At 37.9% G+C, this 1,153,433-nt stretch overlaps 10 protein-coding genes and 1 long non-coding RNA gene across 26 annotated transcripts in view; 5 read left to right on the plus strand and 6 right to left on the minus strand.

Moving 5' to 3' along the window:
• The window catches only part of arfgef1 (ADP-ribosylation factor guanine nucleotide-exchange factor 1 (brefeldin A-inhibited)), a 101,889-nt gene extending 78,494 nt beyond the window's left edge, over nt 1-23,395 (minus strand). For all 6 annotated transcript variants that reach the window (XM_049485713.1, XM_049485707.1, XM_049485699.1 and 3 more), the window contains exon 1: nt 23,146-23,395. In XM_049485713.1, coding sequence (XP_049341670.1) covers nt 23,146-23,269 — 124 coding nt within the window. In that variant the 5' untranslated portion in view covers nt 23,270-23,395. The remainder of the gene's footprint in view (nt 1-23,145) is intronic.
• Nucleotides 23,396-27,848: 4,453 nt separating this feature from the next.
• On the minus strand, nt 27,849-82,665 carry cpa6 (carboxypeptidase A6). Its single transcript, XM_007253565.4, has 11 exons — nt 82,461-82,665; nt 70,217-70,292; nt 54,351-54,475; nt 51,406-51,520; nt 46,493-46,594; nt 46,305-46,409; nt 41,330-41,440; nt 40,645-40,735; nt 35,565-35,767; nt 33,153-33,237; nt 27,849-31,496 (listed from the first exon to the last, which is right to left on the minus strand). The coding sequence occupies exons 1-11, from the start codon at nt 82,547-82,549 to the stop codon at nt 31,306-31,308; spliced, it is 1,293 nt and encodes a 430-aa protein (XP_007253627.4). The 5' UTR covers nt 82,550-82,665; the 3' UTR covers nt 27,849-31,305.
• An 18,167-nt stretch (nt 82,666-100,832) lies between these two features.
• prex2 (phosphatidylinositol-3,4,5-trisphosphate-dependent Rac exchange factor 2) lies at nt 100,833-325,735 on the plus strand. 2 transcript variants are annotated; one of them, XM_022685605.2, is made up of 40 exons: nt 100,834-101,317; nt 142,090-142,161; nt 146,955-147,077; nt 152,158-152,262; nt 156,001-156,102; nt 158,407-158,568; nt 164,044-164,177; nt 164,920-165,023; nt 173,405-173,554; nt 175,713-175,857; nt 186,666-186,766; nt 191,700-191,803; nt 192,207-192,256; nt 203,931-204,006; nt 204,786-204,858; nt 206,438-206,580; nt 207,430-207,522; nt 212,456-212,604; nt 213,522-213,607; nt 219,324-219,460; nt 221,737-221,854; nt 223,064-223,248; nt 227,443-227,604; nt 234,968-235,190; nt 235,781-235,988; nt 246,680-246,850; nt 248,289-248,383; nt 250,164-250,246; nt 251,304-251,394; nt 256,519-256,647; nt 256,972-257,013; nt 259,808-260,013; nt 262,380-262,482; nt 263,518-263,661; nt 265,134-265,248; nt 295,468-295,534; nt 295,692-295,867; nt 310,588-310,690; nt 319,787-319,854; nt 322,265-325,735. In XM_022685605.2, the coding sequence occupies exons 1-40, from the start codon at nt 101,189-101,191 to the stop codon at nt 322,308-322,310; spliced, it is 4,773 nt and encodes a 1,590-aa protein (XP_022541326.2). In that variant the 5' UTR covers nt 100,834-101,188; the 3' UTR covers nt 322,311-325,735. The 2 variants fall into 2 exon arrangements, with proteins under 2 accessions (XP_049341771.1, XP_022541326.2); XM_049485814.1 differs by lacking the exon at nt 152,158-152,262 and having other exon boundaries at nt 100,833-101,317.
• A 2,719-nt stretch (nt 325,736-328,454) lies between these two features.
• c1h8orf34 (chromosome 1 C8orf34 homolog) lies at nt 328,455-495,199 on the plus strand. Of its 2 annotated transcripts, none has more exons than XM_015606949.3 (15): nt 328,455-328,682; nt 363,600-363,747; nt 364,689-364,820; nt 373,276-373,398; nt 375,023-375,051; nt 378,180-378,346; nt 398,041-398,207; nt 433,292-433,427; nt 446,640-446,728; nt 448,243-448,319; nt 469,906-470,035; nt 485,150-485,643; nt 490,585-490,681; nt 493,783-493,830; nt 494,514-495,199. In XM_015606949.3, exons 1-15 carry the CDS (start codon nt 328,614-328,616, stop codon nt 494,519-494,521), a joined length of 1,914 nt encoding a protein of 637 aa, XP_015462435.1. In that variant the 5' UTR covers nt 328,455-328,613; the 3' UTR covers nt 494,522-495,199. The 2 variants fall into 2 exon arrangements, with proteins under 2 accessions (XP_015462435.1, XP_049341787.1); XM_049485830.1 differs by having other exon boundaries at nt 433,292-433,418.
• A 3,247-nt stretch (nt 495,200-498,446) lies between these two features.
• Nucleotides 498,447-503,609, minus strand: LOC125806101 (uncharacterized). The gene is made up of 3 exons (XR_007441417.1): nt 503,382-503,609; nt 499,522-499,681; nt 498,447-498,661 (listed from the first exon to the last, which is right to left on the minus strand). It is a non-coding gene; the product is annotated as an uncharacterized LOC125806101 (long non-coding RNA).
• Nucleotides 503,610-503,783: 174 nt separating this feature from the next.
• On the plus strand, nt 503,784-686,329 carry sulf1 (sulfatase 1). 6 transcript variants are annotated; one of them, XM_049485844.1, is made up of 23 exons: nt 503,784-503,936; nt 570,250-570,483; nt 614,852-615,307; nt 644,087-644,335; nt 646,689-646,928; nt 651,132-651,283; nt 656,285-656,454; nt 661,390-661,540; nt 661,967-662,142; nt 662,515-662,643; nt 662,968-663,024; nt 666,894-667,029; nt 671,294-671,504; nt 672,778-673,033; nt 673,225-673,321; nt 673,976-674,070; nt 675,604-675,678; nt 676,637-676,809; nt 677,706-677,848; nt 679,351-679,474; nt 682,365-682,398; nt 683,480-683,530; nt 684,246-684,418. In XM_049485844.1, exons 4-23 carry the CDS (start codon nt 644,167-644,169, stop codon nt 684,277-684,279), a joined length of 2,673 nt encoding a protein of 890 aa, XP_049341801.1. In that variant the 5' UTR covers nt 503,784-503,936; nt 570,250-570,483; nt 614,852-615,307; nt 644,087-644,166; the 3' UTR covers nt 684,280-684,418. The 6 variants fall into 6 exon arrangements, with proteins under 6 accessions (XP_049341801.1, XP_022541360.2, XP_022541371.2 ...); XM_022685639.2 differs by lacking the exons at nt 682,365-682,398; nt 683,480-683,530 and adding an exon at nt 633,593-633,645 and having other exon boundaries at nt 684,246-686,329; XM_022685650.2 differs by lacking the exon at nt 683,480-683,530.
• A 7,934-nt stretch (nt 686,330-694,263) lies between these two features.
• Nucleotides 694,264-788,839, plus strand: LOC103042093 (solute carrier organic anion transporter family member 5A1). Its single transcript, XM_007253551.4, has 10 exons — nt 694,264-694,321; nt 696,051-697,476; nt 751,628-751,760; nt 752,735-752,949; nt 757,159-757,323; nt 774,177-774,375; nt 780,249-780,408; nt 781,584-781,825; nt 782,783-782,847; nt 785,216-788,839. Exons 2-10 carry the CDS (start codon nt 696,522-696,524, stop codon nt 785,674-785,676), a joined length of 2,595 nt encoding a protein of 864 aa, XP_007253613.3. The 5' UTR covers nt 694,264-694,321; nt 696,051-696,521; the 3' UTR covers nt 785,677-788,839.
• A 6,390-nt stretch (nt 788,840-795,229) lies between these two features.
• On the minus strand, nt 795,230-814,095 carry csrnp1b (cysteine-serine-rich nuclear protein 1b). The gene is made up of 5 exons (XM_007253552.4): nt 813,895-814,095; nt 802,168-802,368; nt 797,338-797,597; nt 796,810-797,106; nt 795,230-796,669 (listed from the first exon to the last, which is right to left on the minus strand). The coding sequence occupies exons 2-5, from the start codon at nt 802,349-802,351 to the stop codon at nt 795,668-795,670; spliced, it is 1,743 nt and encodes a 580-aa protein (XP_007253614.2). The 5' UTR covers nt 802,352-802,368; nt 813,895-814,095; the 3' UTR covers nt 795,230-795,667.
• Nucleotides 814,096-1,024,298: 210,203 nt separating this feature from the next.
• LOC103047820 (xin actin-binding repeat-containing protein 1) lies at nt 1,024,299-1,041,506 on the plus strand. Of its 2 annotated transcripts, XM_049485855.1 has the most exons (8): nt 1,024,299-1,024,434; nt 1,024,868-1,024,997; nt 1,025,877-1,025,937; nt 1,026,168-1,026,602; nt 1,028,145-1,028,220; nt 1,034,685-1,034,830; nt 1,035,184-1,035,225; nt 1,036,657-1,041,506. In XM_049485855.1, the coding sequence occupies exons 2-8, from the start codon at nt 1,024,873-1,024,875 to the stop codon at nt 1,041,145-1,041,147; spliced, it is 5,376 nt and encodes a 1,791-aa protein (XP_049341812.1). In that variant the 5' UTR covers nt 1,024,299-1,024,434; nt 1,024,868-1,024,872; the 3' UTR covers nt 1,041,148-1,041,506. The 2 variants fall into 2 exon arrangements, with proteins under 2 accessions (XP_049341812.1, XP_049341816.1); XM_049485859.1 differs by lacking the exons at nt 1,024,299-1,024,434; nt 1,024,868-1,024,997; nt 1,025,877-1,025,937; nt 1,026,168-1,026,602; nt 1,028,145-1,028,220 and adding an exon at nt 1,031,040-1,031,320.
• Nucleotides 1,041,507-1,045,588: 4,082 nt separating this feature from the next.
• slc22a13b (solute carrier family 22 member 13b) lies at nt 1,045,589-1,059,214 on the minus strand. Its single transcript, XM_049485862.1, has 10 exons — nt 1,058,430-1,059,214; nt 1,055,776-1,055,879; nt 1,054,068-1,054,222; nt 1,053,520-1,053,688; nt 1,052,070-1,052,190; nt 1,051,878-1,051,972; nt 1,050,458-1,050,672; nt 1,049,325-1,049,433; nt 1,047,708-1,047,917; nt 1,045,589-1,046,428 (listed from the first exon to the last, which is right to left on the minus strand). The coding sequence occupies exons 1-10, from the start codon at nt 1,058,802-1,058,804 to the stop codon at nt 1,046,344-1,046,346; spliced, it is 1,638 nt and encodes a 545-aa protein (XP_049341819.1). The 5' UTR covers nt 1,058,805-1,059,214; the 3' UTR covers nt 1,045,589-1,046,343.
• A 5,862-nt stretch (nt 1,059,215-1,065,076) lies between these two features.
• On the minus strand, nt 1,065,077-1,151,140 carry oxsr1b (oxidative stress responsive kinase 1b). Of its 3 annotated transcripts, none has more exons than XM_022683073.2 (18): nt 1,150,829-1,151,139; nt 1,130,501-1,130,613; nt 1,117,029-1,117,137; nt 1,102,058-1,102,199; nt 1,085,975-1,086,030; nt 1,082,396-1,082,505; nt 1,080,967-1,081,068; nt 1,080,632-1,080,765; nt 1,079,531-1,079,579; nt 1,078,809-1,078,874; nt 1,077,212-1,077,334; nt 1,074,008-1,074,043; nt 1,073,781-1,073,912; nt 1,072,583-1,072,641; nt 1,071,509-1,071,561; nt 1,071,263-1,071,331; nt 1,070,877-1,070,941; nt 1,065,077-1,069,177 (listed from the first exon to the last, which is right to left on the minus strand). In XM_022683073.2, exons 1-18 carry the CDS (start codon nt 1,150,896-1,150,898, stop codon nt 1,069,103-1,069,105), a joined length of 1,563 nt encoding a protein of 520 aa, XP_022538794.1. In that variant the 5' UTR covers nt 1,150,899-1,151,139; the 3' UTR covers nt 1,065,077-1,069,102. The 3 variants fall into 3 exon arrangements, with proteins under 3 accessions (XP_022538794.1, XP_022538797.1, XP_049341826.1); XM_022683076.2 differs by having other exon boundaries at nt 1,073,781-1,073,903; nt 1,150,829-1,151,138; XM_049485869.1 differs by lacking the exons at nt 1,065,077-1,069,177; nt 1,070,877-1,070,941 and adding an exon at nt 1,070,948-1,071,227 and having other exon boundaries at nt 1,071,273-1,071,331; nt 1,150,829-1,151,140.
• Between the last annotated feature and the right edge of the window lie 2,293 nt (nt 1,151,141-1,153,433).

Below are 1,153,433 nucleotides of genomic sequence, written 5' to 3' on the forward strand. Positions count from 1 at the left end.
TACATGCAGTTATGAAAAAAAAAAGAAAATCTGTGAAAATAAAACATGTTCATTACTTGGTATTTTGCCTTTGGACATGTTTTATTTACTTTGGACATTTTATTTATTTTATCCCTAACCTAAACAATCTGTTCTGACAGAGTTAAAAAAAACTGATTTAAAACATCAATGAAATCTAAACGTATGTTGACCAATGCATTTTTAATTTATTCTATCTGAAGATGGAGATTAACTTGTGATAAAGTGAAAAATATAGAATATTAAAAAATATATAAATTCAGTAAAAAAAAAAAAAAAAAAAGCAAAATCTAGGATGAACTGTAATGACCTGAACGAAATTCTTCGGTTTGGAGATTTGGAGATCTGAATACAAGCCCTGCCAATATATATAGATAGCAGATAGCATTTGGTAGCACTGGCATTAAAAGGCATTGAAAAGGAACTGAGATTTGTGGTGCTTTTTGAGATTCGTGGTGTTTTTTGTCCAGCATTTTATTGGTGGGGGGGGGGGGGGGTTGGGGGGGGGTTGTGGGGAGTCCCAAACCTCTCTCTGTCCACAGTCAGGCCAATCAGATCCACCGTGCCGGCTCTGCTTAGCCAGAAGAGAGTAGTGGAGACGTCTCCCACACTGCTATTACCATTTCAAAGAGTGGGTAATGCAGGCCTCCCCCTCACCACGGCGGCACAGACCTGACACAGACCCAAAACACTGAACTGCAGCTTCAGTTTCCACAGAACTGCCTCATCTGCCAGCAAACTACAGGAAACACAAATTTCAAATTGATTTTATTTTGTAGAATACATTTTAGAAATGTTAGTGTCAGCATATGAAGATCTGTGCATTAAAAAGTCCCATATCTGCACATCCCTTATAACCTCTGCTATATGAATATATATGAATGATTTGATCATTATCTTGCTTAAAGCATCAGAGCTCCAGTGCACGCAATCTGGGCCATCTTTGAGCAAAGCGAGTAAAAGGAAATGCTGAGTCAGTCTCCCACAACCATTCCCCATCATTCTTTAGACATTTTCACATTACGTTTATTTCATTTAGCAGAATTTATCATTAAACAGGTCTGATATTTGGGATTTCCATGCTCTAATAACCCCACATACACCTGTTCCAACTCATAAAGCTAGGTGATAGGTGACTGGCAGCAGGTGTGTTTGAGCAGGATAAACAGTCAACACTGCAGAGCTGAGGGCCTTTAGGACCAGACACCCGGGTAACCAAACAGGGGGAAAAGGGAGTTCAGCTCAGCTGGCAGAGTAACATCAGTTTCATGATATGATGTGCATTATAATACAAGTGTGTTTCTGCATGTAAACCCGTTAGAACATTCAAATAAATCCAAAGGTATAAAACAAATAGTCAGATTTAGGACCATCACAATTATTTATTTTGGCAATATACTAGGGGTGGGAATCGTTTACTATCTCACGATTCGATTCGATTCCGATTTTGGGGGCCACGATTCGATTCAAAATCGATTTTTGATTCAAAACGATTTGAATTATAAAAATTTCTGCTTCTGGCTTATGAATCTTATTGAAAAAAAACCCTCCATAATATACACTGGTCCTGGAGCAGGTAATGTGTTACAAAAACAATAAAATGTGCAGGAATGTGGGTCCTCAGTGACAGAGGAATCACTGGGATATCACAATGACGTTAATGAACAATAAATAAATAATAAATAACACTGCTTTATTACCAGGCTACTAGCGGTGGTGTGTAGGTGACGCTGCTGGGCTGATGTGATGATAGCAGTGGAGCGCTAAAGTTCAGGAGCAGCTGCTGATTAACTAGTTAATTTAAGGTCGTTGTATTTCTTCAGAAAGGGGGCAGGAGGTGGAGAAATTAATTCATATGGTCCATTCCTTAATTCCTCTGTGATGAGGAGCTGAAATTAGCTCTGATTAGCTTATTGTATTTTTCCGTTCCGCCTTAAATGCTGCAGCCCGCTGCCACCTGTAGCGTTATTTAAGGTGGAACTGGAAAGTTAGCTAGTTAGCTAGCTAACAGTTACTGAAACTAACTACTAGCGATCTTTTTTATGCTTGTTATGAAGCATTCTGCCATAAAACATTAAAACTACACGTTAATCTAATGTAATATAGTGCTTGTTCTGCCATCTTACCGGTGATTCTCAAACACCTACGCTCTGTGTGTGTCTGGAAGATCTCCGTTTGAAAGGACAAGCGCTATCCCCAGGGTTGCCAGGTCCAACAAAAATACCCAGCCCAAAATCAGTCTAAAACCCGCCCCTCAGAATCGATTTTGGGACATTTTAAATCGATTCTGAATCGTAGTAAATGAGAATCAAGATTCTTATGTGAATCGATTTTTTGGCACACCTCTACAATATACAGTCCCAGAATTAGTTCCAATTAATTATATAATTTTTAAAACTCTTTTATGCCACACATATACAGCAATGCCTAGATTATAATGCAATCACACTTTTTTTAAAAGGCAGTGAATTTGAGAATATTTGAATTGGAACATAAAAATGTTATAATATGCCTAATAAATAAAACATAAGTAAAACAAAAAAAAGGCATTACATTTGAAAATATTTGAATTGGAACATAAAAATGTTATAATATGCCTAATAAATAAAACATAAGTAAAACAAACAAAAAAAAAAAAACACTGACACTGTTAATGTTAAAGGCCTCAGGTTTAATTTGTTCCACATTATCGATATATGGCGTCAATTATCGATATTTAATCATTATTATAATAAATACATAAATCCTGGTATTTGCTTATTTAGTAGTGTTAAGATATTGTAGAAAATGATCCTGTTGTATACAGAGTACCACAGAATCACGAAGCTTGTAATATCATGTTTATTATGAGCAGCATATTTTGATAATATCGTATCGTAACAACTTATGGGCAATATGGAGGTCAGCAACAATTGCTCGGCCTAGTCAGAATGTGCTGCTGGTTAGTGAAATTACTGATATGTTAATGGTTTATACTTTACGCATCATTAAAAGCTGCAGCCTTCCGCACAAGTCCTTATATTACGTAAAATATCTCAGAATTTTTATAACAATGTGGGTGTGTGGTTGTGGCCACTAGGCAAGACAAAAAACTTTTGGGGGCAGAAATCAGGAAGTAAAGGCACTTTAGATTCGTGCCACAAATGAGCACAAACGAATGTCTTCACACAGAACTTGATGTGAACAGTATAAACCATCCTTTTACACGTGACTTGCATTGCTGTGTGTTCTTAAATAATAGGCCTATGCTTCTTCAGTGTTGCACTGTTCATTAACATCACTCTGAACATATTTTAGTCATTAAAAGCTCAGTTTTAACTCTTTATTTACTAAAATGTCGTTTTTGAAATCAGGCTCAGGCTCATAAAGATGTTTATGAGGCGGACCAGGTCGTGTTTGTACAGACTGCAAACGATTTTTGGGCGTGATCTAAGCCCTATTGTGCATACAGGCACCAAACTGGACAGGATATACAAGTGTGTTACACTCCACAGAATTCCTTAAACCTCAGGGAAAGCAACACAATGACATAAGGTAAAATCATGACATGTCTGATGAAAATACACTGTATTAGGTGGGGCAGGAACTGAACATGTTGAAATCATTGCCTACAAATTTCAGGGCCTTTCCAGCAACCTCAAGGTTTATTCCCACAAGGCCATGCAGCTGTTCTGGTCAGAGAGAGGGGTTACTCTGTGTTAAATCATAATTTGTTGCAGTAAACATGTTTTGAGCTAATATAGTATGGTATATATATATATGGAAAAATAATTATATAATATCTTAAAATTTTATGTTTGATGCAACACGTTTTTTTGAAACTGTTTTAAACTTATAATTTGTTTCATTACGTGTTTCAAGTGGGGTTGTTTTTGTTTTGTTATTAATAAGTTTAGCTGATCCCGATGGATCTGGACATGCTTTATATTACATGACATATTAGACTAGTGAAAAATGACCATAATCATACACTTGTTTGAGCATGAATGGGGTGGGTTAGCTCAGTTATCTTTAACAGACTTGTCCATATTCTTTCTCACACTATAATCCAGAATAAACTAAATCTGGCAAAAGTCAGGTTTCAAGTGTTTTTCTACAAAGTGAAAGATTTACACATAACATTAGAGAGCAGTCAGTTGTCAATTTAACTGTCTAGACATCAATCAGTCTTTTTTTATCATACTATTAGAACTCAACTAAATATGTTCAACCACTGACCACTGGTTCCTGTTGAGTCAGTTCTGAGCAGTACACGGAAGTGCAGGAAAATGTGGAAACTGATAGTGACACACAGATGCATCAGACAGAGATTAGGTGTAAAAGCGCTGAAATCTTCCTTTAAGGATGTCTGGACCTGTTGAGCCAGACAGAAACCTGCAGGTATTTCAACACTCCTCCAATCTTCCCCTTACAGAGGGATATATCTCCTTCACTCCAAGGCTTATTCACCACAACAGCACTAACTGCAAAACCACCTGCCCCCAAACTGCAGAACTGCACAAGAAAAAACATATGAGTAACAAACCATTGTGTTAGTGCTTCATCAAACCACAAGAGACAGTAATCTGTCTAATACAGGTTCTAATAATGTGGCCAGTACCATATTTTTCACATTATAAGAAAATGCAATAAAATCCAACATATAGTTCGGTGCACCTAATGTATGAAAATAGACCAAAAAATAGACATTTATTGATATTGCGCCTTATAATCCAGTGCGCATTATAGAGCTAAAAATATGGTGAGTATTTAAAGTATCATTCAACAAGCATTGCTAATGCTGGAACTGAATACTGTGGTTAAACATGGCCTAAAGTATAAGGTGGTGTTTCAAATAAAGGGGCCAGTAAGTGGAAGTAGAAGGTAGGTGTTTCTAAGTGTTCAGAATGTGCAAGTATGAGAAGAATGAAATTCATCGTCAGGATGCACCCTGTCTGCCAATCCATTGCAGGACAGACAGACAGACACTCCCACACCTAGGGACAATTACAAACACCTCCAATTCACCTGAACAGCTGTGGGAGGAAACCAGAGCACCCAAAGGAAACCCACGCAGATACGAGGAGAACCTGCAAACTCCATACAGGCCCCAGTCACCCAAGCTGTGGAACTGAACCCAGGTCTTCTTGCTGTGAAGCGACAGCACTAGCCACCGAACTGAAACGCACAACCTGGTCGTCCCCAGGCTTCATGGTCCAGGGGTGCTTTGCAGTTTTGCCCACCACAGCAAAACATTTCAACAAGTCACCTGCAGATAGTGTTGACTTGTTGTCTCTCATTAACTTGTGGTGAAATGATGATTAATTAATCACCTGCTGGAGTTGGAATGAAATACGGTCACCCAGCGATGATGCATTATTTATCACGACCTGCCACCAACAAAGTATCTCCCAGTGTGAACACTGGCAGGACGGAATATTCTCCATACTTATACAGACTCTCTCAGAAAAAAGTGCACATATTAAACGTTATTTAATAAATTCATTTAGGATCAATGACAGAAAGAGAAAGGTGGTAAGAGAATGAAAGAAGAACGAACTGGCAGAAGGAAAAGACCAACAGAAATGAAAAAGGTGTCAAACAAAGAACAGAAAATGTGGAAAGAGAAATACAAAGAAAGAAAAACCCAAAAAAGAGTTACATATGTAACAACCAAAATTATTTTTACATTCAGTTGAATACATAAAAAAACTGAACAATTATGATGTTAAAATTGTCAGTGTTCAATCAATGAATTTTTAAAATGGTAGTTTTAAAACATAAAACACATTTAGCCTATATAATTTGAGCATAGAAAATTGTGAAAAGTGATAACATTAATGAACATAAAGGTAAAATATATAATAGATGGTTTTGTTTTGGGCAAAAATGTTTTCCAAAAGAAAGTGCAGGTAAGAAGGAAACAATAGCTTTGTTCCAAAGCCTAGGCAGCTAGGCTGCTAGGCTGATTTCTGCACAATCACTGAATTCACTGAAGGCTGTTCCAAAATAAAAAAGACCCTTCATATACAACTGAGAAATGCAAGCAGACATTCAGAGCAAATTGGGGGATGCTACTAATGTATCCCTTACTGTCATTTGTTACTCACAATTCTCGGCTCATTAGAAAGAAAATAGAAATGGAAAATTGAGCCTCCAGAGCTCCGAGTTTGTTTTATCCATTCATTTATTGTCAACCGATTAATCCATTTCAGTAAATCCTGGCAAGAAACACCCCCTCTCACGGCAGACAGACACACTTACATCTACAGACAATTTCGAATACTTCAAACTCACCTGAACCAATTTACCTGTCTTTGGACTGTGGGAGGAAACCAGAGCACCCAGTGCAAACTCCACACAGAAAGACCCCTGATGAACCAAGGCCTTTTTGCTGTGATGTGACAACACTAGTTACTATGAGTTGGTTTTAATATGTTTTAAAAAATGATTTCTGTAAAGAAAGAGAACCCACACAACTTGTACCCTGCAGTCTCATCACAAAGACTCATTAGGCTGTTTTATATGTGTGACTAAAAAGGCTACTGTAAAGGAGTATTTATTCATAAGAAAGTCCTACAGAGGACCCGCCCAATATCAGCAACACTAGGCTTCGAAATGCAGCTAGTGAGAGAGGGGAGGGCTAAAGCATGAGGAAGAGTGAGATAGAGACTACACAAGCGCAGGAGGAAGACAGAGAGAGAGAGAGAGAGAGAGAGAGAGAGAGCGAGAGAGAGCGAGAGAAAGGGAATTAGCACAAGAGACAAGAGAGAGAGTGCATAAGACCAAGAGAGAGAGAGATTGCGAGAGACTGTAAGAGAGACCAAGAGAGCAAGTGCCAAGGAGAGCAAGCTCTCCTGTAATCTAAACCATTATAAGAAGAACCTGTGCTCATGGCAGCCCCTCAGTGTCAACAATAAACCCACCACCATCAAATTCAATTAATTTCACACACATTCACTGTGTGGTAGCGACAATTCACACTATACACACGTCCGCCCATGCTTTCCTTCACACACACATACACCCAAACCCCCCTACCCCCCCCCCCCACCCCCCCCCAGCCTCTCCACTGACTGTGCTGATGTGCGTCCCACTGTAATATACTTTACAAAAGCCTACCACGGCTGTTTAAAGGCCTGTTTATAGGCTGTTCTTACACAGTGGAATTCTCCTCTGTCTGAAACATCTCTCAGAAAAGCAGCAGAAACAGCCTGGAGGAGCCCAGAGATTGGAAGAGAGTGCACTTGAAGCCAGGAGACAGACAGGAACATCAGAAAATAATAGCAGCCCATTCGAAACACAGTTTGGCAGCTTCAGAAGATCAAACCCAGTGTCTCTTAAAGACATGCCTTACTATGCTTGATAAGATACAGCAAAAAACAGAACCCGATGACATAATATACACTGCTATGATATTCTGTTATTAAGTTGGCATACAGTAAACACCAGATGCCACTACACCCATGTCAAAGATGTATGGATACTTACTGCATCAATTAATGTACAAATGAGGTGGAGATTAATCACAGCCAGAACAAGGTGGTGATTAGGGCCTACAGCAGAGAGGGAGAAGTTTCAAAACCAGCAAGCTGGTGATTTGACCAGTCTGGGGAGGTCTCAGTGAGTAGGACCAAACAAACTCACGGGGAGGTCTCAGAACAAAGCGTAGAAAGGACCAATCACAGTCAAAAGCAGGTCTCAGAACAAGCAAGGCCATGATTAGGACCAATCACAATCAGAGAAGGTCTCCAAGCAAATGGGTGGGTGATCTAACCAATCACAGTCTGGGGAGGACTTAGAACAAACAAGGTGGTGATCTAGTGACTAGTTAACTAGAGTCAAGAAGATCTCAATAATGAGGTCCAATCAGCATAAAGGAGGAGGTTAAAAGAACCCATTCAATGATGATAAGTGCTGACTAAGCCTGAAACAATAAAATATTTAAGACAATTTCACTATTATACTCTATTAAAATAATGATAATATAATAAAATAATACACTTAAAGATTAAATAATATTCGGAATATCTGTCCTAAACTGTCATAAATAAACAAAAACTAAGTAAAATCAAAATACTATACATAAAGACAAAATACGGTCTCTCTAACATTAACTGCCTCTACTTGGTATTAAAAAAAAAAACTTAATAGGCAATATTGAGGACATAAGATAAAAACACTAAGATCATGTCTATATACAATAAGTCAAAAAAATAATCATCACACCAGGACTTGTGCTGACATCACAACAAATGAATGTAATAAATGGAAACAGGGTATATTCTTAAAACAGGGCCTTTTGTCAGAGGTTCCTTTAGTCAAAGGAAAATAGCAATATATAAAAAAAACCCTCTATTTAATATGTTAAGTAAATGCACGGCAAGAAGGAAAGCCATTTATTAAAAACTTTGAACTTTTGACAGGTTGTGCAAGTTGAGCTATTTGCCAGGAGAGTGAGATTTGTCTCCCCCCTGTCTTCATAGTTGAGGAACTTTCTTGTGATGAATAAGGAATAGTAATACCTGCGGTGACAGAATGAAAGAGGAATTAGGCAATCAGCCTGACCGCTAAATAATAAATGAGAACAGGCCTCCTGGTTATTCTCAGCTTCTGGTTTCTAAAGTTTGCTGGATTTAAATAACAAAAACTCTGAATATAAAACAGCGGGTATTGTTTGTGTTTTAGTAGCATTTAAAGGTACTCGTCATTCCTTACATCATATATCTGAAAATATCCAGATTTCCCCTTTTTCTTATAAGTGAACTCTGCTAGTCCACATCCAAAGCAAATCCACTCTTATGCATGATATATATGTTTAACCGAATTGAGACAGAGTGCATCGCAAAGTGCATACAGTAGCATACAGACAAGACTGTCTTGTATAAAATCGACTAACCTTTACAATAAGAAATCAGTGAATACAATTCTACTATCCACATGCTCTTATTAACAGTAAAACAAATAGCTTCATTAACTAGCTAAATGTTTTTTTTAGCAATTGTATACATTTTTATTTATTAATTCTTAGAGAGGGAATAAATTTACTTTTCAATTTCCTGGACACCAAACATTAGCTCAACATATAGTTGTGAATACTTTCAAAATCATATTGAGTCACTGTGGCTATAAATCCCTCCAGTCTCTGGCTTACATTTATTGCCCAGTTTTACATTTTTAAATCATGGTAAACTTTAAATCAGACAGTTATAGACATTTCAAATAATATTCACAGAAAAGCAGAAGCCACTACACACAAGGTCACCATGCCCAATGGCAGGCAGCAACCCTCCAGCATTGGGCTGTGGACTTCTCTGGAGTAATAGAGCTCCATACATAATATTTGATAAAAAGATGAACAGGTGATCATCCAATAACAGCAAGTACATGACCACACTAATGTTCTTGCTTGGATGAAGAAAATCAAGCCCTTAGCAGAGAAATGGCCTAGCATTTGCTGTAAAGCCTTCCCAGTACAGTAAAGCAAAAGAGCAGAGGCTGTTAATGCAAAAAAAAGGTGGGATAAGCCTCTTATTAATACCCTTGATTTCAGGAAGAAAAGAAAAAAAAAGATGCCGGTGTTTTCACCAGTTAGCCGGGTGTAATGTTAATTTGGTGGGCGTTCACATGCATTCACAGCATTGACAAAATTCATTATCACAATCCATAACTAGGACAAGTTCGGAGCTTGTTTATGGGAGGGCCTCATTATTGTTTGGCAATTACCAACAAGCTCCTACATTTACTATTGTGATGTCCCATGGGTAGACCACAGACTCTCAAACAGTAATAAACATCAGAGCTGTTCTCACTCTGTTCCTGCATTATACGGTACAAGATGTTTGTTTTAAATGATCATCTCAGAGCAGGCTTTTAGAAGTCTTTCTTTTCCTTTCTCGCTATTACGCAACAGGGAGTAATTCAACGAAATGAGCCAATCACAGTACTCAGCAACGAGAACTTCATGTTGATTGCACTTCTAAGACCAAAAAAGCCTTTAGACTTGGCCAAACACTCCAAAATCTTCAAGAGCAAACAGACCAGTGTGACTAAAAACGTGAAAAAACACCCTTAGGCTGTACCGTAAATGATATTTTTAGCACAGTTACAGAAGTGGTTGTCGTTTCTTAGAAGCCTTTTGGTAGGTACTGCCCACCGCATACAGGAAACACTCCACAAGACCAACTGCTTCTGCAATGTTCTGACCCAGTTGAGTACCCAACACAATTTTGCGCATGTCAATCATTTAGGTTCTAATCCATTCCTATTTTCTGGCTTTCAACACATCACCTTCAAAAAATGACTGTTCACATGCTGCTTAATACACAGACGTGGCAAAAGTCATGGGAAAGGAACTAGTATTGTGTCTCATGACTTTTCTTATGTCCAATGGAAGCTAAAGAATGCTGCACAGACCTGTGGAATATGCATTTTGAGCCTTCTGTATTTGAACATGGATGTGATTTCTACAATAGTTGCTTGTCTGTCACACTCTTAATTCTAGCCAGCAACATTCAACCTCATTCACAAGAGAACATCTTACAAGCCATACAGACGTGGCTTCCCTGAGGCAACACAATTTATGATCAATTGCCTACTGATATCTAATGAATTAGCAGTCAGTGTACATATCCCGAGCCTATATAGGAGCCATTGAAACCAGATAATCATTATTAATCACTTAAATTTTTGGTGGTCTTTCGCTAAAATCCACTTTTTCTTGTTCTTTGTGAAATACTATAGATCTCTCCAAGTTGTATATGCTGCTGCACATGAAACCTCTATTGTCTGCAGTAATTAGTAAAAGAAAATGTTCAGAAAAACAAGTCGATCAGTAAAGGCACTGTGTGTTTGTCAACCTGTTTCTGCAAATAACACATCAGTGTTCTAAGCTCAGTAATGGTTAGACTTTGTCTACAAAACATCACCAGCGAAGTACAACTGAGATAGGTAGGAGTATTTTTAAAACAGTTCTGTTTACACTTAGCTAGCTAGCTATCTTGTTCAGTGCAGCTCAACCAACAAAACTTTCTGGAGCTGGACTAACCACCTTTGTGTGTAACTATAGGTTTACATAGGATCTCCGGTGGATTTTGCATTTTACAGAGACTCTAAGACCAGGTTAGTGGCTGAACTGCACTTAGCAGGGCATTACACGTTGTAAAGTAACATATGACATTGCAAAGACTGTTATTAGTGTAAAAATGTCTTATTTTAAAGCATTAACTGTTGTCCATCTCACTGCCTCGCAGATACTATCGTTTCTCCCCACCCACTCTTTCATCATTATACCGGATCACCAGAGCACTTTTTTCCCCACAAAAAACAGCTTACATGGCATTCATTCAAACAATGGAATGAGACCTTTAATGTTATAGATAATAAGTGTACAAACTAAAGTCAAAGTTTTCTATCAATATCAGAACTATTGTACAGTGGCAATATTATTATACATAATGCAATCAATAGTAAAAAAAAATCAATTATTTACTCTTTTCAGCTACAAAATCTATCCAGTAAGATGTCAAGGTTGGATTTACTGAGTCACATTTTCTTTGCACAACTGCCTTTTCACTTTCATATGTACCAAAACAGTCCCAGACCTGCTGGTGGAACTGCTGAGACCTTACATATATACACACATACAATAATACTGGAATATCAGACAGATAAGCCATAAAAGAGTTGCTTTAATAAGCTTCCAGATGGGCACAAACACTTGGGACCTTTTGAAACTCCTGGTAAAAAGAGATCTGCGTCACACAGGCAAAACTAATTTATTTTCGCAGCCAAAGCATTTAAGCCATTTAATTCATCTATTAAACTATGATTCATACTGAATAAACCCAAATTACAGTCTATCCAGCTAACGGAGTCACAGAAACACACATTATATCAGTAAATCATGTATAAGCTGCCTAATACAAAAATACACAAAGAAATACACATATATACTGTATTAATCCATTTTGTGTTTTGAGCTAACATATCAAACATTAAGTTGTCTAATACATTAAAGCAGTCAAAGAAACACAAGATAACATTTAGATTATCATTAATATTTTCAGTATATATTTAATTTCCACACAATAATATCATAATAAAAAAATAATTAAGCAGCAGGCCTGAGGAAGCTTTGGAAAAGCCACCTCCTGTGACCCTGCTCTCCGTTACACGAGTCAAAAGCAGCAATTAAATCGCAGGCAGGCTACAGTAGATTCCAGAAATACAATAGCTCCCCTTGTTTCCACCAGCATACATTGTTATGCATTGAGTTCAAAAAGATAACAGAGAAGGACACAAACCCGACTGTACCCATCACACGGCTGACCGGACAGTAGCCCTTTAGGAAGGACTCAAAGCATGGCTGTCAAAATTAAACTTTATGGGAAAATGTACCCACTACATTAATATCAGCTTACCATTTTAAATTAGTAATTTTTATTTTTTAATAAGATTGTATAAACAAATATTTGAACTCCCTAGATTTATGATTTTCTTAGTGAAAAAATGAACAGACCCAAAATAAAACCATTTTGTCTAAATACAACAAGCTATTTTTTTTTTAATGTTAGGTACATATTCATTTAAGACACTAAAGGAAATAAACTCTAGTTTGGCTATAGGTGAGCTAATATTTTTTGTTGTACTGGTGTAAATATAATGTGCGACTATTTGACTCATCTTTTGAATGGATTCATCTGGATACAGATATGTTTAGGTTTTTAGGTTGAAAATTTCATCTGGTTTAAATAACAGACCTGCACTGGATGGATAGAAGGACGGATGGACAGAAGGACGAATGGACAGAAGGATGGACGGTAGGACGGATGTATATTTTATTGATCCCAGAGGAAAATTCTGGACATCCAGCAGAAGGTATATGTAGTACACAGACTTAGAATAAGATAGAATGACACAGATAAAATTACAATAAAAAATATAGTATAAAGTCTTTTTTAGTGTATGTTTGTAATGGAGGTAGTGTAGTTAAACACAGCAGACAACAATGAACACCAGTTGTTGTGCATATTAAGAGCCATACAGAAAGTGCAAGAATAGTTTTATAATAATTTAGCAGTGCAAATTTGTAACAATGTAAACAATGGACAGTAAATAAACTAGTAGTGCAGAACAGGGTTAAACTACACAAATTATTATAATAGGGCATCTCGGAGGGTGTGGCCAATGACTGACCAGAGTTGCCAGAATGAAAAAGTATACATTATACATTATATATTATATACATTGTACATCAGCAGTTTAGCACACTATTAGCAACAACTGCACTTGAACTGCTTTCATGTGAACTGTTCGTAAAAAGTGCTAGCTCTAAAGAAAATATACCTGTCTATGTGCAGGTCACTTGCATTAGAAGGTCATAAATCAAATCATATTACTCAAATACTATTTTAGAATTATTCAGCAAAGGTTATGTGCCCCCAAATATTTTTCTTTACTCACACACTCGGTTAAAATCTCATTTCTAAAGAACTCCTCCACATGCTTCAACAATAAGCCCATTCCTGATTCTGAAATGCTAATATTTAGCTAAGCGAAGAAGACCAGACCTACATGCTCAATAAATATTCACACGTCCATGTGAAGCCAAAGAGCAGGGAGCTGAGGAATGATCAAAATACAGAGCTACTGTATCTACAGGCCTCTCTCCTCTCCTCTCTTCAGACGCAGATCTCCAACCATGTTTAAAGGAACAGGCAAAAAAAAAAAAACTGTATCCCATGTGTAGTCAATCAGCTAATACATGTCTAAAGCATTCCTCTTTAGTTTATTAGAGCAAGGTTCAGCAAAACAGTGCGCTGGTTGGAATATGAATATGCTTAATATGTCAGCTGTATTACATTATTTATAAAAAATGGTGCTCTGATTGACAAAAGGTGATTTATGCGGTTGCACAATGAAAGTGCATTGTATAAATCTCTAAAAAAAGTAAACAAATCAAGTGAAAGAAAACAATTGAAATGTGTTGCATCAGTACAATCTTGTGAAACAACTTGACACATTTAAAACAATAAAACCATGGTTTAGGCCTGTGCATCTCAGAGGTGAGTGTGTTTTTACCATAAAGCTCAAAAGTACATTATATTAAACCCCCATCATCATTATGTGCAATACTCACATTGCAGGACCTGCGATGTCACTTAAGGCAATTAAACACATTGTGTTCCAATGTTTTGATTCTTGACACAAGAGGTATATACACTGTGTTGTAATTTTCGAATTAAACAGTGCTGTTTTTGTGTCTGTGTCAGTGACGGGCTGCTACTGCCTGAGAAGCGAGAGGGGGGGAACGGGCGTAAACACAGGGTAACCGCATGGCCTCCACATGGCTGGGCACATGCTTGTAAATGCAGCTGCTGACAGCCTGTCGAAAGCTGTGCACCTCAGTCCAGCACAGCTTTGCACAGATATTCCCAGTTACAGCAGAAATCACGCTTTTAATCCTAGAAAAAAAATCTTATTTACTTGTTGTTTTACTGTTTTCCTCTGGTTTTGAGTGACCGGCTGTTTCTAAATAGCTGACAGGGTTGCATTGTCTAATATTGCAATATAAATAATTTTTGCAACATCGTGCAGGCCTTATATATTTTGCTGAATTTATAACCATATGAAACACCATGAAGTTGCCATTCAAAACTTAAAAAAGCTTTTCATTTAAAATGAGGAATGCAGGAAGTGTGACAAGCGGAACAGATAAATAAGGAACAATGAGAGAAGAAAGTACAAGATAAAATTGTTTAGAAAAAGTTAGATAGAGGTTTTAAAGTTTCACAAAGAACATTTAAAATGTAATGTAAAGGCTTTTAGTCACTTGCAGGGCTGTTTGTTTTATTTAGCTCAAAAACAGACAATTTGTGAAGAGGTAGATAACTAAATAAACATAAAACGTGTAACAAATGTTGCTGAACACTTTATTTCATTTAATAATGAAAGTAGAGTGTAAAAATAAACTTCAGCTTGGTGTTCATCAGCTCTCTCTGCCAGCAGTTTAAAAGGCAGTGCACTACACACACAATGCAATGCTGCGCTGTTGATATTTATCTGTTTGGGGAGAAGCCTGGGGAAAAAACCTAGAGGAAACACAGTTCGATGTTGTAAGGGAACTGGAAATACTGGCCTTCCTCCTGTAGGGGACTGAAAATGCTTAAGCCTAACTCATTCACAACAACCTCCAAAATGGTTAGTTATTTGTGGAGGCATTTACCACCCAGATAAACAGTGTTAGATTTCATTCATTCTGGGACAAAAAAAACTGAGACAAAAATACAACTTCTAAAATACATGAGTGCTTTTCGTCAGATTTCACCAGCGATTAGGCTGGCTGCCGGATTGGCATTTTTAGGTCTCTTCTCATTCAAGCAGAAAGGAGCCTGGTTTTAAATGACTGGACATGACTGCTCGAGAGATCCCCATCACACTTTCTAAAGGCTGTTACACATGATAACATTTGCCCATTAACTTTTTCATTCGGAAAAGCAAAAACAGAGTGGAAAGTCTTTTTCAGGGGCACAAACTCAAAATGTTTTCACTCAAAATTTGGACACTCAAGATAAACTCTGTTAAAATGTTGCAATTGTTGGTACCCAGCAACACTCGCTAAATAATTCTTAAATAGTATTTGAGTAATATGATTTAATTTATGACTGTCTAATGCAAGCAACATGCATATCTCTGCTTCACATAGAATTTTAAATATTCTTTACAGCTTGTACTGTTTACAAACAGAAAAGCAGTTTAGCTGCAGCTCACTTTTCACAGTTATGGGTAATTAGCACACTTTTAGCAACTGCTATAGTCGTTTTAATTAGATGCACAATGCATATAATACAGATCTATGTTATTTAAAACAGATGCGCTTTTTAACCTGAATAATTTAAAAAAAATATTCCACCAAATAAATAGTTGCACATTATATTTACACCATTAGCCCACTTAAAGCCAACAAGTGTTTATTTCCTTCAATGTCCTAAATGAAGCTGTTCCCAACATTTTCCAACAAACGTTTCTGAGCTTCTCATTTTGTCTTCTACCTTGGAGGTCTTGGTCTCTTGGTTTTTGCCACATCAATGCCAGACAACATTCAATTCAATCGCCAGGTGAGTTTATAACTAGGGAAAAAGTATTGCCTTTAAATAAATAAAAAGAAAACATGCATGTTATGTTTTGCCAGTGGAACACACAATATAAACAAGAGATGCACATGAACTGCTATGTCTAAATGCCTAAATGCTCAATGCTATTACCTATAGAAATGGACAGAAAATAAGGCATATAATAAACACTGTAAGCTGTAATAGCCATAAAAAGTACATTATAGATAACAGTGTAATACAAACTAATCACACACACCTCAACAAAAGATGGATTTAACAACTGAAATACATCCCAATAGAACCCAAACCCCTTCTAGTAACAGTTAATGCATATGATTAAACTCTTACCAGGACACACTCCAGATACTAGTTACATAAAAGTCTAAAAAGGCTCATATTTTCAGCCTTCAGAGACAAATCATGTTAACTACATTTAGCAAAAAATAAAAAATGGGCATAATAAGTATTTGTTAAACTTTTTATTTAAGGCAGGGATCCAGCAGACACAAACTGCAGCCCCTGCTCTAATTCTGAGCACAAGGCCAACTTAGCTTGACCCAATATAAGCATGTTTAGTAGATAATACATTACACATCTGCGTGTACAATAAAGCACCCACACCATTTAAAGTCTCTAAGCAGCCATGCTACGAAATCAGATAATCAATCAGCTAAACCACAACATGTAGGCTAATCACTGTGAACTTTTCTTAAATGTGGTAACCTTTTAGGCCCACATGAACATGCTGTGATCAAAAATCACATCTTTCAGAAAAGTACATTTGATTTTATTTCACTGATTTATGAATAACCAAAAATATCTGGCACCAAGATTTTTTTATTTTGCTTTGTGTATTATGGGATACAAATGAAATAATTTTAATAGCAACATCGAATGGCAAATTTTAGGGCCTCATGTTTTAATGGGAAGAAAAGCTTAACTTACACATGGCTGAAAATGCAGCTGCTAGAGTGCCCAACTAAATGCTTCAGACACTATAAATCTGGTTTTGAGTTAAAGGCAAGTTATTCTGGGAAAACAGTAAAGACAAAAAATGCTTCTATTGCTATAACTGTTGTAAGCATGCCTACTCACCTCCTACGGAGGTGCTATAATAATCTCTAGAGTGAGACTGTAAAGTCTAGAAAACCACCCTTCTGAGGTTGCATCTTGAAAACGGGAAGAACTTCACAATTTAAGTCTGCACTACTATCCAGTTTCTCATATCATCTTGCAGAGCAGGATTACACCACATGTCAGGAAGTCTAAAGAAAAAGATTTTAATTACACATTACTTAACAGAACCATTTTTATTAAGGACAATAAAAAAACAGCTAAATAATTATTAAAAACATAATACCAGTACATTCATGCTAAATATTTGCAAAAGAAACCAATCACATAAACAACAACACAACACTGTGGGGTACTGTGCTCCAGAACTTATCCAGAAGCTATTTACCTTTTAATATCCTGTCTGCAGTAAATCACAGCATATCAAAATAAACCTTCAACAATTTAATTCTTGCTTTGAATTTAATAAAAATAAACAATCTGGGTATCAATACAATTAATGTGCCAGTATTCTGTCATACAATGACCATATCTATTATGGTCTATTATCTACAATATCCACATAACATTTTATATATTATAATATAATATAGATAGTATAAAAATAATAATATAGATAATATAATAAACATGCATCACTGTATCACCCACTAGGGGTGTGCCATATCGTATCATACGCAATAATATTGCCAACATTTTTCTTGAATTACCTTTCCCTAATTATCACATCAGGGTACTACTTTTTAGCTGTTTTTAGTAAAAGACAAATTCACACTGTTCTCATTTCCCATTATATATCTATTACTATATATCTAATGTGTCCAGTATCATTCATTTTACTTTAATTCTGGATACATGGAGATATCTGGAGTGCATTAGTAGTATCATGACATTTTGAATCATTGACTTTTGTTACAAACCTGAAAAAAATGTGCCATATCGTATGCAATAATAAAATGTAATTTTCATTTTGTTGCCGTGGTGTATTGTTGATTTTTTAAATTCAGTGTTTTGTCATATCACCAATAGTATCGTTATCGCAAAAATGAAATATCATGATATTATTTTAGGGCGATATCGCCCACCCCTATCACCCACTGCTTTGCATCTTTCACTGTGGTGCTTTCACCTGGACCAGAACTTCTGAACTTGAAATCAGAGAGCTTTGCATGGAACACCAACATGGACGGACATAAGTTGTAAATGGAATCAAATCTGTAACCTTGTGTTATATTTCAGGAACTACTAAAGAGGAACTGTCGCTTTTGTCTATTTATTTGTAAAGGATGGTGCCAGAGGTGAGCAATATTGTGAGAACATGTCACAATATGCTTTTCTGAACATAAAGTCAGTATATCTACAACACCAATCAACTGTTTTTCTCATTATGAAAAAGAGCTGAGTTTGTCTGAATTTGAGCTGAATAAAAATAATTTGGTCTCAAAGTGTTTGAATGTGTTTTTAAAAGCTACCACCACAGATTCCTTTTTGTCCACCTCTTTTTTGTACAAAGAGCACAAGATTGCTTCCAAAAGTGCAGAAAGGCCAGACGTCAAATTGAAGATATCCAGCTATGGCTGAAGTGGAAAAGCCAAGCAAAGCTTCAGCCATCGCCCGCCAAAGCCAGCTGTGTACACCATAAAAATGTAACCAAGTTTCTGGTCCCACAGAGGCGCAAAAAACATGCCTTATTGTAATCAAGGCCTCTCATTCATTCACTTCTCTCCATTCTGTAAAAACGCAAGGTGCATATGCACATGCAGTGTGTGCTCCTGGGGTTTTCTTAAGGAAAGTAGCTCTTTCAGCAGGACAATTATAGACTCCATCAAAGACTAAACTGAACCCAATCAGGGACTACAACTATTTAAGTTCCTATTCATTAGAAAAAAACTGCAAATCAATAATTAACTCAAGTGTAGGTTGTAGAAAGATATGTTATCATTATTCACTAGTGGAAAAAAAAGAAAGAAGCAGGACACTGATCTTAGCTGTTACAGAAACTACTTGGCCCTCGGCTACATGAGTATCAGTGTTGCCTGAATGTGAAACCGAGTCTGGCTATCACTGGCAGAATGAAAAAGTCTCTGTCCTTGTGTTCCAAATGGCACACATGCAGCCTACGTAGCGTACTTTAAAGGGAGATTGCTTCCTGTATTTATGTTGTTGTGTTCCAAACCTTTTAAATCTAATTCAAAAGGCTCTTGTGAAACTCAAGGGACTAAGAAAGATACACTTTTCTCTCAATATTCCTTGTTTTAGTCAAAAATAATAATCCACAGCCAACCAAATTGAAGAAAACCCTTGCCTTCACCCTTAATGTGGTTACATTTTAAAGCAGTGCTGGGAACTGATGCCATGTTCCATTTGAATTTCAAAATTTCCAAGTTTTATGCAGGAAATTTTAACTGTAACATGTTAAAATCCTTTTCAGAAAGTCAGTAGAGACCCATCAACCCCAAATTCAGCATCCAAGATGGCTGCACTGCACATCAACAGCAGTAAAAAGAAGTAGTATTATACCATTTATTAGCAATTAGCAGTTCTATTTACGTTTAATTAAATCAGTCATTCATACAGAACTTCTGCCTGTGAACATAGTTTTATAGTGTTTGGATGTGCAAAACACTGCCCAAAAAAATAATTATCAACTAATACAACCTTGGAAAAAAGCAAGGTTGCTTTTAACAGCAAACCTTTATTTTTTAGTTTTATATTTTAGTTTTGTCACCTTGCGTTTAATAAAACAGTTATTTGTCCACTGCCACACACCAAAATTACACTTTGGGCACATGTTTCCACAGAGATCCACATAAACACAACAGCGAGGGGAAATGAAGGAGCTCCTGAACGTGATGTCATGTGACCGTGAAAGCCAAAATTCCAAATATGCAATATATGCAAGAGTTTTATCACTGAGTAGAAGTGTGAAATATTTTTCACAGATGTCACCCTGAGAAACTAATCCCATCCAGATAAGGCTTAAGACATGTTTTAGGAAGTCAGTGCTGAGTGGGTTCAGGTGTGTTTAAGCAGAGACATCACCAAAAGGTGCAGGAATCCAGCCCTCCAGAAATAGAGGTGCCCACCCCTGCTTTTCAGCTTTCACTATGTAGGAGCAGAACTGAACAGAACATGTAACCAGAGAGCTTAAATGACAAAACAATATGGACAGAAACAGAAACAGTAAAAACTGTTCTATATTGCTAACAATATAGCACAGTTACTGTTCAACTGTTCAACAGGAATTCAATATGCAATACTGTGGTTTGTATTTCAGTGAACGTTAAAGGGGAACTGCCACATTTGGAAATTTATTAACAAGGAAAAGTGCCAGGGTTGGGTGAAAATAAGCTTTTCTGTACATCTTCAACTGAACTACTAGAACATCAATCAACCGCTGGTTGTGTATCGTATTTTTGAAAGGTGCCACCACAGATTTTATTTGTGATTCCAACAATGTATCAGTAAATACTTTGTATCACAGAGCAAAATACTCTGTTGTTCATCTCTAAAAAGTGCTACATGACACTAATGCTTTCTGAAAAAGTAATAAAAAGTGCTTTCCTACATCCAATCTTAAACAGAGGGAAGAGCCTAATTCCAAGAATAAGCATAGTGCTGTGAAATATGTGGCATATTTGCACCCACCCAATAGCCCATCCCCTTCAAACCTCCAAAGTAACAGCAGCTTTACAAGCTGGGAGTAAACAACTCTGGATTTCTTCTGTAGCAAAAATGTTTTGCTTACACATCAGCTATTAAAACTGGGAAAGTAAATAATATTGATTTTCTAGTTACAATGGTAATACAAGCCAGCAAATGAGCAGTAAGTGGGAAAGTGTAAGAATCTGAGCCACTCCATCCACAGAAAACCATAATGGCTCCTCGCCAAAGCAGCAATGCTAACTAACTCACATCAGGTAGACAAGAAGCTAATAAACACTTCCTACAAGACACTGTGGGTCAACTGTGGGCGTGGCCATATCTGCAGCACATAAACATGGCCACACCCACACTTGACCCACAACAACATGAAGGGGCCAGGAGGACCAACTAAAACAGCACACAGAGTTCTTTTTGAGAGAGTTGTTATGCTTTAGTTCCGGTCTCTAATATTGAAAACTGAACCAAACAGTGAAAACAAATGTGTACTACTTGGACAGATTTAAATACTCACAGTACGCGACACTGACTTTGATAATATCCACTGGACCTGGTATTAGGGTGGCTTAATAGAACTTAAAGATCTTAGGAGGCAGCAGGGCATAGAGTGTCTGGAACTAACATGTATGTATTTCTCTCAGACGTCCTCTGAGAAAATTACAGACTGTAATATTTTTCAAAAATAGCTATTTGTCCACTGCTATGCACAGTAATACAGTAATACACTTTTGGTGTATGTTTCCATGGAGATCTATGTAAACACAACAGCGTGGAAATGGAGGAGCTACTGAACGTGATGTCATGGGACCATGAAACCTTAAAAACTCACTGGTCCTCCTTTTTCCTATTGCAAGAGTTTTATCACTGAGTAGAAGTGTAAAATATTTTTCACAGACATCCCCCTGAGAAACAAAACCTGTCCGGATAGGGCTTAAGACACAACACATCTAGCTAAGTTAGGTAGTTAAGTTAGCTAGCTTAGTTAACCTAGCAACAGCTATAAGAAGTAGAGCATATAGGCTACAAATTAGGGTCTAGAAATGATCAGGTTTTAAATGGGCTAGCTAGTTAGTTAGCTAGCTAACTTACAAGATAGGGCATAGGGGACAGGCAACATATAGTTATTTTTTTTACGAAACGCACATAGCTACATCCTACAGCGGCCACCCGTTTACGTTGTTACGGGGGTTGGACGTCTACAAACAGGTGTTCCGTCGAGTTATGCTACCCATCGATACCTGCTTCCTAAAGGCACTGCGCATGCGCTGACCTACACTTTTTAATTATTTCTCGTGTTTTTTTTTTTATAATAAATCTGTTTTTGTGTTTTTTTGTGCTTTAAATAACACACATCTACATCTACTGGGACTTCTACTGGGAACATGCTCTAATATGATGTTTCTTTTGTATGTTTACAGTTAAACATACACTATGGTAGCACGGTTTGACACGGCAGCACAACTCGACACCGGCTTAGCCCCTACTGATGCCCCCTCCTTCCTACTACTACTGTTGACCAGCACCACCAGCTCAGTTTCATTTATTTTTTACCTTTTGTAAGCAAAAAAATACGATATATATGAACCAGCTAGCTAATAGATTTAAACAGACACACAGTGAACCAAAGCTGTCGTTCACTCATTAGCATTCTAAACTCATATTCCTTAATACAGCTGACCTAACCTAGCAACCCATTCGTTAGTCGGGTAGTAAACGTTTACCTAACATTTATCCAACAAAACAGGCATTCCCTCCTCTTAAAGACTGCTATAAATGTTTCCACACACACCCACCAGCATTAAATAAACTCCAAACACAAGGAATATGTATTTAAAGACGCAAAACAGGGCGTATTTTGTTGTTCCCACCGGCCACAGCCTCTATAACAACACGGTTAACGTTAGCTATAGCTCCGCTAACCTAGGTTATAACCAGCTAGCTGTGACTGTGCTGTCAACGAACTTAGCCACGAAAACACTCCAGAAAACACCAAATTCCGGCTCGTTTCAGACACAGTACGACGTATATGAATATGTGTGATGTAAAGGAAGGTACACAGCACTTCCCCAACCCAAACCGAGCGCTGTTAAGCCGAGTAAAGCCGACTCCAGCTGGCTAAACTAGAGTTAGCTAACCCAGCGCTGAGAGCAGTGCAGCAGCGGCAGCAGCAGCAGCAGCAGCAGCGGTGGTTGTATTATAGCTATAAGCCGTATCTCTGAGGTGGTACATGAAGGGAGTGAACGGAGCTCTGATTGAAGTGAAGGTGAAACAGCCCAGCTAATAAAACCAGACTCACCCAGCGCCACCTCGCAGGCTTTGCGCAGTTGCGAATGGTGAGCCTTCTTCACCTCCTTGTCGGCCAGGATCTTCTCCAGAGCTCGGGTTAGGAACATGTTTTTGGTCTTTTTGCCCTCATACATGTCTCGGGCGGCGGCGGTAGAGTCCAGCTGACGGGCCTGCGGGAGGAGGAGCACTCAGCAGCACTCAGCTCAGCCATGAGCAACCTGCCCCTGCGCCATGTTGGAAGGAAACGACGTCAGGAGAGAGAGAGAGAGAGAGAGAGAGAGAGAGAGAGAGAGAGAGAACGTGTGTGTGTGTGTGTAAGGGAGAAAGGGAGACTAAGTGTGTGTGCAGCATGAGGGCGTACTAGTGCATCTAAAAAAATAAGAATATAACGTTAATTGAAAAAACTTTAAAAAGTTAATTTCTTTCAGTATCAAAAGCATCATTGACCATCAGTAAATTTTGCATTTCATTTTGGAAATCAAAATACCAGTTTCTGAACGTTTTAAGCTAAATTCAAAATAAAAAAAGGGTGAAAAACAAGATTTTACTCAACTTGTGCACACCAATGCAAATAAACACAGCAACATTTACATGCACTCACCCACACAGCAATGCACACTAGTGATTGTGTGTGTGTATAATATATGTATGACACTGAGGGATTTAAAGGTTAGTGGGATCTATGTAAGTCATACTAATGAGAATGATATTGATTTGCTATAATAGGCATACAGTTTCATTAATGACAGTTAAGAGACAATGAACCTATAAGATTAACACAGTGAAGTCATTGCCCAGAGTAATATGAGTATTTATATATTAATATAAAAAAATCTTTACTCCTTATAGTATGCTGTACAACCGTTATGACTAATATTTTACTTGGCAGGCCTCATATTTTTAACGCCTGTGTATTGGGTTGATATGTGTGTAGTGACAGTTAGATGCAATGTAGAAATACAATACAAATTGCAAACTTCTGCTTATAAATTGCAATATATATATATATATATATATCTTTTTTTGCTTGTTGTATAATGTTTCCAGAAAACATGATTATGTGTGGGTTTTGTGTGGATTTAAATAATAAAACATATAGTACAAATCTTTATTTCCTTTAAGTCCAGTTGTACTGTAAATGTGTGTTATTGTGATTGGCTGGCATATGTTGTAGCTCATTAGGTAGGGCTTAAAATGCAGTAAATTAGGTAGGCAGATATGTAAACATGCTTATTTTTGTGACATGGCAAAAACATTGAAATCAGAATGCACCGTTCTGGCTTCTTACTTTTCAAATATGCTCTGTAATATATCCTAAAAATAGGAGATCACTTAAAAATGATGAGTTTCTTTGATTTTACCAAATTGAAAACCTCTGGAATATAATTTAGAGAAAGATGGATGATCACAAGCCATCAAAACAAGCTGAACTGCTTGATTTTTTGCACTAGGTGTGGCATAAAGTTATCCAAAAGCAGTGTGTAAGACTGGTGGAGGAGAACATGCCAAGATGCATGAAAACTGTGATTAAAAACCAGGGTTATTCCACCAAACATGGATTTCTGAACTTTATGAATATGTACTTGTTTTGTTTGCATTATTTGAGGTCTGAAAGCTCTGCATCTTTTTTGATATTTTAGCTATTTCTCGTTTTCTGCAAATAAATGCTCTAAATGAAAATATTTTTATTTGTAGTTTGGGAGAAATGTTGTCCGTAGTTTATAGAATAAAACAACAATGTTCGTTTTACTCAAACATAAAAAACCTATACATAGCAAAATCAGAGAAATTCATTCAGAAACTCAAGTGGCATGTATATATAACATGTTCCTATAAGAAGTAAAGAACATGCACAATATAGAGCCTTTACTGTGTCAGCATGAATCGTGTGAATGGTTTTAACATCATCTCTTTGTTGTGACAAATACAGGTTTATGTGCTAATGACCCAGATGTCTTTGCACCCACTTTGTGCAGCCTAGAACATAATTTGTCAACAGACGGAAGTGAGCAAGTGCACTTTTTGGTTTTGCGCTTTGGCTATGAGTCACCTGCTTAAGCGGCATTAGTGAGGGGGAAAGATGACACACAAGTGTCAGAGATTCAGCCTTTTTTCTCAGTAAGATCTTCATATAACATTTGTTTTGCATTAAATTCATATTATTTCATACATTATCATTACCTTTATTTAAGCTTTCGATTTATAGACATATTAGTTCATTATTACGGTAATAATAAATCACATATTATGCTTTATAGACTTAGTCATTAGTCATTAATTGAATGGGAAAGGAATAGTGAGTAACCTGCTCTGTTATTTGATGTAAGAACATGGGTAAAACTCTTTTCCATCAGTCTGACATTGCATTATACATTATAGCTGTGTTCCAAAGTCTACACAGTAGAGGTAGGGCAGGTCCTTTGTAGGACTGTCTTATGAAGTAGCCTATTGATCACACAATGAAACAGTGGTGGTCCTGCATCTTGCCATTAAGGCTCAAACCCTATGCACTATTTTATTTCTTTATAGGAAATAATTATTTATAAAAAATCTCACAAACTTTGGAGGCATGTTTTCCACCATTTTGCCCAATTTTTATGCTTCTTTTTTTCTTTTTGCTCATAGCTTGGTATGTTCACAGAGAATTGTGGGTAATCGAGGGCCATGCAGGATACATCATTAGTGTCCTCTAAACCATTATGAATGTCGGCTGCATTTCTCGGCTGTCTACAAAGGGTCTTTCACATCGGAACAGCCGAGAAATGCAGCCCATCTCAGCTGCAGCTTAGACTTTGAAATATGATGTACAAAAGTATCCAGACACTCCTTTTAATGAGGGAGTTTAGTTACTTTATGGTGCACCCATAACTGACAAGGGCATTTAGCTGCAAATGCACAGCTTGTTTAATCAGCATAGAAAAGCATTGGCAATATAAGAGGATGCTCTGGAGTAACCATGCATGAGTCTGGAGCCACTGTGCACAATGCTATATAAATGTATAAATAAATCAATGCTATTAAACTGATTTTATTATAATTATTTACCAGTATTATCAGCAAATGACAAAAATGCTCCCATGCTTTCTTTAAAGGCATCAAATCTTAAAAGTAATGTAGAAAAATCTAGTGTAAGGCCTCTGCAGAGGAACCAAGGCTGTTACAGCAGCAAAGGGAAAACAGGAAAGCTTTATTTTATCACCCTTGATTTTATAAAAGCATCTCTGGAAGAGCAGGTATCTACAAACATTTGGACAATCAAAAGGTCCTAGAGCTCCATACAGTACATCTGAGATTAGTTGGAGTGGCAGAACTAATCACGAAACATCAGAACCTGTCCTTACTTACTCTGTTCGGATTTCCAGAAATGTTGTTTAAGGAGGAATCTACACACATTTGATGGCAAACGCATGATGGCAAAGCAGGTGTCTACAAACAACGGTCTATGACAACTGAAGAACTAGAGGATGACCATCGCAAACTGTGAAGCAACATGTGAGCTGCTGTCTCAGACTTTACATCTACATCAGTGAGTGGATATAGTGTTTAAAAACTCCAGCAGCACTGCTGTGTCTGATCTACCGAGCATCACACATTTGCACACCACTACAATGTCATTGTCACAGGAAATGGCCTACAAACTAAATATTAAAAAATGTATAAGGATAAAAGTATGCAGAGATGTAGAAAGAACACAGTCTGTAATAACAGAACTACAAAGTGCTACTATATGCTCGTAGAAATATAAGGTGGGATGCTGTTCCACCTCATAGTAGCACCTCATATTTCATATTACAACTGTATATGATAAGATAAAGAGCAGATTCCATTTATGATGGCTCAGAAATAGTATTTGCAGTCCATGTAGGGACTGTTTTCCTTTGTCAGCCCTTTTGCAGACAGCTAAATTCTCCTCGTCCTGTCGTTAGAGATGGAACAGACACACAGACTGCTGGAGGATTCTCGGCTGCATCCCAAAGACTCAACAATCTTTTTCTTGTGAAATGAATTATTAAAAGCAGATTGGGGTTTCAAAGGAGTGGGGCTAGTCTTTTATTTCTGAGCGCCTACAATGGGCCTGCCTGAATAAAAACGAAAGAAGAGGAGCCTTCATTATGGAAAGATTACAGCACATGCATCTCTGAGGGTGTGCTGTTTGAATTATGAAACCCCTGTTGCAGGATTTGGATGTGCTGTACATTCCAAAATACAATAATCTAGAAGGTTCTAAAGTGAAAAATGCAGTACTAGAGTAGCATACTAAAAGTCTGAAATCTGAAAATGCATACAGTATGTACAAATACAGCACCTATTCATCTCATATTCTACACATTATATTTATCAGTCTGAAAATGTAATGAAAGAGCTGAAAGAAAACATAGAACACAGTACACAATGTCTTTACCATTTTAATACATGTTATGACCATGTTATAGCTTAATATCCACATATACAGATACATGATATATGGCTGTGTTCACATAACAGTTAACACAAATGCTTTATATGTGGGAGTGTGAACAGCAAAAACAGTGAATCTAAAGGTTTTAGTTCTGACTGGGATCAATTTGACATGTAATACTGAAGTCCTATACACATCCAATACGTGACAATGCGACTCAGTCTGAACAGTCAGATTAAAATGAATGTGAATCCAATCCAATAGCAATCATAAGGATATGCTCAGGAGAAGAGACAATAATTATTATTATCCCCCAATCTTTGCCCCTAAAAAAGATAGAAACCTTAAAAAAAACTAGATTAATGAGCAACTTAGATTTTGCTCACTTTACCTGCTGTGGGAACATGGCCTTTGGATTTCAATTAACAGGAAGACAATCAAGATGTGTAGACTTTCAGCTTTAATAGAAGAGGTAATATAGTATAGTAATAACAATATTTGTTTAAAATTACAGCATTTTTTTTTTTACAATTCCTCTTTTTTGTAATTGAAACCATTTAATTGCAAATTAAAGATATACAAAAAAGCATTTGCATTTGCTAACTGTTTATAGAAACTTTCATAAAGTCCAAAGATATGTAAATGCAAATAAGGCAGAATAGAAAATTGTCATTGGTGAAAAAAAATCCTTCACAAAAGTCAATTAAAATCTCTTAATAACATCCAGTCAGCCGACTAAGACGCTGACACTATAATCAGGAGATATCCAGTTTGAATCCTGTTCATGTAGCTTGCCATCAGCTACCGGAGTCCTGAGAGAGCACAAGTGGCCTTGCTCACTTTGGGTAGGTTGATGGCACTCTCTCCCCACATAACTCCAAAGGGTGATGTCGATCAGGAATCTGTGAGCTGATTTTTCATAACCGAGTCACGCTTTTCTTTGAGTGTGCTGTGATTCTACTCAGCAATGCTGCATCAGCAACAGTTCAAAAAGAGGCAGTGGCTGACTACACATGTATCGAAGGAGACATGAGCTAGTCTTTACCCTCCTGGTGTGTTGGGGCATTACTAGTGATAGGGGGAGTCCTAATAAGTAGGTTGGGTAACTGGCCTTGAATTTTGGTCTGATTTGACTGATCTAACATCTTAAAAAGCCTACCAAATTCTGTAACTATTGTATATGTTTGCACAGTTAAAAACAAGATTAGCTTGAAAAGATAATGATCTGAAGCATTCCACACCATCTGTCAAACATGGTGGAGGCAGTTTATGATTGTAAATGGAACATAGGTGCATGTATTGCTGTGAAAGAACTGCATCATCAGTATTTATTGATCAAAGTAGCAGCATAAATTCTGAATTGTATAGAATCATACCTTCTGATTATATTCAGTCAATTATCCAAAACATATTATAAAAGCATTAATTTCACTAATGTCTGTAATTCCAGACCTATAAAGCTGAAAATCTATACTTAAATCATGTTTAGATTGTTGCATTGATGTAATACAATATTTGTGTTCATTGTGCAAATACTACTCGACTGTGTGTATGTGTGTGTGTGTGTATACAGTTATACAGTAACATTTTAAACATAATTTTATATGAATACGCTTATAAATCAATACATACCATTATTGCTCTATAAATATGGTAGCACATTAAAAATATCAAAATACCAGTGCCATTGGAAGGCACTACAAATGTCATTATTACAAAGTTTTTGTAGCTTATAATCATACAAAAAAAGTCCACAAGGCACAATAACGCACCCATAATGTTTCCAATATTGTGTCCACTATAGTTTGAATATACTTCAGTGGTTAATTTCACCGTAATCTTAGATGTAAAGCACCTTCAGTTTTGTTTTCGAAGCTCTAGTTTCAAAACAGTACCAAAAATACATTTCCATTACAAAATAAAAGTACTCATCATTATTTACATTCTTTGGTCTTTGCTCTTCTTTTGGACCATAGTTACATTGAGGTGTTTTAGCAAGTGCTTTAAAGTAGCAGAGCAGATCAGGGTGAAAGGTCTTGTGGGTTCTGTTTTCTTGTAGAAGTGCATCTCCATAAGGCAACAAGTCTTTTCTCTATGATAAAGAATGAGGCACAACAAAGACACTACAAAGAGTTTGACGGGTATGAAGGTAACTGAAGTAGAGGTAGGTGATATGAAAATGAAATACTGTGATAAAGGATAAACAGTAATATGGGAATCAAATCAGTTACAGTGTTACTGATAAAAAAACATAATGTAGCCTAGACTGCTGTAAAACTTGTTGTAAAAGTACTTCCTCTGCTGCCCTATAAGAAAGCTCTTAGAGGCTACTTTTTGGTAGTGTACCTCTCGGTGAGAGACTGTTGTCTGCAAGACTTGACTCTATAGCACACTATAAGACATTTTGCCCAGCTGACAGACCTTGAGATTTGGCAAATCACTGGACTGAGAAAAGCAGAATGGTCATTTTGACGAACTGCCCACAATCTACGTCCTCCGTCAGTCACCTTCATTAGCAGTGGTGTCCTTGACTAGAACCATATGGTCCTTGGAAACCAATAAGAGTAGGTTTGTGTGTTGTAATCCTGGCAATGCAGCTGGCCATGGGATAGTATTAGTGTGTTTAAGGCAAGCTCTTAAGATAGCAGCACTATGTAATGATCATTGTCCTGTTGGAATGTGCACCAGAATGTGCGTTCAGAGCATTAGGACAACTAGCTGCATTACTATCTTCTTAACAAAACTAAAGGCTGTCAAAATGGCTGTAACGAAGAAGATATCTTGTCTTGAGCCCTTTTTTTTTTTCAAACAGCATTGCAATCTGCGACTTCGTTTTGGGTACAACAGTGTTTTTTTTATCATGAGTCTATATTAAATAAATTCATATTATTTCAAAAACTCCTCCTTAAGCCCTATTCAGATGGGATTGGTTCCTCAGGGGGTCCTGGGGTAATTTTATTATTATTTTTTTTTTCTGTTATTTTATTATCGTGCGGAATACCTTTGTATGTGTTTTTGTCAGACGTCCTCTGAGAAAATTACAGGCTGAATTACCTACTGTTTTTCACTGAACTTCGTGGTCCTCTGGTAATTTTAGTCTCGTCCGGACTCAAATCTCTGAGTTTCGTCTCCTCGCGTTTAATAAAATAGCTATTTGCCACTGCTACGCACCTTAATTACACTTTGGGCGCACGTTTCCACGGAGATCTATGTCAATACAACAGCGAGTGGAAATGGAGGAGCTACTGAACTCGATGTCATGTGATTGAGACAGCCTAAAAACTCACTGGTCCTCCTGTTTTTTCAATTTCAGTCCAGATGCAAGAGTTTTATCACTGAGTAGAAGTGTAAAATATATTTTTCACAGACGTCCCCCTGAGAAACGAATCCCTTCCGAATAGGGATTTAGTGTATTATTTTTTGTCAATGTGTGAGTGTGAGCCAATGTAATTGACCTATATTTTAAACTGTTATTAGAATATAAACCCATTTTAGACATTAGCTCAACATTTCAGTATCACAATTGTGCCTTATCTTCCACCACTAGCGTGAGGAAGTTTTCAGCCCCAAAGCTAGAATGCACTCACAGTTCACAGTGTCAGCTTTCCTGGATGCCCGCATGACATGCAATTTTGAGATATCAGCATTGACACTTGGTAAGAATAGCCAGTGGGGACACGTTAGCTTTTAAAGCTGGACAAAGGGATGGCTGGAGTAGTGGAGAGAGAGAGAGAGAAAGAGAGCAGGAGAAAGAAAGTAGTGTCCTCGGGATCAGCTGGTGCATTTCTTCAGCAAGCCTGAGGCAATGGCCCTGACTGCCCTCATGGTCTCGGTGCAGGTGGGGCTAATCAGAGCTTCAGGCAGGAGGAAGCCGTAATAGCCGGTGTCTCGCAGCTCGAAGGCGAAAGCGTAGGGGATGCCATTCTTGTAGGCCCAGTCTATAGAGCTCCCAGAACTGACATCTGCAAAAATAAACAAACACATTGTCTCATTCTTTTACCCATATTTTAACCAGACCTGTGCTAATAAAAAATAATCTGCTTTAAAATGAACCTCCTAGCAACACCCAAGCAAAGCCCAAGTAACGTCCTAGCAACCACTAAGCAATTACAAAGCAACTTCTAAGCAGCTGCATATCAAACCTATAGCAATCAGGTAGCAATTACTAAGCAACTCTGTGGAAACCAAAAAGTGACTCCAAAGTAACCAACAAGCACTTTTATAGCAACCATATAGCAATCACTAAGCAACAGCATAGCAGCAACCTTGCAACACCAAAGCAACCAGCTTAGAAATACTTTGCAACAGCACAGCAACCACTTAGCAACGCCACAGAAATCATCTAGTAATCAGTAAACAACCATATAGCAACCGTCTAGCAACTACTTAACACCATCATAGTAGCCAGCTAGAATCCACTTAGCAACACCACAGAAATCACCTAGCAATCCGTTAACAACCATATAGCAACCATCTTGCAGCTACTTAGCCACATCACAGCAATCAGATAAGAACCACTTTGCAACAAGACAGCAACCACTTAGCAACACCACAGTAATCACCTAGAAATCAGATAAAAACCATCTAGCAACTACTTTGCAGCACCATAGCAACCAGCTAGAAACCACTTTGCAACAAGACAGCAGAAAAATTAGCAACACCAGAAAAATCACCTCACAATCACTCAACAACATAGCAACCACCTAGCAACTACTTAGCAACATCATAGCAACCAACTAGGAACCACTTTGCAACAACACAGCAACCACTTAGCAACACCACAGAAATCACCTAGCAATCAGTTAACAACCATATCGCAACCATCTAGCAACTACTTAGCAGCACTTAACCATAACATCATCTCACAATTGCTTAAAAACACCATATTAACCACCTAGCAAAAGTGGCCAGTTTCATCCTACCAAAGCCTACCAACTTCCTATCTCCTATATTTCAATCCAGTCAGTCACATGTAAATATATATTTAATGTATACTTAAGCAATAATACACGAGAGGGAGTGATATATCGTGTAATATTGGCACTACAGGCCAAATAATACATTATAGTACAAAGATGACAAGAAAATACGATCTGTTTGGTTATAAAAACACTGTGAGTTAAAATAGTTCCATTGCTGCTCTGTTTGTAGCTGTCCTGATTGGCTTGTAAACACTGCAGTGTTGCTAGGTTACCAGTATGAGGCGGAGTAATACATGGAGAGCTTCTGTTACAGTGCATTACTGGCTGATAATGGCACTCACAGGACGCCCTTTCAGCCAATCACATCACAGGGTCAGAACTAACTGTGGTATAATAACAAATAATTGTGAATTGTACTAAAATAATTGAATCAAACCGTGATTTAATGTTGAGCTGAACTGATTCATAAAGAAGTGTACTGGAATGTCTGTGGTGTCTCTCCTGGCTACATTTCCTTTATTATTGAAATGCAGCTGATGCTGTGCTACAGCTAACACTGACACTGTTATTAGGAGGGCTTTGCCCGGCGGCCTGCTGAGAGGCTAACAGAGGGAGAGTGACTCACACAGTTATGAGATGAGATGCAAGTCGACATGAGTAATGCTATCTGAGGCAAATCCCTCACGTAATACTCACACAGCGTGGTGGAGGCAGGTCCGTATCTATACTTCACTCCATAAGCAGAATAAAGGGCACTCACAGCATTCTGAGCTGCTGTTTCCTGAAGACAATGATGAACAAAAAATATTTAATTTGAATCTATGGATGTCACATGGATATTATGAAAATAAATAGACACTAGAAATCAGAAACACCTCTTTTTTAGATTCACAATACTGCTACAAAGTTAAAGAATGAAGACTATCATAAATGAATGTGGTGAGTAGGTGGGTGGGCTAAAAAACTGTGCAGAAACAGATAGGCTATAGTCTTTATCTATAGACTTTTTTGAATGCATAAGGCAGGTGGGTTTAATTATTTGGTATACAAAGCAGAATTTCCTGTATTTCAAGCATGCAACAAATATCCCAAAAAAGTTAGGACAAGGGAAATTCAGAGTAATTTCCAACATAATTTTAGGTTATTGTCTCATTGTCTCATTTCAGATGATTGTTTCATTAGGTGCATTTTACAACAAATGCATGTAAAAATTACTGTAATGTTTAAAAGCAATGTTACTCAAAGAAAGATTGGAATTGATTCCCAATTTATCTTGCTACAGTATATACTATATATACAAACTGAATCTGATCATCTGAAGGTCTAAAGCCTCAGTTGAAGACAAGGGATTTCCTATCCCTTAGATGTCACTGAATCAAGAACCATCATTAAACAATAAATGATAGAACCACACGGGAAATGAATTACTTTGCTGAATCTTTGTCAAGCACTACAGGGTTGCATTTTCTGGGCTCAAAGGCAAAGATAAAATGAACCATCTAGAATGTTACTGGCAAAAAGTCCAATGATGCAGCATTAATGCATAAAATAAGGTAACATATTGTCATCTCCCTAAAATAATCCCCTAAGTGATTTTTTGGGCCTAAATCAGCTCCTCATTGTTCAGCATTGCAACCTGTGATAAAATTAGCTACACCCTCAGTTAATCAGATTATTTGATTCTACCCCTTAACCCTTGTGTGGTGTTCGGGGCTGTGGGACCCGTTTTCATTTTTCATCAAATGATACTAAAAAAATATTTTTTCTAACTCATTCCTGCCTATTCTAACTCATTGGCATTGACTCATTTTTTGTAAGAAACATATATCAAAACACATTTTCGCTAAACACACACCACCACACATTTATATTACATACAGTATGTTTGGCCAAGGGCTAATAAACATTGGTTCATTTGTAAATTTGAAACTTAACAAATTTTCTACTCATATCTTGAGTTTAATTCATTTTCTTTGACATTTTATTAAAAAAACTAATAAAAAAGAGTAGCACTTTTTAAAAGAAATGTAACATAAGAAAGGTAAAGGGCAAATTTTAACCATGTTAGATGTTTATATTGCTTGCAATTTAGGTGAAGCAAGCATGTGTAAAGCATTTTAATGTAAAATTGCTTAATTTTGCTGAATTAAATACAAAGTAACAAAGTAAACAAGTAACAAAAATATGAACACCACACAAGGGTTAAGGATAAGGGCCTGTCAAAATCTAAATAAAATGTCTATCTAAATCTAAATAAAATGTGACTTAGGCAATTTTAATAGATTTTCAAGATGGTGGATACTCTCACTGGATTAATTTCCACAATTTCCACAGGCTCCCCAATTGGTAAGTAATGAGATTTTTAGTATAATATAAACTTCCTCTACTTCTTATTAATAAGGGCTATAGGCTATACATATTGCATATATGTTTGGGTTTTTATATAATTGGGTTATAGTTGTTTCATTGAGTTTCTTTATTCTGCATTTTAGTCAGCAAAATATCCATAAAGCATAAAGTCCATAAAGCTAACTAGAAATGCTCTACAGTTTGTCGCCGTTAAAATTCTGATCTTTTCCAGAGATAGTCATGTATTTCTCAACAAGACGTGCTGCACACATTACAAAGGCGTTGATGTAAAAAAGAGGATACAGGTACTGGCTTGCCTGCACTCCTGACCTTTCCCCGAAAGAGAATATTGAAAAATTTTGCAACAGAAAATGCAACAACAACAACAACAACCTCATACTGTTGCATATCTTAAAACATGTCCTCAGAAAAAAAGTACGAAATAAAAGATGTAACACTTAATGGATTGGTATCCTCAGTGACAAACCATTGTTTAAATGTTTTTAGAAGGAATGGCAACATTACCATTAAATTAAATTGTAATTGTTAACCACCCCTTTTTTTGGAATGTGTTGCATGCCTGAAATGCAGGAGTTAATCTATATTAACAAATGAAATAAAGCTGATAAGACAAAACATAAAATATTGTGGGTTCATACCGTCTGCTATAAATAACCATAAAAAACAGCATTTTTTTATAAGCCTTTACAGTAATGTCCCATCGTTTTGTAAATGGGGTTGAACACAGACAGAACTCACCACACAGTCAAAGTTGGGGATGGTGGAGTATTTGTAGGAGTAGGGATACAGGAGCATTTGAGCGTAGGCATGAATAGATATGTAGGCCTTGACATGCTTTCTGTGCTTGCGTAGGAACCTGGCTACGGCCTTCACTTCAGGCTCAGACTCGGGGAACGGGCCGCAGTACGTGTCGTCACACGGGTGTAAAGAAGCTCCCGCATCTATAAAGAGGAAAAAGAAAGCACAACGTCAGTGAGGCATTAAATATTTCCTCCTTTTCTGCCTCTGTATTGACATTCGCAGACCAAAGCCATTTTGCTTTCAGATGCTTTTGCTGACTCATTGCTGGGCTTCGTGCAGCCTCTGTTTCAGCATCAGTTATATCCAAGAAAGCATTCACACAAACCATCTCTGCTGCTGCTAATATAACTGTGTCCTTCAGAAAAACAAAGTGAGAGGTGGGAAATAGAATTTGAATTCTCTCTCTCCCTTTCACACAAACACGTACAAACAAACAGAAGGACTTCATTTAATTACATCTTTACATTAACAATTTTAGATAATCCCATTCATTTCTCTTACACAGAAATGCAGCTTAGATCAAAGTTCTTTAAATGGGAATCAAGCTAACAACAGAATGGCACACAACTTCAGATATCTGCAGCATAAAATAACCCCAGAGTACAGGAGTATAGCCTTTGCTTTTGCCACATTTTAAAGATAATAGTCTAAAAGGGTAATTTTCCAAATACTGTGCCTTTTGGTTTTCCCAAATCTGTCAAAAGTCTTAATTTCTTTATTCTTTTGACTAGTCATCTACTTTATGAGCCTTTACTGTTGTCTTATAAATATTGCATGTATGGCAAGTGTGGCACATTGAACTTTTCACATGTTGCATTTGCACTTTTACACGTAACTATCCATCCCTGTTTTCACTGTTTATTTTTGTCTGTTCATAATTTTGTGACTTAAATATCTCTGTATATATCTAATATATATGTTATCTGACATCTTTGTTTCAGGCTATATTTTATATAATATATCTACTATATACATTTTAGCTTTTAAGTTTTTTTAGTGTAACATATTCAATTAAGGTTTACGTCCATTTGACTGTGTAGTGATTATCTATGTAACAAATAATCTCTGAACTTTAGATTGCTGGTCTCCATTAATTAATTAAGTGATTTCTGAAGACAGTTAATTGCACTGGATTTTATTTAGGCATTTTAGAGTAAAGGGGGTTGAATACACTTTTCAGGTGTGTATGTTAAAAAGTGTATGTCACACTTTTCAGATTTTTATTTGATAATTGTGTTTGTTTTCGATTCACTTTGGTCTATCACTTAAAATATTGCTAAAATGCATTTTTTGTTGTTTGTGGTTGTAAGGTGACAACATGTTAAAACGTTTAAGAGGTATGACTATGTTTGCAAGCCAAAAAAAAATAAAAAATTTAATATTAGATAAATTCAATAATTTGGTTAACCTTGAGGCAAAACTGTCACTGCGGCTGAATGAAGAGTCACTTGGGAGCGTGTAAGTCCTTCAGTCCAGTTTCAAGGACAAAAGCTTGTCTGGTCCTGGGTGTTCTACATCGGCATACGTTTAAAAGATTCAGTTCAAATTAGAATATACTGTATATAAATAGTTAACGGAAAATCCATTCTGGCTCACAGATACATATATATATATATGTACAGATCTGGATAAAAATAAGAGACGACTTAAAAATGATGAGTTCCTTAGATTTTACCAAATTGAAAACCTCTGGAATATAATCAAGATTAAGATGAATGAGCACAAGCCACCAAACCAAGCTGAACTGCTTTAAATTATGCACCAGGAGTGCAGCAATAAAGTTATCCAAAAGCAGTGTGTAAGACTAGTGGAGGAAAACATGCCAAGATGCATGAAAACTGTGTTTAAGCGGTCTCTTGTTTTTTCCAGAGCTGTATATATGTTTGTGTGTGTGTGTGTGTGTCTGTATGTGTGTAAATAAGCACAGTTTTGAAAGAGCATTAACTGAAGACTCTTATTAAGAAACTGTGCATTTAAAATGTTTATGCGAGAGGGTCCACAGGGGCATGATCCAGCACAGAGTGATAAACAACGTCTTATAGCAGAGTGAATAAATATAGACACTCATTATGCATTATTATCTACTCGTTAGGACTTCAGCCTGTATCAGAACGAGATTTAACCTCCAGTATCAACAGACAAGTTGAGATAATTGATACACTCACTGAGCTGTTTTCAACCAGGGTCCCAACCTCTGTGGGTGAGTCTGAGTTTGATTGGCCTGCTGTATCATTAGCCCAGGCAGAACTAATGATGGGCTCTGGCAGTAATTAACGCAGTGCTGTGTAAAGCTAGTCCAAGTGTTTTGCAGTGTGTGTGTGTGTGTGTATGTGAGAATGTGAGTGTGTGAGGTCCCTTAGGTGTCCCTGAAAGCAGATCCCAGGTCCATATTACAGTCTATATTGGTGGAGCGAGCTGTTCTAATTTGTGGACGGTAATAATTTTGCCATGACCTCTTTTCACTAATCGTGTTTATTTTGATGGCTATATTTGTATGTATTTAGGTTGCAAATCTCAAACGACATGGAACTGCACTGAATGAACTGAGTTCGCATAAATTTACCACACTTTTCTAGCGAACATTACAAGCAGCCCCTCAGTCTGTTATTAATAATCTCAGCACTCACACAAGCTTTTTAGCAGAAATGTTCACAAACAATTAGTGCTGGGAACAAAGTTTATGTTTTCATTTGTAGCACAGATGTGCAGGCTGTTTATGGAAAACTATTCTGCACAATCTGTACGATCATTTTTTAAAACGATTTATTACAAAGCAAATTGCATTTTGCCCTTCCTTGCAACACCACAAATATACAGGCGACAAAATATACTGAGAGTTTTTTCTACCAATCTAACTACATACCTGCTTATTAAAGCCTTGTTCCTACAGATTTAAGGCCAATTTACACCGAGTAAGAGTGGAAAAAACAGGCAGATGGGATTTTCAACATGGTGAAATCTTGATGCTTTGGAAGCAAGATATTGGTTTAATCTGCAAACATGGCAATAGAGCACTGAATTTTATGCATCCATCCAAACATGCAGAAAACAGAGCAGGCTCTGATTATAAAAATTATGAAGGGTTGCAGTCTATCATTTTCGTACACATTGTAAAAGGCACTGATAATATACAGTGGCATGAAAAAGAAGTATGTGTCCCCTTACAGATTTCTTTTGTTTTTGCTTTTTTGTCATACTTACCTTTTTCAGATTATCAAACAAATGTTAAAATCAGACAAATATAACCTGAGCAAATAAAAAAGCACTTTATAAATGATTTCATTTATTATGGGAAATCATCACTCTCCCAAAACCAATCTAGCCCATTGTGAAAAAGTGTTTGCCCCTCCATAAATTAACTGTGATTAATCAAACTGTCTGGAAAGCTGAGTTGAATTTTCCTACTGGCCACAATCAGGCCTGATAACTGCCAGACCTGTAGAATCAAGAAATCACTTAAATAGAATCTGACAACATGAAGCAGCTAAAATGCCTTAAAAAGCAACACAATATTCTGCACTCTGAATAAATTTAAAAACAGATGAGAAAACAAAGTCATTGATCATCCATCAGTCTGGAAAAGGTTACAAACTCATTTCTAAAGCTTTGGGACTTCAGCAAACCACAGTAAAAGCTATTAATCACAAATTGAGAAAACATGGAACAGTGGTGAACCTTCCCAGGAGTGGCTGGCCGACAGAAATAATTTCAAAAGGGCATGGTCAACTCATCCAGGAGATCACAACAGAACCCAGAACATCAACAACATCAATAGGAGGATACTAGCATTTAAGTAGCAAAAGGTAGAGCCATGAGAACACACCAGTAGGACCTCACCGGTGCATGTACTGTAGGCTTTCAGTCAAAAAATGTGTGCATAAGTGATTCCTACTCTTATTTCATAATTACTTTTTGGTTGGAAACAGAAGTTTAATTGTCCAATTTCGATTTATCATCTCTGTGGTAAATAAATTATTGGGTGGGACCTTGCTGGAGGACCTGAAATGTAATGTATCAAACTAGCCATCAACTCAATAAGGAGCTTACACAGGAATCAAACTACACTGATTTCCAGTGGGACCAATTACATCCAAAAAAATCCTAAATATCTCGTTGTTTTTAATGCGACCAGCTTGGCTTCAGCTACTACAAATTATTCCTTTATTATCATAAAGGTTTCAAAAAGTTTTTTTTGTCTTTTTTTTTATCTTTGCGAGGATACTTTTTTTTAGACTGACTGACCTTGAATTCTTTAAGTATTTTTTATTCAATTAGTTGAGCAGTTCTTACCATAATATGGATTAGAACATTTCTCAAATAGGGTTATTCACTGTACACCAACTCTTCAAAGCTGTTAACTGAAAGCCATTCCAGGTGACTCTAACGCATAAAGCTTACTAAGAAAATGCCAATATGTGCAAAGCTGTCATCTAAGCAAGAGGTGTCTGCTTTGAAAAATCTAAAATATTAAACATATTCTGGTTTGTTTAACACTTTTTGTTGTTTAACACAATGTTTTTCTTCATAGTTTGGATGACTTTAGTATTAATCTACAATGTGGAAAATGTTAAAATAATGAAAAAACACTGAATTTAAGCTATGTCCAAACTTTTGACTGGTGCTGTATATCGAGTATCGCAAAATCAATGTACGTAATATTGAATAATATTGTGTAATATTATCATGAACAACATATTGTGATTATATTGAGAAGTCATGTTATTTCTGCCCCTAGTTTTCGGCCAATTTATTGAGGCCTTTTGACAACACAGATACTAAATAAAATTTTGTATTTGCAGTTTCTACACTGTCCCAATATGTAATTTGGGTTTGTATAACAATCACACTATGTGTGTCATAAAATTGCTACATAGACTGCCTAAAATAATTTTGCAAGAAATCGGATCATTGAACACAGGAGTAAAATAGTTTACTTCTGATTATAGCTGAATATGATAATGCACTCTTATATACATTCTTTAATAAATGAAAAGATTTGAAATGAAGAAAAGCTTACCACACCACTTCACTTTCCAGTTACGGTTGGCATCTACACCACGGCAGTGATACTTGGCATTCTTTGACCGTGTTTTCCGCCAGAAACGGTCCTGGAAAAGAAAAGCATATTCCATAAATACAGTCAGCTTCATAAGTATTTACACTCAATTAAAATATACGAAGCAATCAAGATGTGGCTGAAATGTATATTTAGCTTTAATTAAAGGTTTTTGACAAGGGACATCTGCTGATAAGCAATTTCATGGCCAGGTATTTCATAACTAATTAAACAAAGAAAAAAGCTCTTTGTCTGTAAGTTTTTTGCTATATCTGTCTTATGATTTCTTCTAGGTTTTCTACCCCCCTTTTGTATATAGGAGAATAGGTTTGATAGGTCTATTTATAGAATTTGTATTTATAATTGACTATATTGAGTATTATCTGTCTACCTTCTTCCTGGCTGTTCTTGGCATTCTATATATAGTTTAGTAACAATATATGATTAACTTTCTGAAAAAAAACAAAACTCTGGATTCTGGAATTCAAACTGAGTGGTAACTATTCAAATTGACGAAATTAAAAGATAATTAGTTAAAACATTAAAAAAAAGCAAAAAATTATTCCTTTTTCTGAAATATGGTTATCAAGATTATCAACATGAACCAGCAAACAAAAATGAGCCCCTTTAAAAGTAAGACACTTACAGTTTTCCAGCTGTAGTGATATCCGTCTACGTTAAAGACAGGCATAATGTAGAAGTTCAGCTGATTCATCAGTCGACTCATGCTGGAGTCGTGTTGATAGGAGTTCACGGCCTGCAATCAGAAGCAAGGAAGTCGTGACACACGCGAAAAACAGATAAAAAGAAGCCTCATCTCTCCCAGAAATGAGCCACAGTGCTGCAAATAAACCACACAAGGTCAAACACTGCTGCCGCCACTGGGGAAATAAATGCTCTGGAGAAAGTGAAAGTGAGGGCAGCAGTCTTTCTATTTTCCAGTTAGTCTAGTCCAGTATAATTTTAGATTTGTTTGCCGCTTCTTTTCCATGAAAATGTACGAGGTAATTAAACCACACAGCTCACTGGGATTTAGGTTCATTTGCTTTTGTTTTGTAACTACAGCTATCAGTCATTTAATCAGCAAAACCTCCCCTGTAGAGCCTCTATATGCACTGTCACAAGTTCACATACACTCCTCAGTTAAAAAAAGCAAGGCCAGCTCAAGATGTTTGATTTGTATAATTTAGTTTGATTAGTGTGGTAGTTTGAGACTTAAAGACAGAAACACAAACCTTCTGTCTTTAATATAATAAAATGGGGCTTATGTTAGAATTTAATGAAGCAAACCTGTGCAAGGCAGAGCTGATTAGCACAAGATTGTTTGGAGACTTCTGGCTGCAAACATATCAGAAATATAAGATAAGATACACTGAGCTCATTGTGTTAGTTAAGAAACAGCCTGGCACTGGTAATGGTCAGTTTTTTTTTAAAAAAAAGGAAAACTAGCAGTATTGGTCACAATCATAGACTGTGTATAGCTGGACAAAGCATCGTCCCTCAAAAGTGAAGCCCCCACAGGTCGGGCTCCCCCTGCTGTTCGGTTGCAGAAAGCTGTGTAACCCCACCCATCCCCATAGGTTTCAATGGCAAAACAGAGAACTTTCAATCATGTTTTTTTAATACACTGTAATTCTACCTTTATTATTTAAATGCAACAGTTAGTGTAACCTCTGCTTATATTGTCAAATTTTATATCCCCAAAGAATTTGTTTTTTAAAACGTTATTCAGCTCTATTCAAAAAGGTGTGGTTATTGTAAAAGGGCTGGGTTACACCTAGCCGGGGTGGGACCAATGACTGTATGTGTGGGACCATAGACTGAGTATAGCTTTGTGGAGGCAGCCCTCAGGGGCGGGGTTATTTAAATGAGTAGGCTGTCTCTCCACAGTCTTTCTCCCTCCTCTGGTCTCTACTGTGCAGACTCGGGTTTCAGGATCGCCAACATGGCGCAAGATTTTAGCTTTATTTTCATTTAATGAATGAGAACGGCGACACGGCATCCATCTTTTTTACAGTCTCTGGTCACAATTAAATCCAAATTAAGAAAAGATGACCTAATAAAAAGCAGGAGCTGGGAAACCCCATATAATAAGGGCAAGTCTCCCTAATTCATCAATTAAATCAATTTAATACCTTTCCCTTCCCACAAGGTATGTTATTGGTTCATTTAATGTATAAAAATGAATGTACGTTTGACTGTTGGTCAGAATTTTTTTCTATGGATTAATTTGTGAACATCTTCTAATAAACCTGCCAGGATCTTAGGAAGCTTGGATTTCAGCTGTACTTTATTCTTTACTTTGTTATTTTACAACACTTTAAACTTTATGGTAATAGAGGTAAAAACTTGGCCCAAGTCCCTGGAGGGGTGAGTCGACAGCACCACTGAGCGCCTACATTAGTTTGATGAATCAGTATGACTATTAGACCAACCCAGCTAATAGAGAACGTTATAAACCGTTTAGCAACATTTTGGCCAGGAAGGTTAGCATGAGCCTGAAAACATCACAGAAAATAATATTCCAAAAACTTTCAGGAAACATGTAACATACTAATGGTTATAAATATTGTCAAAACTAAAAATGAAAACGCTGAAATAAGTGACATCGCAGAGATGTTACCAGGACATTTAAAACATTCTAAGAACATACAGTAAACTTGACATTTTGAACAATCTAAGAATGTTAATTGTAATGTTTTGAAAATGTTCTACTAACCAAAATTGTTAGCTTGGTAGCTGTTTAACCATCATGACCAGCATGACCAAACTGGTCTACCAACATGACCAGCATTACCAAGATGCTATTACCAGCTTGTCTACATTTGCTTGACCAGATAGTTTGACTATTTGTCAACCAGCATGACCAGTAAGACCAAGCTGGTCAAACAGCATGACCAGTATAACCCCAGCATGACCAGCATATCCATGCAGGTTGACCAGAATGACAAACTTAACCATATTTGCATAACTAGACTGATATCATGAATGGGATATATACTTTTCTTAAGAACAAATTAAAGATAAAAAACAACACTATTTTACCATCATTATCATTACATGCAAACCCCAGACGAAGACACATATAGGATCCCTGGATAATTAGGGTAGTAAGTAAAAGGTCATCCCTTTAAAAATCTCCTTTCAATCATTTTTTAACCCAAAATAGAGATAAATCATTGTCTTTGTGCCCATGATGACTGACGGTGAGTGAGAGTTCTGTACTGAACAACAGGCTCCACTGGTGTAAAGTAGCTTTACGTGTTGAGGTGGAGGGGCAGTTTACCAGAACTGTAATCAGGCTGACATCAGGGTCAGAAGCATGTCAGCGCATGTCAGCGCTCTGCCACTCTGTGGCCTAAAGAAGGTACTGAAACATACACTTACTTAAAGAAGTATGTCTGATATATGTCTGCTCTATACCCGCTTACCCTTTTATACACCAGTAGTTTACATTTCTGGTTAATCCTACAGAATAAGATCAATGTAGCTATTTTAAGTTCATTTCTACTGTATTCCTTCCCTCCCAAAATGGCTTTAATCAGATAATAATGAAAAGAAATAGCATAACTTCACAAGCCAAAAGTGTACTGTTAGAGGTCTATGGTTATTCCAGATAATTTATTGCACATTTGATTATGTTATGTAATTATTCTGTATCTAACACTTTTTGAATAATACATTTTAATAAATTAGCAATATAATGAATTCAGCACTGACAGGTCCTGACAGGTGACTGTTTTGTGTCAAAAATGACAATAACATGGTAATAACAAATGTAAAATGAAATACCATTACTGTTCTATGAAAAAAACATGAACTTTACTTTCAATGGAAGTCAATGTAAAAAGAGTTTTTAGGGTAATTTTAGAAAATTTATATTGGTCCATTCATCAAGAAATTGTTTCACAGTGTAAGGGGACAGTTTGTGTGTTTAAATATGTAGCAAAAATGGAGATACAAGTTTTTCATTGGACAGCAAATATATATATGTTTTCTCTCTCTGCAAAGCAGCATTACACACACAGCAATGGCTTTTCATTAAATTCAAATTACAATCATTTTCTCCTCCTCTAAAACAAACATGCATGGTGTAGACTGACAGTTTAGAATCTGTGGTCTCCACACAACCACTCCTCCTGTTTCAGTGAACTACCAAGGCAGAAATAATTAAAGGTAATATAAGAAGTGGTGTGTAATTGTATAAGCCATGGGAGACCAAGGAGGCTTAAATAGAGGCAATTAAATTTTTGATGTACCACAAAACATGTTTTGAGGAGTCGCTGGTTCCAGATTAGCATCACAAAAGCCACTCTAACCCCTTGTTGCTAGATTCCTCTGTGAAGCTGGAGATGCTACGGCTCTGTGGTTTTAGCAGCCTGGCATTTCAGGCCTGTCTAAACTGATGTGAAGTGACCGGCTCTAATGGTGTAGACTGGATTTACTTTATAGTGTTGCACTCTCTTCGGCCTCCAGTGGGTTCACATCGGGAGAAGAGCTCTCGTCATGTCCTTACATTTACTGTTTCAGCCAGTAGGGGCCATATTAAAGTAATAGTTCAGCAACAATTCAGATTTAGGCAGCTTTCTCTTCCAAATGTATCGTATTAAACCAACTATCTAAGATGCACTGGATTTTAAGGCACATTTTAAATGACAATAGTAAGGAAAAGGGGTGCCGCCATATTTTCCTTCTAATTCAGCGGGTCTCGCTGCTGGGAGCGCCTAAGCACACAAAACTGTAATTTCTTTAAAAAAATTTAATTAATTCTTAAAAAACAATTCAAACGAGTGATGGATGTTAATCTACAAAAACTTCTAATGTAGCTAATAAGTAATAAGAGTTAAAGTAAGTAATAAGAGTTAAAGTACACTAATTTGAATTGTGCAAGTTGCATGCCAGAGTCTTTACACACTTATATTAAGCAGTTTTAAAGGGACACTACAACCTAATGCTGAATGTGTTGTAATCACGTATACTTGATTCATACAGCTTCATACATATCGATAAATAAAAAAAAATCTATATTCTCCAAGCTTCTCACTGAGGCACACAGCATGTTGGCATGGCTCATTCTTTTCTTAGGATAAAAACGATTTATGGGAACATTTCAGCTCTGCTACCATGGAAAACAAAACTCAGTGCAAAATACGTAGCATTAAAATCTGATGAAAAAACACAGCAAACATTATGAGGCATATGTCTCATAACCAAAACATATAGAAAAATTTAAGATAATAATATGTTCTGGTTTATGGCAGGATGTGCACACAACTTTGTTTTGTTAGTTAGCTAGCTAGTTCGATATGTTTCTTGTTAAGTTGTAGCGTTTTTTGTTACAATGTCTAATAGAAGTTTGTGCAATCAAGGATCATTAGCTAAAATGTTTTGGCATATATTGCACACAAACGCCATAAGACACAATTCATACATCTTCATTGAATTTCACACTTTTTTTTTCACTATTACCCTAAGTATTAACTTAAGGGCAAAGCACATTAGCTTTCACTATTAATAAAGTTGTTAAGTAATGAAAGTGTAGGCTACTACAGTAAAAGAATAAATATGTTTTGTAGTAGCAGTGTATAATAGAACAAAACTTATTATAATACAACACTTACTTCTTTTACAAACCACTGGCAGAAGGCGGGGCCGATCCATTCCCGGGCATGAACTCCACAGTCTATCCACATGGCCTTCTTATGGAGCCGCTTTCTGTTTCCTAACTGACAGAAGAGGCGATTAGTGAGACAAAAAAAAAAGAGTTGTACCTGGACAGTCAGTGTTCATTTTGACACCTCTTACTTACCTTTAGAACATACAGGGGCCGTCCCTCATAGGAATATCCAATAGAAAACAAGTCCACCAGGTGTGGGTGTGTCCGATTCATTTCAAACATCCACTCCTGGATCTGCAACCGAAAGAGGGAAATGCAGTGTGTTGGATCTTATTGTCATTGTTGTGCAAAGTAACACTACCTATATTACTTATTTAGATTGTTTATGGTGTATATATTATTAATATTGTTTATAATGTTTATAGCACTTTTAACTTAAAAAATCAGTTTTAGTTTGTCTGATTTCATTTTGTCTATTTCAAAGGTGACATCATGTAAAAAAGAAAAGAAAATAATGCGTGGACACACTTTATTAATATGTGGGAACAAGATCCTAAGGCATGTGAACGAGATCCTAAGGCGTGGGAACGAGATAATTAAGGTGTGGGAACGAGATCCTAAGACATAGGAACAAGAACATTAAGGCGTGAGAATGAGATCCTAATACATGGGAATAAGATAATTAAGATGTAGGAATGAGATCATTAAAGCATGGCCACAACTTATTATGGTGGGGGAACGAGTTAATTCAGTCTAACTGGAGAATAATAAAGCTTGCTTTTCTGTAAATTAATGCTCATGAAGAAACAGAATATTACATCAAAGCTCCAAATCGAAGAAAAATCTTCTGTAAGAAAATGGAGAGTGAATTGGTTTCTTTTTATTTTAATCTTTGAATGAATGATGGTGATATTTTGGAGTCTCTTGCAGTGAGACATGTTATAATTCTAAGTACAAGACACTTAATTCTCATACTAAATGCTGACGGGTTCAGACACAGACAGTGTGCACACGTTTACCTTCCTTAAGCACTCACAACCCCTGAGAGCTGCTCGCTTTGTTAGCTGCACGTGAAATAAAAGGACCTTTTGGCCACGCCTTAATGGCTAAGTTTTAAATAACTCGTTCCCATGCCTTAATGAGTCGTGGCCACATGATGTCACCTAAGGGGCTCCGTAGTCTATAGTTTTAAACTTCTGTTGGTCCTTTTTCTGCTTATGTCTATAACATGAGACATAATTTAGCCTTTGCAATTAAATATACAGTGTAGCTGTACACTAAGCATTACTGAGTATAATATTTAAAATATTTCTATATCTTTCTAAAATATTTAGTCCTTTGAAATCTTTGAAACTGTTATATTCCAAGTAATTTTGGAGCATTCCCATTGGTCCATTCAAAACAAAACATGATTCGATAAAGAAAAAACTAGTGAAATTTTGTGACAGCAACAACATAGTGCCATAAAATGAATAGTTCTAGTTCTGATATCTGATTGGATGAGCACTCTGTTTCTTGGCAGCCACAACCTACTGATAAAATGCTACAGTGTCTGTAGGAAGCATTGTTTATTATATATTATGTTTTTAAAAACCCCTTCTGAAGCCACTGTAACAAACTACATATTTCTTAAACACTCGATAAGCTTAGGAAAAGCTCAAGAACATTTAGTCTAGTTTAATATTTCTTTAACAAATGATTAATTCAGCACACTCACGAGTCGTGGCGTGGCTGCTGTCGAAACAAGACCAGAATGTTTAAGACATTAAATGGCTGAAGTTTACTATTATCTTGTCCTTGTGAAAGAAGGGTGTCCAGATTGCCAGGTTCAGTCCAGTGCTGCTCCTACAATCCTCATAGCCAGACTATTGAACTTAACAAAGTTGAACCCCTGATTAATTAGCCTACTCATGCTTTAGCAGAAAGGTATTTTTTTAGGTCCAGCTAATGAGAGTGTTAAGCTGGACACCCTTTTTATTGTTCATAAAAGGGTTTGAGAAAAAATATTTCATGGTATTTCGTTTGAAGACATTTAATATTTCTTTATCCAGTGTTATGTGCACATGTACGCATGACTGGAACACAGGCAAAAGAAAAGGTATGTGAATCCTTTGGGATTACTTGGGTTTCTGCATAAACTGGTCATTAAATGTGTTCTGATCTTCATCTAAGTCACAACAATAGACAAACACAGCCTGCTTAAACTAATACCACACAAAAATATGATATGTTTGCATGGTTTTATTGAACACAACATGTTAACATTCACAGTAAGGGGAGGAAAGTATGTGAAGAGCTAATTGAAGCCACACACCAGAATTGAGTTTGCTGTTCTTAAAAAGCATTGCTTAATGTGAATCATGCCTCGCACAAAACAGCGACCAGATCAAAAGACCTATGTTCAAAAATTATTGACTTGCATGAAGCTGAAAAGGGTCACAAAAGTATCTCTAACAGCCTTGATGTTCATGTGTCCACTGTAAGACAGACAGTCTACAAATGGAGAAAGTTCAGCACTGTTGCTACTCTCCCTAGATGTGGTCGTCCTGTAAAGATGACTGCAAGAGCACAGCACAGAATGATCAATGAGGTGAGGAAGAATCCTAGAATGTCAGCTGAAGACTTACAGAAATCTCTGGCACATGCAAACATTTTTGTTGAAAAATCTACAGTAAGGAAAACATTAAACAAGAATGGAGTTCATGGGAGGACACCACGGAGGAAGCCACTGCTGTCCAAAAAAACATTGCTGCACGTTTGAAGTTTTATAAAGGTCACCTGGATGTTCCACAGCACTACTGGCTAAATATACTGTGGATAGATGAACCAAAATTGAGTTGTTTGGAAGGAACACACAAAGCTTTGTGTGGAGAAAAAAAGGCACAGCTTGCCATCATTCAAACCTCATCACAACTGTGAAACATGGTGGAGGGGGCATGTGTTTTGCTTTCTGGATTTTGACTCTTTGCCTGTTTTTTTCTACTCTGATTTTTGCCTCGTGATTTTGTTATTAACGATTCTTTTTAATTGCATTTACATCCCACTACCTGTGTTACAGCTCTAGTGTATGTAAGGAAACAAACTTTAAAGACCAAGCATGCCCTGTTTTGAGTCACTTTTGAGTGTATGTAAAGAAACAAACTTTAAAGACCAAGCATGCCCTGTCTGAGCCCCCTTTTGATGAAGAGAAATTTAGCACATTTTATTTTACTTTCATCACTTTAAAACCAACCTGTTTATTAAAACAAGCTGGTCTTTATGATGATTTATTCAGTGCCTTTAAAACCATGTCATGGCTGCTGTCAAAATGATACCAGAACGTTTAAGATATTAAACACTTTAAATTGGGCTTTTATCCACTCCATGTCAAAGCTTGGTGGCTGCTCATTCATCAACATAGCATATAATCTAAAGCAGTGTGGTGTGATAGTTTGTTTTTAGCTGAAGCCACACTGCAGTGAGAGTGTAATGACGGGTTAGCATTGCTTATGATGATGAAAACCTCTACATGTTCAGTTGTCTAGAGTACACAGAGAAGAGGCTCACAGAAAAAACTACAGCCTAAGGGATCGGTCTTTGCTGCTGAACCAAAAGAGAGAGACAGAGAGAGAGAGAGAGAGAGAGAGAGAGAGAGATGACTTGAAGCTACACTGACATGACTGATTTACCATGCTTCTAACCCAGCTTGAAGTTTGCCTCAGTTTGAAGATGACACTCTTTTTCTCTAGCTCTGTATGTCTCACTATGGCTTCATTCACATTAAAAGTCAGATTGCTCAAATCTGATTTTTTACTCAGATCAGAATGGGTTATCTTGACCGGTCACATTCACAAATGTAAGTGATCTGTATCTGTGTATAATGTGAACGAACCTGTACCTAAAACGCCTCATGTTCGCACATTGATACATGTATAAACGTTACCTACTTCACCAACAATAAAAAAACGTCATATTTGAGAGACGGCTTGTAGCTTTATAAAGGTGAAATGGATGAGTTAGCAGCTCATATGTGGAGCATCTTTTGCACAGCTGCACCAAGAGATATGTGGGTACGAGAGAGATGCATTTAAAAGAAAAAGGATGCATGAATTTGACCGTTCACATTCATGTCGCATGCCAATGAATTGGATATGTATCCGGTTAAGGACCACATATGAAAGTGACTCAAATCTGATTTGAAAAAATAAAAAATAAAAAAATAAACCGATTTGGCACGTTCACACAGCCATGAAAAAATCTGATCTGAGCCACATTGAGCAAAAGATCAGATTTGAGTCACTTCAGCCTGGTAATGTAAACATAACCTATGTCTCTCTCTCTCTCTATCTCAATATCAAAATTATTTGAGTGGTGGGTCGTTCTCAGCAGTGCAGTGACACTAACATGATGTTGGTGTGTTAGTGTGTCAGCAGTGCTGCTGGAGGTTTTAAACACTGACTGAGTGTAGAAACGAGGAGGTGGTCCTAATATTCTGACTTGACTCAGCTTATAATGCCCCTCCACCCCATCAATGGAGATGTACCACCATAGGACCACTGAAAACATCATAGTGATGACACTATGTAATAGAGGTGTGTGATTTGTGTAAAAACCCTACCAACACTGATGTACCTGATATCCTCATTCAACCCCCACAAATATTAATGCCAAAAAATCCATTAACCAAATGATAGCCTGTCTAATGGTGGTCACCCACCCCTACCCCTTGATTGTAGTAGCTATCGAGATGTACTACTATTATTTTTAATGAAAAATTCACCACATACACTAAAACTACATTCAGCTAAGATTATACAATAGTTTTCACAATTTTTATTTGTGGGTTTATTTGGCTGCCATCTTGCCGGGGATTTCTCATAAGCTTTTGTTTGGAGTGTCTCTCTAAATAAATCTTAGTTTCTTAGACTATGTAGATCTTACACTTTACCCTACCCATCTACCCCAACAAAAATCAGGACACCCTACACCAAAGCATGAATGCTTCATGGAAGAGTAAGGAGAGTAATAGGGTTGTTTCTGATATAATGGTCAGCATGTGTAAGCTCAGAATAAATGTGTGTGTGTAGTGAACTGTCCACAGTCAATACGTTCATGGCTGTACCCACCTCCACCAGTGGATGATACACTTCATAATCGTACTGGAATTCCGACCGGCGCTTTCTGGAGGGCCGATGCCCTGCCTGTTTCTCCATTTCCTTCTGGACATTGGAAATGAGCACCCTGTGGGGAACAGCAGGGGGCAGGGCAGAGAGGAAATTTATACACCCGGCTGCTTCACAGCTAGTTCACAGTAAAATCAGCAGCGTTAGATTTCCTGTAAAATACAGTCAAATGCAAGGTATGAGAGAGTGAAGAGCTAGAGGATGGAAATTGGGATGTGGCAGGTCTATGACAGAAACACTAATAGCAAAAGCCTATAGGGGACCACACAGCTTACTCTCCAATTGAATGCAAAGGTTCAAGCTAATCTTCAATATCTTCTGTATTCATTCATATCCTCCTAATTAGAAGGTTCTCTGCTTTGTATGTTTCTACAGTAGTTAGTGGCAGCATCAAAGTTTGGAAGACTGCTATGTAATATTGAAATATTAGTATATTATATAAATCCTTACTAAAATCCTTACTATTTCATAATTTCTCGGGGGTCTGGAACAAAAATAGGATAATTTTTTGGAATAAATTATCTCTATAAGCTCTACAAGAAATATATGAGTGAAAATATGTATGTAGATAAAAATATACAGTATATGGAAAATGTATGTAGCTGAAAAAATCTGACCAACAATTAGCATGATGCTAACTGCATAATCAACATACACTCACCTCAAAACACTAGAAATAGACTTCCCTGTGACATTAATGGCATTGGAAATGTACACCGACATGTAAAGAATTATGGGATAGCAGAATGTAAATTGATCATGAAGGTGTTACCACACTTCGGCTTGGGAGTGACCACGTCTGTAGAAATTGTAAGGTGTTATCTTGTGATAGCAGGTTAAATACTGGCCAGCATGGCAAGGCCACATGAATTATCGTTAAAATAATGACTATGACATCTAGTGACTGTGATGCCATCTGGCTAAAATAGGCTATGCTAAAAGACAATCCCACCCACATTCAATGCAGGAGACCCCACATGCATTATACTATACATTATACTATAAGGTGGTTTTGACCAATCAAGGTTTTTAGCACCTAGTAAATAAATTGATGGTATATCTTACACTATTTTTACATTATTTTTTTCTGCATTTGCCTCTGTTTAGGATTATTTGTTCATTCTAAATAATGTATTAGTTTTCAGTTACATTCCTAATGTATACAAAATGAATAAAACATACGCATTAAAGCTAGAAAACCCATACACACCTCTCTCGGCTCTGACACGTTTACCCACATTTCCTCGGCTCCAGGCATCAAAGGCTTCTCCTAAATTTGCTGAAATGCATCAGCCCGCGACGTCTGTTTGGATTGGTGTTCTGGGTGAGAGGAATGAAAGGAGGGAGCGAGCGAGGGAGGGACAGCAGGAGCCTCTGTGGCTGCAGCCGGATGATAAAAGTGCCGCCGCCCTGTTGATTCGGCTGAGTGATTGATGGGCGAAGCGGATAAAAGGCTGCTTTGAGAAAAAGGTCGGATCATGGGCTTGGGAAGCTACCTCTCTCCTTTGGTTCAGAGACTGATGTTTGCGCTCCGGGGGTTGCCAGTTCTGCTCCCGGAGTAGCCCTGTCCAGGGTATGTTGCTGTTTTTCCCTGCTCTAACACAGCTAATCTGTATGCTAATTCCCCCTTAATCTCTGAGGGCCACTGAATGGGCCTGCACTGCTGTTAATCACTCTTAAGGCTGTGTAACACTCACTGCCCACTTCATTCAAACCCCTAATGTGTAGCTTCACCTTGCTGGTGTACAGCATCATTGCTGTGCTGTGCTGAGAATAATCCACTACCACAATAATATATGAAAAACATGCTTCTGTGGCCAGAACAGCTGTTATTAATGAGGTGTGGGGGATAGTACTGTGATATACACTGACAATAAATGAGAAGCCAAGGAAAAGGAACTACTTTTGTGTCCCATGACTTTTGCCATGTCCAACTGAAAGCTAAGGTATGCTACACTGACCTGTGGGATATGGATATGAGAACTCCTGCATTAAATGTGATGGATGTGATTTCTGCCAGAGGAATGTTAAAAGTCCTTTTTTATTGTTGTTTCATTAATTTTGCTGTGAGCCTGTGTTTGTGAGATAGTGCTCCAGTGCTCCTGTTTCCGGCTATTCATGATTTGCAAATGCATCATGTCTGATTGGCTAGCAGCAATGTGACGCTCCCTCCATGGCTCTGCTGTAGGTGATTGCAAGACAAGATGGGTTGCGGCATTAAACCTAATATACAGGTTGGCATTGTTTATTTTCTGTCTATTTTCTTTTATTGGCTTATCCAGGCAATAGATGTAGAGGGACAGTTCCACATACAGCATACGTATGCAACTCAGAGTGACCTATTGTATTTTAAAAAGAGCAAAATTACGAATTTGAATGGACACAATTGGAACATCCCATAAGTCTGGCACCCATTGTTAGTCCTCTGTCGAACTTTACTTGAAATTTACTTACAAAATACATCTTATAACTTATTCAGATATAGCTGTTTCAAAATACACACTGTTGCGGTGCAGTGGATAACACCACCGCTTGCCAGTGAGCTACCATGTGGGAGACTGGGGTTCAATTCCAGATCTGGGTAACTAAGCTGTGCAACACCGATAAGAGTCTTGGGGCAGACTCCTAACCCTACATTGGCCCACCTCTGTAATAGGAATAACCTTGTAAGTCGCTCTGGATTAGAGCGTTAGCTCTCGTAAATGTCGTAAATATAAATATAAATGTAATGTATCCCCTGATTTTTGGCATGTCAGCATAGTGCAGCATATATAAGAGGTATAAGGGTAAGGTTTGTTTGTTAGTAAAGGAAAAGCGCTAAAATTCCAGAATCATAGAATTAGTGTGTAACAGAAGAAATCGCAGGACAGATATGAGCATAGTCTTACTCATGGTGGATGTGGGCCTGCTGGAGATGGGCTTTGAGACTCTCTGTCCTGCTGTGACCCACGTGGACATCCACTGAGCTGCCAATGTTGATATAGGAAGTGCTGCTGGGCTGCCAAAGGTCCACCTGCACAACAACGTAAAGCCAGTCTGTCAATGATTTTAAATTGTAGCATTTTGCAAAAAAAAATCAGTTTATTACTTTTATTACTTTTTTAGAAAATGGTTCAAAACATTGGGGTTTTCTTCAGTACCTTTCCTTAAAGACCATATCTGTAATAAATTCTTTTGTAGTAGTTTTTGGCCTGAAAGATCATGTTAGAACACCTTGGTATGTTTAGTCTAACAGTGTTGTTATTTATAATTTTTCAGTCACATTATCCTACATCAACAAATATGAGTGCATTTTTTTATTGGATTACAGCTTACTGGCTACAGTATTAGAACTTCCTACCTTGTATTTTCTCTCACTGCCTTGTACTTGTACTCACGGGCCACTTTATTAGAAACACCTACCCTGTTTTTTTTTTTCAGTCACTGGCCACTTTTAGAAACTCCGGTACCACTTTAAAATAAGACTACCTTTATAAAGGATTTATAAATGGTTTACAATTAGTTTATTAATGGTTAGTTTTTAGGTTGTAAATGCCTTAAAAATCATTATTAATCAGTTATAACTAGGGGTGTGACGAGACACTAATCTCACGAGACGAGACACGATATTGGGTTCACGAGAACGAGACGAGATTTAAAAATAAAATTTTAAAGAAAATGTCAAAAATGAAAAATTTATAAAACTAGAGTTTTATTTGACAAAATCATATAGCGCACAATTAACAGACTGGTTTCTCTCACACATTGATTTTATTGGAAAAAGAAATAAAAATAAGATTAAAAAATAAAAATAAAACTTTTCTAGGTCTTATATAGAGCAAACAATAAGTGCAAACTACAACCAGTCATATTAAGCCTAGGGTTTGTGTTTTTTTTTCCTAAATCTCTTGTAATTTAACAATGCACAACCATAACCAGTCATATTAAGACTAGGGTTTATGTTTTTTCTCCTAAATCTCTTGTAATTGAACTATGCATAACCATAACCAGTCATATTAAGACTATGCTTGAAGTGCAAACAGAGACAGAACATTTTTTTTAAATACAGTACAGAGCTAAGGGATTAGTACACCTGCCTATGAAACAGTCACGTGTGGGATTTACTTACAGTATTTACATATGCTTTGTGTCTTGTTGGTCACTCTGTTACTGTTTATTGTTTCCACTGGAGCCAAAATGCAGCCAGACATACAACTTAAAAGTAGTAGGAGCATCTTCTATGCCAGGATTAAGTTATTTAATTAGAATTTAGTATGGTCCAGTTCTCGTTTTTTCCGCCAGTTTTCGGGCTCCCTATCTCCTTATAAAGGCGTTTTTTCACGACCGCGACCCAATTCAACAGCCGGAGCAGCGGGACCGCGACCCTGACAACACGGGTTCGATCCCGCGTGAGGAGCGGTGTGTTTGTTTATTTACTTATTTTTTCCTTACCGCGTCTGCACAGATCTGATTGACTGAAGAGAGCGTTTGGTGATCTTACCCCACACGTGATTGGTCTGTGATTTTTACTGCACCGCAAGCGTGTATACAAGTAAATCCTTCTCAGGTTTGGGTCCGCATTGGACAACGTTTGTGTCCGGACCCGGACCGCGGTCCGCCCATTAGTGACCTCTACTCTATGCATATACCCGAATTTTCCTCTTTTGCTGAGAGCTGCTCTCTGCTCAGTATTATTTATATTATTTATATTTATTTTATAATGAAAAGTAGCTCCTCAGCTACCCGCTGTATCGCTACTGGGTTGCCAGATCCCTCTTAAAAAGTCCACACTAAACTATTTTTTTCTTCCCGCGAGACAGGTTTAAGCGTGATGAGAAATATTGTCACGTTTAATCTCGTGAGATATCGTGCCACGGGATCTCGTCACACCCTTAGTTATAACACATACGTAGAAAGGGCAACAATAAAGATGGCTGTGGGTTCACTATTTGGCAAACAACAGGTCATTGTTGCCTTTTCTACGTATGTGTTATAACTGATTATTTAAATGATTTTTAAGGGATTTACAATCTAATTAGTAACCATTAATAAACTAATTGTAAACCCTTTATAACCCCTTTATAAAGGGTAGTCTTATTTTAAAGTGGTATCGAAAGTGGTACCTTGTATTTCCACTTGCTTGCCTCTTTATTGGATTTACGTAACATAAACGTTCTAACCTATTTATCATTGGTCAGTTTCTGACCACAGCACCACCTTTATCCACCACCTTTTTTATATGGTAGTCCACTTCCAGTATGGCAGTGGCACTGACATGATCACTGTATGTGGCCCTGGTCTGAGTATATCACACAGTGATGTAGCTGAGTTCCTACACATGTCTCTGTGGTCAGAAACTGACCTCTGATAAGGGCTAGAATATGTCGAACACACTCTGAGCATCAATTTTCACATTTACAACAAACCCAGCAAGATACACCCACTCAAACCAAGACAGATACATGCTTGGCCTACATTTGAGTGTAAGTTGTTTATGCTTTTGGACATGATTCTGCAGTGTCAGCATGCTCTGATCAGAAACGATGATCAGTTGCTTCTTTACACTCAACCATCTCCAGCAGAACTTTAAGTCAGCCAGCAGGCCTTTCAGAGACTTCAGCCTAGATTAGATTACACTTGGGCATTCAGGATCAATACTTTGAGCTTAAGTGAGGCTTCTGAGTCAGACTGCTACCAGTATATATGAACTGTATGTGTGTGTGCTTGAGTATATGTGTGTGTGTATGTGTGTGTAGACTCTGTTAATGAACCACCAAACCACATCAGATTGACAGAACATGCTGAAAGCCCCACAGTAGCCCACATCTCGCTCTCTGGAGTAGAACTCCAGCATCAGCAGCCTGTAATCTCCTGCCAACTCACTGCCCTGTCGGGTTTGGCTGCTATAGCTAACCAAAAAGTGAAGTAAACAAAACGCAGAGCTCTTAAACAACTCTATACTGCTCCACCAACAACCAGCACTGGCGCCAAGACTGAGACATAAGCTGATTAAAAAGATGCATTGATATTTGACTTGATGCACATCATAGTGATGCACTTCATTTCCAGATTAATTAAATGCATCATGTCACTGAGAAAAGTAAGTACATTAATTTTAAACACATATGCTTTATTACATGACACAGTTATATACATTATATACTGTCACTGGAAATACGTTTTAGAAGGCATTACCATCTGTGTGCCTAAAAAGTTGTCTGTGTACTAGGGTTGCAACGGTATGAGATTTTCACGGTATGATAACCGTCTCGGATAATACCGCGGTATCACGGTTATCACGGTATCACAGTTTGTTACATATATTATTAAACTGACCCTTAAAGAAATTACAACAAAGTTTTTTTGTTCAATTAACTATTTATTGTAGAAACTACACCATCAGGTGAAGGAAACCATGTTTTTCCACTACTCTTAAGGGCATTAAGAGTGTATATATATATAAAAAAAGTTGGTATATAACCAGATACTGCAGAAAGAGGGGATTTATTTCTGACATGATCCTCACAATAGAGATTTCTATTTTAAGGCTTTCACACCTTAAAACCTTCAACATATGAAAAACAGGCACGTCAGAATTTGAAAATTAACGCATGTAAATGAATGGCGTCTTTCACATCCAGTCCGGCCAGGACCTTTACACGGACACGTGAATCCATCGTAGCACGCACTTCACGCCTGTACCTGCGTGCCCAAATTTCGGATAACTCAGCGCTTTTGCGGGCGCTTACCGCATGGGTTGTGCACGACTACAAAGAAGTTTTATTTAGGTTATTAAGGTAAAATTATAAACTGAACACATACTTTGCGCTGCACAGCGGGGTGGTGTTCTCGGAGATGGGAGAACAGGTTTGATGTATTTCCTCCTTTAGCTGTGACTACGGCCACATTGATTACAAGCTTGTTGATTACAAGATTACAAGTCTGTTTTCAGGCTGTTTGAATGAGCGAAATATGATCAGAATTATGTTAATTAACACTAACATAGAAGCATAGAACTATTATTTAATAAAAATGATTTTTAAGAACAGCTAAACACAGTGCGGAGAAGTTCACGTGCGAGAGAGAGAGACACAGAGAGAGAGAGAGATTTGCGTGTTCTGATGAGAGCTACTCACAGGTAAAGGTTCTCTTTTATCTCCTCGTGCTCATTTTAGTCCAATTCATAATTCTGCAGTTTCTCAGTGTTTTCTGTCGTATTTTGCGGCTAGCGCGAGCGCTTACAACTAACACCGCGGACCGCGAGGTGCAGCCGCGCTGCCGCTGTTATGCCGAATCCGACTCCCTGCTCAATCCGACTCCCGCTTCGCGGACAGAATCGGCACAACACCTCCCGCTGTAGAACTGCGGGAGTGAAAACAGCGCTTATAAATAAGTTAGTTAAGTTTCACTTTCAGTTTTCGTTATTTGGTTCGTTTTCATTAACAATAATAATTGGTTACTTAGCATTAACATTGTGATTATCACACCAGAGCTTTATTTAAAAATAAAATATATAATTAAAAAACAGATGCCTACATCTCAGACTATTTTCTGGAGCCCAACCCGACCCGGCCCGAGGAATGTGGTGGGAAATCTCGGCCCGAACGGACCCGATTTCGGGTCGGTCCTCGGGTCAGGTCTGGTTCGGGCAGAGAATCTAGGCTCTGATGCACTTTCTGCCATTCTCACCGCTGTGTGCTGAGTAGCTGAAGCGGAGCAGAGTTGCGCATGCGCGGGTGACTTTCTCCGCTGGCTTGCGTTTTACCGGTAATAAGCAAACACACACGGTATGATAACCGTGCATTTTAATACCACGGTATACCGTGAAACCGGTTACCGCTGCAACCCTACTGTGTACCTTAAAGGATTTTTTACACAACCACATTCAAACCTCTTATTTGACTAAACATGCTGTGTTTATTTCAGTGTCTTTAGGACTGCTATACTGGGGCAGCTTGCCATCAGCTGCTGGAGACCTGAGAGAACACAATTGGCCTTGCTCTCTCTGGGTTGGTAGATGGCGCTCTTCCACTCATCACTCCAAAGGGTGATGTTGATCAGCACAGGGCATCTGTGAGCTGATGTATCAAAACCAAGTGGCTGCGCTTTCCTTCGAGTGCACTGTGATGCTACTCTGCAATGCCACATCAGCTATATTTGGAAAAGAGGCAATGGCTGACTTCACATATCGGAGGAGGCATGTGCTAGTCTTCACCCTCCTTGTGTTGTGGCATCACTAGTGATAGGGGATATACAGCTAACTAGCAGCTGTATGGGTGGGACAATAAGCCTAGCTAAACTGGGGAGAAAATGGGAAAAAAGCTTTTAAAAAACTGCTATACTGTATGTAAATTAGATCTACTTCCACTGTTTTCCTGAACAACTAAATTGAAAACATATTTTTGAAAAACTTTGTTGTTGATAGGTGGAGCTAAACTGTTGTGGGCTAAATAGGTGGACATATGTGTGTGTCTTCGTTTTTATGACATTATAAGAACAGAAAATTAGAAACAAGCTCATTAGATGCAGATGGCATTGTGGGCACTATAAAACACCCCAAACACAAAATCTATCCCTCTTCTTTTTCATACAGATCCTATAAAATGTCCAGACTGCATTTTCAAGGGCATATCCTGAGCAATAATGCAGAGTGTTCTCAATATTTTAAAAGCCTCATTATTGGACCTTGCAGCTACATTTATATTACACTTTAGACAGCTCAATACTGGGGACTTTATACACCTCGAGCTCATGTCTGGCATTAGGGGTTTCCACAAACATTTAGACATAGTGTATGTAGTTATTCTTTATCTCATCTTAAAGGGCTCATATCCAAACATTTTCTAGTTTTGTATGTTTCTCTAAGATCCACACAAACCCACAAAAACCCAATTTAATACATCACTATTGTAATGTATATTTCATTGAACTGGCTGTTTTTGTTCATGTGCATTTAAGAATGAAATATGTACATAAATGTTTAAAGCTAAAAACACTCCTTCACGAAACACTAACTTTACTGTGATTGATTAGGGCTAAACTGCTGTAGACTGAATAGTGTGATTAATTGGCAATTTATTGGCCAATTTATCAAAAACACCTACCATACTGATGAACTATACAAACTATAGCCCTTCTTTACTGCACAATTTATTTTCCCCCCTTATTATTGGAAACAGCCCACCATAGAACCACCAAACTGACCACTGATATAGGGCTAGACTATGATGGTGTACACAGTGTTGGGCTCAGGCTGTATGAAGGGCATATACAGCTCTGGAATGATTCAGTTTCTGAATCGATTTTTCTGATTTTGCTATTTATAGTTATATAGTAAAATTAACATTGTTGTTTTATTCTATAAACTACAGACACATTTCTCCCAAATTCCAAATACAAATATTGTCATTTACATCATTTAATGGCAGAAAATGAGAAATGGCTGAAATAACAAAAAAGATGCACAGCTTCAGAAATCAATATTTGGTGGAATAACCCTGGTTTTTAATCACAGTTTTCATGCATCTTGGCATGTCTTCTCCACCAGTCTTATACACTGCTTTTGGATAACTTTATGCCCTTCCTGGTGCCAAAATCCAAGTAGTGGCTTGGTATGTGATTGGGTGGTTTGTGATTATCCATCTTCATCTTATATATATTCCAGAGGTTTTAAATTTGGTAAAATCAAAGAAACTCATAATTTTAAGTGGTCTCTTTTTTTTTACAGAGCCGTATCTAAGAGGTGGGAGTAGCTTAAACTGAAAACATGGAATGGAATAGATGCAAGTTTGAGAATAGAAAGTAGTTTTTCAAACTTTGTGTCATCACTGAAAATGGACTCTGTCTTTTATCACCAAATATAGTTGATCCCATTTTGTGGGCACCTATAAAGGCAACACATTACATTCAAGCCACTTTTCCTTTATAAGGGCACCTGTTGGAGAACCCTATACAGGACTTTATGCAATGTACTCTACAGGAAAGGGCACCTTTTGGTTTTCTATTTGAAGGGTAACCATATATGGGCTCTTATTAAGACAGATTATCCAATTATTCATCATAATGTACTATAAAAAGGACCAATGAGCACTTAACCAATTTTTCCCTTTCAAGAATGCAGCCAGTGGCACTTTGACTCTTTTAAGACACTAAAATGGGGACTTTAGAGTCACTAGGCCATCGAGTCCTCCAGTGGGTGTACACAAATGGTGCATTCACAGACGGAGTACAGTCTTTAACTGTACACCAACAAGATGAAGGACAGAACCGGCCCACCACCCCCATAAACTCTTCTTAGTGGTGGTCCAAAGGTGGTCCAATTCCGCTAATAAATGGAAAGTAAAGTAAAGTAAAAAAAGCTATGGCCAGTGTGTCTCACACAGGGACTGTGTGTCAGCAGCAGACATGTGTCCAGCAATGTGCAAACACACTGCAGACAGGCGCTCACTCTCTCAGATGTGGCAGCTGTCCAGTTTAAGAAGATGTTTCAGTCTCAGATGTCTCAGTCATCCAGACGGCCAGTGTCAGGGTCAGGACAGCGTGGGCGGAAGGCATAAGGCACTGTAATACAAAGTCCCAGCTGATCAAAGCTATACTAATTTAAAGGTACAGTCAGTATGGACATGGGAACAGTTATACAAAATATAAAAATTATTTTCATTCTTTCCAAGGGGAAAAAAAACAACACACCCAACCATGGGTAAATTGATAAAACTTGATGGTAATATGCTAGGATGAAGTATGTGATACAGCTCTGGAAAAAAATAAATATATTTATAATAAAAAAAAAAAAATGTTATTTATAGGTTTTTGTTTGAGTAAAAAGAACGTTGTTGTTTTATTATATAAACTACGGCCAACATTTCTCCCAAATTCCAATTTAAAATATTGTCATTTAGAGCATTTATTTGCAGAAAATGAAAAATGGCTGAAATAACAAAAAGATGCAGAGCTTTTAAACCTCAAATAATGCAAAGAAAACAGGTTTGTATTCATAAAGTGTTAAGAGTTCAGAAATCAATATTTGGTGGAATAACTCTGTTTTTAATCACAGTTTTCATGCATCTTGGCATGTTCTCATATATTCATATATTCATAATACTTATTCAGCACTGTTTTTTGAAAGTGTTTTCAGAAGAAACTACTATCCCACTACGAATGCAATATAAAACCAAATATGACAAAACAGAACAAATGGCAGATAACGATGCAAGTGCAGAAGTAAAGGCGGCTGGGGATCTTGCAATGATGTTTGTTGGCATAGCAACACTTCATCACTTCCAGGTTAATACATTAATATGAACTAGCATACTAAACCTGAAACTAATAAGTTTAGTATATAGAATACATATTATATAGTGCTAGTGTGTAGTACACAATTGGGACACAACCCTATTAAAGATCTTAAGGTTTTGTTTAAGACTGCTTTAATTGAACATGACCCAATCAACAGCCAATCAAAATGTTACATAACATGAAAATTAGGTCATACATATTAATGTCCAAAATTCCAGGTCCGTCTCCTGGCTGTATCAGTAATTGTTTATTGCACTGAGTTTACCCTCAATACTGTGTGTGTCTGAAAACATTTTAGAAAAGAGCATAATATATATATAATTGTTTTTTAAGATTTTTTTTATAATTTCTTTCATTCACAAGGTTGAAATGTTCTCTTTTAAACTCCCAACCTACCAATGCACTTGCAAATCCTAATGTGAGATAACCATGCCATTAGTTCTTGTTTCTGAAGAAGTAAAGGTGTTAAAGCAATGGTTTCTGAATGTAACAAACTTTTTAAAATGCAGGAATCGGACTTATTGTTTTCCTTTTCATCAGATTAATAACTGATTAATCTAAAAAATAATCAACCGATTAATCAATTATTAAAATTATCATTAGTTGCCTATAATAATATGTACAAATAGATATATGGTGTTAATTCAGAGACTAGAATCTGTGCTTTAAATAAAATCATCTGTTTATTTCAATGAATTCTGAGTCAGAAATAATACAACTAAATGTATGAAGAATGCTCTTAAAGTCTTATACACCATAGGAAACAAACAAGGGTTCTTCTTTTTCAGTATAAATATTTTTTTCTCTAAGGCTAAATAAACCCAGACGGACAGTTATAAGGCTAAGCTTTAGCACAGAGAAACAGCATCAACCAATTTGTCTCTATTGTAGTTGATATTAGTGTGTGTGTGTGAGGGTGTGTTGCAAACTTGGCCTCACTTAGCCCACAGCTCCAGCTGCATCCCATTTCAGTTGGAGCCAAATTGCTGGCACACTCGCCGGGTAATGGCTAAATCGCTTTAACAGTTTGCAGAGGCTCCTGTGTGACTGCTGTGCTGGAATCTACTATAACAAGAGCTAAAAGCTCATTCTACTGTAAGTGTGGCCCAATCCAGTCAACAAGGCTAAAGTGGCTGTGGTTTATGTCATATGGCTCAGCTCACAGTGAGATCACACTGAGCTACACTTACAGCACGAGGGGAAAAAAGCTCCTAATTCTGCTGCATGCATGTTACCCTGCCTTTAGGGCAGAAATGTAAATGATCTGGCTGGCCTGCGTCACATTATAAGGGATAGACTGTATACTGTAGCTTAGTTTCCATATATGGTCTTTGTAGCCTGGAACTTTTACAATGTTGCTACATAAGTTTATTTAAAAATAGGTTTTCTTTTTAGTTTAATGTTAGTTATCTGTTTTTGAATTATGTGTCCCAATACACACCCCAGAAAAATGAAGAAAATGAGTAAGTACTGGGAATATTAATATCAAATAAAAAATGTATTCATAATTTATTTATATAGCACTTTGTACAATTTATGTCAGATTTAGAGAAATGTGATCACAGGACAAAGAATCAGGCAAAACATTATAAATCTAGATACCAATGTAAACTAAAATAAGCTGTCTGAGAGGGAGTTTGGACACATAGAAACAAGGACATGCACAACAACAAATGTCTGTTGATGTGACTGCAATGTAACGTTAGCTGTCAAAAATTATTAATGTCATTTATCATAATTCAGCTAGCTGTTACCAGAGTTGCAAGGTTTGCGGATTTCCCGCCAAATTTGGCTTGTTTGAAAATCCAGTCGGGGGTGAAAATTCAAGGGTGGCAGGGTACATTTTTTTGGGCTACTTTTAAAAATTACAGTACAACAATTAGAACAATTACAACAATAAGAACCAGGAGAACATAACGACATAAAGGACAGCATAAAAAGGAGATACACAGAGAGAGAAATCACAATGTAGCCAGAAATCCCAAGACAAAAAAAGAGAGGAGAAGAGAGTTCAGGAGGGCAAGAACAGAAAAGAGTAAGTAAAAGACAGTTTTTTGCTAATTATGTTACTATTATTTTTTTATCACTATGTTCTTGACTGGGATAAAAAAAAATCATAAAAGAACTACTGAAACACGAATTTTACAATATTATTAAGATAAATAGCAATATTGATAATAAATCCCTTATAAACAAAATACTTTGTTGTACACATTATAGTTGTTTTGTGTTTGTTTCAAACGTGTGTCAGACATATATTTTGGGCTAGTTTAAACTTCTGAAGGGCGGGTTTTAGACTGACTTTGGGCTGGATATTTTTGTTGGACCTGGCAACCCTGGCTGTTACTGTTAAAAGGACTCATAGTGAAATATAATGAATCATCCGCAATTTCTTTTTTCTTTAGCTTTAAGCTGGAGCACTAAATATTAATTAAATATTATGTGAATAATGTTTATCACATGCTTCTTCAAACCATGTAGAACTGTTCAGTAATTTCTAATAGCCTTGCTAAAGTGGTTTCGGTAGCATTTTAAAATAAGACTTCCATTATAAAGGGTTTGCAAATGGTTTATAAAGGAATTTGTTAATGTTATTAAACAGGTTATAAATGGTTTAAACATCATCAATAACCAGTTAAATCATTACTGTTATATCTCCATTATCACTGTTACCATTATAAGTACTGATTTAATAATTAATTAGTGTAGTTGATTAATTATTAATGATTAAACCTATTAACAAATATGGAAGGTTTGCTGATAGAATAGACAAAGTAAGCTCAGTATCCAGGAAGATTTAGAAGGTTTAACAGTATAAATTAACATGGGATCAATATTTGCAAATGACAGGACACTGTTGCCCTTTCTATTTTTATGTTTGATTTGACCGGTTATTAAAGATTTTTAAAGTCTCCATAATCTAATTAATAACTTTATAAATAAAACCACTAATAGGGGTAGCAGTATCGTGGTTTATGACACTGTATGACTCATTATTGGACAGGGACAAAGATTGGGGTAATTACAATTACTATTTTTATGTAATCTTTACATACAGATGCCGGTCGGTTTCTCAGTAGATAGGCTTGGGTTTTTGCTAAGAAAACTTTATTTTCATACTTTTTCTTAATCGAATTTTAAGAAGGTTATTTTTGTACCTTATTCAATAAAAAACAAATGTGTATCAGGTTGAAAAATATTCTTATAAAGAGCTACATTCACAAATTTAGAATTGGTTTATATGTTATATTGTTTTAGTGTTAAACGAGCTTACTGAACAACTCCACACAGTTAAACTAACTTCAGACACCAAATAACACGTCTTAAATGACTTAATGTTTGTGAAGTAAGGAGGGAAATGTGTGTAAAAGACATTTATTCTTTCTCATCAGAATTCCATTTTAACAGGGTCACTCCTGTTTAACTTGTGTGGCTCAAGCAAAGTGTAATTGGTTGGTCATCCATGTCCAACTACATCCTAGCAAACACTGAGTGTCCTGGCTCGGTAAACACAGTGTGTACAGTGAAATAAAACACGGCGGACATATCTAAATGACCCAGCTCTCTCCCAGACAGCGCATTGTTAGCGCAGCTCCAAGGGCATCATGCCTGAGTAAATTGAAAGGAGCCGGGGGCAGCTGTGTAAACACTCCCGCTCCGGTCCCTGGAGCTGTCCTTCTGCTGTGACTCTCAGCAACTTCATATCCAACCACAGCAACACAGCAAATCACTCACACCAGCCTGAACCCAGGACTTAACACAGCAAAAAAGCATCATTCTTACTCTCATTTGGATTTTTTTTTGGTAAATAATTCTGTCCATAACTTTCAGTACATCCTATTAAACAATTAAATAGTGCCTAAAAATTAGGACAATAATGGCTATATGATACATATAAAAATAAAATTCACTATTTCACAGTATATTGTGATACTGTAATTAAGACAATATGTTGTAATTGTTTAAATCAAATCAAATAACTACAACAAACTACATATTATTGATAAACTCTAAATAACGCAAATGTTTGCTTTTTTATGCAGTCATAACTAATGGTATTTAATGACAGACACTGCTCTATAGTGGGAGGAGTTTAAGACAGCACGAAACTACTTCTTGAGACGAATCTTTACATGTAAACTAATAATATAATAATAAAAATTAATACTGCGTTTTTTTTTAATCAATGCAGCATAGCTAAACAAAACTTCAAAATACAATACTGTTAGTCATATTTTAAAATGAGATTTTATATTATTAACGTCAATTACATACCAGCTACTGCTTGTACAACCAACATAGAAAATCACTGACCAATACAATAGAATAGACACTCTGCAGCCGCTTAACATGAGCCTAAAATCATCATGGTCAATGCCAAAGGTCAACAAGAAGGGGTATAAGCTACTACAGCCCCAAGTTATGCCATACACGCAGTTTCAAACTGGCAGGCTGCCAGGTGATTAAATGCATCTCCTGTTCACTTTTGTAGAACAGTCCTCCGCAGTGGATGAGTGTACTTTAAACAAAGGGGATTTACTGAAGTGATAGTGTCTCTCTCTGCCTCTCTCTTCCCCAAACACACTCAATGCAAACAAACTGGAAAGTAAACACAAACAGAAGAAACACAAAACAAGAGAAACTAAACTGACAGACAATCTGACAGCAAACATCAATTAATTTGTAACAGGCACAAGACCAGACATGAAACATTTAAACAGCATATATGATGTACAGCTCTAGAAACAAATTAAGAGACGCTTCAGTTTCTGTGATTTTGCTATTAATCGGTTTATGTTTGAATAAAATGAACATTGTAGTTTATTCTATAAACTACGAACAACATTTCTCCCAAATTACAAATTAATTTTTTGTAATTTAGGACATTTATTTGCAGAAAATGAGAAATGTCTGAAATAACAAAAAGAGATGCAGAACTCTAAGACTTCAAATAATGTAAAGAAAACAAGTTCATATTTATAAAGTTTAAGAGTACAGAAGTCAATATTTGGTGGAATAACCCTTTTAATCACAGTTTTCATGCATCTTGGCATGTTCCCCTCCACCAGTCTTACACACTGCTTTTGGATAACGTTATGCCACTCCTGGTGCAAAAACTCAAGCAGTTCAGCTTGGTTTGATGGCTTGTGATCATCCATTTTCCTCTTGATTATATTCCAGAGGTTTTCAATTTGTTAAAATCAAAGAAACTCATAATTTTTAGGTGAAGATGCACGTTTTCTAGCTGGAATATACAGCCAATATTTTGAGTGTGTATCAGTTAAAGATGATGAATATCTAGGTGGGTTGTTTAATCAGTGCTATATAAATATTTTGAGTGTGTATCGGTGACAAAGTGCTACCTAGCTTCAAAAACACAACGTCAAATTTGAAGAAACGTTTAAAGTCCTAAAAATGGAGCAAAGCTTCCAGTAAAGTGAGTTCTGGCAAAACTGTTATGCTGAGGTAGCAGTAACTTAAAAGTAACCTAAAAGTAACTTAAGTTAAGTTATTATTAACATAAAGAAATCCACAAAGTAACTAAGTAACTTTTTAAAGGTGTAATCAGTAATCAGATTATTTTTTTTATTTTTTTCAAAGTAACTATGCCATCACTGCTTGTTTTACGTCTTATTGAATCAGAGCTATTTGCAAAATATCAGTGAAAAAGGCACAGTAATAAAAACAACCTGTTTTAATTCTGACTGATAAAGCAAGGTTGAAAAATGCTGGTGTAGAAATGAATTATGCCTTTTTTTTGCAATAACAACAAAACTAAAAAATACACCATGGACTTTAGGGGAAGAAAACATGCCTCTATCCCTTTCCTTCCTTTTTTCACTAAGGTTACGCATCACTCCTCTTAAGATGCTTGACTGGTATCAGAGTGGAACAGGAGCTGGACACGCATCCTTACCATCCCCGTCTCTGTGGATTCCCTGAACCCTTTACACTTCCTTTCTTCAATATCTGAGTAAATGCTTACAGACAGCACCTCATTCAGCCTCTCCCCTGAAAGAAATCTACACTGTGAACAGTACGTTTGAATCACTTTGTTGCAATAACAGCCTCTCTTCTTCTACGAAGTTTTTACACTAGGTGCTGAAACATTGCTGTTAGCATTTGAGTGCATTAACCATATATTAGAACATCAGTGATGGCATACTGATGTTAAAGGGCCACTCCAACTCATCCTAAAGGTACTAGATGGAGCTCAGTCACTCAAGAGAACACAATTCCACTGTTAACCATCTCAGTGCTGGGAGGATTCACACCACTCCAGCCCACACTTGGCACTGGGGTATTGCAATCCTAAGACCTTAATTTATCATCAAAAATGAAATTAAACTCTTTACAACCGGGGGCCATAAGGAACATCTCATAATTTAAGGCCACCTCAACTTCTTTTGTAGACAAAACTGGAAAAGACATATTACTTCAAATATTACTTCATAAAAAATAAGCTGAACATAATCGAACAATAATTAACTACAAAACGGGAGAAACAAAAGGCAAAACAAATTGTTTATATGAATAAAATAAACTAATTCTCTAAATGAATGTAACTTTAATTCATTTTATTCAGAGTATGTAAATTTGTGTATCTTTTCCACTTTCAGTTATCTTCACAAGTGTATTTTTACAATGGTGCTATTTCAGGATTTGCAAGTTGTCATTTACACTGTGCCAAAACTGACACACGGACCAATAAAAATACTTCGAAATTACCTGAAATTAACTCTTTTTACTTATTCTATTAAAAGGTTAGACGTTTATGTCTCTTTGGCGATATACACTATTAGTTAAAAGTTTTAAAACACCCTAGATTTTTCACATTTTTAGGAAGTTTCAGGTCAGTAAATAACCTGAAATTTTACAAGTACTCCAGTGGCCTCAAAATGTGCAAAAAAACAGACTGTGTGACCGCACACTGCTGTAGTATTTCGGATTGCTGTTATAATGACTCAAAATTACACTTAATAAAAAAGGATTGTTTAGTTCTTCCCAATTTCTTATAAATTAAATATAAAGGCAGTGTGTGCAGACATAACTACAGTTTCCTACACCATCAAAAGACTCTTGAAAACTAAAGGAAAGGTCTTGAACAGGAGGTCTGATGAATCCACACCAGCATCAGAAGACACGTTTCTGAGAGTTAACAGCTTATGTGATGTGGCACCTCACATTACAACACCTTGTAGCAAAGCTGAACACTGGACACTAGTCTCAGTTTCAGTTGTGAGGAAAATCTAGAGCTAGAGCTAGAGGTGTGACAGGTGGCGTAAGACAGTCATGGCAAAAAATCATAATGCAGAAAACACAAGTTTCATTGGCTACTAAAAAATTAGGAGGATTTTTACACAAACACACACACACCTTTACAGTACATATGTGTGTGAAGACAGATTATATGCATCAAAATACAACTGACTGAGTGTTGCATTTAGAGCAATAGTGGCAGTAATGAAAAATGACTTACCGTCATGTTCTGGAAAAGCTGCTTGAGTAACTGGATCTCCACATGGCTGCTGGGGATTATTCTCAAGACCTGATCACTGTGGGAAAACAAACAGGGCATACTGTATATAACTACTGGAAATTGAATATTACTACATTGTCTAGCAGTTTGAGAAGAGCTATGTCACACTTTATTTGTGCTTTCAGTTTTACCCAAAATTTAGAGGATGGGAAATCCTATAAAACAACAGGTTTTCATATATTTGATACATTAAAGGGCTTTCAAAAAGTTAAAAATGGTCCAACAATGAATGGCTTCCATTATAAACAGATGGGGAAATTCAAACCAAGCATGACTGACGTTGCTTCCTCAAACATCCACATCACATTTAAGACTTTTAGTACATGTTTAAAACTGTAGAGAGGGGTGTGTGTGATTGATGTAGTCACTGTTAGAGGAATCCTTTGAGAAATGTTGTATAGAGATGTAAAGAATGTGAGCTTTGGCCTCTTTCACAGATTTCACACTGCTGAGGTGTTTCATCTAAAGGTTCAGCTGGCTTTTTATAGCCTTTTTATGAAGGCTGTTCTCTTTCAAAGCCTGCGCTAAACCCGGGGATCTCCCCACACAGACTTCATGAACAGCTCACACAAAACTGTAATCTCAGTCACACCCTGTGCTGCACCATATTTAGAGCTTGTTAAAATTCAGCTCAGATAAGTTAAGAACAGTTCAATTACATTTAAATCATTTACATCCAGTGCCATTCAATTTATTTCACTTCAGTTCTGTTTAATTCAATTTAGGTCACTACCGTTTTGTTTAATTTGATTTAGTTCATTTCAGTTCTGTTTAATTCAAATTAGTTAATTTCAGTTCTGTTTAATTTGATTTAGTTCAATTCAGTTGTATTTAATTTGATTTAGTTAAATTAAATTCTGTTTATTTCAATTTAGGTCACTTCAGTTTAATCCAGTTTTAATCTGATCTGTTCAATTCAGTTTAGTTTCTGTTTCAGTTTGATCAGTCAAGACATGATATATAGTACTAATAATGCAGAGTTGTTCAGTAATCTCTAATTTACCTGCTTAGGTGGTTTCTGTCACTCCACATGGACAAAAATCAAGCTTATACAGTTTCAGGAATGCATGTATATATTTTTCACTAACTCGTCCCAAACCTCCTGGGTTGGGTTTTTATGTCAGGTGTTTGTAAAGGCCAAACACGTTTTTGTTTACTACCAAATTTCATACGTGTTCCTTTACAGTTTTAAGTCTTTAATTTTCTTATCTACAATGTATTAAATAATATAGATAAAGAACAATTTTGACTGGTGCTGTACATGTTTGTACAGTATATTGTTAAGAACTTAATTTTTGTGAAATGCCTAGGAATAACAAAAAAAAAATCGATGTACGTATGTATCCTGTTCCTGCTTTATGTATCCTGAGGTTCTTTCTCTTCTGCTCACCCAATAAACATAATGGTCAGAAAAGAAGCACACATCAGATACTGATTGCATTTGAACAGAGAATAATAGTGTAAGATTTATGTTCACCATATCACCATATTAATTACAGAATTTCGGGGACAGTTCTGTTGTAAACTGAGGTTTAAGCAGTGATTTTAGCTGTATGTTAGAGGACAAAGCGCTCCTTTCCATGTGATGAGTCATTTAGCACTTGCCTTCAAGAAAACATCTCATTAACTCCCCAGAATCCTCTTTTATCTGGCTGCATTATTAGCCCTTAATGTGCTTCCAGGAGAGCAGGAGATAAAAGCTGGCCTTTTTTTTGTTTGGCTGACACCTAGAGGCTCCCAGACAAAGGTCATAGGTCGGTTCAACAACCGCCAACAATGGAAGCATTAGCATCAGTGAACAGAAGCCCTATTTTAAGGCTGGGTGTGATATGAGGGCTCCAGCTAAGGGCTGCACTTTTTACTGGGAGACAGAATCAGATTCTCCTTTTTAATCTGCACCTTAATCACCAGACAAACGGACAGACTGGTCACAGATCAGCAGTAAAAAGGGCAGCGTCTCCCCGCAGTGGAGATTACCCCTGACGTCAGGCCTGTAGCGCTCCCTTTGTGCAGCGCTGACGTGGGTGTTATTGTTTGGCCTGCGTGGTATTTTTAGAGAACCTGTAGGGTGTGATGTTAGCTAATATCTGTATCCAGTGAATGGAGGGCGCCTCAAGTTCCAAATGAGAAGATTAGAGGAATACGCCAACGCCTTTCTCTCAAGAGACGTGAAATCTTTTACAGAGAACATCAGGTCACTGGTTTTCTGGTATGTTAAGCATGTATTTACAAAAAACGGTATTAAAACTATTTTAACAGTCTATGAAAATAGGCCAATTAGCACAAGGGGTAAAAAGAAAGAATAGTTGTACAGAAATTACAAAAAAATACAAAAAGGCCAGAATTTATATTATAATATACAGTACCAGTCAAAAGTTTAGGCAAATCTTCTCATTCAATGTTTTTTCTGTATGTCTCTATTTTATTTATTTTCATTAGGTCTCTAATTTATTTTCTACAATGTAGATTAATATTGAAGACATGAAAACATAAAAAAAAATCTCTAAACAGTGTTGGACGACACAGCAAAAAAATATATCACAATATACAGTACCAGTCAAAAGTTTGGACACAACTTTTCATTCAATGTTTTTCTTTTTCTTTTTTTCTACATTGTAGATTAATATTAAAGACATCAAACAATTAAGGGATACATATGGAAAAAAAGTTTTTGTCCTCCACAATCCCCTGACCTAAACCTGATCAACTGAGATGGTGATCTGAGGTGAAATGGTAGGAGCTGAAGCTTCACAGCATGAAGGAAAAGCAGCAACTATTGTTCAGCACCTCCAGAAACTCCTTCAAGACGCTGAGAAAACTATTCAGAGGTGACTCTACCTTATGAAGATACTGAGATTAAAAGTTTGCAGATCTGTCCCCAAAGATAAAGGTGACAAAGATTATACTGTTAGCAATGTGATTTATTGTGGTGCTGTACCACATCCCTGCCACAATCCGAATCTCTTCAAGTGCATGTGTGTTACTCAGCAGAAAGAGCGTAACTTTTATTTCTGTTCATAAATAAGGATTAATCTACAGTTAGAGTCAATACTGGAACAGGCTGCATAATATGTTAATCCCATACTGCTGCATGACAAAATGTGAAAGGGAGTAGGTCCTTTTTCTTCTTCTATTGTCTAATAGGTGGATAATAGCCTAGATTTCCTGCAAATTAATCGGAACGTGGTTCAGTTGATCCAGAGCAAGACCACCTGACCAAATGTTGGTTCTTTGGTCTAGACTGTGGTCCACAGCCAGTTTCACAACCATTATCTTGGTTTGAAACCAAACTAAAAATCCTGAATGGCCAGGCCAAACAAGGTGTGTGTGAAAGCAAACTTAGTCACTTCCAAAGCACAATTACAGCACTTACAGTTGAGTGGGGCAGCTCTAGCAGGGCAAAAAAAATCTGACTTGAGGAAAAGGCGATATGTACTATGACCCATTCGACTGCCAGTGTTGGTCTATAGCAACTGCATGGTGATATACAGTAGAGTATACAGAGTTTTAAACACATGTTAGTGATAAGAGTCCACATACTGTATATTAGACTGAATATATTGTTGAAAAAAGGTATTTACATGCTCATAATAAATGTGGCTCAACTTGTTATTACAAACAGATGCTTACAGTGTGTGTAATTAATACAATACACAGGGTATAAAACAAACATTGCATGTATGTGTGAGTGCACCAGCCAGTCTAATTTACTCTGTTTCACCCCTCTGCGAGGTAAAAAGGTGTTGATGGTTGCGTTTTATTGCCTCATTAGTGTTACAGCAGGGTGCTACAACACCTAGCACTAAAGACGACTGGAATTTACTACAGTATTCAGTGAACAAATCACCAAACACACACGTGCACACACACACGGCCTCTTAAAAACTAAATCAACTGCAAATACAAACAGTCATGACATGAAAAGAGCTCGGAGTGAGAGCGTACGTGTCCATACCTGCCTCTTTACCTTCACTGGTAGTGGAGAACAATCTGTATAGGTTTCTGCAGCTGGTGATTGGAGATTATTGATCTAGACCTTTATTTCAGAACTACATCAATGAGAGATATCACTGGTTGGTACAGTAATGAGAAGCACTTCCTCTCTCTTTCTCTCAGCTGTTGGATTTTATTGCTTACGACTCCGCTGGGTATTCACACCTTGGTGTGATTTACAGCAGGTATTACAGTTTTACTCTTATGGCCTATTGCTCTTTTCCTCGTTTTGTTTGCTCTCCAGTGCCTTCACTCTGCAACACAAGAATTTAGAACAAAACTGGAAGTAGCTCTACTAGAAACTCAACAAAAATCAGTGCCAACTGAGCAATGCTGAAATACACATCTGAAGCTACATTTATTTGAACTAGTGGTAAACTTTTACACACAATCCTATAGAGAATCCTGTTTAAATAATTTACTAATTTATTTTTTGACACACTTCACATTCCCTGCCTTTGTTTGCTTTCGAAATCTCACCTTTTTGTGGATACTGCTTTTGTACCAAATCCGGATTACAATCCCTTGTTGACATCCTCATTTTGTAATCACATTATTACTAAGTTTTGTTTTATCTCATTACTAGCCCTAAATTGTTCCAGCCTTAAATGCAGGAATGGATGCATATAAACAATTGAAAGGAGGTTGATCAATATATATATATATATATATATTATTATTTTTTTAATTATTGTTTAATTATTCTATTGTAATTTGGGTAACACTTTACTTGGATGGTCCATTTGATGGCCTCTTTGATGCTCAACTGACATTTAACTAACATTCAACTACATGTCTATTAAATGAAAATGAACTAAAAGGTGAAAGTAAATGATTCTCTATTGAATATAACCCTACATTCAACTCTAACCCAAACGCTTATCTTAATATTTTAGGATTGAGTTTAGGGTTAGATTTTAAGTTTAGGTTAAGGGTTAAGGTTAGGGTAAGGGTTAGGTGTAGGGTTAGATTTTAGGGTTGATTAAGGGTTTAAGGTTAGGGTTAGGTGTATGGTTAGGTTCTATTTTGAATAATTTACATTCAACATAGGGTTAAATTAAATTTAATGGACATTTAATTCAGTGTTAGTTGAATGTCAGTTGAGCATCAACAAGGCCATAAAATGGACCATCCAAGTAAAGTGTTACCGTAATTTGTTGTTGTTGTTATTGTTGTAATGCTTTGGCAATACTGTTGTCATTACAGTCATGTTAATAAAGCTACTTGAATCTTGAATCTATCTTGGGTTCATACTGTATGCAATTAAATAAAATAAATCTGTTTAGGCTGATAGGGACACCGAATTAGTATTTTAAGAAGTGGCAGAAATTCCTGGATTATATTATAAACAGTAAAGCCTGCTTTATAGCGTACTCCTGTGCAAATGATCAAATCATTTTTGCTGTGTATCTTAGATATAATTATTGTACTATTGTTATAAATACTTGTTGGAATTGTTACAATTATAACATACTGTAATTTTCTTTTCCCCGTTCTTTACTCTGATATGTACTACTGTGCAGGCTTTGTAACTTACTTATTATGAAATGTTAAATAAAATGCTGATAATCAAAAATAATTGAATTTGTATATAAAATATTCAAATCATCTATTTTTGTTCTATAAAAAACACTTCTTTTCTTAGTATAGAGCCCTACTTATCTTCAACACTATAACACCTTAAGATGATTAAAATGATTAATTTTATTGAGGCTTTTAACACATTAAGTAGTCTACAGCTATTGTTGCACAATTATTATATTCGTAATGCATCAATCATTCTGGGTCACTGCCAATATTAAATATTGTTCACATACATATTTACTGAAAGTCAAACTTAAATTGGGACTACAGTTACCTGGATTAAAAATTAGGCATTTATTTGTGGATGGAGTGAATAAAATGGAGACCAGGGTTGCCCAAATGTTGTGTCCTTTCAAAATGTGCACGTGAAACTGTTCTTTGCATTAGCCAATAAAACAAAATATAAAAAAAAAAACGAGTGAATCAGGAAAAGCCCCCAGACTGACGTCAACCCATAAATTAGCATTCGTGGCCTCGACCACCTTTCCTTGCGACCACCCACTGCAGAGCCATGGAGGCAGAGTCACAGTGCTGTTAGCCAAATAGATAAGTTTGCATGTTGCGAATATTTATAAGTAATCTGAAATCCCTGCCCACTTTTCCACCAAATATATATTTAACTTAATGAAAAAACTATGAAATGTTACCCTTAATGCACAATCTTATCTTGAATTGAATAATCAGTTAGATCTAATCATCCAGAGAGTATTGCTCCCAAGTGCAAATTACAATTTTTCAATGGTCTTGTGCACATTACTATTTATTAGTCTCTAGTTATTAGCTTATTATCAGTATTGGTCTCCATCAGTTAATATTAAGATGCTTTTGGGAAAAGCTGTCCTGTTGGGTGGGAACAATTGTTGCAATTACTTACCATCTCTTATGTTTGCTGTTGTATTTAAAGCTGTTCTCTCAGAAGAAGACTAGGCCTCACAGAAAACAGTCTAAAACTCATCTGACATCTGCACGTTACCTCATCACACATCTGAATCGTATAATTACAGCGTTGTTGTTCTCCCAGGGGGTGACACTAGTGGTCTGGTGTATCCGTTTCAGGGGTGTGTCTAAAACAGCACTTCAGATTTGGTGTGTGTGTGTGTGTGTGTGTGTGTTTGTGTGTGTGTTTATGCTGTCAGTGAGACAATTTCCTCCAGCAGCTCTCACTCCTGCTTTAGGCACTTCAATTGCTTCCTGACAACAGGAAACAGGAGGATTTTTTATTATTCTGAAATTCTTCAGATCCATTCTCTTGCTCAAAAACCACTAGCATAGCTTGTGGAACCTTAAGCGTCGAATTAACTTCAGAAGTCTGTTGGAAATGAAACAGAACAGAAGATGCAGGGTGCTAACAAGGGGTTGGAGGATTAATGGTTTTCAATCAAACCTAGCATTTAGCAGGTGTTATTTTGCCTTTACTGTTGGTTCACTGTGATAGTTTCTGATGCCACTGATATGTATATATGTAGGTAGGTAGATAGATACTATGATAGGATGCCATCTGTGCAACAAGTCCAGTCATGAAATTTCCTCACTACTAAATATTCCACAGTCAACTGTCAGTGATATTATAACAAAGTGTAAGCACATGGAAACGACAGCAACTTGCTCTGTCAACATAAAATGACAGAGTGGGTCAGCGAATTATCACAGAGCCTTCAGACTAACTCAATAACAGTGCATATAGAGCTTCAGGGAACATGTTGCAAAGATGATAGATAGATAGGCAGGTAGGTAGGTAGGTAGGTAGGTAGGTAGGTAGGTAGGTAGGTAGATAGAATTTTTCAAATTCTACTGTGCACTCAAATTATTGTACAGACACACATTTATCTGAAAGCCTAGCAGATCAATCCTCATATTCACTGTAATAATGGCCACCTGCTGCTCTCATTAGCAAATAGAGGGAAGCAAAACCCATGACAGATCAAAGAGCCTTTCAGTGTCATCTGTTCTGCAACACTCAGGACACAGTTTCTCATTATCTCTTCTCCACACTCTAGAAGGTTCATCAGTGAAGCCGTCACCAGATGGACACTAATATTCCAAAAGCAAAGCAGCCTTTTCACACCATAAATGAAGCTAATGCTCATCTAAATTGCATCCGTTGTGACAACCCACAGATGTCCCATGTGCCTTCTATTTCAGTGTGTACTGCATTATCCAAGACAGTGCTTTCCTTTCACCTCACAGATGATAACTTCACATGTGGTTAGCATCTAGGAGCATTTACGTACAATTTTGATGGATCTGTGCTTGTCTCACTGGGTGCAAATGACACATTCTGGGACTTAAATTAGTTGAATAAAGGTATTCTTCAGCAACTATGCTGGATATACTGTTTTAATGTTTTTATTTTATTTGTTTGCACTGGATTTTTTTTTTTACTTAACACTACGTTACAGTATTTACAGTAGTGTGTTTCAGCTACGCTATTTGGAGCAATGTAACAGATTAACTACTTCTATACATCAACTACTTCATACAAAAACATGTTTTTTTTATTTATTAAGAACGTTAATGTTCTTAATTATTAAGAACATTTCTAACATTTAAATAGAAACAAAAAAATAACTCCCAGAATTAGATAGACATACATAAACATTTCCTATAGTGCTGGATTATATAGCCAAAATCTATATCATGATATATTACTTCATTGTGGTTAGTTTAATATAATTCTGATAATTATATTACCAGTATAACAGCCACCCCATGGTGTACATAATAACATATTGACAGAGCTGTGCTATACCGTAAAAATATTGTATCACAATATTAAAAGACATCAGCATTAGCAGATTCTTACATGATTTTTATTGAAATTGTGCTGTAAATCATGCAATTTAACAAGATTTGTCTCTGTTATAAAAACTATACATTTGGGTCAGCACTGATGATATCCTGGATACACTATATTGCTAAAAGTATTCATATGGTCTTCAGATTAGAACAGTAGAGCATAGAAAAAACTTCAGGAAATGGGTTTTCTTGGCCAACAGGTGCATCCAAGTCTTACATCACCAAACGCAAGGCAGGCAATATAGTGTGTGCTTATTAAACCATATTATACCACAGTTAGTTCTGACCCTGCAATGTGATTGGCTAAGAGGCATTCTATGAGTACTGTTTTCAACCGGTAATGCACTGTAACCGAAGCTCTCCATGTATTATTCTGACACATACAAGTAACTAGCAATGATGCAGCGCTTACAAGCCAAAGAGTGCAGCTACAAACAGAGCAGCAATGGAACTATTTTCACAGAGTTTTCACAGAGTTTTTAGAACCAAACAGATTGTGTTTAACTCGTCCTCTTTAACTGAAAATATTTCAATAACCAATGATGATAAAAAACCTACGACCGCAGCACAGCAGTGCCAATATTACACGTTATAGCAGGAACCTCAAGTGTAATGTTGGTTAATCGTGAATACAATAAGCAAATATATCACAATACAATATCATCATATTGCTTAGCTTTTCTTTACTGGATTGTATTCAAGAGAATGCTCTACTCATCTCAGGAAAGTTTTTATTTTACCTATAGCTCCTATAGACCTGTTTACAACTGCACTGTGGATCTAAAGCCCCACCATCACCCATGTGCTGTAAATGTAAATGCATTTATTCACAGCCTCAGGACGCATTACATATTCATTCATTCCAACACTCAAAAAAGAGGCAACACAAGAAAGACAGAAATAATGGCGCTCCCCACTCACACTAAAAGGAGTGAACAGTTCCAACAAACTGAAGGTGCAGAGCTGAACATTTCTGAATAAAGAAAAAATACTAACTTAGTGAGTTATTTGCTCTTTTAATCAATATGGACTCAGGTTCTCAGAAGAACCTTAGTGTTAAACAAGTAGAGGGAGTGATCAGAACAACAGGTTTTGAACAGAACCATCTGTGGTTCTGGCTTTTTTTTTTCTTGTTGGTATAAAATAGGAACAATTCAGCTATGATGCATTGCTTTGCATGTAGTTACTGAAAAATAATCCTTAGGCTGTAATGAAAGTCACAGGTTAGACTTTATTAGGATAAGAAATCTTTGTGCCAAGATGCTTTTGAGAAACCTGGAGCCCAGGATCTGCCATCTGTTATCTAATGTAAACACTATATAAGTGTTACAGTTTCATTTAAATATTAACACATCTTCAGATTCAAGTTTTTCTACATTTATAAACTGAAGGAGTCAAATTTGAAACTTTTAAATATATATTTTTTACGACAAATCCTTCTTTAAACTATGGTGAAACAAAGTCTCTTACCACTTGATGTGTGTGTTTTCAGAGGCACTAAGCTCTTACTTTACATGTTTTGTGCCATTTAACACTACTGTGAACAATTCTGACTCCCTAGTGTAGATCATTTCACATCAATCCACTCAAATTACTGCCTACATGAATGACTGAATGATGCAGGAATTTAGAAAACAATAGAGGAATTCCACTTTGGGACATTTATCCCTCTAAATCACAACAACACCTCTGTTTGCAGGTATAGGCTGCTTCCCTTCTTAACTGATGAGTACCTTTCTTTATGAAGGCGTATTTTCGGTTGCAGCTCAACAACATTCTTTTTCCCCCTTTTGTGAACCACAAACACATTTCATAAATGATGTTTCATGATTATGTTAATAATAGCATTGGCTGGATTTAGTTTTCAAACTATCAGTAAAAATGAACATATCACTAGTGAATCACTGGTAAACTAAATGGCTTCCTAGTTGACACTCACTGTCAAAACTAACTGACCATAAATGCCCATAAACTTACCATGAAATACTGGAAATGAGTAAATGAGAGCTGTCCAGAGTTGAAGGTTACAGGAGATAAAAAATGCAACACTTCAACTTCACCTGAGTCACCTTAAATTATTTGATTATGTTATAATTATTCACAGATTATGTTTTAAGAGCATTAGATCTTTAATTGTTTAAAAAATACTGAGAGAATTTCTTATTGGGATATAAGAAATGTTTAAGCATCTGAAACAAATAAATCATAAATAAAATAAAATCACTGTTATTACGAAAAACAGGAAACTGTCTCACTGACATTTATTGTCTGTTCTTTCTATGTAAACACTGAGGTTAGCAAAAATGATACTCCAAATTCCTATACTGCACAAAATGTCGACAATTAGGGAAAGAAAAACAAGTTCATATTCATAAAGTTTTTAAAGTTCAGAAATCAATATTTGGTGGAATAACCCTGTTTTTTAATCACAGTTTTATGCATCTTGGCATGTTCTCCTCCACCAATCTTACACACTGCTTTTGGACAACTTTATGCCACTCCTGGTGTACAAATTCAAGCAGTTAAGCTTGGTTTGATGGCTTGTGATCATCCATCTTCCTCTTGATTATATTCCAGAGGATTTCAGTTTGGTAAAATGAAAGAAACTCTTTTTTTTCCAGAGCTGTAAATTATCCCACCCCTATTGATAATGTAATAATCGTGATAGGCCTAACATCCTAGAAACTAAGTAATGTGGGGCTAGTAGCCTAGCAATAAGCAAAGGGTGCCAGCAACCGGAAGGTTGTTGGTTCCAATCCCACTACTGACTTACTAACCCCCTGCTGCTCTCAAGACTCTCAGAATAGTTAGGCAGGAAAACGACCAAGAGACATTTTAAATGAATCTTAAAGGAAGTTTATGCAGTAACTAATCTACCAAAGTTTTTGGGTGGTTGTATTTTTATTTGGAAATTTAGTTAACACATTTGCTGCATCTATCAGTGGTTTGAGAAACGATATATTTTAGTTTACCTCTGGGAAGCTTTAGCTCAGGTTGTTTTTTATTTATTTAATAGTTTATTTAACAGGGACAGTGTACATTAGGGGTGTGCCATATCGTATCGTACACGATAATATCACCAAAATCTTTCAATATGGTGTACAATATTATACCCTGAAATATTGTGCCATATCACCCACCCCTAATTATCACATCAGGGTGCTACCTTTTTGCTGTTTTTAGCAAAAGAAAAATTCACACTGTTCTCATTTCCCATTTTATATCTACTAGAGACAGATTATATACTTACAGTATCAATTATTTTACTTTAATATATGTAGAGCGCATTATTAGTACAATGACATTCTGGATCATTGACTTCTGTTACAAATCTGATTAATTCAGTTTTTCGTCATATCGCCAAAAGTATCGTTATCGCGAAAATACCATAAAATATTGTGATATTATTTAAGCGCCATATCGCCCACACCTAGTGTACATTAATTAACATTACTGTAAATTCACCAAAATTAGCCTAAAGGCTATTTTTCATCCCTGTTTAGTACATAACATTTACTTCAGTACCACTTGATATTTTATTGGTCTGGGATACTCTACACTATAGTTAGCTGAATCACACAGACACACACACTTCAGTAACAGAAGTTCACAGCAGTTGAGAGCAGTTATTAGCAGTCATTACTGCAGTGAATTAACAGCACTTAGACTGGAGTGTGGGATTTAGCACAGGAGCTCCACTCTGGAGAGCCCTGCTCAGTAATCACTGTACACTGCAGCCTTTAGAGGGAGAGAACAGGATAAATGAATGAACGGATAAATGAAAGGATGAATGGATGGAGGTCTCACTCACCCCTGGTATCTGTTGGAGTAGAGGTGGACGTCCGCAGGCTGGAGCCCCCTGCAGCAAAGAGCCAGAAGCAGCAGCAGCAGCGCCGCCATCCTCCACCAAACTCTATAAATCCACCCGCGAGCCGCTCCGCGCACCCAGCCCGCTGCCGCCGGGCATGCTGGTCCTGCACGAGCCACAGGGGAAACTACAAGCGGGCAGGTGGGACCCCACCGCCATCGAGGGGCTTTTAAACCCCGCGTGTAGAGAGGAGGAGCTTTAACACACCCGCATTCAGACAGACCACGCCCCTTCTCACACGCCCATGGGGTTGGTTATAGTTCAAACTTTCCACCAGTAAATACCTACCCATGCAATTATAATATAGTTACATTTATAGAAATAGATCACAACTGTACAATTTGCTCCAACCATCCAAAAAAAAACTAGAACATTCATTTTTTATTATTTTCTAGTATAAAGTGAATTTCAGGGTAGATATAAAATGTAAAGATGTTATTTTTGGTTTTAACTGTAATATCTCTAATGTCAACTTTACTTTGAATCTGATGAACCTCTTTGGGAAACACTATCTGCACAAAAAATAAACTTTGCTGTGTTTGCCTCTGGGAAGTTTTAGCTCAGGTTGTTTTTTAGAAGGTGCCATTTCTGTCCCCAGGAAATTACATGTATAAATGTGTACACAAAATAACTTTAAAATACATTTTATTATTACGCATAGTGTCTTGTACATTGACCTAATTGCAAAGGAAGATATGTAATTAAAAAAATGAATATAAACTATACTTAGAAAACTGACAAAATAACATTTGTTATCTGTCCCCACTCTCTAACTGTAAACTTTACCATGAAGTATAATTCTTAACCTCTTTACATTTTAATTTTACACAATTGCAACTAATTAATTAGCTTATTTTAATATAATGGAAAAAAAGAAAAAAGGCATTGCTTGTTTTATTATTTGTTTTATTAGTAATAAAATATACAATTGCAATGTCTTCAAAAAAGTAAAATAATTCATATTGATACATATTCATACAACAATTGGACATTGCAATCATTTGCTAATAATATCTGTGATAATCTAATATTTAGTTGGACCACCTTTACGTTCACCTTCACGCATTCACTGTGGCATTGTTTCAATAAACTTCTGCAATGTCACAAGAATTATTTTAATCCAGTGTTCCATTAATTTTTCACCAAGATCTTGCAGCAGCATTGATGTTGGTAGAGTCTGACCACTGCACAAAGTCTTCTCCAGCTCATCCCAAAGATTCTCAATGAGGTTAAGATCTGGACTACATGTGTGAAAATGAGGATCTCAAGCTCCCTGAATCACTCTTTCACAATTCCAACCCCATGAATCCTGACATTGTCATATTGTAAACAGGAAATAACAAAATCCATTAATGGAATAACCTGGTCTTGCAAGTAGAAAGCCACTGCTCTCCAAAAGGACATTGCTGCTCATCTGCAGTTTACTAAAGATCAGAAGGCTATTGAAAGAATGTTTTGTGGATGGATGAGACCAAAATAGAACTTTCTGTTTTAAATGAAGAGCCTTATGTTTGGAGAAAGGAAAACACTGCATTGCAGAATTGGTTTTGGTCTGTTCGGCTGCATGCTAACAATACATTTTGCAAGTTAAGAATCAGAATAAAAATGTAAGGATTCCAAAAACAGCCTTTCTCCATATTCACAATAACTGTCCATTAACTTTTGGGAAATTTAAACCTACATTTTTTTATTTTATTAATACTACTAAAACATTTTTCATTGTAACTGTGCATATTTTTATTTTAGAGTAAACAACACAACAGTGATATAATCTGATCTTCAAAAAAATCCTTCCAAAAGCTTCCAAAACATAAACTTAAGAAACTTCAGGATTGTTCATTTGCTGTCTAATGTGCTGTAGATCCCGTCCACTGACAGGTGTCATTTAAATGCTATAACTGATTAATGCACCTTCACTTTTGACATAATTCAAATGACATACTATTGTTTTTAAAAAAGATGCAAATCTATGTAAATTTGATCACTGGGAAAACTTCATCTGCATAAAAATGTGATTGTAGGAATAACTATAAAGAATATTAGTATTTGAGATTTACTGTCATATCTATACTTTTACAGAATGACCCTGTTCACCCAGAGCATTTCAGCTTAACTGCAAGATTGTACACCACTGGTTTGTGATGGCTCTCTTTGCGCCCTGTCATTGTGTGCGTGTGTGTTTGGATCCTGTACTTATCAGACAGAAGTGTGATTAAAGGTCTAAGTAAACCAGCAGCCTGCCGGCTTTGTTGCAGCGCATTTTTCAAATGCTTTTCTCTGTGTCAACACTGCACCACCTGTTTTACACCCAATTACTGTGCAGCAGAGGAAATACTGAAAACAGAAATAGTATTTTCATAAAGGTCAGGTCTGCTCCACCCTGCTTGAAGTACGTATTAACGGTATCAATCTGTAAACAGGTTGATGCTTTCGAAATAGGAGGGATGTTAACCAATATTTGACATCAGATCTACATTTAAAATTACAGCTTCTTTGTCTTTGTAAAAAATACATTTGTGGCTGAATAATATTCTAATTTGCACTAAGATTGTAATGGAAATGGAACAAACTATTGAGGTTTGACTGCCGCAACAACACCGCAAATCCTAAACCCTTACTCATTTTTTTCTCTTGGTTGAACCTATTCATTCTACCTGCTAGTAGGGATGCCCAAATACTTAACAACATGAATTATTCACCCTACATCAAAAGTGTTTTGTATAATATTCAGTTGAGGAATACTGGGTGCATCCCTACTACCAAGTGGAATGGGTTCAATAAGTGTGAAAAGACCAAATAATGTATATTAAACAATGATGTTTTTGACGACACAATCAAATCACTGGATCCATTAAATTTTTAAATGGTAGTTTGTATTAGCTTTTATATTTTAAAGTAAGACAAATATACATTTAAGTTTACTTCATTTAGGCTATGGTAAAAAAAGGGAAAAATAAGTGAAAACTGGTGAGACACTGTGTTCAGTATTTGGAACCCAGCCTTTACCCAAATGTTACATTTTATTATTTTTTGGATTTTAATAAAAATAGTTAATTTTGCTGCATCTCTACCTGATAATTAGTGAATATACATTCAATATTAATGTGTAAAAATATAAAAGACGTAAAAATAGTTTCCAAAAAACACCAACAGGAAAATTTTATTAAAACTATGCTGTTTCAGATCACACAGCAGTTTGTTTTAACATCACAGTCTGATGGTTTGTTCTACTACCCCTGTTGTTACACTATATGGATAAAAGTGCTGGGACACATGCTCATTTATTTGTTTCTTACAAAATCAAGTGTATAAAATGTTTATACTGCTTTAGTTAAAATACCAGTGACTGCCGTCTAACGAAAGCTTTCTACTAGAGTTTGAAATATTTCTATGAGGATTTTTATTGCACTTCAACAAGATTGTTAGCAAGGTAAGGATTCATTACCTTCAACTCCACAACTGATCCCAAAAGTACTGAATAAAGCACCATAATTCCAGAGAACACAGTTTTACTGCTCCACAGCTCAAATCTGGGGGGCTTTATACCGTTCTAGCCCACTCCTGACAATATACCTTGCTAATAGACCAATGGGAACAGTATAAAAATGTGCAGGACACGTTTAATTGAGTCCCATGTTGTTTAGTACTCAGATCTGCTCTTAAAGCAACAGATGAATAAGAATTTTGTATATTTCCTGAACCCATTCTACCTTTTGCTGCTCAGACAACAGCAGAAACAGTCTGCTGCTAACAGCTATAAGCTAATTGCTAATGTGTCTCAGAACTGCAGTACCCCTAAGCTAAACAAGCCTACCTGAGGTGATTTTGAGGCTTTTTAGACAGCGTGAAACACAGAAGTGTATTCAGCAGACTTGCGCAAATCATGTTCACGGTTTGTGTAGGGTGAAAAAAAATGAACTGCTTATATAAATACAGCAGCGTGCCCTGGGCATACCGGTAGCGGACAGTGCTGAACTGAAGCAGGACTTTGTTGAGCAGCTCAGCTTTCATGAAGGGCCACCTAAAGCGCTCTCAGAGCTGAGGTGGTCAAAGTAAATACAGCTACACATCTTCTCTGGGCTTGGTGGTCATACACACTGTTTTTACACACGTCAGCTCGGGCACACGCTTGAATTGCTCGCATTGGCTGCCAGGTTTAGCACGTCTTACGTTTCCCAAAGAGCTGATGTGAATAAGCCTTTTGATTTGTACTTTATGGGCAAACGATGTCTTGGGAATTGGTTCTGCCGTTGGTTCTGTGGACACACAGTGAACTAAAGCTGCATGATATGATGTGCAAAATGGTATGGATTCCAATATTTTATAACACACATCCTTACGGTTAACTGCTTTATTAAACCACTCATTTTCTGAGTTTTCCAAATTAAACTAGTTTAAAGAACCTTTGACTTGTGAGGACATGCAATTCATATATTAAATCTAAACCCCAAAATCAGCATGTTTTGAATTCATTATATTTGTGATGTTAAAATTTAGTTTTTCATCTCTTTAGCCCACACCAGTTTAGCTCTGCTCATTCACACTAAAGACCTGCTTTCTGAAAGAGGTTGCCAAGCAGAGCTGAACGTATTTACACATTTACATCTGTCTTAAAGGGGATATAACAAAAATAGCCTGTTTAACTGAGAAATGACCATTAATTAAATTAATTTAATTTAAATAAAATTTAATAAAACATTTTTACAAATGTATGATTTAAGTTTTTAAAATGTATGCTTTTTTTAACCCCTTAAAATGCATTGTCACATATACAGGCTACAGTTGTAGGTGATGCAAAATCCTTTTTCTCTAAGGACTTTCAAGACTCCTACAGGTTACTTGGAGAAGCCGCCTCCGTAACAAAACAAAAGGTTTGGATGACATGAACTGTTTGATTTGTATTCAGAAAAATATTGAATTTGAAACAAAGTTCAGGAAAGTGCCAATTTTATGATTTTATTCATTATATTTTTTAAATTGTTTATTTACATTTAATTTTTTTTAAAATTACAATTACAACTAGAATTTGCAGTAATGTTTATTATCAAACATGAAATATCAGACAGAAAATTAACAAAAAATGCTGGCCTGTTAAGGGGTTAAAGTCATTATTTTAATATGTTCTTCTTCTTCTTTTTATTATTATTGTTACTATTATTATTATTATTATTATTATTATTATTATTATTATTATTATTATTGTATGGTTAATCAAATCTGATGTCTTCTTTAATCTAGAAACAGTGTATCACAACAATAAATATAAATATGACAAAGATCAATATCACAATAACAAAAAACATATAATATATTGTTCAACCCCAGTTTTAATACAGATCCTCTCTTACATACTTCTCATCAAACCTTCCTTACTTAGATGTTCAAAAGGATGCAGTGCAGTATCTTTAAAACCTTCCTCCTGAAGCTGTGGTTTGCTTTGTTCTTGTTTCTGTAAGGCGGAAAAGCCAGTCCTTGCAGCCATTTAATTTGGTGAGACGTGCAGTCTTTTTACACTTTTACTGCCTGACATATCAGAGCCACAATGGAGCACTGCAGAAAGTCACTCCCAAATGGAAACCAGCAGGGGAAGCCCTGCAGTAAACAGATAAAAGAGCCCTTTTCTTAAAATGTGGGAAAGTCGTGTAAAAGAATGGAACGATTTCAACGGCAGGATCGCATTTAGAATTCGCAATCAATTTCAGGCCGTGCCGGGCGATGTAACGTCACCAGGCGATTTGTCATAATGAATGTGCAGTTGTCACATCTTTCAGCAGATTTACAGCCTTTGTTTCATCTGTGAATGTGCTCGTAACTTGGACTGTATTAAGTGAGACGAGGTTACTATGGAGTATGGAGTTCAAATTCGTACAATAGCTTATCAGAAAAGAGCAGAGAATGTAACTAATATAAATCTGACAAAATAAAAGTGTATTAATGTACCCAGTCTCTAAAAATCCCCGTGCTGTTCACATGAAACACTTTGATAGCTGTCCATTTAATTTTCAACCGTTTCAACTGTTTCTTTAAGCATGAAGGTAGTGGCAAGGAATGGCACAAAGAGGGTATGTACAGTTCAGTCTTACTCACAGGTTGTTACAAGTACAATCACGTCCTTTTCTGTCATTATCTGGTGCCCCAATGCAAGTTAAAAGCCTTGTGCTCAGAGCAGCAGAAACACTCACTGGGCCTATTAATTTTAGCGTTTTAATGGCATCCAAAGCAACATGTTTCAACGCTCTCTCAGTTTGCAGAACTAGCTCACCCAGAAGTGAGTAAACACTGGTAGAGTAGCTATTGCATTACAGCACTGAACTCCTGACTGACCACATTTTGCTATGGTATGTATTCAATCATGCAGCTCTTAGACACATCAAAGCTCATTTCCTCTGATCTCAGACACTAGTCTTAAGCTTTTTAATGTGCTGTAGATGGATGGATCAGATTCTTTTACTTGAGGCCCACTTTCTTTTATTCTTTTTGTGGTGTATAAAATCTGATCCTGTCCAGTTTGCTGTGTTGTGTTAAAATGTCCCTTCTAACGAATTTACTTAGCATGCAAAACATGCTGATTGTAAAACTGCAACAATACAAAATTAGGACGCACCCCACAAAAACCATTGTCTTTTTAAACATATAATCATATGGGCATTAAATATTCACAAGATTCACAAAACATTAAAATAAAGGAATTACTTCTAACTATAAGTTGTAAAATGCAATGGACAAAAGTTTACATTCGTTGTAAGAAAAAGTTAAGACGTTCTATACTACGTTCTATACTACCCAAAATATGTTCAATTAGGATCATCCAATTCAGCTAAGTTCTAATAAGACCAGAGTTTTATTAGACCAAAGTTCATCTTGGACTCATTAAAAGGTTGTCTCCTCCAGGTTGTGTACTCCATCCAGGCTTCCTTTTGGCCTGCAGCACTTCCTGTGGAGAAGAGATGGACAAAAAATTGCATGTAACAATTTAAACCATATAGCATTAGTGTATTTTGTAGCTTTATCTTGATTATGTGTGAATGGATCACCATGATCAGACCCAAACAGCTCTCTGGACCTTTCAGAAAGAAGTATGTAGATGCAGATGAGTCTAGGGAGGGATTAAAAAGATCTAGAACAATTAGAAACCAGTAATTTCACAAACATTTGAGGAAAAGTACCCATTTCTAATGTGAAGCATGAAGCTGAAAATGTTATGGTTTGGGGCTGCAGCACTGATTCAACAAAACAGATCACTTAAACTAAAGAAAGCTAGGAAGCTAGCAGTAACAAGAAAACAGACTACCAAACTACAAACTGGACAAAAACACAACAGGGCTTAACAGAGCTAGAATTGTCAAGAGTTTTGGCAGAGCAAAGGCACATGGAGGGTGCAATGCTGCGCAGAGAGCTGAACAGGAGTGAGGTTTATATAGGCGGAGCTAATGAGGAGGGAACGAGATCCAGGTGTCAGTACTCAGGAGAGGCGGAGCGTTGAATTGTCACTGAAGAGGGAGTCATGGGGACAGGCTGATTGGTGGAAGGAATGTGAGACATTACAGTTATGGAATCCACATATGTTTGAATTTGTTTAAAAAGACAAAGATTTTCACAGGTTTATTTTTCAATATGATTGTATTTTTCTCACGTCGATCATCTCAATTTTGGTCAAAAGTCCACACACAATGTCCGTGTCACTACAGTGCTAATAATGATCCTTCACCCAATTTATAGCTGCTTTGTGATGATCATGTGGGGTCCAGTTGAAGAAAAGGCTCAAATCAGGATAATAAAGTAGGCAAAAAAACAGAAAGACTACAGTCTGTAATTTTAGAACTACAAAGCGCTCTTATATGTTATTATGAGCTATTAAGATGGACAGTGAGTGTGGAAACAAGATGGTCATAATATTGAGACTTGACTGTGTATAACTTAGATATAACATAAATAGTGGAGCTATGCTGACTGCACTGGACAGAGTTCAAAGAAGATCTTAAGTATTATTATTAGCTAAACAAGCATAGTAGTCATTTTAGATGATTACATATAGATCACAGATCACCACTCCAGCTCCTTCAGAAGATATTCTCCATAACGCCATAGTAATTATTATCACTGCTCCTCAGCCCAATCTCTGGGGGACTGGATAGCTCAGGCTGGTACCCATTGCCATTGGAAGTGTTTCCTAGAAATGTCTAGATATGTTTAGGCCAAAAACTGGTTTAATAGTGTACAGGAAAGTATGTGACACTAACTAAAAACACATCACAGAATTCAATGACGCATCTCCTCACTCTGTCAGTGAGACAGTGGTTTGTCTCACTGACGAGAATAAATGCTACATCACATCTGCTTTGCGATTGGCGATAGGCGTTTCATTGTAATTCATATCCAGTGTTAGCGCTCGTCTGCAGATGTGATAAGGCTCGCAGCAGGAGGACAATCTGCTCTGGTGTTTTCTCTTGATGTGTGTGCATGCATCCGCAGACAGATGTTCATAGAGATGTTCATTCAAATCACAGTTATCCTGGTGTAAATATATGCATGCACATTTGTTTGTGTTTTGTTTGTTTGTTAGTTTGCAAAATGCTTTTTTACAAAGGCTACTGTAGATCTTTACAGTGGCAGCTGAGATCCTACAGTGATGTATTATTCAGATTCAGCAGCCTGCTGTAGAATGGTGCATTCTGGGAGCTTAGAATAAAAATATTTAATTTGTGTTAACATTTTGTGGCTGTCTCTGTGTGCTTTTTTGGGGGGCGGTTTTCTCCTTTTTTTAAACATATATAATCCAACAGACTAAGGAGCTGCCACTATGATCGGAAGATCCCGGTCATGCAGCTTGTCATCAGCTACCAGAGTCCTGAGAGAGCACAATTGGCCATGCTCTCTCTGAGTGGGTAGATGGCACTCTTTTCCCACATCACTCCAAAGGGTGATGTCGATCAGCACAAGACATCTGTGAGCTGATGTATCGGAACCAAGTCACTGCGTTTTCCTTTGAGTGCACTGTGATGCTACTCGGCAATGCTGCCTCAGCAGCAGTTTGAAAAGAGGCGGTGGCTGACTTCACATGTATCGGAGGGGGCATGTACTAGTTTTCACCCTCCTGATGTTGAGGCGGCATCGCTAGTGATAAAGGGAGTCCTAATAAAGGGGTTGAGTAATTTCCGTGTAAATTGGGGAGAAAGTGGGATTACATTTTTTAATCAATTAAAATAAAATTAAAACTTATACAAACAGTAATGTTGCAGTTAACATTGGACATAGCATGTCCATACTGATGAATTTAAAAAGCTGTAAAAACAATGAAATTCTTCAGTGGGTAACATTTATTGTGCCTTTTGGTTCATCTGGTTGGAAATCACTGTAAAACAGTAAAACAATATAATTCACTTCTTTACTATTTGAATCTTTCTTTTTTGGGCGTTAAAGAGCACAGTTTTACTCACAAATCACAGTGACAGCTAGCTAGGCTAACGTACTGCAATCTTTACATATATTGTAAAGATTAAGAACTCCAAAGTAAACAATGAGAAAATCAATTTCCTGTAAAACATATTGTGGTGACCGCCTCTAGAGAAGTCCTGTAGGTATGTGTGTGTGGAGAGCATGGGGAGAAAGGGCAGCAGGGCACAGTGTCTTCCCAATCCCAGCATGCACTGTTGCTCTTTCTCTTCTGGCTAAACTGTAAAGGATTTGCTTTTTCACAGTTCAAAATTAAAAAGTGTGTTAGCCACAAAATATTTATGTTACGTTGTGCCTGTTGTGCAGGTTTGGATGTATGTGAAGTTATTGTACTAATCTAATATAGACTGAATTTCTGGCCATTTTGGCTTTACTTACAGTATACTTTCAAGTGCAGTAAGAATGTGATAAACCCAATAAAGAGCTTTTTTTTAAAAGACCATGCTTGTTGGTAAGGAACTTTGCTTTCACATTCCACAATATAATTAAGTATAGCCAAATTGTTGGATATTTTTAACAAGGTAATTAGACTGCATACATAAATTGTAAATAGAATAAAGTCGTATTATTTAATGGTAACATTATTTTGTTTACTTTTACCAAACAAGAATCTACGGATAGGTATCTATGCATTTTACATAGATGTTCTAGTAACAGTGTCACATTCTCATCCTGTTCAGTGATTCTCCTGTCTGTCTCTGTGTGTGTTTCCTTCCCTCCTGTTTGTTTATTTGCTTTTCTCATCCGTGACTGTGTGTTCCTTCCCCACATGCTCCCCTGCACGTGTCCTTGTGTGTTCCTCTTGTGTCTCCACCTTAGTGTTTTCACGTCTTCATTTGTTGTTCCGCCCCATTGTTACCTGTCCACAGGTGTTTCCTGTTTTCTATGTTCTTCTGTGTGTGTATATTAGGGGTGTCAACTTTAAAGCATTAATGCGTGCTGTTAATTTGAAATCAGTAACGCGTTACAATTTTTTTTTTTTTACGCAAGTTAATTAAGGCACCAAGTTTGACCGCTACTTCTGCTGTAATCTGCCCCACCCCTGCCCAACATACTGATTCATTTTCTGGCTGAACGATTGAATGACTCGCTCTTACGGTGTCCAGCAGTAACACTCTGGTTTAGACTTCCAGCTCCTACCCGGTCAGAGAGAATTTTCCATCTCTCTCTCTCTCTCTCTCTCTCTCTCTCTCTCTCTCTCTCTCTTTTCCGTGCACACGCACTCACTCACATGCACACACACAGACCTGCGCTTTCCCTGCTCCTCATTCCTGAGATTTTTATTCTCATCAAATTAAGTTTGAATTCAGAAATTCTTCAATACCAAGCTGAGACATTTGCAATTCAATTTATCATGCATTCTTTATTCCAGCACCCTACGTTGATTTTATCTCCCCTCAAACATGCAAGTATATACAATAATTTTAATTGACACCACTAATATACAGTAATTGCATTTTACATTTCTTACATTCATTATTTTTTTTACATTTAAATATTCACTAGACAAATTTACGTCTGAAGAAAAACAAATGTGATTGATCACAGTTAACCACAGAATTTTGTTGTGATTAATTGGATGTGTGTGATTAATGGAAATGTGTATTTGAACAAACATACCTGCATAACAGCTGTATGCTATCTGACACACGATCACATTATGAAAGGCTGAATTTTATTATGCTCTCTATGATTTTCTTTAATACTGGATCACTTTCATTGTAAATAATGGCCTTACTCCAAACTACGCTTTCATGTATAAATCAAGTGCCAAGAGCATCAACACAAAAATGGATTTACACTGTGGGCCATGTGGGTGTAAAAGTTTGCAATGGCTACATTTTGGCGTTTAGAAGTAAAAACATCTCAAAAGATGACATAATATGAAGCTATTCCACAAGATAGCAGATTTACCTCTGGTCCAAATGGGTTAAGATATCTGTGATACGCTTTGGTTAAAATGCCCCAAGGATCCAGAACCACAACAGCTGTAGCAACTCAGACTTTAAAGCAGGATGCGAGAGCAAGTTGGTTCTAATTGAAGCCATAGAAAAGTCAAACAAAGAGACAAATACTAAGACAATAAAACAAAACAACAAAGGAAAAGCAAGGACTAAAACAAACAGAAGTAAACCAACAAACAATGAAACTAATAAACATAAACCATAACAAACCAGTAACAGAGAGAACAAACAAAGCACAACTGTGGGTCAAAAAACCATGACCAATAACAAAGAAAAACATTTGGTACATACAGTACTGTAAAAAATGTTGGCCCAATTCATGATTTCTTTTTTTTTTGCGCGCCACAATGTTTTAGATCATCAAACAAAACACCCGAAAGGTAAAGGAGTAGGGCTTAAGTAGTCGGAACAAGCAGTGAACTAGGATTGGGCCACTATTTATTCACATTTATCCAGCAGACAGTTCATCATATGTAGTGCATCAAAGTTTTTTTAAAAGCTGATTGGGTGCCATGTTGTTTTATTTTTAGTGTCCTTCAAACTGCCTGAGGCCACTAGTTTCCCATCTTTACCTTTATTCAGTGAAGACGTTTCTGCACCTCAACACCTCCCCAGCTCTTTCCTTTAGGGAAAGTCTCTGTTCTAGCTCCACTTATCAAAGGAAAGGGTTTAGGCTTTAGATGCACTACATTATCCTCATGGCATGGTTCAAACTTGCGAAAAGTACTTTTGAAAATGTATGAACATTTCTAGACAAAGTTTAAACTAGCATCAACACACAAAAAATCATAAACATATTATATTTCCCAATGTTTAAAACATTATAATTTTCATTTATATATATACACATTAGGGGTGTCATGATTCTCTAAATTATTTCCGATTTTAGGGTCACGATTCGATTTGATTCTTGATTTTCTTTTTCTTTTTACAGCAGAGAGGCCTATGCCAGTTTTAGAATAGTCAGTCATTGATTTGATTCATCAAATTTACAATATCTTATTTCAAAAGGTGGGCTTGATATAAGTGATGCAAAGTGATACAAGTGATCTGTAATACACCACATTAGGCACTAATGGTCAAATTTAAATAATTTAACTAAGATATACATAATGTCATCTGGTGGCTTTGTTTGGTAGCAGCAGTGTGCACTATTAAAACAGCAATGTGCAACATAACATAAATAATAAAAAAAATACAGGAACAGTGATGTACAATATAATAGAACAAATAGAGCCTTAACAAACTGAACTCTATTCTACTACAACAGTTAAACATGAAAAATCAGACTCGGTCCCTGAGAATGACAAGTTTGTTTCTGTAACAGAGACATATCAGTAACTTTATCTGAGAGAAAGATGATCCTTAAGGTTCCAAAACTATTAACATACATAGGCTAGACAAAACAACTGTTATTTTTATATTTTCAAGTTTTTCTTTAAGAAGATGAGAATGTCCACATTCTCTGGAGAAAGAGCTGCTCTTTGAGCAGTTACAATGTCCGCGGCATCGGCTACAGTGTGCTGCGCCATTTGTTTGGACACACCTGCTTATTTAGTGTATTTATTTTATGTTTTTCCCATACATTGTAAATGAATACTGAAGTCATCCACACTATGAAGAAACACAAGCAATTATGTAGGGAACTCCTCAACTTCCTTTCCTGAGGCAGTTGTGATGAGAGCCAGTTTTATCATAATGTTATAGATAGATGTTATAGATGTTATCTTTGTTTTTTTACTTAGTTGGATATGAATTAGAACATTACTTAAATAGAGCTATTTACAGTCTACCAACTCTACCTCTTCACAATTTCACAACTAATGCTCTCAAACACATTAAGAGACAAGAAATTCAAGTAATGTAACTCTTTACAAGTTCAGCACAGCTGTTAACTGAAAGCCATTCCAGGTGACTCTACCTCATAAAGCTCACTGGGAAAATCCAGCCAAGATGTGTAAAGGTAAACAAGATGTTCTACTTTAAAGAATCTAAAATATTAATCATATTCTGGTTTGTTAACACATTTTGTTTACTAAAAATTTATAGAAAGTTACATAGTGCAGTTAGCAGCATCTAGGCCAGTCTGGAGTAGCGATGATGGAGGCTCCATTCTGGAGGGAAATGGAAGAGAACTTTTTAGGAGCATGTGCAGTAAGTATTCCTAGAAATGTGATTGTCATCATTGAGACACAAAAATGTGAAAAGCAAATATGAAAAGCAGATTTTGCACCTGAGAGTGATTACTTATTTTACAGCTTTGGTTCTTGTACTTTGTTATCTGGCATGTCAATCACTGAGCTGTCTTCTGTTCTGGGCGTAAGACTGCCTTAATGATCATATGGGTTCTTTTCTGATTGCATGCTGTCGGAGTTGACTGAATTTGCATATAAATGGGCTTGAAATCAGATTCAGATTTGACTGAACAGTGTTTACATGTGTGAGGAGAAAGATAAAAACTGTTTGCTTGTCCCAATGAAGCTAAAGCCTTAGAGCCTCTCACAGACCTGTCAATTTCATTGTTTTGACATAGACTACAGCTCCTCCTAGTGGCCACAATCTGATTTTCATTTTAACTCTATTTGAGCTAACTTTAAAAGTGCTCATATGATAGTACCTGAACTATAAAGTCTGCAAAATAATTAAAATAATTAATACAAAAACTGTTACAATACAATAGAATCTATAATAAATACTAAAATATAAATAATTCAAAATTAAGACAATATTAAACATTAAAAATAATATTGAACATTTATGTCTTGCACATTATGAGGTATATTAGAATTTTAGGGTAAAGTGTGTAGTGCGTGGGACATATAAACTGTATTTTTTTTACTAAAGCTATAATGAGTTTTGTTTGTTTGTTTTTAACCTGAACAAACGTGGATGTATTTTTTATCATTTGTTTTGTGAATAAAGGTATATGGATACCTGGGCATTTATGGTTTCTTTTGAAATCAAAGGATTTTAAAATGTTTATCCTGTTTTTATCCTGTCTCTACTGTCGATGTAGACTTTCTACTAAATTTGAAAACCACTCCAAATGATGCAGAATGCAGCAGCACGTCTGGTCTTCAACCAGCCAAAACGGGCACATGTCACCCCGCTGCTCATTGAGCTCCACTGGCTACCAGTTGATGCTCGCATCAAATTCAAAACTCTTACAATCGCCTACAAGGTGATGACAGAACAGCTCCTTCCTACCTGCATTCACTCCTGAAGGCTTATGCTACCTCCCGGCCGCTGCGCTCCTCCAATGAACGTCGCCTCGCTTTACCAAACACTCACACAAAGCAATCCAGACTGTTCTCATACAGAGTTCCCCAATGGTGGAACAAACTACCTTCCACTACAAGATCAGGAGAATCTCTCACTATCTTTAATAAACTCCTGAAGACAGAGCTCTTCAAAGAGCACTTACTCTCCTAACACCTCTAACACACTAACTACTTCTAACCTCATTTCCTTCTTCCCCTCCTTCACTCCTCTATCCCATTATTTCCCTTTGACCTCCTTTAACCCCTATCTAAAAATGGGTTATCTTAATTCCTATTACTTTTGTACTTCATTATTGTAAGTTGCTTTGGACAAAAGCGTCTGCCAAATGTAATGTAATGTAATGTAATGTAAAAATTTTGGAACATTGCAGTGAGGATTTGATTGCGTTCAGTGACAAAAGCATTTGTGAGGTCAGAATGTTAGATGATCAATTTTTCACCAACTCCTAAATCCCAACTTATCCCAAAAATGTGGATGGAGTACCAGCATTCCAGCGAACACAGGTTTCATTAATGCTTTTTACATTATAGAAATATTTGATATATAATGTGCTACAAATAGGTATTTCTCAATAAACAGAGTCACCTACAGCTTTGATCAACCTTTATTTATAGTTTTATGCAGGTCTACATAGTTCTACTAGTACTGACACTGGTTTCTTTGATTGACAGTGAAATCTTTTTGTGCTAAGTGTTTGAAAATGTTCTTTAAAGAACTGTGTGCAATAAATGTAATAAGGTAGAACAATTTTATGTGGCAAATAGTGGGGAAAAAAGGTTGTCCCTCATTTCTTACCAATATTTGTTAACAGCATAATTATTTATTCTTTAATTTTTGTTAAAACAATTCACTTGTTCATCTCCCATGCACATATGTGTTTGTGTTGAGGTGAGTAACCAGTAGAGGGCAGTGTCTATTAAATAATTAGACTGAGGTTTCAGTACTCAATTCAGCACGTGCTGCTGTTCTCTCTGTTGGTCACTCAAGCTTATAAAATACATGTATCTATACTGAGAGTGCAGATTATACAATAACTCTTATTATATCTTATTATGTGTAAAATCATCGTGTGACATAAGCATTTGTGTATATGTGTGTGTGTTTTCATCAGTGTATATCCATGCAGAATGACTTTTTGAGTCATAACTCCAGCAGGTCAATGGCCTTGTTGTCCGCTGATCTAATGATCGAGCCCTTAATAGGCCAGAGACTGGCCTGCAGTAATGGCTGTTTGACTGTGCTGATATATTGGCTTATTTTCTTTTGGCAGGCCTTAAGAGGACAAATCCTGGAGTCGGTGCGGTCGAGTCAGTCGGCTGATGTCACTGTTCATCAGATCTGGGTTTCAATCTATACAGTCAGTTCTACAAACTCATGGGAAAGTAATCCAGGTCACTTTAATGACTTTTTTTTTACAGTGATTCAAAGTGCAAGTATGAATGCCACTGTGTAATCAAATTAGCCTGTACTGTTCACAATCATAAAGGCCTAATTACGTTTCATCACACAGTCTGAGAGGATTACCGCTTATGTCAAACATCATTATGGCCTGCTTGCGGTTCTGGCAGCCAGTAATTCGCTCCATTGAACCACATTGAGTGTACAGTTCGGACACAGTCGCTTACTTCAGAGTCCCCAAGTCTCTGTCCGTCTTACACAAGAAAAAGCCTGATATGACTCTGGAGACTGCTTATTGAAGGGGAACAGGGCAATGTTAGACACAGTGTGAGGTCTGTTAAAGTCGAATGAAAGGTTGTTTTACTTTTTGGTGTTATTGTCCTACAAAGTATAGCTTTATTCCCTGTTTTGATCACACTTATGTTCCTTTTAGTGACCAGCAAAGCAGAATTTCCCAGTGGGAAACTTTCAGAGCATAGCAGTGGGAGGTTTGCCACAAATTTTTAAAGGACCCATATAATGAGAAACTGAATGCCTCTTAAACTTTTTATATATGGTGACTGTTACAACATTGTTAAAGATTCACATTCTCTACAGTTTAGCCTTTCAAACGAATAACCAAATTATTGTGTTTAAATTCTGTTTTGTTATGTTTTTTTCATCTTAATTTTTTTTACCTCAAACTACACACAAACTATAATTTACTTTAGTTAGTCTAATATTTTGTTATTTATAAAGACACTTAAAATAAAATAATTTATGATAGTAAAGAAAATAATTGATTTCTCCCAAAAAGGAGAAATGCTCGACATATATGGTTATTTGTTGAAAGAGCTCAGTTAATTTATGGAAACTCACAATAGACTGGCTGTGTCCTAATTGCATATTACACACTTATACACTAAATAATAATAATAATCTTAACAGTGCAGGATTTGTAGGTTAGTACACAAAATATTAATGTACTATTTATTAATTTTGTACTAACATGAAGTAATGGAACATTGCTCAGTCACACATGTCCCTGCAAAAACGGTTTGTTGTTGTTTTGGGAGGTGGGTGTAAATGTTCTCTTCACACTAGTGGTCTAGAATGACGTCTGTATATACTTAGAGCTTTTTCAGAGCCCACTACTACATGGCCTAATTATAAAAATGCTTTGTAGAAATGGGGTTGCTTTACATGGAAATAATTGAAGAACTCGTGACATAAAAACATGAATAACAAAAAAATACAGATCTGTTGACAGTTCACTCTTCTTTGCTTTATCTCACTCTACAATGTTTTACCTCACTCTAAGTTACCCTGCCACAGTCTACCTTACTCTACCTTGCTCTGCTGTGCTCTACCTCACTCAGCTGTGCTCTACCTCACACTAATTCGCCCTGCCACAGTCTACCTCACTCTACATCACTGTACTTTACTGTACTGTGCTCTGCCTCACTCTAATTCGCTCTACATCACTCTACCTTGCTCTACTGTGCTCTACCTCACTCTTCTTTACTCTACTTTGCTGTTACTGTGCTCTACCTCATTCTACCATGCTGTACCTCACTGTAATGCCCTCTACCTCACTCTGCTGTGCTCTACCTCACTCTACCATGCTCTACCTCCCTCTTTCTCATTCTACTTCACGCTACCTCCCTGTGACATCCTCTACCTCACTTCCTCGCTCTGCCTCTTCCGTGTTCTGCGTTCAGTTTAATTACGTAATGTGTGCAAAGTGTTTAGCGTAAAGCGCTCCTGCTGTTGCTGCATGCAGGTATTGAAGTTTGAATTTGTTGTGATTTAGATTGCTATTACAGCTCTTTTAGTGTGCTTTTTGTGAAAACTGATATCGTGAAAACCCAAAAATTGCATTGTCAAATAATTAGTCAAAAAAGAGCTTATTTTTACTTTAAAAAATAAATCAAAACAAAAAGTGAATGGGATTGTCTGAGGAGTGAACATTTTAACATTTAACAGTTTTTGTAATGTTTAATACTCAAATAATAATAATAATCAAACTCAAAGTCTTCAAAATAAAGATGGGGGATTTAATTTAGCATGTTAAGTAAAGTACTTGGGCAGTGAGGAATATGAGGAGTGTATTGTGTTGATGTTTGTTTGGGTGAGTGTGTGCAGGAGTGCTGTGTGTGTGTGAGAGTGTGGGAAAGTGCTGGACTGTGCTCCCTCCCATTGGCAGAAGTGTTCCCCCTCAACTCCTCTGTGGTGGGCTGGATGTGGAGGGAGGATGGAGGGCTGGAGGGAGTCACATGGACCAAAACTTTCTGACTGATGTCCACAAGACACTGTTGCTCGGGTTTTGCCCGTCTTACGTCCTGCTGCTGACCTTGGAGCTCGCAGTCAGTTAGCTAGTTCTCTAACTAGTTAACCTGGTTAGTTTGCTGGTCTGGAGTTTATCTGTAGTTAGAGCTGTGTGTTTATGGTGTTGCGTGTTGGAGAAGTTCAGCGTGTTTTCAGCATGTTTATAACTTTAAACTCAGCACGGACGGTTTAAAGCTGTGGTTTTCGAGCACGGGAAGGATTCGCGGGACTGACTGGACGCTTTTACAGGCTGTAAGAGGAGTTATAATGACGGAGGAGGGTAAAGGAGAGCAGCGGGCTGAGAGCACGGAGAAGCAGCTGCGGCTGCGCGGCTGCGTGCTGGGGGAGCTGCTGAAGACTGAGCGGGACTATGTGAACACACTGGAGTTTCTCTCGGTATGTCATATATATATACACACGCTGTCTGTACACTAATACACACACTGTACACTCTTACACACTCTGACAGACTGGGGCATTCAGCTACATTTACTGTATTATATAAGCTCTTTAATGAATGGGTCAGTCCAGTAAAGCTACTGCTAGTGTCTGAACTCCAGCATCCATCCATCAGCATTCATACAATCAACAAGTGCACTAGAAGTAGCCTGACTTGAGTTTCAAGGTCAGATTTAAATATGCTACACTACTGTATACAGTACCAGTCAAACGTTTGGACAATCTTCTCATTAAATATGTTTTCTTCCTTTTTTCATTATAAATTTATTTTTAAATAAATTAAAAAAGCTATACAGGAACAGATGGGAAAATTATGTTGTAAACAAAAAGTGTTGAACAAACCAGAATATGTTTTATAATTTAGATTTTTCTAAGTAGCCACATATTTTAGTCTTTATAACTCAGTGTCTTCATGAGGGAGAGTGACCTGGAATAGTTTTCTCAGTGTTCTGAAGGAGTTCCTGAAGGTGCTGAACACTAGTTGCTGCTTTTTTCCTTCACGCTGAGATTCAGCTCTTCCCAAATCAACATCTCAGTTGATCAGATCTAGATCAGGGGATTGTGGAGGCCAAACACTTGTTTGTTACGTAATTCTATATGTGTTTCTAATTGGCATTAATTGTTTACATGCCTTCAATATCAATCTTAAATGTAGAAAACAAATTAAAGAAAGAAATAAAGAAAAACATTGCGTGAGAAGGTGTGTTCAAACTTTTAACTGGTACCGTCCAGAGGTGTAGATACCTTGTTCGTATTTATTTTTCTTAAAACTAGACTATTTACAAGGAATTTTCCCCAGTGTTTGTTCCAATTCAGCCCTAACTATTCTGTGAAGCCTTTACACAAGATTTTGGAAGATTGCTGTAAGGATTGTTTTGCATTCAACCACATTCAGCAGCATTAGTGAGGCAAGGTACTGGATGATTTGTACTGGATCTTAAATGGCACTTCAACTCATCCCAAAGATTTTGTGTAAACCCTTCATTAGCACAGCTAGCTAACAGTGCCTGGGCAGGACCCCAGCATCCATCTATCATCATTACAAATTGCAAACGTACACTAGAAGAAGACGTCTATTTTGATTTCCAGGTAACAGTTAGACATACTAGCCTACATGTGACCAAAAACCTTCTTATTTAATATATATTCTAAAAACTGGGCTTCTAAGAGGATGTTTCACCTCCTGTTGCTGCAATAATTTACAGTCTTGGGATGGCTTTACACTTCATTTTAAAACATTGATGTGAGAATTTTATTGCAGTGAACTTTAAGAAGATTTCTATGGTTAGGTACTAATATGGTTTGGTTTGGATCTTAAATATAACTCTCACTCATCCCAAAGGAATTGGCATGCCAACACTCCAAGTCCAGTTAGTTATTTAAGCTATTTTAAATTAGGGTGTACTCACACTAGGCAATCCGAACCGTGCCCGGGCACGGTTACCTCCCAAAGCACGGTTCGTTTGGCTAGTGTGATCGCTCCGAACCGTGCCCGGGCACGGTACGCTGAACCGTGCCCGGGCCCGCTTGGAGAGGTACACGGGGCACGGATCAAGATGACGTCAGTGATGCGACGCTACTGTAAACGGAGGACGTGTTATACACAATTCTGCATATAATATTTTTGAAAAGGGTTCTAAAGAGCACCATAATGGTTAGTGTTACCCATAATAAATTAGGACTACTATCTACAAGTCCTAAACAACAAACACATTTTATTATTACTTGAGTTTTATGTTTCGCTCCTTTGGTCACTATTTATGTATATAGCAAGTACGTCTCTTACCTTACTGATGAACGTGAATTGTAGTCCGCGAGTAAAGCTGCAAATTTCTCCCTGGACGTCTGCTGCTTGTGTAAAAACCTTCTTACACATGCAGCACGATTAGCAGTAAATTGCTGTGTTGCACAATCAATGAATCTCTGGTTCAGTTGCGTATTTGCACGCCCAAAACGACTCCAGAGAAACAAAAACAACAGTACAATCCTGAACTCCATTGTTTTGCGCACGCATACTGTTCTTCAAAACAAAAGTCACCTGTTGATGACTAAAGCGTGCTCGGGCACGGATCGTTTAGTGCAGTGTGAGTGCAGGCCTGCGGGGGAGTGGGGAGGGGGCCGAACCGTGCTCCGGCACGATTCAACCAAACCGGGCCTACACCCTTAGATTCAATAACCAATTAGGAATGATGTCTGTAAAAATGGTATCAAAATAACAAGGTACAAGGTACCTTAAGACTTAAATTGTCTATGTAGTAAAAGCATTGTAAACTGTATGCTATCATAAGATTTAAAAAATATTTAATCCATTGCTTCATAATCCTGTGCAAATAAAATATGCACTAGTATCTTCAAACCTAGCTCCTTCATTGCCTCATCTGTGCTTCCTCTAAACCCTGATTTCCAGTGATTTCCGGATTTAGACAGGTTTCTTGCAGGGAAAGAAGAGCAGTTGGATTCCTGTTGAGAGTCTAATGCAAATACGCAGTGTGAAGGTGTAATTACCTCACATCAGATTCGGCAGCAGTGGTGTTCAATTTAAGACTGTGGATTTTTTTTGTGAGTGGCTGTAGTGAGTGAGAGGAAATTGGCTTCAGTCTCATGAACCTTTAATACATGTGTGCATATGCGTGGCTTTAAATAACTTTATATGTATGTTGTGTTGATGGTTTTACTTTTTGGTGATTTCTGTTTGGGGCAAAAAACATCACTGATAGCACAGCATCTTCATTAATCTCTGTGATCCTCTGTGAAGCGTGTCTTCTCCTACATTTCAAACTGTGACAGGACCCCTGGTGATCTATCTAACACATTTGGTGTGAAAAGACATCACTGGCACCTTTACTGTGAGCTATGGAGGTGCTTAGACCAACAAAACACTAAAACAGCTGTACAAACATCTGTCAAATTGGGTGTACTCCTGGTCTGCTAATGGAAAGAAGGTATGGCAGAGTTCACTGAACTGCATGTGTGTGGTTCTCTCAACTGAATTTGTAAGGAGCCTTTGGAAAATCATGGATTATCATAATTTCATTTTTGGTAAATGTCCATCTTGCAATTGTAGCAAATACCTGGGAGGAATAACATGATGTTTCTGAATTAAATAAATGATAACAAAAAGGACTATTCTGAATTACAGACAATCGGCTTGGCACAGGTTCTGCTTTACAGCTGTACAGTCATTACAGTCTATTGTATAGACCTCAGGCTGTAATCCTCTCCAGCGCTGGGTTGAATGGTGGAAGATTAATGGCATTATAGAATAAACAGAGACTCAAAGGCAGGAAGGAGAGGAAATTGTCTTAAAAATGCAACCATGCAGCCGTGTATCTGAGACAAAGGAGCTGTTTCCATGCCTCAGATAAGCAAATCAATTGTATATGGTGGTCATGTTATGCCAGGTATACACTGATCATCAGTGAATTGGAGCTGCTTCGAGGAATGAAAACGAAAACCAAGAAGCAATTATATTTTGCTCAGACTGTTAGTGAAAGCAAAAACCTTCTTATATGTTACTGTTCCAGAAAAGTTTGCTTCATCACTAGAAGATGCAGAAAAGATACAGGGCCCTATTTTAGCAGCGCTGTCAACTGTGCATCACGCAGATGGATTTAGTGCATGCTGTGTGTCTTTGGTATCGTGAGGACACAAAAAGTTCACCTTGTGAGGCTCAAAATGCACATGAGGCATGTACTAAATCTCTTAATTAATCATATGTGTGTTGGGTGTAATATAAATAAACCAATCAGCATTTCACTTCTCATTTGTTTTAAGAGCCAGGTGCGCTCTGACTTTGCCGTGTTAGTATCTTAACATCACAGCACTTTGCGCAGCTCAGCAAAGGAACTGACACATTCACGCTGTGAATTTATGTGTAGGTAGCAGGTAATTTACGGGAAGAGCAATGTCATTTTATTTTATATTCTGTTTTATTGTTAATGTAAGATTTGGATTAGCGTCCTGCAGTTTGTCTGTGTGTGTGTAAAAGCAGAGCTGTATGCGCTTTGATTTTGTTACTTGCCAAAGGTGCACTTGCGTAGCTAAAATAGGAATGGAAGTTGACCATTGACTGTTGTCAATTTTTAAATCATTCAGCGGCGCACCTGTGTTTTCCAGCACCTAGATAGAAACACGCCAGAAATTGACTTGAACACACCTCACTTTCATACTACCACACCCATCAGTGTAGATTTATTCCTAAACTCTGATGCTTTTTTAATGGCATGGGTGCAAGAAGAGAAAATAGACTGTTGACGGTGTGTAGGATAGCAAAGAGTATTGCAACATGCTTTGCGTCGGGTTTACGAGAGGGCCCTCAGTCTAACACTGCAGTTACATGGCAGGTTAACGTTTGAACAGTATTTTATTTTATGTATTTAGCTGAGGCTCTTGTCCAGAGCGACCTAGATGGGTATTTCTATTACAGAGGCAATGTAGTGTATTCGGAGTCTTACCCAAGGACTCTTATTGGTGTAGCACAGCACTTAGTCAACCAGACTGGGATTTGAACCCTAGTCTCCTACACAATGTGGTAGCTCACTGGCAGAGAGAGGTGTTATCCGCTGTGCCACACAAACTATGTAATATCTGATGTTTGCTGATATTTGCACGCAAGTATTTATTTTAGGGATGTTAATTATTTAAATTATTTTAACACTACATACATTTCAGCCAAATTCAGCCAAAACAGCTTTAGGTTTTAGAAAAAAACACTAAAACATTAAGAACCTAAATTGATCCCTGTGGAACATTTAATTGTACCACAACTAAAGCTTTCTTTTGTGAACTGCATGGATATTATGTTCGTGAATCACCTTGTTTCCCTTTCTGTGGTGTTACCTGTTGTTAGCTCTTATAATTTCTCAGGTATTATTTTAGTCGGAATCATTAGTTAGTTGGAATCCACCTTTTTTGGATATGGTGTATTATAGTTTTTACAATTTATCTGACCAAAAATAAATGTCCAGTTATCTGTTAGATCATGAAAACAATCTCCAGGAATCATGACACTATATTTTTGTCCAGCTCTAAATGCTGGTGCCATGTATGTGCTGGAAGCACAGCAGGATTCAGGCTTGTTCTCGAGCTGCTTTCCAAGTATTTTGCAAAACTGCTTGTACACCCCCTCCCACCCCTCCATTATTTTCCCACCCAGTTAGCTTCCTAAGCACTATGGGAACCTTTTGCAGTAGAGCAGGGCTAAGGGCACTGTGGTGTGTGTCATTAAGGAGGTTATTTCCCACACCATGTGTAAATGTGTGTGTACATGTGTGTTTGTGTGTGTGTGTGCATGTATGTGTGTGACCACATTCCTCTGTTGGAGCCTGTGCCACAGATGGTTCCAATGTAGGTACAGAGGATTGTTTTTGCTCTGACGAAACTGCCGCTTTTCCTAGAAACATGTCATCTGGTCCCATCCAGAGTTATATTATCAGCCTTCAGAGAGAGCCTGGCTTTATTTTAAGAAACGGGCCCCCTGAGTGATGAAATATTTATACATTAGAGCACCACCCTGGGCAATGCTTGCATTTTATTTAGAATGTTCCCTTGCCTTTTTTTTTGGTTTTATAGAAAAGCAATATTTTTTCAAAGCAGCTTTCCTTATTTGCCTAGACTGAGTGCTTTATAATTTGCTATTTCAGCTCTAAATGTTTTAGCACAGCGTCTTCCTCCACCACTTACAAAGTTAACAATTTTAAATTTGATTTAGCAGCTCTGACTAACACATCAAGGTGGGTTTTTGGTGGTTTCTAGACCGCTAGCTACATGTCTTGCTGCTTCTATTGATGATTAAAGCCCTGCGTTATGCACTCCTACGCACAGTGGAGAGACCTGGGGAAGAACGTCTTTCTTCTGAAAAACGTCACTCATGGCACTGAGGATCAAAGTCTCTTCTGGCTTCATTGGAGGTCTAGGCCTGATCACTCTCATTTGATCACGTCAGCAGTCACACCCTCGCAAATGTAATGAGTTTTGACAGAGTTTGTGAACACTGAAACAACAGGGGAGTGTGAAACTGCAAAATGAATGTGCCATTTGAGCTGTATTAAATATTTGAATTAAACATGCTATAAATATTTAGACGGTAGAAAATCTTATGTAATTTAAAGCATTTTGTCACAGGTTTGCTGCTTTTAGTAAGGCCTTATTTTGAATATTAGAACACTGCAATGAGGATTTGATTATTGATGTATTTATAATCAAATGATGAATAAACTAAAGTATAACTGATGTCAGGTGCTGATGTTGGATGATTGGTTCTAACACTTCAGTTCATCCCAAAGGTATCGAATGGAGCTCTATCAATGTAATTAATTTCATTGCTCCACAGCTCAATGCTGGGTGAATTAATCCCTTAGCCCACACTTGGCACTTAGCATGGTGATCTCCAGATCAACAGACATTTGGACAAGCAGTGTATCATACATCTCAATTATAATCTTGGTGAAAAATGAAAAAAAAGGTTCTTAGGCTAACATAGAAAGCCCTAGAATTAAGAACTGAATTTACTCCCACATAATGGTAGTTCAACTGACTCATTATGAGGTTAGAAATTTACACCCGACGGCCAGTCAGCAGTCTGGAGGCTTGGGGCCGTAACGAAGCCATTGGCGCTTGCCTTGTTGAAAACAATGGCTGAGTGCAGGGCTGTGTTTTGTTGCCTGGAGGAGGCAGGGAATCTGTGCCATGCTGAACACAGGGCAATCTGTATGCCCTAGCTTTGGGTGGAGGGCTTCTGTGCCAGACAATATGGCTCCCTGGTGGGACAGGCTGAGAGATATTGCCAGCAGGGGTTCTGAAGCTGGAGCCTGGGCTTGGTGCCTTCACTTGTAAGCCATATTTCCTGGTGGAGGAATTCCTGAGAGGTTAAAAAGTACAGCGAACAATGGTGGACGCGTATGCTGACTCGAACCAGACCATTGCTTGATGTTTGTTGATGGCATGCACAATGCCTGGAGAGTTGACCTAACTGTGCTACACCCCCCCTTGGAATGTTTGGCATAGTTCTTTTACAGATCCAATTAGCATGAAGTCTTGCTTATTAATATTCACCTTCCAGCCAAGCCATAACTATAAATGCAGTGACATGCAAACAGTAAATAACATTGATTTGACTTGAAAAGAAAGAATCACTCATTTAACAACATTTAACCTATGCATTAATGGACACACATACTAGAAAACAATGAGCACACATTCCCAAAGTGGTGGATGGCCCTTCAAACTGTGCCTGGGGAGTAGTAGGTGGTTAGGTGCCTTGCTTAAGGGTACTTTAGTTGCATCCTGTGGGTTCAGCAGATCGAACTGATGACCTTCTCTTCACATGGCCTCACAACTAACCTTTAGGCCATGGCTGCCCCACAATGGTTATGTTACACCTCAGCCCATGTCTGTCCTGTGTTTTTCCCTCTTTTGGTTTTCTGTGCTCCTGCCCTGTTTTCCTGTCTTGTGTTTCCAGCCATGTGCTTTTTTGAGCACATGGCATTGTTTTGTTATTGTTCTGTCTCCGCCCTAGCCCCGCCCTAGCCCTGCCCAAGCCATTAGTGTTGTCACCTTGTGTCTCATTTGTAACTCCGCCCCCTCATTACTTCCACAGGTGTCCCTAGTGTGTGCCTGTGTATAAATACCTCATGTGATCCATTGTTCTCTGTCGCGCTTTTTGTTTGACCGTGTCCTGTTAATCTTTCCAGATCGTGTTTTAATGTTTTGTTTAGCCTCAGACCTGTTGTGTTTTTTGTCTTCAGTTTTCCAGGTTTGCTTTATGTAGTTAGTTTCTTTGTTATTTTGGCCTGTTTGTTTCAGTCTTTTAGTTTATCTTCTGGTGTATAGTGTTTGTTTCAGTAACCTTTTTCTTTATAGTTCTTCCTTAGTGTTTTGTTAGTTTATTTTGTAAATATGGAGAATAAACCTGACTTGCGCTTACATCCTGCCTCCTCCATGTTACAGGTTACAGTATGGGGCAATCAGGTTACTATGACTCCTGTCAACCATATACATATTAGGCTACAGGTTAACTGTCAGTTCTTGTAGTTGATATGTTAGAAGCAGAAAAAATTTATAAACATAAGAATCTGAGCGATTTTATCTATTTTATCTATCTGTGGACTGGGTTAGGGTGGTGTGGGTGTTCTGCATACAAGTATACACTGGTCAGTACCTACCAAAAAAGGACCAAAGGGTCTTGGGTGCCCAAGACTTAATGAATCTTTTAATGCAGCTTAGAGGACTAAAAGTATCCTTTGCTGTTAAAGTATCGGAGTGGCAGACACTACAAGACATCTTTTGAGGTTTTATAGTTCAGTGGTCAGAACCTTAGTAAGATTTAGCAGCATGATAGGACCTATATACTAATAGGTTTTAATGTTATGGCAGGTCAGCTTACAGGCTAACATAGCTCAGGCTATGACTGAGCTCACAAAATCTGTGTAATTTAAAAAATGCCCTCAACTTCTCTTATAGGTGGAAATACCAGGAAACCTTGCAATACAATATTATCACAATAGTTTGCCTACGATAATGATTTTATCAGAAATACTATAATTTTGCAATACAATATATTAAACATATATTATATAATATAATATTAGACAGTAAAAGTAAATGCCATACTGCCATAAATTAGAACAGTTTTGCTGCTGTTAAAATGTAGAAGTAGAACACAACTATGCTACTATAAAATATTTTCAAACTTGGTAAAATAAGCTTACAGAAATAAAACAGTTAATTTATTCATTAAACTAGAAGAATATCACATATCAATTATATTGGATGCCATATACAGATAACAAACCCAAAATGTCAACAATGTGATATATTGTGGTATCAATATTTTATCCCACCCCTAAATCAAAATGATCCAAAACACACATTCCATAGACTTTCTTAGAGAGTTTGCTCAGAGTTAAGGAACAGATCTCCCTGTAAAGGTTGCACAATTGTGTCCCAGTCAACGATGAGCCAAGAACAGTCGCTGGCTCTGGTCCTGAGACAGAGGAAGCGTCCTTAAGGACTGTCTCTGAGGACTCAGATTAGAATGGCTTATGCAACTGCTCATTACAGGTCCTGATAGTGGGAGCTTTTTAGATAGTTATGTTTATCTTAGATAGCTGCAAGCCAGAAAAGTGACAGCTTCCCTTCAGAAAGGACTCGGAGGGAAATGAACATAGACAATTTAAAGTGTGGATAGAGTTGATGTTCTTTGCTTCGTTTTTGTACATTGTACTCCAGGGAACAGCGTGTCTCGACCGCTGAGCTTGATACATTTGTTTAGAGCATCTGACATTTAATTGTCCAACAAATTCCATGATGAGCACATGTGAGACAAATTTGGTACAGAGAGTTCGAGGGGATTCCTTTCATGTCCTAGTTTCAGTAGGAAAACAGAACCGCTGCTTGGCCTAATATGTTCCCCGGAGCCTCGGTGCTGTACTAAGTGGTCCCTCTGCAGCTTTTTCCTTTTGCAATGGTTTGTGGGTTAGAAGCATTGACCACCCAAAGTCGTGTTTTTAAACCTTGACAATAAAACTTGTAAAGAAAAAGAATTGTGACAACATAAAAGCTTAGCGGAATTTATTTTCCTTTCGGGGATTCGCACTCCTTTATGTCTATGTTCGCTATTTTATATGATCCCCAGTGAGTCATCTTCCTTTTCAGAGGAAATCATTTCTCATACAAGCAGATTAATCACTGCTGTGCTCTATGATCTATAAACAATATTGTAAAACAAAATAACAGGGATGCATCTTCTGAAGCGGTGCTGGAGATCAGGGCCTGTATTCTGGAATTAAAGCATTAAATGAAGCCTTAATGTTGGATGATATGTTACCTGTATACAGTGATATTGATATTGATGTGATGCATAACCATACAGTGCTGTGAAAAAGGTTTGTCACATATTTCAGATCATTCTGATCGCTAGTTTAAATTTAGATAATGAAAATCAGAGTAAACATACGAGGCGGATTTCTAATACATTATTTTAAATTATGAGATTGAATGTATCAATTCATTATTATTTACAACATTCTTAAGCATTTATAATTTAGTAATGTTTGATAATTTCGTAACTAGTGCCAAGTAGTAGTTATCTGAGACGTTACTTAACCATTTAACAATGTTTATTACAGTTAATAGTACTTATTATTATATGTTATGCGTGACCCTTATATACAGCATGTACAAGTGGCTTATATCTAGTCTCTTACATTATAAAAGACAGAATTGTTACTTTCGTGGCAGTATGAACAGTAAAAACTCCCTTTCTTTTTATATACACGTTTATCCCGCTTTTTTCCCCCTAATTTAGCTATGCCAATTATCCCACCCACACAACTGCTCAGCTGTATACCCCTATCACTAGTGATGCCCTAACACCAGGAGGGTAAAAACACACGGACATGCCTCCTCTCATACATGTGAAGTCAGCCACTGCCTCTTTTTGAACTGCCGAGAAGCATCACAGCGCAAATGGAGGAAAGCGCATTAACTTGGTTCTGAAACATCAGCTCAGAGACGCCATCTACTTACCCAGAGAGAGCAAGACCAGTTTTGCTCTCACGGGGCTCTGGCAGCTGATGGCGAGCTGCATGAATGGGATTCGAACCAGCAATCTCCTCAACATTGTGTCAGTTCCTTAGCCCACTGGACCACTTGGAGCTTTATGAATGGGCCACTTTCATATGTTGTACTGAAATCTGATATGTATCCAGTATGAACCAGCATGACCTCTGTCTTAACAGCCAGATTGGAATTCCGGTCATGACATTTACTACATTCCTATTCAATTTCATCATAATTGTGACATAATTCTGCTTGCGTGGGAATAGGCAACTTATGGAAACTTCGTCAGAGTGCCTGTTTCTATGGATGCACTTAGTGGTTTTCATTAGCAGGACGAGCACAAGACTGCAGACAGTATAAACAAAGAAGCATAGCATCCTCTAACAGGAAAAAACATAGGAACAGTTCTTCAACATCAGGGTCACTTCAAGGATAGTTTGAAAAAAGAAAAGGTTTAAGGAGCTTGCTCATGCAGACTCAGACTGCTTATCCAGTGTCGTTATATCAATACACTCTGATTTGTGCATCTTGGTTATTTTAACAGCAGTGTTCTCTGAGTTATTAAAGACAAAAATTTACCACGGTCACTCTTACCTGTTTGCTGGATGCTGGATTGAGTAAAGTTTTTTTTTTTTTTTTGACAGTTTTTAAAGACAGTGAACAGCTGTGTGTTGGGTTAATGTGCAGAGTGGAGTGTTGTAGTTTTACACACGCTGATCATTTTAATATAGTGATCTTTTCAGATAGATGTCTAATTAGGGACACATTGAGAAGACAATATGAACAACCAGCCAAATAATCAGATTTGGGCCATTTTCACATGTTGTGTTAATGTAGCCAAAGCAAACACCCAGCTATAGTTGTATTATTAGATTATGTAACATCCTGGATACAGTCAAGTATTGTTTAAAATATTGTGATAGGTGTATTGATAGATTGTTACATCATAATAACTCCACTTAACTTGATAAAGTAACTAATAACAATGTTATTTTGTTACAGTGTAGGGGTGTTTTCACACCTGGAACTCTGAACCAAAGTTTAAATTAAGGCCCATCTTTGCTGATATGTCCTGTAATTATTACCTTTTTAAGCTCAATCTCTCTATACACTGTAAAAAAAAAAACTGTAGTTTTTACAGGAAAACGCTGGCAGCTGTGGTTACCAGTTAAAATTACAGACGATAAGTAAATAACTCTACTGAAAAAAAATGTAAATTAATTTACAGTGATTGAAATCACTGCTAAATTACAAAAATCTGTCAAGTTTACACAAATTAAATGTTAATTTTGCCTAGCAGTGTTCTACATAAAAATACCCTTTCCTGTATTTTTTACCTCTAACAAATGTCTTGTATTTGTCTTATAGCTGTGTCTGACATTGGTTTGCTGTCAAATGGTTGTCTGACAATTGGTTTGCACCCTCTTTCCAACACCTGGAAAGGCAACTTGTTTTGGCAAATTCTGCCTTCCTGCATTAATCCTCCTCAAGTGCCAATGCAACACACAATGTTCCTTTTATTTATGTTTAAAAATAAGGGTTAATCTACAGTTATAATACAGAAATTACCAGTGTATTAATAAATTACAGAAATTATTGTTACAGTTTATGAAAGCACAGAAATTACCAGTGTAATCTACTGTGCCCGTACTGCTCCATGACACATTAGTGAAGGGTTTTTTTATTTCGGTATTAAACTGGTTCTTTTTTGCTTCTATTGTTTAATGAATGATCATAGCATTTATAAAGGATAAATTCAGCAAAAAAAGGACTTGGGTGTAGTGAAACATGATAACGAGTACAAACGTTTATCAAATAACCCACCTCCATTTTCTTCCCGCATTCTAAAATACAATGCTTTTAGCCGATGCTTACAACAGGCTTAAAATGCTAGTGATACTGGCATAGAATTGCCCATTTAAAGAAATCAAATCTATTTTTAAACCACGGAAATGGAGTTAGGGTTTTAATCAAAAGTTTGTAACCTTTCTTATGTTTTCCTATATTCTAAGTCCATTTCACAGTGGATTTGTCCTTTAACTTTTCATCATTTTTATAAACTCCAAACCTTCTACAAAAGTGATTTCACACTGCAAACTAAATTACCCATGGCTGCTATTTTGGTTCGGATCAAACCCAATAGGTCAAAAGGTCTGGGTCAAACAAAGCGAGTGTGAAAACACCCTAAATCTGTGTGCCCTCTTCTTCAATTTGTTTTCTGTTTATACCTATTTGTAGGTCAGACCTTGCCCCATCACATGTTGAGCATAGGGCACTGTGCTCTACTACTCTAACACTCAACTGGCCCACAGGAAGAAAGACACAGCTAACATCACCAAGAGAGTATGTGCTGTTTTAAGACAGCACATTTTTTGTAATGTGAAATGAATCATTTCGACTAAAACAACAATTTTCATTGTCCAGTTTTAATGCTCCACTGATCACATTGTTTCACCCTGTTCTTCAATGGCCAGAGCCTCATAAAAACCCCCATTAAGAATGGTGAATAAGTCCTGGATCTTAATACTGTGGGTATATACTGTTTAATACACAGGTCTCACAAGGTTGTGCCCCGCTGCTCATAATTTCAGTGCCCCAAAACATGCAGGGAAGCTGAAATGTGAGACCACAGACTTCCTGCCTGAAGGTTTCAGGGATCAGAGAAATGTCATTTACTGACATGCACTCTGGCTTATGTTTAAGCATCACAAAGCCCGGTGGCGTCAGACACGTCCTGATTAGACAGCAGAGTGTCCCTGAGGTGCGGTTTTGCAGCTAGTCTTTAAGTTTTCTCTCTACAATGATGGTGACTATTTTATATGCAGTCTGGAGCCGAGCTAAATGACCTTGTTAGAGATGACGCTACATAGGAAAGCGTCTTTAGTCCAGAGCTGCAGTTCATGAGTGTCTGGAATGCTGGCCCTGGTCATGCCCTCTGCTTTTATTGGCGTTTGTTTACTAGCATATCAGGCCAGGCCTGGATATTAGTGTTGTTCTATGACATGCATGACCACTACTGAGGCTGAATGAGACGCATATCCTCCGGACAGACAGACACAAACCCCGGCTCTCCCCCGCAGTGTCATGGCACCATGTCCTCGACCCCTTTCCTGCCTGTTAATCTCCAGCCTTCACCCTGGCTGCTCTGGAAAGCAGTGGTCTTTTCCAGTCAAACTTTGAACACACATGACTTTGCCTAAATGTCTTTATTGATGAAACAGTTTGAACAAGCAGATTTGAGTGGATTGCCACGGCTGTTCAGATGCTCTTTATAAGTGGGAAAAAACATGTCAGGTTATTACATAATCATATCCTGTGGAAAAGGTGCTCGTCTTGTTTTTCTCACATATGGAGACACTTAAGGAGTGAGGAATGCATTTTGTTTAATTATACATGGCACGTTTTTTCATTGGGTCACTCTAGTCTGGAGGACACTAGCACTCAAATACAGAAGATAAGCCTTAGAGATAAGATTCCTTGGAAGCACAAAGCTTTTTGAATCTTTATGCAAGTTTTGTACATGTTTTCAAATTTTCATAAAAATATTATTCATCATTGTCATCAATGTTTAAATTGAGTAACCACTCTGATCTCAGTAATTTAGACTTAGATTTGTTGTACCATGTGGTTCGCTTATATATATTATAAACATCCTGTAGTGAAATAATATTACTTCAGCTTCCCAGAGAAAAACAAATATGTAGGGTAGGGACACTTAAATGTATCTCTGAGTTAAAGGTCTATATTAGGGATAAACAAGCAATATAAAATGTGCATTTCAAAAAAGTAATAAACAAGGCTCATGAGCTAAGGTTAGTCCTCAAAAAGTAAAACTACATAATATGAACAAAAACTATTAGTATCTAGTGCAAATAAGCAGACCAGCTTTGTATTCAGAATAAGCACGTATTTTTCAGTCCACTCCTCCAGAAACAACAGGTTTTCACTGTCAAATTAGGTATAAACATTATGTGATGCGCACAATACTGAAAAGCTAAGACTAGAAAGCAAAAGAAATGGCTAGCTAGACAAAATACAGAAGTATAACAAACATAACAACGAATAAACAACTATACTAAGACTAGAAAACAAAACAACAAAAGGTAAGCTAGGCCTAACACTAACAAAAACAAAACTAAATCAAAGAGACTAAAGACTATCAAACAATATTAAACCAGTAACACTAACCAAACAAGAGCAGGGAAAACAAGAAACAACTGGAGATAAGAACGAGGGGGTGGATTAACAAACTACACATAGTTGGAAACACTGAAGACAGGGCGGGGCTAGGACAGAGACAAGACAGCAACAAAACACAGCCATGTGCTAAAGAGCACATTGGGAGGAAAACAGGCTGGGGAAGATGAGGAAACAAACAGGCAAGAAAACAAGAAACAGGAACAAAAAGGACCGAGAACAGAGGAAACAAGACAACGTGGGCTAAGGTGTAACAGCAAGTCTCTGTTGTTTTCTCTGTTTTTGATTGGACCATGGGAAACATGCAATGTATGCTATTGATGCTTTAAATACTTGGATCTCTATAATGTAACGTGAATGACAGAGATCTGACAGTTTTAAATCTTTTCTAATTAAACAGCACCCCTCCCCCTTTCAACTTTAACCCATACAGGCTTCTCCTCCTGCATAATGTTCCGTCCATTATTTCCCAATACTTTGTTGACGAGAAGTGGTGTTTTTCCACTTTGCTACATGGAGGATCGTTAAGATTCTAATCTCGCTAATACGCTGCATTGCCTTGCTTTTGCTTTTTCCATTCTCAGGCCTAAAGGAGCTCTTCGCTGGTCTAAAATGTTAATCAGCAGTGCCCTGCTGGCCGTCTCTCTGTCTTGTTCTCATTGCCTTTCTCTGGAAAAGGCTTAACTACCTCCCTGAGGTTCAGAGCAGGCAGACGGCCTATTCTAAACCTCTGCATTTCTGACACTACATGACAGCGTTTCCCTTTTCCTCAGACTTTAAGATTCTTCTCATAAAGCAGGACTTCTGGAGAGACCGCAGAGGTACAGAGCCTCATAGACAGTCAGGCCTTGTATCGCAGGTGTCCAAGCAAATTGGAAGCTGATTGTTCTGCAGAGAGAGCCACTAGCCCCTTTTGTTTGAGACTTGGCAGCTTTTGTGTGTCCCACCAAAGCCCATGGTTGATATGGGAGACGTTTCTGATGGCTCTGATGGTGCTCGAGGCGCCTGAGCTTGTGATGAGTTTTCATCATTCAGGTTTTAACTAGCTCTCAACTAAAGGCAGCGGGAACGTTTGAAGTGTATCCAGTTTTTTTTTTTTTTGTACAAAAACAAGATTTGCTTTGATACCTGACCTCATTCCTGTGGTGGAACACAGAAACATACAGGAGAGGCATTTCAGATCTTAAAAAAATGCTGATATTAATAGTCAGTTCATATTCCTATTATGGGACAAAGACAAATACATGATTATCTATCTGTAACTATGTCATTCAGATATACACAAAATGAGTTTAATTAAGGGTATAGCTACAGATGTACTGCATTATTATCAACATATATTTTATGCAATGGGAAAGGAGCAGAAGCAATGGAGAAATAACACAAATTAAGCTTGTGGTTAACAAACCACAAAGTGAAAAGGTGAAAATGTCTTAAGTATGTTTTGCAACACCATGCATTTATCATAGGTTGGATAGGTAATGCACCAGGGTTTCTTGTTGATTGTAATCCAATCTGAATATGCCTATCAGCCATTTTTACATTTTACCTTTTATCTTCTGTAAACAAGCCCTAAACAACCTCAGGTCAGAGTAATCTTGTGAAAAACACTTACTTATAACAGGCAGATGGAGCAGCTACACACAATCGGATGTGTGTGTCTCAATGTGGCTGCATTAAGGACTCTATATATTTAAATATTGCAAATATATACTTTATATATTTTTAAGTAGGAGTAGAATTACACAAGTAGAAGAGTGGAGAAAAATGACTTTTTACATCAACTGGACTTTTATGTTTATCTTTGGGTCAGTCCTGTGCACAGTTTTCTCAATTAGATTGAGTATGGAAGTGCATATATTGGTCACGTCAAAACACAATTAAACTATCTGAGCGAGAGTTTTGAAATGTTCTGCTACCATTTTCTGTTGCATTTTGAATTCTCTGACTTGTCTGCAAACAAAATATTGTGAGCCATATTGTGTATTATGAAATTGAGGTCTTGTGTGTGGAAGCAGGAATTTACTGAACAGAAGGACAGAGCAGCGTATTTACTCTTAAAGCATTCATATTGTAGGTTAATTACAGCAGAGCAGCACTGATATTGCTCACTTTGACTCATGCTGCTTCTCTCAGTCCTCAGATTGCAGCATATAGGTGCTGTATTTGTGAATGTGGCGGGCTAGCGAGGGCTTTCAGAGCGCTTTAGCCAGTGAGTTCCTTTTGCTTTTGTTTCAAAGCGAGCAGGATTTCCTTCCTTCCTGGCCCTCCCCTGCTTTACATTGTGCTGTGGGCTTCCTGTGCCGTCGCTCCATTCCACAGCTTTGGCAAAGGAGCTGTACAAGCTACTCCACAAGGCTCTATCTGAGGACTGAATGAATTAGAACACATCTGTATCCTTAACCCGTTCTGAATCTATTAAACTGCATGTCTGCACAGTATAGATGAAACAATAGTAGTGCAGTTATATTGTTATGTACAGCTCTGGAAAAAAATAAAAATTATGAATTTCTTTGATTTTACCAAATTGAAAACCTCTGGAATATAATCAAGAGGAAGATGGATGATCAAACCAAGCTAAACTGTTTGAATTTGTGCACCAGGAGTGGCATAAAGTTATCCAAAAGCAGTGTGTAAGACTGGTGGAGGAAAACATGCCAAGATTCATGAAAACTGTGACTAAAAACCAGGGTTATTCCACCAAATATTGATTTTTGAACTCATAAAACTTAATAAATATGAACTCGTTTTTACTTTACATTATTTGAGATCTGAAAGCTCTGCATCTTTTTTTGTAATTTCAGCCATTTCTCATTTTCTACAAATAAATGCTTTAAATCACAATATTTTTATTTGGAATTTGGGAGAAATTTTGTCCGTGGTTTATAGAATAAAGCAACAACTCAAACATATACCTATAAATAGCAAAATCAGAGAAACTTATTCAGAAACTGAACTGGTCTCTTAATTTTATCTTGAGCTGTATTACAGTTGTGATAAATCTGGACGTTTATATTAAAAACATGGTTAAAAACTGGCATGCATCATTTGGACCAATTTGAAGCCTTCTTTAATATCAATATTAAAAAAGACAGTATTGTGATAAATATACAATGTTTAGTAAGTGTCACTAATATTAAGGAGGGCCTTATTTTAATATGAACTTTTAATATCTTGTGACCTTTTACTTGAATATTTTCTTATTTTCTTTAACTAAAAAGATATTGATTTTTGGGTACTACCTAGTAGTACTAATTAAAAGTAAAAAAATAGCCTTATTCAAACAAACACGTACTTCCATTATTTCTCAATATAATATTGTTTACATGATGTCTAATTATAAATTATTATGGATACCAGTGTCTCCTGAAAATGTAAACATATTGTTTACAGCCGTATCTGTTTGTTTACTGTACTGCCCATGCCCATGCTCTTACGCAAGGCTGAACGTCATTAAGGGTAGCTACTGGCACCACTGCTTCAGTGCTGGGTGGGTAATCTGATCCTACGGAATCTTTTTTGAATCGGTACTGATGTAAGATGGAAAAATGCAGATTTATAATGGAAAAAGTGATGTGGTGTATTATATAAATATGACTGTGAGAGCTGAAGTGAAGAGCGTAAGCAGCTACAAAACAACGAGTTATACTGAGAATGTTGTTAATATAGTTATTTAAGAATTAGCCATTAGGTCCAGGATAACCAGGGCAGTTGTGTAATATATGTCAATCAGTATTTACTGTGCTTATAAATTATGTATGATTTATTGTATGTTTTTAAAAAACAGAACAATATTCAATTACTGCAGCTTAAAAGTTTAGAAACCATAAACTTCTCTCTTGTTTGATCTCACAAGTCTCTTCAGACCTTTAAACTGTTATCAGAATTATGAGGGTTCAGGTATTCTACTGGCAACCCCCTAAGGGTTCTATACAGATTTGGCAACCTATGACCAAACCTCAGTGCTTTGACTCCATGTGTGTTGTGCTGCAGATTAAACTTTGAAGGAGCAAAGGTGTGGGTGGGAAAATGAGGCTTGGTTATCAACCAATTTAAGGTACATACACAACTTGTTAACGTTTTAGGCCTCAGCCTACATACATATCATTAATTCATTAATATCATTAATTGTCATCAATTTCAGAGATGTAAACATATATTTAAGGCTGTAATAACCAATGTAATAATGTTTCGTAATGAAATAATGGTGGATCTTTGTGAATATTATGCATTCTCTTCCCTGTAGTCTTCCAGTCTGGCAGATGAATAGGGTGTCTTTGATTCCTTGTGTGCCAGCTGCCCTTCTGAGTGAGTGTACGTGTGACGAGTGCCCACGTAGAGGGGCATCGGGTATCAATGGCCACTTGTAAGGTGCACATGCCATGCTATGTAAAATGGGCACTGACACAAGAACCCTGTGTTGAGGTTGGCATGCACCACACCCCCAGGCCTCCTGGCTTTGCTCAAGGAGATTCCTTGTCTGTCATCCAAGTCGCCCCATCCCCACCTGAAAATGACTCTCCAACCTCTGATCTACCAGCATATACATTTACTGATACCTTCATTGCAAACAGATTCATTTGGCCAAATTTACCTATTACTTTCTATTAGGATATGATACATACTGAAAATCATGAGAAATTAGTGTGTTTTGGATGCTGTGGAAATAAAAGCAGGAAGGAGAATATGAGGGCTAGGTTCTGCAGTAATGTTGGATTCTAAGTTCTATGTAGAATCTTTATCTTGTTAAATGTTTCTTAATATGCATGAAACACCTTGTATAAACTGTTTTATATTCTGTAGTCCTTGTATGACCATATTTGGAGTTCTATGTCTAAGCTGATTTTCTCTGTGTTCACACCAAACCTTAAACAACTTTTAAAAAATCTCATAATTCTGAGGATCCAGTATGATGTTCAGAAGGAATATGTACATAGAATAAAATGTAAAGGGTTCTGAACATGTAATTATTATTTTAAATATTAGTTTTGAAAAAGCCTATTTATTCTGGCCATATAGAAATGCACCTTAGACAGGGAACTCCAAAATATGGGCATAAACAACATGGCGCCAACTACAAAATGACAACACGACTACATGGGTCTAAAAAGCACCTTAAATGATTTCATTATCATTTACTGTAGAGTTAAAGAACCCTTTTCTAGTAAATTTGTATATGACTTGCACATATTTAATGCTACTCAAGCTTTAAACACGACAGCTACAACAATTCTGCCTATTTACCATTGGTGAACCATTGGTAAACCATTGGTTAACCATTGATTGGCACATAAATGCAGCCAATTCAAAGTGTGAGTGTCAGTTAGGTGGGCACTGTGAGCTGCCAAATATCTTTCAACAGAAATAAGCACCTATTGAGGTTACATAACACACTTTTAAGTAGTAAGTTCCATCTTCACTCTTCCTACTGGCTTAATGGCCAGTGGCCCTGAGTGCCCTGGACTGATACAGGAGGAAGCAGTTTGAAAGCCCATTGAGGTTTCTCCTCTGCTTAGTGTAGACCTCGCAGGGTGCCGTCCACATGCAGCCATGGTCTCTGTCAGCCAGAGAGTTCAGCGAGGGCCACTGTTCATTCCCTCACACAAAGATGGCATTGATCCCAGAGCCCTCCGAATGGGGCACTCCTGGCCAGCCCTTTTCATTCATTCAAGCCTGTCTCTAAGGACTTCCAAAAAAAAAAGAGAAAAACACAGAAAAGACAAAGTTGTTGGGGTTCTTTTTCCACTGCCAGCGTCCAGTTTCGCAATGAAGATTTGGGGGGTAAAGAAGCAGGGATTTCAAAGAGCTGTCCAGGAAACGTTGGCCAGCACTGAAAGTTACTAAGATTCTAATCAGTGGTAAAATCTTGAGCGATAGCTATGATGGTAACGACTGACTAAGGATTAGAAGGGAAAATTCAGCTTAGTCACCGCGCTCAGCATCCAGGCGCCAGGCAGTCATGGGATATTAGCATACTGTTGCGTAATTAGCGATGTAGAAAATTTGAAGAAAAGACAGTACACATTTAAACGTTTTAAAACTAATGTTTTTGATTAAAGAACTCACATTTAATTGCATGTAAAGCTATATACAAATGTGTATGAGATAAATGTATATACAGGTTGCTGTTTCTGTGTACCTTCATATTTAGAAACTTTCCTATTATTGAAAAAATAAGTTTCAGAAGTTTCAAAGCAGAAATCGTAGCATAAATGACTATGAACAGAGAAATAAAGTATGATATATATATATATATATATATATATATATATATATATATATATATATATATATTACTTAAAGCAGAATTCCATATTTTCTTTAGAATATCTGTATAATTACATGATACATATAGAAAAACTGAATAAAAAGTTATTCAGAGTGGTTTTGGTGTAAAACTCATTGTTTTAAAGTAAATTGTAAATTTCCCAGTGAGAAATGTTAACAGTGGTGGTGACAACTGAACAGTTCAAGGCTTCAACAAGCTCAGTCACAAAATGTTATTAAATCATGAAAAAGCTTTAATGCCGTATTCAGTAAAATGTCATTGTATTAATAATATCCTGTGTCTTAAAGATTAGAGAAACTTAAAATAATAATAATCAGACATAATCTCTGGTAGATCTTTAAAGGAAAATGAGAACAGAGGGATAATTCCTTTGTATTAAGTTGAAGCAAGATCTTCATGAATTAATTTACCTTATGTGACACTGTACGACCACCGATGTGACTATTGTGCATGTTCACATAGTGATGCCGATGCTGAAACAATATATTGAGCAGCCCTAGTTGTGGTTGTTAATAAAAGGAAAAGTGATTTCCTAAACAACATTGTCACGCTATGTTTTGCTGCTTTTTAATAAAAGAAAGTGATTTCACAGTGCTTTCCGATGTTAGGGTGTCGTGCCTAGCTAAACCCTTTAACCGTGGTGAAATATTATGTTTGGCCTTGAGTGGCTTTTTGCCTCACTGTTGCATTTTTAGTATTCACAGACCTTGACCAATTTGAATAATTGGTTTAGTGCTGTTCTGAATTCTATTACGCTGCACATTTGCTGGTCATTAATGGTGCTTTAAAAAAGGGTAATTGGAGCCACGCAATGTTAGGAAATGATCATGCCCCTAAATCCAACATTCTGCCTGTCTCTTTCCACTGTCGCAGCTTTGGGAAGGGCAAACGAGCAGGTCATGTAATGGACAGGGTGACACTGAGCTGAAAATGAAGGCCAAACCATCCAATCTGCAGGCAGTGAAATAGGACTGCTGTGATCATCAAAAAACTGTAGCATTACTCCGATTAGCATGTTAAACGTATTACTACACTTCTCGCCACTATAATCATATGTATAAATTCACAGGCCTATCTAAATTATGTAAGCAATTTTCTTTAGCTAAGCAATAATACACTCAAGGTTCGTGCTATAACATGTAATATTGGCACTGCTGTGCTGCAATCAATTATTGCGATTATACCACAGTTCTATTATCGCTGTTTCTTGAAAGATTTTAAGTTAAAGAGGACGAGAAAATATGATCTGTTTGGTTATAAACTCTCCACGGGTTAAAATAGTTCAATTGCTGCTCTGTTTGTAGCTGTGCTATTTGGTTTGTAAGTGCTGCATTGTTGCTAGTTTACCTGTATGTGGAGGAGTAATACATGGAGAGCTTCAGTTACTGTGTATTACCAGCTGATAACGGCACTTACAGAACACCTCTTACTTACTGTGTTATAATTAAAAATGGTGCTATAATTACACTGTTATGCCACACATCATGGCACAGCAACTAAATTGTGTCCCATGACTTTTGCCTATGTTTCATGGAAGCGAAGAAATGCATTCTGCACTATATGTGAAGTCGCTTGTCTGTTTATACGGACAATTCTAGCCAGAATCTGCCTTTCACAATAATACCATTCTGGGCTGGTAATGCTGTCTATTATGTATTTATGGATCAATTTTGCAAGTGGCTGCATCATCCAAATTAACAGGACTAACTAAAACTTTAAGTAACAAAAACATACATTTGGAAAATGTTATTAAAGTGTTGTTTAAATACCTACATAAGCCAAAATACTTTCATGAAAAGGACACACAGTATACAAGGATTTTCAGACATGCGATAATATAAAAATGGTACAAAATCCCCTGTAAACACCATTAACAGAGCTGAAGGGAAAAATGAATAAAATGACACAAAAACACAGATACTGAGGTCATGATATGAATAAATACTATTGGTGTAGGAACAAATTAGGTTTTGAATGTTTTTATAATAATTTAAATGAAGGTAGAGTATTTTTAAAAAGCATTACACATTTATCTTAGAGTGGACTGTGAAAACACCATTACTTTTATATAGTGCATTCCCACTATAGAGCAGCACGTCTTTCTGCATCTGCTGATGGGTTTTTAGCAGCTCCCTGGACAGCATGAGCACATTTAGCGCTGTGTTTAAAGAGTGTTTCCTGTGGACGTTTCCCAGCGCTGGAGCTGAGCTGTGCGGAGGCTGCTGCTGCTGTCATTAGATGCTGAAAAAAAAAAAAAAAGCTTTTTTATCCATGTCTGTGTATACTTACTATAAAATAGTATCACTGCTAACCTGATATAGACGCTCCCTTCCTGTCCCTGTCCCTGTCTTTTTTATCTCTCTTTATGCTCAGTGTTTGTAAAAAAGCTATGTGTGTGTGTGTGTTGTTGATGTAGTGCAGAAATAGGGCTGATAAATAGAGTTTTTCCTCTGCAGGAAGAATATCATCAACCATTTCCTCTCTATTGTGGGCGTGTAAGGACTGAGAGATTGCACAATTGGAAATATATGTGAATGTAGGTATAGATGAATTTACAAAAAATGTAAATGAGTGGGAGAGTCTCAGGCTAGTATAGTGTTTGTAACATTTTTGCACAGTTCTTGCTTTGATTTCTTCGATTTTTTGGTGATTTGTAGGAATTTTATATAGACTTTATTGCCCTTTCATTTTTGAAGTTTGTTCGCTTTTTAAACAGTTTTACACAAATCATGGCCACAGTGATGACATCCAAATCTGCGTGTCTAAACAAAGCTCCAGCCAGTTGCAGTTGGGCTGGTTTTGGCCCAAAGTTAAAAAGCTTTACAAATATTTTGAATGTGGCTGAAGGTGGTATGTGGTATGGCTTTGGATATACTCCTAAAGCAGTTAACTGGCTGGTATAGAAATTAAATGCCATGGTGCATGGAAACTTAGGGACGTTGCACTGACATACAGGATGTTAATTGCCATGCCATGAGCACGTTGACATAAGTTCAACCTTACTCACAAGCAAGTATGAGCTTTTACAAGTCATGCCCTGAGGTAAGCAACAGCTATTTCATGACTTTTGAATTATCAGTTTATAAATCTTGTGTTTTCAACAAGAAAAAAAAACGTATTTATTAAAAGTCAGTGGAAAAAGATTGTATTGCAAGTCATTTTGTATATTTGTATATTGGGCTGTTCATCATAAAAGTAAAAAAAATGGCAAAGCAGAGTTTTTTGTGACTACAACGATATGTAACTTTTATTCTGAATCTTTTCCAGACTGGTGAAACTGCTGTAGACCAAATTGGCATGTGTATGTATGGAAATTACATCGTTGTCATATAAATATTTTAAATACTGGATCCATATCAGCCATTATTAGCTTTGTATCAGTTTATTGATGGGGTGTTAGCAATGTGGCTTTGTTAAAATATTTACACTCTACATCAAAATCCTTGGTTTAAAAAAAGTGAGGACACTTTAGTTTTCTTTAATAGATAAAACAAAGACAGAGAGTGCTTATAGTTCATATTCCACTGATGCCCCCATCACACACACACACACACACACACACACACACACATAAACACATAGGGCTCATATTGTGCCCCTGATCGACCCCACTTGCACCGTGTGGTCAAGGTTTAGAAAAAGGCATGTGAATGGTCACCTGCCGTCTGTTTCTCCAGACGAAGTCGCAAACATTTTGGTTCTAGTGTTGTTTTGTCTAGGAGAGACAGATGGCTTTTGTTTTGGGGGGAAAGTAGTGTTTTTTTAGTATGTGAGCAATAAGCAGGCAGAATAATCAGATTTCTCTTGTACCTCACAATAACTAATAACATTCTGATGGGTGAATATCATTGATTTCATGTTACAATGTGGAATTAATAGAGTATTAGGCTTCAGGTGTTTGGAAATGGGAAAAATGGGAAAGCATAAGAATCTGAGCATCTTTGACAAGGACCAAACTGTGATGACTAGATGACATTATTGCATTATTGAGGCAAATCATCTCCAAATCAGCAGGTCCTGCACTGTGTTACCGATATGCATTAATCAATACCAAAAATAATAAAAGTGCTCCAACAAAAGACAACCGGTGAACAGGCAACAGAGTCATATATGGTTTTAAAGTCACATCATAATGTACACGACTTAAAGCATCTGCTGCTAAAGTCTCTGTGCTAAATCTGACAACACTTCTTCAAAGATCTTGTGATGGACATGCTTAAAACTATTGACTTTATTTAAAGAGAAAAAAAAAACTTTTTTTTTTTTTTAAATAAAACTCCTTTTATACCTACTTTGTTTGGTTCTGACTTTCAGACAGTTTTTTTTAGCTTTATGAACCAAAGTAGCAGATGGGAAAGAGCCAAAAACCATAGTCTAGACCAAAGAACCAGAGTTTGGTCCAAACAAAAGGGATGCTCTTTGTCCGGATCTACTATACCAGGGTCCGGTTTGTCTGCAGTGTGAAAGCACTTTTCTGGAAGGTTCAGAATTTCAGACCAATTAAAGGACGTGAAGGCAGTCTTTAAGCGAAGAAAAACTGTAACAGTAGATTAACCCTAATTTATAAACATAAATAAAAGGAATCTGAGGATAATCTTGTACACTTGTTCTGCTGAGGGGCGCTTGTGTACGCGAAGACGAGAAATATTCTGACAGCAAGCTAAAATTCGTCACAACACCTGGCAAAGCACATCGCTGAACTCATAACTACCATTCTACAGACCAGTTAATGTGAAGTATATAGAGATTGTGCCCACATAGCTGCTGACAACAGAATGTAGTACAATTCTTTATTCCACTTAATAAACTTCAGTGTGAAACCAAAACTAACTGGATCAAATGTTCACAATATAACAAAGACATGTACCTTGTTTTTGACTCTGGTGCAGATATTCAAGTGTGAGAATGAGGTCTCTGTAGGTCAGATTAGCGGGCTAGGTGTGTTGAAAGGACATTAACACTAAAAGGACACTGAGGCTCTGCTCTGGATGATTGATGTTATGCCGTTCCATCAGTTGCTCCAAACATCAGATGCATTTCTTGGCTGTATACTATCTTGTTGGGCATTGATTTAACAAGATGAAGGAGAAGAACCACTTATTCACCATTCCTGTTGAAAACTTAAGATTGCTCTACATTTTTACCCATCTGTGCATTGAACACACAAACACATAGTAAGCACTAACAGAGACAGGGGAGCAATTGGGGGTTAGGTGCCTATTTAAGGCACTCCATCTGTATCCTGTTGGTTCAGGGGAACGGACTGGCTGTTCTGCTGGTTACATGGCTGCTTCTCTAGTCTTTGAAATGGTTGGAATAAGCTTCTATAGCCCCCCTCTCACACACACACACACACACACACACACAGCAGTGTGTTCCCAGCCTCATTTTCTGGCCTGTTTTACAGTCTGTTGGTTTAGTAAGCAGTGTGGACGCAGAGCGTTCTTGTTATCAACTCGCTACTCAAAGCACTCTGAGCTTTGATAAGTCACGAGTGTGTGAAGCCGTTATCTCTCTAGACATTCCAATCACCAAAAACATCTTTATCCCGTAAATGCTTTCTTCATCAAGCATAACGGACTCATTTCGAGTCGAAGCACTTTTGTATCCAAACTTAGCGAAAGCCTCAGAGATTCTGAAAACGGTGCTATCTGACATTAGATCAAAGCCTGGGCTAATTGCAAAAACAACGAAATTGAGTGAATCTTCCTATAGATTTTTGGGATGAACCACCTTTTTTCCTGTGTCTGCAGCCAAAAAAACAAAAAAATGTGCTAAAGTACCTGCATACGAATTCTACAGCACTTTCATTATAAAGCCAATTAAAACTTCTTCAACACCTCGACCTATTTGGCGCAGTTTGGTGGAGCGAGTTCTGTGGAATATCTTCTAGTGTTGCTAGTGTTTGTGATGAATGGAAAACCACATACATAAATGCTAAATTAAAGTGGCAGTCTGTATTATTTTGTTTTTACACTGAAAGTAGAAGCATTTCTAAGTGGAGAAGGGATAAAATATTGTGTTTAATGGTACCAGTGTGCTGAAACGATCATCTCTGCTTAGCCTAATATATTCATTCTAAAAACTGGGGTGCCGAGTCTCTTTTCATGGGAATTCTTCAGGCCACGCTACGCGTCTTTACTTACTTATGTCACATGTACAGCCTCTAAAAGAGGATCTGGCTTAGTTTTACAGGGGAATGTGAGCAGCTGGTGGAGCAATGGAGACTTCAGAAGGGGAAACTCACACCTCAGTAGCTCATTCACCCAGAGTAAAACCAAAGAAACAAAAGAGAGAAGTTTCTGACTGAGCGTGCTCTCTTTCTCTCTTACTAAACACATAACCTGGAATCGGATTCATCCACTCTGAAAGACCGCATCACACCTGCCCAGTTTAAAATGATTTTTCTGCATGCTCTGTGCAATTACCCATTCTCACCAGAGAGGGCCCTAAATCCCAAAACTTACAGACATCAGCTTTAAGCATAAATATAATATTTTTTAATGTGTCGTGCATTATCTCTTCAGATAAATCCTCCTGTTCCAGCCTGAACCAGCTGGGTGGATGTTGTTGCATCAGGAAGGGAACACATCGTGTTTTTGAATGGAATCTTGTGTGTGAATTCCATTCAGGCTTGCTTTTGTTTTGTGGAGGAGAGACACAGATAACGACTGAAGGAACTCAAGGCCTTCCGTCTATTCTAATGTTTTGATGTAAGCGTCGATGGGACCTGTTTCAAACTTTGGTATTGCATAACATACACAGTTATGACTGATTATGTCCATTTGTTATGGTGAGTTATGCAGGGTCTGGCATGTGCAGTCTTCAAGTAAACACTTCTGAGCGCTAGCATTGTGACGTAGATAACCAAACAACAAACTGTGCGCTTTTTCCTCACTGTGCTGCGTAGTATACAGGGCTTTGCAAAATTAGTCATACTTCTTGAACTTTTTTACATTTTGTCACTTTAAAACCACAAATTTGAATGAATTTTATTGAGATTTGAAGTGATAGATCAACGCAAAGTAGCACATGATTGTGGAGTTGAACAAAAATGATACGTTTTTTTTTTTTTTTAATTAACAAAAAATCTGTAAAGAGTGATGTAAAAAGGTATCCCCCCTATAGCAATACTTAGTGGTTCCACCTTTGTCTCTACCAGCTTTGACTGGCCAATTTTAGCACATGAATATTCTAATGATGTAAATCATCATTTTCACAAAACAATTATGTGATACGTTGTGGTATATCATGTTTTTCTAATGTTCTCAATTATGTTCATTCTAACTAGATTAATTATGCTTTTTTGCCAAATTAAAGACTTTTTTAATGTGTAAAAATGACACAGATAATGAGAGAGAGAGGTTATCTTTAGCAAAGATCCTCAGCTCTGCGAATGGCATGATTTTAGCATTGTATCTAGTGACTTCAGTTTCAATATGTATGCTGTTTGTTTGCTGTTGTGTCTGCCTCATAGATTAGGGCTTTTGCAAGTTAAGATCTTTGTGGAAATTAAAAATACAAGGTAAAAAAAAGTTAAAATAGCTAGAATTGCAGGATCACTGCCTACTGGGTGATTGTTCATGCGGTTAACCAGTGTTTTTTTTCCAGCACTGACCCACTCACATTATCGATTCACTAATGGGTTTCTACCCCCTAGAACCACAAATCTGTGGTTTGCTGAGCTTTATTGCAGGTTTCAGAAAACAGGAATGGTTTAACCTGATAAAGAAATAGGACTTGCTCTATCTAACAAGCTGTAATAAAACATCAGAGAGTATTTGTGTTTAGGAAGCTCTGAAACACACGGATCCTGATGTTACGTCCCAGTGTTCATTCATACTGCACGCTCTCTAGTTGTTTGTCTTTATCCTCTTTTTTTCTGTCTGATTCAACAAAGCGTTTAGAACAAAGGGAACTTTTCATCATCTGTTTTTAAAAAACAGGGTTATTCCACCACATATTGATTTCTGAACTCTTAAAACTTTATAAATATGAACTTGTTTTCTTTGCATTATTTAAGGTCTGAAAGCTCTGCGTCTTTTTTTATTTTATCCATTTCTAATGTTCTGAAAATAAATGCTCTAAATGATAATATTTTTATGTGGAAATTGGGAAAATGTTGTCTGTAGTTTATAGAATAAAACAGCAATGTTCATTTTACTCAAACATATACCTATAAATAGCAAAATCAAAGAAACTGATTCAGAAAGTGGTCTCTTAATTTTTTCCAGAGCCATAGATTTATCCAAACTGGCAGCTGTTTTGTTAGCTTGTGTTGTTTATTAAATAGCTGCCAGTTCAGATATCTAAAAAAGGATATGTTAACATAAACACTACTTCACCATTTACATCATATCCATATCTTTCATTACTATTTCAAGTCTTGGTCCGTAACACTGTCCATATTCATGCATACATGTTTTGTAGCATGTTCAGATACACATTTATATATTGATCATTCTCAGGAAATCTGCAAGATTCCATAACCTCCAACCTCTGGACTGCACACACGCACACAAACACACACACATCTTGAAATTAAACACCTGCTGAGAGGTCTAATGGTGTTTTAATGTGTTTGCAGGTAAATAGGACTTGGCGCCCACACTGCTTTACCCTCATCACTCTACCAACACAGACAGGGACAGAATATTAATGTGTGGAGATAAAAGAATGAACTACATATTCCCTCTGTCATTTTTAGAATAACAATATTCTGTATGTGCTGTTTAAAATGGAATTTGCTTTATTATATTCCTTAATAGTCCCATTTTACTTCAATGAGTTTAGAGTTCTTTTCAATTTATGGACTATTTGAACATTTTTAGCATTTGAAAATTGATCTCTGGGTCTTTAAAGAACCTTTAAACTCTCTACAAACATTTTTAGACAAAAACACCATCTGGTATTTTGGAACAATATAAATGACACTTTTCCAAACCTGAACCACAAGTTCATCAAATCAAAATTCAGTTCTGCTGCGTCTGTAACTCAATTAATGATAAAACGTAGAGGAATTTTCCCTCTATTTTGTAGCAGTGGGCAGTGACCTTTTCTGAATGTTAACACTCCCACTGGTCAATGTGATGACATCTTATTCAGAAATGCTTCTGATTGGCTGCCACCTCCTCATGCTTGTTCTCAACCCCCTAATGTGCATGTTTAACTTTTTATGCTTAAAGGGCAATTTTTTGCAGATATTGAGTGTGCAGGTACTCTTTAAAGCTACAATATGTAGTATTTTACCTGAAAATCGCAGCTCCAAAACTATGGTGATGCTCTATATAGGGAGAATAGATTCTCTATCATTGCTACTCCAGGCTCTTTGTATATAGCCTTGCAATATTACTCTACCTCATTAATCCAAATGCTTATTTCACTTTCAATTACAGTTTTGTAATTCTCAGCATGTGTGCCACAAGATAAGAAGCTTAAACCCTGACTTGCCTGCACTGCAGTGAATTACACTCTTTACCTGTAGATGGAGCACATGAATAAAACAGACCAATTCCCACATATTGCTGCTTTAAAAAAAGTCAGCCTTTTTTTTGTTTACAAACATTTTTACACAAAAACACCATCTGGTATTTTGGTAACACATCAATTAAACATACTAATTCTCCCTTATTGCTGTTTTAAAGAAAGTCAGACTTTTTTTTGTGTTTACAAACATTTCACACAAAAACACCATCTGGTATTTTGGTAACACATCAATTAAACATACTAATTCTCCCTTATTGCTGTTTTAAAGAAAGTCAGACTTTTTTTTGTGTTTACAAACATTTCACACAAAAACACCATCTGGTATTTTGGTACAAGATAAATTAAATTTTTGCTGTTTCAAACCTGAACCCCAAGAGGTTTACAATTCAGTTCTGCTGTGTCTGTAACTCAATTAATTTTGTAGCAATGGGCATCTCAGTGTAGCTTTTTGTAGCATTTGTAGCATCTCAGTGATGTCAGTAACACATTACTAATCCGACCGTTTTTCACCCGGCCTTCCCTACACTCTCCCCCAATTACGCACATTTTTAACAGTCAGTAAACACAGAACATTACTGCAGATTCAATACAGTATATTTTTACTTTCTACTTTTGTCTCGGGGAGTGACGTCTGGCCTATGTGAAACACATGTAACACCACGCAGTGACACAAACATTGAAGGGAGGAGAGAGATGCGCATTTTCTAGCCCTATTTGGAGATGGTATCAGCTAAAGATGACAATGTCAAGATGGTTGTACACTTTGCTGGTGACAAAGTGCTACCTAGCTTTAAAAACACAACGTCAAATTCAAAGAAACACTTACAGAACAAGCCCCAAAGGTAGAGCGAAGCTTCCTAAAAAGTGAATTTTGGCAAAACTGTTATGTGGAGCTTAACCTAAAACTTAAAAAACGAGTTACATTTAAAATCAAGTGATCCATAAACTAACTAAGTAACTTTTTAAAGTGGTAATCAGTAATCAGATTACTTTTTCAAAGTAACCATTCCATCACTGGTCAGGCTGTTCATATTAAACTGAAGACAGTAAGCACCTATTTGCATTGTGATAGTAAACATTATAGCAATGTTAAATATAACCTTTCATTCATTGTTAGCTAGCAATGTTAGCAGAACTCATTTAAAAAAAAAAAAACAGACAGGTTGTGCCTGATGAATGCTCTTGGCCATTTTTTCAGACATGGTGAGAATATTGTTTTGAGACCTGAGACTCTGGTCTGAAGAGAAAAGCTTCTGAGTTTTGGGAAGATCTGTCATGTTCCCTCAGTCTAATAAAGCCTGGATTTCCTGCTGCAATCCTGCATCAGCTTGAGAAGATAGAGGGCACTGGTCAAGAGCTGTGTGTGTGTGTGTGTGTGTATCAGGGCTTGAGTATTTGCACTGTCTGCCTGCACAGGCTGCCTGTAAGGTGCTGTCTGAGGCTTGTTAATGTCAAACAGTGCAGGTAGTTTGTTTTTCTTTCCATCTACTTGGTTCATCTCTTCATTGTTCTAACCTGAGCCCTATTTTTCATTTGCCTCCACATTCAGGAACATTTGTGTGTCAAACATAAAGAACCTTTTGAAACATAACCATTGATTTCTATGTTACAAACTTCATTCTTTAATATCAAGATGATGCAGAAATGTTGCCAGTCTTTGTATGTGTGGAATATTTAATGAATTGTCTTTAATGAAGACACTAAATTTAGTTTCATGTTACGTTTATAATGGTTATAATACAAGTATAGTTGTGCAGTATAGTAAAAAAAATATATCATGATATATAAAGACATTTTTTTAAAGATTTAATTTTTTTTTTTTTGTATTTATCAAAATTATTTTTGTAATGTTTTGACAGGCAGACAAAAGGTGTCAACATTGGTAGATTTTTAAAAACTGGTATTTATTTACTGTTTCTTGCATACGGCACCGGGGTGAGTTTCCCAAAAGGTTTTAAGCAATAAGATGATACTAAGATGGTTGAGCAAGCTTCACACTCTCTCTTCATGTTAAGATGTTCTTAATGCTGAGATGCTTTTTTGAAACTCACTGTAATGGAATATACTGCTGGACTAGTGTTATTTAAGCACTGATGATATCCTTAATATGCTAAAAAAAAGCATTTTGTTTATATAAAGTGTATCATTGCCCAGCTCTAATTACAAGGCATATGATTAAATTTAGTATTTTTGCTCAGATTAGATTTGAAATTATTATGAATTATTGTTAATTATTCACATTTATAAATGTAAGTGACTTATTTCTGTGCCTGGTACACCTGCACACATTGTGTGTGCATTGTGTGTGTGAGTTACAAGGGTGAGAAGGATGAGATATAAACGCCTAAGCAATGATTGATGTCTTAGCTGTCGTGCACTCTATTCATCTGGCTTATGAAACACGCTCTAAGAAGGTGGGGGGGGGGGGGGGGGGTGGAGGTTACGGGGGCGAGTAACACAAAAGTAACTCAGTAGTTACTTTTACTGGTAACTAGTTACTTTTATAGTGGAGTAACTCAGTTAGTACTAACTTAGTTACTTTTTTGGAGAAGTAACTAGTTACTATAACTAATTACTTTTTTTTAAGTAACATGCCCAACACAAAAATATATTTGACAACATAACCTCAAACTTAATAAATATCTGATCTTGGACCATATACCATATGAGATAACTCATGTCTGATTTTAAAAAAAAATCTGATTTAACATGTGCACACAGCAGTGAAAAAATCAGATCTGTGTCACAATTAAAAATCCCAAAATCCAAATGTTTTTTTTTCTGATCCAGAAACTCTTGGTCTGGGAATTTGTTATTTTTAGTCAAGTTAAGCCTAGGTGCAATCAATCCATGTCTACTACTAATGTCTACTAACTATCTAATCTAGTTCACTGCTCTGTAGCTTTAGGAAGACATCAGTCTGAGAGAAGTCCATTATCATATGTACACTAGTCAGACATTTCCAGCACTCTCTTCAGAACCTCTGTCACTTCCTTCCCTGCCCCACATTCCAAGACTGTGACTTACCCTGGCAAGTGATGTCTGTTAGGCCTGCTCCTGATTGTGCCAGGCTCAAACATCTGCAGCTTCCTGCACAAAGCGCATCCGGTCATGAAAATCAGCTCGGAACTGACCAGAGTTAAAGCAAAGCCGTTTTCTAGCATGTGTTTCTTATCGCTGCTCAGATGTTCATGATTCCTCCTTGGATCTTCATAGACAGGCAGGAAACTGACGATGATTCCACCACAGTCCCCATATTGTGGCTGAAGTTGCTGCACTGATTACAGTGTGGTTCCTCACAAACCTGACACAGCTGCTTCCTCTTCCTTTTTAATTGACATCATTCGAGCAGTTCTGAACCAAAAGCACTGATTATTGGTCACAAACTGCATTCTTTAATGGCATGTTGACATATATAAGTCATTTAATTAGTAAGCTTCCACTTGTACATGAGTGAACTTTATCTAACCATCATAGAGACCAAAAGAGTGGGTCTTTTTTCAAGGCTACTCTGGGGTGAGTTGTAGGCCAAACAGCATGATGTTGGAGCACCATTACCTTTAGGGCCCAGTAGTCTTATCTGATGTTCGACCACATCGATGTAAGTGTACTCGATCAGACAAGGCATTTTTTTGAGGGGTTGAAAATTGCTTTTTGTAGTTTTGTACTGTAGGTTAAGATAGCTAAAAAGTAATGGAACAAAGCAAAGAGCACATCTTAGGTTACATTCACACAGCAAGTGGCCAATATCTTGTGTTATCAGCAAATTACATTGTTTATTTAGTCCATTCTCACTTATATTTTTAATGTGGCTTATGTACAACATTCGATGCTCCTAACTGATGTTCTTGTGCAACAGGACAGCGCTTCACGGGAAGTTTTGGTTTCAATGAACACCAGTGGCTGACAGCTGGACTTATTACTAGGATTGTGTTCAAGCTTCCTGTCGAAAAAGCACTTTATTCAGCCTTAGCCTTTTCCCTGTGCATTTTAGATAATAAAATAAAAAAAGAAATAGATTTTGTGTAAATTTAAAATTGGCGCTCTGATTGTATTTAATCTCTTTTGAACCTAAAACTAAAAAAGCAACACTAACGAGGGACAATGTCATATTATATTTTTGCTTTTTTGGCAAGTAACATGATGTTGGCCTTAATTGAATGAAAAGTTCACACAGTGTGGCAGCATAGTTCATTGTTATATAACTAAAATGTAATGAAGAAAAGTTGTTTGGTGTAATTTGCAGTGTAAAGAAAGTGAGTGATGAAAATTACACTGATAGAAACTGGTTTATTGGTAAAATGAGACTTAGATTGCATTTACACTTTGATACTTTAAGTGTAAAAACACCCAATACTTTTTTTTTTACAACAGATACAAATGTGATCACTGAAACCACTACAGGAGGTAAATTGAGCCGCATTTGAGACTTATGATATAGCAGTGTATTATATCAATCTCTCCAAGGCGCATTAAACAACCAGAACAACCCTCCCAGTACAACTAAAACACATGCAACAAGCTGATTGTCCTATTTTGTCCATTGGATTTTAGTCTTATTAACTGGAGATGCATTTGTCTATCAAATGTAATTGCATTCGGTTAAAATCTTTTTAGGATACAATGACAATACAAATGATACAATGATGCTTTGGGATTGTTTTGCTGTTTTTAGTGTCAGTAGTGCATTGTACAAAGTGTATGGAATAATAAAGAAAATGTTGTGACTGATTCTGCACCAGAAAAAGAAGAAACAATTGAAATCATAAAAGCTTAATATAGCTGTGACATTCATGTCTATATTTGATGTACTGTATGTTAAATTCCGACCACAAGTGTATCAAACCAGACCACTCAGACTGATCTTATGAGTTTAATTAAACAAAACCTTTTAAAAAGGTGTGGAAATGTACCTCAGCTCCAGAGCTATTAAAGCTTCTGATGCATTAGCTTTGCAGTTGAGCTGAATCTTGAGCAGAATTTTGATGGCAGGAAACTGCAATGACATAAAAAGCTACATTCAGTCAGCTGCTGATTCTGGATGCGCCGTGTGTAGGAATTAGACTTGCTAATCAGATCCCACTTAACCACACAGCACCGTTACAAAAGGGCAATCAGCACCAGGGCTTTGCCACGGAGGCACATATTACTCAGTCAAGTTGTTTTAATCAGAAGCTGAAGCTCCAACTATTCTATTATTGTCTGCCTGGCTTGGATTAGGGTTTGGAGTACATTCTGAAATTGATGAAATATGTAAGTGACTAAGACTCGCCCTTGTAATCAGTGTAATCGGCGCTGTGTAATTAGCGTGCTAGCTGAGAGGCTCTCCCTGCTAATTTGGCCCCGTGCTGTAGCCGCTTGCTCGGATTCAGCTGCTGGGATGGGTCCCACTCCCTGAAGCCTGGATGAGCTGTTTACGATGCTGCCATAATAACCAGCCCTTATCCTGACATGCTAACAGGAAATGCCTCGTTTACCACAGTATTAGTATAGTGGACTGTATGGGATGGACCAGAGATGCGTTTTTACTGAATTTGACTTGAAATGAATAATATTCAAAATAATACTTCATTTAATATGAGTGTGGTTTGATTGGCTGCCCAGTGTTGTATTTAACTCATATTTAAAATGTAGTCCGGGTTAAAACTCAAATAGTTTGTAGCTAAATATGAATATGTAGGCTGAAAAAGGCGTATAAGTATTTGAACACCTACACAATTTTGTTATATTTAGCTACCATATTTTTTCTCACTATAAGACACAAATCCTCACAAATCCTTTAATTTCCCCCAAACCATCAGTGCATCTTATAATCCAGTGCGCATTATGAATTAATTTTACCAGTCAGGTTATAAGGAGCAGTAAAGTCACTCTGTTGAAGTGCAGCGTTATACAGGAGTTTCAGTTTAGTTCTCCAGCAGTATTAGCATTAACCGATAGCTCTTTTGCCATTCGGAGTTGAGTATTATTGACCTGTAGCCTGCTTCTAACCCCGACTAGCACTGCTGGAGCAGTATTAGCCTTATCCGCTAACTGCATTAAGCGGCCTCTTTTTTAAATATGTATAAAGTAAATCAAATTGTTATATCTACTGTAATAGTGTTGAACTAGTGATGATATTAATTAAGTGCAGAATTTCTGCTTTGATTCAAAACTTTATCAGAAATACTACATTAAATGCAACCTATTTTTTTACAAAGTAAATAAAGTAAATGAAATAAATATTTGGGCAAATATTGTAAACATTATAAATACACAAAACAAACGCACCAAGTTTTTGATATTGTTGTTGATATTCAGTCAAACGATATGTGTATAAATGTAATGATGAAATATGTAAGTGTTTACAATATTAGAGTATGAGGACATGTTTTTTAGGGAAACTGTACAACTAAATGGAGGTTCTAGTGTTATGTTGAGCTGCCTCTAGCCTGTGAACAAGACGAAATGTGGTTGTGAATGGGGGCATACAGTTGCTGGCTGATGGATGTCCTGGATAGTGGGCAGTTGATCGAAACGTCCAGTCTACTTCTATTGGTCCAATAATGCCCAACCTCACAATCTGTCACAATCTGGTAGAAGGTCTATAAATGTGTCTTTGAGGCAAGACAAGCAGTCAAAGATCTCTAAAAGTAACCTCTAAAAGCAGTGTTTTTGTCCTTTATCTGTAGTTTCCGGTGACAATGATCAACCTGCTGCATTAAGCAGTCATTTTCCTGCATGTAGAAATCGCTCAATCAATCATACTGTAACATACTTTAAGTAGAGGTCAAGAGGCAGGTGCTGGTTATGGCAACTTTGTTTTGGTTCTTTTTCAATGAACTAGAGAGGACTGGAAAACATACAGAGACACTTCTTATAAGGTTGTAAGAACATGCTCTGAAATCCAAGATGTATTAGCACCGGTAGCAACCATCAGTCTTAGCAGTGACTCAGCAGTGTTTCATTGGTGGTCCAGAGAGTTTAATTAGCATACGCTTGGTGCCTATTTATATTACAGTGCACGTACATCATGTGAAGATGTTTAAAATGGAGATTCTTCCTGAGGCTGATGGACGTGCTGGCTGAGATTAGGCCCTGTTATCTGGAGTGATGTGCTAAAGGAGGCGTGACATGTTCCAGCTTCGCTACGATGCGTCTCAGCTCATTAGACCTCTAGCTGCTAGAGGTCCAGGCTGCTTAACCATTCGTCCATTAAAACAGTGGTTTCTCACACACCAAGGATCTGAAAAAAGCAGCTATGGGTTCCATTCCTTAATCATGCTACTACATAACGTACAGAGAGGTTTTATAGAGTTACTGATTCATATACTTTAAAGATGTAAATGTAAGAGAATTAACCCTGTAAATACCCTGTTTAATTTAATTTTCTATGTTAACAATAAATCTGTGCCAAGTTTCCCAAAAGCATCTTAGCATTAAGAATATCTTTACATGGAGAGAGAGAGAGAGTGCTCAGTGGGAAGCTCACTCAACCATCTAAGAATAATCTTTTTGGAAACCCACCCCAGTGACATTTTAGGGGGTTGAAAAATGCTTTATAGCCAACCAAAATGTCTTATGTTTTTACTGTTAACATTTTTAAGGATATTAGTTGATAATAATGCATTATGTAGTACTTTGCTGATCCAAACACCCTGAAAACATGTCCATAGATGAAAGTTGGACAGTACTGTACAGTATTGTGTGTTTGACTGATTTAATGACACACATATAAATAGAATTGATAATAAATTGTATAATACTATTGCTTTTGAAACTGTATTTGTGCAATATAGCCATCTTGAATTCAGATCTTGAGCATGGAGATGCTTTCTTGATCTTCCCAGTAGGAATTCTGGTTTGTGGGGGTGTTTTAGTTAAAATGTCCTACTTGGAAATGAATGCCAGTCACTGTATGCACATCGCACATCTTTCCAGATCTTTTTGCAGCCTTTGTACATCATGTTATTCTTTTTTTTATTTTATTTAAATTTTTTCCCATTTTCTCCGCATTTTACACGCCCAATTACCCATCCCATTCATTAGGACTCCCCCTATCACTAGTGATGCCCCAACACACCAGGAGGGTGAAGACTAACACATGCCTCCTCCGATACATGTGAAGCCAGCCACCGCGTCTTTTCTGATGCAGCATTGCCGAGCAGCCAGCGCGTTTGAAGGAAAGCGCAGCAGCTCAGCTCCGGTACATCAGCTCACAGACGCCTGTGCTGCAGACATCACTCTCTAGTGATGTGGAGAGAGAGCGCCATCTACCCCCCCGGAGGTAGCAGAGCCAATTTTGCTCCCTCTGAACGCCGGAAGCTTGATGGCAAAGCTGCATGAGCTGGGTTTCGAACCTACGACCTCCTGCTCATAGTGGCAGCGCTTTAGACCGCTGAACCACTCAGCGCCATGTTATTCTTGATTTTTGTGGTTGTTCACTTAAACATAACACTCCTCATGACTGTATTATTCAGTTTCATTGTTGCTGGTATTTATAAAAGTTCACCAAAATCTTTATTTCAACCTTTGAAGTTTTTTTATATTCTGAAAGCTATGATATGGATGAGCCTGTCAGTTCATTATAAAACAACAGATCTGATGCTCTGTGAGCTGTGCAGTTGTGAATGGAGCAGATAAAATATTAATAGATTACACTTCACTCGTCCTGTCAGCGTTCTCCTTTGGATAAGGAGATTTTCTCTGAGATTTGTTTTATTCTAGCATGCTTTAATGAGTTGTGTCTGGTGTCCTGCTCTTGAGGACAAATCCATTTGTTTGAGTGAAGCAGTATTTTGCCAGTCCTTTGATTATTTGGTGTCAGTGGATGATTTTACATATCCTTTCTCTGTGTCTGACATTGGCCAAAATAAACCTATTCTGTTCCAGCTTATCTTTTTATGCTCCTGCTGTTTTTCATCGTCCTTTCTCTTTTTTTCATGTGCATTATATTTGTGAACTATATTTTGGCTGTATTGCTGCTCTATTACTCAGGATGACTTGATGGGTTTTTACAAACTTTACTTCTTCTTTTTTTTATCCTTTGGGATATTTTTTAACCTACTATATTAGTGGTTTTCTTAATACCTTATGCTCTGTGATTTTAATTACACCTTAAGGGTTAGAGTTCTGTAACTACATGGAAAGCAGTGATGGTTCTGCAAAAGTAATAAACAGTCCCTGTCTTTAAATACTACAAAAAAATATATAACTGCTTTACTATCCAGTGCCTCAATCTGTGGAATGTTGGATCACAAATTAAATGAAATGTAAACGAAACACTGGCAGTTTGGATTAAATGGAAATGACAAACTACTTAAATTAGCCTTTTTACTATATCTAACATTAGCACTCTTGGTTTGTTAGCTCATTTGTGCAGTTAATTTATTAGCTAGACTATTAAGAAGTTAATAGAAGTTAAGAAGCTGCTAACTAACAGAAGCTTAACACTACACCAACTAGCTAGCATGACTAGCAAACTTGTTAGCATATTGATAGCATAGTGAACTGCTGATAGTGACTGAACATTTTTCCTGAAAGGCTAAACATTTAGCTAAAAATGAATTTATTATGGATTTATTATTATTATTTATAAAATATTTTTAAAGCATAACTTGAATTTGGAGTCACACAACAATGTAAAAAAATACATCTCTGGAGGATTTTAATAAATATATTTTATTATAAAGTTTATAGTTTATAGAGAGTGGGGAACAGATAACAAATGCTATTTTTCAGTGTTCTAAGTAGTTTTTATTAATGTTTTTTAATTACATATCTTACTTTTGCAATCACAAGGAACATTACACTATACTGTGCTTAATAAAAACGTTTATTTTAAAGTTATTTTGTGTGCACATTTATACATGTCATTTCCTGGGGAAAGAAATGGCACAGATTTGGTGGAATATGCCATAACACAGACATCCATCCTTCTTAAATGACAGTTATGGTTTGGAGACATTAATATAATGATGTGCAAAAATATAGTTTTGTTAAACTTCTTCTGACACTGTTATTTACACTGGAACTCAGTTTTTAAATTGAGAGGCAGATGAAGAACACGTTTGATTCACTGTAATAAGCTAGGAACACCGTATACTGTAAGAATGCCTACTGAGAAGTGAGAACAACTTTCAAGAATTCCTTGATTTAACCTGCTTAACCTTTTTTCTTCTGTTTCGTTTTCTACCAGGTGTTTCTTCATCGCCTCAACCAGTATGCTGCAACGAAGATCGATAAGAACATCACAGAAGAGACTGTTAAGGTGAGTTTATAAAACGAAATATTCCACTGCTGCACTCAGGAAATGGGACTATTTAAATCTGTGCATTAAAGAGAGGCTTCTTTTAGCTTAGGCTCAAGACACAAATGGTGTTTTCACAGCCTAATCCAATAAAAGACAGGAAATTACGGTCAAGAGCAAATCTAGCTGTGCTCATTCGACAGACTCTTTCAGTCAGAAATCGTCAAAATTTAGCATGAAGAGAGAAAAAAGGCCAATACAGGAAGCAGCTGTAAACATGCTCTATTTATAGCTTTTTCCGGCCAGGAGGCGGGGGTGGGAGATGAAGAATGCAGCACAAGGCTGGGACTGAGGGCTGGTGACAGTTAGTGAGCACTTGTTTACTTTAGGGAATAACCAGGAGGATGGATATCAGCAGGCCTATATCAGCTGTAAATGGTTACAGTATTAATATTAATATCTGAATATCTGAATCATAACCAACATTTAGAACCTCTAACTGACGTGATCTTAGCGATGTTTTGTTTTGTTTTTAATTGTTAAAACTTGATAATACTATGTATGTCACACATTATCCTGTGTCTGTCCTGTGTTTTTCCTCTTTTGGTTTTCTGTGCTCCTGCCCTCTGTTTTTTCTGTCTTGTGTTCCCAGCCATGTGCTTTTTTGAGCACATGGCATTGTTTGGTTATTGTCCAGTCTCCACCCTAGCCCTGCCCTAGCCCTGCCCTAGTCATTAGTGTTATCACCTTGTGTCTCATTTGTGACTCCACCCCCTCATTACCTCCACAGGTGTCCCTAGTGTGTGCCTGTATATAAATACCCCATGTGCTCCTTTGTTCTCTGTCGTGCTTTTTGTTTGACCTCGTCTTGTTACTCCGTCTGGATCTTGTTTATCTGTTTTGTTTAGCCTCAAACAGCCTTTGCTTTATGTAGTTTGTTTCTTTATTTGTTATTTTTGCATGTTTGTTTCAGTCTTTAAGTTTTGTTTTAGTTACCTTTTCTTTATATTATTTCATTTTGTTCTTTGTTTATTTTCATTGGAAAATAAAGGCTTGTGTTTGCATCCTGCCTCCTCTTCCGTGTTACAATGTACTGTCACTATGTACTGTTAACACTATGTACTGTCACTGTCGCTTTATATAGTCACGTGACTCTGTCCCGTCCAGTCTGCGACAAAGAAGCAACATTCAGGAGAACTCAAACATGAAGCCAGCCGAGCAACTCAAGCAGATTATATCAAATAAAAATGCCGTATCTGTCGTTTATTTTGTTAATTATTTATCGTGACCAAAGAGGTAAATTATCAGTTAATTAATTGTTACTTTATTTAAGGTAATTTCACCCAGCACTATATATCAGAATAGAAAAAAGTGGTATACAGCTCTGGAAACCACTAAAAATGATGAGTTTCTTTGGTTTTTCCAAATTGAAAACCTCTGGAATATAATCAAGAGGAATATGGATGATCACAAGACATCAAACCAAGTTGAACTGATTGAGTTTTTGCACCAGGAGTGGAATAAAGTTATCCAAAAGCAGCCAAGATGCATGAAAACTGTGATTAAAAAACAGGGTTATTCCACCAAATATTGGTTTCTGAACTCTTAAAACTTTAAGAATATGAACTTGTTTTCTTTGCATTATATGAGGTCTGAAAGCTCTGCATCTTTTTTGTTATTTCATTTTCCATTTTCCATTTTCTGCAAATAAATGCTCTAAATGACAAATATTTTATTAGGGAGAAATGTTGTCCATAGTTTATAGAATAAAACAACAATGTTCATTTTACTTAAACATATACCTATTAGTGCCAACGTTTTAGGATAATTGGACAGGTCTGCTGCAGCATACGTTTCAGTACATTGTAAACACATTGACCAATGCCTGCTGCGCGTAGTGTGCATTCATTTTTTTTCCTAAAATGGTTTATGCTTGTTGAAGAGTTTGACTGTTTTCATCAGAATGCTTACAAATAATTTGGGGCTATGATTGGTGAGGAGGCTCACTGCACACAGTAAAAACAAATCATTTATTTGATGGTTCATTTGTATTTTACAATCTTGGGCAGTATCAGTACTGCACAAACCAATTGCAATTTGATGATTTTTTAATCATAGCGAACAAAAAATCTGCAAGCAGACGGTTGCAAAGGTATGTCTAACACATGCTAAGATGAGTCTGTGGGTGGCTCACATTTTTCTCCATCTTAAATGCACTCCTGACAAATTCACCATTTTTCCAAACGTTTTGGACACCCCTTCTTATCAGCTGGATTATTGTGTATGCATTACTGACACGTGTGCAATTCTCCTTTTAATACCCTTGATTTTTATAAGAAACATGGGATGGGTAAGTTAATTTAAAAAGTTGCTAGGTAAGAAGGTAGGTGTGGGTGTACATCTCTGAAAAAAAATAAGAGAGCACTTTAGTTTCTGAATCAGTTTTTCTGATTTTGCTATTTATAGGTATATATTTGAGCAAAATAAACATTGTTGTTTTATTCTATAAACTACAAACAACATTTCTACCACAATCCAAAGATTTAGAGCATTTATTTGCAGAAAATGAGAAATGGTTGAAATAACAAAAAATATGCAGAGCTTTCAGATCTCAAATAATGTTAAGAAAACAAGTTCATATTCATTAAGTTTTAAGAGTTCAGAAATCAATATTTGGTGGAATAACCCTGTTTTTTAATCACAGTTTTCATGTAGCTTGGCATGTTCTCCTCCACCAGTCTTACACACTGCTTTTGGACAACTTTATGCCAATACTGGTGCAAAAATGTAAGCAGTTCAGTTTGATTTGATGACTTGGGATCATGCATCTTCCTCTTGATTATATTCCAGAGGTTTTCAATTTGGTAAAATCAAAGAAACTCATCATTTTAAGTTGTGTATGTCTCCATAGGAAAGTGTAATGGTCCTGGGTCAGACCGAAGAGAGCGAGTTTTTCTCCAGTTTGTCTTCAGTGCTCTGAAGAGCTCTGAGAGTAAAGAGCTGAAGTGCCAGACTCTTCCTCCCACTCTTTCTCCATTTTAGTTCACAGTGTGGAATTCAAACCAGATCTTCAGCCTACATCAACTGTAACATCGCCTTTCTGTATGACTGGGCTTTATAAACCTCCCCCTTAACTGCCATACATTAAAAACCTCTAACGCCTAAAACAGCTTCTGAAAAAGACTGGGGAACCCCCCACACCAGCTGCCTGTACAGTGTACTGTGCTCATTTCTTAGTTCTTTTGGAGCTTAATTGAACATTTGACATTAGCAATTGGGCAGTGATTTGTATCCTGTATGGATCTGAAGTTTGTAAGCTATTGTATAATATAAGCTATTGTAGAATGTTTTTATGTGTATGAATCCGGCACTGGGCGCTCGTTCAAGGTGTTGTGGCAAGGAGAGCTGTCCTCAGCCCACTCCTTATCCACTGGGGTTCCCCAGGGTTCGGTACTGGGCCCCCTTCTCTTCTCAATATACACCGCCTCTCTTGTTCAGGTTATCCGCTCACATGGATTTTCCTACCATTGCTTTGCTGATGACACCCAGCTATACCTGTCGTTCTCACATGAAGATCACTCAATCTCTGCACGGATATCGCAGTGTCTCTCTGACATATCCTCATGGATGAAGGAGCATCACCTTCAACTAAATCTCTTAAAGACTTCTCTATAACCATCGACTCTCTCTTTCTCTCACCGACAAAGGTAGCTAGGAACCTGGGTGTTATGGTTGATGACCAGCTTTCCTTCACGCACCATGTGCCCTCAGTTGCTCGATCCTGCCGCTTCGCGCTTTATAACATCAGGACAATTAGATCGTTTCTGACGCAACAGGCCACCCAACTCCTGGTACAAGCAGTTGTCATCTCACGCTTCGACTACTGCAATGCCCTACTAACTGGCCTCCCGGCCTGTGTAGTAAAACCACTCCAGATGATCCAGAATGCAGCAGCATGTCTGGTCTTCAACCAGCCAAAACGGGCACATGTCACTCCACTGCTCATTGAGCTCCATTGGCTACCAGCATCAAATTCGCATCAAATTCAAAGCTCTTACAATCGCCTACAAGGTGATGACAGAACAGCTCCTTCCTACCTGCACTCGCTCCTGAAGGCTTACGCTACCTCCCGGCTGCTGCGCTCCTCCAATGAACGTCGCCTCGCTTTACCAAACACTCACACAAAGCAATCCAGACTGTTCTCATACAGAGTTCCCCAATGGTGGAACAAACTACCTTCCACTACCAGATCAGGAGAATCTCTCGCTATCTTTAACAAAACTCCTGAAGACAGAGCTCTTCAAAGAGCACTTACTCTCCTAACACCTCTAACACACTAACTACTTCTAACCTCATTTCCTTCTTCCCCTCCTTTACTCCTCTATCCCTTTATTTCCCTTCGCCCTCCTTTAAGCCCTATCTAAAAATGTTTTTTATCTTTAAACTTCTATTACTTTTGTACTTGACTATTGTAAGTCGCTTTTGACAAAAGCATCTGCCGTAATGTAATGTAATGTAATGAATCCCCTTTTTTTATTCCAAGCATAGTTGATCAGCCAAATAAATATTTTTGTCAGTTTGCTTCTTTAGCAGCTTCATGTTACTAATGTATATCTACTGTATATTCCACCAATTAGCCTCATGCAAACTGCAAACCTAAAATACAGACATTCTAATATACTTAATGTTGTGGTTTATTACACTGTGCATCACCTTGTAAGCTATATCCACAGACTTAAGTACAGATAATACAGCATTAGGATGCTGCTTCTGCTGTTCTAGCCACTTAATACATTTTATCTGTTTTGTTGTAGGTGCTGTTCTCTAATTTGGAGGAGATCCTCTGTGTGCACAGGGATTTTCTGGCCATGGTGGAAGAGCTGCTCCAGCCGGACCCCCATCCACACCATGAAGTGGGATACTGCTTTCTGCACTTTGTGAGTCCTCATATCTCCCTCACTCACATGCCCTTATGCCCCTATGTTTCTCTTTTTTTCTCTCTAGTTTTATCTCTCTATCATCTCTCTACCTTACTCTTACTCCATTTCATATCTTTATTTCTTACTTACTGTCTTCCATCTCTCTATATCTGTCACTTTCTTTTTTCCATTTTCTTCCATTCCATCTATTTCTCTCTCTCTCTCTCTCTCTCACTCTCTCTCTTTCATTCCATTCGGGGATCAATAAAGTATCTATCTATCTATCTATTACATCTCCCTCTCTGTGTCTCTCCCTCTCTCTTTTCTCTCCCTGATTATGGTTCTTTGTTTCTGTTTCTAATTCTGCTGTTTTGTGTATTTGTATTAATTCAATGACAGATTATATTCAGTTACAATCATACAGTGTTTTATTATAGTTTCTGTGTCTATGTTTATTTAATGACAGATTATGTTTAATTACTGTCATACTGTGCTTTTTTAATTTCTGTATTTGTATTTATTCAAATTATTATTTATTATTTTCAATTACAATAAAACTATGCTATTTATATATATATATATATATATATATATATATATATATATATATATATATATATATATATATATATATATAAGAAACTATATTTAGTTTCTTTATTTGTATTCATTAAATGGCAGATTATATTTAACTACAGTCACACTGTGCTTTTTGGTTTTGTGTATTTTTATTATTTAATGACAGATTAAATTCAATTGCAGTCATATTGTGTTTTTTTTTGTTTCTGTATTTGTATTCCTTTAATGAATACAAATACAGAAACAAAAAAAAATCACAGTATGACTGTAATTGAATTTAATCTGTCATTAAATAATAAAAATACACACACACACACACACATATATATATATATATATATATATATATATATATATATATATATATATATATATATATATATATATATATATATATAATTAATATATATATAATTATAATAATAATATTAATTACAATCATACTAAGCTTTTGGTTTCTACAGTTAATTTTCTGTTGGACGATTGTTGTTGTAAACTTGACAATTTATGTAATAGCTTTCACCTGAAAACGTTGAAGCTATTTTTTTCAGTTTTGTTTCACACTTTTGGTGTTACTTAATACAGATGGTAACAAAAGCACAATTACTTTTCCTAATAACTGCAGAAAATGTTGATTTGCTAAAAGAAAATAAAATAAATTGTACCTAAGCTGCATGACATGTAACGTCCGGGTCTGCTGGCATTTAAAAGTTGTAAACAGAAAGTTAAAAATAAAAAGTTTTTGATTTATTCTTTGTTTCTAAAATACAAGATCTGCGGTTTTCTTACTACAGCAAGATTTTTTTGTTTTATCCAAATCTGCAGTGTGTGTGTTTTTAATGCATGCTTGTCGTATGAAAGCGCACTGCTCTGTAGTGCTTTCAGTGTGTAAAAGATAGTGTGTGTTCTGCCCATTGCTGACCTCTGCTTCTGGTTTATCAGTGAGTAATGGTGTGGCTGAAAATCTAGTGCAATAGCTGCATGTTTTATTACCCAGCGTGTGTAAGCAGAGTGGATTTGTGGGTGCAGCTGTCCGGTTCTTGTCCCTCTACTGGGCCTCATTTCTCTTATCCTGCTCTCTTTGTGGCCTCTCTTGGGACAGCTTGTAGTCTTTTGTTGATAAATGTGGACAGTATGTTTCACATGTATGTAGTCGTGATCTCAGGGGCTGTATGACAGTAACACTGTATTCTGAATTACACTGATAACAGTGGTTCTCTGAAGTGTGCAGTGGTGAATGGAGCTCTAAAATGTTGGTGCACATGAAAAAAAAAAGTGTTATTACACCTTTGTGAGTTCAGTCTCTGCTGATAATATTCTTAACCCGAGTGGAGCAGCTGTCTAACCGCTGGCTTTGTCATTGATAGATTGATGCCCAACCAAGTCTCAACCACAAGGGTTATATAGAGGTCTGGGCCAATACTGTATTACCATAATGTAATCTACAATACTGTACTTACACCGTTTTTGTGCAAAAAGTCCCGCTTATAGGCGTCCTTGAAAAGCCACAGGCATGATAATAACAACGTATAGCCAAAAGTAAATGTATATTTCTGCTGCAGAAGGTCTGTGAAAAGTTATGACAGCTTCACTCTATTAATGCCCACTGTTATTTCAGGCCTAGTTTGGCAAGCGTGATCCCAAATGGCACCTATTTTTGTGAGGAACCATTGTGATTAAAGCAGACCCGCAGACAATGCCCACTACTTGTAAAACTGTCAGTTTCCTCAGTAAGTGTTACGCTGTAAAAAAAAAAAAAAAAAAAAGATATGTTGTTTTAAATTGAAGAAACTGAGGAAAGCAGCCTGACTGGTTCAAAATTCAGAACAGAGATCACTAAATCTCTAACAGCAATAAAATATCAATATGTTATGTTAAAAGCATATTACCTAATGACATACAGTGTCAAAGTCAAAAGTGTGGACACACCTTAAATTCACTGTACTTTTTGTTATTTAAAATGTTCTGCGTTGTAGTTTAATAGTTTAAAGTCCTTTAAAGTAGCACTTCTTGCTTAGATCACAGTTTTGCACATCTTAGCTGGATTTTCTCAGTCCGCTTTATGAAGTAGAGTCACCTGCAGTGACTTTCAGTTAACAGCTGTGCTGAATTTATCAAGAGTTAATAAATTAAATTTCTTTGAGAGCATCAGTTGTAAAGTTATGAAGAGGTATACAGTGAATATCCCTATTTGAGTAATGTTATAATCCATATTATGGCGACAACTACGTAATTAATAAAGAAAAAGTTATTTTACGAAATGAAACTCAGTCCACACGAAACATTTAAAGAATTTTGAAATTCAGGAAAGGTAAACCAAGAGTTGCCTCTGTGGCACAGGATAAGTTTATCAGAGTTACCAGCCTCAGAAACTGCACGTTAACAGCACCACAGAGTCACGTAAATGCTTCACAGAGTATTTTGGTTTGCTTAACACTTTTAAGTTTAGTGTTTAATTCCTTACATGTTACGTCTTGGTCTGGATGATTTCAGTATTAATTTACAATGTAGGAAAAAAAGTGTAAAAAATAAACAAATTGAATTAGAAGGTGTCTCAACTTTTTGTCTGGTACTATACAATATCAGTTATTTTGTCAAGGAATGGCAAAATAACATATGGGTAGCAATAATAGATGAATAGATCTCTCAATTAAATTTGTAATGAAATACACTATATGGCCAAAAGTGTGTGGACATCCACACTATACACACGCTATATGAGCTCATTGGACCCATTTAAAATATACATGTTCAGATCAGATCATTTTGTGGATAGGCAAAAAAGAGAAAAGGAAAACAAATTAATTGTTTTAGTATGAACGTTTTATGTTTTAGTGTTTAGTTTGTCTTAGTAACTTTTATTTTGTTGTTGGTTTAGTGAATGTTAGATGGACTTGGTCTGTTTCTTTGTCAAGGGACTTTTATAGTGACCTGCTTTGTTTGGGATGCAGTAGTTTTGTAGAGCGATTGCCTCTTTATATATAATTCCATATTAAAAGGTTATAAAGGGGTCTGAATGGATGATGGATTATTTATTATACCACTCGCGTTATTGTGAATTTGGCCCTTATTTGAGGTTCTAACAGCCACCACTTCTATGGAGTTCAGTTAAAAGGCCATATGTAAGGCCAGGTGCTGCTATAATATAAAAATTGCATTAAAGACATTTTCACAATACACAATATTTATCACAATTTTATAAGCAGACGCATTGCAAAAGTGGAGTAGAGAAACACACAATATGGACAAAAATGCAATGTGATAACCACAATATGCTCAGAAAAAATATGTATTGCCCAGCTATGTCTCCAATCAGCAATCTACTCCATCCCAGAGGTGCTCAGTGAAGTCCAGGCTCATTAAACCTCATCTTTATAAACCTCACTTTAAGCACATGGGCATAGAGCCTTCCTTAAAGTGTTAACAAGGAGATAGAAGCATATAATTGTGTACCCTTTCACTTTAACTAAGAGCACAAACCCAAATCATAAAAAAAGGAGAGCCCCAGACCATCTTTCCTACTACACGCTGCTGTTGGCCCTGTCAGGTCTGGTAGGTGTTCTCCTTGTGTCTGCCAAATCCAGGTTCAACCTTCAGCCTGTCAGAAAGTTGAGTGTGATTCATTACTCAAGAGAATACATTTCCACTGCTGCAGAGTCCAGAGAGCTTCAGCCGACACTCTGAACTGAGCTTATGATCTTAGGCATGTGTGCAGCTGCTCAGCCATGAAAACCCATTTTAGGAAGCTCTTGATGCTCAGTTCTTCTGCTGATGTTGCTTCCAGATGCAGTCTGGAAGTCTCCAGTGAGCGATGCATCAGAGGATTAGAACAGCGATTTTATGCGCTACACACTTCATAACTTGCCTGGGTCCGTGTGTTTTTGAAGTCTTAAACTGCTTAGTGGTTGATTTATTGTTGCTTCTAGACACTTCCATTTTAAAACACCAGCACTTACAGTTGACCAGGGCAGCTTTAGCAGCCCTAAAATGAAGCATGCTATAACCGAACTGTGTGAGTCTTAGAATATGGTACATTAAAGTGTCACATTGGTTAGTTATGCCCGTAGAACAGTTGTCCACAAACTTTTGGCCATATATAGATTAAATGGATGTAGATTAAAAGTCCAACATTTACAATATACACTTTTAATTTCAATGTTAACGTGTTACCAGGCTAAATCGAGTGTGCATTTAGTATAACTGTTGATTCCTGACCTCCAAGGGATGTTTCACATTGAAATCTGAAATATAGCACTGATCCCACTTGATTTGAGGATTTCTTCCTGTAATTCTGGGTGAGGAAGCTGATCAAAATCCTCGCCATTTGATCAAGAACGTTTCCTCATTTCTTGGACACAGACGTCCAGACAGTAAGCACGTGAGGGGACTGTGAAGTCGTGGTCAAAGTGTTTGGTCATAGTGCAGCTTCAAAGGAGCTTACTGATGTGTGGGTGTGTGTGTGTGTGTGTGTGTGTGTGTGTGTGTGTGTGTGTGTATGTGTGTGCACTTGTGTCCTCAGAGAGACAGGTTTCAGATTTATGATGAGTACTGTGGAAACCACGAGAAGGCCCAGAGGCTGCTGCTGGAGCTCAATAAGATCAGGAGCGTTCGCACATGTCTTCTGGTAAGAATCACTTCAATGCCTTCAATCTCTCTCTCTCACACACACACACACACACACAATTTATATATGTATATATATATATATATATATATATATATATATATATATATATATATATATATATACACATATATAAACTGCCTGGCCCAAAAAAAAAGTTTCCACCTGGATTTAAGTAAGTAAATGTGGGGTTGATGCTGCAGTTGGTCTGCAGGTTTAGGTTCAGCAACAGTATGCGCTGAAAGAATGAGGCCAGCTGACTCCCTGAATATACTGAATATAGACCAGGTTATTCCATCAATAGATTTTTTCTTCCTTGATGACACTGGAATATTCCAAGATGATAATATCAGGATTCATGGGGCTGGAATTGTGAAAGAGTGATTCAGTGAGCATGAGATCATCATTTTCACACATGGATTGTTCACCACAGAGTCCAGATCTTAACCTCATTGAGAATCTTTGGGATGTGCTGGAGAAGAGCTTTATGCAGTGGTCAGACTCAACCATCATCAATGCTGCTGCAGGATCTTAGTGAAAAATTAATGCAATGTTTTTTTTTTTTTTGGCCAGGCAATCAATGTATTAACCTACTACTGAACAGTAATCCACCAATATAGAAAAAGTTTTATGAATAAAGCAGAATTGTTTGTTTTCTCCGGTTTCACTCTTGTGTTATTGATTTTCTTGTTAAAATAACACATAATGAGCAAATAGTTTAAGATAAACTATTAAGATATAACTGAATTATCGGTGTATTTAGGAACAGGCAGTAGCCTCAGCCAATAATTACAATTTGACCAGAAATTGCTAAATCCTTCTATTTATGCTGTTACATTAATAGAAATGAAAGTATGAAAATGATCTACTGTGGCTTTCAGTGGGAAAATGTGACAATTAGAATTAAGTCTGCTTCAGATTAATCCATAGATATCAGTAAACCTCTATGATAATATTTTTTTTAAACTTAAACATCTGAAGCTCGGTCACCTGTCCTGAAGGCTTAACCAATAGGAGAGTTCACTTGGCTGTATCTACCTAGAAACAGAGGCAAAAAAAAAACATCTAACCAAATTAGAGTATAACTAGAACACCAATGTAGAGTTTATCCACAAGTATTGATTATACAACTTTTTTTTTGTTTCAGATTTTTCCTGAAATTACACTCCTGAATACATAAAACCTTTATGGAAGTATAAAAGACTTTTTAAATTTTAATTTAAAAGCCGTTTGACCAGTGTTAGGATGGTCCCCCCTCAAATGTGAGTCTTGGTCCTCCCAAGGTTTCTTCCTCCTCCTGCAGCTCTGAGGGAGTTTTTCTTGCCTCCGCGCTCACTGGGGGTTCTGTATTCTGTATTTTCTATGTTTAAGGTTTTGCCTGATTCTTTGTCCTGTGATCATGTTTCTGTAAAGCTGCTTTGTGCCAACACCTGTTGTAAAAAGCGCTATACAAATACATTTGATTTGATTTGATTTGAAATCATTAGGTTTTCTCTTACGAATTAAGGGTGAAAAGATACACTAATGCTACTGGCAGTTAATACTAGTATTTTAGTGGAGGCTATTTTTTATAGTACAGCTTTACTCTAATAGTAATTACAATTGTGTCGTTGTGTATAATTTTAAATACAGTAAAAGTATTGTTTGTAAAGTTCATATGAACATGTTGAGCAGTGCGTGTATGAGTCATATCAGAAATGATATAGCAGAATTTGAACAAGGTTAAGCTCAGTGCTGTGGGGCCAGTGGTGTGTGTATGAATATAACACTACATCTCCTGACCTTCTGAGGACTGGTGAAAGCTCCTTCAAGGGTGTATCATGAAACTGCTGCTTTGTAATGTAATGCCTGCAGCCGTTGACCCTGCCATTACCCAACTACACACTCACACACACTCATACCCACACACACATGCACATGCACATAAATGAGTGCAGCAGTCACTCACTGATATTTTAAAGGCTCTGTAAAATCAGTATTCGTTTCATTGCTGACCTCCTCTGTGATTTAATCACATAGGCAAACGTACATGTTTTCAGCCTGGATTAATCTTTGGTATGCTTTACAAATGAAAGAGGAGGGGCAGGGAAAGGCGAGCGGTATAGCTGGAGGATAGGGATAGTAATGGAAATCTATATGCTGTGTGATTTAGTGCTGCTGTGTGGCTCTGAGCTGTGGGCTGGGAACGCTGTGTCTTAATTGAATTTGATTTAATGGACATTTTATGGCCTTGACCTTAAGTACGCTGTGACGTCTAGAGAAGCTGCTGGAGTTTGAGTTCCCCCTGGACGGCCTTAGCAGCGCCTACGGCTTTGCGGCTGGTCATTCCCACTGAGAATTGACTGTAAAATGTAGGCTATTTGTGTCACCAATACTGAATTTACAGAATTAAAAAGTAAGATATGGTGTAGTTGATCAATTGTCAGAATTTTGGAATATCATCAAAAATAAATGGACCTTAATCAAAATCATATTATTGGCCAGAATTGTTTTTTTTTTATCTAGAATTGCACATTGTCTGTAGTGTGTAGCAAATACAGCTCTGGAAAAAAAATAAGAGACCACTTAAAATGATGAGTTTCTTTGATTTTACCAGACTGAAAACCTCTGGAATAAAAATAATAAGAAGATGAATGATCACAAGCCATCAAATCAAGCTGAACTGCTTGAATTTTTACACCAAAAGTGGCAAAAGCAGTGTGTAAGACTGGTGGAAGAGAACATGCAAAGATGCATGAAAACTGTGATTAAAAAACATTTTTTTTCCTGGCAAATATTGTTTTCTGAATATGAATATGTTTTCTTTGCATTGTTTGAGGTCTGAAAGCTCTGCATCTTTTTTGTAATTTCAGCCATTTCTCATTTTCTGCCAATTCATGCTCTCAGTGACAATATTTTTATTTGGAATTTAGGAGAAATGTTGTTCATAGTTTATAGAATAAAACAACAATGTTTATTTTATTCAAACATATACCTATAAATAGCAACATCAGAGAAACTGATTCAGAAACTGAAGTGTTCTCTTCATTTTTTCCAAAGCTGTATATGTACTATGTGACAATATAAACATTATGATGCAGTTTTTAAATTATTAACTTTCTTTCCCTTTACATTTGATTACTTTTACTTAAAAATTGTTACCAAAATGTAAAATTCTGTGTCAAAATGTATCATTCTGCTAAATACTACATGTACACTGACATGCCAAAGGCATGGTGTAGTAGTATGTAAAAAAAAAAGGGTTTAAAAAGTGATATGGCTTGGGAGCATACCACACCTGTATAAATTGTGAGTTGTTATCGCGTGAGTAACGTTGGCCAGTGTACTTAATACTGAGTTTAAGAGTGGCCTAATAGTGTATGCCATATGGATAGGAGATTCAAAATTAACATTATTTTACCAATAGTGTCACATGTGTACGAGGAATATATCACAGAAAGCATTATCACCCACAGTGGACAGCACAGTAGCTGGTAATGATTGCGACTGGCGGTGTCTGGCTAGAATTGTCTCTCTGTATCCATGAAACAAAATATATCAGCACCATTTATCACATTAAAATAAACTGAAGAATAAAGTTATCAGTGTGGATTTGGTGCATTATGTTGAATTTAGGTACATATCTATAATGACTAAAATTCACCTTTTCACCTTTTCAGTAAGCTTTACATTTTAAGCAGTAAACTTTCTTTTTCACTTTTTAAACTTTGTATTTTTATTTTTTTTTTGCCTTGTTAGAACTGCATGCTGCTGGGCGGACGGAAGAACACGGAGGTGCCGCTGGAGGGATACCTGGTGGCTCCCATCCAGAGGATCTGCAAGTACCCCCTGCTGCTCAGAGTGAGAAAATATCATTTAATTTCCACAATTGCAGCCCATTAATAGTCATTTATCTGAGACTGTATTGAAAAGTAGCTGTGTATTGACATGCAAAGTGGCCCATGTGAAAGGTACTTCTAGAAAAACAGTCAGTGTGAAGAAGTCTTTAAATAAGAATTCATTCTGAATTAATTTATTGACATTATTGACTTTATCTAATCTCATATTTTTCTCAACTTTGCTTCCTGGTCCTCCCCTTTCTTATTTTTTTGTTATTCCCTTTACCAGTGTTTTGTCCCTAGCCCTTTTAATATTTTAGCACAATTAGCCAGTTCAATCTCTACCATAACATTATAAATGTCAGATAAAATAGTTGTGGGCATCACTCATCCACTCAGTCTCACGTTTGGTGCACAGCATTTAGTGACACTGTGTGTACGTGCAGCAACATGATTTTAAAGCTGGTATTTTAAGGTCAGATAATGCCTACTGTTTATTACTGTTTAAAATGAATCTTATTATACTGCGGTAACTCACATACTAAGACCCAAAAGGAGGCAGTCATCTCTATTGTTTAGCCTCATAGCATAAGTGCAAAGCAAACCTATGCAAACACACACCAGGCATGTCTTGGCTGATATATAATATTGATATTTTCTCAGATTTGTGTTCTAGACACAGTCAGATAATAGTTGTGTGAAAATGAAAGGAAGAACAAATCTGTCAGACTGACTACATTCAGGTCCTTCAGTCTCGTTAAATAAACAGAAAAAGTTGTATTAACTCCATGCTTATTTCTGAAGCAGAAACTTTTGTGAAATGGTTCGTTCTGCTTCATGGTAAATACCCACCAGGGCTAGTTCACACAACACGGCTGCAGTCTCTTGCTCTGTCTCGTCGTTAAAGCTTTCCTGAGATCCCACAGCTGGAGCTGCCAAGGCCGTTCTCACTAAACGCCAGTGATAGCCATCTGCACTCTCTCACATTGCTCCCCAATGTAAGCTGGAGAGTTCGGAGCTAAGCTGACATGCTACGGCTCTGATGTTTATTTGAAGTTTGGAGATTAGGATCTTCTCCAGCAGACCATGCTGTGCAGTAGCTGGGTTATTAAACATGCTGTGTAAATGAAGAAAAAATAAGAAAACTTCTCTTTCTTTGGCATTAGTATAGAAGTATCAGATTGTTTTTGGACTTGTAGTTCCACCTTGTTGAGTACAGTTAGGCCCAATCCAATTTCACCCCTTGGCCCTACCCATTACCCCTACCCCTGTTTTGCGCATTTACACCAAGGGGTAGTGGGTGTCCTGATTCTAGTTAGTCTGGAGGGGTGGAAGGTAGAAGGGATAGGGCTTGTTAGCCCCTCAAACGGCACTCTTCAAACCGAGGGGTATGAAAATCACTGGTAAGATGTCAGCACAAGCAACCAAAGAAACCCACAAATGTACATATTTTCCTTGTTAAAAGTGAGAATTAGCACTATATTACCAGAATTTAATGTGTAGTTTCAATGTTTTATGGCCGAATTCTTCATAACAAGCATAAAAATGATCGCTAGTAGTTTGTCTTAGTAGCTAGCTAGCTAACGTTCCTGTTCCGCCTTAAATGGTGCAAAAGATGGCAGGGGCTGCAACATTTAAGGCGGAACGTAAAAATAAAATAAAATGAAAGCTAATCAAAGCTAGTTTCAGCTTCCCATCACAGAGGAATTAAGGAATAGACAATAATAATTAGTTTCTGCACAACCTGCCCCCTTTCTAGACATATAATGCCCTAAAGTTAACTTTATAACTAGCAGCTAGCTATTTACTGAACTTCCTGGTGATCCTGGTGACATATTAGGTGTTTGAAGGGTTGTCCCAATTCTTAGGGGGAGGATTTCACCCCTTCCTTTTCCCACTCTGTAATGTGTGAGATGGGATTAATTGGGCTTAGTCTTCTGATACACAGTTTGTGTTAGCCGTTCCATAATCAGTCATCAGTAGTCGTTTTCTGACCACAGGGCCGGTAGCATGTTTTTTAAGGTTGACTATCAACCTTGTAGTAACAGTGGTGTGTGTAAAAATCTACTTTTTAGGCATAATGCACTGTGTACACATATCCTACTATGCCAGTTTCATATGGTCTTATGGTGGTCCATTTACTATTGATATTACCTGTTGAATTATACAGCAACAGATGTATGGATTACTGTCTGTACCTGTAAACCTACAGAAGTTAACTTATCTAGACATATTTCTGATGATTGGCCAATTAATGTAGGTACAAAGTACAAAGGTCTCTCATAATCTGGCTAACAGCAAAGTGTGCATACTTGTGTTCATTTAGGAACTGCTGAAGAGAACACCAAAGAAGCACAATGACTTCCCCCAGGTGCAGGAGGCCCTACAGGTGATGAAGGCTGTGTGTTCCAGCATCAATGAAGCCAAGAGACAGATGGAGAAACTGGAGGTGCTGGAGGAGTGGCAGTCTCACATTGAGGGATGGGAGGTATGAATGTTTTTCATCTGTATCAGATGCACTCGTTTTTTTTTCTTCAATAAAATGTTATACGAAAAACTGTAAACTCTATAAACGCTATGCTTAATATAGAAGATAGACTAATCATTGTTTTTGAGGTGGATACCAATCAAAAGTGGGACTAGATGCTATGTTAACCTTTCCAGGCCAACCTTTCGCCTGATACTGTTGCATAGCTGATTGATTTTTCCATACCTAGTTCTAATTCAGTAATTACTGTGCAGTTACTATGTAAGTTTTGTGGTTATGAGAGGGAGATACCTCTGTGGATGAGATCTGTGATTATGAGTTTATAAGGAAATAGTAAGTGTAACCTGTATGAATCTATGAATACCAGTCATTCTTAATTCTTGGTTTAATTCCTGAGGGCATTCAGACTTATCAATCATGCTTAACTTGCTGTCCGTTGCTCTGTTTAATATATCTCATCTTAGGGTACTTAGAGTACTTAGTACTTAAGTTCAGTTTCCTGAAACCCTTAGTAACTGACATAGTACTTAACATTTTCCATAAGTTTCAGACTGTTTCATATTTCATATTTCAAAGCAAAAGAGGCCACTTATTTCCTATTAAAAATCACTGGCCATGATTGTAATTTTGAACACTAAGAAAGATCTTCGAAGATATTCTTAAAGTATTTCCTAAAGTTGTTTGTAACTTGCTAAGATTAATTGTAATTAGTAAACACATCCCTGAACCCGACTAGTATATTAAAATTACATTGGTACAAACTTTTAAACTGTTGTTTATGTGAGTAGTGTCCTACATTTCATCTCCTCTGTCTGTTTCTCATCTCATCTTCATTCTATTCTCACCTGAATGAATGCATTTTCTTTTTTGTATTAGAACATCCAGAAAAGGAACTCCATCTAAATGTGCTGAATCACATTTAGTCTAGCTTTTGCTGGACCAGTCTGTTCTTGTCATTATTTGCTTTGTTCCTGGTCTGAGCAGTAGCAGAGGCCATCTGACTGCAGAGTGAGATAAACCCTGCTGTAATAGCCTGGTCTGAGCAAATAAAGCCTTCTGGTTTTGTTGTAGAATTGGCATATTTAAATTCCTTGCACGCAGACTATTCGTCAAATTTCTCTCTGCCCGACTGAAGAAATTGTAGAAAATGAGCTGACGTGAGAAAACGTGACCCGCCAGATTGCAGCAGGTACAGCTGACCACAGCTCTGTATCCGAGGCTGTAATATTCCCCAGTTATGCTCTTCTCTGTCCAACCTTCCCGCTTAATAACGGGTGACCGGGCGTGGGGCTAACAATGGCGGTGATTGTGCTGGCTGGGTGCAGTGTGGACTGTGGGGAAGTTATATAACGGCCTTTTAGGGCTGTGGGACAAGCTGTCTGGGGCACTGTGGAGAATTCCGAAAAATAGAGACACTAAAGCAGACTGGGGATGGGTTTGTTTATTTGCAGTGGGGTTATTGGAGGATTCTGACATTATGGATTCCTTATGCATACCGTATATTTCTTTATTACTTTTTATTTGGCAATTTTCTTTTTAATTTAAACCAAAACTGTGGAGTTTTTTGCAGGTGGAGGCTTGGATCATGTTAGAATGATGCCATAGAGGAATCTCAAGCAAATTATAAGTATGTTTCTTTAGGAAACCAGAAGTACCATATAAGGCACACTTTCAATATACATCTGTTTTCATAAGGTGCACCGGATTATAAAGCGTGTTTTATGCAACACTAGTAACTAGTAGTAGGAACAGGGGTGTCGCCAAGTTTTCCTCCTGTAAAGCTAAGCTAAGTTAAATAAACAAAACTGTAATTGTAAAAACATTGTAAAAACATTTCAGATGAGCACTGAATAGTAATCTACACAGATTTCTCTCCTGGAAGCTGTTTGTGTGAGTAAAGCGCTTCCGTTTATTTATAGTAAGCTTAGATTTACAGATTTCCACTAAAGCTGGAGGGTTAGCATTATCGGCTAACCGCTAGCAGCCGATAATACTCACATTTGAACAGCAAAAGATGAAGCGCTTAATGCGGTTTAGCGGCTAATTCTGTTCCAGCAATGATGGCCGTAGTTAACAGCAGGCTACAGGCCGATAATACTCACCTCTGGACGGCTAAAGAGCTAGTACTTCGAACAGTTAGCGGCTACTGCTAATACTGCTCGAGAACTAAACTGAAACTCCTGCACCTCAGCAGAGTGCCATTACTGCTCCTTTCAACCTGACTGGCAAAATTCATACATAAAGTGCGCTGGATTATAATAGAAGATTTTAAGTGCACCTTATATTGTGAAAAATATGGTCGTTTTTCTACGGCATTGCTTAAAAAACCCTTTGTAGCACAAGAAAATATAACAAGGTCATCTTTTTTGCTGTACTGTTACTTTAATCTCTACAGCGCGATTAGTCTAGGGTCCTTGTCTTGCTGACCGCAGCTATTTGTAAATATGGGCTGAAAATAGATGCTTTTTCTCTGCATATTACCATCTGTGAGGTGGAAAACAAAGGCCCATGTTATGTTAGCGCATGTTGAAACAATCTCAGTAATGTCTGCATCAGCCATTGTAAAAACATACCACAGAATCAAAAACAGCCTGTCACGTTTTAACAAGCGGTGGAGGATATGGTTTTGAAAATGAGCTTGGCTGTGTTTCATTTTAAGTTATAAAATTTCTGTGGAAGATGGTTTTCCTTCCAGAATATCTACGCCTTTGCAGCAGTAACACGCCCTTTCTTGTAGGCGAGAAATTATAAACATTTGATTTGTACGGCCCACGTGAATTTCTCCGCGGAGTGAAGCGAATGTTCTGGGGAACTTGTTTTTTTGTCATCAATTAGTTGTACATGCTGTTCTGCATGCAGTCATTTTCCTGAAATAACTTTTATAAAGTACCGAATGGCCCTTTGGAAGCAGATGCAGCATCTGTTTAAGCCTTTGGTGGTTCATTAATGGCAATTTGCCTGAATGTTATTTCAGACTGAATGAAAATACATGTGTGAATGTGCACTGTGGGTGTGGTAAGGTTTGTGTTGATGCGTTTATTTTTCACACTTTTAGCTCTTTCTGCAGCTAAAAACTACACACTAGGAGATATTTTAGCATCTGGATGCAGAGACTGTGCGTGGAGGTATAGAGTGGCATGGGATATATGAGTTAGAGAGGGAGAGGGGGAAGAGAGAGAGAGAGTGAAGGAGAGTGAAAGAGTCATTATTTCCATCCTTGCAGCCAGAGCTGCAGGCTGTGGCACAGCTATGTGTCCTTCAGCCTGAGGGCTGTCTGATCTCTCAGAGCCGTTCTGGTCAACAACTTCTGGTCAGTCTCTCTGATTGACTTTTACATTCAGAACTGCACCCCAACAAGTCCCAATCTGACTGCAGCCTGGCAAGGTTCTGTCCCAAATCAACTGCAACCCAGCTCGACCTTGTCCCAATCGAACTGAAGCCTGACAAAGTTCTATCCCAAATCAACTGCATCCCAGCTCAAATTTGTCCTAATCCCACTGTAGTCTGACAAGGTTTTGTCCCAAATCAACTGCACCCCAACAATAATCTCTTCCAATTATTGTCAAGATTATGTCTCAATTAAACTGTATCCTGACAAGATTTTGTCTCAAGTTTAACGTAGCTTGACAAGGTTTTGTCCCAAATTAACTGAATCTATACACAATTCAGTCCAAATCTAACTGTAGCCTAACAAGTTTCTGTCCCAAATCAACTGCAACCCAAGAAGATTCTGTCCCAATCTCACTGTAGTCTGACAAGGTTCTGTCCCAAATAAACTGCATCCCAACCCGACTCTGTCCCAATATAACTGTAGCCTGACAAAGTTTTTTTCCCAAATCAACTACATTCCAAACCAACTCTGTCCAAATCTGACTGTACTCTAAATAATTTTGTCCCAAACTGAGTGTAATATAACCAAAAAGTCTTCCCCAATTCTGAGATTCAGAGACAGAATCTTGTTGGTTTCTAGTGAAATTGAGACTGAATCTTGTTAAACTACAAACACACTGGAACTCTTTGGGGCTGACCTTCCCTGCAGGCTACAGTAAGATCAAGATAGAATTGACACTGCCTGTAGCCAGATAGGATTCAGTCTAAACCTGATTGCTTCTTACTTTAATAATTTCTATGACTTCTTCTACTTCTAAGTTTTTTAAGCCCATTTGAAAACCAGCTGTCCTTAATGTGTGAATTTACCAATCCAAAGAACAATTGAAAGGACCACCCCTTTAGTTATTGTTCACTTACATTAAAGTGCATTTTCATGAATGTTTGTGAAAGTAGTGCTGTTCAGTGTGCACTTGTTCTTCCTCCAGGTAAGTTCCTTAATTTGGTTCTGTCTGCAATTTAAAGGCTGAAAGTTGAAAGGCTTAAGAACATTTATCTGAAAAAGACACAGAGACCGTGCTCTACTCAACTTACTGAACTATTCGAGAGAGAGGCATATAAGAATATGTGTCCTGTGGATTGGGATTGGGGCTGATCCAGGCATATTTTAATAGATTGTGTATTGGCTATTTAAATTATAACACTAGTTATTCAGTGTTCAGCATGCCATCTGGTTTCCTCTAGCGACACAACTAATGGACATTATTGTCCAAACTCTACATACAATTAAACTGTGCACTACCGGCAGGGTTAATGTATGCTTTCCTTTGCTTTAAAACCACCACTGAACAGGATGTTCATAACTCATAACTCATAATCCACTGTTTTAGACATATACTGTAAAAATGTCCCAATTACTTATAATAACTTTCCATCAGTGACCTTTAAACTTTTCAGACATCCTACTCTGTTCACCACCACAATGAGTTTCTCTAGAGAGGGTTTCACATCAAACCACTCTGAATAACTTTGAGTTTGCTTACATTTAAATATTTCTTCCAAAAATATGCAGTTTACCTTTAATTGGATGTAGTGTCATTAACCCCCCATGTGTAAAAGAGAGGAAGAGAAAGAGAAGCAGACGGAAATGTAATGCTCAGCGCTTTTGCCGGCTCTTTGATTGGGTTCTATTTTTATCTTTGATGACTGATTCACAAAAAAAAGAGGAAAAAAAAGAATAGACATAGATTTGTTTGGCAAGGCGAGCAGGGAGTAGGCATTCTGTTCACAGTCATGTGGTGTCCATCCAGTCCACCACATGTGCTATCAGCACTTTGTGTGTTATCTTTGGCATGACAGTGTTGCTTTTGTGCGTTAAGGTCCAAAAGCAATGTCTGCTCGGGAAACAATGTTCTGCAGGGAGCGCACGGTCAGTGATAAAGACAGCTAGGGCCTGGATCAGCCCCAGAGCAAGCTTTGTAAAGTCATGATTCATGAATCCATCTCAGTGAGCTTGCTGAATATCTCTCTATTTCACTGGAGAATGTTTCATTTCATTTCCGAGCCAAATCCCCCTTTTACTGAGGTCTGAGAATCAGTGTTGGCGGGTTTATTGCAGCTCACACTTTTCCTGTTCTCTTCGCTCAGGGCTCTAACATCACGGACAGCTGCACAGAGATGCTGATGCAAGGCGTGCTGCTGAAGATCTCTGCCGGAAACATCCAGGAGCGGGTTTTCTTCCTTTTCGATAACCTGCTGGTGTACTGCAAGAAGAAGAACAGGTGAGAGGTCTCTCTGTGTGAGCTCTTTTTATACTAAGGAAAGAAGATTGGCTTTTCTACATTGCTAAAAGTATATGTTTCTTAAGGAACATTTGGGCCTTTAGTTCTCAAGGAGCTTATATGTTTAACTGCGGGCTACTTTTGGTTCCTAAAAAAATCTTTCAATTCAGAGTTCCATAAGAACCTTAATTATGGTCCTTTAAAGACCCATAAGTTGTTATTGTAAGGCACTGCACTAAAGAGTTGCAGCCAAGATGCAGTTTTATTTTATTTGAAGTTGCAGCATATGAAAAAAATATATATATTTCTTAAAAAAATCTTTTAACAAGAAGTTTTTTTTTAAATATCAGTGCACATTTAAATTACTGAACTAAAAGGTTGTTTTGGGACTGAAAAAGGTCTTTCTATGACCTTACCCCAATGGAACATTTTGGTTACCTAGAGAACAAAATAGTTTCTCTAGGAAATCTTTTAAAAGAAGACTTAGACAAGAGAGTGTAAGATTGTTTAGCATTTTTTTTTATTACACAAAAGAATTATTTGCAATATCAAAAGTTCCCTAAAGAAATAAAAAAAAGTTTTTTAAAGGTTTAAGCGGAATTCACACAGATTACGGGTTCTGTAGGGAATCTAAAAACACAAACCTTTTTTAACACATCTGATTCAGCTGTGGATGTTGTTTGTTCTGGTTCCTGTATGTATAATATCTGTATAATATCTGTATAATTTTGTTTTGTTGCAGGCGCTTGAAGAACAGTAAGGCCTCCACTGAAGGGCCTCGGTATCAGTTCCGGGGCCGAATCAACACTGAGGTGATGGAGGTGGAAAATGTGGATGATGGTACAGGTAAGCCTAGTGTGTGTTAGGATGCACTTTATGTTTGGAAATGAGGTTAGAGGGAAGCTCCAGCTAAAATAGACTTGACTGGGTTCAGTTGCATTTGCATTAATGGCAAACCTAATAGTCCTTTTAGTACTTTCAGTCCCAGTACCCAGAAAGAAATAACATTAGCTTGCTGATATTGAATATGTTATTATCATCAAGGTTCGCTTCTTATATTTGGATAAAGATGTATGCACCAAAAACAATGATAATTAATGTATGCATTACCAATTCCTTTTTTTGCCCTTTTAACTTAGTCTTAAATGTGTCTTTAAGATGAATTCATGTAAATTAGCTCTGTTTTAATGCAATATCCTGTACTACAGCACATTCAACAAGGAGTCTGGATTGAAACACACTATTATAACTTGAACCGGTATGTCAAAATGGGCTGATTTTGTACACTGTGCCCTTTACTATAACACATAAAGCCCCTAAATGACTTGAACATTGAACTGAACACTCTGAGATCATCATTGCAGGACAGCTTGTGAATCTGTGTTTGTTTATCTGTTCTTATTTACAGAATGTAGGTATGTTGGGTTAGTGCTGGAGCTAAAACCTGCTCCTTTTTAAATTGTATAACTTGCTTCTACTGTTCCATTTAACCATTCAAACACTTAAATTAATATTTTACATTACAATAACTAGTTCTTACATGATTTCTAGAACTTGAAATCTTGAATCTTGAAAATGCAAGTTTGTATTTGCTGTTGTATTGCATAAAAATTTTAAACTTAAAGCAGTGCTGGGCGGGTATGACCAAAAATGCATAGTGTGTATTAAAATGATCCTTTAAGCTACAACATTTTTATATATTTAAAGAGGGCTACAGTTAATTCCTCGTATCCATAGTTTTAGGGATTTTTATGTCTTGTGAAAAATAAATGATGTCCCACTCATGGCCGATTCTGGGCTCGTCTGGAGGAATGTTTGTCTGAGCTGTGGATTGACTGTGCAATTATGTTCCTCTGACCCCAGTCACTCCAGTGAATTAGCTTGTTATGCTAACTGGCTAGTGTTATCTAGCGAGCTGTACCTGCTTCTTTGGCGGTGCTGTTTTAAACTGTGCTCTGCAGTGCCTCTAGTGGTATGGCGGTATGTGTAAAATACATACCTGTTTGAATTTCCCATCTGGTATACCGTAAGAAAGTCATATATCTTCTTTCTTACAATAGGAAAAAGAAAAAACGTGAATCAGAGACTCAGTTAATGTAACTGATTCAGATTAGACTGTTTCTTATGAGTTAAGTACAATGTTTATTGTTTTTTACAGACTACATCTATACAATACTTATTTCAAAAAAACAAGAGAAATATCTTTTTTCCTGATATGGTCTTTTTAAAGCGGGCCCACATTTGGGCACATAATACTGTCACTGTGTTCTTGTTCTTATGATGTCAGGATCTGTTCACATGGATCAAAGGCCATTCCTGCCATGTGTGGTGACTAAACCTGTCTGCTGAGCTAATGGCTTATGATGGAGTTTCATCTCCCAAGTGAATTTCAGAGGGGTGAAAAATGATGTTTTCATGCTCTCTACTGCGCTGCTGCGGCGGCAGCCTCGAGCGCTTATTTCTGGAACGGCTCCTGTGCTAGCTGGGTGGGGTGGCGTCTAAGCGCTTCGGCAGGGAAAGGTTAGAGAAATGCCATTTTCTGGGCGAGATGACAGGGCCTTTTTCTGAACTCTGAGTGGAGTGTATCTTGGCTGAGGAGGAGCTCTGATTATCAGTTATACTTGCAGAAGCAATCATTTGGTCCCCGGCAGACTTAATATCAGGCTTTTTAAGAGACGTATGTGTTTCAGGCTGCGGAGCGAAAACAGCGGATCGTGGGTGTTCTGCTCAAATCCCGTCCATATCTCTGGCTGAAATACAGAGCCACATTATTGCTGAGGCTTATCTGGCTTATAATGAAAAAGTATTTGGGTTGATGGAAGCGTCCCATGAACGGCTGTAAAAAAGGCTAGCTGAGCAATACAGAGGGTTATATTGCTCTCATTATTTTAGATTCAAGTTATCAGTTAGAAGTATAGGAATCTACCAAGGCTTTATATGTGATGTGCTCCACTTTTACTCAAAAAGTCCAACTTTCTTAGTGAATTAGACCTGAGAACTCAAGAGCCGTGAACATTTAAGAAACTAGTTCCTGTGGTCTGTTCTGGTGCACTCTGAGACTAAAATAAAGAAATAATTGCTGTGGAATTACAGCTATACCAAGTCATACCAAAAAGTCTCTGTTAGTGACCCCACATTTATTATAATAAGAGGTTTTTAAACACATTGCACACCACTGTCTGCTTGTGGTGCTTGGACCCCAATAATTGCCACTTGCAATTTATAGACAAATGTTCAACTTTGGCCCAAAGAAATAAACCCACCTACATCAAGGTCAGTTAAAAACCAAATATTAGCTGGTTTTCTGGTTGCTAGTGATGATTATTGGCACAAATGTATAATTTTTGCTTACTTTTAAAGAAATCCAAATATGGGGTCTGTGACATCTACTAATAATGTAAAATAATAATTTTAAATAGCACTTTACAACATAACCAGTTTAATAATAACAGGATGAATAAGCCTACCTATACATTGTGTGAACACTTCATTTATTTGTATGTAGAATTGAGATGTATAGTGGCAGCCTTTTTTATGTACAATTCTGCACTCAAAATGTATAAATCAGCAATTTAATGCTGCTTTCATTTTATTAAATCATTTGTTTCACTTGTATATGTAGTTTTTAAAGTTTTGAAACAGATAAGTTAAAATATTGGTCCTGAGCTGATGGATGTCAGTGTGTATGTATTGAGCGAACTGGGGATGGTCAGTATTCAGTCTGTGTGTGTTTTGTTCAGGTTGTGTTTGGTGTTGCTGGTGTCACCAGTTTTACAGCTTGTGTAAAAAGCTGTTCTTAAGTCTGGTGGTTCTGGCTCTGATGTTCCTGTACCTACGTCTGAATGGTAGGGGTTGGAAAAGAAAGGGAAGGGGTGGGCGTGGTCTGAGGAGAAGCAGACATCTCTTGGTGGTGTATGGGTGGTATGTAAGAGATTGTGATGTACTGAGAACAGTTTTCAGCACTCTCTGCAGGGCATATAGCAAACATGTACTGACTGGTGGACTGCAGCTGAGGTCAGTAATGATTCATGTTTATTAGATTTCAGCTTAGTTTTTACTTAAGATTACATAAAATGCATAGACATTGTAGCTTGACCTGAATTGAGTAATTATGGTTTACAGCAGGAGTGGGCAATTAAGTTTTAGATATTTTCAGATATTTTCCAAGCCAATATTTGGCGGGCCACAAAACAAAATATCTGTTTTAGAAAATATAGTGTAATAGGATGCAGTGTTACAGACTAGTAGCTCTCCAGCCCAGAGGGTTGTTGAACCCAATTGCAGAACAGTTGATCTCAAAGCAGGTAAACCCAAGAAGAAAGGAAAAAAAAAAATAAACACACCGCTCCTCACATCAGGGTCGCGATTCAATACATTACCACTGCCCCTGCTCGAGAATTGGGACACGGTTGGGAAAAACAGCTTATAAGTATATAGGGAGCCAAAGAAATAGCGGAAAACGAGAACCGGTGGAAACTAAAGTCAAACAGAGCGCTACAGAGAGACAGGGGAGGGATATAAACAAAAGCTTGCCAGAGAAACATGATTTTTTTTTTTCTTTATCATTTTTTATAATTCAAACAACCTTATGAGCCAGATGTTTCACGCTTGCTGCCCACATCTAGCCCGCAGGCCACCTATTGCCAACCCCTAGTTTACAATGTAGCTTTGGTAAATAGTTGAGAACAAGTGCGATCATTAGAAACCTAAAAAAAAAGTCAATTAAGACTTCACTGTGTTCATGTGCTTGTCATATGACCCGCCCACTAAGCATGTGGATTTGTACAATATTAAAAAATTGGTAATTGATTGGAAACATTGGAAAATAAAATTAAATGATTTCATTATAGCCAGGATGAAATATTATTTAAAAACGGTTGTGTTATACATCACATCTTATACTTGAACTTGAATATAATCTAGAATTCTGAGTTTCTCACCTATAAATATCACTTTATTGGTTGTTCAAGTGCAGCTTACAATAGTAAAAATGGTATTTCCCAGTTTCTGACACTCAAAACTCAAATTAGTGGCAGGGGTGTAAGATAGCAACAAGCATCGTGACGCTCCTTACGCAGGGTGTACAATAGGGCCCTTAGTATCTCAAAATATTGACTTAGCATCTCAAAATGACAATTTAGTATCTCAAAATATTGACATGCAAAAGGCATGTTATAAATTATTATATCTACAACATCCACAATAAATGTTATTACACTGAACTAAAATATTGTACATCATTAAAACCCCATATCAGTTAATAATTAAATACTCATTGTTTGTAAGATGAGGTGGAGGCTAAATCCAGCGCTCTAAAAATACCATGCAGACGACTGTATCAGACGATGCATAATAGGTTTAAAGTCTCTCGACACATAATAGGTTTAAAGTTTCTTTCGAGCTGAATCAATGACAGGTACAAGCTGGTGGAGTATTCTGTCTGACTGCAGCTAGACAACAGATCGATGGCTGTCTCTGCTGTAATTTGTCTGATTTTATCACTCAGATATGGAGAGACGTAATCAATACAATGTGCAGGCCCAGCAAAGAACAGAAGCACATACAGTAGCAGTGTAAAGATTGGGCGCACATACTCCACATTTTCCACAACTTTTATACTCAGAGCCAGAATTTAGCAAGAGAAAAAAGAAAATGCACCCACATTCAGAATGTCTTTCATTGTGTTCTGTTCAACACAACAGAAACTGATTGTTAGATATGTGATACATCTGTTTGGATGGCCTCCTTAATGTTATAAATCTGGATAAACAAAAGTTACGGAGGGCATATTATGCAAAACCCATTTTTTGCATGGTGTTGTTTTTCCACTTGGGTTTCAAATGCTTCTATAAACACAAGCATCTCTTTTTCTGTGAATCAGTTTAAAGAGTTTTTCTAAGAGCCATTTGATTGGCACCTTTATTCTGACGTTAGAATAAGGAAATTTACATAGAACCACTTTGGCAACACCCCTCACCCCGGCAACCCCCACCAGAGCCCCACCACCACTAGATAAGTTATAGATCTGCCGTTTTGTTCTGCTGGTTTTACGAGCGCCGTGCAGTGCGCGGTCAGCCACAGCTTATTTGAATAAAAGTGACAGAGCCCTTAAACGGCTCATTCTGAAAGGGACTGAAACTGGCAAGAAGAATAGATCAGGTGAGATCTCTTTATGTGAGAGTGATTTTGTGCGAAGAACCTCATGGACATGTTTGGTATAGCCCATAGACCTATTCTGACTTGTGTCAAAAGAGGTATGATATGCCCTTTATGTACTAATTTAGAATTAGTTCTTTAAGAAAGTGAAAGAGCATGGTCCATATATTTGGTTCTGCATTATATAAATTGTATTATATAAATTGCACTTATAAGGCTTATATTGCCTCAGTATTTGAGTCCACTTATCAGTAGCAACATGCATTCCCTAATGCAACAATATGGCCTAATATCTGAACACAACACAAGTGAAACATGTTAAATGCAAAACTTTATTTATAGAGATCTAATGAAAAATACAAGCTCATCTAAACAGGAATTAATACTAATAACACACACATAACAGATACAGCTACACTAGTGTGTGCTGATTTAAATCTGGTTCGAGTAACTGAAATTAGTTTGTGATTGTCCAAATGCTAAGATTTCTTGCTGAAATACCAGAATATAATTTTTTAACAATTTTGTGTTTTATTGACTGTGTCCTCAAGAGACATTTGTGTACAGTTTACTTTGACCTACCAACACTTTTGACAGTGTTTTCTTACAGTCTGTTTAGTGAGACCTGGTTTATGACTTAAAAATGTTATATATTTGTATTCAATGCTATTAAATGTGATTGACTGTATATTGAATAAAAAAAAACATAACATACATGACAAATCCATCACTAGTAGGTAGCAAATGCTTAGGTTGGGCTCATTCTCAGGCCTGTGGGAAGAAGTAAATTAGTAAAGTGGTCCTCTGGGGAGATGACCTGCTGTAGCTAAAGCTGGGAAGGCTAAATGATGTGGTATTTAAGCTAAATTGGATATTTAGTTCACTGTTCTTCTGTCAGAGAGAACAGAGAGAATGAGAGAGAGAGAATAGTCAGAGAGACCAGTCATTTGATGTAGTATCCTATCAGTGGAGATTTTTTTATTCTTAATAATAAAAGTATCTGAAGTGTTTTGCTTGGTTTACACATCATATTTAATATATTTGTACATCTACAGCACATTGAGGCATAACATCTTCATCGTGTTAACAGCTCCTTTCACATGACAAGAGTGAACAAATAGTGGCACCTTGCTTATCTTCTAGATGTTTGCTCTCATAAAATGCAGAAAGTAATCCCTCAGATTTCATTAGGCTGAATGACTGGGTGGTTTGAAGGGCGCTGCATATAGGCGGAACAGCCTTTGAGCCTTTGTAGACATTTCACAAAAAAGGATTTATCTCTAAAAAAACAACTGAGAGCCATTTGTGAAAGCACCACACACACACACACACACACATGCACACACTCTTCAAAGTCCTGAGCTTGAAAGAGATTTGAAAGCTTTGTATTATATTGTTTTATGTTCTTAACCACACGGTTCGCCGATGCAATCAGTTCATTTTGTGATCTTTCACGAACTCTGGGCGTTTTTTACTCTAGGCAGCCATTTCGTGTCAATGCTCCATCATGCCGTAATTAGGGCAATCAATGAGGCCCCTGGCTTTTCCATTTTTCCATTGTTTTTGAAAGGGTGCTTTGTTTATTGCCCGTTTCACACTGGAATGTTTTCATTTGCACTTAGCTTGAGAGCTCGGGCCAGTAATATCCATTTCCACGCCTGTGCTGCTTCACGAGACTAGCATACAAATGTTGAGAGTGTGCTGGAATGTTCTGTTATTTAACACACGGTTTCTCCTCCTTACGCTTAATCTACTCAATCAACTAGACAGGTTGTCTAAAGCGTCTAAAGTCTGTGTCTTCAGTTTTGTGCTGGAGCTATAAGACTAATGTAGTTAATGAGTAATAGATGCTTGTGTACAGAATTTAGCATTGTGCTAACTGCAACCTCAACACACATGTATCATCTTAAACAAACTTAATCGACAATGGGTGCCACTGTTATCTGTAAATATATACATCTTAATAAGTAAAGCTCTTTGTTAAATGACTACAATTTGGTTTACAGATAACAGTCATTTAGTATCAGAAACATTACATTACATTACATTACATTTGGCAGACGCTTTTGTCCAAAGCGATTTACAATAGTGAAGTACAAAAGTAATAGAAGTTAACGGTAAAACATCTTTAGACAGGGCCTAAAGGAGGTCAAACGGAAATAATGGGATAGAGGAGTGAAGGAGGGGAAGAAGGAAATGAGATTAGAAGTAGTTAGTGTGTTAGAGGTGTTCGGAGAGTAAGTGCACTTTGAAGAGCTCTGTCTTCAGGAGTTTCTTAAAGATAGCGAGAGATTCTCCTGATCTGGTAGTGGAAGGGAGTTTTTTTTCCACCAAACTACATCAGCGAGTCTGTTAGAGATTACTGAACAACTCCACATGATTTAGGGCATGTGTGTGATATTTATGAAGGCATACAAGCATAAAGGTTACCAGGGGAAATACCATACATTGTGTTTTCAATCATATACAGCTCTATTAAGAGATCACTTCAGTTTCTGAATCAGTTTCTTTGATGTTGCTATTTATAGGTATATGTTTGATTAAAATTACCTTTGTTGTTTTATTCAATGAACTACGGACAACATTTCTCCCAAATTCCAAATAAAAAATTGTAATTTAGAGCATTTATTTGCAGAAAATGAGAAATGGCTGAAACAACAAAAAAAGATGCAGAGCTTTCAGACCTCAAATAATGCAAAGAAAACAAGTTCATATTCATAAAGTTTTAAGAGTTCAGAAATCAATATTTGGTGGAATAACCCTGGTTTTTAGTCACAGTTTTCATGCATCTTGGCGTGTTTTCCTCCACCAGTCTTACACACTGCTTTTGGATAACTTTATGCCACTCCTGGTGCAAAAATTCAAGCAGTTCAGTTTGGTCTGATGGCTTGTGATCATCCATCTTCCTCTTGATTATATTCCAAAGGTTTTCAAGAAATTCATAATTTTTATAGAACTGTATATTTTATACATCTACTAGTATTATAGTAGTATTATAGTATTTGACACTGTATACAGCTATTTACTAGTACACACGTTGCGCTGACTTTTCTCTCCTATTGGTTTCTCAGCGGACTACCACAGCAGTGGTAACATCGTCAACAACGGCTGGAAAATTCACAACACGGCAAAGAACAAGTGGTTTGTGTGCATGGCCAAGACACCTGAGGAGAAGCAGGAGTGGCTGGAGGCCATTCTGAAGGAGCGTGAGAGGAGGAAAAGTAAGTAAAAAGAAAAAGGAGTTGATGGCAGGTGGCGAACCATAAAAGGGTTTACACTGGGTCTAATTAAGCGTGTCAGGAGCAGTTAGTGTAAAGTTGAAGTGGTAATTAGTCTGCCGGCGAGACGCCGTTAGCCTTTCCAACTTCTGGTCTGTGCTGCAGCTACCTGCCTCTATATATAATCCACATTCAAAAAACTGCTTACAGCTCAGCTCTGTGATTAATCTGAACCCTCAGAGATCTCATTAATCACTGGGCTATAATATGAGCATGTTGTCATTTTATAGTAATTGTTTCTTAATCAGAGCTTATTGAAACAAATGAAGGTATTGTGTGCGCAGTCTGGCTGTGTAGGAAAATGAAAATCATTCCATTTCTATCTCTTAATTCCTTCTTAGTTCTTTCTTCTCTGTGAGAAACTGTCTGTCCCTCTAGCTCAGATGGACACAAGGCTTACAGTGCGGTCGGTGGACGTGTGTAGGGGGACGATAACTTATGGTCACTTTGAATTGGTTGTTTGAAGCAGCTCTTGGTGTAAAGAATAACAGTTAGGTAAGATTAAAGAGAGACCATCTGTGTTTGATGGAGAGAGAGAATGTCTGGGAAAGTGAGAGTGGAGTAGAGAGGGGTCTGTAGGATCCGCTGTCTTTCTGTCCGTCTGTGTTCTTATATTGTGTTCGCATTATTTACAGTATCCTGTTTGTGGAATAACATCATTATAAGGGGGGCAATATGTGATGAGGTAGGGCTGGGTGAAATAGTAAAAAATACACAAAGTCTGAGTCAAAAGTTCCAATTAATATTTTTGTTTATTTGTATTGTTTAATACATTGTAAAAAAAAAACTATTGTAGCATGCAGTTAGGCATTAGACAAATTTGTTTGCTCTTTAAAAACACCTGACATAAAAACCCAACCCAGGTGTTTTGGGGATGAGTTGAAACTCAGAGTAAAAGAAAAGCAGTTAACAAGAGCTCAGCACCACTAGAACTTCTTAAAGACAATTAGTGAACCATTCTAGATTCTACCCCATGAAGTGGACTGAGAGAATAATGCCAAGAGTGGGCAATGTTGCCATCAAAGCAAAAGATGCTACATTGCAGAATCTAAAGTTTAAAACACATTTTGGCTTGTCTAACACTTTTTTTAATTTCCGTTATACTTACATATGCATTTATTATTTTGATTTTTTGTCTTTAATATTAATCTACAATGTAGAAATAGTAAATGAAAATTGACTGGTTATGTATATGGACACCAATTTAAATCCAGATTGTTGAGTGAGATTTTGGCAGATTTGGCTTTTTGATTGAAAGCAAGTTTCTACTATAATGTATTTTATACATTATAACATAATAGCTATGTTTGGAAAACACCAGACAACATTATAGCAACCATCTGGGATACCATCACAATCACTTAGCAACAGAAAGGGGGAACCGTTTTAGTCTGCCCATCCATTCTGTGCCTTGACTTATCTAGTTATTTTCGTATCATTATAATATTCACAATTTTATATAAATATAATAAATTAGGCCCAAATAATTATACAATATAAACCAAACCTAAATGGACAGTAGCAAGACTTCTAGACCTTAAATGGTTGTGTTTTGAGTGTTTTGGGATTCTGTGGCGTTGTTATGCTGGTATGGTTTCTTGTATGTTTGACACAATTCTTGCTGCTCTTTTGCCTGTTGAGAAAGAGCAGATTGCGGTAAAGACCATTAATATAATGTTTCAGTGTTATTGAAATACATCATATTAAATTAAACCAAATGATTACTGATTTAATTACATTTATATTGGGTTTGCAGTCTCAGATTGGCCTTTTACATTTGTATATCTTCTTTCCACAAAACACTTCAGACCATAACAAAATTTCTTTAACTTGTGAACAGAAATGTGGCATGAAATTAATGTTTCAGTGAGCTATGATTGAAAAATTATTAATAATTGCATTTTTAATATGAAATTGGCTATCAATCATGCTTTGTTATTTCTGCTGGGATTGCTCATTTCTGAGTGTTAGCTTACTTTGTGAACAGCAGGACGTGTACTTTTACTTTGTTTAGCAGCTCTAAAACTTTACATTCTATTTTTTTCCATCCCTCTCTCTCTTCCTCTCTCTTTTTTCTCTCTTTTCTTTGTCTGTCCTGTAGCTCTGCGGCTGGGGATGGAGCAGGACACCTGGGTGATGATTTCGGAAAAGGGAGAGAAGCTCTATAACCTCATGAGCAAACAGGGCCACCTCATTAAAGACCGCAAGCGCAAACTCACCACCTTCCCCAAGTGCTTCCTGGGCAGGTAGGACGAGAACCTGGAAATGCATTTATTCCCATTGTACAACTGTGGCAGTGGTGGGTTAATAATGTAAGGAATCACATGCACGTCCATCATGCAGACTGTCAGCCAAAAAAAAGCCTATTCACTTATGCATTACACTGATGTGTTTATCCTCCCTGTTCACTTAAAAGAATAAAAGCAAAACACAAGTTATGACCAGTCTTTCAAAAAGACGCCCCGCAGTTCAACAGAAATTCAGGGACAAATTAAATTAAAGCTCATCGAGAAGCCAGTTGAAATCTTGTGGTGCTGTGTTGGGAAATGTACAGAGAATAAAAATCTTCTCTAGCTACTTGAGATGCTCTGTGGACAGCAGTGAAGAGTGTGGGAAGCAGTTTATTTGAAGCTGTGGTTCCCAAAGTGAAAGGGTCTGGGGTCCTCAAGGGTCCCTAAATTTGAAGCAAGTGGTCTGGTCTGTGGACCAATATAAACTTTTATATGTGCCAAATTAAATATCATATGAGATATAACACAACAACACTATGGTCATCACTCTGTAAATCATATAAAGTCAACCATATTTCAAGTACATTGGTGTCTACACTAGGTTTAGTGTTGCTGAGAAAAGACAGAAATCTGAATCATGGTTTTAGCAAACAAAGCCAGAAAACAGGTCCCAGTTTCCCAAAGGCATCTTAGCATTACACACATGTAGACATGGAGAACAGGAGCTTAGTGTAAAGCTTGCTTGACCATCTAGGAATAATTTTTGTACTAAGAAGCTTTTGGGAAACCCAGCCCAGTTTAAAAAGGGCAGTAATCACGCCAAGAAATAAAAAATAATATATCTTTTTTATGCAAGACATTAATGACTTCAAAATCTTAAAAAAGCCTGAGAAAAGCCAAAAGCCACAAAGTGCTAGCGAAAATCTTGTCCCAAACAACAAACTTACATAATTTGCACATTTTTACCTATTGTGCCATTAAAACAGATTAGTTGTACTCCTAAAATCAATCTATGGAGGTCTATGGATTACTTTTGTCACTAACCTTTAAGAATCATTTTAAAATCTTTAGAAAAGAATGACAAAGCAACATAAAATAGTCTTCAGGACTAGAAAAGCTGCAGTGTGCTGCTAAACACAACACTGTCGAAAACAAATGTTCAAACTTTCTCATACTTTCTTAAAGTTTTATTTTAAAGTAACTGCTGCCCAAACCCCAAGTAACAGGTATCTGGCATGTCTTGTTGTTTTTCTCATTTAAGTGAATAGATAAACACATCATAAGCACAGTTACTAAAGTTTACTGTGTGGATATTCTAGACTAACTGGTCAGTGAAACTTGAGATCCACATTGCTGCAGCTTTTGTTAGTTTGCTGCTGGTTCATTTATCCACAGTTCTTTCAAAACATAGTTTAGTGTCTGCCAAAGAATTTGAATAGGACAACCTACACAGTTTAATCAGCTAGGTTTAAAACTGTGGAATGCTGAAAATAACAAGCAAATAAAACATTAATAAAGCATTTTTTGTTTATATTCTTTGTAGACATATATATTGTCTCTGTCTTGCAAAAAATACTCCGGATGAGGTATAGACTACACAAATCGACTATTATTTGCTCTCCACTCATTAAATCAGATCTATCAAAACTTTCAAATGTAGTTGTATAATACAGTTTGCAGCTGTTTACAAAGGTAGTCGTAGGGCTAGAGTTTTACATCAATCCAGTAATAGAAAAATGTTCTGTAAAAGTCTCGCATGGATTTTTGGACTACACGATGTGAACATTGTCAGAATGTGGCTATAGATGCATGTGTAACAGTCTAACTTAAAAAAGAAAGCCAGAAGGTAACACAGATGTGGTGACACCATGAAACAATGGCTTACATACAATCTACCGTCCAAAACCTGAGTGATAGGGATGCATGGTTTAAATCATTAAAAAGTACATTTAAACAAGTTAATTGATTCTAAATAGGATTTTCTAATATACATTTTAAGATTTTAAGGTATATACAGTATAATGCCAACTTTGCAAAAGAAGGAAACAACTTAGTGTGGAAGTCAATGTAAATAAAGTTTTTTTTTCAAGTCATCTAGGAGCATTTCTATTGGTCCATTTATCATTGAATTCTGCCACAGTATGAAGAAGAACTGACAGATTGATTTGTTGTTGCCAGAAAGACAGTCCTGTATGTCCATAAGGCTGTTGTATGTTCATGCTTTATGGTCAGTACTTTTACATAGATAGAGAGAGACTGGAAATCATAGATACTAGAGGATGAGAAAGAGTGAGAGTGAGCACAATATTGGAAGAGAGATTTCATTTCAGCACCTCTGGCCAAACTTAAATGGCTGATCTGTGCTGGGTAATGGGAGCGGAGAGCAGTGCTTGCTGTTTCCTGACCTTGTAGTGTGTTTTAGACACACAGTGCTGTTGCTGCTGCTGGTTGACTTTTCTTCCTGAAACACAGCTCAAACACAGAGGACACATTATTAATAGCACGCTTTTCAAGTCTTCATCATCCCTGTCCTTCCCCTGCACTTCAGCATGCCCCCAAATCGCCTTTTGAAGAAGAGCAAAAATCCATCTGTCTTTTTCTTTCTGTATATCTCTCTCAGGAGTGGGGATTACGTATCTCGGGCTTTTTAGTCACAGCGAAATCAAATCCAGGCTCATCTGCTCATGAATCTTGTTCAAGGATTATTGCTGGTCTATCTGTGAGCATGGTTCTTGTTGAGTTTTGGGTGTAAATCAAATCTTCGATTCCACCGCTGCCACCCAAAGCCCCTATCCGTACACCCTGCTGTCTGAGTCAGAAGTTTGGGCACACCTTACAGCAGGGCTCAATTTGAGGGGAATTTAAAGAGCATTTTCACACTAATGGCATTGAGCTTTATCCAGGCTGATCTAAATTTGTGTCACGTCACACAGTTAAGTAAATTAAACATATATGTAGTTGTATTGGATTTGTGTGGCATGTGGTGTAGAGTGTTAGAGAGTCGAGAAGTCGATAGCCGGGCTTGGCATGCTGCCGCTGTTGGGCCCCTGAGAAAGACCTTTCACACTCATTGCTCTGTGGGTGGCACATGTTTTTCACTGCATCACTGTGTGTGGTCACTTATGCGCATTTGTATGTGTGGTGCAGTGGATAACACCACTACCTGATTCTGAGCTACTACAGTACATGGGAGACTGCGGTTAGATTTCCGATTTGGGTAACCATGTTGCACTACACTAATAAGTGTCCTTGGGCCAGTCTCATAACTCAATTACAATTACCCTTGGTGCTCAGGATAAGTGCTGTAAATGTATCTTTATTTATTAACATTAATACTCTTTTATAAGCATTAAAAACACTAGGGGTGTTTTATATCATATTGTACGCAATGATATCGCCAACATTTTTGAATATGATATTATACCCTGAAATATTGTGCCATCCCTAATTATCACATCAGGGTGCTACTTTTTTACTGTTTTTAGCAAAAAAAAATCACACTGTTCTTATTTCCCATTATATATCTACTAGAGACATATTATATCTGTCCAGCATCATTTATTTTACTTTAGTCCTGTATATAGGGAGATACTTGGAGTGCATTATTAGTATCATGAAATTCTGTATCATTGACTTCTGTTAAAAATCTGATAAAATTCTTGTATTTTTTTAATATCTCAGTTAGGAGTGTGCCATATTATATTGTATGCAGTATTGACATTTAATTTTCATTTGGTTGCTGTAGTGTATTCTTGAAATTATTTTTTAAATATTTCAGTGTTTTGTCATATTGGTAAGAGTATCATTATTGGGAAAATACCATGACATATCTAGATGTTATTTTGGGCCATGTTGCCCATCCTTAAAAAAAAATATTTCAGTTTTGAAAACGTGGTCTTCTTTTTGGTTTTAAAGTTTAACATTTTTCAAATAGTTTGAAATGTTATTTGGTTTATTTTTTTTTTAGAAATCTAATGTTTTTTTTACACATGTCTTAGAGAGAAAACGCTGAAATAGGACTAGAAATAATTATTCTGTCTTTTCACTAATTCGGCCAAAAAAAAGTGCTTTTTGCCATTTCCTGACACATATTTGTGGTTGCATCCATAATTATAACTTCTGTTTCTAACTATATTTCACATGTTCTTTCATAAGTTAAACATCTTCAAAGGATAAATCTGGAAATTAGAATAATAATAAAAAAAACAGGACAGCTGTGATTTGTTATGTCCCACCCACTGATGGGTTCTTTAAAGTCTTTGCAGAGAGAACTTCCATAGCAAAGTCATTTCTCTGTTTCTCTCAGTTCAGGGTGTGACAACTCCCTCCACCACTCTTGTTCAGTAACGGAGTCCCTTAATGCAGATTTAATGGCTGTGACATGTTCATCTGTTCCTAAACAGCTGCAGCTCTGGAAGATCTCTGCTTTGCAGTGTTTAAAATGCTGCTGAAAGGACATTTTGAACATTATTCCATTATGTAAGATACAGTGAAAGGGCTTTTATTCAGGCAGGCAGGACACTTTACTGAGCTTTAAGCATGTGGAACAGCAGCACTGTGATGTCAGCGGCTGTAGACATAACCACAGAGCTCTCTGTCTTAGTGATCAAAGCAAAGCCACCACAAATTCCAGACTGTTTTTTTTGTTCAGGCGAAACCTGAGTATGTGCTTTACAGTTATTAAGGAATAACACCTGAGCTTGAAATTTGTCCCTTAAATCCCTGTTAAGAACATCTGCTTTGTACATTTTAACACCGTGCCCAGACTTCAGTAGTGCAGAGTGGCAACATTTTTGTGTATATACATATATACTTTTTTTTTTTTTTACATTTGTATTTATATGAACATAATGATCTGACCAAAATCAGATTTCTGCAGTTATTTGGTTATACAAGAAATCAGATAAATCTGATTAAGATATTCAATAAAAAGAGGGATGGATGTTTGCTCAGTAATCAATTAAAGTAAAAAATTGCTAATTTATAGAAACTACAAATTTATGACAAAAAAATGATATCAAAGCCATACAAAATGACTCAGCAGGAAGTTACTTCTGTGAGATAATCTGCTAGAAATCTGTTTATTTGTTTGACTTTTGAAAGCCTGGAGTATTCCCATTATCTGATTCCCCAAGTGCATATTAATGTGTTGATTGAAACCTTTTCAAAATCTGATTTTCTACGGATCTATGATTATTGAGTGCATGTATATGAAGTTTTTTTTATATATATTTTGTATATTTTACTGAGCAGGCCTTTTTATATAAATTTCCTGTTTATAGTTTTATCTTTTTGCAATTAATGGATTGTTGGAAAGCCACATTCTTGTATTCTTTGATAGGTTTGTCATTGTTTACGTAAATCAATTTTCCATTTTCCATATTTTTTTCACCTTTTCTAAAAACTGTAGTCACTTTACACTCAGTAGATTACTGGATCATTACTGCAGATAGCTCTTGTTACAGGGAATCCTCCTCAGGCATGAACTGTATTAGCCTGGGTCAGTGGACAGTCCAGTTCAGGAGTCTCCGCCAGTCGGGTTTTATAGCCTTTTAGATGCCAATGAGCCTTCCTAGATGTGCCGAGACGACAGCCGTATGCCGCACTAAATTACAGCGAGTCCTGCCCAGCTCCTCCATCTGACTGCCAGACATCTTCACAGAGAAAGCCTAACGCAGTTATTGCTCACAATGTCATATTAGTGAAGCTGCTGAGTTCAAAAGCCGGCGAGAAAAAAGCGCCCTCAAAAGCCTCCTTCATACTTGTGGCTGGCTTAGATTGTAAATGGATTTTGGAGTGGGGAACACTTTCTCCTTTGGTGTCTCCAGACAATGAAGAAAAAGTTCTGGAACATCTGTGGGAAGCCAGATGGAGCCCTGTTTTATACAATGTGAAAACCTGTGGGAGCATTTGTATTCAGACAAAGTGTTAGCGGATGCTAACTCTCCTCGTAGTGTTCCTTTTAAAAAGCAGATAGTTTAGCTAAAAATCTCATTTCTAAAATGTCTTCTAATTGTAGCTTCATTAGTCAAGACAGGTTTGGTGTCTGAGGTTTGTTTTTGTAGTTCTATAGCTATGATGCTAATGTAGCTAGCTAACTAATGCCTGAAGCATTACAAGTACATTACTTAATTACTGTACTTTTAAATATTTCAGGCAATACAGTACTAGTGAAAAGTCTGGACATACCTCTTCTCAATCAATTTGTTATCTTTCATTTTATTATTTTGTTAATGTAAATTTAATATTAAAGGCTATAATTAAAGCTATACTTCTAGATTCTTCTAAATACCACATTTAGCTTTGAGGACAGATTTGCACACTCTTAGTATTTTTATCTCAGTGTCTTTCCTGACGGAGAGTCACCTGGAATAGTTTTCTCAGCATCTTGAAGGAGTTGCTGGAGGTGCTGAACAATTGTTGCTGATTTTCCTTCACACTGTGATGCTCCAGCTCATCCCAAACCACCATCTCAGTTAATCAGGTTTATGTCATACATCTCCCTTTAATTTTTTTGATATCTTCTATATTGTTTACAAAGAAGAAAATAAATTAAGTAAGAGATAAAGAAAAACATTAATTGATAATATGTTTCCAAAATTTTGATTGTATGCGTCTCTGAGGTGAGACTCAAATGATTCAACCTAGTCACAGATATGTGGATTTTGTGGGAAGTAAAAAAAGAAATAAAAACTTCAGATGCAATTGAATTATACATTATTATTTGATATCTTTCCATTGATTACCAGTTGCCATGTTGGAAATTGCATATATGCCACAAGTCAGTCAGTTTGTACTGCTTTGAAAATTTAAAGTGTCCGACCTCAGAGGGTCCCAAAGAGGGTCTTGCTTTGATACTTCTTGGTGGAAAACTATTTTTTCTAATAAAACCAACACCAACTAAATGCTTATTTTTTATGTATAAAAGTGTGTGCATGTCTATAAGATTAAATCTAGAGCATACATGCACAATGAACCAAGCTAACGTATACTAACTGACATCCAATCACAGCAAAAAATGTAAAAAGCCAACTTCAGACACCTCAAACTCACTGACTAAGTGCTGACTAAACTTGGAGTAAGGGATTTATGGCTGAGCTATCACCTTTAAACATAGCCCTCGGCCAGCAGTATTTGCGTGTGTTTTTGGAGATTGCATTCTAACCCAATGTCCTTCTGATTAAAAGCAGGTTGCCTTTGGTTCCAAGTTGTCCCTTTCCGCTCTGCGGAGTAGCTCACTTTTATACCCTCTGCCTCACGCTCTGAACCTTTGAAGTGGAGGGCTATTTTTAAGTCATGAACTTTATGGCTGTAGACAATGTCTGTTGTTGGCTTTGAGAGCTCAGCAAAATGTGGGTTCATTAAAAAGAACAACACTTTGGAAGCTAAGTTATTACAGCTGAATGGGAGATTGGGTAACTTCAGAAAAAAACATCAGTAAGCATTGTTCTTTTTAAAGTGCAATCTAGAGTATCATATGGTGTGCTGCTGCAGTCTAACTCTAAAATTGTTGTAATGTCTAAAGAGAAAATGCTATCCTTGCTGATTTTTAAAGATTTTGTACCAAATCATTGTTTAATAATTCTATTAATACGTTAATCAAAAATATTTGACACAACAGCTGCCAGATTCACATTGGGTAAAAAAGTAAGGTGCTCATTTTATGGTTTACCTGTAGATGTACATGGTGAGTCAAAAGTTTCAGGACACCCTTTTACTTCAGAACAACAAATGGAGGATTTCAAGATGGCGGCCATGTTCCGGGCACCCATCCCTCACCCATTACTTACTGGAGTATTCTCATTCGTCATTTTAACTTTCGTTTAGTTTCCTTTTCATTTCTGATATAAAAGAATATTCTGTGACTTTTGACTTACACTATACTTATACTACAATATACTGCAGGTTTATAGTAAAGGTCTATAGCCCGTCTGTACCTCTGCACCGTTCATCAATGACCATAGAACCATAGAACCATAGAACCTTCATAGAACCACTGCTGACCAGATATATATCTGGTTGATGAATCACTTTTTTCAGCACATTTGGGCTGCTCAAATAGTAGTGGCATCAGAACCCATCAGTGGTAGTGTATGGAGTCTCTTTGTACTAGATTAGCTGGGGTCACATTGTCTGATTTACAGTAATTTCTGATTTAATTATTCTTTTTATTTTATTATTAGACACTGTTTTACTGTATGATGTGAGTATCAGGTGTCCGGCATCGAAATGCTTAAACTATTGCAATAATTGCAAAATTCTCTTTGCTATAATACTATTAATACCACTATTATTCTCCTTAATATAATAAATCTTACTAATCAGTAACATAATGCAAAACAATGCAAACTGTTTAAGTTATTCCTAAGTAAGAGCAGTGAGTTAAAAATGCTGGAGCCACTGGTGGTTCTGTAGAGTTTAAAAGGTTAGGCCTGTTGGTGTGGTTTGGTTAAAGCCAAAGAGCCTTATATCTGTTTTGTGTGCCAGGTTTTGCTCATAAATAGAGTTTGAATCCCATTGATGCTGGAGCCAATGACAGTCAGTAAATCTTTTTTTGTTGTTGTTTTTTTGCTGATACTGATAAAATTATTGGTGGTGACTATAAGCCATTGCTGTTGCTGATATTGTCTGTTACTTTTCTACACAGTAGATGGGGGTTGGTGATAAACTGTGCAGTAGCAGATGGCTCTGTAATTGTAATTTATTCTGAATATTTTTTTCCAGTGATTAGATTCCTTTCAGTTCTTTATTTGTTACCTTCATAACTCTCATTGCTTTTCCTGTTCAGTATGGACCGGAAGAGGATGGGTTTCCTTTTTGAGTCTTGGTTCCTCTGTCTGGTTCTTCCTCATGCTCTTAGGAAGTCTTTCCTGCTGCTCTTAAGCGTGACCGTCTCATTAGGGGACCTAATAACAGGCCTGCGTTTCTACAGCCGATCTGCAGTAGTATTTCTGATCAAATGGCCAGTTGCACTGGTTTTACTTACAGAGTGGGGACATTGGGGACATTGCATATGTTAAGGATGTTCATAGTGTAGAGAGAGAAACATATGTTGTGTTGGTGTGTTGCATAAGTGATCTATTAGTCAGAAGGCCATGCGGGATTTGCAGCCTGAACATTTGTTGCGTTGTTTCTATCCCCGGATGGAGGGCAGAGGTTTAAAACATGCCTGCCAACACACACACACACATACAGACACACACACCACACACAGGGTTGAGAGATGTGTTTAGTTTGGCTGGGCTGATTTGCATTGCCACAGGGCTCCACAAACCCCAGCTCCAACCTCAGGCTAGTCCTGCTCGAGCTGACCATGTTTGTTTTGGTTTTGTCTGCAGCTGAATGGAGGAAAGAAGGGGTTAGGACCGGGGTGGTGTAATATATCCTTCTTTAGACTCTGCTTTTCCCTCCTGGCACAGCAGAATTATAGTTTCATCTGTTTACTCCTGGCTGAAGGGAGGAAACATTGCACTTGTTGTTTTAATGCAGTGTTAGTTCGACCCGCGTGTTTTGATGACAAGGATCGAGTTTTGAAAGGACATTAAAGTATCATTAGGAAAGGCGACCCGACTAACTCTCTGCAGTGCGATGCTGTTGGCATCCGCTGCTCATTGTGTGTATCCCCTGCAGTGAGTTTCCAAAGCTTTATTGGATTATTCTTGACATACTCTAAGGGAGGCGTTATCTGTAAAGTGAGTGTTAGTTTTGCTCTCTGTGGTGTGTCGTCTTGTCAGTAAATGCTGTTTGAAGACTGAGTTTGCGTTTATACTGGCTGATGCAATGATCTTCCCAACTGTTAGGTTTTTAAGAAGCTAAAATTTCAGAAAAAAAAAACACTTGGGGTGAAAGAAAACATTGATTCTTAAGAAACAGTTTACATACAAAAGTTGTGGCAGAGGATTTTTTTTTGCTGCTGTTGTTGTGTTTTAACTCCCACCAATAGATAACAGTGCTATACTCTACCTTCAGTCATTAGACTCTTCCACTCCACATAATATAATTTTTTTATTATTCCATGACAGTGTGTCTAAAATATTGTTTTTTAATATTAAATTAAGAGTAAAAAGCACTGAATCTCATAAACCAAAATAATAAGGCTGAATTATATTTGCATATCAGTAAACATGTGTTGGCTTAAGGAATGTGTGCGTTAGATACTCTCTAGGACTTTTATCTCAGCAGAAGCAGCACTTAATTTTATCATCTTCTCTTTGTCTTTCTTATTTCTCTCTTTTACATCTCTATAGGATGTACTAAGTTGGGTGTCATTACATCTTCAATTCCTGTATCTGTCCTTTCACAAAACATGTGATTGCAATTTCATTACATTTCATAAAAATCTAAAGTAGCCATAGCATTCATTTAATAATAATAAAAAAAAAAAACATTATATATTTTAGAAACGCTGTACTCACTTAAAACCTGCTAAACTATCCAGAACCTAAAAAACTCAATGAATGTTTTGGAAAGTTAAATAGTCATTTGACTAGTTTACATAGGTGGAAAACATTGTGCATATGCTTGTATCTATGTTAAACTTCTTTCAATAAAAAAAAGCAAAAAAACCCATTTGTGCTATAACGTGTAATATTGGTACTGCTGTGCTGCGGTTGTAGGCACCAGGCCGTAGGCCTCTGCATGCCTCTGAGTTAAAATAGGAGAGCTTCGGTTACAGTGCATTACTGGCTGATAACGGCACTTATAGAAAGCCTCTTAGCCAATCACATTGCAGGGTCAGAACTAACTGTGGTAAAATTAATCGTAATTGACCTAAATATGTTTAAATGTGTTTAAACATAAATCTGGTGTGTGTGTGTCTACAGTGAATTTGTGGCCTGGCTGATGGAGATCGGAGAGACCGATAATCCAGAAGAAGGAGTTCATCTGGGTCAGGCTCTGCTGGAGAACGGCATCATCCACCACGGTCAGTTCCTCAACCCTGTCCTTCAGTGCTGTCTTTATTCATTACGCTAAAGTGATTTGACCTTCACTGGCTGTGGCCTTTGCTGTTTGATCAATTAGGTTGACTGTCCACTTTATTAGAAACACTGACCTTGTCCTTTCTCTCACTGGACATTGTAGGAGCTCCACCTACCCTAATACTCCATTATACAGTGCCCTCCATAATTATTGGCACCCCTGGTTAAGATGTGTTCTTTAGCTTCTCATAAATTGAGTTTTGTTCAAAATAATATAGGACCACGATGGAAAAAAAGAGTAAAATACAACCTTTAACTCAAGTGAATTTATTCAGTAGGAAAAAAATCCCACATTAAGAAATAATTATTTAACATCAAATCATGTGTGCCACAATTATTAGCACCCCTGATGTTAATACTTTGTACAACCCCCTTTTGCCAACAAAACAGCACCTAATCTTCTCCTGTAATGTTTCACAAGATGGGAGAATACAGAAAGAGGGATCTTTGACCATTCCTCTTTGCACATTCTCTCTAAATCATCCAACGACCTGGGTCCTCTCCTCTGCACTCTCCTCTTCAGCTCACCCCACAGGTTTTCAATGGGGTTGAGGTCTGGGGACTGAGATGGCCATGGGAGGAGCTTGATTCTGTGTGCGGTGAACCATTTCTGTGTAGATTTGGCCACATGTTTAGGGTCATTATCTTGCTGAAAGACCCAGTGACGACCCATCTTCAGCTTTCGGGCAGAAGCCACCAGATTTTGTTTTAAAATGTCCTGGTATTTTAGAGCATTCATGATGCCATGCACCCTAACAAGGTTCCCAGGGCCTTTAGAAGAGAAACAGGCCCACAGCATCACTGATCCCCCGCCGTATTTCACAGTGGGCATGAGGTGCTTTTCTGCATACTCAGCTCTTGTGTTACGCCAGACCCACTTAGAGCATTTGTTGCCAAAAAGCTCTATCTTTGTTTCATCTTACCAAAGCACACGGTCCCAGTTGAAGTCCCAGTACCGCTTAGCAAACTCCAAACGTTTGCGTTTATGATTGTGAGTGAGAAATGGTTTCTTCCGTGCATGCCTCCCAAACAGCTTGTTGGCATGTAGATAGCGCCTGATGGTTGTTTTGGAGACTTTGTGACCCCAAGAAGCTACCATTTGTTGCAATTTTGTAACAGTGAGCTTTGGAGATCTTTTTATTTCTCTTATCTTCCTCCTCACTGTGCGTGGTGGCAAAATAAACTTGCGTCCTCGTCCAGGCTTGTTTACCACTGTTCCAGTTGTTTTAAACTTCTTAATAATTCCTCTGACAGTAGATATGGACAGGTGTAGGCGAGTAGCGATTTTCTTGTAGCCATTGCCTGACTTGTGAAGGTCAACACACATCTGCCTCACTTGAATGGTATGTTCCTTTGTCTTTCCCATGTTGAAGATAAATGGCCTCTGTGTCACGTCATATTTATACCCCAGGGAAACAGGAAGTTGTGAATTACTAATTAAATGTTCCTACATACTCTGATCAACTTCGTAAACTACTGTAGAAGTGACAGAAATACTTTTATTAAATTTATTTCCTAAGAATTGTTAGGGGTGCCAATAATTGTGGAACAGGTGATTTTATGAAGAATAATTATTTCTTAGTCAGGGATTTTATTTCCCCCTTAAAATTTACTTGAGTTAAAGGTTGGACTTTACTTTTTTTCCCATCGTGGTCCTATATTATTTTGAACAAAACTCAATTTATGAGAAGCTAAAGAACACATCTTAACCAGGGGTGCCAATAATTATGGAGGGCACTGTATATATAGTAGGTGTACAATTACAGGCTGTAGCTGTATCTGTTTCTGCACAATTTATCAGCCACCTCTTCCTCATTAGTATTTGGTCAGTTTCTCACCATGGGACCTTGGGGGTGGACCATTCTCAGCACAGCAGTAACACAGATAGTGATACACATGATAGGCTGTGTGTGTGTGTGTGGCACTGGTCTAATTAAATCAGCCACAGCAGGGTTGCTGGTGTTTTTAAACACACCAGTATTACTGCAAGGTGTAAGAAACCCAAAGCACAAATTCTGTCGTGAACTCTGTGGTTAAAAACTGACCACAGATGAAGGACCAGAGGATGGATAAAACACACCATCCATTAGCAGATGGTGCAACAAGGTAGGGGGTTCTAATAAAGTGGCCAATGAATACTGTATATACACCCTCATCTAGTCTTGTTTGCAGATTTAGCTTATTTTCACCATATAGAATTGGTCAGTTACTTATTTGTTCTTGTCCATAGCTGTTTATTCAGCAGTTTCTGCTTTATACAAATCTCAGCACAACCAAATTGCACTATTATGATGTGATCCGAATGGTATCACTCTTGAGCCCAAAAGCAGATGTCTCTTTGATTTTCCTGTTTACTTAAATCAGAGTAAATATTCAGTGCTTCTTTATTATTGGCGAGTTAATGGCTACCCAGAGGCCTTCCATTACTTTGTCATGTGTGTGTGCAGCTCAGTCAGCCTCTGCTAAATCTATTCACATGCCGTTTTTTCCCGCCTGGCTGGCCCAGGGCCAAAACTTTACTAAATCACCTCCCACTTTGCAGCTTCCTAACTGAGAAATGAATTTCTCCCTGTGCACTCACTCCCTCACTCACAGCAGTTCGTCTTAGTGACTGTTCACAGAGGAAGGTCGGATCTGCTGAGTGAGAAACTGTGGGATTATTCTTTATAAACGTGTTCATATGAGTTGCATATGGAGCTGCAGAGCACTTAAAGCCATTGGGTTCTATTAAAGCTCTACTTTAGCTCCTGAAATGTATTTGCACAAGGCTTTTGTCACAACTGTTGCTGTCATGTTCTGTGATGAATAAATAATAATAAATAATAAAATAAGATTTATTTAAATAAACAAGAGCAAACAAAAATGAGGCGCTCCGTCAGACAAAGGCTCTGCAACTATGATCGGAAGATCGCTGGTTCGAATGCCGGTCATGCAGCTTGCCATCAGCAGCCGGAACCCTGAGAGAGCACAATTGGCCTTGCTCTCTCTGGGTAGGCAGATGGCAAACTTTTCCTCCATTACTCCTAGGGTGATGTCAATCAGCACAAGGCATCTGTGAGCTAATGTATTGGAACCAGCATCAGTAGCTATCCAAAAAGAGGCAGTGGCAAACTTTGCATGTGTCGGAGGAGTAGGGGCATTACTAGTGACAGGGAGAGTCCTTAATAAGTGGGTTGGGTAATTAGTCTTGTAAATTGGGGAGGAAATGGGATAAAATGAAAAAAAAATTAAACTGAAATCAAATGGGTATATGCAAAATAAATAAACAGGACTAGAAAAACTAAATTTCAAAGTCAAGACCAAAGAAAACTAGACTAAGAAAACTTGACTAAATGAACATGGCTTAAGAAAACAAATAATAAACAGAAAAGAAGCACGGAAACATAAAAGACCTGAAATCACGAAACGACTCGAGAAGGAACACTCATAAAGGGACTTATATACGCGCTAAGGGGAAGGAACACCTGGGACCGATAACAAGGGGGTGTGGTAACTAACCAGACATGAGGGAAAACAAATGACAGGGCGGGGCTAAGGAGTGGACAAGGCAGTAACACAGGGCCATGTGCTTCAAGAGCACATGAGGTAGGAAAACAAAAAAAGCTGAAAAGCAGGACAGGAATTGTTCAACCAAAAAATAAATTTACACTGTTTTAAGATCTGACTTGACATTCCTTGGGTCTGGCTTGACAGGTTTGCCGCTTTAGTTTTGCACTAGAGCTGCAAGGCTGCAAGATACACCATGGTGCAGGTTCCCAGACAGGGATTAATTCTAGACTTGGACTAAACAACATTTTACATAGATATTTTCCATTAAAAGGAAATTGTAATATGTTACTAGAATTAATGCCAGTCCAGGAAGCAAAACGCTAGGTTATAATGTTTGTTGACACCCCTTCTAATGAATGCATTATTCAGCTAATTCAAGTTGCTGACACAGATGTGCACCTATTTACAATATGCCTAATGCCAGGCATGGACTAGAGGGGTTAAAGCCCCCCAGGGGCACTGTTCTCTGGAATAATGCTGCTCCATCCAATACATTTTGGATTGAGGTTAGGTGGTGATCATCCAACATCCTGATCTCACTAATTCTATTGTTGCTGAATGTAGTCAAATCGTCAGACCTCGATGCTGGAGGATTTATACCCCTCTAGCTCATGTCTGGCATTACTCATGGTACTTATAATTTCAGGTTTATCTTTTGCTCAAGAGAGTCCTGTCTGTGTACGTTTGCAAATCTGTGTCAGCAATGGATGGAATGCAAGCATTAGGATTTATTGTTCTCTTCACAATTTTATATACAGTATTTTACCTATGGATCAAAGAGGTTAAGGGTCTTGCTCAGGGGCCAAGCAGTGGCAGCTTAATAGAAAATGGAACGGGACCCGTAACTCAGTGCTCTTAGCCATAAAACCCTCACAATCCAATTTAAGATAACTTAAATTAAGATTAGCCTTTGTGCAAGAAGGTCAGGTCATGTGTTTTGTTTTGTGTTTCTCTAGAGCCTTCTACACAATCTTATGGCACTTGAATGCATAATGCAATTAAAAACCACCACTAAATTCAGCAAAGTCCAAATAATAATACATTCTGAAATTACATTAAAAGACTTTAAGAGGTCTACTGAATTTTTTTTACTAAAATTGTTGTTTTGATATCATAATTTGAACCTGTTTGGGTGCATTAGATAATATAATTTGACATAGATTGCACCTGACATTGCATGTCCTACGATGTGACGCTTGTGCATGTGCATATATTGTGGTGGTGATACTTTAAGGAAAAAGACATTTGAGATTCAACCGTATATATCCTATGTGTATCATTTGATGCTCATCCTCATTCTCTTGTCTTGCTCTTCCTCTCTCTCCGCAGTCACAGATAAGCACCAGTTTAAGCCTGAGCCGGTGCTGTACCGGTTCCGCTTTGACGACGGCACGTACCATCCTCGCAGCGACATGCAGGATGTCATCTCCAAGGTAACTAAAGCACCTCACAAATCCTTTCTCCTCAAGTGTTTATGATCTTCCATCCAGAACATAATTTATCGGCCCCTCTGCCCCATCTATCATTGGTCAGTTTCTGTCTGCAGAGCTGTTACTGACCAGATATCATGTGGGTGGTGGGCCGTGCTTTGCGCAGCAGAAAGCTGACATGGTTCTGGGTTGGGAGTGTGTGTGGGGTGAGTGCTGTGAGTGCACTGGGCACAGCAGTGTTTCTGGGGTTTTTACAGAGTTGAAAGCAAGTCCTACTATTCACAAACTTTCCTGTCAAGTGCAGTTCTGTGGTCAGAAACTGACCCCTGATGAAGGATTAGGGCACAGCTAACACAAGCACATCCTAACCTTTCTCTCTCTGTTTCTCCAACTCTCTATCCCTCAGGGTGTTAGGCTGTTCTGTCGGCTCCACAGCCTCTTCACGCCAGTGATCAGGTAAAGCTCCAGTGTTTCAGTTCTGCCTCATTAAAGCTGTCTGTCTGTGCATCAGCTCGGGGAACTGCAGCAGAGCTCCTGCTGCTTTCCTTCCTCTCTAAATACACCTGATAAGTGCCCCCCTTACCCCCGATGTAGCCAGTCAAGCAAGACATGTTTTGGTGTCTGAAGGTTGCTTCTTTGCTTTAGCACACAGACTGTAAGGCTATTAGGCTCACAGAATAAGACTTTTTCTCATCCCCACGTTTAAGCACCTTATGCAGTCATGTGGTCACCATGTCATCCATATGTAAAATGTGCTTGTGCTTGCTTTATGTTGAACATTTATGAAAAGAATGCACTTATTTTCCAAAAGATGTTTATAAATAGGGACTGAAGATATTTGCAAGGATTATCTAATGAAACATACGCCTGTAGGACATGCCTACACACAAGATTTGTGAACATGTTACACATTGTCATTATAAACTACAAAATGACTTGCAAATTCTGAAAGGGACTATTATCCTTGCATGACTATTTCTGTCTTTATATAGATGCTGAAAACACTACAGTAACCTACAGAATATGTATGTAGTGTCTTCTGTATTGAATGAGCATTTAGTAGGAACTGAGAGTGAGCGTGTGAAATAGCTACAGCAGTCCAATTTCAAAACCCGAGCTCACTCGGTTTGCCAAGTTGAGGAGGCTGAATCTACGCATTCCACTGCAAGACGAATTCCGTAACTTTTACCATGGAAAGCAACAAAGCTAATGAATACGTTTGGAGTGTTTTTATTGTTTGCACGTTATGAACCGGCTCATGTGAGCTTTATGCGTAGTTAGTGAACCCAGTTTTATGCACCGCTAGCTGCATTAGCCTAAGCCAAGACTATTATACCTAAGAAATCCCACTGCTCCAAAAACACACACCCCAGAGATAGAGTTATTTCTTTACAGGTCCTAGTAATGTAGTGCTTAGTTCAGCAGATGACAGTAGCTACTCAAAACATAAAAAGTAACAGTAATGAGTGCCACTGATATTTGTAATCATAAATATCAATTATTTTAACATGCAGTCAACCAGTTCTTTCAAATAAAGACTTTCTTGAGAGAAAATAAATGGAATTAGAGGACTTGCTTTTAAACATGCTTTTGAATATCACATACGTTTTGAAACCATTTTTGGCTTAGAAACATTGTAAAAAATTAAGTAAAGCTGCCTGAGTTTGACCAATACATGTTTTGATTAGTTTAATGTATGTGTTATTAGATTATGATTTGAAAAAAGTAAAAAAAAAAGTTTAATTAGTAGAGTTACAAGCAAATGGCATCCATTTGGTGGAAAGACACACAAACTGCATAAGCAAGTTCATTAAAGATTATGTACATTTGGAATAAGGGGAAACATTTATGTAAATTAGCTTCTTTTTTCCTTTTTTGCCAATCGAACACTTTAAAACAGACTCTGTTGTGTTTTCCTCTCTGTGTGACTTATGTTATGCGATGTTTACAGACCCTTTCACTGACAGCTATTCCTCACAGGGGACAAAGGCGTGTTTCCTGTGCCTGAGAAAGCCTTTCACAGGGGGCTAGCAGAATGGTCAAAGTGCCATTTGGCCTGGTTAGGAACAGATGGTTAGCGTATGGTGCTAATGGTCTTTTCCAGTCACTTGGCCACTGTTTTCTGGCTTGTTTTGGAAACCTGGGCATGTTTAGATTCACAGTGTGTTTCCAGACGCCACAGATTGTGTTTCAGCAGAAAAACAACAGAGCTGTTGGACAGAATGTAAAGGCAATTAGTAAAAGCTTGAAGCCCATACATTACCAGTGTTTTTCTTTCACTGACAGCATTAGCATTAGCTAGCATTACTGTTGTTTTGCACTAAAATCCACCAGTGTCAGATGTGCACCAGAAACGTGCCCCAAATCTGTTTTGGAAAATGAAGTGTAATGAGATGGAGTGCTACAGACTAGTAGCATTCCAGCCCACAGGATTATTGAACCCAATTGCAGAACAGTTGATCTCAAAGCAGGTAAACCCAAGAAAAAGGGAAAAAAATAAATAAATAAACACACTGCTCCTTACGCGGGATCAAACCCGGGTCATCAGGGTCAGGGTCCAATACACTATCGCTGCCCCGGCTAGAGAATTGGAACACAGCCGGTAAAACGCCATTATAAGAAGATAGGGAGCCCAAGAACAGGTGGAAACTAAAGTCAGGCCGAGTGCGACAGAGAGGCAGGGGAGGAATATAAACAAAAGCTCTCCAGAGAAGCATTTTATTTATTATTTTCATTATCGTTCATTATAGTTCAAACAACCTCACTGGCCAGATGTTTCATGCTTAAAGGCCTATTGCCGACCCCTAGTACATAGTAATATACAGCTTTAAAAGGCTCTTCAAGTGCTCTTTGGGGAAGGTAATCGTTGTCTAAAGACACATGATTGCTTAAAGAAAACCTTTAAATGTTAAATTGGTTCTTATCTTTAGCTTGACTAAACCACTAAAACCACAAAAAAAGTTTTCACTATTGTTATGAATCAAATACCAGTTAATCATTGCAATAGAGAACAAATGGCCAAAGCTGTCTGATGTATGATGTTTTATGCCTTCTCTAGTATGTGTGTGAATGCGTGACTATGAGTACACAAGGATAATGAGTACTGACTGTGGTGACTGACTGACTGACTGAGAGTGTGTGCGTACTACAGAACATTTTTATAGAAATCACTTTCTTCTCTCAGGTCTTGCTCTAAGCTTCCTGAATAGGATTGTAATTATCTTAGAAATCCTTGTGGAAGTGGAGCTCAGACAGGACTGCTCACCCTCCACCCTCCCCACAACACAGCCCATAAATCTCCCCACTGCGTCTCAGCCCCCTGTCCCCTCCAGCCCACAAAAGACACTCAGCTTCCAGTCTGACCCCAGGAATTGTTTATCCATAAACAAATGTCAACATAGCTAAAAAAAATATCTCCGTTAAGATCAATATTTCTTTGTCTCAACAGAGGTAAAGCAGATCTTTGTAGTGAATTGATGAAGAATCAAAGAGGTCTGAATAGTTTCTTAGGAGAGAAAAGGAATTTAACAAAAAGTGATTCATTGTAAAATACTCTGGAGATGGAGTGTGGAGCAACAGTGTTAATCCTTCTATGCCGATTCGATGCTGGAGGATTTCTGAGAAAGGCAATTAGATCATTTTACAATTGGGTATTATTCAGTTCAGACAGGGGTGAGACAAGTCAGACGCAAAAAATGTAAACGTCTGCGAGACAGTATTTTAATCAAAGTGAGAAAATCTTAGGAGAATTGCATGAATTTCATGAATAAATATATGAAAATTATCAGACTGTTCTAAGTGTTCTATTTTTTCTCAAATTGCAACAAATGCAATAAGTTGTAAAATGTAAAAAATGTATATAAACTGCTGCTAAACTGAACAAGAATGCTGGTAAACATTATCGTCACTCTTTGGCAAAGAAATCCTATCTCCATTTCTGGCAGCTGTTCTTTACGTAGTGTCAAAATAAACCAATTAATGGACCAATATGATTGCTTGAAATTAAATCATTCTAAGTTGATTTCCACTGAAAGTTTTTTTCCCCTTCTCTTTTGAACCTGCTATTTTGGAGATACAGTGCAAGGCATTTGCATAAAAGTGGCAATGGATTGGCAAAAATGGATTTAGAGTTGCTATATAGTTTCCAGTTTAAAACACTGCATTACAAAGCTGAACAGTGTTTATATAAACAGGGGAAAAATAATTATATACTGAACATTTCCATATTTGCATGATTGCTAGCTTGCTAACAATTTTATGTATTCCTGTTTGTCCAGTTTGGTGCACAGGAAAGGCCTGTAGACTGCTGTAGTTAATGTCTGCCAGTTTTATCATAAAACAAAGAAAAAAGAGTTTGTTCTGTTCTCTGCACTCATCATATACAGCTCTGAAAATACATATAAAATATATATGAAAGGTTTATGTTTGAGTAAAATGAACACTCTTGCTTTATTCTATAAACTATGCATAACATTTCTCCCAAATTCCCCAAAAAATATATTCTCATTTAGAGCATTTATTTGCAGTAAATTAGAAATGGCAGAGCTTTCAGACCTCAAATAATGCAAAGAAAACAAGTTCATATTCATAAAGTTTTAAGAGTTCAGAAATCAATATTTGATTGAATAACCCTGGTTTTCCACACAGTCTTACACACTGCTTTGGATAATTTTACGTCACTCCTGGTGAAAAAATTCAAGCAGTTCAACTTGGTTTGATGGCTTGTGATCATCCATCTTCCTCTTAATTATATTCCAGAGGTTTTTAATTTGGTAAAGATGGCAAAATCGAATGCTTTAAAACTCATAATTATTGATAGTTATTGATGTCCTGTTCATGTATCGTATGATAAGTCAATAATGTACAGGAATTATCACAACATGCATAACCATGAAAAATGTGTTGAGAATAGGACTTCTGTTCAAACACAACCCTGTAAAAAATATGTATAAAAAATCCCAGAAAGAAAAAAAAAATCTGGAGCCATTTTTACACACAGCAGCAGTCAATGAGACTTGTCACAAATGTCACACAGCGTTTGACCAGCAGCCAAATCTCCTTAGTGTCTGTTACCTGAGCGGCTAAAATGCAGCTAAAGGATCAGAGTGACCTTTAGTCGCCGGTGATTCTGCAGATTGCTGTGCACGTGTGCCAGCGCTACGGCTGCCCGCTGCTCGCTGCTTAAACCTCATTAATCAGAGTGACAGGTTTGGGCTTTAGTTGGTGGTTAGAGTGTGGCACCCAGCTCGAAACCTCAGAGATGCTTCAGTAACATAGAGGGAAAAAAGCTTCCTTCTGTAATTCAAGCATATAATGCATACTTTAATGAGAGCTAGGGGTGTAAACATGCATTTATACATCATGATGCATCAGTCTGCTGACAGCTATTGTAGTAGATGAATTATTCATGGTAAAATAAAACGATCTGGTTATTTTTGAATGCACAAGAGCACACCGTGTATTGGCCTTACATTGTCAGTATTCTACTGCTGTGTAAATAGTTCCTTCAGTCAATTCTGAATTGAATTGTGGTGAAATTTGGGATGTCATGCTGCAGCAAATCCCATTCTAAAGAAGCAAATTACCTCATTTTGGATTCAGGGTTCATATCAGCATTCTGTGCTGTGGTAGGTGTAGTTACACAGTGTGCTTAAGTGGGGTTTCTTTTATTATAGGAACAGACAGATCAGCACTTTGGGGATACTGGAGACTCGCTACCATGAAAATGTAGTCTATTCAGTATCCATTATGCAGCTACTTGCTGTCCAAACACTTGCTAATTAAATCAATAAAACCATGCTAAAGCATTGTGTTTACATTGTGTCTGTTTTAAGATACAGTTCAACCCTTTTCTTATTACTTCTTAAATTGTTCTTATTAATAAGAGAGTAAAGTCTGTGTACTACCTATAAACAAGTTATAAGGACAAGAAAGGTTCATAAATAATAAAAAAAATCTAAATAAGATTCATAAATAAAAAAAAAAGTGTTTGCAATAAATATGTAAGTTCTTATTCCTTAGCAGCAATGACATATGACATAACTGAAAATGATGTGGAACTTAGTCTAAGCCATTGATTACAACTGGTCACTTCATGTGACTTGTATCTGTACTGTATAATGATCAAATTGAAACAATTTGCACTTATACTATATAGACAAATGCGCTTCTGCTTAGTCTGGAGTTTGAAGTTTGAATGCTGGGTAGAACAGAATATGCAAATCCGTATATCTGTCACAGTGCAACCAGTTGTTTATCCATTCAGCCTCTTTCTGTGCTGTGTTGCCACCTCACAATTCACAATTTCTCATGCTGCTGTGCCTATTTTCTAACTTTACAGGAAGGCAAGAGCATCAGCTGCTAAATCCACTGATTAACTTAAAAGTAAGATCATACTGCATGGGAAGGAGTTTCAGTTGTTGAATGCATCTTGGAGAGATGGATGTGTTTACACTTCTTTAACGTGGCTCAAATGTAGCTCAAATGAACGGATTTTTATCTGTTTTAGTGTATTTTGCGTCTGTTTACACTTGGAGCTTTAAATAGCTTTAAATAGGCCTTATCCAGATATAACCCTGATAATCAAGATGCATGAAGAGCCCAGGTATGAACAGGATCAGAAAGTTAGCTGCTTTTAACTGTACATGTACCGTATTTTTCGGACTATAAGGCGCACCGTATTATAAGGCGCACGATGAGTGAACGGTCTATTTTTAGTGTTAGTCCATACACAAGGCGCACTGGATTATAATAAGCATGTCTCTTAACTGGAGCCATTTCACGGTCCTTACACACACACCGTAAGACTATGTTGAAGCACAGTTAGTATTACTCCGCTACGCTCCTGACAACGGTAGCCGTAACGCTCCGACAGACCATAATATTACTATGTTGAAGCACAGCAAGTACCGTATTACTCCGCGACGCTCCTGACAACGGTAGCCGCAACGCTCCGACAGACCATAATATTATGTTGAAGCACAGCAAGTACGTATTACTCCGCAACGCTCCTGACAACGGTAGCCGCAACGCTCCGACAGACCATAATATTATGTTGAAACACAGCAAGTACGTATTACTCCGCGACGCTCCTGACAACGGTAGCCGCAACGCTCCGACAGACCATAATATTATGTTGAAGCACAGCAAGTACCGCATTACTCCGCGAGGCTTCTGACTATAATAGCGTGTTGTGCCGAATTCGGTGAATAAAACGGTTTTAAAACAGAGATAAAGATTGGATAAGTTTCATTTCTGGATGAAGTGATTTCCAGCGCTGTTTGGATATAACTGTGGATTACAGGAGACTGGATTGATGGATTCTCTTTAGTCTGGACGCGTTTTGAAGGTAGGACCTGTGGCTGAGCGCGGGTGTGTGTTCGGGGGGTGGCGGCAGTGACCGGAGGTTACCCCAGGACAAAAGGAGAGCCTTTTATTACTGGAAACATGCGCTCTGACGCAGCTCTAATTCATGAAACATACATCCTACAGTAAAAGCACAGTTCTGGAATCCGGAGAGCCAGACGGTTCGAATGGTGTATGACATGACTGCATTCGATGAAATATGGACGAACGATAAACGCAAATATGAGAGTTATGAATTATTAAAATCATAACCAAGGCATATTTCGCCCTAAATGTTTATTTTCTGAAAGGATATTCCGCTAAATAGGCTAAATAGCTCAAAAGCAGAGATTCTAAGTTTTAAAATGGTATATTGGATGTCTATATTGAACCTGTAACTGTTCATAACTATTCAGAAACACAGCCAGTTATGAAATATTAAATATTTCTGGCCCGCCGGTGGGCCAGCGCGTGTTAAGAGGTTAACTTTACTTAGAAGTGGGCGCTAAAAAGAAACAGTTTGTGCTATTACCCCAGAACGGGTGGAAAGGAAAGTTTACCGGCACCTTGTTCTGGCCACGGAGCTACAGTGGAAACTAGCTACCCTGAGCCACAGCCGAGAGGCAGTACGGCAGTCAAAGGTAACCGCGCGCTAGCCCAAGAGGGGGATCTTTTTCTGGCGTGGGTGAGGAATTCTGCACAACAGAGCGCCGTGTACCACATAAAATCGAGGTCAGTAAACACAAGCAAAATCCATACACAAGGCGCACTGCATTATAAGGCGCAATGACGATTTTTGGGAAAAAATAAGTATTTTAAGTGCGCCTTATAGCCCGAAAAATACGGTAATCACATTCAAGCATGTTGAGGTCTGGACTATTGGCATGCTTTTTAAGATCAGCTCTGAATGGTTGAATAGATGAATGGAAGAATATGCAGTGGTAGTGGCTGCATTCACATTACCAATGTGGAGTGACTCAATTCAGATTTTTTTCCTCTTAATGTGGAACAGATCAGTTTTTTTTAGGGTAGTGAGGTCATGTCAAATTAACTCTTTTCACTTTTATATGTGGTCCCAGAATGGCTATTTATTATGCAACACAAGTTTGAATTACGTTACAGACAGACTGAAGTCAACAACATTTCTGCATGTGATCCAGATCAAGATAACTAGATCCAGTCTAAGCAAAAAATCTGAATTGAATACCGTATTTTTCGGACTATAAGGCGCACTTAAAAACTTTAAATTTTCACAAAAATTGACAGTGCGTCTTATAATACGGTGCTCCTTTTGTATGGATTTTACAGGTTGTAAGGAGCAGTAAACACACACTCCGTGCAGCGTTATAGAGAGTTTCAGTGCTATACAGAGTCCAGAGCCGTGCAGCTCCGAGGCTGAGCAGCAATAGCATTAGCTAGATGCTAACCGCTAAGCTAGCTAGCTTATTCACTGAGATCAGTATTATCTAAATTTTACTCGTCAGGTTGTAAGGAGCAGTAAACACACACTCCGTGCAGCATTATACAGAGTTTCAGTGCTATACAGAGTCCAGAGCCGTGCAGCTCCGAGGCTGGAGCAGCAAATAGCATTAGCTAGCTTATTCACTGTTCAGAGATCAGTATTATCTAAATTTTACCCGTCAGGTGTAAGGAGCAGTAAACACACACTCCGTGCAGAGCCGTGCCGCTCCGAGGCTGGAGCAGGCAATAGCATTAGCTAGCTTATTCACTGTTCAGAGATCAGTATTATCTAAATTTTACCCGTCAGGTGTAAGGAGCAGTAAACACACACTCCGTGCAGAGCCGTGCAGCTCCGAGGCTGGAGCAGCAATAGCATTAGCTAGCTTATTCACTGTTCAGAAATCAGTATTATCTAAATTATCTAAAGTAAACACACACTCCGTGCAGAGCCGTGCAGCTCCGTGGCTGGAGCAGCAATAGCATTAGCTAGATGCTAACCGCTAAGCTAGCTAGCTTTTTCACTGTTCAGAGATCAGTATTTTCTAAATTTAGCACTTTTAATACTGCTGGAGCAGTATTATTAGAGTTAGATGCTAATCGCTAAGCGTTCACCGTTCAGAGGTGAGTTATCGGCCTGTAAGTCTGTGCTGCTTTGCCTGGCTAGCATTAGCTAGATGCTAAGCGCTAACTCTCTCAGAGGTGAGTTTTATCAGCCTGTAATCTGCTTGTTTACCGTGTTAAAACAAGCTACGGGGGACGAATCGCTAGCTAATATCTCACTGTCTTACCAGAACACGCAGGATTACTCAGTGTAACGCTGTCGTTTAAGTTTGGGTTAACTTTACTAGTTTAGGTGACTAGCTAGCGTGCTAGCGGATAGCTATGCTAACGCTGGTGCAGCAAGCCTTAGTGGACATCTGGAAATCTAAGCTTACTGTAAATAAACTGAAGCACGTTACTCACCCAAATAAACAGTTTTCAGGAGAGGAATCTGTGTAGATTAATATCCAGCACTCGTTTGACTTTGAAAGAGCTAACGTTAGATTTGTATACTGAGACGCTCCACCGGCAAGCGACCACCCCCGGTGGGGGAAGGGAAACATGGCGCCACCCCTGTTCACTTTGATATAGGCACCCTTTCTAGTGTCACTTAACGCGCCTTATAATGCGATGCGCCCTATGTATGGAAAAATAGCAGAAAATAGGCTAAGCGCCCGGCGACGGAGGTATTAACTCCGTCTGTGGACTGTTTAGCTTAGGCGGCCTGTAGAAGAGAGAGTGTGTGTGTGGAGGCTTCTGTAGTGAAGCGAGAAGAAGGTTTTGAATGAGGAGGTGACGCTGTGCCACCGTATTATATACGGGGGGTGGGAGCACGAGCGTCACAGCTGTCAGCCAGCCTCATTGGCTGGCGTAGTGGAATAGAGCTTCTGAGGCATACGCGGAAGGGGCGTATCCCATAGTGAGACACCGAAACGAATGCTATCAGAGAACCGGGGTTACGCAAGTAACCTAAAGTTCTTTGATAGTGCGTCTTATAATACGGTGCGCCTTATAGTCCGAAAAATACGGTAATGAGCCTTGTAATATGAAATAGAAAAAATCCTTTTGTATTTAAGTGGATTTTTTGGTCTCCTTAAAAATGAAGAACTTGTGAATGCAGTGGCTGTTCAGGGTAGTGATCAAATAAAGGGGGCTCTTTATATTACAGTATTGTACTATATTGCACATTACAGTATATATTGAGATTGTACAGTAAGTATCATAAGCAGTTAGCAAAGCTATAGTCTCATCACATTCCCCACAGCACTTTTCCACAGACTGAGTTACATCAGGGGATACAGGGCATATTATTTTTGTCGTTTAAAACTTAAACCGGAGGGCACATATTTGGATCCACCCTCTGTCCTAGAGACTGTAGACATCTAAGATTGGACTTGTCTGGGTTTGATTGTGTGTGTGTGTGTGCTGTGCTGAGGACAGGGTGTGTGCTAAAGCTAAAACAGGCTGGACGTTTCCGTGGCCTAGTGCAGTAAGTGTCCCTCAGGAGACCCTCAGCTTCATGGGAAAATCTCCGCTCTGCGTCAGAGAGAATTCCCAGGGTCTGACTGCAGCCGCAGAGCATTTAATCTGAACCCTGCAGTCGCTCGACCGCTGGGCTGAGACCGACCTCCTGACCCCCACTGGAGAAAGATACACTAGTCAGCTTAATGGCTGACCTGAAACTAGAAAGGCTTAGGTCCAGTGCAATGTGCCTCTTTAATGTACTCCAGTCCTTTCTGATTAACCCCTTAAATGACCGAGAATAGCTCAGCAAGTTTGTTTTGTCTGTGATGTAAGAGTAAAATAAAATGTTTGCAAATGTGAAACCCTCAGTTAGGTTTAACATAAAGGAGTAGGTAAGTTACAGTTGTACACAGTGGACACAAGCACACAATTGCTAAAGTTAACACAGCAATTGACACAGGCACAAAAATTAATTCAAAACCAACATTAAACAGTCTGGTGACCAAAACCAAAACAAAAAGTGAGGACATACAATATGGATAATAAAACATTAATACAAAGGACAAATCAGCAACAGAGAAAGCATGCAGAAAACCGCTCATGTGCAATGAAAATGCTGGCAATACTTGGCAAAGAATGAGAGGGCTAAATAATGAGGAACAGGGGAGAAGCATTAGCACTCAGGTGATGGTGAGTAAAGCACACTTATATTCTAATACTCTGCAAGTTCTATGCAAGTCCGTTGCATTATCATTAACTTAACACTTACTGTACAGTAGAATCCAAGTAGCAATGAAACAGTAAATTTAAGACATGTATGATATTTGTAAATAGGACAAAAGGTGTCCAATATTGTGCTTCATTTGAAAACCATTCCACCCTCAAAAACATCAGTGTTAATTGTGTGTCCTGAATGCTCTGTTTTGTAATTTAGTTGTTATAAATAGACAACATGAACCAGGGTGTAAGAGGTACATAATAAAAATATTTTTTTAGCATTTAAACCACAAACCACACTAAGCTCTTTGAATTTTTTTTTTAAAGCTATACGGGCCTTTTAAAGCTCAGGATTTGTTCAGCACTAACTGCTTTTAGATCATTGCAAAAAGCCTGGGCTACCAGGGGAGAAGTCAGGATGAGCTTGCGTCTTGATGGATTGTAAGGAAACAGTTGTCGTGACGCGAAAGGCAAGTTTAATTTCTCTCAGGAGTCTTATCAAAAGGCTCTTGCTCAGCACCAAAGGTCAGCAGTCAGGTTAGAATAACTTCCTTTAAGTTCCTAATCCGTTTAAGTGACCGTTCTCTTTTCTGTGCTCATTCAGGGATAAAGACTACCACTTAAGAACATACAAATCTGTGGTGATGGCCAACAAATTGATCGACTGGCTCATAGCACAGGTAAGAGCACTGGACCCACATGCCATGACAGGTCTGCAAAGTGGTAATAAAATGACTAGAGAACTGGAGAGGGTACTTTAATTATGTAATTATCTGAAGATATTAGCAGGGCCTGATTGATGTAAATATTATATGACAGATAATAATCGAGGGGGCTAAAAAGTCTAGGTAACTGATGTAATCAGCCAATATAAAGCTTTAATTCTATGGCTTTAGGCTGAATTAGCCTAAATGTGCAGTTGAAATTGGCTGCAATTTGAGTTTTAGGAGGACAGAAACTGTTTTAATTCCATAGCAAATAACCTTCTATAATTTAATTTACTTCTTTAATTTTCTTTCTTTAATACTGTTGATTCTGTTAGCTTCTAATTATTAATATAGTAACCAAGCAATATGTAAGACAAGCTCTAATATTAGTTTTGTAGTGTATCATACAGGGGTTAGTACTGAAACAACACAAATCTCAAATCTTAACCTTAAAGAGTGTTTTCGCAAAGCTCCCTTTTTACTGACAAGAAGTAATAGGAACGGATCTTATCCAGTTTGATGCAATAATAATATAATTATTGGTATTGTTGGTATTAATGGTATTACATACCTATTTATTAAGTCATTGAATCATTGAAGCATTTTTTTGGTAAAACCTAAAGCTAAAGCTTCCACTTAAGCTCTGTTTTGAACTGTATATTACAAGTGGTGTTTAAATTTCACATGTTGAGAGTTTAGCAGTTCTTGTAACAAAACAAAAGCCACACTCCTCTTTCTCTCTTCTGTTTCAGGGTGACTGTAGAACGAGAGAGGAGGCGCTGATTTTGGGGGTGGAGCTCTGCGACAATGGATTCATGCATCATGGTATGATTGGCATTTCTCTTTTATCTGTCTTTCTATGAAAAAAACATTTTTCTGTTTCTTCCCATCTCTTTTTCACACCTTGCTTCCTTTATCTATTTCTGACTTCCTTCACATCCACTTTTTCTTTCTTTCTTTCTTTCATTCTTTCTTTCTTTCTTTCTTTCTTTCTTTCTTTCTTTCTCTACTTTGTTTCTATTTTTTAAATTATATTCTCTTTCTTCTCTCATCTCTCTTTCTCTTTCTATGTTTAACTCGTACTTCTCACTATATCATCTTCTTTATCGCTCACTTTTCATCTGTCTTTATTCCCTTTTTTCTTCCCAACATATCTCAGCAGTTAATTTTTACTTCTTAATCTCTCGCCCTCTTTTTTTACTCTTTGCTCTATATCACACTTTCTTATCGTCTTTATTCCTTCTTTTCTTCTCAATGTATCTCTCTTTTCCTCATTGCACTCACTCTTTCTTTCTTTCTTTCTTTCTTTCTTTCTTTCTTTCTTTCTTTCTTTCTTTCTTTCTCTCTCTCTCTCTCTCTCTCTCTGTTTGTGTGGGTGTTTTATTGTGACTGCTGGGCCTCCTTCGAGCAACTCAACAAACAGAGTCAATCACTGTGAATCTTTTCTGATTAATTTGAGCTGAAACAGATTCCTGCTCACTCTTGCTCCGCCCTGGACCCTGGCCTTCAGGAGGCTGAGAGCATGAACAGCCCGTCGCCACGGGCAACCCGTTATTTACAGGGTGCAGAGGCCTCTATGCTTTTAAAGAGCTGAGTCTGGCGGTGCCAAAGTCCACATCATACTTCTGTGACTCACACATCCTCCGCTGTTACACACTGGATGGACGTGCTCCCAAATTGGCCACAATTACGTTTGATATGCAACAAATTACAGACAAATGTATGGATGTCACGACCCTGACGGATTTATTTTCACTGGCTGGTGCCAGTTTTGATTGCGGCCGTTCGTGCCGGTGAGTCGTTCCGTGTGTTTATGTGGCCATTAAGGCTATAGACGCTATATCTGATCTCGCCAGTTAAACTGAGGGAAATAAGGAGCAAAATGCTGCCCTCGTTTTTCTCGCTGGGGGTGTCTCGTGGAGGGGCTGAGGTTAGGCCCTTGGTTTCTGTGGATACAGGTTTAATTCCATGCGTGGGCTCTTTTTTTAAAGAATGAAAACCCCCACCACCAGCCTGGCAGCGCAGACCCTTCAGAGAGGCCCAAATTCACCCTTTCATTCCCCGTTCTGCACTTTTGTTCTTTTCTTCCAAACTAATCTGTGCTTTTCATAGGAGGCCCTTTCATTCAATCTGCTGGTGGTTTAGTTTTGTTTTTTTTCTGTTCTGTGCCAAAACTTACTGTTTATATCTATATAAGAGATAAGCACAGATTTGTTAGAATAATGCTTCAGTTTTTCATCAATGTTAGTGTTTTTAAACCAGCCTTATATGCAGAATTGTAAGCCCAGAAAACATATGCCGTCTAAATAGTGCCCAACGTGGACCGTCTGGGCCATTTCTTGACCCATTAACAGTCTGGATGCTGAATGTGGTTAAATTCCACTGTCTCTGGTTTCGTCTGCAGTGCTTGAGAAGAGCGAGTTCAAGGACGAGCCGCTTTTGTTCCGCTTCTTCGCTGATGAGGAGATGGAGGGATCCAACACCAAGCACAAGCCCATGAAGCACGATCTGAAAATAGTGGAGAACGTCATCGCAAAATCTCTGCTGGTGAGAGACGTAGGCTGTAATTGCCCGCAGCTGATAGCACTTACGACGGGGGGGTGTAATGCTGTTGAACATTGTTGACATCCAGCATTCCCTCATCCTGATCCAGTGTCAACTGTGAGTCAGTAATTATGAATGAACACTCTGAAACAAGTCTTTCATTACTCCCATGTTAGAAGTTGGCCGGATTGAGTGATTTGGCCTGAAAGGGATGTGAACTAGAGTGAGCTAGTGGAGAAGTGTAGCAGTGATATTCCAAAGCTTCTCTTAAAGGAATAGTTCAGCCGAAAGATCTGATTTGCTACATTATCTTACACATGTAGTCAATCAGCCAAGATATGTTTTGTCTGAAATTATATTAGATTTGTGGCGCTATGAGGCTAATTAAGCTATCAATTTTCCTAAGTACAGTAGTGTGTAAAAGACAAAAACTGCCCTTTAATTATTTTCCTGTTGAATCCAAAGTTTAGTAATCAGTTATTAATCAGTTATTGTTCACATTTCAGAAACTGTTGTAAATGATTAGGTAGATGATTTAGCATAGTTTGTGGAATCCCACAGGGCTCTGTGTTAGGGCCTGATCTGATTTAGTCTCATCTGATCTGATAAACTGTTTTGCTTTTGATGCTGAAAAAGAAATAACTTCAAGTTTAAAAACAAAATTTTGACTGGGTATCAGTTCTGGAAATGAAGGTTATTTTCTGTTGAGCAGAAACAGGAGAATGTGTTGTTGTTTTTTATACCTTATATTGTAGTTTAAATTGTGTTTTTTTAGAGCAGCGTATGCAACTGACTCATTTGCACCTTCCTTGTACCCGGTCTTCAACAGTGCTGTGTACTTTTTTCCTACAGATAAGGCCCAGTGATGGTGGATATGGTTTCACCCTGGAAGATCGCAACAGAGTTCCCATCATCAAATCAGTGGAGAAAGGCTCCCATGCAGAGGTACTATAATAATGTTGTTAGTAAAAGACAACATTGCATGAAGTGTATTTGGGGCCAAAAAGATGTGATGAGTTATTTTTATATCAATTTTAATCATAGGTTTATATGCTCCATAGAGTTCCATTTTATATTGCTCTAATCCAAAACTCATTAAGATTTGCTAATTAACATAGCGTATATACATTCACACAAAATTACAGTAGGAAGGTTTGGAGCCTAAGTGGTTTCCCTTTTCTAGGCGACTGCTACAGTGTTGCTAAGAGTTTGCTAGGATCCTGCCAGGTAGATTGTTTTCAGGCACTTTCTATGGTATCCCAGGTTTGCAACATTACTGTAATTTTCTTAAAGGATTATTACATATGTTACAGTATTGAAGGTGATTACTATTGCACTTCAGGTAGTTGCTATGATGTTATTTATTGGTTGCTAAGGTCAGGAGGTTGCTGTGAAATGCCACATAGTTTCTGTGGCGTCCCAAAGAATTGTTTTAGTGGCTATTACGCTATACAATGCATTTGCTAGTATTGACCCACGCCCTTGACTGGGCAGAGAAGAAGAATAGAGAATAAAATTAAAGAAGGAAGAAGATGGGGAGGAGGTGGGTGCGAGGTTTGTTCAATGAGCAGGTAGAGAGGAAGTGACGGTTTAAATAGTGAAGGAAGTGGGAGGAGTGAGGGCGTGGATCACTCCCAAAACTTAGTTACGATATATAACTCCACTTTGCTTGATGTTAATAGTGTATTTTGATCATTGTAACATTTGAAGGGTGCACAAGAATTTGCACCATATTGATTTCTATGGGAAAAGGTCTGCGAAAATCTGGTACTACACAAGACAATCAAAAAGCTGGATTGAAATAGTGTAGAATGTATGTATAACTGCAGGATGAGTAGTGCACTAAACACCTGGAAAGAAAAATAAGAATAAAATGGGAGAATAACTGATATTAATTGAATAGAAGTGTAATGGCGTATTGTTTGCTCAAAATAGTCACAACCATCATCAACTTGTTTTAGAGGGGAACTTCTTTGTCGTATACTAGGCATCAAATTGTTGGGTGATACAGCGATTTAAAGAGTTGTTTGTAGTTTAATTTAGGCTCCTTTCTGTCGTCAGTGCGACCCTGAGAGTTGATGTACGTTCCTGTTGCTCTCGGTTCAAACTGGTTTTGTGGTGGAAGCCAGTTTGAAGTTTTCACTGTTGTGGTCTCATGGAAATACAAGCCGTTAAAAGCTCTGAGGCATTTTTGAGGTTCTGCTTTACTGTTTCCGTATCTTTGATCCATTAGGGTATTAGACTGCAGTGTCTGTGGTCAGGGAAACTTGATCAGTCCTGAGGGGGGGTGATAATGGCTGAAATGGAGGCGTGTGTTAGAAGACGCTCAGTGTATGTTTCTAATATAGGGCTGTTAAAGAGGGCAGCGTGATCTAGCTGTGCACTCACTTGTATAAAAAGCTACTTCATAAAAATGCCCTACATCTGAATCATACACTATAATACACCTGAAATAGATTAAATAGCCATTTTAGGCTGTGTGTTTTCTTTTACTTAGAGGTTTATTAAGTGGTGTTGGTAAAATACCAAGAAAGGGTACAGTAACTGAGTCACAGCCGCTATTGACATATAGCTGTTGTTAAATTGCATTAAAAAGCAGAACATAGTGGGATAACACACAAACTCTTCGGAAAGTTGGATGCTGCTAAACAATTTACATGTTTTGTTGATTTTCTGAATTAAAAATATGCAGGTTCACTTTTTAAAAAATAATATCTTGCAGTTTTACACATAAAATTGTCATGTAATGACAAAATATATTTATTTCACAGGTAAAAAGCATGTTCATGTGTTATTATACAAGATGTTTGACATTTTTGACATTTCTTGTTCAAACATACATTTTCTGTGAAGAAATGCACTCCAATATGCAAAAAGTATAGTTAAAAAAGTAGATAAGATTAAAAGACCCTGAACTTTTGATAAACTCCATTATTATGAGCTCTGCACAGGAAAAGGAAAAAAAATACAGAAAGAGACAGAGAGAATAAGAGTGATAAAAGAGAATGAGTGAAGTAGGCTTCCTCTTCTTATTATAGAATAGTGAGAATTAGCACAATATGGAAACATTTGGGTCTCCTATGGTCTCCTACTCAGGAATTGAATGGAGATGCGTTTAATGCAGAAGAAGGACGGTGGTGTGGACAACATGTGTGTGCTTCATTCATTTAAACAGAGGCCAGTGAATGAGCTCCACAGGAAGTGGCATGTGGAGATGAAAGATTTGGCTCCATATGTGCAGAATGGCAGAATTTTAACTCTTCAGGGTCACAGTTATTGTTAAAGACCAGATGAATTCTGAGGAAAGAGCAAATTTAATCGTTTAAGTAGTATATTCAATTAGAGATTAGTAAGGGTTAAAGTCAGGTGTAACGCTGTGTGAAGGACGGGACGAGGAGAGCGGACGCTAATGCAAGTATCATTTATTATAGAACAGAAAACAAAACATAAATCAAACAGAAACAAGAGACTAATTAACAGGCAGGATTAAACACAGCCGTGACAGACGTATACACGCACAAGAACCGACAAAAACACTAATGACAGAGACGCTTAAATACACACACAAGGCGGGAAAGAGAACAGGTAACACCTGGGGACTGACTAATGAGGGGCGGAGCTACAAATGGACACAGGTGAGTGGAAAAACACTGGCAGAACACAGGGGCACGGGTAACGTGGGACAACACAGGCACGAGGACAGACAGGAAACAGGGCCAGGCGTGACAGAAACCTCCCCCTAAACGCGCAACTCCCGAGGCGCGTAAAAACAAACCCCGGGGGCTGGCGGCAGGGAGAGGCCGGGGAAAACAGGAGACCGAACGGGAGACTGGACAGGGAACTGGACAGGTGACGGAGACTGGACAGGGAACTGGACAGGTGACGGAGACTGGACGGGGAACTGGACAGGAGCTCCGAAACTCACTCGGCGGACACGCCCATCTCCGAGGTATCTTCGGCTGCTGAGCCACGCCCCCGGACTCCTGCCGTGTCTGCAGAAGCTGTTCAAGTCTCTGTCTCTGCTGAAGCTGTTCAAGCCTCCGTGTCTGCTGACAATGCTCAATTCTCAGTGTCTGCTCCAGCTGCCCAAGTCTCCGTACCGGTGCCAGCAGTTCCAGTCTCCGTACCAGTGCCAGCTGCCCAAGTCTCCGTACCAGTGCCAGCGGTGCCCACCGCCAATGTTCCTGTGTCAGCGGTGCCCACCGCCTATGTTCCTGTGCCAGCGGTGCCCACCGCCAGTGTTCCTGTGCCAGTGGTGCCTATCGCTCCAGCTCCGACGCCAGCTGCACCCGCCGCCGCGCCTGCCCAAGCTGCACCCGCCGCCGCGCCTGCCCAAGCTGCACCCGCCGCCGCGCCTGCCCAAGCTGCACCCGCCGCCGCGCCTGCCCAAGCTGCACCCGCCGCCGCGCCTGCCCAAGCTGCACCCGCCGCCGCGCCTGCCCAAGCTGCACCCGCCGCCGCGCCTGCCCAAGCTGCACCCGCCGCCGCGCCTGTCCAAGCTGCACCCGTCACCACACCCACGCCAGTTCCAGCTCCTAGAACTATGTTTGGGCCCAGGCCCCATATTTCCAGGCCTGCTCCTAGGCCTCCTGACTTTGCCCCCAGTTATGTGCCCAGGCTATCCCCACAGACTTTTGCCAGTCCTGGGCACCCACCTATGTTTTTTGTTCCCTTGTCTCTCCCTGTCCTGGTCCCCATATCTGTGTTCGTTCCTGTTCCTGTCCCCTGTGGTTTAACTGTTCCTGTCCCAGTCACCGTGTTTGTGTCCGTCCCCGTCAATGTCCTCGTCCCTGTTCCCATGTCCGGTCCCGTCCAGTCTCTGTCTCCTGTCCATTTCCCCGTCCAGTCTCTGTCTCATGTCCAGTTCCCCGTCCAGTCTCCGTCTCATGTCCAGTCTCAGTCTCCTGTCCAGTTCCCCGTCCAGTCTCAGTCTCCTGTCCAGTTCCCCGTCCAGTCTCAGTCTCCTGTCCAGTTCCCCGTCCAGTCTCCGTCACCTGTCCAGTCTCTGTCTCCTGTCCAGTTCCCCGTCCAGTCTCCGTCTCCTGTCCAGTTCCCCGTCCAGTCTCCGTCTCCTGTCCAGTTCCCCGTCCAGTCTCCGTCTCCTGTCCAGTTCCCCGTCCAGTCTCCGTCACCTGTCCAGTTCCCTGTCCAGTCTCCGTCACCTGTCCAGTTCCCTGTCCAGTCTCCCGTTCGGTCTCCTGTTTTCCCCGGCCTCTCCCTGCCGCCAGCCCCCGGGGTTTGTTTTTACGCGCCTCGGGAGTTGCGCGTTTAGGGGGAGGTTTCTGTCACGCCTGGCCCTGTTTCCTGTCTGTCCTCGTGCCTGTGTTGTCCCACGTTACCCGTGCCCCTGTGTTCTGCCAGTGTTTTTCCACTCACCTGTGTCCATTTGTAGCTCCGCCCCTCATTAGTCAGTCCCCAGGTGTTACCTGTTCTCTTTCCCGCCTTGTGTGTGTATTTAAGCGTCGCTGTCATTAGTGTTTTTGTCGGTTCTTGTGCGTGTATACGTCTGTCACGGCTGTGTTTAATCCTGCCTGTTAATTAGTCTCTTGTTTCTGTTTGATTTATGTTTTGTTTTCTGTTCTATAATAAATGATACTTGCATTAGCGTCCGCTCTCCTCGTCCCGTCCTTCACACAGCGTTACATCAGGACATTCTAATGATGGTATTATATACTCTAGAACTGTGCTATTGGGTTACTAAATAGTTTCTGTAGTACTGATATTACACATTATTTGACCTTTGTTTAATTGTTTAACTGTATATGTTCACTTCAGTTCATTAGAACATATGTGATTATTCATGGATTCTGTCAGGACCTAAAGATAAGATGTTGCTAGAATGACAAAGAATGACAAATGTTTGTGTTTCTGTCCACAGATGGCCGGAATTGAGGTTGGGAAAAAAGTATTCGCCATTAATGGTGACCTGGTGTTTCTGAGGCCGTTCCATGAAGTGGAGAGTTTTCTCAAGCAGTGTTTCAACAGCAAGGGACCACTCAGAGTGCTGGTCAGCACCAAACCCAGAGAGTGAGTGAAAGCACAGGGTCTTTAGTCTAAAACACATCTTGGTGTAATCCTAACTATTCGGAATTGGGGTAAATTAAATGTTTTAGTGTACTTTGTTTTGTGTAGACTTGAATTTTCTGATTGCTATGAATTAAATTAGCAAAACCAAAAGACAAAATAAACAAAAGTTGGTCTGACCGAAAGAGGTGGTCTCGGTTCAGATCTACTAAACCATGATCTGGTTGATTTTGAGGTGTTTTCTAGATGGATTGAACTTGCGGATCAATTATAGGAAGTTGAGGCAGGTTATTGTCACCCATTAAACAATACAGAAGGTACACATCACTGTTGTGATGATATCTGATTCTCATTCTGAATTCTGGCAGAGAGAAATAATTCAGCTAAACACTTGATAAGGCAAATCACCACACTGGCAATATTGTACGAACCAGTCAGTGTAAATAGTCATTTTGATGACAGGATGTAGCATCGTTCTTTACTCTGCTCACTAAACTGCATTGTGAAACCAAAACCAACCGCACTAAATGCGTACAATGTAATGAAGACGTGGACCTTGTTGTGGATGCAGGTCTAGATGTCAAGTGTGAAATTGGTCATAAAATGTAATTAATTGTTCAGAATTTCGAAACAAGACCACCTATAAACCAGTGTTTTGTACATAACCACATTTAGCAGTTGAGAAATGTAGCACAAAAGAAATTAATTGTTGGAGATTATCATATGTCTCATGATAGGATAATCTCCAACCTATAAACTAAACACTTGTGGCACTTGTTGATGGAGAACAGAATCCCTAGTCTTAGAATACAATACAGTAGAATACTAATGATCTGATATTGTTGTTTTGTTGTGTTGTTAATGTGTTTCTCTGTGTGTATGTGTGGTGTCTGTGTGTGTGTGTGTGTGTGTGTTTGTAGGACAGTGAAGATTCTGGACTCAGCAGATGGTTTAGGTTTCCAGATCCGTGGCTTTGGACCATCTGTGGTACACGCAGTGGGCAGAGGTGAGGAAAAAAAGAGAGAGAGAGAGAGAGAGAAAAAGATCAATTCTAGTCTAGTGTTCAGTTCAAGTGTTTATTTCTTGATAAAGTTCTTCAATGTTTTGCCTCCACTTTTTGAGTAGTAATCTTTCTTCCAAATTGTAAGAAATTTACATGATGAATGGGCCAATAGAAACGCTCTAAAATGACTTTATCCTGTGAATTTTTTGTGGTACAGCGATGATATACTATCATACAGATGAATGATGACTGCACTTACACTTCAAACACTTCTGATGATTTATTGTCTGTGAATTTTTACTTATGATTTCTTTTAGAATAAGAAGAACTCCTGAATGGCAGAGGCAGATTGAAAGAGGAAAAAAATATATAAAATAAAAGAGTGAGATATAGCATAGAGAGAGAGGGAGAGAGAGAGAGAAAGAGATAGAGAGAGAGAGAAAGAAGGAGAGGTAGAGGGAAAAACAGACAGAGACATAAATCATTGGGGTACAGAAAAAAGAGAGATAGTGAGAGACAGAAATAGATAGAGAGATGGATACAGGAAGCTGCTCTTTTTTTCTTTGTTTCTGAGGGCTTGAGTGCTGCAGCTGCGGCACAGCTGGATTTGTCTGAATGTATAGGACTGGACACAACACACACACACACACACACACACACACACACACTGTTCACACTTTTGACCACTTCTGAGCAGCTTTCCCATCAAACACCATGGCGGACGAGTGGGTCTTGATGAAAACAGTCCATTCTGCACAGACACTGCCTGGCAGAGAAAGAGAGATTGAGAGAGAGAGAACAAATATGAGCGGGAGATGAGAGGCCCATTTGGAAAGAAGAGATGGAGGGACAAAAGAAAAAAAAGAGATAGAACAGATAAGACATTTCTCTCAGTCATCTACACTGACCATGACGGGTGATGAGATAGAGTCCAATTTTCATTTTTTTCTCAGCCCAGACAGAGACCCCCTCAGCAGCAATATAACATGATGAGGGTGGGTAGCAGAGTTCATATACTCTACTGTCCAAAACATTGAGACAACTTGGGCAGCAAGTGTTAATTTATACAGTGCAACACTAATATTACGCTGACATGCCAAGTATCGCGTCCCATCACTTTTGCCATGTCCTGTGTAAGCTAAGGAATGTTATACTGACCTGTGGGAAATGCCTGTGGGACCTCCTGTGTGATGTGCAGTGCTGCACCACTGGCCACCAGCAGGAGAGCTGGGCGATAGAGAGGAAGAATCAGTGGAATTGGGTCCCAAAGCTCCAATTCCCAGAATCCCTGGCAGTGATAAGTGCCAACCAGCTACACCTGTGCAGCATGATATAAAATCACAGCCCAAAGACTTATACTCTGTCGCACCTTTGTAAAGTGTTGACCGGTAACATAGGTTATCAAAAAAGAAAAGAAAAGAAAATACAACAAGAAAAAAAAAATAAAGAAAATACAAGGAAATTAAAGAAAAGAAAATACAATAAGAAAAGTAAATACAATAAGAAAAGAAAATACAACAACAAAAGAAAGGAAAACCAAGAAACCCGAGACGAGGATATATCCAAGGCGGTTGTTTATCAGAAAATAAATAACATCTAATTATAAATATACCCAAGTAAAAATATATCATTAAAATAAAACCTTTCATTCTGCTCTGCACTTGGATCCACCACCTCCCTCTCCTGTATGTAGATGTGATTCCTGCTGGTCTATACACACAAACATTCTAACCAGATGCTGCCGGTCACAATCATTACTACCCAATATACTGTCTACTGCAGATTGTCATGCCTTCTATGATGTACTCCCTGTACATACATTTTCTCCAACTCCAGTAATTTACGTTACCTTGGCATTAGCATTCGTGTTCATCCTCACTTAAAAGATAACACTTTACAACTTATATGGATGTGGTCATTCTCAAACCATCCGCTCAAGTAACACTTGACATTACATATTAAAGGTTTTAATGGTTTATTAATGGTTTTAATGGTGTCCTTCAAATGAAGTGTGGAATGGATGAATCCACTGGCCGCTTTCTCTCTCTCTCTGCCACCCCACAGTCTTTCACCTCCTTCTACTCTTTCTCTCTCATTCTCACACACTGCTCTCTGTCTGAGTGTTTGTGGTTTTGAATCTCAGCAGGTGATGGAAGAATGAGTGTTATGTCTGAGTGTGAGGGGCAGAAATAGAGAGATGTCATCACACACACACACACACACACACACACACACACACACACACACACACACACACACACACACACAGAGACACACCCTGCTGTGGTTGCTCAGTCTCCCCTGCTGGCCGCTGCTGGATGGCTATCATAAGAAATGTTGTAGCAGATAGACAGTCCTGAACATGCACACAGACACACACACACCCTAGTACAGTTTCAACATTGAGTAGTTCTCATCTCACCTCAGAATCTGCAGCAAATATAATCAGAAATTTACATTTTTTGATCCAGATTTAACTTAAAATAAAATACTTAAATATTTTGTATACAATATTAGATTGCTGTTAATGTTTGTATTGCATTGAACTTTATTGTATACAGTTATTATGACATGTGTTGATTATACATTTAATGGTTATTCGAAAACATAAATAGCTGCTGTGATATCTCAAGTGTTTCTGGGCCTTTGATTTGGTATCCCAGGTGGTGGTTATGGTGTTGCTACATGGTTGCATGGTGTTGTTTGCATATTAGAAGTTCAATGGAAGATTGCTATAATGTTGTTATTTTGTGACAAGATAGTCTCTAACTCTAGATAGGCAGCTACTCTTGTGTTTTACTCTGTGATTACAATGGTGTTGTTTACAATGTTTTATGATGTGATGATATATTTTTATATTTTATGAACAAAAAAATATTTTAACTTAAAAACTGTAGGAGTATTGATGCCATATAACATAAAATAATAATGCAGATCACTATCAGCTAAAAAAAAAGTTTTCTTTAGGCTATTCTTTCATTCTGATCCCTTGACACCTATGTTTGTTATTTTGTTATTATTCCTAATGCATAAGTACAAAAAGGTTTTAAGTCATGCTGATGTTAATTATGATTGTAATGTAGTTTTGAGACAGTGGACACCATGTATTTCCTTTTTCTTAAGGTTTTGTTGCACATAACACTAATTAAGACTGTTGTCCATCAGAATAGACCAGTGAAGCAGCCAGTGAAAGGGTTTACAAGCCAATGAAACAGTAGCTGAGTGCCACCCAATGCACTGGAAAAAGACAAGAAAAGCAACTCAGATATTAGGACGTGGGAGAACTCGTGCCAACGAAGCAAAGTAAAGGCTCATTTTTACAAATTTAATATTATTTAAAACTCTTTTATCATGACTGTTTAAGAATGGCTCGTGAAATAAAATGGGCAATATTAAAATTAATTTAAAAATATATTTTAAAATAAAAAAGCCATTTAATATTTTAATTTAATTGAATTTAAATGTTGTATAGATTTTATAATAGAATATTAGATGTCTCCTTTGTGCCTTCTTTAATCACAACAGCAGTAAAATATCATAGTATTACTTAGCCCCTGTTCTTGTCTTGTGTAAACCCTGAGGAGCATTCTTTCTTTTTGTGCCTTTTGGACGCTGCTTCTCAGTCCGCCCACCATTTAGCAGTAAAGCGGGCAGGTGTTTTCCCTGCAGAATTTCAGCTATAGACACGATTATCCAGCCTGGGCTTAAGAAGCCGTTTAGAAACTGTAGCCGTCTCTGCGGAGGAGTGAGAAAGTTTTATAGGAAAAGTGCCGAGTCAGAGTTTCAGGCTGTGAAACGTGATCAGGACTGCATGGACACTCCCAACACAGACGTCGCAGTTTAATGCTGAAAGACAGCCAGTAGCTGCTGAGCATGTACTTAACAGATTAGGAAAACAAACTGGGAATATTTAGTCTGTGAGTCACTTCCACATTCTGTTCTTTCAGTCTCGAAACAAACTCTGATGATGGCGTTTACACAGAATCACAGAGTGGAACTGCATGTAATCACAATGCTGGTTTCAGATTGGAATTGATATTTAAACAGCTTTATTTGCATGAATTGCTGTAACAGCTGTCTCCAATGCAATAAAATAAATCACTGATAATGAATAATAGCTTAATCTGTTCATTTATAATAGTCCTGACATTACTTTTGACAGTGGATTGGAAATCCTTGCTGCATTTTATATCATACTGATTGTGTTTGCTTACTAAATACTTGTTAATCATTACAGTTATGATTATGAGTATCATTATAATCATATTAGTAGATAAAGAAATATGCATTTATGTATTTTATTATATGCATTTTAGTAAACAGTGTTTCTGACCTTGTTGGACTTTGTTTGGACATTATGCACTGTATGTTGTTTACACTAAAATTTAGACTCACTTTATATATGTATATATATATATTGGGATTTACAGTCCGTTTAAACAACCCCGGTTCTAAACTTCTGCAGTCTGATGGTTTTATATGACTCAACGAGCCAATCAGAAATTAGCAAGGATTGTTTTTTTTGTACAGGCTGCACAGCAAAATGCATTTTTGTGATTGTTGTTTTTAAAAAACTTTTTGTTTTTGAGCTTGGTAAGGGGAAAAGGCAAAATCTGGGTGGACTTGCCCCCCTTAGACCCCCCATAGAGCCAGCCCTAGATAGATACTTTATTGATCCCTGAGGGGAAATTCAATACCACTATGAGACAGTGAAAACAGAATTTTATAGCTTGCATGGACTTAAGCTTTCAGACCCTTGGTTATAACACTTGAAATTTAGTTCTGGGCACCTCTCTTTTCTCTTTATCATCTTTAAGATGTTTCTACAACATAAAAAAAAGTCCAGCTGTGGTAGATTTTGTTGATTATACTTGATTGGTAAAGATACAGCGACTTTTTTTTCCAATGCATTGGATTGGATTTGGTATTGTTTTACAAATAAATTACATTTCCAATTACATTTATCATCTAATGTACAGACAGTGTAATGGGTATCTGGTGTTATAAAAAGCAAAATTGGGGTCCAGAGGTCTGAGACATATTGAGAATTATGTATTATGTAGTATTATGTAGAATTATGTAGTATTATAATTCATTTGAACCTGGTAATAACTAACAGAAATGTTTTGAATTGTGAAAACAAAAATCATATTCATTAATCAAATATTAAAATGTAGTCAGATTTGTGGCACTGAGCTCCAATGTATTTTGAGTCTGATCTGTTCCACTAAACCTTCAGTAGACCCTCTGGTTTAAGAGAATATTACACAAACGAGTGAATGCCCTCATTAAAGCAAATTGTTTATCCTGCTACCGGACGTCCTGAGCTGGGATGTACAGAAGGAGTGACTGTTCTGAGAGTGACTCATGATGTGTGGATTGGAGGCGAGTGACTGTCCCTGTTTGTGCCACTGTATGTAAACATGCTAATGGAAAATGTGTTTAATTCAATTCAATTCAATTCAATTTTATTTATATAGCGCTTTTTACAACAAAGGTTGTCACAAAGCAGCTTTACAGGAAAAACAGGTCCACGCCTCTTATGAGCAGCACCACAGAGATGCCAATTTTATGGTGACACAGTGGCAAGGAAAAACTCCCTTTAGTGTTGCTCTTTCCAGTCAGTCAGTCTGTGTCCGTAGGTCTGTCTGGTTCTCTCTTTGTTTGTCAGTGTTTGGTCTAGTCTCGTGAACTCACGTTGTCTGTCCGTGTTTTGCAGGCACAGTTGCGGCCGTGGCCGGACTGCACCCGGGTCAGTGCATCATCAAGGTCAACGGCATCAATGTGAGCAAGGAGAGTCATGCCAGCGTGATCGCCCATGTCACCGCCTGCAGGAAATACCGCAGACCCACTCAGGTACTGCAGTGACCTCAGCTGGATCTCAGCTAATTTCAGTTGCACTTATTGCTGACACAGATGTTCAGTTTCAAACCCACAGCTTAGGACTCTCTGGAGCAGATGGACACTTTATTTTACTGTACATCCTGTACATTTGCACTCCTGGACACTACACTACGCACTTAACTTAAATACAATACATGCACAGATCACGTTTAGTTTTTGTCATATCTGCTGATACCTGTTATCTCCTATACTTCATTTAATTTATTATGTTACTGCGCTACCTCATATCTATGACTGATTACTTCCACACTTTCTATAGTTTTTGTATTTATATATTTATGTATATATTTTCAAATCGCTTTTTAGATTTTATAGTCTAGAGTCTTTTTTTTTTTCTTACTTTGCTCTCTTATTATACTACCCCTATTGTTTGTTTCTACTGTGTTGTGTAATTGCTACTGGCTGCTTAATCTATCTAGATAAACAAGAACTTATTGACAACATGCCTAATGTTAGGTATGGGCTACTGGAATGGTGTGTTATGGTCATCCAACATCCTACCTTCACTAACTCTCTTGTCTCAGGATTTTTTTAAGTATTTATGTACATACTGTATGAACAAAACCCAAAGTTAGGTTCAAACTCCGACCTTTTCAGAGTTTCCTCTTACAGATTTGTATTGTGTTCTGTTCTGTTGTATTCGGATCTTGTGTTCTGCATTTGACCTGCTCTGTTGGAGAAAGCCCAGCACACTACAGCCCAGGGTTGAGGTCTGCTTACTGCAGAGCAAAGCAGAGCTCCAGGAGCCTGGGGTTATTGTTGAAGGGGGGCAAATGGGGGGTTTATGGCCTTGGTTAATGGGTGAGAGCACTTGCTGGAGTATGAAGAGAGCAAGTCTTACATATCAGTTAGTGAGACAGCCAGAGCCAGGCCTAGACGCCATTGAAAAGCACTGTGTTCAGCTTCCTGGTCTTTAATTCTTATTAGCTCTGGGAGTGGAAGAAGAGTGTGTTTGTGTTTATATTTATATTTAGGCTTATATTACATTGGTATTTATATTTAGCAGCTTCTTTTATGTGATATTATGGATATGCTTTGTTGTCTTTGTTATACTTCAAAAAGAATGACTTATAGGAGACATATAGGGTGAATAAGTGTTGTTAAGTTTTAACAAAATTTTGGGATATGGACCATGCCTTAATTACCTGAGCTCCTCCCCCTTAGTCCTCCCAGTCGCACCTCACCTTTGTCGCGCCACAAACCATACTGAACTGTGCCCAAAGCATTATAATGAGTTCACGTCCCCAAAGCATTATGCTAAGCTCTAACTGTGAAACTACAAATTCAAAAGTAACATTTTCAGCTATAAAGAAAGCTAAAAACTGCCCCTGTCCTGTTTAATTTAATTTAATTAACTCATTGCAGTCCATCAGAATAGTCTAAAGTCTAAATTTACAGTGTTTTTGTTTGAGTACAGCAAGTGATCACAGTAGGTTTCAATACATGTGTAAAATTGCAATACCCAGCATGTTTTTAATCTTTAAAAATCACAACTGAAACATTTTGTGTCCTGATAATATCATTATATACTGGCTGAGGTGATTCCCAGCATCAGAAATTATACAATTATTCACAATCATTGTTTCATTTATATTTTGTATCTACAGGTTTGCGTCTGCTCCTCTGACTTATTACAAAAGCATGCTTTTTCCTTCTGCAAAAAAATGGTAACTATTGTTTTTAATGTAGGGGCACAAATTGGTGTCAACAATGCACATTGTCGTGCAATGGCACTCAGGGTCTCTGAACAGTTCCCAAGGGCACCACAATGATTCATTAAATATTTTTATTTTTTATAACTTTTATATTAAATTATGAACAAAACAATACCGTACAAATTCCTAGTACATGACATGTGGCTTGACATTTACATGAAATGCAAGAATTCCAATATTATAAAAGAATTCACATTGACATTGTGTTTTTATTTGGAGAATCTCCCTTATGTGTCACGGGTCTGCAGATTGAATTATTCGATAAGAAATAATCTTTTATCTCCATGAAATGTTGCCACCTTGCTTTACATTAGTAACCTGTTATGCCGCTATAATTTCAGCATTTCATTACAGTTTAGTGTCACATAGCAATGAATTTAAGGGTTAAGTCTAGTAAGTATCCTCTGTTATGGTTATAAATTCTCTATAGAGCACTGACCATATTCACCAGATTAACCAAATCCATGATGCCAGTCTGAAAGGTTTTCTCTTCTTCTTAATTTCTAATTTCAGCAAGACTCCATAAAGTGGGTCTATAATAACAATGAGAGCGCCCAAGAGGAGCACCAGAAGGCCAACCAAAAGCCCAGCTCAGAGGAAAACGGGGAAGTGTTTGACTGTAAAGTGGAAGGTAGTTAATCTACACACACACAAATACACTAATTAGCCATAACATTAATACCACACTGATGTAAAGTTCATTCCAGTAATAAGAACTGGAGTTCATGTCTCTCATAACATTTTAGATTTTGCTTCAAACAATTGTGTTTCTTCTGTTGCCTAGTAGAAGGGGTAATATTTCACATCATCCACCTCAGTAAATGTTAAGTTGTTTTATTGCTTTAGCTTCCAAAAGTGTTTAAGGTTCATTCCCTGTGCAAAAAAGAAAGAAATATATGGCTTTACTAAGTAATTTTTCCAAAATGCCTGTTTTTTCTTTCAAAATTTTCTCCCATTTTCTCCCCAATTTACAAGGCCAATTACTCAACCCACTCATTAGGACTCCCTCTGTCATTAATAATGCCCCAACACCAGAAGGGTAAAGACTATCACATACCTCCTTTGATACATGTTCAATACAAGTCAGCCATTGCCTATTTTTGAGCTGTTCCTGATGTTGATTCTGAAACATCAGCTCACAGACGCAGCCTTGTGCTGATTGACATCACCCTTTGCAGTGATGTGGGGAGAGCGAGCCATCTACCCACCCAGAGAGAGCAAGACCAATTGTGCTCTCTCAGGGCTCCAGCTGCTGATGGCAAGCTGCATGAATGAGATTCGAACCAGCGCTTAGCCCACTGGACCAGTAGGATCAGTTAATAATATATGAACTGTAGTCTAGATGGTCCTTTCGTCTTTGGTTCAGAGCAGGAAGTTCTGAGTTCAGAGATGTTAATGCTACTTCTGGACATGGTTAAAATATGGTTTTACACAGTAACGTATTAAGTAGTATTAGTAAATGTAACTCTGTATTGTAGTTTTTGACAAAGGTTCACTGTGTTAATCCCTTGCCCATGTATATTTATCAGCTATTGGTAACTGATGGTTCTGGATGCATAATTTTGTTTTTTTTTTTAAATGTGTTGGAGGCCTAAAATACAGGAATGGGTATATATTAACAATGAAATACATAGTCTCAGAAACCACATAAGCAAGCCAATTAGAGATTACTGAACAACTTCACACAGTTTAATGCATGTATGGGAGATTTTAGGCCAGTCTATCTATGATAGAGGTTTCAAATAGCAGCATTAGTCTTATAGCGATTGGCCAGGGCTAAACTAATGAAACACCAAGCCAGCCATTATTGATTAACAGCATTATTGTGTTTTCTATACAGAGGTGATGGACAAGTTTAACACGATAGCTATGATTGATGGGAAGAAGGATCACGTGAGCCTGACAGTGGATAACGTGCATCTGGAGTACGGCGTGGCGTACGAGTATGACAGCACTGCTGGTATCAAGTGCCACGTGCTGGAGAAAATGGTGGAGCCCAAAGGCTTCTTCAGTCTCACAGCCAAGGTACAATGACACGCACACACACACACACTCACACACAGACACATCACATGACTGCCTTTTTTGCCTGTCATAGGGATAACACAAGAAGGCAGTTACTTTGTGATTCGTCAAAGAACGTTCGCTATGCTCAAACACCCAATGTTACTAGAAGATCAAAGGTGACACCCGGCATAGTATCAGAATAGTACAAAAACAAAGCAACACAAACAGGTGTGGGAAATAGGAGGAGAGCACAAACTTTAGAAGCCTGAATTTTATATTGTAAGTTTGCTACACTATTAAAGCGTTTTCTGTTATTAAGATAATATAAAAAAAATCTCTTTTTATGCTTACAAACTTAAACATAATTATGGATTAAAAGTTGGATCCATGGATTGAAAAGTATTTAATACGACCCTTAGGATTATAATTATCATAGTTGTCATAGCTAAAGCAATGATGATGCAAAAATGTTTAAAGCTCATGTCCGAACATTTTGGGATTTGGGGGATTTAGCTCCTTCTCAGGTGAGAATGGGTATTTGCACTGAGCATGCGGAAGAATCATTTTAAACTGGGCGGGTGTGATGTGGTCTCCTTTCAGAGCGGATGAATCTCATTCCAGGTTATGTTCAGTCAGAGAGAGAGAGAGAGCCGTCAGTCAGAAGCTTCACTTCAACTACACACTTTTTTTTAACTTTTTTACTCCTCCCTTCTGAAGTCTCCATTGCTCCACCAGCTGCTCGCGTTCCGTAAAACTGAGCCGGATCCTCTTTTTAGAGGCTGTACGTGTGAAGAAAGTACGTAAAGACGCGTGATGTGGCCAGAAGAACTCCTGTGAAAAAAGACACAACACCCCAGTTTTTAGAATGAATATATTAGTCTTAGCAGGGATGGTTGTTCCAGCACACTGATACCATTAAACACAATATTTTATCCTTTCTCCACTCAGAAATGCTTCTGCTTTCAACTATTAACATTATTAAGACATTTTTTTACTTTTGATTTGTTTTGTTTTATCCACATACCCTACGCTGTACAGAAGCTGTGATTGGTTGACCGAGCCTTGTATTCCCACCTACATATTCCTGTTTCTGCTTGGAGATCCCCAAATACACATGAACACACAATATAAATGTGTGCAGCAGCATAGGCCACTTGTGCAAGCTACTCCGTGCACAAATTGACTCGCAGTGACACAGTGTTCAACTGTAGCTCGTCTTATTCACATTTAGGTTTTAATGGACTCTAAATCAGTTTAAGTTTATATTACTTTTTTAATTGAATATAATCTGTACAGTCTTTATTTGTAACATGCAGTCACTGCTGTTCTCACTGGACACTGGATTTTCATGTACAGGTACAGGCTGATCTTTATTGCATTGAATTAAATACAGTATCTATAACACATTGCTCTGCTTACTCTATAAAATAAAAAAACAAGTTATGTTATTACTGTTGAATGAGTCTTTTTGTAGGGTTTAAAACCTTTCCAGGAGTAGCTGCTGCCTTTAAGTGGAAAGCAGCGTTAAGGGCCTGCCTGTAATGTTGGAGTAAATTAACTTCAAATTACACAGCTGGGAAAGCAGGTAGCTGAATGAGACAAGGGTGACTAAGACGCAAATATTAGCATAATCATATGCACTCTTGCAGCCTGTTAGCATTCCTGGTTTGAATTGTTGGCACTGTGTTGATTCACAAAACCGTAAATGTATAAAGAATGGCTTTTACATGCAGATCATGTAAGTGCACCCAGATGAGATCAGGTTGAATGGAGTGTGCATGTTTAAGCTCATGCTGTGCTAATGGAAGCTTTATATGCAATCTGCTGTAGATTAATACTCAGTAAACACATTGTAAACAGTGTGCAGCCTGCTGTGGCAAAGGCTGTTTCAGTTTAAAATTTCATATAATGAGGCTATATATATACAGTGCAGTCTATTAAAGAACTGAGCAGTAATATAGTTTATGTTGTTTCACTCTGTATTCCAACATTTTCTGGAGTTATTCAACTGAAATTCAGCACTTTGTATTTAAAATGGGTATTTAATGTTTTTCTGCCCCATTTTTTTTTCTCACAGCTCTAATTTGTCTGTGCATAATTTTGTTCATGTATATGGGCATGTCTTCAAATGTTTGTTTTTAAAGCTGTAATTTACTTTAATATATACAACTCTGTAAAAAAAATAAGAGATTACTTCAGTTTCTGAATCAGTTTCTCTGATTCTCTGATGTTTTATTCTATAAACTACAGACAACATTTCTCCCAAATTCTAAATAAAAATATTGTTATTTAGAGCATTTATTTGCAGAAAATGAGAAATGGCTGAAATAACAACTTTGCGTCAGATAATGCAAAGAAAACAAGTTCATATTCATAAAGTTTTAAGAGTTCAGAAATCTATATTTGGTGGAATAACCCTGGTTTTTAATCACAGTTTTCATGGCATGTTTTTTTCCACCAGTCTTACACACTGCTTTTGGATAACTTTATGCCACTCCTGGTGCAAAAATTTAAGCAGTCAGCTTGGTTTGATGGTTTGTGTTCATCAATCCTTCTCTTGATTATATTCCAGATGTTTTTAATTTGGGAAAAATTAAAGAAACTCATAATTTTTAAGTGGTCTCTTATTTTTTTCAGAGCTGTATTAATTTAGATTTCAGTAGCTATAATATAAATAACAGTCATAATATAAAAATACACTTTTAGTTTAATTACATAAACATTTAGTTAGTAAGTTAATTCTTTTCATTTTTATCAACAGGATCAAGTCCAAAAAGCCAAAAAATTAAAGAATTATTAAAAATATGAGGGCATTTTAGTATTCCTTCAAAACAAGCATGAACCACTCACAATGTTTAGTTTTCTTTAAATTCAGATATTAATAGAAAATCTGTCTTTTGCTTATAAACAACCGTGAATATGGATTGAAAGTTGGATTCATGGATTAAGAAACAATTCATAAAGCACTTAGGGTTGTCAGAGTTGATTATTGATAAACAAAATGGTGAACTATAAACAGTATTAAGACATTTTTAATGCCTCTTCACCGAATGTATGCATAGCCACATACCCTAAGCTGTAGCTTTTTGGCATAGACTGTTATGTACCTGCACAAAAATGTAACTATATGCACGTGTCACAGTAGCAGCTGTGATTGGTCCGCCTGTGAAGTGTGTTGCAGTAAATACATGCTACTGTTAAAACATTTTCACTGTTTTTAGAGTGTATAGGGCAAACAGCATTACATGTTTTGTTAAATCTAGTTAATTTCAGTGTCTATTCTTAAGTTTCTTGTTTGGATGTGGACTTCTATTCTATTCTATTCTATTCTATTGCCACTGTGTTGTATTTTCTACAGTTTTTTCGAGTTTTAGAAGTGGTTTCAGGAATGCTCTCTAGAGAGGTCCTGATTTATTTTATTTTTTGGATATTAAGCAAATCCGTTTTATGCTAGGTCCCTAAACTGCCAGCACTTTCTACCATATTGCAGACATCTGCCTGAGACAGGTTTCCTCAGGGAAGCTTCACTCCAGAAGTTTAATATTGTCAGTGCTGCTGGCTAGATTATTAGCTAAGGCTCAGGAGCCAGATTGCTCTTAAATTTCCCTCACTTCTCTTATTCAGCCTGTGAGAAATTCCCTTTCATTCTCTGAAGGCTTATATCTCCTACACTGAGCATTAGCCTTTAACACATCTGAAGGATTCTACTCACTATAGAGAGTCTTAATCTATACCGCAGTTCATACTGATGACTTTACATGATGTTGCTGATGTTTAGAGTTTGGAGGTTCTTTTAAACAGCTCTTTACACTTGCATCTCATTTACAAATACATGTATTAAAGATTAAACTGTTGGCATGTTTTTAACAACCAAAACTGCCTTTTTTGTCATATCTGCAAATAACTTTTGTTTGTATAGTGTAAGATTTTTTTGCATTTCATTTATAGGTCAACTTTCCAGCTGAATAGTACAAGTACATATTTAAATAAATGGATACCTTTAAATAAATTACATGAATTGTTAATTCTGAGATATATTTGGTCCTTGTTGAGGTACATCTTGTTCATAAACTCATAAGCTTGATGACATAAATACCACATACAATTTGTCTGGCCATTACTGCAGAGTTTTAGGGATCTGTTCTACTCTTATAGCCACAGAAAACAGCAGTGGTTCACTGTGTTCTTCACTTCCTCTCTCTTTTCTCTCAGATTCTGGAAGCCCTGGCGAGGAACGATGAGGCTTTGGTGCAGACGTGTAGCCGGATAAACTCCAGTACGGAGCTTATCCCAGAGGACCTGCAGGTCAGGTTCAGCTCCATGTGCAGCGAGAGGTTGGAGCACATCAACCGCCGCATCACCAACTACAGGAAGGTATGAATATTACTGTGTATTACCGTTACAGAATATAGGGCGCACCATATTATAAGGCGCACTATCAATACATTTTCTGGATTTTTTTTTTTAAGAGACAATAGTAAGGGACAAGGGTGTTGCCATGGTTTCCCTTCTAAATCAGCAGTGAACAAACAACAGTAATTCTTTAAAAAAAACATTTTCTTTCAAAGTCAAACGAGTGCTGGATTAGATTTCCAGTATTTTTGCACAGTTTTAGTGTTTTTTGAGTGCATTTTTCAGCCCAGTTTTTAAGGGCTTCTCAAACTGGCTTTAGTTTTCATAATACAGCAACAGGAGCTTAGACGTCATCTTTTGTTAGGTTCATAAGTGCTGGCCCTGTCAACACAAGTTTGAGTCCCGGGTGATGCCACAGCTATAGGTGACTAGATGTTCTGTAGAGAATAACTAATGCTGTGGCATCATGTGACAGAGTGAGTCCTAGATAGTGGGAGGGAATTAAAACAAGTTAAAGAAACTTTCCTGTATCTGTGTTCCTTGAGATACTTTGACCTGACCCAAACCCATTAGATCATTAGATCATGCATTGCTGGTGGAGTTTCTGGCAGTGTCATGGGCAACAATGCACTTTTCTCAAAAGAACCATATGATAGAAGTACAAAAGCATCTTCTGTTGTTTTAGTTAATAGTAGACACAGAGCACATGCAGTCCATATTGGACTGTACATTTGTTCCTGCTGATTGCAGTAAAGTAGAGTAGAGCATAAGAATGTTGTGCTGCTTCAACCTTGCAGAAAGCAAATTTCAGAGTTTCCAAGGATCCAGCCATGCAAAAAAAAGTAGATTAAAATGATTGTCTTGTCGAAACAGTACCTGTCAAGGGTTGGGAGCTACATATAAGGCAGCAAGTGAACAGTCAATTGTTGAAGTTGATATGCTGGAAGCAGGTGTAAAAGTTTCAAGTGTAAATGGGCAGGTGTAAGAGTTTGAGACACTTAAACTTTTAAGTCAAAAATTGTGAACACTGGACAACAGTGTCAGAATATCTATAAAACAAAACATTGGGCAGTTCCTGTGAGGTGTTTCTGGTGTACAGTGGTCAGTACCTACCACAAGTGATCCAAGGAATGACAATTGGTGAACTGTAGGAAGGGCCATGCGTACCCAATCTGTGGGTCCAATCCATGTGAGCTCCACTTTCAGCACTTAAAGGATCTGCTGTTAACTTATGGATGCATTTAGAGGTCATGTGGAGTCCATTCCTTGATGAGTCAGAATTGTTTTAGTGGCAGAACAGGGGCCCACACAATAATAGCAGGTTGATTTATTGTTAGAGCTGATTGAAGAAAATATGAAAAAGACAGCTTGTTTATTTGAAAGCGATCAGAACAGGCTGTTTTTAGTAAGCCCACATACTTCTTTTTATAATGCAAATCCTGGAAGAACATACTAGCATTGTATTGGCTTGTTAGTGTTGGACATTTTCTGCTGTGTTATGTTCAGTCTACTACCAACAACTTTACCTCTCAGTACTGGCAGTACACTACTGCCACTTTCCAAACCCCAGCAGAGCCTGACTGGTTCAGTTCTTGCGGAAATCGTCTCGTGCAAACCGCCCTCGCCTTTTCCTGCCAGCTGTTTGTGTTTGGAGCCAGAGCGAGGAGATATTGCGCGCATTCTGCAACTGTTTCTGTTTTCTCTTTGCTTTTCTCCATGTAATCTGCCTCGACATTCCTCCTCTGCATTGGATTAATTAGCTGATGCTTCATCAGTTATAAATAGTGTCGAACATCCGATGCCCTTACGTAACTTCCCTCCTCCAGCGTTCCGGGACCGGGACGAGGTGAGGTTTTTCCGTGTGTCAAGGCCAGACGCTGATGATGGAGGTCAGTGTTGGGGCAGTGCTAACGTCCAGAACAGCTGTAGCTCATCTAGCGGCAGACTTTAGCGCTGGTTAACCGCAGCCTTATAGAGTGAGTGGGTTAAACGACATGGCTGGGCCGGGCCAGAGAATAAAATCCGTATATGGAGTGGAATATGCTATAACTTTATTGGAGGGGATATACCGTATTTTTCGGACTATAAGGCACACCGTATTATAAGACGCACTATCAAAGAACGCCTATTTTCTGCTATTTTTCCATACATAGGGCGCATCGCATTATAAGGCGCGTTAAGTGACACTAGAAAGGGTGCCTATATCAAAGTAAACAGGGGTGGCGCCATGTTTCCCTTCCCCCACCGGGGGTGGTCGTTTTTAAGTGCGCCTTATAGTCCGAAAAATACGGTATATATATATATATATATATATATATATATATATATATATATATATATATATATATATATATACATACATATGCTTTCAAACTTTTCTGCATTAAAAGTTCATACCCCCACAGTCCACGCCTGGCCTTAAGCATGCTGCCAATTGATTCATGTTTATCTGCTCCTGAGAGTTTTTTTTTTGGCAGTACTTCTCTGCAGGGACTAGACAAACAGCATGCATGCATTTACAAAAAACAAGTGTTATGTTAAAATGAATTACAACTGTTTCTGATATGCAACTCCAGAGGATCTCAAGGGAATAATGAAATATGGTATAGACTCTAAAGTAAGTAAAAAAAAAAGGATGTGCCAATGTTTTACTATCATAAAGCAGCTGTGTGATAATCCTTAGGGTATACTTAGTTTCAGCACTCAACCTCTTTTTAATTAAAATGTCGTCCTCGGTAGGAAGAGCAGGTTTTTGCTTAAATCAACGTTTAACAGTTTTCTTTTCGGAACTGCTGTTTAGGAAAATTCACAGATTGAAGCTCTTTCAGCTCAAATGTTGTTTAAACCAAAAGCTGGAAGCTCTGCGTACTAATGAGCTGACATACCAACAAGAGAATACAGTGAAGGATGTCCCAGTGTGAAAAAGTGGATCAATATGGAGTCCAATCCAGGCATATTTTATTTTTAATTGTATTTTGTAGTGAATATCAGTGGCTATTTATGCCTAATCCATTTTTTACTGCTGTCTTCTAGTGTTCTCTATACCAGCTAGACCATCAAACTTAAATGAAAACATACCATATGTTGGTCAAGAGCTAAGCTGGTCAAACTGCATAACCAACACAGGCTGTTTTGTTCAGCATTTATCTCTGAAATGAAATGTATGTAGATCCAGTATGACCAAGCTTGACCAGGGTATGGTTTTATCTGGATTAACCACGTTAAACATCAAAGACCAGATTAGAACCTCTAACACAAGGTACGAGCTCATTTTGAGCTAGTCTTGAGCCTAATTATTCTGCAGCAGGGTATAACACATCTTACCTAAATTAATTTAGTTTTTTATATGTGTGTTATACTGTATGTTATATTCTAAACTGTGTGGCTGTATTTACAGAAACTGATAAATATGGGCTGAAACACAGCAATAAGGTACTCAGATCATATTAGGGGCCAGAAAGCTGGATTGGGATTTTCTAGAATACAATATATCGCCGCTGTCAAATAAAAAAAAAAGAAGTATTTCCGTTTTTGTAGTTTTTTAGTTTACTACATAATTTAAACAAACAAACTGTCCTTACACTGTGTCAACATTTCTTGTTGAAAGGACCAATAGAAATTTTTCAAAATTACCAAAAACAAACTCTTTTTATGTTGACATCCATTCAAGGTTAGGACGGTTTTATCTTTCTCCTGTAAAGTTGTATTTTTGGAAATACATATTTTACATTGCACACTGGCGATAATGATATTGGCTTTATTGCTATATATCATTGTTTTTTATAAATTACAAAAGCTAAATAGCTTAGCTATTGCACAGCAAAAAAAGACAGTACTCTCACTTATGTTTTGTTAATGTTTGAACTTCTGAAAACAGATAAAAGAACTAAGCATATCTTAACACAGAGGATACAGTACTACAGTGCCCTCCATAATTATTGGCACCCCTGGTTAAGATGTGTTCTTTAGCTTCTCATAAATTGAGTTTTGTTCAAAATAATATAGGACCACAATGGAAAAAAAGAGTAAAATACAACCTTTAACTCAAGTGAATTTATTCAGTAGGAAAAAATCCCACATTAAGAAATAATTATTTAACATCAAATCATGTGTGCCACAATTATTAGCACCCCTGATGTTAATACTTTGTACAACCCCCTTTTGCCAACAAAACAGCACCTAATCTTCTCCTGTAATGTTTCACAAGATGGGAGAATACAGAAAGAGGGATCTTTGACCATTCCTCTTTGCACATTCTCTCTAAATCATCCAACGACCTGGGTCCTCTCCTCTGCACTCTCCTCTTCAGCTCACCCCACAGGTTTTCAATGGGGTTGAGGTCTGGGGACTGAGATGGCCATGGGAGGAGCTTGATTCTGTGTGCGGTGAACCATTTCTGTGTAGATTTGGCCACATGTTTAGGGTCATTATCTTGCTGAAAGACCCAGTGACGACCCATCTTCAGCTTTCGGGCAGAAGCCACCAGATTTTGTTTTAAAATGTCCTGGTATTTTAGAGCATTCATGATGCCATGCACCCTAACAAGGTTCCCAGGGCCTTTAGAAGAGAAACAGGCCCACAGCATCACTGATCCCCCCCGCCGTATTTCACAGTGGGCATGAGGTGCTTTTCTGCATACTCAGCTCTTGTGTTACGCCAGACCCACTTAGAGCATTTGTTGCCAAAAAGCTCTATCTTTGTTTCATCTGACCAAAGCACACGGTCCCAGTTGAAGTCATAGTACCGCTTAGCAAACTCCAAACGTTTGCGTTTATGATTGTGAGTGAGAAATGGTTTCTTCCGTGCATGCCTCCCAAACAGCTTGTTGGCATGTAGATAGCGCCTGATGGTTGTTTTGGAGACTTTGTGACCCCAAGAAGCTACCATTTGTTGCAATTCTGTAACAGTGAGCTTTGGAGAACTTTTTATTTCTCTTTATCATCCTCCTCACTGTGCGTGGTGGCAAAATAAACTTGCGTCCTCGTCCAGGCTTGTTTACCACTGTTCCAGTTGTTTTAAACTTCTTAATAATTCCTCTGACAGTAGATATGGACAGGTGTAGGCGAGTAGCGATTTTCTTGTAGCCATTGCCTGACTTGTGAAGGTCAACACACATCTGCCTCACTTGAATGGTATGTTCCTTTGTCTTTCCCATGTTGAAGATAAATGGCCTCTGTGTCACGTCATATTTATACCCCAGGGAAACAGGAAGTTGTGAATTACTAATTAAATGTTCCTACATACTCTGATCAACTTCGTAAACTACTGTAGAAGTGACAGAAATACTTTTATTAAATTTATTTCCTAAGAATTGTTAGGGGTGCCAATAATTGTGGAACAGGTGATTTTATGAAGAATAATTATTTCTTAGTCAGGGATTTTTTTCCTACTGAATAAATTTACTTGAGTTAAAGGTTGGACTTTACTTTTTTTTCCCATCGTGGTCCTATATTATTTTGAACAAAACTCAATTTATGAGAAGCTAAAGAACACATCTTAACCAGGGGTGCCAATAATTATGGAGGGCACTGTATCTAATATGATGTGTGTCTACACTGTTGCCTGAGGGCTGCAGTTCTGCCACTCAGAAAGTTCAAAGCACTCTCTGTGTTTCGGGCCACGGTGGAAGTCTGGTTTCGTTTGCTTGCATCAAAAATAAACACCTCATCAAAGAGTCATTTTCTCTGATGCAGCTTATCCAAGTGCGCTCTGTGAAGTAAACACAATATCATGCATGAGGGAAAAGACCGTGATCAGTAATTCTGCTGTACAGCTGAAGAACGTCCTTCTGAGGCACCAAAAGCAAGCGTTCTCATGTTTGGAAGGGGTGTTATAATAAGGTAATAGGAGTGACTGACAGTCTGCTGTGCTGAGAGTTGAGTGCATTTGTTCCTCGTGTTTTCTAGGCACACCAGTGCTGACTCTTGTCTAAAGGCTGTGGTTGGAGGCGCGGGGTGAAGTCCAGTAGGGGCTATTCTATTGTGCTGTTCAGTGTAAATGAGCGTGCAATCTCCCAGCTGGTGTGCTGGTGATGGAGGAAATGTGTGTCTTATCAGCAGTAATCTCTGCCCAGAGTCAGCAACACTGCATGCAGGTGTTGCCTCCACACCTGCACTGGACACGTAGCGGAAAATCACACAGGACTAGCAGTGGTGCTAAATGTTAAAGCTAACGCCACTAGAAAATGCACCCCTGCTGCTGCTTATTGTGGTGTTCTTCCACGAGTTTTAAGGTGTTTTCATATCTGCTCTTTTCGTCTGGTTAACTCAGGTTCTGGTTTATTTCCACCTTTGATTTGGTGTAAATATATGAAAAGCTCATTTGGGCAGACTAACACTGCACCAAGACACTTAAGAGGAGGTAGTCTTAGTCCCATTTCGGTCTAACCCAACTATCAGGTGTATCTCTGCATGTTTGAGCTCCTGTGATCATGTTTAGTTGCTTTTGCTCCATGTTAAATTGTCCAGAACACAGGCTTTTTCCTGTATTTACTTTCTTGCTCTCTTTGATGCAGATCTGACCAATAAGCACAAAGAATGTTCTAATATGGATTGTTGTGACAATGACACATATCACTGTCTAGGAAAAAGATTTTAATTCCATTTTTGCCTTTTGCCTTTTTTATGACATCCTTTTTTAATACAATTTTTAAATTATTTTGACAAATAGTAATACTTCAAAATGACTTGGAATAAAATTTGACTTCCATTCAAAGTTAAGATACCTGTCAGGCCCTGGCCCTGTTCTGTGTCTGTCCTGTTCTGTCTCCGGCTTTTTACTGCTCTCTCTGTATTTGTTTACCTTTTCTTCTCTGTGCCTCCCGTATCCCTGCCTCAAGTGTTTTCACGTGTGTTTCATTTGTAGCTCCACCCCCTCATTATCTGTCCTTAGGTGTTCCAAGTTTTATATCCCGCCTTGTGTCTGTATTTATAGCCCTGTGTTTCCTGTTTCTTTTGTCGGTTCTTGTACGTTTTTCGTCTGTAAGGTTGTAGTTTTTTTTTTGTTTTCCCAGTTCCTATGTACTCTGTGTTTCTTTGATTTTGTTTAGTTATTTGTTTGTTCATTTGGTATTTTCAATAAATTACTTGCATTTGCATCCGCTCTCTGCATCCTCTCTCTGCTCCTGCATTGCCTGACAACACTTTATTCTTTCTGCTGTAAATGTGACATTTTGGAGATACAAGGTTTTGGATAAGGTTTAAAACATGGCAGCCACATAAAACTAAGGTCATTTACTTGTATTAATCTTAAAGCACAGTAACAACAACCTGAATCAACCATCTGTTCATTTTTTTGGGTGAAAAAAAGGCATGTAATGTTTCTTTAAGGCACGGGTTTGAGGAATAGTGATTTAAGCCGAGTTCCTTTTGTTTAATGTCCTCAGTTTTCGAGAGTGCTGAAGAACCGGGCCTGGCCCACGTTTAAACAGGCAAAGACCAAGGTGTCTCCCCTCCACAGCAGTGATTTCTGCCCCACCAACTGCCACATTAACATGATGGAGGTGTCCTACCCAAAGACCACCACATCTCTGGGCAGCGCCTTTGGTGTCCAGCTAGACAACAGGAAGAACTCCACTCTGGAGAACGGAAGCCGCAGCACAGAGCAGGGTGAGAAACACAGGGGTTGTCTGGGATTCATGAGAATCAGGGGGATTAGGGGTTATCCAGTGAACCCCTATAAATCAGTAATTATGCTTATTTTACAATGTACTCTTCATATTTTAAATCTGTACAAACAAAAATGACTTCCATGTTGTGATATATATGTAATTGAATGTATTACATTTAATTGCAGTTCTTGTGTACAAAAACAAATGTGGAATGGGTTGAATGTTAAGAACGTGCACTGTCCAGACAGAGTGTCCAGACAATATATATATATATATATATATATATTATACAATATATATATATAAATGGAAAAAAGGTCCAGGCGTTAACATTGTTGAATGATGAGGTCAGTCAATATGCTGAAAGACTGAACTGCTGCAGCTTGCTCTCTAAAGAAAAACTCAAAATTAGTGTCTTGTGAAAAAGTGAAAGCAGCAATAAATAAAAGGATGCAGTTTAACTGTTCCAAAATATTTTAACAGTTTTATTACACTAATGGCATTTTGTAATGGTATTTTGAAATGAAATGAACTAAAGTACTACAGGTATTCATGTTCACATGTGCTCTGACCTGCTGTCTGCTGCAGGTAAGCTAAACCCCATGGTGTACGTTCAGCACTGTATCGGCAGTATGGCAGCTCCTTCGGGTCACAGCCTGGGCCGGACAGAGGGACACGGCCTTCGCTTCCTGCTGCGGGAGGATGATCTGCTCACAGTGGACGCCTACCATAAACTCCTCACCAAACTGAGCACTGTGGTAAAGGAGATGGAGTGCTACACATCTCAGATTCACGAGTAAGTAGGATTTGCCAATAATTCAGTTAGTTTCAGTTTATTTAAAATAGTTTACCGTTTTCTTTCTATTTTAAAGCATGATCACATCTACGTTATGCTTGTATGTTTTCTTCAAAGCTGAAATGAAACTGAAAAAAAAAAAATCGTCCATAGGCTCCAGAGGGTTTGGTGGAGTAATGAGCATCCAACACCCAGGACTCACAGGTGTCCCAGTGTTTTTTCCATGTTGTGTTCTTACAAAAAATATTTGGGCAACTGTTAAAAATGTGGGGGATTTTTGTTTGTTAGCGATGTCGCTATAGTTAAAAAAAACTGTTATTGCATTCCACTTATCTTGGTAGCTGTGAATCACGTCATGTCAGAGTTAATGATGTTGATGTTAAACACTGCAAAATATGTCCCAGGCTAGTATTAGGGATACTTAAGCAATAATGCACTTGAAGTTCGTGCTATAAGGTTTAATATTTGCACTGCTGTGCTGCGGTTGTAGGCACGAGGCTGAAGGCTGTAGATCAACATCGAGTGTATTATGCTCTGTTTGTAGCTGTGCTGTTTTGCAAAACCACACTTTAATCCTTTGAATCTCTTTTTCCTTTTATTTCATGTTTACACATAGTTTTATAAACAGGATGCATCTTTCTCACCAGTGCTAGTGGCATTTCAAGCATCAGAATAATGAAATAATTAATCCTAAAACTTAAAAAAAAAAAGAAAAAAAAAAAAGTCCTCCAGCTTGGTGGTCCTGTGTGTTACTGCAGTGTGTTTTATTGGAGTCCTTTGACTAGGAGATTTAGTAATATAGCATTTGTACATCAAAAACTCATTAGTTTTTAATTTAAGCCTAAGATTGCTGCATTGTGCTGTAATTGCACAGTTCTTCTTACTCTTGCACTAGAAAGCATGCAGCCCTGAACTCATTACACTATAAATGTGTTACTGGTGTTGTTCAGTGCTTTTATTGCCATTAGTAAACTTTGTCTAATAGCTGGGACATTTTAGCCCTTTTATGGGACTGCATATGGTGCCCCTCAGCAATACGAGTTGCTGTGTTTATTCTAATACCAGCATGAGAATCACACCACAGGAAAGCTTTATGTGTTGTCAAATTCTTTTAAAACTTTACAAGTCTGTTGCTTAACTTTATTTACTTTTCAGCAAGTCCCACCGAGTAGAAAAGGATTCTGGTGGATGTGAATAGATTTTAATTGTTTTTATAGGGCTTTACTTTAATAAAAGAAAATAAAAAAAACCTATTTATAATAAAGAATACAGTAATACTGTATATACTCCACTTGTATTTTCCACCACCATAAATAAGAAAGATCATTATTGTATGTATAATTTTGTAATTAAACCTTAGGTATAACAATCTCGATGATTAAACCATACACAAAGACGTTGACGTGGAAGATGACATAATGAGTAACTTTCTCTTAATGAATGACCTCCAAGGGTATTAATTCATTATCGGCATAACATTACTCGCATATAGTCTTTTAAAGCACAATTAATTTGAGGTGAAATAAGGACTTAAGCCTTTTCTGTTATTATGACAATGTAGAATAATCCTTCAAAGTAGATATTAGTTAACCTTTGTTCAACATTTATCCACTTATTATTCAATTAAATATAAGTAATGATAAACAACTTTTTCCTCTATACTGTAAAACGTTTGGGGTGATATTTATGGTTGCTACACTGACATCAAAAGTCAATGTGATAAAGTAGGTAAATTGATAGTCCCACCTGAGACACCATAGCATCCACCTGGAATACCGTACCAACTGCCTAGCAACCACCTAGCAACACCCTTCCAAATATTGTACAACATGATGGGAATTGCATAAAAGCTACATAATATGTACAAACAGTATCAAGGAATAAAGGCATTTTATGGTTAGAAAATGTTAAATGACAAAAAAAGTCAAGAAAAGCATTAATGCCATTGGACAACGCCTTGGAAAAAAGGGTTAAACCATTAAAACAGGGGTGTCCAAACTTTTTTTGTTGGGGCCAGAAGGAGAAATATATTTGATGTCTGAGACTGAGCACTCTCTCCGCTTTTAGACCCTTTGGCCCGTTTTTCTGCGCTACAACTTCACTCTCGCCGCTTTTAGACTCTTTGGCCTGTTTCCGAAGCCTAAGGTTCAAACTTTCAAACCGCTCCAAAAAAGGAAACGGGCCGCATATGGCCCGCGGGCCATAGTTTGGACACCCCTGCTTTAAAATAAGTACATTAAGATGAAGTTTATTTTGTGTACATAGCCTGTGTACAAGTTTATTGTCTTTAGAGTGTAATTAAACATGCATTATATTGATTAAACAGTAGATTATCATTTATCAGGTGTTTTAAAGTAAGCTAACTAGCAACTTGCTAATTCAGAACATGCTACAAACTTTTTGATTATTGGCAGGAGACTGAAAAAATATCAGAACTGGAATTTCGTCAGCTTCTGCTTGTATTGTGAAAGCAATCACTCCCAGTCATGATGAAGTGGAGAGATGGCAGAGTTAAAGGGAAGAGATGGGGTGAGGAAGACTCGTCATGAACGAGATGTGATGAGTGATGTAAGGATCATATTTTATAGGATTTAAAGGCATGTTCCTTTTTCCAACATTAGGCTATTTTCATAACACCACGTAACATTTGTTTTGGGTTTTTATTTTAACAGTGTAGATGTATGTACAGTATGTGATGGGGCTTCCTGGTCACGGCAAGGCAATTGCCGTGCCATTAATGGCTTGATTGTTGGGGAACATGTTAACAATTAACACAGGAAATGGGACACTCTAAGGTCACCCTGTTTTTTTTTTTTCTAAACGGAAATGGCAATAAAACACAGGTGGAGATGAACTGAATGGAATGCAACTGTAAATGTCATTTAGAACAAACTAATTTATAGCTTAGTGCTACTGACCATCGAGATAGACCCTGATGGTAACTCACCCCCCTCTGTCTTCCCTTCCCTGTCTTCCTCTCTCCTTTCCTGCACATACCCAACTCGTTAAGAAATGTCCATTGTGCTGCAGAAGTCTTAGTAATTCATTGTTAAAGTTCACCAAGACCCTCTGTTTGCAGACTTGACAATTGCAGTGTGTCTTTATCGGTTGCAGAGGTGACACAGCTGTCTGCTTCTAGTCTCTGCCAATTAGCACTTGCTTCTGCTCTCAGAGTGTGCTGGTTATCTTGGACAGTAAAGGCTAACAAGCCTCTCTACAGCTCCACGCAGGAGAACACAGTTATGCTAATCTCAGAACAGTGGCCTGGTAATAGAGGTCTGCGCGGGACTGTTTTTTTAAACCCGCTCCCGCCCGCTCCCGCGTCTTTTTGTCCCGCTCCCGCCCGCTCCCGCAAAAAAATCACTTCTTTTAATCCCGCTCCCGCCCGCCACATACACATTCCCGCCGCTCCCGTCCCGCAGTCCTAATATGAATTGAATTAATTACATTTAGTGCTTCAAATTTACATATGTATTTATTAAAACAGCAATTCAGTTCACAGTCCAAACACATGCCATCAGGTGCATCAAGAATCCTAGAAGTGGATTAGAAGTGGATCTATATTATATAAAATAATAAATGTAAAAATATATAAAATTAAATTCAATTAGTTTAATTAATATTTGTATTATTATTATTAATAATAATAATAATAATAACAATAATAATAATAACAATAACAATAACAATGTTATTGTTATTGTTATTATTATTATTGTTATTATTATTATTATTATTATTATTTTGCACCAGTATAGTAAATGTCGTCCTTTAAATTACACACCCCCCTCCCCCCCCCCCCCCTCCTCTGCACACGCCTGCTGGAGATGCTGAAAATGTGTGTGTGTGTGTCCATCCTCCGAGAGATTTTTCTTGTGTTTTTTTGTTGCTTGCATGGGAATCATAGCGTGATTATTATAATTTTCTTAACTATTTATCAATTTGCGGGAGCGGGACCACATGTTAATGTGGTCCCGCTCCCGCATGGCCTGTATTGATTAAATTACCGCTCCCGCCAATAACAATTCAGTTTTGTCCCGCGCCGCAACATATTCTGACGGGTCCCGCGGGTCCCGCGGGACTCCCGCGGGAGTGCAGACCTCTACCTGGTAATGCCAACACTGATGGGGTTCATACTAATACAGCACTTCATTTGTGTTTATTAATGTTCTCAGTTAAACTCTCAGGGTCTGTTTCCTGGACAGGGATTAAGACTGTGGACCCTATTGTACACCCTTGTGTAAGGAGTGTTGCGCTGTTCTTTGCTATCTTACACCCCGTCAAAGGTCTGTTTAGGAATATATTAACGCCGATGGGGGTGGTGGTCTGGAAGTGAGGTGTGCTGCGTGATTCATCATTGACCGGTGCACTATAGATCACTAAAATAGGGCCCTTTATGTTCCTTTTTTATTGATCCAACATGATCATTTCCTGTAAAACATAACTGTGCTGCACTTTAGATCCCTTAATTAATCCCTTGGTTAAGGCAAACTACCTCAATAAAGAAATAAAGAATAATTGAGATACACACTTGAGATACTGTATAAGTGAGTAAAATCTTTAGAGTGTGCCTAGTTTTTGAGCAGTTCTACCATGACAAGTTAAATTCACACCTTTCTAAGTGCACCCCCTCTCTCCCTCCACCATCAGTGTGTAGTCATTCCCCATATATGTGTTCATTTTAATCTATTTACTTTTCAATTATACTGTATTATTTACTTTAAAAGTGCATTGCATTATTATAATGTTTAAACTTAAATGGTTTAATGTTTTTTTTTAGCTGTTGAAGTTTATCAGGTTTTACAGTGGTCCAACACCATGAGTAAAGAAGGTCACATAAAGTTAGAGCTTTTTCCTGAACAAATGGCTGCCATAATAAGATTAAACATTTAAGTGATATAAAGAACCCTCTAAGAAATTCATCAGTTCCTGGGATGACACTACTTGCGTTTAATCTCCAAGAGAGTTGGTTAAACTAAGGATAATTGATGGCTTGAGCCTTTTCCATCATCTTAAGTAAGGCAGATTGTCACTGTATTATACTAAAAAGTAAATTAAAATGTCTAAAGCATTAATCACCCTTTAACAGGGGTAACAGTGCTATCAATTAACATTCAATCAAGTAAGTTGATTAAGTCTCACATTTAGAAATTTTACATAAATCTGTCCCTTAAGCATATAGCATACTTAGATATAGTGAAGATCTAAGGTGTCTAAAATGTATTTTGAATGATTGATCCTAATTAATCATTATCTTAAATATTAAATGCCTGTACAACTTTTAATTGTTGCAATGCAGGCATATTTAAATATTTTTTTAATTAAAATACTTTTCAAATACTAACAACAGAGCACATGTAAGCATGTGCTCACAAAAAAAAGACGTCAGATGAAAGTAACAGATTGTAGCCCATTAAAGGCCTTAATAAAGAATAAATAAGGATAATTCTGAGGTTAAGTTTTTTTTACTGTTATTAAAACACGCTGCAGAATGTTCACTGCTCTGGGAGAAAGAAAAATTCTCTCTGTTAGTCCATTCTGTTTAAAAAAGGGGAGTCCTTTTGCTCAGGAGAATGCATCCTGCGTTCAGAAAGCTGAGTGTTGCTTATATAAGCTCTCTCTGAGAATTCCTGCAGGCCCGTGTTTTAAAAGCAGGACATTTGAACTTTCTGTCCCAGGACAGGGAGCACATGGCTGACGTGAACAGCTTCCCTCATGTGCCAAGATTTTTCCTGCTCGCTCACTAATGCATCCTGTCGAGCATCAAACTGCAGTATGCTTCCGTTCGGAAGCTCTTTTTGGATTCCCAATAACTCATTTCTCTAGCATTTATCAACAGAGAACTAAACTGAATCAAAATGTGGATGAAAGCAGGAATGCAGCAGGAATTAATTCCACAATCTGCTCTGCTCCTGACTTTGCTTATCAGTTATTTAGATGTATTTTTTTAACAAAGATAAACATGCTTTGAGATCATTTGGAACATTAAATGATGTTGCTTTAAAAGGTACCAGTGACTTATTTAAGCTTTACCTTGTGATAGATCAGTATCTTGTGCAGGGTGTATGCCTCTCACTTAGTGTTACAGGTTATGCTATGTACCAACCACAAACCCGAACAGGGCAATTGCATTGATAAGAAAAAAGCTGTCAAAAACACAGCTTTCAAACTTTTTAATTAGTTTTTTATAGTACCAAATCTCTAAACAACAGACGTTTTAGGTAAAGTCAGCAAGAAAACATTTAGGGAAATTTGGGGAAAGTGTTGTTGTGCAATATATATATTTTTACACTTGTTAGTTATATTAATAAATACAGATCTGGAAAAAAATTAAGAGAGCACTTTGGTTTTTAAATCAGTTTTCATGCATCTTGGCATGTTCCCTCCACCAGTCTTACACACTGTTTTTGGATAACTTTATGCCACTCCTGCTGCACAAATTCAAGCAGTCCAGACTATCTTCCTCTAGTAATATGTTAATCACTCATGAACGTTAACCTCAGGGGGGCACTTGAGAATGCCCACACCTGTATATTAAGTTGTGAGGTGTTATCCTGTGAATGAGACCAAACACTGGCCAGTGTGCTCATGGCAAGGCATGACATGAATTGTTGGGAGCTGGGAGGAAGGCTTATAGTGGGTGCCAGATAGATGGGACATGCCATTTTCAAAGTGAAATCTTTAACTAAAAGTGGTTACATTGGTGTCAAAAAAGAAATGACAGTTTTTCTTTATCTGTAGCTCCAGTTAATGTATATATCACCATAACCCATAAAGAGAAAAACGTGTTTCTGCCTATATAACAATGGAATTGTTAGTACTAACACACCGGCAGACTAATGAATTCACTAAAAGCTCTACAGAACGTGTGATGAGGAGGATTGTTACTTGTGAGTTTGTGAGTTTCAGACAATAATTCTCACCAAACCCTCTAGTTCTGTTTTTAGTTCAGTCCTCCAATGATGATATGGCCCTCTTTCTCTAAAATGTCCCATCAATAAAATAAAGTGTAAGATTTTTGATGTCATAAAACACCAATGAGAGGTAAAAGCAAAGACTCTACAGCAGCATATAGGTCAGTATGATTCCCTCTGGATGTGTGAGATTGGGGTCAGCAGTGTGTAGACGGCCGTGCGCTGAGCTTTTCTGAAAGAGAAGCTCAAATCCCCTCATCTTTATTCCCTCTTTGCTGGCTTTGATGGCCTCCAGCCACAAGCTGGGCAAACTTTTACTTTAAAGAACTGAGTCTTTATTAGGAACAACTGAGCTTTAAATAAAGGTTTGCTGCATTAAGACTTTCATCATTTTCTTTTCTTTCAGTGTCTCTCAATGTATCAAAACGAACTGTACAAAACACAACGTCTCCACAAGACATAGCCGGCATTAACTTTTTAAGAGCTTAGTGCTACAGTAGCTCTTCTGAGGGATTAGACCAGGTGGGCTAGCTTTTCCTCCTCTCACGCATCAGTGATTTGTGGGAGTACATCACCCTGTTGCCGGTTCACCGGTTGTTCTTTCTCAGAGCACTTTTTGTAGGTATGGGCCGCTGCATGTCAGGAATACTCTACAAGACCTTTGTGAAGTTTTGGAGATGTTCTGACCCAGTTCTTTATCTTTCACAGTCTGGAACTCGTTAATGTGGCTTAGAATCTGGCTTAGAACCAGTTTTCAACACATCAACTTCAAGATCTGATTGTTCATTTACTTACTTATATGTGTAAATCACAACCCTTGACATGTTCTATTGTAACAGTGGTCAGTGTTTTTAATGTTATGGCCGATTGTTACCTGCAGGACTAGTAATTTTGTAATCTGTGTGAAATAAGAAAAACAGTTTATCCTTATGGGGAAAATATAGTATTTTTAAGTGCAACGGAGAGCAGTATGTAAATTGATCATGTGATTGATCTAGTATTAGTTTAAGGCATGGCTTGAATACAACAATACCTAAGTTGTGAGGTGTTATCTTGTGAGTGAGGCTGAACAATGTCCAGTGTGTTTTTAGACAGGGTGACATGATTACAAGGTTTGAGGGAGGCCTACACTGCACAATACTGAAACTTAGCAAAGTGAAATTTTTTCATTTTAAGGCAATTAATCGTATTTTTTTCTCTGATAAGACTTTTTGTCTTAATAAGCATTGTTATTGTGTTAGATTATTTAACTTATTTTTGGAAGAATTTTCTTAATCAGTCTTATTTATTAGAACTCAAAATAAGCAAAAAAAAAAGGCAATCAAAGGGCAATCATTTTATTCTGATCCTTTTGTCCAGATTTAAAGTAGAAAATCTAATTTGATTTTGCTTGATTTAAGTCCTAGTTTAATCATTTTGAGACTTTGCAATTCCTTTTTTGTGAATTCTTAAAAAAATATTTTAGATTTTTTTAATTAATATATTAATTATGTAAAAATTACAGATTTTTTAATTAATATAAACCTATGTGTTTTCATTTACTTATATTTTGTCTAGTTTCTGCTAATGGATTTTTTGCACAGTGTTGTTGTGGGTCCCAGATGGATTTGGAATTCCATTTTGAGTGTAGTGCAGGCATTTAACATTCCTCAATCCACATTGTCAGTTTTGGACCAGAATTATGCCACCCAGTGGGTTGTAATATATATTTTTGCTGAGATTAGGTCAGCAAGCCATACCTTCTTGTCTTTTCTGTTAGATTTAAATTAGGTTTAAATTAGATCTTGTTCTAACAGGGAAAAGAGTAGTTGTAACATTCATCCAAAAGTCATAAACATCACTACTTGCCAACACCATACGCATATGCAGTTGTGGAAAATAACTACAGTTGTGATCTTTTGAAGCTTTAATAAGAAAACAAATCCCCTACAATCTATGACAGTATTTAGTATTAATCAGTTGGTGATTGGGCTTTTTTGAAGCTTAAAAAAGTTTCTTGTAAGGCGATGAGATTAAATAATTGATATAATTTAGACCAACATTGTTTACTCTTATAATTCATTTGGACAATGTATAAAGTCTTGCACTCCAAACACTCATGTATTTGTTTTTTCTTAACAAGTGTTTTTTTATTATAAGTTTTTTTTTGCCACATAATTTAACGTTTGCCAAAACGTAACACTACAAAACTACAAAAATTGCAGTATTACAAATATGCATTACAGATGTTTTAAAGCTTTTGTATAAAAAAAATTAATCGCTGGTGTCTAGTACAGTCTATAAATTAATCAGATTGGGGTTTTTGAAAGCTAAAAAAGTATAGCCCCACACTACACTGCTTCCCAGTCTATTGTGCAGATAACTCTTTTCCAGATAGATTGAAATGTAAGTTTTTTGTAAAGAGATGAGAGCATAAAATCTTGTATTATTAGACAAAATTATTAGACTCTTATGATTTATGTGGGGTGGGGTTGGGTTGGGTAGTCGAGTTTAACGCCACATCAGCTCGTCGGCTATTTCGCGGCAGGAAAGGTACTATCTAATCACAAGGTTCTACGATCTAAGCCATCGCAAGGCAGACAGACACAGACAGACACACAGACACATTCACTCACACACTCACACCTAAGGGGCAATTTCAATCAAGTTCCAATTAGCCTGAACGTGCCATCTTTGGACTGTGGGAGGAAACCGGAGAACCCGGAGGAAACCCACGTAGACACGGGGAGAACGTGCAAACTCCACACAGAAAGACCCGGGACGCCCCAGCCGGGAATCGAACTCAGGCCGTCTTGCTGTGAGGCGGAAGTGCTACCCACCGCGCCACCGTGCCGCCCCTATGATTTATGTGGAAATCTTATGATGTCTTGCACTCAACGAACACTTAAAAAATCCCCTTTTTTTTAAATCCGCAAGCATGGGATTCTGTTCTGTTGTTGTGAACATTCTCGGGCGAGATGAATGAGGGCACCAGAGTTCCTCCTCATCTGTGTTTAGAATGCTTGCCTAGACACAAGCTTTTCTGTTTACCCCCCAGATGGACTTAGTTACAGCTGATCGGAGATTGTTTGGACCATTACACAATGGAAAAAGCGAGCCTGAGCAATTAGAGGCGAAAAAAGTTGAACAAGATGTGACAACTTGGTGCGTGTGTAGAGGTATGCGCTCCCAGTTCAGAAGTGTTGAGTCATTAAAAACACGGCATAAATGTCCCCATGTGTTCCTGTGCTGAAATAAAACCCCTGCATGATGGTCTTCATGCTCAGAAGCCTTGTGAAAACCTTGTTTCTCAGCGAGAGGGATTTTTGAGTTTGGACCTGAATTCTGCACTGTTGACTCAGCTGCTGGTGTGTGTGTGTGTGTGTGTGTTTGAAGTTATTAATATTTTGACGACCTCCAGCCTCCTGAAGTCGGTCCGGAAGCCAAACACAAACAGGTTCTGGTTTTGTTTGGCGTGTGCTTGGCTCCGCACACACATCTTGATGACATTAGGGCACCAGCCCCTCTTACACAAACAGCAGAGACAGGGTTTTTATAGAGTAAAAACTTTACAGAGCGAGTGGAGGTGCTGGGGGAAATGCGGATGTTGTGTGAGAGACTGTTTAATGTCTCTGCGTGTCATTAGAGACAGTAACTCTGATGCAATGACAGTGTTTACATAGCAATGTTCTCTCTCTCTCTCTCTCTCTCTCTCTCTCTACCTCTCTCTCTTGATTTTTTACTCTCTCAATCTTTCTGTCTTCTCTGTGTTTTCTTCTCTCTCTCTCTACCTCTCAGTTTTCTTGCCTCTATCACTCACCCCAGCAGCAGTAGTGAGTTGAAGGCGGAGGGTGTGATCAGTGCAGAGTGTGATGGGGAGAAGCCAGAGAGGAGGAGAGTGTGTTTCAACATGGGAGAGGAGCAAGACGATTCAGGACACGACACCATCAGCAATCGAGATTCATACAGGTCACACAGCACTTAAAACATCACAACTATTTACTTATGCCACATTTCAACAAAAAGCACTGTAGAAAAAGAGAGCCTTCTATTCAGCTTGTGAATGAAAAATAAATACAGTACTTGTTACCAGTGACTGTAACACACCGCTGATTGTGTTAGCAATGTACATTATCTGTAACAGTGACTGTAACACACTGCGGATTGTGTTAGCAATGTAACATTATCTGTAACAGTGACTGTAACACACCGCTGATTGTGTTAGCAATGTAATATTATCTGTAACAGTGACTGTAACACACCGCTGATTGTGTTAGCAATGTAATATTATCTGTAACAGTGACTGTAACACACTGCGGATTGTGTTAGCAATGTAAAATTATCTGTAACAGTGACTGTAACAGTCACAGTTAACAGTGACTGTAACACACTGCGGATTGTGTTAGCAATGTAAATTAAATGTAACAGTGACTGTAACACACTGCGGATTGTGTTAGCAATGTAACATTATCTGTAAAAGTAACTGTAACAGTCACAGTTAACAGTGACCACTTGTGACATTGACTGTATTAGAAACTGTAACACTGCTGATTGTTTTAGCAATGTAACATTATCTGTATATGTATACCTGTAACAGCCAAAGTCACAATTAGCAGTCGCTGCTTATCATGTGTTACAGTTACTGTAACAGAAATAATTAGGCAGCTGTGTGTTTACAGTGACTTAAGTCACAAATTGAGTTTAATCCACTGATGATCATGTTAACTGCCCATAACAGAGTAATACACTGCCTGGCCAAAAAAAAAGTCTCCACCTGGGTTTAAGTAAGTAAATGATGTGGGGTTGATGCTGCAGTTGTTTTGCAGGTTTAGGTTCAGCAACACTATGTGCTGAAAGAATGAGGTCAGCTGACTATCTGAATATACTGAATATAGACCAGGTTATTCCATCAATGGATTTTTTCTTGCCTGATGATCACGGGAATATTCCAAGATGATAATATCAGGATTCATGGTGCTGGAATTGTGAAAGAGTGATTCGGGGAGCATGAGATGATCATTTTCACACATGGATTGTTCACCACAGAGTCCAGGTCTTAACCTCATTTAGAATATTTGGGATGTGCTGGAGAAGACTTTGTGCAGCGGTTAGACTCTACCATCATCAAGATCTTGGTGAAAAAACAATGCAACACTGGATTGAAATACATTATTGAAACAATGCCACAGTGAAGGCTTGCTGCAATCAAAGCTTAAGGCAGTTCAAAAAGTATTAAACCTTTTTTTTTGCCATTGTTTTTTTGGCCAGGCAGCGTAGCATTATTAGCTGTAACACACCACTGAAGACGGTAGTAATGACTCTAACAGTAACTGTAATATACTGCTGTGTAACAGTAACTGTAACACACTGGTTCTGAAGCTGTGTTTTGTTGTGGTTGTGTTTGCAGTGACTGTAACAGTAACAGAAACTCCATAGCCTCCTTCACCAGCATCTGCAGCAGCCACTGCAGCTCTTACGTCCACAGTGACGAGATGGACTCAGGTAATACACACACTATTACATACACATATACTATACATAGCGTGTACTATATCTGTATATGTAAACTAAGCAAAGCACATGCACACATACTTATATACACTCTTGGTCAAAAGTTTTAGAACACCCCCTTTTTCCAGTAGTCCAGCAGCAGTGCTGTATGGCCCAGACAAGCTGCTTTTTTATTTTCTCATCTTATCAGTGACTTTATTACTGTTTATTACTTCACCTGTCGGACCTCTTATTCTTCTCCTTAATGCTGAAACTGAGACTTAGTCCAGTGATAAGCTGAGCTAAAGGTGTTGCCATGTGGGTCAGCCAGACGTGACTTTTCCTGAACCAGTTTTCGCCAGCCTTCAAGAGTCTTTTGAAGGTGTAGGAAATAGTACTCATAGCACTCTGGCTTCATCTGTAATTTATATAAAGACTTATTCATTTAATAGTTACAGAGTTCTTTGTGTTTCTGTGTCTTTTTCTAGTCATTATGATGAAAGTGTGAATGTACTGTGTGTTACATAAATCCTGCAATATCCCCCCTTTTTTAAACAATACGGCTCTAGAAAAAAAAGAAACCACTTAAAAACGATGTTTTTCTTTGATCTTACCAAATTGAAAACCTCTGTAATATAATCAAGAGGAAGATGGATGATCACAAGCCATCAAACCAAGCTGAACTGCTTGAATTTTTACACCAGGAGTGGTATAATGTTTACTCAAAAGCAGTGTGTAAGACTGGTGGAGGAGAACATGCCAAGATGCATGAAAACTGTGATTAAAAACCAGGGTTATTCCACCAAATATTGATTTCTAAAAATCTCTAAACTTTATAATTATGAGGTCTGAAAGCTCTGCATCTTTTTTTTAATTCTGCCATTTCTCATTTTGTGCAAATAAATGCTCTAAATGACGATATTTTTATTTTGAATTTGGGAGAAATGTTTATAGAATAAAACAGCAATGTTTATTTCACTCAAACATATACCTATAAATAGCAAAATCAGAGAAACTGATTCAGAAACTGAAGTTTTGAATTTTAGTTTTAGTTTTTAGTTAATTTGTTTACCTTAAAGGCCCTGGCAGTTTATTGCTAAATTTTCTACACTGGATTTTGTTCCATTTCCAATTATTGGCTGGACCTAAAGTGCTTAAATGTCAAAAATAAAGGGGGAAATTGGTGTTCTAAAACTTTTGTACATACATACACATACATACATATATTGTACAATTTATATATATATATATATATATATATATATATATATATATATATATATATATATATATATATATATATATATATATATATACACTTTTATAGTATAGAAAACATGCACATACATACAGACACTGCCCACACTGTCTGAGTTTGTTGCATTACTGCATTATTCATCACATTCACCACATATGAGAGCAGTGTGTACTGTAGTTTTAACCGGTAATTGAATACATCAGGCTCTTTTGGGTTTAATCTGTGTGATCCTCTGTGCTTCAGCCCTGTCATCCTGTCTGAATTACAGAGCCGCCAAAACGCGCCTGATGTCAAATTGATAGCCATTACATGCTAATTGCTAAGCAGCGGGTGCACTGGAGGCAGTGGGGCTGAGAGCACAGAGTCTGTGCACAGGGAGTGTGTGTGTGTGTGTGTGAAGTGTCGCTGCTGTAACCTCGCCGTTCTGCTTCATTAGGGTAATGAAGCACCGCCGTCTGCCTTTTTGTCCTAATCGAGCCCTCTGATGTTCTCCGCTCTTTCTGTATCTTTACACACACGCACACACACTTTCAGGAGATGAGATGCCAGCGAGCATGTGGATATCTCACGACAAGCAGAAGAAGCTCCACAGCTTCCTGGAGCATCTGTTCAGCCAGGTGTGTATGATGTAGGGTCAAACACACACACAACAACACACTTGAACCTTGTTTGAACCTTCATATGTTATACATTGCTCTTTGCTACCATGTGCAGTTTGTATATTTGCACTTTATGGCACATTGAATTAAGGGAATTCTAGGTTTATTATTTTCTGATATATTTAATCAGTTATTAGAGTTATTATGTGGTATTTATACTGACCAAAATTCATGAGATAGCAGTATGTAAAATGAACATGATTATGAACAGCTTGGGATGGCTTAAACCTGTATAAATTTTAGGGCCTTATTTTAGCGGTCTATAGGGCACTGGTCATGACTGATTTAGGGGCGTGTCCTGTGTTTTTAGTATTATGAGGGCGCCAAAAAATATGTCTTTCGCAGCTCCAAACACGCAAAAGGCGTGTACTAATTCTCTTAATTATTCATAGGTGTGTTTTGGGAGTAACATGAAATAAACCAATCAGTGTGCCAGTAGTCATTTACTTTAAGATACAGCTGAGCTCTGACTTTTGCGCTTTTGGATCTTAAGAGCGCTGCGCTTTGTGCGTTTCAGCAGAGGATACTGACCTGCACTTTCACATTGTTTAGGAATGCCAGCAGCTTATTTAAGGGAACAGCAATGTTATTTTATCCTTTATTCTGTTTGTTGTTTATTTAAAAGCTGGGTTTGCAACACTAACTAATATTAGTTTTACTTTCAAATCATGGAAACAGCAAACCAAAACCTCAACCTATCCTTTATATTTGATAGTATTTGATTAACGTCCTTAGTCATCTTAAGTTTTTTTAACTGAACTGAGTTTTATCTTTAGACTTGTGGGTAAGTAAAGTAAGTGAACTTGTGTACACAGCTACATTTAATTTAGATGGCATTGATAGGTTGTAGACATCTGGCAGATGCATTTTGCTACGTATGCAGCTAATTTATAATGAGCGAAAAATAACTCTGTGATGTCCATCTTGATAAAATCACAGAGAACATGAGAGCTTATTCAGAGGAACAAGGGCTCGTTTCAGGATGTTTCAGTATTAATTTGTATGTTTTTTGCAGGTGGAGTCCATCACAAGCCTTCTAAAGGGGGTGTCGGTAGCTCGGGCCTTTGAACAGACAAAGTGTTTTACTCCAGGACGAGGACTGCAAGGTACGGAACAACCTTCAATAGTTACTTTTATGAAACAAAACAACAAAATGTATCCGACACTGTAAGCCCGGATAAGTTGAATTTACTTCCTCAAAATAATTGAGGAAACCGGTTGCCTTAAAAAATTAAGGAATGGGTAATGAAAACTTAGCATAACTTAGAACATCAAGTTATTACAACAAAAGGAAAAGTCGATTTAACTTTTTTTAATTTTTATTACACTGTAAGACCGGATAAGTTGAGTTTATTTAGCTTTTTTAAGGCAGCCGTTTTGCTCAATTTTTTAAAGTAATGGGTAATGAAAACTTGAGTTAGCAGAAATTAAAACATCAAGTTATTACAACTAAAGGGGAAGTTGATTTATTTGTAAGGTAGCCCAGGGGGAATCACTACACACTGATGGTGAGTGTCAGAAACTGTTGGACACACCCAGTATGCAAATAGATTGTGACAGAAACCAATGGAAAATAAGCTGTTAATGGCAACAGACTAAAGTCAGTTATTATAAGTTGGTTCAACTCAAAGATCTCAGTTTGAATGTACATGTGCTCACAAATGTTCAGCTAACTCAAAATAGTTGAGTATTGTTTAGAAATATCCAATTTGATGTAAAACAGACTTAAATCATTTGAGTTCAAACAACACATGGGTTTACAGTGTACATTTTCTTACTCAGAAACTCAGGATTTACAGTGTTTCCTACAAGACGGTACACAGGAAGCTCTGATTCTACACGTATCTGAGTCTGAAGATAACAGTCCTATTCTTTTTTTACTAATTGAGTGTTTGACAGTTTGTCCAGTTTTGTGAGGAAAAGAGTAAAATGTGAGTGGGAATGTTAGCGTGGGACCTGCTGATGTGTTCATTGGTGTATTGTTCCATTTTCCTCATTCTCCCACTCTTTTCTCATGTGAAAAGAAAGAAAGGGAATTTACTACTCAGCAGTGAAGAAGTTGTCTGGCCCTGGCTCTGTTTTATGCTTAATACACTTCACCTCTTGGCATGCACATTCTCTGCCTGTGAAGTAAAGTGTGTGTATATATGTGTGTGAGTGTGAGAGAGAGAGAAGGAGGTGTTTTATTTAGTTAAATTTGAACTGTGTCCAGATTCGGCTCCCCCCTCCAGCGGATCACTGCAGGAATCCTGCACTTCCTGTGTAAAGGAGCTTCCTCCAGCTGTATATGTGTGTGTGTTTGTATGTGTGAGTGTGTGAGTTAGAGAGGGTTAGGTAGGAGGAGAATTTGGTCAGAGAGCTCAACTTCTCTGTTCTACTGTGGATCAGTAATTTTAGACATTTGGGGACTTTGTATCTGTCTCCAACCTAAGCATTTTAAGTCCTATTCAATTAATTTCAAGTCATATTTTTATCTCAAAAGACTTGATCAGCTTAGACTTAGTTTGTTTCTTTTGTTTTATATTGGAGCTATAAGGTAAATGTAGCTAACAAGATTTTAAAGCTTAAAGCTCCACTAGGTAGGATTGAGATTTTGTGCTCGTGGGCTCCCCCTACAGTTGCAGAGTGTAATAAATGTTTCATTAGAACTAAAGGGCGGAAAGCAGGTCGCAGTTCTCACGAGCGTTGGTCGCGGCCGCCTCGGAAAACTTACAGAGTTTGGTTTGAGCTTAGAGGAGCTCCGGCACAGACACGAGAGCACCGCTATTCGTCCTATTACACCTCAATGCAGCGCTGCAGTGAGTTTTTAAGCTGTAATTTTACTTCTTTAAAAAGATCAAAAATCAAGGAAATCCTACCTAGTGGGGCTTTAAGATTAACAAATAGCATAATGCTAACTAGATTAATACCGATAATGTACTATACTCATACTCATCAACTAGGCCTGATACCAACATTCGATACCTAGTGCACATTGCTGTTCTAGTTAGTACTGTCATTTACAGTTTACTAAAATCTAATGACATTACTGCACACAAGCCAAAACATTGTAACATATTGCTAATCTGCTGCTGGTTAACCTCTTAGGCCAGGATTTTTATCAATCATAAAATTGTCTCTTTCTTGAACTTTTAAAATCAATATGTTCCTGAATACAAATCAAACAGTTCTTGTCCTCTAAACCTTTAGTTTTGTTATGTTTGTCTAGTTTCAACGTCTTTTTTCCAACATGAAGAATTTGGGTTGATTTCTGTTACTGATCTGGAATTATTAATTTGAGCAGTGATTGGCAGCTTCTCCAAGTGATTTACAATATCTAATTTTAAAAGATGATCTATAATACACCACATTAGGCACTAATGGTCAAATTTAAATAATTTAATTAGGATATATATGTAATGCAATCTAGTGGCTTTTTTTGGTAGCAGCAGTGTGCACTATTAGAACAGCAATGTGCAACATAACAAAATAAATAATAAAAAATACAGGAACAGTGATGTACAAAATAATAGAACAATAAGAGCCTTAACAAACTGAACACTATCCTACTATAACAATTAAACATGAAAAATAATACTCTGTCCCTGAAAATGACATTTTTTTTTTCTTTAACAGAGATATATTATTAACTTTATCTGAGAGAAAGATGCTCTTTAAGGTACTAAAACTATTAACATATATGAGGCTAGACAAAACAACTGTTATTTTTATATTTTCAAGTTTTTCTTTAAGAAGATGAGAATGTCCACATTCTCTGGAGGAAGAGCTGCTCTTTGAGCAGTCACAATGTCTGCGGCTACAGTGTGCTGCACCATTTGTGTAGCATGCGTGCTAGCATAGCTTAGAGGGAGGGATCGCCTATCATCTTTTTTACTTCGAGGCTCGAGATTATGACACAATTTCGATCGGTTTCGATGAAATATCGAAATCATGACACCCCTAGTAAAAACTACACCATGCTGTACTTGTTCATAGGAGTTGTGTGCTCTCAGCTGCGTTTGCTGAGAGTATGGAGTTCAGGTATGAGGTAGTAAAAGCCTGTACATGTGTGTGATTTGTGTTTCTGTGTGCGTGTGTTTGTGTGTATTTGTGGTTGGATGTGTGTGGTCCACCTAGATCTCCAGGACTTGTGTAATCCGTGCTGCTTCTGCTAACTTTTCCTCAGTCAGTGGCCCTGCTCTGAGGAGTAATGGATTAGTGTGTAATCCCCATTGTTTAAATGTCCTAATCCCCCTTCACACACTCGCACACTGGGGCGCTGTCACGCCTGTGTTTCAGGCTGCTGGTCCGTGTGGCATGTTTCTCTGTGTGACTGTGAATTTGAGTAGATGAAGGAATGGCGTTTTGTGTGTGTCTGTCCGTGTTCCAGAGGAGCCAACATAACTCTCGCCTGGAGTGTGTTATGATGTGTTGCTGATAGGATTAAAACCATGCCACTTTATTTCCATCTGTACTGTAGGACTCAGTCAGAATGTTGGACATTTGTTCAAGCATTTTTTAACAGACTGTTCAGTTTTTATAGCATTAAAATCATTGTTTTTATAGCGATGTTTGGATTGGATAGTCTTTCAGGGCCAGAATAATGGCCAGTTTCTAGTTTGGAAATAAGCGAAGATAGTAACGTTAGGATTGTGAAATAACGCAAATACTCTCCTCTCCTGCTCAGAGGAGTCATCTTCAGGTGAACGCTGCGCATTTTTGAGCATTTCTGCTTGTTTTGCTGGGTCGTGTTGGTTTTAACATGCCAGCTGGACTGTGGTTAGGTTAGCGTAGCTTTCTTTAGCTCAGCATTAACTTAGCCTAGCCTGGCTGGTTAGCCTTCTGGCTGTCAGACGGCATTAGCCGAGCGATTTTCTTTCCCTTTTTTCCACAAAAGACAGCCAGCGCTGCGGGCGAGCGTGCCGCTGCTGAGCACTAGTCTGTGCTAAGCTAACGCTGCTGGGGGTGTTCTGTGTATATACGCCATTACTCGGCAAAGTGTGGGCGGAGTGATACAGGTTTAGTGTGAGAAGGCCGTGATGTTATCACAAATATCATCACGGCTAGAACACTTCTCAACCAATCAGATTGTGAGGTCGGAACTAACTGTTGTATAAATCAGAGTATATCACTAGCGTAACAGCATGGATAGCAAAAAATAAAACAGACCTGTAGACAGTTTCTACCTGGAAAATTATGGCAGTGTTTTTTTTTGCATGAGATTTTTTGAAAAGCAGAAGATTATTTAACCTGTAAAGAAAAAATTCAAACATGTCCAATCCTGTTAGAATAAAATGAAATGAATAAAGAGTGCAGCACCTGTACATGAGGACCATCTATCCACTGTTCCCTATTTTTTAAAACGTGTAGCTCCACCCAACTGGCTCACAGTTACAGGTGGTTCCCATCACCAGTGCTCAGTTTCTGACCACTAGCTGACCACAGTGCAGGGGATCGCTCTTAATCTAATATTAATAGTGTACATCGTGGTCCATATAGAGTGAACAGCTAGATGGACGTCATTAAGTGTCCTCTGAGAGACTGAACGAGGCTGAGGTTTCTACTTATAAGGGCGAGACTGTATTCCCGTGAGACTATATTCCAGACTAATCCTGAAATAAAGACTCGATAAATGTGTCTCTTGTGGCATCGCTTGTGCTGAGTTAGTCTTTCTGCAGTAGAGGATTTAATTTACTGCCTTCCTCAGAAAAAAAAAAAAAAAGACATGACAGAAATCATTACATAATCCGGGCCATGAATCAAAGCCTTATTCATCAGTATCCATCCCATTCCCTGAACTGTAAAGGAAACGGATAGGCGTGTGTGTGTGTGTGTCTGCATGTGTGTGTGTGTGTCTGTGTGTGTGTGACTTTATCCTCTCTCATCACAGCAGTGTCACACCTTTTTATCCGTGTGAAGAACTGTTGATGCCTTGTGCTGCCTGTGCCATCTGCCATGAGGAAAGAGGGCCAAAGGAAATCACCCTAAGATTACGTCTGTGTGTGTGTGCGTGTGTGTGTGTGTGTGTGTTTACCTTTTAAAAACATGGGGTCACACATTTGTTATTCAATTGTAAGTATCTGTATAATTAATTTAGTTGTACACCATATGTACAAAAGCATTGGGACACCGGATTATTCATTTTTAGAGGAATGGATTATTATCATTGGTATTATTAAATGTTGGATTGAGCTCCATCATTCCTTCTGTTCCACAGCTCAGTAGTGTTTTTGTGTGTGTTTTTTGAACAGAGTTTCTATTGGACCTGGAGCCGAAGCTGAACTGCACAAAGAAGCTGCGTCTTCACATCAAACACGATCCCTGGAACCTGCCGAGCAGCGTACACACACTGATGCATACACTCAGCAAGGCTGTGGAAGGTCAGGACAACATAAAAAACACACACACACACATTTATATGCAAAAACCTTGTACCTCTAAGAGTACATCTTTATAAGTAAAAAAAAAAAACACTTTTATTGGAAGTCAATATAAAACAAGTCTTTTTTTTATAATTTGACACCTGTCAGATTCTCATTATGTCAAAAAGTGACAAGCAACTAGTAACTAGAAGCGCATATGTTTTAATGTTTTCAAGTCGAAGAACATTTAGAATCTGTACTTTTTTCTAACTCAAACTATTTTCTAAAACTTGCATCAGAAAATGCCTTACTTATTCATATGTATGTGTCTGTTTATTTCAGAGGTGAAGACGAGGTTGCTCTTGGTTTTACTCCAGTATGCAGGTATGTTTTTTTTACTTGTTTACATTTTCCTTCAGTGTTTATAATGTCTAATGTCATCATATGTCTAGAGTCCTCTTCCTTCACTTATATAAATATGGTTAAATTCATTGTTAAACAGTTACTTAATGAACTACAAGCACATTCAGGTTACATTATTTTAATGATCAGCCTACACTCTACACTACTTTTTCCTCTTTTTGTTTTTCAAATTGAAAAACTATGGCACAAAAAAGAGGGTGTTCCCTTCACTGTAAACACACACACAGAAAAATGTAATCATATCAAACATATACCCATCCACACCTACACTCACATTAATGCTGCACTTCCAGCAGATTTCCTCTGCTTGTTTTAAATGATGTACTAGTGAGAAATGATTAAATGCAATGTAAGAAGGGCCGTGTCGTGATGTAAACCCCATAGTGGACACTGACCATAAGGAGCATCATTTAAAATCAATTTCCGGAGCATCGTTCAGTTTTAAGCTTCATAAACAGAGGGATTAATTAACTGGAAGTCAGTCGACGGGGACAATAAATTGAATCCTTCTAACTTGCACTTACTGCATCTGAAAAATCAGCCGAGCGTTTCTAATTTTAAAGCTCTGTTTAATAGTCTCGGCCGTTTCCCAGAGGTTGCGAAAAAAAAAGAGAAAAAAAGGATAAATTGAGGCAGTTCATGAACTCATTTTGAAGCGAGCTGATTTGCCTAATGTTTGTATGGGCCATTTTTTCTCTGGTGCTTGGTTATTGCTTCTGGATGTGTGTGTGTGTTTATGCTATTTTTAGTCGTTTATGTTTTGGAGCGGCTGCTGAATGGTTTGCAGGTTCAGGATTTTGACCTTTCTATTGTTTGTGAATTACAGACTAAGAGAGATCTAAAATTAATTACAGATTTTTTTTATGAATTATGCATAGATTTGGCAGTACAATGTGAATATACTTGTATTATATATATATATATATATATATATATATATATATATATATATATATATATATATATATATATATATATATATATAGTCTTTTTTCATCTGTATCTCTATTTTATTTAATCTCTCTTTCTGTGTATGTGTCTAAATGTACACTATATAGACAAAAATATTGGGAAAGGAGCTTATAAGTATTTTTCTTCTGAAATCTGGATGAAATCTAGAGAGTTTTATTCTCTTTGTAGTATTATTTTAAAGTCACTAGACAATAATTTTTATTAGCTATAGGTAGAAATTAACTGAATGCATACATTAGAACGGATGTCCGAAAACATTTGGCCATGTAGTGTGTCTACGTTTCTGTATGTTCATAATCTCTCTCTCTCTCTCTCTCTCTCTCTCTCTCTCTCTCTCTCTATCTCTCTATCTCTCTATCTCTCTATCTCATGCACACACACACACACACATTTAATTTAATTTAATTTGAGTTTAATTCAGTTAGTTGTATTACTGTGACCATATTCCATTATAAAGCAGCACTGCAATAACAGGAACATTAGGAGGTTGAAGTTAAGTCTCAGTTTCAGTTATACAGACATTCAGAGATGTAAGAAGAAGATTGCAATTATCAAGAGCATGTCAATTTCAATTACAGTGACATTTAGATTCAATTTCAATTCAATATTATATTAGGGGTGTGAGAAGAGCAAGGGGAGACATTAAGGGGAGAAATGACGTTTCAGTTTCAATCGCAAAAAAAGATTGGGATGATCAAAGAGCGTCATTAAGCACAAAGAAATGAAACCAGAGAGAGACAAAAATGAAATACAGGGTTAGACACAAGGCTTAAAGGTACAGTGAGAAAAATTATATGTTTAATTCTAAGGAATGATGAGACGTGAAGTGGTGATGTAAGAAATTGCTTTAGTGAACAATGTGTTTTTCATGCTTTATGGATATTTTAAGCAGTTCTGAGAGCATGACAAATAAAGCATCCTGGTTGGCCTTTCCTCATGCTTAGTTGACCAATAAGGTTTGTGTGGCGGTGAAATTTGCAGTGTGTGAGAGAGAGGGAGAGAAAGATGAACACACAGTGTCATGTAGCGCTTTAATCCAAAAAAACATATTTAACTCCACACTACACTACAGTCTGTCTTTTTTGCACACTGTTTTATTAATGGAGGGAGTGTTGCATGGCGGTGTTTGCGACTCACAGTGTTATAGGTTTACTGTTTGTGCAAATTAGAGCACTATAACAAACTTTATATTTGAAGTTTTACAGACACAATTTTTTAGCCAAATCTGTCACATTTATTTTTTTACAATTATTTTTTTACCACATTCTATCTAATGCTATCTTATGTTATCTTTATAAGTTAATTTGTTTTATTTATTTGTGTTATTTATCTTTTTGTATTAATTTTTTATCTTGTCTACTATAAAGTATGACTTTCCCTCTGGGACTTATAAAGTGACTTATCAATATCCATTCTTTCATTCATCCATCCATCCTTCCATCCATCCACCTATTTACTCATCCATCAATTATCCACCTACTCATCCATCCACACATCCATTTATTCACCCTTCCATCAACACATCCATTTACTTATCTACCTACACATCCATAAATCCATCCATCCATCCATACATCATCCATCTACTCATCTATCCACGCTTCATCTGTCAATCATCTATCCAGACATTCATCCATAGATTAACCTGCTCTTTCATAGACCTACCATTCCATCAATCCATCTGTTCATATGTTCAAAGAGTTTGACCAGAAGTATAATCTCTCTTTCTTTCTCTCTCTCTCTCTCTCTCTCTCTCTCTCTGTCTTTTTTGTCTCTCTCTCAGACTCAGAGTTGCAGTTGCGGAGGGACATGGTGTTCACTCAGAGTCTGGTTGGAGCAGTGTGTTGTTTTTCGGAGCAGTTTCTGGCTGTGCTGAATCAGACTCTGAGTGGAGAGAGTGAAGGACAGGAGAGCGCTCGCCGCTGGCTCGACCAGATCTCCTCCACCGGCCTCCTCCTACACTTCCAGTCCCTACTCTCACCCAACCTGGTGAGTGTGTGTGTGTGTTTCAGTGTGCTTCAGTGTGTTTCAAGTTTGATGTTTCTAATTAAGTGGCCAGAGAGCGGAGGTAGAAGGATAGTGTTTCTAATGAAATGGTCAGTCGGTGGAGGTACAAGGTAGGGGTTTCTAATAAGGTGGCCAGTGAGTGAAAGTACATCAGTTTGTTGTGTTCATAAGGTGTCAGACATCAGTTTCTTCCATTTTTCAGAGTCATTGCTTCTTTCAATTATATTGAGGTCAGCACTGTGTGTGTGTGTGTGTGTTTGTGTGTGTGTGTTATTGCCTTATTGAACTGGTTGCATGCTCTGTGTGTTTGTAATTTGCGCTGGCTGTGCTTGTGTGGGCCAGGCCGGGATCACGGGGGATTAGCGTCTTTGTGTAAAGTGTTTGTGTTTCGGGTTCTGCTCAGTTTTTACCTGACCGTGATTGGGGCCAGGGGATCAGTGGTGTTTGTGTGTGGTCAAAGTTTATCCTCCCCCCCAGAGATTTAGTTAAACTCTGTGGGTCATGTCTGTAAGATCTTTTACCAGTGTCAAAACGTTTGCAGACTCCTGCTCATCCAGAGTTTCTTCTGAAACCAAGGCTTGGCTGCAGTAATAGCCTCTACACTTCTGCAAAGACTTTACACTGCATGCTTTATGATTCGTTTTGCCAGTCCGGTTCATTCATGGACAGAGTAACATCCCAGTGCTCTAGGCTTCCATGCTCCTCTTTTGGGCATAGAGGTCTTAGGGTAATGCTTCAGAGCTTCCTATGCCTTTGTCAGTTGGACACTTTTAGAAATACAGGACCAGTCCAACTTAAATTCAATGTTTTTTCATTCTTTTTAAATGTTTTGTATCATAGATTAATACTAAAATAATCCAAACTATGAAGAAACACATATGGAATTATTTAGTGAACAAAAAAATGCTAAACAAACCAGAATATGTTTTATATTTTAGTTTCTTCAGAGTAAGCACTTCTTGCTAAGATGATATTCAGCTTTATGAGGTATCGTCACCTGGAATTCAGGCTTTCAGTTAACAGCTGTGCTGAACTGTGCTGAAGAGTTCATTACTTGAATTTCTTGCCTCTTAATGTGTTTGAGAGCATCAGTTTTAAAGTTGTGAAGAGGTAGAGTTGGTATTTAGTGAATAGTCCTATTTGAATAATGTTCTAATTCATATTATGAATATACTCAAAAACTAAGTAAAGAAAAAATGACTTTAAGAAATAAGGGTCAGTCAAACAGAACATTTTCTCTAACTTTGAAAGTATCCTCAAGTGCAGTTGCAAGAACCATCAAAAACGTTATGATGAAACTGGCTCTCATTAGGACAGTCCCAGGAAAGGAAGACCAAGAGTTATATTTTTATTACACAGGATAAGTTCATCAGAGTTACCAGAATCAGAAACCGGAAGTTAACAGCACCCCAGATAAGAGCCAAGTAAGAGTATTTTGGTTTGTTTAACACCTTTAAGTTCAGCGACTATTGAACTAAGTTCAGTCGATTATTACATAAAATTTTCCCCACCCTAAAACACATAGACATATAGACATGAACAGGGAGACAATCAAACATCACAGCATAATTAATCAAAATGTCATCAGAATTTCATCACCAACCATAATCTTCCTCTTTGGAGAGGGGCAGAACAACAGGGAGCCAGACCAAGTAGAAAATATATTTCTACACCTTTTAGAAAAAAACATAATTCAATTGCGAAGATAGCGGAGCAGCAGTTTGCTACAAACATTTAACACCGAGGCCGAACGTGATAATTAAGCAGTGTGTCAGAAGAGTGTAGAAAAGAGCCCTCGCAGCCGTTCTCTCTGTAATGTGTGTCTTCACACCAGCAGAAGCTTTTTTCTCTTATCTCCTCGGCGCTGGTGTCTCCCCTCCACCTCTCCGCTCGGCCTGTAGAGTAGAGGAGGTTACACTGCTTAACCCGCGGGGTATTTCTCGGGCTCCGTGGGCCGCCACATGAAAGGATGGTAGGACAGGGTGAATTAAATGCTGAGAGGAGCCTCCAAATGAGCCCGGGGTGACTGTCAGCAATCTTTGAAATGTTTGGGAAGCAGAAGAGTCGGCATTCAGCGTCAGACTGAGTGAGATTTAACTGAGAAGAGCTGTGATCCTGAGCCATGACCGGCTTTATTTAGACAGAAACAGAGACAGATTCGTTTTTAGTATTCTGTGTGTATATAGGAATATATCAGTACTTTTTTGCTTGTTTATTACTATTCTTTTAGTAAGATTACATAAATAAATCTTACTGAGACACACATACATACCCAGACTTCTCCACCAGGGCAGGTTGAAAGCGTGTTAGGGTGTGTGCAGTGATGTATGGCTGTTTTGTCTTTACAGACAGATGAGCAGGCCATGTTGGAGGACACTCAGGTGGCTCTGCTGGACCTGGAGAAAGTCACCTTCTACTTCAGACAGTTCGACGGGGAGCCTCTTGTTGCAAGTGAGTGAAGGACGTCACGTCTGCATCGTCAGACAGACAGAGTCGTCACGCAGTGAACTCAGTACACTGAGGGAATTAGTACTGTTCATTATATCAGTGTTTCCCTCTTGCCTTTTCTTTTATTATTTTAATTATCAGTAATATTAGTTTTTAAATTTGTCTCATTTTATTATTTTTCTAGAAAGAATACAAACAGCAACTAGAATTAAATGCAAAAATGAAAGTAAAAAATGAAAAGATACTTATAGGTAATATTTCAAGTGTTACAAACAGGGGTTAGTACACACTTATTCTGTCAAGTGAAATTTTGAGAATAGTGAGACTTCTTTAACATTCACTATCTCCCTGCGCAAGGCGTGTCATGATTTTCATTGCTATCTTACACCCTGCCAACAGTCATTTTTCATGGCTTCAGCCTGTGCCGCTTAAATAGCAAATATATCTACACCAATGGGTTTAGTGAAATATTTCTGGCCTATTGCTATCTTGGCAATGGAAAACACAGGTGCGTGACTGTTTATTTGGAACCCTAACTACAGTCAACCATAAGACATTCATTGCATTCATCTTGGCAATGCAGGCTTGCTGTGCGCCCATGTGCACCCATTTGTTACACACACAAACCACCTCACTTTTACATCAAAAATAAAGATTATGACATTGCTGTTCCCATAAATGTCCTGCTTGTGCACCTTCACAGCACGAACATGCAGGTCAGTTTCCTCTGCTGAGAGGTGCAGAAGCGCTGCACCGTTAAAATACCAATTCGCCAAAGTCTGAGCGCTCCTGGCTAGTAAAGGAAATAGAAAGTGACCCTAAATTAAGCTGCGTGGTGTACCTATAGATCACAAAAATAGGGCCCTTTGTGTTTATTAAGGTGTTTAAAACATTCAGTTTAAACATATAGTGCATATAATAATAAAGTATATGAGTATACTTTTAATCATTGTAATACTAAGTGCTTAATCTTTTGTGTGTGTGTGTGTGTGTGTGTGTGTGTGTGTGTGTGTGTGTGTGTCTGTGTGTGTTGTGCAGACATGCCTGTTTCCTACCAGGTGGAGGGTACGAGGCAAGCACTGAAGGTGTTTTTCTATCTGGAGAGCTTCTACTTCCAGCAGCTGCCGCAGAGACTGAGACATGGAGGAGGCTTCAAGATTTACCCCGTCCTTTTCACTCAAGGTCTGTGTGTGTGTGTGTGTGTGTTATGTTTAAAACTAGCTTTGCCGTTGCTCCTAGCACAATTCAGCCCAATTAGTCAAACACAGCAGCAGCACGAAAGGGTTATTTGAGCAGTGTCATAGAAAAAAGCTGTCCTTGCTTCCATAATGAACCATTTTTGTAAAATAGATGTGAGTTAGAAACTTGGTTGGAGAACCTTAAATTTTATTTTAAACATTTCATTATTTTAACATTTAAATGGTTCTTTAAAGATTTTTCTTTTTCTAAAACATGATTCTTCTAAAGCATCACTCAAAGAACCCTATTTTTAACATTTTTCTTAAAGTACAAAACTTACTCTAAATAGTGTGTTTTATGATCAATTACTGATGGGATGGGACTTTGGAAATGTTTTATGTTGATGAACAGTTATTTATTTAGAAAACATAACACAAAATTTTTACTACGGGTATCTTCAGAATCAAAGGTATATTCTGTACAAATTACATTTGTATTTAAAATGTTATATATTAGCATTTGGAAAACAGCTCACGTCCTGACACTGTGTGAAATCAAGCCAGTATTGGTGTGTGACAGGAAAGCAGAAAAGGTATGATGTTATGGGAGTAAAAAGATTTTTTTTTACATAAAAGCAGTTCTCAGATGAAAAGAACTAGATGATAGATGATTTGCTTCCTGAGGTGAAGGGTGAAGGTTGGGGATCTAGCCATAGTGAGCTGGAACAGCAAGACCTGAAAGAAAAAAGAGCAGCACTTCACAGCTGTTACTGTGAATACATGAATACATGTTATAATGCAGTAGTTTATATGTGTGACTGGAGCAGATTTTAGTGGGCACACATTCAATAAGCAAAAATAAAAAATAGATCAAGTATAATTTAGGCATAGAACACCAAGGTGAAAACAGTATGGAGCAATTGGTGCACAGATATAGAAAGAGATAGAGAAAGACTGAGTAGGAAAGAATGAGAAAAAGAGAGAAAGCAGAACAAAGAAAAGAAAAAAGAGAGAGGAAATTGAGGAGGGTTCAGACAAAAGGAAAAAACGATGAGAGAACCAGGAAAGAGGAAGGAATAGAGCTAATAAAAATTATAAGAAAGAATCAATGAATCAGTAAAGTAAAAAAGAAGGAAATAAAAAAGCAATAAGAAGAGAAAAAGATATAAACAATAGACAAAACAAGTGAAATGAAGAGAGATATAACATATTTAATGAAAGAAAGTTGAAATGATAATGATGGAGAAAAGATGTTGAAAAGGAAAAAGAAGGAATTCCCCATCATGAAAGTAAGAGAACAGAAAGGTAGAAAGTAAAACAAGAGAAAAGAGTGCAGAAGTAAAGAGGAAATAAAAAAAGATAGAGATACATCAGGAGTTTTTGATCATAACTGTAAAATTCCAGTTACTGGTTGAGAGTGAATGCAGATGGTAGATGTTTTTCAGTCCATGCTGACTGCTCTGTTTCTTTCCTCAGCTCTGGAGAGCATGGAGGGCTATTACTACAGAGACAGTGTTTCTGTGGAGGAACACCAGGCTCAGATTAATGCAGCCTCCCTGGAGAAGGTCAAACAGTACTACAAAAGACTCAGGTAGGATTATAACTCACACCCGGTCCTTTCACTCCAAAAAAACTTCACTACCGCCTCATTCGACCTTCAGCTATGAGTGGCTCAGTTATCGCAGTGTGACTAAGCATTGTGGGGAAAAATCAGGGGCGAAAAAGAACAGCATCGGAAAATAAAACGGCAGCGTCTGACCTGGAATGCTGTCTGAATATCAATGCTGTTTATATTAAAAAGTAAATTTTAGGAGACAAGAATCAGAGCCCAAGCTTCACAGTCTGTCACTTGCCCCCGTAATTGGCGGTCTAGCACAGTTCAGCCTAGATCTCTGGCTTTGGACGACTCTCAAAGATGAGCACATTTTAATCAAGCAGTCTGCCAAAGCCGATTGTGTGCGCTAACAATGATAGACGCTTCAAATGCCTCCTATCACAGCTTCATCAGAAAACTCAACGAGCAGCATATCGGCATCCCGCTCACACGGTGGAAGACAGTCTGATGTATTTCTGAACAAACTGCTTCTGAGCTTCATGCTATTAAAAGTGATCTGACGATAAGTTCTGCCAGTTTTCAAGTCTTCAGGCTGAAATTCTGTTGAATTGCAAAAAGAGCTGAATGAAGACTGTATGATTGCTATCATGATATAAGGCTCAGTAATAGACAGATCGTTAAAGGCTGCAGAATAGATCTGACACAGTGCAGGATTATAGTGTTCAGAGCCCAAGCTATCACCTGAGTACTGAGTACTGACACCTATAGCTCATTCCTTTTCATTGAGGACTATAATATACTCTGACATGCCATGTGTCATAGAACAGGAACGAGTATTTTGCTTTATGTCCCATGGCAGCTAAAAGTAACTCATATGGGTTTGATTTCTTGACTATTTGCATGAACGGGGTAATTGCTTAATTGATGTGTTTTATTAAACATGTGATCCTTTGGCTTGAGGAAAGTTAAATGCTCACACAACTTTAGAAATGGGATGTCCTTTACACCTAACATCCACTATCAGACCGCAGCCTTCCATAATTCTTGTCACCTTGCCATTAGCATGCTAGCCATAGGTCAACCACACTCACAATAGCTAGTCTAGGATAGCCCTAGCACAGTCCTTTGCTGAGTATTAGCTGTAGCCACTAGCCACTGGAAAATTGACGTGTGAAAGTGTATTATGACTGTTGGTACTTATTTACACATACAGTGTAGTAAAGGGTGGGTTTTAAGAATATGTAACATATGTGTCCTTTGGTATGATTACAGTAGGCAGCAGATATGTACAAATGAATGATCAATAGTGGTGATGGTGAAAAATCAACTCTAAAAAGCCATGATTAAACATATTAAAAGTCTAGTGCTATGTGGCCTAATTGAGTTATTTTTTAATATTTCCACCTATTAACAGTAACAGTTGAAGGCTTCTGCTGATTCAATTCATTGTAGTTTAAACTACAAATTGTGTGATTTAATGAAAGATAAATATTTACATAAAAAAATAAAAATATACTTTTACTAATAAAGAAACTTTGAAAAAAACTAGAAGATTGATTACCAATAAAATAGTAGGAAAAAGTAGGGAACTCTAATAATAACTCTACACATAAAGGTGCAAACATAATTATATGAATAAATCCTCAGTTTGAAGTTGTGTCTGAATGTCAAACAATGACAACTTATTTTTACATTATAAATCATAAAATATATGTTCATCTTTCATATACTAATATGATATGAACTAAATTTACATTCTGTATGTCCAAATAAATCCAATATTCCAATAAGCTTCAAGTCTAAAAAGGTATTTGCATGTATCTGCATTGCTAAAACACAGCGTTCTTTCAGCTCCACTGTAAAAGAAGCAACAACTCGCAGTAATTAGTTACGACATGCTGAGCCCAGTTCCTTTTAGTTGTTGGTATTCATAAAGAAATATCTGTCATGCTGACATATGGTGTGTATGGGCATAAGCTGGCCATATGCTTGTTCAACTCACCAAGAGCAAATCTGGCCTGGCGAATAAAAACATTTGAATATGATGAATAGGAACAAAGTTAGCTTTCTTTTTTTTATTCTTTTTTTTTATAAAAGAAAAGCTTGGCTCGCTTTGGTTTCTGCTTTCCAGCAGACGGTGGGCCGTGCTGAGTCATTATTATATTTTCTGCTGAGTCGTGGCATCTGGGGGAAAAGTCACCTTGTTCTCCTGTAATAACTCAGTCTCTGTGCTCCGCAGCTCGGAGACTTGCGGTGTAAATGCTGCTTATTTTGCAGAGTGATGATTGTGGCATTTAAAGAAAGCTCTAGATTCAGGTATTGACTGCATGTTGAGTGAGAATGGCGGAGAGAAGCACAAGATTCTCAGCTTTCAAAATGTCAGCGGCCCAATTAAGAGCTGACACGGACATAGATCAGGTATATTCCAGCTGCCGCGTCTGTCGACACTCACTCTTTGTTTTTGTATGGCTTTGACGGGGCCTTTGATTCTGTCCTTTGAATGTTATAGAAGCTGTCAGGTACGTACCATTGTCTGGAGCAACGTCTGTATATGGATAGAATGTCTTATGGTAATTAGGCTGCTGCATATGGATGGATATGAACTTAAATTTGAGCCTGTCAAACCATTACTTTACTTTGTTTACTTTGTAGTTAATTACAGTTATTCCATTTGTCTTATTAACACAAACGTGGTGTCTGTCACTACCATTTGTGAAAGTTGTGTGTTTCCCACACGGTCTGACCTGCATGTATGGTTTACCCGAGTGTGTTTGAGTTTTTGCAGAAGTCAGGTTGGGTAGTGCCGTGATTCAGCCAAATCGTGAAGGCTGAGGCTTGGCAGCGAGGGAGTGACCTGAGCAGATTCAGTACCATCAGAATTAATGGAATTGACAGAAGAGCCTCCTGCTGTAATGAGCAGCAGATGTGAGGGGAGAACTCATGCTGGCCCAGTGAAGGACAAATGAGGAGGAGAGAAGGAGAGGGAGATACAGGATACACAGAAGTTTAGTCAGGACTCAGGAAAAACTTTGTTATGCCATCCGGTGCTGTGGTGACATGTTGGAATGAGCGATTGCCCTTGATGTATCTGGTGCAACCCAACTGCAAAAAGAGGAAGCTTGTTAAGACCTTCTTGATGGTCTGAACTGTGGCAGTCTCTGACTACACATTAGACGTCAACCTGAGAGCACTGTTTTCATACATTATGTGGGTCAGTGAACATTGTGTCTTTCGAATGCTTAAGGAACATGTCATATTATATGTCAAACTGGGTGAAAAGTACCAAAAAATCTTTTCATGCAGCATCGAAGATGTCAAATTGCTGTTATTCAACTATTTACTTGTTCTGTTTGATGTTCACAACTTTTGTATTCAGGCCAAACACTGGAAATTTATTACATCCGACCAAAACTTAAGATTTATCTTTAGAACTAGTTTAGACTAAGACTTACCTAAATAAATAATGCATAGCTAAAACTTTAAACTACTTTAATGACTGTAACTTTCACTTCAAATGCCATCTTTGTTGATTTGCCAAAATAGCAAATAGCAATATAGTATACAAGTATAAGTACACAAATAAACAACCAAACCATCCATCACCATTATCTTCCCAATTCTTTTCTGTTATGAATAGGGAAATGTATTGGCAGGAACTTTGCGATACAATACATATCATGACAAAGGGGTTATGATTCAATATATCACAATATATTGCGATACTGTAACCAATGTCTAATTTTACGAAATCTGTCATGGAATGAAAAACACATTAATATTCATTTATAAAATCAGAGTAAAAGAAAAGTTCACTTTTATTTAATAAGATCAGTGGGATTTAAAAGCAGGAAGATTTCAAAACAACACTAAATAAACCATTGGCTGACTCCAACCTTACATGTACACCAATAATGAAATATTGATACTGTGTTTATGAAAATCGATACAGTATTGCAGAAAAGGCATTCCAATACTTCACATCAGTATTTTCTTACACACCAAATTATGACTGTAATTGTTGATTTAGGGAGTTCCACTGATTTTTCTAAACTTAATAATTGAGTTGTTGGTTTGTAAAGAAAGTAATTGACAGTTTTCCAGATTTGTACAAAGTTTTACCCATTGGGGGTCCTAACAATCCATTTACCTACAGTAATGCTGTAACATTAAACTGTTACTTGAAATAGAAGTGCCTGCTAAATACCATAAATATATAGTACGTTGTTCCTCCAGTTTGCTTGGCCTCCACTAGAGCATGTATAAATATATACATTGTGGAGGAAATACGTTGCTTTTGGGATCAGTAAATCTGCCCACAGACATCTGAGCTCTAACCACAAACCCTCTCTGTATCGGCTGTACAAGAGTAACTTTGAAGTCTGTGCCAGGATGTATTCCTGCTGGTGTTATAAATTCTGATAAAGTCATATAGGAATGCAGAGGAATACTCTGTGTGTATATGAGTGTGTTTTTCAGGATTACAATGTATTTATTTTGTAGAAAAGGCAGATAACCAGGCTAATATATATATATATATATATATATATATATATATATATATATATATATATATATATATATATATATATATATATGAATATATTGCTATTGTCAGAACAGTTTTTAAAAGTTTATATTTTTTGTTAACGTTTTGACATTATTCAAATCTAACAGTTATTATTTACTTTATGCCAAAATCTGAATCTGAATGAACAAATAGAAAATCTCCAGAATTATCTTTTTACACTGACTTATTTTGGACGTTTAAAAGTTTATTCTTTCTTTTGTAACACAGTACCAACCAAACGTTTGGACACCTTTTTAAATATTTTTTTTAGCTTTTATTTTTTAGTTTCATTATAAAAGTTTTGATGTATTTTTGTGACTGCACTTAAAGATGGTTTCAAAGTTTTTTAAATGTTTCACATTGACAAACCTTCTTAAATATTTTTTTTTCTTTATTTAGTTGTGTAGTTCTTGCCATAAAATGGATTAGAACATTCTAAAATCCAATAGAGCTATTCACTGTATACCAACTCTACCTCTTCACAACTTTACAACTGATGCTCTCAAACACATTAAGAGACAAGAAATTCCAGTATTTAACTCTTGACAAGTTCAACACAGCTGTTAACTAAAAGCCATTCCAGGTGACTCTACTTCATAAAGCTGACTAAGAAAATCCAGCCAAGATGTTCAAAGCTGCCCTCTAAGCAAGGTACCTCATCTAGAATCTAAATTATGAAACCTATTGTTTTTTTACTAAATCATTCCATATGCCTTTCTTTATAGTTTAGATGACTTTAGCATTAATCTACAATGCAGAAAATCATTAAATAATAAAAAAACACAGAATTTAGGGTGTGTACACACGTTTAAATGGTACTATATACAGTATATTATTGGAACAAATGACACTCTATTTTGACAAGCCTATATATATGTGTGTATATGTGGAGGCAGTGGGTTTGATTGAAATCCCCTGATCCTCATTGTCTCCCACTCTCCAGATGTACTTTGACTTCAACTATTATTCCTGATGAAGTAATGTCAGTCCAGTCTGCAAATCACACACATGTGTGAAGCCCCCTATGAGTCTATTTAAACCATACAGCTTAAAGCTGATGTGCACACCCAGAGTGACGTCAGGTAACACATCTACTCAAGCCAAGGGACACATTTATTGCAAATAGAAATCATTATATGTTTAAACTCATATTAAGAAGTTTGCATTTAGTTCACACTTCTCTTTCAAAAGGAGGGTGAGAGCACAACACTAGAGAGAACACTTTATGTCCAAAAATGTGAGGGTTAAAACATTTAGTGTTTTTAATGATATCAAGAAAATTAACAGCCAGCTTGTGCCGCTCTTAGGGAAAGGGTTTACAGTAGATTTTGAATCATTGTTGTGAGAGCACTAGTGAGGTCATGCTGATTAGTAAATACATATACATCCCTGGAAAAAATAGGAGACCACTTAAAAATGATAAAATTATATTTTAAAACCTCTGGAATATAATCAAGAGGAAGATGGATGAACACAAGCCATCAAACCAAACTGAACCGCTTGAATTTGTGCACCAGGAGTGGCATAAAGTTATTCAAAAGCAGTGTGTATGACTGGGGGAGGGGAACATGCCAAGATGCATGAAAATTGTGATTAAAAACCAGCATTATTCCATCAAATATTGATTTCTAAACTCTCATCAAACTCTCTCAAACAACTCTCATCAAACACTCTCTCTCATCAAAAATAGGAGACCACTTAAAAATGATGAAATGATAATTGAAAACCTCTGAAATATAATCAGGAGAAGGATGGATGATCACAAGCCATCTAACCAAGCTGAACTGCTTCAATTTTTGTTATCCAAAAGCAAAAAGCAGTGTGTAAGACTGGTGGAGGAGAACATGCCAAGGTGCATGAAAATTGTGATTAAAAACCAGGGTTATTCCACCAAATATTGATTTCTAAGCTCTCATCAGTGTCAATCTGGACAGGTGAGAAGTTATTCAGATTTGTTTGGATTTAGGAAGTATAAAGAACGTGAACAGATTATCAAGATTATTATTATGGCTTGTAACTCCAGCAGATCTGACTATAATAGCTAACTAAAAGATGAATGCCAGAAGGTAGCATAGACACGAGGGCACCCTGAAACACTGGCATCCATTCATTCCACCAATCTTAAGATTGATTTTTCTATGAAAAAGCTGACTTTACTAATTAGACATTATGTCTAGATACATTTATAATTGTAGTTGTGTAATGTTTAGCTTTATTTAAATGCAGTAATGTTGAAAACACTCAGGTGTCAAAGTGAAAGTTTGTAGAAATGCATAAGTTCATCTGTCATGTATTGTTTTCCTACAGACAGCAGAAGCCAGAGTGTAACAGTTCAGGCTGTCGCAGTGTACTGGCTCGTCCCGTCCTGAATGAAATGCTCCTGCATAAACACACACTGTGCCAGTCTTTCAGTAAGAGCCAGACAGTGTGTGTAATGTGAATGTGGTCACACAGGTACAAAGCTGCTTGCTACACGGGGGTAGATCCAATTACATTTAACTGTCAGAGAGCACAACGAGCTGTAATAATACATCAGTGTATGAAGGCTCAATGCATTCATGTATTCAGTTTTGCCACCCATTTTTTGCAGTCAAACAAACCTTATAATGTGTTCCATTGGAACTGGGATGTCAGAATGTCTAGCTTTAAAGTAGGAAATGTGAACTGGAAGTCAGATTTCCTACTGGGAAAGTTTAGAATCCAAGATGGCTGACCCATATATCAACAGTAGTACAAGTAATAATATTGTACAGTTTATTAGCACTTCTATCTATTGCATATTCTTGGCTAATATAAAATTGGCCATAAAACCCCAGTAAAAATATGCTTTTCCCTGGCAGGGCCAAACGGCTCTAAGCACAGAGGGTAACCAAGGTTTCAGCAGGGCCCAGGTTTCTTAGCATGGTTAGTTAGCCGTATTTGGAGCCACAGACTGGTTCAGTAAGGGGCTTAAAGACAGAGGTATCTGCCTTTTGGCTCGGTGGGCCAGTCCTCTGCCATAACAATGTTGTATGCAGTGTTAGCGTGCTGGATAAGAACATTGCTAATCCAGTAATGTGTAGTTATTTGTGAACACACAGTTCTCCAGTTTGCCTTCAGTTACCTACTATGCTCTGTTCTGTGCACTTTCTGGTCTAAATTAAGCAGTTCTGAGAATGTAGACAGACACCATAACCAAATGAATAGGTGTGTATCAGCAGAATGGTAGGACATAGGCATAATAACCCTTTGGTCCTGCAGTTGAAACAAGACCAAAAGCTGTCAAACCTATTGTGGTGATCTTAGGTAAAGTCTTAGCTACGTGTTTTTGGAAATGTTTTTAAATTTATATATACAGTACCAGTCAAACTTTTTTTTACATTGTAAATTTAATATTGAAGACTATATTAAAGCTTAATAGGAACACGTGCAGAATTATTTTGTAAACAGAACTGAAGGAGTTTCTGGAGGTGCTGAACAATAGTAGATGCTTTCCCTTCACACTGTGAAGCTCCAGCTCCTCCCAAATCACCTCAAATCACCATCTCAGTTGGGTTTAGGTCAGGGGATTCTGGTGGCCCAACACTTTACTTGCTAAATAAAGAAAACTATTGAATGAGAACCAAACTTTTGACTGTTACTGTACATAATAATGGTTGTTTGTATAAGTTGCACTGGAATGCCTCAAATTGGGTATGATGTCATTTTTTTTGTCTCGTAAGTCGCAGTGTTTTTGTACGTCTTTGTCGTGCGTTCACGTCCTGAAACGCACCTACAGCCGTGAGTTTCTGCTTGGAGTCGGCAGAAACTCACTTTTGGAGTTAAACCGCGGACTCCGAGAAGAACTGCGAGTCTGCGGCGTGCTCCGGACACCCGCACCCCCACCGACCCCCACCGCTGCAGCTCGCCCACAATGGAAGCGCCACAGGCGGCAGGCGAGAAGGCAGAAACGGGGTAAGCGCGGGGGTATCCGAGCGAGGCTAGCGGCTAGCCCACACAAGCCAGCTATCCCCACCGTACTTTTGGCCAATGTACGCTCTCTGGACAATAAACTGGATTACATCCGCTTTCTTCAGTCAACTCAGAAGACCGTGAGAGACTGTTGTGTTTATGTTTTCACCGAAACCTGGCTCAACAACAGCGTCCCGGACCACGCCGTTCAGCTGGAGCGGCTAACATGCTATCGGGCGGACCGCACGCTAGCTGACGGAGGTAAGAGCCGCGGCGGCGGGCTCTGTGTTTACATCAGCGATGCTTGGTGTCGGAACGTTGTTGTGGTCTGTAAACACTGCTCACCGGTAGTGGAACTGATGATTATCAAATGCCGTCCGTTCTATCTACCGAGAGATTTCTCCGCCGTGCTGATCGCTGCTGTTTACATCCCTCCGACCTCCAACAACAGCGTGAGGAGTGAAGCACTGAATGAACTGTACCAGTACATCAGTGAACAGCAGACAGCGCACCCAGATGCTTTTCTCATTCTGGCTGGAGATTTCAACCATGCAGACCCAAAGAGTGTGTTTTCTGGACTTTTTAAACACATAGACTTTCCAACCAGGGGAAACAACATATTGGACCAGGTCTTTACTACACACAGAGGAGCCTACCGAGCCTCCCCCCTCCCACACCTGGGAGCCTCTGATCACCTCACCATTATGCTAATGCCAGCTTACAGACCACTGGTTAAAGTCACCAAACCAGTTCTTAAGCAGGTACGAGTATGGCCAGAGGGTTCCTCAGAGGCACTTCAGGACTGTTTCAGCACAACAGACTGGAATATGTTCAGAGAGGCTGCCACCCACAACAACTCCACAGACATTCAGGAGTACACAGAAACTGTCTCTGCCTACATCACCAAGTGCACTGATGATGTAACCGACCTCAAGACCGTCACTGTTCGAGCGAATCAGAAACCATGGCTGACAGGAGAGGTCCACAAGCTCCTGAAGGCTAGAAATGCAGCCTTCAGAACAGGTGACCAGGCAGGCCTGAGGTCAGCCAGGGCCAACCTGTCCCGCGGGATCAGGAAAGCTAAGAGGCTGTACTCAAAGAAGATTTCCCAACACTTCAGTGACAGCAGAGACACACAGAACCTGTGGCAGGGTATCCAGTCTATCACAGGCTATAAACCACATCCACAGACCTGCGACAGTGACACATCTCTGCTGAACGACCTGAATGGGTTCTTCGCAAGGTTCGAGCCACTCAACAACACACCCGCCCAGAAATCCATCCTTCCTCCTGGTGACCAGGTGCTGACGCTGTCCCCAGACAGTGTGAGGAGAGCATTCAGCAGGATCAATGCTCGGAAAGCTCCTGGGCCTGACAACATTCCTGGCCGTGTGCTGAGAGACTGTGCCTGGGAACTCGCAGAGGTTTATACTGACATTTATAACACCTCTCTGAGTCAGGCGGTGGTTCCCACATGCTTCAAAGCCACCACCATCATCCCTGTCCCAAAGAAGGCATCGCCATCCTGTTTCAATGACTATCGTCCAGTTGCACTCACCCCCATCCTCATGAAGTGCTTCGAACGACTAGTCATGCATCACATCAAGTCTTTGCTCCCCCCCTCCCTGGACCCCTACCAGTTTGCTTATCGGTCAAATCGCTCGACCGATGATGCCATCTCCACTGTTCTCCACTCAGCCCTCACACACCTAGACAAGAAGAACACTTACGTCAGAATGCTGTTTGTTGACTTCAGCTCAGCATTCAACACAATCGTCCCCCAACAGCTCATACACAAACTGGACAGTCTGGAGCTGAGCACTTCACTGTGCAACTGGCTGTTAGACTTCCTGACTGGAAGACCACAGGCAGTGCGGGTTGGCAGCAGCACATCCAGCATCACCACACTGAACACAGGGGCTCCCCAAGGATGTGTGCCCCCTTCTGTTCACTCTGCTGACCCATGATTGCACACCAGCACACACCTCCAACCTCTTCGTCAAGTTTGCGGATGACACGACGGTGGTGGGTCTCATCAGCAACAACGATGAGTCACACTACAGGAGCGAGGTGAGCCGCCTGGCCTCCTGGTGCAAACACAACAATCTCTCTCTGAACACAGAGAAGACCAAGGAGATTGTTGTGGACTTCAGGAGAACTCACACACTGCACACCCCTCTGTTCATCAACGGAACTGCTGTGGAGAGGGTGAGCAGCACCAAGTTCCTGGGTGTGCACGTCACAGAGGACCTCTCCTGGAGCACCAACTCAGCGTCACTGGCCAGGAAGGCAAATCAGCGTCTCTACTTTCTCCGCAAGCTGAGAAGAGCTGGAGCCCCCACCCCCATCATGACCACCTTCTACAGAGGGGCCATCGAGAGCATACTGACCAGCTGTTTCACCGTGTGGTACGGGGCCTGCACAGCATCCTGCCGCAGGACCCTCCAGCGCATCGTGAGAGCAGCTGAGAAGATTGTTGGCACCTCTCTCCCCTCCCTTCAGGACTTGTACAGCTCCCGCCTCACACGGAAAGCCCTCTGTCTGGCAGGAGATCCCTCTCACCCACTACACAGCTTCTTCAGCCTGCTGCCATCAGGGATGAGACTGTGGAGTCTCGGGGCGAGGACCAGCAGACTGCGAGACAGCCCCATCCATCAGGCTGTGAGGATGCTGAACTCTCTTCCTGCTCTACCCCCCATCCCAATCCTGCCCCCAGCACACACTCACTCAGCATCCTGACTCCCCCACTAATAAAGTACTGAAACTCAATGCACTACAATGCACAAAGTACTGGTCCCTTCCAAACGGACTTGCACTACACAACACCTGCACTACTGATATACTTGCACTGTCAATACGCACTTTAATTCCACTTAATTAAACTGTGAACTTTAAGGACTTACGCACCCATTCACTTTACCAGCCTTAAGCTATATACCATATACCGTATTTGCACTACTGTTATTTACTATTTTTACTGTCATTCCATCTCAATCACCATCAATATTGCACTATTGTCTTACGTATGTTTATTGTGTCTTGCTGTATTGAACATATAGTGTCTCCCACTCTTTTATATTATAATTATATATCTATTTTTACTTATTTACTTATATTTATATATCTATTCCTCCCCCACACCACTGCACCTTGTTTTTGTCTCATGTATGTCTATTTGTGTCCCTGCTGTATTGTACACATAGTGTCTCCCATTCTCCTTTATTATATCTATTATCTGTACTTGCTGTAAAATTGGGAAGGAGAGTAACATAATTTCAATTCTCTGTATGTCCTGTACATATGCAGTATTGACAATAAAACTACTTGACTTGACTTGACTTGACTTGATTCCCATGTCTGACATTCGACTTCTGAGGGAGATGCATCAAACTGAAAACGTAACAAGGGCAGATTCAGACTTGTGTACACAATACAATTCATTAAAATGATACATTTTTGGTTGAAATCACTTAACACTGATCTCAGACCTTCTGGTGAAATGCTGCTTGCCACACTTTGGCAACTTTAGTTGATAAATTAAGCTTTTCGGAATTTCAGAAGAAGCCCTATGCTGCCTTTATTGTTGGATTAATTGCAGTAGTCTCTAAATGAGCATACACACACACACACACATTCAGAACAAAATTCACTATGTATTTGCTATATAAACAAATGAACAATAACAGAATTCAGGCATTATAACTAAATAACAAGAGCCTATTAGCATTTTCCCTTTGTTAGATGTGAAGGCTTATTTTAAAGACCTGCTCTAAAGTTTCTCTCTCATTGATCTGTTTGTATTTTCCAACATTCTTAATTGGTCAGCTTGTCATCCGTAAGACTATGGGTTTGGGCACAGATGGATGTGTCCTGGCTTTGGTGATCTTGTGTTGTGTGTGTGTGTGTGTGTGTGCATGTAGGAATACACACAATACACAAAAAACACAGGTTGATTAATGGCAGTGTGTCGCTCAGGTTGTGCTTGGTTAATCAGACAGATGAATGCTGCAGTAGGTGTGACTGTGTTTCCTCTCACTCACAGTGACACTGCGGTGGTAGTCAGGACACAGAGGCTGTGTTTCAAATATAATTGATAAAGTATGATTCTATCAAATACATGGAGATCTGCACTCTAAGAAATATAAGTACAGATTTGTACTTAAAAGAGTACAAAGCTTGTCGCTGCGGCTGTACCTTATATTGAGGCACAAAAAAGTACCTTTTAGTGAAAGTCCTTTTTTGTACCCATGTTTTTTGTGGCAGTAAAGATCATAAAGATTATAAACATTATCATCAACTAAATATGGCTCAAAAACTTGATGATACAAAATTGTCTGGCTTTCAAATAAAAAATGTGCAATTTAAATATATATTGTTCATTAGTACAGTGATGCAGAATACTGAATGTACCCTTTGGCTGGTTAAATGGTACAAATTTGTACTTATTGCTGTTAGAAATGACTTTGTACTTCAGAGGGAACAAATCTGACCCTGTAAAGACCAATATTGTACCTTTGAGGGTACAATTATAAAGAGTGTACCTTCGAGTACAAAAAAGTACTCATATCGTACCTCTGTTTTTTAGAGTGTGAGGTGAGGTGGCACTAATGTCCTTCTACCTTCATGTTCAGGTTGTATTTAGAGTCACTTTACTCAGAATGGAGACATTCTTTTTGTAAATTGACCCATACATGCTCTGTCCTCAAACACATTCTGTCATAGCATCTGTTGCCAACTTAGACAAGGTGTGTAGAATGTTGCCAGAATTCCATGTTAAAATGCTGCACTACTAAGCTGGCCTGTGTTGTAGCTAATCAAAAACAGTACTTTATTAGAATGACGAGACCAGCCACTGGTTAAAATATAATTAACATTTCTCGTAACACCAGCATGGCATCTGTTGACGGGTAAAATCCCATATCAGATTGCTGCTATCACACCTTAACCATTGTATGTATTGTTATATTCTCATGAACAGAAACAAACACAAAACACAGGGAAGAAAAGAAACAAAACAAAACCTGAGGATGAACCAAGACAAGAGGGAAGAACACCGGACAAAACCCGGTGACTGGACAAAAGACTGGACATTGGACAATTACTGGGACTGGACAGGGGGCAGAAAGGGATATTAGACAGGGCACTTGACAAAAGACTGGACACTGGACAAATACTGGGACTGGACAGGGGCTAGAACAGGAAAATGGACAGGCGACTGGACATGGGACAAATACTGGGACTGGGCAAGGGACTGGTCATAGGACGAATACTGGGACTAGACAGGGGCTAGAACAGGAGACTGGACAGGCGACTGGACATAGGACAAATACTGGGACTGGCCAAGGGACTGGTCATAGGACAAATACTGGACAGGGGCTAGAACAGGAGACTGGACAGGGGACTGGACATTGGACAAATACTGGGACTGGACAGGGGGCAGAAAGAGAGACTGGGCAGGGGACTGTACAAATGACTGGACACTGGACATGAACAGAGACTGGACATTAGTCAATAACAGAGACTGAACAGGTGACTGCAATGGAAAATATGATGAAGACAAACAAGAACAAAACAAGCACAGAAAGGACCAAGAAAAGAAGAAAATAAGACAGACACATGCTAGTCTAGGGTCAGGCCGTAACAGAAAGTGAAAGTGGGCTCTCTCCCCAGACCCTCTGCCAGACCAAACACCAGACACTGAAAATGAATTAAATCCAAACGATTTTATTGATAAAAATAAGGTAATATGACTTCAGGAGTGAGCATAGGCCAAAATAACAAATAAAACCAACTAACAAACAAAGACAAATAACCGAACCTGCAAAAAAAAAGAAAACAAAATACATAAACTACCCTGACTGCCTGTCACCAAAACAGGAGGAAAAAGGAAGCAAAACCAAATAGCACTCACCCCATACTTTACCCAAAGAATAAGGTAAACTGTAACAAAAACTAAAGCAACGCAGAATACAAAGAAAGAAAGGGGAGGAGCCCTGAACGTCTCTCTCAGGTCAGGATTTCTCTTGTCCTTTTATAGAGTGTGCCCCTGGTGGCCAATCACGGTCCGGCAACTAAAAACTAAACCCAAACAACACAGAGGGCACACAGGAAAAAAAAAAACAACAAGACCAGGGGTCGTAACAAGGTATGACAGTTGCTTACGCTGCAAGCAAAAGAGTTTAAGCAATCTAGAGTTTCTGGTGCGTCATTGAGCCAAATGCTGTAAACTGTTCACAAGGTTATAAGTTTTTATCAGTGATTTAAAGTGTGTAATTGAATTTGACCTTCAGTTTCCAGTATTTTGTTTTCTCATCATCTAAAGAGATGAGAAGCTTGTCACATATGACTGGAGATAATTTGCCAACCAGCATTACAAATTTGGCTACTGAGTGATCAGACTTTCTTATAAGGAATTTTAAAAACTAGTGAAGATGGAAACAGCAAAGTTGAATCTTCTACAATGCTATTTTTAGCTTAATTTTACAGTGTGAACAATCTTTTATAAACTGTGTTAACCCTATTTGTGTGTGGAATATGGCTAGGTCACTTGGAAATGGCAGGGATCTTCAAATTTAATGCTGTGTTGTTCACACTACTGTTGAAAAAAATGCAGCTGCATAGCAGAACAGAACACAATGAAGGTAAATTAGGAGATTGAATGGTCTGTTAAATGCATGGCTGGCTGTCATCCACCGCTGGCTTATGGTCATAATAGCTACCACACACTGGATGTGCCAATGCAGAGCGCAGTAAATATTAGTGGCCTCAGTCTGGATTTAATACATTTAATACAGTAATGGCAAAATTATGAGTGATGAACAGTGACAACTGATCAATGGTAAAAGTCATCAAGCAGTTTAGAAGAAAAAGAAAAAAAATGGATGACACATGTCTTGTGTCTGGTAAATGGTATCTGTAATCTCTTTTCACAGGCACTCTAGTAGATATCATGCATACAGAATGAACATTTACTTACTATGTGTTACTTACTGGTTTGTATTCATCACCAGAGAGGTTACAGCACTGGACGTACTGTAGTAGAACAGGGCAGCATGTTGAAGCAGTGTATAAAATACAGCTCTGGAAAAAGAGACTACTTCAGTTTCTGAATCATTTTCTCTGATTTTGCTATTTATAGGAAAAGTTTAAGTAAAGTTTTTTTCTATAAACTACAGACAACATTTCTTACAAATTCCAAATAAAATGTTGTAATTTAGAGCATTTATTTGCAGAAAATGAGAAATGGCTGAAATAGCAAAAAAGTTGCAGAGCTTTCAGACCTCAAATAATACAAAGAAAACAAGTTCATATTCATAAAGTTTTAAGAGTTCAGAAATCAATATTTGGTGGAATAACTCTGGTTTTTAATCACAGTTTTAAGCATCTTGGCATGTTCTCCTCCACCAGTCTTACACACTGCTTTTGGATAACTTTATGCCACTCCTGGTGCAAAAATTCAAGCAGTTCAGCTTGGTTTGATGGCTTGTGATCATCCATCTTCCTCTTGATTATATTCTAAAGGTTTTCAATTGGATGCATTGTGTTTTTGTCCCTTATGTGTTTCTGCTAACAGGACAGCAATGTAAATGTTATTTAACATAATTTTATCATCTAAAAAGCTAGTAGGATAATGGCTAGTTTATTTAGCTATGGAATGTGTGATTCTGATTATAAACTTGCCATTTTACAAAGTGATCTACTGCACTGTCAGATTACATTTTTGTTACACCAGTATAAATAGTGTAAATGTTCCTCTTTATAAAGGAACTTAACAAGTACTCTTTACAAAGAAAAGAGTGGTACCATTTCAGTGACAGTTTGGTGCCTTTTTTTCTAAAAGCCTATATCTGATGAAACCACCTAATTGTATTGATAAGATCCTAAACCATTTGCTTTTAGTTAAAGCTTGTAAATTCATAATACAGTGTGTTCAGAAACTGAAAAAAGAATCTGAAAAGAGGAATGGAGGTTAAGCCTTAGCATGACCTCCCTCTCCCGGCCACAGAAGCAGCAGGAGCTCACTAAGTGATCAGGCCCAGGCCAGCATTTAACCACCATTTGCTAATATCTCCTGTATGAGAGACAGTGTTCCACTATGACTTCATGTTTGGGTGTCTTTTGAGGGAGAGTGAAAGCTGCTTTGAGGTCATAGGTTGGTCATGCCAGTGGTAAACACCAAAGGCTATTTTCAGATTTGTGTGTTCTCTTAAGGGCATGGGCACTTTGGCCAGGCAGCCGGACCACAACCATGATGCAATGGTTTGGCTGAGAGCAGCTGAATGAAAAACAAACTAAATCGCCCGAAGCCGAGAAGTTACCCAGTATGCAATATCTGAGGAACGATAGATGCTTTATAAAAAAGACTGCCAAAATGAAAAACGCAGACTGAAGCATCGCCAGCAGTTTTATTTTGCCCTGAATTGCTTTCCTCGTTGGTTTGAATTGGTTTCTCAGTGACAGACAGTTGAACTCTTATTCATATTTAAACTGTGGCTGGATGTTGGAACAGGTTGGTCTGAACAGTTCTCTGGATTTAAAGCTAAAATCGCTGCGTTTCTTCTGGAGGCATTCCTGCAACACACTGACTTTTAGAAGCAAAAATACACACTGAAATTATTCTCACCACAGTTATGCAAATAGCGCTGTAAATGAGTTGTCCTGGTGTGTGTTTTGCAGAGAGACTGTAGCAGCAGAGTTCTTGTCCTCTGTGGACTTTTTAAAAGGGTACATGATAATAGTATAGTATATGAATATTGGAATTAGTATTAATAATTTAGAAAGTGTGTTTGCCAGAGGCTTTATACTATGGTGTATAATTAAATTAGAGACTGTCCTGCCTGTGCTGCATTAGAAGATCAGAAGATCCTGCATCCAGGCTTTCATTAGGCCTTTGTCTTCTTTGTTCATATAAAAAAATATTTAAAAATAATTTATAATTGTATTTTTATGTTTAATAGTAGTGTACATAATGTAATCCTAAATATTGGACAGATACGATAATTTAGTACAATATATTATCAAGTGTAAACAATAATACGTTTTTGTTATGATCTAATCGTATTATGATATTTTCTTTATTTATCATCTTTTTACAATATTGCTATTAAATTAGCTGTACCGCTTAAGCCAATTCAGGGTTGTATACTTTTAAAATATGTTAATTTAAGACATTTTGTCTTGACCACCAGCCTCTGTAGCACACACACACATTTATTGTGTTGTAGAATGTTCCTAGTATGTTTTGCTATTTCTTAATATATCTGGACTTAAAATGGCACAGAATGAAATGTACACTAGCAGGCAAAAAAAAATTTGAATATCCCCATTTTTGCAATTTAAGCTCTTTAGGTCCAGTCTGTAACTGGCAATGGTACGAAATCCACTGTACAACATATTGCAGTAAACTGAAAGGGCCTTTAAGTAAAACAAATGAACTAAAAACTGGAAAAAGTGTCAAGTGAAAAATGTGCAATGTAAAAAATATGTATAAACATATATTTGTAAAAGTGTTATTGTTTATATTGTAAAATATATTATACATTCAGATTTTAAAGAAAAACTGAATATTGATTAAATAAACAGTTGAGTAGTTCACAGCTTATAACAGGTTAGTAGCAGTGGGGTAGAAAAGCAGTCTGTAACAGATTGTGTTACTTCAGCATTTACACACTTATACACCACACATTCACTCTTTCATCATAATAACTACAGAAAGACACAGAGAACTCTGTAACCATTTAAACTAAAAGTATTTCCTTTAGAGAAATTACTGATGAAGCCAGACAGCAGTATGTACTGTTTCCAACACCTTTAAAAGACTCTGGAAAACAGGAAAAAAAAAACTGCTACAGGAAAAGTCACGTCTGGCTGACCCACATGGCAACAGCTTTAGCTCAGCTTAACACTGAACCAAGTCTCAGTTTCAGCAGAAGATAGAGAAAAGGTCTGAAAGGTGAAGTGATACAGAACAGAACAGTAATTAAGTCATTGCTAAGATGAGAAAATAAAAAGCAGCATGTATGGGCCATACAGCACTTCTAGTAAACAAATAAAAAATAGGGGTGATCCCCCATTCATCTGCTGTGTATATTATATTATATTCATAGTTTACCTTAATTTGCAATCACACAGTAAAGTAGATGGCTAAAACCCCTTAAAGCACATTTTATATTTTTCAATAGACTCCATTCTCAGGATGCACTCATTCTGCCACAGATGAAAAATAGTAAAGAATATAATTTCCCCCATTCTGAATGGAATCTTTATTTAAATGAGATTCATTTTCATGACAAGACATCTATCTAGTTTGAATTCTATTACAGTAGGACAACAATGCGCACTATTAGTATGTCACATGATATATACACTCATTTCCACCCATTGCAGAGGAGGAGCTCTGCATGCACAGCAGCTCAGTCGCTCTGAGTGGTGAAATATGGCCAAATATCCCAAATGGAAGTCTGACTCTCTTCCTGTTTTGACAGCCAACACATCACTGTGCATACACTTTTGAGTGTGTGTGGAGTGCTGTAGTGTATTATAAATAAATGACCTAACTCTGCTACTGAAGCCTTTACAACCGGACTGCTAACTGGTCTAAATAGATGTACCTCACCCTCATTAGCAAAAGCTAGGCTTGGCTGCATCAAGAATAAAAAAGAAACAAATAACTGTAGAAGTGTAGGTCTGAAAACACCCTAATTGTTGCTTATATATATATATATAGCTAATATAGCTAATAAGTAATGAAGGTCAGTATCACACAAATTAGCATTAGGCAAACTACAGATCTGGAAAAAATTAAGAGAGCACTTCAGTTTCTGAATCAGTTTCTCTGATTTTGCTATTTATAGGTTTTATATGGTTGAGTAAAATGAACATTGTTGTTTTATTCTATAAACTACCAACATAATTTCTCCCAAATTCCAAATAAAAATATTGTTATTTAGAGCATTTATTTGCAGAAAATGAGAAATTGCTGAAATAACAAAAAAGATGCAGAGCTTTTAGACCTCAAATAATGCAGAGAAAACAAGTTCATATTCATAACGTTTTAAGAGTTCAGAAATCAATATTTGCATCTTATGCATCTTGGTATGTTTTCCTCCACCAGTCCTACACACTGCTTTTGGATAACTTTATGCCTTTACTCCTGGTGCAGAAATTCAAGCAGTTCAGCTTGTTTTGATGGCTTATGATCATCCATCTTCCTCAACTATATTCCAGAGGTTTTTCAATTCGGTAAAATCAAAGAAAAAATCACCACTCACTACCCTCAGACTATTCAAGATAATTTATTACACATAGATAAAGTAATGTATCTAATAGACTGTCTTATGTGGTTTCTGATGAGGTGTAAAGCATATTTTCTATTAGAAAGGTCTTAAATATTTGTGTAAGAATGCCTGCTATACTGTTTTTGACAGGTATCTGTAAAAAAACACAAGAGTAGAAAAACATGCTGATCAATGTCTCTCCAGATTCTTCATCTGACAAACACTTCACACTCACTGCCATTCCATATCCTCCCTTTTTTTCTTGGGTTCGGTTTAAAGCTCCTACAAGAAAGCCATCCCAAAATGATATACTCTCCTGAAAATTGCAAAGAAAATACATTATTCATTTAAAATAAGTAAAAAGACAGAAAAAGTGTATCCTCAACAATGATTTTGAAACATTTGACATTGTTTCCTCTAAAGTTAAGATTTCTTATAGGCAGCAGCAGCAGGCCCACATGTAGTAGTGTTTAATAAATATTTTTTAATGGTAGTTTGTAATTGTATGTTTTTTTGAAAAGCAAGGCAAAATACATGTATTGATGTTATAATGGTGAAAAAAGTGCCAAATTGAATGAAAACCTTATTACATGAGCTTATCATATTAACTAATATAAATTATTCTAGAACATTCCATCATTGCTTGGTGACAGATGCAGGACATATTCACTAAACAACACAACTATAACATAAATCTGCTTTTACAAGCTGAAGGAGTTCCTTCCATACTTTTAATTGTCACTTTTTTAATATTCATGCTCTCTTTTTTCTGATTGGCTGATCCAGGTTCCCTCCTCATGTTTATTCACGTTTGAAGAGCACAGTCAGTCATGGTTGGTTTTTAATGTGTTGTTAGCTGAGTTGGATCAAATGGAAGGGACTGCGATCCACTTTTGATTCCACTCTCGATGCTCTTGAGCCGTTCACCCTTGGCAAACATCCAGAGCTTCCATTAAAGCCTTGTGTAAAAATTGATCGGGGGAAAACCTTGGTTTATAGTGCAGCTCGCTTTAAGAAAAAGGCTGCTCTTCCATTATTGCTCCAGAGGGGCTTCCCAAACCCCACCATAGCCTGACCAGCTCAGAAATACATGCAGGTTCATGAAAGTAAAATGTGCCTGATAGCCAGCCAAGGAATTTTCAAAAAGTTTCTCTGATTTGACTATTTATAAGTTTATGTTTGAGTAAAATAAACCCTGTTATTTTATTGTATAAACTACTGGCATTTCTCCAATATTCCAGATAAATATATTGTCATTTAGAGCATTTACTTGCAGAATAAAAATGAGAAATGGTTAAAATAAAGACAAAGCAGTGCTTTTAGACCTCAAATAATGCAAAGAAAACAAGTTCATATTCATTTAGAAACAACAATACTATTTCCTATATCAATATTTGGTGGAATAACCTTTTATGTGCCTTGGCTTGCTCTCCACCAGTCTTTCACACTGCTTTTGGGTGACCTTAATCCATTCATGGTGCAAATATTTAAGCAGTTCCGCTTTGTTTGATGGTTTGAGACCCTCCATCTTCCTCCTGATTACATTCCAAATGTTTTTAATGTTTTGTATAAACAACAAACTGTATGGCTCCCAAACAAGACATATAGTCAACATCACTTAAAGCACAGTGGTGACTTCAGCACAGAGAAATCACTTCAGAAGTGGCCTTTGATTCTGCGCTTAAAATAGCATCACAGCCCAAATCTGCTTTAGTTTAATAGTTTGTAAAATGTTCATGTTCATCAGTAAATCTGAAATTCTTTGTAAGAAATTGTCTGTGCATGCCTAATAGGGTTAACTTTACTTTTAGTGTTAACTGTACGACTGCAGCCATGTTTTAATGAACGCTGTGTAAGGTTCTTTACAGCAGAATTGCTGCTTTAATTCATTCTGCCACACAATGTTCATCCTTTAACATGCTCTGCTTTGCTAGCACCCTCCAGTGCATCTGAGACATGATGTCCTGTTCTGTTTATAAATAAGGAATAATCTACACTTACAGTAGATACAGGACACGCAAGCATACGCATTTGCGCTCATACTGTTGCGAGACATGCGTTCATGTAAAAGGGAGTTGGATTTTATTGTTGAATAGATGATGATAGCCCAGCTCATCTTCCTGTAATTGGTCCAAAAGACTAAACCATGCCACCAAGCTGATCAGGACCGAGACCACCCCTTTTAAAGTCACAAAGTCCAGACCAAATAGAAAGGTGTTAAAGCACCCTGATAATATGTTCTGCACATTTTTTTCTTATCTTAAACCCAGCTGATTAGCCAAGAAATTCCCACGTTTGAAGTTTTGCCCTGAAACAACAAAGCTAGCTAGAGTAGCTAGCTAACCAGAAGTGGATGCTAATGCTCAACCAATTAGCATCAGACAGATTGTTTTCAAAATGTTCTGCACTGGAGTTGAGAGAGAGTCATTTATCTCAAAACTTATGTCACTCAATACCTGTCCATTTAAATCAGCAAATTTTGAGGATTTGATGATCTTAATGTGGCTAAACCTGCAGTTGATACCTAGCTTTTGTAATACAATATCTGAGTGCTTAAATTGGATGTATAAATGATGGTGGCCCATCTTGTTCAGCATAGCATTACACCTCTGAATTGCTTTGTGTCTCACTTTTGACCATTTTTGACCATCTATTTTTCTATATTACTTCCATTCCCTTTAGAGACAGACATACAGTTAGTAACATATGTTTATTGTCTAAAAATCAACTCTGACTTTCTTAGAAACTGTTGCCGCTGGCAATATTAAAGTTAACCCTTTTGTGGTGTTCGGGTCTGTTGGACCCGTTTTCATTTTTCATCAAATGATACTAAAAAAATATTTGCTTCATTTGTAAATTTTAAACTAAACAAATTTTCTACTCATATCTTGAGTTTAATTCATTTTCTTTTACATTTTATTAAAAAACTAATAAAAAAAAAGAGTAGCACTTTTTAAAAGAAATGTAACATAAGAAAGGTAAAGGGCAAATATTAACCATGTAAGCTGTTTATATTGCTTGCAATTTAGGTGAAGCAAGCATGTGTAAAGCATTTTAATGTAAAATTGCTTAATTTTGCTGAATTAAATACAAGTAACAATGTAAACGAGTAACAAAAATATGAACACCACACAAGGGTTAATAGAAATGGACATTAGTTAATTGATCCTTTATTTTTTCCAGACACAGTGAGTTTGCATGCATTCCATTAGTAGTAGAAGCATGCAGTTGTTTCCCTGAGTGTGTGAGGCGGGTCAACGGCCTGGGAAACAGAGCGCTCGCCTCCTGATGCTGCTGGGACCAGTCTGCCACTGCCAGGCTTCGGTGCAGTGGTGTGTGTTGGTGCAGTGGTGTTAATGAGTGGTTTGGGCCATCTGCTGGAGCTTTCGCAGTGTAAAATGCTGTTGAAGCAAACAAAAGTTTAACAAAACTTTCTGGATAAAACATAATACAGAGATTGCATTTACACATTGGGCCCTTAGAATGTACAGTATACTGTAGAATGTATTATCTCAACAAAGGGCCAAAATGTAATATTTATATGTACAGTACATGCAGGGAAATAAGGAATTTAATAAAAGCAATTGAATTAGTCATTAACAATAAAGCATTACACAGTTTCTAGTTCCCACCATCAGTTATTGCTCTCTTATAAGATGTCATAAGCACTGGGAAGGTAAAGGCATCTTTTCATTTTGCTGCTGGCACAACATTATTGGATGCTAACTGCCAATTCTGTTACATCAGCTAACAGATGCCCTTGTGGACTAGTGGGAGATAGAGATCTGCCCTCAATTACAGGGCAGTCTTGAACTCCTGACCACAGAAAGCTTTGGATCATTTATAACGATAGCACTAACGTTTCTGCTTATCTGCTTACGTTTTTCTGCATTTAGTTTTGCTAAATAAATGACTGCACATTATCTGGTGGCTTTCTAACTGTTATATTTTTTATTATTTTAAATATTAACATCTTAGATGTTGCAGATTACATTTTGAGGAATTGCCATTTCAGAAATGAAACACTCAGGGTCTTATAGTTTTTTATAATGTATAATGCTTTGTGAAACTACACAATCAGTCAGAAGTTTTTTTTTCATCCAGACGCCAGTTAAATAACACACAAAGAATTTTGTAGTAAACTAAAAAAGGTGATACAAACCAAACTACACTTTACATTTATGTGGTTTCTTAACAAAGTTTGTGGTTGTGACTGCACTTAAGGATACTTCCATGTTTTTAAAATAAGTTTCAGATTGACTGTTTTTTTTTTTTCGTTACTCAGTTGAGTAGTTCTTGCCATAATATGGATTAGAACATTACTCAAATAGAGCTATTCACTGTTTACCAACTCTACCTCTTCACAACTTACAACTGATGCTCTTAAACACCTTAAGAGACAAGAAATTCAAGTAATTAACTCTTGACAGGTTCAGCACAGCTGTTAACTGAAAGCCATTTTCCTCATAAAACTGACTGAGAAAATCCAGACAAGATGTATAGAGTTGTTATCTAAGCAAGAGGTGCCTGCTGTGAAGTTTTTATAATATAAACCATATTTTGGATTGTTTTTTTCCTTACAGTTTGTATGGTATTTATCTTTTAATCTATTTTTTGGAAACCCCTTTTTCTTTTCCTTACTCTTCTTTTGAAGGCGATTTTTTTTTATTCTCAACACTAAATACCAGTAAGGATAGGAATGCTACCATACTTTGTCCATATTTAGCATTCATTTTTTTCCATATTTGTGCATGTGCTTTCAATACATACAGATCTCTAGATAACATAGTAATACCATTTAAAGTTGTGAAGTTGTGAGGCAATGTGGATAATAGTTTAAGCTAGAATGATGAAGCATAAACTGTGTTAGAAAAGAAAACAATATTGGAACTGATGACTGAATTGTCATTCATGTCAGCGTAAAGGGCACATGGAAGTACAGTATTTAAGCAGTGATAGGAGAATAATTAAGCCATTACACTGTGTCTAAGTGATCTGCTGCCCTGTTTTGTGCCTCGTTGGAAAAGTAGTCAAATTTATAAGAGCGTCAATGAGCTGGATTGGACTACTATAGGCTGGAAAAGCTGTTTGTTTTATTGTACAAACTACATAGACTGGTGCTGGATGTTCTGAAGCTTGTGAAACAGTTTTGAATCCTATATCACACTCATGTTTCTTGTGATATGGACACTTTAATATTTTCTATGGCACCAGCGTACTATAAGTGTATGCTTGTTGGTCTGTCAGTAGTGAATGAGCTCTTAATGAGAGTGTACATACTGGCAAAGACGTGACTCACACATCTATTCACACACACACATACACACACACACACACACACACACATACTCAACCATAAGGATGTTCATGCTGAAGGTGACTCACATACTCATCATAAAGGCTGAAATGGAGAACCCTCAGAACTAACTGCCCTGCAGAATATTAATGGCTTTGTCAGTAAGCCAGCAAAATCACTTCTCAAACGCACATGCATGCACGTGCACGCACACCAACACACACTTATACACTTGTAGGGTCACAAGGGAGTCAGTTGTGGCCTTAACCCAACAATAAAATATTAAAGTATTAAAGCATCACTATTAAATATTTAATGGGCGTTTTGTTCATCTGCTACAAACACAGTTCTACATTTCCGAGCAGTTTATGAGAGAAACATAAAGGAAGCGCCCACTGACTTTATTTTCTTTTCTTTAGTGTCTCAGTAATGATGAGGAGCTCCTGAGCTGATTACACAGGCTGTTAACTCAGCTCAAACCCGTAAACCCAACTGTCCCTGTGGGAGGGAAAGCATGCAGGGTTGTAAAGTTCTGATTAAAAGACACTTGGAGAGTGCAGAGAGAACGGAAGAAGGATGTTCATGAAAATGCTTTTAGAAGCCATTGTCCAAGCATGTGCTGTGCAGTGCAGTTAGAAAACAAACATTAACCCCTTATTGTCTGCATCAGGAAAAAAAATAAAAACAGTTATTATTTGTTTCCTTTGTAAAGACCTCTCTAACAAATGTTTGAGATGTCATCTTGTGCTAAAATCAAAAAGCAAAGCTTGAATACACAAGACTACACTACAATACAATACAATATAATGCAATGCATGTCAGAAATTGCAGCAGAGAGACGCAGAGGCCTTATTATTTATACTGAGAAACCAAAATATACACAAAACCAGAGAGACAAACAAACAGGACTAACTAACAAAACAAGAAATAAACTGAGACTAAGCACATGAAACAAGCAACCCGACAGACGTGGAACACTCTCAAGAAACAACAACCACACGCTGAAAAAAACGGGCTATATATGCATAAAGAAACAGAAAACAGGAAACTCCTGGGACAGGTAATGAGGGGGCGGACCTACAATCAACACAGGTGGAAACCCTAAAGGCAAATGCAGAGAAAAGGAGAACAACACAGAGAGCCATGTGCTAAGGAGCAAGACATAAAACAAACAGGGAAGACACGGAACAGGACGGGAACTTGACAATAGTATACACTAAATAGTGGGTTATACAATTAAATAATTCCTTTCAGTAAAACCTGGGAAACTTTTACACGCTAAAAATAATATGCATACATTAGAAATTTCCAGCAAAAACAATCCATACATGTGTAGAGATTAATAGATAATAAAAAGACAGTGACCTATAAGCATTTTTTACTCTAATATAATTTGGCTGATTGGTAGAGAGGGCACAATCAGGATGAGTTTAGTAAAAATGTTCTTTAATAAGATACAGTAAATAAAAATGAGTTCTACCAAAAAGCTGAGATAATCGCTAAAAGGTTAAGCCATTAGAAGTCAAATTTGTGGGTTTGTGTTGTATAGTATTTTTAATATAATTAGATTAGATTGTATAATGCATGTAAGTTTGCAAAAAATTTAATAACATTGACATTAAAAAATTAAAGAAATATTTTTTTTTATCATCCACTTCAGAACAAACTTTAAGAAGCATTCAGGGAGATACACAATTCACTTCATACATATTTTATTTTAGATTATATACAAAATTAAACTGAAGACATCAACAGGCCTTATAACTACAAATTACCTCATTTTCTTAGATGTGTTTGTAGATATGCTTGCCTCTTAAACGAAATCTCATTAATCTTATTCTCTCCATGTGTACCATTTTCAGTTTTGTTAAACAAAGTGAAGGTAGGTTCCTGTTTTTTCCATGTATAATTGAAGTAAAAATACAAAAGCTACATCATTACATAGCTATGTTTTATGAACCAAACTTGAGAAATATTGTAATGAAATTACAATATTGTAATGTTGTCTAAAATTGAAGTTAGGTAACATTTTACAATAAGGATTACAATTAACATTAGTTATGACAGTACTAAACATGGTTAAATGTTTAAGTGAAGCTAATTATGAATTGACAGTAATTCATTAACAGTAGATTATTAAACATTACTAACTTGTGATGCTTAAGAAAGTTAAACATGATAATAAATTCACACTTTGGTTAACATACTTATTTATTTTAATAACCTCTTCACTACTGTCAATTGATAAATAGTTGAGACATTCGGTTGTAGGTACTGTTAATTAATGTACCCTGATTGTAATTACCCTAATTGTAAAGTGTTATCAGAAATTAAAACTAAAGGTTCAGCTAGACTTGGATAAACTATTAATTTTTATAAGGATGTATGTAAGAATGGCAAAGCTATAGAGTACATAGCCCAGAGTACTTTACCTGACCATGCACTCATTGTAGTAAAACAAAAAAACATTCCTACCTTCAGGTTTTTTTTTTGTGATGTTGTGTTTTCTCTCCTGTTCTTCCTATAATCACAGTTGTGGTATGGATTATAGATTGTGATGTGAATAATACAATTTTAAGAGATCACAACAGGCATTCCTTACTAATGTTGTCCACAACTGACATCATTAAAGCTGGTAATTTGGGTATTCTTACACAGGGCTGGGACCAGAATTAAGCCTAATTACTGTGTAATTACTGTGTAAGTGGTCTCAGTGCAGATATTAGCTCTAGATGTGTGTGAGAAACATCATTGAGGTCCTCATTGTAGAATGTTTGTCTCAGATTTGAATTGATAAATATTTAATCCTCTTAAGCTAACCAGTTTATTTTGCTCTGCGTTGTTGTACACTGAGTTTAATAAAGGCAGTTAAACTGCTTGACATCACTTTAAATATGTCTGGGGGTTTGACTGACAAACTGTTTAGTGTACAATTAAACAGTATAAGTGGTGCTGATTTATTTACTCAGCTTAATATTTGATCTAGTGCTGTGTGTGTATAGGTGCGCTTGTGATCGACAGCCTGGGCTTTGTTTTTGTTTTTTTTTCATGCATAATTAAAGTCTTTATAACAGCTTTTTGATTTTCTGATGCTCTGTTTCATATAATATTCAGTATTTGCTAATTGCTGTCCAGTACAGTGGAGAGTGAGCAGGGGTTTAATGAGGAATAGTGCCTCCACAGTGGCTATCTGTTCTTTAAATCTACCCTTTACCTTTATTTAGGTGAGGACACATTTTCCGTTTTATGATTCCTTTTATGAAGTCAAATGACCTTTTCAAAGCAGAATACCCATATATAGAAATATATTTCACACTTCCACAGACCTTGTTTCATTAGTAATAAGCAGAGCCACCGAAACATGAACTGCGTTTTGAATGTGTGCCTGCTTAACTAGAAACTAGAAGCACCCAATAATACAGGTAGCATAGGTCTTTTTAATACAGTTATCCAGTTAGATAAGGGTAATATTGAATTTTAGGTGTTTTATGATGTGCTGTGAGCTTTATATTTATATTCTGTGAGTGTTTAATAAGCTACTTTGCAAGACATTGTAAGATTACAGCAGTTAGCAAGACAGTCAATATATGATCTGGGAGTGTATGATATTAGGATAGATGATTGGTTGTGAGATTAAACGATGGTATGCTCGCATATGGAACGATGACATGAAATATTGGAGTTTAAGGGAGGACTGATGGTGGGTGACAGATGGATGAGACATTCCAACTTCTGAAGAAATCATTTAACATTCCTCGATCCACAGTGTTATGTCTGTACTGGGAATACATCATAAAAAGTAGTATCATGTACTGTTCTATTTTTAGCACTTTTTAGCAAATTAAAATTTATACTGTTCTCATTTTCCATTATATATCTACTAGAGACAGATTATATCTGTCCAGTATCATTTATTTTACTTTAATCCTGGATATAGGGAGATATTTAAAGTGCATTGTAAGTATCATGACATTCTGAATCATTGACTTCTATTACAAATCTGATTCAATTCTTGCATTTTTTAATATCTCGGGTAGGGGTGTGACATAAATCATATGCAATAATAAAATAACATTTTCATTTTGTTGCAGTAGTGTATTCTTGAAAAAAAAAAAAAGATTATATCGCCAAGAGTATCGTTATCGCGAAAATACCATGAAATATCGTGATAATATTTTAGGGCCATATCGCCCACCCCTAATATGTTGTGTCATACATGTTTACATGTGGCATATACATTTAAATATATATGCTAATCCATGGACTGAAGTAGCTGCCACTTCTATTTGGCTTTTGTTCAGCCAGACACAATTTGAATAGGAATCCAGGAGGCTTTGAGGGCTGCCTGTGTTGGTGTGGAGACTGATGCTAAAGCGTGAGTTTATGGATCAATCACACTTGGAATATTTCCCAGTGTAAATAAGCTCACTTACTTTTGGAACAGAACCAAGCAGCACAGTTTCTTTCTCACGTCTTGACAGACACTAAACAATCGATCCACGGAGGATCTGTAGCGCTGCCACGGGAGTTCAGAGAAACTGTACTGCAAGTCTTAGTGATGGCCAAGTGACCTCATTGCCTATATATATATATATATATATATATATATATATATATATATATATATATATAGTTCTCACTTCTAAACATGGCTTTTTTTTATAATATTATTTCTAATTTTTCCCATTTCTCCCCAATTTACACGGCCAATTACCCACTCCACTCGTTAGATCTTCCCCTGTCATGCCCCAACACACCAGGAGGGTGAAGACTAACACATGCTTCCTCCGATACATGTGAAGTCAGCCACCGCTTCTTTTTGAGCTGCTGCTGATGCAGCATTGCAGAGTAGCATCACAGTGCGCTCGGAGAAAAGCGCAGCGACTCGGTTCTGATACATCAGCTCACAGACGCCCTGTGCTGTGGATATCACCCTAGACATGATGTAGGGAGAGAGCGCCATCTACCCACCCAGAGGGAGCAGGGCCAATTGTGCTCCCTCTGAACTCCGGCAGCTTGATGGCAAAGCTGCATGAGCTGGGGTTCGAACCTGCAACCTCCCGCTCATAGTGGCAGCGCTTTAGACCGCTGGACCACTCGGCTTTTAACACAGTTTCTGACTCTCTTATATTCCTTACTACATATAATGAAATAAGAATGTGTGTTCTGTGTTTTTTTATCCACAGGGCCTTTTATCTGGACAAGTCCAACCTGAACCCGAGTCCTGCTCCAAAGGCTGCTTTCATAGACAAGGTGTGTGTTTACCCTACCTGCAACTGGACAGAAACAACAAGAGAGGTTTTAAATATTGCTGTGCCATGTTACTCTTCAGCCTCTTGTGTGTTTAATTTGATCTCTCTGTTTCTCTCTCTCTCTCTCTCTCTCTCTCTCTCTCTCTCTTTCTCTGCAGCTCCTGCGTCCTCTGAACGCTGTAGATGAGCTCTACAGGTTGATGGAGGGTTTTGTGTGCTCTGGGCGGACAGCTACGTGTGGAGCGTCTGGGGTGGGTCTGATTTCTGTAGCCTCAGAGCTCTGCAGCCGCCTGGGGGCCGTACACATCGTCCTGTGTAACAGCGGAGTGCACCGGTCAGTATGATTAATGCACATTAAAACACACACACACACACACACACACACATACACATCTTCAGACTCGCTTTATCCCATTGGCTAAAGAGCATTTTGCATTTCAACCTTAAAAGCCCTGTGTCTCTGAATAATGCATATAAGTTACTTAGCGAGGTCTTAAAATAGACAAAAAAATAATGTACAAATTTCCTTTAAATGTAGTGTGTGAACCATAGTGTGTCATTTTTTTTTGTTTTATTTATTATTTTTTTTTTGAGGGAAGTGGATAGAATCCTCATGTAAACTTCGCGCTTTAATGATTGCACACTTATTTATGGACATGCTCTATTACACTATATAACATATTATTATTAATATTGTTACTATATATTAAAGGTGTAATTTCTGTTTGAGACAAGATATAATACAAGGGGTCCTTGTATTACACCTTACATCTTGCCAACAGTCTATTTTCATGCCTTGCGCCCAGGCCATTTAAATCGTATCGTCGTTTGTGAATATATCTATGCAGATGGGCGTGGTGGTATTGCTATATTGGCAACAGAAAACACAGATGCGCCACTGACTGAAATGAACCCTGACAACAGTCAACTGCTATCCTTGCTATCTTGGCAACGGGCATGCTTGGTAATGTAATATTGCATTGGCTGCAGTTCAAAAGAGACAGGGAGTGATTTCATATTTAGTGCTGGAGGCATGTGCTTGTCTCAATCTCTAAGGTTACGAGCAGGTCATTTACAGAAACAGTAATGTTATTTTATTGCATGTTCTGTTTATTGTTGACTTAAAAGTTGCAGGTTAGTCACTGTGTGTGTAAAGAGGATGGGTGTACATGCATCTGCATAGGCAATGGATGTTTGATGGGTAACTGTGGTCAGGGTTCAAATCAGTCAATGGCGCACCTGTGTTTTCCGCTGCCAAGATAGCAATATGCCAGAGATTGAACACACATAGTTTCCATACCACCACGACCATCGTCGATAATATATATTCCTTTTGCAGGGTAATAGATATTGCCCTTAGTGTTACTTCTTCTTTGACAGATCTGCTGCATACTTCTATTTAGCCTCTCTCTATCTCTTCTATTTTCTCATGTTTTATGTTTTTCTCCTAAATCTCATTTCTATTTTTCTCTTTATTTCCACCATCTTTCTAACACATGCCCTGTATTATAAATGTTCTTTTCTAATATGAACATTAACCCTCTTGACTTATTAATGTGACATACTAAAAATACCCATCCTGTAATTACTGCTCTAATAGGCTTATTAATATTCAGTCTCATGAGTCTGGATTTGGTGAGGTGGGCATTTTTTACACATGACCAGAGAGCTCTGTTTTATCTTTAGTCTGTTCAAGTTCAGAGCTTCATTTATCTCATGCATCCTGAAATATCCACCCATTTGGCTCATTATCCGTCCTCTTTAATATACCCCTCTTTTTATTTACTCTTTCTATTTTCCTTTTTTTATACTTTAAATATCTTTCTCTCTGCTTCTCTCTGAATCACATTTACTTTCTTTCTTTATCATTTCTCTCTATATTCAGTAAAATATATATTTTACCGAAAATAGGGTAGTTTAATCCATATCACATGAAGAGTATAGCATAGTGTGTTCATTACAGGTGCAGTATGTAGCAGTAGAATCACAGCACAGCAATTTGTTCATAATGTGTTAATGCTGGGGGCTGTAGAATTGTCTCCAGGCTATTTAAAAGGGACAAAAATATGTTAATATAATAATGTTAATATATAATATATAAAAAGAGAATTATTAAGATTATGGCACACCATACCTTCAGCTGTTACATATTTGTATATATATACAGTTACAGATTACAACCAAATAATGAATAGAGTTAAGGTATACCACATACTATATATCATTAAATACAACATATGAATAACATCTGAATCCGAGTATAAAAGCACCACTAATATATTTACTGGTACAGAGATTAGAGAGACAGAGTAAGAACGGACCTATGATAGAAAGAGACATAGCGAAAGAAATAAAGAAAACAGGATCCATCTTTTCTCTGACCAATTTGTTATATGTTGAAACAAGAGCCAATCCAAAATAACCAAGTTAACATGGCCCAACTACCCCCTCCTGCTTATTAACGTGTATCCTACTTGTGTCCATTTGAGGGGAGGTCAAGCAGAAGTTTTAAAATTTAAGTTAAGTCTTATAATTTGAGCCATGCCTGAAGCACACACTGTATACATGCATTTCTGGACAAGCTGAGATATGCAGAACCCTTACTGAAAGCGAAAGAAGCAGCATTACAAAGTTACTGGCAGTTCAGGGTTATGTCCTACTTGCTTTACCTACCTGCAAAGTTACAGACTGCAGTTAGTAGCTTGTTGAGCCTAGACTTACAGCAGTAGGTAAAAAATACTACTGTTTTTTATACTCGGTCCATGTGAGAGATACACTCTCATACACACACATGGCACTCTATGTTTGCCATTTATCTAAGGGATATTGGCTGGAGCAGGCTGAGGTGAGTATGAGACCGTACCCTTGTTTTGGTTGGGCAGCTGTGTGTCAGTGTGATTACACCTCGCTCCCCTTTGGTCGGGCCTCAGGTGCTGAGGCCCGTCACGGACACGGCGATTTACTGCCCTGTCTCTTCATTTAAACAGCTTTCACTCTCACACACATTGGCTGCGGCACCCACACACAACCTCCACTTAGCCTGTGTGTGCTACACTATGTTATAAAAATCTGATAGAGCTTATATTACTCTCACACTTCTAGCAGATTGACTGCGAGACAACAGGATGTGTTTATGTGTGACAGTTTATCTTTCATTCAGTTTGTTAAAAAGAAAAAAAAACACAATTTCCTTTCTTACAACAGATATATTTGATCAGCTAAAAATAGTTCACTGCTACTGTAAATTACTGGAGACTGATTGCAGTACTTTATTGTTCCGTATTAACAGGAAATAACTGTAGCTTTACAGCTGCACTGTGAATTACACATCAGGCTTACTGTGGTTTAGCTGTGTTATCCTGTAAAGGCTTACAAAATAAAGAAGAGGTCATTGTTATACTACTGTAATTAATACTGTACTTTAGCATAACAGCTGTAATAGTAATATAGTACAGTTGGTATTAAAGTAACATGATGTGATACTTAAGCAATAGAACACGAGAGGGAGTGTGTTATCACGAATAACGGCGAGTGCCGTAGATCATCACAGCCGTGATGTTATTCGTGAAAACACACGGCCTCGAGTGTTTTTTTTTTTTTTTACAAAATGAAGAAAGAAAATAAATCAAGGAGCTTTAAAAATTCAATTTGAATATGCTTTAATATGGACTGTGCCTTCCACCAAAAAGTAGTTCCACAAAAACTGTAACAGAACTGAAACTTAACTACAAAACGGTGTATGGTTCATACACACCAGCACCACAAGTTAGCTTGAAATCAAAATTGGGAATAATTGAAGATGGTAACGTTAGGAGCGTGAAATAACGCTAATACTCTCCTCTCCTGCTCCGTGGAATCGTCTTCAGGTGAACACTGCGCATTTTTTGAGCATTTCTGCTTGTTTTGCTGGGTGGTGTTGGTTTTAGCTAGCTGGCTGGACTGTGGTTAGGTTAGCGTAGCTTGCTTTAGCTCAGCATTAGCTTAGCTTAGCCTAGCCTGGCTGGTTAGTGTTCTTGCTCTCAGACGGCATTAACCGAGCGATTTTCTTTCCCGTTTTCCACAAAAGAATCAGCGCTGCGGGCGAGCGTGCCGCGGCGGAGCGCTAGCCTGTGCTAAGCTAAGTGTGAGTGATAAGTTTGGTGTGAGAAGGCCGTGATGTTATCACATATATCAGCACGGCTAGAATATTTCTCATGGGAAAGAAATATATAAACAGAGGTGTCAAGTAGCAAAGTACAAATACTTTGTTATCCTACTTAAGTAGAACTATTGGTTATCAATATTTTACTGGAGTAATTATTTTGAGATGACTTTTTATTTCTACTCCTTACATTTTCACATAATTATCTGTACTTTCTACTCCTTATATTTTAAAAACAGCCTCATCACTCCTATTTCATTTCAGCTTGTTTTCATTTCGCCTTCTCATAGTAAAAGAAATATATCCAGATAAATCTCTCCATCCAGAGTGGAGTGAATCTAATTTGTGGTTGGATGAGAAGTATAAACTTATACCATTCAAACACCCTATTGGTTTATACGATCCAGCACACCTGCACACGTCACGCCCACACTCCAGCAAGAACAAAGCAGATATATGTAGTCTATTATGAATTTTCTATTATGATTTTTTTAATGGGCATATATGCAGCTGAAACAGGGAGCCAGATGCATTCTATTTTTTTAACTTTGTAAATAAATGAGACTTGGATATAACTCACTGAGTATTCAGTGTACAACTTATATAGCAGTATATATTTTCTGTCTTCTAAAAATAACTCTAAATATCTAAATGGCTGCCAACACAACTGAGTACTTTTGCTGGATACCACGTGCAAAAAAGCATGCTGAGAAATAAACACTGCTCTTTATTGGCTCACTCATTCTAGCACTGCCAACTTTGGTGTTTGTTAATTGCCCAGAGAGCCAAATCCTCTGTGATAAACCAGCAGGGGGATAATAAAGTCAATTAACTTTCACATTAACGTTAAACTAATACCAGCCACATATCCCCAGCTAGTTCACACACCCTATATACAAAACTGTATTACATTACAAAGCTAATTACAAGCTAATCACTGAGATGCAATTGAGCCCTAAATCTAACTCTGGTGTATTTGCAGATTCTCAGCAAGCATTAGGTGGTTGAATCAGAGTTATAATTTTGCTTGTATAGGCAATTTCGACTTTAGGTAAATGGTAATTATACCACAGTTAGTTCCGACCCTGCAATGTGACTGGCTGAGAGGCATTTTATGTGTGAAATTATTAGCTGGTAATGGACTGTAACCAAAGTTCTCTATGTATTACTCCGCCCCATACAGGTAACCTACCAACGATGCAGCACTTACAAACCAAATACAAGCCAAATGCGATGCCATTATACTCCAATGGGAGCCGCTGGATCACATAGAGGCACAGTCAACAAACGACATGTCTCCATGAGATTCGAAAATACACATTTTTACACACATTATCAGCCACCAATATCAGGTTAAGAGCTGTTATTATTAAAATAAAAGCTTAAGTGTATTTTCCAGTTAATATAGGGTATTTTAAATCTAATTGTTAGATGGACTCTTGTTATTCCGCAGGACTCCCAAAGTAAACAAAACTTCTTGAAATTTTAATTCTTAAAAAAAATATTTTTTTATTATACTTTTAGTCAAACAAGTAGTGGACTTTATTCTACACAGATTTCTCTGTTGAAAAAAGTAAAGCACTTCTGTTTATTTACAGTACGCCTAGATTTCCACATTTTTTACTTAAATGGCCGATAATGCAGAGCTTATAGCGCAGCTACAAGCAGAGCAGCGCTATGGAAGTATTTTAACTCGCAGAGTTTTTATAACCAAACCGATTGCATTTTCTCATCCTGTTCAACTCAAACTCTTTTAATAAACAGTGATAATGGAACTGTGGTATATTCGCAATAATACACTCGAGGTTCATGCTATAACATGTAACATTGGCACTGCTGTGCTGATCTTCCGCACTCGGCTCCCTCTTATGTATTATTGCTTAATTGTTTGCTGGGGAATCAAGACGAGACAAGACAACCACATTCATTATTTGTGTTGGATACCCATGGAGTATGGCTTCTACTTTAATCCATTCGTAAAGTGAACACATACATAAAAACACAAGTGAGCACACAAACACACATGCACCCGGATTGGTGGGCAGCCTCTGCAATGACATTCTAGAGAGTGAAGAGGGATGAGGGCCTTTCTAAAAGAGCAAAGAGCAACAGTGGCAGCTTGACCAACCTGTGTATCGAACCTACAACCCTGTCATCAATAACCTAGTGCCCCAACCACTGAACCACCACTGCCTCCTACTATTAGGATGTTACTATGTAATGTAATTGAGGCATACATCACATCCTAACAGCAAACAAGCGCTTAAACAAAGAAACACATCACATAGCAAACCCTACAGAATATCAAACATCCATTAACTGTGAATCTCTTTTAGCATTTATATTTTAAAATGAGTATGTTTTAGCTATAGTGTATTAGTTGCTTACTAGGGGTGTGACGAGACACTAATCTCACGAGACGAGATGAGACATGATACTGGGTTCACGAGAACGAGACGAGACTAGATTTAAAAATAACATTTTAAAGAAAACCTCAAAAATGAAAAATGAAAACTAGAGTTTTATTTGACAAAATAATATAACGCAAATTTAACAGATTGGTTTCTCTCAAGTATTGATTTTATAAGAAATAGAAATAAGAATAAGAATAAAAAATTAAAATAAAACTTTTCTAGGTCTTATATAGTGCAAACAATAAGTGCAAACTACAACCAGTCATATTAAGCCTAGGGTTTGTGTTTTTTCTCCTAAATCTCTTGTAATTGAACTATGCATAACCATATTCAGTCACATTAAGACTATGCTTGAAGTGCAAACAGAGACAGAACATGTTTTTTTAAATACAGTACAGAGCTAAGGGATTAGTACAACTGCCTATGAAACAGTCACGTGTAGGATTTACTTTACAGTATTTACATATGCTTTGTGTCTTGTTGGTCACTCTGTTACTGTTTATTGTTTCCACTGGAGCCAAAATGCAGCCAGACATACATCTTAAAAAGGGGGTATGAGACCTATGACCTGAAACCAAATGAAAGCCCCAAATACATTTTTTCTCAGGAGAAACAGCCAATCAGCTTGCTGGTTTTGCGGAGTGTGGTGGGCTAGTAATGACAGAACGTATCTCCTCCACCCCCTCCACCCCGGGGGCGCTGATACTATGTTTGCATACACCACAAACAGAAAGTAGTTTCACTCCTACTGTGTTGCCAGATCCCGCTTAAAAAAAGTCCACACTAAACTATTTTTTTTCCCGCAAGACAGGTTAAAGCTTGACGAGAAATATCGTCACACTCCTATTGCTTACGGCAAGAGCCAACAAAATACTGTTATTAATACCTGAAAAAAAAACATTCCAATAGTCCAGTATCCATATTAAACATTAGAGGACTGATTATGTTGCTCTGGTGTCTCCAACACTTGGTTTCACTCTGTAATGTGTAGCTTTTTAATCTGCGTTTTAATTAAGAAAAGTATTAAAAATTTAAGTACAGTATTGAGTGCATCAGAACATCAGTGCAGTGCAACACAACTCATCAAAAATAGAAATGAGTCCATCAGAAATGGGGCATCCATCAAAAATGGGACGAGTGTCAAAAACGGCAGTCTGCAGTGGTCTTATGGCTTGCAGCGGGTGCGGACAGCTTCACTGATTACAGTGCGCTTGCTCACATCACTTGTTTTTAGGAGAGTTACAGTAGATGTCTGTGTATTACAGAGAATGCCTTAGGATGAGGAGATGTCACTAAAAATGATGAATAGAGTAATTTACTGTGGGAACATTAGGTTAAATATATTGTGTCCTGGCAGTGATTAACAGTATCTTTTAGCCCAACATTTAGAACTGTAAAAACTGCATAATCTGCCTGAATCATCGAATGCTCAAGTCTAATAGACTTGAGCCCAATCCCATTTCTTTTTTGTAACCCTACTTCATGTTTTCGAGTGTAACCCTTGCCCCTAGAACAGAGTTACAACTGGAACACACCTCTAACAAACTAACTACTTTAACCTCATTTCCTTCTTCCCCTTCTTTACTCCTCTATTCCATTATTTCCCTTTGACCTCCTTTAGGCCCTGTCTAAAACTGTTTTACCTTTAAAGTTCTATTACTTTTGTACCTCACTATTCTAAGTCGCTTTGGACAAAAGCGTCTGCCAAATGTAATGTAATGTAAATAAAAAATAATAATAAATAAAAAAAATCCTCATCCAAAATACACACGAGGATTACAATCAGAGAATTTATTAAAGACAGTAACAGTACCACAGTGAAAAACAAGCACAGGTGTAGCTAACAACAGTAAGGCAGCATAAACAAAAAACATACCAGAGTGATTGAAGCAGAAGGTCATAAACAGAAGATTATTAACACAAACCATGGGTAAGGCAGAGAGCAAGGTCCAAAAACAGGCAAGGGTCCAACGAGAACACAATCTTTAACAGAAGGGCAAACCTAAAGCAGTAGTCATCAAACAACAGGCAGAGGTCATACATGAAATACAGAGAAAATAGAGAGAATGTGAGGTAGAGGAGCTAGGAAACTAGATTTAATACCGGGCACTGGGGAACAGAAAACAGGGACTTTTATACACACTGGGACAGGTGTGAGCAATTAACACTAATTAGTAGGATGGGGAATCAGAGCGAGTGGCACAATCTGAGTGGCATATGACCAAATGAGTCCGGGGGAGAGAACACAGGTGAATTCTGGGAAATGTCCATGGAAGGCAGGCAGGAAGTGGCTGGGCTCACACCAAATATTTGGGATAGCCTTACAAGAACCAGATAAATATATATATATACAGTGTATCTGTGTAAATATCTGTGGGTTTCTTTGGTGGATTTTACTGCCATCTTGCCAGTGATTCTCAGCACCATGTTATTTAAGTGTGCTTCTAAAAATACCTCTTTAAAGGTTATTGTAATGCCTAGACGTGCACACACAAAACAAAGAGGTAAGGCTAAGTTGAAGAGCCAAGGGGCGAAACATATTTGGGCCTTAAAATAGGCTTATGTGGTTTCTTGCACATTCTTATATGACACACTGTTATCTATTAAGCATTTGTTTAAAGTACATTACACAACTAAGACCACTAATTACTAATTAAACTTCCATTATGTTCATATGTTTATATACAGTATTTTGTCCTTTTTACGAAGTTTGACTTCTTACTTGTTTAATTTCCAGAGCAAAACTGTGGAACATTTTATTCATATATATAGTTTTATGCTCATTTAATAAATATTTTGTGAAATGAGGTTGAATCGTACATACAGTCAGTGTGTTATGAAATATTGTAATTGCATTACTGAGTAGATGTACTGTTATAGGAATAGACCCACTCTATTGTGTTTGAGGCTGTGTGGTATTAATAGAAGCTACATGGCTCCTCTCCAGCAGATTAGTCACATAAAAAAATACTGCTTGGTCAGAGAAATTGCCCCATGTTTGCTTTATTGATTAGATTTCCCAGCCCGATGGGTGAAGTGTAATAAGGGTGAAATGACGATACTCTATGATTCAGCACTGCACGCTGCACTCTCTGCCTCTTCAAACCTCATTTCTGTTTACTGTGGATGATAAGTATAGGCCAGCAGAGCATGGGTGCATGCAGAAATGCTAGGCGCTCTCTTTGATTTTAATGAATGTGCTGATTGCAGGAGAGAGAAGAGCCACACTAGCGGCACAGTCTGAGGAACTGATGCTGTTACTGTGTGGAGATTGTTCTTGGTGGCTCGTTGTTCTTTAAAGGTTTCTACTAGTGCTAATGTTAATACTAAATTAAGCAGCGCCTATCTCTATAAAACACTGTACTGACTTTTAATTCATCTAAAGTAGGTTTTTTATAACAGTATCTGGATGTAAACTGCATGGGTGGCCAGAAGTATCACAAATTTTGTAAATTAGGTTTGTGTTGGACCATTTCTTTTAGTATTTTTATGGAGGATTTATACTAATATATGACTTTCCACTTTAAATCACTATGTACACACACCTTAAACACCATAGAAATCCTCTTGTCTGCACTGTTAAGCCCTGTCTGGACGGGATTATTTTCTCAGGGGAACGTCTGTGAAAAATATTTCACACTTTTACTCAGTGATAAAACTCTTGCATCCGGAATGCAATTGAAAAAACAGGAGGACCAGTGAGTTTTTAAGCTTTCTCGGTCACATGACATCGCGTTCAGTAGCTCCTCCATTTCCACTCTCTGTTGTGTTTACATGGATCTCCGTGGACATGTGCACCCAAAGTGTAATTACGGTGCGTAGCGGTGGACAAAAAGCTATTTTATTTAAAGCGGGGTGACGAAACTCACAGATGTGCGTCTGGACTGGACTAAAATTACCGTAGGACCACGGAGTTCAGCAAAAAACAGTAGATAATTCAGTCTGACAAAAACACATACATGGTCATTCTGGATGGAAAAAAAAACACAGAGGGCCCCCATAAAAGAGAAAATTACCCCAGGACCCCCTAAAAAACTAATTCAAACCGGATACGGCTTTGGAGAATAAAATAAGCTGTAGTGGGACCTTTTTATTCCAAAGGCACAAATAAAAAAAAAATACCATTAAAAGTATAGTGTTGGGTAAACTGTTATTAAATGTAACTCTACAATAAATAAATTAGGCAAGATTGTATGAAGGAATATGAATTGGAAGAACCAACCTAGTAAGTAAAATCCTTGTGTCTGTAAGGCTCGAAATCTTGTGTATTTGATTCATTTTTATTTACACCAAATTAAAATGAATAAACCACTACAATAAATTATCTTAAAATCAGTGAGAGCTAGTACTAACCATTATTTACGGCATCACACACCGCAACATTTCACTTGGCCAACTAGCATGTGGTAACAGGTTATAATGGGTTTCATGGCTAAATTGGAGCAGCCTGGTGGCCAATCTTCATTAGTTGCACATTGCACCAGTAAGAGCAGAGTGTGAAGGTTCAATTAGCAGGGTAAGAGCACAATTTTGCTCAAAATATTTCAATGCACACAACATTATGGGTGACACACCAGAGTTCAAAAGAGGAGAAATTGTTGGTGCACGTCTTGCTGCCGCATCTTTGACCAAGACAGCAAGTCTTTGTGATGTATCAAGAGCCACGGTATCCAGGGTAATGTCAGCATACCACCAAGAAGGACGAACCACATCCAACAGGATTAACTGTGGATGCAAGAGGAAGCTGTCTAAAAGGGATGTTCGGGTCCAAAAAACATAAAACCACGGCTGCCCAAATCATGGCAGAATTCAGTGTGCACATCAACTCTTCTGATTCCACCAGAACTGTTTGTCGGGACAATAAATTATTGTGGTCTAAATCCAGGTGTTTCAGTTTCATTGTCCAACCCCTGTATTGGTATGGTATTATACTGATATGACTATAGGAATCTAAAAACAAATCTAAAACCAACCACAAGCTTAAAATTGAAGCTTAAAATTGGCCAATAACACAAAATCTGGTGATAATAAACTAAGTGTTGGATTTAATGACTGACAGTATATTTTATTGTTGTTCAAAATGGCCTCACACTCACTTGTGCATTAACATTTTGTGGAAACTCTGTCTACACCATTTATTTCTGTGGGTTTCTTTTGTAAAGTGAGGTTCTGTGCCTGCTATCTTCGTTTCCTCCTTCCAGTATTGGAGCGCAGGAAAGAAGCTAGTAAATCAGAGGGTTGTATAAAAAACAGAAGCTCATTCTGCATAAATCACAGCACTGCTACCATCGCCCAAACCAGAGTGAAAACCGTCACACTTCATACAGACACCACCACATCCTCCTACTGCAAAACACACACACACAGACAGACAAACACTCTCCCCCGACTCTTCATCTTCTCTTTTTCGCTTCTGCCATGTTGTAGAGCCCATACATTATAGAGCAGTATTAAACGCTGCAGCCTGCAGCCTCTTGGCTCAGTATTAATTCAGCTTTAATTATCCTGGGCTGATGATGTGCAGCAGAGCTGATATACTGCTGGTAATGGAGGTAAAACTGAGTCCATAGAAAACTGTGTAGACCTGTACGACTGTCAGTTCCCATAACTGTCTACTAGTATAATTTAATTACATACAGCTCTGGAAAAAAAAAGGAGCCCACTTCAGTTTCTGAATCAGTTTCTCAGATTTGGTTATTTATAGGTATATGTTTGAGCAAAATGAACATTGTTGTTTTATTCTATAAACTACAAACAACATTTTTCTCAAATTCCTAATAAAAATATTGTCATTTAGAGCATTTATTTGTGAAAAATAAGAAATGGCTGAAATAACAAAAAAGATGCAGAGCTTTCAGACCTTCAGAGTTCAGAAATCAATCAATATTTGGTGGAATAACCCTGGTTTTTAATCACAGTTTTCATGCATCTTGGCATGTTCTCCTCCACCAGTCTTACACACTGCTTTTGCATAACTTTATGCCACTCCTGGTGCAAAAATTCAAGCAGTTTAGCTTGATTTCATGGTCTCTTTTTTCAGAGCTGTATGTTACCAATTTACGAAGGTCTACCCCAATGTAGAGTTAGTTGATGGATTGCTTTAATTACGTTTATTTAATGCCACTAATTAGGTCTGATGCACCTTAAAATTGTCAGGTAGCAGCTTTAGCACACTAATAAAGAGGCAAATTGAGCTGAACTAAAGTATCTTCTAGTTGTCCTGCCCTGAACTCTAGCTGTAGTGTACGTATATAACTGTAGAAAGTTATAGTCCAGTTCAGTCTCTGGACACAGATAAATGGCACAGTGATTGATTGCTTAAGGGAATTACCATAGAATTATAGACCTGATATCCACTGTTATGGGATTTTCCCTGTTCAGGAGCTCCAATCTGCTCAACTTTTAAATGCTAGATTCAGAAACACATGGCCATCAGCTATATTATGTTTATTACCTGACTAAGATGTGCTGGAGGCTGAAATGGGAGGAGCAGGGCACAAATTATTTTTTATTTACACAGATACTTCTCTACATCTCAGCTGTTTCTAGATTTTTAAGTGTGTTTATATAGTGATTAGTGTTAGTGATTTAAATTAAATGGGTTTCAATAGTGATTTGAAACTTCTGTATGTTTCAGATCTCCCTCTTAGCTTTAAGAAAACATTATTTAAGGCAGATCAACAACTCACAGTGAGGGTTCGCCAGGCTAAAGTACAACTTAGTTTATTGCACAAGAGGACCATTAAAGTAGACTATAGCAAAACTTCATATTACTATTATTGTAATGCTTTGTCATTTTTAGCCATATGAACTCCAGTATGCCTGTTTTTTTTTATTCTAGCTCCAAAAACTCATGGCTAACAGCTGTATAGAGTTTGTTACTTGACTAAGATGTACTGGAGGCTGCAATGGGAAAAGCATGGCACAAACTAACAAAAATATATACGATATTCTCACCTGTGGTCATCTTTGATGTTTGGCAAGCTTCAGACAAATACTTCTCCACATTCACTCCTCTGCAGGCTGTCCTGTACACTAAACGTAGCTGTTTTTAAGTTTGTTTAAATAGTGATTTTAATTTAAAAGTCCACTTCTGTATGTTTAAAATCTGCAAACAACTTACAGTGAGGGCTCCCCAGACTACAGCCTCCACACCATGGAGTTAGTTTAATGCACAGTTACAAAAGGAGCATTGAAGTACATAAGGGCAGAACTCCATATTACTATTATTGTAATGCTCTGTTATTTTAAAGACATTTTCTATTATAACAATGTAAATGCACCAATCAGACAAATCATCATGAGCGCAGGTTGTTTTTCCACGTGCCAGTATAAATGCTTCCTCTACAAGACATCTAAAGAGAGTATTATTTGGTTTTGGCACCAATTTTAGCAGATCCTTTAAGTCTTAGTCTAAGTTCTGAGGTGGAGCCACTGTAGTTTAGGTTTCTTCTTCCAACCAGTGCACATCTGCATATACAGCTCTAAAAAAACACTTAAAAATGATGAGTTTCTTTGATTTTACCAAAAGCTCTAAAAAACTGAAAACCTCTGGAATATAAACAAGAGGAAGATGAATGATCACAAGCCATCAAACCAAACTGAACTGCTTGAATTTTTGCACCAGGAGTGGCATAAAGTTATCCAAAAGCAGTGTGTAAGACTGGTGGAGGAGAACATGCCTAGATGCATGAAAACTGTGATGAAATGCCAGGGTTATTCAACCAAATATTGATTTCTGAACTCTTAGAACTTTATGAATATGAACTTGTTTTCTTTGCATTATTTGAGGTCTGAAAGCTCTGTATATTTTTTTGTTATTTCAGTAATTTCTCATTTTCTGCAAATGAATGCTCTAAATGACAATATTTATACTTGTCTGTAGTTTATATAATAAAACAAAAATATTCATTTTACTCAAACATATACCTATAAATAGCAAAACCAGAGAAACTGATTCAGAAACGGTCTTAAATATTGGACATAGTGTGCGTGGCAGTAAGTGTGTATTCACTCTGCTGCTTTCCGTCAGCTGTCCATCTTAGAGATGGATGTTTGCAGGGGGTCTCAGGGGCTCGTTGGTGTGTTTTAGAGTGGTGGACGGTATGGTTTGAAACAGCAGTGCTCTGAAAGCTCTTGTTTGTCCTTCAGTCACTCTGTAAGATATTAATGGGAACACAGAGGCAGACATGCCTTCTCTAAATCAGAAATGACATTTTAGTGCTAGCTTTATTCAGAGAGGAGCGAAGTGCTGAAAGTTACTGAGAGCAGCTGCCATCAGTTTAGCATAAAAACACCAATGTACTGAAAGTAGTCTTAACCTTTAGCTTTGATGACAGTGATCTGAGGTGTACCTTTCTTTTTATTTGTGTTTTTATCTCTCTCTATTTTCCTTTCTCTTTTTCCCTGCTTCAGTACATCTTTTCAAAGTACAGTATGTGTGTGTTTCTATGCACGCATAATATATGTTAATGTCCTGTTCTTTTTCTGGTCCTGTAGGTGTACTCTGAGTGTGACGCTAGAGCAGGCCCTTCTCCTCGCCCGCAGTCACGGCCTGCCGCCCCGCTGCATCATGCAGGCCACTGACGTCATGAGGAAACAGGTACAGATCCAGATGTTTCACACTCCTCATCTCACTCCCAGATTTAACCTTTACAACCCACAGTTAACCTTAATGAGGTACACATGGAGTCCTGCTGTGTCTGGTGAGCCCACTGCATTTTAAGGCTTTTAAATCAAAATAATCAAACTTTCATCCCTAATGCAAGTTAAATAAACCACACATCTTAAATTAGTTTCCTTTACCTTTAGTTAAATCACATATATGAATAGAAATGCCACTTGTTTTTGTTTATTTTATAAACAACATAATCAGCAAATGTAAAAGTGAAACAATTATCTTTTTTCATCTTTTTGTTTATTATTTATTATAAAACAGTTAGTTCCGTCCCTGCAATGTGATTGGCTGAGAGGTGTTTTATGAGTGCAGTTATCAGCCGGTAATGCAGTGTAACTAAAGCTCTCCACGTATTACTCCGCCACATACAGGTTACCTAGCAACAGTGCAGCGCTTACAAGCCAAACAGCGCAGCTACAAACAGAGCAGCAGTGGAACTATTTTAACTTGTGGAATTTTCATAACCAAACAGATCATATTTCTCGTTTTCTTTAACTCAAAATCTTTCAATAAACAGTGATCATGGAACTGTGGTATAATCACAATAATACACTCGAGCTTTATGCTATAACATGTAACATTGGCTTAATTTAAATTTCATTAGAAATGTAATCTACTCAGGTCAGTTTACACATAACATCTGTTTGAACAATGCATTAGCCCCATTGAATATGGCCATTAATACCAGACTAAACCACACCATGCAGGGCAAAGTTTCATTGTGTGGATTTTGCATATGTAATTCTCCTCTTTAAACTCAGTGTCAGACACTGGATCTTCAGAAATATGATCCTCACATTCTGAAACTTTTTTCCTCTGCATCACCATCAGATTCATATTTCTCTTCCATTATTAGCTGTTAACTGTCTGAACAGAGAATCACTTTGCCATCTTGATCAGTTGTGGTATGGAACCACGCAAAGCTATTTATAGTGTCAGGTCCCCAAGTTTTTGGTTAATTGAAAATATTTTCTGATTTATGTTCCTTACAGAAAAATTGCCAAGGCCAATGAATCATACTTTGAAAAAATATTTTTTTGTATCATTTTATTAGGCTTAAAACTGAAAATAGGTCCAACAGACCCAAACTTTCTACAAGGACTAGACAAGCTGTGTGTGTATCAGCAATGGATGCATCTTAAACTAGCTGAGTGTGTTTATTTGAATGGACATATAGTGTAGGTGGAGTTGCCCTTTAAGGATGGAGTAAAATGAAGCACTGTGCTTTATCTTCAGGAAGCTGTGCAGCTCAGATAATCACAGGCCACTAATCAGTCCTCTGTGTTTGTTTTGCTGACCCAGTTAGCTTAGCATGCGTTACCTTTACAGAAATATCACCCGCTGCTGTTGGTTTTAATGGTGGATTATTTTTATCAGAGGCGTGTTTATTAATCAGGGTGGAACAGGCTTAACAGCTTCTCCTCCGTTCCTCCGTTTCTTCACAGCTGTTAGTGGAAGCTTTCTGTCTGTCAGTTTGTCTGTGTCTTTTTCTCTCTTATTTCTCTCTTAATTCTTTTCTCTTTTTCTTTTTCTTGAAAATTCTGTCTTCCTCACTCTCTCACCATTGTTTTGTTTTCTATCCATCTCAATGTTGTTCCCTGTCCCTAAGTGTGACTATCAATAACACTCTTTTTATTTTCTTTTTCTTTTTCCCATTCCAGCTTCTATCTTTTTTCCACTGCTCTCTCTTTTTTACCTACTTTCTCCCTTTTTGTATTTTGTCTTTCTATTCTGCTTTTTATTACCTCTTTTTCTTCGTTCTTGCCAAGACAATCTATATTTCTCTGTTGAGGTTTAGCTCTGTCTAATTCTCTCTCTCTCCATCTCTCTCTATCTCTCTCTCTCTGTCTCTCTCTGTCTCTATCTCTCTCTATCTATCTCTTCTCTAATCCATTCTCTCGTCTTATTATTCTATTTATCTTTCCTTTTCCTATATACCCCTTTCTCTAACTTCCCATTACTCTCTTCTGTTCTCTTTTTTTTCTGTTTTTCTATCTTGTCTCTCCACTTCTCTTTTTCTCTCTCTCCCCTTCTTTCTCTAGTTTCTTTTTTTCTGTTCTCTCTCTACCTTCTCTCTGTTTCCTCTTCTCTTCTCTTCTCTCTTCTTTTTCTGTTCTGTTCATTCTACCGTCTTTCTCTCTCTCCTCATCTCTCTCTAATATTCTCTCTTTTTCTCCTCTTTTTTTTCTTTCGCTCTCCTCTCACTTTTCTGTCTCTTATCTTTCCTTCTTCACTCTATGTCCTGTTCATTCTCTTTCTCTCTCTCTCTCTCTCTTTCTCTCTTCTCGCTGTTGGTGGTGGTGGTGGCGGTGGTGTTTGTGACGGGGCTGTGTAATTTTCTGTGCTTCATTATGAACTCTCAGGCTCCTGTAATGCAGGGCAGGAGAGTCTGGGTGGAGCTGGAGGTCACACTGCCGACTCACTGGCCCTGAGCCAAAAGAGGAGGGATCCAGGGAGTGGACTGTCCTTCAAAACAACTTCATATTCATACAGAGCCCTCAGCATTGCAGTGCAGCAGCCTGTCATACTGCCAGGAGACATGGACGTTTATGAATGATAAAGAAGTAGTCTGGCCAAAAATCACACGTACACAACCCCCCCCCCCCCCCCCCCCCCCTCCACCACCACCAGCACCAGCACCCACCCTTACCTCAGATGCATTCAATCAGACAAGAAAAGATTTGGGTATCGACAGTTGCTTTTGATGAATGTAGCTGATGTGCAACACTGACTTTGGTGCAGACGGCATGCCTAACTTTCCTGTGCTTGTTAATGTGTGATTATGTATGTATTTATGTATTGCCTGTTTGAGGCGCGTGATTATTTAGTCATACTGCATGAAGCTAATTGGTGTAAATAAGCTTTAATTACTCATTAGTTACAAAAGCCTCTAAGCTTCAGTACAAAATTTTGAAAAAAGAGCTAAACTTCTGACTCTAATCATGTTTTCACTGATCAACTACATTTGGCATATGGAGGACATTATGAAAATTAGATTTAGGCTAAATTACTATTAATTTTAAACTGATTCATATACTGTATTTTAGTATACCGACCCAGGATGCCAAATTCATATGAAATTAGAAATGTTTGACACTGCAGTGAAGCCCAGGCATGTCACCTTCAGACCACAGTGTTTAATATCCTGTTCCATATCCACATGGGTGGCTGAGATGGGCATAAATCCATATAATTCATTTTTATTAAAACTGATTTAGCCTTTATGGCCTAATGAACTTTACCTCAAAATCAAATGTTTACTGCCTTAAAACAACCCTTGGAGCACCCAGAAAACTTCTTCTGTTCACTACTGTCCAAGATAAACTAAGAGTTTATGCATTCATGCCCACCACAAAAGCCAAAATGATTCCAGTAATTAATAGTAAAATTTAGCAAGGTGAATAAAAGTACTTTGAATGGAGGTAGGACAAACATTAATGTCTCCTTTCTTTTGAAGTCGTTTAGGCTTGGGGTGCACAAGCTTGCATAACTCATAATTATCCAGGCTCAAAAATAAAAAAACACATATAGGCTGAGGAGAGATAATTCTCCTCTAACTATTCAGTTTTGCATTGTCATGATTAAAAATTAGTCACTCAGAGACGTACTGTATGGACCTAAGGATTGGGACAACTGGGACAGTTGGGACAATGTTCACCACCCTCTGCACAGGAGCTCATTCAGCGGCAGACTGCTGTCCCAGTCCTGCTCCACAAACAGACTCCGAAAGTCTTTTGTCCCTCAGGCCATAAGACTGTTCAACTCCTCTCAGCACAGCAAACTGAAGACTCTGTGACACTTTTTCATTCCGACAATTCTGGCCACACCATGGACACACCCCTATCTATGTACACACTCTCAGGCTTGCTGATGCCTATAACACTATTTTTACAGTTCTACCCTATTTTGCACTAGTAGTTCATTAGGTTAAATGATCAGCAGCAAGTATTGGATGGAACACCATCATTCCAGAGAGCACAGTTCTGAAACTGCTCCACAGCTCAGCTCAATACTCAGGAGATATGTGTTCTCTTTTATTGGCAATTCCTCTTTTCTTAGGGACTAGACAAGCTGTGTATGTGTGTGTACATTTGTCCACCTGTGTCAGCAGTTTAAGTACTTTAAGTGCAACTTAAAGTAGATGAATGAATTAATTTAAATGGGAGTCCACAAGCATTTGGACATATAAAGTGTATATATATGGAGTGTAATGTGCTTAGAAAAACCATCATACGTTTATGAATAGATTAGAAATACTTTAAAAAAACTTTTTTCACTGTTGACTAATATGATATTTTATTGTAGCTGAAATGATGTACATTTAAACATGATGAGTCCTGAACTGCTCATTTAAGATTGGTACCTTACCTTATCTGAAAATTGGCACAGGTCAAAGGCCTTGTTCCCGCCTATATCATTTACATATGTCTATCTTTAGGTTAAAAGAAGTTGAGCACGGTTGATTGGGAGGCTGCAGGTTCATGCTGGTACCCTCAGCAGCCCGTGATAGCTCGATTTGTTGCAGTTGGCAGTTTAATGAAGTATGCAGCCGTCTACGGCGCCTGGGGAGACGAGCCTCTGCCCCCACCGGTCCCCTCAGACGTCAGATTAATGTGGATATAAATGAGCGTCTCTACAGCTCCCTCTGGCTGGCTGTTTATTCATTCACCAAATGTTCAGCACCTCAAACAGCTGTGGGAAAGTTTCATCCGTCCGAAACGTCCAGCGGTGACTGATAGTGCTGCAGTAGTTTCAGTTTCTGAGCACTTCTCATAAAAGGGTGAACTTTGTTCAGAGCTGAGTTATGAAAATGAATTAGTACGGTACTTTTGTTAAGGACAATTAAGTCGGGTAATCCAGGAGCAGCTGGTGTGAGGAGAATGTTCCTTTGTGTCTGTAATTTGTAGATGTTAAAAAAGTAGAGAGGGAGGATTGAGTGTCTAATGAAGGCTTTTTATGGATGTGGGTTCAAAATGTGATAAAATGAATTTCCAGCACAAAAATTTTATATGTAATTGGCCAACCCAACATATTCCAGAATGACTCGTGAAGTGGATTTTTTTATATCAGAGAAAATACATACCATATATGATTATTTAATAATGTACAATAGCTTACTAATTGGATATGTCAATCAAATTGAGTGAAAGAAGAAATATTTGCCTTTTTGAAATCCCATGTATTTTTTGTATTTTTGTATTTTTTCAGAGTTGGTAGTAAAGCAGAAACAGTCTGTACTTTCAGAAACTGTTTGTTGAAATCCATTCTCTCCATTCAGTCTGTTCTGTTTCTTATCTCTTTTGCTTTATGCTGAGATATCCCTCACTGCACTGCTGTATAGAGGTGCTTTAAACACCTGACAAGGTGGTTGGACATTCTGTCAGTGTGTCTGGTTGTATTGGTGGTTATTTGGACGGACAGATGGATGGATGGATGGATGGGTGGATGGGCCTGCTGCTCTGTGTGTAATTGCTGATGTTATCCTCAGACACGATAAGGGAACTGAACAGCACATAAAGGGCCTGCTTATACCTGCCCACCCTAATGCACTGCCTGACTGCCTGGTCAGTTCTCCCCAGACTAAGGGAAATCTAACGCTTTCATTTAGTAACTACCACCACCAAGCTTAATAGTTGGTCCTATGTTCTTGGGGATGATTGTCTCATGTTTACTACTCCCAACAAACCACTAATGATACCGCTGCAGACTTTAGTTAAGCGTGAAGTTGTTGATTTTGAAGTAGGGTTCTTTGGCTCAGGTGGTGATGTAAAACTGACTCTACTATGGGCAGGTTCTTGGGTTTCTGACCATTCACAATAAAATGAGAAAGACAGTTTGACAGTTTGAGACCCAGGCAAAGTGGTCATAATACAGTAGAATTGACATTTGACTTTTTTATGTGATGGTTAAGAATTTAATGTTGCTTAGAAATCATTTCAAGTGACTTTCGTGGCATGGTGTAGATCTACAGTTGACAGGTTTCCCATTGGACTTCCCATTGGACTGTGTGTTGGTCTATCCAAAGACCTCTCAAACAAACCTTCTCATGAACCACAGACAAGCTTCCAGCTAGAGTCAATCATGATCACTAACATGAACTTAAAAGATCCTGCTTCAGACAATTTAGTACCACTGAATTAATAAAATAAGTAAACGTCTGTACAGTTGTGACAGTGTGTTGATTTCAGTCATGCTTCCCCAGAAAAAAGAAACTGTGAAATACTTCAATAATTATTATTGAAAACTGAATATAGCCATTAGATTCATGTCCATAATTAGTGTATATAAGCTTTCCACTGCAACTGCAAAGAATACATACAGGCCAATTTACATATATAAGTCACTTATACACGTTCTGCATAAAATGAAAATGCAATGTTATTAAACCTATATACTGTATATATATGAATCAATGCTTTAATGAACATAATGCATGTGTAACATATTTATTACTTATTTATTACACGCTTCCATGACCTGACAGGGTATACATTTAAGCGTGTGCATTTCTATATGCAAAGGATGACTGATTTTTGCCTTTATTGCACCATGCTTGCGTCGCACTCCCTCTCACAGCTGTGTTCCTGCAGCTGTGCTTTAGCAGCACTTCATTTTCCCCCTGCTGATTCTCCACCTGCGAAGCCCCCAACTGACCTGCCATGCTCAGGCAAATTGTGTGCTATTTGCGGAAACTGCTAATGTCTGGAAAACGGCAAAGATTTACGTTTTCATTCCCTCTGCGTCAGAGTGCAGGTGGGCACTCGTCTTTCTGACATGATGGAGCTCCACCTGCCTGGATTTAAAGGAACCTGTGTGTTACCCCTTGGAGATCTGCTATTTGATCAAATTATGGATTTAGGTAGTAATATAAATAGCTGCGTGTGGAATGTACATTTTTATTTCCTCTCTATATGCAGTTATCAACAGGTTTGTGTGGCTGTTGAGACTCTTTTAAGGGTTTTTGTATCAGAAAATTAAATATGTGTGTAAATGATTAATTTGTATATTTCCTCATGATAAAGATGGACACAACACAATGCTTTTACAATACCTATATCTATTCTTCAATGTACAATCACAACATTGCTGTGTGGAAACTCAGTGAAAGTTCATTTCACCACATTAGTGCAAGGACAAAGACAAGTCTGGTTTACTGCCTTCCATGGGTCTTGGATGATGGTGGGTCAAGCTGAGCTAGAAAAGCTCTTACTACAGATCTTGCTTTTGATTATTGACCATCAAGGATGGAGGGTCTGGTCTACTTTTGGCTTTGTAGGCCAGAGTCTGGGTTTTGAATCTGATGTAGTTGATGACAGAAAGCCAGTGAAGGGAACGCAACAGAGGTGTTACATGGCTGAACTTCAGAAGATTAAAGACGAGTCGTGCTGCTGAATTCTGAATCAGTTGCAGGAGCCTGATGCCTCGCAAAGGAAGAGTAGCGAGAAAGGAGTTGCAGTAGTCAATTCTTAAAATGACGAGAGACTGTGCAAGCCCCTGGTGGGTTCTGTAGTGAGATATGGTCAAATTCTCTGGATGTTGTAAAGGAGAAATCTTCATATTTTCTATATTTAAGAATAGAAAATAAGTTTACCTAAAAATGGTATTACCTAAAAACTGTCCTGAAGTGTAATCATTCAGTTTGGGACCACAAAGTTATTCTGTATATAATGATCAGGAATTCTATGGGCATTTGTGTTTTATATAGTAATTTACAACCAAAAACAAGTCCATCAAACCACTCTGATCAGGCCAGTGCTCCTGGACTCCAGAGAGTTATATATGAAGCACATAAAGTCATGAGTTCAAGGTTTTGGCAGTGCTTTTTCTTTTCATCTGAGTTATGAGATCACAGCATCTGTGCAAATTGCTTGTTCATGCTTCTTTCTGCTTTGAAAGGGTTCCAATTAAAAAACAACAGCTATGACCAACACACATTGCTCTTAACACTGAGTCATGAAACAGTAGCGCATGTTTTGATCCAGCCGTTGGCGGCAGACTTCCACAGAAAAGGGATCTGCAATTGTGATCCCGCTGCTGGCTGCAGTGTTTAATGAAAGCACAATTAGATTCATCCTCCCATTTGTCTCTAATCTAATTCTGAGCAGATAATCCAGGCTTAGCTTTATGTTGACACTCTTTTGAAAGCAGTGGTTCTTACTTTTCACAGGGAAAATCTGTGTAATCCGCCTACTGTCTCTGATCCCTGCTCAAGTGCTGCTTCAGTTTCACAGCTTTCCTTCTGGTCCTTACAAAAAGTGTTTCAATTGGACTGAGAATCCAGTCCAGTTTAGAATGGGCTGCAATGCCAAAATGTAAAGTAGCTACAAAGTATCCAGAAGTTTGAGGACAATGACAAATCTGGAACAATGTCTCCCCTGGACAGCAGGACAAACTTTTATTTGAATACCTTTAATTTCAGAAGAAATTACAGTATATGAGCTGGTCATGGACATGTTTAGTGGGTCATATTAAATTTAGTTTTTATAAGCTTTGTGAGAAATCAAATAACATGAATAATTAAATAAGATGTTATAATGGACAGGATTTCTGTAATTGGCCTCATTTTTTTATTTTGAATGATTTGTGGATTTGTGCAGGTGTTCAATGATCTAGTACTTCAGGAACCCATGATGATGTACATTAAAACATTAATATTGTGATGTGATTAATATTAATAATTAATAGTAATAGAATAGAAGATTTGCATTGCCATATTGTCCTATATACACACGCGACAAATGTAATGGGATAGCAAAATGTAAAGTTTTCATTTACATTGCATTGGTATTCCCACACCTGCATATGTTGCAAAATGTTAACTTCTAATAACTGGCCAGCGTGCTCATGGCAAATTGATGGCAAAAATCATGGGACACAGTAACTAATTCCAGAATAATGACCTTTGAAATGTCAGCATATATACTGTATATATGCTGCTTATATGGTGCTTATTTAAAGTATAGCTGTATTCATGGCTGCTCTGACAGACCTGTGTCTTTGTCTTCTTCTGTCTTCTTTCAGGGGGCCAGAGTGCAGAACTCTGCTAAAAACCTTGGTGTGAGAGACCGCACCCCATCTTCAGTGCCAAGGTACCCAGAACACACACACACACACACACACAAACATACATGTACACACACAGCTATGAAGATATGTTCCATAAGAACTTCCATATGTATTAATTTCTAAAGCTCCAGAGCTCCATCAAACTACCATCAAAGTAATACAAGAAGAAAGAGCAGAGCTAGTCATTAATAGTTAATAGGATTAAATACACACTGGTTTAATCAAACCCTGAAGATTCTAGAAAAGCACATTTCCTCTAGCTGAGGAGTAAGCAGTGTTTTTACACTGTACGTTTCGACAGCCGTCACATTATTCTGCGGATGCTTGCAGGCCTGTTTCTGGGAGAACTTGGTGCTAGGGTGTTGTATTTGACAGTAGGAGAGTGAGAGAGAATAGTATGCAGCAGAACGCCTCCTAAGAAGCTGGGGTTTTGTAAAACGAAACAGAAATGCATATTTTCACATTACAGTGACTAAGGGCTCGCCCACCCTGTGCTGAAGACAGCTGTTACAGTAGAGTCAGTGTGAAACCTGGGCTGCTCGTCAGCCTGCACCCAGTGAACAAACCTGGAACGTTTGATTTAAAAACTGACAATAAATCAGGACTAATTGCAAATTAAGAGTTATCAGCTGTGGCTCTCTGCAAACTGCCGGGATCATGAAGTCCTCACTTGAGGGAAGACTTAAAAACTCTGGAATAACATCTCAGAGAACATTAGGGATGTCTTGATGGCACTTAAAACTGTTTAGGTGAATACATGCCTAAAACGATTGAGATATTTTTCTAAATGCAATGTAAATCAAGTCAAGAGGCTTTTATTGATATTCCATCTGAGTACAAGTACACACTGCAACAACATTAAGTTCCTTTGGAACCATGGTAGAACACTGGTACAAGACTAAAATATAGATAGCAAAAATAATAGCACATTTAGTTCTTACCCTGCAAAGTGATTGGCTAAGATTTGTTCTAGAAGTGCCGGTATAGCAAGATAATGGCACTCTGACCCACCCTGGAATATCTTAATATAACCTGTAGTTTTGCCTATAATATTTTGGCTTTTGCTTATAATCATGAATACACTAAATTGTTCCTTAACTATTATGACTATAAAGGTCGTATTCGGAAGATAATTTTTGCAGTGGGGTATCTATCTATTGAAGCATATTATGTCCACCTTAACTTAAAATATAAAAACGGACAGAGATAACAGAGCAGTGGTATAATAACAGTAAAGCACTTGATGTTTGTGCTATAACATGTCAGTACACCAGTGGCAGTATCTCATGTTGTTGCATGGTCCTTTGATGTAATATCACTTAAAATGTGGGCAGTGTACCAGGTGAGTTTAGTTTAGTTGAAAATGTAAGCGCAGGTACAGTAAAAAAACATGCTATCATGAGCATGTTGAGCTGAATAGCTGAGTTAGGGGGAAGGAAACTGCAGCTGTGCCTCGATCAGCTCCCTAGGTTGTCCAGTTTGTTGTCAAGGTCTCTTGAGGTTAGCTTTTAGCCTGGTAGGAACAAAAGCCTGCTTGCTACGCTTCTTTTTCTTCTCCCAATTCTTGCAGTGGGTGCATTAGACAACACTGCAGTCTCAGGGCTTGCAACCAAATTCCAGCAGTTGTAGATGCACACTCGGAGATGGACGCAGAAATATAAGGGACACTGTATGAGACATATAAGATATGTCGTAATGTTTGTGGACACCCCTTATTATAAATGCATTTACCTACTTACAGTTACAACTTATAATCCATTGCTGAAACAGATTCTCTCACACACACAGCTTTCTAGTTTAGTCCGTGTAAAAAAGTTTTAAGGATTATTTGAATCAGAAAAACATAGACCTGTTGCCAGGTGTAGTTTAGATATTTAGGTAACACTTTATAATAATTTTCATTAAAATATTTTTAGCTAATGATCAGTAGATGCAAACAAAGCATTAGTTAATCAGAATTTGAATATTAACCCATGCTCACACATGACATTTATTTATCAGCATGGATAGTCATATTAAACATGTTAGCAAATCAATAGCTTATCAGAATTTGAACATTAATAAATTGCTAGTAAATACCAATTTTAAACCGGGCAAATGTTTATCAATTGCAGTTTATGTTTCCAATATGTTCGCTAGTATTTACAAATGTGATAGCAACTTTTTAGTTTCTAAAAATGTGAAAAATAACAGTTATTAATGATTAGTTAATGGTATATTAAAGAAGGTTATTATAAAGTGTTAGCGATATTTATCAGAGTCTCACAACAATACTTCAAAATCTTGTAGAGAGCCTCTCCTGGACAGTAGAGATAGTAGAGATACTTCAGCACAATACAGATGAACTCCTTTTAATGTCCATTTTGTTTATAGGGTTTAAATATTGACTTTATGCTCTAAACTGAATTTACTATTTTTTTTTTGTACTTTCAGATTGTATAAACTGTGCCAGCCTCCACCCCCGGATGGAGACCCATGAACCCGATCAACCTGAATAATTTACACACAAACACATACACACACACACACACACACACACACCTCCTAAGGGGACCGTCTGGAAGTCCACCCACTCTCACAGTTCGCAGGACCTGCCGTGCCATGTTTCAGTGCGAAAGAGTTTTTAGTGTATATATATATTGAATTTTACATTGTTCTCATTATAGCTTCATAAAGCCTGTGTTTTATTCTCATTTCTGTTTTGTTGTTGATGTTGTTGCTTTGTTGCTTTGTATTCACTTATTACAAATGTGCATCTCATTTTGGACTGAAACTCAAAAGAAACAGGTCGTCTCTGTCTCTAGGCTGCTGTCAGAACCTCACAGTCCGTCAGACTACAGTGAACAGAATAATGCATTTCATTTACTTGATTCATGTGTGTGTTCATATATTTCATATAAGAGAAATGAGAAATACCCGTATATTTTCCTTTAGATGTTTTAAGCACTTCAAGAGTTTTATTTTCTATGTCTATTCAGTAAAATATGTGCATTTTATACAGTAGTTTTTTATATATTAGTGTCAAATGTAAAAAAAAAAAAAGTGTATGGACCACCACTGTCTTTTAGCCACACCACACACAGAGTTTGTTGAAGAAGGTTAAGAAATTAGTCTAGGCTAACAGGCTAACAGTACGTGTCCACTAGCACTTAATCCTCAATGCAATATATTCATTTTAAGGCTTGGTTGCGTTGCATTGGACGCAGCCTTGCCGTTCAGCAGAGCTCAACTTTACTCAAATGAATATGGCTGCTGCTCTGAGTCCAGCCTGAGTAGACTATGACCATAATGTCACACACACAGAACAGGCGCCTTTCTACCACACAAGCAAAGTTGAAAACAGCAGAATATAGATTAATAGACCTGTATATAACAATTAGGTTGATTAAAAAGCTTCAACTTAGGATTGTCTACACTGTAAACCCGGATAAGTTGAATTTACTTTAAAAATTTGAGGAAACCGGTTGCCATAAAAATGTTAAGTAATGGGTTAAGAAAACTTAAGTTAGCATAACTTAGAACATCAAGTTATTACAACTAAAGGAGACGTTGATTTAACTTTTTTATTTTTGTTATACTGTAAGACTGCACCGTAAAACCCGATAAGTTGACTAAACTCAAAACTTTTGTTGTAACTGATTACCTAATCAATTTTAAGTTCATGTAATATAATTTTTAAGTACAGTGAACTTAACAAATACATATACATTTAAAATGAATATTTTCCTGAACTTCTTTTTAGTCTTCTTTCTGGTTTCATTCAACTATTTTTTTAAATACTCATAGAAAAGTAGATGAAATAAAACAGTAAAGTATTAAAAGTACTGAGAGCACAGTGAGAACACAGAGTTACTGCAGCTCAGTAAATGATGCTTGTTCTACAGCCCACAACACAGAGACCAAGTATTTAATTATAATATATGATCTACAAGTTTACCTAAGGAAGCCCCGGGTGAATCACTACACACTGATGGTGAGTGTTTGTCAGAAACTGTTGGACACACCCAGTATGCAAATCAATTGTGACAGAAGCCAATGGAAAAGAAGCTGTTAATGGCAACATACTATTGTTTAGAAATCTCTAATTTTATGTAAAACAGACTTAATTTATTTGAGTTCAAACAATTTCTGGGTTTACAGTGTACTTAATTTGCGTCATTTGAATTCAGAAATGTCACAGACTGATCTGGCATGGCAAAACGAGTTGAAGAAAAGTGCTAGAGGACAAATAGTGTAAACTAATTACACATTGTATTTAATAACACATTGTACCTGCATTCCAAAGCCTAGGCAGCAGTCTAGGTAGCATGCTCCAATGCTCCAAAAGGACATGGGATACGTAAGGCAGCCATAATGCATACGATCACTTGCAAACAACACATAGTGACCTTAATTTTAATTTCTTTACAAAAATAAATACATTGTCTGCTATCTTCTTCTTTTTTATCTTCACGTTGCACATGTACAGAGAATAGTTTGCATCCTCCAAAACACTCTTATGTCAGCTGCATTTCTCAGCTGTATACAAAAAAGGTCCTTCTATGATTTAGAGGCCAAGAATTGTAGCCCAACTTGGCTGAAGCCTAAGCTTTGGAATGCAGCTAATATGGCCAAAAATACCATATTACAATACCTTAAATTAAGTAAAAAAATCTTATAATTTCTACATATTCACACCTGATTCCCACATACAGCCTTAGAATGGGCTTCTTAAAGGTTTCCATGATTGATAATGATAGAAACTGTGGCAACTCAAAATAGCACTTGAATGCGTAAATGTGTGTTTGCATAGTTAAATGGTTCTTCTCAACAGAACCAGATAGAGAGCACATGTTTTATGGGGTGCCTGAATGGTTTTATATAGCGCCAAAAAGGGTTTCCATGTTGTTACGGATCAGTCCGTGCACACGATTTCGTACTATAGCGTTAAATGTGTGTGGTTATATATGTTATTCATGTGGAAAAGAGTGGATCAAGTCAGTTCAGTGCATTGTGTTTTTTTTTCATGTGTACAATTTTAAATTCCCCTTTTTAATGTAAAACAAAAAAGTAAGTTTTTATGAGTTTCTGTAGATTTTTCTTTCTTTTTTGTACATGATATGTTGTTGTACATGAAAAGTATATAAATAAGAATATGAACAGGTTTAAAGCCTTTATAGCCTTACTATATAGCCTTTATAGCCTTGCCTTCTACAGTCATATGTTATGTTCTGAAAGTAAGTCTGTATAGTGTAATCGTTTTCTCTAGCTCGTCTAGAAGTGTTTAAATGTTGAATAGAGCTGATTAACTCATTCCTGCATTAAGCTAAATACAGTACGCTCTCAGTGAATGGATGATAATGTGCTGGAAAAATGTGTGTCTATAATAAAATACGATGCCATCAGTGTTACTGTTCTAAACAGGCCTCACGTATGTAGCGCTTATGAATTATGAATCGGCTTAAATATTCAGTACTCAGGAGTAATTCTATATGATGTTATGTCTTAATGTTGCTTAGCACAACAGAGTAAATCGAGTGATTACTATGCAAATGAAGGGAGCAGAAAAAGAGTTGTACCAGCTGTCTTCGTGCCTGTAAATGTCGTTTATTAATAAAACTCAGCGGTCGAGACAGTTTATTACAGTACAGTGCCTCTACGTCGTGTCTTATCCTTTGTGTTTAATCACAGTGTCAGAAGTGTTAAACCATTCGTACTGTACAGGAATACTAACAGCAGCGTTGTTTTAATGGAAACAGCACTAATTTATTATGATTAAACTGACTCAATATGATATATATCATAAACATGTCACATTTTGGGTGAATCTCCCTGTTGAAGTTGAAGTATTCTGTATTATGAATTGTGTACTATGTCAAATTGTAGTTATCGGTTACTATTAAATAAAAGTTTTGGAAGTATGTCTATTGTTTTAAGAGTGGCTCTTGTAAAACCATAGATGGGGTCCATCTATCTACCTACCAACCTACCTACCTACCCCGCCACCTAGCTATCTACAGTATCTACACTGATGTGACAGAAGTCGTGGGACAGGAACCAGTCTTGTGTTGGACCACATCTTGCCTCACAAAGTGTAGCAATTCGATGGAAGATGTCTGGTGGGATGTTGAGCCATGCTGTTTTGATCTTAGGTGTGAATGAACCTCTTCACCACATCCGGTAAACGCTGGATTGGGGCAGCAAATGCTCACCAAGCACTTCTTCTTAATGAGCACCAGTCAATTATGTGATTAAATGGACACATTATTGACAAAAAAACTGGAACAGAACAGATTCAGATTTTTTTTTGTTTGTTTATGTCAAATATTGATTTTCTTAATCCAAACTATTCCGAAGTATTTGATCTGAATAATATAATCTGAGGCAAGAATTAGAATATATAATTTTTCATTGGTTCATAGTACCTGCAGTGTATGGCCATTAGCCAATGGTGGACAGCAGATTTATTTGTCTGAGACAAATATTACACTTCAGGCTTTACCTCTAGAACTTTTCAAATTCAAATGTAACCGTTTAGGAAAATCCATTAATAAAACATTTAGAATTTTTATAGATAGATTGATACACTAAATGTGATTCCAAAGGACAGAAAATATACCAGTGTACCAAAACCATGACAATAGAAGGCCCTCCACCACATCCTACACAGTGTTTTGTTGACAGCTGGGGCCATGGCCAGTTATGCTGTCTAGGTATCAAAGATGACTGTGGCATCTCTGGAGGTTGATCCTGATAGTCTGTAGCCCAAATTTAATATATTGCCACAGTGAAAGACGAGCAGAATTGGAGCTGGATAGAGAAAAAGAAATGTAGCATATGAACTTTTAAGTTGAAGCAAAAGTAGCTATGAAAAACAGACTAGAGTAAAATAGTTTCTGATCCACAATCTCCAGCTGTGCTGACAAGCTTCCAGAACTGCAGTTGAGTATCTCAGTATGTTTAGCACCTCTCAGCACAGGAGCTGAAGTCTGCTAGAGTCAGTTCTTTTCTTTTCTGTTCTTCTCTTTTTCACTGCTGCTCCACAGTGAGAGGTGTGAGTAACAGTAAAGCAGTCCAGGAGCTTCACCATCAAAACCGTAAGAAAATGTACCAACAAAAAGTCCACAAGAAACTAAGCTTAAAGGACTAAATTCAAAGATTTAAGAAATTTTTGATTCCACCCAAATATTCTCAATGTCTTTTTCATATTTCATAATATTGTTTTGGAAATGCATCAAACCTTGAATTGATCTGAGCAGAATTTACATATTTTTATACGTTCAGCAACTTTAAGCAGTCCCAGGGATGGTCTGGGTATACGATGTACCAAGACAATTCCCGGTGGGAATTGTGTGTGGGCCACTTAAAGAGCTAATACTATCTGATTTAAATATTCCAATCTTACATTGTGCAATACCCACAAGGCATGGCCATTGGCCAATCATGGACAGCATATTTTTTTGTCATAGAAAAATATTACAGTTTAGACTTCTAGAACGTTATTGACACTCGATGGGGGAGCTCCAATTTAGCTGTTTAAGAAAATCCATTTAGCTAAAGTGTGGCTACCACTGGATAGAAAGCTCAGCCGCCCCTCCTACCTATGCCCAGCACACTTACACACAGGCTGCAGGCTTTACTTATACTTACTAAAAGTCCATAGCAATGGTCATAACAGTATGATCATTTAGTTACTTATGTTTTATTTGTTCCAGAATAGAGTCATGGTTAGGTGAACATGCACATGAGTGGGTGATAGGGAGACTGGGTGTCATTGCTGTGGTTGTAGTGGGCTGGTCTAGAAAACGTCCAGTGCTGAATTTACATTATTACGTAATTCATAGTCCAGCTCTAAACAGTCCATATACAATACCAGTCAAAAGTTTAGACACACCTTTACATTCAATGTTTGTAAATGAATACTGAAGTCATCCAGACTATGAAGGAACAACAGAGGTAACTCTTGCTCTTCCTTTACTGTGGGGGTCCTGATGCGAGCCAGTTTCATCAAAATGTTTTTGAAGGTCTTTGCAAAGTTTTAGATTTTTTTTATTGAGTTTCATTTCTTAAAGTATTTTCTTCTTTACCTAGTGGAGTAGTTCTTCCCATAATATGTAAACTCATTTTTTGACATTACTGGTAAAAAAAAAGGCAAACATATGTTCATGTTCTGTTGTACTGAAGCTGCTCATTTTGATTTGACTTTTATCATTTTATCACGAATTTACTCAACAGTTTAATCAGCTATTAATGATGAAATTAACTAAAAACAAATGGAAGAAAATAGAATGAGATTTGCTGTGTTTGATATTAAATATTGATTTTGTTAATCCAAACTTTTCCAAAATATTTGATCTTCAAACTGAACTGATAAAGCATTTATACAATGCTTTCAGTCAGTTCACCTGTTTTATCACAGATCAGCTGGATGCATTGCTTTGCTTTAGTATATAAGCCATACTACTGTGTTGGGCGGGGCTTAGGATATAAACATAAAAAAAGAGAGCAGCCAATCAGGATGGGCGTTAGGAATGCTGGGTTTGGATTGGTTTGAGAGGGGAGCTGGTCCAGTGAGGGGTTTGTGGGCGGGGTGTGTGGTGGTGGTGGTTATAGTAAGCAGGAGGAGCAGGGCTGTGTGGGACTGTGCAGTCAGTAGTGATGAGCTGCTGGATGGAGGAGCTGAGCTGAGCGGTTTGCCGCAGTGTGGAGGAGCCAGGAGTCAGTCCGGAGGAGCATGGAGGCTGAGGAGTGAGCGCAGCCTGTTCTCACCAGGGTTCTTCTGTCCTACAGACTCTCTCCCTCCATGGCGTCTGAGCAGCAGTCCCGCATTCAGTCCTACCTGGAGAAGAACCGGATCGGACCCCTGTTCGAGGTGGGTTCCTGCACGTCCTGTAACTTTAGGGGGGGCGTCAGTTAGAGCTGTAGAGAGAGAGGGGGGGGGGATGTCTGTGTGGAGATGCTGATGCTGGTGGGGCTTTGTTCTTTACACAAACTCAGGTAAAGAGAGATATGAGTGGAGATAACCAGGCTGAGGAGACTGAGCTGAAAAAAGTCAGACACCTGTTCAGATCAGGGGGATCAGACAGTCAGATACAGTATGTTCATGTGTTTTAATAGAGAAATCATCAGACAGATGTTTGAGGTTGAGGGAGAAGCAGCTCAGATCTTAGTTAGTCCAGTTAGTCCTTCATAGTTTAATCAGATCTGCTTGGTGTGTTCTGCTCTCTGCTCTGTGAGTTTGGAGGTTTGGAGGTGATCTGAGGTGATGTGTTGTATTGTGGCTGCTGTTTTTTAATGTTGAAAAAGCAGCATTAAGACTATATTTTGCATTACTTATTAAAACATTTTTATTCTTGATCTTCATAATGTGCTGTGCAAATATCAATCTAATGATATGTCACATGATTTTTCTAATTTTTCCTAATTGCCAATTATTCAATCTGCAGGGTATATTTATTAATCTTTGGGTATGCAACTCATCTACACGATTATATATAGATCATTTTAATACTAAAGACTTAGTACTTACATTTTTTTTTACACGGTTAAGCTATATTGTACAGCTCTGGAAAAAAAAAATATCACTTCAAAATGATGAGTTTCTTTGATTTTACCAAATTGAAAACCTCTGGAATATAATCAAGAGGAAGATGATTGATCACAAGTCATCAAACCAAGCTGAACTGCTTGAATTTTTGCACCGGGAGTGCAGGCATAAAGTTATCCAAAATCAGTGTGTAAGACTGGTGGAGGAGAACATGCCAAGATGCATGAAAACTGTGATTTAAAACCAGGGTTATTCCACCAAATATTGATATTGATATTCTAAACTCTTAAAACTTTATAAATATTAACTTTTTTTTTATAGCTCTGCATATTTTTTGTTATTTCAGCCATTTCTCATTTTCTGTAAATAAATGCTCTAAATTAAAAATTTTTAACCGGAATTTGGGAGAAATGTTGTCCATAGTTTATAGAATAAAACAACAATGTTCATTTTAATCAAATATATACCTATAAATAGCAAAATCAGAGAAACTGATTCAGAAACTGAAGTGGTCTCTTATTTTTTCCAGAGCTGTAGATATATCCTATACAATTAAGTATCTGAATACTGCTTTGTAGGTTAATGCTATTATCTCCTAGATTGTATATTGGATAGGTTAACATTTTTATCACATTAATTAAACATATTTGATGTAATGATTTGTAATGAAAAAACATGTAGATTAATTGCAGTCACTTGGTCATTTGTAATTAATTTTATATTACGTTGTGTGATCATATCATAGAAATGAGTCATAGGCAAGAAAATATAGGTTAATTGTGTAATTATGTAGATTAGTCACATTATCATTATTTAGTATGAAATTATTCCACACAGAGCAATCTTAAAATCATGTTATTGTATATATTATTCCAATTATAATCTAGATTCTTCTTAATCTATATATATATATATATATATATATATATATATATATATATATATATATATATATATATATATATATATATATATATATATATATATATATATATATTATTTATAATATAGAGTAATATACAGTAGAATCATTGACACACAGTTTTGAAGATCCTATACATGTCACTGTAATTTATACTGTCAAGACAAGACAAGACAAGACAAATGTAAGTTTATTAAACCCCTGTGCTAAGGACAGGGATGGTTTGTATTGTAGCCAGTTAGCAGAGAGGATGTAACATACAGTTAAATATAAAACAAGAATTTCAACATGATCAGTTATATCCTATGACAAAATCAGCAAAAATGTTGATGAGAAATCATTGTTTCAGTGTGTTACATTAAAACTCTGAAGAAAATGAGTGGGGACAAAATCTGGCATTGTGGTGATGTCTACATTACATCTCCCATGACTAAACAAAGTCATTCAAACTAATGTTACATAAATACATTTTCAATATATGTTTTTTGTATTTAAAATCTCCCAAAACACTTCAGGTCTTCCCTGTAGTGCGCATGTCTTTTTAGAAACTTGTTCTCACACTTGATCAATCACTTCATGCGTATTTTACAGTCAGGCTGGAGTAAAAATACTGCTAAGCACATTTAAAGTTTCATCATTGCTGCTCGACTCCGCCTGCAGCAGCGTGTGTTCTGTGTGTTCCTGCATTTACAGCTCTGAAACACTTTAATCAGCCACTATTACTTTGTTCCTCTCAGAGTGGTGTGGTGCCACCCACCGCTCTCCTCTCCGTGCCGTCTGTGGCTGGAGGGGAAGCTCTGTCTACATGAGACAAACTGCTGATATATCAGCTCTCCTGTAGCACTGACTGTGTGCATGGGTGGAATATCAAACAGCAATAAAGCTAAAAGCAGTGCGAGTGAGGTTCAGCACCGCGGACAGCGCCGACTCTCCTCTGTGTAGTATCCTGCTCTAACAAGCCCTGCCTCCCCAGCTCACACTGCCTGATACTGCCTCATCCTTATCCCACCACTGTACCTGCTGCACTACTACTTACATATTAGCATAGTAATTAATGCTGCTGCTTTACGACTGGTTGGTACTTCATACTGTTTTTTGAGACTGGCAGGTAATTCATATTTTTAATTAAATTAATAGGGACTGATTAGTAAGCCAGAATAGTATTTTAGTCATTTTAGTGAATCATATAGCTGCATTAATATTGGCTAGAAATTCATACTGTATTAAGTTTGGCCAGTAATCCATACAGCTGAGCTTGGGTTGCCAAGTAATTCATACTGATTTTTAGGATTGGTAAGTAATTCAAACTGGTTTTTAGGATTGTCAAGTAATTTTAATGGGTTTTTAAGATCGGTGAGTAATTCATACTGGTTTTTGTCATTGGCAGTTAATTAATATTTTTTAGGGACTGATTAGTAAGCCACTATAGTATTTTAATAATTTTTTGTGATTTATGTAGCTGCATTAGGTCGTACTGAATTAAGATTGGCCAGTAATTAATACAGCTATGTTCAGATTGCCAAGTAATTCATAATATTTTTTTTGAATAGTAGTTTATGTTGCTACATTAGGATTGGCCAATAATTCATACAACTGCATTCGAATTGGAAGTACTTCATACTGTTTTTAGGATTTGCTAGTAATTCATACTGCTTTTGGAATTGGCAATTAATTAATACAGGTGCATTTGGATTGGTCATAGAAGTAGCTAGTAATCCATACTGGATTTTAGGTTTAGCTAACAGTTTATGCTTCTGCATTAAGAGTGGCCAGTAATTTATTAGCAAATAATTAATACTGGTTTTAGAGATTGATTGGTAAGTTGTTAAAGTCTTTTATGACTGTTTAGTAACTCACAATGATGCATTAGGATTAACAAGTAATCAATATAGTTGCATTAGGATTGGCTAGTAATTCATACTGATATTTGGCTTTTAAACAGTAATTCCTGCTGCTGTATTAGCTGGTAGTTCATACTGCCCCTTAAGGGATTGGCTAGTAAGTCATACAGTTACATTTAGGATTGGCTAATAATTCATATATATACTGTATGTTAGGATAGGCTAGTAAGTCCTGATATATAGATTTTTAATAGAATTGGACAAGTACAGATTCTTATCTGCATGTATCACTATACGTGTTTTACTGCTTTTTAGTAGCATTATAGAGTTTTTAAAGGGTTACCTGGATGTTTTATATGCTAAGCAGCAGGTGTAGACTGCCAGGTTGTGAGTCTGCTTGTGTTTTGTTAGCTCAGTCTGTGTGTTAGTATAGCAGCCAGTGTGATAGTGATGTTTGCAGTCATAACTGATCTTCTTATCATCTCCAGCTGTGTTTATCTGCACACTGTTTCAGTTACACACCTTGTGACTCTGAAACCTGACTGTGGCTTTGTGCACCAGTACCTGCCCGAAAGCAGAGTGAACAGTGTGGAGAATAGGTTCATTATTTAGTTTAACACTGTGTGCATATGTTTCACTGGATTCTTCTTTTGATTACTACTCTTATACAGTATGCTCCTACCTGCTTTTACATAGCATGGACATACTGTATATAACCAAGTTTCTGAAGGGTATTATTATTGGATATATGGATTAAAGTCTTTAACTGATTTTTCATCTAATTATACACAGTCATATTAAATTATCATGATCACCTCCTTTTTTCTACACTATTGTCCCTCTTATCATCTTATCATATCTTATCATATAATAGCACTTTTATAATTACACATTTATATATTTATTGCTTTGTTACCCTTTTTTGCCCTATTCTTTAGTGGTCAGGACCCCACAGGACCGCCGGAGTGTGTGTTGTGCAGCCTTGTTTAATACTCCTAACTGCATAAAATGATCTTATATCATTATATCATTTACTTTGTGTTATGACTGTATATAGTCAGTCACCAAAATGGAGTTTTATTTACTGTATGTCCAAAGTTTCACCCATTTTGCAATCACAGTGAACTGCAGATGAACTGCAGATGTTTCTTAAGGCCATAACTCTGACTATTTCCTCAGCATCACACAGGTCCTCCATCTTCAACAGCAGAGCTCTGTTACATAATATGAGGAGTTTACAGAGCTGGAGATATACAGTACTGTACTTGCTGTTTGACCATGTGTTTATATAGAAAAGAAGATGCACATTAATGTAATGTACTTGCTACATGCTACGTGTGTATAGACTGTTGTTTCATTGATCCCAAAGGAAATTTAGGTATTCTGTGGCTTATAAGAACATAATAGGAGAAATACACTCAGAAAACACACAGGAAGTACATGCATAGCTCTGAAAAAAAAGAGACCATTTAAAATGATGAGTTTCTTCGATTTTACCAAATTGAAAACCTCTGGAATATAATCAAGAGGAAAACGGATGATCACAAGCCATCAAACCAATCTGAACTGTTTGAATTTTTGCATCAGGAGTGTCATAAAATTATCCAAAAGCAGTGTGTAAGACTGGTGGAGGAGAAGATGCCAAGATGCATGAAAACTGATTAAAAAACAGGGTTATTCCACCAAATATTGATTTCTGAACTCTTAAAACTTTATAAATATTAAGTTGTTTTAATTGCATTATTAAGGTCATCATTTTTGTTATTTCAGCCATTTCTCATTTTCTGCAAATAAATGCTCTAAATGACAATATTTTAATTTGGAATTTTGGAGAAATGTTGTCTGTAGTTTATAGAATAAAATAATAATGTTCATTTTACTCAAACATTTACCTATAAATAGCAAAATCTGAGAAACTGATTTTTTCTAGAACTGTAGAACAGTGGAGTAGATCTACAGAGCAAAAGTGCAAGATGCAAATGTAATTTACAACATTATTAATATACTGTATATACACATTTTTGCATACACATTTGCATATATTTGCATACTCCATACACTTGTGGATGAGTAAGTGTCCATATAAATTAATATTTGGTGGAATTACCCGGATTTTTAATTTTAATGTATCCTCCCCCAGTCTTACACACTGCTTTTGGGTCCTTTGCTTTGTTGCATGTAAGCTACAGAGCACTGCACTGACCTTTTTGTCCTGTGGATTTCTGATGACTGTGTGCACAGATAGCCAGATGTTGCAGAAAAATTCAGTTTGTATCCTAAAAATTGTTTTGCCATTTAAAATGTTCAAATTGTTTTATTTGAGTAAAAAAACAGCTGCAGGTTGCAGAGTAGATGAGCATGTGTTTAAAGACTTTGTCTGTGCATACAGAAGCACAAGCACTGTCCTCTCACTCTCGCTTTGTTCTTGTGATCCATATTTGCTGTAAACAGACGTTGTGTATTCACTGAGAGAGCTCTCTGCCTCGAGTCCACATCTGGACTCCTGCCAACTTTTAATCAGAGTGCTCTGCTTAGGTCGCAAGGACTTTGCTCTTTGCCTCATTAGCTGAATGCTGGGAATGACACACAAGGAAGCAGGAACTGCAGCAGCAGAAGAACACATGTAAATTCATACCTCTCTCTGTTACGCCTTTACATCCCTGTCCTGTTCCTGTCCCCTCTTTTGCCATTGTTTAATTGTGTATGTTAATGTCTCGGTCACCATCCTGTCCCTGTTACTGTGATCATTACTGTTCACCTGTCACTGTCTATCAAGTACCCTGTCAACGTACTGGCCTCATAACCTGTCCCATCTCTAATCTGGTCTTTTGTTTAACTCACAAACCAGTGTTTTTTTGTCCCTTTCTATAGTGCATTAGTTCTTTAGTTCAATAATACACTCGAGGTTTGTGCTATAACAGGTAATATTGGCACTGCTGTGCTGATCTACAGTACTCGGCCTACAGCCTCGTGCCTAAAACCGCAGCACAGTAGTGCCAATGTTACACATTATAGCACTCCCCCTCATGTATTATTGCTTAATTATACAACGCCCTGCATGTTCAATAACCTGAAGTGCATGCTTTTTTTTAAACCTGTGGTGTTGCTTGTTGGGTTGCTTAAAAGCCCTTTTTCTATGCCCTGTGCAATTACACATTCTCGACAAAAACATACAGACTGTCACTTTAATTTTATCCTGTTAAAAATGCACTTTTTGCATGCTCTGTGCAATTACACATTATCGCCAAAAACATACAGACTGTCACTTTAATTTTATCCTGTTAAAAATGTACTTTTTGCATGCTCTGTGCAATTATACATTATCGCCAAAAACCTACAGACTGTCACTTTAATTTTATCCTGTTAAAAATGCACTTTTTGCATGCTCTGTACAATTGCACATTCTTGCCAAAAACATACAGACTGTCACTTTAATTTTATCCTGTTAAAAATGCACTTTTTGCATGCTCTGTGCAATTACACATTATCGCCAAAAACATACAGACTGTCACTCTAATTTTATTCTGTTAAAAATGCAGAATTTTGAGGAAAATTGAGGTGAATATGTTCGACCAGCCCTCCAAAACAGTCCTAGTGTATTATGTGGCCCCTTGGGAAAATAAATTGTCCACCCCTGGTTTAAGCTGTGGTCTCTGTTTCTAGTCTGATAGGCTTTATCATGTCTTTCATGTTACAGATTATGAAAATCATACCATATGTGATCTGTGTGGGTTAGTAAATGAATTTTGTGACAGAAGTTTTTAGTTTTTCTTGTTTTTGTCCCTTTATCCCTGTATAACATGAAAGCTGGAAAGTTGTAGGTGTTGCTTCTCTAACACCTAGCCCAGCCCCTGATCCTGTCTTTCTCACTATTTCTTTGTTTACTTTGTCCATTTACTTCGGTCCCTTGTGCTTGTGGTGCAGTTGCTCTTTATTTGTTTTCAGTCCCAGTCTCTGCATTAGCCCCGCCCGGTCTTCAGTGTTCTCATCTGAGACTGCTCTAGACTGTGATCTGCCTGTGAACTCCCTGGGTCCAGCCTGTTGTTTGTCTTCTGTTTCGACTTTGTTTCATCATGAAGCAGAAGCAAGGTAGAAACATGTTAATAAACCAGTGCTGACCTGGACTATTCTCCTGCTATCTTTCCACTGTTCATAAGTTTATAAGGACCATCTAAATGCACCACATTCTTGTGTAAGCCAGACCTGGGCACTTCACATATCCACCCAGAAACCGAACAGGACTTTACTGTACTTGTTTTGCAGCCCAAAATAGATTTCTCTCTCTAAACAAGAAAAAAATACTGAAAAACTGTAAATGGGGTAATTAGACTACAAACCAAATAGCAACAGTACTTAGTATTAAGTGAATTTAATGCTGTTTTTTTTTTACAACACACACATTTTGTTCACAATTGTTTACGTGAATTTGGATTGATATGATATTGGTGTTATTTGCAGTACTATGCCTGCTTTGCATTTTTATTTCCTAATTAAATGTCTACTCTTACCTGTAAAACCATATCAAAATAATAATAAAATATAAGTAGTGCATTTTCAACAGGATAAAATTAAAGTGACAGTCTGTATGTTTTTGGTGAGAATGTGTAATTGCACAGAGCATGCAAAAAGTGCATTTTTAACAGGATAAAATTAAAGTGACAGTCTGTATGTTTTTGGTGAGAATATGTAGTTGCACAGAGCATAGAAAAAGGGCTTTTAATCGTGGTTGCTCACATAATAAATAAATGCTTTCATAACCATAAAAAGGTCCCAGGACTTACCAGATTCATGAATACCTCGATCTGGAACACTGCTACTTTCAATTTTAAGAAAAAAAATCTTAAGAACTGCTGCTTTAACACTGAGCAAAATTGAGGCGAATATGTTCGACCGGCCCTCCAAAACAGTCCTAGTGTATTATGTGGCCCCTTGGGAAAATAAATTGCCCACCCCTGGTTTAAGCTGCGGTCTCTCTTTCTAGTTTAAAATGCTTTATCGTGCCTTTAATGTTACAGATTATTAAAAAAAAACATACCATATGCGATCTGTGTGTGTTAGGAAATGAATTTCGTGACAGTAGTTTTTACTTTTTCTTGTTTTTGTCCCTTTATCCCTGTATAACATGAAAGCTAGAAAGTCAAGACATGCACAAATTAGTGCACACGTTAAAGGTGGAGTCCACAACATTGACAATGATTTATAACAATTAATAACTGACAGGGCATAGACAATAAATGACATCAGGTGGAAGCAATGGTCAATATACAGACTTATGTGGGAATAAAAGTATGCAGAGTGGCTTATGAATTCTTCTGCAGATAGATATGAATGAGGCCAATTTGCTCTGCTTCAGATTATTCTGCATTGTCAGCATTTTCTTTGCAGATCAGGCCTGCAGGCCTGAGCCCACAGAATAATGGGGGCAAACTTGCGCAGTGACGATGGAGGGGTTAATGATCTCATGCATTAAATCAGTTATAAAATATATATTTTTTGTTTTTGTGCAATACTCATTCTATAAAAAAAAAATAAAGCCCACATTAGTTTAATTCTATCTTCACTGCAAAACACAACCTTTTGTGGTTTGTTGCTTTCTTACAAATTTCTCATCATTTCCATTGGAGAAGGAGTCTGTTATGGTTAGAATCATGCAGTCCAAATCAAGATAAAGCACCTAGGTTTATGTATGCACCAGTAGCACCATTATCTGTTAGCTTGTTATTGCAGTCTGAATAGCTAATAGTTTACATCACACGATTTTAGCCATGTTTTCCAGTTTACGATTATTTTTTGTTGATAGCCAACAAAAACCTCTGCTTGGAGGAAAATCACAGATCACTAAGTGCTCATTCAGTCGTGTAATGTGAACTACAACACCAATTAATCATAGATACCTTGTAATAGTCTAGCAGGTCTAATATGTAGACCAGTCAGTAACTATGAGTCAAGAGCTGCCTACAAGCGATAAAATCACATAGAAAGAGAATTATGTGTCCAACAAACATTTCTTCTGCATGGCATCACAAGATCTTGTGTGTTCTATACTAAAAATGTGATTTGGGAGACTAGCCAGGTGAGTCGCAAAATTTGTCCCTGATTAGTCATGTAGTCTAAATATCACAATAACTGATAGACTCACAATTATAGCACAACCACACAGCTGGATTTAGGGCATGTTAGTGTTTCTTAGATATTGAGAGGAAGCACAAATATGCCTTGCATGGCTCAAAATGCGCAAAAGCCATGTTCTAATTTTCTTAAATAATCATGGGTGTGTTTTGGGTGTAACCTGAAACAAACCAATCAGCGTGTCACTTACTCTTCCCTTTGGCAGATTACTAATTTAATGGCGTATCACTTCTGTGCTTCTAAGCAAAGGAAACTGATCTACGAGAACAGTAATGTTATTTTATTGTGTATTCTGTTTATTGTTAATTTAAAAGTTGGGTTTGCGTGCTGTGTTTGCAACAAGCAGGAGTTTACTCATGCTGAGAGCATGTTGCCAAAGAAGGAATTCATTTCTAATAGTTGACTGTTGTCTAGGCTTATTTTAGTCAATGGTGCACTTGTGTTTTCGGTTGCCAAGATAGCAATTAGCAAGAAATGTATCTGAACACACCTTATTTCCAGAAAAAATGGGTAGGTTCAGAGAGAAGGTGCTATCTTCTAAAGTGTGCATCAGATTCAGATGTAAATAACCTGAAATAAAAAAATTAAATGTTGATCTTTTGTCTTAATTAATTTTTAGATTCAAATTCAAATGTTTTTTCAGTCTACAGCAGAAACAAATGGTTTAACCTCACTGTTCCAATATGTTATTCGTATATTAACACATATATTCGTAAGCCTTGTGCTGTGGGTAAGTAGAGTCCAGATGGTAAATGCTGTAGTTTTGCGGTTATTATTAATACACATCCTTGAGACACACTATATTGTGTTTGTATTTGCACTTTGAGCACCTTTAGTTGGAGCATCAAGGAATCATGTTAATGCCAGGTGTGAACAGGGCCTTAAAGTATTAACAACCTCCACTGTAGTAAAGAAGCTCATTGTTCACCTAAAACCGATTAGCATGTGGAATTTTCTGTGGTACCATGTGTTAAATAGAAGCTCTATGCTGCCTTTATTGTTGGATGAACATTTAAACACAATTCACAATCACGCTACTAAGACAAATCCATGACTTTTTCCAGCTTTGTTAGATCTTAGTCTTAGTTCCATATCATTGTGAATCAGAGTGATGGGGGGAGAATTGGGAAAAGTGAATTAAAAAGCAGAAGCAGAGACTTTTCTCCTCTGCACTGAAGAGTTAATGTCCTGCTCTATTGCTGCTGACTGCCTTCAGAGGGGTTTCATTAGCAGGGCTGGAGGTTAGCTCAGGCTGCGTATGATTTGCAGGAGGAAGTCTGTCACACACAGTGCTTTCACTTTATGCACTCGTATAAAACTCAGACACAAGACCTTACAGTTTTATAGAAGCTGTGCTATATTTAGAGCTGTGAGAGCATGATGTACAGTATACTGCTCACGTTTATAGCCACTGATTGCTCTACTGATGGGTCTGATGAGTTCCTGTTGAGTTGTGTGAGTCGAGATTGAAAACTGACACAGATTTAAATGTAAAATTCTCTTTTTTCTTTTTAGCCTCATAAAAATTGTGAAAAAAATCATCATATTAAAAGCAACAAAAGCATTATTGTAGCTCTAATATCATAAATAAAAAGTCACTGAAAAAAGTCATGATTCAAATGTCATTTCCACATAAATACAAATACAACATTCCACGTCATGTTACTGGAGCTGGTATTGTGTCTCATGACTTTCGCCATGTCCCATGGTAGCTAAAAAAAACACTGCACAGACCTGGGGGATATGCGTGTGTGGCCTCCTGCACTGACTATTACTGTGGTTTGTCTGTTGCTTGACTGTTTACCGTATTTTTTACACGATAAGGCGCACTTTAAATCCTTACATTTTCCCAAAAATCGACAGTGTGCCTTATAATCCTGTGCATCTTATGTATGAATCTTATGTATGAAAATAGACCAGGAAATAGACATTCACTGATAGTGTGACTAATAATCCGGTGCATCTTTGGACGGTTCTTGCCAGATGCTGCAGGTCACAATCATTAAAACACAAGTGTGGGCATTCCCAAACCATCTCTTGAAGTAACACTTCCTGATCAGTTCACATACTGCTATTCCATGCCTTTTAAATTTCTACAGGAATATGACTTGATGACTATGCTTTTTCTCTCCCATTTCACCAGAGTTACACAGTGCAGTTAGAAGCATGAAGAGTCCAGAGAAGCACAGACTGAGACAATGTTCTCTCTGTAATGGATATTAACTCTGTTCATCAGCATAATTTTGAACTTGCTATTTTAAGATAAAAAGCTACATAATGGTGTTTTAAACAATGCTTTACTGTTTTAAGATAACATTTGAACCAAACTTTACACTGTAAGAAAGTGGGGGTGCTGAATGTTTGCATTGCCGATGTTGTGTTACAATTTTCATAATCAGTAGCTGGAAACTGTGGGACATAGTAACAATTATTTGTTTTGTACATTCATATCTGCTGATTTTGATACTAATACATTAACATGTTATAATGTACATATTGTCACTGTTCAATGAAAACAAGTATCTTCATTTTTGTTTATTTTTAGTTTACTACATCATTTGACACACAAACCGAACCTTAAACTGTGACAAAAGTTCTCAATGAATGGGCCAATATAAATTATCCAATTACCTGAAATAAATTCTTTTTACATTGACTTCCATTGAAAGTAAAGAAGGTTTTTTTCTCTCTCCTGTTGATGTTTTGGAGAAAGTTGTTTTGCATTGGATAGCGACAATAAGTAGAGATCAGCATTACAAAAAGGAACATTTAGTTGTACAGTAATAGACAAAAAAAAAGCAAAAAGTATCTTTTATAGCACTGAAAAGGGGTTCTATGATGATAATGAAACCCTTTTTTGCTACTACATAGAACCAGATAAAAGAGGTTATTCACCATTGAGAAGAATGATTTAATCAGACATGGTTCTTTGAGCTGTAGTGGTTCCATACAAAACACCACCTTTAGTAAAGATATGCAATAATATAGTTTTAATAATGTTCACACATTTTTCTTTTTTGTAATTGTGAGCATATTTGAGCTCAATAAATAACCATATATAAATGAGTTATTCCTTTTAAGAGAATTTAGCTGTTTTTATGTGATTTTATTTGAAGTAACTTATATTATAAACCTAAATAAAGCACATTTTAGTGCTTTTTAAATAAAGCACATTTTAGATAGATAGATAGATAGATAGATAGATAGATAGATAGATAGATAGATAGATAGATAGATAGATAGATAGATAGATAGATAGATAGATAGATAGATAGATAGATAGATAGATAGATAGATAGATAGATAGATAGATAGATAGATAGATAGATAGATACTTTATTTATCCCGAAGGAAATTTAGGCATCCAGCAGCAACAACACAATACAATAAGAAACATACTCAGACAAATCAAAACACAGAAGAATAGAAAATATATAAGGCTATAAAAAAAAAAAAAACTAACTATACAATGTAAGGATCTATCTGTAAACGGAGCAGTGCAGTAGATGTTGCTAATGGTCATAAATAATTAAATAATTAACAGAGTAAAGTGACATCGATTACGAAAGTGACTGATGTGACATAGAAATATAATATAATATAAGTATGCATACGTTACAAGACAGTTACGTTACAAGGAGTTAAAGAGTCTGATGGCTCTCGGAATGAAGGATTTTCTGAGTCTGTCTGTTGTGCAGCTCTGTGACAGCAGTCTGCCACTGAACACACTCCTCTGCTTCATGATGGTGGTGTGAAGTGGGTGACTATCATTGTTCATGATAGAAAGCAGTTTATCCAAAGTCCTTCTCTCAGCTATTGTAACCAGAGAGTCCAGCTCCATTCCAACCACTGCCCCGGCCCTCCTGACCAGCTTGTCCAGCCGTGATGCATCTCTCCTCTTCATGTTGCCTCCCCAGCACACCACAGCGTAGAAGAGAATGCTGGCCACGATTGATTGGTAGAACATCTGCAGAAGCTTCTTACAGATGTTAAAGGACCGCAGACTCCTCAAGAAATAGAGCCGGCTCTGTCCCTTCCTGTACAGGGTGTCTGTATTTGTTGACCAATCCAGTTTGTTGTCCAGCTGCAGACCAAGGTACTTGTAGGTCTTTACTGTCTCCACATCAACCCCCTCGATGGAGACTGGCTGCAAGGGTGGTCCAGACCTACGGAAGTCCACCACCATCTCCTTGGTCTTGGATATGTTCAACTGCAGTTGGTTCAGTCGGCACCAAGCAACAAAGTCATCCACCTGTCTCTTGTACTCCTCCTCCTGACCACCCTTCACACACCCAACGATGGCAGTGTCATCCGAGAATTTCTGCAGGTGGCACATCTCAGAGTTTTAGTGAGGGTTTCTAATGTTGCCCTAGTAATAAAAAAAGAAAGAATATGTTTGATTGCTGGTTTGATGATTGATTAAATTCAGTTCCTAAAATGAGCAATGCTCTGAATGGCATAATTCAAAAATGTACATTTGTTTTCTCATAAATGAACTATTTTAGCTCAGCTACTGCCAAAAGTAAGCATTGTGAGGGTGTATTGTATGTTCTTTATGTGGAAATGATGTTTACATTAGAAGATTTAGAATAGTAAAGCTGTAGTGGTTGAGTACAGTAATAGCAGAAGCACAGACTGAAGGAAAATAATAGCAGGTGAATTCCTGAGCTGGCACACACATCTGCTGACCTCGTATGTGTTCAGTGACGGAGTTGTGGATTTTTGCGCTCCTGGGAGTTTTAGTGGAAATGATATATGACCTATAGTGTGAGCCACTCAATCATAATCTTACACACAGCTCTCAGAAGTGCAGCGGTGTGCAGAGAGTATTATGGGACATACTATATACGGTGGAGCTTATATACAGTGTCTTACCTTAAAGGCAGAGTAATTAAAATAGCTTGTTTAATCAAAGGAAACTGAGCACGTAATTACGTTTTTTTTTACACCCACATAAACCTACATACATGTTCTATGCATTTCTTCCTACTTCAGACCACCAGATTCTTTCATTTTCATGATTGAAGATCAAATAAGCTGCAAAAAAATGTATTTGCATTTCTTTCATGCATAACGGCAGTACATTTACCCTATACACCACACATGTCAATGCAGTGTATACACTCGTACTGTTACATAATAATGAACGCAAATATATATATTTATATAAATACATAATACTGAATGATAAATTCATGACTGGCAGGAAACCGATGTGCATTTTTCTGCCTTTATAACAAATCATGCATAAAACAGGAGTTAGCATCATGAAAAATTCATACAGTGTAAAACACAGCTTTTCAAATTGTGCAAAAATATACAATTGAGGAAAAATATATGTAAAATCTATTAAATAGGAAATCCACCAAGCGATTAAAGGGCTGACCAATCAGCTCCTTCACATATGTGAGAACAAACCTGACAACCCTTCAGCCCAGATTTAATTAAAACAAATTAAAAAGTGAACCTCAAACTACATTTTTATTGACCTTTTCATTTAAGTAACACATTTACATCCAAAACACTTTTTTTATTAGTCCTTGTCTTTACAAATAAATATAATGTAATACAAAATGTTTAGTAATATTTCTTATTTTATTTTACAAAATGCCACAGAGAGGCTAGATCTAGATAAATAAGTTTTCAGATGCTGGGGCTCCAAGTATGAGAGATATCAGATCTTGTTCTGTGAGGATCTAGTGCGAATGATGCACTACATACTCATTCCATTCGCCACCAATGGGAGCAATTCTGATATGCTCTGCAGTGGATCGTTTTACATCAAACACTCTAAATAACTTTTCAGAAAATGTTTACTTTGAAATTTTAGATTTTTGTAACTCCATTACGTGGGTAGATGATGCTGTCTGCCCTGATCATCATTTTTACAGTGATGAAAAGAGCACAGGCATCTTTTAGCTGGTGTTTGAATGCTGGAGATTTGATGCTTTCCTCTGAACGTGTTGGCTGCCAAGCAATGCTATGATGTTGGCAGTTGAAAAAAGGGCCGTACGCAGTCTTCTAGTTTCAGGACCATTGCAAGTGATATGAATTTGGGGAGAAATTTTGGTAAAGTTGTGAAGGGTACTGATTGTGGATTAAAGCTTTTTAATCCAAATTTGCCTGTAACTACTACTAGTATAGGTGTAAAATGCATTGCCAGGAATATGTATATTGTTTTTCTTTCAGTTCCTCCAGTTGCATTTGGAATGTTTATTGTATCTTTACAAATAAAATGATGCATGATCCATTTTGTGATGTCATAGATATTTTCTTAGTCAGCACTGTGCTTAAATAAGTGAATGAATCAGTTGCCTTGATGCTGTGGTAGCTAGATAATCTACACAATAAAAGCCTCAGCTAAGCATTACTAGGATATGATACATTTCACACTTGACCTTCATGAAGAGAACAGGTTGAACGTTGAGTGAATGTGGTGCATCTGTGACAACGGTGAAAGTGCTTTTCTGGACGGAGGCTTTTTAAAATGTGTGTTAGAGTCTCTTTGGCCCAGAGTGTAAAGGGGTCAGCGCCGAGTCCGTTCTGAAATAGCATCAGTCCACCTCCATCGATTGGCTGCTTAAGTGGATAATTTATATCAGTCGATAGCATGGCGATCAGGGCAAGTGGCTGTAGGCCTGAAGCATACACTGCAGACGAGCATGCTGATGTATGGCTGTTTCTGTGTGTGTGGGTGCTGTAAACTGCAGCAAGCATAATGCTACAGAGGTCAGACGGACTGTTTCGTCAAATCCTATCATATCATATCGTCATCAAATCATTCAACACATTACTATATAATTCAACAGACATATACACTATTGAGCCATAACATTAAAACCAACAACTGCAGGGAAGTGAATAACAGTGGCATCTGTCTGGAGGTGGGATATATTTTGGAAGTTGATGTGTTGGATACAGGAAAAATGGTAAAGCATAAAAATCTCAGAAAGTGTACAAGACTGGGTCGGGTAATTGGTGCCATAGACTGCATAGATTAATGTAAAGGACCTGTTCATGGCATTTTTTTCTAAAAGCAGATGTTAGAGGCAAAAAAAGATGTCAGGAACAGATGTAAGACAATATTGTACATATTGTTTGAACTATTGCAAAAATAAGCTTTGTAGATGGCCTGTTTTCCTTTGCAAATATGTTATATAATAAATAGTATATAGTATTATATTATACCACAGTTAGTTCCGACCCTGCAGTGTGATTGGCTGAGAGGTGTTCTATGAGTGTCGTTATCAGCCGGTAATGCACCGTAACGGAAGCTCTTCATGTATTACTCCGCCACATACAGGTAACCTAGCAATGATACAGCACTTACAAACCAAACAGCACAGCTATTTTAACTCACAGATTTTTTTATAACCAAACAGATCGTATTTTCTTGTTCTCTGTAACTCAAAATCGTTTAATAAACAGTGATAATGGATCTTTGGTATAATCACAATAATACACTCAAGGTTTGTGCTATAACATGTAATATTGGCACTGCTGTGATGATGTGCCTTCTTGTGCATTATTGCTTAACTATTTATAACATGCTTGTATGATACACAAGTTTTATTTATATTTCAGACAGGGGGAAGGTTTGAGTTAAGGCTAGGAGTGTTTAGTAACGTCTGCTTACACTATTAAAAAAAATCCTCCATCTGCTTTGTGTGGTATTTACAATATAAAATAAAAGTGATGGTTCAGGGTCATCATCGCTGTTGGTCTTTTTTCCTCAATCTGTAAACTTGTTCTAAATATTAGTCATTACATAAATACTACATTAATGAAGCTTCATTAATCTCTCCATAATACAAAAAAAGAACATTTAAATGAAGACAAGATACTTGATTATGACAGAATTTTTATACCCTACCAGTGTCAGTGTGACTGCTATACTGAAGATGGTCCACCACCCAAATAATATCTGGCCACTTGTGGACCAGCTTATCAGTGAAGGGGAAGCAATTTAATAAGTAGTCTATCTACAATATAAACCTGGAAAGTTCACATTTATATACAACATATACAGTACATAGTGTTTCTAATGAAATGATAATACCGTAATCTGGTCACTCTGTTTATCTCATATAGTGTAAATTGTAACATGAGACATGACAGTTTATTGATCTGTAAGTAATGAATATGTTAGTGTATCCCACCGCATTTTGTTTAAATAGCTTTCGTTTTTTCGACACTCAGCCCTCAGACGCTCGCGTTTTTTCAGGTCTGTCATAATAGTGTTCCTCAGAGTTCCACGACTGACAAATTGGATGCTGCTCGAGCCTAGAGAATGTCAATAAAATCAATTTGTCTGAGAATCGTCGCGTTTCCCTGTTGTAATTGAAGCCGACAAAAAGAAGAAATTGAAACCCCAAACCTGAGCGTGGCTCGCTGGGAGAAACAAGGGACCTTTGTCACACTCAGAAGGAGTGGGGTTATTTATGGCTATAGGTGTAAGTCAAACACAGTGTCACAGTACAGCTGTTGAAGTGCTAACTAACAGACATGCACTGGCTAGCTCATGCTGACTGATGTCTGTAATGGATGGGCCATTTAATTATACCAATAGCAGGGCCAACGTGTAGACGAATACACCACACAGTAGTGCTGAAGTTGACTTAGCTAAACTTTGCTGGCTCCAACAGCTCCAAACACCAGAGAACATGTTCCATGTTTTGGTTTGTTAACTAAGCTAAGCTAACGAAATTTGACTAAGTCAACCCAACCTTGATTGTCTATTGTTTAATCAGTAACTGCAACCATCGGTTGAGATTAAACTGTGATGGTTGATGATGCAGCTGGGAAAATAATTAAGTCTATGTATATCACATTTTTCATGTGATGAGTGCATCACATAGACATTAAGAGGGGCCCATATTCAAAAATCTAAAATGTCGAACAATTTCTAGCAAAGGAGTCCAGCTGCTTTCACAACTACCTTAAAACACCCAAGCTAATGTTTATGTTTAAAATACAGACTTATTAGGAGGCTCCGAGTGTTCCAGCAGGCTAAGCGCTGCCACTATGGTCAGAGATCGCTGGTTTGAATCCTGTTCGTGTAGCCAGCCATCGGCTACTGGAGTCCTGAGAGAGCACAATTGGCCTTGCTCTCTCTCTGGGTGGGTAGATGGCACTGTCTCCCCACATCACAGCAAAGGGTGATGTCGCTCACCTAAAGGTGTCTGTGAGCTGATGTATCAGAACCGAATCGCTGCGCTTTCCTCCGAGTGCACTGTGATGCTACTCAGCAGTGCTGCATCAGCAAAAGTTCAAGAAGAAGTGGTGGCTGACTTTACATGTATTGGAGGAGGCATGTGCTAGTCTTCACCCTCCTGGTGTGTTGGGCTAGTAATAGAGGGGATAGAGTCCTAATGAGTGGGTATTGTAATTGGCCGTCTAAATTGGTGAGAAAATTTGATGAAAAAATAAATTGAAATAAAATATAAAAAAAACACAGAGTTATTATCATAGGTTGTCTTAACCCCCATTTGGTAGATAGCTAGATTATAACGGCTGAATAGCTAGTATAGCAGAGAAGCTATGCCACCTTCCTCTAAACCGTTAGGAAGTTAGGAACATTTTCCTCATCCTATTAATTTAACATATTACAGTTTGTAGATATATTATCAGCTATTTGACAAAAGCTGCCACCTTGACCACCATGCAGGTAGCTAACATAAACCTTAGCCATAAATTTTGTTGCTAGCCTACCTGCTGCTTTGTTACACATCATTATTACACCATTTGTACAAGACATGTAGGACTAAACTATCCAGTGTAAATTAAAGTACTGCTATCTTGTTTTTTTTTTTCCTTTCTCTCTTTTCTTTTCTGGCTTTCTGGAGGATACCTCCAAGTTATATTTTGCCAGCTGCAGGAATCACAAACCTACCTGGCTGGCTACTGTCAACAAATTGATTTGCTTGCCTTGTTGCAACGGGCGTGACTGTGGTAATTGTAGCACTAACTGGATTTAGCATAAGATAACATTAGCATATAGGCAGCTGTCTAAAGATGCTGTACCTAAAATAGAACTTTCAGCTTTCGGTTTCTCCAGTACCACTCACTCTTAAGCAGTCATGGCCTAGTTGTGGTCCAGTTGTGGTCCAGCATTTGACCATCTTAGGGTATGTTTATGTTTAATAGTTTGAGTTTAATGGTTTAGCTAAGTACAGTACAGTCATCAAGTGAACCAGTTTAGTCATATAGTTTATGTTGGTGGAAGAGTTTGGTCATACTGGTTATGCTGATCAACATGCAAAATTGCAAAAAAAGTTCAGAGAGGGTGGGGCTAAACTGCTGTGAACACAAGTAATAAGTAAATCACAGGTAAAATATAGTAAATAAGTAAAATCACTGTTTATATGACTTTGCAAGGGTAATTTTAAGATTAGCTGTTTTAACAGTTATCAACATACTTGGATTTTACTGACTTAAAAAAATTATTAAAATATTAATTCATAACAACTACTAAATTATTACACGTTCATTAAACTTACTGGATATTTAGCCCCTGCAAGGTATTAAAAACACACACACTAGCACACACTGAGCCTGAGGCTTGCTGATGCTGAGGAATCAGAGTGTGAAGGACTCCCTCTCTCTCTCTCTCTCTCTCTCTCTCTCTCTCTCTCTCTCATGTCTTTACTTACAGTTCAATTGTGGAAGTGTGTCTTTTAATTACCTTTAAATACAAATTTCATGATTTTATTCAGGCTGTAGCAGCACAGCTGTAATAACTCTGCACATCCTGGGGTTAAAGAGTGCTCTATTTCTTCCAGCGGGTTGCAGCTGGTTGTTGAGTAATGTAGTCTACTCAAGCTGCCAGTCCTTGGAGCTTGTAGTCTTTACTGAGTCGATATCCTTTGAAAGCTGGGCTGGACTTGGCAGGCGGTCAGATCGTCTATTAGCAGGACAGTGATCGCCCCCAACCCCCCCTCCTCCACACGGTCCGTCACTGTCAGCCTGAAGAGTGTCCTTTTTTTTTCCGCCCTCCTGGAAAGGAAACCCAAAGAAACGATGTTAAGTCTGCTCTTATGCTCAGACGCTGACCTGAATTTGCATGCCCTGGACGTCCTAACGCGCTGTCCTCAGAGAAAGCAGTGGATTAAAGAACAGACACCAGCCCCCAGCCATCAAATGTGTCCTTCATATTTATTATGGTTTATAGTGTAAGGTTTGTATCTGGACTTGTCTTTAAGAGGTTGTTTAAAAAATCTACTTTAAATTTATTTTTAACCTTTTTCCAAAAGATAGAGGCTCATCATTGCCTGAGGGTTGATTGTTCTGCACTGTAGCTATGAGACTAAGGAATGAATGAAGTTATATTTATCAGGATGTATCAGGATGTACAGATATTTACATCTTTACATACTACATACTCACACACACACAAGGCAAGGCCATTTCACAGAAATCAATTAAACTGAACTCCATGTTTTTGGATAGGAACCCACATGAACATAGAGGACATGAAAACTTCACATTAATTCTCTGTACTGTTTTGTTCTGTTATTTGTTTGTTGCTTGTTTGTACTGAGCGGGTCAACCCGAGTAGGATGGGTTCCTCGGACTGAGTCTTGGTTCCTTCCAAGGTTTCTTCCTCTTAAAGGGAGTTTTTCCTTGCCACTGTGTCACCATAAAATTGGCATCTCTGTGGTGCTGCTCATAAGAGACGTGGACCTGTTTTTCCTGTAAAGCGGCTTTGTGACAACCTTTGTTGTAAAAAGCGCTATATAAATAAAATTGAATTGAATTGAATTGAATAGGGACTTGAACCCAAGACCCCAGCACTAAAAGTCAAACATGCTCAACACCAAGCCACAGTGTCATTATTTATTACCTATAGTAATGGTTCTAATATGTAATGAGAGCATATACTTCTTATTTAATTACATACATCTGGACTATAAAAATAGATCAAATCAAGTGTTTACATTTAAGTGCCTTTACAGGTATTGTTTAGGCATTTTGGGTATTGTTTACACATCCCTAAAATATTTTGGCATCCTTAGCGTGCATTTCCACCAACTTCATTATTTCTAAATCATAGAAAAATATTGTGCAAAAGATTCCATTAACACCTGGTAACTTCACGTGATGTTTTGAGTGTTAAATAAGGCAAAACCACTTAAAAATGCAAATATAAACACATCTAATCACTCAAATCACTTCAATAGGTGGCCTGAGATATGTAATACCGCATGTAATACCGGTGTAAAAGTATCTTCAAGACACAATTTTTTTAATAACAGAAATCATTCCCAGTACCACCAAAAACACCAGTACCAGTAATAACTGATGCACAACAAGTGTTTTTGCATGTTCTGTACAAAACAATGCTCAGATTTCATTCTGGAATAACACAATGTATATTTCAAATCACACAATTAAATTGCTTTTAAATGAGTATGACCTAAACAGAGCAGAAAATGATCTTCATAAAGATCTATATTGTTAAATATGTATTTTTGTTCATAATGATGTCACTGTGTATAAAACACTCATGGTATATGTAGTTCATACTGTCTGTATCTTCAGACTCAGCCCCACATTTCTAAAATTCAAGACCAACCATGACTGTTAGACTGTAAATGTTTTGGGCAGAGTTTAATCTCTGTTGATGTTTCTGGGATTCAAATGCCCAGACATTCCATTGATGGGTAAAAGCTAATATCACTTACTGCTCTTAGGTAAACTGGTCATAGTTAAACTATGATAAATGACCAATCGTATTAAGATTATATAATAAAACGTCGTGTAAGATCTAATAACCTATTAACCCAAAGCCAATTTGTTTTCAATGTATATTTAAGACGAGAGGGAATCTGAAAGGCCCATTGGTATAAGTATATCCGAACTGATCTCAGATCAGATTAGTATATATATATTTTTATTTACGTGTCTAAATAAAAAATAACCCTTGCTAGCTTTCTTTAAGTGTGGCCCACTCTGCACTTTCCTGTTTACCCCTAAAAGCAATTACACCCTCTTGAGCGTGGAATAGTTAACACAGCCCTGCTCACTTTCCTTCCTCTAAAACCCACAAATTACTGCTCTCGTTTACATGCCCCCTGTTGCTGGGTTCGTTTAATTACCCAGCAGCCCTTAGGGGAATCTAATTGCTGCGTTTACATCTTTGCATCTTAAGTGATTTATAATAGTGCACCACGTTAGCACAAAGCTGCACTTTTGCTGCGTGGAGTATCAGAGGAATCGTGTATTACATGAATCATACAATCAAGGAGTTTTAAAAAGTGCTTTAACTAATAAAATGTTAAGTACCCTGAATTATTTAATAACTATGCAAAGGCCCAAAAAGCCTGAAAATGCTTTAACGTCTGAGAGTTTTAAATACAGAGATGATTGAGTTAAACATTTTTGGATTAAATGTAAAAACAGTTTCATAAACATTAAAAGTGTTGAAAACTATGCAAAAGGAATGCTGAATATTCTGCTCTTGTTTTAGGTTAACATTCAAATTAAATTAAATTTCTAAAAAAAAAGAAATTTGTAGCATTAGTATATTAAATGTAATATATAACATCAATTCAACCTGGATTTTTTTTTTAAATGATCTAAGAGAATCAGTATACTGGGTCTACTTAATATAATATAACACTTTGCAGATGTATTGGTGATTTATATTTATCACAGATGTGTCTCCTAAATTTGCTGAGGAGACATGCCATGGACAAGGAACCCACAACCTTGTCATTGATGTCCCAGTGCTCTAACCACATAGCCATCACTGTCCAAAAGCTAGAAACATCATTCAGAAGTTAATATCTAAAGCTTTTTTAACCACATTCAGTTATACACATTCAGTTCAATCCAACACAAACACCTGTCCAATCAGTTTTACCTTTTATTCTTTTAACAAAAAAGAATCTTATTGCAAAAATAACATCTGAATGGAATCACATGTCTGATTAAAACAGAAAAACCAAGAGGAGACACGTGAGATCACTGAGCTCATTTTTTAAAGTCTCCATTGTCCTTCTATTGTCTTTGTGAGTCTTTACCCTCCTTGTGTTGTGCCATTACTTGTGATGGGGGGGTCTAGCAACATTGGCAGAAAAATAGTAGAAAATTAATGTTTATAATGTCTAGTCCAGCAAACCTGCACACATACACCCAGTGGAAGGATCACAGGGCCCAAACCCTCAGTGGTTGCTTCAAATTTCATGGTAAAGGTCCTTAATACTGCCTCCCCAACCATACAAAACACCACATAGAAGGGGAAGCATGCCAACTGCTACTGCAAACAACAAGAACCTCCATCTCCCAAGGAAGCAGGTCTTCACTTTTGTGTAATCTGGCAAGCAGGCTCCCCATCCTCAGTCTAGAACACCATCTGGCTCCCTCCCTATTGCATTAGACTGGGAGTTAAAGGAGAACTCCGGTGTAAAATGGTGTAGTAAAACATGATAAAAAGTACTTATCTTTGATGAATATCACACCTCCAAGTAGCTAGAATCCAGAGAGCCCTATTTAAAATTAGGCATTAATAACTTAAAAAAGTGCATAAAAACCTCTGTTTACGTCCTATAACACAATCTACAGCTCTGGGCACCGCCATTATTCCTGGCGCCGGCTGTTACTCTATGCGGATTCTATGTATATATACACGGACTCCGCATAGTGACCTATAAGCTTGAATTATTGGATATAAACAGTGTTTTTTAATAAGCTTCTTGTGCACTTTTTAAGTTATTAATGCCTTGTTTTAAAAGTTAGGGCTCTCCGGATTCTAGAAAGGAGGTGTGGAGCTACTTTGAGCTGGAAAACGGTGGAAAAAGCGATTTATCGGGGAAAATTATGCCCAGTGTCACCCAGTCTGAAGGGTGTTTGGATAAACTGTCAAAATTTCTGGATCTCAGAACACTGTAGGAGAACGGAGGTGGGCTATTCATCAAAGTATTTTTTATTATGTTTTACTACAAAAAAGTCCATTTTACACCGGAGTTCTCCTTTAAGAGCTGACTAGGAAAGCAGTAGCCCACATTGCTACAACATCCAACATCAAGCAAGCCTGACGCTGTCTTAACATCAGAAGCCTCAAAGCTAGCAGCCAGTCTTACTAGAACTGACTGTTTCCTGGAAAAGGTGAGCAAAAGGAAATGTGACATGTACCAGGAGCATGTGAGCACTGCTTAGGATGGGGATGGTGGGCTCTCTGCCAGCCCATCAGTGCTCGGGTGTCGAGGCTTTGCTGGTCATTCACTGTGCAGAGCGTATACCCTGCTCGACATGTTCTACCTGGGGAGAGTAAAAGAAGAGCTGTCTGGATCACCACTGAGGTGTCTGAGAGCCTCCAGATGGCTTTGGATCAAGAGAGCTGAGCCATGGATGACTGCTGTTGAGACAGGAGTCATCAGGCTTCATCATCTGGCTCGCCTCCATGAAGGGGTCTGATGTTACATCACTGTTACATTACATCACTGATGATGTGTCCCAGCACATCCTGGGATATACAGTATCTTAACATTTAAAGCTGTCCTTCCCATAAAATCGGCCACGGCGATGTTGAGAGTCTCACGTTAAGTGTTCTGCCTTCACTGTGCGTTTGCGTACACAGCTATGCATACAGCTTAACACTCTTCCTTAAGTAACCAAGACACGTGGAGCCTTTTAGTGTTTTTAATAGAAGCGGTGTAAAACTGGGAAAACAGAAAAAAAAAGAAAACATGGCTTTCAGTTCCATTATATAACTAAAAGAACAATTTATATACAATAAGTAGAATAACAGCCACATTGGCTGAGAGGTTACTACACCATACTACAGGCCAGTTGAAGCCATCACAAACACCACAATAGGAAAGCTAACATCCACTGACTAGCATGACTCCACAGATAAAATAATGCTATAAAACAAATCATCCACCAAAAATAAGATACAAACAGTCTTCAAAATAGGTTCAATAAACAAATTACTCACAGATAATGCTTGAACAAGGGGAAATAAAGATCAGATTTGGATAGATGCTTGCATGATCCTCCATGCTTCCAGCAGGCTGCTCAGTGTCTCTGCAGGAACTGCACCACTAGGGGGAGCTAACGTAAAGACTAAGCATGAGTCAGAATACTCCCCACCTGGCATCTTCTAAGATGCCAAACTGTCACAACAAATATGGTACGCATGTCATTTATTCACGTCTTCAGCCAACAGAAGGATGACCTCGGTGATAGGCCTCAAGAATTTTTTGTGTGTTCCACCCCTACTGATCTTCACTTCAACTTTCCTGACCTTCTTATCAGCACTGGGAAAGGTTTTCACGATCAAGCCAACTGGCCAGTCATGTCTCTTAGCTTGATTGTCCTTTAGCAGGACAATGTCTCCTTCTTTTAGGTCACGTTTGTCATTTTTCCATTTGCAGCGATCTTGGAGAACACTGGCGTATTCCTTTCTCCATCGTTCCCAAAAGGTATTGGCCAAATACTGTACTTGCCGCCACTGACGTCTGAACAGATCACTGTTGTCAAAGTTGCCTGGAGGTACGGGGGGTGTGCCAACCTTCTGGGTAAGAAGCATGGCTGGGGTTAGAATGAGTGGCTGATCTGGATCTGTAGACACTGAGGTGAGTGGTCTAGAATTAACTATGGCAGTGACCTCAGCCATGAATGTCACCAAAACTTCGAAAGTAAGCCTTGATGAACCAAGTTGGAGGAGCATTGCATCGAGAATACGACGTGCTATGCCGATCATTCGTTCCCAGCTGCCACCCATATGTGAAGAATGTGGAGGGTTAAAGATCCATGTGCACCCCTGATCTGTCAGATAGCTCTCAACTTCCTTGCTGTCGCAGCCTTTGGCTGTGATTTGGAGTTCTTTGCAGGCTCCCACAAAATTTGTTCCACAGTCAGATCTTAATTGCTTTGCTGCTCCTCGGATAGCAAAGAGACGTCTGAGAGCGTTGATGAAACTGGAAGCCTCCATAGTTTCAACAACCTCAATGTGGATGGCTCTTGTGCTCATACAAGTGAAAATGACGGCCCAGCATTTTTTGTTTGCATAGCTTCCACGTGTTCTCCTGGAAATAATGGACCATGGGCCAAATATATCCAGTCCTACATAGGTGAAAGGAGGTTCTGTGCTTAAACGGTCAACAGGCAGGTCTCCCATCTTTTGCTCTTGGGTTTTGCCACGTAGCCTGCGACAGATTACACAGTTATGTATTACATTACTGATGGCTCGTTTACCACCAACAATCCAAAATCCAGCTGTTCGTATGGATCCCTCAGTGAAATGCCTGCCTTGATGGTGTACTTGTTGGTGGTAGTGTCTGATCAACAACTTCGTTACGTGGTGTCTGCCTGGAACTATAACTGGGTGCATCTCATCTTGTGTGAACTGTGATTTGCGCAGTCTTCCTCCAACTCTTAGAACTCCTTGTGCATCAACAAAAGGGCATAAGTTTGCAAGGGAACTGTGTTTCTGAATGAGGTTTCCTCTGTAGATACATTCAATCTCATCTGCAAACACATCTTTCTGAACTGTGCACATGATACTTGCTTTTGCTTGTTCAAGTTCTTTGAGGAGGGGCTTGTTGCACACATGCCAGCCGTGGCAGGAGCTGTCTTTTGCTGCTGCGGTGAAGGACTGTGTGATGTGCAAGAGGTGAGCAAAAGCTCTTGTGACTGATTTCCAACTTGAAAAACGTCCAAACCGGGCACTTCCAAGCTGACTGTCTGACATTCGTGTAGCCTTTACTGTGACCTCTGGACGTATCTCTGTATCTAATGTGGGATCAACAAGAGGAAAGGTAGGCTTCCTTGATGTACTCTGTTGTACTTCACTCAGAAAAGCAGGGCCAATGAGCCAGGAAGAAAGAGCAAGCTGGTTTGGAGAAAGTGGTCTTGTGGCATGGTCAGCTGGATTCAAGCTGGTGGGCACATAGTTCCATTGGCTTGGTTGTGTTGACTGCCTGATTCTATGCATTCGGTTGTGAACATAAACATAGAATCGCCTGGATTCATTAAAAATGTAGCCAAGCACCACCTTACTATCAGTGAAGAACTTCATGTCATCTATTGGAGTGTCTAGTTCCTCTGTGATGATTTCAGCAATCTCCACTGCAAGCACGGCCGCACATAGTTCAAGTCGTGGTATAGTAAGTTCAGGTTTGGGAGCTAACTTGGCTTTACCAAAGATGAATCCCACATGGCTTTTTCCCTCAGTATCAGTGACTTTAAGATATGCAACAGCACCAATAGCTGTGTTTGATGCATCGCAGAAGACACAAACTTCCTTCTTCTGAGCTGCAGAGACTGGCAATGTTGTGTAGAGCCTAGGAATTTTCAACTCTTCTAGGTCTTTGAGGGATTTGGTCCACTGCTGCCATTCTGCGTACTTCTCTGAGGGTAGTGGTGCATCCCATTCTTGAGTGTCAGATGTGAGCTGTCTTAGGATGAATCGACCTTGGACACTGACAGGGGCCGCAAAGCCAAGAGGATCGAACAGGCTGTTAATTGTTGACAATACCCCACGACGTGTGAATGGCTTATTATCAACAGTCACTTTAAATGTGAACGTGTCTTTAGAGATGTCCCACCTAAGACCTAGACTCCGCTGCATGGGAGGCAGGTCATGCCCAACATCAAGGTCCTGTAGGCCTTTAGCCAAGTCTTCACCCGAAAATGCTTTCATGACTTCAAGGTTATTGGACACAATTTTGTGAAGTCTGATGTTGGACTGAGCCAGCATGTCTTTTGCTTTGCTGAGTACATTGATGGCTTCCTCTGCACAGGGGAAAGATTTCAAACCATCATCTACATAGAAGTGTTTCTTTATGAAATGTCTCACTTCAGCTCCAAAGGTCTTTTCTCCCTCTACAGCTGACCGCTTAAGGCCATACATGGCCACTGCTGGGGAGGGACAATTTCCGAAAACATGAACCTTCATGCGGTACTCTACCACATCACTGTCAAGGTCATGACCACGGAACCACAGGAAACGGAGGAAGTTGCGATGATCTTCTCTGACCAGGAAGCTGTAATACATCTGTTCAACATCAGCCATCACAGCAACAGGTTCCTTCCGAAAACGAATAAGAACCCCAAGCAAAGTGTTGTTCATATCAGGGCCCTGTAAAAGCATATCATTGAGTGAGACGCCACCATATTTTGCACTTGAGTCAAACACAATTCTGATTTGACCCGGTTTCTGGGGGTGATAAACCCCAAAGCTAGGCAGATACCAGCACTCTGTGTTGCTTTCCAATGGAGGGGCAGGTTCAGCATGCCCGTTGATGAAGATCTTTTCCATGAAAGCTACAAAATGATCTTTCATTTCTTGTTTCTTTTGCAGGGTGCGACGAAGTGACATAAGCCGGGTAAGAGCTTGAGCCCTGTTGTTTGGTAAGCGTTGTCTGGGAACTCGAAATGGTAGGGGTGCCACCCAACTGTTTGTCTCGTCTTTAACAAACTCCTTGTTCATGATGTGGAGGAATTTTTCATCCTCAATGGAAAGAGCAATTTTGTTGCTGTCCTCTGCATAGTTAAAGAACGGTCTGTCTGGATCCCCTTTCAAAGGTGTGTGAGCAGGCAAGACCTTGGAGCATGTGTGCTGCTCATGTGCTAATTTCTCTCTCACAGAGATGCTGTTCTCACAAGGAGTAAGATAGCTGTGACGTCCATTCTCCAAGACATTGGTTTTGAAGACATTCACAACAGGTCTATGAGCACCACCTAAGCAAACATCACCGATAATGACCCATCCTAAATCCAGGTGCTGGGCATATGGAGCATTGTGCTTCCCATTACGTTGGCTTCGAACTTTGTGTACGCGGATGATGTCTCTACCCAGTAACATAAGGATTTCAGCAGAAGGATCAAGAGGAGGGATCTTGTTGGAAATCTCCCTGAGATGAGGGTGACTGTGTGCAGCTTCTGGTGTAGGAATTTCCTCTCTGTTATTTGGAATTTGATTGCACTCAATGAGAGTTGGAAGTCGCAGGTGAACATCTCCATCAGCTGACTCTACCATAAAGCCCACAGCGCGCCTCCCAGCTGTTTCTACTGTGCCAGAGCACGTTCTGAGAGTATAGGGAAAACTGTCGCTGAGTACATTAAAAATGTCAAAGAATGCAGACCTTGCCATTGAAACATTGCTCTGGTCATCCAATACCACATACATCTTGACCTTCTTTTCTGGATGCCCTTCTGGATAAACATGCACTAGGCATATTTTAGAACAAGATTTGCCTTGAAACCCTTGTCCACAGACTTCTGTGCATGTAGAAGTTAGAACAGCTGAATCATGTTCTTGATGCTCCCCACCATGGTCTACAGGGTTTTTTTCAGATTCCTTTTTAACCCAAGGTGCAGGGCTTGCATGGAGAGCAGAAACATGACGATTGCTATCGCACTCTGAACAGTTAATGACTGCTTTGCACTCTTTCGCTTGATGTGCAGTAGAAGCACAACATCTGAAACAAACAAAGTGCTCCTTCAGGAAAGTCATACGTTCCTCAATTGGCTTTTCCCTGAAACCCCTGCACTTCCTGAGGGAATGAGATTTCTTGTGTATAGGACATTCCTTTTCAGGATCTATTACAGGTCTCTTAGTCATAGAGGAGGATGACTGCTGTTCAACCTTTGTTTTGCTAACTGTGACAGGGTCTCTCCAGCGTTTTGAAGGGACTTTATCAGTGCGAAGGGACAATGAGTTGGGTGTAGGAAGGCTGAAGCTTGGGTCAGTCCTCATTTCTGCATTGGAACGCACAAAATCAACAAAGAAGGAAAATGGTGGATACGGTACATCATACTCTCTTTTGTACTTAAACCCCTGACTCATCCATTGCTCTTGGAGGTTGTAAGGTAGTTTCTCAACAATGGAGTTAATTCCTCTGGCTGTGTCTAGAAAGCTGAGCCCTGGTAAGTAACCCTCGCATTTTGCTGCTTCAATTTCAAGGAGCAGATCTGCCAGCTCTTGAAGCTGTACATAGCTCTTATGAGCAACTCTTGGAAACATTTCCAGTCTTGAAAAAAGAGATGCTTCAATGGCTTCTGGAGAGCCATAACAGCGGTCAAGTCTCTGCCAAACCATATCTAGGCCTGTGTCAGGTTGGTTGATATGAACTGCTCTAATTCTTTTAGCATGTTGCAGTGCCTCACCGCTTAACCACTTAATAAGAAGATCAAGCTGCTCACTTGGTTTAAGGTCAAGCCCTTCAGTAGCATTGAGAAAGCTAGATTTCCATGACAAATAATTTGCAGGCTGATTGTCAAATGTTTTCAATCCTGCTGTGACTAGATCTCGACGAGCCAGGTAAATAGCTAAATCTGACACATTGGAAGACTTGGGCTGGAGATTGGGAACAGACTGTCTCCTTTTACATACCTCATCGTGAAACTTTGGAGGACTAAGATCAGTGTAGCTGACATTTGGCTGGGTGGTAAATCGTGGCCTTTGCTTCTGTTGAGGTTGAGAGTGAGAAACTATGCTCCCTGGAGTTGACAAGCCTTTATTGGCACTCTGATCTTCAGGGTTTGTAGTGTTAACATGCTGTGGCTCTGATGTGGCAGCCTCCTCCTTTACAGTACTTGGCTGAGTAGGGTGGTCAACTTGCTGAGGAGCAAAATGAGTCTGGATGTATTCACTAGTGCGACCAAGTGACTGACGATGCGATGTACACTGGCTGACTTTACTACAATGATCACTAATTTCTACATCTATAGCTGCTTCAAGCACTTGAGCTTCTGCTGATGCTGCCTCAGCTTCACATTCCTCCTTAAGAGCAATCAGTGTTGCGTCTATACGGGCTTTCTCTACAGATGCATTTGCATCAATCTGTGCTTTTTCCACTTTCATGGCTATTTCTTGCTTTGCATATACAGCTCGCATGCGTGCTGCTTCAGCCTTTGCTCTGGCACGAGCTGCAGCATTACTGACTGAGGACTTACTTGAGCGTCGTGAAGAGGAGGAAGATGAAGAGCATTCAGACCGTACTTCCAGGCCGTGAAGATCAGGTTTGCTAGCTTTTTTCTCTGACATTGTTGTTTTCAATGATGCAAGCAGTTGTGTCTCCAGTCCAATCTTTAGATGAAGCTATCTTTTTACTGTTCTGCCTTCACTGTGCGTTTGCGTACACAGCTATGCATACAGCTTAACACTCTTCCTTAAGTAACCAAGACATGTGGAGCCTTTTAGTGTTTTTAATAGAAGCGGTGTAAAACTGGGAAAACAGAAAAAAAAGAAAACATGGCTTTCAGTTCCATTATATAACTAAAAGAACAATTTATATACAATAAGTAGAATAACAGCCACATTGGCTGAGAGGTTACTACACCATACTACAGGCCAGTTGAAGCCATCACAAACAGCACAATAGGAAAGCTAACATCCACTGACTAGCATGACTCCACAGATAAAATAATGCTATAAAACAAATCATCCACCAAAAATAAGATACAAACAGTCTTCAAAATAGGTTCAATAAACAAATTACTCACAGATAATGCTTGAACAAGGGGAAATAAAGATCAGATTTGGATAGATGCTTGCATGATCCTCCATGCTTCCAGCAGGCTGCTCAGTGTCTCTGCAGGAACTGCACCACTAGGGGGAGCTAACGTAAAGACTAAGCATGAGTCAGAATATTAAGCGAAGTTTAAGGGTTAACTTTACCCAGCACTCAGTGCTGTATCTTTATAACTAAGGCTGTATCTCTGAAAACATTTTGTCGTTTGAGTTATAGAGCTGTAAAATTGACTGTGGGACGAAGACAGGTAGGCATTCTCTGCTGCAGTGCTGTTAACCAATCAGAGGCAATATGTTTGCATGTATGAATATTCATGAGCAAGAGCCGAAATCCTGTCTTTCTTCAGAGACCAATAATCCAGTGAACTAAAGCAGGACTAAACAGAAACACTGTAGCACTTTTTCCACAAAAAACAGCTTACATGGCATTCATTCATACTAGAGACCACAACTAGACATTTTACAATTCATTTAAAAATGATGGAATGATGGAATTAAAGAAATGTAAGGCTTTCCATGGTTTATCTGTATTGTACAGCAATGTGATGGAATTTAGACTCCACATTCAACCCCTGGCAGTGGCAGGGTACACACACTCACACATTGGTAAAGTATGAAGACAGCAATATTAGCAACCAGGAAGTAAATGGGGGTTGCCTAAAGGGGTTGACTTGCTTTGCTCAAGGGCACCACAGCAATGAATATTGAGGTTAGATTGCTGTTCCTTCATTTTCACCACCTTTCACCCCCATACAGCAGTGGTGTGAAACCTGTGGGTAACGCAACATGCCATCACCTCAGCATGGTGTCGTAGAGGTTCCTAATGGTGTCCTGCGATAATCCATCCTATGTAGCTTGTAAGTTTTCACAGTTTTTCACAGTTTTGTGTAGATTTTGCAGACGGGGTGGGGTTTTCATAGTGTCCCCAATAACATCACATACATTTTCAATTAGGGACGATAGATCTGGAGATGCAGCTGGCCATGGCATAAATAGCATCAATGTTTTTAAGACAAACTCTTGAGATGGCAGCAGTGTGTGGATGAGCATTGTCCTGTTGGAATGGAAATAAAGATTGTTTAGAAAAGATAAAACCACTGGTTGGAGAGCTTACAGATATGTTGATCTTCTCCACATTCAACCTCACTCACAAGATAATACCTCACAACCTCACAACTCAGAACAATACAGCTGTTCCCAAAAGCCATCCCCTAAAGTAACCTCTCATGATCAAATCATATACTGCTGTTCAATTCTTTTTGGCCTGTTTTTGATTATTTATTGCAGAGAATGAATAAGGTACATTTCAAATTTATTAGATGAACAAATTAGATGTTTGCTGCTGTGTTAATGTTTAAAATGTTAGATTTATCTATGTATATTTAAAGGAGCAATCAGTAGGAAATGAGAATGACCATGTAAGTGTCTACAGCAGTCTGATTCTACTTCACAGTTCTAGTTAGAAAACGCTGGCTAAAGCTCTGCTGGCAAGAGTTGCCAGTGCTTGAACTATGTATGTTTCCTTAAAATCTGATGATACATTCTGCTCATTTTATCATTTACTACTGAAATGAATAATGTAAAGTAAATAAATGTTATGACAGAGGTTTTATACTGCTCCACACTGAGGCGCTGCGATCCCAGCTGTCTCTTCTCAAACATGTACTGTGTATCTGAAGTTGAGAGCAGATAGGGTGGCATGTTGTTTATAAATATTCTTTCAGCTTTGGTTAGAGGCTCACGCTTCTGTCTAGCTGTTGTATCTGCTGTCATCATTAAAGGAGGTCGCTTCCAGTGAGAAGCATCTGTTGATTTTCACCTGGGTTTTAAAAAAGACGAAACAGGAATGTGATCAAACGTTAATAAATCACGTGTAAAATACTGTATAATCAGCTGGACTTCCAGCATCCATTCTTATTTTCTGTGCCAGCCTGCCACATTTCACACAGTGCTCCTACAGATGGATCTGCATGAGGGAGAGAAGCGTATTTTGTTTATTTCCATGCATGTGGCCCATAAACTGTGTTTATCCTCGTGCTGTCAGTGTGAACTTCCAGTGAGCAGCAGATCTTTCGTTTTCAGCAGATGCAGCTCCAGAGTCACGCAGAGTTCAGTTCCTCTCAGCATGGACTTTTGTCTTTTACTTTTCTCAGCATGTACAAGGCTCTCCTTTTGACTATTTCATATTTGCGTGCATGTTCACATTAATTTTGTAAAAAATAAAACTAATCTCAGGAAAAACTCAGCAAAGCTCAGCCTCTGTTCATTTTTAATATAATCTTCAGTTTTTTCTGCTAGACATCCAGCAGCAGGTATAGTACACAAACTTACAAAATAAAATATTTAAAATATAAAGATAAGGATACATATAAATACAATCAAATAATATTATATTAGTATATTCTTAGTATATACTAATATAATAGTATATTCTTAAGTAATTGCTACAAGTACAGCCATAATCACATGATTAATAAACTGTTACTTTGCACAATTTTTCAGTCTTTTCTGTGAGCACTGTCTGTTGTACAATACTGACATACTGTATGGTACTGTTCCACTGAGTTGGCTGCAGTTATACTTTGTTGTATCAGGGCACAGTTGTAATGCGGTGGCTACCTCATCTGTCTCTTAGGTCTCTATACATTATAATTTTCTTATTACGCTTTGTGTTTCTGGTTCTGGTATTTTGTTTTGGTAGCTGAGTAACCCGTTCTGTTATCTTTCATGTACAACATGTTCTGGAGTTACAACAAACCCATTGTAGTCTATTTTGTTTCATTTCCTCCTCGTGTGCACCATGTCTTTTCTCAGTGTGTCTCTTTCTCTGGTTTCTCTGACGGATCTTGGTGTTCTTGCTGTGTTAGGAGATGATGACCAAGCTGATCACAGAGACTCCAGACCACCCCATTCCGTTCCTGATTGGTCACCTGCAGACGAAGCAGGAGAGCCCCGGCCGGCTGCAGAGAACACTGTCCGGCTCAGCGGCGCTGTGGGCAGACAGCGGCAATCCAGGTCACAAATAATTAACATCTCATACAGCTCTCTATCCTGCTCTTACTTTTCTTTAAGACTTGTTCTGATGTTCTTTGAGGATCTGCAATATTTTGTTAAAGCTGAACTGATTACTCTATTTTTATGGATGAAACTGACATGTTGTACCTATAATTTTGAAATGTTATTTTATGGAAATTTCTTAAACCTCTACATTCAAGTAATTTTAGCACATGTGAAGCGTAATAAAAAAAAACTAAATACACTCATATTGATTACTTAGATTTGAAAATAGATTTTTTTATCACTCAGTCTCTCTGTTATAAACATACATCTCCCTTTCTTTTAAGATAATTTCTGTTCAGTTGCTGTTAGATGATTATAACATGAATGTTGACTCATTATTGCTCCCCTCTATTAAACAATTCCATTCATAGCTATAGGACTAGGAATAGTTGAACCCCCTCCTTTTTAAATAAAATTCTTTCTAATTTTCTCCCTAATTGGGAAAACCAATTGCCCAATCCCTGTTTACTTCACTGGGGATTCAAACCAGTGATCCAAGTTCGCTATTGTTAGGTTTTGCTTTGTAAAGCTCTTTGGGAAATTCTGTCTCAATCTTTATTCGCTAAGATTGATCACTTTTGGAAAACACACCCCTGAACTCTCAGATCACCGTTTTAACAAATAGTTTTTCTCCAAGATGCTGAACTATTTTACCATAAAAGAAAGAGTGAATCATCCCTATTTTTCTATTATTGTTTGAGCAAAGTAAAGAAAAGAGATTATGAGAAGTTCCTGTTCTTAAACGATTCAGTTCAAACAATGAAAGAATGAGTAATTAAAAGCAGATCTTTTCACTTTCATAACAAAACAGCAGATCTGATCAATTTTTAATTCTATTTGTAATGTTGTTTTGCTCTTGTTCTCAGAGTTTTGTTCTGTGCTGTTTTTGTCCTCAGAGAGCAAAAGCAATCGACGGGATTTCAGGAGTTATGATAAAGCCTGGCAGATTCACCCCAAAAAACCCAAGAAATCAAAGAGTGACCTGGCAGTGTCCAATATATCTCCACCCTCGCCTGAGTCTAAATCATGTGAGTAATGTCTTACATATAAATCCTTACAGGAAAAGAAAACGTGTAAAATAAAAAGGTGATCATGTGAAGTGTACATAAATTCAGTGAGCAGCTCATTCATTTTTGTTTCTTATTGCGGAAACATGACTGTAAATGTTTAAAGGTTAAAATCATGATGTAACATAGACGCCACAACATTTTGTTATAGAAATCGTAACAGAAAGACGTTTCTGGAACTTAAAACTTTTAATTACAGCATTTGGATTGTTATAATGGCTAGAAGAGAGATGCAAAAATGAAAAGTACACTTTTAAAATTAGATACTTAATTAGATCTCAAGGACTAAACCAGCTCACCTACATTCTGTAAATAAGTTGAGATTAACAAACACAGATCCACACAATTATCCTGTGATGATCTGAGGATGTTCAGTATATGTCCTTTAGATACTTCATGAGTTAAAATTAATTTACACATCTTTTAAAGGGTCTGTGACACATACATCACTCTGGGTTCTTTTGGGTAAAGAAAGCAGAAACAGTCTTATGCAATACTTTTGACACTTTTTGTGGGTTTTCTATGTTCAACTTATTGGTCTTGAATAAGGTCTTGAAACAAAACTGACTGTGTTTAATGTGCTATTATGTTTTCACACAGTGCATTTAGTGTTGAAATTAACTTATTTACACTTATTCACAAATCAAAAATATGTAAGTTGATCAGGGGTACCCTAACCTTTGCAAAAGACTGCTTTCGACTTCATTGTGTATAAGATGAAGCCAAGTATCAACACATATGATGCATCATTCTCAACTATTAGGCTATTAGGCTATTGCTACTGTTTCTTTGTGACTAACCTAAAATCAGATGACTTGGCTTCTCTTGTCATATTTAGTCTCGGGCAGATTCGGGCAGAGGAAGCTCATCCTACATCAGCATAAAATACTATAAAAGCTTTATCTGGAGACAGCCTGCAGACGTATCTGTACTGGTGAGGGCTGAATGATACATAGCTGCAGTGAAATATGTCATACTGAGGCAGAGAGAAAGACGTAAATAATTTAATATCATGCTCTGTCACTCTGCCAGTAGCTTCTATTTCAGACTGGAAGGAGGACGTTGTCTACTTTTAGAGAGAATGGCAGTGAGGTGCAGAGGATCCGTCTCATTCGGGAAGCTTGTGGGCAGCTTTCTGTCGGCCGTGCCGGTAGATTCCTCTGTGTAGGTGGCTCTCACTCAGACGCGAGGGTCTTTTTTTTCTGCTTCTGTATCTCATTACATCCCCCCCACCCAATATATCAGGTTCCCACCACAGTAATTGGCTGACTGTTGCAGTTTCTGTGCAGTTTTTTCTCAGGTAAAAGATCAATTACTAGCGTGGTGGTTTTCCAGAGAAGTATAAGTAGAACGGAGCAGCGCATGACATGACAGTAGAGTGTTAATGACGCTTGAATAACGCAGCTAAGCAGATGGCAGCAAATAAAATATTCCTTAATACATTTTTGACATTAAAGACATGTAATAAAAGATCAGCAAACCAGACTGATCTTTTGCTGGAACAGTATTTTACGTCAAAACTGAATATGATACTACTGGCTAGTTTGGAACATGCACTACGTATGTGATTAATAAGAACTAGAGGGGAGAGAACTCAAAGAACTGGGCTGGGTTTCGGGCAGCTTCTACTTGCAGTAGATAATTCAGCAAGAAATGAGAGATAATAGATTTAAAGGGAGAAGACATGGTAGTAGAGGGGTGTAAATATGAGTTGTGAAAATGTGATTGAAGCATATATCATATTTATAGAATATTAGATTGAGTTAAGAGGCTTTAGGCAAGTTTCTCCTCTCAAATTTTGGATTTATTTTATCACACCATGTATGAAGCTTTTAAGCTATTAGTTTGTGACTTGTGCATCAGCTTTTGACAGACATAAAACCTTATACATTTTGGGTTAGGTGCCATTTTGGAGGTATTTTGTGATCTATTAATATTATATAATATTTATACCACAATAATGATACCATTTATTAATATACATAATTGTATAGGTAAAATGATAAATCTAGGTATTTTTTTAAAAAAACTAGTTCATTTATATAAAGCTTTTTGCAACTGATGTCACAATGCTCCTTTACAGAAATGTGGTAGCAGGACAGAGAATCACACAAAACACTGAACATACAGCTCAGAATCCTGTGAGCAACAGAGGCAAAGAAAAACTCCCTCAGAGCTGAAGGAGGAAGAAAAGTAGGTTCACATGTACCTTGTGCTATCACACATACTATCAAGGCTAATATATAAGAGGGGGCCCATCCTCCTCTGGTCAGACAAATAATAAAAGAATGGTAAAAAAAATATATATATTATTATATATTTTCATAGGTCTATTAGATTCAGGTGAATATCTACTCCAGCAATAGAAGCAGTTAGAAAAAGCATTTAGCCGACACTCTAATCCAGAGCGATTTACAAGGTGATTTCTATTACAGAGGTGCACCAAAGTAGTGTTAGGAGTCTGCCCCAAGACTCTTATTTGTGTAGCGCAGCATTTAGTCACCCAGACCTGGAATTGAACCCACATGGTTCCCACATCGGTAGCTCACTGGTAGGTGGTGGTGTTATCCACGACACCACACCAACCACTAGTTAGAGTTCATAAAACGTCTGTGTAATCTGTATTGGAAAGTAAACAAGTCGTCTGAGGCAGGTGGAATAAACTGGGCGGAGAGCAGCTGATCTGTGGTACATGTTGAGACTTGCAGAGACTTTCATCAGTCTATCCAAACAGCTGACAGGAGAACCTGAGGGGCAAACATCCAATCGGAATAAGGCTGGACAGGTTGGCAGTCAATAACTCAGAGGGAGGCAGAAAGATGGAATATAGTTTTGATGTGGCAAAGTGTGGCAAATGAGGCAGATCTGAATATGATATTTATATCATAACAGCTAGCTAATGGGAAAGAGCCAGAAGGTAACATAGACATGGAGGCACCCAAAATCCTGAAAGGTTGCTATGATGTTGCTAAGTGGATGCTGTAGTATCCAGGTGGTTGCTGTGGTTTTCCTAAATGGTTGTTGTGGTATTATAGGCGGTTGCTTAGGGTTTTTTTTTTTTAAGTGGATGCTAGATCGGTGACACATTGTGGCAAGATTATGATTGCTATGGTATTTCAGGAAGTTGCTGTGGTGTCTCAGGTGTTGTAGAATGGGACCAAAACCTAAAAAAATCTGCTGCCACTAAGAAGCCATGCTTGAACAAAAAGATGTACAGTATACAAGCACATTTGGAACAGTGTCGATATGTTGAAAGCTGCAGAATGAGATATGCAGTGAAACCCCTAACTAATCAAAAAAGCAAAACAAATAAAAGAAGAAAAGGAAGAAGAAAATTGCTTTGCGATGCACATTCATAATAAAACCTGTTAAAAGTTTGGGTAACACTTTACTTGGATGGTCCACTTTATGGCCCTGTTGATGCTCAACTGACATTCAACTAACACTGAATTGAATGTCCATTAAATGTAAGTTAATCCTATGTTGAATGTAAATTATTCAAAATAAGAACCTAAACCTATACCCAACCCTAACCTTAACCCTTAATCAACCCTAAAATCTAACCCTACACCTAACCCTAACCTTAACCCTTAATCAACTCTAAAATCTAACCCTACACCTAACCCTAACCTTAACCTAATCTTAAAACCAAACCCTACACCTCACCCTAACCTTAACCTAATCTTAAAGTCTAACCCTACACCTCACCCTAACCCTAACCTTAACCTAATCTTAAAATCTAACCCTAAACCCAATCCTAAAATATTAAGATAAGCGTTTGGATTAGAGTTGAATGTAGGGTTATACTCAATAGAGAATCATTTACTTTCACCTTTCAGTTCAGTTACATTTAATAGACATGTAGTTGAATATTAGTTGAGTGCCAACAAGGCCATCAAGTGGACCATCCAAGTAAAGTGTTACCAAAGTTTGTCTAGGTGGTGGTGTATGACTCTGTAGTATATTAGTTTGTGAGTTGTGTAATAGATTTGGGATATATATTAGTTTTTGACTTTTGACTTGACGTGTATTACTTTGTGAGTAGTGTAATAGTTTGTGGCTTGTATCTGGCATATTGCCTGGTGACGTGTGACGTGTGTATTAGCTTGTGGCTAGAATTTTAGAAAAAGGAAATGGCATTCCTCCCTCTAGGCTGGATTTATTCAATGACATGCCCATCCTAGACTTCATTAAAAAAAAAAAAAAAAAAAAAAAAAACATGCTCCCGGCTTTATGATGCACAATGCTAGTCATATGTAATTGTAATATTTCAGTAGGAGCTCACGACTGCACCTAAAATTACTGTATTACAGTCGAATTGCAGCTTTCCTGATGAATAGGGGAATTCAATTAATTTGGCTTAATGATTGCATTAAAAGTAAGTAAATACATAAATTAAAATGCAACTATCTAATAATTATCTAATAAAGGAAAGCTAAAATAACATAGAAGAGGTTTTATCCAGTAAGATTTAACTGTTACTTTTTATGTGAGGCCATTAAAAATTCTGTAAAAAAATGATTTATTAAAGCTACAACTTTTACCAAGAATGGGCAGAAATAAGCAAGAAAAGTAAGTGTATTATAAAAATAAGTGTTGTATTGGAGATAAGAAAATTCACAGTCTGTAGGTTTTTATATTTTCAGTTCAAAATTAAAAGCATTTAATTTTTTTTTAATTTTTTTTAATTTTTTAATTTATTTTTTTTCAAAAATATTTCTGTATTTTTAGTAGACCATAATACTGCAAATGTCACCAGAGACCCAAAGAGCTTTGGAACTTCTCAGGCTCTGCTTGTCCTGAATAAAAATTATGGGAAAATCAATTTTCCTCACGCTGATGCATTAGCATCAAGCTAATGTCAAACCAGCTAAATTATGGATTTTCTTTAAGAACCAAATTCCAGCCTTTTCAAATCCTCACTGCATCCACTATAACAGAAACTAGTGTCAGATCAGCATGAATCTTCTAGTTTGTTTTATTATTAATCAGTTTGAGTGAGTTAGCATGCATAATGGCGTGCAGGCTGTAGTGCTACAGAGCATGCACACTGAAGTTAATTGATGTAGGCCTTCCATTAGACGGCCAGTGGGCCTGGTGTTCTGACATGCAGCTGTAAAACTGCCCCCAGCAGCCTTTTTCTGTGTGAAATTCAAAGCAGTGTAAGTGGGAAAGGCAATGAGAAATGCTAGCCGCGGTGTTCTTGACAGCTTATGCCTGTGTGTGCTGTTGTTGCTGTGTTGATATGTGACATTCAGGGCAATTGGAAAGGCTGGGTGAATGTGAGGCATTGTTTGTGAAAGGCCTTGTCAAGAGAAGCTAGGAAGGTTTGTAAGGATGTTTTCACACTTTAAAGTCAAGAGCAGAGACCAGAGTGTAAGATTGTATATATTTGATGCAGTAAGTTTAGGTTTTACTGCAGGTTAATGAGCAGGATAAAGAATGTTCTGCTGTCATCACCTACATGGGCACCGACTCTTTATACTTGACACTGATTGGTTTGTATAATTGTAACATTTCGGCAATTTGCCTTTCCAGCTGTTATGTTAAATTCTGTCTCTCTGCCAGAATTCAACTCCCCATCACACAGCTTATATTTCTCTTTATAAATAGGTTCATTTACATTCAGTAAAGTAGATCAATGAATCTCAAGCATACGCACTTACATCCACACATCTGTATGATGTGGGGAATTATAGGGAATCAGATTTTGGCACAACACCAGTTTTTTCTTATTTTATTATTTAAAAGCTGGTGATAGTCTGCCTCAACTTCCTCTCATTGGTCTGAAAATTTAACCAAACTAGCTTAGTGTTTTTATACTACCAAAAAAGGTGGTCTCAGTCCCAATCTACTGAATCATGCTCCTGTTTGTCTGCAGTGTGAAAGGGTTGCAGCTGTATGGATGCAAATGCTTATGATTATGACCCCTGTATCTACTGTAACTGTAGATTAACCCTTAATTTTAAACTACAATTAAAGGAACAAAGAAAACAGAGGACTATTTATACAGGTGCAAACAGTTGTGAGCCATTAGCAATCAGAAGGAAGGCGAGGTCGAACGTTGCAGAGTCCCGTGTTTAGCTGAGTCATTATAGTCCATTGACAGGGATTGCTTTAGAGGAAACATTGGCCTGAGCAGGCAGACTGACAGCGTCAGGGCTGAAAGTCCAAACCAAACAAAGCTGCCTAAAACTTAAATATATCTGAACCTGTCTTCTAATTAAAGCATTAGGAAGCACATTTTCGCTCGACATCCTGCGCGCGCCTGAATTATTCAAATCCTAGCCGGTTATGTATTTCCACATGAAGTGTTCGCTCTCTGAGATATTGCTCGTGACAGATGTCCTGCGTTAAGCTTTATATTCCCCTTGGACTCGCATGTGGGCCAAAAGTAAAGGCAGGAAAGGTAAAGTGGGCACTTACCCAGCAGAGTGCATGAGTGATGGCCGCTAAAGCTGGACCGCTTCCACTGCTTAATTACGCTGAATCACAGGCACCCTGAGCCAAGTCACATCTCCCAACTCCAGAATAAGAGAGAGGCGAGGACTTCCCTCGAAGCTGTGTGCTCAGCGAGGCAGGAGAAATGTGCCCAATACACGCTTGCTGATTAGTAAGAAAGAGTTTTTATTCATGTAGGTCATGTCAAGACAGCAGATGTTGAGAATGTTCAAGTAGTTGTTCTTTGAATTTATTAGTATTGCTTTTCATTGTTCTGTAGAATAAAAAAAATACATCATAAAAAGTATCTCCAATTTCTCCAGGTTGTTTCTAATATTAGTCAAGATTGACCATTTCCCAGCAACACTGAGCCATATTTATAAAATGCACCGCCTTAAAATTTACAATAACAGAAGCAAACAGCACTGCATTATCACCCGTCATCATTCATAAACGAGGAATTCATTGTGTGCTGTTTGCTTTTCTCCTCATTTGCTTGTGCTGTTACTGATTCATAACTAAACATCATTGCAATCTGCAACAATACATCAGCTCATATTGGTGCAGAGCATTGAGCAAAATGACTAAGCATTAGAGCTGCATAATATTTAAATAACTGCCATTGTACATAGGTGAATTTTGACATGATTTCACCAGAAGTCAATGATCCTACAAGATCTGAAACTAACAATTCACTCCTTATACCCATATTTTATGTATCTGTTAGATATGTTGTGGAACCCGAGTACAGTGCATATTTTCCTGTTGTATAAACAATGAAAAGTTGTTGCGTGACATATTGAAATATATATTGACATTGTATATCCTGCAGTGTTTCTGTTGTCAGTGTTACATTGAATTTGTCACGCTGAAACAATATAGTGTCCGAATATGCATCAGCTCATTAGCTGATTGATTGGTTTGATTGGTTTGATTGGTAATATGTAAAATACTATGGTGGAATAAATATCACTGCAATAAACAAAGTAAATGTATGAATTGAAAACATGATTTAACACTGTGGAAAATCTTGCTGTGTTTTCTGGCTTATTAAACTAATCATCAATATGCTCAATATACATTTTTACTTCAAAAAAATGGAAACAAAATATTTTTATATCATAACAATAATGTAATGCAAACCTATTCCCTAATACAGATAGAAACCTGCTATAAACTTGCTTGTCCAGTAGTAAGAGAATTATTCTTAATGACTTATGGGAATGAGAAAAATCCATGTATATTTCTCTGTATTTCAGTATTTTTTTCTAAGCAATCATGTTTTTAAAAGCTCTGCAAGTATTAAATTACCATATTCACTGGCAGAAATGAAAGGTGATGCATTAAAATAAACGGCAACACGTTAAGTGAAATGATTCCACGGTTTGGGTAAATTTAACTCAACTGGATGTTGTTTAAAAGTAAAAGTTATTAATTAAGTTTAATGAATTAAGTGGCTAGGCCAAACTGATATAATTGTTTATTATCACAGTAATATTATTATTTTTTTTAGCTCTGTTTATGTACCTGAGCACAAACTATGCTTTTGGATATCAGACGATAACTTGGTCTGTTTGGACAATAAGTAAAAAAGCATTGCACTCGACATGTAGAAGCTGAAATGTCCTGCGCTACTGTGCTTTTTTTGTTGCTTTTGTTTCTACTGTTAGTTCTTAAAGCACTTAAGATTTCTCTTATCCCTGATTCCTCTTGGGCCCTCCTTTATTCCATTCAGTCTGCCTTTTATCACTGACTGAACGTCAAGCACTGCGCAAAAAGAACCCTTATACCTATTAGACTTTGATGAACTACACAGCAGTGCAGGGAAGTAAAATCACTAACAATAATCTTCTAAAACATCTTTAAAAACTTAGTTTAGTAAGATATTAAGACTGTACATTTAGCTGTGCAGTAGTATTGGTATTGGTGTAAAGTAGGAAGTAACTGTGTTTAACTGTGTCTGATTTCTCTGCAGTGCCTCGTTCAATAGAGCGCCCCTCCTGGGACTGGAGGTCTGAGAGCCGAGAGTTTGACGAGCTCAACCACATCCTGCTGGAGAGCAAGAAGCTGGGCAAAGCACTGGAGAACCTGTCTCGAAGTCAGTGGTCCAAATCAGACTGTTCCTATAATGTTTTTTTTTTTTTTTTTTTCTAATTTCTAATATCTTCATTTACAGTCTAATGTTTGGACATGCTTGCTTCTTTAATACTAATATTAATATGAAGTGAAATCAGCTAATTAAATTAATGGTAAAAAAAAAAAAAAAACATATGCAATGATGCAGTGATCCCAAGTACTTAACAATTTTTACATATTCTCAAAATAATAATAAACCAAATATTAATGAGGAGATATTAATGACTGTTATCCAGTGGCTACAGAAACTGATAGAGCAGTGTTTTCTTTCATTCTGGTCTTGGTGACCCTATTCCTTCCACATTTTAGAGGATTGCCTGCTTTAACACACCCACTTCAACTCTGAATGGCTTGTTAAAGGAGAAACCCAGTGTGAAATGGACTTGGAATGTAGTGAAACAAGATAGTAAGTATGATGTTTTTTTTTTTAATAACCCACTTTCATTCACCCCTAGCATTCTGAAAAACAGTGCTTTTAGCTGATGCTCCCAACAGGCTTGCAATGCTAGTGATAGGTGGGGGGGGTGTATAAGTAGGTTAGAGAAACAGATTGCTAAATTAATTTTGTTGAAATTAATATTATAGAGATATTTCTATCAACATCTGGATATTATGCATTCCTAACTATGCACTTTTAAATTTCTCAGTGCCTTGTTTTAAATGTTAAGTTTTTCAGAATTTTACCAATGAAGTGTGGAGTTACTTTGAGCTTGTTAATGGTGTAAAAATAGTGATTTCTTTGCATGGGAAACACTATGCCCCTATCACTAGCATTGTAAGCCTGTCGGGAGCATCAGCTAAATGTGATGCATTTTGGAAAGCTGGGGGTGAACAGAGGTGGGATATGCTACAAAAGTTTGTACTCATTATAAAGTTTCACTACATCCCAAGTCCATTTTACACCAGATTTCTCCTTTAATGAGCTGATAAGTTGAATCAGGTGTGTTGGGAGAAGGAAAGGAAGGTAAAAAAAAAAAACAAGGAATAAAGGACCCTCTACTAGAGAGACAAGACTTGACTGGTGTTCTAATTTGCTCAGTACCTAGCCAGAGAGTGAGGCAAATTACTAACTGTTTCGAACAGACAAACTGTCCCTTACACTGTGCCAAAATTTCTTGATGAACGGACCAATAGAAATAATTCAAAATGACCTGAAGTAAACTTTTACGTTCACTTCCATTGAAAGTTTTCAAGGGTTTTTTCTCTCTCTTGTAAAGTTGCTGTTTTTTTTAAATGAACAACAATGATATACTATAGTCATTTTTGCCACAGATTTTGAGAACCTACGAACTTCTGACCAAAGACCAATGTTAAAATAGTGGAGAAATGAATGTAGTTGCATTAAATCAGATAAAAGGTGGCCTTTTTAATGATGCAGTGTCAGATGTCTTTATAGGGATATCACATGGTTTTGATACACCACTGCTGTGCACTAGTCCAGGCTAGAAACTACCGTATTTGTTTAGGCAAACATGAAAAAATACAACACTAAATGAGGATTATTAAATCTTAAAAAAGCTATTTAAATGTGTGTGAATATTTGTCTTGTTCTGAATTCTGCATAACAAAATTAATTTTCTTTACAGGTATTGCCTTATCTGACGAGCTTGACCAGGTAATTCTTCCACTTCTAAATTCCTGAACCACATTATACGAAAAAAAACCAAACTTATATTTATTGAACAAATCTGTTAAATCATAGCTAATCCCATCATCACGCGTCCTTACTCTCTAAGGCATCATAACTCAAAGCTCTCTTACTGAAATGAGATGTAGACATGTTGAAAAAGAGCGAGGGCTCAAAGTCGTAGTCGCATTACCATCTTACGATGAGCTTTGTGTTGTGCTGGCTTTGGGGAATCATGCTCCGAATCTTTATGAGCGCGGCATGTCTGGGTGTAGTGCGGATTAGGGTTTGAAATCAGCATCAGTATGTGTTCTTCCGTGAATGCAGCAGAGACTTGTGTACGAGAGCTCTGAGCCAATTGGGCTACGTGCCCAGTCTGCAGTGTGGCCTCTCCAGAGAGTACTAAAGAATTTCTGTCTTTGAAGCAAATGAATTGTCATTCAGTTCATTTCAGCAACTGTTAGCCTCTTCTGTGTTTATCCCGGGTGGTGCATTGTGGAGTCATAGATATATGACTAAAGGCATGAACCTCCACAGGCAGCATGTTCTTTAGAGGCGGTATTAAAGTGTGCTTAGAGCAGGCTAGCGGCGCAGGGAGTGAAATGCGCCCAGACACTAAAACAATGCTGTGATGCTGCGATTTTTTTGTACTTTAAATGAGGCCTGATTCTCTGTGTTTTGTCTGCAGTGTGTTTTGATTGTGTTTTATACAGTAATGTACAAAAGTTTTAAGGCCGCTTCAGAGCATTACTTACAACCGATAAACACTTTTGCATTTTTATACATACAAAAACATATAGAAAGAAGAAACACTAATAAATATTCATATAGACCAAAACACTAATAAATGTTAATATACTAGAAACTAGGAGGATTTTTCACACAATTGAAATATCACTGGAATTATGGATTAATTTACTTAGTTCAGGGTTCTTGACAGAGTTGCATATAACTGTAAAGAAATATGTAATTTTTAATCAAATCATTAAAAATTACTTTATATATACATTTCTATAGAGTAATATGAAACTCAGTCACTTAAAACAACACTTGATTATCCTAGTTATGTTTTTTCACAGTTGACATTTGACAAAACAAATGACAAATGATGATCATAATATTTATTTCTTTTCTTTTGGAAAAGTAGTCATTAAATAACATTCAAGCAATTGATCTCATATCTACATATACTGTATGTTTACATGTTCACAATAACACGTCACTTTGCTGTTACATGCATGCTTTGGTAACTTTTTACAAATAAATAAAATACAGATAAATACAGTGCTCTTGCCATTATCATGCTTTATCAATTTTAAATTCAGAATTAATTTAATGTCTTTAAAAACAATATTTTATTTCCCCTAAATATATGGACCTGTAAGCACCTTACTAAACACAATAAAAATGGCACTTTTAGAATCCAAATAACTTTTACTACTATTCATCAGTGATACTGTGTGTCTTAGTTCCTGGTTGTTCTTCAAACATCATGAAAGGGAGTTAAATATTTGCTGTTGCAACCTGAAAATGAGTAGAAGATACATATTTATAAGAAAGTTGGCCCTGATTGATCAGAATCTTGGCCCTGAGTAAAAAATTCTAAAAACTTTTTTAAACCTGGTAAAAGGTGATTCACTGTAATAAGACAGTAAGAAACCACGTCACTTTCAACTTTCACGGTGTATTGGTTGATGCTAAAAACCGAAGACAGAGTGCAGGTTTGGAAATGGATAATACAGTGACAGGCAAAAATTTGCTATGTAATAACTGTATTAACCCTTGTGTGGTGTTCGGGTCTGTGGGACCTGTTTACATTTTTTATCAAAGGAAAAATTATACAATTAAATATTATTTCTAACTCAAATTTATTGGCTTTGGGTCATTTTCTGTGAAGAACATATATCAGAACACATTTTTGATGAACACACACTGTACACCCCCTACACATTTATATTACATACAGGATGTTCGGGTATACTGGACCTGAGGCTAATAAAGGTGTGTACTCTGTTCTCCTCCTGTCTGGGTGTGTAGTTTGTGTGTGTGTTTTGTTTCTGCCCCTGTCGTTCCTGTACCAGGTTGTAATATTGTTGTAAAATTCAATGGATACCTGTCAGACATTGAATGCTCTTTTGCCCAAAAAATGAGCCACGCACCATGCTGCCCAGTGTGAAAAGAATGCGACTAGGGTTGGCGGATGGCAGTTTCTCCGGTCTTTTTTTTTAGCTTTTTATCCAAGATTCCATCCAAAACATTATTCTGAATTGCACTTATTTAGAGGGAAGGCCTGTTTTTAGAGAAAAATGGAATGAAGATGGACCTATTCCATAATTTTGCAGAATTTAAAACATTAAAATGCAGCGGGTCCACCAGACCCATGAACACTGTCTGAGTAACAGTAATATGAACACCATACAAGGGTTAATGTTCGTTTCTCCTTACTATGATAAAACTGTTTTTAGAGCAGATATGTTAACAGTATCTAGTATCTAGTCGCATTCATGCAGACTGTCAAAGTAAAGATAAATGATGTAAACTGATGTTAAATTCAGAAGGGTTAAGGTGAGCCACTTTCCCAACCATATAAGCAACTTATTGTAGCTAGATTATACACTGTGATATCAGTTAGTAGCTATAGCAGAGCTAACTTCTGATCCTGGAGGTCTGGTGTACAGCACAGTTTGGGGATTGTTCTGCTCAGACACATTTGATTGAACTTGTAAGTTAACCAACAAGTTTAGTGAATATTTTGCCTTTGGAGCAGAGTTTCACCCACTTCAACCACAATTCAATTCCCATTTCGATTTTCTAGCAGAATTATTTTAATGTTAATCGTACTGTATATGATATTATAGCTTTACATGTAAGCATGTTCAATACTTATTACCTCATATTAAAGCTTCAATCAGCCTTGAACATTATCTCTGGGGTTGTGGTTAGATATCACCCAAATAAACACTTTCTGTCAGACAAATAGCTTTTAAAATGAACTGTTTAAATGTCCTAAGACCTTTGTACACTGCTGTGCATTTCTTGCTACATTTACCATCATTGCGTTTGACTCTGTTTATCTCTCTTTATGTTTCTGTGGCCTGTGGGTGGCGCTCCGTCAGGACCCGCGAGTCTATAACTCTGTGCTGAGACCCCGTGTGGTGGGGGAGTGGGTTGGGCGTGATGAAGTTGATTCAGACCCTCTGGCAGCAGAGATGCTGCAGCCCCCAGTCCCTCGCGCCAAAACTGACGGGTGTTGGGGCAGCGGAGAGAACAGCCCTGCTGGGAGGTGAGTGTGTGCCGGTGAATGAAGAGAATATTGCAAAGCGTCTCATCTTTTCTAGTATGAAAGGGAATTTCATCATATTGTTGAGCCTGTTTTGATTCATTTATTTGCTTTTGATGTAGGTTGAAGTATAAGGTAGGGGTTTCTAATAAATTGGCCACTGGGTGGAGGTACAAGGTACGGTTTCAGATATGTTGTCCAGTGAGGGAAAGCACAAGGTAGGTGTTTCTAATAAAGTGGCCAGTGAGTGTAAGCAGAAGGTAGAGGTGTTTCTAATAAAGTGGCCAGTGAGTAGAAGCACAAGGTAGGTGTTTCTAATAAAGTGTCCACTGGGTGGAAATGCAAGGTAGCTGTTTCTAATAAAGTGGCCAGTGAGTGGAAGCACAAGGTAGGGGTTTCTAATTAAGTGGCCAGTGAGTGGAGATACAAAATAGGTGTTTCTAATAAAGTGGCCAGTGAGTGGAAGCACAAGGAAGGTGTTCCTAAAAAAGTGGCCGGTGAGTGGAAGCACAAAGTAGGGGTTTCTAATATAGTGGCCAGTGAGTGGAAGTAAATTGTAGGTGTTTCTAATAAAGTGGCCAGTGAGTGGAAGTAAATTGTAGGTGTTTCTAATAAAGTGGCCAGTGAGTGGAAGCCCAAGGTACAGGTTTCTAATAAAGTGGCCAGTGAGTGAATGCACAAGGTTGTAGTTGTTTCTAATAAAGTGGCCAGTGAGTGAAAGTACAAGGTAAGTGTTTCTGATATAATAAACACTTACCTTGTGCTTCCACTCACTGGCCACTTTATTAGAAACACTTACCTTGTGCTTCCACTCACTGGCCACTTTATTAGAAACACATACCTTGTGCTTCCACTCACTGGCCACTTTATTAGAAACACATACCTTGTGCTTCCACTCACTGGCCACTTTATTAGAAACACTTACCTTGTGCTTCCACTCACTGGCCACTTTATTAGAAACACATGCCTTGTGCTTCCACTCACTGGCCACTTTAAACTACAAAATCTGTGTTTCTAATAAAATGTCCAATAAATGTAAGCTCTGGGTAGGTGTTTCTAATAAAGTGGCCATTTAGTTAATGCACTGATAAAATCACACAGTGCTTGTGAGAATCCCACCTTCATGACTGCAGCTTTAAGAAAAGCATGGTAAGCCCCTGTGACCTCCTCCAGATGCTGTCTAGGTGATTTTGTAAGCACACGGGCTGTCTGCTGAGAATGCAGCTAATTAGAGTGGATCAGATATTAAATCATAAATCATACGCCAGCAAACTGTGGTGTCTCCATTAAATTAGCTTATTTGCTTGCTTGATTACAGAGGAATTTCGTAGCCTGAGGGGTGGATGTTGCGGACGTCCCGGGACACACATCACAGCAGGCCAGGCTTCACACTTTCATTAGTCAGAGAAGAAGTTCCAGTCGGCTGTAATTCATTTGGTTAGGTGTTTATCACTCATGCAGGGTAGCAGACGTAGCATCAGCTTAGACCAGTATAAAGATGCTCTACAGGCATTGTGTTCATAGGTATATGATCATTGGGGCTTGTAGATTTGTGGAAGTAAGCAGGAGATAATATGTTAGTGCAGAAGTATTATTACTATATGTATTATTACTACAGGGAAAATGTTTGAGAGTGTTCACATTTACCTTGCTTACTGTAAATGTTTATTCCACACTTGCACATGTTCATTTTTTGGTATATTTGCTTCTGTAAGTGGCCCAAATTTTGTATGAGATATCAATATCAAAAGTAAAGAATTTGACAAAAAGGCAATAATTTTATATATATTTGGCCATTTTTGATATTTATATCTGAAAGCAAAGATGCCAATAGAATTCAGTTTGAACAGCCAGATGATAATTTATGTGACATTTATGTCATTATAACTCAACATCTTTTATAAATGTGAATATCAGATGGTTATCATATATAGGTCATATTAAGGGATAGTGTGAACAGCTTCAAAATCAGATTTAGTGAGAGAAAATCAAATTTGGGCCACTTTAATTTCTGTGTAAACCTAGTTCAAGGCCTCATTCTCCAACATTCAGGTACGTTGAGATCTGGACTTTGAGTCACTGTTCTGAGAACAGCAGCAGTCTCAGTAGTTTGATTCGTCATAGTGTGGAATTGTCTTTTTACACTGCATGGATGGATAAACTCAAACACCCCTGAATTGTTTCAGATCTGAGGCAAAAACATAACTTGATGCTGTAATTCTGTTCTGTTTACCTAATTTATCTTATTGAATAAACCTGCACTCATTACAAAAGCTGCAAAATCTTATGGGCAGACTCATTTTAGTAACATCACTGCTTCAAGAGAGATGCTTTGTTTTTTAAAGATCTATACAACAGTAAAGCTTCAAAGTGAGAATGTGGACAATTATGGCCAGAATGTGGACAGTAACAGTAAACATGCTGAAGAAACAGAGCACTGAAATTTAACAGAAACTAAAATGAAGATTTCATCACTGCTGAAAAAAAAGTACCACTTTAAAATAAGACTACCTTTATAATGGGTTTATTAATATGTATAAATTAGGATGCAAATATTTTAAAACCCATTAATAAGCAGTTAATAAGTATATAACAACACAAATAAAAATGGCAACAGTGAGCTGATTTGCACACTAATTTATACTGTCAAATCTCGAGATCTAGAAATCTTTCTAGATCCTGATCTTACTTTGTGTTTTCCATCAATCAGCATTTAAACCCATTATATTAATATATTTGTAATTATGTTTAACTATTTACTATAAATTAAATTACTAAGTTGATTTAGATGAGTAAGTTAACAACGGATCACTGATGCCTTTTCAATTGATGTGTTGTAACTGCTTATCAAAGGTTTTTAAGGCATTTACAACCTAATCATTAATAATTAATACTCTAATTATAAACATACTTTTATTTTCTTTTATTTTCTTTTAAGTACTTTTATTTTCAGCCAAATATTTTGCCAAAAAAATTGTTACATCCCTTTAATGTACTAATTGATTTAAATATTTTAGTAGAATTGGTCTTATTATGTAAAAATTCATATATTTCATGTACTCCTGATTTTCCTGAAGTACATAAACAGCGTAAACGCAGCCAGATAGCTAAGTATTGTGTCTGTGTAGTTAGAATATTAACGAAGACTGTGAATATGTCTACATCGATGGGTGTGAACGAGCAGGTCACTTTCTTCTGCTGAGAAGATTTGGACTCGTACTACTTGCACTACTGCATTTTTGACACACTAAAAGGGTGACCAGTAGATTTACTATGTTTATATACCTAACATTAATGACACCGCGGTTTTAAACTGCTGTCTAAGTTTTAAAACTCCATTGTCTTGTCTCATTGGATGAGTGTGGACTGGATTAATGGCCTCCCAGCGAGGTTCTTCTTGGCTGTCAGTCTTTGAATGGAGCTAGCAGAAGCCTGAGGACACCTGAGGGATAGTGCACTGAGGCTGCTGGGAAATTAGGAGGAGGTAGAGGTGTATACCGGTGACAGATTACAAGCATGATGAAATTCATGTGGGAGTGTTTGAACAGGCCTTTAAGACTCTACATAATAGAACATGTTTCATTTTGTTCTCTTTACTCCACATGATTCCGCAGTGTCTTCTTTTTTCAGACAGATACATAAAACAACTTCATCAGTCAGAAAACAGAAAACAGCTCCAAAAATGTCCACAGCTTACAACAAGAATAAATGAATTAATAATTCTTACAATAGATGATTTAAATAATATCTCAAATCAGTATTGTTTACAGGATTCTTAGGCATTAAAAGATAATAATGTTTATTAATGTCAATTAATAATTAGTTGAGACATTATTTAACCATTAAACAATGTCTATTACTCTCACACGTACTGTTATTTGTGACCCGTAAGTGTTACCCAAAAAAAAGGTAATCAAAAAGATCACATACATCCAGTTATAGAACTGCTGGCACCACCCAAACATCTTGATAAAAATCTGTGTATATTTCCACTGTTCAAAAAATAAAACACAAATAAAAAGTAGGCCTGTTCTGATCATTATGTTATTATTTTATCTTATCCAATTATGGCCATTTTCTCAGTATTTTTTTTTTTTTGCAGAGAGCCTTTTAATAATGGACAAAGAGAGCCCATTGAAATAGACAGGTTGGTATTTTTTAAAACAATGTTTTAGATTAGTTATGTTATATATTGTTTTATGTTATATATTTGTTTTTAATACATATTTAAATATTTTTATGTTCCAATAACTTAAATTATAATTTTAGAATCAATTTATCACAATCATATCCTTAAAAGAATGTAATTGTGTTAATATGCTATTTTATAATCATACAAATTACAATAATACAAGTTTAAGCTAAATATGTATTGCAAAATACATTGTCCAATAAACTGTAGTTTTTGTTACAGCCATAATTTAGTTCAATGTGAAAAGGTTTTTATTTCAGGTGATTATATTTAAATTGTTTTTGTTCTTTTATTGTAAAATGATAAACATTACAGCTGCAGTGTTTAACTCATGTTGGTGCACCTAAAACATATTTAAAAAAAACCAAGTAACTTAATTTATATTTTTCCTCATTTCCTTGAACACACTGTTATCTATGACTGTTTCCCTGTGCTATGTTATTATACATAAACATGGATAAAGCCCATTCCTATAAAATCATACATAAGTTTTTCTTTGCTCAATTTTAAAATCCACTGTCAGAAGAAACCTTCATTAGCAGTTACATGAAAAAGCCTGTCGTAGGATCAACTCGCAATATGCAGCACCAGTGAACTGTGCAGAAAGTCATTGAAACTACAAATGGAATAGTGTGAGGTGGTCATATAAGACTGAGACTTTGAGGCAGTTTTATTGATAGTGCTAGTGCGCTCTAGTGAAAATCAATGCCATAATAAATTTCACTAAATACCAAGAGATTTTAGACCAAAGCCTGTCAGCCTCTGCCAGGAATGCTGAAACTAGGCCATGAGTGGAACTTTCAGTGAAACAGTGACACCAATTACACAGAAATGGTTCTGAGAACACAAAATTAAAACTTTTCAATGATCAGATTTAAACCCAGTTGGGTTTTTGTTTGGTGTTTATTGTGCTGTTGATAGTCCACAAATGAAGACCAGAGAAGAGTTGTCCCAGATCCTATAACAAGTGTATTTCAACCTAATCAAGCTTTTTTTTTAAGTGGCTCATTGCTGTTATACTTGCTGGGGGATGACTTAGCAAATGCTTTTTATTAATGCATGATCCCATGTTTTTTATTTATTTGTTTTTTTTATATGTTAAAAAAGAGCCAGCACAAAAGCAATAATGATTATTAATTATTATTTATTAAAGGCAGTTTTATATTATGTATATTGAACTCCCTAATCAATACAAATTCACACAATGTAAAGAAGGGCAGCTGGCAGCTTTTCCAGCTATGATTAAATTAGTAAGATATAAAAGACTTTCACTAAAATGTACCAGATGCTTTCTTAAAGCTCCACTAGGTAGGATTGAGATTTTGTGCTCGTGGGCTCCCCCTAAAGTTGCAGAGTGTAATAAATGTTTCAGGCGGATTAGTTTCTCTTTCTTTTTTTTTTTGGCTTTCACAGACATATTCGGTCTCTTTTCGGTTTCTGCCAGAGTGTCTGTATGTTAGTTTGTAAAGAATGAACCAGTAGTCCTTGTAGAACTGTTAATACTAAAGGTCGGAAAGCAGGTCGCAGTTCTCAGAGCACTGCTATTCCTCCTGTTACACCTCAATGCAGCGCTGCAGTGAGTTTCAAGCTATAATTTTACTTCTTTAAAAAGATCAAAAATCGAGGAAATCCTACCTAGTGCTGCTTTAAGCTATACACATAAGCATTACTATGAATGAATAAATGTGTGATAAATGGTAAAATGCATGTAAATATTTACACATACATTTAATATACCTTGAATCTCACCAATTGCAAAAGTGGGTCATGCATGCCATATAAAAACTTGGCAACCCCATGTGTGATTGCCACTTGTGACCATATTAGTAATGCTATAATTGCTTACATACTTCCAAACCACAGAAAAATCTGTTTTTGCATATGATATAATTTGATGTAAATTAGATGCCGTACTTTACTACTCCTTCTTATTATCTCTCACCATTTTAACTACCTTTCCTTCTCTCATTTACACTCTTCCACTCCCAAGCCTATCCACTTATACAGGCTTATACATCATAATCGACCCACTTTCTGTGCCGTTTTCCAGCCAAAGATATTCTACACCCTTGACTGTTCATTAAACAAGGAATATACCAGCATATATGATGCTCCACTTATCTCTTTATCTCCCGATTTTCTTATGCTGTGACAGTTTGAGGTCTTTTTTTAATTTTATGGTACTTACAATCATCCCCCGCTGTGTGTAATTAAGTACTGGTTGAGTAGGGCCCCTATCTTACACCTTGTGCATGAAACGTTCTCATTGCTATTGTACACCCTGCCAACAGTCTATTTTCATGCCTTGTTCGTTAAATATCAAAGGTGCTTGAGAATATATCTACGCCGATAGGTGTGGTGGTTTTGAAATAAGGTTTGTTCAGATACATTTCTGGCGTATTGCTATCTTGGCAACAGAAAACACAGGTGTGCCACTAAGTGAAATCAACCCAGACAGACGTCAACTATCAGATGTTCATTGCTATCTTGGTCATAAATTGTCAACACAGGCGCATCCCCAAAACACATACATTCCCACTTGTTACACACACATGGACTCGCAACAGTGCACAAGCCCATTTTGTGTGCCTTTTTTATGACAATAAACATAATGAATGAGCGTGAACGAGCAGGTAATTTTTCTCTGCTGAGAGGCATTGGACACATCCAGGTAGCTGCACTGATGAAATAGCAATCCCAAAAAAATACACCCAAAACTCACCCATGATTAATGAAGAGCGTTAGTACATGCCTTTTGTGTGTTTGGGGCTGCACACTGCATACTTTTCCCATCACTAAGCTGACCAAATGCTGCAGGAATAAGAGATGAAGTATCCTTTGGCTCACAAAGGCCACTGCTTTGCATAGCTTTGTATTTTTTAAAGAAGTAAGCCAAAAGCCAGACAATGGTGTGTGTATGAGTGCATGCAGGCACAAGACCGCAGACTGCTGAAGGGCTTCCTGTCCACAGGGCATTAGGTATGCAAACAAAGTGCTGTGTAGGGGCCATGAGTTCAGCGCTAATGAGTGTCTCTTATCACTCCCATCTGCGTGTGCTCCACCTCCACTCTCCAGACTGCCCTCTGATCACTGAGCATGTCCTCCACTTTCCACCACCCCCTCAATTACACTACACAGCACTAATGGCGCTCATTCAGAAGCGCAGGTGCTTCCAGTGTTGCAAATTAAATACAAAATCAAACTGAAAATGAATGTTATTTTTCTAGGAACAAAAATGGGAACTGAAAACAATCATTCCTAGTGGTTGTGGAGGAGAGACGTTAATGTGAAAACCCTGTTAGTGTTTAAATATGTTATTTTGTGGAGCCAACTAGGTTACTATTTATGTCCTGCCTCTAACATCTCTGATGTTTTTGGGTCAACATCACGTCTCAAATCCATCATTTTAGCAGACCTATTTTGTGTGTAAACAGTATTTTTGTATATTATTCAGGGATCATGATCTGTAAGTTGACAGTAGCTCTAAATGTCCATTGTGTTTTTCTCTTTATTTTAAAATACCCAGCTGGAACACAACGACCTTTAATGTTGGATTGTGGTTGAAATATGATTGATGTAATGTCTGTTGTTGTTTTAACATTGAAACAACATTTAATGGTTGTGCAAACATTTAACGTTGAATCAACATAATGTTCTCAACCTTCTGCCTTTTGAATGAGCATTTTACATTTCATTACTAAACCATTTCTAAAAATGGTTGAATAGTGAGATGAACAAGTGGTTTTACTTTCATTTTCAGTAATTGTTTTAATTTAGCACAATTTCTTCACACTCTGTGTTCATGTTCTATTTGTTTTACTGTTGTGTTTTTGAGATCAGATGTTAAATCAGATTGGTAGTGGTGGGTAACTTTTGTTATACTCAGCTTTACAACAGTGATGTTAGTCTATTGTTAACACTTTGTTAACCATAGGATTTTATAGTTTTAGCTACTCGTAGTAATTGCTTTTTGTTTGTAGTTGTACAGTTCATGCTTCTCAGATATATATATATATATATATATATAGGGAGAGAGAATTTTTAATTTTTTGTAATTTTTTTCATCATGGCATACAGTTATTTTCCCTCTTCCACAAAATATTGAGCATCCTAAAGCTGAGTTATGGTTTATTAAATGTTGAATCTACGTTGCCATATTCACTTTTATTCACTTTTCAAAATAAACACCAAATCCAACGTGGAATTAACAATAACCACCAGCGTTGATTTAATCATGCCAGCAGGGTATGTTAGCTGTGTCTCAAAGCTTGTGCTAAAGCTGAGGTTGGCTGCATTTATTGGCCTTTATGTCATAGAAGAATGTTCCAAAGAAAATCCCTCACACACAGCTGAGAAGACAGCCCATGTTTTGAATGATTTCAAAGATGCAGTTATGGGACATGTAATTGATGTCTTTCTGGCTCTCAGTTACCTACAATTCTCTGTGTGCTTAGAAGCAAAAACAGCACTAAACAATTGTCAAAAATGTGTAAAACAATGATTTCAGAGTTATTTTATATGATCATTAATCATTTCTGTAAATATTATTAAAAAAAAAAAACAACAACCACGTTTTGTAAGGGCCCAGGATACGGCTGGCCAACCTGCTAGGCCACCCCAGGCCACCAGATGGAGATGTAAAGTAACTATAGCCTAATTTGGATTAATTAGCAACACTGGTCTTCTCCTATTTAAGGGAAGCCAACTCTCACCACTGTGCTCAGTCTTAGGTTTTCTCTTGTGAATTCCACATGCAAGTTTAATGTAAAATGTAATGTAATGTAAAATTTCCTTTTCTGTTTTCTAACCTCTCTGGTACCTTTTCCTTTCTTCCTGTCTGAAAAAAACAGACAAAAGGAAATAAAAGGGAACAACATAATACTTTATCTAGTATTTGGAATTCTATTTACCTCTGTGGTTATTTTTTGGCATTCCTGCCTCCGTTGTTCCTTTTCCTGCCTTTTTATTGCTTTGGGAAGCTTTTTGGAAAGTTTTTTTTTTCTTTTGCTCTGTGATTATAAGTTGTCCAGTCTTACCCCGGAAGCCTAAGTTTAACTCTTTTAGACTGTAACATGACACACAGCTGGTGGTGCAGCAAGTTTTTACTGGTCTTATAACTAACTATACGTTGCACAGTGCTGACATCAGCAGCTGCGATTGGTCCACACAATCCCGCCTTAGCGGTTTAAACAGCAGAGAGCAGCTGCATAGGGCGCTCGCACAGGCTACATCGTAGACAATGCTTTCACTCAGCACAGAAGTATAAACCAGTCTTAAGTGTCATTCTCTGTCCCAGTTCCTGTCAGTAATTCCAGATTGCCTTTGGTTGTTTTTAGTTTTTTCTTTGTTTCCTTTTAACCCTACACTTGGGTTCCTGTCCTTACAAGTCACTTAGTTTACACTGGTTGCCCAACCCAGAGGTTGATGGTGCATATCCACCTCTGGGTGAGTTATCACATAACATTCATGCCACAATTGCAAAAATATGCCATCAGACAGCCTTGATACATTGCTCCATCTGTTTCACCAATAGGTTATTAAGAAGTAGTCTTTATAGGACAGTCTTACAGAGGACCCACCCTACCTCAGTTGCAGCCTAGGCTTTGGAATGCAGCTATATTGCAGTTGTAGTTTATATTGTAAGATACAAATCACAATCTGACCAGCTAGCATGTTAAAGCATTTATTAAAGATAGTGTTTAAAAACAGCCGACAATGTGTTCCATCGCACTTGGACTTATTTTAATCCTAACCAGCTGTTATAAATGAATGCAAACTGTTTTACAGCTGTGTGTTGGAGCAGTTTATTGATTTCCAATTTATTGAATCCCACAGCCTGTGCATGCATGTGTGTGTGTCTAATGGCTTCTATTAAAGCAGAATTATGGAGCGATTCTACCCAGCAATGAGCTGTGGAGCAGTGAAAGTGTGATTTCTGGAATTACGGTGCTTCATCCAGTACTATTGGAATGGGGTGAGGAGTTGAGGATGAGGTGAGGTGGTGATCACCCAACTAAAACTCAATCAAATCCACATATCCTCACAGTAATGCTGCACAATTTGGTAGAAAGATTTTCATGGATAGGAAAGACACTGCAATTCAAGCAGGATAAAGTCTTTTCAAAGGCATTGATTGAGCAGTGTCCAAATGCTATTAGTATTATAGATTATTATAGATTATAGATTATAGTAGTGCATAACATATGATCTACCCTTCTATACTACTTATTCATTGAATTGCCAAATAAAAATGAAAACAAGCTTGAGCTGTGTGAAACTAAAGCACCCTTGCAGTAATATGGAACTGTTTGTGTAGAAATTGTGTGGTTTTCTCACCTGTTTCAAATACGGAAACAGTCAAAAGTTTGGACACACCTTTAATTTAGTGTAATTTAAAAGTGTCTGCTTTGTAGATTAATACCAAAGTCATCCAAATTATAAAGACAAAACATATGGAATGGTTCGGTAAACAAAACAGTGTTAAAGAAACCCGAGTATGTTTTATATGTTGGATTCTTCAAAGTATATCTTGCTAAGGTGACAGTTTTGTCCATGTTGGCATTTTTTTCAGTCAGCTTTATGTAAGTAGAGTCACCAATGAATGGCTTTCAGTTAACAGCTGTGCTGAACCTGTCAAGAGTTAATTACTTGAATTTCTTGTCTTCCTAATGTGTTTGAGAGCATCAGTTGTAAAGTTGTGAAGAGGCAGAGTTGGTGTAGAGTGAATTTGAGTATTCAGGTAATTTTATAATCCATTTTAATGCAAGAACTACTGAACTAAATAAAGAAAAAAATGACTGTAGACAAAAAAGAAAGCCAGCCAATCTGAAACATTTCAAGAACATTTCATGAAATTATCATTTCACAAACTGGCAAGATAAACATAGGGGTGCGTATGAGACAGGTAATGAGAGTTCCCAAAAGGCTTTAGGTGTGTAAGACTGGTGTAAGTGGGTGAAGGTCAGGAGAAAGGCTGGAAGAGTGGGTCTCCTCAGTGGGGGGAGGTAGAGTAGGTTCACAGATTCATGACTTGTAGTTGGTCTAGCTATAATCTCACAGGATGAATCTGTGCGAGTACACATTCTCATTATTATATGCTGGTTTCAGACCAGTAAACTGTAGCATTAGCATTCCATTCCATCTCAGGCTGGACCCCCTCGTGACTGCAGCTCACGCACCACTACTTCCCTCCTCCCCATCTAGTTGTGGATATGTGCTGGTGCATTAAATCTGCAGGAGTGTGTTTCAGCAAAGCTGCATTTTCCCAGGTGGTGTAAGACAGTATGTGCTAGAGTGTGAGGTATCCCTTCAGGACAAAATCTACTGAGACGGCTTAGCGCCATACTCTAATCAACACGAGCCCACTCTGCTTCAGCATATATAGCTTAACTCCTCTCTCACACACTGCTCTCTCACATCACACTGTTCCCCAATGATTTCTGCTGAAATTTGTCTGCAAGAAAGGCATCGATTTTCATTATTTCACAGGTTCTGTGGTTCTGTGTTGCACTGAATGCTGTGGGTATTAGTAACATAGTAGCATAGGTTTGAGATTAGACAGTGCTCAGTTTCAGTGTGGGGGTAGTTATCAAATATTATCAGAGGTTAAAAAGTATTGGTAACACTTTGCTGTAGGGAACCTACATAAGTGCTTCATAACAACTGACATAAACCTACATAAGGATTTATAAAAGCTTATTCCAAAGGCTGCTTATGTCAGTATTGATGGCAAGTTGACATGTTTATGTGAAGTGACATAGATTTGTGGTGATATTATGTTGTCATGACACTTTCACAGATAAAATGACATAGCATGTTATGACAACTGCCTTAATTGGTAGCTGTGTCACATCCTTATTAACCAAAAACAAGAAAAAAACTACTTTCTGCTACTTTGCTCCATGATAACCTAATGTAACCAAAAATCTCTGTGTCACTTGACATACAACTCTGGAACAAAATAAGATACCACTTGAAAATGATGATTTTCTTGATTTTACCAAATTAAAAACCTCTGGAATTTAATCAAGAGGAAGACGGATGATCACAAGCCATCAAACCAAGCTGAACTGCTTGAAATTTTGCACCAGGGGTGGCATAAAGTTATCCAAAAGCAGTATGTAAGACATATAACTGTAAATAGCTAAATCAGAGAAACTGATTCAGAAATTGAAGTGGTTTCTTAACTTTTTTTTTCAGAGCTGTAGTTCTTACATCAACACTGACGTGAACAGCCTTTATGACAGTTGGCGCCTTTTGAAATAAGCATTCATAAATGAAGTTTACTTGCGGTAACTTATAAGTTCTAACCTTTATCCATATCTTTATCTGCTTTTGCAAATTAAATCTCCAAATTGTCATATAGCACTTATGTGCAGTATGTGTCGTGAAGCCTTCTTAACAGTACCATACAATACAGTGTTACCAAATTATCAATGTCAGATACTAATGGACAGATCAGATAAAGCTAGACTTATTTAATATTCAGTGATGGTAGCAGGCAAAGAACAATGAGCAGATTTACACATTAGTAGGCAGAAACTAACAAAGCAGACACAGACTAGGATAAAGCAAAACCATAATACACGAGCAGTAGTCCAAAAAACAGAGTAATAACCCAAACAGGACAACCAGATCTAAAAGGCCAAAACCAGGAAGAGAAAACCATTAAACAGACACAGAATGACAAACTGACAAGATAACACTCAATATGCAACAACAGAGAAGTGTTGGCAATACTTCGCGAAGTAAAGCTGTCATCAGAGTGGTATATATGAGGGTAAAAAGTGAACTGGATTTTAGTAATTAGGTGACTGGGAACATAAGAACTGTATGGTGGGGGCTGAGTACGTGACAGAGAGAGGTGCAGTATGGGAAATTGAGCTTCTTGGAATCAGTGAAGGTAAAGGTGAGTAGGAAAGTGTGACTATTTATTACAAATTAAGAATCATTTCTCAAACTGTTATGGAATTACATTCCTAATTGTATATTGGATAAAGTAACCACATTACTTAGTAATTACCCACACTGTAAGGCCGGATAATTTGAATTTATTTTTTAAAAAATTAAGGAAACCGGTTGCCTTAAAAAAGTTAAGTAACGGGTAACGAAAACTTAAGTTAGCATAACTTAGAACATCAAGTTATTACAACTAAAGGGGAAGTTGATTTAACTTTTTAATTTTTATTACACTGTAAGACCGGATAAGATGAGTTTACTTAACTTTTTTAAGGCAGCCGGTTTGCTCAATTTTTTTAAAGTAATGGGGAATGAAAAGTTGAGTTAGCATAAATTAAAACGTCAGGGTATTACAACTGAAGGGGAAGTTGATTTATTTCTAAGGTAGCCCAGGGGGAATCACTACACACTGATGGTGAGTGTCTGTCAGAACCTGCTGGACACAACCATTATGCAAATAGATAATGGCAACAGACTAAACTCAGTTATTATAAGTTGGTTCAACTCAAAGATCTCAGTTTGAATGTATATTTGCACACAAATGTTCAACTAACTCAAAATAGTTCAGTATTGTTTAGAAATATCCAATTTTATGTAAAACAGACTTAAGCCATTTGAGTTCAAACTATTTCTGGGTTTACCGAGCACATCATTTGTTTTACAAACTATATGAATTGCTTGTACATTACTGTAATATCTGTACCAACTGCAATGTGAAAAATAACCCCAACAGCTGTTAATTAAAAATTAATTATTTTCTTAATACCTATCCTGGATATTTTAGGAGCCCATTAGGCTGAAATCTGACCAGATGTGGCCTTTAACTTTTACTGACAACCTATACTGACAACCTAAAGCAACTACCCAACAGATTATTTTACAGTATATGTGAGTTTTGAGTCACATAGACTTTGTGTTTCTTTTGTTAAGGCAGAAAAACCTGTCAAAATTATTGCTCCTGGCAATCGTCAGCACACTGTAGATGCAATAGAAGAAGATAAGGTATGAACACTCCATGCTATTCCTTTCATCATTCAGATCCCGCTCAGAGCTGATCATCTGAAATCAGAGCGTCTCTCCAGATCACTCACACTTCACTCAACCTTCACCCCTCACTGCACGCGCACCCAGCCCGTCAGCACCCAACACAACCAGTCTGCTCCCTCCTCCAACCGCCGCGTGTGTGAATCACTCCCTCTGACAGTCTGCGGGCTTCTGCTCTTAATGAGCTGATGGGATAAATCAGGTCACAAATTCCAGCTCTGCACAATTAAGCGTAAAACTGGGGATCCATAGCTGTCACCGTGGAAACCTTTGTGCTGCTGCACGGTGCTGTCAGTGCCCAGTAGGTGTTGATTAATCGGGAGTGCTGTGCTTATTCCCTGCTGAATTATGATGTCTAAACTATTACATCTTTCTCACTTTTTTTTATTTTGTCAAACAGGGAATAGGTGATGTTAGGGATGCATGATGTGAAGTAAAATATCGATATGAAACACCATAGATTAAGATCTAAATTGATTTAAGCTCCTTGAATGTGTTTTTTTCTCAGCCTACGAGGTAGATACCTTGCTGTGAAAAAGTTTTTGCCCCCTTCAAATTTATTTTGTTTTTTCTTTTTTATCATACTTACATTTTTCAGATTAACACACACCTTTTACTATCAGACAAATATATAGCCTGAGTAAATACAAAAATCAGTTTTTTTAAATGATAATTTCAATTATTAATAGAAAATAAATATATTCAAGTCAACCTGGCCCTATGTAAAAAAGTATTTGCCCCCTAAAACTGGTTGACAAAGGCTGGTTGACTGGATGACAAAAACAGCAAGCAAGCATTGCTGATAACTGGTAATGAGTCTTTCATCTCTGTGGAGGAATTTTGGCCCACTCTTCTTTGCAGAATTGTTTTAATTAACCCCCACTTTTGAGGGTTTTTGAGCATGATCCACCTGTTTAATATCATGCCACAGCATCTCAAACAGACTTTGACTAGGCCAAAACCTTCATTGTGTGTTTTTGAAGCCATTCCAGGGTGGACTTGCTGATGTGCTTTGGATCATTGTCCTGCTGCAGAACCCAAGTAACCTGAGCTTGAGGTCACAAACAGATGGCCGGACATTCTCCTTTACAATTTTCTTTTAGAGAGCAAAAATTTTTACTTTCAGTATGATGTTGTTTCAGTGTGAAATTATGTATTAGTTTTACACCACGTTTAACAGGACAACTACTTTTCGAAAAGTTCCACTTTTGTCTGATCAGTCAACAGAATATTTTCCCACATAATACTCCACAGGTGCTAATCTTATTTTTTTCCTTTACAATCTACTGTATGTGCACAGAGATTTGTGGGTAAAAAAGGCTATGGAGGATACATCAGTTGTGGGCTTCAGCTCATTCTTAACGGTGGCTGCATTTCCTCAGCTGTATGCAAAGGGTCCTTCACTTCGGAACATCCTTCTGGGTCCAACGGCTAAGTAACACAGTCTATCTAGGCTGCAGTCCAGGCTCTGGAATGCAGCTTGTGAAGTCTCTGGTGTGGTAGTACCTTTGGATTCCTTGGAATTTTTCTTTTTTTTTTTTATCTCTTGTCTGTCTACTAGTTATTGATTTTTGCATGTCCTCTGAGTTTTTGGTGTTGTTGACTGTTTTTGGCGACTCGGTTTGACTCGGTGGCTGCTTGGATCAATAAAGCTTGCATCTGTGTCCATTAAACACTGTGTAAATCATTACACAAGGTGCTGATGGCTTGTCTTTTTGTCCAAAAAGGTGTTGTTTTACTTCCAAACATTTTAGTTTGAAGTGTATCACTGGTTTAATAGTCTGACCCTTTAAAATAAAACCATGCAACAGTAATAAAAGAAAGCATTAGTGGATCTATAAGTTCAATTCTTATTCTATAATAGCACAAAACTGACTGCCAACATTAGAATATCATTGCTGACTGGTGTGCTTTGGGCTTTAGGAGAGTAATGATTGTGGAAGGCACTGTACACTAATGCGCAGTAAAGTAATCCTGGCACGCTCGTTTTAGCAGCTCTGTTTTTCTACTTTTTCCCAGTCATGACAGTGTTTCAGCCTTTTCCCTCCTCAGCTGTTCTGTTTTGCTGCATCAGCAGAGCAAAGAAAAGCAGACGCTGAGCTCATAAACAGCTACATACACACCCTGACTCTCGGGAGAACGTTCTGCATCAAGGACTCACTACTGTTTGTTGATTCACCAAAGCAGAGGAAGACGAAACAAGTGTTGGGTAAATTAGATACAAGAGACGCAGACATGGGAAGGCATCTTAAGTTGTAAGCTGCTAAAATTCTAATCAGCTGTGTGGTTTTATTTGCATTCAGGCCCATAAGAGCAGAAGTGAGGTCAGGTACTAATGCAGAACGATTAGATCTAGATTAGAATCACCACTCCAATTTATTCCAAGGATATTGGATGGATCAAGCCTGTTGATTGGTCTGGTGTAGTACAGACACGTGACAGGCCAAGCTAGCTAGTAGATTAACAGGTTAGCTACGTTATTAGTCTGAGTCTGAGTGAAGCGAATGGCCCAAAAAGCACAATAAAGGTTTTGGTCTAGTCAAAGTCTTTTTGAGATGCTGTGGCCTGCCTTTTACATATCAGGTTAAAAACAGAACCAAGAAGTTGAGGTTATGGTGTATTTCATTTTAAAAACTGCAAATATATTTTTCCTAAGGTCGTGAAAAGTTGAGTGGATGAATTAAGTGGACTGTCAGATCTTTTTAGTGCTTTAGCTGATGTTTGGCACTGCACATTCGCTATGTTCAAACTGCCAGCCCACATCTAATTGTTGGAATATCTAGATTGTATACAGATTATAATTTTTGATAGTCTGGACAGCCTTTATCTTTTACTGCTCTAATTAAAATTTCAGTACCAGTACAAGCATCAGTACTACTACTAATGAAAGAAAAAAGCAGCATCAGGGCCTTAATCATAACATTAGGTCTAACAGAGGTCATCTGAAAATAAAGAAATTTAATATCCATTATTGTTGTGAGATTAAAAGCATAGCCTCTTGTGACTTGGAGATTTGCTTGGTGTGCACTTTTAATTTCTTCATTTTAAATTTTTACTGCCCTTCTGTGTCTCTGCCCCATCTAGTGCCTTCACCTGTGATTCATTTGTAGCCCCACCCCCGTCTTTAGTGTTAGGTAGTCAGTTCTTGTACGTTTTGAATGTTTCTTGGTTTCAGTTTACTTCTTGTTTCCTTGTTTTTTTTTTGGTTTATTGTTTGTTTTCTTAATTTGTAAACAAATTACTTGCATTTGCATCCACTCTCTGCTGCAAACCTGACAATAAAAGCAACATTTTGCTTATGTACAGGAAGTCCTTTTATCAAAAAAAGAATGTCGTCATATGGGGACAGTAGTTTCTTTATATTTAAAATGTAAAAAAAATCCTTGCCATTTGGTATCAGAAGGACCCAAATAGTCCAAATATTGTTTTCTACAGTAAGTAAATAAACTGGTTTAAACATAAACTTGGATGAGATTTTTTACCTGACCCGTGTCTCTCTGTCTGACATCCTCAGTATGAGCATGCAGGCTTTCAAGAGGATAGACATGTACAAGACACAACAAAGTCTGGCTGTGTAGCATTTCAAAATGTCAGCTCAGTGTTTCTAAAAGTGTCTCTCAAAGATCTGATGAATGTCAGACGTTGGATTAGAGAGCTGTGATAGGCTTATTTTTAGTTTTTCTCTTAATGTGGCCTCTCTGAAAGGTTAGATATCTCTTATTGTCAGTATAAGATCAACCCTAAAATTACCAAAACATCTCAGAATCTTTTCTCTTCTGTATAATTGAGGAGGACTCTAGCTATTCTCACAGTCATGTTCAGTGTGAGTATGTAAAGTAGCACTGCCCTCGTCTGGCCCAGTCTGTGAACGCTGGTGAGATAGGGATCAAATTAAACATTGCAGGCCGATTTTAATTCATCTTCTGTGACAGAATACTGAAATCATTTGTCCAGTATATGGGGTATGAGGTGAAGCAGATGCCTGTAATTCATTATTTTTATCTGTCAGGATTAAATTGGATGAGTTATTAAGCCGTACTACTGGAGCTGCTGGTTGACGAGGTCATTGTAACACCTTTCACTGCAGAGCGGATGTGTGAGAATAGATCCCAGTTTAGCTGCAGGAATTCACACATTCACTTTCACAACTTCATATCTGACCATCTATTTAAGTCTTTAACTCGCCAGTGCCTTTTCAGTGTGTTCAACAACTTTCAGTGTGTTAAAACTTCCCTCACTCTACAGATGTGTAACAGTACAGCTGTGGTGTGCATTACTTCACACTGACTGTACTGTAGTGTTCAGTGTTTTTGGGGTTTTGTGCTGTTATAAAGTGATTAGTATTGTTCATTTTGTTATAGAAAATTAGTATTTTCTTGGAATGAGATAAAAAAAAATATTGACATTTTCAATTGCAATATATATAGTTTAAAACTTCTTTCGTCTTAAAACTAGCTTCAGAAAAGTTGTGATTTTAAAATGCTCTTAAGGTTACAAGTGTCAGTCCTGAGCCAGTCAGTCTGCCTGTTCTGGATGCTAAACTTAACAACAAAGACTCCAATTCCCAGCATGATCTTTCACCGGACTTCCCTGACTCTGTTGATCACGTGACCCAATGGCGTTCACGCTCTCCGGGCTTCTGATTGCACACACCTGGTCTGTCTTGAATAAATACCACCCTGTTTCTGTTGTTCCTTTGCCTGGTATTGAATATAGTTCACTAGCTCTTCTACTAAGCGTTTCTTTTGTTTGTTTCCTATTGTTACCGAACAGTTTTTGTGTTTTTTTGACTACTCTTTTGCCTTGCCCTTTCCATTGTTTGTTTACCGATACCAAACCTGTTTTTGTATTTTAGACTACTCTATTTGCCTAGCCCTATACCTGTTTTGATTCACAGTGAATGACCCTTTTACCTGCTCACTCTGGTATGTTGTTTAGTCATGTGTTGTAAGTCATGTGGGCACAACCACTTGCTTAATAAACTTTATGCTAAGTATCTGCGTGTGTCTACCTCACGTCTGGCCTGCGTGACACCAAGAGCCTGACTTTTAAATTCAGACAAAGTTTTTGAAACTGCAATAACTCTTAAAACAGTCAAAACAGAATAGTATTTAGAACTGAAATTTGTAAATGACACAATATCTCAAACTTTATTTAACATTTTAAGATCTAATGGATTCAAATAATCGACCTGATGAGCACTTATTAAAATGTAATTTGTAACTTGTCATTGTTTAAGCTTGACAAAAGAGCATATTTGTGTCTTTTTCAATGATTAAAGCATACAATGTCAATATCATAAACATCACAATGAATACATTCTTTAAATAATTTGTCAAAAATGTTATTAAAATGTTTTTTAATAAACATAAATTAACTTACAAGAACCTTTGTGAATGTTCTTTTTGATTCAATATTATATTATTCTGACATTTGTTGATTGCTAAAGATCTCTCTCTCTCTCTCTCTCTCTCTCTCTCTCTCTCTCTCTCTGTCTCTGCAGTCTGAAGATGGAGGTAAAGAATAAAGGACTAAAGCAGCAGCAGCAGCACCATAAGAAGCTCCTGGCGGCCATGTTGTCCCAGGACTCTTTAGACTCCATGACCAGTTCTGCTCCTTCTGTAACAGAGGACGAGATGGAGGACGAGGACGATGCCATGGAGCTGCTCGGTAGGAATATAATGTTCAGATTCTGATGATCTGGTTGCTTATCACGAGGGTTAGAGCAAATTTAGTGTCAGTTTTTTTTTTTAGATGTAAATGCAATCAAATGTACACATCTGATTCAGTTTAGTTGGACCAAAATGAAGTACTCATGCTTCCACTTAAATCACTGGTTACAATAATACATATTAACAAACTTGCTGTAGATTAGATAATAAAATTGATGTAATGTGATGAAAGCACTCTACAGTAATAGAGTATATATATTTATTTTTTATTTTGTTTCCATTTTCTCCCCAATTTACACGGCCAAAACTCAACCCACTCATTAGGACTCTGCTAATCTATATCTGCTGATACATTATTGCAGAGTAGCATCACAGCGCGCTCTTGTACTCTTTTCTGATACATCAGCTCACAGACGCCTTGTGCTGACTAACATCACCCTTTAGAGTGATGTAAGGAGAGAGCGCCATCTACCCATCCAGAGAGAGAGCAAGGCCAATTGTGCTCTCCCAGGGCTCTGGTAGCCGATGGCAAGCTACATAAACAGGATTCAAACCGGCAATCTCCTGATCCTAGTGGCAGTGCTATGATCACTGGACCACTCGGAGGCTGCAACTTATTTAGGGTGCAAATTGCTCAGATGCTTAGATCAACCATACAGCTCATCCTCTTTGAGAATGTCTTACTAATACTTGCCATCCACAAGCCTATGATCACACACACTCGTACACACACATTCGTACACACACAGAGGCACGGGGTGTCTCTGTTTGTCACCCTCTCACTGCCCCATAAAATTTAAACAGCTCAGCGGCAATCACACACTCTTGTACAAAAGTAATTCAAACCCACTCCAGTCGTAAGTGTGTTTGTGCAGCCCGTCGCTGATTATCAAGCAGCACTTGGACTCTGAATGTCATTTGATTTTCTGCAATATGTGTTGCTGCAAGCTAAGAGGGAGACCAAGCGTATGATCATCTCCATTCACGATCAGACTGCTAACACACACACAAACACAGACACACAAATATTTAAAAAAATAGGTGGTGAAGACTGCACTTAATTTCTGTATGATTGCTAGTTAATAATGGTACATCCACACCTAAAGCCTAACCCTAACTTTAACTCCATTAACCCTAATTTTAGCCCACTAACTATACCCTGAACTCCACTACCCATAACCAAACATTACCCTTACCTTAACCCTACTAACTATATCTATACTAACCTTAAGCTTAACCCTAACCTTAACTCTATTAACTCTTTTCCTCCTAACCATAACCCATACCTTATATCTTTACAAACAACCATACTAACCATAAACCTAACCTTAAGCTTAACTTCTTTAACCCTAACCTTAGCCCACTAACTATAACCTTAACCCTATTACATATAACCTTATTAACATACTCATACTGACCCTAAACATAGCCCTTATATCATAACCCTAATAACTATAAATATACTACCCTTAAGCCTAACAATAACCTTAACTTCATTAACTCTAACCTTTCTCTTCTAACTATAACCCATACCTTATATCATTACAAACAAAACTATACTTTGCCCTAAACTAGGGATGCAAATTATCGATGAATTCATTAATCATTAGTTGATTGATCTTATCGATTGACTTTAGATTAATTGATAAGCGGCGTTTTTCACCTGAATTTAAGTGTTTCAATAGGGCCTTTAGAAATACCTGCTAAATAGTTAAAACACTGAGTTCAAAAAGTATATATTATATTATGATAATTATATTGTATTATATTATATATTCCTCAAGTAATTATGCATTAGGAAAAGAAAACATACATGTTTTTTTATAGTATAACAAAATACATTCTTTAATAATAAAAAAGGAAATAAATTAAGGACTGTCTCAGTTATTGCATTTGAAACATTAGACATATATATATAAAAAAAAAAGAATAGAAAAAACCAAACAGAATATTATTGAGCCTATCATTTATTAAGAAACTGCATCTAGGCTATTAATTAGGAAATCCTCAACAATCCTGGCTCTAGAAAAGCAATGAGATCCTAAAATCCTGTACCGTCAACTGTGTTGATTGGCATACCATAACCCTACTAACTATAACTATACTAACCTTAAGCCTAACAATAACCTTAACTCTATTAACTCTAATAACTATAACCATTCCCTCCTAACTATAACCCATACCTTATATCCTTACAAACAACAATACTGACCCTAACCTTAAGCTTAACTCCTTTAACCCTAACCTTAGCCCACTAACTGTAACATTAACCCTAATACATATAATCTGACTGACATAATCATACTGACCCTAAACATAACCCTAAACTTAACCCCATTAACCCTAACCTTAGCCCACTAACTGTAACCTTAACCCTAATACATATAATCTTACTAAACATAACCCTAAACTTAACCCCATCACCCCTAACCTTACCCACTAACTCTAACCATAAACCTATTATGTATAACCTTACTCGCATAACCATAGTGACCTGAAAAACTACCCCTACCTTAACCCCGTGGTGTGCAGTGAGTGACAGTAAATGCATGTAAATAATTACATCATTTTTAATCAGGAAATATATATCATAGCTATTGTAAGAATTTATTTTATAAATTAACTAAAATAAAAAACAGCGGTTTTAACCAATCAAAGCTTTTTAAAATGGCTTCTGCCCAGGCGTGTCTGCGTGACCCTTCTCCTGATTTTGAGAAGGGTGTAGTAATGAACCTATTAGCAAAGTCGAAGGACAGTCTAACCAATCAGATTCATGATTTTCACTACGGGGGCAGGGCCATGGCTGTCTAACCCCTTCTCAGCGCTCTGCTGAAGGTGTTACGCGTTGTTTAGTCATAAATGTTGCGCATGCTGGATTAGTTTAATAGTTAGCGAACTATCATGGAATTGCGGCTGCAAATGAGACAGATATTGTGTCATATTACATTAAAAAGCCTTTTTAAAGGCTGTCCTTCAATGTGCAACTAAATCACAATAATAGGCCTCCTGACTGGTGAGTTTTTATGTGTACTTAATGATTTGGCTGCTCTGGCATACTGTAACCATACAAATGAGTGATCATTGTTGAACGGTTGTGCTTGTAGGCAAGTTAAGCATTTATTGTTGTGGTCTATTGTATACTTTTGTAGTTTGTAGCTGTATTTGTGGGCTGTTGATGTGTATAAGGTTAATATAACTATAAGTCTATAGTATATATAACTATTATATATAAATATAAGTCAAGACAGAGAATATGTAGTTATTGTAATATTTATCTATGTGTCGGTCGGCCGGTGGCAGGGTGGGGGGGAGGGGATGGGGGGGATTGCAGAAGGAGTACCCACTATATTCACTGCACGCCACTGCCTTAACCCTACTAACATAACCATACTGACCCTAAAACTAATCTTAAACCTTAACTTTATTACAGCTATCTATCTTAACCTTGAGCATAACCCTAAACCCATCACCCTAACCCTAGCCACCTAATTGTAACCTTAACCCTATTACATATATCCTTACTAACATAATCATAGTAACTATACTAACCTTAAGCTTAACCATAACTTGAACTCTATTACGTAACTCTAATACCTCTAACCATTCCCTCCTAACTATAACCCATACCTTATTAGCCTTACAAACAACAATACTGACCCTAAACCTAACCCTTACCTTAACCTTATTACCGCTAACCTTAGTTCACTGTAACCCTACTCATACTCACTATATTAACCTTGAGCCTAACCCTAAGCTCTGTTATCTCTAACCTCACCCTACAAACTATCGACCTACTAACATTACCATACTGACCCTAAACCTAACCATAACCATAACTCCTCAGGCCACTAACTGCAACTTTAATCCTATTACATTTAACCTTACTAACATAACCATACTGGCCATAAACCTAACCATAAACCACATTTTTCCAATACTACCAATAATACCAATGTTTCCCATAGTACCAATACTGATGATGTATTATTGACTTATAACCATACTCACTATAAACTCTAGCTTTATCTCTACTAACTTTAGCCTTAACCATGCTTACTGTAACTGAGCTAATCATAACATCTAACATTACCCTACTAACTCTATTAAACCTACTAAACCTTTCTATACTATGTAATATACATATACCTAACAAGCTTAATCCTCAACTTTGAACTATAAACTTTAGCTTAACTATAACTGTACTAACCCTACACTTAACCATTCACTTAACCTTACTAACTCTTAACCTACTAACCATACCAATACTCTTTACTTTCACAATGCATTATTGAGATTGTTACGTGCGAAACTGAATTGTTTACAGTGGTGGTGAATGGAACCATTTTTCTTTAACTTGACACTATATTACTATCAACATCACTTATAAAACTCAGAAAAAACATAGAAAGCATGTCCAGGGTCACCGATGGATTTGGACAGGTAATAAAATGCCCATGTTTCTGTTTCTGCAGTAATGGCGACCCCACTGTAAAAAAAAAAATAAAATAAAATAATTTGTAGGACTCTCTATAGTGAACAATTCCATACCAAACCCCACTCCAAATGACTATTTACATCTCACACACTGATATATGCAGAACCTTTTTATTGGATGAATTATTCGTAAAACACTGCAGGGCACTTTGAAAGTTTTAATTTGGGGGAAATCTGCATTTTAATTACTTTTGGGCCCACACCACAGCACACAGTAAACTCTACGGAATCCTCTGCAGACTGCAATTTCCGAGCGCATCTTGTCAGTTCTTTTCTCCTCCAGCTCGATCTCTGTTCATCCATGTAAAATTCAATCTGTTTACCCACCTGAACTAGAGATCTAACAATCCCGTCACCTTTCCACTGTCTGAGTAGAAGCTCTGAGGAACTTTGACTCTCTGAAAGGAACTGAAGATACAGTCAATAGCGTTTTTCCGAAGGGCGTGACTAAGTCGACTTAGCATCAGCACACTGCTCTTTCCTCCTGTGTGGCGCAGCAGAGTTCAGGCAGTGAAGTGGATTCGGGTTAAACTGGAACGGCTCTGTTGTGTATCTGTCTGCAGAGTGTGAGTGGAAGTCTGCAGGATAAAGCTGGTGAACTGAAGATGGCTCCTGCAGAGGATGTTAGGAAATTAAGAGATTATTGCAATTCTTTGCCAGTCAGAGTGTGGTGTGGTGTTGGGTTGCTGTAGGACAAGATGGAGAGAAGAGAAAGAGGAGGCATCTCCCAACTTATTAAAAGCCAAAGTTATATTAATCAAATTGATTGTGTTGCACATTAAATTAAATTACATTTATGTTTAGCGGGTGCTTTTACAACTTATTATACAAATAATGATGTATAATAGTAATAAAGGACAGAGATAGAGGTGTAAAGAAGGGGAAGAAGGAAATGAGGTTAGAATAGTTAGTTTGTTAGGGGTGTTAGGAGAGTAAGTGCTCTTTGAAGAGCTCCAGCTTCAGGAGTTTCTTAAAGATAGTGAGTGACACTCCTGATCTGGTAGAAGCTTAATAATAGAATAATCATACCTGTCAAGTTTTGGACTTAAAAATAAGGGAAATATAAGGGAACCTTTAACAAACTACAATTAGATTATCAGAATCTGACAGGTCTATCTTTGTTGACACTGAAATATTGTGGACATTCTATATATGTAATTCTTATACTACAGCCTAAGTAAAACCCTTTTCTAGACATTTACATGAAATCATCAGCTTTTACAAAAAGGACAAGGACCAGATATATTGCATAAGTAAATATTAGTCCAAAGGGGCCTAAACAATTAATAATTTTATGAATACTTCTTTCTATTGATCAATTCAGTTAATTTCAGCCCTCTTCACATTTTCTCTCTCTCCAGATCAACCATCTCTTCTGCCCCTTCTAAATAATAAATGACACCACAATACTCTAAAACTAGCCCCGAACTAATAAAATAAATACAGTTTCGTTCATTATAGCTTACAGTAGGCCTGCAATCCTAAATTAATAAACACAGTTTGAAAATGAAATAGTTATTGGCTGATCAGGGCAGGTTGAACATCTAATTGTAAAGTTAAGCTAACTGAGTCACAAGCTGTATTTTCTTAAGCACACATTCGGTTTGATTTGTCTGTTTCAGAAACAGCGTCATCATAGTTTACATGTTTAGCTCCGTTACCTCGCTGTTTATCCAGATATGCTTTAACGTCAGCTGCTCCGACTAGCTCTCACAGCAAGGAGGGCGGGGCTTTCCTACAATGCGCACCGCAAAACCAGGAACCTGATTGGCTGTTTCACCTGAAAGGCGGGACTTTCTCCTTGAACCGGCACTACCATTGGTTAAGAGACACAGTGACCAGTGCCCTGTCGCCTCAATAATAAAGTTTTTTTATATATATATATATATATATATAATACGGGAAATTTACGTGAAAATACTAATACGGGAGGACGGCGGGAAAGAGGAGTAAAATACGGTAGTTTCCCGGCCAAAACGGGAGACTTGACAGGTATGAGAATAATAGAAGCTTATATTCCACCAATTATTAGTTATACAACACTATTTTCAAGCTGATTCTGGCATTATTGACTCAGTATGGAGCCCCATAATCAGAATATCAGAGGTTGAATCAATGGTGATGCCATAGTCATCTATGCTGGGGAGTCTCAGAAAGCCTCATGCTGGTGGAAGTTTGAAAAAGGCTTGCTACATGTAAATCAGAGGAAGCAAATGCTAAGTATGCTTCACATTCCCAGTGTTGGAACTACAGTGGTAAGGCAATTAAAAAAAACCTTCTAAGTAGTGCAACAATCCAAGTGTTAACTTAGCATTAAGTTATATTTATTAGCACAGGGGGTACCGCTTTAAAATAAGGCTAATTTAAAAAGGGTCTTTAAATGTGTCATAAAGGAATTTATTAATGGTTATAAATTAAGTTAGAAAAAAACGTAATAAGTACTTACAACACATAAATAGAAAGAGCAACAGTGACAATTACTTTTTCTAACATATGTAATAAAATAATATAGAAAGTTATTAACAGAAATGTTAATGAGGACTGATGGAAAAGATAAAGTAAGAAAGGAGTCTAGTAAGATCTGAGGTTTAACAGTATAAAGGAATGTGGAATCACTACTGCTGCCCTTACTATTTATGTTACAATGGCTTATTATTGGTTTATAATAACCTAATTAATAGGTTATAACCTAATTAATAACATTGATAAACTTTTTAAAAACTATTTATAAACCCTTTATAAAGAAGCCTTATTTTAAGTGGTACCCATAGGGGGTTAGAAAGAAATTAATGTCCTCCCCCAATCATGTTGAGATGTTCAATGATGCTGCAATTTATTGGCATTTAAGAAATATAAAGTCGCACTTCATGCTTTTACTAATGGTAACATTGTGGTAACATCTGCCTGAACTGTATAAACTTGTTTTGGTACACTTAATTATGGGGTTTCTGACCCTTTATGACTGTTATCTAGAAACATTCAGACTTCACAATGACTGCTACTGTTTCTGGCTATGCAACATGCTTAAGTCCATGTTTATGTCTCATAGTGTATATTAGAAACTGCATTAGAGATTGCGAGAGATGATGATGGTAATTAATGTACATAGGCTTTGTTTTTTTTTGCTACATTATCCTGCATTACCTACATTAGCCTACATTAGAAACAGACGTCAAACACCAAACATCTCCTGCTTGATTAATTACATGTGGAGTAGGCAGGATGTTTTCATGTGTAACCTGAGACACACAGTCTGTTACAGTCATCTTTTGTGTCATGGTCGTAGCCTGGCCTGTGTTGAGCTTTTACCTAGAGCCAAGGACATGCCATGAAAGTGGTGAAAACTTCTGGCAGTGTTTAAAAGGAGCCACCCTCTGTCCCCCACCCTCAGATTTTCATTTCAGTCTCTCTCTCTCTCTCTCTCTCTCTCTCTCTCTCTCTCTCTCCTGCTGAGTGCTCACGGTGAAGCCCCTGTTTCTCTCAGCAGGGAAAGAGCCTGGAGTCCAATTACCCAGAGACAGCCACTCTCATCCTCACCTTCATCACCCCACCCCAGGGACGATCAGCCTGGCAGGAAATCCATGCAGCCCCCCTGCCAAACCCTCCCACCCACAATTCCATTCTGCTGCAGTGGGAGGCTTTATCTGTGCTTCGTTATCACTGTCCTGCTGTAATGATCATACTGTAGAGGGGTGATTCCCAGACAGGATTCCTTGCTCTTAGACCCCCAGTTGGCTTTTAAAACGATCCCCTTATCACGATTCCCTAATTTGGAACACTACATGAACGCTACTGTAGGGAATAGAAATGTCCCCTGGTGTCTATTCCCTATGTTAGAGTGCAATATAGACACTACTGTACTACTAACTACTGGAGCACTATATAGAAATTACTGTAGGGGAAAGTAATCACCCTGGTCACTATTCCCTATAACTGAGCACTATATAGACACTACTGTTGTAAATAGAAATGTCCCCTGGTCTCTAATCCCTATACCGGAGCACTATATAGATACTACCTTAGGGAACAGAAATGTCTCCTGTTAACTATTCCCTAAAGCACTATATAGACACTACAATAGTGGATTGAAATAGTCCCTGTTAACTATTCTCTGTTCTAGAGCACTATATTGAACACTACAGTAGTGAATAGAAATGTCCCAAGTGAACTATCCCCTATACTAGAGCACTATATAGACACTACTGTAGTGAATAGAAATGTCTCCTGTTATCTATTCTCTACAGCACCATATTGAACACTACTGTAGAGGAAAGAAATCTTCCCTTATCACTATTCTCTATAATAAAGCACAAATCTTCCCTGATCAACATTCTCTATACTGGAGCACTATATTGAACACTACTGTAGAGGAAAGAAATGTTCCCTAATCACTATTCCCTACACTGGAACACTATATAGACACTGCTGTAGGTAAAAAGAAATTGTCCCTGATCACTATTCCCTATAATGGAGCACTATATAGACACTACTGTAGTAAAGAAAAATATTCTCTCATCACTATTCTCTATACTGAAGCACTATATATTAAACACCACTAAAGAGAAAGGTCCCCTACTAATTATTCCCTATATTGGAGCACTATATTGAACGCTGCTGAGGGAAATAGAAATGTCTCAGGCTAACTAGTCTCTATGCACTTGAGCGCATTATAGACACTGCTGTAGTGAATATAAATGTCCCCTTATCACCATTCCTTATACTGGAACACAATATTGAACACTACTACTACTACTGTAGAGAACAGGAGTGCCATGTTATTGAGCCACTATACAGAACACTTCTGTGGGGACCACAAACCCTCTTATCACTATACCCTATATTATGGAATGAGGAGCTCTGTAATAAACACTGTTATAGGGAATAAAATAGTGCCTTATTGATCACTATTGCCAACAATGGTGCTCCGCAGTGGAGAACTATATATAGAACACCGCTGTAGGGAACCATCGCCATGCTGTAGATATGAATACTACATGAAACTCTATAGGGAACAAAATCACTTTGCATCACATTGCATTTATAAAAAAAAAGATAAATATGTCTTTTGATTTATTATTATTATTATTAATAACAATCCCAGTAAACAATTTACCAACCAAATCAATCGTTTGAGATTCTGTAATTTGAGCCTGTAGATCCAGACTGATGGAGTTCTCAGACACTGATTGAAAGTTTCATCACAAATATCGATCAATCTGTCAGATTAACCAAGAACTAGAGGGATGGATGGGAGTGATAGAGAGAGAGACGCTAAAAGAAAAGATAAAGAGCGAGAGACTAAGATGGAGAGACACAAAGAACGAATAAGAATGTGGATAGAGACAGAACAGAAGTATAAAAAAGAGAGAGTGTGAGCAGTAAGGAAGAAAAAAGAGGAACTAAGAAAGAGACACAATGAAACATGAGAAAAAGGAGAAAGAGGATAGGGGAGACAGAAAAGTACAAACAGAGGAGAAGGAGAAAATAATGAGAGAGGGAAGGACACAGAAAAGGAAAAGGAAAGGTTTACAGGACTGTAGGCTGTGAGCCAGCAGAGTTTCACTGTCTGTGAGTCTCGTTAGTGTTCACCTCATAATCCTCCTGAGGAGGAGAGCAGTGCTGAAACACATACCCCACACCCGCTCTGAGCTGCAGACTGAATACTTGGTTGTGTTCTGCCCTCTGCTGGTGGAACTCAAGTGTTACATGGATAATGTGGATTTTTAGTAATGTGAATTTTAGGACTCTTACAGCTTCATTCACATCACCAGGCTGAAGTGACTCAAAACTGATTTTTTGCTCAATGTGATAGGTATCCGATCCATGGAAATGAGACATGCATGTGAACAGTCAAAAAAGAATCCGTGCATCTTTTTGCTTTTGTGCTACGTGCTTTTTTCACCTGCTTAACCTGAGCATGTACTTTAGACGAGCTGTCTGCTCTCCACTCCATATGCTTTACATATGAGCTGCACATCAAATTATTTTTGTAAAGCTACGAGCCTTCTCTCAAATATGACGTTTTTTATTTGTTGGGGAAGAAGGCGACATTCATATGCACCATCAGTGTGCGCATGTGAGACGTTTCAGGGACAGATTCGTTACTTATATTTGTGAATGTGAACCGTCAAGATAGCCAAATCCGAGCAAATTTGATCAATGTGGCTCGTAATGTGAACGTAGCCTTAGACTCTATGCCCAATCCCATTTATTGTTTGTACCCCTACTCCTCATGTTCGAGTGTAACCTTTCCCTTTAAAACAGAGTTACAAGTGGAAGGGGAGAAATCTTCAAGCATCCGATACAGGTATAAGGCATTGTACGTGTTATTGGTGCAGCAATTAATTAATTTGATATGTCCATTTCTTAGTTCCTCTATGATGGGGAGCCAAAATGAGCTTTTATTCATTTTTATTTTCTTTTTTCTTTCCATTCCACCATACGTGCTGTAGCCACCTGTGAAGGTGAAACAGAAAAGTTAGCTAGCTAGCTACTGAAACAAACTATTAAAGCTTGTTTATGCTTGTTATGAAGAAAATGGCCATAAAATTATGAACTTGTACTGTACTGCCAAGAGGACATCCAGGTATGTCCAGTGAGGCCTCAGTTGTAGGTGTGTTGCCGACAATGCACAAGGGCTTTCTTTTCACATCAGGTGCCGTCACAACTTTTTACGGCCTACGGCAAAAAGAAGGGCAAGTGATCAATTGTTGGCAGATGTTTATGTTGCTAATAATCAATATGTTTCTTCTCAATGAGATTCCTACTTCAGTTTTAGAAGGTTTCAGAAATGGGACAATAAAATTAACCTAGAAAGTTTTTCTGGTCATTGTTTTTTTGGTCATTGCAAACAACCAGATTTTAGGAAAGATTTTAGATCACACAGACCAACAATGCTTATCTCTGGAGAAAGCCTTTAAATCTTCAAATTTATTTTCTTAATCTTACAGTTATATTTGTTAGTTTTTTTACGAATTCCATATTACCCCTATTTACTAACACCAAGCAATATCCTATGTTTACTACTAGGGAACATATTATAAACAGTAAAAAGAGCATGCTTTCTTTAACCCCAAGGCAGATTTTTGGTATTTTTTTGTAAATTGCCAAATTTTTTGTAAATTCTGTAATTTACAAAAAAGTTTTTTTTTAACTCTCATGAGGAAACAGGATAATTTCTGAAAGGTTCTTTATAGAGGCATCTTCAAAACATTTTCCATCAAACTAAAGACCCCTGTGAGCTGTCAGAGAACATTTCCAGTCCTGTGAGTTATCATGGTAGTATATAGAACCTTTGTGTTTACTAAAAAATCTTGAAGAAACCATTATTCCTAAAATAGTGTATATTATTGACCTAACTGTTATTGTGCCAGAAAGCAAATGAATAAATACATAAATAAATAAATAAATACATAAATAAATAAAAGTTTAAATGCTTTAGAAGAAGCACAGCACCCAAAGCTATTTATCTCAGTGAGAAGAGTCTTTAAAAAACATCACATAATATTTGAACAAATTGAGCTAAAAATACAGTAAAATTAAAAATAATTTCTGTTTTTAAAGAAAGCAGTTTATATCCAGTGATCTAGTCTAAAATCAAAGTTTAGTTCCAATTTATCTTGGCCCTGCCAGCATATGGATGTGTTTAATTCCATAAGCAGCTCACCTGATTTATTTCAAATTATTTGTATTTATTCTAAAATAGTATTCTAAAAACCACATACTGCCTAGAAAAGCTTTATAATGGTCATGTTTTGAGGTTCATGTTCATAAAGTAAATCTGTAGTTGTAGTTCTGCTTTGTTGTCTTTTGGTTGGCTAATAAAGCAAGAACTGCAGAACCATTTTCCCGAGTCAGCACTTTCCCACACTACAGAAACATTTATGACTGAGCTATACTCCTCTTTACTCCATACATCTAAAAGCTCTTCAGACTGTACGTTACACAGGATACACATGTGCTAAAGCCCCTCTGTGTGTCCTTCTGAAGTGGCTTACAGGGAGCAGGGATGATTTTAAGCAACTGCTGTGCTTTAACTCTGATAGTAAACTGATAGTGAGTGTGAGTGGTCAGAGTGGGCTTTTGAAAGCTTTATTTGAGGGGGGAGACCACCCAGCCAGCTACAGAGTGATATTAGTGATGCAGTGAAATGGATCGCTCTGTACAGTGTTAATCTGGCAGGTGTTTGAGCCTCAGAGAGGAAAAGTCAGGTTGGAGCTTGTGGTAGAGTGGCTCACCTGGGGAGCTTTAGCTGAGCTTAAAGAAATGAGTATGTGTGTGTGTGTGTGTGTGTGTGTGTATAATCAAAGTAAACTGCATGTACAGTGCTTTGCAAAAGTATGATGTCTTCATCAGCCAAGTCATCAGATTCATCGGCTAATATTTGGTTGCAATTTTTTTTTTTTCAGTTAAAACTAAATAAATGTTAAGTAAATTAAAAAAGTAAATACATGAATAAATAAATAGAAATAAAATAAAAATATCCAGGATGTTTAGTTGTGTTGGATGATGTTTGTGAACCACATTTTTTTTATAATAAAAAAAATAATAATACTAAATGATTGAATTATAATATCAAAATAAAATAATATGGCAATTTAAATGTTTTAAAGTATATATATATATATATATATATATATATATATATATATATATATATATACATAAAGGATATGAACAAAAATTATTAATGTCTGATTAAAATCACTTTACATTGAAATTCTGACATTTATTAAAAATAATTTTGTAAGACCATTTTACCTTCTAAGATTTGAAGATACATACTGATGTTAAAAACACAGTTTAGTGTATTTTTACAAGCCTTCTAATGTAAATATATATATATATATATATATATATATATATATATATATATATATATATATATATATATATATATATATACAAACATTCAAACTGTATATATATATTTCTTAAGCTTTTCAAATATGTCCAAATGCATCCTTATGTTGTTATAGACCAAAAAACAACATAAATGAATTGAATCATTGTGGTGTGAATGATTTACACGTGTAGTGTATATAGATGGTTTGTGTGTGCACATATGTGTGAATGTGTGTCTATGTGTGGGAACAGTCTGTGAATGGCTCCTCTGTCTTATGTACCCTCTGAGCAGTAAATCTCAGGGCATGTGTGATTAATGCCACTGGGGAATTTGGCATGGGAACTGTCCTTTCTCTCTGTGGGGCTGATGGGGTGGAGAGATGCCACCAGCATAGAGAACACCACCGAAGACATGTGCTCCAGAAACAAACTCCTGAAGGACTGATAACTGCATGAACCGCAGTGGTGCTTAGTAGAACATGATGCATCTATTAGCACTGTATTACTCTCTGTTTAAACCATTTGGATGCAAAACAAACTGCCAAAGCTATAAGGTGTGAGGTGTGAGCAACAGATTATTAGTCGAGCTAAGTAAACAAGATGTCGCCATGCTTTTTTTCTGATGTAATCAAAGTATGGATGCCCACGCAGGACAAATGCGATGTCATTATACACCACTCGGAGCTGCTGGATCCCATAGAAATGCCATGTCTGCAATAGGCGGCGCAGGCAAAGACACTGTCTCACAAATAAATAAGCCTAGTGATTAGAAAATACGCATTATTACACACATTATTAGCCACCAATATCAGGTTAAGACTTATTGTTAAAATAAAAGCTTAAGTGTATATATTTTCCAGTTAATATAGGGCATTTTAAGCTGAATGTAAGGTGGCCAAAAATAAGGGACTCTTGTAATTTTGCAGGTCAGTTTTAAAGATTTACTCACCAAAACAATATGGGGAATAAATCAGGCTCTGTCTCACATGCTTGGGCTGAGTGGAATTTCTTGGCCCGATCTAAGCTCTTATAATGTATGTTTGTATAAAGTGAAGTGCTGTGAAAAAGTATTTGCCCCTTCTGGATGTTTTCAGTTATCATAAAATTGTCAGTGAATTATTTTACATCTTCCAATAAAATGTTTTATTCTGTAAAGAAAACCTCATTAAACACAAAACACACTTTTATTATTACATTTCATTACAGGGTAAAGTCATGTAAGATTTCATGAAGCTTCAACCCCTCACATCTTAGTGCTTTCTCTGATTTAACACAACAAACATGATATCCAACCTAAAAAGCTGATAATATTATACTTGTTTCCTTAAACGAGTTTTTAGAAGCTGGACACTGTTGTAACATAACTACTCACACCTTAATTGGTGCAGTACCTACAGGGAGAACTTCTATTTCATTTCTCAAGTTAGACACTTCTATTTTTGCTTAATACCCCCTTTAAAATTCTGCTACCTCTATAATGCTGTTGGAAACCATTTAAACTGTATTTGTCAATGAGGCAGTTGGGATGTTAATAATGTATTTATCATTACAGTCAAGAAGTCACATTAAATGCTAAATATGCTATGCTATATAACCCTTATAAACTGTATATGATTGTGATAGTTGTGACATATTTGCTAAATTGTTTCTATATCAATATTTTCTAGTTATCAAGTAAATAAATTAATAAAAAAAAGTGAATATATGAAATCATCTCTATGTCTGCAGTTGTGGCATCAGCCGCATGTGGTCAGACTGTGGCGTCTCTTTTCTTTGGCGTTGGTTCCCTCTGACGCCAGTTAACATACGCCTGGGTGAGATGCAACTGTCTCCCCAGCAACAGGCTAAACAAACAGCCAAGTGTCGTCTCCCCCCAACGTCGACTGCGCTATTTTCCCAGGGTGCTGGTGCCCATAATACAGCATCTACACAGGCCTGCTGCTGCTCAAATCTTAAAGCTACAGTTTAAAATTATATGTACTCACTTTTATGAATATATATTTTTTCTTTCCAGTTTGGCACTGAAGCTAACTACTAGGCTAATGTTGCTAATTCATTATCTTACTCACCAATTATCCAACAAAACTCTGTAGAGGGTATGCATTGACGTCACATTTTTACATTACATTACATTACATTACATTACATTACATTACATTTGGCAGACGCTTTTGTCCAAAGCGACTTACAATAGTCAAGTACAATGTAAAATAAGTTTAAAGGTAAAAACAACTTTGGATAGGGATAAAAGGAGGTCAAAGGGGAATAATAGGATAGAGGAGTGAAGGAGGGGAAGAAGGAAATGAGGTTAGAAGTAGTTAGTGTGTTAGAGGTGTTAGGAGAGTAAGTGCTCTTTGAAGAGCTCTGTCTTCAGGAGTTTCTTAAAGATAGTGAGAGATTCTCCTGATCTGGTAGTGGAAGGTAGTTTGTTCCACCATTGGGGAACTCTGTTTGAGAACAGTCTGGATTGCTTTGTGTGAGTGTTTGGTAAAGCGAGGCGACGTTCATTGGAGGAGCACAGCGGCCGGGAGGTAGCGTAAGCCTTCAAGAGTGAGTGCAGGTAGGAAGGAGCTGTTCTGTCATCACCTTGTAGGCGATTGTAAGCACTTTGAATTTGATGCGAGCATCAACTGGTAGCCAATGGAGCTCAATGAGCAGCGGGGTGACATGTGCCCGTTTTGGCTGGTTGAAGACCAGACGTGCTGCTGCATTCTGGATCATCTGGAGTGGTTTTACTACACAGGCCGGGAGGCCAGTTAGTAGGGCATTGCAGTAGTCGAGGCGTGAGATGACGACCGCTTGCACCAGGAGTTGGGTGGCCTGTTGCGTCAAGAACGGTCGAATTTTTCGGATGTTATAGAGCGCAAAGCAGCAGGACCGAGCAACTAAGGCCACATGGTGCGTGAAGGAGAGCTGGTCATCAACCAGAACACCCAGGTTCCTAGCTACCTTTGTCAGTGAGAGAGAAAGAGAGAGAGTCGATACTTATAGAGAAGTTGTGTTGAAAAGATGGTTTTGCTGGTATAACCAGAAGTTCAGTCTTTGAGAGATTTAATTGAAGGTGATGCTCCTTCATCCATGAGGATATGTCAGAGAGACACTGCAATATCCGTGCAGAGATTGAGTTATCTTCAGGTGAGAACGACAGGTATAGCTGGGTGTCATCAGCAAAGCAATGGTAGGAAAATCCGTGTGAGCGGACAACCTGACCAAGAGAGGTGGTGTATATGGAGAAGAAACATTTACATTGGAACATGCCTCTTTACATGGACTGAGGTACAAAACATTCTACAAGGAAGATGGATGATCACAAGCCATCAAACCAAGCTGAACTGCTTGAAGTTTTGCACCAGGAGTGGCATAAATTTATCCAAAAGCAGTGTGTAAGACTGGTGGAGGAGAACATGCCAAGATGCATGAAAACTGTGATTAAAAACCAGGGTTATTACACCAAATATTGATTTTTGAATTCTTATTGAATATCTGAAAGCTCTGCATCTTTTTTCAGTAATTTCTCATTTTCTGCAAATAAATGCTCTAAATGACATATTTTTATTTGGAATTTGGTAGGAATCTTGTCCATAGTTTATAGAATCAAACAACAATGTTAATTTTAGTCAAACATAAACCTATAAATAGCAAAATCAGTGACTTCATTTTTTCCAGAGCTGTATAACCTGACAACTTTACTGTAAGTAGCATTTTGTTTAGTATAGTGTCATAAACTAAGACAAGTGTTCAATGATTCAGCTAATCAGTTGCACTATGTTAATTTGTTGTTAGAAGCATCTATAGCTTGTTAGCTACATTAGCCTTGTAGCCCCAAAGCAAACTTCAGACTGCATTTTTAGGTTAAAAGCTGAAGTTTTTTTTTTTTTTTCACTTTAAATCTCCTCCATAAAGCAGCTCTGGCAGGCTGATGTGGGATTCTGATACTCTGACAGGAGAAAATGTTCCCTGTAAAATACTGCAGCTCCATTACACCCCTTAAAAGGGAGCATTCATGGACGAGTGACTTCATCAGGAAGAGAATCGCAGTATTGATGCACCTGCAAGTCACCTCATGCTTTTAGCCTCACTGACCTCCAGTCTGATTAAGTGGTGAAGCAGTTGCTGTCATAATTTTGTTTTAAAAAAAAGCGGTACGATGCCTTAGATCACAGCGTGACTATGTAGTGTCAACTCATATACAACTCATTAAACATTTACCTACAATTCTCAAAATCCTGCAGTTGATTTTATACCACTGACGACTCTGCTCTTCTGTGCAAATTAAGCATAGATGATAAAAAGTTCACAAGACATTTTAACTATACAGGTTTTGCAATAAACTAAATAATAACAGTGAAAAGTATTACTAATTCATAAGGTATGGTAATGTTTTTATGGGGTGTCCATTCATAAACTTTAAAGTATGGTTTGTACATTTACTACAAGGTTACTATGCAGTTACATTTGTGCAATAATACACAATACACAAAAGTGAGGGCTATAACATGTAATATTGGCACTGCTGTGATTATATTATTGTGATTATAACACAGTTCCATTATCAATGTTTACTGAAAGATTTTGAGTTAAAGAGGACAAGGAAAATATGATCTGTTAAAATAGTTCCATTGCTGCTCTGTTTGTAGCTGCGCTGTTTGGCTTGTAAGCGCTGCACTGTTGCTTGGTTACCTGTATGTCGTAAAATAATACATTGCAGGCTCAGAACTAACTTTGGTATAATAGTTGTTATTGTTCATTAACTTTGTTCTAGTTCAGAATGTTTTGTTTATGTTACATGCAGCTGTGAAGTGATCTAGATCAGTAGCTCCTATCCCTGGTTCAAGAGGACCACTTACCCTGCATATATGAACATTTATTTATGGAAAACATTGCAAACATATAGTTTAATCCCAATATGTATTTGAAACAGTTTTCTCTCTGCCTCTGTTCAGTCACTACATTTCCCAGAATGCTCCACACCATAAAATTACTAAGAAAGTTATTGCCACTTACAGTCAGAAATGTATTTTGCGGCCAGTTTCTCCTGATTACTGATTTGCAACACCCGTGTCTTTAGCTTTGTGTATATTTTTATCTGTTCTTTTCACACAGGATTTTGCAAATTATTGCCAACGTTATTAATCACATACTTATCGGGTTTTGTCTTTTTGTTTGGCCTGGATTTTTATTTTATTTATATTTTTTATCTATTTTGACTACTAGAGTTAGTTCCCTTTGATTTGTTTGTCTTTTTTTACTTTTACTTTGTTACCATGCTTTTACCAGTTAATACAAAACCAATCGGTTTATTATCATTATGATACGTTTTTTTTTTATTTAATTATTAGAGTAAGTTTTTTTTTATCTGCGAGTTTCTGATTTATTTGCAATGCATGCCTACTTTTTGTACAAACAGTGCAAATGTTAAAGATATAAAAGATACAACACAATCTTAGGTCTATCCTGTGTCCTCTAAAATAGGAAAAACATCTACAAAGCAATTTAGTACAAATATGTCCCTTAACAAAAATGCCAAAGATGTACCCAGTGACAAGAGAAGTACCATTTTTGTTTTTTTTTTTGAGAGTGAGAAACTTGTGGCCAGGGTTCCTCCAGGACCAAGGTTTGGAATCTGTGTTCTTGAGGTACTAACTCTGTACCTGATGACATGAGGGCATGAAGTAAGACCATCAATCTTAAAGCATGTTTGTTTGTGCTGTTATTGCTCTCACTGAAAGACTGTACTACATCTGCTCAGACAAAAGCCCTCAGTCAGCCTAATCTGAGCGTGTATTTATGTGTGGGCTGTTGGTACGATAAGCTATCACACCATAATGTCAGCTCACAAGTATTTGTTACAGAAACAGCATAACTGCTGCGTGAGAGATGATGAAGACGTAGCTGACAAATAAATAGAGGGTTTGCTGAATGAGTTATTGGTATTATGAGCCAGTAACTGTGTAATCAGAGTGCAGCTTGATGTATTTATTATCTAAAATGTGTGTAAATCACGGTGGGTGTGATGTCACTGGGCAGGGACATTTGTATTAACTCATGATGTTAGGCAGATGGATGGATGATTACAGTGTTTCAGTGCTGTAGGGAGTGTTGTTTTTTGTAATAGTGTTTTATCCATACATTTTTTTTTTTGTGTATGAGATCTACTCTAGAGCTCTATAGTGTTTTGTGTAATATTAATATGACCGCTAGATGGCAGTGTTGCATTTGTGAGAGTATGAGACTCACATTCAGACTAAAAATAATAATAAAACAAAGATATTAATACAAAAATTATGATTTTTTTGTCAGTATACATAAAGAAAGGGTTTACTGTAAGCCTTGGCTTTGCTGGATAGGCTTTTTGTCTCCTCTCATTGAAGTTTATTAATTGCCTGTGCGGTGGAGACGTCTAGCTTTTGCGCCGTTTAGATGTGTGTCATGCTTCGCTCACGCCCGGTCCCATCTTTCATGTCTGTCTGCATATGATCTCAATCATACTTTTACAGCCATATGCTGCAGGCGCGAGGCTCCGGGGCGGCATACTTCTGCAGTCGGGCACCATGCATTCAAATCTGAGGCGCAATTATAGCAATAGACCGAAATATTGTTTTTATTACAAAGCCAAACAAAATGCACTTTTATATTTCCCACTTCACATCAAAGGGGCATGTACAGGGACTAACCGCAGCGCTCCAGTGTAGCGCTTTTTACCCTTTAATGAAAACCAAATGTGGAGTATGAGGGAGGCAGAACATGTAAAGCCTTCATATCACTTACATTTTAACACTTTTAAACTTTAACTAATGAAGTGAAACAAAACCTGGTCAACTTTGGCTTTTTTTCTGGACATAATGGAAAAAAAGCTCCTGTTGTTACACAGTTTGTGTTAGCCATCCTTTAGCGCTTGATCAGTGGTCACCCAACAGGGCCACTCTTGGCTGGATTAGGTATGGTCAACCACCAATTAATTGATTCTGCGGTCAGAAACTGACCAATGATGAATGGGGTAGAGGTAGACTGATTAAACTGTTAATCAGTCTGTTAAACAGCAACAGATACAGGGCTACGTTTATAAATTGTCTGACCTGAGGAGGATGGGTCCCCACTTATATATTCAAGTCAAAAGCCAGGTCAACTCAGGACATAAGTTGTAAAAAGTTCTATACAAATACATTTGATTTAATTACACAAGCATATGTAAGGACCTATATAAGATAGGTGAACCCAAGGAGGAGAGTTTCATACAACGTAAATTGATCAAGTTATACATCAATGTTAGGTTAGCAAACATTATGTTGGAAAGATCCATACCTGTTTAAGTTGTGAGGTGTTCTCTTGTAAATGAAGCTGAACACTTGTCAGTATCAGCATATATGCTAATAGCATGGCAACATGTCATATCAGCGGACATTACATCTCTTAATTTGTGCAGGTATTCAACATTCCTCAACCCACTGTGTCACATGTGTACCAGGAATAATATGTCTTAGAAGGCATTACCACCCACAGTGGACAGCGCAGGTCATATGGCAAAAGTCAAAGCACATGATATTATGAAAAAGATGCAGTGCTTTCACACCTCAAATAGTGCAGAGAAACCCTTTCTAGAAATTTTTAATTATAGCATTAATGTGTCTTGGCATGCTCTCCACCAGTCTTTCAGATTACTTTTGGGTGACCGTATGCAACTCCTGGCACAAACATTTGAACAGTTCAGATCTTTTTAATCTGTTTAATCTAATTTTTGCAGTGGCCTCTTAATTTTTCCAGATAGAAAACTGTTAAACTGGACGTGTTTGTACTATATTCCTTTACATAAGTTTTTCTTTACTTTTAAGAGACACAGTTGGCACTGCAGGATCAGACATTTGCATTTTTTGTAGCTTGGTGAACAAAAATAAATACTTTTACAGTATTTTCTTACAGTATGAAACACAGTTGCTTTGCATATCTTGCCATAAATGGCATTGTGTCCATTATGTCCAAAGACAAAAAGGAAACATTAAAAATAAATATCTGGCATTATGTTACAATATCAGTGTATTTACTGTTTTTTTGTTGTTGTTTTTTTGCTTTTATTGATTACACTCCCTATGATTGGTCTAAATGATGCCAGTATTTAACATATTTGATAATATGATGTAATTTCTCACAATTTATTACAAATCATCATATCGTCTACCTCTAGCTAAGTGACGTTTGATCTGTCAGTTTCAGCATTTTCCCCTTCAGCACGTTCATAACTGATTATGTCTCTCCATGGCTTCATGCTTGTGTAGTTAGTGTGTATTCAGTGTGTGTTCAGTGTGTATTCAGTGCTGGCTGAATGAATGTTCCTCGCAGTGTGCCGTCTCCATAAGGCAGTTACAGGACGGCCTGTCTGTCTGCCTGACTCTCATTAAGGAACATGGAAAGTTTGGTGTGATCTCACACGGCTGGTGGAGAGTGTGTGTGTTTCGGGTGGTGTGTGTGATTACATGCTGGAATCCTCCCCGTCTCTCTGGGCTTTGTTAGAACAGAATCGCTCACATAGTTTCCACCTCTGACTGGAAGCACCACTGCTCATTTCATTCAATCAGACTGAATACAATAAGAGTAATATACACACGCACACACACACACCTGAATGCAGGACACTGAAAGCATGGATCTGTTCGCTTACAGTACCATTCACAATACTTTCTTTTTTCCAGTCAGCTTTATGAGTAGAATCACCTGAAATGGCTTTAAGTTAACCGCTGTGCTGAACTTATCAACAGTTAATTACTTGAATTTCTTGTCTCCTAATGTGTTTGAGAGCATCAGTTGTAAAGTTGTGAAGAGGTAGAGTTGGTGTACAGTGAATAGCCCTATTCGGGTTAAGTTTTAATCCATATTATGGTAAGAACTAAAGAAGAAAATACTTAAAGAAATGAAGCTGTCAATTAAAAAAAAAAAAAAAGAACTTTTCTCAAGTGCAGTTGCAAAGACCTTCAAAAACACAATGATGAAACTGGATCTCATCAGATAAGGAAGATTAAGAGTTATCTCTGTTGCATCAGAGTTAGCAGCTGGATGACTTCAATATTTATTCACAATGTAGAAAACAAAAGAAAATAATTGATTGAGAAGATGCATTTACACACAGTGGTATATCTAATGTGCAGCATATTTCACTACATTTCATACAAGCACTGTGTAATAATAGTTTTTTTTTCATTATTTACACTGAATTAACACATTATTACAAATATAGATGAATGTTTACCTTTACTTCACAATTCAAGCAATTCTTGTAGATTTTATACAGTTTTCTTTAATGCGGGGATTTTAAATTACATTTATTTAACTATTTTAAATCTTAAATTATTTAACAATCTTAATGTTCTTTTTCATATTATGTATACATTTAAACTATTTATTTAGCTATGTTTAATAAGAATATTAAGCTATTTACACATGCAAGAACTTTTCACCCTGTTGTCTTATGAAAACTCCACCCCTTATTGAAAGTAATTAAAATGAAAGGAACTAAACATTTTCTGCATGTTTAGCAATTATTATGTTATGTTAATTTCAGCTTGTCACCTTAGTGTAAATGTATGCATGACGGAAAATATGTTAAAAGTAAAGCTGGGTAAATATGATATTTGTGTTGTCTGAATTTGAAATATAAATATGATCAATCAAAAGAGTCTTTGGTTTTTGAGGACCAAAGAAGCAGTGTTCAGATTATTCTCAACATACAAATACACACTTACATAAAATAAAAACACAATCATAAACACATACACTACACAGATCCACACAGGTACAGTCGTGTTGCCTTGTTTCGGCTGTGCACTGCAGTGTAAAGCCGGCTGCTCTGTGTCTTTGCAGTTCAGAGGAATTCTCTGTGGGCTGCTGGTTGCTAAAGCAGAGATACGGACAATGTGGGTAAACAAACAAACTGGTTCTCAATGGGTCGTGTAGGAGGAGAGCAGTGTGTCTTTTTATTCACAGTGTACACCTGGATCTGACAACAAGGTCGTGCTGTATCTGTTTCCATACTATTTGTTTTTGTTTTGTTTATTTTATGACGCTCGGTATCAGTTTGTTGTGCAGGCACCTGCGGCCCCAGGCCTTGATAATACGACCTTAGAGATTTATTGATTGCATGATTTCACCTTGTGCAACTGTGCAAAATCTCCTCCAGAGCTTGGATGACTTTGCACAGTTTCCTCCAGAGCATTGAAAGTAGTTAAATGAACATGTGCACATATACACCTACACACTGTACAATTATCTAATCAGGCAAACATGTGGGAGCAGAGTAATGCATGAAATCAAGCAGATACTGGCCAGCAACTTATGCAACTTAACAGACTGTGTTCACATCAAACTCTATACAAAAGAGTCACAAGTTTACTTACAGTAATGAATAAAAACCTGCAGTGATCAGTGCAGTCTGGATGTGAGAGATCAGTGAAGAATGGCTTGAATGGTTAGAGCTGTACAGTATCTCACAATGTGCAACACACCCAACCTTGAGATAATACTCTATGATAGATGTGAAGAGAATAAAGATGATAAAATACTCCTACATAAGCAAATACCAGCAATTATGGATTAATTGTGTCGGTTTCATCATGTGGAGTAATGGAGCCGTACCCTCAGTAAACCAAATTCAATCAAAATATACAAATTTATTGCACTGTTACCATAAATGATCTGCCCACACACCTTCACAGCGTAAATGCGCAGGACATTTTCCTCTGATTAGAAGTGCGGAAGTGCTGCGCTGTTAAAATACCAATCTGCCAAAGTCAGTGCGCACCAGGCCCTTAAAGGTAATAGCAAGTGACACGCTGACTGGTTTATTTCATGTTACAATCCGAACAAACCCATGATTAATTAAGAGAATTAGTATCCACCTTTTTGCATGTTTCAAGCTGCGCAAGGCATGTTTTTAGGGTCTTCACGATACTAAAGACACACAGACACGGCCTAAATCTAACTGCATGGTGCTCGGTAGATCACTATAATAGGGACCGAAATCAGTGATCAATAGCCAGTGTTTTTTTAAAAGAAACACATATTAACAATTTCTCCCTTCGTTGTTTTAAGTGCTTACATGAACAATTACATGCAGGTCTGAACCTACTCTGAATCTGACTGTATATAGCTGGACAGAGCATCGTCTCTCAAAAGTGAAGCCACCACAGGTCGGGCGCCCCCTGCTGTATGGTTGCAGAAAGCTGTGTAACCCCACCCACCCCCATAGGTTTCAATGGCAAAAGAGACAAATATTAATCACGTTTTTTTCCAGTATACTGTAATTCCACCTCCATTATTTAAATGCAACAGCTAGTTAGGGCTGCACGATTTGGGCAAAATATCTAATTGCGATTTTTCCACAGAATATTGCGATTGCGATTTAAATTGCGATTATTTTTAATCCATCAAAAACCTAAACCTGTATTAGTGGTTACCATACCTATCAAATAAATTTATAAACTTCTTCCACATAAAATATTCACAGGTATCTCAGATTAAATGCAGTTTTCAGTTTTATTTTTAAATTGCAAGTAACAACAAAATAAATAACAAGGTTTAACTGCAACATCAGTAACTGTAAAGTCTGAGTTTTGAGATGCATTTTTACAATATAAATTAACTTAAAAGTAAATCAGTTTTTTTGCACATTAAATGCAAAAGTAGCATCATTAATGCTTGCATGCACAAAAGGTATAACTGCAACATCAGTAACTGACTGGTCCGCTGTGGACAGTAATGCCTTAGCAGAAAAGCTAAAAAAAAAGCAAAATATCGGTTTTATCCTAAACTCTTTGAGTTTTGAGATGCATTTTTACAAATAAATGAACTTAAAAGTAAATCAGTTTTTAGCTGTTAGCTTCATACTGGTAGCTACCAGTGTTGGGCACGTTACTTTGAAAAAGTAATTAGTTATAGTTATTCATTACTTCTCCAAAAAAGTAACTGAGTTACTAACAGAGTTACTCCACTATAAAAGTAATTAGTTACCAGTAAAAGTAACTAATCGCGTTACTTTTTAATATTCGCCCATCAAAAAAGGAAATCAATTATACATTTACTATTAGAAAAATAACAAACGAAAATAAACCCAAAATGTTGACAAAAATATAATCTAACGAATTTAAAAAAAATAAAACGAAATTCTCCACACAACCAAAGAAAATTACTAAAACTTGTAATACTGAAAAAAACAGAAAAAACGGAAAAACGCGTCTGGGGATGAAATTAAACATACCAAGCCACCCTCAAAGGAAATATGTATATATAAACAAAAAAAATAATGGACAAAAACAACAATCTAATGACCGTTAAAATGGTATTAATATAACAACAGCCTTGCCAAAAGAGAATAGAGCTTAGATCAGGCCCAAAACGTGCACGTTTTGCAAGAGAGAAAGAAAGAGAGAGAGAGATTTCTGGTGTGAGTTACTACTCACAGGTAAATATTCTCACGCTGTATCTGCTGTTTCTCTTTCATCTGCCTGGCGCTCATATTGTAATCCCATAGATAGTTCTGCAGTTTCTCAGTGTTTTCTGTCGTATTTTGCGGCTAGCGCGAGCGCTTTACACAAGAACTAACGCCACGGACCAGGTGCCACGCGCTCGGCACAACACCGCCCGCTGTACAACTCCGCTGTACAACAGCGCTTTTAAATTAATTTAACACGAAAATGAGGGTATTCTATCAGTAATTTCAGTTAGTTGTAGTTAGTTTTATAAACACAAAATACAGTTCGAGATAGTTATGTTATTTTCTTTTAATTGCCGTTTTTATCAGATTCAGTTAACACAAATGTTTTTCACTTTCAGTTTTCGCTATTTCGTTCGCTTTAGTGAACAATAATAATTGGTTACTTAGCAACATTATGATTAGCACACCAAAGCTTTATATAAAATAAAAATAGGAGCCCGATTTCGGGTCGGTCCTCGGGTCAGGTCAGGTTCGGGCAGAAAATCTAAGCTCTAAAAGAGAAAGCAGCAGCACCACAAACATCGGAGCAGCTAAAAAGAGCTTAACGTCCTTAATTCGGAACTTGGCTTGTCCACGGCAATCACTGAATTGATTAGAGCAGCAAATCGTCACAATTGTGCCTCACTTCACCACGCCAAACCACAGGCACAGCGGCCAGAAGCTGTTTTAACGCCGTTACTCCCAACACTGGTACAAACTGATATTTATTTATACTGTTTATATATTACTTTTATATTTTATTTAATAATCCCCAAATACTAATAAAATTACAATATAACGAATTCCAAAAGATATAAACGAAAAACGGCACGCAATAGCAGAAATAAAATAAAGAAATATTATTTCTGCCCCAAAAAGACGCGTCGTCACCCCGGCGATGTGTGCGGCGCAAACCGATTAACCCACGCGCGGAGCTTTAAACAGGCAGAGCTGCAGCTGCTGACACGCGTGCAGCACTGTGTGATTATAACAGTGTAACTTGTGGTACATCATAAAGATCATAGTGTGATTTGTTGTATTAAAACAGATCTACCTCACAGACCATTTTCTGGAGCACCATCTGACAGAGCGCAAAGGAAAGCGGAGGGAATTCTCTGCTGACCCGGCGCGAGTTCGGGCATCAAGTCAGGTTCGGGTTCGCAGACAATCTGAACTCTACAACGCATTTAAACAATTGCACAGTGTCCGCCTGGCTTTAAATTATTTTATCCAAGTCTTCCACTCATGTCCAAGCGCCACTTTAAATTTAATTCACCCTGATGTAGCTGCAATGGAGAGAGCGGCAGTGCATGCTGGCTTCGTTGCGTTGAACGCAGCCCCGCCCTCCAGTGAAAAAAATATTCAAATGAATCCAGCCCCTGCTGCATCAGGCCAATCGGAGAAGAGCAGGCGGTGTGCTCACACACACACACAAGCCTCTCAGACACAGAACAGGCGCTTTTAACCACATAAGTTGGAAACACTTGCAGGCTATTGGCTAATTCAAATCGCAGCTCCTGCGATTGAAAAATCGCGTCCATTCAAATCGCGATTTCGATTAAAAAACGATTAATCGTTCAGCCCTACAGCTAGTGTAACCTCTGCTTATATTGTTACATTTTTATATCCCCACAGAATTCGTTTTTAAAACGTTATTCAGCTCTATTCAAAAAGGTGTGGTTATTGTAAAAGGGCTGGGTTACACCTAGCCGGGGTGGGACCAATGACTGTATGGGTGGGACCATAGTCTCTCTATGGCTCTGTGTGGAGGCAGCCCTCAGGGGCGGGGTTATTTAAATGAGTAGGCTGTCTCTCCACAGTCTTTCTCCCTCCTCTGGTCTCTACTGCGCAGACTCGGGTTTCAGGATCACAAACATGGCGGAAGATTTTGGCTTCATTTTCATTGAATGAATGGGAATGGCGACCAGTGACCATCTTTTTTTACAGTCTCTGGTCTAAATAATGCACGCTTTAGTTTTTATGTACAAAATGTTGTCCAATTTAACAAGAAAGATTAACTGATTTTTCCCAAAAAGGAGAAATGGAAGTATTTAAAGTGTTTTACATACAATTACATCATAAGCTGACTAATATGTTTGCACAGTGCTGTACATGTTACTGTGAGTTAATCTTAATCTCAGCAACCAAAACATAAGCTTTGGCATGTTTGACTATTTCTTATAAAAACTGCATTTTTTGAGTAAAAGCATTTTTCCTCATGGAGATCAGCTTAACCTCACCACAACCACAAATGTTCATGTTTGGGGACTTTTGGTCCCTTTAAGACCATAAACACACACACAGAAAGTACATTTTCAGCACATACATAACTGAGGCCCTGTTGGAAAACGTCATATCAGCAGCTCCACAGTTTCATCTGTGGGTAAAAGAATCATTGTTAGCAACTAAAACCAAACCAGTAAATTACTTTGCAAGTGGCAACCATTGGGGTCCAAGCATTACGAGCTGTGCTGTGCTGCCAGTAGAACATAAATGCTGTGCAGTTTTTATTTATTTTATATATGTATTTACAATAGATTTGGGCACTCAGAAATATAGGAATTAACAAAATAATCACACAGAGTACACCAGAAATGTCATATTAAAAGCTTATTCTTAGAAACAATACCACTGGACCCCACTACAGGGGTTGGGTTTCTAGGCTTCATAACTATTCTAGTGCCCAGGAGAGCAGAATATACTCCCTACAATCCCTACATTTAGCAGTGTGCTTATACAGTATTTAAATCACAGCAATAATAGCTTCAGTCTCTACTTGTGAGTGGAGCATCTGATATCTAAGCTAAGCTGCTACAGCTATTAAGATTGTATAAGCTCTGTTCAGATCGCCTGTCTGCACGTTCGTGTGAGTGCGGCTCCGTGTCTGGCTGACAGGAAACAGACTTTTGTGAGCAGTTGCTGCTCTGGGTGACGTGAGCTCTTTGAAGCGATATAGATCCTGCACTGAAAAAAAGGTTGTAAAATTCACAGCATAACATCCTTAAAAGTTAGTCAGGCATTTTATGTGAAAAACTAAGTGGCTTCAAAGTGAGATATTAGTGTGTTGTTGAGAACTGGCTTTGGTATTACAATAAAATACTTGCTCACTTGTTGATTAAAACAGTTACAAATATGTTTTTGAGACTTTAAATGACTTTAAATGTGTTAAGTGTTTGAGGAACACTTTAATTTCATCTTCATTTTTAACAGCTACTAACTGGGTGACAGTTAAAGCTGTAGTTCAAATCATTTTTTTTTTCTTTTTGAAATGGGATGCAAAAATTTCTGATCAATGTGTAAGTTCCCTTCTGTACCTGTGTTGCTCTCTGTGTTTGTTTACTTTTCCTCCTCCATGACCGTGTCATTCCCTATGTGGTCCTGTGTGTTCCTCCCATGTCTCCACCTTTAGTGTTTTCACCTGTGCTCATTTGTAGCTCCACCCCCTCGTTACCTGTCTCCAGGTGTTTCCTGTTTCATGCATGTGTATTTAAAGTTTCCTGTTTAATTTGTCGGTTCTTGTATGTTTATCGTCAGTCAGGTTTTGTGGTTCCTTTGTTATAATTTTCTCCATATACTTAGTGTTTCCCTGTTTCTTGGTTTGTTTCTTGGTCTGTTTTTGGTTTGTTTGTTTGTTTATTTGCTTGTTTAGCAGAGTGGTCTCTAAATCCTCAAATAAACAAAACTTACAGACTGAATTTCCAATTCATGATCTTAATAAATGTATGTATTAATATATGTATTTTAAAATACTGCCATTATTTAGAGTAATGGGCTTCAATTAGAGTGTGCACTACACAGCTCCTTGTGTTGATCCTTGCTCTATCCTGGTGTACAAGAAGTTTGGTGGGTTGGCTTTAGAGACCCCATTTTTTGATCTAGCCTCCCAAAAACAAGCTGATAGGTGAAATGGCCATGGTAAATTTCCACTATGGGTGAATGAATGGTTCATGTGCAGTAACCTGTGATGAACTGACCCTTTGTTCAGGGCTTATTTCTCTCTTACCCCAAATTATTCCAGGAACAAACACAACCCTGAGCAGTAGCTGGGATAGGAAATAGATAATATAAGATAATAAACAAATAAATACCAGTTTTCTCAAAAGTTTTGAGAAATCAAGATAAGAAATGCAACAGTGGAATTGTTAAGTATAGTTGATATGGAATTTCCTATAGGGCCTCTTTCCACACAATCCACTCAGACAGAGAGACGGGGCAAGTGAGGGAAGAGTGGAGAGTTTCTCAGTGGATGGATGTCTCCAGTTAATCCCGCCGTTTGTCACGCTTTATTCTTCTCTAAGGTGCACGTCCATCTCTCCCTTCACACACTATGAGGGTAACACAATAGCAGCATGAGAATTACTGCAGTGGGTTTAGTGTAACGTGTAAGCCTTCGGGCAGGGACCTGGCTACTTGCTTGTTTTAGTTCTCGTCTTGTTTGTCCCTCATTGTCAGATTCAATACTTTTAGCAGTGACCTTGACGTGGTAGTGTGTGTGGTGCTGGTATGTGTGTATCCGGCACTTCAGGCTTGCTGAGATGTTTACATGTTAGTGTCATCTCTAGGTTGGGAATGGGCCAGAATTTAAAGATATCCTGCCAAGGGTGGTCTTGTTATTAGAAACTGATCACTGATTAAGATCTAAAGGATGATTAACACAGAGTAGGTAATAGTTTTTAACTGTAGAACAGCAAGGTGGAGTTACAACTGAAGTGTTTCTGATATAATAAAATGGCAATTTTGTAGTTTTAATTTATGCAGAAAAGTCAGAAACAATTTACAGTTACTTTTCAAAAACTGACATCCACCCATACACTCCATATCTGCACTACTGCTTATACTTGCACTATCATACCCACTTTAATTCCCTCTACAACTGTGACATTTAAAGAACTGTATCCACACATTCAGTTTACCAGCCTTAAAGCTTTTCTACCACTATATTTGCACTAATGTTACAATGGTACTCTTATTCCCTCTTTAATTCTCCCATCAATATGATCTTGTTGTCTTGTACTTTTAGTGTCTCTCATTCTTTTATTATTTTTTATTATAATACTTTATTATTTTGCTATACTTGTTGTACATTTTGGGAAAGAAAGTAACGTATTAACAATAAAACTACGTGGTTTTAATCACAATACACCTTCAGTACTGATATAAAACAAGCCAACATGGGTCTTCAACTTCTCACTTTGCATTACAAGTGCATATGAGTCATTAAAAAATGTTACACTCTACAAACTTTCCCTTTTTTATTTGGTCATTTTTACTGCTGTCAAGTAAGAGCATTGTCACTGAGGAGACATGTAAAACTGTATCACACATTACACATCCTCCAGATAAGCTGATCCAATCCCAGCAGGTCTCTTATGTTGTCTCCTTTGGCTTCTTCTGTGTGGTTTGTTCTTTGCTGGCTCTCTGCAGCAATTCACAAATATCTTAATCACAGTTTGTCTTCAGTTCTGGTATAAAACAAGCCAACATTGGTTTTTAATCTACCTGATCACACACGTCTGTGCAGAGGCCCAGAGTTTAAACCCAGAAGAAGAGCAGCTGTGAGGTGAAGAGCAGCAGTCTTCAGTTTTATTCCCTCCTCTCGGTTTTGTACTTGAACACTGTAATTGCTGCCAGAGCTGCACTGTTTCAGCACCTGCTGACAGTGAACAGAAGAAACCGTGCTGTCATGTTATGAAAATATGTCCTTTGTCAAGAGCATGATATGGTTTTCCTCATAGTCTCCATGTATGCCTTATCAAACTCGACAATATGGGAGAAAAAAAAAATGTATTCCTCTCTGGAACGACCATGTATGTGTTTTTCTAAGACATCCTCTGAGAAAATTACAGGCTGAATTACCTACTGTTTTTTGCTTTTTTGCTAATTTTAGTCCCGTCTGGATCTATATGTATGAGTTTTGTCTCCTCTCGTTTAATAAAATAGCTGTTTGTCCGTAATGAGTGCCTTTTAAGCGAATGGAAATGGAGGAGCTATTGAACCAATTCCTCACAACGCAATGTCATGTGACAGAGAAAGCCTAAAAAAAACTCCTGTTTTTTCAATTGCAGTCCGGATGCAAGAATTTTATAACAGAGTAAACTAATCGTGTCCGGATAGGGTCTTCGATTAAATTCTTTTATTAGTGTATCCTGGTGTGGTTGCCTGTCCAGTAAGCTGAACCAAGTCCCTCGAGTAAAAGGCGGGGTTTTTACAGACTACACTACACCACCTGTAATTTCATAGCTACTTTAAAGCAACAAGCCTACTTATACTCACTTTGTATTACAAGAGCACGTGAGCCATAGAACAGAATATAACCCACTAGAAACTTGCTTTGCCCTGCAGACATTTTTATTGCTGTCCAGTGAGAGCTTTGTGACTGAGGAGACGTGTACAACTGTATCACACAGAGGGGGGATTCTAGGATCAGAGATTTAGGGGAGTTGAGCACCACCCTTCCCTTAAAAAAAAACATATTGAATGTAAAGGAAATTGAGGAGAGTTCTCAGGAGGGGTGAGTGGGTCATATTAGAAGAAATAATTTAGATTCAAATCAGAAACACTGAGCATCACTGCTCACACTGAGCAATGAAATCCCATCATTTATTTTCACCTTATCCTTTCACCTGAACCTGTTCTTTGTTTCTTTAAAAGCAACCCAATATCCATGACTGAATGGCTGGCCACACACACACACAGTGTATCAGGAGTGTGACATCACATCAGATAACAACAGAATAAAGAGTTCTGTTTAAGTTTTTTGAGAGTGCAGTGAGGGAGACTGATGCAGATTCATTCTTAAAATTCAGTTTAATGATTTACAATCTAAGATTTTATTTGTTTAGCCTATTCAAGATAAAACTTTTGTTTAAAAAGACACTTTTATGGATTGTGGGACTCGTTTTAGGGGCGCTTAAACCTAGCAACACCCGTGATCACACATGTCCTCCAGATAAGCTGATGCTATCCCAGCAGGCCTCTTATGTTGTCTTCTTTGTCTGTTTCTGTGTTCTTTGCTCTTTGTTGGCTTTCTGGATCTTTCCTCTTTGCTGTGGTCAGGATGTAGCCTCTTTTCTCCATCTGCACTCTTCCTGGCCATGTTGTCATCTCCGTAACCATACAGCTGTGGGCTAATCTCTATCTCACTTCTAATTTCAGCATGAGAGCAGGGTTGTGTGTGTGTGTGTCTGGGCGTTGCTGTGTGTATATGAATGTGTGCATATGAGAGTGTATGTGTGAGTGTGTGTAGTAGCTGTTGAGGAGGTGGGTCAGGATGTGTGCTGTGGCTCACCTCATCTCTTCCTCTACACATATACACACACACACACACACACACACACACACACACACACACACAAACAGCTGAGAACTCTTATCCCATGCACTCCTCCCGCGGACAGCGAGCAATTACTAACCTTCTGGATGTTTTCAGTCTGAGTTGATCTTGCTCGCACTGATCTGTCACCGATCCCGGATCAGCTTCAGTTCCCCAGGCCTCGCATTAATCACTGTAAAGCAGGTGCTGAAACTGAAATCTGATCAGTGACATCTGCCAACACCTGCCCTGCCTTTTGTTTCCGCTTTGTCTCCTCTGAGACTGTATTTACCTGGCTTGACCTTCTGACTGCCCCAAAGCATGCTGTCAAAACAGGTGTGTTAAAAACAACACACAGTGTGGGTACATTAAATAAGTGTAATAACTTACTCAGCTCTTTCACAGGCACTGTAACCACACAGGTGGTCTTTTTAGCGATCATGTTTCTGTAATTCAAACTTGCCAAAACCCATCTTCAGTTGTTTGTCCTTAGTCACCTCAATGAATAGTACATAATGTACTGGTGTCATGGGCATAGCTATCCTTTTATGGGGTGCTCAATCATCAATTTAAGGTATGTTTGTCGCTTCAAGCATATAATTATCAAGTACAGTACCAGTCATACCTTTAGACACATTATTTAAAAATGTTCTGCACTGTAAATTAATACTAAAGTCATCCAAACTATGTAGAAGAATATATAGAATTATTCAGTAGACAAAAAATGTGTTACACAAACCAGAATATGTTTTATATTTTTGATTCTTCAATATATGCACCTCTTGCTTAGATGACAGATTTGCTCATCTTGGCTGGATTTTCTCAGTCAGATTTATAAGGTAGTCTCCTGGATTTCAGGCTTTCAGTTAACTTGTCAAGAGTTAATTACTTTAATGTATTGCCTCTTAATGTGTTTGAGAGCATCAGTTGTAAAGTTGTGAAGATATAAAGTTGGCATACAGTAAATAGTGATTAGAATAATGTTTTAATCCATATTATGACAATATTCTCAACTAAGCAAAGAAAAAAAAATACTTTTAGAAATGAAGGTCAGTCATTGTGAAAAATTTCAAGAACTTTAAAATTATGTTCAAATGTAGTTGCAAAGACCATTAAAAATGTTATGATGATGAAACTGGCTCTCATCAGGACCACTCCTGGAAAGGAAGAGCAAGAGTTACCTCTGTTGCACAGGATAAGTTAATCCGGGCTACCAGTTAACAGTACCCCAGATAAGAGCACCTAAATGCTTCACGGTATTTTGGTTTGTTTAACACTTTTCAGTTGCAACATAATTCCTGTGTTCTTGTATAGTCTGGGTGATTTCAGTATTCATACATTATAGGAAAAAATAAGAACATTAAATAAATGAGAAGGTGTGTGTACTGTATATCATAAACAGAAATATAAGAATGAGGCCTGTGTTAATTGGCTGCTTAGCACGCATAAAACTGATTCTAGAATCTCCTCATGACTTCTGTGATGTGTGAATGGCAGAAATGTAACAATAAAATGTATCTCTTTGTTGCCCAGAAAAGCATGTGTGACTGCTTTTAACAAAATTAGATGCTAAAGTTAGCTCAGCTTAAACACGGCACAAGATTATGTCACCAATTTCCATGATAATGTACAGTATTTCTACACGTGTTAAAAGAAAAATGATAAAATGCCAGTGATGCACATTATAATTAGAAGCACAGCTTTCTACACTCTACATTTGAGACCTGAGACAAATGTGTTAATTTAATCATTGTCAGCAGTTACTGTCAGTAATTTGATACACTGCAATAATTTCTCCACATGGGCTGAAACAGCATTTGCAACAAAACTATTTCTACATTTGATTCCAAGCTTTTGAACAGTAGTGTAAATTCTCTCACTTTCACCCGCAGTTTACCACCACCATTCTGACCTTTTACCAAAGCAGTTAACCGGTTTGGATCTGTGTCTGTCTCTCTCCCTGTGTCTCTCTCAGAGGATCTGGACGATCTGCGGATGGAAGGGGTCACTGGCCTGGTGCCGTCCGGCAGTAAGTTCAGCCAGGGCCGCAGCTCATACTGCCCAGAGCCTCAGGCCAAAGTCACACTCAACATCTGCTCAAGGTGTGCAAGGTAAATATTTACCCACAAACCCACTGACCTGTCCAAACAGACCTGCTACTTCAGCCAAGCCTCATCTATCACCACTGGAGCCCGCTGGTGTGTGTGTATAAGTGTGTATTGGTTACATGTGTTTGTGTGCATATGGAAATTATACAGCTACTTTATCCCATATGAATCAGTAAGTCAGATCCTAAGGAATGTAATTACACATCATACCCGGTAAAACTGTTTGAGTTTCTAGAGTCCTTAACCCTTTAGACCCCAACATAATTCTTAAACATGATTTTTTTAGATTTATGACTTGTTTTTCAAACTGAACATCATAATTTACACAGTGAGGAACAAGTTTATTTAGAACAAAAATACTTAATAACCTTCTACATTAAAAGACTGAGTGTGTCTTTCAGCTTCCAGTTTAGCTGAGGAAAAAACAGAAATAACAGGCCAGATGTTGAGATGATTTATGCAGGTTATAGAGAGCCCCTATAGATTAATACACAAGCTATAGATTATTACCAAGTTATACGTAATTAATAAAGGATAAGAGGGTGGGTGCAAGTAATCTTTAGTAAAAACAAACTCAAAACAAATCAGAAACTGAAAACAAACAATAAACAAGAGAAACAAACTGACAGAGAAACATTAAACAAACAGGAATGAACTGAGAACAGAGAACAAACTGAACTGACATGAAACGCACAAGACCAGACAAAGAATTACTGAAACAAAGGGGCTATATATATATATACATACACAGACACAGACAAGGAACACATGGAGAAGGTAACTAAAGACAAGAGGGCTTGGTTACAAATTAGACACAGGTGGGAATACAAATGGCAAGGCATGGCTATGGAAGAGACAGAGCCACATGCTAAAGAGCACATGGTGAGGAAAACAAGGAGACTAAGGAAGACAAGCAAGAAGACAAGACAGGAAAAGAAAGGGCTGAGAAAAGAAGAACACAAGACAGACATGGGCATGGATGTCACAAATACTTACCTGGCAAAGGTTTTGCATTTGTTTTGAAACTGGACATGGCCATGCATTTACCAGCTAAAATCACATAAGCATAAAATTGTAAAAGAAAATAATCTTTTTGGTGAAACTCTGTCCAATTAAATGACTATAGTCCATGGCTGCTTACAAGCTGGTTATAGGTTACTAGTAAAATGATTCCATGAAAACAAAATCAATTTAATGTGGAATAAATACATAGAATGATCATATAACACATAATATACAATAAAATATTTATTTTATTATTGTTAAGATTTTTCATTCTTTATTTCTAATTTATTAAATTATAGTCCCATACTTTAAACAAACTGTACATTTCTGTACAGTACTGAAGAAGGCTTTTTTAAAACATAACAATAGTGGGATTGTTTTTGTGCAATAAAGAGCCTCTTTTCAAATGGTTTTAGCATAAAGAACCATCTTTACAAGATTTTCTGATGAAGGACTTTTTATGCACCCATTTTTTTTGCCTTTTTAGTTTTTTTTTTTGCTGGCTTAGTTACCGTATATCAGGTTATTATTAATGAGCTTGTCCTGTGGCTCAGTGCTGACGATAATATCCAAGTATGTCGGTTTGATCCAAACTACCAGTGGGACTTTGGGGGAAATTACAAAGATATGCTATTCCAAACCATGGAATCATGTCATTAAAAAGCCTTTTTTTGGTAAATCTAGTTACATTGGTACTTTAGAAATGCCTCAATCATACTCTGTTTGCTAATGTGATAATACACATTAATAGTAATTTAAGATGCGTTTTAACATTTTAAAAAAAATGGAGGTAGAGTGAGATAAACATTTAGAATTAAACGATGAAAAGTGCAGTGGTTTATGAATTTCTGGAATTGATACCAAATTCTATTAATCTATACAGTTCTTTGGACATACACTATATGGACAAAAGTATTACCTACTCTAATATCTTGTTTCTTCTAAAATTCCTGAATTCCTTTGAGAATTTGATTGTATTTAGTAACAAGCTAGAGAGTAAGTGAGGTCACGATTTTGGATGAACACCAACTTCACAATACTGTATTTTTCACACTATAGAGTGAACCGGATTACAAGTCGTATCATCAATGACCATTCATTTTCTGGTCTATTTTCATACATAAGGTGCACTGGATTATAAGGCACATTATGCAACACTAGTAAGGAACCACTAGGTGGTGGTGGTGGGGAGGTAACTAAATTAAGTAAAGCTAAGTAAGCAAAAGTGTAATTCTTAAAAAATATATATATATATATTTTTAAGTCAAATGAGCACTGGATGTTAATCTACACAGATTTCTCTCCTGTTTATTTGGGTGAGTAAAACTCTTCTGTTTATTTACAGTAAACTCAGATTTTCAGATTTCCGCTAAGGCCATCTGACAGCACTACACTAAGGAATCTTGAGTGTTCTGGTAAGCCAGGGTGATATTAGGTGATATAAGGGTAGCGCTCCGTCGCTCGTAGCTTGTTTTAACATTGTAAACACACAGACTAGAGTCTGATATACTCACGCTCTTTGTGCGGTTAACGAGTAATGCTAATGCTGCTCCAGCAATGCTAGCTGGGGTTAGCAGCAGGCAACAGGTCGATAATACTCACCTCTGAAATGCGAAACAGCTAGTGCTTAGCATGGTTAGCGTCTAATGCTAATACTGCTCCAGTGTCAGTGCTGGAGAACTAAACTGAAACTCCTTTATAATGCTGCACTCTAACAATATAACACTTCAGCAGAGTGGCTTTACTGCTCCTTAAAAATCTGACTGGTAAAATTTATAAATGAGGTGCACCGGATTAACCCTTGTGTGGTATTCATATTTTTGTTACTCGTTTACATTGTTACTTGTATATAATTCAGCAAAATTAAGCAATTTTACATGCTTTACACTTGTTTGCTTCACCTAAATTGCAAGCAATATAAACAGCTAACATGGTTAATATTTGCCCTTTACCTTTCTTATGTTACATTTCTTTTAAAAAGTGCTACTCTTTTTTTATTAGTTTTTTAATAAAATGTAAAAGAAAATGAATTAAACTCCAGATATGAGTAGAAAATTTGTTTAGTTTCAAATTTACAAATGAAGCAATGTTTATTAGCCCTTGGCCAAACATACTGTGTGTAATATAAATGTGTGTGTGTGTGTGTGTGTGGGGGGGGGGGGGGTGTACAGTGTGTGTTTATCAAAAATGTGTTTTGATATATGTTTTTCACAAAAAATGAGCCAATAAGTTTGAGTTAGAAAAAATATATTTTTTGTATCATTTGATGAAAAATGAAAACGGGTCCCACAGACCCGAACACCACACAAGGGTTAAAAGGTGCACTGATGATTTTTGGGAAGTCTAAAGGATTTTAGGTGCACCTTATAGTGCACAAAATCTCAAAAATATTGAATGAAGCAGAATTGTTTCAGCAAAACTCTCTCTCTTTCTCATTGAACTCTGTGAACAAAGTCCTTGTAGTGTGTGTGTGTGTGTGTGTGTGTGTATCAGCACATCACAGATCTGAATAACTGTCTCCAGCCTGAGGTAACGGAGTGCATTCTGGCCTTTATCTCCAGACTGAGCAGCTTTTAGACAGGAACGCCTATCTAAAGTGCATTCCAGATCTACTCCTGTTGGGAAGAACGGCACACGCGCTGACGAAGTCTCTCACTGACCCAGATAGGCATTCAGCACGGACCGTGACAAACCCGGATACAAGCTGCTGAACTTAAATGTGATAATCTGTGTGCGACTGCATTCAGCATCCTGCCGAGAGTGTGGAGGACGACATGCGCGTCTCGTAGAGCAGATAACAGCCAGTGTGTGACTGGATAACAGCAGAGCTATGAACTGTGGTGATATACTCAGTGCTTAAACAGTGTAATATATAACACAATCTACACACACAATTACACTGCTGTGAGCTCTAAATATGTACCATTTACACCGAACAACTATAGGGTTATCAATTATTATCGGTAATATTCAACACACAGGAGAGCAATATGACTATATTGAGGATGTTCAGAATATCATTTTTTGCAAAAGATAATGTCAGTGCTTTGGACAGGCATGCCAAAAGTCACGGGATAGCAGCATATAAAGTTATCTTGAGACGAGATTTAAACACTGACTAGGATTTAAGCAAGTACTGGTAATTGGTGCTGGATGGTTGGGACGTTCCGTGTCTAAAGTTGTATAGACGTTTGGCATTCCTCACTTGTATACCAGAAATGTGTCATATAAGGCATTACCACCCACAGTGGACATGACCATGACCATGACTGGCAGTGTCTGGCTAGAATTGTCCATGTGAACAGAAAAGCAGGCAAAAATCACATGTACATTCGATGCAGGTGACCCAGAACAGCTCTGGAAAAAAATAAGAGACCACTTAAAAATTAAGTTTCTATGATTTTTTGCACCAGGTGTGGTGTAAAGTTATCCAAAAGCAGTGTGTAAGAATGGTGGAGGAGAGCATGCCAAGATGCGTCAAAACTGTAATTAAAAACCAGAGTTATTCCACCAAATATTGATTTCTGAACTCTTAAAACTTTATGAATATGAACTTGTTTTCTTTTCATTATTTGAGGTCTGAAAGCTCTGCATCTTTTTTGCAATTTCAGTCATTTCTCATTTTTTTCTGCAAATAAATGCTTTAAATGACTGTTTTTTTTATTTGGAATTTGGGAGAAATGTTGTCTGTAGTTCATAGAATAAAACGAAAATGTTCATTTTACTTAAATATTTACTTATAAATAGCAAAATCAGAGAAACTGATTCAGAAACTGAAGATTTTTTTTCCAGAGCTGTATCTTGTTATTTAGGTTATTAGGTTATTGTTATTTATATTCGGTGGTACATAGGAAAAAATCAAGGGTCTCAAAAAGCGAATTCTTGTCATATGACAAGGTAGGCCGTGCTCTTTTGGACTCATGGCTATTGATATGTCACCTAAGGTTAAGTCATGGATAATCATGATCAGAAATCTCCCAAAAGATCATTTATTTTTTAAAGCTGGATGCAAAAGGTTTTTACAAGTTGTGTAACCTGCTGAGGATTGTTACTAAGTATGAATCATGCAGCCTGCTTAAAATGTTGCATGCAGCTGAATATGCTGCACAGATTAAATCAAAACTACTTATTTTATTAAAAAAAACAATAAATCTATTAGTAATTCTATTACCATGTTTTCACATATTTCACAAATGATAGAAACTTGCAGGAGGAAGTTTTACTGAAATATATTATACTGAAATATGTTACACTCTTACTTGAAGGATACCAATAGGACAATGAGACCAATTATATATATTTTTAGCCTTATGCATTGGTACCTTATATAGACAGTGTTTTACACACCTCCATCCCTGTTGGCTGTAATGGGAATACAGCATATGTAACATTGCTCTGGCTTTAGGAGTCTGACAAGAACGTAACAAATTCAGCCAAATGCCAGTCAGAGTATCCGAGCTGAAACTGATAGATAGTGAGACAGCAGGTCTTCCTCATTTCTTCCAGCACATCCTGACACACGCAGACAAGAGCAGACATGAGCAGCAGTCGGCCTCGCAAAGAAAAACGCCAGAAAGCCTTTACAGTGTATACTTCAGATCTGTTTACTGATTCACACTAGAACTTATACAGATGACTGGATCACTCTCTAGCTCTCTTTCTTTCTCTTCCCTTTTCTCTTTATCTATCTCTCTCTCTCATTCACAAACACACAGACACACTCTCGTTCTCTCTCTCTCTCTCTCTCTGGGCATGTGAATACTTGGTGGACGCTAGCAGCATTCCTCACATTCTCCCCCACACACACTGAGACCCTTTTGTCTGCCTGAGGAAGGACGGGTGTCATCCAGTGTGGGCTGCAGGCTTACTCATGTACATGTTTTTAGCTGTAATGATGTCACTTACTGCGCTAATCCTCGGGGCTCCCACATCTAAACGGTTTTGGTCTCTGATCACAGAATGAATAGATGGTAACTTGTTATTTTATAGTGTTCTTATTAATTAATTTCTGAATAGTAAGCAATTATGTGGTTCTGGATATGGGAATATAGTCGATTACATAATGTAATTAATTTGTACAAATAAATATCGGAATTTTACACTTCAAATTCAGTAAATTACATATTAGACTTCCACAACTTGTTATATTTCTGTAATTAGAATACTGGTTACTTTTTGTAATTACAGAATTGCACAACTTGTTGGAAGCATAAATTAATAGCACATTTCACAATTCCAAACTTTTGGAAATTACAGATTACAAATTAATAGCTCTGAGCTCTTCACAATGCTGAAACTTGTTTTTAATGTAATATTTTTTTTGCAATCAAAGTTTGGAATACATGTTGGAATTCAATAACCTGATACATTTGAGAAATTACAACTGGAATTTCTTTAGGACGTATCAGTGTGTCTGTGCTATCGTAACAACAGGACTAATTCTCTTCATTAATTATGGGTGTGATTTAAGCGTGCAATAAACCAGTCAGTGTTTCACTTGCCATTCCCTTTAAGAGCCAGGTCTGATTTTGGCGTATTGCTATTTCGGGGGCACAGCTACGTAGACATGTCCAACACCTCTCAGCAGAGATCATGTCCAATTCTGTTTATTATTGTTGTAAAAGTTTGCATAGCATGCCGCTAAGTGTTTATATTGGGCACTGCTGCGTGTCCAAGCAAGCGGCACACGGGTGTTGACAAATCACTGCCAAGATAGCAATTAATGTCTGACTGTTGGTGTCTGCCTAGGTTGCTTTCATCAGTGGTGCGCCTGGGTTTTAAGCTGTTAAGATAGCAATATGCCAGAAATGTACCTGAACACACCCCAAATCCAGACTACTATGCCTATTGGCGTAGATATATTCACAAGCGTTTTTGCTAGATAGATTGTTGGTGGGGTGTAAGAGAGCTATGGACATCACAGTATACCCTGCACATGGTGTAAGATATGTACAATAGACCATATATGGAAGGTAAGCTACAAAAACAGCTGGTTTTCATTTACTGTACACAGGTACAGTAATAGTAGTGTGTTACAGGTAGTAGAACTGCAGCTTTCCACATATCATTTGATATCTGGTATCCAATCTGGAATCCAATCTTTTAGCTACTAAATACGGGTTAGTGTATGTCTCGTTCCTAATTCTGTCTTTTTTATTCCAGTATTTTTGTTGCATCCTAAATTGAACAAAAGTAATATGTCAAACATGTGCCCTTCAAACATAATCAGAGCTAGGATATGTTTCATTGACTCAGTAGAGTAGAAGCTGTTTTTGTGAACCCGGAGGCCATAATCAGTGGTTCCAGTAGATCATAATGTGCTGTCCTGTTGGAGAACGGACTGAAGAAGTGCTGCCAGAGCTTTAGTGCACCCTCCTATTAGACAAGACTGCTTGATTTATTGTTTGTACTTGATCACTGTATCCGAAATGTCACCTCAAGATGATAAAGGACGTAACTAACTACAGCTCACATGCTCCTGAAAATAGTTAGCCTGAAAATAGAGCCCAATCTCCTGTTTCCTCTCGAAAATCAGCACCAGACACTATTTCCCACATGGTACTGGGTAGAAATGACTGCAATGAATACAAATGGCTGGCAGGAGCATATGCAAGAGCTTATGGGCCTGAAGTGCAGAATGTTGAATGAATGCAGCTTTGCAGCATTATAGCTGGGATTGGCTGTTTAAATGCGCTGTATAACGTTAGTAGCTTTCATGCATATAAATCCTGCATGAAGTCATGTCTGAATGTAGACAGACTGGCTGTCCATTCATCATATTCTTGTCCACTTTTGACTCACAATGATTGTACTATTGTACAGTTGTACAGACTGTAGAATACCTGGTAATGTACATAAAGGCAAAATACTTAAAAAAGGGTTAAATTATTGTTAAAAATGATACAAAAATGTTTAAAATAACGTGTAGTTTGTGGCGTTTTGGCTTAGTAATGTACAAAAAACATGAGGCTTACGATCTAGCATGCTAACCTTCCTCCTCTTTCGGCACAACCAGCAAGCGGATTGACAGGACTTTATTTGTAAACAGATGCCATATCAAGCATTTCAAAAACTCTCATTCATATTCCAGTCAGTAGCTGGTCTCCTCATTAATAATTAATAATAATCTCAGGTCTAGCCCCTTTCAAAGGCCTGGTTTCCAATGCAGGGTCAAACGATTTTAAGCACAGTGGCTATTTGTTCCAGTGTCTTTCCCACATGGAAACGCAGGGAACAGTATGAGTCTGGATTTCAGTTCAGTGAAGGACTTAATAAAGTAGGGATCCACTGATCAGCTCCACTTTGTCCAGGATTTTTATATTTTCTTCTAGAAAATGGTGGTGGAGGCCATATCTTGTTTTGTTGGAGGATGCACTAGCTCATTTCATAGTCTTTGTTTCATATTAGAGATAGAAGGATCACCAAAAACCCTTGTGCAGTACAAGTATAAAATAGGGGTGTTCCAAAAACTTTTGACCAGTAGTGTATGTTGTTTAGGAATTTTGGCTTATTCTTCCATACACAACTTAACTCAAATTTAACTCAGTGAAAGTGTTTTTAGGTTTACTTACTCATAAACCTTCACTGTTATTTGGTGGATGGAACCTTAGTTACATCATATACAGAAAAAACAGCACGAACTGCCTCAACCATGTTTCACTTTTTGTTATTTAGCTTATGCAATAAAATCTTTTCTTATCTTTCTACTAGGGATAAACTGAATGTTTGGCAACCAAAAATGCTCGAAAAAGGCAAAATAAGTAAAAAGACCAAATGAATTTCAAACAACAATGCCTAATTTAGTCATATTTCAGTGTAGCAGAATAATAATATAAAAAACAAAACAAAAAAAAAAAAAACTTTTTACATTTCACACTGGTGAACTCAAGGTGAGGCAGGAGGGGCAACTGCCCCGTCAGGTGCCCCATGGTTAAAAAAGCATCACTAAAGTGCCCACTAGAGAGGCAAAAAAGAGACAGCAGTGGCCTATCGGTTGCCCATATGTGGGGGGAAAGTCATCAAGTGCCCTCTATGTGCCCCTTCTTGCAGTAACTTATAATGAAATGCCCTCTAAGTACAACAGTAATGCCACTGTGTCTGGTACACACCTTGTACTAACCCCACACACTAATAAAGTGAATGGAATTCCAGTGAGTGGAAGTACTGTGTAGAGGTTTCTAATACAGTGGCCAGTGAGTGGAAGTTTCGTGTGGAGGTTTTTTAGAACAGTGGTCAGTGAGTAAAAGTATAGGGGAATCCTGTAGCGCTGTCTGCTCTGCGTCTGTGGTCTCTTAACGTGAGCCTGAGCCTCTTAGTGTGGTTAGAGTCTTAAACCCAGCCTTGCTTAGTGATAGCTGCTAGCAACAAACGCTAATCCCTCTCCACAACGCTCCAGAGGCCATACTGGCTAAACACTAGCTCTCCCAGTTAGACGCATCATTAAATAAATGACTCTGGTCACTGCAAGTGAGGTTTATTTGAAGCAGGCCTGCTCTAGGCTTTTTAGTGGTTTTCAAGCAAATCATGCAGTTAAGACTCGGAGAGAGAGAGAGAGAGAGAGAGAGAGAGAGTATAGACGTAGAAATGGAACAGCCTGTGTGTTTTGACTTTGTCACAGAAGATCATGGCAGAACAGAGGGCCCGGAGCTTAATGGCTATAAAAGTGGTGGGTTGAGCTGTAAAATGCGAGGAGCTTTGCTTTTGTCCTTGTTCTTAATAGCTTGCCGTGATTGCATAAAGGGAGAAGCATGCAATGGTGGCATGGAGATATGCGAGAGGAACGAGGCCTATCATTAGCTAAGTGTGGCGTCTAGTGATTTACTGAAGCGAACTGCGTCCAAGGAACTGTTTAAGAGCACTGCATTGTTGAGGAGTAAAGTATGCAGATATCCCTGCTGTAGGTCCATTTTCCAAGATCAGTCTTCTCTGGAGATTTACTACATAATTTACAGGGTTATAATTGGCCTTTTCTTGTAAAGACAACCTGGTATGATTTAGCATCTATAACATGCTCTTAAACTACACTTTTAATGCCTTGTTGATGACACACTATGTCACCCTGAGGGAAAGCAATGCTGTCTGTAAGATTATCTTACCTACCATGCCATCTGCATATGTTTATACCTTTTTTTCCCGCTTATATAACTAGTTAAAAATGTTCCCTTTAAGTTTTAATAAGTGTGTGTAGTGTGTGAGCTGTATGTCCATGTTGGTCACTGAAGAATCTGAGTTTTCTATGTGCTACAATGTTTTGGTCTTTTCCTCCATACACAACTGATTTAACACAGTTAAGGGTGTACATATATTGTTTGTTGGAGGATGCAATGATCTGTTTTTCACTGTCTTTGTATGATATTAGAGATATTGCTAAGGCGAGAAAATGAAAAGGCACCTAAAAAAGGGGTGTTCTAAAACTTTTGACCAGTAGTGTGTGTTGTGTAGGAATTTGGGCGTATTCTTCTGTACACAACTAATGTAACTCAGTGAAGGTGTGTGTGTAGGTTTTCTTGCATAAACTTTCACTGTTGTTTGGTAGATGGAACGTAAATACCATCAAACACAGCAAAACACTATGTACTACCACCACCATGTTTCACAGTTGGAATGAGGTTCTTAAATCATTTCCGTAAAGTTCTATAGTAAAATTGCTTAACTTTCTGCTGGAAATAAACTGAATATAACTTAAACTGAAATAAACTGAAATTTGGCAAGCAAAAATATTTATAAAAAAGACAAAAAAATAAGTCTTGGTGTTTAGCCAAATAAGTAAAAAAAAAATATATTAAATTATAACCAACCATGCATCATTTATTCCAAGGCCTATTGCAGTGTAACCAGTTCACTAGCACTAGCACTATACACATGCCAGTTTGTGTATCAGAGCACTGTTTTATTGAATGCTGTCAAGGAGCTGGAAAACAGGCGATACACGGCAGGTTTAAGTTCATTTTTATGCTATTACCATTAGATAAATTATATAAAGCATTCAGCATCACTTATTAAGCTTTTAATCAGTTTATTACAACTTCACAAACTATCTGCTTTTCAGTTGAAGGGCACTGAGAGCTGCACATACCTAAGAACAGTAACGATTGGTGGCCTCTTATGAGTTATAAAAAAAAAGTGTGCAGTGATCTTTCCTCCCTGCTTTTAATGAATTCACACATTTTTGTTCACCAGTTGCTTTACAGTGGATTTATTTAAACATACATTAACCAATGTAGGTGTGGCCTGCAAAACCATGAGATGTTACCCTGAGGTTCCTTGCGATTGCCCAGCGTATTAAATAACTTGGTCTTGAGTCATTTTTGTTGGACAGCCACTCCTGGGGAAGCTAACATTGGTGTCAGATTGCCTGTCTGACAGTGAATTGGGGAAGTCCAGACTCTTTTGAGAGACTGATTTTGTAACCATGTCCAGCCTGGAAGACATTTAAAGATATGTTGAAATACTCTGTTCAATTAAAGAGTGAAAACTCTATATCTGTTTACTCTAGAGTTTCACAATCTCTGTCAAGTCCAAAAATGTCTGTTAACCCATTTAAAGTAAAATCATCCAAGTTTCCATTTGTTTATGGAATAAAAACTGTGTTTCTTAGAACCTGGTATATGGAGTTAATATAGTCCTTTAGCTGAATGGAAGGGGCAGCAAATTTTAGAAACTGTTCCAATTTACAGTAAAAGCAGCAGTATTGCTAAATATTAGAATTAATGCTATCATTAGCACAACTTTCCTTGCAATATCGAATTTATTCATTCTAAAAACAGAGTGGTATCTATATTAATTTAGACAGTATTTCAGACATTAACAAAATGAACAAAACAATATTTCACACAGCAGTTAGTTTACATTTACCTGCATTAAAATTACTCTTCATCATGCTCTATGCAACTGCACATTCTCACCAAGGTCAAAAGTTTGGATACACCTTAAATTCAGTGTTTTTTCATCAGCTTTGCACATATTGGTATTTTCTCAGTCAGTTTTATGGGGTAGAGTCAGTTAACAGCTTTCAGTTAACAGCTGTGCTGAAATTGTCAAGAGTTAATTACTTGAATTTCTTGCCACTCAATGTGTTTGAGAGCATCAGAGTTGGTATGCAGTGAATAGTCCTATTTGAGTCATGCTCTAATTCATATTATGGCAAGAACTACACAACTAAATAAAGAAAAAATACTTTAAGAAATGAAGGTCAGTCAACCCAAAATATTTCAAGAACTTTAAAAGCAAACCTATCCTTAAGTGCAGTCACAAAGACCATCAAAAGCGCTTTGATGAAACTGGCTCTTATCAGAACTGCCCCAGGAAAGTAAGAGCAAGAGTTTCCTCTGTTGCACAGGATAAATTCATCAGAGTTACCAGCATCAGTAACTGCAAATTAACAGAACCCCCAATATGAACCACCTAAATGCTTCACAAAGTATTTTGGTCAGTTTAACTCTTATGACATAAATAACACTTGCTACATAAATAAGATCTGTCTATGACATTTAATTAAATATATTTGAAAATAAATAAAAATAACTGATTTAAACTGTTTAGTTTTTAAGCATGCATTTGGCATGTTTTATCAAGATTAATGACAGTTAAGGAAGTCCATTGTTAATTAGCAACATTAGTCTAGCATCTTCTGCCTTAAACTAAACATTTACACATTTTAGTTGATCATCTACAGTGCAGCAAACCATGTTAATTGTTTATCAAACAATTTCTTTAAAAGCTTGTGTAAAAAATCAGCAATGCGGCTTCTAGACAACCTCACAATCTGTGAATCGTGTCAGATACGGGAACAAGAACTTTAAAGGCTGTGAAACTGGTGTCAATTGTATGTAGTGGGTTTTGGATGTGGTTAGTTATCACATCTTTACCACCCCTGTGTGTTCCCCTCATTCTTCCCACACCCTGTTGGCCATATCTCTATTCACAGGCATCATGATGATGATGATGATGATGATGATGGATGATAAGAAAAATGGCCTACCTGGGCTGTGTCTCAACACCCTTTATGAATGGAGACACACTGTCTCCACTCTTTCATCCAGGCGAGGTATTGGGGTGGAAAATCGAGATGTGATTTCACACTGGTTGACTCAGCACGGCAAATATGATATTATTAGCACTGTTATCTTCTCCGTGCATCAGAACTTTTGGGTGTAATAGAAGCCTTTGGTTGGTGCCATCTTTTGAGCCTGTTTTGTTTGGGTTTTGCAGGCTGCAGGGGAACAGTCTCACGCCAGGAGGAGGCGATGAGGAGCCAGCACCTAAAAAAGTTCCCGAGCAAGCCGTGCCCGAAGTAACGTGTAAGCGTAGAGCTTCTATTCTACCTCCTCTTCTCCCTGACAGCTCCTTATTAGAGAGGAATGCATTAAACGGGGTACAGTGTCACATTCTGTAGCCTTCTGAAAGGCGATGGATGCTTGGTAATTTGTTTTTGTGTAGCAGTCACTCAATGCCATTGAAGAGACACTCCAACCCAAAGGGTGCTCAACTTGATCTGACTGCAGACGCTGGAGGTGTTTGTTCAAGCCACACAACCAGCCAGATCATTTCTTTAGAGACTGCTCGTCCTTAAAGTGATAGTCCGACCCTGTATTTTTTTAAATGTACTGTAGTGGATCATCAGTGTCGTCTCTGTTAGTTTTGGAGCTAATGTAACTAAAACATGCTTGCAGGATAATTAGCATACTTTATAATTGTACAAACAGCATGACTGAATCATACCCTGACCACAAAGCACTTTGAGCTGTCATGCAAGCTGTAATAAATGTGCTTGTGTGGTTTCTAATGCTATATGATACCTGTTATTTGTTACACTGATACCTATAAATATGGAGAAAAATACAGACACATTTCAGGCTTTAAAATGCCTGCTAGACCAGGTTGCGCAAGAAAGCAAACTTACATAATTCCATGTTTATGGATCAAACACAGCAGTGCTGCTGGAGTTTTTAAACACTGTGTCCACTTACTGTCCTCCACTCTATTAGACACTCCTATCTATCTTAACTAGTTGACCCACCTTGTAGATGTAATGTCAGGGCATTGTCCACATGATGCTACCCATAAAATACTGCTGGCTAGATATTTCTAGTTGGTGGTCTATTTGTTTGTCCAGTAGTGACACTAAGGGCCTGTGCATTTTGTGCAAAAAATGTGCAAAAGGCATGTATTAGTTCTCTTAATTAATTATGGGTGTGTTTTAGGCGTAACATAAAATAATGAATCTGTGTGTCACTTGCTATTGCCTTTAAGAGTTTAAGAGTGTTTGCAGGGTATAAGATAGGGCTAAGTTGTTTAAAACCTCCAGCAGCACTGCTGTGTCTAATCCACTCATTCCAACACAACCGGGAATAAAACACCACCCAACTAATACCCAATTGCCAGACACTATATTTTTAATACAACCTGACCAGCACCAGATGTTCATGCTGGTTATGCTGGTGTACCAGCTTAGTGCTGTTGACCAGTATAGTGTTTCTGATTAATGCTTAATCTGACAAAGCTAGACAGAGAGCATGACCATCATGCTGGTCAAAGCTGATTAAATAGATATTTATCCAGCAAAGGCTATGTTTTTGCCTGGAAGCCCAGATTTCAAACACCTTGACCATCAAAAACCAGCTTAGACCATCTGAAACAAGCTGCCAGCTAAATCTGGTCGTGAGCTGGATATGAAAAGTGTATAAATATTAGATTAATGTAGAAATGAAGTACATAAATCATGTAAATTCAGTGAAATACATGACTTTGCTCAGTGTAGATGGTAAAAATGTGCTCTATGTGTGTGTGTGTGTGTGTTTTGTCTCTGGAACAGGTCCATTGCCTGCAGTGGCAGAGTCTCTGACTGCAGCTGAGCTGGAGCTCCAGAGCGTTTCTCAAGTTTCAGCGCAGGTAAGCCATCCCGCCCCAGTCCAAACTATCACTTTCCTGCCTTCGCTCATTTCTCCTCCGTCTTCTCCATTGTGCGTGCTGTCAGAAAGACAGTTAAAACCACTTATATCACACTCTCTCATACAGATACCTCTGCCCTGAGTGGGCTGTTTATCTCCCAGCTTGTCAGCCTTGCGGATAGCTTACCTCTCTAAACAATGCATAAAGACTCTCATGGTGTGAGAGCAGTGAGGGCTTTGTTTTTGGGGAAACATCAGGTAGAGTAATGCGGTTAGATGTAGCCTCGGCCAGACAGGAGCCGTGATTTGTGACTTTTGCCGCGAGTATCGTTTTGTGGAAGAAAAAGAGTGTATAGTTACAAATGTACACACTGTAATGAAGTTGACATGGAGGTCATAGCGGATAACAGCAAGTCAATCAAAACTGCACACAACTCAGCTAATTCCCACACCACATATTTTTCCCTTTAAAATCTACTGATATTCAGTTTCTAACTCTTAAAAACTACATATTAGTTTTATAATATTGTCTAAAAAGAGATATGAGTTCCATAAACTGCACCACTACAAAAGGGTTAATTGACTTTTCAGTAAGCAGTAACTCCATATGCAAACTACTGGTAAAAGAAAGAATCAGTAATAAATGGGAGTATGTGAAATGGAGTCAGGAGTCCAATTTTGTAACGCTCACACGGGTTGCCAGATTGACACACAGTGGCAAGCGATGACAAGTCTTACTCTGTAGCTGATCAGTGAATATATACGTTTGTAATGTCCAAAAAACCTGTCTCTACTACTCTATTGGTGGTGTGAATAGTTAGTGAACCTAACTGAAGCTCAGTGATTACCTGTTCAGCAGAAAAACAGCCAGGTCACCCATTTCTGTGGCTGCAGCACACTGTTTGCGTGCTGTTGTCTATACCTGGGCTGTGGAAATGGAACTGGGGGAATGGCGAAGAGCAGATTTAGAGGATTTCTATGACACACCATAGAATACTGTACAAAGCTCTGCTGACAACAGCTGTCAGTGCTTAAACTCAGCATGTTTTTGTAAAATCTGATGATACATCCTGATTATGTTACGAGTTGCTACAAAAAATTATAATCCTTAATGGTGCTTTAAAAAAAATTTGTATTAGTTTACTTGTTTAAATCAGCCATGTTTTTATTGCTGTACAGAGGGTCTAGAAAGCTTTCGCTCTTGTTGGATGCATTATGTTTTTTACCAATTGTGCAAGCTTATTCACAGTGCTATTTGGGTTATTAAGTGCTTATTAATGTATTGCCTTATATGTGTCTTATATTCCTATACAAAATATTCTGACACTAATACAAATAAAAATCATAAACACTGACTTTTAGGTTGACTGTTATTAACATGTCATATCAACTAAATGCAGCAACATCAGAGAAATATATCTCATTATTTATGGAAAAAAAAGAAAATTAAACATCAAAAATTCCACTCAAGGTTAACAGTGCAGAATGTGGATAAACTTTAAAAGAAACACAGAGATGGAAAAGTGTATATTGGGTGTGATTAGGACTGTGCGAGACTGACATGGTAACAGCACCCAGTGATGGTAAAAACATATTTTTTGCCCATTTAAAAAGTATTCACATAAACCACAGCAAAGCTGAAACGTGTCTCTGGCATGATGTACATTGTATAACATTCTCAGAACAGAATGTCAGGTTTCACACATTGAACAGCTGAAAAAAACAGTCATGTCTCTCTTCTCTCAAACAAGCTGGCTGAGCTAAGCGGCAGTAGAGCACTGGGTACATTACAATTCATGTACTGTTCAGAATTCTGTTCTTTGATACTGTTTTAATTACACAACAATGGCCAAATCAAATATGATGGTGTACAGTTGCATAGGTTTGTAAATCTGTGGTCAAATGTAATACTTAGAATTAGACTTAGACTTATAATTTACAAATATTTTGCAGGAAGCCAACGTAAACATTTTAGATTTTCCGGATTTATATTTTTTGCTGATGTTTTTTTTTTGTTGCAAGAAATAAAAAATAACATATCTAATGCTATTAAATTTAGCAAAATCTTCCACTCCTCAAATATATTACTGTTTGCTCTACTTATATATTTTACAAACTGCAAATTAAGCTTGTAAAATGTTACTAAAATACCAGAAGATTGAATGTTACTGGTATCTTTAGTACTAGCAGTAGCAGCATCTCTGTTAGCACATCTGCTAATGCATCTGGAAGCCTAGCACTTTCCACCTAGCGCTGTTTTAATAAGAGGATTGTGTTGCAGGCACAGGCCCAGATGTGACAATATAAATTATTTATTAATATCTGTACAGGATGTGATACTCTCCACCCAAGAAGAAATCCTGTTTTTATAGTGCTATAGATGAATGATATGAATACTTTTATTGACAATTCTTGTCATCTTATACTAATACATTTCTACTGAGTCATTGCTACCGACAGTTTGTCACAGTGTACTGCATAATTGAACAAAGTGTACCCTGAATAAAGTGCTCAGCCATTTTTTTTTCAAGAGTAAAAAATATTCTTCTTTTGCTACAGACATTTTGACACTATTTTGTGGACTCAACCAGAGCAGTATTAAAGAGCTTAGGCAACAAATGTTTTGATGATGCGTGCATATATTTAAGCAATAATACACAAGAGGGAGTGCTATAACGTGTAATATTGGCACTGCTGGGCTGCAGTCGTATATGCCTGAGTGGCTGATAATGTGTGTAATAATGCGTATTTTCGAATCGCTGGGCTTATCTGCGTTTTTGCCTGCGCTGCCTATTAGAAACATGGCATTTCTTCACTGTGCGTCTATGGGATCCAGCAGCTCCCAGTGGTGTATAATGACATCACATTTGGTTTGTATTTGGTTTGTAAGCGCTTCATGGTTGCTAGGTTACCTGTATGTGGCGGATATAAAAATACATAGAGATCTTCGGTTACAGTACATTACCGGCTGCTAATGTCACTCATAGAACGCCCCTCAGCCAATCGCACTGCTGGGTCGGAACTAACCGTGGTATAATATCTTTTACTTGTGTGAAAAAAGTTAATCAATGGACATTGCCTTTTCTATAAGCTACAATTATTCCACACCCATTTTCTGTCTCATAATGTCTCCTCACATTAAAGGCAAAAATCAAAGTTTCAAGGGTTTAAATGAGAGGGTTTTGACAGGAAAGCACCAACATGAATTTTAAAGGAACATGACTTGGAAACTTAACGCTGATCTTGACCACAGCTTTCTAATTGCTGGGATATAGGACTGTGTGATGGTAATGCAGTTTTATATATGCCTTTGTTGCCATGGATTCTATACTCAATACTGCGCTCCCTCTCTCTCCCCTCATCATTAAGCTCTTATTTTCCTATCAGCAGTGACACCGAGGCGAGGCTGTGCTGTAATTACAGCAGGCTGGTGTTGGAAAAGTCTTTTAAGAGCATATATTGGCTGGTGTGGTGTGCTGAGCAGATGGGGGAGGGCTCCAGACATGCTGGCATCGTGCTCTGTCGCGGCGGGGCAACCCCCCTCTCAGTCTCTCGCCGACAGAGCCGGTACCCCCTGAGAAATAAATTAAAATATGTAACAGAGCAGATCAGGCTGTACAAGTATTCAAGGATTCAAGGATTCAAGGAGATTTTACTGTCATTCGCATCTTATGTGGTACATGAGGTGGAACGAAATTGTGAAATAAAAAATTGTTCATCCTCAGCCGCAGCAGGTCCAGTTTGTTATCCAAAGCGCGGACATTAGACAGGAAAAGCGACGGAATCGGGGGCCAGTTAGCATTAGCCTTTAGCCTGGCTAGCACACCACCGCGTTTACCTCGCTTCTGACGCCGCTGGCACCGCCTCCTCCTGCCCTTTGTCTGCAGCGATCCGCTCCCCCACGCCGGAGCGCGGAGGAGCTGTAGCTCGCCCAGCGTAGCTCGGATATTATTGTCCAAAGTTGCTGTTTTACTGACCAAACTGTCCTTAATCCTCAAAAGTTCGGTCCTGCTATAACTCACACGCGTGGGGTGCGTGAAGTTGGGTTCAGAACCGACGGAAAAACAGCTCAAAAAAGGGTGTTCGCTAGGAGCGTGAGTAGCCGCTGCACTACTGCGCGCCGCCATCAGTAGTACTTACAGGGGGATTCCACCAAGTTGCCCAAAAAAATCTGCATAGTTCAGAAGTTGCTGTAAACAGTCATTTAGAGTGGGGTTTGGTGTGAAATGCTTCATGGTAGAGAAAACATTACCACAGGTTTCTTTGCAGTGGTGATGCTTGGAGCCATTATGCCATAATTATAACACAAATATAGCATTTTATTTACTAAAAAAAAAACACTGCATTGAAGCTAAATGTGTCTTTTGAGTTTTTGTTATGTTATTTTTGATAATGGTAAAATAAATATAAATGTTATTTTTGAAGGAAAATATATTTTTGTGGGATACCACCATTCTTAACAACATTCTGCATATCTCTCTACCATGAAAGAATTACATAAAAAACACATTATGAGAAAGTCATATTGTAAATATGGTATGACACAATGTGCCAGACATTCATGAGACGGTTTCAAAAACAATACAGCAGGTTCAATAACTTTCTGTTTTATAGATTTTAAAAGCAAATATTTCTTTAGAATGATGCAATTTACATCATTACACTCTAAATTATTAATGTGGAATTGTTACAAAAAATAGGATACTTTTCATTTATGGCTTAGCAGCAATTGTTGCTTTGCTATTCTATTTAAATTGTGTCACACTATTAAATTTTTTGAGTATTATATGTGATTTTTATGATATATTATGGTATATATTTTTGGTACTGCCATACTTTACAAGACTACACATATATCTCTGCGATGAACAGATTTTAAAAATGCACGCTAAGCAAAAATCATATTGTAACATTAGTATAAAACAATGCCTCAGATATCATAATGTGCTTTTAATTTAATGAACTTACGAAGAACTTACTGTCATATAGCTTAACAAATGCATTAAAGGTTTCCGTAGATGGACACTTTCACACCAATTCACTTATTTATTATTATTATTTTTTTTACATTTACATTTTTAACAATGTAATAGTGGGGGGCTGTTTAAAAAACTGTGAAATTTCTCTTTATTCCTTGTCACGTCTTGGCCTCGTCTCGTGTCTCTGTGTGTCTTCCCCACGTGACCTGTGCTCCCCTGTGTCTCCCGTCTCAGTACTTTTCCACCTGTGTCTCATTTGTAGCTCCGCCCCTTCCCCAGGTGTTTCTAATTATAGTGTGTTTCCTGTTTCTTTAAATAGCCCTCCTCTGCCACTTTGTCTCCGTCGGTCTTTGCACCTTCCACTGTTGTCTGTCTCTCCGCGTTTCTGTGTTGCTAAAGCCCTAGTTCCGTGTTTATTCCTAGTTTGTTTCCCTTGCTCCTTATTCTGTGTTTTTCTGTTTATTTCTAGTTTCCTGTTTTTATCCATTGTTTTTCCTCCCTTGCCCTGCTTAGTTTAGTTTTACCTAGTTTAGCTTCTTGTTTATTTCCTTGTTTTATTCTAGTCCTTCCCTTGTATATATATATCCCTAGCCCTGTTAGTCTATTTCTTGTATCTCTTGTTTGTTTAGGTTTATGTTATTTTGTTTCACTGTTTATTTTGGTTATTGGTTTTTGGTTATTCTTTGTTTATTTACTCCCTGTTTATATATATATTTAGTACTTCTTGTTTGTTTAGTTTATGTTCACTAGTTCCTCTCGTTTGTTTTGGTTTATTATCTTTGATACGTGTTTACTTGTTTCTTTGTTATTTATTTAATAAATTATTTATTTATTTCGCCCTACCTGCACTTGTGTCCGCCTCCTCGTCTCCCTGCCTGGGTAAACGCGACATTCCTTGTCAGTAACTTTTGGTTTGCTGTTATTTACATTGAATTACACAATTACATATTAAGATAATTAACCCTCTGCGGTTTATGAAAGCAGAAGTCATGCGTTTTTATTAGTATCTTATTAAGAAACTCCTCTTTTCTCCTCTTTTCATCGCCATGACTAACTGGTAGATTCATGTGTCTTTCATCTACCTATCATATCATAATTGGTGGATTTGTTTGTCAGTCTCTGTTTCATGTGAAACTTACCAATGAACACCAATTGTACAGCTCCATTCAAAGTCGTTCCATAATTAGTGTTATTATGACAATAACCAACATTTTGGGAGAAGGAACATGCCTGAACCGCCTCTCAAATCTGCTATCCTTTTCATCCTTTCAAGTGTCAATGTCAAGTCTCCTCCCTTTAACTCTCTCCTCTCTCTGTCCAGTTCTTTCCATTGTCTTTAGTCTCATGTTGAATAATCACATTACTGACTGTACACATTTATAAAAGTCCAGGGATTTTTATGTGTTTAAAGGTTAGTTTTACACAAAACAAAAACTCAATACCCATCAATAACCAAAACCAGGTTAGTGGCATTGAAGAATGTGATGCACTGGCATGTTTATCAGCCACAGTAGAATAAGTAGTACGTTATAGCAGCAATCAGTTACTTAAATTCAACTCTAAATAAATCTAATTTTAATACAAATGAAACTGGGTATGGTGTCTAAATGGCTAAAATGCTGATTACTATTCACCATAATATTATTATCATTATTATTATTATTATTATTATAGATAAAATATTATTATATATAATATAGCTTCTCTTTGGCTTGAGCAATGAGTCACAAACAGTTGATAGTAAATTACATCAGTTTTATTATTCTTGATAACAGCAGCTTAAAGAGTTAGCACAGAGCCACACACACACACACACACACACACACATCGTCTTTCATATTCACACAAACGCAAGCTGTCTTTACTTTGGCTTGGCGTTTTTTGAACAAGGGAGGAGAAAAGTGAGAGAAAAGACCCCGGCGTCTGCAGGTTAAACGGTGCCAAAGTGACGAGGCTAATCTGTTCCATATGGAAAGACGAAGTGCGAACGGCTCAGCTCACCTACCAACGCTGTTTAAAGCCTAATGTGGTTGTTTTCCGTTTAATTGCTTATTTTGGGCACTGTTTGAAAGGCAAACGCAATTTGTCTTCCTAATGGCTTATTAGTTTAACTGGTCCTCCAGGGCTTTCTCTGCTAGTCGCTCCGAACGGCACGGAAAACAAAACGTAATGCTTTTACGGGGTGACTCACTTCTTGGGATAACAATAGTTGAAGCGATGGGTGCCGTATCTCCGCCACCTCCCTTTGGGGTGGAGGTTGTGTGAGCGGGGGGTGAGCAGCTGTCTGCCGCAGTTAACACCGCTGATGATCACCAGCCTTACGTTGCAGCCGCTGGATTATATACAGCCCGCAGGGGAGCGCTCAGAGCTGTTGGGTTTGGATCAGGCACTCGTCCAAATCAACTGCTGTACAGAGATCCATTCTGCACTCCAGCAGGTTTCACTTCTGTCATTACGGACATTATCTTAATATACTCTTTAAAACTTTGGGTACATTTTTGTAATTGCTATAATTCTGGATTTTTTTGTATGGCATAAACTTCAGGCAGGTACCAGAGGTAACCTGTTCTGCACTGTTCTTCTGCGCAGCAACACCTGCACAAATAAGATCTTACTGAAAATCAACAGGAGAAAACCTTTCCTGCATTCTCATCACAAAGTACAAACTCAAAATTAGAATAGTAACAGTCATAAATGGTTATAACATTCATAATAACAATAATAAGCAATCATGTTTATTGTACTATTACTAATACTGCTACTACTCACATGGTAATTATATGAAATGTATGTGTCACATACCCTCTAAAATATAATGCAGAAAGCTCCCTACAGCACTCCAATATTTTAACTCCTGAGAGATATACTGAGAGAGATATACTGAACATCCTGAGAGCGTCATCACACGATAGTGTGTCAATCTGTGGTCATTAATCTGACCTTATTTTAAAAATGTATGTGTGGTGGGTTGGTTCTTACTTTAAAAGTGGATTTTAGCTTTTATAGCACCTCGATTCCAACCATTTAAATTATTTAAATTAAGGTTTTATGTTGTATACAACTAGTTCTGACCTAATTTCTAAAATAACATATTACAATACAGATTATACAATTTTTGTTATTTGTGTTACTTCAGGATTTTACCCTTAAAATATTTACAGTCATGTTTCCACAACAAGAAACAAACACGAGTGAGTTGCTCACTGAATTAATCTTATTCAGTTTTGAATTAGGTATTTCAGATGTGGGTCTGGGCTTTTATGAGAAACTAAAAACGACATGCTTCTGGTGACTCTATTGGTCATCTTTCCACTTTTATATTTTATCATAATAAAGTTAAAGACAAGGTTGGTCATGTGATTTCAGTAATGATGCACTGGCTAAATGTTCACTAAATAAAAGGTCTGTTATTCACTAAAAGGCCTCAGATTTCTGTTTATCAAAGTGTCTTCCTCTGTATGAAGAGCAGTATCTATCTACCTATATATATATATATATATATATATATATATATATATATATATATATATATATATATATATATATATATAACATGACTAACAATAAATAGTCACCAATTCATTACTTTTGTTTAATTCATATGAATTATTATGTTATTATCAAGGTTTTCTGATTAGCACTGTACACTGTTTATAGTGACGTACACATGAAAGTGGGACCTGAAATATAGAGGCAGACTGATCCTAAATCACGACCACAGATCTCTGATCTTACGCTCTTCATTCAGCAGAGAACTGAGAGGGAAAGTCAGGAACTGTTAATGTCCGTCATTAGTCTGACAGTTGTTTGCTCCTGCCATTCACTCTGTGTGATAATTGCCTCATAAAGCTCAGATATGTTCTCCGAGCAGCTCTTTGAGTCATTTCCATGGAATTTCAGCTGTGTTTCCTTAAAAGCACTGAATGATACGTTTTAATTAAGCCCCCTGAGCCTGCGCTTGGGCGTTACTACAGTAAAGTAAGTGAGAGGAGAATAATTCTTTTTTATCTGAAAGCAATAATTATGGTACTGTAACTCAATGAGCACGGTGCAGACTGGTTTATTTATGCAGTCTGGGAGATATGAGGATATGGAACAGTTGGCTGGTTCCTGAGGCCTCATTCGTCTGGTCTGAAAGCTTCGTTACTCTACAGATATAAGTTCTTTTCCTCTTCAGTATGGATTTCTCTACCGGAGACTGCCTCATTATGACTGCTGTTTTATCAGTTGGTCCTATTTGGCTTGGTTGTCCTCATCTTAGAAGGTCAGTTTAGTGATGGTTTGCAGTTGTCTCCTTATTTCAAATTTAGTCAGATAAAAAAATGTTTTAGAAACAGTAGCAGTATTATTAAAGACAATAATGGTAATGCTTTTACTTGTAAAGCACCTCATTGACACTCACACATTCATTTACTAATTCATTCTCTCTTTCCCTCACTTTTTCCTGTTTAGCAGGCTAAAGGTTCTTCACAAAAAGTCACTATTAGGGCGCAAATAGCATTTTCTTCCTTTTTTACACGGCCAATTAACCAACTCCTATCACTAGTGATGCCCCAACGCCAGGAGGGTGAAGACTAGCACATACCTCCTCTTATTCATGTGAAGTCAGCCACCACCTCTTGTCAAACTGCTGCATCATTGTAGAGTAGCATCACAGCTCACTCGGAGGAAAGCGCAGCGACTCGGTTCCAATACATCAACTTACAGACGCCTTGTACTGAGCAACATCACCCTTTGAAGTGATGTGGAGATAGAGCACTATCTACCCACTCAGAGAAAGCAAGGCCAATTGTGCTCTCTCAGGGCTTTGGTAGCCGATGGCAAGCTGCATGAACGAGATTCGAACCGGCGATCTCCTGATCATAGTGGCAGCGCTTAGCCCACCCTATGAGCCATTGTGTCATAGTTTTTAAAGCAAAATTATGTCGAATTTAAGGATACACTGACTTGTAAAAAAACGGCATCTCTGTCATTGCTACTGTCTAACAGGCAGTATAGTGAAGCAGGCAGTATAGTGTGTGTGATAACAGCATAATGCTGCATAACTGCATAAATAATTTCATTTTCCTGTAAAATCATGTAAGACACATTTTACACTACACACTAAACACAACTACATTACACACTAGTGAGCAGACACACAGTTTACAGTGTGGCATGGTGAGTGTGGTGGTGGGAATAGTGGCTTCTGCTGCCACGCCAAGGGAGCATAGAGGTTAAAGGGCTTTGCTCAATGACCTAACAGAGGCAGCTTGGTTTAACTTGGGTATTGAACCTATAACTCTGTCATCAGAACATATCACATCTTGCATAATGCTGCTATAAATAATGGTGGAAGTGTGAATCTTTCAGCAGCCAGCAGAGAAATTTTATTTGCTTTTTTAATTCAATTAAAAAGTATATATTTTAAAGAGAATTTACCTCTGTTAACTGTTAAGCATGGGGGTGGATGGATCAAGCTTTAGGGATGTGCTACAGTCTGCAGCCCAGAGAACATTTCACTAAAGATTCTTTTGTTGTGAAATTATGATCCCAAATATGCCATAACATTCACAATGGACTACCTCAAAAGCACTTTACTTTTTTGAAACTAGTTTGAATATTCTTTGCACTTTTGCTTTTAACCCTTCTTGTCTTTCTTTTGAGGTAAGTACTACAGTCTAAATGTAGGTCAGTAACTGGAGTCTACTATATGAACAATTCTTGCTAAGAGCCCGTATGATTCTACTAAACACCTTTCATGCATGGAGCAGTACTGTTACTTTATTCACTCTGCTCTGCACTATTACTTTAAATGACCTTTAAAAGTGCAGTGCAGCGCTAAGGCTCGCTGGCCTGCTTAGCATCGTCTGACATTTAGAGAAAACTAACACCAGCATCTGGATAAACAATGTCTGGGAGAGAGAGCGCTGTTCTCTGGCTCTCATGGTGCTCTTCTCCAACACTCCCAATCACACACAGATTATCCCTTTTTTTACTCTCACATTTGTCCATTTAAACATGGCTAACCCTAGCGTGAACTCTAAGCGGCTAATGCTGTAGTCCTTTCTCTGATTGCCACGACCACACGAACATGCGTGACCGCCGGAGACCACAGCCCCTCGTTAAGAAGGAGGACCACAGACGTATCATGCGTGTAAACCCTGTTTAATAACCAGCCGTTCCTCCTCGATCAGGACAAAGACGCTGCTCTATTGTGGCATCGGCAGGCAAACAAAAGCGAATTGCTCACCTTCAATGGACCCAGAAAGCAAGAGGCTGGAGGAACAAATTGTGCTGGTGTGGTTCAGCCAGCTGCCCCTAAATATAGCCTGTAATTCCCTTTTAAGAGAAACAATCTGCTCAGTGGTAATTGATTGTTCGTGAATGTGTTTTTCGAACAGCCTCTCTTTCTTTCTCTCGCTGTGTGTTTGAAGCGCTCTTTGTACTTTGCAGAGGCTTTCTTCACCAACGACCCTTCCAAACCCTGAACTGGAAATAAATACAAGGCCTGCCCTACATGTCTGAATGAATAGGAACATGCCATTGATTTCTGTTTGCTAAACTGTCACGAGAAAAGAAGATGTTAACATTCTCTGCTGCTAAAAAAAATGAGAAAAAAGAAAAACCCTACTGAAGAGCAACAGGAGTAAGACAGCAGTTTGTAATCATTTCTGTAAATTATTAAAGTAGCTTTATGGATTTTAAGCATTTCACATTAAAAGAACAGCTTCATTATAATGCTCAACAAAATCATTAATATGCTCAACTGACTGGAATAAGTAAAATAGCTTCTCTAGTTGCCTCTCCAGTCTCTGGAGAAAAACACTGCTAATGGTGCCCGTGAAAATGTTGGAACATGCATATAACCAATCAAGTAATCAAGTAAAAACCTGTTATCTTACTCTAGCAGAGTCATGTAACTCTGTCTTGTCAGTCCACATGCTTCTTTCACTCTCTGTGCCAGTTCTGTATCCCTTAGCTTGTTCAGGAAAGCATGTGTAAAGCGTGTCCTGGTTAAGGGGTGGCTCAAAAACACAAATTCCACTTCTTGACTGTAGGGATGTTGAGAAGCAAAAATCTGTATTTTCATATAATGAAAATTAACTCTAAAGACTACAATTCCCACAATGGACCTGCACTTAATCCCCCGGACACATCTGATCACATGACTCATCGACGTTCTCGTTCCCCCTCCTACTGATTACACACCTGGACTCTGGAATATAAAGAACAAACACTTCGCCTGGTATTTAACATATTTTAGTATAGCTCTTCAACTCTGTGTTTCTTTTGTATTTTTTATCTTTTGTTGCTGACACTTTTTGCCCTTTGTTTGTTAGCTTCTTTTGGTTCTGACCCTGCTTAGTTTATTGTATATACCCTCTGGCCTTGTCCTTTTGCTCACTTTGGTATGTTGTGTTTTTACGCTGCCATTTTGCTCTTTGCCCTGTCTGGCTAATTAATGAATCTGTTTTATTGTATCCACACTTGTCTGTTCTGTGTTTGACTCCCGTGACATTGAAAGTGTGGGTAGTAGCATTTGTTGGTAAAGTATAACTTTTATTAATTCACCTGGATCTTTATTATTAGGAAATAAATAAAATAGTACTGGTAGTATTTCCTTTTGGTAACTTTGTCCACAAAAATCTACGATTGCATATTTTCATAATCCATACAGTTAACTCATATAACTCATACTGTCATACAGTTTCCTGCCCTGAACAGCTTTTTCTAAAGCTTCCAAAACGTCATCATCTTCCCCTCATTGCATTTATCACCATATCTCTGTTCTGTTATCTGCTGCAGAATAAGGATTAGGTTTTCCTGCTCTTATCTGTGTAGCTTTGAGGGTGCAAGTTGTTTACTGTGGTGCACAATGCAGTTGCAGACACTATGTCATGCTGCAGGAGCCTCCTCGCCGGATTCAAGAGGCTCAGAGTTGGATCAGATAGTCGTGATGGTATTGTCCGTATCTTGCTTGCTTTGGCGGCTCAGACTCGAGCCAGTGCCTGAGTGCTTCCATTTAGGAGTGAGCATGCCAAGCCAAGTTTAATCAGCAGACGTGTTAGACTTCATTTCCTCCTGGAGCGCTTCGTCGGAGGAACTTGGACGGGCAGAGCTCTGCGAAGGCGATGGGCTGCGTTTTCAGTGTAATTATTCTGGGATGAAATCAGTTAGAGCTGGAAGTGTTTCTGCGCTCGCTAATGAGAACAGCGCGAAAGTCAGAGCAGGATGTTTGACGGATGTTTAAATTATGTTAAACTCCTTTTTATGATTGGCGAACACATGGCAAAGAATCGCAGGGCGCACACAAGTGTCTGTTGGGAGATGCACTTTGGGAATGGCATTTTCTGTAAATGGGAATAATATGTGATTTTCTGCATTGAATTCAATTACTGCGGCCTGCGTCAAAACTGAAATGAAATCTTTTAATTAAACAAGACACGAGAGCATGCGTCTGCTGCTTTAAACATCAGGCGGTGATAAATCAGCCATTTGTTTGCAGTGAAAATCTGGAACCTAAAAGACGGGCCACCGCAGCGAATAAAGAGGAATGGTAATGAAGTGCTTTTTAATCCTCTTCCTCCTCAAATCCGCCAGCCCTCCCTCCAGCTCACATCCTGCAAACAAAGAGAGAGAACTCTTCTAAACTGCTTTTAGGAGGCCACGCCTGTGGGATTGTGGCAGTGTGGTCACTGGTGTTTGCCTCATTGAGCCAGGGTGGCCGGTGGAGCCTCACTGGGACCCCCTCTCTATATTTCTATCTCTCTTTTTCATGCTGTGATGGGATGTAAGAGCAACAGTGTTTCATGTTCCTGTACAATATATCAGAGGCTCAGGCCTAAAGCCTTTTACGTGGCCGTTGAGAAGTGGCACAAAGTCGCTAAATGTGTGAAAGACGCCTCATCTTGTTCAAACATTTTTACAGTAATTTGTTTTTTATTCACTGAAACGTTTTGGAGTATATGGAGATATATATTTGGAGATATGGAGAAAGAAAGGCTAGTCACAATTTTTGTTAATAGTCCCCACACTGTTCTCATTTCCCATTATATATCTACTAGAGACAGATTAGATCTGTCCAGTACCATTCATTTTACTTTAATCCTGGATATATGGAGATATATTTGTAGTGTATTATTAGTAGCATGACATTCTGGATCATTGATTTCTGTTATAAATCTGATAAAATTCTTGTATTCTTTAATATCTCAGTTAGGTGTGTGCAATACGTATGCAATACAAAAAAATATATTTTCATTTTGTTGCAGGGGTGTATTGTTGAAAATATATCATTTTTAATTCAGTGTTTTGTTATATCGCCAAGAGTATCGTTATCGCAAAATTCCAAGAAATATTGTGATATTATTTTAGGGGTATATTGCCCACCCCTACTCCACACAGTCATCTGCTGTCAATCATCAGGTAGTACTTCTGTTTTATTTACATAATAAAACAAGTTATTCATGGAAAAAGTATTATTTTTTTTTTTTTACTTATTTCTTTAAGTCACAATAATATTCATGATGACAGATTCACTCAGATGCCACTGGGTTACAGAGACCTATGACTGTGGATATGTAAAATAAATCTCTGTTGGATAATACATTTATTGAAGGGTGTGTCCACACGTGTGTAAATTGTGCAGCACATTGTTTGGGGTGTACAAGTCATAATATCAGTATCTACATAGTGCACTACATACATTTTAGAGTTTACTACATTCCTAAAAATGCTTTAAATAATTATTTGGGAAAAAAGGCCACATAATAACCATTTGTAGCACTTTTATTTAGATTATTAAGAGTGTATGTACCATAGCTTCACAAAGTAAATAAGGCAGCAACATATTAAAATAGTCAAAGAGACAGCAAGGAGAAAGCATGGCCTGCTTTTACTGTTCTCTGCAGCAGCACATTAAGCGCACTAGCTTTAGCATGTGGTGTTTGAACCTGTTTCCAATGAATCCGACCACATTCGAGTGTTCTCGTGGCTATTATGGCTGAAGCTGTGTGGGGTTTGACTGGTTTTGGGTTTTAAAGCGTCACTCGCTTCCAGCACTGTGCACCCTCTGCTCCTGAGATGATGGAGGTGAGGAGAGGTGGAGGAAGGTAATTTAAGGCAATTGCTGGTTACTGACCACACGCAGACAAACGTACATGTATTTTAATACTTGTTTTTGTAGTCTATGGAGTCCTACATATTTTAGAAGCATTATATAGTATGTAAAAGTGCCTCAACTGAACATATTATATATACATACAGTATGAGTCAAGAGATTAGACATACTTTGAATTCAGTGGATTTTCATTCTTTAAAATGTGCTCTGCAGATTAATACTAAAGTGATCCACACATATGAAATTATTTAGTAAACAAAATGACAGCTTTGCACATATTGCCATTTTCACAGTCAGTTTTATGAGGTAGAGTCTCCTGGAAATCAGGCTTTCAGTTAACAGCTGTGCTGAACTAGTCAAGAGTTCATTACATCAATTTCTTGCCCCTTAATGTGTTTACGAGCATCAGTTGTGTTGTGAAGAGGTAGTTGTGAAGAGTTGGTGTACAGTAAATAGCCCTGTTTGAGTATTTGAGTATCGAACATTATGATGAAACTGGCTCTCATCAGGACTGCCCCAGGAAGGAAGACAAAGAGTTACCTCTGTTGCACAGGATAAGTTCAGAGTCAGCGTTACCAACCTCAAGAACCACACCAAAAAGTCTTCACAGAGTTTGTTGCTTTGTTTAACACTTTTAGGTTTACTTATCATAGTCAGGATGACTCCAGTATTCATTTACAATGTAGGAAACAATAATAAAAACACTGAATGAGAAACTTTTGACTGCTACTGTATATATAGCTGCCAAATTAACTTTGTCAAAAAAAAATAAAAACATTAAAAGTGATACAGTGGCAGTGACAATAGATAAGTATATGTAAGTCAAAACATTTTCCACATACACATGATATAAATGAACATACTCTACACCATCCAGTTTTTTCCCCCAATTTAGTGTTTTTAATGGCCACCCAGCTAGCAAAGACTCCTCTTCATGTGATGCAAGCAGCTCATCTTCTAATAGTAACCTCCAGTATAATGATGCTTTAAACTGGTTTCATGTTAATGAGTTCAGTGTTCATCAAATGTTGACACAGCATAAAGAACAGCAGCAAAAATGGAGATACAAGGTTTCTTCATGACAGCAGCAATATACAGTTACACACACACACACACACACACACATATATATATATACACACACACAGCCACACATGCACAGGCTCTCCCACCCACATGCACGCTCTTTAGATGTGGAGGCTTACAGAGTGTTCTCATATTTACTCCTCAACATGGATTTCATTTCTGGAGAAATGAGATCCATGTTTCTGAGAGCCGGACAGAAACCTCTCCAAAACGTCTTGGTTAGGACCTCACCGTGGCAGTGGTTTGGGTCGAAATCTCCAGCTTTAGTGCGGGTCATCATTACCCCGATCATAAGCGGAAAGCAGTTTTTTTTATTGTGGCCAGTAAACAACAACCCCGCAGACCAGATCACACGAGCTCCAGCAGGAAAATGAATGTGAACTTTCCCTCGTGTGTATCAAACGAGTTTGACTCATTGAGGTCTGTATTGCAGGCATGCATCATGATCAATAAAACCAATTGGCTTTGGAGGCCGCAGTCGTGCTACAGCGAGGATTGCCGGATTCACCCGGCGTTTCCAAACATTGTGTCACTTTGCAAATATCTTCACTGGGTTTGAAAGCCTGATGATGCCACTATATGTCGAGCAGCGAACCGCAAGAGAAAACAGCAGAGAAGAAGAAGACAATGAATCTGAACTGACACATCCGCAAACATCAACATGGACATGCACCACTTGTAGTAGATCTATTTGAGCGATTTACTCAGCGAATTCTGCGAACTGTCTTTCAGATGTATTTCTGGTTACTGAGAGAGCAGGCACTTGTCTACTTGGGTGCCAGATCACTTGAGGGAAGCAAATTTTTCCACATGTTTACACAAACTCCATTCAGAGGGGCTGTAAGTTTTGTTTAGGTTGGGCTTGGTGGTCTCTGAGGTGTTCCGTATGTGTTTGAGTGTGTGTATGTGTGTGTGCTTTGTCTTGTTTTTTTTTTGTGGTTTCACATATCCCCATGATGATAGAAAAATATAAATATTCTGATGTTGTGGGATGTTTTGTTGGTTTCCATTACTAATATTCCGGTTTGGGTCAGTAGAAAGCATCCAAAACGATGGTAATATGAGGGTGTGGGCCCACGTCTGAGCATGAAAGAGAGAGAGATAGAGTGTGTGTGTGTGTGTGTGTGTGTGTGTGTGTGTGTGTGTGTGTCTGTGTGAGCGATTACAGGTCACAATAATGGTCACATCATCTGCCACATGTGCTGTTTTCATGGTAAGTCTAATGTTTGCATTAAATGAGCTATATTCTCTAATTGGTTGTTTAAGAGACAGTTGTTAATACTGTAAAGTTTTGGCTGGACAGTACTCTGGTCAGTTTTGTTTTCTGGTCTGGCAGAGGCCAAAAACCTTCTTGCAGCAGCTCCACAGATCAAACTGGACCATAGTACTAGCTTTGGTTCATCTCAGTTTAGAAATGATGATGAATGAATGATGATGAATAGGAACTAAGCACTGATTCTGTAATTTAATGGAAATGTAAATTGTTTTAATTGTTTCAACTTTAGGTAACACTTTACTTGGATGGTCCATTTTATGGCCTTGTTGATGCTCAACTGACATTCAACTAACACTGAATTAAATGTCCATTAAATTTAATTTAACCCTATGTTGAATGTAAATTATTCAAAATAGAACCTAACCGTACACCTAACCCTAACCTTAAACCCTTAATTAACCATGAAATCGAACCCTACACCTAACCCTAACCTTAACCCTTAATCAACCATAAAATCGAACCCTACACCTAACCCTTACCCTAACCTAACCTAAGCTTAAAATCTAACCCCAAACCCAATCCTAAAATATTAAGATAAGCGTTTGGGTTAGCGTTGAATTTAGGGTTATATTCAATAGAGAATCATTTACATTCACCTTTTAGTTCATTTGCATTTAATAGACATGTAGTTGAATGTTAGTTGAATGTCAGTTAAACATAAAAGAGGCCATCAAATGGACCATCCAAGTAAAGTGTTACCCAACATTACAGTATACTTACTGGACAAACTGAGAATCCAGTGGGAAAAAGATTACACTGCTGGTCCTTTAAGCTGCCCAGCAAACTCAATAAAGGCAGTCTGAGACACTTGTACACTTGGTAAGATCAGATTAGGCTGGAATCTGACTGCAAATTTCACAACAAGACGGAAATTTTTGGCTTTATTTCTTCATTACAGAAGTAAAGGAACCATGGTATCTATATTTTTATACATTCATTGGTTCTGTCAGCTAACAGAGGGCCCACCCAGAGAGAGCAAGGCCAGTTACGTTCTAAAGCTGTGGTACTCTGATGATCAAGCCTGTGATCTCCTGACGTTCGCCAACACTTAGACGGCTGCACCACTCAGGAGCCAAATCATGCTAATATTTGAGATTTCATGATGGTAATGGTACATAATGGTTGTGAGGATCATTATTTGCACCCCGAGCACACACACGACCTGACACCACTCATTAGCTCTTATATAGTCTGTCCTCCACATGTTCTCCACAACACACTTGGACTAACTGCTCCTGTTGAACATCTAGCCAGGTTGCTGTTTGTGCCCCCGTGGCCTCGTATATCACACTGTACGGAGTGACAACAGGAATCAAAGAGCTGTGCTGCGAGTTACTAGATAAAGCGCGTGCTGTGCATTCTTTGTGGTTTGACTGTAGTATGTTAAGCAGCTTTGGAAAGCGAGTGCAGATATGCTCTTCATTAGCCTGTGTGAAGCCGAGGGCTGCAGGTTTACAGATGTTCGCAGCGTCTCTGATAAGAGGATCACTGAAAGCTGTTTTCTTTCTCCTGCCTAGAGGAGTGATGGAGTAGACATGCTGGATGATGTCATGGAGAACAAGCAGGCCACCAAAAACAGCTCTGCTAATGCTCCCCCTGCAGGGTTTGGCTATGGGGCTGCTAATTACAGATTGGTTGTGGTCTCTGTGGTGTTTCAGAGTGAACTCTAGGGTTCCTGTGTCTCTTTTTGTTTTGGAGCTTCAGGCCGGTAGTCTTGTTTTGCTCAGTTTATCAAGGGGCCTGTTTCCTGTAGATGGAAAATCAGCACCATTAATCTGGAGCAGTATATTTGTGAATTAGCACTTTCCTTTACATTCTGCCTCAGCAATATTTTCACCACGTCGTTCATTTTTTGTGGTTAATTTTAAATTAATTGTATCCATTATACAGTACAGAACGTTTTTTAGGCAAATTAAAGTATTTATTTATTAAAATATGCAGCAAAATTCAACTAAAAAAATTAATGACAGTGATTTGTTTTGTGACCTTGTTATTTTAATCATTTTAATTCATTCTTTTCAGTTTCCACAGAAAATCTGTGACAGAATCTGTTCTCTACTAACTGAGTTGGTCTAACTGTGATCCTTTAACTGTGTTCTTCAAACTATGTTCTTTATCAGAGTTGGTCTAACTGGGCTAATCACAACAAACAATATTTGGTTAGAAGAACGTTTTCTAAACATTACAAAACATTTTCAAACATTTTTTAATTCTTAAAATGTTCATTCTGTCAGGTTTTCTGGATGTTCTTAGAATGATTTTAAACATTCTGGTAACATCACTGCATAATTTTATTTTTTTTATTTTTTTTTATTCGTCTACCTGTGAAAATGATGTAAAAAAGGTTTTAATTATGTTGTGATGCCAATCATTATTATGTCACATGTTTTCTGAAGGTTCCTGGTACATTATATCTGTATTATAACAGGCTAACCTTCCTGGAACATTTTCAAAATGTTGCTAAACATTCATAAAGCATTTTATATTAGCTGGGATCTAACTGGGGTCTTCCAACTGAGCTCTTCTTACTGTACTCTTTTAACTTAGTTGGTCTAACTGAGCTAAATGAGCTAATCTAACTGTGTTTTTCTAACTGGGCTAATATATCTGTGTTTTTCTAACTGAGTTCTTGTAGTTATTCACTTCCAGCTGTGTTCTTCTAACTGTGTTCCTGAACCATATTAGTAATTCTACAGACCAGCTGCACAGTCTGACCACTAAACACAGACTTTATATTTATTTGGGTTTATTTAAATGTTGTGCACACGTACTTACTTTTGACCATAGTTAATATGAATAGAATGTTAAAAAAATAACTACATTTTAAAGAAAAATAACCATTTTATTGCAAGAGCAATCTAGCATTGTTTGTTGGCTCTTTTATGTTGCAACATCTGCTAATTTGTTGTCATCCTATGCTCAAAACTGTTCAACTGAATACACTATCCCAATAGTAACCTATAACTGGGCACTGAATGAATCTGACTGTACAATTTCCAGAAAGGAGCCACCTTTACTTACCATTTTTCATTTGTTGGTTCTGTTTTTGTTTTGGTTTTTGATGTACTTCTGATGAATCTAGCCTGTTTTACTGTTTCTGTAGCCAAACAGGTGATGAACCTTGGTCTTTTAATATGTATGCGCTCATTAACATGGAATTTGATTGACTTTTGCCAAAGACAAAGTCACAGTAATAATAAGACTTTATAACCTTGCCACAGATTTTGTGTAAGGTTTATATATCTTGGCCCTTTGCTTAAATGGCAGATGAGAGCCTTCCCGTGTCCTGTTTTATGCTTTAAATATGGTAAGAAATCCATCAATCTATGTAATTCTTCTGAAGGGTTTAGGTAGAAAGCTTTTTTTCAGTAAAAATATGGCGCATTGCTGAACAGCTGCTGTTTTCATTCTGCATAATTACTGTTATTTCAATTGCGTGCTGCAGACGACAGCATTAGTTCACTGTGCTGATACTGTATGTTCCCTCCTCTGAGAGCTAGTGAGTATGGAGGCTTTTCAGCAGAAAGAGGCTGCTAAACATCTTAGGTGTTTTTCATTAGATTTGGACAGAGAAAGCACGAGCATGCTGACTCCAGGCAGGTCCAGTGCTTCTTTGCCTTGGTGGGAATGCTAATATGAAAGCTAATAAGCGGCGACTCCGAATCATTAAACTGAATGTGGTTTGGTCGCGTCACCCTTGATCTAGATTTATATCACGCTTCCCTTTTGTTTTTCTATCATTAATATTTTTTCGTTTGAAGCTCTGAACCTACATGTATGGGATTCCACCAAAGCCTGTCTTGGGTTTAGCGTTCGTTAAGGGCGGTGGTAGTGGGGTTGCTGCGGGGTGTACTGCCAGCCATCATGCACTCTGAGAACCCATGGATTTATTGATTGTTATTTCTAAATCTGCTCAACCACTACTGACAGTGTAATGCAGTGTTCATAAACACAGAGTTTGTTCCTCGCTGCCACGATCACTTTCATCTGCAGACTGTGCGGTTTTTAGTGTTTTTCTAATGCCCATTAAAATAATAATTGCTCCTCATTATAACAGATATGGCTTCTCTTATTCTCTTTCTTCTAAAGTCTCTGTTGTTGTTTTTTTCTCTGTCTGTGTGTGTGTGTGTGTGTGTGTCTGCAGCGCTACCCGGTCTGGCCGTCGGATCTGAAACCGGTTCGAGGCACGAGTCCGCAGGCCCAGAGACGAGCTCTACAGCTGCAGGAGTTACTCTTCTCTAAAGAACTGGAGAACATGGGCAAACATCTCGCTGGTGGGTAATATACAAACACAGAATTTTGTTTTTATACCGTATCAAGAAGATGTAAGGTTGTGTCCAGTATGTATTATAAGCATAAATCTGTAAAAAAAAAAAGGAAAAAAAAAAAAGAAAAGGTACATTTAAAGATTTTTGTTGTATAAAATTAATATTATAGGTCCTCTTAGGTCCTCTTATCACAGTGATGCCATACACTTACATGTTACCAGTTTACTAAAAAACACTACCTTTTGCACCTACACTCAATGGTCATTTTATCTCATTCAATGTTTTTCTTTTTTTTTATGTTTTTTTACATTGTCAAATTAATATTGAAGACTATATTAAAGCTCTACAGGAAAACATGCAAAATTCTATTGCAAACAAAAAGAGTTAAACAAGCCAGAATATGTTTTATATTTTAGATTCTTCTAAGTACCACATTTATCTTTGAGGACAGATCTGCACACTCTTAGTATTTCAATCTCAGTGTCTTCATGAGAAATACAGTCACCTGGATTAGTTTTCTCAGCTTCTTGAAGGAGTTCCTGGAGGTGCTGAACAATAGTTGCTGCTTTTTTCTTCACGCTGTGAAGCTCCAGCTCATCCCAAATCACCTCAAATCAAAGGATTGTGGAGGACAAACAATTTTTTTGTTTACTACGTAATTACAAATGAGTTCCTTAATTGTTTTCATGTCTTTAACATTAAATATTAAATAAATAAATAAAATAAAGAAAAACAATAAATGAGAAAGTGTATCCACACTTTTGACTGGTACTGCTGCACAATTTTTCTGCTCCCCTCGTCAGTAAACACCAGCCCCATTCATAATTGGAAAAACATAAAATCAGTACTGGCCACAGGCCATTTGAGCACATCTGTTGGCAGTTTTGCACACTCCTCAATTTTTGTCATTTGCTTTTAAGAATTATTATTTCCTTTTAACCTGTTAAAACCTTAAACCCAAACATGATATTGAATCTTCTATACTGGTCCAGCAGACCAAGAAACAAGGTGCTTGTTTTTTATGATTTGAGGAATCCCGGATCATGATGCGACTTGCCATCAGCAGCCGGAGTCTGAGAGAGCACAATTGGCCCTGCTCTTTCTGGGTGGGTAGATGGGGCTCTCTCCACTCGTTATGCATAATCTGATGTTGAGCAGCTGTCTTATCTGAACTGTCTCATCTGAACTGTCTCAGAGCTGGGGATCTGGCACCTTCCTCCAAGGATGTGTTGGGAACATTGCTAGTGATTCCTAGGAACGGTAATATGAATGGGAATTGGGTAATTGGCCTTCTGAACTGGAAAGAAAATGGGGTGAATTTAGAAATAAATAGAGAAAAAACAACAAATAGGGAACAAATATTAAAAAACAACAGCCTGTAGCTAAGAGGTCCTTTGACAGTACCAGTATAATTTTTTGACATTGTAGATTAATACTGAAGACATTAAAACTATGAAGGAATGCATATTCAATTATGAAGTAAACGAAACAGTGTTAAACAAGCCAAAATATGTTTCAGACATTAGAGTCTTCACAGTAGCTTTTTTTTTTTTTTTTTGCTTTAATGCCAACATTGCCCACTCTTTGCATTATTTTCTCAGTCAGCTTTATAAGGTAGAACCTGGAATGGTTCTTAAAGGAGTTCTAGAGGAGCTGAGCTCTTGTTAACTGCTTTTTCTTCACTCTGCGCTCCAACTCCTTCCAAACCCCTCAGTTGTGTTTTTATGTCAAGTGTATGTTAATCTAAACACTCCTAATGCAACAATATCTAATGCCCAATTGCTGTTTCCAATGTGTTTCTTTTCAGTCTTTAATAATAATCTACAATTAATTAAATAATATAGAACAAATATTAATGAGAATGTGTGTCTAAACATGTGACTGGTACTTTACCTCATATAGCAGAGAGAAACAGCTTTAAAAGACTGTAAGAGTGTTGGAGCATTATGAGCAGGGTGTGAGTGTGTGTGTGGCGTGTGTATGAGTGTAGCAGACATAGCACTTTTGGCAAGCTTTTACACACACACACACACAATAATACATGTACCTGCTAGATTTGATTGGGTCCAGTGCCCAAAAATATGCAGCCAGAAGCTGCTCACACACACACACACAGACTCATACATCAAACAGTCTGCTTCTCAGTCTCTGCCTCTGTCTGCTACAGTCAAAGTCTCCCCTGTCCCTTTACTGGCCCACGAACATGGTGACAAAAACCTGTGATAGGCTAATTAAACGTCTGCCACCATTTATTTTAAAAAGAAAAAAGAAAAAAAAAATAACATCATGTCCATCTTTGATTAATTTAATGGCGGCCCACCGCAGTGTGGTTGACGTGTGGCGGTGACGTGACTGATTTCTGCGGTTTATCAGGTTTGATCTTACTTCTCTTTGGGTGAGAGTGTGAGACCCTCCAGAAGAGTGATAGATGAGAAATCACCCCTTTATTAAAAGCATGAAGGCCTCTAGGCGAGACCAAAGGCAAAGCCCCGCCCACCCCGGAGCCGCAAAACTCCACCATGTGTTCAACAGTTGTTTGTTTGTGCACACGGCTCTCTTTTGTTTTGCTTAGCCGCGGTACATAGCTTAAAATTTCAGAGCCTGGTAGGTGTATAAACGCACTGACTTTAGGAGTGTGTAGCATCTGAGTCACTTGGGCTGCAGCTGTGCGTGTTGTTTTAATTTGTCTTCACTGCTCAACCACACCTACCAACTCCCATCAAACTCTGTGCTACATTTATGTGTTTATGTAATGTACTTTAAAGTGTGTGTTTCTGGATTATCTTGCATTCCAGTGCATTAAATACACTCTTCTTTCTGCATAATTCAGTGATGTAGAGTGGGGTTGGTGTAAAATGCTTGCAGATTTAATATCTTAAAACTGGTGGTGGCAGGAAACAGAGCAAAAAATGTTTAAAAAAAAAGTTTACATACACTTATCGTTGAAAGGATTGTCCTGGTAATAATGAACAATATTGAACTTAATACTGCAATATTGTCACGGATGACCCAGGCAGAGAGACGAGGAGGCGGACACAAGTGCAGGTAGGGTGAAAATAAATAATAATTTAATAAATAAATAACAAGAAAACAAGGAACAAATAACATGAAACAAAGATACACAAATAATCAATAACTAAAACAAATAAGGGGTTAACGATAACAAAACAGGGAGACTAAAGAAACAAACGAGTAACTGAAACAAGACTAAAATAACTAAACAGAACAAGGATAACCAAATAATAAAATAAACCAAATACTAACAAACAAGGAAGTAAAACAAGACAGGATTAACTAAACTGGGCAAGGGAGAAAAGAAGCAAAATAAACAAGGAGCTAGAAGTTGATGAGGCGTTGTTAAAATCATCGCATGCACGTGTTAGTACTGAAGTTTCCCAGGTTTGATCACACCACTAGTGTTTGACCTTGACTGTCTCCAATCGGACAGTGTGGCATTGTCTTCAGGACTGGACCGAGTCTGGTAAAAACAGTGTGGTATTGTTTTAATAATTACAAAGTGTCGTCCTCCCCATGTGCGTGCTCCCATCCCGCTTTGGGAGATGCAAAACAACGCACACACAGAGTGAAAGGCTGCACTGTTCGTACCCGAGTCTCTTTTGTATCAATTCAGTTCGTACAAAGTGCACTTGGCTGATGATTGATTGTCAGTCAGAAACATGCAGTAAACTAAAAATGCTTCAGGCATAAGCTGTATGTGCCCAACAATGGGTTCTATATGCTATATGTTACTGTGTTAGCAGCGCGTGGTTAGTCCGCCATATAATAGATCCTATGTGTTAATATACGCCTTATGTATCATGTGGGTTAATTTCTCATAATAAGGGTAGTGTTAATCACATGCTTGATCAAACAGTGTTTTACTATGTGTGTAAAGGATATATTGTGATTATTGATTAATCTTTTATATAAATGCGTGTAAAATCCACTGTGAGTAATAAAAATGATCAGATACAATGTGAGTATTGGTTATGCATATTGAATACAAGGTTTCACACAATGATTATGTAAATACAGATACTAAGATAAGTAATCATAATTGAAAGATATTTGTCAATCAACCCAAATTATAATTAACTGAAAGATATTTGTCAATCAACCCAAAGTATAATAAACAGTTACTCTTTAAAGTAAAACGGGATAAACACTGAACTAGGAAACGGGATATGAAAACACAGAGAAACGCTGAGAGACAAAACGACATGGGAAAGTGCAAAGACCGACGGAGGACAAGGTGGCAGAGGAGGGCTATTTATAGTAACATAAAACACACTAGAATTGAAAACACCTGGGGAAGGGGCGGAGCTACAAATGAGAAACACATGGTGGAAATCTACTGACAGGAGACACAGAGAGGCACAGGTCACGTGGGGAAGACACACAGAGACATGAGACAGGGCTAAGACGTGACAGAAGCCTCCCCCTAAACGCGCAGCTCCCGAGGCGCGTAAAAACGAACCCCGGGGGCTGGCGGCAGGGAGAGGCCGGGGAAAACAGGAGTCGAGACCGGGGACTGAAACAGAGACAGGACAGAGGACAGAGACTGGATGGGAGACCGGACCGGGCTTGGAAACTGAACAGGAGACGGAGACTGGACGGAGAACTGGACAGGAGACGGAGACTGGACGGGAAACTGGACAGGAGACGGAGACTGGACGGGACTAGACATGGGAACAGGGACGAGGACATTAACAGGGACAGAAACTAACACTGTAACTGGGATGGGAACAGAGACAGAGACAGACACGTGTACAGGGACATAGACAGAGACAGGGACCAAAACGGGGAGAGACACAGGGACCAGAAACACGGGAGGGTGCCCAGGACTGGCAAATGTCTGAGGGGAAGTCCAAGGAGCCAGCCTGGGCACAGTACTGGGGACAAAGTCCGGGGACCTCGGTGCCTGCCTGTGTACATGGGACCTGGGATGAAACAAAGTTCCGGGAGCAGGAACCGGTGGGGTGGCGATTCGGGCAGTGGGAGCTGGTGCTGGCGGCGCGGCGACTCTGGCAGCGGGAGCTGGTGCTGGCGGCGCGGCGACTCTGGCAGCGGGAGCTGGTGCTGGCGGCGCGGCGACTCTGGCAGCGGGAGCCGGTGCTGGCGGCGCGGCGACTCTGGCAGCGGGAGCTGGTGCTGGCGGCGCGGCGACTCTGGCAGCGGGAGCTGGTGCTGGCGGCGCGGCGACTCTGGCAGGGGGAGCTGGTGCTGGCGGCGCGGCGACTCTGGCAGCAGGAGCTGGTGCTGGCGGCGCGGCGACTCTGGCAGCGGGAGCTGACACGGAGGCTTGAACAGCTGGAGCTGACACGGAGGCTTGAACAGCTGGAGCAGACACGGAGGCTTGAACAGCTGGAGCAGACACGGAGGCTTGAACAGCTGGAGCAGACACGGAGGCTTGAACAGCTGGAGCAGACACGGAGGCTTGAACAGCTGGAGCAGAGACGGAGGCTTGAACAGCTTCAGCAGAGACGGAGGCTTGAGCAGCTTCTGCAGACACGGAGGCTGGAGCAGCTTCTGCAGACACGGAGGCTGGAGCAGCTTCTGCAGACACGGAGGCTTGTGCAGCTTCTGCAGACACGGAGGCTTGTGCAGCTTCTGCAGACACAGAGGCATGTGCAGCTTCTGCAGACACGGCAGGAGTCCGGGGGCGTGGCTCAGCAGCCGAAGACACCTCGGAGATGGGCGTGGCCGGCGAGAGAATTTCGGAGCTGGGTGTGTGCAGATCCAGCGGAGCAGCAGCAGGGCTTGAGACTGCGGGTGGAACAAAAACCCGGACCGGAGCTGCAGCTTCGCCGGCAGAGTCCACAGTAGGCAGCGCGGGGCCGCTGGTAGAGACCGCTGCGGGAAAAGTCACTGACCGCGGCTGGTTCGCCGCGGTAATAATCCCGGAGCACGGCTGAGTCGCCGCGGAGAGAGTCACAGAGCGAGACTGGATTGCAGCGGCGGAATCCAGCTCTGCAGCCGCCATGAAAGCCGGCTCCTCCGCCTGAGGAGCTTGCGCTGCAGCTGCCGCAAAAACCCGAACCGGATTTTTACTCTCTCCGGCTGAGTCTAGCGCGGGGAAAGTCTCTGCTCGCGGCTGGCTCGCCGGGTTGGAGGTCCTGTAGCGCGGTTCGGCAGCAACCGCGGGGAACACGGGGCGCGGTTCGACTGCCATCGCGGAAGTCACGGAGCGCGGCGTCCCGGCCGCGAGCTAACCTAACAGTACACTTATAAAAGCAGACATACCATATTATTAGTTGGTATATAGTTGGTACACGGGATTTAAAAAATGAAAAAAGATTTTAAAAAATGAGCATCCCCACTTCACACTCTGGGAAGACCACCCCCCCCTCCCCCCTCTCCCCTCTCCAGCCTGTCAGATGGCATTGATTTCAGTCGTTTCTGCATTGAGTTCTGTCCAAATGGTGAGTTACCCACTAAGCAGAGAATTAGAGCCATAGAGGAGCCCAATTTAGCCCTTTCATGCTTTTATTAGCTGTTAATGTCTTCATGCTGAAAGCTAGAGCTCACGCTTTAATCAAAAATTTCACCCCAATTATGTGGTCAAACTCAATCCCCAGACTGCTTCTTATTTATGATAAGACAGTAATGAATCCTCATCATATTCTGAAGACATTAAGACTGTTGTCTCTTGTGCAATAGCTGAGGGTCTCTTCGGCCCAATCTGAATAAATAATGCACGCTTTTCAAAGTAACTCTCAGTCTCCTTCCAGTGTAGTGTTCCACATGACTTATCTCCTGATCATCCTGCTTAGGCTGTTGCCACATCCTCGTCCCACAACATGCAGCTCCAATTCCGACAAGAGATGAGTTGTTAACACTTTCATTATTTGAGGAGACAGTGGTCCGGATCCAATAAAGCCTGCATATGTTATAAATAACTGAATTGCGTGCGTTGCTACTCTGCCCACACGGGGAGAAAATTTGCTTTTTTCTGATCAAAGACTGTTTATAATAGATTAGATCTGCTCTTTTTTTACTCCCTTGCTTACTTTCTTCTGCTCTGTTCTCTTTGGAGCTCTCTTTGGAGTGGTTGTCTGATTTTTAAATCACAATTAAGACTCTGCTCTAACCTTATTTAAACTAGTGGAGCCAATGCATACACCTAATTATCTGTAACCAAGTCTATAACCAATGTATGTTTAAGTATGTCGCACCTCATTTACGTGGAATGTCAGTACAATTATATAAATATCGAAAAGAATAACTATGAGTGTACAATTATCAGAGAAATGCATTAAAACAGCTCTGCTTGTCCTGGCTGTGCAGATCTCTGGGCATGCACAGATGCAGATAAAAATGTATTTATTAATAGAAGTATCAGGCAATGGGATAGTCAAACAGAAAAGGGTCAACAATGGCAAACAGCAGTAACAAATAGATATCATACCAGGGTAGATAAACAGTTCAGAGGTCAACAAATGGCAAAGCAATATCAAAGCACAGGCAAGAATCATGGTCGGTGAATAAAATGGGGTCAAACGAGAGAAAAACACAGGCAGTTGGATAAGGCATTGTATATTCCCTTATATAGTGCTAAACCATGTGACTAATACTCAGGTGATCTGCTTCCTAAAAGTGTCATGTGTTGTGTCATGTGATTGGAACTGGGTGTAATATCGATGTGTGGTGCATCCTGGGCATTGTAGTCCGGAGGATCTGAGTGTGGGAAAGATAGGAGCGCTTTCAGTGACAGGTGTGACACAGTTGTTGGGGCAAAACTAGTGATGAGGGGTTATACAGCTGACTAGCAGCTAAATGGATGGGGAAATTGGCCTAGCTAAATTGAGGAGAAAAATGGGAGAAAATTAGAGACAAAGTTTATATGAAAAAAGAAAGGCTGTGTTTGCTCTAACTTAAAGGTACAATTAGTATTTTTTTTTAATTAGTATTTAGACTCCTGTCTAAAGAATGGCTCTTAAATTTACTATTATTGTAAAATGCCTTTCTTTCTTAACCAGCCGTCTGCAGGGTCTGCAGCATGTCAGTAAAAGGTAACTTAAAGTAAACAGACTAGTAGGAAAATTCTACATATTGCACCTTTAAGTCAGTTATTAATACGTGCAGTGTATTCAAGTGAAAAAACAGAGTAGTAGTACGATCATTTCCAATACTCCTTCCACCTCTAATAATATAATACACACCAGAGAAAGATCTCCAAGTCCAAACCTGTTTTATGAGGTCAAATGAATTAATAATACAATAAATAATAATATTAAGGCACATGAAAATTATGAGTGCATGACGCTATAATTTAGCAGAATTATAAAATAACTGTTGCCACACAGACACTCTCCTGGAAACTGTGATTGTGGATGCTCCTGGCTAGATTTGTTACACTGTACATTTTCCAAGTGTTGAAAATGGAATTTACACTCTGTAATGTGATGCTTGGATGAGCTCTGGATGTTTATAGAGTATCTCTTGGCCTGATTCAATTTGGTGAGGATATTTGTAGCTGTGCTCTGTAGAAAGAGGATGAAATTGTATTGATTTATTCTGTCCTGATTTTGTTTATACAGAGTTCACAGTTGTAATTTAATTAAAATCCTCGAGGTGTGTTGATATAAAGCCTGTGTGATGAATAGAGGTGGAGTAAGTCCAGTCAGAAGTGGTTACTGAAAGGAGAAAGTCAGGAGGTTGGTAGTGCTGTGTGAGATGTGAAGCTTTTTAATTACCTCTTAAATAAGCTGTGCTTGGCCCGTTCTGGTGCATAAAACACTGTAGGATACACCACAGCCTAAAATAAATCTGAGACTAAGCTTAGAACCCGGGTTTGGTTCCAGATTTCAACTCCGAGTCCTTAGCCATCACTAATGATCATAAATTCACATAAAAAATGTGATCCACATAAAAATTAAGCTACAGAATTCCCATTCATATCCTGATATAACAGCATTGCTGTTATAATTCTTTGGATATGCAATAAATACAATATAATACAATTAAAGAAATATCTGCAATTTGTAATGTGTTAATGTCCTAAACTGCTGCTGTGTAAAATACAACAGTAAATGTTTCAAACATCAGCCACTGATTCATTAGACTTTTAATTACTTCAATTTCAAAGAACATAAAAAATGGTTTATTGATCAGAATGGTTCACTGCCAATCCATAAGTCATGCTGCTGAATCAGTTATACTCTATATCCATTAAAAAAAAAAAAAAAAACACCTCTCATTATCCACATTTTTTACTATTGTTCCATAGAGAGCAACAGGTTAATACAACATTAAATTAATAATCCAGGTACTGGAAACAATTGCAATAATCTTAAAAATAAAAATATTTACATTGTAATAATTAACACATTAACATTTTTGTTAATTATATTTATTTTAATTTATAATTTTTTCTGTTTTTAAAATTAATTAATTTTTTTAAAGTATTTTATTGCAAATGACCATTTACTACAAACAAATCATATAATTTTCAATAATCAATATTAAAATAACATGAATATAAGCTGCATTGTTTGGTCATTGTTTGGAAGGATGTATATACATCTGATGCCTAAAGCACTAGTTCAGACGCTCGTCCGTCTGTAAAGAATTGAGATTTGTAAGATATCACAAAACAACACACACTACAGTATAACAACAAAAGCACTGGTGCATCTAATTCTATTTTTTGTGTTTCTATTGATATCTTTGCATTAATACAGTAAGATTGTATGTGGTTCATATTTGGAGTTATGAGGTTATAAATAAAGGCCTAGACAAAAAGTAGACAGGCTTATTTGAGAGACTGCATTTAAAGTTAATCTCCAATTAAACAATTAATTATGTCCTTAGTGATTTCCTGAGTGTCCATAGGTCTGTTTCACACAATATTTAGACAGCTGCACAAATACAACATTTACAAATGACAGGCAGATGAGGGACACACACATTCACCAGATACCATTAGACACTGCCAGAGGCAGAACATGAACTGTGCTAAACTATCACAAAAATATTAATAAAAACAACGAGAAACATTACATTTAAAGTTGGAGTGTAATTACTTGGAAACTGAGTTTTACACACGTATTGAAAAGGTAAAAGGATGCGGCATACGTCACATCTCATAAACTGGAGATTCCTGAGTAGGACAAATGGTATTTCCCAGTTTCCGACACCTCAACACGGCATAAGAGCCTTCTGGGAAACTCCAGAACTCCAGATTATATCTACAGCCCAGCATCTAAACATAACCTTCAGTCTCACACATTTGATTATTTACATATAAACACTGCCGAATCTTACATACTGTACTTTTTTATTTTACATTAATAACCTAATAATAACCAGTTTTATTTTATGTAAGAACATTTCTGTAGTTTTTGGAAGCCTCGGTGTGTAATAAAGAATGGAAAGATCCACACTGACATAAGGAATTATAGGAATAGGAAATTGAGAGAGTACAGAATTACTTGGAAGCACAGTTCTGAAGTGAGTCAGAGTGGTTTGTTGTGATGAAGTGATGAGTGTGTCCTGTTTACTTGTGCGAAAGTGTAGATGCAGCGTGGGGCGGCTATAAACAAGATCACGTGAGATATCTAGCAGCAGAAAAACTGAAAAAAACAAAAAAACAACACAGCTTCCCTCATAGCAGAAATCACAAAATCACAGTAAATCTTTCAGCAAATATAAATCTATTACTGCTTATTTCTAACTGCTGTATATAAGCCTCTATAGCCACCTGCTTTTTACATTAGCATCAAACATTTCATGACTAATTTGAACAATATGTACATTTGACATAACTGAGCACTACAATAAATAATCATATATCAACCATTTCTCCTTTTGAAATAATTTGTCTCTTTTTTTTAAATGTGTACAACTTTTATTTTTAGCACTTGAAATAAAAATATTTCAATAGTAAAACAAATTAAAACAGATTACTCCTAAAAGATAGCAATGGTTCATATATAGTTAATCGTTAGAAGAGCTCAAATGTAGACATCATTTTAAAGCTCTGGCTATCGTGTAAAATGCAGGAATATTTTATAATGGATAAAACAATATAAATTGTTGTTAGTAACATGAAAATAATTATAAAAATGAATATAATGCAAAACTCAATTTTTGGCGCACGTTTGTATTTCTACTTGGGAATACTTATTTTTACCTTTACTTATTTTTCTCAGTGAATCGTTTGAAAAAGTTTATTGTCAGAAATTATGAGCTTCTATGAGCCATTTGGATGGCTCCCTTATTGTAACATCAAAAAAAGGAAACCTGTATAGAACCACCCTGGCACCATCCCTAACCCATCAACCCCCACCAGAGACCCACCCACTAGATCACAGTTAAAGAAACGACATGTTGGTCCTGCTGGTTGAGAACCTTGGATAGTACACAACAGGATTAGCTAAACAGACTTTGTCTGACGGAGGGATCTGTACCCACTAGGGGTGTGACGAGATCTCGTGGCACGAGATCTTGCGAGATTAAAACGTGACGATATTTCTCGTCAAGCTTTAACCTGTCTCACGGGGGAAAAAAATAGGTCAGCGTGGACTTTTTAAGCGGGATCTGGCAACACAGCAGAAGTGCAAGTCCGGGGGGGAGGGGGTGGAGGAGATACGTTCTGTCATTACTAGGCCACCGCGCTCCGCAAAACCAGCAAGCTGATTGGCTGTTTTCTCCTGAGAGAAAATTGATTTGGAGCTTTCATTTGGCGCCCCCTGTAGTGCAGTACCCCTATGCGTCACATAGGCTGCATACCCCCTTTTTAAGTTGTAAATCTGGCTGCATTTTGGCTCCAGTGGAAACAATAAACGGTAACAGAGTGACCAACAAGACACAAACAATATGTAAATACTGTAAGTAAATTCTACACGTGACTGTTTCATAGGCAGGTGTACTAATCCCTGTCTGTACTGTATTAAAAAAATGTTCTTTCTCTTTGCAGTTCAAGCATAATCTTAATACGACTGGTTACGTTTATGCATAGTTTAATTACAAGAGATACAAGAGTTAAAAAACACAAACCATAGTCTTAATATGACTGGTTGTGGTTTGCACTTATTGTTTGCACTATACAAGACTATTTTTTATTTTTATTCTTATTTCTATTTCTTATAAAATCAATGTGTGAGAGAAACCAGTCTGTTAAGTGTGCGTTATAAGATTTTGTCAAATAAAACTCTAGTTTTCAAGCCATTTTTCATTTTTGAAGTTTTCTTTAAATTTTTATTTTTAAATCTCGTCTCGTCTCGTCTCGTTCTCGTGAACCCAGTATCGTGTCTCGTCACACCCTAGTACCTACTGTCTGTGGCAAGTCAGCAGATGGGGGAGATGTAAGAACATTCAAATAATGATTTTTGTGCTTTTATCGCAGTTAAGTGTGAACTAGTTGGTTCATGTTTTGCCATTTAGCACAAGCTAACACTAACATGGCGTGGCCAGCAAAAGCTTATTTGCATTAAAGTGACAAAGCCCTAAAATATTTCTTTCTGAAAGGATCTGAAACTGGTAAGAATTGAGCTGGAGAGATCTTTTTATGTAAGAGTGATATTATTCAAAGAACTTGATGAACATGTTTTGTATAGAACATAGACTATTCTATTCTAACGTGTAAAAAGAGGTATAATATGTCTACTTGAAGATTATTTTACCTTCTTCTGTTTTTATTTCATTTTTATCTCCTAACAATTTTAAGAAAAGGTTTCATTCCTTCAGAGATAATATTTGTATACAGACATAGATAGCAACTGTAGTGGTCAGGATAACAGCTGTATATAAACAGATGTTTATATACATATACACACACAGATATAGCAACTGTAAGCCAAGGCTGCATACAAAAGGACTTAAAACATGCATATGCAATGAATAACATACTTAAAAAGCAATACAGCAGTGTTTATAAACAGGTTGTGTAAATATTTACAGGCTGAATTAAGCTGTTTTATGTTGTATTGACATAAGGGCCCCTTAAATGAAAGTGTTTAGCCTGTTGTATAAGTTCAATTACTTTGAATGAACGCTTCATAAGAGTGTTATTTATGGAACAAAGCCTCGTCAGGTTAGTTGAGGTCCCCTTATTGTCATTACAAAGTCATTTAATTCACAAAACATCTTCTAGCCTCTTGCCAATAATGACATATGTTGTAGGTTTATAAAAAACACATCGTGCATACACTTTGCATTTCATACTCGTCACACATGTGCGGCAGTAAACCAGAGTCATATTTTTAAGAACAGAGTCCTCGCGTGGATGAGAACTGAAAACAGAGAGCGCATCCAATTACATAAAACACCACCACCAGAGCAGCCCAGATGTTCCTGCAGAAAAAAAAAAAACTGGTGGGAAATAGACGGGACGGGGCAAACAAAAACATTTGAACACCTACCAAAGCAAACAAATATATTTCAGAGATGCAGCGGACCTCTCCACACATGGCTCTATTAAGTGTGTTTTGAACGAGGTTGAAGGAAGCAGCCTCTCGTACAATTTACACAGCCTGTAAATACTTCTCCCCATTACTATTAAAAGCTCTCTGTGACAAACATCAGGAAATGATCCTCTCCAATCACTAACTCTGAAATATGTGAGGGATTAGATAAACTCCAGGCATGTCAGCAGCGTTCCTGCATCACCACATTCCCAGCATTAGCAGATGTGGGTGATTACAGCTCATAGAGTTCATAATCAGACGCTCACTGTGGTCACCTTGCTTAGTCCATATACATACTTCAGCACATAATATCACTTTAATATGTTCTTTATCTCAAACCGATTATATACACTAAAATTCCACTCACTGGCCACTTTATTAGAAACACATAGTTTATATTTGAACTTACTGGCCACTTTATCAGAAACCCCTACCTTGTGCTTCCATTCACTGGCCACTTCATTAGAAACACTGATCTTAGTTTAACTCGCTGGACACTTTATTAAAAATACCTACCTTATACTTAAACTCACTGGTTACTTTAATAGAAACCCCTGACTTGTCCTTCCAATGGCCACATTATTAGGACACCCTACTTTTCAACTAACAAGTAGGATGTTACAGTTAACGTTCTTAGAATGTTCCATTTGTCAGGTTTTCTGGATGTCCTTTTTTTATTTAACATGTTTAAACGTTCTAGTAACATCGCTGCAATGTAACTTGTGAAAGTGTTTTATTTGTAAGTTTTGGGAATGTTTCTTTTAACATTTCCTTACATTTACTAAAATAGCTATTTGTCCACTGCCATGCACCGTGATTACACTTTGGGCGCGCGTTTCCATGGAGATCCAGGTAAACACAACAGCGGGTGGAAATGGAGGAGCTACTGAACAAGATATGACCAAGAAAGACAAAAAAAAAACTCATTGGTCTTCCTGTTTTTTTCAATGGCAGTCCAGATGTTTTATCACTGAGTAGATGTGTGAACTATTTTTCACAAGACGTCCCCCTGAGAAACTAATCCCCTCCGGATAGGGCTATAGATGTATTATTTCATTATATTCTATAATGTTACAGAATAGCCTTTCTGGAACCTTTTTAAACCGTTGCTAAACATTCTTATAGCGTTCTCTGTTAGCTGAGTTTGTACTTCCACTTACTGGCCACTTTATTAGAACCCCCTACCTTTTATATACATGCAATGGTCACTTTATTATAAACCCTACCATATGTTTGAACACAATGGCCATTATATTAGAAACCCCCATCTTGTATTTTCACTTACTGGTCACTTTTTTTTTTTTAACACTGACTTTGTGCTTCCACTCACTGGCCACTTTATTAGAAACAACTACCCTGTACTTTCACTTACCTAACCACTATGTTAGAAACTCCAACCTGGTATTTTCACCCACGGAACACTTCATTAAAAACACCATTATTTTACTACTATTTGGCCATCCAGATCCCCATCTATAATAAACATCTGCCATATTTGCATACAGTTATAGAATGCAACCCATATTTCCAATAAAAAAGCAATGAAAAAAATGCATTCCCTTTTAATTAGAAACAAATACTACGCCACCTAAGGTGTGCTAAAGCATTAAACACAAAATAATGGCTGATTCTCAGAACTGCAGGTTAACATCTACTCTCATACTTTTACTTCCCACTGCTAATCCATCTTTCATGCTTTCTATCATTACAGAGGTAGAAAAGGACCTGGCCAAGCTGGCTGAACAGGGGAAACTGAGCCGAAGTCCCAACAGCCCCCACAACCGTCCACTGCTGTCCTCCAACCTGCACACCTCCAGCAGCAGCCTGCCAGTACCTGGCCTCAGCTCAAGACCACAATCACCCAGCAAAACCACCGGCCTTCCGCTCCTCAGCACCAAACCCACCTCCCTGACCATGAGCCGCTCTCAGTCTCCTAGCAACCCCAGCAGCCGAGCCCAGACCCCCGGCAGCCGAGCCCAGACCCCCAGCGGCGCACGGACCCCCAGCAGGCCTCTAACCCCAAACAGCCTAATGATGCGGTCCCTGCCCACCACCAGCCACGGCAACACGGAGCGCGTGTACGGACGCTCCAGGAGCAGACCCGTTACCCCAACCGGACAGAAATACACTCGACCTCTGCTGACCCCTCCTGGCCTCAGCAGCACAGACAGCTTCAGTTTCAGTCTGCGCAGCACACTGTCAGAGGTATTACACTTACACACACACACACACACACAAGTTAACAACTCTACATATTTGGCCCTATGTTTATTTATTTATTTATTTATTTTATTGAGTCTGTTTGTGTACTCAATACTTTTAAATCAATAAATACATACTGATGGGGCTCCGAGTGGTCCAGCAGACTAAGGCGCTGCCACTATGATAGAGAGATCGCTGGTTCGAATCCCATTCATTTACCTTGCCATCAGCTGCCGGAGCCCTGCCACTCGCCAATGCTGCATCAGCAGCAGTTCGAAAAGAGGTGGTGGCTGACCTTATGTATCGAAGCATGTGCTACTCTTGGTGTTGGGGCACCACTAGTGATGGGGGGGGGGGTCCTAATGAGTTGATCTGTAAATACGAATTGGCTTATAACAGGCCACACAAGAATGGTCAAGCCAACCACTAACAGGAGTGTTTGTAATATCACTAACAGGATACCCATGTCAAGAGAGCATAATCCATTCAGTAGCTAATGACACTCTAAGCTCCACATTGCAGTTCTCTATGGGGACTCATATACTTTTATAACTGTTGCCTGTGTTCCACAGCACTTTAAATGTAGTTAATTCCAAAAAGTACAGTATTTTATATGGAGACACATGGAGAAATTTTATTAAAGAGGCCCTGCATGATGAGGCATTACCAAATTTGCCTGGTAAAATTAATATAGCATCCAGTCCTGTCCTCCAACAGTGTCAGTCTTAGACCATTTTTACTGAAAGATGATTGGCAAATACACTGATCGGAACATGAACTCCTTAATGTTAAAAAAATTTATTTGTTGGGTCCACACACAAAAAAACATGTAAAGCTCTGTTTTCCAGTGTAGAGCAAATCCAGAGCTTCAGCAGGGATTTCTTTTCAAATGCCAAGTGAAAACACAGACCATCAGGTGGAGAACGTTAAAAACTTGGCTGTGGAAACCCCATAAAACTCAGGTCACTGATGTGAAAATCACCGTGCTCGTTGTTATTCTGTTGGCTGGTTTGTAAAACTGCTCAACTAGCTGGAACATGAGCTGCTGTATCCATAGGAGTCTGGGAGAAGATCCAGAGCAGTGGCTATAGGTGGAAATTTAAAGTGTCTAGGGAAGATTAGAGTAAAAATCCAATATTATTATTGCATCTCCTTTCTTAGCATTATTTTTCTGGTCTAAACCTTATAACTGGATTTTCACAGTTTTATTTTCTTAAACTGTTTAAAAATAACCCAGTACCTCCTTACATTGCAAGAACATTTCATGATAAATGAACCAATTACGTCCAAAATGACTTTGAATAATAGCAAAATGTTACATTAAGATACCCAGGGATTAATATGTGCCAGAACAAGCCAGACTCAGGTCTGGCACCTCCTAGATTGGAACCAGCAGCTTATTCACCTGGTGAATGCATTTATTAGATGGTCTGTAGAGATGTACTAGGAAACGATTATAATATTTTAAACAAAGCAAAACATCTAGGAAAGAATGTTTAATGCTTAGGAACCTCATTAGCACACTTATTAATCATAGGATCTGACATTATAGGGAAACTTCACACTGGGATATGTGTGTGATGAACCTCTTAAATGATCATGTAATCATTTTTTTTGTAATCCAGAACCTCCTGTTTAATCCACTGACCCAACAAATCCATCAGTTTCTGTTGTTATAGGCACTCGCAATAGGTGAGAAAATGTGCTGTTTTTAAGTGTTATTTAGAGAAGAACTACACTGGCATGCTAAATGTTATGTGACATAAAAAAGGTATTGTGTCCCATGACTTTTGCCAGGGTGTTCTGCATTGAATGTGGATGTGCTTTAAGGACGTCTGCAACAATGCTACTGCACTGCATTATGGTACGCAATGTAAATTCTAGTGTACATTGTCTGTACACTGCATTTTGTGATGCGTCATGGGTGTTTACATAAAATGTAAAATGTACCAATGTGCTGTTGAAATTTATAACAGCACTACAAAATGGCTGACTACATATAGTGCACTATTTCTGAAGTAGGGAGTGATTCCAAATGCAGCTTTAGGGTGTTTTCACACCAGCACGATTCACTTGTGGTAAGAACGTAATCCAGTTTCAATCAGACCCAGCTATCAAATATACATCTTTTACTTGAGCTAAACTGCGGATACGGCTCAGTTTAATCTGATTTATTAGCCAGATATAGCTAATTACCACAGCTAGGAACAAAGACTGTCTCTGCTACTCCATACTAAGCAGTTTCACACTGAACGCTGCATGTGCTGCGTTCACTACTCACGGCACCTCAGTTTACTATGTGGACATTTGCGCTGCACTCCGTGTTTAAAATACTATGTTTGAAAGCACAGAAGAAAATATTCAGCATTCTTCACTCTTAGATACACGTGCTGGAACACAGAACCTTCTTGCTTCATTTACTTTACTGCTCCTGAGCCAGGCTGCCAGGCAGCCAGATCTGACCAATCAAAGAAGATATGTGCTTGCTTAATGCGTGATAATGTGCTTTACTGGTGAGCATTTTTGTGCGTTTAGGCTTATGCCTGTGTGAAACCAAACCAAACAAAGGGAGAAAATGCTCCAATAAACTCAACAACTGATCCAGACCATAGAAACCAACTACAGGTGTGAAAGCCCCCTTAGACTATATATTTTCCTTTCAGTGGAACATTTCTCTTCAGAATGCTGTGTAATTCAAGACTAGGCTTAAAGGGTTCCCTTGGGGTTTTAAAAAGTTATAAAATGTCTAAAATTCAGTTATTCAGTTTAATTTAGTCAAGTCTTAAATGTTTCTGTTTAATTGCAAGTAGGTTCTGTGTTCTCTGTGTTTCTGGGAGTCACTAATGTTGATACATGGCAATTAAACTACAAATCCCATGATAACTACAAGCCAAATACATCATCTGATATCTACTACGTTACTACCAAAGTAATGCCTCTGTTGCTAATTCAGCTGCTTCTGGTGACAAAAATGGAAAGTGTGTTTTCGGTAAGACTTGGGATGACAACAGTGATTTTCACAGTTGGTTTTAAGCGGTCCCCAGTAATCAATATTAAGCTCACTGCAAACTATGCAGGAAGACCATCCAGTTAGGGAACTTGATTGTAAACACACTTGAGTCTCACAGCAAGGCAAAGCAACACCAGTTTGCCATGAAAAGCCTCAGCAGGTTCAAGCCATCATGCAATTTGACACAAGCATCCTATTAAGTGCCACACTCGAACTCAGTGAACTTCTCAGAACCACTCGTTCCACTATATATTCTTGGGTAAGTTCTTATATGTGGTTTTAAAAAAAAGCAATTATATATAAAACCAAATAAGGTTCCACTATTGTTAAGATTCAAACAACCCCTTCTTTTTGCTTTGATTGTACCTTTAACTGTACCCAAGTTACAGTTATCAGATATCATTTTTGCTTACCACACTAAAGATATCTTGCATTACGTGTCTTTAGAGACTCTTTCACAGCAGCTCTGTGAAATCTGAAGCTCTTTATTCAGCACTTTATCCTTCGCAAGCAGCAGTTTCACTGTTTAGCTACATTTTTTTTTAACTCCCCTTAATGGCTCCCACAGTTAGTGCCTGTTAAGAGAAACATCATATCGTTGAACATTTTTTGATGTGAACCACCTGGTCTCACTGCTGCTGAATTAAGAATGGTTTCAGTGAGAACGGGACAGAATTATCCACTGGTGTGCTTCACAAATCGGATGTGTAGAGACCCAAGAGAACGGCAGACAATTTGTCCTTCTTTTCTGCTTTCCTGTAATTTAGGCCTGAAATGCATCAAAAGATGCATGACTGCTTCCTCTGCCCGGTAGGCCTCAGACCTCCATCACCTCACAGTGCTGAAAAATGAGAACGCATAAAAGCTCCTTAGAAGGGAATGTGGGGCAATTTATTTATTAGCGTTTGGCCCGGAGGATCCGACTCCGAGGTGCACTTAACTCAAATGAAAATAAAAACATCTGTAGAAGTAATGGGCCCGACATGCTCACTCGCCAGCGCTCTACATCTTTGGTTTGGACCTCCGGAGAGCCCCAGAGATGAAGATGGTGCTGTAATGTGTAATGTGTGCAAGTTTTGATCAATCGCTCTTTTCCACAGGCCAGCACATCGTCCCACGCAACACCACGGCTCTGATTCAGCGCTGCAGAAATAGAGCATTAGCTATTTTTAGTGCCTCTATGTCTTCATGTTTTAATGGACAAACTGTATTTAAATAAAAGTTCCTCACAGTCAATGAGCAGCCCAACAAAAAATATGTTTCATTATTTTTTTTTTGTATAAGCAAAGCACTTGTACAGTACGCCAAAGCAATGCCACAACAGTTATTTTGAACATAAATTTAAGTAGTGCTGTTTCTGTTATTTTGTCTCACTGTCATTTTACAGTTTTCTCATCGTTTGTGTGTGGGCAGGATATAACCACCACTATCGGGTTTATGTTGAGTGTCATACAAAAGTTTTGGCAGCCCTAAATAAATATCATATTTTCTGAATTTTCTGAAGAAATAATATATATATATATATATATATATATATATATAATCATGGAGATTCACTTACTTCAACAATCAAGATCAAACTTCAGAAAGGTCTTAAATAAATATTTAAATAAGGCAGATTCTTCTCTCTTACCCACTATATATAGACTATTAGACTGTTTATAAATAGTATTAAATGTGGGAGTGTCATAATTTTCCTCCCAGAAGTATATATTAATTAAATTGTACGAAAAAAAAGAACTTTTTTCTGTTTTATTTGTGTCAAATTATTATCTCTGTATCTCAATGTTGTTCAAATAAAGATCAAATTATATTCAAAATATGTTTAAAAAATCAAGCGATTTAAAAGAGATTTTTCGTACTGTCACTGGGCAGTTCCGTGCATATACTGTATGTATTTTTTTTTTTCTGTGTTTGTGTGTTCGTTTGTGTAGGATGAGTTCTACCAGCAGCTGCAGGCGGTCAGACAGCCATGGCTCATCCCCAGTGACACGGACAGTGACTGTCTGGAGCCTCCAGAGCAGGACAAATGTGAGAATCATACAAATTCACCAACACAGTTTATATTCTACTGTAAACTTATTCATCACCAATGACCGCCACTTTCTCTCCGTCTCCGTCTCTCTCTCTCTCTCTCATTTTTTTCAGTTGCTATGGCTCATCATTTGCATTTACATCGTTTTCTTTTCACTCTGTTGCATTCTGTCAATTTTTCAATTTTCTTAAGTTTTATTTTGCTTCCTCTCCTCTTCTCACTCTTGATTTGATCCTCTTTCTATCTTTTTACGTTGCACTCCTTGTATTTCTGACACTCTTTTTGTTTCTCTCCCTCACTTTCACACTTTCTCTCTTTTTTCTGTTTTTATCTTACAACCTCAGTCTGCAACTTCTCTTTATCTTTTTCTCCTTCTCACCCTAAATATTTTTTTCTTTTTCCTTTTACACTCGTCTGTCGTCTCCTCTGTCAGAAACGCTCTCTATCTCTTATATCCTCTATCTGCCTCAATATCTCTCTGCAGAAGAAGAATGCTCGAGAGATCTGAGGACGGGTTTATCCTCGTGCTATTACTCACAATGCCGTTTAGGATTTGGCAAAGCAGGCGATTCAGAAGAGACTTATTAATATCAATATTTAATCACCCTCCTCTTTACAATAATAATAATAATACCGCTTGTGTGGAGCTGATATTAACTGCCTCCACCACAGCCTGCCAGAACTTTTTATAGCTCCTCTGTCTCCATGTCTGCGTGAGCACGGGCCGCACCTTGTGTGGTTTGGAGGCTGAGACGTAGCAGACACTTTGATTGTGTTGATACTGTCTGCTGGATTATGTCTTAAGTTTCACTTCGAGTGGATATTTTGAAAGATTTAAGCGTGCAGAGAGTCATTCTCTGTCCAAATTATCGTTCGTCATCACTAATAAATACCGCGGGCTTCCAGTTTTTTTCTCTGCGTGAACGCACCAGGGCTGGAGCTGTGCATCCTTCAGGAGCCGTTAGTCTTTTAACGATGTTAATATTGGTTTAAATCAAAAGCTCTGGCCCAGGACAAGTGGCTTTAGGTTTGTGCCTTACGTAAGAGAGATGCATACTTCTTGCTCCATTTGCCTGCGTGTGTGTCTGTGTGTGTGTGTGTGTGTGAGTCTGTGCGGACAGTGGGTCGTTTCTTAATCTCCATACATGCTGCATTATTGTGGGTTGCTCAAGTTTACAGCATTGCTAGAATAAATGATCCTAGAACTTCTTGTTTAGAGCCAAGCCTGAGCACCCCCCCCCAACACACACACACACACACACACCTCAAAAATCCACTTAATTTATTATTAAATATCATAACAGCATCTTGTTTACCTCGACTGACCCTTCTTTTCCACTAAAATGTGGAAACATTCTCAAATCATTGTTGAGTCATTTCACCCAGTAAACAAATGGTCCAGATCTGCTTCTCGATCAGCGTACTGGGACATCACTTAGGCCAACTTTTAATAGAAGTCATGGAGCAAAAAAAAATCCAATTCAAACAAAACATTGTGCGAGCAACGCAAGCCTTGCAACCAAATGAAACGTAACCGCACATGACAGTCTGTCCAAGGGACCAGGCGTTTGCTCTGCCAGAAGTCAAATCTCACAGAAATGAGCAAGTATATTTTCCTAATAACCTCTAGAGTCCAGACAACTGGTGCAATCCTTCCAGTGCAGTGTTTTAAAGGGACATGAGCCATGTGCTACAAAGCCACGTTGGCTGGCACTGCCAACCACAAGACAATGTGCACAACCTGACAAAAGGAGGTTAGGACATTTTCACATTTATAGTTTGTTTGCTCTGGTCTGAATACTGAGCCCATTTATTCCAAATAATCATTGTCTTCAGAAATGCTCAATTGGCTAAATGGGGTTGGAGTTCAAACTTGCAGAAATGTAGTTCTTTAGGAAGACTACAATTCTAGAGCAGTGTTTCACCAGCCTGGCAATTGAGGCATACTGCACTGCACATTTTTGTGTATTCCCTGCTTTAATACTTCGTTGAATCAGTTGTGCTGGGTGCAGGCACTAAAATCTGCAGGGTTATTCCCACCATGCCCATAACATGAATCTGAAAAGGAGAATGCACAAGTATGTAAGTGTGCCAACATGAACTCAATAATCCAATCATAATCAGATTTCTGTTTATTTGATTATTAAGGCCAAGAAATCTGATTGTGAATTTGATAGAGAGCTGGATTTTACTCAGTAATAAGATAATTCAGGATTCTCAGCGCATGTATATGCATACTCTGAATTATTTTGGTATTCAGTCTGTGCATGCATGCAAGCAAGCATAATTCATAAATAGTCTTTAGCATAAATTGTCTTTGCAGAAATATAATAAAGCTGTAGCAAGAGCAGCATAGAAACCATAAGAAATATTTGCTAGAAAACCTAGGGCAGGAAAGTTAAAATTTATGTAAAGCTGGAGTGGTCTTATTATTTCACTAATGATGACTTTCACTTTGGACATGTTACTGATACTTTCTCTACTTTCCCTACTCCTTTATATTTTGTGTAGGTATCTTGATATCTATTTTATTTTATTGTTTTTTATTTTTATATTTATCTATTTTAACAATTGCTCTTTGGGTGTAACTGGACTCTGGGTATACAATTGCGTTCCACCTCATGTGCCACATATGATGTGAAATGACAATAAATTCTTCTTAAATCCTTGAATGACATTCAGCAGACGCCATTTTCCTTGTTGTTTTCTTTGAAAATATCCGTAGCTAGTTTTTAAAGAGGCTAGAACCTAAATATACATCAAGCTTAGATACTGCTTCATGAAGTCAGTATGGATACCAACAAGAAAAGTGCTAATTTAGGAATTCTTTGAATTCCAAGACAGCAAGTGATTCTGCTGTTCAGACACTCAGCCATGAATGACACGTTATAACTTTACCTGTAACTTTTACAACTCTAAAACTCAATGTTGTTTATTTTCCGATTTAAAAATGAAAATCAGATTTAAACCAGAATACTCTAGCAGTCTTAGGCTATTGAAACCCACTGTAAACACTACAAAAATAGTGAATCATTTTGCAATTCAACGTCATGAGCCATCAATTTCTTTTAATCTCTTCATCTGTATATGTCTGCAGGTAATCCGAGTGCAATGAGGGACGCCAATAAGAGATCAGTGTTTTCAGGTGAGAATTCATTGCATTTTTGCTACAAATGACTACTTTTTCATTAGATGTGTGTGTGGCAGACTTGCATGAGAAGTGTCAAGCCATTTAAAGGATTGTCTGTGTTCAGTGTAATGGTCCCTGGCTGTCCGTCACTGACCTCATCTCAGAGAAAACACTTTAACGCTTCACTCGGAATTAGGCATGAGTGAGTCAGACGCCTTAGCCTGGGTTTATAGAGCTGCCTATTATTACCACAGTTATAGATACAGCTCAGCCAGTCAGTCTATGGCACTGCAGGCTTTAGCATGGTGCCATGTTGTGGAGAGAAGCCGTTTGATGCCTGTTTCCATTGACTCAGGCTGGTGCCGCTACAGAACGCGGCGGCGTGGCGAAGAGTTGTGCGGCCTGTCTGCGGCAGGCGGCTGAGATTTCACTGCACTAGATGGCAGGCTGTGACCTCATCTACACTCACTAACACACACACAGGCAGACAGAGTCACATATGCTATAAAATACTGCGTTTGGACGGATATTTCATACACCAGTTCATTTTTCCACTTTCATGTTTATCTTTGACATGTTCAAATATTAAAGGGTGTTTTCATGGTAATTACTGCTGCCATTATTCTTATTAGTGGTGGAACTAGTCTGAAGGCCGTCGCCAAGAAACTGATGTTTTTTTCTTTCCTTATATTTAACAGGCTTATAATGACCGGCGACCGAAGATGTGGACCCAATCAAACACTTATGCAATCTCACGGGGCATTTTGAATATTGTGAATAAACCAGAGACGCACTATTTTTATAATTCCTATAAAATAAAATAAAGATTGTGTACTTTTTTCCACAGAGGATAATATTTCTTAGACCCTGGCACATTTGTATGCTATAAGTACGAATACTTGAAACTAGCGAATGTAAAACGTTGATGAGAATGACATGTATCTGCTTTTGATTTGCCTTTTAGCATGCTTCCCATTGCAGATTTACGAAGAAAAAAAAAAACAATCACATGGCCTTGCATTAATGGACACGTTGTGTATATGATTTCATGTGCCAAATGGCTGGAATTGGAGGAAAAATAGCTATTTTGATATTAATTACAATAACAATAATATCAGCCTGTATGGCACTGAAGGGAAAAATGAATGTTACACTGTCGTTGTCTTTAGTCAAGACTAGAGAAGCATCCTTACTGCAAATCACTGCCCTGGATGTCTTCAACACAGCACTCTTCAATTTCCTACAGCAATGTATGTCAAAGCAAATGTCTATAACTCTACAGAATTGTATAGATTTATTTGATTTTTATACACACAAAATATACATTAAATAAATATAGCCTGCTGCAACTTATTGTATGATGCAAATTAAAATGATTTATACACGTCAGTGTCCATTTTTTCCGTTTTGTTTTCCTTCGCCTCTCCGTCGGTCCCTGAAAAGCAGTTCTGCAAATGTATTTAATACGTAAAGCAATTCAACTCTCTGATATATTAGAGCACAGTGGCAGATTCCAGCTATTTTGTTCCTGGGTAGGAAATTGAGAGAAAAAGATTCTCGATTCTCATCTGAACAGCTTCCAAATCACATTGGTTTTTAACCAAGGCTCCAGCACCGTTGAGCTGTTGCTCCGTGGTGGCATATTTTACCACAATCACACGTTTGTGTGACATTCGCTGTGTATTCTGGACGACTTACTCCTCTTAGAGTCCATTAGCTCTCTCAGTTTCTCCATCAGTATGACAGATGTTGTGTTCGGAGAAACTGTAGAAATCAGAAAGCCCTTGTTTTGTGGTTCACGCTGCAAGTTCAGTGCTGGCTGGTGTGAAAGTTCAGTGTTGCTCAGTTATATTTATTTAGCTACTTTATGAAGATTATAATTGCAGGCTTACTAAATCTTAAAAAAAGGTTCCACAACGGTCACAAATAAATGAGCTAGTGTAAGTCTGTTTTACTTTTATTAAGCTTATTACAATAGATAGCGGCCCAAAGCAACTTGTTGAAAAATGCTGGTCTTGCCCTGTAATGAGTGTCAATGAGCGGGAGGTATAATGTAAAACTCCCTGAGAGCATTACGAAAAAACACTGTGAAGAACCAAGATTTAAAAAAGAAAACACCATGAGAAAATGAGAAAGAACCACCATGTCTGAACCCAAGATTCCCAGGTCCCCAGGTCACTGACATGGGGGTAAAAAAATACACTGTTAGAAAAAGTGTAAAAGTGTCCATGTACATTTTTGTGCCTGAAGATTTTAACAGTGTAAATGTACCCTCAAAGGTTGCTTGCAAAACCAAGCATTCTAATGAGAAATGGAGAATTGTGAGTTAAGCCCTACCATAGATCAGTTACCCTCCGCCCAGAACCATTTGGCCCTGTTATGTACTTTAACAATTAGAATTGTGATTATAGTCAAAGAAGGAGTAATAATAAAACTTCCTTGGAGTATAAGGAAGAACCAAAGGAAGGAAGCAATCAACACTCAAATGTAAAAATCCACAGAAGATGGGAAAGAACCATTGAGTAGAACAAAGGCTGGAAAAAGAAAAATCCAGGAGTATGTAAAAGAACTACTAATGTGAAAGAACACTTAAACGGGAAACTCCTTTAGAATTCGCCAAAGAATCATTGAGAAGAACCAAGATTTAAGAAAGAAAGAAAACTTCCCCAGAAGCAGAAGGAATAACCAAAGAGAATGACCAAGGAAAAGGAAAACTCTACTGCTGGCCAACATCAATAGATGTTAATTTCAGGTTAATTTCAATTGTTGGTCATGACGTCTAACACTGTTAAGTGCCTGGAAGGAAGGAACTCAACAGGAAGAAAAAGACTGAACACGAAATTGTTTTAAGAGATTAAGGAACCAAAACTCAATAAAGTCCATCATATTATGTGAAAGAACCATCAGAAAAAACAAGACACCCCATGAGTACCACTACCACCTGACTAGTCCAACAGTTAATGTGGTGGATTTACTGATAGTATGTATGAGTACAGTATGAGTATTAACTTTGAAGCACCACATGGCTCGCATACTTTAGGCAGGTCACTGACATTCAGCACTATAGACAGACTTTCTTAAAGCCTAAACACCTTTTTTTTCCTAGTGTGTAATCACTCTTTTATGGATGTCATCAAGTTGTGTGAATGTGATCTAATGGTGGCTGACTGATGGAAGTTAGCCTTGCAGACGCACTCATTCACACCACAGCCACGCAACCACGCCTAGACCCAGTGTCTGATCACCAGCCCACACCCGCAGTCTACCAACCAGGCTATCCCTCGCCAAACCCCGACGCAGCCTTCACACTCCTGCCTTCAAACAGGATGTGGGCTTTGCGAAGGCTCACCGCATCTGATTCTACAACAGAGCGAGTCCTGTAAAATTCTGATTGAACATTCATCAGTCTCGTTAAAAAAACAGCAAAATTGCATTAACTGTGGTATGTGTGCCATCTCATTCAGGTATTTCCCCTATAATGTTTAGACTGGTGTTCGGAACAGGGGATGTGGTCGGAAAGGAAATGTGTCTCACACTTTTTAAGACTTTCAGAGAACATATTTCAGTTTGGATCGTCGTTGAGTAATTCTAACCGTTCGCATGTGTGCCATTCTAACAAGTTACTGATTTACTGCCCCGGCCTCCCATTTTCTAAACATCATATTCTCTTTGAGTTTTAAGTGAACGGAAATCTGCTGGATGTGAATTTTCAGCGTATGTTTCATCTGCATGGGAAGTTAATACATTTATTGTTTTCTTCCATATCAGATGTTTCCCCTTTGCCTTCACTTATCTTGTCAGCAAACCAGATCAGAGATGTGTAGGAGGCCAAAATGCAAATATGGGGCATTTTAGTAACTGTAATACAGATGACTGAAGAAAACAATTTAATCTTTCTATTTTCTCCATGCATATAAATATGATCTAACTGATCAACCCAGGAATGGAACTGAACTGCAAATGATTTCCAGAATAGCACAACATGAATCAATGAAATAGTCTAACAAAGTTTGGGGACAATTTGCATCTTTATACCTTTTTCCTTTTCTTGAGAAACTTCGTGCTCATCAATGGGTCTTACTTGGTATAAAGAGCACGCTGGGACTAAATATTTGCATTTGCTACCTAACTACAAGGAAATGCCACATGTCATGGGATAGGATTTTGTCCCTTAACTTTTGCCATGTCCAACAGAAAATAAAAATACTGGCATATGTGTGTAGTCTTTCCTGCATGGGATGTGTATGTGACTGCCAAAAACGAAATAAAAACACCCAAATATCGCAAAAAGGGTTTTTATGGTATTGCGAGGAGGAAATGTTACAATATTTCTAAAGCCAAAATTTTAAAACGAGTAATTGAGATGTATTTTTATAAATAAACTATGAATCAAATTAAGTATATCAATGTACCATTTTATTATTCCTTTTGTTGCTGAACATACAGCATGTACAATATGATAAACTGCTGTTACACCTACATCAAGTGTCCAGCTTGTATTAAGTAATGACGTTTCTCAGTTGGAACAGGTGTTGCATAACTGTATTGTGAATTTAAACATGTTAAATGCTCACAAAACTTTAGAAATGAAAGGTGCCATCCATCTGGCACCCATTACAAGTGCATGGTGATTGGTGTAACCCAGGTGTGCTCTGGATCCACCAGGATTCTCTCTAGGATGAAGGGAGCTGATAAGAAGATGGATGGACGGATGGAAAGAAGAGTTCAGAGCTGCTTCAGACAGAAAGTGAAGTCGAGCCCCACCATTGATAACTGGAAATCATTGAAGGAGGTGATTGAGGAGATGGGTGGAGGTGGGTGCAATGTTGTTCAAAATGCAGATGAGCTGAGGGTATATATAGAGAGGGGAGGGGGAGTTAAGAATGAAAGTTTTTATTGATAACTCCACTTACTGTGATCAACAAATTATTAAAAACATTATTTTTTAGTAAGAAACTGAGCAGCTTGACTATTGACTATTTTTTTGCATTCCTCTCATTAATGATGTAGCACTACACTGAGGGTTATCTCTGTAGAAAAGAGGCCAACCACTTCCACATCCTCTGTTTACTACTACTCCCTCTCCACTAAACTTATGGGAATGCTTTCAAAGTCCCAGGGCCACCCAAGAACACAGCAGAGCCTTATGCATCTCGAGATCTGGACCACCATCAGTGGTCAGCTGACCAACCTCTAGTCTTTATTTATTGCTGAACTAAGTCGTATTAATCCTGACATAATGCACAAATAAATCTATGGCTAGGGACAAGTATGCTTTGAAGGAGTGTACATGACAGGCTGTCCCATGCTCACCACTCCCATGTGGTGTAAGAATTTGATTGCTTTAAAGCTTGGCTGTGGCGTTCTCTTCCAGCTGGTTTTGAGCGTGGCTCTTATGACAGCGTGGGGAAATATCCGTTTCACCTGATTTGTGGAACTCCTTTTCAATCAAGGCTTTTAGGCAGCAGCGCTTGGCTGACATGGTGATATGGAAGAACATCCAACTCTCAAACAGATGTTTCAGACCAAGCTTCTTGAGCCCATCTACAGGGCTGAAACCCAAGCCTCGCCTCTGGAAATCTCTGAATAACCTTGGAAAAGTACATTTTGGATCGTTTCACATTTCCAGTCCAACTCTTTCCAATGTGAAACCTTTTCCCAAAAAGGATTGGCTGCTCTTAAATCAGATAAAATCTCAATACTTACCTTAAAGTACAACTAAGTTCTCCTGAGAATCTTTGGCCTTGAATGACTACACATGTGTGGTCAGAGGATCATGCTGGGCTTTCTTGATCATTTTAATTCTGTGGGTTAGATACTGTTCCAAGCAGCAGATCAGTCCTGGGGGGTTCAGTCCTACTGGAAGCTGGAATAGAGCAAAGTTTGCATTATTTTATTGAAACATAAAGGTGTCAAAAAGGGCGTAGACTTTGGAGGGATGTCATAGCATAGAAATATGTTTGGCTTTATAAGGAACCTTTAAATAGGTGGTTTGGCAAAGCAATGCACACTATGACATTTGTGACATTCTTCCCAGAAATAATTTGATTCAAATAAGGTTTGGTGCAGTGTGTTATTTGTTTGTATTGCTAACCTTCTAACTTGCACTGCAAAAATAATTAAGTTAATGTAACTAAAAAATGAAATTTCTTAAGCTGATTAAGCCAAATTAACTCCTAAAGACTAACTCAGATTCACAATCAATATTTTTTTGTCAGATCAACTTTTTGGCATTTTGAATTTAGGTGAATTGATTTAGTTGAGTTATACTGACTAAGTTAGCTTAGTTCTTAGTTCTTTCATTGAAACATTCAGGGACATTCAATGTATGCAGTATGTTTGGGTGGTACAATTTCAATGAATAAAAATCACACTCAATTTTAATTAATTAATTGAATTTGATTTACTATTTTTATTAAGTTTATTGAGCAAAAAGCCTTATATATAAGTCCGCAAGAAAACATTAGGGGAAATATGGTACCAATTTTTTTGTTTGTCTTGTGAAAGAGATTTCTTTACTGTTCCAGCTATAATTAATTTGCATTTCAGACATATTACATCTTACTTACATCAGTGTTTAGGTGCTCCCACCAGGCTACCTCATCTTATGTAATCGTACAATGAAATGTGAATAACCATACATAAATCATTCTTTTCATATTAAGAGTATCATTTTATCTTCTCTTGGTAGTTACTGTTTAGTCAATTAATTTTAGCTTAATAAAGGAATGAGAATATAGTAGAGTTTTAATACCATTTGAGATTTGAGTCAACCTGAATTTTAAAGTATTAAGATTCTGTTTTTTAGTTTTTCAGACATAATGCATAATTTTAAACTCATGTTTGATTCCTTAAATACAATGTTCTTAAAGTAGTGAATTTGTTCAATAATTCTTAACTTTACTTAACTTTAGATTTTGCCCCTTAATGGGGATTAAGCCTTTAGGTAAACACTGACTTTTCTCTTTTAAAGCAGTACATTTTGTAATCACTTCTCAGCTATTTCTTCACCTAATATCCATTTAACTATCCAGAGCATTTATAATCAAATAAAACAGCTGCCTGAAAAAACATGATCACACCTTTGAAACCAACTATGTCTTAAAACAAGGGTCTTCAAAAACAGACATTAGTCATCTTCCTTGTCTCTGGATGTTACCTCTCAGCTACAAGAATATGAAGCTTCTCAATTCCTCAGTAGGAACTCTTATTTTCAAGATTGTGAGCCATAAACAAATATTTGTATGACCAAGAAAAGTCATCCTCTTTGACTCTATGGAATCACTGCTACCGCAATGACTAGAGGCCAAGAGCTCTTCCAGTTCCACTAAACATCTCCCCGTTCTACAGTTACTGGTACTGATATACTGATATAGTTCTTGGAAATGATTTGATTTGAAGCCACACATTTGATTTAATAAGTGGTATTATAAAATAACTGCGTTTTGGGAGAAGCCTGGAGCCCCATTCTACTCCCAATCTAACTGCCTATAAATTCCCATCACTACCTTTTATGTCCCATGACAAAGTTTCCACACCCCACTCTCCTCCCTTTACCTGGGTCACGTCTCTTGGTTCTAATTCCATTCATCAGAGGGGTCAATCCGGCTATCCAGCTCTGGCAAATGCCGCCAGCACTAAAGCCCAATTTCCCAACTTCCATTTGTTTCATGTGAGTCTGCTGCACTATCAAATGCTGCAAAATGTCTTATGCTTTTCGGTAAAAATCATATTTGTGTTTATAAATGGAAAAAATAATGTTTTAAGAAACAGTTTAGTGATTTCACTAAAAAGTTACACAAAAATTACGCGCAAAATGTGTATTGTGGCCTAAACCACACTGAACTGTGCAACCTCTTTACTGGATTGAGAAAAGTGTGTGTATTAACAGAAAGGACACCAAACATTTTTCGTTGGAGACAGTTTAAACCCAAGATATTTCATTGTGTGAACTTAAATTTACTTGTTAATAAACAACCATTCCTCAATTTCATTCCTGTAATAAACTGTTCATTGTTGTTTACTTCAAACCTCTTTGTACTATAACATTTAGTTTGACACATTAAAAGCATACTATATATAAAAAAAATCTGATTGAGAACGACACGAAAAATATAGCCCAGGCTTTTATTTTGGCTACAATTGTATAATTTTTGTTATACAACACTGTAGTGGTGTCGCATCAATAAATTAGCCCTGACGCTCTTAGAAATTTGATCCCTGCTACATGCAACGATGTGGGTTCATGCCGAACTAATTACCCAGTTACGAAGCCTACAGCCCAACAAAGACAATAGCGGATGTTTGCATGGATGCCTTTAGTTTGTTTCATTAAAGCATAACGATGTTTTTTTTGGAGAGAGGTTTCCTCCCTCTTTGCACATGCAGTTGTTTTCTTCATATGTTCACTGTTCTATCGTGTAGTATTTCATTTTCTAAAAAACTTTTTTTTTTCAGAATCACAACAATATTCTATTAATATATCATGAATAAAATCATGTTTTTTATTTTTTTAAACGCTGGTACTCAGCTGTATTTTTAGGAAGGGGACAGTAATAATAGTATAGTGTTGTTTTGTTGTTTTACTCCTGGCAGACTAGATCTTTTTTTTTTCTGTATTATAATATATCAGGGTAGTTTTGATGCTTTTTGCTGAAGTGTTAAAATACTGAAGTGTTCTAAGTTAAAATGTTTGACATGACAACTACATGTATAAATGTTACTTCAATAAAATTAAATATCACAACAAATAAATAAGATATTTCACTTCTCTGCATCAGATATCCAGCTCTGGCAAATGCCTCCAGCACTAATGCCCAATTTTCCGAGTTCCATTATTTGAATTTTAAATCCTGCGCTATTAAATGCTGCCAAATATCTTTATGATTCTGGGTAAAAATCATATTTGCGTTTATAAATAAAAAAAAATGTAGACCATATTTTCAATTGACATTAACTGACTTTTCAAACACCCTCAATGTTTTATATTAATAAAAAATAAACTCTCTGCATACAGAGTAAATTAGTAAGAAACTCTCTTTGTCTTTTTCCCCCATAATAAAAGAAGAGTACATTAGATGAGCATTAAATATTTTTAATGTTTAAGTTTTTTAATGTATTATTTTTTACAAGCTATTCAAGACCAGCCCAGAACGTGTCTGTGACCCACTTTTGGGTCCCAACCCACCACTTGAGACCATGTTCTAAAGCACATCAATAATACAATGCTAACCTCTCCTTTATACCATTAGAGAGAAAATGTTTAGCAAGGGAGGAAGAACAAAAACATTTTGTTATTTGGACTTAACTTAAGAAGATGTTGGAAATGCATCATAAAGGAAAATGTGTCCAGATACATGCTACTGACACTTTTACTGTATAAAAAGAATCACTTAACTAATGCTCTTACTTTGGTTTTTGGTTTTGTTTGCAGTAATTGTAGATATATTTTATATCTGCTGGAAATATATAAACTGAAATAAACAACAACATTTTTAAAGCATTTTCCAGTGTGTTTATGTTGTTTTTGACTAAAACCACTTGAACAGAAATCTCAACATACTTACAAGCTCCAAATTCAAATTCCAAATTCAAGTGTGAATTTCTGGGGGTTTTACTTCACTCTGTGATCTCTTTACCAACCATGAGTGCACTTTTACACACTAGTAGTCACTGTTTGAAATTGACTAGCTCTAACTAAAACTGTAATTTAATATAAAAAGCACCCAGGAACACTAAGGTCACAGAACAGAAACGCAGCTCTGGTCTGGGGTGGAGAAATGCAATAATTGTGAGCAGGCAGTTAGATAGGTCACTACCTCCATTTACCAATTTACCTTCAACCAACCCACAGGAACCAATCAGCACCGCCAGCAGCAGCCCGGAGTAGACCCAGCAGCTCCGGGACGAAGTTCAGAGGATTTTTCCCCTCACACTGTTCACCACAGAGCCTGTTAATGAAGGCTAACTAGCACAGAGATGTGTTAAAAACGCTCCCGTGTGTCTCCTTCAGTGAAGCTGTTCAGGTTTGTCTGTTTTGCTTGGTGTAAATCCTCCTGCGCCGAGGCTGAAGTCTCCTATTTCACTACTGGATCAACATCACAAGAGCTTTAGCAGGCCTGGTGAGTCCTAGCTTTACTCACTATTATCACTACTATCACACACTTACCCCAACACTACTCTACAGTGACTCTAATTTACTCTCTTGCACATATAAATACAAGAAAATCACTGTAAGAGCTGAAGATACATCAGAATTAAATTGAATGTGCCCCAGAAAATTAGCATTAGGGGTATTTCATTTTGTAGTGGGGGAGGCTAGTTAGTTAGTTAGCTAATTAGCTAAGCTAGCTAACTAGCTTTAGCTAGTTAAAACAGTTAGTTAGTTAGTTAGTTAGTTAGCTAAGCTAGTTAACTACCTTCTTGTTTTCTTTGAGGTTTGACTCATTATCTCAAAATCACAACTTATGAAGTCAAACCTGAGGAGAATGTTCCGCAATTTAGACTTATTATTCTCAGGTTTTACTCAGTACCCCAAAAAGATGCAATATTTTCCTCAGGTTTGACTAAATACTCCAAAAAGATGCAATATTTTCCTCAGGTTTGACTCAGTACCCCAAAAAGATGCAGTATTTTTTATCAGGTTTGACTCAATATGTTAAAAATACAGTATTTTCCCCAGGTTTGACTCAGTACCCCCCAAAAATGCAATATTTTCCTCAGGTTTGACTCAATACCCCAAAAAGATGCAATATTTTCCTCAGGTTTTACTCAATACCCAAAAAAAATGTAATATTTTCCTCAGGTTTGACTCATTATGCTAAAAAGATGCATTATTTTCCTCAGGTTTCATTCAGTATCCCAAAAAGATGCAATATTTTCTTCAGATTTGATTCAGTATGCCAAAAAGATGCAATATTTTCCTCAGGTTTGACTCAGTACCCCAAAAAGATGCAGTATTTTTTATCAGGTTTGACTCAATATGTTAAAAATACAGTTTTTTCCCCAGGTTTGACTCAGTACCCCAAAAAAATGCAATATTTTCCTCAGGTTTGACTCAATACCCCAAAAAGATGCAATATTTTCCTCAGGTTTTACTCAATACCCCCCAAAAATGTAATATTTTCCTCAGGTTTGACTCATTATGCTAAAAAGATGCATTATTTTCCTCAGGTTTCATTCAGTATCCCAAAAAGATGCAATATTTTCTTCAGGTTTGACTCAGAATACGGAATAGGTGCAATATTTTCCTCAGGACTGACCTAGTTCAAAATGATAGGTTAACTAATATTTCTCAAGTAGACAAGGTTCTGTGGCTAAAAAATATTTACTTAATTTTCTTAAGGTTAACTTCATACATAGTTACCTTAGCTAGCCTTGCGTTCTGAGGTAACTATATACTCAGTTATGCTCTCAGCTCTCTCACGTTTAATTAGCTCATAAAGATGACATTTTTTCAGGGTTGACTCTAACTTTTAGAAGATCACTTATTTTCCTCTGGATTACCTTAGTAACTCAGAATTGATTGCTCAGTGTTGACACAGTAACCAAAACTATGATGTAGGTTAGTTATTTTCATCAGGGTTTACCTAGTTGCTTAAAGCACTTAGTTAGCTAACTAACCTATTTATTTTTCACAAGTTTGTCTCAGAAGCTCAAATAACTATTTTTTGCAGCTGTAACACAATATAATATTTCAGGATAACTCATTGTTTCACATAAATCATTAAACGTTTTGACATGCTGCTGCTAGAAAGATTTATTTGTCCTGTACCTGGTAATAATGTTTCCATGGAAAGCCAGTACAGATGTGAATATCATAAAATGACATCTTGTTTGAATGTCTTTGTACTAAAATTAAGTAATCTAACTAATCTAAATACTGCTTCCTATCTCTAGTAAATGCCTTTTTAAATATGTCTATGATGTTTTGGCTGAATATAGTTTCACATTTAATCTCATATGTTCTTTGTAGAACAAGTGTGTCATTTATTAAGCTGAAGCATATCTAGAAACTATTTTCTATTTAAAGATTAAAACCAGGTTTCTCAACAGTGTTTTCCATATTTTTGCATCTCTGTGATCTATGTGTTACCGAGCAGTTGACCATAAAGGGGAAAAATGACTGAGGTTGGGAACACTGCAGTTTGCTGTTAGTGGCATTGTTCTTCTCTTGGCGATGATGAGTGCTTTCTGCTTCACTTGGAAGCTCAGAGATGGATTTTCTTTTGATTCAATCTGGGCGTATCGAGGCACTTTTAAACTCAAACATTTGGTGAGCTTGTTAAATACACTTTGCATAACGCTTCCACAAACTTGCGCTGCATGACATCTTTCAAGTCGCGATTTACCAGAAGTTCTTAGTCATGGGGTGTTTGATCCTGCAGTGAGGAAATTGGGAAAGGCTTCAGTGTTGTCTTTTTGGTATTGTCCTGAGAAACTGTGAGGGCTGTGATTTTGTTTTAATGGTCAGAGCTCTTATGAGAAATGAAAAAATACAGAGTTTGTCATATTAACATTCCTCATGGGAGTGATGCCTTTAGAGTTCATCAGATAAGCTGCTTTAATCATCTGCAGGCCTATTCGGTTTCTGCCACGTACTGTATTAGTTTTGTTTTTGGATGTTGGAGAAGTCTATTTTTTAAAGGGCCCACATCATGCTTTTTCCCTTTTCTACAGTCTGTTCATTATATTTTTATGGGTTTCCAGTATGTCTGTATCCAGTCCTAATTCCAGTAATAACTCTATTTTGTGAAACCATATCCCAACACTTTTTTTCCCTAGGAATTAAACAGGATATTTATTACACTGGGTCCAAATTGCATACTAATGAATAATTCTGACAACTTTTTGAGTGCGTAATGTGTGCTATATGAGTGTAAAAAATGCCAAAAAATGTAAAGCAGTGTGCTTACGATGGACACAATTACTTCATAATACAATGCAAAACAAAAAAAGGGCTTATAATATTTCTCACATTTTTAATATAATGTGCTGGAAGCATGTTGATATAGCCTTAATGGGTTTGAGAAAATGCTACTTATTGTCCCAGCTATTTACCTCTGGAAGAACAAAAAAAAAAAAAAAAAAAGTAGTTCAGCAGCCACTGTGTAAGAAAAGATCGAAGTATCACATGACTTAATGACTATTTTGTTTAGTTAATACACAAAGATTTGTCTAACGGTGTTTTATTTAGTGTTTTGTTTAAACCCTGACTAATACATTTTGGTGCTGTTCAATCTGAAGACCGAACACTTCAGCTTAGATAGAAAGTTCAAATTTATTGTATTTCATAAATATTATATAGTTTTTTTAGATTTAAACAATCACAGTTTTTCTTGAACAATGAATGGTATATTATGGTATATATTATATTGATACGTTTCCACGTTTTCCTGGAAAAGGTTAATATAATATCCAGCCCCACCCTTGCTATCAGTAATTGGCAAACTCTTCTGCAAGACTAACAGCGATTGATATTAGGCCATCTGTCTAAAACTACTACTACTACTTTTTGTTTGGCTACCATGTATAGTGTGCTTCATTAAGTTCGCATCCCAGTCCAGTGTAAATAGGTAAGGGGAAACTGCTGAAGGGTGAATTGGGAAGTGTATGTACAGGTAATGTTTTCTGTGACCTCAAAAACAACACATTTAAAACCAGTTGTTTGTGCAGCCTCATTTCCATTTATGGACAGAGTGAATGGTACATTTTTAGAAAGTGTGCGGTTTACCTACTGTGTGAATCTCTCTCTCTCTTTTTTTTATATAAATGAGATTCATTTTTCCATGAAAGAGGCTTTTTAAACAGAAGTCTTTTGAAGCAGTTTATCATCTGATGAGCTTTAAGAGATCATTCTCTCATTTTTTTAAAGTGCATGAACCTGCTCAGATTGAGTCCCTTTGTTCCAGGAAGCGTATGTCTAAAGCCAAGTTTTGTCAAAGTGAGAAAAGGTCAAAATCCGTACAATAACATCCCGGATCATTCTTCTTCTTCACAGACTCGTGTTAGACCAGGGATTCTTTGGCCTTTCGCTGTGTGTGAATGTGTGTATGGCGAGCCCACAGGGTGAACCCTGTGGTGGCTATGAGACCGATGGGTTTATAGCCGTAGTGGCTGACCGCCATGTGGTCAGAGCAAACTTTTAAGGGGTGCTGTACATGGCTGGGTGTGTGTGGTGAGAACCAAGCTACAAATGTTGCTGTCCAGTGCTATAAGTGCGCAGCGGACTGACGGGCGGCTAAGAGGCTGCAGCAGAGCAGCTGCCTAGAGCTTTGTTTGAATGACGCATCAGCCTCAGTGAATGATTTTGCTATTTTGCTGGGAAAGTTTTAACATTGTTCATCAGGGTGCCGTTTTTCATTGTAATCTGGATTTACTTTGCTTTAAATTTCCAACTAATGTAGTGTAATCTTGTAAAATGTAGGGATCACATGAAGCATTGTGTTCCCGTCTTTCTCTTTAAAAGCCCTTAAGCCGGTAGATTGTGATTTTTAAGCAGTAATAAATATGGCTACATTTTCTTGTCCAGAACTGTGCACGCCATCTTACAGTGCAGGTCAGAAAAGTGTGAAACACTGGGCTGAATAAATTCTCTGGAGCCTGCCTGTCGAATGTAAAGGGCCTGTCTTTAGGGGTTTTAACAGTTCCCTTGTAGGTCAATATGTGAAAATTAAGCATTTACATCCTGGTCTCTTTCACCTTGCTGATAAGAGGCTTGAGCTCAGATCTCTATAAAGCTCTATAAAATAGTTTATATTGGGTTGAATTGAGTTGGTGACGTGGTAGACCAGCTGCAGATTATACAGGTGGTTATATTATTGTGGCTTACTTAGGAATATAAACAGCTTGTTTCATTCTAAAATAAAAAAAAATCTGTAAATATTCAATTCAGTTGTGTTTTTGTGCAGCAATTCCCACAGACATTACAAATGAAGTTTGGAGAATAAAGCAGCTTTCATAAACTTGAGCCCCATAAGTTAATACTGATTGATGGACAGTCTGGCTTGTTGTTGGGTACCACATCAGTTTTGTAATGTGTGCTAGCGGTAACCATGAAATAATGTTTATACTATTGTGTGCACTCTCAATCCTCCTAATCCATCTACACTAAATCAGGCAGGCCAGATTTATGATGGGACAAGGGGTTTGGAAACCTGAGATAAGTGTTTGCCAGTCCACGTGGCCTCGCATCTCCATCCAGATGTTCCTCAAAACAAGCACATCCCAATGCAGATGTTTCTCCAAGCAAGATCTTTTTGTTCCCTGTAGTGATTGAATGAGCAACAAGATCAGACACAAGCAATGAACTCCAATAAATAGTTGTGACATAATGCTAATTAGAATCAATAAAGAGCCTTCATCATCCATCATCCCCCTGGGCTCCTATAACCCTATTGGGTTTCTGATGCTGAAGTCATGATTAGATAATATATGAGGCATGAGCAGTGAAAGTAAATCCCTTTTAAAATGCAGTTATTTTCACAGTGGCCGTTAATTTGCCAGGGACATGGTCAGTATTAGAAAAAGATGCAGTTTTCTCCAAGCCAGATTGTCTTGGGATTGAGCATTTTTTTTCATCTATGAGCTCTATGAATAAATCAATGCAATTGCCTGAGGTCACCAAGGCAATATAATGTGCTGAAAGCAGGTTGATTTATACTCATTTTGTTTGGGAAAATTCTACTGATTGTCCTAGAGATCGTAGTTCAGAACAGGGGTAGGCAGTTATGGTGATTTTATCATTACAAATGAAGTCATAATATGCTTTTCTAAGGTTATTCGTAGAACACTGAGCAACTGAATGTGTCACATCTAAACTAAAAGGAGCCTATAAACAACTGAGGTGTTTATAAATGAATAAACCAGCACAGTCATTGGTGATTGGCACATTTGCTCTCAGTACTGGGATATTTGGTTCACGTCCCTATCTCAGTTTCTTCAAGAAACCTGTTTTCTTCCAAAGTTCAAATACACGGAGTTTATGTAAATTAGTTATTCTAAAATTGTGTTGCTATCTGACACAGTTCTTCAAATGGACAGTTGTTTCTGGTTAAGAGTACTCTGTGGGCAATTGGCTGCCACTTCTCTCCATTGTATGTTACTTAAATGCTCAGTGTAGTGTGTGTTTTTGTATAGCATCCTTGGGTTCTTGATATGTGCTGTATACGTGTAACTTTTAAGTTATTTACAAACTAGTAGCAGGTGATTTCAATGCAGAAACTGATGCGATCTGATCTGTGATTTTGTTATTTTAGATTTTACCCCCACCCACTCCCTTGGAGGGATATTTCCTTGCCTCTGTCACCTTCGGCTTGCTCACAGGGGGGTTTTATGTTTTATCTTTGCTGATTTTATCTTGTACCGTGATGGTTTTGTAAAGACGCTTTGCAATATCAGCTATGAAAGTTCTGTACAATTTACTGTAATTTGATGTAGTGCTGCATTTCATACTGTAAAAGTACCACTTTTATTAACCCTGAAGAAGCTTTCAATTGATGGTCAAGGAATGTGTAGACCCATTTATTTTTAAGATTGTCCGTGTAGTTGTAAATATTCTGTTCTTATTTCAGATTTCTATTCATTATTATTTCAGGATACATCTAGGAGCTATTTATAACACATGTGCTGGACTCCTATCCTCACCATCCCATGGAGCAACAGATGTCTGCTTTCTGTTTTATTTAATTAGACTTATCCTGTAGCTAGTTAGCAAGGCCTTCTTGAACTGAATTTAACACACATCTCTGTAGAGCTGTGATCTGGAAGGAACCCAGTTTGATTTGAATAATTTACAGTATAGAAAAATATTCACAGTAAGAATGCCGTGAGGAATCCTGTGTTGTGATTAGGTCTCAAGTAAGGAATGTGACGTTGATGGGTCAGTACAGTCCACATGAGTTTCTTGTTGGTCTCCAAAGTCCTATCAGCCAGAGTTCTGCACTATATGACCACTGATGGTGGGTGTGAAGCTGGGAACACCCCGTTGTCTAACCCCCACTGGGAGGAAATGGGATGGGACATGCACTTTGTGAACCTGCCGGTTTACTGACCAAAGCAGTTTCTAATGACTTAATTTATTATAGCTCAGCACAGAGGAAAGGTGTATCTGACAGTCTCTTTCTACTGAAAGTGCTTTCTGCTGACCTGCACCTGACCAGTAGGCCTCTGACCAGTTTGAAATATTGTGAAAGACTGGAGTAAAGCAAAGTATAAGTGTTGACTCCCACAGATTAGCTGGATACTACTGACTTTCCTCCTGTCAACTGTGGCATGCCAAAGGTCTTCTCCCAAAACTGTTGGAAGCTGGATGTTTCCCAGTCAAGTGCATTAGTTTCACTCCATGCTATGCGTAGTTGTTAAGACAGTGTGGTTTGAATTATTGTGATATTTGTCACAGTTTATATATTTAAAATGAGATTTTAAAAAATCAGCTAATTATTAGTATTAAGATTTTTTAGACAGAATATCTGATTGGCAGTCACACTAAATTTCACACGCTTCATGAAGAAAGCAGAGGAAAGATCGCCCCCCCCTCCCATGTTAAGAGACAGTTTATTACAAAAGCACTACACGATGGTGCATTACTACGTTTGTCTGGAAATGTTATGGAAATCCAGCCATGCCCTCCATAGGTATCTGTGATATGACCAATCATACAAAAGACGAACTGCTCCTCATATTCAAGTTTTTTTTGGTAAAGTGTTTCAATATAGGACCAGAATGACTTAAATTACTATTAAAATGCCTTTATTAACTGCATGACCCACATGTTAACAGTGCATATTTAGATAGCAGGCCATAATGACCTATTTTTTTTTTTTCTCTTCTCTTTTTAAACTCTTAAGTTTTAAGATCTCTTGTGGGTTTCTTTTATCTTAGTACTGCTTTTTTGTTAGTGTATGTTGTCCATTCCATTTTTTCAAAATCTAAAACTGAATACTGTAATATATACTGTGTATTGTACAATATTGTGATGTTACCTTTTTCTAATATTGAATGCCCTTGCTTTGAACTGATCCCTGCTGTGTGGGACATTCCAGAATGTTACGGCTAATGGGCATATCACCATAAATGATGTCAAGACAAGTTTGGTTTTTATTGCATCTCACTTTGGTGTGAGTGACAGTGTAACCCTGCTTGGGTGTGTTATTGTCTGCTTTCCCACAGCTTGCACAGATTGTCAAAATGAGTCATAAAAAGTGGTTGTTCGTTGGCTGTGCTGAGGCTTTCCGGCTTTTTATTTTATTTCCTCCCAAATGAGAACTGACTAGATGTTAAAAACAGCTGTCCTGAAGGACTCCTCTTCCTGGAGCCACTCGGCCGAGCGCTTTGTCCTCAGCGTTGATTGATTCGCACGTGGATAACCAAGTCTGTTATGTTTATTCTCTGTTTGACCTCCACAAATCCTTCACGATATTCGAGCCTTGAGAGCTGCTGATGTCCAAAACCTCAGTAGAAAGACAAAGAGAGGGAGATTGAGAGAAGATAGGCCAGAGGGAAGCTTCACAAGAGATGACCTAAGATCTCTAAGAGGGTGAAAACCTTCATGAATCAAATGGTTCCTTCTCAGGGTGGACTCCTCAACATTTAAATCCAACAGTTCTCCAAATGAAAAAAGGTCATGTTGTAGAGCGTTGTGTGTGTGCGTCGACTTAAAATAACTGTATAAAAAACTAATTTGCACAGTTTCCCTCTAAAGTTGATGAGCCAAGACATGTCTGGTGTCTGAAGATCGGTTTATTCTTTGTGTTCACATATAATGAAAACAAATTAACAAAATGTATGTTATCACTTGCCATGAGTTAAGTAATGAAAATATGACTGACCATGATCTTGCCCAAATGTATTGAGCCATTCAAGTTTGAATAAAAGCTTGTTCTTTATTGAACACTATAAAATGTTATTAAACATTGAGTTGACTGCAGCAGTAAAACTTTTTTGGGTAGCAGGCTAGCATGCTAGTTTGCCTCTAATTTGTGCTTACAGTGTTACTTTAGGTTAGCCATTTTCCCGGCCAGGGTATCTAGATGCGTAATTAGTCTTTAATAATAAGTAGAAATTGATCACTCACTGTTTTTGGGGTCGGTACTGATTGTCTTTCAGCTTAAATAGCTGGTAGCTGACACAGTTTGAGAGAAGCCTCATTAAATTTTACAGGCAAACTTGGTATTGCATTATTGTGCACGACTTTTGTAATGTTCTGTACATTTTGGGAAATTTCTGTGCAGAACTGTACTACTGTGTACTACGCTTTCTGTACTGAATTGAGGAACCGCTCTTTTATATTAAAAAAGGTTCACAGTTTTGGGAATTGTTACACCCTATATTTTCGAGCCATAAAATGTCTTTTCGTCTCTGTTTGTAGGTAAGTGAACACCAAACACGTCTTGGATGATGTACTATATTTGGAGCTAGGGAGAAAACAATGAAAAATGAGTTCATAAAGCTGTCTGAGCATTATAGAGGTGTGTAACCGAATGAGTCTGCATGATCTCACATTCAGGACAAGCAAGAACATGAGAGCAATTGATACATATGTGGAGCTCGTATGGTTTGGCAGTTGAATAGTGCTGTGTCTTTGTTTGGAGCTTGGGTGCGACTCAGTCTTGTTAACATGCTGTTGCTGTGATAACTCATTCATCCTCTTTATTCCCTCCGTTCAGTTATGTATGGAAGACGTAATGTGTTCTCCTGGCAGTCTGGACCACTTCTCCACCCAAGGTGTTGCTAACGAGACCTTTTGTGTTGGTAGACGGTAATGTTTTGTGCTGTCTAACCTGAGCCAAGTGTTGTCTAAATTACACTGCATGTAAATCACAGAGCCATAGTGATTTATTGAGTAAAGTTACTGCTTGCTGCATGTGCTTGCAGTCTTCAAAAGAAGAACGTTTTTTAAAGTTCTGTGAAAGTTAGGTCCTGTTTCTGTTCTCCGTGATCAAATGTCCTTTCTGATTCTGGATGTTGCTTTGTTTTGTCAATATCTCATTCCCCTTCAAAGAGCAGGATAAAATCTCAGTTCCAAGTTTTTCAGCGCAACATGTGAGCAATAAACTATTTTATGAAAGATTGAGGCTGATGACTTCTGTGCATTGACTTCTCTCACAGTAGTGACTGGTTCTTATTATGATTGAGTTTCAGATTCCGTTGTGTCACTGTAGACCCTCTGTTCCAGTTTAATGGTAGAAAATCAGGCCATGTAAAGTTTTCTTTGAATGCAAGTGATTGGCATCTATATCCATATATTCGTTTTTTTTTCTTCTGTTATCATTATATCAATCATGAATTGCTTTACAATCATAAAGTATGATCTATAATTGTGTGTTTTGGATATATAATCACAAGCCCACTGTTTAAAATGTAAAACAAAGTGTAAGGTACAACAGATCGACTGTGTAGGGTTAACTTTTCTTCTTTTTTTTTTTTTTTTCCTCAGTATGTTCAAGCTTATTTTAAATTATTGTATGGCTACAAAGCATAAGGAGAGACCAAATAAGATGCTCTTTTTCTCATTGTGTGCATGTATGTTGTCCTCACTCACCCCCTTTTTTTTTCTCGCACATGCACTCTCTTGCTCGCTCTATCACACATTAACGATGCATCGTCAATTCAATTCTGCGTCAACAATTTTTTTATAGAATCAACAACGTAGACTGAAAAAAAATGTTGACGTGGAACTAAATTGACGATGCGTCGTTAATGTGTAATGGAGCCAGCATGCAAGAGAGTGCGCATGCAAGAAAAAAGGTGTGAATGAGGACAACATATATGCACACAATGAGAAATAGAGCATCCTGATTGGTCAGTGAGGTGAAAGCATGATAAGGTGAGTTGAAAGAGGGTTAACTCCTTCATTAACATTGCTAACATTAGTTAAATTAGATGGTTAAGTGTTAGGGAAATACTATATTTTAATATATCTGTGTCAAACTTTTAAATTGCGTTGCACAATTGCCTGGTATCAGAACCCTCACCAGAAGGAAGCACAAATAAAGGGCTTGACAAATAATTGTGACTAATCTAAAAAATAATCGTCAGATTAGTCGACTACTAAAATAGCCATTAGTTGCAGCCTTTAATCCTTAATAAATAAACCAGGTAAGGAATCACTCTATCATCTGTGATCACTAGAGTAGTGTGCACACTGCTGCATCAGACTGGTCAAAGTGATGAATGGTGTGTAATGTGAGTAGTGCAGATTTTGAAAGTTGTCTAGACTCCACAAGGTATTAGTTGATTTTTAGCCAGCTGTGACATTGCATCATAAATAATAAAAACTACAATATATTCTAGAGTTAGCATTTGGTTCTTCAGCCTGTTGCCAAGTAAGTGTCAGTGCCAGAAACGCAGGCAATCAAGAGTCTGAAAAAAATCTGAATAAATTGTTCAGACATCCAAAAACAGGCAGACAGTCAACTGTTGGCACATTGTTTAGGAGGAGAAACGTATGGAACACCACAGCAGTGGAGGACTAGTTAGAATGTTTCTGATTAATTCACATATGATCCTGTCACAAACAAGCCTTATAGGTGCTTATGGAATGAATGCATTTAGTGGTACAAAGAATGTGCCAAGAATGAGAATTATAGTATTTTATATTGTTATGACCTGGTTTATGGTCAAACTCGCCCACTACCTGTTCTCAAACACAAATGAGAAACTGTAACAAAACTAAAGCACCAAACGGACTGCAAAACGGAGGTGCCGGGTTGGTTTGAGGAGGATCTAGTTTTCAGGTCAGAAAAGGGGAGGAGCCCAAAACATCTCTCTGGTCAGGCTTGTCCAAACTCTTTTATAGTGAGTGCCCATAGTGGCCAATCTCTGAACTGCACACTGCAAAACAGACAGTAACACACAGAAGCAGCATGCAGACACTAAGCAAGTTTTAACACAAAACTATAACAGTGTCTGGTGGTTCTGAACTGTTCTCCCCTATCAACAACACCATATTGTCCCATCTGTCTTTTTTTCATTAATACTAATTAATTATTCAGCTTTGACTAGGGCTTTAGCTAAAATATACATTTTGTAGGTGTAACTATTACTAGAAAAGCCTTTTTTATTTTACTTTAAAGACTGACATATCAGAGAGAGATATATCAATGTTTGAGATTCATGGTGTGCCAGTTCTATGTACTAAACTCTTAGTATTCTATTCCTCCATGGATAATACAGTTTAAAAATACAGTTAGTTTCTAAGTCTTGTAATTTAAACACATATTTGTATGCTTTTTATTTTTTATTGTCATTTTCAGATTATGTTAGCTGTTCTGGTGCAGCTGAACAACACACAGCAATTGCACATTTCATTACAAATATTGTAATTAGTCCTGTTTAACTGGTTGATGTGCAGCACATTTTGAATATAAAATCAATTTATGTAAATATTTATTTTCCTTTTTGTTGAATGTGCAGCTACTAATGCATTTTGTTTTCATGTGAAAATAATACATATTGTATATCGTAGGAATTTATTTTATGATATCGTCCAACCCTACACTGTATTATTCCAAAGCTCTCAATGAGAGTGAAATTATCTTAAATTTAAATGGGTTTAATTGGGCAGATCAGTTTTAAGAAGAAAACAAATATCAGCAATGCAGTGATTATAAAAAAAAAACAGTGCATTTTAATATGTGCTAAAATGGCTTTGTAAAACCACTGTGTCAACACCACTGTACACAGCACATGGTGCGTTCCATTAGACTGAATCTCATCTTTTTTCCATTTCAGTCATCCTCTATTCCATAAACAGTGGTCACTGTCTTACCACAGGGACAGTGTAAACTGAATCATTTTTTGTTCTTTGCTGCTTTTAACAGTGATTAGGAGTGATACTGTGTATTTAAAAACCTCCGGAATGTGTCAATCACTACACTGCACAAATATCTGCTCCTTAACACACTGATAAATGAGACTGATGAACTAATAGTATATAACTGTAACCCAGTTAGATGCACCTGTGGGACCCATGGGCTTAATGGGCTGTGCTTTGCCTTATGCTGCTCTAAAATAAACCTTATATGTTTGATGTCTGTGTGGTTGTTCATGGATGAGTGTTGCAGTGGAGCTCAGTTGTGCCAGCCTTCCACAAGAGGGCACAGATGATATGACTAACCACTAAGCCCCTCGTGGATTCGGTGCGTTCTGGGATGACACACATGTTGGAATTTTCCCACTGTAGTGAACTGTGTGTTCAAAAGGCCTTACTGGAAAAGGCATTAATAATTAGCCCCTGTGCCAGTAATGCCTCAGCATCCTCTAATACTGTTTATGGCTGATGATCCTGAGCATGGAGGCTGTGTCTAATCACCATGTCTCTCTGGTTTGGCTCTGGACTAGAAGCTTTTCTAGTGCATCATTCTTAGGGTTTTTACTGTTTCTGTGACTTCTGTGTGTTGCTAAATATTTTCCCTTTTTTTGCAATCTTATAATGTTTCATCATTCTTGCCATCATTTACTGGCAAGAATCTTAAGTGGCTGAAGCTTTTTTGGAAGTCAACTCACAGATGGACGGTATCACTTTAAATCTAGATACATTGTACTTAGAGTTTGAGGCAAGTGATTGGAATGCATTGCATAAATATTTAGGACCAGAGAACACATGTCTTTTGTAAAAAAAAAAACAACTTAATCGAGATTTTAGTTAACTCAGCTCTGACAATAAAATTCTATAGTAGCACAAGAGTGAAGACCAAGGCACAGAGTTTCACCAACACAGAAAATGGTGACTTGCTCTTACAACCTACAACACTAAGGCCAGGCCTTTAATTAAATATCTAAATGTTAAAGAACAACAACAAGAGATGGTGTATACACTGCTGTTGAGTTGAGTGAGGCGAAAGACTGTGCCCAGTACGCACATACAGAGTGCCTGGGGCCAATTGGAAAGATCTTCTGATCCTCAATGTTCTGATGTATTGAACTAAAAATATCAAATCAAATCAAATTTATTTGTATAGCGCTTTTTACAACTGGTGTTTGCACAAAACAGCTTTACAGAAACATGATCACAGGACAAAGAGTCTGGCAAAAGATTAAATATAGAAAATACAGAATACAGAACTCCCAGTGAGCGCGGAGGCAAGGAAAAAACTCCCTCAGAGCTGCAGGAGGAGGAAGAAACCTTGGGAGGACCAAGACTCACATTTAAGGGGTGACCATCCTACCACTGGTCAAACGGCTCTTAAATTAATAAAAAAAAAGTCTTTTATACTTCCGCATAGGTTTTATATATTCAGGAGTATAATAGCGTGCCACTAATGGCTTGGATGTAATCCGTAGTGGAGAGTGAGATGGATGATGAGCAGCTGATCTGTGGTGGGTGGTGGATAGAGAAGAGCTGACTTCAGAAACTTCCAGTTTGGCCAGACAGGGGACATGAGAGCCTGAGGGTCCAACATCCCTCGGTATCGGGTCAGACAGGTGGGCAGTCAGTAACTCGGAGGAAAGCAGAGAGATGGAATTAGTTTTGACTGGATTTATGTAAAACAGAGAATATAAAACATTATCAGAGTGTGGCTAATGACTCCAGCAGATCTAAATGAAACAGCCTAACTAAAGGGAGAGAGCCAGAAGGTAACATAGACATCTATTAGATCATTCTAAATAATAAAAGAGCAATATTGCAAACTCTAGAACAATAGAGTGGGCTTGTGAATGAATCATTTAGACTGGTTTCTTAGCAGCATAGAAACACTGAACATCACAACTGTGCTTTATAATGTTGGGATTAAAATAAATTCAAACAAAAAAGATGTGGTGTGAGAATGAGAGGGAAACGCAGGAAATATAAGTTTTACAACCACCGCACTGAACTGATTAACTGATCCTCTGACTGACAGAGAAGTTCACCACAAGCAGCTTTAATTTGCTCCAGTCTGTTGCACGTATTGTTCAGAGTGTATTTAATTTAATCAAGAGCATTGCCTGTAATTATGATAATACAATATGCCTTTTGAGGTTTGAGAGGTTTTTTTTTTTTTTTTTACTGTTGCTTAGCAGCACCTAGGAATCATTGTGGGTTTTAATTTTAGCTATGCTAAAATAAATACTCTCAAAAACTGTGACATTTGTTAAGTATTACTTTGCAGTGTTGATGGTAGAGAAGACAACAATGTGCAAGTGTATGTGTTAGTCAGTGGATCAATGTAATCATTTCAAAGTGATGCAGACCCATCTTGCCAGTATGAAGGATTACCAAGTAGTAGGGGTGTGATGAGACACTAATATTATGAGATGAGACGAGACACAATACTGGGTTCACGAGAACGAGACGCGATTTAGAAATTACATTTTAAAGAAAACGTCAAAAATGAAAAATGGCTTGAAAACTAGAGTTTTATTTGACAATCATATAACACACACTTAACAGACTGGTTTCTCTCACACATTGATTCTATAAGAAATAGAAATAAGAATAAGAATAAAAATTAAACTTTTCTAGGTCTTATATAGTGCAAACAATAAGTGCAAACCACAACCAGTCATATTAAGCCTATGGTTTGTATTTTTTTCACCTAAATATCTTGTAATTTAACTATGCATAACCATAACCAGTCAGATTAAGACTATGGATTGTGTTTTTTCTCCTTAATTTCTTGTAATTTAGCTATGCATATCCATAACCAGTCATATTAAGACTATGCTTGAAGTGCAAACAGAAACAGAACATGTTTTAAATACAGTACAGAGCTTAGGGATTAGTATAACTGCCTATAAAACAGTCACGTGTACGATTTACTAGGGCTGTGAATCTTTGGGACAGCAAGAGCACTGTCAAGTGGAGCTTTTTAACTGTATCGCAGAGCTCACCTACTGTCACACGGAGCTCACCTACTGTCGTGCGGAGCTTTTTAACTGTACCGCATAGCTCACCTGCGAGAAAGGTTTAACTTGACGAGAAATATCATCACGTTTTAATCTCTCGAGATCTCGTGCCACCCCTACCAAGTAGGCAAAATTGCTAATCACAGTAGCTATGTATGAAATCCCCATACATTTGAAGGTATCTCTACTAAGTACTATTATAGGAAACAGGATTTGACATGGTAGTGAGTTCATGAAAGTTCATGAAATAAACTAAATTAAAAGTAGCATTGTATATTAGTTGTACATTGTATATCCTGTGAAACATACAATTCTACAATTATTTTCTCCTTATGTATTTTTAATACACCAGTCAGTCTTAACCACCTTCATAATATTGTCCTAATAAGTCTCTCCTGTGCCACCAAAATGAACCAAGACACACACAACATTCCTGATGTTTTGCAGATGCCGTTACCCAATCATCTTACCATCACAAGTATCTCAGGTTCTTACATGATCCATTTTCTCTGCCTTCACCCCACCAACCTCACTAATTGACCGTTCACTTGCTGCCTAATCTGTAGATCCCTCCCCTTGACAGATGCTCCTGTTACAGCACCACTTGTATTCACTTGTATTCATAACATACAAACCACTCTGTTATCTGTGCTTCATTATTCTGTTCATTTCATTCTGTGTAAAAGGCTAAACTTCTAGACCTATTGCAGCTTGAAACAGTCATTGTGGAGCCTAATTTAGTTTTCTCCTTATTGTAAGGCCACAAAACAAATGTCTTTAATTCTCACATTTAGCATTAGAGGGTATTAATTTGGGAGGAGAGTGCTGCTGATTGCACTCTCCCTGCTGCCAGACTAATTGATACCCAGGCCCTCAGGAAGGCAGAGTAAACACCGGACAGCTGCACTGCTGCTTTTGCAGGGACCAGCCTACCCATAATGCCCTGGCTGTCAAGGCGCAAGATGGCCAAACAAAAGCAATATTTGCCCAATCCATCCAAGCAGGGGTCTCAGTAGGGGTAAGTTGAACTTTCCCATCGCTTTGCGTCGCTCCCCTGTTACTGGGGGATGTGTGGAGGAGACGAGTGATGCTTTTGAGCTGTTCTGGAAAAGTGCCATTTGGGGAAATCTGCATTCGTTTACTTCCCTTTTCTTTATTTTAACCTAACAATAAAGGCTTAGTTAGTGTTTCAGTCATAAAGTCCTTTACACGTATGCTACACAACTTTAATCTTTTTCATTTTGTTAATTGATTATTTATCTATTTATTTATTTACTCTGTAAGATCTGCTGTTTTTTTTTAAGGAAATTATTACCATATGCTTACTGTAAACAGACTGTGCTGTTGCATTTCTGAGCATAGCATGCCAGCCATTCTAATTTAGATGCTCATAACAGTGTCTTCAAGGCAGAATTACCCTTTTATCAGGAAGCCCAATCTGCTGCTTGGTCGTTTACAGCCAGTATGTGGTCAGACTAAACGCAACATTGACGTTTTGAATTCATTGCTATTCCTGATTAGCCCAGTTTTACTGGTGCACCAGTAAGGCCAAAGTGTTGCCAGGCTATGAGTGTGGATTGTTTGCTTGTGTTGCACTGCTTAGGATGGATGAGGGCAGCAGTGGGCAGATGGATCGGCCTGGCTTTTCCTTTCCTCATTCTATCCATGTTTGAAGAGACGTAGAACCCCCCGGAGATGTTTAAACAGAATTGTATTTGAAGGGGTGATTCTCTGACCACTGCCTAAATGAAACAGATGGAGGTTTATTGACGGGAATGAGGTCAGCTGTCTGGTGTGAAATGTCCTCGGAGTGCCTATGAGTTCTGTTCATTGGTGACCTCACCTGGGCAGGGGCCAAAGTAAACTCCCTTCCCTTCTTTTCCTTTGCTTTGCAGTATTTTTAAAAATGTAACCAAGCACTTGTAGGCAATAATTTGGAGAAATATAATATTGAATTTATTTCCCCTTATCCTAAGACCCTGTTTACATGTATCTGTTTACTTTTAAAAACAAAGGTTTCTTTTCTCTGTTTTTATGAAATTTTCCATACACTTAGTCAAAAAAAATATGCTGGGGCTCTGGGTGGTCCAGCGGACTTTGCTGCTTTGAATCTCGTTTATGCAGCTTGCCATCAGCTGCCGGAGCCCTGAGAGAGCACAGTTGGCCTTGCTCTTTCTGGGTGGGTAGATGGCGCTCTCTCCCCACATCACTCCAAAAGGGTGATGTTGATCAGCACAGGGCGTCTGTGAGCTGATGTATCAGAACCGAGTCGCTGCGCTTTCCTCCAAGTGCTCTGACTACGTGACTATAATACATCAGCAGCTTTTTGAAAAAAGGCTTCACACGTGTTGGAGAAGGCATGTGCTAGTCTTCACCCTCCTTGTGTTGTGGCATTACTATTAATGGGGGATATACCCCTGGCTAGCATCTCAATGTGTGGGACAGTTGGCCTGGTTAAATTGAGAGAAAAAAGGAAAAAAAAAAAAAAAAAAAACATATGCTGGCCCTGTATGGGGCTAAAGTACCTCTAGAGTTTAATTCCAAAGTACACTAAGTAGTGTATTATGCAAGTCACAAAATTGGAGTATTTTTTATTCACTATTGAACAATATTTAAGTTGATTTATAAGATGGTAGACATCGTAGTTTTTGGAGGATTCAGCCAGAAATGTGTATGCAGGCAGTGAAGCTTATATTTTGCCCATCCACCTGACAACACTGTAAACAGAGCTTTAAAAAATGTCCACCTTGGAGTATCTGGATATGTTTGGACGTGGCCTAGGTGTAGCTGATCAGTTGTCTCGTGTCTTTAGTTTATACTGGAGCTGCAGGGCTGATGTAGTTTACAAGTAAATGGACCTTGCTAACCTTGCTACCATACTGCATCATGCAAACTACATGCCTAAATGATGAAATATGGCTCGGACTGGGTCAGGTTGTTGAGCAATTGTTAAGTAATTAATAAAATACTTGCTTTAGTGGTTTCTGACACTGCAAGATTAAGTATTTTATCAAAAAGTATGAAAGTATAATGCACATCTTAAAACACCATAAAGCTTGGAATGGCAAAATATGGTATTGTGATCCATCTGTGATAAATGAAGCATTTGACCGAATTTTTTTAAATAATGGGATACATTAAAAAGTGCCTTTATTTACATTTATCATTTAATCTTTTACTTATTTGATCATTTAATTTATCATTGCTTGTTTTACACCCCACACACTACTGTGCACTAACCCAGTCAAGTTGCATTAGTAAAGAATTATTTTTAACAAAAGTTTAGTTCAGCATTTTGATGCTATACACAGTCTGCTCAGAATGTGTAATGCTGTTTTATATAATCGTGATAACATAGTTATATTGCATAGCCCTGCCTAATGCTTGAGTTTTGTTCTGAATTTGTCTATTTATAGATATAGCGTTGCTGAAGTGTTTATGTTTGTGTTTTAGATGTGCCATGGAGAGAAAGTGAGTCCACAGCCTTCTGAAACTAAACCTCTGTGGATCTGGAGAACTGTAAAACTTCAAAGCTTTGGGTAAAATTAGCCAGGCATTTCTTCTGCTGATGCTGAATACCTTTCACTGAGGGAGCACAGGAGATTAACGCACAGTGTAGGGAGGAAATGAAGAGCAGCTGATGTTAAAAGCCTGTAAAAACTGTACTGAGTAATCACAGTATTGAGTAAATTTACCCAGGAAAGGCTAGATCTGTCTTTATTCTTTCAAATGCCGGCTGATTTTTGCAGTCTGGCTGATGTGGTGGGACTGCTGAATCATCTTTAGTAGCTGCAGCAGAAGCAACATATGTCTCTAACCTATGTAATCTTGCAGTACTGAGGTCAAGCTATTACATCTGATGGTGCTTCAACCAAATAAAGAAATTTTCAGATAACATTTGCAGAAATGAGAACAGTGTGATTTTACAGTGCGATATTAATGCGTACGATATGATATGCCACACCCCTGCGTGGGTGGTTAAAAAGTGTGATTTAAAGTTTTTTTTTTTTTTTTTTCGCTGTATTTATTTAAATGGGATTGGGTGGGGTTAAAAGTTGTAGGTTACTGCTGTCAGCCACCAGGGGGTGTATGATTCATTTTGGCTTTTCTCCTAAACTGCTGTCATCCTGTCTGATCTACACTATGTACAGTGTATGGATTAAACAGGGGCCTGGCTAATGAGAGCAAAGAGGTCATGACTCTGAGGGGGCAGTTGGACCCTTCAGACAGGTGCAGGGTCAGAAAGCTGCATCTGGTCAGGAGTTCAGGCCTGTGATCTTCTCATACTGAGAACTAATTAAGCTGCTCAACCCGTTCTGCATCTCCTTCAGGAAAATAGCTTTTCTAGTTAAAAGTGAACTCTACATAACATATTGCATGTACAGTATATACAAATAAAATGAAACTATGCACACATGCTCTGTATGTGTGTCAGAAAAAGTCATCTATATGACCTTGTCTGGTTAAAGCTGTAAATTTTGTGATTTGGGGAATTTAGGGCCCTCTCTGGTGAGAATGGGTAATTGCACTGAGCATGCAGAAGAATCATTCTTAAACTGGGCGGGTGTGATACGGTCTCCTTTCAGAGCGGATAAATCTGATTTCAGGTTATTTTAAGTCGGAGAGATAGAGAGAGCGGTCATGGAGCTCTCTCCACCGTTCAAACACCAATCAGATATTAATCCTGTTTTAGCGCGGGCTCCATCACGTTCCTTTTTGGCTTTAGAGCTTCTGAGCTTCCTTCGTTTCTTTGTTTTTATTATGGGTGAATGAGCTATTAAGATCTGAGTTTTCCCTTCTGAAGTCTCCATTGCTCCACCAGCTGCTCGCTTTCAGTAAAACTGAGCCGAATCCTCTTTCAGAGGCTGTACGTGTAACGTGAACACGTAAAGACGTGCAACATGGCCAGAAGAACTCCTGCAAAAAGTGACCAGACACCCCAGTTTTTAGAATGAATATATTAGGCTTAGCAGGGATGATCATTCCAGCACACTGGTACCATTATACACAATATTCCGTCCCTTCTCTTCTCAGAAATGCTTCTGCTATCTGATTAGAAACAAAATAATGCGGACTGCCACTTGAAGAAAATTGGTTTTGCTTTTGGTGTTTCAGTGCTCTGTCCAAAATATAGTTATTATTTAAAAATTATGCATTAATATTAGAAGAAATTGGGAGAAATGTGAGTTTGTTTTGGTGTGTAGTTCTGCAGATAGTTGACTGTATAGCGTGTTCACTCAGTTTATTCAGTGAGTAACTCTGGTTTAGAGCGGAGTGTAGCTGCTGATTTTTGAGTGCAGTATAAGTCAGCTGCTCTCAGTTGGTCTGCAGGTTAATTCTGTGGTGAAGTGAAGTGTTAAAGTGTGCCTGCCTGGGGCAGAGGCCCTTTAAAGGAGCGCTGAGGGGCTGTAGAAACATGGGGTTAAACTAACGGAGGGGGTAGGGAGGGCGGCTGTGACTGACGGGCTGTGTTTGTGTGTAAAGCCTTGTGTCCAACCCGCTCTGACTCAGCTCATTACCTCCGACATGCTGTCACTCAGACAGGCCAGAGTTCAGCTGTCAATAAGTAGAACTCAGAAGCTGTGTTAGTGCCCTGCCAGCAAGATTCCTGCACTTTTTATTTTCTTTTACCCTCTTCTAGAATGACACTGAGTTTTGTTAAAATGTAATGAACAAATATGACCTTACAAATATTTAGTTTATTAAAGAAAGCACAAACAGATTTATTTCTACCCATCTGTATATTATGAGCAGATGTTTTGTCTGGAAAGTAAATCCAAAGATCTGTTCTTCTTTTGGTGTAATATCTGCCCTCATGAACACTCATGTTTGGGCCTGTAGTTTTAATCTAGTTAATGGTTTGGATTAACAAAACTATTAAATCATTATCTAGGTTAAACTGGCTTCATACAAAGGAAGATACTTGATGGACATGTTTTAGCTCTATACCTGCCAGTATTGCTATATAGTGATCCTTATTTCTCTTTTGTACTAATCACAGATGGGTAATATTGCTCTAAAATAATAGAAAATAATCATTTGAAATGTTTATTATGTAATTTGATTTGTAATTTACCAAGAATGATTTTGTATAAAATAATAATAATAATGTAAAAATGTAATTTGAAATAACAAAAAATGTACCACCAACTAAACTAAAGGGAATAATATTTAGTATATAAACTGCATATTCTCACTGTCTAATAAAAAACAGCAAATTTACAGGAGAGAGATAAAACCTTTCTAATTGGTCATTTTTGACTGGGAATTTGAACAGGCATGGAGTTAATGTAAACGTTTCTTTTCTTTAGAGATTTCTTTGAGAAGATTCACTGAAGAGACTTGTGAACAGACTTGTAATGAGTCAGTCAAACGTACGTGCAGCTAGTGCTTAGTCACTGAGGAACAGAGCATGATTATTAGCATCCGGTGGCATGTAACTCTAACCACAAGTTCTCTCCTTCATTTACTCCTTTTCCAACTCTTTGTTTTCTTTTTTTGACTTGTCTTTCCTGTCTCTTTACACTTATTGTTTGTCTCTCTGGTCAGTGCCATCTATCTTTCTGTCTGACTTTATACAGATGTATATATTTGATTAACTTTCTAAGCAGAGTTAGTATTTTTTTAGTATTTTATATAGGGATGCACCAATAACGCTTTTTCCTTACCGATACCGATACCAGCTTTTCTGGTATCTGCCGATACCGAGTACTTATACCGATACCAACTGTCTTATCCTGAATAAGATATAATATATCTTATTATATAATAATATATTATTATATAATAACCTGATTGGCCTTTTTTAAGATCTGTTGCAGTAGATAATGATAAAAAATTTAAATCAAATGATAACTTAAAATTGTTTAGTTGAACAAAATTATTCAGTAATGATCAAAATCAAAATGAATGAAAATCAAAAATGCTCAAAACCAGACATTTTTAGGTGCTTTTCAGATTTTCTATTTTTATTTTTTATTACAAGATATATGTGCAGTGTTCCTTTAAGACCCCCCTCAACACCCCCTCAAACGGCGATTCTAAGCTTTAAAATGGCAGATTGGTTGTCTATATTGAGCCTAAAATTATTCATAAACACAGCCAGATATTAATTATTAGGGGTGTCACGATCTCGATATTTTATCGAAATCGAATCGAAATGAGGTCATGGTCTCGAGTATCGAAGTCAAAAAGAGGATCGACGATCCCTCCCGCGCGCGCTACGCAAATAGCGCGGCACCAACACAGCGCATCCTATTCATTTAAATAGAGAGCCGCTGCATGAGCGCAGCCCCGCCCTCAGTTCTGCTGTGTGAGAGACAGCTGCCTTTCAACCACGGAGGAGAAACTGAAAACGGATTTATAGAAATATAGACTCTCAAGTTTTGAGTGTCGGCGGGAGTGTGATCACTGTTTTTATCTGTCAAACGGGGGAGGGGGGTCGGGGGTTGGGCGCGCAGGTTTTGTATCTGTATCTAACGGAGGGGTGGGTGCGCGCAGGTGAGAGCGTGTGAACTCGCTGAAATGCGTGTGTCAGTGTGTGAGAACACTGACTATAGATCACAGTGAGGTGGATTAAAAATCTTAAACTTATAATTGACTACACCTGTTGCTTTCCATTGAATTAAAAAAACATCTTTCTCTCAGATAAAGTAAACACAAGCGTGTTTCTGACTAAAATAAAAGCTTTTCAGGAGAGATATAAGTTATGTGTAAATATTTATAAGACAATACCTGACAACATCTGTTTTAATGACGTTAATAAACATCACTGTGACAGCGCTAGTCACAGTTTCACCACATCACTTATCTAACCAGCCTGTACTGATTTCTGCCCCCCAATAATGCTTTCAATAACCTCTAATAGCCTTTAATAGTCTTCAGTAGCCTTTAAAAGACTTACCTGGCGGCCGTGGTGTGTCCACTAAACTCCGTAGTTATAAACATCCTGAGGTTAGCAGCGCGCTAACTGACCTGTTTATAATGTAATCCGAGCAGTGCCTCCGTGTCGGCTGTTCTAACCTGCTGCTGTTAGCTGCTTGGGCTGAAAGATGAACTGTAGTGAGCTGTATTATCCGGTTAGTGGGGTTAAAACCTTTATTTGTTTACAGAAACAGTAAAAACGGACTGGCTGAGCCCTGTAGCCCGTGGCTGGGCTGTAGTGAAGTAGTGACTGAGTGAAGAGAGCGGGGCTTGTGCTGCTGCAGCTCCGACTAGTGGTTGGATGAAGAACTGCAGCTTCATGTAAGTGAGCAGTTTCACCAGCCATCCACACACAGCTCTGATAAACTGCTTGTTTTAATAGCGCACACTGTTGCTACCAAAAAAAGTCACTAGATGGCATTACCATATATATCTTAATAAATAATAATAATAATATTTATAATATTTATAATAATAATAATAATAAATATATTATTTAAATTTTATGAGGCATAAAATAATAACAAGAAAAAAAAAAAACAAGAAAATCGAGAATCGAATCGAATCGTGACCCTCAAATCGAAAATGAAATTGAATCGAAGATTTAGAGAATCGTGACACCCCTATTAATTATGATATTTTTCTGGCCCGCCGGTGGGCCAGGGCACGTTAAGAGGTTAAGACTAGTATTAGTTATTCAGATGGTTATTTAGGTAGCTGGCTTGTGTATTTAGATCTGTATTGTGTAAATTAATATAGGAGTTGTAAAGGAGATGGTGGACGGCAGTAATCCTGCTCCATAGCATTAGCGTGCGGCTGGGTTAGCGTTAGTGTTGGGCTCGGTTAACAGATTACTCAGGTTTGGTTGTTTACCGTTTTATGTTTGAGCTAAAAGGCACGCTGCCTTGCTATGCTGCTCCATTTTATCTGTACATTCTACCTGTTTACCCTGCATTCCAAACCCGGAAATGTTATTGGCCGATACCCATTGCTGGTACCGATACTGTATGTAAGTGCCAGTATCTGCGCTCATACCGATACGGTATCGGTGCAACCCTAGTCTTATGTCTGTTTTATGGATTTTTTTACGTGTATTTTTACATCATCTTTCTACAATAGATTTATATAATTCATATGGGTTTAATTCCAGTTCTTGTGTTTTCATATTACTGCTAGGAATCTTTAATTCTAATATTACAGGCAAAGCAGATTTGTTTCTCAAGTCAGATCTGTTGTCCGCACTGTTTATCTGCAAGTGATGAGATTTGGATTTGCATGTCTGGATATTACCATGGCATCTACATGGGTTGCGTTGGTAGCAGGGTTTGTGTCAGTAACTAAACTTTGGTGTTCTTCTTGGATCCCTTCACGTTTTGATAATTTCTTGTAGTTTCTGGTTACATGGAAACTGGATTTGGTCTGACAATCCTTCAGCCATACAACTAATTTGGCAACTTACTCTAGACAAATGGTAGTCAGAAGAGTTTAACAAAAGCTTTAATAGATACTTTGATTGTTGCTCAACTGGTTAAATTATCACTGATCTGCATCAATTCTGGGAACTTTGTCTGGGAACTATTTGTTTGAAAATCTCCATATTGTTTGGGTCATAGAGGCTATTGCGTATTAGTAATTCCAGTAGGATTTGACTCTTCTGCCCGGTGGTGTGTGTGAGGGAGTGTGTGTGAAGTGTTTGGCAGGGCCAGACCCAGAGCACTTGGGTTTATTTTCTAAATGAGTGGAAACTACATTATTGAAGAAAGGCAGGACAGCAAGTGTGTGTGAAGAGGATGCAGGCGGTGTGTGGAACGGGTTCAGCTGGCCAGGTTAGCCTGCGGGTCTGGCCGCTATCTGTGACGCCGGGGTTAGCAGATAGAAGAACTCTCCGCTCCAAATGGCTGGAATGTGTCTTATTTGTCTGAAAGCTCCTCCAGAGAGGAAGAGGAGAGGATCAGCCCGAGGTACTATTTTTAAAATCCAGACCACGGAAGTTCAGCCGAGGAAGTCACAGCTGAGACGTCTCCCTATATGGCAACGGGCAGTTAAATAGTTCCACAACACTTTCCTCACCGAAGCCCTGACTCATCTGCCCTGATCTTCACTGTTTAGACTGTGGCTTCTCGATTTTCAGTAATTACTCCCCAAGATTAGCACATGATGGATTATTCCAGGATGAAGCCTCGTTCATCATGCCTGGAAAAGTCAGAGCTCCCGTTGTTTTAGAATCAGACAGTTCACTCCGAGAAACAGGAAGGACACCTCCGTGCTGTGACATCATCCGTGGGTGGGTGAAATGGTGAGCTGTCCAACGTCTAAATATTTAGGAAGTTATGGAATTATGGTTTCTCAGACGCTGTGCTGACGTGTGTTACTGTGCTTTATTACACATCAGGGCTGAGCAACATGTGTAAACGAGTTTTAGATAAATAATCTTAGCAGTAGCTCAACATTTACATAGGTGAATTATGTGTGTGTAGTAGGTTTATCTGCTTCTTCTGGAGCTCCTGTTTGCAAAGGTTCTTCTTTATCCTGCAGGTAGATTTTGGATGTTTGTGCCAAGAAAAAGTAAAAAGGATGTTTTTTTAGATCTATTTTATTTATAAATACGTTGCCTATAAAAAAAGTTTAAACCCATTTTAGTGTTAAGCCATTTTATTGAATTTATAAAGGGAGTTATAGTCTTTTTAAAAACAAAAATAAACAATTTACCATGTTAAAGTAATGTTAAAAATATACAGCTCTGGAAAAAAATAAGAGACCACTTAAAAAGGATGAGTTTCTTTGATTTTACCGAATTGAAAACCTCTGAAGTATAATCAAGAGGAAGATGGATGACCACAAGCCATCAAACCAAACTGAACTGCTTAAGTTTTTGCACCAGGAGTGGCATAAAGTTATCCAAAATCAGTGTGTGAGACTGGTGGAGGAGAACATGAAAATATGCATGAAAACTGTGATTAAAAACCAGGGTTATTCCACCAAATATTGATTTCTGAACTCTTATGAATATGAACTTGTTTTCTTGGCATTATTTGAGGTCTGAAAGCTTTGCATCTTTTTTTTGTTATTTCCACCATTTCTCATTGAACAATGTTCATTTTATTCAAACATATACCTATAAATAGCAAAATCAGAGAAACTGATTCGGAAACTGTAGTGGTCTCTTATTTGTTTTCCAGAGCTGTTTGTGGTTAACTATTTCTTATTAATGTGGTGTTGCAATTGCTTTGTCTTATAGAGTACTTGCTAAGACACAAGTACTTACTTTGACATTGCCCTTCGTTTACAGCCACAGATACATGTGAAAACCTCTATAATCATTATACTGTGTTCTTGATTATTTTATATTTAATGTAAAACCATGAACAAAATAGCACATGCTGTGTAACCTTTTTATAGCCAATGATTAGCACTGTTAAGATGTCCATGTCCTCTCACTTCCTCTCTTCCCTCTATACCTGCTTGCAATTACCTTGCCCTCCCCTTCGAGTCAGTGGCTGTAAAATGCTAATGCTAACTAATTATGTGCTGCATTTCATTCACATGAAAGAGGATCAGTCCTGTTCTGATATACATGAGGGACAGCTGTTCTCAAACCACCTCCTGTTTGGCTCAATGACTTAATTATCAGTATAGAAGTCCTCTACCACAGGAAGCTGGGTTTAACACCCCACCCAGCACACACACACACACACATGCTGGCTCTCTGCTAGTCTTTGTTAATGTGCTCGTGCTACAGTTTCCTATGTAACTGAATAGAGGCCGCCCTTGTAAATCCTGAGCTGCCGCAGCTTGCCTAAGTCCTTTCACTGTAAAGCAACGTTGTGCTAAATTGTGACACCCTTGAGATTTTTGGCGAAGTGTTAGTCTGCCCCTCTCAGACAACAATGTGCGATTCGAAGTCTGGAGGGTTAATTTGCGCTCGTAGAGTAGTGCTAACAAATGAAGGCTTATGACACCCCATCAAGGTGATTTACCTGCTTATTCACCTTGCCTAAATCTACTGTGTGGCTTTTTGATGAACTAAATTTAAAAAAGCCCATAAAGTCCAGTTGCCACGAGCATCTGGTGAGAGTGGGTCTCTCGAGGGTCGCCAAAAATAAAATGTTGCTTCTAGATATAGGCCCTGTGGGACAGTCTGTGTAAACCCCAATCCGAGTCTGAACTGAAATTTCCTTATGCCGTGTGTTACTGCTTCATCCTACCTTTGAGATCATGAAGGAAATGTGATGTTTTTATGAAAAGTAACAGACCAGTTTGTTTGGGTTAAGTCTGAGGGGTTTTTATTTTAATTACAGTGCGTCCAACCAAGCATGTGGTGTGAAGATTTATGCCACTGTGTTTAGCGATAATCCAAACATTTAGCCACGTGTCCTTCATAATTTGTAATGTCTGGCCAAGTGTGCGGTGCTGGAACGGCTAATATGAGCTTTTTTTGTCTGTTGGTATGATTTATTTTAGTGGTCACTTAACAAAAACCGAAATGGTTTAATAATGGTAAACTCTGGGGCTGGAGTGAGACCTGTTCGGACTATAGAAATGACACATTGCAGTCCAGCCCTGCTGCATGTAACAGTATTCTATTATTTTCAAGCTTAATTTTTTGTTTAATTTGTAATTTGATCGTATAGTGTAAGAGTGTCTTCACACCTACCTTGTTTGGTCCAGACTTTGACCAAAGTTGCAGATGTTAAAGGGCCGTGAACCACCTTTCCAAGTTGGTTCATAATTTTAGACCAATTGGCAGAAGATGTGGCAGACTGTTGTCAATCATTGAAAAACAGCAACAAAGGAAGAAAAAGAATTTGTGTTTTGTTTAACTGCTCTTCAGTTCCATTACGTAGCAGCAGCAGCATGGGTCCAACAGATTATGCTGGTGACGTCTGTATCTCCTGTAACTGTAGATTCTGGGTCCAACAGAAATAAAAGCAGGATTGGCGTTACAGTTTTCCTTCAGATTTCTGTGTTAGGCATATGAATGCAAATTGAAGTCCGGTAAAACGAAGGCAGGGTTTGGCATAACACCTGGAAAGTCAGCTTGCTGAACTGACAATATTCTGCAAACCAATAATTTAAAAAAAAAGAACAAAAAGAGTCAATGTTATGCTGATATCCAGCTTCCCTTCATATGCCCACACATCATGCAGCAGGATGAGTACAATAAATTGCGCTGGTGATTCTTCTGTTTACTGTGACTTTAGATTAACCCTTATTCATAAGCAGAAATAAGACTTCTGAAATGAATCTTTTAAGCTCAGGGAGTCTAATTCTGGTAGGGCGGCAGATTTCGGTGCAACACCTGGAGACACCTGTCTGAACTGACACCATTCTACAAACCAATCAGTGTCAAAGACAGGGAAATGCAGGTTTTTAGTCAACTTACTAAAATGATGTGTGAAACAAAATTAACTAGACAAAATATATGCAATGTAACAAACACATGAACCATTGGTTTGGATATGCATTGGAAACATAATATTTTTGTTATGCTTCCTAAAATTAAAGAACATTTACTTTATATTATATTACATTGTATTGCATTGTACGGTTATATATATTATTTCATATTATATTGAACTGTAGAGATAAAGATGGGGTGTTAAAGACCAAGAAAGCTCTTGGAGATAACTAATTGTGTGTTGTCTATATTTGTGTGATTACTCACAAGCTTTTAAGAAATTTAAATCATATTTTTAATGATTAATCTTAATCCACTCTATTAAACCAGGCACTGAAAAATGTATTTGTAGATTGGAGGGAGAATGCTTTTAGAGCTGCAGTGGTCTATTTGAGGGACAAAAGCCAGAACCTGTGAGGACTTGGCTGAGTTTTCTGGTGCAGGGCCAAGGGTGTTCTCAAGGTGTTTGCAGAACTTTTCCCTTTTGGATTTATCTGAGGCCAGGTTTGCTGTTTAAAGCTGCTCTTAACATTTATTATACAGTTTGGGTACATAAGTGAGTCGTGATTTAAAGTGAGTGAGAGAGTGTAAGCGAATAACCGTCTTACAGTGGTGTCTCTCTCCTTTCCCCCCCTCTCTCTCTCTCTCTCTCTCTCTCTCAAGTCTATAAACGCCTGCTCTTTTTGTGCCAGTTGAGCTGTTACTGGCAGTGCCATCTTGCTGATGAGGGGAAGAGATGCCAACTGTTATGAGAGTCATTCCTCACCAGCATTCATTTCCTCTTTTAAACGTCTGCGTTTAAACACATGCTAACATAACATTTATTAGTCTTCTAGCACTCGTTGTGCCAGTCTCCACTTCCCTTAATGGAGCTGGTGGGGCAGGTGTTCTTGAATCGCTTTCAGTTGGAAAAATCTCTTAAAACACGCTTTAAATGTGGATTGCCGGGAAATGGTCATTAAGCTGAGGTTTCCAAATTCATCTACGTTTGCTTGGACCCCTGGCGTTAAATGGTGTCGCGAGGGGATAAAGCACACTGCATTGTGTACGTGCCCAAACATAAATTACTGTTTTGTGACTTCTGTTTTTTTGGCTGTTTGTTTTTCTTTAAGTTTTTATAATAATATAATATGAGCACTTTACTTCTTCTACATGCCATACAGTCCATATACACTGACATGCCAACTAGTTATTGTGTTCCATGACTTTTGTCATGTCCTCTGGAAGCCAAACAATATTGCACTGACCTACAGGATATGTGTGTTTAGGGTCTCTTGCATTGGCTGTGGATATGATTTATGTTGTTTTAATCAGAGAGAATTCTAGACACACACGTCTGTTCATTATAAATATCAATACCGCCAACGGCGCTGTCCACTGTGGATGGTATTGTCTTCTATGGAAGATTTCCCATACTTTTCCACATTGTAGATTAATATTAAAAACATACCGTCATACAATCTTTACCGTCCATAAGGATACCATTGGAATTACATGGTTAACAAGTAGTATTTTTCCTGCACAATCTCCTGACCTAAACCTGATCAGCTGAGATGGTGATTTAAGGTGATTTAGAATGAGCTGGAGCTTCACAGTATGAAGGAAAAACAGTAACTATTGTTCAGCGCTTTTAGAATCTCCTTCAAGACGCTGAGAAAACTAGTACAGGTGACTCTCCCTCATGAAGACACTGAGATTAAAATACCATGAGTGTGCAGATCTGTCCTCAAAAATAAATGTGTCTCTTAGGAGAATCTAAAATATAAAACATATATTCTGTTCTGTTTAAAATGGTTTCCTATATTGCTTGAATATCTTCAATATTAAATTTACAATGTAAAAAATCAATCCACGGTGTAAATCTTGCATCCCCAATAATAAATACATCATGAGCGGCTGATTGGCTGAAATGTTGTAAGTCCTGTTTTCAACACTGCTCTAATGTTTATATGGGCTCGTCTCTCCCCTGCCTCAGGGTTTTGATGGATCTGTCTGTCTCTGGAGTCAGCAACTCTCCCACCATCTTGTCCAGAAAGTGGAGATGTGAGACCATAAGGATCTGCTTGGAGGAGTCTACAAAGCGCAGTGCTCGTGAAATGGCAGTGCCATAACAAACACTAAACAATAGTGGGTTGCTAACGGTGTGTCTTAGCCAGGGGCAAGGGGCTGCTGGGAGCCATCAAAGCCCTGGCATTCCCACAGTGTTGGAAAAAACAGGCAGCATTACAGCCCGGAGCCACTCCGGGGGCTTCGGTTCGGACTATTTCAACACCCGCTCAAGCGTCATGTCACGCAGAGACTGAGAATGGCCTTACCAGAAAGAAAGCAGTGCAGTAAAACCACTTCTGATGAGCTGTCTGCAGTCTTAAATATAGAGCTTCCTATTTGGAGAGGGCATAGCGATTTTCAGTACAGTGCATTATAGAATTGGAAACAATTTATTTCCATTTTTTTTTGTTGTCATTCGTTTCCCTCTTTATTAAATGGCATTTTATCTGCAGTTTCTAAACTGTTAAATGTACAGGTGCATAAAAAAAAGTAGTAACTTTATTAAAAAGTTAATTTATTTCGGTAATTCAGTTCAAAATGTGAAACTCGTATATTATATAGATGTATTACTAGGCCTGTCACGATAACAAAATTTTCAGGGCGATATATTGTCCCAGAAATTATTGCGATAAACGCTAATATTGTCATTTTAAAGCGCCACAATAGAAAATGCTTCTGGGCTCCCAAGGGTGCTTTAAGACAATGTGCCACAGTAAAAAAAATACTATAAAAAATACACCATTTTACAGTTAAACTAACTTTATATTATTAAGAGCAGACATTGGGCACCCAATATAGAAATATTTTAATATCCTAAATAACTAAAACAAATAAAGTACAACCACCCTGGGTTCTGAAAAACTGCACTAAATATTCAAAAAATAAAGTAACAACAAATAGATTAAAGTAATTTTTACATTAATTATTTTTTTTTTAAATCTCAACACAAAGAGAGCCGACGAGAGAGCAGTGGGACTTGCTCTCTCATGTAAACAAATCCACGCGGCTGTTATCAACGTTGGCAAAATTATCGCGATAAAAAAAATTATCGTACGATAAGTCTATAACATGGTTTTCTCGACAGGCCTGTGTATTACTGATAGAGTGATCTATTTTAAGAGTTTATTTATTTCATTGTTGTATGTTGATTATGGCTTACAGCCAATGAAAACCTAAAACTCAGTATCTCAGAAAGTTATAATATTATATAAGACCAATTGGTACTTTTGGCAGTGTGCCAAGTCTTGCTGGAAAATGAAATCTGCATCTCTATAATCGTTGTGAGCAGAGGGAAGCATAAAGTGCTCTGCACTGATTTTAGACTTGATATATAACGGTGGATTGACAGCAGCAGATGCCATGTCTCTGTAAGTTATATGTTGTATGTATATCAGCATCCGCAGATATATACATGTCTAATGTTTGATTTTGGCCCACAATCACCACATTGGTGCATACTTTGTTACTCTGTGCTGTAAAATTGTTTTGCATCTCAGTTTAGCCTCTGTAATCTTGTAGGGAGGCACTCTGTAAACTTGGTAAGATTAATCCCAAAGTATTCCACCTTAACTCTTAAATTGAGGGAAAACTGAGGCTAAACGAGCTGCAACAAATGTTACTTGGCATCTTAACAGAAGGATTACTGTTGTAAGACTGATAAATGCACACGCATCTTCCCATTGCTGTCCCGGAGGATGCTTTAGAGCACGCACCTGTGCACCTTTTCAAAATAAACCCTCATGTTTATACCACCCAACAGACGATGGAATGCAGTAAATGTAGCCGTGTTCAGATCTGATCCAGCTACCCATTATAATTATCAGGCTGATTTTAGATTTTCTGCATTTATTTCTTAATAGTTTTTTTTAACTGTAGGAAACATGAGACAGCAGCCCAAGTACATAATGGTGTACCTGAATGTGTATGGAATTGAGTGTACATGTAGGATGGGGAAAATGCAGAAAGAAGGGAAAAAAGGATTTTTTCCATATGCCCAAAAATGTCAGTATTCTCAATTTGTAAATAATTGGGCAATAAATGTAGTCCACTTTTGCCAGTATCTTATTCCTTTTCCTTTCTGTAATCTTAAAGACAAGGTCATTGTTTTCTTTTGGTGTACGCAGTTAACAATCCCAAATTCTGAGATTATCTCTCTTACCTTTTCCCAATAAAAATGAATGAAAGGGAACAACCAAATATATATGTATGTTCTGCTTCAACCCCACATTCTCTCTGGAGTTTTGCACCTAAGTAATGAAAAAGTGTCTTGATTCTTCCAGCAGAAGTCCCCCAATCAAAGGAATTAGTGGAGCTGGACTGACTCTTCCAGGCACGTGTCTCCTCTAGACCTAGTTCTCAGATTTTCCACTTTTTGATCAGCTATAAACCTCAGGATAAAACGGGCACTTTTTGCTGCTTGTATTTATTTTGAGGCAGAGATTCATGTTTTTGACAACAGGTGACAATTATTTCCTATGGAAGGACACGATTTGTAGCCACAATTTGGCGACAAGCAACGTAAGCGACAAACATCCACCGGTGTGAATGGTTCTGAACATGAAACAGAGACTTACAAATTGTTTCTGCATTTTCTACATACAGGGCAAACTGGAGAAAAATGAAGCACAGAAGAATGAATACATAATATTACATAATATACATAATATATCTGGATAGGTAGCTGGCTAACATGCTAACAGGCCACATTGACACATTCACAAGAGAAACATGTGTGACTTGTCCCCTTCCAGTGTGAATGCAGGGTTAGGTGTACTCTTCAGCAAGTCTAAACGTAACATCTCTGCAGACGTAATGTAAGCTGGTATATTGGTCAGATCATCATAACTGAACAGTCAGTTCTAACCAATCAGCGGAAAAAAAAACAGGAAAAAGCTCCAAGTTTACAAATTGTTACAAACTTGATATGGATCAGAGCAAACCAACAATAGGTGTAGAAACTTGCTAAGTTTATTTAACTCTGCACACACACAGGGCCCAACATAAATTCCGTACTGATGAATCCCTAACCGATTCTTTTATTCTTTAAAAGTAAGATTTGGAGCCGTTGCCTCTTTTAGCATCATAGACACAGAACTGGAAGGCTCTTTATCTTGCGTAGTGTGCAGAGGGTTTCATGGTAAAGCAAAGTGTGTGTGTGTCAGTGGCGATTGCTCTAAGACTGCAAGGGAAGCTCAGCTTCCCCTAAAACGTAAAAAAATAAGTGATTAAATATATACTGTTGTGTGTACATGTCACTGATTAAATATGCGCTACAACGCACTGAACTTAGTTCAGAATCAGCCTCTTATCACTGGTAACGACGCGGCTTTCCTCTCACTCATTCCCGCAGCTTCACAGCGCTGCTTTAAACAGTGCGGACGCTGAGCGTCCACAGACTTCACTAACGGAGGAAAGTGCCATTGGATAAATGCTGGGCTTTGTCGGACGCTCTGCGTCTCTGGGGGTCTATGGGGCAGTGGGCTGCCCTCGGCCAGCCCGGACGCTCAGCTTCTGCATGATGATCTGTCTGAGGCGGAGTCCCTTTTTGATTAACAGCGAAATAAGCGAATCAGCGATCTTTTAGTTCCGTGATGTGAGCATTTTCATTCTGTTCTGAGTTGAACCTGAGACTTTCCTAATCCTTATAGCGGCATTTTCTTTATTAAAAACTACTAGAGACAAATCCAGCTTCTATTTCTGGTGCGTTTCTGATTAATTTGGAGTAAAAGGTGGGGAAAAGTAACAGGTATTTTCAGCTGTTCTGGTATGATAAAGTGAGCTGACTGACTGGAAGTGCTGTAACAAATAAAATGTACTGTTGGCCATTCCTCAGGACATAAATGAACAGGGGCAAGTAGTAAGTATTGTGTTATCATTCAAAATAATTAAAATAATTTTAAGTAATAAAGGGATTATTCAAGGAAATTAAAACTGTCCAAAAAGGAACTAAATTTAACTGCATTTTTTCCTTTACCAACTTTAAAGGTTTTGCGAAATGTTTTTTTTTTTTTTTTTTTTTTTTTTTTTTTTACTGATCATTTTATGTTTATTCATGTCATAGCGTCTTTTTTTATGTAATTGTTCAAGGTAAAGAATGGGTATCTTTTTGTGTAGTGAAAACTTGAAAATAATGCCTTTTGTTTACAAAAAAAAAAAAAAAAACATCTCAGGGAAGGTAGAATTTTTATATAAATAAAACTACATATGTTAAGATGTAGGCCGAAATTGAGCTTCCCCAACTTGAAAGACCAGCATCCGCCACTGGTGTGTGTGTGTGTGTTGGGGTGCAGTGTAGGCTAGAGTTGGAGGCTGTTATTACTCTGTGGGAGCTTTCTCGCAGACCCTGCAGAGGAAAGCCCATCACTTTCCCTCTTTACTGTCTTTCCACCCTTCTTCCAAAGCTTTTAAACAAAAACTCTGGCTCAAAGAGTTCCTCAGGAACTGCCAGGGGAGTGGATGTTTGTACGTTAGGTCTTACTTTAGGATTTTTTTCCGTCTGTCTAACTGCACCCTGTGGCGTACTTGCCCTGAAGTAAATTCTGCTTTATATGTGTCTTTTCTGGCCCCTGTCAGATTTTACCCTTTAACCCATTAGAAGAACAGTTTTTTTTAACACTTCAGAGCATTAATGTGAGTTTGAATGTTTTTGATCAGGTTTATAGAAATGTATAAATTATATTTGTATTTATATCTCAAATTAAGCATATCTGAGTAATCTTGGATTTTCTTTTACATTATACTGTATTCTAATGTCCAATATTTAGTTATTACTTAGAAAACTGTGCAACCTAGCCTTACTCTTTAGCTAAAATACACAAGTTAAATAAGTGAGAGAGATAACCTAGTAGTGAGCTTGTTGGCATTTTAGGTATTCAGTAATATCTAATTTGATCTGCTTGCGTGATTTTTGACACTTTAGGACTGTCAAAAAAGCTGCCATCTATATACATGTATGTTTCTTAGATAAACACTCTTCTCTGAGGTTCCAGTAAGTAGCAAGGTGGCCTGGTCAGGAATGGTGTGATATACTGCTTTTTTTGTTGTTTTTTTCTTTTCTTACTTTCCCCAGGCTGTCTTGAATGCCCCCTTCCCCCCAATGAAAAATGGCCACAGAGCTCTCTCTGTCCATGCTGTTCCCCATCGGCTGGGAGCTCCCCTAATTTATGACTCATTTCCTAAACAAAATATAGGGTTGCAGGCTAAGTGCTCGTATCAGCAGAGCCGGGCGAGCGGGCCTGTAGGTTGCTGTGCTTGGGGTGTTGTGGTGAGCAAGCTGACAGGACTAAAGGCTGACAGGCTGGGTCAGATTAATAGAGGCCCTGTGACAGGAGCTCCCATCTGGACGGTGATGGAGGGAGCAGAGTGCGGCCGGACGGCTGGCCACAGCTTTGTCCAGTGCACTCTGAGGCCGGGAGTGAGGTCATGGAGTTTTCTCACAAGAAATACCCGTCTCTGTTAGACTGGACCCCCGTAATCTTTGAGATGATCGCTCGATCTCTGATAAGTAAAGGGTGGAGATGGATGTCAATTCAAATTACCAGGCAAACTTGGTTGTGCATCATCGTGCCAGTCTTCTACAATGTTCTGTACATTGTCACTTATGAAGAAATGCTATTTTTTTCTTTTTTTTTGATATCAAAACCCTCTCAAGCTCCAAGCACCAGCTGAGAGAGTCTGTGAATTCCTTTGATTAACTGCACAATGGAGCTCAGAATCTTGTTAGTAATGATGTACCAAAACGAAAAATTTTGGGCCAAAATTGTACAAAATAAGTCATTTGGCCGAATACCAAATGATGGGTTTGAGGGTTTTTGTTTTCATTTCATTTTCCCATTTTTTTTTTACTATTGTGTAAAGTTTTGCCGATATGTGTAGTTTGAAAATCAAGACAGAAATACTTTAAAAATACTTATAAAACATATTAAACACATTAAAAAGATATGTCAACAAAGCACAATACAGTGTTTACTACTTAATGTTTAGCTCTTATCATTGGTAGCTCAGCTGTGCCTGATACTCACTGTACTGTACTGAGTAGTGTACCATTGTGAGGGGTATCTGGTTAGTGGCGTTAAAAAAGCTTTTTGTGACCTTTCACAATGCTGATATCGCTCATGAAATATAGATCATATAATTGAACCAACTCTTGTATTGGTCAAATAAGCAATGTATTTGTGTCTGACCCTTCCTTCTCTGTGTGTGTACAGTGGATAAGAGTTAGCATGGGCACTCTGATCTGTTCTGATCTGATCTGATCCCCTCTGCTGCAGGGTGCGATTCCCAGCGTGTTTACACATTCGGCCCAGGTGGGATAGGCTTGGTTGGCATTTTGTCTTGATAAACTTGGGAGACTGGCACTCTGTCACCTGCCCATGGTTTTGTCTAGATACAGACCACAGTATAAAGGTACACACCATTACTGACCACAAGCACTGTACAAGTCATAGCATTTCTCAGATGCTTATCTGGTTATATTGATGTAGCACTTTAAAAGTAGCTTAGGTCCTCACGCCTGACTGTTTCCTCCATATCTGACTGTTTAGACACAATCAAACATTTTTATTGTAATCTATATTTCTCATTTTTGAGTACTCATGAAGTTCTGCCATCTGTGTGTTTGTGATACTATGTATAAAGAACACCTGGCCACACATTTTAATGCTGAGTGAATGTGTATTTGCCTAATTTAACATGTTAAATGTGGCAGGTACAAAGCTTATTAAATATTAATGTACATTTAATGTTTTAAAAACGCCATATGCTTGACCCCACATCCTGACCACATATATTAAAAGTGTCAGCAGAGTGAAAATGCTGAGGCTGAGCTTTTGTCTGTAGTACCTGTTCAGAGGCGTGTGTGTGTGTGTGTGTGTTTGTGTGTGTGCGCGCGCAAGTGTGTGTTCTGAGACAGGCTCATGCCATGGTGAATTTATGATTAGTGGAAAACTCGGAGGTGCTCTCGAATTTAACAAGGTTCACCAAAATAAAATGCTGTATACACAGGTGTAAATTTCAGCTCGCTCAGAGGGGCTTTTTTTGGGTGTGACATGAGGAATGCATGCTATCATTTCAGGTCTTTCAGCCGCTGAGTTTACTGTGATACAACAAAAATAAATCTGGGCCGAGTGTACAAAGGTCTGTTTGAAAGTGCATGTATGTCTGAATGTGAGGGATTGGGTTTTATGGGAATGTGCTGCTTGATTACAGTGTGTTCTGCTGTGTGGCTATAGCTGGCCTGCAGCTCCAGTGTGAAATGTCATGTCAGTGTACATGAAAGTTATGGGCTGTTATTTCAACACCTGGCACTGAAATGTTCAACAAGTGTTATATGGTTTCAGCTAGCTTCAGATTAGTGCTGAGCAGCTTTCCATCTGGCACCAGGTCGCCTCTCTGGAGCTCCTCCAGCTTTCTGTTTAGATTGCTCAGTTGACAGCTTTTTTCATCATCTCCGATAGAATAATTAATTATACTTAATGTTTAGGGCTCCAAATGCGTTTATCAACTTCAGTTGTATTGATTCTAGAATTTGAGTTAATTAAAGGGCCGATTTGGGCCAAAGTTAAGTTAGGGGCTATTTTTAAACAAAAAATAAAACTGCTGTACATTTCAGACTAATTTTGTTATTTGAGTTTGTAATTTGATTGTTTAATGGTTAATTTAATAATTTCCTAAAAAAATATTTAAGTCTAATTTTTGTAGCCATATTAATTAAATTTTCTGCAAGTGACCATTTTAAAGCATTTTTTAAAGTAGTGTTATAGAGCTGCATTGTCAGGTTGCAGCTTTACAAAAATCATACATTTTCCGTCATGGTAATGTCAACAAGAGGTTTCAAAAGCATGCTTAATTTAAACACATGCCATATTTTAACGAAGTCCTCAAAACATCTTTATTTGTATTGTTGTAAAATACAAAATAAAGCTGTGTAATAAAGGGAGTGTTATGATTTAATATATGCTACATTTAAAGCTCCACTAGGTAGGATTGAGATTTTGTGCTTGTGGGCTCCCCCTACAGTTGTAGAGTTTAATAAATGTTTCAGGCGGATTAGTTTCTCTTTCTCGTTTTCTGGCTTTCACAGACATATTTGGTCTCTTTCCAGCTTCTGCCAGAGTGTCTGTATGTTAGTTTGTAAATAATGAACCAGTAGTCCTTGTAGAACGGTTAGAACTAAAGGTCGGAAAGCAGGTCGCAGTTCTCGTGAGCGTTGGTCGCGGCCGCCTCGGAAAACTTACAGAGTCTGGTTTGAACTCAGAGGAGCTCCGGCACAGAAAGCTAATCCTCCTATTACACCTCAATGCAGCACTGCAGTGAGTTTCAAGCTGTAATTTTACTGCTTAAAAAAGATAAAAAATCAAGGAATTCCTACCTAGTGGGGCTTTAAACAAAGCTTAAACCAAATTCTCCAAAAAATTAGTCCTTTGCAGTAGGTATGGAGAGCTGGCATACTGAAAAACACTGTGATGGATTATAAACACATCTACTATTAACTAACGTGTGTGTGTGCCTAGAGTTTACATACTGCTTCACACAAAAATATGTAAATGTGTTATGGCAGTGTTTAAGAATTAAATGAATATCTGATCACATTTTAGTTCTAATTTCTGCAGAAATACAATAGCAAATGTAAAGGGTTTACAGCATTTTTTGAGTCTTTATTTCTATATCCACTATATATCGGCATCTGTATTTGCAGATGTGTGCATTAAACAATTTACCAAGCCATTGTTGTATTATGTGTCATTTGAAATAGACTTGTGTTTGTTAAATTGTCTGCATTTGACTTTTTACCATACTTTTCAGCTGCTGATAATGTCCAGATTTAATATCCATCTTTCCTGAAGTTTAATCTTCATTCTTGCTTGCTTCGAGTCGAGTTTCCGGCGCTGACGAGAGCGGCAGCCTTCCAGCAGATCCGTGTAGCGTTTCACCTTAAGTGAACTTTTTTCACTGTTTACTTTCTTTTTTCGTCTCTTACTACGCTGTAATGTGTGTTAATATGTATCCCATGGATACGGATCGCCAAACTCTGCACATGGGCTGCAGAAACTTTGTTTACTCAAGGGAAGAACTTCTCGCGCTGAGAACAAAGAGCCGCGCTGGCGCGAGGCTCCCCATTCCGACGGAGCTTAAGCGACGCTCCAGGGGCTGTAAAGCCGGAGCTAAGCTAAAGGCTAAACAACGGGAAAACCACTGGAGATACAAGCCCTGTATTCCAGCAGTGGTGATGGGGAACGTGAACTCGCTGGCCAACAAGACAGACGAGCTCGCAGCGTTAGTGAGAAACCAGAGGACCTACCGGGAGTGCAGTCTCTTCTGCTTCACTGAGACTTGGCTAACCGCTAGCATCCCCGACGCTAATGTAAACATCCCCGGATTCGTCACTGTGAGAGCGGACAGAGACAGCGCGCGGAGCGGCAAATCTAAGGGCGGTGGGCTCGCTATCCTCATTAACAACAGATGGTGTAATCCTGGCCATGTGACTGTTAAAGAGACTATCTGCTGCCGGGATGTTGAACTGCTCGCGGTGAGTTTAAGACCATATTACGTCCCGCGGGAGTTCTCACACGCCATTGTTGTTTGTGTGTACGTGCCCCCCCGAGCGGACGCAGAGGCTGCGTGTGACGTCATAAACGCGACCATCGCTAGGCTCCAGACACAACACCCGGATGCTTTTGTCGCTCTCTCTGGTGACTTCAACCACATCACGCTGGACTCCACACTGACTTCTTTTACCCAGTATGTGGACTGTCCCACCAGAAAAAAACAGGACAATTGACCTCCTGTATGCTAACATCAGTGATGCGTACACCGCCATCCCACTGCCCCCACTTGGAAAATCTGATCACAACCTGGTTTTCCTGAAGCCTCATTACAAACCCTGTGTGATGAGGCAACCAACCACAACACGCTCCTTCAGGAAGTGGTCTCAGGAGGCAGAGGAGACCCTGAAGGACTGCTTTGCATCCACAGACTGGAGTGTGCTTCAGGACTCTCAAGGTGAGGACATTGAGGGGGTAGCAGACTGCACAACTGACTATCTGAACTTTTGCATGGACATTGTGGTTCCTGTAAGAACTGTTCGCTGCTTTGCCAACAACAAGCCCTGGATTACAAGCGACGTAAAGGACCTCTTAAACAAAAAGAAGAAGGCCTTTAAAGACAAGAACCAGGAGGAGTTGAAGAATATTCAGCGTGAACTCAAGTCCTGCTTAAAGGAGGCTAAGGAGACCTACAGGAAGAAGGTTGAGCAGAAGTTACAAGTTAACAACATGAAGGTAGTTTGGGACGGTATGAGGACAATCACAGGGTGCAAGACAAAGAGTGATAGTGCAACAGCTGGTGGTGTGGAGAGAGCGAACAAACTCAATCTCTTCTATAACCGGTTTGATTGCCCTGTTTCATCCTCACCTGCTTCTGTCTGTCCTGCTATCTCAGCAACCTCAGCCTCTGCCCCACTGGACACCTCCCTACCTCTTCTGAGTGCTGCTCAGGTCTCCCTCTCACAGACTGTCAGCCCATCCAGTCCGCCCCCCCTCACCTCCCCCCTCCACCTCTCTGCAGACCAGGTCACAGGGGCGCTGAGGAGACTCCGCTCAGGGAAATCAGCTGGACCTGACGAGGTGAGCCCGAGACTTCTTAAGGCTTGCGCCTTTGAACTTGGGTTACACTTGTCGAATATCTTCAACATGAGCCTGCAGTTGGGGAGGGTTCCTACGCTGTGGAAAACGTCATGCCTGGTCCCTGTTCCCAAGAAACCTCGCCCCAGTGAGCTCAATGACTTCAGGCCGGTAGCTTTGACTTCGCACATTATGAAGACCATGGAACGACTGCTTCTCCCACTCCTCAGACCCCAGGTACAGCATGCACTGGACCCTCTCCAGTTTGCATATCGGGAGAAGATTGGTGTTGAGGATGCAGTCATCTACCTCCTCCACCGAACCTACTCTCATCTTGACAAGGGGAGTAGTGCTGTGAGAATCATGTTTTTTTATTTCTCCAGTGCTTTTAACACCATCCAGCCTCCACTTCTCAGAGACAAGCTGGTGAAGATGAATGTGGATCCTCACCTGGTGTCCTGGATCACAGACTACCTCACCTGCAGACCACAGTACGTGAGGCTCACTGACGGCACATCGGAGACTGTGGTCAGTAGCACTGGAGCACCACAGGGGACTGTGCTCTCCCCCTTCCTCTTCAGTCTCTACACATCAGACTTCCAGTACAACTCTGAGATGTGCCACCTGCAGAAATTCTCGGATGACACTGCCATCGTTGGGTGTGTGAAGGGTGGTCAGGAGGAGGAGTACAAGAGACAGGTGGATGACTTTGTTGCTTGGTGCCGACTGAACCAACTGCAGTTGAACATATCCAAGACCAAGGAGATGGTGGTGGACTTCCGTAGGTCTGGACCACCCTTGCAGCCAGTCTCCATCGAGGGGGTTGATGTGGAGACAGTAAAGACCTACAAGTACCTTGGTCTGCAGCTGGACAACAAACTGGATTGGTCAACAAATACAGACACCCTGTACAGGAAGGGACAGAGCCGGCTCTATTTCTTGAGGAGTCTGCGGTCCTTTAACATCTGTAAGAAGCTTCTGCAGATGTTCTACCAATCAATCGTGGCCAGCATTCTCTTCTACGCTGTGGTGTGCTGGGGAGGCAACATGAAGAGGAGAGATGCATCACGGCTGGACAAGCTGGTCAGGAGGGCCGGGGCAGTGGTTGGAATGGAGCTGGACTCTCTGGTTACAATAGCTGAGAGAAGGACTTTGGATAAACTGCTTTCTATCATGAACAATGATAGTCACCCACTTCACACCACCATCATGAAGCAGAGGAGTGTGTTCAGTGGCAGACTGCTGTCACAAAGCTGCACAACAGACAGACTCAGAAAATCCTTCATTCCGAGAGCCATCAGACTCTTTAACTCCTCCCATCGGGGACGGGATGCTGCTGACGACTGAGTTTAATCCAGGCACACCACTTGGACATTATTCAACAACTTAATTATTTATATTAACACTTCCCCAACCTCGCTTACATTTAAGTATACCTTCCTCATGATTGGGTATTCACATTTTCACATTCTCTTTTCAGAACTGTCTTGTAACGTATGCATACTTATATTGTATTATATTTCTATGTCACATCAGTCACTTTCGTAATCGATGTCATTGCACTTTACTCTGTTAATTATTTAATTATTTATGACCATTAGCAACATCTACTGCACTGGTCCGTTTACAGATAGATCCTTACCTTGTATAGTTAGGTTTTTTTTTTATAGCCTTATATATTTTCTATTCTTCTGTGTTTTGATTTGTCTGAGAATGTTTCTTATTGTATTGTGTTGTTGCTGCTGGATGCCTAAATTTCCTTCGGGATAAATAAAGTATCTATCCATCTATCCATCTATCCATCTATCCATCTATCCATCTATCCATCTATCCATCTATCTATCTATCTATCTATCTATCTATCTTTGTTGCTGGTGTAACAGCCATGCTTTATTTCCATGAGCTTGTTTGTTGGTTTGTTGACATTATAAATGACTGCAGAGCAAAACTTATTCATTTTAGTTTATTTAGAGAACTGGTTGTAGTGCTGTGCTTAAATTTCAGTGGTGTTCCTGATGACTCATATCAGACTATAGATCACAAATTTTTTGACGTCCCCGGATGACCATTTCTTTTCAGAATCTGTTACATTAGCCAGGCTCTTCAGTCACCTTAATCCAAGTGATCAATTAATCTGAAGTTATAGTAAAAACTCAGTGAAGGTGATGGAGAATACAGCATGCAGGATAAAGTGATGAAACTGGACCTGCTAACGTTAGCGGCTGCTCCCTCTATAGCAGCAATTAAGCTCAGGATATTTAAGACTTAAGTGTAATTAAGAGTTGAAGTGAAGCCAGATGTGGAAGGTTGTTGTTGGTGTTTTCTTAATTTGGTTTATTTTATTTTTTTAGATAAATTCTCAGGACTCAATAGTTTTTGAGGTCAAAGGTCGAGGACTAGTAGAAATTGCATGCTTACAAGTCTATGAATAATTGTGTATTTTGACATTTTATTTGCTATTTGTTGTATTTTTTTTTATATATATATTTTTGGGGTTTTTTTTCTTGTTAAAAGTGCCTGTCCTGTAAAAGAGGTTGTATTTAAGTTGGCCACTCATCGGTGCTTTGTCATTTTAAATGACAAGTTACACTGATATTTGATTGAACCGGTTTTAACATACATTGAAATGGTTTTAAAGTTGAAAAAGATGTTGTAATTGAACTTTGTTCAAATGTTTTGTAAGGGATTTTGAGGAATACTGCCCAGAGTGCTCCTGTCAAGGCAACATGTATTATTGGAGTTTGAGTGAAGCCTGATAGTGGATGCCTGATGAATGGCACATTCCATTTCAATAGTTTGGACATTTACAGTTAACATTCTTTTATTCCATACTATAATGCATGTATCCATGATCAAACACAGTTTCATCTAGGATTTGTTTCAGCAGTGAAAACAAAATTAGCACATATAATTGATCACAAATGACTACACATGCACTGGATATAAATGTACTGGATATAAATGTGTTGTTAAAAGTGTATTCGGTTTTTCTGAGCTGGATTTCTTGTTGATAGTTGTTGACAGGCTGAGGGAACTGCACTGGCTTAGAGTAAGTTATAGCTGGCTTGGCATGTGAACTGCAATGCTATACAATATTACAACGTTTATTTTTTTTCTCCAGAACTGAATTGACAAACCTGAGTTTATTTTTATTTATTCACCAAATTATTTCTGCAATTCATGCACAGTAGCTAGAACAGCCTTTTTTTTTAGTTCTAATGGTTGAAGAGAGGTTGGACAGTGGTCATATTGAACTGAGTTATGACTGATTATGGGCCATAAACTCACACAATTGTCATGTAAGGGGGTCAAGTAAGGGGACAATGATATGCAGATTAAACTGCAAGAAAAATTAATGATACAGGCTGTATTATAGTGTTTTTTTTTTAAGCCGACTTTGAGTCGAAAGTCCTGCAGTCCAAGATGGGAAGTGTAATGTACTCTTTTCCTGTCACATTGTGATCAAAGCCCAGTCACACCAATTCTCCTCATACCCTCCAATTTTCCTCTCGTGAACCACAAATCCCGGGAGGCTGGTGTGGGTTTCTGGAGAGGTTAAATAGAATTTGCTAGGTTTGGATGATGTTTCTGACCTGCATCTGGAACTAAGCAGAGTTCTCCACTGTTTCTGAATGTGTAGCGCTTTCTCAGGTAACAGAGTGCAGGAGATCAGAGCACAGGAATACACACACACACACACACACACACACACACACACACACAGTTCTTCACCACGTTAAAACCACAAACCAGCAGTGGCCCTCTGATTAATCCATTTATTGGATAATTATCTCCACACGTCCAGGGGATAATCCCCTGTACTCTCACAGAGATTACCACATGACCCGATGTCACAAAGCAGAGACAGAAAAAAGTCTCTCTTTTTCCAATTGAACTGTATTTCTGGACAGTCAGTAAATACACATAGAGTCAGAGATACTGTAACTCCTCAGAGACCGGTCTCTTCAGCAGCATCATAACTTTATACTGTCTGTTTTTAAACTGTCCTCCAGCTCACGCAGCTGTCTTCTCCTTCACTGACCACTCTTACGACCACAATAACAGGTGCACACACATACACACATACACACAGCTACTCATGTCTTTCTGCAATTTTTTTATTTTTATTTTTTTCCAACCCAGTCTTTATTTATTTGACGATTTCAGGCTTTTTTTTTTTGGTTTTATTGTCTTTTATTTATTTGTTATTCAGTCTCTGTCTTGATTTTCCTTTCTTTTCCTTTGTCTTTCTTTTTTTTTATATTTTCTGTCTTTCTCTTTTTCGTTACGTTTTCTGTCTTCCTTTTTCTTTTAGAATTTTTTTTGAGTCATTGTTTATTTTCTCAGTCTCTGACTTTTAGCCTGATTTTCCTTCATTCTTCTTTCTTTTTTCATTTTAATCTTTACTACGTCTGTCAGTCCTACATCCTTTAATACGTTATTTTTAGTATTTTTTTTATTCTGCTTTCTTTTTTCAGTCTTTCGTTTGTCTTTGTTTCAGTTTGTCTTCTTTTTGCTTTTTGCCTTTTAGTCTTCCTTTTTTTCACTGTTTCTTCGTCATTTTCTTTTGATAGTGTTTTAGACGTTTCTTATTTATTTTCCTTTGTCTTTTAAACTAATGTGTTTTTTCATTTTTTCTTTTATACCATTGGTTTTCTTTGTCTTTTTTCTTTTGCATTTACACTTTTTTCAGGCTGTATTTTAGCCTTTCTTTGTCTTTCCAGCTTTTCATTCCATCTCTCTCTCTGGTCTCTGGTGCTTGTCTTTGTATGTGTGTGAGTGTATGATAGTGGAGAGGGAATGGGTATTTACTGCAAGTCGTAAAATAAATGCTGTGCTTTTTCCTGTTTGAGTCCCACAGAGATGCTGTTACATGTCTGTTTTAATGGAGGCAGCAGAACTGCTCCTGAAAGCTTTCTCTCAGTGTGATGATGATGATCAGGTGCAAGAATGATGAAGATCTTTTAAAAGGCTGCAGGCGTGTAAGCAGGGGATTGAGGGCATGAGATCAGTATGGCGGTTCTTTGAGAACTTTTTATTTGTTTTATTTTTATAACCCAGTGGGTTCCTGTTATATGCTTATGCTTTTCTGCCCAAGTCAATAGTGTGGGGACCCTATGTTCTGTACCTTTCGTCTGAATAGAGTTAATAGTGAGCCCTCCTGAGTTTAAAGGCTGGGGCAGAAAAAGGCTTTGTAAAAGAGTCTGGAGACTGTTGGAAGGCAGCACAAAGTCGGAAGAACAGACCAGCAGCGTGCTCGCCAGTATAAAGCAGCGTGGGGTCGTATACACAAACACTGCCCAGTGCTGGCATTGCTTGCTTATTGGGAAATGCAACCCCTGCCCCCTCCTCAGTGCAGTGTTTTACACACTGTTTTTCTGGGACGGCTTTTCATTCGAGCATTAAGAGGACACCAGGCCAGCCCTCGGAGTTAGTGTGTGTATGTGTGTGTTTGTTTTTCCTCCATTAAGTAGTTTATCAGATAATGCTGAAGCAGGGAGCTTTCATGTCAGAACACTTTTTCGATTGAGAATAAGTTTTTGGGTGTCATGATGACGAATCACCAGCAGTGCTAATAAAACGACATTAAGCTCTAGCGTTTCAGGAAAAGACTTTGGCTCCTCATCATTCACACTCTGACACATGCAGATGGAGATTGATGGCTCCTCCAGCAATGCTCAGGAACCTGCTTTTACCATTAGGCCATAGAGAAACCATGTGTTGGAGTTTGTTTCTGTTGTGTATGTTGGGTTGGCTTTACATGTTAAAACCTAGTCATACTAAAAACTTTATTTGCTCGAAACATCCATGAAAATAAATCTTACTTGAGTTGTATAATCCAAAACAACGAGCAGCTCACTTGTTCAAAACCACAGAATGGTTATGATCAACAGTCTGTAAATTAGATATTGTGATAGCCAATCAAAAGCTGATCATATATCATATACTGTACGTGACCGTAAAAAAACATGAGCGCCATTGTTTTGATTATTTTCTGCTTTATTGATAGGAGGAATGAATTGTACTCCATAGTGTCAAGTGTGCATCCAGTGTAATAGAGTGCAACAGAGATCAGAGAGGCCCACCCCTCAATATAACCCCACATTTTTACTATATAACAGGATAATGTGGCAAAATTAGCAGATATAAAACTAACTGGAGAGAGAGATGGAAAGAGAAGAAAGAGAGAGATGGTAAAAGGACAAAAAAGAGAGATGAAACGAAGAGTAAGTGAGATATAGAAAAGGGAGAAAGAAATAGAAAGAGCAGAAAGTGAGAGATGGAAAGATGAGAAAGCAAGAAATTGAAAGATGAGAAAGATGAGAGAGTAATGGAAATAGGAGAGAGACTGATGGAAAAAGCAGAAAGAGAGAGATGAAAAGAGGAGAAAGATGAAAAAAGCAGAAAGAAATGGAAAGAGCAGGAAGAGAGAAGGAAAAAGGATAAAAAGAGAGATGAAAAAAGAAAGATAGATGGAAAGAGGAGAAAGTGAGAAATGGAAATAGGATGAAAAAGAGAGATGGAAAGGGGAAAGAGGAGAAAGAAGGAAAGAGGAAAAAGCGAGAGATGGAAAGAGGGGAAAGTGAGATGAAATAAGAAAGAGAGAGAAGGAAAGAGAAGAAAGAGAGATGGAAAGACGAGAAAGAGAAGGAAAGAGGAGTAGGTGAGGCATGGAAAGAAGAGAAAGTGATAGATGAAAAGAGAAGAAAAAGAGATGGAAGTTGGAGGAAGAGAGATGGAAAGAAAAGAAAGCGAGAGATGAAAAGAGAAGAAAGAGAGATGAAAAGAGAAGAAAGAGAGATGAAAAGAGAAGTAAGAGAGATGAAAAGAGAAGTAAGAGAGATGAAAAGAGAAGAAAGAGAGATGGAAAGAGAAGAAAGAGATGGAAAGAGAAGAAAGAGAGATGGCAAGAGGAGAAAAATAAAAGATGGGTTATACTTCAGAACATGTCTGCTGTAAAGTGAGGGAATAAAGCAGTAAACGAGTCACAAAATTGCTTTTAAAGAAGCTTTGAAGGAACTCTTCTTATTGAGTGTTTTCTACAGTGGATTAATCACAGATCCTCACTGCAAATGGATGATGCTGCAATTTTTTAAAACTATAGATTTCTTTCTGGCTCTTCTTAGAGATGCATATGGTTTATGCAGATGTGTTGAGACATTCTTGAGTTAAAAAGCTGAGAAGATGAAAAGGTGATTTTTGTGTTAAACGTGGGACCAGGTGCAGTGTGGGTTAAATTACCGGTTCTAAATAATTGGAGTATTTTAGTGTTTTTTGGTAACAAAGTGTAAAGAAACTTTTCAAATATTGGCGTACCATGCAAAACTAGTAAATACATGTGCACATTGTACTTTGTTACTATTATACAAGGCAAACTTCCAGACGTTGCACAAAGTAACCCCAGCTGTTCACCTTCCTGTTGTATAATGAAGTTTACTGGCCAAATAGTTCTTCTAGAAGCAGTGGGAAAATTGAGATTTTTCTCCCAAAATGTAGTGAACCCTTCCCCACCACAAATCCACCACATAAAGCTCACACCTACTTCATCATTGGTTTAATTCAGGCAGGGACGCAAGGTTGCATCAGTGATTACATTCCTAGCTTTTGGCTCTTCAGTTTGATTAAGATTTTTCTGGATTTGCTGTTGTAACTAATGTGCTGTTTTGAGGTCAGGAAAGGTGAGCAGATGTGCCGGCGTGTGACGTGACGCTCATCGTTCTGGCAGGACACGGGCCTGCTTGTGCAAGATCCCAGCCCACAGCCTCTCTTGTGGCGTGTTCTGCGAGAGTGAGCGTTATTTGTTCTGGAGGATGAATGTGCAGAGGCAGAAAGGAGCAGTTGACCAGCTAATAAAGTTAGTGGTGAGAGGCTGCTCTGTTGTAATACGTCCCATATTTGCCTGGTGGTGTCCTCGCTAGTGGGCCAAAGCTGTTTCCGCTCAGGCTCAATAACATGGATACAATTTTCTGTCCTCGTTCGTTTATTTGATCGCTCCAGCCACAAGGATTAATTCTTTAAGACTCGGATCTTTTCATCTCGCTGTTTTTAACATTTTTGTTTTGCAAAAACAAGTAGATTTACAGTTCCGCTCCGCGATTTTATGCTCGGCTGCACGAGTGTCATAATCTGCAACTCATCAAATGTGATTTTATTAGTAGGAACACACATGCCTGTGCTTGCCAGTCGTGTCCCTGGAGAAGTGCTGGTCTAATTATTTTGGTGTTTCCACTCTTCTGAATCTCTTAATCTGTGTGATCAGCTAATTATCTAAATTCAGCCTGATCACAGTCATCTTAAGACAGACAGTAGCTCTGTAAGCTAACTGAGGTAAGAGAGACACATTTCATTTAAGCTGTGAGCATGTCATGTACTTCTTTCCCTAGTACAAGTCAAGTAGTTTTATTGTCAGTTCATACAGAGAACTGAAATTACATTACTCTCCGTCCCAAAGTTACAGCAAAAAAAATAAAAAAATCGATAGTTGACTAAAGTACACCTAAACAGACTGTGTATAGCTAGACAGAGCACTGTCGCTGTAAAGTGAAGCCACCACAGGTCGGGCGCCCCCTGCTGTTCGGTTGCAGAAAGCTGTGCAACCCCACCCATCCCCATAGGTTTCAATGGCAAAACAGACAACTTTCAATCACGTTTTTTTTTCCCAATATACTGTAATTCTACCTCCAATATTTAAATTCAGCAGCTAGTGTAACCTCTGCTTATATTGTCAAATTTTTATATCTTTACAGAATTAATTTTTTAAAGCGTTATTCAGCTCTATTCAAAAAGGTGTGGTTATTGTAAAAGGGCTGGGTTACACCTAGCCGTGTGGGATCAATGACTGTATGTGTGGGACCATAGACTGTGTATAGCTCTGTGGAGGCAGCCCTCAGGGGCGGGGTTATTTAAATGAGTAGGATGTCTCTCCACAGTCTTTCTCCCTCCTCTGTTCTCTACTGCGCAGACTCGGGTTTCAGGATCACAAACATGGCGGAAGATTTTGGCTTCATTTTCATTGAATGAATGGAAACAGCGACACGGCTTCCATCTTTTTTATTACATTCTCTGGCCCACCTAAATAAAATGATAGACAAAATAAGATTGAAATGGACACTAAACAAGCTCACAGATATAGACCTACGTGAGTCAAGAGGCACAAGACAATAGTGCAATATAAGAGTGTACCAGTTAGGGATGATGGAAAGGGGACAGGATTAAAGAGGGAAAGACAGTACCAGTATAAACAGAATCCAAATATTCACTAGTGCAAATATAGATTTATAGAAGCTTGGCTGGTAAAAAGTGGTAAAAGTGAATGAGTGCATACAGTTATTTTAAACGTCACAGTTAAAGTAGGGAGAGTTAAAGTGGGTGTGATGGTGCAAGTATAAGCAGTACTGCAGGGGTATTTGAGTGTGTCAGTTCTAGAAAAGTTCCATACTCTATTGATTGGATGGGTTTCCATTAGTGTATTGATTTAGAATCAATCGAAAAGATTGCTTCACTGAACATTAGTTAGTAAAAACAGTCAGTCTTAAGCCCTATTTGGACAGGATTAGATTTTTTTTCACCTAGGTAAGTGGATATTCTATCAAATGCTGTGGAAAAGGAGTTGCGCGAGTTACGTAGTTTAATTTTTAATGGCACAGTTTCTCCAAATTTAAATTGTTTAGCACAGCATGTATAATATATATATAGCCTACATATTTGTAATAAACATGTAGCTGCTAAGAATGTGGGGTTATACTGGAATACAGTCCTAGATATCCCTTACTAAAACAATCTGTCTGCAGGACTTTCGATTGTATGGCATAATTAAACTTAAATGAACTGCTGTTTTACTGTTGGATCACTAAACCCTAAACAATATTTTTCCTTAATAGGTTAATAGGAATGTGTATCTTTTGAAGAAATGAAAAATGCTTAAAATTGCTTAAAATTGTTATAAACATTTCCTAAGCTTTAAAAAAACGTTTTTGCTGTGGTCTTTTCATTGCGCTCTTAGGTTCAACTGTGCTGTATGTACTGTGTTTATTTGTGCTGTATTGAAAAATGTACCATGTTTTCAATTAAATCATAGATTGTGATTTAATGAATTAAGTCAAGACAGTCAAGTGTTCCAGTAAAGAAGTTGACTAGCTGTGTGTGTAGTGTGTGTGTTTGTTGCATTACTTCGACACCAGCTGGTTTGAAATGGTTCTGATCTTTAACTGTGTGGAGCCTCTTATCAGTTTCTATTAAGTGTGAAGTGATAAAAAGCTTATTGTGTTCTCTGATCTGATTCAAAGACACATCAGAGAGCCCGTCGCCCTGGGTGATTTATTCCTGAAGCAGCCAGTAAACAGCCATTGTTTGTCCTCTGAGCTCCGAAGCGCTGCTGCGTTTGAGACAACTGTTATCTACAGATCTGCTGCGCGTTTCCATTATGCAGCAAATTTGTCCCGACCGCATCACACATCAGAGATAATCACTATCACGTGATGATGTCATATGTAGAACAATGCGGTTCTTTGTGGCTGCAGCGTTGTGGTCGCGATGTTACGCTGGCGTATCTCTTTGCTGAAAGTGTTTGATTAATGATCTGGGCAGCCTATAAATGGCATCTGGTATGTTGAGCTGTGTCTGTATTACCGAGCAGCAGAGAGCTGAGGCTCTATTCCAGGCAGTGAAAGCTCCGAACTGTCATTACAGTCCCTGAATGCCTTCAGTGTAATCGGAATCCACTGGCTCCTCGCTGCCTCCAGACAAATGTGGTATACATCCCAGGCGGCTATAAGGACTCGCCTGCCTGAGGCCCGTAATGGGTGGGCAACTTTCTTTGATAATGACCCCCCTGGCCCCCCGTCTCCATACATGCCACAAAGAAAGTTAAGAAAAGGAGTAATAGTCTCCAGGGAGATCTTCGAGAACATAATTCTACCCCCCAAGAACCTATGCTTCATCGTTGTGACAGACTGTCTGCTATCGCTTATGCAGAAATATGGCCAAACAATGTGGGTAATGTCTTTGCTGTGGTCACGTCCGATGTGGCTTGGTTTGACGTCTTCTATAAGTCAAAAACATTATTTACCATGCATTTGATTGGCCGTGGATGTTCATAGCAACCTTTTATATAAATTACATCTGCATGACATTAGGATTTAACGTTCAGTTTGTGCTCTACTCTTCTACATAAACCAATTTCGAGATCTAAAGTAGTGTCATTAATAAGTTACTTATAACTATACTTTAACCGTAAGTTATTTACTTTCCAGACAAGACAATGCAATAGTGAATATTTTTCAATGTAAGGAAAAACTAAAACGTACAGAAAATGACACAAATGTTGAATCAAAAGTGTTCAGTGGGTCTAACTTTACCTTAATTTCAGCTTTCATTATTTCCAGTGATTTCCAGTGTTGGTGTTTTCACACCAACACTATTTTCTCAGGTTAAAACTGACTCTGGTTCATTTGTACCTTCAGTGTGGTTTGATTTAGCAGGTGTAAAATCAGTAATCTAAAGCAACCATTCTGAGACTGAGGTGCCTTTCGCTTGTGGTGAGAGTCTGATCTGATCTGATCGATCTAAACCAAATACCAAATTTACTCCTCATGTTTGAGCTAAACGGCTGTTTAGGTGCAGTTAAACCTGGTTTATTCCCTGTCTCTGTTTCTGCTCTATGCTAACCTCTCTTCATACTGAGCGCCGTATGTGAAGCTCACGCATACTCACCATGCTTACTCTGTGGACATCCCATTGAATACACTGTGTTTTGAAGCATTTTGAAGCATGTAAGTGAATTTTATGCATTCAGTGTTAAAGGAGCTTTGCATGCACGTAAATATACTTGATGGTCTGAAACACAGAAACTTCTTGCTATATTTACCTTCTTGCTCCCACAACAGACATCTCTGGCCAATCAGAGGAGACAACTTGCTTCTATGGTTTATTGGTACACATTTCAGGTTTTGTGTTGCTGCCATGAAATGCCCTGAATCACCCCACTTCTCTATACACTACTCGAACACTGGTGTTGCGTCTTGCATCATCTTCTTGCCAAATCGGGTCACTGTTTGTGGTTCTCATAAAAAAAAATGAAACTGATACTTCAGACACATCCAGCACAGCTGCTGAACATCAGTCTGTGACACATGTATATCATCTGAGCGGTTGTGTGTGACTGATATTCCTATAAGTATGAACTTAACTTTAAACCATATCCCTCTTACTGAACAGTAATACTGGTTGAATTAAGTGAATTAACTATTGTAAGGTATTTTGACAGTCATTTAATCTGTTTAATAAATACCTTCATCATTGTGTACATACAGAGTCCTCTGTGCTTTGTTTTTTTTTTTATTCATTTTGACTGGACGGTGCTTGTCTGTCTTCAGGAGCAGATGCAGTTAATTTAGATGATGAAAGGCTGTAGAAGTTACCATGGCACAAAAGAGCTTCTCCTTGTCTACATCTGGACAGGGACTGTCAGTCTTCTTTTGCTCCTCGTCACAGATAACTTTGTTTTCTTTTCTCTGTTTATTACCAGAAAAGGTTCCTGCGTATCTTCAGATGTGCATGCAAATTGTTTCTTTCCTCTCTTTTCTTTGACCTCTGGCAATTTTGCCTTTGATCATAATTTTTGTAGCTTTCAAGCTGTTTTGATCTGAAGTAGTATGAAAATCTGTCCTGAAAAGCAGAAGGAGTGTACTGTTGTGTGTGTAAGTAGGACCCTGTGATTTGAGGAGCACAGACAGAATTGCGGAATTGAGACATAAAAACCGATTTTGGATATGAAGACGGAAATACATGAAATTAATGTAAAACACTAGGGCTGCAACATTTTGGTAATGGGTTAATCTGACTATTATTCATAAAAAGAAAAAAAAGCTCGTTTGATTTCCAGTATTTTTTATTTAATTCACCAAACTGTCTTTGTACTGATAAAATTGTACTACAAACTTACTGTCAGTCTCCTTCCCAGATTCCTCCAACATGAATCCAGCTTTACAGTCCTTTACTGCCACAGCTGGGGTGGCAACTGTACTTAATGTGTGTGATAATGTAGACCAAACTAATAGATTATTTTAATGATCAGTTCAATTCATTATTTGTTTCAGTCCTATAAAATACTTTCATTCATTGAATGTGTTCCTGTGTTACCTGTGTTGAAGTGTGAAAATGAAATAGAAATAACCTCTGGCATGTGTGACTGTCTTCTTAGGTTCTATAGAGATATACAGTATTTACAGCATCTGTTACTGACTAATGCTCATTATAGGGAGTTTTTTTTTTTTTTTTTAAGATTAATATCAGAAAAATACAAAAATCTATATTGTTGTACCTCTGTGTTGCTTGTATTAAAGAAATTGTGTAGGTTTTTCCTTCGGGACATGGCTGCTGCTTCTCCTGCTCTGTAAAGCTGCAGTATGACTGGAAGGCAGTGTATAAAGAACATGAACTATATTGATGTTGAAAGCGCATGAACCTTATCTTATAGGGTCAGAGAATTCATCCAGCCCCAATATAGTCATTAGTTTATAAGATCCAGCTGCTGTCCACTTCACTCTAGTGTCTTTTATCTCATGGTGCCCTCTCTCCTAGTATCTGAAGAAGATGGGCAATCTGAAGTTGATTTGTCTGTGATTAGGAAATAATGAAGTTAAGGTCAGGAACCGTTTTAGTAAAAACAAAGCTTTTCTCTCTAGTGCAGTTTCTCTGCAGCTCTGACTTAAAGCAAAAGGGTAAACAGGGGTCAAAACCAAGACAAACTCTTGTGCTTTAATATTGCGCTAATATTATTTTTTTGTTACTAATATTTTATGTAAGTAACATTTAATGTAACTTATGTTTTTTGTAGCTAATATTTTGTTAAAAGCAAAGAAATGTGAGGTTAATGTCCATTCTACTAGTGAAATTTTCTCAGGGCCAGCGAATGCATCACAAGCCCAAAATATCACTGATTCACCCCCATGCTTGACAGTAGGAGAAGTGTGCTTGCAGTGAAAGTCCATACCCTTAAATGCATCAGATCAAGTTCTCATTTTCACTGAAACAATTATTGACAGTTACACAAATTTTGCTTGGTGTGCTAGAACAGTTGCATGCCTCCAGTGATGATGAAAATTCCCTTAGTTCAGTTTCTTAAATGGGCCTTTATGGTGTACATTCTAGCTCACTCTGTATGCACAAAAGTATTGGGACACCTACATGTTACACCTACAGGACCTCCCATTCAAAATCCATAGACATTAATATTTGCAGCTAAACAGCTTCTACTGTTCTGGAAAGATTTTCTACAAGACTATAGGCTGTCTTTTAGAAGCCTTGTCTGCTTATTCAGATGAGCATTTGTGAGGTCAGATGATATCACCACTAATGTTGGATGAAAGGATCAGGCTTGCAAACTTCAGTCTAGTTCAGACGTTGGAGGTCATTGCTGTTCTGGGGGAAGTCAGTTCATTAAGCTCTCTAGAATCACCATTTCTTTCATCAATGTTTGTAAAGGCAAGACAGCACATACTCCATCAGGACTGAAATGTTCATCTCCAGCTAAAAAGCTTACTACATGATATTTTAATAAAGAAATCAATAAAACGGGTGTTAAAATTTATAAAGTGATTTAAAAACGCTAAACATAACGTGAACTTCAGTTAATTCAGCATTTCCTCTGAAATAAAGTTGGCTCCAAAAAAAGGTCATGCACACTAATATTTCATTGGAATGTCTTTAGCTTTGATTGCGGCACATATTCACTGTGGCATTGTTTCAATAAGCTTCTGAAACATCACAAGATTTATTTCAGTCCATCTTGCGTTAATGATGGTAGAGTCCGACCACTACACAAAGTCTTTTCCAGCACATCCCAAAGATTCTCAATGAGGTTAAGATCTGGACTCTGTGGTGAACAATCCATGTGTGAAAATGATGATCTCATGCTCCCTGAATCACTCTTTCACAATTCCTGCCCCCTGAATCCTGACATTGTAATTTTGGAATATGCTCGTGATCATCAGTGAAGAAATATCCATTGATGGAATAACCTGGTCTATATTCAGTATATTCAGGGAGTCAGCTGACCTCATTCTTTCAGCACATAGTGTAGCTGAACCTAGACCTGACCAACTGCAGCATCAACCCCACATCATTTACTTCATTAATCCATCATTAATCCAGGTAGAGACTTTTTAGAGGCAGGCAGTGTATTTGGATTATTATCAGTAAAGACTGTCAACAGTGTGTATTTCTACATTAATCTACCCACCAATTGTGGCTGAGTGGGGAACACAACACCTTTTTTTTTCTTCGCCAGATCAAAGCTCAGTAAGCGTTTTTTCATTTTTCCATACAGCAGTAAACAGTGCTGGATCACACACATTCAATAACCCTGCTACTCAGAGCTGGATGTGATGACACAGTGACTGTGGAAAAAGGTCTGCTTATTAATTAAGGTGTTTTATAATACTACAAAAAACATAGATTTTCTTAAAGAACCATGTTTACAAATTTGTTTACAGATCAGAGATGTTTTTACAGCCATTTTTTCTTACATTTTTAAGAGTTTAGGGGTGTTTAAGAGTTGAACTAAGTGGTAATAATTATCAGCAGGGTCGGTCTGCAATGTAGAGACCGACCGATATGGGTTTTTCTAAGGCCGATGCCGATACCGATCATTAGTGGTCAGAGTCAGCCGATGGCCGATGTGACCTGCTTTTTAGGGCCGATATGCTATCGTATTATATTTATTTGGCATGCTTAAAATCATACTAGTAAGAGGAGGAACAACAGTTGTAAACTTCACACAATTTATTGAACATAAGGTTAGCACTTTATAGTGACTTTAATGTTACTATATCACTATATGTTAATAAAAAAAATATTAATTTTATTTAGATTGTATTATCCATAACATTTTATTTTATTCATTATATAACATATGTTCTATATACACTATATATTCATGTTTATAGTAGAAATATTATGTTGGCTATTATATAAAATTTACTGTAGGGGCCTACTAATTAACAAATGTATGACTTGTTGCAGTCTGTTAGTCTATTAATTATTCATTTTAATATGTTTAACAGAGTGCAAGAAGACTTCCATAATGTGACAACTTTAGATAGTTACTCCAAAACGGCAAAGCTCATTTCTTCTTCAACTCCATGCAGTTGAAAACGAATGGACATGGGAGGACAATGTTATAAAATGTTCACATTAGGGCTGCAGCTATTATTTTACAAAAATGGGTGACGTTTAAATTAAGAATAAAATTATAAATAATGCAAAAACAGACAGGTGCTGTAATTTAATTATAGCTTTATCTGTTTTTTGTTTCTTCTTCAAATGAGCTCCTCAGCCAGAGAAACGCGTCTCATCAGCTGTACTGGAGGTTCGGTGCGTGAGCGGAAAATGAGTTGAGAAAGCTGAAGAGCGCGGACTTTATAGGTTCAGGATAAAATGAGCTTTTATCAGAAAAGTCTGGAGGGGGTACTAAAGTAGAACCCGACAAAACAGAAAATTCTGCTCATCGTTTCATTTAATATCTAACAGCGCAAACCGCTTTAAACGGGTGAGTTTTACAGCAGAACAGCAGGAGGCGGCATGATTTAATGTCTGTTTGTAGTGAAGGAAAAAGAGATGTTTTATTTTAACTCCATTATTTTAGAAACTATTTGTTTTATTAATTCGTTTACAATAAAGCTTATTTATATATAAGGAGAAGTACAGTCCTCTAATAATCCTGACTAACCAGTAATTATTATTTCAGCGCAGCTGATGCTGCGAATATCCTTAAACAGTTTTAGTCCTGCCCTTTTTCATTTCGTCTAAAAATAATTTAAATACTGAAAATATCAAGTGTTAATTTGATTTTATTTACTTAGATTTTCGTTTCAGAAGAAGAGACGTCAGTTATTTTATACTAGAGCTTATAGATAGGGCTTGCCTTGCATAGTCAGGGCGCATTCCAAATGCACTCCTGCCATCAACGCTAAGCATAGTTTCGTTTGGAGAGAAATGCTACAACACCGATGCAGTTGAAATTCTATTCTTTTTCAGTAAATGAAGCAACATCACAGATTACTAATCATGAGAGAAAATATAGACTTTGGGACACTGGATTGTAAAAATGGATGCCTTACCCGTTGAAAGTCTTGCTCACTCTTGAAACCTTGCGCTGCGTTCCAAGTAGCTGCCCGCAGATGTGCCGGATTAAAATCGGCGCGGCCAAATAAGAAAATCGATTTTTTTATCGATTGATAAAAAAATAACAAAAATCGGCCGATTAAATCGGCTGGCCGATCGATCGGTCGGCCTCTACTGCAATGTACATATATGATGGGAAGAGACTAAGTGCTTTACTCTGAGTACAGGACTCTCAGGTTGCCGGGCCCAGATGGCCTGATCATCTGCAGGACTTCCTTAGAGCAGTCTTAGCCTAGCCAGGTAATACGAGAATACTGGGAAGCTTCAGAAAATACACACCAATTCGTCCAGCAAAAAGCATTTACTGTCAGTCTTTGCTGATGTGAAAGTGGATCAGTAAATAACTGCACAATAGGGATTTCACATGTGCATGCATTTTTTTCTTTATTTATTTTTTGTGACAGTGAAAAATGAAGGGCTTGAACGTAATTGTGGTTTTGACTGAAGGTTGCTCTGACTTTAGCGCACTGTAAGTCTGCAGTGGAAGTAACAGCAGACTTCTGTGGGAAAATCTCGGTGTACTAAACGTCTGGGGTTTGATCACTCTTTAGATATGAAACCACTTTCACCTCCTGACCCCGTGATCGTTTTTCTTTGACGTGTTTTAGCCAGGGGTGAAGGCTGTTCCCATAGACTTGTCCGTTCTTTTACAGTCCCCTATGTCCAAATCTGAGAAGGGTCCTGTACTCTCTAAGCTCATGTATCTATTGACATTGTTTAGCTAATGCTAGTGTAAAATGCATGGTTAACATACCATTGGTGTTTGCTTATTACCAGTAGATTCAGATATCCAAATAGCGATTCACAAACTAAGATAAAGACAAACTACAGTACTAAAGGCTTGCTTTATAATTGTAATGATAGTCTAATTAAATAACTAGGGCTGTCAACATTAAAGTGTTGAAATTAAAACACATTTATGGTGTTACTTTTAAAGGGACAGTGTTCACATGACTGAATGCTGGCCGTTACATATTTTCCCCAGGCCAAACATGCAAATTAATATGCTTTAGATATATACTTTAGACATCATTGAGTTATATGTAATTTTACATTTAAAATTCTTTTTATTATTATAGTCATTCATTTACTCTGAAACCATGATAACTTTAGTACTAAGACTGTTATTGTACTATGAAAATTCATACCTTTGCAACCTTAGCCAATGCTTTAGTGCTTTAGTACTGAACTGCTTTTTAATAGTTTTAGATCATATAAAGTGCAAGGTAAAACCATTTCAATGCAGTTTAGAATATTTAATAAAGTCAAACAATATGTGTTGCTACATATACACAAATCAGAGATGCAGTTTTGTAAAATGAATAATTATTAATAGTTATTTGGAGCCAGTAGTTTGTTTGTAACCGAAACACTACTGCCACTACACTACACACTTTTTTGGTTTGTGTTCCTTTTTCTTCTTCTGTGATTGGTCCACTGAGCTTTATGGAACACCTACACACTCCCAGCTTCATGCTACTCATGCAGGCTATGCCGTAGACAAAACATTGACTCAATTCAGAAGTACAAACCTGCCTTAATCCTCCTGTGGCCTCGGACAGACTTCTGAATTAAGCGGTCTAATTTACACATCGCTACTATAATGCGATGTATTGAACCCTAAAATGTGCATCATTACATTCCAAAATGTTTGTTGTGTGTGTTGTGTGCAGAACACTCAATCATGATCAACTTATCATTATTAAAACATGCAAAAGGTGAAATTGTAGTTTAGCCACTTAACAAAGTGTTTATGCTTTCACGTGAAGGGTTCTTGCAGGCTTTTCTAATTAGCATTGGAAAGACAGCCGTCGCTTTTTCTAAATCCAGAAAATGTTCCCAGTCATCGCTCTCCCAAAGCGCTGAGCGCTGACCTTTCGTGCAGATTCTGAAAGACTTTTGGTTTAAGACTTCACGGTGGATAACCTTTAGGGGGAATGCTGTAAAGCATTTTATTATGGAAGACATTTTAATGGTCTGATATACAAGGAGGTGAGGACATTGCTGCCTGTCAGAGATTTCTCTCTGCATCAAACGATTTCAGAGCTCTGTTAATGAAGCCCATTTTCATACAGGTATGAAAGACCCTTTTGCTGCGGGTCCAGAGGAATACAGCGAATGACATTACGGGACCGGCCCCTGCACAGAACGCTGTGCTTTGCTTTGATGTTGCCGCTGGTTATTTTTCTGGTTGACAGATCAGAGCTGAATCAGGAGGGAAGTGCTTTGATGGCAGTGGGTAAACTGCAATTTTCAGGACTCAGCTTCAGATTTTTTTTTGTTTTTGTTTTTTGGGTTGACTGGCTGAAATAGAGAGCATGTAATATATATATATTTTTTATCTTTTCCCAGAAGCCACAGTGTTGCCACAGATTGTCTTGGGCTTTAAAACTTGATCATGCATTGAATATCATAGAAACATCAACACAACAGTTGAGGGTGCTGATATTCACCATGATAAATGCAATGTTGGGACAGCATTGGTTTTCATGGGCTAGTGGTGCTGACAAGGTAATTTGTAATGTTCCTGGTTTCGGCCTCGGGGCAAACGTGTCTAAAGCTCTTCTCCACAGACAATATACCCTAACAACACACGGGCAACAAAAGAGAGGCTATTACAACACGATTTATTGCGATAATTTCACCTAATAAATCAGAGCGAATAAAGGATAGGCTGCATACTATAGGAAAGAAACATAAGGAAAGGCCCCTGGCATTCCAGGACCGTGAAAGCTGAGCGCCTTCTTTTGTTGCTCCATAAACAGAAACCATTGAAGGATGCTCCACGGTCAATTTAGCCCAGTGCACCACTGCCAGCCCCCTGCACCCTCTTTCAGGAAGAGCTTCACTCATTACGGTGCCACTCCTTCACCCATCCTATCAAACGCCACTTAGCAAGGTCTGCCCGGAGGCTCTGAAATCAAACAACAAATTGCTGAAAGCCGTCACACTCCAACTGCAGTCTGGTTCTGGTTTCATGCGGGTATTGGGAAAAGGCCACGCCAACTCAAAGAGGCTCAGGGATACAAACAATCAATTAATACCACATTTGGTTGGTTTGCCTGGGAGAATACATACTGGGCCCACCAAGCAGGAACTTAGTGGTGTAGCAGTGCAACATGTGTTGACTCATGCACTGCCATTGTTCCAAGTCATGTTCAGCATCTGATTCGTTTCAGTAGTGGTGCTTATACATCTCGCTGAGTGTTGTTGTTGTTGTTGTTTTTTTTTTTTTTTTTTTTTTTTAGCTATCTGGATGTTTTCAGGTTGTCTTCTGTGTGCCGTTCTGTTAGGCAGCATTAGTTATTTAAGCTGCAGGATTCTGATGCATGTATACTACTAAGTGTAACATTATAGTGTCACTAAAATAATCCATCAAAAGTCCACATTATTGTAACCACCAGCATCACATGAGCTATGAAGGAGCTCCAGCTATAGGACTTATTTCTGAGAATGTATTCAACCTCACTGTAAATAGGACTCGTTATTTGGCCACAGCCTTTTTTTCTGGCCTGTGTCCTTGGTTTCTCTAAACTTATTTTTTAAGCATGTTTCAAGTTTTTCCTTTGACTCTGCAGCCATGTAATCCTGTGGCCAAAGGTCACACATCACATAAACAACATCCCAAATAGTTGAGGTCTGTTACCTCACTATCCCACCTCTGAAAACCTCACTCACTGCTTTTGTTCATTTTGTTTTTGCATGTATTTGAATCTAGCTGTTGAGACTGAATCTCATTGGTGTGAATCAGATATATATATATCTGATTGATCTAGAGAAAGACGGAAATGGAATCAATTTTACCTGCTGAGTGAATGTAGCCTAAATGGCAGATTAAATAACAGCTAAAGTTTTGGCAATGCACCAAGCTGAACTGCTTAAAGTTTTGCACCAGGAGTGGCATAAAGTTATCCAAAAGCAGTGTGTAAGACTGGTGGAGGAGAACAAGCCACGATGCATGAAAACTGTGATTAAAATCCAGGGTTATTCCACCAAATATTGATTTCTGAACTCTTAAAACTTTATGAATATGAACTTGTTTTCTTTGCATTATTTGAGGTCTGAAAGATCTGCATCATCTTTGTTATTTCAGACATTTCTAATTTTCTGCAAATAAATGCTCTAAATGAAAATAGAAAACGTGCTTTGATGGCGGTGGGTAAACTGCAAATTTCAGGACTCAGCTTCAACTTTTTTTGGTTTTGTTTTTTGTGTTGACTGGCTGAAATGTAGAGCATGTAATATTTTCATTTTTTCCCAGCAGCCACAGTGTTGCCACAGATTTGGGAGAAATGTTGTCCGTAGTTTATAGAATAAAACAACAATGTTAATTTTACCCAAACATATACCTATAAATAGCAAAATCAGGGGAACTGATTCAGAAACTGAAGTGGTCTCCATAGCTGTTATTGGTGAGGTGAAAGCTTAATTTATTTATTTTTATACTGCAAAAGTTTTGTGGTCTTCCAATTGCTCAAAATCGTCTCAATCTGTTTAGCTTTCCTAAAAGACAATGCAAAGCTCTGTTTTTTAACTGCCTTCCAAACGAAATCGAACTTCCTTTCATGGTTTTGTTCCTTAGTTTTCCATGCTTTTTAGTCTATGCACTCAATTAATATTAGCAGAGCAGACTGACATGTGGATTCACACAGCTCACAGATCAGACAGAGTCGAGCAAAGCAGCCTGATCCATCACTTTTCAGATTCCTGATTTTAGATCTGCTATCTGCTTAATTGTTCAGGTGTTTCTCCCAGACAGCCACTTGTAACATGAAGCTCCTGCTAACCAGTGGCAGGAGCCTGCTTTTGTACACTCGTCTCAGTCAGCACTGCTGTGAGGTACTGTGAGGTAAGAAAAGTCTCATTGTTGTCTCTGGGGACTGAATGCTGATGGTCTTGGAGATAACACCACTGCCCATTAGCAACACAACACAGATGCCTGGGGAGCAGGAGTCCCAAAGGGAAGAGTGAAAGGTGCTGTCCGCTGCTTAAACGTAATACATCATCCGCTGTCTCACCTCTGTAGGGGTGCTGAAGGATGGTGGAGTTACCATGGATGTTTGGTAACATTTTGATGTTAGTTAACACCTCACTCAGTTGCACAATTGCTCTATATATTAGCTGCTAGAGTGACGTTTTTAGTGTGCAGTGGTTCTTTACAGGGCAAATACTGCAACAGGTTTCAAGCAGTACTCACCATCCCCCAATCACATACAAAGAATCCACCTTAAGAATAGCCATGTATAGAATTGCAATGTCGGGTATGGCAGACAGTATGGCAGAGGCTATGTTAGCTTAGCATAGGGATAACTGCCGATCACCTTTAATTAATATATAAACTTGCATTAAGTTCTCCAAATTAGGTAACTAATTAGCTAAAAGAAATTTTCAAAAAGAGGACACTGGGGATAAATGTTTATGGATTAATGTTCGAGATATTTATCAGTGAACTAAGAAGACTAAGAAATAGATCTAAAAGCCTATAGTATCTTGAAAAACTGAGTACATCTCTTAAAATATTCGAAATGTTTTATTTTATTTTAAAGAATAGCAGTCTCCACTCACCATAAATAAACGATAATTTATTTTATTGTACATTCCTCTTCTTGTGCTGTTGCTACAGCCAAAGGAATTGTGAGTGCCCTAAACATTTGAAATAATCTGAACAATACAGTATTCAAACTTCTGACTTCTTTCTGTAATAACTACATAACACAGAACTGTACTTCTACTTCCATTGAAGGATGCTCCACGGTCAATTTAGCCCAGTGCACCACTGCCGGCCCCCTGCACCCTCTTTCAGGAAGAGCTTCACTCATTACGGTGCCACTCCTTCACCCATCCTATCAAACGCCACTTAGCAAGGTCTGCTCAGGATTTCCACGCCTGCTTCGATTCTGTTCATCTGATGCCCGGAGGCTCTGAAATCAAACAACAAATTGCTGAAAGCCGTCACACTCCAACTGCAGTCTGGTTCTGGTTTCATGCGGGTATTGGGAAAAGGCCACGCCAACTCAAAGAGGCTCAGGGATGCAAACAATCAATTAATACCACATTTGGTAGGTTTGCCTGGGAGAATACATACTGGGCCCACCAAGCAGGAACTTAGTGGTGTAGCAGTGCAACATGTGTTGACTCATGCACTGCCATTGTTCCAAGTCATGTTCAGCATCTGATTCGTTTCAGTAGTGGTGCTTATACATCTCGCTGAGTGTTGTTGTTGTTGTTGTTGTTTTTTTTTTTTAGCTATCTGGATGTTTTCAGGTTGTCTTCTGTGTGCCGTTCTGTTAGGCAGCATTAGTTATTTAAGCTGCAGGTTTCTGATGCATGTATACTACTATATAAGTGTAACATTATAGTGTCACTAAAATAATCCATCAAAAGTCCACATTATGGCAATAACTACATAACACAGAACTGTACTTCTACTTCCAGTGCTTGAGTAGTACATAAAAAAAAACTACTTTTAGTACTTATATTACTTAAGTAAATGTTGAACACTGTAGGATTTCAACTGTCTGGATCTCTAGTACTTTATACAGGTCTGGAAAATCTCACTTTTTAGCACTTCATGCTTCCCTCTGCTGCCAACTTTTATAGAGAAGTGGATTTTATTTTCCAGCAGGACTTGACACACTGCAACCTTGTCAAAAGTACCAGTTGCTCTTGTAAAATGTTCTAATTTTTTAATGGACACTGATTTCTGGGTTTTCATTGGCTGTAAATATATCACTGTGTGTGTAATACAACTATATAATATGAGTTTCACATTCTGAACTGAATAACTGAAATAAAGTAACTTTTCAATGATATTCTATTTTTTTGAGATGCACTAGTATAAGTGACAATGTTTAAAGAATCTAAATAAATCTGTACTTGCTGCATGAATTTAGCCTTTTATTATTTTTTTTTTTACCTCATATGTTCTTGGTTAATGTTGTGGTCTTCTTTTTGTAATTGTGTTCAATTTTTTTTTTAGATATTTTTTGTCATTTTGTCTTTACTGTTAAATCTTCAACCAATATACCCTGAGAACCTTTGTAATTATAGACATTGGTCTCATACTAATACATGTCAGAGGCCAGGCAGATTTTATCAATAACTCACTCTGTAATCTACACAGAAACTGCCCTGCAGACTTTGGGTTAAAGGGTCGGTTCCCTGCCCAGACAGAAACGGCGCCCCTATACTAATACTTCTCTTCAGGAAAGTCTTCCTGTAACTCTATATTTACCTAGCAGCTCCTGTGATTTGGACAAGAGGATCTGTTAAACACATAAATATAAGTGTGAGGGGCTGTACAGTCTGTAACGGGGTGATCACTGAAAAGAATCGCCTGCGTTCTGAAAGTGACAGACTTTATCAGCACTATTGTAAATACTGCAGTCTGCCGTGTTTTCTTAACACTGATACACGGTTCTATATATCCCGCAGAGCCGTGTGATGCTGAGTGTTAAATGCAAGGCTTATCTGGACCTGTGAGAGTCCTCAGAGTGTTCAGCCCATTCAGAGCTCCCTGCAGAAGCCCAAAGCAAACATTCCAGCCAAAACGTTAGTCTGCAGTCTGCCGGAGATTACTCACTGCCCCAGTCTTCACAAGTCACCTCTGTTCTACCTGCCGGCCTCTGTTTGCTTATTGTAAATCATAAGTGGCACTCTTCCCTTCAGGTAAGAAATCACAGCGTTTTAATGCTCTCTAAATGAGCCTCTTTACCCCACTGTTCACCCACAGCTACAGCAGCACCCACAAACACACACACACACACACACACACACACACACACTCCTCCCCAAATACTGTGTGTATAACTTTTCCTCTCTGGAGCTTACACTCTTTCTTTCTTTCTTTCCTTCGTTTTGACTTACTTTTCCTTCACTGTGTTTTAAATGCTTTCTTCTTATTTTTTTTATTTATTGCTTTTTCTTCTTTCTTTGTCTTAATTTATTTATTTATATATTCATTGTTTGTGATTTCCTCCACTTTAATTGTTTTCCAATGCTTTCTTCTTTTTATTTTTTCTCTTTTTTTCTCCTCTTTAACTGTTTTTTTCATGCTTGTTTCCTTTCTTCCTTTTTGTTTCTTTATTTATTGATTTCCTTTTTCTTTCTATCTGTTCTGTTTTTCTCTCTTATTATTTTTCTGTATTCCTTCCCTTTTACTTTATTTAATGCCTTTTTTTCTTTTAGTTTTTTTCTTTATTTTTCCTCCTCTTTTAGTGTTTCTTTCTTTCTTTCTTTTTCCTTCTTTCTTTCCTTCTGTCTTTGCTGTTTTTTCTGTATTTATCTACTTTTTTGTCTTTTTTTTTTCTTTTTGTCTTTTTTAACAGCTTTTTTTGTCTTTTTTCTTTTTACTGTTTGCTTTTTGGTTGCTCCTGTTTTCTTTCTATATTGCTTTCTTTGCTGCTTTTTTCTGTATTGTTCCATATTTTCTATATATTTTATATATTGGTACTAGCATCAGCCAATCTACTACAATTGGCAGACACTGAGTGTGTTACTTTACAGTTCACTTATTTAAGCTATTTTTATCTATTTTTATTCGTTTTAAAGCTCTTAAGTTATACCTGGGGTGTGTAGTCTCTCCTAAGTTATAAATGTATTTGTCGACATTGTCATCACCATCAGCAACTTCTTTTTTTTAACTGCTTTAAGCTTTCTTTCGCGTTTTTCTTTTTAAGGCTTTCCTTTTTTTTCCCCATCACTTCTCTTCTTTCTATTTCTTAAAGGTACACCCATGTTAGTCAGTAGAAATGTGTTTATTTCATGTTTTCTTCTTAATAATTAGTTATTTGGATTTGTGTAATCAGTTCTGTGCTCACTGCTCTTGTTGGTTCTTGTGTAAAACACATCCCCCAACATGTAGTCAACAAAAGTGTTTACAACTTTTCGTAGCACCGGATCTGACCAGCATCTCCCTGTAACAACAGCATGTGTCACTGTACTATTGTTTCAGAAAGACAGATTGAGAGCTGTGTGTGAAGGACTGCAGAACAGTGCTGGTTTACCATGCATCATTTACCATTTATCAGCAAGCCCCCAGACAGGCCTTGAGGAGGGTTTGATTTATGAGCATCCCCCCTCTGCTCCTCCCGTGCTTAAACCCCGGCCTGCAGCAGCCACGGAGCGCTGTGTGTCCCCCAGGCCGCAGGCACTGAGAGACTAATGTGGGAAACGACCGCAGAGCACTGTGGCGCTCAGTTCTTCGCACAAACCACCTGAACCTCCGGGGCATTCCTGACATGCTGCCTGAAAGCCTTTGGCTACCTCTCTGCCCGCGCTGGCTCGAAATGCCAATTTGAAACCAGCATTTATGACTCTGTTTACCCAAAGTCCACATGTCGAGCAAAAAAGCACATCTGTGTACCAACTGAAGAGTGTTGTGTGATTAAGTGGCACTGTGTTGGGGAGGAGATGTACTGAGTGATGGAGAGTGCTGATGCTATACAGAGAGCAGCAGTTAACACTACATAAAACGAACCGAACGCGGGCCAAGACCTTTCTTGGGTTTTTAATGCGCTTTAAAGGATTTGCTTTTATTTATTTATTTATTAATTTTTTTTTAAAAGGAATAGTTCACTGAACATCCAATTTACATGTTTTTTCCTCCTTCTGTGTTTGATCTGGAGCTACTAGGCTAATGTGGTTAGGTTAAATTAGGTTAAAAGGGACATTCCGGCCTAAAAGTCACATTAAATGTTATTGGTCAAGTTCCAACATAAAATACATAAATATCCCTGCATGTAAAGGCTAATGGATGAACACATTCCACCTCTTAGCATAATTTATATGGCTATTTCTCAAATATTTGCCTCAAATCACTTTTTACAAGGCTTTGAAAAAGAGTTTTACTAGGCTTTAAGTATCCCCAGCTCTAATACATTGGCCAACAGATGCCTGTGCCAGTCAGTACAACCATATACCCACCCAAAGAAAGGGGGTGGCCAGTTGTGCTCTCTCAGACTCTGGCTGCTAATGGCAAAGCAGTTCATAACCCTGGATTTGAGTTCAGTATCCTTGGGCCATAGTTTAAGAACCTTTAAACGGGAAGCAAACTTTAATTTACATTAACTGAAGGACTATACTAACTTTATGTGCCAAAGTTTGAGTTATTTTTTGTAGATATGTACGTAATCTATAAATCATAAAGTGTTTAAAACGCATAACACGCTCTTGTTGAGATTGCTGAACTACTTTGCCCAGTTTTAGGCAGGTGTCCCGGGTGCTGCTGGTTGGGCTAGCTGTTGTTTCTTTCTTGATGCAGTTTAATCATGGAACGATTAGGGATTGCGACTTGCGATCAGAATTAATGGGCTTAGCTACTTGTTGGCTACATTTGCCATGTTTAGCGTCAGCAAAAAACTTAAGAAGCGAACTTCTGCAACACAGCATGTCTTGATTGCTCAACCACATTTGGCCTAAATGTGGTTTAACCCACATTTACTGTTGTCCCTGGAGTTATTTTAATGCTGAGCTGGACCTCTGTCAACTACAGACCTGATAACTCTCCCACAGACAAAGACTGGCCAGAACAAACTTGCAAATTATGACTGGTATGTATTTATTTCTTTGTAGCCCCTGAAGTTCTGTGTCAATGCGGTCCAGGAATTCTTCTGGAGCCGCACGTGGTGTTTGTAGAGATTAGGATTTATACCCTCGCTCGGTTATTAAAAAACTTGCTGACCTCCACATGGCAAATCGATGGAGCTCTAAACGCCTTGTCTGATTTAATTTCCAGGGTAAACTCAGAAAAAAATGAAAATAAATGAACGTTGTTTGGGCTCTCTGCAGGAAAGGTGTTGGGGTGTAAATGCTGTAAAGTCTTGCCTGGATATGCAGGAGTAGACTTTATCAGGCCTTCTATAAACTTAAACGTGTTTGCAGATGTACTTAACTGCTGGCCTGCTTGCTCAGGACTACTGCTGTGTGGGGTGGGAGGGGGTGCGGTTCACAGCCCACTGAAAAGCCTCTTTGTCATGCTTTGGCTATGAGGAGATTCTCTGCCCATATTTGCCATTGGCTTTGCTCAGAAAACGTGTTTTTGCTGCTGCAGCTGTCTGTCTTCAGACTCATCCTTTAGAGGCCTGCTTGTGGTTGACCCCAGCCAAAGCAGGTATGAAGTAGAGTCGCTGTAGACCACCGTGGTGCTGCTTGACTAGAAGCCATATCATGTCTTCACTTAGATTTTTTAGTATTCGTTTTATTTATTTATTTTATTTTTTTACAATTTAATTTAAAAAATATATATAAAATGTCCTTTTTACATAGTCCACACAGTGTTTGGTTAAGTGGGTGGTGTTTTTCGTTGCATCCCAATCACAGTGTAGCCCCGCCCACTCCAATCACATTGAAGTTATAAGAAGTGTTTCAGCCTGGCATGGCAGATGGCACAGTACAAACCAGCTTCAGAGCTTACACTGCTAATTCTACGGGATAAATGGAGGATGGAAAGGGTTCATGTGAAGATGAATTATGTCCATTTCATGATACATAAATTGTAAACCCACAAAACTGTAACCAATGGAAAATAAGAAAACACATCAACTACAACACAAATGTTATATATGGGTCCTTTAAATCAGCCTGCAGCCCTCTGCCCAAACACTCCCTCAGAGGGGGTCCATCCTCCAGCATGTGTGTAATTATGGTCTTTTCATACCCTCTATTTGGGCACATTTTGAATCGGGTGCAGGGAAGCTCATACATTTTAATACGTCTCATGGCGTCAAGCAAGAAGGAGCAAATACAAAACCTTTGGGCGGCTGTTTGGTTTGAGGAGTGAACTCCACACATTGGAGGGGAAGGAAGGAGGATCTGGCCAAGTATTATCACAATAAAAGAGGACATAACATGATTTTTCCTTATTTACTTAATTATATACCTTGATACCTTTGGTATGAAATGGAGATTTAAAGACTTAGGATGGCCATCTAAATTAATAGCATCAAAACTCAATCATTTATTTAAACAGTGTTTTCTGTTTCTTCCCACACTAACACTCAACTATGTTCATATGCACTTTTACTGCAGCTTGAGTTGTGCAAGTTTATCTGTGTATATATATATTTTTTTTCCTATTAATATTACTTTTTAAAACTGGTTTAAGTTTTTTTTTTTTTTTTTGTGAAATTTCCAGGTCAACTTTACTTGGGTTTCTACTATTTCCACTTGAACCCAGCGTAATATACTGTAACTTCCTGAATTAAGTGCCTTTTAGATCCTGTTTAAACCTGGTTACTTCATCTGAAGTGGTTTGTGAGATTGGGTTTGTATCTGATTTAAATGAGTATTGGTTGTGTTTACACTTGCAATTATATGTGGCTTGGCTTTATGCAGATTTAATCTTAATATTCAAGAACAGTGAAGTGTCCAAAATAGGGTTTTAGACTAATTGCTAGTTACCACAAAGTCTACAAGTCATTCTACTAGTTTTTTCTTTGTTGTTTTGTTAGTATCACCTAAATACTGATACTGTATAGCAGATTGGTACCTAATCTAATAATACACAATCTAATATACTTTATGTTGTTTATTTTTATGATTAAGCAGCTTTCTATTCCCTTCACCTCAATGCAAACTTTTCTCCAGCCATTTTTCATGATATATTTTGTCTTCATTGTACACCTCACTTATCAGGTTATGAAGAGATTTATGCTGAACCCTTTCAACAGTGAGGGCAGAGATGGATAGCGGTGCTCATTTAGACTTATGGGCTGAAGTGTGGAACTTGAGCTGAGTGCGTGGGAAGCTTGAGACCGAACCTGAAGCTCTTCCCTAATCTCTGAGCCTCCCTGACCCCTCAAAGTGAGGTCAAGGGTCATTGGCACTTCCCACAGCTCTGGTGGTGTGCAACGTCTGTAGCATCGTGATACGAGAAAAACCCACAGACCTTTTATTAGGAGACTTCAAACCAAGGAGAATGACGCCATCTCTTTGTTTAAAAACACCTAGTGGAGGATTTGCACCGTTGCGAGGCTACATACAGCTCTATTTATAGGCCTATTAATGATCATTATACTGTTTTCCAGATGTTCTCGTGTGCGATGTTGCATGTCCACGACAATTGACTCCACCAGGCGCTCCAGACGCATGCGTTCGCCTCTACGCTTTTCTTCTTGCACGAGTTAAATATGGCTCTCTGCCTGTGAGTGATTTTGAGTACATTGGATTCGTCAGTCCAAGCCAACACAACGTGTGTCCCTGCTCGAGAGGTTCATGCTCTGGCATAAATCTGCAGGGTCTCGAGATGGGGGATCTGCAGCTCAACGCAAGCTCCCATACGTGTGGAAAGAGCTTTGGTTAACTTAACTTTACAAAGACTGGCTTGATGCAGGTGGTATTGAGTCTAGGGTTGTCACAGTAGATTACAAATGAGTTAGTCTACTGAGTATTTTAACCAATTAGGAATTATTCAGCATTAAAAAATCAAATAGTGTGAAAATACTTTAAAATGCAGAAAATGGATGGTTGCTTGAGACAGTTGCCAGTGTTTTACAGCTAATTAAGAAAGCAGTGCACTTGTCAACCTCCTGATTCAGGCTAGTATATTATTATTAAAATATATTATATATCACTCAGCCCATGGCTTCACTTCAAAGTTTTTATCTTACACAATAAAGGCCAATTTATACTTCTGTGTCTATGCCTACTCTGTGCCTACGCCACAGCACAATATGTACCCCCCCCCCCCCCCCCCTATAATAACAGCAGCTGTGATTGGTCCACTGAGCCACCTACACTTCCCCGCCTTTGCGGTTTAAACTAAAGAGCATCGTAGAGACGTGAACACACAAACGCAGAAGTTTAAACCTGGGCAACTGCATAATATATTTAAAACTGGGGTGCCGGGTCGCTTTTTGCAGGAGTTCTTCTGGACACATCACGCATCTTTACGTAATTACATCACATGAACAACCTCTAAAAGAAGATCTGGCTCAGTTTTACTGAACGCAAGCAGCTGTTGGAGCAATGAAAACTTCAGAAGGGGAAACTCAGAGCTCAGTAGCTCAATAACTCATAGTAAAAACAAAGAAACGAAGAAGTGAAGTTTCTGACTGAACAGGCTCTCTCTTTCTCTCTTACTAAACATAACCTGGAATCGGATTCATCTGCTCTGAAAGAAGACCACATCACACCCGCCCAGTTTAAAAAGATTCTTCCTCATGCTCGGTGCAATTACCCATTCTCACCAGAGAGGGCCCGCAATTCCTCAAATTCCAAAATGTAGACATCAGCGTTAATAACAAATTACTTAAGATAAGATACAAAATTGGCACAGATTATTATCATTATTCCTAAATAAGCAAAATACTCTTACACTTACAGTGCTTATTAATACAAAAATCAGAGAAAAATAATAAGATTTAAACCCTTGTAATTAGGCAGTTTTACTTTTTACTGTTTGATTAAAAAAATGTACAGTGTAAACAATGTATTGACTCAACACAGAAGTATAAATAGGCCTTAACAGCATTATTTTGCATTGTATGAACTCTTCTGAATGAGGGTAAATTCAAAGAGCGAGTAGTACTTAACCAATAATTCTGCATTCTATCTGAACTTGCACTGCTGATTTTGGTCAATGCTGACAGAGATAACCTGGAATATATTTGTTGGATTCTCCATAAAACGCTAGTAAAGCATTCATTTTTGTAAATGTTTGAAATAGTGTTTCTTCTTTGTCATTTCTACAAAGCACTGATTTTGTTGTATTTGTATTGAATGTCAAGCCTCTAAACAATAGAAAAACTGAAGCAGCATTACATGTAGCTTTTTTTACATTAAAATAATAGCTGCAGAAATTGTGTGATTCTCTGCTGATGTATAATAGGGGAAAATTCCTTTCGATCGTTGCTACCCCAGAATGCTGCTTTAACTGCACAGTGTAGCTTGACTTGTGCACAGTTCCACATTTATCTCTATGGTCAGAATTGTGTAAATTCCTGTAATTTTACTCTACTGCTTATGTCTATATGCTTTTATCACTAGTATTAGTGCGTGATGTGTATCTCTAAACATGTCCAAAAAAGCCCATGTCTAAGGTGTTGTTTAAGCTTACTGACTGTAGGCAAGCAATGGAGTAGACAATGCTAATTATTGCATAATACTGCTTTGAAGCTGAAGGAACGCTGTACTAAACTGAAATGAAATATAGTTGCTGTTCAAATGCTTATAGACCTGACTCCAGTACTAGCTCCTGATGATCATACTGGGATTGATGATGATGTGGTGCTGCGGTTAGAGGCGATGCTGGCTGGTGTGGGGAGCGTATTGTATCGTTGCTGTGTAGATAGCAGTGGAAGAAACAGGAAAACAGCTTTGAACTTGTCCTGCTGTCGATGCCATAAGGGCTTGGCAGTGTGGTGATGTGTGACCAGCTGGTCTTGCATTAGGCCCTAATGGTGGGAGCAGAATGGGTCCTCTAAGGACACACACTTACACACACACACAAAGCCCCCCACAAATAGTGCCGTCTATACAGGAGAAACGCACCTAAAGTCTGGGTGGTCGTCTGTCCTCCTTTTTGATATGTCTATTCTGCTTTGATTCCAGTCTTTCGGACACAGCGAGCTCGCATGCCACCGCGGCTGGATTATTATTCCCTTTTCCATGAGCAATCATGATCCAATGGCTTCAGAGCTGTTCAACTGGAAAGACTTTACTCCAGCCGTGTCCAAAAAGTGTGGCACGGCAGAGCGGATTACACGGGCGCTTTGGAAAACGCTTGGCGTAGTGGAGCACTTTTAGGCTTTTATGTACATAACCTGAATATTCAGACCCTTCAGAAAGCTCTGTTCTCATAACATACTCGATCATCTCTGCCAGGATGGGTTATTAAAGCAGTATGGTCATGATTTTTGGTTTATGTGGGGGGAAATAATGAGGCTGATTTGTTTATGAAATCTCGCCACAGCGCACCTGTTGAAAGCAAGAAGGTTTGGGAAACCCGTTAAGCACTAAATTGTGTTATTTTACAACAAACCAAGTCTTGATTGATTGTGAAATAAATCCTCTCTTACTGTGAACTCGATCTGCTGTTGAGTTGCTCTCATTTCACCAAGAATGTTAAAGGTGGCAGCGTTTCAGTGGGACAGTCAACAACATCTGTGTCTAGAGTTAATGACTCCAGCTTCATCACCAGTCCTGAGATCATTAATCTTGCAGTAAAACAGTGTTTTTCTGTGCTTAGGTGTATCTTTATTTTAGGTGTACCCTTATTTGCCTCGAGTTAACTGTGAGTGTTTGGTGACAGGAATGTAAATGTTGGAATTGCATAGAATAAATATGATTGGAATCAATGTCTCCAAATGCGTTAAATTTATTATACTCATGATTTAATGCACTTTTTATGCAAGGAATCTTGCATATACTTCCAGGCAATCCAGTTTTAGCTTTAACAAAAATCTTAAAATCCAGAACGAGGATTTTTGTAATATGAGGGTCTTGTAATATGTGCACATACTGTAGACATTTAGCACTATTTGTTGTTTGAATAATCGATGTATCAGGACACACCTGGGCAACAAAATACCCCTGACGGTTAGATGTTCCAAAACTTTTGCTCCCAAGAAAAATTAGGTTCTATCTTCTGAAGTATCTCTCAAATATTTTCTTATATTTTTTAGTAATGTTTTCAGTCTACATCAGAAATAATGGGATTGGCCTCACCGTTCCATACCTTTGGAGAGAAGAGTGTATAAATACCTTTTGTGAAGAAGTGTGTAGACTAATTTCATATTAGTAGACATATTAGTGCAAAGAGAGACATTAGTGCGAGACAAAACACACAAGTATGTACATGTGTGATTGAGGTGCAGTGGGTACTAACTGTAGAGAGCTTTAGGGATCTAATGATAATGATATGATTGGGTGATAGATAGATAGATAGATAGATAGATAGATAGATAGATACTCACCTCTGCTGCTCATCCCACAAAAAAAGAAAAATTAACAGGCTTTCCAACAGTATAAGAAATGTTACAACAATAAAATAATCTACCAAACACAAATTTCCTTATTTTTTGTGCTATGTTTATATAGGTGTAGACTATTGTTTCCTTTCAATGAAAATATCACTTCAAACTGCTCTCTACTGCTAGACTAGGCTTAATCCCTGTTTGGGAAACTGCCCACTTTTATTGCTGTACTAAAAGTAAACAGTTTTAGCATAGCCTGGCATATTAAAAATGTGCAGATCAGATCTGTATCAGTATAAACTTAATTGAAAGACTCAAAGATGTGCAACAGGCCAGTTCTTTCATTGACCTTTTGCTGTGAGGGCTTCACTTTGATAAGTCACGTATATGGAGGGGATAGCTCGGCCATCTGTAGGCTGCCCCAAACAGGATATGAGGTATGAGCAAATCTCAGGTGCGTTATTCCAGGATTGGGAAAGGCTGAAAATAGCTTTGGGTTGTGTTTTCCCTGCTCAGAATGGAGATTTGAGTTTTGGAGCCTGCAGAATCCCCCACACAGACTGGGCTAATCTTCTCCCCCTGTGGCTCTCCTAGTGGATTTTTCTTTTGTGAAATGACCAAAGGAAGACTATATCTATTTTGAAGAGGCCAAAAAAGTTCAGGTCCTCTGTGCTGTTGCTATTTTTGGATGATGCATCGTTAGCTGTAGTTGCACTCGATTTTGAGGGCAGTCAATAGACTCATGTAAGGTTTAACAGTTGTGTTTTTGTTTTTTGTTTTTTTTTGTGCCTTTTTGGTTTCGCTGCTACTCCAGGCAGTGGCACAGAGGAGCACGAAGAGTGTACTCTTATTCAGGTGCTTCAAGAAGAAGCGGAAAGCAGCTTTTTTTTCCTCTCCATTGAGAAAAGACAGAACCTCTCCACCCTTTCAGACTACTACAGTACATAGCCACGGGCCTGCATGTCTGAGCGATGATGCCCCTGTGTAGTGCACTCAGTAGTGCACCGTGCTGTAATCACGGCTCAGAAGATAAGCCAGAACTGAACGAATGCTCCGAATTCCTGGCTTTCTGAATGCTAAAGGACGGGACTGTCCAGACAAGATAATAGTGCTGTGATGTTTTTTTTTTGTATATATTGCAATAGCAATAGATCTTTTAGGGCAGTATGAAATTAGCCTTTTTTTTTTCCTAAATTTTTTTTTTTTTTTTTTTTCCCTTTTTTGATTTATTGTGAGATGTCTTTTTGAATGCTGAAGGACTGGACTGCACAGTCTAGACAATATAATAGTGTGAAGATAATCTTTTATTATTATATAACAGATTTTCCTTTATGCGTCATTAACTATTTTGCCCATTATAAGGTTTATTATGAAAGTCTGTTTTCATACGTAAGGCCCACCCGAATATAAGGCACCTTATGCAACACTATTAAGGAACAAGGGTGTCGCCATGTTTTGCTTCTATTTTAGCAGGTCTCGCTGAGTGGCGAAACCTGTAAAACTAAGCTAAGTTGAGTAAACAAAACTGTAATTCTTAAAAGAAACCTTTTATTTTAAAGTCAAACAAGAGCTGAATGTTAAGCTACACAGATTCCTCTCCTGGAAACTGTTTATTTAGGTGAGTAAAGTACTGTAAGCTTAGAATCCCTGTTTTCCACTAGGGCTGGGTGCAGCAGCATTAGCATTAGCTAATGCCACCAGACAGCACTACACTGAGGAACCCTGAGTGTTTAGTTGAGGCACTATTAGCTAGTGGTTCATCCCACATAGCTTGTTTTAACACAGTAAACACACAGTCCGATATACTCACCTCTGAACAGCAAAAGAGCTAGTGCTTAGTGTGGTTAGTGACTTATGCTAATGCTGCTCCAGCAGTGCTGGCCAAGGTTAGCAGCAGACTACAGGCTGGTAATACTCACCTCTGAATGGCGAAAGAGTTAGAGGCTAATGCTAATACTGCTGCAGAACAAAAAAACTAAAACTGAAACTCCTGTATAACTCAGAATTCATACATTAAGACACACTGGATTATAAGCCACACTGGCTATTTTTGGGAAAATTAAAAGGATTTAAGTGCACCTTGTAGTACTTTTTAGGTGAATTTTGAATTTTGGTTAAAGGTTCACATCACTCACAGTTCGTATTGGACCACATTTCGGTCGTAGGATTGAGCTGTGAAGCAATGGAACTGTGCTTACTAATGCTCTAGTCACTAAATGCAATCAAATCCTCACATCAGTGGTCTTCCTTAGACAACAGAGACTGTTGTTCCAATAAAAGGGATGCAGGATAAAGAGAACCTCTCTTTTTTAATACATTTGATAATGCAAGAAACAATTAATGAGCAAATGCTCCAATGCTTTTAAGCTGTCATATTGTGCAGAGGACTTCAAATCTTCAAATTGTTGCTTCCTGGACTTTGTGATCTTTTGTGGGTTTTACTCTACACGGCCAATTATTTATATTGCATGTTCCCTTCATTTCCAGAAATGAAAAATCCAGGACTTTAAGCTTTCATATATGGTACCCTGGTTCTAATATAAAGGCAAGCATTATCAACATGAATTAGAAACTTTATATTGTTATATTGTACTGAACACAGGCGTGCTCAGTACAGCAGGCAGTGTGTGTACTCTGAGTGTACAGTGAGTGTATTCTAGCCAGATTGAGTTAGTTTATCTGTTCCTATTCGGCTTCAGGCCTCATGTCCTCACATGCCAAATCTGAATCAGTGTCCCTCCTGCACTACAAGAGATTGCAGAGAAAGTATTCCAGCAGAATGATATGCAGAGATTGAAGTGACAAGCAATGCGAGGCTGGTAGCGGACAGGAGAGGAAGTGAAGGTCCTTTATCTGTCCATCACTGTGTCCACTGTATCAACTCCGGAATCAAGATGTCTATTGAAGAGGAGGGTCTGCTCAAACTGTTTTTCTGATATCGCTGTATCTCTGCCTCTGATCTAAAGGGAATGTGTAGCAGAGTGTAAATCTCGTTTTTGTGTAAAATTCCCCATATTTCGTAAACTTTCAGTGATATAAAATTATTTTTAAAACTACACTCAACACATACTGTAAATATGACTTGTGAAACTGTTTACACAGTAAATAAACAAGGCCTAGCAAGCATTCATTTTTACATTGATTATTATGAAGTAAGAGCAGTTGTTCATGATCTTATACATTTTACAAATAATATAAACATAACTTAATAGGAAATTTGTATTTAACAGAAAATGAGATTGAAGCATCAACTACAGGTGTGCCAGAAGTTATGGAATAGTAGTACTAGTACTGTACATAAATGGTGAAGTGTTGCTTCAAAGGAAAGCTTAGGGGCACCTCTGTCACTTGAGGTCTTGTGAGTTAGGTTAAACACTAGCTAGTGTGCTCATAGATATAGGCAATGTAAGTTACTGTATCACTGTGTTAGTAAGGTCTGATAGGTGGTACTAGATGTATGGCATTTTTCGCTGACACTCTTATCCAGAGCAACGAACAAGGTTATTCCTATTACACAGGTGGGCCAATGTAGTGTTAGGAGTCTAGCCAAAGGACTCTTATTGGTGTAGCACAGTATAGTCACCCAGACCAGGAATTGATCCCCAGTCTCCCACATGATGTGTTAGCTCAATGGTGGTGATGTTATCAACTGCATTACACCAAGATGGATGAGACAATCCACTTCTAAAGTTGTCTGTGCATTTAGTGTGTGGTAATGATCTAGAACTGTCTGTCCTAGAGCTGGGCGATATGGCCCTAAAAAAAAAAATCTTCGATTTAAAAAAAATAAAAATAAATAAAAAAATAGATTTAAATTTTAAGATTTTTTCCCCTACTAAAAATCTAATGATGATAAAGAAATGTTTAAAACTAGTTTTTATTTATTTAGTTTTCACTTAAATGTCCCCTTTGTGGTTAAAGTGCAACCAGAAACAAGCAAAAATACAATTGTAAACAGTGAGAACATCTAGTTACTTTTAGAAAGCTAAACATAGTTGAGGTACTGACACAATGCACCCTTAAACTGAAAAAAATATATAAATAAACCCACCCTCACAAAACAAATAGAAAGAAATAAAATGGTGCCCTTTTTGATGAAACTTACAAAATAGAAAACAAGTACAATTTAATATGCTATTAAGTAAAGAATTTTCCCCATTGGGCTTAAATTGCAAAACAAAGCTTTTAAATAATTGCCAGTGTTCTATAAAATGAGATGATCTTTTCTCATTAATATGCAAAACAACCATAAACTGTAGTGCATACAGAACCTGGTACACGGTTGGAAGATGTGTCAATTTTCATAAAAACACATAGTCCTTAACTGTAAATTCGAATTAATCGATAATATCGATTAATTGCCCATCTCTAGTCTGTCTCTTAACATTTGGCATGTCAGTGTAATTCCAAAATGTTCCAGTGTTTACTGCTTCTATCTTTACCTTTATCAGAGCTTTCATTCTCTTCAGGAGACGTACTTTAATAGTTTTTATAGAAATATGCATGAGATTTTCTTTTTTTTTCTTTTTTCACCTCAAATTCAGTCTAAGGAGATTGCAAGTAGAAAGTATTCCAGCAGAGATTGAAGAGACATGTGAGGAAGGAAGTGTCCTTTATCTGTCCATCACTGTGTCCACTGTATCAACTCTGGGATCAAGATGTCTTTTGAAGAAGAGGGTCTGTTTTTCTGATACCTCTGTCCATTCCTTCATTCCAAAGGGGGATGTGTAGCAGAGTGTAAATTTCCCATCTGTGTGTTAAAGTTGAGAAACTGTTTACACGGTAAATAAACAATGCACAGTTTCATAGTTTACACAGTTTTACTGTCTTTTCAGGTTTATTTTATTTCTTTACATAACTCTATTAAAAGTGCTGCAATCAGTAATGTGCAAACAAAAATCACAGCAACCTTCACTGCAGGAGGCCTCACATGCATATGCCACAGGTGCAGTGAGCTGTGTTCATGGGACACACCTAAGCCACACCTAAGCCTAAGTTAGATCAGTCTTACAAGTCTAAGCATTTTCTGCCTCTTTTACCATCCAATTCCCACCAAACAAACCAAATTTAATAACATTGAGGTCTGGATCTGGGGTTATTAGCCTGTTGTTCTGTGAACAGCATCAGCTTCAGCAGTTTTTGCTTTGTCTTTTCTATTTTCTATTTGATTCATAGGATCTTCTTGATCAGCTCAATCAGAGATGTCTTCTTCTCACAGTAGGGGGGAGCAACAAACTCTTTTGGATGCTTTCAAATGTAAAGCAAAAGTAGAGCCTGATTTTCTTCTCTCTCCAAGACAAAAGTGCCGTTTCCTCCAAAACGACCTGCTTAAGAAGGTTCCCTGTGATTTGTGTAATTTGAAGAACATGGAATTGAGCCTTAATATGGATTTCAGATATAATAAATGCAATAAAAATCCTTAAAATCTGAATGCTGAAAGAAACCGAAAAAAAAAAAATGAAACCACGAAGATTGGGGAAAATGGAAAATAATTTCATATCCTTCTATACCAGACCTTTTTTTTTTTAGACACAAGTTTTGGACATTTCTGATTTGTGCGTTGTATTGCAACAGTCTTTTAAGAAATATTTTCTGAAAAATTAACCTAATCCTCATTTAGACTGAAAATAAACTTAATAAAAGTTAGTCTCTGATATTTGCCAGAGGTATTTACTACAATTTGCGTAATGGCCGTGCATTTCTTGATTTGAGGACATTCAAAGGAGTATTGCATCATTTCAGGGGCAACCTTTTTCCTAATTAGAGTGGAGGATTCTGCCTCCGCCTCTTCTGGAGCTTTGGTGCAGTGCAGTAGGGAGCGAACAGTATTTCCTTCATACATATGCAAGCACATCCTGAGAAAGAAGTCTGGCCGAGTGTCACGGGAGCGCCACAAAAGATCGGAGCTTGACAAGAGCCTGAGCTCCCTGCCAGCCGCGAGGGTTACCGAGTGGAACTGAGGGGCCCTGCCATGTTTGTGGAGATCTAAAGCAGCCCTCTAAAAGCTCTGTTTGCATTTTATTCACTAGCCTGGCTGAAAGGTACACAGAGGGACCCCCCACCCCCTTCCTCTTCCACTACCCTTCCTCTTTTCTTTTCCTTTTGACCATACAGGTTGTATTCTGCCATTCAGTCAAAGAATGTGTACCAGAGGAAATTATGTGGCTTAATTGGATTATTAGTAGGTTTGTTCCAATGCCTTTTTGTGTGTGTGTGTGTGCCCCAGAGACCCATTCTCTCACTCAGTCAGGCCTTTATTAGGACAGCGAGATCTCGCGCCATAACAGTAGCACTAGTTGTGAAGGAGTGTGTGAAGCTGTACGTTGATACGATTCTTCCCACATCTCTGTGCTTTATCTAAAAATGACACTGCTTGCCCAAAACAAAATTGACACACTCTAATATTTTATTGGACCACCTTTAGCTTTGTTTGCTGCACGCATTCGCTGTGGCATTGTTTCAACAAAAAATTCTGCAATGTCACAAGATTTATTTAAATCCAGTGTTGCATTAATTTTTCACCAAGATCTTGTTGCATTGATGATGGTAGAGTCTGACCACTGCACAAGGCCTTCTCCATTCAGCACATCCCAAAGATTCTCAATGAGGTTAAGATCTGGACTCTGTGGTGAACAATCTATGTGTGAAAATGATGATCTCATGCTCCCCGAATCACTCTTTCACAATTCCAGCACCATGAATCCTGATATTATCATCCTGAAATATGGCCGTATCATCAGGAAGAAAAAATCCATTAATGGAATAACCTGGTCTATATTCAGTATATACAGGTAGTCAGCTGACCTCATTCTTTCAGCACATAGTGTAGCTGAACCCAGACCTGACCAACTGCAGCATCAACCCCACATCATTTACTTACTTAAATCCAGGTGGAGACTTTTTTTTGGCCAGACAGTGTATTCTAATTTTGAGATCTGGTGGAATTCATAATGTCTGTGCCCTTAGTTCTTAGTTAGCTTGGCTTTGAGGGACTGCCAGCTAATGTGGCTCTTCTAATATTGGCTCTTAGAAATATTTTACAACTGTATTTTATTGCATTTTGATGAATTTTCTGATTGCTTAAAGATCGCTAGTATATCAAGTTTAATTGTAGGATGGGCAACAAAAATGTACTAAATAAAAAAATAATAATAATCTGCCACTTCATGTTAAAATAATGTAGTAAATATTGTGTATCGTAAAAAAAAAAGATCATATTTGATCAAATCAGGTTTTCTGAACTTTAAACTTTTCCCCAGCTTTTTCTTTTGTTTGTTCTTTTTCCAATTTTCAGTCAAGGATCAGTGCAGTGCCTTCATCTGTTTTTCTGTCTACATTGTTGTGGTCAGATGTATACATACACTCATTAGGGACATGAATTACATGTAAATTTTGAGTTCAGTAATTTATTTAAACTTCTTTTTCTAAAACAGAATGAATGCATCATGCATCTCATTTTGATTGAGGATATGGCTGGTGGAGGACACATTGACACTTGTAGGCAAACTTGGTAACACGTTATCATAAAGGACTTTGGTAATGTTCTGCATTATCTCTTAAGATTAAATGTACTTTAAACCATAAACTTTCTCGAAATTTGTTCAGTAATGATAAAAAGCCAAAGCTACTTAGAGGTTCAAAATATACATCACACCTAACATTGAGTGCTTTTGGTAGATATGGAACTATTCTTTTGGTTTTACAAAACCAAATCTTTCTGGAAAGTGTGGACTTGAAATACAGCAATATTGTAGGCAAAACCTAACCCAGATCAAGCCTTCAGGAGGATCCTAAATGCAGTATACTTTCAGATCTTTTGTGGGAGATAGCAGGCTGACAGTGGAAGAGGTGGTGGGGGGTGGATGCATTTCTATTGCTGTCAAGAGGTTGAGGGTTCATATCCTCTTTTGCCATTGTTTACTGCCTTTGTTTATATGGGAAGCTAATTAGCACAGAGATGACAGAAGAGCTGCTCCACTGTCTTTACAGGATACAGTGGGTTTACAACTCACACCAACACACAAAGCCCAGTACAGAATGATCCTGAAATGGCCTTTATAGCTTAAGAGGTAAAAGTGATCAAACTGAACCTTAAGTGAGGGTTTCTGTGGTAAAACACCGATGGACTATTCCTGTAGATTAAGGATTGAGCTGCAGGATCTGGAGAAATATCAACAGTATCTTATGGCAGATAATACTGCAGTCAGTTTTAACTTGTAGTGTGATTGACAGAGAGGCGTTATATGAAACCAATATCTTTCTATTACAACACTCTGATTACATCTCTAAGTATGGTGTTACTATATTGTTATCCAGTTAATTCTCCATATTGTTCAGTCTAAATGTGGTTATATACAGCTTCTTCAGATGCATGGTTTCTGCATAGTAATGGAAATTTGTGGAAATATTTTCAATGTAATGTTTTGACACTCATATGTCACAATGATACAAATATAAGATATAAGTAATGGCAGGTTTGCTCTACCTAACTCTGAAATTTACAGGTCTACCATATTTTTCACACTATACGGCACATTTAAAATCCTCTAATTTTCCCAAAAATCTTCAGTGCGCCTTATGGATTAATTTTACCAGTCAGGGTGTAAGGTAGCCACTCTGCTGAAGTACAAAGTTATACAGGAGTTCCAGTTTTCCAGCACCGAGACTGTAGCAGTATTAGCATTAGCCACTAAGCACTAGCTCTTTTGCAGTTCAGAGGCGAGTATACAGTAACCTGCATGTTTACCCTGTTACAACAAGCTACTTTGGACGAACTGGCTAATATTTCCATGGATTACCAGATTACTCAGTGTAGCTCTGTCAGGTGGCATTAGCTGCTAGCCCCTGCTAGTGGTTAACTTCTAATGCTAATGCTGCTGCTCCCAGCCTTAGTGGAAATCTGGAAATCTAAGTTTGCTGTAAATAAACAAAAGTGCTTTACTCACCCAAATCAAGTTTTCAGGAGAGGAATTTGTGTAGATTAACATCCAGCCCTCGTTTGACTTTAAAGAAAATGTTAGCATTCATCAGTTCACCCATAGCAACAAGCCTGTGCAGAGGTAATGCCCATTTTCCTCCGATGTGAAGGTTATTTTCTGAAAATATGCCCAAAATTGTTCAGTGTAAACCTCAAATACAAAAAAAAGCACTTGAGCAATTTGAGAATCACTTGAGACACCATAGCTGTGACGGAAAAGGTTGACACATTGCTACACTGGCATTAAGGTAAAACCTGCTTTAAATCTTCCAAAATGCAGAGCAGTACACCCCAAAATAAAACTGAATGTTTAGCATTGTTTCGGGGTTTATGGCCTTAAAATAAAACATGGCCTTAAAATAAAATGCTAATTCTGCAAAGTTTTAGCGTTTGGTAGTTTTGTCCAACTGTCAAAGTGTGTTTTCCAGGCAGATTCAGCCACAGCCAGACCAATTGGGCATTAAATCACCCAATCTGGCAACACTGTGAGCAGCTGGACACTGTTTATTTAATGTGAGGTTTATGTTTCTAAATATCGCAACGTAACAGTCAGAGATTTGGGTAGGGAATCATTTCAGTCACAGTCCATATTAATCATTCAAAATACCATTGCAACTACAAAACATCCACCTAAACACACCCTAGTATTTACTAAAGTACCATTCAAATCAATTTTTAAGAGTGCAACATCCATCTAGAAAACATTGGCAACTTCATAGCTAACAACTCCCTGGGATTCCATAGCAATCATCAAACAACAGCACCTGAGATACACGTGAAATGTGCTTTTTAACAGTTTCGGTCCTAATTATTTGCCCAACAATTCATTTAAAAGTAACAAAATAATCTGCCAGTTGTCTGCAATGGTTCTTTCATGGCATCACTTAAAGATCTTTCTGAAGCACCTTTAATATGTTCTCAAGTATCGTGCTATTTATGCCATATTTCCCACCCCCAGTCAGAACGCTCTGAAACATGGAGGCATTACTGGAATTTGCACCTGTTTGCAGAGCCGTGTGATCTCTCTCTCGCTTCTCAAAGATGACCACTCCCGGCCGCCACAGCTTGATTTGCATTCCACAATAAAACCATAATCTGTGAGAACGTCTGACCTCCTGAAAGATTAAAGATCATTTTCCATTCTGGAGTAATCTCCACTCTTTCTTCAGCTCGTTTGCCCGTTTGATATGGACAGACACTAATAATGTCTGTTGCCATTTCCACACCATTAACTTCTGAAGAACAGCACACACATATCAAAGAACGACGTTCAGACAAGTCAGGGTGAGCTGCACCGCCGCCGCTGCAGAATAAGCAGCCTGTAGAACAGCATGAAGTTACATGTAATGGTTGTTTTTTTAAGAAAGTTAACACTTTTTTTTTCATAATGACGATATGGTGCAATGAATTTGCATGAGTTCAGTCTGTGAAATAATAATATTATAAGCCTACCATTACAGAATGACCACAGCGGTGAGACTTGGTGGTTGCTAGTAAAAACAAGAGTTTGCGTTGTTCCCAGTGTTGCCATAAATGACTTAAAAAGGCCTTAAAAGTGAGTTTTTAAGGTCCTCACGTGTTATCAGACCAGAAACACTTCATCCTGAATCGCACACAAGTGTAGTTGTGAAATTGCACAGAATTGTGCACAAACTTGGCAATGAAAATGTTTTGGATAGTTTGTTCACTTTATTTGGTATTTTAAAAAAAAGCAGAAAGTGAAAACATACATTTTATTTATGTGGGATTAAAAAGGGTCTCCAGTCCACCAGGCCCTGTATTTGACATCAGTAATTAATTAAATTTAATTGAAATGAAAATTCAAAATTTTGAGTTAGGGCTGACCAATTAATCAAAATTGAAAAGCGAAACCCACCTTACCCATGTACTATTACTCATGCTATTTGTATTGTCAATTATAAGGTATTCTCTATATACTAATATAAATATATTGACAGGTTGGCACACAGAATATTATATGTACTAACAATTTGTTTTTTAGTAACAGGAAGTGGTGAACTCTTATTTCTGAAACAGTTTTCCTTCATAGGATAATGATAATATTCTTAAATACTCTTCTTAGTACAATTTCAATGGTTGTGAAAATTCTTTTGAAAAGTCTTTTTCAGTACAAAATGCCTTTTTTTGTGTGAAGCATAGTTATAATAAATGGCATCAGTGAGCTTCTGCTACACTTTCTGTATTTTCCTGCTCTGTAAACACGCAGACTACAGTCAAATATACTTACCTCTAAACTACAAAAGAGCTAGCACTGTGCTTTGCGGCTAACGCTAATACTGCTTCAGCCTCAGTGCTAAAGATACCTCACTGAAACTCCTTTATAAATTTAAAGGAAGTGGCTTTACTGCTTCTTAATACCTGAATCATTCTTAGAAACAGAGTGTCTGGTAGGCTATAACAGATTTTGCTGGTCATCTGAGCAACTGCAGCACTGCTAATGCTGCTGATATAAGAACTCCTGCGAACATGAAGATATCAGAACAGCTCTCTCTTCTTCTCTTCTTCTGCTCATTTATAAACAGAAAAACAGATTTAGAACAAATTAGGAGAGCTGGCAGATTAAATGAGAGTGAGACAAACAAGAGAGATATTGCTAAAATCTCCAGATTTATGTGCTCTGAAAAGAAAAATGCACCATGATGCACGTTTTGTTTGTAGGTTTGTACATGTTATGTGCACTTCCACATCTCTCTCACTAGAGAGATCCTTACTGACTTTATTATGCTTAATGTTTTTTTTTTTTTTAAGTTTGAGATGAAAAGTCAGTGTTTTGATGATGACCCATCCAATATAAGTGATAAATGCATTTTTAAAATTGAGCAAAAAGCACAGAAATGGTACTTTGACGATATATTTGTCTAAAGGTATTGTGCTTGTAAAGAGTTTTATGGGTTCATGCAGTTTGGGTCACGTTGGCTTGTATGAATGCTGTTCTTTGTTTTTTTTTGGATTCCTTTTCTCCATAAGTAAACCTACAGACACCCCTTCCCCCCACCGAGTGACAAGGGTTCTTAAACATGGCTTTTCCCAGCACACCAGCTGCCGCCATCCAGCCCGTGAGCTCGTGAGTGGCCCAGACACACTCCATCATAGCATGGGGCCAAAACGCCCTTGTTCAACTGCCCCTTCATAAACAGCCAGGTGCGTGCTCTGAGAGCAGGGAGCTGCTCCACACCTACAGTAAACGAGCCGTCGCTGTAATCCTGTAGATCCTGTAGATTCAGTAGAAACGAAGCAAAATTGCATCTCTGTACATTTAGCATATGGTTTTCCTTTCTCCTGTAAATCGCACCAAAAAGGTGCCCTCATAAATGTTATTAATAACCGGTGGAGGCGATAAAGCGGTGGCGCTCGTGGCATTGTTTAGTGGTTACGCCTCGTGGTAATTATTTCCGTGAACAGTAAGTGAACAGAGCCAGATTAAAGCACTTCTCACCCTGAGTGCCAATCATGAATCGCCAGCCACGTGCTGCTTCCTCTGCTGGAGAAGCCCAAAATTACCCATTAAAAAAAATCCACAGCCGGTCAGACCTCTCCACATCTCCCGTGCTTGGTGGAGCTGTGTGGGCCTGGGAGTTTACTGTGGCCGTGCATTGCCTTTAATCACACTTTTATTTCAGCTGGTGGAGAGTGCTGCCCGTTGTTCCCCATGACATTTATTACATTCAAACCTACACTAGACTGTTTTCTGTTCACATTGTGCTTTTTCACTTCACTTCAGTTTAGCACTGGAAGCTACTGTTGCTAAACAAACACTAGAAGTCAGTGGTGACCTAAAATCTTTTAAAATAAATAGATCTATGCCCACAATCTTCTCTTAACCTACTTAAAGCACATCCAGGTCTTCAACTAAGTTGTCTGTGTGACTTGGGACCCAGTATGCTTTACTGTAAAATGTAAATCTTAACAGAACTCACTGTCTAACTGAACACTGTGGGCAACCATTTAAAAAAAAATATATATTGAATGGTAAAGGTAAAGATTTGTTTTTATAAATATCTAAAACAATCCTAAAATTCATATGTCCAAAAAGTGTAGTCTTAAACAATATTAAACCAAATATTAAACCAAAATTAAATTGATTTGCAGAATTTACCAAGTTGTGCAATAAATCAGCTAAGCAAGAGCCACTAAAAAAGCTCTACACAAGTAATATAACAAATAATTCTTTTAAATTTAACAAAAAATCCCAACCTTCATTAAATAAGTCTTTATTAATACTTCAAAATGGCAGACTCTGAATTATGCAAACCCTTGAGTAGAGTCACTCACAGATTGGCCAGGTATTTGGGCAAAAAGGGTTTCATTAGTTGCATCAAATGAGAAAACACCATCAAATCTTAAATGGGCTGGCGTTTGTTGACTGTGATTTGTTTAGAAATATGGCTAAAGATAGTAAAAAAAACTTACGTGGTTTTAGAGATACAATTGGGAGCATAGTACACATTTAAAGTTTAAAGTAACACTTGGATGTAGTTTCATTTCTATCCAAAGTGGCTTTAGCATTAGTAGTGGCCTTGATAATGAGAGAAATCCTGATGATAAAGTGACTATAGAAGACCTGCAGCAAATATTTGGTGGCAGCAGATGCCAGTGTGTTCAAAACCATATAAATAAACCACTGAATTTTGGGATTGTGTTCTGTGCACTGAAGAAACTAAACGAAAGGCCTTTGGGAGAAAGCTTGAAGCATATGCTAAAAGAAAGATTCTGTCTAGATTGAAGCATGGCTGTTGCTCAGTAATGCTCTGGAGCTGCTTTGCTTGCTCTGGAAATGGAAATCTGCAGCATTTACAGGGCTATATGGATTAAATCACAATTCAGTAAATCCTATGAGATAGCTTCATTCCATCTGTGAGGAAACTGAAGCTTTTTTCATTTTCGCAAGTTCTAAGAGGACATTCATCCCAGTCATACTTTAAGGTCCACCAAGGCTTGGTTTGAGAGGAAGTCCTAAAAGATTCTAAAGTGACCTTTACATTCACTTGTCTTGAACACTGTAGAATATCTGTGATGTGATTCAAAGAAGATAGGATGTAGCACACAAACCTGAAATATTGTTGTGTAGGTCACTGCCTATGGAGCATCAAGTTTGATTTGATTATTTATATATTTATTTTAAAATGTAGATAAATTACTTGTTATAAGACTGTTATATGTAACTGTAAATTAGGTTCAATAACATTTTTGTAATATTAAGTACAAGCCATTGAAACTCAGAAATGCAAAGTAGTGCTAAATTGATGCTAAAAGGTGACCGCTCAGGTTCTATTGCTTTACATCTCTAAATGAACTACCTTTAGACTCATAGCCCAAGTGCTAAAATTTAAAAAGTAAACTTCCGATACCTAACTATCTTCGGGAATAGGTGGAGAAACCTCACCATGTTTAAGGCCTGCAGCGCCTTTATATACATAACCCATATCCTTTCCTTATTGTTCCCCTCCGCTCTATCAGGGCCTGGCGGGATTATGGAGTCGAGACTCTACCCCACGCAGCGGAGGTGAAGTCGCTCTCTCTCACTGGCCGGCCTGGTGGCGGTGGCGGCGGCATGCTTTTAAGGATTATATTCATCCAGGCATTTAGGATGTCATAGAGCGGATAGGGCCTCTGCGCTCCGGGATTTGTCCTTTCTCCCTCGTTCTTGCCTTTCACCTCAGGGCCTGAGAGGATTAGACCATGCTTCCGGATACACAGCATTGTTCCTGCCGGAGGAGACTGAGGGCCTTTCGGAGGCCTGAGGGGGTTAACATGGTGACCCAGCAACTCCAGCCGAAGACTCCTGACAGTACAGGCTCACGATTACATCTGCAAATATTTGCATAGTTCATAAAATAGATCATTTGATTGCACATTTACTTTTTGTGTTCTGCTGAAATTTTACAAATTTCCTATTTAATCTTGGGTAGTGTCTGGAAGTCTTTAACATTTTTTAAATATGAATTTACTGCCTAGTACCTGTAGCTCATATAAAGAGTTTGTGGGAAAGGGAACTTTGAAAACAAATATGCCAAGTGACCATTTTAAAACTCTTAATCAGCTATCCTCAACTGGTGGGTTGGGACCCAGAAATGGGTCTCAAAATCACCTTGTATAAAATAAGTATATTAAAAATTAAAATAACGAATGCTCAACTGATTTTGTACTAGTCTTTTATGTCAAGAAAGAAAAAAAAAGACACATATAGTTGAGAATCCCTGCCCTAAAAAATGCTCAGTATCTACTTCTGAAATTAACTTTAAGATGATTAGAAGGATGTATCTTACACCAATCTGTCTCCAAATGTTCTTCACAGATTGTTCTTGTCTTTTTCCAAATGTAAAGGTATTATTTACATTGTTTTGATCATGTAATTGGATACAGTTCTTTTTGGAATTGGGTTACATTGAGAACTTGAGAAAATAATAAAGGTCCCCTTAGCCTTTTTTCTGCCCTTTTTTCTGTAGAATTTTCATAGAGAATGATAGAGAAGAACATGATTTAATTAGTAACTGATATGGTTATTTTCTTCACACTTGACTGGAATTGATTGTATTAAAGGTATTTTGGTCACAGTAACCATCGTATAGAGCAGCTGAATAGCTCTGTGAAGTAACGGACAGTGGGTGCATCTAACCAGATGCTTTAACTAAGTGAAAGCTGGGGTCAGTGAAGCTGCTGACAGCAGGATATTTCTGAACAGAAGCCTTAATAAAGTGAAAGAAACACCCGGAGACAGCAATGCAGTGGCTTTCCTGCCAGTTACTGAGTTAGGGCAATCTACCCATTTCTGATTGGGTGGGACACCCCATCCCCCCCAGTCCATTTACCGTAAAAAGTAAGTACATTTTTTACACGCTTTGAACACTGCGTCTTATATAGCGGTGTAGCTAATATATGGTATTTGTTTGTTTGTAGGCTAGCAAGCTTCAAAAGTGCTTTTCACACCCAAATAAACTGTTTTCAGAAGAGACAAGTGTGTAGATTAATCCAGGGCTTGTCAGGACAACAAATTATCTGTTGATACTTCACTTCAGTGTGAATAGTTTATTTAAAGTGGCGCTCCCAGCTTACTGCATCCCGGGTCGGCAGAGTGTGCGGTGCTTTGAGGAGGTATTTCTCTGTTACCTGCTGAGCTTTTATTTTCTTTGTAACTGATTTTGAAGAAATTTATATTTTGACTTTACAATCATGACTTTACATATACACTACTATGCGCCTGAGCACCCAAAGAAGTTTGTTTTTGCAAATAAAAAAACATATGTAAATTACAAACAAAAATAGTTTATAATATAGTAGATTTTTGGTGCTGACGAGGAAGCTTTTGATACCTTATTGGTTAAAAAGAAGGCAGCTGGTGGTGTTTTTTTTTTTGTTTGCTCTGAATATAATGTTGATTTTGGACGAGCAGGTGGCAGCAGTGGTGTTTGAAAGGTCATGTCCTTCATATTTATGGTTCAGTACATGTATATCACTATTCCCTGAGCAGTATTTCCACTCCTGGTTCCCTCTCAGTGAAAACCACATTAAAGGCTGGTCTGCTGGTATACACAAGCCTCTTGGCTAAAGATGGGAAAATGAGAACTCAGCCGCTCCCATATTATGATTAGCTACGGTTCACGCATTCTCTAGGCCCAGGCTTATCAGCACTCCTGTCTTGGGACCCACTACCCTCAACAGCTTTCAGCTCCTGCCCCGGCACAGCTGATCCAAATCACCTGCTAATTATCAGCTCCTTAATGAGCTGGGTCAGAGGTTGGGGCCAGACTGGTGGTGTTTTGTTAGGAGGTGCTTGACTTTTTCGGTGCACTTTTAATCCCTGTTTACACCTGTTTACTTTGTGTGACTAGTATCTGGATTGTATACTAATAAGAATTTAACCACATGCATTTATACTTGGTAGTATTGGGAGGAGTTAAATGCTCGTTGGAGAGGCTGGTGTGTTTACACTGCTGAATTTGATTTGCATCGGATTTGCATGTTTGGTGCATTTACACTTTGCACTTTTTTTGCGGCTTGGCCTAATCCAGATATTATCCTAATAATCAAGATGTAAAAAAGTGGCCAGGTATAATCAGTATCTTAAAAAAAGTGTTTTTGGGTGCTTTCACTTTGAGTGCTTACTTGTTGGGTGTACTGCAATTAAAGCATGGATGGATGTGAATTATCCAACAATAATCAAAAAGTGGGCCACCAAACTCTTTACTCTACAGTTTGCTGTATGTTTATGATGTCCTGCTCAAAACGAGGAAAGGTTATCAGCTGATCAGGGCTGTTTAACTGGTTGCTACTAATTACGGCAGACAAGCTGTAAAATCCTGGTGTTTAAAATCATACTAACTGGTAGAGAGAGTGTTTATGCACGGTGTCTATAAAACATTCACCTCTTGCATGTTTTCCCCTGTAATTGCATTTATAAATGGAATTGTGGTCAAGTAAGCTCAAAACTACACAAATTATATGCAAAGTATAATGTCAGTTAAATGAATGCATATAATGTAAAAATGAATGATTGCATTAATATTCACTACCTTCAAAGTTTAGAGTCCAGGCAGTTAGTGGCTAGTAGTGTAATAATTAGTGAAATAGAGATCAGCTGAAGGGCTGTGAAAGTGTTTAAGGGACTATACTATAAAGACACTGGTCTGGAAACCCCAGTCACTGGTTAATCTGTATTTCCGACAAAGAAAGAAATAATCAAAGTATTTAAGGCATACAGGCATGTGGTATTCTGTATAGAGTTGGTTGTTTTTAAAAACTGAGTCTCTGTGACAAAAAAAGAGGCTAGACCTGTTATGATTAGAATTTTTGTGGACGATATATTGTCCCAGAAATTATTGCGATAAACAATAGTATTGTCATTTGAAAACAATTAAATTCTACTGATATAATGATAATCGAATAACAAAGCATTATTACCCTTTTAAAATGAACAAAATTTAACTAATCATACTTTACGAAATGTATGCTTTTTGCTTCTTCTACTGCAGTCCATAATGTAATTATTGTGATAGACCTAGAAGAGACAAAGTGGGAAAATTATTGTGATAGACCTAGAAGAGACAAAGTGGGAAAAGATGACTGTCTACCATAAGTTAAATTTCTGTAAAGTGTCTAAAACTAAAACTTACATTTCTCTATGCTGCTGTTGATTTTATCTAAATCTCTAGTCCACGACCTCTCCTAATATACCAAATCCTCATAATTTAGAGCTGACGTTAAGATCTGCACAATATTGATATCTGCACGATATAAAAAAAAGAAAAATTTGACATTGTTTTTGTTTTTTTTGTTCGCCGATATATATTGCAATATTAAACAATGCAGGACTTTTCAGCAGTAATTAAGAGTGGAGAGGTCTGTGTGAGGCTTGTGTGAGCTCTCTCTGCCCCTCCCCTCCAGAAAACAGCTTAAAAAAAGTGACGTCAAGAGCCCCGCCCCCACCCGTGTGCTGTCTCGCGTCAGGGATCTGGACCGACCGAGAGTCGAGTCAGCGCTTTAGAGTCAGCCAAGCACTGAAAACCCGAGGAAAACAGCAAAACAATAATAATCAAGTATTTAAATGGCCTTTTAAAAGGTAAATAAGAGTATTTTTCTGGGAATAAAAGAGTAATTTCAGCTGTAACTGGAAATATCTGCGCAAAACTGTGCAGAACTGAGGCGCACAGCTTTTGATAGGCTGTCTGCCGCTGTGGTTCCAAGCATGTGCCCAGCCATGTGGAGACCAGGCAGTTACCTCGTGTTTACTCCCACTCCCCCTATCCCTCGTGCTTATCAGGCAGCAGCAGCATTAGCCTGTCACTCACACAAACACAGAGACAGTGCTGTTCACTCAGAAAATTACAGCACTGTGTATCTACTTCAGCAAAACATTGCTACATGACCTGTTTGATTTTAATTGCCACAAGGGATGTTGCACGTCTTGCGATGTTACTGTTGCGCATTCGCACATCCCAATGACGATGCTTAAACGATATATCGTGCAGCCCTATTCTGTGGATCCATGTGGCCTCCAGATCTGCCAGCATCAGGACAAACAGATAGGAAAGAGCGATTCCTCTAACTCTGTGGATGCAGACTTGTTTAGAGCTGGCAGTTCACTCATGTATGACTGATTAAGTGAAAGACCCAGGAAAGAACACTTCTCAGACGTATCTCTCTCTTTTTCTCTCTTTTAATTGAGTGCTGTGAGCAGATCCAGAGATCAGGTGGTGGGAGACTTTGAACTTGTCTCCTCCCGTTAAAGCGCACATGTCTGTGTGTGTGTAAACTTGGGTTTAAACCCTGCGTTGGATGGATCTCAGAGAGCGCTCAGTCTGTATTTACTCTACAGCAGAACAGGCTTTATTTGTTTGCCAGCGCTGCCATTCACATGCCTGGGCTTTTCTATTATACAGTAGTTCAGTTCAGTTCAGTTCAGGAGATTAGATTAAGAATGCCTGGTTGGTTTGATTTGACTGCTGAGGAAGAGAGGAAGAAAACAGAGTGACAGTAGACTGAATAAAAATTGATAGTCAGTTCTGCATGTATTATAAATCTCAGTGTGGTGATGTTCTTTTCATTAGTTTTTCCTTTCTATTTTTCATGCTTTCTTTTCTTTTCTGTTCAATTCTTGTACTTTTCCATGCTTTTACATTCTCTCGCTCTCTCTTTCTCTTTTATTACACTTGCAGACTCGCTCTCTCGTTCCCTCTCTCCAGTTTGCAGCTGCTCTCCATCTGCTGGAAGCGTAGCATTAGCAGTGCTTTATTCTAGCGTGTGGGGCTCCTGCTGTTTAATAATTTTCTCATGCTGTCATTCTCACGGCCGTGTAGGGCATTTAGTTGCTGGGTGGTGAAAGTGTCTGAGTGGAGGACACCCGTCCCGCCGGCACACGGCACGTTTAAAAAAAATAAATTTTTCATTATGTCATGGAAAAACTGGTGTCTCCAAAAAGCAACTTCACAGAAGAAAGAAATAATAAAAAAAAATCATTCACTTTCAATGGAACTTAATGGAAAAAGATTAATTGTTAAGAATTTCTGTTGGACTACTGTTGGAGGGTGGATGAGACCTAAATCTGTCGATATAAAAGTTTTAAAAAATATGTGGACATTTGTTTTTACTGTATTATTACAAAATATATATAATAGAGTGTATAAAAAGGAAACACTAACAACACTGAAACATATCACTTGTAAATACAGTATGTCTACTCACCACCTACTGCAATGCCACAGTGCCTCTAGAATGCGGTTTGCTGGTTTAAAGTCTATGAACAGTAAATAATCATGATCCTTAATTGTTGCTCCAGGGCAAGACTTAGGAATGCACACGCCTGTATAAATTGTGATGTTTTATCTTGTGAGTGGGGTTAAACTCTGTCCAGTGTACTCATGGCTAGACGACACGAATTATCAGAGTTTGAGTGAGGTCTGGTAGTGGGTGACACTTACCACAGACAGGTGGTACAGATCCCTCCCTCAGACAAAGTCTGCTGGCTAATCCTGCTATGTATTGTCCGAGGATCTCAACATAAATGACCAAAATGGCTGATCTTCAACTGATTTAGTGGGTGGGGCTCTGTTTGGGGTTGACCGGTGAGGCCAGGTGCCAGGATGTTTCGATGCATTTTTGCTTATTGTGACGTCAAAAAAGGGAGCCATCTAAATATGCTTCCTGACACCAAACAGTTTCAAATGATTAACAGAACCCAAAAGACATGCAAAAAAAAAATCATATTAACAGTAAATCATCATGATAAATGTTACCTTAGAGGACCGCTTAGGGAATGAATGTGCAGGCCTGAATAAGTTGTGAGGTGTTATCTTGTGAGTGAGGCTGAACACTGGCCAGTGTGCTCATGGCAAGTCGACATGAATTATCGCAATTATAGTAAGGTCTGATGGTGGGTGCCAGGGAATATGCTAAAGAAGAGGCATTACTGCCCACAGTGGACAGGGCAGTGGGTGGTAATGGTCGTGACCGGTGGAATCTGGCTAGATTTGTCCAGGAGAACAAAAAAAAAAAAAGACTCACGTCGATATTCAGTACAGCAGGTGGTCTTGCATCATGTCTCACAGGTCAGTGCAGCTGTTTTTAGCTTTTACGGGACATGGCAAAAGTCATGGGACAGGATACTAGCTTTTGCACTATTATGCTTGGCATAATATAACCAGTGCCAGGAATATAACATTACAAAATGCATCAAATGCTGGTCATATTATTATTCCTGTTTAAATACTTATGTAAGCTTTAGATATGACAGGTTTGGGTATCCAGGGGTTGAGAAAACAGCAGGATCTGAAGGGTATTTTGAAAGAAAAAGTCAGTAATGGAGGGATTCTTGGCATTAAAATGCTATATCTTCCCCAAATGTGATCTTCTCCAGCTGAGCTAAGGGTTTTGAGGCGGGCCGAGATGTCCGTGATTGTGTGTTCAGCAGGGTTTCTGGCTCTGGCCGATGGAGGGCCCATATAGCCGCTGTGATGAACAGGGGTGATAAAGCAGGCCAGACTGGGCACGTGGCAGATGCACAGGAAATGACTTCTGCTTTCTGTTTCAGCCTCTACTGAAGATACGGGCTGCTGGAACCAATACTGGCCATTGAGCAACACTTCAAACACACTCCTCGTTGACCGCTCTGGTAGCTCGCCACTAAAGAATCACACGCTCTTAGCAGGTGTTTCAAGTTCAGAGAGCAAACAGTTATTGTTTTGTGATCTGGGGGCGATTTCACTTGTGTTTGTGTATGTGTCAAATATTTTGCATGGATGGATTCCTTTGCTGTGCAGAGTGTTCCTGATTAGATGTCAGTGAAGGCAGCCCTGATTTATGATTTGTCCTTGATTTGCTCAACACAACACAAGTTGTTTTTAGAACAGATAGAATAAAGGCTGCACGATATGTATAAACTGTGCCTTGTGTTAGTCATAAAACTAGGTCTCTCACAATCATGACTGTAGGGCTGGTCGGTATAATTATAAAAGTATCAGGTTTATTTTTTAATTTTTTTAATTCTGAAGGTTTAATTATTATTTTAGATTTTTATTTTTTTTTTTTTTTTATTACTGAGCTTTAAGTTTAATACCAATTTAAATTATGTGAAGATTACTAAAAGTGCATTTTCATTTTAATTTACTTTATTAAAATACACATTGAATATACTTTCTCTGTGTTTCCATAAAATGTATTTTTAAGCAATATGCTTCAAATTATACGTTTTGTTGATAGAAAAAAATATATATAGTGCCAATAAGTACTGCTTAAAGTGCACTTTAGTGTGTTTTTTTTCCCAGTAGCATTTAAGGTGTACACAGTATGTGCATCAATACGCAAAGTAGTAAATTTACAATATACTTCAAGTATATTAAAAACTATGTTTAAAAAAACACATACTTAAATCCTCTTAAGTTTGCTGAAGTTACAAAAAAGCACAATTTAATGCTTTTATGTTGTGTTTAAATATAGTTTAATTACAACTAAAATATACTTAAGTTTCCATAAGTTGTTCCAAAATAGTACATTTAGCATGTATTTAAGTACTTATTTTATTTTTAAAAAGTATGTACTCTTCCATGTTAAGTACAGTTTTAAAAATATATACTTAATACACTTTTCCTTTACAAGGGAATTTAAAGGAGACTTTTTTTTTTTTTTTTTTGCATACTATGGGCCCATCAAATACCAGCCTTTGTTCAAACTCCGTAGCCTATTTAATGTGCATTCCACCATGACCACAATTTGCCATCTTTCAATGAACATTTCAGGCATTAAAATACATTTCTGTAAAGTAAACTCAAGCTCTTCTCTTTTCATTTTTTTTTTTTTATGTTTTCATTAAGTTCATTGTTGTTCAGTGGCCATGCCAGTCACTGGGTCTGAATCCAGTAGAATACCTTTGTGAGATGTGAAACGAGAGGTTTGCAGTATATGTTATGCAATCATGTCAACATGAACCAAAATCTCAAAGGAATGTTTCCAACATCTAATGAAGTCCATCCCATGAAGAATTGAATCTGTTTTCAGAGTCACGGGAGCCTCTATCCAGTGTTTGTATAAGGTTCAGTGAGTGTTTATAAAATGATTGTCTTTATTAAAGAGGAATTATGTGTAGAAACACCTTCTGATAATACGGGGGAAATTTATGAAACACTACAAGTGTGTGGGGGATTGATACGTAAATGTGGGTTTATTCACTGGTTTATTATTTATTTTACTGACCTATAAATACAGTAGGACGCCAGATAACCAACATTACTGCCAAGTGTACTACACAAGTTTTAACTAGAAAATTCTGAAGGGAAGAAGCAATAGGTGCAGTTAAAGTGGATAGGTAGTTGCTTAGGTGTGGCAGTAGTGTACCATTTGTTTACTGCGTGTTTCTGAGTGTGTTCCAAGTGGGGTTGCTAGGTGTTTCTATAAATGCATGGGAGTGAATGGGAGAAAAGAAGGCTGACAGAATGAAAGTAGATGAGTGCTTAAAAATGAGAGATTGAAGAACATTACCTGCTCTAAGGTTGTATATAAAGTTTGGTGGCTGTCAGGAATGGGAGAAACAAAGGATGTAAAAAATGGCAAATAGGTGATTTTGGTGGTCAGAATGATGAAGTAGAAGGAGAGTGAAAAGAGGAACAAGAAAAGAAGAACTTGAAAAAGGATACAAGGATAGGAAGAAGTGGAAATAGGAAGAAGCAGATCAAAATGAAGAAGAAGAAGAAATGGATGAGAAATGGAAGAAACAAATGAAGCAGAAAAAGAAAGAAGAAGCAGAAGAGGAAGTGGGTGACAAGGGAAAAGATTTGAAAAACAGAAGAAAAATAAGAAAGGAGTCAAAGGACAAAGATGAGTGGACAAAAGAGAGAAGAAGGAAGAGGAAGAAGCAAAATAAGAAGAAATAGAACAAATTGGAGAGGAAGTGGGTGAAAAAAGATGCGAATAAAACAAAAAAAGGAGCAATATGTGAAAGAAGGAAGCAGTGTTAGTGGGAAAAGAGGAGTGTACAAAAAAAGAGAAGATGCATAAAAAAGGATGAAGTACAAAGAGGAGTAAACAATAGAAGAAAAAAAATTAATGAAATATTCTGTAGAGAATAGAAGAATTGGAAGAAGCAGAAGAGAAAGTGGGCGATTAAAGAAAAAGATGTGAAAAAAGAAAGCCATGGAAGAAGGAAGCAGTGAAAGAACAAAGAGGAGTGGACCAAAAAAGGAGAATAAGCAGAAGAATTTGAAGAAGTAGAAGAATGAGCAGAAAAAGAAGAGGAAGCAGAAGAAGCATAAGAGGAAATTGAAGTGGAAAAATCAGAACGAGGAAGAAGTAGTGAACGAAGAAAAGCGTGGAAGAAGTTGACGAAAACGGGAGAAGTAGAAGAAGCTGAAGAAGCATAAAAGCAGAAGAGAAAGTCGGTGAAAAAGAAAAAGGTGCAAAAGAAGCAGAACAACAAAAGAAAGCTGTGGAAGTAGGAAGCAGTGGAAGAACAAAGAGGATTGGACGAAAAGAGATTAGACGCAGAAGCAGAATTTGAAAAAGTAGAAGAGGAAATTGAAGTGGAAAAAGAAAAGTGTGGAAGAAGATTTTGACGAAAAAGGGAGAAATGAAAGAACCAGAAGAAGAAGAATAAAAGCAGAAGAGAATGAAGATGGATGGATGGAGGGCTAGGTATAGTTAAGTATAGTTAAGTATAATAAAGAAAGCAGGTGTATGAGTGCAGTGTGCAGATTAAAGTGATGGAGTTATTTATTAGTATGCAGCAGCTCTGTGGAGTCAGGATTGGCTGAGCAGTGCAGGGATTCCCGCTGGTTGTTTGCAGTATCTGCGTAATGCTGGGTATTACAGTGAGGGACAGAATGCACTTTTATATATAGTTCTCTGATGTGCTGGTCAGAAATCAGTGAGTCATATTTCTGTACTTCAAACAGACCACCAGGCTGAAGATCAGTGGAAAGCGCCGGACCCCCTCCCCGGCACAAAGCGCTGTGGTGTGGAGCTGTGTGAACGTGTAGTGCAGGACTGAAATAGCAGCGTAGTGCTCCTGGACCACCTGTGTGTACTTGAACTCCTAATCCACCGGCCTGAGTGTGTGTCCCTCCATGCAAATGGGTGCGTGTTCAGCTGTCATGTGATACGCAGGCTGTGCACCCAGAACCCTGTATATAACCCACAGCATACCGTCTAGCCTCAGCTGTTTCTGCCTGATGTGACGTTAAAAAGGGGTCGCGGTGACCCCCGTAGTGAAGATGGGCGTAGACCAGGCCTATTTATAGTCGTATGTAGCTGTTGTCAGTATAACCTTTCATCTTGTATAAAACGCTCAGTTTGCTGTAGCAGATACTGTACAAGGCAAAAATATTGCTATTAAAAATAATGCTTTTAATTAGTGCATTCAGTCGGCAATTCATTCATTGCTGTTTGCGAATACAACTCATATAATTAAGGGTCTGTTATTTCCACAATGTGTAGATCACATGTAGAATTAAAGAGCTAAATCATAGACAGAAATAAGCAATGCATATTAGCAAAAATAGATATTTTCTCTTAAGTTAATATTACTGTACTTCATTTGTGCATTTGTTTTTGTATGTTTTTGCAAAAATTAACACATTTGTTTGAGGTGTATTTCGCTGATTTTCAAATGATGCGCACCACAGCTGTTATATTATGGTAATTAAAAGTAATATAAAAATATATGGCTGCATTTTGCTCTTGTTTTGTGTAATCCTACACATCACAGTGATCACAAATTTACATCTCTTATTCCAGTGAAATATATAAATCAGTGTTGTACAAAAATCAGAATTCCAGTTAAATTCTTGAATTTGAATTGAGAATGCAAACAGGAAGCAGAATTGCAATTCGAATTACAGGAAGTAGAATTAGAATTCCATCAAATTCATGAAAAAGAAATTCATAATACATGATTAAACTGTATTTAACAACAAAGCTTTACAGCATGTTACATACGATTATTATGGGAGTGGGCGATATGGCCCTAAAATAATATCAGAATATTTCATAATATTTTTCGCGTTAATGATACTTATGGCAATATGACAAAACACTGAATTAAAAATATATATTTTAAAAATACACTACTGCAACAAAATAATAAAAAAGTAAATGTTATTAATGCATACAATATTATATGGCACACCCCTAACAGATATATAAAATAAATGTAAAATTGATCAGATTTGTAACAGAAGTCAATGATCCAGAATGTCATGATACTAATAATACACTCCAGATATCTGCATATATTCAGGATTAAAGTAAAATAAATGATACTGGACAGATATAATCTGTCTCTAGTAGATATATAATGGGAGTAAATGAGAACAGTGTGATTCTTTCTTTTGCTAAAAAGTAGTGTCCTGATGTGATCATTAGGGGTGGGTGTTATGGCACGATATTTTAGAGTATAATATCGTTTACGATAGTAAAAAATGTTGACAATATTTTTGCGGACGATATAATATGGTACACGCATAGATTACAACATAAATTTCATACAGATATTATTGTATGGACCACGAATTAACATTATAAACATACTCTATAAAACATCATTAAATTGTAATAACTTTCAAAATGTGGAAAATGAAAGGACAGCACTTTATTTCCTAGAATACCTTTCTTATACGAGTCTTCAAATTAGTTGTCTAAATATTTAGGCCATTTGAAGAACAGTTGACCATTAGATGCAACAGTCAAGGCTGATTTGTCTCACTCCTGGATGAGCAAGTTTTTACCAACGTTTATCACATTGTATCCCTGCACTTAAATGAAGTGATCTATTAGAGATATAGATAATATCATCTTGTTTTAGAGCTCTTTTTCTCTTTCTGTCTGTCTTTCTCTCTGTCTGTCTGTCTGCTGTGGTGGCAGGTTTAGGGCCAGTGACACCCTCCAGTTCTCGTTCAGGCATAATGAATGAGGGAAATGAAGCGAACAACTCCCCTCACAACCACACACACGGGCATAAGTGCACCTGCAGCCCTCTATTGGGCTTGTGAGGAGTATAGTGCCTCTTGCTGAGATTGTTCTTTCTGGGTACCCCTCCTGTGTGTGTGTGTCTGTGTGTAAGGGTCTTCAGTGACCTCCTGCAGGGACTTTAGGCTGTTCATGCTTAGGATGAGTTCAAAGTGTCCTATTCTACTATCCTTTTCTTCTTTTCTCTTACTGCAGTGTTCATTCAGCCTTGTGTAGTCATCTGCAGTCTTCCCAGGCTTATTCTCCTATTCCGCTCCCTCTCCCACTGCCGTAATGAGCCTGACCGTCACTGAGAGTGCTGAGCAGTGTGCTGAGGAGATAGTCAGGACTCACTACCACAACATAATCTGCATAGATTACATTAACATTTTTGTGACCAGATCAATTTGTTCTGAATTAGGCCACCTTCCCTCAAGTTTTAGTCTGGCCTTATTTTTTTTCTTTTTTTTTTTTTCTTCTTTCTTGCAAAGTACATCAAAAATATAATAAAGAAAAAAAAAAACACGGTCATAATAATAATAATAATAATAATAATAATAATAATAATAATAATAATAATAATGGAAAGTACAAAAAAGCCAGCTGAGCTTGTACTAGGCACTTTCTCTTTGTATTTAAATGGATTATATTATAAGTTAATATAAAAAATATGAAATAAAGGAAGCAGAGAAGTAAAGTAGATGAAGAAGAATAAAAAAAAGGGGAGGGAATAATGATAATGACAGTAACGTAAGCAATAGCATGGGTAGGTAGTCACAGATAGGTGCAGGATGATTGAAATAATATAGATTTAAGTAAAAACTGATCCTTGTAAAAGAAAGTGGTCCTTAATTAGATTTATGAAGATAAGAAGATTATTGTAATTTTTTAGATTGTGTGGTAGACAGTTCTAAATAGGGGGACCTCTGTGTGAAATTGTGAATTGACCTAAAATAGTTGTATAAAATGCAGGGTGTAGGTTGTCAGAGGCTCTGGTAAAGTGGTGATGGATTTGGAATAGGAATAATAGTTGAATAGGAAAAAGTTTTGGAAACAGTCTAGTAGGAGGTTTGGTTTAAATAAGAAAATGTATTGACTTGTTTAAAAAAAGTTTAATTTCATGAACATTTAAGACGCATCAGTAAATGGAGATGATGTGATCATTCTAACATACCCTAGTTACACTAAGGTTTTATGTTTAAATTTCTTAAAATCTATCTCTCTACTTTTGGTCTCCGTTAAACCCCTGAATTTACTTTTTCTGTAGCCCGCTCCACTGTTATTAATCTGACAACGTGTTGAGTTGAACACTTTTATCCAGATACATTTAGGGTTGGGCTGACTTTTGACTGTAACAGAATTTAGTCAGATTGAGATGAAATCTTTTGGGACATAGTTTTTTTTGTCTGGATGTTTAGGTTTGGGTGGATACGTTTGGGTCTGGGTGGAAGACGTTTTATTGGGATGCATTCCATTTTGGGCAGGGTCTTTGGTCCAGATGCAGTCAAGTTGGGACAGGATGTTATTGTGTAGAATTTTCTCCTGATACCATTAAGATTGGCTCGACTTTTTAAAACTGTCAAATTTAAATACAAATTTGTTAGGCCTAAGATATATTAGTAATATTGTGTGGGATTAATGTTGGATTGATCTTTGTCAGGTTACAATCAAGTCGAGATGGAATATTTCAGGCTTCGATTGCTTTTGAGTGGAATTTTTGTCAGGATGGTCAGATTGGAATGGATTATTTTAGGCCAAAGTTACAATTGTCGAGATACAGTCAGGGTTGGGCAGACTTTTATTGGGATGCATTCCACTATGGGCGGAGTTTAGGCCAGTCGGTCATACAGTCAGGTCAAGGCAGGAATTTGCCATTCTGAAGATGTGTTTGGGTAGAATTTGTGAAAGATTCTGAAAGATTGTATGAAGTTTTGTTGGGGTGGAAACTTGTCAGGTCATTGTTACATTTAGATTAAACTTCATCATAATTCCTTATAGTTTGCCTGGGATTTTGTCGGAAAAATAAATTAGGTTGAACATTCTTCAGGTCCAAGTTACATTTCTATGTAATTTTGTCAGAAAGGCAAGTTGGGGTGTAAATTTGTTAGTTTTTTGTGTCATAGTTTACGTGGAATTTTGTCAGGAATGTCAGATTTGGGTAGACATTTGTCTGGTCATATTTGAATTCACATTTGATTCTGACAGAAATGTCATGTTAATGTTAGGGTGAAAGATTCAGGCAGAGGTTGCGTTGGAATTTAAAGTCACGCTGAGCGCGACAGAGAGACAGAGGAGGAATGTAAACAAAAGCTCACCAGAAAAGCATTTTATTTTTATTTTTTCATTGTCGTTTATTATAGTTCGAACAACCTCACGGGCCGGATGTTTCACGCTTGCGGCCTATTGCTGACCCCTGGAGGAAAGACAAATGTCGTTGTCGTTGTTGTTGGGTTGGATCACAGCTATATTGGGATGCAGTGTGGTTTGTACAGAATTGGCTGTAGATCAGATATTAAACTTGAGTTTGCAGGTTGGGTCAGACTGAGCTTTCACTAAGGAGCCGAGTCGCTGTCCTCTTCACTCAAAGATCTGAAAGAGCTGCTTGGGTCCTGTGGAGTCAGAGTGGGGGGCAGGGTTGAGGGTTTGAGGTGCAGGAGAGGGGGTTGTTGTGGTGGGGGTCACCCTTTGTGAATTGACTCAATCTAATTTGAGCTCTTCCCCTCCAGCTCTTGTGCTGCTTCCCCTCTTCCAGGGCTTTCCTGCACCAAGCACAGGAGGTTCACATGTCCCTGATGAAAATGGCCTTTGTCTCCTTTAATTCAATATCCTGTGCAGTTACACAGACGCGCAAACAAGTGGACCCTCTGCTGAAAAAGGTGAACAGATCTTTTTCCAGGCTGCATTCTGCTGAGTGGGCCTACCGGAAAAAAACACTCTCCAGAGATGCCACAACGGAAGAAAACATGAAATGGATGTGTTTTGTGTCCTTACACACAGGCGATTGTTTCAGCTCCTGATAGTCTGTGGAGACCTGCAATTCCTTACTCTCAAAAAAATGGGTTATTGGAGTATGAGTCATTTTTTTTAAACCTGGGTCATTTTTCTAATAGTTAGTGGTGGGAGATATGTGAATATATGGTAATATTATCAAATTTGTTTTTTACTTGATTGATTTTGTCATTCATTCTGAAACACTTGGACAAGTTAATTTTATTAAAAATCTTTCTATGGTGATTTCCTAGTGTAATAATACTACTGCATTTTATTTTTTTTTCTACTCTATGCAAACTTACACAGCATATTTGTATTTTTAATTAATTCCCTATTTTGAGTGAAAAGAAAAGGTCTGACACAACCTGAAACCTGTTGTGATGGTGGGAATCAGGCCTGTTTCACTCAGCAGTTGCTACAGTTAGATTCGCAAGACTAATTTTTTATCTTTTCCTAAATCAGTCACTTGAAGGAGTTTGAAATTAAAGTTATTTAAAGAGGTTTGCTGTGAAATGTGCTTGTTTAAAGTGGTGGTGATGGAAACCAGTGATCACTATGTGGGTAACCAGTACATACATATTGTAATTGTTCTGAAAAAGACTATCGTTATCCTACAGTTAATTCTGAGCTACAATGTGTCTGGCACTGTGAGAGGCATTCTAGAAGTGCTAATTAGTGGTGGAGCAATATATATATATACTGTATCGTTTGATCAGATCGTATCAATAAGTTGCATCAAAAATCAATTTTCTTATTGGAACATAAGTGCCCTAAACTCCCTAAAACTTTTAGTCCCTAATTTGACTTACCAAAGTTACTGTTTCATTACTCCACATGGTAGCACTAATCAATTGAATGGGGGAGTAAATAGAGTCTTTACCCTGTTCAGTAATACAGATGGCGTGAAGTATCGTAGAGAATTGTCTTGGGATATATTGAGTATCGCAGAATTGTAATATCAACATAATCATGCACAATGTATCATGATAAATATTGTATTACGATATTATACCCTAAAATATCGTGCCATATCACCCACCCCATTGCCATTATCTATCTACTAGAGACAGATTATATCTGTCCAGTATCATTTATTTTACTTTAATCTTGGATATATGGAAATATTTGGAGTGCATCATTAGTATCATTACATTTTTGATCATTGAATTTTGCTACAAATCTAATAAAATTCTTGTATTTTTTTATATTTTAGTTAGGGGTGTGCAATATAATATCATATGTAATAATAAAATGGTATTTTCATTTTGTTGCAGTAGTGTATTTTTGAAAAAAAAAAGTGTTTTGTTATATCGCCAAGAGTATCGTTACCGCGAAAATACCATGAAATATCGTGATTTTATTTTAGGGCTATATCGCCCACCTCTACTTTTTACAACTGGTGTTGTCACAAAGCAGCTTAATTGAAACATGATCACAGGACAAGGAATCAAACTCAATTGTTTGTGAGGGTTGACAGGTCTGCATTACTTAAAATAATTTGAAAAAAGATTTAAAGCAAAGGTCTTCTCACATATATTGTAAAACAGTTTCCTAGAAACCAGGAGTTCTCTTTATAACTATATAATGTAATATCTTTGAGGCAGTACACTCTCCAGATTTCCATTCACCACCAGCGTGAGCAATTCTGTCTCAGTCAGCTTCACTTAATCTATATATTTCACACTGTTGTTTACATATAAATACTGTATGACATACTGAGAACTAAATAAATAGAGAATTTCCCCTTTAAATGGTCAGCCTGCTCGGTTGGATTTATTTGCCAAGTCATGTTTTGCCATCTGGTGGCTCGTAGCTTGCCTAGCCGTTAAGCAGTGAGGAGCAGGTCTGTGATTGAGAAGGTTAGCACGTTGGGGACAGATGAAACGCTGTTAGCATTAGCAGATGAAAGGAGTGCTAAAGAGCCTCAGTTTCCTCCCCCCGTTGATGAGAAGACGATGAGTTGTATTTGATTTTGAGCAGTGAGAGGATTGCAGTCTCTGAAGATTGATTAGCGAGTGTGTGTTTGCGTGTGTATGAAGCAGGGGGTCCGCCCAGACCGAAACTAATACCGGGGAAACAGGTGTGAAAGGCTCTTCACAGAATGCTAATAGGTCACTTAAAGGCCTTTGTTTTGATTCCCTCACCCCTGATGAACTTACTCAGATGTCACGGCCGTGCTGGAATGCGGATTGGAGCGCCGGGCCGCTTTTCAGGGCCCTGACAGAAGATCAAGTCCACGCTTCCTAATGTTACACATTAATGTAAAGATGATTAGGAAATGAGTGACACTGGTAATAGCCTCAGTTTGCCAAAACAGAGTCTTGACTAATGTTTGTGGAGTTGCCTGAGAGATGCTGCTGGTTTGTTTGCTGAGTGAAAGAGTTCTAAGTTTAAAGGGGAGTTTAGTTTGGGTTGTGGTAGGACACTTCAGCAGCTTCATTTTTTAGGACTGCAGAATATATGAAGTTTTTTTTTTTACAAAGACAGATAAAGGTAAGATTAAAGGAAATCACTTATCTGTTTTTGCACATTGTTTTATGATATTGATACCTTTCTAGCTTTGACAAATGCATCTTCATCTAGTATAGTGAGAACGTGAGAAGATGATAGCTTCTGTATACGTGCAGTAGTCTCAAACAGAAAGAGTCCAAAAAGTAATTTTGTGGCCAGAAAACTTTTATAGGAATGCATTGAATCGTGTCTGTAAACCTTTAAACCTTTAACCACGAAGTCTAACTTCTGTACAGGTCATATTTTTTTTAATTAAATGAAACGTGCTAACTTTTGCTGCATTCCATTCGAATTTTCAAGTCAAGATGAAATTTTAAGTGGAATATTCTCACAAGTTATATTACCTTTTCAGAACATCAGGAGAGCCTTAAAATTGCGTTCAGTGTTGAGAATCAACAAGATGGCTTCACTTTACATTAACAGTAGTAAAAGCAAAAGTACTATACAGTGTATTATTCTGCATTAAGGTGCTTGTCAGGGGGGTCAGTTTTTCTCCAAGATGAAAGCCATTCACCCGACTTGGTCACCTTCCTTTTTTTTATATTAAATTTTGTTTATGCTTAATAACGTATATGTTGTTCGTAGATGGCTTACACTAACTGATGTTAACTAACATATATAGAAATTAACATACAAACAGCACATGAATGTTTGATATATTACCGTCGTTCACATGCTCAGTGATGTTGGAAAGCGTTTATATCACAACTCAGTTCATGCTGCGTCAGAAATTTCGATGCGAGAATTTCGACTTCGGGATCCCTCTTTAGAGAGTGTGCATGAGCTGCTTCCTGTTGGAAAACTTGATTTTTTGAAAGACGACACCACATGAATGCAGCATTAGCACGTCTGTCTGTCTGTGTGTCGTAAAATCAGTCACTCACAGTAAACCTGTTTAACCTCTACTGTCCATGGTATTGTTTGCATGGTGTTTGGATATGCAAAATACTGTATAATCCATTAATGATTATTGATTGATCATAATACAAAAATTAACTTGTATTACGAAAAGCTAATTTGTGCTTCTGCGTCAAACTGTTTATCCACATTTGTAATTATTGTAATTACAGTTTTTGGAATGTTTAACTGGAACGCCATCAGCTCAGGTGTAACATCATTCCCAGCTCTGACGTAAAAATTCTGAGGTAAATGGAACGCTGCATAAACCACAAACAGTCAGCATGTTGTAGTGAAATGCGATCAGCAGCTAATTTTAGTTGATGTTGAAGTTCCTGATTGTGAGAATTGATGGATTGTGTAGTGATGGTTCGTCCTCTCTCTCTCTCTCTCTCTCTCTCTCTCTCTCTCTCTCTCTCTCTCTCTCTCTCTGTGTGTGTGATGGATGGTGAAGGGCAGGAATGTTGCCGAGGCAGTCTGAAGATTTATCACACAGAGGTGTGAGCAGTGCAGATGTAACAGCTTGGTGCAAATGGCAGTGTGCTCCAGAGGCTATTCTAGTCCTTTAGTCCTTTATTACTACAGTATATACCCTGCCTTCATACATGCAGAGGAGGACTTGTACTGGTGGTACAGGGCTTAAGGGGGGCCGGTGGTGGTGAGCCTTTGTGAATGTGTTTGGGAGAGTGGGTGGGTGTGGGGGTGTGGTTCGAGGACAAAATGTCACGACTTTGAAAAGAGAAAACAGCGTTTAACCTACAGGAACAACAACATGATCCTGACTTTGAAAAGTGCTTTATATCAAACACAGATCAGCCATAGCTTTTACACCACCACCTTGTTTCTACCTGCATTGACCATTTTATCATATACAGCTTTGAAAAAAAAAGATTTTACCAAATTGAAAACCGCTGGAATATAATCAAGAAGAAGATGGATGATCACAAGCCGACAAACCAAGCTAAACTGCTTGAATCTTTGCACCAGGAGGGGCATAAAGTTATCCAAAAGCAGTGTGAAAGACTGGTGGAGGAGAACATGCCACGATGCATGAAAACAGTGATTAAAAACCAGGGTTATTCAACCAAATATTGATTTCTGAACTCTTAAAACTTTATGAATATGAACTTGGTTTCTTTGCATTATTTGAGGTCAGGACCTCACAGGGTCACCACAGAGCAGGTTAATTTTATTGTGTGGTGGATCATTCTTAGCACTGCAGTGACACTGACATGGAGATTGTGTGCTAGTGTGTGCTGTGCTGGTGGGAGTGGATCAGGCACAGCAGTGCTGCTGGAGTTTTTAAACACCTCAGTCAGCATCATTTCTCGGCTCATTAGTTAGTTACTTAGTTTTAGATTAATTTTAAACCGATTAAACCAAGTTTTATTATAATAATAATTATATATTTATTTTTAAATCTAATTCCATTTCTATTTATTTTTTTATATTTTATTTCCTGTTATTTTTAAAATAATTAAACTTAGATTTCACTTAGCTTTGTCATGACAATCCCTATTTTTTTTACATTGAAAATGAGGATTGCCCTCAATGTACTTCCAAGTCAAAATAAATTTGATTGATTGATTGATTGATAAAGCCTAAAAAAAAGTGTATGAGTTTGAAGTTCTAGCATAGTTGGTGAGGAGACACACCCCCCTCTTCTCCCCGTCCCCTCCCTCCCCCCCCTCCTCTCACACACTCTCACTCCCCTCCCACCCATCCATCCATCCAACCCCCAAACCCCCTTTCCCCTTCCACTCACACTCACACACTCTCTCTTTTTCTCTCTCAATCTCAGGTTACGGTGGCCAGAGTTTGCAGACATCTCCGTTAGAAGCTCCCTCTTTCTCTCTCTCTTTTTTTTTTTTTTTTTTTAACCCCCCCTCCCTCAGTGTCCCGTGTCGTTGTCCCAGCCTCCAGCCGGGGAAGAGCCACCCTGCCCCTCTCTGATTGGACTGGGCTGCTCGGGTAGTCTGTCTTGACGCAGCTCTAAGCGGAGAGCGCCGGAGGACGTGTTTCAACAGATGGTTCGGGGTTAGCGTGTGTGTGTCATCACATCGCCGAGAGAATTAGAGGAGGAAGGTCGTTCCTCCCGGAGCTGTGTGGTCCCCCCAGTGGCACGAGAAACACGAGGGAAAGAGAGAGAGAGAGAGAGAGAGAGAGAGAGCGCTCACGACAGAAAGAGAGAGAAAGAGAGACAGAGGGAGTCCCGTGCCTTCATACTTCAGGACAACACTGCACTCCTGTCTTTCAGGTACTGTCACTCACTGTCTTTAAAACAAAAAAACAAAAATCAAAAAGAAGAAGATTTGAGGTTTAAAACTGTCTCTTTCTGTAAGAGTTTCTCTCTGAATTCATCCTTTATTTCTCTCTCTGTATCTCTGTGTCTCTCTCTTATAATTTCCTATGTTTGGTGTGATCTTCTGATCTATCTGTCTCTTTCTATCTCACTTCAGGAGCTTTTCTCTACCTTACACCTCCTCTACTTTTATTGCTACCTGCTTGCATGTTTCTCTGCTACTCTGCTGATCTCTAGCTGATCTTAGGTATGTTTTAGCTGATCTTTTGCGGCACAAAATGCTTTGTAGCTTTTTACTATCTACCTGGGATTCACCTTCCTTTTCACTGACGTCTCTGTTGTTGTTCTTGGAGATTTGCTTGGTATGTGCAGTACTTTGCCTTTCTTTTTTTAAGCTGATCTTTGGTACATTTTAGCTGATCTTCTAGCTGGCAAAATAAAAAATGTAAAAGAAATGTTGTGGTTTAAAACTGTCTCCCTTCTGTAAGAGTTTCTCCTTTATTTCTCTTTTATATGTTTTGTGTGATTTTCTTCTGATCTATCTGTCTCTTTCTGTCTTACTTCAGGAGCTTTTCTCTACCTTAAACTTCTTTATTTCTACCTGCTTGCATGTTTCTCTGCTGCAATGCTGATCTCTAGCTGATCTTAGGCATGTTTTAGCTGATCTTTTGCCGCACAAAATGCATTGTAGCTGATCTTTTCACTATCTAACTTGGATTCACCTTCTGTTTTGCAGACTTCTTTGTTTTTGTTCTTGGAGATGTGCTTGATATCCAGCTTTTCTTTTAAGCTGATCTACGTTTTATCTGATCTTTTGATGAAAAAGTAAAAAAAAAAAAAAAAAAAAAAAATATATATATATATATATATATATATATATATATATATATATATATATATATATATATATATATATATTCTAGCTGATTGTTAGTGTTTACCTGGGTGTCACTTCATTTTAAAGTGTACCTCTGATTCCCCTTCTGTTTTTTTTAGTCTTGTTTTTGTTTTTGATTTTAGTTAAGATTAGAAGCCCCATGCTCCTTGATATTTGCAATGCCAAGCTTATCATTTTTAGTTGATCTTTTACTGCAAAACAATTAACGTATTTTAGCTGATCTATTGTTATTAATTAATATCTGCCAGTTGTCATCTTCAGTTTAGAATGTACTTGAGATTCTTCTTTAGTTTTACTGATTTTATTTTGTTCTTAGAGATTTGAAGATTCCTGTATAAAATGCAAAACATTCACACTGATCTCTAGTTTCTACCTCAGTGTCACTTCAGTTTAGTGTTTAACTCTGATTCTACTTCTGTTTTACTCTCTAATGCTGCCTCACATGCGTATTACTTAGCTGATCATTTTTAGCTTATCTTTTTACTGTAAAACGATCACATTCTTGCTGATTTTTGTAACTACTCATATGTCATCTTTAGTTTAGATTGTACTTTTTATTATTATTTTTGTTCTTAGAGATTTGAAGCTCCATTCTTTATTTATGGGGTTCTTTTTAGCTGATCTTTAGAATCTTTTAGCTGATCTGTTTCTGCATAAAAGGTAAAACACTCTCGCTGTTCTGTACTTTCTACCTAGGTCTCATTACAGTTTAGAGTTTAGTTCAGATTGTACTACTGTTTCACTCTGTCATGCTGTCGTGTGTGCGTATTACTTAGCCGATCGTCTTTAGCTTATCTTTTACAGTAAAATGATCTCATTCTTGCTGATTTTTTGTATCTACTCATATGTCACCTTTAGTTTAGTTTATGTATTTTTATTTTTTCTTTTGTTTCACTGATTTTATTTGGTTCTTAGAGATTTGAAGCTTCATACTGATTTATAAAATGTTGTTTCACTCTATCATGCTGCCTTGTATGCGTATTACTTAACTAATACTTTTAGCTGATCTTTTGCTGCATACAATTAAAAATACCTCAGCCTATCTTTAGTACATATATATGGGTGTCACTTCTGGAGGCTGCCTCTGATTGTGCTTCTCTTTCACTGACTTTTTTTTATTTTTATTTGATTAATTTGATACTTAAAGCTCTGTACTGCTTTGTATGTGAAAGTCCTAGTTTTTTTTTTTTGTCTTTTCTTAGCTGATCTTTGCCATGTTCTAGCTGATCTTTGAGTCAGCTTGAATGTGTGCGCCCATACACTTTAATATGTTTGGTATTTGGCTGATCTGTGCTGTCAGATTTGCACTTATGTCATTGTGCTCTCTATCTCTCTCTCTCAGCTGTTCAGTAGTTAGTTGCTTTCTTGTCTTTATGTAAACTAAGTTCAGCTTTGAATGGCACATCTAATTTAATTTCAATTTAGTTTTGTTTGTGTAATTCTCAGCTGATAAGGCATAGGGTAAATGTACACAGTATCTATATTGCTGCAGAATCGTGTTTAAGTAGAGTAACTCTTAGTTCTGCAGTGTTAAATTGGTGGTTAAGTGGTTCAGTATGAATGACATGAGGTTTATTCCAGACTTTCTCTGTGGATTTAGTTTAAATTCAGTAATTTGTGGTTCATTTCCATTTCGCGTGTTCAGCTGCAGGTTGACACAAGTTGTGAAATAGCCGGTCGGCTGTTTATACACTGTTTGAATTTCATGAAATCATTCATGAGGATTAACTCCAGCTCTAGCATCTTCATATTTAATTGAATTATTCATGGATATGCAGCAATTTTCCTCATGAGTGTGCAAAAATTGGTTGTTCGCTCTCCTTAATAAACAAGTCTTCTTCTGCAGAGGGCTTTGGGAACTGCCTGTCAAAGCAGAGCCGTGCACACGGAAGGGGGAAGCCTAAAGAATTCGAGGATCGCTTCAGCTATTTAGCTCCACTGGAGTGAAAAAGGAGACCCGGCCGTGGAGCAGGAGCCTGCACGGTTATATATGTGAAGCATGGGAGGTGTTAGTGAAGGCGAGTGCGCAGCTGTAGATGTAATGAAAATAGGCAGGTGCCAAGAACAGCAGAAAGTCTATGTGATTGACGTTCATAGCCATTAATCAGCTGTATCTGTATTTCACACGCTTTGCTAAGCTGCCAAAACCGCAGATGCATGGCAGTATGGTCTGAGAGTTTAAAACAGCTTAATTGAGTGCTAGTGATTTCTGTGGCACACATTTTAAAAGCGTTTAAGTGCCTTTGTTTGGAGTGTCAAGCTTTTACAGCTGTAGGTGGTCAGATTTCTGGACTGCCCGTGACATGGAAAAATGGAAAAATTCACTTTGTTCTTTCTCTTTTTTTTTTTTTTTTATTAAAGTGTCGATCTGTAAGTTTTGGGGATTTGGAGACCTCTCTGGTTAGAATGTGTAATTGCAGCGAGCAATTAAAGATGCATTGTGGTGCAGCCTTTTTTTAAGAGCTGCTGAATCTGGTGATTTTTTTTTTTTTTTTTTAGGACTACCTTTTGTTTAACTTTAGCTTTAATTCAGTGTTTAATGATTCCCAAATTCCAAATAAAAATATTGAGCTTTTTTTTTTTTTTTGCAGAAAATGAGAAATGGCATATTCATAAAGTTTTAAGAGTTCATAAATCAATATTTGGTGGAATAACCCTGGTTTTTAATCACAGTTTTCATGTATCTTGGCATGTTCTCCTCCACCAGTCTTACACACTGCTTGTGGATAATTTTATGCCTGCACTCCTGGTGCAAAAATTCAAGCAGTTCAGTTTGGTTTGATGGCTTGTGATCATCCATCTTCCTCTTGATAATATTCCAGATTTGGTAAAATCAAAGAAACTCATCATTTCTAAGTCGTCTCTAATTTTTTTCCAGAGCTGTATATTAGATGTCACAGGGATGGTTTTGCTACTGTTGCTACAAATTCACATCTTTCTCACACCCCTAGTGCGTTCACTTGGAGTAGACGGCTTGTCTAAAGTGTTCTACATGTCTTGTTCTGGGTGCTGGAGGTAATATCTCCTGTAAATCATGTCAGGAATGGTGGCTGCAGTGCTTGTGAAGTTGTCTTGGTAATGGTGGGTTCATTTGACCCTTTTCTTTTTCCAACTGGAGCTGTTCAAAGCATGTCCATCAGCTCTGCTTCACACTCCGCTTCAAACGTAGGAGTCTGTTTCTTATTTATTGGGCGCTGCTGTCTCGGGCGCTCGGTGAGACGCGGCGAGTTGGATGCTGGGAGTCGGCTGCCAGCCTGTTTGAGGGATGACATCTGAATGTACTGCAGTTTTTCCACTGTAACATGTAGTAATATGTAAACAATGGCTGCAGCTGTTGCAGATAATTTGCGATTCTGGGTCCGGCAGCGCCAACGCAAATATTATTCCTGTTGCCTTTTAGCCCTCATGAAAGTTCGCCTCGATATTGAACTCGCTGTGAGAGTGAGAGCCAGTGCACCGTCTGTAATAACACAGCAGCAGCAGCAGAGCAATCTTATTCAGCTTGCTCTCGCGCTCTCACACTCGCATTCTCTCTGTGTTTCTCTGTCTCTTTCTTTCTTTCTCTTTTTTAGCACCCTCATTTGTTTTTTTATTATCCCTCTCTCTGTCTCTCTCTCTCTCTCTCTCTCTTTCTCTTTCTCTTTCTCTCTCGTTGTCTTTCGCACTCGCTCTCACTCTTAAGCACAGACACAAACTTGCATTCTTTCTCTGTCCTTCTCTTATTCCCTTGCTTCTTTTTCTTGATCTTACATGCTGACAAGCCCCCTTATCACACTTTATTTTATTCCCCCTTTCTCTACTTTTGCATTCTTACTTGTACATTTTCTCTTATCCACTCTCTCACACACTTTCTCTTTCACTCACATTCACCATCACTTTTACGCCCTTTTCTTTCTTTATATCAATGTCTCCTTCTCCAAACACATAAGCCTTCAATTGCTCTCTTTATCTCTATCTATCTATCTGTCTATCTATCTACCTTTTTCCGATTTTCTCTCTTTCAGTTAGCTTGAATTCTTTATCTTTGTTCTCTTGTTCCCTTTTTTCATCATACACCCTTTTTCTATCTTTCTTTTATCCTTCCCTTCTCCACTTTTTGCACTCTAACTTGCTTTCCCTCTTTCTCTCACGATCTTGCTTTCATTTGCTCTGATTCTCTCTCTTTTACTCACTCTGATGTTCTCTCCCAGTCTCTTTCTCTCTCTTTCCCTCACATTCACTATTACTTTTACACTCTTTTCTGTATTTCTCTCATTCTCCCTTTTCCTAACCACTCTTTTGCTCTCTATTTCTTGTGCTCTCTCTCTCTCTCATTTGCTTACTTTCACTCACTTGCTCTCATTCACTCTTTCACTGTCTGTCTCTTTTGTGCAGTCTCTCACTCTTATAATCACACTCTCTCTTTAATCAAACTCTCTCTCTCTCTCTCGCTCTCTTATGCTTTAACTTTTAATTGCTCTTATTCACTGTCGCACACACTCTTATGCTCTCTTGTGGTCTCCTTCTCTCTCTTCTTTTAAAACACTTTTTCTGTCTTTCTCTCATTCTTCCTTTTTCTGCGCACTACACAATCTTTCCCTCTATTTCTTGTGCCCTCACACAATTTTCGTCTCTCGTTTGCTCACTTTCACTCACTTGCTCTCGTTCACTCTTTCAGTATGTCTCTTGTTCACTCGCTCTCTCTCTTTTTTGCGCACCCTCTCACTCTCTCTTTAATCAAACTTGTACACATGCTTTCTCTCTCTTTCTCTCTCTCTCTCTCTCTCTCTCTCTCTCTCTCTGTGTGAATTCCATTCTAAAGCTCTGGCTTAGTGACCGTGTTCCCATGCTTGTTCTGCAGAGTGAGCTGACCTGCACATGGCTATTTTCCCAAGTTCAGTGAGATTTGTGAGATTTCACAGTGTTGAAAATTTACACCGTGGAGCGATAGAAGCAGAGTCTCCTGCTTCTCAGTGTAAATAGTAGATGGAGGGCATGGGGGAGTGCAGTGTCAGGAGTATTTCAGGTTGAATGATTTAGTACCCTCCATGGCCTTTCTTTCCAGCAGTCTCTGAGATGTGTGCGAGTGTTTTACCCCCGCTGGTCCCTTTCATTTCTGAGCTCAAATCAAAAGCAGCGGCGAGTTCCTGCGTCTGTTTCTCTCTCGCTGCCCTGTCACTGGAAGAGATTGGCCGTTACTAAACTGCCTCCTACTCTGTAACTAGTGCCATGCATGCGCTGCCATTCTGTCAAACAAATCACCGCTGCCAGACGTTTAACAGCCTGCATGGCTGTGGCTGCACAGTGCTGAAATGCTGCTGGTAGAGCTTGCTTATTTACTGGCCCAGAGACAGTTTTTCAGTTGCCGTTCGTTGGGGCCCCGCAACTACACGTAGCTTGTATGTGTAATTGTTCTGTTCACGCTTTTTTGTTCCTGTGTAAACTGTGATCGATATAATCTTAAATTCACAGCTTGTCTATTCTAAATGTAAATGTAGGAACAGGCTGGTTCTAATTCAGGTTTAAGAGAGTCTGGTTTGCATGGAACCTGATGGATAGGAACATGCTAAAGAGGATTGCTACTCTCATTTAACAGTAGATGTATCCTGTTTCCTTTAATTTTATTTGTTTAGCACTCAATGCTACTGTCTTCAAATGTGGATGTGGAAACTCATCAAGCCCCCAAGAGCTAATTTATGATCATTGTTAAATATGGATACGGACAAAGTCTTTTATCTGATCTCTGCATTCTTTCTGTCCATATCTGTAGTTGAACCCAGTAGTTAAAGCGAAACATGACCACTTCTATATGGACACAATAAAAAGTAACTCTCTTAAGCTGAAACTTTCCTCTAGTGGATGTATTACTTAACCACCGTGCCAGACTAAAGGAAACATAGAATTTTTTAGGTAATAAAGGTTACTGTATTTAAGATAAATGCATTGTATTTAATCTCATCAAAAAACTGCAACACTGTATGGAAGACACTGCCTAAGTGTGTGAGGAAGAACAACTGAGAAGAACCAAGACTCAAAGAAAAGAACTTCCTAAAAACCTGAGAACAAACTGCTAATCTTTCCATGGCATTCCACTAAGAGGAACAGTTTGAGGCAGCAGGACAAACACCCCAACAGCATGAGGGAACAATTATTGAGAAGACTAAAGAAACTAAAGACTTAAAGACACTCAGTGAGAAATAATAAAAACAAATATTTAAAAGGAAGAACCCCCTAAACACCTGGAGACAAACCACTGAAAAGAACCAATACTCATAAGGAAGAACTTTTTTTTTTTAACTTGAGGAACCACAGAATGGACCCAAGCCTCAAAACAGAGAACTCTCTAAAAACATAGGAACAAATGACTGACCAAATGAGCAGAACTCAAAAGTAAAATTTTGCAGACAAACCAGTGGGGAAAAACAAAGACTCAAAAGCAAGAACTCCCATAAAACAAGCAGACAAACCACTGAGAGGAACCAAGACTAAACAGGAAGATCTCAAAAAAGATTAGAACACACCACTGACTAGAACCATAACTCAAAATGGATAAACTCTCTACAGACAAGAGGACAACCCAATGGGTGGAACCAAGACAGAAACATGAAAAGACCCATAGAGAACGAAGAACCACTGAGAAGAACCAAGACTGAAAAGGAAAGAGCTTCCTAAAAACCTGAAAATGATCCACTGGATAGAACTAAGACTCAAAAGTAATAACTTTCTTCAGACCTCAGACTGAACCACCGTAAGGAAGCGGTGTCTACACAACAAGAAAACTAAGTAGCAAGACTGTAACGAGACTGTGTAGAAGCATGGTGTGCTCCCAGCATGAAAATCACGCTGCACTCTCGAGTTTATCTCTGTCTACTTAATGACAGCATTCCTGCAGGAAGTGAGGTGGTGTAATTTTGAAGAGGGGGCAGCTGACGCTGATGCCATGGCTGTAATGGTCAGTGTATGGTACAGATGTGGGAGTTTTGTTTGCTCTTCCTTTCGAGGTTGCATAGTTCTGCTTAGACAGTCTGGAGTTTATACTTTCACAGATGCTGTTTAGTGCCCATTGAAGTCCTGCTAAAAGCTGAGAAGCATCCATCATTCTGATTACTGACAGAAGGTCTCGGAATGATCCCTGGAACATGCTGTCGCTTTCAGCTGTTGTAGCGAGTCCTAGCAATAGCACCACCAAGTGTTTCAGCAGCCTTATTTCAGGACATCGGGTCAGAAAGGTCAGGGAAGTGAATATTACACACTTAGTTCTTCTGGAAGGTCTTGAAACAGAAAAGGAGAGAATGAAATCAAAGGAGCAAGATGAGTTTACAGCAATTCAGGAAGAAGCAGAGCAAATGGACTGGTGGGCTACAATGATTCAGTTATGTAGCTTTTGCATATCAATCAAAGATCATAGAATTCTTAATCATGCTTGTCAAACTGATCGCAAACATTCTTGGACATTTAAACCCACAAAATGTTGGAAAAGTTGTGGTTAAACAGCAGGCCTCTACTGGCCTCAATCAACCAATCAATGACTTCCAATGGCTTCCATTGTTTGTCACAAATATTTAGAGATTTTTTGAGGTGTTCATTAGGTCTAAGGATGGCTGCGGTCAGGCATCAATGGTCCAGGGATCCTCCAAGAAAGACTTTTTGCTAAATGCTTTCTGCTTTGGAGCATTTTAACTAGATTTTTCTTGGTTGTGTAAAGTTACAAGCACAAGAGTGAGGTTTGGCTGTTGGATGTTCACAACCACACCTCACCCCCAACTTCCTGATACATACCAAAAGTATTGAATAGAGCACCATCATTCCAGAGACTGCACTGCTGCACTATTCCAATGTTGGAAGGTCCTAAACCCATCACACCTGGCATTAGGCATGGGACTAATAGGTTCAGTAGATTTAAATGTTCCAAGATTTGCATATATTATTGGACATACTTTTCTATAGGGACTAGATAAGCTTTATATGTGTATTGGTGCATCGCAGTCAGCAAAGGGTAAAGCATAATGTATAGCAGAAATTACTGGAGGATGTCAAAAGACCTTTGGACATATAGTCTACGGAGAGGGTGTTTTTTCTAAAGTTGTAAGTCTTTACCTTTACATCATGTATTGAAATTTCTTGGATATTCTATGACATCACTCCATAGAACCCCTATCGACACCATCATTATCGACACCATTATTTTCTAAAACTCTGAAGTGGATCACCGGAAAAAAGGCTTCTTTGGAGGCCAAGAGAAAAACAGCACCATGCTGGATGGACGCTGCTGCTTGTGGCTCAGTGGAGGTCAAAGGGCTCACCACCCCCTTCCACTTCCCACTATTTCTTTTTTCACTCACAAATCACGGCACACACTTGCTTTCCCTTTTCTCTTGCGCTGGGCCACACACCCCCAGCCTGAACGTGCTCTCCACAGGACAGCCTTTCTCCCTGCCACGTCCACTCTGTCCTGCGATAATCCACTCCACCGGCAATCTGTTCCAGATTTGAAAGAGAAAAAGTCCTGCCTGCGTTGCGTGCAATTAAAGCGGCCGTCAGAACGGATCGGAGTGAGGGAGCGCTCAAAAGGTGATGCAGCCAGGGGGCCGCTGCTTTCATCCGACGCTCCTCCAAAATGGAGATAATGGAGAACAATCTAGGAGAAAAAAAGAAAGGGAGGGAGCAGCTCATTTAATAAAAGACAGGATGCGTCACTTTGAACAACTTTAACCCCCGTTTTTTTTCTTTTCATCTCCTTTTGAAGAGCACGTTTAGGGGGCCTCAAGATGGTCTGCTGGGATCACGCAGATTTAAGCATGTGGCCCACAGGGTTCTACTTCAACATTTGGCGCTGCATGTTCAAATATGTGCCCTTGTCCTTATATAGACTCATGGGGAAAACGTGTTTCTCATGGGGTTCTTCAGTAAAAGCAGAGGTTCTGTTTAGAACTGTAATGAGTCAAAGAACCATTAAGATGCTAAAATTCTTAAAGTTGATGTCCGTATATTTTGGGATTTAGAGCCCTCTCTGGTGAGAATGGGTAATTGCACAGAGCGTGCGGAAGAATCATTTTAAACTGGGCGGGTGTGATGTGGTCTCATTTCAGAGTGGATGAATCCGATTCCAGGTTATGTTCAATCAGAGAGACAGAGAGAAAGAGCTCAGTCAGAAACTTCACTCCTTCGTTTCTTTCCCCTTCTGAAGTCTCCATTGCTCCACCAGCTGCTCACGTTCAGTAAACCTGAGCCAGATCTTTTAGAGGCTGTACATGTGATGTAAGTACGTTAAGACATGTGACGTGGCCAAAAGAACTCCCGTGACCAGTGACCAGACCTCACAGTTTTTAGAATGAATATATTAGGCTTAGCAGGAATGGTTGTTCCATCACACTATTTTGTTCCATTGTGTTCCATCACACAATATTATGTCTCATCTCCAATCAGAAATGCATTTGCTTTTTTTTGCAATTTAGAAACTAAATATTACAGACTGCCACTTTAAGTTCTTTGCACTTTTATACCCTTTGTAGTGCTCCACTGTATGTGCAAATGTTTTTGCTGTGGAACACTGTGACTGTGATTTCTGGAATTATGGTGTTCCAACCAATGTTTTAGGGATTAGTTGGGGTGGTGGCAATCATCCAGCATCCTGACATCACTAAAGCTATTAATGCTACTGAATGCAATAAAATTCTCACAGCAATGCTTCAAAAACTTAGTAGAAAGCCTTCTCTGTCTGCACAGTAGAGACAATAACTCCATCAAGAGCAGGATAAACTCCTCTCATACCCTTGAATTCAGAAGAAACAATTGATGAACAAGTGTCCAAAAACTTTAGTCCATATAGTGCTGTATAGATCCATTATCGCTGGGCTTTATTATGCATTATTTTGGGGTATTCAGTGTCCAGGAACATTAAGATAAGTGTACTCTTCCAGTCACATAATTCACTGAAACAGGTAGTTTTCCCTAACAGACAGTAATAGCCCATAACTCACATTGTTGTACACTTATAAAGTGATTCAGTGGATTTACTGAAAATATGTACATCATATTAAATATGGTCAAACAACAAGATTTGACTTGCTTTTGGCAGCAGCTCTGTTAGTTTGATTCAGTCCGGACTTCTGTTCCCTATTACAACATCCTACATGGTGATTTTCCAATTTAGGAAATATGGATGGAGGGTTTGCGTTTTAATGATATACCATGATGCAAACCACATGATAATCAAACCTCTATAAAATCAGTATGTGAATAACTATGATTTATCATGAACAGAAAGATTAAAGGAAATCGAATAACTGCTGCAGAAGTAGAAGATTTTTATTTATTTGTTTGGTTTTTTGAGAAGGCACAGTTGCACTTTATGTTGAAGTTTATGATTCTGAACCTTTTTCTACTGAGAAATCTGGATCCAGCATTGCTTTCTTTAAAATCTGCTGCACAGACCAGGACCAATTATCGGAGTTTGCAGTCAAACAACTGTTAAAAGTGGCTAAAATCCAATATTTTTTTGTTTATATTTCACAGTTTACCTGCTGTGGAAACATAACCTGAAAGGAGGCATTCATTTTTTAAAAACTCAACAGGAATTTAGAATACAGAATTCTGTATCCCATAGGGCTGCAACGATTAGTCGATATAATAGACAATGTTGATTATAAAAAGTGGTCGACTCCAAATGTTAACTATTAACTAATTAAATAATCGTTAGTTTGTAGCACTACACAAACTACAGGGGACACTTGCACAGTTTACACTCAGTTCTGCCTACGTCTCTAAACATGCCCAGACACAACAGTTTTTACATATTTTCACACTAAATATCAGCACTTTTTAACAAATTTTTCAAGAGCAATATTTTGGACATTTTGCAGGGTTTAAAATCGCATATTTAGCAGTTTCTATCAGTTTAGCGATAGAGAAGGCTAGAAACAGGAGCCATAACAACAGCAAGCAGAGTTGGAGGGCATGGCGAATTAATCGTTGACTAATCTGAGAAATAACTGGCAGATTAGTCAATTACCAAAGTAATCATTAGTTGCAGCCTTAGTATCCCATCTATATATTGACCTATCGATCCATAACTGATACTGTTCATTGATTAATCTATATTTCCGTCTATATTTCAGTAATACCTGTTTTAATGATCTCCAATTAATTAGTATTAATTATCTTAAGTATTTAACAGTACCCTTAATGACACTGAAAAGTAAAATATTCTTTTATTTTTTATTCCAGACCTAGAAGGCATTAGTGAACAGGCTACCATTTAAACAGTTCTGTGCAGCGTCTATCCCTGCATGAGTCATTGGCACCCAGGCTGCCGCTCTGTGTGATTGACCTCTGCTGTGGCTTGCTCTTGAGTGGAATGCCCATAAAGCTTTCACTGCGTTTGCCTCGACTCGCCAGGGGCCGGCACGCAAAGGCCCGTGCAGTCCAAACTCAGCGGCTCTGCGGTTTTCCTGTTTGGTTGCCATGGTGTGATCAATGAGGCAACAAGGGAAGGCCTAGGACCTAAATGTTGAGTTTATGCGAAGTGACATTACACATTTTACGTGTTTAAACGGAGATTAATCACACTGGAAACAAGCTAGTAGAGGCCGGCTTGATTGATCGCTGTTTTACAATGCGGCGCGAGCAGACCAGGGGGAAAAAACTGAAGAAAGACCTGCTTAAGATTTATTTATTATTATTTTTTTTTTAATTATTGATCGTCGGGCTAAATGAGCGGCCGGAGAGCAGCAGCAGATGGAGCAGGGCTCTGGTTTTGGGTGTTTATGCATGGCGTGCTCTGAGCGCTGTTTGCTCTGCTGGCACTGGCGCAGTAAACGTGCATGAATGTTTGGCTGCGTGGCCCGTTCCAAATGAATCATATGATTGAGGCGATCATATAATCTGCGCGGGTGGAGCCCTTAAATACAGGTGCTGCAGGAGAAGATGCCAGAGAGGCCCCGGTTAATTGAATTACAAATGACGTGTTTGCACGCTTAAAGAAAAGCCACACACATTTATGCCACTTGTGGTGGAAAGAAGAGCTGCTCCCAGTATAAATTATAGGCTGTGTAGATATAGGTCTCTCTCACTGAGTGTCTGAATTTTTCCTTCTCTGTCTGTCTGTCTCTGTCTGTCTCTCTATTAGGATCTGGCTCATACATCATTTAGTCCATAATATTTGCCAGTTTTCGATTTCTCACCAAGAATTTAATAAAAAAAACACCAACGTATAACGTATATCATGTACCACATGCGATGTGAATGCCAAGGTTTCCTTGAACTCTTAAATATGCAATTATCTAATTAGTTAATCATGTACTTAAAATAATAATGCACATACAGTGCACATTAAGTGCCAGCAATATGAAAAAAAATAGATCTGTCATATCTGTGCTTCTCAGATTAAAAAAAAAAACATTCTGTAGATGAAAATGTCTTCTTGAATATACAACGGGTACAACTGTGGTGATTTTATAAACCACAGATTTTATTCACGTTATTTCATTTTTGTATTTAAGGTTTGTGTTCTGGTTTTATCACAATCTTAAATGTGTTTTTTTTTTTATCCTACAAAAAAAAGAAAAAAGAAAAGGTGGTATTAGTGATTGCATTTTTTTTTTAATCACTTAACCCTCACTTTGTCTGTCTGCTTCCCCATATCTGCATAAGTAGCTTGGTAATAACAGACCTTTCTCTGTTTTTTTTTTTTTTTTTCTCTTTCAATTTTTTTTGTATCCTGAAGGCATGTGTAGCAGCAGTAGGAGATATCTTAGGTGTGACAGATGGGGTCAGCGATGGCTCTTTGCCTTTCTGGTTCTTTCTTGCATTTCCTTTTGCTCCTGTCTGCACATGCTCTGCATTCTGAGAATGTATCGTTTCACGGTGGGCCAGAAGTACCCCAGTACGGGTCTGCTGACAGAGCCTTACACCCTCCTTACACAGGACCCAGGGTGGAATTCATGCTACAGAATCCCACAGAGCTTTTTTCAGGCTTTTACTGCTGCTGTGTCAATGGGAATATGCATGAAAAAAACACGATTGATTGGTGTGCTGTAAATTGACAGTTTAGAAGCTACAACAAAAACTTTTGTTCCAAATATCATTGAGGCCAAGTTTGGAGCTATAGGGCTAAGAGGATAACTTAGCTTGCAAGTGATCAGAAATCTCAAAAGCATGTTTGTTTAAGGTTAGATTTGAGCTCATTGAGAGTTAAGGCATTCAGTTTTTAATGCTAATTGGTGGACTATAGGCTTTTTTACTTGTTGCCAAGTTGGTGGCCTGGCTGCAAAGAAAAATTGTGCAAATGTAATGTTTGCTTTTGTAAGATTTGTCCAATCCAATTTCACACCTTGGCCCTACCACTTAGCCCTATCCCTCTATTTTGTACAATCACACCTAAGGGTAGGGAGTCCCAATTGTTGTTAGGCTCAAGGGGTAGGGGAAATATTAGGGGCATATGGCCCTTCAAAAATGGAGGTTTTTCAAAGGCAAGTTTGAGTATTTTTCTTGTTGCAATTTATGGTAACCATGATTTAATGTGTAGTTTTAACGTTTTATGGCCATTTTCTTCAAACCAAAGCTAGCTAAATTTCCTGTTCCATCTTAAATGGTGCAACAGATGGCAGAGGCTGCAGAATTTAAGGTGGAATAAAACATTTAATAAAATAAAATATATTAAAATGTAATTTCAGCTCTCCATCACAGTGGAATTAAAGAATGGACAACAATAATTACTTGCTGCACCTTTAGTTGCTGAACTTTAGCGCTCCATTGCAGTCACATCAGCTTTGTAGGATCGTCGACAGGTTCTTGAAGGGTCGTCCCAATTCTTAGGGGTAGTATTTCACCTCTTTATCTTGTAACTATGTTCCAAAAGGAAAGAGTTACTCTCAAAAACAAGTAGTAGGGGTAAACAAAAAAAGCCCAAGTTTAAAATTTGATTCTGTTAGACTGTAAAGTTGTAGCGGTCAGGGCTGTTGCTTATTCTCCACTGGACCATCTATTTTTATTTGGAGTTTTTGCACTATTGGGTTAGGCCTGCCTTATTACAATAGCAATAGGGTGTTGATCCCTGTAATCCTTTTTTCCCTTCCTTCGCCTGTGGTTTGGAGTTATTATACTGAGCTTCATTTTATCATCGTTAAATCGGGCAAAAGCTCCCCCGCCGCAGAACTCTCAGGAACACAAACTACTTAGACAAGCGTGACATGTTAACAAAGCCTGCGATTCTCAGCACCACGTCAAAACAGCGGAGCACCCTTTAAACAAATCCGTCGAACAAGTGGCCCATGATGGGTGTTCATTAATCATTAGAGGATCTGCATGGGTCATTACATCTGTAAACTGCCTCGGTGGAGTCTTCTCACCAGCCCATGGCTGTGAATAATGAGCCTGCGAGGACACCAAAGCTCCAGAGATCTACATGACTCTTTTTAGTTCCACCTAAAGCTCCATGCCAGCGCTCGCTTTCTTTCCCCTTCACTCAGGAGCAGCGAACATAAAAAAGTGGATTAATGTTTAAAGATTTGTAATGTTGCCACATTTCTCAAGTCGGAGAACAGTGAGTGAAAGCATGGATTACTGAAGTGGCGAGATTACTGTAGCTCAAACCCGAAATCCCCTCAGCTCTCTCCATGTGGAAGCCTGATGCTGATTTATTGGAAAGACGAGTGCAGAAAGTGTATGTGTCGAGAAGAAGAAAGTACCTCAGTGGAAAGACATTGAAGCCCTTTTTTTTTTCTTTCTTTCTTTTTTTTGGTTTTGTTGATGCCTTTCTTTTTTGTGGCATTTTAATAATAATATATCTTTAGATGCTCTTGGTGTTGTGGTGAAAGGACGAGGGCAAAGAGTGCAAAGAAGCTGTGCGTGAAAAGTCAACATTTGGCAACCCTCAATGTGGAAGAGGAAAAGGTTTTGAACAAGGCTAGCTAAACAAAAAGAACAAAAAAAAAAAAAGCCCTGGAACTTCTTTGGCTTATTAGATTAGATTCTTCTTCTTTGGCCAGCCTTCTTCTTGTTGACGTCTAGGCGGAAATGTAATGTTTATGCTGAAGCCATTGCGCTCTTCCCAGAGTGATTTATCTGTCACATGGTGAGTGAGAACAGTACAACATGGGAAATGTCTTTTTTTTTTTTTTTTTTTTTTAGAGGAAATACATTTACAGAACGAATATGTGCCCCCCATTTAGTGAAGTAATATAAGGAAAGAATTTTTTCATCTTTTTTAAATCCTCATAAAGCATTTTCTTTACTGCATCTGTTTCTCTGTTATTTACCATATAGGCACTGTTGATCAAAGGCCTACGCTTTTAACAGGACCTCCTTGCCGGGTTCATTTGTCTTCCTGCCTGTCTTTTTTTGTGCTTCCTTCATTAACTAGGCACTTGTGTAAAAAAAAGAGAGAGAGAGAGCCTCCTGGAAAAAAACTCTTAAAAACAGTGCCACGGGACCACCGCTCACCAGCGGCAGCAACAGCAAAGATTCCTTGCCTTAGTGGCATCAAGCTCCAGAAAGATTTTTTTCTTCAGTCATTTTTACCTCACGGTTGCCAGACTTTAACCACCAGTTTTTGATTTCTACCCTACCTGGCAACACCAGTTGTTTTTAAATAGAAAAATAGTAGAGAAATGCTGGAATTGGCTTTAAGCTCGGCTTGAGCTGGTGCTCTGTCTAGCAGGTGGCTGGGACGAGTTGGAGCTCCAGGAGAAGAGCGGGCTAATCTCTTCAGAAGCCAAGCCGAGGAGGAGCTGAATGGAATTTGCTTAGCTTTGGATTCTGGGTTGTGTGTTTAAGCCCCGCTAGCAGGCTAGCTTCCACACTTGCAGAGATGTTACCGGCTGTAGATGGATGACTTCCTGAACCTAGACATTAATGCCTCCTGGTACTTCTCCGTGCTATAAAACCTCCGGCATGCCACAGTCAGTCTTGGCCTATATGACTTCTGAGGCTACAGGGGCCTCTCTGCCATGGTTAATGATGGATTATGGAAAATCATAAAACTCTCCAAGGTCGCTTATTCCACCCCCACCCTACTCCAGCCCTGCCTGAGATCTCAGACATAAAGGCTAGCGCAGACCATGGGGCTTAGTGTGGGGATTAGCATGGGCTTTTGGCTGGTTTTAAAGGTGTGAGAGGGGGACTGACGCTACAGCTGGAGATTTGGCTAGCTGGCATCATCTGCAGCTGGTTGGATGGTGGAGGTCCCTGTGGCCACTGTTGGCTTGCTTTAGGCCAGGTGCCACTAAGGACTACGCTGTTAATGGGGGTTGGATTGCACTTGTGACCACTGATGGCTTCTGTGAACTGCTGCCTGCCGTTTGCCCTGTAGTTTGCTTGTTCAGTGTAGATTTGTGGAGTTTGTGGAGGAAACTTGATCCAAACATACCTTTGCTTGTTGCTCAAACTTGACGCAACCTAACCTTTTGCAAACCAGACCAGACCAATTAGCATCTTGCATTATTTAAACACCAAAAGGTCCTATGGTTTAATACTTATCTTTATGTGGTTTCTGACTCTTTATTGCCGCATCCACATTGCAAGGCTTACTTAATAATGTTACCATATTGAAGGTTCACATTCATATTGACACTTTTTATGCACATTGTTTTCTTGGAGTCATTATAAATTAGGAAACCAGTTTCTGATTTAAATATGAAGAGGAGTTCTGTTAAGCTCAACATGTCGTCCGTATACGGATACAGTCCAGCCCTTCAACAAAAAGAGCCAAGTAGTTTGTTAGCTACACCACTAGTGGAAAAAGCTGAAAAATTACGTTTTTGACCATTATTGAGCTAAATACTTTAAACTATTCCTACATTTTTTCAGATTCTTTTCATTGATTATTTATTTTAAATGTTATTAAAGCATGTTCAGTTTTGATTAATTTTGTCTTTTACCATTTATAGAAATTGGAACATGGTTTATGTGACACACAACTGTTCTGCAGCATTACAAATATGGCCGCTAAGTTGGACAGACTTTCCTAAAAGAAATTTGCCCTCAATTATCAACAGCACTCGTACTAAGTGCACTCAATAATAAATAATAATTCTGATAAAATCACATGAAACAAATATATATATATTCACTTCAGCTTGGTATTGTGAACAGAGTGAATAGAGAGTCAGTATGTGTGAGAAACAAAGTGATCAAGACTGACCTTTTCTGTACATTTGACCATGTTTGCTAGATTAGCCTCAATAGTTCTGCATTTTGAGTAAAAAGGAAAATTATGTAAATGTTATTTTGCTGTGTTTTTATTTTGTTCCTTAAAGTCTGGCGAAGAAAAATGCTCCTTCTTGTCTTTTAATAGGTTCTCTCACACTAGATGCCCTTAAATACACTCACACTCAGTCTCTCTCTCTCTTTCTCTCTCTGCACAGTTCCCACCAGACCACCTGGTGCCGCAGCAAGCAGGACTTTGAAGTCTGAGAGAGTAGGATTAATTTAATTATATATTTACATGCATTCATAATTAATGAAGGGGCCCTGGCAGGTTTGCCGTCTGCAGAGCTTCATTTCAGGCTCTCCATTTCAGCTAAGGATTAACTTGGGGCCGGTTCTCATTGTTTCCTCAAAGTCTCTGACTGCCATTCCTCTTTAACCGCATCGTCAGTGTATTAAAATAGTTGACTGTAATCAAATCGCAGCCTCTGTCATCATAGCCCCCCCCACACTGTTCTGTGTGATGGGTAAATGCTAACAGCTTTTTAGCTAAATATAGTCCCTGCCTCCAATAAATCAGGAAGTTTGGGATTGGCTGTGAACTCCATGCAGCTAAGGTGCAGCAGTATGTAATGTTCATGCTTTGCTTTTTTTTTTTTTTTTTTCCAAAAGCTAAAACCATTCCAGTCCATTTAAAAAGCAGGCACTATTTTTGTCATGACTGGAATTTGGTTATCTTCCCATCGTTTGCTATTTCAGCCTTTTTCCAAAACCACCAGATGGTTCAACTCAGGCCAGAGATGTTCATTTTCCTGTGGGTTGGGACAACCTGAACGAGGCTCGTGTCCTAGCATCTTCATGCAGCCTAGGCTGGCTTTAGCTTGTTGACAGGCCACTGGCATCCCTCAAATTCGATTTGGTGTGCAAGACTGGCTCAGCTGTTCCAGCAGTTTGATAACAGCGTGGGTTTTGGGAAGAGCGCTTGTATATACCCACACCGCAAGTTAAACTCCCCAGATCCTTGCAAACAAACTAAGCTTTGGGGAGAAAAACAACCCCAAAACGTCCAGAGTCTGTGGGATTTTCCAAACATGCAGCCTTGGTTATGATTTGGATCCTGGTGAACGTTCCGTTCCCAATTATTACGTTTTCCCAGGCTGTAGAGAGCTTCTGTCCTGTCTTCTTAGGAAGAACAGTATGTTATCTAAGTTGTGATAGTCTGTCTTACAATATTGGCGTTATCAGTATAAATAAGTGCAGTGCCAGTATACTGGCATGCCAAAGTATGAAGTGTTTTCTCAAGAAAACAGCTTGCAAACAGACACACATGTATACATTGTGAGGTGTTATCTTGTGAGTGATGCTGAACACTGCCCAAAATGCTTTTGAGAACATGACATGACATATATCTGAGTTTGAGTCAGGCCAGATAGTGAGTGACTGATAGATGAGACGGTCTATATTAAAAGTTCTGGGGTCATTCCAAATTGTCTTGTGTGTACCAGAAATACTTAATGGAAGGCATTATCACCCACAGTGGTCTGTGCAGTGGGTGGTAATGATAAATACCAGGGGCATCTGGCTAGAATTGTCAAGAAAAGCGAAGCTCTTACATGCATATGCACAATCAATGCAGAAAGCCCCCCAAAAAAATTTTTGCAGCATTTTTTGGCAAAATTCATGGGACATGCTGCTAATTCCTGTCCTGTGACTTTTGGCATGTGTCTATTAAAACAAGGTCATGATGGTTAGGAGAATAAATTAGTGAGTGATAGATGAGTGAGTTGTTGGTTGGTTGGTTGGTTGGTTGGTTGGATGGAAAAGTAGATGGATGGATGGATGCATGAATAGGTGTTTGTACAGCTAAGTACAATATGGTTGGATGTGTAGATTTGGATTGATGGGTCAGTAGATGGATGTTTTGATCAGTATATAATTAATCAGTTGAGTAGGCAGATGGATGAACGGGTTAGTAGATTTTTGGTTGTTTGGCTGGATGATTTACATCAAAAGAGTTCAATAGGTTGATTTGTGGACGAATAAATTGTTTCCTTATTGTTCCCTAAAGAGAACATTTCTAGTTGTTTTTTTTTTTGTTTTTTTGTTTTTTTTTTAGGACCAGTGTGTTGATTCATTCCAAAGGCTCTACACAATCACAGTATGTAGCATTATAATGTCGGCAGTACTAGCTATGCAAGCTAAAAAACATTCTGAATATGAATGAATGTTTTTTCAGGCCTGGTTTTGTACCGATAGCATTTATTGTGTAGCCATTGAGTAGCAACTCGCTTTTGCGTTATATTGTAACCGCAAGAGTCAAAGAAGCCGCTCGCCTTTCATTATGCAGAAAAAGAGTAATGGAAAGTGCTGGTTTTTCATCTTCTGAATGTGTGGGAATGAATGTCTGGGCCTGGTGGTGAAATTCCCAGTCAGTCGCTCTGCTGAGGTGTGTGGTATGTCATTAGTGAAAGGCAGCGTGTCTGCAGCGCCTGTTTGAATGTGTGCACCATTCTCTCCACAGTGATTAAGCCAAATGACCTAGCGGACTGAGAACAAAGTGAAACCACTTCAGTGGGCTGCCACATTCCTCCTCTCACCACATAATCAACACTCGAGCCCACCAGTGAAAGAGTGAAAGAGCAGCCCACAGAGCCCGGCTTCTGCACAGCCTGAGGAAAAAACAGCGCGTTTGGACGCTCTGCGTGTACGATGTCTAGGTCACGATCTTTTGAGGCCAGTGTGGTTTATATTTTTTCACTGGTTTGGAAATGTGGTCATAGTCCTTTAAGACGTATGCTTTATTTATCTTTCATTTTACCCATTTTTAACAACGGCATTACTAATGGTGTGTGTGTGTGTGTATGTACAGCTGTGAAAAGCACAATTTCATCTTTATTATGAGGTTAGGTTGTATGCCAGTGCGCTATCAAGACAAAGTATGACACAAGCTTTTAAAAATTGGAATAAGCAATATGGGTGTGCAAATGCATCAGTCTGATTCTAATTATGTAGATGTTTCCCCCAAAAAATAGGTTATTTTTCTGTGCTGTGAGCATCTTTGAGTCGTCGTTTCAGTGTAGAGTGTGTCCCAAACCACAGACTACCATACTAAATAGTATGTTTAAAAAAATGTATATAATGTAGTTAGTAAAGTATAGACGTGTGTGCATTGGAACCAAAGCATGAATTAGGACATCATGGAAGCCTAATAACACCTCAATGCAACTTTTTTTATTAATAACAAATTCTTCACTTATTTAAGTAAAAAAAGGACTAATAGTTTAGTAAACGAGATTAAACTGTTCAGCAGACTGCAGTTATTGAACTTCTCATAGTTCAGTTTTGATCACAATGTAAGGCAGAATAATTGGAATGTGGTATTTTGTCTATAAAACACACACACACACACACACACAGAGAGAAAGAACGCTTGTTGATGGAGGCTCCGTGTGGCCTGTGGTGTGTCCTGGCCTGCTCTGTGGGATCACACAAACACTCACTCACTCACTGCGCTTGTTGGCTTGGACAGGCCTGTGTGTGTTGATGCTGATCCACTTCAAAAACCAAAACCCCACATTTCTCATCTTCTGTGGTTCAATGGTCATTGATTTGATTCACCATTGATAGTAAAAGAAAATAGATCAATTATTTTAATAATATTAACACATTTTCCAATTTACATAAGCCTCTGACTTATCAATTAAATTAAATTATTAAATCACAGATTTAATAGACTTCATACTGGATGATTACTCCAGTGTTTTACTTTGCTTCTCCAGGAGAATTCAACCCAGTAGCCGAAGTTCTATCAGCTTGTGCAATCCCCACACTTGAATGAATGTCACTGGGGGGGAAAGCTAGCAAAGTTTACCTCACATTCCCAGATGATTCCCTTTCAGTCCCCCGTGGGTGAAGAGGTTTTTTTTTTTGCTATTTTGTAGCTATTAGTCATCTCAAAAATTATATATATTTTTTGAGTGACAGCTGAAATATACAATATATATATAATAAATATCCCATTTTTTTGTGTTCACACTGGGCATAATAATTGAGCTAAGCTTAATGAAAAAAAAAGAAAAATATGCCACTTTTGCTGCGTTCACATTACAGGCCTGAAGTGGCACGAAGTGTGTGGTTTGAGGGTCTTTACCACACGCAGCCACAGCAGCACAAGCCTGCCAGGAAGCTTTCTGCCATTGTCTGTTGTAACGCTGCGAGGTCACAAACACAGCTGTGCGGTTGAGCAGAAGGCTGCATGCCTCCGTGTGCACTATTATTTATGAAAGGGGGGGGGGGGGGGGGGGGGTCAGAAAAAATACAGCATAATCATGGAAGTAAAGATTTTGGATTGCAGTGCAGGACCCTTGTCCTGTCCTCCCATTAATCTGAAAATTACCCCCCATTTTCGCCGGGGGCTCTTTTTTGGCAGCTGGTTGGCCGGGCTGAAAGCTGACATAGTGGCCTTTTTGTTTTTCTCCTTTGAACCTCCAAGACCTTTCTTCTCCCTCCATCCTCAATATTATTCCCCGAGCTTAGCCCTGATTAATACAGTAGAGGCTAATTTACTGGGTCATTTGCTCTAATCCCTAAAAACAATAAGTGGTGAGAGACGATGCTCACTCTGCTGCTCGACTGTGGTCCAGAAGAAAGCGTTCCTGTGTTCTTCTGTAATGCGCGGAGTCCTCGAACGGCACGGCTCAAAACAGATGTGTGCGGCAAAGGAGGACGGAACGAGTCGGGAGCGGGAACCAGAGTCTTTCAGTGCTCTTTAATTTATTGGCGAAATTTGTAGTTTGTTACAGTTTGAAGACATAATAACATCACATATTTTACATCATTTGACCATGAGCTTCCTTTTTTATTACATTACTGCACGCTGTGGCAGTAAACACTGTTAGAGATCCAGCATGCTATCCTGCGAACATGCTGTAGACCTTCAAAGTACTAAGTTTTAATGCATTTTCGTCTTTGTTTAACATGATTTCCATTGGAATTAACATTTTAAATCAGTTAAAGAGCTGCATAGTTGCAGTAGCGGTGATATTTGTGATACTGTAATTACAGAATTAATTAATAGATGCTGATACCAATGCAGTATTAGTGTAAAGTGAATGTGTTTTGTGAGGAAAGACAAAAAAAAAGAGTAAAGACTTTTAAAACAACTAACCAGTTCCCCCCTCTCAAGATTACATTAACCAGCCCAGTACAGTACAGTGAGTATCAGACACAGCAGAGCTAACAAACATCACTAACAGCACAGGATGTATCAGACTCTTTCAACTGGTGCTAGACAGCATTAAAGTACACTTGAATGGCTTGAAAGAACATTACATTACAGAAGCACTGCATGATGATGCATTAGCAAGTTTGCCTTTCGAAAGGTTAATCAGGTGCCTACCCAATATTGAGGTACTCAACGTGTATCAAGTGTATCTTTGTTATTTTTTGGAGTGGTACAGTATCTTTAATCTTTACCTTTATATAAAGGAAAGTGTTTTTAAGTGTTTTTTAGAAGTGTATGTATACAATAGTAACTGTATGCTAGAGGTTATGCTATTATACAGTGAATGTTGAATGTTAAATGAATGTTAGAGTTGGCAGCTCTGTCTTAGCGAACAAATCCTTTATATAATTCAGACTTTGCATGCATGTTGTACACCACTCATGGCTCTCTGTGTTTCATGTCCATCCTTCAGAGCAGCTCGGTCCGCAGGATTCCTGACTGGCATATTCATTACAGCCTTCAGAGTGAGTCTGCTCTTGAGACTTTGCCCCAGGCTAGCCACAGTGAAGCACAGTGCGTAGCCCAGCGGCTCGACCGGTCCTCAGAGACTTCCCTGATCTGTACCGGCCCTTTTGCGGGAACGGCTTATTTGAGAACAGAAAAGCGGCTGTTTATTGAGCTGCTTTAAAGCTACGCTGTCGTTTTCTAGTCAAGTGGAGAGCACCCACTTACACCGCACAAAAGTTTGCGTAACAGTTTCTCCTGGGCCAGCGAGGGCTGCCAGTTCTCCGGCAGGCCGCTCTGAACATAAACATCACATTCTAATGGCTGCATACCAGGCCTGCGCTTAGCTGGCATGGTCAGTGCTGCAGAGGGGCTTCTGCTGCTCATGAAAAGCTGCTTGCTTTGTCTCCAGCAGCAGGTCAGCGGAGGACTCTTGCATCAGTGTGTGGCCAAGCGAAGTCTTGTCTTGTTGGCTTTTTCTCTTTCTTTTTTTTTTTTCCTCGGTGCAATAATGAGGGTAATTAAAACGAGGCTGTAATTGCTGGCCCTCCCTCCTATCCATTCAGCCAGAGCAGAAAATAGAAGAGCTATTTTGGACTGACCATTTTCTAAAATTGCAGTGCTGAAAGGAAGGCGTGGGTGTTGGTGTCATCCTGGAGCGCAACGGCCATGGGGGTGAATTTGAGGCTTGCCGGCAGAGCTCATTATCTGACTGAATTGTGCTAAATTAGCGTTAATGCTACTGATTAAGGCAAGGTTTTTAGTTACTAAGAGCTTGCAGTGAATGCATTTACATACAATAAAAAAAATGATTGTTCAAGTAGTCAAGTAAACAGCATACTCACGATTTGTCAGATCAGAGTAAGATGGCTGAAATAACAACAAAAAAAAAAAGATGCAGAGCTTTCAGGCCTCAAATAATGCAAAGAAAACTAGTTTATATTCATACAATTTTAAGAGTTCAGAAATCAATATTTGGTGGAATAGCCCTGGTTTTTAATCACAGTTTGTCATGCATCTTGGAATGTTCTCCTCCACCAGTCTTACACACTGCTTTTGGATAACTTTATGCCACTCCTGGTGGAAAAATTCAAGCAGTTCAGCTTGGTTTAATGGCTTGTGATTATCCTTCTTCCTCTTGATTATATTCCAGAGGTTTTTAATTTGGTAAAATCAAAGAAACTCATCATTTTAAGTGATCTCCTATTTTTTCCAGAGCTGTATGTGAACAAACATACAAATAAACAAAACCGATAATATCATTATTATCAAATAATATTGAGGTCATGTCCATTTACTGTACGATAATTCAAAAAATGTAATTATGGTGACAGGTCTAAAAAGAGCTGGATTTTATCTCAGTAAAAAGATTTCACAATCCATGTTTACTTAGAACTAGATTAGTGTCAGATTTCTCAGCGATTTCTAAGTGAAAACAGACTGTGGTATTGGAAATAAGAGATAGATACACTGAAACTGAAAAAAATTAATAATCCTAAACTTTTAGCTGATATATGTGCATATTGTGTCTTGATATGTTAAAAAATACCTGCATCTGTGTTTATTGGCTGGTTACAAAGTAAATCCAATTATTGATGTTTCCCATAATCTGACTACCCAAGTTCAAGTCAAAAATGTTGACTGGATTACTGACATCAAATTATGAAATGCATGTAAACGTCCTTCATATTAGTGGCAAATTCGATAATTTGCTGATGCACTGTTGCGATATTATCTTATACGATAATATCTTAAACATGTAAAATACAGCATGCGCATGAGCCTCTAACCAATCACTGAATGATTCACACTCGCACAGCCCCAACAAACATTAGCAGGTATATACTGTATATAGTGCAGCCCAATTTTAAAGCACATCACATCAAGGGTTTGCCTGTGAGTGTGTGTGCATCATTTAGATATGTGTATGTGAAAACTGTGTCTGGACCCTGCCACCCCTACTCCTGGGGGTTTGTCCAAACAGCGCCAGTGTTTGCACAGCGCTGTCGGGGAGACTGTTCTGGCTGGCCCTCGCACTGCCTGTCTGAAACCCGTGCTGTCCAAAAAAGCTCTTACAGCTCCATCTGAGAAACAGCTTATCAGCAGAGCTGCTGCCCAGGATGTAAAACATGCAGAAATGTGCCAATTTACACTTTAAAGCTTGAAATTCTGAGCTGTAAAAAATAATTGTTTAAGAGAAGAATAAAACCAAGGGGTGATTCAAGGATCAGAGGTTGCTTATTAAAAAAGAAAGAAAGAAAGAAAGAAAGAAAGAAAGAAAATAGAAAAAACTGTACTTTAAATTGAGGAGAGTTCCCAAGAGGGGTGAGAGTGTCATTTCAGAATTAAAAGAATAATTAAGATTCAAATCAGAAATCCAAAATTATATGTACAGGGTACAGATGTGTTACTTTTATTTTAAAAACCTTTTCAGCAGATAAGAAGATAATGCTATAGTACTACAATAAAAAAAAATCCTCCCACAGCTGTATTTTCTGTTATCTGGTCTAATTTAAATAGCTAAAAGCGTAAAATCTCTTGAAAAAACACTATGGATTTTTCAGGGCATCTGCTTTATATATAAACCTTATTCTTTCAACTGGACCAGAACTTGCTATATACTTTGGAAATACAACCCAATATCCATCATTACATTACATTATATGACATTATATTTAGCAGACGCTTTTGTCCAATCGACTTACAGTAATGATGAACATTTAATAACGGAGGACATAGAAGTTCAAGGTTAAAAAAAAAAAAAAAAAACATTTTTAGGCAGGAACTAAAGGAGGCCAAATCAAAATAGTGGAATAGAGAAAGAAAAAAGGGGAAGAAGGAAATGAGGTTAAAAGTAGTTTGTTAGTTGGAGGAGTTAGGAGATTAAGTGCTCTTTAAAGAGCTCTGTCTTTATCTATAATATAAAGAAAGAAAACGCACATATATGTAGATATGTTCCCAGACTGAATGTCTGGATATTTCCCGCCCTTTTCCTCTTAGTCCTCAGGGCCCTTTTCAAAGCCATTGTCAGGGCTATATTTGAGGTTTGAGGGTCAGCAGTGCTTGTTGGTGTGAGCATTAGTGAGAGGAAGATGTGAGAGATGTTCTAGTGAAGGCTCAGGTGCGTAAACACCCATTTGTTTCGGCCCGTTGCTTCCGGACAAAAGGGGCCCCAGCAGCAATCTGGTGTGTGCCGTAAGGTGTTCACACTAATGACTTTCATCATGCATTAATAAAGGTCAATAACGCTGCCTGCTTTCCTTCAGGGAAAACACTACTCTCCACAAATACCAGTGGAGAGGGCATGCTGGGAAACGTTCTGCCACATGACTTTCTAATGTGAAGGTGTTATTGGCTGATTAATTTACATATATATCTTTTAGCAGTGAGAGCTGAGTTGTCCTCTCAGGTCTTCACTCATCACTTTTTTACTATACGTTGAATATATATTGCAAAATCAGTTGAGAATGAATTATTCATTGACAGAATGCATAATTAATTGCATGGTTGCATAATCATTTTCATTTACTTTACATTCTGAATTAACTGACTGTGCACTCTGACTCTCGGCTCCTCACTCTGCAAGTTCTATACAGTTTTAAGGATCTGTAAGTGGGTAATTTTGGTAAATTGTAGCATGCCTTTTTTATTTCATAACTGTAGAATTTATAACTATATTAAGGAAAATGCATTATATTCTAGGAATGTCTAGGTTATACTGGACTTCTGCACTTTAAATATCTGCCTTATATACAGTCCTGTGAACCGTTTTATTCTTTTAGAAGTTCCAACTTATACAACATACTTAATATTAAATAGAACTTTGCTACGTGATCCAGTTTGGACATTTCTACTGTTTTTGATTCATCATGATTGCTTTTTTTTTATGGAATTTTGAGCAGAATCTTGGACACAATTTAAAACTTTTAATATTTTCTCACCTTATTTCCATTATTTAAAGCCACACAGACCCAACCAACAAGCACAAGAATGTGAACCACATGGTCCCCTCTGGCCAAGCTGGACTGTCTTTGTCATCTTCACTGATGCATAGAGTTAAGTTGACCCCCCCCCCCCCCCCCCCCCCAACTCCAAACGGGTGTTGAGGGCAGTGAGGGGGTTAATGTAGCGGAACCTCCTCTCTCTGTCCGAAATGCCTTGGGTTCCTCACACCCCACCAGGGGTCACCACACCCAGGCCTTCTGAGAGACAGGCAGGCTAGCTCTGCGCTGGGATTGGCTGCCTTTGGTCTAGTGGCCAAACGTTGCCAACCAATGGGGAAAGTGTGTGTTGTAGTGGGACAGATGAGTGTGAGCTCTTGTCAGTGTGGAGCGGAAGGGAATGCACTGAGTGTTAGGGTGTGTGTGTGTGTGTCTGTGTGAGGGTAGCTAAAGAGAGGGAAGAGAGGTATGAGAGCACTGTAGGGAGCACACAGGTAGGATTTAAAAGCACCGTGAGGAACTCTGACTTGTGGTTTTGCTGTTATTGCTAATCATTTTTCATTAGTTGCAGCCTTTTTCAGCACATTTGTACGCTGCATGTCAGCACACTCATTATTTTAAGCCGTTTTTGTTATTGCAAGTTTAAAGTGGTCAGTGTGACGTGAGCCATTTTTCTCCAGGGTCCTGCTGTTTGGTTTGTGGAAGCTATATATACAGTATAATACACACAGATGACATGCAGTTTAAATGTAGAACGTAAACGATTTATCAGACGCGAGTGTGTTTAAGTGCTTTAGCCAGCGATCTGGAAACGCCGTTCATTTTGTTATTTATTTCATTTATTTTATGCTCATGTTATTTTTGGTCTGTCCAAAGACAGAAAAAGGAGAGTTTGTCTTTTAGATCTAATGCAGTCAGGGGAGCATTTGTTCTTACTTCATTTCTTTTCAGCATGTCTTGCTTTCTTTCTCTCTCTCTATTTGTCTCACTATACTTGCATATATTAATAAGAACATTTTTTTTTTTTTTTTTTTACCCCCCAGACTTGCTGGTGGATGAACCAGTGGCCTGAGAGTAGCAGTGTTGGTCCCAGTGTGTGGTGTGTGTGCGTGTGTTCGTGGTGATGAAGCACTTGTGTCTGGGCTGGCTCCTGGCCCTGGGCCTGGCTGCCTCAGTGGCCTCAGGCTTCACCACCCGGAGTCAGAGCCTGAGGGGCAGAGTGCAGCGCGACCGGAGAAACATCCGCCCCAACATCATCCTCATCATGACGGACGACCAGGACGTGGAGCTGGGTGAGAAAAGCATACAGATACCACACATTGCTTTTTTTTTTTTTTTTTTCCTTTTTTTTTCCCTTCAAATGAAATGAAAAACGGAACAAAACATTCCATTTAATAAATCATAATGAATAATCTTAAATGTTTAGTGTTGAATGGAACACTTAAACAGCCTGTTTTTAAACCAAGACTCTGTAAACAATGACTTGGACCTTCAAAGCTCACTTTAATAGATATGTTATAGAGAGAAACATGAGCATAAAGGAACAGACAGCAAAGCAGGCCTTGGTTTTTATACTTGCCAATTCAGATGTCTGCATGTCTTCAATAAGGAATTTTTCAGCGGAGTGGCTTTTGGTCTGAGAGAGTGAAGGACATACTGTAGTATTGAGTTACTTTTATTATACATGAGAACGGGTCAAAGCAAGTGTGCTGGTTAGCCATTTCCGCTGCCCTGTCACTCTTCTCCCCGAACGCTCATTTTCATTCGAGTTGTTCATTATTAACTGAAGGCAGCCAGGAAAAAATGATTTAGTGTTTGGAGAGGAGGCCTGTGCCCTTAGCTGGAGTGTTTTCCAATCCTTGATGATTTTGCAGTCTAGGCATTCTGCTTCCTCGCCATCAGAACTGCCTCTCGCCATCATCATAATCATAATTATCATCAACCGGACTAAATTCCTCGCTTTGACTGTATAACAATCAGCAGCCCTCCATCTCAGCCAGTCACATTCGGCGCTCGCCGGCCGTTTCGCATTTTAATCTTCTGCGACTGGAAACGGTCGTGCTCGAGTGTCTGAAAGCCTCGAGGCGTTTAGTCATGCGACCGCAGACGGTCCCTGCAATGCCACAAAGTGTGTAACATTCTCCACCAACAGCTCGAGCTTCTCAAGTATCCCCATCACCCATAGTTCATCAGACTCCACTCATACATATGAAGGCACTCCAAGCTCTGAACCCTGTGAACTTTTACACACTGTATACTGTGCTGTTAGATTTCTGTGCTGTGCCAAAATTATTTGGCACACTTGTTCAGCAAAAGCCTTGTGTAACTGTCAGTCAGCTATCCCAGCAATCCAGCATTTAAAGCAGAGGTTTTCACATTTTTTCTGCTTGCCAAAATAAGCACTAAACTGTTTTTGTTTGTCATCATTTTGATTTGTGGGCATCTGATTGGTCTACGGAGAGAAAAAGCTTTCATGACAAATGCAACCTTGGCCATTGGGTAAACTCAGAAGGCATTCACTTCCAGTCAAAAGTTTGGACACACCTTCTCATTCAAAGTTTTTCTTTTGTAATTTATTCAATTTATTTTCTACATTGTAGATTAATGTTTAAGACATCAAAACAATTAAAGGAGAGATATGTAATTAGGTAGTAAACAAAAAAGTGATTGACCTCCACAATCCCCTGATTTAAACCTGATCTGAGATGGGGATTTGAGGTCATTTGGGGTGAGCTGGAGCTTCACAGCATAAAGTAAAAAGCTATAAGAAAACGAAAAAAACTATTGTTCAGCACCTCCAGAAACTCCTTCAAGACGCTGAGAAATCTATTCCATGTGACTCTCCCTCATGAAGACACTGAGATTAAAATACAAAGAGGGTGCAGATCATATTCTGGTTTAACACTGTATTCACAAAATAATTCTGTATTCTGTGACTTCAGTATTAAATTCTCAATGTAAAAAATCACAAAAAGAAAGAAAACACATTGAATGAGAAGAGCTACGTTTAAACATTTGACAGGTGCTGTATATAATATATAGGCTTCAAATGATGCACTGACTTTGAACTTGATAAAACACAGTGGATCAACACCAGCAGATGACATGTCTCTCCAAACCATCACTGATCATCAGGACGTTTTGGATTTTATTTGGAAATCAAGGGAGCAGAGTCTAGAGGAAGAGTGGAGAGACACACAGTGCAAGCTGCTTGAGGTCTAGTGTGAAGTTTCCTCAATCAGTGATGGTTTGGAGAGTCATGTCATCTGCTGGTGTTGATCCACTGTGTTTTATCAAGTCCAAAAAACAAGTGCAGTGCAGTGCAGTGTTTTCCCAGAAAATCTTACAGCACTTCATGCTTCCCTCTGCTGACAACTTTTATGGAGATGCAGATTTCATTTTCCAGCAGGACTTGGCACACTGCCCACACTGCCAAAAGTACCAATTGGTCTAATGTAATATTAAATAGATCACTCTGTGTGTAATACATCTATATAAAATACGAGTTTCACACTTTAAAAAGTTACTTTATTTTAGTAATTCAGTTCAATGATTTTCATTTTTTTCTAGATGCACTTTTATGTTTTTTTTTTTTTTTACATTCTTTTGAGTATCAGAAAATGACAGTACTTTATTCTCTCGCAGGCTCCTTGCAGGTCATGAACAAAACCCGTAAGATCATGGAGGACGGCGGCACCTCCTTCACTAATGCTTTTGTGACTACGCCAATGTGCTGCCCATCCCGATCATCCATGCTGACGGGCAAATACGTTCACAACCATAACACGTACACCAACAACGAGAACTGCTCATCACCGTCGTGGCAGGTCCAGCACGAGCCACGCTCCTTCGCTGTCTACCTCAACAACACTGGATACAGGACAGGTATGAACACGTTCCTTTAATAATTAATAGTTTGTTTGTATACTGTGATTAATAGCAGGTTTTATGCTCTTTGTTGAGGGTTATCAGTTCTGATTCTGAGGGTTTTAGTTCAGAATAGTTTAGTGATTTTCTTGCACACATAATGAGTTGAATCAGGTGTGCTTACACAGGGAATAAAAGGGAGGGCTGCAGGACTAAAACTGGACCCCCATCCAGTTATGTTTTTAATAGATAGCATTGTTCAGTGTTAAATACTCATAATTTGCCAATATTTTCTGTAGCCTGTCTAGGTTTTTTTTTTTTTTTTTTTTTTTTTTTTTTTTTATCAATCATTTATCAATACATTGATTGTACCCCTCATTTTCAATGCAGCCGAGCCTTTACAAAATTAAAGGGACTGAAAAATAAGTTTAAATTATAAAAACAAGCAAACGATATAAGATTTAATTAAGAATAACTAAAATAATTTAAAATAAAGGATTTGCAGAAAGGCTAAAATGTAAAGCAACAAAACAAAGAGATAAATAGAAAGACAAAGAGGCCTAAATAACACCAAAATTATAAAAGGTAAATGATAGAACTAAACTAAATAAAGAATAATTATTTAAGTAAGTATAAAAAAATGAAAGGAAGAAAGAAATTAAATAAAAAGGTAAAAGGCCAAAGGTAAAACCAGTAATAAAACAAAAAAAGAAATGAATAAAATAAATAAAAAGGCTAAAAGGTAAAACATAAAATTATATAAATAAAAAGACAAAATAAATAAAATGACCCTCTATTAGTAAAATCCCAGTAACCTGCCAATTCACACCCACTCCTGAAAGACAAATGCCAACTTCATACACACACACACACAGCTGTCTGTCTTTCATGTGCTAAAGCTAAACCTGGCTAAGCTGTCCACCAGGCCCACCAGCCTGTTTGTCTTTGTGTGTGTGAGGCCTAAGTGCAGGGTCTTAATACTGTCTGTGCTCTCCAGCTGATCCGTTAGTCTACAATTATCTTTCTGGGCTGACTGGCAGCTTGCCCAGCTCTCTCAAGAGATGTTTGAACTTGGCTTAGTGAAATAGCGGAGATGTGCACTGATATGTAAGCAGACTTTTAAAAAAGCGCTTTTAAAGCAAGCCACAGTCGGATGTGCCGGGATGGAGGTGTCAAGACTGAGCCGTGTTTACCAACGCGGGTCTTTTCACACTTACAGGAATGGCATTTATCAGACACTAGAATCCAGAGTGACATACAGTTTAATTATGTTACAGAGGTATGAATGAGTTACTGTATAATCATATATGAAATGCCAGGAACTGTAGAAGACTTTTGCCACGACCCATGGAAGCTAAACAATGATGGCTTTTTGGACCTGCGGGATACACATGCAGAGTTTACTGCATTGAATGTGGAAGACACCGCCATTCATGATCATTAGCAACCACATTGCTGTCCACTGTGGGTGGTAATAGTTTCTGTGACATATTCATAGAAAACACACACGTTTGGTGATTCTAAATGTCTTCTCATCTTTAAAAATATTATACTTCATATGTCCGAAACAAGTATTAGAACTCGCTTGAGCATTAATTAAGGTCGCCTTGCCATGAACACACTGGCCAGAGTTCTGTCAGTCACAAGATAGCACCTCACAATGTATATGTAGGGTTTGTACGGTCATGAAAAACCTGTAATACGTTTTGTAAAAAACTAAAAATACCCAGAAAATTTTAAAAAGTCATGGAAATTAGAAAATTTTGTTTCCGTTTCTGTTTTGGTTAAAAAAAAAAAAAAAATTGGACAAATCTGTCACATCTCTCTAAATCCGTCACATTACCTATCTGTCTGTGAGTTTCAGCTTCAACTATAACTGTAAATTCACTCAGTGAGAGGAAATGCTGATTTAATGCTCTCTGGTTTCATTCAGACACATGTAAGGCAGAGACGTGCAAAATATGCAGAAATGTTTCTCAGCCAGTAAAGCGTGACATTTCAAAGTGTTTTAAATTAATTTGAGGTGAGATATAGACCTACAATAACCAGTTTTGACAGTTTTTTGGGTTTCTTGCCATGTCTTTACTGATGTTTTAAAGATCATATGTTCATTGAGCTCAGTGCTCATTCTGCTGGACCTCTCGGCCGCATTTGACACAGTCAACCATGACTTTCTCTTAACTATACTCTCAAACATGGGGATCGCAGACAATGTGCTGTCATGGTTCAGATCGTACCTCACTGGGCGCTCGTTCAAGGTGTCGTGGCAAGGACAGCTGTCCTCAGCCCGCTCCTTATCCACTGGGGTTCCCCAAGGTTCGGTACTGGGACCCCTTCTCTTCTCCATATACACCACCTCTCTTGGTCAGGTTGTCCGCTCACATGGATTTTCCTACCATTGCTTTGCTGATGACACCCAGCTATACCTGTCGTTCTCACCTGAAGATCACTCAATCTCTGCACGGATATCGCAGTGTCTCTCTGACATATCCTCATGGATGAGGGAGCATCACCTTCAATTAAATCTCTCAAAGACTGAACTTCTGGTTATACCAGCAAAACCATCTTTTCAACACAACTTCTCTATAAGCATCGACTCTCTCTCTCTCTCTCAACGACAAAGGTTGCTAGGAACCTGGGTGTTCTGGTTGATGACCAGCTCTCCTTCATGCACCATGTGGCCTCAGTTGCTCGGTCCTGCCGCTTTGCGCTCTATAACATCCGAAAAATTTGACCGTTCTTGACGCAACAGGCCACCCAACTCCTGGTGCAAGCGGTCGTCATCTCACGCCTCGACTACTGCAATGCCCTGCTAACTGGCCTCCCGTCCTGTGTAGTAAAACCACTCCAGATGATCCAGAATGCAGCAGCACGTCTGGTCTTCAACCAGCCAAATCGGGCACATGTCACCCCGCTGCTCATTGAGCTCCATTGGCTACCAGTTGATGCTCGCATCAAATTCAAAGCTCTTACTATCGCCTACAAGTTGATGACAGAACAGGCTCCTTCCTACCTGCACTCACTCCTGAAGGCTTACGCTACCTCCCGGCCGCTGCGCTCCTCCAATGAACGTCGCCTCGCTTTACCAAACGTTCACACAAAGCAATCCAGACTGTTCTCATACAGAGTTCCCCAATGGTGGAACAAACTACCTTCCACTACCAGATCAGGAGAATCTCTCGCTATCTTTAAGAAACTCCTGAAGACAGAGCTCTTCAAAGAGCACTTACTCTCTTAACACCTCTAACACACTAACTACTTCTAACCTCATTTCCTTCTTCCCCTCCTTCGCTCCTCTATCCTATTATTCCCCTTTGACCTCCTTTTATCCCTATCCAAAGATGTTTTACCTTTAAACTTATTTTACATTGTACTTGACTATTGTAAGTCGCTTTGGACAAAAGCATCTGCCAAATGTAATGTAATGTAATGTAATGTAATGTAAAATTGGCTGCGAAGGCATGAAAAAGTCATGAAAATGTATTGGTTGAAAAGTGTATGAACCCTGTATACCACAGGTGTGCTGTGGTTATTCCCAAGCTGTTGTGTTTCCTGACCTTATGATCAATTTACATACATGCAGATACATACATACATTAACAGCATGGCAGTGTACACTTGTGACCTCACCCAAGATCTCCTACTGGTGTAATGTTGTAAGCTTACCTGGGAAGCGGGATTGAACCCCGGTCTGCTGGATGGATTGTGGTGTGGAATAGTGTTTCATAGATTACATTAGACTTGTTTGACCTTAACCTGGATTTATTCAATTAAAAAAAAATGTAAAATCTAGTCTGATTTTTAGAAATGTTTTTTTTATAGATTATTGTAGACTTAACAGCACTAAACCCACAGTTTGCACTTTTTTACACTGATAAAGTGTGAGTAAAGCTTCACACACAATTAATGTAATGCAGAGCTGCTCTGCAACTACTAGGCCAAAAGTATGACTACAGTTTAGAATGCTGTAGTATTGAGTCAATTGTGATTTGGCTGGAGAAAAACACCTGTTGTGAATTGGCCTCATGCAATTTTTGATAGGACCTCCAGTTCACCCTTCCTTTGAAGAACATCTGCTTCTCTAATTGTTTGGTGTTTGATGGTTCACCTTTAGCTCCTCGCCACTTTCGTTGGTGTGAAGCTGAAGAAAGTTCTGGAAAATCTTAAAGAATAAAGCTTGTAATAATGATGATTATGATGATTCTCTTTGGTCCCCCACAGCTTTCTTCGGGAAGTACCTCAATGAATACAACGGCAGCTACATTCCTCCTGGGTGGCGCGAGTGGGTGGGGCTCATCAAAAATTCCCGCTTCTATAATTACACCGTCTGTCGGAACGGTTACAAGGAGAAGCACGGCGCGGAGTATACCAAGGTATGTGCCCGCTGGTCTGAGTTCACAGCCCTGTCACGGTGCCAGCGCAGGGGCTTAATAATCCAATCACCCCCTTTGTTTTTACCTTATGCCCAATTGTAAGGTCTGCTCTCGGCTAATTGCAGGTTTTCCACTCGCTCGTAATCCCAGGTTGATCTAAACTGCTTGGAATCTGATTAAATTAAAGGGAACACTTCTGAGCTGCTGTGGCGTCTCCTCGTTTTGTGCGACACCGAGTCTTATATCATCACGTGGTTCACCACAGCACTCTGGAGACGGAGTGGATATGTCCTCGGGGTGCAGTTTCTTTCAGGAACTGCGGTGCTGGTTTTGCTTTTTAGTATTAGAGGACGTGAAAATCCATCATATACGTTATAATATTTGGTTTTATATTGATATGCAGAGCCCCAAACTAAATAAACCTTTTGAAAGTGATGCATGTTTTTTTTTTTGTTTTCAAGGAATGATTCTTAAGTCAGAGAATAACGATACATCCAACTATATTTAGGTCAATTTGATTCATGATAGTAATTCCACAGTAACTGTAATTAACAGTAATTTTTTTCTTGCAATATTTTGTACTAAAAGTATTTAAAGACAACATGTTAAAGACAACATTGACAGGAGCTGGGAAGTAGGAGAAGTGTTGTGTATCGCATAATCCTGCTGGAGTGCATTGTTTGTGAAAGATGTGGTTGCATTTAATATCATAAATAATAGGATGCTCATTCTTTATATTGCACATATTGCCACATTGCAAATAAAATATTTGTATGCATTAAACCAGCCCTATTCTTCAGTAAACCTAAAGTAGTGGTCCTGGCATCATGCCAAACAACTCTGTTTGATGTCCTTTACTTTTAATGTCCAACTCTGTTTGATGGCTTTGACAAATAATTATTAGATTCTTAAACAATGCATAAACTATTGAAGCTGTACTGTAATACAAGTGCATCTTCCATTATTTAAAGTAAGGTATTTAAATCATCTTGTAATTTTAATGCAGTTATTCAGAATGTCCATGCATATAATGATATTATTTGTATTAGAGCTGTGTAATATTAAAAAAACATTATCTTACTATTTAAAAAATATATTTCTATTACAACAACTAATACTAGTTTTTTTTTTCTTTATTACCGACTTTATTAGAGCTATCAAAGGGAGAAAACTTGTGTGAAATCAATATAAAACCAAATATTTAACTAAGCAACTTGTTAAAGAATAGCAAGTAGCTCCTTCCAACCATAAAAGCAGCTTTTATACTCTTTTTTTTTAAATAAAAAATCTCCTTACATCAGTTAGAATATGAAAATTACTGCCACAAGTTCTTTACAGGTTTCTGACAGAATCGCAATCTACTTCAGATTCCCTCTGACAAGGTCTAAATGTAAAGATGTAAACATGTATTGTCCCGTTTGAAAATCTGAAAATTAAATCAGTCTAATTAATAATCTAATTTAGTTTAATTTAATGAACCTCCCAGCACTAATTTCTGATATATTTAATTAGAACAGTTAATAAAGTTTGCATTCTCTGCAGCCCTACTCCTCTTATCAAGCATCCAGCATCAGTAGGGCAGATTTCACAGTGTTTCACAGTGTTTTTTCGATCGGGTCTGGTCTGGTCTGATGGATGGGTAACTAAATGTTTGGCCTGGTGCTCAGATGCCAATGACTTGCTTGTTGAGTTAGACTGAGGTGTTGAGTTACTCATAGAGCTGTGAAGCAGCTCAGGCCACAGTGATGGAGAGCACTCTTGTGGTTTTAGTGGTTCAGCAGAGCGCAGGAACATTTTAATCAGTTCCAGCGTGGATGTCCCATCTGAACACGAGAGGACTGCATAAGAACAGCCGGAATGTCACAGTCCTGCAGGCAATAGAGCATCATCTTGTGGCCTACGGTGTTGCGTTTCAATAATCATCGATCTTCAGCCGTTCAGACGAACCTCCTCAGCCAGACCAAATAGCACTTTCACTCGGGATCGCTTTCCTGCTAAACTTTTTATGGTTTTTCCGACATCTCAGTCTCAAACAATGTGACTTTGCTTTGGCACCACATATCGCTGTCTGATTAGAGTGGTCTAGCTGTGAATACAGCCTACATTTAATTAATTTCTTATGGTTTACATCCAAGTAAATTGTTTTGCTGCTGTCTGGGAGACAGTAGACACTCATGGTCAGTTCATTCTGCTCTTCTCACAAACTCTTCACAAACTCTGACCAAATGGAAGCTGTCTGGTTCACATCCCTCCTCAAATAAATTACTATGCTCTGATGCATTTAAACAAACAGTCTGAAGAATCCAGAGGTGAAGGACGATCGTGTCCTGGACGCATGAGCAAACCCAGCTCATCATTTCCCTGTGTAAAATTTTGAAATGGAGAGAAGATGCTAATAAATGGAAACCAGGCCATTTAATTTGAGTGTTTAGACGTCAAAGGAAAGCTTTGTTTAGCTGATGCCTCTGTGCAGCATTCTCAATATGCTGATTAATGTGCATCTATTTTAAAGTACTAAAAATATAAACAATATTTAGCAATATTAACAGTAATTTTACTTGCTTATTTTTGTCTATAATGAAACGATCAGGCTAGTAAAAATTAAAAAAATGAATAGGACTCCGTTTGGCTTGACCTGCATTCCAGGCGATGCTGCTTTTAGTACTTCACCAGCACAATTGATCATGCTCCGTCATTGGCAGGCATCTTCCGGCTGATCCAAAAATAAATTGGGTTAAAAAAAAAAGAACCACTTCAGTTTCTGATTCAGTTTCTCTGATTTTACTATTTATAGATAAATGGTTTGAGTAAAATGAATATTGTCATTTAGAGCATTTATTTGCAGGAAATGAGAAATGACTGAAATAACAAAAAAGATGCAGAGCTTTCAGACCAGCAAAGAAAACAAGTTCATATTCATAAAGTTTTAAGAGTTCAGAAATCAATTTTTGGTGGAATAACTCTGGTTTTTAAACATAGTTTTCATGCATCTTGGTGGCATGTTCTCCTTCACCAGTCTTGCACACTGCTTTTGGAACTTTATGCCACTCTTGGTTTCAAGAGTTCAGTTTGGTTTGATTTGGCTTGTGGTCATCCATCTTCCTCTTGATTATATTCCAGAGGTTTTTAATGTGGTAAAATCAAAAACTTTTTGTTTCCAGAAAACATTTTTTTTTTTTTTGCATTTGATAAAATATGAATGAATGAATCACTACACTGAGACATGTGTGAAGTCTTAAGAGTAAGCATCAGTGATGTGCAGATTTGAAGGGGTTAACATTCTGCAGAAACCCTTTCTTAAAGCGAGCAGAAAGCTATCTCCCTCAGCAGCCTGTACCACAGCGAGTGTTAGTGTTAGCCCTAGCATGAGGCCTGCTGGGAAGGGGTTGAAGGAGCAGGAGGCCACCCCGGGGAGGCCCAGGTGGCTGGACCATAACTAGTCCAGGGCAGGACCCAGAACCGGTCCATGTGTGATCTTCAGAGGCCTCGTCCACATTCCTGTCTCAGCCTCGTATCGGCAGAGAGAGAGACCTCACTGTTGTCAAAACACTGAGCTAGCAGGGAGCCCTGACCCCCCCTCTCGCTGCTAACTGCTGGTGTTAACACCAATGTCATGTTCGATTAAGTGCTGCAGCATCACAGAGTGGCTCCTAAAGAAAAACACGCTTTCCCTGTAGCAACCAGGTGCTGCTGTGGTAAAAAAAAAAAACAGCACTGAGTGACTTACAACCAAGACTTCTTTATACCTGGTCCCTTCATGTGATTAAAGTATGTGGATAATATCCTGGTAAGATTTGAACCACATGCATTTACTGTGCACTTTGTAGACAAATGCTTCTCAAGTCAGTCAGACTGATCACTGCATTCCTCTTCTTTCTCATCACCTGCATTTAAGTGGTAATAGGAGGGGTTTTCATAGTCAAATGTGTCTTACCTATCAATGCCTGTTAATATTGATTAAATTAATCTGACTCTCATGGTGGCCAGCAATTCCACTCATTACCATTGACCAAATGTAACAAAATAAAAAATACATGTAGTTTCTGTAACATACTGTAAATAATACCAGCCCTTATATATATCAGCCTGTATATCTGTGTATATTGTCGTTGTCCAATGAAAAATCATGTATCTCCAAAAGAACAACTTTATAGAGGACAGATAAAACCGTCTTAACATTCCATAGTAGTCAATGCAAAAAGAGCCATTTTGGAGTATTTCTATTTGTCCATTCACCAAAAAATTTCAGCACAATGTACAGGAGAGTATGTGCCTTGTTTTCCATTGGATAGTGGCGATATTCGTTTATTTGCTGTCATTTCACAATGGAAATTTTATATTTAATTAAAATATCTATTTTAAGTGGTTTAATTTTCATTTTCTCTTTAAAATATTCATCAAAACGTTCTTTTTGGGTTTGTTGTTGTCTAGTATTTACTTATCAAATGTCTCTTGTGAAACAGAGTTTCTGTTTGTGATCAATGGTGTAATCTCTAATTTTGTTACTAATTTTTAATGCAATTGATGCCACCTTTATTAATCTCTTGCATACATTGTGTTACCATACGCGTTAACATAATATTTACATTGACTTCTATAGAATGTTAAGAAGGTTTTATCTCTCTCCTGTAAAATGGCTATTTTTAGGTCTTTTTTGTGGAATAACATTTAATGGAGTGCTTTACATAAGGAATATGCAAAGAAATTACTAGTAAAGTGTCAAAAAGCAAAATATTAAACATGGGAGAGTCTAATAAAGTGCAGATCAATAAAGACCACAAAATGATTTAAAAGCCAAATGATTGGTTTAAAGCCAGACTGTTTGAACCTTCAAGTATGTTCATATATGTGTGCCGTAAGAAGCTACAAATGGTAGTAGTAGTAGCTAATTTGAGCCCTACGTTTTTATTTATTTATTTATTTATTCTATTGAAATGTATCTTTGTTTGTTCAACAAATCAGTCTTAATAATGCAGACTGTTTATGCATCTTTCCATGCAGGACTACTTCACGGATCTCATCACCAACGACAGCATCAATTATTTCCGCATGTCTAAGCGGATGTACCCACACCGGCCAGTGATGATGGTGATCAGCCACGCGGCGCCCCACGGCCCGGAGGACTCGGCACCCCAGTACGCAGAGTTCTTCCCCAACGCTTCACAGCACATGTGAGTGAGTCCAAAGCACTTTGGGACAGGTTTTTTTTTGTGTCCTATTACAGGCAGTGTGCTGAACTCCCCTGAACCCAGTGTCCTCTCTTCTTTCTCCGTAAGGCGAGTTCTGCCTTCCCAAATAGGCCCTTGGCAATAGCATTGTTGAGTCTACATATTTTTAATGTTTCATACATTTTTATGATGGAGGATATTATAAGGGAGACAAAGCCTGTAGTTCTAGAGAACAGTGGCGCTCGGCATTCCAAGCTAAATAATTCTTCTCTCAATTTTACGAGGTTATAATTTGACTCGCAGGTAAATACAAGTCTGAAAATCTGAAGTTATGGATTTTTAGGGGGGCGGTTTCGTCCTTTGTGGGGCCACATATTTCAGAGAGGTTATTAAAAGGAGACTCTTAATCTGGGGAGATGACAGTACACTGAAATGCTGCTCTTGCAAATGACTTTACCACCATGACATCGAAGTGATTTATTGTGTAAGTACAGTTTTGGCGCATGTGAGCGAGGAAAGGGGGGGTCGGGAGAATTTTTTTTTATTTTTTTTTATGGGGCGTCTCTCTGGTGCCAAGCCCACGATGGGTTTGCAGCACTATCATCAGAACTTGATGGCTGAGGTCCTGTTCCAACAGGGAGAGCCGTGGCAACGGGCCTAATATCTTTGCCGTTAGCATCCCAAGTATCTCAAAAACCCAGGGAGGACAGGACAGCACCCTTATTCACTCATTGTTTGCCCTGGTGTTTTCCCTATTATTTCATATTCTCCTCTGGCAGGGCTTCTGACCCCCGACATATCAATCAGCCCGTCCATTCACCGCCGTGCGTTCCGGGGCGAGCGGAATGCATTGTTTGCTACGCGAACACCCTTTGTGACGTTATTAATATATTTTTAGCATGAGCTCATGCTTGTGAATAGATCAGGGAGGCCCCGGGTTCACCGTGACTGGCATATTGTCAGATTGCTGAGAATCTTGCTTGGCAAGTTTATCCAAATGAGCAAGTAGACGAGACGGCAGGAAAAATGTAACACTCAGAAATGAATGTGCTGCAGTTTCTAACGTTGAAGCTCCAATGCAGGTGAGCAAATAGACTAGCGTGTTGTCATATCTAACACTCTCAGTGCATTTACAGTAATACATTTCATCCTTCACTAAACCCAGAGATGCCAGGACCTTATGTTTACATGCTGTCATGACATGGATCTCTGCTTACTGACACTTTCCACTGTCTTACTGTGATACGATAGCAGTAGCAAACTAAATCTGAGCCTTCAGTTTAAGACATTAATGTCGAAATAAGGTGTTTTGTTTTTGTTTTTGTTTTTTTTTTATATATAGAAAATTAGACCTCTATGGTAATACTAATTTTAAAGAGCTCAATCAGATTTACAGCTCTGAAAAAAAAAAATTAAGGGACCACCTAAAAATGATGAGTTTCTTTGATTTTACCAAATTGAAAACCTCTGGAATAAAATCAAGAGGAAGATGGATGATCACAAGCCATCAAACCAAGCTGAACTGCTTGAATCTTTGCACCAGGAGTGGCATAAAGTTATTCAAAAGCAGTGTGTAAGACTGGTGGAGGAGAACAGGGTTACCAGGGTTATTCCACTAAATATTGATTACTGAACTCTTAAAACCTAATAAATATTATCTTGTTTTCTTTGTATTATTTGAGGTCTGAAAGCTCTGCATCTTTTTTCTATTTCAGCCATTTCTCATTTTCTGCGAATAAATGCTCTAAATGACTATATTATTGCTATTTGGGAGAAGTGTTGTTCGTAGTTTATAGAATAAAACAACAATGTTTATTTTACTCAAACATACACCTATAAATAGCAAAATCAGAGAAACTGATTCAGAAACTGAAGTGCTCTCTTATTTTTTTCCAGAGCTGTGTAGTAGTATGTTTCTGGTAGTACCAATCTTTTTTTCATGACATTCTGTATTAAAAACAGATATTTAAGACTTGCAAAATACAAAATATTTTTTAAAGCATGTAAGACATGTTAGCATGTCTTATGTCCTTATCAACAGGCTCCACTAGGCTGTGTCTGTTCTGTCCAGACAAAGCAGAAGAAAAAAAACATCTGATTGAATAGTTTTCTGTTGGGTATTTCAAGAATTTAACCCTTTTGTTTCCAGCCAAAATTGACAAATCCACTGTTGTAGATCTCAGCATTCTTTAAGCCTTCTCAAAAGGCATGGGATTCCTTTAGGCTCTATCTTTATTAGGGAAGCACTGAAATACAAATTTACAGGATGAACGGAATATATATATATTTATATAATGAATTATATGTAGTGAACACAGTGATTTTTGTGTTTTCATTACTTTTGCCATTTGTTTTACATTTACATAAATCAAATAGCTCTTTTAATGTTTCTTTTTTAAGAAAAAGCAATTCCAAAATATGTTTTGAACACATTTCAGCAACAAAGCACAGTATGACACACACATTCACACATATGCCTTAAAAAGCAGCTTTAAGTAATTTAGAATCAATTCATTTCTCAGGACGTTTGTCAGGATATCTAAAATCACATTTTTTGTCCATATCATACAATCCTTTTCTGGACCTACGTTTTCGTAAAACTGCTCAAAAAGCACTCCTAAAATAGATTTTTGATTGAGTTGGATCAGTGCCAAATAGATGTCGCAGTTCGTCCATCATGGGCATAATGGGACGCAACACTAAATGTGACCCTGTTGTGGTCATTGGTCAAGTTGCTAATCTGCCACAGCTATAGCTGAACAACTCTGTGTGCTCACATATTTCATTGGTCACCATAACAGCACCTAATCTCAATCATAGCCACACTATGCTAACATAAAATGAATTGCAGAGTTAAATCACACAGTTGTTTACACTGTAAAGGGTAAAGCTATACAGTGCTATGTTAATCCTATTAGCAGTGCCGGTTTCCAGTGCTCTCTGTACACTGCACTATATAATGAGAGAATGCTTTAGCAAGGCATCATCCAGCATTAATCCAGGCTTTGTAATGACCGTAAACATCATTATTTACATGCTAAACAAAGTGCAAGATGTCACTCGGTGTGTGTGCCTCGTAGCAATCCCTCAACACTAGACATAGCAGGTGTCAGATGTGACCCCTGCCAAGTCCAGCTCGGTTTACTCTCCTGACCTCTACATTCCTACCTCCTCTCACACACTGAGTAGATGGCCACCTTTCTGTGGTGTGTTAGCTGGGTGAAAAGTTCAGCTAGCGGACAAATGGTGGCCTGAGGAGGAGACGGTACACTCTACCACCTTTAGCACAGCTCTGTTGACTTCATTATACTGCAGAATTTAAATTACACACCCTTACATCCCATAAAGTGTTGATTTTGACATAAACTACAACCTGCAGAATCAATACCTGATTAAACTCCACACACACAAATCCTACTATAAAATTTTAAACTCTACCCACAAGGCTGAATTCACAGTGGATTAAAATTGCTTTATAATTCATATGTTCAGACACACTGCAGAATTCATACTCCCAGTTCTTACTGCCAGACTGTGAGATTCTTATGGAATAAAATGACAGTTATTATTGTAAACTCTATACACACTGCAGAATTCATAGTGGATTAAAACGTTTTTTTTTTCCCCCAATTTCCCAATTCATACTGTACACACAAGGCAGAATTCATACTGGATTGCAATGACTTCACAATTTATATATTCAGTCACAGTACAGAATTCATTCTCCCAATTCCTACTGCCAGACTGTGAGATTTTTATGGATTAAAATGACACACTTCCAGAATTCATGCTGGATTAAAATGACTCAACAATCCCCCCTGTCAGATTATATAATACACACACTACAAAATTCATACTGGAAATAAAAAAATAAAACATACAGACACTGCAGAATTCATAATGGGTAAAATGTCCAATTATTTCTGTTAGACTGGAAAACTTGTACATACTGTAGATTCATGCTGTATTATGGGCATTCCTCTTTTTTTTTCTTCAGGTTAGAAACATTTACTAATTCATACTGAATTTAAAAATAATTTCCAATTAGAGCTGACAGACTGTAAACATTGAAGACTGCAGAATTCATACTGGATTACAGTGAACTCACAGTTCTTACTCTCAGATTCTAAAACCTACAGACACTGCATAATTCATACTGGATTAAATAAATTACTACTGTCAGACTGTAAAACTGTACAAACTGTCTTAATTTATAGTGTCAGTTTGTAAGATCTACAAATTCATACTGAATCAAAATATATATTTTAATTGTTACTGAGAGACTAAGATTTACACACACTGCAGAATTTATAATGGATTAAAATAACTTTGCGGTTCTTGTTGTCAGGCTGTACAGTTCACACACATTGCGGAATTCATACTGGATTATCATCTGAATCTAGCTGATTATCAGTTCAATTATAGACCCTCCATTGATGGTTAATCCAGGGCTCAGGAGCTTGTAATATAGGTGTAATGTGGGGAACAAGGAGGCATCTCATAGCACGCTGCGCAAAAACAAGCCCACGGCCTGCTCTTTACCCATGTTTTCATTTTGCCCACTTCAAATGAGCATGACTTATTGAGTTTGCGCTCCAGAGCTTGTTACAAACTTTATTTTGGGCGCCGGAGGCCGCAGCGCTTATTATTTTTCTTAATCCTGTGCCAACCCTCAAATGATTTCCCCGAGCCAAGAGAGCCAGCACTCTCGGGATAGTGCGAGGAGAGATGGGCGGCGGGTGTTGGAAAAACACCTAGCCGGGGGGAATTTGTAGATTTTCTTGCACAAACAGTGTGTGGGGTGATATGTTAGTGATGCCTGTCAAACGCATTACACAGTAGATAAACTACGCATGCACCTGCGGCTGTACCGTGGTAAACAGGTGCAGGGTAAATACGGGGAACAATAATTAGCTGGTGTTCTCTGTTCCTCAACAGCACACCCAGCTACAACTACGCCCCCAACATGGACAAGCACTGGATCATGCAGTACACCGGCCCCATGAAGCCCATCCACATGGAGTTCACCAACTACCTGCAGAGGAAGAGGCTGCAGACGCTGATGTCGGTGGATGACTCTGTGGAAAAGGTCAGTGTGTATGATGTGTTTATATATTTGATCGTTTATTGGTGTTACTACGAAGAACATAATGCCCCTATTTGTACTTGCACATCTGACCAGAGAACAACAGAAAAACTGCAGTTTGGAATAAATGCTCATTATTGGACACAACCGTTAAGTGCTAATTAAAGGTTTTCACTGATTAGGCAGCAAATGTAGGGCTTGGTCGATGGTTCTTTCATGAAGGTTTTTCTGTACATAGAACCCTAATGACTTAAAGAACAATTTAAATGTCAACTGATTTGAATGTTGTTTCAAATGCAAGAACAAAAACATTCAGCACAAGTTTCTTTAGTAGAACCTTTAAACAAAACCAAAGAAAAAAAAAATCTCAACCCCGATAGACCTTTTTTGCTTAGAGTGTATAATAAATCATTGTTTGTGTTCCTTCAGATATACAATGCACTAGTGGAAACAGGTGAGCTGGACAACACCTACATCATCTACACAGCAGATCACGGCTATCACATCGGTCAGTTTGGCCTGGTCAAGGGGAAATCCATGCCTTATGACTTTGATATTAGAGTGCCTTTCTTTGTGAGGGGGCCGAATGTGGAGCCTGGAACCAGGTAAGCTCAGAAAAATCAAGAAAGTCACATTAAATAGTCATTTTAATAAAATAGTGTTACTTTTCTTAGAATTGTCTCTTATTGTTTTATTGTGAAACAACTGAGGCTGCATGTAATAATAATTAGAATAAGAAGAAGAAAAAAAAAAAGCTTAAAGCTAGTAAAGCAATAATACAAAGTATTACATATATTGCACGTTTGACTTAGATTTCCTTATTTTCTTAAGCAAAAGAATATGAATAAATCCTAGAATGTGATTCTAATGTTGATTTTGATGCCTAACCTGCTTTCCATCTTCAGCATGTGTCTCAATCATTTTCAAGAATATCATATTTATCTTATCATATATATTTATGTCCGTTTCCCCCACAGGAACAACCATCTTGTTCTAAACATTGATCTGGCCCCTACAATCCTGGATATTGCTGGCCTGGACACACCACCTGACATGGATGGCAAGTCCATCATGAAGCTTTTGGAGCAGGAGAAGACGGGCAACAGGTAGACTGAACAATAATTTAATAATTATAATCAGTTTTAAGCAGAGTGGTAGTAATGTGGAAACACAAAGCACCATGTTTCACAATTCATATCTTAGCTGGGGAATCAGTGGAGCATTTGGAAGTTGTTTATAAAGGTTTTCTAGTATGTTCAGTATTCCAAGAGTTCGCTACGTCTCTTGGGGCTGAAATTAGATTGAGTAGATTAGGAGAAAAATATCTTATGAATTATGATGCTTTAAAACTACAGATTTCCCATAGGGGGATATACACAGTGCATGTTGGTATGGCTGTTCCTTATAAACTCTTAAATGTTGTTTCGCAGGTTTAAACCAAACCGGAAGCCTAAAGTGTGGAGGGACACTTTCCTTGTGGAGAGAGGGTAAATCTGCTCTTTCTCTCTGTTTGTACTCGTTTATTCTGGGGACATATTAACAGCAATAGTCTTCTTTCTGTACATTCTTAAAAAAAGAAAGGTACTTTAAAGGTTTCTTTTAGAGGTGCCATAGAAAAACCATGTTTGGTTTCCTGCACAATTATGTTTGTGATAGAGATGTTTGAGTGTGAAGAACAAATGTTGTTTCTGATGATGAATACGAACTCTTCAATCTTATTCATCATCAGTAAAATTACAGAACCTCCACATGTATGCCTATTCCAGGGCTTGAGGCATTTTAATATACCAGTGCATCTTAAAAAAAATAGAGTATCATTGGAAAGTTACTTTATTTCAGTAATTCAGTTCAAAATGTGAAACTCATATATTATATAGATGTATTACACACAGAGTGATTTAATTTAGGCGTTTATTTCTTTTATTGTTGAAGATTATTGCTTACAGATAATAAAAACACAAAAATCAGTGTATCAGAAAATTTAAATATTTCATAAGACCAATTGGTACTTTTGGTGGAGTGGGCAGTGTGCCAAATCCTGCTGGAAAATGAAAGCTGCAGATGGAAGCATTTGGAGACTTTGGACTTGATGTAACACAGTGGACCAACAGCAGATGACATGTCTTTCCAAACCATCACTGATTGGTGGAAACTTCACTCTAGACCTCAAGCAGCTGAACTGTGTGCCTCTCCACTCTTCCTCCAGACTCTCGTTTCTTAATTTCCAAATAAAATGTAAAATTTACTGATGATCAGTGATGGTCTGCTGGTGTTGGTCCACTGTGTTTTATTATCAAGTCCAAAGACAGTGCAGCGTTTTCCCAAAAAATCTTACAGCACTTTATGCTTCCCTCTACTACAACTTTAATGGAGATGTGAATTTCATTTTCCAGCAGGATGTGTAATACATCTATATAAAATGAGTTCCACAATTTGAACTGAATTATTGAATTAAAGTCATTTTTTGAGATGCACTAGTATGTGTAATGTGGGGAACAAACATGGTTCTTCCATAAAGAAGGTCTTCAAACGTTGACCCTGATAGCATTACAGAGTCCAGGACAGGAAACTATAAAAAGCACTGTGTAAATATATTTTAATTCAATTTTAAACTGGATTCAAGGTCCAGTTTAAATACCACTGCTCTGTAGCATATCTCAAATAACCCTATTTAAAGTCCATTTATTTTTAATGGTGTTTTTTTTTTTTTTAACATAATACTCAATAAAGGTACTTCCTTTGTCATTATATGTTAAAGGAGGATTGTGTTCAACTGATAGAAAACCCTAGAGAGAGTAAAGTTATGAGTTTTATTTTTATTTTTTGACAGCTGCTAGAATATGAGTGATTTGCTATTGGGAATATGAAGCTCCATATGTGAACACACCCAGCACGTCCCGGTGATTTGCTCAAATTGGCTGTGCTACACTTTCTCAGCTTGTCAGATGTGTTACAGTAACTGCGGACGCAGACACGCACAACATAAATAAACCCTCCCCTAGGCGGTAGCTGTATGCCATTACCTGTGGAATGAAAGAGAGTCTTTACCCGATAGCTCAGACGCGTGAGACGTTTCACAGGGTTTCAGTGAGTGCGGAGAGAAATGCTGCTGAGAGATCGTGTTTACCTGCAGTTCACCTCGCCCCAGGGCTGTTCTCTCAGCTGTTACTCTGCCTAGATTCATCTACAGGCACATAGGAATATGGATCTTAAAGAATTAGCTATACAGAGTATTACATTTACATTTACTAAAGTCCCTCTGTGTAGGTGATTGTCAAAGACAATTATTTAAATGTATCTTTACTAAAGATTACTTCTTTTTAAAGAGTGTCAGAGTTAATAAGTTAAGACAATAGTTTTGTAGAGATACATGACAACTCAAAGAACGTACTGGAATCTTAAATGACCCATTGCCTGATTAAAGGGTCTTTTGGACTAGCGGAGTCATAACTAAAGTATACTATAGCCTATAGACTAAATTCTTCTATAGCCAAACAAACTTCCATCTTAATCTGACTGTTGCCTGGAATCAAACACTCTACCTGTCTGCCTGTCTAACTACATTCTTATGCAAAAGTATATTTATTATATTTGTCTATATATTAAATTAAGCTTAGAAAAGGAAAATGTCTGTGAGGTAAAATATGTTAAATGTAGTCATTTACTGCATTTCTAATCCTACATAAAAAAAAATCACTATTTCTCAGGTGCATTTAGTCCTAATTTATACAGTTTACAAACGTGTTAAATATTTGTGATTTTTTTTTTCATTCATTTTTATAGATAACATAAAAGGGGCAATTGCTTACAGGCTCCTTCAGTTTATTTTCGTCTTTTCTCTCTTTATTTTTTTTTTTCTTTTTTATGTGTCTGCATGGAACTTAGTGAGTTTTTCTTCAACAGAGCAACAGTAAAGTCCTGCTGATCAGAGCCGGCTGCCCCCTGTGACAATATAACTGTAGCACGTAAAATCAGACCCATGGAGGCCCACGTATTCATACCGAAAAGACCATTAATCCAACCTGCTTTGTAAGCCCTTACAACAGTTCCCGTTTTATGACTCGTGAGATTGCTATTGTAACCACTTCATTAATCCGCTGTAATAAAATGTCCTTTAGTGCAGGCCACTCTCCATTTACGGGCACGGTCTAGAAGTTGATGGTTTGTTTATTATTCAGCTTTATTTTTCTTTTCTTTTGTTTAGCCATGTAAACCGACCCTGAACATGGCCAGAGTGAAAATAAATCTGCAGTGTATTGAAGCGGGTATTTCTGTGTGGCGTGGGAGTGCACTAAGCGTTTACTGAGAGACGAGGCTTTAGTGTGAGCGCAGTTTAGAGGGGTCAAGTGACTTTGGCTGGGGTAAGGCCAGACTGGAGCTTAATTTGGGCTGGAATTTTGGATCCAAAACCAGATCTAGTCCAAAAATATTATGTCCAGCCTTATTCATAGCCCCAAGTTTAGAATCCGAACCTGACGTTAGCCAAAGAAGACAAAATTGTGACTCGAGATCTGCAGATTTCTATCGGAACTGTGACAGAACCCCTTTTGAATGGAAAAAATTACGTTAAATCTCACTGCTGTCTGACAAAAGTCTGCCTGAAATAGACTATAGGTATAAACTAGACTAAATTCTTTAGAAATCTGACTGTTACCCAACAAAACCCAACCCACCTCTACCTGTCTACGCACCTAACAACATTAATTTGGAATCTAACTGTAACTGGATCAGTTTCCATCTGAATCTGGCTGTAGCCTCATAAAATAACCTGACCACATTCTTTTGAAATCTGACTTTAACCTGGCAAAATTCCATCTAAACATTTTAACCATGAAACTAAATTTAGTTTAGTTCAAGGCTTAGGATCAAGTTCAGAATATGAACCTGTCTGTCAGATACATTTCTTTTGATTCTAGCTTTACACATTTCCATCTATTCTTCATACAAACTTGATTGTAGCCTGACAGAATTCCATCTGAACCTGACTGTAGGCTGACCCAATTATGTGGAAACCTGTTGGATAACTGTTGCCTGACAAAATTCCATCTTAAACTCTTATAGCCTCACAAAATTCTGCCTGAACTAGACTATAGCCTGACTGAAGGTTTTAGGAATCTTAAACAAAATTCCATCAGAGTCTGACTGTAGACTGGTATCCAACTCTTCCTGTGTATCTGCCTGTTTATACAATCTTTTGGAATCTAAATTATCCAAATAATTTCTGTCCAGATCCAACTGTAGCATGGCAAAATAACCGAATACCCAGCAAAATAATAAATATATATATCTATATATAGTTATATTGTTTTGCATAACTATCTTCAATCCAGCTTACTGAGTGACTCTGTCCTTTCAGGAAGATCCTACGAAAGAAAGAAGATTCTACAGGCAGCATGACTCCTCCAAACACCAACAGCCTCCCCAAATACAAGAAGGTTAAAGAGGCGTGCCAGCAGGCTGAGCTTCAGACAGCCTGCGAACAGCCTGGACAGGTATGCACACATTTATTATCTATATTAGGTATTTATGAGACACAAAAAGAGATGAACGTGCACATATTTATGTGTTTTAACCCATAAGTGTGCTTTTAATTTCATTGTCTAAGTGACAATTGATCCCTATGGAGAGGATCTGATGCCCCCAAACAAATTTAAACAAATTATTTACTAGTTTTTTTCTAATGAGGATTTGTAGAGTTTTTTTCCCCACACAGATCATACTAGATCATATTAAATATTCCATCATGCCTGTGCAGCCTGTTTGGTGCAGTCTGGTCCCCTGAGCTGTAATTCAAGCTGCCATTTGCAGCCGTGGAGGTGTCTTTAGAAATTGGTGTGCTTAGTAAGATCAGCTAATTCCCCTGCAGTCGTCTTTCATCAGCGGGCTGTTATTGCAGGGCTCGGGGTGCCTGGTCCCCTAACGCTCTGCAGCACTGTGCTGAATTAGAGCTGAACAATACAAATTACTACAATCTTAGGTAGCATTAAAACACAGCCTGGATTTCCAGGGCAGTGCTAATGTGAACCAGGCACCTTTTATGGCCGAGTTAAGTGTTTGCCTCTAATGCTCAGTCTGGGAATTTGATTAAAAACAAAGGGGTTCTACAAAGAGTCTGTGCTTCATGACTGCATGTGTGTGCATACTTGTCTGCAAGGTGTAAGAACTGTATAGTCTGAGTATAAGGTGCTGGCCTTTGTTTTTCTCCTCTAATTGCACCAATAATTCCAAAATGCTGTTCCAAAAGCCATTCAAATGTGTTGCAATTGAAATTAGATTAAAAAAAATATATCAAAAAGGCTTATTGATTTTAGTATATGTTCAAGCAGCATTTTGTGAGAATTGGCATTTGGCATCCCTCAACAGTCAGGAGCCATATTTCAAGAAGAACACACATTTCTGGACAAGCTGAGAGATACAGAGCTATCAGCAGAAGTGAACCTAGTTTTGTCCGGATCTTCAAACCTTTCTATTTGGTCCAAACCCAAATTCTGTAGATTAGGTAATTGGTAATTTGTTACACTCATTCTGCAGTGTGAAGGGAATTTTTAAGAATATAGTCATTTTAAAGTTATTTTAAGAGAAAATGATGTTGCTTTAATATAATAAGCCTTTATTCTAACACATTTCTGTCTGCTCATCATGAATGCTTTACACATCAGGACAGACATTAAAAGTTTTTTTAAATGGTTTTTCAAAGAAATAACTGTTTTGATATAAGTGAGACATTTTTCTGAATGGGTGTCAAGGAATTCACTCCAGAAAAAATATATACAGCGTTCACTGTGTTCACTGTTATTCCACTGGCAGAGCTCTTTCAAATGCCATTGTCTGACTCCTAAATGACTTTATAAATGAATGTTTATTTGAAAGGTGTTGGGTACACATGATTTAAAAGTCTGTGTTTTTCTTTTTTCACACTTAACAGCTCAGTTTTTCATCTGCACTCAAACAGTGAGCTGCTGTGGCAGAAATGCGTTCAGTGAAAACCCAGTCATGGTCTGGCTGAAGACTGTAGACAAAACTGTAGCAGCTTTTAGTCTGTCAGTCAAGTCGAGTCTAAGCTTGTGGAGCAAGTTCTCATACACACTCATGCATATAGATATATACACACACATCCCCCTTCCCCTGTCTTCCTCTCACACCTTCTTTCACTCTGTCTTCTTTCTTTTTTTTTCTCTAGCTCCATCTCCCTCTCTTCTTCTGCTCTGTTTTTTTTTTCTTTCTCTCTGGTTGGGTTCGCTCTCTACTGTCTCTCTGATTTTGTGAGGAATGTAAGGAGCTGAGGGTAAAAGCTCTATAAAAACAGCAGTAATGCAAGACTTCACCTGATGACTGCTGTCCTCCTCCACTTCCTGTGGAGATGTCAATGAGGGCAGTGTGTGTGTGTGAGTGAGAAAGAGTGTGTGTGTGTGTCATGCTGTAGACTGTGTGTGATAGTGAGTTAGTAAGGCCCTGCAGAGTTTGGCTGTGAATGTGTTTGCTTTTGACTGTTTGACTAGCAGCTATCGGAGCCAGGCTCTATGTGTGTGTGTGTGTGTGTGTGTGTGTGTGTATGTGTGTGTGTGTGTGTGTGTGTGTGTGTGTGTGTGTGTGTGTGTCTCTGCGAGTGTGTGTCTGTGTGTGGTAGAGGGAGACAGCAAAAGTGAGTGCATACGGTTCACATAGCCGTGTTAATCACAAATCTCTGTGTGTACTGTGGCACATGAGGTTTTAGACATTTTCAGGAAAAAAATCTCAGATTTTTTAAGAATACAGGATCAATTGTAGTATAATTACAAACTGTAGACCTTTATCTGTTCCTCTGCATAATAGATTATCCTCCTTTCACCCTGTTCTTTAAGGTGGCAGTCCATATTACTTTGTTTCTAAACTGAAAGCAGAAGCATTCCTGAGTGGGTAAGGGACAAAATATTGTGTTTAATGGTACCAGTGTGCTTAAAAAAAAACTACTATCCCTTCTAAGCCTAATATATTCATTCTAAAAACTGGGGTGTCGGGTCACTTTTAGCGGGAGTTCTTCTGGCAGTGTCACTACAGTGTTGAGACTGCCCCACCACACATATAATGCCTGCTCTGGTGTGGTCCTGTGAGATACTGACCTTTTGAAGTACAGAGAGAAAGGAGGATAAGATAATATAGTAAATAGGGAAACTGAATGGAAATATAGTCTGTATTATAAAGCTTCAATGCTCCTATATGCTAATAAGAGCTAATAAACTAGTATGCCTGAATGAAGGTAGGTGGTTTCAATGAAGTGGCTGGTCAGTGCAATGCACTCAGAATTAAATGAAGAGTATATATAATATTTATGGGGTGGGTTCTTTATATTGATGGGAAGTTTTATGCTCAGCGATTATGTATAGTTTGGATTATCTACTGTGAAAACTGTTCACACTTCGATTTGCTGCTATCTTTGTCTGTTTGCTTGCTTCAGATACAAGACTATCACACATCCACACACACACACACACACACACTGTCAAGTTGCCAGTGCCCACAGGAAATCAATCCGTGGTCATTGTTCAGACATGGTTTCCCACAGTTTTGGGCAAATGTCTTTTGCTGTGGTCAGGGGAAGCACACTAAACCAGTAGATTAGCACTAGCTTAGCCTCTGGTCAGTTCTTTATTGCCAACATTTGAAAGTGTTGAACGCCATATAGGGGCTCATTAGCGTGTTTTAACCATATTTAAAAATCCATTACCATTGGTTATGTTTATGTATGATAGTTTGGTCACATTTTCTTTTTTAACATGCCTAACTATTAGTGCAGTATTTCAGAAATGTTTGGTGTCTGAAGTTTGTTATGTACAAGTGTGTTATGTACAAGACTGATGAAGCTAACAAGTAATAAAGGATTATGCCCCACAGATTAGCACTGTGTAAACTATGTGGCTATATTACATATTGGTTTTAAAGAGCTGTTAAACAATCTCTTATAGACCTGGTAATGTGTTTTTTTGACACTGTTTGACACACTGTTGTCCATATACTGTTTAAATCAGGGGTCTCAAATTTGCGGCCTGGCAGAATATTTTGTGGCCCGCTACTTAAAATCAAATTTTAGTGTTTGCGTTACCCTCAGTCACAGTATGCGTCCACTAGCGCTTAAGCCTCAACACATCCTATTAATTTCAATGAAGAGAGATGCCACATGCTACGGTGCATCCAGCGAAAAAAAGTTCAGCAGAGCTCAATTTTATTCTAATGAGGCTGGCCATCACGCTGAGTCCAGCCAATCGGGAAAGAGCAGGCCGCTACGTCACACGCATATGAGCACCACACACACTCACACACAGAACAGGCACCTTTTAACCATGGAAGAGAAGCTAAATATGGCAGGATATAGATTTATGAACTATATCTATAGATTACAGTGTGGTTGATTAAAAACCTTTTTACATTTTATCATTTTAAAAATTTTATCATCTTAAACTTATGATTGACAACATCTGTTGTTCATTTAAATTAAAAAACGTCACTGACGTGCCCACACAATGAGTTGAAGAAAAGCGCAAGTGGACACGTACAGTAGAACAGTGGTAAGTAACTCAAGCAGCCCCCAGGTAAGAAGAGTTTGAGGCCCCTGGTTTTTAAATCCTCTAGTAGCACACACAAGCTGCAGTGTCTTTAGTTATGATCTACCTAGGTAAGCCAATGAGTGTGTGAGGATATAGACGTGCAGTCATTGTGGCCCACCACCTAGTTACCATGTTCATTACATAACAGTTTCCACATTGTTTTTTTGTCTGATAGAAATGGCACTGCGTGGTGGACATCACAGGGAAGTGGCGTATGCAGAAGTGTAAAGGCTCACTAAAGGCCACCTCCAGAAAGAGAGCACGAAGCCTGCGACTGAGATCCTACGACAGCCGGGAGAAAGAGTGCCGCTGCGGAGAGAGAGGATACAAGCCAAGTAAAGCAGAACGACGGGAGCACAGGCACGCCTCACAGGGCAGCAGTCAGCGTGAGTAAAAGAACTTCTGATATGAGGAATATGAGTGACAGAACTATGTACTTGTGTACATCGGTAAATCAGTAATGCGACTTGGTTAAAGCAATTTTGCATTAGAAGATCATTTAGATATCTGTTAATATTAGTCACAAATTCCACATAAACACTTGTATGGAAACTGTGATTGGTCTGGATGCTCCCACCATACAGTAAATAACAGGCTTATATCTTCATATTGAATAATAATATAATGAAATAAAATACTATTATAACCAGTGAGATACATTATTGATACTGTGCGGACTGAATTATACATAAGGTCTCAACAGAAGTTACGCTACTGATAAGGCTGAATTCATACTGCAAGTAAGCAGTCAGCTTAATGAGATTTGATGCTGCAGTGCCACCCATTGGTAAAAGAGTGTATACACAGTGAATTAACATTTTGTTTATTCACAAGCTGAGACACTATGTATGCTAAATAAAGAATTCTATGTGAATAGAACAAGATTTCTCCAAATGGCCATCCCATCATATATGAGAAGAATTAATATAAACTAATAAATATTATTGACAACAAATGAAATAGCATGTGATCATTAAACCAAATAAGAAAGAATATAAATACAGCTCTGGAAAATATGAGATCACTTAAAAACTGAGTTTCTTTAATTTTACCCAATTAAAAACCTCTGGAATATAATCAAGAGAAAGATGGATGATTACAAGCCATTAAACCAAACTGAACTGCTTGAATTCTTGCACCAGGAGTGGCATGAAGTGATCCAAAAGCAGTGTGTAAGAGTGGTGGAGGAGAACATGCCAAGATACATGAAAACTGTGATTAATAAAACAAGTTATTCAACCAAATATTGATTTCTGAACTCTTAAAACTTTATGAATATGAACTTGTTCTGTTTGCATTATTTGAGGTCTGAAAGCTCGGCAACGTTTTTGTTATGTCAGCCATTTGTCACTTTCTGCAAATAAATGCTCTAAATGACAATATTTGTAATTGGAATTTGGGAGAAATGTTGTCTGTAGTTTATAGAATAAAACAACAATGTTTATTTTACTCAAACATACACCTATAAATAGCAAAATCAGAGAAACTGATTCAGAAACTTAAATGGTCTTTCCAGAGCTTTATATTGCTACTAGTGTGAAGCTGATATTGATGCTTATATAAATTTGAACATTGTTTATAAACTGAATGCAATTAAATATCTCGAAAGGCCTGATGATTGTATGTTCTGAATGTGAGTGTGTGTTCTCTACCCGGCAGGCTACAGGCCCCGTTTCGTGCACACTCGTCCAGCCCGCTCTCTTTCAGTGGAGTTTGAGGGAGAGATCTATGCTGTGGATCTGCAGGCAGACGACAGGGCAGCAACAGAGCCCCGGCCCATCAGCAAGCGGCATTACGAACCAGAAGAGTCTTTTGACCCTGATTTCGGTCTAGAGTCGGATGATGGGTCTGAGGAGATGCTGGCTGATGATACGAACGCTGTGGGCTACCCCAGCTCACTTAAAGTCACACACAAGTAAGATAATTAGACTTTTACTATCATTACGTATCTATCGTTACATATCATTGCTCACTAATATTTATGACATGATTATGTAATAAAAAGACCATCCAGTCCCAGTTTCATGTTGCAGTCAACAAATGGCGCTTAGCAAAAATAACACACACACATACACACATATTAAATACTGCAACACTTTGTGACAGGTGCTATATCCTGCTGAACGACACCGTGCACTGCGAGAGAGAAATCTACCAGTCCTCAAAAGCCTGGAAAGATCACAAGAGCTTTGTGGATCAGGAGGTGAGCTTTATTTAATTATTTAGTTTTTTGTTTTTTAACTAGTAGCTTAATTCTGTGAAATCTTCATAAACGTTCTATATGCAACATCCATTGTGGGTTACTATTTCATAATCATAAAAAGTATCTTATAGTATATACTGAAGTAAAACATTGTAATTCCTTAGTAAATAGTTCATACACATAGTTTATTAGTTATAAAACTATTTGTTGGGGTTACTAAACAATGCTTAGCAGTTGCTAAAGAAAATTATTGTACTTAATAAGTCATATAAAAGATGATTTTACTATTGATAGGTAAATTTATAACACACCAACACAGTAGAACTAGTCTATTAACAGTATAATAATTTATTCTAGATACAGAATGGTAGTAGTTAGTAAAAGTTGTAGTAGTTACTGAATAATTCTGTATAATTAATTGTAGGTAAATTGATAGGTAGATAGTTCTGTTATTAGTTTTAGAAGGAAATTCACAAAATTCTTAAAAGATGCAGAATAAACTTATACTTTCTAGAATGCATAATATATAAGAAGAAATTAATAAGAAATAAAGTATTTTTAAAAGTGTCTGATACCTGTTTTGTCTCCAGTCAGACACAGTTAATAAAAGCCTTTTGAATTACAGTATGTGTTCATTAAATGTGTTTGTCCCAGATCGAGCTGCTCCAGGATAAGATGAAGAAGCTGCGTGAGGTACGAGGACATCTGAAGAGCAGAAAGCCAGACGAGTGTGATTGTGGAAAGAAGAGGTTTGTTCCTAAAATGATTACAGTGCTCACTCATGTGCCTCCCTGTTTGATTTCTGTAGCAGCAGCTCATTTTATTCGTTCTGGAGAAGTGAAGAAGCCAGTCTCTCACTTTTCACACTGAATACCACAGATATAGAGGTATTTGTCCAGAGCTAACTGTAGCTCGGTTGTGTTTGCATGAGGGAGGTGCTGAGGAAACATTCTAAAGGCCATGATCAGCTGTTTTGTTCTGAAGTGGCCTCTGAGAGTGTAGCTCTTGTGAGGAGTTGCTGGCGGTTAAGGTTCATTTGTGCAGTGCTGTTATTATTCAGTGTAATTGTTCTGGGAGAGGCGAGCGTGGAGCCAGCTGTGGTGTTTAATATAGCAGTTTCAGAAACTTGCATCACTTTCCTTACTTGTATTTTGCTGCTCTTGGTTTTTGAACTGCTGTGAATCAGCTGCTGTTTCTTTATCAAATTAATTATAAAGTAAAGTGGTATCTGTTACTAGATTGCTATCTTGGCTCACATTTAGATGATCAGCTGAGCCAAAATTGGTTCCTTTTGTTTTGTGCTAAAGTTACTAGGCTAAAAATAGGTAACCAGTGCTTGGATTAATCATCTCACAATCAGATTTATCTGTGTGGAAGTCTTCATTAATCTCTTATAGATTTTGTTATGGGGTTTAATAGGATTAAACAATTAGTTTAACTGACAAAAGATACAGCATTTTTCTTTGGAGTTTCTCAGTTAGCACAGTGTTTGAGTTTTCTCTCATGTTGCTTTCGTACTGTAGAATGAACAGGGTTTAACACAGTTGAACATGCACAGTCGAGAACATATTAAATTAGGAGACCTGTCTGACATGGTTTTGGAGTGTAGTAAAATATGATAAAGAGTTCAAAGTTTTGTTGAAAACTCCACCTGCGTTCACCCCCTTAGCATTCCAAAATACAGAGCTTTTAGCCAATGCTCCCAACAGACTTACAATGCTAGCGATAGGGTCATAGCATTAACCATACAAAAAAGGGCTATTTTTACACCATTAAAAAGCTTAAAGTAATTCCATCCATCCATATGTTCTTACTTGTTATCATGTTTCACTACAGCCCAGATTTCTCCTTTAACAGGATGAATAAAACAAATATTTACATGACAAATATTGTCTCTTAGAGGTTTGAATGTCAGTTTTGATTGTTTTTTTTTTATTACCTTCAATTTGAATAACTTTGCCGGAATCTGTAGCAGTGGCCATCTTTAAATCTTGACATTAGATCAGTTCTTAAGTTTGACTTGAATACAGAACTATCATGCTATCAACTAATATTAGTGTGTGATGATTTAAGTCACATGCTCTGCCTGGCACCAATCAACCACCATTACCCATCATGACTATTTAACTACATTGCCCTTGTAGAACAAGTGTAAAGCTAAATCTACATGATTTAGAAAGCTTGGTTGACACCAGCAGATGTGAGTGTTGTAAGAGTTTCCCTTTACATAACTATTTCTCTAAGGTATTATCTCTGCGCTGTTCTCTCTCTATTAAAAACAGCTACTATAGCAAAGAGAGAGGGCTGAGAAACAAGCCTGAGAGGATGAAGAGCAGGAACCACCTCCATTCCTTTAAGTGAGTTTCAGACAGCTGTGTGTATGTGTGTGAGATATTGTGTGTTCACCTGTGTGTGTGTGTGTGTATGTGTGGTGCCTGATCCCCCCCAGAGTCTCTCTAAGCACTGCTGGAGTAACTGTACAGTTTGTCGGGTGTGTTTTATGTGTTGTGTTAAGGGTTTATCGTGATTATCTTGTCACTTGTCTGTGCGTTTATACAGTGTGTTGTGCATGGTAGCTATTATCTCAATCCACACGGTGCACAGTGGTGAGTTTGCTTGGTGCTCTGTCTATATGTATGTGTCTGTGTCTGTGTGTGTGTTGGGGGCTATAAAGTATCTGAGGCTATGTATTGGATATGGCACCACAAGGATCAGGCTGGATGCTGTCCAGCAGTTGTCACTTGGGGAGGTGTGCATGTGTGTACTTGTACGCCGGCAACAGAAAAAAAGAAAAAGCAAACAAATAAACAGGATCAAAGTTGCCGCTTCCCTTTCGGGCATGCTCAGTACAGAGCGCAGATCTGTAAGCTATCAGAAGTGCAGAGAATTGCTCTTGTTAAAAGATATTGCTGCATTTAAGTGTGGAGACAACTGGAACCAGTAACAAGCTCATCAGCTGGGGATGAAATATTGAGCCTTTAAAAAAAAAAAAGGAAAATATATCTTCAGAATGGTAACTTTATTAATTATTACCATATAAGATAATCAAAAGGAGGAGGAATATCAATAAAAACCATCGCAAAGAGTATACATTTTAGTTTAACATTCATTTTCATACATTTTGACTTCTCTTATCCTTTTTCTTTTTAAATCATTAAATCATGAATAAGATTGAACACCTCTGTCTCAAGGCCTCACTGAGCTCCTTGTCTACAGCCTGCTACCGTAACCTGTGCAAGTCCCAGCCTGTGAGATTGTAATCTCTGCTTCCTCATTTCTCATCATTCTGCTTCTGTGTGTGTGTGTGTTACACAGAGAGCCTGTGCAGGAGGTGGACAGCAAGGTCCAGCTCTATAACGAGATCCGCAGAAGGAAGAAAGAGAGAAAGGAGAGGAAGAAGCAGAGGAAGGGAGATGACTGCAGCCTGCCTGGACTCACCTGCTTCACACACAACAACGACCACTGGCAGACCGCCCCCTTCTGGAACTGTACGAAAATACACACTTCTCTCATGGCCTTCAATCAGCACAATAATGCAATGACCCTGATTTTAAATAGATTTAAGAAGAAAAGCATGCTTAAGTCAGTTTATTTTTGTATATAATAACTTCGGATATATTAACATTACAGCTTAAAAAGTTTTAGAACACTCTCATTGTTTCCCCTTTATTTTTGCCATTTAAGCTCTTCAGGTCCAGTGAGTAATTGGAAGTAATAGAAAATCCAATGTACATAATTTTGCAATAAACTACCGGGGCCTTCCAGAAAAATAAATAAACTAAAAACTGAAAAAAAAATTATAAAGGACATTGCTAAAATATATTGTTATAAAAAAAAAGAAAAAAAATATATATATTGTTTAAAAAGGGGATTTCTATCAAACATGCATTGGCATTTTAAAAATGTCAATTTCCAAACTCTGTGTTAGTAGTATTAGAACAGACTGTGTTACTGAACACTCTACCTCAGCATTTACACACTTACAACAGCACACTCACAATCATAATAAGTAAAAACAGACAACAGAAAGTAAACAAGTAACTAAGTAGAAGTATTTTCTTTAGATAAATTACAGATAAAGCCAGAGAGTGATGAGTACCGTTTTTCCACCTTTAAAAGACTCTTGGAAACTGGAGAAAACTTGTACAGGAAGAGTCACGTCTCGCTCAGCTTACACCCCTAATTCTTCTCTTCACTGACTAACAAGTGATAAACAGTAGTAAAGTCATTGATAAGATAAGAAAAGAAAAAAGCAGTTTTTCTGGACCGTACAGCACTACTAAACTAAAAACAGGGGCGTTCTAAAACTTTGGACCTGTAGTGTGTATAATATATAAGATCGTAGTGCAGTTTCTGTTTGTCATGTGGAATGTTCTCTCTGCAGTGGGAAATTTCTGTGCCTGCACAAGCTCCAACAACAACACTTACTGGTGTCTGAGGACCATTAATGACACCCACAACACGCTGTTCTGCGAGTTTGCTACTGGCTTCCTGGAGTACTTTGATCTGAACAGTGATCCTTACCAGGTGAGCCACTGTCGAACTTCTATGAGAAACTCTCAAGAATGTAACATGAAAATGATTTGTGATGATAGAAATGTGTAGCGGACTTGAAAGCTAGGATAAGTAATGCCAGCTGGATAACATGAGGTAAATACAGAGTTTTGTCCTGTTCTGTTCTGCTGATTATAGCTTTTCAGTGTTGTACAGTACTATACCATGCAATCCATTTGACATGTGCCAACCAACCCCATGCAGTTGCCGTTACAGATGCATTTGGTCAATGTCAGATTATTTATAAAGCACATTTTACTCAACATTAGTTGATCAAAGTGCTGCACAAATACAAACATTAAACTACAGCACTTATAAAACACATTTTAAAGAACAAAGCAATCACATGAAAGCCATGGAATAGTAATGCACTTTAAGACTGCATTTAAAACGTGACTGAGTGGGTGCCAATCAAATCTGCAGTGGCAGCTCCTCCCACAGTTTTCAGGGCAGCCACAGCAAAATGCCTTTATCTGCTTGACAATTTAAAACCCTCATTAAATATACCACCTAATTTTTTGACCAAGGTCATTTCACTGTTACATATTACATATTCTGTAAAATATAAACTTTAATTATAGTGATGAATATTGAATATAATTTAATTATACAGTTCTGGAAAAAATAGGAGACCACTTCAGTTTCTGAATCAGTTGCTCTAATTTAGCTATTTATAGGTATATGTTTGAGTAAAATTAACATTGTTGTTTTATTCTATAAACTACAAACAACATTTCTCCCAAATTCCAAATAAAAATATTGTCATTTACAGCATTTATTTGCAGAAAATGAGAAATGACTGAAATAACAAAAAAGATGCAGAGCTTTCAGACCTCAAATAATGCCAAGAAAACAAGTTCATATTCATAAGAGTTCAGAAATCAATATTTGGTGGAATAATCCTGTTTTTTAATCACAGTTTTCATGCATCTTGCCATGTTCTCCTCCACCAGTCTTACACACTGCTTTTGGATAACTTTATGCCACTCCTGGTGCAAAAATTCAAGCAGTTCTGCTTGATTTGATGGCTTGTGATCATCCATCTTCCTCTTGATTATATTCCAGAGGTTTTCAATTTGGTAAAATCAAAGAAACTCTTATGTTTTTTCCAGAGCTGTATATAGTTTAGCTACTATAACAATCATATCAAACTGTAAAAACAATCATTTAAGACACAAATTAATTATATTAACACTTATGACTAATACTGTAAAGATGTAAAGATGATTTTAAATGTTTTTAACAGACCAGTCCCTCAAACCCAGATTAGCTGCTGTGTAACAGATGATCCCAGTTATCGCTGTGATTGAAGGTGTTACTGAATTCTTCCAATAAATCATGGTTGTGTAAAAACACAAGACCAACCAGCCTGGCATCATCTTTTAATTTGAGTGAGGGTGTCTGTAGTGCACTTTATTGTGTAATCTCTTTATGGTTTCTACTGAGTCACTCAGAGGATGTTGTGTGCTTGGCAGTTGACCAATGCGGTATATACAGTGGAGAGAGACATCCTGAATCAGCTCCATCTGCAGCTGATGGAGATGAGAAGCTGTCAGGGTCATAAACAGTGCAACCCCAGGCCAAGAAACCCAGATGCAGGTACCACTTCTTTTTTTCCTCCATCTTCTTTTAAGAACACAATTATTGTTCTAGTGAATTAAAAACATGCTGGACCATCACTGACAGTGTCTTCAATAATAGAATGGTTTTGTTTAAACTGGTAGTTGAAATGTGACATCTATGAATATGTGAATATCAGATTTCCAAAAATCTGAATCATGCTATGTTTACATGTGATTTCAAACTGGATTTGAGACATGCAGTTTAGTTTGACCTGATTATATTACATTTAATAGGTTTCTTCAAAATGTAAGAATGTTAGATGTACTGTTCAATAGTGCACATTTACATAATGTTGCTTGAAAGCAAACTGATTTATTCTGCAGTGTGGAAACTGCAGCCATGTGGAAACATTAGGGTTTTTAGTTTTTTTTCTGAAAATAATGAACAATTTAGAGGATTAATCAATGCTTCAAATTACAATTTTCACTTCTATTGAACTCAGGTTAGAGTTATTTTTACAAAATGCTCATTATAGAGATGCAGAGAAAAAAATCTACATGGTAGTAAAATACAGATAAAACTAAACTTTTAGAAAACTTAAAATACCACCCACATTTACCACCTTCAGATCTTTACATTGATGCATTTTACACACTAAACAGAATATATCTATAAATTTATATATATATATATATTTTTTTTTCATTCTTGTGGTCCAGCATGTTTGCTTTTATATGATGTGTGTGTGGTGTGGTGTTGCATGCTGCATGAGAACAGCACTGAAACACACGATGCTGTGTGCCAGTGCTTCTGTCGAGGGTTGAGGGGTTCAACACCAAGTTCTTTCTGCTGTTCCTCTCCATCCTCCTGTAATCGCTCCAGTCTTATTTTCTTTAGCAGGAGACATGATCTTCCTTATTTTACTTGTGTTTCTCTTCCAGGGGAAATGGATGGTCATCTTGTGAAATGCAGTGTTTTGTGTATAAATCATTAAGACCTCTGTTTATAAAGGATTGATTCTGACAGACACAACTTGTACTGTTATGTGTTTTCTACAATTAAATGCAACTAAAACACACATAGGGAAGCATTTCAAAGGGCCCATATTGCACTTCTTTGTATGTGATGCAGAGATATGTGGTTTTTTGTACAGATATTGGTACGTAAAATAGATATATTGATGTTTTGGCAATAACTTGGCAATGTAATGTGCATCACGATACGGTTACAATTCAGTATATTGCAGTATATTGCAATACTATAAGGTGCTGTATTATGATTGTTAAAATTAAATGTCAGAATTAATTAGTCACCAATCTTTACATGTTAACTAATAATAAAAATTCAATCATGTGTTTTCAAAACTCAACTCAATACAGTGATACAATATTGAAAAATATAGATACAATATCAATATTTTCTCTCCCTTAAAGTTGCACAGGCTGTTTGTTATTATGCCTGTAATCTTTTTTTCCAGACCTCTTTTCTTATAGGCTGCCTTGTATTGCGACTATAGGAGGAAACAATATTTCTGGTTTAAGCACATCAACTTTAGTATTAGTGGGTGGCGCTACATTGCTGTGGGCTGAAAATTGGAATTTTAATCTTTGTGTTTTTTTTTAAATGTGTGCTTCTACAGCTTAATTAATTATGTACTGAGCTGCTTTTATTTTTTTATCGTAATTTTATTTTTCCATGAATTGGGCCCTTTGAAATGGTTCCTTATTCCCTATAATATGGAGACTTTTTGAGATATCATTAGACTCTATTAAAGCCTATTGTACATCTCTGTGTGAAGAGCCAGTGCTGTCTTTAATAGACCGTTAGTGCGCACTCTGGAAGACTCCTGAGTAGACACTTTAATGTCCTGCAGCCTAATAAGCTAGAAGTGAATTAACTTAAGTGTTGAGTGACTGACTCAGTCTAGACTCCCAGAGCAGCTCAGATTCCAGTGTCAGTAGCAGTAAAAACAAAATGCTGTAAAGGCTGAATTGCAGTCTGAGAAACTGCCCCCAAAAGGTTTATTCTGAGTATTCTGCAGATTCAAGTCAATAGATAAGAGAATAAGAGACCACTTAAAAAAGAGTTTCTTTGATTTTACCAAATTAAAAACCTCTGAAATATAATCAAGAGAAAGATGGATGATCACAAGCCATCGAACCAAACCAAGCTGAACTGCTTGAAACTTTTGTACCAGGAGTGGCATATAGTTATCCAAAAGTAGTGTGCAAGACTGGTGGAGGAGAACATGCCAAGATACATGAAAACTGTGGTTTAAAACCAGGGTTATTCCACCAAATATTGATTTCTGAACTCTTAAAACTTTATGAATATGAACTTGTTTTCTTTGTGTTATTTGAGGTTTGAAAGCTCTTAATTTTACTCAAACATTTACCTATAAATAGCAAAATCAGAGAAACTGATTCATAAACTGAAGTGGTCTCTTAATTTTTTCTACAGCTGTATGTAATCGAAAGTATTAGGACACCTGTTCATTCATTGTTTGTTCCACAATCAATAGCACTAAACTATATCCTGCTTTTTGTTGGTGGAACTGTCCAGTAAATGGGACTATTTTCTTGATTTTACAGCATTGCTGCGGGGATTTGATTGCATTTAGCAATTTAGCAAGATCATTAGTAATGTCAGGGTGTTTGATCTTTGACCTGCTCCTCATCATTTTCCAAATAAGCATATCAGATCCATTTTAGTGGATCTTCCCGTGTCCCTTCCCTCCATACATCATCTTCATCCAGACTGATCTTTATCATCATCTTTCTCTCTGTGTCTTATCTAACAGTGTTTCTCTCCAGGGGCTAAATGCCATGCATGAAGATCTACACCAAGTGTGTTTCTGTGTATCTTTTTTTCCCCTTCATCCACGATTGACACATTAACATTCAATTGCTCTTATTTTCCTGATCAGGGAGTAAAGATGGAGGAAGCTATGATCCACACAGGTATCCACCCTTTTTGATTTCATCAGTGGCTTTTCCCCCCTTAACTGCATGAGCCAGCTCATTTCCACTAATGTACTAGAACGCATCATGCTAAACGTGTGCGTGTGTGTGTGTGTGTGCATGCTGGGTTGCGCTAATATTATTTCAAGCACTTCATTTCACTAGTTAATTTTCCTGAGTCATTAAATTACATGAATACGCAAAAGCTGATGTTATTACGCTCTTGTAAATCTGCTCATTTGCTGTTTTGACTCTCACTGTGAGTAGCCCATATTCATCGAATGTTCTCATCTAGTAATTCATGCATAAAATTGGCGCAGACCTCAAAAATGGAAAAGTAAATGGTGCTCAATCAAGTAATAATTTCACAGATTGTATCTGCTGAATATGGAAAAAACATAACTCTCTAAAGGATTTCACCACAATAGAGGCATGCTGAAGGCTCACAGCCATTTATTTATATTTAAATATTTAAATAGATATTTACATAAATAATTCAGTAAATACATATAAATAAAGTTTCATACTGAAACTGCATTTGAAACTTTACACATATTGAAATAGATTTTTTATAACAGGATTATTTTTTCTCAAAATATGTGAAAGGTGATACAGCCTGTATTTAAACGAAATATAAAAGAAATATTCAAATGCAGTACAGTACCCAATCCTTATGAATTGTCATGAAATGAAATACTAATAAAATAAATGAGAAATAAAAATACTAATAAAAAACCATAAGAAAATCAAAGGGAGTCCAAGAGTTGTGTTCACCTAACCACCAAACATTTCCATTTTAAGTCCATTTGAATGTAGTTTCACATCAGATAGATAGATAGATAGATAGATAGATAGATAGATAGATAGATAGATAGATAGATAGATAGATAGATAGATAGATAGATAGATAGATAGATAGATACTTTACTTATCCCGAAGGAAATTTAGGAAATCACAGTTCATTTGACTCTATAACACATTCCCGTAGCTCCTTTGCTGCTTCACGTCTGTTTTATTATTTTTTTTTTTTCTTGCAACTTCTTTCCTGACCGACCCTGTTTTTGGCTCACCTGCTTACCAGGCAACGGCCGCATCGAAAGTGGCCAAAGTTGAGGACAAGCCTTGTGTCCCTGTGAGTCTCTAAGACCATGTAAATCTGTCTCTGTGATCTTCACACACATCCGGTCTAAATCTTCATGTAGTTGAGCTTGAGTGTGTGCCACAGATGTGCAACAGAGTTGATTCCAGAGATTAAAGGCGTGGTTATGCTGCCAGTGTCTTTGTGAATACTGCCTGACCTGCTTTTTGGGAATGCTGATTCCATTACCGCTTTTTTCACCTCTCCTCTTAAGGCTGCACTGATTTTGCAGAATTAATTTTTCTTAATTTTTCCCCATGCTCTTCTGTTTATTCTTTTTTTCCTTTCCATTTATTTCTTCATTCCAGGTTGCCTGGACCTTTTCTTTCGAAACTCATAAAGGCCATTGTTTGACCTTTGCTTTTTTTATCTTCATTTTTTCCTGCGTAGGAAGCTATGCGCAGTCTGCTTGTGATTAACGGGAAGAGCGTTTGCTGTTGCTGTGTCCTTTTTGCTTTTCGCAGTGCTTTTTGCTTCAGAATTCAGATACTTTCTTTCTGACTGGTACCAGACATAGTGCTGCAGTGATTTGGTGGGGCAGGCACTAATTAAAATGTAATTCCAATCTCATGGCCTTTATACATCATACCTGGCCAAGGTCATGCATGAGTGCACGATTAAAAGTTAGATGTGATGATCTAAATCCAGCTGCTTCTTCATTAAATGCTCTCTTTCCAGAGCTTTCTAACTGTTGCCTCTCTCTCTCCAGCTCACAGTCAGCATGGGACGGACGAAAGGGTTAAGCTGCCCAACTTCACGGAGCAGGAGGATGTGGACTGGCAGGGACTGGTGCGACTTTACAGTGTGAATGAGAGCCTGTTTGAGCACAGGCGTGACTACAGTCCCAGCTTGGAGGACTGGACCAACTTTGGGAAGGATGTAGATAGAATGTTTGCACTGCTGAGCGATTTAAAGCAACTCAACCGGACCAATAAGCTTGACCCCCTGGATGAGCTGGGCTCCGGGGCAGGGGGTCCAGAGGAGGCCAGTGGAGCCGGGGCCTTAAACCTGGACATTTGGACCCCTGTAATCACCACTGGACCTCGAATAATGGCCCCTACTGCCCCCAAGGCCAGTGGAGCTAGTGACTGGTCCCCTGTAATTACCACAGGACCTCAGCTGATGAGCTCTTCTGCCCCTAAAATAATTCTGAAATCGGCCAATGAACTTCCAGAGGGACTCCCAACCGAACCCACACCTTACAGGGTCTTCTCTAGGGGGGACACCTGGGCTCAGCAGCTAGAGAATGAACTAGACGGAGATGGAATGACCTTCAGTGGCAACGGCCTAACAGAACTTGAGACCCATCACCACGATTTCCTTCAGTCCGGCTCCAGTGGCCTCCAAAGGGCCAATCTGGATCCCAGTCAGGCCACTGACCACCACAAAGACAAAGAGGAACAGGAGGAGGATATTTTTGAGGCCCAAGGCCTTCTTCCAGTTTCCACAAAGCCGGAAAAGCTCCCAGAGCAAGCTAAGGCACCACCAGCCGAACCTTCACCCCAACCCCTTCTTCTGGTTCATATTCACATGTCCCAGGGCCCTCAGGACCCTCATCTGGACCCTCAAGACCCTCTGTTTTCAGAGGGCAGTGGCCTGGGCCCTCCTCCTTCCAACACATCCCTCTGAGAAAGGCCTGCAGGCAATGCACTGTGAAAGCCAGTCACCCCGAGACATTGAAAAGCCTTCCAGCTGGGGAGAATCCTATTGAATTCTAATGTTATTATGTTTTATTTTTTTACAGGTGCTTACATTTATTAGAAATCAGTGTTATATGTTTTGTAAGATATATACATATAAAAAAAATCTATCTATATATATATTTAGAGATCAAGAGCCTTAATGCAGCTCAAATGTTGCAGTTATGTTTTCAGTTTCAAGCAGAGAACGCCAGCAAAAGTATGTTTTTAATGTATTTTATAAAGAAAAGCAAGTTTTATCTGGGGAAACCATTGCACTCTGTCACAAGTGAAGCAGAATTGTCCCATTGCTGAATGTTTTAACGCATTAACATGTTTAAGTTTAAACCTTCAAGGCCTTCTTTTTAAAAAAAAATATACATCATATTACACACATACTCTTACACCAAGCTTCATTCTGGAAAGCCAAACTGAGAAATATATGAAATGAAACTGGAAAACCTCTTCCTGAGTTTTGGGATGGTTTCAGTAGTCCTTTGTTTTCATGGTTGCTCACATTAATATGCAATTGGTTAGCCAGTATCTGGCTGACAGTGTTCTTTTTTTTTTTTATTTAATTTAGCTTTTTATCTGCACAGTACTGTTCATTATGTTCATACCTTTGGTTGTTTACAGTATATCACTGCTTGTGCACAGTTGCGCAGTCACATGGGTCACATGTTGTGTGGTTAAACTGATTGATGGTGATGGTTTTGGCTTCTTTTCTTCGGTTTAAGTAATATAGCAACATTTCACTTTAAATAGACACACAAAATGGCACATTCACTCTCATCAGATCATTCAGATTTTGTTAATCATAAATGTTTCATCATAAAACAGTCAGTCATCTTTGGCTCTTGTGAATGTACAGTCCAGATCACCAAATCTGCCTTTTGTTTTTATCTTTTGCCCAACCATTATTCAGTGTTTCTAATCACTGTCCTTTTTTTAGTGTGTGAATTATGTGCTGAACTAAAGTTTGTTTGGCTCTGGATTCATCATCCCAAACTGCAGATATGATTTTTTTTCTTTTGTTTTTATTTGTGGGAGGTGGTAAACAATTCTGGCTTCTGGAAAGCCAAGAGGCTGTTGCAGAATAAACATTTGTCAAACACTGCTGTCACTTTTTCTGAGGTCCTTGGAATAATCAACTGCTTTGGAATTGCATCAAAACAATATTTACACATACAGGTGCATCTAAAAAAAAATAGAATATCATTGAAAAGTTAGATTATTTCAGTAATTTAGTTCAAAATGTGAAACTCGTATATTATATATCAGTGGTTTGGAATGCCATGTCATCTGCTGGTGTTGGTCCACTTTGTTTTATCAAGTCCAAAGTCAGCGCAGTGTTTTCCTGGAAAATCTTACAGCACTTCATGCTTCCCTCTGCTGACAACTTTTATGGGGATGTGGGTTTCATTTTCCAGCAGGACTTGGCACACTGCTAAAAGTACCAATTTTATTGATTTTCAATTGCTGCATGCCATAATCATCAACAATAAAAGAACTAAACACTTAAAATAGATCACACTGTGTGTAATACATCTATATAATATTCGAGTTTCACATTTTGAACTGAATTGCTGAAATAAAGTAACTTTTCAATGATATTCTAATTTTTTGAGATGCACCTGTAGAAGGTACTGTCAGGTCACTGCTGTGTTTTCTTATTGTTTAGCCACTAATGGAATAGTACTTGAGCTTTTATTTTGGGTTTTATTTTATTAGGTCTCCAAAAAATATGCTAGTGTGAAAACACCTTTTAGAAATTGCAGTATAAATCTTCATATTTTAAGCTTAAAATAGACACATCATAAATGTAACATCCATTTTGTGGGTATTTTTTTATATTTACACACAAAATTATTATTATTATTATTATTTACTATTTTGCTGTATCAGACATGGGAAGGGACAGAAGTTATTAATAGCATTTCTGGAGAAGATCATCTGCATTACATGTAATGCAGTAATTAGGTGTAATTGAGCTGTTGGTTTTCACACTGTAAGGTGCAGCGGATTATAAGGCGCACTATCAAAAAATGTCTATTTTCTGTTCTACTTTCATACATAAGGCACACTGGTTTAAAATGTGTATTTTAAACAGCACTTGTTAGGAACAGTAGTGTCGCCATGTTTTTCTTCTAATTCAGCAGCTTTTTCCTTCCCAACACTGAGGAACGTGTTCTGGTAAACCAGGGTGGTATTAGCTAGCGAAAATTCATACATAAGGCACACCATATTAAAAGGCACACTGACTACTGAGTCAGCCAGTGCTCTTGTCACATTTATCTCCTAACCTGAACTGAGACCTACCAGGTGAGTGGACATACATATCTCCTCCTCTGATCTCTCAGACTGGTAGCGCACATTCAAGACTGGGAAAAGTTTGGCTTTACTTCTGTAAAATGGAAGGGAAAGAAACCTTGCTGTCTATGTTTTTCAATGTCATTTTTCCGAACCACATTGTTTTAAACTAAATTTTACACAAAGGAGTAAAATTAAAATGCATTTTTAATTATTTCTTTAAACTAGACGCCTGAGCTCTGTTTATTTCTATACATCAATGAGAACATGTATGTTATTTTAAAAAAAATATTTGATTTAGATGTTTCATTTAGTCTCTTTGACACAGGTGTATAAAATCAAGCGCCTTGTCATGCAGTTTGTCTTTACTACTTTAGCGACAGAATTGGTCGTTCTACTGAGTTCAGAGTACTGGAACTGTGTGCCTGGAGCTTCATGGCATTGGTTTTCATAGCCAACAGCTGCATGCAAGGCTTACCTTACCAAGCACAATACCAAGCTACGGATGGAGTACAAAAAAAAAGGCATTCAGCTTCTCAAAACAAAGCTTCGTTTGGCTTTGCATTGAAAGTCTGTTGACAACAATATATTTTCATTACCTTATACAAATCAATTTTAGATTGAGTGAGTGTAGTATGATTTTTTCTAATTAAATTCTGATCTATAGTTACGTACAATCTACCCCACAAGGTTTCAGCAGGTCAGCAGCTTTCTCTATTAACCAAGATGAGTTTTTAGTACTTAATAAATCTATTGTTTACAAACGGTGTATAGAAGTACCAGAATTCACTCCTATATGATTTAACTCTCTAATACAGCAGATCAAAAACGAGTACAACTACTATAGAACTACAATAAAAGCTATAACAGGAACCCAAAACCCATCTACATTCAGCTCTTAAACACAACTTTTTGCAAATACACATTGTAAAAATAGATTTTTAGTATATTTTTTTGTGGTCAAAAAAATAAGTATGCTAATATTTTTTATTATGCTGAATTAATTTAACACCGGTGCAATATCCTCTGAGAGAGCTTTTATGTACATTAAACCCTACTACCACTTTGAACCATTCTCAGTAGTTTTCTCTAAAACAGAGCATTTTACCCTAAACCCGCTGTGAATGACTGGTAAATGACCAGTTCATGTGAAAAGGACGTATACTGTACACGTGAGTGCTTTTCCACACCACTAGAGGACGCCATCGCATCAACTCTGCTGATAGAGATTATGTGAGAAGCTCTGAAGCTTAATAGAAGTGCTGGACCAGAAGTTCCATTACTACTGCTGTATGTTTATTTATTTATTTTATAATTTATTCATTCATTCGTTCATTTATTCTTTTATATATGAAATACATTCATTTCATTGTCAAGTATGGGCCTGTAATTTAATTTTAGACCACAAGGTGTCACCATGGTATTTGACAGGAGGACAGCATTTGCTTTAAAGAAAATTCAAAAATTTTCTTTTAAACTTGTGGTTAATAAAATTAAAACAAAGTCATTTAGACTGGTTTAGTGTAACATGCCCTGTTCATGCATAATACCCATAAAATACAAAAAAAAAAAAAAAAAACTTAGAGAATCACACCCGATAAAATCTATCACAAACATAGCTTTTATATAGTACTGAAAGTTTTTTTTTTTAAGTACAAGAACAAAAAAATATATCTTTTTTTTTAATAGTGGAATCCTTTTTCGTGGCATATAAATTATACCAACAAAAAAGAGAAATCTACAAGATATTTCCCAGATGCATAAGTACTATGTAATGAGAAAAATGATTTAAATTGATATAAGATTTGATAGAAACAGGAATTATAGCAATGCACAACACTTTAGAACAAAACAAACTCAAATAACTTGTATGAGGTGCACATTGAATTCTGCCATGATTTGGGCAGCCGTGGTTTTATGTTTTTTGGACCCGAACATCCCTTTCAGACAGCTTCCTCTTGCATCCACAGTTAATCCTGTTGGATGTGGTTCGTCCTTCTTGGTGGTATGCTGACATTACCCTGGATACCGTTTCTCTTGATACATCACAAAGACTTGCTGTCTTGTCACAGATGCGTCAGCAAGACGTGCACCAACAATTTGTCCTCTTTTGAACTCTGGTATGTCACCCATAATGTGTGCATTGCAATATTTTGAGCAAAACTGTGCTCTTACCCTGCTAATTGAACCTTCACACTGTATTTCGTACTCATCAGAGTCAGTATAGAGTCAATTCCTCTATAATAAACAATTTCACACCATACCTTACTTTGAGTGGCTTTTTACACTGAATCTATCTAAATAATTTAGATAGATTTAAATTGATGGGATTTTAGGTAATTAATATTTTTTATTGCATAAAACCCAAAAGGTTATTTAACCTTTCAGTAAAGCTGTCAGCATTTCTCCTGACTGATGGCACTGCTTTAAAAGTCTCCTTTAAAATCCACCTATTTTGCTCAATTCACCAGAGAGAAGAATGATATTTTTTTAAATAATGATGCACTTCCCCCACACCTTTTCAGAGCAGTCAGCCCTCAAACAATCACTTACCTTCTATTCTCCCCTCTGAGTCTGATATTGATTCAGTCCTCTCTGGCTGAACTGAAATAAGAGGTGATTGATCTTTTAGATGCAAGTAATCACAGGGACCACCATTATTCTGCTGGACATAGCTGTGATTGTTCACCCTGTGAAAAACCTGAAGAGAGAGAACAAGTGTGAGATTGAGCACAAAAATCGTAAGGAGGAGAATACCAGCAGAATGATTGACATGACAAACCTACAAAATGCACGTAAGAAAAGAAATTCACAAAAAAATATTCAAACTTCATGCCAGTAAAAATATGAATAATTATATTAAATGCCAGCAGGCATCCTCTTTTTTTAAGACTTTGAATAAATGCACAGTGACACATTTTTTTTTTGGGCTCTGTACCCCAGCATGGTTAAAATGCCTGTTTAGAATAAAGAAACTGCACACAATTTAAAGAAAAACAGTTCATTAAGTGCACGGCTGCAGGTAGAACAGGATAATTCCTCTTTATTAATAATGTGGGTGCTAGCTAATAGCTTTAGAACACATTCTGAGATGTACACAATCATCCTAACCATCAGGTTCTTGTAGGAAATTAAACTGAACACTAGATGGCTGCGTGGAGACAGAGGTGTCAAAGGCTTTATAACACTGGTATCATTTTCAGATACAATTGGTTTAATATTCATATTCTATTATAATATTTTTTTATTTATTTTGCACAAATAAAAAAAACAATAATTATAATTTCGATGTGCAAAGGAAAGGAATGAATCCTGAGAGCGCTTATATATAAAAACCTCACCCATGAAAACTTACGTCAAAAGGCACATTTGTTACAAAGTCAAAAAATATGAAACATTTAAAATAATTAAACCATTAAATGATAATCAAAATGAGAGGGAAAGAAAAAGAAAACAATCAGCTGAGTTGTTATCAGTATAAACATCATAAAGCTTGACATATTGCACTCTAACAAGAGATATATAGGCATATTTACAGTTGCAGTCAGAAATATTCATCCTTCTATAGATGTTAATGATTCATCAATTAATCTGTTTTCAACTTCTGTTGTCAAAATAACTTAAATAAGAGTTTAAAAAATATTTTTTGTTGTTTAATGAGTTTTTTTTGTTGTTGTTGTTTTTTTTCATTATATTTTATCCACATTACTAAGAAATCTTTTGTAAGCAGGAGGTTTAATATTTCTGATTGCAAATGTATATAGGTTGGTTATATAGGCATATGTATCAAGGGGTATTTTTTCTTATGCTTTAGAATGGCTAACATATATGAAGGTTTTGTAAGTTGATCCAGATCCCACTAGGGCTACGTTTACCTTACCAGGCAGAAGTGACTTGAATCTGATTTTTTGCTCAATGTGGCTCAGATCTGATTTTTTTCATGGCTGTGTGAACGTGCCAAATCCGATTTTTCAAATCAGATTTGAATCGCTTTGGCTACGTTCACATTATCATGCTGAAGTGACTCAAATCAGATTTTTGGCCTAGATCTGAGTCACTTTCATATGTCCTCCTAAATTGGATACTTATCCGATCCATGGACATGCGACATGAATGTGAAAGGTTAAACAGGAATTTTACGCATGCGCTATGTGCTTCTATCTCATACCCACACATCTCTTGTTGCAGCTGTGCAGCTATAGATGTAAAAACAGCAAAAGCAAACCGCCTGGATTTTTTTCTCCTCCTCGACCTGAGCATGAACTTCAGACCAGCTGTTTTCTCTCCACTCCAGCAAAAGAAAAAAAAAACATTTTTATGAAAACTTTTTTCATAATAATGAATTAGTATCTCAAAATAATGACTTATTATCTCAAAATAATCCGCTAAAATCCACTTTTGTTTTGTTCTTTGCGAGATACAATAGGTCTCTCTGAGTTGTATATGATGCTGCACATGAAACGCTTTCTCAACCTCCATTGTCTGCAGTAGCTAGTAAAGGAAAATAGAGCAGCTAGTTAGCGTTAGCTCTCTTGTGTAAGTAACGGTTTAAATCGGATCTCTGGTTGATTCTGCGTTTTCTGCGTCCCTAAATATACACTAGGGAAACACAGTTTGACAAGGCAACACAACTTGAAAGAAAACTGATCAAAGCGTGCGTCGTTCACGTCAGATTTTATTATATAAAGAGGAGTCTAGGGCTCCGAATCACCAAATCTGAGGTAAGAGTTTAGTAGAGTTAGTTTAGCTTTCTTTCTTAGCCTCGCAGCGTTGCTGAGAGTCTGACGTTAAGAGAAGTTTAAGGGTTAACTTTACCTAGCACTTAGGGCTGTATCATAGACTGTATATCATACCTGTCAAGTCTCCCGTTTTGGCCGGGAAGCTACCGTATTTTACTCCTCTTTCCCGCTGTCCTCCCGTATTAGTATTTTCCCGTAAATTTCCCGTATTATATTAAAATAAAAAAATATATATTATTGAGGAGACAGGGAGCTGACTGCTCTGTGTCTCTTAACCAATCGTGCAGCCGGTTCAAGGAGAAAGTCCCGCCTTTCAGGAGAAACAGCCAATCAGCTTGCAAAGGAGGGTCAGTGTGGGGAAGCCACAGGCAGCTAGTCGGAGCAGCTGATGTTAAAACATATCTGGATATACAGCGATTTTTCTTAAAGAAAGGGAACGGTAGGCTAATCATGTAAACTGTGATGAGATTTTTCTGATAGCTGCTTAAAAATACTCGTCTCTGAAATAAAACACACAGATTAAACCTTTAAAAAAAAAAAAATACAGCTTGAACTACAAATGTTAAAAATTAACTAAACTGATCAGGGGTGGAGTGATCAAAAGATTCAGTTGGCAGAATGTGTGCACCCTTTGTTCAATTTTAAATCCATTAAATAAATAAAAAATATATTATAAAAAAGAGTGCATTTATGCCAAAAAGACATGAAATCTTAACTTTTAAAAAAATATTTGGAAAAGTGTTTTTAATTTGGCTGTATTAAAAGAATGACATATGTAGGAATGTCCGCAACATTTCAGATTCTGATAATCTAATTGTGTGTAAGTGGTTCACATGTCGTTATTTTAGATTTTTTTTTGTAAACCTGTCTTAAAATGTAAGGGATACTGAACCTATGTTGGGCTGGTGGGACAACTTTAAGCGGACAGAGGAAAATATCCCTTATTTTTTAATCTAAAATTTGACAGGTATGCTGTATATAGCTGGACAGAACATCGTCTCTTAAAAGTGAAGCCACCACAGGTCGGGCGCCCCCTGCTGTTCGGCTGCAGAAAGCTGTGTAACTCCACCCATCCCCATAGGTTTCAATGGCAAAACAGACAACTCTCAATCACGTTTTTTTCTAATATACTGTAATTCTACCTCCATTATTTAAATGCAACAGTTAGTGTAACCTCTGCTTAAATTGTCAATTTTTTATATCCCCACAGAATTCGGTTTTTAAAACGTTATTCAGCTCTATTCAAAAAAGGTGTGGTTATTGTAAAAGGGCTGGTTATGGGCGGGACCAGTAACAGACCCTCAGCTCCGCTCCGCTCTGCAGCCTGTGACCTTGAGGCAGCCCTCAGGGGCGGGGTTATTTAAATGAGTAGGTTGCTCTCCACAGTCTTTCTCCCTCCTCTGGTCTCTACTGTGCAGAATCGGGTGTCAGGATCGCCAACATGGCGGAAGATTTTGGCTTCATTTTCATTGAATGAATGGGAACGGAGACACGGCGTCCATCTTTTTTCTCTGGGCTGTATCTTTATAACTAAAACTGTATCTCTGAAAACATTGTATCCTTTAAGTTAACTTTAAGTTTTAGAGCTGTAAAATTGACAGTGTGTGAGGGCAGGTTTTCTGCTTCAGTGCTGTTAGCCAATCAGAGGTGATATATTTGCATGCATGAATATTCATGAGCAATTGCCAAAATCCTCTCCTTCTTCAGAGACCAATAATCCAGTGAAATAAAGCAGGGTTATAAACACTTTTTCCCCACCAAAAAACGGCTCACATGGCAGTCATTCGTACTAGAAACTACATTTAGACATTTTAAAATGAGTGAAAAAACGATGGAATGAGACCTTAAAGTGTTGTGGCTAAGTTAAAGCTAAGCTACACAAAGCTGCGAGTAAAGGAGCGGTGCTCTGAGGGGGAAAACTACAAATCCCAGCATGCAGCGCTGCACTCTCTCTCCGTTCAGCCCCCTCCGTCAAATCCGCAATCTCATTCACTCAGTGAGTGTCCGCGCTGGAGACAACAACATCTACCTCCCTCTCTCTCTCTCTCTGTCTCACTGTAAGTACTGTTCTCTCTGTTTGTGTCTCTCACTGACAGCGGCTCTGCTCCTCTCTCAGAGCTGCAGCCGGGCGGACAGTCCCCTCTATAGCTCTCTGTTCTCCTCTATATCTCTCTATTTACTCCTCTTTCTCTCTGTCAGTTCTTCAGCTGCTGGGTTTTGTTGTCAGTGAGTAAAGTCGTGACTGGGCTCAGTCTTTGTTCAGTAAGAGCTTTAGAGCATCTTGTGTAAATGTGTGTTTGTGTGTTTGTGTGTGTGGGCTGTGTGTAATGTTTCTAGTGGTTTAGATGAGCCAGTCTATATAGGCTGTACTGTTCTGTCTGTTCTTTGTCTTCTCAGACTGCCTGACTGGAGTCTGACTAAAACACACACACATGCTCACACACACATTCACACAGGGTTGGACTACTTGTAGCTTTGTGGACAGTCGAAATTCTTTCCCAGGTTTATTTATCAGGCTTTAATACAATACAACATAAAATCCAATAAAACACAAAGCAGGGAAAATATGAATGAAACACATATGGGAGTAAGAATATCAATTTATCTAAGTATTGTGTTTTTTTTTTGTTTTATTTGTGATACTGTTAAACAAAACAAATTTAATTACTGTAATAGTTGATATGTGAATTGTGTGTTTAAACTTTAGCATAGTGTTGAAATTCCACTGTTCTGTTTGGATGAATGTAAACTCGTTTTTTACTCAGATATTATGTGTATGATGGTTTATTTTTCATGCTATATCAGTTTTCCTACAATTTGATTAAAAACAAATAACTACATTGTCTTGTTTACAGAATTTCACAATATATTGCCATATTAAAATAATAATAATAATAATAATCTAGCAGTCAAAGTTTCAGTTTAATGTTTTTATTTTTGTATTATTTCCTACGTTTTAAATGAATACTGAAGTCATCCAGACTATGAAGGAACGCACAAGGAATCATATAGTAACTTAAAAGTGTTAAACAAACCAAAATACTCTGTAAAGCATTTAGGTGCTCTTATTTGGGGTGCTGTTAACTCGTGGTTTCTGAGACTGGTAACTCTGATGAACTTATTCTGTACAACAGTGGTAATTCTTGTTCTTCCTTTCCTGGGCCGGTCCTGATGAAAGCCAGTTTCATCATAATGTTTTAAATGATCTTTGTGACTGAACTTGAGGATACTTTAATAGTTCTAGGTTTCTTTTTGGATTAACTGGCCTTAATTTCTTAAAGTGTTTTTTCCTTTATTTAGTTGAGTAGTTCTTGCCATAATATGCATTAAGAGGGCTAGAAATTGCAGTAATTAACTCTTGTCAAGTTCAGCACAGCTGTTAACTGAAAGCCGTTTTAGGAGACTCTACCTCGTACTGTATATATTATCTGCTACACAAACTTGCCCATTTTTTCAGTAGAAAATAAAAAAATGTAACTTTCTATAGTCAATGTAAAATCATATTATTCCAGGTAATTTAAAATATTTCTATTGCTTTATTCATCAGGATGTGTACAGAATATATACTTAATGATTTAAAAAATGTCATAAAGGGAAATGGACAGTCAAAATGAAAAAATAACTTGCCACATGTTTTCAGTTTTTCTACCTGATTTTCTCCCCTGTTACACATCTGAGTACTTCTGTAACCCACTGAGAGTGACTATATGTGGGGGCAGTCACAATTATTGATGGCTCTGTGATTAATCATTCTTTTGTTGTTCTGCTTTTCCCATCTTAATTCAGGATACTGAGCAGCTGTTCCAAAAAATCAAGGGTAACGACCCCACACGGCGACCGGGAAAGAAGCTTTTGAATAAAACATCAGTAAAAGCCCATTTCAGCTTGATGGCCGAAGAGAACTTTCCCTCAGGATGCTTTCTTCAGCCGTGATGAAGATGAAATATGCTGAACAAACCCATGCCTGCTTGCTTGCTGCCTGATCACTGCCTTCATGCTCTTCTAAATCTCTCATATGAGGTGAACTTTAACTCCAGAAAACGGATGTAGACTATTATAAATGATCATGTTAACTGATATAGTTCTGTAGGCATTGATCATGTTCATGATCAATCATGATCTATGCTTTCATCATTCATAACAGCAGCATTTCTGAACTGAGTACAGTCAGAGCTGCACGGCAAGTCTCTGTGTTGTGTTCTTGCCTGTGGCATTAGATACTGAATCCAAGTCAAGACAAGTCCCGAATTTTGGAAAATGACTTCCTCAGATAATGATGAGACTGGAAGTGATGTGTCCGTGTCCCTTGGGGCTGGTGAATTCCAAAACCAGTATGAGGACTCGGGAAGTTACTACAAATCCAAAAGTTTGCCCGCTCTCAACGGTGGATGCCCAGCAAGTGATGAGCTTCTGGATTCCAGGGCGGTCAGCAAGACCCAGAACACGATACACGCCGACCAGCGCTCAGTCTTCAGCGAGTTCCAGCGAAAAAGTGACTCCAGCCAGTTGGACTCCCCAACTCGGACTGACTTTTCGCCCTCGGTGTCCAGTATGATGGGCCTTAGCAGCTCCCTGAGGCCTGAGACCAGCAGGGCAGGCGGAAAAAAGCTTGGCTTCTCCTTAGCAAGACTAATGGACTTTCCAGTGAGGAAATACGTCAGGAAGATTCTCGCAGACTCGAGGAGTTTCCTCTTCTGCATGTGCTACCTGACTTTCATCCAGTCTCTGATGGTCTCAGGTTACCTCAGCAGTGTGATCACCACCATAGAGAAAAGGTACAGCCTCAGGAGCTCCGAGTCTGGACTGCTGGTCAGCTGCTTTGACATCGGAAGCCTTGTGGTGGTGGTGTTCATCAGCTACTTTGGGGGCAGAGGCCAAAGGCCACGTTGGTTGGCCGTTGGAGGGGTGTTGATAGCCGTGGGGGCTGCTTTGTTCTCCTTGCCACACTTTATCTCACCTCCTTACCAGATCCAGGAGGTGAACTCTTCGAGGGGGAACGAAGGCCTCTGCTCGACAGGTAATGGCAGTGGCCGGGACACTTTGGACATCTCGTCCTGCCCGCGGGACCAGGAGGGCAACGAACACTCGGTCTATGTCACCCTTTTCATCTGTGCCCAGATTCTGGTGGGCATGGGGTCCACTCCTATCTACACGTTGGGGCCAACATACCTGGATGACAACGTGAAGAAGGAGAACGCCTCACTTTATCTTGGTAAGCCTGTTTTTCTTTGATTTCTCTTTGTAGTGGTTGGTTACATTTTCACTTTGAAGAGCATTGCATCAGCCCAATGGCTTTAAAGCCTAGTCATAAAGAGCTCACACACTTTCCCTGCTCTAACACACCACAGCAAGGCTTGTTAGTTAAAGGAAATCAAAGAAAGACATCTTTTCTTACTTAATTTGATACGACAAATCAGTTTATAACACTCATTTAGTCATTAAAGTGTGCAAATGTACGTATATCAGCTTATAACAGATTAACAGATAGTTTTTGTTTGATTAAGGTACAAAAAAGTTTAATTAAAATAAAAAAAACAAGCTGAAATTTGATACAGTGGTGCATTTGTAATGCATAAAAATGCTATAATTACTTGATTAGACATCAAAAAAAGTAAACAAAATCTAAATATAGTCCGTATGGCTGTGCAATGTATGACACAAATGTATGACACAATAATACTTGAAGGATTTTTGATATTTTTGATAGTCTTCTGATATTTTCTATTTTTTTGAATGTACATATTAGAGAATATATTGTGAGTTTTAGAAAAATAATCAGAAAATGGTTTTAAAAAACAGAGATTTGTTAAAAATAAGTAAATAAAGTAAGATGGTGTAAAAATGCACCGGCATCCAATTACCTCCTTGTTACTATGCAGTTAATCATACCCATACTTTACCATAAGTGTAATTGTTTACAATAGGGATGAACAGTATGTAAATATATATTGCCCTTTTGATAAATTACGTCACAATATGTTTATGTTCTGAGTATGTTGTGAATACATTAAAAAAATTACCAACTGTGTGTTTAATTAGAGAGTAAAACAAATTAATCTTGACCTCTGAAAGGATATTGATCCTGAAAATACTATAGATCCTAAAAAACACAACGAAGAGCTAAAGCATATTATTATTATTGGAAACTTCTCATTTTGAAAATACACTTTTTCATAGAGGAAGATGGTCAATAAGCTAATATTTTATCATTGCTTTGATGAATTTTCTTAGCATGCTAAACTTTACAGAGCATTTAGGGGATATTACCAGTAGATGGTTTAGTACAAGTAATAATTAGATTGTTGTACTAAATTCAATAAATGTACTAAAATTACTATACATATTATAACACATATTGTAAAAGGTAGTGATATTGCATAACAATTAACTGAAATTGATTTAATATTCCAATATTCAGAATATTAAATTCTCTTCATTTCGGTTATTTAGTTTATTTTTAAAATGTTGATACTTTCTTTTTTTCTTTTGTCTTATGGTGGCCCTGAAGTGCAAAACAAATGAACATGTCAGAAAACAAAATTACCAAAGAAAAAAATATTTTACATGGGCAAAAAAACATTACATTTCAGAAAAAAAAACAAATTTACAAAACTTAAAACAAATTTACAAGACGCACTGAAACACTTTTACAAACTGCGACTTCTGACTGAAAGGGAGAAATCACACAGGAAGTGCTTGTTGTGGACTCTCCTGGTCAGTCAAACTATTTTTTGTGGCACGTATTTTAACAGCAGCAGTAAATACAACAACTATCCCTGTCCTGTTGCTACTGACCCGCGGTGCTCAGCTACAGTACAGTACAGGAGCCCCGCGGGGCAGTGGCTGATGACCGCGGGGCAGTGGCTGATGACCGCGGGGCAGAGTCTTCAGTAGTTTATTAAAGATAGTGAGAGATTCTCCTGATCTGGTAGTGGAAGGAAGTTTGTTCCACTATTGGGGAACTCTGTATGAGAACAGTCTGAGTTGCTTTGTGTGGATGTTTCACTGGAGGTGCGCAGTGGCCGGGAGGTAACGTAAGCCTTCAGGGGTGAGTGCAGGGAGGAAGGAGCCTGTTCTGTCATCAGTTTTGTAGTTTTTAATAGATGTCAGAATATCATGACGCAACCCATGTGCACATTCCTATGTGCACATTCATGTTTTTATAAGTGGCGAGGCGGATCTGTCGCAAACCATCATTTTTGATGATGGACCAAGGTCATCAGGGGCACTCTGATCGGACTGAGGCTATTCAGCCTCCACACGCTGCGGGGAAGCTGCACAGTGTGTTGCACCACATTCCTCTTATAGCCATTATTAAACATTTCTATGGCAGTTCAGACCAGATGGGGTAACCTTCTTTGACCTCACAAATTGTTGAGCCTAGGGCAACCCAGTCATCTAGTCATAATAATTTGGCTCTTGTGGCAGTTTCTCCAAGATCCTACACATAAACTACAAGAACTGACTCTCTTACCATCTCTTACTAACATGTACAGTATGCCAGACCTCGACCTGTGTTGTTGTCATGTGTTAACTTTGCGTTGGCATGGTTCTAATGTTTTGGCTCACTCCACTGTTAATGATTTGATGATGCTGATTAAGTTGAGGTGTGTTATAAATAACATTGCTGCAGCTTTAGGGGCTGATGCAGTGCCTGTGTTCCAGGCTTGATGGACGTTCAGTAAAGGGCACATTTACCCACAGGATAGCTGGAGAGGAAATAAGCAGCTATTAATGGTCCATATCCTATGTGCGTGAAACTGATGGAGCAGATTTAGGGGTCATAAGGGATAAATACACACACACACATATACACACAAACACAAACACACGTGGACACATAATCCACTCTCCTGTTTTTTCCAAACTCCTGTCCTTTAGTGTAACCTCTGTGACCTCTGTGCTCTATAAAGCGTGAGCAGTGGCTGAGGGGGGATATCTACTGTGTGAGAATGGTGAAGCCTCTGGAGTCTCGTAGGGGTCTATGATTGGAAATGCCAGCTACCACTCATTTCTCATGTTTGGTTTAATTCTGACTGATCCCCGTTGAAGTGTTTATGATGCACTTAACAAGCCAGCTGACACATGAATTAAATGTTTCTGCTCTTACAAATAGCGGTAATGCTATTATTAAGGCCTATATCCAGAATAGTTTGATATAGTATGTGTATACTGATATTTATATCAGTAAAAACTCATGTTATAAAATAATATTCATGTTACAAACAGTCCAGGTATGCAGTCCTTGCTTTTAAAGTTTTACCTTTAAATAGAAAATAAACTGCATTTACACACATTATATATTTTAGCCCCGCCTACTAAAGCTGAAGTCACTACAGTCATTACAGTAGTAGCAGCCAGGATTTCTTTGTAAATGAGGCACAATACATATAACTATAAATGCACTGGATATTTGCCAGCCTGAATTTTTCAGCTGGTAATGATAAAAAAAAAATCACTTTTGGTGTTCGGACGAATTAATGATTTACATCAAACAAAATTGTGCTTTGTTGTTATGTCTGTTGGAATATTTTTTTAATTGTTCAATACATTATTATTTTTGTTTTGTTTTGTAATTTATTTTTCTTTGAAAAAAGTGGCAACATTTATGAAAATCTGTGTTGAACCATCCTTCATTATCCTTGTATAGCCATTGGCCAAATGTTGCATTTTGGTCAGTTTTGGTTTCAGCCCGAACATTTCATTTTGTTGCATCATTAACTAAAAAAAGAGAGAACGCATCTGTCTTTTATTTTGCCCTGTTCTCCACAGTCCACTACACTTTTTACTAGTTTTTGCACCATAATGTGAGTTAATGCCAAGGGTGGAGTAGAAACCTTTAAATAGCTGTGGAACAGTGGAACTGTGTTCCCTGGAATGATATTGCTCCATCCAGTACTAGTGGTATGAGTTGAGATTTGGGGATGGAGTTGGGTGGTTATCATCCAACGTCCTGACATACATACAACATGCTTAGATGAATGCAATCAAATCTTCACAGCAATGCACCAAAATAAAGTAGATGGCCTTCTGTAGACAGTAGAGACTGTTACCCCTAATAATCATTTTTTTGGATGATAACAGACACAGTAAATGATCAGGTATCTCATTAATGATGTCCATGTTTTTTCCATATTTGACCTTAGAAAAAAATATCACTGTATGGGATATATGGAAAGTTTTGAAACCTTTGAAATTTGAATGTACATTATTGATCTCTTTATGCTAAAAACAAGACAAATTAAGTAACATTAGCCCTTTGATTTCAAAGAGTAGAGAGTGATTGGAAGATGGGGAGGTAAAATTGAACTGTGACTGTTTGTTTTTTTTTTTTAAAGGGGAGCGTAAATGAAGAATAAGATGATCTAAAAAATAATCACCTACGACCTGATTTGTATTGGCAAGAAAAACCTGGAAAAGTCATGGAATTTGAAAATCACAATTTTCAGGTCTGGATACGTTTTGGAAAAAAAAAAAAAAAAACAAGTTTTGGTAAAGTCATGGTAATTTGGTCTATAAATCTTTGTGTTTCCGTTTATCGATGGAGAAAATCTATTTTAAGTTAACAAATACATCAGCTCAGAGTTAGTTCAGTAATTTAGCCCTACACAATGGAGCTCTCAGGATCTTACAGACATTTTTTAATAATGTAATTAATTTTAGGCCTGCTATAATCAATTTCCATTATAGTTTTGGTCGATTTTTTGGTTTTATTGTCCATGTCTGCACTGATGTTGTCAATTTGCCTTGAAGGAATGAAAATCATGAAAAAACAATGAGAATTTATTGGTTAAAAAAATTATGAACCCTGTGAATCATTTAATTACCTGGACACATCTAATATTCAGTTTTTATCCTACAAATTTGATTTCTGTGAACTGCTAGCATTACTGAGATCCTACAACAGTGATTCCCACCATTTCAGTAGCTGGTACTACATCTGTACAAGATGGCACACTCACTGACCTCCTTCATACTGAGCTCTTTCTGTTGCCTTTGTGTTCTGATCTCTGATTACGACACATGAAACCAGTGCAGCCTGTGAGAAGAGAGGAAAAAAAACAAGACAAAAAGTACTATTTTGTTAGAAACTGACCTTGCCTTTTAAACAGCCTTTTTTGCACATTTGGGGCCTTGAGAACTATGGCTTTCAAGGAATCTCTACAGTGTTCAGACCAATGTTACAATCTTTGACCTTGATATTTAGCCAACAGCAAAGACTCATTCCTTCAGAAATGGTCATACATTCAAAAATGTACTGTTCTTCTGTTCTCTGTGTGTGTTTTCTAAATGATTTAAGGTGGTATGATGAGTATGCTGACAATGAGCTCTGACAATGATGCTATTGCTACAGTGGTTTAGAGCACTGGGTTGTGGTTGTGGGTTCAATACCCATGTCTGCTAAGCTGCTGCTGTTGGGTCTTAACCCTCTGTACTCCAGCAGTGCCGTAGCACGTAGACTGACCCTGGCTTTCTAATCTTGTTTTAAAATATGAACTCTTCAGATATAATCCGGTGCTGCCCTTTCATACAAGTAGAATACTGCATACTGGTGATTTTCCATTTCGGCCGAGTTCTCACTGACAGGAAATGTTCTGTGTGGTTTGTATCGTGTGCAGGCATGACCCACTCTGAGTTCCCCAGAAAACTAGCTGCTCTGTTCATTCATGAGTTCAGCTGAATGTTACCCAGAGTTTTTAGTAGGGTGCTGACTGTGTAAAGCCCAAGGCAAAGTCCAGTAAATACAGCTCCTCTGGACAAGTCCAGACAAGTTCTGGGTTACCGTGTGTGTGTGTGTGTGTGTGTGTGTGTGTGTGAGTGAAAGGAGCTTAAGCTGGCATAGGTGAATAGAGATATTTTGTACTTAACTTTATAAGTGATTTTAATATAGGTGCTGTAACATAATCCATGTTTGTATGCAGAAAAATAAATGCAAACACACTGGGTTGAGCAAAAGTATTTTTGAACTTTTTATTTTAATGCCTTTAGGCTGTAAATGTAGGAATGTAAAAAACCTTTTGAGGAGAGTCACTATTACATTGAGAAAGCCTGCCACAATAGTTGTTTTACTGATATAGTGTCCAAGAAATTATTGCTATATATACAGCTCTGGAAAAAAAATAAGAGACCACTTAAAAATGATGAGTTTCTTTGATTTTACCAAATTGAAAACCTTTATATAATCAAGAGGAAGATGGACGATCACAAACCATCAAACCAAACTGAACTGCTTGAATTTTTGCACTAGGAATGGCATAAAGTTATTCAAAAGCAGTGTATAAGACTGGTGGAGAAGAACATGCCAAGATGCATAAAAACTGTGATTAAAAGCCAGGGTTATTCCACCAAATGTTCATTTCTGAACTATTAATTTGTTGTCTTTGCATTATTTGAGGTCTGAAAGCTCTGCATCTTTTTTGCTATTTCTCATTTTCTGCAAATAAATGCTCAACAAAAGTTATGTTGAATGATCAGCATCGATTATATGTTTTGTTTTTTAATTTTGAATGAAAATTGTAAATTCTCTGGAAGCATTAATCACAAATTTACACAGTTTCTTTGTGTGTTTTTTTTATTATTAATGGACCCTAAATAATGCAGCTACACTATATTTGATCTCTTCCACTTTCTCTCTTATTCCAGTCTCATTTTCCTTCTTCTGCTTGGAATATGAGATAAAGGTCCAGATTGCATGCTTGAGCCTGCACACTGTCTCACACACATGGTCTTCTCTCTTTGTCTCGGAGTACATCAGTGTATTTTTGGCCTTCAGAATGCTGTATTTATGGCTGCTTCACTGTGCAAGATGCTACCATGTCAACTAGCATCTGTCCTGCTATTTTCCCTTTGGGTGTCCTCTACTGAAATGGGAATTGTGTCGAGCTATGCCATCCCCATCCCAACCCCCCAGTGAACACAAGGTCATTATAGCTAACATATCAAATCACACTGAGACTTTCGGCTTAAAAAGACAGGGTTGTTACATTTTAGTTTCTTAAATTTAAGTATTTCTTTATAAATGGTTAAAAGATGATAATTGTGCCAATAGTCTATAGCAACCTAATACCCAGACCCAAACATACAGTTATAAAACCTTACACTTTTCAACTTAAAATCCATACGCTACTCAAACTACACAATCTAATAAAATTAAGTTTTAGTGTGCTCTTAGTTTAGTTTTCCAGTAAAAAAACAAAAAATCAGCGATTTTGCATATTTCAAGGTATTAAATGATATGCTATCATTCAGTTCATTTTTAGTATTGTTTGGCGTTTTTAAAATCTCATATGCTTCATGTCTGTGGAGGCATTGTCCCAGTTTCTGAGGTGTTTCCCCAGTCTTATTAACTCAAACCCCACTTCAATTTCTCATTGACCTGAGGGGGGAAAAGAGAGTGACTGAATTCCCATATGTGTGCATATTTGACTGTGTGTGTGTGCGCTCACACACATATGTGGGTCTCATAAGGGCTGTTCACAGCTGATGTAGCCCTGTGAATGTTGGGTGTTTTCTCTGTGGAATCAATTGAACAATGTTTACACCTGGTCATTTATTGTGACCAGTATTTGGATTGTGTCTTGATAAGATTTTAGCCATATGTGTTTACACTTGGTAGTCAAAGCTTTCATTAGTTAGTTTAACTGAAATGGTTGTAGTGTAAGGAGGTTTGGTGTTTACACTAGTGTAACATGGCTCAGATGTGTCTCAGACCACCTCCTGCATTGGTTTAAATGATTGGATTTGTATTGGTTTTAAATGCGTATTGGGTGTGTGCACACTTACATTTTAAAATGGCTTGGCCTGATCCAGATATACAGTACCTGAGGGCGTTTTCACTCCTGTAGTTAGTTTCTCTGCTATGAATCAATGGATGAGATTGTTTACTTGGTTTGGTTTATTTTCACACAGGCACAAAGCTAAACGCACCAAAATGCACCGCAACACACCATGTTAGCATTCTGTCTTTTCTGATTGGTCAGAGCTGTCTGGTGTAGGAGCAAGAAAATGAATATTTCAAGAAAATTCTGTGTTCCCAAGCAACATTATTGTCCACACAATAAGTGGAGTTGCACAGGCATAAGCAGCAAGCTCTGCAGACATTTCATTTAGTGTAAATCAGCTTAGCATGGAGCAGCAGCAGAGCAGCACTTGTTCTTATCTAGGGTAATTATATGGGTAATGAATCAGGTTAAACTGCACCTAAACAGCCGTTTAGGTCAAACCTGAGGAATATATGTGTTAGTTTGGTCAGATTGAGAGCGCAAACTAATGACTCCGGAGTTTGTTTGGAACCAGACCGGGACCACCTCATCTCGCAGGTCTCGGTACAGTTGTTTTAGATAATCTCCGCACCAGAGCTAATCAGCAAGTTTTGTTGGATTTTATGAACACTTTAATTCATTAATAACTCATCTTCAGAAAGTCTTCTTGGGCAGGATATTGGCAGCATTCCAGGCTGCATCATGATAATAATAGTTAACAGTATATGATGCAGTCTTTAGTGTTGTTTTATTGAATATTTTCTGCATATAAACATACCTGCACTGCCCCTTTCTTATATAATTTGGATTCACGTTTGCCCAATTTCACTAACTCTGTTTTGCTTTCTTTCTTCAAAATTCCCTTGCTTCATTAAATGGCCCTCAGTATATTTTCTCTGTAAACACAGGCTTACATTGATCAGGAACATAAACAGCCCCTAGGTTTGAATAAGCTTGAACAAGCAGTGTGTATTTGACCAGTGTGCATTTCACCAGTGTGTATTATAGTGTGTATGTCCAGTTAATATATGCACATACACTCACCAGCCCACGCACGTCATCAGCTGTGAGTGGCGTTCGTATAAAAAACGAGCATCTATAAAATGACGGACATGTGCTCGACCGCCTCCTCTGTCAATAAAGCTGCCGTGTGTTTGAGAAACAGCCAGTGTCCTCATCCCACAACATGCAATTTCCTGACCTGGCCTGTATGTAGTAATCCATTAATAAAGTGACCTCCCCACCACCCCTCACCCCCCACCCAGTGCTCCTCTGACTGATTTACACACCGCTGGTTGTGTGTGTGTGACGGGGTTAAAGATTGGAGTCAGCTGAAGCAGGCAGTCTTGATTGGATTGAATTGGAGTGTGTGTCTGATGCTATAAACAGGATGAAGTGCACACTCCAGTAGGCTTTGTGTTGGCCTCTTGCAGGACTTTGATTTTACTCGTGAATCAGCAGCACTCGTCTTTTATTCCCCTATTGGCACACATTGTAGATGTATGTAGGTACTAGTCAATGCTCTGCACTTTTTAGCATTTAGATGTGAATCAAGATCTGAATTAAATCAGAGAACAAATGTGTACATTAAAAAATAGCTATATTAAATAAAACAAGAGACCACTTCAGTTTCTGACAGTGTTGGGAGTAACGCCGTTACTTTTTTTCAGTAACGAGTAATCTAACTAATTACTATGACTGTAACTATAACGCCGTTACCATTTCCGACACCCCGTTACTGCACGTTACTTTAGCAGCTCTATGAACTTTTTTTTTTTATTTCGCTTTGCCCTGGTTAACCCCTCCTCTGTCCGGTGAACTTGAGCTTCTGGCCGCTGTGCCTGTGGTTTGGCGTGGTGAAGTGAGGCACAATTGTGACGATTTGCGTGCTCTAATAAATTCAGTGATTGCCGTGGACAGGCCAAGTTCCGTATTAAGGACGTTAAGCTCTTTTTAGCTGCTCCGGTTTTTGTGGTGCTGCTGCTTTCTATTTTAGAGCTTAGATTCTCTGCCCGAATCCCACCTGACCTGAGGACCGACCCGAAATCAGGCTCCTATTTTTATTTTATATAAAGCTCTGGTGTGATAATCACAATGTTGCTAAGTAACCAATTATTATTGTTCACTAAAGCGAACGAAATAGCGAAAATTGAAAGTGAAAAACATTTGTGTTAACTGAATCTAATAAAAACAGTAATTAAAAGGAAAAACATAACTATCTCGAACTGTATTTTGTGTTTATAAAACTAACTAAAACGAACTGAAATTACTGATAGAATACCCTCATTTTTGTGTTTAATTTATTTATAAGCGCTGTTGTACAGCGGAGTTGTACAGCGGGAGTTGTTGTGCCGAGCGCGCGGCACTCGTGGTCCATTAGTTCTTGTGTAAAGCGCTCGCGCTAGCAAGCCCACCCTAAAATGAACAGAAAAAATAAAAACAAAATAAATTTAAACTATAATAAAAATGAAAACTGTAATCACGTAGCTCTGGGCGCACGTGAACGCCTCCGCGTTTGACTTGCAGCATTGTGTGTAGCTGTTCTTAAAAATCATTTAAATTAAATAATAGTTCTATGCTTCTATGTTACAGTGTTAATTAACATAATTCTGATTATATTTCGCTCATTCAATCAGCCCGAAAACAGACAGTTTATGGGGCGGATCGGGTCAGGCTCATAATGACAGTTTATGGTTCGGGCTTGGGCAGAATGTGCACGGGCTCCGGCTGGGTCGGATTTTTTGGGCAGGATCTAAGCTCTATTCTCTTTTGGTGAAGCTGTTATATTAATACCATTTTAACGGGCATTAAATTGTTGTTTTTGTCCATTATTTTGTTTTATATATACATATTTCTTTTGAGTGTGGCTTGGTTTGTTAAATTTCATCCCCAGACGCGTTTTTCCGCTTTTTTCAGTATTACAAGTTTTAGTAATTTTCTTTGGTTGTGTGGAGAATTTCGTTTTATTTTTTTGAAATTCGTTAGATTATATTTTTGTCAACATTTTGGGTTTATTTTCGTTTGTTATTTTTTGTTATTTTTCTAATAATAATAGTAAATGCATAATTGATTTCCTTTTTTTGACGGGCGAATAATAAAAAGTAACGCGATAGTTACTTTTACTGGTAACTAATTACTTTTATAGTGGAGTAACTCCGTTAGTAACTCAGTTACTTTTTTGGAGAAGTAACGAGTAACTATAACTAATTACTTTTTGAAAGTAACGTGCCCAACACTGGTTTCTGAGTCTTTTTTTTTCGGATTTTGCTGTTTATAGGTACACGTTTGAGTAAAATGAACATTGTTGTTTTATTCTATAAACTACCATACAGACAAAATTTCTCCCAAATTCCAAATAACAATATATTGTCATTTAGAGCATTTATTTGCAGAAATATACAGAGCTGTCAGACCTCAACTAATGCAAAGAAAACAAGTTCATATTCATAAAGTTTTAAGAGTTCAGAAATCTATATTTGGTGGAATAATCCTTGGTTTCAAATCACAGTTTTCATGCATCTTGACATCTTCTCCTCCACCAGTCTTACACACTGCTTTTGGATAACTTTATGCCTGCACTCCTGGTGCAAAACTTTAAGCAGTTCAGCTTGGTTTGATGGCTTGTGATCATCCATCTTCCTCTTGTTTATATTCCAGAGGTTTTCAATTTGGTAAAAATCAAAGAAGCTCATTATTTTTAAATGGTCTCTTATTTTTATATCTAATTATATCCAGAGCTGTATATATTTTCTTTAACAGCCATTTCTCGACTTTACTTGCAACATAGCAAAAGGTTATGTACGTTGTTGCTGTCCAATGAAAAATTTTTAGGTTACTACATAATTTGAAAACGCCCTTACACTGTGTCAATGTCTTGATGAATGGACCAATAGAAATTCTCCAAAATTGATTTGACTTTGACTTCCATTTAAAAAGTAAAGTTGCTGTTTTGAAGATTCTGTACATGTTTTTCTTTGGATAAAAATGAAATATTGTTTACGGATTTTCTAATGTGTCTTACAACCTGTGCATCATTTTGGACTTGTTTTTAAGGAAAAGAATGGCAACAAACTAATGTTTGAACGGGTTCACCTTTCTGTCTATTCTCTTCGTTATATCCATTTAATCAGTACAGTTTTAACCAGAACCATATGAATTATTTTACTGGTTTTGAGACCAGTTGTTAGTAGTAGTTTAGTAGTTAGTAGTTTATGTATCTGCTGAGGTGGGCAGTTTATCATTACGGACTGTTAATGGGGAATGCAGATGAATGGATGGACTCTTTGGCTTTTTACTTGAGGATAATGTGCTTTCAGGTTTCCGAGTCAATGCACTGACAGCGCATGCTGCTTACTTCTGTTAAATTTAGAAAGAGAACAGCTGCTGGATGTCCTGTGAATGTGTGTGTGTGTGTGTGTTTATGCATGTGGTAGAACTCAAGGTAGATCCCATCTACTCCTGCTGTCATTCTGTGCCATAGCAACTGTGATTTTCACCCTTTTTTTCTCACTTTTTTTTTTCTCGCTATCTTCTCTGCGTTCTTGTGGTGTTTCCACTGCTTTTTCTCTTCCTCACACTTCACACATACCGACACACACACACACACACACAGTTCTGCTATAATTCTGTCTGCTTCTGGTGAGGTTTAAGGTTTCTTCACTGGGCCCAAACATCTTCTCAGCCCTGGTGATAGAGTTGCCTGTCTTTAGGCGTGATATCTGCAACTGTTTCTTCTTTGTTGTGAATATTTTAGGTGAAATTGCTCCATTCAGTCTGTGTCTGTAGGCTTTCAAAGAATGTGCATGCATATATATATATATATATACGTACAGAACATTGAGGATAAATGAGCTTTTACACTAGGGCTGCACGATGTTGGAAAAAACTAACATTGCAATATTTTGCTGTTCTGCTATATTTATTGCGATGTAAAAAAAATACAGTTTATTTATTTATTTCTTACATTTACTGTTAATATTAGATAATATTAACATATTAGATAGACATCTGAGGTCAGCGATTATTCAAACAATTTCTTTAACGAACAATATATTATGCAGCTCTATTTTTTGTAGTGTCTTCACTACACTCTAAAAAATCGAGGTACGATATGAGTACCTTTTTGTACTCAAAGGTACACTCTTCATAATTGTACCCTCAAAGATACAATATTGATCTTTACAGGGTCAGATTTGTTCCCTCAAAAAGTACAAATTTGTACCATTTAACCAGACAAAATATACATTCAGTATTCTGTAACACTGTACTAATAAACAATATATATATTTTTATTGCACATTTTTTTATTTAAAGGCCATTTTGGATCATCAAGTTTTTGAGCCATATTCAGTGAATGATAATGTTTATAATCTTTATAGACTTTACTGGCACAAAAAACATGGGTACAAAAAAAGGACTTTTTTTGTACCTCAATATAAGGTACAGCCCCAGTGACAAGCTTTGTACTCTTTTAGGTACAAATCTGTATTTATTTTTCTTAGTGTGTATAGTCTTCACTTCCACACTTCACTTCATGGCCACATTTGTTTTGTATATATTTGAAGTTGGTCCCATTTTATCTTTGGAAAAAAAAGTCCCACAAATATTTCCAATATTGTCGTTATTTTAAGATCACTCATTTGAACACAGCACTGAACTACAACTCATTAATTCTTGCTGGAGGCAGATAAACATACTTGCTCTTTCAGGCGACAAAGCAACAAGTAAATGGTGGAGAAAGCGATCTAGGTGTGGCTTTACTTACCAGGGAGGCCAGTGTGGCTTTACCTGCATGCAGTTGGGTGTGATAGGCTGGCAATATGAGATTTGAGGGGGGTGGATCTGTGACACCAGACGTGACTGTTGAGCCTTCCGGTAGAGTTGGTGGCCTTCCTGATGACCCCTCTAAAGAGCTTGAGACGTAGGGGTGGATTGGAATATGGGTGTTTAATCCCAGTTATTAGATACATGATTGTGCCATCCTTTCCTGTTTTTCATATGTTTTTCACAGTTCTTGATCATGATAACTCAGTGATGGTTGGTGTGTTCTTGTTTTTGAGTTGAGGCATCATGTAATGGATTTTAAAGCAGCTTTTTAGCCATGCCCCTCAAGACACTGTTTCAGTGCTGTGGGCTTCCTCTGGCTTGTTATATCCCACTGCTGAAGGTAGGGCCATGGGCTACAGTACACGCAAGGGTTAGTCAGCACTCTGGGATAGTGGCTAGTGGTCGCTAAGCTCTCTCTGCCCGTTCTGACCATAAGCAGTGAGCTGGCAGCTGTGTCCTCACCACCCCCCTCCCCTCCCGTTACAAATGCATTGCATGGTCCTTGTTGTGCTCGGAGCAGACAGTAAATATCAGTGGAGATTTATACCCTGAGCCACTTGACATGAACACTCTCCATTTTTAGCGGGACATGTCTCTTCTGTTTCAGCAGATAATTGGTGTTTATGATGTTGCTGACCTAGTATGTAAACAAGCATTGATAATAAATGTTCCTGTCAGCACACATGAAGACTGGAGCCTATGAGTTTTTTGATTGAGTCTAGTGGATTGAGATTAGGGCAAATCAAGGCATACTTTATTGGATTGGGTATTGGCTATTTTAAGCCAGATCCAAATTTTATATATTTTTTGTTTAATTCAAGCAGACTGTCCTAAAAGTGGCATTTATATGCAATATTACCAGCCTTCAGAAGTTAGGAGCAGCTTAGGAAGGAAACAAAATAAATTCTAGTCTGAATAGATTTACAGTAGAACATTAAATATACCATTATATCTGTGGTTCTAGTGCTTAGATTGCATTTGAGACATTGTTTAATTGGGATTTTCTGCCACTTCTGTCTATGCTAAAACCAAACGAGAAAATGCAATCCTGCCATGTCTTGTCTCTTGAATTTGTCAGTTTAAGAATTAAGCTGTTGTGTAAAACAGTGAGAAGTAGCAGTAGATCTTACTTACTCTAGATTATCACATCGGATCTGTATTGACTGTAGGGCTGCACGATTTGGGCAAAATATCTAATTGCGATTTTTCCACAGAATATTGCGATTGCGATTTAAATTGCGATTATTTTTAATCCATCAAAAACCTAAACCTGTATTAGTGGTTACCATACCTATCAAATAAATTTATAAACTTCTTCCACATAAAATATTCACAGGTATCTCAGATTAAATGCAGTTTTCAGTTTTATTTTTAAATTGCAAGTAACAACAAAATAAATAACAAGGTTTAACTGCAACATCAGTAACTGTAAAGTCTGAGTTTTGAGATGCATTTTTACAATATAAATTAACTTAAAAGTAAATCAGTTTTTTTGCACATTAAATGCAAAAGTAGCATCATTAATGCTTGCATGCACAAAAGGTATAACTGCAACATCAGTAACTGACTGGTCCGCTGTGGACAGTAATGCCTTAGCAGAAAAGCTAAAAAAAAAGCAAAATATCGGTTTTATCCTAAACTCTTTGAGTTTTGAGATGCATTTTTACAAATAAATGAACTTAAAAGTAAATCAGTTTTTAGCTGTTAGCTTCATACTGGTAGCTACCAGTGTTGGGCACGTTACTTTGAAAAAGTAATTAGTTATAGTTATTCATTACTTCTCCAAAAAAGTAACTGAGTTACTAACAGAGTTACTCCACTATAAAAGTAATTAGTTACCAGTAAAAGTAACTAATCGCGTTACTTTTTAATATTCGCCCATCAAAAAAGGAAATCAATTATACATTTACTATTAGAAAAATAACAAACGAAAATAAACCCAAAATGTTGACAAAAATATAATCTAACGAATTTAAAAAAAATAAAACGAAATTCTCCACACAACCAAAGAAAATTACTAAAACTTGTAATACTGAAAAAAACGGAAAAAACGGAAAAACGCGTCTGGGGATGAAATTAAACATACCAAGCCACCCTCAAAGGAAATATGTATATATAAACAAAAAAAATAATGGACAAAAACAACAATCTAATGACCGTTAAAATGTATAACAACAGCCTTGCCAAAAGAGAATAGAGCTTAGATCAGGCCCAAAACGTGCACGTTTTGCAAGAGAGAAAGAAAGAGAGAGAGAGATTTCTGGTGTGAGTTACTACTCACAGGTAAATATTCTCACGCTGTATCTGCTGTTTCTCTTTCATCTGCCTGGCGCTCATATTGTAATCCCATAGATAGTTCTGCAGTTTCTCAGTGTTTTCTGTCGTATTTTGCGGCTAGCGCGAGCGCTTTACACAAGAACTAACGCCACGGACCAGGTGCCACGCGCTCGGCACAACACCGCCCGCTGTACAACTCCGCTGTACAACAGCGCTTTTAAATTAATTTAACACGAAAATGAGGGTATTCTATCAGTAATTTCAGTTAGTTGTAGTTAGTTTTATAAACACAAAATACAGTTCGAGATAGTTATGTTATTTTCTTTTAATTGCCGTTTTTATCAGATTCAGTTAACACAAATGTTTTTCACTTTCAGTTTTCGCTATTTCGTTCGCTTTAGTGAACAATAACAATTGGTTACTTAGCAACATTATGATTAGCACACCAAAGCTTTATATAAAATAAAAATAGGAGCCCGATTTCGGGTCGGTCCTCGGGTCAGGTCAGGTTCGGGCAGAAAATCTAAGCTCTAAAAGAGAAAGCAGCAGCACCACAAAAACCGGAGCAGCTAAAAAGAGCTTAACGTCCTTAATTCGGAACTTGGCTTGTCCACGGCAATCACTGAATTGATTAGAGCAGCAAATCGTCACAATTGTGCCTCACTTCACCACGCCAAACCACAGGCACAGCGGCCAGAAGCTGTTTTAACGCCGTTACTCCCAACACTGGTACAAACTGATATTTATTTATACTGTTTATATATTACTTTTATATTTTATTTAATAATCCCCAAATACTAATAAAATTACAATATAACGAATTCCAAAAGATATAAACGAAAAACGGCACGCAATAGCAGAAATAAAATAAAGAAATATTATTTCTGCCCCAAAAAGACGCGTCGTCACCCCGGCGATGTGTGCGGCGCAAACCGATTAACCCACGCGCGGAGCTTTAAACAGGCAGAGCTGCAGCTGCTGACACGCGTGCAGCACTGTGTGATTATAACAGTGTAACTTGTGGTACATCATAAAGATCATAGTGTGATTTGTTGTATTAAAACAGATCTACCTCACAGACCATTTTCTGGAGCACCATCTGACAGAGCGCAAAGGAAAGCGGAGGGAATTCTCTGCTGACCCGGCGCGAGTTCGGGCATCAAGTCAGGTTCGGGTTCGCAGACAATCTGAACTCTACAACGCATTTAAACAATTGCACAGTGTCCGCCTGGCTTTAAATTATTTTATCCAAGTCTTCCACTCATGTCCAAGCGCCACTTTAAATTTAATTCACCCTGATGTAGCTGCAATGGAGAGAGCGGCAGTGCATGCTGGCTTCGTTGCGTTGAACGCAGCCCCGCCCTCCAGTGAAAAAAATATTCAAATGAATCCAGCCCCTGCTGCATCAGGCCAATCGGAGAAGAGCAGGCGGTGTGCTCACACACACACACAAGCCTCTCAGACACAGAACAGGCGCTTTTAACCACATAAGTTGGAAACACTTGCAGGCTATTGGCTAATTCAAATCGCAGCTCCTGCGATTGAAAAATCGCGTCCATTCAAATCGCGATTTCGATTAAAAAACGATTAATCGTTCAGCCCTAATTGACTGACACTCTCACTCTCTAATGAATTGCTTTAGTTACTTCAACTTTACAGATTTAAACAGCCAATATCAAGGAAAACTATATACATCAAATTGTTACTTGGGAAACATGATGTAATATTTAACTATGACAAAAAAAATCAGCACATTTTAATCCAAAAAACAATGCATTACATAGAGTAGACCTGCACAAACAATAAAAGTGTTTCAAATATTTAATAAAGTATATAGAGTCGTAATGTCCCTGAAATTGTGTGTTCATAAATGTTTATTTTAGGCACCGTTTTTTTGGTTTTTACTAAAAACAGCTACAATTCACTATACTAAAGCTGGCTTTTTCTACTGTTACTGTACCTTTTCAATTGACCAATCGAAATGATCTCTGCTCTGTTTGTCGATTCATTTGTTGAAAAATATTCCAGGTGAATGAGTGGGTGGAGGGGGAATTTGTATGTCTGTTGGCTTTTTTTTACCATTCAAAAAGACCTGATTTTAGCCATCAGTGTGGATTGTGGGGTGAGTGGCATATTTTAAAACTTCTTTTAACATGTTTACAGTGTTCACATACTGCTTGCTTTAAATGGGTTCCATGTAAATAGATTTTTTTTTTCGTTTGTATGATATTTTGTAAGGCACAGATTTTTTTTTTTTGTAAATGAATAATAAAAAAATAATAATAATGTACCAAATCACTCATTCTTAGTGTGCCCTGAGGCATATTTCATTTTCAGCCCTTTTTCTTTTTTTTCGTTTTTCAGTAAACAATAATCTTAACATATTTACTTCTAAGTATTAATCACAATAAGGTCATTTCATACTTCCATTTGATGTGGCTTTTAATTTCTAATTGCATGGAAGAATATTACAAATGACACTGTCCCATTGACTTTGAAATGAGACCAGTGGACTCGTTATGGCGTTAATCCTAATTAGTGCCTGTCTGGCGGCATTATGAGAAATGTATGTCAGTTTGAACAAATTACACAGGCTTTTGCAGCAAATTGACTCTAATGAAGGGTCTCTGTTGTGCACCAAAGGACATGCAGCTTTGTTCTTCTGTGTGCAGAAGGACTGGGTTTAAATATTATTCATTTTCTTTACATTTAAATCTGTCTAAAGAAAATGAGTTCTCTGAAATTGATTGATTGCTGTGTAACAGTGTAGAAGTCAGAGGGCATCTGTTGGGATCAGTTCTCCTGAGGTTTGACTTTGCTTTATGTTTATGAAAGTAAATGCTGAAACGGCTGTTCGGTCAGTTCTCCTCAGAGAGTTTGAAGCTGATGATGCAGGAAGTTGTTCTCATTAGCTTATCTTTGTGGAAAGGCCAGAGATCCTTAAGGATTCGGTGTATCTGCACGTTCCTGCTTTCATAATCAGTGAGGCAAAAGCCATTTTCAGCAGGAAACTGGAACAGAGCTGTGGAGAGTCTGTTCTGTGATGTTTATCTGAGTAAACACGCCACTGCATTGAAGAGGCGATGACTGACTCATGCCTGCTTTCAGTCCTCACTGGCTTAATAGAGCAACCTGCTGACCATAAAAAGAATATAGACGCATTTTAAAAGATCTTGTATAATGTTTCAATTACAACATCGTCATTAAAGCGGAGGTTGTTTCTCAACATTTAGGACACTCAAAATTCTCCATGATTTCAGCCTTGGTCTGAAAGACGTGCATTGTTCATCAGGACACTGGGGCTTGTGTGCTGGTGTGGTTGTTGCAGAAACAGCAGGATTACTTACTGTCCAGTGTGGAAAACTTAACACTGGAGACGCCACGTCCTGCCCTTGACTTTTCCTGATCTTGTATTTGTTGTAGTCGGCAGGCTTTAGTTAGAATTTAGCATTGTGTGTTAGGCATGTCACAATACTAGAGATCTGGTAGTCAGTACCAATATTGACCTCAGATATTCTATATTTGATACCGCAAAAAACTATGGAATAAACTTTTTCAAAATAAAGTAATAAGTAATAAGAAACAAAAAACTCTCATTTAAAATAAAGCACTGTTGTGATGACCAAATAATAGGGTTCCTATAATGGAGCTCAAAGCATGCTCAGGGCCTGCCCTTTTCAGTTTGTTTTATTTTGGTTTTATGTTATTTTTGGGGTTTATGTGTGTGTTTGTGTGTTTAATTTAGTTTAGGCAGTTCCACTGTTGGAGCATTATTCACTCTACTGGTGTTGGGTAAGTGAGTAGACAAGGATCTCCACTATTCACTGGTGATTCACTGGTTGGTGGTCATTCATGCTAGAAATATCCAGACAGTTTGGAAAAGTCATGGAAATTTGCAGTCTACAAAGATGTGTATTTTATTTATCGACTGAGAAAATCTATTTTGAGCTAATAAAAACATCAGCTCAGAATTAATTTAGTAATTTAGCCCTACACAAAGGAGCTCTCAGGGTCTGACACACATTTTATTATTGAAGATTGTGTCAGCATTGCTTACAGAAATGTATTTTTTAAATCATTATAGCTTTATTTGATTTTTGTTTTAACTGTCCATGTCTGCATTGATGTTTAAATATTGTATGTTCATGAAAATTTGCCTTGAAGGAAAAGTCATGGAAATGTATTGGTTATAAAGTGTATGAACCCTGTATTAAAACACATAAACTTGTTATTGGAAAAAGAAGATCCCTGACCTGATTCCTACTAACTAGTTCAGCGTCATTGTATCAGTAAATGCTTCCTAGTACAAAGAAACTTCATTGTTTTAGCCCCCAGACAAACCACATGATACATGGGTAAAACCAACGACTGTATGCATGAGTTTATGGGTGAAACCAACACAGCACTTCAGTGAATGCTCAGATAACCAGAACCAGAGAAGTAGGTCAGACTGGAGGCATGCTTCGCTTGCACAGATCTGTAAACTTTCCCCCCCCAGCATGCTGACCCTCCTGCATGCAGTATAAGCAGCAAGCTTGAATGAGAAGGCCAATGCATTGGTTAGAACTCGTCGATATGATACAGATGATGATACTGGAGTTATAATTCAGTATATTAATATATTGTATTACTGTGAGCAAGGCGGTATATTGAAATAGTTTAAATCAAATTTAAGTAACGAGTCCAATAGACTCTGTGCACATAATATAGTTAGTTAAGAAAGTGTAGAAGGGGCGCCTAGTGGTCTAGCGGTCTAAGGCGCTGCCACTATGAGCAGGAGGTTGCAGGTTCGAACCCCCGCTCATGCAGCTTTGCCATTAAGCTTCTGGCGTCAGAGGGAGCACAATTGGCCCTGCTCCCTCTGGGTGGGTAGATGGCGCTCTCTCCCCACATCACTCCTACGGTGATGTCTGCAGCACAGGGTGTCTGTGAGCTGATGTACCAGAGCCGTGCCGCTGTGCTTTCCTCCAAGCGCGCTGGCTGCTCGGCAATGCTGCATCAGCAGCAGCTCGAAAAAAGAAGCATGTATCGGAGGAAGCATGTGCTAGTCTTCACCCTCCTGGTGTGTTGGGGCATCACTAGTGATAGGGGGAGTCCTAATGAGTGGGTTGGGTAATTGGCCATGTAAATTGGGGAGAAAATGGGAAAAAAATAAATAAAATAAAAATAAAGAAAGTGTAGAAGGGTAGCATTTTATACACAGTGTTTTCAAGAGACACACATAACACTTTTCATTATTAGATGTTATTATGTATGTTTACTATTTAAATGTGGTGTAGGGAGTCATTTTGGACATGACCTATCCAAACGCAGCAGCCTGGAGTTAGCTTAGCTAGCTAAAAAAGCATTTCTTGACACACTGCCCTGTACATTTTATAGCATTTCACCTGGTTGACACACATCTGACAGCTCATAAAGCTTTTAATCAGATCTGTTTTGATTTTCAAATGTTTTCACACCTAAAAGGCCAGACCAGAGTGCGCACTAAGGTTCATATCTTTGTTACATTGTGTATAGTTTGGTTTGGTTAGCCAGCAGTTTGGTGAGCATACTAAAGTATTTTACTACATCCTGTCGTCATCAGCTACTTCATACACAGAGTCTCTCTATACTTCATATTAATTGTTTTGTAGAATGTTAATCATGAGTTTGATGGGTTGCTTTGCCAGGTGTTATGCTGAATTCTAGCTCTCTGTCAGAATCTGACACCCCTTTGTCAACACACGCACCACTCCGCAGAATGAGTGTAAAATATTATCCTCAGATTCCTTTTATTTCTGTTAATAAATAAGGGTTAATCTATTGTTACAGTAAATAAATTAATTCTCAGCATTTGTGTCCATATTGCTGCGTGATGTGTCTGCACACAAAGGGTCTGATTTCGGCACAACACCATTTTTTTCCGGTAATTGGTCCAAAAGTTAATTTTTTCAATAGATCTTTTGTTCGGATCAAACTCTGGTCCTTTGGTCCGGACTGTGGTTTGCGGCCCCTTTCACACCTGCTACTTTGCTTCAAACCCAAATTTAAAAAATCTAAAAGTCAGGACCAACCAAGGTAGATGTGAAAGCCCCTTTAGATTCATTTTCAGCAGTGTGTGGGACTCCATGCATATTAAAAGCAATAAATCCTAATAAAGTGAAGTGCTGAAGTGAAGCTACAGCCTAATTAGTCTAAAGGTTAGTGATAAGGTGGGTTTCAGCCTCCTCTTTTCTTACAGCTTCATCTGTGTGTCATCCATTGGAACTACTGTCATTTATTTTAATCTCTGCAGTCAGGCTCCTCATTTAACTCTTTCAGACATGTACTGAAAATATTTATAAAAAAAAACATTTTATATGGACTGTTTACAAACCATTAAACTAAAGTTTGGGTTGTGATTTTTTTTTTATTTTTTTGTTTAGAGTATCCACTATGCACTGAGTAGTGTTGTAATACCAAAAGCAGGTTTGAATGTTTTTCCTGATTTGCTGCTATACTGCTTGGTTTAGGTATTATAGGTATTATAAATATTATCAAAAAAGCTGTAAAATGTCCACTGGACTGATAAAGTCACAGGTTTGCAGAAAGCAAACTACAGTTCTTGCATCACTTCCCCTCTGTTACATGTTGAACTATCCCCAAAACATTTAATATTTACCGATAATGTAGAGATTTCATCCTTAAAAACAGCAGAAAAATAAGAATTTATGAAAAAAGAGGTTAAAAATGGTGTAAAAGTGATTTTGTGTAAATTCTCTCCATAACTGTACCTTTTAAAAAGGCCTTTGCTTGTTCACTCTGACTCTGGCTGAATCTCGAGTCAATATTTGAACACACACTCTTAAAGGAAGTCCTTTGAGAACACGTTCAAAACTCTACCTGAGGCAAAACACAGCCTCTCTCTGTGATCTCTTCAGTAGTAGCCAGCACTTTGGTGTAAAATGGAAATATTGCAGGTGTGTGAAACCGCATTCTTCCCCTTTAACACCTCCTAAAGAAAAAAGAAAGAGGGGGAAAAACAAACTCACACAAAAGCTCCCCCATTCATGGCCACTTCCCCCTTGACCACTAAAGCCCCCGTCCTCTATGGAGAAGAATACGGTACACCAAGGCCGGCCAGTGTGGCCAGATGGCACTTTTAGAAAGAATGTGTCTGTCCTGGCCAAGCAATCATCTGCTGTTTGCTCAGAATACCACCACTTCATGACTGAGGCATTTCTGAAGCCTATGCGATCAGTACAGAGCCCTGTCCTGAATAGCATGAAGATGATGAAATGATCTCGCTCTAATAGGAAGCTAAGAAGTGTAATGTTATAACTTGAATGACAAGATCAATATAAATTGCGAAAATGTGAATATTACTGCATACATGCATACAAGTACAAGTGTATACAAGAGTTTTTACGTAATATTTTTTCGTGTAGCACTTTTCTTCATAAAAAATAAAACCAATATATTATAAAATACAAACTGAACTAAATACAAATAATTTAATAAGATAAATGGAATTGGTAGCAAATAGTAAAATGCAAAAATAATTGTATTATATTTTTAGTTATATATATATAAGTTAGATTGACATCACAAGACTGACATCCTCTCCTCAATACATCATTAACAAACAATGAAGCTATGTTCTCTATGGCAGTTACATTGATTTGACAGTTTTAAACAACAAATCATTTATTTATTATAAAGTGTTTAATTAAAATAAGGATATACTATAATTACAAGTCACATCAATTCACACTCATTTATAGTGTAATAAACCAGGGGCATCATTTCCGTCTACATTGTTAGCTTTTTTATATAGAGGTATTTGTGTTTTGGCTCCTGAATGATCTTGTAGTTTATAGCATCCAGTGACATTTAAAAATATATATTATTTGTTTATCCTTATTTTTCTATGTTGTCTAGTGTCAAGTTAATGATGTTTAAAAAGAAATGTAAGATTTTATTTATATATATATAGCTCTGGGGATAAAATAAGAAACCACTTAAAAATGATGAGTTTCTTTGATTTTACCAAATTGAAAACCTCTGGAATATAATTAAGAGGAAGATGGATGATCACAGCCATCAAACCAAGCTGAACTGCTTGGATTTTTGCACCAGAATTGGCATAAAGTTATCCAAAAGCAGTGTGTAAGACTGGTGGAGGAGAACATGCCAAGATGCATAAACTGTGATTAAAACCAGGGTTATTCCACCAAATATTGCTTTTTGAACTCTTAAAATCTTATGAATATGAACTTGCTTTCTTTGCATTATTTGAGGTCTGAAAGCTCTGCATCTTTTTTTTATTTCAACCGTTTTTCATTTTCTGCAAATAAATGCTCTAAATGACAGTATTACTATTTGAAATTTGGGAGAAATGTTGTCCGCAATTTATAGAACAAAAACAACAATGTTTATTTTACTCAAACATATACCTATAAATAACAAAATCAGATAAACTGATTCAGAAACTGAAGTGGTCTTTCCAGAGCTGTATTTTTACCTACCCCAGATCAGTTTTTATTTGGATTATTGTTTTTATTTGGATGGGTTTCTTATGAAAAGTGGCAGATGTCAAGCTGAACATTTTTCAACATGATCCATGAGGAACTGCAGCAGGAAAGCAAGCCTTGACAGAATAAAATACAGTCTTTATTAGAATCACAGAAGCCTGTAGAATATTTTTTTTTTATTTTCTGCTGAATATAACTCTGTATTTAATGCTGTAAGCTCCACTGAATCAGTCAATGGGTGTTTCTTTAATTAACTTTTTTTAAGTTTTAATGAGATCTTATAAAGAACCTTTTTTAAAGTTTCAAGAGCTCCTAATAATTCTTCCAAAGCAGCTGCATCTTCTTGTCTCTTTTCTTTACAACTAGTCACGGCATCCTATATCCATTTATTCCTGTGCAGTCAGGTGATTGAGAGCGAGTGAGAGGTGATCGGGATTAGAGAGAGAGAGAGAGAGCATGGCTGCTGACCTGCCACCATGGTCAGTGGAGGGAGAATAGTGGGCTAAGAGGGAGAGGTACAAAGGGATTAGCGTCCTTTTCTTAAAAGCTCTGCTTGGTAATAGCATTCCTCCACTAAGCCTGTTAACACGCGAGGTGTGCCTTTGATCAGTGCTCACATGGATATTGAGGGCAGGCTAGGTTGAGGCAGACTGTTCAGTTTTAGGATAAATTCCCACTTTTCTCTATTGACGACTCATTTTTTGTCCATTTTGCCTAGAAAAGGCAGATTTGTCCTGTAATAAATGTGAATTTTCTTTCTGTTTTAACATTTTGTTTTTATTTTAGGGCGTCTGTTTCATTTTAAATTTAATTATATAATATTTCATAACATTTTTGCATTTATTTTGAATTTTGGTGTCATTGTGACATTTAGGAGGCCATGATACTGCTGCTAGTGCAAAGACATGTCTTGTCTAATTGACTTCATTCAGGGTGAGAAGGTGATGTAAATGTAAAGGTAAATGCTGCTGTAACTGTCAGAGCGCCATGTTAATATCATTATACATTCATTGTTGTTTTATTTCATATGGTTGTTAAAAAAGGCTAAAAATCTATACGAAAAGGTGTAAAAATGAGGGTAAAATGTGTTAATAAATATACGCCTCTAAAATAATATTTGGTTAAAAAGAGGACTTTTAGTTTAGTGTTGCTTTACTGTGGAGCGTAATGAGTCACGTGATGCGAGTTAGTTAGGCGGGTAACTGGAGAATTATGGGTCAGAACTAACTCGGCGGCAGAGAGAGAAGACTAACTTAGCAGCAGAGGGAGAACAACAATTAAAGCTAACACGAGGTCTAAAGGCGCACACGGTAAATGTTTGTCTGTTAAATATTGTTTAGTAATGTGTTTAATATGCCTTTTTTCAATGAATCTTGTGTTTCGAGTTGTACACAGAATTGTTGTGCTAGCTAGCATATACTGAACGGTTGCTTTGTTTTGTGTAGTTTTCACGGTGTCCGATGAAGGACCAGAGAGAGGGAGAGAGAAAAGGAGAAATAAACCTTCTAAAGACATCAGTATGACTCGTGGCCATTATTCCATTAGACCGGTGTAGCTACAGTTGCCCTATTTTAGGCAGCAGTGCATGAAAATTGGTATATCTTGCTCATGGGCTCCCCCTACAGTGGTGAAATGGAACTAGTGGTTTAAGGCACCCCTAAAGGACACGCATTACACATGTATTTGTGGACAAGCTTAAAGATGCAGAGCTTCTACTGACAGTGAAAGAAGCATGCAGATTTTTTTTCTCATTTTTAAAGCAGCATTATGTGATATATATTTTTATTTACTCATTCTCCCATTACAGAGTTGTAATAGAGTTTGCACTTTGAGGCACCCCTAATAGACATGTTTTCATTGTGAAGAGGTGAAAAAGCATCGCTAAAAGTGAAAGAAGGATGTGGACTGACATGGTAGAGTAATGTTACAGAATTTTAAACACATATTTAGTTATACAGCATTATGCAGTTCTTTTGTTCAGAGTTTTACTTGCTCACTTGACCAGAGTTACACAGTACAGTTTACAGTGAGCTGAGGTTGATGGCATGTTTTAATGGCACTGCTATCTCTATTACAGGTATGTAGGAGTTTCAACATGATTTAGATTTTAAATACTTTAAGAAATGAAGAAATGCTACATAATGTTGCTTTAAATTGCTCTGAAGCATTATACCACCTGCTGTGGTAACATATGGTGTACAGCTGCTGTTATGCGGTGTGATTTTAAATGTGAAAATCTGGAGACCAATGTGATGAAGATGCTCAACTGAGACATTATCACTGACGGTTTGGTGGCCGTGTGTTAAACCTTACAATTTTTAAAATGACGATTATTTGTTCTGTGTGGGGTCGTGGTTTTCCTAAATAATGTGGCCCATTTTCTGTGCTCTATGCTCTGTGCTGTCCACAAAATTCCACAACTGTGTCACATGGTTGGGTGTTTTTTTTTGAGGTTTGTGAACAAGTTGTTTAAAGACAATGCACCAGCAGAAAACTAGGGCAATGGCAGCTTTCATATAGAGAATTTGCTATAGAAGAAGAAACAAGAACACAGAAAATAACAACTGTCAGTAATAAATAAACAAAATGACTTATTATTCGTCTTAATAGTCTGAGATCTAATCATTGACTTTTTACTGTGAAGTGTAGATCCGTAACTGTATATAAGTATAGTCTCAAAGTAAAGCTACCACAGGTCTAGCACTTCCACTGACTGGTTGCATTATGATGTATAGCTTTACCCATCTCCATATCATGTTAACAACAAAAAATTCCATCTTATTTTTCTCCTTTTTCTATTTTCCAGTGAACAATTCCCACGTCTATTACAGACAGCTAATGCTAGTGTAGTCAGATGTGCTGGATTCTGTAGTTTTTTCTCACTGATACTGCTTTTAAGTTAATTTGTTGTAAGTCCAATTACTGTTTACAACATAGTTTTGTCTTTTAATAATCGTCACCGGAGCATGCTAACTCTCTTAGCATGCTAGCTCGGGGTTTAACTTCACTAGAGTAGCTTTAGTTCCTCTCGGTTTTAAACAGAGTAAATAGAGGTCCACAAAATATTATCATGACATGCTTGTTGTAATGACAGGAACCGTTAATTAATGATGTGTCGAATCAAAGAAAGACAATAATTTTAGTTAATTTGACAGCCTTACCTAAAATACACATACTGGATAAACTGCGTATCCAGTGGAAAAATCCACTTTGCTTTTGGAGCTTTATGTGGCACTCAGTGAAGGGCATCAGAGAAGGCAGACTGAGGGGTGATGGGCTGGGAGTCTACCAAAAAAAATAGGTGAGTCTGGTTTCGCCTCTAGTCTCTATTGTGCATACACTGGTTGCAAATTTGACAACATGGCGGACATTTTTTACTTCATTTCTATTGAATTAAAGGCAATGGAACCCCAGCATCCATGCTAATCTATTGCTGGTATAGATACTATGCTTTATGTTGGTGGTGGAGGTTGTTTTTTTGTTTTGTTTTACAGGTTCTATATAATTGAAGTTATTTGGTCACAGGAAAGGATCTGATGTAAACTGTCACAATTATAACAACCCAGCATCACATTGCCCACACCTAGTGGACAAAAGGTCTGAGTTTAATAACCTCTCAGCTCTATTCTCTTCACACATGAACTCTTTATCTTCTAGCCTGAGAATCCTGTTCATTGAAACTTGCAGCAATAAATACAGTAAAGGAGTCTCCTGTGTCCCATATGATTGGCAATAAAGCAAAAGCAACAAAATAACACAAAAGATTGCAGTTAGTGTGAAGACTGGAGGCTGTGTGTGAATAGTGCAGGTCAGCAGATTTGAGCTGTTTGGCTCTTAAATCAGGCGTTTTTTGTCTCGGTGCAAGGTAGTGAAGGGATTTAGCAAGGCTTGGTCTCCCCTCCTCCACACGTCTCTCGATTAGCAGGAGCTGATAGCCGGGAATTGGAGAGAGGCTGTGCAAAGCTGAGGTCAAGTTAAAGCTGCTGCTTTAAGTGTACAGAAATTCCAGGATTTCCTGCAGTAGATAGAAGAGGTGTAGACATTTCTTATTCAAGTCACTCGAGTTAAGAGCATTTACTGTAGCTTACAGAGCAGTTCCCAATATCAGCCTTTATTTTCTATAGTGTACATACAGAACGAATAACAATACGAACACGAACAGTAAATCAACCATTTCTCCTTATTGGAGGAAATCAGTTATTTCATACATAAATTAAAACCTAAAAAAGGAACAGGCAATTATATTTATAAAATAACTGATGATTGATAAAGGGGTATTTGCTGGAAAACACACGTGTTAATAGGCACCTGAGAAGTTAACCTAAAAAAAAAACCTCATTAGTTTATGTCATTAAGCCTGTTATGTGTTCTGTTATTTATTACACTGGGGAAAACATATAATAAATATTGTATTTAGTTAAAATGTCTTTTTTATATTGTAATATATATATATTTTTTCCATATTGTCCAGCTCCATTTGCAGCTTACAAGTTTTTATACTTTTCATTTCATTAATTATTAATTTCATTGAGTTTAACTAGTGACGACTAGAAAATGCCCATCACCATTCAGGATTGGTTATAGCAAATAAACAAGTGATGAAATAAGAACAGGAAGAACAGCTGATTTTTCTGCTCTTTCTTTTAGAAAGTGCTTCCATATTTATTTCGCTGCATTCCTCTATTTTACAGACCAATCACAGGCTTTGTTGTGGACTGTCATCGTCTGCAGAGTTTGTTCAGCTGCTCTGTATATTTTCTCCATATTTCTCCATAACATATGACACATTGCTTGATAAAGCCAGGTGAACTTTGTTCAGGATGTATGCAGATGAGTCATGCAATTTGCAATTGTGAATTCTGTCCTAAGCGATGGGTGGGAACTGAAACTGATTAACCTGTGGGGGGGAAAAAAAAACAATAAAAAAAAAATCTACCAAAACTCTCTGCTTTCTGCAGACCACTGTAAAAAGTTCTCTTAACATTTATAGTTTCTGCTTTTGTAATCCATCAAGTTCCCACACTTCCATGCTGTACCACTGCTGTTTGATACAGTTCAGCAGATTTAACTTTTTTTCCCCAGCCTTACAGAAGCTCTTAATCTCCTGTGTTGTAAATGGCTGCCTGAAAGTTGTGTTTTCATAAAGCGAGATGCTGACAGAAAGCCATTATTCTGCTGGATGCCATTGATCACAGTTATACAGCTACTAGCAAATATTAGGGAGTAGAAAGGATGTAGGATCACTTTATTTCACACTTTTGTGTTCGTTCTCAAAATTCATTATAGATTTAATTAATTAAATGTGTCTTAATGTGTTAAACCCTTTTTAACGCCGTAATTGCTCCCAGTGCTGCAAAGCTTGAGCTGTCGTGTTTTGTACAGTATGACCGATTTTAAACTTCTGAGTAGGGGTGGCTGATATGGCCCTAAACTATTATCACAATATTTCAGGATATTTTTGTGTTAACAATATTCTTTTTTTTTCCAACATTATCTTTATTGGGTTTTCAGCAAAGAGAAAGGCTTCCAATATTCTTAACAATATGACAACACATTATTTGAATTATAATTGGTATGTGAATTTATTTAAGTTAATTTCACTGATATAAAAGAAAGAATCTATAGATAATTGTCAGAAACAGTAATTTACCAAAAACCCTGGCTTTATATAAAATAATAATAGTGTAATAAACAAAACAAAAAATGTCACAAAATAATGTAACGAAACAATATCTAACACAAAAATTAAGTGCAGCATATTTATTGCATGCATATGAACTGCAAGCAAACAATTAGAAGTAAATGCAGTAAATAGCAAAACAAATACAAAATAGAATATAAATTATAGCAATATTATCATGACACTTAGTTTTGTCAAGAAAAGGGTCAAAAATCTTCAACTTCTGAGAGGGTGAGAGAGTACGTATGACCAAAAATGACGTACCAAAATCAGTGAAGTCATGCTTCTGGCACACTGGATAAAATACACAATGACTTATATGACTTAGCCAATGTAGGGCTATTTTATTATATTATTTATATTATTTAGACATCTTTTAAACTCAGATATTAAAGCTTCAGCAGTGTTCAGAGACATCAGTGCACTCAGTGTAGAACAGAGCACTAGATCTAGAATCAAGTACAGTTGAGCTTTTAATATTATACACTAAGGTTCTACAAGAAATTACCTGCATAAACTAATAATTTACATCACTGTACTTAAGAATTCTTAAATTCTTCTTTTTCGTCTATATGATCTGAGCTGTTCTGCTTGCGGTGGACTCGTGCATGCTGATGGTGATTTTACAGACTGGCAGTGATCTAACCCTTTTTGTGTTTTTGCTTGCTCATCATTTTGAGGAACAAATGACTTCAGCTTGTTTTAAAATGAATTGATTTCCACTCCTGTTCTCAGTGACCTTGTGTTGTGGCAGTTTGATGTATAACATAATGCATTTTTACACACAGAGCAATACATTGTGCTTCTAAGGTCAGGAACTACACAATACCTAGTTATCATATAATTATACTGTATATAGACAAGTACTGGGACATTCTTTGCTTTTTTTGTAAATTGAGAGTATTTAAAATAATAGTATTTTGGCTCATCACCACCCCACCTTATTATCCCAGTTATTCCATAAGTACAATAGTCTGAAAATACCGACTAGATAAAATGATCTGTATTTCAATATACATCTTTATTTCTATAGCACATAATTCCATACATAAATACATACATAAAAGTCGGTGCTTTAACAAATATGCATCTAAAATGCAATTTAAACACGTTTTAGGAAAAAAAATCATAATTATAACACCCTTAACTCAACTCATTCTTGAGGCTCTCAATGAACTTCAGAGAACATACCCTCTTCCTGTGCACACTTGACTGTGAGCAAGGTGACCTCACGCTCATGTGTGGCTCCTCCAGTCTTCTCCAGTCAGTAATGGAATCAAATTAATGTTGCTGAATTCAGTTGGCAGAAGCACTGTGTCTGGTTTTGAGCATTCAGAGCACTCCTGCCTTACAGAGCCTGTTGAAAGAAGATTTTCTCTAAAAAGGAAAACAATCTTCTCAAACCAGAAGAAGAAGAGAAAAAAAACACGAACAGCTTTTTTTAAAGTGGTAATATTTAATTTATAACTGTACTTTATTCTCAGTCTGTTGGAAATGTCCCTTTTCTGTGATTGCTGACTCATCCCCTGTGGGCAGGTCTGAGAGGCGCTGGACATTAGCATTAGCTTTTAGATTTGCAGCAGAAGTTGCTGTCAGTGTTGGGTGGAATGCTATACATTAGCGTTGGACTCAGCAGAAATAGTGAATGGAGTCAGCAGTGCAACCTCTGAAGGGTAGCACCGCCTCAGCACAAGGAGAATGACTGAAATACCAACAGCTGAAAGGCTGATTGCTGTTTTTCTTTTTCTCTTTTTGCTTAAGTTGAATTTTCCCTGTTCCTCATGAGGACAGCTGTACTGTACATATCTATTACAGACTGTCATCATTTGCTCTTTTTTTTGCTACTTTTTTCAGATAATAAAACAATCTTATAGCAATTTGTCATACAATTCAAATGTAATTAATTTCTTGGTTCAGCCTACAGTATATTTTAAATTATGTTTAATTCGATCAGGAAGATATTGTTTATGCTTATAGTAATTTAATTTGATTTTATTGGAAATCATTCCAAAATATAACAAGTAGCTTCTTATTAAAATCATAAACCATCTTTTTTCTACTTTCAAATGCAAATAATGCAATTTTGTTGGGTAATTTTGACAATGTAGTAGACGAGTAGGAAGAAGCCAACGAGGTATGACAGATTTGTATAGGGATTATAATCATAGAAAAGCATTAAAGATCATAAAGGATACGTTGCACCATTTGAACTCACGATTCAAACATCATACATCATCATACAAATTGTACAGGATGCCAAGAGATACTAGAAATATCTATAGAAGCACATTTGTACCAAATGCAGTAAAAAATATGAATCTGAAAAATGTGATTTATTTCATTTTTAATATATGTGTTATAAGTTGTAGATGTCTTTGATATCATGAGGAATCAAAGATGAATATCCACATTTTGGACAATGAACCTATTCTATTCTATTCTATTCTATTCTATTCTATTCTATTCTAATAAAAAACTGTTACAATCCAAAAGGTGAAAGTAAAAAAAAAATGGCTATGTGTGAATATGAAAAATTAAATAAAATTGTTTATTGGTTCAGTATTATAGATACATAGAATAAAATCATAACATGATAGACTTCATAAAGTTAAATTATATTAACTGGGCAACACATTGTGGCCAGAGAGAGGCATTCAGAGAGAGCGGTCAGTTATATGAGGGAGCTCCTGGTCATGGTTGGTTATGGGAAAAGTGGGGATAAATTTTTTATTTGAATCTGTCAAAAGATATTATCCAAATTATATTGTTACATTAACTTTTGTTAATTGAAGAGTGTTTTTAGGCTCATATCCTGGTGATAAGCCATTGTTCCAACAACAGCCACATACTGTACATCTGAGAATGACAGAGTAGTAAACATTAAAGTTGATGTTTTACTGTTTACGCATCTTTCATAGAGGTTTCTCTATTCTAGTGGGTAAAAACACGCCTTTCTCTGCAGACTAGAGTTTAATTCCTTGTTTGGCCACAATCCTACTGAAACGAGGGTGCTCAAACAGAACTCCTGTAAAAATCACCTGCATTCACTTTCAAATCAAATACTACAAGTCACTCTGGGTAAGAGTGTCAGCTAAATGCCATATATGTAACATTTCTTATAAGAGTTGCTTCTTTTGTCCCAACCAATGACCTTATTTGCCCTATTGCCTGAAAACAAACTCAATGTTCCTTTGTTGGAAATCCTGTTTTTACATAAAACATAAATGTGCCTTCGAGTTCTGTTTGGTGTTTCTGTGCGCGACCAGCTGCCATTTGCCCCGTAACAGCACCAGCAGCTGCACTATAAATAGGATTACATTGTAGACCTTTATATTTTATTTGCACTTTGCCTCAGAGCAACTGCAGCGTGTTGGGAACTGCTGTTGCCATGAATGTTTCATACTGTTGAACTGTTAGCTTTCCCTGTTTTCATAAGTGATGCAGTGCTGCTATAGGGAGCTTTCATTCACTCGTTCAACACTATACACACTCAGTTCATTGAGTACTGTACTTGGTTATTAGCATTTCATGCTCACTGGAGGCAGTGTATATGTTTTCAATGTCTCATTCATTTGTTCAAGTTAAATTGGTCGTAAACAGATTATGTACAGTTTAAGCTTATTTGCTTACACTAAACATATAAAAGAAGTGGAAGAAGTGGACATGGAAAGTCTAGATGGCATCAAGGGTCAGACAGTACTTAAACTGTATAACAGGCTCAGTGGGGATGTTTTATTCAAAAGATGACAAAAGTGAAGGTTGGGGAGAGAAAATAATTTCTAACTCTACAGTTTTACTTTAGAGCCAAAAAATATAATCACATATATTTCCTTCCTGAAGTTGTACACTAAACAAGGTTTGACTTCCAGACCGGAAATGTCTGTATAGTATATTGAAATTAGGTTCATAACTTAAGTACTTGGAAATAAAAGTGTTAACATCAAAATTGAGGATTCACAGTGTTTTTTATCTCTTTGTCTGGGTTTATTTTAGAAGAGGTTTTAGAGGGAGAGAGAGAAAGAGAACAGCTAAAGAGCAGGGAAGGATAAGAGCATCAAAGTTAGTTATTAGATTGAATCCGTATTTCAACATAAATAAAAATATATACCTTCTAAAATCAACAGTAGAAACGTTAATTTGTGTTGATAAATAAAACCACTAATTTGTCACTAGACTCTATAAAAAGGGAATTTGAGGCCAAAATTTTGGAAATTATTAATTTGTGCAAAAAAAGGAAGATTAACACATTTTAAATTGCACATTTGCAGATTAATCAGTGTGTGTTAACATGTTAATGTTGACTGCACTAATTATTGTTATAGCATATTATACCCTTTTTTTCATTCTGTATTATATTGATCGTTTTTCTTTTTTTTTCAAGTGCAAACATGTTAAAAATGTTGAAAATATATAATTTGGAATGATTCAGAATTTCCAAATGGAATGATTTGGACTTAATAAATTATTTGAAAGTTAAAAATTGTTTATTTTTTCTCCTGCTATGTTAAAATTTAAAGATGCAAGGGTTTGCTCCAACAGGGACAAATGTGACAACATTTTCACTTGTTAGTCATTATAATATGTGTTCTGCCAAATAAAGCGCATTTGTAGTAGGGCTGGACCCGAATATTCGGGTATTCGGATATTCGTTCGTTGAGTAGGTATTCGGTTTTTAATTTTGGTATTCGGATATTCGTTTTTTTTCTCCTTTCCAGAGTTCCACCTCACTCTAACCACTTCTGTTCTCGCGGGTCCCGTCAGAATATCTTGCGCGCGGGACAGAACTGAACTGTTATTGGCTGGAGCGGGAGTTTAATCCAGACGATGCGGGAGCAAATTAATAAATAGTTAAGAAAACTGTAATAATTGTAAAAAAAAAAAACCTAAAGAAAACTCTCAACGCGCAGGATGGACCGACACACACACGCACACACCGATGGTGTTTGGACTGGGGTAAGGAACGGGACCACACTATTCAGCGCTGCTGTTTTAATAAATATATAAGTAAATTTGAAGCATTAAATGTAGTTTATTTAATTTATATTAGGGACGTGGGGCGGGAGCGGCAGAAATGTGTATGTGGCGGGCGCGGGATTAAAAGAAGCAATTTTTTTGCGGCGCGGTAACGAGACAGAAACGCGGGAGCGTGGAAGAGTGGGTTTAAAAATCAGTCTCGCGCAGACCTCTATTATACATGATAAAAAAAAATGCAGGCTCTTCGAAACTGATTTATATAATAAAACGTAAGGGGTAATGTGGCAACAGTAGGGGCTAAATCGGTTACAAAAGCCTGGCCTACAAAAATGATGTCTGAACGAATTTCCTCTTATCTAATATAATTTAAAATGGTTTAAAAATATAAAATAATTTCTAAGCAAACGAAATATTTAATATTGAGCTTATAGCCCAAGTGCAAAAATACAAAATCAGTAATATGCCCTGCACAATCCTTTAACCGAAATAGACCAAGTACAGTTTACAATGACTGTCCTCTAATATAATCAACAATGTTTAAGAATATAAAATACTTCCTGAACAAACGTTTTTTTTGTTTGTTTTTTTAAGCAAATAGCCTAAGTGTGAAAACACAAACAGCAATTTACTGGGCTGGCTTGCGCAGCGGAGAAACCGTGTAGCAGCAGCCTCGGTGTGGGGCAGCAGAAATTCCGGGATGAAAACACAAAGAAATCTGGGCTAAAAACACAGAAAAAATATGGGGTGAAAACACAAAAATCCGGGATAAAAACACCAAAAATCCGGGGTTAATATGTCTCGTCGGTCAGAGCAAATTGAACATTTTTCAGTGGATTAAAGGGGCCGTGATTTTTTTTTTTTTTTTTTACCTCTTTTTTTTAAAACGAATATTCGAATATTCGCTTCGAATCAGTGCCGAATATCCGGAGCTCAAAAAACGCTATTCGGGCCAGCCCTAATTTGTAGACAAAAGTGCACCAACCAGTAAAAACTCTTGCCGAAAGTCATTACCTTTTGAAATGGCTCACACATTTGTATAAGTTGTGAAGTATTATGTAGTGAATGAGGTTAAGCACTGTCCAGCATTTAAGCGAAGCTATTCACAGTGGACAGCACAGTGTGTGGTAATGATGATGACTGAGGGAAACTGGTTAAAATCTATAGAAACAGACAAACGACTTAAATAATGCAAAATTCAATGCAAGAGGCTCTACACAAATATCCTGCAGGTCAGTGCAGTGGTGTGGTTACATTTGCTTTGAGTTTTTAAGAATTCCTGGAAAAAGGGCTGCTGTTCTACAGTTATATATGTTCCACCCACACTTGACATTCATCTGAAGGCAAAGGCGTCTTTGTTCTGCAGATCTGTTCTGCGTAAGCTCGAGTCCTCATACCTGCCTGTGGTCATTGTCCAAACAGCTGCGTCAGCTGAAGAAGCTGTTTGCCTGAAGGCATATATCACAGTCTGAGAGCATGCCCGCAGGCAGGGGTCATTAGGTCACTGGGGCTTAGAGAGGACGTTGTCTAGTGAGAGGGCTTATGAGGCAAAGCCTGTAAGTAGGTTGTGAAATTTGAGCCAGCTGCCTTTGTTTATATGCTATGTTATGTTCAGTCCACAACACTGTGTTATTTGTCAGTGAAGCCAGAAAAAAAAAGATATCATCACTGTTATGTTAGCATAAAAAGCTTTTTGTTGTCTTTATATTTTATATGCCGTTATTATATGTACAGCTCTGTAAAAAATAAGAGACAACTTAAAAATGATGAGTTTAAATTTTACCAAATCGAAAACCTCTGGAATATAATCAAGAGGAAGAGGGATGATCAGAAGCCAACAAACCAAGCTGAACTGCTTGATTTTTTACACCAGGAGTAAAGGCATAAAGTTAACCAAAAGCAGTGTGAAAAACTGGTGGAGGAGAACATGCCAAGATGCATGAAAACTAGGTTAAAACCAGGGTTATTCCACCAAATATTGATTTCTGAACTCTTAAAACTCAGAAACTGAAGTGGTCTCTTCATTTTTTTTACAGAGCTGTATTTTGTAAAACAAACAATCTACCTTGCTATGAAGTACTTTAAATACTCTGAAACAATGTTTATTTAATGGTTTGAATGTTCTGAAATCAAAAAACAATATATTTTGGATTTTTTTTTAAATAGGACTGTCAGAAATGTTATTACATCTAATAATGTATTTTCTTCAAAGAAATATGCAAGTTATTTCAAATTGACTAATCCACTAACAGGCATCTGGATTGTGTTACACTGACATTTCACATATCATACCATCTCATGTGGAAACTAAAAAATGCAACACTGAAGTGTAGGATATGCATGTGGGGCCTCCTGTGCTCGATCATTAGCCCCTACTGCACTGTCTACTGTTGGTGGTAATGCCTTTTATGATGTATTCTCCTTACAAATGTGACACTGTGGATTAGGGAGTGTTAAATAGCTGCACATCTTCAGAAATAGATCATCTAATTTGTCTGGCACCTGCTGTCAGGCCTCACTCGAATTCTGATCATTTAAGTCACCTTGCCATGAGCACACTGGCCAAGTGAGTTCGCCTTCGCTCACAAGACATTACCTCACAAAATACAGATTCAACAGTGGTTATAAAACCTCTTGATCCGTTTACATACTTTTTGTCATGTCAGTGTAAAACACATCAAAATCTGGAAGCTCACCATCTGGTGGTCTTGAATCTATTTTAAGAACATTTAAAGGAGATGTAAAAATTTACAGAACATTTCATTGAATCCAGTTAGGTTGACTTTAGCTTTAATATGGTCCTGCTTGTTTTAATCTCTGATCTTTGTTTTCAGTAGAGTCACAGCTGTAGAGTGACCGTGATGAAAGGTGACAGTTGTGCTGAAGCTTGTCTCCTGAGGCTGTTTCAGACCCTGCTACACCTCACTCATGAGGATTCCAGGGGTCACATCATGTGGGCAGCATGAGGCAAGGGGCCCAGACAGCAGGGCATTCCTTTAAGCTTGCAGCATACAAAACTTGCAGATGTTTCACAATTTCATCCTAAATGCCGAAGTGCTGCTGGTTCCATTAGCTTTCATTTGACATGTCATTTTACTGGGCAATTCACATCCCTTCAACCTCTAATAACAGGGTCTTGAAAGATTATATTGTATTTAGATGCAGTGCCCGTGACTTTAAGAGCTCCTCTGAATCCCAGGGGCCTATGCGGCCGCATATTTTGAGATGGGTGAAGTAACTGTGGTGAAGTGGCAAATGGTACGGCTGCCAGAATGGAATAGATTTGCTGAAGAGACCAGAAGAGTAGGGAATGAGAAGTGACTTGTTTATGAGAGGGTTTATGATCTAAGTTAATATTGTTTTACGTGTATTACTGTACCTTCTATAAGAAGAAGTGGCGTTGATCATAGAGCAAATAATGATGACCGATGAACCAGTGGGCTTTTACTTACTGTTACTGTGAAAACATTTATCTCTTAAGAAAAGTGTTTGTGGGCTGTGACTGTATTTTTAACTTTGTCATATAATAAATATTTCATTTAGGGTTGTACTCCACTCTAAAGCTCTGTTGACTTGTAGTATAGGTCTGTGCGCTCTCTCTCTCACTCTCTCTCTCTCCTGTGTCAGCTACTCTGCTCTCTTTGTCTGATGGATCTCTGTTGCTCTTTGGTCTGAGAGGCCCCACTGCCCCCTGTCCAACTCATTAGCCTCAAAGTCACACCTGCCCTGAGGGGAAAGTGACCGCCCTCTGCTGAGGCTGAGGCTTCTTGTGCTTTACGGTCCCCTGCCTCAGGTAAACCTAACTAATGTGAGAATCCATTACAGACATCTGACTCCTAAGGTATGAATTACGACGGCGGTGTCAGGGAAGATCTCTCACCGTTTATATCTATGGCGTGCCTCAAGGCTCAGTTGTAGGCTCGCTTCTGTTTTCAGTCTTTCACAGCAGTATGAATTCTCCATTTGTATTTTATTGCATTGATCCCTTGATTTACATGTCTTTCTGTCCTCTACACTGACATGCCAAAAGTCATGGGACTGTATTTTGTTCCATGACATTTTCCCTCTGACCTGTGCAAAATGCATGTGGGCCCTACTGCACTGAATGTGAATGTAATTTCTCCCTGAGACGCTTGTCTGTTTGCACTGGCATTTATAACCAGCTGTCCCCAGTAACAATCATTTTACCACCCACTGCACTGTCCACTTTTTTATTTTTATTTATTTATATATATACATATTTTTTTAATTTATTTTTTTAACACTGTGGATCGATTATTGTTAAACGACCCATCTTTCACCTTTTCATAAACATGCTGGCCAGTGTACACCTCACAACAAATAAAGATGTGGGTATTCCAAAGCTATTCCCAAGGTTAGACTCCATGGCCAGTTGCCAACTGCTATGCCATGACTTTTGCAATGTTAAGTACTGGTCAAAAGATTTAAAACACCCCTGTTTATTTATTTATTTATTTATTATCTTATCAATGACTTTATACCACGGACAACATTACGAATTTCTAATAAAAATACTTTCATTTACAGCATTTATTTGCAGAAAATGAAAAATGGCTAAAATAACAAAAAAGATGCAGAGCTTTCAGACCTCAAATAATGCAAAGAAAACAAGTTCATATTCATAAATTTTTAAGAGCTCAAAAATGTATATTTGGTGGAATAACCCTGGTTTTTAATGAACGTTTTCATGTTCTCCTCCACCAGTCTTACACACTGCTTTTGGATAACTTTATGCCACTCCTGGTGCAAATATTTGAGCAGTTTAGCTAGGTTTGATGGCTGTGATCATCCATCTTACTCTTGATTATATTCCTTTTTTTTTTTTTTGGTAAAATCAAAGAAACTCTTAATTGTTTTTAAGTGCTCTCTTATACAGTAGTTTGAGATCACAATGGGTTCTGGAGAATAAAGCGATCCTGTTCTGCTCCTAAATCAGGGCTGCAGGGATGGATCAAAAGCCACATCCAGGGCTCTGATTGCACAGGACTAAATGCATGTGAAGGCCAAGCCTGTGAGGGACAACTGCGTCAGGTCATGCTGATGGGGCTCTGTGGGAAAGATGTAAGGTTAGAAGAAGACTCTGCTGTGTCAGCAAGTTGCCATGACAATACTGTCATTCCCATTTTCATTGTCTCCCTCTGCCACGCACTGCCTCCAGGCAAGGTCACATGGTGGAATTGATCCACAGCTCACGACATGCACTGTGACATATAAACTGCACATTACTCACATTGAGAGATTCACTGATTACATGTAGCTGGCTGCACTATATGGACAGCCTGTATATAATAAATGAGTTCAGCTACAGCAATTTTCACACATTGCTGACACGGATGTGCAAACATGCACACACAGACACAGCTTGACTATTCTCTATAGAAAGAGCAGTTTTACCAGTAGAATAGGACTCTCTGGTAAGCATGTTTTGGCAGGTGTGATCTAGCATTAAGTTGTTGAACTGTGTTCTCTGGAATGGTGGTGGTCTATAGAGTACTTTTTTGATGATTTGGGGAGAAGGGAATGAGGTGGGTGGGCGTTACTCCATCCAAACTCTTTTTAATAGTCTTAATTTTAAAAGAAAAATGAATGAGTAGGTGTCCCAATACTTTTGTCCATATGGTGATGACATTAACATTTTAAGACTATTTAATACTATTCTAGAGTGATCAGGACATAACGTTAAGCTATTAACCAGCCACTTTAGTAACTTTTCTAAGTAGGAATAAGCGATATGGCCCTTAAATTAATATTACAATATTTCAAGGTATTTTTGTGATAACAATATTCTATTATTTTTATCAATTGCAAGAATATACTGCTGCAACGAACTATGGAAATATTAGTTTTATTTAGAATAACAGTTTTAAATATTAAATAGAATAAAAAAATGATAAACATTTGTCTATTTTTTAAAACTGTAATTTACCAAGACCCTGATTTTATATAAAATAATAAAGTAACGAAAATAATACCAATAAAAAATAAATACCCCAAGACTAAACGCATACATATACACATATTGAGTGTGTATTTTTTTTATGGCAAATTAACAAAAAAAAGATAAATAAATATCAAATAGCTTTTAATAAAATCACAATAAAACAATAAAATCAGTTTTTTGTGTGTTAAACAATTTTGCAATATTCTTGTATGCAATACAATATGACATGCCTCTATTAGTCACTGTAAGCACCTGTCTGGTTTACATTGGTCGACATAGTTATCTCTGCAAAGATTTGTGTACTATTTTCTCCACTGCAATCCAGCATTCTCTCCTCACCGATGGTCTTGTTACTGAGTGCAATTAAATCCTCACTGCAATGCTACAAAATCTCTGGACAGTAGGGAGAGAAATTTATCCAACAAAACATAGATAGCAGGATAAACTCCAGTTTCAGAGGAAATAATGTTTAAGCAGTACCCTGATACCTGCTTCTGTCAGTATACTGTATATAACTCTTCCTGTTTTATCACTCGCACAGCAGTACTTTGTGCGAGTGACGGGGCATTTAAGTTCAAATCCCCAGTGTTTGTAATTTTTTCTCACCAGCACATACTGTCCTCAGACGGCTGTGTTGTAATTGTCTAATGAAACGTGCTGGCTGAATCACCCTCTATTGTTTTATAATGGTTTTAAGCATAATTCATTTTGGGTTCTGTGTTCTCTCAGAGCCTCGGGAAGGATTACGCAACGTCTATCCATATTTTACCGGCTGGCTGTACGCGATGCGACAGGACGCGGCGAAAGGCGTCCTAATGATCACGCCGGAGGGCGCGGGGCGGTGGTGTCGGAGGACACCCAGGCGTTTTATTTGATCACATGGCTTTGTGCTTGACGGTGCCCTTTTGGGCCATTAATTATTTCTAGCACCGTAACCTCTTCCTTCCTCCCTTCCTTCCTCTGAGACTTAATAGTGCTTGCAAGCAGACTTCTTTAATACCACTGGAAATGAAATCAATCCATAAAACTTTCAGAATTATTTTTATCGCTCAGGGTCCCAGGACGTTAGGCGTGAAGTTCACTGAGGCATGTTCTCCACTGTTGATGTAGTGAATCCGTGGAGGCCTGTCTAGCTTCTTGGTGTTTCATTAGCTGGATGGTGCTGGTGCTGTTGGAAAGTGATGGACCACAGGGCATAAATCATCTACCCAAGCTGTGGCTCCATCAGCATGCCCTTGCATGAGATGCCCAGACGCACGGCCTCTCGGCTGCATCCATCAGACACCTGCTTTAATACGCACACACACATATATACCTCCCACATACGGTACAGTATATACTGTACTATACACATCCTCTGCTCCTTGTGAAAGTACATCATGTTTATGGGGAGGGGTGACATTGTGTGGTATTGAGGAACAATGCAGCATTCTCTGGTGCAAAATCTGTGGTTCTACTTGCAGTCAATCACTCAAACAAGTCAAACAATGAATCTTTTTACTGGATGCACTGGATATTTTTAATGCAATTTTATTTTGCAATTAATATACTGCAGCTGTCTGTTAGTGTATTTTGTAAATCTGGCCCAATATTCCTGTCAGACTTGACCATGAGGGGAATATTAAGCGTGAATATTGTTGTGGTAACAAATCTACTTTGGGATAAATGAGGAATACCAGTGTTGTTTTTTTTACCATCTCTGTGTTGTAATCTTGTCTTATGCATTTTCTAGGGTATAGGGAGCCATGTGACCTATCCAAACACAGCAGACTGGAGTCAGCTTGGCTAGCTAAAGAAGAATTTCCCTATTCTGGTCCTGACATACTACCTTGCAGATTATAGCGTTTAACCTGCTTCAAACACACACACACACCTGATCCAGCTAATCTGATCATTAACAACACCTTTCTGAGTAGATAAGTGTTTTACACCAAAACACGAACTTAAATTCACAGGGTAGAGTGTGATTCCAGACTGAGGACTGGCTAAGCTAGTGTTAGCAGCGGTAACTAATAGTGACCCAGGACAGCTGATGTCTGGTGATGTACTTTAAACACAAATTTTAAACTGGGAAAACTACCTTACCATGCCTGACTTTATCCTCCCGGCACTGGAGCTCACAACCCTGGAACTAAATTGTTTGTGCATCATAATCCCAGGGTGATTCAGCAACAACGGTCAGTTCGAGGCTGGTGAAGCTAGTTGAGCAGTTTAACCCCTTACCAGCAAGAACAGCATGACTATGCTAGTAAAGAGCATATTGTAATGGTATAGTATAGTTTGTTATAGTATATAACTCTCTATAACTTTATGTGTATCGTGGAACATAGAGTACATTTATATAATATGCATTAGTCATTTTGTGAGTATTTCTATTGGCCCATTCATTGTCAAATGGCCACAAACTACAAGGAACAAATGCCATTGTCACGCTATATATATAAAAAACCCTGAAAGTAAAGCTATTTTCTGGTCTATAAATGGTTCCCTCTGTAAAACACACCCTGCATCGACTCCACATCCTGCATCCTTATGTCCAGTAAGAAGGTCTGCAGTATGAGGGGGCGGAGCGCGGCTCATTGGGGATTCACAGTGTGAGCTGTAGTGACGTTGGAGGTTTATTATGACGATCCAGCATTGCATAGCCAGCATATTCCTCACCTCAGCGCCTCTGTTGTCCCTCCAGGGGGAATGCATGTTGGGCCAGGTGTTGAAGCTGGGCCAAACAGGAGGGCACTTTGAAGGGCCTTCCAGTTTTATGACCCCTGCTCATCCTCTAGTCAGGCATAACGGTATTACGATGATGGAACGAGGCAGGTGACGCACTGTTAGGCAAATAAAATGTGTGTGTGGGGGTGTCATTTGAATGAATTAGACTGTGTGTTATTAAAGGCATAACAAAGCTGTGTTATTACATTACATTACATTACATTTGGCAGACGCTTTTGTCCAAAGCGACTTACAATAGTCAAGTACAATGTAAAATAAGTTTAAAGGTAAAACATCTTTGGATAGGGATAAAAGGAGGTCAAAGGGGAATAATAGGATAGAGGAGTAAAGGAGGGGAAGAAGGAAATGAGGTTAGAAGTAGTTAGTGTGTTAGAGGTGTTAAGAGAGTAAGTGCTCTTTGAAGAGCTCTGTCTTCAGGAGTTTATTAAAGATAGTGAGAGATTCTCCTGATCTGGTAGTGGAGGGTAGTTTGTTCCACCATTGGGGAACTCTGTATGAGAACAGTCTGGATTGCTTTGTGTGAGTGTTTGGTAAAGCGAGGCGACGTTCATTGGAGGAGCGCAGCGGCCGGGAGGTAGCGTAAGCCTTCAGGAGCGAGTGCAGGTAGGAAGGAGCCTGTTCTGTCATCACCTTGTAGGTGATAGTAAGAGCTTTGAATTTGATGCGAGCATCAACTGGTAGCCAATGGAGCTCAATGAGCAGCGGGGTGACATGTGCCCGTTTTGGCTGGTTGAAGACCAGACGTGCTGCTGCGTTCTGGATCATCTGGAGTGGTTTTACTGCACAGGCCGGGAGGCCAGTTAGCAGGGCATTGCAGTAGTCGAGGCGTGAGATGACGACCGCTTGCACCAGGAGTTGGGTGGCCTGTTGCGTCAAGAACGGTCTAATTTTTCGGATGTTATAGAGCGCAAAGCGGCAGGACCGAGCATCTGAGGCCACATGGTGCGTGAAGGAGAGTTGGTCATCAACCAGAACACCCAGGTTCCTAGCAACCTTTGTCGGTGAGAGAGAGAGAGAGTCGATACTTATAGAGAAGTTGTGTTGAAAAGATGGTTTTGCTGGTATAACCAGAAGTTCAGTCTTTGAGAGATTTAATTGAAGGTGATGCTCCTTCATCCATGAGGATATGTCAGAGAGACACTGCGATATCCGTGCAGAGATTGAGTGATCTTCAGGTGAGAACGACAGGTATAGCTGGGTGTCATCAGCAATACCTTATTAAGGATGTTTCTTAGTAGTTGATATGTATGTTATCACATGGGTAGTACATGTGTATCTAATCAGTCACAGAACTAATCCATACAGTCAGCAACCAAACCTGTGTTCATTTAACTGTGTTCTTTTAATCAACATATTAATAACTTCACATAATAGAACATTATGATCCCTGAATTTATGCGTATTTGAGTTTAGTATTAATTTGTTTAGAATATTGCAGAAATAGATTGATTAGGAATGTTTCTAAGACTGTGACTGTAATTGCATGTATTTAATAATACAGTGAGTCGTTTTTGGCCTGAACATCTAGGAACAGGTTTGTAGGAAAATAATTGTCATTTTTGAATTTCCGTATTTGGCTTTATGTGGTTTAGAAGGTTTCATAAATAACCAAAAATGTTTATTTTATACAGTCTTAAGAATAAAAAGATCTGCAGTGCTGAACATGGTTTATTTTACTTTCTACAATAGCAGAATTTTTTTTTTTTGAGCTATATGGAATTTTTTACTGAACCAGTACCTGGCCTTTTCTGCATACGAATAATTGAGATGTCATGGTTCTATGTAGCCTTGTGTAAAGTGACCTTGTGAATCCACTTAGAGTTTAGAGGTAAACTATTGATTCGAATAATATTTCAGTGCCTTTATATTCAAGGGTATATAAGAACAGTTAATTCACATACATATTAGATCCAGTTTGATTAGATTTAACTGTTTTGTGTCAGTGAAAAGCAGTTTGAATCTAACCAGAAGTGCACAGTATTGAACACTTGAACAGGGCTGCACTGGTTAATCGAAATAATCAAAAACTTGTTGCCTCCACATCTCAATGGCAACTAATTATTCATTTGTAACCACACCACACTACACGAAGTAGGAGAGGGGTAATGCTCTCACTTACACAATTTACATTCAACTTAGTCTGTGTCTCCAAAAGTGCCCAAACACATCAGATTACACTTTCACTCACTAAGTATCAGTATATTTTACATTAAAACATTATATGGGCATTTAAGGGGCATTTAAACATCATGTACAGTTCTACACTGAGAATAGTTAAGCAGTTAGTTAAGCAATAATACTTGAGAGTGAGTACTATGACGTGTAAAATTTACAATATTGCCAATATTACACGTTATTGCAAGAACCTTGAGTGTATTATTGCGATTATACAACAGATTCATTATCGCTGTTTATTAAAAGATTTTGAGTTACAGAGGACAGGAAAATACGATTTGTTTGGAAATAGTTCCATTGCTGCTCTGTTTGTAGTTGTGCAGTTTGGCTTGTAAGTGCTGTATCATTCCTAGGTTACCTGTACGTGGCGGAGTAATACATGGAGAGCTTCGGTTACAGTGCATTACCAGCTGATAACGGCACTCTCGGTCAATCACATTGCAGGGTCGGAACTAACTGTGGTACAATAAAAGATAATGTGAACAGTGTGATAGTTATTGGTGTATCAGAAGCTGTTAATGAGGTTTTAGCTCTGAATATTAGCACGTTTTGTACTGTTTGTATACAATATAACAGTTTGACATGTTATACCATATACTGTAAGACTTGGACGCAGAGTATGTAAGGTAGGGTAGTTGTTGACTTGTGAGTCTGTGTTTATCTCTCTTCTGTTGAGTCTCTGCAGCTCTGTACAGCCAGGCGTAATCAATAAACCTCTGAGCTGTATTTCAGTGTACAAAAGTACTTTGCTTATTTCCGTAGCCTTCAGGGCTGAAGCTGCTACTTCGCTGCTCTAAATGGATGCTGCAGAAAGAATGTGAATAAACTGTGATTAAAACTGCATAAATCAGTTCCAAGAATACCTTGGCTGGTATTAAATCTAAAGCTTTTCTTCTAGCTGTCAGCTGCTGTAAAGATATTTACATTCAGCACCATCCCCGATCATTATAGTGTTTAAACTGTGTCTCAGTAGTTTGAATTGGCCAGTGTAAGGTTAAGATGTACAATTATCATTACCTTTAATTAAAGAAGACCTCGGATGGCCACTTCTTGCTTCTACAAATACTCATTATGTCCTTAGCACTTAAAGCCAAGTCCAGCAGAAGCCGTCTCCAGTGCTTTAACCTTCCAGCGCCAAAGCTAATTGGGAACATTTGCAGCATTTGCATCCAAATCAGGTTCCTTCCCATAAACACTTTGGAATTACTTTAGACTGAACCTTACATTTCTGAAGACTCCTGATAGATGCAGTCACCAAAATTAAGATTAAAAGTAATCTAGAATGAGCTAGACATGTTAGACAGTGTCAACAGTGTCAACTTCTTAAAGATTAAAGATAATGGGCTCTATTTTAGCGATCTACAGCACACCGGTCAACTGTTCTTTGCACAGAATGATTAAGGGGCGTGTCCTGTGTCTGTGTTATCATGAGGGCACCAAAAATAAGCCTTGCGCAGCTTCAAACATGCAAAAATTGTGTATTAATTCTCTTAATTATTGATGGGTGTGTTTTTAGCGCAGTGTAAATTAAGATCCAGGTACCCTCTGACTCTGACGCGCTCCTATCTTAGAGTTCTGCACTTTGTGCGTTTTAGCAAAATACTGAGGATACTGACCTGTACATTTACAATGTGAAGATACACCAGCAGCATTTAAGGGAGCAGCAATGTTATTTTATTCTTTATTCTGTTTATTGTTTATGTAAAAGCTGAGTTTGCAACACTGACTAACTGACATTAGTTTCACTTTTAAATCATGGAAACAGCAAACCAAAACCTCAAACTATCCTGTATATTTGATAATATTTGATTAACTTTACAGGTCCTCACTCATCTTAAGTTTATTTAACTGAACTGAGTTTTATCTGTAGACTTGCTCTGAACTTACTCTGTTCCGCTCGCTGCAAAAGAGATGAGCGCAGAGCAGAAGAGACGAGCCGCAGCATTTAAGAGCCCTGGATGAGACTTTAATTAATAAATATACATATTTTATATTTTAATAAATGTGACATGGTGATAAGAAGCAAACACTAACATGTAGCTTTATAGATCTGTGTATTTCACATGTTTTGAGTTTTAAAGAACTGACGGCCCGGGTGAGACACGAGAGCACGGTGGCAATATGCTTTGATGCTTTTCAAATACAAAAAAAACTGAATTTCAGTTCAATAATAGTGAAGAGAAATAAAATAAATTTATGTTCAGTCAAAATGGTTTTATCATTTAATTTTTTATTTCCTAAACTGCAGGGTTTTAGAAAGAATGAGAAAGAATGAGCATCTGTCAAATTCTCAAACAGTAATACTGCCTATATCTGCAATATTAAGATACAGTTATTGAGTCATTTAAAAATCCTTATAAATGTCATTACACCACAGTTCCATTATCACTGTTTATTAAAAGATTTTAAGTTAAAGATGACAAGAAAATACAATTGCTGCTCTGTTTGTAGCTGCGCTGTTTGGCTTGTAAGCGCTGCATCGTTGCTAGGTTACAGAATGCCTATATCTGCTATATTGAGCTACAGTTATTAAGTCATATATAAATCCTAATAAATGTCAGAATAGTTAGTATAGTAACGTATAGTACCAGAGGCACATTATATCTGGCCAATATCTTTTTATTACTGTCCAATATTGGACACACATAGTGCATTATTAATATTGTGGCAAATTGACCTCTGGTGAAAGTTTAGTAAACATATCTGTGTGTTTTGTAATAGTACAGTATATGTAATTGGAAAATAAATTACATTGCAATATTTTTTTTCTATATCGTGCAGCCTTATATTCAACATCAAATATAAAGCTTTCCAAGAAGAGTACAGGACACAAATTGATCAGAAAGCTTTTATTAAATAAAGGAATCCATTAAAAATCAAACTTCTAAAACTGATGCCCCTACATCATTGAATGTGTGGGGAAGAAGTGCATGGTTAGAAGCAAAAATTGGTTTGTTCATGAATCATAAATCATGGATCATAGTTTATTCTGTGACAGGAACCATTGATTACAGAACCTCCATCAAAATTTAGACTTGAAAATTTAGTATGTTGTACACTCATTCAGCCCTAGAAGAAAAATACTTTAGAGAAATCACAGAAAGATCAATTTTGCCATGATATTCATGTCAAGTTAATGCAAGCAAACATCCAACCATAACATTAATGAAGATCACTTCCTATTTCAGTAATTACAAAGAACACTGGGGCCGTAATTCAGCCAGTAAAAATGGCATTGCTTGACATGAGTAGTTTTAGTTGGCTAAATAACTCCTCTTGCTTCTCAGATTAAGCCCTTGTTCTTATTAAGATGGATTAACATTAAATAATTAATTAATCGATCTAGGATTCTAGATCCAGAGATGCACACAAAAAGCAGAAGTTAACAGGATTAATCTCTTTGTTTAAATACTGCTAACACTTAGCGAATATAAATATTAATTTCTGCCTGGTTAAATTTGTGTTTTTGAGTATTTGTAATGGATTTACTCTCATAAGCACACATGTTCACAGTAGCTATCTTTACGTAGTTATTTTATGATAAAGTCCTGCATCCAGAGTGATGGATGTGTTTGGTGTGACCGCTGCTGGGAGTCCAGTACAGAGGAAAGTCAGCCCAGTGCAGGAAGTTTGGCTGTTGGCTTGATGTTTGTTCTCTGTTTGTGATGGGGACTCTGCTACGGTCAGATAAGAGGATTTGTGGTCAGCCAGTGTGCGTGCAGGAATTACCAGTCCCATAGCCAGCTGGGGCATTTTAAAGTGTGGCCTTATTTAATTAGCCTCTAGATAAGGCCGACTGGACTTCTCGCCTGGCCCTCGCGTTTTGGGTTGTGTTTGGCCGGCCAGCGGCTAAAGCGTTCCACTACTGAACTGGAGCTTTTCTTAACAAAAAGCTGTGTGTATGATTCAGTCTAAACACGCTGAGTCAAAGCCCGCAGCACAATGGAGCACTTTTCTAGTGTGTTTCAACTCGGTCTCGGTTACAAACTCTCAGACTTTGAAGTGCTGTGGCGCGACGGGAGGGCAAGAGAGTTCAAAGAAGGATTTGGAATCGCACAGCCTCTCTGGCGTGTAATCTCTGAAAAAGAAAAAAGATGGTGAAGGACAAACTGTTGGGAAACAGTTGAAGGATGAGGGAGGAAAGAAGCTCTAGTTGAAAGTCTGAGCACTGGGCTGTGGAGCAGTGGAACTGTGTTCCATCAAAAAATGATTGAAGTCTAACCAGTACTTTTGAGAAAGGCTGGTGTGGTGGTTGTGGTCTGGAACGTACAACTTTTATTCTATTTTTTTATTCCCCAATTTGATAGAACAATTACCCCAACCACTCCCATCACTAGGAGTTTGACCAGCACATGCCTCCTCTGATACATCTGAAGTCAGACCCCGCCTCTTTTCCAACTGTTGCTAATGCAGAATCACTGGGTAGTAATCAGAGGCATGACAGAAGCACAGGGAAAGTGCAGCGACCCAGGTTTAATACATCAGCTAACAAATGCCTGTGCTGACCAATGTTACACTAGAAGTCATGAGGAGAAGGAGGAGCAGCACCCTCTACCTGCCTCGAGAAAACATGGCTAATTGTGCTCTCTCCAAGTATGGGTGCTGATGTTGCCCAGATCAGATGGGATTCAGATCGTTAAATGGTAAAAATAATTGGTATTAGGTGGATACAACCAATAATCTCGTACATGTTGTCATGTAAAAAAAAGTGTGCATGTTTCTTTGTAGTGACAATAAAAAGTTGTAAAAAATGTATACTGACATTGCACAACCCATTGCACATTTTGCAGAGTGACTGTTGCACATGTGTACATTGCGATACAGATGCTAAAACAATATATTTTGCAGTGTTCAATTGTTTTTTCTTTAAAAGCCAGACAAAAGCAGGCTATTTAATTAATGCAATTGTAAAATAAATTGCGATTTCAATGATAACATCCCAAACATTAATCATCACTAATGCTTTTGACAGTTTCATCTAATCTGAATAACAATTAGATCCTAGCAGCAGTTTTTTTTCCAGAGGTCTCAAAAACACTCCCAAGGGATTATAGTTAAAGAGTTGACAAATATTATATTAACAATTATTTTGGTAGAAACATTAAATAAACAGCTGCCCACAATCATAGAGTCGTGTGCAATAGCTGGTCTTCAGGTTGAATGAATTTTTATCAATCCTAGCAACAGTAGTTATGACACTGCCCATTTGTGGGCCGGCCTAGCATTGCTACAAACTTCACTGCTAAAAACTTCTGAGAGAGAGAGAGAGAGAGAGAGAGACTCATTCCTTATTAAATCACAGAGGTGGGGTGTTTAGCAATGTGGTCATCTCTGTCCCAGCGGCCAGAGAACTGGTCTCTCCTCTCTGTGAACTCAACACTGCTGAAATATCTCAGTACATAGAGACATTTATTAGCAGACATTATTGGGATGTTTCACTGTCCTCCTGTTTAGTCAATATGCAGAGACAATTTTTTACACTCCTTATTGAAATGTGGGCAAAAAAAAGTTCTTCTGAATTTTACATTTGCAATTTTTAATTCTGTGAAATAAATTGCATCTTTTAACTGCATTTTAAAAATGTTTATTAAACACTTTTATTATTATTACTACTATTATTATCACTATCATCACATTTTGCTGGTCACACTGTTCTCAAATCCCATTATAAAATCTACTAGATATAGATTATATCTGTCCAGTATTATTCATTTTACTTCAGTCCTGGATATATGGAGATATTTGGAGTGCATTATTAGTATCATGACATTCTGAATCGGGGTGTGCCATATCATATTGTATGCAATAAAATAATTACATTTCCATTTTGTTGCAGTAGCTTATTCTTGAAATAATTTGTTTTAGTTCAGTGTTTTGTCCTATCGCCAAGAGTATCTTTATCACGAAAATACTATGAAATATTGTGATACTATTTTTAGGGCATTTCGCTCACTACTACTCAGCTGTGCTTTTCTAGTCACACATTCAGCTACCTAATCAGTGCAGTTTTTGCTATAAATATATATTAGTAGTGCCAAGCTAGTCATACTGTGCTATTTTAATTACAGATTTACTTTAGTATAGCTATTCTAAACATAAATATACTTATGCAGTGCAATATTAGACATAAATGTAACCCACGTGACATGTGAATGAAATGTAGAGGCAGTCTTTTGATCATCAGAATAAATGCTTTTGTTTATTTAGCATAGCCAATGTTAGATTACTTTCTTAGCCTTGTACAGCTTTTTCGACAACTTTTTGCTAGAAAAGTGCCAGTTTATTATGAGCTAGCATACCGAGACTAGGTATGATAAGTGATGCTGAATACTTTATTTTATTTGGTTTATGCAAGTAGAGTGTCAAAATAAAATACAAAAAAATCAAATGAATGTTTTCCATTGAAAAGTATTTGGTTCATCCAAATGACTTGAGTGCTTTGTGTGAAGTATGTTTTGGGCCTTAGACCTGCAAGTCTGCTCGTTGTGTACATGGGAGCATGAATTCCAGCTCCGGGAAGCATGTCATTAACTTTACAGAAGTTTTCAGTTCTGTATTGCAGTAGCTTTAATCTGTGAATGTTTTGGATAGGGTAAGAGATTATTTGCCAGGCTACTCTTTGCCAGAAACATGTGTAAGACTTGTGCGGAGTCCGGTTCATCCCCTCTCATCCCTGTGGTCCTGTCCAAGTGAGGGGTCTTATCTACTTGCTTTGTGTATGTGTACATGTGTGTGTTATGTAACACTGGATACTATAAAATGGGTCTTCCCGGGCCTGAGAGGGATTACAGATTAGGGCTGGCCAAACTTGCCGCACTGCAGTGGGCTTTGGTTCCTGGATCAGAACCAGCTGGAGTTCTGGTGGAGAGGATATACAGACGAGGCTGAGAGGCAGCTGGACTGGCTAAAGCACAACAGCAGTGTACAAATATTGAAACAACAACTAAATTAAATGGATTGCATGCAGCTAGAACCAGCAGTGATCTGTATCAGATGTTTTAGTTAGTTTACTAGGTTAGGTCTGTGTGATTGATGATTACTAATTGACAATCATAGTAACGATGTTATAATTGCATTTTGGGGGTGGTCAGTTAGGAAACTGTATGCATCAGCAGTATTACTATAGTTTAGCTGGTTAAGTCCTGCCTTCTCTTTACCACTGTTGTTCTACACATATCTGCATCAGCATCAACCATTGGGCCAACTGTTTTTACAACATATAAATTTCTACACACAAACACAGCTCTGGAAAAAAAATAAGAGAGCACTTAAAAATGATGTTTTTCCTTAATTTTACCAATTTAAAATCTCTGGAATATAATCAAGAGGAAGATGGATGATCATAAGCCATCAAACCAAGCTGAACTGCTTGAATTTTTACACCAGGAGAGGCATAAAGTTATCCAAAAGCAAGATGCATGAAAACCGTGATTTAAATCCAGGGTTATTCCACCAGATATTGATTTCTGAACTCTTAAAACTTTATGAATATGAAAGCTCTGCGTCTTTTTGTTATTTCAGCCATTTCTCATTTTCTGCAAATAAATGCTCTAAATGACAATATTTTTATTTGGAATTTGGTAGAAATGTTGTCTGTAGTTTATAGAATAAAATAATAATGTTCATTTTACTCAAACATTTACCTATAAATAGCAAAATCTCAGAAACTGATTTAGAAACAAGTGAATAAAAATGTGGCCTCTTATTTTTTTCCCCAGAGCTGTATAAATAAAGACAACATTTACCTTTGTTTTAATTATAATTTAATAATAACTATATTTATTAATTAAAAAAGTTTAAATGTTAAGTAAAAACCTTAAACAGTTTTTGTGCCTTAAATACATTTTCTACAATATGCCTGCCTAACCCCCAGCCCCCCCCCCCCATCCACAACATCCTATCCCCAATGGATGTCATTGTCTCCCAGTGTTCTCAATAAAAATATGTTCAGCCTAGTTTACAGAATCTGTCCAATTTTAGATTACATGAAATCTTAAAATCTTCTTTCCATTTTCTATAAAGTTACCGTTTCTGTTTTATTATGACACTAATGCTAAGCCTGTGCATTCACCTTGTGTTTGCTCTCTTTGTATGGGAGGTAAATGTTAGCATTTTCAGGTTGGTGGAGCACTGGGGATGTTGTGCTCCAGTACAGATTATAATGTCAAATAAAGGTCAGCGTCAAGTCGTTTGTTTTGTACCTGCTCTAAGAATGAACAGTCTGAATCGGGTTCGTAATGATGAAAGGAAGTGACTGTGCTCCTCTCAGTGCTAACTCAGCTAGCAGCCGAGCGGTGAATCAGTAACTCAGTGGCTGAAGTGGAAAGAACATTGAAAGCTTTAATTAGGCTTGTTATAGTGGAGGAAAGGTTATGTGTAGGTGGAATTGAATGGTGCATTAACACTATGTGTGTGTTCATGTTCTATTGTTAATGTTATTGTTGTCTAATGCTACATTTTGTTTATAATTCTCTTTGTGTGTTTTACAGCTATCATGTACGTGATGGGCGCTTTGGGTCCTGCAGCCGGATATCTGCTGGGCGGAGTCCTGATTGGCTTTTATGTGGACCCAAAAACCATCGTCAACATTGACCAGAGTGACCCTCGATTTGTTGGTAACTGGTAAGAATGCTTCTGTTATTCGTGCATTTGTGTGTTTTATCTATATACACTGTCAGCCAAAAGTTTTTTTAAATGTTCAATAATCTTTTTTAGACACTATTGAGCTGTGGAGCAGTGGAACTGTGTCCTCTGGAATAATTGTGATCCATCCAATACTTAATTTAATAAGGGGATTAGGTGGGGTGATGATGATCTAATGCTGTTGTCACTGAGTATGATCATATCCTTACAGCAATGCTCCAAAATCTACAAAAAAAAGAGAATTTTTGGAACCATCATCATCCTCTTTTTATTCACACATATATGTTTGAGCATCAGGAATAAAACATTTTTTAACATTTAAATCATGTGAAAAGGGACACCCTAGGAAGCTGAAGAGCTTTTGAATGGGACCCAAGCACAGAGATACGTATACCCCCCCCCCAATTCCCAGCATAAGCCTCTACCTAAAAGATGGTAAAAAATCTATTATAAGAACATAACATCAACAAAACAATATCACATTCCAACTATATAACACAAAAGAAACATATAATAATAGTGAATGTTTATACAAAAAATTATCACAACACATTAATCAAATTATCTTTTAAACATCTTTTCTAATGTAAACTTTCATTGGACAGTAAGGACAAAAACAGGATAAGCTGATTTTGGAAGTATCTATGAATGTACATTTTGTCCATGTAGTGTATATTTCATTTAGTAAGAAATAATTATGAATATAAATATTTCTTTATAATTTATATTTATAATTTATTTTGACCTTCATTGTTCTTTGTATAAGGCAGATTTTACCTTTAAAAGGGGATTTTATGTTTTTCTATTCCACATTATTACTAAAAGCACTTTGTCCACATTATAACTAAAAGCACTAGTCAAACCACTTTGGTGCTTTAAACCCCTGAAAGGTTTGAGTGCCGATGAGTCAAATCGCACCAAAATGGAGGAAGTGCCTGTGTTGTTCCTCTCAGGTGGAGTGGCTTTCTGCTGTGTGCAATTGCCATGCTGCTGGTCATCTTCCCCATGTTCACATTTCCCAAGAAACTGCCCCCTCGACACAAGAAGAAGAAGAAGAAAAAGATTGGTACGGACGACACTTCCAGCGATGATGACGTTGTGAAGGAGAAATCCAACAGCAAAGGCCAAACGGTCACCTCCTCCATGGGCTTCGGGAAGGACATCAAGGGTGAGTTCCTCAGGGTGACCCTTTTTAAATGTAAGCAGAGTGATTTTACAATTAAAGATCTGAGCTGGTATGTAACACACACTTTTACTAAGTGTGATTTTGACACTATACATAGTTATTCTGGGCCCAAATCCATACGGCCATCACAGGTCGAGAACAGAGGCTTATCTGCAGCACAGTAACAGCCCCGACTTCCCCGATATAAGGAAAACTGCCTTCAGTAAGGAGAGATTCTCTGATAAATAGCTGCGGTGTTCTCTAGGAAAGAAACAGGCCGCCTGCTTTTTCACCAAATGAGCTCCCAGGGGGCCACCTTCGCACGGCCCTCATCTCGCACAAGCACGGCTCTGCTGACTGTGCCTGTGGTAGCGCTTTTGTCTGATGGCATAGCCACTGTGAAATGGGCCCTAATGAAATATTATAGATTGATGATCCAAGTTAAAAGGTAGAAGTGAAAATTGCGTAACAATCTAATGTTTTTCGCTTTGGTGATTCGACTTTGAAGCTCCTCGTGGAGAATTGAGTGCATTTTTTAAGCACATCATGTGGTTAATTCATTAGAAAGACCTTCTAGCCTCAAAGACGGGTTTTTGGTCAGCTCATTAAGCTGCATTAAATGCGCTGATTGTTTTTGAAGTTTTGCTCTTGTGTAGTTCCCTAATGAGGTTTCATAAATAGTTTTATGGCCTTCAAAAATCAATATCAGACACTGATTACTTTCTGGATGTGCATTCTCATCTAGATGAGAGTGATTTCTCACAGAACCATCTCTTTTTGTTAATAGAGATACCTAGTTCATCCACACCTACACAACGCACTCAAACTGAGCTGGCATGTACCATAAATATGCGTCCATTTTACTTATTCTATTTTTTTCTCTGCTTAGGACATTTGTGTGAACTTAAGTACAAAAATCAGTAATCATTGATATTTTTTTAAATAATTTTATCCTCTTTTATTCCTGAGAATTAACCTTTTAAACTCCTTAGAACCATTAGTGGTCCCTGGCTTTTTTTTACCCCACTGCTATAAATTAGAAACAGCACAGCCAGCTTACACTGTTTCCATGTTTCCACCTACTAGTATGCTTTATTTTGTAATAAATTGCACCACATAACAAATTTAAATGTTTGCCATGTTGATGCAAAATACTTTCTAATTGTCGGCTTGTAAATTGCTTTTTAGACCTTAAATTGAAAAGTTGAATTCATGAAAATGCTGAATACTTTGTACCATATATGTACCAAATATATATATATATATATATATATATATATATATATATATATATATATATATATATATATATATATATATATATATATATATATATTAACCTCAAATTTTGTATTTCCTTGAATGGAGGAACAGAGGTTTTTGAATTACTAGTGGCAGTAGGCAGGTTTAACATAATTTTCACACTCATACTTTTTCATACTTGCAAAAATGTAATGAAATTAAGCATTTAGCATGACTTTTCATGCTTAGTATAAGTTTACTACCTCTTTACAAAAAGGCTGTATACCAGCTGACAAAATACAAGCTGTACAGGTCTAGGATAGTACTATTAACTGAGCTAACTTAGCATTAGCCTCTGGTTTTTTAACTAATGGCTTTTTCTCTGTGTAAATTTCAATTACATTGATTGAGAAGCACTGCTGAAATAATTTCATGATTAGATTGGCACTGCTGAAGTAAATATACTTTATTGGTAAGGTATGGTGTGTTAGGATAAAAAAACTTTACCTAAATATTACGTAAATATTTTTGAATTCTAGTTTTTAGTTAATTGTAGCTAATTGTAATTCAGAACTCTGGTCTCTAGTAGTAATGTAATGTAGGTTAAATAGTTGCTCCCATGTAAATGTTGTCATGAATGTGACCCCATAACCAGGTTGATTTAAAAAATGAGCTGCTTTTGCAGCTTAATTTTAAGTTCCTTATATGGACAGTTTAGCCTATAGAATGAATGGTCTTACTGTATTTCTAAAAATCTTTTTTTTTTTCCATCATATGACCTCTGTAAGTAATCCCTACTAAAATATCTGAGGCACTGCTGTAGCCTGTAAAAAAAGGTAAGGGCTGAGCTTATTGGAGGTCCTGAAATCTGGTATTAGCAGATCTGCTTGATTTGTAGCTATGAACAATGTAGCTTATGTACTGCAGCATTTAATTATTGCTGAGCACCTTCAAAATGCACTTATTAGCTCTGGTTGGCTGTGTTTCAGCTGTAACCATTCCATCCAGCCTCACATGCTAACATGGTCCACATGCAGTCACAGCCCTCCGATCTGATTAACATTATTAGAGCAGAGAGGCCACATAGGGTTCCAAGAACAGGGTGTAAAAGCTCCCTCCATAAATCCACCTTAACCCACTGCATTTTCAACCCTCCAGCTTCTAGCTACGTCTGTGAATTTATGTGCTATTGGCAGGCTCTTTGTTAATTAGTAGGTAAAGCGGACAGTCTTTTTGCTTTCAAATGTTGGGAATGCGCTCAGAGAGAGTGGGAGATGGCATTCAGGAGCAAATAAAAACGGCATGTTATAATGGAAACATAAACAAACTGTATTTCTTCCTCTAAAAAGGTGTATCTACTGTAACTGTATATTAACTCTTATTTAGAACATTTAATTAAAGAAATCCAAAGAGATACATGTTACACTCATGTGTGCACTCTGCTGTGTGAAGCTTGTGCACATAAAGGAAGTCAGATTTTGTTGGAAGTTGGGTGTAGGAATATAGGGAATAGAGCTTACGAAGGTGACGATAACAGGACATAGAAAGTTCTTTAGGCTTCTCACTGAGATGCAGTGTGAAACTCAAATAACTGGATCAAATTTATACAGTGTAACAGAAACAGAAACCCTGGTTTGGACCATATTCACATAGGCCTGTCACGATAAGAATTTTTTATGGACGATATATTGTCCCAGAAATTATTGCGATACACGATAATTTTGTCATTTTAAAATTATTAAATTCCACTGACATAAAAAGTATACACTTTTTAAAGACAGCAAAAAATTTTATAATAATTTTTTATAATGAGATTATATAATTATTTCTTCACCTATTTTAGTCCACACTGTGTGTATGGAGTCACAGTTATTGAAGCATGACCTCACTGTTATGTGTGTGAGCAAACATACAAATAAACACAACAGACGGAATCACGGTTATCAAAAATGATTGAAGTCAGGTTAATTTATTGAACGATAAATCGATATTGCAATTATTGTGTCAGGCCTATATTTACATAAATAGATTCTACACTAAAATCTAAAAGACGCCCCCATTTATAGAGTTGCTGAGACAGTAAATATTGAGTCAACCACTGTTTCTTTTTCTTCTGGTAGTATTTCACAAGGCTCAAAGTGACATCACATGGCTAATTCATTTTTAGTAGGATGTTAAGGTATAACATTGCTATCTTTGGTCATTTTGGTCTATAGTTATCACAGTAGCCACTCCAGAGTCCCCTGCATGCTAAGTAATCGCATCAATCACATACCATCTAATACTGCCAAAAAAAATCCTGGCTACAACTGGATTTTTAGCAGTGTTATTTAAAATGCTCTGAATTCTGAGTTGTATTATTATTATATGCTCTTCTTTCAGTTTTAAGCACATGGTGCTACAGTTGCTTCTCCAATGTTTACTATGATGTTCAATTCAAACAGGTCAATATAAGCCTTTTAATGGATGTGTGAACACATGTAAAGGATTGCCTGTGTGGCCAAGCCTGTTTGAACACTACAGAAAAGATTACTAAATTCACTTCAGCTTAATTGTTTTTTACATTTGGTAAGTGGTATTTGTACAGGATGTTATTCAGTTTTTAATCATTAATGTCGGATGCAAATGAGGGGAGAGCATTCTAGTGCCAAATATCTCAAAATCAGTAAAACACACTAGTTATGCTTTTTGAATGTGGTAAATGCTATATCATGACAGTAAAGCAGGTGGTACATTTGTCAGCCTGGCCCAGTGTCTCATGTTGGTGTTTGAGGGTTATGAGTAATTGAAGGTTGTTTGAGACAGACACTAAATCATATAACGAGAACCGGTAGGAGAACTGTCAGCAGGAGCAGGTCCCATGTGGCCTAAGATCCAGTAACAGTTCTCTGATGGCTCTGCCCTTGCTGTGCTCACCATAGAGGACACAGTCTCTGATGCCTGTTTGCTTCTATTTTTTGTTCTCTACAGACCTTCCTAAGGCAGCTGTGAGGATCCTCAGTAACATGACTTTTCTGTTCGTGAGTCTGTCCTACACAGCCGAGAGTGCCATCGTCACTGCCTTCATCACCTTCATCCCCAAATTCATCGAATCACAGTTCGGCATCCCTGCCTCCAACGCCAGCATCTACACAGGTATTAGAGCCAAAGCACTTGTTCAATTCTACATCTTTAATTATTTTGTATGCTATTTTGAAAAAAATAACTAATATAGTGTTAAGCATCACCTATTATGCATAACACTACAAACACTATATACAGCTCTGGAAAAAATGAAGAGACCACTTCAGTTCCGGAATCAGTTTCTCAAATTTTGCTATTTAAAGGTATATATTTGAATAAAATGAAAATTGTTGTTTTATTATATGAATTTAGAGCATTTATTTGCAGAAAATGAGAAATGACTGAAATAACAAAAAAGCCGCTGAGCTTTCAGACCTTAAATAATGCAAAGAAAACAAGTTCATTTACATAAAGTTTTAAGAGTTCAGAAATCCATTTTGGTGGAATAACCCTGGTTTTTAATCACAGTTTTTATGCATCTTGGCATGTTCTCCTCCACCAGTCTTACACACTGCTTTTGGATAACTTTATTTCACTCCTGGTGCAAAAATTCAAGCAGTTCAGCTTATTTTGATGGCTTGTGATCATCCATCTTTCTCTTGTTTATATTCCAATAGACCAGTTTGGTAAAATCAAAGAAACTCTTCATTTGAATGTGATCCCATTTTACTGTCTGTTAGTAAAAACCTTTTTTGGTGGCCACATAAAGATGTACATTGTAGACTCATTCTGGCTCAGAAAAACAACATTTCCAAGGAATCACTGAAAGCACAACATTGCCATGTGACATTCATGTCTATTACAAGTGTATATAAACTTCAAACCACAAGGTTACATAAGCCTTTGTAACGTCAGTGCACTAAATGGCCCTTATTCATCACAGTTGCGTCAAACAAGCACAAATTGGGAGGGACACAAGGACATACCAAATACTCCATTTCTGATTCATGAAATGATTCATAATGTGGTGTTACATCAAGATGAGCTTTGATATTTTAAGGCAAGTGTTGAATCAGTTTCTGTGCTAAGATACTAAGATACACAAAGTGATTAGTTGTATTGATATATACTGTTGCAAAATGAGAGAACACCTTTTTACTACACTACACTACCCTGACACCATTCTCATGGTTGCAACAAGGGATTCCGGTGGGAATGGGTTTTTAGTGGGTTTGTACATGTGTTTGACCCCCTTGTGCAGTGTAACACCCAGATGAGGCCATCACTTACATCCATTTGTTGGGTTCCCTTATAGAAAACTATCTGGTATCCATTTGGGCCTAATATGGGCATGCTATCTGGGTAGGCTGTGTTTTGTGATTTTGAGGCAGTAGTAATTTATTATAGTCTATTTAAAAAAATGCTAGGGTTAAAATGTATTATTATTTACAGATCCTTAAACAATGCTATTCAAATGCTATCCTTTACTACTTATATTCACTTTTATTTAAAATATAATGCAATTCATCCAATTAAAATGGACTAATTATGCTCTCTATAATTAAATGTACAGTTGTGTCAGTGTTGATATCACCATCATGCATAAAATTACTTATTTCCGATACAGTAAAAACATTCTCAGCATGTCCTGCATCTTAGTGCATATTCAATGTTTACTGTGTGAAAAATAGTCTTCATTTTCTCTTTTTAGAAAATACTGGCATATACCGATCATTCTGTATTTTTTAACTGCAAATCAAATATTTATGCTCTCATACACTCCAATTTACATGCTCTTCTGCCAGTTTTACCTTAAATATAAAAAATTATGATTGATGAATAATTAACTATCAGTGGAATTTCAGTGCGCTAGTTATATTCATATTACCATTTTAAATAGGGATCAAAGTTTTGCCGAACTAAATTTGCAACCCATCACTTTATCAGTCTTCACTTTCTCTCACAATTCTCATGTTTTGTCATATGTTCACTCAGGCAGGAGATCTGTGCTATTTTTGTTAAATTAATTAGATTTCAGTACACATGAATGTACACACTTCATACTATTTTGATCCATCACACTCCATACTCTCTCACCACCTCCCCAGTGTTTTAGTCAGAACGCTAATTTACACATTACACGGTTATGTATGAACATGTGAAAATGTATAGGTGTGATGAGCTTCCTATTATGGCTCTATCTGCTCAAGCTGCACAGAATAAAGCTGCTGCTGAATAAAGCAATCACACCGACATCACTGCCTGGGGTAATGTTCCAACCTCTGAGCTGAACAGTAGTCCATCACTGTGTGCTTTCCAAAAACAGCCTGAAGCTCACTCTGTTTCATTTACTTTCAGTCTGATTATCTGAAACACCAGAGGAATGCGCTAAGTAATCATCCTCCGGTCTTTTATTAAATCCAAGTGTTTGTGGACACCCCTGCTAATGAATGAAAGCAGTTACTTTAAGTTGCACCCATTGCTGACACACAGCCTGCCTACTCCCTGTAGACAAGTACTGGTACTGCCAACAGAATCAGTGTCTCTGGAGCAGATAAACAAACATGAACCTATTGGCACCGTGCCAGGTGTGGGCAGTTATATAATGATAAAAAAGTGGCAAAATTAATAAAAACCTGTTGAAACAGTGCTTGAATTTGTCACTTTAACTTTTTCTAAATGTTTTATTTTGCTCTGTTTGGGTTTCAGTGAAATATTTTTATTTCAGTGCATCCCTATTTCTTATAAAAAAACAGCATTTAATAAGTTTATCTTTGTGGGAGATGAGCAAGGATGATTCTAGGATCAGAGGTTTAGGGGTACTGAGCACCCAACAAATCCAGCCACACTGCCATCCCTAAAAAAAACATGTAACTGTAAATTAATCGGAGGAGAGTTCCCAGGAAAGGTGTGGGTGATATCAGAAGGCAGGTGTGTTACTTTCATGCACATTTTGCATATTTTTATCAAACATTCCTCCCACAGCTGAATCCCCCTTTATCTGGTCTAGTTTAAATAGCTAAAAGTGGGAAGCTACTCAAAACTGATTTTTTTTTCTCAAAACAGATTTCTGGGCAGCTGCTCACACTGAGCAGTAAAATCCCATCAATTATTTTCACATTACTGTTTTACCTGAACCTGAACCTGCTATTTACTGTAAACAACCCAATATTTATGACTGCCTCGCTGGACACACACACACACACACACGCACACAACATATCAGGAGTCAGTAGTCAGGAGCACTGTTTAGTTTTGTGTTTTCAGCAGAGATAAAGTCTATTATCATTTGTGGGGTGAGGATGGACTGCTATATTTTCCTTCTTAAATCAAGCTCCACTCTCACTTCTTAAACCATTCTCAAGTGTTTGTGTCCGTTCTTCAGTCCTTCAGATTGTTAAGGCTGTTGCTGCTTATATCAGTGCAGTGACTTCTAAAGCCCGGACTTTTGCATCATTAGTTGTATTTGGGTTGACTTTTTTAATTTAGCCAAGAAGATTCAAGCTAATAAACAAAAAGGAAAAAACAAAACTGGGGCTTGCACAAAATATGTTCCCTCAAAGAATATTGAATTATTTAAAGACATACCCACATAAAAACATAAACACAGTGACATATGTAGTATTTAAACTCATTAGAGTGACATTTGTTGCACTGAATTTGTTAGATGTGAATGGTGAAAGTGGTGTATAAATGGTGTATAAATGCAGGCTGTAATAAAATAAAAACACTAAACACTCAGACATTTAATATTAGAATACATGAGGCCTCTGTGTCACCATCATGTTGATTGGAACTAAAATATGTGAAAAAATATGTAAAATATGTTATTTTACAGTACTGAAAACACTGATTCCACACTTGTCCGGTACTGTAGCAGCACTATAGCAGCACAGATGCTCGCTCACTCAGACCTGCAGGCTGGGAGCCAGGACACTGGAGTGGGGTCACAGAGCAAATTCTCTCGCCACGGGGGTCTTGATGAAAGCTGTATGGGATCCAATCTTTAATATAACACTCAATACTGTATACAGACGGTATCTCCCCAGTGCTGCATGACTGTGGAGGCTTTAATGTGGTCCTGAGTGCTGTATTGTAGTGGGCTTTGTAATAAGGACAATATGGAGTGTCTGCGGCAGGAGAAACAGGAGGCACTGTGTGTGATACGTTGACCATATGTCAGTGAACTGGATGCTGGCAGAGCTTCATTTTCTGGGGCTTGTTGCAGTGTTACCAGGATACGCAGATAGGAGTGAATCGGGCCTATGGTTACTATGACTACTGTAGCGTATTCTGCCGTGCTTATGAATCACGGCTTGGGAAATCAACCCCCAGGTGGACGTCATCACTCAGGTACCTGAGGTTGTTTGTGGGCAGAGGTCCTCTTTCTCATTAGCATTTATGAACACTGGATATACACTTATCTTTAATAAGATTTCTTCCAGATACAGTTGTAGTTCTGTTCAGTAGGGAAATTAGAACCAAGAACAATAAATGATAAAAAAAATAGGAATGATATGGGCAATATTTATTGAGCTACAGATACAGAAGAAGTGTGTAATTTATGCGTAACGCAACATGCCAGGCGTCTCAGCATTAAGTTGTAGAGGTTCCTAATGGTGTAATTGAATGTAATTTAGTGTTGATAGTGTGTCCAGTAGTATTGCACACATTTTAATTAGGGATAGGTCTGGTGATTCAGCTGGCAATGACATAGTATCTTTATCTTTAAAACAAGCTTTTGAAATGGCACCAGTGTGTGGATGAGCATTGTCGTGTTGTAATAGTGCACTGGAATGGCATTCAGGCTTACAGGACCTTCTAAACAAGCGGCATTGACCACAGTGCCGCCACACGTGGAGTGGTTGGTTTTGGTGTTTTAGTTTTACTGGAAGTTTTGGTTGCAATTACACTGTTATAACGTGGCTCAAATGCATCTTCGATCACCTCCTGAAGTGTGTGATTGAATTTGTATCTTATTTAAATGTCTTTCGTGTGTTTACTCTTGCATTTTTATGTGGTTTGGCCTTATCCAGATACTGTATAATCCTGGTACTCATTAAGATGCAATAAGTGACTAGGTCTAAGGTTATGTTGTGCCAGCTCAAGTGCAGTTTAGACTTGAGGCAATAAATGGCGTGCAAATTTGATATGGTCACTAGCAAATAAAAAAACAAAGATGATTTGCCTGCAGTTTGAATTTTAAACATTTTCCCAAATTATCTGAAGAATGAGGTGATGACCAACCAGAGTAGGTTGTCCAGAGAAGTTGAAGAGCAGAGGAGTTTGTAAGTGAAGTGTGGAATCCTACACTTATTGAATCACTTGTAATTTCACATATAACTGGTTTATATTCAACTTTACCTTGAACCACTTCTCTTTAATTAGGTTTAATGTGTTTCCCTTGTTTTTGATTTATTTATAAGTTTTAGCCTGAAATAATTTGCCTTTTACCTTATTCTTTTACCTCAACCTGCGGTTTACTTTGGAAAAACAACCTAGTATAGTGGCTGACCACACACACACACACACACACACGCACATATTCTATTTTTCTGTAACATTAATTAGCTGATGCACATACAAGACAGTACTAGCTTGCACCTCATCTGCAGCATTAACTTATTAAAATATGAAAGCTTTAGACAACAGAAGCATTAAAATTGCTGTTTAATTTTGTGTGCCTGAACGTACTCCAGCAGAGAGAAATTAGATTATCATTTGCGTGTCAAGGGGGAGATTGCTGTATTTTCACTCTTAAATTTGTTTAATGATCTACTTCCCAAAATTTCCCAAGATTTTAATATGTTTTAATTTATCAGAGACACACATCTGTTTAGAAAAACAACAAAAATACAACTACTTGTTTCAGGAGTGCATGAGCCCCTTCTAATAAAGGACTAGTGACGCCCCTAGAAGCAGGCAAATAATGAACCAATTTCAGTCTGAAACAGACCTACTGTCGACATGGTTTATTTGTGTGGTTTTAAAATGTCAAAATGTTATCAATAGGTTATCATTAAAATGATGTTTAACCTATGAACATGAAACATCTTTACCACTCATTACATTGAAAAGACTTACTGAACTTACTGAACTTTTTTGCATTGTGTTAATTGTAGGTTAAACGAAATCTTTAACCTCATAAAGGCCTTATTAAGTTTGCATAATTAGCTCAGTGTAAGTATCTACTAATTAAATAGACAGACATTTGATAAACTGTTTTATTTATTATTTTTTTAATTTTGTTTTTTTTTATTGGAGAAGTCCATCAAAGAGAAACAGATAATACAAAAACTTTCATTATGCTCTCAGTGTCCATACATCTCGAACAATTGACAATGTTGTACAAAATAAAATAACAAAGGTAATTCTATTTAACAATGTAATCTGACTTCCCTAGGATGTAAATCACCATTTTTTAATCTATTTATTTATTTATTTTAAGGCAAATAACTATTTACAATAAAAGTGGGGAAGTTTCAGTACAAAGAAAAGAAAAGAAAGATCCAAGTCAGAGGTCATAGGGTCTACAAAAAATCAGGTCGTTGGGGTCTTATATAAACTAGCCATTTAGACCAGATCCGATTGAATTGATCAATTTGGATTCTTAATGAATAAGTAAGTTTTTTCCATTATAAAAATTTCATAAACAACATCATACCACTCTTGAATTTGAGGAGGCTTAGTAGATAACCACTTCCGTGTGATTACCTTTTTACTTGCAGCAAGCAGGATACTCAGTAATTTTGTATCATTTGAACACATGTCCAAAGAGAGATGCCCCCGGTAAAGAAAAGCAAAATCAAAGGGTATATTTAACTGAAATATAGAACAGACAGCCTGATAAATAGCCTTCCAATATCCAGACAATACAGTACAATCCCAAAAAATATGAAAATGACCTCCACCGTCTGTGCCACATAATCTCCAGCAATTAGACCCAGAACCCTGATACCTTTTCTGCACAGGAGTTACAAAAAATCTGAGGATGTTTTTCCAGCAGAATTCTCTCCAGGTTAAGGAACTTGTTGTTGCCCACTGCATTTGGCATATTTTACTCCAATCCTCCTATGACAGCGACATCCCCCCCTCTTTTTCCCATTTTTCCTTAATGTAAAGTGTTTTGTCATTCCTAAGAGAGTTGAATTCTTTACAAAGCCTAGAGATGAGGCCAGGACAGACACCTGATGTAATAGTTGACCAAATAAACTTAAGATTTCCTTTCTCATGCGCTTGTGGGTCGGCCTGTTTAATTAATTTATTAAAATAGGTTCGTACTTGAAGATATCTATAAAAATCCTTCTGTTCCAATCCATAGTTTTCTTTTAAAGACTGAAATGATTGAAATACTCCCTTTTGTAAAAAAGTAATGTATGTTGTTAGACCCCTCTTAGCCCACATTTTAAAGCCACTATCCACTTTATTGGGGGAGAAGTCACTGTCATGGGCACACCATCTCAACAATTTTATAGAACCCTGTGTATCACTTAGAGTAATTATCCTTTCCCAAATCTTCAAAGTTAAGCCAATCCAGGGATTCTCTGTATCCAAAAGTTGTTTCATTAATACTCTATCGGCTATCATAGCTTCCAATGGAAAATTGGGTGCCATTGCATTTTCAATTTCTTTCCATCTTGCTGCATAATAGTTATCGCACCAACATATTAAAGGCCTTAGCTGAGAAGCATAAAAATAATCTCGGAGGCAGGGGAGGGCGACACCTCCCTTCTCTTTTCCCAGCTGTAATGTGGTATATTTTATTCGAGGTTTCCTTCCCTGCCAAACAAATCGAGAAATCCATTTATCCCATTCTCTAAATTGTTGATCAGATATATCTATTGGTAGGCTCTGGAAAAGATAAAGTAATCGAGGTAGTATATTCATTTTGACTGTCTCTACTCTCTTAATTAGAGTAAGGCATGGAATTAAATTCCATCTTTGCAAATCTGCTTTTATTTTAACATTTAAGGGACCGTAATTAGCTTGAAGCAGCTCAGACAAATCCTTTGGTAAAACTACTCCTAAATACCTTGTATTATTTGCCTGCCATTTAAATGGATATGTGTCACATAGAGTTTTTGGTCGGACATAGTTAATTGAAATCACCTGAGTTTTTAGTATATTAAGTTTATATCCTGAAAGAAGCCCGAATTCTTCCAGCATAGTCATCAGTCTCCCAATCGAATGAGTGGGCTGCCCTAAGTATACTAAGACATCATCCGCAAATAATGCAAGCTTTTGCTCAACACCATAAACATCAATTCCTTTAATATTTTGATTTTGTCTAATTGCTTGACTTAGAGGTTCAATGAATAAAGAGAACAACAAGGGAGAAATTGGGCAACCTTGTCTTGTTCCACGTTCTAGCACAAATGAGTCTGAAAGGTCCCCGTTTATTTTAATTCTTGCACTGGGTTTATTATACATTGTTTGTACTATTTTAATAAACGTCTGATGGAAGCCAAATTTTTTTAAAACTTTATATAAAAAAACCCATCTAACCGAATCAAACGCCTTCTCTGCATCTAAACTCACTAACACTGCTTCAAGTTTATTTTGTTTAATGTATCGCATTATTTGTAGGGTTCTTCTTATGTTATCCTGTGTTTGTCGTTGCTGTATAAATCCGGTCTGGTCCAAATGGATAAGGTTAGGCAAAAACTGCTCAACTCGTCTTGCTAGAATAGATGTAAATAGTTTATAATCTAAATTAAGTACACTGATTGGCCTATAGTTACCACATTCTGATTTGTCTTTTCCTTCTTTGGGTATAACTGAAATAATTGCTTCCTTCCACGAAGGTGGGATTTCACCCTTTTCTAAAATCCAGTTCATAGCTGATAACAATACTGGAGCAAGTTCCTCTTTGAGTGATTTATACCACTCAGAGGTATATCCATCCGTTCCTGGAGATTTCCCCGGTTTCAATCTAGAAATGGCCAGATTTAACTCCTCAACTGAAATTTCCTCTAGAAGTGTTTCATTTTGTGAGTCTGTTACTCCTGGTAAATGCAAAGTATCTAGAAATGTATCAATCTGTAGGTCATTTGACATAGTGGGTTGGGAGTATAAATCTTTATAATATGCATTAAAACTTTCTTGTATTTTCTCCAATTTAGATTCAATCACTTTAGTTTTTGGGTGTCTAATTTTGTAAATAGTATTATCCGCTTGCTGTTTTCGCAGTCTGTAAGCCAAGAGTTTTGCAGATCTCCCCCCCACTTCATAATGTCTTTGTTTTAAGAACAAGAGTTTCTGCTGTATTTCCAAATTATATATCTCATTTATTTCATGTTTTAATGTATTTATTTCCTGCTTCAGTTTTGTCTGGGATGTTTTGTAATTCATTGTCTGTAATTTTTTTAATTGTGTCTGCATTTGTTCTAATTTCTGAGACCTTAATTTTTTCTTAATAGAAGTCATCTTTATGATTTTTCCCCTCATGACCGCTTTCATAGCATCCCATAAAATAGGCGGTGAGACTTCTCCATTGTCATTTTGTGCTAGGTACTCTTTTACGTCCATTTTTAAACCCTGAACTGTCTGAGGATTATTTAAAATAGTTGAGTTCAGCTTCCATAATGTTGATCTACGTTTCCTATCCAAGATTAATGATAAATAAACCGGGGCATGATCAGACAAATCTATTGTACCAATATCGCAATCCCTAACCTTGTACTTATCCCGACTAAACAGAAGAAAATAGTCTATTCTTGAGTATGTTGAGTGTGGTGAAGAATAATGTGTATAATCTCTACTAGATGGATATGTTTCTCTCCATATATCTATTAATCCTAATTCTTTCATCATCATATTTATTTTCTTACATGTAGAGTTTTGTTGAATGCTTACTCCAGAAGAATCTAGATTTGGATTCAGACGAATATTTAAATCCCCCCCACAAATCAGTGTACCCTGGCAACTAGCCATCAAATTAAATAACCTTTTGAAAAAACTCCAATCACTTCCTGGAGGAGCGTACACATTTAAAAGTGTTATTACTGATCCCTCTATTTTGCCTGTAACCATTACAAACTGTCCATCCTCATCTGTAACATCTGATATATGTTCATATGACAGTGCATTTGACACCAAAATTGCTACTCCTCTTCTATGTCCTGCCTTATATGAGGAAAAATACAAATGCTTAAAACCCATTGACTTTAGCTTAACATGCTCTGCTTTGTTTAGATGCGTTTCCTGAAGTAACGCAATGTGTGCTTTATCTTTTTTTAATTTGGACACAATTTTACGTCTCTTAACTGGATTTAGGACCCCATTGACATTGAAAGAAATAATTTTTATAACATTATTTGTTTGCATTCCCCTTTGTATCGAAAATAAGCAAATACAGATAAATGTACATACATAGACCGACCTCCTCCTATTTCCTCTGTAACATAGTTAGAAAATCCCCATCGCAATAAGAACAATTGCAATTTCACTAGAAATAAGTAAAACAATTTTAAGCAAAGAACAAATGAAAATGACTTTGGTAGTTCCGAGAATGAGGTCTTAATGCAGACCTTGTAAAAGTCAACAGATCTAGAGGGATAACCTCTACTTTTTGTCTTTTTAAGAGGGCCCTCCATGTTTTGCCTTTACTGGCATCTCCTATCAATCCCGACTAAATTAGTTCACTTTAATATACAAGGATGCATTTTCTCCTGCCGTTTGTTCGTTTTCCATAACTAAACCCTGGTACCTGATTGAAGAGATTGTTCTGGTCTTGTCACCTCGCTAGTGCCTAGCACTTAAAGGCACTCAATTTTTCTTTAAAGCCAGCAGCTCCCTTATCGCGACCGCCCCGTCTGGACGGTGGTCTGCTTGGGTGCCAGGTCAAACGCCGAACCTGGTCCAGAAGCCTGTCAGGTTGAGAGATCACAGTTACAGGTAGTCCCCGGTTTGCCATGTCTCGTGTCGCCTGCTCCACTGACTCGTAGATTACTGTCCCTTCGTCATAGAATACCTTCAGCTTTGCTGGATACAGAGTCCGAAACTTTATGTTGTTATCTTTCAGAGCTCGTCGTGCTTCTGCGAATTCTCGTCGTTTGATGAGAATTCCGGATGCGTAGCCATGATCCAGACTTATTTTGCTGTTGTTCCACACAAAGCCTCTCCTTTGCCATGCCAGTTTTAGGATGTTTTCCTTCGTTCTGTAGCTAAGAAATCTGGCCACCAGTGATCTCGGCGGAGCCCCCGGGGGGGGTCGCGGACCCAGAGCGCGGTGAGCTCGCTCAAGCTGAATATCAGTGGAGGGTGGTATTTCGAGGTTCTCTCTGAGCAACTTTTCAACAAAAGTAATCACAGAGTCTGCCTCCCCCTCTGCTCCTTCTGGAACGCCATATATCCTCACGTTTTCACGTCTTGAACGGCTCTCCTGGTCCATTAGCCTCCCCTGTAGCTGCGCCTGAAGTTTTAGCATCTCAGCCAGGACATCCTCCGTGACTTGTATTCTTTCTTTGTTCTGTAAGATTCGTGTTTCTGCCTCATCCATCCTAGAATTCACTTTTGAAATCACTCCTTTAATGGATTCGAGCTGGGATCTGCAGTCTTGTCGAAAATCCCGTATTTCTCTAAGAATCAGCTCCAGATTAGCTCCTTCTGCCGTTTCTTCCGCTCGTCCACCATCTTGGCCTGTAGCGTTAGCAAGAGAAGTGCTATCGCCAGGCTCGGCTTCGTCCTCGCGCTTTTCTGGATATTGGGTCGATTTTTTACCCTTAAGCCTAGTCGCCATTCTTGCCCCGTCTTCCATGCAAAGGTAATATCCACTTTTTAATAGTAACTTTCAAGTTCTGGGGCGTTTTTTCGCTCTTTTAGTCGGGAGACAAGTTCTTATGCCGCCATCTAGCTGGTGACGTAACCGGAACTGTCTGATAAACTGTTTTAAATAAAGGCTGTCAGATAATATGTCCATTCGTATCACTCAGCTCTCAGCTGAACTGAATGAAAATGAAAGTAATAATGACTATTATGAGCACTGCTCTCCACAGCGTGCGGCCGCTGTGCTGAAAGCAATACCGTGCTTTCCTGAGCAGTGGCCCCTTATTCACTCCTTCACTCTTAAACACGCTGACGTGAGCAGGAGGAGAGAGGGCTTCTTTGTGTATACACCCACCTACCCCCCACTCCCCATCACCAGGACTTGCTTCTGACACCCTTGTGGCTAAATTTAGATGGAGGGGAGTGGAAAGGCTGTGCGAATGACTTGTCTCATGAGTTGTCTCATCAACGCATATTTTTACCACCTTGTCACTGTGTGTGTGTGTGTGTGTGCTTGAGTGTTGATAGCAGCCTAATGAAGCCTGGCTGAGCGTGCGGTCGCCACTGAAGCAGATGTATATGGGATAATTATAAGCTGTAGCCGTCTGTTGGCCAGACCAATGATGCAACGCATGTCTGTGATTCAGCACGCTTGTGTGCGTGATAAAGAGATGTAGTGAGACTGTGTGTGTGTGTGTGTGTGTGTGATGTAAATGGTAATCCACAGTGCCACAGCTGCTGGCCTGAGTTGCCCTCGCCTGTTAAACGTCTCGCATATGATGAGTTTGGTCAGACTGTGGCCCGAGGGCAGGCATGTGCCCGGCTCTCTGGGTGCTCCTTGCCCACCAATAGACTTACACAGTGACCTCCTGCTGCCAGCGGTCAGCTCCAACTTTCACATCCTGTCAATTCAGCCAGCTACACACATGTCCAGCGCAGGCAGAGAGTTTCTCTCTCTCTCTCTCTCTCTCTCTCTCTCACTCTCTCTCTCTCTCTCTGTATCACGTTGTTCAGTATGTGCTGGCTCCACTGTTGGACTCAGTTCCTGTCTCTCTGCAGTGTGTAATTTTCTGAGCTCTAATCTCAGACTCTCTGACACTCTCAGGCATGTTATTCAGCTCGGCTGAGGTTCTGCGTCTGGGTCTGAACAAGTGCTGAGCAGAATTCAACCAAACTCTGCATTAGTGAAGTTAATGAACACCTACATCCTGAGTTCTGGGCTAAAGTATTATATATTTTAACACTGATGGAGCTTATTTTGAGTGAACTGTTTTATTCTGTTTTGCCTTTCTTATGCTAAAGTTAGCCCTACACTGTATTATTAATGTTTATAAGATAAAATATAGAATCCACATTATCCAAGTCATGTAACAGCATATCGTTTTATATTTAATTGATTAATATGTGTGCTAGTGATAGGTGATTATGGCCTAAAAATATAATCTTAGATTTTTTTCACAGCGAAGGAGAGACTCACACATTGACGGATTATACATCAGAATGCGGGTTTGTGACTGAAAATTGAGAAATAATGCACTAAACGAGTCACAGGAGAAACTTTGAAGGAAAGATTATTATTGTTTTCCACAATAACTCACAGATCCTCACTGGAGAACGATGACGCTGCAGTTTTTAGAAACGGTAGATTTTACTTCTAGCTAAATACAGTGTATGCTTTATTCCACTGGGTTTGTGTGGAAAGTGCTGGAACAGGGCTGGAACTTTTTTAGTCCTCAGACTGAGCGGAATGTTATGTGCACGTTGGTCTGTGGGAGGCACTGTTAACCAAGATAAGACAGATAAACACTTAAGGAATGAGTACCATTTTTAGATTAAAAAGATAAAATATCTGTATGTAAAATATCGATTAATGAAACAAATTAATCCTGAAAATTGCCCAGCACTATTGTTTGCTGTGTCTGTCAACTGTTCCTACAGTCTCTATATTTACATTTATAAGCATCATATTGTAACATAATTCATTAGGATGATAAATCCTGCCCCTAACAAATGGAGTTATGCATAGAGCTAAGCCAGGATGTATTATTATTCACCCAACAAACCACCACAACCACAACAATCTGATCCTGGCTCCACAATGATCCAGAAGCACAGCATAACACTATGTTCATGGTCCGTTGCCTCAACTGCCAAGTATTCAGACCTACAGAGTAAATTAACCAATACTGTGATGAGGCAGTTTAAAAAAACAAACAGAAAACATTCCTTAGTCTGAGCTCATTCCTTTAACCATATCAACAAACAACCATTCACAGCACACTACTTCAGCACAATATGAGTACACAATCATTTACACTTTAGAGTTGCATGAACAGAGCACAGCAACAGCTACAATCTGATACTGCCTCAACAAGGATCTAGAAGAACAGTGAACTATGTTCATGGTCCATTGCCTTGGCCACCAAGTCAAGAGACGCAATCAAGTTTACATTTATAACATTTGTCATATGCTTTTATTCAGCTTACAAAACAACTTAGAAAAAAAGCACAACTCATGCATTCAAAAATGTGCAACACTAGTGTCCATAAACTCTGACCTCCAAGTCTTTTGTTCAGTTCTGATGCTGCCAAAAATTAGCCACATTTTATCTATAATGAAGCAGATTATAAGCAACGCACAATTTCTAAAACCTGTAGAAAAGAACAATAAACAGTAAGTGCAATAAGTGATGCAAATGCATATGGATCTCTGACGATATTCACACACAAAATAATAATCAGCTAACAATTGGACTAATAGCTTTGGGGATTGTCTAAAATAATGCACAGTAACTTGATGTTTAGAATCATGAATGTAGTCTCTTCTTCGCAAGCGCATTTGCTTGGTAAAAGAGGTTCAGTACATTCAGCATGGTAGCTATAAAAACTGGCTTTCAGAGGAATGTACATTTTAAAACACTGGCATGCCGAACATCATGAGACAGGAAATACTGTTGTCATATTGTTTCTGCCTAAAGAATGCTGCACTGACTTGTAGGATGTGTGATGTGTGTGTGGGGGTATGCATTGAATGTGGAGGTGATTTCTGAGTTGCTTGTCTGTTTGCTAGAACAGTTATATCCAAAAAAGCGCTGTTCACAATCATTAACACCTTCTGTGCTGTCCACTGTGGGTGGTAATACCTTCTGGTTCGTAGTCCTGGTACATATAGGACACTATTGGTGTAGGAATGTTGCTAAACATTGGAAATTAAACGTGCTATTAACCGGGCACCAACTATCAGACCTTAGTCACACTCCTGTAACCCAAACTTATTTATGTTGACTCACAAGAGGTAAAAGTTCATGATGAATGTACACACTGCTGTCCCATGACTTTTGACAGTGTGCATTACACTTCACAACATGCTTAGAATAAGTGGAACATTAATGGTAAAGATACTTAGATGAATGGCTGCAAGTGTGGAACAGTAAAGAGCATTTCTATGCCCTGTAGCCCCTCTCAACAGTTTGATTACAGTATGCGGTAGGGGTGGGCGATGTAGGCGTAAAATAAAATCACAATATTTCAGGGTATTTTTGTGACAACGATATTCTTGGCGATTTTTTTTTTGTATTTCAAGAATATCCTACTGCAACAAAATAAATATTAAAGTTTATTTGGCAATATTATTGCATACAATATGGTATGGCTCACTGCTAATTAAGATTTTCACCAGTTTATAACACCAGATTATGAATCAATGACCCAACATATCATGATACTAATAATACACTCCATATATCCATGATTAAAGTAAAACAAACGATACTGAACAGTTTTAATCTGTCTCTATTAGATATGTAATAGGAAATGAGAACAGTGTGAACGTTTCTTTTGCTAAAAACTGCAAAAAAGGTTATATCTCGATTTTTCTTTTGGTCCTAAAATAATATGATGATGTTTTAGGGTATTTTTGCGATAAAGATATTATTGTAATACGATATGACACACTCCTAGTAAGGGGTTTCTATTCCATTAAACCAAATATAGCTTACAAACACAAGAGAATTCACCAGAATGAGTCGTATTGGATGTCATATTTTTGATATATTTGGTATAACTGAACTGTCAGCATAGAAACACACAGAAGTCATGGTTAGGTTAGCGAGTAGAGCATCTGGCTAAACAATCTGCAGGACAGTAATGGACTGTAACAAAAAAGCAGTGAAGGTCTTAAGAGTGAATGTTCAGGTCTTGCTGGCAGATTTACTGGTAAGAGATTGCAGGCTCGATCCCTGGTGATGCCACAGCCATCTGTGTCTAGGAGTCCCAAAGACTGTAATTAGCCTTTCACCCTTTCTGTGGGTGGGTGGATAGGTTGGATTTCCATCTCCATATTTACTTAGTGTGATGCTACCAGTACACAGATTATGGGCTACTAAAAAATGGGCAGTTAGTGTTCTCCTCCAAGCATGTTGAGCTTTTCAGCTTTTCAAAAAAAAGGCTCACTTCAGGTGACTCATAGCAAGTACATGTTAAGCGCGTTTGCCTTCACAACCCCCTAGTGCTTGTAGCATAATGTAATTGTGGATTCTGGTATGATTTAGTGTGAATGCACACTAAAGGTGCTGTGACCAGACAAAGCAGCACTCATTCATAGATGTGATGAGTTTAAACTGATAAAAAATGTACATTGACTGCGACAACTACCAATTAGAAAAAAGGATTTTACATTTCCTCAAATCTGTAGAGATCTACTGATACATTGAGATAATTGGAATTTCTGCCACATGTAAAGCACACCAATAGCCAGCAAGATAATCTTTCTCAAATCCAAAGTGCGATAATATTTTTATTATTAGTTTCTTGGTTTTATTCAGTATTTTTACAGGTCAATTTCCCTCCAAACAAAAAAAGAAAGCATGTATATAGATGAAAATACAGAACATGTTGCTTATTTGATAAAAAAAAAAAAAAAAAAAAACATAAGCAGTATATGAATAAATTAACAAGTACCAGTTTAGTGAGGTTATTTGTTTTACATATGTAAAATGTTATGTCAGGGTTATAACTATTTCTAAAGGGGGTGTATGCTCGGTTTGTTTTATTCAGGTTTACTAAACATTGCAATTCATTCCAACCTGCAGTTGGCCTGCTTGCTAGCAGACACACCTACTAGCAACTATCAACTATCACTGTCTCCTGTATTTATTAGGTCTGGTGAAAATGTATGCATGTAAATACATCTACTGATTAGTCTCCTTCTTTCCACTCAGGTGTGATCATCGTGCCCAGTGCAGGTGTGGGCATCGTGCTGGGAGGATATATCATAAAGAAGCTGAAGCTGGGGGCTCGTGAGTCAGCCAAGCTGGCGATGATCTGCAGCGGAGTGTCCCTGCTCTGCTTCTCCACGCTCTTCATCGTGGGCTGCGAGAGCATCAACCTGGGGGGCATTAATATCCCCTACACCACAGGGTAAGTAAGCCAAGCAAGCAGCAGTTTCACAGTTTGCTTGTTTTTAAGCTGCTTGTTTAATATTGTGCTGTGGGGCACTGAAGTGGTTCTAGTGGGGAATGTGGGATCACTTTATTTTAATGGTCCACTCCACGTGCTTTCTGTTATTATAATGTCTAAGCTCTGGGACTCAGTATTGTGTTTTATTTGGTGGAATTTAGTGAATTGAGAACATTTTTTTCCTTGTGGTTAACAGATTGTCCCCCAAATCACGTTTCCATAGAAACATTCTGCTAAATTACTAGCACTGCAGCTACCATATGAGCATCGCTGGTTTCCATGGATCACGCTGCTTTCCATCAGCAGCCAGAGTCTGAGAGAGCACACTTGGCTTTTCTCTCTCTGGGTGGGTAGATGGTGCTCTCTTCCCTCAACACTCCTAGTGTGATGATGGTTAAAACAGGCGGTTGTAGGCTGATGTATCGGACCTGGAGGGTTGCGCTTATATCAGACCGTGTTGGCTACTGATACCGGGAGTTTATATGAAGCAGGTAATTAGTCTTACAAATTGTGGAAAAAATTATTCAAAACCAGTATAGATGTAAAAAAAAAAAAGAACAAGTACAGTATATACAGTTTGAGTTATAAAGCCTGAAAGAGACATGTTTAGAGACATGTTTAGGTGTTAAAGGTTAATAAATATTACATTTTAAAATCCTCTATCTTTATTCAACATCATCAACTTGTAAAATTATTATTGTAAATTAGGATTCAATGGAATTAAGTGGAAATCACCATTTAAAGAGCTACCAAACACGAAGCTAAATATTTTTTTCATTAATAGCTGAAATGTGTTTATTTCAAGTAACGAAACATACCAATCCTGCTTAATTTATATTTATAAACCATTTCTTACCTTTGAAAAACACTTTTATTAAGGTAATTCCCACCTCTGCAGCGCCCTCACATGTTCAACTGTTCTATAAGCGAGGATGGTGTGACACTCACAATATCAGTTCTCCCTTGTGCCCCACCCCTAAACCTATACATCACCCAGTGCCTCTCCCAAACTACCCCTCCCATTTTTTTTTGCCTTTTTCAAATTTGAGCTGTGGGTGGAGTCAGCAAAAATCAGGAAGTTTAGTGTGCTTTGACTTCATTTGCAGATATGCTGTGAATCTGAATTTCAGTGAGTGAGGACAAAAACTGCCCATTATTTTATACATTTCCATAAATATTAGTAAATAAGCTGTAGAAAAAACATTGAAATTAGGTGTACGTGAAAGAGATGCAAACATTTTTAATCTATAATAATAATAGTCTCTTGCATGCTGATTAATATACCAAAATGGATAAAAACATCACAATGTTGACTGATAATACCGCTTATGGCCGTTTTCAGTCTGGGGAGGTCTTTTATTGTCCATTTTATACTTTCATCCTGGAGAGCTTTATTTTACTAATACAGTGTATGAACAGGCTTGTGTACTATGCTGGTAGATTAGCTTTAGATAAACTGGGACACTGTTTTTCACACAGTACGGTGTACCTGAGAGGAGCACTTGTGTTGCACTCACTTTCGTTCGAACAGGATGCAGGTGTAGACCACCAGCCGTTGCCCACACAGAACTGTGTTTAGTAGTTGATAGCAGATGGCATGTCACTGTATCTGTAAATGTGGTAGTCCGGGTGTAACAGAGTAGTAAATTAAGTGATGTAAGACTTCATAAAAAAGGCAGCAGGTATATTATTATATTCTAAATACAGTCAGAAGTAGATGTAGTCCCTGGTTCATGGCTAGTCATTGTGTATGATGAGATGGTTAAGCCACTATTGACATTTCCAAAATACAAATTACAAGTTACATCACTATGTACTACACTGTAATTTTCCTTCTTTATGTCTCCTTCTTTATCTTTCTTCTTCATAACACAATAAAACAAAAAAGCTACATAGAAATGTAATTTGCCGAAGGGTGCCGAAACGTTTGCATAAGCCTGTAAATGTTTTATGAAAGAAGTGGGCCTGTGAGAGGCAGAAGCGTAATGCTAACAGTGACGCAGTGCTCTAAAACACACACTTCAGTTCATTCATGTCTGTACACACAGTTTTACTCCCATCTTAGAGCTCCTGTCTCCTTTCCAAGGTCACAGGGCACCCCTGAGGTCACCCCTCAGATTCAGTGAAAGTCTGACGTTAACACTGAGCCACTGTGCTTTATCTGTACAGCCTCGCGGAAGAATGATCTGTCTTTTGGCCGTCCGCCTGTAATTTATGCAATGAAGCATCTGGTGGCATCAGTCTGCAACATAATCTGTGGCAGATACATATAATTACAGTTAGGTCACAGATAAATTCTCCAGGACAGAATTCCTGGACTTGCAGATAAAGCTGTTTAATATAATAGTGTGAGAATAACTCCTAGTGTGAGCCACTGTTGAACTCTTAGAGGTTGCAGTTATTAAAGGCAATAACATATGTGTAAGGAACTCTGGCTGATTTGTTTCACACTTATAGCTCATAGACACATGTAAATTGTGTGGAAAATGCAGACTGTAAACTTATTGACAGTCCCTTTTCATACAAAAAAGAAAAAGCCCACATATTTTTTGTGTTCTTTACATCGGTAATCAGTTTGCTAACAACAACAAGCATGGCGATGGTGGAGACGATTACGATTATCTACCTACTACAAAAAAGCTGAGAATTTTGCGACATGCTGGAGAAGAGCTTTGTGCAGAGGTCAGACTCTACCATCATCAATACAAGATCTTGGTAAAAATTTTTTGCAAAACTGTATTGAAATAAATCTTTAACATTGCAGAAGCTTATTAAAACAATGCCACAGCGAATGCATCCTGCAATCAAAGCTAAAGGCGCTCCAACTAAATATTAGGGAGTGTGATCTTTTTTTTTTGGTGGCAACTTTTTTTTGGCCAGGCAGTGTACAATAGATTTAATCATGAAAAATCATCCTTTATGTTTTTGGTATGTTTTGGAAAAGCTTGAATCAACTGATATGGAATGGAAATCTAATAAAAATCAATTCACAGTGAAAATGTAAATACTAAGGCCAAGGACTATTAAACAGTCACAGTAATTTATCATGACTGATCACATTATTCATAAAACTTTGGATTGCTCAGACTAGTAATTCTATTGCAATTATTAAAATCTCTTAATCTCCACAGTTTCCAGTGTTCATCACCAACATCGGTGATCTAATCCCCACCCCCTGCCCCCCTTAAAACACAAAATAGGAGACCACTTGATTTTACCAAATTAAAACCTCTGGAATATAATCAAGAGAAAGATGGATGATCACAAGCCATCAAACCAAGCTGAACTGCTTGAATTTTTGCACCAGGAGTGGCATAAGGTTATCCAAAAGCAGTGTGAAAGACTGGTGGAGGAGGACATGCAAAGAAAAGCTCTGCACCTTTTTGTTAATTCAGTCATTTCTCATTTTCTACAAATAAATGCTCTAAATGACAATATTTTATTTGGAATTTGAGAGAAATTCTGTAGTTTATAGAATAAAACAACAATGTTCATTTTACTTAAACATTTACCTATAAATAGCAAAATCAGAGAAACTGATTCAGGAACTGCATTGGTCTCTTATTTTTTCCAGAGCTGTATATCATATACAATATATAACATATACAATATATAACCGTAGCTTCTCACTCTTTTTCATACAGATTGTGGTTGAGCTTGAGGAGCAGGTGCTCCCCCAAAAAGCTACTGCTTTTGTTTGTTTGCTGCTGGTTGATTCATCCACTGGTTTCCAGGCAGTGATGTTTACCACAGTCTTAATGCATTGCTGAGAGTGTTGCTCTGAAAGCTGTGTTTATACAAGAGGAGCTACAACCGTGAATTCTTTCAGAGTGACCATGCAGCAGATCATGAGTACATGGGCCTTAGCTAACATGAATGGTTCAAATGGTGAAACTAGGAAAATGGGGCATGAATAGGAACATGCTGTAATTACTTTAATGTCTTTGGTTCTTACGTAATTACATCTAAACTGTACAGCAAAAGGAAGAAAAAAGCAGGAGTATTGAGAAAGTAATTACTCTTGAAGGGTTAAACTTTGGTTTTATGTTTCAGGTAAGTGCAGGAATAAGAGTGGCTTTCACTCACAGCAGGAGCTACAGTAAAGGGTTTGTGTAAAAGGTGGACGGCCGTTCACACTCGCGCTCATTCACGATTTATCCTCTAAATGCTTTTTGGCACTGTTGACCTTGAAGAGGAATGATTGCCATTTACTTAGGCTTGAGTAATCACCTATAAACACCAGCAGTTCTCTAAAGAGCTTCTCTAAAAAGGGCCTTGTGAAATGATCCCTTCATTAATGAAATGAGAAATTGTATTCCATTCTATTGTTTAATGTATTTAAGGTTTCAATGTCACAAATGTCTTAATAAGGAGAACAGAATAAGGAGAAAACAGGAAAATTGTGCAAAAATATTTACTTTTATTTTTGAAAAGTAAATCATGTCTACCCATACATTTATAGAGACAGACATATCTGTTAGAAAATATATTTTATTTATTATTTTTTTAAAGGAATGGTGTAATAATAAAAAAAATAGTCAATGTGCTATCAAACAAAATGCAGAATGATGTGGAATATATTTAAACTGCTGGTGTATTTTATATCTGTCAGATTAGAAAAAATCATATTAATATAAGTGGTTAGCACATTCGCCTTCCAGTGCTGGGGTCTTTGGTTTAAGTCCCTATCAAGGTGGAGTGACCATGTGTTCATGTGGGTTTCCTCAGGGTTTCCTCTGTGTTTCCGATGAGTTGAGGAGAAGAGATAGGGGTGGGGTGGGGTAAAGATAATCCACCATCCTGGCCTCACTAATTCTCTTGATGCTGAATGCAATCAGATCCTCACAGCTATGCTCCAATATTAGGAAGCCTTGTACTAAACTAGTAAAAAGCCTCATCAGGACAGGAGAGAGAATTGTAGCGATTTTAGTAGCATGTGTCTCAAAACTTTGTTCATATGATGTACAGCTCTGGAAAAAATAAGAGACCACATAAAATGATGATTTTCTTTGATTTTACCAAATAAAAAATCCTCTGGAATATAATCAAGAGGATGCCATCAAACCAAGCTGAACTGCTTGAATTTTTGCACCAGGAGTGGCATAAAGTTATCCAAAAGCAGTGTGTAAAACTGGTGGAGGAGAACATGCCAAGATGCATGAAAACTGTGATTAAAAACCAGGATTATTCCAACAAATATTGATTTCTGAACTCTTAAAACTTTATGAATATGAACTTTCAATTTCTGCAAATAAATGCTCTAAATGACAATATTTTTATTTTGAATTTGGGATAAATGTTCTCCGTAGTTCATAGAATAAAATTCAGAAACTGAAAGCGTAAAATAGAATAAAATTCAGACACTGAAGTGGTCTCCTAATTTTTTCCAGAGCTGTATATTCGCACATATGAAATGCATGTGCACGAAGACTAAAGATCACATGACAGCTAAAAGCTTAATTTTAACTCCAGTATTTTGTAATAGGCCGCTAAAGTAACAATAATGTTGTCAGTGTTTAAATATTTATGGACCTGAGTGGTAAGCAACCCCACGGTGGAGCTCCTGCCAAACTCCTGCCAATTCCAACCTTTCTCATTTCTGCCAGCGTTCCTCTCGCTGTTGTGCTAACCCTGATCCCTCCATTCTGCTGCAGATTAGCCAGGATAACGCTAAGTCAGCTTCAGCCCCAACTGATTGCCCCTGTGTTTGTAGGTGGAACAGGCTGTGTTTGAAATTGCCAGCTGTTCCCACCATCTCTCAGCTACTGTTTATTCAGTTCTCCCTCTCTTTCTCACTCTGTAGTTCCAACTGTCTGTTCTGCTGTGTTCCCCAGGCCGACTCTGACGCTGACCCACAGGAACCTGACGGGGAGTTGTAATGTAAACTGTGGCTGTAAAATCCACGAGTACGCGCCAGTCTGCGGCTCTGATGGCATCACCTACTTTAACCCCTGCCTGGCAGGATGCAGCACGGTGGGAAACGACAGCACTGGGGTGAGAGTCCCACTGAAACTCACTTAATAGAGTCAAAAAGAGAAACTACCAGTAGTACAGCACCAGCTAAAACAGCAGAGTGACTGATTCATCAATTCATGACTGTCAATCCAATTTCCTAATTTGTTGATTAGCCATCTACTTATTAATGTCATTTAAATGTAATAAATACTTGTGGCATATGAAATCTATACTTTAACACTACACTTGAAAAACGTACTCTTTGAAAGGTATTCAAATCCAACATATTTACATCTATCCACTAATCCAGCGTACAGCAGTTTATATCAACTCATTTTAATTTTAAGTTAGAAAGTCTGTTAAAGCCTAAACTGCGTTGTGAAGTCTCTGTACATAGCAGCCAATCATAAGAAACCTCATTAAAGACACATTAACAACAATAGCCCATTCAATACTATTAAATAAAAAAAAAAAATAAATTCTGAGTGTTTTTGGTAAATGAAATTACACTAAGATTGTGTTTATATTTGGTCACAGAATGCAGCTTGAGTATCAGGATTATATCTAAATAAGGCCAAGCCATGTAAAACACACCCAAAACGCCTTTAAAACATTTAAATACCCATCACTCAAACCACTCCAGTACAACCTAAACACCAGCAGAAGCAGTAGAAATAAAATGGGTTCTGTAGGGTGAAATGCATCTATATTGTATTTCTGAACTGATCTCTTCACAGACTTTATGAAAAGCCAATATTGTTTTGATTCAGTCAGTTCTGATCAGCCCCCTGTCAATCCTGTTCAGAATCCCACCTTTAGGTTTCTGCAAAGACTTCCAGTTATTGACCCACGTTCATTTGCTCAGTGGTCTGGATTGATGTGAAGCTTACACCAGCTCTCATTCAGACTAAATCAATTTCCAATTTACTCAAACTTTCGTGTCCTTGCAGCCCCTATCAGTCTGATTAAGCAAGGCTCCCTTTCTTTGATCTTCCCTTGTCCATTTAGAAAAAATGCAGCCATACAGTGAATTGCCAACAGTGAATTTCTGATTTTACTGTTATAAATGAACAGCAACAAATCAATTTTGTAAGACCTAGAGTGTTGAGGCTTTAAAACAATTTTCAAATATTCTCTAAAATTTGATTTCTTTTTCACGCTATATAATTTATTCAACACTCTTCATTCTGTGTTGTTGTTCTCTGTATCTCCAGATAAGAAACTACACAGACTGCGCGTGCGTCCAAAGCAGACAGGTCATCACTCCTCCCACCGGCGGCCAAGGCAACCAACTGCAGCTGGTCATTGTGAAGACGTACCTGAATGAGAATGGTTTTGCGTTGTCGGGAAAGTGTGATCGCACCTGCAACACACTTATCCCCTTCCTCATCTTTCTCTTCATCGTCACACTCATCACTGCGTGTGCACAGCCCTCCGCCATCATCGTCACTCTCAGGTACTCACCATACACCACTCTAAAAATGTCTGTAGCTTCTTCTCTTGTCCAGTTGGTTTATGTAAACAGGCGTTTTTTATTTTTTTTACTAAATTGAAAAGCTCTGGAATGTAATCAAGAGGAAGATGGATGATCACAAGCCATCAAACCAAGTTGAACTGCTTAAATTATTATCCAAAAGCAGTGTGTAATCTGGTGGAGGAGAACATGCCAAGATGCATAAAAACTGTGATTAAAAATTAGGGTTATTCCACCAAATATTGATTTCTGAACTCTTAAAACTTTATGAATATGAACTTGTTTTCTTTGCATTATTTAAGGTCTGGAAGCTCTGCATCTTTTTTGTTATTTCAGACATTTCTCATTTTCTGCAAATAAATGCTCTAAACAACAATATTTCTATTTGAAATTTGGGAGATATGTTGTCCGTAGTTTATAGATGAACAAACAACAATGTTCATTTTACTCAAACATAAACCTATAAATAGCAAAATCAGAGAAACTGATTCAGAACTGAAGAGGTCTATTAATTTATTTTTTTCTTCAGAACTGTATATCACAGAATTAACAAAATGTTGCAATGCAATTTCTTTCAATATCACACAGCCGTATTATGCATGCAACTCACTATTATTGTGTATAAAATAGCTTAAATTGGAAATCTGGCAGTTGACTTTAAACTTTGCGCACTCCTGTGTCTCAGGTTGCAGCTGAATGTATTAATATAAACATGTTTTGTCATGTTTTTTTAATATAGTGCTCCCCCAGCTCTGTTAAAAATAGCTGAGGTAGCGATGGATCAGCTAACAGCATTATTGATGTAGATGTACATCTTTAGAGAGAATAGCAGGATGACTTTGTGAAGATGCTGCTGAGTTCCATATTGCGCTGGGCGCAGTGTAACCGGAGATGTTTCTGTGCAGTAATCTGATCCCCTGTGTCTCCTGTGTTTTGTAGGTCAGTGGAGGAGCAGGAGAGGCCATTCGCTTTAGGAATGCAGTTTGTGCTGCTGAGAACTCTCGGTAAGTTCCAGCAGTGCAGGACTGCTGCGCTATCAGTGCTCTCGCTGCAGACAGGCTGGGAATGTGAACTGCAGGCTGGGGCAGTGAGGTCATAAATCAGTAACCCTGCATACTGCATAGATTTAATGTGAACACATACCTCATATCTCACTCTCTCTCTCCTGAAGACTTCAAACACTCTGAGTGGAATGTTGTTCTCAAGGTGTACTGAAGCTGTTCAGTACTTGCCCTCATAGCTACAGCAATGGTGCCACCTAGTGGTTATATTGTGTGTTACACATATTGGGCTGTACTGTTCTCTTTTACCATACCATGAAAACCTACATTCTGGGGAAAAAAGCAGATAAGAATAGGTAATTAATAGCAACAGTAGTCTAATTGAGGTGGGTAAAGTGTTTTGGTTATCAATGCTTCCTTTCCAAAGAGAGACTAGTTTCTATATAATTCTGTATAATATTAGATAGATAGATAGATAGATAGACAGACAGACAGACAGACAGACAGACAGATAGATACCCGAGGGGAAATTCTAGAAATTCTATCTATCTATTAACCTAAAGCGTCATTACATTTTCTCCAACAAAAGCCCAGACCCATTTCTATATATTGATGCCAAATTGATGCAAAAAAAAAAAAAACAAATTCAGTGCGCAGATCTTTTAGGTTTGTTTCTTACTGTGAAAAACTTGACTGTAAATATTTTAAGGTTAAAATCTTTGTTACATAAATGACACAACAATTTCATAACTTCAAAACAGTTTTTTTTAGAAATCATATCAGAAGTAGTTATATGGAATGTAACATAATTTTGTATTTAATTAAAGCATTTAAAACTTTTTTAAATGAGCTAGTTTTATTTCCTCCACTAACCCAGCACATCTACAGGTTCACACACTGTTCTGTAGTGATGCTCTCAGAATGGTTAGTATATGTCACTTAAGGTTTTAGTAAGTTAAAGTGAAGAACAGAGTGCTGTAAGGAACTTTACCCAGCTTTTAATGGGTCAGTGACACATACGTCACCATGGGCTATTGTGGGTTAAATTAGATAAGAACAACCAAATAAAAAAAAAACTAATTTTACATAGTTGTAAGTAGCAGATGCATGTAAATATTAGCTTTTAGTATCCAGTGTAGCCCATGTGTTCAACAAGTACTATTAAATTAGTTCTGCAAATCAGCTTGGAAGGTAATAAAGGTTTTGACGTCCATCAATTTGTACACATTCTGACTGACTGAATTATTGGAGTCTAAACTCTTTAGATATACTTTTCAAGCCTGATGAGCATCAGCAGCTCATTCATCTGAGATCTTTAGAAATCTCCTTTGTTTGTACCATAATACACTTCCAAAAACACATACTGGGAAGATCAGACTTTGATAGACCCCAGTGTTTTAAATGCAGCAGGGCTTCACCAACTCACACCTGATTGTGATTCCATTGATTAAAAACACTTAACTCTATTTTCACCTTCAAACTAATAAACATAACATAATAGATTTTTTCAGATTGTTGTCTTATTTGTTAGATTTCATGTGGCTTTTATGTATGTGTAGACAGACTTGTCAGCTATATGGCAGTTTTATTACCAGCCATTAGTGTGCAGTTAATGAGTAACTGTGAGTAAATGTGCTGAATCAATGAGAAACTTAATGAACAGTGGATTGAGATAGTAATTACTGTATGTTCTTCATCAGATAATAGGTGATAAGTAGTGTTTAATGAAGTGCAAAATAACATAGTCAATCAGTAATGAATAATCAATAGTGTAATAACCAACTGTTAATCATTTACACTGATTACACTGATTGATGGACTCTTGATGGAAGCTAAAGCTAATGCTGTAGTCAAATAAAGTCAATTAGCCAATAATTGATGTGTTGAATAATTAAGGATAAGAAAAAAAGGTTGAGCAACGTCTGAGAAAATGAAATAATGGCTTCTGACACAGCTCATGCAAAGTATATGGATAGAAGTTCTGTGTCCTCAAATTTTCCTTCAGAATTTGTGGGTAGAATTCAGAATTTCTTGTTTCATCAATGATGGCAAGCTACCCTGATGTAGCAGAACGGGACCAAATGATACACTGTACTTCCACCACCATGTTTCACAGATGGGATTTTTTTTTATCCAAATATAGCACTTATCATTCAAATCAGAAAGACTTGGTTGTGGCTCTATCCATCCACAATGCAAATCTAATATTTGTTTTATTTTGTTCTTCTTAACCTCTTATTATTAACTTGTGTGAACAACTGATGAGGTTTTTGGTCCAATATATGCAGAAATATAGGTATTGACAATATTTTAAGAACTATTGTATATACATTAATTGAGTAATGAATACCTTTCTCTGTCTTTGTCGCAGCCTACATTCCAACACCCATCTACTTTGGCGCAGTGATCGACACCACCTGCATGCTGTGGCAGCAGGACTGCGGCGTGCATGGCTCGTGCTGGGAGTATGACGTCACCTCCTTCCGCTTCGTCTACTTCGGCTTGGCCGCCAGCCTGAAGTTTGTGGGCTTTATCTTCATCTTCCTCACCTGGTACTCCATCAAATGCAAAGAGGAGCGTCTGGAACACTGGAGGCAGAACCTGCCGCCGCTGGGTACCATTAGTGAGATGGTGTGTCACGCTGGCGGTCACAAAAGCCACGCTCGCACTCGCTCCTGCCCCATCTTCACACCGAAGCCCGAGATGCTGGAGCCATCTCAGCCCCCGCCACTCAGCCGTGGCCAGAGCAGCCAGAGCTGCCCAGGAAACGCTCTTAAAGCAATAATGCCCCCGGCTCCTTCTACCCCGCAGGACCTCCACGTACGTGTTTGAGGGCTGGCGTTGTAACATGACAAAGGGGTAAAAAATATATATACAATTAAATAAAATAAATAAATAAAATAAAATAAAATAAAGCAGCCCAGGAATGTGCCAGGCCAGGGTTTATAGAGTGAGCTGGGGTGTGTAAGGGGTGTCTAGTGTTAGCAATTCTCGGGGGTCAAGCATTTCTAGCCTCGCCCCTGCCCCGACTCCATGTGCCTTCCTGTCCTGTGTCCCTTTCCCATACTGGACTAACTTGCCCCCCCCACTCAAAACGCAGCTTTTTCCAGCAGGCACCTGGCTGCATCCATTTTTGCTGGGGTTTTTTGTTTGTTTATTTTTTTTTAAGTGACATCATCAGTGCATATAATAAGTTAGCAAACCTACACTGACTTATACATTGTATAAGACCTCACATGGTGCTAAATGAGGGTTGGGAGGGTCTTATTGTATCTCTTGTGTATTATGTATTGAATATGACTACAAGTTGACTATCAAAAATGCACCACAAGCACAACTGGGAAACCTGTACTATGCAAAATTTGCCACTATGCCCCTCTGTGTTTCATGAATTGTTACCATGAATCTCTTCAAACCAATCAGTATTCAGTATTTCAATCGAGTGATGGACATCTCTGTCACTCTTACTGTCTCTCTTAATGTCACTGATGTGAAAACGGTCCACAGTCATTTTAGTAATAAAGAGCTTCGGTGTGTTCCACTTGCCTACACTGGGCCATGTGGGCACTTTCAGGAGCTGAGGGGAACTTTTTCTCTTGTCTAGACTTTCCCGCGCCAGTGCCCCTCTCTGATTTTCAGTGCCTAAGGCTGCCCTTGAAAGCAGTGATGCCTACCGGCCAACATGGAGCAGCAGGATCAGGTGGACAGCAGAAACACCATTCCTCATTATTCATCAGTCATCAACCCCAGTGGTCAGTGGTGAAATTCAGATTGGGATTTGATCAAGTATTGTAACACCAAGCAAGAAACATGAAAAGAACAAAGCCAAAAATAAAAAATAAAAATAAATCAGGACATTGACCCCTGAGCTCGGTGGAATGCGCTGCTGAATGAAATGCCGGCATGTCCCGGTCAGCATGGGTGGACCTGTCTCTGCTTTTGCAGTGTGATAACCTGAAGGAGCATGGATTGATCTCAGCAGCCATGACAGTTATTCCTGTTGCCCCTCTTGCTGCTGGTAATCAGCCTGAACAACGCCTCAATGCTTTAAGCAACAGCATTATTAAACTGGCAGCAGTATTTTCATGCTAAATTTAAAAAAAATTAAAACTATATTAGGATATATCAGGAGCATGTGCTTCTGCTGTTGCAACATTACTTCTTTCTAAGATGTGTGGCCTATAAAATGAACAGCAAAAGAACAAGAGCAAATTCTCAGCAGTTCTCTCATCATGCATTCACTGGCAGGCAGAACTCATCCATATATCTGATCATTGTAAGAAGGCAAGTTGCCAGTTAGTTCAAATGCCTCCATACCTAGCCAACATTCATTATAACAAATGCTAGGAAGAATACTAAACCTGTATCCTCTGATGCTGCATCATTTTGCATGATGTAGTGTAGTTCAATAGGCATTTTGGATGGGTAGCACAGCATGCAGGAAACGAGACCCATCCAGAAACAATGCAAAGCAGGCACATAATAAGTTTAATCCTTTTCCAGTAGCTGTGTCTATATATAAACACTCTTCTAAAACTTACAATTTATGAATTGAGAATTTGGCCAGTTAGAACATACACTGTATTAGTGCTGTAAGTCACGTCATTGATTATATACAAATATACAAACTGTTATAAACCCATTTTTCTATGTTTGACTATATACACTATTCTGGGAAGGCTGAAAGTGTCTGGTTACAGTGTTACAATATGAACTACAATATGGGGAATTTCATATTTTTCCATCTTCAATTTCTACATGTAAACAGAGTCATTCTGAGTGGTTTTGGCGTGAAGATTTGCTGAAGAGAAACTTGGCTAGATAAAACACACAGATATATATTGTATTGACTTACTAAAACAATGAGGGAACCTGCACTAGTATTATGAATTTTATATTTAAAGTTGATGATGGCAAAATAGTCATGAATCTGCAAAATAGTTATGCAATACCACTTTATATTAATCATGCATTAATGAACATGTTATATGGCTTAAACATTTTTTATTGCCCAGCTTAAGGCATATATAACTTTCTCATAAGTAATTAAAGCAATTTAGGGAAGACCTTTATAAACACCTTTATATTACACCATGCCATTATATAATAAACATTTTATTAGTATAATACATTTAATGAAGTCATATAATCCTGCTTTATAAGATGGTCCCAAAATTCATGGGATAGTATTATTTCAATAAATCACCAAATGTTACCTGAAAAAAATAGCTTGGGAATGCATACATAATGCCTTCGTAGGCAGTGAGGTGTTCTCTTGTGAGGGAAGATGGGCAGCACTGGGCAATGTGCTCATGAGTTTGAGTGAGACCTGATAGTGGGTGTTAGATGGATGGCACATTTCCATTTGTGTAGTTCCGCAGTGTTTAACATTTAACATTCCTCCACCCACAGTGTTACTACAAGTAGTACATCATAGAAGAAGACAGTGCAGTGGGTGGTGATGATCGTGACTTGTGGCGTATGGCTAGAATTGTTTGTGAATTGTTGCAGATATCTCTTGTTTTTTATGCCAAATTCTTCTAAAAACAAATTAATAATCTTTTTATTTATTACTGTTATACGAGTGATCTGTTCTGGCTCACTTCAGTAAGGTTCAGTAAGATTTTCTAAAACACCAAACTCACTTTAAATGACCTTAACATTGTAATAATTGGAGAACTTTGGAAAAATTTGAAAAAATGTGGAATTACCCCTTAAGTCATGGAAAACAGAACTATCTGACCTTGTTGCTTGTTCTTATTTGTAGCTGTAACTGTATAAAGATAACTACAAGTAGCTAGAAGCTTTTAGACTAACCCATGTATTAAACATAGACAACCCACGAAATGTGTTGAGCAAGAATACAAAGAGTAGATTGTTTTCTGTGCCTGACTTACCTAAAGTACCTACAGTATAAATGACGTGTTGGCTTTAATTCACGTGGGTTTCCTTTTGAATTGAGGTTATTTGGGGGGTGAGGGGTGGGTGGATGGGGGTGGTGTTGGTGGGGTAGGTCGGGGGATTATTTGACCTGGCTGAATTGTTGGGGTTCTTCTTGAGTGTCACCGAAAGGACCTTACGAAACTAGTTAGGTGTAATTATTATAATTATTATTATTATAATTATTAGTATTATTATTATTTATTGCTATATTACAGTTGATGCCATCTGAGCACACCACTGCTTGTGTGAGCGAGGGTAGATGTGCAGGTGGTCAGTGGTGGTTTTCGGGGTCACTGTGCTTGCACTATTAGTTTGCCTGTTGTGACAAAGAAAGTGGAGGTTCCTGGGTCTCAGCTGAGGAGCCCTCCAGCTAGTATTCATACATATCTCTGTCTCTCAGTGTGGCGGGACGCCGGCCTTCGCTGCTGGTCTGAAGCCAAATTGGTGTTTCTTTTTTGCTGTATTGATAAAAGTGAAAATGTAAAATATCTTAAGAAAAGCAGGATTAAAATGGCTGTAGAAGAATGGCGTCTGGCCAAAGTCTGTCTGTTCTTAGTGCTGTCAGTGTGCGCTCGACGCACGACGAGATGTCATTATTTGCTCATGTGGGTCGTTTCAGGTAGATCTTTTACCTTTGTGTTCTCCTTATTTTTACCTGCATATTATCAACATTTATTTATTGAAATGAAAAGAAGACAAGCTGTATCAGAAAGGTCACGCTCCTACTCTGTGTTCCTCAGGAACAGAAGTGAATACATCATTTGTGAACGCTTTTGTTTACAAATACCTTGAATACTTGATATTTGTCATTAAAAAAAGAGGAAAAAAGCAAGTCTGTCTTTGTTTGCTTTGTTGTGTTTAGATGTCGTTTACTTCAATATTTTACCGTCATTTTAAGGCAAATACAGCCATAATATATCCCTCTTTTATGTCACAGATGTCAGCACAGTTATTAGCACTGTCATGGGTTAGCATTGTTACCAAACCCAGTTGATTAATGCAGTATACAGTATTGTGCATCTCAAGACCCAAGCGCTGTAGATTTAATGAGACACAAATGGAAAGAAGTTCTAATAAACTGTATATTACTACAGCTGATTGAGGCACAGCCGTCATGGATTCTGAATTCAGTGTCTGTGAGGCTCTTTGAGAGCGCTTACTAATTTAGCATTTATGGAGGCACTGGTGGCTTATGTAGCTTACAAGTAAAGTAAATGTATATCCCATTAATTAGCACTGCTGCTTTAAGGATACAAAAACAATTAGCACTGAAGCTAACTTTGACTCTATTTTAGCTAAAGTTGTTGACTGTCACGTGTGTTTACTACGCCGAACGTCACCAAAACGCCATGTTTAAGGTAGTGTTCATTTGAGCAGTCCAGTTAAAATATTTTTATAATCTTTGGAGAATTGAAACCAATATAACTGGAGAAACAGACACAGTGTAAGGTAATAGCAATTTATTTCCAGCAACTAATAAATTTAGATTAATTATCATCCGTTTATATTAGTGATAAATAGGACCTTCTTCTGCTACATCCAGCCTCGTAAAGCTACCCGGATATTACAGATATTATCTTATTTACAGCATATAATGATTTGGAGTGCACTTTATTACAGAACACCCCAGTAAATTCATCTAAACTAGGCATCAAAACCCACAGACTTCGTTTCATTTCAGCTGAAGGACCAGAACAATAGAGTCCGACTGTTCTAACAAGGCAGAAAAGCTGCTGTAATCAGTGAAACTAGCTAGCCTGGCTAATCTAAAACATTGAATGAGTGTAATATTAGCTAATGTTAGCATTAGCTACTTTAAAAGAGGACAATTCAGCCTGACCCTCATCCACCCTCACCATGAAGTCATCTGTTAACAATATGACATATACACTGCGAAAAATCCATTGGCAAAAACTAGACCATATGCAAATTAAGACAAATATATGTATATTAAGCAAAAAAATCTGCCAATGGGGTAAGCAACATTTTCTTAGTAAGATTTCTTACAAAAAGCAATGGCAAAGTCTCAAAATGAGTGAAGTAACACCTAAATCAAGCAAAAAATTCACTGTTTTTGGACACAAGAATCAGAATAACTTGATAGCTGCTTGATTGTGTTATTTTGAGTTCAAATTACTTAAAATAAAGTTCAAATTCTAAGTAAGAATGATTAAGATAATTATCCCTAAAATAAGCAAAATAATCTAACACTTACAATGCTTAGTAAGTCTTATCAGAGAATAAGGTTTATTGCCTTAAATTTAGAACATTTCACTTGCTTAGATTTAGCTTTTTGCAGTGTACAGCTCTGGAAATCATGATTATTATTATTATTATTTTTTTTCATTTTACCAAATTGAAAACCTCTGGAATATAATCAAGAGAAAGATGGATGATCATAAGCCATTGGATTTTTTGCACCAGGAGTGACATAAAGTTATCCAAAAGACTGAGAACATGCTGTGATTAAAAACATCAAATATGAAATAAAATATTGATTTATTCTGAACTCTTAAAACTTTATGAATATGAACTCGTTTTCATTGAATTATTTTAGGTCTGAAAGTTCTGCATCTTTTTTGTTATTTAAGCCATTTCTCTTTTTCTTTTTTATATAAACAACAATGTTCATTTTACTCAAACATTTACCTATGAATAGCAAAATCAGAGAAACTAATTCAGAAACTGAAGTGGTCTCCTATTTTTTACGAGCTGCATATTGTGTCTTTAAAATACTAATACGTATAAAATTGATGTATAATTATGTATCTATGCTCTTCTGATTTTAAAACCACTGTGCTGATGCCGGTGTGGTGACTGTGTTAGCATTAGCGGTTAGCTTCAGTAATAACCACAAAAGAGCATTAGCTACTGGGTGATGTTTAGTTAATATTATTAGCAAACTAGCAACAATTTGTTAGCCTGCTGGATAAGCTACTTCACATAACACAACTACACTATATTACCAAAAGCTAAAAGTGTTCTCAGGTTCCAGACACTGGTATACGTGTATAAAACGTGTATAAAACCAATTATGTGGGATGCACGCTCAGACATTGTTGTAAAGAGAATTTAAAACTGGTCATGCACTAAACCCTGTGAATCAATAGAACCCAGATACCTAGTTCAGCAGAGTAAGGAGAGGGGAAGGCTGCTATTCTAAAGCTTTAGAGGGTAGAGGGGCGCCATCTAGTGCTGCACAGGTGAAAACATCTCTTCACATTTGTATATTTTATTCATCACAGCCAGTAAAAAGAGGGAATTGGTAAAGTGTTTTTGTGTGTTTTTGTGTGTTTGGTAGATGTGTTATGTATGATGTTTGTGGTGTGTGGTCAGTCGCTGAAAACCAAAACACCATATCCTGATTTTAAATCCAACAGTTGCAAAATTTATTTGAATAATAATTTGTTCCTTTTTTTGTCGAATTCATTATTTTTTAACACTTTTATGCATTATGAAAAGTATTAAATGTTATACTCATTCTTTAGGGTCAGAGAAAGAGAAGAAAACAAGTAGGTTATTTGTTGTTTTTTATTAGACTGTATTTTACTGTCTATGTCTTAAATGTTTATTCAGAGCTGTTTAATATAAAATCCCACTCAGTTTCTTGTTAATGCAACAAATATATTTTTCCTTTTGCAATCTGCTAAGAACCTCAAATATGATTAGCAAAATCTAAAGAACATTTCCAATTTCATATTAAATAACTGATAAATCTTTCACTGTATTTCTGTTTTATTTAAGATTACTTTTTTCACACTAAAGAAAAAAAATGCTACAGTTCATTGAAAGTTATTGATTTCTTTTTAAAATTCAGACTACACCATTTAGGTGTTTGTAATTACTGGTTGCAAATAGCAGATTTTACTGTAGTCTTTCATTCTGGACATTACTTTGAATTTTCTCTCATTTACAGATAATTGACACTGAAAAACTATTTTTTTTTTATATATGAACAATAAACACCGTACCTTGTACAGAAACATATATGTAGAGTTTTAAGGCTTTAACAATGTATTCCATTAATAATGTTGAAACTGGGATTAATAAAAGGTTTAACTGAAGGTGGGTTGCAAAATCACAGACAAAACAAAGAAGCACTTAAGAAAAAGCTGAACTTTTATTTTGAAAGGACATACTACTGTCAAATGACTTGAATGAAATGAACAGCTTTAAACTGACGAGCGTGAAAATATAAAAAAGCAGCTTCATTTGCTCTGTAGTACCATTGAAGCAGAAAATATGTACAACATAAAAGGCAAAAAAATTAAGAAACACTTTCAAAAGCATCGTAGATCAAAACGTACAATAATTAGGACTAATAAATACCCATCATTTTTCCATTTCTTCATAAGAAGTGATACATCTTTACAAGGAAATAAGGTATACTTGCGAAAGCAGTGCCCTCTTGAGAATGGAAACAAATCTTTGTGAGCTTCAAGAACAGCACATGAAGGCAAAAAAAGCAAATACGTTTTCTTTTGATTGTGCATTTTTTTGCGCTGGCAAATCATATACTGAGACGAAGGTATGAATGGATCTCACATGCAAGTAGCTTCAGAAGGTCGAAACTATAAAGTGGGATATGTACATCATGTCCGGCTTTTCTTCTCTTTTTTTCTGTTTTTGGTCCTTTTAGGACGACGCAGACCGAACCACTTTAATTGTTCGAGTTTGGAGACGTTTTTTTCCCTTGCATAACATGATACATTTTTTGCATAATATATGCAGATCTTTGAACTAATAATTTACATCCACAATCCATGTGGTCAGTCATTTCTGCCGAAACATTCTGAATACAATCAAATTTAGCTTAGCGAAGTCAGTCTCACTTCTACTGAGTAGGCATTACAAAGAAGACATCTTTTACACCTGCACACATCCTGTACTCCAGGCCAGAATAAATTCCATGAGTATAGGTTAATCTATATTAATATATTACAAATGCTTTTTTTTCCTCTCATATTTGAAGAAAAATTGTGGCTTTCTTTTAATAAAATAGTTTGTCAATGATAGAGATTAGAATTCTCTTAAATGTACATAAATTAGTTACAAAATTTTAGTGTAATTCTCTATATTCGTAGGCAACGTCATGGGCTGTACAGCAACCGTCCCATGATAGTGATTTTAGGAAATAGGTAGGTTAAACAGTTTTTCACTCCATCAGTTAGAAAAGAAATCCTCTCTGTCCACTCGACCACGGCTCCTCGGATTAACAGGCACATTGAGTAAACTTTTTTTAGGGTATACTTTACTAAAGGGAGGCGTTTATTAGGCCGCCACGAAGCCTGCATTAACCTTTCATGACACACGTTCACACACGTATGTAACACAAGCAAGCTGTCATAAGGCCTAATGAGTTGGAATGACAGATACTGCCTTTCCTGACGTCTTTTAGACAACTGATTTGAAGGCTTTTTGAAATGAGCCTTTATAAAGGCTATATGTAGGTATATGTCAGTTGTCACCAAAGGCCTACAAAGACGTCATGTAGCCTTTTTTTTTTAAACACTGCTCTTCAGTAAAGTGTTACCCTTTTTCCTTTTTTTCAGTTTTTTTACACACCACTCCTTTTATTGCCCATCCATTTAATAAATTAGAGAATACTATTGAAATGATAAACATGAAATAATTTAACTAAAATATAACTTCAGATTTGCTTCACACATGATAGTGAATGTGAATGGACTGATGTTCCCCCCCAAAACATCATTATCATCATCATCCTCTCACAGAAAGCTGCTTCCTCTCACGTTACCAGAGCGCAGGGCGGCTCAGATAATTCATTCAGTTGGTGTTTTGGAGATAAATAAATAACTCAAAACTTAAGGAATAAATAAAGCAATAAGTAGTAATGGTAAATACATATCACAGTTATGCCAGTTATGCTTTATAACTGAGATATTCTTGGTGTGGTTGTAAATAAATAACACAAACGCTCAGTATATATAGTATATCTCCACTGTATCTTGTGCTGTTGACCCCTTCAAACACCTAAAGAACAACAAAAAAAAAAAGAACGAAAAAAAAAAAAAAAGTGCGAGGGTCTTTACCTTACACTTAAACCAACAAGCACACGGCACCAACCCATCTGCCCCCCCACTTGACTTTGATATTTTCACAGATAAAGTGCTAATTGAGGAGCCTTTGGGGGAGGATCCGTGTACCATTGTAGATCCCAATGAGCTGTTTTCCTCTCTCTCTCTTTTTTTTTGCGGAATAGGAGTCTTCCTCTAGCTTTGTAATTCAGTACAGACCTTACAAACGTGATGGAGAGAGAATGAACTTTCCTCCTCACCCCCAGCTGTTATAATGCTGCTTGGGTTTTGGTGGAAATTCTCAGATAAAAAGCCAAATAGGGTCCATCACAGCGATGGTCACAATACATTGCTTCCAAAAGCTAGAAAAAGTCCCTGAGGTGCATAAATCAGCATTTTAAAAGATCTTAAAAGACTCCCATCTGTGCCCCGTTTAAAGTTCATATAAATAACTTTATCAATAGTAATAATATTAATGATAACACCAATGTGGGTGACAAATTCAACGCTTAACCTTCCTGGCCACGTGTACGAGTATTCAAAAACCAGACAGCCGGAGACTTTAAACTCAAATAGTAGCTGCCACTTTGATGGCATTAATAATAGTAATAATAATAATAATATTAACAATATTAACAATAGTAATAATAATAATAATAATAATAATAATAAAATGCTCTGCTAACATTTTAAAGGCAAATAATGCAAATCTCAGTCTCTGACAGAGGGCAAAATGGCCTCCATAAACAACAAAATTACACCAAAAATTGTGTTAATTTACAATCGTATAATCTTTTTTTTTATATCTATATATAGTGTTAACTATTAACATCAGCCTCCCCTTAGACTTTCACATACTCCATCACAGACAACTTAATGGCTTCTTCCAGCATCTGATTGTCTGTGAAGGTGGCAGGGGGTTCTGGAACCGATTCTGACAAGCCGATCAGCGACTCCAGGAGACATGTGCCCGAGTCATTAGCTGGGGGGATGCTGGGGTATCCAGGCAGCTGGAACTGAAAGAAGTTGTCCAAATGCTCATACTCCTTGAGGGAGTTGTACAGTGAGCTGGGTCCTAGGCATGGAAAGCCATCAAAGAACTCCAAATCAGACTCTGAGGACAGACTCAGGTCCATGTAACTAGCTGAACGGTCAATTGAAGGGGAGGGGGTGTTTGGGACAGAGCCGCAGTTGAACAGAGCGTTGCCTTGATTGGCGTTTTCGTCCAAAAGTTCAGACATGGCCGCGGCTCTATAGTCCGTTACAGAGTCTGCTGGTGGCGTGCGAGCGTTATCGTCGTTGTCAGCATTTTCCACAGCGCTGAAGATGCCGTACCCTACAGAACACGGCTCAGTCCTTCTTTGCTCTTGCGTGCAGTGCAAGTTGCTGTTAGCCCTATTGTCCCTGCAATCTACAGTGCAGTCCTCGTTGTCTGTGTCGCTGAAGCTCAGGATGCGTGTAAGTCCGTTCTCATCCACATCTATGGACGACTGCTCGCTGTGGGGCCTCTCGCCCACATCTGAGTCCTCGCTCTGACCTGAAGAGCTAGAGGAGTCCGTCATGTCACTACTGCAGCTGTTCTCTCCTGCTGCCGCCAGTTCAGAGCTGAAATGGAAGCTGGACGTTTCGGGCTCGTTGCTGCCTTCTGCTGCCCTCTGCTCGTTATGCTCGTCCCGAGAGCCTTCACTTTCGGTCGAGTGCTCCTCCAGACGCTTCTCAAGCTCCAGTTTCATGATGGTGTGGATGTAGTGGGTCTGAACGCGGCTGGGGTTGAACTCGATGCGGCCCTCTGTGTTCCCACAGCCATCCTTGGTGCAGCCACATGGGAAAGACGAGTGGTCCATCTGCAAAAGTGAGGCAAAAGAAGTTAATAAATAAAATATATCACTCTTCTATTGAATGCACTTGAATAAGCAGTGACCAATACCTAGCCTTTTTAATTGTATTAAAAAAAAACGTCCTGAAAGAACTCCAAAACACCTACCTGACACTTGATGCCAGCTAGACTGCAGCTGCATGTTTCAGGCTCGCAGAAGCCCTGACAGCTGCAGCCACAGTCCTCCCGTGACATGCGCAATGCGTGCAGCTGCCTCTTCTCCTCCTTATCGATCTTCTTCACACCGGCCGCTTTCAGGATGGCATGTCGCCTCTTGGAGGGGTACGGGTGCAAGAACGAACCGCTGTCCAGGTTCACGCCAGTGATGTCAATCTCCTCCTCAGGGATGTCATCCACAGTCAGGCGGTCAGCCTCCTCTGAATCCTGGGTACCGTTTTTAGTCAGCTGTCAGATAGAGAGAAATTAACAGAGTTATAGATCTACTGTTCCATATAAATTTGACCAGAGTGTTGTACATTGATCCCTAATTTTTATCAAATGGCATTACATCCAAACACATAATGCACTAATTATATAATAAGTTATTATATAATGTAACATCATAATAGCATCAGTATCTGTAGACTAAAGTGTCTGCTGAAGCTGTACCGACTGGACAGTTCTATCTAAACGTACCTTCTGTTTGAGGGCTTCCAGCTTCTCCTCTCGCAACCTGTTAATCAGCTTCTCCTGGCGTAGGTGGCGCTGTTCGATGGCGAACTCAGCCAACGTGTATTTCCTCTGGGCACTGTGCCTCTGCATCATGCCCAGTGTGCAGCCGCCTCTGCTGGGCACACTGGTGAAGCCCTGGCATCGCGGGAAGAAGAAGACCGTCACCTGATCGAACTGGACGTTTCCTCTCCGTGGACGTTTGGACTTCTTCAGAATGGAGGTGGCTATGAGAAAAGACAGAAAGAGTAGGGTTAAATCTTAATAACATTAGTTCATTTCACTAACAAATGTTCTCTTTAATTCTATTTCTTTTTAATGTAATGAACACACCCAAATACACAAACACTTAAAACTTCCAAAGAAAATCTTGAACACAGTTTGAAAGATGTTTGAACATGAAAAGCACTTCACTTCACAGATGAAAAGCATTAAATAGATGAGCACATTTATGGAAAGTCAATGGAATAACAAAGAGGCACATGCCTGTATGTGCACAAGTGTGTGCTGTGTGTGTGCGCATAAGTCTTTTCAGGGGAAGACTTAGTGTTCTTTTTCCAAGGAACTCATCAGGGAGTATTTAGGTAGGAACTGTGCCAGGTCTAATGGGAAGACTTGGAGTGCCTAAGTCTCTTGTGTAAACATCAAGATCACATGGGTACAGCAGGTGCTCTAAAGCTAATCTTCCACTAGAGGGCAGACCAGACAAAGGCAGAGCCAGAGCTGTGAGAGTGGAGATGCTCCGTGAGACCCGCTGTGCTGTCAGTACCAGAAACAAAGAGCGCAATTGAAGGAGAGGAAGAACAGCGGTTTGGAACAAGCTGTCACAGCATGACTAAAATTTGGCTTTATTTTTTAAAAGCAGAAAAATTATATGCGAAGGAAAAAATGGTTTTAAGTTTTTAACCAATTTAAAAAACATGAACTCATTTAGGACTGTTGTCCATTGTGAAACAGTCATACACAGTGTGACAAAAAAGCAGCTGGTGTTTGGGTTTAAAAATGTATAATACGGCCCTGATAACACTATGAAAGTGTACATTTTTAAAATATTATTAAAGAGAGACACAAAGCTTATTAGGTGCTCGATGTTTTTTAAGCCTCCTTCCACTTGGATCAAAGAAAATAGGAATCCCGCCTTAAAAACAAACAGTACGCCCAGGAATTTCCCCTTTGGCGGCGGTGGGCGGCAGGCGCAGAATCACAGCAGAGGGAGTAAATGTTTTGGAAGTTTGAGGCTTCCGGCCAGTAGGACAGCCCAAGCCACACAGTTCTCAGGATGGAGATACAAGAGCTTGGAAACATTTACACTTAGGGTGGGTAATATGTAGGGGTGTCACGATCTCGATATTTTATCGAAATCGAATCGAAATGAGGTCACGATCTCGAGTATCGAAGTCAAAAAGAGGATCGACGATCCCTCCCGCGCGCGCTACGCAAATAGCGCAGCGCGCTACGCAAATGGCGCGGCACCAACACAGCGCATCCTATTCATTTAAATAGAGATAGCCACTGCATGAGCGCAGTCGGCGGGAGTGTGATCACTGTTTTTATCTGTCCAACGGGGGAGGGGGGGCGGGGGTTGGGCGCGCAGGTTTTGTATCTGTATCTAACGGAGGGGTGGGTGCGCGCAGGTGAGAGCGTGTGAACTCGCTGAAATGCGTGTGTCAGTGTGACTTGAGAACACTGACTATAGATCACAGTGAGGTGGATTAAAAATCTTAAACTTATAATTGACTACACCTGTTGCTTTCCATTGAATTAAAAAAACATCTTTCTCTCAGATAAAGTAAACACAAGCGTGTTTCTGACTAAAATAAAAGCTTTTCAGGAGAGATATAAGTTATGTGTAAATATTTATAAGACAATACCCACATCACTTATCTAACCACCCTGTACTGATTTCTGCCCCCCAATAATGCTTTCAATAACCTCTTGTAACCCCTGGGAGCCAGGGGTTACACTCTAATAGCCTTTAATAGTCTTCAGTAGCCTTTAAAAGACTTACCTGGCGGCCGTGGTGTGTCCACTAAACTCCGTAGTTATAAACATCCTGAGGTAATATAATGTAATCCGAGCAGTGCCTCCGTGTCGGCTGTTCTAACCTGCTGCTTGGGCTGAAAGATGAACTGTAGTGAGCTGTATTATCCGGTTAGTGGGGTTAAAACCTTTATTTGTTTACAGAAACAGTAAAAACGGACTGGCTGAGCTCTGTAGCCCGTGGCTGGGCTGTACTGAAGTAGTGACTGAGTGAAGAGAGCGGGGCTTGTGCTGCTGCAGCTCCGACTAGTGGTTGGATGAAGAACTGCAGCTTCATGTAATGAGCAGTTTCACCAGCCATCCACACACAGCTCTGATAAACTGCTTGTTTTAATAGTGCACACTGTTGCTACCAAAAAAAGTCACTAGATGGCATTACCATATATATCTTAATAAATAATAATAATAATATTTATAATAATAATAATAATAATAATAATAATAATAAATATATTATTTAAATTTTATGAGGCATAAAATAATAACAAGAAAAAAAAAACAAGAAAATCGAGAATCGAATCGAATCGTGACCCTCAAATCGAAAATGAAATCGAATCGAGGATTTAGAGAATCGTGACACCCCTAGTAATATGACAATTTTAGGATAAATTTAGAATAAATTATATCATGATAGTATGTAGTGTTTACAGCGTTTATGATGGGCAGAGCTAGCCTGAAACTTCTAGTAAACTGAACATAGTAAAAACTGAGTATCTGCAAACAACAATATGAACAACCAGTGCAACATATTTGCACTGTAATAATCTGCATAGTAACAAATAACAAGTAGTTGATTGGATGTCACCTCAGTATGACATCATCTTTTTTTTTATTTATTCATTTTTACTGCTCAGGTTTATTTCTTGGTTGTTTCTTGAATTATTTATTTACTGTAAAAGCTGTAAAAAAGTTTCAGCCTTTTCTAAATATGCCTTGCTTTTGCTGGTGGATTTGCTAACCTCAGATAAACAAAACATTGAGATGCACATCACCAGTTATAAAAATTTCCATTCTTGCCATGCCGCCCACCCTTACACACACACAGCTCTTCCAGCTGTCAAACTTTCCTCCCTAGCTCAAGCCATTGGAATGAGACTTATGCTGCCCTCCCTGCAAAGCACCCAGACAGGGTAAAAACCACATGAAGGATCACAGCAGCTACATGTGGGAACAAGTTTAGTCATTTTTCTGCAGCAAACTCCACTTCCTGTGCGCTGAAATTCTTCATGTTGACCTCTGCGTAAGGCGACTTTTCCCTCTCAAGGCTGCCAGCTCACTGATTCTTATCTGCAGAGTGGATGAACGCACTATCCCACAGTCCGCAGCTGGTCTCCATTAAACACAAGGCCTTCTGGGAGCCCCGCTGTGTACATATGCGACGGCTATCACAGAGTTCTGCAAGCGAGCTTTGCTCTTATCTCACACACACTTTAAACTAAAGGTGCTAAAGAGAGCTGTTTGGAGCAGTGCCACAGAGCAACTACTGATGGTGTGCTAAAGAACCTTTCAACCTTTTGTAAAGGAGATGTGAAGAGGTGAGAACTATGGTCAGCTAACTGGTCATTAATGATCAGTGTTAAAGAAAGGATTCCACTTTTTTCTATAAAAGAAAAATCAGAAAATGAAGGAGTTTATTGTGAAATGTTTAGTTCAGAAAAACTTATGGAAATGGAAATTATGGAAAACAAAAACTGCCTCCATTTTTAAGGCTTGCCATGAGTTTGTCATAATAATTTCAATATAGAAAATTCCTTAATATTACCCTTATAGTTATCTTACCTAAAAAAATAATATATTTAAATTCCAATGTGTAGATATTTTAACAATATATCTTCCAAAAAAAAGTTATTGTGACAGGCCTCAGTAAGTGAATTATGTTGATTATAAGAAGCTGGAATTTCCCTTTAATTAAACAGTCAATCTTTTATTGAAGACACTTTATCTCATTTTGGCACAATATCCTCCCAAGCTTTGGACTTGAAGTGTTTTAGACTGTATCAAGTTTCAACTGATCCATCTAATCGTAAGAAAAGCAAAACTGGATGTCCAAATAATTTCCGTTTCACTCGTCCACCACACCTTCCTCTCCTCTTCTCCACCCTCCCTCCTCCCTCACTCTCTCAGCACCTGTGCTGGGGGTGTGCCAGATGCACACAAGGCTTGGTGTGTTCTCTCCCTTTCCTGGCGCCCTGCCACACCCCATTCATTGGCTTCATGCCTTGCCATCCTGGGAACCACACAACTGCTTGGCCTGCTTCTTTCACCCCTCCAAACACACTGTACTCTCCTCTACAGCTGCACTGAGTCTCCTGAGCAACTCCATAACCACTTGCAAGGCAAAAGGTGACCTTGTCAAAGAACAGAATTCATATCAGCCTTTTGATGTCACACATCATTGCTTTAGGAGAATCTAAAAAAGGTAGTGGTGATGATACTAAATATGAGCATGCAGTTCATTCCCACAGGAGCCTGTGAGAGTACTGCTGCTTCTTGTCAAATTCATTATCAGTTAGTAGGACATGGAATATGTTCCATGCTGAGACAAGCAGCTAGAACACTTTCCAGCGGCATGGACACAGTGTTTTTTTAGGGCAAGTAAAAAAAAAAATATATTAATGCAGATTAATGCATTGTCATGTATCAATGCAGGGGGTGGCAAAGATGCAGAATAATTTCTAATTAAAATCACTGTTGATTTAACTGATGATCGGGAAACTCGATGCCCGACCTACAAAGTGCTACAGAGGTGATACTCACTGCTAAACGATGCTGCCGGCGAGCTTGGGTTGCTGGGGGTGGAGTCCAGAGTGTCCGAGTACAAGCTCTCGCCATCCGAATCCCAGCCGGAGTAGGCAGACGAGGAGAGAGACGAAGGAGAAGAGGAAGAGTAGCAGGGGTCTTCCTCCACCTCCTCAAACTTCCTCTTTAGGAGCCCGCTCATGGCGCTGGAGTGCTGATCTGTGTGGCACAGAAAAGACTTATTAGCACGTTAGCATAATGAGCTTTGCTGTTAGTAGCATTCCTGGTACAACAAATATGGTAATTAGCATAAACACAAAGGGACGTCCGGAGGGTTAACTGTAAAGGCTGCAGAGTGTGCACATTCAGGAACTCGCAGTGCGAGAACAATGGCAAGAGTTGGCTAAAATCTTAAAGGACCCAAATTATCAAATGCACCAGTTTTGCTGAACCATTTATTTTCTGACTATATATGCAATCTAAGCTGAAAAAAAAACAAATTTATATAATGTGATGTTATTTTCAAAATGCACCGTTCACTCTCAAAGTCCTGAAGATTTAAAAAAAAAAAAAAAAAAAAAAAAATAATAAATAAATATATATATATATATATATATATATATATATATATATATATATATATATATATATATATATATATATATATATATATTAGGGGTGTCACGATTCTCTAAATCCTCGATTCGATTTCATTTTCGATTTGAGGGTCACGATTCGATTCGATTCTCGATTTTCTTGTTTTTTTTTCTTGTTATTATTTTATGCCTCATAAAATTTAAATAATATATTTATTATTATTATTATTATTATTATTATAAATATTATTATTATTATTTATTAAGATATATATGGTAATGCCATCTAGTGACTTTTTTTGGTAGCAACAGTGTGCACTATTAAAACAAGCAGTTTATCAGAGCTGTGTGTGGATGGCTGGTGAAACTGCTCATTACATGAAGCTGCAGTTCTTCATCCAACCACTAGTCGGAGCTGCAGCAGCACAAGCCCCGCTCTCTTCACTCAGTCACTACTTCAGTACAGCCCAGCCACGGGCTACAGAGCTCAGCCAGTCCGTTTTTACTGTTTCTGTAAACAAATAAAGGTTTTAACCCCACTAACCGGATAATACAGCTCACTACAGTTCATCTTTCAGCCCAAGCAGCAGGTTAGAACAGCCGACACGGAGGCACTGCTCGGATTACATTATATTACCTCAGGATGTTTATAACTACGGAGTTTAGTGGACACACCACGGCCGCCAGGTAAGTCTTTTAAAGGCTACTGAAGACTATTAAAGGCTATTAGAGTGTAACCCCTGGCTCCCAGGGGTTACAAGAGGTTATTGAAAGCATTATTGGGGGGCAGAAATCAGTACAGGGTGGTTAGATAAGTGATGTGGGTATTGTCTTATAAATATTTACACATAACTTATATCTCTCCTGAAAAGCTTTTATTTTAGTCAGAAACACGCTTGTGTTTACTTTATCTGAGAGAAAGATGTTTTTTTAATTCAATGGAAAGCAACAGGTGTAGTCAATTATAAGTTTAAGATTTTTAATCCACCTCACTGTGATCTATAGTCAGTGTTCTCAAGTCACACTGACACACGCATTTCAGCGAGTTCACACGCTCTCACCTGCGCGCACCCACCCCTCCGTTAGATACAGATACAAAACCTGCGCGCCCAACCCCCGCCCCCCCTCCCCCGTTGGACAGATAAAAACAGTGATCACACTCCCGCCGACTGCGCTCATGCAGTGGCTATCTCTATTTAAATGAATAGGATGCGCTGTGTTGGTGCCGCGCCATTTGCGTAGCGCGCTGCGCTATTTGCGTAGCGCGCGCGGGAGGGATCGTCGATCCTCTTTTTGACTTCGATACTCGAGATCGTGACCTCATTTCGATTCGATTTCGATAAAATATCGAGATCGTGACACCCCTAATATATATATATATATATTTTTTTTTTACCAGTTATATTGAGTATTTTATCAAGTTTATTAATGTACACAACATTGTTAAAAGATATTATTTCCAAAAGAAGTAGGATGATTGAAATATAATAATATACAAACACACCTCGGCTGTTTTTGTGTAGATAAAGGAACCTTTTCTATACGAAACCATCTAACCATTGTCTGAATACTGCTACTGTGAGAGTGTACATTTTGCTAACTGTTCAGAAGGGCCATTATAATTTGCTCCAATATGCTGCCTCTGCCTGGCCCTTAAAACAACCAGCTGACCGCACTTTACACTGGCCCTCAGCAGCGAAATGAACAGGAAGCAATCAATCATGTCCCTCCAGCACAAGTCAACAATTACCAGACCCTTCACCCACTTCCAAATCCAATCAGCCAGGCAAATATATTGATCGGCAGGCAGGAGTGCACAAAAAAAAAACAAAAAAACAAACACAGGCACACGACCAAGCACGCAGTGGAGAACACTGTAGAGGCCACTTAACAGCGCTGCAGAATGAATAAAATACACAGCAAGCCTGCAACAGTATCCACAATGATAAATATGTGCTTAGCTGGGAGTAAACATGTTTGCTAGCTTTCTTATGTAGCCCCAGTCCAGAATGCTATTTTTTCTGCAGCTTCCTGCAGAGAGGGCTACTTGTGCAGCAGTGAAAACAATCAAGCCTTTAGAGAGTACAGGAGGAGAAGGTCAGGTCAGGCTCCTGGCTTTAAGGCACTTTGCGAGGGAAGAATGCAGTCACTCCTGAAGGAGAGCTGAGCTGTTTGCTGGCTCATGTGATCGTCTGCCCTGAAGACATTCTCCGGCAGCTTGCTCACCTCGGGCCCTGCGCTGGGGTTTCGCTCCTCAGCTGTTGACACATGTGCGGAGGAAGGAAGGAAGGAAGGAAAAGCCTCCAGTCAAGTGTACTAGAAATGCACCCACGTCACAGACATTACAAAATTTCAGTTTAACTAGCTTCAAAGGAATTAACAGATCAGGATGTGGACGCAAAATCGTTTCTCTGAAATGGTGACTTTATAAGAATAAGAGAAGGAGAATTCGGGCCCTAAACTGTAATGTATGTTGATGAACTGAGATTTATGAATTATTGGCAAATTATCCTAATATGTTTTAATCTGAGAGTAATACCAAATCAGTGGTTTTAAACGTTTTCATATTTATATATAAATATAATATTTTACTGTGTACACCATGTTTTAACTTGGAGAGTGAGTAATGAAAATGTCCATAAAACAGTGTTCAACAGTCACTTGCCTTATTAATAACTTTCATTAACTGTACTATTTTTCTATTTTGTTAATTACATGTATTCTTCAAACTTTACTCAATAATTTAAGTGTTCTGAAACAAACAAAAATTACAAACCATAGATGAATTTTCTTCATATTTTCTAAATCAAGATACTGAATATTAGAGATTACAGATTACGCACTTTTAAACAATCTTACTTATTATTAACACTGTACAATGTAAGGAAAGCTAAATCTTATTTCCACTATCTGCCAGTTTGGTTTATTTTCTCTCTTTTTCTCGTTCTCTTCTACTGCTGGCATTCCTGCAGGGCTGTGCGTATTGTGGCGAGTACAGTGTGAGTATTGCAAAACCAGGCTTGTTCTCACTAATTCAGACACTTCTGAGAAGTGACAGACAGTCGTGACTGGAAGATGATACAGGTCAGGAGAGCAGTCTGGGCTGTGCTAAAAACAAGTCTGGGTAATGTGAATAATTCTGATTCATCTCTTCTAAGCAAATCTTGACTAAGGGAAAGTCTGACGTAATATTTCATGGGAAACTGTATGGTATATTGTATATGATGTATGATGAGTATGTGTCACAATCAGGGTCTTTAACATGTTTAACATGTTAACATGTTATTCTAATAGTAATTAACAGAAATTAAACCTTAGTTTATTACTTAATACATACTAAAGGGGACTTCCATTCACTGTTAATATACAAAATACTTATTATTTATTCTTATGGTTTAAATTTACTTTTCAACAGCCAATCACAGCAGTGGAGAACACATATACAGGATACAATATATAAAATAGTTTAGTGTTTTTATACGTTTCACTATAATTAGCATTTTTGATAGTAAATAAAACATCTATTTGTATTTTAGACCACTAAGCAGCCAGACAGCAAACTTTAACTTCTCCTGAGCTAAAGTGCTGAAGTACACCCCTAATGATGGGAATCAATGAATGACTTGTTTACTAGAGAACAAGCACTAGCGTCACAAAACGCGTCAGACGGCGAGACACCCTTCCATGGTGGCTTGTGCTGCCAAACCGCACACCGTGTGCCTCAAGGAACCTCTACGTGCTACTGCGCGCTTAGCCAGCTTTATCTGCTCCTGTTACGCAAGCTTAAGCAGGGTAAACAATGTGAGAACTACACATATCTGCAGCAGTCTTGGAAGCCAAAGGAACACTTCTCCCGTGTTCCAGTGTGCACCAGTTACACAACTACTGCACAAGGCCTTTCTGAACAGAGCTGCAAAATAGCAAAAGCTTGCAGTCCTGATGTTCAAGCTATAGTTAGTGCGTGCAGACTATGCTTAGACACATGTTCATTTGCATGCACAGCACAGACCAGCCACAGCTGAGCCCTGGAGTAACCCCAGTCATGTTTCGTCTTGCAGTAGTGCAAGTAATACTCTCAGCCTGCAGGCCTGCATAGAAGCCTCTGCAATGCTAACCCTTAGGAGACTCAGGATACAACTAGCTGCTTAAAACAGCAGCTCGACTGAGTGTGTTAATGTGAAGCCAAAAGTAGCAACCAGTTAGCATGATGTCATTTGCATGATGCTAACTATAGTGGATATTTGCTTACATTATCTTTTAGCAATTGACATTCAAGCCAAAGCTTCATAGGACATGCTAACACAGCGCATAGGAAGCCAGTACCTAGCAGTTAGCATAGTATCATTTGCATGACATGCCATTCATTTCCATTCATTGTTTGCATTGCTTACATAAAACTTCTAGCATTACTTTAGGTAGGCTAATCTACATTGAAGCACATTATGAAGCAAACATGTTTGACAAAAAAAAAAACACCATTGTAGTGTGCACCAGCTTGAGCCACTAGCATTTAGCAGCTCAGAAACACCTGGAAGCAGCATCTGTTGCTTGTCTGGCCCCCTGCCTGTGCAGCCAATGCTCAGATCCACAAATACACAAAGCTGTGATGGCCCAGAAGATCACCTTACACCTTCCCAGGATCTCCCAGCATGTCAGGATGAAAACAAACCAGCGAGAAGGAGGGCTAGAGGAGCAGCTAAGCTAAGGAGCTTTAATTAAGGGTTGTGGACAGAGCGTAGTTAATGAAGTGTGTGTGCGTGTACTTAAATATGTGGGCAAAAGTGGACTGACAATGTAGAAAAGCAGACTTAAGGAAAACAGCATGCATCCTACATTGTACAAACCAATGAAATTGCCCTCAATATGCAAAGTAGGCCGACTTTTGCTTTTAGCACATTTGCTTTTGGTTATTGTGGTTAATATCGGGGTATGGTTTTGGTTAAGCTTAGAAAACCCTTACTAAACACAGCATCAATGATTACGTAAGTACTCACTTACAGGCCTATTTAATACATATTGGATATATTATTACATTAAAGTACATACTTATAGGCCTATATACATAAAACATATGGGATATATTATAACAAAAGTACACAAACAAGGCACATATGGACATAAGTATGATCCCATTCCCCAACACCCTTTATCCCATGGTATAAAAATGTGATGACAAGGGATGAGAAAGAGCCCGACTGTTAGAAGTGGGTCATTGTCTCTTGACTGCGGCCTACCTGACACAATGATTTGTTAATCCTGTTCAATGGGCAGAAACAATGAAGGCAAGCTAATCCCAGGAAGGGGTGTGTGTGCTCGCGTATCCCTGGGGGCAAACTGTGCTTTTTCCCAAAAGCGTCAGCAAGCAAAGATGACTACGTGTACATGTAGTTCTGAAGCTTACACCTAAAGACTGATCAAATTAGCAAGACGCTGCCTTTGTCTGGTATAATAAGATGTTTTATTGCAACGAAAAATGTGGGATAAATTAGCCATTAGGTTTAATAATAATATAAAAAAAAACTTTGTACAATGTTCTATAATGTTTTCCCATGCGTTCATTCAGGTCATTCAGACAGACTGGAGTCGTTTAGCGGAGGTGCAGGAGGTGACACGGCTTCTGTTGTTTTATAGCATCATAAAAGAACAGGTTCTCAGGTCACACAGATGGATCTGAATGATGGCAGTGCAGTAACAGGGAAAGTGGGGGAGGAAAAGGTATACCTATATATACACACACAGACCTAATCGGATACCTGACAGGTGCGGCACATGTAACAATACACTTGGTCCACAATTTTGATTAGATTTTATGACTCAATCTTTACAATATGTTGTATTCAGTCCTGATTTCATGACAATATTTTGAACAAAAAGTGGGAGAATCACAAGGCAGCATCACAACCATGATAGAGTGGATCACTGGCATTTTATCAATGCATTGTTCTCTAAAGTGGATTTGGAACAAGCTGGCACATCTCTTTAACTGAATATTAAATTAACAGATGCATATAATTAATACATAAATATTTGCAGGCCTACACCAAAGAGAGAAAGACAGACAAATAGATAGATGGAGGAGGACGTTGTCGCCTGCTAACTGTCTCTGCCCAAAGCAATAGGATCAGACAGGCGAGATAAAGTACACCAGCATGTTCTCGCAGCTCCATCAATTATGCAGCGCTGACGTTCCATCGGTGGGCCAGGCAGGAGGAGAAAGGCAGCGCCCCCCTGAGGTATTCCCCATGCTCTTGTCATTGGCACTCAGGAAATAAATCTCATGCAGCAGCGGGGGGAAAGAGGAGAAAGGCCGTCCACCAGAGCAGCTTCTCGGTGAAACTGGATCTACTGCCACAGTCAGCACTGAGCTCCTGATAAGACGTTATAGATACGCTCATGACAACAGCTCTGGCCAGATAGGGCTTTATGAGCGAGGATGGAAGTCTTGTCAAAGTGACACAGCAAATAACGATAATAGTCAGCCCCGGTTATAGGCATGGATACACACTGTATAAGTATAGATATAAGTTGTATTTATGGTGGCAGCGGCTGCAGCAGCAGCAGCAGCAACAGGTAAACTAAGCCAAACTGTAAAACAGCTTAAAAGACCCACCGGCACTAAAACACTTCACCAAAGTGCTTGATCTCGCCAGCAGTGACAGGAGAGGATAACAACTCACAGCAGCCTATCTGAAAGACACTGAAAGACACCCCCACATTACTGCACACACATGCATACACCTGGTGCTACAAAGTTGACTTTGCCCTGCCAGGTTCCAGAGAAGCACGTCTGCAGGAGATAACGCAGTGAGTAGCGTGCAGTCCACTGATCATTCTTTAAGAATGTATGCGATATATGCATGAAGTCTCAACTGTCAGCATCATTTATCTATTGAGAGATTTTTAGAGATTAATCTTTTTAATAGAATTACTTAAAAAATACATACAATTAAGTGCTTAGAAAAATGAATTAGTCAGGAGCTGAATAAACATAAAAAACAAGCTTTGAATGTTATGCAAAAAAAAATAACATTCAATATGGAGTATTATGAAAACTGTTCATAATCTAGTCCAAACAGTCCAAAATCAGTGCTGGTTCCCCAGGCACGAGACGGAAGCACTCCACCTGCTGGTGCGCGAACAAGACGTGCTGTTGTTTCCAGTCATGCAGAACAGTGAGCGGCGGTCAGCTGTGCCAGAGACATTCTGTTCTTGTGGTACAGGCAGTGAGCGGTGGACGGCCCTTCCAAATAGTAGCTCGCACTGATGTAGGAGGAGGCAGTGAGGACTTTAAACAAATAAATAAAGAGATGGCTCCAGCCCGCAGGAATTCTTCTCTGGCAAGGGTGACTCTTTCAGAGCTATCGAACCCAGATGTGCTCACATTCTCGCCGCATCTCCAGAGAGACTACGCCTAGGACAAACATGCATCCTCGCAAAACCACCTGGTGACTGACCTCATGAGATTTCAGAGGCATTTCCATATGACTGAGCAGAAAGTTGTGTCATGGGCTTGTTTACGCAGGCTGTATGGAAAAGTTCTGCTGCCCAGTTCCCACCGCAGAAAATTCTGTTAAACCTCAACTTCTTATCTACTACTGCCCTTCACATTGTGCACTGTGACTTAATGATGTGTGAACTAATTGAAATTTAGCAAATTTAAGAACTGCTTCCGAAATGCCACTTACTAATTTACTTAAAAGAAGCTAGAAGAAAGAAATGGTCAACAACATTATATCATACAGAAGGTTGTGCTTGGAACAAGACCACCACAGACCCAAACTCAATTAAAGAACATGCACAGAGAGCTAATCAACTCCTTTAACACACACCTTCAGCCTGTCAGCCTTTGCAGCAAGTAGCATGAGCCAAGAGGCTGTTTCATAGTTTGTTTGTTTTTTAAGCTTTATCAACTTACAGGCATGCTCCAGTGTATCTCATCTTAAACAGTTCAATAACTCATCCCAATGAGTTTGTTTCTCTTTATATGATAACCCAACAGATTCAAAACACACACACTTACAGTACAAGTAAAAAGGCAGGTGCTGAAACAACAGGCCATTGACTTCTACTATAAGTGTGTTCTGACTCAACAGGTTTTCAGTTCTTTTTTTTAGTACAAGGATTTTACTGTTCACAGTCTGTTCAAGTGACCACAGACCACAGATGCAGCAAACAGACTTTAGGACGCTACTTTTAAACAGTTCTCATAAAATAACTGCTGATAAGACCCAATTGACCCAAGCAAACAACATGGAAAGGTTTTGGTATACTATGACTACTGGAGTTGTATTATTAACCTGGGATCTTTTCATTGTTCATAGAACAATTTGCATCAATATCTGAAATGCAAAGCTGGGGCAAAGCATGCCTTCCGCATTAACTTCTCAATGTTATCCCTCGACTTGCTCAGCACTCTAGCCAGGCTAATAAAAGCTAATAAAAATACAGACAGTGGCTTTCCATCCCATTGCTATAAGAGCCTCCCTAGGGAGCAGGTCAGCCGGAGTGTGTGCATGTGTGTTTGTGTGTGAGAAAAAGAGACAGGACGCTGTGGTCTGGGACACTTGCTTGGTACCTCACAAGCTGGGAGGAATGCTGAAGACTGACAAAACAGATGGGACCCCATGGGTTACAGCCTTAGAGGCAGCAGCCTCCCCACCCCCTCCATCCCCTCGACACAAAAGCCTCAGCACTGTGTGCGAACTGCTCCAAAACAGGGGCGTCCTGGCTTCTGAGGAGGCCGACTGATTAACAATGTGGCCACTGGCTTTGCACATGAGAGGGAGACAGAGAGAGACAGACAGAGAGGGATGAACTCAAATAGCACAGTTGAGTGTTCTGGACTTGTGTAATACCCTGCATGCTGTGATGCATGAGAAGTCTCCACTAGGAAGCGCACATGGGGTCTTGACTGTTTGTGTATTTCAGGTGCAAACAGGAGGAAACGAGCGAGACAGAGGCAAGTTGCGACTGCAGTGCTGACCTCATTACTGCTGGCTGAGGTTACCTGGCCAGGTGGCCCCACAAGTTCACCTAACAAGGCTGTTCCTTAAACAATACAAGTGTTCTACTGTATTAGAGACTGTAAGACACCACCAAAACACCTTTTTCAATACAACACTGAAATCATGCCCTGATCTTTCACCTTTAGAAGAATGTTTTGAAGTGCTTTAAATGAAGAAACACACAGATAACACCACCAAGCTGGATTGGCACAGACTCACTTTTCCTTTATGATATTTCATCCATATATTTAAGATGAAATTTGACACATAACAATCTATACAGATTCTAGCTGATTTAGTTTTACATCATTGCAAAGAAGCAAATGATTTACTTCCTTAAGAGTAACACAAAGAACCATTGCAAGAATCTAAAGACCCAAAGGGGAAATCATACCCCTCTTGGTAGATAAATTGCTCAGCAACTGTTGGCACAGGTTAGTAGGAGTGTCAAGAGAACAAGCTTAGAACAAAAGCAAAAGTGAAATTTCACTACAAAGACACTTTGGGAGCCCCGGACACAGGGGAATTTTCTAAATTACACTGAATTATATGTGATAGATAGGTAGGTCTTTCCTTTATTTTAAGTTCAGCTAAGAGATAAACTAGACTAAATATTAATACTACTTTCAAACAGAATACGTTTTTTTTTTTCACAGCGTGACTTCAGTTAATCTTGCATTGCTAGCTAACAATCACACACACTCTTCTGGCGATGCTAACTAGTTAAGTAGTTAAGCTTGCATTGTTTATTTTGGTTTTCAATGTATAAAACAGATTAATGCAGTCAATTAAAGCTGCTTAATCGTACCTACATTATATACCTATATTTTATAGATATAGTTAGCTTATGTAATTTATATTGCTATACTTTTTTATCATAGCTTTTATTAACGCTTCATTTTTTATTTATTATTAACAATAGGTTATCTTAAATACCTTAAACTTAAATGTACTCATTTGCAGGTTTTAAATATGCTTATACAGTTAAACAATCGCTATATTTAAATTAACGTGAACAACGTTAATTAACGTTAGTTAGCTTAGCTGTTCACGGTCTCAATTAGCTAAAAAGCTAAATTAGCTAAACCTAGTTGACGCTAAATATGTCGAAGTAACTGTCGTTAGTTATTCATAAGATATAATGTTAAACAAGAAAATTGGAACCTAATAACGTTAGTTTATGTTATGTTTAGCCGTGTCTTGCTTCCTTTTTAACGGTCATAAACGTAGACATAAACTAGTAAGCTAGCGAATTAGCTTAGCTAAGTTACCTAAACCCGAAGAAGCCCTCTTTTAATGTAGTTATTATTAGCTAAAGCACTGCGTTTAACAGCAGGCAGAAACAGAGTCTGCCACTAGGTGCCGGTGGAAATTAAAGGGCAGCTCTATCGCTGTGAATCAGTCAGTTTGCTGCCCCTTCTGTTTAATATCAGTCTCAGCAGGCTGTAGTTTACTTACCTTAAGGAGTCGCTCTCGTTTCACTAACTTACCACAGGCATCTATATACCTATCCTCCTCAAACACACATTTAATTATCGCCGCTGTCTTTTACACACACAGCCAGAGACTGCTTTAATTTATTTGAGAGCTGACATTCAGACAGACTGGTATATTACCTAGCCAGCGTTAACATAACATTCATAATATTCAGAACAGAAGAACTTAGTTAAGCTATTATAATGTAGTTGTGCTGAAGTCTCTCGCCACGGCAGGGGACAGTACAGTGCTCCAGCTTGTTCACACACTTAAATCAACTACAACCAACACAACGTAAAAAGTACAAAACTACAAATGAGTCAACATTTCCAGTTTAACTATAACTATATAACTAAACCACAGAACCGCCTTCTCGACATCAACATTATCATCATCTGTGACATTAAAACAGCGGTAAAACAAACTAAACACCAACTAATAACGAAAGCCAGCTAACGCTACACTGTTTTTATTATTACTATATCTAGCTAAGTTACAATTTTATTTTATTTATAAGGAATTTCTTTACGTATTCCACTGACCCAAACCATCTTATGATCCGCTATGATTTATCTCGCTATTAGACATTAGTAACACGCCTTTTTAAAAAGCAAGAATAAAGCAAAAAAAAAAGCCTTATTAAAAAAAATATTATAACAACCACTCACCAAGACTTAGCGAATCCGATCACCATTAGTGATATCTCCAGTTAAAGGCGTGTAGACGAAACAGTGTTAATAATCCACAAAGCGAATCCGCGCGCGAAGCCTCCGTTCTACTGGATCTGATTTGTTTTATTGTGTGTGGATGTTAAAGGTCCGTCCGTGCTGAAGCGTGTCCCTTGTCTGAGCCAGACTGGCTCTGTGTTCTGTGGAAAACTCCCTCCCGGCGTCTGACGCAGGCGCCCGGACGTCATTTTCCCCCTACCCGCTTTCCGCCAGGCCACGCCTCTTCTGCGCTACGAATGAGCCGGTGTTCCGTCGAGATGTGCCACCTTGTCAAATCGTGCTACCATAGTGTATTTAAAGGTAAAAAATACACAAAATTAATACATGCTCGCTGTAAAGGCATCGATATAATATTTGAATAGCCGAAAGAGCTGTATCAGAGTAAAACCAAGGCAAAATATAGTTGATTAGAATCCGTTTTATAGTTTTTATTTTTTTTTATTTTTGTTCACCGTTGTAAAAAAAAATATTACTCAAGCAAAAAAATGTCAGTGAGTTTAAATTGTATAATGTACCAAATAAAAACAAAATGATCAGGAAAAAAAACGTGAAAATAGTAAAAAAGAGAGAGAATTAATACATGCGCGGTGCTGTAAAGCAGCACAAATCGACAGGTAGCGCAACTCGACAGAACACCGGCGGGTCTGCTCTGCTGATCCACAGCGCTGAAGACCCGCCTCTCCTGCACAGCGATTGGCTCAGGCTTTACATATATCCTAACACTCGTGGTAAAAACAACTAAAACAACTTTTTTAATTTAAATACATAATTTAATGTTTTACAAACAAAGCAGCGTTATTAAGCGTTTTTCTGAATTACTGCTCAAACCTAGCATAAAAGAGGCGGGGCTTTGTTTTTCCAGAACATAGCCAGAACAGCGGGACTGCTTGTGATGGCTGAACTCTTGAGCCAATCACGGCGCGGAGTGGGCGGGGCGATTGGCAGTACGGGTAGAGGTATAATAACGTGAGTTATGGAGAGGCTCAGCCCACGCCTTTTCCTCCTTTCCGGGCATCCTGACATCAAGTATGTGGTTATATCAACTGAATGTAATGACGACTGTGAAATAAGAATGTAGTAAATATTTTTTTTCCCCAACTTAAATTCCAGATGGTTTTAAAACAAGGAGGTTGAACTTGGGCTGTTCTGTTTTGAGCTAAGTATTGATATAAAACACTTAGACAAAGCAAGTTTTTTAGAAATTAATGTTTAAGAGCATGAAAACTAAAAGAAAACAGAAAGAGAGGGAGTTCATGTAAAAGGCGTAGTCAGCCTACAGTATGTAGTAGGCTGCTGTTGTTTCCCAGCTTCTCTGACTCAGCCCCGTCCGCCTCATGAGTCACAAAACATCATGTACAAGGTTTTACATCACTTAGCACCAGTCATGTTGTTGTGTTTATGAAATTCACAAACTGTCTGTCAAGGCTTACAATGAACTCTGTCAAAATACAGAGTCTACAATTCAGAAAATGCGGAATCTGATGTCAGATTTGATCGTAGAACTAATCTCACACACTCACACAAAGTGATGTTATCTGTGTGTTTCTTCCTGTGGGGTCGTGAAGTGTTTGAGTGGTTTGAGTAGGATAGCCTACTTAAGTGCTCATCTCAAGTGAAGAGCTTTATAAAAGTCTAATGTCTCTTAAAAGTAGAAACACAGATCAGCCTTAACATTAGAACATTTAAGTATGCCCCTCAGACATGTCAAGACATGTGCTTTTTCAGTAATTTGTGTTGCAGAAGCTGTTCTGTGGGGTCAGACCAGATGGGCTAATCTGTAGCACATTATGTGCATCACTGAGCCCTAGGTGCCAATGACCCTGTCAGTGGTTCACTGGTTCACTGGTTGCCCTTGCCTGGAACCCTTTTGGTAGATTTGAACCACTGCATATTGGGACGACCCCACATAACCTGCCTGAAGTTTTGCAGATGCTCTGTCCCAGTGGTCTAACCATCACCATACATCATGTGTCTCTGATCTTATGCCCACTACCCATTTCTCTGTTTTTTACACTGTAACTTGAAGAACTGTTTATTTGCCTTTAAGAATCATGTAGATCCTACCAACTGACAGGTGTTAACCTGATAACCAGATAATAGATGGTTCTTTCTTCACTATATTTTACTATTTTTTTTAAGTCAAAAGAACTCAATATTGGTGGTATTGTGCCAATTTATATAACATTTATTATGGTACTGTATAAGATTGTTTAATGGGCAAGTATCTGGAAGCCAAATTAAAACCAAACCAAACTGTCTGGGTGTGAACTGAAACAAAGCAACAGTGCCACATCTGATGTATAAAAAGTCATTATCATTCCTCTTAAGCCTTGGAGAGAATGACACCGTCCCGTTTCCTCAGACTCAGAAACCGCCCCTGCTGCATTGCTGCTGCACTCTCCCTAACAGCATTATTTACAAACCCACACCTGTACAGCACTGGATTCCAGCGGACTGCATCACTGTGTGCGAATGGAAAACCTCCTGGCTTTTCTTTCTGCAGAACTGAAAGTGAACAGCTTGTCCTTCCAGTGTAATCTCAGGTGTAGGGCTTAGCTGCAGTTGGGGAAGGGCCTCTGACAAACTGTGAGAAGGGTTTACAGTAGACTAATTGAGGGCTGCTAATTAAGGACTGTTGTTTCAGACGGGTTTGGTCCATTTAGAACAACATGTCCTGCTGACTCTTAAAAAGCCATAGTATATTGTCTTCAAGTCCTTTAAGGCCATAGTGTATCATCATGGTTAACCTTGTATCTTTTTCTTTTCATTTTAAATTTTTGACATAGTTTGCATCTGTTTCAGTTAATGACACATGACAAATAGAATAGCTCTAAAATGACTTAGAATATATATTTTTTACATTAAAAGAATCTATCATTTTATTTGGTATAAAATTAATTAGTAAATAGTCACTAAATATAAATGATTAAGTACAATAATGCTTGTATTTAAAATCTAAAAGTATAACAGTACTCTTCTTACTGAATTTGAATGTTTTGGTTGAAAAAAAATGTCCAATCAGGATTTGTGATTAGCTCTTGTATTGGTTGGGACTTCACAAGCAGAACCAAATGCCTAATGCATCAGATTAATTACCAAGACAACAAACAAAACTGAACTGAACTGAATCAACCTATCTGGTTCTGATTTCTTTTTATTTCATGCTAAAATAGCATATATTACTGCCAAAAAAATTGAAGTGCACTGCTGTCAGCTTCGCATTAACATGCTATTAGAGCCTCGTAGTAGGGCTCTAATAGAAATTAGCATTTCTGTACAGGTTGGTCTTTTCTTATTTTGACAGAGGTTTGCTGCCTTAATTGAAGAACTGGGTATAATAGCTGTAGTTTGCCAGGGCATAAAACATTGTCCCATGCATCAGACAGGCAGTGTGTTCATAATCATTGGTGTAATAATCTAGGAAAAAGCTTTTAGAGACATAAGTCTCTATAAATGCTTGGTCAGCCCACCACTACTCCTGTGAACTATTCTGACTTGTGGTTTCTTTACAACAGAGCATTTTACACCAAACTGCTTAGGGTGACATTCTCCTTCAAGTGTTTTTTGATATGTGCTTTTGTATTTATGCTACAGTCCCTGCCACAAAGATATGATGGTCTGTTATTATTCTCTTTTTATTCTCACATGTATTTTTTAGCATAGTATACTTGTATACTATAAGTGCATATATTTTTTTTAAATGTCATTTACAAAAAGGATTCTGCTCTTCTCAGAACCATGTTTGTTGATTATAAGGGTTAGAAGGTAACGATCCAGCCTCATTTGACTGAATAGACTGGACACAGGAGCATGGCAGGCCAGCTGTATCTTTTTTCTGGGGTTAAATTGATGGTATCGGGCTGAGCAGCCTTTCTCTGTTATTAAATGACACCATTAAGTGATAAGTGATGGTGTTGATGTTTACGCCGGCTGCTCTGTTCTCACCTCAGCCGTGGTGTGTTTATTTGTTTCTGTGGTGGTGATGGGGTTGTAAAAACTGGCCCTGCAGACAGTTCCCCTGCGTCCCCGGTGTCTGAGCACGCAGACAGACTGTCCGTGATTAACTCGCTGTCTCCTCTGTGCTTTTAGACATTATTGATGCCCGTCTGGACGGACTGTCACGACAGCATGTCACATGGCCCTGAGTGTTACACAGTCTCCTGCTTAGTCTTCACAAGTGTACCCTGTGTAGCCTGTACAGAGTGTCCACAATTAGCACCGCGGCTGGAATGCAGTTGCTTATTGTCGTAAGAATCTGTCTTTTAGAGCCTTAATTCCTCTTTTTGGTTCTTTCTCCTGCTTATAGGGAATTTGCATTTTAATTATTGGTTCCTCTCAGTGGTTTTCCTATATACTATATGGGATTTTGGGTTTTGGTTCTTCCTTATGCTCTTAGAGATTTTGCCTTTTCAATCATGGTTAGTCTCAGTGGTTCTCTGGGGAGTTTACATGAGTCTTACATGAGGTTCTCTTGCATATCCTATTTGCTATTGTCAGTCTTGGTTCTTCTCAGTGGTTCACCTTCATGTTCTGACAATTTTTTCCTTATTGAGGCTTGTTTGTTTACTGTATTTCTGCCTCTAGCTTGCAGAGTGTTTGCCTTTTGTGTCTTAATTTCTTGCTCTAGTTTTCCTTAATGTTTTTATGGAGTTTGCCGTTTTTAGACTTGGCTCTCCCTCAAAACGTTTGCCTTTTGAGCCTTGGTTTATCTCAATGGTTCTTAAGGAGATTTTTTCGGTGGTCTTACACTCTTTAAGAGTTTTTTTTTCTCATACTCCTTTATTCATCTCTTTAAGCGATGCACCTGCATTTCTAAAAATGCGTTTTGGTATGTAGAAAATTCTACAGTAATAGTAATATACAGTAAAGAAACCCTTAATGTCATAACTAGAGAGAATATGTAGAAGATGCCACAATAAAGTCATCGAGTATACAGTGGCCTTCTTGAAACTGGTGTAACATCTAAATAAGGTACCTGTACAGTAATATGTCTGCCGTGGGTGTTGCAGAAGTCTTTGTGATTGTATACTTATGTAATCCTTTTAAGAACGAGCTGAGTTTACAAAGAATCGTCCTACACACTGTGATTACTTTATTATTTCATTGTTTTTAAGTAACAGAAAAGAAAGGCACATCCAACTCTTGACCCAGTTAAATCCCAAGGAACAGGTAAAGCTAATTTGCATGAATGCATAAAAAATGAAAAAAGCAAACTGCTTTTGTAAACATTGCTTCTTTGCCTGAAGCAGATGTGCTAGCTGTGACTTAGTACCACTTACACATGGACATTAGACTCTTGAACTTGGGGAAAAAATGTTTTCTTGATAATACCAGCTTACCGGGAAATCCATGGTGCATTCACAGGAACTTCAAAAGTAAATCTGTGAGGATATTTGCTAGCCTGGATGTTTAAAAGATATTTCACATATTCTTGCATACTAAACATGAATAATCACTTGCGTTATCTACATCAGTTGTGCATGTTTCCAAATCAGCATTGGCAAAGTCCTGCAAAGTCCCTGTGCAAACATACCTGATTCATTGCACGAAGTGCTTGAGAATTATCTGATGATCTGAATTAACTCCAAATCTCTTTACAGCTGAAAACTATGTTTTAGGGCTGCATGAAAAGAATAATGTGTGGTAAAATCAGTGGTTACAGTGGGGTTTTATTTAGAATGGAAGATTTAAAGTGATTTAATAACTATGGGACTTAAATATGTTTTGGGTATTAAATATGAGTTTCATGAAAAGAATGATGGTAAAATAATGGCATATCTGGCTCTTATAATTTGGGCTTTACACAATACTGTTTCATGTCCAGTACTGATACCGATACTGCAACCTAAGATATATGCTGATACTGGTATCAATCAGTTACCAAATGTATATTTTCCTCATAATGTATATTTTCCTCATAATTACATTTATACACATTGCTTAGCGCAGTCATCCAAATAACATAATGATCAAAATGTGAAAAAAAAAATACTAATAGTAATTTGTACTTTCTTTCGTTATAATTAATCCTGATGTAGCTATTCAAGGCATTAAACTCTGCAGACATATGATTATCTAGAATAGATCCGTACACGTATCTTAATAATATGCTTCGTACATAAATTAAAAAAAAAAAGTGGTATTCCCCTTTAAGGCTAACACAGGACCTGGGGCTGAACATTCAGGGGGTCCTCACATCTCCTTTTCACACCTACTCACTCCATGCAGCTTGTCCCCAGTAAAGAGGTTGGCTGCTATTGTTAGCTCATTTGAGATACTTAGCTTGCTGGCTAGTTAACAATTGTAACAGTTGTTACTTAGGTTAACTACATTTGCCACTTAATTAGGCTTAGACTGGCTATATTAACTTGCCAACCTATTGTAAAGTGTCTGTCTAGCTGTCTGTAGTTTGTTTTTCCCTGGTTAGCTGAATTGCTAAACTAAAAAAGAGCATACGCTAGTTCACTGCTAAACACTATGACATGCATTTATACAGCCCTGATATTTGTAGATACAATACTACAAGGTAGCTTGTCTCTACATTGTAATAAGGTTGGCTGCTTTGTTAGCTCATTTGGAGATATGTATATAGCTAGCTTTCTGGTGAGCTAACAATTGTAGTTAACAGTTGTTACTAAGACTAACTAATTATATCACTTAAAAGAGTTACACATATAGTAAAGTGGCTGTCTAGGCACCTCTATTTATTTTTTTTCTTTAGCTAGCTATGTTACTACACAAATCTAGCTAAAGCTAGCTCACTGCTTAACATTGCCCATGCTTTTATAAATTCCTAATTTTGTAGCTAAAATGGTACAATGTAGCTTTTCTCTACATTATAATAATGTCTGTCCAGTTGTTTTAGTTGATTATTTTTTAAATAAATATAAATTAAAAAGCACACACTGGTTAGGATTAGACAAGCTACATTTATGATCTTCTTAACCTACTATAAAGTGGCTGTCTAGTTGCCTCTAGTTTGTTTAGTTAATTTTCTTATTGCTAAACAAATGTAGCATGAACTAGCTCATTGCTAAAAATTGCCCATTCAATAATAAAGCCGTGGCTTGTCAAGCATTTCCTGCAGCCTCATTATCTTTCTTGGGCTCAGAAATATCAATTCAACAGCTCTGAAGAGGGCTACAAAAATCCTCATAGTGGCCATCCATTATGTAACGGAAATATGCTCTAATAAAGATAAAAGAAGCAAAAGAGCATTAAAACATTCCTCTGGTGAGCACTGTTGTACATTTTCTGTTCTTTTGAAACCTCGAGTTGAGGGAACGACTGCCTTTCTCAATAAAGTGGAAAAGTTCCAGTGAACACTGATACTCGCAAATGTTTGTCTTCTCCTCCACTAAAGAAAGAAGGGGGAAGGGTACAAAGGCACTGAATCAGGCCTGCATACATTAGCCACTCTGTCTTTAAAAGTGTGCCAGAGTCTTTGGTGCGGAGGACGCCCCACACCGAGCACAATAATAGCCCTCAATGCTTACCATCTGCAGGGGGAGAGAAAAAAAGCTGCCGCTGCACGTGCTACGGCCAGCACCTTGCCAATGTATGAATTTATGCACACAGGCCAGCTTCATGGCCTGTAATGAGCACATCAGTATACAAGAATGAATCATAGCTCTTAGCTGTCCTGTCTGTAGTGCTGCACACCGACTTTCTGTGTTCAGACACTGGCATATTGTCAGATTGCAATTACAGGGTCCAGGGATGACGCTCGGACCAGTAAAAGGAAAACAAAGTCCCTTACACACTTCAGCTCTCTTAACAACATAACTTTTTAACAGATTGATTTTGTAGTAGCCATTATAAACCAAATTATCGGATAATTCATTTTAAAGTGCGTCAAGTGCAGTCAACCAGCCAATAAATGTTTGGCGCCTGAATTTAGCTTATTTAGCTTAGTAATGGACTGACAAAAAAAAAGCTTACAGCTACCTAAATCATCATGAACTTGTGTTAAACCATGCTAAGTGGTTAAGTAACCTTATTAAGACTATCGTATGTGGTGTCTGACCCTAAAACTGGACAGATTTCAATTGCAAGCCACTACTACCACATGCTACCTCATGGAACCACAGGCATGGCTGATTAGCTACATTATTCATGTGCTTGTTGTCCAAATCACCCTTTTGAACTGAATAACAATCCTGAAACTGTTTGTTTTCTGGACAGTGATCCGTCCCTGACCATTCGGAGGGTGTATAAGGGGAGCAGAGGAGTCAGGGTGAAGTTTGGGTGCAGATTGATAGCTCCAGCTGTCCCCCGAGGAGCAAAAACAAAGGCGGACAGCTGGTCACCTGTAGCTGGAGCAAGTGCTGATACTGCAACTCTGGACTGCTGGTGAGTGGGAGGACCGATTACTGACCCTCTGACTGCTTCACATTTTTATACTGCTGATAATTGAGGCCATTAAAACCACTATTAGGTGCTGATTAAAACACAGTTATGGGTACTGAGGCAGAAATGTTAGCAGAGCTTTGCTTAGGTGGGATGTCCTGGAAAAGTTGTGCTTTCCAAGATTCAGGATTGGAGATTTATATGCATAAGCTGCTTTGTTGGACAATGAAGTTTTAGTGCGTGTTATGACAGATGCTGCAGTAATTAAAAGGCAATAAGTTATTAGTATAATTGTGTGTGATAAAATGTATAATAAAAAATAATGGTGTATCCTCTGGAATGCAGACACTGCAATTAGACTGGGATGTCAATAATAACTTTATTGGACTTTATTATACATCTTATTATACATCTTGTCCAGTACTTACGGTAATTATGACACTGTTTACAATTTGTATAAGACATTAAGACATGCTCATTAAAAATGCACATTAACTGTGTGAACGCATCCAAGACATATTTAAAGCAGATACAATTCCAAACAAACACTTTAGGAGGTGGTCTGAGCCACATGTTTAAGCAGAGCAAATGCATAGGTTCCTGCAAGATGCATTAGCTATTGATAGACCAGTAATAATTCATGAATTCTTATATTCTGTCACACACAGCGAACAGATTTTACTCTGCCTAACTGGAGACCAATTGAATTACCAAGTGTAAATGTATATAGTAAAAAAAATATATCAGGATACAATCCAGACACTAGTCACATAAAGTGACCAGGTGTAAACGGGGTCTATAATAACACACCTCACCCATTATATTATATTGTAACACCAATGTGCTTTTGCAATAATGAGAAAACAAACAAATTACATGAAATTATTCTAATATTTTATTAATTACTTTTTTTTTGCAATGGTGGTCTATTAATTTATTTTTGCACTGTATCCCATGCTCTCCTAGTTCAATATCTTCTGCACCTTTCTTGTTTCCCTCTGATAAAAACGAAAACACAAACCCAAAGCCAGCAAGTCCATGTGACAGGAGTTTATAATAATAGGAGATATCACACTGGCAAACACTGCCGCTCAGACCAAACAAGCTTGACTTTTACATAGCACACAGACGAACAACATCCTTCCCCCCACCTCCCCTGTAAACCCCGCCCCCCCACCACTACCCAATAACTCTGGCACGTTTTGGTTTGAGGTTAAAGGGAAACTGACAGAGAACCAAGCTCAAGCTCAGTCAGGCCTAAGGGTTAATGTGCAGGCCACTGGCCCCTCCCCCCCACCCTTCCAACCCACTTCTAGCCAATTACAGCTCAGAGACAGGACTCTACTCAGAGACAGAAGAATCCAGCCAGTAATATGACATCATCAGATGCCCATTAAAGGAGAGGTTACTTCTCCATTTTTTTTCTTCCCTTTGAAGAAGAGCTAAAGAAATGTGAAGCTTTTTTCCCCCTCCGGAACTCTGTCATTGGGGGTTTGGAGACAAAGCACTGTTTGTTTTTCTCCCTTCAGACTTTTCTTCCCCTCTGGCTTCAGGAATTGTTAAGAGAAGAAAAAAAACCCTGCTGCTAACAAGTTTTCACAAACTTGACTTAAATAATGAATTGTCTTCTTAATGCAGTGTTACATCAGCATTGCAGGAAAGATGTTTGTTGTATTATTATTATGATTACTCGTAGTAGTATAATTTTTTATCTTCACTCAAAATCTTATTATGCCTTGTAAGCTTTGCTGCTAGAATGCCTTCCTAATGCAAGTTTCGGTAGAGAGGCACCAGTTCTTGTGTTGCTGTTTTCTTGCTTGCGTCTGTGCCGTGACTAGACACTCACTGTTTCCAATAGTCTCTTTCAGTTCCAACAAACGCTCATTATGCTCAGGCTGCCCTCTGTGTGTATATGTGCTTTTCCCTTCACACACTCGCCCTGCACGTCTTCAGCAGCGGAAGGAGGGGGAAACTCTACTTGTTTTGTTTACTTGGCAACATGGTGAGGGCGTCTGACGAACACATTCATCAGTCTGTCTCCCAGGGAATTTATTCAATTTTCTCCATACTGATTAGCAGCCTCTTATAGCTTACAGTTTCCTATATACATGTTAAACATTAAATATATATTTAAATTATTATATGTTATTTTTTCATATTATGAATAATTATAAAAAACATTTAGCACATATAAAAGGCTGATCTCTTAAATGTTTGCTATGTAAATTATAATGGTTGCTGATATACTGTATATCTATACAGTATGTGTGGCTATGTGAAGCATGGTGGTGGCAGCATCATGTTGTAGAATAAACAAATAGGCATGTTCCTAAAATTAAAGAAATAGGTAGATGGTGTAAAAATACAGAAAGATATCGGACTCTAAGCTGCTTTAATCTGCAAAAAAAAATTAAAGCCAGTGAAAAACTTTCAGCAGGACAGTGATTCTATGCACCAGGAGTGGATTAACAAAAGACAACAACAACACTCAACAGTTCAACAGTGGCCAATTAAAATACAGATCTTAATTCAATTGAGAAACTGTGGAACTATTTGAAAATTGCAGGCCACCACTTTTCTTAATCAGCCTAAACAACCTGGAGCAATCTAGCAACACCCTTCCTTCCAGGAAAGATGAAAGAAAATCTCTCCTAAACTAGTAGAAACTCATTCCAACACACCTAAATATATCATTTCAGTAGACAGTGTTTCTGAATATTATTGAAAGTATTTATGCAAATGTTTATTTGAGTGTTTTTTGGATTTGAATGATTATTGATTCAATGATTATGAATGATTATTGTAATTTTCGTATGCATTGGTTTACAAATTTAAGCAATCTGCAGGTGATATTTATAATCAAGACAAATATGATGACATTTAAGGGGGTTGATAGTTTTGCAACACACTGTATATATTCTTTATTATGTATATCATCACATATTAGACATCTCCAAAGTATGAAGGATGAGGATAAATAACATAACTCCCCTTTTAAATGATTAAAGATTAAATGTAATGATTCATATATATATTGTCAGTTTTTTGGCATAATTTGAATCTGGTAGTTGTTCTCATACCATATAACATTTTTTCTAATAAACGGAAAAACAGAAAAAAATGATGGAATAGTATTTATTTTTACATTGAATTTCAATAAAAGCTATGAAGATTTTGTCATTTTCCTTTAAAGCTGACAATTTAAAGATGCAAGTTTTTTATTACAGCAATGAGATATGTATTATGCATATTTACCAAATAAGGGACACTGAGAACTTTACCCCACAACCCTCCCCCCAATTCCTTGCTCCAAGTACAAGAAAAGCAATTGTATTGAAACTGATGGAAACTGCTGGATTCTGAAAACAGCAGTGATAATGAAACTGTATGTAACATTCAGAAAACAGTAGGGATTTTAATCTGTATGGTCATGCATGTGGTTTACTTGCTGGTTCTTCCCCAACAGGGTTGCCAGATTTGTGATTCCCCCCATAGTGTGTATTTTCTAAATGGGTAGATATAAGAATGAAAAAAAAATATATATATAGATATAAGAGAAAAAAAATTATAATTTCAGAATGACACAATGTAAAGAACAACTTTCAAATTAGTACCATTAGTGGCTAGTGTTTTAGTTTGTGGGATTAACATTAGACCTGAAAACTTTAAAGCAAAGCTTTTATTTAAAATATTTTACTTTAATGATGTTGAATGTTTTAATAATATAAATTAGGTCAGATTGACATGTGAACAAAACAGACCTTTTCAGCCAGTGTTTGCTTATATCTTCGAAGGACAATATCCTAAACACACACATACAACAAAAACATACACTGAGTCTGATCTAATTGTAGGCAGATAGATCCAGATCTGATTACTAAAAATAAATCTAAAATTAGTTCTATTTCTCAAACCTCTTAAGCATTAACCAGCTAACCAACCCCCACATCTCTGCTCTGGAACACACTGGAAAGTGAATGGAGGGTCATGAATTTAGAGCCACGGAGGTTAATGATGAGTGACAAGAGGATTAAAATGGCCGTGTCACTCGGGCCTCTACACACCACCCCCCCCCCCCCCCCCCGCCCCCCGCCCAAGCCTGAGCAATCGTTCATCAGCGTCCTACCTCTGTGCACTAATTACTGAAGCAAGCCTTTTCCCTCACACTGGCTATTAGATCAGAGCAGACTCCTGCTCTCTACACACTGCAGCCAGCACTGACACGGTCTATTACATTCATATTAAAGATACTACTAACAAATTAATAGAATAGTTGAATAACGATGTAGAAATAGAATAATAAATTAATAAAAGTAGAAAAATGTGTTATTTCATATTTGGCCAGACATAAGTTTACTTAAATAAACCTACAATATTTGTGAGAATCTTATATGCTTTGGATTATAAAGTAAAAAAAATCAATAGCCAATAGTGGATAACACCACTGCGTGCTTATGAGCTACCACATTATGTGTGAGACTGGGGTTCAATTCCTAGTCTGGGTGACTATGTTATGATACACCAATAAGAGTCCTTGGGCAAGACTCCTAACACTATATTAGCCCACCTTTGTATAAGAGCATCAGCTAAATGTAGTACATGTAAATGTACTATTCTAACATCACTTTAGTGCCATGTCCAATAAGAACACGTATCTACATTCTTTCTATATATATTTTTCTGTTTAAACGCTGCAGCTGCTCTGTGCCCTGTGTTAATAATTCTGGATGAATAGAGCAATAGAAATGCTCCAAGACAACTTGGAAAAACTCTTATTTTGCTTTTTTTTGTTAAAAACTTTATTTCATTCTGCTGTACAGTGATCATTTAAGTCTTTTAAGTCATGTATTATATAGTGGCAGACCAGCAAGAGTGGATATTTGTAACCTTGAGACTTATGATAACCACTTTTGCTTTGAAGGTCTCCTCCAGTGCTGAAGACTAAATTACCCTGATATAGAAAGCGAGACAGTTTCAACTTTTCTGTTCTGGTTGAGCACTTTTACTATACTATATGTGTCCCCATTGTACTTTCTTGTCTTTCATTCTATACACCAATTTCTACTTAAGTTTAACATGTTCAAACTTTCTGTGTTACAGCTTATACATTGTTATAGATTACAACCACAGTGATAGTAAATGTGTACAGAATGAGAAGAAAAATATGCTCAGTCACAGTACTTCACAGTAATTAGAAAAAGCAGGGACGTTCACTTTTATGAGCAAAACACAAAATAATCAAAAACGTATAGGGCACCATCTAACATATATCCACCTCCTTCTTAAGAAGAGGATCTGCGTTTATGGTTGAAGCCGCTAGATTTAAAACATCCACCTTCATGTCCATACACCTGCTTTTACCATTAGGTGTAGGGGTAACCAACACTAAAACACCCTTCCCCAGGGAAATGTCTCAGTTATTAAGCTCCAGAGAAAGCGGACACATCAGTTGCCTGTGACGCTCCTGTGAAGGTTAGCTATTAGGCAAATGTATTTTTTATGTGTTTTTATGTGTAAAACTAGTTAGCTATGCTTTAAATAGCTCTAAATAATATTCAGTAGCCTGTTAGAATGTTAGGTTAGCATAGCTAGCTGTTTTTTTATTAGCGTTTACAGCAGTAGCTGTACGTTAGACTGCATTCACTTCAAATATGATACAACCATAACCCATTTCATATGTAATGACTAGAAATTTAAAGGGATAAATAATAGTGCCATTCTTTGCAAAAGTCTAAATAAAGAAGCATTTTAGTTTTTTTAGTTGACCTTTTAACTTGATATTTAAGATTGAAATAGGTAAATAACCTCTTAGCTGATTGTTTGCCCTGAATTGCATTGTATTTCTAAAAATAATTTGGGCTAAAATACCCTTTCTACCCTTCTATATATTTATATTGTGTGAATGCATAGATTGCTGTGCCATCACAACAACAGTGGAAGTGGCTGATCATTGAGCTTAATTGCAGTATATGGGCTGTATTGACTGCAGAGTGAATGGAGAGTATATATGTAAAACAGAGTGTCTGTGCATGATATGAGCCTTTTTAAAGAATGGACGCATAATAGATCATAAGGGTTCAATATCAACTAACGCAGAGAGTGTATTACCTCCCTGCCTCGCTGTGGCATTAGCACATGACAGACAGGCTAAAGTGCATGTAAATGTACAGGGGTTGTTTTGTCTTATGCGAGGACTCCCCAGCTGTTAATGAAGTTACTGCAGCCCAGCGTGTGTTTTGCATTCCCGGAGAGAGCAAGATAAGGCCAGAGAAGTCAATAGGCCTGTGGAGTGTACGTCGGGTCATCTGAGAGAGACTGCACCACTTCCTCCTTGCTGTGTTTACATGCACTGCACGTGCACCAGAGTCTCCTCCCGCAAGCAGGAAAAGGCTTTGTTGCCCACAGTGCCCGTTTAAACACATGTGATAAGAGCATGGGCCCCTGCGCGAGCAGCCACCGGCCTGTATAGGTGAACTCCAGAAACACCACTGTAGGCGTGACGCAGCCAGATTGCTTTTCATGTCCTGTGAGCTGACACAGAAGGATGACTGTGCAACTTACAGGACAACCCCTCAACCTCTGGAAGAAATTCAGCATGATGAGTTCTGAATGCACTGACAGTTCTTTTTTTTGCTTCCCTTTTACAGTATTTTTTTCTATTGCCAATATGGTTTACAGGAAATCAAATATTAGCTGTAAAAGTATGTTTATTAACATTTTAGCACATTTAGAAGGCTTTACATATGGAAAAATATTTGGAGTTAATTTGCAAAAACATATGAAGATATGTTTTAAGGATAGCACTATTTTCTGTTGTCTTTAATAAACTTTTCATATGTATAATATACTGTATACACTCATCTTCAAAGAAATTGAAGGAAGGAAGGAAGTGTCTGACTGCTGTGCTATTCGGAAGAAAGATAAAAGTTACCAGGAACAATAAACAATAAAATAAAATTACATTGGAAACATGAGCTACATTTATATTAGTATTATGTACTGCATGAGTAACATAACATGCCAGATGTATTGGTATGGAAATGTATAGGGTTCTTATGGAACCAATACAATAATCCATTCCATACAGCTTGAAGATTCACACAAATCCTGCATATTTTGCAGGATATATATATATATATATATATATATATATATATATATATATATATATATATATATATATATATATATATATATTATTATTAACGGAAGAAAATTGTAGTAATGGATTTAGCTTATTCCTTCTTTACATTAAGCCAGTTCTTGAGACACGCCAGGTTATTATAGTGGTAGTACTAAATAAAAAGAAACCACAGTGCAGCTCTCAAAGGATTAACCTGGTAGGAGAGGAAAATGGCAAAAAAAAAAAAGAGGAACGTGGCGAGAAGGGAGTTTTTAAACAATGACAGTTAGTTATGAGATTTAATCTATATTTCAACATAACTAAAAAGAGATATACCTTCTCAGCAGTAGCAGCGCAGAGTTAATGTGTGGGTTTCCCAAAACTTATGGTTAGTATCATTTATGTATAACAGCACCAGTTTATTGACTTGTTTACAACTACTTCATTTTCTTATAAACGCTGCTTCCTCGTCCTGCACGGGGCTTTTAATTCCGGCTAACTTTCCAAAACATCAGTTTCCAGCTAAGCGGGCCGGCACTGCAGCGTGTTATGGAAAGCCCTTGAAACGTCACACTCTCTTAGAGAAAGGGAAACCAAACGCAAACGCAGTTTCCCGTTAAACCAAAGCCACTTCCTTGTTTCTCAGCCGACACACTTGCAAAGTCTACTTATCACTTTAAATAGACACTCAAATAACAACCCGTGTTTGCAGACGCCAGTAATAGCCAGGCCTGCTGCTCTCCTGCCCCCCCGCCTGCTCTAATACTAGCTGCACCTGATTTCAAAAGAACACAAAGCTTGCTTATCGTAAGGAAGTCATTTAAAGCCTCATGTGGAGATTTCAATAATGAATGATCAACAGATTCATGTTTTTTTTGTCTTTTAATACCTTAAGCGACCCGTGTTGTGATGCAGGTCACACGTGAGCGCTCCTGAAAACACATGCTTGTTGTTTACAGCTTTTGAAAGTACACCACAGTAAGGTTGTTTCGAAACACTTCTTCAGAGAAATCCTCACTTCAAAAAGGACTTTATGAGAAGCCACAGACGAGTGAAGAAAACGAATATTTAGTAGTTAAGCGGATTTAGTGCAATCATATAGAGATTCTACAGTATAGACTCATTAAGAGATTAAGCAGACTGGATGGAGCTCATTAATAAAACTATGGAAATTGAACAGATACAGTTTATTGTTGCTGTTTCAGCAAACCCTTATGTCTCTGAAGTGGCAGATAAAAAAAAGGAAAAATATCATTGCAAGTAATTGTGCGCCATATGGTTTATTTTTTTTAAGTTAACACATTGCAACCAACAGCTGCTGGCATTTTACTACTTGTTTAATAAATAAATATATACACTGACATGTGAAAAATCATAGAATAAAAATGTGTATCATGTCCTATTACTTTTGGAAGTCAATAAAAACTCTGCATTAAACCTGCAGGTTATGCGTTCAGGTGCTCCTGCACTAAATGTGTCAGGGTTGCAGCATAAAGGACGTGAGGTGGACATAAACGCAGGGTACATATATTTACAGGATATATAAACATAAACTAATACACTAATAAACAAAAACTAAAAAAACAGACAGGACTACTGGAATTAACAAGAACTAAATAAACAAAACAGAGAACACAGGACGGAAACCTGACTGAGGTATAACACGCACATGACTAGACAAACTAACACTAAAAACACAGGGGCTTAAATACACATGGAGGAAACAGAAAACAGGAAACACCTGGGAACAGGTAATGAGGGGGCGGAGCCACAAATTAACACATAGGAGCACTGAAGACATGGGCGGAGACATGGAGAGATATGGAGAGCACATGGCTAGGGCACCAAACAAAGGAGGAGGGGGGAGGGGAAACATGGAGGCTGACAAGAGACAGGACAAGGGCGTGACAAAATGTGTAAGTGATTTCTGCTTTTTAGAATAGTTTTTTTCTGTTTGCAAGGACAGTTCTAGCTAGAAGCTGGTCAGGCCGCTGGTCACAATCATTACAACCCCCTGCTCTGTCCAGTGTGGTTGGCAATGCATTTTAGGGCATTCAGCATTCCTGGTATATACATGTCACTGCAATTTGAGGAATTTTAATGTTCCATCCATGACTGGCCAGCGTTCAACCTCATTTACAAAATAGCACCTCACTTATAGCACAACTTATGCAGGTGTGAGTTTTCCCCAAGACATCCTTTGAGGTAACACGTCAGTTTACAATACAGCTATCCCATCACTTCTGGCATATATTTGTATATATGCATGTTTGAGTTAAAATAGACAGTAATTAGCCATAACATTAAATCCACCAACCTAATGATGTACTGTATAGCTCTCTGTTTTAATGCTGCCAAAACACCTCAGATCCCACAAGGCATGGTTTTCAAGACCTCTGAAGGTGACCTGTGGTGTCTGGCATCACGGCATTAGTAGTAGATCCTTTAAGTCCTGTAAGTTGAGAGCTGGGGCCTCTATAGATGATAAATGAGCCTTGGTTGTCCATGACCTCTTATGTCAGTTCACCCGTTGTCCTTTCTTGGACCACTTTCTGTAGGTACTGCTGACCACAGCCTACAGAAAACACCACAAGAGATGGCTGATGTTTTGGAGATGATCTGATCTAGTCGTCTAGCCAATACAGTTTGCTTCTTTGTGAAAGTATCTTGGATTCTTTATGTTGGTCCAAATATCTTGCTTCCAACACAGCAACTTCTAGAACTGACTGTTCACTTTATGCCTAATATCCTACCTATTGACAGCTGCCACTGTAACCAGTTAATCAATATTGGTTCAGATATTATTTCTAATTAAACTATTTAATTACAGTGGAATGTAACATTTTAGTAAATTGTACTCATTTGAGCACATGCTTGTATGTAAGAACATGTTCATAATAAAACTCCTAAGCTGTAAATCCACAATTAGTTTGAACTTAAATAAGTTTTATGTACAAATAAATATTTTCAAACATTACCCATTATCCATTAGGCTTAGTTTGCTGTCCTTGGCACCATCTCAGACATTCCAAGTTGCAAAAATTAATTTTAGGTAGGTACCCCTGGACCTATATATATTACATATTTTACACTAACTAAACTCAACATGACTTTTGCAATCATTTAGTCCCCCAAGGGCAATATTAAATCCCCAATACAAACTGTAAAGCGGGCAAGACCTTTATTGTTTTTGACTTACCAGATATGGAAATACTTTACAAGTGAAATGAGTTTTGATGGGATCCATGATGCTCCTGAAAGCATGCCATCCAGATAAGAAAAAAACACTTAAAAACTGATTGGCTGACTCACAGACTCTTTGCAGAGAACAGGCCAATCAGAACCCTCTCTGTTTTGCATGCGCTTTATGAATATGCACATGAGGAGAGTGCATTTTCTTCCTCTCCCTCACTTTCCCTCACGTGATTGGGGGGAAAAGTCTGTATTAGTGTTCACTCTGGCCACTCTTTCTAGATTCAGAGGGATTTTATCAGACTTTCAGGCATCAGGGAGTCGTTATTGATATGCGGTTGACTCCTGCAACTTCCGGGAGACTTGGCAAGTCTGCAATCTGTATGTGTATCCCAGTTTCTGACACTCACAGTTAACGTGTAGTCATTCTCCCCATGCTCCCTTTGGTAAACTTGTAGAAATTATATTTTGATTAACAATGTTGTAGGCTGTAAATCCAGACATCATTGTTTGATTTTTTATTATCTAATTTTCTATGAGTATTTCATATCTATATTTTAGTAAAATTAAATTAAAAAGAAGACAAAATACAAATCTGTTTTAGTTACCTGATCATAAAATGTACATTAGAAACATTGTGCAAAGCAACTGATATAAAAAAAACTATAATTAACTTACAATTTTATTAAGTACATCAACTTATCCAGGCTTACAGTGTGACTGATTGGTGTATTTGTACTAGTATTTGAACGTAAAACTAAGTGAGACGTCCAGCTTATAGCTTTAATTGGAGCCATGCTAAACAAAAGGCACTTTGGTGGTGAGACCTGCTAGTTAACTGCCTTATTGCATCTCTCAGTCAGCGCACCTTTGTTACTGTATACCAAGGGCACGGATGCTGAGCATGAGCGTGTCTGTGTGTGACAGAGGGGTGAGGAAAGAGGAAGCTGTGTCTCAGCACGCCGCTGTTTCCAAGGCTACAGTGATGCGCGGGCCAACTGCAGGTGCCGAGCAACAAGAGCGTTTCCCAATTAGAGCCCCTGAGAGAGGGCAGATAATGAAATCTGCCCCCGGGCAGCGCTGGGTTAACTAAATGGATCCACAGTCATTTAGAGTTAACAAAAGGCCGGCTGGGGAAGTGTCCGAAGAGCCAGTGAAAGAGGTGCTTACCACACACACACAGAAACACACACACACTGCTATCGGTCTTTCATACCAGCATGGGGAGTAAAACACTCCAATTCAGGCAGGGGAGCGTTCGGAATGTTGGTCGAGGGAAGAGCAATTGATCATTGACAAATTGATAATGAAATAATCAAATATGTAAAATATCATCCAGAAGGACATGTCTGATTGCAATGCTATTTGAAAGGAAGATAAAATTTAGACTTACATGGGCAACTCTTGGTGATATTTATTGAGCGACACATGTTGATAATGGTTCCTAATAGTGTTCTGCAATAATCCATCCCATGCAGCTGAAATGTTCTCACGCTATTTCTGCAGATTTTGTGTTAGGGGTGGAATGTTGATTACATGTCCAATAGCATTCTACCTATTTACAATTGATGAAAGGTCTCTCAGTGCAGTCTCAAGGCATAGTTTCTGTGTCTTCAAAGCAAGCCCCCGAGATGGCTGTGGTATGTGAAAGAAGAGCATTGTCCTGTTGAATTAGAATTAGCACACTGGAGTGTGTGTTTAAAAAAAGGTATGGCCACTGGTTGCAGGACCTCATTAACTTAATTTTAGGCCTGTAATAAAGACTAAATGTAATCTGGCATTGTATGAAATTGCACCTTACACCATGACACCAGGCCTTCTGGACATGTGGTGTTATGTGTGGAGCTGTTCATGGTGCCTCCACACACAGATTTGTTGGTTGTCTCCCTTAAGACTTCAGCAGAACTTGTCACTGAAGATGACCTGATGAGATAGGAGGTCATGGCACGACGAAAGAAACCCACCAAGTTTCTCTACTGTCAGTTGATTCCTTCTGGGTGCAACTATTTTTTGAAGATAAGTGTAATTACTGCAAACAGTAAGCAATCTGTCAGTGGTTTTAATGTAATGACTTGATGATTGGTGTATAATCAAAAAGATTTTATTGGTGTGATTTTTGCATTACAGTGAGTAACCACAGACTGAAACTGCTGTCCTATTTTAGCTCCTGAAGTGACACACATACAGCCACACAGTGAACGTGCTGCAGAGTGAGAATGTCCGTGGTCTGGGAATTTTTTTCAGCTTCAAAGCTTGGAGCCAACATTACATTGCATGTTCAGCTGGCGTGCAGCGAGTGAAAATTGCAGAAAAGACTTTCAATATCACTAACATTATTAGTCATTCGAATTAGTAACACACTTTACAGCCATTGCACAGCAAAATTTTACCTCTGTATTGAACTTCTCCTTGGCAGTGAACACACACACACGTGTGAACTGGGGCAGTGAAAATACATACAGTAGAAAGCCACGTCACTACCCAAGGAGTTGGTGTTTAGGTGCCTAGATCAAGTACTGTTTAGCTGTAAACTTTAAGAGAAGAGCAAGTGCTCTGCCTTCACTTACTTTACCCCTACTTCCTGCCAGTCCATGGGTTTCAAACCAACAGTCCCAACCTACTGGTCCCAAGTCCCCTTCTCTATGCCATGGCCCAGAGGTACACTCTTGCCCTAACCACACTTCTTGATGTCCCTCAGGCCTTCTATAAGCCACAGCCCAGAAACCTTTCCAGAGAATCTAAGTAGCAACCTTCATGAGGTCTTCAGGTTCACTTCTGTAACCTTTATGCTAAGGCGCAAAAACAGCTGTTTTTTCAAAAAACAAACATTCAAATAATCCAGAGAATTGACCCATCAATCCTCAGTACCCAAGGCCATAACAATAGGTATTATTTTCCCCACTTCAAATTCCTGTTGGCTCAGTGGATCAATCCAGCTATCTACTGGTCCAAATCCCCTTTCTGTAACCTGTAAGCCCAAGCCCACACATAGAGGTATACTCTCCCATTAACCACACTTCCTAATGGTCTAGGGCATTAAACCAGCAACCTTCCAGGCCTAAATTTACCTCTTAAGACTTTAGGTGCCAGCTTTAAAGGTCCTGAATTTACTTTTGTAATATGTCTGTAATCAGTGGTTGTTTGCATACTCTCCCCACAACCACACTTCCTGTTAGTTCAGGGAATTGATCCAGCAAACTTCCGGGATAAACTTCTCTAACCTGTAGGCCATGGCCCAGAAACAGTTTCCACCCCCTAACTAAACTTCTTAATGGTCAAGGGAATGAAACAAGCAACATTTTAGTCCCAGACTTGCTTTTCAAACCTTTAGCTCACACCTTTACCCGAAATTGAACACAGACCACAGTGTTAAGATCTCTGATCTCTAAGAATTCTAGGCAATACACCACTAGGAACACCATCATTCTAGTGATCTGTACAACCTAATAAGATGAGAAAGCTTACAGTATGAACTGGTCTTAAACCCAATTGACTCCAGACATGCAGTACATTGTAATTTTTTGTTTAAATCATAAAAGTTTTGGCTATTTTTAATCGCCCAGAAATGCCACATGCATGCACATTATATGCATAAATACAGTATATACACTATATGTCACTCACAGGTGCAAACGCAGCTGTGGATGGAGCTCCATCACCCCAGAGAACCCTTGCAGAGTTCCACTGCTCCCGAACTATATCGCTCAATGCCTGGGGTTTATACCCATCTAGCCAGTGCCTGGTAACCTTTGGCTTGTGTCCCTTTCTACTGGCAATACTTTTCTATAGAGATTATTAAAGCTGTGTCAGCAATTTACACAGTGCTCTTTAAATTAGCTTAATATTCTCATTTTAAAAAGGTGTCTGGATACTTTTGGATGTGAAGTGAACTCTAAAGTAACTCCTCTTTTGCCAGCATTCCCACTGGTTGTGCTGAGAAAGGCCTGAGAAAGGGCCGGAGTTGTCGTGTTTGCTGAAGAGCAGCGTCCACACATCCGCTCCCACAAAGGCCCCATTCACAGAGCACCCAGGTTAAAGCCTGTTTCAAAAACCTTGTTTAAGGACACAGAAAAGGAGGTACCGGCCGGCCTGAGGAGACGAGCCCCCGCCCGCCCGCACACACACACATACACACACATATACACAGTGGCTGTTGTGCTGACACTTTCTTTTTTTCCCGGGCTCCCTCGCTCGTTTTCTTTCTTTCTTTTCTTTTTTTTTCCTTCCTGCTGAACAATATGAAGGGAGTTGGTGGAAAGAAAGTGGCCCCTCTTTCTCTCTCTCTCTCTCTCTCTCTCTCTCTCTCTTTCTCTCTCTCCGAGTGTGTGTGTGAGAAGGACAGTCAGTCTGGCTCTGATTTTCCTCGGCGCCTGCCTGCATCTCCCACAGGAGTGCCATTAATCACCACAGCAGGTCCTCTCTCTCCCTCTCACTCTCTCTCTCTCTCTCTCTCTCTCTCTTTTTCACCCATGTCTGTCTATGTGTCTCCCTCTCTGTCTCATTCCCCATCTCTCTCTTTCTTTCTCTTTTTCTCTTTTACATGTCTCTCTCTTTCTCTCTTTTTTTAGGGTTACCTCTATGTCTTCTTTCTATCTTTTCTTTTTACCCCTGTTGCTCTCTTTTTTCATTCCCCATGTCTTTTCTCTCTCTGTCCTCTCTCTCTTTTACTTATGCCTGTCTATGTCTCTCTCTCTCTTTGTCTTTTAACCTGTTTCTCTTTTACTCTCTTTCTTGTATCTTTACATCTGTGGCTTCCATCTTTTTTTTTTGCTTTTTACCCCTGTGGCGTTCTTTTTCTTTACTCATGTCTCCTCTCTCTCTCTCTTTTTTCTCACTCTTCTCTTTACCTCTTGCTATCTCTCTGTTTTATCTTTTTAATTCATGGCATTTAGTTAATATCTTTTCCTATCCTTTCATCCAAAGTGACTTACAAGGTTATTCCTGTTACAGAGGTGGACCAATGTATCGTTAGGAGTCTTGCCCAAGGACTCGTATTGGTGTAGTGCAGCATTCAGTCCCCCAGAATGGGAATTGAACCCCTGTCTCCCACATGATGTGGTAGCTTGCTAGCAGGTAGTGGTGTTATCCATTGGGCCACACCAATATGTCTCTCCTTTTCTCTTGACGTTTGTCTCTCTCTTTTCTCTTTGCGTCTACGCATCTCTTTCTCATTTCTCTTCACATTTGTCTCTCTCCCCTTTTTTCTTTGCATCTGCATCTCTCACTCTTTTTCTCTGTCTCTCTTTGCCTCTGTCTCTCTCTTTACCTCTGTGTGTGTCTCTCTTTTCCCATTATCTCTGTCTCTCTTTTCTTTCTACCTGTGCGTCAATTGCTTTGCTCTTTACCTCTGTTTTTCCTTCTTCTCTTTACCTCTGTGTCTCTCCTTTCTCTTTATTTCTAAGTATTTATCTCTTCTCTTTACATCTATATCTCTTTGGCTTTACTCCTTTATCCCTTTTTTTCTTTGTTCCCCCAATGCAATAGATAGACTTAAAAAAAAACATTTTTTGACTCTTCTAAAGACAAGTCTTGTGTTAGTACTGAGCGAACGTATGGGCACAATGTATTGTTTCCATATCTTTCTCTTCCTCACCCTTGTTCTCTCTGTTTAGCCCTCACCCCATCCCACCCCAACATACTGCTCGTGCCAATGGCCCTGCATACAGGAAGCACACACACAAACACTGCTCGTACACATCAAATTCCACCACCAATCCTCCATTCCACACCCCTTTCTACTCACACCAGTACACACGCATAGCCACAATGTCTTACTAAGTCTAACTATTCATAGTGAGAGCACAGAGGCACTGCAATAAAAGTCAGCCATACTGTAAATACTGATCATTAGGAAGAGCAGTAATGTTCTTTTAATCTGCCGCCAATGAGAAGGGCACCTGACAAAAGAGCTTGAGTTACCAGCATAATTCAAACAGCTGAGTGCAGGCAGTAATAATATCTGCAATTATACAACTCCTTCTTTTCTGCACGCTGTATAATCTATTACTGTTCATTTCATAATAACCCAAAGCAGAGAAGAGTACAGGTGCCATCAAAACTGTAGACAGCACTAGTGGCTCAGGGGTTATAGCACCAGGTCATCTCTGACTGAGTTATGGGTTCGAAATTTAAGTTTAAGAAACTTCCACTGTTGATGTCTTTAACAAGACCCTTAACCATAACTTCTCCATGTGGACCACGATGATAGCTGCCCTCCACTTTGGGCATGTGTGCTCACAAAATCATTGCGTGCACTGACTAGTGTGTATTTGTGTGTTTACTAGTGTTGTAATACTCAAAAATTGGTTTCAAGACCAGTCTTTGGACCATAAACGAGTAGTCTCTGTCTGAACCCCATTTGGAATTGGTCCTGTTTTGGTCTTGGGGAAAGGTGCTTTTGGAAATTGTTGTTGAGACCGACAAATTCAGTGGTTTTTGTCTAAGATAATGTAAGATAATGGGACGTGTCAATGTTCTTAACACGTCCCAGTCTTGGTCTTTGACTCCGACTCGGCTCTAGCGGTCTTAACTACAACACTAGGATTATGCATCCAGCACAACAATTATGAATATGGTTGTGTTATCTTGTCTTGTCTAAAGGCTGGATCAAAAAATGTCAAATCTTCTTACAGTTAGTTTTGTAACATATCTGGACAGAACCATCAAATATCTGCTAATATAGCAGAATAGTCTAAAGCACATGTGTCAAACACAAGGCCCGCGGGCCAGATGTGGCCCGCCACGTCCTTTTATGTGGCCCGCGAGACCTTGTAAGATCTTAGTGTCTATAATAAATAGGTCAGGAGCGTTCTTTGACCAAAAACTACATTTCCCACAATGCTTGTCGATTGTATTACCCGCAAAGTCACGGCTTACTGCCACTACACGGCAGTGTAGTCATTGATGTGGAAACCCTGCCGGAGGGAAGGCGTAACTTCGCGGATGGAATTGAGACATACAAATGTTTATCCCATAATGTCCAGAAAAAGAAAAGTTGATGCAGACGGACGGCTGTGTTTCAAGGCGAAAGACCGGTATGCCTTTTGTGTTACGAAGAGTGTTACTGACCAAAATAAACGCTTTTTAGGAGAGATATAAGTTATGTGTAAATATTTATAAGACAATACCTGACAAAATCTGTTTTAATGACATTAATAAACATCACTGTGACAGCGCTAGTCGCAGTTTCACCTCAGCAAAGGACGAGGACGTGAATCACTTATCTAACCAGCCTTTACTGATTTCTGCCCCCAATAACCCTTTCAATAACCTCCAATAAACTCCGTAGTTATAAAAAAATATGAGGTTAGCAGCGCGCTAACTGACCTGTTTTTAATGTAATTCGAGCAGTGATTCCGTGACGCTGCTCTAAACTGCTGCTGTTAGCTGCTTGGGCTGAAATATGAACTGTAGAGAGCTGTATTATCCGGTTAGTGGGGTTAAAAATCTTTATTTCATACACAGAAGAACTTAAACATTTTAAAAACGCTCCAGACTGGCTCAGCTGAGCTCTGTAGCCCGTGGCTGGCCTGTAGCTCTGACTTAGTAAAGACTGCGGGCTTGTGCTGCTGCTGCAGCTCCGACTAGTGGTTGGATGAGGAACTGCTAATGTTCTTCACAGCTCACAATTTTTGATTTTATATTTATTAAGCCTTATTTCACTATCAAACGTTTTGATCAAAGTTAATATAACTTGATGTCATTTCTATTCACTTGAATTGTTTGGTTCTTGATTGATGGAGTTTTTGGATTTCATAACATGACAAATTAAAAGGATTTATGTTAATAGAGCAACAAGCAAAAATTTTTTTCCATGCAACTGTAATATTTGATTGAATAAATAATATATTGAGAGTTATTTAACATTAAGGAGTAATTACATTCATTTAATATTACATTTGGTTACATTTTATTACATTTATAAGTTACATCTGGCCCTCAGAGGACAGCCAATATGCCAATGTGGCCCTCGGCCAAAATTAGTTTGACACCCCTGGTCTAAAGTGAAGTAAAGTATAGACCAAATATAAAAATATAGGCCAGTTAAGGAATGTCTAAATCAGATATGGCAGTAGCAGGTGCAAAAATTTAAAATATTGGGCCAAATGCAACATTCCATGTGAAAAATTAGCACAGAATTTCTGTTTTAGGCCAAAATTGGCCCAACTGTATCCAGCTGTGGATGTTTTCTGGCTCCTAGATCCAGATAAAGTCATTGCAATCATTTAACAGTTTGAGAAAGGGTTGGGTCTATATTAGACTAATTAGGAAGTATTGGGACCTAATTATCGGGTGCAAAGCAAAAATATCCTATGGATAAGAAACCAGTCTACCACAGGCTACTACACACCCATTTACTCACACATGCACACCTAGGGAGCAATTTAGCACAGCCAATCCACTTTTCCTGTGTGTTTGTTTTTTTTGGGGGGAGAGGGGGAGAAAAGCAGAGGAAGTACCCAGAGGAAACCCACATGGACACAGGGAACACACACCAAACTCTTTACATTCAGTGACAGAACTGAGGATCATACACACACACTACCTGATAATATCACTGTGATTGTTCTAATTTAGTAAACACACACTCTTATAAATTAAGGTGCTATTAATGTTTCTTTGAGCAGTGGCATAAAATAACCACTCCCAAAAAGAACCATGTCTGTAAAAGAGGTTGGTGGTTGTCAAGAAAGTTTATGTAAAATGATTGTTTACAAATCTATAATTCTCTCGTAAAGGCCAAGGTCTTTAAATCTTGACCTTAAATTCCTGGTATTTAGAGGAACAGTTGATGAAACTGATTAATTGATCATGTAGTATCTCACCTTCCAAGGATCACAAAGTGCAAAATACTGAAAACTGGATTCAAGATCCATATTTGAAGACGTTTGTCTCATGTCATTGCACGAAAATCCTTTTGTATAATTTTTAAATTCCAAATTCTGGATAATTCCAAATTTTCTCCCTCAACGTATTTTCTTTCTTTTCATGATTTTTACATTTAATATTGAAGCTGTACATTCACGATTATTTTGTTTAAAAAAGTGTTAAACAAACCAGAATATGTTTTATACTTTAGATTCTTCTAATTACCACATTTTGGTTACATTTGATGGACTAGTGTTCTGTCTTGAGAAAAGTCCTGCCTTGCCCCAAATACCACATGATCCTGAATAGGAGGAATCAGATGAGAAAATGAATAGATAGGTGCATATTGTCACCAAATAGGTGAATATTGTATCCATATATTGACTATTTCAAAACAGTTTTTCTGATTATTAAATCTCAATTGCTTTTTTGCTTTATTTATACTTGCTTTATTTAGACTTATATATTTTTATTCAAAGCACATACAATCAAATAGCTTACAATAGTTAAGAAAAGAACAATGGAACATTTTTGATATATAGTTATTCATTGAAAGGGCTATTTTTTTTTACATCAATCAATTTTGTGATAAATGGAGCAATAGAAATGTTCAGAAATTACTTGGAATAAAATCCTTGTACTCTAACTTCCATAGAAAGTTAAAACAGCTTAAAATAAGTGTAGCAGTTATCAGATCAGTTTCAAATCGGTCAGTATTGAGAGGATCAGTATTGTTATCAGTAAAAGAAGAAAGACTGTGCACAGAAATAAAAGACATGTATTGCTTTACATTGGCTGAAAACTGTGGTACAGCTAATTAATGCTTTTTTCCTGCACAAGCGTTTGGCCATCAGTGGCTGTGCGGAGGCAGTGGGGGAATACACACGCTGTACAAGCAGAGCAATGTTTTCCAGGTCATTTGGTAGAGAAATCCCTACAGCCATTCTATTTCCATCAGCTGCCTTGAGTGAGAGTCCATGTGTACAGACAGGCCGTCTATAGGAGAGGACACCGCTGAGGTCATTTTCTATAATAAGACTAGATTCTCCTCTTACTGCAGCCATCCCAGCGTGCCCTGTTCAACAAGAACAAACATACACACCAGGGGTGCACGTCTCTGACCTCACAATGATTCAATTTGATTTTGATTCTGTACGAATTGATTCAGTGCAATTTGAGAAAATCCAAAAAAATCAACATGATTTGATTCAATTCGATTCACTTTGATTTGATTATTTCATATTTGATTCTATGATAAGGTCAGAGTTTTCTCTTACCGGGGGCAGCACTGGAAGTCCTGATCAGGGAGCACACACACAAACACACACACACACACACACACACACACACACACACACACACACACACACACATACACACTCAGACCAGTATAATTTTCTCACCACACTAAAATTCAATATGAATTTGATTTATAGATTTAGTAGATTTTAGTAGATTTCATAGATTTAGAGCAGTTAAATATATATATAAAATTTCACCCTAATTTAATAACAATTTAATAATTTGATTTTATACAATAATACCTAGTTTTCCTTTTACCCCAATTGGCCTTAGCAATCCTGCTGAACAGACACACACACACCAATATGTTTAAAATGCACACTTGGGACTGAAACAACACTGACCAAATGCTAAATGCCAAGAATCACGGGACAGGAACTAGTAATGTGTCTCATGACTTTTGCCACTTCCAGTGAAAGCTAAAAAAATGACTGCACCGACCTGTGGAAAATATACATGGGGTCTTCTGCACTGGTTGTGTTCGCTCGAACTCCAAACTCACAATAAAATACCTCACAACTTACACAGGAATGGGTATTCCCAAGCCATTCCCTCAGGTAGCACTTCATGAACAGTTTACATACTGCTGTCCCATAACTTATGGCGCATTCTATCAGCAGTTGAACAAAACGCTTGTTTTCAGGACACCATGAGATCTCAAATTTCATCACGATTGCATCAGTTTTGGCGGCAAATCTTTTTTATTTTTTTTTTGTGATTCAGAATCAAAATCCAAATTTAAAGTGACTGGAGAAGCTGTTTACACAATAGTGGAACAACAGATAATAACAATAAGAATAGCAGGAAATACCTTTGTGTATTTTTGTGTCTTGTAAACAGCTTGAGATTTATAGGACCAAATGGGTTTTGGAAATGTTAGCATGGAAGATAATTAATTCAGAAAAAAAAATCCAAAACGGATTCAGTTGACTCGTGACCTTCAGCTGGATATTTATACCCCCAACAGGCATGTAGCAATGATGAAACTCGTGCAATAATGTGGAAATCGATAATAAAGCAAAATCTATATAAACTCTATTGGCGCATTACTGAGTGCTGAAAGGCTCCTGAAAGAATGTGAGAATGAACTGGCTTATGAGGGCTGGAGCTGCTCCTGAGCAGCGTGTCATCTCCCCCCACCCAAAACCTCCTCAGCGTAATCCTCCCCGCTGATGAGAATGTACAGGCGCTGCTATAACCAGCACGATGTGTGTGTGTGTGTGAGTGAGTGTGTATGTGCGTGTGTGTGTTTGGGGGCAGGGGGGACAGCAGCTACACTCGAGATATAAACCCTACTGTAATGAGTAACATTTGTGAACATGCAGCAAGGTTACAGAGGTGACACACGCTAGTATGTCACACAAGTATGTATATACAGTATATGTGTGTATGTGCGCATGTATGTGTGTGTAAGTATTTATCTCTTTGTGCCCCCAAATGACACAAACACAGATCATTGATTTAGGGGTGCTTCACACCAAACCTGTTTGCCTAACATTGGACTGAACTGAAATAGGAGGTGTAAAAGGTGCTATGAATGATCCGCAATAAACCAAAATTGGCCTAAACAAAAAGAGGTGGTCTTGGTCCAGATCAAATGAATTATGGTTTGTGTAGTTTTCAGTGTAAAAAAAAAAATTACATATGTTTATGTGAGTTTTTGACTTTCTGGCTATCGTCATCAATTAAACAATAAATTAAAAAGAAGAAACACAACAGTATGGGCACAACAGATTAAGTTAGTGATTCCTGTATCTACTGTAACTGTAGATTAACCCTTATTAAAAAAACATAAATACAAGGAATCCAAGGGAAAGCTTTTACACCTTTTCTGCTGTGTGATTGCGCGCATGCACTCAAAGGGAGTTGGATTCTTTCAGGCAGGCTGACTTCGGTGCAACACCTGGAAATTTAACTCACCAAATTGATGACACACCAAATCAGTTGCACAACTTTCAATTAATAAATCAAACACTCAAAAAATACACTTGATTTCTAAGATTGAATACATTAAAAGATAACAAAAATTAAAAGTTAAGTTTGTTTTAAGCCTGTCCCTACTGTCTCCTTAAGTCTTGTCAAATCTGGACCCTTAGAGATTCTGCCAACCATGGATGGTAAGTGCAGTATTAACCCCCTTGGCAACTGGGTGTGAAAAAAGAGCAGGAGATTGGGTGTGTGAGTTTGGGCAACACGTGTATGGGCAACATGGTGGCTTTATAGTTAGTATGTATGTCTACTAGTGCTGGGGTCCTGGGTTCAAGTCCCTATCTGAGTGAAGTTTCCATGTTCTCCCTGTGTCTGTGTGGGTTTCCCCCTGGGGACTCCAGTTCCCTCCCTCGCACAGTCCAAACGCTTATTTGTCCAGCAAAATTGGATAGTTTCAACTGTCCTAAACTGTCCTTGTGCCTGTGTGTATTATTGTATGTATATAATTGGCACTCTTTCCTGTGTTAATGCCCTAGTGCCTGATGAAGTCTTCCAGATGGATGGTTGTTTCTGGTTGAGAGTATGCTGTGCACAACTGGCTGCTCACCGGTTTGTGTGCATGAGTAAAATTTCTGTAGGTGTCTAGAAAGGTGCTTTATAGGTGTAATTTTATTCATTCATTCTTTATAGCATTCTTTTAAAGCTAGATGAAAGTTGAGGATTGCTCAGAATATAAAAGTATATGATGCAGCATTAGAGTCTCTTGGTAGAACTTTGTATGAATTTGCTAATATATAAAACACTGATTTATACAATTTATATACATTTTTTCCTTTAAGGTAAGGGTTAGGTTAAACACACACACACAGACATAGCACATTCACATGAATCCAGCTTAGCACAGCAGCATTTATGAGCAGTCATATGGAAGCCCATGGAAACACCACCACACACAACACCAATTAACTCTAGTGTGTGTGTGCTTGTGTGTATGTGTGTGAGTGTATGATTATCATGTAGTCCTAGCTCATAGTAGCATAATTCATGCTTGGGTAAATATCACTGTGTGTGTGTGTCTGTAAGAGTGTATAATAGCGTGTAATCAAATCGTCTCCTGCTTAAAACATAACACCTGTAATTCTGCACTAGATAAACTGGCAATAACACATTTGTATCACCCAGCAGAAGAGTGCACAGAGTGTCAGCTGAACAACAGTGTGTGAAGACGTTCACCACCCCGCGTGTAATGTGGATTAATGATGTAACGCCTTCATAATTATTCCATGTAACATGATTACAGTGAGATATACAGCAACAGACAACGGATTGTAATGTCATTAGCAGATAAAGTGCGACAGCTTTGATGATGCTCTTCTAAGATAGAGCTAAATCTGTCAAAGATAAAACAACATCAACAACGACGAAGTCAACAATAACAACAAAAACAGCCACAGCAGCAGCAGCAGCCCCTGTATCAGCAGTAGAGAAGAATCCGGCTCAGTCAGAAGCTGTGCTGCTGGGTAAGTGGATTCCTGCCCCAGTCCCCATTCCTCAGTGTGATAAACATGTTGTGTGTCTTTAGGGGGCTGGGGGAGGGGGGTTAGGTGCTGTTGTCCGCTGGGGGATACGCTCTGATTCCACCCTGTGTCCACCAGCACCAATCAGGCTTACAGCAGTGTACACAAGCTGATGCTCCAACCAACACTACAGTGGATGTTTATAATCCTGATCATCATGTTTTTAGCTGTGATGAAGCTGCTTTGTGTTTTTATATATTTTATTGTTAATAATTACAAACACATAATAAAATATATTAAAATAAATAAATATTTATGCTACCTTATAACTAATAATACTGTTATTACTATATGAAGATTATGAAAAGTACCTACTAAATGGCAAATAATTACATTTAACAGGATGTTACCAGCAGGTAACATTTCATTTATTAATAATTTTACATAATTAATTAATTGATAAGTTAAGTAGTTAGTTAGTAGTGTGTTATGTAGATGTTACATTTTGTTAATTTTGTTAGATCAATAGTTTTGTTATTTTTGTTATTACAGATTACAGATGTTATTATATAAGTTTGTTTTTATTTTATTTTGTAAATTATTAAATTTGTTCATTAGTTACTTGTAGTAGCTTGTAGTTTGTTAAGTATGTTATTAGTTAATTTTGTTATTTAATTAGATCATTAGTTTGTTAGTGATTATATTTGATTTGCTTACTTTGTTACTTCTTTAGTTCAAACATTAGATAGATAGGTAGATATTTAGTTAGTTTTTATTTCGTAGTTTGAAAGTTTGTTATTTCAGTTTGTTAGTTTGTTATTTCAGTAGTTTGTCAGTTTCTTATTTTAGTTTCTTATTTTAGTAGTTTGTTGATTAGATTATTATTTCAGTAGTTTGTTTTACAGTTGGATAGATTATTTCAGTGGTTTGTTGATTAGTTTGTAATTTCAGTAGTGTTAATTAGGTTATTATTTCAGTAGTTTGTTTTTCAGTTTGATAGTTTATTTCAGTTGTGTGTTAATTAATTATTATTTCAGTAGTTTGTTTTTCAGTTTGATAGTTTATTTCAGTAATTTGTTGATTAGATTATTATTTCAGTAGTTTGCTTTTCAGTTTGATAGTTTATTTTAGTAGTGTATTAATTAGGTTATTATTTCATTAGTTTGCTTTTTAGTTTGATAGCTTATTTCAGTAGTGTGTTAATTAGGTTATTATTTCAGTAGTTTGTTTTTCAGTTTGATAGTTTATTTCAGTAATTTGTTGATTAGATTATTATTTCAGTGGTTTGATTTACAGTTGGATAGACTATTTCAGTAGTTTGTTGATTAGTTTGTTATTTCAGTAGTGTGTTAATTAGATTATTATTATTTCAGTAGTTTGTTATAATTAGTTATTTTAGTTGGTTATCTTGTTAGTATTCAAGCTCAGACGTTTGTATAAAATATATTTTTTTACTATTTTTGTAGTGTGTGTGTGTCTGTATGTGTGCTCATGTGGTCCTCTGTGTTATGGTAAATGTATGAGGAGTATATGTATTACTCCATCAGCTTCATCTCTGTAAAAGGCCTCAGTCCATCAGTGGTGATTAATGATCTCCTGTGAGAGTGTTAATCATCTCTACATAACACACACACACACACACACAGACAGGCAGGCAGGTGACCAGGGTCCATCCCATATACACCACAACATCACTCACATTACTGCATATTTACACAGGCAGTAGAGTGCTGTTGAAACAGTATGATTGTAGCAGGGATAAAATAAGTGTTAAAATGCTGCTGAGAGTGAGGCTGGTTTACAGTAATCGTTTTATCATGAGTGTGTATATTATGCTAATGGTGTCAGTGGGAGATCTATTGTTAAGTGTCGTTTGGTGCTGCATTAGCAGGCAGGGATTGCTCAGCTGTGAGTAGAGAATAAAAAGAGTTGATTGAATCTGACACCTGAGAGGCGTGAAGTCTTTTAGAACGGGATCAAGTGAAAAGTCACTCAGTGTTTTGCAGCTTGGTTTACATCACACAGTTTACTAACAGTGTATTAACTTTGACTCACTGACTCAGTTAATACATGTGTGATAAAAGGGAATTGTTATTTAACAACATGAGTTTCATACAGCATCTCCCAGTATGTATATGTGTGCCTGTGTATATATGTATGTGTGTGTGCATCTTTGTTTTATGTAGAACTCTTCATCCACACACAATCAAGCTAATAATAATTATTGAAATTATTTATAGATTTATTTAAATAATTCAACAATAGTGAATATATACATGTGTATGTGTGGAAGTATAAACAGCTATAATCAGCAACATATGCATAAAATCTCACACACCCAAAAGCTATCCAGTAGCGTTGTGTGATATCCAATACTATGCAAATATATGAAATTATTTTCTTACTACTACTATTATTATTATCCTACTAATAATGCAGTGAGGTTCGCTGCACACAGTGACATTCAAAAGTTTGGGCACCCTGGTCAAAATGTCTGTTAATGTAAATAGTTAAGTGAGTAGAAGATCTCCAAAACTTGAATATTTAAGAACATACATCTTTTTGACAGTTTAAGTATGATTATTGTTTTGAGTTAATGTATATCATTTGGACACCCCAGGAGGTTTGAGCTCTTAGATAACTTTTCACCAACAATCAGCAACCACAAATTCTTCTAAACCTTTGTTAAGTACACTGAAAACTAATAAAATGTCCAGAGAGCTGGGGTAAACTATTGGAAAATAACATTATGTTTTTAGTGATTTGTTTATTTAATTCCTAATGTAATTATAAAAAAATCGAAGAAAATTGGCTTGTTATCTTTATCTACATTGTTGAATTCAGGTTTTTCATTAAGTCCCATTAAACTCAAGCCCCTCGCCATAAAGTCTGTCTTTACAGACACTGAATTCAGTCTGGTAATGTAACAGGATGCTACAGTTAGTTGGTAAAATTTTGTCTCTCCTAGATATTCCTCCATGGTATTAATGAGAAGTGGAAGTGTTTACGAACCACAGAAACCACTGCTCTGCTGTTACAATAACTTAAGGGTAGCTGTAAAAGGGAAGGCCAACTATATATCAATGCATATATACAGAATATATATAGAAATGTACATCATACAATAATATCATGTAGGTGTAATGCATAAGTGTGTTCAAATACATTTTCAATATAATCCACTTTCAAGTAAAGTATCTAATGAAATATATTTATATAAAGCGCTTTTTACAACTGATGTCCAAACCAGCTTTACAGAAATGTAGTAGTAGCAGGACAGAGAATCAGACAAGCCATTGAACATACAACATAGAACCTTCAGTGAGTGACAGAGGAGTGAGAAGCCTTGGGAGGAACCAAGACTCACGTGTACCTTGTACTGTCTTTCACATGTAGTATCAAGGCTATTATGTAAGTGGGGCGCCCAACCTCCTCTGCTCAGACCACTTATAAATAAATGTTAAAAAGTCATTATATATCCATATACAGCTCTGGAAAAAAATAAGAGACCACTTATTCTTTAAACTACAAACAACATTTCTCCCAAATTCCAAATAAAAATATTGTCATTTAGAGCATTTATTTGCAGAAAATAAACGGCTAAAATAATAAAAAATATTCAGTGCTTTTAGACCTCAAATAATGCAAAAAAAAGTTAATATTCATAAAGTTTTTAAGAGTTTAGAAATCAATATTTGGTGGAATAACCCTGGTTTTTAATCACAGTTTTCATGCATCTTGGCATGTTCTCTTCCACCAGTCTTACACACTGCTTTTGGATATCTTTATACCATTCCTGGTGCCAAAATTGAAGCAGATCAGCTTGGTTTGATGGCTTTTGATCATCCATCTTCCTCTAAAATATATTACAGTGGTTTTCAATTTGGTAAAATCAAGGAAAGAAGAGCTGCATGTCTAATATATTCAGGTGAATAGCCCCAACACCAGTGGAAGCAGATATACTTTATAAACTTTAATGTAATCTGTAGTGAAAGCAACTAGTCTAATGCAGGTGACAAACCTAGACTGGACAATAAAGTATCAACAAAACATTTATTATGTATCAATAATCTACATGGACAACCCTGGACAATTAATAACCAATAACCAAATACACTGATAAAAATAACATCAACAATAATACCAAAAAACTCTCTCCTCTCCTCTCTGATCTGATATGAGAAAGTGAATGTTATATTCAGCTGCTACAGTAAGTGATTAGAGTTGAAAAAAAAAAAACATGCTGTTTTCCACTCTTGAACAGAAATCACGAGAGCTGTGCCTGAAGTGAGCCGTAAGCAAATAACATGTTTCCTTTTCATCTGATTAATGCATCGCTAACAGATGCTGGCCGGATTAGACCTAGATTAGTATCCTTTCTTCTGTCTCTGTTTTCCACCGCTTGCTCTGCTCTACTCTAACAACCTCCTCTTTAACACCCTGTACAGCAACAGAAACAATCATCATCACGATTTACACACTCAGTCACAGACACATTTCTGTGCTCTTATTGGTTTGAACAAATGTGTTTTTTTTTTTACAGAAATTTAATAAAATCATTATATAATATCTAATATATAAGAAAGAAATAAGACACACACATATATATATTAATTTACATCCCACGTGTAGTTGGGGGCCCTCCCCAAATTTTTAATGTATTAGATGTATTTCCTGCATTCTGGTGTATTTTTAACAGGTTGAGGTTAAACACCTCATTTTACCTACAAAAGTGGCTCAATTCAGTGACTATTTTATAGTCAGACGCAGCTCCCTTGTCAGCAGCTCTAAACTATGCAGCTCACTGGGCTCTCCAGAAACAATATCCATGTATTTACACAATTAAGCTTATCTAAGCAACTTTTAACCTAGTGTGTGTGTGTGTGTGCGTGCACTGAAACACAATATACTTAATCAAAGATACTTTAAAGGGTCACACAAGTGATTTAACTATCCGTTATCCGCTGTTTGGACATGTTTTGGTGCACAAATCTATGAATCTAGCAGCATGGGTGAATCTGCTCTCTCTCTTTTCTCTCTCGTTCTCTCAGCTGCTAGCCCCAGCCACAACCAATCACCTTGCACAAACTAAAAACGGATCCTAACAGACATTATTATATGTCTGTTATATCATGTGTGAGCACAAATAAACTATTATACATATAAAATAAAAAAAATTGATTAAAAAAAACTTTATTTAAATAACAGGGGAATTCAACAGGGCTACATAATGTTTTATGTTAAGTGTGGGGGGGTCTAAACAATTATATAAAATGATTGAGGGGACATTCAGATTTAATGGCTGCAATGCCCATGGATTAAATAGCTAGTTTCCAGGCAGCTCAATGTAATGAACAGATGGGTCTGTTCAGCAAAGGCTGTCAATTACTTCAAACGTAATGTAAAAATTTTAAAAACTGCTGGAAAAATGTGGAAATTAGACACTGGAAATTGATAGAAATAGATTGAAATGTGGCTTTTTTGTCACCAAAACATGAAAATTGACAGAGCTACCCATAGTACTGTAGCAAGCCAACAGAGGTGCGTGACCTATGATGGCTTCTCTTCTGATAGACATTGCACTGTCCATGCTTTCCTACAGTCATTAGTTGAAAATGCTGTAGCATAGCTATTAGCTCCTAGCTATTAGCTAAGCTACATGCATTTATTCTTGAGCTATGGCTTTAAGATCAACATCGATCTGAGTTCTGCTGGAAATAAGCAAGGTGATAGATTGTTCACACTCGAGCCCCGTGCTGAAAAACCTCTCTCAGGATGCTGAAGCTGTGTTTTCATTTCAGTAATTAGTCTCCATTGATTAGCGCTACGATGGCTGTGCTCCAACATTGACCTGGACCCAGAACTCATTCACATCCATCTATCCTTGTAAAGTAAGCTAAAGCACATCCCCACAACCCCTTCCCCCCACCCTACTACCTCCTTATCCAACCATCTATTAACTGTAAGTCTGTTGTTACACATGACTCATCATTTTTCCCCCTTCACAGTTCTGACTCATGTGTTTTCATGCATCTCTGCTATGAACAGGGTGCTCTTAAAACTAAACAAGAACGAATGCCTTTCCAGCCACAAATGACTTCTTCTGCCCGGCCAGAGATCCAGTGATAGGAACAGAAAGCAGCTACTCGTGTTCTTTCTTTCCTCCATAGATACTGGAGCTGCTAATTTAGGGCCTGTGGTCAATAGTGAAGGCCGGGTGTGTCCCCACCCCTCATAACCGCCAGCATTTGGAAAACACACACACACACACACGCACACACGCACACACACACACACACACACACACACACACAGACAAACACACATACAGACACTCTGGCAGATGTCTGCTCATGCGGCCAGCAAGATAATGACAGCGGATTAAAACATCTGATTCCCCACACCACAACCCCCCTCCATCCCCCGACAACCCCGTATGTTTGTGTTCCCTCTTTAGGAAGAATTTATGGGCACTGCACTGAAAAGATAGATTGACTCAAAAGAAAAGGGGAGGGGGGCAAAAAGGCCCCAGAGGAAACAGAGCGGCGGCTAATCTGTGTGGGGTAATTCCTATTCAAGCTAGCGATTCTGGATTAATAAAAATGCTAATTCACAGATATGCAGTGGAATGAGCCCCTGCCATGTTTGCTCGTGCTGTGGTAGTACAGGAAGGTGTAGGGGGCCGGAGAGTGTTTAATTTCCTTTATTATTTGTTTGAATAGCATATCTTGTAGGAATTAGTGATATAATAAAATATCCCCCTCAAGAAGAATTCCAGATTATTTGATTATCTGAACCTGAATCTGAAGGAGACCCCTAAAGAGGTGCTTGAATGTTTGTGAACCCTTTAGTTTTTTTTTTATATTTCTGCAAAAAATATACATAAAAAATTATTTCAGTAGATAAAGAGAGCCCACTTAACCAAATTTGAAAAAAAAAAAGTATATAAGTATATAATTGATAATTTATTTATTGAGGAAAATGATGCAATATAACATATTTTTGAATGGCCAATGTATGTGAACCTATATGATTATCAGTTAGTTTGAAGGTGAAATTAGAGTCAGGTATTTAAATCTAATAATGTTTTAGGTCATATTTATGCAGAAATATAGAAAATTTTAAGCGGTTCACAAACTTTCAAGCAACACTGTATATATGTTTATTTTGCTGTTTTAATTGTAGGTTTACTTATGGTATCCATAATGTAAGATTATGTACTAAAATCATTCATACATTTAGAATATTTTATTGTTTTTGATGTTGCAATAAAATGGACATTAAACCCTGTCTGAATTAAAATGTTGAAAATTGTATCAAATTTATCAACTAAAACTACATAAATTATTTATTTTTTTACTGACTGGGTTTATAAATTTTATTAGTGAAGATATGTGACATTTATTTTTTTTATATGTGTATTATCACTGTGGTTGTAATTTTTATATCAATGGATCCGCTGTTACATTGGGAATTTCCTTTACAAGTGAACAAATATGTCTGCCCAATTGTTGTATGGAAATTAAGAAGAATTAGGGGTTTGAACACCAGTCAAAAACCTTCAAGATCCTTCAAAAGTTTGTGGAGTCCCCTACTAAATTGTTAAATCAATGTCTTCAAGGTGACACAGGTCACCTTCAAATGTACACAAAGCTTGACACAGATAATCTCCACAGTACAGCATTCTTTACTAAAAGAATCAGATTCTCTTAAGTGACCATATATGAGCCCAAGCGTGGGCTACTGGGGAATTAAGCCCCCCAGCTCTGGAGCAGCTGTGCAGCAGTGGAACTGTGTTCTCTGGAGTGATCCAGTACCTTTGGGATGAGCTGGAGTGGCAGAACTAATTATTCAACATTAGGCACTCATGGCAGAATGCAATCAAATTCTCCTCAAAGCAACGTTACAAAATCTGGGGTAAAGTCTTCCCAGTAGAGCAGAGGCTGGTTGTGCAGAGAAAGGGGTGGAGTGAATTTTTATTAGTACTCTAGATCTTGGAAGAAGCATAGGCTGAACAGGTGTGCACATATTTTTGGCCACAAGTCTTTTGCAGTTAAAGAGTTGGCTAACAAACACAATCGAGAGCAGAATGTTGTAAATGGTGTACGTGACTGAAATCCGCTTTCTTTTTAGAGGACATATTTGAGAAAATAGAAACAGACCTGTGTGTTGAAACAGTGTATAATTTCATCAGAGCTGGGATTCACAGTCACTTTGGGCCAGGGGGAATTCAGAGACATTCGATTTGGGGGTGTAGGCTTGAAGTCACATTTGCTTGTCTTCATCCTCCTGTTTTTGCCTCACGTATAATAACCTTTGTTCTCTTTATTGTGAGATTTAACCTGTGCATTGTGTTTGACTGATTTTTTTGTAGGCTTTAAATTAAGGCATACAGACACAGTCCAGGTGATTTAGAGTACTATAAAAAAACACTGTTTCAAATGTGATCTAGAAACCCTGCATAAAGTGGTATTTCTACAAATATGCCCCATTTTTGGTTTCATCGATTTAAGAAAACAGTGAAAATGTCTTTCTTTCAACATGTCCTTACTGTACCTCTGACTGAATGTTGTGCAAAGGACATGTTGCAGTAATTTCCACTGTTTTAGGGCATGGCCTGTTCCAAAATATATTTGAATTCATCATGAATGAGAGTTGTTTAATTCAAAACCTAGAAGTCATAAGCTTCACATCACGCTTCTACGACCTCTTTCTGCCTCCGTCGAATATATATATATATGAGTTACAGGTCATTAACCATCCAATCAGAGAGTTCTCTAGATCTTCATGTCACCATCCTACTAACTTTACCCACTTATTTTCTGTTTCTCTTTGGATAGTAGCTGAGTTCCAAAGCCTAAGTTGCAGTCTATGTTAAGAGTGATTTTGAGGACACAGCTGATGTATCCTTCCTGATGACATCAGTCACTGCAAAGCATTGTTAAACTGTTCCAATATGTATGACCAATAAACTACTGAGAAGGAGTTTTCAAAGGACATTCCTACGGCAGCCTAGGCCTTAAAACACTTTTTTTTTAAATTTGCTTGTTTTATTTGATTCTCTTTGCGAAGTATTGCCAACCTCCTAAGTTAGATAGCAAGTATTTTATTCTGTTTGTTGCTGATCTTTATTTGCCTTAACGGATTATATATCACTCTTTTAGAAAACCCTTTTTTTGGTAGCCTGGTTTTGTTAGCTCCCCTTGTCTGGTTATCAGTTTATCTTTTGCTTAGGATACACATTATCAAGCTCATATGTTTGCTGAGCTTCGGCATTAGCCTATACTCTTTTGTAATAAACACCAAACATCATTTTACTTCTGCATACACCTGCAAGTCTTAAATGTTTTTTGTACATTGTACAATAAGAACGAATAAAAAATATTAAATATAATTTTCTCAGTTTCTTTTTTTTGAACACATGGTTCTTCACACTTTTGACTTTTTGATGTTTGTGTAACTTTTTCAATTGAAAGTACTTTTGTTTTGTTTGACGTATATATAAAGTCATTGCTGTTAAATGAAAAACAAGTATCTCCAAAGGAGAGGGATAAAACTTTCCTAATTTTCAATGGTAGTCAATGTATTTTTTTTAGGTAATTGTAAATAAATTCTATTCTATCATTCTGTTCTATCATTCATTAAGAATCTTTGTTCACATTATGTAGTAAACTAAAAATGAATTTTTTTCATTGGACAGTGACGATATTTTGGGTCATCAACTTATTAGTGTTGCAGTAAGAATATGGAAAAGGACATTTGTTTGGAAAAAAATGCACAGCTTTTATTTTATTTATAAATAAAAAAGGTTTAATTTAGCATTTGAAGTTGCAGTTCAGATGAAAATGGTATAATTTTGTAATTTAGTAGCTGCTTTTTCACATGTATGTTAAAGACCACAGTAGTGATGCATGAATAAATTAATATGCTTCTTAAATTACACACATTCATTACATTTACTTCTTCCCGGTAAAAATGCACTGCTGTGAACCTAATAGTGCTCGTAGTTGCCAAAACACTGGGTTTCAGTCATTTGAAAAAGCCGCAGTGGAAGTAAATAGCTCAGCTCCTGCAGTCTCTCAGCAAAACACATGCCAGGTGCACACATGATTACACAGTTCTAATCTGAACAGTAAACAGTAGCAGTGCTGCTAAATGCCTGTTTACAGTGATTGTAGTGATTTTTGGTGCTATAAAGAGATGTAAGATCCAATAAAGTACAGTATTGATCAGTATAATACGTGTAGTAAAATGATGCCAGTGTTTACTACTCTGTGAGGACATAACATCACGTAGCGTTCACATTACTGTAATCTAAACCCTAACACTAACGATGTACGCGCTGTTTATACCTCGGTATATTCTAGCTCTAATCTGTGATCTGAATGGTAAACAGCAGTACAGTAGTGCTCATTACTCTTAGCCTAAAGCTTTGCTCACACTTGACAGGCCAGCACCAGAAGCTTGCCTGTTTTACTGGCTTTTTCAGCAGCTGAATGGGGGCAACACCGAGTGTCAAGCATGAGAAAAGCCAGGATTGTGAAACTGTTATTACAGTCTGAAAACAGTCATGATAGTGAAACCAGAAACAGTGCGCTGGTCTCATCATGTGTGTGTTTCACTTGATGGGTTCTTTTCACCATGGGAACACCAGACTTTACTGGGTTGGTTTGATCATGCAGTCACAGGTGGTCATGATGGATTTGGGGGGTATGGGGTTATTTATATTTATGAGGAACCTTCTATATGTAACACGAATGCAATCTAGCCACGGAGGTGGATGCCCACCGATGGTGGATGGCCTGTTCCCAGTGTTACTTGTTCAGACGGGTCAAATACTGTAAAAAGACTGTAAAGTGTGTTTCAAACTCAAATTCTGATTCGATGCTTTTCTTTTATATACAATTAAATGAAAATTCATTGTCTAAGAAGTAAAAACCAGAATACTGAAATTGGGCAGGCTTTCAACATTCCTTGATCTACAGTGTCACATGTGTACCAGGAATATGTCATAAAAGACATTATCACCCACAGTGTACAGTGCAGTGAGTGGTAATGATTGTGATGATCCTGTGGTGTCTGGCTAGAATTATCCATGCAAACTGGATGTAGAAATTTTATCCACACTTGTATGTCATGTAGGTGGCATCACACATACAGTATATTTTGCAGGTCAGTGCAGCATTCTTTAGCTTCCATAGTACATGGCAAAAGTCATGAACATGATACTACTGCAATGTATATACAGCTCTGGAAAAAATAAGAGACCACTTAAAATGATGAGTTTCTTTTATTTTATTAACTTGAAAACCTCTGGAATATAATCAGGAGGAAGATGGATGATCACAAGCCATCAAACCAAACTGAACTGCTTGAAGTTTTGCACCAGGAGTGGCATAAAGTTATTCAAAAGCAGTGTGTAAGACTGTCTAAGAAATGTTGTCCATAGTTTATAGAATAAAACAACAATGTTCATTTTACTCAAACATATACCTATAAATAGCAAACTCAGAGAAACTGATTCAGAAACTGAAGTGGTCTCTTAATTTTTCCAGAGCTGTATGTTAAACTAAAATAATTTAACCAGTTTTTATCGCATATTTTCAACTAAAATACTTATATTTGTGGGTTTCTTTGGTCGCTTGTGCCACGCTCTTGCCAGTGATTCTCCTAGCCCTTATTTTGAGTGTGCCTCTGAAAAATGTAGCTCTAACATTCCCCTATCAAATCAAGCCAAACAAGAATCAGGACACCAACTCCCTCTAGACGTGAATGCACAAAACACAGTGGTAGGACTAAGTGGTAGGTCCAATGGGTAAAATAGGATTGGGCCTTAGACAAGACTCCAAACACATCCATACATTCACCTCCCTATGCCACATCATTTAAACATAACATAAGCCACATTGGATAAGACTGCCAGCACAATGCAATAAATGCAGCTGCTGTAATACTTACAAAATCTAATAATCAGAATTTACCTTTACCAACACACATTAACACATTAATATAAAAAAGAACATGATACTTTGGTTATTTTTGTACATCCATCCATACACATGTGGCTCACACTGACTGCTTGGCTGTACAGTTTTAGTCACACACTCTATTCCAGAAATAAAGCAGGCTCCATCATTAGCAGCAGCGCAGAACCGCATAACTCCCTCATTGCCTCCATGAATATTTGTGGAGTGAGATGTGCGAGCCGATTGCTGTCAGGCTGCCTTTGTTTATTTATTACGGACTGGGAGTGATTGAGGCAGTAAGAGAGAGATCACCTAAAATAAGACTTTGAGCGCAGGCTGTAATTTCAGGATCGAGTTGCCTGATGACGAGAGCCAGCAGTAAGACTGAGGATGAATGGTCTGTTCCTTTCTGAGTGTCTGAGTGTTCCCTCAGAAGAGAAAGGCAGAGCAGGACAGTGTGTGCATGTGTGTGTATGCGTGAGTGTGCGGGGGAGTTCTGGTGTGTGTGTGTGTGGTGGGGGTATAATGAGTTGGCGTGAGTTTGATTTCACCACACTTGTTTGGCCATGGCTTTGCTTTATCATTAGCTCTTTGTGTGCTGTGAGCTTGGTCCGGGCGCAGTGAATGCATCGAGGGTTGAGCTGAGGACAGTGGCGTCCGGTGTCCATTTCAGACAGCCTCCATAACGGGCAAAGAGCCAAACACCAAATAAAGTCATCTTGTCAGTGACGATTACAATATCACCATGTATCTGCAGTACCAGTCAAACGTTTGGGTTTGGATACATCTTCTTATTTAATGCTTGTTTTTCTTTATTTCTTTTTTTAATGTTTTTTTTCTGCATTGTAGATTAACATTAAAGACATCAGAACAATTAAGGAATATAGAATTACATAGTAAACAAAACAAGTGCATGTCCTCTACATACTCCTGACCTAAAGCTGGTCAACTGCTGAGAAGATGATTTGAGGTAATTTGGGATCAGCTGGAGCTCAACTATTGTTCAGCACCTCCATAAACTCCTTCAAGACGCTGAGAAAACTATTCCAGGTGATTCTCCCTCATAAAGACATTGAGATTTAAAAGACCAAGAGTGTGCAGATCTGTCCTCAAAGATAAATGTGATACTTAAAAGAAACAACATTTTGTTTATAAAATTATTAAATTTCACATGTGTTCATTAATATACTCTTCAATATTACATTTATAAATAAGAAATTACATTAAATGAGAAGAGGTGTGTCCAATTTTTCGACTGGTGCTGTACATTTTATCGCTCATATGTTTGGACTCTGGTCAAAAGTGTGAAATCATCATTCTCACTAATATGCAACATAATTATTGCAGTTGTATGTTTTATATGATTGTTGTAAATAATGTCAGTGCCATATTGCTTCATAGATTACAAATTAGATTATATATTTTTTACCCCATTTAATGTTAAAAAAAGAAACTCTTTATTTATTTATTATTATTTATTTTTTTCCTTTTTGTTTGATTTTTCCTTTTTTTTTATTTAAAGGTTTTTAAAATGGACCTCCTATGAAAAAAATGGAGATTATGCTTTTTTCCAAATACAAAATCACAAGAATAATAAAGTGTCTGTTAAAGAAAGTTACATTGTTTTTAATTTATCAAAACCTTTTCTTTATCAAAACTATAATATGTTAAAAATATATGTTTATTTTTGAAAATGCCACCAAAAACAAGCAGTATGTATGTAAGTTATTTACGGATTTAGCTACGGATTGAGCTACGGATTTGCTATTAAAAGACACAGTGGCCTATAGAGGATTTTATTAGCTTAATATTCCTTTCCCAAATGGTAGAAATGGCACAATCAAATGTGTTCAGTGATCCGGAAGTTAAACCAGTTAAAGCAGTTAAAGCAGTATTGAGATGAAGATGTACTGCATATATTTGTATGTATGTACTAATGTCTATATACTTATTAATACTGCATAACTAAATGACTGTTGTAAAGATTGGCTACCCTGCACTGTGCCTCACTGAAATAATAATATTCCAGCCTGAAACACTCCTTATAACATCAGTGTGGGTGGGTGCAGCTAAATTAGCATTAAAGCTTAATAATGGTTGTTTTTTAATGACATCACAATAATTTGTAAAGAAGCTATGCTATACATGCCTGCAGTCATCTCTGAAGTGCGTAGTTCCTTTATGAGTGGGAGTGCTGCTCTCGGGTGGAGGCGTCAGATGATATATCACAGTGATGTCACGAGGAGTTCAGGACAAACCATGCCTTTGTTTCCTTTGGTCCTCACCTGCAACCAGAGCAGGGCTGGCCCGCCGCCAGGCCTGTTGGCGGGCAGCCCCTGAGAGACAGGACCCTGCGTTCCCCGGGCTCAGAGTACAGGAGGCCCCTCCGGAGGATTTGCAGGCCTCATAGGATTAAGCTCCCTTTCTTTACACAACACTGATGGGGATAAGGAGGCTGTGCAGCTCCGGATCATTCCAAAGCTTTCCCAACACACGGCTTCTGACGCCAACAAGCAAGCCTCTGCAGAGATGATCTCCAAAACAGCTGGAGAGAACACATGTGTCCCGGGAACTTTGTTTTAAAAGCGCTTGTCATATTAGCATACAAGAAGTGATTTCAGGCTGTAAGATGAACCAGTAGGGCTGGGCAATTTGAGAAAATCTCCCAGCATGTTCTAACTGTTCCTCGTGTTTTACATTCCAATCTTAAGATAAATAATGGTGCTGCTTTCCTTGCACCCTGAGGCGGCAGGCCGATGTACCCTTAGACAACACAAAAGAATTCAGCGGAAAGTTCTCCAGCAACCAAGGTGGCGGGTACATTACTCCACAGACTGTACTCTACTACTGTACATTTTAGGGTTGCAACGGTATGAGATTTTCACGGTATGATAACCGTCTCAGAAAATACCGCGGTATCACGGTTATCACGGTATCACAGTTTGTTACATATATTATTAAACTGTCCCTTAAAGAAATTACAACAAAGGTTTTTTGTTCAATTAACTATTTATTGTAGAAACCTGGAACAATTATATAGATAATAAATAAATAAATAAATATATATATATATATATATATATATATATATATACATACATATATATACATACACACACACATACACACACACACACACGTGTCACACATTACATGTACTCTAAAAAGTAAAGATCCTGTATTTAAAATATTCAGTACAATTATTTAAGTTTAAATTATTTAATATCTGATAAACTGAGCCTGGGTCAGTGTCTGATCAACAACTGTTGTAAACGTCCGTTTTACTGCCAAGTTGGTATATAAGCAGATACTGCAGAAAGAGGGGATTTATTTCTGACATGATCCTCACAATAGAGATTTCCATTTTAAGGCTTTCACACCGAGTCTGGTTTTAACTTATGAAAAACAGGCACGTCAGAATGTGAAAATGAACGCATGTAGATGAATGGCGTCTTTCACATCCAGTCCGGCCAGGACCTTTACACAGACACGTGAATCCATCGTAGCACGCACTTCACGCCTGTACCCAAGTACCCAAATTTCGGATAACTCAGCGCTTTTGCGGGCGCTTACCGCATGGGTTGTGCACGACTACAAAGAGGTTTTATTTAGGTTCAGATTAAAATTATAAACTAAACACATACTTTGCGCTGCCGTGTTCTCGGAGATGGAAGAACAGGTTTGACGTATGTCCATCTTTAGCTGTGACTGTGTACGGCCACATTGATTACAAATCGGATAACCATCCTCGGGTGCGTTCGGCGGGTCTCCGAAATATTCCCACACTGCTGATTTTAGTTTAGCCTTTTTTAGGCGGACGGAGATTTGTTTAGTCTGATGCACTTTCTGCTGTTCTCACCGCTGTGTGCTGAGCAGCTGAAGCGGAGCAGAGTTGCGCATGCGCGGGTGAGTTTCTCCGCTGGCTTGCCTTTTACCGGTAATAAGCAAACACACACGGTATGATAACCGTGCATTTTAATACCATGGTATACCGTGAAACCGGTTACCGCTGCAACCCTAGTACATTTATATGCCAGCGTCTCAGCATGACGCAATCTGTAAACATGCCCAGTTTCTCAACTGTTAACGACTGTAACATTATCAAAATACTGTGCCTTTTAATATATTAATTATTAATGTTTCATATTTGTGAAACTTCAGATTACACAGAAATCATATTTTCCCTTTTTAATCACTTTTCATTTCCTGTCATTCATTCATCCACCTATTATGGCAAGCTGCATCACAGGGTGGACAATTTAAGTGGCATTTAAAAAAAAAAAAAAACATTGTTACACTAGATTTGCTAACTTAAGTCAAATTAAACAGTGTGATGATTGTAATGTCTGTCACACCTGGCGCCGATGGAGATCCCAGCTCCGGCATTGTCCAGAATGCACCACACACTGACATCACTCATTTAATCCGTCACATGACTGATCACATGACACCTCCCAGACCACATTCTCCTGAATATTGATTTCACCTGTTCACCACAATATACATAAATATACATTAATACATTAATATAATATATATTTTTTTCTGTCCATCTTTACAATGCAGTCTCACCATTTTTGGTATTTTTCCTCTGCCCTTCATGTTTATTTTCTGGTTTGGGCCTCTGGTCTGTTTGTGACTACGATTTTCCATTATTAATAAAGCCCTTTTATTTTATCTGACTTGTCTCATCCTAGCCTAGTATTGACAGTGTCACTGATGTCAAAGGTTACTTTATTAAAGGGGCGGACAAGAAGTTCTTGGACATATTTAAATTAATATTTCTACATAAAAAAGCTTAATATCTTTAAGAAAGTATGTATATTTTTACAAAGATTTTTTGTTTTTTTGTCAGCACTGATAACTTAAAACATAAGACACAAAAGACACAGTATTCTTAAATTGACCACCATTGACAGATGTCAAACAAACCTTCTTACATATGCTATTTATAACTACTCTCTCTCACTCCAGTCTGTACTAAAAACTACATTACTTTCTTGAGGTCATTCTCAAGAAAGTATTCTGGGGTGCAACACTTCTTATAACTTCTGCGTGAATGGGAGAAGCCAATCTGCATTATGCTCAGTCTACAGATTTATAAATATGTTTAGTTTTTGTTTCTATATAGATGTATATTGTTTCCAACAATGTTGAACATGTTCCTAACTAGGCCTTTTATATCTACTAAAATGTTGCTACTTCAAAGATTTCCCCTACTGCAGCAATTTAGCATCCAATTCGTCACATGAGAGCGCAGATGTAGCTGCAGATATCTCGCTCAGATACCTCTCTAAACATGTGCACCTCTACCAGAAACCCTTTCCCCAGCCATCGGCCTTTCACCACAAGCGGAAACTAACAACAGTTGAGATAAGAACGCCATTCGGGGCTGTCAAACTAAATCATGCAAAAGGAGAGCGCTCAGTGGCGCACAGTTTCTGCTGGTCATCAAATATGCAGAGGGTTGCATGGTGCCTCTCCACCAGCTGTGGCCAAAGGTGAGACTGAGCTGAGAAGGATGGCGTTTCGGGTCCCTAAAAGGTCCCTCTGAGGTTCGAAGGCTCAGGAAAAGGCTAATCAGGTTAGAAAGAGGCCACTTGAGGTTTGCGGAAACCGAGCTCAGGTCCCAGATCAGTTTTTTCGGAAGCACTGGCGCTGTTTAAGACAGTTATGCTCTCCTGTCAGATGAGGTACGGGTTCTTCTTTGATCTCTCCCCTCTAAGCTTTGATCAGGGGCTTTGAATACAAACGTGTGGCTCTCATTTGGACATTAGGCAGAAGGGTGGAAAGGAAGAGTCTGAGTGGAGTTGAAATACAGCCTCGCCTCCTGCTCTTTTGTGCTCTGGGCATTTAAGCAACAGTTCTTTTAGCCGGATCTCAGAGTAAAGTGTAGCGTCTCTAGTCAAATTCAATTTAAATGAGAGATTTAAGAGTTTAGATTCAATTGTTTGTTTTCAAGGGTGGGAATGGTAGGTTCGATCCTAGCTTTTTGATTTGAGGTTAAGTGTCCACATAGTAGAGCATCCTTTATACTTTTCCAAATAGTAATAAATTACAGAGCTCTTTGAACAAATGTTTCAAGATTACCACAGCAACCACTTTCTCGTATTGAGATGAACACTTGTTATAGCATAGCTACTGCAACCACAAGGCAACAGCATAGCAACCACATGAAACAGCATGGCAACTACCAAACAATCCCTTAGCAACCACCTGGGATACCACAGCAAATATTTGCCAATACCCAAGCAACCATCTTGCTTCTATTAAGCTATTCAGTTTTATATTTTCAGTGAATAACAGAAATGCATCTGTAAAAACACATTTAAAAAAATATTGATTGCGAATAAAATTACAAATATATATTTACAGTGACATGCCACATGTCATGGGATAGGAGACTCCTGCATTAAACATTGATGAATAATCGCTTGTCTGTTTACACAGACAATTCTAACCAGTTGCCATTGGTCACAATTATTATTATCTGTGACTGTTTCCACTATTGGACAGGCAAGCTTCAGAACTGCACTGAAATGATGGAAGATGGCGGCCTAACCAAAGAAGGGCCACATATGGCAATAAGTAGTAAAAAAGTGACCTACAATCAACTAAGATGAGTGATGAGCTGGATTTAAGTATATAGGAAAAGCAGCAACTACTGTTCAGCACCTCCAAAAACTCCTTCAAGACGCTGAGAAAACTATTCCAGGTGACTCTTACTCATGAAGACACTGACATTAAAATACCAAGAGTGTGCAGATCTGTCCTCAAAGCTAAATGTGCTACTTAGAAAAATCTTGTTTGTTTAACACTTTTTTGTTTACCAAATAATTCCACATTTGTTGCTCTATAGCTTTAAAAATGTCTTCAACATTAAATTTACAATATAAAAAAATTAATAAAAAGAAAACTCTTTGAATGAGAAGAAATGTGTGTTGAAACTTTGGACTGGTACTATAAATGATGTACTCTGAAAATGTTTGATTAAGAATAATGTTATTTTTGCTATATTGGCCCATCTCCATTTATTATTATTGCCTAACATGAAATTTGTTAAACCTGCAAAAAAAATCCTAGTGCCTGCCAAGGACAGTTGCTGGATGATATGAGGATATTTCAAAACACACTACTTTACAACCTGCAGTTATCACTCACATCACAGCTGAAAATAGAACGTTACAAAACCTTCCTTGGCAGCCATTGCTATGGAAAGGATTTCTCGAGACGACAATTAACCGTTCTGGAATGTTTCGCCAGACAGTTGACGGATCGCATAAATTGGTTGTGAAGTAAGTGGCGGAGCGGGGCTATGCTACGAATATTTTGCAAGCAGCTAAATTCCTCATGTCCATTTCAAATTCCAATCTTCTTGCCACCGATGCAGCTGGAGCTCCAGTAGTGCTGATCTATTGCATCCCTTTGAAATATATTTCGGAAATCATGAGCAAATTCAACTGAGCTAAATCTCCCCTGATTATGTGCAGCAGTCTGCCTGCTCTGATAAAAAAAAAATACTGCTGTCTCACACGGCCCTCACCACCCCCATCACTCCGAAGCAGAAGAACACAAAGCACTCTTCTAACATTTCTCTCAGCAGCTAATAGCAGCTCATACCTACACACTCCGGATCCATTTGGGCTAAAGCTGGATTTAACAGTGAATGGAGATGGACCTCCTGTAGGGATGGTGCGATTAATAGTATTATGATATATCACATTAATGCACTTGATGCTAATTATTCTGCTGTACATGTTAATGGTCTATATAACTGTGTTGGACTTAATGTGCTTTTAGTGTTTAAGCCCTTTTTTTTTTTTTAGATAAACAGTCGGGATTAAGCAAAAATGACTACCACTAGAGCTGCATGATGTGGATCATATTGTGATTAAACTGCTTTATATGGAAACTGTATATGGAAATATGCCTTGTATTATATTATACATATTATACATTATATATCTTCGCTGTCCAATGAAAAAAACAAAAAAAAAACAGCAACTTTACAGAAGAGAGGAAAAAACTTCTAAACTTTTAATGGAATTCAATGTAAAAAGAGTTTATTTTAGGTAATTTCTATTGGTCCATTCATCAAGAAATTTTGGCACAGTGTAAGGGACAATGTGTCTGTTCAAATTATGTAGTAAAATAAAAGGAGATACTTGTTTTTTTTATTTGACAGCAACAATATGCGCAACTAGGAAAATCAAATAAATCACAAATGCTTTGACATGACTGTATTCTGCTTTTCAATGGCATTTCAATGTTAATATTTTCAATACCTTATGGCAGACACGTAGAAGAATTAACCGGTAGTAAACTAGCAAACTTGATTTTGTAGCATTGCTGCGAGGAGCATTGCTCCCAGACCATCCAAATCATCATACCAGAGAACACAGTTGCACTGTGCCACAGCTCATTGCTGGGGGATTGAAACGCTCAAGCTCACAGCTGACATTAGTCATGGTGCCAACTTTGGTGTGAATTACAGGTGGTGTTGGGGAGTCTGATCCCCTAATTAAGACCTGAACTACCCCCCAAAAATGGGGTAAAAACAATAGTTTTATATATCCATTTTATCTATAATGTTAAATATTACTATACATTTACAGTATTAATGGCAGGAAAAATATTGTAATACAAGATTGAATCATACCTCTGATTGCGCACTCATGGGTCACATTGCTTGTGATTTTTTGCTGCTAATTCACTATTTCAGCTTAAGTGGTGCTAATTTAGCGTTCCACCTTTAATGCTGCTCTGATAACACTTAACATCCTTAGCATTTAAGGTGAAACAGGTTTTTAAAACAAGAATCCAGATTTAGTTTTATGTGGACTGTTTTTCGTGTCTGCACAACATAAGCAGAAATGTAAAAAACAATAAAGCACTTAACATATGATGTTACATACGGTATGCACCTTTTTAAGGTGGGAGGGAATTGTGTTTTAAGGTGGAAGGGAAAGTGTGAACAATAAACTAAGCTTCGTACTCTGGTGGCTTTAGTAGAGAGGAATAAGTTGCTCCTATGAGTAGTTGAGTAGTACAGTAAACTCAAATAGTCATGTGTGTGATTTAATAGATTCTATTGGCAGTACTGCTCTACAAGGGATTAGACAAGCTGTGTGTAGATGTGTGCATTTGCACATTTGTGTCAGCAATGGGTGCAGCTTAAAGTAGCTGAATGCATTCATTAGAGGAGGTATCCACAAACATTTGGACGTAGCGTGTACTAAATGTAAACATGTCCGCAGAGCTGAATAGTGATTATGCTGATGATAATAAAGTTCTAATTTTAGCTCCAGTGTTTAAAAAAGAGCTGCCTGAAAGCAACAGGTGACAGCTGTGTTCAGCAGGCCTTGAAGGCATGATGCTAAAAGTGCTGACAGTGTGAATACTCCAGAGTGTTTCCTTGTTTATTATCATTAATATTATTTATCTATGGCCTATTCAGGGTTTTTAACCTTTTAGACTTTGTATCTGAGCTCACACTTCAGTTCTTCGCTCTTATTACTACAGTAGCATCATAATTATATAAAATCTGAATTTCATAAGCCCTGAAAAAGAACCTAAATCTTTTGGGGTCTAATGCAAACAGTCGCCAAATATTTCTGTGCATTATGTTCCTGCATTAGGTTTAATAATTTAATAAAAGTAGCGTTCAACACACTAAGAAAAGTAAGTACAGATTTGTACCTAAAAGAGTACAAAGCTTGTCGCTGGGGCTGTACCTTATATTGAGACACAAAAAAGAACCTTTCAGTAAAAGTCCTTTTTTGTACCCATGGTTTTGTGCTAGTAAAGATTATAAAGATTACAAACATTATTATCAACTAAATATGAGTCACAAACTTGATGATCCAAAATTGTCTGGCTTTCAAATGAAAAATGTGCAATTAAAATATATATTGTTTATAAGTACAGTGATACAGAATACTGAATGTACCCTTCGGCTGGTTAAATGGTACAAATTTGTACTTTTTGCTGTTAGAAAACACGTTGTACTTCAGAGGGAACAAATCTGACCCTGTAAAGACCAATATTGTACCTTTGAGGGTACAATTATAAAGAGTGTACCTTTGAGAACAAAAAAGTACTCATATCGTACCTCTGTTTTTTACAGTAAATGTTAAATAAGTTCAACAATAAATAAGAAATTCAATAAGAAGCTGTAAATTCAGCAAATATCAGTGTTACTACTATTTCTGAACCCATTTTTCTGCACATTTTAACAACAATCATGATATGAAATATCCATATCATCCCAACCCCCTACGAGAATCAGTAACCACAGCTTGCTAGAAAGGCTCTTTTTTAAGCTTCTGCTGCTGCAGAGTGAACCCCCACTGTAAATGGGTTCTCTCTGCAGGGGGTGGTGGGTTGGGCTTGTATAGAGAAGCATATAAGTCCTGGAGTGATTAGCAAGCCAAGAGGTTGAGCCACTGTCATGGGTGCCCAGATTAAGCATCTTAAAACAGAGAGATACCAAAGCATGACGTGTTGGGAGAGTCCATTAAAAGCCAGCCTAATCCAAAACACTGAGGAACACTGAGGAACACTGAGTACTGGAAGGTTTAATTGACTACGTGAGAACAGTAACAGCCTCTACATTTCAGGGAAGGCTTTCTAATAGAAGTTCCAATAGAAACACTGAAGTGAGGATTTGCTTGTTCTGAGTACTGGATTATTTGTTTAGGCTCAACCCATCTCAATGGAATTAGAGATGGAGTTGCTCCATGAATCAGCACTGGAAGGTTTTTTTTTCTTTTATAGAAGACATGAGCATTTTTTTAATGTATAAATGTATATCAAGCATTTCTCCCTTTTGTATGCTTTTTTTTTATTTGCCTTCATGAATTAAGAAATATACATCCTAATAAAGCAAATTTTATTAGTTTTTTTTACTTTCAAAGAGGAGAAATGGTTAATATATTGTGATACATTGGACTGGTTCACATTATGTATATACCATGTATATAATAGTAAAACCTCACACAGGTGAAGCAAATGAAAATGATTATCTGGCTACAGTATTGGCTATCAATGGGGAAGGATTGATATATTCAGCAGCAAGCAAACCGTCAGTTCCTGAAGTCAATATATCTACATACATCTGGCAAATACATCTACAAAACATCTGGCAGGTTTTGTAGGGTGTTGCAGGTGTGCAGTGATTAGTGTCTACCAAAAGTGCTTCAAGCAAGGTGAACCAGTGAACCAGGGAACTGGTGACAAGGTCATGGGCACAAAAGGCTCATTAATGTGGTTCATGGAGGTCCCAACTTATATACCTTATGGAGGTAAATGAATCTGCTGCCAATACTTTTAGGGACTTGAATAGGGGTTGAATCTGTGCTTTAAAATGTCAGCATTATTTTGGCTACACAACAGGAACCTACACTATATTAGGTAGTTACACATGTTTTAAATGTTAAGGTTGGTGTATGTACATTCACGTTGTCATAAGAGAACCTCATACTCGATTACCTCAATGAAATATTGTGTTAAGCTGAGACAAAGTTAGGTTTTTGGACAAAAGTGGACATAAAATTATATGTACAACAGAAACCCAACAATTTCCAGTTCTTAGCAAACATTGTTTTAAACAGTGAAGCATGGTGGTGGCAGCATCATTTTGTGGAGATTATTTCCCTTATTGGAAACTGAGCAGCTTGTTATGACACTTTTGCATAATATCAAATCAAATCAAGTTTATTTACAGTATTAAATGCTTTTTACAGAAATTGGGTAGCAGGACAGAGAATCAGACAAAAAAACTGAACATAAAACAGAACCCCCAGTGAGTGACAGAAAAAAGGAAAAACTCCCTCAGAGCTGGAGGAGGAAGAAACTTCGAGAGGAACTAAGGCTTATGCCTTGTAGTATCACTTGTTCTTATCACATGTAATATCAAGGCTAATATAAAAGGGGGGTCAGACAACTTATAAATGAATATATTATATTCAGGTGAATATCTACACCAGCAGTGGAATCAGATAGAACATTTCTAATTAGAGTTCATGTAAACTTTGATGTAATCATTAGTGGAGAATAATAGTGTAGCATAAACCGTATGGTGGACAGCTGATCTGTGGTGGGTGATGGGGAAGTATGACTTTTCAGAAACTTCCATCAGTCTGGCCGAACAGCTGACTGTTAAAGGGTCAAACATTCATCGGAATATGGCTAAACAGGTGGGCAGTCGGTAACTCTGAGGAAGGCAGAAATACGGAATTAGTTGTGACTGGATTTATTTTGAGAACAAATAATGTGCAACTTTATCCAAGTGTTGCTAAAGACTGAGACAGACAGCCTAACTGAAGGGAGAGAGCCAGAAGGTAACATAGACACAAAGGCACCCACAAACACTAATGAAGATACTGCAAAATAAGCTGCTTCATTCTGATAAAATAACTAAAGCCTGGGAGAAACTTCACCTTTAAGCTGGACATTGATCCTACACACAGACTGAAGCCAACACAGGAGGGCTTAAACAACGAAATGGGTAAAATGCTCTACAGTGGGCAAATCAAAGTTCAGATCTTACAGCAAACAAGAATCTGGGGCACTGTTATAAAGTTCTGTAGTTTTGGCCTCTTTGGATGTTTCTCCTTCCCTTTTTTCTCTCTCTCCTTCTGTGTCTCCAGCTCTGCCTTTGTCCAAATTCCTTTCCCTATATATAAACCCCTCTCTTTTCACTCTTTTTTATCCTCACACTGTAGCTGCTTCCTGTCACGGATCCAAACCAGTAGGTCAGCAGAAAGGTCACTTCCTCGCATTCACAAATCGCTAGTAATTATTTCCTGCATATTTCAGGAGTAAACCGTGCACACACTTAGAGTAGCGAGTTAAACAACATGCTATCGAGATAGACACGACTGGAAAAGGGGGATGAAAACATCACTGCGTGTGTGGTCTGGTTGTGTGCACTGCATTATGTCATGACTGAACATCGAGCTAAATGAGACAGGCCATTTTTGGCAGTTCATCAATAGCAGCAGCGAAGGACTGAAGTGTTGCACACCTCTCGCTTTCCTGACACAACAGGCCAGGAATGGATAGCTGAGCCAATAGAAAACAAACACAAACAACTGCGGTTGATGATCTACAATGGGAACAATTACAGCACTCCGTTAGCAGGCCCAGAAAGTGGAGCATAATGGTCTTTAGTGAGTTGCAAATGAGGGGGCACGCTAGCTATTCTCAGAGAACACTTTAAAAGAGGTTCAGGCACTCCATCAAACACTTTTTAAAAAAACTGAAGATCTTATCAGGTGTTAAAAAGGAACTGAGGAACAAAAGCACGGGGCATCCTCCTGTTCCTGGCTCTGAAACGTTAACCCACTGAGAGGCTGAAAGGCGGGGAGATGAAAGAGAGCGAGCGGGTGTTTTACGGGTTTAGCCAGCCACTAACTTCTCCCTCTGTCCACAGCTCCTGGCCAAGAGCTTTGTTTGTGTTTAACTGCTTCATTAAAAAAGCTGCAGCATGGTGCTGCCTGTACCATCCAGCTTAAAACCCAGCAGAAGCCCAGGGAGTTACTGCCACCAAGGAGGCAGAGTTTCTGCCTTCACCACGCAGAGCACCATGCACATCATGCTAATGCTAACATTTAAGCAGCTGAATGCTAAACAATTCTCTGGTGTAATTTGTGAGGTGATTCACAAAAACCTCTGTTTAGACTTTAAGTGACTCTTTCAATCTTTTTTCCCCTCAACAATGGCCTTTTTCTTAGCCTGGGGATAAGGGCTTCCAGCCAGTTGACAGAGAAGCAGCACGAATACCTAATCCAATCCCTAAGGAACCCCAGGAAGTTCATGGTTTTGTTCTCCCTACACTTTAAGCAGGTAATCAGCAGTGTTGTGTCCTTTCATTACCTGGAACTGAACTTAAATGTGGAATGGTTAGATTGGAAACCTCAGGGAGCGGAGATTCATTTTGACAACACCCTTTTTCAAACTCTCTCTCTCTTTATCCCTTAGAATTAAACATGCCATTGTTGTTGCTATCCCTTTAAGACTAATAAGAAAAGAAGAAAAATAATATTTACATAGATATGGAAATAATCTCTCTTCTGACTGGCTGTGCTGTATTGTGAACTGCACTGGGCAGAAACATCCTTTAATAGTTTATTAAAGGAGGGGGTGGGGCTAAACTGTGGAGCACAAATATTTTGTACATTTTGATATGTGCCAAAACTTTTATAATAAATATATACCTATATAATGTATAACATGAATGGTTTTGAAGGTATACATGCTTAAGGCAACAAATGCATTATGGGCCCTCTAAACCTTTTAAATGATCAAAGGTAGTAACAAGGGATGCACTAAATACCAAGAAATACTCAAGAAATTATACTATAAAAAAATGGCAAGGACGTAATTAAGCTGCAAAAAGATAGAATGATAAAAATGTTCAGTGCTCAAAAAATATTTAGAAACTATAGTTTTGTGTCTGATTTTTATTTAAAAAGCAAGAAAAAAAACATATATGTAGGCTACTTATTTCAAGCATTGGTGGAAAAAAGTGTTAAATTAAGTGTTAAGTGTTAAAAATTAATAAAAACCTGAAATAATCAAACAAACATAAAACGTGTTCAATATTCAGCCTTTGGCATAATGTAGATTTTTTTTGTTTCAGTTTTGGTTTTAGCCAATAGTCTAAGAGTGTGACAAGGCTATTATTCCCTTCTTTAGTAACAAGATCATGATTTATTTGTCACTATACACTAAATACTGCTTGGAATCTGAAGTACTGTTCACACTTTGGTCTGCTGTGATTGGGTTTAAACTGCATTGTTGGTTTGGTGATTACTGAGCTATATCAGGAACTGTTTGATCAGAGAATATTTGAAGTTGTCAGACAGTGGCTCCACAGGACCTGGACTGCAGGTATTTATGAGCATCAGCTTAAGAAGATCTTCATGGGTGCAGCAGTCACAGGGCCGGGGCTGGGTCACTCCCTGGGGAGAGTAGGGCGAGAGAGGAGCCTCTGCCTGGTTTACAGTTATTAGCAGGGGGAGGAAGTTGTAAATCAGTCTCCCCTTCAGCTGTAGATGAGGAACTAGGCCCGTCATCTGGAGGAAGTGGATCCGTCATGATCAATTAGATCTGTGCTGTAAATAATTCCTCCTGGGTGTAAGGTTCTGAGCAAGAAATGAAGCAGGAAACACTTCGGTATTTCAGCTGTATCTGAATCAAACTATCTATCTATCTATCTATCTATCTATCTATCTATCTATCTATCTATCTATCTATCTATCTATCTATCTATCTATCTATCTATCTATCTATCTATCTATCTATCTATCTATCTGTCTATCTATCTATCTATCTATCTATCTATCTATCTATCTATCTATCTATCTATCTATCTATCTATCTATCTACCTACCTACCTACCTACCTACCTACCTATCTATATATCTATCTATATATCTATCTATATATCTATCTATCTACCTATCTACCTATCTATCTATCTATCTATCTATCTATCTATCTATCTATCTATCTATCTATCTATCTATCTGTCTGTCTGTCTGTCTGTCTGTCTGTCTGTCTGTCTGTCTGTCTGTCTGTCTGTCTACCTGTCTATCTATCTATCTACCTGTCTACCTATCTATCTGTCTGTCTACCTATCTATCTACCTGTCTGTCTGTCTGTCTGTCTGTCTATCTACCTGTCTGTCTGTCTGTCTGTCTGTCTGTCTACCTATCTATCTGTCTGCCTGTCTGCCTGCCTGTCTGTCTGTCTGTCTGTCTGTCTGTCTGCCTGCCTGCCTGCCTGCCTGTCTATTACTGGTATTTCAGAGCCTGTTTCTTACCTTATTTATCCTTCCATCCATTCATCAATAAACATGTTCTATCTCTCCCATCTAGCCAACCATGTTTAAAGAAAAGCTAATACAGAAACACTGGATGTAATCAAATGTAAAGCCACTTTATCCCATGTGTATTTGTGCCATATTTATTGCACAATAAAAGGCTTTTATCACACTTTATTGCAAGTATGTATATATTAGTTCTTGTTCATTTGCTGATGTTGTGTGGCTTTGGAAATAGATGCTATAGCTAGTTAAAGCGTCAGTCAGCCCCTCATTGTCTGAAATCTGAGGGCATTTCAGATCCTATCTCTGACTGTCGTCAAATAGAGATTTTATCAAGTGAGCGAGAGAATGTCTTCATTCTCTAATGCTCGCACGCCCTGCCAGAGGACTGCACACATTCATGCCTGTGGCTGAAACCAAGTCATTAACCCATTAGAAGTTATCAAAGACAATAACAAGCATGATGTAACTGGATATTATTTTTCACTCCTAGCTCACTGAGACACATTTATAGTTGAAAACAGGTTTGAAGTGAAGTTGAAATGTTATTGTTGTATGTACACATAATAAACTCAAAGACAACAAAAAAAGAAGTAGGAATTAAAGACTCACACACGATCAAACTGAACATTAATCAAATGTAAGTGTAAATTATGTAATTAAAAAAAAAGAATGTAATTGTGTAATACATATGTAACACATTACCTAAAAAAAGAACAAGCTCCTAAGGGTTATGGGCTCATCCAATTCAAATCAAAAGAGTCCAAATGGACCCGAGCATCAGCCACCACTGGCCTCACCAGAGTGATAAGGACAATGCGGGCTTTCGGGGAGGAGGATGGGGAGGATGGGGAGGATGGTAATTACGTCCGAAACAAACAGGAACATAAACGAGCCGTTATCAGTCTGTCCCCAAGCAGCTGAAGTGCAGCTTTAAAAACCAAGAGTGCTCTCCCGAAGTGTCATCCAGTTCAGCTCCCTCAGTGCTGTCAGAGCCAGCCTGCCTTCCACCGGGGACAAATCAGCTCCGCCACGCTGGCGCCGTGCCAAGAGACAGAGAGACGGATCCACCATGCCTTCAGGTTGCCTTGTGACCCCCACAGGCTGGGGGTAGAATTATGCTGTCGTGTAATATTCATGTCACAAATTAACAAACTAATTATTTTTACTGAATTAAAGAGCAGAGGGACGTCTCCTGATCTTGCTCTGTATCTACAGTGCTCTTCTGTCCATTCATTCATCTGGAACAATAAATACACGTCCAAAATATTCACCCGTGTGTCATTAGAAATCTCATTAATGAAGGCCTAAAGGTACTTCATTTATTAATATCTACTCCCATTCAGGCACACATTTGTAACCTGTAGTGTTAATGCATGTTGTAATGGTCTCTTTCAAATATATGCATGATCTATCTGTTTCTCTGTCTTCCTATTTACAGTATCCATGCAATATGTCCACATGTTTATGGACAATGCATTCAGCTGCTTTAAGTTGCACCAACTGCTGAGACAGATGTGCAAACGCACACAAACAGCTAGTCTAGTCCCAGAAGAGAATTCAAAAATAGGCCCCTCTGGAGCAGATAAATATCTGCAGATAAATATGAACATAAATATTGATATAAAACCCCAGCATTGATCTGTGGAGCAGTGGAACTGTGTTCTCTGGAGTGATGATCATTTAACACCCGGACCTCACTAACACTCTTATTGCTGAATGCAATCAAATCCTCACAGTAATTATCTATAATCTAGTGGCCAGTCTTCCCTGGACAATAGAGACATTTACTCTAACAAAAGATTTTGGAGGAGCAGGTGTCCCAATACTTTTGTCCATATTCTGTATTTACCTGTGTACTTATCCATTCATTCATCCATCCATCTGTTAATCTGTCTACTTCTCTGTCTGTCTATCTGTCCATCTATTTAAGAACCTGCTGCTTGTGGCTGAAAGAAAGAGAAAAAGAAAGAAAGAGAGGGAGAAAGAGATAGAGCGAGAGAGAGAGAGAAAAGAGAGAGAGAGAGAGAGAGAGAGAGAGAGAGAGAGAGTGAGAAATCTGCAAATCTGCTTCACTTGGGCAGAGGGACAGTAAAGTGGGCTCATACACACACACACACACACACACACGCACAGCGCGCCGTATTGATTGTGGTGCTGCTTTTGCTGCTTTGCCAATGTTTCCCTCATATGTAGGTCAATGGGGCTCAGTCAAGTGCGCACCACGTCTCGTTATTTGGGTCACACCTCAATTATGGGCTGTTCCGGCCTGCGATAAGAGGCCGGGAGATTATGTTGATGGAGGAATATCAGTGGAGTAATTTAGCAGAGCCCAAGTAATCATTTCTTGAAGAGTTTTTAGGCATTTGGTTATTTTGTTTTATTTAATTTTATTATTGTAATTTTTTATGTTCTGTAAAATGTGATGCTCTGATAGGGAGACAGGAGGAGGTCTAGTATATTCACAGGCTGCTGATTAGCGTGCTGATATCCATCTGTGGAGTTGTTTAGCACTGTCCAAGATGTTATTTTTTTGAGGGCTTTTATTTATTTATTTTTGTTCTGTTCATTGACAAGATGCGCACACAAAATGATGCTTTGATGCTGATTTAAACACACACTGTGGCACATCACCACATCAGGCTATTTTACTTACCTAGTACTTAATGTAGACGCATTGCACATTTGAATCGAGTCACTTCACTTCTTCATTGTGCAACAGGCAGACAAGACCGGATCAAATAAGCTTTGACGGACCTGGTTCGGGAGGAGGGGGGTGGTTGGTGGCACTGTCTGTAGCCTATGCAAATGACCGGACCACCCATGTCCAGCCGTCGGAGCCCTGATTCAGTTTGCGCTCTCTCAGTACACGGCCCTTGTCACGGAGAGGAGAAAAGAGGAGAAGGTTAATTCTGGAAAGACAACAATAACAGTACAACAGGCAAGTCTTTCGAAATCTGTGCAAAGGGATGTAGCAACTGGGGCTGGCTGCCGCGTGCCATTGGCCTCGCCGCGGCCAATAGCAACGCGGAGTCTCCAAGCTCCAATCAGAATTAGAAGCTTTTCGAACAAAGGAATGCTTCCCCTGCATTTGATTATACGAGTGCTGGGGAGACTTCAAGTAAAGAAGTCTCAGAGGGTGCATATTCAATTCAACCCACCTACACATTTAGGAACAAGTCTCAGTGTTACTGCATCAGTGGAATTTGTCAAAAACACAGATCTATTACATTTTTAATGTGTTTTATGTCTATTATAATGTAGTAAACGTATTTAGACACACTCCAGGAAAAAAAAGAGATTTAATATTCTGTTGAAAAAAAAAAACTTTTACTTTTTTGACATATGTTACTACACAGAACCACTTACAAAATGTGTCTGTTTAAATGAAGCACCAATTCACCAAACAAAGAAACACTTTAAATTAATTGTTCTTTTTATTGTTTGATTAGGTTTAAACAGGGTATCTATGGGTCAGTTTCCCATACAGGGATTAAGTCCAGACCTAGACTATAATTATATCTCTATTTAAAATGTTGTTTCATCCAAGACTAGGCTTAATCCCTGTCTGCATGTCTGTAACTCTACCCTCATTGGATACCTGTGTTTTTCAGTGTATAACCATAAATTTCTTCAGCACTGACAAACAACAACAACACAAAAACACAAAACCCACAAATAGCATCAGTGTCTGTGTCTTTTTTCTCTGTCAAAAGCACAGCATTAATGGATTAGCTGTGTGCTTTAGTATGCTAACGGACGTCCCATAGGGATAAACAGGCTGCATGTTCAATCAATACCCTACACGCTCCCTGCATGGGGTCAGCTTAACCTCACCCATAAAGTCCTTCACTACTCGCTAACAGCGAGCATGAGGTGCTGAGGAATTTGGTCAAACAAAAAAAAAAGGAAAAAAAAAAGAAAAAGAGAAATCCTCTAAAATTTGCAATAAGATTAATGAAATGACTTATGGAAATATGGAAATGAAACACACAGGCATTCTTCAGGCTTAAGAGGTGAAAGGAACGAGACACAGTGGCTATCAGTCATGCTGGAGAAAGAAAGAGGGGAGGAGAAAAAGAAATAGCGCGAGAGAGAGAGAGAGAGAGAGAGACTCAAAGAGAGAGAGAGAGAGAGACTAAGAGACATGGGGGAAGTCTACATTCACAGGCTGGTGATTAGCGTGACATATTTAGCGCAGAGAGATGAGTAGGCATGCTCTTTTAATTGAGGATCTTAGTTTTGCATGCTATTTTAGACCAATTTGTAAAGACGGTGAAATGTCACTTCCACCCACATACAGTAGATCTGCACATTCTGTGTCTCTGATAACTCAGTGTGCACACAGTCAGCTCACGATAAAGCTGTCAAGCGCCTACGTAAACCTTCATGCAGCTCGAATGCTTTGCTGCAGGTCTAAACCATCAATGTTTTTTTCCCCTAAAAATTTTATTGTGAAAATTCAGACAATAAAAGACTCTTTATAAATGAAGTGACTTCTATAGGCTGAATATGTAGATATACTGTATGTTTAGATGGGTCTATAAGTATTTTGAACATTACCAAAACATTTAAAAACTTTGGAAACACTTTATTTGTATGGCTTATTATTGATGCCTCATAGATGCTCAACTAACATTCAACTGAATATCTATTACTGTATTTTTCCTCACTATAAGACACAATTAAAATCCTTTAATTTTCCTTAAAAATAATCAGTGTGGCTTTTAATTTGGTGCGCCTTATGTATAACAGAGTTATACAGGAGTTTCAGTTTAGTTCTCCAGCAGCATTATCATTAGCTGCTAACCGTGCGAAGTGATAGTGTTTAGTGTTATCATCCTGATAGCCTGCTCCTTACCCCGGGATAGCACTGCTGGAGCAGCTTTAGCATTAGCCGCTAACCACAGCTTTAGCTCTTTTGTCTTTCAGAGGGGAGTATTTTGGACTGTAGTCTGCACATTTACCGTGTTAAAGCAAGGTACGTGGTAATATCGCCCTGGTTTACCAAAACACTCAGGGTTCCTCAGTGTAGCTCTTTCAGGCGGCATTAGCCGCTAACTGCTAGTCGCTAGTGCTAATGCTTATGCTCCAGCTTTAGTGGAAATCTGGAAATAACCGGAAGTGCTTTACTCACCCAAATGAACAGTTTTCAGGAGAAATCTGTGTAGATTACCATCCAGCACTTGTTTAACTTGTCTGAATCATCTGAAACGTTTTTTTAAGAATTTAATTTTTTTTTTACTTAGCTTAGCTTTACAGGTCCGCCACTGTTTAATTGAGAAGGAAAACATGGCGACACCCCTAGTTACTAGTGTCGCATAAAATATAATCCGGTGCACCTTAAAGTGCAAAGAATATAGTAAATATAACTGTTAGTTACTCTTAGTTGAATGTAAATGATTCTCTACAGAATCTAACCCAACACCTAAAGCTAACCCCATCCCAAACTTTATTTCTAAAAATTAAATATAGCCCTAAACCTAACCCTAAAATGTTAATATTAGAGTTAGGGTTATATGTAGCGTTACATTCAAGTGAGCATCATTTACTTTTACCAAGTTACATTTAACAGACAGTAAGTTGAATGTTATGCTATGAGGCATATTTAATGGACCTTCCAATAAAGTAATACAATGATTTAAATAAAAAAAATTTTCTTTTTTCTTCCACACAACTTCCACAAAACTTGACTAATTGAATGTTCTAAAAATGTTATTTGTAACATTCACAAAATGTTCTACCAACCAAAAAAATGTAAGCTAGTAAGGAGTAAGAACACCCATTTTTTTTCTGCTAGCAACAACACTTGTGAGGCGACATTCACTGAATTTTACAAAAACGTGTATTGGATTGAAATAGAATACAGTGCCTTTAACCCTTCCTTTTTCACAGTGTAGCTTTTGCATGAATTTTTCACTCAGTCTGCCCTGAATCAGCAGCACTCAACCAGATCTCTTCACTTGTATTCATGTATTTTTAATCTCTTTGTGCATTAACCCCTATCTACTGCTTAACTCTCCTTAAGCAGAACAATAGAGTATTGCTTGTGTGTGATTAAGGTAGTGTGGAGGTGTATTCTGCACTGAGCCATCCTTAGGGAGTGCTGACAGTAATAGTAGGGGGCCCCTTAGGACCCCCACAGTGAGAGGAGTCACACACACACACAGACACACACACACACACCTCTATTCTCCCCTGAAACCACCCGCATCTGTCACCAGAACTCAGCAAAACCTCTCTAATTACCTTACTAATTACTGCTCAGTGTGTATGATTACAGTCACCTCCCGAACGAAGCGAACGCAGGCCACGCAGCTAAGCTTTACTTCATCTGTTTTGACAGAGAGAGAGTGTAAGTTACATGTTGTAGTTCAGCCGCCAGAGCCCAGTTTATCTGTGGATGTGTAGCGAGCGAGCTATCACCTGTTAAGCAGAGCATGTTGTGCCAAACTTGAACGTTTCTTATCAGCACTTAAAACAGCCTGGTCACAGTGTTCAGAGAACCTCGGCTTTCCCTACAAGTTTCCTAAATTGGTGTCCATATGCTTTATTGTAGGCATGGATAGAGAAAATTGAAGTTTATACTTGAGTAAAAATGATCTCATCATTATAGTGACCTAAGCAGAAGTGAATTAGCTTAATCGTTTAATCTTGTCACACAAAACTTTTTTTTTTTTAGGTAAATTTTAACATATATTTAAGAGCCCATTTTTTTAAATATACAGTACCAGTAGATTATATGAGTGGATATAACTTTTTTTCATACATTGTAAATTAATACTAAAGTCATCCCGATTTTGAATGAACACATAAGGAATCATGTAGTAACTTTAGGTGTTAAACAAACCCCAAAATAATCTGTGAAGCATTTAGGTGGCTCTTATCTGGGGTTCTGTTAACTTGATTCTGAGACTGGTAATGAATGTAACCTGTACAACAGAGGAAACTCTTGGTCTTCTTTTTCTGGGGCGGTCCTAATTAGTGCCAGTTTCATCTAAAAAGTATTTTTATTTTCTTTGTGACAGCACTCGAGGACATGTTCAAAGCTCTAGAAAGTTTTCAGATTGACTGACCTTCATTTCTTAAAGTCATAATATGGATTAGAACTTTACTTAAAGTGATCTATTCACTGTGTATCAACAAAATAAAGTCCAATTACTTGGTATCTCAGCTAATTTTTGTGACTTTTTAAACTTAAATTTTATATTGTGCATCTCTGTGTTGCACCAATCATTTTTAACATTTTGAACAGTTTATTTATTGTGAATTTCAGACAACAAACCCAAAGTGATCTCTAGAAAATTCAACCAACCATACCAAATCATGCCCTTTGGTACAGATGGCACAATTAGGTTAAATTAAGTTCAACTCTTTTATGAATAGGATGTAATGACTCAAACTATTACCAAACAGTTACACAGAATATGTCCAGATGAATCACAAATCAGAAAGCAGTTTCTTCCCATGATGATTTTCTGAGTAAAACACAATATCAGGGAGGGTCTCTGAGATTGTTGAGTGTTTTCTCATGAAAATAGGTGGGGGTGGAGGGTGGAGGAGGTGAAACGTGATAGGATTAGATAGTCCCTGCCCACTGATTCATGGTGTAAACAACAGTTTTGCCTTTTAAAGGTCACAGATAATTTAATGTATGTTTTACTGCATTAAAAATAAGAGTTTTACCCAGCAGTCCATAGATGGAACACATTCTTGAGTTGCCCTTTCATGTTAGGTAATGTCTACTTGTATGTTTCTTAATTGTGATACCCTGTAGCATGTAAGCTCTGTTAAAGTTAAAGAACTTAGCATATAGACTAGTGCTGAGCCAGGTTACCTATGTGTTCAATATCACGATTAATTAAATATTTTACCTCAGCAACTGTAAATGAACTATTACAGTTTATTTGGTACAAGCTGCTTAAGTTTCATATTTATCTCTGAATTTAAATGATCATCTATGTGGCGTGGAGTCAGATGGTGACACATGCTGTAGTGTGTTTTTCACACAGGCACAGTAAAACTTATACAGTGGGAACAGCCTAAACAGGGGTTTGGGCAGTGTGACCAAAATATTTGTTTCAGTGTATTTTAACTGATTCTGACAGCTTCATGTTACATCACATTATTTAATCCATTTATTTGGCATAATGTGGATGTTATATTGGCATAATGTTTAATTTAAGAACATTTCCAGAATATAAAAGGCTTAATTTGTATTATGTATAAAATGGAAGCTTTGAGTTTGATATGCTTTGCTCTGCAAATTAACACAATGTGTAAAATAATAAGTGTGCTCAATGGAGACATTTACATAGTTTTAGTAAGCCATTTTATTAAGCCTGCTCTGACTGGTTAAAAGTGGCTTATTTTATGGAACAAAATAATCACTGAGGAAAACGGTGTTTATGTATGAGTGTTGTTAAATAAAAAAAAAAATCTCCAAATTGAGAGATGTAAGCTACAGTAAAACAGAGCTTAACAGACACAATAGAATTATATTATACTAAAAAATCTATTAGGAACTCAGTGTAAATGAATACACAGAACAGAGACAAGAATACGTTTCTCTTTTCAGTAATATACCTGAGTATAACTATACATATAAAGACATATACAATACATATAAAGTACTAGAGATCCAGACTTGAGTAAAAGTACAAGTACTTTATCAAAAAAGTGAAAAAGCTGAAGTGTTCTAAAATGTAAAAGTATAGTACTCTGTTATGTAGTTGTTATAAAGCAGTGGAAAGTTTTTAGAGTGAAAGGCAAAACAGCATGATAAGGTGGGTTCGAAAAAAACATTTTTATAACTGTAACAAGTAACAATGCAGCACATAAAAATGTATCAGAGTAAAACTATTAAACGGATCAGTGGATACAGATACAGATACAGCATTTTAGTACTTAAGTACAGTAGTACTTTGTTGCTATACATATTTGGGTAGTCCTCTGTTTTACAGCAACTTTTTCTCAAGCTGTCATTCTTTATTTGTATGTTCTAGTTTATGGAATTCCCCTTCCTCGAGATGTACTGCTACATATGGCACTCGTTTCCTGTATTCTGTACTTTTTGTGTTTTTTCGGTCATTAAGACGAGGGGAAAACCTCAAAAGTTAGACAGTTCTCTTGTATTATATGTTATTTTTTGTTTAACATTACATCTAGTCCAGCTTGAACCACAAAAAGTTCCCAAGCCTCTGTGAAAAGTCCCCTGGTCTGCCTGAGCCGAAGATCACTTTACAGTGGCAAATAGACTCCAACTGCCTTGTTAGCTTTGTGTTAGTCTTTCCTGGTGAATACATCTACTTTGAATATTTAGATAGCAATTTTCTCCGCTCCTCCATGCAAAAAACATACGCTGAGTTAAGAGGAGATGCGTAGGCAGGAGCACCATAAAATTCCAGTCAGTCCAAGGCCTTGTTCTTTATGCACCGAGGATTTTTTTCTCCATTATCCCTCAGAATTCCCCTCAGTTATTGCTGGGGTCATTCCAGATCTTCATTATGAGCTGCTGGTGTGGCAACACAACCAGATGAAACCACCCTTAAGGAAAATCTGAGACTTAAAATCAGCAGAGTTGTTATTTTACAGCTTTTAGAAACTTTCCTGACTGAAAACATGCCCTTTGCAACCATGCACTTTGGTTGCATCAACATTCTGTTAGTGTAAGTTAATTGCGGACTGGAAGTCACGACCTCCCAAATGTGTGATTATCTCTGATGCCAATGAAAATATTGCAAAATGCAACATCAGCAACGTGCTGATTTATTGCAAAAAAGAGACACAATTTATCACAAATGTTTGGCAGACAGCATCACGAGGCTGCACGCCACTGTTCGTTGAGGAATGTTTGCCGATTCTTTCCCGATTCCTGTGAGCTGCTTACCTAGCTCAGCTCTTCAACCCTTCAGCTTAGACCAGGGATTTTTTGAAAGCGGATAAAAAAAAAACTCATTCATACACTGATATGCCCAAAGTCATGGGATGGCAGTATGTACATTGTTCATGAAGTGTTACCTGGGTAAACACTTGGGAACTCTTCCACTTACACTATATGTTGTGAGGTGTTGTCTTGTGAGTGAGGTTAAACACTGGCCAGCATGCTCATGACAAGGCAATGTGAATTATTAAAGTTTAAGGCTTGATCATTTAAACCTCTATGGCATGGTGTTGCCCTGAATGAAAGCTTTACTAGCATTTACCCCCCTCCCCCCCACCCCATGCCCTGTTAATCATATTATTGGGTTTTATTAACCCCCCCAAAAAAATCATGTTTAATTTTACTTTACTATTTTTACAACCTTTTTTTCCCCACAAATTTAAAGTGTTGCTGTTTTGTTACTGGGCATCTGAGACCAATATATGAAGACAAACAATCTATGTTCTGATAGGCTGTTCTAAATTAGTCCTCATTTATCTGGGTTTTTTATAACATTGCAAATACAGTTCATAATGAATGACAATTTGGCTCTTGTTAAAGTAGCTTAAATCTTTAAATGTGTTTTGTTTACTTACTTATTTAGATCCCACCCATTGACAGATGCCACCAGATAATCATACAAGTTATACAACTTTATATCTGTCAGTGGTTTAAATGTTAAAATTTATTGGTGTATTTGGGCTGTATGAAATAGAGAGTGTTGGTTACATTCTGACAGTGTATTTTATGTATTTTTGTTTATGATATGGGTCCCTACTGCTGTACAATTTAAGATAAAATGGAAAATCTCCACAAGAATACACATTGTGTACAACTTTTAGTTACAGGTGGAAGTCATACCTGTTGCCAGTAATGGTATCTGTCCAGAGAGATTATTATGATTTAGAGTCACTGATGGCACATAAGAGACTGTATTGTTTCCATTTGTTCTCTTGGAAAAACATGTTTTGCTAGTTTTTGTAGTTTTTCACAAAGCCTCTCATATACGGCTTTACTGTTTATGCTGGTTTTGTGTTTTGGTCAAATGAATTAGTATTATACTTTTAAAAATTAAATAAATTTAGCTCAAACTAAAAAAATGTATTTGTTTGTTGAGCAATGAAAAAAGGCTTTACAAACTACTTTTAGCACACTGCAGAGACACACATGCTCTTTCACCTTCCCCATTGGCCTCTGACACCATATATTTGCCTTACTTTTGGTCAGTGTGTTCTCCTTTCTCTGAAGCTATCTTCTCTTGGGTATTTAAGTATCTCTTTGTATTAATAATATTGAATAACTTCCAGGCCTCAGTGTTGTAAGCTATAAGAGCAGGTTACCGTTATTCTGTTTTGGTTAAAAATACTAAAAAACTTTGTTTGAACAGTTTATGTGATTAAGCTTATATTGTGTTCTAAATACATAGAGAAAATCAGCCATGTTAAGTGAACTTACTGCAACATTTAAAAACCCACAACACAGTACCAGTTAAAAGTTTGTACACGCCTTCTCATTCAATGTTTTATTTTTATTTTTTTTTTTAAATCCTATACTGTAAATTAATATGGAAGTCATCCAGAATATGAATGAACACATACAGAATCATGTAGTGACTTAAAAATGTTAAACAAACCATAAAATCTGTAAAGCATTTAGATGGCTCTTAGGTGTGTTGCTGTTAACTTGCTGGTAACTCTGATGAACTTATCCTGTGAAACACAGGTGACTCTTGCTCTTCATTTCCTAGGTCTTGATGAGATCCAGTTTCATCATAATGGTTTTGAAGGTTATTAAGACTGAACTTGAGAAAACTTTCGAAGTTCTTAAAATCTTCTGCATTGACTGACCTTCATTTCTTAAAGTATTTTATTTTCTTTATTCAGTTCAGTAATTCTTGCCATAATATGGATTAGAACATTACTCAATTAGAGCTATTTACTCTATACCAGCTCTACCTCTTCACGGCTTTACAACTCTTGACAAGTTCAGCACAGCTGTTAACTGAAAATCCTTCCAGGTGACTCTAGCTCATAAATCTGACTGAGAAAATCCAGCCAAGATGTGCAAAGCTGTCATCTAAGCAATATATAACACATTTTGGTTTGTTTAACACTTTTTTTGTTTGCTAAACAATTCCATATTTTTTATCGTAGTTTGGATTACTTTAGTAGTAATATACAATGCAGAATTTTTTTTTTAGAATAATGTAAAACACTGAATTTAAGGTGTGTCCAAACTTCTGACTGGTTCTGTTTTTGTAATAACCAGTCAAACATATAAAAACATTGTTCGGACACAATTTAGTTCCCTTCCCTTAAGTTGAGTCAGGAAATATTTTTTTTAGTGTTTGCACATGCAGTTTTTTTTGCTTTTCCTAACTGAAAAAAAAAAATTAAGTGGTCAAGCAGCTTGGGAGATTTTTTTTGATGACTCACTACTTCCTCCTTGAACTGGATTTAACCCCTAATTGAATTGGTTGGCTCATGCTTTCAGCTTCTCCTAATGCTGTGCTGTAAAAGGTGGGTCTTTCTGTAGTTAAGTTTGAGGTCAGAAATCATTGGGTGTTGGGTTTAATATCCAAAAAACTTCATGTCCGATTCAATGATGACAATATGTAAGCAATTAAATGTTGGCTAATTGACAGTCGTCACCCCCCTGCAACCCCCTTCAAACCCAGCGAGTGAAATTCTGGCCATGCCACAGCTGTGCAAACAGTCAGACTGGTCACAGTTCAGTACATTTTTAAACTAATTCTCAATCAGGCCAAAATAACTGAATAGACCTGAGCTCTAAAAAGTTATAATCAAATCAAACCGTGCAGTCAGACGTCTACACCCTTAGTAATCACTACATGTGAGCAGGCTCTGGAGAAACTGGGACGTCCAGTGACTTTTGAAGACTTTGGGTGTTTTTTCTGTTTCCTGAGGGCTCATATTCACACGTGGAAAGTCCACGGGGACGAATAAACACAGCTAGTATCCGGAGATGGAAAATGTGAGTGTAATAGGGACTAGAAGGACTGGAGGGTGGCGTTGCCCGAGGAAAGTTCACATTCTTTTACTGCTGCAGGATGTTGGCAACTTCAAAGTACTCTGCGGACGGGGAAGGGAGAGGAGGAATCTGTTGTGTGTGTGTGTGTTTTTTTTTCTTTTCTTCCGTTCCCTGCTATTAGGTGGCTTGGCTGTGAGCTGAGGAGGCGTGAGACAAGAAAATGGACCTATCCGTGCTCCACCTACGTGTTTAGGAGATACTGCTGTAAGGTTGGACAAGCTTTACAGAATGGAGGGTGCTTGGCAAAAGTCCTATTCAACCTGATTAGAAACTGTAGCACAAAAGAAGGGGGTCTGCCACAATAATTACATTATTGACTTATCACACACTATATGAACATAAAACTCAATCATTTTAGTATACCTCAACATACCCATTATGTTTACTTGGCAAGAAGAATAAGCTAGTATGTCTAATTTGTTTTATTTACTTGTGATATTTAATTTGGATTTTTTTGCATTCCATTACCAATAACTGAATATATTACACTTTATTTATCAGTCGCAAATATGGGTCTAACAATAATAATAATTTATCACATTAGTTTTTATTACAATCTATTGTTAAAGAAGCAGTTATCTTGACCACGCTACTGAAAGTATGTTAATCATTTTAAATCAGGTTTATTTTGAATTTTCACACAAAAAATATCATGTTAAGACACAAATGTACCAGTTAAATGTACTCTAATCTATCTCTTCTACTTATTTAATTCTATGCCCTTACAACATGCTTTGAGGGGTTCTTTTATATAAACTATCATATTTTTTGAACAATGAATACTATAGACTAATGGCTATATACTCTATAAACATGGATGCTTTGGTTCCTTTCTCTTCCGTTCCAAGTCTGCACAGTAGGATACCAGAGGCGGCGCCAGACTCATTTTCCCAGACCACTTTTACTGAGTTTACAGTGCAGTCTAAGGAGACGAACCAAAGTTACTATGTTCCAGTGCAGAAAAGTCAGCACACCCCAGTGATGGTTATGATAATTCTATAAGAATAAAACTATATTTGTCTAAACAAAAATTTGGACGTGGTCTAGACCAGATTTTTTATGAATATCCTCTGAATTATGAAAATCCTAGTTAATTATCCAATAAACAGGGCTATTAAAAGGCATCAATGGGCCCCATGCAAAAAGTCTGTAGCCATATTATCAGCCCATTTGAAATAAGCTGCTCTAACTGTTAATAATAGTTAATAACTAGCGCTGACTAGAAACAATCACCCATATATTTTCTTGCTCGTCTACCTGCTGCTAAATTACACAATTTGTACACATAGTCCTAATTTATCCAGTGTAAATGATCACATACTGCTGTCTTGTTTTTCCTTTCTTCCTCTACTTTTCTAATCTTTCTTTTCTGGCTTCCTGATGGACACCATTGCTTCATGACTGCTGAAGTTTCATAATTTGCAGGCTGCAAGAATCACAAACCTGGCTACTGCCAGCAACTAGTGGGAGGGGCTCCCTTGAAAGGAATTTGATCCAATCACAGTGTGGTTGTATTTTCCTGCATTGATCATCACAGGATTTAAAGGGGGGTCTGACACAAATTGTAATTTCATTCAATTCATAACCAGTCATTTTCTAGGGGCCCCAAGCCAGCTCGGGGTCCTAGGCAACTGATTGGTATTCCTGCCTTGTTACAACAGGCTGGCCAATAAAATGTATTTCTTTATAGTTAACTTATCTTCAACTTGTCATTAAAACAAATCAGTAGGCATTTTTTTTTAATAAAACAGAAATAAAACATTACAAAATTCTGTATTTTGACAAAAGCAAAAATTGTTCTACATTTGTTTTTCTTTCTGTCTGTATCTGTGTGAGTCTGGTCATGGACAGGCCATTTCCTCAGGTTCGAGGAAACTCTATACATCATGACGATCTGACCTTGGAGTCTTTCCAACACCTGGCCAAAGCCTCAGCCGCAGATAAGCTCATTCACTCACAGCTGCGTCTGCAAAAGCCAGGAGAGCACGGTGGATTACGGCCTTCAAACATCACAGGCAGGACAAACCTGTCACCTTGGAAAAGAGCGCTTTCCTGCTCGCTTTGTTTTAAGAAGGGAGCTCCGAAAAACTTCCTGGCAGAGCCTCCCTTCTGGCAGCATGTCTCTCTCACACACACACACACACACACACACACACACAAATTCTCCACGCTGTGAAAAGGAAGGGGGCTGGTTGGCTTTTACTTGCCAAAAACACTCCAGTCCAAAGTACAGTGAAATAACTAATTCCCTCCATTATTCCGCACTTACAGCAGGATTTATGCCATTGTTTATAGCAGATCTGGCTCTCTACTGGACATGGGACATATTTAAAAAAAGGAACTGCTTACGAAGTGAAACTGTGTTGCAATAGGTTCTATAGGTCTGAACTATGTACATTCCCCTCGGTTGATTACAAGCAATTTATTTTTAAATGTAATGTGGAAAAGTCACTGGATTCAACTGGATGGAAAAGGTTGTTCCCACAAAGGAAAGAAGGCACATAAAAGGTGAAGCATGAAGGGGAAATCCCGCCTTATACACATTAAACCCTTCCTCTTCCACGAAAAAAGACAACTGGACACAATGCCAGCTGTGGGTGAGAAGGGCGGATGAAATTCCAGCCGATGGAAAGTGCATGTAAACAAGGACTTCCCCACGTCCGATTATGCAAAACCCAACTCTTATACAATTGTGTTGCGCAGGCCTTATAATGGAGCATTCAAATGCTGTGACCAGCGCTGTTGGGTAATACATAAATCACTGTGAAAACAAACCGAAGACCTCAGGTCATGTGTCGAGTTCAGAGCATTCCATATTCACTTGCACTGCACAACAAGGCTGAAAGGTAATGTATGCAAAATCCTGTATTTTAAGGAAAGATCACACAACCTCCTGTCTGCCTCTTTGATGCTCCTCTATTCACATGATCAAAGCAACTGAGCAGCTACATCCTCTTAGAGCAGACGAAGGAAGAGGCACCTACGTTCTGCCTCTCAACAGATATTAGCCTATGCGCTACCGCATATCCCTAACCTATATCCCTGAGTTAATATGCTGATGCCTCAGAAAGTGTTTTGTGGTTTAATTCCTCAAAAAGAAATATGCTTATATGCAGTTATAGGTTGTTTATCATGGTGCTTTTACAATTTCCAGAACACTGTTGGGTTGTGTTTGCTGTATAAAGAGCAAAAGTCATGGGATAGTGATAGATCAGGGAATGGCTTGGGAGTACCCACAGTTAGTTGAATGTTAGTTGAGAATCTATAATGGACCATCCAAATAAAGTGATACCAATTTGTGCTATATGTTCTCCATGTTGCCCAGAAAAGGCTGCAATCAAACCAAGCATAGCAGCACTTTGTCAATCTAGTCTAATTTGTATGATGTAACTACTTACCTAGAAACTCAACATTATGTAGTGACTAGTGAGACCTACATCTTCAGTTTAAGTCACAAAATGTCACAAATATCAGATTTTGAGCAAAAGAGAGAAAAAAACCAACTTTATGATAATGCTAATTTCTGCTAGCACTAGCAGTATATAAGAGCAATACTAACATTGCACTAGAGCATTGTTGCCTGATTTGATTTGAATTCATTAACTCTGAGTTTATCTAAACTTTCTGTTTCTGTCATTGTCTATATCGAACAATTGACTTGACTTGAATTCTGGTTGGATGAAAACTCCCAACTAATAGAAGAGTGTAAAAAGTGTATTTTAGCTTTATCAACCCAAATACTATTGAAAAAATATGATCCTTATTATTTCATTACTTTAAAGCTTTTTATTGCCAGTCTTTAATAACAATTGAATGTCCTACATGTCCAGCTTTACCTCCTGTGTTCATAATGAAGCATCTACAACATCTCCTCCCTTCAAACCAGCCATATCTCTCAGTCCTGGCTCCACTTATCAGAGGGTGGTCTGGCCTTCTAGTGTAAACGGACACCACCTGAACTGCCCCCCTTACAGTCTACTCCCACACTATCATATGCTGATGGCATGATCTGATCTCACAAAACAGGAAGAGTGCATTTCTGGGCAGAACATTGTTTAATCAATTACTGTTAGCAAAAAATAGATTATCTGGTTTACGCCAGTCAGAATACACCCAAAAGGGCAAAAGCTCACAAGATGTTTTGCTGGACTCTTCCACAAACATGTAAAAGCAGGTGTATTTTAAAGTTAAGACGGTGATTAGGACGTATTCAGTACGCTGGTCATTGCTAATTTATGTTAGTGAAGTCTGTCGTGGTCTGTCGGCTGGCTGTGGTCGGAACAGTCAGGCACACAAGAGGCAAAGGTCGTGGTTTGTAAATTACACAATCCGGCGCGACGGCAGGTCTTATGTAACGGCTATCAGAAAGAGAGGTATGTCTCCACACAGGCCGAAGATTATATAATAACATCTCATTAGAGTTAAGCTGACTCTCCGCACTCACAAGCCATCCAATCAGGTGCTGGGGACCGATGTGACAAATATCTGTCAAAAGGTCCTGTTTGTGAAGGAATTAGGTGTAAAGTAAAAATATGTGCATGCCGTGAGGCCCCTGCTGGCACTGGGCTGTGGCAAACTGTGTGTGTGAACTGTGTCCAAGTATTGTGCTGAATTTGACATGCCTCTTTCTCACGGGCTCCCAGAGCTCGGAAAGAGACAACGCCTGCGGCCACAGAGAAAGACCTGGGTGGTCCTGCAAGTGGCACTTCAATGTCAGACAGGCTGTGACATTCCTGAGAGGGGTTACGCGTGGGTCTGCCCTTTCACTGGCCTGCAGAGGAATGCTATTGTAGTCAGAGGCTTCCTGGGAACATTACCGGCCATATAGCAACAAGCAAGCATGACATATTTGTGGCATACTGTCATCACAATCATTCTGACTCCCTGAAACAGAATAAATGCTTTACACACTTGAGGAAATATGTTCTAAAAATACTTCTATTGGTACTTTCTTTTTAACAAAATACATTCAGGCAAACAGTAACAGGATAAAAAAACAAAAAAACAATAGTGCTACTACAGCTTTAGTCAGGCGTACATTGTTAAATAATCCTGACAGTAGTATAGGTAATTTGTTTAGACATCTACAAATGCACACCAACAAATATCTTAAAAAAGTCTTAATCTGACTGTAGCCTTAAAGGATTCAACAAAATGCTAATTCAGTCCAAATGGCAACAGTCACAACTCAAGGCAAAAGAAGAGGCAGCCCTTTCTGTAGAAGTACAAATGTAACGCTCATTGTTCTTTGTCTCGTCTGATTCAAAAGACGTGTGTGTTTTCTTTCCACCCTATTTTCCACAAGCCTTGCTCTGTGAGCCATCCTGAAGGAGAACAAAAAGCTCACAAGCCGGAGATGCAGCAGGTTCCTCCGCCAGGCTCTAATGTCTTCTGGGGAGTTTTTTTTTTGAAGCCTGGCGCTCCCTGGCACCCTCCGCCCCTCCCTCAGCTTTGTTGGCGGCTCCCCGGGCGAGGGGGAGTCCCGCTTGGCACGGAGGCGATGAAACGCTGCAGCCTGTCGACTCGCGCCTGCCCCACTGACTGAGTTTTTAATAAATGATGAGGCGCGGTTATAAATAAGGCACGAGCCCGGGCTCCTGCCGAAGGCCCGCACCATATCAAGGTAACGGGCACAGGAGGGGAGATAAATAAATAAACAGCGACTCGTTTTCACTCACCAGTGTTTCTGGGTTTGTCAAAGTGGCACGCCAAGCAGCACCTCAGATTGGGGTGAAGCTGGGGAGGTGTGGGATATGCTGATTTAGAGTGACTGGGTGGAATGAATGGGTATCTGTTTACCTGATTAACTTACAATCGGCTTTACTGGTCTAGCAGGTGGTCATTTACAAGGCATTTGCATTGGCAGCAGGCCACATTGAGAAATTGGTGACTGGAGAATTCAGTATTGTCAGTTTGTTCTTTTTTTAAATATCTGATATATCAAGCAAACAAATAGAATCCCGTTTTTTTATTAACTTTTTGGACTTTTTGGCAGATGTTTATTGTATTGAAGGGGACATATTATGCAAAACTCACTTTTTGCATGCCCTTTAGATTTCCACTTGGGTCTCAACTGCCCCTTTAAACACTCTAACGTAAAAAAAAAAAAAACATCCATCCATTTTCAGTGAATCAGTTGAAAGAGTTTGGTGTCAGGAATCATATGCTTCTATGATGCATTCGGATGGATCCCTTTTTGTGACATCACAATAACAAAACACGCGTGGAATCACCCCCCACCAGAGCCCCAACCACTAGATCCATCAAAGAAACACCATTTTGGACTGCTGGTTGTAAACCTCAGACAGTACACAGCAGGATTAGCCAGCAGACTTTGTTTGATGGGGGGATCTGTATCTACTATCTGTGGCAAGTCAGCAAATGAGGAAAATGTAAGTGTTTCTATCACAGTTAAGCGTGAACTAGCTTGTTCATGTTTTGCCATTTAGCACAGGCTAACACTAACATGTGGTAAACACTAAGCATATACATGGCATGGCCAGTAGCAGCTAATTTGCATAAAAGTGACAGAGCCCTTAAACGGCTTATTCTGAAAGGGACTGAAACTGGCAAGAATAGAGCTGGTGAGCTCTTTTTATGTGAGAGCGATTTTGTGCAAAGAACTTAATGTACATGGTTTGTATAGACCATAGACCTATTCTAATTTGTAAAAAGAAATATAAAATACCCATTTTAACCTATTATTATTCATTTGGATTTTTTTTGCATGACAGCAGCATTAAACACTATATTGGGTTATTTGCTTTGGGGAGGGGGGTATGTGAGTTTGGCCCATAACTGGCATAATCTGATGTCAACAATATATTTTTAACAATTTTTTAGATCATATATGACAGCATTTAATTTTGGAGCTTTACTATTTACAGTGTATTAACTCCATAGCGTGGAGGCTGTATCTTTATGGCTCTTACTGTAAGTCTTACTGTTCAACAATTACAAAGGTCTATTTCATCCACTCAGGGGTTCAACATACAACTTGCTAATCAAATACTCATACTATAAATAAAGCTACTTTATACTGCGGAAATCTGGACAAATATATATTTGATTATCTATTGGAATTCATTAATGATGTTGATATAATATAATAATAAAAATAATTATATATAAGTGTAAAAGCATACTCTTCTTGATTCTGTGTCAGTACAAAAAATAGTATTAATTTTTACTATGCATTAAATTGTGACTAGCTCCTCCCTGCACACCTACACCGGCAAGGCAGAGCTGCATAGAAGGGGTTTCTGATAAAGTGGCCGTGGTGTGTTTGTGTGTGTATTTCTGTTTTTTCAGGTGGTCACTATATCACTCATGAGTAATTATTCCAGGTAGCAGCAAGAAAGGGCAGGTAACACCAGCAGTATTCACTCACACAAACAAGTGTAGGAACATTCTAATAAGCTAGCAGATAAGAGTGCAAGACGTGTCGCTCTGGATTAGGAAAACGTAAGTGACCTTTCGGAAGCGGACTGGAGATGCATCATGTTTGGAACCGCGCTCTCTATTCTGGGTATCTCCTGCATCACCGAGCCATGGGTGATCCATCAGCAGAGAGCATCGGTGGCACCAGATAGTGGGGTAAAAAGATTCCTGAACAAGCAAACAAAGCACAACACTGATTTCACACATAAAGTGCCCTTAATCTTTGCCCTGCTGCCGTGAACTGCTGGACGGGTTGTGTAACATAACATTTTCTTTTTTTTCTCTCTAGCTTGTTTTGCCTCAGCCTCTTGCTGTCTGCAACAGGCCACTTAGCCTGCCCTACTTTCCATCTCTCAGGTTTATGGGTGAGCTTTTGTCAAAACTGTGTCAAAACGAACATAACCTCCATTTCCCTCTTGTTCTAATCAAATCGTGCACAACACAGTAGAAGCCGGGCTTGGCAGGCCTCTGAAGGTGCTGAAGGAGCAGGCCTTTAGAGAGCCCAGATCAATAGGCATTTTTATGGTGACAGTGTAAATACCACCCTGTGTAATAAAGTCCCATTTTAAAGCCAGATATACTTGGCAACACACTGGGTGTAATGACAGCACGCTCGATTTTCCGACACAATCTGTTATGACCGCTTCTATGATGCTAACAACACATTTAGCGACTGCTGCTAAGTGTCAAAACGAGGTGCTGACTATTTAATAATGCATTACGCCCAGGTGCTGAGCAAAACGCACTTCCATCTCATACAAAGACCCGGGAGAGACGTTACAAAGCCGGATCAGGGCAGAGACGAGACGCGCAGGAAAAGCTTCAATCCGGTGACTAACGACAAACCTGAAAAGAAGCCTCGCAGAGGCCGTCTGAGAATGGACTACCAGAAAATTGATAATAGATGGAAACAGAGAGAGAGCGAGCGAGTGTGGAAAGCTCCGGCGCAACGTAAGAGATAAAAATGATGAAAGGATGATGAAAAGAATGGGTGAGTAGGAAAAAAAAAACCTTGGTCGGGTGGAAGCCTCTTTAAATGTCCTCCATTTCATCAAAGTAATTATTGGAGGCACTTAACAGCTTTCATATTAAAATGATTAAGCACCTTTTGAAGCAGTGAGGGGGTGCAAGGAGAAGCATTGCTCCGCAGGACGTTCCGACTGACGATCGTTCTGAACTCTGAGGAGAGATATAGGGCAGAATGTCAAACAAAAGAGAAAAAGAAGAAAGAAGAAGTTCATGACTTAAAAGGAAATTCTGACAGTTTTCCGAAAGTTTTGGAAAGCTAAATGTTTATAATGTGAAAAAAGTTAAGAGGCGTTTGGCACATAAGACTTTGCCACATTGTGTTTTGTTGTAATTTACATTCCTGTGTTAATGAAATGACAATGAAACTGAATAGAAGTAAATTGAATATTTATAGAAGTGAACTGAATATTTAAATATTTGTATATTCCGTCATATTCAAAGTATATCCTTGCAATACCACTTGTCTATATGTCAATAGTGTAAGTTATTGTTGTATTGTTTTTGTGTATATTGTGTATCTGTAAAGTTAACTGAATATTTATATTTTATTTTATTATTTTACTTATTCTAGTTGTAAATATTGTTCTCTGCATACTAGTGGGAACCTGCACCAAAGGTTTTACTCACATGTACACCTGTACAATAAAAAAAATCTTAAATCTTGAAGCTTGAATGGGTTAAAACACACTGTTCTAGGGAAACTCACAGTGAATTGCACACAGTGGTGCAGAACAGAATCAGATATCATAATGTTATTAGGTGCTCCCTACATCCCTAAATGTGATTACACATGTTGGTTCTTAATATACTGTCTATTGCCTGAGACACTGGTGTGATTGTACAGTTGTATAATTATTCACTGACATGTCAAAAGTCATGACAGAGGAACTAATTGTGTGTCCCATGACTTTTGGCATATCCTTTGAAAGCTAAAGAATGCTGCACTGAACTGTGTGTGGGGCCTCCTGCACTGAATGTGGCTTTGACTATTTTGTCAGAGTCACTTGTCTGATCACATGGACAGTCCTGGCCAGATGCCGCCGGTCTCGATCATTACCACCCACTGCACTGTCCACTGTGGCAGTTAATGCTTTTTATGATTATTTCCTCAAACAAATGACCATAAAACTTCATAAATGGACTATCACATTCTTCTTTTGAAGTGTCAGTGTATTGTGTCAGTATTATGATATAACACAGAAGATAAAATAAATTAAGATAATATTTAGATTACTGGAAATGAAGTGGATGCTATATTTGTGCTGTAGTCACGATGACCCCTGTTTCCTCTCATCATGACTGTAAAGAAGTCTGAGTTGGTAAGTTTCTCAACAGTCAACAATTTCACACCAAAGCTCTCGGAATAGGCAATTTAATTAAGCAGATTCTCAACAGTCGGTGGAATTCAATTTCAGCAGCTGCTCTAAACTCACCATATAAATTACATCATGGTTTGTTACACAACATAAACAAGCACAAGCCTGTGACGACAACACACTTTCAAATCCACTCCACAGCTAAGAAGTGTCCAAGTCTTTGTTTTCTTAGTCATAATTACTAAAATGCTCAGAAAAAATAGGCATATTTGATTATTGTCTTCTAAACCCATTAGAGATTCCTTTACTTTTATCATCCTATACAACTAAAATGTGAATTTATAAATATAACAGAATTACAAAGTGCAATAAATACTAAATTAAACTGATATTTGATTTATATTCTGTGTTGACGTGGTTAAGGATAAACTTCTGACTTTTGTGCATTTTGCTTCAATTATAGAACATAAATGTTTTAAGTTGAGTTTTATTAGTGTTTAGTGAGTTATGAGAGTGAGTTATGTTACTCAAAAACATACAACATGTTTTTGTTTAACCCAGGCAATTGGCATCTGTGTCATCTCTGAGTAAATCTACCTAATATTTTCCTAATAAATTGGTCTACTGAAACTGCTTCATTAGGGTCCTATGAAATCCATTTTTTCTCAAATTTATTTTTTTTCCCCTCAGTTTAGTTATTTTCTAGCTATTTATTAGTAACCTTTCTGTATTCTATACATCTGAAATCAATTTTAAGCTTGATGAGAAATGATAAGGCCTTACATAACAAAGCTTTGGATATATTAAAGCTCCCATATCTTATATTAAACTATCGCCTAATGTTACCTATGATGACTGTATGTTGTTAGCAGTCACTACTGATAACTGCAGTTTGACTGGGTGAGGCTAAACCACCTAAACAAATAAACATTTACATATAAGTACACTGGTTTTCATGAAAAAAAAAATGAATAATAAACTGTGGCTGCTTATTTTTTTTGCAGAACAATACATAAACCTTAAAAATGCAAGCTTACATACTACTTTTTATTAGTTTTCTATAAAAATAGCTCATCAACTTGATCTAGAGAGTTTCTCATTTCTACACTCATTAGTAAAACTGAAATCTGAAACTTGTTGCTGACTTTTTGTATACATGTGACAATATATAGCAATTCCCTTTTTGACACTGCATGTACTTTCTAAAATCAGATCTGCAAAAAGAAACGGTGCGATTAACAATCAATAAAGTTTGCTCTGTTGAACAATCACATAACTTCGGATATGGTTTTATTATTATTATGACGACTCAGGCTCATAAATTGGCCTTTAACAGCAATTACCTAATCACTTTATGATTTTAACTACTTTATGATTTACACAGCATGTGTAATCACTCATGCTCCGTCCTAATAGCATTCATTTTAGCTTTATTTATTACCTCACGTTCACTGCTCACACATCTGTTGTGAATGGAGCTTCACTAGTGTAACTGTTGGCCTCTACAGCCTCCTTTTATTGACCTGTATTGTTTGTTATGTCTGATTACAGACTGTTAGCAGTAGGTTTAAATCCTTATTCTTTGTGTCACTTTAGTCCCACTTTTCTCATTCAGTTTAATCTGGTAACTGTACTGGTCAAAGAGAATGGTTAAATACAGCACTGCTCTCATCGATGGTCTATATATAAGTCACTAAATCTCAAACTCAAAGTCAGCTGCCCTTTCACACATTGTGAATATTTTACATTTTCTGATTTGTTTTTTTTTTTTTCAGAATGAATTGAAACATTATTTTAAAATGTAGAAATGCTTAATAATGTTTTAAAATGTGTCAGTTTATAATTTGTTATATATATATATATATATATATATATATATATATATATATATATATATATATATATATATATATATATATTTAAAACTGTCATTATTTAAGTGTTATTAATGGACCAATAAAAGTGGGCTTCAATTACTTGCAACAAAACCTTATACATTTTGTAAACTAAAAAAACATAAAAAAAAATCTTTTTCTGAGCTATTTCAGCAGTATTTATCAAAAGCAACATAGCCTTCCATTTATATGAGAACATTAGGGCCAAACGAATCAATAAAAAAGTGCAAATGATTCTAATAATAATAAAAAGGAAAAGAAAGTCTGATCTTTGCCTGTATTGATCTATAAGACATGACCTCAGCAAATATACCAGCATAAATGACTAGCCCATGAATCCATATAGCCTCCAGAGCAGGTGAAATGACAGCAGCTCACACCAGTAGTCTGACTTGAACACTGCTTCACTGATCACTGATAAAACTACATATCTAATCTTTTTTTTTTTTTTTACTTTCCAGCATTCACTGCATGTTTTTCATCATTAATTCGTAATAATTTGTAAAACACACAAATACAACAAAATACCATGCCACACCCACTTCCTTTATTAGCCAAGAGGTCAATTTATTTTTCCTTTTGTGCCAATAGACCTGTTGCAATAATTATTTTAATTACATATTATATGATATTCATTTACTTTATTTACACTTATGGCATTTAGCTGATGCTCTTATCCAGAGTTGGGCCAACATAGTGTTAATAGGGTCTTATTGGTGTAGCCAATAGCATAGTCAACCAGAGCGGGAATTAAACCCCAGTCTCCCACATGATGTGGTAGGTAGGTAGGTAAAGGTGTTATCCACTGCACCACACCAACCACACAAATACATACTGTTTATTTAATTACAGTATTTATACATATATATATATGCACATACACGCACAAAAACACAATACAATTATTTATCGCATTAAATCCTGGGATAGTTTATCATTCATTGAAAACTGTTATCATGGCAGGCCTACGTATTAAACAGTTTTTTGTTGTTACAGAAATATCAAAGACATTTTAGGATGGTTTGGTGTTATCAGCTCATATAATGTTAGTAGCTGTTGAGACAATGTCGTCTTCATCATCATCAGCAAATGATGTACTGGTGTTAAGTACTGGAATCCAGTCCTGAAATGATTTAGGTTTAGGGAACAGCATCACATGATAGGGAACGCGAAAGAGGTCGTGACCTTTGAAGAGGACAAACAAGTCTGGACCCCGCCAACAAGGCAGAGCATTGTTATGCGGCCTGGGCCAGCAGTGCTCGGAGCCACAGATTTAGGAGGGGTGGTTTTAGCCAGCTCATCTCCACAGAAGCTGCAGTAGCCGGTGACTGAGCCATCTTGTTGGGCTGTTATGCAGTTCTTAACCTTTGACCTGCTCTATTGAAATCCGAACGCTGAAGCTTGGCAGAGCAGGTTCCTTAACCAGGCAGCAACAGAGCAACTAATAAAAGCTGAAAGACAAACAGGGTCATTATTCAGAGTGCTCTCAAATAATTGACCATTTGTTTCTATATAACTTTATTGACAGGATAATGATATTAGGGTCCTAAAAAGGAAAATATATACACTGAAAAACATTGATTAACTCTTAGATGCTGGAGTTATGAGTTAGCTTGGAATTTCTATTGATTCTAAATGATTAATCATGCAAATTGTCATAATTTCATAATTATCTTATTACTGAAGTTTTAGAGCCTTAATAATTAAGCAATAATACATGATAATAAGAGGGAGTGCTATAACGTGTAATATTGGAACTGCTGTGCTGCGTTCGTAGGCATAAGGCGGCAGGCCAAGTACATGCTATAGCAGGAACCTTGAGTGTATTTTTGTGATTATACCACAGTTGCATTAACGCTGTTACTTGAAAGATTTTGAGTTAAAGAGGATGAGAAAATATGACCTGTAAACAATCAGCGAGTTAAAACAGTTCCATTGCTGCTCTGTTTGTAGCTGTGCTGTTTGGCTCCACAGGATCTTGTCCTGGTTTCACCTGAGTGTTTTGTCACAGCTCAGCGGATACAGTGTGTCTGAGGCCACGGCGCTGAATCACTGTGCAGGACTTATCCTCACACAAACAGCCAGCAAAGGATCTTACCCCAGATGCCCTGTAACACTGTCTCTGAGTTCTCACACGCTGTCTCTCTCTCTCTCTTTCTGTCTGTCTCTCTTTCTGTCTGTCTCTCTTTCTGTCTCTCACTATACACTCACCCACACAAACTAATCACATTAGAATAATCAAGTTACTATTACATTGGACACTAACATATAGACACTGTACATAGATCAATACACTAATCTATATCAAAAACTCACCCAAAACCTAACCTCAGTATTATTCTCCTAAATGTAACCATAAACCTGACCACAATAATCTATACATAAACCAAACCATAAACCTGACCACAATAATCTATACATAAACCAAACCATAAACCTGACCACAATAATCTATACATAAACCAAACCATAAACCTGACCACAATAATCTATACATAAACCAAACCATAACTATAACCACAGTAATCTATACATAAACCTGACCACAATAATCTATACATAAACCAAACCATAAACCTGACCACAATAATCTATACATAAACCAAACCATAAACCTGACCACAATAATCTATACATAAACCAAACCATAAACCTGACCACAATAATCTATACATAAACCAAACCATAACTATAACCACAGTAATCTATACATAAACCTGACCACAATAATCTATACATAAACCAAACCATAAACCTGACCACAATAATCTATACATAAACCAAACCATAACTATAACCACAGTAATCTATACATAAACCTGACCACAATAATCTATACATAAACCAAACCATAAACCTGACCACAATAATCTATACATAAACCAAACCATAAACCTGACCACAATAATCTATACATAAACCAAACCATAAACCTGACCACAATAATCTATACATAAACCAAACCATAAACCTGACCACAATAATCTATACATAAACCAAACCATAAACCTGACCACAATAATCTATACATAAACCAAACCATAACTATAACCACAGTAATCTATACATAAACCTGACCACAATAATCTATACATAAACCAAACCATAAACCTGACCACAATAATCTATACATAAACCAAACCATAAACCTGACCACAATAATCTATACATAAACCAAACCATAACTATAACCACAGTAATCTATACATAAACCTGACCACAATAATCTATACATAAACCAAACCATAAACCTGACCACAATAATCTATACATAAACCAAACCATAACTATAACCACAGTAATCTATACATAAACCTGACCACAATAATCTATACATAAACCAAACCATAAACCTGACCACAATAATCTATACATAAGACAAACCATAACTATAACCACAATAATCTATACATAAACCAAACCATAAACCTGACCACAATAATCTATACATAAACCAAACCATAAACCTGACCACAATAATCTATACATAAACCAAACCATAAACCTGACCACAATAATCTATACATAAACCAAACCATAACTATAACCACAGTAATCTATACATAAACCTGACCACAATAATCTATACATAAACCAAACCATAAACCTGACCACAATAATCTATACATAAACCAAACCATAAACCTGACCACAGTAATCTATACATAAACCAAACCATAAACCTGACCACAGTAATCTATACACCACTAATTCCTTTAGTAATCTATACATAAACTAAACCATAACTCTAACCACAGTAATCTATATACCACTAATCACCTCAGTAATCTATACCTAAACGCTAATCCTAAACTCAGAGATCTTTGCATAAACTGAACGGTTAATCCTATTCTCAATAATCTATGCATTAACCTAATCCTAACCTCAGTAATCTCTTAGTCCACACCTCCAAACTAACACGTCACCAGATATGCTAAAACGTGACTCTGATTAGCTTTTGTGAGGTCATTAACACAAGGGTTCACATACTTTAAGGGTTCACAGTATATGTGTCAATACCCTTCACTTGGATGAAGATTAGATCGCATTTTGTAATACATTTATGCATAAAACCATGACATTTTAAAGTGTTCACATATTTTCTTGCCTGTATATCATTATCCCACGTTTCATATATTATATATATCTTGTACTATCCTGTTTTTCTTGTGATTACTCTAATTTTTCTGTTCTAAAAATAAAAAGAAAATAAAAAAACACACACTAACAACCACACACACACACACACACACACACACACACACACACACACACAAGAGCCACTTGAGGATAACTCCACAAGTTTTCTTTTGTACTGTGTGTGCTGTCCTGCGCTGCATTGACCACAGCTAAATTATGCAACGCATACACTGAGGCACGGGAAAACGCCAGGACGTAACACCTCCTATTAGCCAGTATTTCCAGTGAACTGAAGCCACTGCTGATGCAGATATTTATAAATACTCTTCAGCGAAAATGATCCTTTCACTGTAAGCAGCATTTTAGCATACCAGAGAACTCATTTCTCATGCAGCAGCAGATGCACGTTTAACTAAGAGCCTGACGTGCACAGACACACAGAGGACTGCTGTAGCAGGCCTTTGGCAGTGAAAGGATCCTCCGCCATACCTTATTAATTCTCCCCGTTATCTCCTACAGCTGGCTATCACTGCTCTACTATATATAGAGGCTCTGTGGGTCTAGTGGGAGACACACACACACATAGGCACACACACACATTAACATGAATGGCTCTAGGCTCTGGGCTCTGCTCGGGTGTGACGTGGGCGTGCAAGCCGACAGCACACACACACACAGATATTAACTCAAAAGCATGACACGCATCAATCCTATACTCAACTGTACTCTATTATTCTACACATATGCTATGCTCCAGAATGAATCTCCACACACCACGCTCTGACACCATTATCCTCTATTCATTTCCACTAAAAAGTCAAACCAATCTTTCAGAAAACCATCAGGTCCACGTTTAAGCTTGGCCTTGATTTGTGACGCCATTGCAAATGTCAGCAAGACGTTTCTGAGACCTAATTTTCGTTGTTGCTCTTGTTTTGACGAAATACCCCCGTGCATATCAAACAGCCCCCTTTGCTTCCTCTGCAAAATGAATGGAACATTGACGGAGATGTTGAAGAGCTTTCACGAATGCTAACTCCCACTGAGTTTGCTAATGAACAATCACCAGGGACTCCCTGATGGGTATTGTGTGGGGTCGGATCCTGACAGCAATGCGAATGCAGAATTTCTTCTTTGTTACTCCTCCTCAGTCCTCAGCGGGCGTCTAAACCCTTCATTACGTTTTTATATATTTACTAATCACGCACCAGCCTCTACCAGTCCTGCTGTTTTATCTGGTTGCATTCTGCATGCACACGGGCCCATATCTTATCTATGCAGAGGTTGTATTTGGTTCTAACACTCACTTTTTCATATTCCACTGCTGTAGATAACATGTACTTACTTGTAAATAATATCCATACCCCATTACTGCTTTCATGTATATATTTCCATCATGGATGTAAAGTTAACACTAATTAATATTTGTATTTTGTTTTTTATTCTTTCTTTATTGTATATTTTCTATTTTTATCTTTATGAGGCATACTTGGCGAGGGGCAAAGAAAGAATTTCATTGTACGAGGAAACTTGTTTCTTACTGTGCACATGACAATAAACTCTTTGAACTTTGAACTTTGAACAAACAGCGTTTTCTGCTGATCAAACTCCAGTGATCAGCATTTGAATAATCATTTAAATCATTTAATGACCCTACAAAATGTGTGGGTGTGATTATACTTATAGTTTGGTTCCTATAGTCCAGAGCAAAAAAAAAAAAAAAAAAAAAGGAAAATAGCCATTTTTAAATTTAGTCCTTGTTTGCTTTGTATTCATACTGACATATTTGCAATCCAATCAAAATTAGGGAAAAAAAGGTGACATATAACATTAGAGCTGGTTCAGCAGCCTAAAAATAAGTTCTCCTTCCTGAACTCTGTGAGCCAAATTGTGACCATTTTCTGACAGTCCAACAGACTTGCCACTACTATTCTCCCTCATTTGTTGGTTTAAGATTACACAAGCATTTACAGAACATTTTGCTTAGTATTTATTTAAACATAGGTAAAATTTTATAAAAGTATCTGAATCTAAAACTTATATGTGCTATGAATCTACAGCTGTGAAAAAAGAGACCACTTAAAAATGATAAGATTCTTTGATTTTACCTAATTGAAAACCTCTGGAATATAATCAAGAGGAAAATGGATGATCACAAGTCATCAAACCAAGCTAAACTGCTTGAATTTTTGCACCAGGAGTGGCATAAAGTTATCCAAAAGCAGTGTGTAAGACTGGTGGAGGAGAACATGCCAATATGCATGAAAACTGTAATTAAAAACCAGGGTTATTCAACCAAATATTGATTACTGAACTTTTAAACTTTTGAACTTTTCTTTGCATTATTTGAGATCTGAAAGCTCTGCATCTTTTTGTTATTTTAGCCATTTCTCATTTTCTGCAAATAAATGCTTTAAATGACAATAATTTTATTTGGAATTTGGGAGAAATGTCATCTGTAGTTAAAAGAATAAAACAACAATGTTCATTTTACTCAAACATATACCTATAAATAGCAACATCAGAGAAACTGATTCAGAAATGATCTCTTAATTTTTACCAGAGCTATATAAAAGTGGTCCTCATTTGCTTTGTATTCACACTGGCATGTTTGTTATGCAACCAAATATAGGACAAAAATAATCTAATCTAACCCTAATAATATAATCTAATCTAACCACAATCTAACCCTTACTCTAACTCTACATTTAGCCATATTAAAATGGAAACTAAAGTAGCAGTCAAGTTTCTGTCCATTGGTTTGATTTTTGGTGTTTCATAGCAGAAACCCTGTGCATTTGACAAAACAGCACCACTAGTGGACTGAAATTGTTGCTTAAATCATAAAATATGTATAAAATACCTTTGTGTAGATGTTATGGATATTTAAAGGTAAACCTTTGGTCATGTATGTATGACTGTAGTGAGATTTTAATTTTTAAGTTGTGTTTATGATTAAGTTAAAACATTAAGATCATTAATGCCATTTATCCCAAATATGCTGAGGGTCAAGGTGAAATTTGAGAGAGGTAATGGACAATCTATAAATGCTAGTCACAAAGTAACCTCTTCAGCTGCCCTCCAGCATGGACACATCCACCCATGCAGAATGTAAAGGCTGCTAGCATTTCCCCCAGTTTTCACAGGCTGCTGATTGCGAGCGATTTACTGCAGTGTGGTTTCTGATCAATACAGTATGAATCAGAGCACTTTCAGTCATTACATCAACAGCAACAAGGGAATTGGGTCATAAACGTATGATCTAAACAGTCAGATCTGCAGGCAATCTGGAGATTTCTCATTTCACCTCGTATTCTGTGCCAGTGACGTTTGGCTGACTTTGCAAAGGCTTCTGGTAATCCCTCGGAGGTCTACAGTTATTAGACAACATAAATGTATCAAAGCAATTACGTAATGAATTACATCGGTAGTTACATCATTCACTGCATGTAAAATCATGTGAAAAATGTAGCATGTCTTTTACTTCTATTTTATCAACTTTACAACTAAACAATATAATAGAAATAAAAATTTCTTTTAAGGAAAAAGTTAGGACACCCCTACATCTATTACTATTTAAAACGGCTAAAATGTGAATCAGGGCTACACTGAAGACTCTCAAGTGGTCCTGGTCTTTTTCTAGTTATTCCCTGGCAACCTTAGTCTTGCTCTGATGTCTGATGAAAATCATATTTGTTTATTTTTTTTTTCTGAAGGCAGATTCTGTATTTTGACATTAACTATAGTAGGAGCTACCTGAAGGTCCTGGAGGTGACAATATAGTACTGTTGGAGACTTCTTTACTCATAATGTGGTCTGCTCTTGAGCTGAACCTGCTCGGATGTTCTGACCTGGTCATGCTAGTAGTTGTTGTTTTACTTGGAAATTATTTTCTGTACTTTTTAATTGTCCTGAGATGTTTTTAAAATCCTTTACAGGCTCATTACTTCAATCAAGATTAAACCAAACTTCTCAAAAGTCTAAGGCAGGGGTTGGCAATTAAGTTTGGCCACAGGCCAGATATTTTCCAAGCCATTACGTGGCGAGCCACAAAAAAAAAAAAAAAAATCTGTTTTGGAAAATAAACTGTAATGGGATGGAGTGCTACAGACTAGTAGCTCTCCAGCTCAGAGGGTTGTTGAACCCAATTGCAAAATAGTTTCTGAAAGCAGGTAAACCCAAGAAAAAAATTTAAAAAAGAAATAAACACACCGCTCCTCACAAGGGATCGGACCCGTGTTGTCAGGGTTGCGGTTTAATACACTGTCGCTGCCCTGGCTAGTAAATTGTGATGCGTTTGGCAAAACGCGCCCTTATAAGGAGATAGGGAGCCCAAGAACAAGCGGAAAAACAAGAACGGACGGAAACTAAAGTCCACAGAGCACTACAGAGAGACAAGGGAGGGATGTAAACAAAAGCTCACAGGAGAAGCATTTTATTTTATTTTTCATTATCATTCAATAGAATTCAAACAACCTCACGGGCCAGATTTTTAGATGTTTCATGGTTGCGGGCCACATCTGGCCCGCGATCCACCTTTTGTCGACCCCTGGTCTAAGATTTCAATATAAAACTAACTATGTTCTGATCATCTGCAGCTGATGAACTGCATCTAATTCTAATTTTACACATTTTAAGTAGTAATAAATGTGAAGGCGTCCAAACCTTTTGCATTTCCATTACCGCTTATTACATTTTACAAGTGGACTTAAGAAATTAATAAACTTCACCTCCTCATTGTTTAGGTGGGGTGGGTTTTGCCTTATGTTTAAAAAAAAAGAAAGCACAATTTTTTGTAAGGGGTGTCCTAATCAATTTTCAAATGATTTCAAGATAAGCACTTTTTTATTATTTTTTACAATATTAAGAATATGAGGAAAGGATTTCACATACTAAATAGCTGGTACATCTTCTACTTACCCAGACAAATGTGCTACAGACTGAAAGAACAGAATTTATAGTTTCACTAGAACATTTTTACTCCTTCCTCTAAGCTACGAGTAAGAAATAATTGATATCAAATTACACCATGCTCTTTTTATCAAACTGCAGCTTCTCAGGGTTTATATGAAGAAGCAGAGAGTGCAGAAGTCAGTTCTGTGTAGTTCTGAGTATCTATTTAAGATACTGGCACATAAATGAGCACTTATTTAATCCTAACGCAGTTCAGAGGGATTTTATCTGACGCTGCGTGTCGGCACATGCAGCCAGGGATTGTACAGTATAAAATGTCTTCAGGAATCCACTGCTTTCACTCTTTATTGAGTCGAGTGCTCAGTATCTGATCTAAGGGGTGAAAGATGGCCAATAAAGGACCAAAGTGACTCAATTCAATATCCACATAAGTACAAAAGCTAAATTAACATGTGTCATTTAACAATCGCATTAAAATTATTCACAAGCATCTGTAAATGTACAAAATGCAAATGATCAAAGCTCTTTTTGCACTAAATGAGTCCTGAGGTTATTCAGAAGCAGTCATTAATTTCAAAACGCCCTCTTTACAGCAATTATGATGTAATAAACTCTGAGGATTCAAGGAATATGAGCATGGCGACAAATGCCATCATTCCAGGCTTTTTTTCATTAAAGAGTGATTAATAAATATGTGCTGATTAGCATGAGTAATCGAGGCAGACGCAGAAAACCAGAGCAAAGCAGTTTAATGGAAAACTCATTACACAACACTGATCTTCACACGCAGCTCACACACTTTTTACACACAGATCACACTCCTCACACACAGATCACACTCCTTACACACTCCTTACACACACTCCTTACACTCTCCTTACACACAGATCACACTCCTTACACACATGTCACACTCCTTACACTCTCCTTACACACAGATCACACTCCTTACACACATGTCACACTCCTTACACTCTCCTTACACACAGATCACACTCCTCACACTCTCCTTACACACAGATCACACTCCTTACACTCTCCTTACACACAGATCACACTCCTTACACTCTCCTTACACACAGATCACACTCCTTACACTCTCCTTACACACAGATCACACTCCTTACACTCTCCTTACACACAGATCACACTCCTCACACTCTCATTACACACAGATCACACTCCTCACACTCTCCTTACACACAGATCACACTCCTCACACTCTCCTTACACACAGATCACACTCCTTACACACAGATCACACTCCTTACACTCTCCTTACACACAGATCACACTCCTTACACTCTCCTTACACACAGATCACACTCCTTACACACAGATCACACTCCTTACACTCTCCTTACACACATGTCACACTCCTTACACTCTCCTTACACACAGATCACACTCCTTACACTCTCCTTACACACAGATCACACTCCTTACACACATGTCACACTCCTTACACTCTCCTTACACACAGATCACACTCCTCACACTCTCCTTACACACAGATCACACTCCTTACACACATGTCACACTCCTTACACACTCCTTACACACAGATCACACTCCTTACACTCTCCTTACACACAGATCACACTCCTTACACTCTCCTTACACACAGATCACACTCTCCTTACACACAGATCACACTCCTTACACACATGTCACACTCCTTACACTCTCCTTACACACAGATCACACTCCTTACACACTCCTTACACACATGTCACACTCCTTACACTCTCCTTACACACAGATCACACTCCTTACACACATGTCACACTCCTTACACTCTCCTTACACACAGATCACACTCCTTACACTCTCCTTACACACAGATCACACTCCTTACACACATGTCACACTCCTTACACACTCCTTACACACAGATCACACTCCTTACACTCTCCTTACACACAGATCACACTCCTTACACTCTCCTTACACACAGATCACACTCCTTACACTCTCCTTACACACAGATCACACTCCTTACACTCTCCTTACACACAGATCACACTCTCCTTACACACAGATCACACTCCTCACACTCTCCTTACACACAGATCACACTCCTCACACTCTCCTTACACACAGATCACACTCCTTACACTCTCCTTACACACAGATCACACTCCTCACACTCTCCTTACACACAGATCACACTCCTCACACACGTCACACTCCTTACACACAGATTATGCTCCTCACACTCACCTTACACACAGTTCACACTCCTCACACACTCTTTACACACAGTTCACACTCCTCACACACGTCACACTCCTTACACACAGAACACACTCCTCACACTCTCCTTACACACAGTTCCCACTCCTCACACACTCTTTACACACAGTTCCCACTCCTCACACACTCTTTACACACAGTTCACACTCCTTACACTCTCCTTACACACAGATTATGCTCCTCACACTCACCTTACACACAGTTCACACTCCTCACACACTCTTTACACATATTTCACTCTCCTTACGCACAGATTATGCTCCTCACACTCACATTACACACAGTTCCCACTCCTCACACACTCTTTACACATATTTCACTCTCCTTACGCACAGATTATCCTCCTCACACTCACCTTACACACAGTTCACACTCCTCACACACTCTTTACACACATTTCACACTCTTTACACACATTTCACACTCTTTACACACATTTCACACTCCTTACACACATTTCACACTCCTTACACACAGAACACACTCTTCACACTCTCCTTACACACAGTTCCCACTCCTCACACACTCTTTACACACAGATCACACTCCTTACACACAGTTCACCCTCTTCTCACACTCTTTACACACGGTTCACACTCCTTACACTCTTCTTATACACAGTTCAATCTCCTCACACTCTCTTTACACACAGATCACACTCCTCACACTCAGATCACACCCCTAACACTCACTCAACACACAGATCACACCCCTAACACTCTCCTTGCACACAGATCACGCTGCTCACACTCACTCTACACACAGTTTACACTCCCCAAACTCTCCTTACACACAATTCACACTTCTTACACACAGTTCACTCTCCTCACACACAGCTCACTCTCCTCATTATACACAGTGCACACTCCTTACACACAGATCACACTCCTCACACACACTTCACTCTCCTTAACCTCTCCTTACACACAAAACATTCACACTCCTCACACTCTCTGTGCACAGTTACAGTTTTTCCCAAATGTTTACACAAAAAATGTGGAACTATGCACACAAATCCAAAAACATGAAGCTCATGTGTCAACATTGTGACTCCAAACTGCTAAACTCTAAGCACAATTTTATATGTTCTCACTCTGATATCATTCTAAATCACAGCTTTGCAAATCACTAAACACAAATTTCATCATTTAGAACACCTTGCTCACCTAAGAATCACTGGCCTCCAAATACAAAACTCTAATTACCAAGTAGTCTCATACAAGTTGTAGCTATGTAAACTTAATTAGCAGAACATTTCAATCATTTGTCAGAGTATAAAAGAGGCCTCAAGTGACTGATACAGCCCTACTATGTTGTCATCTGGGATAATGTAAGTTTCCACTGGGCAGCTCTGGTCAATGATTGGTTCTCTAAATCCACAGTTTGTTGTGCTGCACCTTCCACCATATTCCCCATCTCTCAATCCAATAGAGGAATTCTTTTCTGCATGGAGGTGGAAAGTGTACAAACGCAGACCCCACGAGTGTGTGGTGCTACTTCATGTAATGGGGGAGGCATGTGATGACATCCACGCAGATGATTGCCAAAGATGGATTTGCCATGCGAGGCATTTTTACCCCGCTGTTTGGCGGGAGAATATTGCAGCTGATGTAGATGAGGTCCTCTGGTCTGATCGAGATCAGGGGTCTGATGAACAGTGATCTGTTTCTTTGCATTTTGCAATAAATACATTTTTGTGTCCTCTTTGTATGTGAATTTTCCTTATCATGTTTCTCATTGTGAAAATAGGTGAAAATTACAGTTTTGCAACATTTTACATATAGTAAATATAGCTTTTATTTGTGTAGTACTGTAAATGGGGGGTCCTACACCACAACAAATAAATAAAAACAACAGAAAGACAACATATTTCCATGGACTTGTATGCATTTGAATTTGTACAGCGGCCTCATGAAGTCAAAAACATAACCAAACACTTCTGATAATAGTGCTCTGAATTGATCTTGTCAGTGTTTATTTGATGCTCTGTAAGAGATGAGTATATAAATAGCTGTGTGAGGTGTTTTGGTGGAAGGAATCAGTTTTGCTGGAGATTTGTAGAGTTTCAACAAAGGAGTTAATAATTTTCAGTTTGTGTTTAGAGTTTTGAGAAACTGAGCCGAGTTTTTAGAAATGCGTTTAAACATTTGGGAAAAACTGTAATGCTTCTCATACATAGTTCACACTTATCACACTTTCATTATACACACTTCACACTCCTCACACACAGTTCACATGTCTTACACTCTCTTTACACACAGTTCACTGTGCTTACAGTTTTTCCCAAATGTTTACACAAAAAATGTGGAACTATGCACACAAATCCAAAAACATGAAGCTCATGTGTCAACATTGTGACTCCAAACTGCTAAACTCTAAGCACAATTTTATATGTTCTCACTCAAATATCACTCTAAATCACAGCTTTGCAAATCGCTAAACACAAACTGCATCATTTAGAAAACCTTGCTCACCTGAGAATCACTGACCTTCAAATACAAAACTCTAATTACCAAGTAGTCTCACACAAGTTGCAGCTATATAAACTCAATTAGAAGAACGTTTCAATCATTTGTCAGAGTATAAAAGAGGCCTCACGTGACTGATACAGCCCTCCTATGTTGTGATCTGGGATAATGTAAGTTTCCACTGGGCAGCTCTGGTCAATGATTGGTTCTCTAAATCCACAGTTTGTTGTGCTGCACCTTCCACCATATTCCCCATCTCTCAATCCAATAGAGGAATTCTTTTTTGCATGGAGGTGGAAAGTGTACAAACGCAGACCCCACGAGTGTGTGGTGCTACTTCATGTAATGGGGGAGGCATGTGATGACATCCACGCAGATGATTGCCAAAGATGGATTTGCCATGCGAGGCATTTTTACCCCGCTGTTTGGCGGGAGAATATTGCAGCTGATGTAGATGAGGTCCTCTGGCCTGATCGAGATCAGGGGTCTGAAGAACAGTGATCTGTTTCTTTGCATTTTGCAATAAATACATTTTTGTGTCCTCTTTGTATGTGAATTTTCCTTATCATGTTTCTCATTGTGAAAATAGGTGGAAATTACAGTTTTGCAACATTTTACATACAGCACATATAGCTTATATTTGTATAGTACTGTAAATGGGGGGGGGGGGGTCCTACACCACACCAAATAAATAAAAACAACAGAAAGCCAACATATTTCCATGGACTTGTGTGCATTTGAATTTGTACAGCGGCCTCATGAAGTCAAAAACAAAACCAAACACTTCTGATAACAGTGCTCTGTATTGATCTTGTCAGTGTTTATTTGATGCTCTGTAAGAGATAAGCATAAAATAGCTGTGTGAGGTGTTTTGGTGGAAGGAATCAGTTTTGCTGGAGATTTGTAGAGTTTCAACAAAGGAGTTAATAATTTTCAGTTTGTGTTTAGAGTTTTGAGAAACTGAGCTGAGTTTCTAAAAATGCGTTTAAACATTTGGGAAAAACTGTAACCTCTCCTTACACAAAGTGTACTCTCCTTACAAACAGTTCACGCTCCTCACACTCTCCTCACACTCCCCACACTTCACACTGACAACACACTGCTTTTACACAGTTTACACCATTACTCTCTCCCTACACAGCTTACACACCCTAAACACAGTTCAGACCCCATACATACTTTTCACTCTTTCACTCTTTTTCTCTTCAGAGTTCACATTCTTTACTTACAGGTCACACTCCTTACTCAAACTCCTTGCTCAGGGTTATACACACAGCTCACCCTCTTTACACCTAGTTCACACTCAACTCAGCAAATCACTCACGCCTCTCCTCACTCATAACACTCATTCCAACCTCTTACACACTCCTTATGACACACAGCTCACATGCAATGAGAAAGCAATCCTCGTGCAATGTATAAGCAGTGTGTGAGGTGTGCATAAGGAGTGTGTCCACACATGCTGTAAACACTCCTCACACACTCCTTACCCAGAGGTTCTGGTGGTTGTGTGTTCAAAGCACGTGTGTGTGTGTGTGTGTGTGTGTGTGTGTGTGTGTGTGTGTGCTGAATTGAGCACAATAGACTGGCCTTGTTTCCCGCGGGTGTGCTGCATGTTCTAGCGTCAGATGCGCTCACTGCCAGCAATGACCAAATCCGGAATGACAAGTGGGCAACAAAGAGCAACACGAGGCAAACGCTTTATCTCTCCCCGAACACAGCAATATCTTTATGCACGCTAGGCGTTACAGGCCTGCGAGATGCGCTAATGTCTTTATGCATGGTGCCACTGTATATCTAACCCAACACGGCAAATATCTCTTCGCCATGAAATAAGCTGTCCATCTCGCGGGCTCGCGGCACTTCGGCTGCCTTTAAGATTGGAGGGGGGGGGGGGAAAGGAAAGGAAAAAGGAAAAATGTGTTTGGAAATTGGAAGTCCAGTGATCGGTGCAGTTCGGAGGCAGTTCTTTAAATGAGTAGGAGATTACAGACCGCATGGTGATTAAGCTCATTTGAAGTATAGAGGAACCGTCTGGGCATTTTCGCAGGACTCGCCGTTTAATTAATCCCGTAATGCTACGGGGAGGGAGGAATGAGCACTCTTACACATATCAGCATTTTAGTGAGGGAACGAAAAAAAAGAAAAGGCAAAAAAGAGAAGGAAGGAGGAACGGCGGGAGAGAGGGAGGGAAGGAGGGAGGGAGAGAAGAAGGAGGAGGAGGAGGAGAGGAAAAAAAAAAAGAAATCAGCGGTGGCTGTTTTAAAGGCAGCCGTGGTGAGGGTGAAACGGAGCACATTGCCTACAGGGAAATTAGCAGTGAGTGCACGGCGCTGAATGCACCATTGTGTCTTCAGAGAGCGAGAGAGAGAAGTGGGGAAAAAATGGTTGAAATTATGAAGTGTTCCCCTTTTTATCATCCTCTCTTGCCCTTGTCGGAGAGTTTTCCCTGGAAACAGAGCACATGGAAGTGTTTGTAATGATAGTGGGGAAAGCTCTGGTGGCGTTAGTGTATGTGTATGTGATTCAGTGTGTGTGTGTGGAGAGGAGAGCAGAGCTGCCTGTACTGTACACACTGATCCTGAATCAGGTGTCCCTCTGGCAGCCCTGAGCGCTGGCTATTATAAATTAATGAGCAGAGCTGTTCCCAAGGCTGTGCTATGAGAGTACATTAGAGCAGCTTGTGCCTGCGGATCCGTCCCCAAGCCGTTCCTCATTAAATTAGCCGGGAGAAAATATGTGATTTGTACGTTTTTTTTAATGCAAAAGTCAGCTGACTGGCGGACTGACGTTTTTACTGCGAGCATATTTGCGGCGCTGCATTCTTAAAGAAGTGTAGTAGTGAGCTTTGGTTTGTGTGTGTGTGTGTGTTTGTGGAGGAGGCCAGCTGTCCTCTGCCCACACACTCTCCACAGCATTTATTTACTCATGTGTCATGTGTCAGCAGACTAGAAAGTCACACTGCAGCAGCACTGCATACCTTCACCGGCTAGTTAACGCATGTGATTTGGGTCAGACACCCATCACAATGCTCGGCTTTTGTGTGTGTGTGTGTGTGTGGATGCAACTCGTTAGCAGAGTAAAACTGTGTTCACATTAGTTCTCATTAGTATTCAAATAAAGCAGCCCAAAGTTCTTTTAGTGATCACATGACTCCACACACTGTAACCAATACCATCAGCACTTAGTTCTGCTTGGTATACAATCGTCTCATTGTGGTGTCTGTGGTGGTCCACTCTACTGATCTCAGATCATCACTAGACCAGACCTGATTATTATTATCTTTATCGACTTACTGTACAACACATGGACAGGATTATTATGGTTTGTTTTTTTTAGCAAGAGGAGTCAACTGTATTTAAATTATTATTATTTTTTAAATTAAACATGCATTTCTTTAAAAAAAATGAGAAACGAAAACTATTAAATTATATAAATTATTATGCTTTTATATTATCATTAAATCAGTGGCATAAAATCGTCTTAAAATTATCTTCAATTAACAATTATATTGTTTATTGCAATTATTCCTGGGTCAAAATATGGTTCAAAAAGTAAAAAACAAAAAAGTCTAATAAAGTTAATAAAGTTCAGATTTATTCACACATTGTACAAAGCAGCTGCAGGGTTTAAACAATTGTAAATATGGACATAAACGGAGTTACATGTTTTTCCACTAGACAGCAGCAATATCCTCTTATGTTGTTTGCTACAGACTGAATCACTAAATACAGTTTTAACACAAACAGCATAAATCTAGGATGCTAGCAAACCGTTAAACCTTTTGTGTAATACTATAGTCCATTTTCCCCACTAATTATCCCAAATATGATCACATAATTTCCCTGTTTGTATCTGTTTGTACAACTGAGAGTTGGTCCCTTTAACATGTTTAATATGTGATATATTACTGTTGGTATATATTAAAGTTCAGCTACTGTAATGATCAGTGTGCAGTGTGCAAGATCATATAGCAGGTTCCCTTAGGTAACACTTTATTTTCTACAGTGATAGAAGCTAACTAGTATGCTAGCATACTAGAGCTATGCTTAACTAGGGGTAACTAGAAACTCACACATATTAATAGTGTGCTCCTGATGGCCACATATCATGTACAGTATTCTGGAAATCAGTATATTGGGACTTTTCTTAGGTCTCAATAAGTGTGTATTACTAATGTTTGTAACAATGGACACAATGTTTAAGAGGAATTTAACTCCATACACTTCCATATTCATATAGGCATAGTCCTAAAACTTGTGCCACATATCCACCACTGTGAAACCACAGTGAATACCTGTGTGTACCCAGTATCCACTTTTTTTGAAAACCAAAAAGATGGTCACAGAAATCCCACCCTGCAAAAAACTCATTTTGTGGAGGTACCGGCACACCACAATATGATCAACACATCACTAAATAACCAGCTTAGCCTGCTCTGTAGATTTAATGCATTATTAACAATAGTGGTGCAGAGGTGGCAGGATTTGGCTTTAGAGACCTTTTAGCTTTAGAGGACATCAGGAATAAATTTAAAAGATAAACAGAAGACAGGTAACAGTGGTGGGATGGGGATGCCATTAAAATTGAATTGTTTTAGAGATGTTATAGGTCATAAAATTGTAATAGAAGATCAGTTCAGGTGTGTGGTAATGTGAATGGCTGAAGTGGTGATAATCATTAATATTGGTCTTTAAATGTAAAGTATGTTATTTCATCAGCTTTAGGAGTCTGGAGGAAATAACTGTTTGTGCATGCATGCTTTGTGTTTGTGTGCATTTATTTGCATTTGTTTACATGTGTTTATGTGCCTTTTCTAGTAATGCATGCAACTGAAAAATTGAAATGGAAATTGCCCAGTTCCTTACAGTGATCATCAAATGCATATCTGTGCACACAGCAGACGTCTGGTGGAAATTCCATTTATATTTGTGTGTGTGTGTGTGTGTGTGTGTGTGTGTGTGTGTGTGTGTGTGTGTGTGTGTGCGTGGAGGCAGTCCAGTCCCTTGTGGAATGAGTGTGAGTTCATTCCCGCTGTGCTTCCTAAAGCAAGCCAGGGCTTGTTAAATTATTTAACCCTGGGAGTTTAGCACTAGAGCAGCTTCAGTGGGTTTTGTGCGGGACACTGGGAGAGTCTGGTGGTCCATCTGGGGCCACACACGGTCCTGAGGCGACCTTTCACCCAAAACAAACCCGCAACAGACCCTCCTCGGATAATTAGGCTTATGCTCCTTAAACATTTAATTATGGCCGCTAGGATGCTTAGCATGTTAAATGCAAGACAATAGAGTGGGATTTGATGGAGATTATGGAGGAAGGAAGGAAGCAGGATATAAAGGTTTATTGTTCCAGCAGCAGGGTTCCAGCTGCCCCAGCGTAATATTCCAGGCTGATTTTTTGTGTAATGCACCAAATAAGGCAGAGGGCAGCAAGGAAAAGGCCGGAAACACAAGCTGAGTCAGCGCAAATTAGTGGGACACTCACGCACACGCACTGGAACAATCCGTTCTTATAGGAAGTCCCTCAGCAGGGCAATAAAGAGGAACAAATTCCCTCCTGGCATTCGACCTGAGCTGCTAATGCTTACTCTCTCAAACCTCATTGTGTGCACTGACCGATATATAATGCACCAGTCATCTAAAAGTTCATGAGGGCAATTTGGTTGCCCCAACATTCATTTCTTAATTTTAATAAAATTACAATTTTGTAAAATGGTCAGTTTGACTCATAATGGAAGCTTACAGAACATACAATCAAAGTGGATAAATAAAAAAGACAATGGAAGTTTTACTGCCAGGAGACTGCATGAGTCTCTCTAACCAGAGAAAAGCCTTTAATTTTAGACAAAATTTTAACAATTTGATAGGAAATGATATTGTGAGTAAAAGTTTATGGTGTAGGTGCTGTCACTAGCACCCTTTTTAGTCTAAATGCTAAATGTAGAAGGCAAGGGTAGAGCTGACCCCCCCCCGGGGGCAACCAGATGGAACTAACCTGATGGTGGTGGAAGGAATGGAGGAAAAGGCGAGGCATCCGAAAGCAGGGAAGTAGGTATGTGTATCCCTGAATCACACTAGTAGGTGACCAGTCTTGTCCTATGGGAGGACATAGCTTGTACCGTAGTTGTGATTTGGCAAAGTGGAGTGGCACAGCAACAGAGCGATAAGCAACATTCTCGGCAAATTAATTATGATGCGCTGCAGCTCCTATTTTTTCAACAATGCAGATCTGAAACATGGAAGAGAAAGCTCATATGTAACTGTTGTTTCTACTTTTCTTTTTTTATTATGATGATGCACCTGAGTCCTGGTTTAATTTTTGCTGATTTTTTTTTTTTTTTTTAATAATTTTATTTAAAAATTTTCCCATTTTCTCCCCAATTTACACGGCCAATTACCCAACCCACTTATTAGGATTCCCCCTATCACTAGTAATGCCCCAACACAACAGGAGGGTAAAAACTAGCACATGCCTCCTCCGATACATGTGAAGCCAGCCACTGCTTCTGATGCTGCTGCTGATGCAGCATTACCGAGCAGCCAGCGCGCTCGGTGGACAGTGCAGCGACTCATTCTGATACATCAGCTCACAGATGCGGGGAGAGAGCGCCATCTACCCACCCGGTGGGAGCAGGGCCAATTTGGCTCCCTCTGAGCGCCGGCAGCTTGATGGCAAAGCTGCATGAGCGGGGGTTCGAACCTGCAACCTCCTGCTCATAATTGCAGAGCTTTAGACCGCTGGACCACTCGGTGCCTTGACGATTTTTTATATAAAGATTTACCTTCCAAATTCCAAGCTAGTGTCTAATATAAAAAGTCTAATAAAATACATCTTTAAAAAACTCACCAAAGCTGTCTGAAAACTTAATATAGCTATTGCAGCACATTGAGCATCACCCTGTGGCACAGCCTGTTCGCACTGCACTTATTCTACATCCATATATCCACTGTTGGACAGGCCATCTCTCACTCGCTTTCTGCTACAAGGCTGAAGAAAGATAACAATGCTTGGGTGCCCTACTTATTCCCTTTCCGCGCGCTCCACAGCATGTAATAAGGAGTGATGTCTTGTCTTCTTAAGGGAGCATCATGCCTCTCGGTCAGGTTCTGCTCTCCACTCCTCTCCTCTGGCTGGAGGGGGGATGTGGAGGAGGTAGGATCAGCTGTGGTTTCCAATGAACAGAAGAAACAAGAGATTTCTGTAATAAACAGCAGCACAACAAGAGCACTGACACAGAAAAGGAGCACAGGCCAAAGACATGCCTGAATCAATTTATTCAAAATTCTTAGAGGCAAGTCTGTCCACTCTGTGACCATCTTGGCAATGCCTCTGGGCAGTTGTTTCCCGTCTGAAACACTAGGCTACTGTACTAAGTGTCTTTTACATCTTTTTTGTGTGCACTTTTGCCTGTTATTGTAAAGACAATTTGAAAGATATAAAAAAAAATCGTATTAGAGTGAATTTTGTACACAGAATTTGCTTAAAAATGAAGAAGCTGTTGGTTCTATTGAAATGGAAGTTATCTGGTTTCATTTTTGTTTCCTGGCTTAAATTAGCCACCAGAGGAGTTACAGGATTTGCATGTTTACCCTGTGCACCGTAAAACAGTAAATCAGTAAACAGAATTTATCTTCACTTTCTGCTCTTCTTGCCATATAAATATGTTTATTGCTTTCATTTAATGGAAATGTACCATTAGTGCTACATAATGGTGCTCCATGGATCTTTTACCATTTAGCATTAAATAATGATGACAGCTGAGGTAGTATTTTAGATCCTATGCAAAGTATCTTTTTTTCATGGCTTTTCTAAAGTATCAATAATGTGGGTAGGGCACTAAGTGCTTGAGGGAAACAACAAATGTGGCTCATAATATAATGTATTATTGTATAATATAAAAATAAATAAAGCATGTTAATATGGATATTAACAATACAAAACTTATATATTTGCTCACAAAACAGATTAATCTCCTGTTCGAAAATTGAAAAAGACAGTTGTCTAAACCATGTTTTACAGTAGCAGCGTGCACAGAGTAGCTGGGGAGAAGAACAGTGAACAAATTTAAAAAAGCAGGCCTTTCTCATTAAAAATAAAATATACTTTTTTAAACTTTACAGTATGTTTAGATCAAATTTTAAAGTCTTACTGAGAAGAAAATCAATGTGTCATCAAATGAAACCAATGAACAAATCTGTAATATTGTTTATAATTTATGTTTTTAGTAATAATACTGTAAAAAATAGAATTAATGGGATGGCAATGTTGACAAATTGTTTATTTGGTTATATAAAACATGAAAATCAAAGTTTTATCATATCACACCACTACATTTGTATAGACCTCTTCCTCGAAGTCTTCCTTGGAAGTCAAACCTAGAAAAATGTCTATTGGTTTTTGCATAAACCAGAATTTGGAGAATCAAACTGTTATCGAATGACACCATTAAATACTTAAAGAACCCTTTCCATACTATTTATTTTATAAGTGATATCACTGTGGGTTGGGGGGACACCACAAAGCATATGTGCTTAGGGCACTTAAATGGTTAGTGTGGAAGCTCTCGAGGGGGACTTTACTTTTGTGTTGCAAGGCTTAGATACCTTGGGTGATTTTAGTTTATAGAAAACTTGGTGTTATAAGTTATAAAACACTCAGATACAGAAGAGGAGTCAATTCACTCCTCAGAGGTGTGACACATCTGGCAGCCTGGAAGACAACTATATTCAGCATGAGTGTCTCAATAACAAAAAGAGGGATTTTCCTGTGTTTATACCTTTTTTAGACAATGCTATTCACTAAGATCATTGAAGGGGACTTCCTATAAAACAACTGACATGAAAAGCCCTACAAGCTATGAACTACCCCATTCATATTTCAACCAGCAGACTGTCTCCTCTGATAAAATCTCCTGTTATACTGCTGCAGTTACACTACCGGACAAGCAGGCCATCATATCCACAAGTTCACAAAGAGACAAAACAGCGGCAGCCAAGGCCCAGAGACAGAGGCCATTCTCACTGGCAGACAAGGTCAATACAGAGAGTGACCTCTGCTAAGTCAATGAAACGGCTCTGCTACAGACAGATGACTGGATTAGCGTGGCTCAGCCATCGCAGCCGGCCGCTCACACCGGTAAATATCCTTGTCCTACACTGAGTAAATAGCTGCATCCTTCTGAATGACATTGAACAGCAGAATATGGCCAGCAGAATGACAATGTGCTACACTTCACTGAATTTCAAACTTTAATGGACTTTGAACTGGTTGGACAAGTGAAAACAAAAAGGGAATTTAATGGTTTTATGCCAGGAACAAAACTAAAACTAAAAACTAAATGGATAAGTGATACCTTTCCTTTAACGTCTTAAAACACTCATGCTCTTATTCAGCCTTGATAGAGACACATTATTCTATAATTTAGCAGTTATTCAATATTTTAATTTAAGGGTGGTTTCACAACTGCACTTTTTAGTCTGGTTAATTCAGACACTGGCTCATGTTCACCCTTGGTGTCATTTCCCATCTAAAACAAATTATGTAGAGCTTTGTTTGTGGTAACAACATGACCTGACCTCAATCCAATCCAACTATCAGCTGTATTTAAAGCTATACTCTGAGCTAAAATTCATTCTGCAGTTGTTGTTTAACCTATATAAGATAATTAGTACAGCTTTTAAAGGTTCCATTCATTACCACTGTGAACAATTATGACTCTGTTCGTTCTGTTTCAATTGAGCCTTTTACAACAAACTATTGGGAATAACTGTGTTTAAAAGATAATTATTTAAAGGATCCACTTCTCCCCAGATGTAAAGCTTACAGGTCTTGCCAGATTGAAACACAGTGGCAATAAAATGACGAGTTTTACTCTATAGCTGTTTATCAGTGTGTATATATATATACGTTTTTGTCCAAAATTTCCCATCTCTATTACGCTAGTGGTGCTGATAAATTGACCATCTAGAATTAGCAAACCTTACTAAAGCTCAGGGATGACCTGTTCAGCAGAGAAAAAGCCAAATTGCTTGTGTCCATGGCTGCAGATACTGCTGGCTATACCTGGCAACCCGGGGTGTGGAAATTAGACTGTGTGGAAATGGCGGTGGGCAGATTTGGAGGCTAAATCTCACACAGAGGACCATAACATAATGCACAGTTCCAAAAAGAAAATACTGGGTGGAGCTCTACTGACAAGAGCTGTCAGTGCTCTAACCCAGTGTGTTTCCTTAATATTTCCTTAATATTTCCTTAATATCTGATGATACATCCTGATCATGTTATGAGTTACTCCAGGAAATATACAGCACAAACTAAGTTAAGACAGCAGCAAAAAGCAAGGAACCGCTGAGTTTAACAGTTTAACAGATTCAATTTAGAATGCTACAACTAATCAAACCTAAGGATTTATTCTACATCTTTAAGTGGTCCAGCCAACAAAAAAGGCCAAGAGAGCTTTTCTTTTAGGTAGATTGGGTATAAATTTGTACAATTAAATTTTTTATATTGTGTATCATTTCTAAATCAAATAAGAAGTATTTAATTTGCATTGTTTCCATTGCAAGTTTTCATTGGACTAAGATATCATAAATGCACTGCTGTGAATTTCTTGAACTGGCACAACAAAGAAAAGAATAACTAAAGAGATTTATTAAAGCAGTACCTAGTACCTGTAACATACACACACACACACACACAGACTGTACCTGCTCTTGATCGATGCTGTGAGGCAGCTCTGTGAAAGGCTAGGGTTATTTTTGACGTGGCGCTATTTTTAACTCAGGCAGTCTGCTCCTGTCCTGCTGTTCTTATATTGCAGTGTGTTTTTGATACTCAATAATTCAGCAGAAGATGCATTTACTTTGTGTGTGTGTGTGTGTATGTGTGTGTGTGTAAGAGAGAGAGAGAGAGAGAAAAGCTGCTATGGCCCTGGTTACAGAACTGTATTAAGGTAAACCTGCAGCAACACACACACACACACACACACACACACACACACACACACACACACACACACACACACACACACACACACACTTATTTGACCTCCTCGACAGCTCTTTAATGTGTGAAGCAGACATCACGGAACGCTCCGGAAAAAGCTTCTCGCGGACGTCCGGCAGTGCACTCCCACACACCCATCTGTAGTGATTCACTCTCATACACACACACACACACACACACACACACACACACACACACACACACACACACACACATATGCACACCGGCAGCACAGTTACATTCACACTGCTTTCCCAACAGCCCTTACTGGGTCATCATACACACACACACATACACACACTGCTGCACACATGATCACACTCATCCACAAATATACATGCAAACATACATGCAAAACACACACGCACACACACCAGTCATACACTCACAACCAGTCACATCTCTCACACACACACACACACATACACAGACACAACCGCTGAAGACAGCTAGCCTCAGGAATGTTACCCTGACATGGACTGGAATGTTTTTCGCCTCCAAAACAGTGTGTTGTGCAATATTAGCATTTAGTGCCGGGCTAATTCAGTTAGAATGGATCTGTGCAGGCTCCACCCACTAAACACATAATTAGAAACTGTAGCACACAGATGCTGTAGCACACAGTCACTTATTCACATGGATTACTAACTACTGTACTACAGCTTGCTCTGATTTTATACATCCCTAGAGGCATGTCTGAGGAGGGGTCAGCCTTATATAATTTAACTAATACATCAAGTTTGATATATTCAGAGAAAATTAGATAGAAAAAAATAAAATGCTGTGGAGTGAACAGTATAGCGCACAGTCAACACAGAGTTAGCAGCTTGGTTTTACAGCCTACAACATCATGGCCATGTAGTTGATATATACAGTTCTGGAAACCAAAAAAAGAGACCATTAAAAATTATGAGTTTCTTTGATATGATGAAATTAAAAACCTCTGGAATATAATCTAGAGGAAGATGGATGATCACAAGCCATCAAACCAAACAGAAGTGCTTGAATTTTTACACCAGGAGTAAAGGCATAAAGTTATCCAAAAGCAGTGTGTAAGACTGGTGGAGGAAAACATGCCAAGATGCATGAAAACAAGATGCCAAGATGATTAAAAACACTATTATTTACAAATATTGATTTCTGAACTTTTAAAACTTTAGGATTTTTTGTTATTTTAGCCATTTCTAAATGACAATATTTTTATTTTGGAATTTGGGAGAATGTTGTCTGTAGTTTATAGAATAAAACATCAATGTTTATTTTACTCAAACATAACCCTATGAATAGCAAAATCAGAGAAACTGATTCAGAAATTGAAGTGTTCTCTTATTTTTGTCCAGAGCTGTATATAATGTACATGTTTACCTAAGGTAGTCTGGAGAGAATGACTACACACTGACAGTGACTGTCAGAAACTGGGCGACACACCAAGTATGCAAAAAAGATGGCGTCAGAAGCGAATGGAAAACACAGACAACTCACTTATGTGAATGAAGTGTTTATGTGGCTGCAAATGTTTAAATAAATAAGTAGCTGTGTAACATAAAAATATATATATATTACATTTTACAAGTTATTTCAACCAATTGTTCAAACACATCATGTGTTTACACATGGGCTGGGACTAATGTGAGATTAAAATGGGCTGTAATAATAAGATAAAAACAAACAACAAACCCATTCAGAGAAAATGCCCACCTGAAACCATCCCAGCCCACATTCCAACAGAGTGAGCCCCACATAAGAATGTTGGCTGGGGTACTATTAATAGTTATGTATTTATTTTACATGCATAGACCAATCTAAACTAATAGACTAACTAAGTTAACAGGACATCCACTAGTCAACACAGTGGGGAGCTGCCAACTAGTCAGAAAAAAAACAGTAGCAAGTACCTAACAAATCATTTTTAATAAATGCATAATCTAATCAGCTCCAAATTAAACAAGTGCTAACCACTAACACCTGTTGTAATAAGACAAAACACACCAGACACGGGCATTTAATTATTTGACATGTCAAATAGACAAGAGAAGATGACTCACATTTTCACATTTTTTACTACTTTCTGCTGTTTCTGCTGCACTTCTGTTGCTTCAGTGCTAATTGTTCTGTTTGTTTTAGCTATGGAGATTATGACTAATCAACTTGTCAACTCCTTATTTTAATAACTTGTCAACTAGTAAAAATGACTAGGCGTGCAACCCCTTGTACACGCGAGTATTAAAGAAGGTTTTTGCTGTTTTCAGGACAACTTTTACTTGCAAAAATATTCATATTCATATCTGCCAAGGCCTGTCTGTCTCTCTGTTTCTTTTACTCCCTCTTTCTTGTTCACTTACTCTCAAATATTCACTAGAACAAGGGGAGCTCACTTCCTCTGAGCTTTCTCTCCCTAAACAGACTGATAAAAGGAACTTTGAGGAACATGAATAAGCTGCGGGGTCTGTATCAGACTAGAGGCTCCACTTGTCAAAAACGCTCTTGTTTTCATCTGTGTGTGTGTCTGTCTGTGTGTGTGTGTGTGTGTGTGTGTGTGTGTGTCCACAGCAAATTCTGATGTGTAAAATCTGCCCTGAATGTGAAAGCCTAGTCTTTGTCCTATAGTCCTAGCCTAGAGCCCCAATTTGATGGAGAGATATCAAGTGTACTACATATACATACAGTATATGTATAACAATAGATACTGTAACAATAATCATATCTCATATAATAATTAATTTAGTCAAATATTTAAACAGTTATTTAAACATGGGAACATGGACAGCATCAGAAGCCCCGCCCAATTCAATCTAAAAGGCTGCAGATACATGCCTAGTTTTAATCAATGGCAGCAGTTTCCACAAAACATAATAAATAAGTGACATTCAGCAAAAAAAATAATTTACTGAGATAAATGTGCAGATGCTCGCATGCAGCTTTTCTAGCCCTTTTGAGAAGTACTTATCAATAGAGGCTTAGAGGGATATAAAGCCCCCCTACATTGAAGTGACAGTCCGTATTATTAAGTTTCTAAACTGAAAGTAGAAGCATTTCTAAATGGAGAAGGGAGAAAATATTGTGTTTATTGGTACCAGTGTGCTTAAAAAACATTCATTGTAAAAACTGGGGTGTCGAGTTCTTTTTTGCGGGAGTTCTTCTGGCCACGTCACGCGTCTTTTGTTCCTGCTGGAATTAGACTGCTTAACTAACTTATCTATCTATCTTTCTTTCTTTCTTTCTTTCTTTCTTTACTTACTTACGTAACACGTACAGCCTCTAAAAGAGGATCCGGCTCAGTTTTACTGAACACGAGCAGCTGGTGGAGCAATGGAGACTTCAGAAGAGGAAACTCAGACCTCAGTAGCTCATTCACTCATAGTAAAACCAAAGAAACACTCTCTCTCTCTCTCTGTCTCTCTCTCTGACTGAACATAACCTGGAATCGGATTCATCCGCTGTAAAAGGAGATCGCATCACACCCGCCCACTTTAAAATGATTCTTCCGCATGCTCGCTGCAATTACCCATTCTCACCAGAGAGGGCCCTAATTCCCAAAACTTACGGACATCATTCTTAATCTGTGGAGCAGTGGCACTGTGTTCTCCTGAATGCTGGTGCTCCATCCAGTACCTATGGAATAAGTTGGAGACTTGTTGGTGTCGACGTGAGTTGACCTCACTAAACAAAGCTCTTGTTGCTGAATGCAAACCAATCCTCACAGCAATGCTCAAAAATGTGGTAGAAAGCAAGCTAACCTTGCCTGCTCAGTAGACACAGTTACTCCAACAAAAGCTGGATAAACACTTAACACCTACTCTTTGTAGAGTCTAGAATTCAGGTCAGTATCAACCAAATGATGAAGATATCTACAGTGTGTTCTTCTTCTAAGATGCAAATAAGCTGGTGCTCCTGTGGAAACCCTGCAGCTGTGTATTTAAACAGGACCTGCTCTGTGAAGCTATTTGGCCTTTGTTTTGGGGCATGACCTTAGACCTAGCCTCAGTATGGGAGCGAGGGAAAGGTGGAGGAGAGGAAGAGAGAGAGAGAGAGAGAGAGAGAGAGAGAATAAGAAGATAGAGGGAGAGAGAAGGAGTTGAGTGGCGCCTTTGTGCTAGACTGCAAGGTGCCTGCCTCGGACGCGCGCACACACACATACTGGCACTTAGCCTAGTCTTAGCAAACCATTCAACAGACACTGTAAACAACACAATGCAAAAAAAAAAAAACCTGTTCAAGCTATGCGGGCATATAAGACTTTTAATAATCCGATGACCTACTCTGTCCTGTATTTTTCCTGCCATTTTATTTAATAATTGTTTTTTTTTTAAGTGTAGAATTTTTGATCCCCATGATTTAAAATTTATGCAGTTTAAAAGCCATGTGTTACTGCTTATTAGAGCTTAGATCGGACCCAAAAAAAACATCCAGCTTTACTCTACCTAAGCTTGTGCACGTTCTGACACCCCATTAACTGTCATTATGAGCCCGAACCCGATTTAAACCCAACAATATTTTAGTAAGTAGAGCATTTAAATTGAGCTTTTTTTCTACTTACATTCTGAACTGTTGTCTGAATCTGTTCAGACTTCAGATGATAATGTACAGTGCAACACAGAAGCAGCATAGAAGTATTATTTAAAAACCTGCGTATTAAGAATTAAACTCCAAAATGTAATGCAGACGAGTGAAGGAGCTGGCGTGTTTGCACTGCACAGGCCAGTGCTGCGTGAACTTTTTTTAGGATCTCAGTGTGTTTTTTATTCAGCTCTGTTGTAATGACCACACCATAGCTTTAAATAAAATAAAATAAAAAAATAGTCAGGCTCAGGTTTTTTAAACTCTAACGCTTTATAATACAGCCCGTTTGAGAATGTTAACTTTTTAAAGAATGATAAGAATGGTAAAACACTGCACACTACATAATACAGTCTGCTCCCTGTTGTTTCTGAGTACTTACTGTAAGTACGTACTGTGTACTTGGAAAGTAAGAACAGTACAATTCAGGTGAGGTGTGGGTTTATTAAACATTAATATAAAACATTGTGGTTTCTGTGTATTAATTAATACACTTTCTTTAAAATCTCAACATTCCTGATTGAGTTATTGAAGATAAATATAAAAATATAAATATATTATTGTATTTTAGTTTTTACCTTATCAACTATATGTTTTCTTCCTGCTCCACTCTTGACAGTTTTAAAAGCATAAATCATATTTTCATCTTTTTTTAATTTTTTCAAATTAAATATAATTTCAAACTAAACAATAAAATTGTTTGTTGGAGTGTGATTGGAAATAAGCCTTCATAACTGCCATGAACAAAGGGCAACATTATTATATATTATTTTATATGCAAATTGCACCACAAGTTTAGGGAAATTGCAGGTTATCCTGTGCTTTATTTGTACCTATGTTTAAGTACAACTAGGATCTCATAAGTATTTTGTATTTACTGATAAACAGAGAACAGTTACAAGTGTTGGGAAAGTATAAGGTAAATTTCAGAAAGTTACCTAGTTGTTACACTTTTGTTCCTGGTTGTACTTTATTTATGCCTACAGTTAAAGTACCTGTAGGACCCAGTAAGTATTTTGTACTGGTTCATCCAGATAAGTTACACCATAAGATAAAGGAACTTAGCCTCTAAAACACGGGCTGGATTATAAAGTGCAACTTGAAGCTAAATGTCACAACTCTTTTGTTCTAATTTGTTTGTCTTTTTTCCAATAGTAAATACATTGAAAATGCTATTATGTGGCATATCATGAAAAGCACATATATACATTTCTGACATTATTCTGTCAACATAAACAGTCTATTTTATTATAGTGTGGAACTTTTAGATTTTCTGTTTGTTTCATGACACGGCCTTTTAATAAAGTTGAAAAATCTACGCTATTGCTTTTAACAACTATATAGCTGTATATCACACACTTCTCATGTGCCAATTTAGCTTTTTGTGCTAATTTGTTTTTCATGTTTTTTTTTGTTGACTGGCAGCCAATACTAATTACAGTGCCAATGCTTCCATGCATTATGTTGTGGGCCATATCATGAAAAATTCATAGAGCAACAAATACACAAGGTCCAGTCACTGAAGCATCCGCACATCACACACACGGAAACATATTGTCTTCTATAAATGCAAATAACCTGTAATTATATTATGGTGAATGAGGAAATAGTAAGGCAAAGCTGTTATGTCTTAATGCCAACATTTGGTTGGTGACAGTATGCACATGAAAGAGAGAGAGAGAGAGAGAGAGAGAGAGAGAGAGAGAGAGAGAGAGAGAGAGAGATTAATAAATAATAAATAATTAATAAAGAGAGTTCAGTAATAAATGCAGGGAAGAATCCTCTGCAATTAACAGTGCATTGTTTTATGTAGTGATATTTTTTTCCTGAGAGGCTAATTATAGGCTCAGAAAGCTGACTCTCTGAGTGAGGGATGAGGGATATAATAGAGTGTGATGAGCCCACAGGCACTCCCGGGCACAGGCATCATGTGATCCAAAGAGAATCAGTAAGACAGACGGACGGACAGACAGACAGAGGCCCTGGTTCCTCTACAAAATGCCTACATCCACAGCTGCTCTTCTTCAACACAAGCACACAAGTCCTGACCCAAAGAGACAGAAAAACAATCCTTCACTACATTTTCAGTTATTTCCCTAAACGTCAGGCTATTATCTATATATTTAGAGTTTATATTATTATTCATTGAACACATGAGGATCTAATATACGGTAAACGGTAATAGCTAAACAGTGTATTAACTGCTATAAATTGTGTATAATAGAAATAATAGTATAATTTATTCTATATTCTTTATTTTTTTACTGTACAAATTATGCTAACTTTTGTTAAACTGTGTTATTTCTATCTTTATTCTAGAATAATATTGTACTATGTGACTATTATGTAATTCTTTAGGCAATATATATATATATATATATATATATATATATATATATATATATATATATATATATATATATATATTTATTGTTTTAGTGACTATATAACATATAAAATATATATAAATATATAAATATAAATATATATATAAATATAAATATATAATATATATAATACTACAAATACTGTATACATTTCTGAGTAAATGATTGTGTGGCTATTACTATGTATTCACAATTAATATAAATTATTTGGCATTTAATACATTTACCACAAACATTATTTAGTTATTAAATTATTTGGTTAATACATTAGTACTTACATTAGCAACTACAATCAATGATTTGTTAGGCATTTATTACTATGAATTATTGAGTAACTGCTATTGATAACAAATAAGTAACTAAAATATTTGGCATCTCCTATGCATGATTTGGTGTATTATTCAGTAACCACTATTAATTATTTTAAAAGTAATAAAAATGATTTGAACTCATATTTTGGATTATTAGAGTATCCAGCATCTGTCTCAACAGTCCTGAGTTTTATCTTTTAATGAGAGAACACCTCAGAACTGTACCACTCAGACTGAGTCTGAATCAGAAGTTCAGAAAAGAGATTTACTGGATCTCTGATAAAGCCTTTTAAATTACATCATCAGAGCTGTTCACTTTTTTAATTTGGGTTAGAAAGGGCCTAGCCATTCTCACACACACAGACACACACACACACACGTCGAGTACGGGTAAAGTGTTCACACAACACCTGTTTAGCTCATTTAATCCCACCAATGCGTACCCAGGTGGCTCCATACACACAAACACACACAGGTGGGTGAAGTGTAATATTAATTCACACTAAACAGCAGCTATTTCAGAAAAAGCTTTATATATAGCCATAGAATTTTTTTAAATGAGGAGTCTGCATGTGTGTGTCTAGGGGGGAGAGAGAGAGAGAGAGAGAGAGAGAGAGAGAGAGAGAGAGAGAGAGAGAGAGAGAGAGAGAGAGAGAGAATCTTTATCTGAACAAAAAAACAAACAAATTATCAACACACACAAGCAATGGATGGTTGTGGTAACGCTTGGTGCTTGCATCAGCAAATTCATCTGACAAGGACACCAATATTAGACACATTAAGCACACACACACACACTATCCTCAGCTAAGCAAGAGGCTCTTTAAACCTCTCACACACTCCCACCGCTCATACTATCCAGTGAAACACTCATTAACGTTAGCTGACCTCTGCTCTGCCGTGATCAGTGTGTTGATCTGACCAAATCCACGTCAACCTCCCCTCCCGCTCACACTCAACCACAGCCCCGCAACTGACCCACAATGAACACACACTGCCCTACTGAACTCTGCACACACACACACACACATTACACAAAACTCACCTCCCTACACTATACTCTATTATACTGAACTCTTCACACAGTATTTATTATACTAAATGTTTCATACTCCATTTATTATACTAAAGTCTCTTTACATTGTCTATTAAACAAACTATTTTTATACTCTACAACCCAATTTCCAAACACACTAGGATGCAGTAAAGAAAATAAATAAATTAGGGGTGTCAATGTTAAAGTGTTAACGTGTGCTGTTAATTTGGAATCAGTAACGCGTTACTATTTTTTTTACCGCAAGTTAATTAAGGCACCAAGTTTGACTCCTACTTCCCCTGTAATCTGCCCCGCCCAACGCACTGATCTGACGTTCGGTTGAACGGTGAGTTCTGAACTTCCAGCTCCGACCCGGTCAGAGAGCTTTATTTTTCTCTCTCTCCCTCTCTTTCTCTCACATGCACACATGCACACACATGCGCGCACACACACTCACTCACACACACTTTTATTTACATTTAAATATCCACAATAAAAAATTGCGTCTGAAGAAAAACAAATGCGATTAATCGCAGTTAATCACAGAATTTTGTTGTGATTAATCAGATTTTTTTTATTGATTGGCACCACTAAAATAAATATACATACAGTAAAAACTGAAAGCAGTTTTTCTCATATTTTATTCACAATAAAAAATAGATTAGACAACATATGTTAAAAGTGAGACATTGTACAATTCAATGAAAACATTAACTAATTTCTAACTTGATGGCAGCAACACAATCTCAAAGGTTGAGACAGGACAACAAAAGCAACACTAGGTATAAAAACACGAATGAGATTTGGTTAATTGAAAATGAATTGAGGCAAAATGAAAATCTGGTGTGTGGTCAGACTGATCAGACAGTGATTTCTGGAAGTGTTCCTGAGCCCATGCAACGATTTCCAGTACAGAATCAGTACAGCCTGTTTTTACGCAGTGCTGCCTTAGGGCCTGAAGATCACCAGCACTCAGTACTGAATGTTAGCTCTGTCCCTTCTTTCTTTGATTTTCTTTTTTTAATTTGACAATGAAATGTACTGTAGACTGTGGGATACCCAAAGTCTTCAGAGTTTTAATGTAGAGAAACATTTTCCCAGGATTTGTAGACATAGTTTTTAGCAGATACATGAACCACTCACCATCATCATTGCTTCTGAGAGACTTTGCCTCTTTATAACGCTTTTTTATACCCAGTCTGCCATCAAGTTCTAAATGAGTCTCACTGATATGCGTTCTATATTTTATTGTTTATTGGGTTACAGAGCTTCACAACTTCTTTGGAATTGGAGTGGAATATTTAAACTTTCTACAGGTTGCTTTTTGTACTGAATTCCTTTTACTTGATTTATTGTAATGGACTCTTCATTCTCAATTTGCTTTACTGAACACTCAATTTGACTCAACTCAACTATCAATAGTTACTTATGTAGCCAGGTGGTGAATTGAGTATACACCTTTAAAATGTGTGTCTGTAACTTTAAGAAACACAATCAGAAGTGTTGTCACCCTGAGAGAGGAAAGGGAGGAACTAAGAGCATGGTAGAGAAGGAGGCTCAAGCTGCAGTGTATGGTGGTGCTCCATTTTAGGATCCATCCAGAGCCATCCTAATGAAATAAGAGGTAAAAATCAGGAAATACTGAACAATATAAGGTTTAGTTGGCCTATAACAGTAGTAGATGCCTATATTGCCTTTCTAAACATGTATTTTGGATGACTCACAACCAGATGCGGGCAGATGGCATTGTTTCTGTGGGGTAGTGTGCTCCTCGTGGTCAAGCCTTGTATTTTTCTGGGTTACAGAAGCTGTTTATCCAAGTTCTCTTAAAGAAATGCTCAAATCTTGTTGAGTAAAGCTGAGTAAATCGAGGTGAGCTTAAAAACAAATATTAAAAGAGCTCTGTTAATGGTATTAATGTGGTATTAATGTTATTTATCTATTTTCTGTAATTAGTGCCACTACCAAATACTGTACTGTGTTCTAAGCTAGGGTTTTACAGTGTATTCATTTTATTTTTATTGTTTTAAATACAACTAAATCAGAATAAAATACCCGGAAAAAAAACATATTTTGTCATTTGGTGTGCGTCCTTTCCCCGGTGACACTTACTTCCCTCAACAATTAGGGTCCTATCGTGCACCCAGTGTCTTAAAGCCAATGACAACTGTCACACTGGCACAACTGCTTGGTTTATTTCCAATTACACCCAAAACACACCAATGAATAATTAAGAGAATTAGCACACACCTTTTGAGCGGTTTGAGCTGCGCAGGGCATATTTTTTGCGCCCTCATGATACCAAAGACACAGTACACACCCCTAAATCAATCCATGCAAAGCGAAACTGACTGGTGTGCAATAGATAGCTAAAATAGGGCCCTTACTTTACCTAATTACTGTACTGAATTCTCCATTCTTTATCTATAGTAAAGAAACGAGCTAACTCTCTTCAACATTTACTGAACATTTTTACTATACATTTCTCTATGTATATTAACATTGATACTTTATTTCAGTGGTGTGCAGTAAGGCCCTTTTTACCCTTCAGAGAAGGGGTGACAATAGGTGCATGTAAAACTAAAATAAAAAACAGCAACTCATTTAAAGCATTAGTCTGTGTTTTTCAGTTGCTACAGGACTCTTATCTGACTGACAGCTGTTTTAACCAATCAAAGCTTTTTAAAATGGCTTCTGCCCCCACGTGTCTGCGTGGACCCTTTTTCTCATTTTGAAAAGGGTGTAGTAATGAGTATGTTAGAAAAGTCGCAGGACAATTCAACCAATCAGACTCATGATTTTCACTAAGGGGGCAGGGACATGACTGTAACCCCTTCTCGGGGCTCTGCTGAAGGGGCTACGCATTGCTTAGTGTTAAATGAAGCGCATGCTGGATTAGTTCAATAGTTATCTAACTATAATGGAGTTGCAATGGTAAATGAGACAAATATTGTGTCACTTCACATTAAAAAGCATTCTGAAACTAATTTACAATAACAGGCCGTCTGACTGGTGAGTTTTTGCGTGTACTTAATGTTTTGGCTGACCTGGCTTCTTGTAGGCATACAAACAAGTGATATTTGTTGGCTGGCTGTACTTGTAGGAAAATTAAGCATTGATTTTGTAGTTTGTAGCTGTATTTTTGTTCATGTGCATTAAACTCATATAACTAAGTCGAGACAGAGAATATGTAGTTGTAATATAAATAAATATATCTATGTGTAGGTCGGTGGGTGGAGGGGGAGGGGGGTTGCAGAATGGGGTACCCACTGTATTAACTGCACGCCAGTGCTTTATTTACTGAACTCTACACTATGCTCTCTCATCCCAAACCCTTCATTCCAATCCTCTTACATAGTATCATTTCCTCCATTGACTCTCAGTTTTGAGTCTGTAAATCCAGTGTGTTTTCCTCACCACTCTGACAGGTTTGACAGATTGTAACCACCATGGACTTCCAACAAAACACCTCAAACCTCAAGTTACCAAGGCTCCCTACAGCAACGACAACAACAACAGTGTCATAACCATAACTCTGTCCCACCGTAATGTGGAAACAAACAGTCAGGCGAGTTATGTGAGTTGCTAAGCTCTCCGGGCTGTAACAGGATGACTCAGGGGTGTGTGACGCCCACCTCCACAGGAGTGAATTACGATTGGTGCCGCCTGCCTCCCGCTGATGATGATATCAGTGTGGGTGGCCACAGAGGGAGGAGACTAAGTGCAGGCCCACTGAGCGATCATATAACAGCTGACTCACTCGGCACTGAGCTTGCAGGACTCTACCCAGGCACGGGTGACTCACTCAGAGTAGGACTCCATTTACAGTAGAGGGAAAAAAAAAAAACACACACACACACACGACTATGAACTGCGTACAAGCATTTATGAGTAATGAGTGGTGTGCTGTTGTGATGTTGCAGAGTCACTTTTTCTAACTTATAGTTATAATTTTAGATGCTTGATCTCGATGCTAAGTATTTAAATCCCATACAAAAGACTTAATCACTCCCATGCCTTTAAATATACTGATCATTCTCATCTGGAGCCCAGTATAATCACTGTGCTGATGCATGAAACACAAACACACACTGCTCTACTGAAATCTTTACACATACACACATATTACACAAAACTCAACTCTCTATACTCTATAATACTGGACTCTCTACACTCTATTAAACTATACTGAACTCTCTATACTCTATTATACTGAAGACTCTACACTCTATTAAACTATTATACTCTATTTATACTCTATTTGTTGTTATACTGAACTACCTATACTCTATTATACTGAAGAATCTACACTTTATTAAGCTACAATAACTCTCTATACTCTATTTTCTGTGTTATACTGAACTAAATATACTCTATTAAACTGAAGATTCCACACTTTATTATACAAATCTCACCATACTCTATTTTCTGTTATGCTGAACTCCCTATGCACTATTATACTGAAGCCTCCACACTCTTTTCCTTTATACTCTCTATACTCTATTTACTGTGTTGTACTGAACTTACTATACTCTAGTGCACTGAAGTCCCTATCGTCTTATACTAAGGTCCATATTGTCACTGTCCAATTTAAAATGTATCTCCCAAACAGCAACTTTACATGAGAAAGATAAAACTCCTTAAATTTTAATTAAATCAGTGTAGAATATATTTATTTTAGGTCAATTTAAGAACATTTGTATTGGTTGATTCATCAATATTTTATGACAATATAAGGAACGATTTGTGTGTTTAGATTATGTCTTAAACTGAAAATTTACCAAAAGGAAGATACTTGTTTTTCATTGGACAGTGATGATACATCATCTTATTACACTTAATTTTCTGTACTCTATTAAATTAAACACTCTATGATGTATTATATTGCCATGTCTTTTCTCTATTATAATTACATTAATGTTCTGCATTCATTATATCCAATTTCCTATATTTTGTTAATTATACTCAATGCTACTGTATTATATTGAACTCTTCATACTGTATAATTGTGTAGCCTCTATACTGTATACCATATACTGTACTAAATTCTCCATGCATTTGACATTAGGGCAGGATCTAGTGAATCAGTAGCTACTGAAAAAGTGATTGATGCTTCACAGCTATTGGATCCACCCTCTGACCCACCCACCCCTTTCACTCAGAGAACCACAGAATCATGCTGACTCAGAACAAACATGCTGGCTCACATGTTAGCAGCTGACTGCACTGTATCTCACACACCCTAATATACAAACTTTTAGCTTATCAAAACATTTTGCTTTATTTTGATGCCATTTAAGAGGATTAACCCAGTTCTGGCCAAATGGTTCAGCAGAATTTGTCTAAAGCACTTCGACAACATCAACAGTACCACAGACTGTACCACAATCTGAAGATTATACCCTAGTGTAGCAACACTGCTATACTGCTATACAACATCTGCTGTACTGTAATACTGTATCTACTGGGACTGGTATTTCAGAGGTGGTTGTGGATATTACACAGTAAAACAAAGCTCCAGTGTGGATGAAAATGTCAGTTTAAGAAATACGATAGTGGATTCTGTGGTACAGTGGTGAAACTTCCAGACTGGACTGAACAGTTCTGTATTTTTCCCTTTTTCCCCTCTTTCTTTCTTGCTGGCTGACTGGAAAAAAACCCAACAGGACCAAAACATGCTCAGCAACGTGAACATTCAGTACGAGATGAATCACAGCTCGCCTGGTCTGCCAAAAAAAGTACTTTGTGCAGTTTGTAGAAAGTCAGCTGCTGCTGTTTGGACTCCAGTAGTCCAGCCCACAGCTGAGTCCATGGAGATTAAGGCTTTTGGTTATTTTGTTAAATAATATCATATATAACAACTTCTTTAGAAATATTACATATTTCTCAATCAAGATTGAGATAATCAAGATTTGTGTTAATAAATTATGAATTATTATTTTTACAGTAATTTCTTGGCGAGTTATCAGCTACATTTATTAATCATTTTAAAATATGATGAATTTTCCTCCGTACGAATTTTATATAATATACAGATTTATCATGGTTGTAAATGATTTAAAAATATGTCAACAAAGTTCATCATTCTGGACATATGTAACTTTTTTATTGTGCACAATTCAATTCCATTTAGTCCAATCCAAGTGAAATCCAGTAGCTAGATGGATTAATGCTCTTAGAAAAAAAAAAAAAAAAAACACTGCTAATTCTGATATGTCAGCTAAAAGAATCACACACACTCGCTAACATCACACTGAGTGATGGGGGGTGGAAAGGGGTTATGATAACACTGTTCAGTAGTAGGATCATCTTAGAATTATTTTTCACATGTATCTTCAATAAAGACAACTATTTAAAATACCCACATAATCCCAAATCTGTAATTCTGTAACTCATTAAATGTAAGTGTTGCCATGCCTGTTGTACTTGAACTTTGCAAGTATTGTGGTTGGTGTGGAGCAGTGGATAACACCACTTCCTGCCAGTGAGCTGCTATGTGGGAGATTGTGGTTCTATTCCAGGTCTGGGTGACTGAATGCTGTGGCTCATCAAGACTCTAACACTACATTGGCCCACCTCTGTAATAGTAGGAATAATCAAAGTAGCTCTAGATATGAGCATCAGCTAAATGCTGTAAATGTAAATGTATTGCTTATTTGTTAGTAAATAAATAGTTTAAACATTGGAATGTCCAAAAAAACACTGTCCAATAAGTTGTAATGTGTTTTCTATGTATCTGGATAGATACAACCAGACAAGCACTCCCATTGGCTAGGCCTGAAGAAGGTGCACTGAAGATCTTACGGTAGGTGAAGAACCAATATAATCAAACCAACAAAGTGAATTAATCATTTTGGAATGTTACAATAGGTGGTACCAATTCTGTGAGAATACACCATCACACTGGGAGTTCTGGATACTGTATATCATTGAGAGGCCTGAGCAGGTTTTGGCAATTTTGTAAAAGTTTGTACACACCTGTAACCAGTTTGAGAGTAAAGCTATCAAGGGTATTAATAAAAGACCTTACACTAGATTTTAAAACATTGCAGTGCAGATTAGATGGCATACAACTAGTTCTGCTGTCAGTGCTGTGGGGCTTTATACACATGGCATGGTGATTTCAGACTTATGTTACATTTGCAGTGCTTTACTATGCTGATTAAATCAGCTTTTTGCATTATTAAAAATGCCTGTGTCAGTAAATGGTACACCGTAAAGTAGCTGAACTTACTACACACTTACACTAAAATGGGTATCTAAATACTTTTGTACTTATAGTGAAGGTTAATGCTGGTTAATTGTTTCAGTTAGTTGTAATTTGGAATGCAGCAAAAATGTTCACATGCTACAGCATTAGCTTAGAGCTAACACACTGCTAGAAATCCACAAATAAGCATCACAGACATTTTTGCCCAGAACTGAAAGCCTAGATCATGCAGTCAGTCATAATCCAACATGAATGCACCAGCTGTATTCTATATCAATGCATGAAGTTAGTAACAACCACCACACTGTTGAGGAAGCATGTTTGAACTGTTCTGTTGTTTAGCGTAGGAGTGTAACTGCAGCTGGGATCAGCATTACACAACCCGATTCCAGACGAGTGGTGGGTTTGGGGTTTGGTTTTAGGGCTTGAAAAAGCCACACACTGATTGTCCTGCTGGACTGATGTCTGTTGTGTGGTATAATAGGTTAATATCACCTTACCCTATGTCCCACCTGGTGTTCTATGAGGCTCCCATCGACTGGCTCATCAAATCATAGCCTAATCGCTGCCGTTTGCATGGCAGGGTGACAGGATGCAAACCACAAAGTCCTCTGGGGGGCTTTTCTTTTGTCAGATAAGAGGCCCCTCCATGCCAGGATTAGACTTTTTCTCAGGCAAGCGACTCTGATGGAGCCGAGCGTTAACAGGACCACTCTCATCCCATACAGAAGCTAATCAATAGACATTCTCTCAGGCTATTTTATCTTGTTTGGCCCATGGGTGGGAGTTATACAAGGCAGCCTTAACGGATTTTTCAGTAGCACTTATGTTTTTTTTTTTACAGTACAGTATGTAGTATTTATTATGCTGTTAAACGAAATGGGGTTTTAAAGGGTTCTTCAGTGAAGGTAGTGGATTTATATTGGATGGATGTAGCCATAAATGAAACATTGGGACAGAGGCAAATGTACCTAGATTTTGGAGCATTGCTCTGAGGATTTGACTTTATTACATATTTAGCATGATGCCAATACTTCACTATAGTGACAAAATAAGCTTTGTATGTGCATTTTCACATTTGTGTCAGCAATGGCTGCAGCTTAAAGTAGCTGAATGCATTCTTGCAAGGGGTGTCCACAAACAATTGGACCTTTTTTGGCCTTTTTTTGTTCCACTACCAAAATGACACACTAACCAGTGTCACCACAGGGCTGAGAATAAACCTCCACCCAAATACCACAAATGAGTGTGTGTGTGTGTATGTGTGTGTTTATGTGTTATATGTGATTAATTGTGGTGGCTCCACTGGTGTGGTTGTGGTGGGGGTGGTTCCATCGTGGTATTGTGTTGGAAGTTGGATAAGGGTCTCCACTGGAAAGGTGGTGTATTATGAGAGAAACACTGCTTGTATGGCAGTCTTTCATGTTTTATCCTGTTCTAAATATAAAAAAAATCACATACATTTCCCTTTTTTATTTAACTTCTCATATATACTCTGTTTATTAGTTTTGGGAAAGGAATAGGCTTAAATTTAACAAATAAATTCAGAAAATAATTTCAAAAAATCTGAAATAAAATCTTAAAATTATCTATCTAAAAGAAAAACTTTTATTAAACTTTTAAAGTTTTTTTTATTACATATTAAATGTAATATGTGACTCCATATGCTTTTACACTTTTACTCTTAAAAATTAACTTTGTGGTCTAGTTTTTTTTTTAAACATTAAAAATTGGGACTATATGCATCTGGGATTGTAATACATTCTGTAACTCTAAGAGGTCATTTAACACCCCAGTGCTTAGTGCAATATTAATTCATAAATACTTGATATTTATAAATATATTTGGTAGTATGAACCTCCAAAATAAAAGCTCCAAGAGTTCAGTACTACATAATTACTTAATAATATTGCTGTACTACAATCTGAGTCATCGTTGCATTGCAACATCCAATGAAGCTGACAATAACTTTGGAGCCAAAAAAAGCACAATTTTTGGTTCCCCAAACCCTTTAATAGAACTCCTACACATATTTTTCACACTAGTCACCATGTGTCCATGTCTGACATGCAAAGTGTGCAGCAAACCTGACTTGTAATTACTATATATTTACCTTTTTAAGGCAAGATACTGACTATACCATACAATAAAGTGTTACCGGCGTCTCTTTGTATAATCACAAACAGCTAACAGCTTTCCTGCACTTTTCAAACTTGATTTAAATCCTCCAGACATCAGTCGACCCAAAAGGGCAGCAACAGACTCAGTTTACTGACATTAAACATGATAATCATACCCTGAACATTTGAGTGGGCGTAGTCCAACAGCATTGTTGTCGCCACATTACAAAACGGCCTGTCCTTTGCAGTGATTACAGATTGAGGCTTTTGAAGCACACTCTATGATTTAAGTACAAAAAGTAACGACCCTGCAACCACAGCTCCTATAAAGTGAGGGAAGGAGCTGGAGATAAAAAGAGCTGGTGTTATTTTCTCCCCTGCAAATTCATAAATAGAAACTGGAGATGTAAATATTTCACTCACATAATGTCAGCAATGGAGAGGAAAGCCTACTGGCCTAGTAAATAGATTATAAAACTTTCTCTGAAAGGCAGAATTAACACCAAGCATGCAGCTATAGTAGATATAATGCTGTCATTAATGACCATATAACTGTAGTAATTTAACAATCTAGCAAGTAGTACACTGACTAATCAAGGGATGAGTTTATTAAACCATGCATAGCTTTATATATGAAGATTCAAATGAAGATTCTGCGTCTTTCTGAAAGAGCAAGAGTAGTAGGTGTCAAATTTCCGTCCTGTTCCTTGTCCTTCCTCTGTGATCTATCTCTGCATTTTTTTCTGGTCTTCTCTAGTTTTCCTAGCCCTGTGCTCCCTAGCACATGGTTCTGTGTCTCCGGCCTAGTCTTCAGTGCTCCCCCACCTGTGCCATTTGTAACTCTGCCCCCTCGTTACCTTCCCCAGGTGTTTCCTGTTTTCTGTTCCAGTGTGTATTTATAGCTCCTGTGCTTCTGTGTTCCGGTGTCTGTTCTTGTGCGTGTCTTATGTCTGTATCGTTGCTTATGTTTCTTTGTTTTGTTTCTCAATATACGCCATGTACATCTATGTTAAGTTTTGTTTTATTTTCCATTTATTAAAGAACTTTAACACTCTCCGTGTCCTTCCCGCAGCGTCTGTGACAGTAGGACAAATTGAAATATGCATATATTAGTAGTGATGTTGTCTAGTGGGAGCAGGAAGGTAAAGTGGAGTGTGGACGCAAGTGTGAGTATGTATTAAAACATGTAAAATAAACCAAAACAAAAACTGAGATAAAACAAACACAGGAAATATAGAACACGTAACCTGACTGACGGTAGAACGTACAACCACTAACTAGGAACACTGGAACAAGGAGGACTATTTATACACACAGAAGGGGACAGGAAACACCTGAGACAAGGTAACAAGGGGGCGGAGCTACAAACAAACAGGTGAGCAACAGGGGCAGAGACACACAAGATAAACACAGGGCACGTGCAAAGGAGGGTAAATAAACACGGGGACAGAGCAGAGAGAGACAAAACCGGACGAGAACGTGATAGATGTGATTTTAAAAATCTATTTGATTAACAGAATGTGATAAATCACACATTTTCTTCTTATTAAGACTAAGCTTTTGTCAATATTTTTTGATTGTAAATAAAATGATAAAATCAGTGCTACCTTGGAAAAATTAAACTATATTTACTGTATATTACTGATGTCAATTGCATAAACAATAATTGTATTAATCACAGCAATATTCTGTGAGAAACCATGATTAAAAAAAAATATTTTGGTACTTTCCTGTGAGAGACAGGGAGAACGGTTTAATTCATATATCAATGTGAACAACAAGTAATCTACCTTCTGTGGTGGTGCTGTGTTTACATCACTAGACTCTGTACAAAAAAAAAGTAAAAAAATAAAAACATTAAAGGTTCCAGATTAATTGCAACTACAATACAACTCCTAGTCCAGTAATGTGTTATGTAGATGCAGACCTGTCAGAGTGACCATGCTAACCCCTATCCACTGGTAACTATAATGGGCATGTGAGCATCAGAAGTGATCTTTGGAGTGATGGAAGATCTACTGGTCCAGCGAGTCCAATTTTCTTTTCTTTTATGTCACAGAGACAGTGACAGCTGGATACATGTGCTGTGTTTACCTAGGAAATTGATGGCACCAGGATGCACTGTGTGGGAAGAAGCATCTAGAACGAGTGTGATCCTCTGAGAAATGTTCTCCTGGGAAGCCCTGGACAAGGGCATTTATGTAGGTGTCAATTTGACACGTACCATAAAACATAAAATTTGTTTGCACACCATTAAATGGCAATGAAATTCCCAAATGGCAGTAAAGTAAAGCTGCTTGGTGACAGTGATGAAGAAACTTACAATATTAAACTAACTGATTGCAGGGTGTTTTATTATATATATATATATATATATATATATATATATATATATATATATATATATATATATATATATATATATAATTTTTTTTTTTTTATTAACTCAACTTAATTAGTATTAGTTCTGTAGCTCAGTTTGACCAACAATACATATTAAGTTACAGCAATCTAACAACCTCAGTAAATGTACTGAAGGTAAAACTGAATAAATTTGTAAGATATTTGGTTTTACGTGTATGTTGCTCCCCTGATGTTTATTCCCGTCCTAAGGTTAGGACTCCCAAATACTCTCCATATTTTGTGCACTATAAGGTGCAATGGATTATAAGGCGCACTGGATTGGTAACTATCAATGAATGTCTATTTTCTGGTCTATTTTCATAAATAAGGCGCACCAGAAGGCACGTTGTGACACTAGTAAGGAACAGGGACAAGTCAATTGAGCAATGGATGGTAATCTACACAGATTTCTCTCCTGAAAACTGTTTATTTGGATGAGTAAAGTGAACAGTGAAATAGCTAGCACTTAGCGTGGTTAACAGGTAATGCTAATACTGCTCCAGCAGTGCTAGCCGGGGTTAGCAGCAAGCAAGAGTCCGATATACAACGCCTCTGAACTGCAAAAAAAAAAACTAGAACTTACAATCCCACACCTGAAAAGCAGGCAGTTACAGTTGTGCAACACTAAAGACATTTACTTTTCTATTTTTTCCTGCACACAGAAATGCACATGGCTTCACAGCTGCAGAGTGGTGCAAATGTCTAACTGCTTGTTTATCACAAGACAAAAGATCATGAGTTTGAATCCTGTGAACACCACAGCTCTCCATAGTCAGGAGTCGGAAATTAGGAAGGCCTTCCCCTGTGTGATAGATGGGGTGCAGATGAGAATTAAGAGTAAAAAAAAACACAAAATTACATAATACATTACATAATACTTATTCAGTTGTAATACAGTATGCAATAATCTTTTTAGTCAACTCAACTTAAAATGTAGCCTTTTGTTTTTTTTTACTTTTGACTAAAGAAAATTGCATTTTCTGTAAGCAGGTATTTTATCATTTTGTCAAGTTGACTTGACTGTTAGATACTTTGGACAACTTCTCATTATGTTGAATGAAAGCAATATCTGCTCACTTTTTTAAACTTAAAACACCTTCAGTTGCTGTGAAAGAACACAAAACACTGATAGTCCAATTCTTCACTTCAGTGATGTCCATATTAGGCTTACTTGAGTGAGAAATCCCCCTTTAAAGACCAAAAACATCGCACAGCAATATTGAAACTGCTTTTTAAAGACTAAAGTCAGTCCTTCAAGGTCCTCTCACCCAGAATGTTACACACACACGGCCACAAGGCCACCTCTCAAAGGAGCATTTCTGCTTTTTTCTGCTTTCAAAGAGCTGACACAGTAGGAAAAAAAAACACACGAGACGAGCTAAACCTACAGGAAAGACGTCATCCCTGTTCCTGAGTTCATGTTTCTGGATATAGCGCCACTGTTGTAAGCGTAGATATAAAAAGCAGCAGCACCTATTAATAAACTATTATTAAGGACATGGAGATGATATGAGCATTCCTGTGAGACGGCTTTGTTTCCATGTCCCCTCTGTATGAAGCACATGACTGTGAGCACTCTTCGTACTCATGCGGGGTTTTATTTCCTTGATCTAAATGAGGGAACAACAGATCGTACAGTCCTGTTTTGACTGCTCATCCTCATAAGACCTAAAAACACAAGGGCTCTTGAGGACGTGTGCGGTACAACAAGTCTCGGCTGCTTCCACAGTGCACTATCATCTTTTAGCAAGAGCTCTCGAGGATGTGTGCTGCACAGCAAGTCTCTATTATGTCCATAATGCACTAAGCATTTTAGTACAAGCACTGCCTGCGGTTAGTGCACCTTTGATTCATTGATGAGGCAACAGATCTGCAACAAAGAAATGGATGTATAGAGTATTGTAGTATTACACATTCTTTGCAATTAGTGGAAAGAGACTGCCATACTCAGACCAGGGCCCTATCTTATACCCTGTAAAAGGCTCATCATGATGCTTATTGCTATCTTACACCAATAGTCTATTTTTACGTCTTGCCTCTGTTATAGTAAATTAGCTTTAGAGTTTTTAAACATATATCTAGACTGATGGGTGTGGTGGTTTGGAAGTAAGGTGAGTTCAGGGAAATTTCTGGCATATTGCTATCTTGGCAACATAAAACACAGGTGCACCAATAAACGCATAAATGGTAGTGTATGGTGAGGTTGCTAATGGAAAAGAGCCTCCACCAGAGTTCTTTCGTGGTCAGAAATGACTATTTGGCACACCTCATGCCATGTTTCACACCGATCTAAAGGGAATGTTGTTAATGCAGGAATGTAAAAAAAAAAATTTTTATTAGATGCTAATCTATAAAAACTTTTAGAAATCTTTTGTTGGTTTGCTGGGGCTGGTCAGCCTCTAACTGTTTAGACCTTGTCAGTTGTTGTCAACTTTGTACTTCCGCTGGCCTCCCCTCAATTTGTGTGTGCAAGAAAAGCCACCTTTCACTGCAAGGGAACTGCTTATTGCACTTTTCAAAAGTCCTTCAATCTGTCAAAAGTAGTGAAACAGAACTCTAAATTACCATATACCTCTCTCTGCCTCTAGTGGTCTTCGGACATCCCTCAAATATAAGGGAAACCTGCCAATCTCCACTCTAGAGAGGGAGTGTAGAGTATCAGGATGACTCTGCCACCAAATCAAGTGATTTATCCATTCTTGGCAAATAACAGCCCTTTCTTTTCCATTTATTCAAGCATCATTTGCCTACCCAAACCTTCCACTATCCTCTTTTTAAGGACTATCACTAGGGCTGCCCAGTCAATGTCTGATAGCCTAGTGATGCCTGTCTGCTCCATGTCCCACCGGACTTGGTCTGCAGTCTTTTGGTGGGCCATCCTCTTTATCTATTCTGTGCTGTGCCAGGTGAGCAAGCTCAATGTCTTCCTTGAACCAAGGAAAACTGTACTTGAACTCTGACAGCATTTGACATAAGACTTCCTGTTATCTGTGCTCAGGGCCCTTACAGTGTCTGCTCCACCTCTTCTGAACAGCAGCCAAAGCAGTACGTATAGACCCAAGATGGCTCGGGTTCTGTCCATGCCTGCTGGCTTTGATACAGTCCATCAAAGGCAGGATTGGAGAAGCGAAGTAAGTTAGTAGTTTAATGCCATGAAAGGAAGTGTAAGAAAGAGGAACAGAAGTATATGCATATAAAGAGAGAGAGAGAGAGGGGGGGGGGGGGGGGTCAAGGGCACCTTCATTTAATGTCCAATCTCTGCAAAGTTCAATCCAAGAATAAAGAATCTGCCACCCTCTCAGGGTCTCTCTGCATTTATTCACCTACAGCCACAAACACCAAACCTATAACAGCTTCTAGAATCAGCTCACCTCTAATGTCCATTAGGGCAAAACAAGAACCCCCTACTACAGGAACTATAACCAGCAAAATGTACCCTCACAGTAGACTTTTATGCTTTACTAATGGCAGAGGAACAAATGGGAAGTTTTACTACCAAATACTACTAAATGTAGAGTTCTCACGCAAGAAAAAGACTATAGGCAAAAGTAGTTTTCACTTAATTTAAATTATTTTGAAGTAAAATAGATTTAAACTCAGTTATATCTATCTGCATCAGAAAATTACCTTCTTTTACCTCCCTACCAAATTACGACAGTACACTGTTTACAGGGTAAATGTAGTGTGCACATTATATTTAAGGAATTACAGTATTATACATAGTGTAAGAATAAAGTGAAGCATTTAATGTAAGATTAGTACACAGAGCATAATGAATGCATATAGTATATATCGCATAATACAAGAACATAGCATACTGTAAAAAGCATAAGAGGACACAAAATTGTACACTAAATAGTGCACAGCTATAGTGACTAGAGTAAAATATCAGAAGACACAGTGGATATAATCAACTAAGTAAATAATAAACTATTTGTTTGTTTAAATTATTTGTAGAAGCAGTTTGCATGCTTAGCTGCCTGTGACCATGGAAGTGATTGGAACCAATCAATTCAATGATCTGGATGGCTAACTTTTGGCAATATACCGTACATAGTGTATATAATACAGTAAAATATACTATACTATACTATACTATATTCAGTTTCTGAATCAGTTTCTCTGATTTTGCTATTTATGTTTAAGTAAAATGAACATTGTTGTTTTGTTCTATTATTCTATAACATCTCACAAATTCCAAATACAAATAGTCAATTAGAGCATGTTTGTAGAAAATGAGAAATGGTTAAAATAACAATAAAGATGCAGAGCTTTCAAGTTTCATAAGTTCAGAAATTAATATTTGATTGAATAACCCTGGTTTTCAATTACAATTTTCATGCATCTTGGCATGCTCTCCTCCACCAGTCTTACACACTGCTTTTGAATAACTTTGTGCCACTTCTGGTGTAAAAAATTAAATTGGTTTGATGGCTTGTGATCATCCATCTTCCTCTTGTTTATATTCCAGAGGTTTTCAATTTAGAAAATCAAAGAAACTCATCTTTATTTTTTTTTCTGGAGCTATATATAGAACAGATTACAATGTATGTGAATATATTAAATATAGTACCTAAGGCATTTGTACAATGAATATAGCACACAGTTTATAGCATGAAAAGCACAGAATTAGTAGTAGTAGTGCATGAATAAAGATCACCGTATTTAGCATAAAAGTACTGTATAGAGTATAAACACACAGTAAAGTATATAGTGTAATAACATATAGCAGGCAGTATTAAGCACACACTATATGAATCCATTCTATAGTATATATTGTTGAAAAAAGTGCAGCTTAAAAGCATATAGTTTAGTATAAAGTGCACGACTACAGCCCACAGTGTCCTGAGCTGAAGTACAGCACATAATGTACAAATATAGCACACAGTGTCTGAACTGAACTGAGACACTTTTTTTTTCAGAAAGCAGTCCTGTAGTTCCACTTATAACCTGCTCTGAACTGTTCACAGTCTAGCAGTACGCAGTGTTTCACGCCCGCACATTTGTTTGCTCTCTCTGTTCCAGTTTCCGAGGAGTGCGCGCGTGTGTGTATGTGTGTGTGTGTACAGCCTGTGCTCTGACAGGTAGAGTAGGTGTAAAGTGTGTCACGATCAGCCGTTAGTAGTACGGCTCCCTGCGAGCCGTACTGAAGGAGGGAGGGAGGGAGGATATGAGAAGACCCTGTTCATTCATAACTCCAGTGCCAGGGTCTGAGTCATGAGAGAAAGAGAAAAAGAAAGAAAAAGAAGAGAAGAGAGGGAGAGAGCTAGCAGTACCCCTCTAACAAGTGGGAGAGCGAATGACCTCATTCTGAGTCATGCCGTCTGTACCCTGACACAGCCTCACTGTGTTGTGTGTGTGTTAGTGAGAGACAGAGAGAGCACAGAGTACTCTAATAAATAGCTCCCACTCCATCTCACATCAGAATCGTTAATGCCCTGTCCTCATATGCTGTTAAATCTGGCGGAATCGTCACCTTTAAGGCTTTTTTTAGCCACTTCAATTATTCAAAAAGGAAAGATCCCCGTTGTACTCTCGCCTACAGTAACTGATAAGAGCAGCAGCAGTGCTGGCATGTGATTACAGTGTACTTTCAGCTCAGGATTAGGTTCAGGACCTCAACAGTGTGATTCCATGAGTCAGTAATGCACACGCTGTCCAGGACTCAGTGTGAGGACTGCAGGAGCCTGGCCTGGGCAACCAGAACTGCAAGCAGATACACACGTCGTCTCGTCTCTTTTCAGGAACACAAACCTCCAAGAACAACTCTCTAAGAACTGTTTTCCTGGTCCGCTGATCACCTAACAAGACGATGACCCTAATGTTTTGTTTGTTTTCTAGCACTAGACTGCAACATAACAACAAAAAGTGAAAAGACTTTCTTAATGTATGTGAAACAATGAGTGAACTACCGGGGCTTTCAAAGAAAAGAATAATTGAAAAAAAAAAACAGAAAAAAAACATATATTGTAAAAAGTGCGGGAGCTTTGCAAGCAGATACACAAGTCATCTGGTCTCTTTCAGGAACACAAACCTCCAAGAACAGCACTCTAAGAACTGTTTTACTGGTCTGCTGATCACTGATATTCGTATTCTTATAAATAGTGCACAGTGCAGTACTGTCAAATACTGTGCTCTACCTTTGATTATCACTGTCCATTACTGCATAGTATTACTACAGTTCAACTATTGTGCAACAACTTAATATTTTATCTATAACTGTGCTCTACTATGCACTGCTATGACTGTGCATTGCGTCTGAGTGTACTGTAATTTAGGTTGTGTTCACACTACATTTTTAATGAGCAACAAATGAATGTGCAACACACTAGAAAAAGCTTCACACTCACTTTTTTACATTGTGCCTTGTGCTAAAGTATATACACTACCGTTCAAAAGTTTGGGGTCACTCAAACAATTTTGTGTTTTCCATGAAAAGTCACACTTATTCACCACCATACGTTGTGAAATGAATAGAAAATAGAGTCAAGACATTGACAAGGTTAGAAATAATGATTTGTATTTGAAATAACATTGTTTTACATCAAACTTTGCTTTCATCAAAGAATCCTCCATTTGCAGCAATTACAGCATTGCACACCTTTGAAATTCTAACTGTAAATTTGTTGAGGTAAGCTGGAGAAATTGCACCCCACGCTTCTAGAAGCAGCTCCCACAAGTTGGATTGGTTGGATGGGCACTTCTGGCGTACCATACGGTCAAGCTGCTCCCACAACAGCTCAATGGGGTTCAGATCTGGTGACTGCGCTGGCCACTGCATTACCAATAGAATACCAGCTGCCTGCTTCTGCTGTAAATAGTTCTTGCACAATTTGGAGGTGTGTTTAGGGTCATTGTCCTGTTGTAGGACGAAATTGGCTCCGATCAGGCGCTGTCCACTGGGTATGGCATGGCGTTGCAAAATGGAGTGATAGCCTTCCTTATTCAAAATCCCTTTTACCCTGTACAAATCTCCCACCTTACCAGCACCAAAGCAACCCCAGACCATCACATTACCTCCACCATGCTTAACAGATGGCGTCAGGCATTCTTCCAGCATCTTTTCATTTGTTCTGCGTCTCACAAACGTTCTTCTTTGTGATCCAAACACCTCAAACTTGGATTCATCCATCCACAACACTTTTTTCCAGTCTTCCTCTGTCCAATGTCTGTGTTCTTTTGCCCATCTTAATCTTTTTCTTTTATTAGCCAGTCTCAGATATGGCTTTTTCTTTGCCACTCTGCCCTGAAGCCCAAAATCCCACAGCCGCCTCTTCACTGTAGATGTTGACACTGGTGTTTTGCGGGTACTATTTAATGAAGATGCCAGTTGGGGAGGCGTCTGTTTCTCAAACTAGAGACTCTAATGTACTTATCTTCTTGCTTAGTTGTGCAACGCGGCCTCCCACTTCTTTTTCTACTCTGGTTAGAGCCTGTTTGTGCTGTCCTCTGAAGGGAGTAGTACACACCGTTGTAGGAAATCTTCAATTTCTTAGCAATTTCTCGCATGGAATAGCCTTCATTTCTAAGAACAAGAATAGACTGTCGAGTTTCAGATGAAAGTTCTCTTTTTCTGGCCATTTTGAGAGTTTAATTGACCCCACAAATGTGATGCTCCAGAAACTCAATCTGCTCAAAGGAAGGTCAGTTTTGTAGCTTCTGTAATGAGCTAGACTGTTTTCAGGTGTGTGAACATGATTGCACAAGGGTTTTCTAATCATCAATTAGCCTTCTGAGCCAATGAGCAAACACATTGTACCATTAGAACACTGGAGTGATAGTTGCTGGAAATGGGCCTCTATACACCTATGTAGATATTGCACCAAAACCAGACATTTGCAGCTAGAATAGTCATTTACCACATTAGCAATGTACAGAGTGTATTTGTTTAAAGTTAGGACTAGTTTAAAGTTATCTTCATTGAAATACTTAGATAACAGTGCTTTTCCTTCAAAAATAAGGACGTTTCAATGTGACCCCAAACTTTTGAACGGTAGTGTATGTTTATTTATTTATTTTTGAATTCTATTAAATTTACTAAAATGGAATAAATAACATTCCACATGGATAAAGGTATTCATACCCTTTGCTCCTGCACAATTTTTAAGATTTTTCTCAGGCAAAGACAAATTAAAAACCCGCCTTGAGTTAGAATAGATAAAAAATTTAATGAAGCAAAATACAGAACTATTCTTAATGAAAACCTGACCCAGAGTGCCTCAGACTGGGCTGAAGGTACACCTAACAAGACAATGACCCTATAAGCCAAAAGCCAAGACACCACAGTAGTGGAAACTCCACACTGCAGCCCTTGAGTGCCCCAACCAGAGCCCTGACCTGAACCCAATTAAACAACTTGAGAGATCTGAAGGCAGCACCAACTGTCCCCATCCAACCTGACAGCGCTTGAGAAGATCTACAGCAAAAAATGTCAGAGAACACCCAAATTTGGTGTGCAAACCTTGTGGCATCATATTTAAGAAGAGTGAATTCACAGGCAACAATACTTCAACTGAATACTGAGCAAAGCGTCTAAATACTAATGTTAGCGAGAAAGATTTGCAGAAATATCTAACGTACGTTTTGCTATTATACAGTTTTGAGTGCAGAATAATAGGGGGAATTTCCGTTTTTTTTTTTTTTTAGCATTGGACTGCAACATAACAAAATCGGAAAAATAAGGTACAAATGAGTATACTACCAGGGCTTTCATGGGGAAAAATGGATTCAAAACTGAAAAAAGTATATTGAAAAAATATATATATTGTACAAAAAAGGGTACTAGATTGTACTAGAAATGGACATAAACTGAGCTTTTTGAGTGTGGATGCCAAAAAATTACATTACATTACATTACATTTGGCAGACGCTTTTGTCCAAAGCGACTTACAATAGTCAAGTACAATGTAAAATAAGTTTAAAGGTAAAACATCTTTGGATAGGGATAAAAGGAGGACAAAGGGAAATAAAGGGATAGAGGAGTAAAGGAGGGGAAGAAGGAAATGAGGTTAGAAGTAGTTAGTGTGTTAGAGGTGGTAAGAGAGTAAGTGCTCTTTGAAGAGCTCTGTCTTCAGGAGTTTATTAAAGATAGTGAGAGATTCTCCTGATCTGGTAGTGGAAGGTAGTTTGTTCCACCATTGGGGAACTCTGTATGAGAACAGTCTGGATTGCTTTGAGTGAGTTTTTGGCAAAGCGAGGCGACGTTCACTGGAGGACATAATTTAAAAATTACAGTTTTAAAACATTGTCTGTAGTAAAGCAGTAGTAGAAGAGTATGAATAATTATATAAAAAAGAAAAGTCATAGAAAAGTCACACAACTCTGGTACTATAAAATGTGTTTCCTTTAGGGAAATTACAAATAAAGCCAGAGTGGGGTAAGCACCACCTTCAAAATTCCCAAAACATATTTGTAACCTGGAAAAAATGGTAAAGGAAGAGGTCTGGCTGACCCACAGGGCAACAGCTGCTTTAACACACTCAGAACCCAAAAACACTGATTTAGACCCAATTTGGACACATCTAATTCAAACATTAAATTACAGTAAATCACATAATAATCCATCACAAGATAAACCATTTCTTATTTATTATTTTTAAATAATAACTAATTAAAATTAATTATTATTCATTCATTTATTTGTGTATTTATTTAAAGTATTAATAGTCCTCTGAAGAGGGGGGGTGATGGTGGGCCCAAAAAAAAAAAACATTTACATTGGATTATATTTCAGCAGTGAAGAGAAGACCCAGAGGTCTAACAGGTGATAACGGATCAAGTGGCACTGATAAAGTCATTACTAAGATGAGAGAATTAAAAAAAGCAGCTTGTCTGGGTCATGCAGCACTGCTACTGGATTACTAAAAGAATATGGGTGTTCTAAAAGGTTTGACTTGATATATTGATGCAAGAAGGTTACAAAGTTTTTTTTTTAACTAACTGTAGCGCTGAATTTAGTGTACTACTTCCTGCAGCACTGTGTACTTAGAGCACTGTGCACCACTGTTACTTTGTGTTTGTGTTCTCTGCTTGTTCTGGACACTCAGTCTGGCTTTACTTCACTATTTCAGTCAGAGGCTCAGATTTGTCCACCTGAGCCTGTGGTAAACAGCACCTGCACAGACAGACACACACACACTGTCTTACTCTGTTTTTGTTACACATTACACAAGACCCGGATCAGTCTGGCTGTCTGCCCCGCCACTTCTCCGAGTTCAGGTCGCCTAGCAACCGCTCCCCTGCTATTTGAATTTTCATGCATCACTATGTCTGCGTTGATGTCACGGTTGCCGCGGCAACCATATGGCCGACTTCTTGTGACACTTTTCTCACTGTAAACCGCCGTGGCCGCGGTTAATGGAATTTCTTCTCTGTTTCAAAACAATACCTTTCGCCTCTGCTCGCTAATCATTGCACGGCATCAGCCGGAGCTCTGAAACCTGGCAGCAGCTTTTCTAACTAGGTTATCCTTCCTCCCCTCAGGCAGTGTGAAGAACACACACACACACACACACTGTACATTACAAAATATGTAATATGTAATATATCATTGATAAAAAAAAGAGAGAGAAATATGGGTTAAGCTCCTGTGTTGTAAGCCTGACTGCATGTGCTGTCCTGGTTTCTTCACCCAAGCTGTTTTTACGCAGCAAGCCAAAGTACCCAGGGCTCTCCTAAATTATCTGCAGAACACATCAGATCCTCCTGTGCTTTATCTCTTTGTCCGTGTCCAAATAAAACACGCAATAACAGCTCCATTGTCATCTCCTACATACGCAAGCTGCCTAAAGTAAAGCATCCGCATAATCACCCAAAAGACCGGCGCTGCCCAGTCAGCCAGAAAAGCATGGGACTGGGCTATATATAGAGCGAGTCACTGCCAGCCCAGCTCTCCACAACCCATAGAGGCTTTTTTTTTTTTTTTACTTATTAAAAAAAAGACCTTCACGACTCAGGCTTACCTTTTTATTATGTTTGGCCTGATTGTACAGAATCTATAGATTCTGGTATAATGTACAATACAACCTGTGTGTCTCTCCAGACCTCACCAAGTCTAAGTATGAGGATAAGTATGAAGCAGCTAGTCCAACTAGTCCACACAATGACACACGTGCTGCACAATATACTGCATTATTGTTTTATTTTATATAATTATACAGTATCTCATTACTGGCATTTTAACTAGTGATATTTTGGCTTGTATTTGTAAACAAGTACTCAAACAAATTAATAACTAGCAGATTTATTTGAAAACAGGTTCCTCAAGATGTCTTTTAAACCCTATCCAGACGAGATTCGTTTCTCAGGGGATGACTAAAAACTTTTCATACTTTTACTCAGTGATAAAACTCTTGCATCCAGACTGCAATTGGAAAAAAAGGAGGAGCAGTGATTTTTTTAGGCTTTCTCAGTCACATGACATCACGTTCAGTAGCTCCTCCATTTCCACTCGCTGCTCTGTTTACGTGGATCTCAGTGGAAACGCGTGTCCAAAGTGACAGTGCACAAATAGCTAGAATTGACATGAGATGACAAAACTCAAAGATGTGCATCCGGATGGAAATAAAATTACCGGAGGACCACGGAGTTCAGCGAAAAACAGTAGGTGATTCAGCCTGTAATTTTCTCAGAGGATGTCTGAAAAAAACACATACATGATCGTTCTGGACGGTAATAAAATCCCAGAGGACCCCCATAAAAGAGAAAATTACCCCAGGACCCCCTTAAAAACTAATCCCATCCAGATAGGGCTTTAGCAAACATTAGTCAACACATAGGTTCTACACCGTTAACCTAGGTAAGTTGAGTTTACATAAAGTAACTGAGAAAACCGACTGCCTTAGCAATTTTAGTTAAACTTAAAATTTGAAGATATTATACCTTAATTAAAAGTTTATGACATTGTTTGCACAATCAATATATTTTTATATCTTTTTTATCTTATAAAAATATTATTTTACAGTTTATTGATTTGAAATGCTCATAGAAATTTTAATAGAATATTGTTTATTATAATAAAAAAATAATATAATATTTTAATGTTGGAAGACTAGATATTGTTGACTGAATCATAACCTAAATCTAGCTTTAATCTTTAAAGAAATACTAAAGAAAAGAGTCAGCAATATAACCTTTCTGTACAGTCCACAGCATGTACGCCATGAATTTAACCATTATATATAAATTTCTCTTACGAATTTTATAAGCTAGCCTGGGAAAGGTGACTACACACTGACGGTGAGTGTCAGTGACTACATGATGGTGACGATAGACAATAGAAAAGCTGCCAAAACAGAACTCAAATTTTTGCAAGTTGATTTAACTCAAAGATCCAATTTCAATATATAAATTATGTATTTAACTTCTAAGAAATTTTGGGTTCAAAGTATATATACATCTAGTACAACAGAGATCACTTAAAAAGACCACTGGAATGCTTGAATAGTTCTTGTCAGATAAATGTTCTTGATTCTTGTAGGTGCAGTGTCCATTTAGCACAAGAAGTGCAACAATACCTGGAGAATATTATTATAATGAGACTCCTACTCAATGCACTTGTTGTTTAGCGCTTGGGAAAAGCCCGTTTTATTTTTTGGCACTACATGGCTGGCATTGCTGATCCTTAAAGTGAAACAGTGAAAAGACAGTCTTTCCACGTATTTATGTATTTAGATCATAAAAGGATATTGTGAAAGTCTGCCTCACCATTCTAGTAAAATATGACATTAAACAGCTATTTGGAAATGCTTTGGTTATATTTTACAACAGTCATCAATGTGTCTTAAGAGCATATTTTCTATACATAATGATCATAATGATATACACAATCTTGTGGCTGGGCAATTCCTGCATAATTAAAGCTACTTGTTATTTTGTGCATGCTGTGCTGTGGCTCACACTTACGCTGACTTTAATTTCATCCAGTTCCTAAAAGTGTAGAATGCACTTAACAATTTCACACACTTCCATTGCAAACCAGTAGCTTTAAATGAATTTAAAATAAATGTTGGAATTGACGCATAAGTGTTAAAAACACAAAACATCATTATGTCATCCTAAGAAGTCACAGTTGGGATCAGAAACAGGCAACATTTTTCCATATTTTACAGTATATTGTAGTCTGTTGGTATTCAGCATGTTTTTAATAAAGGTTATATTGGCTGCTCTGCAATTCTTACACATCTTAAATACAATCTTCTATGAATCACTGGAAAACACATTAGATTCAAAGTATGTAGGTGTGTGTTTAACCACGCCACCAATGATTCACTACTGGCACTATTTTAAGGCACCCAGTAATCTCATACAGCACTGTCATTACATTACATTACATTGCATTATAGTAGCTTGTCCATATTGTATGTTCTTGTGGGTAAATCAGGACAAAACATCACACCAAAGAACATAGCTCTAGGGAACACCGTCAATATCTAATGGCAAGACAGAAAACTCACACTCTGCATGTTCTACACTCTCTAACAGGATTGCGACCTATGAGCTTTGACCCCTCCACCCACGAGTACTATTGATTCCACAGCCAGTCACCCTGAAAATGGAGGACAGCAGACATATGGCGCTGCTGATCAATGAACTCCAAGCACTACTGATTGGATTGTCTTCATAACAAACCCAAGCTGGTTCCTCAAAGAGCCCAAGGCTTCCTCATAATGAAGATCCTCTAGACATCACACATTCACAAGCCTGTGCTAGATAACTTTCAGAGGAAAATCCAGATATTGACCATTTTCTACACCTTGTTTCTTAAAGATAGAGTTTATCAGATAATCAATAAAAGTGATCAACTGATTTGTTCCCACTAGACCCCAGTGGTTTTTATGGATTTTCACCAAGGGCAGTGATCACTCACAGATGAATTGGCGTGGCCAATTGTCTTCGACAGACAGTTATGTGCCATCAGATATAGTTTAAACAATGACATGAAAGGATGTCCTGATTGATTTTTGTGGTATTGGCTGATAACATCCAATCCAATATTTGTGTTTCTATAATAGCACAATATTTCAGTGAGATATTCTAGTCTATGTATTGTCTACACTCAAATGTAAAACTATAAGCAGTACTGAAAACTCAATTATTAGCAATAATAAAAAGTGAATTATTAGCAATACTAAAAAGGTATATTATCAATATTAAAAAGTGAAGTATTAATACTATTATCTGTTTTACAAGTACATAATTTACAATTTTATTAATATTAGATTGTATAATATTACAGTACAGTAATAAATATACGAAAAAGTAAATCAATTGATCTTTAAAAATTATTAACAAAATTAAACTGTATACTATAAGCAATACAATAAAGTTCAAATATTTGCAGTAATACAAATAGTTAGACATTTTAAAAAGTACATTATTAATCATACTAATATGCAAATACTAAAACAAAAAAATGATTGATAACATTTGTTGGTTACATTATTAGCAACACAAAAATCAGAATCATCATCATCAATACTACAAAAGTAAACTATCAATATTACAAAAGTTCATTATTAGCAAAACTAAACCCCATCTTATCATCCCCAAATACTGGATGAAGCGCCCGCCATCTTTCCACAGAACACACTTCCACAGCTCCACAGTTCCAGGGGACTAGACATGTTCTCTGTACATTTGCACATACAGTATTATGCAAATGTTTTAGGCACCTGTGGGAATTTCAGTAAAGAGAAAGCTTCTTATCTGTGAAGTAAGTGTTTATTAGCTCAGTAAAACACCAGCATTACAATAAATACAAACAGCACTTTTACAAAAAGCAGAGCTTTTACAGCCCTGTTTTCCTTAAAACATCTCCTAATCTCTCCTCATCTGAGTTTAATAGAGTTGTTTCTAGTTCTGGTTTGGTAAATTGGTAAATGTGGTAAATCAGGTGAGCTGCTGACGGAACTGAACATATACACATGCTGGCTGAGAGCATCCAGGAGAAATCTGGAGCTACACTTAGTTAAAAATGAGAATTCCTCGTTACGTTTTACTATATGTAGGTTTATTTGCACCTGTTTAAATCATATATGGCACTTTTGTCAGGTAAAACACTCATATTGCTGAGATAAATGGATTAGTGTAATATGGTTTGGTGTAGAGTTGCACGGTGTACCGAAGGTTCGATTCTTTTTCGATACTACGTCATCACAAACGATTCGGTTCTTTAGCGTTCGATGCTTTCGATACTGTATATAGCCCAGTCACTAGCTTCAAATGAGTCAAATTAGTAGGCGCGATTTGATTCAGTTCATAAGAAAACTGATTCACACCGCAGCAGTCGGTGTGGCAGGATTCAGATAAACTTAGTGTTCTGAACAAATGAATCGATTCACGCGCAAGCCAGCAGAGCAGCAGCGAGTGTAGAATGGCGACGGCTAAAATGACAGATGTCTCTCGTCCGCGACTTGTGGACAAAACGGGCGCGAGGAGTGAAGTGTGGGAAAATAGTCTGAGATGTAGGCATCTGTTTTTTATTTATATTTTTATTTTTAAATAAAATAACGAAAATAGCGAAAACGGAAAGTGAAACTAAACTACTTTATTTATTAGCGCTGTTTTCTCTCCCGCAGTTGTACAGCGGGGGGTGTTGTGCCGATTCTGTCCGCGAAGCGGGAGTCGGATTCAGTAGCGGATTCGGCACAAGCGCGGCGGCACCTCGCGGTCCGCGGTGTTAGTTGTAAGCGCTCGAGCTAGCCGCAAAATACGACAGAAAACACTGAGGGAGCTGCAGAATTATGTATGGGACTAGAATATGAGCACGAGGAGATAAAAGAGATCTCTCTCTCTCTCTCGCTGCGTCTCTTTCTCTGTTTCTCTCTCTCTCGCACGTGAACTCCTCCGCGTTTGACCTGCAGCACTGTGTTTAGCTGTTCTTAAAAATCATTTTAATTAAATAATAGTTCTATGCTTCTATGTTACAGTGTTATTTAACATAATAGCAGACAAGCACCCTGATCTCTACAAAGAGCTGAGAAGTCGACAGGTTAGTGGAGTTAGTCAAGATACACTCTGTCTGTAGCTTTACTAAGATTTACTAGCGACTGCTTATTAAAAACGGTAAACGGTTGATTAATAAAACGGAGCAGTGAGTGTTAAAATGAACATAACATTGTAATGTTCTTCTGTCTCTTTATTCTGCCCGCCCATCAGGTTCACATAGTCAGGCTACCATTACCTCTGGTTTTAGTTTTAGTTTTTAGGAAGTGTTTAGATAATTATGTTATAGTTAAGGTTATAATAACGAAACTTGTTTTTTGTTCAAATGTTTCATTTTAGAATAAAAACGTTTGCACCGATTGTTCAGTGATCAATCCAGTTCAGTCAAAAATAAACATTTTATGTTCAGATATTTTTATTGTTTTTTTTTTCTTCCAAGTATCGTTTTGGTATCGAGAATCGTGATACTACAGTTGGTATCGGTATCGAAGTCAAAATTTTGGTATCGTGACAACCCTAGTTTGGTGCTTAAAACTTTTTCAAAGTATTGTATGTGTCAGCAATGGGCGCAACCTAATTAGGTTATGTAGTATACCTTCTTTTGCAATAATGAAATGCATCAAAGGAATAAAGAGTCAGACATGGATGGGTATTAATTCCCAGAATAGCCAATAACCAATATTGTGCTTCATGGTATCGGATCGGGACACCCCTAACAATGTGCACAAGTTCCACATCTACAGTAAACAGTGCGTGCCTTGTGTACGCCACCATGTGAGCCATTTGTTTTTGTTTACTTCCTTCAGGGGAGTAAACAGTGATGGCTAGGGCGACTAGGTGCCTCTGTCAGTGAGTGAGAGAGAAAGAGAGAGAGAAAAAAGAGCGATAATCTGTCTAGATCACTGCCTTGACTGAGATAATCCGTCCAGTTCACAGTGTATGGTGGTACAGTGAGAGGCGGTGGGACTCACTGCGGGCCCAGACACAAGCAGAGTAGGCTGGGCAGAGAGAGAGAAAGAGAGAAGGAGGGAGAGAGCGAGAGAGCGAGAGAGAGAGAGGCAGAGAGAGAAAGAGAGAGAGCCTGCTTTCCTCTGCCAGCCTGCCAGTGCCCACAGGCCTGGACTGCTGGCTGAAACAGAGGCCCAGAAAAATCAGCTTCCAATACAGGGAGGGAGTGCGGGATCAGAGGCCAATACAGAATGTGGGCGTGATGGAGTAGCAGGTCAGTCAGTCTGGCCAGTTCCAGCGGGTCAATAAGAGATTTCAGCCTTACTGTGGATAAAAACATCAACTACGTAACAGACTTATGTAGATCATTCAGAGGCTATCAAGGGAACGCTTCACTGGAATATGCTAACAAGCTAATGCCAACAGCTGCAAATGCAAGCCAGCAAAGATCAACCGACCTAAGCTTTAAAGGGAATAGTAGTATTTTAGACCTCCTATATTTAACACATTCATTATTAGGTAATCTTTACAGTTATTACTTTTAATACTGAAGATTACATACTAAGAATTTGTAGGAATATATTTAGATTTAAGCAAATGTATAAAACAGGTCATAATTCATTCTGACATTCATCTAAATTGATTGTAAAGTAAGTATTATCTCAGGTAATGCCTTGGGAATATTCACACGTGTACAAGCGTTGAGGCATTTTCTCATTATTAAGGAGTAATTCCATAAGGTCCTGCTTTAACCCTTGTGTGGTGTTCATATTTTTGTTACTCGTTTATTTTGTTACTTGTATTTAATTCAGCAAAATTAAGCAATTTTACATAAAAAAATGCTTTACACATGCTTGCTTCACCTAATATAAACAGCTTACATGGTTAATATTTGCCCTTTACCTTTCTTATGTTACATTTCTTTTAAAAAGTGCTACTCTTTTTTTTATTAGTTTTTTAATAAAATGTAAAAGAAAATGAATTAAACTCAAGATATGAGTAGAAAATTTGTTTAGATTCAAATTTACAAATGAAGCAATGTTTATTAGCCCTTGGCCAAACATACTGTATGTAATATAAATGTGTGTGTGTGTGGGGGGGGGGGGTGTACAGTGTGTGTTTATCGAAAATGTGTTTTGATAAATGTTTCTCACAAAAAATGAGCCAATGCCAATGAATTTGAGTTAGAAAAAATATTTTTTTAAGTATCATTTGATGAAAAATGAAAACGGACACCACACAAGGGTTAATTATCACAGTTGCAGCCATATTGATAGTAATAGTGTGTGCCAAATGGATGGGAGATTTTTTTTTTATTTATTAAAAGTTTTGCAGGCAATTCACAGTGATGTGCATATAGATAATATGCCATAGAGTGGTAATAATAATGATCAGCAGTGTCTTGCTAAAAAAAAATCCATGCAAAATGACAGATAAGCAACTCTTGCAGAAACTGCAACTACATTCACTAGACCACTAGATCATGCAGGTAAGAATAGTTTTTTATATCTTCCATGGCACATGGCAAAAGCCATGTTACACAACACTTGGTCCTGTCCCATGACATGAATTATGTTTGTGTATTTTGCCACATCTCTGATGCTCCTAAAAGTGCTTCTTTATTAGTTGAATAGTATGTATAACTGACCGCAAGAATAAGGTGTCACTATGCCATTCCAAAAGCAGTTAATTAAACCTTTGTTACTTGAATGTGATTACTAGGGGGTATTGCTACATTGTTTTCTGGTTGAGGGTATGCTGTGCGTGATTGGCTGCCACTTCTCACCAGTATATGTGGATAAATGCTCAGTGTAAATGGTAAAGTTTCCTTGGGTGTCTAGAAAGATGCTATATAAGTGTAAATACGTATTAATTAATAAAAAAAAACCCATGGTAAGAAGTGAATGCATTAGATCTAAATGCAAAACAAATCAAATATGCTTTTATTCATCTTCCTAACAGAACCAACAAATTGGTTTCCAGTCCTGTTCTGTCCCTGTTCTTCTAGCTCAGTTATTACACATTTACCCAGCCATTTTCTTAGTTAATACTAATCCCCCTTAAGTAAAATAAAAAATAAATAAAATAAAATAAAAGTTGGAACATTTACCAAATTTTACACAGTTTAAGTATGCTACTGGGCTATACATTTTTTAAGAGCTGCAGGTACAAGGATTACATACTCACCTGTGCTCCATTTTCCCTTTCTGGTCTGGCAAAGGGCCCAAACACAGTTTTAGCTGCCCTTAAATAGTGCCTGAGCAAAGTGAGGCATGCTCAGTGGGCCCAATTTTGAGCCATACCATTTAGAGGGGAGTTCTTTGCGGTTCATTAGATTTTTATTATTTTTCTTTGCTTTTTTCTATGTTTATTTGATGGGGTTGTGGCCTTTGTTGTTTTCAAATTCTTATTTTGATATTTTGTTTTTCTATTCTCTGTTTATTTAATGTATTGTTTGTTTATTAGTGTATTCCCCTGCAGAGGAAAATACTTGGTTTTGGCTGGGTGGGGAAGACCAGTGGAGGCCAATTTAAGCCTTCATTTTTAACTTTGTCACAGGTATGGATAGTTAACGTATGAGCCAATGTTAAGAAGTTTAGGAAAGTGTTGATTCCTTCTGCTTCTTTTTTTCTTCTTCTTTTTTTTGTGTAAATATTATAATAATATTTATATTATTATAATACTTATAATATTAGATAATATTAGTTTATCATGCCCTGAAGGTTTATTACTTTCTCTTCACTCAATACATATAAGTTAACTAATACAATCATTAACACACCAGTTGGAAAATTTGAGTGTTCCAGCAGCTTACATATAGATCCACAAAGTAAACAAAAGTAGAATACATATATTAAAAGAGAATAAAATAAACATAGAGTAAATATAGAATTAGATTTTCAATTACATCCATATTTTATAACTATCATTATATAGTAAAAGAATCTGACCCAAAAAATGAGTTTTTTTTTTTAATCATGTTGTAACTATTGTAACCCCAAGTATTTATATTTATATCCCTACTACTATAAGAAAATCTCATAAAACATTTCTCTTCTGTTCACTACTGTTCTCTACAGTAAATAGTTTAACACCAAACCTACGTTGAATTACTTTTTACATTTCAAGCACTGAATTATACTGGATTTCCCCTTTAAAGCAGTGGGCGGACCTTTAGTCATTTAATGTAGGCCATTGGGGTTACACTGATGAGTCTAATTTCAGTGAACAGTCTGAAATATTAAACTCATGCAAAATAATTTGTCCTGCTTGGATGGCGCTGGTTTCAGATTTGACTTGTCTCGTGTCTCGTCTTTTTTAGGGCCCTGTGATGCTAACAGGCTAATTTTCTTCTTCATTCAGAGCAAACCGATTGTTTTCATGAACAGACAGCTCGAGGCCTCGCACCATGCAGCACTACACAGAGTGATCTTGTGAATATTTAATATTACACCCACATAATGCCTGCAAAACTAGAAAACGAAACAATAACATCGTAGCCACTGTTCTGTGTTTTGCTGGTGCGCCTGTATTTACATATGCAAGTAGAGTCAGTGGATGTCGTTTCACATTGTAAGCATTTATGCATAATCAGAGTGGTGACTGGCATTATGGAGACTAGAAAAAAAACAAATCCATTCAGCGCCAAGTCATGTGCTACTGGTTCATTCAGTGGCGTGCTGCCAAAACCTAGGCACTGCCAGCAACATGTCATAACAATTCACTTAAACATCAACCAGCAACATTATTACTGCCAGCCCTGAGTACGCAGCATAATGAACACAAGCATGATATGAGCGGCAGAGTCATTTAATACGAGACAGTTCAGCACATCCGTCAATGAGGCAGGCCTCGTGATGACGAGGAACGCACTACTTTCTGCTTTTTAGAGTTCAAATACACAAGTGTTTGGCACAGAAATTACATAAACTCAGCTTGACCTACACACGCTGGCCTTAAAAGCAGAGGGCAGAGTTTAAGCAGATTATTTCTGCATGTTTATCTGATAAACACTGATTAATCTAGTAAGAGGTTGTGCTCAGGCCTTCAGCTAGTTTCCCTGCATGCAAATTCGGACAGGGGTCATACCCAGTGTTTCCAGGGTCCTGCAGGGGAGACAACTTCCATTTCAGTGGGCAGCACTTAATATTCTAAAACTAGGAAATTCAATTTGCAGCATTTGTACCAAGCTCTACACTACAGCTCTGGGAAAAATGAAGAGACCACTTCAGTGTCTGAATCAGTTTCTCTGAGTTTGCTATTTACAGGTTTATGTTTGAGTAAAATGAACATTGTTGTTTTATTCTGTAAACTACAGATAACATCTTTTAAATTCTAAATAAAAAATATTGTCATTCAGAGCAATTATTTGCAGAAAATGAGAAATAGGTGAAATAAGAAAAAGAAAAGAGCTTTCAGACCTCAAAAAATGCAAAGAAAACAAGTAAATATTCATACAGTTTTAAGAGTTCAGAAATCAATATTTGGTTTTAGTCAGAGTTTTCATGCATCTTGGAATGTTCTCCTCCACCAGTCTTACACACTGATTTTGGATAACTTTGTCACTCCTGGGGTAAAAATTCAAGAAGTTCAGTTTGGTTTGATGGCTTTTGACCATGCATCTTCCTCTTGATTATATTCCAGAGGTTTTCAATTTGGTAAAATTAAAGAAACTCATCATTTTTAAGTGGGGGCAAAAGAAAACACCTGTGTGATAATCATATGTGCTAATATCTCTAATTTTACTACAGTAGGTGACTCTAGTACTTTGTTAGCACTAAGCTAACAACATGAAGCTTGTACATTGTTCACTTTTCTAGATTAAACATAATGCACAATACACTGTCTGATCGAGATTGTCTATTTATTTCATTAAAGAGTTATGAAGAAGAACTGCAACCACTATTTCATAGAACTCTCATAGTCAGTGACGTATCCAGAATGACCAAATAGATGTTTTTCCTTAAGAAATCATATTCAATTCAATTCAATTCAATTTTATTTATATAGCGCTTTTTACAACAAAGGTTGTCACAAAGCCGCTTTACAGGAAATACAGGTCCACGCCTCTTATGAGCAGCACCACAGAGATGCCAATTTTATGGTGACACAGTGGCAGGGAAAAACTCCCTTTAAGAGGAAGAAACCTTGGAAGGAACCAAGACTCAGTCCGAGGAACCCATCCTACTCGGGTTGACCCGCTCAGTACAAACAAACAACAAACAAATAACAGAACAAAAATTTGAAAAATATGAAGTCCTATGTACTAAAAAACTCAGAACATGATTGGTTGAAGCTTCTATTTCATCTTAATTATGTAGAAGTATCTACCCAAAGTTAAACAAGACAAAACAATACAGTATTATGACACCATTAAGGCTGGTTTTCAGATCTATGTCAAGTCAATGGAGAGTCTTCAGCATAGCCTGCAGGAATGACTTATGCTGTTGTATATTATGCAAATATGTCGGCAGGAATACGAGGCTTGGAGGACCAATCACAGCTGCTCCTGTGTGCATGGCGTGTCACATACTGTAGCTACAATTATGGCGAAGCATAGCAATCATTCTGTGGAATACAATTAAGTGAAAATGCCAAACATGTGTAACTGAAATCATTTGATCAAACTAAATTTTTTATTTTGTTATATGATCTTATTATATGAATGCTATAACAATAATAATTATAAGATTACTGTAAATGTCTTTTTTAACAGCTTATTAGATTCAAGTAATTTAATAAAAAAATAAAAGATATAAAGTTGTATTTTTCAATTAGCAAAACAGATAGGTTGTAAAGCTTGATCTGACATGTGAAGATGTAATCGTACTAATAAATAATCTTCATCAATTGAGACCTATAAAGCTATCTACACTATTTTATGTTCCACACAAAGATGGATGAACACACTTCCCCTGGGTAACTGTAAGTAATGATGAAAAATACTGGATATATTGACTACATGTAAGATGATTGTACTGCCAAGACATCATATTTTTACAGTGTGTGAAGAAAGACAGCTCACCGGTTGGAAAAATTGAAGTTATGAATTACAGCGAGACAGCTACAGTCGTTTTCAGCCGTTATGAAATATAAGACTCTGTGAGCCTGTCAATATCAATAGCCGGCATAACCGCATGGACGGCTCTGTACAGGAGTGCCTTACAAATGGACGTCAGCTGTGCAGCGTCTGCAACAACTGGCCGACGCGTTTGGCACGTAATTTGCATCACAGCCATTAGCATTCACTCTGTGTTAGCAAATTGATCTTGACAGCGGCGGTGCAGTTTTAAAGATGAGCAGTATGAAGTGAAAACCTGTCGGGCGATCGACCACTGTGGAAAAATGGAGGAAATGAAAATGAGATTTTTTCATCTAATTATTCCTTTAAGATCAGTCAACCGATCAGAGTGAAAGGAGGAGTAATGGGAGGCCCAGGACGAGAGAGAGAGAGAAAGAGAGAGAGAGGGAGGGAGGGGTTTACTAAATACATTCACGCCAATAAAGCTATCTTGAAATGAACTGAGAATGAGAGTCAGAGAGAGAGATAGAGAGAGAGATAGATAATGTAAGAGAAAACAGAAACAGAGAGGCAGTAAATAAGCAATAGACACAGAGAGCACAGAAAGAAAGAGAGAGGGGGGGTTACTAAATACATTCACTTAAGCTATTATGAAATTAACTGAGTGTGAGGGTCAGAGAGTAAGAGAGAGCGAGAGAGAAAGAGAAAGAGCGAGAGAAAAAGAGAAATAAAATGTAAGAGAGATCAGAAACAGAGAAAGTCAGAGAGTAAAGGAGCAAGAGACAGAGAAAGGGGAGGGGTTTACTAAATACATTCACTCCAATAAAGCTGTCTTGAAATGTACTGAGTGTGAGAGTCAGGGAGAGAAAGAAAGTGAGATAGAGAGATGGAGGAAAAAAGAGAAACTGTGAGAGAGAACAGAAGCAGAGAAAGTCAGAGAGTAAAAGAGCAAGAGACACAGATAGACAGAGAGAGAGAGAGAGTGAGAGAAAACACAGTATGTTCTCACATGCAGCACCATGTGAGTCTGGCTCCAGCAGAGAGAGAGAGGGAGAGGTAGCGTGAGACAGAGAGAGTGAATAAGAGAAAAAGGGTGAGTGAGGGAAAGTAACGGGGAGAGAGAGAGAGAGAGAGAGAGAGAGAGAGAGAGAGCTGCTTTATGTAAGTGTCTGGCAGAGAGGCTGGCTGTGGGGAGGACTCACATGCTGATGTTGTGGTTTGTTCTGTACAGTCTGTCTGTGGGACGCCCTCTCTCACTCTTTCTCCCTCTCCATCTCTCTCTCTCTCTCTCTCTCTCTCTCTCTCCTCCCTTCCTGCCTCTGCTCCCCGATTCACCCCTGCAGTAGGGACAGGGGGTGGTGTGTGTTTATAAGTGTGTTTGCTTTAATACATTGTCAGGACAAACAGAGATAATCTTCATAATTATTATAACAGTCTTTTACAGACTTTATAAAGTGGTTTAAAGTGTTAGGCCCAAAAAAGTCCTATATATTATATATAACAAACACAGATGCTCTAGAACTTTCAAAAGGCCCAAACTGGTTTTATTACCTTAATAAACTTGTCCCGCCCATTGAAACCCCATTGGAAATCAGAACATGGACTGGTTGAATGCTCTATCAGTTTCTATTTATGTAGGAAATTAATCTGATACACTCCAGTGTCAGGTTTTCAGTCTCAACAATTATTTGCCAGTATTAAAAAAAGAAAAAAATATTTATTAGGATTAGACTTGGGTTAGGCCCAAAATGTTCCATATAAAACATGACTGATATGATATATACAGAAAAAAACATGACTATTTCATTCATTGGAGGATAATCTGAAGCAATAGGCCTTCAGTTCTGCTCCTAAAGTTCCAACCAATGGTATATTTTACTTGGCTGTATCTTCCCTTGAGAAACAAAATCATATTTAGTTAATTTTCCATTTGCCCAAAAAAGTCCCATAAACAATATATGCATGATTTTTAAAAAAGCTTTTTGACAATGTGAATAATGTGAATAATGTGAATAATGTGAATAATGTGAATAATGTAAAAAATTGGGGCACATTACTGTTACATACTGGTAGTTAAATACTCTCAAAAATTATACAGACACGTGTTGTATGAACTTTACTTTTATAAATCTCAAGAAAAGAAATACATTTTCAGTGGGATGGAACATTCTGGGGTAACCATACATGAGCATAAACTCACCATGTCCCTCTAAAAAGGTATAAAGACCCCCAGATTTGGAGCAGTGGAGCTGTGTCCTCTGGAGCACTATAGATTGTTATAGAGCTACCTTAACCTATAGGATAAGTTTAGAAATCAGTTTCTGACCTCAGTAGTGCTTTTGTGAATTGCTAAATGCAATCAGATCTTTACAGCAATGTTCCAACAACCAGTATAAAACCTTCCTAAACAGAAAAGCAGCTGTAAGTGAAGAAATGAGGGGTCAAATACCTCTTTTCAAGGTTGTATTTAACAACCTTTGGATCAATAAGCTCTACAAACATCTTTTCTGCAAATATACGTACTAGATGTATTACATATACAGTTTATTACATGGTGTACTGTATACAATACATATGCAATATATGGGTGACATCACTGTGTAAAAACAAACCAGTTGGTTGTGTGTTAATGTGTATGTGTGTGCCTGTATGCGTGTGAATGTGTGTGTGTGTGTGTGTGTGTCTGTGGGCGGAGGGGATCTGAGGCGCCGACTTTGCATTAAAGAAGCCTGAAGAATCGGCCTGTGTCCTACCCGTCCCCTCCTGCTCCACCCCTTCTTCTGTTCACAGCACACCCACACACACACACACTCACACACACACACACAGACTCCGCCAAACACACACACACCCTTTCCCAAACCCTCAGCCCTCCTCCCCTCCTCCTCGCCTGGGCAGCTGACAAAACACAAAAGGGAGAAGTGTGCAACTGGTGAGATAAAGGCAGGAACATCTTGCTATTTAGGCCCTCGGCATAATAAACTCTAGCTCAACAAACCCACCCAGCCATTGAAGACTGCTGGACACCCTTCCGGCTATTACACGTGTACTACACCACAACCTGGATGTACACCACGGATTTCTCACCAGAGAGACAGACACGTTACGAGGACGAACATAACACTCTGTGCTTGAGCCCACCAACCTCTCACACATTAGTTTCACAGCAGTTACTGAAGAGAGTTTTAAAGATTAACAGTGAACACTGTCGACTGTTAAATAATGAAACGGTTTAGTGCTGAACAAACTCATTCAGAGTGGATTTGATGTTAAACACTCAGGGATGACGGCTCTATGATCGGGAGATTGCTGGTTCGAATCCCGGTCATGTAGCTTGCCATCAGCTGCCTTAGTCCTGAGAGAGTTTTTCATGTGTTTCATGTCAAATGTGTTCACATTAGTGGCGAATTAATCCAGATATCTGACAAAGTAGCTAATGTTTGTATATGATAACAATAATTTAGCATTAAGAAGAAGTACATGAAGGACATTGGAGACAAAATAGTGCCAAAAAATGCCCTTTTTCTAAGAGATTTATCACTAAATATATCAGTAAGATGGTTAAAAATCTTTCTCATTATTTACATCCATCAAAACACTCTATATGCAGCAATATAAAACAATATTACTGGAATTTTGTATAAATTAATAATATGCCTGCAGTTTAATTGCTTCATAAAAGCTTAAAACACACAACTTGTTGTTGTATCCTGTTCACGGTTCTGTTTCTTAGTTCAATTCTGTTTTATTTGGAATTTTTGCATCATGGATGCTCAGCAATTCTGCTGTGTTGCTTTCCAACACAGGTGTCTGTTGGCTGAGGTATCAGAGCTGTGGATTCAGTGCTTTACTCAGAGGCCCTTTCCCTCCAATTTTGCCTCCAAGCAAAATTGATTAAATAGGAACAGGGCAGTTACTATATATTAATATATTAAATACCAAAACATCTTTCTGTTTTTCTGTTATCTTATAATGTATAACTTCTATGAGCTATTCAATAAAAATGAATGAACAATTATTACTATGAATGATGGCAGGTTTTTAAATACATTCACTAAATAACAACACACTGTAAGGAAATGTTAGAATAATAAAACAACATGGACAAGAATATATTAGAGTTTCTAAATGTCCAGTTTTTGTTCTTTTAAAACTTTTAACAATAAGCCATAATTGTAAGCAATAATACACAAGAGGGAGTGCTATAACGTGTAATATTTGCACTGCTACACTGCGGTCGTAGGCCGAGTTACCTGTTATAGAACCTCAAGTGTATTATTGTGATTATACCACAGTTTCATTATCACTTTTTATTGAAATATTTTGAGTTAAAGAGGACAAAAAATATGTTCTGTTTGGTTATAAAAACTTTGCAAGTTAAAATATTTCCATTGCTGCTCTATTTGAAGCTACGTTGTTTGGTTTGCAAGCGCTGCATTGTTGCTAGGTTACCTGTATGTGGTGGAGTAATGCTTAGAGAGCTTCGGTTACAGTGCATTACCGGCTGATAATGGCACTCACAGAACGCCTCTCAGCCAATAACACTGCAGGGTCTGAACTAACTGTGGTATATTGGAACATATGTTCAATGATTTTTAAAATGTCCCCTAAAGGGACATTTCTCTGTATATAACAGGCAAAGAAGTAATTATGCACACAAATGTTTCCTTTGTGTACACCCTGTTTTCTACCAGATTATTCATTCTAAAACTAAATATCTAAACTAAAACTCCCTTTTTAAAACTAATAGAGAAATAAAGAAACAAATCTAATAAAGTAATTAAAATGTCAACCCTATAACAGCCCTGGTTGAAGCATATCTACTGTTTTTAACAACAACAAAAAACCCTCCAAACTATCACTGGAGAGAGAGCTCTGGACTTTCTTAGTGGGTGGTACTCATGAAGATAAGACTTCAGTCTGGCGTCCTGCTGCACCCAGCGTTTCCGGCAAGGCTCTGAAACCCACCACAACCCTGACCAGGAAGATAAGAAAATGAATGAATGAAAAAAAAGAATGAACATTGCATTGTCCTCATACAGACTGATCCTAAATGACCTAAATGACCATGTCGTACTCTGTAGAAAAAATCACCTGCCTGATCTGTGGTAAAGCATAATCTGAAGGACCCCTATTTGTTTTTACCTTTCCAATTGTTTTGAGAAGATTGAAATAAAAAGAGAATGGGAATAAAAAGATTCATCAGAGAGATCAGAGTCCCATGTGAACAGCACTGTGAGGCTGAATGAGGAATTCTAGTCATATGAGAAACTAATTGGTGAGTCTCAGGCATGAGAAGAGGCTTTTTACAGTGGCTCTCTACAACATTGCAGAAATGACTACGATTTATTGACATCATGTCAGCAAAGCTGAAATTGATCAGTGTGTTACACAGACATGAGGTGTGTTCTAATTATTTCAGATGTTTAAAATAAATTCAGATAAAAAAAACATAAAAAACATTAAAATGAACTTAAACAGATATTAAATGAATGGTGGAAGGTCAGAATTGGCTGTGGGTTAATAATTTGTTACAAATATTATTATTATTATTATTATTATTAGTAGTAGTAGTAGTAGTAGTAGTAGTAGTAGTAGTATAATTTATATAATTTATATTTTTAGGTTTCTTAATCATTTAAACTCTGCCTGTCCAGAAATGTAATATATGTACATATATGAGATATATATAAAAAGTATGGTCATACAAAGTAAAAACATATAGGTACATAAATGGAAATTATACACAGTATGAAACCTACTCAAAATAGGAACAATTTTATATATTTATATATTATGTTATGTCTGGCCCATAAAATGTGTATGCTTATGAATTTGAAAACATATTTAAAAAAGTTTTTAAATGTAACATATACAATTATTTATGTGTAAAACACATACAATGAGCATGTTCCTCTCCAAAAGTCTATATATATATTAGCTTACATATAGAGGAATTCATGAAATCAACATGATTTCTATAAAAATGCTCTTTAATTATTGACTTAACTCACACTTAACTTAGCACTTAACAGCCCCAGGTGGATGAATGCAGTCATACCATTACAGCTTTAACATAGCAGAGAGGAGACGACTGGTGATGGTGACCTCCTGCACGGTAAACTGCGTGATTACAACTACAACTACAAACTCAATACACACACACGTATAAAAACTTAATCAACAGTTACTAAGAGTCATAACTCAATAACAGTAAACATATATCATATAAAAGTAAAAACAACAATAACTGCAACAGAAAGCTTTAGAGAGAGACTGCAACGTATACTGCTGTATATACATTGTTTTAATAAACTTTCATGTATGATATATATACTGTATGTCAAAAAACAAATATACAGCAAAATTTAAACGTTCAGTCTATTTCACAGAAAATTTAAGAAACCACTTCAGTTTCTGAATAAGTTTCTCTTATTTTGCTATTTATAGGTATATGTTCGAGTACATTTAACACACATAAATTCCAAATAAAAATTTAGAGCATTTATTTGCAGAAAATGAGAAATGGCTGAAATAACAAAAAAGACGCAGAGCTTTCAGACCTTAAACAATGCAAAAAAACCAAGTTTATATTCACAAAGTTTTAATCAAGTTTTAATCACAGTTTTCATGCATCTTGGCATGTTCTCCTCCACCAGTCTTACACACTGCTTTTGGATAACTTTATGCCACTCCTGGTGCAAAAATTCAAGCATTTTAGCTTGGTTTGATGGCTTGTGATCATCCATCTTCCTCTTGATTATATTCCAGAGGTTTTCAATTTGGTAAAATCATCGAAACTGGTCTCTTATTTTTTTCAGAGCTGTATATGTAGGTATTTATAATATATGTACATATGTGCATGCTTATTGGCATTTCATATATATTACAGCTTTTATCTACATATATTTAGAGTATGTATGTATGCAGGAAACACCACTTTTGACAGAAGTCTGGATAAATAGACTAATAGAAATGCTGTAAAATAGCTTGCAATATATTACATAGACTTTTATTCAAAGTTTAGAAAATGTTGCCTTCTCCAGTAAAGTCACTGAAAAATATGTTTTTTTTTTCATTGGACTGCAAGAGTTTAGTCTATGTGAAGAGCCAGAAATGTATGATTTTATTGCCCTCATTGTCTCTGTCTCCCACTCTGTCTCTGTCTTCTTCCTGTCTGAGGCTGAGAACAGGCTGGACATCAGTCTGTAAGGCGAGCACAATAGCAGGGTGTGTTTTAAAGCGCTAATCTGCTCAAGTGTCACCTCACCGATAGCACACAGAGGTCAAAAGGTTAAACCTCACCATCCTCCCAGAGTGCAGTGGTCAGCAGTGTGATGCCACAGTGTTTAGTAAGCTTCAGTAGGGGAAGACTGATACACGCCCAGCGTCCAGAAACAATAGAACACTAGAGTTACTGTTGATAAGGCTGATGAGACAAACCATAAATTGCAGAAAGACGTTAACAGGGTTATGATCTCCTCCCTGTCCCAGAGTGGTCATGCGGCTGGGGGGAGCCGGTGTGCCGAGGGGGGTTTCCACACTGTTGGGACGCTCTGATACCCACTCGCACAATACCCGGCGGAGTCTGGTGCAAAATCTGCCGCTGTCTGGCTGTTCCCATGGCAACGACCAGGTGAAGCGCCAGGCTGGGAAACACGGGGGGAGCATGTGACTCTCTGCATATGCTCCTGCACTCGGGCGCAGATACTGGCACGAGTACTGATGGAAAGCTCCGTCAATCACATGGTGGCACACGCACACACTCATACACACACACACACACACAATAACAAAATATAATATTTATAGACATATTTAAACTGCTCACCCCTTATATACTGTATAAACTGCAAAGAGATAATAATTAAAACACTAATATACTAATATATACCTCATCATCAAACAATCAACTTAAATATTAACGTACCTGCTAAGAATTAAGGAACTACAGAGCCATTGCATTTTTTAAATTATTTTTTTGATTCTGAGAACTGAATCACATCATGCCTGGTGATGTCCTGGAGAGGTCTGATGAGATCAGATGAACATTAAAACCCATCTATGTATAGTTCAGAGACACATAACAGGGAAGCTTGGGCGTTTGTTGGGATGCTACAGTTAAGAGTAAAGGCATAAAGGCATGATGGGCTAAATGTCAAAAAAAGACTCTATTATCCTAGAGTGGATAATTATGGACAAATGTAATTTTAAGCAACTTAACGTTGCATTTTTAGTCACATTTTTACCTTAATGTAGAAGCTTTAGGGTCTCTCAGTGGTCCAGCGAACTAAGGCAGGTTTGAATACGGGATCATGCTGCTTGCAATCAGCATCCAGAGCCTGAGACAGCACAATTGGATTTGTTCTGTATTTCTCAGCTTGTCCAGAAATGCATGTGTGCAGGTTTGAAGCATGAACAACAGTTCCTGACTGATGGACATAATAAGATCAGAAATATACAAAAAAAGCAAAAAAGATACCAACATTCAGGCAATGCTAAACTGTGGCAATACTTGTGGCATAAAAGTTGATCTGAAAAAAAAAAAGATTTTGGTACAAAAACACTTGTAGCAATGCTCAGAATTTGCATAAAGTATATTTCACGTATAATAATTAATTTTTGATTGGACTGGATTTTGTCCTACATAAACCTATGATCAAACTGATTATGCAGCCAGTGGCCAGATCTAATAGGTTAGATCATATAGGTACAACTACCAAAGGCTAAAATCTAGAATATAAATATGTGTATATTAAAAATATATACACTGTCTCATTACTGGATGAGAGAAGAAAAGACAGAGAGAGAGATACACATATGAAGAGGAAAGGGTGTGAGCGAGAAAGAGGAGAAAAGATGAGTTCCTTTTCATCGAATCCTTGATGCAACCAAGGAACAAAAGCCATCAATCATAGATCAACCTGCAACACTTCACAGCTCACACACAATTCATCAGACAAGCGTTCCTGCCCTTTGGGACCTTTCATCTATTCTTCCTCCAGCACTAAACCCTTAGAAGTCACAATTAGCGTCGGTGCTAACAAAAGAACGCTGTAATTCTGCATTAATTATTTCTCTCGTAGCTCATTGTGCTGAAAGTGCAGGTTGTAAACGTTCAGTCTATTTCACATTTACGTATGTAAGTTAAAAAGAAAACAAACTTACCAAATTTCAGCTTCATAACACCTGAACTGTGATGAAAGTTTATGAGGGTTTATTGGTGGCTGTGTGAGTTTTGGATTTGAATGAAACAGCTGGAGAAATGCCAGGTCTTACAGCAAAGCACATTCTCATTTTATGCACTTATGTTCCCACACTGTGAACAGTGAATGGCTGGCTGATATGCTTTTCTGGCTGATCTATTTTATTTTTAAGGTTTTTTTGAGCATGGCATAATATACTATTGCATTAATCTTTGGATAATCTGAATTTGAGCTTATATTATTATCTACATATATTTTTTTAACAAAGGTGATATACATGCTGAATATATTTGTTCCGCAAATAAATAAAAGGTTAATATAAAATGAGTGAGATTTATTTAGTGCTTCCAACATTCATTTAAAAATGCATGCGATTCATCTGGAAACTTTTCAAATGCAAATTATTTGCAATCCCAAGTTTGACCCATTTTGATGTATTAATGCTTAATAATGTTTGATAAACACAGTGTGTCACTTCTGAGTTCATAATGATAGTCTCTCTCTCTCTCTCTCTCTCTCTCTCTCTCTCTCTCTCTTTCGCTCTCTCTCTTACTCTCTGTTTCTCTCCCACACACAAACACACACACACACACACACACACACACACAGTTGCCCGTCTGCCTCTCATCTGGAATGGGTGGATTCTGTCTGTGTTTTGTGTGAAACTGACCAATGGACACTCAGGAAATCACTAAGGTCACGCCCATCAGGTCAGAAACCCATCAATCTCTATCAGAGTGTAAATTGGAAAGCAGCCGTAGAGCCTGAGGGGGTTTTGATTTGTATAATAAAGGGAATCCAAAAGTAAAATGATCCATTACACAATTATGTTTGTCTTCTTCCCAAAATAAAGGATTTACATTATTTAATGATTGATTCATTTACATGATTTAATCATTTATCGTGATTTGAATCATGATTAATGACAGAATGTCGTGGTGATTATTTTTTTAAGCGATTGACAGAACCATAATAAATATTACATTTTGCCAATCTAACATTAATCGTTTTTTATTTACATTTAAATATACACTATTAAATGTTTTAGGCTTAAAAAGGAGGAAAAAAGTTTGATTAATTGCAATTAATCACAGAAAACTGTTGTGATTAATCCGCATAAAAAAGAAATATCAATTAAACTCACTAGTTATTACATTTATAAAAGTCATGCTTCATGGCATTTGGGGGATTCAGAATTCATGGACATATCTTTTGCAATTAGCTGTAAAAAAAAAACTGTGCGCTACGTCACCTAGTTACATTTGCATATAATATACCATAACCCCGGTAACAGCACTGCAAAGGTTAATCACGTATTAAAGGCTGGCTGTAAAGCATTACGGCATCAAAATACACTCAAAATCTAATGCATACAAACGCGTCCCCATTCAAAGTCCCCGTACTGCAGTGTCCCATAAACATCCATCATCATTCAGACCTGTCAGCAAAAGTGTCAAATTTTATAGTGCTAGTGGCTCACGTGTGACTATTTATCCATAATAGATGACGGGGCAGGACGCGCATCTCCGCTCTGCATTATTTATTGATAGATTCCTGTTTGCGTCTGCTTCCATAAGCAGAGACAGAGCTGCAGCCCCTTCATGGAGGGGAAGTGCGCAAGCAGAGACCGATGTTGCCCCGGGGGAAAAAAAAATTGCCACTGTAACCCCCCTCAGCATTCAGGATCCAGTGATAAACGGCAGCATTAAAGCGTTAGTAATCAGTGTTTTCAATAACGCTACTGTACTGAATCATCATCAGCCTGCATCAGATTCAAAACCCTGTTGCTGATCTACTAAACCAAAAATGGACCAGCCTCTTCATACCTGATCCCAGTGGTCAAAACAAGATCCGTTCTCTTCCAGTACGGCTCGGCCTGACCCACCATTCCTCAAAACTCTTGGAGGATATACAGTACAGCCATACAGACTTTCCTCTCTCCTGCACCAAAGTGATGAAACTTTAAACGCAGATTAAAGACCCATCTGTTCAAAGAGTCATTATCTAACCCATCTAATCAAGAGCAAATGTCTTTTTAGATCTCCATACTGATGTTTGTATTCAGCAGTATTTAAGCTTGATGTATCTTTTTATTTTTAGTCTGTACAAACTAGATAAGGATTAAATAACAAAGCACTTCTGTAAGATGCTCTGGATAAGACCGTCTGCTAAATGCCTTAAATGTAAATATAAACAGAGATTTTGAATGTGTTCTGAATTACGACACTAGAATACACTCACAGCACTAAAAGGATGCTAAGCTAGCACATTTGTTTAACTATTAACATGCCTTTACCTGTATACAGGCTACAGGTGTAGGTGCTACAAACCTTTATTCTCTGCGGTAAAATAACTTATTTACACTGAAAATTTAAGGGCTTTGAAATCTCCTACAGGACACTTTAAGAAGCTATCTGTTCACTCTCTGCTCCATTTAATAATTTCAGATCAGTAACAGGAATCAAACTAAATTCTGCCTGTTTGAAAATAGACGTAAAAACTACAAATTACAAACATAATGAAACTAAAGGTTTTGAGGACATGAACTATTCGGTTTGTATTCAGCAACATATTGATTTTAAAATGAAGTTCAGGAAAAGGACAATTTTATGATTTTATTCATTGTATTTTGACATTTATTGTATTTAGATTTTATTATTTTCTATACTATTTCTAATGACAATTATGCTTTTCAGTAATGTTCCTTATCAAACTTGAAACATTTTTATGTAATGCATGAATAGAAATCCTTAAGATTTAGGGGTGTAATGTCATGCAGAAAATTTATAAAAATACTGGCCTTTTAAGGGGTTAATTGCAAAACCATTAAGAAATTAAAAGCAGCTTTTCAACCCCTGCATAATGTAGAGCTCCCAGACCATTTTAAAGGAGACATTTGGTGTGAAATGGACTTGGCATGTAGTGAAGCATGATAACGAGTACAAACTTTTGTTGAATAGCCCACCTCCACTCACCCCCAGCATCCCGAAATACAGCTCTTTTAGTCAATGCTCCCAACAGGCTTATAATGCTAGTTATAGGGGCATAGCATTTACCATGCCAAATAAAAACAGTTTTTACACAATTAACAAGATTAAAATATCTTAACACTTCCTTGGTAGAATTCTGAGGGCCCTGATATGTAAAATGATGCACTGAGAGCTTTGAAAGTGCACAGATTAATATAGTTTATTAAAAACACTGTTTATAATGTTTATAAACATTGCTCCTTGAGCTAGTTGTGTAGGCGCTGCCATCCTAAAGTCACAACAGAGGAGTATACACAAATAGGTAGGAAAGAGAAACAGATTGCAGAGTTAATTCAGTGAAAATGCATAAATATAATAGAGATATTTTCAGCAACAATTTCAATTAATGTATTTCCACTGGTTTATTGTGTAAAAAAGTAATTTATTTGCACGGACTATGCACCTATGAACTGAGGTGGGCTATTTAGCAAGTTTTTACTTGTTGTCATGTTTCACTACTCCCTTAAGTCCATTTCACACAGGTCTCCTTAAAAAGTTACTCCTATAACTGTTGCATTAGACCTTTTTAATCTTCACACACATTCTTTAAACTAAATTTTCTGTACATCACCAAAAGTCCATCTTTGAAAAATAAATAAACTAATAAATACATAGCACAGATTACATTCTCACTGGCTAGCAGCACTTAGAGTGACCCAAAGGAGTCTGGAAAAACATTCTTAGCTTGTAATAAAAATACATTTTAAAGATTCTTCTCCAAGCAATTTTAAAAGTTTTTTGAGTGAGGCAACATTTAAAAATAACTATTAATAGTTTTTACAAAAATATGAAAAAAAAAAAATATTAGAACTGTTGGAACATCTCAAAATGTCTTTTAGCGTGTAGTTTATATCAATTGCCGATTTACAGTATTTTTTTACTGAATTAATTATGATCTATTAATATTAATAAATAACTGTCATATTATATAATAAAGAAATATTAATGTGATATTCTGAACGGTAGCGCAGTGAACTGAGGAAAGCCCAGCAGATCCTGCTCAGTCACTCGAGAGCCTCCCTGTGGTTTTGAAAGGACAGCCGCTGCTATTCGAAAGCCACAGATACGCTATTAGCCTGGGATTCGGAAGCGATTTTAAACCACCGGGCCAAAGAAAGCAGGGGGTCAGCTACTTTTAGTCTGGCAGGCAGTTGGGGGGAGGTATATATGGCCATGTTTGCAAACACACTCCTCCGGAGATCCTCTCAGAGGTATTTTTAGGATAATCTTTTTAATGAGCGTCTAAAAGTAGCAGGTGGCAATATAGAACCTGTGGTCAGTTCACTCCTGATATGAACATGGCCTTCCAGCTCATTGGACATCATTCAGGGTGTGGAGATGGACTCGGCCATATACAGCGGGCAGGGATAATTTGAGGGCATTTATAGAAACTGAGATGATCCGTTCTATGATGACCAGTGCTGTTACCATGGGGTGATGTAATCCTTACAACATTAGCATGAAAATACATGTGTCCAAGTATGGTTCAGAGTTTTTCTTACCAATAAAAAAAATTTCATTTATATAAACTAAGATATTAATATCCAGATCTGACAGTTTGCTCAAATAGTTTACTTTTATGTTTGTATTTAATACAATACTTGCACAGGTTTATGTTTAGTATTTGTCATATCTGCTGATACCTGCTGTCTCCTCTACTTCATTTATTCTGTATTACTGCACAACCTCATATCTACAACTGATTACTTCCACACTTTGTATAGTTTTTGTATTTATATATTTATGTATATATTTTTAAATCTCAGTTCAGGATTTTATAGTCTAGAGTAGAGGTCTGCACTCCCGCGGGAGTCCCGCGGGACCCGCGGGACCCGTCAGAATATGTTGCGGCGCGGGACAAAACTGAATTGTTATTGGCGGGAGCGGTAATTTAATCAATACAGGCCATGCGGGAGCGGGACCACATTAACATGTGGTCCCGCTCCCGCAAATTGATAAATAGTTAAGAAAATTATAATAATCACGCTATGATTCCCATGCAAGCAACAAAAAAACACAAGAAAAATCTCTCGGAGGATGGACACACACACACACATTTTCAGCATCTCCAGCAGGCGTGTGCAGAGGAGGGGGGGGGGGGGGGAGGGGGGTGTGTAATTTAAAGGACGACATTTACTATACTGGTGCAAAATAATAATAATAATAATAATAATAATAATAACAATAATAATAATAACAATAACAATAACATTGTTATTGTTATTATTATTATTGTTATTATTATTATTAATAATAATAATACAAATATTAATTAAACTAATTGAATTTAATTTTATATATTTTTACATTTATTATTTTATATAATATAGATCCACTTCTAATCCACTTCTAGGATTCTTGATGCACCTGATGGCATGTGTTTGGACTGCGAACTGAATTGCTGTTTTAATAAATACATATGTAAATTTGAAGCACTAAATGTAATTAATTCAATTCATATTAGGACTGCGGGACGGGAGCGGCGGGAATGTGTATGTGGCGGGCGGGAGCGGGATTAAAAGAAGTGATTTTTTTGCGGGAGCGGGCGGGAGCGGGACAAAAAGACGCGGGAGCGGGCGGGAGCGGGTTTAAAAAAACAGTCCCGCGCAGACCTCTAGTCTAGAGTCTTGTTGTTTGTTTCTACTTTGTTGTATAACTGCTATCTGTTGTCTATCTATCTATCTATCTATCTATCTATCTATCTATCTATCTATCTATCTATCTTTAAAATCTGGAAACATTAAAGTACTACATTTGAGCTGTTGATAAGTTTTTATATTATATAAAATGTCCAACACAAAACCATTTAGTCACAATTGTTCCGCATGGTACCTATGTAAATGCAACTAAGCAAGCTCTCCTATTGGCTAGGATTTCAGAAGCTTGACTGAAGGCCTGTAACCAGATCATCCATTACATAACTAGAAACCAGTGAACAAACCAATTTTAATGAAATATATAGACTATAGACCTAAAGGGACACAAGCAGAAATTATCATTATGGTGGATTCACATTTATGGATTGTTCTTGATTAAACAGTTACAACCAACAGCAGCTATTGAATTATAATGCTATTCAAAAAAAGACATAGTTTACCAGGAGAAATAAATGATTAAAACTTAATAATAAGACTGACTTTGGCAACTTTTTGGTCATATTAACTGATCTAAACATATAGAAGTAATGTATAACGCATGTAATGTATAATGTATAATGCAACATGCCAGACATGCATCTCAGCATGGACTTGTGGATGTAGAGGTTCCTAATGGTGTCCTGATATTCTCACTTTTTGCAGTAGGCGTGAAGTGTTGATAGAGGATCCAACAACATCAGGGATAGGTCTAGAGATGCCGCTGGCCATGGCATAGTGTCTTTATCTTCAAAACAAACTCTTTAGAAGGCAGCAGTATGTGCATGAGCTTTGTCTTGTTGTAATACTGTATCAGAGTGTGCTTAAGAAAAGCTAGAGTCACTGATTGCAGGACCTCATTAACAAATAAAAAAAGGCTGATAAAGTGCCGGCAATGCCTCCAATAGTGATCTGGCATCATACAAAGTCACACCATGAGACCAGGCCCTCTGGACATGTGACGCATACCAACAACCTGCTGAACTTGATATTGAACATGGTGCCATTCTGGCGTGGCTACTCACCAAATTTCATTCCTGTCAGTTGATTGCTTTTTTCTTTGGGTGTGTAAATTTTTTGGACAATAAGTGTATATATTCTTCTTCTTTTGACTCAAAGTTTATCTTATTTTAATTAGATTTAATCTTCATCATATCGCCTAATAATATGACAGTGCCAGTCAAAAGTTTGGGCACACCTTCTCATTCATTTTTTTTCTTCATTTCTTTATAACATTTATTTTCTACATTGTATATTAATATTAAATAAATTAAAGTGATAAAGAGATACATATGGAATTGTGTAAAAAAAAAAAAAAAAAGGTTTCAGCCTCCACACTCCCCTGACCTAAAGCTAACTGAGTGATTTGGGATAGGCTGGAGCACAGCGTGAGGTAAAACCGGCAACTATTATCCAACTACCCCATGAAGTCACTGAGAAAATCCGTCATCAAAGCTATATGTTTAATGTCTTCAATATTAAATTTACAATGTTAAAAAAAATCATAAAAAAAGAAAACACATTGAATGAGAAGAGGTGTGCCCTCTCTGAAACTTTTGACTGGTACTGTATGTGTAATGAAAGCAATTTGATTCCTTTTAAAAAAGGTATGCAAAATAGAAGCATTTTCACTACTCACTCTTGTGGAGGCAACTGTAATACATACAGTACGTCTTAAAATATATTAAAACAGTCCAACAAGCTGTTTTAAATTATTCTCTAATGACATTTTACTTGGCCAACCTATTGATAATCACTGTGAAAACGTTCGTTTTATGCACTAGCCAAATATCAGTGGTCCACACATGGGCCACATGACCTTTTGCACAGCTGGATGCTCTCCAGCCGCAGCCACATCTGTTCATCAATTTTTGGATGATCCGCCACCAGCATGTGGCACCCAAACACTCAGTCGTCTGGCCAATCCAGTGTAACACCACACAACCTGTCCTCGCTTGTCCTGTGCCGCCTCAGCTCTAGCCAAAATTGCACACCAGCAATGTGAAGAAGCAGAACGATCTGCAGAAGATCTGATGGAGCTTGTTCACGTGAAACAAGAAAAACAAACAAAAAAGCTAGAGCCACCCGTATAATTACAGAACAGTGTAGAGGCACCCTGCAGCGCCAGCCATTTTAATAGCAGCCCCGGACTGGAAATTTTATATGCTTGGCATATTTCAAAGGCGTAATTGAGGTTACTCGGAAGCTCCACATGTTCTCAATAGCTTACATAACTGCTGATAATTGTTTTCCCCCAGCATATTGTAAACCGCTTCTCTGTGGCGGGTCTTTCTCGTAAATGTGGTGAACCCTGGATGCGCCTGGATAAATAAATCAATGAACTTGTTTTGCTCTTCGCTTGTTATGTGTTATGTTGTGTTTTGCACGTGGCCACACTGAAGGCCTTTCCTCAAGCATACCAGCCACAAACTGTCCAAAGTACTGCAGATAAAGTGGGGCAAAGTTAAAAGACTCATATCATGGAAACAAATAACGTGGTCCTGTATGTAACCAATAGTAATCTGGTGTAAAAGTTATAGCTTGAAATCTTACCTGTTTTTGATGCAATGTTTTAGCGGCATCACAAACTCAAAAGCTTTACATATTTTCCCCTACTTACTGTATAACACTTTCACACAGCCTTCGCTAAGGTTATATAAAGTGCTTCAGTCCGGAGCTCATTTATACTGTATATCTGTCTTAAAGAAACAGAAAAAATTGATTGTTTAATGACCAATAGATTGGTCTTGTAAAAAACAAACGTTTTGTTTGTGGTATATTAAACCACACTAGCATTATCAAGTAAATACAAATAGTATATCAATGAAACACCATAGTTATTAACCACCTAATAATATAACAGATACAGAGAATTAGAGAATTAGATACACTGTTTCATGATTTTTTTTGTCTATTTTATTATCTGATGTATTTGCTTGCTCTTTCTCAGGTACACTCCCATTCATCAGCTTGGAATGACAGATTTGAACACTCTTGGTATTTTAATCTCAGTGTCTTCATGAGGGAGAGTCACCTGGAATAGTTTTCTCAGCGTCTTTAAGTAGTTCCTGGAGGTGCTGAATAATAGTTGCTGCTCCATTGCTGATCCATTGGCAAAAAAACTAGATTAACTTTATTTAAACTGAGACATATATGCTTAAATTAAGCTAAATAAATCTGTCAATTGGGTAAGAACATTTTTCTTATAAAGTATTCTTAAAAAAAGCAATGACAAACCCTCAAAATGAGTGAAGTAAGACTTTATTTTCCAGCTTAAATTTCTACACAAATATAAGAATAACTTAACTTTTGACTTTTTGTGTTTATTTTGAGTTCAAATTACTTAAAATAAGGCGAACTTTCTAAGTAAGACTGAATATGATAATTATTCCTAAAATAAGTAAAACAATCTTACATTTACCATGCTTAGTAAGACTAAAAAATCTTATCAGAGCAAGAAATAATATTTATTGCTTTGAAACTAGATCATTTAAATTGCTAAGATTTCGTTTTTTGCAGCGTATAAATTCTTACATAAATGAAGAGTTCACAAACATGCAGTAAAGTGTCCACATGTGCAAACGAAAACTGAAGTTTCCAGATGTGCATGTAGCTAATAATAAAAATGTTATATTTAATTGCCATTACTAAAGCAGAACTGAAGGAGAACAAACCTCCTATTAACTGTAGATTTAGTTCAGCTTACTGTGTGCAGAATGGGAAAAACTGTTCCCAAACTTCTGAACGGACGTGTATTAGAGATGATTTGTATTCTGTTGTCTCGCTCTGTCTGCTGTGATATTGAAAGATAGAGGACATTCTCTCCTCCTCGTCTTAACAGTGTGTGGCTGGTGGGTGACCTTGTTGGTGGACACAGCACCGCTGTGATAGTGACCACACCGGAGACCCGCACATTCATCTTTGGCTAACTGCTATGTTAGAAAACTTGATGACGGGTATGAATGGGTCTTAATGACACATGGGCTCCTGAAAAACACATTCTCGTAATGAAACGTATCGGCCCTGGCAGGCTTACACGTGAGGCGATTAAGCAGAACCTCACTCCAGTCGCGCCCCTTTCACTGTCCTGAAGCACGTGGTGGGGGGAAAATTGCTTTAGCAAGCTAGCGGTGAGCTCGGACCCCATCGCTAGCACCTCTTATTAAAGTGTCAGCTTTGATGAATGGTTCCAAACGAGTGTTTCTCCACACCAGGGCCTTTCTCTGAGCGCTCTCCAGACGCTGCTATCTGCTGATCACCTGCAGGGAAGAGGTGAAGGGGCCAGCTAGCCGGAGCGCCGCTAATGCTAATGCCCACCACACCCCCTTCATCAAAACTGCCAGGACAGGAGGGGTGCGTGGAAATCTGCTCAAGGTCATGATCACCACTTTCTGCTCCTTGTTCTGCATCTGTCAAGGATTAGAAATGTTCTGCGGAGATTCCACTAATTCTCATTTTGATTTAGCAAACATTACATTTTACTTAAAACTGATTATGTAAAAAAAACAGTCATATTTGAATACATAAACATTAAATCTATGTTCAACATTATGTAAAGAAAAAAAAATAAAGAAAAAAGAATCTTAGAAACATCAAAACAATTAAATAACATGATTTATCATTTACCACAGATGTCTGTCAAGACAAGTTTTTTTTTTCATCAAATCCATAAAAAATTGTCATAATATATCCTACAGGCCTTATTTCGAACATATATGCTAAATATACCATAGTTAGTTCTGACCCTGCAGTGTTATTGGCTAAGAGGTGTTCTACGAGTGCCGTTATCAGCCAGTAATGCACTGTAACCAAATCTCTCCATGTATTAATTCGCCACATACAGGTAACCAAGTAACGATGCAGCTCCTACCAGCCAAACAGTGCAGCTACAAACAGAGCAGCAATGGAACTATTTTAACTAGCAGAATTTTATAACCAAACAAATCGTATGTCCTCGTCCTTTTTAACTCAAAATCTTCCAATAAACAGCAATAATAGAACTGTGGTATAATCACAAAAATACACTCGAGATTCGTGCCAATATTACATGTTATAGCACTTCCTTGCATGTATTATTGCTTACATTTCAAAGTTGTTCATACTGTATACTAAAACACATTGATTTGAGCCGAACAAATAAAGATCTAATGCATGTTGAGTGGGTTGTAACACATTTCTGGGCATGTGTTTACAATTTGCTTGTAAGCAATTTTAGCTTAGCAATTTCTCATGCTAAAATTCAGACGGAAAAGGGAATGGCAAGTGACATGCTTTAAACTCATTTAAAATGATTAATGAAGAGAATTAGTGCATGCCTTTTGCACGTTTTAAGCCACGCAAGGTGTACTTTTCCGACACGCCCTAAATCAAGCTGCCAAGTACCCAGTTGATGGCTCATCTATACAGTAGATCACCCAAATATTATCCACCCAAATATTTCAATTTGAAAAGATTGCATAAAAAAGTTTTTTTTCTTTGCAAGCTAGGCCAGAAATTGACCATACACTATCTGTGTAATTCATTCATTACATTTGAATAATATTGCTGGGTTAGTGCTAGAGATAAAACCAATGAAGTGAGTGGCCCTTCCGAACACCATCAGTCAGTTCAAATAAATCCTTTAATCAAACTACATCCATTAGAACAACTGATTATGACTACTTAATCACTGCTTGCCATTGCAGCGCTACCATTTACTGAAGCTGAAGTGGCACAGTGACACCTGAGGTAGTAGCAGCATGTAGCAGCAGGAGCTTGAGTGTGATCGTGAGTGTGTCGTGTGTACGGCGTGAGCGTGCGTCGTGTGTGGAGCGTGCTCTCGTGTTCCCCCTGCCTGCTAATTGCTGCTGCTGAGTTATAAATAGCAGCTGCACCAGCATGGCCAGGTTTCTTTGTTCCTCTTCCCTGGATTCGGTATGCCTCCAGTATTTCCACGAGCTCTCGGAAATAGCCGGCGCTGAGTTGGAGTGGATCCCTGTCTGCCTGCCTGCAGCACTATAAATAGCCCCGGTCAGATATTCCTCTCCTGTGTGCACAGTGCATGCAGCGCAACTGGAGATGTATTAATATCCACAGGCATGGACAGTAGGAGGAAATCATGCATGCTGCTGCGTGCAATGAGTGCTGGTTAAGAGAAATGGAGAAAGAGAAGAGAATGAGAGAGCTTTAGAATATGATGTTTCTATAGAGTTTTCTAATATCCACCCAGCAATCTCATAATATAAGTGATGCTGAGCTCTTATAATCAATCACATGCATACTGTATAAACCCTTAAAAAACAAAATTTTAACACTTAAAAACCTCCAGTCAACCAGATAAAATATGTGTAATGTTGGAAGTTGGTTTCTACATAATTGTGCACTGAAGCTAACAGGCTAAAGTGGCTAACAAACAATTGAAAAGCTTGTACTATAAACTAATTAGCTTCATGCTAACTACATACCTACATCATATATCACATTGAGTAATTGAGTAAAAGATTTAACAAACTTAATGTGATTTCTGAATCTATGCTACATACTGTTATTAAAATAAAAATTGTAAAACAATGTAATATATTGCTAAATCATTAAAAGTGGCTATTGTAAAAGCTCATTTAAAGAGCTAATAACTATGTGTTTGTTTAAAAATTGCGTGTTTATTTAGTCACACAGTTTATGACAAGGCAAACTAGCTTGCATAAGCTAATATTTCACAAGCTAATGTTGCCTTGTAGCTTCTATAAAAGGATACATGCTTTGGCTGATTATATAACTGGGGAAAAAGCGTGTGTGTAGTTTATATAGTCATTACACACTGAAGCAATGCCTTTAGCTTTCTTTATCTAAGCTTACTTTTATGAACATGCAAAAATAATGATATAAATGTCAATTAAAACAAAATACAGGCAGATTAGTTCATGGTATTGAGGTACATTGACAAGCTCATCTTCATTCATGCTAACAGAGAAGTGCAGCATTATTCAGTTAGCTTGAATCGGGCGCAAATGTGAGAATTACTGAACAATACACAAATATCTTGTCATATTTTGACTTTATGCTTTAATTGTCTGGCTAATTAGTACTCAAACAGAACAATTAACCCAAGTGTACTATAAGGTTATGTAAATATAGAAAACATTACAAAAAGTAAAGAAATTTGTGTTTGGTATATTATTTCTTTGTGAAATAGTGAAGCGGGCATCCCAAGAAGACCATCAAACATCAAACAAGTCAATGGCAGGATAAGCTGTTTGGAACTGGCACCTACATACTCAGCTCTGCTGCTCATCCCACAAATACATGTTCCTTACAAATGTGGCACTTTTTAAAAGGGAAATTAACTTTATATGCTGTGTTTACAACATCTGGTATATGTATCGTTTTTTTTACCAAAATTACATTTCAAAATCGATTTCAATTGAGTAATCAAAAAGCCCCCAATCCCTGCTGTGTGTTTATCCCCTCCAGGAGTCTCCATCCTGCAGCCTCGATGTCCGGCCAGTCTGCCAAACAAAGAGGTGTTACAACAAAACTGCTGGGCTGGCGTTTGAGGCCACTGACACGCTCTAATATTAGCAACCCGTCATGCTTGGCTCCGGCTTGGCTCCGGTGTCCATCCCCTCTGACTCCGGCCATTAATCAAACTCTCTGTAGTCACAGGGGCAGAACACACACTGACTACACACACAGCCCCCAGGGTCTGGGACACGACACTGACATGGCAGAGCAACTTCTAACACACAGGAGAGCCCCCTGCTGAAAAATCCAGCTCAAGACCAGCTTTCACTAGTAGCTGGTTTTGGATGGTTTAAACTGGTATTTGATGGTTAACATGGTTAAAAAGCTAGTCATCACCCAGCCAAAGTGTACCATATTCCCATGAGCTAGCTGGTTAAGCCACTTTTGTCCAGCATAGTGTATACTTCATTTGATTCTGGTCATGCTGGTCCTCCAGCATGCTCAAGCTTGGTCATACTGGTCCAGGCCCAGAACTCACAGCTCTGGAAAAAAATAAAAGACAATTTAGAAATAAGTTTCTTTGATTTTACCAAATTGAAAAGCTCTGGAATATAATCAAGAGGAAGATGGATCATCATAAGCCATCAAACCAAGCTGAACTGCTTGAATTTTTGCACCAGGAGTGGCATAAAGTTATCCAAAAGCAGTGTGTAAGACTGGTGGAGGAGAACATGCCAAAATGAAAACTGTAATTAAAAACCAGGGTTATTCCACCCAATATTGATTTCTGAACTCTTAAAACTTTATGAATATGAACTTGTTTTCTTTGCGTTATTTGAGGTCTGAAAGCTCTGCATCCTTTTGTTCTTTCAGATTTTTCTCATTTTCTGCAAATAAATGCTTTTTGTCCATAGTTTATAGAATAAAACAACAATGTTCAAACATATACCTATAAATAGCCCAATCAGAGAAACTGATTCAGAAACTGAAGTGGTTATTTTTTTTCCAGAGCTGTATGTGTATAGAGAAATACACTTTACTAAAAAATCATTTACTAATGTTATTCTATAATTTGTTAATTTTGTACTTCATTGAAGTGAAATTAACTGAAGTTTACTCTACAAGTCTGATTTTGATCATTGCAGGCAGCACAAGTTAGTTTCTGACAGAAATCACAATGCCAGTCTTGTTACAGCTTTGAATGACATCAGTCATCAGTAAGTAACAAAAACAATTTTTAATATTTCGAAGCATTTTAAGAAACAATCAGTAATAAATGCAAGCGATTGGGTGAAATGGCTTAAGAAGTCCAATTTCCAAACACTGAATAGCATTGTCTGCCCCTCTCATTGTGGTGAACTCTTAGGGTCTCCTACTGTAAAATGCATTTCTTCCCATTAAGATAATAAGCTATACGACCTATTCATCCTCCATTAAACTGTAACATTTAACTGAAAAGCAGTAATCATGAAGTTGCACAGTAACATATACAGTACATGCATAAGCCTTTTACAACAATTGACAAAAAACTACATTAACACTCATAAAGGCTAATGTCTTCAAAACTCTTCTCAAAGTTGGTGCCTTTTCATCTTAGACAGCAAATGTTTAGATAGGATATGTATCTGTTTGTATCAGTTGTCTTTAAAGGCATATGCTGGTGTCATATACCCATATAAACACTGCATATCCATCCACTGAGGAGACATAAAGCAGGCAACATGATGCTGTGAGAAAATCCAGACACACTGGAGAGGATACATTCAATTAAGCTTTTCAAACTGAATCAGAGTTACACAAACCTCATGTGACTCCTGCATGGTTAAGGCATGGGGAACTAACTAACTCTTCATATAGGAGCTCAGTGAAGCACATGAGCTGAACACTGCCCCCTAAAGAAAGACAGCAGCTGTAGCATATTGGGAACAGAGGCTTTCTGTTTATCTGTAAAGCGCATGCCACTGAGGGAAGGCAATGTACCCAGCCACATCACACACACACACACACACACACACACACACACACATTGATGTGATCTTATCAGACTCACTCTGCCACTAACGTGTATGGAAAAGTGGATATTTAAGGTGGAGGTGAGATAGGCTTTCGGCTGTGGAACTAATGCCAAAAGAACAAAGGCAGGTGAACAGAAAAGAGTACAGAGTAACAAAATACCTGACAATACGCACTGATTCAAGAAAGCATCAGTGTGTCAACGAAGCTTGTAGGCCACTGCAGGGTGTTGCTGGGAATTTAAAAGCAACTGTGTCGGCGTGCCGAGGAGAATGTGTGTCTAAAAGGGAGTGCAAAAAAGGTCACGGTTCAGGGTGAAAGATAAGAATGCTGCAGATTTGTGAAACGGTATGCCTGTGAAGGGACTGACTGACTGACTTTGAACAGTGCTGTGCTGATATGCAGTTTAATACTGGAACCACCTGCTTTGGATTACAAAATTACAACATACGGCCCCAGTAGAAGAATAAATATCCATGTAAGAATGCAATCCAAAGAAAATAATAAGGAATAATAAGATTTCACCAGTATTAACATTTAAAAAAATAAGAAATATATCTAATTTTGATGCAGCAACAGTCTATAAACTTCTTGAAAAATATTCCAACAGAGGACTCTGTTGGAACTGCAGTCAGCCACAATAACATTAATAAGGTCAGGTTCTGATCTTGTATGATTACCTCTGGATTATCTCAGCACCTCAGCTCATCCAAAAAGGTACAGGATAGAGCTCCGTCACTCCAGAGAACACAGTCTTGCTGTTGCACAGTCCAGAAGATCATCCCCTTCTATTGGTCAGTGCTTTTCTGAGGAGATTATGGGAGCTGTGCGCATGTGGTTGAACATCCATGTCAGCAATGCAGCTCAAAGCAAAGCTGGACAAACCTTTCAGATCACTGATGAAAATCCCATTCAACCCAACAAACTGGGGCTGGACTTTAGTGTTGCTTTATAACATCTCTGCCTGAAAAGCTACAATACGTTAGACTATGGTGGCGTAGACATATTACATAACAAAGGTACTACAGTTATTTCTGTCCTTATAAGTCCTTATGTCCGTATATCCCTGTAGTGTGACATTTGTCAAATACAAAATAAATAGCTTAATGTTTTGTTGTTAATTGCTTTGTTATAGGTAAACATGCTGACTGTTCGACTGACCGAAAGTTGTTTACAGTGGTGGTGAATTGAACAAGACATGTATTTTTGGGATTCAATATTTTAATATTATCTACTATTAACTCACAAAAAAAGTTTAATGCATGAAATATGATGAATGATGAATACTTTATTCCAAAACCTCAAATCCAAAAAGCTAGAACAGTATGCAAAATAGTAAATAGAAAATGCAGTGTTATTTTCATTTGCTTTGGCTTTTACTTGATTTCAGTATGAACCCACAATATTTCATGTTTTGTCTGCTAAACTCATCTGTTCTCATTTGTTATTTTTTCATATTTGCCAGATTTTACCCTCCTAATAATATAATAAGCTTTATTTAAAAAGCATACATTAAAAATTCAGCTTAAAGTGCTGTACATACAAAGAGGTAATCAGAATAAAAAGGAAAAATGGAAAAAGAAAAAACACAGTAAAAGTAAAGTAAAATTAACAATTAAGGTAAGACATTAGAAAACAACACTGAAACAACACTAAAAAGGGCAAATAAAATAATATCAAGTACATTGCAAAAGGTTGTGACTGTGATATATTAGAATAAATCAATTAAAACAAAAAGATAACATAAATATCAAAACATAAAGGTGTAAACTGAAACATTTACACAGCTTAATTATTAAACTAAGTTCCTAAAAATATGTCTGCCTCTGCTTTTTGAAACTGTTTACTGATGCTGCTTGTCTGATCTCAACTGGTCCATTTCTTTGGAGCATAAAAAACAAAACAAAGTACCATCACAAGTCTCTACAAATGAATCAATTCAAATGTTTTTGCTCAGATCTTATTTGGCTTTCTTGATAGTTCACAGTCATAAATGTAAGTGTTCTGTATTGTAAATGAATCTGTTCCTGAAACAAAACGCATGCACACACCTATAAACTTCTGTTATTTTGCCACGTTAACAGTATTGTGCTGAAATCCAACTCCCTTCAGGATCTGAACCCAGCAAATTGATGTTCTGTTATTTGTTGTAAAGGAAAACTTAATAAAAAGTAATTATTGAAAAGGAAGTCTGATTGAGCATGGAGTCTGAATTTGACACAACACTGGTGTTGGCTGATGACAGGAGTAATGTGTACGGAAAAATAAGACCTATGACATCTGATCTGACCATTCATGTTTATTTTGTAAGCCCACAAACCAGATATTTATCTGATATAAAAACACAACACAACAAGAATGTGACTCAAATAGAATTTGGAAGCCTTAATGAACGTGAATGTAGCGATTTTAGAAATATATTGTACTTATATGTACTTCTCTTATTCCTAAGAAGTTACTACGTTTCTCAACAACAACTATTTCTCCTCAAACTTACAAAAACCCTTGTAACTCCCCTTAAGGCAACACTGCCTGTATGCGGAACATCACTGCAGCAGCAGCACAAGTCATCAACCATTTACAGTCTAAACAGATCCACATATGAATGTATGGCATGCACACACACACACTCACACACGCCACACACACGCCCAGCAGGGGAAAGCTGCCTGCAGCAGCGACACTATCACAGCTCAAAGCCTGTGAATGGCTGGATGCTCGTCTGGCTCCTCTGTCTAATCCTATCACAAGACAAATCTGCCCTTAGCGAAATATGCACACAAATACCCAAAAGTCCATTAACACAGATAACACGCTTGCACAACTCAAACTCGCCCAGTTTTGATAGCTAGGCACAAAAAATACAACTACCCAAACAGAACACAGCGGAGGAGTACGAACTGTGTCTCCAGAGACATAAAACAAGAAGATAGAGAATACAGGAGAAAGAGAGGGAGGGGGAGGGAACATAGCTGAAGGAGAGGAGCAGGTTGATATGGACAGATTAGGGGCTTTTCTACCTCACTCCCACCCAGGGATGAGATAGGTACCAGCTGGAATGATAAACTGGGATATGATAATCATGTTCCAACAATAAACAACATTCCAAAAACAGTGTACAGCTCTGTGCAGAGTGTGTGTGTCAGAACAGTGCATGGTTACAAATGCATAATAAATAGTAAAATTAGACTTCTTGTGTCATGAGTGTCAAGATTATATCAGGAAAAGGTCAAACCACATAATAATGCAGGTGTGAACACACAAAAGATGCATTTAAAACAGATACAAATTCGATACTCAAACCACCAGTAATAACCACTGGGTAAAAAGCACATTTGCATATTCCCTTTTAGACAGCAATGGAATTCAGCCTGACTAAACAGAAGTGTGTATAAATAGCAAGTGTAAATACATATGGTTAAAATCTTATCAGGATACAATCAAGATACAGCTCACACGAAGATACCAGGTGTGAACAGGGTCTTACAGGAAATACTCAATTAAAAGGCTGTTATTACTGTGCTTTAATGTGTAACTTATCCATCTATCAATCCAGCCAACCAGCCAGCCAGCCAGCCAACCAGCCAGCCCATTTTGCCTAGAATGATGTATTACAAATGGGTGGATTTTCCTCCTTCAAACAGTGACATCATTTTATATCATGAATAGTAATAAGAGCAAAAAGTGCAAGAATATATACGAGACAATCCTATCTACAATTATACACATATCAATCACTATATCTGACAAATATGAAATGTAAAATATATATATATATATGCATATTATCAAATATAACATATAGAAAATGCAATGATAAATAAAATGATGAATTGCTTGGAAATGCCCATATTTGTATCATTTGTGAGGTGTTATCTTGTGAGTGAGGTTAAATACAGTCAGATGGTGGGTGTCAGATGGATGCAACATTCAGTGTTCAAAATTGTGCAAGCATTTGACATTCCTCAATCAATGCCAGTGTCGTGTGTGTTTCAAAAATGCATCATAGAAGGAACACACACATTTTCACACACACAGTGGACAGTGCAGTGGGTGGTAAGGATCATGAGTTGTCACCTGGCTAGAATTGTCAATGGGAACAAAGAAAGGACTCCACATTTAATACAGGAGATCCCACATGCATATCCCACAGGTCAGTGCAGCTTCATAGCTTCCATGGGACAGAGCACAAGTCATGGGATATCCTACTAGTCCTGTCCCAGGACATCTGGCATGTCTGGTGTCCTCAGACATTGTTTCACAGTAGTGGTGAGAAGGGTACACACATATAGTACATGATGGAGAGGTACATTTAGTCTGCTGAAGGAAAAAGAGCTTCAAAAAACGTTTTCTTCTTTTTTGTATCAGATTCGACACTGTTTTCTGTTCATCAACATTACAGACAGAAAAAATGACTCAGAAAAGAAAACTCAGAAGAGACAGCAGTTGTCTGGTGGTTTTATATAGTAAATAATTTGCTATATTTGTGTTGTAGACATGGTGAAGCCTGTTTCCAATCCTCACTACCACTGTAAAGAAATCTGAGTCAGAAAATGTCTCTGCAATGAGTCACTTCAAACCAGACTATATGAATAGCTGTGTTTACATCTCAGTGACTGGACGATACAAAGATCTTTAAAATCAACAGATACTCCCTTAAAAATAGAAATTTTGTCCAAAAAGGATAAAGAAAAAGATTCATAACTTGTGCTACAGAAATAATGTATTTACAAAATAAGCACTAACCACAAACTTGTTGGAGGTTTACCAATAAAACAAAACACTGACACTATAAAACTGGTTGTGTATTAGTCAGTGTTGGGCACGTTACTTTGAAAAAGTAATTAGTTATAGTTACTAGTTACTTCTCCAAAAAAGTAACTGAGTTACTAACGGAGTTACTCCACTATAAAAGTAACTAGTTACCAGTAAAAGTAACTATTGTTACTTCGCCCTGTAAAAATAAATAAATAAAGAATAAATAAAGAAAATAAATGATGTAATTACTATTATTATTAGAAAAATAACAAACAAAAATAAACCCAAAATGTTGACAAAAATATAGTCTAACGAATAAAAAAAAATAAGAAACGAAAAACTCCACAGGACCAAAGAAATTTACTAAGACATGTAATACTGAAAAAAAAACCGGAAAAAACAAATACACGTCTGGGGATAAAAATTAAACAAACCAAACCACACTCAAAGAAATAAATGTATATATAAACAAAACAAAAGAATGGACAAAAACAACAATCCGTTAAAAAAAAACTCATTTAAATCCATTAAAAAACTCATTTAAAACAATCACAGGCTTTTTGCGCAGAATAATAAAAGTTTCGGTTAGTTTCAGTTTCAAATCATGAAAACAGCTCACCAAAACCTCAACCTATCCTTTATATTTGACAATATTTGATTAACTTACAGGTCCTTACTTATTTTTATTTAACTGAACTGAGTTGTAAATTATTTATAGCCTCGCGCTGAATTCAGCTCCGCGCTGCGAAAGAAAGAAAGAGAGAGAGAGAGAGAGAGAGAGAGAGAGAGAGAGAGGCGCAGCGCATTTTGCCTGATTTCTCTTTATTAATTAACAGTACATTTGTTGGCTTTAGTAAGTTTAATAACATTAATTTTAGTATACTTGTCAGATCTTATTTATTAAAACTTTTTTTAGAAGACAGAGGTTATTCTGCGCGCAATGCCGCGCCGCTGCGCCAAGCACCACTTTGCGTGCCTGACATTTCAGAGCGCTGGACCAGATTTTAATTCATGAATTAATATATTTAATATTTTAATAAATTTGCCCTGGTGATAAGAAACAAATGCTAACATATAGCGTTATATTTCTGTGTATTTCAAATGTTTTAAGTTTTATATAATTGACGGGCAGCACCACGCGCCAGATTGACAATGTGCTTTGTTTTTCAGATATAAAAGTGAAATTCAGTTAAATAATAGCAAAGTTAACTAAAATAAATTTATGTTCAGTCAAAGTTATTTTCTCTTTTAATTTTCCATTTCAAAACTCCAGCATTTGAGTGAGAATAAGCATCTGTTGAAATTTTTAAACAGCAGAATGCCTAGTTATTTAGTCTGTGTACTAAACATAAATATAAATCCTTATAACTGACAGAAATAAATATAACTAATAATAATTTATAGTTACAGTGCAGATTTTTAAGTATATATATTTTTTCATAGTTGATTGCTGAAGGCTCTGGGTGTGGTTTATTTTTATGTGGTAAAGATGTGATGGTATGGAGTATTTTGGAGCGCAGGGTGAGCAATCGCGCTAAGTTTTTTTCCGCCGCCAAGATAAAAACACGCCAGAAATTTACCTCAACACACATCATTCCCAGACCACCACGCCCATCGGTGTTAATATATTCCAAAGTCCAACGCTATTTTAAGGATGCGTGCAAGGCCTAAAAATAGACTGTTGACGGGTGGCAAAGCGCCACGCTACACGCCTTGTGCGGGGTGTATGATAGGGCTCTTTGTCTGTATGCGCAAAGTTAAAAAAAAGTTCATTCAGCTGCTAAAGTAACGTGCAGTAACGGAGTGTCGAAAATGGTAACGGCGTTATAGTTACAGTCAGAGTAATTAGTTAGATTACTCGTTACTGAAAAAAGTAACGGCGTTAGTAACGCCGTTTATTTTAACGCCGTTACTCCCAACACTGGTATTAGTTATTATTCAGCAACATATAATGCAGAATAATAACTAATACACAACCAGTTAATTCTGATCCCACTTTTTAATCCCATTTATACTGATACATTCATGCTACTGATACCTCTAATTAGATAAAATAATAGTATAGTAATTTAATCAATCAATTTATTTTGACTTGGAAGTACATTGAGGGCAACCCTCATTTTCAATGTAGCCGAGCATTTACAAAAAACAGGGATTGACATGACAAAGAAAATAATAACTAAATTTAATCATTTTAAAATAACAGTAAATAAAATAGGAAAATAGATAAAAAATTTCAATAGAATTATAATAAAATAATAATAATAATTAAACTTGGTTTAATTGATAAAAAAAATTAAGATCAAAAGAAGATAAGATTAATACAACAAAAACAGTTAGAATTAAGCTAAAACTACCTTGTACATAGTACAATAAAAGATACAAATAAATAAATGAATACAAAATAAATAATAATAATAATAATAATAATAATAATAATAAAATGAAATCAAAATAAGTTAAAAAGCAATAGTACAAAACTATTAAAAACCATTAAAATAAATAAATAAATAATTGTACATTGTAAATTAGAAAGTAATTGTAAATATGCTTGGTCTCTGTTGGCAACAAAAAAAGAGATGTAAACAAACCAGGGTGTTCGTGTTATTTGTGACAAAAACAATTGAACATACATAAACCTACGACCTCCAAGGTATAAATATACTGTATTGTAACCAGAATTTATTTGTTATTTTTGGAATGTTTCTACTGATCCAACCATTGTGGAATGCGCAGACAAACACAATCCTCTAAGAAACCTGCTGTTTTCTAACTGCTGTAGTGATTTACTTGTGATAATACATTAATACAAAAAAACAAAGATCATGTTGGTCACTGACACCATGATGAGCCTTTTTTACATTTTCCCATCTGTACTCGCACCCCATGCATTCTCCTTCCCGCTCTTTCTCTCTCTCTCTCTCTCTCTCTCGGGTCAGGGGCCCAAAAGAGTGGGGAATTCTGTCCCCCCACCCGTTCTGGCACAGCACCAGAGAGGTCACCCAGGGTTCCTGCTGGCGGAGGAATGTGCTGCCAAAACAACCCTCCATTTTCCCTCTGAAGCGGAGGGAAAACATGAATGAAGCTCGCAGGAATGAGCTGCAACTCCACTGCCCCCGCCGCACTGTTTACTGCAGGACGAAGGGCCTATCTGTTTCTGGGCTTTTAGAGCACTGATTCCACAGATCATTTATATAACAACCAGTGCACAGTCAACACACTGCAAACAGCCCCTCAGAACATAGAAACAAGACTCCAGTCTGCCAGTGCGGCGAGGTCACTTCATCTGATCGGATTATGGTTGAAATGCTGCCCTGAAATGCTATGCAAGTTCAGCTGCTGTGATCCAGCATGAGTCATGGCCTGGGGGATGAATAATACATCTTTATTAATAATCTCTTTTTGTGATGTTAATATCACAGACAATAATGCATTCACTAGTATTAGTATTTTAGATGCTCCAAAAATAAACCAATGTGTTTAAATATATTGCTAGACATGCAGTACATGGACAAAAGTATCAGAACAACTGCACACTCAGAGTATTTTCCTAAATCAAGGGTATTAAAAAGAGTTTATCCTGCTTTCATTGAATTAACTGTCTCTACTGTCAATAGAGGGCTTTTTTACTGGATTTTCAAGTAATTTTCTAAAGATTTAATTGCATTTGGAAATAAGCGCAAAACTCCTCAAAAAGAGAACACATTTCCAGGCGGGGGCTATCTCTCTAGCCTCTCAATAAGTAAATGTTTATCTGCTCCAGAGAGGCCTATTCTATTGGCAGGAATAAACAAAATGCCTGTGCACTGAAACTAGGTGGCAGCATTCATTTGAAAGGATGTCCACAAACATTTGGACATATAGTGTAAATATATAGTATACATATATAAATCTCTCTGGCTGCTGGTGGGATGGTAGCTGACATATCAGGTTTGCCAATTAGTGCTCTCCTCCAAACATGTTCAAATATTTAAAAAAAGGTTGTCATATGGCTTCATGTGACTTGGAAGAAGCACATGCTAGCCCTCACACTCTCAGCATGGGAAGCATCATGTGTTTTGGGAAGTCCTAGCTAGTGGGTGGAGACAGGAAATGAATAAATTGAGACAAAAATTGGATAAAAAGTAGCACTGAGTGATTTTTTATTTTGCCTATATTGTTTATATTATGTCCTGTATCTAAATTACACAACAATTAAGGAGTGAAAATATGAGTAAAGGTATATTCATACTACTACATTCATACTACTAATTTTTATGTTCATGCCAATTTAAAAATAGGAAGAGATGCATAAATAAAATGAAAAGGTCAAACTCATATGTGTTTATTTACAATTTGCATTCAGGCATTTTTATGCTGCGGTCAATCAGCTATGGTGAAAAGCAGATTGACCAATGGTTGATTGTTTAGAGGTGGAAAAATCCACTCACAGAATTCCAAATGTAGAAGCAAACCCTGGTGCGAAATTAAAGCAAACTCATGCCAAACATTTTACACAATTTAGAATTATTTTTCACATCCCAAGAAGAGAATATAATGTTTGCATAAAAGAGGACATGGCATAGAGGACAATTTTGATTATTAAATTAGTTTTATTTGGTTAGTTTAGTTTTTGAACAATAAACTTTCTTCCTGGTTGTTTCTTATAAACACACTAGTACTGAAGGTGACATTCATTACTCAGGAAGAAGTATAGATATTAAGGTTTAAAATACTTCTGTAGAAGTTGTAATATCAACTCAAGATTTTACAGTATAAAAGTACTTGTCTCAAAACTACTTAAAACATAAAGGTAAAGCCATATTGACTATAATGTTTTATTAAATGATCAATGTTGAAAAATTTGGGAAGCACTAGGCTGCCTGGAAACATTTTTGTACAATGTAAATATATTAAAGAACAATTGGTTTGAGTTCTCCTGAGTCTCTGCCACTGATCATCTTCATACTAGGCTACATACTTCTGCTATGTTTATGCTGGAGTGAGACGTGACATGCAGGAGTAAAGGATTTCGTATAAAAGAATATCGGAATGGTATAGGTTTATACTTTTCATCCAACCACCATTAAATTGTGAGGAGCAGAAGTAAAAATAAGTAAAAAAGTCATCTAAAAAATAAGAACTCCAGTAAAGTATAGATAACCAGAATTTCTACTTAAGGAAGATAACAAAATATTTGTACTTTGTTATTTGACACGTCTGCTAGGATAAGATTCAAATAATTCAAATAATGTGTAAATCTGCTCATGGGATATAAGTGATTACCTGGTTTACAGTAGCTAATAAATGTATAATTGCACAGTGCTGTGTTTCTCAACCATGCACATTTTAGAGATTTTCCTTCTTCCAATATAGTGGTTGAGTAACACTGACACGGCCTATATCAAATGACGTCAGAAGAACTACACTACAGTTCCTTATTTGGCTGTGAGGATCTGATTGCAGTCAGTGATGAAACTGTTAGTAAGGTCAGGATGTTGGATAATCTCTATTTTACCTCAGCCCGGACTCCCTAACTCATCCCAGCAGTATTGGTTTGATCACTATCATTCCAGAGAACACAGTTCCACTGCTTCACAACTCAATGCTGGGCAGTGTTGGGAGTAACGACGTTGAAATATTACTAACGCCGTTACTTTTTTTCAGTAACGAGTAATCTAACTAATTACTCTGACTGTAACTATAACTCTGTTATTTCCAACACCCCGTTACTGCACGTTACTTTAGCCGCTCAATAAACTTTTTTTTTTAACATCGCGCATACAGACAAAGGCGCAGGTGTGTGTGTGTGCGTTGTGTGTGTGAGTCACAAGGGAGGGGAGGATGAGATAACCGCCTAAGCAATAATTGGCTAAGGTATAATAAGGTTATGTCTTCAGACATTCAGAGAGGGGGCGGTTACGGGGGCGAGTAACACTAAAGTAACGCAATAGTTACTTTTATTGTGGAGTAACTCAGTAACTCTTCAGTGCTTTTTTGGAGACGTAACAAGTAACTATAACTAATTACTACTGAAAGTAGGTGACTGCACTCATTAAAAGGAAGGGATGTTCACAAATATTTGGACACATTAGAGTAACGGGTGCGACTGAAAGTAGATGACTGCACTCATTAAAAGGAAGGGGTGTCCACAAATATTTGGACACATTAGAGTGCAGTCTGATGATAGCTGTAATGGCCTTTATCTATATCAGATGACGTCAGCAGCACCAGGCTGACGTGACTAACCACAGAAATAACACACAGGAATTCCTTATTTGAGCACGAAGCTGACTACAGGATGACGAAACACGTTCAGCAGAGCTCCCTGTCACTTTGTGTGTATTAAAATGAGTCATTTCCATTAAACACACTGTACTGTAAACAAGCCCTTCCAGTTTTGCTGTACTGCGCTGTGCTGTAATAAGCATGTAAGCAATTAATGTGTTCAGCTGTGTTTGTTTCTGCAAGTCAATCTTGTGCTGTTAATCAATAACCTCAATAAAAGAACAGCTCTCCTCCAGAAGGTCTGCAGCAGAACTTCAGCCACTGGAGTCATGTGTGGATCATAAAACACACTCACTCACTCACTCACACACACACACATGCGTAGGCAGGGAGGGGGGCAGAAAGAGAGAGCATTGACACAATGCTGCTCTATGCTGACAGCAGGAGAACACAGAGGAAGCAGTGAGTACACACTGTACACACACACTCACACACATATACGCACGCAGAGGAAACCTGATATTCCTGTTCCCAGCAGAGGACAACACGCACACACTCACGCATTCACACAAATACACACACACACACGCACACATCATAACAACAGCCCTGTGGAAAAGTCTCAAAAATACAAACTGTTCCAGTGACCACACACAGATAAGGACAGGCCTGCACTCAAGAAACCTGCAAGTTTTTAATGCAGACTTCTTGCAAAGCTGAGCTGCAAACTAAAGCCACTCTGAGGAACCACCAGTACATTCACAGAAACGCTCATCTGAACGTCATCTGAACTGATTGGTCAGCACTCTCCCAGCAGCACACAGCAACAGTGCTTTTGTAAAAGTGCATGTCAGGCAGCAAGTTTCTCTGAGGGGAAGCTCAACCACCTGATTTAGCTGCATTAACCCATAAAAGTCTGGATCCAGTTCTAAATATACATTCAAAATAACTACATCAGGTCAATTAGGTAATTAATCAGTTCAATAGGTTTTCATATACATTGTATTGTATTAAGTGCACTTAAATTCTAAAATTTTTCCAAAAATCGTCAGTGCGCCTTATAATCCAGTGCACCTTATAAATGAAAATAGACGTTCATTATGCCTTATAATCTGGAGCACAAAAAATATGGTATGTGTTTTCTTATTATTCATTAATTTCTTATTAATCATTTTACTTGCAGTCACATGACTTCTGTATATATTCTATGGTTAGAATTGCACTATAACATCACATATACAGTGCCAGTAAAAATGTAATTATTTATTTTTTATTTTTATTTTTGCATTGCATATTAAAAAAGTATTTCAAACTATCAAGCAAAAAATATGTAATTATTTGGTAAACAAAAAAGTGTTAAACAAACCAGAATATGTTTTATATTTTATATCCTTCTAAGTACACACCTCTTGCTTACATGACATGTTTGCATATCTTTGCATATCTTGGCTTTCAGTTAACAGCTGTGCTGAACTTGTCAAGAGTTAATTACCTGAATTTCTTGCCAGCCATTGTGTTGTGAAGAGATAGAGTTGATATATTTTCTAAAGGTTTGCATACATTCTGTAAATGAGGTCAAATGATTACACACTCACAAACTGCTCTGTGACTGACTCAGCATGTTTTGTATATCAGGACTATATCAAGACAAGTTAACGTGAAGAACGGAGTTCTGTAAGAAACTTTCCACATCTTTTAAAGGCTCTGTGACCATATTTTGTCATGGGCTCTTTTGGGTTAATGTAGTTTGTGTGAGAAATTGAAAAAATGAGACTGAATATAAAAAAACAACATTAATATTAGAATAAATGTACAAAATATACATTGTTATTTTAAAATGTTACCAATGATGCACTGTTCAGCCATGCTGGAAAGCATTTATGTTACAACTCAGTCAGTTCATACTGCAATGCAAACTTTGATGTGTCCAACTTCAGTTTCCAGCAACACTTTAATGCAGTATGAGACAATTACAGATTTGTTAGAAGCCTTTTTACATATAACAAGCTTTTTCAGAATCAGTATCACAAAGGCTAATATTGGGAGAATGCTCAGCAAATAATGTGCTGCACGACTCCAACACAAATCCAGATGTGCAGCTCTGACTTTCACTAAGAGCATTTGCTCATGGTTCTGCTTCACATCTGTACTTCTGCACGTCCTGTCTGTCCTACAGTGTGCAGGTTGGAGTACTCAGCACTGCTGATCTTCTGCAGAACAGCCTGGATTCACACACAGAGCAGCACGCACGGATCACAGAACAATAAACACAGCAGATCCATCTGACCAATAACAGCCCAGTGCACAGCACAGCAGCTCTCTCACGCCCTCTCTCTCTCTCCCTCTCTCTGTTTTTATTTACTTCTGATTCTATTCATTGTTTTTCGCTATTGTTTAATTACTGACTCTTCCTCCTTTTCTTTCTTATATTTATTTCTCTTTCTTTCTTTCTCGATCTCTTTTCACTCTCTCTTTTCTCCAATTTTACTCACTCTTTTGATCTTTTGATATTCTCATTAATACTTCTGTCTCACTTTATTATTATGATATTTACTCATTATGATTTACTTTCTCTCTCACTCTCTCTTTCATTCACTTTTCCTTCGCACTACTTTAATCCTTTACTCACTCATTTTCCTTCTCCCTATCTCTGTTCTCCCTCTTTCTCCTTTTTTTATTCACCTTTCAATTTTAATTTCACATTTTCCCAGCCACTTATTGTCTCTTTCTTTTTTGTCTTTCTCTTTTACTTACTCTCTCCATTCTTTCTTGTATGAGTTGTTTTTTCTCTCTTTCTTTCTGACTCCTGTCTGTCTCCAACTCTCTCCTTTCTTTCGCTTTCTCACTTTCCTCTCCTGTCATTAATTCTTTTTCCCTTTTTTCCCACTCACTCCTTCTCTCTTTTCACTTTGTTCTCACTGATTTCTCCTTTCTCCACTTTCACTTATTCCTTTGGTCTTTTCCTTTTTACCCATATCTCTCTCTCTCTGTCTCTCTCTCTCTCTCTCTTACATGCACATTCATTTTTTTTCTTTCTCTCACTCTGTCTTACATGCATATTCTCTCTCTCTCTCTCTCTCTCTCTCTCATACACATTAATTCTCTCTTACATCCAAAAACTTTATATATTTTTCTCTTTTTACATGCACAAACATTCTCTCTCATACATGTACATTTATTCTCTCTCTTCTCTCACATGCACAAAGTTTATCTGTTTCTCTTACATCCACAAACATTCTGTCCTTCTCTCCCTCTTACATGCACAAACTCTCTCTCTCCATTCCTCTTACTGACAGGCTCATTCTCTCTCTCTTTTTCTTACTCTCTTTCTCTCATATGCACAAACATTCTCTCCCTCCATCTCCCTCTTTCACACACTTCTCTCAGCTTTGCCCTCCTCTCCTGGTCTCTCTCTCTTTCTGACAGACACGTTGAGTTCGGCATGAGAAGCTGAGTGTCATGCAGAACCATGTGCTTGTGGTGTGTGTGTGTGTACGTCTAGGAAACGGCCGCCCTCCAAAGCTCCTGAAAGCTGCTTAGAGCCATGGCCCGGTCCACGACGGCCACACGTGGGAAACGTGCTCTTGCACACAGTCGCGAGCCCGGCCCACACACACACACTCCGCAGCGTGCAGCTCCTCACAGGGGGGCGGGGCCAGCGGACCAGCTGAGTGGCTCACACACAGCGGGGAGGTGTGTGTTCAGCCGGAGCCCCGCCCACTCAGATGGACTTCAGCACGTTTACTGAAGCAGCACACCTGTGCCCTCTCTGCACACACGCACACACACACACTCTCTCTCTCTTTCTGTTATGATCTTAGGTTTAGCTTATTTGCACTTCTATAAACACATATAAAAAGCGACCTCTGCATGCATGACTTTCATTACTGTAATATGATGAGCATTATGATTCAGTTCATTACTCTACACCTCTTTAATGATCTGTGTTCTTATGGTGGATTAAAACATGCTCAGTCAATATATAAAGGCTAAGTATATAGAAAGTACATACTATGATCCATGCATCTATTATGCTTTATGTATAAGTGTGATTACACATCTTTCATAATAAAAGCAATCACTGTGGTATTATGACAAGCATACTGCACTTTTATACATTTCTTTACATTTCACCTTTTCATTCATTGTTTCTTCTGAAATCAAATGTATTAAAAAAAAAAAAGATTTGATCCTGCACATGCTAGACTTTCTACTAGACTATGGAGCACTGCTGTGAGGATGTGATTGCATTCAGCAACAAGAGCTGAATTAACAAGGTCAGAATGTTGGGTGATCACCAACATTCATGTGTCCCCCAAAGTACTAGATGGAGCATTATCATTCCAGAAAACCCAATTCCACATTGATAGGTGATTTATTTCCCTCTATTCTGCAAAGAAGTGCAACTTAAAGTAGCCAAATGCATTCATTATTAGGGGTGTCAACACACATTAGAACATATAGTGTATCTTGTGTACATGCAAGATCATGTGCAGCCAATTAGTAGTCATTAAACTGTCTAATCTATTTCTAAAAGAAAATACTAGTCATAGTTTATTGTAAGTACACTGCATTCTATCTCTTCTCCTTATTACTTAATGATTATTCTCTTTTTACTGTCTCCTATGGAACAATAAATACATGAATAGTGGAACTACATATGCAATAAGGCATATCATCATATATCCATTATACATAGAGTATATGTCTCTTTAACCTTTATACTGTATGTCTGATACAGGATCTTTACAACTTTTAATGAAAGTCAATGCAAAAATATATGATTCCTAGTAATTTTGAAGCAGTTCTATTAAGCTATTTAGCACACAATCTTGATATGATACAAAGATCAAACACCAGATTCATACTATGTAAAAAACTGAACAATTAAAAAAAATGTTTTGCTTGACAGCTAATTCTGTTTTTTTTTAATCTAATGAATTACTACTGAATAATAATACAATTTATATATATATATATATATATATATATATATATATATATATATATATATATAATTTTATCATTTAAAGTTGTTTTGCATGTGCACACTTCCTGTTCCAAGGAAACATTAGTCATAATATGATACACGTTTATATTTCCTTAGTATTAAGTGCCTTTTTAATAAATGTTTTTTGCTCAAGACAAGCTCTCTAAAATCTCTAGCCTTTCAAAGTGACACTACTCAGAAAATGATGCGCTTGCCTTTTTATATAATTAAATACTGTTTTCTTGATTTTTTCACTCATTTAAAAAAGCAGTTCTCTGGTACTTGAACGTTCTGTGACATTGTGTGCTGAACTCGTGTGTGTGTGTGTTGATGAGGGGGGTGCTGACACATCTGGTCTAGATTACGTTACACAATGTTCTTTTATCCCTCAGCACTGGCTCACATTCCTCTACAAGTGCTTCACGTTTCACCTCACCATTCATCACTGTTGCCATCATCATCCTCCTCATCATCATCATCATCATCATCATCAGCGTGTTCATCCTCACCTATAGACCCCACTCCACCCACCCTGCGCTGCCTGGGTGAAGCTCTGCAGAGCGACCAGCCTCATGACGTGAGCACATTTTCAATTTTCAGCATGATGTAATGACCTGTTGTCCAGAGACTTAGTCAAAATTATTTCTGTCTGGAGAATCATCACTGCCTGCACTGCGCACACCATTCATACCAGCACACAAACAGACTATATATAAACTCATCTGACATCACCACATCACTGCTATTCCTGAATCTGTCATCATCATCCTCATCATCATCATCATCATCCTCATCCTCAGCTGAACAGATATGACATCATTCATCATACTGCACGTACACAGTCTAATAATAGATAGAACTCATTTATTTCTAAATTTGAGGCGCAAACCATTTATTATTTACCAGAAAAGTAATTAATAACAGAAAAACATCTTAGAACCAAGAACATTACCATAGAACTTATTAAACTCTACATAATTATCGCTTGATAATTATTTGTAGGAATTACTTAACAATTAAGCAAATACTAAAAAACTTACAAACTTCATAACTTCAGCTAAACTAATCTAAAAATAGGATGGGCTTATATTTTTTAGATCATTTGAGAACATGAAACTACATATAATAAAACTTCTTCATATAAAAAGGAAAAAAGTTTATAAATGTTAAAAAAAACCTCTAGAAAGGTCCTAAAATTACAACCTAAGTTTTATTAAGCATTAAGATGGAATATTTTGCTAAATTTCAATATTATTATTTTAGTATTCATACAAAGTCTTCATTTTCAATATTAAATTTACAATGTAAAAATCATAAAAAGTAAGAAACCACATTGTTCAAATTTTTACATTACAATATTACTATAAATTAAAATAATTTAAATACATTACAAAAAAACAAGTTTTTGTTTCATTATTCTTTAGGTTACTCAAAAAAATAAGTGCTACTGTTGAAATAATGTGTCCTAAACATGTTTAAAATCTTTCACCATGACTAATAAACTTTTATATTACTTATCAATTATTTGCCAACAAATTATTTTAAGAATATCTACATAAAAATCATGATTTAATCGGTAATAAATTGATTGAAAAAGGGATGCATGAGCTTCTTTATACTTATTTTATGGCATGACTTAAAAAACACCATTATTGTAAGAGTATCATTGTTTTTCTTGCCTTATAACCTCTATTTATTAATGTATCTTTTCAATAAATAAAACTATACTTTTTGTCATGTATATCAATTTTCCATAAGTTTTTCTTTAAAAAACTTTTGTATATCCAGCTCTGGGTCACATGCTGGTCATTAGTTTTGATCGGTGCTGAACGTGTGTGAGTCAGTTGCTGGCTTTTACAGTTACAGGCAATATCAGTATTTTCCACAGGCTTAGTGACTCAAAACCTGACTCACACTCCAGCCCCCAACAACCAGCCCTCAGTAACAGCCCCTCGGCTGATGCTGACCTTTTAACCTGCTGTCCACAGCACCGGCCTGCCGGAGAAGCACTGTTACCCCGCTAAACACTAAAGTTAACACACTGCTTTATTTACTGCCATGGCCACAGGCCACACGACACTCGGGGAGAGGTAAGAGAGAGAGGGAGAGAGAGCGGGAGAAGGACAGAGGGAGGAATGTGAAGAATCTTAATCATTCGTGCCGTAAAAGCATTCGAGCCTAAGAATTCAGGGAGGCGGCCAAGCAGCAGAGGAATGACTGGAGACTGGCTGGAGACTGGAAGCAGCGCTTGGCCCTGTGTTTGGAATGCATTTGTGGGGTGACTCTGTTTAGTTTGTATTGAGTTGAGTACAGAATCGAATCTGTACAGAGTTCAGCCTGGTTTAAGTTTAAGCAGCAAAAAAGGATCTAATTATTGTATTAACTTGTATTATAACTGTATATTGTATTTCTCAAAAGTCTCCAGACTGGTAACTTTTTAAGAGAAGAAAAAAACTTTAATAACTTTTATTTATTAGTGCTTAAAACTTTAGAAAAATTTAGGATATACACCTCTGGAAAAAAATTAAGAGACCACTTCACTTTATCAATTTCTAAAATTTTGCTATTTATAGGTATGTGTTTGAGTAAAATGAACATTGTTGTTTTATTCTGTAAACTACGAACACCAATTCTCCCTAATTCCAAATAAAAATATTGTCATTTAGAGCATTTACTTGTAGAACATTAGAAATGGCTGAAATTACAAAAAAGCCGCAGAGCTTTCAGACCTCAAGTAATGCAAAGAAAACAAGTTCATATTTATAAAGTTTTCATGCATCTTGGCATGTTCTCCTCCACCAGTCTTACACACTGCTTTTGGATAACTTTATGCCACTCCTGGTGTACAAATTCAAGCAGTTTAGCTTGGTTTGATGGCTTGTGATCATCCATCTTCCTCTTGATTTTATTCCAGTTTTCCAATTTGTAAAATCAAAGAAACTCATACTTTTTAAATGGTCTCTTATTTGTTCCAGAGCTGTATGTATTAGCATATAAATGTTGTCATGCACTACCAGTCAAAAGTTTGGACACACATTTGATTCAGTGCTTTTCATTATTTAAAAAAGTTCAGCATTGTAGATTAACACTAAAGTCATCCAAACTATGAAAAAAAAACATATGGAATTACTTGTTAGACAAAAAAGTGTTAAACAAAGCAGAACATGTTTTATGTTTTAGAATCTTGAAAGTATGCACCTTTTGCTTAGATAAAAAGCTTTGCACATCTTGCCATGTTCTTTAAAGTCAGTCACATATCAGCTATGCTAAACCTGTCAAGAGTTAATTAGTTAAATTTCTTGCCTCTTAATGTGTTTGAGAGCATCAGTTGTAAAGTTGTGAACAGGTAGAGTTTGTATACAGTAAATACACTTATTTGAGTAATGGGTACCACTTTAAAATTAGACAACCTTTATAATGGGTTTATAAATGCTTTACAATTAGTTTATTAATGGTTACTAATTAGGTTGTAAATGCCTTAAAAATCATGAATAATCAGTTATAACACATAAGTAGAAAGGGCAACAATGACCTGTTGTTTGCCAAATAGTGAACTCACAGCCATCTATATTGTTGCCCTTTCTACGTATTGGTTATAACTGATTATTGCTGATTTTTAAGGCATTTACAACCTAATTAGTAACCATTAATAAACTAATTGCAAACCATTTATAAACCCTTTAAAAAGGTAGTCTTATGTTAATGTTCTTATTCATATTATGACAAGAACTACTCAACTAATATCAGTCAATCTAAAACATTTCAAGAACTGTAAAGATATCATCAAATGCAGTTGCAAATACCTTCAAAAACATTGTGATGGAACTGGCTCTCATCAGAACCACCCCAGAAAAGGAGAATCAAGAGTTACCTCTGTAGCACAGGATAAGTTCATTAGAGTTACCAGCCTTCAGAAACATTAAGTTAACAGCAACCCTTGATAAGAGCCATCTAAATGCTATTTCTTGCAGCTTAACTTGTTGCTATTGGGAAATACATTTTAAAAATCATTACATATTTAAATACATTTATCTACAATTATCCAGAAATGCATACTGGAGAGGTTGAGTGTGTCTACAGTTCAGTGATGAATGCAAGTGAACAGATGAGCTGGTCTGAGTTTGCTCAGTGACGGGGTGATCATGTGTAGGAGCCGGGTGCCAGGCTTGACCCAGTAATTGACGGTCACTATAGTGACGCACATGATGGAAAAGGAGGACAATGGGAGTATCTCACTGACGTGATTGGGTCTGTTGCCATGGTGTGAGGGTGCTGTTTTGTGATCAGCAGCTCTGTTATGTGTATAAATCTTCATTCACTCATAACCAGGAGAAAGAGAAACTCAGAGAGAGAGAGAGAGATGAGAGTGAGATGAGGATGTAGATAATGGGAGTATACATAATGACTGCATGCCAAAGTGTGTGTGTTTGTGTGTGTTTGTGTGTGTTTGTGTGTGTCTTACCAGACTGATGCTTCTTCATACTGATTGTTACCGGACTCAGGGTGGTCACTTCACAGCTCTGGTTTATTGTGAAGATGTGAAGCAGGGTCTGGGCAAGTAAGCTGACACAGCTCAGCAGATTTTTATGTCCGCAAAGCTGGAAATTCTTTAAAGAAACACAAAAGGCATTTATAATAAGTGTGCATTGTTAATTTAGGTTAATATTATCATTTTCACTGAGAACTAAAGAATTAATATAATATATAAACCCAAAACCTTACTATCTCATTATACCCCATATAAATAAATAGCACACTTTATCTAGGCTATATTATAAAATTAACTTAATCTATTTATGAAACACAAAAGTTACAAAAAACATTGGTAACATTGCCTATAAATACTATCTTTATAAAACACTATGAACAAATGTAAAACATGCATTTTAAAAGGTATCAAAAAATGACTTTACATATGTGTAAAAATCTATAACAAATTATAGATATGTTAATTATGCATTATAAATTGTGATTATAATGCATCATAAGCTTTGTTTACAGCATGTTATATGTGCAAACTTGCATAGTGCACTACAATTAACAAAGCTGCCTAGTTACATATACACACACTTTTTCCAATTTTAACCACTCGTGAATTGTACTGGTCTTGAATATTTGAATAGCTTATGACCATTTATAATGTATTAAAGCATGTCTGCATGCTCCAAGTAAAGGGACAGACATTCATCATGGGAATAAATTGGTAATGACAGGCACATGATATTTTAATTCCAGATGTAAAACATACTACATAGCTTGTCAAACACGACATTTATTTGTTCAGTGTCACTGACATTAAGAGTAGAATGCACATATAATGAGAATACTAGACAAACACACATACAAACAGTTTATTTCTAAACTATATGCTACTACAGGATCAGTAAATGAGATCAACACTTTTTAGTTTTTAGTTTAGTTACCAGACAGCTGACATTCTAAACTAAGACATATATAATTTGTAATGAGAACATATTAACTGAGAACATATTAACACAGAATCAAAATATAACAAGGAAGTACAAAGTCATGTCCTCTACAGAACCACTTCCAAATCCAAGCTGAAGATAGCGACGACCTTTTTGTGACATTTTAAAAAAGGTCAACACTATTACATCTCATGCTCATTGGTGCAGTATCAAAGATATTTACTTAGTAAGTACTCAGAACAGGAAACACAGAAATTACAGGTAGATCATGGATTTCCTGACCAGGAGGCAACAAGTGCGGCTACAAAAACACATCAGACATCTGGACCCGCAGTACTGAGGAACCACAAAGCTATGTGCTGTCAACCCTGCTCTTCAGCCTCTACACCAACAGCTAGATCTCCAAGGACCCAGACACATCTGTGAATATCCTGAAGTAGCCCACATGGCCGACCTCAAAAACAACAGAAAGGAAGTTGAGCAGCTTGTGTAATGGTGCTAGCAACAGCCATCTGTGGCTAAACACACAAAATAATTTTGAGATGGTGGTGGACATATCCAGATACCTGAAGGGGGTTGGGAACCCTGTCTCTACAGCATAGCTGTGGCATCCTCACGTCATCTATAACCATCTGCATTGGATCGTCTGACTCAAAAGAACGAGCCAAACGCCATCACATAATCAGGACAGCAGAGGGGATCATCGGGTGTGCTCAGCCAACGCTTCAGGATATATGATACAGCAAGTTGACAAAGTGTGCTGGCAAGATTATGGCGGACCTTTCTCACCCTCAACATCACACCATGCAGAAAAGTAATTCCCCCTAGTGAAAGAAGACTGAGGTGTATCACAGTCAGCCGGCATAACTAGATATGCTAATAGATTTTATACTGTGAAACTGTGGTGCTCATCAACCACAGTGAACCACAATTTAAAATAATAAAAATTTAACTTTTACTAAATCTAAGAATTTCAATCTATGTCATACATTTACATTTGTCCAACAGTGATAATGGCATCCTGCTGTAAATCATCGGTGGTAAATCGTATTGTAAATCAGCTTTTTTAGTTTGAGGACCCCTTTTTGGATGGTAAGTGCCACAGCAACCCCTTAACTCTCCACAAAAAACAGGGCAAAACACAAAAAACTGCAGTCTTTGCAAAATGTCTCTCATCTTCTTTCTATCAGGCACCACTTGGGACATTGGAAATTATATATAGAAATGATGAAACCTTTCATATTTTTATACCTTGAAGGAACTCCTTCAAGACAATGAGAAAACTATTTTAGGTGACTCTTCCTCATAAAGACACTAAGAAAATGCCAAGAGTTTGCAGATCTGTCCTCAAAGATAAATGTGCTACTTAGTAGAATTTAAAGTATAAAACATATTCTGGTTTGTTTAACACTTTTAGTTTCCTGTATAGCTTTAATGCTTCAATATTAAATGTACAATATAAAAAATAACTAAAAAAGAAAATCATTGATTGAGAAGAGGTGTGTCCAAAATTCTGACTGGTACTTTATATATGCGCTGTCAAATTGTTTACACTAGTAACAGGGTTAAGAATAACAGAGTTCATATTTTCCACCATTTTGTGAAAAACTAGATTCCACATGGCATGTGCAAGAACACAGTTTGGGGCATTGTCACACATTGTCACTAATTAAAAACTGAACAGGGGCTTTACTCATTATTACAGTAAATGATTGGACCAATAATATATGTTGATATATCTTTATCATTTAACACAAAATAATGAGATGAAATTTTAACAATTTATCACAGCCTTCCATATGTTTCCCTTCAGAGGAAGTGACATTACTGAGTGCAGGTCAAACATTTTTTTTTCTATTAGTTTACTGTTTGCAGATTTTATACTGTTTTATATCACAGGTACTAGAGTTGACCAGACCATTTAAATAACTAAAATGACATATTCTGGGTACTGTATCTTTCCTGCTATAAGGCACACTGGATTATAAGGTGCACTTATCTACACAGATTTTTCTCCTGAAAACTGTTTATTTGTGCAAGTAAAGTGCTTTTATTTATTTACAGTAAGCTTAGAATTCCAGATTTTCGCAAAGGCTGGGTGCAGCAGCATTTAGCATTAACCGCAGCACTACACTGAGGAACCCTGCGTGTTCCGGTAACCCAGGGCTATATTAGCTAGCGGTTCATCCCACGTAGCTTATTTTAACATGGTAAACATGTAGACTACAGGCTGATAATCCTCACGTCTAATAGCGGCTAATGTTAATGCTGCTCCAGCTGTGCTATCCAGGGTTAGAAGCAGACTATAATAATAATATTCACCCCTGAACAGCAAAAGAGGTAGCGCTTACTGCGGTTAGCAGTTAATGCTAATTCTGCTGCAGCCCCGGTGCTGGAGAACTAAACTAAAATTCCTGTATAACACTGTACTTAAGTGGCTTTACCGCTCCTTACAACCTGACTGGTAAAATTCATACATAAGGATTATAAGAGAGAAAAATATTTGGTTATAAGATTTTGTGTATGAATTGTGCCTAAAATATACCACAGACATTATTAACAGTGAAAACAATAATGTTAATTTTCAAAATGAATAATAAAGATATTTGTTTAAAGATTTTATATAAAATAATGCGCCATGAACACTGAAGACTCCTGAAGACCAGAACTGAAGGTCAAATGCTCTTACTAGTCCACTAGGTTATATTGTGGGCAGCTATGGTTACATTTAAGACAATTAATTAATTAATTAGTGGTGTTAATTGAAAGTAAAGTATCTTTTTTACGACCATTAAAACAGGTTAATAGGTTGTTTAAGTAACGTTAAAGCTGTAGTGAAGGTGAAAATGGTGAGAGTGAGTAAATACTCTGTACCGTTTCTCTTTGTGAGTTAAAGCAGTAAACAGCTCCTTTGTCTCTGTGTTTCTGTGTTAAAGTGGAGGGCTGGGGCTCTGAATCACGGCTCTCTCTCCTCCTCTAGCGGGCAGACTCAGACAGCACACTGTTACAAAGACAAAGGCAGAAATGGCCTGGATTCCGCCAGCAGTCTGACCCCGTTTCAGATAGCACAGTGAGAGTGAGGGGGAGGGAAGGCCCTGAGCTAACGTTTGGACTGAAATATTGGCAGCAGTTGCTGTACTGTAAGCTAATAGAAGCGTGAAGGCAGAATATTAGGTGAATAAAATTGATTTGGGCACTATCGAGACATTATACCTATAGTAAGAACTGTATGATACGGCAGAAAAAAAATATATTTATATTTATTCACTTCTGACTTCTAAAACGATGAAATAAAGAAAGTAAGAAAACAAAAAGTGCTATCAATAACTGTGAATGTATTCATATTTTACTTAATATTTCTAAGCTGAATCTATTTATCTAGCATGAATTATGCTGTCTTTGTCATAAAGCATGCCTTATCACAGTGGTTCTCAATCTGTGGTACTCAAGGTGGTACACCAGATGAAAAAAATGAGGTCTGAAATCTACAAAATAAATTTTACACCTGTAATTTTCTTAACATTACATTTGTTTTGTATTTAGTGTTTTACCTGTTAAACAGGCTTTCACTCTCACGTCTACAGTTTTATCATTATTGTGTATATTTGCTAGTTAGATACACTGTACTTCCAAAAGTGTTAAAACGTCTCTTCTAAATTGACTCCTTCTAACTTGTAAATTACGTTTTGTTCACAGTGCAAACAGCTTAAATTGTATGTTCTAAAGCAGTCAAACAAGATCCTAAGGTCACCGTGCTAAATGTCATGGGTCAGCTAGAGAGGCCTGGGCAGTAGAGTTGTTATCTCTGGATTCTTTGGAATAATTAGGTTGAAGTGCTAGAACTATTCACTTAACATCAGTACCTGTCATCACAGCAATACAGCAGTGCCCCTAAAGCCTTGCCTCAAGAGTAGAGGCTGTTATTAGAGGAGAAATGTTGAATGAGCTGGAGTGTGTTGGACAGACAACATATCAGACATCAGTGCTGTGTTCCAGCTGCCAGTGTCTGAAGCAGAGGGCAGCAGAGCTTGGCTGTGAGGAAAGAGAAACAGGCCAGCAGCTGGAGGGGTGAAGCCCTGGACTAGCTGGAGAGCGCTAGGCAGTAACTGGACAGCAATATATGACCATCTGTTGGTGTCCCTTGGGGCAAGGCACTTACCCTTACAGCCCCAGGCTGCTTCCAGTCAAGACTGACTGGAAGAGCGGGGATCTAGCTTTAAACAGAACTGTTGATAGTGGTGGGCCTCACAGGAATTGATAGAAAACCTCTGAACTTGAAGAATCTGTAGGCCGGTTTATGGCTATTTACTGTTCAAATCACATCTAATTTATTTATATAGTTTTATAGTATTTACAGATGATGTATTCACAGAACAGCCTTACAGTTCTGTTAATAGGACAAAGAGTTACAAACATAAAACATTGGACATAGAACTGCAAGTGTTAAACAGTGGACAGGAAAAACTCCCTCAGAGCTGAGGAAAGAAACCTCGGGAGGAAACCAAAGCTCATAAGGGGGACATCTTCCTCTGGGCAAAATACTTATACATTATTGATGAACAGTCACTATACAGCCACATAGGTCTAATATATTCAGCTGTACTGATATAATCATATTAAGTTTGATAGAAATAATGAAAGTGGTAATGAATAAAGTAAATAAAAGCAAAAGCAGTAATGGAATAATAAGAATCAGAATGGTTTAAAATGTGTTTTACATACAGGACATCTGTCTTCTTGAGAGACACTTGTATAACATGTAACACAATTAAACAGACCAGGCAAGAACACAGATTACAGGCTAAGAAAGAGAGAGAGAGAGAGAGAGAGAGAGAGAGAGAGAGAGAGAGGCATAATAAATAGAAAGAAACAACAGTCCAAAGACAAGCGGAGGAGATGTGCTGAAGTCTGATCAGGGTGGATTAATTTTAAAAAGTCTGAAAGAGCCGTTTTTGACATCAGTGCAATAGGGATTGTGGTCAGTTTATTCAAAGTATCTATAGTCTTATGGCGAATCATGCCAACCTGTGTGTGTGGTTTTTTTTTTTTTTGGGGGGGGGGGGGAGTTCAATGCTGACTGTAAACCTGTGTGAAGGGTGTTTGCCCATGTGACCAGTCAGTGTGCATAGTAGGGTAATTCACTTTAGAGTTTTGAATAACAGTGTGTTCCTTGTGAAAACAGGAGATTTTATTCATGAAAATTGTGTATGTAATGTTTTAAAAAAAAGTTTTTTTTAGAACTGCAATTTGAGTGTAAAGCAGGAATTGTGCTTGTAGTTTAGCAGAACTGGTTCAAGGGGGTGGTGCGTAAGTTACATGATGTGGACATTGTGTCTCAAGTACCAGAAATTGTGTGTAAACAATCCAGAAAAACTGTAATAATAAACATCCATCAATCCCAGTAAAATGCTATTTATGGAGTGACTGTAATTTTATAGATTTCTATATAAAACATAACTGCATCAGTAATAACATCCATCAGTGCAAATTTACATGCTTCTTCCCAGTCAAGGTCACGGTAGGTCAAAAGCCTACATGGAATTATTGGCCACAAAAAAAAAATAATACAACTATTGTTTAGAACAAAATCAAACAATAATCTACTTATTAAATTATTGTTGATGATATTTTTATTATTGAAAGTGAAAACAGCCTTTATACACAGATAGCTTTGAATGTAAAGACTTTGATATCTCTCATTCCTCCACACAGTAGCAGTGAGCAGTGTGTGAATCATGAAATGGGTTAACTTTATCAGTGTGTGTGTGTGTGTGTGTGTGTCTTGGTGACTGCCACTTGTGTTCAGCAGGCTGGAGGCAGGGCCTCCCCTCCGTGGCAGGGGGTCTCTAAAAGGCAGCTCTCCCCGCTGTCTTTCTCCAGAGCAGTGCAGAGTTCAGGCTTTGAAGAGCGCTGTGCATCGCTTATTCCCTTTCATCTGAGCACTGTCTCGGGAACCACAGAGAGAGAGATTTCAAAGGGGAGGACTACACTCCTTACACTGACCCCTCCCCCCAACCCTCCACAAGGACCTACAGTACAGATCCCCAACAGCAGAACAGTCACTTTAATGGAAAAACACACTTAGTTCTGAAGAGCACAGATGCAGGATGAACAGCTACAACAGCTCAAAGGAGAAATTTGTGTTTCACATCAACACACTTCTAACCAGAACATTTGTTTTCCTTTATCTTTCAGTTAAATAATGGTAATCAATGTGATGGTGTAATGTATTTTAATATAAAAATGATGCAGTGTTAGGCCTATGATATATATTGACCCCAGACATTATTGCAATAAACAATATTATTGTAGTTTTAAAACAATTTAATGTCACTGATAAAACTATTATGTAGTAGCATAATAAAGCAATCGTATCCTTTCAAATGCCAATTAACTTTTAATTCTTTATAGTTTGGGAATATTCTTCTTCATCTGCCGCAGTTTTCTCTGAGTGTATGGAAGTGTCATTATTGGCTAAAATATTGGTGTATATATTACATATAAATGTAATAGTATGTAATCAAACATGCAAAGAAATACAATGAATAAAATCAAGATCAGCAACCAATTTTAATATGGTCCCTTTTTACATTTATGATAAAGTGATAATGTAATTATCACAACAGGTCTATGTAGAATCAAGTATATTTAATGTATTGCTTTCTTCAGTAAAAATAAACAAATGTCAATTTTACAGATTTAGCCTATCAGCTTGAAGGATAAAAACATGCTGATATAGACAGGAAGCTAGTCCACAACTGCCAACTGCCAAAGTGAAGGCTGTAAAAAACATGTAGCACACATGAAATGGCCCACAAGGGGGTGATATTCTCCCATCAGTACATGGCAGACAGTCAAGGTTCTGTGATCATGAACGTCAGTAGGAAATTTCAGTTCAGTTTGGAAATAAATTGAGTTATCTTAATGACAGTGGTGGATGAAGAGCAAAATCTTAATAAACTATTGCTTACGTAAAAACGCCCTAAATTCAGCTGAGCATTGGGCAATTGACCGGTGCGCTATAGATCACTAAAATAGGGCCTTTGTACGGCTGTTGTTCTAATAGTCACAGTTCCACGCTGTTTATGGATGAGAAATGAAGCAGATCCAGACCTGGACTGCAGCTTTAATAAAATACAGTTATCATGTTCTATTCAGAAAACAGGCCATGAATGCAACTCTGTTCACTAAGCTGATCACTTCCTGAGATAAATTATCTCAAAAACAGCAACTAAACCCTCTGTATATTTTAACTGCACTTACCTCCCAAATCCTAAAGTAAGCATGCGTGTTTCACGCGAGATCGGGAAGAGGATTGGGATAGTTTTAAGAAACTTTATGCAACAAGTAAATAAAGAAAAATGTACTGTTTTACAGTAAACTGACACTGGATCAGTCTGTGTTAAAGAGACAAAATGAAACCTTTGACAGAATGAATGCGTGTCTCATACTGACCCCTATTAACCCTTTAGGAATGAGGGGCCAGGCAGGCTCACACAGACACACTGTTACAGGCAGTTGTTGCCTGGATAGACTGTCAACTATTTTAGTGTCAAATATTACGAGTAATAGTACATGTGATAGACTGTCACTATTGATTATATTAGTAATCAAATAATTTGATTACATTAAAATCAATTGTTAGCCAATGTAACACATGTAATACAATTGTGTCCCAATCAGTCTGAACAGGGCTGAAATCTATTATTGCTGGCAATTATGGGGCAGTGGTGGCTCAGGGGTTAAAGCACTGTTTTATTGATCACAGGTACAATAAATCACTATTGCTTGGCCATCCAGCAAAGAACTTAACCCTCAGGGCTGACCCTGTAATTTGACTTTGGCTTAAAAACAAGGATATTTGAAGCTAATTATCTTTAGTACTGTACAAGTGTATAAATACTGTAATATGATTAAAAGGGTACTTGACGTCACCCACATTGGTGCACAACTGAAATTTATGACTTGGCAAGTAAAAAAAATGCTATATTAAAATTCTAAAGCTTTTTCCAAAAAAAAAAACTAGTAATATTACATACAACATTGCTATCATAAGAAATGTCAGCTCTGTCATAGTGTGGACAGGACTCAGACATGTACAGATGCAGATATATTGTTTATTAAAAATAAACAATGGTACAGGGTTAGTCAAAAACAGAATAAGGGTAATAACAGCAAACAGGAACCACGTAGACATAAGCATACCATAAACAGGGACAGTCCAGAGAATCATACACAGGACAGCCAGCAGCAGAGATAATCCAATAGGCAAAAACGATAAGTCAAAGTCAAAGTCAAAGTGGTTTTTATTGTCATTTCAGCTATATACAGAGTACACAGTGAAACGAAACAACGTTCCTCCAGGGACCATGGTGCACATAAACACAGTGTAGACAGAACAATAGTGCAACAGTACAAAAGTGCAGACAGACAATACAACACAATACAGACAAAGAATAATAAATAACAAGACAGTGTGCAAATTATGCAATGTGCAAAAAGTGTGCAAAAAAGACCAGTGGTGTAGTAATTACCTCTATTACACAGTGTGCAATAGAGTCCAGTGAGGTAGTAGGGTTTTTAGTGCTTTCCATTTTCTGGGGTAAGTGGGGTAAGAGTGTGTGTGCATGTACAGAAAAACCATCAGTTCAGTCTCTGCAGTTGAGGAGTCTGATGGCTTGGGGGTAGAAGCTGTTGCAGAATCTGGTCGTGCTGGACCGGATGCTGCGGTACCTTCTTCCCGAAGGCAGGAGGGAGAACAGTTCGTGTGAGGGATGAGTGGTCAAACAGTCCAGGTCAAACACGGTAAATTCAATAGTAGAGGAACAGGCAAAAATCGGCATTGAAAAAAACAAAAGTCAAGGTCATACACTAAATAACAGAGACTAGAGATAGACACACTTTGTATTAGGTAGAACAAACAATAAAAAACAGGAGTGCTTTTAGCACCAGACGTGACAAGCTCAATAATAATAGCTCAGAATAATTAAATAATCAGAACAGAGAATCAAACGTAATGCACTAAAAATCAATTAATTAAACTAAAATAAATAACAGTCTGTTATGTATATAATGTTGTGTGATCCAAAATGTAATGTTGAATTATTCAGTTCTTTATACACACTAAGTCTTATAGTCAAATTATTTAAATGTCTAGTACAGTCTGTTATCTTTTTTTCTTAATGAATTCTTACCAAGCTTGGTCATTGGTCAAAACAGAGCAAATCATAGGTGTGTGGGGGGAGGAAAGCAGAGCTTAGTTATTTTTAATAAATTCAGTGTTTTGGACACATGGGGCTACTGATATCTAACAAAACAACAGAATCTACAGACTCCCAAGGGGGAATACAAGATAACGAAATTGCCCCCACTTTCTCTGTGAGTGTTGGGTGGTCCTGCATCTCCATCCATCACTCAGTGTGATGCTATTCAGTATATGGGCACCTGTCAGCTGTAACTGAATTGACAGTGCTCTCCTCCAATCATGTTCGCTGTCTGAAGATGAGTTTAAAAAAACTTGCTTTACATCTTGGAGAAAGCCTTGTGTTCAAGCGGTAATAGAATCATGTAATTGATGTGGCTGATGGGTCAGCAATTAGAAATAGAATCATATTTCATTCAGGTTATACATATACACAACTTCAGCATTTCATTATAATGAATTGTGCAGTATTGTGTCCCCATCATACTAAATTTAGTTGTTGAGCATGAATGGGTTACTTCCAACGCTCCTGCACCTCTTGGAGTCCTAACTGCTTGTGCTAAATTTGTTTACAGCTTCTTATCCTATAGATAGCGTTCAGCTGAGACACAACAACATGCCTCACAGTCCTCAGGCTGCTTTTAGCTCTAATAGGAGCCCCTGCACTGCAGGTGTGGACGAAGAGGGCAGGCAGATGACCCAGGGGGCCATAACGGACCACAGCAAGGTCAACCTCATTCTCCCTGGACCCTAAAGGGGAATAGGGCATTTGGGAACATGACCCCAGTAGAGAAGCCAGCTGAGGCATCAGCAGCACCACATGCACTTTACCCCTCAGTCTGGACTGAATCACTAAGCGTATTACTCTTTCAGGCTTTTACTACTAGACCAATTTCCAGCATCTATGACACAGTGCTGAGATGATTAACCCCTTGCAACTACAGTACATATGTATTAGTTTCTTATTAGTCATAAAATTATATTTTAGACAGCACCATACAAGTGATTTAGAGTTTAACCCATCTGTATTCCCCTCTATACTCCAAGGGGCTGTTTCCAGACAAGGATTAGGCCTAGTTGTGGACTATATTTTCCAATCAATCCTACATTAAAATTCTGTGTATCCAAAGACTAGGCTTAATAACTCACTGGTCTGGGTACATTAATCTATTGGTCACATTAGTCATATTGGTCATATTTGTCTCAGCAGAGCTTCAGCAAACAATAAAAAAGTGCTACTGTATACTCTTATGGGCCTGTGATAAAGCGCATTCATATCCAGCAAGGACAGAACGAAACTTTATGGGTAGTGTAGGGCGAGCGCTCAGAAGCAGGGCCAGTAACCATGGCAACAAGGAGGTACAGTTTATCCGACACCGTTTATTTACACACCAACACTAATATTTACAAATTTACAGGCGTACGTACTTGACGAGAAAAGAAAACGAAAAGTAAACAAACACAAAATAATCTCTTCACGCAGAGAATAAGGTCTATCTCCTATACAGTCGTATAGAGCTTCTTTTCATAGCTGATATCCCGAACTATCTGCCCCCCCCTTACTCATAGATCCAGTACACCTTTTATACCATTAACCCCTCCCATGAACATACCATTTCTCACACGGGTAGAACCGGGTAATGATACACCAAGTACATGGTACTATGATATAATAAGAATAACAATATTAATAATAATAATAATAATAATAGTAGCAAACTCTAATCAGTTTGTAAGTGCTGAAATCTGTACGAGTTTCAATGTACATATAAAATACACATTCACATTTCTTCCCTTTCTTTTACAGGTACACACTCCCCCTCTCTTCTGCAAGGATGGACTCACCCAGGTAAGTAAAAGGTTTTGAGTTACGTGTAGTACCCTTTTGTCTCAACAGGCTGAGCATGAGTGTACACAGGTAAGTAATATAGTCTTTATGGTGATGAAGAGGGGTATAGCCTACTTCATCACAGGGCCATATATTTAAAGGAGAGCTCTAGCCCAGTGTAAAACTTTACCTTTACCTTTACCTTAAGATGGTGGCACCCGGAGATTAAGTTACACTACGGGTTGTAAACAGTGGTGTTTTTTCAAAAGCTTCTTGTGCAGTTTTAAAGTTCCAAATGCCTCGTTTTAAATGTCAGGGCTCTCCGGATTCTACCAATGAGGTGTGGAGCTACTTTGAGCCTGGATAACTGTCTAAAAAGCGATTTATCTGCAGGGGGAAATTATGCCCCATATCATCCATTCTAAAGCATGTTTAGAGAAACAGTAAAAAATTACTGGATCTCGGAAATCTGCAGAAGCAGATTTAAATACAACTAGAGTAGAGTTTTACCACAGTTTATATTTTTGCACAAAACTTCAATATGTACATATAGTATTCATAACAACAATGGTTTCAGTCATAGAGTAATATAAAACACATTTAAAATGAAATTAAGTCAAAATAAAGGTTGATCAATTGATTGAATGATTGAATATTACTTGCAAAGGGCCAGTATGGCTGCAAGTTTTCATTTTAAACAACGAGCAGCTCACCAGATTCCACTTCTTTAATCATATGATCAGTTTTCTGATCACCTGTGCTTCTGCTTGGCTAGAATGAAAACCTGCACCTAGTCCTAAGTCGATAAGAAAGGTCACCCCTGCCATAGAGGAACCACGCCTGACTCCCTATAGATGCCTTCAGTAAACAGTTCTTTAGAAAATCAATTTTACTTATGACACCTGCAAGTGTGAGGAGCTTTCTAATAGTTTAAAAATGGAGGATCTATGAAGAACCCTTAACCTAACTATAGGACTCTTACAGTATTTAAACTTTCTTCACACTTATAAATATAAACTCTCTATATAAATGCCTCTCTAAGCCACAAAATGCACACACCTATTATATAAAAGGATCATCATGTATTTTATTGGCTATGATTTGCAGTCAAAATCTGATCTGCCACAGACATTTCTATCAAACCAGTTCCTAAGTCAGAGGTAATAAAGCAGCAGGACTTTGTCCACAGATTTTCTATGGGGAGTGAGTGTGTGTGTGTGCACCTCGTGATGCACTGTGAATCAACTGTATGAAGTGCTCTGAGTGGAGGAGGAAACACCTTTTTTAACTAAGGTAAAAAAACTCACTTATTTCATTAGTTTTATGTAATCAAATGGAATATTTTATAAAGAAAACATAGTTATATAGTAATTACTATGTGAGAGATAGTGTATTGATTAATGCAATATTGCAAATATGCATCAATTCAATGCCACACAGCGTTGTTAAGTATGATCTTTGCTATTAATGCTAACTGCTGTCCTGCTGCAGTGTTGATTTCTTACTGAATGATTAATGTGAATCAATGCTGAATGTGAATGAGTGACACCAATATAGCAGAATGAACTGGTTAAAGTTTGCATATTTATTTTGATCCATTTTAAAAAGCTAAGATTGAAAATGTGAAGAACTTTGTATGTAATAATGGTGTTAGGTTCAGAAGAAACTTCAGATGAGGTCATGTGATAGGATGTCATTTACAGAGTCTGTTCCATTGTGTGTGTAGCGAAAATGGACGTAAAGAGTAACCTGAGGAGGGCCCAGTCTCTCAGAAGTGTCAGCGATGACCATTCTCTGTCCTGGACGGAGGCTGGACTCAGAGAGAAGAGGAAGTCTGTTTCTCAACTCGTGGCCCAGTGAGGACTGTTTACATTTATTCTCACATCAAATTGTCCAAAGCTGGAACAGGATTTTCAAGTGGTTTACTTTTCACATAAACATGTAGATGTTAAAAAACTGAAACACTGAAAACTCCATACTAAAGCCTACAAAAACAGTACCCGTTATTATAAATGCAGTACTTGCCAATATTTAGCCTAATAATTAAAGACACCATGCCAGATAAAGTCCTGATAGATGCAGTAAGTGATCAAGTGTAAAGAAAATCGCACATATTCAGATAAATCTATATCTGCATATTGTGTTGACGTTTTCTCTGGAGCCTACGCAATTTTGCAATGATTCTTTAATAAATTCTATGGTTTTATGCAGAGTAACTCAAAGAACCATTTGGATACTAATTAAAATGGTCTTTGAAAAACATGTGTCAATGATTCATTATTAATCTAAAAATTATTCTTATGTATTTATATAAAACTTAAAAACATATACACCAGATTTGTTGTTTTGTTTAGAATCAATAATAATTCTGCAATTAGTTAACCTTACCCTCATCAACACTCAATAACATTTTTATACATGCATACATTTTGTAAATTTGGATAATTTAATATGTTCATGGACAACCATTTTTTTTTCAAATACTTAATATCATATGTATTATAACATTTTTATAATATAATATAATGTCTCAGTACAGAGAAGTAAGTGTTAAACACCTTAGATATTCTCTGTAGAATAAAATATTAATGCATTTCAAATTAAATTTGTTTTTTAAAGTTTGTATAGACATTATATCTTTGATAGTAAAATCTTAAAGAACATGAGGTGACTAAATATAAAGGGTTCTAAATATTGTCAGCAGTATCTGATTAGTGTTGCTTTGCCCTCTTCAGATATCAGAACTCACAGAGTGGAAAAGCAACTAAAGCAGATCCAGTGGAAAACAAGCAAAAGGTGACATTTGTGACTTTTAATCTTACACTCAGTGTTGTACAGTGCTTCAATGACATTCAATAGGATAAACTATCAAACCAGAGCACTCAACTTTCATCATTAGGTGTGACATAACTACACATTTGTGTAACACTAAGGTCAGGTAAAGCAGTAGTTTCAGTATGACGCAGTAGCGTCAGAAATGGTAACTGGAATAATTTTCTTTTTTGCCCCTGTTCTCCTCATTGCAGTCAACTCTGCAGATTGCTCCCATTCCTGTGACAGAGTCTTTGACCAAACTGGACACTCTGGTGCAGAATAATGAAACCAAGGAGAGTCCAAAGCTTCGGTCCAGCTTTGGCGGCCACTCAAATCTCACTCGTAGTAAGTCTATGGAAATCCTTCCTCGACAAAAAAGCATAAGCACAAGTGCTCTCAGAGAGCTCTATGAGTCAAAGGTGGCCAAACAGACCAAGAGCATTCAACAGCCCATAAGCAGTCCACAACCCAAGAGCATTCAGGAGGCCAAGAGTGCCCAACAACCGAATAAGGTCAATCAGCTACATAATAACCTACTCAAAGAGGATGCTGGGATTAATCATAAAGCTACTGAGGAGCCAAAAGTGCAAACGGAGTCAAAAGGCACTAAAAGACTACCACCTAAAGAGGAGAATCCAATCTCAAAGGTTAGTGATCAAAATGTATGGAGAATTTATTTAGCTAACATTTCAATTTACATCACTTACCAGATACACTTTACAGAATAAAATACAGTAAGAGTTTGTTAAGTCATTAGGACTAATATTGTATCCAATGGAAGCTAAAGAATGCTGCACTGACCTGTGGGATAATGTGTGGTGTCTTCTGCACTGAATGTGAATGTGATTTCTGCCAGAGTCATTTATCTGTTTATTTGTTCGCACAGACAATAATGCTAGGTACACCAGGTCTTGATTATTACCACCCACTGCGCTGTCCACTGTGGGAAGTAATGCCTTCTTCTATGGCATATTCCCGGTACACACCTGACACTGTAGATCAAAGAATGTTAAATGCTCAAATAACTTAAGAATTAGAATACCCCATCCATCTGCCACCCACTTTCAGGCCTCCCTTGAACTCACTGATAACTCACATGATAACACCTCACAGTTTATACATGTGTAAGCATTCCCAAATTATCCCCTTGGGTAAGACTGCATGCTCAATTCACTGTATATACTGCAATTCCGTGACTTTTGCCAGCCTATTTAGCTTTTTATAAGGGTGGAACAAAGGGTTCTCACTATAAAGAGTACTGTCATAAAAGAGCCTGTTTTGTAGTTAAATGTAAAGATGAATGATTTGTAAATGTGAAGATGATTTCTAAGTAAAAAACAAACAAACAAAAAAAAAACGATTGGGGTCTCTGAGTGGTCCAGTGGGCTAAGCGCTGCCACTATGATTGAGGAGATTGCCGATTCGAATCCTGTTCATGTAGCTTGCCATCAGCTGCTGGAGCACTGAGAGAGCACAATTGGCTTTGGGTGGGTAGATGATGCTTTCATTCCCCACATCACTGCAAAGGGTGATGTCACTCAGCCCAAGGCGTCTGTGAGCTGATGTATCAGAAACGAGTCACTGCACTGTCCTCCGAGTGCTCTGTGATGCTACTCCCCAATGCTGCATCAGCAGCAGTTTGAAAAGAGGCGGTGGCTGACTTCATTTGTATCAGAGGAGGCTTGTGCTAGTCTTCACCCTCCTGGTGTGTTGGGTCATCGCTAGTGATAGGGAAAGTCCTAATGAGTGGGTTGGGTAATTGTCCGTGTAAATTAGAAAGGAAATATGGGGAAATTTTTGAAAACAAAAAAATAATAATTTACAGGTTTTTATTTGAGATTTCTTTCCATAATTGCATTTTTTCACACATGTACTTCTTATCAACAAAATAATTATCATTTAAAAGGTTCTTCAGAAAAGCAACATTGATTCTCCCATGACATAAACTGGACTTTCATGTTGGCTAAAACTCAAAAATACCTTCCAAATAATACACTCAATTCACAGGATTTTGTGCTAAAAATTAATCCTTTGAGTAGCAACTGGACTCTTAACTGGTAATTTGGTTAAATATACACTACGTTTATGCACTATTATTTAAAGAAAACACTGGACAATTAAACTGTTATTGTTTTTTGCAAGAAAAGAAACTATGATTTAAAGAAAGCACGTCACATTTTTCCTCAAAGGTGGAGAAAACTCAACGTCCAGAAAGAAGAAAGACCATAACAGGAGTTTATACTGAAAAAATATCCTCTCAAGACGGTGAGTACAGGAGTTACACATTCTCCCTCTTCCTCTATGATGTTTTGTACTTTAACCTTTATAGGTCACAAGTGTTTTAGTTAAACATTGAACAGTGATTTAGATGTAGCAGTGTAATTAAACCACAATGCCCTAGTAATTCCATGGAATCGAGTAACTGAAGAGAGAATCACTAAAATATACAGGGTTACTTTTAATAATGCTAATAAACAACTACTTTGGCTTCCCTGAACATTTCTTATTAACAGTTACATAAGATGTGTATGCTTCAAGGAATATTTAAAGGTAATGAAATACCACATACTCTAGTAGTACACATCAGTTTCAGGCAGTCATATCCTTCTTACAGTCAGGAAGTAGAATTAGCACATGAATCCACACTTGAAGGGCAAGCTGGGGGATATAAAGTGTATAAAGCCATCACTGAAAGAAGTATGTGGACTAAAAATGTATTTTATACAAATATGACACATATTAGACAGTGCTACACATTTTCAATGTTTACCTGCCCATTTCAGCAGCATTACATAGGGAATTTACTGGCATGCTACACCCAGAGTAGCAGTAGCGTTAGTGATGATAGCAGTAACGCTGCAGCCACCGTTCATTGACAGGTAACGTCATGGTGAGGTTCTATTTGTGTTCTGGCTGTACTACTAGTACTATATGCATTTTTTTTACCATATTTGACCATATTTTAGTTCATTTAGACATTCAGGCAGGGCAGCAGCAACTGGTTAATGTGGTCTCATAAACCTGTACGCAGTCTATTTTCTGCTGTGCGTCAGGACTATACACTCTAAAAACAGAGGTACGATATGAGTACTTTTTTGTACTCAAAGGTACACTCTTTATAATTGTCCCCTCAAAGGTACAATATTGATCTTTACAGGGTCAGATTTATTCCCTCTGAAGTACAAAGTAATTTCTAACAGCAATAAGTACAAATTTGTAACATTTAACCAGCCAAAAGGTACATTCAGTATTCTGCATTACTGTACTAATAAACAATATATATTTTATTTGCACATTTTATATTTGAAAGCCAGAACATTTTGGATCATCAAGTTTTTGAGACATATTAAGTTGATGATTATGTTTATAATTTGTATAATCTTTACTGGCACAAAAACCATGAGTACAAAAAAGGACATTTACTGAAAGGTACATTTTGTGTCTCAATATAAGGTACAGCCCCAGCGACAAGCTTTGTACTCTTTTAAGCACAAATCTGTACTTACTTTTCTTAGTGTGTAGCAGATGTATAGCACAGGATTTTTGCACTGATTATTTATTTGTTTTGAGTAAACATTGTATTATATTTAAATCTAGGATTAATCTTCACTGCTCCATTGTTGTATTTTATAGCCTGTGTAATATATGTGTAATATATTAGTAAACTCTAGGAGGAAAATGTAATAAGAGAAAAGCCTGCAGTACTGAGTAAAATTTAAAACTTAAATCTTAAATCTCTCACAGAAAGTTATTACACCAAACGATTATGAATACACTGCCTGATGTCCGAGAATATTTTACCACAGTTTTGAGAAGAATTAGCGACTGAAACATGTTTTTTAAATTTAGTACAATAGAAATAATAGACAAATACATCAAGGGCTTTGTACAACAAGAAATGGTCCCCAAAAGCAATTTGTTCAGCATATACAGATATTTTTAAAAACAGTATTCAGGGCTAAGCACAAGTTATACTGATTACAGCAGATTACCTTCACTGTTAGAACAGTCAGATTGTGTTGTTTTGGTTTTTCAGCTAAAACGAAAAAATATCTGGATTTTTAAGCCTAACGTTTTAAAACTGTTTACACGAATTTGACTCGTGTAAACAGTCGTGCTGTAAATAAGATGCAGCAGAAGTAGCATTCAAGCTAGTTGTAATCAGGTCATATTTATCAGTGTTGTTAACAGATAATAATTAATTTAAATTAGTCTCTGGAATCTTTGCTTAGCTTGTCTGGAGGAGCTATTTCCTCACGTTGTGTCTGTCTCTCCAGTTTTATTGTTTTTAATATTCAAAGAATATAAAAGTAAGTTATTTTCTACAACGTTTACTGTACGGCTCACACTAACACTACCGTAAACATGTAGTAAACACACATGTCTATCAGCGACCGATAGTGCTAGTAGCGATAGCAGTATTAGTGATAGTGGTGCTGTTCTCACTATTACAGGTCAGTGTATCATCAATATGATTTTGAATGTGTAATATTTAGGATGAACTTTTACATAATCATGCTTTAAAAGTTTTTTTAACCCTACACTTAAGCTATGATCCATTTAGGAACCTTTGGGAGTATAAATAGAGTAGCCAAAACTTATACTCAAGCAAACAGTATAATAGCCTTATTATTGTATAGGACTTCTATACTCTTAGACTCAAGTTAATCACTGTTACTTTTTCTTATTAAACTCTAATTTAATAGTAAAAATAGCAAAAACAGGGTCAGTTCTACAAATGAAATTGCATTACGCTATTTTTTTCTATTTTTGGTCTGACATAAACTGCTATAGATACAAATCAAGAGAATTGAGTAACAGTGAAGCAGTCCTGGAGCTTTTCCAACACAACTGTTAAGTTATAAAAGAATAAATAAATAGAACTAAATGCACACATTGACTTCAGATATCTATATATTTCTTCATCTCAGTAAACAGAGGCAGTCAATCTTTAATTATGGTAAGTTAGCCATAGCTTTCATGTTACAGAAAAGCTATCTACAGCAGACAACAACACAGCAGGAACAAACCTGGCCTTCCAAAAATAAAGTGTAAGTGGGTTCCGGGGCTGAGTGGGGGATGTGACACTGGGTATGTTTCAGCACTACACACTCCAGAACCAGTGATTGACTCAGCCTGGTGGGGAAATAGTAGGCCACGGGCCTCCCAAAATAGCCGCCTGGTGCTAAGAGGGTCAGCTGTCACAGGAACACAGGCAGCCATGGGCACATTGACACACATAGAGGACACACACTTAAGAGCCAATGTGGCAGATTGAGGAGCAGGGCTGGATGGACACAGAGCAACGTTAGCATTAGCTAAAGGATTCATACTGAACAATTAGCAGAGAAAGGGGTGAAATCGGGTGAGTACAAGCAATCAGTTTCATATTTTATATTTCTAAGTCTTAATATTTTCATATTACATCACAGTGCCAGGAAAATGTGTCCTTAAACATGTTGAGACCATTCATTACCCACACTGCTGTTCAGAAGTTTGGGATCATCATTATTCACAATTTAAAATTATAATTTAAAATGTTGTACAATGTGTATTTTAATACCTTTGACCAGAAGGAATTAATATTTATTGAGTCAATATTTTAAAAAGTTATATAGTATTTTTTTTTCTGCAGTAAATAATATATTTCATAATAATAGTTCTATTTAGGTCAAATTTTCCCAGTTAAATACAATAAAACTTTATTACTAAATAAAATTAAATACATTCTGCACACTTTTATTTTTAAAACCCTTTTTTCTTAAGGACAGCTTTCTTTCTAGACACGAAAAAATATTTAAATTTTACTAATAGATCCTTATAAATATTTTTTACATGCAGAATATTATCCATTCTTTGAAAAATACCACCTTTACAAAATGCAAAAAAGTACAATACTAATTTAAGGGATTTTTCTGTAGCTGTCAACATATATGGAGCTGCTTCAAACATTTACATCTAAATTATTTGTTTTTCAATAATAAAAAAAAATGTTTAGGGACCCAAAATACCTTTTTTTCTGTTAATTTATTTTAGCGCAATTAGTTTTATATTCTAGAAAACGTTGTGTCTAAATGTTACAGTCATTTGAACATTATTGTTTATGTTCTGCTATCAATTGCCTAAAATTCTAGGTACCAAAAATTGTTTTTATTAGACAAAGCAATAGAACAACTACTTTGTACATAATTTTATAATAAAACTTTTTAGATGATACTTCTTTGAAGAAACATTTGTAAATAAGATGTCCTTACTTTTAAAGGAAAAAGAAAAAAACTCCACATTGTGTCTAGCTTTTATACCACCACCATCACTATTATCTTCTAATCTGCTTTGACTAGTTTATGGTTGTGGTGGTTCCACACCAATTAATGTCAGTTAGGCAAAAGTGTATTAGACATAAGTGTATTTGTTTGTGTTTATTTAGTAAATGAACACACTGATATGGATGACCGGTGGTGCCAGTATGCAATATGTCTAAGTTTGGTAGCTGTTTATGATCTTTGTAGACAATCTGTCGTGTGAACATAAATAGTTGGCAGTGTTGTCACAGCTATCCTAAAACATGCAAGCTAAAGAAAGAGGCTTAAGGATTTCAGGTTGGCTTTTTGATGGATGGAAGTCTAAAAAAATTTAGTTTATAGTTTTTAGTTTATAATTTTATTTGTGGTTCTGAGCAGTTCTTTATGTGCAATAAATATGTTTATCACACAATTACAAAATGAATAATTATAATGAGAACATTTATGTCAGATAAATAAACAAAACTAACATTTTCCGGCACATTCCATTCTATAAAAGTCTCTAAATAATCTATTGGGAGCCATTCCTATAAATAGCATATAGATAAATAACATAGCGTTCTATTTTGATGTACAGTTTTCTCCTGGAGATGACCCTCTACTGACAACGCAATAAATAAAAAGTACAGACTTTACAGAATATTAGTTCAAGCAGTTTTATGAGTTATTTGACCTGGATTTGGTCTGTGTGCTTGCTGTCTTCTAGTAATGTCTCTGGTATCTGTGACACACAGGGTCAAATGCTACATCACACCCTAGACACCACACTGCTGACTTTCAGTCACAGCAGCTGCTCACTTCACTATAAGAAGAACTGACTAGTAATCATCACCCAGCAGCTATGTGATGACTAATAACTGTACCGTATTATCATTATATGACATGACACTTATCGTGAGGATACATATTTGGTAAAGGACATCATGGCACTTCAGCACTTTCAAGCTCATTCAGTAAGTCAGTTTAATGATGTAAAAATATTGTTAGGAAGCAGTAATCAAGATTAACATTAATCAGTAATTAATGCTTTCTCATGTTTTAAAAAACTAAACATCATACTCTTTAATAAACTTCCCAAAAAATGCAAAGAGTTTCTACTCTTGCTCAAAATAGAATGTAATTTACATTCTTCAAAATGCCCATAGAAACATTTCCATGCTAAAAGTTTGTGTTTCTACCTTTTTCCCTCCATCTGGTAAATTCGTTATGATAATAAAATCTTATTTGTTGCTATATTGTACCATTATGATTATTATTATTATGATTATTATTATTATTAGTAGTAGTAGTAGTAGTAGTAGTAGCATTAAGAACTATCCACTATAGGTGGTTCACAATACAGAAGAACAACTGAAGAGTTCATTTTCCAAAAAATGTAGATATGTTTATTGAATAGCATTTATTTGTTTTAGCACATAGATTATTCAGATTATTTCAGTAAATTAAATGTTATATAGAAAGATTCTTTATCATTTTTAGACTGTAATTTTTTTTTTTTTTTTTGCTGACTCAACTTAAAACATTGTTGCTCAGACTTTTGTTAAAACATTTTGTTCAACGTGACACCTATATAAAACTTTGTATATTGGATTTTTCCAATCAGTCAAAAATCAGTCAACCTTTCTTTATGCTTGTCAATACTTTGTCACTTTTCTTGTTACTTTTTATTATAAGAAGAACTGACTAGTAATCATGACCCTGCTGAAATATGATGACTAATCACTGTACTGTATTATCCTTATGTGAAGTGATACTTATCATCATACTTATTTAGGAAAGTGACATCAGCAGACTCATGCTCATACAATTAGTGAGATAATAAGATAGATATGAATGTATTTGTGTTTGTAAATGTGGTCTCTTTAAACAGACCTAGTATTGTGCCTTAAATTGTGAGCTTTGAAACAAGCTTTGAACATTAATGCCTTTTCAATATACAATATAATGACATACATTATTAAAATTTACAGTCTAATTTTGAGTCATTTCAGGCCTATCAATATTAAAAAACATAAAGTTAACTCCTGGAACCCCATCTAATCATGCTTAAAGAGGGCTAGTTTGATTTTAATAAGACTGTCACTAGCACTCCACTCTCATTTTTTCGTGTTCTCTTTACCAGTCTAAGCCAGCAGCCCTGCAGGCGGCTTTATGGGTCAAGGATAAGGTCATCTGTAAAAGCCAACAAATATATCACCCACCTAATCGCATGACTATTCACTTCCCACTGAGAGAACGATGCTTTCTATAAATCCCTCACATTCCTCACTGTTTACAGTATCACAGGAGCACCGCTACAAAGAACAGATGTTACTTTAGCCTTTAAACGTCTTTTTTATACGTCATATAATGACCATCATGCAGTAGTAAATCTCGTAATATTAAATCTGATCTAATTCTGACTGTGATTTCTCTGTTGGGCTGCAGATGATAAAAGGAAATCGGTTGCAGACTTCAGAGACTGCTTCACTCTCTACGGCCAGGACACGTCCCCTGTTTCTGTCAAAGCCATATCTGCTTTATATCTGTCTAAAGTGGCAGCTGCAGAGCCTACAGGGAGCCTTTTAAAACCAGTTAGTACTTGTGTCTCCTTTTTTTCTGATGCATTTGGTGAACTTTGGATCAGGGAATAAATGTTGAGTCAGGGTTTTCTGTATAAATGGGATTCTGGGCATTTTTGGAAGGATCACTAATCACTGAAGATAAAATCAACCCTCAGAAACTGCTCATATCTTTGATTTAGATTTGTTTTTTTGGGTTAATTTTAGGCCAAGCTGTACAAATAAATATGAACACAACGAAATCGCCATCAATAGTTTTGCAATACAGCTGTGTTACAAATCTTTGTCCATAAATAATTGCATTTGTTATCATTGCATGAATAAATAGACCACAGATTTTGTAATGCAAATGTTCTTTTCTCCAGGAACAAGATCCTGTCTCTCCAACCAAAACAAGAGTCAGCAGGGTAAGAGATGAAAAATGCATGCTTGTTTTTACTGTTTATACTGAATTGTATTAACCCCAAAACAAAAATAGAAAATAACTGCTCACCACACAATAATGACTTCAATAAATTAGAAGATGCAGATGGATATAATGTGATTTGTTTCCTTGTAGTTTTATTTTCCAACTGTTGATTGTAACTCATGGATAAAGCATATAATTATTATTGATGCATATATTATAGAATTACAGAAGAGCTCCAATATTTCCTCACATACTTTGCTTTACTGATTATGTGTGTGAGTTATGTTACTTATAGTAACACAGTGAACTACCTGTAAGCATCTAACACGCATAGATCTTAACTTAAATTAAGATTTAAGTTAACCTAGTTTGTTTAATGATTCATTAATGTACTAAACGAACGAACAAACGAAGTTCAACTTATATAGTGCCTTTCTAGAAACCTAAGGACGCTTTACAATTAACACGTTTTACACACGAGCACATTACACATTAACACTCCACACACCAGTGAGAAGCGGCAGCCAATAGCGCACAGCGTACTCTCAACCGGAAACGACCGTCCACCTGGAGGATTGCATCAGGCACTACAGCAATTACCCAGGACAGAGCGCCAATCCATATCTGGGCACAGTCATACACACACATTTACACACACACACCTACATACATACATACCACACACTTTACACATACACACCACACACTTTACACATACACACCACACAATTTTAGAGTATTTAATTTTTTTTTTTTTAAACCTTAGTACATGTAAAATTGTTCTTACTTTAACACTGTTTGCATCAAACCTGTGAGCATGTCATCCACTGTCACTCAAAAAAAGACGGAAGACCTTTTCTAACTAATATTATATAACTAGTCTTTGTAAAACATTTCTCTTGGTCCATTCTTCATGAACTTTTGGCACGATGTAAAGAACTGTTAAATTCATATAAATTTAAAAAAAGTAAAAGAAAATAGATATGAATATATTTGTGTTACAATGGCAATATGCAATACTTTGGTTGGACTTGCTGGAATGGTTTAATTGCATGTGAAAAGATCTTTCTTAAACTCTCTTGTTACTACTTTTAATGCTGGTAAACCCCAAGTAAAAATTCTGAATTTGTTGCAATGAATGTGATTTTCTATTAACCTACAGCCAACTGTTATATTTTATCACTTGGTTGTGTGAACCAAACTAACCATTTTAAAACACCAGGCTGATTACGGCTGATGAAACTGAAAGAAATTGCTGTTGGAACATTTAACACGGAATGCTGTTTTTAATGGCACGTTGTTTTGCATCCTAACAATTATGGTACGTATGCAAGTTTGTCAATTTGGGTTTTGGAGGGAAGCTAAATATTCAATATGTATTTCATTAGAACAACAAGCTAATACAACGCCTCTTACTTTGTTTCCAAAGATGGCTGAGGTGGCACAAAAAGACTCTGAGCAACATGAAAATATGCTGTCAAACGATGATTCAACTCAACCTGATTTAGCCTATCCCGTCTCACCACCTTGTTCCAGGGCTGAAAGCCTGTCCCCCATTCCACCTCCCCCTTCGAAAGAAGCCATCTCCACAATGTACCAGCAACGTCAGAAGTATGAGCTGAGGCGCCTCCTGAAACACACTTGTCCGGAGCTGAAAGGGCTGGTCAACGTGGTGGACGAGGAGTTGGCTGACATACTAAACTCTAGTCTAGCCGCAGAAACTGCGTACGGGGGTGAGGTCCAGTCGAGGCGCTGGATATTTGAGAACGGTGCTGTCAACAATGAGGAATCCCTGGACACACAAACACATTGCATGGACAAGAGTGTTCAAGGGGGACATGTGTTTGAACAAGCCGCAAGTACCTTGCCAGAAGAAGGGTCAGTACACAGGGCAGTACAGTCTCTTTTTGCTTCTGTTGAGACTAGCAAAGAGCAAAAATCCCACACAGAGTTTGACCCAATCCAACTAAAAGAATCCGGACAACTTGATCAAGAGGAGGACTTTAGGGTGGATGTTAAAGCTACACGGAAAATGTTTGAAGGCCAATCAAACGATGTGAACCCGGAGGACGTGATTCCAAGGAAGCTTGTTGTGTCCGATGAAGAAAAGGGAGCCGTCCAAAAACAAAAGAGAGACTTTGAGACTTGCCAAACAATGTCAGACAGTGTAAAAAGAACCAATCCACTTGACATTACACATATTACAGATGTGGATCAGGATTGTGAGGCATATCTTGGCATATCTAAAGCCAAAGAAATGTTTGAAAAGGGAACACAAGAATCCGCAAACGCCAATGTAAACACGGTTGAAATGGATGAAATTCTAAAGGCGAATGTGAGAAACAGAGCCCAGATATTTGAGTCAACCCCACTAGACAGGATCAATTGGCAAAATGGCTCAGAATTGGCTAATGTAGAAGAAAGCATGAGCAAGACTTTAGCTTCTCTTCATAACTTCAGTGTCATCCATTCCCATGGTATCCTAATTGAAGCCAGTGAGGCTGCCCATGTGAGAAAGGCAAAGTACAACTACACTGAAGATAAAGATCCAGAAATTGAACATGAAGAGACCATTATGATGAGTATGAAGAGTGTCTTGCTTCAGCATTTGACGAGAGTGAATCTTAATTCACGTATAGCCTTTCTGAAGGAGGATGATCAAGGCAATGTGGACATCAAGAGCATAGATGTCCCAACTTACCAACTTCCATTCACCGTAAACCAGGACAAAGAGTACAGAACAACTGTTATGGTTCAGGTCGTCGAAGACTTGCTTGGTCAAGAGACAAGTGTAGGAAAAGGTGTTTTAATACAAGAAGAACAATGTGCGATGGGATCAATAGAGATATTGGTATATGTTCTGTTTAGACATGATGGCCATAATTACACAGGTCAAACAGCACAGATTTTTCTTGGTTCTGGTGTGACCAACAAAGAGGAACCACCTTGCCAACAGTTTGATGTGACACCACAAACAGAAAAAGAAAATGAAGCACCGACTGAAGAGGAGAACTTCAAGGTAGACGTCAAAGCCACAAGAAAAATGTTTGAAGGTCAGTCAATGGACACCTTCAGAGACATCCCAGAGGATGTGATTCCAGGAAGAGTTCTATCTGGGGATGAAAATGATACTCTTATAAAAACAAAGGGTGATGACACACCAAACATAACATACACCCCACCACCACCCGTCTTGGATGATGACCCAACTTTATTTGCAATTGATGAAAATAGGACAAGTAACGTCAAATTGTTTCGAAGCTGCATTGAAAAGGGAGAACTGGACTACCTCAAGAATCTGCAGAAAAGTCAATCAGAAGAAGACCTTACAGTCACTTCTGAGGAAAGAGATCAAAATGTTATTGCACCTGGTAATCTCAAGACAATCCGAGCCTTGTTTGCCAATCCTGACAATGCTGAGTCTTCTCTGCAGACCGATAAACCTGTTCAAAAAGAATTTAAAGAACCAGCCAATGTGCTGGAAAATGGGAATGAAACACTTCCAAGTCCTGCAGAGATTGAAAGTTGCATTGCTGAAAAGGAAAATTCAGAACCTGACAGATTACAACATGCTCAAGAAGATACAAATCATATGCCCAGTGAAAACTCAAAGGACGAAGGGAGGGTTCATCAGGTAGAGCTGGTTCATGTTGCAGAAGATGATGAGTTGTCAAACCTTCAAGCAGCCATTCTGAGTTTACAACAGGCCACAGAAGAGGCAAAAGCTCTTCAACAAAGTGTTTGGGAGAAGCAAAAGGACATCCCTCCAACAATGGATCAAATCATAAGCGTAGATTCAAACAACCAATACCCTGCAGAAGCCACGGAAGATCATATTAAGGACATAGTAGAGTCCTCACAAAATCCTGAAACTGAACATGAACCTGAAGAAAAAGAGGAGGTCACAAGAGGCAGTGTGCAAGCAGCTCTTGAATCACTGGGAAAATCCAGTTTCAATGTCTCAAAAGGGGATTTTAAAACAGCAATGATTTATAGGAACGCAGGAAAAACTTGCACTGTGCAGAAGAAAATAACACATGTGGAGACTGCTGTCAAACAGTCCACTGACATGATTTACAACTCAGTAGACCAAGCATGCATTTCCTCCCCCATGTCTGGACAGGTGACTCCTGACGCACAGCATGAAGGAGCTGAAACTGGTCCATGTCAAGGACAGACTACAAATAGAACACAAATGGCATGCCTCCCTCCGAATAACCAAACCCACCCACAGGGTTCTCTACAGGCAAGCAAAAAATCTCATGGACCTAAGCCAGCCATTCCACCAAAACCAGACCATTTGAAAGGAAATCATGGCTCAGACAGATTAGGCATCCATGGGTGCACAACCACTAACACAAGCTCTGTAGTTAAACAACATGTAGAACAAAATCATGTTCAAATAAAGACGGTCAAGCAACAGAGTGAGAGCCACATCATCACCAATCATCATCAAAGTCCTGAAGGAAATTATGTAGCTCCAGAAGAAGCTCCAGAGAAGGAACAACTAGAAGAGAGCCAAATGAACTCCCCAGCGAATGAGGCTACTCCAGGGTTTCAAACGTCCCTGCAAAACTTTGGAGGCAAGACAGGCCGAACAACAGCACCTGTCAAACCCAAAAGAATCAAGATGGCGACAAGCAGCCCTGCAGAAAATTCTACTGCAAATGCTCTTTCAGGGGACAGCGCAAACGACTGTAACGCAATAAACTGTAAAGCAAGTGTCGATGAACATGAGGACCAACCTGAGAGGAAAGTGATAATGAGGGAAAAGAAAGTACGGAAAGAAAGTGAACAAGAACGAAGACAGAGGCTGTCTGTGCACATGGACGAGATTATGAGGGATAACGCAAGTGCAGCATTGGAAATCTTTGATCAGTTAAGAAAGCAAGAGGAGCTAAAAACAATCCTCTCCAAAGTTGAAGAGATTGAAGAAGATAAAAGCCAGGAACATGTAAGTGACCTTCAAAAGATATTTGATAATGTGCCAGATTGGGCTGTGCCTCAGAAACAACTTAGTCCCAAAAGCATTGTGGTGGAAAAGAACGCGGTAAGATCCGAGACAGTCAGCGAACGTGAGATGATGTCATCGATGCAGGTGGCGTACGGCGACCTCGAAAAAGCAAGCGCTGCAATTATTACTTTAAAAGAGCAAACCTTGTCAAGACTTATGGACATCGAGGAGACCATCAAGAAGGCTCTTTATTCAGTCTCGACGCTGCAAAACGACTCAGACATCGCTGGGCTCTCAGGTCTGTTTAAGGAGTCCATGATGGATGTGAGTAGTTCTGCTATCTCAGGAAATATACGGAAAATAAGCATCGGGTCAAGCAAAACCCCAAAAGCCCAGAGTGGGAATAACCTAGACGTTCCTGCAAAGAGCATTCCAGGAGAACCTGCAAAGCAAGCAGAGAGATCAAAACCAGAGCTTAGTCCTCCAGCAACTAAACCAAGGTCAGGATCTCCTTCATCACCTTCCTTTATTTCTATCCAGTCTGCTGCCAGAAAGAACACAGAGCCACCAGCACCTCAAAAACCTCAACGTAGCCCCCAGAAACCAGAGACCTTCCAGTCTACCACCTCTTACAACGTGACTGCTGACTGCAGACTTTCCTGCATTGGTAAGGGACCCTGCTGCAGCCCTGCCAATGAAAGAAGACAGGTCAGCACCCTGCAAGTGCAAACAATCCCAGAGAGGGAGAAAATCGTAGGAACCAAGACCATCCGAGAGAGATATGAAGAAACATACTCCTTCGGCAACAAGTTCTACTCCTCCAAAACCTCCACCGTGATGACCACTCAGCCTGAAACAAGCACCTGTCTCAGAAAACAATTTATGAGCAGTCCAGACACCGCCGAAGTCGTCACTTTTCCGAGAATTAACATAGCCTCTGTCAAAGGAAATCATGCTGAATCCTAAGAGTAATACTTATTATGTGTTATATTTAAACTTTTGTGCACTTGTTTTGGTTTGGTTTTAGTTTTAAGTTTAGGAATGTGTAGTGTTCTTGTTTTTAAAGTTAGTGTAAGTTAAAAGGAAAACGTATCAGGTATCTTTTTGTACTTCTGTTTTGAAATGGGTTCAACTATGACAAGCAATACACATTTTTACGGTGTTCACTTTTTTAATATTTCTGCTGTTCATCTAATCCCATTCCAAATGATCTTCACTTCAAGACAATTTACAGATGACTGATAAGGAAGAGATTTTTATGTCCATGAATTATTGGAAATATGAAAATGATAATTTAATAAATAATAAATAAACTGTGTTGCATACATTGTGTGGTGTGTTTAATGCAATCAGATCTGTAGTAGCTGCATTCAGTGTACCAGTCATGTGAATAGGGAAAAGACCTTTTAACTAGAGTTCAAAATATTTAAGTTGCCAAAGATGATATACATGATAAATAAAATGATCGATCTTAAATTGAACTGTGGTTCTAGATGTTCCCAGACGTTCCCAAGAAAATACATAGTAGTATTTCAATTGTTAGGTTACATAATCAAGGTAAGCGACTATCTAACATTGTTAGAAATTAATACTATAGTAATGCAGATTATTAAGAAACACATGTTACTGGAAGGAATCATGTAGTAAACTTACACATGTTAAACAAACCAAAATCCTTGAGCATACTTTCAAAGTTCTTGATTTTTTTTCTGATTGACTGACTTTCATTTCTCAAAGTATTTTTTTTTATTTAGTTGAGTAGTTATTGTTATATTATGGATTATATCATTACTCATATGGAGCTATTCACTGTATACCAACTCTACCTCTTCACAACTTTACAACTGATGCTCTCAAACACATTAAGAGAGCACAAGAAATTTCTCAATCTGACTGACAAAATCCAGCCAAGATGTGTAAAGCTGCCATCTTAGCAAGAGGTGCCACTTTGAATAATCTAAAATATAAAACATATTCTGGTTTGTTTAACACTTTTTTGTTTACTAAATAATTTCATATGTTTTTCTTCATATTTTGGATGAGTTTAGAACAGAGAAAAATTACAGCTGAAGTCACATAATAATTGCATGATGTCAAATCTTTAGAGACGTACACTCTGTTTCTTTAGTTTTGCTCTGTAGCTAAAATGCTAATACAGTATAATAATCTATAAAAGTCTACAGTATATGATAAAAAAAATATTTAAGTTGTACTAGATCACAAATAAAGGAGCAACATTGGTTGAGTTGAATCATTCTGTTGTGACTGTAGTTTCAGCCGGCAGCTCAGGACATGTGCTCTGCATGCCTCAAACCGGTTTACCCCATGGAGAAAATGACAGCAGACAAATTTATCTTCCACAAAAGCTGTTTCTGCTGTAAGCACTGCAAACAGAAACTCAGGTAAGAGACACTGAAAACTTTCTGAAATCCATTCACAATAATAAACAGCTAATGGCACATGTTTGTGAGCTGACACTAAAAACAATGTTTCTTCTGGAATGAAATGGGATTTAAGTGGATATAGAGGCGTTTTCACACCTGTAGTTTGTTTCTCTGGTCTGAATCAGTTGATAAGTTTGTTCAGTTGGAGCGTTTTCTCCCTCTGTTTGGTTTGGTTTCACACAGGAATAAACCTAAACACACCAAAATGCTCACCGATAAACCACGTGAGCATGCTGTGTCCTCTGATTGGTCAGAGCTGTAAATATACATATTCTGTGACGATTCTGTGTTCCAGCGCGTATATCTGTGCTTTAACACTGAACACTGAAACTCTACGCTTTCAAACACAGTGTTTGGACGTGTAGCACAGATGTATACTTAGTAAACGTGGCTGTGAGGAGTAAACACAGCACAGACTGCGCGTGCATGGACAGCGTTTGTTCACAGCTGTGGTAATTAGCGTTATCTGGCTAATATATTGGTTTAAACTGCGCCTTATCAGCAGTTTAGCTCAAATAAATGGACTATATTTAATAGCTAGGCTGGATTACGTTCTTACCAAAGTGCGTGAGTTGGTTTGAGACCGGACTCGGTCCATTTTTGCGATTACTGTTTTTACACCTGCTCAATTTCAGTTCGTTTTAACCGGACCAAACAGTGCTGGTGTGAAAACACCCTTATTAATCTATCTGCAATCCTGTCCTGTAAAGAAATAATCTTCATTAATTACTGAACTGGTTCATTCAAATAACTAAAAACACAAATCAACTTAACAGCATGTCTTCCTTCCTTCTAGTCTTCGTAACTACGCTCCTCTCTATGGAGAGTTCTACTGCGTCTTCCACTACCAGCAGCTGTTCAGAAAGAAGGGCAACTATGATGAGGGGTTCGGCCACCAGCAGCACAAGAGTCGCTGGCTGAGGAGCAAAAGTAATGGCACTGATGGTGTTTAAACCCAATGAGAAGTAAGTGTACAGTGATCCAGAATGTGTACACTATGTGTGCAGGTACTGTGCTAAAGTCTTAGACGGCCATGAAAACTGTTTAAACTATTGATCTCAGCAGTAAGAGTTTATAACAGAAATTAGTATAAAGCTGAATAAATGTAAAGGATTTATTCAGTTCCACCACCAGCTTTCCTGGTTTACTTTACTGATGGTCTACTGGAAATTATCAGTAATAAAACAAGGTTGGTTGCAAGCAAATATATAAAAGGGCTATAAAAGGAATTGTCCTGTATGGCTTTGCAAAATTGACCAATAGGAAACAGGAAATCTGCAAATACAAATGAAAAAAAAAAAAAATATGACTCCAAAATTATTGTACATTAAAATGTTATAATGCATTTAAAATAAAATTTGAATATTGGAAAATATATGAATATTGGAATTCACCAAAGGTAATGATATAATTAACTGATGTAAAAAATAATAGGTTACAGTATATTATATTTAATTATTTAATAACTTTTTCTTCAGAGAGTGTCTGAACTGTACAGGAAAACATGTATATAGCTTTTGGTAATATTTAAATTCTATTTGTTATAATACATATATAAGTATATTTATAAGTATACAAATACATAAGTATATATATTTATATACTGTATATTGCACTTACTTTAACCCCTTAACAGGCCAGGATTTTTGTCAGTTGCCTGCCTGACATTACACCCCCAAATCTTGAGGATTTCTATTCAAGCATTACATAAAAAGGTTTCATGTTTGATAATGAGTATTACTAAAAAGCGTAATTGTAATTGTAATAGAAAACATAAAAATATATTTAAGTAAATCTGTCAAAAATTTCAAAATATGTGTCTCTTTTCTGAACTGTATTGATTTTAAAATCAATACAAATCCTGAATATAAATCAAACAGTTCATGGTCTAGTTTACATCTATTTTCAAACATGCAGAATTTGGGTTGATTCCTGTTACTGATTTGAAACTATTAAAGTAAAGTAGAGAGAAAACAGGCAGCTTCGTAAAGTATCCCGTAGAAGATTTCAAGGCTCTCAAATTCTCATAATGTAAATAAGTTATTTTACTGCAGAACAAAAAGGTTTTGTATCACCTACACCTGTAGCCTGTATACGGGTCAAGGCATTTTAATAGGTTAAACCTTTGTATTTTCAAAATCCCTATAAAAATAAGCCTGACCTACACAAATATAGTTATATCTCATTTTGCTAGTATTGGCCCACGCCCTTGACTGGGCACACAAAGAGAAACATGAGGAAAATGAATAAATTTAAAGCAGGAGGAAGATGGGGAGGAGGTGGGTGCGAGGTTGTTCAACGAGCAGGTAGAGAGGATATGACGGTTTAAATAGGGAAGAAAGTGGGAGGAGTGAGGGCGTGGATCAACTCCCAAAACTAAGCTATAATACATAGCTCCACTTTCTCCAATAGTCTAAGACCTGCACAGTACATTTTCTTAATTTTGTTTATATTTTGTTAAGGAGACATTTCTTTACATTGTACTTATCTATAAATACATGTCTGATTATTATTATTTCCCTTTATTTCTCTGTTTAGACAGTGGTGTCAGTGGATAGAGATGGTGGACTGTGAAGAAATAATAACTGGTGCCAGACTCATCGGTCAGTTTTGGAGTCACCTCTCAAAGCCTGTCTTATCTCTTCAATTCTGTCTCAAATTCAGTCTGATTCCTATTACATAAATCAACATTTAGAAATAAGAGTAGATAAGAAATAAGAGAATTAATCAAGTATTAAAGTTTACAATCTAAAAAAAAGTAAAAGCTTCTGCTTGATATGATTCAACACTGTTGCTAAAGAGTATCAAACCATATGCAGCAAATAAATAATAAAAAAAATAATTATATATATATATATATATATATATATATATATATATATATATATATATATATATATATTAGTATGCACATTAAGTTCACATCATTTCTGAAATAAAATACCCTGTTTTTTTCATGACTATTGATTAAAGAGTTTCACTGAATTTATTGTCAGTTTTCTTTATAAAGACAAACACTAATATACTCTAGCCTTAGGGTTGCTATTAATTACTTATATATATGTTTTTGTATATCTATAAAAATATGGAAATTTAACAAAAGAAGCAAATAAAGTAAACACTTATCCACCTCCTGTGGAAGCCAATGTGGTACTAATTTATTTTTCAATATTTATTTTCAATTTTAAATGATTTTTATTGGTCCATTCATCAAATTTTGATGCAACTCAGTGGACAGCAGTCATTTTCAAATAACATGAAAAAATAAAAAAATAACAAAAATATATTTTTCTTTACATACTATGAATATTTTTTGTCAGTTGTGGGAGTGAGCTGTCAGTGTTTAAGGGTAGATCTCTCTGTTCTCTGTGGTCAGTACAGAACGTTCTGCACAGGATGCTTTCTACTATTGCTACAAATTCATTACACAGAGGAAGGTAACATTATTACGCTGAATCTTTCCAATACATTTGATACTTGATACATATTAAGCTGCAGCACAGCTCGTCTCTTCCATTCAAATCTGTAAACTGTTAATGTGTGCTGTATTTATTAAACTGGCACTTAATTCATCAGCATTGTGATCACAGTCATTGTTGGCTGTTCCCCAACAGCTATACTTTGGTCATTTGGCACTGTTCAATAACATGAGACACAATAAAGGCACACAATGTACATTATACATAAACACTCTTTAAAAAAAAAAAGAAATAATAATTTATAATTTAGTGCTCTTGATTGTTTCTTCAGTTGATATTGTTGGTAGACTGAGTCCATTTTCAATGCTTCCTTTCTTTGGTTTCCTAAAAATAAAAAATAAATATACTTTGATAAGAACATTTTAGTAATTTAGTAAACATAATTAGCAGTGTCTGAAGAACAATTAAAACATTGGTAATACTTTAAAAAAGGCTAATTTTTTACAAAAATGATTGTATAAATAGTTTACAAAATAAATTTATGAATGGTTATTAATTAGATTATTAACCATTAATAGGAAGTTATAACATAAATAGCAAGGGCAGCGGTGGCCTGTCATGTAACAAATAGTGATTCCACATTCATTTATACTGCTAAACCTCAGATCTACTAGATGCTTATCTTGTTTTGTCTTTTCCATCATTTATCATTAACATTTCTGTTAATAACTTCATTCATTTAACTATAATAATATATTCAATGACTAAACTGACTTTCTATATTATTTTTTTATAGATGTTAAAAAAGTCATTGTCACTGTTGTTCTTTCTAATTAAGTGCTTATTAATGTTTTTAAGCAGTGGCGTGCACAGACATTTTGGGGGGCAAGTGTTCAGGGGGAAAAAAGTGCACTTTTTAGCGCACGTGGAACACTTCATTATAAAAAAAGAGTTATTTATCATTGATTTGGGCTAGAGCGGCTAGTTTATCTGGTGACCAGACGGCTAAAGATGCTTAGTAGTTTGGTGCTGTATGAGACATTTTACTGCACAACAAAATGATTTCACGTTGGGCTTAGAGGGCAAACGGTACGATTTTACTTGATGCGTGTGTGTTTACTTGATGTGTGTGGATGGTGGGACACGGGGGAGAAGAAGCCTATCTGTTGCCGTGCTCGCTGAACTGAACAGCTGCTGCAGCGCATCTAGTATGCCTTGCGCGCGACGGAAGAGAGAGGTCGGGTGTGTGCGAGCTGATTTCAGGGCATTCTGTTTTCACTCGTTTTTAATAGCTCAGGTTTTCAAAAGATCATTTCAAATCTTAATAATAATAATATTAAAAAAAAAAAGTTTCAAAAGGGCACTTTGGTTGATAAAGGGCAGAGTTGGTGGTGCTTTAGCATCACCTCATGTCTATGTCTGCACACCACTGTTTTTAAGTAAGTATTTACAACTCCTTTACAAACTATTTATAAACCCTTTAAAAACTTTTAATAAGGCACAATATTGTAACTAGCATAAGTTGTTAGAGCACAAGTGAGATTAACTTTTTACAAAAACTAGCCTCCAAAATTCTGTGTACTCCGAGACTAGTCCCAATCACTTTCTAGCTCATCATGTAGCTGTATTAGTTGTCATAAGAGACTAATGTGATGAAACTCACGTGCTGTTATCCGTCAGAGCTTCTGTGTGATCCGGAAGCTCAGTGTTGAGAGTCTCAGGCAGCATGAAGCAAAGCGCTCCACCCAGGAATGGCAGGGAGCCGTAGATGACCATGGGAATGGCTTTGTGATAGACATCCAGCAGGCCAATGAGAGGAGCCAGAATACCAGCCACTCGCGCACACATGGAGTTTAATCCAATCCCGTTCTGTCTGCAGCACACAGAATATACAAGTGATGGTATTTTAGAACATAAGATTTCAGAGAAATACTGAATATTTTACATAAAAACTACAAGATTGTGCTTTGTGCCGTTAATGAAACAGACTTGATGTGAACGTTAAGCTATCTGACTAACCATTAAACATAACTAGCTAAATACTGCTGTGTGAAATACACCCAGAATTTGGCTCAGAAGTTGCCCCAGAGGGAAGTGTTGGATTAAAATGCTGTTCTGGATTACGATAAACATTAGTGCGTTGTCAATCAGGGATAGGTCTGGTAAAACATCTGGGTTTGGTATAGTATCTGTATCTTCAAGGCACGCTCCTGAGAAGGCAGCAGTGTGTGGATGAGCATTCACCTGCTGGAAAAGCTCTCCAGAGTGTGCATTTAAAAAAGGATGATTGCAGGACCTCATTAACATAATGTTACACTGTCAGATCTGGCATCATACAAAATTGCACCCCACACCATGACACCGGGCCTGGATGTGTGACATATTGATCTTGGCACCGACCACGAGGGGTGTGACATATCGTATCGTGCGCTTTTATACCCTGAAATATTGTGCCATATAACCCACCCCCAATTATCTCATCAGGGTACTACTTTTTTGCTGTTTTTAGCAAAAGAAAAATTTACACTGTTCTCATTTCCCATTATAAATCTACTACAGACTATATCTGTCCAGTATTATTTATTTTACTTTAATCCTGGATATATGGAGATATTTGGAGTGCAATATTAGTATTATGACATTTTGGCTCATTCAGTTACAAATCTGATAAAATTCTTGTATTTTTTTTAATATCTCAGTTAGGGGTGTGCAATATCATATCGTATGCAGTAATGGAAATTTAATAAAAATTTTGTTCCAGTAGTGTATTCTTGAGTTGTTTTTTTTTTTAGAATTCAGTGTTCTGTCATATCACCAAGAGTATCGTTATTGCGAAAATATCGTGATATTATTTTAGGGCCATATCACCCATCCCTACCGACCACACATGGATTTGCTGCTCTTTTTCACCAACACAAAAAAGGGACTCTGAGGTCACTGAAGATAATCCACCGAGTTCTTAGTCACTCCATGTTAGTCTGGTATATAGCTAACTACTATACCTCCAGAATTCCCCAGTTAGCCAGATCATTTAAAACAACTCAAACATCAGAAGAAAAGAGATCAAATTATTCAAATGAATTAAATTGGCCCAAGTGGTCCAGCTTTAAAAAAAAGAAAGTTTGCTTTGTTTAATAACCCACAGGGCAAAGCAGATCACATAGTAACAAACAACAGGTTCTCTGATAGAACTGACTATGTGTATTGATTGCTTTATTGATTATGTAGTAGAACTTGTGTGATTTCAGGCAGAAATGCAAACAGCTAATTACACACTCACCTCACAACAGTGGGGTACAGTTCAGCAGTGTACACATACACTATGGAGAAGGACGCAGCAAGAGCAAACTTTCCTATCACTGCTATTACAGTCACCACAATAGGATAGTCTGGAAAAAAAGAGTTTTCTTGTGTTAAAAAGTTACTACTGTAGACTCTTTGACATCCTACACATATATTCTTGTGTGGCCTCATTCCCAGTTTTCTCCTGTTCTCTTTGTGCAATTCCTAGAGAGGTATACTTCATAGTTTTATATATATATATATATATATATATATATATATATATAGGTTTCTTTAATTATTTATTGATATATTTTGTATATCAACAGACATCACCTCCTTCTGTTTGACCCAATCATAATAAGTAATATGAAAGCTTATATCCCATTAAATCCCATATTAATAATAATTTACTGTCACTGATTTACCTCTAGTAGATTTACACAGCTTATCTGTGACTCTGTGTGAACTACATTGTGACATACTGCACACAGTGGAACGGCCCTTAGACTAGGCCATCTTCCTGCAGTCAGAATGATTAACTCCTCTGAGGTGCAGTTCTACAATCTGATTGGCTGAAGCATGCACAAAGCTGTTAATATATATATTCCCAGTACAGATGCAGACAATTTGTGAGTATGTCATTACAAGACAATATTATAATTCAGATTTTTTTTTTCATTGGCTCTACAAGAAGACTATATGTGTTCCAGTTATATTTATGCAATATTTCTTGAATTTCCTAAAACCATAGTTTACGGCTTTTGACTGTTACAACCATGGAGGTCATAACGCAGACATTTTAAGATTATTGCTGCTAAATTTTTTAATTATTGCTGATAATAATTAAAACAGCAACATTTGAATAGTTCCAAATATTATCTCAGGGAGTCTTAAATAAGATAGTACATTTAGAATTTTATATTACAATAAAACTGACAATTATGTATATTTAATACTCTTTAAAAGCGGTTAACTAAACTGTCCAATCCAAGCTTGTATCTGGCTATTCATTAACACATTATCATAGAACAATCACATTCATTATATAATAGGTATCTAAAAAAAAAAGCAACACATTACACAATTGCTTGTTAAAAGTGATGATAAGACGTTTAGTAAAAGACACACCTGACGGTACAGCTGAAATCACCAGGCAGGCCGTTCCCCCGAGGAACAGCGCAGCACTCTGACATTTCTTCCTGCCGAAACGCTCAATCAGTGGAAAGCAGCCGAGGCGGGCAGGAATCTCTGCAATGCCAAAGATGAACTGGGTCAGGTAGACGTCCAGTCCAAAGTTTCCCACATTCAGACTGACTCCATAGTAAACCAAGCTCGTCACAAACCTGCCAATGATACAGACCATATAGTATTGTGATTAGATATTATTGTATCTAATTTCCTCATCATTCTGTATTCGATGTACTGATTTTTCTCCCAAATGCAACTACACCAATGATTGTACATAAGCATGGGGATTGTGGTGCAACCAGAGTCTGCAAAGTAGAGACCAGAGACCACATTTGGCAGAATAACCCACCTTTTCGAACCCTATGCCTTTATTTAGCACAGCCTGGATACACTGTATCTGATTCATTAAGAATACAAGTGTTTACATTTACTGTGATGTTTCAAACTTGTCATTTTGAGGCCAAAATGTCCTAATATAGGCACAATGCTGGCTACAGAATTATTTCAGAGACTTTCAGGTCCCTAAATTAAAGTCATATTTCTGTTCATAACGCATGAATAAAAACCTCCATTTGTCACACCTGCATGAACTCACCTGGAATTGTGATTGGTCAATATTCTCACACTGTTAACCCACAATTTGTTTTAAGTCAAATAAGTCAACTGATTACCCCAGACTACCTTAGCTAAACTTATAGCTCATATTTCATCATTAGCTGTCTGGCATCTGTGTTGTAGGCTTTAAGAGCAAGAATCATTTTCTGAGCTGCTAACTTTGTGTTGGCTATGAGCTGTAATGCTCACACTATAGCATTTTCTTACTCCATATTAATTTCTATGAGCATTTCAAACCTATATTTTACTAAAATAAAAAACAAATCAATTCTATTTTATTCATCTGACCATAAAATTCAAAGTATTATTATTGTACAAAGCAATTGCTTTTAAAAATCAACAATTAAATCAACTTAACTAAATCAATCCAGGAATAATAACTAAAAGGTTTAAGTCTAGTTAACTCAAGTTTTCAGTATACATTACTTAAAAAATTTAGGCAACAAAATACCTCAAATGATTTAAGTAAATCCAACAAATCCAGGCTGACACTCCAAAGCGCACAGTAAAAAACACCTATTGTGTTTGTTTAAAGGACCCATTTACACATTAAACATTACGCATTCTGCAACATCACCATATCTAGTGATGTATTGAACAGCTTTACTTTGTACCAATGTTTTCTGTTATCTATGAGTAAAATATCAACCATTACTTTAAAGAATAGGCACTGAAATACATGAATCCAGTCAGTTGAAGTGTGTGTGGTTGTTGTGTGAGCAGATCTGGCAGTGTTTAAACTCACCAGGTATAGCTCATGATGAGCGCTCTCTTTCTCAGGGTTCCCACTCGGAACAGGTCCAGTATGCTGCCGGTTCGGGCTGTGGTGTCCGCCTCCAGCTAATGGGCCATTCATTCATTCATTCAGATTACACACTATTTAAGCATACCTAATGAATGTTATGGCAAAATATGACACTTATTAAAATAAAATCACCTTATCCAGTAGAGAGTCTGGAACTTTCCTGCCATTGATGCTAGCTGCTTTCACGATAATCCTCCTGGCCTCTTCCTGTCTGCCCTGCGTCATGAGCCACCGGGCTGACTCGGGTAGGATCCTACAACACACAGAAAATGCATTTCCCTCATTCAGTAGATCAGCTCCTGACCCTATGCATTCCTTACAGCTAACATCATTTTAAACATAGATAATAGTTAGAGCAGGGAAAATAGCCAGAGGGTCACAGGTTCACATTTTAGGAGTAAATCTGTATTTATGTATTTCTCTGTATCTAATCCCTCTAATCAAAGGCAATGCTGTTCTACAGAAATTGATGCTCTAGTGATCCCAGATTGGCCATATCAGCAAAATGACCAATATTTATTGCAAGTGAACAAATAAAGCATAACTCAACTTGCGCTTAAGTGCTTAAGACGAGGTCAAAACTGAAAAGAAAGTGTTGCATCCAAAATAAAATGTTAGATTACAGTGCTATTTGGAAGGAAGAGATTTTCGGGGGACTCCGGTTTGCTCCAACACTTCAAAAACACAGAGATCAGCTAAAGTGGATAGTCTAAATGAGGAAGAAAAAATGGATACTCCTGGTGAGTGTGGAGGGTGTAAGTATGGCAAGTATGGTCAATGTGTGTATGTCTGTACACCCAGATATGGTGTGGCACTCTGTGCTTGGTCAACTTCTCAGTGCCTGATACAGGTCATTTCCGGTTGAAAGTACTCAATTGTAAACAATTGGCTGCTGCTTCTCACATGTGAGTGTGGATGAGTGCTGTGTGTAAAGTGTACTCGGATGTCTAGAAATGTGCTAGTACATTAAAATAATGTAACTTTCATTTATTGTTTCATTAAACATTTAGACTGATAGTGTGTAACATCCCAGACAACTCAGCATGAAGTTGTAGAGGTTCCTAGTGGTGTCCTGCAATTATCCATTACCCCATGCAGCTTGAATATTCACAAGCAGTTTCTGCACATTTTGGTGTTGGGATGTTGGTAGCGTGCTCAATATCAACAATCAGTGATAGGTCTGGTGATGTAGCTGGCTATGGCATAGTATCTCTGTCTTAAAGGCTTCAAGTGTTCACCTCAAATAATGCAAAGAAAACAAGTTCATATTCACAACGTTTTAAGAGTTCAGAAATCAATGTTTGGTGGAATATCCCTGTTTTTTAATCACAGTTTTTTATGCATCTTGGCATGTTCTCTTCCACCAGTCTTACACACTGCTTTTGGATAACTTTATGCCACTCCTGGTGTAAAAATTCAAACTGTTCAGCTTGGTTTGATGGCTTGTGATCATTCATCTTCCTCTTGATTATATTCCAGAGGTTTTCAATTTGGTAAAATCAAAGAAACTCATCAATTTATGTGGCCTCTTACTTTTTCCAGAGCTGTATATTGCACAAAAACATAAAAATGGAAGCCTTACCAGAAGTAGACAGCGAGGGTCAATACCGGAGCAGACAGAACTATCTGAAGGATCCTCCAGTTGTGGATGCCGTAGGCCACTCCGGACAGCACCATCAGCCCCAAGGCATAGCAGCAGTGAGAGAGGATGGTAGAGAGAGCTCGCTTGGATGTGCCACACCACTCAGTACCTACAGAATATTAATCATGAATTATCATATTGCTCTGCAAACAATAAGCATATAATAAAATAATAAAATAAGCGTAATACATGCCATGAAGTGAAGGTCACAACTATTTAAGTAAACAAATACACTATCTAGCTTAAGGCTACCGTCTATGAACTATATGTGAAACAAGTGCAACAAGTGCATGTCAGTGAATAAAAATGTACACATCTATATGGGAATTCTGGGCTGATTATTATTTTCAAATCTGCAGGTACAGATTTATGTAATACCGCTAATTAGCTTAGCTTAAAGCTAATAGTCTGTTTTATTCCAACATTTAAAAAAAAACACTTATCCGCCAATACTGATATGATATCAACTCTATTAGAGCTATAGGTACCTAAAACATAGGTATTAATGGCGATTCCGGATATACTCATTCCAACCACGAAACGGAGGGCGATGTACACATAGAAATTTGGAGAGAAAGCAGCACCCACTCCAAACAGCAACTGCAGAGCCAGCGAGAGTAAAGTAACAAAACGGCGGCCATACCTGCAAGAGAAAAACAAGAGTTAACAAATGTGTCTACACATATTGCAAACGAGAAGTGTGGTTTATTCCCCAGGTAACAACAGACTCATAACTGAACCTTTAACCCTTAAACTCGAAAATGGACCCTGGATTACCTTTAAATTTGAGTGTTAGTCTAGCAAAAGAAACAATATCCTTTGAGACACAAATCAAGTTACTGAAGATAATAAATAAAACGGAAGTTAATAAATCTCTGCAGATATCTCTGCTACATGACTACACAGATACCAACTGAAAAGTGTAATTCATCTGGCAAAGCAAATAGAGCCTTTATTCTACTGTATCATAATTTCTCTAAATAGATTTTTATGCTTTTTAAACTAGTCTACTAATATGCTGAGTAAAAGTTTGACAGAGAGGTTAAGGAGAGAAAACATGCTGAAATAACAAGATAATCGCGTGCGTGTGTGTGTGTGTGTGTGTGTGAGAGAGAGAGAGTGAGAGAGTGAGATAGAGAGAGAGAGAGAGAGAAAAAAAAGGAGGGGTACTGAGTGTTATTTTAGAGATTGTATCCATATTTCAGCATAAATATAAAGTTATCTAGCTACCTTCTACACTCAACTGTAGCAATGCTGTGTTTACCTCATACATGGTAAATGTGAATTAAAGTTTCCAGTTTAATTACATGTATTATATGTTAGCATGACAGCACTAGCTCAAACATTGGCATCAGATGTTGAGCGTAGTCACAGACTGAAGTTATTGCAGTACACCTGCACGTATCTGGCACAGAATCTTCTGTGATTTCAATTACACCCAGAGACTTATGGGATTTACGTCTTAAAGAATATAGTCTTTCGGAATTAATTTTGCTAGACCAACACTCAAAATCCAAGATAATCCAGGGTAATCCTGGATATGTGGAAACTGTTTGGCCAATTTTTTTTTTAGTTAAAAGAAAGTTAAAGATTCATTTAAGAGTCTGGTGTTGCCTGGAGAATGTACTGAAGGTACAAGGCTAATGTAGCTAGCAAGTAACAACCTAAAAAGACCAAAATTAAGGGTCAGTTAGCCTTTTGTTTTTGTTTCAATGTAAAGCAAATTTGTTTAGAATTACTGAATAAATAACAGTATGTGTAGCAAGTCTGTGTTGATTCAGCATGCAGTTAGAAGTGAGCATTGTTTGTTACTCACATTAGCCTTTAAAAAATGAATGGTATATACCAGAATAGTGAATCATCAGCAAAAACAGAATATGTTGTATTGTGAACACTGGAAGCATATCTGCTAATCATTACCGGCAAAAACAGCGTCTGTTGCACTTTGAACAGCAGAGAGCTCCAGTAGACAATTAAAGAAGGAAACTGCAGACTTTACACACATTTTGGCCAATCAATTACACTTGAAGTCAGGGATGAATTTGAGTAAACAGTGTTGTTTTTGTTGAACCATCCCCTTAAATGTTGTAATGATAAGTGTAGATAACTGTCATTACAGTATGAGAAAGATACAGAAAAAACACTTCAGCCCATTAACTGCTCAACAGGGTGAAAGACGTTTGTTTAGGGACGTACTTGTCTGCCATCGGCCCAAATAGCAGCGCTCCAACCAGAAGTCCAGCCATGTAGATGGACTGAGAGGCTTCATTTAGACTCTTACTGTCACAAACCAGGTCAAACTGTGAGAAAGAGAGAAGTTATCAGTGGTGCAAGACGTCCAGCTCAGAGGACAAAGAAGAGTTACTCCTCTCGATAGTGCTGGGCGATATGGCAAAAAATCTTATCACAATATAGTTTTCATATCAGCCGATATCGATATGTATCACAATATAAATCAAATCACTTTCTGTTACACTTAAAGGTTTCTCATAAGTGACAGAATAAGGGAGTTTTGGCCGAAATAACTAGCAGCTCAGAGCCTTGTGGACAGACACTAGGATATCCACATCTTGCCAGGTGGGTACAAGGTGCTCAGACAGCTTTTAAATTAATTTTAAAAAGTCATTATACATCCACACAGGTCTGGAACCCCGGGGACAAATATATAAACTAAAAATAAATCAGACCCTTTACATTATTTGTCTTTTTAATTTAAATTGCAATAGCATGTGGATTTTTAAAGGATTATTCCCCTCCTCGAATGCAGGCAGCTACATAAAGCAAAACACAAGAGTATATCACAGTGTTCATTTTGACAGGTGATTTTGATACAGTCTAGTCCAGGGGTGTCCAAACTTTTTTTGTTGGGGGCCAGAAGGAGAAATATATTTGAAGTCACGGGCCACACTCTGTAATAAAACAAATAATGAAATATACCACTTTAAATAATACTTTTTACCTGATTATTTCATTTACACACCATTTTACTTGACTTATCTTTATCTTTGAAAGTGTTGTGTAAACTAAGATTTTTCAAATTGATGTTTAATTTCATGATGTCTCTTAATATTAAACTCGTTAATTACGGCAACTTTTAGACTCTTTGCCCCGTTTTTCTGCGCTAGAAATGCGCACCCTCTCCACTTTTAGACTCTTTGCCCTGTTTTTCTGCGCTAGAAATGTGCACTCTCTCCGCTTTTAGACTCTTTGGCCCGTTTCTGACACCTAGCGTTCAAACTTTGAATCTCACATTATAAAAACCTGCTTAACAGCGGGCCAACTTTCATTCTATTTCTAAAATACCTCGCGGGTAGTTTTGAACACCCCTGGTCTAGTCTTAGTCTTTTGACTAAAATGTATAATAGTTTTATTTACATTTTAGTCTATCAGATATTATTACTTTTAGTCACATTTTAGTCTAGTTTTAGTCTAATAAATTTTGGTCATATAAAAAGTATGTATTACATATGTTTTCCTATTTTATATATATTTTTATATTATATATCTATTTTATATTTGTTGTTATTTTGAGATTAATCTTCTGTATTTAGTAAAATATCCAGCACAACAGACTCCCTATCTGTTAAAAAGGGGGTGAGTGGCACTTGGCTGAGCAGAGGCAGTTCAGCGCGCTGCCTGATCGCAGCGCTACTTAAACGGGAAATAAAAAATAAAGTTTATCGTATCCTATCATCCAGCTTATCATATTTATCGCGATATATATTTTCCTTGATAACTATCGATATCGTTTTATCGCCCAGCACTACCTCTCGACATGCAAGATGAAGTGCAGAAGCAGAACAGGACAGTCAGTGTGGTTGTCAGGACTATCTGTTCAAATCAGCCAGCAGCTAGAACACCGTCAGTCATGTGCAAAGCAGGGAACACTGTTAATCACACGCTCATGCGGTAGATGATCATCTACATGATTGTGGATAAAAATGATCCTGAGTATTATTACCTGCAGCCTTAATGGAGAAATCGAGTAAAAGATGCCTCTTGTGAAAAGACCTTGGAAGCATGTGGGAGATTTTTACAAGAGTTTTACAAACTAACCACTTCACACTGCATGAGAGCAGCTATTCCCCAGTACAACTTCCAGATAATCACTACTGGTAATATTACTGGGTTAATATACCTGGTCACATTAGCAATAATTAATTAATTAATCAAGTTGAATTAGCTGAGCTTCTGGTTGTTTAGCCCTTTGTGGATAAGACTGGACACTACCTGACCTTTTTGTTTTATTTATTTATGTTGTATGTTGTATTCTAAACAGAATGTTAAGATGACTCTGGACTTCAGCACCTAAAATACAGTACCAGTCAAAAGTTTGGACACACCTTCTCATTCAAGGTTTTTCTTTATTTTGTTTTATTCTCTACATTATAGATTAATATTAAAGACATGAAAACAATTAAAGAACACGTACTGGTCATAAAAATTGTTTGGCCTCAACAGACCCCTGATCTAACCCTGATCAGCTGAGATGGTGATTTGAGGTGATTTGGGATGAGCTGGAGATTCACAGCGTGAAAGAAAAGCACTTCCAGAAACTCCTTCCTTCAAGATGCTGGGAAAACTATTCCAGGTGACTCCCCCTTATGAAGATACTCATATAGTCTTAATATTAAATTTACAATGTAAAAAGAATTAAAAACACACTGAATAAGAAGAGGTGTGAGCAAACTTTTGAGTGGAACTTTATTTGCATCATATAATCTTTTTTTTTAGGATGAGACATTAAACATAGGCTTACTTTTTTGTTAATAAAGATAATAGTGATACAAGTGTGTGAACTGTATGTTTGTGTATGAACTGTATGTGTGTGTGTGTATGTGTGTGTGTACCTCTGTGATTAAGGTGCTGCTGTCTGGAGGAGCTTGATAGATCCAGCCGTCAGTGCAGCTCGTGGTCTCGTTGAGTCCGTAAGCCTGGATCTCCTCCAGTCCGAGCTGAACTGGGGAGAACATGCTGCAGCTCTCATACTGGCCGTGCTGGTCTGCGGGCAGGGTGAGGTTGAGCTGCTGCTGCAGGGTGAGGTTGGGGGCCTGGGTGAGGATCCAGGACGTGTTGCAGTGGTGTCTGAAGGGCAGGCCGGTGAACACCTGGCTGAACATGTGGAAGGCGGTGAAGAAGTTGGGGATGCAGATGGCCACAAGCAGCCGCTTCTGAAAAGCCCCAAACTCCCCCACCTCAGAGAGGATCTGCGCGAAGCTGATCATCTTCACACACTCAGAGAGGAGAACAGGAGCAGCAGCAGCAGCAGCAGCAGCTCTGAGGAGAAGATCTGTCCCTTAACCCGTCCTGAGATCCATGTGTTCAGTTATTAATGTTTAATCTGTCACACGGCCTCAATCAGCCTGTTATCTATTATATCCCTCAACTACAACTCACTGATAAGATCAGAGTGTTCACAACCAACACCTCCATTAATCTCAGCCCTCTTTAACACCAGCCTTTAAAACTACAGGATCTGAGCTACAGTACTGACCTGAGATAGTGAGAGTACAGCTGAGAGAGAGAGAGAAAAGAGAGAGAGAGAGCGAGAGAGAGTGAAAGGAACTTTGGAGCGCTTCAGTCTACATGAGGAAAAACTTTGATACCTGCAATTTAAACCACTCACCACTAGAGGGATCAGGCGCTCAGCACTCAGAGCAGTGTAATGGATGGGTGGATGGATGAAAGGATGAGTGGGTGAGTGGGTTGATTGATGATTGGTGGAAGGATCGGGAGAAGTGTGGGTGGGTGGATGAAAGGATGAGTGGGTGGGTCGGTGATTGATCAATTGGGTGGAAGAATGGGTAGATGGGTAAATGGGTGAGTGAGTGGGTTGATGGATGGATGAGTGGAAGGATGAGTAGAAGTGTGGGTGGGTGGGTGGGTGGGTGGATGGAAGGATTCGAGGGTTGATTGATGGATGGGTGAAAGGATGGGTACAAGTGTGGGTGGGTGGATGGAAGAATGAGTGGGTGAGTGGGTTGATTGATTGATGGGTGGAAGGATGGGTAGAGATGTGGGTGGGTTGGTGGGTAGGTGGATGAGTGGGTGGGTAGGTGATTGATCGATGGGTGGAAGGATGGGTAGAGATGTGGGTGGGTTGGTGGGTGGGTGGATGAGTGGGTGGGTAGGTGATTGATCGATGGGTGGAAGATGGGTAGAAGGGTGGAAGAATGGGTAGATGGGTGAATGGGTAGAAGTGTGGGTGAGTGAGTTGATGGATGGATGGATGAGTGGAAGGATGGGTAGAAGTGTGAGTGGGTGGATGAAAAGATATGTGGGTTGATTGATGGATGGGTGGAAGTATGGGTAGAAGTGTGGATGGGTGTATGGATGAAGGATAGATGAATGGAAGGACAGGTGGATGGAAGGATGAGTGGTTAAGTAGGTGGGTTGGTTAATGGATAGGTGAAAGGATGGTTGGAAGGATGAGTGGGTGCGTGGGTGGCTGGATGGATATATATATATATATATATATATATATGAAATTAGATTTGTTTTTGGATTTGTTGTTTAGTTTGATAGATAGATAGTTCATTGCAAAGTATTATTAATGTTAATATTGTTATTATTAAAGCACACATTATAAAAAAATATAACAGTATTAATAGCATTATTGCAGACCTTTCCCTCTCTTTTATTAACCCTCTTGTTATGTACTTTTTTCTGGAACAGCAATGCTGTTCCTGGTTCATATTGACCTGGTGCATGTTTAATTATCATAAAAAATCCTAACAAGCAGTGTGAATATTTCATTACTTACTCCATTACTAATTATTCTATCAACATTTAGTGCAATGGTGTTCCTCACCTCTAACAGGTAATGCTTCAATTAGGATAATTCACTCACTTTTCATAAAAAAAATACCTGTTTAAACTTTTTTAAAGTTTTATTACTTTAAAAAATATTTAAACTATTTTTCCTAGATCTTTAAACTTCAGAACAGGTCAATTTGACCCGGAACATAAAAGGAGGGTTAAAACGTTCCCTCAATTTTAATCTCATGTGAAGCACTTTGCATATTTACTACTACTACTACTACTACTACTGCTACTACTACTGATACTACTTTTAATATTAATCATTAATATTAATAAACACCACAATACGTTTTTTATTCATTCACCAGAAACATTGACGTGTTTACTTGTAATGATCCATGTTGTCATGCTGGTTATTATATAACAGATTAACTTCTCTGATGAATAAGTGTTAATTTTACTACAAAGCAACAGTATAGTAAGCAGTTAAGCACAGCTGCTTATGAAGTATGCTGTCTCATGGATTCAGATCCTATATAAGCTTATCATTCTCTCTTATTGCCTTTATCACTTTCTTATCATTTATCTGTAAACACAAAGCTATAAAACTTACACTCTTCCCTAGATTAATTATTGCCTTTGTCAGAAATCTAGGAGCTGATATGTAAGAGCAGTTGTGTGTGACAGCTTTTCCTTAACTTTCATAATATTTTAACCTGGACTTCAGCCCTCAGCACTGGTCTTCCTGATTCATGAAGTGTCGCAAACTGCACAGATAAGCAGTATTTCCAGGATGTGGTGCACTGTAAATATCAGCGGCTTAATTACTATTGACTGTAGTGATTAGTCAGAATACACTAACAAAATACAGGATACTCAAACACTATATAGAACAAACACAGTCAATTGCATTACTTTGTGTTTTTCCATATTTATTTTGGTCTTAATGTCTTTAGGTCAGAATGTTAGATGATCATTACCCAAACGTTAAAACAGTTAAAGTAGCTAAAGCCATTCTTACAAAGTGTAAGAATGTCCACAAACATTTGGACATATGGGCAGGGATTAAGTCTAGTCTTAGATTCTCATTTTCTTTTGGGTCATGGTCTTCAATTTGAGGTCATTGCATTCTTCTGTAAAATGTTTTAATAGATCTTCAAATGCATTGTTTCCTCAATCACAGCAAGTCATTCATGGATCAAAGTATGATGCTCCCTCCACCATGTTTTACATTTGGGATGTGTTTTTGGTGTTGGTGTGCAGTGTTTTAGAGCCCTTTCCAGATATAAAATGATCAAAAAAAAAAAAAGATAAAAGGGGCTCCAAGTGGTCCAGTGGGCTAAGTGAGAGCACCAGGAGAGCACCAGTTAGAATCCTGTTCATGTAGCTTGCCATCGGCTACCAGAGCCCTGAGAGAGCACAATTGGCCTTGCTCTCTCCCCACATCCATACCTGTCAAGTTTTGGACTTAAAAATAAGGGATTTTTTTCCGCCGCCCCAACAGCCCAACCGAGGGCTTGTGCTTTATATTTATATATATATATATATATATATATATATATATATATATATATATATGAAATTGAAGGGTGCACAAATTTACAAGAAGGACATGGATCAGATATATTCCATAAGTAAATAATAGTCCTAAGGGGCCTACACAATTACTAATCTTTCATTAATACTTCTTTCTATCGTTCAGTCCACTCCTGATCAGTTCAGTTAATTTCAGCCCTCTTCACATTTTCTCTCTCTCCAGCTCAACCATCTCTTCTACCCCTTCTAAATAATACATTACACCACAATACTTGAGATTTAAACAAATTCTAACAAACCCTAAAACTAGCCCTGAACAAATAGAGTTTGGAAATTATAGTTATTGGCTGATCAGGCACATCAGGGCAGGGCATTATATATATATATATATATATATATATATATATATATATATATATATATATATATATAGATTTTTCTCAAACCCTGAATATCTATCTAGCTAATTCTAAAGTTAAGCTAACTGAGTCACAAGCTGGATTTTATTAAACACACAATGGGTTTAATTTATGTTTTGATTCAGAGAAGAGTCTTTTTAACCAGCTATCAGAAACAATCTCATCACAGTTTACATGGTTAATTACCTTTCTTTTAGAAAAATCTCCGTATATCCAGATTAGTTTTAACGACAGCTGCTCCGACTAGCTGCCTGAACTCACAGCGAGGGGAGGGGCGGGGCTTCCCCCACACTAAACAGCTCTCCGCAAAACCAGCAAGCTGATTGGCTGTTTCTCCTGAAAGGCGGGACTTTCTCCTTGAACCGGCACCACGATTGGTTAAGAGACACACAGCGGTCAGTGCATTGTCGCCTGTGGCCTATATATATTATTAATTAGTATAATACGGGAAATTTACGGGAAAATACTAATACGGGAGGACGGCGGGAAAGAGGAGTAAAATACGGTAGTTTCCCGGCCAAAACGGGAGACTTGACAGGTATGCCCACATCACTCCAAAGAGTGATGTCCGCAGCACAAGGCGTCTGTGAGCCTTGGGAGAAATTAAATTTTAAATTAAATTATATATATATATATTAAAAAAAAGCTTCAGTCAATTTATACACCACACAAGACTTTTTTAATCCCACCCCTTAATAGAGTATCAATGCTTTACATTTAGTAACCTTTTAAATAATTAAACAATACAAAAACAACTTGGAGTCACAAGATTTGAATGCAGCCAATCTTCATAAATCTAGAAAAACCTACTGAATACATCACCTGGATACCCTCGGAAGGAGATTAAACAATGTATTTCTGAATGTATTGTACCTTTTACCTTCCAAAAATTGATGGGATTACTTTTTTGCTTCTCTGTTTAGGCCACTAGATGGGGTAGAGGAGGATTAGATGCACCCCTTGTCCCCATTAGTGGACCACACAAGCTTTTGATTTGTAAACGCTTTTAAAGGAGTTTTGATTATTGTTAGGTATGTCTGATGAAGGGTTTGAAGCATGGGCTGAAACTGAAATTTTTAAAATTAAATAAAGAAGTCTATTTTTACTACAGAGTGAGTGTGGTGATGAAGAGTGCGGACAAACTAGAAAGTAAACATGTAAGTAAACTCGTTTCCCTAGAACTATGCATAAAATTATTAAGATAACTATACAAAATCTATATAGAATGATTTCTATAAGGGGTAATCTTACACATGTATCAACTTTGTGTAAGCAATTAAAATGTAACCACTTAAATAAGTCACTCAGATTGGTGATGGAAACTTGACAGATGACTCAGACTCATTTAAAGTGATAATGAACAGGGCCATTTCAAGGCAAAACGTTCTGCGACTCGTCTCTTTCGCAGTTCCGACAGAGTGCAGCTACAAATATAACCATATGAAACTTAGTTCAGTTAAATAATAAAAAACTTAAGATGAGTAAAGTCATGTTAAGGTAATCAAATATCCTCAAATATAAAGAATAAGTTGAGGTTTTGGTGTCTTGTTTCTATGATTTGAAAGTGAAACTAATGCTAGTGAGTCAGTTGCACTATCCATTTTAGTGGTAAAGAAGTAAACAACTGGTGCGCCCGGATACTGCTGAACATGTTCCAGTCTGGTTGCATTCTACTGTCAGTAACTAGTGGGAGGGCCACTCTTGAGGGGGATTCTGATAACAGTGGTGTTGTACTCTCCTACTGTAACACCTTAGCCCATGTCTGTCTTCTGTTTCTCCCTAATTTGGTCTCTTGTGCTCCTGCCCCTCTGTTTTCCTGTCAAGTGTTCCCAGCCATGTGCTTTTGTTGTGTTTTTGTACCTGTCTCAACCCTAGCTCCGCCCCAGCCCTGCCCTAGCAATTATTGTTCTCACCTGTGTCTTGTCTGTAACCCCGCCCCCTCGTCATCCAAGCCCAGGTGTTTCTCACTCTCCTCATGTATTTAAGCCCCTCTGTTTGAATGTGCAGTGTCGAGTCTTGTATCCTTGCTGTCCGTTTGTATCTTTGTCTTCCGTGTACTCTAGTTTTGTGTTCCGTGGTCCCTGAATCCAGGTCTGTTTTGATATCTTAGTTAGTTTACAAAGTTTGTTAAGTATATGTTTCTAGTGTTATTATAGTTATTCTGTGTTTTATTTATTAGTTACACCTAGTTTTGTTCATAGTTTTCTTAGTTCTGAGTTTTTTGCGTTACCCGCGTTTTGTTTACTGTTTTGATTTATCTTGTTTGTTTAATAAATATATATATATCACATATTCTGCACTTACGTCCATCCCCTCACTTCTGTAACACCTACATTGACTATCACAATTAAAATGGCATTCAATTCATAACCATTCGTTGTCTGGGGGCCCCAGGTCATTGCTTGGTTTGTCAGTCCTGTTGTAATGAGCCGGAGTGTGAATGAACACAATGCTTCTAAACACTTTTCTAAACAGTTTTTTTTCTCTCTTTTAATTAAGTGGTTATAAATAGACTACGTAATGCCAGAGACATGATATTAGGATTGTTGTAAGTTATATATTTGAAGTACAGCATGTTTGTAAGAAATCATTCATAACAGAGATATACCTCAAGGGTGTTATAAGACGAAATACATTTTTCTATAGTGAAGCCTTTCACACCAAACCCACTCTAAATGACTGCATCCCTCTCAACCACTAACACCTGCAGGCATCCCATAATTGTATAGTTAACAAAACATCTGTGATTTTAAGTTTGAGATTAAAGAAGCACGGAGAGCTGATATGTTCATTCTTTATTGATTTAAAATAATCAGAGAAACATGCTTTGAAGTTCAAAACCAACAAGAGCAAGAATGAGTGAACTGAAAATAAAAACCTAAGAATTAAAGAAAAAAAAAATTAAATATATTACAGTTTTGTGTTATTGCCTATAATAGAGTGTGAAGGTAGTCTGTCCAAATACTACAGCATCGTTATCATAATAATATAGTTCAGCAAAGAAAAAGGGGGTGGAGGGACCCAATGTTTATCAGTGGGTGAAGAGCTCACTGTATTGTAGATTTCACTCAAAAAAAAAAAAAAAAAATCAATAATCACAAATTTAGTCAAACCATAGAGATTGAACGTAGGTGAATGGCACAATAAACTAGAAATCTGTGTACATATTTTTTTTTGTTCATTTTCTAGATGGAATTTACGAAATCACATCAGAATACAAGGGTAACCATAAATATTCATTATTACACTTAATTTCATTATGCCTATCCTGCAATTGAAGTCGAGTCTGGAGTGATTCTAAGTAAATGATATTTGCCATAACATGAAAAGTTCATCCTAAACCTGAAATGGCAATGGTTAGTGAATTCATCTTGGAACTATTAATCAAAAACACCACAGAAACAATCGATTTCTGCTCAAAATGTCATTGATGCTAAAAATACATGTATATGAACAAAGTTACTAGAAACTAGAGGCTGCTTAGAATTTGCAGCTCATTTTTTAAGAGCCTCCAATGCAAACATTAAACCCAGAAAAGAAGAATCAAGACGTGAGTTTCTTCTGTCTGCGCAAAAAACACAACCGAAAAATCATCTTTTCCGATTCAAAATATCCCAAATGCTGGCGTCCAGATGCTAACGACAATGTGCAGTTATCTCTCAAATTCCCACAGAAAAATGACAGATAGAATGACTCTATAACATGTTCATTTAAGAAGAAGAAGAAGAAAAAAAAAAGTACCACAATGTCGACTGGTACAGCAGGTACTGGTTCACCAGAGTGAGAAATACAACAGAGCAATCAGACAGGATACATCAGTCTGTGGACTGACGATAAAATCAAAGAAACTTAGAAACAGAATCACAAATACGTATCTGATGTTTATAGACGTTCTAACTCTCTGCGTGTGTCAAGTAGCTGTTATTCACTTCTGTTAATTTGGATGAGATATGCAAATGAGCCCTCTGAGAAGAAGAAAAAAAAAAAAAAACTTTTTGTTCTTTTCCTGTTTGTTCCAACTGGACAAATCACATATTAGATGCTCCAGACGAGTCGCTAGACATAATTTCTAAAAGTGTTCAGACCAATCAAGGCAACAAACCAACAAAATGAATGATTTGGGTCAAAATAATACAGGTCAGTCTTTTTAACCTTCACACCACATAGCCAGGGTTCACCACTGGCCTGTATACGCGCCACCCACAAATGCAGTCCATCATTAACTGTTTTCAAGTTGGGTAAGTATTTCAGAGTGATGGTAAAGATCTGGTTTTGAGTTTTATGTTTTATGTGAGTATAATTATTTGTTTTAGCACATATTGAAAAATATGTACAGTGTAGAGAAAACCTGTGTTTCAGGCTTTGAATTGCCATTATGGGCCTCAATCTCTTCCAACAGGTCTCTTATGGAGGATCTTGATGCAGCCTATCAGAGTACAGTATGGCAGGGAGTGGGAGGAGCTTGTGTGACGGATGCGGCCAAACGACTGGGCTTTTAATTTTTCGTTTAGAAACTTTAGGGGTTGGGATCTTTAGAATTATTCAGTTATGCTGGAGCATAATGATAGCTTCTAATTTTTTTATTTATTCATTCATTCATTCACTGAGCCCAAATAATAAGATGTTTTTTTTGTTTTTTTTTTAATATGCAAACACTGGACGCTAAATTCTGTATATATTTAGTAAATATGAATTTGATCTGTGTTTAAGGTACACATTTCATTATATTGACATCTTAATACCTGAATTTAGGATACACTATTAATATTTTAACATGGTATGCTGTTAAGATGATGCTGATGACATTGCATCAAATTGAATTATGTCTATCTTTATACTAATTATGTCCAACCCTATGCAGGCTAAATATACTAAACTATTATATAATTATAATACTCTTGTAAGTAAAGCTTGTTCTGTGTTACAGTTTCTCAAAAGGCTAAATGGGATTTTTACCAGCATTCCCTTAATCTTGTCCAACTTTGCAACAGTAGCTACAAAAGCGAAGCATTAGTGGGTGGACCAACATAATAATTCCTCAGCAATACAGCAAAATAATGGTGACACTTTGTCCATTTCACCACAGCCCTATAAGTGCACCGCTCCATCTGTTACACATAAAGGCTGAACTGTCGTTTCCCGCACTGCTACAGTAGCCGTGGTATCGAGCCACAGGCGCTGAAAACATTAGACAGACGTCCTCCACACTGAAAGGAAAACAGCCACACCAGCTCAGACGAGGGCAAAGAAAACTAAAGAAAAAGCCGAAACTTGGTGTTCTTTGGCAGCCAGTGTCACGCCCCACCACCGTATCCCGTAAAGGACAAAAAGGCAATGAGTGAAACAAACAAACAAAATAATAATCAAAACCCAAAATCACGTTATTTACAGACAAGAGAAGATTCAATCAATCAAGTACTGGTTCAGCCACATCAGCCAATGAGAAACAGACTCCAGAAAACAGAGACAAAAGCCAACACCAGATAGATAGTTGTTGTTGTTTTTTTTTTATCCAACAGGTATAACATCGCTGTAATATAAAACCAATAACTTAATTCCATGGAGTAATACGAGGTTTCATTTTTTATTTTTTTTTTTATCGTGAGATGTACGGAGGCTGTGTAGAAGTGTTCTTTCTGAGAAACAACAAAAGAAAACTTTTAAAAGACTTGTGATTTAGGGTGGAGTTTACTTGCAACATTTCCACACAAGACTGTACACAAGAGCTAAAACCCGCTAAACCTAAAACCGGGGGCCGAGAAGATTTATAACAAACAAAAACAAACAAGAACAAACAATAATTTTTTTGTCTTCTCTTGGGAAGATTTTAGCGTGACTGAACAAACAGCAACGCGTCATTGAATTTGACATCCAGATAGCAATGTCGTATGTAGGGTGGCCGCTAAAAAAACACAGAACATCTGCAGTGTGGTAAATACTATCCAGTGCATCACATGGACGAGGAATTTGTTTCTGTACAGCAGCTGAGAAAGCCCAACAAAAACATAATAATTAAATAAAACAAAACACAAAAAAGAACACTAAAGGGTGCTCGAGAATATCGAATAGAGTGTCTAATAATCCAAGAGAGTAAAGAGTGCTTTCAAACAGACATTTTGGCCAAGATAAGGCTAATAAGTTTGACATGCCGGAGGGGGGAGTGCGGGTGGGGTGTATGTTCTAGCTGCTTCTCTCAAGACCAAAAGAGAAAGAAAAAAAGAAATAAAAGAACTGGTAAAAGTAAAAGAAGTTTAGCCATAGGAACTGAAACCACAGTTGCTCATATCTATGATAAACTCCACAATTCATTTGGGTTCTCCTCCCCTCGGACATGCGCTCAGTAGCTCTATCGATTATAAGGCATTGTTACATTTATCAAGATTTTAGGGCGTTAGTTCAGATTGTGCAAATGTAGGACATATATTAAAGGAAAAAAAAAACAAGAGAGAGAAAAGAACAGAAAGAAAATGGAAAAAGAAAGAATGTAAGGTGATAACTGGTTGGTTTTGAAAAATTGCATCCTTCTACACAAACATTGTAAACTTTATTGAGTGATTCCTATTACGATTACGATATCCTTTCACCCTCACTGCCTCCTGCAGCCGGGACGTTTCATTAAATCCTATGGGCTTACGCAACGGTACTGTTTCTTTGGCAGCAGTGGTATCTGAGGGGCGTTTGAAAAGAGGGGGGTAAAGTATGAATACGTCATTCTGTTGGTGTTTTTTTTCTTTTTTCATTTCATCTGTATTTTTTTCTTTTTCACATTTTTTAGGCAAGTCATGGTCCCCGCATGGAGGCAAACTTTAACTGATGCTGAGCTGAGCGAACCCCATGAGCTTCACGTCGTCTGGAATCTCGGAACCCTCGACGCCGGACGCCTGAGGAGACAGAACAGTCAGACATTACAGGCGGACGCAGCTCACGTCTACAGCAGCAGATAGAGACAGAGGCATAGTGGCGTATCAGTATCAGACAGACATCAACAGAACATGCTGGAATCAATGTTGCTGTAAAATAAATATATGATTAAATGACCTAATCTGCCCAATGACCCAACTTTTTTTTATATGGTGAGAAATCACTTTAAATCACATCAAACATCTTTTATTTTTATATATGTTTTAGAGTGTTTTTAATGCGAACTATATACAGGCTGAATAGACGATTATATAATGATACTCTCTTAAGGTAAGCTTGTTCTGTGTTACGGTTTCTCAAAAGGATAAATTGGATTTTACCAGCATTCCCTAAAGCTTGTCCAACTTTGTAACAGTGGCTATAAAAGCAAAGCATTAGTCCATGAACCATTATAAGTCCTCAGCAATACAGCAATATAATGGTGATATTTTGTCCATTTCACCGCACTGCTACAGTAGCCGTGGTATCTAGCGACATTAATCTGCTCCTGTAACAAACATCCAAAAACAGCAAACTTGGGCTCCAGACCGCCCACATGCAGAGCTGAAGCCAGGCAGCAACTCAGTCTCTTCAGATAGGAGCTTACAGCTTTAGGAACAAAATGGCAGAATATGTTTTTTCCGTTATTATTTGTGCAAATAACACATTAGAGATAGGTAGGCGTGTATGTTTAGAACATTTGTAATTATTGTGCTATGACCCAATGGTCTTTTAAATGAGGTGCCTGAAATACAAACCATAACTCTGTAAAAAGCAGAATTCAGTAAACAGTGTAAATTAGCGAATTAATAAATATTTAAAGCTTGTGTAAATAACTACAGGTGTACATCTGCTTTCTGCTGGATTCTGCTTTTTACCGAGACTCAGTGGGTAAATTAACTAATTAATGGGTATTTAGAGCTGCCCTATTCCAGTGTTTTATAATTCAATCATCAAATCAATGAAAGGGTTCTGTTTACACTAGCTACTTAGCTATCTCTAGTGAGCTATCTTGTGTAAAGTTTACATAGGATCTCCGGTGGATTCTGTGTTTTACAGAGACTCTAAGGGTGTACTCACACTAGGCACTCCTTGCTGGGCCTGGAAATGGTTGCCCCCCAAAGCACTGCTCAATTGACTAGAGGGATTGCTCTGAACCGTGCCCAGGCACGGCACGCTGAATTGTGCCCTGGCCCACCTCTTCAAGTAGGCTAGGGCACGATTCAGCGTGCAGTGCCAGGGCACGGTTCAGAGCAAGTCACACCAGTCAATTGAGCAGTGCTCTGGGGGGCAACCGTGCCCGGGTTTACTTGGACTCGGGTACGATGCGCATGCATTGTGAGCGCGAGATGATGTCAGTAATGCAACCTTCCTGTACACAAACATTGCGGTGTTGTGCCCAATTCAGCACCGCTGCCAGAAAAATCACCCCCTCTCGCGCTGTGTTGCTATGTATGGAAAAGTTACCAAGATAACCGTGACTTTTGGAATGTATTTTTAAGGCAACAGTGCATTCATTATTTCTAGAGACCACAAGTAGACGTTTTTTTTAAATGAATGAAAAAATATGGAATGACAACGTTAAACTGTAGTAGTAGTAGTAGTAGTAGTAGTAGTAGTAGTATAAAAAAAAAGATTACTGCCATTTTTAGTAGAAGTGTAAACACACACTTTACTCACCAGCTTAAATGTGACGTTCTTATTGGTTTGAGGCTCGTCAACTATCTTCTGCAAATTAGCAGCAACTAGAAAGACACAGAAATGAGGATTATTAGACAAGAGATGTCATAATTTGATCATCATCATTATGGTGACTCAGTGCTTTGACTAGTCGCTTCTTTAGACTTGACATTACCTCAGAGTGAGGCTAAACACTGGCCAGTGTGCTCATTGCAAGGCTTTAAGAAAAGCCTGATAGTGGCATTGCAGGAGACCCCACACACAGGTCAGTGTTTCCTTTTTTGGCCCTTAATGGGACACAACACTACTTCCTCTAATGGCATTTAGCACATAGAAGTCAAATCACTGCACACACACACACACATACACACAGCACACACACATACCTATAACTAAATCCCTTCCATCTACCAAGCCTGCTGACACCAACTCCTGGGACACGCCGTCTGCAGTGTCTACAAAGAGAGAGAGAGAAAGAGAGAGAAAAAAAAAAGATTAACCATTATCTGCATTACACAACTAGTCTAAAGCACATAAATGTTTATTTTTAATGTATGAAATAGAATATAGAGTATTATCTAATTCTGTAGCATAGAGATTGACCGTTTAAGAGTAACTAAGAGCCCTCTCACCTCTGCCAGGCATGAACTCAAAGCGGATGTCGTTAAGCTCCTTCTTCAGGTTCCTGGCAAACAAGAAGAGAGAAAACAGGTCAGAAGCCTTTCTGATTAAAGATTTGCAGACCTGTGCTTTTAAAAACACCAAATTCTGTAATCAAGAGCAGTGAACGCACTAAGTGACCAATACAAGACTTTAAGCAACGACATTTACACCTACTTAACAGACTGTAGCTTTTTTTTTTTCCATGTACAACATTTCATTTCTTAAGTATTTAAGTAAATATACACTATTCATTTTCAGTGGTAAATTTGGTTTTCAGAGCAAAATAAAAAATTGACAGCAAAAAGCATAATATATGATGCCTATCTTTAAAAAGCACCCAAAATGTAATAAACATAGGGTTAAGCAATATATTAAAGACAATTTTGTAGATTACCACAATATAATGTTGTGCTTATTATGCCCATTACCATCTATATTGGTTTCTGGAGTAATGCCACCATTGCAAACAGTACAGAACAGTGCAGATTAATGATAATAAATGCCTTACATTTATTATTTAATTATTATTCTATAACTTAGATATATAGATCATTTTACTACTTGAATCTAGAGTATGCTATATGTTTAATGTTTAAAAAAAGTGATCCTTTAACATTATATTTTAAGGTTTTAATTAGAGATTTTTGATAGAAGGTTAATAGAAGATAGAAGATTAAAATACTGGGAAATTAAATGAAATTTGTAAAAAGTAGTGTACTTGCTTTCTGGGAAAAAAAAAAACTTAATTACAGTGAATCCCCAGTTTTTCATCATACAATATTCCCATTTCTCTGAAATATATAGAGGCATTAGTTTTTTAGTCATACGGCCTAGCCCTAAACATAGGTCATGCTTTATGTTTGAGTTTGTAAATCTAGTGTAAATATCATAACACCACACCCCTCAAGAGACTGAAACATGAGTATCATCATCATTCACAACCACAATCTCTGAATGCCGTACTGTATTACTAACCCCCACAGTTATTTTAGAGCAGTGAGGTTATTACAAGGCGGCCCAAAGCAAAAGCAAACAGCACATACCTCAGCCTTAATACCAAGCTGATAGGTGAATTAGAGGCATCGCTTGCAGGGGCTGGGGCCTGTGGGTGAAACGTAAGAGGAATGAGGATTACAGAAAAAGCTTTCCAGCCATCAGCCCACATATTCTACAACATAGTTACAAGCTGCAGTGATCTACACAAGGAAGTTTAAATGTTTGCTAACCTTTCAGTAAAATTCTGTAAAAACCTGAAACTATAGAACTAAATAAGTATTATGTGTAAATCAGTCACAGGTAAACTCTCTTTAAACTGAAATAATCACATGTAAACCCCAATTCAATTGATTTTAATGACATACTTCAAAGTAAATGACTGTAGAAGATAATGTTCAATGAATTTATATTATTGTTTTTATTTTCATGTGAAACATTTTTTTTATCATTATTCTGATAGAATTTAACATTACTTTTGTAATGTAAAGGATCTGTAGCCCTGTTTACACAATAGCATTGACTGACTGAGTGGTAGGGATAAATGGGTGGAGATGCGTCAGTGTGTTTGGTTTTAAGACATTACAAAAAAACAGCAAACACAATGGGTGGGTGTAAATTGCAATTAAATATGTCAACTGGAGAATTAAAGGAGAACTCTTGTGTAAAATTGACTTTTGGTGTAGTAAAACATGATAGAGCTTTAGACCGCTGGACCACTCGGCACCTGGGCGCCATCTTAAAGTAAAGTCATGATCAGTACTGTGATGGCGGTGCCCGGAGATTAGTTTATGCTACGGGTTGTAAACAGTTGTTTTTAATAAACTTCTTGTGCATTTTTAAACTTATCAATGCCTTGTTTTAAAATGTCAGGACTCTACCAATCGGTCTGGATTCTACCAATGAGGTGTGGAGCTACTTTGAGTTGGATAACAGTGTAAAAAGCGGTTTATCTGCAGGGGCAAGTGGATCCCCTGAAGCGCCTTGTATAAAGAGTGCCGGGCAAAAAGCATACAATTACTGGATCTCAGAAAGCTGCGGGAGAGCAGAGGGGGGCTAATCAACAAAGGTTATTCCTCTTTATAACTATAAATATTTTACTACACCAAAAGTCCATTTTACCCCTTTAAGGGAATGTTTTTGAAGCTTTGTATCCCACATCAATCTTTTTAAATACATAAACACATAAACGAAGGAGATCAAAAGGGAAAATGTGAGTCTGAGCACTTTATATCTCTGCAGTGTTACCTGGGCTGGGTTGGTGGAAACAGGCAGGGCTTGTGCAGGAGCGCTGGGCTGACCACCAGACTGAGGTACTTCTGCCGGGCCGGGGACGCCAGGCTGGAGGTGGCTGCTGAAAGGCTCTGTTGGCTGGAAAAGCTAAAAGATTTATAACGGACTACATTACTACCGGCTTCATTTAGGATGAAGGATAGAACTGAGGGCAAGAAAAAAAAAAAAACCTTAACACCCACCTCTGAGTTCTGAGATCCCTCCTTTACTCTCGGAGACTGGGGGAGACAGAGAGAGAAAGAGGAATGAGACAAAGGATAATCTCACGCTTGTAATGAGTCATATTACACTATTTTATTTTAGAAGTGTTATAATGTTATAATGAGCTTTCAAAGGAATACAAGCACCTAACCTCCAGCTAGTGTATCTGCAGTGTATGACTGATGATAATGGACGATGTGTGCCTGTGGGCATTAGCCAAAGCACATCCTCACTGCGATTGCTGGTCTGTTTAGAATTGGCAGCTTTTTCCTGTATTTTTACTAAGTATTTTTACTAATTATTTTACTACAAATCTTTTTTTAATTGAATAAATCATATACTACAGATGTACCAACCAGAGATTAGGCTGGAAAATGCTGAAGTATTCCTTTAAACAGTTGCTTTCCAGTAATGTGTGTTGGGAACATTGTTAGATGACCAAGTGCTGTAATGGTTATAAAGGCATTGCACACACTTTAGTTTAATTAGCATGTTTTATATTTGTAATATATTCAGTAAAATAAAAATCTCAACATACGGAGTGGCTGTACAGAAATAATAAAACTTTTTTAGTGTCCCACTTAACCACCATTTAATATGGAGTCCTTTCCTTAAACTCTTTTGGGAAACCTTCCTACAAGATATTAGGAGTTTATGATGTGTAAAGTTTGTCTGTCTTTTTCAACAAAGGCTTATTCAAAGCACCACATGGATAACACATAATGACTGAAATGGTTTTACAAAATATTCTAATTAGAATCATTGTTCAAAAGAAAGAGAAAGAGAAAGAAGAAGAAGAGAAAAAAGAAGAAGAAAAAAAAGAAGAAGAAGAAGAGAAAGAAGAAATTCTACTTATTGTGAACAGCCTAAAGGAAACCTGACTAATGACATCACCTGCAGTGAAACTGTGACTGAAGCAAAAGATGAGTCACATTACAGTCATCTGCACACACTGGAATTCCCAGTAACCAGCAATTATCATGTTTCAAGAAAATCAAAAAATGTTTTTGTTTACTGAATTGGGACAACTTAATAAGCCTATAAATATTAGAGACTGAAAGGCTATCTATAATCTAGATTTAGTTTATTTCTCATCATAACAAAACATTTACCACTGGTTAGGCTAAGTACAAAACAAGTAGTGAGGGACAGTAGGGATATGCAGGGTTTTATTAATATTTATTAATCAGCTAAAACACTCGTCATCCATAGCATAGCATAGGACACTCACAGTCCACTCTCTCTCACTCTATATCTTAAAAAAAAAAAAAAAAAAAAAAGACTTTTGACTTTTTGAGATGTTCTTGTTATTCCAGTATAGCTACATTAAGGTCAAAAATCTAATTAAATTAAATCTAACTAATTGCACTAATAACACAACTGTGACATATACATTTTACCTGACTTTGTGCTGTTAGTGGTTCACCTTTAGAAAGTGTCATTCTGATTACTCAGCAGTTAAGAGAGTTCACACTGGTTGGTTAAAAAAGTAATACTGATTTAATAAATGTGAGCTGCCAAAACAATATATACAGATGGCTTCCAGGATCCACACTCCCATTATTTGATCTTAATTAAATAACAAGTCCTGTGTATCAGACTTCCTCCTGCAGGAATGGTCTGGGTAAAATGCTATTAATGGCAGAAGACGTTAAGCTCAGCTTACTTTCCAAAGCTGCAAAACAAGCTTGTCAAAACAAGTCAAGCTTGAATTGTTATTTTACAGTTATTTAGAGATTAAAGTCTGATGGAAAGATCACACAGATTTTTCAAATACTCGTATCATTTCACTTGTTCAGGACAATCAGGGTTCCCACTCTTTTTAGGATTTTTTTTTAGGACTTTTCCATTACTTTTATAATATAACAATAAACATATAATTTAATGTCAACAGGCTAACTCCTGACAAACAAGCAGAAATTTGCATGTAAATCCTTCCTAAAAGACATTTTATAAATGTGCACACTCTTTAAAGTTTTAATAAGATGTTTGTAAGGAAGATGTACACCTGCTTTTTTTTTTAATCAAATAAAATTACACCTATCCAGCAAACAACTGGACAACTGCGTATTTTCTTAGATTTATGACCTTTTCTTCAAAATCACTTTTTATAATCACTTTTTAAAACACCAAGACCAACAGCCTGAATGACTGCTATGGTGAACAGTAGAAAAATAATAAAAAAAACTGTAATTTTACTATAATCAAAAGATTACTGCTGTATATTTTTCACAATTGCAAATTTTGCAACAGGCCAACGGGTGCTTCTTTTTTAACACATGCCAATTGGTTACTTAATGTGGAAAGATTTATCATAAAATACATTACTTATATTTTGACTTTTTAATCCAGTGAACAATTTTATTTACCACAGAACATGATTAAATCTCTGTTCATTTCTGTAAATGAATAGTGAGATTAGACCCAGAGGGGCAAATATATATGGGCATAAGGAGGACTATAGAATCATACATGTCTATTTTTAATTTATAGATTGTCATTTTTATGGTAGTAAAGGTTTTGAAAAACTGTACATTAGCTCTATTTGTGAACCATAGGTTTTCACATATACACAAATTTGGTGTTTACTCAGCGTTTGTGAACCTGTTGGAAAGTTAAAGGGTCCAACAGTATTCACATTTTGCTCAATAGTTTCATGAATAAGGCCCATTGAGTCTAGTACAAGCATCAGTTTAAACTGATTTTATATCATTTTCTAAAATATGCAATCTCAGATCTTTCCAAGATCTTACTTATACATACATTTATTTTTTCTTCAAAAAACTTTGTTTCTCAGGATGTGTGGGAACCCTGACAAAATATCAGTATCATAACCACTGTAATATGGGAGTGTTTCCTTGTTAGTGTAGCCATCTGTATATGAGGGAGAAAAGCACAACCCTGGCTGGGGGCACTTCCAGGGGCTGAGAGAAGCGCACTTGTCGCCGTGGTGCATTAACCCACTTGGGTGGCTGCTCCTTTAGTGTCAAACACAAAACACACATCTCAACACAAACACAAATACAGACGTTCTCAACATGAACAAGAGCAGTGACTACATGACTGACCAGCACTGACTCGTTCCACTAATGTTACTCAGTGTTAAAGTACTACACACTGGGAGAAAAGGCAGAAAACACTGTAGAGACAGACAAACAACACACTACTTGTGCCACTAGTTTTACCCGTAAAGCAGCAACAGCGGCTTTGCCTTCCTCGCTCTCCTCATCCAGCTCATCATCACTCCACTCCCATTCACCATCTTCTGTTTTATGCAACCTGCCGCTGGATCCGGGAACTCGCCTCACCTACACACAGAGAGAATAAAGTTCTGAAATTTATGAACCTGTCTAAAAAAAAATCACTTTTATAACAAGCAGATATGTATAAAGTACTACAGACAAAAACGTGGGTAAAAGTACAAGTGCTCTATTACAAAAGTGACTTGAGTAGATGCTGAAGTGTTCTTTAAGCTCCACATTTAAGTGGAAGTAGTAAAGTATTTAACATTTTTTGTACTTAAGTATTGCAAGTAGTGTATTGTAAAATTTACTACTGAAGTACTGAAAGTAAATGTACAGTACTGTGTTATTTTATGTAGTTATTACATAAGCAGTGGAAAGTTCTCAGAGTGAAGGCAGAACAGGAGCAGGGAGCTCTTATTATAAGATCAGGCTAATCGTATAATTCACTCAATAATGAGGAGCTTCATCAAACCTGGTGACAGTGCAGATCATCTACCACTCTGCCTTCAGTGATAATGTGGGTTTGGAATGGTTCCTAACATTTTTATAATTGTAACGAGTAACGATGCAGCACAAAAAATGTATCAGAGTAAAAGTAATACTGTATTTTTCAGACTATAAGGCGCAGCGTGATAAGGTGTACGATCAATGAACATCTATTTTCTGGTCTATATTCCTACATAAGGCGCACCGGATTAAAAAAAGGGTATTTTAAGTAACGATAGTAAGGAACAAGGGTGTCTCTGAGTAATCTACACAGATTTCTCTCCTGTAAACAGTTTATTTGGATGAGTAAAGCACTTCCGTTTATTTACAATAAGTTTAGATTTACAGTATTTTCAACTGTGTGATTAGCAGCAGCACTAGCCGCAGTTAGCACAAAACGTTTAGGTAAGCCAGGGTGATATTATCTAACAATTCATCCCACGTAGCTTTTATTAACACGGTAAAAACGAAGGCTACAGTCCAATAAACTCACCTCTGAGCGGCGAAAGATCTTACTGCAATGTGCTTACTGCAATTAGCGGCTAATGGTAATACTGCTCCAGCCTTGGTGCTGGAGAAACTTCACTAAAACTCCTGTATAACGCTGTACTTCAGCAGAGTGGCTTTATTGTTCCTTACAACATGACTGGTAGAATTCATACATAAGACGCACTGAACTATAAGAGAAATTATTTATGGAAAATTAAAGGATTATAAGTGCTCCTTATAGTGTGACAAATACAGTAAACTCATCAAAAAAAATAATAGTTCAGTAGATACAGATACAGCATTTTAGTACTTAAGTACAGTTGTGAAGTAGTTCTACTACTTTGTTACTATAAATCTCTGATAACAAGACCTTGTAAGTCTGAATGGCTGCTGTGTTGACTGGTAGGAAAATACAAAAGAATACTGTAATCCCAGTACTGTAATAAAATCTATACTTCACTACAGCAAATTTCGCAACTGATCACAGATACCTTTCTTTATTCTTTATTTCCCTTAGCTAGAAGAGAAAGAAATTAAAACAAAGCCAACAACTTGGTCTCACCTTTTTCGACCTTTCTGATATTGTAGGTGCTTTCTGTAGGAGCTTCTCTTGTAGAAATTCATTATTCTACCAGAGGAAACAGGAATAGCAGTAAGGAATTAGTAACAAACAAAACATGTTATCAAAAACACAGCCTGAAAATAAAATAACAGTTTGTTCTTCATAGTTATAAGATATCAGTCTGACTGACTGTGACTCAAACATAAAAAAAATAGGTCTAGATGTGTAGATAAAAACTAATACAGCACATTATAGCACAGCTTTATCTGATTCTAACCACTGCTATTGGGTTACTGCTGTTTTAAATTAATTAATACGGATACCACTCTTGTGTTTACTATTGAATAGATTTTGTCAGATGTCATAACACAGCGAGATTCTTTGAATTTAGCTCATATGGGCCCTCTGGTGGCCTCCAGCAGTAATGGTTAATAATCAGAAGGAGCTGTACTAGCCGCTGAACACAGGAGTGCGCTCTGACACACAGTAGACTGGGCTCGCCCAAACTGCTGAAAGGGCACTCCGGGTGCTGGCGTGGAGCGTGTCAGGCGGCCGGAAGGGGCTCTGAGGCTGCTTATCCCTGCTTTTGTTCAGAAGCCCAGCGCTTGCCCAGTAATGACAGGAATGCTGGACTGACCTCAGCTCAGATTCACGTAAACTTGGGTAAACACATATGTACACACACAGAGCATCTCAACAAAATACAGAACAAAGTCTCTTACCTTCGCTTTCTGGAAGAATTTGTGTTTTAAAAGCTCTAATGATGTTGGCCTGGAAAGAAAAGAAAAGCAGAGAAGAAAGAAGAGCATGAAGACAGCTCTATTTATATTTATTTATGAGAATCACTGGGGGGGGAAAAAAGCAAATATCACAAATAAACAACATGGCCACTACCAACCTATTAGCACACAATAAACTACAGATTATTATGAGGATTAATTGAGCGTAAAAAAAAGCACAATGACAATTTTAGACGTTATTTTTGACCAGAAATTAAAAAAAAATAAAAATAAAATAAAATAAAATAAAAAAAACACTAGTCACCACCCTCCTAGTGTTGTGGAATCACTAGTGATGGGGTATATAAAGCTGACAGTTGTAGCAGCTAAATGGTTGGGACAATCAACCTAGCTAATTTGGGGAGAAAAATAAAAGAAATTTTGAAATAAATCTTAAACAAAATCTTAAAGAAAAAAACTGTCAAATCTAAATCTAAATTGTGCTCTAATAATGACACCATTTTTACATTTTTTTGCATAACTTCTGATAGTTTTAAAGGGTAATGCAGCACGACATAATAATAAGTGATTTACCCTCATTCCTTAAGATATTCATGTACGTATTTCTTGCCATTTGTGATATTTATCCATTTTTCCAATTTCCTAAATGATATCCTCATCATTATATGCTGGAACTTTTGCCAGTTCAGTGAATCCCTTCAGAGAACGTCCAAGAATATAAAGTCTGAGACAGAAGGAACACAGAATCTGTTTTTTTTCCAATATATGCTGATGAACACTCAGCCAAACTTGCTGAAAATTACAATGGGACCGCAGGGCATGTGCCATGTATCATACAACATTTGGAATAAATAAATAAATAGTAATCAGTACAGCAAAATACTTTCTGTCGAGTGCATCCTCACAAAGAAATATAAATACAAATCTACCTTATTCAACTTACCACATTAAATCATCATGAAACTATGTAAAACAGTCTCTGTTGCACTTTCTATTAAACGACTTCATGAGCAATGCCTTTTAATTTAAATTTATATCAACATACACACTCTGAGAGGAAACAAAAGCTTCTCATTCAGTCACCTTTTCTCTGGATCCTTCTGCAAACACAGCGAGACCATCTTCCTCAGGGATTTCCCGTACTTCTTCACCATCTCTTTGTCTGTGATGCCCGTCTCCAGTGTAGGAGGATCATTCTGCAGGGTCAGCATCAGCACCTACACAACACAATAAAGCAGACAATTAAGAGCTTACACTAAAATATCCCCTGTTGGTACCAAACAATACAATCCAATACAATAACGTTTATAAAACTGCCCACCTCATAAGTGTCTGTTTATGACCATTATAAAAGCTAGTATTAACCCCCAGAGGAGAGTACACTGGCGCACGCCAATATAAGGTCTGTCTTCACTTACTTTCATAGGAGGGTATTTGTGGTAAGGAGCGGCTCCTGTGGCCAGCTCTATGGCTGTGATCCCGAAACTCCAGATATCGGCTTTGAAGTCATAACCCTTCACCTTTACAGAAAGAGAAACACACACAGCACAGCTTTCCCAAACACTGCCATAAAATCTTATAAAAAGACACTCACTTATCCATTCACAATCCCACTCACACTAATGAAACATTTGATCAAAAAACTGTATATTATTCATTTTAAACAACAGTCACACATCTAAGACTGAAGTTGACTTTTTATTGTTCTGTAATAATGCGAAAGTTAAACTAGCTATATTAATTTTATTATACACGTTTTAAGTTCAGTTGACAATATCCAATCATATTGTCTACAAACATATGAGACTATATATATATTTTACATTCACACACATTATTGTCACAAAAATGTCATATCAGTCAGACCCTTTATTTTCTGAATTGTTTCTAAAGCTTGGTCCAACCTAGTAATCATAGTTGCAAAAAGAATGCGTTAGTGGATGTCTGTGCTAAAACAATATGAGCCATGAGAAATGTTCATATCAAATGATGGTAAATTTGACATAAAATCATCAAATATGTGCCTTCAGCTACCCTAATAAAACTATCATGTGTTAAATAATGAATAAATATGAAAGGAGGGAGGGGATAAGTAAGGAAAGGGGGAAACAATGAACGAAGGAAGCAAAGAGGGAAGGAAATGAGACAGGAAGGAAACAAAGAGGGAAGGAAATGAGACAGGAAGGAAACAAAGAGGGAAGGAAATGAGACAGTAAGGAAGCAAAGAGGGAAGGAAATGAGACAGGAAGAAAGCAAAGAGGGAAGAAAATGAGACAGGAAGGAAGCAAAGAGGGAAGGAAATGAGACAGAAAGGAAGGAAATGAGACGGGAAGGAAGGAAATGAGACAGGAAGGAAGGGAAGGAAGGAAATGAGACAGGAAGGAAGGGAAGGAAGGAAATGAGACAGGAAGAAAGGAAATGAGACAGGAAGGGAAGGAAGGGAAGGAAGGAAGAAAGGAAGGATGGATGTTTTATTAACCCAGAGGGAAATTTTAGATAAATAATGTTCAAAACTACAGTAATTTATCCACACTTGGAGTCTAGCTCCAATAGTTCTTACTGTAGGCACCAGGAGTGAGGTAATTTCACAGCTAACCGGCACTGTTCCATCTGATGAACAACCCTACTTCCAAGAAATGATGCTGAAAATGTGTCACTGGACGTAACAGTGTTAGTCAGTTCTGATTCTCCACCCTTGTCCTGCCTTGAACTAAATCCTGTACAGCTCCATTCCTCACTGAAATTGTATCACGCTCACACATCACTGTAACTGACGAATGGAGTGTGTGTGTGTCTCAGTGTGCGTCAGAGAATAAGCAAACCAAGGAGCAAAAAAAGGAAGTCTACCTGCTCCATGACTTCCGGAGCCATCCAGCATGGTGTCCCAACAAACGTCTTGCGTACTTTGTTTCTGGTGATGTCACCGCCGGTGGATAAGAAGGCACTTACACCAAAGTCTAGAGAAAGAACAAAAGAAATTCTTACAAAAAAAAAATAATAATAAATCAAGATCTTTGGCTCAGCCACACTATAAGGCTTTCCAAAAAAAAAAAAAAAAAAAAAAAAGTCTGATCAAGCCGCAACAGCTCCAAAATATAAAACTGCCCAGGGGAAATTTGTTAGATACACTTAAAACAATTACAGTAAAATAAAACAAGCATAAAGTCAGTGGTAGGATTGTGTTCTGGGTCACTGTATAGATTTCTTCAGTTCCACCAGCATCCCCAGATTTATTTTAATACGACTAGCTGCAGGATGGAAATGAAAATGAGTAAAAAAAAAATAAACCATAGCTTTACATATAAGAGCAATTTCCCATAAATGAACTAAGCCTAGTCTTGGACTGAACTGCATTTTGAACAAAAACAATAGTCTGTGACTAAACGTAATCCTTGTCTGAGAAACTGCAACATAATGCTCAGGGGCACAATATTACATGTATTGTCACTGTACCCATTTGTCTATTATGTATTTTTCTTTCTTTCTTTCTTTCTTTCTTTCTTTTTTTTATTATATTAAAAATGTTGATGACTACTAGAAACCTTGCATTATCATATACATTAAGACTTAAGAATATACAGCTCTGGAAAGAAAATAAGAGACCACTTAAAAATGATGAGTTTCTTTGATTTTACCAAATTGAAAAACTCTGGAATATTATCAAGAGGAAGATGGATGATCACAAACCATAAAATCAAACTGAAGTGCTGGAATCTTTGCACCTGGAGTGCAGGCAAAAAGTTATCCATAAGCAGTGTGTAAGACTTTTGGATGAGAACATGCCAAAATGCATGACAAAAACTGATTAAAAACCAGGGTTATTCCACCAAATATTGATTTCTGAACTCTTAAAACTTTATGAATATGAACTTGTTTTCTTTGTGTTATTTAGGGTTGAAGGCTCTGTCTCTTTTTATTTCTCATTTTCTGCAAATAAATGCTCTAAAAGACAATATTTTTATCTGGAATTTGGGAGAAATGTTGTCTGTAGTTTATAGAATAAAACAACAATGTTCATTTTACTCAAATATATACCTATAAAAAGCAAAATCAGAGAAACTGATTCAGAAACTGAAGTGATCTCTTATTTTTCCAGAGCTGTAGTATAGTTACTATTACCAAATGAGCAGTAAAGTTACCATTTTAATCAAAGTTTAATTTTTTTTTTTATTATTCATAGGGTTATGCACAGTGTTACTATTCCCAGTTACGACCAGTTATACGTCCCTTGTGATCTCCAATTATATCGCCATATTTATATTCTGATTACTCAATTATTTGTCAACATAATTAGTACATTATTTGATTATGAACAGTGACAGTCCACTCTGAAGTGATTGAAATAGTAACAGCTTTCTATCTTGCTCATGGAAAAATGGCCTGTTTAACTGAGCTGTAATCAAGCAGAGATCTCTCTGTGGAGCTCAGAGTGAATGAATAATCCTCACTGGACCCACTGACACACTTAACAGTTTATGGGAAGGAGTATCGTGCACAAGCACACACACCCACCCACCGCCTCCTTCACCACTCCTCCCCCTCTGCTACACTTAGTTCTTCTTCTTCTCATCACTTTGATCTTCAAAGTTTTCCTCTTTGCCTGGTTAAAAAAAAAAGTCCTCTTGCTTTCATTAAGAGTGTTTGAGAGGATAGAAGCATATATAAAACAGTGCAGACTTTGTACAGGACATGGAAATATTTTACTGGTACCACAAAGTTTACTGAAATCTGCTAGTGCAAGATCTAGTGCACAAATGGTGCACACTGCCTCAGGTTAAGGCCCAAACAAAGACAGCGCAGGACAGAATGAGACAGAAGGAGTGGAGCAAGTCTGTACGAGTAGAGAGGAAAATCTCTTAAACTGAATGAACAGAAAACCACCTGGCCATGACTCGTCCTCTCACAGAGCCTCGTTCGGCTGGAGGAGACACCTGCTTCACTCTGCATCCTTAATATCATCCACACTCTTAAAAGAGAGAGTATACTCTGATGTGACGCCAACAAAAAAAGTGTCACATCTGATTCAGTGCGTAAAAATGAGATGTGAAAGAAGTGTGGAGAAACTCTATATAATGCAAATGCAATTAAAATGTAATGAAAATGTGTGGTCCAGCAGAATTAAGCAGCTGCGATTGTCTATGATACAATGATTGCTTATTTGAATGGTTGATCTCACTGCTTGCCATCAGCAGCCAGAGTCTGAGAAAGCAGGAGGCCATGCTCTCTCTCCCCCAATCACTTCTATTGTGATGTCAGTCATCACAGGAGTCTGTTAGCTAATGAATTAAAGCTGAGTTGCTGTGCTTTCCTCTGAGAAACACTGGCTACACGGTGATGCTTCATCAGCAGGGGGTCCTAATGAGAGTGGGGTCATTGACATTACAAATTGGAGAGAAAACGAGACACAGTTACTTTTCGAAAGAATAATAAAGTAAAATGTGCCCTGGCTGCTTGTATAGGCTCCTTTAACCCACTCTGGATCAGGATTTGCTCCCTTCAGCTTTCCCTCAACTCCATCTAGTCACCCTGTCCCATAGAATTATGCTGCCACCACCATGCTTTACTGTAGGAATGGTATTGGGCAGGTACTGAACAGTGCCAGCATGCCAAAAAAGCTTATTCTACAGGACCACAGAGTAAAAAAAAAAAAACGGTTCTAAACATGATCAAGCTCTGCGTATTTCTTGATCCTACTACAAACTAGCTTTGGATATTTGAAGGAACATCGAAGCACTGTTGTAAGTCGCTCTGGATAAGGGCGTCTGCTAATACCTTATACGTAAATGTAAATGTATACACCAGTACAGCTTCTATGCTAACCAACCGCTGTTCAGTGGAACCTGTTTTTTAAGGTTCTACAAGTTTGTAATTCTTCTATGGATACAATCTTGAGTCTGAGAGATCGATGTCAAGTAACTGGTGTTGTAATTGAGTAGTGAAGAAAATTCTAATGCAACAGACTACTCACTGTACACATTTGTATTCAGTGCCAGCTAGGCTATTAGCTAGGCTTAGATAGATTAGCTAGCAGGCTAAACATTACAGTATAGACTGCATTCCAGCCAACTAAGGCTAAAATGACACACTTTTAGATTACAGAGGCTTAAAGCTGAGAGCACTTAGTCGAGTGAACGGTCAGGTGGGTCTTGGAAAACCTGGATATGAATGACATCATTCTCACAAAAAGCTCTAACAAAGCAATCACATCAGCGGTGTCAGCTCTTTCTCTTTCATCAGAACGTCAGTTCTTAGAGCTCCTAGTCTAATGCAGATATCTATGAGAATGCTTTATCTGGACTTCAGTTGAATTCCCAAAGTTGGCAATATCCAAGTGAGAACAGTCACTGTTCTCATCCAGAGAGCTGAATCACAGGAAATGGAATGGAGAGGAACTCTGTTTCTAAACAGAGAAAGTGAGCTACGTACCTGCAATCTGAACGGAGCCGTCCTCTCCCAGCAGGATGTTTCCAGCCTTCAGATCCCTGCCAAAACACACAGAAGACACACACAGTTTAACAATGAGTTCCACAAACACACACACACACACACACACACACACACACGATATTTCATGGTATTCAATATTTCAGGGTAGTTCACGATATTAAGAATTGTTGGCGGTATTACTACGTACAATACGATATGGCACACCCATAATAACTGTCAATGTACAGTTGCTCCTCAATGTTAATGAAAACTGCAGCTCTGCAAGCAGAAACTGAACACATCTTTGAGGTGTACCAACAAAAAATGCGTCCTAACAGTGATCAATATGTTCCGCACGCCACTCCACAGCGCCTCTAGCGGTATGGTGGTATGAGAGAAATCCATACCAGTTATAGTTCCCCGCGCTGTATACCACCCAGCACTAGAGGAGACCAAAGTTTTATATATCTCCCAGGTCAGTGCAGCATTATTTAGACCGCTGTAAGAAGTGTATTACTGATCAAAAGGTGACTGGCTTACCTCACTTCACTCAATAGCATGACTGTCATAAGTAAATTACAAACCAGGATATCTCTCCCCAAATATGTGGAGGAGAAACCATTTGTCATAATTAACGTACAAATAGGGCAAACGAGGAAGGGCTACAACAGTTCTCTCTGTGAATAAGTGTATTCAACAACCATCACAAGTAGTAGAGGGATCTGGCCTAGACATGAAGGTATCAGAATTCAATCGGAGTCAGTAATGTTGTTTCAGCTGCTCTCCTCTTAGTAATACACCTCTGATACCACATCCTTAACAGGAGGAGCTTAGATAGAAGGGGGTATTGTTTGAATGTATATACGGTGTGTTCTTCAGTTACTGGTTGTTCAGTCCAGCTCCGCTGAACCAGAGTTACATCCATGTATCATGCAACTGCTCTTGTAATAAAGACTGATCATTTTTTCATCTTCAAGTTTGAAGAGACATCCTTTTTTTTACTGCCATGCAACATGGCAAAAGTCACGGGACAAAAAAAAAGCATTGAAATAGCTCTAAAATCAATATGGGGAAAAAAATGCAATAGTGAACCACTAGGTCAGACTGCGCACAGCTGAACTCAGCAATGCATAGTGGAAGTTTTTTTTTTGTAGTGAAAGTTCAGTCAGTGAATTCTATTTTAGACAGAAGACTGTAATCCTCTGTCCTGCAGTGACCTCACACCGTATCTGTGCACTCTGAACGGAGCAAATCAAGAGCACAAGTCCCACAGGCAAGGAGCAGATTCAGCTGAGGACAGCTGTGTGTGTTTCGGGTAGGGTAGGGTGTGTGTGTGTGTGTGTGTGTTGCTCGCTAAGCCACAAACTGGACAGTCTTGCCAGCTGTAGTCATGGCGACAGACTCACGACAAAGGCTCTTGCTGGAGGTCACCTCAGATTGGAAGAACGAGAGAAACAGAAAAAGAGAGAGACAGAGAGAGACAGAGAGAGAGGAAGAAAGATGTGCGTCTAGACAGTGGGATGACCTTCCAGTTGACTGAGAGTCAGAAACAGTTCATTTCACTCCCACGCTGAAGCGTTTATAGCGCTTATGCCTATTTAAAATCCTCTGCTCGAGTGCACGCTGCATTCTTCACTCTGCCTTTCTGCTGCAATCCAGCATTGTGATTGTGAGAGTATTTACTCACAACTGGAGGGTGTAGGCTTTTGAGTTGCGAGTGGTGAGGTATAATATGCTGTTTTATATGATGGAGGAGAGCTGTGAGAATAACAATAGGCCGTAGGAACAGAAACACAGATTTAGAAACAGGTCAGCCAGCTGTACTGGACATCAAATATTCCTGCCATCAAGCAAGGGTGACTAGAATGTAAGAATGGGTGTGGCCATTTAAACATATGGATAACTGAAAAAAACTTTCTAGCTGCTTAATGGCTCATTGAAAGCATTTTGATAAAGCAATGTTAAAATAATAAAAGATTTAATACATGTTAAAATAAAATCGATGTAATTAAACATTACATATAACGTTTTCCACCAAGTAGAAGAACTCTTTAACCAGGTCATAAAAACAATAATTCCAATGTTTACCCTTGTCTTAAAGCCTACAGAAGCCCTGAAAAACATGCCATATCCAAAACTGTGCAGACCTAGCATTCTTTAATCCACAATGCCATGTCTGTAAGCGGAATACATCATACAAGACAATTATTATATAATACTAAATGTGTCAATTATTTATCATCATTCACCCCTAATTTTAAAATGGGAAGATTCTTGTTCGAATTTCCCATTCCATCTTAAATCATGAGGCAGCCTCAGCTGAAAAAAACCCTGCTACACCATTTAAGGCGGAATGGAAAATTTAGCTAGCTACAGAGATATACTACTAGGAATTTTTTGTATGCTTGTTATGAAGAAAAGGGCCATAATACACCATAATAACAATAAAGTAAGATAATGCAATGGTTATCCTAAATTTTAATAAGCAAAATACTAAATTTGTTCACATTTTCCCATTCCACCTTAAACTCTGCAGCAGCCTCAGGTGATAAAGTGGGACATCTTGTTACAGAGATGTACTACTAGGATTTATTTATGCTTGTTATGACGAAAAGGGCCATAATACACAGAAACTACAATAAACTAGATAACGCAATGTTTCTCTTAATTTTTAATAAACAAAATTTTACATTTGCAGGTTGCACAACCATAACCTTCTCTCTAACCATCTGTTTGAAGTGTGAAATCACTGTTTTCAGGCAATATAATACTAAAACTTCACCCTACCCCTCTATTCCAACAGGAATTGGGACACACTACCCCTAAGCAAGAACATGCACAATGGATAGGGTAGTGGTTACATCCCAACAGTCAGTCAATGAATGGGGTAGGGCTAAGTGGCAGGGGCAAAGTTGAGTACAGCCCAACAGTGAGGGCACAAACAGCTGACACTGACACTGAATATAAGCGGAGCTACACTATATGGACAGTGTAATTAGGACACTGCTCATTCACTTCTGGGAGTTTCTTCTGGAATAAAGGGCGTTAAAGAACAAATGACCTTGCTTTTGCTGAAGTAAATATGTCTGCTGTCCAGAGAATGCTTTTTGCTAGATTTTAGAGCATTGCATTGAGAATTGTATTGCATTCAAGATGATCTCACTGGATGATCACCACTTCACCTCATCCCAACTCATCCCAAAAGTACTGGATGAAGCACCATCATTCCAGAGAACACAGTTCCACTGCTCTACAGCTCAATGCTATTTATACCCCTCTTTTCCATACCTGGAATTAGGCATAGTACCAACATGTTGATGTTTATATGCTCCAGTATTCCAATATTCTACTGACAGTATTTCCCTACAGGGGGCTGGACAAGCTGAAATGGGTACATTTCAAAGTACTGTAACAGAATGCATTTAATAGAAGGTAGTATCCACAAACACTAACGTAGAGTGAATGTATGGAAATACAGCTCTGGATGAGACAATTAAAAAATGATGAGTTTCTTTGATTTTACCAAATTGAAAACCTCTGGAATATAATCAAGAGGAAGATGGATGATCACAAGCCATCAAACCAATCTGAAATGTTTGAATTTTTGCATCAGGAGTGTCAAAGTTATTCAAAAGCAGTGTGTAAGACTGGTGGAGAACATGCCAGGATGCATGAAAACTGTGATTAAAAACCAAGGTTATACCATCAAATATTGATTTGAATGTGTTTCCTTTGTATTATTTGAAAGAGGTCTGAAAGCTCTGCATCATCTTTTTATTATTATTTCAGCCATTTCTCATTTTCTCCAAATAAATGCTCTACATGACAATATTTTGTCTTTGGAGAAATGCTGTCCGCAGTTTATATAATAAAACAACAATGTTCATTTTACTCAAACATATATCATACAGCTGTATGTTACATTCAAAAGTTAAACACAAAAATAAACTTACCGATTGAGTATTGATCAGTGTTATGTTTAATGATGAGACAGAATATGCTTCCATAACTCAAATTACTCCACTTAAACGGCTCATCATAAAAAGCAGACAAATGTAGGTAGCTAAATAACTCAATTTAACAGCCACAACTATACAGATGTGAAGGGTTTAGCATTGAAAGTCAATACTACACACAGTTACAAATGTGTTAGGTGGGAAAAAAGAAACGCAAAAGAGCCTCCAGGGAAACAGTAATTTGACTGATCATGAACAGGCACTACGCTATCAAATACCTCCCTCATATCAGTGTAATTTAATTTCGCTTGGTTTCAGTCTGAAGCCAACAGGATTTAGGCCTAATTTCTAAACAAAGGTCAGAGCAGTGAAGGAGTGAATACATGAATACATCCGAATGCATCCGAGCCTCCACTACTAGACTCTGCAACAGCTTCATCCACCAGGCAGTCAGACTTCTCAACGCACAGAGACAGAACTGAACTCCCACCCCACCCACCACTCACCCAACACACTCGCACAAAACTAAACTGTACACCCCCCCCCCCCTTTACACAAAACTAAACTGTACACCCCCCCCCCCTTTTCACTCACAAAGAACTGAACTTCACCCACACACACACCCAGTCAGCACACAGAGGCTGACATGACTTTATTTGCTGCACTCTTAAAAACTATAAACTCTACCTCAGTAACTGCTGTGATTATATATGTTACAGTATGTCACACATCTCTGCACCTTATCCCCACTATACACTTTATTATACCGTATCGGTACTGCACTGTCCTGTCCTTGTCTCGTCTTTTGTATTTATTGTATTTATTGTTATTTAGTGTTATAATTTTATAATTTTATGTTGCACTGTCGTCACTCCTGCACTTTATGTTGTCTATTGCTTGTGGTTCTATGTTGCACCATGGTTCCGGAGGAACGTAATTTCATCACACTGTGTACCTGTACTCAGATGTAATGACAATAAAAGCCTCTTGACTTGACTTGACTTGATTACCCTTTCTGATGCGGCCTGGAATGTGTTTTATAAGTGGACTGGGTTGTCCAAGTGGGGGCAGTATAGGAAATATTATCTCAAGATGCTCAGAGGAGCGAGGCCGGGTCCAGACGTCATAAAACACACACCATAAAACACACAGAATACCTCGCTATGAGTGGGCTCCAGTTCTACTCTCCAGAGGCACAGAACTGTAATCTCTCCCTTTCCCTACATCTTACACACAGACAGGTTTTGCTATTCTCGTGAGGACGTTCTATTCACATAATAACTGTAGCTAATGTTTACTATACCTAAGCCTAACCTCAGTAAGTAAATGTAAATGATTTCACTTTTATTTTGTAATTAATTTATACATTTTTGTAAAAAAAAAAAATCCAAAGTATGAGGACCACCAAAATGTCCTCATAAACTGACAAATTATGACATGGATGACATCTGGTCTGGTCCTTACAAAGGTAGAAAAACGAATACACACATGAACAGACACAAACACACACACGAACACAGGGGCCCCTACTGAGGTTCTGAAACACAATAACGCACACACCCCTCCCTCGTGAACACAGACAGGCCAACTTTAACTACAAACATATGTTCATGTTTCCATTTTAAGTTTTTACACTTTTTAACATTATAAAAGTATGCTCAGAACAGTTTGCCATGAGCTTCTATACATTTACAAAGATTACGCTGCTTCCAATTGTGCAAATGCAATGGTAACATCACCTTCTTCATCTCATCTTCTGTTGGATTTATACTGCATATCTTGTCTCAGAGTTCTCAAGATATGGACACAGTTACAACTCTAAATTGTTTGGTCTGATTGATGCGGGTGTGTATATGGCAATTTGCTAGGGTGCAGGGTTTTCTGCATGCAACATATTTTTGTGGGTTTCTTTTCCCATAAGAATGAATTGGGTGCAAAAGTTTGGGGTGGCGTTCAAACGTAACAATAACACAATTACAGTTGTAGCACACAACCAAATACATGGGGCATCATGGCAGCCATTTGGCAACATGTGTGCAACCACCTAAGGAATCATACCAACCACCTGGGATACCATACCAACCACCTAAGGCACCATATGAGACACCATACCAACCACCTGAGACACCATACCAACCACCTGAGACCATAATAACCACCTGAGACACAATACCAATCACCTGAGACACCATTTGAGACACCATACCAACCACCTGAGACACCATACCATCTACCTGAGACACCATACCAACGACCTGAGACCACATTAACCACCTGAGACACCATACCAACCACCTGAGACACCATACCAACCACCTGAGACAACATATCAATTTCATAGCAGTCCACAAAACACATACAGCAAACCTTTAACAACAGCCTAGAAATTGATCGGGAATGGAATCTACCTTAGTTATCTTAGTTTCCTTCATAATTCCTATTTATGTAAAATGCGCCATGCTTCTATTACATCAGATTCCATGCCTGTACTTCTTAGCTTGTCAACAAATGTATATCATCGCTGTCTAATGAAAAACAAGTATCTCCACTTTTGTCCATTTTTAGTTTACTACATAATTTGAACACACAAACTGTTCCTTACAGTGTGCCAAAATTTCTTGATGAAGGGACAAAAATAAATATTTCAAAACCCTCTTTCCATTGATGTCCATTTAAAGTTTAGAAGGTATTTTCTCTCTCCTTTAAAGTTGTTGTTTCTCAGAAACTTGGACAGCAAAATATGATTTGTATTCATAGCAATGGTGTAAAAGTGAATGTTCCGAACTGAAGCGAGATCCCAGGAGCAAGAAAAAATAAACCAATTTTTGCAAAATGCTGTTTAAAAAGGTCTCATATTAGTGATTAAAGCTCTATTAGTAGTTACATTTATTATACTTAATGCAATATAGCCCGCCTCTTTATCAGAACTTAAGAAGCCAATTGCATCATGTAACTTTGGTCACATTTGTGTGAAATTCTATAACATTCCGCGGCCTGATTAAGGAACATGGTTCTTTTACCTCTGATACCAGGTCTTTACCACCTATCAGCTTGTCAGTAAATGCATGTGTACCATAAGTAAGAGCTCAAAGTCTGATCTGTATTCACTGTAGAGGGGAAACCAGGAGCAAAACACCAAATCTTGCAAAATGCAGCTTTAAAGAGTCTCATATTGGTGATTAATGCTTCAGCAACAGATGGAAATAATTGTTCCTTTTTACATATTTTTTAACAAACACAATGATGGCATTTGTTATCATCACCAGGTATTCCAAACTCGTGCCTAAACCATATTAGACCCACACCCAGGTGCCTAACATTCCAGTCATCCACAAGCATGCATGACTACTACTAGCAGAGCAGGGCTGAAATGGGCACGCACAGGTCCACACATGCAGTATACTGTATTTATACATGCATGGAGGTGCAATCCAACCTGACAACAGAGGCAGACATGCGCACACACGCAGAGTGCAATGCTAGTGTTGTGCTGACAGCAGTCATAAAGATGGGGAGTAACCACGGCATCTCCGACGGGTCTCAAGGGAGCACTGTGCTACAGGGGAAGCTAATGGACACATCTTATCTCTGTGAAGACTCTGTGCTACCACAGCATAGATCTTTACATGTACAGCATCTGCACGTTCTTCCCCATAACTCTACAAGCTTGATGCTGTTAACTAAGATGGAATTGAACACATCCACAGGGGTGCTGGCTGGGAGCGTTTAGGAGAAATCTGGAACTGAAGCTTTCATCTGGGACTGAACTCTCATCTCTAATGAGATGTGAATTTTTTTTTTTTTACAAACATATCTGTATCTGAACTAGGATGGGTGCTCTACTGTTTAAAAAAAATGACCATGTTTAAGTTTGTGCCTCACTGTAATAAAATCATCGTTAATTAATCCTCGCTTTAGGATCTGTTACTCTGCCTGCATGCACATAAGGACATCACAGCTGTTTCGATTAAAACGATGAGCGACAAACACATGCTGTTTTATAAAAACACCCCTGAAAGATTCTTCACAATATTTACTCCAGTGTCCTAAAAAATATACACAAATCTGTTTTTATTAAACCCCTTCAATTCTGTTTTGTAAGCACTCTGCAGCACACACAGCAGACTTGCACATTTAAAACAGAAAGCATGGATCTTATGAATGGTAGGATTTCAGAAAAGGCACTGAAGTAAGAAGCAAGCTTCTCCTTTAAGGTCGAGGATGAATTAAGTGCTTCATTTATTTATAGATGCCAATGTTCCCTGCGGCCATGCAGGTGTAGCTGTTATAAAAGACGTCCTTTAGATTTATACCAACCTAAAGATCTCCCCGCTCTCATCACTGGCTCGGTCATTCCCTCCAGTGCAATGATGAGCTGTGCTGACTTTCACCTTGAGGTTCCCATGACAACAAATCATTCTTGAGCCACGAAATTACTACATGACCATAAACCGGTGACAGCACAGAGCAATCAACCAAACATCGCCACAATAGCAGAACAGGGATGTTCTCTAGCTTCCCCAAAAGATCATGCGGTCCTCAAGCTGTTCCCAGATGACTGGCACATACCACCTCCGGCCACATCCATCTGACAAAACCCATCTGACTCGCCTGAGCAAAAACAAAAGACAAACTGTGAACCATGTGCAAGTAATTACAGCACCCTCTGAAGCCTCAAAGGCCAAGGTGCAAACTGTAGCTTATCGTGGGCCTGTAAGACTAGGGGGGGGTGGGGGTGGGGGGGTGGGGACTGCAGTGGGAAAACACGATGATGTGAACGAGTGGTCGGAAAGTAGCTCTGGCCTGGGCCGCTGCCTCTAATTGCGTTCTGCTGGTTCGAGATCGGGTCATCATGTGATCCCCTCTGACTCCCTACCAGATACTTTGTCATTCCTCGTCCTCTCTCCACCCCTCACTCATATGATCCAGCTTACAGGGCAAACACATGCTCATCACGCTGCTCTCAAAAGTGTTTTCTGGCCTATATGAGAAGATGCAGTAGATACACTCGAGTCTGAACACAGCCTCTTCTCTTTTTCCAGTGTATACTGTACACTCACTGAGCACTTTGTTAGAGAAACATCTGTACAAGTAAACATTTATGAAATCGTCTCAACAGCCAATAATCATGGGGCAGAAGGAAATGCATAACAGTGCAGTTCAGTTTATCTGATTTTGTTATTTATAGTTATATGTTTGAGTAAAAATGAACATTGTTGATTTATTCTATAAACTACAGACAACATTTCTCCCAAATTACGAATAAAAATACTGTAATTAAGAGCATTTGTTTGCAGAAAATGAGAAATGACTGAAATAACAAAAAAGCACTTTCAGACCTCAAATAATGCAAAGAAATCAAGGTCATATACATAACGTTTTAAGAGTTCAGAAATCAATATCTGGTGGAATAACACTGGTTATTAATCAGTTTTTATGCATCTTGGCATGTTCTCCTCCACCAGTCTTACATGCTGCTTTTGGATAATTGTATGCTACTCCTGGTGCAAAAATTCAAGCTGTTCAGCTTGGTTTGAGATCCTCCATCTTCCCCTTGATTATATTTGGTAAAATCAAGTATAAAATTTGGTCTCTTTTTTCCAGAGCTGTATAGTGATATTAAAAAATACAGGAATTTTTAACAGATTAAAAAATTAAACTTAGAAACTTAGTTGATGAGAGCAAGATCAACAGAGGTTGGTCAGACTGGTTAGAGCTGACAGAAAGGCTACAGTAACTCAGATAACCACTCTCTGTACAATTGTAGCGCAACACCATGACTTTATGAAACCAACCAGGCTAATGGAGGTGGTTTAGTGGTGTGGCACATTGGTTCTGAGCCTATTAATACCAATCATTCATTGCTTGTACACTATATCATTAACAAGTCCCCACCAATACTTTCCCCAATTAAATATGATTTAATTGCGGAATTTCATACATGATGTAATATTTTGGAGATTTGGGCACAGTATATAACGCACACATGCCTACCTGAATGATTTGGTTACAAGTTACTTTAATATTCTCCAGTAAACTCAGTAAACTCAGTAAACTCAGTGGAATGTCCTGATCTGACCCAGTATTTTATTGGATGGGGTATCAGCTATTTTAAGTCCAATCCAGTCCTTATTCTTTGTAGTCTAAAACAGCATCCTCAGGCGTCCTCGAGAAGCTATAAAGTGACACCATCCTCAGCCTGCAGCACTGTGGGAATTTCTCTGAAGATAACAGTAGATTAGAAGAAGGATACAGTGAAACATTTAAAACAGCTCTGTAAAAAAATTAGACACCACGTATTTTACCAAATTGAAAACCTCTGGAATTTAATCAAGAAGAAGACGGATGATCACAAGCCATCAAACCAAACTGAACTGCTTGAATTTTTGCACCAGGAGTGTCAAAGTTGTCCAAAAGCAGTGTGCAAGACTGGTGGAGGAGAACATGCCAAGATTTCAGCCAGTTCTCATTTTCTGCAAATAAATGCTGTAAATTACTATTTCTATTTGAAATTAGGAGAAATGTCTGTAGTTTATAGAATAAAACAACAATGTTCATTTTACTCAAACATATAATCATAAATAGCAAAATCAGAGAAACTGATTCAGAAACTGAAGTCTCTATTTTTCCAGAGCTGTAGTTTTAAACCCTAGTATCTATACTTCTACCTGATCAATGATACCTTTGCATATACTGAATCTTAGACAAAATACACCTAGATATTATCCAGATATAAAACACATAATGTGCTCAATGTGTTCTACAGCTGCTGAACATGGATGAAGCCTCCTTACATCATCTCCACTACATTAGTGTACATAACATACTAAAAACTTAACTAGATAAAAGCTAAAACCAAACAAACTATTGACTAAAACTGGACACATTTTTCTGATGAGTGACTCGCATTTCAGTCAAAACTGCTAAATTCCTATGACTCTACTTGATAAGCAGCCTGATACTAATTTAACACAATGGCAGTGTTGTTTTATAGCACACACACCCCACAGTTTCCAAAATGCCGCCCCAAGAAAAGAAAGAAAAAAACTACAGACAACATTTCTCAGACCTTAAATAATGTAAAGAAAACAAGTTCATATTCATAAAGTTTTAAGAGTTCAGAAATCTATATTTGGTGGAATAACTGGTTTTATCACAGTTTTCATGTATCTTGGCATGTTCCCCTCCACCAGTCTTACACACTGCTTTTGGATAACTTTATGCCACTCCTGCTGCAAAAAATCAAGCAGTTCAGTTGCTGTTTGATGGCTTGTGATCATTCATCTTTCTCTTTATTATATTCCAGAGGTTTTCAATTTGGTAAAATCAAAGAAACTCTGTCTTTTATTTTTCCCCCCCAAAATCTTGTTTTATTCTCCTTTGTCTTCCAGGAATGTTTCCCACAACACAAAAGGCAAAGTGATGAGCCCTCCCTGATTAATATTCTGAGCCACATGCTAACAAGTCCCAGGTACTTAACCAGGCTAAAAGAGCATGAATTATTGACACTGCCTGCTTTAACTGCTCTATACAGTGGAAAACAAGAAATGAAAAGAAGGCAATTAATATTAAAGAGACCACACTGGGGATGATCTGAGAGAGCTGAAAGGAGGATGGAATGGATGATGGAAGCTCTGATGGATGCTTGTACAGTATGAAGCTGTAGTGTGATAAACAGCAATGAGTTAAAGATGCTCTACATTTGGAGCTGATGCAAAAGAGATCCACCAATTTCAGTATGTAGAAAAACACAATATGGACAACAGTACAGTCCTGGGAGTATTTGACGTAATCCACGTAATACATTATTTAAATATTCAGCGATATCTTCAAGATGAATAACTTCACTGGCAAAACGAAAAGCATGACTGAGCTTCTTTCAAGCTTTTAGGCGTAGGCTGCATATGCTCCACAAACAAATCACCTTTGGTGTATTCTGCTGACATTACAACAACAGTGCTGGAAACAGCTGCTGTAACATTATTGGTCTGTACTTTATTCCCTGATTTTTCCATTTTTACCCTTATTCTTGTCTGGGGAGAAAAAGGATTTTATAATTAATTGCACTTGTCTTAAGAGCTTATATTCTATTAGCGTAAATTGGCAGATTAGCCTATAGCCTCTTTGCTTTAATTAGTCCCTCAGCTTTAATCTATTCGTTTTCTGGCATTTTATTTAAAAGCTGGGGGCTACCACCAGAATGTGCTAAAAACAGTACACAGACACAGGTGTTTCTGAGTCTATACTGGCAATGTTGGTGCTGGAAAACTCAAGTCTGGTCTTGTGGACAGATGAGACTAAAGATAGAGCTTTTTGGTAAAGCACACCATTCTACTGTTTACTGAAAATGGAATTAGGCCTACAAAGAAAAGAACATACTACCTACAGTCAAACACAGTAAACTACAGTAAAGGTTTGAAGATGTTTTGGGGTTGTTTTGCTTCCTCTGGCAATGGGTGCCTTGACTGTGTGCAAGTCATCATGAAATCTGAAGATATCCAAATTGTGGGTCGCAATATAAGGTTCAGTTTCAGAAAGCTGGTTTGTGTCCTAGGTCAAGGGTCTTCCAGCAGGACAATGACCCCAAACGATACATCGAAAAGCACTCAGAAATGGATGGAAACAAAGTGCTGGTAAGTTCTGAAGTGGTTACCATTCTTGAGAGTCCATTTCTCTCAAGTCCCATTGAGAGATCTTGGAGAAATTGTGAGGGGATCCTAATACTACTGTTAGAAGATGGCACCCTTTAAATATAAGGGATTTACCCCCTTTAGACTTGGCCCTCACCCTCTTAAGACTCAGTTTCGACTTGGCCTCATCCCGCCAAAGACTCCTAGAATCTACTAGAGACTCCTAGATCTATCTCAGCACCCTTAGGCTTTGGTCTTAGATGTTTTTATGCCTCTAGCTTTGATCCTGATTTGGTTTCAGCCCCTTAAGTTTTTGTCTCAACCCACTAAGGTCTCCTTAAAGGTCTCCTTCTGCTAAAACTCAATTTTTCTTGTTCTTTGTGAAATACAGTAGGTCTCTCTGAGTTGTATATGCATGCTGCATATGAAACTTTTCCTCAACCGCCATTGTCTGCAGCAGCTAGTAAAAGAAAATATTCAGAAAAATGAGTCAATCAGGAAAAGCATCGTGTCTACGTCAACCCGTGAATTAGTATTCATCTTGCCCAACTTGGCTTGAGACCACCCACACACAGAGCTGAAGCCAGCTCTGTTTACACCAGCTAGTTAGTGTTCGCTATCTTGTGTAAGTATCTATAGGTTTAAATCGGATCTCCGGTTGATTTCTCATTTTACAGAGACCTTAAATATACACTAGGTTACGTTTTGACAAAGTAGCACAACAGGACAGAACTATCTTTCTGAAAACATTTTGTCCTTTGAGTTTCAGAGCTGTAAAATTGACGGTGGGGGGAAGACAGGTAGGCATTCTCTGCTGCAGTGCTGTTAGCCAATCAGAGGCAATTTGTCTGCATGTATGAATATTCATGAGCAAGAGCCGAAATCCTGTCCTTCTTCAGAGAGCAATAATCCAGTGAAATAAAGCAGGGTAATACAGAAACACCAGAGCACTGTTTTCATCAAAAAAAAAAAAACAGCTCACATGGCATTCATTCATACTAGAGACCACTAGACATTTTAAAATGAATGAAAAAATGATGAAATGAGCTTGATTTGAGCACAGTTTTGGACTCAACTTGAACTCAGAAAAGGTGGTCTTAAAAACAGCCCAACATCAAACACAAACTGTAGCTACAAACTAGTGATATTTAGCAAGATTGTCTGTAGCTTATGCTAATGCTATAGTCTTGAGGCTCTTAACAGCACTGTACAAAAAGAGTATGATAATCATAATCATGAACCTAGGAGACTAGGTTCGTGAGACTGCCATCTGTGTGTCTGATAAAATCATGACTGGTTTCCTACACTTAATCTCACGATAACTTTCTAATAGACCCATCATTGGAGACCGGATTTCTGCAGCACTACTTATCTGCAGGTTGAGGTTAATGGAAGTGTGATGTCCATCTCTGTCTGAGAAGGTATTTCAGTGGTTCGTCTGTACGAACACATGATCGATCAGCTAAGTGTCATCCTTCCTCTTTTCTCCATTAGAGAGAGAGAAATGCCTCTGGACTCACTGAACGTGTCAGCTTTGAAAGTGCTGAGCTCACACAACACAGTATCTAGACCGTACACAAACGCTACATTAATTATTATACTCCATCTTGTGAAGCTTACGCTACTTGGGACTAAGTTTGCCAAGTTCGGTTAGCTCTGGAGTGGTCGTAGATCATGGAATTGAGTTTAACATAATGGATTCTGTGCTGGCGAGCATTTTTTCTTATATGTGAAAATACATTGCTATGCTTTGCAGTTAAGACACGTGTGGCAGCATTCCAAGCAATATCAATTAACTTCCTCTGCAGTGTTGGAAGAAACCGCGAGGTTGCAGTAACTTGCTTAGTGTCAGGAACAAACATGGTTACTGTGGATGTGGATACTGTGGATAAATGTATCTCAGTTCAGTGTTTGTTGGTTTAATTAAATAATCAGGTATTTGTTTTAATTGTAGATTGTAAATGTTTATGGTTGGAATTCCACAGGATGTAGGAAACATTTATTTAGGAGATTTAGGTTCTTGTTGACACGATTGAGTCACAATTACTAAATTCTCAAAGTGGAGTAATCATGATTTTACATACAAACTTTTTATCTTTTTAATCTAAAATATCAAAAAAATGCTTCTCATTTCTGAAGTGTTTATCAGTCTTACCTTGGTTACCAGCACCTCCCACAGACTAACGCATGCATGTTTTCTAACCATTTCACTCAGTCCGAGGACTGTACCAGCACTTTTGACACAAACAGCCAGTGGGATAAAGTATATATTTGGCTAGAAATAAATACTACTGTTTCTAAAAACTGCTGTCTCATCACACATGGTGAGGATCCGTGAGTAATTGTGGAAAACAATAATAATCACTTCTTTAAAGTTTCTTCTGTGACTCAGCATGTGATATGAACACATGGGCTTGAAAACAATGTTTTGCGTCATTGATTCACTCGATTCACTCGACTCGACTCAACTCAGAGCATCTGAACACCACATAACTGATTATATACATATATATAATGTTTTGTATTTTTTTTACAGGTAAACCTAGTTTTGAACCATTTCCTTGTCATCCTTAGGTTAAGTAAGGGGGGGGAGGAATCTATAACAATGGAAAAATCAGATTTTCTGTGAAAAATCGAAGATTATTTTTTTAGGGCATAATCACCCACCCATAAGCACTTTTAGTATGACTGTATTTTAAATTTTAAAACATTTAAGATTCCTTTACAATGTGATTCACTTAATAATCATTCAAACTGAAATTTGTGTTGCTAAAGAAAAATACACAAAAAAAAAAAAAAAAAAAAACAATGGCATTTTAGGAAAATGTACTTTTCCCAAATTTCAACTACATTATACCAAATCTCAAAAGTACAGTGTCATAACTTACGCCATTTCTTTGTAATTGTTTTTCTATCATCTACACTTGCATGTTATTCCTTAATACTGCAAATCTTTAAAACCTATTCTACCACATCCTAAAGGTGTTTTATAAGATTCCCATGTGGTGACTGGGAAAAAAACCCAACCCCCCCAAAAAACACTGAACATCATCATCATATTCATACACCATTCTGTAGCTTGCAGATGTTAGATGACAAAGATGGGTATACAATTCTGGTCTGGATTAGTCATATCGTGTAAAAGCCACAAAACAGTAGTATGTAATGTAGTGTGTAGCGTATGTTGTGTAGTATAAACCATGTATTATCAGGCCACAGACCCCCTACCATTACACTAACCTCCATCAGCCTGTGGTCTTCACAGTCGTGTGTGTTTGTTTGTGTGTGTGTGTGTGTGTGTGTGTGTGTGTGTGAGATGTTCTGATGGTTGATATTAATATTATCTGAAGCTGCTGGCCTGTATCAGCATGAATTAATGCACTGTGCTGCTACCATATAATTGGCTGGTTAGATACCTGCATGAATATGTAAGTATACTGGGGAAAGTAAATAAGGAATCTTTTGTAGATTAAATGAACAAGAGGAGACATTCTTACCTGTGAATCTGTCCATTTTTGTGCAAGTACTCAAGTCCTTGTAGAACTTCTTTCAGAATGGTAGCTATACTGGCCTCATCCAGCACTCCAGTCTTGTGCTCCCCTCTCGAGATGATGTGCTTGATGACATCCAGCACAGAGCCTGATGGAAAGAAAGAAACACACTGGGTGGGTGATAGGGGAAAAAACACAAAATAAAAACTAGATACTATTCAAACAATACAAAAAATTTATATGGTACAGTATGTGAAATCTGTCAGAGTGTGCACAGTGCTGGTGGCAAAAAGCAGAATTCTGTGGCCTGGGGTGCCAGTTAATTTATTTAAAATATATATGCAAGGTGGAGGGTTATACAATATATATATATATTTGTGTGGTCAAGGCACCTCTGGTTCCAATTACCACCACTGTATAAATGAATTATGAATGATATAAAACTAAAAGAAAACATATTAAAATACATACAGATACTGAAGGCAAAGTTTTATATACTTCTACTAGACCAGACAGTTGATTTTGTATCATTTTATCTCAAGAAATTATTAGATAAATATAATTCTACATGATTATATCTCATGGGCTTAAGTTGTCCATCCCTATCTTTATTGACTGTTTTTAAATTGTGTTAAATTTGCAGAAGTACAGAAAATTCGGACACTTTCAAGCATCACGTCACGTCTTTGACTTACCCAAACATTTTATAATTTTCTTAAAGCAAAACAGTCAATAAACGGGAAAAAAAATCTAATTTCAATGACGTTTCCAAAACTTTGTGTATTTTTCTGTTTCCAAAACATATCCATGACTTTTCCAGGTTTTTCATGACCGTGCAAACCCTGTCCATATATCCAGAAAGAAAAATGAATACCGGACAGACATAATCTGGCTATATTAGATATAAACAGTGAATAAAAACAGTGTGAATTTTTCTTTTGCTAATAACAGACAAAACGTAGTAGCCTGGTGTGATAATTAGGGGTGGATGATATGGCACAATATTTCAGTGTATAATATCATTCACAATATTTAAAAATGTTGGCGATATTATTATGTACAATACGATAAGGCACACCCTTACATTCCACATTGGATATGGAAAGTATAATGATAGAGGATGCATCTCCAACATTTAACAAACAGTGGAGCGCTGTGTAAAAGGCAGCTTAATGGGCTGTGTAGCTGAGACTCTATCATTAAAGTTAATTAATCTCCATGCACATCTCATTGTCATAATCAAGCCAGCACATAAATCAGCTCTGGCTGCTTTTCAGGTTCAGTGTATCTGTTTACTGGAGCTCTTTAGATCACAGCTTCCCAGACACTGAGAATTTAATAGCCCTGAGAATTCATGCAATAATCCAGCTGAATATCCAAAATTAAAACACACAGTGCACAGCTCAGCAGGATGCTGCGTGTGCTGCAGGCGGCCTAACCTTGATATCAACCCCCATAATAGATTCCCGCACTGTCTGCATGTGAGGGTCGGTGCAATCTACAACATGCACTAGTTATCTGGCAGCTGTCCAAAAAACACTGTCTGTGCAGAAGCATCACTTAATTAGATGGAGTAAAACAAGAACACAGAATCGTTTTATATACTTCCCTCAGGAATATTTTTTATATTATTTCAGAGGGAAAGATCTACAGCAGCCATAAATGAAAAACACTCCAAGGTAAACTTCATAGTTGACCCCAATTTTTCCCATGACATTTCTATCTGGGCAAATTCCAAAGTTAAAAAAAGAGAACTGTACTATCAGCGTCTTTACTGCTGGGTCGAATCTTAAGTGGAGTCTGAAGGGGAGCCAGATCCTGCTGGCTGAGGAGAGTCCCAGACAGAGCAAGTACAGTAAGGTGGAGTAAGCGTCCTAAACCAACACACTGACTGAACTGCTGTGAGAGGCAAGAATTTTAAGAACGTATAGATTTGCCTACATGGACAGGAATTAGAACTAGTCCTAAACTAAAATTCTCTCTCAATGGAAAATCTCAATTCAAAATGCTGTGTAGTCTAGGACTAGGCTGAATCCCTGTCTGGCAAACAGCTCCTTAGATTTGAAGGAGAACTGCAATTTTGGTGTATATTACAATTTTGGATATATTACACAGACTCTGCATAGCCTGCCTCCCGGAGCCAGCTGCTACGCTATGTGAACTCTATGTATATACATGTCTATGAAGATATCAATATAAATATGGCGGCACGCGGAGCTGAAGCTAGCATGTAAACTGAGGTTTTTAATAAGCTTCTTGTGCACTTTTTAAGTTATTAATGTCTCATTTTAAATATCAGGGCTCTCTGGATTCTAGCAAGGAGGTGTGGAGCTGCTTTAAACCTGGATAATGGAGGAAAAGGTGATTTATCAGAGCAAACTATGCCCCGTGTCACACAGACTGAATGGTGTTTGGACAATCTGTTAAAAAATTTCTGGATCTCGGAACGCTGTGGGAGAATGAAGGTGGGCTATTCATTAAAGGTAATTACTTTTAATAATGTTTCACTACACCAAAAGTCCATTTTACACCGGAGTTCTTCTTCAAATTCTGAAATCCTGTCAGACTGCTGCAGGGGTATCTCACACTAACCATCCATTCATTCATACATACTGAGTGTTTCAGCTCTGACCTCTTTCTGAATGAAACAAAACACAGGACAGGCAAAAAAAAAAAAGAGAGAGAGATATACGTCTTTTCTTTTATATCTTTTAGGCACAGTAACAAAGAATCTGCATACATTACAAGTCTTATTAAATCAATTCTGACTTCTTATTTTTCTAAAACCAGAATTGGGTATTTTGATAGTTTACATTTATAAATGAAAGTGATTTGTATCTGCCTGTAATGTAAACAAATCTGTTCCTGCACACACTGTTTTTTTGGGGGGGAAATCTCCTGGCACCTTGTGATTTGATTATGATTTAGAGGTTTGTGAAGTGATTATAAAGCAATTACCAAGGGATATCAATGCATCTTTTTCTCCTATACAGGATTTCTTTTCCTTGTTGCATGAGTACTTGGTATTTTCAAAGTAAAATATCTGTAATGGCCGTGAACACATCCTTAGACACAAATTTGGGAGAAAATGAGGGAAAGCGAGATCGAACAATATGCTTTAGAACATTCAAAGGAGGTCAAAATGCGTAGCCTTTATGTAAAATGCGTGCATGTTGGCAGGTCTGAATAGATTTTTGGCATCTGCGATCTGCGATCGTTCATATCCGAATCAACATGCATCTAAGAATTTTAAAATTTCCCCCACCCCTAACTGATATGTTTATGCACATTACTTATTTTTAATAGCTGCACTTCTGGTCCTGAACAACAGTGACAGCACTAAAATATACATTAAACCAGATCTGACTGTTCACATTGATGTTACATGGCCAAAAATTCAGACACGCAGCCAATCTAAAACCACACAAGAAAGTGACTCATATGATTAAAAAAAAAATTGATTTGGGATATCCACACTGCCCTTAAAAACAATCTGATGCACCAATTCAGCATGGTAAAGTGAACACAGCCAAAAAAAACTAACTTCAAAATAATTTAATTGTTTAAAGGAAAGTAAAAAGGATGTAGGGTTATTGATGTTTTAAAAACTATTTGTCATTTGTTTTCCACTCACAGTTTACAAAATAACTTGTCTTTATTTGTCAATGAGACACAAGAGGAGCTGCTTGTGATTTAAAATCTCTGCAGACCTAAAAGAACACACTCGATCTAGAGCTTTTGCCTTATTACATGGCCTGATCAAGTAACATAAACTAAATTATGTGAAAAAACACACGCTCATGGAAACTTAAAAAAACAAAAACAAAAAAAAAACACACAATGTACATAGACCTAGTAATTAAATCAAATGCACCAGCGTGAGAGCATGGTATAGATTTTTAAATGAAGATTTAGCCAACATACAAAACACACTCTGCACTAGGACGTCTAATGACTATAAAGACTAATGCTGGATAGAACCTCCCATTATTCTCCAAACAGCATGGCTGTATGGCATGGATTCTGAAAGATCATTGTAGATTCTGCTCCAAGGTAAATTGTAAAATGAAATATTAATATGCGTGACCCTTTTTTTTTTTGTTGACGCCATTTTTTTTTTTTTTTTTTGCCAAACAGTGTATTTTGGCCTGTAATAGCCAAAGCAAAAGCTCGGCATGTCAGACACGTCCTACTGATGAACCACTATCCTTGTTTAAAGAAACCCCAGCATACACTTTTACCATCATATCTGCCAACCCTAGTGCTTATACAGTTAATAAACACAGTTTAAAGGATCCCAGAGAGCTATATTCTGACAGACCACAACTGAACAAAAGCAGCTCTGTTCTGATAAAAGATGCCTAACAGCAGCACATGTAATTTCCATGCTTGTGAAATTTCAGAGAAACAGCCCTACTCCTGCTTCTCCCCTCAGGAGCAATTTGCATGTCAGAGGGGGAAAAAAAAAAAAAAAAAGAGAAAAAAAATCCTACTGAACCCTGGAGTAGTATTCTCGGAACTGGAATTCCAAGAAAGAAGAATGTAGTGCAAGTTTCAGATCTCAGTGAGCACCTGAGGAAAATTTCACTAAAAAGCAGAATGTGGCTTTTCTGCACAAGGAGACCAGGCCTACTGGAGGTTCTGGGATGTGCCTGTGCTGAAGTGGGCTTTGAGCCCATTCGATTTCTCTCAGTGTGGCCAGGGCAAGATGCCAGGCCCGCACCGCACGGATCTTTATTGGCACTCTGCTTCAGGATGCTCTCCATCTCCCGTTGGATCAATAACAGATTCATTTCAGAGTGCAGACGGGTCACTCGAGCTCTCCTGGGATTGAGTCGAGCGAAACCTTTCAGACTCTGTGCTGTACTGTACCCAGAGGCAAAAAAAAAAAAAAAAAAAAACGAAGCAGGGAGGAGATATGGGCCTCAAAAGGTCAGGTAGCTGGGGTATGTCACTCATTTTCTCTGATCACATCCATCCAGTTCATTATTTTCTGCTCCCAGTCACAGTCTCCTTGATCCTCTGAACTGAATGGCTGAGGATTCTGAGTGCCACGAACCCTGTGACCCCGGTGCTCTTACATAACTACTGCGTACTGTGAGCTTTACAGAAAGCTGAGAAAAATCACATTCCACCTCAAAAAGAACTGCAGGGCTAAATCCAGGCCTTTTAAAAGACACCTAAATATAGAATGAATTATTTATATGAAAATGTTGCTGGAAATGGTACATTAATAAGACAGACTGGGTACTTCACGTTAATCACGCACATATGCATTTATATGCATTTTACTTAAATCTCTTACATTTCTTGATACACTATTTAAAAAGCTTGTAGGTAAATTTGTTACAATAATGGTTACAGGCTTATTGTACACTATATGAACAAGACTACAGTAATATTTGCTAACATCAAAATTATCCACAAATTAATTTGAATATAAATGGTGAATGTTTGATAACAGTTAGATTTAGTTTGTGTTAATGAAACATTTATATATTTTAATTCCAAAGTCTGATTTTTTTTTTTTATAATAAAAGATAATTGCTCTGTAAGAGAGTGCAATTTGATTAATATGCTAACACACACATTTTTTAAGAGGCATAAAATGGCCATATATGAACCAAAAACTTCCAAAAAATAGTTGGTTAATAGTAACAAAACTAGTAGTAGGTTAACCTGTAGTAAAATTTAGCTTGGCCATTTTTTGGTGAAACACTAAAAAAAAAAAAAAAAAAGTGTTTAAATGTGGCTGTGTTGCTTTTATAACTTAATTATTGCTTATTGTGCTACCTTATTAAAATTTAAATAGTTTGTAGATAACCTTTGTTTTACTTTAACTATACAGCTCTGTAAAAAAAAGTACAAAGTACAAAGTAATAGAAGTTTAAAAGTAAAACATCTTAGATAGGGCTTAAAGGAGGTCACTCCTGCCACTCCTGGTGCAAAAATTATGCTAAAATTATTTTGATTCTTTTGGTTTGATGGCTTGTGATCTTCCATCTTCCTCTTAATTATATTCCAGAGGTTTTCAATTTGGTAAAATCAAAGAAACTCTTCATTTTTAAGTGGGCTCTTATTATTATTATTTTTTTGCAGAGATGTATATGACAATATATTGTTTATAACCCACAACAGGTTGAGTGATGTGGTTTCTTTAAAAAAAAATGTAAACATAAAAAAATATATATATATTTTTTTAATAATTAAAAACAAACAATGTCCAGATCACTAAACGAAAACTGAAGAAAAAAAAATGTGCAAATCATGTAGGAACAGACACATTTTACAGCAATATAGCTTATCGTAGTATCAAATCAACAGCCCAAGGCTAACACAGATAGAGAACATTGCTTTGTGCTCCAAAACATTGATAGACCGAATGTGGTTTCCATACATTATCCAAGAGAACGCAGCAGAATGGAAAGGTACATGAAAAGGAGCCAAGGAAAAATGTGATGTTTTTACCGCACGTCAAACTCCAGTTCATCATGAAGAAAAGGATGATTAAGTAAGCGAGCAAGTGATTTAAAGGGGGGAGCCAGAAGAGTATGTTAAAAATTAGATTTGCATTTACGCTGACAGCCAAGAATGCAGTCTAATCTGGATTGCTGCGTTTATGTAAAGCCCCCTACTGAGCCGGCTGGCAGGCAGGGCGGCGAATCGAGCCTCTGCCCAATTCTCAGCATTCAAGTCTAAAATCTGAGAGACATGCTTGATTCAAATCCAAGCACTCCATTTCCAGGCTCTCCTGGAAGCTTTTGGAAGAAGACTTTTCTCAGAACTCATTCGTAGCACCTAACGGAAAAGCTGCAGAGCAATTCCCTCGATTCCACACCAGGCAAAGGCTCTTTGTCCGCAAGCCGCTGCAGCCGCCATGGCTGGTTTCCTGTAGGCTGTGGGTTGGCATAGAAGCCATAAGCTTACACACACCCACTGGGTCAAAGAGCAAAGAAGTGTGCCAGGCCAACGAGTGGAGAAGGATCGGTGTCACAGTGAAGGTGAGAAGGTCAGGAGGGGAGAGGAAAGCATAGGAAGCATCTGCTGTTCAACAGTAGGTTATGACCATGGGAAACGAGCCAATAGCCAAGTTGTGATCTGCCCTAACAGCCACTGCTAAGCTCGGGTTTACATCATTACGAGTATGGTCACAGGATACGGCACAGCATGACTCCAGCTGGAGGTTCCACGAAAGTTAAAGGAGCAGCATGGCAAAAAAAAAAAAACAACCGGGAATGATTTACCACTTACCTCAGACACAATCCATCAGCCAAGACTGATGACAACTGATGAGTGTTTCTTGATTTTCCGCCAGGAGATGCTAGGCTAACGTTGCTAATAAACACTGGATTTTGTTAGCTGGACCTAAACAGCCTACTAGAACAATTTAAATAGGACTATAATGTGTGGACTAATACAATAGTGTGCTTAGGTAAAAGTGGACTCAATCATGCAATTATAAAGATGAAGTTAATTAAGGTTTTATGGATTAAAGTGTACTAAACCACTGTGTACTAATCTACACTGATTTGTGTGTGAAATAACTGATGATCTGAATATGGTATGAGTGAAAAGTTTTTAGGCTTTAGTTTAAACTGATTAAACTGGTGAGTCTAAATCAAAGGTGTGAAACCTTCCTCACAAAGGACTGGTGTGGTTGCAGGTTTGTATTCTAAGCCATTAAATACTGACCCTCTGATTTCATCAAAGGTGTCAAAGGTATTTCTTCTATTCATTACTTAGAAGTATAGATTCTAGGGTTTAAAATACTTCTGTATCACTTAAAAGTATAAACTTTTCACTCCAGCAAAAAGCATTAAATGTTGAAAAATGTGGGATGCACTAGGCTCCCTGTTTCAGCTGCATATATGCCCATTGGAAATGAATGTATTTAAGTACAATGCAGATATATTAAAGACGCCTAGCTGGGACATTTCACTCGAGTTATCTTGAGTCTCTGCACGGATTATCTTCATACTAGACTACATAGGTCTGCTATGTTCTTGCTGGAGCGTGACGTGTGCCCAGTGCGATGGATTGGGTATAAACAAATAGGGTGTCGGAATGGTATATGTTTATACTTCTCATCCAATCACAATCAAATTCACTTTGGATAAGAAGATTTGTCTGGATAGGTTTTGTCATTTTTTAACAAAGAGAAGCCAGAATGAAAACATGCTAAAATGAAAAAATGAGGTTGTAAAAAGTAGAAGTAAAATATCCAGTAAATTATAGATTCTAAAATTACTACTTAAGTAAGGTAACAGTAAGGTATTTGTACTTTATTACTTGACACCTCTCCTGAATACACAGATATTTAATGTCAATAGCTTAACAAAAGGGTGTACCAACTTGCTATTAAGTGTTTGGGGAGTTATTGTATAGTAATGATGTTTTCTCGTTGCTGATGGTACTGTATGGCATTTTCTATTTTTACCATCTTTTGACTTACAAAAAAAAAAAAAAAAGGCACAAGGGTAGTGAACAGGCCAAGGATATACTGTTACCTTCATATATACTATATTTCAAACATATTATACCTAACTGACTGCATCTTGGATAAGCGATACACCATTTTCATTCATTTTACACCAAGCAGTTTCCTTTTACAAATCATTGTTCCAATGGAATTCAACCAATATGGATACAGTTTTAATATTAATTAACATATTGTTTGAACGTACAGTCAAGTAAACATCAGTGGATCATGCTTTTTAACTTAATAAAAAGGATAGCAAAAGCTGTGTGTCAGTCAATGACAATACTGACACTATGAGGGAAAAACTGCTTTAGTCTATTATTGGTGTCTATTAATTAAACTACCTCCAGTTTACAGCTCTTCATTCTTAGGTTCACAACCAATGGTAAGTATAGGAAAGGTTGTATTTCCAATATACTGAATGACCTGAAAATACTTTCTATAAGCAGTAGGGGTGTCAAGATTCCTTAAATCCTCTATTCGATTTTATTTCTGATTTTAGGGTCACGTTTCGATTCGATTTTCTTTTTTTTTTTTTACACCAGAGAGGCCTATGCCAGTTTTAGATTAGTCTTTGGTCATTCATTGGTTTGATTAATCAAATTTACAATATCTTATTTCAAAAGGTGGGCTTTATATAAGTGATACAAGTGATCTGTAATACACCACATTAGGCACTAATGGTCAAATTTAAATAATTTAATTAAGATATATTTGTAATGCCATCTAGTGTTGTTTTTTTGGTAGCAGCAGTGTGCACATAACAAAATAAATAATAAAAAAAATACAGGAACAGTCATGTACAAAATAATAGAACAATTAGAGCCTTGACAAACTGAACTCTATCCTACTATAACAATTAAACATGAAAAATAAGACTTTAAGACTTTTTCGGTCCCTGAGAATGACAAGTTTTTTTCTTTAACAAAGATATATTATTAACTTTATCTGAGAGAAAGATGCTCCCTAAGGTACCAAAACTATTAACATATATGAGGCTAGAGAAAACAACTTATTTTTTATATTTTCAAGTTTTTCTTTAAGAAGATGAGAATGTCCACATTCTCTGGAGGAAGGGCTGCTCTTTGAGCAGTCACACAGTTCGCGGCTACAGTGTGCTGCGCCATTTGCGTAGCGCACTGATCCTCTTTTTGACTTCGATGCTCGAGTAGTAGTAATCAGTCACACTGTTCCTTCAGAACTGTGGATTCATAAAAAAGTATTTTCTTTTCATTTAATTTCAGGTCAAATAACAACCGTTTCAGAAACAACTGGCTTTCAGAACATAGCCTACAGACACACTGAGATGCAGGGGAAAAGAAAAAAAATAATAATAAGCAGACACACGCAGCATGTCTTCAGTGCTATTGTGTTTGTACTGACCGCTGACCTGTGCTTAGACTGTAGCATAATAACGAAGCTCTAGAGGCCAAAACACCTGGTGAGCTTTTTACACTTAGTCGCAGGCTGTTCTTTTAGACACTGAGAAACAAGAAAGTCACGCCATGAGAGTGTGTCGTGCTAAGGCACTATAAAGCAGACTATAATGCATTCGCAACATGTTATGGCATCATGAACAGATGTCCAAATAATCATCCTGCATGAGGTCTTACTTCATCCAGTACATATGTTGCGTTTCATTAACCTGTGATGATGGAAATCGAGACTGGGAATGACCCCACACTGAAGTTAACTATTGCTGATACCCGAATGTTTAACTCTTTTAAATAGAATGCTTAAAAACTTTATTTAATTTTTTAATTATTTTTTTTTCTACATTGTAGATTAATATTAAAGACATCAAAACAATTAAGGGACACATATATGGATTTACAAAGAAAACAAAAAAGTGTCCCCCGCAATCCCCTGACCTAAACCTGATGAACTGAGATGGTGATTTGAGGTGATTTGGGATCACCTTTCTTCAAGATGCTGAGAAAACTATTCCAGGTGACTCTCCCTCATGAAGACACTGAGATTAAAATACCAAGAGTGTTCAGGTCTGTCCTCAAAGATAAATGTGGTACTTAGAAGAATCTAAAGTATACAAGATATTCTGTTTTTTTTTAACCTTTTTTGTTTACTAAATCATTTTGCATGTGTTCCTGTCTAATTTTAACCCTCCTGTTTTAATTTACCTGTTTAAAATTTAGAAAATCTGGGAAAAATAGTTAAGTAATTTTTCAGTATGAAACTTCTTTTGCTTGCCTTAATTAAGGTAATCAACATATTATATGAAAATGGTTCATCTCACATATTTGAAAACACCCCCTGTGCAAAAAATCTAAAACAAAACTGCAATGTTATGTTTTAATGTTATGTAAAACTATTGTTTTATAAATGCTGTTCTTTCAATAGTAATAAAGTAATAAAACATTTTTAAAATGTTTTTTTTTTTTATGAAAAAAAACAAGTGAATTATCCTAATTGAACCATTACCTGTTGGAGGTAAGGAACACCATTGCACTAAATATTGATAGAATAATTAGTAATGGAGTTAGTAATGAAATATTCACACTGATTTTATTGGTTTCAGACATGTTTTGGATACCGTATTTTTCTGGCTATAAGGCGCACTTAAAATACTTATTTTTTCCCAAAAATCGTCATTGCGCCTTATAATGCAGTGCGCCTTGTGTATGGATTTTGCTTGTGTTTACTGACCTCGATTTTTATGTGGTACACGGCGCTCTGTTGTGCAGAATTCCTCACCCACGCCAGAAAAAGATCCCCCTCTTGGGCTAGCGCGCGGTTACCTTTGACTGCCGTACTGCCTCTCGGCTGTGGTTCAGGGTAGCTAGTTTCCACTGTAGCTCCGTGGCCAGAACAAGGTGCCGGTAAACTTTCCTTTCCACCCGTTCTGGGGTAATAGCACAAACTGTTTCTTTTTAGCGCCCACTTCTAAGTAAAGTTAACCTCTTAACACGCGCTGGCCCACCGGCGGGCCAGAAATATTTAATATTTTATAACTGGCTGTGTTTCTGAATAGCCACAGGTCCTACCTTCAAAACGCGTCCAGACTAAAGAGAATCCATCAATCCAGTCTCCTGTAATCCACAGTTATATCCAAACAGCGCTGGAAATCACTTCATCCAGAAATGAAACTTATCCAATCTTTATCTCTGTTTTAAAACCGTTTTATTCACCGAATTCGGCACAACACGCTATTATAGTCAGAAGCCTCGCGGGGTAATGCGGTACTTGCTGTGCTTCAACATAATATTATGGTCTGTCGGAGCGTTGCGGCTACCGTTGTCAGGAGCGTCGCGGAGTAATGCGGTACTTGCTGTGCTTCAACATAATATTATGGTCTGTCGGAGCGTTGCGGCTACCGTTGTCAGGAGCGTCGCGGAGTAATACGTACTTGCTGTGCTTCAACATAATATTATGGTCTGTCGGAGCGTTGCGGCTACCGTTGTCAGGAGCGTCGCGGAGTAATACGTACTTGCTGTGCTTCAACATAATATTATGGTCTGTCGGAGCGTTGCGGCTACCGTTGTCAGGAGCGTCGCGGAGTAATACGTACTTGCTGTGCTTCAACATAATATTATGGTCTGTCGGAGCGTTGCGGCTACCGTTGTCAGGAGCGCCGCGGAGTAATACGTACTTGCTGTGCTTCAACATAATATTATGGTCTGTCGGAGCGTTGCGGCTACCGTTGTCAGGAGCGTCGCGGAGTAATACGTACTTGCTGTGCTTGTTGATTTATTGCTCAGAGATGTTGTTATTTTTCACAGATATTGTGAAGGATTTATTGCTCAGAGTTATTGTTACTGATATAAATAAAGTTTCATTTAGTGCGCCTTATAATCCAGTGCGCCTTGTGTATGGACTAACACTAAAAATAGACCGTTCACTCATCGTGCGCCTTATAATACGGTGCGCCTTATAGTCCGAAAAATACGGTAATTAAACATGCACTGGGTCGAACTGACCCGGGAACACTGCTGTTCCTGACAAATGAACATAACAGGGTTAATATAGTCTTCAATAATACATTTAAAATGTATAAAAAAAAAAGTCATACACTTTTTTTATGGATAAAAGGGTTCTACAATGGAGTTTAAAAAAAAGTCCCACTGAATTGAAAGACAAATCCATTTCTGAATTTTATTTTGGCAGCAACACAGCATTACAGAATGGTATTTACAGTTGCAGCAGGTCATGCTCTGCTAAGCTTGACTAAACCTCAGCCACCTGGAAAGCAGTAATATTACCCAGCAGGCACTTGTACTGATGTAAAAAAACAGCCTGCAAGGAAGGAGGAGTTTCTCGCTATTAGGATGCTGCTGTAATTGAACAGCCATTACTCAGACTGTGTGATTTCAGCCGAACTCGCTGCAGCTCAGCCGCTCTGCAGTCTGCACTGTGCATCTGCGTGCACAGCTATCTGTGCTGGTAAAGTGAGAGCGTGCACAGATTCTGCAGATAACCAAACCCCAAAACGTTAGTTTACTGTGACAATGACAGTCACTGGAGATCCGCTCATGCTACACAAGTGCAATGCTAATGAGCTTCCTTTTCCTGTCACTCCTCACTTTCATCAAAGTGTGTGTGTGTGTGTGTGTGTGTGCTACTGCTGTTTCTGCACTGTGCTTCTGTCCTGTTATTACCTCAGCCTGGTAATTAGCCCAGTAAGGGAGCTCCTGGCAGACCCCAGCTAACAGCACCACAGATCTGTCTCCAGTTTGACAGTACCTGCATTACAGTCGCTGCAGGAGACGTAGGAATGCACACAAAATGCAATGTGCAATGAATTATCAAGACATCAAAATGATGTGCGAGATGCAATAAACTGAAATTTATGTAGCCTACAGAGGTTTTTTCTGTTTTGGAGATAGCTGTTCAGCTTTTATTGGTTTCTGCGTCATGAATACATTTTGAGGACAATGAAAGCACGCTTTTAGAGGGCTCTCAGGTGGTGTTGCTGTCTAAGCGTTAGACCCATCAGCCCCTCTATTGCTGTACGACCCTCTCTGACTGCCATCAATCATTGTAATGCTAGCCAGTCTGAGTGTGTTAACCGACAAAAACAAAATTAGCAGTTAGCATTCTTCTCCAAGAGCAATCGGCTGTGCAACAGCTGTGCACTAACAGCAGTTCAAATAGATGCGATTACACTTACTATCACTCAACAGACACAGACGCTTGTCTTCATCTTTCTAAAACTAGCAGCATCACTATTGAGGAGAGTGTTTCCCTCCAACCCAACCCTGCTGCTACTTGCGTTTCTGATAGGATAAGAAGTAGTATATATACATAGTCTCTCCCAGCACCCCCTGGGAAAAGTACCTTTAGTTAGAGTGTCTTTTCAGCTACAGCTGTATTTTAGCAAACTTCTACACTGCTTTATATCTTTTATTGCTCTTTTATAATTGCATTGTCCGTTGTAATCTAAATGTTTTTTTTTTTTTTTTTAGTTAGACAATTTCAAGATCTTTCCAGGGACAACTGGTGAAAAATAGCCTTTAGGCTATTTCTGGTGCATTTACAGTAATGTTAATTAATGTACACTGTCCCTGTTAAATAAACTATTAAATAAATACAATATCATCTCAGGTGTCGAAAGTATTTATGTTCATCTACCAAATATAGATACTTGTGTTAAAAAAAAAATACTTCTGTAGGGGCACCGAGTGGTCCAGCGGTCTAAAGCGCTGCCACTATGAGCGGGAGGTCGCAGGTTCGAACTTCCGCTCATGCAGCTTTGCCATCAAGCTGCCGGCGCTCAGAGGAAGCACAATTGTTCCTGCTCCCTCCAGGTGGGTAGATGGTGCTCTCTCCCCATCACACTTAAAAGTGGTGCTGGGCGGTACGAGGCGTCTGTGAGCTGATGTTTCAGAACCTAGCCGCTGTGCTTTCTTCCGAGCGTGCTGGCTGCTCAGGCAAAGATTCATCAGCAGCAGCTCAAAAAAGAAGGGTATTGACTTCACACGTGTCGAAAGAGGCGTGTGCTTGTCCGCATCCTCCTAGCGTCGCAGGTGCCACTGGTGATGGGGACGCACAAAGGTATGGGACAATTGGCTAGCCAAATTAGGATAAAAATAGGGGAAAAAAATCTTTAAAAAAAAAAAAAAAAATATATATATATATATATATATATATATATAGAGTATATATATATATAGAAAAACTTATTTGGGGCTTTCATTTGGCGCCCCCTCTAGTGCAATGCCCATATGCGTCGCATAGGCTGCATACCCCCTTTTTGCGCCACTGGTACAGACCTAAAAAGAGTCATTCATTTTTAAATAAATGGAACAATAACTGTTCATAACTTGAAATCAAGGTAAAATGTTATATTAATTGTGTTGTGTGGTCGAGCACTAGTTTATAGGTGCTCCTCCAAAACATGTTTAAGATAAAAGATTGAACTGTGTCAAGTTTGAATGTCTGTCAAACTCTGTATCTATTGATACACAAACAAAAAAGCAAAACCTTATCATCAATCAGAGACTAAAACAAGAATGGAAAAGAGAGCAGAGAGAGCAGACTTACCACCACTGAGGAGCTTCATCACCAGCCACAGCTCATCCTTCACTACAAAGGAGGTGTAGTATGAGACAATGTTGGGATGATGGCACTGGCTCATGGCCTGAATCTCTTTCTGCAGACAGAGAAAGAACACAGTCGCAATTAATGCACATCAATTCAGACTATTAATAAAACTCAAAATACACTGGGGAGAACCCAATAAACAAGTCATTATGAAACAGAGCCCACACAAGAGAACAAGTATCTACTTTCTTCTTCATGTTTTAACAAACTTTAACCCATTTAATCCTTTAACAAGTACTGAAAAAAAATCAGCTTTAAATCTGTTCGTCTTCTGACATCAAATCCCTGTCAAAATGTTGTCAAAACCCGAAGACACCTACAATTCATGCTAAGCCATGTAAATAAGTGTGTCATATTGATGGCGAGCAGATGTCTGGCTCATTTACACAACATGTTTATTTGGAAAGCACCCTGAAATCAAATCCAGCTAAAATCTCACAGAAATGTTCCGCTCAGTCAGCATTGCTCCTGGTAACTTAACCATCCTATCTCATCATCAGACAACAAATAACATTATATTGCATACAAACACAGCTGTTCCAGCAAAGTTTCTTATTAGTCAGCTTCATTTTGTAATTTTCCACTTTAAACTAAAGCTAATTTTAGAGCCACATCCACATGTATCTGGACACTTTTATTTTTAGATAAATTTGTTTTAGAAAAGGGATGAACACGCTTGCATGAGGATGCTAGTCCTGTTTGGGGAAGATAGAACCTCATTAAGCGAGACAACAACTCAAGAAGGTTTTTCTTAATGCCAAATTTTCTTTTTAACACACTTCTCCCCAAGTAAAATTATGCAATTACAGATTCTAATTCTAAATCTAAACAGAGCTCTTCATATTTATAAATATATTACAGTTGCTTACATATATATTTTTGTTAGGGTTGCACAATATTGGGGAAAACCGTAACATTGCAATATATTACTCTTCTGTGATATATGTTGCAACATATATATATATATACGTGGCATTACATATCCTGTAATGCAGCAGTTCTCAAAAAGGAACTCATTAATTGAGTTTAAGTTTCTTGTTATTTGTTTTTTGTATTATTATTTGTATCTGCAGTAGCACATACCATTCTCAAAGGGGGCCTACAACTGCACAATTTTGTGAACCACTGCTGTAATGTGATGATTCTACATGTGAAATATCTGTGTGTGATAATGCGGAAATAAAATACTTTGCAGCCCAATGTTGAAATCTGACACTAGGAATATCAGTAGGGATGCATGATGATATCGGAATTATATCTGTATCGGTCGATATTGGCTTTATATTATTTTTTGGAATCACTGGCATCTGTCGATATCTAGATTTTAGAAACCAATACTTACTGACATATATTGTTATACTGTATGGTGAAATATATGAATTTCTTTTTTAATTTTATTTTTTATTTGATACATTTTTTTTTTATTTTTGTATTATCAAGTCATTTCGGACTTTACCTTTTTTGATATCGAATTTCAATACCCATCCCTAAACGATACGCAGATAAAATCTCTGTTTCTACAAATGTCTGGACACATGCGGACAAGGCCAAAAATAGACTTGTAAAGACTTCCCTGCAGTTTGGGGATAATGGCGATGCCATGACTGTGGTGTAAATACAGCGCTCTGAAACTCAAACAAATCTTATTTTAACAGATCAAACAGATCTTAATTGAATCGGGTTTAAAGATAGCTGATGGTCAATGCCTTAAAATGTCTGGATTAGCCTTAACAGTGAGCCTTTGGATCAGACAGGGACATTAACATGGGACACGCAAGAACTATTAGTCAGTTACAGAGCAGGTTTATGAATCACTACAGCTCTGTGAGAATCTCTCTATGTGTGTGTGTGTGTGTTCGTAATAAACCACACAATATGATAAATGATAGAGTTCCCATTAATCAAAGAACAGTCAGTCAATTCAATACATATTTACCCAAGTTTACACTGAATTTCCACTGAAGTTTTCAGGGAAAAAGAAGTCATCCTTTCTAACAAGGCTTTGCTTAAATTGAGCAGGAGATGCTGACAGCACCATTCAAAAGAAAAATAGGCCAGCATGCATTTGGCGACAACATAAATAAAGGCAGTTCCCCCTCCCCTCTTTCCCTCATTCCTTCTCTTCCAGGTGCAGCACTGAAGCTGTGTGTGTGTGTGTGTGTGTGTGTGTGTGTGTGTGTGTGTGTGTGTGTGTGTGTGTGTGTGTGTGTGTGTGTGTGTGTGTGTGTGTGTGAACTGAGGTAATGTCGGAACTACGGGAACAAACCCATAACCCAGATCCGTCCCCACTGTGTTCAGCAGCCAGAACCTCTTAACAGAATCTCTCAGAATATCTTTACCACCCTGCAAGTCAATTAAACCAAACACAATTTAGACACTTCTCTGTAGGTTGCGAGATCACTTGCCTGGAAAGAATCACTCAATCAAAGCTGGATTCAGCAGTAATCATATTCTTCCTCTGAAATTAGATTTCTATCTGCTGGTGTTTAAAATAAACCCGATTGGTCTAAACATGAGATCGAAAGAACAGATTACTCAGTGGAGGCATGTGGCTCTCAAATCTTAAAACACATCTTTCCAATCTTAGAGACCTTAAGACCATTTTCTTTATACATTTTACAGAAAAGTGCTCTAAAATGTCTCATTCCTACCTAGAGATTAAAGGACTGATCGGTTGTCGGTATAAGCACTGGCCAGTTTCCCTCCCAAATATGCAATAAACAATTGATCTACACACCTGTAACTTCTTTAGCTGGTCAAATCATATGAACCATATTTGACAAGTTGCTGCAGCATTTAGCTCATTCAGATGCTTAACGCAAATACAGACCACATTTTCAGCTGCATAACCCCATTAAAACCAGTGTCAAAATCAGTTCTGAGGGCTGAATGTTCTGCCATTTCTGACTCAAACACATATATTTGTAAAGTGTGTGCAACTAACATGCCTTTTGCAAGAAACAGAGTAAAGATTTTTCACACCACTAACCAGATACTCCTCTCAAGAGTACATCACTCAGCCTAATATTGGACAAACTAAAGCTATCAGAGAGAGTTAAATGTTGCTGTTTCCAAAAAGTAAAATTGTGTTACATTCTAACTTAAAAGACAATGCACAGAACACAACAGAAGTCCTGTAAAATGAGGCATTACCAAATGTGTCTATAAAAAGAGCTATTGTTGCACCCAGTTATGCCCTCCATATACATCAGCAATCAGCCAGAAATGTCTGTCTATTTTAGCAGTAAGAAGTATTGTGAAATGGTTTTGATAAAGACGACATGTTTGTTGCAAACCTCTCAAACACAGTCATGTGACGTGCACTTGGCAGCACACTGCAAATAGCAGTTATTTCCTTTATTTTAGGTAGGGAAAGGGTTTCCCATCACACACAGCCACCAGTGCTAACCGTACATTTTATTATGTCAACTAACAGATACTGATGACTGCTGTTTGCTAGCATTGCTGTAATGGGAAAAAGGAGACCCACCCTACCCAGTCAGTGAAATCAAAGAAAAAAAGTCCAATTACAGAACAAATTTTAGTGTTTTAGCACTAGTCTTCTTTTGGTGCACGTGTACTAACCCACCCAGATAAACTGCATAAAAAAGGATAGAAATAAAGTGTTCTGTAATTGTACTGCAAACACAAAAAAGTATGCCTTGGACTATAAAGGATCCCTAAACAGGAGGCCAAAAGCTAGCTAAGAACTCTTAAACGGAGTGCCAAAGCTAATTCTTCGAAACATATTTCGATCTCTTGGAAATGTGTCATTAGTGGAAAGCCAACAACCCAACTGCCTCACAACAGAATCATTAATATTGAACCAGCCATTAAAGCTTTGCTGTCCACAAACAATCCAGCTTGCCATTAAAAAGCAGAGAGCATGATGCAATCACACATTACATGGAACAGCAGTTGGAAAGAACAGAACTCGAAATCTGCACTTGACTAAATATAATAGCGGATTAATAACCGCTCTTGTGATGATTAGCTGGCAGAAACTCAATCCCTAAAGCTATTTTGTAGACAAGACTCATTTTCCATTTCCCACTGGGATCAAACCAATAAAAGCCTCAGCTACCAGTATCAATAAAATAACTAATGAATCGCTCAATTAATAGGTTCAGTCCAGCAATGCAGAATTACATTTCCATTCCACTAGCAGCAGTAAAACTGGATCTTAGAATGCAGAAGTCCTTATGAAGGCCAAAAATCATAACCTGCTTTTTAGCTTTGAATAAGACGAAACAGTTCACATGTTTCAACCTGCAAAAGCAGGAGAATCCTATGAGCCAGAGGGTGTAGGTCTGTCAAAGGCGTGGTGTCTTCCATAATGGATGTGTCAGGAATAGTCCTGTGACACAAAATCATTTCATGAAACAGAATGGAGTTAGTCAGCTGTTAAAGCAGGTCCAATATTCAGTCAATTGCAATTCTTGACTGATCATGCACTACACTTCAGGGAAGTTCAGTGGAAATCATTGACTGCTCCTGGTCAATTAAGCTGTTCTGAAGTTCTGATGTCAAAATGTAATGAGATTTGAAATCTTCAGCCATTGCTGAGTCGCATTGCCATCAGCAGTTAAAAGCACAACTGGACATGCACTCTCCTCATCCGTACTATTGTGATGCTGGCCAGTACAGGCATCTGTGGGCTTTTTTAGGCAAGTTGGTTACCCAGCACTTTCCTCAGCACTGCATTGGCTACATTGGATCATTTATGTTTTTCAAAAAAAAAAGGGAAAAACAAATATATGTAAGAAGCATGAAAAGAGTTCCCATTACTTTGCAATATTATTTACTTGCTTTTTTCTGTATTCTGCATTTCAAATATTTGAAGTACCATATGGTTCGCACTATAAAACACACTGGATTATAAGGTGCACTATCAATACACATTTATTTTCTGGTCTATTTTCATACAAAAGGTGAACGGAATTATAAATCGAACTATTTTTAAAGTCAAACAAGCGTTGGATGTTAATATACACAGAATTCTCTCCCGAAAACTGTTAATTTGGATGAGTAAAGCACTTCTGTTTATTTACAGTAAACTTAGATTTTCAAATTTCTACTTACGCTTGCCAGACAGCGCTACACTGACGAACCCTGAGTTTTTCAGTAACCCAGGGCGATATTAGCTAGTGGTTTCTCAGACATAGCTTGTTTTAACACAGTAAATGGGAAGGCTACAGTCCAATATACTCACCTCTGAATGGTGAAAGAGCAAACTAGCGCTTAGCATGGTTAGCGGGTAATGCCAATGCTGCTCCAGCAGTGCTAGCCGGGGTTAGGAGCAGGCTACAGGCAGATAATACTCACCTCTGAACGTCAAAAGAGCTAGCACTTAGTACGGTTAGCAGCTAATGCTAATACTGCTCCAGTCTCGAGTTTTTTTTTACCAAACTATAACGCCCAACTTCAACAGAGTGGCTTTACTGCTCCTTACCACCTGACTGGTAAAATTAATTACTAAAGCATACAAATTATAAGGTGTACTAACTTTTTTTTTGGAAAGTTAAAGAATTTAGTGCATCTTAGTTTACCATACTTTTCACACTAAGTTTCACAACCTTCAGAACACTTCCAAAATATCTGAATCCCTCCAGAATGCAAAAACTACAAAAGAGAGCCTCAAGGCTTGGGTTTGGTCTGTTTAACAATGGCCAGATGGTAAAAAGACAAGCAAAGGTATAACAGAAGTTTGCAGATCTGCTTCAAGTGGTAATGACTCACTGATTCACTGTAGTGAGCGAGGCAGGGGGAATTCAGGCTGGAGTGAAGAGGAGAAAAGCCTCTTCTAGTAACAAAGGTGCTGGATAGTTTTACACCAGAATATCAGTCCAACAAAAGCCACAATATATTACTACAGCACATTGTTCTCCGAAAGCAGAGGAAAAGAATGGAAAACGCTTCCCTGACAGTGTTCTTCCAGCTGCCTGATGCTCCGCTGTGTCCAGGGTCAAATTTGGTCAGTGGAGTGGGGATGACCCTCTGCTTCCAGTGCTTTGGGATTGGAAAGGAACTGCCAGCCAGTGGATGTTTTTTGGGCCTAGCCCACAGCCTGAGGCTCTGCGATAGTTATTATTCTCTCTCTCTCTCCGGTATCTGGGAGGGATAGCTTGTGTGGAGACAGATGAGCTGACAGACTGGAACTGATTGAATTGTTCCATAATTAAATCCAGTCCAGGCCGAGGAGAGGAATGTATCCGCAGGACGACCTGTGGGGTCTCAGCGTCCGCAGTTGTGGCACGTCAAAAGCTGTGCATGGTCACTGGTTTTGACGGTAACAAAGGCGTACAATTGGACATTTTACAGTCGAGTAAAGGGCACATATCTTGACGAACATTTCAGGACAAATTAAGAAAAGGACTAGACAAATAAAAGCCCTGTTCCTATTGTGAAAGGGCTCCCATTGTGAAAAATAGATCCTGCACTTCATGGTCTGTTGAGTAGCAGAGCGGTAAATTTAAGTGACATGGAGACTGGGTCACCGTGTCTCTAGTTTGTGGATTGTAAAATCTGCTACGCAAAGGCTGCAAAAAAGTGCAACTGCCAAACCCAAGCTAATGTGTGACTCTGCACAGATTTGCCTGCTCAGCTGACCCCCTGGAGGGAGCTAGAATGCGATTTGAGGCATCATATGGTGCTCGCCATGATTACAGTCGGGTTGTGCTCTCTGCTTGAACTGCACAGGGACTTACAATATGTCTGTGCCTTCTGAAGGACACCAGTTCATTGTTATGCACAACTGGAAAAGAATAAATGCACCGTTAGGAAACCAGGTTCCTGGTAAAGGACTTTTCCAAATATTTCATAATAGTTACTTTTAAAGGACCAATTCTATCAGTCAAAATTCCAATAATTTCCTCAAGAACCACTATGGATACTGGCAGTCTAAAAAAAAAATAAATAAATAAATAAAACACACTGACATCAACGCTGATCAACTCTTCAAGCAGTATAGTAGGCTGAAGAATGAAGAAGTTCAGAAGACGTCAGATGATGGACAGTACACTAAACAGATTCATGTCCCAATGACAGTTTAATAGACAGTGTCAAGAAATGTATTAACAAGAAAAAAAAAAAAGTCAACCATTACAGTAAATGGCTAGACACAAGTGATTAATGTGTATAAAGCACCTCGTTTAGATCAGAATGTTATAAAAGGACATGAAGGACAAGGACAAGTATTAAAGACCATTGATGAAATGAAGCCTGGGTGACGAGGGCAAGAAATGCTTTCTTATGGCCTAATAGCAGCCAAGGTAGGGCAGGTGCTTTCTAGCAATCTACTGGTCACACATATGGCACAGTTAAACAATGCTTTGTGGTGACATCACCAGAAAGGTCCCACTTCTTGCAATTGTGGCAGAAATTTTGGGAGGGAAATTGCAAGTGAAAACAGAGCCCATTGAATTGTCTCTAATTTTTCATTTACTCAGAAATAATATGACTCTGAAACTAACATTTTAATAGAAACTCTTCACCAAATTCATGGGTCCTAATTTGTTTCGCTTTCACATTACATTTTTCCAGCACTTAGCTGACCTTATTATTCAGAGCCAGACTTACAAGGTGACTCATATTATAGACGTGGGCCAATGTAGTGTTCAGAGTTGTAGTGTTCTGCCCAGTGACTCTTATTATTGCCACACAGTACAGTTACCCACACTGGGACTCGAACCCCAGACCCCACAAGGTGTTGGGGCTCACTAGCAGGTTGTGGTGTTCTTATTGGTGCCACATCAACCACATAATCTGTTGTGGAAGTGCACAGAACTGGGGGTTACTGAGGAAGATTACCTAAAAGGATACATCAGTTGCATTTAGTTGATTCGAACTAAACAATTGCAGCCAAGACTTTAGGACACAGTAACAGTCTTAAGCCTGTGATTTTTGCAAGCAGAGGTAAACTATTTAGAAGTTTTTCTACAGATTATTATCTATCCTAAAATAAAACAACATTTGACTTCAAAGAGAGAGTAATAGTACTTCTCTGCCCACATTGGTTTGATGCCTAATGTGCCATTATTTGCAGCTGAAACACAAAGAGGATCAATTTTCCCCACAGAGAGTATGCTGCCAAAACGCAACTGCACGACTCTGCACCAAACCTGAACCTTTTGGCTGGGCAGTCGTGGGCAGTAAGATGACATACTGGAACAGGCTTCTGAGGCAACTGCCACCTCCGGTGCCCCACCCACCACCCCTCATGCTGCTTGGCACCCAACAAAAGGCAAAAAGTGCCTCCAAGCAGACAAAAGTGTCCAGTTCAGTAGTGGGACGTGCCATCAGATCAAAGCAGATAGGATTCCGGAGGCACCGCTAGGCTGAAAGAAATTCTGCTGATTCACTTCACAAGAGTCGTCAATATGGAGAGAAAAAGCTCTCCTCAGAGGCATGGGGTAGAAGGAGTGGGGGTGGGGCAAAACGAACAAAGACTAGGATCTCAGCAGCCCGACCGCATGGATTTTAATATTCAGCACTTCTCAAACGAAAGCTGAGGGCTCAGACACGGCAAGGCAAATTAATTCTGATTAGTGGATGACTTGGGGAATATAGGCTAAGCTATTCTGGGCCTGCTGCAGACAGATCTTTCTTCCAGTAACATCTGCTACGGCGAGGAATTCCGCTCAGAATCTACGCCTTCTATGCGGCCTAGCGGTGCTTTTAACATGCAAGCAATTTCATCAGACGAAGCATTATCAGAGCGTCACGTGTCTCCAGAACGCCCAGGGAACATTGTGTCACATGGACGCTGTGATGAAACACAGAGGGGCCACTATGGACACACCATTACATCATTGCTAGTCTGGAGCCTTTGGCTGTGTGAGAGAAGAAAACCTCCCAGGGTCGCAGCATCATCATCCCAACTCTAAGCTCTCCGGTAATTGAGTTGAGCCCACAAGAAAAGGAGAATTCTAAATTTTCAGAGGATATTTGGGTTCCTTGGCAATATCAACAATCTGAGGTCATGCTGTGAAGAATTGGAGCGTGCTATTCTGGGGTAAACGGCTCGTATCTTCAGTGCAATCGGCCGTACGTCTTGGAAGAGTATCCTCAAGGTTCTACCCTGAATGTGGAATGCTATGCTTGAGCATAGCTGACCGCAGATCCAGCTCATTTTAGGAGCAATCTGTGTTTAATTTAACGCTTCCTGAAGTTGCTCAGCAGGCCATAAAGGCAAAGACAGAGCTAAAGGAAAACCCACATACCTACCCAACAGGCTTAGCTTTCTATGTGGGCCGAAAAACTCCTTCGATCCTTCATGCAATTCATTCAAAGAAAAAACTTTTAAATTTTTGTTTTTAATGCTTCCATTTATAGTTTATTAGAGAAATTAAAAATGTAAAAGATACAATATTCTAAAATTGTACACTAGCCACAAGTTATTATGTGAGCTCTCATGTAATGTCAAGCTGAATCATTGCTTTTACACCAAAACCTTGTATCTTGCTTAGATACTTGCTTGTGTTTGGTTTAGCTTTTCACAGGGTTCGAAAAACTCTGATCCTTCAAGAAATTAATTCAACAAAAAAAATTCTCAGTGCCTAAAAAGCCATTTTCAGTTTATTAGAGAACATAAACTTATAAAATGCACAATATTCTATAATTGTAAACTAGCCACAAGCTATTATGTGAGCTCTCTGCTAAGGTCTTTGCTTTTGCACAAAATCCTTCTGTCTAAATTTTATCGAAAAATGTAGATTTTAGTAATTATAAACATAAGTTTTAAAAAATAAAGTGTTTGAGGACATGAACTCGTGTCACTATTGACCCACTTAAAACATGCAATATTTGCAAAAGCAGATAAAAAGTACTACAAGTGTCAATTTCCAAATTATACAAGAATATAAACTTTTACTGTAGAAAAAGAAAGTGTTATGTATTATGCATTATGTATTAGCTACACTTACGGCCCACCAGTGGGCTAATGCATTTTAACAGGTCTATATAAACTCCACTTATATACACAGGGACTTGTGGAAAATAGTACATTTTATTATTCCACTACGCAGAACTGGTTACTCTTGCTCTTCTTTTTCCTCAGAGAAGCGAGAGATGAAGTACATGAGCTAATGAATTTCCTGAACAATGCAATCAGCAGCTTTCTTCAGCACCGAAGGATCAAAGAGGCAGCTGACGTCAGGGATCACACGGACAAAGATGGAAAGTTACATTTACAACCTGCGGATGACCCGCTGAGCTCCCCAAGAACATGAAAAATGAAGCTAATAGAGCAGGAAGCAGCAGATCTGCGCAGGGATTAGATCTATGAGTCACATGTTAGAGCTGGTTTAGCTTCCAAGACGTGGAGCGAGAGTTTCTACAGCCACTCTTTAGCAGCTTTAAGAGCAGTGAAGTGCATCATCTCTCAGCAGGGGAAAAATGATTTAATGAGTAGCTGTCAGGAGACAAGTGACACTTCTACAATGCCGGTCTTTGTTCTTTGCCTCTGGCAGTTCCTCTCCTGCGAGGCCTGTGATGACCGGAGATGACAATGATGTTTTTAGTCATGCGGTGCCGGTTGTAAGAGATTTCTGCATGGGTTAAATCCTGTTGGACAGGTTCCAGCAGAAAATCTTATGCTAGTAACTCAACACTGAGAGTTTTTTTTTTTTTTTTACCCCAAAATTTTCCTTCATACGTTATATGTTAAAGGATCCAGATAATGTAAAAACCTCACTTTATAAAAACTTTATATGTGTGAAGGCATAAAATATATCACTCTCTCCCCATTCTGACCTGCACTTCCACAGATACTGCAGAAAAAAGCCTGTTTAAATATAAAACATATGCACTTTGACACATCTGCCTATTAAAACTACAGCAGGTAGGCCCTGTCCATTCACAGTTAAGCTATAATATCATGTCTGAACTGTTTACATTTTGAATGTTTAAGCACAGTATTAGAATGCAAGTATTACAGTAACAGTAAAACAAATGGAAGACTTAACAGAAACTGAACATTCAATCTACTTTAAAATATTGGTTAGGTCTGTCCGAATAATCACATTATTGAATAGAATAATTCCAATATCTAAATATTCTTACTAATTAAAAGTGAATTGCTTTTTAAAATGGTGCATTTGCATGAACAAGCTTTTTTATTATAACAAATGGCATAAATAGGTACTAAATTCATACAATATAATGAACTGCATATACTATTATTTTACATAATCCCAAAACAAATCATTACAAGTGTACTTTAAGCATAATGTAAAGATTATTGGCAGAAAGTAATTTGTTTTATACTGGATTTAAACACAGATCTCTAGATAGCAATGTTGTACTCTGTCATTATATTACCCGGTTATAATTACATCAAAATTTAACTTTTCTATTACTATGAGTTTATGCAGTGACATGCCACTGACTGCTATATTAATGGAATGTCTTGTAACACTAATCAATAATCAAGTCCCGCCCTTCTGCAAAAAGATCCAATCAGCTTGCTGCTTGTGCAGAGAGCGAAGGAGAGTCACCTCACGGTGGAGATGTGCGCAGGCGCAGTAGCCATAAGTCAAAATTATTGAGTCAAACACTATACACACTATAATAAAGTGTTCATGTGATTTTCAGCAGATTTATCAGTAATTTAAAAATGTTTCTGAAATGGTTATCAACCACTGGTTTCCATATTTTTGCTCCCTCCACATTGCCAATATGGCCACAGAATGAACTGACTTGCGTGTAAGGACTTTGGCTTATGCATATGATAGTTTGTTGTTTATACTAGGGTTGTCACGATACCAAAATTTTGACTTCGATACCGATACCAACTGTAGTATCACGATTCTCGATACCAAAACGATACTTGGAAGAAAAAAAAAACAATAAAAATATCTGAACATAAAATGTTTATTTTTGACTGAACTGGATTGAACACTGAACAATAGGTGCAAACGTTTTTATTCTAAAATGAAACATTTGAACAAAAAACAAAGTTTCGTTATTATAACCTTAACTATAACATAATTATCTAAACACTTCCTAAAAACTAAAACTAAAACCAGAGGTAATGGTAGCCTGACTATGTGAACCTGACGGGCGGGCAGAAGTTAAGTTCTGAATAAGGAAAATAAAGAGACAGAAGAACATTACAATGTTATGTTCATTTTAACACTCACTGCTCCGTTTTATTAATCAACCATTTACCGTTTTTAATAAGCAGTCGCTAGTAAATCTTAGTAAAGCTACAGACAGAGTGTATCTTGACTAACTCCACTAACCTGTCGACTTCTCAGCTCTTTGTAGAGATCAGGGTGCTTGTCTGCTATTATGTTAAATAACACTGTAACATAGAAGCATAGAACTATTATTTAATTAAAATGATTTTTAAGAACAGCTAAACACAGTGCTGCAGGTCAAACGCGGAGGCGTTCACGTGCGAGAGAGAGAGAAACAGAGAAAGAGACGCAGCGAGAGTGAGAGAGAGAGATTTGCGTGTTCTGATGTGAGCTACTCACAGGTAAAGGTTCTCTTTTATCTCCTCGTGCTCATATTCTAGTCCCACACATAAGTCTGCAGCTCCCTCAGTGTTTTCTGTCGTATTTTGCGGCTAGCGCGAGCGCTTACAACTAACACCGCGGAGCGCGAGGTGCCGCCGCGCTTGTGCCGAATCCGCTACTGAATCCGACTCCCGCTTCGCGGACAGAATCGGCACAACACCCCCCGCTGTACAACTGCGGGAGTGAAAACAGCGCTTATAAATAAAGTAGTTTAGTTTCACTTTCAGTTTTCGTTATTTTCGTTATTTTATTTAAAAATAAAAATATAAATAAAAAACAGATGCCTACATCTCAGACTATTTTCCCACACTTCACTCCTCGCGCCCGTTTTGTCCACAAGTCGCGGACGAGAGACATCTGTTATTTTAGCCGTCGCCATTCTACACTCGCTGCTGCTCTGCTGGCTTGCGCGTGAATCGATTCATTTGTTCAGAACACTAAGTTTATCTGAATCCTGCCACACCGACTGCTGCGGTGTGAATCAGTTTTCAGTTTTCAGAACTGAATCAAATCGCGCCTACTAATTTGACTCATTTGAAGCTAGTGACTGGGCTATATACAGTATCGAAAGCATCGAACGCTAAAGAACCGAATCGTTTGTGATGACGTAGTATCGAAAAAGAATCGAACCTTCGGTACACCGTGCAACTCTAGTTTATACCATGTCAGTTTTTCTATAATTTATGCTTCCCTCCTTATAGTACATTAATATATTGCGATATACTGAATAGTAACCCCTGTATTGTGATCCTACCACCAGGTTTTTTTTTTTGCCAAAATCCACAGCCCTGATATTAAATACATGAGAAGCAACAAAAAAGCACAACCAAGCAATAAAAAATAAAATGTAACCACATTATTAACTGTTTAAGTATATAACTCTTGCATTACCAGGAGCTCATCCATGCTGGTCTGGCATTTCTCCAGGTTGATGCGTTTGATAGCAACCTTTTCCTTCCTGGGGACGCAGTAGGCCGCCTGGACAACTGCTGTGGCTCCACTCCCTGTAAAAGCAAGCATTCATGTTAAAGTCAATGTTTCAACAGTGTCATATTAAAAGCTACAGTAGACCACCCAGTATCTCCCAGAGAGATAATTTTTTTGTTTAGTCTGGTAATACTTATAGAAGCTTAGAACATCTGAAGCATTAAGAGCAACCACAATGCTGGCAAAGCACATATTGAGTTTCAGGCTGGGGGCAAATGCAGTCAGAAGCTCGTGTAGGGGGGTATTGACATCAGGGGCATGTCAAGGGAAGAGGTGAGCACGGAATCATTAAATCATTAAACATGTAAACCCCCTGCATTTTCCTACTCTTTACTCGTCATTGTATCGACCATCCCAGAAACTGCAAAATGTGAAGCCTGTGATGTTGTTTGCATGTGTTCCTTAAAGGCTGTTTAGATTTTCTGTCCTTTCTATGTCACAGAAAGCACGCATCACATCCCCCACTCAAACAAACCCATCCACACCTTCAGTTCTCAGACTCACCATCTCTGATATCTACAACAGTGTAAGGCAGCACTGAACAACAGCCCTCCCTTTTCCACAAATCCAATCACTCTGTGATATGCTAACCAGTGCAGGCCATACTGAACCATCTCGGCCTACAACCAGCTTCTACCTGCTTAAACTCAAGTACATAATTCAAGTACCACTGCTTGGATGTGAGCTATAAAGTACTCAGCTCAAGTATTTGGACATCTAAGGAGGTTAACGGTCATTAAATCAAATTCAACTTGCAAGCTGAAACATTGCACATCATTTCTTACTATGGTGTCCCTTGTATTAGGAGAAGTTTTGGGTGATTGAATATAAACCTGTTTTAAATGCATCTTCGGGTGCGTTTACAATTGCATTGTTACATAGCTTGGCTTTATCCATATTTAATTCTGATACTTAAGGTGCATGAAGTGACCAGGTGTCTACAGGGTCAAAAAGGCCGACACATGAGACATTAAGCTTTGACAGCTGAAGAAAGGTTATAGCAACTGGAGAAAAATCTAAGCTGCAATACTGTATACCGTATTTTTCGGACTATAAGGCGCACTTAAAAACTTTTAATTTTCACAAAAATTGACAGTGCGTCTTATAATACGGTGCGCCTTTTGTATGGATTTTACTCGTCAGGTTGTAAGGAGCAGTAAACACACACTCCGTGCAGCGTTATAGAGAGTTTCAGTGCTATACAGAGTCCAGAGCCGTGCAGCTCCGAGGCTGAGCAGCAATAGCATTAGCTAGATGCTAACGGCTAAGCTAGCTAGCTTATTCACTGAGATCAGTATTATCTAAATTTTACTCGTCAGGTTGTAAGGAGCAGTAAACACACACTCCGTGCAGCGTTATACAGAGTTTCAGTGCTATACAGAGTCCAGAGCCGTGCAGCTCCGAGGCTGAGCAGCAATAGCATTAGCTAGCTTATTCACTGTTCAGAGATCAGTATTATCTAAATTTTACCCGTCAGGTGTAAGGAGCAGTAAACACACACTCCGTGCAGAGCAGCAATAGCATTAGCTAGATGCTAACCGCTTAGCTAGCTAGCTTTTTCACTGTTCAGAGATCAGTATTTTCTAAATTTAGCACTTTTAATACTGCTGGAGCAGTATTATTAGAGTTAGATGCTAATCGCTAAGCGTTCACCGTTCAGAGGTGAGTTATCGGCCTGTAAGTCTGTGCTGCTTTGCCTGGCTAGCATTAGCTAGATGCTAAGCGCTAACTCTCTCAGAGGTGAGTTTTATCAGCCTGTAATCTGCTTGTTTACCGTGTTAAAACAAGCTACGGGGGACGAATCGCTAGCTAATATCTCACTGTCTTACCAGAACACGCAGGATTACTCAGTGTAACGCTGTCGTTTAAGTTTGGGTTAACTTTACTAGTTTAGGTGACTAGCTAGCGTGCTAGCGGATAGCTATGCTAACGCTGGTGCAGCAAGCCTTAGTGGACATCTGGAAATCTAAGCTTACTGTAAATAAACTGAAGCACGTTACTCACCCAAATAAACAGTTTTCAGGAGAGGAATCTGTGTAGATTAATATCCAGCACTCGTTTGACTTTGAAAGAGCTAGATTTATATATACTGAGACGCTCCACCGGCAAGCGACCAGCCCCGGTGGGGGAAGGGAAACATGGCGCCACCCCTGTTCACTTTGATATAGGCACCCTTTCTAGTGTCACTTAACGCGCCTTATAATGCGATGCGCCCTATGTATGGAAAAATAGCAGAAAATAGGCGTTCTTTGATAGTGCGTCTTATAATACGGTGCACCTTATAGTCCGAAAAATACGGTATGTATGAGTTTTAAAACACCCCCAAATTTTTTCCATTATTTTTTTACATTTAAGCTCTTGAGGTCCAGTCGATAACTAAAGTGAACTGACAGGGACTTTAAGAAAAATAAGCTAACTGAAAAGAAATTATTTTCTATTCTATTCTTTTTTTATTACAAAATATTGTATTAATAATATAATAATATATAATAATAATATATTATTATATATATATATATAATAATATATATATATATATATTTAGCAATATTTAGGGTGATATTTAGTCAACAATTCATTGGCTTACAAATGGTAAGTAGCCTTGAAAATAAATTGAGCTTTGAAAATAGATTTTAAGGAAATGTCAGTTTCCAAACACTGTCTGCAGTAAAAGAATATTAGAACAGATGGTGTTACTGAACTCTCTACTGCAGCATTTATACACTTACACACAGCACATTCACACTTTTCATAATAACTAGAAACAGACACAGAAACACGGAGAACTCTGTAACTATTAAAATATCCTTTAGAGAAATTACAAATGAAGCCATAGAGTGGTGAGCACCGTTTCCTCCACCTTCAAAAGACAACTGGTACAGGAAGAGTCAGGTCTGGCTAACCCACATGGCCACAACACCTTTAGCTTAGCTTAACACTGGACTAAGTCTCAGTTTCAACAAGTAAGAGAAGAAATTGAGGTCTGCTATGTAAACTGTTAAACAGTAATAGTGAGATCATAAAGCCATTGATAAGATATTAAAATTAAAAAGCAGCTTGTCTGGGCCATACAGCACTTTTGACCAGTAGTGCATGTATGTACTACACTGAGACAATCCAAAGATATTTTTTCTAAAAAAAAATAAAAAAATAAAATAAATAAATAAATAAATAAAATGTATTTATGTACATGTAAACCTCTATTTTTTATGGGACTGATTACTTACTTTGCACAGGTCTCTCTTACTCTGTAACACACATATCTCCAACAGAAAGAGTTGCTAATACATGAGCATCATGTATTATGGTCCCTTGGTTCGCACTACAGTAAAGTGACTTGTATCTTCACAAGAGTAAAAGAGCACCACCTAAAAGCACTTCTTTACCAATACTCTTTAATTAAAACACTGCACTTAAGATGAGAATCCAAAAATAGGGCATCATCCCCAGACAACTGAAACACTCTGCTCCCCCACAGCATCTATCTGCACATCACTGTGTCTGCTGTATCAAGGTAGGTTAAATAAAACATAAGCTAAACCAGTTACTGAATGAATAGAAACCGTATTAATAGAAAAGTGCTAAACCCTGCATGGCTCCGCCCCAAGACAAATTAAGACTTGTAAGAGGTCTTGCAGTGTATCAGAGTTTAGGAAATAGTTTTATCACTCTATAAAAGCACTGTTGAACCAAAACTGCCCATAAAACAGCACACACTTATGTTTCCACTCCACGATTTCCTCAAGCACAGTTTCAGCTCCTTCAGTGAATGGGGGGAGTATGACTTTTTTTTTTTTTTTTTTTTTTTAATTATCAGCTTTCATCAGCTTCCCAAGCTCTCTCCATATGCCCAGATATTAACAAAGTCCTCTTTGTTAAGCATTATGATTGAGCCAGCAAGGCACCAGGGATTAAATGGGGAGGGGGGGGGGGGGGGGAGAGCACATTTTTTAAATTAAAATCTGGCATCTAACCATATTCACATGTCTGCTTAGATCCTAAACACGTTACCAAAAAGTGGATTCTTTCAATACACCGTATTTTTCTATAAGGCACACCGCTGCATCATCATGTATGAATATTACCAGTCAGGTTTTAAGGAGCATTAAAGCCACTCCGCTAAAGTGCAGAGTTATACAGGAGTTTCAGTTTAGTTCTCCAGCACTGGGACCCAAGACTGGAACAGTATTAGCATTAGCTGCTAACCGAGCTAAGCGCTAGCTTTTTGGCCATCCAGACGTGAGTATTATCAACCTGTACCCCCGGCTAGCACTGCTGGAGCAGTATTAGCATTAGCTGCTAACCGAGCTAAGCGCTAGCTTTTTAGCCGTTCAGAGGCGAGTATATCAGACTGTAGTCTGCGTGTTTACCATGATAAAACAGCTATGTGGGACGAAGCGCTAGCTAATATCGCCCTGGCTTATCAGAACACTCAGGGTTCCTCAGTGTTGCACTGTCGGGTGGCTTTAGTGGAAATCTGAAAATCTAAAAAAAAAAAAAAAAAAAAAAAAACGTAAGTGCTTTACTCACCCAAATAAACAGTTTTCATGACATAATTCCACACCCCTACCTAGAAGCTCCACCTCGTAGATGTAAAGTGAGAGATAGTGAGAGTTGGTCATTCTCTAGACCAGTGGTTCTCAAACATTTAAAAGCAATGTACCATCCATGATCAAACCTTAACCGCATCACCAACAGGGACTACTGTATAGGCCTTTCCTACCTTCCAATCTGGAAATGATTGGTTGTTGTTTCTTGTAAATGTAGCATGTGCCTACTGAGACATGTTGGAAAGCTTGAGACAGGGGGAAATAACAGGAGTGTGGGAGAATGAGGTGGACTAAAGACTCTACATGGCACCCATTGAACCCTAGGCGAATTATTTTGCTATTATTACCAATACAGAAACTATTGTGAACAACTGTGAATTCCACAAGGTTAAAGAACATAAGTGTAAGTTTACATGCAGGGTCTACCAGGAAAATCCCTGAGAACACTTCAGAGATGTTATTTTAGAGGCTACAAGATTAGCATATAAAACATGCCAGTATACAGATAAGGGCATTTCAAATGGTAATAAAAATGGCTACATAACAATTAACAGATGCTAGTACTGGCCAGTAGGACCAAGCATTTATACTAAGGCTGCACAAAAAACAATTCTAACATTTTAATCACAATGATAAATTTCAGGGCGTGCAATGTCTTGTGCCAATATGTTGTGCACCTACTTTTTGCTTTTTCACTTCACCGTCTTACAAAACAACATTTTTGGATATAGTAAAAGCTAAATACCTCAACTTTTATAGCAAGTCAATATAGTCAATGTGAAACCATATGTCAATTCTGAGTGTTCATCAATCATGTTTGTGACAATATAATAGGCAGCTGAATCTCAAATGATGTAACAAAAATATATTTTATATATATATATATATATATATATATATATATATATATATATATATATATATATATATATATAGTCCAACAGAGACATCCATAGACAGTTTTTCCTATTACTTTTGTAGGCTAACATATTTATTTCCAAACCTTAACTAAACAAAACAGAAACACACATATACACATGGTTTATATGGGCTCTGCAAAACTAAACTAAAATTATGGCATCCCCTTTAATGTTCTGAATAATTTGTTAAACACTTCACACCAAAATCATAAGATGATGTTTTCTCACTACATTACTATAAACGCAGCACACATCACCTTCAATAGTCCTAAGCAATGGGACACCCAAAGGTATGCGTGATAACACCTTGACCAACTACCAAATTAAGTTGGTGTTGCTGTCTTGTTGCAGACTTGTGCAACAGTAGTGCAGGGTGTGTCCTTCACTGAAAAGGCTTTAGAATAGTAGCATGTGGTGTAATTATGAGAAAAACATGAGCATAATTTTTTCCGCCTGTTTAAATGAGGCCTGTTTTTGATTGCTGGCTTCTAATTCAAATAATTCAATATTAGGTTACTAGGTTACCACATTAGAGAATTAAGTAAAGAAGAGCCAGCTGACGTTATTTGGTTACACCTCAGCTGGCTTATTTCCCAACTGCACACAAACCAATGTGTGCACAATCACATTCACCTTCAAAGAGCATGCGACACTGTCTAACTGATCTAACTAAATCATTATATCTACTTGTGTTTGTTTCTGTGTTTTATGTACATTAGTTTGTGAAAAAAAACGATTATCATGTGTAGCTTTAATGTGAGGTGAGAAAAAAAAAAAAAAAAAAAAGACAGGACACCCCCACATTTATCACTATTTATAAATGTCTAAAATTAGAATCAGGTAAAGGACATCAGCTGCAAATGATTACAGCATTGCTGGAGAGGAGATTGGAGGAGAGTGTCTTATTTAAACATTAGTTTAGCTAGCTTTGATTGTAAGATCACCATTGCCAGATCCAATGAGTGCAGATGCAAAAAAAAACATGTAAAACAGTCTGTAAAAGGTTTAAAAAAAAGACATAAGAATAGTTAGAAATTAGCCAATCAACAACATAATTTACACGTAGGGCTGCACAATGTTGAAAAAAATTGACTCTGCAGTTGTTCTGTTCGGTGTTCATTTTTTTCTAGGCATGATATCGAATTGTATTAAGTTGGCCGACGATATTTTAAACTGATATTTGCTAATGTGTTTATTGTATGCTGGAAAAGTACTGAACGATGCTTGCCACACTACTACAGCTGGCTGACACAGCCATGCTCCTTTAAAATCCATTGATTTAAGCTAGTTTTTATTGATTATTAGTTTCAATATATTTATTGTTTATTTACCCTGTTACCCTGAACCATGACGTGAAGCCCCAGTTTGTCCCAGCTGGCCCTCGTTGGACTGATTAGGCAGCCAGCTGAGACCAGATTAAAAAACCTGCCTCAGCCTTTACTTATTTTCTCAGGAGACACCTTTCATTGTACTGTTTGAATACAGTTGGTTGAAAGCTAAAAACGTAAAGCAAATAAATGTTACATTTGTTTCTAAAGTTATAATTCTAAAGTTTTAACTCTTTACGAGTTATAAATGTGTGATATCAGATATTGGCATCGGTCCAGCATTCTCACATCTGTGCATCCCTTATTTTCTTAGCACATTTTTCTATAAGTTAGTGATCCAACATGATGTGCTATTTTTAATGCACTGTGTGTCGAAGACTTAAGTGAAATAAATTATTATATGCAGACTTAATTGACTTCTGAAACAAACTGAATTTCTGTTATATTATGCAAGATTTAGCATGATCCAGTTGGTATAAGATCTGTGACACAGGATGTAGTACAATGTGACTATTGTGAAGCCAGAACACCTGCCAGCATGACCAGGTCAGGCTGTTGTAGCAAGTTCAGCCTTAGAGCAGATGGCAAGATGCATGAAAATGTCTCAACTATGCCACAGCTGATATTAAAGTACAGCATCTACAATCAGAATGAGAGCGCACAATCTTGCATGGAGGAAACCCTAATCGTCCCCAGAAAAAAGTCTATAGGATATAGAGGACAACACCACAACTAACAATGGTTCAGGCGTACAAATTCTATGCTATGTTCTGCCATGCCAGTACTCGGCCTGATACCTACCCATACTGATACTGAGTAAGCTCCAACTGGACAGGATTTCTGATTTGTTTCCAGCAGTGTCTGCCAACCCTGAGACGTGTTAAGATCAGCATTTTGCTTAAGACACTTTCTAGAGTGTTCATAAAGCATTCGGACAACCCTTTAAACTGTTAACTGCTAAGATAAGACTGTTGACTCAGTGGTGATGCGTTAAAATACAGGTTTAAATACTTTTAGACACATATGAACTACATTCAGCTAATAATATCCACAGTTCTCCATGTGGTTCATGTTAAAGCTTGCTTAAGGATTTATTAAACATCATCATGTCATAAATAAATGAATGAAGCTTCAGACAGTCTATGTATAGGTATGCACAGGCCTGCTGAAGCAGCCTGAACAATACTAGCTCAGAGCAGTGACGGTCAATAAGCTCCTTCAGGCTCAGGCCTGTGTTTGCGTTTGCTCAGGTTGGAGAAGACCTCTTCTGATATCAGGAGGCCTTCATTACGTTTCCACCGCACGCCTCACACATTCCTCACGTAGTCCCAGGCTTCAATGAGAGATGTCACATTCAGATCCTAATGACTCTGAGGAGCAGCTTCTACCCTCAGCCTGACCACCACTGCTGCCTTACTGAGTGTAGAGACACTTTCACTTTCTGAATCCACACTAAAGCAGTGTTTCAGCTCACTTTGTAAAGAGATGTTCATTTTAATTCCAAAGAAGAGAAGTGGCCAAGATTTGTTTGTTTTAATTTTGTGCCATATCAGCAACATGTTGGCTATTTTATGGCATCAACAAGGTTCATAACTTAAGCATTACATACTTAAATCAATGTCTTCATATGAAAATTAAGTATTTTAGCTGGTGGAATTTTTTCAATCAGTTCTTTCACATTTGTAACCCTATAAAAGTTATTTCTAGTGGTTAAAAGTGCAGGGCAGTCTACTAAGATGTGTTTAATAGTTTGAGGAGCATCACAGAACATGCAGGCTGGAGTCTGTTCACCAATCAGGAGGTGACGGTGGGTAAGAGCAGTATGTCCAATTCGGCACCTAGTCATGATTGTCTGATCTTGTCTATTAAGGAAGTCCATATTGCATTTAGTATTAACTATTGGGGATATTTCATACAGTTTATTTTGTGGATTGCTGGACCATTCATCTTGCCATTTTCTTCTACAGTGAACTTCGACTAGAAAGTGGGCATCCATAATTGGGACATAGTTCCAAGTAAGTTCCTGGTTAGTGGCCAAGATACTTTTTATAGTATCATATCAAGAATATACTTTACTGATATTACGCAGATCATCAATGCTTAAAGAACAGTGCCTCAAGTTCAAATGCAATTACAAAGAGTGTAATTAAGTTTAACTGGATGAAGGACAGAACATTTGGGAGGGAGAGTGTACAAATTGCAGTTTTTATGAGTTATAATGCTTTTTGACTGTGATCATGTGTATTGACATATTATAAATCATAACATGTATATTTTTTTTCCTGACAGTATTTTTTATTCTTTTATGAAGGTTTGTAACTTATTCTACTATCAGGAGTATGTAGAATATAAAACATCAATGCTTTAAATGAAAGTTTGATTGATTGTTTGATTGGTATAGGGTTTACTTTGTCCCACAAAAATGCACAATATATGAAGAAATTAGTTGCATTTACAGAAAAACATTTGTAGAGTGAAAACAATAGACCTTTAACGAAACAGATAAGACAACAACTTTAACACGGCTTTCTTTTCAAAACTACATTTTTTTTAAATAGTTCTATAATAAAAAAAAAACTAAAATACTTTTTGTGTTATAGGACTATTTAAAAAAATGTTTGTATTTGTTTAAAATACTCAAATATTCAAAAAGAGATATTTAACAAATGTTCTATTACACAAGTATAACACAAGCGTACTATAAGTTTACAATATTCTTAAAAGTATTAAAATGGCCATTACAATTCTATTGGTTCTCCAGTTCATTAATAAAACATTCTAAATTTCAATGTGTATTAATATTATTTAAAAAGCTACAATACTTCAGTATTTGGAAGTTTGATTGCAAAATGTTTGGTTCAGAATCTGATGATCTAATGATAAAGGTGAATGACTGGAGTAGGTTGTTGATTGGTTTGTGTTTGCAAATCTTCTCCAGATGTTCTTAACTCTTCATCCTTTACTGCTTGAGCTTGTATGACCAAAGGTTACAATCCCAAAAAATTGATCTTAAGAAGAGGGGGGAAAAGCAATTATTCCAATATATTTCAAGCCATTACTTCTGGATTCACAAACAACAAATGCAAGTTAGTGAGTGCTGTGAAAGTAATAATCAGGATATTCCAAGTTCCTTTTCCTCCTTAGAAAGCATATTGCATGTAAATATACAGTAAAGAGCCCATCAATGCAGTTTGGCTTTTTTTAATTCTGCATTTTTCATGGAATAAACTGCCTAAAGGATTTGTTTCTGACAGCAGACAGTGCTGTGAAAAACTGCTTTTCTCTAACACCTGACTACACTGCTTTTGAGGTGTAAATATCCAAGCATTCATTACAGTAAGTGCACAAAACGATGTTTCTGCTGAGCACACTCCACAGCAAGGACTTCCCTCTACTTCATTATCACACATTTTCATTACCAGCAGAGTGTGTCGCACTGCCTGAGAAAACAGTGGAGCCCACCGGGTCCAAAATACTTGGAAAAATCCTTATTAGTAATAATTAAATAATAAGCACTAACCAACATAAACTGTGTTTCTCAGGAACAGAAAAAAAGTGCACACAATAATACAGCAACAGAAACCTGTAGCTCTCAGAAAGCACTGCTTCCACACACTGACCCATTTCATCACACACACACACAGAGGCCCGACCTCACAATATGTTAACTGATACTTGACATATCACAAAGTCACAGGGATCCACATGAGCTGAAATGGCATCACACATTTAGAAATGGTCTCACTCAGCCCTATCCAGACAGGTTAGTTTCTCAGGGGGTCCTGGGGTAATTTTCTCTTTTATGGGGGGGTCCTCTGTGATTTTATTCCTGTCCTGAACAACCATGTATGTGTTTTTCTCAGACATCCTCTGAGAAAATTACAGGCTGAATTACCTACTGTTTTTCACTGAACTCTGTTGTTCTCCGGTAGTTTTTAGTCCTGTCCGGAGTTTCGTCACCTCACGTTTAATAAAATAGCCATTTGTCCACTGCTACAAACTGTAAGTACACTTTGGGCGCACGTTTCCATGGAGATCCACGTAAATGCAACAGTGAGAGGAAATGGAGGAGCTACTGAACATGAGGTCATGTGACAGAGACAGCCAAAAGAAACACACTGGTCCTCCTGTTTTTTAAATTGCAGTCCGAATGCAAGAGTTTCAGTGTGAAATACAGACTCATCAACTGACACAACTATGATTTGTCCTCAATAAGGACAAATTTTAGAGCATATTGGTTGGCATTTCCATTTGTCCCTCTGCATTTAGTAGGTTTCAGGCCTAAATTTTAATTACTCTGATTCTTTAGCATTGCGCACTGAACTACAAAAGGCTGTACAGAACTCAATACATGAACAGTGTCATCATGGCTCCATCCATTCCACAGAAATTAAGTACCTTAACAAACCTTGACGTGGTCAGAATATCATCCTGCCTTCCTCTAAACCATTAAAACAATGAGACTCAATTAGAGACACAAAACAGCCCATCATCCAGCAATTTCACCCACAGATGAGAAAACTGTTAGTGAATGTGACGCATCTAATAGAAACCATATGCCTCATGGAGCCTACTGTGTTAACGCAGTCTAGGGAGCTGTTATCTGTTGTGGAACTAAATTCTGGCAGAAGACACTGTGAGAATTAAACCATATTCTACATTCAATTTTAAGTCTTTGTTTTATTTTGTTTCTTTTATTTGGAAAAATGGAAATAAAAGCAATAAATCTCACATTTTGTCTTATCCTGAGTAACATCACCACTGTGATCTACTTAACCAAATCACAGCTGTGATAATATTCCTGATGACACATGACCTTGAGTGTTATATTGCCTAAATATGCAGAGGGAACAAGTACCAGTAAAACAGATTTCTATTTTACTGGTGGAATGGTATCTAGGGAACCAACGGAAATAGGTTATTACACAGGAGTTTCTTACAGTGTTCCAAAACACCTGAGAATACCCTGAAGACTGGAGAGTAAACATTAGGGGTGTGCCATATCGTATCGTACGCGATAATATCGCCAACATTTTTGAATATCGTGAACGATATTATACCCTGAAATATTGTGCCATAACACTCACCCCTAAATATCACATCAGGATACTACTTTTATCATTTTATCATTTATTTTACTTTAATCCTGGATATATGGAGATATTTGGATCTGTTACAAATCTGCTAAAATTCTTGTATTTTTTTAATATCTCAGTCAGATGTGTGCAATATCATATCCTATACAATAATAAAATGTAAGTTTTGTTTTGTTGCAGTAGCGTATTTTTAATTTTTTTTGTCATATCGCCAAGAGTATCGTTATCGCTATATTACCATGACATATCGTGATATTATTTTAGGGCCATATCGCCCACCCCTAGTAAACATGAACAGATATTACAGTTCAGCAAATTATGTTAACCTTGCTTTGAAAGCTGGAACAAACCACCAAAAAATTAAGAACCTAGAGTGAGGTTAAGATAAATCACTTTAATGATTTCCCAACATTCCATTAAATCACCATTAAAAACATGTTTAAAAAGTAACTGCGCTGTATTATTTAAAAAGACAATAAAGTTAAAACACAAAATAAACCATTATGAAAGGAACTTAAAAGGGAATAGAAAAATAACAATAAAACAGTATGATATGTACGTACCTCCACCCCTCACTACAGTTTTTACATATTAATAGAAAAGAGAGAGAAACATATATATAATTTTTTTAACTCTACCAAGCTTAACAATAAATGAGTAATCCTGAATGGTTTATTCAATTTAATGTAATGTATTTAATAACTTAATATTCTTAATTGAGGTGCCTTTTCACAGTCAAAGTAAAGGGGGAGTGTGGGTCTGTTGAGGTCTAATCTAAAGACTAGACTAGAGCTAGGAAATTGAACAAGTGTGGCTTATTACATGAACATGCTTGAGTGGGCTGTTGATTGGCACTGACTGCAGGTTTTGGTGTTCAAACAATGACACCACATTAGATATCACAGTTAATAGACTGGGAAACTGTCAGGCTATTGCTTTACGATGTGTTTATGAGAGGTAAAACAAAGAGTTTAACACCTACTACTAAATATATCCTAATTCCTTCACAATTACCCAACAGACCAAGACCTGGATTCAAGCATCTGAGTGATAAACAACTACAAAATTAAAGTTCCAATTTATTTATGTGATGGCAGGAGTCATAAAAGTGGCAGAACATTACTTAAATGTTTTCTACTTAGTAATACAGCATGAGGAAGCAATAAATAATGAGGAAGCAATAATAATATAAACAACTCTGTTTATATTAACAAAAAAAACAAACCGACATTCGTTCCTCATCCTTCCATCATTTCTGAGTATCATGTGGGTTTTCTGATGCTGCATAAACATGGAAATGACTTGATGATTTATCCAGCCTTGTACACAGTATGACAGGCTGCTAGAGGTCAGACATGTACAAAGCACTAAAATAAACACAGGTTAACACTCTGTATGTCCACCTGTCTATCTAACAGCGCTGTGCAAAATCCTAAGCCATAATGAAAAAGGTTTAGTCTACACATCCCAGCAATTATCCTGTTTTTACCTGGAAAACATGTGCGGTCAGGATTGGAATAAAAAAAAAAAAATCTGACTGCATTTGAGAAAATATAAAACTGATTTTCTAGGGCACTGGCAAGGTCACATAAGGCAAATTAAAGCACCATTATTACCATTTTTTTTTTTTGTAATATATCTAACACAAGCAAATTGTACTTCATTACCCCAATTAAATAAAAACTAATAATTGCTGATTTTTTGAAATTGGAACATATATTTTTTTGCCGCAGTCCATTCTCTATATGGGGGCTGAGTTGTTTAATGTATTGGTCATTGCATGTTTGGCTAAAATATTTGTATTTACACAAACTTGTAAGGTAACACAATAGACAATATCTCAGCAAAAATTAATGAGGTCATTTACTGTACTGAGTGGTTGGCAGAGGCCTCTATTGGCTGACGTATCAGAGCTGGCTATGTGGTGCTTTCCTCAGAATAGTGATGCTGCATCTGCAGCAAAATAAAAAAAAAGACACTGACTGACTTTACATGTGTTAGAGGAGGAACCATGTGCTTGTCCTCTTTCTCTAAGTGTTGGGTGCATTGGAGGGTATGTGAATGGTCTGTATGGTCACTAATGTCTTAATCCAAGGAGCACAGACCAGAGAGAACAGTTTGGTTGCTGATCTTCTCTGTAAACTCCAGACACTGCATGGATTTATTCAGTTCCATCAGCAGCTCTTCTCATTTACTTTAATAAAGCACTGATAAGATAAACTAGGTGCTTAATGGGAACTGGGAATACTGGCCATCCTCCAGGAGAGTGCTGGAAATGGTTAAGCTCACACACTTTATTTATATATGGTACATAGTCCTCACATGTATTTATTTTACTGCACAAAAACCCATTCAGCTTTTAGCACAGTACTGCAGCTCGATATAGACTTTCATGACTTTTTAAGACAAATTACAGATGATTATGTGGTACATTTGTCTCTGCGCATGAATGCCTGCTATTCATCATAATGCTTACAGAACAGTATGGATTTACCAAACAGTACGCAACAGTAATGTCTGTGCATTGTCACAGTGTTCTTTAACTAGGAGCAATATACTGCAGAGAACAACCTCACAGAGCTGAAACGTCACGCCATGATGTAAAACACATAATTCATTATTTATTGGGTTATTTTTTTTGTCCCACATAGACAGTGGTGGATGATAGAACCTCAAATCAGCATCAGTCGATTACATTAACAAATAACGTAAAATAAGGACTAATAAATGATTATTCTTATGAATGACCACAAGCTGCTCAACTTGCTTGCTTTGCTTCCTCTTTGAGTTTTGTCTTACAACTGGATGGGGTGGAGTCATGAAAGTACACACACAGAGTAGTATAGTGTTAAAGGGGGAAGTATCGCCCCAAATATTACAATTAAGTGATTTTTTTTTATTAATATTTAATCAATTGCTCAGTCCTACCACACTTGAGATGCACCAAAATATAATTTTTGGGCCAAAACTGAAACCAAACAAAACATATATTAAATATATATATTAAAAAGTGTTAGAACACAGAATTTCTGTTCTGTGTAAATTATTCAGCCTTTGGGTTTATTTGGCCACACACTGACATTTTTCTTGTTTTTTGGCTCTATTATTTTGGATGCCAAATATTCATTGAATCCCTAGAACACACACTTATTTCAAACATTCCAAATCTGTAAAAGTCCTAAACAACTAACATAGTAATAATCATGAAATTCTTAAAGCAGTCCTTTAAATAGTTTGCAGAATTTAATTTACACTGTGGATTAGAGCTATAAGCCAAATCGTTATCGAGATTAAACACATCGAAAGAACTGTAATATTACTGTGAATAACATCTAACTGATATTGTATTACCTGTGTGCAACAAGAGAGGGAGCTCTTCACACTGCAGACTGCACTTACATGACATAACCAGGCTGGAGGCAGAGTGAGGCAGAGTTCTACAGAGTGGAAAAAAAATCAGTGCAGCCAAGCAAATTGCTGAAAGACCTAATCTTGATTTATAAAATTTTACACTGATCTTGAGATATTCAACAGCGTTATCACACTGCATTTCTGTTCATATCATACTCATGTACCATGGATTTAAAGCTGCTATCAGTCAACAAACTACTAAAACCCAATCACAAATTATTTCCAAGATTTTTTCTTAAATCTTTAAGTGTCTCCATATACAACCTTACCTAAACAGATACAGGCTGTATTTTACTGCTGCTCCTCCACCCTGCTGAAAGAGTCAGCTGTCTGGAAGTATTTCAGACTGAGTAAGGAGCCTGTAAGCTTCATATCAGCATGTTCAGCTAGTACACCAAGTGAGCGCTCCAGGAAAAAAGCAAACGAACAGAATCGGAAGCAGTCATAAAAATTCATGAGAGGTGCAGCCCCAGCATACACCTAACATCACAGACCATGTCAATGTCATTCAAGCTCATATCACAATTATAACAAGGGCAAGGCCTTATCAGGTCTACCTCAACCTCTCTTAAGATAGTTTAATCAGCTGACAAACCATGACCTACTGATTTATTAGTGCATCAGTACGTTTTACAGCTAAACAACGGTGAAGTTTGACATTAGGAATCAGTATATTGGCAAGCTCAATACCATCCAAAGATAGCAGCTTCCTAAGCCAATTAACGCTCTTAAAGAAACAAACTAAGGCCAAACTCATGTTCTTTGACCACCACCTTTGCCAAGTAACCCAATTCCAAAGAGGTACATGTGGGTTTTTCCTCCACATGACAGAATGACTGATGCATGTTTGTTGAACATGTTTTTTCTCACAGCTTGACACAGACCAAAGGGCCTCTATCAACAAGACACTGATTTACAGCTCGTGTTCCTCAGCGTATAAATGGAAAGAAAGGCTTCTCAACTTAACGTTTTCATAAATACGTAAACATGGTTTACAACTGGCCTTTTCATTTTACTAGTATTTGGACTAGTCGTAATATTTTGCCATATTCAAATGTCTCAGCAGACTTGAATAAAATTGCTGTGTAGAATGCTTTATGTAAAATTAGTCCTTGTGCAGCAATTTTTACAGGTTTTTTGTCCTGTAAAGGCAGATACACTTACACTGCTATACAATGTGACGAAAAGCATACAGGTCATCTCCTGAAATGGTTTAAGTGATCAGATTTGTACCATTTCTAAAGTGCCTTGAGGATGTTTACACTTCACCAGATATAATCCTGATACTCTTGAAGCATGAAGTGACCAGGTGTAAACGTGCTCTAAAGCTATGTTCATACAGCAAGTAAAGTGACACAAATTTGGTTTTAACACCAAATCAGATTTCCTTTTAGGCAAGCGTTTTTAAATTCTGCTGCCTAAAACACAGCCACTGCAATTCTGGAATGACTTGACAATGAGCTGGTTAGTTGAATTAGGTGTGTGGGGACAAGGAAAAGTCATAAAGTTGTAGGGCAGGTTGTAGTACAGGACCAGGACTGAATAACCCAGTTATAACCTTGTTAATGTGACCTTTGTAATTTAAATTCAATTAAAAAATAAATAAATAAATAAAACATCTGCGTCACTGCTGGGTGGACGTAGCCCATGTTCCTCTTAAACACATTTCACATAAAATTCCGTACAGCAATCAGAATATTATAAAATAACAAGATTTCTCAGTACTGCTACTCTGTGCTAAAATAAGCTCTTATAAACTTGACATAGCACATTTTGACAGGACTGTCCTGTTCTGCTTCTTTGAAAATTAAACTAAAGGGAACCTCACGCAGTATGGTGAGAGTTACTCAGACATAAAGCACATTTTCAGAAAGCACTGAAAGTCAAGAAGTACATTTGCAGAAAGGATATGTACTACATTTAATACAAGTTATAATATAAGTACAATTATAAGTAGATATCTGCCCTCTATTTCCAACTGAATCTCAATCTGCACAAGTCAGTTTTACTACAGGGTCTCCCTAAACCTTACTGCTGTTCTTCTTTTCATCACATTTCAGAAACTCTGCGTCACAAACCATGCAGTTTATCTTCTCTGTGATGAAAAATAAATAAAAGGTGCATTAAAGCAAAGGCATGAACAAGTTCACACAGTCTGAACGGCCCAGTTAAGCGAGCTAAAGCTGTACTTGTTGGTCATTTTATTCGCCGGTCATTTACTCAGTTGTAAATGTCAATAGAAAGTAAACCACACTGCCACACATACACTAACAGCAGCAGCCTACCAGAGGGAAATGACAGTAACCTGATAATCGAGCAGATCCATATGGTGCCAACTGCTCTTCTTTATCTCACGCTGACTGTGGGCGGCTTCTCTTCTGTTGAACCAAAGTTTTCTAAAGAAGTTCACCACAGGCTCTGGGTCATTTTTTAAACAGTATAAACTAGGTTACGTGTGTAAAGATAAACCACTATTCAAAAACTAATGGAAACTGAGGCTTGAATCTCTCTAGTTTGTATCACTACAACTAAATATCAAAACAGGTTCCCACCTGGAAACCAGGTGTATGTATAATTAAAGTTTACAATACTATACAATATTTTAAAAGGGTCACATATTAGCACTCAGTGTAGATGGTGTCATTGATTCCCAAACTGAAAAAGTAAACCACTCTGTACCAATAGGAGTCCTTGGACAAAGTTCTCAACACTACATTCACTTCCCTGAATAACACAATCCAAAAGTTAAAATGGATCACAAATGCCTTAAATGTAAATATAGCACATATGTAGGTTTATATAACCAACAACATTCAATAACAATTGCTCAAGTTAACAAGACAAGTTCTTTTTCTCTTATAATCACTTAGGATTTAGACAGTCTGTATTAAATCACTTCTGTGCATTTGTATTGCTGGAATCTGTCCCTTGGTTTATGAAAATAATACAGTGATTTATCAATTCATGTGTATGGCCTCAAATTGGTTGTAGTGCATTGTGTCTACAGGTACACATCTCGTCTGAGTCAGTTAATCAGTCAGAAAATAAGGGGCATTTCCCTTAGTCTGGTTTGTTGTCAAACAGAAAAATATTCAAGTGCACCAAAAAGTTCTTGATATATACTTCAGACCTGTTTTGACCATCTGTACAATAGTTGGGTTGAATCAATGTCAGTTTATATTCTCAACACAAACAAACAAACTAGGACCATTTCCATTCAGAGGTTTCTGATACTGATTATTGTGTTTACACTTAAGATGCAACAATTAGTCGCTATAATCGACAATGTCCATTATTTAAATGTGTCGACTACAAATAATCAATAGATTAGTCGACTACCAAAATAATCATTAGTTGCAGCCCTAGTTTACACTTGCCTAAATGAATCAGAACAAGGTGTTGAAAACAAATCAGAATCTGTTGTAACCAGACTAAACGTTTGATTGAGGTGAAAGGGCTCAAATACAAAAAGTATTCTTAGCTAAAAAAAAATATTTTATAGAATCAGCTTAAATAGATGCGACCAAATATAAATGAGTGTAAACTAAACAGATTGGCTATGTGTCAATATGTTGGATTTTGTGACATCACAGAAAAACAACAAACTCAAAATCATGTGATCATGCAGGTGTCATTGACTAATTATTTTAAACACCACATCAGGCTTTCTTAAAAAAAAAATTTAACTCAGTATTTAGTAGATTTTCTAAAACAGCTCATCATTATCTTTAAAAAAGAGAAAAATATAATCTTATTTTAGATAGGTCTGGTTACTACCCAGTTTCAGCTAACTGCTAATAAGTTTTGAGTCTGATGCTTGATAATATTTTGGAATTTTATCACTAACAGCCTGTGAGCTATAACCTGTTCACTAGCGTGTGCTGCTGCAAAGGTCAGCTATGTTAAGTAGTTTCAACTGGAGTCTTTTATTAACACCAACCCTGAACATTTCATTGAGCTGACACACCTGAACCAACTCCTCATTTCATTATCTACCAAACCCTTCCTGAGGTAAAAATGGGTGTGTTAGCTACATAACCTACAGCAATGAGACACTAAAATGTGAAGTAGTCTAGAGCTAGCTTAGATAAACTAGTTATATAGCTTGCTAGTGAACGCACAAGTGCTGTGTCGTAAACCGCACACCAACACACTAACCTTGCTAAAGTTAAATAGTGTCAAAAATAGTACACACGCATTACAAGTGCATGAGTTACTACAGTAGTTATCTATCTAACGTCATGTGTAGTCTAAAGCTAAAGTAGTAGTGATGTATGTGTGTGAACGCAGCCTAGCACTTGAAAAGTGGTTAAAATGTGAGGTTTATAGGTTTGTCACCCTCTCTCACTGTCTAGAGAACCAGAATACGGGAAGTGCAAGTCTTGATTTATAAGATATTCAGGCATAAACACGTCAAATAAACCTAAACATGATTTATTTTAGGATAGTGGCTCACTAGTTAGCTATGTAGTCTGCGGGTTGCTAAGCTAGTTAGCTAAAGCTAGCTAACAGCGGCTACAACTCTTTTTAGAGAGAGTTTTAGGCTAATTTGGAGGGAATGAAGCGCAAAACAAGCTATAAAGAAGACAGAACATATTAATAACACATTATCTCACAGCTACATATCTTTACATTATAATACACACAGACCCTGCCCTGAAATATACATAGCCTAGCTAGCTGTTTAAACATATCTGACTGTCTGGGCGGCAGCAGTGCTGCAAGACCTCCCCAGCGCTAGCTTAGCTTTTAGCTTAGCCAGCAGGCTAGGCTAACACAGCCAGACACAGGCAGACAGAGAGACAGACAGGGGCAGAACCGCCTTGGCTGAGCTAAAACACCCACCCACAGAATCCCCCTCACCGCCGGGCTTTACCCCTAAAGAACAGAGGTGTAAATGTCCCCAGAAGCCGCAGCAGACACTTACCGATCACCTCCTGCAGCTCGTAGTCATCCTTGCAGATGGACCAGGGTTGGGAGCTCAGGTCCTCCGACATGGCTGTGGCTCTAACCGCGCTTCTCTCTGCTCAAACCCCGCGCACTCCCCGCTCTCCGCCTGCTCTCCGGAAACTGATCCAAAACAACAAGAAACCAGAAAAATCCACGCGCAGGCCGCCGTCCACACCGACTGACGGTACCGATCCCATACAGCTCCTGCTACTATATCATTCCCAAAGTTTGCCACCAGCGGCCCCCGCCTTCACATTCCTGCGGAGCCCCGGGGCGGAGAGACAGCGCCGCCATGCTGAGAGGGGAAGGGCGCGTCTTAAACCGAGCAGCCCGGCCCCCGCTCAGTACATTACTCTACCATACTACTAATATGTTTAATAAAGCATTAAAAACCTAAAATTCTTTTACTTAATAAAGCGTTCCCTTCGTTTAGAGGGGGCTAGATGCTTAATTTATGGGGACATATTATAAAACTGAATGAATTGAATTAAAAAATAGGTAACAATTAAAAGAAGAGGACAATTAATTAAATTGATGAAAACGATTTGTAAAAATAGATAACAATTTATTAAAATGAGAAAATATATTTTCAATGACGAGAAGGATTTATTAAGTTGATTTATTAAAATGAGAGAAGGGTTTTCAAAACTACAGAAAAAATTATAAATTGAGAGAACAACTTTTTACTACAAACAATTATAACATTTTAGGAACAATTTATTTAAATTGAGAGAACTTTTTTTTAATTAAAAGAATATATTTTTAAACTAAGGGAACAATTTCTTGAATTAAAAGAATAGTTTTTTTAAACCAAAGAAACATTGTTTTAATTGAGAGAATAGATTTTTAAACAAAGATAACAACTTTTGAAATGAGAGATGAAAGATTTTTAAACTAACGGAACAATTTATTGTATTAAAAGAATATTTTTTTTAACTAAAGAAACATTGTGTTCAATTGACAGAATAGATTTTTAAACAAAGATAATTTTTTAATTTAGAGAAAAGATTTTTAAACTAAGGGGAACAATTTATTTAATTGAGAGAATAGATTTTTAAACTCAAAGAAAACATTTAATTGAGAGAATATATTTATGGAGAGATTTAAAAGAAAAAAAGGGAACAATTAGTTAAACTGAGGGGTGCTTCTTTAATAAAGGGAATGATTTATTAAACAGAGTGAACGATTTAATAAACTAAGGGAATAAATTAAGACTCTAAACAAGACTCTATTCATACCTCCTGTCCGGAAGTGTAACTCCATCTTTAAACCACCACTAAAGGATCACTAGTTCTAACGTGAGACAAGTTATTAAATTACTGTTGTGTCATTTATGTTACTTCTGGATTTTAGCATAGTAAGAACAGTAAGATTATGAGCGACTTGTGAAATTGTGGTGGCCGGAGACTGGGTCAGAACATCTAAAAGCAGGTCTGGTGGGGGTGATCCCTGAATGCTGTTTGGAACCTAATAAAATTCTAGTGCAGTCTGGTGAGAGAAGCTCAAAGAGAGGGAGAAGTGTCGCAGATACAACCTAACGATTACCACTGCCACTGCCAGAGTTGTCATGTTTGCAGTTTTCCCGCCAAATTGGGCTTGTTTGAAAATACAGTCGCAGATGAAGGGTCAAGGGTGGCGGGGTGCGTTTTTTTTGACCGCGGCCGCCAAACAACAAAAAAGAGGTTGTTGTCTTGAATGTTACATGAACACCATGAGAAAAAGTCGACACTAAAATCAATCTTCCTTGGAAGATTAAAGAGGAGTGAGGAAAGTTTAGGAGCAGCGAAAAAAGTATTTTGTTGGATCTGGCAACCGGAGGACAGCGTGAAAAGGAAAGAAAGAAAGAAAGAAAGAAAGAAAGAAAGAAAGAAAGAAAGAAAGAACAATGTAACCAGAAATCACACGGCAATTTAAAAAAAAATGTTAAAGAGGAGAGGGGCTCAAGTGAGTAAAAGTCAGTTTCATTTTTGCTAATTATGTTCCTAATAAATGTTCTTGACTGGAATATAAAACTGTTATAAAAAAACTAATGTTACTATTTTATCAACGACTTTAAGGTAAATAGCAATACTGATAATAAATCCCTTATAAACAAAATACTAAGTCGTACACAGTTGTGTTGCCATTTGCTTCAAACGGTGACAGACATACATTTTGGGTTAGTTTAAGCTTTTGAAGGGCGGGTTTTAATCTGATATGGGGCTGAATATTTTTGTTGGATCTGGCAACCCTGCTCACTGCTACAGAGCCGAACCAAATGTAACATAAAAATGACAAACTTTGATTGACTAAAATTAAGTGCATTGTGTGACTGGTTGTCTGCACTGATAGTGCTGAGATTAATGTAGCACTGTGACTCACTACGTGACCAGTGTGTACAGTGAAGTCTTTTAGCAACATTCATCATGGCGGAAATCACGCTCCACGCTGCTGCGTCCCAAACGGAGTACTGCACACTACACACTTACTCTTTGTGTTCCTAGACCCGCTCTCCTGCTTACTCCGCGGTGGAGACTACACTGACAGTCTGTTCCAAAGTTCACACCTGTGGTTTTGTGTGCTTGAGTGTGTCCCATTCCTAA

This window comes from Astyanax mexicanus, chromosome 1 (assembly GCF_023375975.1).
Source record: "Astyanax mexicanus isolate ESR-SI-001 chromosome 1, AstMex3_surface, whole genome shotgun sequence".
Lineage (NCBI taxonomy): Eukaryota > Metazoa > Chordata > Actinopteri > Characiformes > Acestrorhamphidae > Astyanax > Astyanax mexicanus.

What these genes read in the sequence shown, in the direction of transcription:
- c1h8orf34 (XM_015606949.3), top strand. Translation starts at nt 328,614, where the DNA reads ATGGCGTCTGAGCAGCAGTCCCGCATTCAGTCCTACCTGGAGAAGAAC. An exon ending in ATCTGCTCAAGGTGTGCAAG is followed by an intron (nt 433,428 to 446,639) that starts GTAAATATTTAC and finishes TGGGTTTTGCAG; the next exon opens with GCTGCAGGGGAACAGTCTCA. An exon ending in GCCTCCAGAGCAGGACAAAT is followed by an intron (nt 490,682 to 493,782) that starts GTGAGAATCATA and finishes ATATGTCTGCAG; the next exon opens with GTAATCCGAGTGCAATGAGG.
- LOC103047820 (XM_049485855.1), top strand. Translation starts at nt 1,024,873, where the DNA reads ATGGACGTAAAGAGTAACCTGAGGAGGGCCCAGTCTCTCAGAAGTGTC. An exon ending in GTTTCTCAACTCGTGGCCCA is followed by an intron (nt 1,024,998 to 1,025,876) that starts GTGAGGACTGTT and finishes TGCCCTCTTCAG; the next exon opens with ATATCAGAACTCACAGAGTG. An exon ending in CAGGGAGCCTTTTAAAACCA is followed by an intron (nt 1,034,831 to 1,035,183) that starts GTTAGTACTTGT and finishes TCTTTTCTCCAG; the next exon opens with GAACAAGATCCTGTCTCTCC.
- sulf1 (XM_022685639.2), top strand. Translation starts at nt 644,167, where the DNA reads ATGAAGCACTTGTGTCTGGGCTGGCTCCTGGCCCTGGGCCTGGCTGCC. An exon ending in TGGATGACTCTGTGGAAAAG is followed by an intron (nt 661,541 to 661,966) that starts GTCAGTGTGTAT and finishes GTGTTCCTTCAG; the next exon opens with ATATACAATGCACTAGTGGA. An exon ending in TGTGATTGTGGAAAGAAGAG is followed by an intron (nt 674,071 to 675,603) that starts GTTTGTTCCTAA and finishes TATTAAAAACAG; the next exon opens with CTACTATAGCAAAGAGAGAG.
- oxsr1b (XM_022683073.2), bottom strand. Translation starts at nt 1,150,898, where the DNA reads ATGTCGGAGGACCTGAGCTCCCAACCCTGGTCCATCTGCAAGGATGAC. An exon ending in CGAGCTGCAGGAGGTGATCG is followed by an intron (nt 1,130,614 to 1,150,828) that starts GTAAGTGTCTGC and finishes TTGCTTTTACAG; the next exon opens with GGAGTGGAGCCACAGCAGTT. An exon ending in TGGAAGGGATTTAGTTATAG is followed by an intron (nt 1,070,942 to 1,071,262) that starts GTATGTGTGTGT and finishes GTGTCTTTCTAG; the next exon opens with TTGCTGCTAATTTGCAGAAG.
- LOC103042093 (XM_007253551.4), top strand. Translation starts at nt 696,522, where the DNA reads ATGACTTCCTCAGATAATGATGAGACTGGAAGTGATGTGTCCGTGTCC. An exon ending in GAACGCCTCACTTTATCTTG is followed by an intron (nt 697,477 to 751,627) that starts GTAAGCCTGTTT and finishes TGTGTTTTACAG; the next exon opens with CTATCATGTACGTGATGGGC. An exon ending in TGTGCTGCTGAGAACTCTCG is followed by an intron (nt 782,848 to 785,215) that starts GTAAGTTCCAGC and finishes TCTTTGTCGCAG; the next exon opens with CCTACATTCCAACACCCATC.
- prex2 (XM_022685605.2), top strand. Translation starts at nt 101,189, where the DNA reads ATGACGGAGGAGGGTAAAGGAGAGCAGCGGGCTGAGAGCACGGAGAAG. An exon ending in ACACACTGGAGTTTCTCTCG is followed by an intron (nt 101,318 to 142,089) that starts GTATGTCATATA and finishes GTTTTCTACCAG; the next exon opens with GTGTTTCTTCATCGCCTCAA. An exon ending in AGTACCCCCTGCTGCTCAGA is followed by an intron (nt 156,103 to 158,406) that starts GTGAGAAAATAT and finishes GTGTTCATTTAG; the next exon opens with GAACTGCTGAAGAGAACACC.
- csrnp1b (XM_007253552.4), bottom strand. Translation starts at nt 802,351, where the DNA reads ATGAGCGGGCTCCTAAAGAGGAAGTTTGAGGAGGTGGAGGAAGACCCC. An exon ending in GCCGGCAGCATCGTTTAGCA is followed by an intron (nt 797,598 to 802,167) that starts GTGAGTATCACC and finishes CTTTTCTCATAG; the next exon opens with CCACCTCCATTCTGAAGAAG. An exon ending in TGGAAGCCCTCAAACAGAAG is followed by an intron (nt 797,107 to 797,337) that starts GTACGTTTAGAT and finishes TCTATCTGACAG; the next exon opens with CTGACTAAAAACGGTACCCA.
- cpa6 (XM_007253565.4), bottom strand. Translation starts at nt 82,549, where the DNA reads ATGGCGGCGCTGCTGCTGCTGCTTCTGGCTCTTTGCTGCAGGGGGCTC. An exon ending in AGCTTTTCCAGAACATGACG is followed by an intron (nt 54,476 to 70,216) that starts GTAAGTCATTTT and finishes GTTGTTGTGCAG; the next exon opens with GTGGACCTTTGGCAGCCCAG. An exon ending in CAGGCCCACATCCACCATGA is followed by an intron (nt 51,521 to 54,350) that starts GTAAGACTATGC and finishes TGTTCCCCACAG; the next exon opens with GGTGCTCATTTCCAATGTCC.
- slc22a13b (XM_049485862.1), bottom strand. Translation starts at nt 1,058,804, where the DNA reads ATGATCAGCTTCGCGCAGATCCTCTCTGAGGTGGGGGAGTTTGGGGCT. An exon ending in CATTAATACCTATGTTTTAG is followed by an intron (nt 1,053,689 to 1,054,067) that starts GTACCTATAGCT and finishes AATATTCTGTAG; the next exon opens with GTACTGAGTGGTGTGGCACA. An exon ending in ACCCTCGCTGTCTACTTCTG is followed by an intron (nt 1,052,191 to 1,053,519) that starts GTAAGGCTTCCA and finishes TGTGTGTTGTAG; the next exon opens with GATCCTACCCGAGTCAGCCC.